General features: G+C 44.1%; 2 protein-coding genes across 4 annotated transcripts; one reads left to right on the forward strand and one right to left on the reverse strand.

The window, feature by feature from the left end:
* The first annotated feature begins 15,954 nt into the window (after positions 1 to 15,954).
* drosha (drosha ribonuclease III) lies at positions 15,955 to 41,634 on the forward strand. The gene is made up of 31 exons (XM_049012462.1): positions 15,955 to 16,832; positions 17,008 to 17,079; positions 17,940 to 18,180; positions 18,352 to 18,493; positions 19,009 to 19,166; positions 20,000 to 20,080; positions 20,231 to 20,317; positions 20,403 to 20,489; positions 21,590 to 21,661; positions 21,803 to 21,884; positions 21,981 to 22,055; positions 22,595 to 22,764; positions 25,402 to 25,526; positions 25,740 to 25,839; positions 26,455 to 26,562; positions 27,038 to 27,145; positions 28,395 to 28,533; positions 28,862 to 28,922; positions 29,179 to 29,238; positions 29,750 to 29,849; positions 30,313 to 30,415; positions 33,235 to 33,305; positions 33,436 to 33,480; positions 33,879 to 34,036; positions 34,507 to 34,612; positions 34,830 to 34,971; positions 35,471 to 35,553; positions 36,640 to 36,743; positions 37,651 to 37,743; positions 38,107 to 38,153; positions 41,266 to 41,634. Exons 1-31 carry the CDS (start codon positions 15,970 to 15,972, stop codon positions 41,394 to 41,396), a joined length of 4,014 nt encoding a protein of 1,337 aa, XP_048868419.1. The 5' UTR covers positions 15,955 to 15,969; the 3' UTR covers positions 41,397 to 41,634.
* An 844-nt stretch (positions 41,635 to 42,478) lies between these two features.
* LOC125740812 (cadherin-6-like) lies at positions 42,479 to 541,859 on the reverse strand. Of its 3 annotated transcripts, none has more exons than XM_049012471.1 (12): positions 541,737 to 541,859; positions 63,889 to 64,256; positions 58,656 to 58,950; positions 57,686 to 57,805; positions 55,128 to 55,295; positions 52,913 to 53,100; positions 50,172 to 50,425; positions 48,246 to 48,382; positions 47,572 to 47,693; positions 46,318 to 46,435; positions 45,778 to 46,029; positions 42,479 to 44,765 (listed from the first exon to the last, which is right to left on the reverse strand). In XM_049012471.1, the coding sequence occupies exons 2-12, from the start codon at positions 64,111 to 64,113 to the stop codon at positions 44,266 to 44,268; spliced, it is 2,379 nt and encodes a 792-aa protein (XP_048868428.1). In that variant the 5' UTR covers positions 64,114 to 64,256; positions 541,737 to 541,859; the 3' UTR covers positions 42,479 to 44,265. The 3 variants fall into 3 exon arrangements, with proteins under 3 accessions (XP_048868428.1, XP_048868427.1, XP_048868429.1); XM_049012470.1 differs by lacking the exon at positions 541,737 to 541,859 and adding an exon at positions 72,184 to 72,473; XM_049012472.1 differs by lacking the exons at positions 42,479 to 44,765; positions 541,737 to 541,859 and adding an exon at positions 72,184 to 72,473 and having other exon boundaries at positions 45,770 to 46,029.
* Positions 541,860 to 1,153,433: the final 611,574 nt, after the last annotated feature.

Genomic DNA, 1,153,433 nt, shown 5'->3' on the forward strand with positions numbered 1-1,153,433 from the left:
TAATTGCTTATCCTATTCTTGGTTGTGGGGGGTATGGACCCTATCCTGGAGGCTATGGTTGCAAGGCAGGGAACAACCCAGAATGGGGTACCAGTCCATCACAGGGCAAACTCACACAAAGGCAATTTGGTAACTCCAATTAACTGCACCATGTTTTTGGACTGGGGGGATGGGGTGGGAACAGGTGTCCCTGAAGCAAACTCCATGACCACATTAGCAGAACATGCAAACTTCACACAAGGAGCCATGAAGGAGACTCAAGCCTGATCCCAGAGGAGTAAGGCAATAGTGCTAACCACTGCAACACCATACTGCCCTCTAATTCATTTCAGTTCGAAGAAATTCAATGCATGATATCATTTAACCAAAACAAAAACATAGTTATACAATAGATTTACTTTCTAGGTGGTAGATGACTTTACTGAGCTTGTATATGTAGGAATGGTTAAAGAATACTTTGTATTTTCATGATCATAATAGAAAAAAAATTGTGATATTTAGTCTATTCTATTGGTTTTAAATTCACCAATATTTTCAAAAACATTTTTGTTTCACCATTTTTGATGATTTTTCCTCCTACATTGCAGGTACCAAAAAAAAAGATAATTCAATATTACTACCGTTACTTGGCTCAAATATAGCTTGATGCAGAACTAGAAAAAATTACTTAAACAATAAAAAAGGAATTAAACAAGATGGAGAATAACGTAGCTTCCGTCATTTTTTGTAAGCTCTGAGCTTTGTAACTCCTACTCCCCTTTCAACAAAAACAGATTTTTTTGTTGCTTGAATGCAGGTAAAGAGCACTTTCTTTCCAATAAAATGAAACTATACCCTGCTCTCACATGCCTTTTTAGGCTCACATTAATTATCTTTTGAAGGGAATCAAGTAACAGGTCAATGTTTTATATAGAAGTACTGTAGTACACATACAAATGTATTTCATTATTAAAAAAATCATGAATGTTACTTCCAACCCTGCTTACAATAGTCAAAAAAACCCTGAAAAAAGAATCTTACATAAAATTTCCTATCAAATTTCCTACCATGAAAAAGTAGTTTTTGAGCTTTCCCACTATCGCTATAGTTGAGCCATGTAGCGTAAATAGTAAGAAAAAGCTTATAAGAATGCACTCTGAATTATTTTTTTACTACCTGTGGCGTAGGAAAAGTGCTATATCTCAAAGTGAACTTTCTTTTCTTTTAAATGAACAGAAACCATTTCTAGAAGGTATGTGCAATTCAGATGCCAAACTTCGTCTGAATCGAACAAGTCAAACGTTTGTTGCATTAAAGCGGAATATCCTAGCATTTATCTGAGTATCTGTAGGTTTTCGGTCAAATGTCGAATGAATTATCTTTTCTTGTTATTGTTTACAGATTAACAGTGTTTATTTTTTAACATTAAAATCAAATGACAGTATGTATGTCAGAAAAGAATTACAATACTTAATTTCACGTAGTTGCTCCTATTTTCATACTTATGGAAAAATTAGTTTTGTCTTTCAGTTCGATGGTAGTGCTACAGTATAGCAAAAAGCAATACATGGTAAATGCAATAGTGCTTTATTCCAATACAGACAGCCCATCATTCAGTACTTTTACATTTAAACAGCAGATGATCTTATGAATTAGATAGCAACATTCTGGCCTGAAGATTTTTCCAGCTACAGTGAAGATTCTCACAACTGGTACAGCGAAAGATGGCACAGCAAGGTATTCACAGGCTGGTTCTGCTCACTCGGGAAGCTGGTTTGGTTTCCTGTCCAGTAGGCCAAAGGGTTGGAAGCCTCTGCTAAACATGGATGACTCAGATATGTAAGGAATAATTGACGACGGGCCGTTGAATTATTAGAAAATAATGCACCAAAAAAAATACCGTGTTAAGAAACCGGAGCCCCCAGCAGAAGCCTACATGAACACAGGGTGAGCGTGCAAACTGTACACAGAAAGGACCTACACCCAATGTAAACTGTACACAGAAAGGACCTACACCCAATGTAAACTGTACACAGAAAGGACCATCTACTGTTCCACTGTGCTGCCTATGTGTAATTTATATTGGAATATGAAACTGTATTGTTAAAATAAAGCATCTACAATATGCATATCTATTTCTTTGAATTCAATTCTATTTCATTTCTGCTTCCTTAAATTCAGATTTGAATTGCAATTTTGCATCCTGTCTATAACTGCAATTTAGATTCAGAAACTGGACTGGGATATCAGGGCCATTCAGTGTTAATTAAATTCTAAATGGTGCACAGCCCTGGACCGTAGGCAGGGTGACGGACAGCCGGGCTGAGCTGCTGGCTATTAACTTCTCATCCAGTTGTAATATGCTGAAAATTCTTGTCTCCAGGAATCTGAAGCATTCATCCATCCTGTCTGCTGGATCATTGACGATTAAAGGGTAGGAAGTCTGCTAAAGGTCTTTCTCACAAACATTAAATAACTGGATTTAGAAAGGCTTTGTAGGTGGCAGGTTAAGTGTTTTAATATTTTATATTTCATGTGCATTTTTATGATTTATACAAGACCACTTTAGTCAAAATGTGACGTTTTGGCCCCAAAACATTTTTTTTGTAACACAGGCTTTTCCTTCTGTCTTACACCTGTTTTATACACCCATTTTTATTCGCTGCAGGTGTCTTAATCACTGTGAACCTAGACCTGAAGGTTTTAAGGTCCAGTGTGGAAGTGAAATTTAAAATAGCCTTATACTGTCATGTTGCACGGGGCATGGACTGGGGAAGCAGGAACAGGACTCAAGGAATCGGGTGAATATGGGGTGTAATCAGGCATCCCTTTGAAATGCTTATTCTCTTTTTCACATTTATTGAACATGGAATACTATATGAACAACGATATGTGAGCAGGTGGGGCCCTTGCAGGGAATTTCAGGAGTTTTAGACCACCAGTACCAGGAACCTTGAATAGGTAACGAGAGAGATAATAGCTGAGCTAAAATGTAACATCTGGCGAGTTTATGTAGGGACATCCCCCGCAGAAAAGGTATAAAAATGGAGGTTGATTTGTGAATGGGGGCTCTTCACCTTTGCATGCGGGGAACCCCTGTTCGAACAGACCTAATAAAGGGGAACCTGCAGGAGTGGTGGCTCTGAGGCTAGGGGTCTGTGCTGACAATTGGAAGGTTGCTGGTTTGAATCCCATAAATGCCAGAAGTGATCCTACTCTGTTCAGTCCTCGAGTAAGGCCCTCAACCTACACTGATTTGTCCTGGGTATGACGTTAATCTACATCCAGCCCAGTAAGATCTCCCAATTTACAGGGAAAATTTGGGGGTTGGTGACAGGATTAGCACTTCAGACACTGGAAAAAACATCACACTGTTCTGTTCCATTTGGACTAGTGTGGTGCTGAGGTAACACCTGCTGTACTCAGGTCCTCATCCCTGTGGTGGGTGCAGAAATAGACTGCAATCAGCATATGCTCTTTGCCTTTTATCTATATTCATCTAAAGTTCCTGAACATAGTTCTGGACTTATGGTCACTTGTTTTATGGTCAAATTCATGAATCGTGGGCTTACACTTGAAGCATTTAGGTTCCCGAAAAAGCCATGATATTACCAGATCACGGAGAAGATGCTTGCAGTAGATGTTGGGTTGGGTTGGGTTAAGGACAGCCATCCCAGAGTGAACATCTCAGAGAGCTTGCAGATCAGTCATGCTGGAACATCATCAACTCTATCTGAATTTACCTGATCTACTGATCATCACATACCTGCTGTTGAGAAGGTCTGAGAACAGAGCCAGCTGTTTGAAGAAGCCAACCCCATCCTTATTTCATTAGCAATACATTATCCAACGCCCTCGGGGCTGCTATCTGTAATAATTAATTAAGCTCACCAGTTGTAAGACAGAACACAGATGCGACTTCTAAAATCATTTTGCCAGAGTAATAGTGCATTTTTTCAAGTTATCATACTAATAGAAGCATCTGGAATCTTCTCATCTGTCTCCTTAGCATACTACAAAATAGTGACATTCGCCCACTCATCTTGGCTTCTGAAAGTAATGAGTTTTTTGAGTCTTTATAAATGGCCGCCAAGCTAGACCAACCATCACGATCTTGTGTGCCGTGCAGCATGTTCTCTGCCAATTTACCCCAGCTATGTGGGGAGTAATTAGATACAACCCCACTTCTTGTTAACAAAGGCAACTGACATGACACTCGATAAAGAGGATGCCTTTTAAAGCTCCCTCTCGCTATATAACGGGTTATACTTGTCTGTTCTCTACCTGGAAACTAAGAGAAGCCACTTTAAAATCAGAATACTCACTCTGGCTAGACACCACTCAGTGTTTCGATACAGCTGTAATTATCTTTCTTTTTATAATGGGGGTGGGGGGTGGTGGATGTCAGTTTTTTAGATCGCTAAAAACAGCCCTGACCATAGAAATATGAATATTACTTATGCAACCAGACTGGCATTTTAAACAGCCTTTCCTCCTTTCAGTAAATTATAGGAAATTATCTTGATATTTTGTGATTAACACCCAATACAGACCATTATGGTCATGTGACAGACTTCAAATAAGCATAACTTTATTTAAAGACAACGAAAAACGGCTCAGAAACTGGGATATGCCTAGCTGATAACAGTTTGTTTCTTGGTATTCTACTGTTCAGGGCAGTGCCAAGCAAGTGACATAGGCAGCCGCCTGGGGCACGATCTTCTGAGGGGGAGAAGATTTAGCAAGTCAATTTCACTTTGCCTCAGACAGGGGGCGCCGGCAGTGAAGCTTGCCAAGGGTGCCACATGTGCTTTGACTGGTAAGGCTTTGCTTTTTGAAAGATTAGTCTTAACAACACTCAGGCTACTGACTTCAAGGTATGTAAATGAAATGGCAGAGTGGTACTTCAGCGCCAGGTTCAAAGGAAATTACAAAGGAGGGGAGTCAGCCAATCAGAAAAGACAATCCAGGGTCCCAAGACGATAAAGAAAGACAGAGACCATTAAGAAAGAGAACCAGAAACAGTCCAAATAGATGAGACGGAATACAAGCGCCAATAATGAGTAGATGAACACAACAAAAACACAAAAGTAAGCAAAAAAAGGCCTCAAATGACTTTAAAACAGGTAATCAGTTTGACTAACAGTTAGATTAACAAGAAGTGTCAATGATTAATGAGCAAACTGATTTGGAACGGAGCGTGGGATTTGGACCATATGTAGTAGAGAAAGGCCTGATTTCACATGTGACGATCCAAACTTTGTGTATTTGGAAAAGATGTTTCCCGAACAAAAATAAATGAACAAATAAATAAATAAGATAAAATAAATAATTAAACAGTGATCCATGCTTTCTGTTTACATGGGGAAAGAAAAAGATTCGCAAGAAAATGTTATGAGGCAAAAATCTCAGATTTCCGCTGAAGCTCTCAGGAGATATGAATCAGTGGATAATGTAAAAATGGACAACAAATGTAGCAAATATAAAGGGAAGTACGGCGGCTTGCGCACTTACTGACCCTCTCAGCCACAGAACCAGTTCACACTTTATTTAATAATCAGTTAAAACTGCAGCTGCTTTTAAAAGAGCAGTTTTATCTGAACCCAACGTAACAAGAAATAAAACAAAATGTGCTTCGTGAATAATCTGTACATTTTCATTGCAATAATTTAATATATTTTTTCCCTACCCACTCTACTACTGACCCTTAAAGAAGAACTCAGTCTAATCAATTGCCCTCACTTCATCTCGCTTAAGGTTGTTTTCTTTCTTTTTTCTCTGGTGACCTGTTGCTCCCCAAAAAAGTGGTTTTTTTCTTAGGATTTTTTTAGGGCAACATTTGATACAAAAGGGGTAGCGTGTGGCTCAGCAAGTTAAGCCACGGTGCCTGTGATTGGAGGGTCGTTGCTTTGAGCCCAACCTCTGCAGAATAGTCCAGTCCGTGGACCCTTGAGCAAGGCCCTTACTCCATGGTGGCCGCTGCAGGTGGCTGCCCTCCACTGCCAAGCTTGCTTTCAGCTACGTATGTGCCTGTGTCTCAGGGAGAGTAAGATTGGGTAAACAAAAACAGAATCCCCCCCCCCCTGCACGGATCAATAAAATATCATCATCATTAGAATTCCCACTAGCACACCACCCTTGCAAAAGTCTACCTCCTCCCCCCCAGTTTGAAAGTTTACCCATAAAATGCATGACTTTGGTTACTGTTTCCATTTTGACCGTAAGTGGTAATTTGCTGGACCTAATCTGGCTGGTTTTCTTGGAGCCCATCGCTCATATCAAAGCTAATTCTCTCACCGCAATTGGATTCATGGAATTTAGCAAATCCCTGTACCTGTATCTTTCTTTATTGCTGCTAATGGTCGCTAAAGTACCAAACTCTGTCCTGGGTTTGCGGCAGATTGCGGGTAAACAGAATGGGAACTGATTCTAAAATCTGAAAGAGTAGCCAAAGGGACTGCAATTCTTAATTTGGGTTTTTTTTTGTACCACTGCAGTGCTATAATGTTCTGCTGTTGAGGTATAGGTTCTCACTTGGAGTTACAAATGGAGATACACACAACGTGTTTTAGCACTAACTCTATTACACAACTTTACATCCATCACACTGCTGTGCCTGCTCCTAGGATCATCAAAACTTAAAAGTATCTCACCCAGTTTTACTGTGCTGTGCACCCAGGCTTCACATTTCAAAATAAAAGTCTGACAACTCATGTTGCAGGATTAGAGGAACAAGGGTGGGAAGCACGTTCTCCAACACTTAAAATTTAAATAGAAAATGTACAGTATAAGCTCTCACCCCCATATATCCTGAGTTTCATGAAAAGCCAGTGAAGCTTCTGGTTGTTGGATCCAGTGCCGCTTAGCTCATTAGCTGACATTGACAGAGGCCTAGGCTGCCATCTTCTGAAAGGGCATCACCTTAGCCAGCCAATTTCTCTTCTCCTCCAGTAGGAGGTGCCGAGGGTAAAGCTTACCTAGGGCACCATGTGAGCTTTGACCGACACTGGCTGGATCACTGACCTAAGGAAGATGGATATAAACATGTAATAAAAGTCATTAGAGTAACTGGATTTAAAATGTCCTTTGGCCGATAGCTTTGCGAACTGGACCTCCCACTCCCACAATTTTATGGTCTGGATTGTTTCCCCCCCACCTGCAGCTAATTTTACCATTGCAACTGGGTTTAGTCCCCCTAAAATCATCCAAATAAATGTGCACTAATTAGTTTAAAAATCGTATCTCCTAGTAAAGGCTTTGCCCCCCTTTTTCATAAATTGCTAGTGACACCTCTGGTGTACATACTTGTAAATCGTCTTGAAATTGTCTTGAGTGTTATATGTCATACTAAAGGGACGCCCACAGATGACAGGTTGATGGTCCGCTACGGGCTTATGGGGAATTTCAGAGGACATCTGGGGAATGTTTTATGGTATGGCCAGCGGAGATGAACTCCCACCATGCTATCAAGATCCTGCCCTGTTGTTTCCCTGTCTGGCCAACAGGTCACTGGTCACCCCTTTCCAAGTGTTTGGGTCTTTTGTGATTTGTGAATTGACCCACACCTGTATCTTGCTGCCCCTAGTCTTTAGTGTTTGTCTAACTATAATGGCTCACACCTGTTCCTTGTTATCCTTGTGTGTACATACGTGCCCGCCCTTGTTTCTGCCGTGGTTGGTCATTGAATTTGCTCCATGCATGGTCTTTAATGTGGATAGTCTAGTTGTAATTGTTTATTAGTCTTTTGCTTGTGATCTCTCTGATTCCCCTCTTGTAGTTCCAGGTTCTTGCGTAGCCTACCTGCCTTTGCTTTGACCCCTCGTGGTCCTTTTGTTTCATGTCTAATCTTTTTCATTTGTAATTTGTTTGTCAGTAAGCTATATTCTGGATCATCCCTTCAGCATGCTCGTCCGTAACACAAGCGGAAAAAGATCTTGACCTGCTGACGTTTTCTTTAACGATTCGCACAGCTGTGGGAGGACAGAGCCAGTAAGCAGTGTCGAACCAGCTAAATTCATTCAAATAACATAATGCCCCCCAGGCCCCTGCTACAGCAAGCTGAGAAAGACATTCATTTGCAGGGCTAATTTTGGAAAAATATAATTATGCTAAAAATTCTGTCTTTGCAGGCAGTCTTGTTGTCACTGCTTCTCTCCTCTGTAGGCCTGGCTCCTCTCCACTCCCCTTTCCTGTTCCTTCCTCAAAGTTTCCTGCAGGGCTGGGTTTTTCACTCACTCGGGGAGGGTGCCACCCACGAGGTGATACAGCCTCATGATTGGCTCGCGGTGCACAATCTCACGGTCAGTTAGAAATAAAAGAAAAAAATGAAAGCGAACGGATGGTACGTGCCTTGAGTGAAGTTTTGTTCATTTTGTTTGTTTAGGGTCTGTGGAATGGGAGGGGTGGGAAAATGGTTTGGGGGCTGAGTTTGAGAATCATTTAAAGCAAGTTTGTTCTGTGTTTGTTGAAATTGAAAATTGTATTTCTTACGGGGAGAGTTTAGCGGTCCATTCATTAACCTTTCTTTTACCAGCCAGAGCATTAAGAACAGTTTCTTATTTACAATGAGAGTCTGGCAAGTGCCAGAAATATAAAGGTATTTAATGTCAAGATGTGTATCTGGTGCATCTACCAAACAGATGAGGAGGGTCCTAAACAAAAGACTTGGTCCATCCCCGACTCCCTGCGGATCTGTATAGTGAAGTGAGGAGCGGGAAGTTTGGTCACAAGCAGAGAACACAGACGTTCAGACAAGCACACAGGAAGAACCTGTCAGAGTTCACCTGATCAGACATCAGGCAGTGAGTGTCAAGACACATGCTGCAGTGGGTGAGCACTCTGACATTTCTGCCCACAGGGAGTGCATATGTAAGTTTAACGATGCCGCCGTGTGAGATGTTGGCTGGTGAGTCGCCAGCAGAATTAGTTTCTGACATATGAATGCAGCTGAACAGCCTTCATCTGCATAAGCGCATCCGGAGAACTTGAATAGCCTTCACAGATGTTTTCTGCAATGATCCATCCCTCTGTCCCATGGCTGACTAACCCTGCAGATTTCAGGGGACTTCTGTCTGTGTGGAGTCATCACACGGCTACCTTTTCCTGGCAGGAAAAGGACCGGTTTTGAAAATGCTAATTAACGTTTACTGTTAAAGCAAAATGCCTGCTTCCTTGCAGGACACCCAATTTTTGGATGGAATGTTTTTTGAATGATTTTTAACATCTCAGACTGTTGAAAAATTGGAAGAATTTCAGGTTTTAAACCCAGGCAATAAAGGGAGAGAGTAGAGAAAAGGAAAAAACAACCAACCTTACTCCTCCTTCTCTGTTTCTATCTATCTGTCTGTCTGTCTGTCTGTCATTTTTCTATGTTTCTTCTGCTTCCACTTTTGCATATTTATTGATTGCCTCTCTTACATCTGGCGCCTTAACAAACAGAACAAATCCCAGGTCCCACCTTCTAACTCAGCCGAAGGAGGGGTCCCATTCGCCGACAGTCAGCGCAGAATGGAACAGCAGGGACGAATGTGACTATAAGGGGACTTTCTGTCCTTTCACTGGTACATTAGGTTGATTAGGTCCTTTCTGCTATCCTGTTCTGCGGCGGCTTGGTGTTTCTAAGGGTCTCTGGCACTAGGGGGAGCTATTACTGAGGCTCTCCGACCTGTGGGACTACTTGTATGGTGTGACCACGGGCTTTCTGGTGATCTGATAGCTTTCTCCTGCCAGAGGTGATGCATTAGGAGGAGAACTGTCCAGGAGTCACAGCGGGAATGCCGAAAGCTGGAAGAATCGGATGGAATGCTCAAAGAAAGCAAAAAAGAATAATTGATATTGGACTGAGTTAACCGTAGCGGCACTCAGATTGATACAATGATGAGATGAATACAATTTGGGATGGGATTGAATGTTAGACATACTCAAAGTAATGATACTGGTATACTGGTAACTGATTAAACTGAGCGTAGCCTCCTGAGACGCCACCCATTCATTTATGTCCATTGTAGTGGACATTTTGTTTTTGCATCTATCTTTTAATGATATTAGGAAATGTATTTATTCATGGTTTACACTAAAGAGGACATGCTGTGGAATTAAAAATAAAAATAAATTTGAAAAAAATCTAAATTGTAAGATGTCTTATATCCTCCAAAGACATAGAAAATCACAAATAACCTAAATTTGAAGGAGGATTTGAAGGAGGATATTATGGTGCCGGGCGGACCGAGGCATCGCGGGAGCAGAGAGAAACATGGAGACTAGCTTGCCGGGGGAAAACATGCTCTTTATTAACAGCCCTTAAAAGGACAATCACAGGGAACCAACAAGCACCGAATCAAAAACACAGACGTGAAACACGAGGTTGTCAGACATCGAACTGCCAGATACGAGATTTACACAGGCTAAATACACATGAGGATCGGATCGATTACACACAAGACAAAGGGCAAACACGCGCCACAATAGGGAAATGCAATCATTAACATTAACACTAACAAGAACCACAATACCAGGGCTATTTACAAGAACCACAATACAACAAGGGCTATTTACACTTGCACATAGGGCATGTTGGGACATGCACCCCGCCGGTGATACAATATATTAAAAACTTCTGGGTCATACAGTGTGAGAGACCTTCCTGCTCTACTGTGCCCCTCAGCCCTGGGCTAAACTCGAGAGACTTCTGGAAACCTACCTGCACTCGCGGGTGACATTTAACACCGAGATCCATGTGACGTGAAATGTAAGTGAGTGTTACGTGTCCAGAGGGCCCTGGGCAGATCGCGTGCTGACCTCCTTCAGCTCTGCATTCAGAAAACAGCACAAGAACGAGGCCTCTAACAGGAGATGGGACAGGAAGATTGGCGTCCACAGCAGGTAAAGCCAAAACCAACATGTATTTGGGAGTGAAGATGGGCAAAGCCAGCCGTCCAACGATATGGGTTCTTATGCAGGACAAGGTTACAATGAATTATGGACAAAAGTCAGCATTTAATTATTTATATGATTTTATTATTGGATTTTGCAGCCCTGGGGGGTGTTTTTCGTACGTGGATTACTCATTTAGCCGGAGGTAATTGTTGGTGATTTGGCATGATTCTGGATCTGTCGGCTTTTCGAAACCGTTCCTGGATGTCTCGTCATAGCAAAACATCCAAATCCTCAAACCTGTTCGGAGCAGGTTTGTTCTGTGTAAACAAAGATTAGCTCACACACTTAATCAGTGCATGTGCATGGAAATCCGTTCAGTCATGGCCTCACCATTCATGGATGAGCGACCAATTGGAATCGGTATACACAAATAATAAGAAGGGAATTTCAAATTGAGAGCGTTTTGAGCGATTGGCAAGATCCTTTATTGCTGCCGGATGATATTGTTTTATAATGGAATATTATATGTTATTTATGATTTATTAGCCCCGTATAGTAGAACGCCAACTAGGTGAAGTCAGGCTCTCACAGCCACACAGACTATGTGTATTGCCTTGAGATATTTTTTTTTATACTATAGGCAATGCGGAAAATATATGAAAGAGTACAGTTTGCCAGGCAATTTGCAAAATCGGTTTGGGCCTGAAATATTTCCATCTGGTTTTCATTGTTTTTCCTGGACACCTGCGAGTGCAGGCAATTAAAGAGGCGTTTTATGCCATTGCAGGTAACGGACACAAAATAAAATTACAGTTCTCGTGTGGAATCCCCGTGTTACTAGCTGTTCCTTATTGCTGTCATTTGTTCAATATATTTAAGTCTGCGTTAGGTATGTTTTCCCCAGTCCGGTCATTAACGTCCATCGTTTTATGGTGTATCGTGTTCCTTGTGGCTTTTCTAATTAAATCCTTCGTTCACCCGATTCCCCGGCTCCTGTACTGCTTCCCCGCGACGTGACTGAGCAAGTGCAGGACAGAATGACCGGACTCCAAACTAAGACACCTCGCCTCATGGAGGAAGAATACCTCAACCTAATTCATGAGGTGACATACTGGCTCACCCAGCCCGAGGTGAAAATGGACCCCGCGGCTCAAGCCCTCGCTATCCAATCCTGGAGCAGATCTCCCTGCCCGATAATTCGCACCTTGCCGAGGAGGTGCGAGCCAACTTGCGGTGTTTAAGGGGTGGAGCGGCAGACGCCATCATACGGCAGGCGCACCTGGACAGTGCATTGCCTCTCCCCTCGCCGTCCGGGCAGTCTGAACTCTCCGTTACCCCCACTGCGTCCGCTCGAAAAAAGAAGTGGAGGGATCACAAAGGGGAGGGCGTCTTGAAAGCCTCTCCTAAGACCTATTGTGATTCCTGTCACCCTGGCGCTGTATGTCTAAGCCTGCGTAGCGGCTGGTCCCCCGGACAGTGCGCCCGAGGCTCATCTGCCCGCAGCACTGCCGCCTTCTGCACCCGAAGCCCTGGTCAGACTTCCAGGGTCTTTACTGGCAGGTGAGGGGGGATTCAGCAGTGCGGGACTTGAGGGAGGCGGTCTTGCTCCTCAAACGGCTCAGGGGGGAGTTTGCCAAAGTAATTCCAGCTTCCCCACCGGAGGAGCTGGAGAAAGCAGAAGAGACGCTGAGGAAGCTGCTCTTCTTGTGCAGGGGACAAGCCTCCTTAGCCAGAGATGCCGCCTCTCACGAGGTGTCGCCCGCTGCCAAGGCACAAACCATAGCTCCGCCCCCCATGGTTCCGGCTCTGATGCCCATTATTCCTGCTCTGGCAGTTCCTCCTCTGCCCTCCGTGGTTCCTGTGCCGGCGGTTCTTGCTCCATTCTCCAAGGTTCCTGCTCCAGTCCTTGTTTCCGACCCCCTGGACCCTGCTCCCATGCCCCCGGCTCCTGGTGCCTCGTCGAGCAGCTGCGTTCTTACCTCCAACGCCTCATCGGTTTCCTGTGGGTCCCCTGGCTTTGACTCGTCAGTCGCCTGCATCTTCACCGGCTGTGGCAGTGCCTTCGCCTGCCACGGCTTCCTCTTCCCCTCTGCCAGTGTCCCCTTTGCCTCCCTCCTCGCCTCCTCAATCAGTCCCTCCACCTTCTTCCTCACCCCCTTTGGCGTTCCCTCCAACTCATGCCTTGTGGTCACCGAGGGTCCCTCCTGCCCTCCTGCACCGGCCTTGCAGTCGCCTGCTGCCTCTGCGACTCCCGCTTTTCTGGTCACGGGGAGTCCGGAACCTATCCTGGAAGTAATGGGCACGAGGCAGGAAACAACCCAGGATGGGGGGCCAGCCCATCGCAGATATATATATATATGAATGAAATGTCGTGTTCACCAGTTTGAAATATATTTCTGTTTCTATATTCCATTGTTTTATTATTTCTAGACTCGATATTTATGGGCTTTTCAATTGGTTTGGACGCGCACAAACATCTCGGATGAATGGATCCAGCTAGACTAATCTACTACACAGCTGCATTTGAAAAACCAACTTATCCCAGATGAGTTTCACCGGCATTAACTCATCCAAGATGAGGCATCTGATCTCAGATGATTTAAGTGACGTATGGAAAATCCCCCCTGGAGTCCTGGTGATCTGACTCAGCAGAAAAACAGAGATGAACAATAAGCAGCTACCTACAGCCTTAACTTTAGGTTTCTATTTTTCAAAAAGAGTCTACTTCTCTCTTGGCACCTTTTGAATGACATGTCGGCCTCAACATTCCAGACTGTTCCGGTCGCTTGGAATGCTTCGATGTTGCTCACGAGAACCTGTGGGTCCTCCTGCCTCGAGCTCCGGCTGCGATTTCGCTAATGGGCGCGTACTCTGCCTTTGGAGTGGCTCCAGTACCACGTGGAGCACAGAAAGCTACACCCAGGGGCAGGAATTGCACTGGGCAGAAGTAAACAAGCCAAAGCCTAGGTAGCCATCCCATGTCGTTTTTAAGCACATTTAGTCTGGTTTTATAAGCCTGCAATCCTACTCATTTATGGTATGGCCTTCGCCGAAGAGGGATTAATCTCTGGTATAGAAACATATGACCTTTGTGATACTCATTCTGCGCAATGATTGGGCGGGCTGGCACCTTCCCAGGATCCTCACTGTTTTGACATTCCTGGTCCTAAGGGCTCACTGATTATGTCCTGTGATGATAACCCTTGCTTGTTGAGTTTCAAGCGAAGCCCACCAGGACCTGCACACCTACACAAAGCCATTTACTTTGGGGCGAAAGTATCCACTGAATGGAAATAAATGCTAAAGCTAAAAGTACTAAAAGCCCTGAAAAACAGTGCAAATGTGAACATGCTGTCAGCGCGCCCACATCCTGCCCGAAGTCTGTTTCAATCCACATGTTCCCTGGGACATTAACCATTCGGTACACCAATAAAGAATTAAACACAGTGAAAACATAATAAATCCATTAAGCCAGTGGGCTTTAAACACACCATATCTTTATTGTTCATCTATGAATCAACCAATGTCTATTTATCTGAACACGACCATTACACGAGCCTGATGTATCTCACTTCAAATTTACTCGGCATATTCTGAAATCTGGCAGGAATACAAGTTCAGATCAATGAGTTTTATGGAAATATCCATTTTGTTATAGAAAGAAAGCTATTTGCTACCAAAGGGTAAAAATCGCTTCAGCATTTAGATAACTATATTGGATCTGCGTATTTGTGTTGTGGTTCTGCTGCCACCTAGTGGTTAAGTCAATGAAACACAGCAAATCAGTCTACATAAGGTTAACATCCTGTCGAATGGGAGACTGTTCTGTAGTTGTTTTGTTCTGACATCAGTCTTCGCGCCTTGGGCTTTAATCCAGTAATTATGATATGCTCTGCACACTGTGACATGTAAATTCGAATCCCATCTGTACTCACTTTTCCTTGAACGTTTCTATCTTTTTGGTTATAATTGTTCGGTAAGGAAGTTTCGCTGTCTGGGTCTTTGATTCTGGACATTCCTAACCATGTTTGATGATTGCTGGAAATGCACATTTTCAAACTTCGAAAGTTTTTGCTTTTCGACAGTTTCGGGTGAAGTTTATTTCAGATAAGTACGTAATTTTGAAGAAAGTGGTGGAAGAAATTCAATATTGTGCAAGAATGCACAATACGATGTCTTCTTATAAATATATGAACTCTACTTTTGAGAAAATGTATTTCTGCGTTACATTAATATTTATAGGACGACAACGAGTTTCTGAACGTGAGACAGAACTATACGAACTATAGTTGGTAGTAGAACACAAATTAGCGACGGAATTCAGTTATTCGATATAATTGGTCAAGTTTTAGTTTTCTGGATGATGATTGGTGAATCTTGGTGCGTCGAGTTCTATTGTCCGGTTGGAAACATACACTCAATTTCCCCTCCACTGCATTTAACCAATCGTGCCGTCTCCTCGGAAAGCGGTGCGGCTTCAGCATTTAGGTTTCCCTGAATTAAGAAGTCTTTGCAGGTGCATACGAGAGGATGGTTTTATGTTGTAGATCAGATTTTTTGTGTTATTTTTAAACATAGCAGTATTAGTTTGCCACTTCTATTGTTTTTTGTGATTTTATAGGTAAGTTCTGTATCTTACGATTAGCTCGGTATGCTAGCTTTACCTATTGGTTAATAGTATGGTCCTAGCCTTACATTAATTTATTACGCATATGAATTTATGGATGATTCATATGCGAATATGAACTTGGGGACTTGTTAGCCATGTGCATGACATTTGTGATAATTTGTCGGTGCAGAACATACGGAAGGTCTCGAGCTATCTTCACCTCTTTTATGAAACCGTTGAAGTTGCTAACCGTCTTCTTATTTTCAACCTTACTTTTCCATGCTGTGATAATTTTAAAATGCATACCTGTAATTCTACTCATGGAAATTCAGAAAACTAGCATCCGAATAATTATTTCGTTATGCACCCTCCGGATTTGCTGACCCAGGAGTGTTTGTCGTCATTTGTTCTGTGGACGGTGAGACATGATGTGTCAGTGTTTATTTTAATATAATTGATAATAGCACACTGTATATTATACTGCGTTCAGTAGATTTTACAAGTGAATGTTACGTGGCTCCAAAGGAACTGTCATGGCTTTCCATCCTGGCCGTGGATGTCCCAGAGGAAGACCCCCCCCAGGACTGCATGGCTCTGCGCAGAGCTATCGGCCACCAAACCTGCGACCACCCCCACCACATCCCCCTGCACCTCCGTACCATTATGACCAGTCGGGCTCCAGCTTCTCCACTCAGGGGAGCAGTGGCTACATGACATCTCGTCCAGACTTCATACCTTACCCGCTGCCGGTGCCATCACAGGCGCCCGGTCCGCTGGGCCAGTGCCCATTCCGCCCCCCCTTTCCTAACCCCCCAGTTCGACAGGGCTTCCCAGAGCCCCCAAACTTCCCTCCCCCACCTCTCCCAAACTCCTCTGTATCCCCAATGGCCAGCTCTACAGCCCCCACCCCAAACACCTACCCATACATGATGCCCCCTGTGCCCCCACCCACCTTGCCCCACCCCCCAGCCCCTCCTCCCATGCCCCCCCAGCCAATGAACTACCAGCCCCCATATTCCATGGGCTACACCCAGCCCCCTTTCCCTCCTCCCAGCTTCAGCCCCAGCTATGGGCCGGGCTCCCGCTCCTTCAAGGATGACCAGTTCCGGCACGCCGGTGCCCCCTATGGGCCAGAGAAGCCGTCCGTGGAGCGTAGATCCCCCGATCGCGGCCGACGGCACGATGAGCGTCGTCACAAGGGCTACGCCGGATACGGTCTCCACGGCGACCGGCACAAGGCTGAGCACGGGGGCGAGCGGAAGGAGCGTCCCAGGAGCCCCGAGCGGCGTCGGCTAGAAGGCGGGCGCCATCGCCCGGAGTATGAGCGAGCTCGGACCCCCCCTCGGCACAGAAGCACAGAGCGTAGCAGGTACATTTAGCCTGTTGGCCTGTGGCTCACGTGACTTCGTTTCTTCCCGTCGATGCCTGTCGTTACTGAGCATCTGTTCTTGGATCAGCCCAACCATCCTTTAGGGTGGGGAGGTGGGGTAGGATGACCGTTGGTAGAGCTGATCCTAGTTCAGTGAAGGTGTTCCTCATTCCAGGGAGAGGCATCGCCACAGGGACAGCAGGAGGTCACCATCCCTGGAGAAGCTGTACAGGAAGAGACTGCACAGGTCAGCTTCCTATTCCTGTTCCTGTTTCTGTGGTTATCATGTGATTGTGACATCTTTCATTGCATGTCAGGTGTTTGGGAATTTTGGTCCATTTCCATAGGATATAAGAGTTTTACCTGTTACATGCAGGGTATACAGTCAGATTATAACCTGCAGTGAAATGAAAGGTGGTGAACTTCTCCTTAATAATTAGTGAAACGCAGACATTAAAAGCAACATTATAATAAATGTCATAAATATGGGAAGTCTTACTATAAAAATAAAAGAGCGGAAATGTGCTGCACAAATCAAATAATGTCTGAGCTCCATAAACAACGAGAGAATGTTAAATTACAACTATCAATTAAGTATTGCTGATGGCTTGAGTGCACAAGCTCCTTTTGAGCCTCATTTCTCACTGAGAAACAGCAGAAGGGCTTTCCAGACCCCCGCCTGGTGAGGAGCTAATAGTTTGTATGAATTGAGTCCCTGCAGATTCTAGCAGCTCAGCTGCATTATCTGAGGTAAATGTCCTACGGGGAGAAGGGATCAGCCTTGCTGATGCCTTCAGCTGAATGTACCACCTTCTGCAGAGCTTTATGATCCAGGGCAGAATAATTACCAATCCGGGCTGCGATTCCCATGCTGAGGATGCTGTTAGCATGGCTGCTGAGACCTTGAACAAACGTTCAAACACATTAGGCTTTCCTTTGGATGAGGCAGATTCCAGAGAAAAAGAAAGAAAAGGTTTTATAATGGAGTCTTTTGGGCCACATTTTAGTTCTGAATGGAACTGCTTTGATGCTTTTGGCTGTTATGTTTGCTGGCTTTAAGTCCCGCCTCTCCCTCCACCCACCTACCTTCTGATTGGCTCCACACAGTCGGTCCACCAGCCGGGACAGAAAGCGGCCCCGCTGGGAGGAGGAGCGAGAGCGGCGTTCGGAGGGCGGCCCGGCGTCCAGCAGGGAACGGAGCTACACCTCGTTGAAGAGCCATGATGCGGAGGACGGTGCCCCTGACAGGCCGGAAGAGGAGCGTGAGGAAGAGGAGCTGCTGAAGCCAGCCTGGATCCGGTGTACCCATGCCGAGAACTACTACTCCAACGACCCCATGGACCAAGTGGTGCGTTTACTTCATTACGTCGTTCATCAGTATGTGTGTTTCTGGTTTCTGTGCGATGTTGACCTTCTGTAAACTCCCCCCCCCTCCCCAAAGCCTGGCAACTGTCAGAATTAGCTTTGCCTCTTATGTTGATCCGCTCTTCTGGGGGTGTTGATGACGTTCTTCCCACAGGGCGACTCTACCGTGGTGGGGACCAGTAAGCTGAGGGACCTATACGAGCGCTTTGAGGAGGAGCTGGCCAGCCGGCAGGAGCGGGCCAAGGCGGCCCGGCCCGAGTGGCAGCCCCCCAAGACCAAGCTGGATGACGACCTAGGTAGCATACCCATACCCGACACCACTCAAACCACAGCTTTGCACTTGGGGGGGCACCCTGGTGGCCACAAACCGTCACTACAATCAGTTGAAGTGCAAATTATAAGCGCAGGTGATAGGGGCCCAACTGGCTGACAGAACCTGTGATAAGCCCTCCTCTTATGGGTCGGTGTGTGGCTCAGGACCTGTGAGAGGAAGGCTGCCAGTTCAAATGCCAAGGTTGGCAGAGTGATGTCATCATTAGATGGTCAGAATGATGTCATCATTACACTCCCAGCTTCTCCTGGGATTGGCCAACCTTGCTTTCTCAAAAACGTATATGGCTGTGGATAAAAATTGGGTCGAGCTGTCCAGGCACCAGGAAAAACTAGACCATTAAAAGCTGCCACTGTGGCTGGTCCCAGTATAAACCAGTGTTAGTCTCATGATGGATGCCATCGTTAGACGGCCACTTGTAGTTGAATAATACGACTTTTCGTTTTGTTGACACTTCCCCCCTCGTCTCGCTCTACGCAGGCGAGAGCTCCAGCGAGTCTGAATGTGAGTCTGATGGCGGCAGCAGCTGCTCCAGTAGCTCCGACTCGGAGGTGTTTGACGTCATCGCTGAGATCAAGCGCAAGAAGGCCCACCCGGACCGGCTGCACGACGAGCTGTGGTACAACGACCCTGGTCAGGTGGGCGCACAGACGATTTATCGGAGGAGGTTAAGTTGTACTGTGGGTGTGGCTAATGGTCATGGTAACAGCAATGCATGATGGTCTATGTAGTTCCGAAGAACAACAAGCGGAGTTTCTTTGCCAGGGTGACCATATTGTACAGGTAATCCTCAGTATTCATGTAACAAATGTGCGTGGGTCCAAACATCAGGGTTTAGATCCTGCCATTCCCTCTCTCCCACATGCCATCATGTTACCCGCCACGTCTGCTCTGTACTTTCCACATGCTGTGTTACATACGTGTCATTGTCACATGTTGGTGATCGTTCCCCCGCGCCCAACGTTTTGACATTGTGAAGTACGTAAGCGGATGACTTGTACGCTTTTCTAACATTGTTTGTTTGGGTTTGATCCACGAGGTCCAGATTACTTTAGAAAATGGTCTGGATGATTAACTGTGTAAAGCTTTGAATTATGCCTCTCGGTTTGGCTTTTCGTGTAAAGGTTTATATTCACTGAGGTAAAGCCTTTGTGCTTAAGAAGCCCTGTGATGTGATCTGTCTGTCTGTGCATCGTTTGCTTAAGATCTTTTGTCTGCCTCCTGCCCATTGTTTCATGTGTGTGTTTTTTTTTATTATCGTCTTGATTTCTTTTGCCCTCATTTGTTTGGTGTTTTCTAATCTCACATTATATATGTATTGTTTATGTTCATGTTTATTGTTTTTCTGTTAGGTTTTATTTGCTTTTGTTTGCTATGTTTCAGTTTGTGTCATTGTTTCTAAATGTTCCCTTTTTCCGTTTCCTCTACATGTCTTCTCGTGTCTTCCTGCACGCCCGGACTCCTGCCGCAGATGAATGATGGCCCCCTCTGCAAGTGTAGCGCTAAAGCTCGCCGGACCGGAATCCGCCACAGCATCTACCCTGGGGAGGAGGTAACCACCATACCTGTGCTAACAATGTAAAAACAAAAAAGCATGTGTTACATAAGCGGTCTAGGTAATCCTATCATTAGCATTGACGTTAGCATCTTTTAACAGTCTGTACCATGCTGCTGCATTAATGTTGATTGGCCATTCCTCTAGCCCATCAAGATGTGTCGCCCAATGAACAATAACGCAGGCCGGCTCTTCCACTACAGAATCACGGTCTCCCCGCCTACAAATTTCCTGGTAGGTCCTGCCTCTCCCTGTTGCCGAGTTCAACTGTTTCTCCCTGTTCATATTTCCTCTCAATGCCGCTGGTATATGTTTACAGACGGACCGCCCGACCGTCATCGAGTACGACGACCACGAGTACCTTTTTGAGGGATTCTCCTTGTTCTCCCACACACCGCTGAGCAACGTAAGCATTGGGAGCACTCCTTATGACGTGCAACACGGGGTTACTGTCTGGCTCAGTGAGTTGGAACGCCGTACAAGTGATTCAGAGGGTCATCAGTTCGAATCCCAGTGCTGGCAGACTGATGCTGCCATTGCTCCCTGCACAAGGCCCTTAATTGCTCCAGGGACTGGCTGACCTTACTTTATCAAAAAAGTGTCTGATAAATAAATAAAATGTAAATGTGCTTCATACTTGTTAGTCTTGTGTCATCTACTATAAGCACAAACAATATCCTTTTTATTTTTGTTTACATGCTGTGAATGTAGGCTCAACACCTTAGCGCACGCACAGGAATGTGTAGCGTGTTTGTGTGCGTCTGTTTCTGCAGGGAGTTAAATGTGTTCAGTTTGGATTAAATCCCATTTGCTCTGAAATCTCTTGGGGCTGTTTGCTAAGGAGCAATGAATAGTGGAACCCCCCTGGTTGGGTGTAGGTGTCATCTTTCTGTCGGGTGCCTCTTCCATTGAGCAGCAATTCCCAGAGTACCCTGAACTTCGGTTTATTTTATCTTTTCACCTTGTTTTGCGAACCATCCGTCCTGCTCCCCCACCCACGTCCTGCTCTCCCACCCACGTCCTGCTCCCCCACCCACGTCCTACTCCATTTTGAAATACCCACCCCCCCTCACCGATTACTGTCAAAAGTCACATAGACCTGAAGTTTAGGGGGTGCCTCCAGAGAATAGGCATTGGGGGGGGGGGGCATTTGGGCCTGACAGTAAAATCAATGTCCCGTGATGTGTGAAGGACCTGGATGAAAGTTAACAGAGGGGGTGGGGGAGTTGGATGCGGGGGTGGGTTGGTGGGGTAGACAACACGCATGTGTTGGTCAGAATTTTAAAGGAATATGAAACGCATATAGTTTGTATTTTATTACTGTGGGGGAGGGCGGCTTCAGCGTCAACCTTGAATAAATTATCATGGTGTTTTTGGGGGTGGGGGGTGCATTGTGGGGGGGGGGCATTTGTTAGCTGTCAATCCCTGATACCACCACACAGCAGGAAGTTCTATCCCCCTCACTCTCTCACACTCTCTCTCCCTCCTGTCACCACCCCTCCACAGATCCCATTGTGCCGGGTCATCCGCTTTAACATCGATTACACCATCCACTTCATTGAGGAGAAGTCCCCCGAGGTCAGTGCCTGCCCGCCGCCCCCGGGGTGGGGGCATCGCTGCTTCGTTTGTGCGAAAGTGGTCACATGACTCCGGGGTGGTTTTATCCGTGTGTGTGGCCCCAAGCCCGTTGACCTCGCTGCCCTCCTACTCCGATTGCAGAATTACTGTGTCCGGGGGCTGGAGCTCTTCTCCTCATACCTCTTCAAGGACCTGCTGGAACTGTACGACTGGAACCTCAAAGGTAAACCTGGGACAGGCCAGGAATCCCAGAAACTCCTGTCTGTAGTCGGCGTAGGCCATCAGCATTTTCTGCTGGTATCTCTATCTCTCCTGTCAGGCCCCGAGACGGAAGATGAGGCCCCAGGATGCCCAAAGTTTCACTTCATGCCACGTTTTGTAAGACTGTTGCCCGGTAGGTGGTCCGCAGTAAGAGTTACCTTTCCGTTCCTGTTTGCAGTATTGAGGGTTTTTGTGTCCCTCTTGTGGTCATGAGGCTTAAATGCGGCTTAAACAAATTTGTGTCTTTGAATACACGGATACATAAGAATGGAAGAAGACAATTTTGTAGCTAGGATGTGCAAAGCTGGGGGTGGTGTGCAGCTCATTGTACTCTGAACCCGTGACCAGAAGGTTGTTGGTTCAGAACCCAGGCGTGGCAGAGTCCTGTCACTGTCGGGCTCCTGGGCAAGGCCCTCAGCCCACAATTGCTTCAGGGACTGGCTGACCCTGATTTCTCTTGTACGTCTGCTTAATAATTAAAATGTAAATATATGATAATGATTAGATTGTGGACAGATGGCATTTTCCAGAAATTGCATAAGCACTTCGGATAGGAGTGATGCAGGTGTGGAGAGGATGCTGGTGCTGGCATGCTTACAGAGTATGTAGTGTGTGTGTGTGTGTGTGTGTGTGTGTGTGTGTGTAGTTAATCGTGTTTCCCTTCCCTTGCAGATGGGGGCAAGGAGGTGCTGTCTATGCACCAGGTGCTGCTGTACCTGCTCCGGAGCAGCAAGCCTCTGGTACCCGAGGAGGAGATCGCTAACATGCTGCAGTGGGAGGAGCTAGAGTGGCAGAAGTACGCCGAGGAGTGCAAGGGCATGATCGTCACCAACCCGGGCATGGTGAGAGGGGGCGGGGCCTGTTGGGGTGGCTCCACCCACTGGGCCGGCACATGTTTAATACTGTATCGCATAATACAACTGCCGGTAGGAAGCACTTGTCTCTGCGTGCGTTATGGCAGTGGGGAGGGAGTATCGGTATCGAGGACCTAAACGGGAGAATGGGGGGGGTCACCATAACCATGGAGTTTGGATGAGGGAATGAGGAGAGAGGAGGGGCTGGGTTATTAAGAGCTCTGAATGTCGGGAGGAGTAAGTGGATACGCCCTTTTATAGGGAGACAGTGACGGCTGTGAAGTATGGGAGTGATGTGCTGGTGGTCTCCTCACCCATACTCACTCCTATCTGGAGTGTATGGAGAGGATGTTCATATTGTTTTTGAAAAGAGAGGCAGACTTGAAATTTGGTGGTAGTTACCAAAGTTAGGGAGGTCAAAGCCAGGCTTTTTAGGGACAGGGGAGAGAGCCAATAATTTGAAAATAGATGGAACAAGGCCATGGGTTAGAGGTGGATTGAGGGAGAAGGCTGAACACCTGTAGACATTTCTTAGTTAGGGGTGTAGGTACACGGTCAAGTGAGCCAGTGGCAGAATTTGCAGCAGTAACCTCAGAAATCCTGACAGAAGAGAAGTTGGTTGGACAGCTAAGTGGAGTTGGCATACTGGGAGAAAGCAAAAATACTGAATCAGCATTTGGGTGGTTTGTGTCCATAAGGACATAGATGGCAGAAATTTTGTAGTAAAAATATTCCAAGAAAAGGGCGACGGGGGGCGACTGGGTGGCATATGAACATCGACAGGATTCATGGTGTTCATGTGCTTCTTTTAATGACAGTCAATATAAAAATATAATTTATGAAATATAAAAATATTTTTTAAACGCACATATTTTTGTCTGCTTTTCAGGTGGTTGACGCGAAATATTTTCCAACGCACTCTTTGTCCGCTGGGGGGAGTCTGCTCACCCGTGTGTGCGCATGTGTCTGTGCACGCGCATTGGGGTGGAACTCCACCATGCGCGATACAGAGAGCAGAGGGGAATTGTAAACGGGCGACCGTGTAGAGAGAAAAATGACAGGCTGTTGTGTAAATAAGATAAATAACATAAGGCTATTTAGTTTGTTTAATAAAAGGACAACATATAGACCTGTTCTATAGGAAAGGTAACCTTAAATGACTTCTGTTGTGATATGGCGCTATATAGAAAATAAAATGAAATTAACTTGACCTTCAAGGTGGGGTGGAAGGTGCCGTTGGGGGGGGGGGGCGCCCCCCTAATATAATGGTAGGGGAAAGACTGGCGTTACAGATTCAGGGTATCCAATCTGTATATTAAAATACAGATGATGTGTGTCCCTATTGTCGCTGTTTATGAGATTGGAGTCGCAGACAGATTTAGCAGTACGTAAGGCATCCTTATAGCGACTCACGTGTTCCTTGTCGGCATCAACATGGACAGTAAGGTGGGTTTTCTTGAGTAGTCACTCAAGTTTACGGCCTTTCTCTTTCATGGAACGAAGCTCCGGTATACCAAGGGACAAAGGACACCAGTTTGGTTTTCAAGGGGACAACAGAGTTTTAATGAGTCAGATAGCACTGTGCTGAGAATGGAGGCAAATTCATTGGGGAGGAGGTTAAATTTCAGAGGCAAAGCTGCAGAAATAATTTGGGACAGGATGGGTCAACAGAGTTTGTGTTACGAAATGAAATGTGCTGTTTATCAAACTGAAGAGCAAATAGTGCCGGAAAAGAGAACCAGACAAGTCATATTGTCAGAGTGGGGAAAACAGTGACAAAGCACAGGAACACACTGTCGTGTGAGGCTCTTAGGGTGGGTAGGGCATGACACATGCAGTGCGGTGCCAGGTAATGCTGGACGGTCGTAAGAGTGCGGTCCAGTAGTAAGAGTGCGGTCCAGCATTATCAGTGCCTGCTGTCCAGTAGTAAGAGTGCGGTCCAGCATTATCAGTGCCTGCGGTCCAGTAGTAAGAGTGCGGTCCAGCATTAGCAGTGCCTGCGGTCCAGTAGTAAGAGTGCGGTCCAGCATTATCAGTGCCTGCGGTCCAGTAGTAAGAGTGCGGTCCAGCATTATCAGTGCCTGCGGTCCAGTAGTAAGAGTGCGGTCCAGCATTATCAGTGCCTGCGGTCCAGTAGTAAGAGTGCGGTCCAGCATTATCAGTGCCTGCGGTCCAGTAGTAAGAGTGCGGTCCAGCATTATCAGTGCCTGCGGTCCAGTAGTAAGAGTGCGGTCCAGCATTATCAGTGCCTGCGGTTTAGTAGTAAGAGTGCGGTCCAGCATTATCAGTGCCTTTGGTTTAGTAGTAAGAGTGCGGTCCAGCATTATCAGTGCCTGCGGTTTAGTAGTAAGAGTGCGGTCCAGCATTATCAGTGCCTGCGGTCCAGACCACAGGACAATTTAATATTTTGCTCCAGTCTATCTTAGATGAGCTCGGGCCCAGAGAAGTTGCCGACGTTCCTGGATCATGTTTAGATGTGGTTTCTTCTTTGCATTGTAGAGTTTCATCCTGCATTTGTAGATGCAGGGACAAACTGTTCACAGAAAATAGTTTTCGGAAGTGTTCCTACGTGTTCTGCGTGTTTCTTGTCCCCTATAATTTCCTTTGTTGCTTTCGTTGCCATAGAAACCCAGCTCTGTGCGGATCGACCAACTGGACCGGGAGCAGTTTAACCCTGACGTCATCACCTTCCCCATAATCGTGCACTTCGGCATCCGGCCTGCCCAGCTCAGCTACGCCGGGGACCCCCAGTAAGCACCCCTGTGTGTGTGTGTGTGTGTGTATGTGGGAAGACGGCACGGTCTGAGATTGGGGGGGGTGATTAGGGTTGTGGACAGTGTGGTAATTAAGGGCAGGAAGGGTGGATGAGCAGGGAAATGGCTGCTGGGGTCAGAGAGCCGGAGTGTGGTGGCTCCGCCAGTTCAGTGTGGTGGTTATTGACGCCGATCCTGTCGCTGCCGCAGGTACCAGAAGCTGTGGAAGAGCTATGTGAAACTGCGCCACCTCCTGGCAAACAGCCCCAAGGTCAGGCAGGTGGACAAGCAGAAGCTCACCCAGAGGGAGGTGGGTGACGTCCTCGAGGGAGTAGCCCGGTTTTTGGTCAGAGGTGTTGTTTTGCTGACATGAACTGTGGATCAGGCTGGGTTATACCTTGCGCCCCCTACTGGGGGGTCATGGGTATTTCTTACAAAGTACAAAACAAATCTTTTATTTCCCCTATATAATGTACGGGGGGGGAGCTTACTGTGGAGCTTACTGATGGCTACACTCACACCCTGCCTCCAGGAGTTAGTTTGTTTATTTAATGTTACTTATGTTTGCTTTGTGGAGACCGGGGTTTAGCGCCTGGCATGGCATCATACCCGGGGTGTGAGAGATGGCACTCAGTATACCATTGTTCTGCCTCTCCTCTTTGAAGCCTGGCTTGAAGGTGACTCATCACTTATTTACGCCGTTGTTGTCATGCACTCACCCTGTGATTTTTCCTCCTGCCGTGAGCGGGGTCTGACTGAGGGGGGCACACCGGTGTTCCCTTTCTTTCCGAACCGGTGGTCTGTTTCCCCTCGCGGTAGCTGTGGCTGCAGGTGATATGGGAGGCCTTGTGTCCAGCCAGCCCCATCTTGGGGTGTCTCCACCGTGTGCTCACGTGACGCTCTGTCCCGCCCCCCCCCCCCGCAGGAAGCCCTCCAGAAGATCCGACAGAAGAACAGCATGCGGCGCGAAGTCACCGTGGAGCTGAGCAGTCAGGGGTTCTGGAAGACGGGCATCCGCTCCGACGTGTGTCAGGTTGGGCCTGCGAGCTGATGCAAAGCATTCTGGGAATTTGCATGGCAATGGAGTCAGTCTGCATATAGTATCTGCTGTTTCACTGGTGCTTGTGAGGACATTGCGACTCATTACACCCCAAAATCAGCTGAGTTAGGTAGGCAGGATCATACACATGAAGTTGATTAGTGCCAGCAGCTTCCTTGTGACCTCCTAATAGTGGGGGACAGTTCCAGATACCCTACTTTCCCCACCAGGACACGCACATTTGTGATGTCTGTCTGAATCCCGCCCCTTGGGGTGACCCAGTCCATTTGGGAGGTTGTGGACACATGTCAGAGTGCGATTTTTCTTCCCTCAGCTGCCCATAGATCCTTCCCATTCCAGCCCACCTCATGAGCCGCTTAAGAAATTGCAGCTACCCCACGGATGATTCCTTTGCTGATCTTCAATCTCCTTTTTTTTCCCTTATCTACCCCCCCCCCCCTCCCCACAGCACGCCATGATGCTGCCTGTCCTCACTCACCACATCCGTTACCACCAGTGCCTCATGCACCTGGACAAGCTGATTGGCTACATGTTCAAAGAGCGCTGTCTGCTTCAGGTATGCCCCTGGGAGTGGGCGAGGCCATGTTAATGGTGTTTAATGGTGGATTTGGATGGGTGGTACCATTGGGAAGGTATGGGAAGTCTATGGTTGGTGGTGCTGCTGTGGTGGGTGGGGCCATTGTGTGGGTGGGGCCATTGGGTGGGCGGATCTTGCAAATGGGCAGGGTCTGGTATTGCAGTATCTGCTCCTCATCCAAACTCTTCATTTATGTTATTTCCGTCTGCATTTCCAGCACAATTCTGAAATTGTTGGATTGTTTTCTGGGCTAAATCAAATCTGCTCTTTTTGGGGAGGGTGGCAGGGTGGGTCTCCCCAATGGGTTGTGTTCTGTAAAATATGACTGGGGTGACATCAAGCCTGCAGGTCAACCTGCAAATCCACCCTCCAACCCCCCTGAACAATGATCCTTCCTGTTGCATTTTTGTCAGCCGCAGAGCCACAATTGAACTGCCCCCACCCCCCCCCCCCCCCCCCCCCCCCACCTCACTGCCAGCATGCCGCCAACTCCAGACAATGTTTAATAATTCACCCAATTTTGATTTGTGGATTTTAATATTTCCATTGCCAGCGGTGGACCCTGGCATGTCTGAGATGAGGGAGGGGGGCGGGCAGGCTGCTGGGTTTAATACCCCCCGCCCCCCACATCCTCTGTAAATATGTCTGACATCACTGCAGCGGTCCTGAGAATATGGGATGCCCTCGCCTCCTTGGTTCATTCCCTGTTACTCTTCGAATAGTTTTTATAACAGACACACTTTTCATTTATATTTATAGTTTTGGAGGTTTGTTATTCGCTGAGACCCTGCTAGGAGTTGGTGTCCCGTCCTGGGTTATTCCCTGCCCTGTGCCCATGTCCTCTGGCATAGGCTCCACATCCCCATGACCCAGCACACGACAAATGGGTATAGAAGATGGAAGGATGGCTGTGTTGCATTTGCTGAGGCCAGTACAATTGTTTGCATAATTTGGGCCTTAAACATTAATTTTCAAAAACAAGATTATTCTTAAAGGGTGAGCTGAGCCATGGATAACGCAGCTGTTATGAGGATAGGGGTACCACCCAAACTGTACGGGTTTGAATCAAACCCCCACCCCCAAAGGCACAAGCAAGACCTTTACTCAAAAGGAGAAACCAGGAGATCCAACGGATCACACCAGATTGGTGTAAATAGCACCAGTAAGTCGCATTGAAAGGGAAGTTTGGTGTGACCTCAGAATTGATCTAATAATGCCCCCCCCCCAGCTGGCCATGACTCACCCCAGCCACCACCTGAACTTCGGCATGAACCCGGACCACGCCCGGAACTCGCTGTCCAACTGCGGCATCCGGCAGCCCAAATATGGGGACCGCAAGGTGCATCACATGTACATGAGGAAGAAAGGTGTGTGACCTCCACTCCCCTAGAACTCTGCATTCATGTGGCGGCTGTTCGGGGAGTTTGGCCGGAGTGGGGGGCATCCCGAAGGCTGACAGGCCGGCTGCGAAACCCCCCCCCCCCATGTCACCCAAGGGAGAGGAAGCAGCTTGGAGAAGTGCGAGCCCCCATTAAAACCGAGACCTTGCTGACCGCTAAACGGAAAGATAACCAGAATCCTCAGCCTGGCAGCCTGTGCCTGACACACTTCCATTGGCGTATAACTTACTGATCAAACTCTTATCAGGTTTACCGCCATGTGTTCAGGTCAGACTTCTGCCCATTCCTTTGTCAGGTATTAACACTCTCATCAACATCATGTCTCGTCTCGGCCAGGACGACCCCTCTCCTTCCAGGTACGTCACCTAACGTAAAAATTAAATTAGCTAGTGAGTAGAGGCAGAATATTGCAGCTGGTTAAGTGCTTAGAACAGACTGCATCTCCTAAATAAGGAACGATTAAGGAATTGATTTAATATCTAGTGTAATGCCAGACCTTGGGGCTCCACACAAATGCATGGTTTGAGTAGTGGTAAACATCACTGCAGGATGGGGTGGGGTGGTAAAGGCCAGGGGTGTACTCATGAAAGGCCCCCGCTCCTACTCTTGCAGGATCAATCACAACGAACGGCTGGAGTTCCTTGGCGATGCTGTCGTTGAGTTCCTCACCAGGTAAGGTTGAGACCTTTCCTACGAGCCAGCCAATTAATAGGATATGACAGCTACACCTCTACTCCGCCCCCTTCCTGATTTATACGACATTTATACCTTTTGAGGGGCTTTTCCAAGGTACCGGTGAATACTAGAGGGGTTGTCTGATTCCCAGCTGCCGGCGGTGAGGTGGACAGGGGATCCTGGCCGCTTGTTAGTCACAATGCTAATGATGTGTCGCTGTTGTTATGCTCTGAGGTGGTATGACATCACAGATATGTCGTACTGGTCGTCTTGGGGACGGCTTTGGCGATGCATGTAGCGATGTGTTTCTATGGGGAGATATTTCCGCAATGGTGATGAAATGCTAACACCGATGTTAGCGTGTAGCTATACTGCCTATCGGTATTGGAGGAAAAAAAATAAAGCATGTAAGTGTTAATGTGATTTTATCAAAAAACGTTAGATTTAATTGCCTGGGGGGTTGTAAAGTTGTATAATGTGCCTTACTGATCCCCATCCCATACCGCAGTGTTCACCTGTACTACTTGTTCCCGAGCCTTGAGGAGGGGGGCCTCGCCACGTACCGGACTGCCATCGTGCAGAACCAGCACCTTGCCATGCTGGCCAAGGTCAGTCACTTATGGGTGTAGAGCAGGCATGCCAGGGTCCCAGGTTCGAGTTCGGTTTTTTTGTGTGTATTTATGTTGTCATCTTTTGAAGTCTGTCACCCGCCCCCGTTAAGTAATGGTCCTTTCAAACCTTGCCCCCCTCTAATGGTGTTAACGGCGCAGATGGGGGTTCTTTGACATGATTAATTTAAGTGGTTACAGGCAATTTCCCAGGGGTCCAGGTCAGATGAAAATGCAATTTGAACATATTAAGTATGAAGTTACATTGCAAAGTTCTATTTGTAAATGTAACTTGACTTAGTGATATCTTTGTATTGTATGTACAATAGGAAGTACATTTACAAATGTATTGTAAATGTACTTCCTATTTTAACGAACACATTTCCCTGGATGAATGGCCGGTTGGGCTCCCTCACCCCACACCGTCACTGGTTCCGTGCGTCTCTTCTTCCGGTACCCGCAGAAGCTGGAGCTGGATCGCTTCATGCTGTACGCCCACGGGCCCGACCTGTGCCGGGAATCGGACCTCCGGCACGCCATGGCCAACTGCTTTGAGGCCCTCATAGGTGAGCAGTTATCTTAGGGACAGGATGTAAAAATGTAAAGATTTACCCATAGGCCTCCGCATCGGTTCCTTTCTGACAAGGTCCGACTTATTCCTGATTACCCAGGGGTGCAACTGCTCAGCTCTGCTGGGGGGAGGGTGCCTTGAGACCCACACGTCCATTTTTTCAGTAACTTTTTCTTGGTGTCATTAATTGTCTTCTTGAGGGAGAGGAAGTACATATGCAGGAATGATTCGGGTGAGGACCGCTGCAATAATCCGGGGTTATTTCCTCCAAGTCTGCTTTCATTAACTTCGCGGGGAGTGCTGGTCTGATTCAGAGCACCGTCGTCCCGTCCAGACCCCCCCCACCATGTCCTGGCCTGCAGAATCGAGACTCCCTCCCCCGCCACCCTGCTGTATATGTCTTTTATTTTCATCCCGTGTTTAATGATGCAGTGGGCTGTGAGCGGCTTGCTCTCGGCGCGCGGCTTTGCGGGCCTGTTATGGTCTGTGGGCCGGTACCCGCCATCCTCTGTACAGCAGATGGCGAGCTATTCAGAGCTTCCATTAAAGCCAGCCGGGAAGGGATTAGCTTTGATTAGCTGACTTATCACGTCTTTTCACATTATGTCGCGTCCGCTGTGAGACTGGACCCCCCGCCATCCAGCGTCACAGACGACGGGCACCTTCTGCTCCCTTTTAATTATTACCCCCCTCCCCAACACTCCCCCTTGCATTTAGGAGCTAAAACACTTTTTATGTTGGGGGCCGATGAAATGGCAAACCCATCAGTGAGCCTAAATAACGCCCAATTAATGAATTAAGTTAATCTTTAGGGGATTGGGCACAGAAGATGGAGGGTTGTGTTTAAAAGTCTGTCGTCTGCATAGCGATGATGAATAAGGCTAAATGCGTGTGGTGCGAGGAGTCATGCTGCCCTTTCAGGAATCCCCCTGAACACTCCCATCTGCCCGCCCTCACGTCTCGGGGAATCCCTCATCCACATCCAGGCTGCATTTTGCTCCTTCCCCGCAGAAGGGATTTATTAAGGGTTTGGAAAACTAGTAACCAACTTAAAAAAACCATCTGTTAGCACACCTCTGTCCTCACCCGGGTGCGAAGTTTTAGCCTGCCTGTTCGATTCGCGGAGTACCACCTCTTTTGACATGCAGTACCCTCTCTGGCCAGATGGGGGCAGCATTGGATCACATATGCATGTGCGTCGTCTTTAATTGCTTAATTTAAAGGATATCGTTATCGCTTTTATTTTAGGGCAAGGGTGCCGCTCCACTTTTTACGGTCGCCGGTGAGTCGTGTTTACACTAAAAGCAGCCATTATGATAAATCACAGTGGCCCGTGCCATCGATTTTCCATTTTCCTAAGAGTCTCAAAGTCATCCTCCATAGATCAAAATGGGTGCTGACAACAGATCGCCGGGGTAAAAACCACCACTGGATGCTGCCATGTGATTCCCCTCGGCCAATGATTTTCCCCGGCTTGTTTTTGATGGCAGTCTATCTTTATGAGCCCATTTTAGTGGTTATTTCCTGCTGTTACTCTCCACGTGCGTTACTGCCTCTCCTGTGAAATGTCAGCATGGAAACTGGCGGCAATATAAAGTCAAGGAAATAATGAAATTAGCCATCGTCTTCCTTAAAAACCTTGAGCGGATATTTTTGGGCAGGCAATTGAGGTTAAGGACCCCTCTCTGGGGAATGTAGGCGTCTTGGAGCTCGGGCTGGGCTAGTCCTTGGCCGCTAGGACTCCTGAAAGTTCTACTCGATGTCGGTTCCAAGGTGAGATAGAGGTTTTCTGCCTCCCGGGTGAAAATGTGGGGAGCAGTTGCTGTTTCTGAGACATCTGTTGGTCGGTGAGCCTGCTGCTGTATTGCCTCAAGTTGTTCGAGTGAAGCAGTGAAGCTTATCTGAGGCAGGATTTGTGCTGTCTAGTTTGCAGGGGGTGATTCTTGGATTTTTTTTTTTATAGTGGGGGCGGCATTAAAGGGGCCAACCTTATCATTAGCCAGTGGTAGGTGTTGAATTGTTGAGTGACAGGTGAGGGGGCCAATCAGTTTTCCGTCTGGAGGCGGTGCCCCTGTAGCCCAGGGCCTGTGTGTTGATCGTTTCATGGTAATACCAGGCTCCCCGTACCACCGCAACTTAAATGGGCCCTGTGTGCCCAGCGTAAGTCAAGGCCGGGTGCGAATGGCGTTGCCATGGTGATGAGATGACGTAATGACACCATTAGCCAATCACAGTCGCCTTCTGTAGGTTGATGGTGACTCTCGACCACACTATCCTGGAGAGTGGCTGACGGTCATTCAGAACCAAGAGTTTAGTTAGCTGTGGGGGGGCTTGGATTTGATTCGATTCCGTGAGACTCGCAAGATGCAGCGTGGATGAATCGTAACATAATTACGCCACGTCTGGAAAAAAAACGCCATTTGCTTATTAGGACATAAAAAGCCTCATTCGTTGTGATGAACGCTTCCACAGGCTTCCGCATCTGCTGCTTATTGTCATGGGCGATGGGGACTGCGTCTTGGGATGGCGGTCTAATTAAAGTTAGCCGTCAGCCGGTCTTTCCGGAACATTCCATCAAGGGCCGCTCTTCTTATTTTAATGAATTTTGTCGTTTCGTTGCGCTACGTGCTAGAGCGGCCCGAGTGGAACCGACCGGGTAAGATGACCTAGGCATCGATGGAAAACATTGATTTGGGAGAAGCTGTTGTACCTTTGAGTGAAATAAGTAATGCTCTCGTTGAACGTGGAGCTAACAGATTACGTATGGTGTCCCTCTGCCAGTGCCTCTGTCCTCACGCTCTGTCCTCCCCACAGGCGCTGTCTACCTGGAAGGGGGGCTTGAAGAGGCCAAACTGCTGTTCGGCCGGTTACTCTTCAACGGAGAGGTGAGTGGGGGTGAGGGGGTGTCCCTTAGTGCCCTATGGTCAGGTGACAGTAGTGTCCCCTGATGGGGCAGGGCTTTGTTGGCTTTTATTACTACTTGTTTAATCTCCCCCCCCCCCCTCCATTTTACAGGACCTCCGGGAGGTTTGGCTGAACTACCCTCCGCATCCTCTGCAGGTTTGCCCATTCTTCTCTCCGCTAACGACGTCGTTATTGCAGCGGATGCTAATTTTAGCGCCGTGCAGGTCCAGGTTGTGGCTGCAGCGGCTAATTAATCTTATGGCGCTTAATTAAGTTTTTACCGGGAGTGCGGTTGTGGGAGGGCTGCCTCCTGGTGGGATGGTGTCAGCGGAATCCGGTGCCACACTTCCTGGGCGTGGCTAGGAGGGCAGCTAATCTCTGATAATTACTGCTTAGCTTTTTGTGAGAGCCTAGTACCCAGGGGAGTGGCCTTCCTGGAGGCGGGGCTTCTGGTCGAGAAGTGGTTGGATTGTGGTCATGTGTATGGCAGGCTGGGTTGGGCCTTTTCAGGGCTCCATACGATACCCAGTGCTCCCTCCTTTTTGCCCCCCCAGGTCCAGGAGCCCAACACGGACCGCCAGCTGATCGAGACATCGCCAGTGTTGCAGAAGCTGACAGACTTCGAGCAGACCATCGGCGTCATCTTTACGCACGTGCGGCTGCTCGCTCGGGCCTTCACGCTGCGCACCGTCGGGTTCAACCACCTCACGCTGTGAGTGGCGCCCCCTAAGGGCCAGCGCTGTACTTTAATCTGAGGACCCTGGACGTGAGAGCAATCACTAGGATCTGTGAGGTCGACAGGGAGCGAGATGATGAATTGAATTTAAGGAAATAATTAGCGCTGTCAAGCATCTAAGCGTCTCTGCAAAATGGGGCTGCCGCCGTTCCCATCATGCCCCTCTACAATCCGTGTGCTTTCCCCCGGGGTGTGCTGACACACTTACTTTCCTGGAGGACACTTGGGGGAGCCCCCACCCCCAGCATCTGGTTGTGTAGACCCCTCCCGGATTGGCAGTTCCAGTCAGGCGCCCCCAGGGTAGTCAGCTGGCACCTTGTTGTCACCCCCACGCTGTCCTTCACTGCTCTCTCACTGCACAGCAGTGTTCAGTAAACTGTGGCGGTTCCTGGATGGGGGTGTGGCTCTCTCTTTTGACCTTTGACCCCAACTGCTGTTTATTGCAGGGGTCACAACCAGAGGATGGAGTTCCTGGGCGATTCCATCATGCAGCTGGTGGCCACAGAGTACCTCTTCATCCACTTCCCCGACCACCACGAAGGCCACTTAACGGTGAGGAGGGGGGCACATCTCTTCCAATCCGTGTTTTTTTTGGGACTCCCCAGTGTAGTGACTTTGGCCCATAGAGGGTGTACCTAATGCCTTGAATGGTGGTAAGCCCATACCCCACTCCAAATTTTTGTAAGTGTGGGGGGCTTGATTTGATGTCTGTGATGGTGAGGTGTATGACTGTGTGTATCTGACCTGTACCCCCCCCCCCCCCCCCCAGCTCCTACGGAGCTCGCTGGTAAACAACCGCACACAGGCCAAGGTGGCCGAGGAGCTGGGCATGCAGGAGTTTGCCATCACCAATGACAAGACCAAGCGGCCAGTGGCCCTAAGGACCAAGACGCTGGCTGACCTGCTGGAGTGTGAGTGTTTGGCAGCAGGGGGCGATAGAGAGCCTGCTTAGTCTGTGATTATTATTAATCTTCATCATTAACTACTCTCATCATGTTCTGGGGACCCACTAGTTTTACCCGTTTGCATACCCTGTCCCTCCATGTTTCCGCTTGAACTTTAGATTACCTCACTGCATGATGTCACTTACTGGTCATCTCAGTGAGGCAGTGGTTGGTGGGATGGTGGTAAATGGTGTGTGTGTGTGTGTGTGTGTGTGTGTTTCTCTCTCTCTCCACTCCCATTTACCTATGGGATGTTTATTCCTGCCGCCCTTGTTAAAGGATGGTCCTTCATATAGATTCTCAAGAGCCTGTGGTCTCCACGGAGATCTGACTCTCAAAGCCGATTGGATGAAATGACAGAGGCTGCTGTAGAAATGGCATTAAGCCACCCTCTGCAGCTATAGTCTTCTTTCTGTTTTCGGTCCAGCTCCTTCACCCCCCCCTTGCCCCCCCTCTCCGTCTTCAGCCTTCATCGCCGCCCTCTACATCGACAAGGACCTGGAGTTCGTGCACACCTTTATGAATGTCTGCTTCTTCCCACGCTTAAAGGTGAGGCCGCGGCCGGATCCAGCGTTTGGGGCCGAGGGGGGCAATGGGGAGGGGAAATGGGCTCTCAGTGTCATTCAGCTTTAAGAGCAGCTAACCCCCCCCCCCCCAACAGATCCTCACTATCCATTATCATATGATACGGTTATATATTCATTTGTTTGTTTACGTTTCTTTTTCATTTACACTCATTTAGAAAATTTCCCCATAAATGAAGTGTCATTATTATTAATTATTATTATTAATCTCATGCCCAGAGTGACTTATGGTATAGGAAGAGTTTTTTTTTTTCCATGATAATTATTTAATGATTTGCTGGTTGTAATTGCTGGAATTTCGATCGCGTTGAAGGTGTGCTCGGCTGTGTGCGGAGGTATAGTTTGAGTTCGCTCTAAGGATCTCTGAAGGATGTCTGTCATTCTTCAGGCGGATGATAAAAATGCATCATTCTCTCTGTCTCTGTGGGGGCCGTTTACCGTCAGCGTACTTGAGCCCTGGGAAGTCGCACATAGTCCTGAAGTGTGCCCCCCCTCCGCAGCTAGCTGAGTGGTGTGCCTGCTCTCGAACCCGCTTCCACTTGGGGGGTTTCGATAGCTGCACTGGGATACTCAGCCCTCGAGCCTCGCTCCTCTGTTTGCGTGATTGTTTTTGCTTTTGTCTCTCTGTACATCCATCGGCAAATCGCTGAATCCATCACCGAATCAAAGGAAAGTAAACTGGGACTTTTAACGGCCCCCTGGTTTCCTTTTGGGGGGTGGGCTGGGGGGTGTGTGTGTTCGGACATACCCCATGGAGGCGTATAAGTGCCCCCAAGGTGAGAAGAGCAGAGGAGAGCGCTCGTTCTGGGAATTCATCTATGGATATTAATAAGAGCAGACAGCTCAGAATTCACCCCCCACACGTATGGGTGTTTCTCCATTATGGAAAGTGCTTTCGGCGCCCCCCCAGTGGCTGCGGGGGAGATATCAGGATTAGCATTTGGTAATTCACTTTGTTGCAAGGGAGCCGAAGTTTGGTTACGCTTGGGGGTGGGGGGCTTCTGAGAGGGGTCTGCAGTTTTTAATTACTGATCGTCTATCTCCTCCCTAGGAATTCATCCTGAACCAGGACTGGAACGACCCGAAATCACAGCTCCAGCAGTGCTGCCTCACCCTGCGCACTGAGGGCAAGGAGCCCGACATCCCACTCTACAAGTAAGCCCCACCCTCCCGTCCAATCACGGCTCTCCGTGTACCCAGCTGACACATAATGATGTCTTTATTGGATGATGGGGTTATCCAGAATGTGACATGATCGTCTCTCACACACACACCCCTGTCCTGAGGCAATCCATTCTTTCTTTCCTCTTGTAAATCTACACACCAATCCCCCACCCCCCGCTAAAAGCCACTTAGCCTTGAAAGTCCTCTCTTCCTATCATTGCTCCCTCCTCCTTACCTCTCCCAACAGTCTCAGCGCATGACCTGCTTCCTCACAGCTGCCCGGGGAGGTCGTCACAATTTTCAGACAATGATACCAGAACTCTGTACGCTGTGATGGGGGTTGATTTTAAAAGCAAGTGGAGTTGTTTACGAAGCAGCGATCGCCTTTTTCCTCGCGCCTGTTGCTGTCTGTCTTGTGCCTGAGCTCAGAGCCACGTGCGATTGGCCGGCGTTCCCATCTCCGTGGTTACTGCAGGCTCCAAGGAGGAAGTCAACTTGCGTGTTGATAATTTAGCCGTTGCAGGCCGGCCGTGTGCCTGGCCGTGTATGCTAATGCCAGCACTATGGGCCTCTTTGCTTGTCCAGATAATTGTGTGTGTGTGTGTGTGAGAGAGAGAGAGAGAGAGAGAGAGAGAGACACTTTTTACCTCTTAATGATATACTAATGATGTCCCCATTTGTAGATGGTTATGTGCTGAGCTGGTACAGTGACCCAGTGGGTGGTCTTGTTATCTCACACCTCCAGGGTTGTGGGTTCGAATCTCACACACAGAGAAGGTATTCACCACAGAGAAGCTTCTAGAAGATGGACGGATGTGTGCTTATCAAAAGAACATCGTGTCATCAAGCTCATAGTGTCTGTACATTTTAACTGACGTCCCCCCCCCCCCCCCCCCAGGACACTGCAGACAGTGGGGCCCTCCCACGCGCGCACTTACACTGTGGCCGTCTACTTCAAGGGCGAGAGGATCGGCTGCGGCAAAGGACCGAGGTGAGCAGATGATGTAGGCAGGACGTGCTCAGAAGGTTGCTGGTTCAAATCTCCTGTCAGAGTGAGGTCTGACCCTGCTTTCTCAAAAAATGTACATTGCTTCAGATAAAGACGGCTTCTAAATAAATATGTTACAATGTAGTAGGTTCTGGATTTACACAGTGCACCATTCCTCAAGGTCATCCATCCTGTCCCGATCGGGGGTGGTGCTGAGAGCTATTCCTGAGGACCCATACGTCCTCCGCTCATGCTGGCTGTGCTCCGCCCGTCGGGGAGACCACGCACTTGTTTAGTCCTCTTAGTGCTGCGTTTCCCGGTTGTCAGAATCTGAAAATCTAACCTTTCTTCTTTTCTCTTTTAAAGCATTCAGCAAGCGGAGATGGGAGCTGCCATGGATGCGCTGGAGAAATGTAAGGCTCCCCCATCTGTCGTCACCCCTCGGTCCGCGATGCGTGGTGCCGGCTGAAAGGCCCGTCCTTAACCGCAGCACCCCCTATTGTCCCCAGCCACACCTGTCCACAGCGCAGGTGGGGGGGGCCCTTTTTGTTCCGACGCCCGGCTGCTGATTTGTTACACAAAAAGGCTTTTCAGCAGCCAGAAGGGCTGAGTGAGAGGGGGCGGCGGTGGGAGGTGGGCTTTCCAAAGCAGGTTTGTTTGTGTTTTTAACTCTGCCAGAAGGGGGCGGTGAGGTGTAATCGTCCCACAAGGGCCCTCGATGGTGACAGACGCGGTCCTCAGTCCTTGGGAAAATGACCTTCTGCTTTTGTGCTGCTGTTGATTTTGTGCTTTTTGCAAAATGAGCTGGTTTCTGAGTGATGAACAGCCTTAGTTTGCTGTTACACAACAACTATTACGGTCCCTCTCTCCAACCTCCAGGACGACTGTTACTGCTGTGTTCAGTTTGTACATCTCAGTCCCCAAACCGGTGCTGAAAACCGCTATTAGTGAATGGAGGATAGTCGTGTGTGTGTGATCTGATCTGATCTAATCGGATCTAATTACCATGGTAGTGGACCTCATTTTACATTAGTTTACAATGAGACAGACTTGGATCATTTCTGCTGCCTTGGGAGGTAGAGTAGGGCTTAGGGTTTAATTTTAGCCCCAGCACTGTTATGGTACCTTTCTTCGAATCTGCTTATTGAATTTCCATCTTTCTTATTAATTCTTCACGTATATCATCCCTCCACACCACCTTTGTTATCCAAGAACCCGAGAATACCAAGTGATCTGCCAAAACAGACAGGCTGAGGAAATGGCATCTTACCGAAATTATAAGGAATTAATGACTTAATAATGATTTAATAGAAATAATTACATTTTCCTTTTGTTTGGGTGTTTAGCAGCCTGTAAAAGATGGCAGACGTGCTTTGAAAATGTGATCTCTGTTTTGTTGGAAGAACACTTTTGCGCTCTGATTTAATTAAACTAAGAATTAAAAGATCCTTTTATCCCCCCCCACCCCCAAAGTCCTGGGGTCTGACACACCCACAAAAACGAAAGCGATATTTGTTGTCTGCAGAGCGGCAGTCGCTCTCAGCTATAATGCTGTGGATTTCATTTCAATATTTGATAAGCCCTCGTTCTGCACCTCCATTGCCCGGGAGCCGAACCCACATCCCGACCCAGGCCGACTGGGTTCCCCCTGTGCTCGAAGTGGCCTATTTTGCATGCCTGGCCATGTCATGCTCACATTTCAGTCAGTGCATTCCTGACCACAGCTTGCTAAGCAGGACTTTCTGAACTGTCAGTTCGTTCTTTACCCACTACTGTTATCCATTTACTTCCACTGTATCTACTGCGATATTTTTGCTGCAGTATCTGAGGTTAAGTCCCCTAACAGTAGGTTACAGGCCAGAGCCCCAATTGGGACTGGAACAGACAACCTTCAAACTCTTCGGGCCTGTTTCATATGCGCACACTCTGTCTTTGTGATGTCAACGTAACTCAGTTCCAAAATTCCCTCCCATGAGGCTTTGGGGCAAAACGAAATCACGCATGACTGCAGCTGAGGACCGGCAGAGAGGCTCCGACTAAGTATGGAGCGGCATAGCGGAGGGAGACCAGTGTTGATCTTCACACCGCGTTCCATGTTAAATTAACCAGAAAGGGCTCCATCAGGCGAATTGGACCTGATGGAGGAATCGCACCATACAAATTGCCTCTTACAAAATTAAGCGCCCACCCCCCTCCAGTACAGCGTGACGATGCCTCCTGAGCTACCGTAACATTTCCCCACGTCTCCTCACCATTTGTTATTCGTTACGCAAACCGGGCCGCTGTTCCCTGAACTCAAAGGGGTGGAGGGCTGGAGAGGCGAGACACGCTGATGACACGGTTTCACGCTGAATCAAAGAAGCTTCAACAGTCTTTGAAATATGCCACGGGGTAATTCAAATGAAACGGATGGGAGCTCATTCCTCTAGGGCTGGGGAGGTATGGGGGGTGGGAGGGGGATGCTGAGATGGAGGGATCCCAAGGTACAGTCTGTGATCCTTATAGGCTAGTCTAGAGGGGCGTCAGTTTTGCTAAACTGTCATCGTTGCCGTAGAAACGCTTGTGCACGCTGGCAGTAAATTAAGACCTCGTTAGAGGAGGGTCCCATCCGGACCGGCCTCAGCCCAGTTTAATCTGCCTCTGCACGTTATTGCATCATTATCGTTATTATTTCAGCATTAAATTACAGGCCTACACTGTGGATAACGTTTCAGCGCGTGGTGTTGAGCTGCCGGTTAGAAGCTAGTGAGTCTTTTCCTGGGATGTTTAAAGGTATGTATCCCAGTCAAGGTCATCATGCTTCGGTTAAACCGCCATACAGCGCACTGAGGTCCCATGAAGGTGCCTGCTGCGCTGTGCTATCCCAGAACTCGCGAGAAGCTGGCGGGGGGGGGAATGGAAAAAATGAACGGCAGTACATGCGGGCAGTCGTAGGTCGGAAAAATTCATTAAAGCTTAAATCATATGATTTAACAGGAGAGGAAGTACCCCAACCCTCACAGGAGAAACTCTGATGGATGGATGGATACCATAAACACATTCACGTTCTGTACCTCTTCCATATGTCTTATATTCTTATTTTTGATATTTTCACAATTTTGTTTACTTATTGAACTTAATCTAGTTCATCATCTTTTCTTTAATACTTTTACCTCAAATCATCGCTGAGGAATCACACACACTGAGTTTCATTGTAACTTGTTACAATGAAAATAAAGGTATTCTATTCTATTTTCCTTGATGGATGCACGATGGATGTGCAAAAGGATGGATGGAGAGATGGGTGATAGTGAAGATGAGTCATGTGGGGTGTTTGGTCTTCATGGCAGAAGGTTCAGTGAGATCATCGTTAGGGGAGCGAGAAGGCCTCACACTCTGCTTGCATCTAAATCTTCCTGCTCATGTTCTTCCTGGTCCCTCAGAGAGATCGGTGATTTGGTCAGAACAAACCCCCATCCCCCAATATCCGAGGCACACCCTGCCAAGCTTTCACCGCCTGACTTCTCCTCTTCACCCCCCCCGTAGACAACTTCCCACAGATGGCTCACCAGAAGCGCTTCATCGAGCGGAAGTACCGGCAGGAGCTGAAGGAGATGCGGCGAGAACGGGAGAGGCAGGAGAAGGAGGGCGATGAGCTGGAGGGAAGCAGGAAGTGATTAAGTCCCACTCATTGGTTCTCCTCCTGCTCCGCCCACACCCAGCCTCTTGCTCCGCCCACATCCCACCTGGAAATCCCATTCACCAAGTCACCACTCCTGTTTTATGTTTTTAATGTACACATTTTTGGTAGCTTTGTTTTACCGTGAAAGTAATATTTTTAGTATTTTATTGCATTAATCAGTTATGTGACTTTTTATGTGACTGAGCCAAAAGTAATAAACTGATATGACACCAGTTTATTTATTTATTTAATATTTTTTGCTATGGCTTATGGTATTCCATATTCCCTTAAGTAACCTGTAATCATTCAGTTTAGTTTTTGTTCACGTAGTTTTTGTATTTAGCTAGTTTCCAATGTGTGGCTTTGGGTTTGAGGATAATTCATCTCCTGATAACTCATAGTATAATCGATTATATCGATTAAGTCTCCGAATTTGGGGACACCGTCGGTGCCAGTTTAATTATGTATGTAGACTATGTAGATCCTTCGTAATGGAAGGAAGTTAAATATACTTTTCAATCCTCACACTTTATATAAAATGTAAAAACAGTTCACTGTCCATCCCAGAGCATTTTAAATTGGTAACTTCAGAAGATCTGTGCTTTCTTCCAGAAACGAAATGATCATTAAAAGGAAATTTTTATGACGAATCAGCGTTAAGGATCCAATTACGGCCTGACACCACCATCTGCCTAACATCTGCTACTACTCAATTTAGAAATCATCCCCAAACCGGATTCCTGACTTGAAGATCACAATTATAGATTATCTTCTTACTAATTGCATCACCGTGGTAACCACAGCAGATCTAGAAAGCCGTCGCCAGGCGCGCTGGTATCCGAACCCCCCACACCTCGGGATCCGAAGCCAGAGAATGGCGATGTTTCTTTCCGGAATCCTTCATTAACGTCACCTGGAAATATTCAGCTTTTAATTAGATTTATTGGGAACAGTGAGCTTTCGGTAGTTTGCCGTGTGATGTCTGTTCTATACAAACATAAAAAAACATGAATTATTACTATTTTTCCTTTTGTGTCCTCAAGAAATATTTGGTACAAAAAATTACATAGTACAAAGCAGTGGGTACGCTTTTATTATAGGGGAACCACGTGTAAAATTACTGCACACAGGAACTCTCACCTCCGCTACTACAAAATCGACCATATTTAAAAAAATTTTAATTACAGATCTTGTCCGCCGGTGATACATGGGCACAGCACAGAGGGACAGTGTGTTCGGTTATGTTTTTGACAGGTCCTGTTTGTTTTTATTATCGATCGCTTTGCCTTACTTCAGCACCGTAGCGATTCAGAAAAGGCTATGCCCCATTGCCCCATCTCTGTAAGTGAATTTCTGAAAGCTGGGGTGGCAGGGGAAGTGCTACCTGGTTGGCTGGTGAGTAGGATGATAGGTGCATACTCGTTAATATTCATAAATGAAGCGCTGCCTGACTGGCTGGTGAAGCGCTGTTACAGCACTTCCTTTATGAATAATAATGAGCCTTCCCCTGCCACGCTATTTTTCAGAAATTCACAGCTGGGTAGATGCTGGCACGCAGTGTGTATTTGACCCTGAATGGACAGAAGACGCCATTATCCAGCCTGCTTCTCCTCCTGTCCATGCATGTCGTTCTTGGCAATGTGTGCCCATCCATGCAAGGTCTGGGAAAATACAACGAATATGTGGGGGGGGTGAATGTTTATCGACTGCCGAGCCACGTTAGCGATCAGCAGGCACTGCACCTAGCAAATTGTCTAAGCCACATTTAAATATACCGTCTGTGTAATGAACTGCCTCTAACATGGACTGGGGAAGGCACAGCAGCTTGAGAAGTAGGTATCCTTAAGTCTTGTACTTGGTTGATATTTCTCAGTCCTGCCAGTTTTTGATGGAATGCCACCACTCCATGCATGTCCCCCCCCCCCCCCCCCCCCGAAACCGGTAAAAACCATTCATGTATTCACACAGAGCACATCCTAAGAGTAGGCCAGTTCACATGAAACCTTTTCCATTCTAAATTAGATTTTCTTTCTTCTAAGATGTTGATTTTTCCAGCAAACCCCACCCCAGCCTGTTTAAAACACTTTCCGAAACAAGCAGAGATGTCATTTATCTACATGGCCACCCAACGCCCCCCAAAGTCATTGGGACATACCCCTAGCAGCAAAAAATAGAGACTTACTGCCTCGCTCAAGAAGTACAAAATACATACAAAGAGTGTAACATCAAGCAGACGGTTGTGTTTAGTCAGCTGCTCGTTCGGACCGGGGCCGTGTCATGTGACACGCGATGGCGACACGTGATTCGCTGCGAGACGCCCTCAGCATAGACACTGATGCTGGGCGAACGTGTGTCACACAACAATACGGGCTACATCCCCACAGTAACGAGCATGTAAAGCTTTTGTAAGAGAGAGATGCGGAGTGGGAACAGATATGCCGAAGATCGGGGTGAGATCAGCCCCCCTCTGCTGCCTCCGGGAGGGGTGGGGCAGAACTGTGTAAAATACTTCTGCTAAAATGTAACACATGTTTCTGTCAGGATATGACACAATGAATCTTCCTGGTGATGTCACATACTACACCGTAAGACTGCTTAAGGAGAAGGGAAAATATTTGTTTATATTTGTGTATATATATGCATATTTATAGAGATTTTCAGGGCCCTGTGCATCCCCAGCAATCTCAAAGAAAAGTCCATCACTCTCAGGAGGGAACTGAAACCGTGGAGAGAGGAGGTACGAAGATGCCAGTGTCCGATGCTGAGTGGGACCAAGAGTGGATCGCGACAGGAGAAAGGGCACTTTGTTTGAGAGCGGGTGCATGGGCGCCCCCCTTGTTTTTCCATACGCCCCTTCTCGGCCATTAGGAGTCCCGCTCGCTGGCATCGCCAGCCCCGTACAGGTCCGCCAGTTTCCGGAAGCGGGGTCCCCACTCGCTGAGGTAATCGTAATTGTGGTCAGCATCTGTGGCGACCGAGCCAAGCGAGCTGAGCGACTCGGCCACTGAGCCAGTGCCCTCGTAGGCGTACGTAGCCAATGAGTCGTAGGGCGGCGCCACCGGGTCGGTGTCACTGTCCTGCAGCCGCTGGTTGATGAAGTCACGCACATCGGTGTTTTCCCTGCATGGGTCACCAACCCGGCGCAGGGCAGGACACACGGACTCGGGGACGATGTCCCTACGTTGCTTGCCATCATCCACAGCCTCGGGGTTGCGCAGCGTGCCGATGTCAAAGGCCTGTGTGTCCTCCTCGCCGCCGCCCTCGTCGTTGTAGCTCACCACGTTGTCTCGCACGTCTTCCTTGGAGATGATCAGCGGCTCCTTCTTCTTCTGCCTCCTCAGGGCGGCGAACAGGACCACGATCACTGGGGGAAACAGGGCAGTAGTTATGGGGCTGACCTGCTGGAATATTAGCCTCCACGGCACCCCCTACAGGCCTGGGGATGAAATGCACTGAGGCATTTTGGTAGGAGCGCAACAACATCTTCCAACATACATAAAGCTGTAGTTAGACAGAAAATCGGGGAGAGCAGCTTGCTGGAGAACACCCCACCCCCACCCCACAGTCTTTCACTTAGGGGCACGGCGCACGAATTGCGATAGCATACATTAGCACATACCGGCATGCGATACAGAGCCATAAATGTAACTTTAATGAGGATCCACCAATAACAAAACTTCCTGATTTACTTTCCTGTGTTCCGGCATACTGTACTTTCCGTTTTCTGCTCTACTGCTTTCCCAGGAAAGGCTAACCCCAATGAAAGTGCCTATGCTGTCATGCTGAGTGTCCCATTAGTGTAATCGCACTAATCAGTGCATCCATAACATTCTGGTACCACCCCTGCCTTCTGAAGTCGGGCTGAATTACACTTCGGCAGAGAGAGAAAGGAGAGCAGAAGGAACTTGCTTAACAAGAATGAGATTAACTCATATCTGGCTCAAAGGTGGTGAGATGTGCACCCTCCCCCTCCCTAGGGATGAGAACCAACCTTGGTTCACGCCTCCCATATGACACCTTTATTTCTGTCTGGCCCTGAAATTGGCTTCTCCCAGATGTATAATTTATTCTCCTGCAGAGAAGCACTGGCCTCGCACTTTTCACTGTACATGTCGGCGTAATTTGGCTCACGTGTCCCATGATCTGCTTCTTTCTGGAGCCTGAAAGTAGGCTAGGGGCCTCCGAGAGCTGCAAGCTCAATTCCAGGGGGTGTCAGCAGGGGGCGTGGCGCTTAAAAGAGCACAGACTGGTGGCCCATAGACTGCCGATTTGAGCAGCTGCTGTTGTACCCTTGAAGGGACACTAAACCTGAGGAGCACATCCCATCATGTACGTGTGTTGCTATGGTTAAGTCTGAAGGGGGCGGAGTTACTCACTGAGAAGTATGAAGACACAGAGCAGGATGGCCACTATGGCGTCGGTGCTGAGGCCGGCAGAACGCAGCAGGGCCTCGCTGCTGCACGCCTTCATGTTGCCGTCGCGGTCGCAGCTGCACACATGCACCGTTAGCGTGCTGGTGCTGCTCTGCGCCGGGCCGCCGCTGTCCATGATCACCACAGGCACCTGGTAGCTGCTCTGATGGATCCGGCTAAATCCACTCCCCCGTGTTAAAATCCCGGCTGTGTTGTCTGGGTTAAAAGAAATAGGCTTACAGGTTGTTGGGTCGAATCCCAGGCCTCGCTCTTATTCATGTTGCTCCAGGACCCTGCCAGAGGCTGCATTATTTTATTCACTTAAGATGCCGAAGATCTCAATCTATACACATTTTGATGATGATTTTTATCTTGCATATTGATCCATCTGGTTTATTTTTACATTTCTAACTAGCTCTGTGGAGATCGGTGACGTTTCGGAGAACCGCCCCCTCAGTGATGCCCCCCAGTGGCAGTGTTCAGTACTCCCACGCAGTCACCCACCTTGATTGTCACGGACAGTGAAGTTGGCTTTCGAAGATGCTTCCGGCGCCAAGCTGAAGTAGAATCTCTGCCCCCCGACAGGGTCGTCGGCGTCTGTGGCACTGATGGTCTGTATTGTCTGCAGCAGAGAAAACAATGATAGAAAAAAGTCACATTTAGCTCTGAAGTATAATCCTGTATATATAATGGCCTTAATCTTGTATACAGCTATTTAAATTATAATTTGAATTAAGTAAAAGAAGTGCAGCGTTTTCGCACGTTCTCCCCGTGTTCGCGTGGGTTTCCACCGGGGGCTCCAGTTTCCTCCCACGGTCAAAAAGGGGCAGGTTGATTCGCGAGTGTAAATTGGCCCCGTAATTGTGTGAGTGTGTGTGTGAGTGTGTGTGTGAGTGTGTGTGTGAGTGTGTGCGCCCTGCGGTGTGTTGGCGGCCGCCCAGGGTTGGTTCCTGCCTGCGCCCCTTGTTTCCGGGATAGGGTCCGGTCCCCCCGCGACCCCTGTTGGGATTAAGCGGTTTTTGGTGATGGATGGATGGATCTGCAGGGTGTTTTTTTAATCAAAATTGTCAATACCCATTTTAAAATAGCATTGTTTTACATCTAAATTTATGTAAGAATAAACTCACCAAGTTTGTCCAGGCCATGGGACTTAATGAATACTTGATGTTTCGGCCCTGATTGGCTGGCAGCATGGCCAGTGGGAATCAGCCGTGCCATGTGACCTGATATTCTGAACTCACAGGCAGAATTAAATGTGGACGGGGTATAAAATTCAATGCCTGACCTGAGCACAATGAGCTGAGAAACTCCCAAAAAAACTTGCTCACAGTATAATATGCACCAGAGAGCTTATGAATAATTAGGTCCAGGCAGCCTGTAGCATTAATACATCTTGGTCATCCCCGGCTCTGTGCCCTGCGTCTCCTGGAACGGGCCAGCAGACCCTGCAGGTTGCTTTATTGAATTAATGTTTGGAAGACAGATGGGTAAATTGGATAAATGAAACGCGTGCTTGTTGAACAAAGCGCTATTGTTGTGTGAGGCACAGTGTGGCCTCTGAAGGCGATGAAGCGCGCACACAGGAGAGCACATTAACGCCTGCACGGGGGCGAGCGGTGGAAACCCCGCGGATGTAAGCCCCCCCGACAGAGTTGCTAAGATGCCGCTCTCAGTGGGGGGGAGCTTCGAGAGCTACAGATGATGCGCTCTGGCATTCCACGGGGAAATGTTTCTAAAATTGACATTTTAGGTATTTACCTGTCCGTCTTTGGCGTTCTCGCAGACGAAAGTCTCATAGTACGTGGCGAAGGTGGGAGCGTTGTCGTTGACGTCCAGGACTCGGATGTAGACCGGCACCCGGCTGGTTTGCCTGGGGTTGTCTGCGGAGCAGGAACAGGTTTCTGTCGGGTCAAATGGATGCCGGAACCAGCCGCTGCCTGGTTGCTAAGCTGTCTATCAGCGTCGATGACATACGCTACCATAAAAAATCTGCAAAACCATCCATCTTGTCGAAGTCCGGAGCTGCTCATCCTCGCATCACATTTAATTTACACTGGCAGAAAATGTCAGAGGCTTCCTGATTATCGCATAATATCAATGCTAAATGTTAACAATGCTCTCCACTCTGCTAGCAGCCTCATCCAGCGGCTGGGGGAGTTTATATCCTGCCCTATAAAAGGTACCACGATTGTAAAAGATGAAAACGGTGGCATTCAGTGATGTCTGGACTTCTCTGCTTTTCGTATTTTAATCTGTGAAGCGCTGTGAAGTGCATACACTTGTGTGGTTCTCACATAATTACTGGTGAGCTGCAGGACTCCATCGCCTCCACTTTAAAAAAAAAAAAACACACAGCAATAATATGCTCAGAGTGGCTTAGCGTTAGCGTCAGCTTGGCTGAGAACGCCACCCCCGCGTGTTCTGGAACTTACCGAACTCCGCGGCGATGATACTGATGTTGTGCCAGGCATGCTCCTCCCTGTCCAGGCTCTTCAACATGAAGATGGACCCGTTCCCCGGATGGATATTAAACACCCTCTCCATGTCTGTGTGCCGGTCAATGGAATACCTGGGGATTCCGACGTCAAAGGTCAGCCGAGGCCTGCCCCTTTTCCCGAGAAGAAGGTGCTGTTGATCTTATGCCCTGACTTACTCCTGTCTCTTCCCCCGCAGAGGACATTCCAGGATTTTTTTTAAAGTTGGGGGGACATAAGAGGGGCCATAACTCATACAGAAGTGCCAACATTATCCTTAGTCAATTATATGTTTTGACAGAGGAGGGGGGTAATCAGCTTTCAGTGGGGTCCAGCTCAGATTTCCCTGACTTAATCAACCCAAGCGTTAGTTATTTATTTATAATCTTAGCCTGTTAAAATAGCTATTTCTAGGTTATACACCAATCTATCCAAACTGTTTAATAATGGATTGCTTTGAGATCGTAGCTGCCATCACCTCCCCAGTGATGCTCCTGTGAGCCGTCAAAAATACCTTCCTTTCTTTTTCCCGTGGGTGGTGGATCAGGTTCAGTAATGGATGTGTGTGTGTGTGTGTGTGTGTGTGTGTGGGGGGGGGGGGGGTTCAGTAATGGATGAGCCCCCAGAATCAGGGGCGTATACAAGGGCAGAGCCATTGGAAAACCTGATTGGCTTCCTCACCTGTCAATCTCCGATTGATTTGAAAATGAAAAGCTTGGCCCCACTGTATGAATTGTGGCCCTCTTTTGTCCCCCCACCTTTAGCAATCCTACAATTGCCCTTGTTCGAAATCCAGTACCCCCCCCCCCCCGCCCCACCTCCCTCTCCCTCCACACTCACACTGCTGTTACCGCAGGAAATCATGTTTGAAATTTGTCCAATACTCCCCGACTCACTTGCTTAATTGCTGTTCCTAATATTCTCAATAATTCACGGGGCCCTGGCCCCTCCCCCGATTAATCATGCCAGATAATTCTGCCTTAATTCCAGCTGCTCTCAGCATGAAACGGGACATCCATAATTGCCTTCCCTTTCTCCCTCCTCTTGTTTACATTCAAAGGCTTTTCCGGATGGACCGAGTCGGCATTTTTTAATGATTTTATGATTTTGTGTCCCAACCCTGCAACGGCAAGGTTTACATGCCCCCCCCCCCCCCCCCCCCCCCCGCCGTGAATCTAAATCCTAAAACTGCGTGGTTGCTTTGCTCGCTTTGGACTTCATCTCTCCCAGTGCACAGCTCGGCTTCTGAATCCGCCGTATTTTCCTGGTTCTAACTGGAATCTAACCAAGGGCTTATTGTCCGTCTTATTGGGGATTCAGCTCCTGGTGTTTTGATCAAGGTGCTGACATCATCAGTGGTTCAGTTAAGTAAGGCTGTGGATCAAGTGCTTATGTTTCTGAACCCCGTCCAGCTGCCTGTCTCAGCTTCTCGGTGTGATGTTCCTCATGCTGGATCTGTGGCATTAATAAATATCACACGTCCAAACTCTTCCGTCCAACCACTGTCTCACGAGACTCCACTCAGACACCATATAGTCCTGAGTTTAGGAGTTAGACACTCTAGTCCAGGGGTGTCCAACTCCAGTCCTGGGGGGCCGGAGCCCTGTGTAGCTTAGTTCTTTCCCTGTTCCACCATAAACGATTCAGCCAAGAGCTGTGTGGTAATTAGCACAAGGAGTTGAATCAGGTGTGTTTGGGGAAACCAAAAAATGTGCAGGGCTCCGGCCCCCTAGGACTGGAATTGGGCCCCCCTGCTCTAGTCTAATCTAGTCCAAGGTCTCCAATAAGATACTGCCTATTCTCACATACCCTACACCCTAAATCATCAAGCCTCGGGTCCCATATAAACTTGAGATGACACCCCCCCACCCAAAGCTGCAGTACCTGACTGGGCTTCGGGTGGCATCCGGGTCCATGGCGCTCACCGATCCGACAACAGAGCCGACGGGGGCGTCCTCCTTCACCTCCATCATGTAGCTTGGATGCTGGAAGTCCGGCGGCTCGTCCACGTCCTCCACGCTCACCTTCACCATGGCTGTGTCCTTGAAGGGGCCTTTGGAGAGGAAGCGGGGGTCCAGGTGTGGGTTCTCCACCTGTACCCGCAGCACGTACATCCTCTTCTTCTCAAAATCCACCAGCTGAGTGGAAACAATCAAAGTTTAGTATCTTCTTTCAACTTTCTGGTAGCTTCTGGAGATCCAGCTTCCATGTCCATAATGATCTCATGCCATCTTCAGCCATTTGTTGAAGCAGCTTATAATTTCTACAGTGTTTACCTGAGACAGTTCAGGTTAAACTCAAGGTCTGGGGAAATTCTTCTTTTTTAAGCTGAGGGGCTGCAGTTCATAGAGAGGAGCTGACATCATCATTAGCCAATGATATGTTTTGAATCGGTGAGTGATGGGGGAGGACCAATCAGCTTTCAGCTCAGGCCAGTGCCCCTGTGGTCCCGCCCCTGTATACGACCCTATCAAGGTCCAATACGAGAGTCACTCCTGTGCCACCAAAGCCCAACCATCACCCCTAAGAGACAAATGAAGATCAAAAGGCTCTAAAAGAAAATGAAAAATGAAATTTGCTTAATTGATTGAACTCACACTCTGTGTTGGCTTGTGACATCAACTCGTGCTGGAAAATGTCACACCCTTTGGTTTCCCTTTAACCTAAAAAAAATAGCTTTCGTGGCCCCCTTGGGAGAAGAGCTCATAGGTGGTTTGAGTTTCAGACCTCGGGGTCAGTTACATCGGCAACAGTCACCTGTCCATGCTGATGTTTAGCTAGGGTTCCCAGATAAGTTAATCCACCATTTCTAAAGGAAATCAGTACCCAACATCAACTGTGGCTTGAATCTTATTAGTTTGAAGCTACGACTGACAGATTTCCCTCCTCACTCTTCACCCTGATTGTATAGCCCCTAAAGAGATTAGTGGCATCCAGCAGTACTACAGTGTCTCCATATTTGGCTGCCATACTGTGTGGCTTGACAAACGGTCTGGTATGGTCAGCTAATATGTTTGTTATTATATCTGTTTGCTGCTCCTTAAAAGGTTAGCTGTTTTTGGCAGGGACCTGGCGTAGGACACGCAGGAGCTCTTCCGCTTGAGTACCTCTTGAATGTTTTTCAATACCCATCTATTTTGGTTAATTTTAGGATTGGTACTGGGAAATATGATCATGAATCAGTATAGGAGCTTGCTAATTTTTAATTTGTGTACAGACGCTACTCTACTTACGAATGAGATACGTTCCGAACGGCCTTTCGTACCTTGAAATGTTTGTAAGTCTTTATTCCACATAAATGTAAGGGTATATGCAAATACAAAGAACTAGGATGCTGGGAGTACGCACGCTACTCTGCTGCGTGGCGGGAGTAGCGGCCAGAAGTCGTACTAGGCAGAATTTTCGCGCAGGAAAAAAATTGATGTTGCGGACAGGAAAGGGGAGCCCAATGAACACAATTTGGACTTACAGTCTTCTTCGTTCATATGTTTGAAATTTCGTAAGGTGAAAGTTCGTAAGTAGAGGAGCGTCTGTACTTACATTTCCAACTCTGCCTTGTGACCCTTTCTGAACTTGCCACGGCCCAAATATGGGTCGCAACCCATGGGTTGAGAATTGCTGCATTAAGGCAACTATATATGCCGCCCCTTAAAGGACAATAATCATGCTGCCCTTTAAAGGAGCTAATCACCCCGCCCCTTAAAGGGTGCGCACTGTCCCTTTAAAGGAGCTAATCACCCCGCCCCTTAAACGGTGCGCACTGTCCCTTTAAAGGAGCTAATCACCCCGCCCCATAAAGGACGCGCACTGTCCCTTTAAAGGAGCTAATCACCCCGCCCCTGAAAGGGCGCACACTCTCCCTTTAAAGGAGCTAATCACCCCGCCCCTTAAAGGGCGCGCACTGTCCCTTTAAAGGAGCTAATCACCCCGCCCCTTAAAGGGCGCGCACTGTCCCTTTAAAGGAGCTAATTATGCTGTTTTCTGATTTACATTTGCTCAGCGTTGAGAAATCACCAATGTCTCTTAAGGGCCACAAATTGCTGCCGGGAGAGAACTGTTATGATTTTTTATGACTGAGGCTTGACTTTTTCCTTGGAACCAATAAAGATCTTCTTCTGTCCCCTTTTAACAGGCGCGCCTGGATGGCTGCCATCTTGGATACAGCTACATTACACACCCTGATATCCGGAGTTCATTCCCCCGCCCCCCTCCCCCTGTATACCAAACTCTATCCAGTTAAGGTGCTCTTCCCAATCTGTGGAGTTCCTGGTGACTCCATTTCGATTTCGTGTAACATTATAACATTAACCAGGCCCCACAGAGTCATCCTGCTATGCCGAGAAGCTGCTTTCATTTACTTAGCCTTCATACACCCCCCCACTCCTTTCCTCCCCTGGGATGGAAGAGTCAGTGCAATAGTGGAGATTAAGTGCAGTGATTTCTTCCCTAAATTTGTACATCTAGATAAAAAAATACATTAATGCAGAACAGACAGCATGAATTAGCCTCTCCGCTGACATCATGTAGCCCAGAAAGGAATAACGACAACAATAATCACTGTTTCGGGGGTGGTTATTTTCATTTTCACAGCCCTGCCCTTCGAGGAAGACGGTGTCCTGACTGACCTTCCGGAGGGTGACCACACCTTCCTGAGTGTGCCGGTCGGTCACGACCTCAAAGAAGTCCAGGCCGTCACCACCGATAATACTGTACTCCATCTCTGCGTTGCGACCCACATCAGCGTCCGTGGCACTGATCCTCCCCACGGAGGCACCCACTCCCGCCGACTCCAGGACACTGAACTGGTACATACCTGGGGGAGGGTGGATCATCAGGGCATGTGGGAAAGGGGAATATACCTGAAACCTGCACTCGTTCAGCTACTTTGTCAGACAGCTAGTTTGGGTCACACGGGACAGCTGTCATCTACCAACGTGGTTGGTACAACCTCTGGACACTGTGGGCTAAGAATGATCTTGGCGCCCCCTACAGGCGCCGTGGCAGGGACACCTTCTGGACACTGTGGGCTAAGAATGATCTTAGCGCCCCCTACAGGCGCCGTGGCAGGGACACCTTCTGGACACTGTGGGCTAAGAATGATCTTAGCGCCCCCTACAGGCGCCGTGGCAGGGACACCTTCTGGACACTGTGGGCTAAGTGTGATTTTGGAGAAGCTTTCCTTTCCGGGACCAAGATTGGCGTCTATCTCCAGCTCCCCAGCCAAAGGTAAATACCGGTATGTACTGTTTTTTTAAAAAAAGTTGTAACTGTGGACAAATAAGTGTCCTTGTTATCTGAGTCATACTGTTGCCTTGTTTAAGTGTGGGGGCGTGGCTATGGGCTTTTCCCTGACTGCAGGCACCCCGGGTAGCCTATGAGTCGCCCACGTCTTGCCATGTTCTCGCCCTGCTGCTTTGCCAAGCTGTTCAGTTCTGGATTGGGGGTGTGTGTGTGTGTGTGTGTGTGTGTGTGTATTGGGGGGTGGGGGGTTCATTGCTAGGCAGCAACGATATCATAGGCTGGAATTTGGTGTGACCTGCATAAAATATCCACTGCTGTATTCTGCTTGCCGTCCCCCCTGCCGAGGGCCATGATGAATGGGTGGGGGCGTCTGTAACATCAAGGAACCGCTGCCCCCTCCCCCCACCCGCCCAGCCTGACACTGCTTCCCATTGTTACTGAAGGGAAACAGAATAAAATGAGATGTGCTGGGGGGAGACAGGGGCATGGTGGGGTGTAAGCTGAGAATGACAGTTACAGTAGATGGGGGGGGGGAGTGGGGGAGTAAGGGAACGGGGGGAAGGGGGATAGTGGAGTATTAGCCAAGAATGACAGTCAGAGAGGGTGAGGGAAGGAGGGAGGAAGGAAGAAAGAGAGAGCACTGAAAGCTGCGCTAGAGCCCTGAGAATCTCCTCCTCTCTATGCATCTCATCACTTCCTCCTTATGAGGCTCCTGCCTTCTGTTTATGGGGACCTCTGCATCCTGCATTCTCTTTATCGGGTCCATCACCTCCTCTTTATGAGGCCCCTGTCTTCTCTGTATGAGGCTCCTCACCTCCTCTTTATGAGACCCCTGTCTCCTCTTTACAAGGCCCCTTTACAGGGCCCATTGTCTCCTTGTTATAAGGTTTCTTAGTCCTCTTTATGGGGCATATCGCCTCCTCTTTATGAGGCCCCTGCCTCCTCTTTACAAGGCCCTCGGCCTCCTCTTTACAGGTCTCTTTCCTTCCTCTTTACGGGGCTCATCGCTATTTCTTTACAATGCCCCTTCGTCCTCTTTATGGGGCCCTTCGCCTTCTTTTTACGGGGCCCATCACCTCCTCTTTATGAGGCCCCTGCCTCCTCTTTACAAGGCCCTCGGCCTCCTCTTTACAGGTCCCTTTCCTTCCTCTTTACGGGGCTCATCGCCACTTCTTTACAATGCCCCTTCGTCCTCTTTACGGGGCCCATCACCTCCTCTTTATGAGGTCCCTGCCTCCTCTTTACAAGGCCCTCCACTTCATCTTTACAGGACCCATTGCCTCCTTGTTAAAAGGCTTCTTCCTCCTCTTTACAGGTCTCTTTCCTTCCTCTTTACGGGGGTCATCGCCACTTCTTTACAATGCCCCTTCGTCCTCTTTATGGGGCCCTTCGTCTCCTCTTTACGGGGCCCATTACCTCCTCTTTATGGGGCCCATCACCTCCTCTTTATGAGGCCAATCACCTCCTCTTTAGGGGGTCCATAGCCTCTTCTTTACAGGGCCCCCATGTCCACTCATCGGGACTGCAGCCTGAGCCAATAAGCCACCAAAATTAGCTAGATGGATCGCAGTGGATGGAAGTGGATGGGTGTGGACTTACCCTGGGGGAAGCGTGGTGGGCTGTCATTGACATCTGACAGTGTGATACTGACTGTGGCAGTCCCAGAGAGGCCCCCCATCTGGCCTGCCATGTCCTTAGCTTGGATCACCACCTGGAAATGCTCCCGGGTCTCCCGGTTCATGTTGGACAGAGCTGTCCGGATGACACCTAGTGGTGGGGGTGGAAAATTGACCAGAAACACAAAAGATCAGTCGTAAGTGCAGCCTAAACATCCATCCATGCATTTTCCAAACTGCTTATCCTACTGGGTCGCAGCGGGTCCGGAGCCTATCCTGGAAGCAATGGGCACGAGGCAGGGAACAACCCAGGATGGGGGGCCAGCCCATCGCAGGGTACACTCACACACGCATGCACACCTACGGGCAATTTAGTGACTCCAATTAGCCTCAGCATGTTTTTGGACTGTGGGGGGAAACCGGAGTACCCAGAGAAAACCCCATGACGACATGGGGAACATGCAAACTCCACACACATGTGACCCAGGCGGAGACTCGAACCCAGGTCCCAGAGGTGTGAGGCAACAGTGCTAACCACTGCACCACCATGCCGCCCCAGCCTAAACATCCATCCATCCATCCATTGTCCAAACCGCTTATCCTATTGGGTCGCGGGGGGTCTGGAGCCTATCCCGGAAGCAATGGGCACGAGGCAGGGAACAACCCAGGATGGGGGGCCAGCCCATCGCAGGGTACACTCACACACGCATGCACACCTACGGGCAATTTAGTGACTCCAATTAGCCTCAGCATGTTTTTGGACTGTGGGGAGAAACCGGAGTACCCAGAGAAAACCCCATGACGACATGGGGAACATGCAAACTCCACACACATGTGACCCAGGCGGAGACTCGAACCCAGGTCCCAGAGGTGTGAGGCAACAGTGCTAACCACTGCACCACCATGCCGCCCCAGCCTAAACATGTTCAAGCAAATTCCTTAAAACATCTAGGGAAAACACACCAATACTACGATTTTTTCTTAATAGTGGGGAGCCTAAGAGAGGCCATAATTCATACACAGGGGCCTCACCCTCTGTCCCAAAGCCTGCACTGAGGCCCTGCTCCCTTGTCCCAAAGCCTGCACTGAGGCCCTGCCCCCTTGTCCCAAAGCCTGCACTGAGGCCCTGCCCCCTTGTCCCAAAGCCTGCACTGAGGCCCTGCCCCCTTGTCCCAAAGCCTGCACTGAGGCCCTGCTCCCTTGTCCCAAAGCCTGCACTGAGGCCCTGCTCCCTTGTCCCAAGGCCTGCACTGAGGCCCTGCCCCCTTGTCCCAAAGCCTGCACTGAGGCCCTGCTCCCTTGTCCCAAGGCCTGCACTGAGGCCCTGCCCCCTTGTCCCAAAGCCTGCACTGAGGCCCTGCCCCCTTGTCCCAAAGCCTGCACTGAGGCCCTGCTCCCTTGTCCCAATGCCAGCACTGCGGCTCTGCCCCCTTGTCACGAAGCCTGCACTGAGGCCCTGCTCCCTTGACCCTAAGCCTGCACTGAGGCCCTGCCCCCTTGTCCCAAAGCTTGCATTGATGCCCTGCCCCCTTGTTCCAAAGCCTGTACCGTTGCAGTACTTTGGCCTTCGGCTGCATGCTAATCTGGCACAGGTTTTATTCCATAGTTTACATTTCCCTGAGGCTTAAGCAAAGTCCTGTGCGGGGCGGCTTCCAGCTCACACGTTACGATAGATTAAAGTTACCCACTCGCCCTTACAACACAGGTCTATGCCTCACAACAGCGTTTAGATAATTACTTTGAGTTATATGGGGGGGGGGGGGTGACTGTGGGAATGTAAAGGAAGTAAAGACAAAAAAGAAGGTGAATGATGTAGAAAAGGGGGTAGAGAGAGATGACAGAGAGACAAAAAGAGAAAAATATGCAAGGAGAATGATGCAGAGGTAGCGATAGAGAATAGAGAGTCAGAAAGAGGTAGAGAAAAGGATAGAAGGAGAATGATGTAGAGAAAGAGGATGGGGAGAGGAGAGAGTCAAAAAGAGGTAGAGAAAATGATAGGAGAATGATGCAGAAAAGGAGGTGGGGAGAGAGTCAAAAAGAGGTAGACAGAAATAGAAAGAGAATGATGCAGTGGTGGGGAGAGAGAAGAGAGAGTCAAAAAGAGGTATAAAAAAGATAGAAGGAGAATGATGTAGAGAAGGAGAATGATGTAGAGAAGGAGGTGGGGAGAGAGTCAAAAAGAGGTAGACAGAAATAGAAAGAGAATGATGCAGTGGTGGAGAGAGAGAAGAGAGTCAAAAAGAGGTATAAAAAAGATAGAAGGAGAATGATGTAGAGAAGGAGAATGATGTAGAGAAGGAGGTTGGGGAGAGGAGAGTCAAAAAGAGGTAGAGAAAAGGATATAAGAAGAATAATGCAAAATAGGAGGTAGAGAGAAAGGTGAGAGAGTCAAAAAGAGGTAGAGAGAGATAGAAGGAGAATGATGCAGAGGTGGGGAGAAAGAATGAAAGTGAAAATCAAAAAGGATAGAAAGCGAGATGGAGCGATAAGAGGATATCAAAATAATGATAAATGGGGTAATGAAAAAAGAGAATGAGTCACCGGTTTCGGGCTCTATGGAGAAGTAGGGCTGTCCCTGCAGGATGCTGTAGACCAGCCGGGCGCTGTTCCCGTAGGTGGGGTCGTCCGCGTCCGTCGCCGTCACCTGGATGACCGAGGTGCCTGGGAAAGAAGGCTGGGCGTGAGCTGCAGGGGCCATCCTTACTGAGTGTGTTACCAAGGGGATGACGATGCAAATCAGCATCTCAATTATCAGTGTGATTTCATTAATATAATTTGTTTGTAGACCACATGCTCTGAGCCAGCAGCATCTGACGTTTCACTGGAAGCGTGCATATCTGTGAAGGTGGCATGGCTTCTCCGGATGCTTCCGGAAAGATGTGTTAATTTGTTTGATACGTCCTTCTTTCTCTGTGTATAAACTGGCATGTTCTGGTTAGCTTTGTCCATCCCATTTACCCAGGTACCAGTAACCCACAGTTCCCAGATTTGTAATGTCCTCCCCTGTGATTATTCTCTTCATCCTGACACTGCATACTCGGTTTCACGTTAATTTATTTGTTTTTTTTCTTCTTTCGCTATTTCAGTGCTTGTCCCTTGAGTCCAGCCTTGTGTCTGTCCCTGGACAATGAGGCTCCCCATGTCCCAGTGTCTCATGATTCTGACCCCATGTCCCTTGTGGAGTTTTCACACATTGTTTCTGACAATAACTAGCCATGTAGTGCGGATAACAATATGCAAATTATCCCCCTAGAAATCAACATGGAGAATTCAATCCCAATTACACTCACATGCTACATCGATATTTATTGGCTAGGAATTGTCCTCCTATTTATGGGTCTCCTGAAATGCGTTACATCCGGTTTGCTATCATCATTCAGAGGAACAGACCCCGGCCCGTTTCTCTTTAATCAATCATACACTATTAAGATGTGATGGATCATATTGTATGGAAAAGTGCACTTGTGCATTAGTACTGATACTGTTGCCAACAACATATCCAGCTACTCACCAATGTCGGACATCTCGGGCACGCTGGCCAAGTACGTCTCCTTAGAGAACTTGGGTTCATTGTCGTTGATGTCGTGGATCTTGATGATGAACTCGGACTCGGGTTCGAGTGGCCGGCCTGTGCGCTTGCTCACGGCCTGGGCACGGAGCGTGTAGAAGGCCTTCTCCTCGCGGTCCAGCCTCTTGGTGGCGTGGATGTCCCCCGAGTTCTCGTCGATCAGGAACAGGGAGCCGGCCCCATCCCCGTATAGGACGTACTTCACCGTGCCATCGCCTCGGTCCTGGTCTGAGTGAAGCTGCGGAACATTCCAGAAACTTTAAGGGTCGGTCCTTTTTACTCCAGCCCAATTTTACATTAGAAAACCGTACTGACTGAAAACGCTGAACCTTTACCACCAGATGTAAATGCTCACATTTCACATACAGTTAAGGCCACACGTTTCCTATATAGTTACACTCATGTTTTCTGTATAATTACAATCACACATTTCCTGTGTAGTAAAAGTCATTTGTATCCTTTATAGTTATAGTCACGTTTCCAGTATAGTTATTGTCACATTTCCCCAGTAGTTAAAAATCATGTTTCGTTACTAGTTACAGTCACGTTTCCCATGTCATACTCACATTTCCTGTATAGTTATGGTCACATGTTTCCTGTATAGTTACACTCACACGTCCCATACAGTTACTGCCATTTCTTTACTGTATGGTTTCACTGATGTTTCCAGTATAGCTACATTTTTCCTGTATAGTCACAGTCACGTTTCATGTATAGTTACAGTCACATGTTTCCTCTACAGTAACACTCATATTTCCTGTACAGTTACAGTCACATTTCCTGTACAATTACAGTCACATTTCCTGTACAATTACACTTACACTTCCCATACAGTTACAGCCACTTTTTTCCTGTATGGTTACACTGACGTTTCCAGTATAGTTACATTTTTCCTGTATAGTTACAGTCATGTTTCCTGTACAGTTACACTCACATTTCCCCTACAGTTACAGTCACGTTTTCTATTTAGTTACATTCACACTTCCCATACAGTTACAGCCACTTTTTTCCTGTATAGTTACACTGACGTTTCCAGTATAGTTATGTTTCCTGTATGGTCACAGTCACATGTTTCCTGTTTAGTTATACTTGTATTATCTGTGTAGTTCCACTTACTTTTCCTGTATAGTTAGTCACATGTTTTCCATATAGTCAATGGTTTCTTGTATAATTACAGTCACACATTTCCTGTATAGTTAATCACACATATCCTATATAGTTAGTCATGTATTTCTAGTATAGCCACACATTTCCTATACATTCACAATCACGTATTTCCTGTACAGTTACAGTCACACATTTCCTGTACAGTTACAGTCACATTACCAGATGCAGGAATAGATGCATTCCTCTCTGCAGTCACAATCATATGTGGCCAGTCTCTGTTTCAAACTCCCCCCTGAATGATGTAATGTTTCATTTTGTTGGAATGTGAGACCCAGTAATATCTCTGGGGGAAGGGTATGCGTAAAAGTGTATAAAATAATGCAAGTAGGATGCGAGCAGGGCCTGTGCAGCTAACTGCTGTACAGTGTGTTCTTTTGCTCTTACTGCAGCTTAACACTTTGCTGACATCTCTTCGACGATACCATAAAATCCCTTAAACAGATTTACCTCAGGGGAAATGTGAGCAAACTCATCAAAAAATCCTTTTTCCCCACTATTTACAACTTTCCATCATGAAGTCGTATGGTGAGAATACAGCAGTGATGATAGAGAGAAAACTTGGTTTGTAAATGTGGTTTGTAACCAGGTGGTTGTGGGTTCAAATCCTGGTACGTGCCTTGTGGTTGTGATCTCTGAAAAGCCTCACCGAAGCAATTCTACGATATGGATGGGTGAAATGTACATCCACACAAATTGTAACTTGGCTGCAACACAGTGAAACAAGGGCATGAAAGTCACAGTTCAGCTGCGATTAAGAACTTCCCCTAGCCTTTAACCCTCTGGAGTCGACAGCATCCTCTGCAATGCCGTGTATCTTTCTCGTGTATTTCAGCTCATAACTCCCTGAAATTATATTGTAGAAACATGAAAAAAACACTGACTATATCCGTAATCTGTCTTCTTTTCAAAACGTCCATTTTTGGAAGTATTAAAGTTTTTAAAATTAGGTTAAATCGGCAAAAAAACATGTCACCTTACTTCTCAATAGCCACATTAGCATGTATTCAAATTGCATTTGCATGGTAATTTGATGAACAACACAACGGTGAAATGCGATCTAGATACATCCCCATCAGCACCATAAAAGGGGGGGGGGTGTGGCCAGGTGTGAATGGCTCATGCATACACATGAAAGTTGCTACATATTCAATGAAAGGAGCCCAGCAATTGTGACATGAGTTTGGTTTTTCTTACTTATTCATCCAACTGAATGTTGCAACTACACCATTTAGTCATCTTCATGTAGCCAAGACTTTGGTGATCAGATATCTGGGATCAAAACAAACTGCCACCATTGCTAGTGGCAAGTGTTTCAAACTGCATTTTGCAATGTCTATACTCCATCCATCCATCCATCCATTTTCCATCCATTTTGTGGGGGGGGTCCGGAGCCTATCCCAGAAGCAATGGGCACGAGGCAGGGAACAACCCAGGATGGGGGGGGGGGGCAGCCCATCGCAGGGCACACTCACACACCATTCACTCACACATCATGCACTCCTACGGGCAATTTAGCAACTCCAATTAGCCTCAGCATGTTTTTGGACTGTGGGGGGTGGGGGTCCCAGAGGTGTGAGGCAACAGTGCTAACCATTGCACCACCATTTGTTGTCAAACTTCACATAAATCTGACATATTTACAAAGTGCACAAAGATTAAGATGAGTGTAATGCCAACACAAATATATAAGAAATCATTTATCTGCCAGGAATTAAGTTTATGATTTTGAATGAAATGTGTGACCATGCCCCAGTAAGTGAAAGTGTGTTCCCTACCTATAGACCCCAGAGGGTTAACTAATAACAGGGGTCTGTGTTCTCAGAGCTCCAGACTGACGTCTCCAAGTACGTATGGATACCTTTGCCAGTGTGTCAACCCTCTCCCCGCCTGTTTGAGTGTGCCTCGTGCCTTGGAGAGGTTCGTGCTGGTTCTGGGACGACCTGCTGCCTCATAACTCTTAGTGTCAAACAGATCACGCCCGGGTAGAGTGGTCTATCTTTCACACTAAACCGAGATGAATGACACCATATTCTTCCTTTATTTACATTACTTTTGGTAAGCATTAAAAATGGTGGGAATTCCAGTCCAGATTTACATTTAGTGAAATTACAGTTAAATTACACATTAACACTGTGATAAACATGGTGGTAAACTTGGGTGACCGGCCTGTTTTTAGTTGATTGATATGTATGATATGTATACCGAGGTGGGGTCACAGGTGCCCGGGCCTTAACCAAAAGCTGACTGGCCCCTGAAGTGCCCCCTCCCCTGTCACTCACCAATTCAGAACATATCATTGACTAATGATAAGGTTGGCCTCTCTGTATGAACAATGGTCACCCCACCTTACAAAATCCTACAATTGCCCCTGGTGCTAGCTAGCTGTTAGCCGCTCGATACTCGTTTTCTCGGTTATACGCTTCTTTTCTGCCTCAGCCTTTTTTTTCCCAGTCTTCTGCTGAGATGTTTTTGACTTTTCATCTCTCTCAGGTAACCGGGCTGGCTGTTTGTGAGGCAGAAGCCTCAGACCTTTATTGCAGTCCACACGGATCTCCTGAAGTGATTTTCCTCTTGGCATTTAGAGGTTGAAGCGTCTGCCCGTCACACGTTATTGCGGATGAAAGATGGCCGTCTTAAAACCGTTCCTGATTTTGGAGCTCTTGACTTTCTACGTCTGAGCCTATCGAATGCGATGCCCAACGGCGTGCAGATGTTTTTATTCGGTAATAGGTCTATGTATGAATATTTGTATGAATATTTATATGTTTTCGTGCCCTTTCAATGATTCGGAAATGGCAGCCACCACTACTGATTCTCATTGTCCTCTTTATAGGGCGCTCTGTCTGTTTAGCATCGAGACACAGCTGTCTACGAGAGGGGACCCGCTGTTTATCCTTGAGTTATGCTTAAAGGCTACCTGTGAGGATAGCAGGATGTTCGTCTAAATGCCAGCCGGAGGAAAGGGCACGTTTTCCTGACATTTAATTCCTCCCTCATTCCGGAAGTGGGTACTACTTCGGAGTAAATGCATGGACCCAGAGGATTGGCAGGCTGGAGACAGACAGTCTTCTGACTTGACTCGCTAGCTATTTAGTTTTTGACGCGCCCCGGCCCAGCAGGCGGGATCCAGAGTATCTGGGACCTTCTTCTCCCAGCTGTGTGTGTGTGTGTGTGTGTGTGTGTGTGTGTGTGGGGGGGGGGGGGGGGGGCAGCACTAAACTATCTCCAGAATGAGGTGGTCACTTTTCTCCTGTGCTGCGTGAGGGTGGTAGCCTGAGATGGAATACCCCCCTAGCTGTTACAGTTCATAATCCGGGGGCCACGAGCCCCTCTCTGATGTAAAGTGGTTTGGATGCAGGCCAAGTGGCAGAGGAGGGAGCCAGCGAGGAGGACAGGGGACAGCTCGTGAATGTCGGCCATGTTACTGGGGAGGGAGACTGAGTGTTTAAGGCAAACCGTATCTCATGTTTTATACCACAATCAATCACCATCCGCTGCCCGAATGCCGGGCCCTTATCTCAATGGGCCGGTCTCATTATAATACACCATTAAATCGCTGCAGTGTGTGTGCATGTTCTTACATGGTCAGTCGAGCTTATTTTTCTGTAGAACTGAGTTTTCCCTTCCTGTCTGATAACACACTGTGACCGTAAAACATTTGTAATAAAATTTTACTGAGTGGCAAGGTTAAACCCCCCCCCATACGGAAACCATACATTGTCACATAACCACCATGGGGGAATCGAACCCAAAGCCCCGGCACTACGGCCAATGCACATATACATGGCTTATAGGATGAAGAGACACAAAGAGACTCTTGTCCTACATTTTAACGTATCTGAGGAAGAAAGCAAGGAAAATCCCACGAAACAAGAAATGCGTAGAAATTTCACAGCGCATAGACTGACTTAAATCACCTCCATCCTTTAAACCATCCCTTTAAATGATCTCTTTACATCGTCCCTTTAAATTGTAAAGAGTTGTGACCGATCCATAGTGGCAGACTCACCTTCCCGACATACTGGTAATCCGTGCCGATATACTCCTCCAGCAAAAAGAACTGGTTCCACATCCACCCGCGCTTGGATCGCCGCAGTGCCCTGCCCTCGTCAGAGGGGGCTCCTCCATTATCTTGCCCCTTAAGCGTTTCTCCCATAGTCCTCTGAAAGGCAGCTTGGGAAATTCCTCGGCTGCAGAGGTAGGCCCAGATCAGGAGCAGTAGGTGAGCTCTCATGGCGTCCAGAGCCTGGTGACCCGGTTCACGTAATGGCAAGTCGGTGACGCTGGCCGCAGGCGTTTTCCGTCATAGGATGCAGCGCGGCATCATGGTCCCTCATGGGCTGGAGATTCCCACGGTCTCCAGGGAACCCAAACGGCCTAAAACGAACAACAATCACAGTGTCACTTTCAGCTGCAGCTCCATAACCTCCACTGGACACATTTCTCAATAATTTCAATAACACAGCTTGATTTTTAGTGAGTAAATTCGGGTTTGTGGTCAGATGTTAGTACATTTACATGAAATTTACATTTCATTGATTTAGCAGATATATGTCACATTGGATAAATGTTTTTGAGAGACCAGGGTCAGACAATTCCTGGAGCAATTCTGGGTTAAGGGCCCAGTAGATCAATCACTCTGCTTACTCTGGGACTTGAACCAGATTGTGTGTCTTTTATTCATATTTGTGTTATATTCCCCATTGTAAATGTATTTATTTAAGCCCGGCTAGGTGTGCAGAGGCTGCTTGTTTGAAAATGCCATGCTGGCATCCTGAGACCCCAATGTGCTTCACATTCTCCTAGTGGTTGTTCTCTCCCCATAATGTCACCCCAGAAACTGGCAGGCTGGTGTCATAGATACCAGACCCCCCAACCCCCAGTAGGCTGTGAGCCGATCGGGTTTTGACAGATGTCAGCGAAGGGTGTGAACCCAGTTCTGGAACATTCCTCTGAGTATGAATCTACCCAGACAGCACTCGTTCCCTTACCAAGCTGTAGAATGGGACACCCCCCCCCCCCAGTTTAAGACTACACTGGTGATATATTCCCCATGTCGATTTCCAGCCTGTTAAAATTCCTCGTTGACAGGAGGGAGGTGATGAGGGGACAGAGTGTGGAGTCGAGTCACATCAGCGACTGTCTGACCACAGGACCCACTCCCGCTCTATGTGGTCTCCACGGGGACCCTGGAGGCGAGAACGATGACATAAACCTCCATGTCCCCCGGGTCCAGAGGCTCCATTGATTTCACATTGATCGCTCGGTTTTTGGGGGGGGTGGGACAGTCTAGACAGAGGGGATTTAAGACTCTCTCTATTCGATAACTCTTTCTTTGGATGCATTTTCCCTGTAGGGCTGTGGACCGGCAGAGTGGCGAGGCAGAAGGACCAGTGCCAGTGATGTGGTCTGGCAGAGTGGAGAGGCAGAAGGGCCAGTGTCAGTGATGTGGTCCGACAGTGCAGCAAGATAAAAGGACTGGTGCCAGTGGTGTGGTCCAGCAGAGCGGCGAGGCAGAAGGACCAGTGCCGGTGATGTGGTCTGGCAGAGCGATGAGGCAGAAGAACGGGTGCTGGTGATGTGGTCCGGCAGAGAGACGAGGCAGAAGGACCAGTACCGATGATGTGGTCTGGCAGACTGACAAGGCAAAAGTACCAGTGCCTGGGACGTGGGCCAGCATAGCAGGGAGGCAGAAGGACCAGTGCCGATGATGTGGACTGGCAAAGCGGCGAGGCACAAGGTCTGGTGCCGGTGATGTGGTCCGGCAGAGCGACAAGGCAGAAGGACCGGTGCCGTTGACGTGGGCCAGCAGAGCGACGAGGCAAAAGGACCAGTGACGATGATGTGGTCTGGCAGACTGACAAAGCAAAAGTACCAGTGCCTGGGACGTGGGCCAGCATAGCAGGGAGGCAGAAGGACCAGTGCCGATGATGTGGACTGGCAGAGTGGCGAGGCAGGAGGACCAGTGTCGATGATGTGGGCCAGCAGAGCGATGAGGCAAAAGGACCAGTGACGATGATGTGGTCTGGCAGACTGGCGAGGCAGAAGTACCAGTGCTTGGGACGTGGGCCAGCATAGCGGGGAGGCAGAAGACCTGGTGCTGGTGATGTGGTCCGGCAGAGTGGTGAGGCAGAAGGATTGGTGCCAGTGAGATGGGTGCGGGCAACCCATCGGTCTCCACGGCAATAGACTGTCGCCCTTCCATGCGTTCACTGTGTAGGGGGTTAAACAGGGCCAGTGGGGGGGGGGGGGGATTTGGGAGAGCAGGACATTCTGAGAAACAGGTTGGAGCTCACAGTCTGCTGCTGCAGTGGTTCATTTTCAGTTGTGTTCCTGAAGGGGACCTCGTCCTTCACTTGGGTCATACTTATCAGAGGATTTGGAAGGGTTTTGTTGGAATCCTGCTGTCCCGAGCCTGCCCCCCGCCCCCCAGGGAGGATGGACGTGGCATGTTAACACAGCGATTCACTCCATGCTGTGTTCACACACAGCCACAGCTAACAGCTATATCAGGTAATGCTTCAGAATAAAGGCAGCAGCTTTTCAGATTAGCTCATTAATGCCGGAGCTGTTATTGTCCAAACCATGTCTGTATAAACAGCGCGTAACTCGTGCCCACAAAGGCGTCTGTTCACTCCGCGTGGCAGAGTCCTCCTGGTGCCACAGCTGTGAGTCATCACCCTGTCCCAGCGTCTCTTTACTTTACTGAGTTTCAAATCTTAGCCCGATGGGGGCACTGTCACCCCAGTCACATCCTTCCCTGCCTTCCTGCAGGCTTCTGCCCGTAAAGCTTGTTATAAACTTTTTCGAGCAGTATGACCACATCGCCTCCCTTTACAGTCCCCCCCCCCCCCCCACCTTTACTGCAACCATCTGCCATAATCCCCCTGGTAGGCGTGACCGTTAATACCCACTGAAGATGACAGTAGACTTATATGGTCACTGTTAATAATATTGTGGATCGTTTTGGAGGGCCAGCACTTCAGGGAGGGGGTGAGAATCCTGCCCCCCACCGGGGCCAAACAGGAAATTCATGTCCTGGAAAAAATAGCCTTCCCGAATTCATGCACACATGGAGCTGAAAATCTGTGAGGGAGAGTTTCTCCAATATTGCATTTTGGGCCAGGAGACCAGTTTATGTAGAAATTGAGAGAATAGAGGTGCACAGAGGCTGTGACTCCCGATGTCCTGTCATTATTCTTTGGTCTGCTTGTTTCGCTGTGTTTTCTGTATCTTCTGCATTAATCCCGTGGAACAAATGACTTCAGTTCTGAGGTATAGAGCCTGACTGTTGTTCTCCTCTGCTGAGGTTGGGTGGAGGAGTCAAGGCCTGTCCTTTGTTACTGAAATGCCCCCCATTCCTCCCCAGGCAAACTTTCTAAATCCTCGGAGGGGCTCAGCTGTTGGACCCTGGGGTTATAAACCAAAATGCACCTGAACCTTTCTATCCAAACCCAAGCCACTGCTGATTCTACCCTCCTACTGCCCCACACACCCTGCACCAGCAAGTTAAAGAGAAGCACCCAGGAAGTCACCCCTTTCCCCATTGCCAAAGGATCCACCAGATGCGGTGGATCAGCAGAGACGCCGATACAAGGCTCAACGCGACCATCTTGGTTCCAGACCTCACTGCTTACCCCCTCCGAAATCAGCCCAGCCTGCTGCCCCTGCCAGGGCCAGATTGCAGTGTCGGTACGTTAATGTCAGGAATGTTCCGGAATCCACTTTAAAAGTCGCCGGTCTGTGACTGCGGGGTGGCGTAGGGGAGGGTGTGATGGATTGTGGGGGGGCAAGACAGGAGTTTCCAAACACAGGAAGACGTGAATAAGTGCCTGTTTATGTTACGACCCCCGCGGTACACCGTTACTGGGTGGACGAGGGTCTTTGGTTGGCTTTCTCTGCCTTATAAGGGAGAAAACGATGACGGGAAGGACAAAACAGATGGGAGGACAGGCCTTCCCGCTGCCATGACTCCGCGCTGGGCTGCGGACATTTCTCTGGAAGGTGTCCGTGCAACAGCCTGGGTTTTGTTAGAAAGAGCAAAATGCAGTATAGCTGACAAGAAGCTGACAGCAGTGACAGCCTAAGCACCTTTGCAACATTGCAGCCCTCATCCTGCAGGGGGCGATGCTGAGCAACCCATCTGTTAGCCTCTACCTACAGGATCATCTTTGTTTGACTGCTTTTGAGTGTTAATGATAAGGCCATATTTCAGTCTATCACATGTGTTTATGAGAGGAGTGAGCCTGTGTGCCTTCCTAACAGGGACATACTATGAGCATTCTACCTTCATTGGTCAGGGGACAGAAGCGACGTCTGTTCTTTTTCCAGAAGAACTCCAGTGATTAAACTGGATCTCACTGGAGGCAAGGCTGTGGTATACCACCCCGTGGCCGAGAGAGAGATGGAGAGATAGGGAGAGAATCTGAAGCGGACAGAGGGAGAGAGGGAGGGGTGAATAGCCATTGCCAGGCACTGAGGGAAGTTGCACTCTGTTGACAATGGGTGCTGACCTCTGACCCCGGGCAGAGATGCCTTGTTGAGTACATGCCCGGTTCTCAGCGAGACGGGCAGCCTCCCTCCTCCCCGCACCATAAACCAGGACCCAAGCTCCCTGGCATCCCCGCACCAGATGGTTACTGCTGGGTCAGTTAAATCCCAGCCCGTTTAACCCCTCCTGCTTGCCGTCTGTTACCGCACTCACCTCGGCGAAGCCGGCTGACCTGGGACCCCTTGCTGATACCGACCCGTTTGGGTCTCGCCAGATCGCTGTTTTTATCTGCTTCAGTCCCAGACAACCTGTCGTCCTCTTTCTTTGTTTGCCGGATTGGATCCAGCTACTGCATGGAACAGCACTAACGATCCTCTCCCTGGTGAGAATTCCAAAGTTCCAGACGCGTGTTTATTCTGGGTCAGAGACGCCAGTGGCTCCTCTCCCAGTGAGGCCTCATTGGATTCATCGAGCCAACGAGGACACCAGCATGGGATTGAACATCGGAAGTGGGAAGCTCCATCTGCAGAATTCCAGCTCATGAGTGCTGGGAAACCTTATTTGGAAAACAATGGGAGTGATCCAGATACGACACAACTGAGGCAAATGGAAAATCCTGCAGAGAATGTTCCTTGTCTTTGGGATGCTGCCTTTCTATATTCAGAAGGATTACGGGGGTCACAACCTTCCGGAAGGAATGTTGCTGAAGTCCGGATTAATTAACTAGAGCCAGTCACCACATCTCAGCCACGTCGTCACCGTGATCACCCCTTGTAAATCCGGACATCCCTGATCTCTTGCAAGAGTAACAAACCCACTTCATGGCAGAAAAAAATCCAGCATCCCTTTCAGGACAGCCGCTGCTCTGAAATGATATTCGCTTGGCCCCGTTCCAGCCTGCCAATCCCTTTGTCTCGAACTTGGCCTTTAATCCATAGACTGTCGCTAATCATCTGTGGAAAAACACATGCACACGTGCACCTACCCCCCCTCCACCAAACCACAGCACCCCAACCTGCCATCTTAATTCTCCTCCTGACCACTGTAAACAGTGCTTTTATAAAGATAAATCATTAAAAAAAAGAGAGACCACAAAAATCACTTAATTTCCAATAAATTATAATGGATACATAAAACAAAAAAAAACGTCCGTTGAAAAAATAGGAAGTGAATGCCGAGAAAGGACCCCACACCGCGCGCAGGCTCTGAAAACGAACAGCGTCCACAAGGGGGCACACTGACAGCAATCACACTGTAAATGTCCCGGGTACTTAAGTAGCGCTTCAGATGGAGGCATGAGATTTTTCTGACAGATTTACTTTCCTCTCATTACTGACAATGAGACTTAAAAGCCTCCTGCTGGTTACTTCTGAATACATCGATTTTTTTTTGTGTGGGGGGTGGAGGGGGTAGTTTTGGTTTTAGACAGACGGCTGACAATTTTAGAGGTTTGACAGTTGGTGACAGAAGTGACATTAAGATCACCCCCATGTCTGTGTATGTGATGTCATATTCGTAAACTCCCGTGCCCCCCCGTGTGGAAAAGCCCCAGAGTCTAAATCTGATTGGTTCTGTCAAGTGAGCTACATTGCGATGGCCATTTTCAGAAAGGCCATATTGCCTACATTCCTCAAAGTGTCCCAGTCAAGTCTCTGTCTTCCACCAACAGAACTTTCTGTTAGCCAGACGGTTAGCAAGACAGCCAGAAAACAAGTACGTTTCCGTAAGGTTAGCAACGGCCCTGAAATCCTCGTCATTCCTGCCCGAACCAGGAACGGTTAGCGTGTGATTTGGTCATAAAGCTGCCTAAAATAAAAATCTGCTCGGAAAACCCATAACCTTTTATGCAATTTTAAGAATTTTACAATGTAAGCCTATCGTACCCAGAATCCCTTGTGGGCAAAATGGCATGTGATTCATAGTCATTAAATTTTAAAGGACTGCTTAAAAAAAGAAATTAAGAATGAACACAAGTAAATCAATCTAAAGCAAAGCCTAGTTTTAATTATTCAAACTGGCAGTTTTAGTTTGCTCAAACTGGTCACTTCACTTGTCACTGTTCATATTGTAATATTTAAACTTAAAATTATCTTGCGAATAACTATCCTTTTCTGTCTACGCAATCATACTCAATGAGAAAAATATTTAGACTATGTTTTATCTTTTTTTTCTTTTACCAAATACAGCTATTTCATTTTATTCATTTTATGCTATAGGTATATATAATTGCATTGTATTGATTTTGTACGTGCAGAATCGAAACGGCGTTCGCAATTTATAATTTTATAACAAAAATAGCCAATGTCAAATCAACTGCACGTAATCTAGTGATGCATGAAAAACAAACCACGACAGGCACTTAAAAGCTCTTCAGATACTCAAAATATAATTATGATCTCAGGATGTGTTAAAGGTCCATTTAGCGATCCCCATCCCACTGTGGGACATCCGAGCCCGGGACTACGCTCGCGCAGCTGTCCCCTCTGTCCCACAGGGACCTCTGGCATCACATCACAACACGCGCTGCATCTTCCGCACGAGTCCTTTTCTTCTTTCATCCCTCCCTCCAACCACAGCATTTAATGCGCGTGTTTGCAGCGTTTGCATTTTCTCCGAGCCGAGGATATTAATCCTCGCAAATTTAGTGTAATGTATGTTTCAAGGTGCCCCTTATATATTAATGTCGACCCGAACCAGTCCAGCGTACATGGGGGGCTGGGCGTTTAAACACCCAGATCACGGCCACGCTGCTCCACAGCCCCGGAAAACTCTGACAGAGACCCCCGTGACAAACCAGTTTCTTCCCCCTATCGTGAAAGAGCCATTACAGTACAGTGCTATATTTTATATGCACGATCCCTCATCTTCTGGCCTTTTGCATGCATGCACGTCTTTAATAACTTACACAATGCAAGCCAACCATGAGGAAATCGTATGTTGCAGGATGGAGCAGATGTAACCCTAACCCTACTGTAGGACCTCCATCTGAAGTCGCGCTTCTACCTGCGCCCTAGACAGGATAGTAATAAAAACTCACTTTGATCTTTCCGTCTGTTTACATAGAAATCAGAATCGGTTCGGGAGGGGTGGTGAAAGCACAACAAAAAAGCAAACAAACAAAAAAGTTTCCTGAAGCCTCGGGTGGAGGCGGTGTGGAGGTACAGATTATAATTACAAATGATTGCAAAATGCGCAGATATAGACTCGGGGCGACCTGCGTAGCATGAGTTCTTTTTTCCGCAGGATGATGGTATATAGTAATACAGAATTTCCATCCGCGTTTTAATGTTACACCAAGACAAGATACGTGAAAAGAGCCCACTGTACTGATTCCGTCCATTAATCCAAAATGTTTAAACTTAAATTAGCCTATAAAATACTATATATGAATATACAAACCACCTCTTAAGCAATAAGTAAATAGCATTACTTTTAAATCAGAAGTAGCCTACTTACTATATTTGCGTATTCCTGCATACAACAAAACGCAAAAAAATGTATAGCGAACTAGCGATATGATCTTTTAGGTTTAACGCTGGCCCTGCATTAAAATGCAAGTATCCGGGGCGCCGCGTGTTTTATCTCGTGCGGACCGCAGAGGCAGGTGCGAGGCGCGTGCATGGCGCGTGCGATCCGCGTGCATGGCGCATACATGGTATAACTCCCGTATACAGATGCATGTTTTAACCCCACATTAAGGTTCGCGGCAGCCCGCATTTGCTCTCTCCCTTTACATTTTTCTCCAAAGTGCCCGGAAGAATCGTCGGGCTTTGTGGCCAACGGAAAGTGGGGATAAACTTGCTTGTCACTTACCGGTGTCCAGCTGGGAGACTCTCCTGAATTGCTGAGGGGTGCCGAACGGTGCGGAGCCCTTCACTGCTGCATAACCTCTGTGGCTTGCGGTCCCCTGCCCAGCTGCGTCTCTCTCTCTCTCTCTCTCTCTCTCTCTCTCTCTCTCTCTCATTCACTCACTCTCTCTATCTCCCTCTGTATCTCTCTAACCCCCTGCCTCCCTCCCTCCTCCCCTCTGTGTCCCGCAGCATCACTTTCAGTGGCAGGGAGGCTGAGACGGAGGGAAAACTCTGCTTCTTATTGGCTGCCATTCTCAAGTCCCCAGTAAAGACGGAAAAAAGGAAGAAGGGAAAAAAAAGAACACAACACACACAAAAGAAGGGAGGAGAGGTCCCCCCCCCCGCAGCCAGTAAACAAAATGCAATGTTGCAGTCGCGCGGAAGCCGGAGGGGACAGTCGCTCCTGCAGCCGACGCATTTTCTAATGCATTTTAAAATGACTGTTTGACGGAGAAGGCTTTTACAGCCGCGACATGGTGAATAACTGCCCCGTGAGACGCCCGCGGCTTTCGGTTCTGTCACGGCACGCTTCCCGCTTTAATATAAACGTCGGGAGACATCCGCGGTGACGCGAGAGCGCCCCCTGTCGCTGTCGGTCAGCCCTAACGCCGATAGCGGTAATTACGCTTAAAGCGGCAGCGATAACGCGGTCTTAATTAGCTTCATGATTTTTCATGCTGTATGCTTTGGCATTCTGTGTCTCTGTCCTTCCCCCAAAGGAGCTACAGTGGCTTTTTTGGGGCCATTAAGCAGGGATGGTGTGGCAAGACTATCAGGATGAGGAGATGCAGTAAGCTTGGTAACCAAGGCGTCCCTGTCACCCCATGCTTCTGTTCCACAATGGTGGCCGTTGTGCCCCAGCTACTGAGAGTCTGGCCCAGCTCCAGATGTCTGCTATTAATTCCCCTGGGCAGGGGAGCTCAGAGCCTTCTGCAGTCATGATGGTGGTGGTGGGGGGGCATCCATTGGATGGGATAGGATTGGCCGTTGATGTGTGTATGGGAGGGGTTACCCTTCTCAGCCTGGGTACAGTTGAAATGCCACTACTCTTGCCTGCCCTTCTCCAGGAGCAAGGGATTCTGGGAGCTGGGAGTCAGGCTGCCTGGTACTGAGAGGGGGGGTGGGGTGGCTTCCTTGTTGTCATGTTTAATAGCTTAGCACTTTTGTGCAGTGGTGGGGGAGGATTTCTGCAGCTGGGAGCGATTCGGGTTAAACACCTCTGTCCAGTGTACAACAGGTGGCCCTCAGGGATCCCACAGGGATCATGCTGCTGGATTAGCTGCTGTTTGATATGTACAGGGGCACAAAGGGGCACACTGGCAGATTCAGGGGACCCACACTTTACAGGGGCCCCTGAGGGGACCCCTGCCCCCCACTCGGCAAATTATATGTATGTCTGACCTGTAGTTGTTCAGACTGAAAGTGTCAACCCAAGATGGGGGGGGGGGCAAAAGTGATGTTTTGTCAGGGGGCCCTGAATTTGTGCAGCTGAATAATAAAGCCATACAGACAAGTCTATCAAAGGTCCAAGAGCAGATTCCTCTGAGATCAACCCCCCTCCCCCGATGTAAATCTGGTGTTCACAGGGTATGCACGGTGCCGGGAGTCCATGGAGGGGTAGCAATGCAATGTGAGTGACTGTCACAGACAGCTCCTCTGCAGAGGTCAGGGGTGGTGTCCCAGTTCCCGCCCCCCCCCCCCCCCCCCCCGGCCCAGTTCTTCTGCTTCCCAAGCATCCGGGACCAAGACCCGCAATAGGATTCTGCCCGTATCCGACAGCGTGGCGGACAGGAAGTGACCTTCGCTTTCACTAATCACCATCCCCTCTGCATGGGACAATGTCACTGTTGTTTATTTACTGCCTTATGGACCAGGGAGAGGGGAAATTGATGGGAGGGGGGGGCATATGAATGGAGGGACAACAGAGCGAGATGCCACAAGTGTGGGTTTAAAAATAAAGGGTACGGACCCCCCCAAAGACAAAGCAGCAATGGGAACTTTTAAGCCAGGCATTAAAAGACTCTCTCAAGCAAGCAAATGTGGCTCTCTGATCAATAGGCTGCAGGATAGCAAACGATGTGCTGTTTACACCCCCTGCCCCCCCCCCCAGATCTCTTCTCTGCGGCCCTTGCTTAGCAGGAGTCAGTGTACTGATGTCCTACGAGGCTAAGATTAGTCTCAGAGTAATTTTCACACTCCTTCATGACAGTGACGAGGGTTTCGAGGAGATGAGGATTCACCCCCACCACGCCCCACCAAAGCACATCCATCTGCTTTCAGAGTCCCTCGCTGCTCCTGGACCCTCCGATTCCCCAAGTGGCTTCCGGAAGCAAAAAGAAACAGCCTTAATTTTACAGGGCTGCAGAAGGATTCGCGTGACGAGTTCTGAGCAACAAGCGAGTGTTTGTGTCCAATGTGTGTGTGCGTCTGTATGTGTGTGGGTGGGGAGAAACTAACCAAGATGATCAAGATGATTTAGACTGGTAGTTAGACCTGCTCTAGTAAATGTAAATGAAATATATACATGAATAAAATTTGAAAATGTTACTCTGCATAACTGTCAGAGTTAGTTAACAGTAACTGTAAGCATGCCTTAACATTACATAATTATTATTATTCTCTATGTCAAATCATCCAAAGCAGCTTTGTCCTGACTTGGACTGGAATCCTGCCCAAAATGGGTATAGGCTGGCAAGAGTAATGGGCATGTCTGTGGGTGGGTGGGGGTGGTGGACCCCCACCCTCAGCCTGCAGAGGATCCAGGATCCCAATGTCCTGCCGATGAAGAGTGACCCGGACGACTGGCTTTAGACGAGCGACGCACATTTTCCCTGCTGCTGACGAGGCTGACCGTAAACAGCGTTCCCCGTGCGAAAACAGCTGCTGACAGCATTAATCCAGCCTGACCGGGGTGCACGAGTGAAAGGGAGAGAGACAAGGTGAGGAGAGAAGGATTTCGTGCTTTTAGGCACGCTTCACCTGCGCTTGGTTTGGGATATGGAGCCATCCATATACAGAGAGGTAGCTGTGAGAGATTTGGATGTGCATTTGCGTGGCCCCCTGTTGGCCACAAGGAGTCACTACACTGGCGAGGCCCAAAGTCTTTTCGAGTGAAGCCCCAGAAACATCAAACCATCTCCTGGTCTCACACACCCATCCGCCTGATGCCTCTTGCCTTTCCTGCCAGCCAGTTAACTGTATTCCCATCTTATCCCCAGCAGAACCCATGAGGAACCGAGGCAGAGATCCAAGCTGACTGCCAGCGTCTCTCCCAGATCGCGGCCGAGAGCAGACAGGGCCCCACCCTCCCATTTCTTCCTTGGAGCATGCGGTCGTGACCCATAACCTCTGCCATCTACTTCCTGTTCATCACCAAAACACAAACCCCCATCTGTATTACGCTTCTCCTGAATTTACTGGCTAACCCCTCTGGGGGCTCACTACTCTGATTCCCTGGAAACTAATTTCAGCCTCCAGCAAATAAATGCTCGACGCAAGTTCATTACCAAGCAGGGCCCAGCCGGTGTCAGATCACAACTTATGTAAAACCAAACCCCAAGCTGCATTATGTGGGAGAAAAATCTAAATCTCTTATCCAAAGAACCACTTACTTCTTCTGTTCCAGTCTAGTATACCAGTTAAGGGCTGGTGTGTCGCTCTTCAGGTTAGGGCACTGTGCCCTTGATCAGAAGGTTGCTGGTTTGAATCCCATAGCTAGCAGAGTGATGTCAGCATTGGGCCCTTGAGTGAAGCCCTTTACCTTAAAAGCTGTTCAAAACATACTGGATAAATGACTGACTCTGTCCTCTGAGCTAAAGCTTTGCTGTTACCTGTGTGTGTGTCTCATAGGAGAGCATGATGGGATACATGGAATCCTACAGAATTCCTACATCCTCCTGCAGAGCATCACCATCCTGAGGGTTCCTCCAAGGATTTTCTAAGGTAAGGATGATACCTCAGTAGCTGGCTCTTGCTTAGGGTGTTTAGATTTAGATTGAAAACATGGTGATTGTGAAAAGGGGTTAAAATAATTAAGTCTGATCCCCTTGGGCCCTTTACAGTAACCTCTTACCTAATCAATGTCAGCTACATGGAGTTTGTACAGGAAATAGGAGCAATATGGCTGGACACAGCCTCCATCGGGCACCTGCCTATACACACACATTCTGTCTCCAATTAACTCGTCTCAATGCAATTTACCCTAATCTGACTAAATAGAAGAAAGCCAATAACAGTTTGTTAACAAAAATACCAATTAAGTAATAAAAGAGAGTTTTGTTGGAGTTTCATAACCCACTATCTGGCCTTCTCTCTGTAGACAGGGTAGCCACATCATTAGTGAGCTTGTTGCATGACCTGGAGCGCTTCTGACCCAAAAGAAGCCCTTAGAACGGAAATCCGCAGCTGAAAAGTCCTTAAATAATCCGACCCCACCTGCCTGCGTATCTGTTTCTCAGAAAGCACTTTCAGATCCACAGCATTATCCCCGGAAGCACGGGCTATTCACAAGTTTAGTGTGCCAGCTAATAAATATCGTAATAGGTGGAAGGAGTGATGTTCTCACACCTTATCGGAGCATCATGCGAAGCCAGTGTGCTGGAAATGAAGCTCTGATGGCGGGCAAGCCAGGGGGAGGTGGTAGTGGGAGGTTTGTGCTGTATCCGTCCATCGACCACATCTATGAATACCACCGCTGGTGCTAGGAGCCTGTTAATCGACAATCTATATCCCCCACACATTAAGGCCTTTGGTCAAGCTATGGTATGGGTCAGCTGGTGATCAAGAATTCTAATATTAGAAGCCATTAGCGCGGGAACTGCCTACCAGAAACACATGGGGATGTGTATGTGACCAGAGAGTGGGATTAAATACAGCAATTTCCCGGAATTCCCAAAATGGCCGCCCTGTACCCTCTGCGATACAGAGATTAATCAGTGTTAATGTGTTTTGGTTGCTTCCGAAAAGCTAGCTGGCCAAATCAGTCCCTGATGAAGCCAACTCCAAAGCTGGGAACCCAAAAGCAAGATACGAGTGGGTGGCCGAATTTCCCACTTGTGTCCAGGCATCATAGCACCACCTCTATGAGGTGAATTTGTTATACATGCACAGTCTAGAGTTCCAGATGCGGGGGCAGTGTGTAAGACACATAGTCATAAGGTGCTTCGGTGCCGCACCAGGGTGGGGGGGCATGGTGGTGTGGGTCGGGGGTGCTTTCAGATGTTTATTTGGGCTGGTCCTGGCTTATTTATGTGCTTATCTAGTTTCAGATCCCATATGCTGGTTCAGGATGGCCCTGACTTAGTTCTGTACTTGTCTAGTTTCAGATCCCATTTTTCAGATCCAGTTCTGTACTTCTCCAGTTTCAGATCCAGTGTGCTGAATCAGGCTGGTCCTGATATAGTTCTGTACTTGTCTAGTTTCAGATCCAATATGCTGGTTCAGGATGGTCCTGATTTAGTTCTCTATTTGTCTAGTTTCAGACCCTGTCTGCTGATTCAGGACGGTCCTGACTTAGTTCTGTCTAGTTTCAGATCCTCTGTGTTTCCTAGACTCCTGTAAACCTCATTAGTTATTGTCAAAGCAGCCACATCTTCAGTCGGGGAATCTGTAGTTATGAGTAAAGACTGAAGCTTGTACAATATTTCTTTTTTTAATGGGGGGGGGGGGGGTGTATGCCAGCTGGTGGTTTGTCTTCCAGGGCATTGGTGACTCCAGATCAGATCCCCATGCCAAATACCATGAGGTGTTTGTTTCCTTTGATTGACACTTCCCTGTCCAATCAGAAGCGGTGTGCTTTATCATAACATCTGTTTTGCGTTTTGAAGTAAAATGCAATAAAATGATTCCAATATCTGTGTGCTGCTGAGTTGATTGTTTTGAAGATCTTTCCTGTAACTCCCTCTATGCATGAAGACCTTCATTTTTAAATCCTCCTTCCTGTTCCCTCCTTCCCCTGAACAAAAGGAGGGCAGTGGCATCTTGTAACCTGATTGTGAAGGTTTGCCCGTTAGCGTAACTCGACTGCGGAGGCTGACCCAGAGACCCAGAGGCTCGGATGCCTGACTGGCGCCCTGAATTTCAGGCCAGTGCACTGGGACCTGGCCTGCCTCACCGTTACCCAGAACAGTGGCCTACAGTCCAGGTTCCTAAACGGTGTGTGGCGGAGATGGCAGCTCAACCTGTACCCTCTGGCGGAACATGTGAGAAGCGGCGTAGCGTCTGATGAAATCGTAAATCAGCCAGGGGCCATTCCCCACCCTCCCTGTCCTCCCCCCACCCCCCACAGGTGCCCCAGCTCCAGGCCGTGCCCAACAGGGGATTAAGGAAAGTGGAGCAGCGAGACGCTAATGCCCCCACATTGTCTGCCAGCTCTCCCCTTGATCCGCTCCTGCTGCGCTCTCCTCCTCCTATGCCACAAGATAAGTGCAATATACGCAATACACCGTATTATCTCCGTGGTGTGTTCTGGAAGATACAGACACCCAAAGTTTTGAAAGGAGAACGTGTGTATTCCCTGCCCTTCATGTCCAATAAGGCATAACAGGAGATATTCAGTCCTTATGTGAGATCTACCAGGCCTAGATAGCCTCCTGTACCCATTTTTATCACCAAAACGTGGAATCTGGTGATTTACATGCATGGAAGGATTGGATTTGGGTTGTGATTCAGATGCCAGGAGATAAGACCCTACGCTGTCATGGTGCCCCCAGTGGCCATTAACTGACAGTGCAGACAGAGCCACTTCCTCAGTGGTTGGCCTCGCAGACCTGAAGTCAGGCTATTTCTGCTCATGGTTATACTGGATTTGGGCTGTGATTAAGATGCTGATAGATAAGATGCTGTGTGGTCACAGTGCCCCTGGTGGCCATTAGTCACAACTTCACACAAAGCCACTTCCAAAGCAACCATACTCATTCTTCACTCGATCCCCCACCACCCCGCCATTGACCCACCCGTCTGCTTTGTAATCGTCCTCAGCCACCTCCCCCCGCTTATAATTTAATAAGTACATAAGGAGCATCAAATGAGAAGGGGGGGCATCTCTGTCTCTATTAGCTTCTTCATTCCGTGGGTTTTTGACGATAATTCGGGAATCTGACCCCGGCCGCTAATCCAGCAGCATCGCAAACCGCCAAGAGATTACCGGGCTGGCCGCTTCTAGCCCTGTGAGGGTGAGCTTAAGTCTCGCCCCCATTAAATACCACGCTGGGCTGTGACACACAGGAAAAGCTTCTTTCCACAGCTGCTGACGAAGAATAGACCCCCCCTTATGAGTTCTCCAACTCTCGCCCTTTTTTCACTCCCCATTTAATTTTTAATTGTTTCCATTTTTTTCCCCACAGAACCCTCTTTCTGGATCTGTCACTTTCCTCTTTTCACCTGTTACTCCTTGAGAACTCCACATCGCCGCCCTGTTGGCTGACATCTCCACTTTGCCCCGCCAAATTGCCTTAATTATACACTTACTGTAAATGCCACTCCTATATTAGGAAATGGTACACGATTTTGACAGCAAGAAAATCTGCCCTGTTTATTTTGCTGAAGAGTAATCATAGGGATCAGTAAAGTAGCCCTATATCCATCTTATATTGCATGTACTTGTCCCTGGTTTCTGAGTAAACATTTGGTCCTATGAATAGGGGGGCTGATAGGATTTTTGTGACTTTAAACCTAAATGCCACCATAGAGGTGATCGATTCCGGAGTGGAATAAAAGCAAAGCCTGGACCTGAATGTGCAGCCGGCCCGAGACTCATCACTTCATAGCCGCATCTGCCCGACGAGTCCCGGGGGACCAGGGGGTGCAAATGAAGGTCCCATCCAGGAGTATTTAACATTAATGCGACACAGGGCCCAGCAGAAATCGCAATCTTTTCGGTGGAGAGTTCCTGAAGGCTGCTCACAGAAAGAGCCAGATAAAAGGAGGACAAAGAGCGATTTCTTCATTCCCCCTCCATGCCCCCCCCCCCCATTCAATTTGCATCGATTCTGCCAGGAAACTGGAGGGGGAGGTGATGTCTTTAAAGAGCCCTCGGTATCGGATGGAGAGATCAGGGGTCACATACTGGATGATTGAGCAAAGGCTGTCGCACAACAAGCTGTGCTAGCGTAACCGTCAGTCAGTGTCTAGGAGGAGGCCCGAGATCATGCTAAGCGGTTAGCATGGAGTTATGTTCTAGCTAATGTGTAAGCTGTAGCCTGTTATAAGATATAACACTAATAAAATAATGTACTTGTGGGCTAATATGTCAACAGACAGCTCTCAATTTCCGAAAATTTACTTGAGTTAATCCAGATTTGCACAAATAAATACCCGAGATGTAGTTTACTGACAAAATACACCAGTGAGTAAATGTACATTGTAACTTTTCATGTATTTAATATGTGCTGTTTATAATACATTTCTGGTGTTTTCTTAGCTTAGCATAAGTGCTAAGGGGTCCTGAATGGTGCGGGAGGTCAATCTGAATGACTTGTTTGTGGGACAGATTGCATGTAGATTGTTTTTGGTTCTGAATTGGTTTGGAAACTTTGATGTGATGTTTCATAACATGCTGGCTTATCTCTACAGCTCTACTGTTCACTCCTGACTGATGAATTCATCTTCTGAGACGTCTGCGAGGTGGGGGCACGTCCAGCCAGTGGGTGGTAACTAAGCTGTGCCGGGAAGGCCCATGCAGTACATGGGCCTCTGGAAAACAGCTGACAGCCCACTAGAGTTCGAGTTGAGCTTCAGTGAGCTTCTCAGCCAAAAACACCATGATCTGAGCCCTTAGGTCCACTTGAATCATTGCTCTGATGAAAAAACACCCGATTCATTCCTCAGTATGAAATGGGCCTATCTGGAGTAATGGTTGGGGTTTGAGTGTTGGGTTGAGGATGACAGAAGACGGACCCCTACACCACTGTATGATGTCTAGCCTCTAGCGACAATTAAAAAAGAGGGAAAGTCAAAGCGCGATGTGGAGGCCGGAGCCTGCTCTCTCGCTTCAGGCAGGCGACACCCCCAATTACCGACTCCTCCCACTCCAGGAAGTGCCCCTCGGACTGGAGGACTCAGTTCACCCACTCGTCCAAATTGGACTTGGTTCTGATTTGCTGAACCAAGGATACACGCTGGCTCATGGTACCGGGGGTCAGCTACGGGAGAAACTTCTGAAGTCCTCCTACCACCATGGTTTTCGATTGCTAGCTAATACTTCACTTCCTTAATCGAGTGAAATATCCAGCTTTGCAGACAGGGAGGTTGTCCGAGCTGCCAAGCAATTAAAATCATACCTGAGGATCTCCCCTGAACCCGGGTCCTGTCACCCTCCATCAAGTCTTGTTAGGAAGATTCTGGAAGTTGATGAGATGTAGACATCAGCATGTAGGCAGTCCCCCAGTTTACCCCATTTTCTTACGGTACTCAGTGCAAGGTCAGCCCTGCTCTGCTGGAACATCGACAGGGATCCAGTGGAAGGGGACAGATTGGGCTCCATTCCTGCTGTCCATGCATGGGGAGCATTAAATATGCAGATACCCCAGGGCAGGTAAACCTGGGATCACATGTCAGGTGGGTCAGGGAGCTGCCCTTCAGATTGCCTGCATTAAAATGAACCTCAGAGCAATGCTTTGACCCTCTTCAGTAACTTCTGACCGAGGTGGACAATGGCAAGTTAAAAGTGATTAAATGGGCAGATGAAAGACCTGCTATATGGTTAATGGACTCTCTCGAGGTTGGCCATTTCTTTTTCTCCTTTGCTGGCCCGCTGGTTGTAGTTGGCATGGGCAATAAATTTGGTGACAAAGCTGCCAGTGCTCACTGCCAAAGCAGCATTCTCCCTGCCAATAGAAATACCAGGGTCTCCTTGACTGCTATAGTGGCACAAATCGTCAACGCAGTACCTCCACTAGGAAAAAAAGAGGGCACACTTTAGGGGTCAAGCAAACGTTTTGTGTCGAAATTATCAAAATAAATAAACAAATAAATAAATTATTAATACATTTTCAAGTAGTGATTGGATGCAGAGCATCCATCCATCCATTTTCCAAACCGCTTATCCTATTGGGTCACGGGGGGTCCAGAGCGTATCCCGGAAGCAATGGGCACAACCAGGCAGGGAACAACCCAGGATGGGGGGCCAGCCCATCACAAGGCACACTCACACACCAGTCACTCGCACACGCACTCCTACAGGTAATTTAGCAACTCCAATTAGCCTCAGCATGTTTTTGGACTGTGGGGGGGAAACCGGAGTACCTGGAGGAAACCCCATGACGACATGGGGAGAACATGCAAACTCCACACACATGTGACCCAGGCAGAGACTCAAACCTGGGTCCCAGAGGTGTGAGGCGACAGTGCTAACCACTGCACCACCATGCCGCCCCAGATGCAGATTACTGAATGTAATCTGAATGTAATGAAAATTACTGAAGTGACATCAATCCGCAACCTTTGAATTTATTCTTTTGTTTATGTTTTATTCAAAGACTGATTAACGTAAAGCCTCAGCATCACTGTATGGACGTCCCAGACGAGGGTCAGATGGCCAGGGAATTGCAGCGCCATCTACTGATCGGAGGTTTTATGGCATCCAACAGGAAGCACTCTCTTGAATGGATGTGAGTAAGCAGAAATTTATTGGTTTGACTATCACAGCAAAAATAAACGAAACGCCAAAACAGAGCAGCTTGGAGCCTGCATGGCAGCGTCCCTGACCTCAGGCCTGTCCCGGAGTTCAAACGTCCTCCTGCTGTTTCTGCAGCCTTTTCCGACACTCCAAAGTCAGCTGGATGAGTAGAACTATATACACTGAATATAATTCCCCCCCCACCTTCCTCCAGTTTGATATCCCATCCAGGTTGTACCCCCACCCCGATAAGCTGTACCTGAACACCATTGTGGGAAAACAGCTGTCCCCCCCAGCTATTCTAGACAATCTGTCCAGGCACAGTAGGGGTGGGGTGTTTGGGATCTTCTGGCTGGGCCTAACAAACCTTTTTTTTCCGATCCAGCTGAATAGAACACTGGTGGGGGCACGTGTGGGAGAATGAGACAACCTAATAAAGTGTTCCTGAAAATACACCCGCATTCACGGTTTTACCTGCTTTGATCATTACCCACAATGCAGCAATGCTTTTCTAACTTTCCACAGCTGTGAATTCAGGATCGGACCCCATTCAGTCATTCAGATATGCTTGACAAATCCAGCTGCTTATTTTAACCAGCAGAAGAGGTGTTCCTTTCTGGAATGTTCTGAAACTCCCCTATTGCCTTGATGACCTGGCGAAGCCATATATAGGCCGAGGGGGAACTGCAACACTGCTGCTTCGCAAAACCCTCTATGAGAGGTCACCTTAAAATAGCAAAGATCTGATAGACGATCTGAGTCCCACCATGATAGTGATGATAAGTAAACGTATGAGTCTGCAGGTGGCAACTGCAGATTATGGATCTAAGAATTTCCTGTTGGGTCCGAGTTCAATTTCACCAGTTAAGTATCCAGCCAATTAAATTAGTGCAAATTGGTGTAAATGTGTAAAACAAGCAGGTAAACTTGAACTTTCTCACGTGAGGATATTCTTACATCACATGCTCAGTATGTTAAAATTGAGCACAAACACGTGGTGCGATTTCCCTCATAGCTTCACACTGTGTTCATGCCTGCCTTGCCCTCCACCCCACCGTGGATTGGGGGCCCCCAGGTGACTGTGATGTCGGAGGTTTAAGACCCAGGATAGTACTGGGGGTGGGTATGACTTTGTGCCCCCAGGCACTTACATTTATTTATTTGGCAGGCACTTTTATCCAAAATTATAGATATATTTTTGAGAAAGTTGGGTAGGTCAGTCCCTGAAGAAATTGAGGGTAAGTGCTTTGCTCAGGGGGACAACAGTGACAAGACTCTGATGGTCCTGGGATTTGAACTAGTGATCTTTCGAACATGGGCACAGCATTCTAACCTTGCCGAGCTACGAACCTAATTATAGAGTATAGAGGTGAAAGCAAAAGAAAACACAGATTTGTCAAAAAATCTATCTGACGTCCCCCGACAACTTTTAATCTCCATTTCTGATGCGCGTAAGTAACTGTGCACATAAACACTGAGAAATTTCCTGTCCTGTTAAGCACCTGTTGAGTCCTGGGTCAAGAGCCGCGTAAACCAAATGGAAATGGCATCATCCAGATGGAGAAACGTGATAAATTTTACCTGCCCATCGGCTCGTCCTAAGAAAAAAAACTGACGTTTCGACGATCCGACAGAAATGAGGCTTCCTGTCGCTTGCCGCTTGAACGCCACCAAAAAAAATCACCTTTTTTTCCTGACTGAATAATGTGTAGTTTTCTGCTGATCAGTGAGGAACACCTGCTCGCACACGAGCACTAATTAAAGAGGAATATAAATAAAAGTCCCAAAATATCTTTTCAGCCGTTTTTACTCCATCCAGATGAGGCAACGAATACCCTTTTTGCTAACTTGTGTCTGATTCAGTTTAGTAAGCAGTGCATGATATCAGCAAGGAATTAATACGGCTTACAGATAACTCGACATCTGAATTAAAACACGCAAAATACCAAAGAGTATTTACAATGCAGTTTTAATAAGCTCCTTCTCTTTCAACCACATAGAAACACACCAAGGAGAGAACAGGGAATAACCTTTATACCGAAATGCTCTGATTGATTTTCTCATGAGATAACAAAAATGCATAAACGCAGGTTTGCTTCAGATCATGTCAGAGCCGTTGTTCATATTGAGAGCTTCTGGGGAATTATAAACATGGGCACCATTTGTAATTCATAATAAGGTTTACGGAGATGCTGGGCAGAGTCAGGAAGGAGACCAGACCTCTCTGAACTTTGGGGTTTAATTACACACCAGTGCTCCAAGGGGTCAAAGTAATTACACGTCCGGCATTTTGCCAGAAGTGTGTTTTCGGTAAGCTTTGTTTTGTTTTGTCATCGTGTTGAAATTCAAGGTAAGTTTTGTGAATTCATATTGATTGTTTAAACACAGGTGTTTCCGCTAATTAGTCTCCCCAGGTTAGTCCGTAAATGGTGGCTCCCGCAGTGGGTAATTTTCTTCAGGCATGTCTAAGATATTACACCTCATATTACTTCGGCGTTTTCATAGCTTGTGTTTTACTCGAGTCTTTATATCTGGCTGTGACTGATGCCTGAGGAGCCCGAATTCCTGTTTTGTTGCTGTATTATATCTTGGTGGTTAGACTCCAGGAGTCTGTCTTTAAAACTCTGAGAGTTGTAGGCATAAGTAGGATTCTCCATTTTTTTCTGATGGAGATATTAATACAGCGTAGTTATTTTTTATTTATTAAGCAAAGATTCTACAGTAATTCTTACCGTTCCTTTTTTGCAATGCCATGCTTGTAACCAAGAGACACATGTCACGTAAAGTGCGTATCGGAATGGGCTGATGGGATATGGATGGTGGAATATTAAAGCCTGTGGATGAAGTGCTTTGTGCTAGACACCGTATGTGACAGCAACATGAAACATTACAATGCTCAGGTGTAGCCTATAGAGCTTAATTACAGAGTTATGCTATGCCTTAGATGTCTTGTCACGAGATCTCGCGATATTACAACATGGAGATTTCTCATCGGAGTGAAAAGCGGTCTCACCAAGGCTCTGCAAATCAGCTGCTGTAAGCATGTTGGCATCTGATGAAATTACCATAGCAAATGCCCCAGACACTTTTAAATCTTTTGTGTGGCAGCATTTTGTGTACCCTTCGTAAAATATAAACGGTGAAAGGGTGACAGACAAAACACGAACCATCTGTAAGCATTGTGGGAAAATAATGCCGTACACAGCGGCTAACGCTACTACTGTGCAGCACCATCATAGCTCTTCACTTAATACCAAGAAAAGTTTTATATTTGTTATTTATATTGTTTTCATTATATTCTTTTTATGTTCAATTGAGAAGTAAAATAGGAGAGTAGCCGGTCATTTGAGTTGGTGGTGAAATATTTTATGGTGCTAGATATTTGTAAAATATTTAAAGTAATCTGCATTGTTTAGCATTTTTTTGTCCTTCAAATTAATCAAATAAAAGGTAATATATTTCCTCTTTGAAGTTTTCCTTAAAATATTGTTAAAATTTCGTCTCGTTCTCATGAACCGAATATCGTGTCGCATTGTCTCGTGGGCTGAGTACTGTATGTCGTTACACCCCTAGTGATGATTATTACCATAGCAATTAGAAATGCACTGAAGATAATATATTGAGGAGGTGGGTTGCAGATTTTAGGAGTTCATGCAATGGAGGGATTGGAAATAAAGTGAATTTAAGGAATAAACTTGGAGAAGCATACAGGCAGTTTTATACGAGGACTGCAGTCTGTGGGATTCAAGGTACTCCAGTTTAAATGGCCTTTATCTCCACTCCCTTACATTTAGCCCAGACTATCTTCCATCCAGCAAGTTATCCAGCAAAGCAGCAAAACTGTGCTTTCTGAAACAGGCTCCAGTTCTTGCCAGGTTCACTGTTAGCAATATCCATTGATAATGCATTACGTGGTATTTTGCACAGAACTGTTGGACAATTCTGTGAGTATGACCTTATTAATGAAGCACAAATAAGACATAACTGCTATTAAACAGTATAGAACTACAGAATACACTTCTATTGATAAGGGTGCAGCCATCCCATCTTCAATTCTCAGGTCGGTGAGAAGAAGCATTTTGTTGAAACCCAATGTGACTATCACCATTGGCATTTGTAAATAGTGCAATTCCTCATTATCAAGTTTTGAGTTTAATTTTAAAGCTCAGTGATTTTTTTTTTTTTTTTAAGTATACTAATTTGGTACATACTACTTGATAACTGCTAAAGGCTTTGAAGGAACATGGTGACAGTTTAGCTAATGTTGGATTCACTGTAAAGTCATGTGATGAAGGGGAACAGGATTTGGTTATACATACTGTAGCAGACCAACTGAAAGACACCTTTTTAGGTCATACTGCCACCTACCCCCATAGTGCTTCCCCTATTTTAAAAATGACCATCCAGATGCATTTTTATTGGGTCTTAAGCTGTTGTGCATGTTCTAGTGTATTTGCATACTGTTTCTTCAAACTTGTCCCACTCTTCGAATGATTTGTCCTCATTAGCCATGTGACAGATCACATAACTTGCATGTGACATGCTGGTTGGGACTAGGCTTTTAACCAATGGGGTCTTTCCATGACCCTGATGTGTCAGTGAGTGTATCATGAAGCAGATCCTTCCAGTCAGGTCTGTGGGTCCAAACGGAAAGTGGCCTTATCTTGGAAATGAACGAACAAGAGGATAGGGTGGAAATAGGAAATGCAGGAAATCTGCAAGAGGCGTTGGTTCATAGATAAAGTACTGGTTAGGTATTAGGACCTGGGGGTGTTTACTCTATTTTTTGGGGGGGTGAACCTGGTAGTATATAAACAATGCTGGAAGAAGAGGATCAGGAGGGCGAAAAGGGAAAAACATGCAAATCGTCATGGTCACATGACTGCCCCACCTTTTATGTCATGTGACAGACACTGTGTATACACTGTATTTTAGACTGACAGCCAGGGGGAATCTGGCGTACAAATGAGTGCCGGATGAGACTGTGTTTATCGATTACGCCCTGGAGTCGATGCTATTCCGTCTGGCATTTTTAATGCCCTTACCACATTGTGCGCAGACTTGTAAATCACCCCTCCACAAGGTAAATTGAAAAGAACAGATGTGACTTCAGAAGAAAGCAGACGTGGGCCGCCTGTGGTCGAAACTGAGGGGCAGCTTGTTACTGCAGAATAAACAATGCCTGTAAAATATTTCCTTGTTTCCCGAAATGCAATGGAATTTCATTTGGCTTAAAGGACCCTTGCTGTTGTCTGCGGTGGATAATAAAACTGAATCATTCTGATGAAATGATCCTGCGCCCAGTGGTTGAAAATGGCGCGTTCACCTTGCTGGGTTTATAACGTAATATAAGAGTGGGTGAGATCTGTGTTTTCATGTGAGTCAAGTAGAGGTTAATGGCGATGGGCTTTTATGAGAGCAAAATGACTTAATAGCATCAGTCTGGGTTTCCTGGTAACACGTGTGCCAGAAATACGGAGCTATTCTCGGGTCAGTGTTTACGTTAAACAGCACAGCCGAGTGTAATGAATTACTGCTGTTAGTTTAAAAATCACAGCTCTTCATTATCATGTACGTGTAATAGAGAGAGGCAACTACTGAATAAGAATAGAATAACTGAAAATCCCTGTGGCCCTGACCAGGATTAGGGGTAAGACGATGGATGGATGGATGGAATAGCTGAAGCTAAAGTCAACAGGTCACCAGCCCACAGTTCTGCCAGTGGGCTGTGACAGCTGTCCGAATGGCCATGGCCTCATTAGAGAAGATTATTGACCATTTAGAGTAATTAATATGCACCCTGCTGTGAGCATTGGTGGTGTTGATGCGGGTGTGAGGCTGCAGATGAGGTATAATGGCCCTTTAATCTGTCAGAGGTAATGGTGCTCTGCTTGAGGACTGTATCTGTGTTATATCAAGTACCTTGAAGGACTGACTTAATTAATTTTCTGAAAAGTCCGGTCTGAATGAAAGAGCCAAGGAGATGGTCTCTGATAATATCCTGAGAGACGAGCTGACCTGGGATCAGAGGATGATACATGTATAATAAGTGCTGTCCATTGTGCCTCTGATTACCGTTATCTCCAGGTAAGTATTGAGAGTGAAAAATTGTGAAAATGACCATTGTGTGCTGGGAGGAAAACAGACAAGTAATAACAGCCGGCGGGAGAATTAGTGCAAAGGGATGATTAGTCCCAAGAAAATGAGGAATGCTGTCAGTGGGAGGACTGAAACTGGCATGTGTGTTCACCAGGAATAGATCCCACTGAGAGATGTTTACTGGGGTGGGGCCACGAGGGCACCACTTACAGGTGAATGCTGATTGGTCGCTGTCATTCTGTTGCTCATCGATTCAAAATGACTGATAATGTTGCCCCCTCTGTAGGACATTTTCCCATCTTATACTCCACCCCAAAGACAAAAAAAAATCCTAGAATTGTCCCTGATCCCAGTGGCTGCTTGTGGGCAGATATTGTGCATAAGACCTTACCTCATCCACTATATGCTCAGCTGTCAGAGCGAGAGTAGTTTGTCTTTATTATTAATATCTGTGTTACCATCCGCTTTCTGTGTGTGTAAATACCCTAAACCTGCTGTTTGTCCTTCTGGGATACAGGCCAGCCTACGCTCGCCACTGTCCCAATTTCACCCTTTGTCTGACAGTCCTACAGACCTGCGTTTTGGTTGTTACACTTCCCCCCAAACCTCTCTGCTGGAGTGGGCGGGGGTACAGGACCACAGTTGTGGGATGGATGGATGATCTAAATGCTTGTAACTGAGTCAAATATCAACATTTCAGGCTAAGAAACTTGCTTAAGGAGGCACTACAGTTGTCAGCTGTTTTCGTAGCTTAATTTCTATAAGTGAGTAAATCGTACTACACAGGGTCTTAGTGCAGAGTCTGCTTGCAGTACAAAAGAGAAACTAACTTACTGGCTCATTTCCAGGACGTTCTTCCTGAATTACTCAATCACAAATACATCTTCCCTAAGGGAGGAAGGTCAAGAGATTATCCTTACAGCGCAATAACCCCTCATCTTGTGTGTAAGGAATTGTATCAGAAGTGTTTGCTGGGTGAATGTAATGTATTGCAAATCACATTTTTAATCATAGATAGCTGGATATGTTTTTATTTATTTTTATTTTTTTAGAAACATGTGCTCTTGTTTGGTTTTGGGTTTCGTGTTCCATGTCATTAGTGTGGAAGTTTTTCCACTGTGAGTGAAGATGACACAAAGCTTGCAATTGGTAATACGTGTAAAGCCAAAGCAAACTGTGGGGGAACTACCACGGAAACGTGGTGAAACAGAGGTAAACTTTAAACTTATTATTAAACATACCCTATATTGCCAAAAGTATTGGGACAGCTGCTTTTACACACACATGAACTTTAATTACATCCCATTCTTAATACATAGGCTTTAATATGGAGTTTGCTCTCCCTTTGTAGCTATAACAGCTTCAACTCTCCTGCGAAGGCTGTCCACAAGGTTTAGGAGTGTGTTTATGGGAATTTCTGACCATTCTTCCAGGAGAGCATTTGTGAGGTCAGGCACTGATGTTGGATGAGAAGGCCTGGCTCACAGTCTCCGCTCTGATTCATCCCAAAGGTGTTCTGTCGGGTTGAGGTCAGGGCTCTGTGCAGGCCAGTCAAGTTCCTCCACACCAGACTCACTCATCCATGTCCTTACGGACCTTGCTTTGTGCACTGGTGCACATTAATGTTGGAACAGGAAGGGACCATCCCCAAACTGTTCCCACAAAGTTGGGAGCATGAAATTGTCCAAAATGTCTTTGAATGCTGCAGCATTAAGAGTTCCTTTCACTGAAACTAAGGGGCCAAGCCCAACCCTTGAAAAACAACCCCACACCCTAATCCCCCCCTCCACCAAACTTTCATCAGTACACTTATTGATGATGGTGATGTCTGATGGCATAAAATGCAAAGTGTGCAAGTGTATGTAAGGAGTGCGGGGATTTCTTGACAACAATGGTTTCTGGACAACATACTTGATGTCTGAAGAGGTAAACAAGAAACACACTACAACTATGTTGTCATTTGATAATTGTCTTTAGGGTTGTCCTTCACTGTAGCCTAGGCTATGTAAACATTTGTTATACAACTTTGCACACTTATATTGAAACTTCTTTGTTGGAATCTGATTAGCCGGTAGACTTCCTCATGTTCAATGTCAGCATTAGTTGTCATTGATTCAGTGCATTGTGGTCTATACACTGAGCCAAAGACCGCTTCCATGCCGTATGACTAAGTGTGAAGACATGCACGCCTCAGCACTCGGTGACCCCGCTCTGTTACTTTATGTGGTCTGCCACTTCGTGACTGAGTTTCTCATGTTTCCAGTCACTTCCACTCAGCAATAGTACCGCTTACAGTTTATTGTGGAATATCTAGCTGGGAAGAAAACTTGCGAACTAACTTTTAGCAAAGATGGCATCTTATTACAGTATCACGCTAATTCACTGCCCACTTCAGAATGACCTATTCTTTCACAAATGTTTGTAAACCTGACCAGGTGCTCGATTTTATACCCCCTGTCGCAATGGGTCTGAATGAAACATCTGAATTCACCAATTAATGTGTCCCAATACTTTTCCATATATCGTGTATAATGTAACATTCCACATGAGGTAGTAAAGCGATATGTGGCAGATTAAAGTACCGATATGAAGTGGAGCAGTGGGTAGAATATAGAGAATGCTGCAGCAGTATTACAGAATCAGTAAATTGCTGTGGAGACAAGAAGTGAAAAATATCTCGTGTCATAACCTCATACAAACAAGTAAGTCCAGAAAATGAAGGAGGCAGCCAAGGTGGACACAGCTTTTAAGCCTTCTGATAGACGTAAAACTACACGTGCAAGTATGCCACTTCCATAGCTACAGCACACGCAAGTGTACGTGTTGCAGCCGTGGAGTATAAACTGGCCCTTAGTCCTGAGAACTGCTGTTAGAGGGGAGAGGTCCTGCTAAGCCTGCTGAGGTGGCGCAGCGTGCAGAATAAGTGTTTTAATCGGAGTGAGTACTGGCATGAAGGAATAACAGATATACCAGGCTGCACATTTGGATAATTGATGGTGAAATCAATAACACGCAGACTCATTAGAGGTAGAGACGCCTAAGTGTGCATACAGCACATCTTCTTTGAGGTGGCTGGACTGATTGCATGGCTGTCATGTAACCTCTGTGTAAAAAAGAAAACAGACCTGAGTGTCGTCTTCTGTGCATCTTTCATTGCGAACGAGCAGGATCTGACCTGCTTAGCAGGAAACGGGGAATGCTACACACACAATTCTTATCAGAAGCTCCTAAAGTGGAAATATCCCGGTCCGAATGGGCTGAGCTTGGGGAAAAGGGTATGCAATCCATCACCCCACCCCCACTGAGTTCTCAATGGTGTGGAAAATAAGGCACCATTTTTGACGGCTAGCAGAAAACGGCGCACCACTGGATGAATGATATGTAGCTGACCCCCCCCCCCCCCCCCCCCCCGCTTTTCTGAGCCACCAGTTCAATGAGGGGAGGATGCGGTACCAGTTCTGGTTGCGGCCCACGAGTGCCCTTCATCTACAGTGCTCTATTCTCGCTGTTTATCAAGCACGTTTTCAAAACACTACAGTGAAATCAGAACGGAGCTGGGCGCTGTCTCAGATCTGGGAATAAATTAGCAGCGGCGGTATTCAACACAAATTTGCATGGGGCCCGTGAGATTTGGGGGCCCGCTGTTAGCTACAGACAGTCACCACAGTAAATAATAAATGAACTCTGCGTACCATATTTAGGAGATGCTGAAGTAGCAATGTACCGCTAACCAGCTAGTTAGCTATGGTCTACTCACTAGCTCCTGGGATGGCGTGGACCATCTTGGGTCTGTGCAGACATGGTTGGGCCTTCTCCCTCTCTGATGCCAGGCCAGTTTTCACGGTCAGTGGTCCAAAGTGGCACTTTTAAAGGCCTGTGGATTAGTCTGTGCTTGGGGATCTCATATGCAGAACCTCTGCCGGGCAGGTCCATCACCACTGTGGAGGATGTGTGTTCTACGTTCTGTAAAAGCTGCCCCCTTCCATATTTATTCCCCTGGTCTGGTAACTCGTGTCACCTTCTGTCTATGACACAAGGCCTCTTCCTGTCTCTACTTACTTTGGGTGATTCTCCCTCACACCCTGCCCCCGATCTCCTCTTTCTTTCATTACTCATTCCCCCAATTTTATTTCCAAACCCCCCTCCCTCACTTGCACTCTGTCCCACTCCTTCTGGTTAAGTTCACAGTGCCAGACCCCTGCATCAGTCAGCTTTGATGGGGAGGTTTTCTCCCAAACCCTCGAATCAAGGTCACCCTGACCCTCATTCTGCCCCGTCACTTTTCTTTCGGTGGGCCTGTGTCTGTGTCTGTGCGTTTAATATCCATGTACATCAGTCAAATAACAGATGGGAAAAGGGGGTGGAGCTAAACCATCTGATGATTGACAGGACACAGTGTTTGTTCCATAGTTTTCTCTGTTCAAAAGAAGGATGCTGCACTATGTGTAGCTTAAAATATCCTCCCATGTGGGAACCAGAATGCCACAGCTTAACGAAGTATTCCACATACGGCCGATTGGTCGGGAATGCTACCTCACATCCTGTGGGAGACAGAGCCAGAAGCTAGAGTCTCAGCTTTCCATCCAGGGTGGATTAGGCCATTTGCACCCATTTATACATGTTTACTAGAGCTGAAGGGTGTGAATTTCGCACAGCGCCCCCTTCAGGTGACAAGTGTGCAGATTTGCTTGGTGCCATGTAACCATGATGAATTTTCTGCCGTGTTTGTTCACTTTTTGACACTGATGCTTAAACAAAAAGCAGCTTCAAAGCCCCCCCCCCCCCCCCCCCACCTTCCCATCCCTGTGATAGGCTTGATTCGTGTCCTATTTTTGTCTTGGAGAGCAAGGACCTCAGAAAAGGGGAGGAAGAACTGAAATTTGATGGGAACGAAGAACTAGGCTGAGTGTGTGTGTGTATATGCGTGTGTGTGTCTGTCCCCGCAGAAAGACGGACAGAGAGAGTGAGCTAGCTCTTCTGTCTGCCTCGGTAGCATCCTACCGCTCTTCATATGAAAAGCACATGTGCATAAAATAGGCTAAATCCGCAATTACCAGGGAAAAAAACATAGCAATAAGTTTGCTGGAGAACTTGTGGTGATCCAGCAGGAGCCTTGTTACCGTCACCCTGACCTCTCATGTCCAATGGGAGGGATCAAAGCTCAGATGGTAAGAAACGGAAGAGTCGACATGTTTATCACAGACAGGAAGTGACCTCGCAGGATATTGCTTTATGGTGTTCCTGGAGTGGGCAGTCAAGTGAGGTGCTGTGCGATCTGATCTCACACATTCCAGATGTTCTCCCACCCTGACTTCACGTTTGAAATCTGCGATTAATCCGAGTGAAGTTGGAAAGCAGTATCACGGTGTAGGCGATCTCCGAAGGCCTCTTATGTGACAAAATGTCTCCCATCAGCGGTCTGTTATTGGGCCTATGACAGTAAATCTTTTGCAAACCAGCTCCAGCTGACTGTGGGATTTGCCTTTTTAAAAAATGGGGCGGGAGGTATTGGGGGATCTGACAGTTTTAGATGAATCACAGTTTCAGTAGGGAGTGGCACACATTCTGCCCCCCCCCCCCCCAGGACTGTGATGCACAGACTCTTACCCTAATCTCTTCTTCTGCTTTGTTTATTACCCCATCCTCTTAAGATGTCCCCCTACCCCCCCCCTTCTCCCAAGGTACGACTCATACGCAAAACCATTCCCGATTGGCCTGCTGCTGGAGAAGTGGAGTCAGTGCCAGCCAATCAGTGTCAACAAGTGTTGCTGCGGGTGATTTTCTGGCTGCCTGCAGTCCTGCTGGTTCCTGTAAGCAGAATCACGTTTATGTGGATATACTGTAGTGACCCTTTTCCCCTTGTAGGCAACATTGCACTTAAACTCCCTGTTCCATATTGTACATCTATGAAAACATCACTAGTTTGAAACTGGCAACTGGTATAGAACACTCACATATACTCGCATCAGGAAATTTGTATAAGTACAAGTGCAGCACTTCTGGGCTTTTTGTAATTAGACATATATTATCTGCTAATTTATCATTTTGTTTGTTTTATTCATTTTGTTTCTTTCTTCATCGCCTCTGCTCTGCATTTCTCTTTCACTCAGATCTATCTCTCACCACCATCCTCAGTGTTCTTTGTACCTGTAACAGGCAAATATTCTTTATATTGTAATTTCGGATAAATCTGAAGTCCAGGAATTGCCCAGCCACTGGTCCTGATTTATCATTAAATGGGTCAGTTTTGATTTGATTTTAAGCTGTTCTGAGTTCCCGATAGTGAGTTCAGTGTGTCTGTTTTCGATTTTGCATTCACGTCGTCGCCCTTGTGACATCATCGGCGAGCCTCCTCCGAATCCCAAAGTGCGGTTTGGCCGACCCATGGATCGATCGCCTGCTTACTATCCATTGCTGCCAAAAACCACGGCATCCTGAGACGAATATGAAGCCAGAAAGGCAAATGCTAAAATGGGCAGGACTTGGAGGCTGGGGGGGAATTTAAAGGCAGGCGACTACGACAGAGAACAATGTGAGAGGAGTACCTCTGAGTCGAGGGGGGGGGGGGGGGACATGGTGGTAGGACCCTGTATATCTGACTCTGAGCAGAGCCTCTGAGCCCGGGGGACAGTATGATCCTGTATATCTGACTCTGAGCAGAGCCTCTGAGCCTGGGGACAGTATCACCCTGTATATATCACTCTAAGCAGAGCCTCTGAGCCTGGGGGACAGTATGACCCTGTATATCTGACTCTGAGCAGCGACTCTGAGCCTGGGGGACAGTATGACCCTGTATATCTGACTCTGAGCAGAGCCTCTGAGCCTGGGGACAGTATCACCCTGTATATATGACTCTGAGCAGAGCCTCTGAGCCTGTGGGGACAGTATGACCCTGTATATCTGACTCTGAGCAGAGCCTCTGAGCCTGTGGGTACAGTATGACCCTGTATATCTGACTCTGAGCAGAGTTTCTGAGCCTGGGGACAGTATCACCCTGTATATATCACTCTAAGCAGAGCCTATAAGCCTGGGGGACAGTATGACCCTGTATATCTGACTCTGAGCAGAGCCTCTGAGCCTGTGGGGACAGTATGACCCTGTATATCTGACTCTGAGCAGAGCCTCTGAGCCTGGGGGACAGTATCACCCTGTATATCTGACTCTGAGCAGAGCCTCTGAGCCTGTAGGGACAGTAGGACCCTGTATATCTGACTCTGAGCAGCGACTCTGAGCCTGGGGGGACAGTAGGACCCTGTATATCTGACTCTGAGTATTGCTTCTGAGCCTGGGGGACAGTATGACCCTGTATATCTGACTCTGAGCATTGCTTCTGAGCCTGGGGATAGTATCACCCTGTATATCTGACTCTGAGCAGAGCCTCTGAGCCTGGGGACAGTATCACCCTGTATATATGACTCTGAGCAGAGCCTCTGAGCCTGGGGGACAGTATCACCCTGTATATCTGACTCTGAGCAGCGACTCTGAGCCTGGGGGGACAGTAGGACCCTGTATATCTGACTCTGAGCATTGCTTCTGAGCCTGGGGGACAGTATGACCCTGTATATCTGACTCTGAGCATTGCTTCTGAGCCTGGGGACAGTATCACCCTGTATATCTGACTCTGAGCAGAGCCTCTGAGCCTGGGGGACAGTATCACCCTGTATATCTGACTCTGAGCAGCGACTCTGAGCCTGGGGGGACAGTAGGACCCTGTATATCTGACTCTGAGCATTGCTTCTGAGCCTGGGGGACAGTAGGACCCTGTATATCTGACTCTCAGCATTGCTTCTGAGCCTGGGGGACAGTATGACCCTGTATATCTGACTCTGAGCAGTGACTCTGAGCCTGGGGGGACAGTAGGACCCTGTATATCTGACTCTGAGCAGCGACTCTGAGCCTGGGGGGACAGTAGGACCCTGTATATCTGACTCTGAGCATTGCTTCTGAGCCTGGGGGCGGGAGGACCCGGAGGCATTCTGCAGGCTTTATGTGGCACCCTTATTTTCTCCAAGAGAAACCTCCCCGGGGGGTTTGTGGTTGGACGTCTGGGCTCCGAAGTGACAGGGAGATGTTCTATGTGACATGAACCAGATGTCGCCTGTGCATATCCCCAGGCAGCACTGACATTCTCCATTGCGGTGGGAACACCAGGCTGTCCCATTACAGCTTTCTGATCCTGTGGCCCCCAGGCTTGATGGCCCAAGTGATTAAAGAGAGCTTACATCTGTCCCATTGTCATGATTCACAGGAGAGGCTCTGATTGTATGTTAATATGCAGCGGGCCGCACTCAGAAAGCCACTCGGGGCTCTCCCAACCCACCTCAGTCGTTTCAGAAACTAAAGAACAGAGTCATAAGACTGTAGCTAGCTAATTGCTTAGCAGAACACACTGCTTCAGCATTCTAAGTAAGGAACGTGTTTATTTAATATTTGGTTTAGTGACTGTGTCTAGCAGGGGGCCCCAAGCCTCGGGAGCCCCACATAGATATGTGGTTTGATCATGAGCGATTGCAAGCTCTGCTGCTGCCTGTATGTTATACAGGATAACTATGTGATTAACCGAATGGTCTTCATTTGGTCTTTTAGAAAAATCACAGGGATACTGATGTAATACTGAGCTTTGTTAAAGACATATTTCCCTTTCATTTCTAGATAGATGAGCTTTGGGACCATGTATTCTCAGGTTAATTCTTCTGGTAGCTTATCTCTGCTACCCTACCCCCCCCCAATCCACCTAGTCCTCAGCAGAGGTATAAAAATCATTGGAATAATGAAGGAAGGAGTGATTTTTTTTTAAAAAAGGAGTGAAATCTACTGCCCTCTGTTGCCTCTCCTCTCCTTTCTTTAAAAAGAGCTGGAGACCAATAACTGTAATAAATTGACATTTATTTGTTTTTTTTTATCAAGGTTACAGTGGTTCGGTACATGCCGCAGTGTTACAGTCACGGTTCGGTACATGCCGCAGTGTTACAGTCACGGTTCGGTACATGCCACAGTGTTACAGTCACGGTTTGGTACATGCCGCAGTGTTAAAGTCACGGTTCGGTACATGCCGCAGTGTTACAGTCACGGTTCGGTACATGCCGCAGTGTTAGTCACGGTTCGGTACATGCCGCAGTGTTACAGTCACGGTTTGGTACATGCCGCTGTGTTAAAGTCACGGTTCGGTACATGCCGCAGTGTTAAAGTCACGGTTCGGTACATGCCGCAGTGTTAGTCACGGTTCGGTACATGCCACAGTGTTACAGTCACGGTTTGGTACATGCCGCTGTGTTAAAGTCACGGTTCGGTACATGCCGCAGTGTTAAAGTCAGGGTTCGGTACATGCCGCAGTGTTACAGTCACGGTTTGGTACATGCCACTGTGTTAAAGTCACGGTTCGGTACATGCCGCAGTGTTAACGTCACGGTTCGGTACATGCCGCAGTGTTAGTCACGGTTCGGTACATGCCGCAGTGTTAAAGTCACGGTTCGGTACATGCCGCAGTGTTAAAGTCACGGTTCGGTACATGCCGCAGTGTTAAAGTCAGGGTTCGGTACATGCCGCAGTGTTACAGTCACGGTTCGGTACATGCCGCAGTGTTACAGTCACCGTTTGGTACATGCCGCTGTGTTAAAGTCACGGTTCGGTACATGCCGCAGTGTTACAGTCACGGTTCGGTACATGCCGCAGTGTTAGTCACGGTTCGGTACATGCCGCAGTGTTAAAGTCACGGTTCGGTACATGCCGCAGTGTTAAAGTCACGGTTCGGTACATGCCGCAGTGTTACAGTCACGGTTCGGTACATGCCGCAGTGTTAGTCACGGTTCGGTACATGCCGCAGTGTTAAAGTCACGGTTCGGTACATGCTGCAGTGTTAAAGTCACGGTTCGGTACATGCCGCAGTGTTAGTCACGGTTCGGTACATGCCGCAGTGTTAAAGTCACGGTTCGGTACATGCTGCAGTGTTAAAGTCACGGTTCGGTACATGCTGCAGTGTTAAAGTCACGGTTCGGTACATGCCGCAGTGTTACAGTCACGGTTCGGTACATGCCGCAGTGTTACAGTCACCGTTTGGTACATGCCGCTGTGTTAAAGTCACGGTTCGGTACATGCCGCAGTGTTACAGTCACGGTTCGGTACATGCCGCAGTGTTAGTCACGGTTCGGTACATGCCGCAGTGTTAAAGTCACGGTTCGGTACATGCCGCAGTGTTAAAGTCACGGTTCGGTACATGCCGCAGTGTTACAGTCACGGTTCGGTACATGCCGCAGTGTTAGTCACGGTTCGGTACATGCCGCAGTGTTAAAGTCACGGTTCGGTACATGCTGCAGTGTTAAAGTCACGGTTCGGTACATGCCGCAGTGTTAGTCACGGTTCGGTACATGCCGCAGTGTTAAAGTCACGGTTCGGTACATGCTGCAGTGTTAAAGTCACGGTTCGGTACATGCTGCAGTGTTAAAGTCACGGTTCGGTACATGCCGCAGTGCTAAAGCCACCATTTGGTACATGCCGCAGTGTTACAGTCACGGTTCGGTACGTTTTCGTTTTCGGTACAGAGGGGTTAAAAGAAACAAAACATAAATTGTTTCTTTTTTTCTTTATTGAACAAAATATTTAATGAAGATTTAATTACTGATTACAAAGTATGACTGTCTTAAGTCTCTCAGTACTTCTAAGATACTAATAAATAACAAAAATTTGCTTGAAAGTAAATCAAAAGAAATATTCTCTCAAAAATAAAATAAATATTTATTAAGGTGCAAATTTAGAAAATTAACTGCACCTGCTCTGTGCTTCTATATTCACTTTGGTAGCTTTCATATTAGAACACAAATATTGTCTCAAAAAACACAAAGCATAACAAAATAAATATCCATTTTGGTGCAGCATTTAAAAACACCTGTGCTGTACTTGAATTCACATTAAGAACTTCCAGTTTCACATTAGCACATATGTACGGAAGCATAGGGGCGTGGCTTCATCTGCCCCCTTCCGATTGTTGCTTGGAGGAAACACACAAACACACAAGGTTCCGCATTTGTTGCATTTGTTCGGTACATATGTGCATCAAACCGAAAGACCCGTAGCAAAATTTTTCCCCGCGAATGTGTACAGTTACACTTCTATTTTTTATTACTTTTTCATTTATGACTGCATGTTTCACTGGGGATTCTACAACTTTGTAGAATCAGCCTCTGCAAGAGCAATCTTCATACTGGAGATCTACACTGACTGTGTCTCATGTGGTTAATTTAGCCCCAAACCAAATCAGGTCACTGGTTTCGTCAACACAGACCAGCAGATCCTCATCCGGGCCTGGAGTGTCGCAAGCAGCCCCCAAGCGACTTCCTACAGTGGGATTGAGAAAGCGCTCTCCGTTCCTAGACCCTGCCGGTTAGGAAAGCTCTGATGATGGCAACCGCTGGAATTCTGCAAGAGGAAGACATTCCCAGCTTGTGACAGATTTAGGGAAAAGATTCCATTCTGTCTGACATATTATGAGCTGAAACAGCCTCTTCACATGCAAGGCAACAGTCAAGCTATGAAAGGGAATATTTTTTTAAAAAGGGCCAGTTTCATGGAATATTCCAGTATCATCTCGGGAATGAACGCACCTGAACTCGATCTGGAGAGCAGAAACTTTCTCCCCATAACTTGCACTTATACCTACACGTGATATATTTCACCAGCTTTCAAAGTGGTGCTTCTGGAGAGGAAATTGAAACTATGTATCTTGCTCAATAGAAAAAAAATAAAAAACTTATATTCACCAGAACCTCCTGTTCCTTTTTTTTGAGTGGTCAACATAATGTGCTGGACTGACGAGTCTGACGCTCAATTGGGCTCCACCCTGTTGGGTTCTGCCACTGTTCAGTTCCAGGATTTTCCATTCTGTGCCTGTGCGTGTCTCACTGTGATAGGCTTTCAAGGAGAAGGTGTCCCAGTAAGTAATGCTAAAGTGCCCAGGAGCTTGGTTTAGCAAGCCTGTTGGACATGCACTTAGGGATTCAGGCTTTGACGTATAACCGTGTAGGTCTGAGTCTCATCCTTGTCGCCTCCTACAGGTCAGACACATCATCAACCTTCTAGGCCTCAGAGTCAACAAACACAAAGACTGCTGTTTGGCTATTAAGGAGTGTCCCCCTTCTCTGACTGATGTTAGGCCTTGTGAGCTGCCCTTCTGCTTTAATAATCCATGCTACACCCAAGCAATTCCAGTAAGAAAACACTTATACATACAGAGAGAGGAAAAACTTTACTTTGAGCCGAGTACATCCTCCTGAAACATGAAGGTAAACATCAGAGCGCCTCCTGCTGGTACTAACAGAGACAGTTTGGTAGGAGAAGTAATAGTGACCTTATCGTAATGCTAAACTCACGTACACCGTATATGCGGCACAAGTTTTATGTCATAACTTCAAAGCAATTTGATCCTGTGTGCCGGATTCGCCCAATCAAACTGTGGCAGCAACGTGATTGGTGGGATAACATTTACCTCATTAAATATGTAAGAACATGTCAGAATAACTTGGGGGAGTCTTCAATCAATTCTCATGCTGGCAAACAAACCCTACGAGGCTCAAAAAGTAATTAAATTAAAAAACATAGTAATCTGAGACCTGAACATTGTTATTCAGTCCCGAAATTATGTTGTTTTGAAGAAAATAAGAGTATAAATTTTATTGGCTGTGTATCAGGTTAGTGGGAGCTGTACGCTCTCACAGATTTAAGCTGCCAGGAGTAATAAAAAGTTAATAAAATGGCTCTAACAGTATGATGGCTCTGATCCAGATTCTTCGAGGCCTTCTCATTAAGCTCCCAGAATGCCGTGCTCCAGTCGGATGTACCTGAGTGGCAGAACAAAAGGCTTGCAACCAGGGGGCGCCGTATGCAGTCGAGTCCCACAGATTTCATATGCAGGCCTCCTAAATTTGACTGTGAATCTGTTATTTAAGGTCCGCAGCGGGTGGTCATACTACTGGGGACTCCGGTCTAATGAGACTCTTCCAGGCTGAAAATCTGGGCGGTTGGGGTCACTTTGCTCTCATCCCCTCTCCCTTGTATCTTCTGTCATCCCTCTGTTTGATTCGCTCACTGTGTCTCCCACGGAGATGCACACACTCACACGTAGTTGGCGCCACCTTTGAATGTGATGGAGGCCCATCTCCCTCCCTCCTTGTCCCCCTTTATCAGCACTGTCAGAAGACCCAGACGTGACTGAAGAAGCAGCCAGAGATGGCGGGGGGTTAGAGACCCACCGCCAGTAATTACCAGCTCTCACTGGCAGCCCATCTCCTCCCATTACCGTCACAGCACGAGAGCATCTCTGGCGGAGAGTGGTGGAGAGTCACTGGCCCCTGGCCTGGGGGGACATGCCAGGGGGACATACGTCAGGTGGGGCGGGGGCATCTCCCCCACATCTCAGGATACTGCTCTTTTGAATTTACCTTTAATGGTCCTACTTCATCCTTAAATAAACCGTCCATCTGCTGAGTGTGAATTCCACTCCTCTCTTTCACTTTGTCTGTCTGTCTGTCTCTCTCTCGCTCTCTCTCTCTCACTTTGTGTCTCCCTCTCTTTCTCGGGCTCTCCTTCTCTCTCTCTCCCTTTCCCTCCCTCCATCCCACTCTGTCTCTCGACTTATATACAACGTATTCGCGTAAATCTGCACTGACTCAAAAAATAAAGTAAAATAAAGATAAAGAGTTTACAGAATCACTGAGGCAGAGGTCGACAGCCTGCGGCTCACGATACGCATGCAGCTTGCGATAGACGATTTCACATTTCCTGTCATAACAGATTACGATAATACGTTACTAAAGAATTTATTATGATATTATTAATTTATTGTTATTTTTCAGTTAGATATTTCTTCAGCTATATGTGAATTAGGTGGTATCGTATCATCTACACCTTCCTCAAAGTCATCTTTTTCGATGAGATTACGTCTCCAGCCAAATGGCTCTCTTCGGAGCCTTCAGTGCCCGAGATTGGATGTAGACTTCCTAATTCTTTCATGTAATTTTGTAGTAAATCGTCACTATGCCTCCCTGCTTCTTCGTAAATTTATTATATTTCCTCCGATTTACAAATTAGAGCTGGCAGATCGAGTTCGCAGTGCACATTTTGCGCTGCTCGGTTGGCACAGTTACAGTAGTGAAGTCGAGAGTGAAGGGAGGACGACTGCAGAGCCAAACGAACTTTACTGAAGAAGGGAAGACGGTGAAGACAATTGCCACAGGACCCATCAATGTTGTAATATTAGTCACCTTTGCGCTGGCTACACGTTTGAGTGATTTAAAACTGAGACGCCAAATTGTTTGTTTTCTGTAAGTACTTGAACTTTTATATTTGTGATAAATGCATATTTACCCATATTGCATTAAAGTATCAAAGTATCCCGAACCCCCTCTACACATAACGGTTCTTTGCAGTTTGACTCGCATAAGAATGGAGTGGATTGCCTATATCAGTTGGGAATTGAGTGTACAGTACTTTGTATTGTTGAAGGAACCAGAAAATGGGAAAGACTAATCCTGGTTGCCTTGTGTTCACTGATGCCCAAAAGGGGGTAGACACTTATTAAAAGCATTACAACTAATACCGACCTCATACCAGATAGGGTAGAATACCACTGCATACAGTTTTACTGCTGACACAAAGGATTTATCACCAAGATTATAAACTATGTTCACAGACAGATACCCAGAATGGTATCTAATGGTTATGGAAGCGTACTTGTAATCAAAAGATTGCTGGTTAGAATCCCTGATCAGCAAGGCACCACTGAGTTACCTTGAGAAAGGTACCGCCCCCAAGCACTGCTCCCGCTGAATTAGCTGAATTAGCTGCCCCCTGCTATGTCATGATGTCACACAGTGACACTATGGTGTAAGACAACTCATCACTTTCACTTTTCACTAACCTCATACAGGTCAAAGGGAGGTACAGACATTATCCAAACCTCATTCTTGATACTAAGTTCATGATACTACTGCCACTTTTATACAATTAAAAGGTCCCTAGGTCATGTGACTCTCTGTGGTCACCTGACTCTCCAAATTCTGCCATTGACAGCTTTCTGATTGCTGGTTTCTCACATTGATCATTGCCAGTCAATGACTTACCCTTAAGCTTCAAGGAGCAACTAGGATTAAAAAGTTGGCTGTTTCGGTTACTGTTTCACAACTTTGCTGGACTACGGATGCTTTAACTGAACCAAACTGATGAATGTGATGGCATTACAGGAATCCGTACTTCATCAATACAGACGCTCCTCTACTTATGAACTTTCAACGTACAATCCTCTTCATTCATATGTCTGAAAGTTTGTAAGTCCAAATTGTGTTCATTGGGCTCCCGTTTCCTGTCCGTAACATCAATATTTTTCCTGCGCACCAATTCCACCTAGTATGACTTCTGGCTGCTACTCCCGCTGCACAGCAGCGTAGCGTGCGTACTCCCAGCATCCTAGTTCTTAGTACTTGCGTATGCCGTTGATGTTGAATAACGACTTACGAACATTTCAAGAAATGAATGGCCATTCAAAAAGTATCTTGTTTGTAAGTAGAGGAGCGTCTGTACACAAATTTGATGCCATCTCCAAACCAGAAAAGAGTACTCCTATTTGCAGTTATTATTATTATATATACTATTATTGATAATGGCATTCCAGCTTGCATTTCAGTATTGTGAGGTTTATATGAGGATCTACAAGAATGACACCCAGAAGGAAGAGCTGTGTGTCTCAGGGAAGATAAGCTGTGATTGGCCCAGAGTTTGGGGAAGATGAGCTACGACTGGCTCAGGGTTCAGGGAAGATGAGCTGTGATTGGCCCCAGGCTGCTTTTGGTTTAAGGGAAGGGAGCTCTAACTGGTCCAGGGCATGGGGAAGATGAGCTGTGACTGGCCCAAGGCTTGGGGAAGGTGGGCTGTGATTGGCTGTCAACATCACAGTGTTAATTTTGACCGCATATTTTGACTTAGTTTTAGTCTTAGTCCTTAGATGAAAATGCATCTTAGTTTAGTTATATTTTAGTAATGTTTTTTTTTTTGTTTTAGTCTGGTTATAGATGATGAAAATTACAAGACATTACTTTAGATTTAGTCGACTAAATCTACAGTACATGAAGTCAAATAAAGCCAACAGATTAGTCTACGTCTGTCCACTCTAGATTCCTGCAGTAAGCATCTGTATAGCTGTCGTTATAGCATGGCATTAGATTTGAACATTCTTTCATCTTTAAGGACACTGATTTAACTGTAGTAATGTGAAACATTGCAGTTCTTTGCTATTCTAAAAAGGCTTTATATGAACTTTATCATTAAATATAGAATAAAACCAAAATTTTATCTCAAACAACATACTTGCATATCAACATCCATCCATCCATTTTCCAAACCGCTTACCCTACTGGGTCGCGGGGGGTCCGGAGCCTATCCTGGAAGCAATGGGCACGAGGCAGGGAACAACCCAGGATGGGGGGCCAGCCCATCGCAGGGCACACTCACACACCATTCACTCACACATGCACTCCTACGGGCAATTTAGCAACTCCAATTAGCCTCAGCATATTTTTGGACTGTGGGGGGAAACCGGAATACCCGGAGGAAACCCCACGATGACATGGGGAGAACATGCAAACTCCACACACATGTAACCCAGGTAAGACTCGAACCTGGGTCCCAGAGGTGTGACGCAACAGTGCTAACCACTGCACCACCATGCCGCCCCCTCAACATATATTTATTCATGTTATATATTTAAAAAGAAAAAAAACTCAAGTGTCCTCTCTCAAAAACATTACCAAGTGTCAGACTGTCATGCAAAAAGGGATTAAGGACAAGGGAGTAGGAGATGGGGTCAACATAGGGGGTTTAATTCAACTAATAGACCAAAACAGGAAGGAGTAGGAACACGGCAAGGTTGCCAACTTTGGTCAACTGGCTGGCGTGATATTTTTAATTCGAGACAAATCTACACACGCACTTACATGCAAGAGTTTTTTGTAAATAGATTCTAGGGGTTGCAAATTACCCTGATGCTGATATAGCTAAATTTAGGTTTATAATGGAATAATATAGATTTTCCGTAAAATTTCTTGCTTGAGAGTCAGAAAGTGTGAGAGTCAGAAAGCGTGAGAGTCACGCCAGAAACATGATCAACAGAATCAGAATCATGGCGGCTTGATGTGATGACCTCACATGCCCAAATTAGTATTATCCAATTACAAGCGTTCATGCAAATTTTAAAAATTGCATTCATACTGCATTTGTTGTTAGACCATGTCATGTGTAATAGTCACATCGCTCATTTTTGAGTTGCCTTTTTACCTAGATGTTCCATTTTCATCATAGAAAAAATGTTGAGTATTTTTCATCTTAGTTTTTAATCAACAAAATTAACACTGTCATTAAAGGTACAGGTGTTGTAAAGGTACAAAATACTCAAGTGAGCCTTTTTACTTGGAGAACCCCACCCCCCTTTGAAGCTTGGCAGAGAGCGTTTAATATTTATGGTGCTACATTCCTGCTCTGTCGGTAACTAGGGGGCTCTTCCACCTGAAAATTCAAAATAGGACCTAATGCTGTCAAAAGATTTCTCCAGCACATGAGCTAAACAAATTATCCAAAATGCTAATGAAGGGTGACCACACCTTGTTTTCCCCAAAACCAGTGATTTTCTTGAAGCCGTGCCTGTTGAAGCCCATGTAAGCTTCACCCCATGGTCCCTAAAGTCAGTGCCCCCTCAGAAGATGGCAGGCAACCCAGGTGCCGATTATTGGCGCTTTTCCACTGGCATTCAGGAAGCAAGCTGTACCTGAGCCATATCATGAAGAGCCACTGCTTACAGTGCGGTTCCAGCGTGCTGCAATTTTCCACTGCAGAAGGGTCGGCTCTGTAAGGGCGTTGCAGGGTTTGGAGAGTGACAGTGACATAACGTGGCGATATAATAAAGAAGTCTCTGTTTCCTGCTCGTTAAAATGCCATTCATCCTTTTCACCGCCCCAAAAGGAGAGGTAACATGCCAGACTACGCCACCCTGCGAATTTCACACAAGTAAATAACTAATCCTCCTCCAAAAGGCAACCAGGTTCCATATGCACCCAGGCAGGAGACACAATACCACTTAAAAGTATTATGTTATTACACAAAGTCTAACAAACAGCAAAGCATGAAGCTTCACCCCAATGACACCAAATAGGAGCTGGGGGGCCAGAAAAAGGGGGGGATTGATGATCAAGGTATAAGGGCTCCATAAAACAAAAATAATCAGGTAAAACTCACTCCAATCCAAAAGAAACCCACACAGCTCACACACAAAATGCCACCCCCCCCCCATACACTAACCCCACGTCAGCCAGTTCTAAACACACGCTAAAATGACCTGCCATACACACAAGCGAAAAAAAAAAAACTCCCATAAGATTATCAGGAGAAGAGAAGGAATCACAAAACAAGATAACACCAGTAAACTTAAAACATTAAATGCAAAACCTAACACAAAACACAATTAACGAGAAGAAACAAAAACCAAAACAGGTCCAACAGAGCAGCAGTGATCCTACAAAGTCCCCGCAGCGTCCAGACACCATCTGTTAGAAAAGTAAATACAGTTTATGTGCTACAGCCAAGAAAAAGGGTAAAACCCGATAACTGTCAGGCATACATACCACTCAGGCAGCGCCCTCAATAACACACAAGAGAGGGAAAGACACACCATACCGATGTCACACTGGGAAAGAGACTGTCCTGCTACGAAGTGCCCGGGGTGCATGCTGCCTTCAATCAGAGTTGAATGCAAACAAACAATCAATGGCAAAATATAGCTGATAGGAAGCCTATCAGCTACTAATACCACTACCTTACTCACACTGCTGGCAATGAGTCGAAGGAAATAGGGCAACCTGGAAGTGGGCAGTATAAACGCCGACAAGTCAGGGAATGCGCCCCACGTTAGGCACCAAAGCCTTATATAAGGTGCTCTCATGTGGATAATCGATTAACAAACTGAGCAGGCAATATCCCCCACAAATCAAAGCATCTCCACCTGCTACAATAAAACCGAAGGGATGCTATTTACTGTTCACTGTGCACATCACGATTTGCTATGTGTTAATACCCGCTAGCACATCTGAGAATTGCTGGGATATGTTAACATCAAACGCTAGCGAAATTAGCATTCGTTTCTGTAATTTGCATTACGAATCCATTCCGTTCGGCTGTTCTGTAGTACTTTTTTAAGTGGGAGATTGGAAATTTTCAAGTCCAGATTATGAGGAATGCATCAATACATTGCGATGTGCGATATTACTACTAATAATGTATAGAATATGCCCCTTTATCTTCAGGTATTCCATGCATATTGTCACAGAACACCAGTATCTACGTGCATCTCGATCCGTCAGGTGATGATGATGCAACCAGCTCGGCTTGCTCGTAAGCGCAGCAACGTACAGTGGAAGATTGTCAGCTTGCGGTATACATAGTGCTCGTGTATGGCTTGGATCGCACCGGCAATGCAAAAGCAACATTTGTGTGTGTAACTAGCTGTTTTCTTATTAATAGCTTTGCCTGTACGATAACATTATGGACATTAGAAAGTGATTAAGTTAGTGTAAGTTTTACACAAATACCATCTCCCGTAGCATGTAAGGGGTCATTGGAGATGGATGCAATTTAAATGGATGAGTAAAGAAATCCGCAGAGCAAGGGATCCCTGTAAAAAGAACTTGCAGGGTGTCCTTAGTGTCACGCCGGTCCTAAGAAAAACAAATCTGCTACGAAGGTTTGGACTCATTTTAACTCTGCAGCAATTAACAGATTTGTAGGAAAGGGTAATTTGGAAAAAACACTTTTAGTAAATCCATCTGGTTTAATTCTACAATGCCATCTTTGGGGATTCACGTTGATCTAGCCTCCCCCTCAGTCACAAGCCAGCCCAGGGCTGCCAATTAGTCACTGCTTCAAGTGAACTGCATGAAGAAATGGATACGCACTCACAGGAGGACCTTGCAAGCTCCTCGTGTGCAGATCCGAGACAGGATTCAAACCCACAGCAGCCCCAGAGATCTGCTAGGCCATACCTGCCGTGATAAGAGATGTGGGATGGGATGTGAATGAGCTCCCCTCCCCTCCCGCCCAGCATAGGGAATCTGCTAGGCCATCCCTTCGGTGATAAGAGATATGGGATGGGATGTGAATGGGCATTCCCCCCCCACCCAACCACGAACAGCCTAGAAATGAGCTGTCAGCCTCATCCCGAGGGGAGCCAGGAAGGCATGTAGAAAAGCTAATTTCACGCACCCACCCCCCACCCCCAGCCTGCAGCACATCATCATCACCCGCCCCACACACACCCCCGGTCATGCCTGGCACCTATCTTATGATAGCAGGGAGAAACACTGGCCTCAGTGTACAACAAGACTTTGTCCTTTTATTTCTGTCTGTCTGTCACAGCTGATTGGATTCTGAGTTACACAATTTCATACCCAGCATGAATGACAAACTAAGGCAGGATTTTTTTTGACACAAAACTACCCAACAGACCTGACATGAGGGATATATTTAACCAAACCGCAGCTCAAAAAGAATGAACCCAATTTAAGCCAAGCCTGTCACATCATGGATGTCTGGGTCACATTTTGATTTATCTTTCATTCCACGCTGATCATCACCCTTTGATAGGTGCATCAAAGCACCCTTTGGTCTTTTGATTTGGGTGGATGGCCACATGCTCGGTAAGGGCGAATCTGAGCTCAACAGCACCCCCGCAGGACTGCCTTGGTAATACGCTGTCTGCCCCCTTGTGCCCAATGAGCAATCACTGACTCCTGTCCCCAAGTTGCCGTCTTTAATTGTTTTCGTGTTCTCGACTGTTGTAAATTCTAAATGCTGCCACCCGCTACCACCCCAGCCACTCCTGTTACCCTATGGTGGCTGTCATCAAACTGTTTTCACAGTTTTCACACGACTCACTGACATGCTGAAAGCCAGCACTCTGATCCCTCCTGCCTGTATGACCTGCGATTGGCTGCTACACTAATTGTAAAAGTTGTACAATTGTAATTGTACAAAGGGGCGGGCCCATAGGAGCGCTGCCCCAAGCTGGAAACTGATTGGGCCCCGTTGTTCCCCAATAGCATTGCTCACCTTGATTCAAAACGTATCATTGGCTAATGATAAAGTTGGCGCCCCTATATAAATCAAAGCCTCTCTTAGCCTGCCAGGACTCCAGAGACAGACGGGATTTGAGTTAAGATTAACATTAATAGACGTTGAAACTGCATATGTGGAGAGGATGAGATAGACAGTTTTATCTGTGTGTCTGTCTTGGGTCACTAGGAAAGAGAGATGAAGAGCTCTCACCTTATAAAGAGGGTCCTGCCAACGAGCAGAGTTTAACATTTTCTGTCAGGTTAATGGAAAGAGGGTTAACAAGGCCGTTTATTTTAATATCACTACTCCAATGCTCTTTCCTGCCCCCCACCCTGATATTTGGGAGCCCCCTATTGAAAGTAAGCAGTCATTGCACCAAAAACAGCCAGAGCTGTGGCAGCACCGGCCCAGCAGCCCAGTGACAGTAATACCGGCGTATTCTTCCTTCCTATTGGGGTAACACACTCAGTGAAAGTTATTTCCTATGAGGAGTCAGTGAGCAGACATTACCTCAGATTTGCTGAGCATTTGTGGGTAGTACTGAGCCCGTAACTGATGGCTAGTTGCTTGGTTACATCAAAGACTCTGCTGAAGAGGCTAGTGAGATGTGAAAGAAGACCTCTCGGGTGGACCGGCAGCGCCCCTCCCGGTGATGTCCCATTCAGATAATGAGGGTCATGAGGGGAACCAGTAAGGCCTCTCAGCAACCCACACCCTGCATGGTTTCAGATGGACACCGACTGCCTCAGTTTTTACCTCACTCCACGTTTTTATTTAAGGGATCTTTGGGGAAAATGACCTAGTTACTATGGATACTCCACATCCCCGGTAGCTTAAGGAAGTAGAATTGTCCCACATGAACTGTGTAATTAATACTCAGTATGAGTCAGAGGTCTGGAAACATCTGCTGCAAATCATTTGTTTTTCAATGACCCTAAGCACACCTCAAGGTTACGTAAGTACTGTATAATGTGGAGAACAAGAGATGAGATGGAGTGCTGTGACAGATGACCTGGCCTCCAAAATCCCCCAACCTGAACTCCATAGAGTTGGTTAAACATGAGTTGGATCGAATAGTAAGAGCAAGGTACTGTAGCTGACTTGTGCCCAGAACTTGTGGAAACTCCTTTAGGATTATCGGCCAAGCCTTCGAAGTGGCTACATCTGGAAGCTGGTTGAAAGAAAGCCAAGAGTCTGCAGTTCTGTCATTGAAACAGATGAAGGCTGTTTTGAAGAGTCAAATGTCTTGGTCATCGCAGTATGTTATGTGTATTATATCATTGTCTCGAGGCCTTTTACTACACGGTGAACAGCATATAGCTAAAATAGAGACAAATACATTAAAAGCAGGTGTGCCCAGGCTTCTGACTGGTACTATATGATAAACTGTAGTGTTTTCCTAAGAGGGCTATTTAGTATGTTTTTAACCCTCGAGTTGCATTTGTGGTGTGAGCAGACCTTAACAGACAGTCCCCAGGATTACAGCCCCCATTTGGAGTCCCGTCTGGAAGGGTCCTGTGCTGACCCCGTCCAAGTGAAAACCGAGGATTATTAAAGTGATGGATGTGTGGCAAGTAACAGCCATTTAACCGCATAATTAATTCCTGACATCGTAAGGAGTTTTTAACGAGTGTGGACCCCCTGGCTATTTTGAGTTCTGTAATGAGTGTGGGGAACTTTTTTTCCCCTTCTGAAAGGAGTACATCTGTTCTGGGGGGGGGGCTGAGCTCACCCACTGTGATGAAGTCGTAGATCTCTTCAGTTTCCTCTGATGAAAAGTGCATCATTGTAGATCCCTCTCTAGTACAAAGTAACTTGGGGGGAGTAAGACACCCATTTATCGTGGCCCCATGGCTTCTGCATGTGATGTCTGGTGCATTGTGTGTAATGCTCCTGAAGTCATGTGGCCGGCCTCTTTGTTTGGAACCAGAAACTATAAAGCAGCTTTAAGGAGTCCAAGGATGCATACCAGGCCCGGTGACAGTGGAGGGGGCAGGGGGGCTTGGCTCCCCCATGAACAGCCCAGTGCCCCCCCTCCCCCAATACATATTTCCAGGTGCACAAAATACTTGCATATCAACACATCTTCCATCCATCTATCCATCCATCCATCCATCCATTTTCCAAACCGCTTATCCTACTGGGTCGCGGGGGGTCCGGAGCCTATCCCGGAAGCAATGGGCATGAGGCAGGGAACAACCCAGGATGGGGGGCCAGCCCATCGCATGGCACACTCACACATCATTCACTCACACATGCACACCTACGGGCAATTTAGCAACTCCAATTAGCCTCAGCAGAGTACCTGGAGGAAACCCCACGACGACATGGGGAGAACAGGCAAATTCCACACACATGTGACCCAGGCGGAGACTCGAACCCGGGTCCCAGAGGTGTGAGGCAACAGTGCTAACCACTACAAAAATTTTACTTACGCAGATAAACAAACCTGAAAAAACTTATGCTCCCAGACAAACTGACTTCTTTGGCATTATAAGCATTTTGGATACTTCTGCTCCTGCTCAAACACATAATTTTGAAAATCTGACGGTTGGGAAGAATCACTATAAATGTTGTCTCGATTAGTTCAGCGATCATGGTGTTTGGTCAGCTTTTCCCACATTGCGTACAGTTTGCTCAGTCTAAAGTGTAAAAGAGTGCCTTAATTGTGTTTAATTGTTGATTTTTCTGCTTAATTCCATTCCTGACTTTGTGTCCTAAGTTTTAGTGGTCAACTATCCCTGCTGCGAGACCAGCGCCATGAAACTGAGGCATAGCATTAAAAATCAGGTGGGACTTGTGATATGTCCTTCAACTTGGCTTTTACTGGCTATTGGTTTCTTCCTGCTTCAAGGAACTGCAGGTTATCGGATGGCTGAGAAGGTTGTCAAAAGAAGCCCCTTTATTACAAGGTGATTGGCTGGAAAGTCTTGCCATACAGCAAAAACTAAACCGATAGGCCCACAAGCTCAATTTGTTAAGTTGGCTGAGAACTATGTTGTGACTCATGTGATGAAACCCACAAGTCAAAACTGATGACATCACAGATGCTTTATTTACAGGGGTAAATTTTTCTGCCTTTGAGATTGTTTTTTGGAGTAAAGGCCTATGATGGATATTGATCTTTGGATCCTTATAGAGATACATCTGTATAATACAGTATATGTATTAATAAAATTAAGTCATTTTTGGCAGGATTTATTTGACATTATTTTTACATCGCCTTGTTTTTTTATTCAAATCTATACTCTACACAAGTCGATTACTGTAGGGAACGGTATGGACTAAGAGATTTTAAAGTACGGTATGTTTCTGCCTGCACTGTGATAGGTTATATAGAGACTTGGGAAGTGGGACGTAGTCTGATGTGAATGGTGATGTTAAAATTAAAACTTAGGCCTGTAGATGGAAGTTTGTCAGGCTTTTTTATTGGAAAAAGGTTTGTCACCTAGGGCTGTACGATATTGATATAAAGCGTGTCAGATAAGTTTTGGTGTTGCTGTGAGCAGTGCCCACAAATCACTTGCTTTTACTCAATATCGTCCCTGTTGCACACAAAATATTTTCATACAGCAGAAAGAGAATGCCTTTTCTTGTTTGCTTTTCTCCTCAAACATTTTTGTTAAATATCTCACAAATGCCTCTGAGTGAGTCTGACAGCAAGGAGACAAAAAAAATTATGATTGGGTCAAAGAGCTTCTGCCAAAAGAGCGTCAGTAACGTTTAGACTTCTTTTTTAACATATACTTGATATTCTTGAAATGATAATTAAAATTGCAGGGCTTGTTAAGTTTTTTTTCCTTATGATGCAGTAAAATGTTTTGTGTAAGTTCTTGTCTTAACCCAGCTGACTATCACGGTCTTTGCAATGTGGAAATTGCATGTTTATAACATGCGATATTAATATTAATATTGCACATTGTGCAGCTCTGTCAAGAATGATTGTGATTGGTGGTTCGCTGTGCATGCAGAGGCTACAGGTCACTCATTATAAACAAACTCTGTGGATTCAAAACACTTCAATTGGAGTAAATTGTATCAGACAGACGTCTCTTGCAGATTAGTCATGGAGAATGAGAACCATGCAAATTTTGTATGAAGCAGCAAAAAAGCAATACGACGAGTTTGATTTGATTGATTTGCATGTCCTGCGATGTGCATTGCAGTGCAGCCCTAGGCTCTGTGATTCAGGGACTGCATCTACCTAGCTTTTTAAGACTGTGTCCTTCAAAGGTCCGCGTAATGAATCTTGGGATATGTTGGGGTGGAAATTTTGCAACTTGACAAAAGTTCTTGGGCCGCATTTGAAGGAGTCTTTGAAATGGGACGGCCTTGTTGCATTGCTATGATGTATTTGGTCTTTGAATTTAGCCTTAGGAGAATGCAGCCCCTGAATCTGGACACAGCCCTAGTCACCTGTGGATTGACAGGTAATCCAAAGTTCACCCCCCCTTAAAAATGAAATGCCCCCTGCAAGTGCTGATCTGGAGCAGCTCCCGCATTACCACTTGATTTACCGACTCGTAAGAAAACAGACCAAGCCCTAAATGAGTAAATCATCATGCATGAAACCATATGATTTTTGCCCCTAAACAAAGCTGAGGGGACCTCACTCCGGAACTCCATCCATCCATTTTCCAAACCGCTTATCCTACTGGGTCACGGGGAGTCCAGAGCCTATACCGGAAGCAATGGGCACGAGGCAGGGAACAACCCAGTATGGGGGGCCAGCCCATCGCGACTCCAGAACTTGCCAATGCTATCAAATAGTTTTGCTGTTCTTATTATTCCTCCACCATCACAACAACAATAATAATAATCGTGAGTAATCCCAATCTGAATGACTGTGGGCGCTGTCATACCCCGCTCATCCGATCCTCCGTGTGCCACGCCCCCTCATCTACCCCGCGTGCCACGCCCCCTCATCTACCCCGTGTGCCACGCCCCCTCATCTACCCCGTGTGCCACGCCCCCTCATCTACCCCGTGTGCCACGCCCCCTCACCTACCCCGTGTGCCACGCCCCCTCATCTACCCCGTGTGCCACGCCCCCTCACCTACCCCGTGTGCCACGCCCCCTCACCTACCCCGTGTGCCACGCCCCCTCACCTACCCCTTGTGGATTCCCGTGTTTACCAGCTGTTTTGCATTATTTCAGATTAGTTCAGTGTATTTAATTCCACGTCCGAGTATGTTTCCCTAGTCCTGTCATTGATGTTACGTGTGTTATTGTCCTGTATCGGATTGATTCCAAATTAACCCCTCATTTATAATCCTGCTTCCGCGATCTCCCGATTGTGACAGGCACCGCCCTCCCTGATTGAAATTATTTTTTATTCCAATAAAGAGTAATTACTTATTTGAAGTATGTGTGTGATTAAAATGCTCAATAATGTGTAATATATAAAAGATAAATCATTATGGCTACGTTCACACTGCCAGCCACATCATTCAATTCAGATTTTTTTGCTCAGATCGGATTTGTCTATCTTGATGGTTCACATTCATAACTACAAGTGACCTGTATCTGATTGTAATGTGAACGCATCGGTCCTCCAAAACATCACGCATGCGCACATTGATACGTTTTTACACAGGATAACTGCGCCACCAACAACAAAAAACGTCATATCTGTGGGACGACTCATGGTATTAAAAATGGAGGCGTTAGTAGCTCACGCATGTATCACACTTTGCTCTGGAAGACGACAAACAGTGAATCAGCTGTACATGGGCAGGTCGAAAAGGAGAAAAAAGTCAGGCAGCTAGCTTTCTCTGTTATCGCAGTTATTGCTGGAACTGCTGCACCAAGAGATGTGTGGGTACGAGCCTGCCGGCGCAGGCTGATGATGTCAGCGCGTGTGTATAAGCAAAAAGCCGCATGAATTCCGATCTGAGCGTTCACATTCAGGTCGCTTGGCCGCGTATGTTCCCCTGTAGATTTTTTCAAGATGTATAATTTTCTGCTTGTCTTATTCAGTGTCACAGGGCACACTCACACACCATTCAACCACACAAGCACACCTACGGGCACTTTGGCAATTCTAATTAACCACGGCATATTTTTGGACTGTGGGGGGAAACCAGGGGAAAATTAATCACCATAGAAAGAATGCCATTCGGCAGACTGACATTTCTACGGCCGATATCTCCAAAACTAGATTTAAGGACTAAAGCCCTTCTAAATCGTGTCATTTTCAGGTATGGGATGAACTGTCCCTTTAATAAATGGTAGAGTTAAAGGGATTAATATCTACTGGTAGCTGTGTATTTGAAGCAGGACCCCCCAGCCCCCAGTTTGCCCCCAAGGCTATTGCTGCATGCAGCCCCCTGTGCTACCTGCTGTTTATTGATCGCTGAGTGGAATCGGTCAATTAAGGGACCTGTTAAGGTCCAGCTCTTCTGCTCCAATTGACTCCAAATGGCTTTGAAAGAAGCACAATTAAACTGAGACATCTGCCTTGTTCATTGTAATTGATTATGCTTCATTTTCACCCAGGGTTCATGGATTTAACGTTTGATCATGATCAATATCGCTTCCTCTTTTGGGGGTCTGGGGAAAAATTCATGTGAGCATCTTGGCCAGTATATAAAATCGCTTAAACTGTATATGTCAGTGGGGATGCTGGTATCTTAGTACCCATAAACCTCTGCTTCATATCAAGATGGCGGTTTTATGCCAGCCAAGAGGGGAGCCATACTCTCTGCTATTTGTCATATTGAACGCAGCTGATTTCCGATCAATTTGTGAGACAGTGGCCAGTTTGCTAGGGGGTTAAGGAACTTAGCATTGTTTTAAATGGGAGATATAAAAAATCTCTGTCTGTTGATCTGAGTAGTTACATTAAGAGGTTCTTGCTTTGTTTAAGTGATGTCTGTAGAGCTCTTGCCCCAGTACTGCTTACGCTTGTACCTGAGCCTTTACTGGAAGCTCAGCCTAGCTGCACTAATACTCAGTCAACTCCCTAGCTGGGAGCTGTATGTTTGTAATGTGCTGAATGTCTCACTTATAAGTTACTTTGGACAAAAGCATCTGCTAAACACAGTAAATGTGAGGTTTGATTTACTGCAGAAATATGGCTGCCCACAATATCAGCATGGGTGCAATACCCACGTTTACCAGAATATTCAGAGCTTAATTATTTTTAAGTACAATACGAAGTGAAAGAAAGTTAATATTGTTTCCAATAGGGCTGCCATTAACGAATATTTTTTATGGAGTAATCTATCAACTATTTTACTAATTGGTCAATTAATCTAAATGATTATTTTCCTCCAGAAAAATCACATAGATCGTTTAATTTAAGTTACATTTATTTTGATAATGACAGATAATGGCTTTAGATAATGGACGCCGGCTTTTCCGCACTATATGGACATTTTTCGCCGACAATTTGATAAGCATATTAGTAGTATACCTAAAATATTGAGATGCGTATTGTGACGGCCAAAAGTTAGTAATCTGTATAAAATCGGCGTACCCTTATGATTGTGAAATTCGGTTAGCGGAGCACGGCTAATGCGACTGTTTTGGTAAATCATGGAAGCGATATGCTTCAAAAAGAGGACAGTTCAGCAACCACAACATCTTTTAAAAGAGGAGATATTGTGGAAAATAAAGGCAAAAAGATGGTGGTGTGGTGCTGATTTTTGCTGATTAAAGTCTGACGATATTTTTTTGTAAATATAGTTTTTATTTTTTTTATTAATTTCTTTTATTTAGTGTGTTTTCGTTTGTCGTCATTGTCCCGACAAGCCCAATGCGCTATAACACATACTGGCACAGTCATTCCACATAGAATAAGCCCAGTGGCCTGTACTACGAAGCGGGGTCACTGGCTTATCAGGGTAATTTGGTAACTCAGATTTAAGGTACCACAGTTTAAATGGACGTCATATTCGTTCACTTACATTTAATTACCTTAAATCCGACAAATTACCCCGATAAACCAGTAACCCCGCTTCGTAGTACAGACCACCGATTTTAGCCTAAACGTATTCAATGTAGATTCCAAATTAGCAGGCAGACAATTTTACGAGTGTATTTAGCAGCTACAAGGACAAAAGAAATTTAAAAAGCTCTCCATACTAATGGTGATTTAATATACATGAACAGACAACAGTTTCAGTGGTTTTGCTTATTCTAGCGGTTCAGAATAGTGCCTGTGTGTTTTCTCTTCCGGTGCTCATGCATAGCGTTAGTGCCCGTGTAGGACGCCATAGAAGTTTGCGCAGTTTAAAACCACCTTTTTTGTTTACTGTAGTGATAATTTGAACTATTCCTATAATTAGGTAGTGATATTAAAGGAAAACATTTGTTATAATAAATTGAAGGTAATTTAATTTAAAAAAAGATACGTAGATTTAAAATATTGATGTCGACGTCCACGTTATCGACTTCATCGACTTATCTTCGACAGCGCAAGTGTCCAGTAAGGCTGCTAATTTGTCAGACATTAGTCTATAGTTAAGTACCATATCTAATAGCAGGAGTTTAATATGTTTTACACATTTCAGTAACGCATTATGTATTTGTGCATCACTGTTGCCTAGTTGAATCATTAATGGACATTTTCTGAGTAGTCCTTTTAATTTGCAGGGTCCTGGTAAGCAGGAAAGAATTCAAAATTAGTAACTGAAGGAGTTAGTTTCTGTAGATTGTGTTTCTTACTGAAATGCGTGTTACTTATGCATAAGTAACTGGGCTGTGGTTGTGGAGGTGCTGTGTTCTCAAGTAACCATCAAAGCAGTGAGCTTAAGGAAAAATTAGCTTTGACTTTTTCTCACCGAAGCATAACGGCCACAAGGGACCATTAATTTGGTGCATTGTATTTAAAGAGTCTTCCCATTCCATCAAGCATCCAAGGTGTTCAGTCTGAACGTACCGCTGTCCCCCTGCAGGGCTTGAACTTCTTACATTCAGGTTAGTTGTCTAACCTCCATATCCTCATCTCCACAGAGCCAGTGCTGGAGGCAGTTTCAACTTAACTGCTTGATGAATGTTTGCTTGTGGGAATTTTTGGAAAACAGTTTGTTACTTGTCATATTTGAACCATCCATGGAGCTGAACCGTAAACCTTCAGGTAAGGGAGCCAGTACCTTTCCGCTACACCACAATCGTACTGGAAGCTGGCAACCTTTGTCTTATGTGCCAGTTTATTGGAAATATTAGATAAAGAAGCCATCAGTGGATTTGAATGCTCTACAAGATTAAGGTGTCCGTTACAGTGATGGTGCTATTTGACAACCTTTCCCATACATGCCTGTTTGACTAAAATGTTCAAAAAACACCCTGTAGATTCAAACTCCCATTTTCCAGCTAATTGAACCAGCACCATACCACTCTGTCATAGAACAAGGGCTATTAGCAGGCTTTCTCATACACACCAGTTTGTGTAAAATGTTAAAAAATAGTGTTGATGAGCAGAATTTAACCCTGAAGCTCCAAATTTGTGGATTTGAATCCCCAACCTCCCTACAATAAACAGCACTTGATCTACTGCCCTACAGTGCTGCAGCAGTGGCTCTCTTTACGAACCTTTTCCATATACGCCTGTTTGTTAAACATGTTAAAGAAGCCTTCAGCAAATTTGCCCGCCTACAAAGGAGTCAGCTTTTCCCTCTGCACAACTGATTCAGTTTGACATCCTTTCCCCTACAAGCCTCTTTCTCAGACTAATAAAAAGAGTCCATCCATAAACCTTAAATCTGCAGTTTATGAAAACATTACTTTACCTACTGCAGCAGTCTGCCACAACCACACAGCAATGGGACAACCTTCTCATATGTGCCTGTTAACAGAAGAGACATTTGTTGGGTTAGAACCCACAACCTTTCTGCTTTCTGCTGGGACCTTACCCACCACACCAGTTTGCAATGACAGCATTTGATTGTTCATGTATGTTTGCATTGTTTCAAATGGGGGTTAGCAAAGATCTCTGTCTTTGATTAGCTGCCTTATTAGCTTCTTGTTTTGTTTGGTGGACGTTGCTGTGTGGGTGTGTAGTTGTTGTGTGGGTGTGTAGTTCTTGCGTGGGTGTGTAGTTGCGGTATAGCTCCAGCTCCTATACTACTTACACACTATCTGGGCTTTCATTGTAAGCTATGTGTATGACAGGGATATGACACTGAAACTGTAGAAAAGAATGATGATGAAATTGTCCGTTCTCCTGTTGCATTTTGCTGTCCATGAGACAAATATAGAAGTTAGAGCAAGTTTGCAGTCATAGAGCAGGGTCAGCCAGCGTGCAGCCTCCATGGAGTAATCAGGAGTTAAGGGCCTTGCTCAGAAGCCTAATGGCTCAGGCCTTGGAATTCAAACCAACGACCTTCTGATCACAGGCATAGTGCCCGAAACAACCACACACAACTGCCCAAAAATGTATGCAAGCCCACAGAGACACATGACGGTTCTCTTTAAAATGGCCTAATCCTGTGGCTGGTATTTAAAATGAGCTTACATGGGTCCCTGGGGATGACATGGATATATAGTTAGAAAGCGGAAGCTGTAAGTAAGAGTGCAGCGTGAAGCAGGTAAACCCTCCCCGGTTAGTGTTAACCAGCAGCGCGTGGTGTTTGTCCTCTTATCGAGACAGGACAGGCGGAAAGGCGCACTAAATATAACATGCTACTGACCGGCTTGTGGGTCGGAGTGGGGGGCAGCAGGTGCTTCACTCGTTTGTGAACAGTAAAGAGGGGATTAAATAATTCAGGAGGAAGATGTCGCACTTAATGGATCAATGGGAGGGGGATTTGGCACGGCGCCGGGAAGACGTGTAGAGGGCCAGGTAAAGCGCAGACCCCTTGGGGGGAGGGGTATGGGACCCACAGGGAGATGGGAATTAACTATTATCAATTTTACTATTATTATTATTATCATACATTTAGGGGCAGCCTGGTGGTGGAGTGGTTAGCACTGTTGCTCACACCTCTGGGACCCAGGCTCGAGTCTCCACCTGGGTTACATGTGTGTGTCGTCTCCATGTCGTCGTGGGGTTTCCTCCAGGTACTCCGGTTTCCCCCCACAGTCCGAAGACATGCTGAGGCTAATTGGAGTTGCTAAATTGCCCGTAGGTGTGCATGTGTGAGTGAATGATGTGTGAGTGTGCCCTGCGATGGGCTGGCCCAACATCCTGGGTTGTTCCCTGCCTCGTGCCCATTGCTTCCGGTATAGGCTCTGGACTCCCCGTGACCCAGTAGGATAAGCGGTTTGGAAAATGGATGGATGGATTATGTTTCCATGGTGCATCAGAGTCATTCATTATTGAAATTTATTGTTCAGAAAGTAAGTTAAAAAACGTAGGGCTTGGCACGTTCTGCAGTTTCCGTGTGAGTTTTTACCAGGTACTCAGGTTACCTCTTGCAGCCCAGGCCTGTGCTGGAAATGAACTGGTGTGTGAATGACCCTGTCATGGTCTCCTGCTATTTCCCCTGTGCTAACAGAGCCTGGCTTCAGACTGTCCACGACCCTGGAGTGGACATGCGGGAGGGAAAATGGGTGGACAATTAATAACAATAATAATAATGACAAATGACCTGAATCCAGACTTTGTCTGTTACTGCAAATTCCAGATCCTGTGGGAGTAGGGCTGAGTTCTCCATCTATTCTTTTTCTCATCATCTAGGAGAATTTCCCACCGTAACTTTGCTTCCAGGGATTAAGCGCTGTATTCCATGGAACTTCCCCTGACATCTGTGGGGAACAAAGTCGTCACCCTGACATGAAGACCAGACAGGGAGAGGATCCAAGTGCAGGAGCTCCAGGTTTAACTCCAGGGTCGTGGTCTGCAGACAGACACAAGGGTCAGAAACCAGGTAGAAGCAAATGAAGGCAAAGAGATGCAAAGAATGATCTGAATCCATGCAAACAGAGGCAGGAAATCAGAAAGCGAGGACCAAACCCAAAACATAAAGCAAAGATCATGAAAAGCAGGAGCACAAGCAGGGGTCAGACGCTCGGGATGGTGAAACACTCAGTGCTTCACAAGAGGATCATAGACACCAGGCGCTTCTAATCTGAGTCTGACTGATCCCACTTAATGAGGGACAGGTGTGGTTTAGTGTTCAGGGGGCGGGGCTGGAACTGAGTGGGCGTGGCAGGATGGGGGGCATGGCTATGTGGGGCGTGGCTGGATGGGGGCGTGGCTGCCTGCAGGTGTGACACTGAATTTGAATAAGTTTTGGGATTGTTTAGCATTACAAGCTCAGTAACAGTAATGATAAAACATGTTCATTCTATATCTTCATTTTACAGCTACTGATATCCTTGTCCTCTATTGTATTATTTTTATCTTATTATCCTTTTATATGATCTTGTTTTTCTTTGTATCATGTATTTCCTTTCAAGCACAATCTGGGCTCACACATACACTGTAGGTTTGTGTACATGATAAATAAAAAGTTACAAAAGTTTATTGAAGAAATAAATGCAAAAACCTTGCAGTTAGTCCCAGTCCCCACATTATTGTGAAAACAAACACAGTACATGTTGATATTAATAATATAATTAGCTCACATTCCTTTTGCTGGAGCCTGTACATAGAGTTATGTTGGAACTGTGCTTTACTGTAACACCACGCTGACCTTTGAGAGACAGACAGTCTAGAGTCTAGAGCAGTGTTTCCCAACCCAGTCCTCAGGGAACTCCAGACAGTCCATGTCTTTGGCTCTTCTCAGCTCCCAGTGCCCCTGTACCACGTATTTGGTGTTCCTGACTGGCTGGGAGCTGGGAGGGAGCAAAAATGCGGACAGTCCGTGGTTCCCCGAGGACTGCGTTGGGAAATACTGCTCTAGAGGCAGCGTGGATGTTCAGAGATCACTTCAGGACACCTTTAGATTCTCCAGGAAAATGCCTCCGGACCTAACCCCCCCCCCCCCCCCATGGTTCCCTCCAAGACATCTCCACTTACCTGTCACTCCACAGCCATGGTGAACATCTTCCCAGTCCCCAGAATGTCGCCCTGTTGTCTTTCTGGCATCTTACATTATGCCTGGAATTTCCGGTGAGCTCAGTAATTTACCAAAATAAATCCATCACCCTCGTCCCACTGTGGGGATCCCCTCTTGCAGGATTAAAGCGGAGACAGTTTCAGAGGCGTTCCAATGCTGTTCCAGAATATCTCATATCAATAGAAAGTTCAGAATCCTGCTTGATGTGCCACCATCATCGCCGGTTTGATGATGCGGGGCTCGGCTGTGCCGTGGGGGAACTAGATATCACACATTCAGGAACTAGAGACTGCAGAGTAGTCAGAGCAGGACCTTCCCAGAATTCCCACGGCGCTTAACGTGAGATTCATTACAATAATTTTCACAACGGTAACAAAGCATCAATACCTGATGGCAGCTGTGTTTGAGGTCATATTCTAATGCATTGCTTATAGTCCATAGATATCATTTTATGAGTGTATTCTGTGGGTCAGATAATCAGGTTTAATACCTATGCTACGGTACAACGGCTATTTCCCCACATACTGAAAGCTGCTATGGTCTTCAGTGGAGCTTATGCTTAAATATCCTCAAGCTGGCACTTTGTGGCTGACCCCCGACGCCTCCCCTCACCCTCCATGGCTGTAGGTGACTTAATAAAAGCAAGCAACAAACCCCCCCCCACCCACCCACAGACCAAGTGTGGTGTCCATCCACTGCTCGTTCTACCATTTTATTACTCTCACACTAAAGGTCCCTGGTTTTTCCACACACTGGACGCCCACCTCAATGTATCATGTCATCAGGCCCCCAGAGCAACATCAATCCCCTCCCTCCCACCATGGAGACCCTGAGCCGGGGTGGCAGCCTTTTATATAGTCTATAAGCATCATTACCCCACATGTAGAAGTCGGACATTTTATTTTCTCAAATATTAAAATATATACACCTTTCCCAGACTTTCATCAGAGGCCGGATACTACCTCGGGGGTGCGGGGGGGGGATAATAGAAGCATGTGCTGAAGAAACCTGGGTTTGGATTGCAATCAGGATCCAGGCGGAAAGATCCAGAACTTCAGGCACATGAGCCCCCTGGAACTGAACTTTAAATATTATGCCGTCAAGCCCCTTCATACGGCAGATGTTTTCTGACTGTTTTTTCTCTGAAGCATTTCGGAGCTAAATATGGATGGCTTGCCAAAGAATGTAAAGAAAAAACAAACAGGAAGTGGCCCTGACTTCCTGTCACACGGTGGCCAGAGGGCTGTCCGATTCCCTTCACATTTTACTCGAAAGTTTACTGCTCACGGTAACTTCTGTTTACCGTAGCTAAGTCCGTGTAGCCCAAGAATGAGAGGTCTGGATGGAAATGACCATTTGAACAACAGTTTTATACATTATAAAGAAACACATTATGAACACATTACGTTCCCTAGAACAGATGCTTCAGTTGAGGTTTAGGGACCGTGTTCTGCCAACCTTCTGATCTGAGCCTCCTAATCCACTGAGCCACACATCCTTATCAACTCACAACCACCAAAGCTGTGGGAAAGGTAAACCATTTTCTGTCAGAAAAGAAGGGGAGACGCACAGAAGAGGCAGCGTTCCTGAAGTTTGGGGTGGTGTGCTTTTAAGCCGAGCATGCTTTAGGCCCGTCTGAGATGCAAGACTCACCATGAGGCAACATGACAGGGGGAGTCACCCTGGATCCACCTCCCCCTCAAAACATGGTCCATTCCAGGTCCAATTCTCACAAAATCAACTTGACCCTCGGATACAGCCCTCCGCCAGGAATCCCACGATTGGCAGGCCACACGCAGTCACTTCCCACAGTGCGTCAGGCCAGTTGCTGGCTGTCTTTCCTCAGGTTAGTTTTCGATGACACCTACTGCCACCCCCTCCCCCCCCGAAAAGCCACTCCTTCACCCTCGAAGTGAACAAGCCCAGAACTCTATCTAGGGGCCATGATGAGGCAATAAAGGATGATAGTGGGAGATGCTGTTTTGTACTCCCCGAATGTAATTACAGTCTGTCATTTACCGATCCACTATTACAGCCCCTCCACCGGACTCTATTTAAGATTTCCCTGCTACTCCGCGTAAATAAAAGATAAACACAACAATACAAGATCGCGAAAACCTGGCGTGTTCCCACTTTGCTCAAATTAAAGTCTAATTTGAGCCGAGTTAGGAGACACTCGCCGTTCCAGGTGAAATTATATGGCAGATGTGAATCTGCGAGCCGAGAGGAACCAGTGTTGGGCGTTTTTGGTAGGAGAATCAATCTGCCGATAATCAGGAGCAATTTAAACGAGATTACTTTTTAAATTTAACCACACCTCTGATATTTTCACACCTCTGATATTTTTCTCTGTCTTGCTGTGAACTGGTAAAGATGCAAATACATCTCTCCGATGTACAGGTGCGAGCATATAGCTGTTTGCCATAGGAACCACATCAAAACTTAAATTCATCAATCATAAATTCATAAGTCAAGCTGTATTTTGGAGCAAATTGCTCAAATGGATGGGACTTTTTGGGGTGTTACTTTAGAAATGTCGCCAATTAGTTGTCAGTTAAATATGGGGCGCAAGTGGTGATTCTTGACGCTTATTAAAGACAAAATTATTTCAGACATTTTTTTAATACTGTATATACAGTTCTGTGTAAATATCTTAGTCAAAAGAAATGTTTAAATCTCTTTACCTCGATAGTAAGTGCACATTTGCTCAGAACGAAAAAACTATTTAACATCATAAGATGGAAATTAACTAAAATTTCTTCTATTTTACAAAACGTTAATGATATCTTGCTGGTTGGACAGATGAACACCGCTTCAGTTCCCAAACCTCTCCTCTGGGTCACCTCAGCCATTCCATGCATTTGATAAATTTCACCACTAGCTCAGTTAATTAATTACCTAAATTAGTTAAAAACCTTAATGAGACATTTGTTACTCAAACACCATGTGCTACTTGTCAAAAAATACACGGCGTATATTGTATATTTGCTGCAAATAATAGAGTAAACTAACACAATTAAACAAGCATAATAGCATAGTTTTACACCAATATCAAGATCATTTAAATATTTTCTTCGTACATTGTTTCTTTTCTTTGTTACTTCTGCCTATATATAGTACTGGTAACAGTGAGGAGTTAAGTATTGAACTGTAGAGCTTACTGGGTGGAGCAGGGGGCAACAGGATCCTGCCCAGAGACACTGCCCCATGGCAGCTACCTGATTGGCTGATGAATAAGATCGTGGGGAAAACTCATTAATATTCATAAAGGAAGCACAACCTAATTAGCTGATGTGTAGAATGGTAGGGGCAGGCTCATCAGTATTCATAAAGAAAGTGCTTTCTGATTGGCCAGTGAGTAGAATGGCAGGGGAAGGATCTTTAATATTCATAAAGGAAGTGCTACCTGATTGGCTGGTGAAATGCTGCTGTAGCGTTTCCCTCATTTGGGAAAATCTTCCACCTGACGCTTTGATAAATGGCTGCAATCTCTGTCTGTGGGCAGGAGGCGGCCATCTGCCTCCGTCTCCTCGCTGGCGCACTTCATGCTGTTTAGGAATCTGGGGCAACATGGGCAGTGGTGTTTATTCGGACGTCTGGCCCAGAGCAACAGTTCTGGCATGGTGCCACAGGGCAGGAGGGCATGTCAGCTAAGGGGGCTCGTGATGAACCCGCCATGATGGGGAAAAAAGCACCCCACCCACATGCACCATGTCGTATTCTCAAGGTAGCATGACCATCAATAATTTTACAGGACATTTAAGGGTACAACAGCAGGCCCCTCATAGACTGCAACATACCCATTTACATTGATTGTCCTTAACCATCATGGAAGCTCCCATACACACCTGGGAACATTGGTCCCTTTGATGTGTGTTCAAACTCAGCAGGCCTGCTCAGCGACCCGACCCGATGTTTTTCCCACAATGCATTGGGCCATCACATCCCTATCCAATTAAACCATGCATTAATATGAGAGGGATAGATGTATCATTCACAAATATCTCCCCATCTCCTCATGACGTTTGTGCCTTGGTATCAAAGACCATGACGTTACCCCTTCAATCTGTATCTCTGCTAGCTCTGACTGCGGTTCGCTACGCCTGAAGCCCCTTGAGAAGATCTGGTTTCCAGTCCCAGATGGGTGACCCATAAAGGCCCGGTCTAACCTCACCTCTCCTGTTTCCGCTGAGTGAATCTCTATGGACTCCAGCCAGGTTGACATCATGGCTGCCTGTCAAACGATCTCTTTGTTTTCATTGGAGTCCTAAATCTTACCAAACAAACTTTGAATCATAATAAAAATGGCACACAGGGTCCAGCTTATCATTTATTTCATTCTCCATTCTCTTGTCTTTTTTTATTTTGCTTCAACCTGCTATCACCCAATTTTCCCAATTATATCCAGTATCTTTATCGTGTGCTCGTCCTGTTTAATGCTGGTATTTTTATTCGGTAAATTCTCGTGATGCACCGACATACCGTGCCAGATTCCTGGTACATGCACTAGGTGGTAATAAAGTGGATTGTGATCCTGAGTAGAAGCATAAAATCTCACTGGTGCTGGAAGCTCAGTGTCATGGTACTGACTGGATGTCCTGTATGCTGATATACAATGACACATAAAGACTCTTCATGCCTTGTTATCAGAATTGTCTCCCCTCCAAGCTCTACCATCCATCTTCTGGATTCTCCTTCTGCAATTTAACCAGTATACTAACTAACCGGTTCATTGGTAATCGAGATCCATGGCAAAGATCTGGGTTGATGCCATAATCAGCTCCCACCAGTGCGATACACATTTAATGGAGACGACGCTCGAATCAAAAAGCCGAAACGGTCGCTTTGGGGCGTCGCTGTCGTTTCAGCAGTTCCTTGACTTTCAAAACGGGGGACTCGGCTTTCTGTGTTGCCATGACGGGGGGCCATTTGGGCGTCTTGCCAGCAGCGCACCTAATAAGATTTTACGGTGAAACTGATGCTGGACTTCCTGTATGAATCAGGAGGCAGGACTCTGAACTCTGAGCTTGGTGATAAGCTGAGCAGCAGCAGGCAGGTCAGAGAAATGAGCTGAGCCAGAAGCTCAGGGAAGCCGGTCAGATGGGTAAGGAACACAGACATGAACCTGTGTGCATGTGGCCTGCATTAAGCAGCCTGGATCCCCCGCATATCCTACAAAGCTGAACAGGTATTACATTTCTCCGCATGGCTGTATGAGCCCAGCGCTGCTCCGTGGGATTAATAATGTTGAGGACCCCCCCCCCCCCACTCCAGCTTCCCATGATGATGAACTGGGATGATCACGGTCAGGGTGTGGAAGCCTCAGGATGTATGTATTGATGTGGTTGTGTTGCACATTTATGGCATTGGGGAGTTGGGGGTTGGGGGGGGGTTAGTAATTGGTATAAATGCTGAACAGGGGAGGGAGGGGCAGCTGCTATCTCTGTGGAAATGAGTGATACGACCTTGAGAGGACACACAGACGTATAACCACCTCGCTGTGAATGATGACTGCATGGGGGAGGGGCGGCATCCTATCAGGTGCAAGGGCTCTAAGAGGGTCTTACTGCCACATTCCTAATTCCAATACAGGGTGGGGGGGGGGCAGTCCAGGCTCAGTTGGGATCCTATCTATTTTTTTTCCCCTGCAATGACCTTGAGCATAATGCATCCTTGGGGAGTAGAAAGTTATTTTTAAAGCCCGAATGAAAACAGCCATATTGTTGGGGGTGGAGGAGGTTTCCACTCTGCAGGAACATCTGGGCTGGTGTGTGTGTGGGGGGGGGTGAGAAATTGTCCCCCTCCCTCCCATGGGTGCATAAGGGCTGATGTAGCTGGATTCAGAGGGGGGATTATGCCCTTATTGGATAGATTATCAGGCACGTGATCCTCCTATTCCTGATAGCTACAAAAATGTCAGCAGTAAACAAAAGTGCTGTCTCCGATTCCGAGGGAGTAAAAGTGACTCCTCATGTGGGCTGTCCCCTCTCTCTTTTGCAGGGTCACACTGATCTGGCAGAGCCGAAGATCAGGGAGCAGAGCCAAAGGTAAATGGATAAACAACATCAAGGCGGATGGCTGCACCTCGCGACTTGCTAATGAAGCGCGTCTTTCAACTTCTTCCTTCAACAAAGTTAGAGGCAGATTGCACTGCATCCTGTCGACCATATGGCCGCATGGGCAAGTCAATCATAAAACACCTTCCATTAAAATCACCCCCTGATTTATTGGCTTCAATAAGCAGAATGACATCAAACGTGCATTTCTCAAAAAATGACCTTTTCTGAAATATTCAATGACATTCAAAATGTGTCCTTCACCTACCTTCCTGTTAAAATCTATTACAAAATATCTGTCTAGCAAATGCTGGCGTGGATGCCATTCTCATGTTAATTCCCAGATTTATTTCCTGCGCTTCATCCTGCTGAATGCAAAAGATGGATTAAATCCCTCGTCGAGCTGAATTACTATGATAATTATATAAGATGAAAATATCCTTTTGAGGCTATATCATCAGTGTCATCGCCCTGCACAAACAGTAATTATGTGCGATACTTGTTAACCTATGCTTATTTGTTTTCAGTGAGACATTTCTAATTGCCTAAATTGTCAGTTCAAGGGCCAGGGCTCTGTGCCCATACGATTGCAGTGCGAGTCAAGGGAATATGGTGATTTATGAAATCGACTTTATATATTCGTTAACCTTGGAGTCGCAGAAATGTCAGCGATTCAGTTGTAAACTGGTTAATAGCTTCCCGAGAATCTTAGCATAGCGGCGAATGTGAAAAGGCCTCACAATGACAATTGGGAGCTGGTCCCTCTTTGTCCAAAGCACCGCAGAAGTGAGACGGCACAGCCTTTACACCGGGAACTTTCATTCCCGAGATCAGCTGCCTGTGGTTTCATAAGAAGTATCTGAATCAGGAACACACTGCCGCCCACTGCTGACTATGCAAAGAGCTCCGACTGGACTGAGAATCCTGTCTTTGGGGCTTCATTCATTTCATGGGCTACATTTACTTTTCTTTTGGTTTTAGCTTGTGCTTTTATCCAAAGCAGCATAGATGTTTGAGACAGCAGGGTCAGATAAGCCCCATTTGCTCCAGGGACTAAGGGCTTTGCTCAGGAGCCCAGCAGTGATGTCACTCTGCCAATCAGAGGATTTATACCGGCAACTTACTAACCTGCTAAGCCACACGCCAGGGAAGGGAGGGGCATTTTAACTGGTGCTTTTGTCAGCAGTAACTTCCAGTGTTATCGCCATCTGTAGCAGGGCCTGTCCAGGAACTTAGACCTTCACCTTAGGAAACCATGACTGGATCAAAAAGCGACCTTGTATCTCCAGGAGAAAGCACACTGTGGACACACCCCCTATCCCCCCCCAGTCCATGTGTCCCTGGGTGTCCATTCACAGGGCTGTTTCCTGAAAAGAAGCTGGACACACAGGATGTGGAAGACACATAGGAAAGGGGTAGAATGAATATGCAGGAACCTCTTGGAACCAGCAGAGCAACTGCTTACTCCATGGCCTCCACCCGCCAAAGCCCATCTTAGATGGCTCTGCAAAAATAATCATGCTAAGGAAGGAGCTTGGCAGAGTCTGGCAGAGAGAATCCCTCCCCAGAACCCCTCTATGAGCCCACAGCACAGGACTCTAAATCAAGGGTGACATGTGACCATGTTAAAGGTTTCAGATTCAACAAGAGCGCTAATGCGCCGAGAGCCGATTTACAGCCACTCGCTTCTGGGGTCGAGAGACTGAGTGGCCTTATTACAAACATCCGCTCTGTTTTTCCTGCCGTGCCTTGATGAACTGACAACGTAAGAGACTGGAGATTTTGTAGAAGTGTGTCACTCTGCCTGAGAACGAGGCGTCTGATCAGTGAGTGGTGACGTTGTAGCCGAGTCCATGACACTCTGTAATGGATTTAATTACCAGGACAACAATACACTAAAGATTACCAACGGCATGCTGATATAGTTCCCAGAATCCCTTTAGTTGCTACTCAATCAGATTCTGGCAATGAGCACAGACCAAAGAATCAGAGGCAGAATCTTTATTGCCGCACAACTGAGGAAATGTTTATTGGCACAGATTCCTTCTGCTCTAGACACCGTGACAATAGACAACTAACAATTAGGGCGTAACACAGACAGAAAATAAATACAAGACACGATATACACAACAGAGAGGAGTAAATGCAAGGTGTGTGATAAATACAGTAGTTTGTGCATATTCAGTGTAATGCAGAAAGATAACAATGGCACCCTCCCCATAAATTGCTCTCTGTAATTGTCACTCATGTAAAGGTAAATAAACCGTAAGGGTAAATATACCATAAAGGTAAATATACTATATCACCTTTACGTGATATAGTCTACATACATATATACACTATATCGGAGTAATCAAATGACAGACTCAGGACCGAAACACAACTTAATCCGGACCAAGTGATCGATCCTCAGCAATCTGCTTGGCAAGTTTTAACATGTGATAGTCCACTCCCTACCCCCTTCAGGCAAAATTTATCACAGACCCCCAACCCCTTCATTTTCACTCCCATCACCCCTCTCGAAATATTTTTGCAACTTGACCACTGCATATAATCATGTGCGATGTGCAATTATAATGTGCAAACAGATCACCAGGGGTCAGTGCTGATGCAAATGCCGCAATGCTGTATGATTACAAGCAGGAGTAACTCATCGTTCCGGGAAGCAGCTGTTCTACATGGGAAACATAGTGATACAGGTGGGCACCAGGAAGGAGCCTCTGAGAGGTCGAGGCAGCGTTGGAACAGCATGAAGCCTCTGATTGGCCAGCGGGGGTTTCGCGAGTAAACGCGTTCCAGCCGTGCAGATTGCCTCAGGACAATCCACAGTGCATTAACAAAGGAGGAGAACAGGGAGGACATGCCAGCGATGACTGCACAGCATTGGATTAGGAATACAATCACTGGCCCTCGGCATTTTCTGGAACATGGGGGAGGCACAGTCATCCAAAAGATGAATGAAGGTGCTTTCATTTGATTAGGAATCAGACTGTGTCAGACATATTCTTTAGCATTGAAAGCCAGAGCATCAGAGTCAACCGTGTTCAGTGCTCAATCAACAGCAGATGTCTGCTTCTGTGACTGTTAATCAGCGCAATAACCCCCGATGCGCATCTAAGGAGCAAATATCTTTTGCTCAACGTAAAAACAGAAAGTCAAGGGAAACAAGTGACATCAGTGAAGAGATTTCATTTCAAGCTAATTAGACAATTGGGTCTGGAAAGTCACTATATGTTTGCTAACCAATGCAAATACGGTAAAGGCAGCAGATCATGGAACCTTTAATTAGATGGTAATTATACAGTTTTTTGCGGGCATAGTTTTCTGCGGGGGTAATTAAGGTGGCTTGACTTTGACTCCCGAACCTAAAACTGTTCTGTTACCATTCTGCCTGCATATGTCAAAGCTGTTGATTTCTTCCATGAAGATGGTGATACACCTTTTCTTTGTTTTTATTTTGTCATTTATGGCTCTTCATAAAAGGCCTGGTGAATTGTTAATTCCCATTTAAGTACATGGTCCTTTTCAGCCTTTTATATTCATCCATCCATTCATCCATCCATTTTCCAAACTGCTTATCCATACTGGGTTGCGGGGGGTCCGGAGCCTATCCCGGAAGCAATGGGCATGAAGCAGGGAATAACCCAGGATGGGGGGCCAGCCCATCACAGGGCACACTCACACACCATTCACTCACACATACACACCTATGGGCAATTTAGCAACTCCAATTAGCTTCAGCATGTTTTTGGACTGTAGGGGGAAACCGGAGTACCCGGAGGAAACCCCACAACGACATGGGGAGAACATGCAAACTCCACACACATGTGACCCAGGCGGAGACTCGAACCCAGGTCCCAGAGGTGTGAGGCATCAGTGCTAACCACTGCACCACCATGCCATCCCGCCTTTTATATTCATCTGTCTGTATAAAACGAAGAAAATAAATGCTTGTGCGATACAGCATCTCCAGTCCCTTGTCTTGCTGGTGGCGTATGTGATGTGTCCCGGGGCTTTTGTTGGATGTGGCAGCAATGTTTACTGGCACTCAAACGCTGCATTGGGCCCCCAAAGTCCCTCTGCTGGCCACAAACAGTCACTACACCAGGGTTGGCCCCAAAGTGGCTTTCTGAGTGGGGACCCCCAGAAAAAAACAGAATATTTGATCACCAGCCAGCCAGCATTGAGGCAAGAGAAAAGTGGCCTGGGGGAGTGAATGGAACTGGGAGTGAACAGATCGGCCTGTAATTACCCCAGGGGGTGAGGGATGCGTTCACAACACAGAAACATTCATGGGCTAATTTGGTGAATCGATTTGACGATAAGTGGCTACAAAATGAGTAGCAACTCCATCCCTGCTCTGTGTGCAGGGAGACAGGAATGTATGAAGCCATGTAGAAATGATGCTTTTTAAATATATGTTACTCGTCTCCACGATGGCCGTGGATGGATTAAGTCATTTGATCGACCTCTCCGGACACCAGTACCTAGCTGGCCTTCATTATCTCCTTCTACACCCATTCTGTCTCTGTCGGGGAGCAGCAGTAGCTGCAGCGCCCCCGGTGGACGCTGGCTCTGCTCTCCCTGGCCACACCGTTCCAATTACGCTCCCTGTCATCACCTGGGCTGCGCAGCTCCTCCGGCATTCAGGCAGAGCCAGGCTGGCCACGTAATGTATTCGCCCTGAGGACGTCAGGCAGGTCTCGACATATTGTTTGGAATCTACCAGAATCTCTTGGGCAGAAGGGTGATTGACAGTGAGGGGGCACTGTGCCCTGTGGACCAGGATGACATTGAAACAGAAAGATTACCCCCCCTTTCTGTCCAACCCATCTGTACAACTAACCACAGATACTAAGAGTATGCAAGCCTGATGATATCTTCTCCAGCATAGGGGGGCGCAAGGCGGAGGACCTAACCTCGCATTCCTAAGAAGTGGACACAAGCCCATTTGGGAAATCAGAGCAATACCTCCTTACCTGCTCTGATGCCCTTCGTTGCTGTGGAGATCACCATGGATACAGTAGAGCAAATGCATTGCTTTCCCCGATAAGGTGCGGGCCGTTTGAGTGTCTCTGGGTCGCTATGAAGTCATCAACATTTCGAGGGAGTGTGGAAATGTGCAGAGCATGAGGACTGCCGATGAAGCTTTAAAAATCTGTCACCGCACCCACCAATGGACCTATTACCGCAGAACGGCCACCAAACACGTCTTGTTTTGGGGAGAAAAACAGCAAACTTATTTTCTACTGCTCGCGATTCACCGGTGACACAAGAGCAGCTCCCCTGGCTCTCAGCATGACTTTATCCGGCAAGTTTCAGCTGAGGTGCCAGATGAGAGAAGGATGATTGGATCCCCAATACAAGACCCAAACCAGCTGCTAACATATGGTGATACCAGATACCGCCCCTACCCGGCCTACCCCAAGGCGGCATCAAAGTGCTGCTCAGAAGTGGATGAGACACCTATGCCCCCCCCGTGGTGGGACTGTCACCTCCCGAGCGAAGATCATCTTACCTACTTAAAGCAACTGGAGAGAATTAAATTGAGCACGTTAGCGGTTTGTATTCCAGCTGCCAGCCAGTCATATGCTCAGTCCATAGTCAACCCCAGACATCATGCATACACTGCGGAAACAAACGGTATATCACCAGTAACTTCTGGATTACAGACGTGTTCGCGACCTGCATTTTACCTGCTGCCGGTGGGAATAGAGAAATTGTACGTTAGTGGTAAAAGGTGACCAAAATGCTACATCAGTCCTACTTACCGTTGCGAGTTAAGCTTGCATCCTAGCAGCTGATGTTGATGTTACATATCATTTATTCAGTAGACACTTTTATCCAACCAAGCAGGGTCAGGCGGTCTTGGGGATTAAGGGCCTTTCACAAGGGACCAATGGTAACTCTGGGATTTGAGTCAGAAACCTTCTGATCACAGGTATAGTACCTTAAACCCTCCCCCATTAATAGACTTGACAAACTTGAAACTTGAACCCAAGTCCACTAACATCATGAGACAGCCACTAAGAGATTGCTCTGTTTGGGTCTTGGCTGGTAATCTACTGTATCATGCCTCTTGGCTCTATCTATCAAGATATCCTGCACACCCTGCTACATGTGATGTTGCCTCCTACCCATGACGTCCTTGCATCTAGCTCGCTGTTCTGCCTGTGGCATCTTCCATGTATGACCCACCGCCTTACTACTGGTTGCCTGGCGATTGGAAGGAGAGTCGGTACCGGCTTGTCAGCACCTCCCTGCTCCCCGGTTATGTCTCAAATCTTATGATTTGGACAGTATGACTGGGCACTTAGCCATCTCTCCTATTTGACTCTCCCTGCCGGCCCCTGGAGGATGGGCTCCCTCTTCGAATCTGGACCCTCCCAAGGTTTCTTCCTTCTAGGGAGTTTTTCCTTGTGACTGTTGCCTATGGCTTCCTCACTGGGGGCTTTGGGTGGGGATGCTGTAAAGCGCCGTGAGACAATGTAATGTTGTGATAACGCGCTATACAAAAACAAATTTGTTGTTGTTGAGGAAGGTAGGGTCTAGGGTCCGGATTCGGTTGGGGGCTTGCTCCCTTCTCCAAATCGGAGTCCCCGCTCCAGGATCACCTTTCTGTCTCACCAATCCTTCTGAGTGGCTGCCCAAGCCATCTACACCTTGCTATGATGCCTAACACCCACACAGCTTTGTTAGGAACAGTGCTAATTTAACAACAGTTTACACTCTCACATCAGAGCGGACCTGTTAGCGCTGAACCCAGTGTGTCATTGGGTCTAGTATCTAATTACCAGAAGGATCAGGAGTTAAACAACAAAGGGACATGTGAAGTGCATTACCTGTGTATAGAGTCTGTTTTCTTCATGCTGTGTGGGTTTCTTCGGGGAAAATCCGGTTTTTCCCAGAAGGCATGCAGTTAGGTGAACCAGAAATCCTCCATTGTATTTCTGACAAGAGCCAAAGGCTTTTGAAGGGGAAACTTGTGTTTTGTTATGTTTTTAAGGCATGTAGGGAAATCCAGGAAGCAGGAGACAAGCATGTTGAGAGCACATCACTGAGTCACTGGAGCTCCGTTTGAGGGGCAACCAGCTCCGTTACGTTGTTGTTTCAAGCCTGTCTATGTGTCATAACCATCTCTGTCAGGAGTCAAGTCTGCGATTATAGTTCTGTCATGCTGACAGAGGGATGTTGTCTCGAGAGAGTGGAACTATTTGTAATGAAATCCTCTGTGGGTGTCTGCTGAAGCTGCAAATTCCAGTTTACCCCCCCTCCCACAGGTCCAGGCTTATAGCATATTTTGGGGGCTAACAGCCAAGCCCACAGTACTCTACAAGTAACTGACTAGTGTGTTTTTAAACATGCCATTTATTTTGTCTTTTTTAAATCTACGTTCACAGGTGTGACCTATAATTTTTTCTTTTTTTCAGGTCATCTGGATTAAGCTTTAAGTTATATATGTTATAGATTAGGGTTTTAGTTATAGATGATGCCCTCCTCATTTCCGGTTAATGGGGGCAATAAATCATCCTTATATAATAGATCAGGCTGAGGTCCATGGGCAGAGTGTTTCATTGCCCATTTATTCACAGAAGCAGGGGCGGATCTAGAATTTTTTTAAGCAGTGGGGGGCTTTAAAGGGGCCATAATTCATACAGAGGGGCTGACCTTATTATTAGCCAATGATATGCTTTGAATCAGTGAGTGAGAGGGGAGGGGACACTCCGAGGGCCAATCAGCTTTCAGCTGGCGCCTGTGCCCTTGCCCCTGTATACTACCGTGTACAGAAACGCGATGTCCTCAATGGGCAGAGAAACCTGTATTCAACCAACCACCTTTTAAAAATTAATTTAGCAGATGTTTCTAACCAAAACTAAAAAAAAAAAGATTTGTAACCATTGTTCAGGTACGGAGCTCCTGAAGTGACCTGTGCGGAAAAATAAAATGATCTTACTTTTGCGTGTGCATATGATGATTAGGGCGGCCATGATTAGTTTGCATAGTTGATGACGACGTAGACGCTGAATTGACGCATCTTTTTTTATTATTGTAATGACATTACCTTTGTGATTTCTAAAACATTTCAGTTCATTACAAGAAATGTTCTTCTTCAATATCACTTTGTAATTATGTGAGTAGTTCAAATGATCACAAAACAAAAAGGTGATTTGTACACTGTGCAAAGTTTGCTGGCATTCCCCAGCGGCACCAGTGCAATGCAGGAGCGTCTGAAGAGGAAACGCATAAGCACTGTTCTGGATGATGGGCTGTCAGGAAAGGCAAAACCATTGTTGTCTATTATGTTTATCAAATTACTATTAGTGCGGAGAGCTTTTTAATATCTTTTGTCCTTGTAGCTGCTAAATACACTCATTATTAAAGCCATAAAGTTGTCTGCCTGCTATTTTAGAATTTCCATTGAATAAGTGTATGAAAAAATGTTTAGGCTAAGATCTGGGCTTATTCTATGTTGATTGATGGCGTCGTTGTTTGTGTTTATGTATGGTGTGCTTGTTGGGACCAGTGTTGTTACCATAAAGTAAAACTGGAAGGAAAACAGACAGTAAATCATAATAATAAAAAGAAACATGTGAACTGAAATAAAAATGAAAACTATATATTAATCTGCAAAATCACCGCTACCCTATCACTGTCTTTTTACATAGTGTGACCACAATATTTCCTATTTTAAAGGTTGATGTTTTAATGGATCAGTCCCTTTCTTCACTGCGACTTCAGGGCATTATAGCTTCTCTGATTCAGGCTCCCAAAACAGTTGGCGTGCTCCGCTAACCGAATTTAATAAGCATAAAGATATGCTGAATTTATACAGGTTACTCACGTTTGGGCATCAAAATTGTGATGCCCGGCCCGTCCGCTCCTCGTGTGTGCCGCGCCCCCCTGATTACCCACGTGTTCTTCCACGATTGTATCCAGCTGTGTCTAGTTACTTTGATCAGTCCTGTGTATTTCAGTCCGTGTCTTAACTGAGTCTATGGTCTGTCATTGATGTTAGTCGTCGTCAGATGTCTCCTACCCCGAATCCTGAATTAAAACCCCTAGTTTTGCTCTGTACGCTGCCTGCCTGCGTGATCCTTGCCTGCCTACCCGTCTGTGCGAGATCCGATTTAGGCGAATCGTGACAAAAATAAGCATCTTCTTAATATTTTAGCCATACTACTAATTTGTTGTTGTCAAAATAAAATGAAATTAAATATAATTTTATTTAAAAATTAATTATTTTTTTTGCGGGAAAATGAATCCTTAAATTAATCGACCAGTCAGTAAAATAGTTGATAAATACTCGTTAGTGGCAGCCATATTTGAGACCCTGATATCCGTGAAAAATGGAAAATATGACAATAAAACGTATTCATGTAAACTGCCTTGGGGCGACTCTGTTGTGAATGGCACTATATAAAAATACATTGAATTGTATTAATGAAGGGAGTAATCAGACAGCTGTCCTTCCTGTTCCTCTCACTCTGCATCCCACTGTCTCTGTACAACAGCGTATAAAAATGCATAAATTCGCACATACCACTGAGCTGGGTCAATGGGCAGATTAAGGGGCCAGGGGGGCCCCGCCATGGGAGTATGATCCACGTAAAGGAATAATTCTGAATCTCGCCCACCGGAATGCCAAGGCATGTGCTTGCATCACCTTTTAATAGCCGTGGAAACGGTTCATCAATGCTTATAATATACAGCAGCTAGAGGTAAGGCTTCCACAGCAACGAAGAGCTGGGATGCATCCTGATCACCCTTCTGCTTTTAAGGCATGTAGGCAAATCCAGGAAGCAGGAGACAAGTCGTCCATGTTGAAAGCACATCACTGAGTCACTTGAGCTCCGTTTGAGGGGCAACTAGCTCCGTTACGTTGTTGTTTCAAGCCAACAGACATTTACGTTTTTATTTTTCGCACTGGAGAATGACGATAAATTCTGCAGCGAAAGAATGTTTCCCAAGGATGTGGTAAGAAAATTTTGAATAAAGATTTCAAACAATGACAATTTCCTTAAACTTTCCTTAAACATTAATATACTGACCTCAAAGGTATTTCATCTGGTTTTAGTTATAAAATAATCTTTTGTTGAATTTTTAAATTGGTATAGCTTTGTTTATAACTGTCTCCATATCAGTTTATGGAAGGTTTCTCTGAAACGTAATGGTTTCCCTAACGATCTTAAATGGTTGCACTTGTTATTGAAAGGTTGCTCCCTGGGTGATAAAAAATAATTGCCCGTTGCCACATCACAAATGGTTACATGCAGAGGACACATTTCGTTGTCGTGTGGCGGTGTGTACAGTTAATCACTTTCACTTTTAAGATGAATAGAACGTTCCAGTGTTGTATTCCGAACCTGACTTTTACGGTTTAAACTGGATTTAGTGAGAGTCTTAGATGCACATGTCCGGAAACTGGGCCCGGGGGGGGGGGGGGGTTCCATAATACTGTAAGATCGTCTGGCGTAGTCAGGAAATGATGACAGAGCCCTGGTGAATGCAAGACGATGGCAGGACCCCCAGAGAGATCCTGCAGGACAAGTAGCCATCCATCAAACAATCTGACAGACTCCCCAAAAACCAGTATTAACTTAACAGTGATATAGTAAAACCTTGCATGAAGGGCATCAAAGCTGGAAACTACTGTCCATTTTCTGTCAGTTATTACCGAAAAAAAAACAGAGAACCGTCTAGCAATCCCTGGAAAAAGGGAATTCTGGGAATATTAAACCTCAAAGTCAGAAAACCTCAGACTGTCCGGTCTCATCTGGGAGCTGCCCTTCTGAGTCCTAAAAGCAAGAGATAAAATAAAACAGCAGAAGTGAAATCCACCTCTGGGTGACGAAGCATGACAGCGTAACCTGATGCAGAGGGGGGAGGCTTTCAGTGTAATCAATTTTGTGGGAAAAAAAGCTGTTAATGGAATCAATGAGGACAAAGGAGAGTGGATTGATCTGTGCATATTCCTGGGCCTTTTTGGATTTCCTGGGAAGCGTCAAAGCTCGCCTGTGCGCTTCAGCAGCCTGATACGGGGTAATGGTGTGTCTGGGGCCTCATTGGTCAGTAGCCACAGCCATCACATGCCCTGAAGGAACCTCAGGCATGCACATGGAGCACCCTGCACATTTAACAACAGCTCCCAAAAATAAACATTGATGAGCGGGGCAGCTGCAATTTCCCCTCGAGCCCTGAGGACCAAGGACTGCTCCTCCATCTGCCTGGTTTACCGCAAGTCGCAGGTGCACCATGAGTAGGGCTGAGAATCGAAAGCCGGTTCCAATTTAGAACTGGCTTTAATTGTTGCGGAATTGTGCACCTTTGACATTATCGATTCCTCTAACGATTCTTCCAGACTTTCACATGACGTCACACGCCACAACTTTCTCCATCATGGAGCGGAAGAAAGTCCAAGGCGTGGTTGCATTTTAGTAGGAATGACGACCATCGTGCAGTTTGTAACCAGTGCAAAGCCGTTTTAACTCACAAGGGTGGTAACACTAACAACATGCTTAAACATTTAAGCTCTGAACATGGCATTCAATTCCAAAAATGCTATGTGTTCGACTGTCAACGTTCTCCACAGACACGGCTAACTTTAACTACAGTGCCTTAACCTACCGGCTACGGTGCATGTGTGCTTGTTTCTATGTAGTCAGTCAGTGTAATGAGAGGGGAGGGGTGTTCATATCCACATTCATTAATGTAAAGTCAAATGGCAGGACGAGATTCGGTTATGACTGCTGAAAACTGCATAGGACTAAATATGCTAAGGACTAAAAATGTATAAATATGTAGCTAACCAGGTTTAATTACATGTCCACAAAATTATAAGTGGATAATATTTCGCAAATTAATATTTACTTATTTTATTCTGATCAGTAATTGATAAGGGAATCGATAAAGAATCGGATTGATAAGAAGAATGGATAATGGCATTGACTTCAATAATTTCTTATCGATTCCCATCCCAAATCATGAGCACAGCCTTTTCAGCCCTAGGAATAAATCACAGCAGATTTGATTCAAGTTTTTGTTTGAGTAGTTCAGTTTGCAGCACCTGCAGCCGATCGTAGAAAGGATCATGAATCCTGATTTGGTTATTGGGACTGATAGAATTAAAATCATCCGTCCATATTCCAAATGTCCCATCTCCTCTTCTGAGAGGAAAAGGAATCCATTCATTTGGCTATTGATTTCTGCGAGATGATATTGGAGGCATGACCTGTGCCGTGTCAGACTCAAGAGGTGAATTATTGCAGAGGATGAAATATGGTGACAGATAAACAGCGAGTGTGCACAGCTGTTACAGCCGGGCATGGCGCAGGCAACGAAATGGTGACAATCCATTGATAGAACTGAAACATAAGGGTTTTATTAAAAAAAAAAAAAACTAACAAAACTGGAGAAAGCACAAAGTAAAAGGACCGCGAGGGATCACAAAACAAACAGGGTAAAAAACAAGAACTAACCACAAAAACCATAAAGTAACATATCAAGGGAACTGAGCAATACAGGGAGCAGAACTATGCAAACACAGCACAAGAAATGCACCATAACATTCAAAATGACTGGCTAAGAGTGAGGGAAGGCACTTATATACACACAGACAATCAGGGCAAACAAGGGACAGGTGTAAACCATAATCAAATCAACTTATCAATCAAGGCACCTGACCTTCACAACAGCCTGCTTATTACCCAGTGCTGGCATTCAGCTCACATGTCTGTTTTCCACTGAATTCCTAATACAGGGGCAATTTGTGTTTGAAAATGAGACCCAGAAATAAAACAGGGGTTAGTATCACAATGGGTGATTATTCTGGGAGGTTTCACGCTTTTTAATTGTGGAAATGCAGAGGGTGACATATAACAGGTCTAAGAGACAGACCTTTGGCAAATTTGTGTAGCACTGTGACAGGACTGAACACACTTGGAAGTCTAGAACATTCACTCTGCCAAAGGGCCATATACAGGGGCGAGGCCACAGGGCCACTGGCCTAAGCTGAAAGCTGGTTGGCCCCTGAAGTGCCCCCTCCCCTTTATTTCACCGATCAAAACACATCATTGGCTAATGATAAAGATGACCCCTCTATAAGAAATATGGCCCATATATAATCATATTATAATCATATAATACGGTTGCACTGAAACATACAGGCATGCACACATACTTCTCTATCCTATTTCCTTCATGTTGGAAAAGTTAATCACCAATTAGTTCTGCTACTCACTAGCTACTTCACATCCTACTACGCTAGTTACCTTTATCAGTCAACTCTACTCCTTATCAACCACTATTCAGTAACAGCTATAACCAGAACTACCTCTGCAGCCATGATGATGATGATGGTCACGCTAAAAGAGGAAGAAATGGTCAGGTATTTCTGCCCTCAACACCGTGACTGACAGAGATGATGAAGTTGCCCAGATTGGTCCTCCGGTCCTCTAGGTGTCGTCATCATGGATATGCGCTTTCACACACAAGGCATTATAAGGACCCTAGAGCCTGTGGGAAACCAAAGGGAAGCCAAACGAGCTCAAACTCCCTAGTCTGATGCTATATGCCATGGACTAAAGGGGCTATCCGCTGAGCCCCCATGTTCAGGAGACCAGTCTACCCAGCTGCCTTTTTATCCCTGTCACACTGGCGCTACCTTCTCACCCTGACCCATGACTTCGGCTCCCACATAATCCGCAGCCTTTGTTCTGCGCTGCTTCCGATGCTACTTCATGATCTCAGATCTCCACACTGGCTATGATGTGCTCTCCACTTTAATCTCGGCAACACCACTGCTGTCTTATCCCTACAAAGAGTCGGTACGAGTAGCCCAAAACCACCGGCTCGGGAAACTAAACTACCCAGGGAAGAGCAGCTCAAGCTCAGGTAAATAAAGCCATTTGATCAAAGAATACAAAGTATGTAGAAATAGACTCAGAAATCACAGTCTGAAACCATAGTAGGAACTGATGCAATGCTTGCATGATTTGTTTCATCAAAATGTTCGTTTACTGGCTTCTGGATTATCTATTATTCTGTGGGTCTTTGTAACCACATGGGCCATACTACTTTTAATCAAAACACAGAGGGTTTGCGGAGAACTTTTCAGGATAAACGCGGCAGGTCTATCAGCCTTTAATGTGAATTTCACAGCTGCGCAGGGATACTGATGACTGACAGAAGACAATCACGTGTGATTACTTACACCTGAAAGGGCCAATCAATTTGCACAGCTCATAAATGTTTCCCACCTTGTTGTACAGATCCTCCAGGTGAGGTACTGTAAGGACATAAGACTTGAGCGGAAAACCAAGTGCATGGACCAGAGTTTGTTTCAGTCATGTGGGACGTAACTAATTTACGCATTGCTTTAGTCAACTTAACAGTGATTGTAAATTTCATGGATAAACAAGCAGACAGACACACAGATACACACACACTTGGCAGACTGTCCTATCAAAGTTCTTTGTGGGTCATGACTTTCGTAAGGAGGCTACCGCTGAAGCCCCCTCAGGAAATGTCAAACTAAAGTGGGTCATTAAAATCCTGTCTCGGTAAATGAATAGGTATCTTTGTCCAGAACATGAGTTCTGCTTGGAGGCTGCGTGTTTGATTCTCTGCTAAAGGCTCGCTTCTAAAACCGAGGCATGAATGTGGAGGGCTGGACAGATAAATAAATGAGATAAACTTTAAAACAAGACCTTGGGTTTTACCACTGCTAAAAATAAAGGGAAACCGGCAAGCTACCACCGATACAGCTGAATCTTTGGCCGTCAGTTTTGTAAATGTATGTAAAAACCATGAAAACTGAAAGCTGAAAGAGGAGGGATAGCTTGAGACACAGGCCAAAATAAAGCGTCATTGAAACTGAATTGCATAAATATCATTAATGGAGCATCACCTGTTAGATAACTAAAATGAACGGCTGACCGTTTGACCGACAGCTGTGGTTTGGCTGACCACAAGCTAACCAATCACAGCCTTGCTCCTGCCCACTGTGGGCTCACCCCATTCTCCCCAATGCAGGGAGACCACCGGCTGCTCATTAAGCAATACACCGGCTGCCCCGAGTGCTCCGCTGTGCATGTGGCCGGCGGCGATGGAGCCAGGACCTCGGGATGCCCGTGGATGGGCAGCGGCCAGAGTAAATATCCGTGACAGGCTACAGATCATTACTGTCAATAAAATTGGAGCTGGACCTACTGTCCAGCAGGGATTAATGGGGCCAGATAGCGGACTCATCCATGGAGTCATAGTGGAATAAAATAAGAACACAACACTACTTTTGAAGGGTATTCTCCTACTTTATTTGGCCATTATTTATATTATTACATTAGATCACTTCTTGGATGCGTCTTTCCAAAGCTTTCCTGTAGAAGGACGAGTTTGCTGTAACCTGGACTGAAACCGGCACACTTTTCAGTTGCCTACCTCGTGAATTGCTGCTCTCACTGCAACATGGGCTAAAGGGGAACAGGGAATTTATTTATTAGTATAATTTACATTCGTGGCATCGTAATGGGACAATTTGTAAACACACTTTTTGTAAAAGGCTCAATGGCCCAAAAGTGAAAGCACTCAGTTGATACTGGGACATTGAACTTGTGACCTTCTGATCACCTGCCACAATGGTGCAAGTTACATCTGAGCCACTGAATGTCTGTGTGTGGTGTCTCTCCCTGATGAAGCCCATTAGTGGCGTTTATTTTTGCCACGCCCAGAGGCATCGCATCTAATGTCACTGACGGCCGACACTGACCTGTCACAATAACCCCAGAGTCAGCAGCTTGGGTGAAGTTCTTTTTTAAGTAACTTACCTGAGGTTAGGGTGCTTGGGGTTTGTTTGCTGTTAAACATGGGGGTAGCCAATGCAGTAGAACCTGGTAACCATGAAGTGATTTAATCCCCCCTATCTTGGATCCCGTACCACACCATTCATTGGGCCCATTTATGCCTCATGGCTGAACACTCTGCCATCCCCGAGACCCCCAGCGCTCCCTTAGCCATCCCCGTATACCCTGTCCCCATACACCCCATCCACGTATACCCCGTCTCTGGATACCCCGTCCCCGTAAACCCTGTCCCCGTATACCCAGTCCCCGTATACCCAGCCCCCGTACACCCCGTCTCAGTATACGCAGCCCCTGTACACCCCGTCTCCGTATACCCAGTCCCAGTACAACCCGTCTCCGTATACCCAGTCCCCGTACACCCCGTACCTGTATACCCAGTCCCTGTATACCCAGTCCCCGTGCACCCCGTCTCCGTATACCTAGTCCCTGTATACCCAGTCTCCGTACACCCTGTCTCTGTATACCCAGTCCCCGAACACCCAGTCCCCATACACCCTGTATCTGTATACCCAGTCCCCTTATACCCAGTCCCCGTATACCCTGTATCTGTATACCCAGTCCCCTTATACCCAGTCCCCGTACACCACGTCTCTGTATACCCAGTCCCCTTATACCCAGACCCCGTACACCATGTCTCTGTATACCCAGTCCCCTTATACACAGTCCCCGTACACCCCGTCCCCGTATACCCCGTCCCCTTACACCCACTCCCCGTCCACCCAGTCCCCATACACCCCATCTCTGTATGAGCAGTCCCTGTACACCCCATCCCCGTATACCTAGTCCCTGTATACCCAGTCTCTGTACCCCTGTCTCTGTATACCCAGTCCCCGTACACCCCATACCCGTATACCCAGTCCCTGTGTACACAGTCTCCGTACACCCCGTCTCTGTACCCCCCGTCCCTGAACACCCAGTCCCGTACACCCCGTCTCTGTATACCCAGTCCCCTTATATCCAGTCCCCGTACACCACGTCCCCGTATACCCCGTCCCCTTACACCCAGTCCCCATACACCCCATCTCTGTATGAGCAGTCCCCGTACACCCCGTCCCCGTATACCCAGTCCCCATACACCCCATCTCTGTATAAGCAGTCCCCATGCACCCCGTCCCCGTATACCCAGTCCCTGTACACCCAGTCCCTGTACACCCCGTCTCTGTATACCCAGTACCCTTATACCCAGTCCCCGTACACCCCGTCCCCGTATACCCAGTCCCGGGAAACCCAGTCCCTGTATACCCAGTCTCCGTATACCCAGTCCCGTACAGCCTGTCCCCATATACAGTCCCTGTATACCATGTCCCCCTATTCCCCATATATCCCGTCTCCGTACACCCACTCCCCGTCCATCCAGTCCCCATACACCCCATCTCTGTATACCCAGTCCCCGTACACCCTGTCCCCGTATACCCAGTCCCCGTATACCCAGTCCCCGTACACCCTGTCCCCGTATACCCAGTCCCCGTATACCCAGTCCCCGTACACCCTGTCCCCGTACACCCCATCTCTGTATACCCAGTCCCCGTATACCCAGTCCCTGTACAGCCTGTCCCCGTATACCCAGTCCCCGTACACTCCGTCCCTGTACACCCAGCCGCTGTACACCCCATCCCCATACACCCAGTCCCCATACACCCAGTCCCCGTATACCCAGTCCCTGTACACCCCATCTCCGTATACCCAGTCCCCGTATACCCAGTGCCCATATACCCAGTCCCCATATACATAGTCCTCATACACCCCATCTCTGTATACCTAGTCCCTGTACACCCCGTCCCCATATACCCAGTGCCCGTATACCCAGTCCCCGTACACCACGTTTCTGTATACCCTGTCCCTGTACACCCAGTCCCCGTACACCCCGTCTCTGTATACCCAGTCCTTGTATACCCAGTCCCCGTACACCCCATCCCCGTATACCCGGTCCCCGTACACCCCGTCCCCGTATACCCAGTCCCCATACACCCAGTCCCCGTACACCCCATCTCTGTATACCCAGTCCCATTATACCCAGTCCCTGTATACCCAATCTCTGTATACTCAGTCCCCGTACACCCCGTCCCCATATACCGAGTCCCCATACACCCAATCTCTGTATACTCAGTCCCTGTATACCCAATCCCCGTATACTTAGTCCCCGTACACCTGTCCCCTTATACCCAGTCCCCGTATACCCAGTCCCCGTATACTCAGTCCCCATACACTCCGTCTCTGTATACCCAGTCCCTGTACAACCAGTCCCTGTATACCCAGTCCCCCTATACCCTGTCCCCGTGTACGCTGTTCCCATCCGTGCCAGTATACAAAGCTTGTTGTGTTAATGAGTTTCACCAAATGCTTGTCTGAACGTCTGCCGGAGCACATGTGCGTCAAGCAGTGGACTGTAGGGAGAAATTTAAAACAGAGAGAATAGAACATGAACCATAGCCCCTGAACCAGAATGATTTCGGGAACTGTGTATGACCAGCTCATATCTAACTTTCTCTGCGTCTGTATATGATATGTATTTTTGTGGTTTTTTGTGAGTAGTTTACACCCACGTTCTTGTTGCTGAATAGCACCCTCAGATCATGGTTCTTCTTGGTCATGATTTTAGCTGTGGGAAACACAGCCTTGTGTCCAGGCAGGGGTGGGGTGGGGAAGGGGGGTGACACAGGTGGCCCTCAGAAAGGGGGAGGGGAGCCATCTCAGGAGGCAGTGCCCCCTGGGGATCCTTTCACTTTTTCTCTGGGACACAGGCTTCCGTTGTTCCCAGGGCCCCAGGCATTTTGGGCTCATCTGAGAGAAATGGACCAAGTGACCCTCTGTGGAGGGGGAGGGGGGGGGCTCTACGACTCCCCCAAAGGCACGTCCTGTCCCCACAGCTTCCCACCCCCAGACTAACCCCCATCTGGAGCTCCTCCTGGCTTGCTTCCTCCAGGGATAGCATGCTAATACCCCCCACCCACCCACACACAAGATGTAACCCAACTGGGCGCCCAATAAGGAACTTTCCAGAGAAAGTATTGGGCCAAAGCTGAGAGAAAGAGTGGCAGTTCACTTTGATTCACGGACAGCTCGGCTGCACAGAGGCTAATGCCTAATTAGCTGCTTCGTTATTAAATCATTATTAAACCATTCACACTACTGACAAAGCGGCGGGGGACATTTGAAGGTTGTGCCCATTTTACCGTAAATTTCAGAAATTCTTAATTTCACTGCGGCAGGGGACTTGTGGAGAGCTAACAAGAGCAGTCAACTGCCTGGTGGTGCCCAACCGGGAAATGGACTGAAATCACAATACTGAAGACAGGTCTTTGGAGTCTTGTGGTTGGGACCAGAGGAGACTGTGGTGTCATTTGACATTTGACCTGACTTTGACAGTCTCCAGGGCTGTTGCATTTTTCCCAGACCATTGGAAGTAGCTTACGGTCTTCTAGGGGATGCGGCCTGCAGCTCGTCACAGATAATGTCACTGCAGTGTTGGTAGATGGGGGGGTGGTCTCGCCCCAGGCGGAGTCTGACTTCCTTTTCGGAAAGATTGATGAGATTACTCCAACTTCTGTTTCTTAAATTGCTTTACTTTCAGCATCTTATTTTAGGTCACTCCTTATTATGCTAAAGGGATTTAAGATTCATCTGGTCCCGTTTTCTCACCCCCTCCCCCTGCCCCCCATGTCCCCAAAACATGAAAGACTGAGAAGTTCCTTACAAACTTAAGCAGAATTTAACCAAACACCAAAGGGACTTCATTTTGTTGCACGATTCCCCTCACCCTATCTCCCCAGAGCACATCTTTAGGCTAACTCCTTATGCGATTGTGTAAATATGCTTTAATGAATGCACACTTAAATAATATACAACTCATTTATTGGATGACTCCTTGATGAACCTGTCCTTAAGTAAAATTGTGGTACCCATGTCACCTAGGACATAAATCGAGAGAACAGATTAATTAATGAAAAATATGCAAGGCTGGTGACCATGGGCACAAGTGCATTTGTGACTCCTGTCTTAAATTTTTGCACTTTGGGTTTGTTAATTTTTATACTTCATAACTTGGCCCTGAATCTACCCATGTGCCCATTAATCAGAAATCTCTTTCCTGCTGCAAAGGAAAGCGATTTTTGGGGTCCGGGAAAATCATCGTTCTCTCTCACATGTATATTGAATTTAATGATGAATAAATATTAATGACTTTGAAAGTTAAATTGTATCCATATTTCTTAGATACGTCATATACGTCACCGAAGGGTAATAAAATTTCGAAAATGATGATCTTATTGCTTTAATTAAATATAGCTTTTTAATGCATGCTAGAGAGAGGCAAAAATTGTATAGCTGTTAATGAATGCTAACATGCTGACAAGACTTTTTAACAAAGTTATTTTTTTCTCATGATGTGGCGGAATTAGGATACTCAACGAAAGACAGGAGACTTGCAGTTTCAGGTTGTGGGAGAATTCAAGTGACAAGCAGCTCTGTCCTCCTCCTGGATTGCAAATCCAGTCCTCCCTGCAAGACCCAACTTCTGTTCTGTGTTGGATCTCTCCATATCTCTTCTTTGTTATTTCTGAGAATGTGACTTTCCTTGAATATTCCTGCCATTCAGTCTCACAGCCTAATGTCAATATGCTGTTCAAACCCAACACACTCACAGGACAGGTATAAACAGAGTGAGTGTAGGTACACTGGTCTGCATTTACGGAATGTTCATGGATTTGGCCTACCTAATCCTGCATTCGATTATCTCTCTCTGAGTCGGAACTCGAATTAAAGAATAATGAAAAATGTCACTTCCCGTCGGAAACATGCCTCCTTTCCAACGTTGATGTCGGACAGAATTTTGTTGTATGGGATTCCCAGGTGACGTAATTTCAACATGGCGGCTTACACAGTCAACAGTGATTCTATTGTATAAATATTTAAAAATGTTTTATTTTGTTAAATGTATTAATAGTTATAAATGCAATTGCACGTGTTCGATTTAGAGAATACCATATCATGACCGTAAATAGTATCCTAGCATGCAATATCTAGGATTTTTACCAGACTTGTTATTGTCTTTTGTTTGTTTGTAGTTTTTTGCATCTCGAAAAAAGAATATTGCTATGGATCTACTAAATATTATAAAGCTTTTAATGTGGTTTGACTAGATCGTGTTTCTTGTTTGTCTGTCTCTCGGAAAAAAAGAATTTCACTCCGAATCTGCTAAAATATAAAGCAACAACACACGACAACTTGCTCATGGAGGCAGCCATGTTTGGACCTCGGAATATACGACTTCGGAGAGGTAATTGAACGCACCATAACAACCTACCGTCACTCCAGCAGACATGCTAAACTCAACCAGGGATGTTTGTGTAGAGAGTCAACTCATTATCTCTAGCACAAAAGGCACTGATCTCACAGCTATGTGGGGTTTAAGGCACATTATTTTTAATGAGAAAGAATGTTGAAAAAGACGAGTTTTCTGGCTCCGGAAGAGTCACCCCTGTTCCATCTCAGATCCACATGACCACGTGACGGCCTCAATTAATCTGAAAGTCAACTGTTGTTAATGGCTTGACCTGACTGTCACTGATCCTGAAGCCACATCATAAATGACAAGGAAAGGTAGGACTTTTAAGGGCTAGCTAGCAGAGGTGGCCTCCTCATAATGCATCAGATAGTGATGGCCTTTTAACACCTACCTCAGGTCCCCCCCTCGTTTAAGGTATTAACTCTACTTCTAAATAAATGCTTTCACTCCCTAGTGTCCTGAAAGCACGATCTGATATCAATAAAACATGAAACACAAAGTATCCATTCCTATTGTTTTTTTAGTGATGCTTATTCAGCATGTATCCACCAATCCAACGTATGTGTGATCGTTATATTTCTTAGGGAAGTTTCTGTGACATACGGATGTCCGTAACCCAAAATTACGACCGACTTAAAACGTCTACTTTCCAGGCTCACATGGCCATATCATGGCGAATGGTTCACTGACTAGGAAAGCAAAGAGTCTGAAGAAACATCCCTGTAACCAAAGCAAGCTTTTCACAGTGTCTAATGACAATGAAGTTTTGTTGTGACTGTCTGAGTGTCCTTGCTAAGTATTGAGAGTGACCTTCCCCTAGAGGCGAATTAAACTTATGCACATTAATTCCGCCCAGCTCTGGTGCTGATGGGCGACAGTGATGTAAGTCATGACTTACCAATCACAGAGAGGCTTACAGGCTGACAGCTACTCTCACCTTCCCTGCCTCCCTGGCTACTAACAATAGGTGCAAATTCTAAGTACATGCACTCCCATGCCGTGCCCCCCTCCCTTCCCACTCCCTGCATGCTCTTGTTTTTCAGAAGGACATCATGTAATAATAAGGACATGATGTAAAATGGATTCTAGGGAGTGAAGGACGTGCTGTGATCATTCAACGTTTAATTCCGACACACTGGGCTTGATGCCCTACTTTACACCATTAGTCTTGCAGTTTGGATGAACAGAACAATGCATTTTCAAATATAGCCTGCTCACAGAAAATCAAGGGAGACTTGCCTAATGCAGTAAAAATATTGCAAATTCATTGGTTTTATAAAAAAAAATATGACTTTATTTGTTTACAAAAATATATATCACATTAGAGGCAACTAGTAGTTTTAAATAAAACATTAATTTCAAGTAGTAATAAACTGAATCTGTAATTATAATACTAAAATTATAATTCTAAAGCTGTTCTGAGTTAAAAAGTTCATTGACACACTGTTTCATTGAGTACTTTGTAATTAGTAACACCTTTCCAGTAACGTGATATACGAAAGATTTGTGTTTCGTATCCCTTTGGGAGACAATGACTGCAATTTCAATTAACAGGAAAATGGCCAGAAGAGAACAAAATCATGAAAAAAATTCATGACTGGTCATAAAAAAACATGCACAGAAGATATCTGCAGATATGTCTAACCAGCTTGTCAATGGACTTTTGTTATGAAGCCAATAAATTTGCGACATTTTTACAGAAATAAACACTGTATGTGCCACAAAGTTACAGTCTTTTTATTGACAAATGAGTACAATGCATTCACACACATGCCAAGTGCACAATTTTACAAGTATTTATTGTATAATATGTTTTATTGTTGTGGCACATATGTAAATATGTATGAATGCATGTAAGTTATATGTAAGTTGTGTGTGGAATTTTTATCCCCTTAGTGTTTCGATGAAACCTGATTTGGGGGTGTCAAAAATATCTGTGTACTCTGCAATTATGTGGGTGTAACTGGAGGTGTGGGCAAGGTCATCTCTGGGTGGGACAATGTCAGGTGAAAAACTTCTAATGATACAAAAGGAAAAATTTTGTTTCTCAGTCCCTGAACAACAGCACTCGAACGTCCTTATGAAGTCACGGTACGTTGAAAAGGGTGCAAGTCGAATAAGAATGTGATATGATGTGACACATTTGGGATAGAAATAATGCTTTCCATCCATTTTCTGTAACCACTAATCCAATTGAAGGTCACGGGGGGGTCCAGAACCTATCCTGGCTATAGGCGCAAGGCAGATAGAGATTATCGGCCGGGGGTCATTTGGTTAAACACAGAAAAAAAAATACTGCGTGAGATGTCTACTCTTGCAATTGCTACAGAGACTGGAAGCGTGGCTGGGTGGATGCTGCCGTCGCCCAGTGTCAGTAGAAAGGATTGTATCATAGCAAAGTTGATGACTGCTGAATGTGGATCACTGTCGCACCATCAAGAAGTCATAATATTGTAGGTTGAACAATCGTAAAGCAAACAACACCTGTATTCCATCTAACATGTCTGACACCTGCTGCTCCATTTGTTTTCCAGTGTCCTGCTAAAAATGAAAAGGCCATCCCTTATTACTGTCCCTCACCATGTTGTCATTCCCGTACCCTAATAAAGAGTCCGTTTCATCCACGCACTGCTGTGTCACACACGCCTATTGGTCACTTGAGCTGGAGTGAAGCCTCCCAGGATAAACTCACACGCTTGGCACCACGTAGATGGATCTTCAGGTCTGTGAGGTAAAATGCCATTTACTGTGGTTCATGGTCAAAGCACTTTCTTCGCACCCACCCACTGTGGTGCTGAAATCCCATGTGCTCCACAATCGCCACTTCGCCCAGCCTTTACTGATATAGAGGAAACGCTCAAATCAATTTAATTGACATCAGTGGTTACCTATTATGTTATCACAACAGATAATGGCATCCAGCAAGGACAATCAAATCCCCACAGAGCAGCTGAAAGGTTTTTGATGTCGGGCGATTTGAATTAATCAGGAAAAGGCAGAGTCCCACTGAAAACAGTGCCTCGTGGCCCCCAATCACCCAGCCCGACTAGGTGTTTTGGCTGCTTTCAAAGCCCACTTGCGCATGATGGATGGGGGTAGGGGGTGGGGTGTGCTTATTGTGGATGACAGACGGTGACCATGAGACACTCTTCTCGCAGTGGGATGGGGGGGGGGGGGCGGCGGGTGGTCAGTGGGGGCCATCAAAGTGCCTGTCTTCTCCCTGAGGGACCAATGTTCACATCTGTGCTGGGGGGAGGGGCTGGGTGGCAGCAGCACTGTGATTGTCCTAAGCCTCAATTCTAACACGAATGCCTTACAACCATCCTTCCTACATGTGAATGACCCCCCCCCCCCCCCCCCCCCCGCCAGAGTAAACATCAATTATGATTTTACAGCCAACCCCCCCCCCCTTTGGTGGCTCAAAAACATGCTCCTGTTTCTCCCAATAAAATCAGCTTGCATTTTTCATCCCAAATGCTTACTTTCTCAGTGTGTGACAGCCAACAGCTCTGATAGCCCAACTTGTTCATGGTTTTTCAGTGACTCCATTATCACCTCTCTCCCCTGTGCTTTCTGGGCCATTTCGAGAGACTTGTCCCCAGTAAAGCCTAAGGTAAACCACATGGCCTCCCCGGACAAGCTGCGCATCTTGGGTGGCTGGCTTGACCCGGAGCTGACCCTTATTTCCTGATTCGTTTGCGTGTAAATTACATTCTCTGACCTAATAATGTCATTTTCCAGCCTCGGTCCATCTGGGGGAAAAAGTGAAAGAAAAAAAATGCCCGATTCTTGTGATTTTTGTTTAATAAAAACGCAATTAGCCTGCTAATATTGCACAGTGACTCTTTAAACATTGCTGTCACACCTAGCACCTGTGTCCAAATTCCCGTTTGTAGCTATTTACAAAGCTGGGCACTTAACAGGAGATGTTGTGGGAAAGGGTGCTAGCTGTAGGTCATGGGTGCCATAACCTGGAATGTTATGAGTCTACAGCCTCGGGAGTAAAAAGGGACACAGGGCAGTGCTTGCGGGGGGCTCACTGGTAGGAAGCAGGAAGTTCTAGGTGCCTGAAGGAGCTAAAAGAGGCAGCTGGAAGAAGGGATTCATCAGTTCAAGTGCATTTTCCCTCCTTCCCCTCCTCCATAGGCCATTTAGTGGCATCCTCCATTGGTTCAGAAGAAGAGGAGGCCTGAAAGGGCAACCCCTCCAGCGCTCACATCAATGGCATGGCTGGAAGCCTCAGAAAGGCAACACTGGTCCCAGGGTATGACTGACATTTCAGGCCTGGTTAAAACAGCGGGAGAGATTCTCACGGCATGTCAACCTTCTGCTTGATTTCGTGCAGTTGGTGTCGGTAAGGGGTGAAGGGTGGTGTGTCAGTGTGTGCGGAGGGTTTTAGGGGGGGTCAGTACATTTTTGAGTGAGCAGTAGAGATGCCAGTGTAAATATTTACACAGTTTGCGACTGTGTAAATGACAGAAACTCATTCCCGGCAAACACCAGCATGGCTAAAACCCTAAGCTGGCGTTATGGGACAATTTGTATGATGGGTTTCTTAAAAAATGAAAACCATCATTTTTAACGTACCAAGACAGAAATGTGGATGTCTTTGGGAGCAGCCTCGTTACAAGGCTTCATCGCTTCCCAGCCTCTAGGAAGCTTCTAGAAAACACTATTTGCAAGACAGTGGGGCGGGGGCGGCCTCGGAACGCCTAAAAAGCTGAAAAACAGTCAATTACGGACTCCTGTGAATAGCGCTGTCAAACGTGTGAGCTCCTGAGGCTCGTGGGAGACAGATGCGGTTCCAGAATTGAAAGTATGGTGTGATGGTGGAATTCTGCGGTACAATGGCCCAGTTTTAAGTCCTATGGCCTCCCTGTGATGAGGATTTTAACACACAGAATCAGCCGTCAGGTTTATGGAGACGTGTCTGACAAGCGGGAGCCGAATCCTAAGCAGGGCTGAGTGACGTCTGTCAGCCTGTCCAGGTTCAGTCCGCGGTGGGGGAATGTCACAGGAAGATCCTTCAGTGAGGTGGCAGAATGATCCTGCACATTCATCCCTCCCTGTCCTCATGCATCCTCTGTCCACACTGACTTATCGGGACCGTGATCACATTATCCACCCTCTGCAGTTAAGCTCACTCATTGGAAAAGGACCCCCACCGTAGGGTGACTTTTTGAGAAAAGGTGGCCTTCAAAATAACCCATTAAATCAGTCATAGTACATCTTCACTCATATCAGTCATTTTACTTTGAAGAGTCAGCAAGAGCAATTGTAGGAGTTTTTTATGGTGCAGGTATGAGAAGGGTCATGATTCACACAGATGGGCGGACCATATCATTACCCAGTGATATGTTGTGAATTGGTGAGTGACAGGAGAGGCAGACACTCCTACAGCCAACCAGTTTTTAGCCCAGGCCAGTGCCCCTGTGGCCTCGCTTCTGCTACTTACCGATTATGCTGCCATAGTGCCCCTCATTGAGTTACCCGTATCAGTAAACCTGTTAAATGTCAAGATTCCCTCCTCATTAGCTCTCCTGCGCACTATGAGGTAGCTCTGTGGCCCCTTCTGCATCGTGCATCTTACCGGACCGCTCACTTCCTTTTCGCTCAGTCGCAATGCAAATTATCCTTGTCTCTGAGAAAAAGGCACTTAATTTAGTCCCTCAGTGGGAACCGTGTTTTGGTGCGGAAATCTTAATTACTTAGCTCCATAAATGAGCGCTGGCCAGCCACAACGTTCGGGAACATTCTCTCCTGGCCCTGCAAGAACCCTGTGGCCATCTCACCACCTGTTGGGTCGCAGTGTAACTCCCTGTGTCTCCTTCTATGCTGTGCAGTGTTGTTTAGGGGGTGTTGGTGTCCTGACCCCAGACCACAAGAGTCCCCTTTTGTAGTGTGTTTCCCCCTCAAGGTCGGCTCACACTTTCACCAGTTTGGTCATAGTGGCCACTGGGACATGTCTGCTGATTGGATAAAACCCTAAACTGAGTTTCGATTCCGTACATCCATGCATGCCACTGACTTTAATAATTTCGGAATGACCCATTGAATGACCATCATCCTCCTTCCGTCCTCACTGAATGCATCTCCTGCTGTGTGATGTCATTCCCCTTTTTAATATGCTTCTTGAAGTGATGCCTTGACAAACTTTAGCACCCCTTTCATTCCACCAACTTCTAGGACACCCCCCCCCCCAGCCCACACCTACACTCCAAGCACCACATGCACTCCTATCATGCAGCGGATCTTTTTTACTGAGTGCTGTAATGACACCATAGGGGTGCTGTTGCCTCAGATACACCCCTACCTTGGTGGAATGATACCATTCTTAAAGGAATGTGAACCCTGAGCTGGGGACTGTCTTGATTGACCCAACCACTCCTTGGCATTTTAATCATGAGAGAGAAATGGTGCTCAGGTCTTTCGAATCTATGGTGCCAAAACGTCAGAAGGGAAGCCCATCCTGGCAGTAACTACCTGTTTACAGGATGCTAGCTGACAGCAATGCTGGGTGTCCACATTACCTGGTTGAAAAAACGAAAAATGGGATCTAGGCTTTTCCCCGTGGGTCTGTTTGTCAGAAAACACCTACTCACTCAATTTTAACAAGGCAGAGGGTGCCTTTCCTCTCCGCTGTGAATAACTATGCTCTGGACAAAATAAATAATGAGGCCATACTGCCAATGCTGCCAACTTCACTGTGAAGATACACGCAGACAGCGTAGCTACTGTTGTGAAATGAAATGGGAAAATGTTATGTTATCCTAGTAGCTAACACGTCTGAGTTACCTCTGAGGGTTTCTATGGTGCAAGGCTAGCTTTAGCATCTTGAGATAATATACTAACTTTAGCATCTCGCGATAATATAGTAGCGTTAGCATGTCAAGACAGATCAGTCTTGAGTTGCTATGGAGCCTTGCGCCATGGAAAGCATCAGAGGTAACTTAGGTCTGTTACATGAAGACCGGCAGTTTAAAGGCTGGGGTATTTTGAGAAATACTAGACTCTTGATTATTTTACTGCTAGTGGATGCTAAACCCTGGTATCATGTTTGATACTAGGCTCCTATTCACATGCCTTCGTCATTTAGGTGGTCTTGTACATTGCTCTCTGGCAGCAGAATTGGGGATATGTATGTCTGGGGTAACTTAAATTTGTTTACAGCAGAGAACTTGCTCAATCTATGCTCAATTAGCTCACTTGGACCAGGAGAGTGGATGCATATGTTTGAGTTCTAACTAACAGTAACAGTAACTAGCAGAAGGTCAGAGATCTGCTCTGCCTACCGGATCCCTATCCAGGAGGATGGGATGGACAGCTGTTTAAGCGCAAGCTAACCGTACATGAAGGGATAATTTGTAAATGTCAGTTTTCGAACTGGTACAGATATCTGGCATAGAAAAGACTGGCTTCTAATTGTCATTGCCACACAACTCTGCAATTATGCGCAAAACAATTACTGTTCGTGAGGGAAATGAACAAATCTGCTACTACTGACCTTATCCCATGGCCAGAAGGTTTCGGGCTTGAGTCTCAGGAAGGTCCTTGCTATAGTTGTGTGGAAATGGCTATAGGTTAATATTTGGACACTGAGCAACCAAGCTGAATAGTAGATACTGTATATTAAAATAATATTTTGGGACTAGTGGTTACAGACACCTTTATTAATAAAAGTAGAAACAGTATTGGCATTAGTAGTAACATTAAATAACAAAACTTGGATAAGGGCCTATTTCTAAATCACATGACGTGTGTGAATAGTTACAGTGCTGTGCAAAAGTCTTAGGCAGGCAAAGAGAATGATGTTTAGATTAGTTTCCTGGCGTTGGTGTAAAACTATGATATTATGCCTGTCAAAGTGTGTCAGCTTAGCCATTTCAGAACCTCTGCTAAAATCATCCTGGTATTTGCAGTGACCGTCCAGTGCAGCCATGTATTGTTTGACTTGGCCACTAGCAGACCTCATACAGCTAGTCAATCTCTCACTGACTTTTTCATGTTTTTAAATAATGTTTTTCATTATTTAATTGAGCTGTCGGTGAAATTTAACAAAATTGTGGAATGGCTGAGGTGCCCCTGAGGAGCAGTTTGGTAACTGAAGTGGTGTTCATCTAGCCATCCAACTAGATATCAGTAACTTTTTAGAAAACAGAAGAAATTATTACTAGTTTTTATTGTGTTACTCTGAATTTGCACATGTTCTAATGTTAAATTGTGTTATTTGTTCTAAGCCAAAGTACACTTGCTACCCAGATAAACAGCTTTAAACATTTCTTTGGACTGCCTAAGACTTTTGCACAGTACTGTATATAGCATAAATTGCTAGGTTACTGGCAGGATCGGCAGCTTCTCACAGTTCTCATGACCTCTGTGAACATCTAGTAACCGATGACATTTCACCAGTGGGAATGGGACCTTTAGTATGATCACAATCCCAAGCCTTGCCCCTTCTCCACCATAGCCAATCAGAATCCGGATCAGGAAGTCCAGACTGACGAATAAGGCTTCTGATGAGTGTACATCAATTGAATTAAAGCAGTGATAGGCATACTTGGACTTTATGCAGGGAGATCTTATGTTTTTTTTGTTTTGTTTTTGCTTTTCATCATTAATGAGGCACCAGAAAGGTCAAAGGAATAATAAGTAAATGATCCACATAGATGTGGAAAAGTACATTCATTCTCTAAGTCTCTGTTTTTGCAGCCCCCACCCAAAAACACCTCAGTACTTCTCAGTATTTCCAGCATTGATGTTAGTGTGTGTGCGTGCATGTGTATGTGTCCTCAGGAAGCAGTTTACAGAGAAGAAAAACCATCACAGCATGGACCTTGGTGCCATGGGACAGAGTTAATTTGGTATTCCAGCTTGAGTGTGTCTCTGAGTGACTGCCAAGATGTCTCTGTTGGTATCTGGGGGGGGGGTGAGCATGGGATGGAGCGCCGTATGTCCTGAGTCATTCCTTTAAGCCACCAGGCAGTCCCCAGTGATTCAGACATATCCTAGACTGCTCTACTGTCCCCGCCCCTTAGCTGAGGACCCCCTGGCTTGCACTCCCTTTATTTAAGTGAATTGCTAACAGCGACTCATTAATTATGAATATTAGGCAGTGTGCCTGGCTGTGATCACAATGAGCGGGAATCAACATGCTATGCGCTCGTGCTTAATTGAGCGCGAACATCATTAACCCTTGGAATGTTTTCCCGCTCATCATCTCCCTGTCTCTCGCTCTCCCTCCCTGTCTCTCTATATCTTGTTTCCCCCTTCTCTCTCTCTCTCTTTTTCTTTCACTCTCCATCTTTCTGCCTTCCTCTCGTGGACAGTGGGGGTCATGGGATTTTTGTATTAATCCCCAGGAGGTCACAAAGAGGCATGTCGTGAAGCTGGCACCGATGTTTGGAGAAACATCTCTCAGCCATACAGAGATAGACAGACAGTCTCTACTTAGTCCGGACTGCTTCTAGGAACGTGACACTACTGCAGCCGTCCACCAGAATGTTACACACAGGTCAGCATTGTCAAAGACATCAGTGTTGGTGCTCATGTGATAATCAGCACAAAACAGTGTGTCTGTCCTGCATGAAGCATCCTAAAATGGCCAGCACACTCCCTCTATAACCAATATTTATCTGTCTGCCGTCGTGATGGGGCGGTGATGTTCCCACAGAAACTCACACATGTGCCAGAAAGGCCAGCATTAAAAACCATGATGGAATCAAGGCACATTTTTCACGACTCTGCGCTGTGCTGCCGTTATACAGAGCAAAGCTAATATAACAATAAAGCTGATTTCAAAATTATTACACGTTTTTCTTCATGTTTTCACGGGAAAGCTGTGCCCACTCAGATCCCCGGCAAACGGAGTCTCTTCCAGGCTGTGGGGTTTGGGCCCAGAGTCTGATGGTCCATTGTCTACTTTAAAAAGTTTGTTCTTTTCTTTCCGGAGAGTTCTGCATTCATGTCGCGAATTAGCGATGACGATGATGAAGGTGATCTTCAGAACCAGAAACTATAATCGGCTTCTCCTTCACTCCTCCCCATTGGCGCTCTCCTCATCTTGCTTCTCTGATATGCCATGGTTTTAGAAGCAGATCTCCGGTGGATTCTGTCCTGCCCTCACCAGTAACCCGTCTCTGATTCTCTCCTCCACACTCTGAAAAATGGTGGAAGACTATTGTTGCTGCCGTTTATTTTTCCAGCCTTCCCCATCGCTTTGATAATTCCTGCCTTTGTTTGGTGTGATTCGGGGGAAGTTCTCCTCCTTTCATTTGACCCCCTTTTTCCTCTTTCTCTTTGATGCTCCTTTGTAAGAGTCATTTCGAGCTGCACCCCTCTGAGCCTCTCTCCTTTAGGCTGGGAAGTCGAGGTGCTGTTTAAAGCCGCTGTCTCCCTCAGCATTTTCTCAGTTAGGAAGATGAAACGTGTCGAGGTCACATGACTCATGTCTGTGGTGGCCCAGTGCTGTCAGCGTTGTTAACGAGTTTGTTGGTACTTAAGGTCAAATCTTCAAGATTCTTCTGACCTTTCCTAAAGCTGTCTTCTCATTTTCTGTTCATATCACCTTTTAGATTTATTGTTGATCACAACATCCACCCATCTTGTAACTGCTCATCCTGGTCCAGGTTATGTGAAACTTGGAGCCTATTCCAGTCATATATTCATCCAAAATTGGATGGGCAACAGAACCATCGATCCATCTTCAAAATCTTCTTATCCTGTGCCGGGTCATGGGGATCTGGAGCAAGTCATGTATTACTGTGCCGCTATGCCTGTGTGCCCCCACCCCTCCTGGCTTGAGATCACATTAACTCACTAGATACTAGAGAGAGTATCTAGAGAGATCACTAGATATCGCTTGCTAAACACATACGGCATCCCTCATTTTCACAGCTGATACTTTTTTTTTAATTCCCTAACTCCACATAAGTGTTTAAGAGCAGCCGTGCTATCGCGGAGGCGACCGTGGAGCAGAACTGCACTTTGAGTCTCTGCGCTGCCCTGTGAACCGTTCTCATCTCCCTCCAGCTGCTGTTGTCGTGTGGATTATAGGTGTTAGTTTTTTTTTAATGGTTGTTTCCCATTCAGTCTCCCAACAGGAGCCACAGCCCTCTCCAGCCATCCCAGCTCAGAGGAAGACATGGGACATACAGTATACAGAGGTGGGGCCACAGGGCCACCAGCCCCTACTGAAAGATGATTGGCTCCCAGAGTGACTCCTCCCCCATCACTCACTGATTTAAAATATATCATTAGCTAATGAGAAGGTTGGTCCCTCTGTATGAATTATGACCCCTCTTTTGCCCCCCGCCTTAAAAAAAAAACTGCCCGTATTTGGATCTCTCGATTGGCTATTTTTGCCTTAATTATGCGGATAGCTTCCCCATCATCGCCGTGGAAATACCTTATTTTATATTGCTGCCATTCGCACTCCTGAGTCAGCCTCCCAGAATTATTCATTTATGTTAACTCCGTCAGCCTGATTTTGGACGATGTCCGCTTCTCGTCCACACTCAATCTTCCCAGGCGATGTTATTCCGTAGCGATCATTTGATGGTCCTTCCTGAGCCAAACTCTCCATCTGTCTCTCTTTTCTCTGGACTTTGTTCTCTAGTCTCCCTGTGGTCCCTTCAGCTCTGCCTCTGCCAGTTTCCACAGCGGGAGCCAGAGACGATTACACTTTTCTTTGATAGCCTTCTGGTTTGGTCACAACGTCCTTCTGGCTTCCTGCTGACTGACAGAGTTGTGGGTCCAAATTTATGGGTCCTCCATGGGGTGGTAATTTTCTAATACTCCTTAATATCTAAGGATAAATAGAAGCTGGAGTTCTTATGCTGTCATGGTAGAGCAACACTTTGATGCTTTTTCATGCCTGTTTTTATTTATTAGGGTAAAGTAATAGTCTCACTATGTGCAGCATGTAAACTTCGATGTTTTGGTGAGGGCTTTGCCTCCACCAGGAAATAGATGCATCGGTTTCCTAGCTTATTGGAGTCCATCTTCTCCATAACACCATGTCTGGGCAGTTGCCCTTTGTGTCATGAAGCTGATAAAGGTTTCGTTGCATGATTCCTCAAATGAGGTGGCCACAAGCCTCGGCTCTTCAGGAGAAAATAAACACCAATATGCAAAAATCGAGATGATCTTCCGATGTGGTCACCACACAGAAAACCTCAGTGTTACACATTATCTTTTTAAAATTATGTGATAACTTTGCAGTTACTAAGTAGACCTCAAGTGCAAGGAAAGTTTACAACACTGGTTACCACAAAACATTTTTTTAAGCAGTGTTTTGTGGATGTTCTGCAGTGTGAGCTCCTTTGAGGAGGAAGCTGAGATTTACCAGTAGTCTGCCTCAGTGAGATTCTTTGTACCAAAAGGTCAGGAGAGTTCTTAAGGACACCAGTCCATCTTAGACTTAGAAGATCTAATCTTCAAGGAACACAGCAGTGGGGGACTTCTTCTAGCTTTTGGATCATCGACGGCACTTCTGCAGTTTCCCTCTGGTCACCTGCAGGGGGCGCTGTGTGGCCCATAAGCCTTTGTGTCTGTGATCGGATTGTCGTGAGTTTGAATCCCGCACTCAGTAAGGGCCTTAACCCCTCCAAAATATGCTCCCAGGGTGCTGTATAAGTGGCTGATGCTTCACTCAAACCCAAAGCTTTTTTCTCCCTACCATATGTGCATGTCTTTAAAAAGAACAAGACGGTATATGCAAGAAAACACATCCAATGTACCTGTCCTACATACAAATGGCAGATAAAGCTTCATATCAATTGTCATGTAAGGTATTCAAGTCATGAAATGGTCCTCTTACAGTCATCTAAGTGGTCATAGGGTCAAACAAAGAGCTTTCGTGCCAACAAGTCCATGTAAACACTAATCCCCCCCCCCCCCAACCCTCATCCCGGTCTCATTCCATAGCACCTTTCAGTCTCCCAGCTCTCTATCTCTGGCCAGCCCATCAGAGAAATTTAGGAATTTAATTTAGAAGGAAAATAAATTTTAAAAGCATGTGCACTTACCCTGCTGTGGATTAATTTGTAGTGGTGGGGGGGGGCTCTCTTATTTGACAAACGAGAGCTGAGAGGATTATCAGATGTGGTCTCAGAGAAATCCCTATTAAAATCAAAGCAATCAACAGTCTGAATGGGGCGTTGGATCGAGAGGCCGGCGGGGACTAAACTCCGTAATGATAAATCACCGGAGGGTTTTGGAAGCCTATCAGCTGTTGATTTCATACATAAAACACTGTTTGACGTATTCAGGGTCCCTCTGTCAGGCATGCAATGCTGCTACTGAAAGCCAGGGCCGTGTACAGAGGCAGGACCAAAGTAATACTGGCCACAGCTGAAAGCTGATTGGCCTCCAGATTGCCTCCTCCCCTGTCACTCATGAGTCAAAAGATATCATTGGTTAATGATAATGTTGCCCCCTCTATATGAATAAAGCATCCTCTTATGCTGCCCTGGCTCCTAATCTGTATGTCTCCATTTCAGACAGAAACTGATATACCCGTGTTTCTCTGTCGTGTCTCTGCATTTTGGCATTTGGTTATTGTAACACTTTGTTTGGCCCAGCTAATTACCAATCAAATGCTGCTGAAAGTGTGTATGTTTGCTAATCCCTTCGACTGGACACCCAAAGGTCATGGGTCAACATGGTCAAGTCTCAGAGCAGACCTTGAGCAGCCCTAGAGCAAGATACTTTAGCAAGTGATTGGATGATTGAGATCTTGGAACTTGCAGTGGGCAGGACCATTCAATCATGTGTGGTTCAACCCAAACAGAAGTATGCTAAAGCGAACCAAGCCAATCAGTGATTGAAAGTTGTAGAATCATCCATTCTGAAAGCCTTTCATAGATTACCAAAAGGTATGGGGGGGGGTCTCATTGTAGCTGGCACGGAGAAGGGAGTAACAGTGTACGTGGAGAGCATCCTTACGGCTTTGCATGGAATGTTCTTCTTGGTGGGGGAAGACTTGTTGGCATTGAACTAAAACATGGAATTCTTGTAGTTAAAACACTCCAGACATCATCTTGCATAGAACGTCCATAACACTACGAAATGACAATTCCACACCAATATCCACAGTGCAGAGTGGATATGGGAAATATGGTTCACCTTCTCGGTACCATTCCCAGAGTATCAGAGACTGACGGGTCATTAAAACACCACCCACCCCCCGGACCCCAAACCGTGCCCGCCTATCATTCCTACCTCATAGCATTATTGTGCATCCTGGTCTCCTTTACAGTGCAGTGTTATTTAATGCAAACGGAACTAAGCTATAATCTATAATCACCCGCAAAATTAATGTATATACCCTCAGAGTGGGTAACTAGGCTTTACTTACCTCCTCTGTCACTTTTCCCAGAACCACAAAGCTTAGACGAAAAGATAATTAAGACCGAAGCATCTTATGGCATCTTAACCCGACTTCTTCTTGAAGTCGGACCTCGTGTGGAGCCACATGGTACATGTGTGGGGTGGAGAAGCTCGACACAAAGCCTCGCTGGAATCTAAATATATGCACATGTTTATGTTTTCTACAAGTCATAGCAGAGTCATCTAGTGTCATCGTTTATAAGGTAATTAGTGTCACTGCTACTTGGCAGCTCCTGATGTCTCAGTGGGATCCTCAGGGAAACGGATGTAATAGCAGAGTTCAGGAATGTGTCAGATTTTAATGTCATTAATTATGGTGCCTTCTGTAAATGAGAGTGAGCTCGTGTGACATCCTGTTGCCATGGGTCACCCTCAATCTCTGTCCCCTGGCTGTCCACTGGCTCACAATGAGGAGACACACCTGTCGGCCTGGAGAAAAGAAAATCATTTGTTCAATCACACATTATTTCGACCATGCATTTGTTTAATAATACGTTTGTTTGATCACATGTTTGTTTAATGGCATGTTTGTTTAATATGTTCACTTGCTTGCTTGTTTAATTGCACGCTCATTTAATCACACGATGGTTTGACTGCTTCTTCGTTCAATTCTTGTTCTTCAGATCACGCATTTTTTAATTATATATTTGTTCAAATCACGTTTGTTTCACCACTCAATCAGTCATGATGCCTCATAAGTTCCAATACTTATCATTTCCTCTTCATCTTCGATTTTCCTGAACCTCACTTATCGTACGGTCGTTTTATGACCCCCTCCTCTATCCGCACTCAGGTCACTCTCCTTTACTGCCCATTTCACATCAAATAACATTTGATGTTATTCTGTATCTGTCACATGTCTTGCTTTATATTTACCCCGGGGTGGGGGCATGCAGGTTAAGGACACAATCTTATAACACGGTGTATCAGCATGGATCCTGGCGCCATGCTTCAGTAACCCTGGGCAGTGCACTTAACCCGAGCTGCTGCACCATCCGCCCATGGAAACAGATCATTAACACTGTAAGGTGTGTAGGACAAAAGCTTCAGTTAAGTGCATCAACTAGTTAAGGTGACCCCTCCTGAGTGGTCACAGTATTTGTTTCTCCTCCCTCCTGCTTCCTAGCTGCTTTCATTATTATTTTCTTTATTTTAAAATTGCTTTTATTCCCCTTGAATTACACTTCCTCCATGTGTTATACACCAGTAGGAAGTACTAATTTCTGACAGGCAGAGTTTTGGGCACTCCTGTCTGAGGTCCTATCTAGAGTCCTCAAATTGGAGAATGTGGCCCCCATTCTCCGCAATATTGGTATTTCCTGCCAGGAATGCCGTGGGCAGCTTACACCAACAGTTCTGATGACCCAACCGTCTGTAAGTAAACCCGCTATATCAAGACAGTCTACTGTGAAGCATTTATTTTTAAACATTTGTGATTTTTTAAAATACCAAAGCATGCTTGGAGTAATTAGGGTTTACAAATAAATTATCCCTAAGGAAGCCTCACACCTGTACTCAACTAAAATAATTACGTCTGATTGGACATGTCGTCAAGTACCAGGACACACAAACGAAATGACAGTCGGAAAGTGATCCTCTCATATTAACAATCACTTGATATGGAATATGTCTCAATAGAGTTGCTTATTTTATTCGCTTGACGATGCCCAAGCATTTAACCAAAGCTGATGACACACATTAACTCTTCAAACAGATTCTTAAAAATCAAACTCATGTATAACACAACTGTCTTGATTTTTGTGTATACAGATATAAAGCTTTTCTTCACATTATCTGCCTTTTATACAGCCCTTAGAACAAAAAAGCAAATAAAAGAACAATGAACTCCATCTGATCTCCTCAAATGTAATCCACAGAGAATCTTTTTATTTATTTTAACCACCAAAGCCTCCAGATGCAACCCTCTAGGTTCCTGCAGTATTCCATTTTCTATTTGTATGCTCATGAATATTGATGACTGGGGGGGGGGAGCAAGTGTATTATTATCCAATCTTATTAGGCGATTTTCAATAAGCTCTCCCCCCAGTTGGGGAAATCTAAGTGGTTTAGATTGAATTGAAAAAGAAAACATTTTACCTTGGTTCCACATAATGTTATAGTATGATTATTCCATTCCTTTGTATTTGGGGATTAATATGGTCACCCCCCCAAAAAAAAAAAAAAAAAAACATCCCTCAGCCCCAAAGAATGGGTAGACTTAGTTCGCGCAGTGTGAGGAGAGAGGTAATGAGGTTTCTGGGTCGAGTCGGAACCACGTGACATTTTGTTTTATCACAACCTGAAATTTACTTAGATCCTAGTGAATTATAACAAGACCTGGAAAGAGATGGGGTGCTGACAGAGGAGTGGGAGGGGGGCTGGAGGAGGTAAAACATGTTTCCATTTCTCCAGGAAGTGGGCCACCAGCGCTAACGTATTTGCCGCTTTGAAAATCCGGCATTTCCAGCTTGAACACTTCCAGCCGCTCGTCCAGGCACTGAAGCAGGTGAAGAACAAGCCTGCGATTCTATTTTTTATTATTTTTCTGCTGCCTGTGCCCTTAGCGTCCATTTTCCCACCGTTTATTAAGGCTGAACCTCCAGCATTAGGACATGAAACGGTCCATTGTGCTCCAGTACTGGTCTGAATTACGTACCCTGACATACCTTTTCAAATAGGTGTCTGGAGATCAAATATTATAATAATAATAATGATGATACTGGGGCTGCATGGTGGTGCAGTGGTTAGCACTGTTGCCTCACATCTCTGGGACCCAGGTTCGAGTCTCCGCCTGGGTTACATGTGTGCGGAGTTTGCATGTTCTCCCCATGTCGTCATGGGGTTTCCTCCGGGTACTCCGGTTTCCCCCCACAGTCCAAAAACATGTTGAGGCTAATTGGCTAGTTGCTAAATTGCCCATAGGTGTGCATGTGTGAGTGAATGGTGTGTAAGTGTGCCCTGCGATGGGCTGGCCCCCCATCCTGGGTTGTTCCCTGCCTCGTGCCCATTACTTCCGGGATCCCCTGCGACCCAGTAGGATAAGTGGTTTGGAAAATGGATGGATGGATGGATGGTGATGCTGGGTGGTGCAGTGATTATCGATGTTGCCTCACACCTTTGGGACCTGGGTTCAGGTCTCTGCCCTGCTGCCATGTACGTGGGGTTTGCATGTTCTCGTTTCGTCATGGGGTACTCCGGTTTCTCCCCATAGTCCAAAAACATGCTGACCTCCCCAGGTTTCAGCGCCTCTACTTCTTCACAGCAAATGGACACTGAAATCCCACACAGGACCCAAGTCTGACTCATTGTACACACTGTGAACATGTGACTTATACGTAACATAAGTCGTCTGGTCGTTCTGTTGCCGCCGCCCTGGTCACCTGCCTCCAGTTTTATCTTTGGCTTTCCTGCTGTTCTGCTGGATGGAGACACTTAATCAGACCCTGAGAGGATCTACGTTTGAGACTGACCTAACATTGAATACAAAGGTTTTACGTTTGCAAGGGGCTTTCCACGTGTAAAGCACGTGCATTAAGGTTTGAAACAGAGCCCTAAAAGCAGCTGCTTTGATCCGCTTTTGATCGTGTTCCTTGGAAAACCATACTTACTTATTTCCAATATGCGTACAATTTCTCCGTGTACTGCCTTGGGGGTGGACGGATTCCAGTAGAAGAAGCACATCTGTGTTCTACGGGATCTTTAAATCCAAGGAGATTCCCCGTCAATGGTGAAATTCAAAGCAAACCTGGAGAAGGGATGTGTGAATGTGGTAACCATAGTAACGTGACTGTGTTTGCTGCGTTGTCCTCTTAAACAGCGTTGTTGTCCCGGTCATTCTGCTCAGCGACTGTTTCCATGGAAATGACCAGGTGCAATGAAATCGGCTTGGTGTCCGGGCCACTGGTCACGCTTCGTATGTGGTTCCTCGATAGTGGAATAAACTACTGAACCACTTCCGATCATCAGACTCCCTCCCCACCAGAGGTGGAAATTTCAGGCCCAGAGAGTACAAATCCAGATTTTGTTTCAACCAACCATTTGAGTATAAAGAGTCACTGTTACAATTGGTTGGTTGAAACAAAATCTTGGTCTGGATTTGTACTCTCTCAAACTGAATTCTCCACCTCTGCTCTCCACCTTCAAGAAATGTCTCAAGACCCATCTGTTGCAGAATCACCTCCACTACCCTGATACCACTCAATGTTCCCGTCACTCCATGTATTATTAGTTTCTTGTTTGGTTTGGAAGACGTGTTGTGCAACAGGGGCAGAGTAACATCTCTGGTGGCCCTAGATTCATACGGTTAGGGGGCACCTTAACTGGGCCATTTCAGCCATAAAGACCAGAAAGCAAAAGGAGAGGGAATTAAAAATGATGGGACATCAATGACATGTTAATCACAGAGCGGGGTGCCAGCGATAAAACTCATCGATCAGGGTGGGGTATGGGAGCGCGTACCCATATTACAAAGGTCAAACATGAAATGCAATGACTAAAATCGAAGAAAAAAAAAATCTGTTAAAATGGTATGAAAAAGAAGATATTTTCATGTTTTGCTTAATTCACGGTCTACTTTGAAAGTTCATTAGTAAAACACAAAAACAAGATATGGTTATTTGTTCAGAACATTTCACACGGATGCAATTAAAAGTATTTTACGGAAATCAAAGAATGCAGAATAACATTATACAGTAAGAACGACACGTGAACTCAACTCAGAAGGTTCCCCATTGTATATGGGGACCAAACCAGGAACTTTCAGAGTGTAAAGTGACAGCATAAGCTACTGTACCACCATGCCACTGTACCACCATGCCACTGTACCACCATGCCACTGTACCACCAAGCCACTGTACCACCATGCCACTGTACCACCATGCCACTGTACTAGACACTTGTAACATTTACGTAACTTACTCATTTAGTCTGTCTGCAATTGTTTGCCAAGCCAACTCCCTGGCTGTATTTATGGCCACAGTATTGCCTTTCTTAGCGATTACATCTTTATATTTTTCATACAGCTCAATCAGCAGCGTTTGTTCTGCAGCGTAAAAGAAACATCGCTTTCGTTTTACACGCGTTCCGACTCATTTGATCGATTTATCGTTCACTCATTCATTTGGGCGTATTAAATATCTATGAGACTAAGCAAGTCTGCCTTGTATGAGCCTTGATTAGTTAAAGCATAACTGCGTTAGTGGAATGACATGAGGGTTAAAGGAGGCTTAAGGGAGTTTAAAGATGCCGCTAGTTTGAGTCTGACTTTTTCGGGAAAGTCTGGCTTTCTTTAGCTACTTTCATGGAATACCCCCCTGTTCTGTTTAATAAAACCTGTTCGTTGTGAGCCGCTATGTGGGTTGTCCTTCCTTCGTCATGCCCTGCCGTAAAAGACAGTTTTGAATTTTTGCATACGTTTGTTTAGTATCTTGTTTCAAAGCAACCTCAAACTGCCACTTAATTTCACACAACAACTGGGTTTCGTCTGTTGGCAGATGGCTCATCAGCCTGGGACAGTTTCCATTTTATAAAGACTAACTTTGGGCTCAATCAGCGCCAAGTGCCATTTACACCCCAGGAATCTGAAGCTGCGACTAATAGCCCATGACCTGCTCCTTGAGTGTTTTGGAGGAGATCTTGGCCGTCATGGAACATCTACACTCCTCAATTATTTCCAGATACTTAGCTCTCCACAGTCCGTGAACACTCAAACAACCCCCACGCCCACCACCTTTTAGCAAAACACACATACAAACAATCCACAAATAAACTTGAGCTTCATTAATTGTCTATGGAGATTTTTTGGTTAATTGGTCTAATTACTATCAAGGCTGTACCATGGCAACCAATAAAAATCAATTAAGACCTTGTAGCACTGTAAAGCAAAGGGTCTGGCTGCAGAAGACTGGGCGGTCTCTGCCAGGAGGACCTCCACTGTGGGAATGGAAATCAACACGACCTCCACTTCCGAACCTAACGTGACATTAGGCATACTACAGGAACACAGGTGAAATTATTATAGGTTATAATAATAATCAACATCATCATCATAATAATAAAAACAACCTATTATAATACAGGATAGGATATTATCTTCAGTAGGATTATATCCTGTTCTCCATAATGAAGGATTTACTTCCACTAAGAGGCTCGAAATCACATGACTTCCACAATATGACTTTAGTGTAACATCAGGAACTAACTTCAATACTCCAGCCTACTGAGTTCTGTGCAGCAGCATCGTGTCCGGGTCAGGAGTGGAGGTCATGTGATTTTTGGCCCCACAGTGGCGGTTACCCAGTGTTCTGCATCCAGATGCTCTTGGTTAAGAAGGTCCCACCGGTGCTGAATAGGATTGTCAATGTTTCATTGTTTTTGCTAGGAATGTTTGCAGGGGAATGATAATCGAAATGACTCGAGAATAATGCTGCATTCCATTGGAACTCGTAACTTGGAAATTCCGAGTCCTTAGTCGGAAATTTCAGCTGCAACGGCCCCTCAAGTTGGAATTCTGACTCGCAAACTCGGAGGAATCGACACAACCAGAATCCAAGATGGCTGCGCCCATTATCAACAGAAGTTAAAGCTGTAGATTTATACTGTTTATTAGCATGTATGTTTGATTTGTGGCTCATTAAATTGGTCATGCACACATTACTGTCCAACTGCTATCCGTGGATGTGTTGGTATGGAGTAAATGAACAAAGATAAAGCCCATTTAAATTGAGATACCTTGAATCCGAGAAGTTGTCTTGCGTTTTGAATTGGGTCCCTGGTATTGTTACATGGCTTTCTGACTTTTTGTGTTGTACTGGAATGTGTTTAACTTGTGTGTGACATCATTCCTAGTTCTGAGTTCCAAGCTGCAAGGTAAATGCAGCTGCAGCATTAAGAAGCAGCTTTAATAAGCCAAGCATCAAATACTTGTAAAACAAAGGTCACTGTTTTCTAGAGTCACATGGCTTGAAGCGATTTCATTCCAGCATAGAATAAAATCCATGTCCATTTACAAATGGCTGCATCTGGTTAATAGATATGGCTAAAAACAGTGGGTATTTGTCATTTTAGAGTGGGTAAGGTACGGATTACAGGTTCTAATGACACACCAGTTGGACATTTGTCCGATTGGGTAATCCCGATGAAAGGGTATTGGAGACACATGGGTATTTAAGTCTCACAATTTGCAGCCCTGTTTTCTGACCTCTGCTGCAATATTAATTTTAGCTACATTTATGATTGCCAGTTTTTCCCCTCTTTCTCTTCCCCTTGTGATTCTCTACTATGTGGAATTACAGCAGAGACCCATTTAGCCCAAGGAGTCAAGGGGTGTTTGATCAATAAACATGCTAAAACATCCCATATGGGTGTGATCATCTCCAGCAGAAACTGCACAGAAACAGTCGGATAAAACCGCTTTTCCTCTGGCCTTTCATGCCAAAGTAATTCGACTTAAGGGTGTAAAAGAGACAGACGAGCCGACTGAGGTTATTATAAGGCCCTGAATAATGAATAACAAAAGATCCTGTTAGCATCAGTGCTCAAGGGCTGGGTTGGGCTGTACCGGGCCAACCTGTATCCTCCTGGGCTGAGCCAGGCTGTCCAGAACCAATTTCAGAGTCACTGCATTAAATGAATCATTGTTCATTTTCACCACTGTACATGCTGCCATTCATCCTCTGTCTACCATGCACACTGTATCTACTGCCATTCCCACATTGCCTACCGCACAGACTGTGTATACTATATTGGCATTCCAAAAATTGCCTACCATGCACACTGTATATATTGCCATTCCCAAACTGCATACCATGCACACTGCATATACTGTCATTCCTACACTGCCTACCATGCGCACTGTATGTACTGCCATTCCCAAACTGCCTACCATGCACACTGCATATACTGTCATTCCTACACTGCCTGCCATGCACACTGTATGTACTGCCATTCTCAAACTGCCTACCATGCACACTGCATATACTGTCATTCACACACTGCCCACCACACACACTGTATATAGTGCAATTTGCACACTGTCAACCAGTCACATTGCATATACTGCCATTCTCACACTGCCTACCACGTACACTGTATACACTACCATTCACACACTGCCTACCAAGTGTCATGCCCTGCTCGTCGGCTCCTCCTGTGTGCCACGCCCCCTGCCTACCCACGTGTGTTTCCCGGATTGTACCCAGCTGTGTCTGATTATTTTCAATCAGTCCTGTGTATTTCAGTCCGTGTCTTACCCGAGTCCTTTGTCCGTCATTGATGTTTTCTGATGTTTGTTTGCGTGAGATCCCCGTATTCCCGAATAAACCCCGTTCGTCCCGTATCCTGCCTGCCTGCTTCCTCCTTCCGCACAATCGCTGCTCTCCGCCGCGCTCGCGCACCACGACCCGTGACACCAAGCACACTGAATCATATTTTTATACATATACTTTTATGTTCTATCTTGCTTTTTTTTAGCCTACTACTCCCTGTACTTTTTCACTTAATCTAATTTCACCTTTACTTCTCTATACTCTATACTTTGTGTACAGTTACAGGAATGAGCCAGGTTTACATTTCACTCCAAGTTGTGCCAATATAACTGTGGAAGTGATAAATAAAATCTGGAGGCTTGTTAGTAGCATAGTAACACAAACTGACTGACAGTGTTGGTGAAATCAGACCACAAGTCACTGGGTGCTTAGGAACAAGACAATAAAATGTGTCACTGATGACTTCTGGACACTGCAGAGTTAAGTTCTAAAAAACGCCTGATGCATTTTGGAAACCACAGGGAGCCATACCTGTGTGCCAAAGTATTTACACTGAATGTCATCATTCTGTCAGAGTCTGTCATATGTCCATTATGAAAACATCAAATGGATTGTTTAGTTAAGGTGGGCTTCCTTTAATTAAGTCACTCATAATGACATCATTAGTGTGGCTCTGGTTTTACACCTGTCTTCATAATTAGGCCCCAATTTTCTGACCCAAATCTACATCATTCCCAAAATATCCCTGGAATTCAGGCACCCTGCTGGGATATTATACCACATTTTTCTTGAACATGCTTGTTGATTTTCTATTTATAGTGTGTATGTTTTTCTATTTATAGAAGCCTGTAATTGCCGTATGGCAGTGGGACAATTTTTACAGAAAAGGAAGAAATGAAAATCGAGTTGTTGACTGAGTAACGGGCAGTATTGTACTTGGTAATATTGAAGGGTCAGAGTTTTTCCTTGTTGTAAAGCTGCCAGTCAGTTCAGAGGAATACAAGATCAAACGATTCATCTACACATTATTTTTTTCTTTTTTGTCAAGCAACAAATGCGATTCATCCTTTTTGAAACTCATCCAACCCAACGGGAAACCTGGAATTATTCAATTTCAGAACAAAACTGTACTGTAATGAGCTGTAATATAAACAGTTTGATCCTAAATCTCAGTAAGAGAACAGCATTATATATATTTTTTTTTTTCCAAAGGACACACATCAGGATAATTAATTGAGGCCGTTTATTAATTTGCTCATAAATTGAAGATAAAGTGATGAAAATGAACAATGATTCATTTAATGCAGTGACTCAGAATTTTTCATAAATTTTCTTCATTTTCTGACTTTGCATTACATTTGTTTATGGCTTTTAATGAGAGGTGCAATTGGGCTTCATTTCTCTTCTGACTTGAGCCTGTTGCCCTGAGTCTGTTTTCATGACGTTAGGAGGTTGTGAATTAGATACTTCAGACCCGACACCCCACAGACCATCATCTTACCATGACTGAAACAACGCCCGGTCCGATTCTGGAGCCGGTTCTGGTTCTGACACCACATCCCGCGTCGTCTGCTTGCCGGCTGTGCTTTTTGGGTCGTTGAGTTGGTTTGGAGGTGTGATTTTAATGGCGAGACCCCTGGGAGCATGGGTAGGCTAATGGCTGGCAGCAAGAATCCATGGGACTCTCTGGAAAGATTGTGCTGGCGTGGAGAAAAGCTGCATGCATCCTGGTGGGGGGGGGGGTGATTATTCAGGGGATCGTTATGGAATACATGCTGGAAAAGTAGCATTATTCTTGACCTATCCCAGAGTGCAGGGGGGTGTCTGCTTGTTGTGCGTAGCGGTGCTCTTCATGGAGGGGGGGGGGGGGGGGGGGGGTGATTGCAGGGTACAAGAAAGCCTGAATTTAAATGCTCCTCCCCAAACTGCGTCTGTAATGAGCAGTGGTTGTGTCATGCAAATATTTCAAGGGGGATAGTGGGAGTGTGGGGATGGTGATGGGGTGGTATGCTTTCAAATTTTTGTTTCCCAGGGGGGGGACAGCCAACATGTGCCTCCCGTGACAACTTGAGCCCTGGTAACGAGAGCCTTGGGCAAAACGAAGGCTGTATTTTTATATCATTACATCAGGCTGGCATGAACTCTGAAGTCCTACTTTCATTTGCTTTTCTTAGACATACATATAATATTTAATCCAAAGATTTGGATCCAGCTTCATCTTTACTTCATCTTCTTAGGACAGGGGGCCAACCGCCCCCGTGTTCTGGTTTTGGTTGAGGGTTTTTCTGTCAAATAAAAAGCTAATATCCAGCCGGTAATTATGTCGCACCTTGTCCCGATGTCTAATCCCACCAGAGGCGTCCTCCCTGCACTCCATGGAATTTGCCAGAATAGACAAACCTCCACGCCGGGCCGGGCGAGACCCACTTAGGTGTTCAGGCGCCTCGTAAGGGATCCTACTTGGATTACTCTAAAAAACCCATAATCCTTCAATTTAACATTTCTGAGCCCTGCATCCGTGTCCAGTTACAACAGCATCTCTCAGACCCTTAACGAGCTGAAAACGAATCAGTGACACTCATAATATTTAGGTTTAAGTGCTTTAATCCACAGTAAGTAGTAATGCTGGACTTTTCACTGATGCAGTTTAGGCAAACTTGAATGAGGTGCAGCAGAAACTGTCTTGGTGTCTGATGACCATGACACACTGCCCTCTGCTGCCTGCCGTCACTTATTGCGCCCCCTTCTTGTTCCATCCTAGCACTGCCGTGGCTATATATTCACTGCCCTATTGCGTGACCTCATTGCAAATAAGAATGATCTCTAAGGAGACCACAGAAACCTCCATCCATCGATGGCTGCCTTTGGAAGCCTCCAAAGGCATGACCTCAATTTGCCTCATTGCTTGTACTTTATGTGTAAGTAACTGGTGGCTCTTTTAAAAATCCCATTCAAAGGTTCATTAGCCATGAGCAAAATGATTCCTTGCCGACGCACCCTCATCTTTGTCAGGTGAAGAAAGCTTAAATGCCTGCAGTCGTCTTATCTCGACGTACGGATGGGAGCTCAGCCTTATCAGCGAGTGTTAACCCTAGTGTTAATCCTCCTATGTAAACGGCCCCTCAGTGATGTGGATGCCGCGTTGAAATCTCATCACCAGCAGACAATTGATTTAAATTTTCATACATCAATGCACCCCGAGTTTTAAAGCCCCTTTTAAGTGCTTTTGCCTAAACATAAGCTCACAGTATCACCTGTTGATAAACATTGAACAGTGAATCATTCAGCGACCGCCTCCTTGATCTAATGTTTCTTTGATCTCACATTCGTTCGGCATGTCCCAGTGGTCTTTAAAGCCCATATCAAAGACAGAAAGGATTTAAACAGATGTACATTTGGCGAGAAGGTATTTCGTATCTGTAAGGTCGTGCGGGGATGTTCTCCAAGGTCATTGCTGCTGTAGACATATGCCTCGCTAATAAGATCAGTATTTCACGAAGCGAAAAAAGCACAGAACTACCCTGTATTAATTCATTTATTGTCAGGAAACTATCAACTATTTCTTTTGCACAATATTTTTCTATCTCATGCTATGAGCTCTACTTCTCCACTGAACAGTTCAGTGGTGGCTTCTGATGAATTGATTCCTAGCTGTAATGTGTCAGGAGAGGCCCAGCTGTCCGGAGCAACCGAGCCCTTGACCGGCCCGGTGTGTGACTTGCCCTGGAGAGATTCACACCCCACGGAACGTATGTCATTAAGTCAGCTAAAGGCCGGCCTGCTGCCTCCATCACTGTGGAAAGATTACAGGCTGTCATTGGAGCCCCCGTCTCTCACATTCTCCAGATGGGGGCCGGGCGGTCCGGTACGGCGGTACAGTGCTTGGGGGTCAGGCTGCCGCCATCGTGTCATGGCGGTCATTAAAACTGCCGGCTGACAGGAGCAAGAACCCCTCGGCACTCGATCTGGCTGGGTGGCGCTGGCTAGTTCTACAAGCATGGCTCTCCGGTGACTATGGGATAAGAGCCTCTGCTGCCATGTGGAACAGTGTGTTATCCACAGTGTCAAGCCCTGTACGCATCCATCCAGAATATCTAGGAATACATTTCTGGCTTTTTACAAATACAAAAACCCCTTCAAATTCGGGTATTTGACATTCACAGTTTTGGTTATTTATGAGCTGGTTATGAACAATTACAGGGGAATGTAGAGATCGGCCAAAGGTCACAAAAACTCACAGAAGATGGTTAAGCCAAAAACAATACTGAAAATGATGGAACACATCAAATCACATAATATGTCAATGTTAGTAATGCATAATATTTGTTGGTGTTAGTACATACAGTGGAACCTTGGTTCTCGAAAGTCTGCATTTGAGAAGGCATGTGTCTCTTTACGCATAAATGAAGGAGAGAATGCGGGCATATAAGTCAGTCTACTGCTAACTCTCGCTTAATGATCATCTCCACCAAATCCTGCAGTATTTTTTTTTGCTTTTGTTGCTCTTATTTTGCGTTTGAATAAGCCACCGTGAGTACTAAGAATGTTAGTCAACCAAAAAGGAAAGTTGTCAGAACCATGATAGAGCTTAAAAATGAAATAATTGTATGCAGTTAACTCTCCACAGTACAGCTAAAGTGCAGTTAATTTTTCATTTATTTCATGTATTTGTGGGTTTTAAAGTTTTTATTTATGGTAGCATTAGGAAGGTATTTACACATTACAGGTTTAAATAGGCAATCATTTTGGGGGTCCGGAATGAATAAATCCAATGTACTTTATTTCTTATGGGAAAAAAATGATTTGATTTTTGTTCAAATCAGTTCTCAAACAGCCTTCTGGAATGGATTAAGTTTGAGAACTAAGTTTACACTGTACTATGTTCAAATTCTTGGCTTGTGTACACCGTGCATCTTTGTCTCAGTCCTCAGTCGTGTTTGATGCCGTGGAATTTTCTTGCATTACATTTTGAACTTTTCAGGCCATTAATTCTTATTTTGTTGACTTAATACCATGTCATCAAGCAGGGCTACATTCATGACGAGAAAACAGACTGAACTAAAAATGTAAAAACTTCATTCGTGTTAATTGCTACTAACAGTCAAAACAATCTAAATAAGGTGTTTTAGATTCGTTTTCAATCAGTGGTTCAATGGTTTGACTTTACTAAAAACCTGTGTTAAAGAGTCACACACAATTTTGTGCTGGGTTGCTATTTGTGTGTGGTCCGTTTAAGGATTATTTTTTAAAGAGCAAGTTCTCTTTAAAACTAGTGTCATTTCTCCCATTCTTATCCGCTGTGATGTCTGGGTCTGCCGGAGTTTATAATAATATGTTATTATCAGATGGATGCCATATAAGATACAAATACATAATGATTCAGAAAACACATTTTTAATAAACATTCTTTCATGTTGCAGTAAACTAGCTTTGACAATGGCACCGGAGCACTGGATTCCAATGAAAAACAAGGTTGACATACTTCGAATACTTCGATTTTATATCACAAATTTATTGGAAGCCAACCTAAAATTATTGAAATTTTGCTTAGTGAAAGATAAACCAAAAAATGGACCAGTACTGGGTTACTGCAATTTTAAGAAATACCAAAATAGGTTTTTCTTTGCCATTTTTTGACGTCTTTATTTTAATAAACGGCTCCGTTTCACATTTGAGATTGTGTTCCTAATTAGGCTGCTATCAGGTAGCGTAAATATTTCACTGCTCAGCCATGTCTGCAGAAGCGGCTGCTCTCGCAGGAACACAAGTACCACAGCTCACATCCATCCAGACAGATTGTGATACATGTTCTCAGCAACACCCACCCACCCCCCCAAAAAAACAAAAACACAAGCACCCACACCCCCACATACTCCTACACACCCTATCTGGGGGGAATCTGCTCCAGCTACTAGTTTTTGTTTTTTTTTGTATGCTGAAAATAAAGCCATACATTAAAAATCCATAAAATACTCGCCTTCTTTATACAGGATTCATTCCATGCTTTCTGTGAACAAGTGGAGCCTGTACTTCCATTCCTAGGCTGAGATGCAGGTGTCACGGATCTGCGTTCTCCCAGGAGCTGTCCGGCTAGACCGAACCAAAGAGGAAGGATTCAAGACAAGTTCATTTACTTCATTGTCTTTGCATCACAGTCTTATCATTTTTTTTTGTACCTGTTCCTTTGGGGCACTTTTCCTGGTGCACCACCCGTTAGGAATGTCAGGCAAAAAAAATCTTTCAGGGTAAAATAATCCAAGCTCTACATGCCAATGACCCATTTCTGCTCCTACATAAATAAGAACATTCACACAGCAGTTTCCTTTGGGATAAACCATCTTAAAGCATTTCTTTTCATATTACAGTATAACAGTGTTCCCAATTTCTCTGTCCTAACTCCATCATGAACATTTAATATTTCGACCGTTGTATTGTGCAATTATTTATTTTGAAATGGAATTTATGCCCTGTCATTAAATTACAGTCTTATGGGTTAGGTTTCAGTGCTTGTACTGGTATTTATCATCTACACACATCTTAATTATGCCTTTTGCACAGTTCTCTAAAGCGTGTCTCTTGGAATTCTTACAGCTGTTTGTGCTGGTAACTGAAACATCACGTTTTATATTCTACAGTGCTGGTTCAATCACACTTCCAGGCACGCTAAAGCGCTAGCACCTTTGTTTCCCGTTTTATCTACAGTGCTGAAGCTGTGCATCGGAGTGTGACGTCCCAAAAGGTTCGGAAAAGCAGGTTGACGGGCCGGTTTCTGGCATTCAGTGGGCCTTGTTGTATGCCCTCTATGTTCTGTTAAGGTTCATATCTGTGGTCCATTTCACAAGCAGATGACCCAGTATTGACTTATTTTTACACATATGAAAGATTTCTTATAAATGTTGCAGTTTATTACACATGCAAATGTGCAAAGACTTCTTACATTGTATGCTGACATACAAAAATACTTATTTTAATACATTATGTGTCATTTGACTGTCAAAACAGTAATTACTTTAAACGCTTCACATCTCATGTTGTTTTTGCACATTGTTTTTTTCTCATGAACTTAGCAGTCATATGTGGAATATATTCCATTTTTATTAAATAGGTGTATGAAACATGGTGGGGGCGGCATGGTGGTGCAGTGGTTAGCACTGTCGTCTCACACCTCTGGGACCCAGGTTCGAGTCTCCGCCTGGGTCACATGTGTGCAGAGTTTGCATGTTCTCCCCATGTCGTCGTGGGGTTTCCTCCGGGTACTCCGGTTTCCCCCCACAGTCCAAAAACATGCTGAGGCTAATTGGAGTTGCCAAATTGCCCGTAGGAGTGCATGTGTGAGTGAATGGTGTGTGAGTGTGCCCTGCGATGGGCTGGCCCCCCACCGTGGGTTGTTCCCTGCCTCGTGCCCATTGCTTCCGGGATAGGCTCCGGACCCCCCACAATCCAATAAGGTAAGCGGTTTGGAAAATGGATGGATGGATGAAACATGCTTTAGAAATTTACATTACATGTCTTAGAAGTTTTGGGTGATTATAAAAGGCTTAGCTTTGGTACCCTGCATGACCGAGTCCTGTGTTTGTTCCAAATTAGACTGGATACCCAACAAATGGCTGAACTTGAAAAAATCACTTATGCAAAGGTGCAAGATGTCGTGATAGAATTGAGTTATAACCTAAAAACACCTTTGATTTACTGAGCCTTGACGTTAAACAAATGAAGTTCAAACAAGAAGACCTAATGAATGCAAGCATATCCAATCACATCGGTCCAGGTTTGTATATAAAGAGTAAGTCTAACCCACTTCTTTGCCATTACAGCTATTCGGTTCTCCCGCCTCCTCCCCTCCACCACCTTCGGCTCCCCGTCTTGGTCCGAGGCCGGCTCCTTCGCCTCCTACCTGGTCGCCCAGGCAGATCTGTCAACTTCAGAGTCGATGGAACCAACGAACAAGAGACGGGCTTCGACAATCTCTTTTAAATTGTTTCATGAAATAAGCGCTCATGTCAACTATCTATTGAGGTCTCCTTGGTTGAACTGCATTCGACTGATTAACCAAAATGGCTGCTAAATCCCTTCTGTTAGCTAGCCGATTTATACTTCTGTGCTGAATCGACGTATCTGTGGATCCTGCGCCATAGCCTGGTGTGCACCTCCCCAGAAACATGAGCACACGTCACGGTGATGTGAACTGCAAGAACCGTGATTCATCCGCATGGTAGCATCCATTATTTCTTTAATGGGAGTGTGGCAGTATGACTATTTTAAGTACCTGTGCCTTTAAATGGGCGGGCCGATTTGTATTGTAATTCGTGGTAGCGCCCTATAAAAATGGCAGTGGTTGGCTGGGGGTCGAACGCTGGCAAGGTTCTTCCGGTTACCTGACTTCGTGGTAAAGATCTGCATACGACGGATTTATTGGAGGCGGCTGTTAGGCAACGTGGAGGGAGTTTATCCGGCTGGTTGGAGATCACTACGCCATTAAGCATTGCTGCTCTGCCTGCTTTTACAGCTGCGGTCTGGATTGCCTGTCCTGCAGTTGCTGCTGCTTTGCCTCTTTGCCTCCGCTCTTGTTTTCTCTCCTTTTTTGTATTGAATGTGAGGGATTTTATCTTGTGTGTTTTAAGATTCTTTGGGGTTGGGATGCCATAAGGGAGGAAGGGAACTTTGTGGTGGCATGTTGTATTGCGTGTATGCATGGGAATTGTAGTGTTTTGTTTCAGGATGCCATCTGTTGTTTAACTGTTTAACCTCCTACCCTGTGTGGACCAGCCCCGAGGTTTTATCTCGTCGTGTGGATGGTGTTTTTTTTTAATTTTGTTTTAATAAACGATTGTAAGTGGAGCCACGTCTCTTGCTGCCGTGTATAACGGACCTGAGTACCTTTCTCTTGGAGTTTCATTTAGCTTAGGAACTATTTCTTTGGGCGCAATTCCCAGGGTGGCGTAGTCGGTATCTTAAGGGGTGGTTCCCCTGAACTCTGAGCCCAGCGCTGCGACAACTTGGCGTAGTCGGCAGGATTTACTTCGGTCAGCAGAGACGTGTGCTCCATTTTATGTTTTTTTTGGAACTGTAATTTGGAAGAGGCAAGGCAGCAGCAGTTGGTTTTGTGGCTATTTTTAAGTAAATATCTGGATATTTGAGTGACCCATTGTTTGGTACTCCAAGCTACTCAGTTGTGCAGCCTGGTCTCTATGGTGCTATTATGGAGGAAGAATTGCAAGAATTGAGGAACCTAGTTTTGCAGTTGCGGACTGATAACGAACAGCTTCGCCAGCAGCAGGTTGCTTGTATATTTGAACCGGGTGCTACACCTTCTACCTCAGCACCTCATGCAGCCCTCTCCAGCCCTATAGTACCTGCAGGAGAGCGAGTGGTGTTTGTACCTCGGGAGCGCAAGTGCCCCATGTTCAGAGGACGTTCTGGTATAGGGTTGAATGAGTGGCTTGAGGAGGTACAGGCATGTATGCGGGCGCGGCATTTAGGTGTGTCTGATCAGGCGTTCTTTTTATTTGACCATCTAGAAGGGGAAGCTCGTGAGGAGATAAGGTACCGCTCTGGTGTAGAACGAGGGGATCCGGCTTGCATAATTGATGTTTTGCAGGAGTTGTATGGGTGCTCAGAGCCATATGTAGCTTTGCAGGAGGCTTTCTTTTCTCGGAGGCAACAAGAAGGGGAGACACTGCAGGAGTTTTCCCTTTCATTGATGGGCCTTATGGAGAGGGTGAAGCAGCGGGCCCCCAGTGGCACATTGAATGCTGACGTTTTGTTGAGGGACCAGTTTGTTGAGCATGTTTTGGATGGTGCTCTCCGTCGGGAGTTAAAGCAGATGGTGCGTAGGCAACCCACGGCCACCTTACTTGATGTAAGGGGTGAGGCGATTAGGTGGGAGCGAGAAGGTTTACCGAGTAGTCGTGGCCGAAGTCAGTCTGTTCCATCAGCTTGTGGTATCCAGTATGGAGTACAGGGTAATCCCCGGGGTGTGGGTGATTCCGTCCGGGGTTCTGAGATGCGTGAGCTGAGGGAACTACTAAAGGGCCAGCAAGAGCAATTGCGCCTACTTACCCGGAGTGTTGAGCTCTTGCAGAGCTCTCATCAGCGTAGTCGTTTACCTCGCAGCAGTTCCATCATTTGTAGACGCTGTCAGCGGCCTGGGCATATTGCTAGGGAGTGTGATGGGGTTCAGGCTCCTTCTCGGTTCCAGTCTTCAGCTGCTCCCCCATTTTCTGGAGGAGAGCCTCACCCACAGCCAGCGTCGGGAAACTAGTGCCCACCGGATTGCAGAGCCACGGTTCGGATGGGGCTTCTACTGGCTCCAGGTTGGTTCCTACAAGTTTAGGCGCTGCCTCTCAACTGATGTCCCCATGTCCACATCTAGATGTGGTGTTGGGTGGGGTTATAGTGCCTTGTTTAATCGACACTGGGTCTATGGTGTCTACCATCACGGAAAGTTGTTTCATTCAGCACTTTGGGCAGTGGGGTCAAGAGCGCCTTCAGGCTTGTCACTGGCTACAACTTCGGGCGGCCAATGGATTAACCATTCCTTATATTGGCTATCTCGAGTTGGAGGTTGAGCTTTGTGGTAAGTTAATGCCACAGTGTGGGGTGTTAGTGGTTAGGGACCCCCCAGGCGAGTCATCCCCCCAGGTCCCTGGTGTTTTGGGGATGAATGTGATCCGGCGGTGCTATCAAGAGCTTTTTGGACAGCATGGGCTGGGTCTATTTGAGTCACCTGCAGTATCTGCAGCCCCAGAACCTGTTATGCAGGCGTTGCAACAATGCCATTGTTCGGAGGTGCAGTTCTCCAGTGGTACTTCAGGTAAAGTCAGGGTGCGTGGCCGGAAGGTATGTCGTGTCCTAGGTGGTACGATGAAGTTGGTAGCGGCTACTTGTTCAAAGCAGTATGCGAGTGCTACAGTGTTATTTGAACCTACCTTCTCTGGCTTACCAGGTGGGTTGCTGGCTTTTCCTGCATTAGTCCAGGTGAGAGGAGGTACTGCTTCTGTACCGGTACTAAATGTAGGTTCTACTGACGTGGTGTTGTATCCCCGTACCATTATGGGTACTTTGAATAGTGTTCATGTGGTCAGCTTACCTGCTGGTGTTGTCGAAGTGCCCTCTGTTACTGCGGATGTAGCATCTCTATCAGTTGCCCCCGCCATGTTGGACCAGGTGGATAATTTGGACCTCTCTTCACTGTCTGCTGAACAGCAGGTTCAGGTGAGGTCCCTTCTTAGGCGGTATATCTCTGTCTTTTCAGCTCAGGATGGGGAGGTGGGCTGTACCAACTTGCTAGCCCATGACATTCCCCTTTTGGACGATGTCCCTGTTAGGCAACGCTATAGGCGTATACCCCCGTCTGAGTATGAGGTGGTTAAGGAACACATTAATCAACTGTTGGAGACACAGGTGATCCGGGAGAGCTGCAGTCCTTACGCTTCCCCAATTGTCCTTGTTAAAAAGAAGGATGGTAGTCTGCGCATGTGTGTAGACTACCGCCAGTTGAATGGCAAGACCAGGAAGGATGCATTTCCTCTGCCACGTATTGAGGAATCCCTGGATGCGCTTACTGGTGCGTGCTGGTTTTCTACCCTGGACTTGGCGAGTGGTTATAACCAGGTCCCAGTTGCGGAGGAAGATAGACCCAAGACGGCATTCTGTACCCCCTTTGGGCTGTTTGAGTGGAACCGGATGCCCTTTGGGCTTTGTAATGCCCCCAGCACCTTTCAGAGACTGATGCAAAGGATATTCGGTGACCAGCAGTGTCAGTCGTTATTGCTGTATTTGGATGATATTGTGGTTTTTTCATCCACGGTGGAACAACATCTGCGGCGGCTGGAGTTGGTGCTGGGACGGCTTCACCAGGAGGGCTTGAAGGTGAAGCTCTCTAAATGTTCATTTTTCCAACAGAAGGTGCAGTACCTGGGCCATGTGATTTCTGACAAGGGCGTCTCTACTGATCCTAGCAAGATAGAGGTAGTAACTAACTGGCAGCGTCCCACTACTGTCACGGAGCTAAGGTCCTTTTTGGGCTTCGCTAGTTACTATCGTCGGTTTGTGGAGGGGTTTGCTAAGTTGGCAGCCCCCCTGCACCGACTGGTGGCTGAGTTGGGAGGCAAGAAGCTAAAGGGGGCTACACAGGGTGCGATTAGCACTTGGACCGAGGAGTGCCAGAAGAGCTTTGAGGGGCTGAAGCTGAAGCTTACTACAGCACCTGTGCTTGCCTATGCTGATTTTTCTTTACCATTTATCCTGGAGGTGGATGCAAGCCATGCGGGCTTGGGGGCAGTGCTATCCCAGGAGCAAGGAGGCCAGGTGAGGCCAATTGCCTATGCTAGCCGAGGTTTGAGACCATCAGAGCGGAATATGTCCAATTACAGTTCTATGAAATTAGAATTTTTGGCACTCAAGTGGGCTATGACGGAGAAATTTAGGGAGTACCTGTTAGGTCATAAATGCATTGTTTATACTGATAATAACCCACTCAGTCATTTGTCATCTGCTAAATTGGGTGCTATGGAGCAACGGTGGGCGGCGCAACTGGCATCTTTTGATTTTGAGATCAAGTATCGGTCTGGGAAAAGCAATCAGAATGCGGATGCGTTGTCTCGCCAATACCCACTGGGCCGACTAGAAGTGGATACCATGGTTCCTGGCAGTTTACTCCCTGATTCCTTACAGCAAGTTTGGTCATGGGGAAAGGCTGAGGTAACCCAAGGTGCTATTACAGTTTTTCCTTGCTCTACCCCTGATTTGTGTGTGCTTCAGCAGGCAGACCCAGTTATTCAGGAAATCTTGCCATTTTGGACTCGCAAGGAACATCCTAATGCAGAGGAACGGAAACAACTTTCAAGGCCAGCATTGGCCTTGCTCCGACAATGGGATCGCCTGGTTGAAAAGAACGGGCTCCTGTACCGTCAGGTTTGTCGCCCTGATGGTGCTGAAACTACTCTTCAGTTGGTGTTGCCCGATACCTTAAAGAATAAGGTGTTGACTCAAGTACATCAAGACCATGGCCACCAGGGCGTGGAAAGAACATTGGAATTGTTGCGCCAGCGGTGCTATTGGCCAGGTATGTCCTCCGAGGTAGCCCGGTGGTGTCAACAATGTGAGAGGTGCCAAGTGGCTAAGGATACACATCCAGCAGCTCGTACTTTTATGGGACATTTGTTGGCTTCTCGGCCCAATGAGATTTTGGCAGTTGACTACACTGTGTTAGAGCCTGCCCAGAATGGACTTGAAAATGTCTTGGTCATGACTGATGTTTTTAGTAAATACACTCTGGCTGTCCCCACCTATGATCAACGCGCCTCCACCGTGGCCCAAGTTCTGGTAGCTGAATGGTTTTCAAAGTTTGGTGTTCCTGCCCGGATACATTCAGACCAAGGCCGTAACTTTGAAAGCTCCCTTATCCAGCAGCTTTGCGGTCTTTATGGGATCGAGAAATCTCGCACTACTCCATACCATCCGGCGGGCAATGGTCAGTGCGAACGCTTTAATAGGACTCTCCACAACTTGTTGCGTACTTTGCCTGTGTCCCGGAAGAGAGATTGGGATTCCTGTCTGCCACAGGTGCTTTATTGTTATAACACTACTCCCCATCAGGCGACTGGGGAATCTCCTTTTTTTCTTATGTTTGGTCAGGAGCCTAGGCTTCCAGTTGATTTCCTTCTAGGCAGAGTGGCGGAACCCGTGAGTGGACATGTCCATGATTGGATTGAAGAACATCGGACTCGACTACAGTTGGCCTTTGATGGGGCCAGGGGACGGTTGAAGATGGCGGCTGAGCGCCGGAAGAAGAACCATGACCAGCATGTTCGAGATCGCCCTCTAAGTGAAGGCCAGCTAGTACTCATTCGTGATTGTAGTACCAGAGGGCGTCATAAAATTAGAGATTGGTGGAGCTCTGTGATGTACCGAGTTCTAAAAACGCCTAAGGCTGGTGGAGCAGTTTACGCCATCGCACCTGTGGATGACCAGACCCAGGTCAGGCACGTCCATCGAACTTTGTTGAAGGCCATAGTAAATGTCTCTGGTGTCTGCCCTGGTAACCCTTTGCCTATGGAGTCAACATTTTCATCAGATGAATCTTCGGATGATGAGGACCTGGTGGTGTTGAGGCAGGAAGGCCCGGGGGGAGTGTCTGGTTCCTCACTGTCTAGGCCAGTGGCAAGGACATGTGCTGCTCAGAAGTCTCCTTTGCGGCCGGCTGAAGTCCCAGGCCCCTCAGTGGTTTCTCCATCAGTAGTGAGTCAGCCACTTGGTTCCAGAGTGGTTCCAGCCATGAGTCATCCTCACTCCCAGGAAGTGGAAGTGCGAAGGACAACCCGAGCAACGGCAGGCCAACACTCTAACGTTTACCATCTTCCGAGGCCTGCGGGGGTGATGGCACAAGGGACTGTAAGCTCTCTCGACCCTGTGTCTAATGCAGTTGCTGCCCTTTTTAGACCCTGGAGTTAGACTTTGTATTCCATCGTCGGGTCGACGATTTAAAAAGGGGGGGGTAGATTGTGGCAGTATGACTATTTTAAGTACCTGTGCCTTTAAATGGGCGGGCCGATTTGTATTGTAATTCGTGGTAGCGCCCTATAAAAATGGCAGTGGTTGGCTGGGGGTCGAACGCTGGCAAGGTTCTTCCGGTTACCTGACTTCGTGGTAAAGATCTGCATACGACGGATTTATTGGAGGCGGCTGTTAGGCAACGTGGAGGGAGTTTATCCGGCTGGTTGGAGATCACTACGCCATTAAGCATTGCTGCTCTGCCTGCTTTTACAGCTGCGGTCTGGATTGCCTGTCCTGCAGTTGCTGCTGCTTTGCCTCTTTGCCTCCGCTCTTGTTTTCTCTCCTTTTTTGTATTGAATGTGAGGGATTTTATCTTGTGTGTTTTAAGATTCTTTGGGGTTGGGATGCCATAAGGGAGGAAGGGAACTTTGTGGTGGCATGTTGTATTGCGTGTATGCATGGGAATTGTAGTGTTTTGTTTCAGGATGCCATCTGTTGTTTAACTGTTTAACCTCCTACCCTGTGTGGACCAGCCCCGAGGTTTTATCTCGTCGTGTGGATGGTGTTTTTTTTTAATTTTGTTTTAATAAACGATTGTAAGTGGAGCCACGTCTCTTGCTGCCGTGTATAACGGACCTGAGTACCTTTCTCTTGGAGTTTCATTTAGCTTAGGAACTATTTCCCTGGGCGCAATTCCCAGGGTGGCGTAGTCGGTATCTTAAGGGGTGGTTCCCCTGAACTCTGAGCCCAGCGCTGCGACAGGAGCTAAGAGTATCACTACAACAAACTTACAGTGACTCCGTCAATTTCAGTTATCTCTCCTCATTTAATTCATACTTCACATTACTAGAACAAAGTAAAAAGTGCTGTAGATGCTAACTTAGAAGGGAACATGGATAAAAAATGACTTTGTAGTGGCTCAACATTTTTCCGAAATTCTCTAAGAGAAGTTTTGAGCAGCATGAATATTAACAGGGAGTCGATAAACAGACACTTTGTTAAATGAGCGACACAGACACACCAACGCACGTGTATAAATGCTCGCAAAGGCGTCGCCCACTTGCGTAGGTCACACAGACATCTGTAGGCTCCACACAGAAGTATCAGCCTAAAATGATACTGTCTCCAGTGCTGAGTCTAGCATTAGCAAAAGAGAGTGCACACCTCTAGTGAACTTACATCGCTGATTGAAATGGAAGCCATATTTATATCTAGCATTAAATAACCCAGCCTAGGCATCGTAGCAACAGGTCCACAAAACACTCAGAATAACAGCGCCAATTCCAGTTACCTCCATTAACTATATTCATACTATACATAATTGAAAAGTACTAGGACATACACAAACTTCTAAAGGATAAATGCATAAAAAGCAGCTCGACATTTTTCAAAAAATTTTCTCTATGGGAAGTTTGGAACAGCGCAAATGTAACCAAGACCTAATAAATGGATACTTTCTTTCAACTGTATGACTCAACAATCGATTATACTGTATAGCAGATTGGAGAGACAATAAATGCACCATCCAAAACTATGTATGACTTAGCATTTGGGTGTAATTGCTGAGCAACGCAGACACGCCGAAAAGGGTCTGACTGCAGAACCGCAGTTCTAGAGTAGCCGTTTCACAATAGCAGTTTCAGCCCAGTGGCACTCGATACATGCGCAATAGGATATAAGGAGAACCTGTGGACTCGCACGATTATGCTATGCTATGCTGTGTAGGGCTTCATTTCCCAAAAACACAGTTGCTAGCTACATTATTAACTTACAGTACATAGTTGGAACCTATCAGGGTCAACATCCTTCTGACCCTGCGTTTTGTGTCTCCTCCTCATTTAGCCAGTAGGTGTTGCTGGCCATCCTGTCCTCCTCCCTGTTTCCCTTCAAGTCCTTAGTGTGTTTCCCCAGCTCCCGCAACTGCTGAATAGCTTTATGGGCTGAGTCTGCAGCTATACACACTTTGGTTATGTGTTCAAGGCCAGCCTCCTCTGGTTTTTGTATTCATTAGATTTCCTTTCCCAGTGTTTCTTTTCTATTAGTTTTCTTGTTCCTTGTTCGTGGTTTGCGTTCTGTTTTGATTTTTGCTTTGTGATCTTATGGTTATGTATTACTTGTCTTTGTTATATTCCTAGATTATTCTTGTTCCTGTTCCTCATGTTCCCGTTCCTCCCGTTTCTGTTCCTCTTGTTCCTGTTCCTCCTGTTCCTGTTGTTGTTGATATTTTCGTCTCCTCAAGTAAAGTGTTGTGAAATATTTATTATTTCATCCAGGAACACTTCCACAACCAAAGGAGCCTGGGGCCATTGTGGGCTCTAACCTTTGATCATTGAGGTTCCCCGTTTGCCAGGTATGAGAATCCACTGAGCTGGATGAGGATGAGGGGGGAATGTGAGAAGACTTGGAGAAGGGGGAGCACACCCTGGAAAAGCTGTGTGAACTGCTGGACATGTTGGCACAGCCGACCGGAGCAGGAGCCCAAGGCAGTGGAAGCTGTGCTGCTTAACTGCTAGGGGGTGTGCCATGCTCTGGAGGCCAACCTGACTGAGGAGTGCCGTGAGCTGGAGGGCAACGCCAAGGGGGACTTGCAATGCAACCCACTAGCGGCCCAACCATCCTTCAGCCTCCCGGTCTCGTCAGCCTCGCCGATACTCGCAAGCCGATGACTCTCCCCATCAACGGAAATGCCACCAGACCTCAGGAACTTCTTTCAGAGCTGAGGTGGGCACTGGGTGTGGTGGTTGCCGGGACGGTTGACCTTTGTTGTGGGAGAGGGTGGGGTGGCAGTGTAGTGCCAGTGAGATGACTCTGCATTTCGGTACCTCTTAACATTGTGTGTGTGTGTCCCAATCTGACTCAATTACTCGTGTGTTTCCATGCCCTCTATTAATAGTTCATAGTGCGTGTGCCTTACAGTCCAGTCTCAAACCTTGTGTTTCCCAGTTATGTTTGTCACAGTTGTGGATGCTATTTGTGTATGTGGTCCTTTTAAGGATTATTTTTTAAATTTCTCTCATTCTTGCCACTGTGATGCCTGGGTCTGTTGGATCGGAAACCAAGCTAAAATTTTGCTTAGCGCTAAGTAACCCAGAAAGCACTGAATTGTATCACTAGGATGAAACTTCTGGTGTAAAACTGAATTTGCTTGTGCTACTTTCAAATGGGGACTGCAGGCTAAAGGGCTACAGCATCATGAGGAATGCTGATGTAAAAAACAAAAAGAACACAATTACCTCTGCTGTTGCAGTGCATGTGAACCTGGGTGCACATATGGGGTGGGTCACCCACCAGTTTATGGGGGGGGGGCAAGCCCTCAGCTTCAGCTGCGCCAGCATGCCCGAACCTCCAGTCATCCTAACCAGCTACACGCTTTGTTCCTCGAAACCTGGGGAATGCCGTTCAGATCTCCGTTCCCTCTGCACCTTCTTCATTTGTTCCTTTGTCTCTGCCCCATGTTCCCTTTGTCACAGTCATCCTGCTTTCTCGGTCAGTTCCCTAGTTTTGTTCCTGGCACTCATCCATTCTTGTGTCATGTCCATGGCTGAGTCCCCTCGCTCTCTTCCCTCCAGTGCTTTCTGGCATTGTTGTCCTGTCCTGCTAGTGGCTCCTCCGCTTGTATGTTTCTTCTCCTCTGGGTTGGGGTTCTGTTTCATTCATTCCTGTGAACTTGGTTCTGTTTTCCTGGTTCCCTGTCCAGTGTACTCTTGGGTCTCTTCTCCTTTGTCTCTGGTCCTCGGTTCCAGGTGTTCTGTTCTGTTCTGTCCTGTCCAGTGCCCCATCCATCCCTGGATCTGTCAGCACTACCCATGGCTGGAATGCACACCTAGGGGTGGGGAGGCACTGTCAGGACCCGTTCCTGTCATGTGCCTGCGTGACCAGTAGGTGTCACTGGTCACCACATCCCTCCCCAATGCGGTTCTGTTTTGTTTCGTATAATAAAATGACTTCTGTGCCTCTGGTACAGCGCTGCATCTGGGTAGTTTCTCTTCCTTTTATGTTGGACATCTGTCATGAAAGGTCAAAGTGCAGCCATTCAAAGGTGAAATAGTGTGTCTGGAAAGTTTGTGAAGTTTGTACTGGTGCACTAAGTAATTGTGCTAAATGACGCATTGTGTACGTACTGTACTTTTTCCTCATTTAAGTACATGGGGATTGTTTGATTTCAGATGCAGTCCTGGTCACCATACATGGAAGTAAACAGTATTCCAACATGGCGGACACAGAGGAGCTGCTGTCCCTTTTGCTGACATATATGCAGCTGAATAGGACACGTTGTGACAAAAAATGTGCAAAGAGAAATTAATTTACTGGTCAGAGTGATGCACGCATGTACAATGTAGGTTAATGACTGTCATATGTTTTCGCTTGATTCAATGTGGATGGAAAAATTTATGATGTGAAACCTGTGTAGATTAAGATCATTTGAGCAATGTGGATGTAGGCATGGGTGGATGTCCAAATTGGACAACTAATTGCAGTTTACACTGGGCAAGCACTCCCCTTCAAACTCCACCCATTCTGTACTGACCCACTGGATTCGCAGTGCTGGTTTATGTATGCAGCTTTAAGGTAGAATGTGCAGAATGGATGAAGCACATTCTCATATGAGCAAAGAACACACTGTACAAAGACTTCTTACACTGTATGCTGACATGTAAAAATAGTCTTCTTGTAGTATCAGGGGAGCATAGATTATGCGTCATTGGTTTCTCAAAACAGTAATTATGTCTAACAATTGATCTTACTTTATCTCATGTTTGTCATTTAACAATGCTATTTTTGCCTTTTAAAATGAACAAATGTATTGCATTTTTACCAAATAAACACTGGGCTATGTTTGGCTTACTAAGAACATAAGAAATTTACAAATGAGAAGGGGTCATTTGGTCCATCAAGTTAATTTGGAGAGAACTCAGCTATTAGCTCAGAGTTGTTAAAATCTTATCTAGCTCTGATTTTAAGAAACCCAAGGTTTTAGCTCGCACTACACTAACAGGGAGACTATTCCATAATCTAGCCATAAGCTGACTAAAGAAGTACTTTATTAAATCAATTTTTAAATGGTCTAATTTCCACCTATGGCCACGAGTTCTAGTATTTAAACTAATATTGAAATAGACATTTGGCTGAACAGCATCCAGACCTGTTAGAATCTTATATAACTGGATAATGTCCCCATTAGTCTCCTTTGCTCGAGCCTGAACAGGTTCAGCTTAGCCGACCTCTTCATAAGACATTCCTCTAAGACCAGGAATCATTCTCGTACAGATTAGAGGGATGCATAAAACACGTCCTGGATGGTTCTGGATATTACAAAGAGTATAATTTGCTACCCTTGCTGTTACCCTCATTTTAGTAACTGGGTTGTTTAACAAGCCGTTTAGAGTGAAAAATAAATGCAGCCAACTTCAAAGATTGTTCCACTGCAGCAGATGACCTAAATTAATCACTAAAAATCTAACCCGAGGTTAAAATAAATAAGAATAAATGTACAATGGCTGATGCAACATTTGGGTGAGTCTAATCATGGTTTGTCCATGACGCATTCCCATTGCCGATCTGTCACCCTCAGGGACGTGGTGTTAAGACTCACACGGGGTGGCATCTGTCACAGTATCCAGATGTCTTCATGCTCCCAACAGACCGACACTCGCATGTTAGCACCGCTATGGATCTTGACAGGTGATCCAGGAACCGCTTCCAGGAAATCTAGTGGGGAGCTGGAAATCATTCTGGGTACTTCTGGTTGAAGCTCATGCGGTGCCCTAAGCAAGCTTAACCAATGCTACCCCCATCTGAGACAAAAGCACGGCCCTCTCAGAATCAGGTACCCAAGGCAGCCGGCAATGTCGCCTGATAGGTCGACCAGCACTGGATTAAGGGGTCAGCTTCCCCGCTGGCTACCATTCCTCGAAAGTGCCCCGTGACTTCATGCGATTACCCATGTTTTCAGTGGATGTGTGGGACTAGAATACAGAGTGGAGATGAGAGTTGTTCCTTTCTTCCCCTTAAATACTAAGGTTCAAGTCCACCCAGGAAGTCGACCTTTTACTCCAAAAAACTGGACTCCTGAGCTATGTCATGTGACCTATGAAAGCCCACTGACAAACACTCCCAGATTAATCTTCAGTCCTTAACTGCCATGATTCCAATGTGATCCCCAGGGTGCCCCCTTACTGGTGCCTCATTTTAATCACTTCTATGAAAATGTCACCACCATGGGTAAAATTAATCAACTGAGCACCTGGTTGAAAAAACACTTCTTCCAGGGGGCTTTGTTCACTGTGTGACGTGGAAGGACGTTTCCATGCATATCCTAATATGGCTGACAACCTGTCTAGTCCCCCATTGAGGAAGACAGGCACAAAATAAAGGTAGGTGGGGGCTGGGTGACCCCATTTATGTGGAGCTTTCCATAGCGTATCATAAAGAGCATTTGTACCAATTTCACGGGTTAGGCTGGTTGTCTAAACACAATGATAATAGTGAATCAGGCTTTCCTGTAATCAGTTGGTTACATAGCAGAGTCAGCTATCCTCATATTTCTGGACCGATCTTTGTACGGCCGATTTATTGTGTTAGTCCGACTAAAATTGGACTTTTAAAGTACATATAAACATGTTAGTCCAACTGATATCGTAATAAATCAAATTTCTCGAAAATTGTATTAATTGGACAATTAGGAATCGATTTACATGTATACGTTCAATCTGACTTAAACTGGACTAGGCATTCTATGCATGCTCCTCACAATGCAAGACAAGGTATTTTGTACTAAATTTGAAAAATCGCTGTAGTAGGACTGGGCCACCAGTACCAACATTGTATGTTATGCATATGCAATTCTTACATTGCTAGTTAGCTAGATTAAGATCAGACTTTTTCTTGGCTTCAGTTTGGTACGAATATTATAGCGCATGGAGTTTAAGTCTCGGCAAAATATTTTTACTCTGTCATTGGAAAAGAACTTAGTAAGTTTTGCAATTTTAATGATTATTCCCTTTCAAGATTATTTAGTATATGTTTAAAAATCAGTTTAAAGTTTTACCTCCGCTGCCTTTGCCTGAGCGCTGCATGTGTTCCTGAGACAATCATAATCATTTTCATCCTTGCTGTTTAAATCAGTCCTAGACAGGTTCGTGAGAAATTTATGTTGAACTCCTTGTGTTTCATAAATACCCCAATATTTATTACACCAAAATCACATTGCAATATTTGAAATATTTCCAATGCCATGCTGTTATAGTATATTATACAAAATACTTTATTTCTTGTTATGCTTTCCTGATGTTGCATCTGTTCTTCTGACCAGATTGAAATTAAAACTCGTGTCACTTCATTTGTTCACGCATCCATTATCATTCATTTTATTATTATTATTATTTTTTTACATCTGTGACGCAATAGGTCAAGCAGAAAAAGCCCAATACTAACAAGCTGAAAGGATCCATATTGCTATTCTTATTGTAACGGAATCAAGCATATTCCGCTGCATAATTCGATTCCCCTCCCTTCCCCGCCCTTAAGGGCGTCTTGTTGGGGCTCCTTGCCTGAAATGACCAACATCACTTAACCTTTTAATCCTCATCACTGTCCCTGATCTCCACATTTTATGGGATGTACGAGTGGCAATGTGGTACAATCATAGATACATCTTTAGAAGCCTCAAGCAAAATACTTGTACTGAATTCCAGTGAAATACCCTGCTACTCACATGGATGAGAACCATGCAGTGATAAAAGGGTCAATGAAACAACTTCAGCTGTAAGTGAGAAAGGACCCAGAGCTGTACATGTGAAATTCTTTTGTGCTTTGAGGACTTTCACTTGGATCTAGGCACGATATTTTTCTTTGTAATACTTTAGGCCTCATCCACAAACTGCACAGAAAGCAGAAAGAGATGGTGTGTCAGACAAAGATCACAAGCAGACACATACACATGCACCGATAAAAGCGGGAGATAGACTCGTGAAAATTGGCTACGTTTGGTTCCGTTCTTGACAAATATGGGACTGAAGGATGGTACAACTAAGCTAGAAAAAGTGCAAGAGCCTTGTTGGGGCTCCTTGCATGAAATGGCCAACGTCACTTAACCTTGTAACCCTCATCACTGTCCCTGAATTGGGCTCCATGGAAGAGCTTGACCTTGGTCCTGGATGAAAGATCAAGTTTTACACCAGTGTTTCTTAAACCAGGTCTTGGGGACTCCCAGGCAGTCCACATTTTGCCGATACCAGATATTTGGTGTTCAAGAATGTTTGGCTTGTTCTTGATTGTTTGTTTTGCGCTTGATTGTTTTGTTTGTTTACAGTTATTTAGTTCAAGTGGGCTTGGACTTAGGAGGGAGCACAAATGTGGGCTGTAAAGGAGTCCACAAGGACTGACACTCACAAGATTATTCTCTGTATTTAATATATAAATATTTTGGCACCATAATGTGGTTTATTAATGGTTGGTCAGTGTGGTACCTTTCATGCATTAATCTTCACGTCGGAAGGCCCTGCCAACATGACACATGAGGATTTGTTGAGCGCCCCCCCATGGTATGAAGGGACAGGGAAGAACGGGGTCATCCAAGGACTCGGGGGCAACAGATTTTTAAAGCCATGGTAGCTGACAAGCATCACGTATGTAGAAATTGGGGCCATTTTAAGTCAGGCCTTTGGTTAAAACATGCTGAGGGTTGTTTGTGGAGGATGCAAAACGCAGAGATTAGGTTTGGATGAAAGTGGACATATTGTTTTTGTAGCTATTTGGGAACAGGGAGTGTTTGGCAGGGTAGAAATTCCACAGTTTGAGGCTATCAGAGCTGCCCGCACTGCTTAGAAGTGGAGAGGAAGTTGTCTGGTTCAATATGTTCCCGCAGTACTCTGACTGCTATGATTGGCTCCTTCCGCTCGGCAATAAATGGCCCCCGTGAGGGCGTGAAAATTCGGCTTGTTAATAATCTTGCTACTTTTAAAGGCATTCCTCCCGGTCGTCTCTGTAATGTCTACAGGGAACGTTTAATTGGAATTTAAATGGGATATAAAAGGACATGCTTTATGCTCTCCATTAAATGCTTGATATCTGTTTCTCTGTGTATGAGCATGTATATAATTAAAAAATACAAGAAATAATAAGCCTGAAAATAAAAGAAATTGTTCAGGGCTACTTGACATTTATTAATTGTACCGAATACCTAATTCCTGGATAGTTTTAATTTTATAAGATGAATATTTTATACATCTCACTGTTCCTCCTCCTAATCTATAACATTCCATCTTTAGATTACGAGCCTGCTTTATAAATGGACTCCGGACCAGCCTTCACAGAGGCAATCCTGGTTTTGTTTCTCCTTGTTTTTCTCGGTGATGTCACCCTTCCCTGCCCCATTTAACTCTAGTCGTTTCTTCTGTACTCACCAAATCTGCCATTGCTTTGTATCCTGCCAGGATAAAGTTGTTTCTAAATTCCCAGCTATCAATGTCCTTCATGCTTGTGGACTTGCTGTATTACTTTATTATTTTTTATATGTGTGTGTTTGTGTGTGTGTGTGTGTGTGTGTGTGTGTGTGTCGGGGAGGGGGGGGGGGCATGTGTCTTCATCCTTCTAAGCCGTTGCCCCCATAATCTCTATCAGAAACTCCCAGGCAGACTTTTACTGCAGGACTAATCTCTCTCTCTCTCTCTCTCTCTCTCTCTCTTTCTCTCTCTCTCTCTCTCTCTCTCTCTCTCTTGCCCCTCCCAGTATTTCCCCCCTGAAGGTTAGAGATTTGAGGCTTCTTTGGCTTAGGAAGTTCAGCTGGACCAAGGTGGGGGGTATAAGAAAGATCTTAATCCATATGGAGGGAGAACTTTATCTCTTGTCAATAGTATTTTTTGAATCGGTGAGTGACAGGGGAGGGGGCACTCTGTGGGCCAATCAGCGTTCAGTTGTGCCAGTGCCCCTGTGGCCCCGCCCCTGTATAGGTACCTGCAATCAGTCCATGACTGCTGCACTACCAGGTCCTTCAAACCTCTTCCCTGTTAAGCATCATGTTCCTGGTCTGTCCTTCTCTGGGACCGCACCCCCTATAAGGGGCATAGACTGGGGAGTGTGTGAAAAGGATGGCTTTTGGATAAGAAGCATAAGGGGATTTCCATAACATATCAACACACCATCATTATTTTTCTACATTTGTTTTTTTTTCAAGGTAGGACTTTATTTAATTTAGAATTTAATTGCAGCACAGAGCGGTCCGAAGCCAAGCTTTCCGCATTCCTCGGCCCTCATATAATTGCGGTGGCCATGGCTGAAGATTAAGAATGTCAGTGACACACCTGCACCCCTCCCTCATCGCTGCTACTGGATCAGGTGACCTCCCCTCCCCACCCCCTAATGTTGTCAAATGGGTGCGATCCTCTTAAGAACAGTGGAATAGGTCATATCTTTTCCCCACAAGGAAGAAAGTGTACATAGGTGTATATAGGGGTGGGGCCACGGGGCTCTGACCCCAATTGAAAGCTGATTGGCCTCCTCCACTGTCACTCATCAATTCAAAACATATAATTGGCTAAGGTCAGCCCCTCTGTATGAATTATGGCCCCTATTGGGCTCCCTACCTTTAAAAAGATCAGGTACCTTTTAAACTTAAGTCTTTCACTTTAAAAAGATGCCTGAAATTCTCAGTCTTTCATATTAAAACATGCATGAAATCCTCAGTCTGTGCTCTGCAAAGCAGCATCAGGTCTCCTGACCTCACTCTGCTACAGACACCGAACATTATGCAAATGCAGGGTTAGCATAGCGCTGCACTTAGCGCTGATAGCAGCCATAAGTACGCATTTCCCAATCCCCCGCGGTTCATTACTTATAACGTTATTTACATCTTAGCTTGCACAGGAGTTCACTGCTGTCATCTCACCATTAGCATTCGCTTTGTAGAGTCAAAGTATCTTTCATTTGTTTTGTTTTTGCTCTATTAGAGGAACGCAATAAAATTTTAAAATGTTTCCTCTTATCCACTGCTTCATGAGACAACAGTGCAATATATTAGATGCACGCCTGCATGAAGGTCTGCAAAGGAAAACTGATTACTATAATTAAATAATATGTGATTATACTATAATTAGGTAATAGAGACTTCCATATTATTGCTGTTTTTGTTTCTGCCGCAAAAAAAGTCAAGATCGACATCATTGCATAGTTAAGTTTATCTTTCCCCTGACGATAGTCTCTTGAAATTTGCATGTGGATCATGGGTTTATCTGTTTGTGTTTCTAGAATTCTGTTACCGACTTAGATATAATGGTTAGAAAGAAAAAAGCTATGTAATGATCGTGCTTTTAACGTCAGGGGATGTTGGATTGTCGTGGTCGTGTTACTCTGCTGATGTTGTGCTACATTATATGGTTTTTCTGGAGAACCAATTTAGCATCCTGGGGTGCGTAATCAGCCGGCTGAAGATACCACAGGCAGGTCTGGCCTCTCGGAATCACACAGGATGCATTTAATGTAAGCGCGGATGGCTGAGGGCCAAACCACGATGATCAGGCCCTCATTCCCAAAGTCAGGGTATCTCTTCATGTAACGTTTAAGGTTACAAATGATCACGAAATCCAAGACACACGGATGGGAAACTCCGTTCGTTTTCGCAGTACGATCCGTTACCGCACATTAACGATCTCAAAGCCTGCTGTACGGAATTTCCCAAGATGCTGCTGGGCACTGCCGAGAAGCAGGCATTAATTATACTCACATAATTATATGTTAATTAGTTATAATAATTAAAAAGACATTAAGAGCACTCATGAATTTTTCCACCGTTAAATACGACTTGGAATGACTGTGAGACTGTATCTGACCTAGTATGGCAGTATATCCTAACTTGTGAATGCATAAATAAATTGGGGAGTCTTTCGAACTGGAGGAGAGAGTTTATAACAGCATCATTCTAACTGCTATAACCATCTCTGAGGGATAAGTGTAACATCAGCATGCGGGGCTGACTGCCGCTTATAATCACTCTTTGAGGGGAGGGGCTTGCTTTCCCCAGACCTATGGGGAATGTCCTTCCGATTGGTTCAGTATTCATACTCCAGGTCTCTCCCTTCTTCACCAGGCACTTGACAGACGTGCCTTTCTGCCCCATCAAGGGCCTCCATTGTTCCCCGGTGTGAAGCCAGCCTTTGCCCCCCACGCCCCAGCTTTTCACAGCATGGCTAGGAACTGGACTGCAAACACTAGGGCAGTAAAGGCAGGAGTAAATATAGAATGGGAGCAACATTTAGCAGTTGAAAGCAGCAGCTACAGGCTGTTCGCACACGCTGTCTCCCCTGCTGTGCATTGTGGGATACAACAAGCGAGCCAGCCCCTCCTTCTGGGCTAATGAGCCGCTCTCAGCAGTTTACCTTATTGTGTGATTAGAATAAAAATAAACAAGTAAACAAGCCCCCCTCCCCATGGCGTCAAGGTCCGGGGGATCTCCCCCTCCCCACACCCCCAAAGCATGTCACTAACTGGCAGGAAATGGAGGCAAATGTGGAGTTGCTGACTTGAGGGAGTCTCTCAGAGTGCAAACAGCTGAAGCCTGAGTGCTCACATGCTCATCATCATAATGTTCTTCCTGCTGTCTACAAATCGGTTAAGCTCAAGGTGACAGCGGCTGCAGGTGAACGTGTCTGAATTAGCATGGAACAGCGTAGGAAGCCGAAGAGATCACAGGAAATGCTTTTCAAGACACATTTAAGCTAATGTTACATTATTAATTAACCTCATAAATTACAAAACATGTACTGTGTGGATTCCTTTATTATGGGGATGGTTAAATCTGTGTGATTCTGGAACCGTCTTCCTCTTCAGATGGACTGTTTTATTTTTTTCCTCACTTCTGATTGGTTCTGTTTCACGCAACAGATGCCATTGACTGCCCACCCCCCTTCCCCAGTCCTGGCAGCTAATAAAAATTAATAGGAGAAGAGATAAGATTAATCACAGGGGCTCATTAGGATTCAATAATGGGCCAAATGTTTTAGTGGAAGAAAATAGAAAAGCTCAAAGGCTCCTGTCCTGCCTGTTTCAAGTCCCCATGCATCAAAATAAGTCTGTGCTGGCAGCTGCTAAGGCTGGCATGACCATCCCTAAGCACTCGTGATGCTCAGGAAGTGCATTTCCTGCGACGTGACACTCTGCAGTGACAGGATTCGGAGAAGTGTTAACCCGACTTCATTATGTCATGTGAAAAAAACCCTGCACTTAAACACGGGTAGATGACTTACACACCCAGCGGCTCGTTTGCTCGCTCTGCTGCATGGGGTAGCGGGGGGGGGGGGGGGGGGGTTCAGTTCTGTGTCCTCAATTAATGATGTGTCAGCACCTGTTTGCTGCAGCATTATTCATGTTGCCGTGGTAATGAGTAATAAGACGGGTAAATGGAGGGAGCTCATCGCTCCAGGGCGTGGGGCTTTGGCGGGGCCTGAACCGTACCCTGCGCATCTTCTGCCATACCCAGGTTAGGGCGAGGGGGGGCGGGTGCTTTTTTGAGATGGAGGTTTTTTTGGCATGAAGGGCTGCAGGAATGGTGGTGATAAATGTGGGTGGGTCTTTAGGCATTAATCAGGGAATATTTATACCCCCCAGCCCAAGATCAATCATGGGAGACGTCATGCCCCCACCTGCCCATCAATAAAGAAACAATTGAAGAACTCTTAAACAAAGCTTTCTGATCCAATTATGTCACATGATCACTTAAATCTCCATTCAGTTTGCTTCTCTATCACAGATCCACTAGACAGCTTTGCCTGTTTGGGGCATGGGCAGAGAGGCTAGGGCTCTGTCGCAACAATCGGAAGGTTGCTGGTTTGAATCCTGTGAATGCCATGAGTGATCCTACTCAGTTGGGCCCTTGAGCAAGGCCCTTAACCTGTAATTGTGTTATGCTGGGTATGACGTTATTGTAAATCCAGCCCTCCAAGCAGGTTCTACAGCTTCCAGGGAAAATTTGGGGGTTGGTGGCAGGATTAGCACTGCAGGCACTGGGAAAAACTCACACTCTTCCATTTGGACCTGCGTGGTGCAGAGGTATCACCCATCGCAATTGGGTTTTTATCCCTGAGGTGATTCGTCGTGTGGTCCGTGCGCTGCTTACCACTATTTGGGGCCTGGCCAGTCCCCTGTGGGTTATTATTGGGGTTCAAACCAGCCATAACCCCCTGAGAAAATGGCAGGCCACTAGCCTGGGTCTGGGGCACTTGCTTACATATGCAAATACCACATGCCTATAAGGGGGCCAGTGTGTGACACAGTGTTTGGCGGCCCCCAAAATGGGGCAGCATCGTGGGTCTGACTGCACGATCACGGTCATCCCAGACCTTTGGCCCATGGTGTCATCACCATTGTCTCGCACTGATAAATAGCCACCATTACAGGCCATCACGGGGCTGGGTATTGATTAACAAGTGGGGGTGGCGGTAATTTTGCATTCTTTGCCATGAGGCTGGATGCTGGTCCAGTCCCTTGTCCGGGACTCTCAGCCATGGTTTGTTCTCCAGTGCATGTTGGTAACATACTGTACAGAACAAGATAGTCACATGCAATAACACATTCCATGATGATCAAAAAGCCATGTTGTATTGTCGTGGTAATATACACTATCCTGGTGAATGCTACCAAAGATCGGTAACATTAAATTAAGGTTGTTAATGCTTAATGAATGTTGTGGGTTCAGAGTTACACCATTCAAGTGAATGAATGGCGCCACAAGCCACCAAAGACTCACACAGACGCACACACACACGCATGAACACGTACAGTACACACACACACACACACACAAAAGTTACGCTGCGTCTCCAGAACACAAGCAGGCCGCAGGAAGCCCCCGTCCTCGAGCTAGAGCCAGACAACAATGTCACTTTGTTAGCTTTTGATTTATCGCCTGGGTGCAAAGGGCAACTTTTTGCATGGCCCCGTCCCTTTAAGAGCACAGTGGCGTAACAAACGCGCTCTGTGGAGGATCCTGGGATGCCGTTTCCATAGCGCCTTTATGAGGGGCCTTGCGCTTTGATTTTACTACCCAGCCCCCCATCCCGGAAATGAGACATACATCTGGGACACAATACTGTCACTGTCACATTTCAGAGTTGGGGTGGGGGGGGTACAATCACCATCCACACACAGCAGAACCTTATTCAGCTCTCATATTTGAAAACAGAAACCTTTATATATAAAAGATGCCTCTGTGGGGGTCTTCATATCCCCCCCTGCCCCCCTGGAGAATTTCTGCAACCATTCCCTTTCTACGGACCCCCTCCCAGCTTCAAGCCATCTACTCTTCCATCAATTTTGGAAATGCCTTCTCAGGAATGTATGGCGATCCTGGGAGAGTGGCGGAACAGCAGGACACCCCCGGGCTGGACAAAACTGGAGTTGGTGTTAATTTACGTCCCACCGTGTTTCTGAGCCTGTCCCAATCGTCCAATCAAACGCCGATTTCAGTGTGGTTTCTCCTCGTCCAAACACGGGACACTGGTTTAATTCAGCTCTGTCCCATGGAAATATAAACGGCTGCCGTGGTCTGCAGAAACGCTTCTGCGTCGCAGCTAATGCATCATACAAACAGAACATTACTTCCCGAGAGGGTAGTCATTCCTCGTGTGTGCGTGCGGGACAGAGCAGGTGCTGTCTGACTTCCCGCTATGGATTGTCTGACCATGTTTTATGCAAAATGTACCTTTAGGATGGATTAAGTAAGATTCTTTTCTAATGACCTATTCAGGATGTCGTAGCAGCACAGCATTCTTAACATCAGTTAAAAATTAATTATTATTTTCTTCTCATTTTTTTTCTTGAATGTGTTATGGGCTGCGATGGATTTGCCATTTTTGGCGCCCCAGTCAATATGTCACCCCAAAAGTGCTTTATCCTTGGATTGCCACTTTATTATGGTGGAGAGGTTACCGTGCCTCAGTGACCCTGGGGGCTATGTTGTCGAGGGCAATTGCCCCTGGTAGGGTCTCTCAAGGCAAAAAGGTTCCATGTGAGGGGCCAAACTAAAAGCAATGCAAAAAAGTTTATGATGAAGTCTTACAGCAAGGTCTCGTTATCCTCACCCAGACTAGGGTCACTCGTAGTGAAGGGGTCCCACACAATGGAGATTTTATTGGGGGATGGACAGTCATGTGACAGAACCAGGTAAAGTAAACTAACAGGTAAAGTGGAAACCTGGTTCCAACCCTGTCATACACCAGACTCGTCACAATGAGTCAGAACTCTGTTCATTAGCTTCATTAGGAATAAGTCCCCCCCGAAATGCCCCAGAGGCAACTGGGTAAATGGCTGACCCTGTGCTCATACTCCAGTCCCTCTTGTATATATGTATATGTGTCTCAAAGGAGAGCATAATGGGATATATGCAAATTAAGCATTCCACTGCAACTGTACTTGGGCAATTAAAGCATCATTTCAGCTTGTAGTCAGTGTCAATGCATCTCTTTTCACCTCAGTCTGGATGCATGTTCCCATCATGCTTTCTGTTATCGTCTCGTCTCGATGTTGAGGTGTGTCCTTTGGCACATGCCCATGTCTGTGATATTTACCTGCTATTCCTGTCCACCAGCTTTAAGCTGGCTGTGATTGACAGACACTACAGTACTGAAGTTTATCAGAGTATAAGATGCAGGGGTAGATGTCGGGTGACCAGCTCGTCCCTACGATTCCCCAGTGCTTTATTACCTCTGCCTCCATGGCATAAGCACCTCACTGTTAGTTTAACGCTCCCTGGCAATTCATGGACGACTGAAAAGCTCTCGGAAGTGTCACAAAACACAAAGAACAGCTCTAATAATAACATTTACAAAAGGGGAGAGGGTTGTAAGAACTCAGAAGCCATTTTGACACCAAGATCTGTTATTTTTTTCCGTTTTCAGGCTTCCAACGTGGTCTCATGCCACTGATGGCCACTTCAAAAAAAAGTGCCTTTCTTTATCCTCAGGTTTCAGGGATTTAGTGTGAGGGATTCTACTCGGGTTTGGGCTTATGTGATATGGGGCCTGTCACTCTCTCCCATGATGCAATGCTGTGGCATCCAAGGGCTGATGTGCCTTAGAAGAATGAATGGTATTGGGACCTCTGCTCTCACTGGCTGAAATTATGCACAAAACAAAAAAAAAAAAAATAACCCGATCACAAGAGAGTCCTTCAAAACTCCACAAATAATCCCTGCGGTGACAAGAAAAACCTCCACAAGCAGAAAAATTTGCTCCACCGAAATCCCCAATTTCAGCACATGATGTATCTCTATTCCACAAATGGACTGGAAATGTTAAGCCAGGGGTCTCCAACTCCGGTCCTGGAGTTCTACCGTCCAGTAGGTCTTCTATCCTACCCGGCTTCTGATGAGCCACATCTGCTCTCAGGTAAATACCAGGAACAGGTGTGGCTCATCGGAATAAAAAGTGGGACAGAAAACCTACTGGATAGTAGCTCTCCAGGACCAGAGTTGGAGACCCCCGTGTTAAGCGATGAAGGGCATTTACTGTAAATAATTGTAGGGGGCGCTGTCAGTCTCAGAAGGGAGAATCAAGTGACAGAAATTGACCTTACTGACATTTTCCACCACTCACCATTCCCAGTGTGAACAAAGAGCAACGACCGCAGCGTAAATACTCAACTTTCCCTCCTTACTTCCTCTGTTTTGGAGGTTTTTTTCTGTTTTCTTTATCCCTGACGGTCAGGTTTTCCCACATAACATATACTGGCAGCCACTGATTGACATAAATAACCCATTCTGCAAACCTTATATACGTCAGATTTTACATGTCGGATTGACTCCCCCACAGCATTCAGGACACCTTACAGCGAAAAACCAAAAAGCCAGACCCCATTAACGCTCCGCAGTAACGGATTGCTAAGGTGTCACGTCAAATGGCACCCTGTGATTTATTGGTCTGGTAACTGAACACTGAATATATGTCAATCATACCTGTAACTTCTCTGCCCATTCAAGTCTATATAATATCTCAGATATCTTGTCCTGTGTGGATAAAGAGTACATTCCTATCCAAACAAGACCTTTGTTAACACTGGAATGACTTATTTAATTTGAAAGTGGAGCAATTAATCTGTTCCAAAAGGAGGATTTAGCATTTAGCTTTTCACTGAATATACCTGCAATTAAAGCTCTAGAGCAGTGGAGACGTGTTCTATGGAGTGATGAATCACGCTTCTCTGTCTGGCAATCTGACGGATGAGTCTGGGTTTGGCGGTTGCAAGGAGAACGGTACTTGCCTGACTGCATTGTGCCAAGTGTAATGTTTGGTGGAGGGGGGATTATGGTGTGGGGTTGTTTTTCAGGAGTTCAGCTTGGCCCCTTAGTTCCAGTGAAAGGAATTCTTAATGCTGCAGCGTTCTAAGCCAATTTCATGCTCCCGAATTTGTGGGAACAGTTTGGGGATGGCCCCTTCCTGTTCCATTATGACTGTGCACCAGTGCACAGAGCAAGGTCCATAAGGACATGGATGAGTTAGTCTGGTGTGGAGGAACTTGACTGGCCTGCACAGAGCCCTGATCTCAACCTGATAGAACACCTTTGGGATGAATTAGGGCGGAGACTGTGAGCCAGGCCTTCTCGTCCAACATCAGTGCCTAGCTTCACAAATGCTCTCCTGGAAGAATGGTCAGAAATTCCCATAAACACACTCCTATACTTTGTGGACAGCTTCCCAGAAGAGTTGAAGCTGTTATAACTGCAAAGGGTGGGCCAACTCCATATTAAAGTCTATGTATTAAGAATGGAATGTCATTAAAGTTCATGTGTGTGTAAAGACAGGTGTCCCAATACTTTTGGCAGTATAGTGTATCTAATGGGAATAATTAGGGTTAAGGGAATGCGACTCCAAACCTTACACCCAACAAAATGAATTTAATAATAAAAGCAGTGATTCTGACAACAAATGCATAGAAACTGCTTCAACCAAATGTGTTGAACTCACTAACTTATCTATTGCCGAGAGTCGGGAGTAGTGGTGCTGTAGGTTTACTTTGGGGCATGTTTTGAGTCCATGCTATGAGTCCATCTAGTGGGGCCAGAAAATACAGTAAATGGTTCATGAAACATTGTTTTGGCCATCATTAGTAGGGAGTAGTGAGTCTCAGCACAAACATAATGGATTACGGTATGCGGAGGGGCACCATGAGACTGGGCATGCACGCAGCACAAACACAATAGATTACGATATGCGGATGGGCACCATGCGACTGGGCATGCACACAGCACAAACACAATGGATTACGATATGCGGATGGGCACCATGCACTGGGCATGCACACAGCACAAACACAACGGATTACAGTATGCAGATGGGCACCATGCGACTGGGCATGCACACAGCACAAACACAACGGATTACAGTATACGGAGGGGCACCATGCGACTGGGCATGCACACAGCGCAAGCACAACGGATTACGGTAGGCGGAGGGGCACCATGGGACTGGGCATGCACACAGCAAAAACACAACGGATTACGGTATGCGGAGGGGCACCATGCGACTGGGCATGCACACAGCACAAACACAACGGATTATGGTATGCGGAGGGGCACTGAAGGCAACATGGTTACAGTGTATGAAAAGCAAATGTAAGTGAATTTAAAAATGTTCCTGTGTGTTTTCATATGATAATTTGTCAAATGTCTAAGATGAATCTAAGATTTAGACCTGCAAGTAGAAAGGTCAATTCTTTTAGATTTGAAAACCTGTTTGACTGATTCACTGAAAAGAACTGCTTCAAAAGGATGATTTGTTATGAATTGGGCATCACTATTGTGTTACATGTTTTGCAAAGAAAGGGCGGCATGGTGGTGCAGTGGTTAGCACTATTGCCTCACACCAACTGTAGTCCTGTTTTGTGATACAGGTCCCTGGTTGGGCCTCACACCTCTGGGACTCAGGTTCGAGTCTCCACCTGGGTTTCATGTGTGTGGAGTTTGCATGTTCTTCCCATGTCGTCATGGGCTTTCCTCTGGGTACTCCGGTTTACCCCCACAGTCCAAAGACATGCTGAGGCTGATTGGAGTTGCTAAATTGCCCGTAGGTGTGCATGTGTGAGTGACTGGTGTGTGCGTGAGCCCTGTGATGGGTGGCCCCCCCATCCTGGGTTGTTCCCTGCCTCATGCCCATTGTTTCCAGGATAGGCTCCAGACCTCCTGTGCCCGGAAGGCTAAGCGGTTTAGAAGATGAATGGATGGATGGTCTCAACATCTTCAGCTGTCCTGATGGCAGGTTTTGATTGTTTTTTACATCTGCATTTGTCATGATCCTGTAGTCCTCTAGACCGCTCCCCCTATTTGAAAATAACAGAAGCAATCTGACCTACCTGAAATAAGATGCTTAAACCTTGCAAACAACTTGCAAAAACAAGTAAAAAACATGTTCTAGTTTAAATCCTGACAGTCAAGCCATGCTAACCAAACAGAATCCTATTTCTAAAAGTTTTCCTTACACTGATAAACAAACCTGAACTGTAAACAACCTTGCACTCACAGATAAACTAACATGGTATTCCCTCAGTGGTGGGCTGCGTTCTGCTAATTAGCAAAGCTAACTTTTTTGTTAGTGGATTAGCATTTCTGCTAACTTTGAAAAATGTTAGCAGACTAATTGGCTTTCACTAAACTTAGTTCCACTAACTGTAAATCTTCGAATATTGAATAAAGTGAATAAAGTTGAACAGACAAAAACATTCGTAAATCCCAAAATATTCCTGTCTGTTGTGAGCATGTCTATCTCTCTTTGCTGACTGTGTGTAAATACAAGACATGATTGGTCAATAACTTGTCACATTTAAGGCAGTCTGCGCTAAAGGTGGGACAGCATGGTGCTGCAGTGGTTAGCACTGTTGCCTCACACCTCTGGGACCCGGGTTCGAGTCTCCGCCTGGGTCACATGTGTGTGGAGTTTGCATGTTCTCCCCATGTTGTCGTGGGGTTTCCTCCGGGTACTCCAGTTTCCCCCCACAGTCCAAAAACATGCTGAGGTTAATTGGAGTTACTAAATTGACCGTAGGTGTGCATGTGTGAGTGAATAGTGTGTGAGTGTGCCCTGTGATGGGTTGTTCCCTGCCTCATGCCCATTGCCTCCGGGATAGGCTCCGCACCCCTCCGCGACCCAGTAGGATAAACGGTTTGGAAAATGGATGGATGGATGGATGGATATTGTGAGCATGTCTACCTACATGCTCTTTGCTGACTGTGTGTAAACACAAGACATGATTGGTCAAAAACTTGTCACATTTAAGGCAGTCTGGGCTAAAGGTAAATGAACAAAGATAAAGTCCATTTACACTAGGGTATCTAGAACTAAGCAGAGAACATAGGCCTGTACCGTGAAGCTGGATTTCTTGCTTAGTCAGATAACTTGTCAGATTTAAAGTACCCTAGTTTATGCCAGACTGCCTTAAATTCTATAGACCAGCTATAGACCAGCTATAGACCAATAAAGAGCTGAAATCCTTCCTACTTCCAGGTAAATGCCACCATGTGTCTAGTTCCCAAGTGGCTTCAGTGAGGGCAAAATATCGGTATGGGCCAGTTATGAAATGGAGCTTCACTGAAAAAAACAATTATATCTCAGAAGCAGAAAATTATAGAAAGAAGATTTCAGTGCAGATCTATTCCAGAGACTCACGCGTCCTGCGATGTCGGTTTTGTGCATGATCATTTTTCAATGTTGATGCTGAAATGATATTTAGTACAGCCCTAATGTCACCTATGGATTCTTGGGTAATCTGAAGTCCCCCCCCCCCCCAATAATGAAATGCTCCCCTGCAAGTGCTGATGTGTCCACAAGTCTTTGGTCACACACAGCCATCATAAATCCTAAATGCCTCAGAAACCCTAGATTCCAAACAACTTGCTCAGTATCTACTCCCCTCTTCATTTTTCCAGCGAGCATCTCTTACAGAGTGACCCAGTTCGGCACAGAGCTCCTCCCGAAATGCTGCTTAGATATGAAGGAGTTCGCTTCCCATCATGCCAGTCAACCGGCTCCAGGTTCGAACTCAGACAACCCACCTCGGCGAAGGCGAGAGAGTACGAGAGACTGACGGAAGCTGTTCCAGGTGGGGTGATGAAGGGGGGGCTTCCGCCAGATGATGAAATGCGATGTTGGGGGGGGGGGGGGGGGGGGGGGTGTTTCCGCCCCACCCGGTTGCATCTCACATTGCGTCTGTAGTGTGACACCAGGAATTAAGCACATTCTGACTCCGAGAGCCCTGTGGACTCACAACTCCTAGAAGCAGCTGGAATTGTTGCTACAAAGATTGTAAACAAAGTATTATGGGATGTAGGAGAGATACTAGTTGATCACTGGTTGATATTGCCAAACATATGTAGATGTATATACAGTAAAGAAACCCCGCAAAATCCACCGGACTCAAAAAAATTAGTTTAGCTAACGTGCTTATTTGTCTGCGACATGGAGCAGAATACATTTCTGTGTTTCTGATAATTAACAGAAACCTCTGCACCCCTGTGGCAAAGTTAATCAGTCGTTTTTAATTCTCCGTCTCTCGGAAGCAGCCCTCCGAGCCTCCTGTCCTTATTAATCTCCCGACTACAGTCACATTGAATCAGAAACGCAGATTCCTGCCTCTTCCTGGCCCGATCAAACGATGTAGCACTTTGTTCCAGGAGTTTTTTTTTTTACATGATGGCTGCAGTGACCAGGGAATAGAAGAAGCGGACGGAGTACGACGCCCCTGAAAATTAGATTACCTGCCGAGGCTTTCCTTTGGACGCTTTTCACAGCTGTGATGAGGTTCTCCTGACCTGCTTCTGATTCCAGAGACACAGGACATTATGGGTGAAAGGGAATGGAGGCTGACAGTTTCCAATTTTCGATGGTGACAGGAATTAAGTCTGAGAAAGAGTGGCAGGGAGAGCTATTTTGCTCAAGATGCCCTGACTAGTGATTTAACAAGAAACAGTTGATAAAACACAGAAATAAAGGTCACATCAGCATTTTATAGCAGCTTGCTGTTTAGCGAATGCTTTCCAAGAGCATAGAAGCTCATATTTTTTGGCATCAGTATATGGTTCAAGGGTACAATTGCTGACCCCTTTGGGGATTTTTAGCTCGAAACCAGTTCGGCCTCTCTGTCACCTACAGCTTCTAACCACACCCCTGAAATGTGTATTGAGGTCTGGCTGAAGTCTGACAGGTCGTTGGATCAGCCATCCTGGCAGAATCAGGCCTTTCGAGTGAGTGATGAATCTAGCTTCTGTTCGAGTTGTGGAATATATTAACCCTCCGGAGTCGACAGCATGGTCCGTGATGCTGTGTATCTTTTTCGCGTATTTCAGTTCATAACTCGCTGACATTGTATTGCAGAAATATGAAAGAAACACAGTCTGTCTTCTTTTCAAAACGTCCATTGTTGGAAGTATTAAAGTCTTTAAAATTGGGTTAAATTAGAAAAAAAGTAAACCATGTCACCTTACTTTGTTTTACCTGCATCGGGGGCGTGTAATGCCGCCCTCACCTGAAGATCGCTATTCGCATTCTAAATAGCTGCATTTCCGCATATTCAAACCACATTCGCATAGTAATTTGATGAACAACGCAACGGTGAAATGTGATCCATATACATCCCCATCAGCACCATAAAAGGGGGGGGATGTGGCCAGGTGTGAATGGCTCATGCATACACAGGAAAGTCACTACATATTCAATGAAAGGAGCCAGAAATAGTAACATGAGTTTTTCTTATTTATTATTCCAACTGAATCTTGCAACTACACCATTTAGTCATCATCATGTACCCAAGACCTTGGTGATCAGATATCTGGGATCAAAACAAACTGCCACCATTGCTTACTATGTACTTTTATAATGTTTCTGCAAGTGTTCCAAACTGCATTTTGCAATGTCTATACTTTGATGTCAAATTACAAACTTCACATAAATCTGACATATTTACAAAGTACACTAAATTTAAGGTGAGTTTAATGCCAAAACAAATATATAAGAAATAACTTATTTGCCATGAATTAAGTTTATTTATTTAGTTTATTTATTATTAAATATGTGACCATGCCCCAGTCAGTGAAACTGTGATCCCTACCCATAGACCCCAGAGGGTTAATCATGGTGACTGGGTCCCGTCTGCATTGGGATAATTAGCTGAGTGCATTTCATCCATATCCATTGGCGGGTTCCTGACGATGGGCAGCAGCTCAGACAGTGCATATAAATTCACCTTTCCTGGGAAAGTTATTGTGAATAAGGGCTTGTAATGGCAGGAGTCTCGTCCGACAAGATCAAAACTGTGAGGAGCAAAGCGGAGGCCCATCTTTCAGCATGGAGTAACAGATGTTATTCTCACACCCAGCACTGTAAAGTTCAGTGTATTGAATCATCTTGATCGTTCACAGTATGAATGATTACTGCCTTGAATATCCGAGCCTTCAATTATACATTCTGGGTATGCTGTAGCTAGTGGGGTGTTCAACGGGTTAGGATTCTGTGCCTGTGATTGGAAGGTTCAAGTCACAGGACGGCTGTTGGGCCCTTGATCAAAGCCCTTAACCCCCAATTTCCCCAGGGACAGTCTGACTTGGCTATCAATTGTATGTCGCACTGCATAAAAGTATGTGCTAAATAAATAAATGTAAAGTATGGCATTAAATTAAATCTTGTCTTATCTCAAATTTAAGCAGAAACCAGGAACTGCCAAATGTGTTTGTGTTATGGTTTAATTATGCAGCAATTGATTTTGGCAGGTGTAATTACAAGTCATGATATGTTTTTGACAAAATCCGACATGTACCTCGCTCTGTGGCATAAGAACTGAGAAAATGGTGTTTAGAAATGTTCATTTATGCCTTATGGCCTTCATCACATTCTATTTTCAATGGAATGGTTTCCATTAACATGGTTATACTGTAAGGAAGCAGTCATTGACTTGCATTGACATGCAAAATATTATTATCATCAATCAATCATTCAACCAATGAATTAATTACTATTAATGTAGTTATTGTTTATTGGGGGTACAATTTATTAAACATGCACAATTTTCACATTTTATTCATTTTCTCTTATTTTGAAATGCAGTCCTACTTTAATTTAGTAAATGAGAAATCATTATACATATCAGCAGTCATACATATATGTTCAGCTCTATGTCACATAACGATAAATATTGTCAAAAAGTTTTTTTTGTTGTGCTGAATTAATTTGATTTGACAGTCAGGTATTGATTACATGCAACGCTGATACAACTAATAGGCTATTTAAATATATATCACACTAAATACTTAGACATTACGATCTTCCGGACCTTTGCTTCAAGAAATTTTCTCTAACAGGACCTCTTTACATTTTAGTTGAATATTTCCTTTATTTGAACTACATTAGATCTGATTATATCTCGTCTCTGGCAAACATTTTTCATTGTCATTTTTATTCGTTGACGAAAGTGTCAATGCACTTCATCATGGTCTTAGTCCTCGTGAAATCATTTTTATTTAATTATCGTCTTGTTTTAGTCTGAAAATAAAGGTCTTTGACGATAACGATGACGGAAATTTTTCGTTAACAAAATCAACACTGGCACAGAAGTCCTACAACAAATCACCAATCAGGTTGACATTGGGTCGGCCATTCCTCCCAATCACACCCTTTCCGGTTTCACTGTGATTACCCAAATGAGCATTAAAGTCCCCCAGAGAACATTGGAATCCCCAATGGGAGCATCTTCCAACATCCCATCTAAGGTCCCCAAGAAGGCCAGATATTCTGAAATGGTGTTCCTTGCATAAGCATAGAATACAGACGGAGCCTGTCCTCTGACTTGAAGTTGAAGAGAAGTAACCTTCTCATTCACTGGGGTGCACTCAAATGTACTTGCACCAAATTGGGGCGCTATGAGTGAACCCACACCTGCCTGGTGCCTCTCATTCTGGCAAACTCCAGTCTCTCTCCAGGAGTTTGGATCCTGAGCCCGAGCCGTGAGTTTAAATCTTATATAGTCGGAATCTCTCTATTTCCTGCACCAGCCGGGAGTCCTTACCCACCAGAGGGGTTATATTCCATGTTTCTAAAGCCAGATTTGGTAGCCAATGTTCAGTCTGCTGAAGCCTCTGCCTTCAACTGCCACCTGACCTACCTCACACCAGATCCCCACAGTCCCCCCCCTGCAGGTATTGGGCCCACCAGAGGATGGACCCATGTACCTGGCCAGGCCCTATGAGTAGATACCCAGCTACCAGGTGCTCAACAACAAGCTCCCCCCAGGCCTGGCTCTAGGGTGGGGCCCCAGTCTCCCCAATTCCCCAATTGATACTTTCTGTCTCTCTTCATAGGGGGTCTATATGAATTCCACTTTGTTTAGCTGCTCACTTAGGACAAATTTGCCTACCAGGGACAATTGCACCCAACAACATACCTATACAGTGGGCATATCATTACCTTGTATCACCAAGTCACTCATAAACTCTATCAAACTGTAATAAATATGCTTTTTAGGTTAATATACAAGTGATATCTATAAACACAGAACCGCACATCTGAACTGCTGACCGAGAGGGAAAGCTTTCGAAATATTTTCTAAAATATATATTATCTCACACTGGAGTGTTTTGCCATTAATACTGGTCTAATAAAATTAGCATTGGGAATGTGTGACGATATTTTTGTAATATTTCTCAGCATAGAAATGATTTTATACCATTCCTATTGTTCTACGGATTTACTGTGAATTTAACCCGTAACCTGCATTTAGATATATTTATTAAATTAGGATTTGGAAATTGTGGGGGGTGCACATTCTGAGCAAATTCTATAGCAATTCACTGACTTTTACACACGTCGAATTCAGCACCACCATTTTCCACAAGAAAAGAAAAATGTAGATCACTCATCTATCTTAATCCTCAAGATGAGCTCACATATTTTTAGATCTATGCATCTTCTCTATCCCTGTTTGCCCACAATTTGAGACAAATGGAGTTTTTGGCTTGTAACGTCAGATTGCGCTCCACAATTTCATTGTTTTGACATGCTTGTGACAGAACTTTACTGCGTGATTTTGCGTTTTCAAGTGGACGGATATTTTTTTAATGTGTGTGGCTTAATGAGTTTTGGCTCTTACCTACTGTATGACCAGAAGGTTGCCAGTTCAAATCCTAGAGTCAGGAGAGTGATGTCACCATTGGGCTCTTGAGCAAGGCCCTTATTAACCCCCAGTTGCTCCAGGCTGACCCCCCTTTCTCAAAAATATTGTTACATTGGATAAAGGGGATTGCTAAATAAGTACAAATTCAGTGACAAATTCACTCACTGCACATCATGCATTCGACATTTCGGAACATAGCAGCATGTGCACGATTAGCTTAGTGCTATCTGACGTTACCACACTCATACTCTCCCTCAGATGACTCTTGTGCTCTTATTGCCCCCCTTGAGCCGGTTGCCGCGGTAAACAGCCAGCAATTGGCCATCGACAGCAAATTTGTCATCCACCTCAAGGACGCTGAAAGATTGTCTGTCATACTAACTACACAAGCAGACTCTGTAAATAAAGTGTGATATGTTTCCCTGGCCCCCTTTAAAACCACCATTACCCCCCCATGGCGATCTTCTCTCTCCACTGCTTATCACCCCTCCCTCAGCCAGTGATCGATTTTGAGAATGCAGGTGTGTCTTTCTTTTAAAGTGATCCATACTCTTAATTGCAATCCCTGGGTTTCCCATCTAACATTTTTGTTGCTTCTCCTGATATTAACAAACAGAAAATTACACTAAAACTTGTAATCTCTGGCCTTGCTGTCATCGTAACAATATAACTGCTGTTAAATCCTAACTCTCCTAAACGTGCCTTTGTGACTCCAAGTCATTTCGTTGACGCCTCCTTAGTTGGTAGCTGAAAATGTATGGTGTGAAGATGGAGGTGAAAAGAGATGGAGGTGAAAGGAGTAGCCTGGAATCACCAAGATGAGACAGGAGGGCTAAGACCCATTGAGGTGACCTCTGATTCATTCCCCATAATAAGATACGCTATACCATAATTAGGCCACTGTTTAAATCTGCAGGTTTTGTGATAAAGTTGCACTTCATTTTCACAGCTGATATTCATGGTAAATGACTATGGATGTAATTAAGCAGGAATCTGGATCACTGTCTAACGACCACAAACCAGGCACGGCTACTGGTATCTATGTAGTTTTTCCACTGTAAATAGATAGACTTACATATGATGTCTGGCTGTCCATCACCCACATCGGCCCACACTTGACTTTTTCCAATCATGAAGGTTTCAAAGTGCCTCTCAATCCACCCGCAGTCGGCAGGTTCATGGAGATCATCATAAAGAGTTCTGGCAGGCAGTAATAATCACCATTGTGGTCCAAAAAACTTAAATGAATCTTAATAAGTACGTGGAGAAATGTTTTTGTTCTTTCTCATTTCCCTCTTAACTCAAATTAACTCAGTGCTACTAATTGCTTTCCCATTTTTAAAATTCACAGTGATAATTATTTCCCCTTCTGAAAAGGCTTTTTTGCATTGCAGGGAGTGTGGGGGATATTGAGGCTGACCATTACAGACACGGGGTGCATACTGCCTCACGCTGGCAAAGGGGGTGCACTTCAGGCCCACGCGGGGGCCATTTTCTCCCAGTGCGCGTGGCCCTTTGGCCAAATCAGAGCTGGAATCACTGACCACCAAGGTTTTTAAAACGTATTCAGATTGCATGTGAGATGGGCAGCAATGAGGTCTCCCCACGTGACCTGCAGAGATCACGTGCCTAAAGATCTCAGGAACTTCCCGGAAAACTCACTAACATTTCACGTTTCCTTTCATTTGTTCAGCAGACGCTTTTATCCAAAGAGACGTACAACTGAGAAAGCAGGGTTTGCCAGTCACTGGAGCAATTGTGGGACTTAAGGGCCTTGCACAGGGGTCCAGATATCGCGTCACATTCTTTCTCCATGTGTCATTTATATTTTGTCTTAAAATACAAACATTAAAGATGGCATCTTTGACACAATAGGATGTTGAATTAGATAACATTCCTTCAGGGTATGTTGATTTTATACACACACACACACACACATATATATATATATATATATATATATATATATATATATATATATATATATATATATATATATATACACGAACTTTCAAACATACGAACGAAAAGGACTGTAAGTCCTAATCGTGTTCATTGGGCTCCCGTTTCCTGTCCGTAACATCAATATTTTTTCTACGCGCCAATTCCGCCCAGTACGACTTCTGGCCACTACTCCTGCCGCACAGCAGCGTAGCGTGCGTACTACCAGCATCCTATATATATATATATATATATATGTTAGATAGCATCAAACATCAAAGATTACATAACTTAATGATTGGTATTGAAGTCCCCACCCAACGATCTGTACTTTACTGGATCAGCTTGTATAATCAGGTCACACGCCTTTCATGTCCTAAAGTTACGTCACTAGGATCTGAGTGGACTGAAGGTTTTAGTCATGGAACCAGGTCAGCTACTAAAGTTAGAAGGAATTCAGGAGAGACTAAGTAATTATCTCAGTCACTCACTGGTGTAATTAATAATTTCTTCAATGAAACTTCATGAAAACTATCAAGAGAAGAGGGCAGAAAATTAGACTCCATGTTTGAATGACTGATAAAGCTACTCAGACCAAGGGGTCGACTACAGAGATATTTGTGACAATTATTGATTTATTACATTATTTGTCAGTTCCTCTGGTGTGTAGTTACATGAGCCCATGCAGAGATCCAAACAACATTATTTTAATTGAAATGACTGGTATTATAGAAATATAGAAATACCTCAGACAAAACCAAAATGGAGTCGGGACATGATTATGAAAGCAGGTTATAATGATAAAACGAAAATATCACATTTGCCAATTAAAGGGCTTCCAGTGAAACTTGATGATGCTAATCTGGTTTGTGGAGCATCGATGCACAGTTGGTTACATCGAGCCTGTTGGCTAAAACATCCCAGAAAGCCTAAAGGTTTGCTTCTGTAAACAGAAAATTAATAAAACAGTGAAAAACAATTATAAATATAAAAGAAATTCTCATAAAAATATTCCCTGAAAAAAGTATAGAGGAAGAAAACATTGAATAGTATTATATGGCTACGTAAGCAATATTATCTTCTCTAGACCTTATTAAAGTGCTTTTGACAGGGCATATGGTCACCTCATCTGTATTCTGTGTTTTTTAGGAGGGACATTTATCTTAATTGTAATCTTATTCTTTCCACTAATTAGTTACATACACGAATATCCTTATTTAGCTGCAATCATTAGCAATTCAGTCACCCGTGCTGAAATTAAATGAAAGTTGAGTTCAGGTGGTGAAAGGAGGCCGGCATTATGAACATTTTAATGTGAAAGATAGCATCTGAAATATTAAAATCTCAGTTCGTGAAAATGCTATAGACTGTTTTAAACTTATACTGGGAAGCAAAAGAAAAGAAAAAATAAAAAACCTTCATCGTCTTGTTTTTGAGCAACCCAGTGGTCGTGGCTGGACCTTTGAATCTGTGGTAATTTTTCCGTCCACCGCACAGAGAAGTGGAATTAATCAGATGTAAGCTGAGTCACCGTGAGTCTGTAAGCACCGCCGGTAAGGCACCATGGGTTATTACACCCAGCTGTCTCACACCCAGGTACACGTCTTCGTGTCACGACCCCCTGAGCTCAGTCTGGATCTTCCGACACTAATAAAAAAAAAAAAAAAAAAAAACACAACGAAGGGGAAAATGGCCATAAACACGACGCTTGGAGGTGCAGCAAACAAATCATAGCTCCTCTCTAGAGGTTTTCCCCACATGCTCCTTATCCTTCCTCTCTACCGATTCTTCTTGATCGCTCAAAGACATTCACACCTTGTAAGCGGAGATAACCAGGACCACACATGAGCCATTCCTGACCATCAACAGTGATGGGGAGGGGGGGGGGGGCGAAGCAAGAGATGCAGCCTCCAGGGGCAAATGATCTATCAAAACCCATCCTATTTGGCTGTCAACAAAGAGAGTCGTCAACGGGGGACATTGACCTTGCGTCCTGGTGTAAAAGCACATCCGTGAGCCGAAAATGACAGCAGGGGCCAACGAGTGTGGTTGTCAGTTTGGATTGTGCCCGTGTTGAAGGCCTTGCGCAGAGACCTTGTGGCTCACCCCAGGGATAAGCGCAACAACAACAAATTAGCATATTAGCCGTTGACCGAGATGTATTCCACCTCACCCAAGGCATTCTGCGATGAATGTCTTTGTGCTGGGAGAATATTAATGAGATAATACTCTCAGTGGCACCTTGCCCAGGGTTAGGGCATGAGCCATCATGTCCTGCTCAGAATATACACTCCCCCCTTCAGAACTGTTATAAGCAATATGCACTCTGGTGACCACTGTATACCACTGGGGGGGTGGGGGGGGTTCCATGGCAAATGTCTTCTGTAAGGAAAAAAGTTTAGCAAAGACTTCAACCAGCATAAGCGGAGGGCCTCTGGTTCCAGCAATGACCTTCGAGCCTGTTGGTGTATCTGGCCTGTATCGTCTTCTACATTCTGCATGTAATGTGTCGTTTTCAGCAGTTTCTTGGCTTTCTCTTGTTCCTAACAATTCAGGTGTTCTCTTCCTCTGACTCTTGGCACGATGATGTCATTTTCTTAGCGATTACTAAGGGGTGTGGTGTGGCAAACGCACGGCGAAGAGGGATTGGGCAGTGGTGGCTTAATGGTTAGGGAAGCGCACATGTACGTAATTGAAAGATTGCAGGTTTGAATCCCCAACCAGCGAGGCACCACTGAAGTACCCTACGCACGGCACTGCTCCCCAGGCGCTGAATTAACTGTCCCTGCTATGTCATGGTGTCACATATGGGTTAAATGCAGAGGACACATTGTGCTGTTGTGTGTCACCACTGATCACCAAATTAATTTGCTAGCTGCTTCCTGTTCTTCCCAGGGTCTAGAGGGAATATTTGCTAAGCACTTAGCTTCCAAAAATATGTTTCTCTTCTGTTAAAAAAAACAACTTTAGTGACATAAGGGGCTTTGAAGTCTTAGAGGCTCTATTCTGAGAGTTTGGCAGCCAATACATTTGGGGTGATGTGATTAAGATTCATACACAAACGATTGTAATGGCATATTTTAGACTGTGCTTTTAAGAGGGTGAAATGTGTGAGCTACTGTAGCTACGACTGACAGTTATGCTCTTGTTATGATACTCCAGCATGAAGGTGTTGTTTTTTATTGTCTTTCGAGTCCACAGAATCCAGCCTGAAGCAGATATTCAGCTATATTGAAGTATACATTTATTGAGGATTAGTTTATTTGCACCCCCCGCCAACAAATCTGTACCTTGCTATGGCACCCCCTACCTTTTACAGGTTTCCGATGTCGTAATTTTTTTTCTTGTAACAATTGTTACCCATTCCTCAGCAAGTAGTCAGCAAAGGGAATGTACCCAGTGTTTTCTACCGGCTTCTATATATCTCCCTTTTCTGGGAGGTCTAGGGCAGCTTGGAAATCAGGTGTTTGTGACTTTACCATTGGTCTACCCTCCAGGCCCCTGGTGAAGCTGTTTTCCTGACTTCCTCTCTGAAAGTAGACTAGGACCCCTATTTGATCACGGCCGAGCTTCTTACAGAGGATGGTCCCAGTTATAATTAAAGAATGCAGCTATGCCGTAGCTGGTAAGTGCTGTGGATTAATACAAATGCCACCGTGAGGCGTTCTGACAATATAATGGCATAAAGGCAAACTCTGCTGATTGCATTCTGCCAACCCAAAGACATCTTGCTTACAGGCCATAAAACGATCCTGACTCCTCTCAGCTTTAACATTCAAAAGCACAAGGGCCTGAAGCAAAAATTGTATATAAATAAATTGTATTTTTTTTGTGGTTTTGAGCTCTTATGCTCGGCGCGCTGTGGGAATGTGCTTGTAAACAGACTCGGGCAAACAGGAGAGCACCTGCATCAGGCTGTTGATCTCTCATTATGATGTCATAAAGCAGGAAGCGCAGGTGGGGTTGGAAACAGTGCGGGGTGGGGTGGGGGGCGGCTGTTGATCAAACGCATCTTGGGGTATTTTTACTCTCTCCATCTGGGTCTCTCATCTAAAGGAAAACTCAGATAGAATTCAATGCAAGATGGATCCTTTCATGCCTGATGAGTACGCATCTTTCTTTTATTAAATCAGGCTCATTCTCCGTGTATTCTATACTTTAGGCCATCCCTAGGGGGGGCAACCAGGTGACTGGATCCCCAGATATTCTATTCCCCCCTCACTCGCAAGTTTGTAGTTCTTCTTCTCTCATCTTCTTTTCTTTCCCATCTCCTGGTTTCATGCACCATTTTGTATAAATCATGTAATAATGGATCGTCACACACTCTTGCCAAGTGCCTTGGGGCAACTGCGTTGTGAAAGGTGCTATTCAAGGATAAACTGAATTTCACTGAATACATGTTTCTTTATATTTTGCACCCTGGAAACAATTAATGATTCCCAGGGTCAGGGGTTGCCTGTGAATTAATCCAAGGGGTGGCGTGACAAGAGCAATGGCTGGAGCTGAAAGCTGATTGGCCCCCAGAGTGACTCCTCCCCTGTCACTCAGCAATCCAAAACATTGGCTAATGGAGACTGGTTAATGATAACGTCATTGTCAGTGGACTTCCTAGAGACCACAGAGCAGAGGTGCCAAACGCATTTTCGCCCCGGGCCACATCAGCATTATAGGTGCTCTCAAAGGCCCAGTTGTAACTGTAAGACTGTATAAATGCAACTATTCTTTGACATAATTTTACATAACTGTCTCTGCATTGCATGGTGGTGCAGTGGTTAGCACTGCTGCCTCACACCTCTGGGACCCAGGTTCGAGTCTCCGCCTGAGTTACATGTGTGTGGAGTTTGCATGTTCTCCCCATATCGTCGTGGGGTTTCCTCCGGGTACTCCGGTTTCCCCCCACGGTCCAAAAACATGCTGAGGCTAATTGGAGTTGCTAAATTGCCCGTAGGTGTGCATGTGTGAATGAATGGTGTGTGAGTGTGCCCTGCGATGGGCTGGCCCCCCCTCCTGGGTTGTTCCCTGCCTCGTGCCCATTGCTTCCGGGATAGGCTCCGGACCCCCCGTGACCCAATAGGATAAACGGTTTGGAAAATGGATGGATGGATGGATAGTACATTAATCTATGTTATTATAACATAAATCTCTTCAAAGTATCAGATTAAGAAACCCACATTACTCCATCAATCAAAGATCAAACTTTTCTAGTGAATAACAAAGACAAATATCACGAAACGCACTTTATTACATTAACTTTGCTCAAAAAGCAAATGGCATAAATTGCAAACACTCTTTGAACACAAATGGAGAGATGGTTTTGATTACAGTAAACATTTGTCTGCATGAATGTGGACACCTGTAAACACACTGAATACATTGCTACACAAAGTGGTATATGTAATTAACTCAGCACACCAATAAGGGCTGTCTCAGTTCACCACTGTATTGGTCAAGTTCTGGGTGAAGTTGTTGAGGTGATCCTGCTTGTCCTTGAAAACACTAATTATATTCTTCTTCACACTATGACAGCATATCACACACCATCCTAAACCACTGATTATGTTCTGAAAATAACAACACAAAAGAAAATGCAGGCACAACCATTAAATTGCACCCACATTACACTGTACTTATTCTTTCTTGAAATATAATTTATTCTTCTAATTCAAGTTTTTAAAATGCTTACCTATTTGTTCTCTGGCTGCTATTCTGACACTGTGGCAGTCCTGTGGGCAGTCTGTCAATATCTGGCTTTAGGTCTTGTGCTGTAGCAATCCGTGAAACTGCATGGAGGTCATCGTCGGTGATGCGTGATCTGCGCTTGGCCTTGTTTAGATTCATTACTGAAAACATCTGTCCGCACAGATACGTGATCCCAAACATGGACAAAATGCAGGCAGCATGAAGTCGGAGTTGTGGCATCAAAGCAGGGGTCAGCAAACGTTAAATCCTTGATTGCAGCATCTGGGAACTTTACTCTCTGACCACTATTGCTTTGAAGCTCTATTACTGTAATTCCATGTGAAGGATATGTGGTGCACTGTCAATGTTGATGGTAAAAGGATTGGCGAAAAATGTCGAAGTCTGAGTGCTGCATTCTAAAGTCAGAGAATTAATTAATTCATTAATTAGCTGGTTAACTTTGGTAGCCGACTTAGAGCATGAAAAAGCACCAGGAACTGAGGCTAAGATGCTCTGACAGATAGGAAAGTGGACAAGATTGTCCTGTTCCAGTTAGGACTTCCATAGGTGAAGTTTACGTTGAAAAGCTGCGATCATGTCCGCCATCTGTCTAATGACTTGTTTGTGTCCGTCCTTCAAAAACACCTGGAACTGTTGGTGATTAAGTCCACCTACATGAAGCTTACTGTTTTCATGACTGTGGTCATAATATCATGCATTTCCAGAACTTTTCCACATAGAGCCTCTTACTGGATAATGCAATGGTAAGTTATCAGAGGTTTTTGCATTGTCTCCTTCATTAGTCCAACGAAGCCTGTTTTTTCTCCACACATGGGGGGCGCGCCATTGGTAGTTAGGCCGACCAACTTTTCCCAGGGTAATTTAGTTTTACTCACAGACCTCTCAACCGCATCAAAAATGTCCCTCCCTGTAGTTACATCATGCATAGCAACTACATCCAAGAATTCCTCACTGACAGTCAGGTCTGCATTCATGCCTCTTATAAAAATGGATAAATGTGCTGTGTCTGTGTTGTGTGTGCTTTCATCAAGAGCTAATGAAAAGGCCAAATGAACGCTAGTCACTACAGCCAGCGGTGTTGTCAGATTGCCTGCTAGTTTCTGAACTTGTTCTGCAATAGTGCTTCTTGATAAACTGACATTTTTAAAATTCTATATCTGGTTGGGACACCAGACCTTTAGCACGCACCGCTTCAAAAACGCTCCCTCTGAAAAACACTCGGAAGCTCGGGCTATTTCTTCAGCCACGATAAAGCTAGCTTTTACTGTTGCGTCATTTTTGGCTGTAGCTTTTATAAACATATTTTGCTGTGATTGCAGTCTAACTTTTAATTCTTGGACAATTTGCTGTTTTTCTTGATGGCTAAATTTAGCATACTTGGCTCCGTGTTTGGTGTCGGAATGCCGACATAAATTGTATCCCTTAATCATGGACACTGCCTCGCAGCAGAGAGGACAAACCGGTTTTTCTCCTTGAAACACGAACATCTTTCATTAATCTTCCCTCCGCATAAATTTTTCTTTTCTTAGACATTTGGGGATATTTGTAGATTAATTTCAACCCCATCACTTGTTAGAAAACGGTTTTAGGTAAAAGCCGATTTTAAATTACTACAATTCAGCAGCAGGATGCATTCATTTTGCGGCTTTAAAAAAAAATGACTTGCATTGTGGGAGATGTAGTTTATTGTCACCGTGATGTTTTTTTCCAGAAAATCAAATGCCTTTTAAGCTTTTAAATGCCACATAAAATTCCATGGCGGGTTGGATTTGGTCCGTGGGCCCTGAGTTTGACACGTGGCATTTATTACATTATCTGGCCCTTTCCCTCTGACGTCACCTACCAAACCCGGCTAGCTTACGCCCAGAAAGGTCACAGCATCTTGTGTCAAAGACAGAGGTGTGACGTCTGCAGCAGTGAAATGAAATTACTCCATGCAAATGAAAATTATTCTAATTAGTGTCAGAGTGACCCTGGCTGTTATGCCTGCAGGACAGACATTTGGTTTATGAACGAGTGAACCATCCCTCTGAACCTCATGTAACAGAAACAGAAATTGTGTTAAATGAAACCTGCTATGTAAAAGAGTTTCTTTAATCAATTTGCTATATTAAAGAGTAGCATTTGGCTGCAGGCATCACTCTTAGGACCCGTCCCTCTCTCAGGCTCATTACGGTTCACAGGTGCACAGAAGAATTCGCCACTCTCAGGCCCCGCCAAACTGAGGCTCAGCCGCTCTCAAGCCCTGCCACACTCAGGTCCCGCCGCTCTCAGGCCCCGACAAACTGAGGCTCAGCCGCTCTCAAGCCCTGCCACACTCAGGTCCCGCCGCTCTCAGGGCTATTTAGTACTACTTATATAAGTCCTGATTTAATGTATTTCATATATCCAGAATGAATAATGAGGTTTATAATGTGATAGATGTTTAGACACATTTTTTAATTTGTGGTTTTAATCATCTTATAATATTTGCTCTGTTTTCATGATTTCATTTCCCTCCTGACACTGAGCATTGACTTTTTCATTACGGGTCGGCTTCCTTCAAGGTAATCGCTAAGAACCCAATGAAAGGTTCATTCTTTACTCTCTTCACTCTGTTAATCATCTAATCCAAAGCAAAACAGTGATTTACTTCTGATTGGAATAAACATCTTGGTCAGGTCAGGTTGGGGAGCATGCACTGGTACAGCGTGTTGCTACACCCTCCACACAACATAACTGACTCCTGATCCCCCAGGCAGACACACGGTCCATTTTTTTTACATTAATTTATTGTCTCATTGTTTGGTGTTTATGTACGGCTATGGACAATCTAACCCATCCTGTGATATTTTACATATAAATGTGACTTCAAAAAATCACTGATGTTTGAACGTACTTGCTTGTCTGACTAAGGTTGTCACTGTTGTTGGTCTTGTTCAGGTCTTTCGGGTATGTCACATCAAATTTCTTACAGTTTAAAAAGTCCTCCAGGAAATTTCGGACACGCTGGGCCTTTGGGATGATGTGCATAAAAAAAAAAGTGGGATACCGATTTAGCTTGTTGTGAGATAAAACCTCTGACAGAGGCACCTCTGACAGGCATCTCAGTGGTCGGACATGTAAGACACCATGCTGTGAATGGGCTAGACAGTTTTATTTAAAGTTGTATAACCACAGACCGCAAAGGTACCACCTGAAACACCCAGCAAGGACCGATGACATAGAGAAATGGAAAAGTAAGAACCAGATTTTTTTCTGAGCTGCTGTCTATCTGCTCTATAGAATAGAGTGAATTAGCTTGAAATGAGGGACCTGCTGTTGTTTTTAATGGGTATGTTTGGCCTCTAAGTTAAGTGGGAATGCAAAAGCTATTCATTATTCATCATCAAGAGAGAATCTGTTATCGACTATTCAGCCTTTCGAGCGACAGCATTAAAATGGGTTGTGTTGTGCGTCTGAGAGGTGGGCAGGGCTGCATATAGCGACTGCTCCTTTGGTTGCGGCCTGTGTATTTGTGGATCTGATAATGGGGGAGAAGAGTAGGAGGGTTAGTGACGCCAACATGAGACAATGACTCTTAGACGCCTGCGAACAGCCCCATCCCAGTGCTCATTATTTGCCGGGACGCCTCGGATGCCGGGGTCAGCTGGGGTCAACATTCCCGGCCTCTTCCAATTAAATCTCTGCGCTGGAGCGTCTCCGGTCTGTCCTGTGGCTCTAGGACCCTCAAATGAAAGTCTGTTTGATCCACAGTTGTCTTTGAGCTCAGCTCACTTTGAGCCCCGTGAAAACACCCCCGCCACCCCCAGCGGAAGTAGGGCCCGGCATGCACTGAAGACTCCCTCATCATATCTGCGATACACTGCAGCCAGGTCTTGAAACAACAATAGGAATGCAGCAGTTGGATTTAGGACTGACCTGCGGAATTGGGGGGGGGGGGGGGGGGGGTTATTTCTTCATTGGGGCACGACGGATCCCAGCGAGACAGAGGCTTTTGATTTAATTACTGAAGGACAACGCAGGTGGGACAGATGGTGTGGTTCACTTGGATTGGCTGGGAATAAAACAGCAAACAATTGGCAGGTGACACAGCATCCTGGCCACTAAACAAAGCAAGCTGCTTACGGGGCGATGGGGGAGGCTGCAACATGGCCCCCATATGACAAGATTGTCAAAGCCGCCCTCCGCTTGCTGATGAAGATCAAGGAAAGGGGAGGGACACTTCATCTGAGAACTGGATCAGAGAAGGAGCATATTCTTCATGTACCGGGCCAGAAAAGGAGTACTTCACCTAAGGACTGGACCTACCGGACCATAGAAGGAGTTCTTCCTTCAAGAATTGGGCCAGAGAACGAGCATTTCCTTCAAGAACCGGGCCAGAGAACGAACATTTCCTTCAAGAACTGGGTCAGAGAGCAAGCATTTCCTTCAAGAACTGGGCCAGATAACAAGCACTTCCTTCAAGAACTGGATCAGAGAGCAAGCACTTCCTTCAAGAACTGGGTCAGATAACAAGCACTTCCTTCAAGAACCGGGCCAGATAACAAGCACTTCCTTCAAGAACTGGGCCAGAGAGCAAGCACTTCCTTCAAGAACCGGGCCAGATAACAAGCACTTCCTTCAAGAACCGGGCCAGATAACAAGCACTTCCTTCAAGAACTGGGCCAGAGAGCAAGCACTTCCTTCAAGAACCGGGCCAGATAACAAGCACTTCCTTCAAGAACCGGGTCAGATAACAAGCACTTCCTTCAAGAACCGGGCCAGATAACAAGCACTTCCTTCAAGAACCGGGTCAGATAACAAGCACTTCCTTCAAGAACCGGGTCAGATAACAAGCACTTCCTTCAAGAACCGGGCCAGAAGCAAGAATAGGGATTATTATTTAAAATAATAACATGTGAACCATCTCATTCGGCACACAGGACATTTACTGAAACAACAGAGGAATAATTAAAACACACACACACACACACACACACACACACACACACACACACACACATATATACTTAAAAGGCTTCAAAGTTTATTTAGGAAAAAAGAGAGTGGCTGTTGTACATGTGTGTGCCTTGCATTGCTGGGGGGGTGGGGGGACATATAAGAGCCTGGAAATGGTTCGGGGGAGGCAGTGGAGTGGAGTGGAGTAGTGGGACAGGTACTGGGCACGTATACTGTATGTATCAGAGATTTATACAGTGGCAGGGCCACAGCTGAAAGTTCCAGCTATTAAGCCATTTGCAGAAATTGAAATGTATTGCTGGATTTACCCCATTCATCACGATGTGTCTTGTTTACTCATTTCATTCCCAGACGTCCTAAACTGCATCAGTGGGTAAATAAAATGGGATTTGGACTCGTCTCTTTCATAAAAATGAGAATAACAGTAATGGGAGAAGGAGCCGTTTTAAGCGGATTCTGAGAAAAGTAGCTAGTTAATTCCTTTAAAAGCTGTTCTGCATCCAAACAAACGCTTCAGTCACAAAGGGGCCACATCCTGGAATGCTGACAGAATCGGACCTGAGGCACGGATCCAAGGATGTGAAGTGAATCGGTTTCGGATGCCGACAGGATGCTCGTAAGATTCCAGGGGAAGGAATGGCGACGCATAGAGGCGTTTCTACACTGGCATCTGTCACCCACGGCGACGAGCCCCCCCTCCTGACTTACAGACGAACATCGCTGGAGGATACAAAGCATTAAAGGTGTAATTCGGGACGTCACAAGGTACGGGTTAGAGCAGGTGAAGCCCACGCCCGGCTTTAACAGATGGTTCTGCTGCAGAGGCAGGAGGGGGGCTGTTTACCTTCCTCTACCCCCTCACTGTCGCTGCTGCCCCTTCAATCTAAAGTTAACGTCCTTTCTACAGCAGAATTTGATTTAACTGCTGTGATTTGTAAGCTTGAATCCGTTTTTGGCCTGGAGACCGTTTATATGAAGACAGTAACTCTCTAACTCTAAATTTTAAGCAAGGTCCTGGGTCGACACTGTGACAGAGAACCTCATTGTCGATGAGGGGTCCTCACTGCACATTTGATGTTGAGGGGGTCATCCCACACATAGGGAGGGGGCGGGTGGGGGAGAAAATGCCTGGTAATATGGGAGGTGATTGAGAAGTAAACCTTTGACCCTCCCGTCCTTTGGAAGCTGGAGCGATGAGTTGGATGCCATCCTTTCTGGCTCCTCCCCCAAGCTGCCCGACCCGCTTTGAAATGACAGAACTCTTCCGGTGACCGACTGTCCAGCTGCTGCTGACAGAACCAGCCCTGAATCCACTGCTGTAGCCGGAGAGAGTGTTTATGACTCCGGGTCACATGACTGATGCGTGTCGAATAACCTGTGATGTGTGAATAAATTTAAGAAGCAGCTCTGTGACATGTCTCAACAGTCTGGAAAAATCTTACTTTTGCTATCAAATGAAAGCAATCAATAATAAATAAATAAAGTGGAAAATCACAACATAAAAAGAATTTACGTATTCACTTTATATCAGGATGCTAATGGATACTGTATTTTTTTTTATCAAACCATCTCACTTATTTTTTTCCATAAATGAAAATTAAAATTATTTTGTTAAGACTGTGAGTCTAACTTTTGTATTTATTATTGGCCAGTGTTACAAGTTCTCCTCGAAAGTGTTTGGTTGCGAATCAGCTTACCTGCTCATGGCAGGTTCTGGTGGTCAGTAGAGATGTGCTTAGTACTGTGGAGGTGAACACATACCGTACAAGTCAGTGAGAGGCAGAGAGAAAGGGTGTGTGTGACTGTCCCCATATGACCCCCAATGTGACCTCATTTTTGCAGTGAAACTCAATGTTTGAATCTTTGAATGCAGTCATCCATGCATTTTCTGGAACCGCTTATCCTATTCTGGGTCGTGGGGGGTCTATAGCCTATCTCAGAGGCTTTGGGTGTAAGGCAGGAAACAATATAGGATGGGGTGCCAACCCATCACTGGACACACTCACACTTCAGTGAATGCAATGGAAAATCTATAAAAATATACGAATAAAGTCTTCTATTTTGTTTGGTTATTTATGGTAAATGTTAGGGATGGGTATGGGTTAAGGTAGTCATAGTTGGGATTAGGGTTATGCCCATAGAAATGAATGGTGAGTGTGTGTGTGTGTGTGTGTGTGCATGTGTTTGTGTGGGTTACATATATTGCAGCGCCAGCAGATATTAGCATTTCCTGGTAGGCTTGCGGGAAATTGTAAATAGCCCCTACTGCTGTAATACCTTGTCGGCTGGTGCTTCTGGAAAAAATGGCACCGGTCACACTATTGCCCAGAAGCATCGAGTTCCCGGCAGGAGTGCAGGGGACGACGGAGCAAGAAACACACTGCCCTTTCTGGCTTCTAGAGGCCACCCCTGCCATCCGACTGGACCCTCATCCTGCATCAGCGTGCAGTGACTCCTGCCAGCCTGCCGGGCTCTCATCAGAAACCGCGATGTCATCGAGCAAGGAAGACAGGCAAGGCTGCGGACTCCTGCTGCTCACCAGGCATCGCGTAGTCCCTGCGTGTCAGCTATGAGGAGCCGCAGCGTGACCCCAGCTGCATGCATGAGCAGGCAGAGGCTGCTCTGCATGAGCAAGAGGAGGCATGTCGCAGTTGGGAGGCCCGGCTAGCTCAAGAGCAGCGGGAGCAGGACCAGCAGGACCGGGACCGGGACTGGGAGCGGCTGTGGGAGTCTGCAGAGCAGGGGCATGACCGCCAGACATGTTTGGCAGCGGAGGTGGCATTACCTGGTCACTATACGGCACTTCGAGAGCAGGAGTGGCTGTGCAGGGCCTCCCGATCCCGCGGCAGGACCAGCCCGGCGTACAACATCAGGGCCCCACTATGCAGGGAAAAGAGAAGAGCCGAGGCCAGGAGGAGGCTGCACTGTAGACGGTCCTCAGCTGCTCCTTGCACTCGCCGTCCCCTCGTCATTCGCTGCCGCCACAATTCTAAAATGTTACCAAATGCACGCATTTTTGGTCCCCACAAGGGGAAGCTCAATTGCATAAAAATCCGTGGCTACAATCAAAAAAATTTAAATTTTAGATGACTTGTTGTTTTGGTTACTTAAGTTAAGGTTACGTTCAATTAGATAGTTAAGTTTGTCATTGTTGGGATTAGAGTTTTGCCCATACAAAATAATGGTAAGTGCTGGTGAATACATGAATACGTAAAGCGTGCCTTGGTGGTATGTGTGTGTGTGTGTGTGTGCAGAGAGCATTCTGGGAATGTGTGCTCATGTTAAAGTGCATGACCACAGGCCGTACCATCAGCATGAGCATGTGTGTGTGTGTAATGCATCATTTCCACCCATGTGTTCCTGTGCAGTCCCGGGGGGGGGGTGCAGTCCCACTGTGCAGGCTGGGGAGAGGGAGAGGATTGGTGGGGCAACTGGTCTCCCTGGGCAACAGTGCCCCCTTGTGGAGGAGCAGGCAAGAGTGGAGTTGAGGAGGAGTCACACTCAGTACCCTCACCTGGTCCTCGATCCAGTTCTCAGACAGTAAGGTCCCCCCTGTGTCAGTCTCTAGCAGCACTCGGCTGTTTCACACAGCAGTAAACAGACGCCGGCTTCCTGCGTTTGTCCTTTAGTGTGTTTGTAATAATCGCAACTCATCACCAATTTATTCACACTAAATCTCCACATACAGTAGGTTCCAGCGAGTTCTGTGTGAGCATCTCACCAACGATGGCAGCTAGGTTAGGGAAACGCACTTAAAACCAGCCATCCACCAGTCCCCCCCCCCCCCCCCCCCCCCCCCCCCCCAGAAGGCTGTGGCTGAGAGTGCCCCCTTTTGAAGGGCCTTAACCCAGCAAGGGTTAGTGGATTGGAATTGTCACAGCAACCCTGACCCTCAACCTCACCCACCACCCTTCTGTGGTGCAGTGGCGGCTATATAGTCAGTGAGTGTAGGGCCCCCCAGAGGAGAGGCACATACATTACAGCATGTTTATAGCGTGGGTCAACATTGATGATGCAAGGCTACCTCCGGAAAATTGATATCCCGCTCATGTACATATATCCAAGCAAGCAGTTTACAACGTCTGCTGCTAATTTACATGGGAGTCACTGTACAACACAGCCCTTGTCACCTTTTAACATTCTGGCTCACTGACATTACTTGGGGGGGTGCTAGCCCTGGGGAGCCCATGTGCAGAATTACGTGCCGATCTCTCGCTGGAGGCCATCCCAGTCCTTATCTAAGCAAGATTAGCGACAGACAGAGAGACACTGGGCTCGGGGATGGCGAGAAACAAACGGCCCCCTTTGGTCCGGGTCAATTAGATGGCAGTAGCTGAGAGACTCACAGCACCTACAAGAATAGCATCAGGATCCGCAAGGGAGGAAATCAAAAAGATAACGGTCACCTAACCAACTCTGATTAGACAACCATTGGAATGAGATGCATAGAACCTTCCAGAACTTTCTGGAAGGAATGCAATCGTCTCGTAAAGAGCTGTCTGATGTATGTAGTACATGTCCCAGAAGGAGTCGATGTTGCTGAGCTGAAACAGGAACAAAACAGACAACTGTTCATATTTGTACCCATATTTGTTTTACAGCATTTACTTATTTAGTCTGGTGACTTTTGTGATGCACATAAAAATTTGCAAGTATAATCACACTCACATTTGGCTCAGATTATTGTATTTATTTGCACATGTGCACATGTTATGTAAAGATTTGTTTTCCAAATCAAACCCAGCTCTTGGAAAAGTGGCAATCAGGGATCAGGATTGTTTTCTGATTGTTTCATTGTTGTATCGCTAATGCCAGTTGTGTAATTAGCTCCTACAGGCGTGGGCTTGATTAAACTCTCAAAGTGAGCAGGAGCTGAAACTCTTTGTTTCTCCTTTACGTTTTTACTCGTCTATTCTGCGCTTTATGTTTAATTTTCCAGATATGAGTCTAAGTTTTCATATCTGCACATTTCATTAGTGATGGGAGTAGCGGTCGGCTTTTTAAATATATTTTTAAAAGACTCGGTGTAAGTTTTGCAGTCCTGTGGTCTGGCTTCCCTGAAGACAAAACCTTGATTATTTTTCTCTTCTTCTTTTTTTTCCCACTAAAAACATTTTAGCCTTCAGTGAGTCTCTTGCACAGTTAGCAATTTGGAGACCCAGAGGAAGGTGGGATGGTGTTTGATTTGGAAAGTTATTAATCTCCCAGGGTACACGCTGCTTATTCTGCATGGGTGTGCTGATGTAAAGCACCAGTTTGATCTTATTCGGCCCTATGCAGGCACATCTGTTATCGGGCATGGAAGTGCTTCAAGGCTTCAAATTAATCATGGACTGCATAGTCAGGGTGGGGCATTGTGTATGCCATCCATCCATCCATCCATCCATCCATCCATCCATCTATCCATCTTCCAACCACTTATTTTGAGAAGGAAAGTGGGGGGGGGGCTGGAGTCTATCCCAGGCAGCATAAGGCACAAGGCAGGGGTATGTCCTGGATGGGATGCCAGTCTAAGATGAGATTGTGTGTAACATCTGCATTTATACAAACAAACATCAACTCAGCACTGAGGTCAAAACTAGATGAAATACCTTGCCAGCTGATTTCACATGGTGCCTCTGAGGATGCTGTGGACACAAACCTGTGCTCTTCACCCTCGAGTCACTCTGCGTGAGACAGACGCTTCACACGGCTTTAAAAATCCTATCCTCTGAGGGGGGGGGGGGGGGGGGTCAGTATTCAGGCCTCTCCACAGTCCTTAAGAACATCTCAATGGGCTTAGATGCAAGACACTCATCTGATCGGAGCAGCTGGGAGAAGAGAGGAGAGGTAGAACAGGAAGAAAATGGTCACCAATCCAACTCTGATTAGACAATCATTGGAAGGAGACGCATAGGATCTTCCGGAACTTTCCAGATGGAACATAAGCTCCATATAAACAGCCGGCTGCTCTACTGTATGTAGCACGCATCCCTCAGGACATCCTCATCACTAAGCCGAAACAGCGACATCATAACGTGCTTCTGCATTGACGAGCTGTGAGTTGAGATCTCGTGTCGGTTGGAGATCTTAGAGGATGGATCCTACAGCTTGCTAGCAGGGTGGCCGTCCTTTGGTGCGAACAATTAGCATGCTAAGCGGAGATGGCAGCGACAAACACGCAGGAGAAGTGATGAAGCAGGAGGAAGAGGAGGAGGAGTAAATGGGTCAGGGACCTTCTTCAGGAGGCCGAGGCTGAGGTCCAGGCTGGTGTAATGAGGCTTCTCACTAGGTCAGCTGGGCCTCTATGGCGCTGGGGGGGCTGCAGCCAGAGCCCCCCCACTACCAGTACTGCTCCTCTCCAGCGTCTCTGACCTTCCCTGTCTGTCCTTGGCGGGCAATCAATTTGTCGTCCTCCATGCCATTTGCAAGCAGGACTTTATTAAAGGGACTGAATGGTGTCAAGAATCTCTGTCGCTGCTCATCCTGGACGTGTGCGCATGCACACACACACACACACACACACACACACACACACGTTTATGTGCATATCTTTATGGGGACTCTACATTCATTTATATGGGGATCACCCTAATCCTCACTGCGAAACCCTTAACCCCCTACCCTAACCTTAACCAAACAAAATACAAGACTTTAGATGTGTTTAGTTTGAGCACTTTTACAGTTTTTTTTTTTTTTTTAATAAAAGTGAGTTTTCCCTTGGGGGACCAAAAAATGGTCTCCACAACATCAAAGTAACAGGTCCTTATTACAATGTGGGGACATTTGGTCCCCACAATATATACATAGCCTAAACACACACACACACACACACACACACACACACACACACACACACACAAAACGTATCTGACCCTCAGCCAAAAATGCTAAAGCTGTCAGGGATTAGGGCAGGTTTTGAGTGGGAACGAGGCATCGTAGAGGCACAAATGGTGGACAACCCACTTGCAGCTCAAAGGACAAAAGGGGTTTATTAACCCCTAAAACACACAAAAAAAACACTAACAAAACAAAGGACCACGAGGGGTCAAAAGGGGACAAATAAGACTAATTACAAACAGGCAGTTAAGCAGAACATACATCTAACAGAATCAGAACATTCACAATCAACAGAATCATGAGAGTAACAATCAACAAACCACTACGGAACTGACCAGAAGCAGGAACTAAATTACTAAGGGGTAAGGAGACTAACACAGGACAGGTGAGGCTAATTAACAAAGACTGGGAAAACAGGGGACAGATGAAACTAATTAACTCAAATGAACCAAAACAGGGAAAATATAAACTAAGCAAGTAACAGAGAAACAGAATCTAACACTGGGGAATTAGACAGGTAACAACACAAGCAGGGGCGCAGGGAACAAAACCGAATCTAACACTGGGGAATTAGACAGGTAACAACACAAGCAGGGGCACAAGGAACAAAACCGAATCTAACACTGGGGAATTAGACAGGTAACAACACAAGCAGGGGCGCAAGGAACAAAACCAAAACCAAATACAAAATCACCAGACACAAGAACTAGAAAAAGTCATACAAATGAAACACTATTGAGTAAAACACAAAGATAGAGGAACCGTGATTTGAACACAGGACCGAAGGGTTCACAGACAACTACATGCTCAAAAAGTTGAGCTATGTGACCGACAGGGGAGAGGGGAAAACACAGTCTGGTAACAAAAGTCTGGTAACATGAGGGACGGGATGCCCAGCATCTGCTGGCCAAACGGGGAATGGACAGAGTGGGACAACAGGGGCTGACTCTGACAATAGCTTTCGAATAAAGAGAATGTGAGCTAGCTAAAAACAAAACGCGATAAAAAGGTATGTTCATAGTTCTTGTCACATATCGTATCTGCTCAGTTTATATAGTTCAGTGGCATCACAAGACAAGAAAGTATAACATTTTAAAACCAGTCTGGCCTTCAGCTGTCGCTGTCGTATGAATTACAGCTGTCAGTTGGCCACTTCTTCTCTTAGCAGCGGCTAGCAGAACTGCGCTAGCCTCTTTCACACGCCGTTATCAGCAGGGCTGCGCCATCTCAGCTAATTATGTATTATGTCCTTTTCTGATCGTTTGATTTTGTAGAAAAGAAAATGTGATATGCAGTCATTGTTATCCTGTGATATGTGCCAGCCTTCTTTATGAACGCTCCAGATAAATGTTAAGGAAAAGGTGTGAGGCATACAGTAAGGGTAAATCCTCTCAGCTCACTGAACCTCTGTACTGTGTTCCAGGTTACTGAAGGTCAAACCGACAGCCTCTGAGGCGAATTCTAAATCTTTCGCCCTTCGTTATTAGGGATCAACGGTCAAGCAGTGAATTCTGCCTTATTGCTTCTACGAACGGAACATTCCTCTATGACCCTGAGCACAAGGGGTCCCAGACCGAAGATTTAAACACTTAAGGGTGACTTTTTGACAAGCAGAGTGACGCCGACAAACACAAGGTCCTTGTCGTGAATAGGCACTATAGCGAATGGTTAGCAAGGTCTCTTGGAACTCTCCGTTCCAGCAATTAATCTTTATCATGTTAGAAACTCTCTCCTTCACAGCCACCTGCCTAATGGCCCTTATCTGCTATTTGATTACTCTGCGTTCCTGTCCTCTGTTAATTGTTAATTAATATTCAATGGAGGAGGGGGGGGGGGGCTTGACAATACGATCCGTGGAAGTCGAGGCCACGGCTGGGGGAGGTGGCGGCCGGCGTGAGCAGATGCCCTGCGACAGGATGGCGGGAGGCCCCATGGCCACACGGCGGTATGACAGTTGGCACAGGGTACGGCAGGCGATCGAGCGTTTGAGAGAGCTGACCGCAGGGCAGAAAGGTCACCGATCCGAAAGCCCATGAGGGGACCCACCGGCACCCCTTTGATCAAGCTCTTCAGTTTGTGCCACACCTGCAGAACATTCCCTTGTATTTATGTATAAATACGTAGATGCGACGGCGGACGTTCTGGGAATCCCGATCCCTACAACAACCTCTGTCACATTGATGCCACACGAGTGACTTATCTGCATTGCGATTGTTCAGCAAATTCGCCGCCTTCAAAGCCTTACATCCCGTCCCTGATGTCATCCCCATGAATCTCATGTTTATATTACACTGCTGCGTCGTTATGGAGATTTTAAATTAAGCCACTTCTTCCTCGACTCGAGTGCGAGTTGAGTGATCAGGGTTCATATCAAATTGGCATCACAGTTGCTGTTGACCAGGCTGATTTTCATGCTGATTATCATAGCAGATTGCAGCATCTGACCCAATCCCACGCTCATGGACCCAAAAACAAAATTATAGTATACCAATGCAATAAAGAAATTGAAAAATAGCGAGATCAGTGTGTCTCAACCCAGCTCTCGAGTACTGCCACACAATCCACATCTTTGTTCTCTCCCTGTTTCCAGCACACCTGTACCAGGTATTCAGTGTACATAGATAGATAGATAGATAGATAGATAGATAGATAGATAGATAGATAGATAGATAGATAGAGTTGTGTTGTGACTGTGGCAGACAGAAACAAATGTATTATTTTAGGGTTTACAAGCGATTTTTACCATTATTATTCACTTTACCTGCAAAAAAATCTTAGAAGATATACAGTTAGGGGCATGTAGGAATTATTAGCTTAGGTAAATTTTAATATCTCCATCAATATGTTTTGAAATTAATTAAATTTTAATTAATTATTATTTAATGCTGATTATTAACCAATTGTTGTACCGAATGGTCGGCTCCTCCAAACTCAATTGTGAATCCCCGTGAGTCTGTTAATGTGAGACTTAAATGGGATTCACTAATATCCAGTATCGCTTAATAATCTGGGTTAGTAGGCTCGTCCAACGAGCTGCGTCACCAGGTAATGTAAACGATCGATAGCGAAGCTCCCCTCACGGCCGATGAGAGAGAGTCTCGCAATATTTCAGGTGAGTTTGTGGTTTCAGAGCGTAGTAGCCAGATCGCACAGAGGCAGGGACTATTGTGAGCACTCAATGACGGAGACTGAAGTTGTGTAAAAGACATGCATTTATTCCTACAACTAACATAAGACAGACATTACACCTAACAAACAATAAACATGAAATAACGGAATAGACACAAACAATGTAATTATGGAAATGCAATGACCGGATTTGAATGAGTAACCTTCAAAGGGAAATACTGTTCTGCAAAGCAAGCACAGTTTGTGGAAACACGACCCTAAAGTCATATAGTAGGTTAACAGAACAGCTTAGGTTGTTAGAGTGAAAGGAAGCTGGTTTACTTGGTTGCAGAGTGCAGGCGGGGTCTTGGCAGTTGGTTGCAGAGGCTGATGAGGTGATGAGGTGATGATGGCACTCAGGGAGGCGCGGTGTTTGCAGCAGTTGTTGCAGTGGAGCCCCTCTGATTCTCTCTCCTGGTGAAGCTTTGTCTTGGTTGCAGTTCTCTGTCCAGCTGGGCCTTCGCTGGCAGGCTTCAGGAGGGCTTCTTGTGGGCTTCTCTTCTCCTGGGCTGATGTTCTCTGCCTCTCTTCGGGCTGATGGTCTTTGTTTCTCCTCCCTCCTTTGTTCTGAGGTGCCAGGTTTTATAGTCTAATGTTCATGAATAGGAGTGATCAGGAATTCGACTCCTGGACTAATGGCTGACCATCCATTTGGCGGGCTTTTGGAAGGGGGTCTGTATCAGTCCTTTTGGGATTTATGACCAGACTGATTGCCCCTTTACTGATGATTTTCATTAAGCTGGTGTCACTTTTGATACATACACTTTCTTAGTAACCACTGACCAGATTTGGAATCGGGGTGATTGTCCATCAGTTTGACACCACATGCCATACCAGCTTCACAGGTTCACTGTATTAATTAATTAACAATTACTTATCATTTAATCATGTATGTTACTGACTCACATCAGTATACAATATAGGTGTTTTGGGTTGCATCTGAACAGATGTTGCACTTTATACAGACATTACTTGACATGTTCACATTCAAACAGCACATCTTACCCTTAGATAGGCTGTTAGTTTGTGGTAATACCAATTTAAGTTGCACATCTAGGAACAACATATTTTGCTTGGTGAGGCTTATCCCAATTGATCTGCTCTCCAGAATGGATAATGTACCTTAATTCAGTTCTTTTAATGCAGCATAGCAAGTAAAGAAATGCTAACAGGCCACAAAGATCAGATAAGGGCCACAGAGGGATGTGGAAGAGAAGGGGGGGGTTGTTAAACAAAGAAAGAAGAATCTCTGGAAGTTAGGAGACACTGAGATACCTGGTTACACTAGATTTCCACAATTCTTCTGGTATAACCATGAGAACATATATGCAGTGGTAGATTTACCTATTTATTTATTCAAATTTATATAAGTGTTTAAGTGTGAGGGGTGAAATAGGTGATACTCTGAGAACATGGTTATAAGGGAGGCACACAAAACACTAAGACTGTCTAAGGACACACAAACACAATCTGTATATTGAGACTAATAGTCATGAGTAAATCAATATACAAGGTATATAAAGCCCAACTTAAAAGAAACGTTCTTTAAGGTGTTGGTCGTTGGGTGAGTGGTATGTAAGGCAGGATGTCTGGGGAGGGGGTTGCGTGCCAAGTGAAGGACCCCTGTCCTTGAGGTCCACTCTGCAGTCTGTAGGTCCCTAAATCTTGGGGCAATAAAAGTTGGAGTGCTGGCCTCCCTTGTTATCTGTGTGTGTGTGTGTGTGTGGGGTCACTAACCCCCCTTTGGTGCCTGGTCCCATGTGTACCTCTCGTACCAGGCCAGGTCTTGTTTCAGGCCACCTGGAATTTAAGCTCTGTGATATGTACGTACATGTGTGATCCTACAGGCGGCATGGTGGTGCAGTGGTTAGCACTGTTGCCTCACACCTCTGGGACCTGGATTCAAGTCTCCGCCTGGGTTACATGTGTGTGGAATTTGCATGTTCTCCCCATGTCGTCGTGGGGTCCAGGTACTCCGGTTTCCCCTCCACAGTCCAAAAACATGCTGAGGCTAATTGGATTTGCTAAATTGCCCGTAGGAGTGCATGTGTGAGTAAATGGTGTGTGAGGGTGCCCTGCGATGGGCTGGCCCCCCATCCTGGGTTGTTCCCTGCCTCATGCCTATTGCTTCCAGGCTAGGCTCTGGACTCCCCACGACCCAAAAGGATAAGCAGTTTGGAAAATGGATGGACATACAGTTAGCACAACTAAATTTAGTGAAAGGTAATTGGTCTGTTGAACATGCACATGGACAGTTAAAGAATGTGGAAGCCCTGTTTTAGTGGTGGGTTAGTTACTTTCCTTTTCCATTGTAGGGCAATATTATCCTCACTTGTGCCCAGATACAGTAATGGCATAGTGAAGCATAACTTTAGAGTGTCAGGTGCCTGGAAGCACTGTTTATGATGTAGGTGCTGAGAATGATGTCCTGTCAGGCTACTACCAGCTTCCTATACTTCTGAAGATCTGATCAGAAGACCCTGTCAGAAAAAGCTTTGATGTTCTGGGGGTCTTCAAGAATGCAGAGAAAAGTTTTGACTAGTTGCCGAGGCTGACAGTTGGAGAAGTGAGTGTGTCATAACTGCTGGTTTTAGGTGTTGGGGTCGTCATTCTTTGAGCACCTGGGCTTTATACAATGGAAAATCAACCCTGAGTTCTCTTACCGCCAGGGGTGAACGTCCACGATGAAGCCTGCAAAGCAGAAGTGAAAACAGAGCAGCTGGAAGTGACTGATTGAAAAAGCCAAGTGGGAAGATGACAGTGTCGAGGCAAAGAGCAAAATCAGAACGGCCCATGGATTCAATCCTGGGGAACTCCCCATGACAGGAAGGGAAGTACAGAGAGTCCTTCAAACCCAACCTGCTCAAAGAAGTACAGAGGAGCATCAGCAATGTGCATCTCATTCAGGAGGGACAGGAGGGCTGCTGTCTAGCTGGATTAAATGGGACACATAGTCTGAAACGGATGTGGATGGAGAAGATGAATTCCACTGCGGCAGAGGAAAAATTCTAAGGTCCTTTTCACATGCAGGGATGGGCAAGTGGAGTAGCTCAGCAATTAATGGGGTCTGAGAAAGTTTGAGGAAGGCTGGTGATGGTCCTGACGAGGGGGAATCGCAGGCACCGGCGTTCTAAGAGGTCCTGTGACTGTCCCTCCGTCCGGAGAGATTCCGTTTTGGATCACTCAAGTTCACAGAATGGATTTGATGTTTCAGATAATTGTCATCCAACTCACAAAATTTATGTGACACTTAGCAAACGAGGAGGAATTTACAATCATGGGAACAATTCTTAAATGGCTTGTCGTATTCGCCCAGGAGAAATCAGAGCCTGCATACGCACGGCCCTCGGACAAGGGCTGGCCAGGGAGGACAATGATGCTGGACCCCTGAGGATGATACTTAACCTCCACTAATGAGTATGATGGTGTAATATAAGCAGGAAATGACCGTGAGTTTGGTTGGGTCACAGGATCATGAACAATTAGTGAGTAGGACATGCCCAGCCAGAGAAACTTCATGCTTCTCCTCGTTTTACCAGGTTACCTAATCAACTAACCTATTAACCAGTTTACTCTCCCATCCTTGGTGGCCAAGAAATAAGCAAAGTCCTCTTTGGTTTCCTGGCAACACCCAGTGGCAATGTTTACCACCACTGAAACCACACATTTGCACAGAACCCCAGAGGTTTAATGCCCCCTGTTGGCGACAGACAGTAACTACACTAACCCTCTGGAGTCAACGACATTGTTGGCAATGCCGCATTACAGTTCATAACTCGCTGAAATCTTATTGTAGAAACATGAAAAACACTGAATAAATCCCTAATCTGTCTTCTATTTAAAATGTCCATTGTCGGAAGTATTAAAGTTTTTAAAATTAGGTTAAATCAGCAAAAAAGTAAACTATGTCACCTTTCTTTGTTTTACCTGCATCGGCGTGTAGTGCCACCCTCAACTGAAGATCGCTATTTGCTTTATAAATAGCCGCATTTCCACGTATTCCAATCGCATTCGCATGGTAATTTGATGAACAACGCAACGGTGAAATGTGATCCAGATACATCCCCATCAGCACCATAAAAGGGGGGGGGGATGTGGCCAGGTGTGAATGGCTCATGCATACACAGGAAAGTTGCTACATATTCAGTGAATGGAGACCATAAATAGTGACATGAGTTAGGTCTTCCTTATTTATTTATCCTACCGAATGTTGCAACTACACCATTTAGTCATCTTCATGTAGCGAAGACTTTGTTGATCAGATATCTGGGATCAAAACAAACTTCCACCATTGCTTACTATGTACTTTAATAATGTTTCTGCAAGTGTTCCAAACTACATTTTGCAATGTCTATACTTCGATGTCAAATTACAAACTTCACATGAATCTGTCATATTTACAAAGTACACTAAGATTAAGATGAGTGTAATGCCAAAACAAATACATAAGAAATAATTTATTTGCCATGAATTGCATAACCAGCTAGCTAACCAAGATCTTCTGATTGCACTCATTAACTACTTATTTAGTTTTATAAACATCTGGCTGGAAGAGGCACCTTTTCAGTGGAGCCCCAGAAACACCAAACTGGCCGCCAGCCACATGCACTGGCCGGTGTTACCTTCTCCCCAGTGTCAGAGTAATACGACAGAAACATGTTCATCACTGTTGCACTCATCCTCGTTTTGTCTGGTATTTATGGAGTGACTCTGTGACTCGGATATAATGCTTTCGCCTGAGAATAAAGCTAAGGCACCCAAACAGGGTAGGAGGAGGTTCACCGGCCGGGCCCCGCGTTGATAATCCACATCAGCTCGAGATGCAAAACAGCTTCACAAAGCATCAGCGTTTCTCAACTTCAGCAAGAGATGAAACATAATTCAGGGTCACGGTCTGTTTGTCCTTATAATCTTCTTAGTACGCACACACACACACACACACACATATTATGCCTCTTATTACAAATTTTCTCTGTATCCCTAACAACAAAACATATTTTCACCCCATCTATAGTCTGCATATCTCTATGGATGTCTACTTTTTTCCTGTTTTGCCACATAAATTTTTTTTTTTTAATACAAAAAGGAAAATTGTGCACCCAGGGAAATTTGAGACATACTTTTATTTCACAAGCAATGTTGCAGGTTACTGGTTGGGCCTTGAATAACATCAGCTGATAATCCAATTCCGATTTCACATCCGGCGTAAAGGGGCTGACGGGCATCGATCGTGCTGGTAAGATGTGAGACTTCAGGGCACGTAGGGAATTGGGAATTCTGCCGGATTCTGCCTATAAGAGGGGATGCTGCGTGTTCCCAGTTCAGGCAAAGGGGTCCGCCGTGGGTTACGGTAAAAGCTGAGATGCCGGACGGCCATGCGGGGGGCTCTCCCTCATGTCCTTTCTCTTGACACCAGCCGGAGTGTCCTGTCCCTTTGAGGTTTCCCTTCTTCTCTGCTTTTTTCTGTTGGGTGACACAGATGCTCCAGGCATCCGTGTCGGGGGGGGGGGGGGGGGGGGGGGGCAATGTGATCTCCATCTGAATTCACAACCTTGGCCCTGAATTTGTGATTTTTCCATGTGCACTGTTTTCTGTCCATGTGCACTGATTTTTGCTTTAACGATACAGGGGACTTAAAACAGGCTGAACAGCTGTGTGTACTCCCATCAACACACACACACACACACACACACACACACACGCATGTAGGGTATACCTATCCTTATGGGGCCCGCTCATTAGTGAAGACACAATGTAATCTATACATGGCCACACACACAGACACATGCACACACACACACACACTCACAGAAGCACACACAGGTATGAAGCAGTAGTAGATAATTCCTCATCTATATAAATCTCACAGTTCTTCCACAGAAGGTATGACACACGACAGTAAGTTCTGCTTTTGCTGGAGGGCACACTCCCCTGTTTTCTCGACCCTTTGCCGTATCATAAACTTTGCGGCCGGCTTAACATCCATCACCAGCTCCAGAGGTACTAGTGAACAGACACGTCGACTTGTGACTCAGCTTTGAGCGCCGGATGCATTAATAGCAGCGTGAAAAACACATGCTCTCTTTCCACACCATCTTTCTTTCTGCCCCGTTCACTTTCGCTCCATGTGATCGCAGGAAAACAACGACAGGGGGTTTACTGAGGCAAGGTAAATAAATATGCTTTTGTGGGTGGATTTCAAAAATCTCCAGAAGATCAGTTTCTGTTTTTTTTTTTTTTTAAACTGTGTGTGTGTATATAGTCACATAAAGTCTGGAAATCAAATTTGTGGGGACATTTTTGGCAGGTGTTGGGGTGGTGCCAGGAATCATATGAAAGTGAGAGATTTTGCATTAAAGTGAGGTTCATCACATAAATCAAAAAGCCTGTATAATGAGGAGGTGCGTGTGTAAAGTCTCAATGAGACAAATCACATGTTTTAACGCTGCATCTCAACTACCTCTGATCGGTTTTCTCATTATGGAGTAATATCTTTGTATCAAAAGCCTGCAGTTTCTGCAGAGATAATAAAATCTGCGCGGCAATACGCTGGACCTCCTGTGCACATTATCCATAATGAGCTGCAGAGATAAATTATGATGTAATATAATTTGTCCTCTCGCTGACTTGCTTGTCTTCAAATTACTGAAATGCAAACATCATCATATATCTTCTGTATCACTTTTGTTTTAATCGTATGAGGGGGTAGCATTATTTGAGGAAAATGGGTGTATATCCGAAAAAGCATTTCATTTTATGGCTTCCCCAGTAAATAAATATCCCCTCATGAAGGACCTTGTTAGTCGATTCAGGGGGATGCTGTATATTATGTTTGAGGGTATAGGGGTCATTCAGCAGAGTGGTGGGAGCCCACTGTCAGTATGGTAGGCTGATGTCTTTCGGCATATGGACCCCTCCCCACTCTCCCTAATAACAAAAATAACCCAACGTACCCCTTATAAAAAAATAGCATACGTAAATATATTTCCAGTATAGTACATGGTGCATACTTCTGACATACTACCAATTTTCCATATGTCTAGAAGTATATTTCAGATATATTTAAAATATATTTCAGAGATGCAAGACATGGCTTTGAACACTGTACTGCTATGTAATGCACGTTAAAGTCAGAAAGTCATGTATATTTCAGTCATATTTATATCATTCTTCAAAGTTGCTAACCAAAACCTATGAAAACACTTAAAATAGGACATTTGTTAATTTACAAAGTGCATTTTAAATATGTCAGCAGTTCTGTTCCAACACACTGCCATTCCTACTCATTTCTTGACGTGAACTTTATTTTTAAGATTATATTAAATTTTATTGTCATCATGCAAAGTACACGTACAATGGCAATGGAATGCAGTTAGCACCTGAGCAGAAGTACAAGAATAGCAGTGTTTACAGAAAGCACCATAATAATTTACAGTAATGTGCAGGCCGATAGTGGGAGCGGCCTGGAGCTCCTGTATCGGCGCCGCGATCCGCAGTTCAGAAAAGTGACGGTCACAGGAAAGCTGCTCCTGACCTGACTGGCATCGGCACGGATGCTACTGGAGTGCTTGCGGGAGCGGAGGGGGGAGGGCAGTCTGTGGTTAGGGATGGAGCCATCTTTGATGATTTCCCTTGCCCTGCTATGACAATGGTTGAGGTACATGTTCTCGATGTTTGGGAGCTGGGTGCCGATAATCCATTGAGCAGTTTTCACTACTTGATGAAGAGCTTTGCAGTCAGAAGCGAAGAAGCTGAGGGACCATAGTGAGATGCAGTTGGTGGTGATACTCTCGGTGGTGCAGCAGTAGATGTCCATCAGCGCCTGGAGGTGGAGGCGGCCTTTCAGCCTCTGCTGGAAGTAACCAGCATGGAGGACTTGATGGTCCAGCTGAGATCCCCAGAGAAACTTGAAGCTGGGCGCATCATCGACGTTTATTAAGTAGTTATACTAGTATATGAGAAGTATGCTCATTCCATACCATATAGCACATAGCTTTAAGTACACTCTTAACATACTCTATGTGCAAATTGAGTGTGCTATTGAAATACTTAAGATACAGTAAATGTATTCTATTAATGTTTAAATATAATTTAAATAGTATGTGGCCAATACGTTTTTAGAATCTTAAACGTGCGTTTAAAATAAATTACATTAAATTTTTTAAACATGTATTTAAGTATTTATTAAGCTGGGTCAAAAAGAATACAAAGTTAGTACACTGGGCCTGGTATGGTGAGAGAAATGACGAATGAATACATTCGCCAAGGAAGGACTTAATACACCCCCCTTTACTGTATGTTACATTGTACTCCAGGTTTGCTCCGTTGAGTCCTCAATAGCGAAGTACATCCTTTACAGATGGGTAAAGAGAAAAAAATGTTTTTTGCTATCCTTTGATGAATATTTGATTTCAAAGTGGCCTGTAATGAACCTCTCCCTCTCACTCCCTCTCTCCCTATCCTCATGTTTCATCATCATCGGCCGCAGCGACAGAATCTGCCCTTCGTATCCTGAGCCAAAGTCCACAGAAGGAGGCATTCTGGAGACCGTCGGCGTGGAGACGCACATACTCATAGCTGGTGCCATGGAAACATCAGCTTCATTTGCGACTCCAATTCGTAAAGAATTTGCAGAATTTCCGATCCCCAATTACTCAGATGTCTTGTGTCTTTTCAGCCACTGCTGCTAATTAAGTTTCATTATCTGTGTCATATTTTTAGCAGACTGAAAGGATGTAAGAACCCTCTTGTTCTGTGCAGGTTTTTAATGTTGGCCGACCAATCAGAATAAGGCAAATTCCCCTTGTGCAGCAGTGACCTACGTTGGCTTCGACCACCATAGAACATCAGCAGTCTTTGAGACAAAATCCATCTTGTTCATCTCATCTTTGAAGTCTATTTCATTGCACCTTTGAACCCCAACCTTTGAATCTGTCTCATGCGTGTTTTGAAGTGTTATAATTGTACTTGACATGTGAGAAGTTTTCTGTCAATTCACTGCCCCTATTTCATCTCAGGAGTAAAAGTCAGCTTTAAAGACTGATGTGATTTGGGTTGGAGCAGAACAGTGAGAACAGCTATTCAGTGAAGTAGGAGAGAATTATTGGGGGAGACACTACTTACTAATTGAAATGTAAAGAATCAATAAAGGCAAATTAAATATTGGGGGGGGGATACATGTAACCCTCTCACATCCTCTAGTTTATGAACCTCTGCTAATATGTAACTAATACAATGTGTGGATCTATATTTTTCGGGCAAGGGGGGCTTACATAGGTTCTGGAAATCAAATGATCCTAAGCAATCCATCCATAAACACCTCTATCAGAAAGAGCAGTGGGTGGAAAGTTTTCCATTTGGAAACTGATCTTCCTTCATCCCAAAATAAAAATAATGATCTGTTCGGGGGACCCTTGCCCCCAGCCCCTCACCCAAGCCAAAGTGAGATCACAACAGGCATAAACAGAGACCCACATGTGGCTTCCGGGAGTAGATCCTAAGGACCAGCATCGCAAGCAGACCCCTCCCACGGGAAATCAGTACCCCGTAGTGTGCATCACGTGTGGCGAGAAAGAGGTGCATTCATTGGTGTGGAGGACCAGGCTCGGTGTGTCAGAGTGTCGGTGTCTTCGAATTGATTTATGGCTTTATGGCTTACACACCACAGTCGTGGTGTGGCTTGGTGGCCAAATTCCCACAATGCCATGTAATCTTACTTAGCAAGTGCCATAGCAGTCATGGTGGCCATTAATGGAGAATGAGACCCCCATGAGACTGTGTCGGAAAGCTAGCTTTGCACATCTGATATCTAATTCATCTGGAAAACAATCCAAAGTGATCGTGTCAATAACAAGCAACCGCATTTTACAATGAGTCAAGGCACTGGGAGACAGTTTGATTATAATGATTAGGTGTCATTTCATATTAGTTATCACAAATAAAAACATTGAGTGCATAAAATATGAGAAAATAATGGCGACTAACGGAAGTCGGCCATGGCTGCTAGAGTATCGTTTGTCCTGTAAGGGCCCTTTTTGTAAAGAAGGTCCAATTTCACACTATGGAACCAGGAAACATGTTCCATGTGAAGCATCCTCATGAATGATTGCTGTCCCCTATCGATATTTTCACTATACGATCGTCAGTATGCTACATTTTGACCGTCACTGCCCACTTTATATGGCTGAGCTCTCAGCATCTGAGGAGACGGCTCAGGGGGACAGTTAGATGACGGGGGGGGGGGGGGGGGGGGGGGTCTGTGTATAATTTCACTCAACTGGCCTGAATAGGAAGTGCGGGTATTTTAAGGTACACTTCTTCCTCAGTTTATATATATTGCCATCTCCATTAAAAGGATTTTTCCTTTTTCTTGTTTTAGGCCAGGTCCCTGCAGATTGAATACCACCCCCCAACAAGTGTGTCTGTGCCCACGGAACTGCTCTGAATGAGCGTGCTGAACCTTATCGATAATCATCTGGGCGTGTGTAATGTGCATAGTACCAGCAGAGTACCCCCCCTCCCCAGTATTCATCTTTGGTCCATTTCCAAGTGTAAAACTGGTACATTTCAGTCAGACAAACGGGCATCCCAGTTTTAGCTGATGCACATACAGCAGTTGGCCTGAAATCATCACCTTGCTTCTCATGGCTCGCGCATTCTCCTCAAACACGACTCTAGCGTTCTGGAAGAAGGCAAGGGCTGCAGTTTAGGGTTAAGCTAACACAGGATTAATACTTATTTATCTAGGAAGGAGCCCAGTATGCGACCAACTTACCCCAAAAGCTAACTTGCATGTTAATACATTTAGGCTCTCGTTTCGATCATTGGCCAACTATAAATCTTTGCTGAGTTTGATTATTTAGTCCCTGAAATGTTATTTCTCCCCCAAGTGCAGGGCCCTTCCACCCCCCTGCATGGACAGCCTTGAGATGTCAGCCTGGTTTTCATGCTGCCGGTGAATCTCAAGGTCACTGCTTCAAATTGGATGTGGGTGTGGGGGGGTGCTATTGTTCGAAATGTGATTTTTTTTTCAGTTTCGCTCCGATTACAAATTCTTTCATGTCAATCTTTAGAAGCCACCCTGTTATTTCTGTCCTTAAAAAGGCCAGAGACCTTGGACTGGTTTGCCAGCTCTTTCTATTACGATGATGGACTGCTGCACTCTTTTATCCTACAGCTGGTTCAGTGCTTCTTCCTTTCTTTATTTATTTATTTCCTTCTGCCTGTCTCTCTGTATAAGTACTCATTCTCACTAAAATAAGTATGAGCATGACTCTAAAAGGAGGACATCTATGTCCAAAAAGGAGGATTAAGGCTCAAAAATGAGGACACGTGTCCAAAAAGGAGGACCAAGGCTCAAAGAGGACACCTGTGTCCAAAAAGGAGGACTAAGGCTCAAAAAGGAGGACACGTGTGCCCAATAAGGAGGACTAAGGCTCAAAGAGGACACGTGTGTCCAAAAAGGAGGACTAAGGCTCAAAGAGGACACGTGTGTCTAAAAAGGAGGACTAAGGCTCAAAGAGGACGCCTGTGTCCAAAAAGGAGGACTAAGGCTCAAAGAGGACACCTGTGTCCAAAAAGGAGGACTAAGGCTCAAAGAGGACACGTGTGTCCAAAAAGGAGGACTAAGGCTCAAAGAGGAGGATGCCTGTGTCCAAAAAGGAGGACTAAGGCTCAAAAAGGACACCTGTGTCCAAAAAGGAGAACTAAGGCTCAAAAAGGAGGACACATGTCCAAAAAGGAGGACCAAGGCTCAAAGAGGACACCTGTGTCCAAAAAGGAGGACTAAGGCTCAAAAAGGAGGACACGTGTGTCCAAAAAGGAGGACTAAGGCTCAAAGAGGAGGACACCTGTGTCCAAAAAGGAGGACTAAGGCTCAAAGAGGAGGATACCTGTGTCCAAAAAGGAGGACTAAGGCTCAAAAAGGAGGACACATGTGTCCAAAAAGGAGGACTAAGGCTCAAAGAGGAGGACACCTGTGTCCAAAAAGGAGGACTAAGGCTCCAAAAGGAGGACACCTGTGTCCAAAAAGGAGGCCTAAGGCTCAAAAAGCAGGACACGTGTGTCCAAAAAGGAGGACTAAAGCTCAGAGAGGAGGACACCTGTGTCCAAAAAGGAGGGCTAAGGCTCAGAAAGGAGGACACGTGTGTCCAAAAAGGAGGCCTAAGGCTCAAAAAGCAGGACACGTGTATCCAAAAAGGAGGACTAAAGCTCAGAGAGGAGGACACCCGTGTCCAAAAAGGAGGACTAAGGCTCAGAAAGGAGGGAACCTCTGTCCAAAAAGGAGGACTAAGGCTCAGAGAGGAGGACACCTGTGTCCAAAAAGGAGGACTAAGGCTCAGAAAGGAGGGAACCTCTGTCCAAAAAGGAGGACTAAGGCTCAGAGAGGAGGACACCTGTGTCCAAAAAGGAGGACTAAGGCTCAAAAAGGAATTTCCCATGACTGTCTATCAATAGAACTGTATCAAAAATACTTGCAAGCATAGATATTCTGTACTTCTGTAGTATGTTTGTGTGGGCATTTCACGCTTTTGTGTGAGCAGGGGTTGGACAGAGTTGCACAAATTGTTGAAGAGGAGGATGGAGGAGGAAGATGGAAAAAGGAGGACAAAGGGGTTAAAAGGAGGACATCCAACAGCAGTCCCGAGTGTTGAAAAACCGGATTGTCCCGATGAAATCCAGACAAGTAGTCACCCTATTGTGCCCAGGTCCTTCAGCAGCATCATCCTTGCTTCCAAAAGAAGGTGAGCACATCCACAAGCAATTAAACCAGAGCCTTGATCAGGTGGGGGATTCCCAACACCTCATTGTTGCGTGATTAACTCTGGGTGGGAGGGAGCACAGCAGGTGCCCCAAGTGCCTTTATCTCTGCAGCTGGATGAAAACACTTCATAATCACCCAGCACCAGGAGACAAACAGCTCGACCATTAAGGTGTTCCTAGTTTTGGAAGCAGGGAATGGGGGCGCCCCATTGTTTGTACCAGTACCCCCCCCCCCCCCAACATAATTAACCTAAACTGTTTTTTGCAGGTTCTCAAACAATCCCTTCACGGTTACCATGGCGCTGCTCCATGCCTTCTCTTGTGGAGTCTCACAGCAGTGGAGGTTTTTTGGGGGCCGAGTGGCTGATGGATTTAAATTGCCTTTTTTTCATATTGATACACTTACATTTGTCAGCACCCCCCCCCCACCCTCACCCTAGGCCCATTCATTCTGTACATTTCCAGAACAATTTTGTTTATTTCATTTCTCTTGATTAACAATTGCACCTACGCTCATTACATGACCCGAAATTATTCCCCATGCCTTTAAACCTTAATCAAGGTTTATTAAGAACATAACAAATTTACAAACGAGAGGAGGCCATTCAGCCCATCAAGCTTGTTTGGGGAGAACTTAACTAATACCTCAGAGTTGTTAAAATCTTATCTAGCTCTGATTTAAAGTAACACAGGGTTTTAGCTTGTGCTACACTAGCAGGAAGACTAATCCATACTATTGTGTATATTTAAAACTCACTGTGATCAAAGGATCCAAGTGGCTGAAAGTTGCTCTCTGAATCCTGCCAGAAACAGGTCACTTACGTCTGTTCTGGCCCACACTCCAGCCTGCTGGATCTTCTCTGTCCTGGAGAGATTGGCTTTTAACACCGTCGGAGCCCTCAGAAGGATCTGGGACTGTTCCAAAAAAGATCAGATGGCATTTTAAGCCACGGCCTGTAGATTGAGACCTTTGGTGAGGTTGATTGGAAGAACATGGATATGTTTGTTTTTCTAGAAGCTTCTATGTGAGAAGTAACAAAAGAATAAAAAAAGGGAAGAGTATGACTTTTTTATTGGGGTTAGGATTTTCCTTACATTTTTTCCCTCTCTTTATGCATCTCTTCTTTTTCCCCTGTCTGCCAGCAGATGAACTCGAAATCCAGACTCGACGTCGCAAGTGAGGTTGAAATTCAGGCCCAGCCAAAGGCAGCAGGTCTTTACGGGAGGCAGTAAAGCGTGGGCAGAGTAACGACAGGAAGTCCACCTGGAAACATGATTCTGAGAAGGTGAAGTAGTGGCGAGCGTGGGCCAGTGGGAGGCGCCAGTGAGCATCTGGCTGGAGCAAGTTTCCAGCAGAGACATGCGTCACACCGTCTAGAAAGGTACCAGTATTATTTATTCATACACCTGGGTTCCTTCACCAAAGTGATTTTAGTAACTGGATCATAAATTAAGAGTCCAGTAGGAACAGATGTAATGCTATAAATGATGAACACATGTCACCATCAGTACAGTGATACAAAATGGGTGTGCATACATGTGTGTGTGTGTGTGTGTGTGTGTCAGCCTGAATGTGAGACAACTAGCAGACGCTGAACCATCAGCCATGTCGAAACTTTTTTCAGAATTTCTAAACACTTGGTCCTTTGAAATGTTGTGATTTCTGCCTCGGTGGTACTTATCAAACCTAATGTATGCAGGCATCACACAGGAACCTGTACCAGGCACAGCTTAATTAACCATTGCCGTTTGCCTTCCCATTAGGGGAAGTGAGATTCCACATGCTGGGAAACATGTTTTGATACTTGAGTTAGAAGCTGGTTCCACGGCGGTTGGATTAAATGCGCCAGAAGGATTAAAAACAAAATAAAAAAAGATGCAATCATTTCTGGAGAAAGAACTCTAATTATGTGGGCTAGTGCCAAGTTTTGAACCTGCAACAGTAAATATTTAGTGACATTTAACAACAAATGAACATATGGACCAGCCTCTTGCACGCTCCTAATTAATAGCCCACTACTATCGCTACAGTTAGCGGGTAATTTATACCGAATCTTGAGTACTCGGTAACGTTCAATTTACCACTAAGAAACTGTTTGTTATTCAAAAGAATGAGGTATTTTACTACATCTACCCATCTTTATTATACTTACAGTAAATACAATATTTTATGAAAATCATAACTGAGGAATTAAACTGGAGAGCGATAATGCATCATGTGCCACGTACATTTAATGGCAATTTCTTTCAAGTTGGACTAGACAGTAATTATATAAATTAGCGGATCTCAATAACATAATATTTGATGTCAGATAATCCCAAAGCAATATATTTAGATCAAAATTGCTGTTTGGCGAGCTCATCATTGGGCACCCTCAAACAGTGTCCGTTATTCACCTAGAATCACAGAAAAACCTGGACCGGGGATTATTAATTTATTTACAACCAATCATGCAAATGAACGATTATAGTGCAGCTACACAGGGAGTTCCAGTTTACTCTTCATTAAATGGACGAAAGAGTCCATCTGGTCTGAGGCAAAACAGACCGAAAAATAGGATCTTAACATGTTTGTTTTTTGAGTCAGTACCAAAAAAATTATTTAAGGCAGTATTTTTCAAGACAGTTCTTGGGGACCCTCAGATAGTCCACATTTTTTACCCCAACTCCCAAAACACATGCGCCTGGTATTCATGGTTCTTGAGTGCTTAGTTCATTCTTGATTGATTGGTTTGTTCTTGATTGTTTTACTTGCTCCTAATTTTGGTTTGTCCTTGTTCATTCTTGACTGTTCTGTTCAGGTGTGCTGAGAGCTGGGTGTGAGCAAAACTGTGGATGGCTGTGGGCTCAGAGTTATGAAACAATGGTCAGGGACATTGTCATGGAGGTGTGAAACTGTCAGGTAGGCATTTTCTGGAAGCCAAATTGCTAATATGAAATCAGAATCGTGGGTTGGGGAAGGGTGAAACAGGAGCAGACTGGGTGATGAGGACAATCCCAAATCATGAAACGGTAAGCAAGCCAAAGGATCGTAAATGAGAGAGTCAGGAATCTAGTCAAATGCAGACTGTAACTTGAGGAGACATGAGACTTCTCACAAGTTTAAGGACATGATAGTTAATTGTTCACAGCTGCATGCAATCAGCGAGCAGAATAGTCCATTTAGTGTTCTGGCGGGAAGGATCATTGGCTTGAGTTTAGGGTTGGTGTAACAGATGTGGTGGGGTTTCTGAGTGGGGTGTCTACCCAGGTAACTTCAACGCTGATCTTTTTGCCACCATCTTTTATTGTTTTTGTTGATTAGTTTTAATACTGATGCTCTAATGTTTCGTTGTCCTTTAATAAAATCACGAATTTGGCAGATATGACATTGCAGTGATGCAGAACTAAACTACATGGTCCATATCGTCAGGAGGGAGCAGTTTTTGCTTCTGATTTCTATTGTTTTTTTGCTGCCAATTATCTGACACTCATCCTTGTTTTTGGTCGATGTTTCAAGCGGCTTCCCTCCTGCTTTCGCATATCGTAAGTTTTCCTGGACATCCTCCTATTTTCCAGCCCCTGCCAGGCTTTGTATATTTTATGCTTGAATTTTTATTCATGGGGGGAATTTCCGGAGCTGAGAATTGCTCCAATTTTATCTTCACAGCTTCCCCCATTTCCCATCATGAATGAGTGAAGTCGCATCATAACCAACATGCATTGACATTTTTTATTCCTGCTGGAATGCTCTTTCCGTGCCTGGAGGCTTCTTCTATACCAGTTTTGTGTACTGAATACACATAGCAAATAACAAACGCACTCCCTATTCACAACATTAAACATTTCTAATACGGATTTAGCACAATATCGCATCAGTGGAGACAATTTTGTTTCTCAGCCTTCTGGTGGCCACACTTTGATACACAAGTTAACTGTGAAAGGTTTGTCTGTTGGTTTTCATTTTTTATTAAATAGACACTTTTATCCAAAGTAATGTACATTTCTTGACAGCAAGGTCATACAGTCCCTGGAGCCATTGGGAGTTGAGGGCTTTGCTCAGGAGCCCAATGGTGATGTCACTCTACTGCCCCAGGGATTTGAACCAGCAACCTTCCAATCACAATGTGTTCAAACTCGCTGAGTCAGACACTGCCCCCTCTTATGGAGGAAGGGTCTTGTTCACACTTATAGAAATCTTCAAATGTACTGTCTGACGAAACGTGTGCTTTCAGAGGATAAGATATCCTGCTTAATTTGATTAACACTGTGGTTAATGTCGGTAATGAGTGTCAGTTCACGGATTTTTTTTTCAGGGTTTTGTTCAAGCCCTGTCCCCACTATTCCGGCTTTAATTAATCCTCAAGCTCATATTGAGGTTAGTTGACACATCTTCAGCTTACTTATTATATCACAAAACTGAATACAGTAAGTACAACTCATACATTTGGAAATGAACTGATGTTGACTGATTGCATATGAGCCACGCTTATTTTTGGCAAACGAGTCAGAAGGAAGCGGGTAGTGACTTCCTGTTTGCCAAATGAGTAGGATGAGTAGGAGTAGGCTCAGTGTGGCCAAAACCATATCTCCATACTGATACGGTAACTGTGATGTCACCAAGCCACCCCTGCCCTCCCTCCCCCCCGCCGCACATGTGAAATCATCTCCGAACTTTCGCCCCGGTTATGCTGAAATCCGTTCGCACAAACATGAGCACCCACTCACGATGTTGACTTTGCAACATCAATTAAGGATGATTAAGATGTTTACTACGCAGCCGGTAATGCATTATGAGCTACACATTGCCTACACCGGCATTTTAAGGGGAAGCTGCTTCCCCCTGCTTCATTCCCCACCCCCATCCTCTGCCTGGTTTCTCCTTTTCTGATGTCATGCTGCTCACCCCAGGGCACTATTATCTGTCCAGACAGTTCAACTCCTGTAATATCCATGAGCTGAGATGATGAGAATAAAAACCTCTGTGTTATATGGTGCTGACTTACCTGCCACCAAGTCAGACTGGGTACCGTTCAGGCCATGTGACTGGCTTTGGCAAAAATGGCAGAGTAGCACAAAGCTAATATGGCATTATTGTTGTTGTTGTTACTGCATAGGATAAATGATGGTAGGGAATCCAGTCTTTTGACTGTTATAATACCTTAGCAAAACACAGAGTCATATCAAAATATGTTCGGCCTAGACACAAAATAAATACCGCTAAATACAGTAAAAAAATACAGGAGTGCAAACAGAATGAGGGGGCATTTATTTCTGGGGGACATCCCAGGGAACAGGACAGACAGAACCAGGACATTAAACAAGAGGGGAACAAGGGCAGACAGGTGGAGAACAAGAAGCTGGGACAGGACAGGGAACACCCCAGGGAACAGAACTTGGGGACTTGGGTGACACAGATTGGCAACCGGGTATGGAACATGAGGGACAGGACCTGGGGCATGAGACAGGGACTAGGAGCAGGAACCGAAAAGGAAAGGCACAGATGGACATGGTGGGGACAGCAAGCCAGGAAACAGAGGGGGAAGGATTCTAGGAGGGGCAGGACCAGACTGGAATTTATAGGGACACTGGAGTGTTAGCTGATTCATGGTGGGACACCAGGGAAGGATGGAGAGTAGGACCGCTTTGGGCCTAGATGGACGATCGGCTGGGCTGAGCAGTGGCATGACTGGACTACTGGAAGCAGGTCTGGGGGGCGTCAATGGTATCTATGCCCCCAGCGACCCCTCCGGGACATGGAAAGGCAGGACCAACGTCGAAGGTACCCGCAAAAGGGCTCTGGTGATGTAGGATCTTGAGGCATTGCAGAGGTGAAGACGGGCTTTGGAGTTGGTGCAGAGGTGAGGATGAGATGAGCAGGCCCCTGCAGGCCAGACTTTTTAGGCTTAGGCGGAGCAGGAGCAGGCCCTGCAGGACTCTGGAGGCTAAGGTGGAGTGGGCAGCATCCCCTGGAGAGGGATCTGGAGGCATGGTGCAGGGCTCTGGAAGCTTGGGATGGGCAGCTGCCCTAGTCAGGGATCTGGAAACGCGCCGGTGGCATCCCCTGGGCAGGGATCTGGAGTCATCGGTAGGGTGGTGGCACCTTCTCGGCCAGGCTCAGTATACTCAAGCAAATCAGCCAGGTCCTCCAGACGCTAGAGGATTCCCATGAGCCTAGCCACCTCCCTGATAGGCGCTGTGGGAAATCGCTGAAGACTTGTCTCTTACACTGCCTGAAGCACACACTGGTCACTCACTCAGACCCTCTGCAGGGCTTGGAACTGGAGGAATGGGCTCCTCTGCAGGGTTGGGAACTGGAACTTCATTTCCCTTGAAGAGTCCACTAGCTCGGGGAATGGAGTCTTTGGGGTGCCTGGAGAACTTTAATGCACAGCGGATCCCATACCAGATGCTCTGAATACTAATGTCCCTGTGTCTGGACTAACAGAATACAGGGTCTTGGGCGATTAGGGATCTCCTCGGAACAAGAACTGCTGGGATGGAACAGGAACCACGGGAACAGGAGCAGGAACAGTAACCACAGGGACTGGAGCATCAGGAACATGGAACCACAGGGACTGGAGCATCAGGAACATGGAACCACAGGGACTGGAGCCTCGGGAACAGGAACCACAGGGAGAACTAGAGTGGAGGTGGAGTCTGGCGCCAGGACAGGGACCTCAGGAACTGGAGCTAGGGAGATGGAGCACACCATGGATGGGTGCGAGTAGGGGTTGCGCCATGGGTGCAGGCGCGGCAGCGGGGCGGTGCAACTCGGGTGCAGACGTGGGGGAAGTGGTGGCGGGGAATCCCGGTGTGGCAAACACCGCCGGGGTCTAATACCATGAAGTAAATCTCACTAGCCGCCACCGAGAAGCAAGCGGGATTTGCGTCGGGTTTTAATAAGTTCCCCAAGGAATCCGCACCTCTGTGATTCTTCTGCTTCTTCTTTTTACTCGAAGCCTTCATCGGAGCTGGGGACACTTCAAGCAGCCCTGCTGGTGACCAATAAGGCAGTCCACGGGTCCAGGGCTACCTGCCTCATCATTGTTTCTGCCACCCATCTCCTCAGCCGTAGTAAGTTCTGCCACACCTCTTCCGTGAGGTACTCATCTTCAGGCAGGGAGATCTTCTGCAGGAGATCCCTCAACCTCATGGCAAAGTCTCAAGCTACGGGATCCTTTTTAAAAGAGGGGGGCGTGGCACACAGGAGGATTAGGACGATCGAGGCATGACACCGTCCTTTGCTGATACAGGGAGAAAGGCTTTCTGGGTATTAATGACAGTAACTCACTCCATGCTAAATAGCCCCAGAACCACCATGCTGCCTAATGTCAAAGTAATCGTCTCTTCTGGGATTATACATCTTTAACATCTCAGCACCTCAATCCGTCCTTTTCATTGGGAATGTATTTTAACATATGCTGACAGATAAATGACTTTTCTAAAGAGTTTGGAGTCTATCTGGAGAGTATCTACTATTTAAAGCGCAGATGCCCTTTTTCATGTTGTGTTGAAACTTAAGAGTACCATTTGATCCGACTGGGAGAGCGCTGGAGCTGGTGGTGCAGACAGGGGGCGCTATAGGCCAACCCTATGTTGCTTCACAGGAACTGGAGTGACATGAGAAGTTCATGAGGGTCCAACCACAGTTTATCTATCTATCTATCTATCTATCTATCTATCATCATCATCATCATCGTGTTTTCTTGCCAGTGTTTTTCTCTTTTAGGTGAAATATTACATCAAGCCAGGACTATAAATTTAGTGCAGTCATGGTGACGTTTCCTGCTCGGGTTCCATCCACAAACACATCCAAACATTTAACGCATCGTGTTTTCTTGACTGCCTTTTACGATTATCAGAATACAAACATGCACGGCATAGCTGTACAGTTACACACTCCACCATATGAAATCCACAATGTAAATTATTCAGTAATGTGCCTCTTTTTATTGCCACTAATTTCCCCGCCCAGCCCAGTGGCGCTCATTATTGTTCATGGTGTAAAATTGTCTCATAAAACATGGCAGTGCAGTCTGCAGTGTCTCCCAGCAACAATCGGCCTGGCAATTGTCCTCGGGATGCTTATGGAGCATGCTCGTTCCTTTGGTCAGACTTTCAGAAGATTATGTGTGGTTGTTAAAAATTATAATACATTATATCACATATACTTATAATTAATGATCTCACCTGCAAGACTGGTCGCTGTTTTGCTCAATTCAGTCTGTTATACTCTCGTTTGGCCAGCAGGTGTCACTGGCCTTTGTTTTCCAGGTCTATTTTGCTCCCAGTGTGTTTCTCTGCTCCCTGGTTCTCCATGTCGCTGAATACGCTAAGTGGACAGTTGCTGCTGAGCATTTTTCTTCCATCATATATGGTCACACAAATACAGCAAAGTGGTAATACTAGAACAACGACAAGGTAACAAACTCATGTACTGTGGGAACCAAAAATGGAACAGTGTTGAACCACAGCAATTTAATAATTGAATAATTTTTAAAGCTTGATCGTGTTTCATGTGGTGGATAATGAGATGATCACATGCACAGAACAATTTGCATATAATAAAAACATTTGCACATGTGTGAAGCAATGAGAAATGATGTTCTGCTGTGCAGAAGTGACATTACGGTGTGGGGATCACGCTTGCTGTTTTGCGAATGTTAATTGTCATTTGAAAAATGCTCCAAAGCAATTGAGAATAATTGTAATGTTATTGTAATGTGTGTAATTGTAATGTGGATGATCCACATTACGGCTTACAAATCTAGAGTCTTTAATAGAAGCTGAAGAAACTAAGAAACAAAAAGGGATTCAACAAGGTAGGAGATAAAACCTGAATTAAATAGGCCATAACTACACAAGGGGGGGGGGGTATTTCTTCTATGTGGATTAATGAATTATCTAGATTTAATTGTTGATGATTTGACAAAATCCCGAATATCCCAGTTCTTCTAAACTCTCGCTAGACTGATTGTCACAGCATCCAATCTGTAAACTCAAACTTATTCAAATGCAAACAAGATGAAATCACAGATTTACAGTAAACATGAGTCTCCGTTCAGGTAAATCATCCAGTCAGCCCCCCCGCCTTCTTATGAGAGCAACTGATTGGTAGAATAATAATCAGTTTTTTTTCAAATGATAAGATATATTCTGTAATACTGAAGTCCCTGTTACCCTTCACACAGTTGCCATAACATCCGATTATGCGGGCTACACCATGAGTCATTTCTCATTTTGATACAAAATGCACTCAGTGACTAAATGCCTAGAATTCATGGATTTCTTTCTCACTCAAAAACCACCACCATCAAAACTTTGTGTTTGCAAGCCGTTTTACATGTGCTTACATAATGTTCTCAAAAATGTTAAAAACACATTCAAAACTGAATGACTACAATTTACTACAGTACTATCAAGATCCTTCCGAAATATATAGTGCCAATAATAATGCCAATGTGTAACAGATCTGATTTATTCTATTTGTATATATGATTGACATAGGCTGCGATGGGCTAGCCCCTCATCCTGGGTGGTTCCCTGCCTCGTGCCCATTGTTTCCGGGATAGGCTCCGGACCCTCCGCGACCCAGTAGGATAAGCGGTTTGGAAAATGGATGGATGGAGATCACCCCTGGAATCACTTGTAAAAATGGACCAAGCAGGACTATGACAAAGAGGAAGAATTGTTGCACAAAAAGGGGGAGGCCAGCGAAGAAGAGTAAGGCCAAGGGCAGTGGTTACAAATGAAATAAGACCTATAGTTATTGACCATGTCATCAATCATGGACTTTATCTCAGAGAGGCAGAGTTAAGAGTGCAGCCAAATTTTCAGGGCACAATGGGTGCATCGATCACAAGAATTTCACACCAGACCAACAGGTAAAATGCACGTCCTTCAACAGTATCAGCCCAGAACTGCATATTACAGTATGTGCTATATACTGTACAGTGCAGTGACATACATCGAGTATTGTATTTCATCTACAGGATCCAAAAATGACCTCGCACAGAGAGCAGAGGCAGATTTTTATGTGACAAGCAGGAACCTGCCACAGTTGACATGGTCACTGCTAACAACGGCATAAGATTCCAGGAAATCCAGGTTCTCACAGACAACACAGAAACAATTGCCAGAGTCCTATAGAAGCATAAATTGACCATGAAGCACTTATACACTGTCCCATATAAAAGGAACAGTCTACTTGTAAAGGAACTCTGATACCAATACGTCTGTGTAAGAGGTCTATTCAATACAAAACTGCTTTTGTTTCCTTTAGTGGTGGTGACTTCGAGTAAATACCAGTAGTATGTGTTTTACCTTCAAAGTGTAAGGTACTTCAAGGTGTTGGTTTACCACTGACATAAAACACTGGTACCGGCGCTAAATGACATCACAGTGGGAGGCAGGGTATTTTGTACTGAATTTTGTAATGGTTACTAACATCACAGATTATGGACATGCAATTCTTGTATCGCTAGTCAGCTAGATTACAGTTTTTCTCAATTGCTTAAGCACAATTTTGACAACAGGGCTCATTACTTCAAATCACTAAACACAATTTACAAAATCATACACCCAAAGAGCAAAAAACCTCACCTATCCTGCAAAAATTGAATTGTGAGGAACGAGAACTGCGAGAAATTCAAAGCCACGTCATAAATGATCATACAATTTTAGCCGCATCAGGCAAGTCACCCTAAGACGCGTACTTCAACGACACCAAGTAAACATGAGACAGCTTTACAGGTCGCCCTTTCAGAGAAATGCAGAGAGTCAAAGATCTGAGGCACGAGTATGTGACAGTAAGTACAAGACCGCATACAGCATTTTCATAATACTAAAATATGTCATATCGACTTTTTCTTTCTTTCTTTCTTTCTTTCTAGAGAGTTCTGGAAATGGATGGGGGACACAATCTTCCATGAGTTTATTTTCATGGATTAGGCTGGCTTCGAACTCACCAAAACCAGGAGAAGGGGAAGAAACATCATTGGTCACAGAGCTGTTGGGGATGTACCTGGCCTTCATGGTGGAAACGCTGCAATGTGTGCTGCCATCACCATGCCAGTCTTAGTCCTTACAACACAGACCTCATCATCTCGTTTCTGGACAGGTTGCGTGACCTACTGTAGTGATCCAGGGAGACGGTGTGGATAATGATGGGCAGCACAGATATGTTCTTGTATGGGACAATGCAAGTTTCCATTGTGCTGCCCTGGTGCAAAATTGGTTTTTGCCAATCCACTGTTCACTGTCCTTTACCTTCCTCCATACTCTCCATTCTTTAATCCAACAGAGAGTTCTTGTCAGCATGGTGGTGGAAGGTCTATGACCGCGAACCACATGTCTGTGAAAACCTTTTTCAGACAATGGAGGAGGCATGTGAGGACAATGTCGGTGCTGTCCAGGGCCGGATTAAACACTTCTGGGGCTTTTTTCCTCGCTGTCTAGCAAGAGACGTAGATGATGTAGATGAGATGCTGTGCCCACACCCAGCTAGATGACATGACTGTCTCACAACTGCCTTTGCTCAATATCCATACCTACATTATTAACAGGTTTTTACCCCTTGTTTGTTTTGTCTGTAAAGTTTCCATTTGCATTGAACGTGCCTTTTTAGTTTGTCGTTGAAGAGTGAAGTAAAAAGTTTCAATGAAATTTGTTTCTGCTCATGTGTCTGTAAATTTGTCTGCAGTAATTTCTCTTTGTGGCCTTTTCAGCACACATGATTATGAGAATCCCTCAAAAGGCAAAAGTGTTTTAGATTATACATGGGGCTGTGTAGTTGGTTAGATCAGAAATTCAGGATGTGAATGAAGTGTTTAGTATTTGGGGCAAAAGTTTTACTTTGATAAGTGTTTATATAGTTTTTGCGTGTGGAGCTTCATTCTGCAGGATATGTGAGGTGTTTTCTCATTTTGAGACATGGATTAACTGTTTGGGGTCTGCAGTGCATTTTGAAGAAGAGATGAACTGTTTGGCCAAGCTTCGCGTTGGTATTGTACACTGTGAAAACTTTTGAGAAAGTGACTTCAGTATTGCAGAATGTATCTTAGCGATTGATAAAAACTGCAAGAAGAGCATCAATGGAACATTTTAAAGTTTTGGAGCTCAGGAGCACACTTGCACTGATATTTTAATAATGTACAGTATCTAAACATTTTGACTCTCATGGTTAAAACAGTGCAGATTGTATTTATCATTTTGGTGGCATTGGCTAATTCATTGGTGGTATTATTTGATATGATACACGAGAATTGTTTTTGGGTGAGTTATGGCCTTTTGCAGCTAAACCACTGGACTGTGCAGTACACATAAACGGTTTTGAGAAATGCTCTTATTGTCGTCAGAGTGTTAAGTATGTTTCATGAAATGGGCAAAAGTAATGGAGGACAAACAGTTATAAAGAACAAAGCAGCATGGCTTTCTGACGAAGAGGGGTATGTTTTTTTAGCTAGAGTGTGCAATGGCTGTTGGGTTCTTGTTTGTTTGCTTGATTGTTAGGGTCTGAAACAACTCAGTGTCTGGAAATGTGACAACAAGCTACTGGTGGGGAGCTTTGTTTGGGGGAGGGGGCAGGGGTAACCGTGTAAGGCAAGGTGCCCAAGCAGACAGTCGCGATCAGCTAGTTGATCTTCAATCGACTGCGAGAAGCGCAGTTCTCCTGTGTGCGCTCTCCTTTTTCACCCTCCAACTTTTGCCGTAAACTGTTAGCTAGCTAAGCTGGCAGAATGCAAACATGTCAGAGACCAAAAAATTGAAAACTTTTCATTTTCATTCAGACTGGGAAAATGTTTTGTTTTTTTTTTTTTGTTTACTCAAGTCCATCCGTCTTATCTGCACTGCGAGGGCAGCTTTAGCGAATAAGGACAATTTGGAGCGCCATTTCAAAACGGTCCACAAAAGCTAAGATGCTGATTTCTCTGCAAAAACAGCTCTACGCAACTGAAAAGTGCGAGAACCGATGGGTCAGTTAGCAGCACAACAGTCAATTTTTAACATGCCCAACACCAAAAGAACCTTAAGTCACCTTAAGTGTTCTTGAAAAACACAAGAAATCTTTCAAGGATGGTGAAGTTGTTAACCCTCTGGGGATGAGCGCATCGTCAGCGATGCAGCGTATTTTTTCGCGTCTATTTCAGTTCATATTTCGCCGAAATCTTCATGTAGAAACATTAAAAAGAGAGCTGACAATCTGTAATCTGTCTTCTTTTAAAACATCAATTGTCCAAGTATTAAACTTTTTAAAATTAGGTTAAATCAGCAAAAAAGTAAACCATGACTAAATCTGTAATCTGTCTTCTTTTAAAACATCAATTGTCCAAGTTACTTACTTTGTCACCTTACTTTGTTTTACCTGCATCGGAGGCGTGTAGTGCCGCCCTCACCTGAAGATCACTATTCACATTCTAAATAGCTGTATTACCATGTATTCAAATTGCATTCGCATGGTAATTTGATGAAGAACGCAGCGGTGGAATGTGATCCAGATGCATCCTGATCAGCACCATAAAATGGGGGGGGGGGGGGGGGGGGGGGGGGGGGAGTGGGATGTGGCCAAGTGTGAGTGGCTCATGCATACACATGAGAGCTTCTACATATTCAATGGATGGAGGCCAGAAATAGTGACATGAGTTAAATTTTTCTTATTTATTTATCTAGCTGCATGTTACAGCTACACTATTTATTCATCTTCATGCACCCAAGACTTTGTTGATCAGATATCTGGGATCAAACAAACTGTCGCCATTGCTTACTATGTACTTTTCTTATGTTTCTGCAAGTGTTCCAAACTGCATTTTGCAATATCTATACTTTGTTGTCAGATTACAAACTTAACAGAAATCTACATTATACATTTACAATATATATTAAAATTAAGATGAGTGTGATGCCAAAACAAATATATAAGAAATAATTCATTTGCCATGAATTAAGTTTATGACATTGAAAGAAATGTGTGACCATGCCCCAGTCAGTGAGTGTGTTCCCTACCCCTAGACACCAGAGCGTTAAAGAAGCATTTGTCAAGCAAACAATTTTTTTTTTTTTTTAGTATAGCAAGTTATTACAATATTACATCCCCACCCAAAGCCCCCAGAATAAGCCACACACCACAGTGGCAATAAAAAACTCCCTAGGAGGAAGAAACCTTGGGAGGGACCAGACTCAAAGGGGGAGCCCATCCTCCAGGGGCCGACAGGGAGAGTCAAATCGGAGAGATGGCTAAGTGCCAAGTCACACTGTCTAAGTCATAAGATTTGAGTCACAACCGGGGAGCAGGGACGTGACGAAAAGCCGGTGTTGACGCTCCTTCAGATCGGCAGGCAACCGGTAGTAAGGCAGCGGGTCATACATGGAAGATGACACAGGCAGAACGCGAGCTGGATGCAGGGACGTCACTGGTAGTGGTGACGTCACATGTAGCAAGGTGTGCTGGACATCTTGATAAATTTAGATCTCCAGACACCCCCCAGGAGGAGTAGGGGAAATAAAATGTGCAATTAGTCAAAGTAGGGGAAACTATAGGCAGTGCTAACCGTCAGGTGAGTGCAATATGAAGTGCAATGCGCAAGCTCCGGCAGATATGGCTACGGCAGCATAAGTAGGAGGGAGAGGAGAGTAGGAATGCAGGCATGGGGAGTCCCTGAAATGTCAGCACTCCAATTCCACAAGGGGGTGTGAAGCTAGAGTGACAGCACTGACAGTCCAGTTTATCCAAAGCCAATGGCACCGATCCCCACCCAGCTCTACACCTCACACTATAGGTCTAACTGGGAGTGAGCAGTTAACTAGAGCTAGAACTAGAGTCCCTATAGGCTAAACTAAACAGGTGTGTTTTCAGTCTAGACTTGAATATTGAGAGTGAGCCTGAGAGTGAGTCGGTTATGCCGGTTTGCCTGCCGCCTGGACTTGGCTCTAGTTAGTCAGCAATTTGCCTCGAGGCTATGAGCTATGCTTTTGGACAGGAGGTCGGCACCAGCCCGTAAGCGGTGAATACCATCCCTCTTCAAAAGCCCAGGCCAACTCCAGAACATATATAACCCACACCATTTATCGGGCACCATTCCGACAGCCAGCGATGTAACGACGATAATCTGCTGTACATTTCATCGCCACGTCTAGCAGAGATGGGGCCTGAGCACGTTACTGACACACACATCTTCTTCGTAAGGTTACACACCTCTTTAAGATACAGTCTTTGCTGGCTTTAAGAATAAAACAGATATCATGGATACTACTGCATTCAGAGCTAGAGGTATATGCAGAGCTAGAGTGGCTTTTGGATTTAGCTTTTCTGGCAGTTCTCAGTGACCTTCTCAATGAGCTAATTTTAGAGTTGCAGGGTAAGGATCAACATGTAAGCAACATGATCATTTCAGTGAAGACATTTATATGCAAGTTACATCTGCTGTCAAGTAGGCCGCAACAGCGTGAGCTGCAGAAGTTTCCTCACATGCGGGCAGAACTTCAGCATCAGGGTAAAGTCTCAGTGCAGCTTGACAGTTCACATTATGAGGAGCAAGTTCAGAGCATCTTGTCAGAGTTTCACAAGCGCTTTACTGACTTTACATCCATGGAGGCTGTTGGCAGCTACCTGTGTTTTCCATTTGGTGTCAATATTGTTTTGTTCCTAAAGTAGCATCACAGTTCCACATGGACAACTCTGCTTTTGAGAACTCTTTTTACAAATCTTACCAAGGGGTGCCAATAATTGTGGAGGGTGCTGTATGCATATGAAATGTAATATATTAAATAATGAATCACTTGCATGCCGGGTTATAAATTGTGGCTCCTGTTATATTAATGATATGCTGATGATCTGAGAATATCGCCAAGACGAAAAGAGCACACATTACTCAAGGCTGCATGAAGATGCACACACACCGTACTGTCAAGGCTCATTAAAAGGCAAACGATTTTTAATCAATGCTAATGGATTTGCTAGCGGACAGAGATGGACACACAACCAACAAATACGATTTTTGGGGTCTTTTGCCCGATAGAATCCACAAAGGGATTTTTAAATTTTATTTACATAAAAGAAAATAAATACAAAATCTCAATAGATAGTGCTCTCTGTAATTCTCTAAATTGTTGAGACATCACCTCTCCTCATTTCTACAACCGGACACATTTCCACAGCACGGGCAAGTAACTGATCATGCGATGGGTTATCCTTAGTTGAGTCTAATTTGTCACTTGACTCTCAGCGACCGAGGCATCTCGTTTCCCCGACTAATGGCCGTTTCCTGATTATCAACACCCCATTTCTTTGAGAAGTTCTTAGCTATGTGCCTCTCTCCCTGACATTTGAGACAGATGGGTTTGCCATCATCGGTAAATTTTAACTGGACCTGAGGTTTGGTGCCGGTCTGATTGTTAGAGTTTATTTTCTGAGTAGTCAGAGCCTTTATCGATGCAGTTGACTCACTTATTTGTTTACCGTGCTCTGTAACAACTTTGAAAAGATCCTCGAAAGTCACTCATTTTTGTTCCCTGACCTTGACTACAGTACACCAAGCCTCTTTATCCACACCATCAGCTCCCCTATTCTTACCTTTTATAATCTTTGAATGATACACGGCCTCCTCTATCAACCACAAAGATGCTTCTCCATGTACTTCTATCATGTTAGAATCTGGTCTCACTCTAACAAATTTACTCAGCTCCCTCTTCAGTAACGGATCTCGAAGCCCTTCGATAAACTTATTTCTAAGAGCCTGCTTCTCGTTGGCACATTCAAAATATGCTTCAACACCTGATTCAGAATCTGACATAAAGCGTGTGAAAACTGAAGTATATCTTCACAATCATTCTGTTTGCGACTGTAAAAGTCATACAACAGCTAAGAACATCTTTTATCCGTAAATGCTTCTCTGAGGTACACGAACAAGTCACTGACATGACCTGATACACCGTCACTTCTAAATCGCACTTCTTCCAAAGATGTACCTCTCAAAAGGGAGATAAAGTCATGCTGGTCACTAACTGACTAATTTCTAACACGCAATACATGTTCAACCTCAATAAAATCGTCAACCGAATGGCCATCTTTGTCATACTCGCCATTAAAATGTGTAATGTGCCGTTCCCTAGGTACAAAGACACAACAGCTCTGCGGTTCTTGGCTCAAGGGAAAAATGCCTGCCATTGCTCGCCGATGTATTCCATTCAGTCCTCTGTCGTACACTAGCCTCCCTAATGGTTACCCCACTTCTGGTATCAAGATTTGTTGGTGGGCAGAGATGGACACACAACCAACAAATATGTTTTTTTGGGTCTTTTGTCTTATAGAATCCACAAAGGGATTTTTAAATTTTATTTACATAAAAGAAAACAAATACAAAATCTTAATAGACAGTGCTCTCTGTTATTCTCAAAATTGTGGAGTTCAGAAAATAAAAATTTTCCTGTACACGAGGTATAAGCCTAACATATACAGTTATTATTATTTTTTTTTAATTCAAACGAAATCAAATGTATGACCGTAAAGACTACAGGTCAAAGAACACACACCCAGTCCAGTATTCAAATTAACCGGAAAAGGCAACCAAACTTATAAGCCCAATGAAAACGGTAGTGATGATACAAAAAGAATATAAAACCAAAAAAGATAAAAAGTATTATACCAGCACTGTACACTTTTGCATACATCCATACGGATTGTACTCATTTTTAATTATACATGTAAAACTTTTCGTCCACTTACCGACAAACCACATCTGCTATGGCTCTGACACGAGTTCTCTGCACCAGGCCTATACTTGTGGCTAGAGGGGTCATCATGGCAAACACTTATTTATGAAATACGTTTTCCAGTGCATTTTACAGGCCATGACATTTCACGCATTTCACAAAATAAGCAAACACTGCATTTACCTAAATAGGCATTCCTAACACAAAAGTTTCTGCAAGGCATGTTACCCACATACCACTTCAGTGTTCATAACTTGCCAACATTTCAGTCAAACCAGCTCATATAATTCAATCTTCCTTGATGAGACTTTTTTAATTACTGATTCCCTGTTTTATTAAAAAGTACATAAACTCACCAGAGTATTAAACCTGATTCCCGTAGATAACTGCCTCAGGTCTCCTGCAGTCTCACCATTGATCTCAAAATGCCCAGAATGCAGTACGGTTTACAATTCCCTATCAGACAACAGTATCGCGGTAGTATGTGAACTCTTAAAGGAGACATCACCCGCTAATGCTACCTCTGAACCATGCAGAATTACAACTAATATACCTGCTTATAACCAGGTATAATGAACCACATAACTTATCGTTGAAGTGTTAGCAGTCTGACATTGATTTGTTGATGATTTATTGTCGGATGCCAGTCCATCACAGGGCGCATGCAGTCCTGTATGTTTGAGTGTGGCACTGATTGGAATATGTGTACATTTAATATCTGTTCAGTGTCCTCTGTACTACTCAGACATTGTATATCAATGGAAATTCCAGACAAATCAGTGAGATATCCCTGCCAAGTGAGAAAAGCCAAGCCCCCCCCCCCGCCCTCTTGGAGAGCTGTACTGTCGACTCCCCTGAGTGCACATGTGATCCACCAGCTCCCATCTGTCCGTCGGACTGCAAGGCCCCGACCAAATGGGAGGGAGCCCACAGGCCACGTCCCAAAGGCCGTCGCTCACATGACAAACCTGTGGACACCTGCCTGAGGGATGGAGGGGGGGGGGGAGCGGTCCAATCAGCTGAAAATAAGCATGTCCCTGGAATCAAATGAAAGAGTACAGCGTGAAGCGGGAGATGCAGGTAATGAAATGAGAGCTACCTGCATTCATACGTAAATGTTAAGGATACATTACGAAAAAATGAGAAAATAAAACACAGTACTGTAGAAAAATGCAAAATATGCTAAGTATACTGATAACCTTCTCAGTGGTGTGTGACTCAGTGGGTTAGAAGACTGGTCCTGTAAGAAGAAGATCACCAGCTGAAATAAAGATAATGGACACCATTACGCCCCTAAGCAGTGGCCCTTACCCCTTACTTGCTCTAGGGACTGTTGGACCCGCTTTCCCTCAAAAATGTCACTCACATTCGATAAAAGTGTCAACTAAAAAATGCAATATTTGGTACCCTGCCCATTACATAGTCTACAGCATTGCAAAGCCTTTATGTAAGGAGAATGCTGCTGAAATGCTGTGATGCCAGGCTCAGTCCATCCCTGCCCCCCCCCCCTTAAATGCTGTGATGCCCGTCCCCCAGCCTCAATCCATCGCTGCCCCCCCCCTTAAATGCTATGATGCCCGTCCCCCAGCCTCAGTCCATCACTGCCCCCCCACCTTAAATGATGTGATGCCCGTCCCCCAGCCTCAGTCCATCGCTGCCCCCCCCCTTAAATGCTGTGATGCCCGTCCCCCAGCCTCAGTCCATCACTTCCCCCCCCTTAAATGCTGTGATGCCCGTCCCCCAGCCTCAGTCCATCACTTCCCCCCCCTTAAATGCTATGATGCCCGTCCCCCAGCCTCAGTCCATCACTGCCCCCCCCCACCTTAAATGCTGTGATGCCCGTCCCCCAGCCTCAGTCCATCACTGCCCCCCCCCACCTTAAATGCTGTGATGCCCGTCCCCCAGCAGCCTCAGTCTATCACTGTCCCTCTCTCCTTAAATGCTGTGATGCCCGTCCCCCAGCCTCAGTCCATCACTGCCCCCCCCCTTAAATGCTGTGATGCCCGTCCCCCAGCCTCAGTCCATCACTGCCCCCCCCCACCTTAAATGCTGTGATGCCCGTCCCCCAGCCTCAGTCCATCACTGCCCCCCCACCTTAAATGATGTGATGCCCGTCCCCCAGCCTCAGTCCATCGCTGCCCCCCCCTTAAATGCTGTGATGCCCGTCCCCCAGCCTCAGTCCATCACTTCCCCCCCCTTAAATGCTGTGATGCCCGTCCCCCAGCCTCAGTCCATCACTTCCCCCCCCTTAAATGCTATGATGCCCGTCCCCCAGCCTCAGTCCATCACTGCCCCCCCCACCTTAAATGCTGTGATGCCCGTCCCCCAGCCTCAGTCCATCACTGCCCCCCCCCACCTTAAATGCTGTGATGCCCGTCCCCCAGCAGCCTCAGTCTATCACTGTCCCTCTCTCCTTAAATGCTGTGATGCCCGTCCCCCAGCCTCAGTCCATCGCTGCCCCCCCCTTAAATGCTGTGATGCCCGTCCCCCAGCCTCAGTCCATCACTGCCCCCCCCCCACTTTAAATGCTGTGATGCCCGTCCCCCAGCCTCAGTCCATCACTGCCCCCCCCACCTTAAATGCTGTGATGCCCGTCCCCCAGCCTCAGTCCATCACTGCCCCCCCACCTTAAATGCTGTGATGCCCGTCCCCCAGCCTCAGTCCATCACTGCCCCCCCCACCTTAAATGCTGTGATGCCCGTCCCCCAGCCTCAGTCCATCACTGCCCCCCCCCCACTTTAAATGCTGTGATGCCCGTCCCCCAGCCTCAGTCCATCACTGCCCCCCCACCTTAAATGCTGTGATGCCCGTCCCCCAGCCTCAGTCCATCACTGCCCCCCCACCTTAAATGATGTGATGCCCGTCCCCCAGCCTCAGTCCATCGCTGCCCCCCCCCTTAAATGCTGTGATGCCCGTCCCCCAGCCTCAGTCCATCACTTCCCCCCCCTTAAATGCTGTGATGCCCGTCCCCCAGCCTCAGTCCATCACTGCCCCCCCCCCTTAAATGCTGTGATGCCCGTCCCCCAGCCTCAGTCCATCACTGCCCCCCCCACCTTAAATGCTGTGATGCCCGTCCCCCAGCCTCAGTCCATCACTGCCCCCCCCACCTTAAATGCTGTGATGCCCGTCCCCCAGCCTCAGTCCATCACTTCCCCCCCCTTAAATGCTGTGATGCCCGTCCCCCAGCCTCAGTCCATCACTTCCCCCCCCTTAAATGCTGTGATGCCCGTCCCCCAGCCTCAGTCCATCACTGCCCCCCCACCTTAAATGCTGTGATGCCCGTCCCCCAGCCTCAGTCCATCACTGCCCCCCCCCCCTTAAATGCTGTGATGCCCGTCCCCCAGCCTCAGTCCATCACTGCCCCCCCCACCTTAAATGCTGTGATGCCCGTCCCCCAGCCTCAATCCATCACTGCTCCCTCCTTAAATGCTGTGATGCCCGTCCCCCAGCCTCAGTCCATCACTGCCCCCCCCCCTTAAATACTGTGATGCCCGTCCCCCAGCCTCAGTCCATCACTGCCCCCCCCCCTTAAATGCTGTGATGCCCGTCCCCCAGCCTCAGTCCATCACTGCCCCCCCCCCTTAAATGCTGTGATGCCCGTCCCCCAGCCTCAGTCCATCACTGCCCCCCCCCCTTAAATGCTGTGATGCCCGTCCCCCAGCCTCAGTCCATCACTGCCCCCCCCCCTTAAATGCTGTGATGCCCGTACCCCAGCCTCAGTCCATCACTGCCCCCCCCCTTAAATGCTGTGATGCCCGTCCCCCAGCCTCAGTCCATCACTGCCCCCCCCCCTTAAATGCTGTGATGCCCGTCCCCCAGCCTCAGTCCATCACTGCCCCCCCTACCTTAAATGCTGTGATGCCCGTCCCCCAGCCTCAATCCATCACTGCCCCCCCCCCCTTAAATACTGTGATGCCCGTCCCCCAGCCTCAGTCCATCACTGCCCCCCCCCCTTAAATGCTGTGATGCCCGTCCCCCAGCCTCAGTCCATCTCTGCCCCCCCTTAAATGCTGTGATGCCCGTCCCCCAGCCTCAGTCCATCACTTCCCCCCCCTTAAATGCTGTGATGCCCGTCCCCCAGCCTCAGTCCATCACTGCCCCCCCCCCTTAAATGCTGTGATGCCCGTCCCCCAGCCTCAGTCCATCTCTGCCCCCCCTTAAATGCTGTGATGCCCGTCCCCCAGCCTCAGTCCATCACTTCCCCCCCCTTAAATGCTGTGATGCCCGTCCCCCAGCCTCAGTCCATCACTGCCCCCCCACCTTAAATGCTGTGATGCCCGTCCCCCAGCCTCAGTCCATCACTGCCCCCCCACCTTAAATGCTGTGATGCCCGTCCCCCAGCCTCAGTCCATCACTGCCCCCCCACCTTAAATGCTGTGATGCCCGTCCCCCAGCCTCAATCCATCACTGCTCCCTCCTTAAATGCTGTGATGCCCGTCCCCCAGCCTCAATCCATCACTGCTCCCTCCTTAAATGCTGTGATGCCCGTCCCCCAGCCTCAGTCCATCACTGCCCCCCCCCCTTAAATGCTGTGATGCCCGTCCCCCAGCCTCAGTCCATCACTTCCCCCCCCTTAAATACTGTGATGCCCGTCCCCCAGCCTCAGTCCATCACTGCCCCCCCCCCCTTAAATGCTGTGATGCCCGTCCCCCAGCCTCAGTCCATCACTGCCCCCCCCCCTTAAATGCTGTGATGCCCGTCCCCCAGCCTCAGTCCATCACTTCCCCCCCCTTAAATGCTGTGATGCCCGTCCCCCAGCCTCAGTCCATCACTGCCCCCCCCACCTTAAATGCTGTGATGCCCGTCCCCCAGCCTCAGTCCATCACTTCCCCCCCCTTAAATGCTGTGATGCCCGTCCCCCAGCCTCAGTCCATCACTGCCCCCCCCCCCTTAAATGCTGTGATGCCCGTCCCCCAGCCTCAGTCCATCACTGCCCCCCCCACCTTAAATGCTGTGATGCCCGTCCCCCAGCCTCAGTCCATCACTGCCCCCCCCCCCTTAAATGCTGTGATGCCCGTCCCCCAGCCTCAGTCCATCACTGCCCCCCCACCTTAAATGCTGTGATGCCCGTCCCCCAGCCTCAATCCATCACTGCTCCCTCCTTAAATGCTGTGATGCCCGTCCCCCAGCCTCAGTCCATCACTTCCCCCCCCTTAAATACTGTGATGCCCGTCCCCCAGCCTCAGTCCATCACTGCCCCCCCCCCTTAAATGCTGTGATGCCCGTCCCCCAGCCTCAGTCCATCACTGCCCCCCCACCTTAAATGCTGTGATGCCCGTCCCCCAGCCTCAGTCCATCGCTGCCCCCCCCTTAAATGATGTGATGCCCGTCCCCCAGCCTCAGTCCATCGCTGCCCCCCCCCTTAAATGCTGTGATGCCCGTCCCCCAGCCTCAGTCCATCACTGCCCCCCCCACCTTAAATGCTGTGATGCCCGTCCCCCAGCCTCAGTCCATCACTGCCCCCCCCACTTTAAATGCTGTGATGCCCGTCCCCCAGCCTCAGTCCATCACTGCCCCCCCACCTTAAATGATGTGATGCCCGTCCCCCAGCCTCAGTCCATCGCTGCCCCCCCCCTTAAATGCTGTGATGCCCGTCCCCCAGCCTCAGTCCATCACTGCCCCCCCACCCTTAAATGATGTGATGCCCGTCCCCCAGCCTCAGTCCATCGCTGCCCCCCCCCTTAAATGCTGTGATGCCCGTCCCCCAGCCTCAGTCCATCACTTCCCCCCCCTTAAATGCTGTGATGCCCGTCCCCCAGCCTCAGTCCATCACTTCCCCCCCCTTAAATGCTGTGATGCCCTTCCCCCAGCCTCAGTCCATCACTGTCCCTCTCTCCTTAAATGCTATGATGCCTGTCCCCCAGCCTCAGTCCATCACTGCCCCCCCACCTTAAATGCTGTGATGCCCGTCCCCCAGCCTCAGTCCATCACTGCCCCCCATCTTAAATGCTGTGATGCCCGTCCCCCAGCCTCAATCCATCACTGCTCCCTCCTTAAATGCTGTGATGCCCGTCCCCCAGCCTCAGTCCATCACTGCCCCCCATCTTAAATGCTGTGATGCCCGTCCCCCAGCCTCAATCCATCACTGCTCCCTCCTTAAATGCTGTGATGCCCGTCCCCCAGCCTCAGTCCATCACTGCCCCCCCACCTTAAATGCTGTGATGCCCGTCCCCCAGCCTCAGTCCATCACTGCCCCCCATCTTAAATGCTGTGATGCCCGTCCCCCAGCCTCAGTCCATCACTGCCCCCCCACCTTAAATGCTGTGATGCCCGTCCCCCAGCCTCAGTCCATCACTGTCCCTCTCTCCTTAAATGCTGTGATGCCTGTCCCCCAGCCTCAGTCCATCACTGCCCCCCCCCTTAAATGCTGTGATGCCCGTCCCCCAGCCTCAGTCCATCACTGCCCCCCCCACCTTAAATGCTGTGATGCCCGTCCCCCAGCCTCAGTCCATCACTGCCCCCCCCCTTAAATGCTGTGATGCCCGTCCCCCAGCCTCAGTCCATCACTGCCCCCCCTTAAATGCTGTGATGCCCGTCCCCCAGCCTCAGTCCATCACTGCCCCCCCCCCTTAAATGCTGTGATGCCCGTCCCCCAGCCTCAGTCCATCACTGCCCCCCATCTTAAATGCTGTGATGCCCGTCCCCCAGCCTCAGTCCATCACTGCCCCCCATCTTAAATGCTGTGATGCCCGTCCCCCAGCCTCAGTCCATCACTGCCCCCCCACCTTAAATGCTGTGATGCCCGTCCCCCAGCCTCAGTCCATCACTGCCCCCCCCCCTTAAATGCTGTAATGCCCGTCCCCCAGCCTCAGTCCATCACTGTCCCTCTCTCCTTAAATGCTATGATGCCTGTCCCCCAGCCTCAGTCCATCACAGTCCCTCTCTCATTAAATGCTGTGATGCCTGTCCCCCAGCAGCCTCAGTCTATCACTGTCCCTCACTCCTTAAATGACGTGATGCCCGTTCCCCAGCGTCAGTCCATCCCTACCCCCCCCCCCACCTTCCTTTAATGTCGTGATGCCCATTCCCCAGCCTCAGTCCATCACTGTCAGAACAGCACCCTGCCCCGCCCTCTCATCAGACACAAACAAACTAACCTTCACTGGGGAACATCATTTGGGAACATCATTGAACTGAAAGTTCACGGGGAAAGCACTGTCCAAATAAATCAACGTCAGGCACAATTTTTGGGCGGAAATATTTCTTATACGTTACTATGGGTTTACGTCCATGTTTTAAATATTAAATAATGTCCACAAGGGGCGGCATGGTGGTGCAGTGGTTAACACTGTTGCCTCACACCTCTGGGACCCGGGTTTGAGTCTCCGCCTGGGTCACATGTGTGTGGAGTTTGCATGTTCTCCCCATGTCGTTGTGGGGTTTCCTCCAGGTACTCCAGTTTCCCCTCACAGTCCAAAAACAGGCTAAGCAGTGGCCCTTAATCCCTCATTCGCTCTAGGAACTGTTGGACCTGCTTTCTCTCAAAAATGTGGCTCATTTTCGATAAAAGTGTCAACTAAATAAATGCAATGTTTGGTACCCTGCCCATTATATAGTCTACAGCATTGCAAAGCCTTTATGTAAGGAGAATGCTGCTGAAATGCTGTGATGCCAGGCTAATTGGACTTGCTGAATTGCCCGTAGGAGTGCATGTGTGAGTGAATGGTGTGTGAGTGTGCCCTGCAATGGGCTGGCCCCCCATCTTGAGTTGTTCCCTGCCTCGTGCCCATTGCTTCTGGGATAGACTCCGGACCCCCCGTGACCCAGTAGGATAAGTGGTTTGGAAAATGGATAGATGGATGGATGGACGGATTGATAATGTCCACATGGTCCTGCTAGAGTATATTGCAGTGTTCATTAAAAAAATATAAACTATTTTTATTGTTATGGTTAGTATCACTAGGGTATTTTTATTTTTTCTGTTAATTTAGGCTCATCTGTTGGGGATAAAGCAGTCTCTTTTACTTCAATTATTCAGACTTAAATTTAGCTACATAATAGGAACTGAAGAGGATGTTTATTAGAGGGGACTTGGGTAAATACACCAGCATTTAAATGTGATAAAAACGCATTACTAGGCAACAAATACACAAAATTTCTAACTCCTATGTCAATCCATCCATCCATTTTCCAAACCGCTTATAGTACTGGGTCGCGGTGGGTCCGGAGCCTATTCTGGAAGCAATGGGCACGAGGCAGGGAACCACCCAGGATGGGGGGCTAGCCCATCTCAGCCTATGTCAATCATATATACAAATAGAATAAATCAGATCTGTTACACATTGGCATTATTCTATATTGTTTATATCTTGATTTACAACTTTAGAACTGAATTGAAATGCAAAAATGTGAAGAACTAATGGGGAACTATTTTTGCAAATGAATATATAAAACCTGTTTTTCTTTGTCACAGACTGGATCCTCTGACATTGCCACAAGTGTTCCGGAATCTCCCACACCAACTATCACCATTGGTCACTTGTAACGCAAAGTGTTTTTTATAGTTTAAAAAAGTGGGTGGAGCATTTCTCAGGGGCGTGTTTTCACACAATTTGACTCTCTGGATGGAAGCGCTCCACTGCTATTTTCATAAAAGACGTTTCCATGCTCAGTATCTGAGAACACATTCCACACTACCTAGCATCAGAACAGAAAATGCATCACCAATCCCAAAAAAAAACCCACCATCCACCACCCACCACCCACCCGCCCCAAGCGCAACGATTTAATTCATGTGTATCATCTTTCCCAAAGGAGAAAAAGACACTTGTTTATTTCATTTATTATGCTGCTAAAAATTCTTTTATAAAATAACAATGAAAAAAGACTCAATTCTTCTGTGGCCTGGAGTAAGACCCAAACCTAAGAAAGTTAACAACGAATAAAAAAATACAAAAAAGGTAGAATTTTCTGATCAGGGTATCATTTCTGCTTTAGAAAGTGGCAAAAATCTGTTAGCTGGTCCTAAAATCCGGGTGAGAAATGCACTTTTTAAACATTATTATTTGTGATCTTGGATAAGCATTATAATTGTCTCCGCTCATGCCCATATTCCTTTGCAGCCTGTCTGAGATTATAGGGGTTAATTCAGTAGCTTATGCAGAAATAATGAAATGCTCTAATGTGCTTTAATTCAAACTGATATTAGCTGTCAGCTTCAATGTTTAGAAACATGGGGCTCATGAGACCATAAAAGTTTTACAGTTCTTCGAAGTTTTATCAGTACTTCTCATACACTTTAATGAAAACACCCTCAAGCAAGTTTTATCAATAAACTTTACCTGTAACTAGAATTCATTTAGGATAATGTATGAGATCATTTATACTTCTGAAAGCTGGATGGTGATTGGCTCACCAGCTTTGGAATCTTATACCACTGCCCTGCAGTTGTGTCACCTCCCAATTAACTCACAAAGGTCACAGGTTCCTCATGTCATGCCCAACAGTACTTTGTGTTTTACGTTTATCTGCACGCCATTTGTACTGTACATTATAGTTTTTTTTTCAATTGCTGAGATACATTCTGCAATACTGCGAGTCACTTTCTCAAAAATCTTCACGCACTGCCATATCATCAGTTTATCTGAGCCGAACTGTGGAACATTTCTCAGTGCTTTCATACAAAATGCATTCAATGACTAAATGCTTCAAAATTCATAGATTCCATTCTCACTCAAAATCCGCCACCAACAAAACTTTCTGTTTTTAGAGGCCATTTTGCTCATGCTTACATACTGATATCAGAACTGTAAAAAATAGTGTAGCGATGGAGCATGCTGGGTGATGTTGAATAGCCGCTTGTTTGTCTAGTTATAAATACTTGTTGCATTTTCTATTGAGGCATGTATTCTCGCCAGTGTATTGAGTAAATCCTGTCCAACCCTCGTGTGTCTCTAGTTCTTGTGAAAATTACCCACCGTGTCTGTGCCTCACTGTCTGGCGTCAGACCTCCCCGCTTTTCCCCATTGTATGTGTTCCAGTGATTGTTCGGTGCCTGTGTTAGTCTTGTTAATTACTCAAAAAAGACCTTTGTCTTCCTCCGTAATTAAGCCTCCTTTGCCTTCTCCGTGATGCCTCACCTGCCCAGTGTCACAATCTACTGTATATTTCCTGGACATTTTATAGTGTGAAGAAGTGTTCTGTTTTGTAATACAGTATTTGTAAAAAATCAAATCAGAGTTACTTTACAGATGATCCTTTACTGATGATCCATAGTACATTTTATGCTCCGCTGCATGTTGTTAGTGTTTTGTAAGCTGTTCTGTTGTGTGTGATATTGTGTTCTTCCAGAAAAAAGTTAAGTGCTATTGTTTTGGTGGTAAGAGTCTATTTTGAGACATGGATCTGTAGTACATTTTGGTCCAAAAACATGCTGAGGCTAATTGGACTTGCTAAATTGCCCGTAGGAGTGCATGTGTGGGTGAATGGTGTGTGAGTGAATGGCCCCCCATCCTGGATTATTCCCGGCCTCGTGCCCATTGCTTCCGGGATAGGCTCTGAACCCCCCGCGACCCAGTAGGATAAGCGGCTTGGAAAATGGATGGATGGATAGTGCATTTTGGAAGAGAGATTGACTGTTCGGCTAAGCTATGCGTTGATATTACAGACTGTGTGAAGAGTTTTAAGAAAGTGACTTCAGTATTGCAGAATGATCTGTATCTCAGCCATAGAAAAGACTGCAATTATTATGTCTGTTAATGAGCATGTTTTCATCAACTGAAATGTCACCAAGCGTTTCCTATTATGATATCGGGCTTTTCAGACGTACAAGGAAAATGTCAGGAAAGTTAGTTCTGCACCCTGACAAAACACTAATTATTGATTCGATGTACTTTCACAGTCAGTAGCCACAATCGGATGATTCTTTCACCAGATTCATTGACTTCTATGTGAATTAATTGCAATATTTTCGTCCATCCATCACTGTAACCACTTAATCCCAACTGGGGTTGCGTGGGGGGGGCAGAGCCTATCCTGGGAACAATGGCTGCAGGCAGGAACCAACCCTGGGCAGGTGCCAATACACTACAGGATGCACACACTCACTGGGCCAAATTGGAGTTGCCAATTAATTTATTATGCACAGTTCTGGACTGTGGGAGGAAACCGGGGCCCTCGGCAAAAACCCACACAAACACGGGGAGAACGTGCAAACTCCACACAGGAAGGACCCTGGATCAAACCCAGGACCCTCTCGCTGTGAGGCAGCAGCGTTAACCACTGTATCACCACACCAGCCAACATTTTCATGATACTTTTATTTTAAAATATGAAGTATTGATGAAGCAGTGTGGAAAAAATATTTTGTCTGCAGTATGTTAAAATTAAATATGTATATCCAGAGGAGCAGCTCAGACTCTGAGGATTCTTGGTTGTGTTTTGTGTAGCTGACATTAGAGGTCTTATGTAGCCCTGACACGTGTGGTCATATGACCCTATCGTGTGGTCTACTGGCTACCCACGATCAATGTCCCTGGTCATACACGCTACTTGTCATCACATATTACATGCACAGGTGTCATATTCCAAGTAGCTTGTGGTTTATATTATATATTAATTATCATATAATACTCTATTTATGAGCTTGTTTTGATATAAAATAAAATGAATGATTGAAATAAGGGTGACAACTTCTGCTCTAAGTATGGGTGCATTTTTGATGATCTCAGATAAAACTGGAACCTTATGTAGGTGCCAAGACAGAAGTACTGTAACAGGAAGACACCGGGCCCAAGAATGAGAGAGCAGAGCTTAATATTATGTATAGTATTACATAATCAGTTAAAATGACTTATATGGGACATGAGAAGAAAAAACCGCCCGCATAAACAGCCCTCCACAATCCGTCCATCACGCCTACCTCATCAACAGAAGCCAACCAGCAAAGCACTGTGGGTAGTATTTAGGGGGTGAGGCTGCCCCTACTTCGGCGGAGGAGACATTATGTACGTTTACATTTATGTGTTTGGCAGACGATCTTGTGCAAAGTAGATAAAAATTAAACGTATAAATAATCAGGGTGTTAGGAGACAGACAGAGATTAATGACATAATCAAGCACCGTGTGAAGGTAGTGCTGGCTTCTCTACATGCACATGCTTTACTTTTTTGCATATTTTACCTAATTTTAAAAACTTTAATACTTCCGATAATGGACGTTTTTAAAAGAAGGCATATTATGGATTTAATCCGCGTTTTTTTCATGTTTCTACAATAAGATTTCAGCGAGTTATGAACTGAAATACACAAGAAAGATCGGCGACGACATTACTCTGCATTACTGTACACTTCATAAGTCATAGTCTGTCAATAGAACTGCCAATATAGCATATAACTCAAAAACAAAAAGGAGACATTATAAAATACTCAATGTCACTAGCTAATGAGACACATTGAGGCGGAACTCCAGGTGAAAGGATAATCAAAGGAACAACTGATGGATTTACATCACGGATTTAGACGACTGCAGGTTACAGATGTACGTAAAATAAAACCCTGAATAGCTGCATACTTCTGGAAGAATCCAGTGAAGTACTTTTGGTGAGAACAGAACCTCTAAGGTATTTGTTTGCTGCAGGTTGGTCTTCAAACAAAGGAATTCGCTTAGTCTGAGGGCACTGTGCTGATAATTTGGCTCATGTTCAAGATGTTTGTCATCATCCTGTTGAAACAGTGGGTGTAGATGTTATAGCGCTTTACAGCTTCAAGGTGCTGTGCAGCTTCCTGGTGCCCTACAGCTTTATGGTGCTCTGCAGCTTCCTGGTGCTCTACAGCTTCATGGTGCTCTGCAGCTTCATAGTGCTCTGCAGTGTCATGGTACTCTGCAGCTTCATGGTGCTCTGCAGCTTCATGGTGCTCAACAGCTTCATGGTGCTCTGCAGCTTCATAGTGCTCTGCAGTGTCATGGTACTCTGCAGCTTCCTGTTGCTCTTCAGCTTCGTGGTGCTCTGCAGCTCCATAGTGCTCTGCAGCTTCATGGTGCTCTGCAGCTTCATGGTGCTCAACAGCTTCATGGTGCTCTGCAGATTCATAGTGCTCTGCAGCATCATGGTACTCTGCAGCTTCCTGTTGCTCTACATCTTCATCGTGCTCTGCAGCTCCATAGTGCTCTGCAGATTCATAGTGCTCTGCAGCTTCCTATTGCTCTACAGCTTCATGGTGCTCTGCAGCTTCATGGTGCTCAACAGTTTTGTTTATCTGTGTATCACAGCTGCACACACTGGCAAACAAAAGCGTCCTCCCAGTAAATAAGCCTCCTATCAGCCAGAAGGTTCCACATTTCCACAGGATATACGATTTCCCATCATCTAGCTCCTCCAGTTCCATTTCCGCAGGCCCCTCGCTGTCCGGCTAACTAGAAATTTGTTCTGCAGCTCTTGAGAGGTAGAAACACAACCTCCCCACTAACTATGTGATGTCACTGCCGATGAATGTGGGGGCTTTTATTTTTACATTTTCTTTCACTTCACAGATGATGAGACCCTCGCAAAGACCATATCTTGCTCAGGGGCCAGTCAAGATCCCTGAGAGTGTTCTGGCTTTGTGCGTGTTAGCTACAGGTCCATCAGGAGCCCGACCTCAAGGCTCAGGAACGGCTTCTTTCTGACAGTAATAAGAATGTTAAACACACATTGATGTCTCCCAGTATAATCCCAGTCAGTACTGTCATCAATTAACCACTGACACTTAACCCACTCTGTTGCATGATATAGTTTGGAGGGGCCTGGATACCCTGGCAAACCTGTATATGGGAAAAATACATATTGCAAATGTATTGTATATATAATGTATACTGTATGTATACTGTATATAGTGTATGTCTGTTGTATGCTTACTGTATATACTGTATATATGTATCTATATTATTCGTAACTATTCTGTTGCTGTTATTTATTGTTCTTTATTGTTATGTGGTGTTTTAAGATGGCAAGGAGGTATATTAACAAACATTTCACTGTACGTGTACTTTGAATCCTGGTGACCAGTCCGGCGTCTCTGCATCTGCGATTCTCTTTCAGCGGCACCTCTAAGGGTTTCCACCCGGAAAATCATCACAGGCAGTTTCCGTGTCTGAGAATGAAAGTAGCCAGCGCCCAGCTGCGGGCGCCAAACGCCGGTGGGTCCCATTGTGAACAGCAGGGGCCCCCGTGAGACCACTCCAGCTAAGAGCAGCAGGACCCCGCTGTCATACCTGATCAGCGGTAATGAATTAATTCATCATGTCTTCAGAGGGGAACCTCCAAACAGATCTGTGCTCCTCACAGAGGGGACGTAAAGAATGCTCTGAAAATGTGTGTGTGTGTGTGTGTGCGTGGGGGGGGGGTTTCTCCATGGTTAATGAGATGACGAGTTGATGTTATCACCCTCCTCTGGGTCCAAAAGGGCTGGCAGAAACAGCACCCCCTGTTGGCAGGATCCATCTTTAGTGGCTTGTCATGAAGAAAGGAATCATTACAGCCATTGACTCAGATGCATTGTTTATGTGTGTGTGTGTGTGTGTGTGTGTGTGTGTGTCTGTTGTGGATGGCATTCCCATTAAGATTACCCATAATGCCTTGCATGAGCTTGTACTGCTTGATGTGGCGAGAAAATGCCTGTGGTTATCTTTGTTTTATATCGTGTAATGGACCAGGCCACCAATGGAAGCGAGCCAACCATTACGCAGACCCGGGTTCCATTAGCTAGCTTTACGACCACAAATCAAATATTTACATTTATTTTAGTTACAGAACTGCTTCCTATAGGATCCTACAGCAGCAAATATTCACACATCTTGGCATAGCTGCTTGTGTCTGTTGTTGGCAGTAGATCTTAAATTGCTGTGATTCTTCTACTTCTTCTATTATTATTATTATTATTATTATAATTATTATTATTATTATTGGCAATAAACATGTGTCAGGATCGCTGGTTAAGGCTCGGTAAGCGCACGGGCAGGCAAGCGGGCAAGGATGCAGGCAAGGAGGGAAAAGTCGGGGTAAACGGGGATTTAATAAGGAGACGGGGAAACGGAGACCAGGAAACATCAACTCACAATACCTAACATCAATGACGGACCAAAACTAAGGCAAGACGTGGACTGAAATAGACAAGACTGGGCGAAAATAATCGGACACAGCTTGGCAAGATCGGGGAAGCACACGTGGGTAATCAGGGGGTGTGGCACACATGAGGATCGGACGAGCCGGGCATGACAACATGTATAAAAGTCATGGAGGATAGCCAAACAAAACTAATGTAGCCACGTCTGGTATTTACCATGGATGAATTTACATCCTGCTGCCTCAGTATCGCAGTAGGAGCTTCAACTTCCTTTCGAAGTCCAGAGTCTTCCCACCATCACCTGAAACAGCCCAAAAGTCAAAGTTTGGTCTATCACGACTGCACATAACCAGGGTCATTAAGGCTAATTAATATTCATAAAGGAACAAACACAGCATTTCACTGGTCAGTCAGGTAGCACTTCCTTTATGGATATTAATAAGCCCTCTCCTTCCATCTGACTCATTGGCCTATGAGGTAAAGCCAACTGTGGTCAAATCACTCTGTATGTGTATAAAATACCATCTGAATGTGAGAGAGAGCAGGAGACAGTTCTAACTATTGAGGCTTTTATTTAGCTCTTAGCCTTTGTGAAATGTGCAAAGCATTAGATGATACGTAGAGTGAAAAATTTCTGAGTCTTTCAAATTGACTAGTTTGCGGTCTATCTTTAAACATCCCATTTAGAAACAGTTGAAGGTTTATTTATAATATTTATGAAAATAAAAGGCAATGTTTTACAATTTTAAATGCAAACTGGTCCCTTCAACAAACAAATATTGCAAATGAAGATATTTCTATCCTGCGAGCTGCTCAGTAGTGTCTTAAAGCAAAATGAAACAAGTACCAATTATTCTGTATTTTTTCACATTCCTTGGGGCAATTTTCGCTCATAAGTCATGGTTTTTAAGGGCATTCTGAGATTTCTTGCGTCCCTCACTAATTTCCAGTGTTCCTTATCAATATGAATGAGCCTTTCTTTGTCATCCAACCTAAAGGCCAATCAGGTAGCATTTTCTTTTTGAATAAGCATTCCCCTGCTAACCTAAGTTCTGGAAATCCGCAGCCAGGCTCCCATTCGGCCACGCCCACTCAGCTCCAGCTCCGCCCCCTGAATACTAAAGCACACCTGTACCTCATCAGATGGATTACTCAGGCTCAGATTAGAAACACATTGAGTTGGTGATCTGCTGGTGAGGCACTGAGTGTTTCACCATCCCGAGCGTCTGTCTCATGATCTGCTCCATGTACACAACCCCTGTTTGCTTTGCTGCTCCTCCTGATCTTTGCCTTGCGATTTGAGTTTGGCCGTCGTTCCTCTGTCGGCTTTCTGATTTCCTTCCTGTGTTTGGACGCCGGATTCGGATCACAGTTTTGGTGTGTTTGCCTCTGTTTGTTTCTGCCTGCTTTTTGTTCTTCTTGTCTGTCTGTCCATTCAGGATTCTGGCTCCCCTCTAAAATGTGGGGATATTTAGTTCTATCGATGCAGTTTTTTTTTTAATGATTATCTTTTTAGAGAGAATCACAGTTACATAATGAGAGTTTTTAATGTAAAAGTATCGGTTTCAAAGTCTGCGAGAGTACCATGGTGCGAGGCATCTCCAGTTTGACTACACAGTGCATGGCATCCAGGACCGTGAACAACGAAAGGAGAAAATTTCTGTGGAAAAAGAATGAAAAAATGTGTGAGACGTTATTACTCAGCCTATTAATGTAAATGGATGAATAGGATGCATAAATGTGATGCATTATATTACACACTGGGTGGGAGGACTTTTTTTTGACAATGGGGACCTGCAGGTAAGCTGATGCCAACAGGTACGTCGGCAGAATGGGCATTCAGTTGGACCTTTAAACTCTGTCTTTAAGACTATGAATTTCATTCATAACCCCAATCAGACTTAATGGATGACAGTAGCAGACCAAACTGAACTGTCAGAGGCAGCCTATCACAGAGCACGAGACACATCTGGAGGAGATGCCAGCCAATCACGGAGCATGAGGCACATCTGGATGAGATGCCAGTCAATCACGGTACATGGGTTACACCTACAGGAGATGCCAGCCAGTTGCAGAGGACACATTCAGACCTTGTGTGAGTTACCTGCCTGACTGAACCTCTGCAGAAGGAAACTGGAACATGACAAAAACCACAAGAACCGCAGGGGAACTCCCGGCCCTGAGGGCTCACTCCCCACTAAACCACGTTTGACCAGATATCAAATCTCTTTTGTAATTTGTTTTCATCTAGCATGCACAGTGCTTTGGGTGTTTTGGATCTGCATTTGTCCCCTTGCAGATCTGAGAAAGCTGGTCCAGTATGACATGAGCTGCTACTGGCAATCGAAGAGTTGCCACGAAGCCTGTCCCCGTCATCGGCCAGCTTGGTGCTTAGTCAAAAACTCCTGGCCTCCACACTCTCCTCATTCTCCAGAGACCAGGAGGCAGGCATGAGAAATCAAATGCCTACTCACTGGTGCCAGATGGGACGATCATGAACCATCTACCAGCCCAGAGTGGGAATCTCTCCTAGGAGGGTCTGGACCACACTACGGACAGGGAATATCACACCATTCACACACACATGTGACCCAGGCGGAGACTCGAACCCGGGTCCCAGAGGTGTGAGGCAACAGTGCTAACCACTGCACCACCACGCCGCCCCCTAGTTTTGTGTCTCTTCTGGGTATTATCCTTCTGTCCCTGTGGTCATGCTATTAAACTCAGCTGATCCTGACCGCACTGTTGACCTTAATGTTCTTTAAATATGCTCAGCTGTGTGCAGATGGGAGCCAGTGGTGTCGTACCTGGTGGGAAGCAGGGGCACAGATTTGGGTATGGAATGAAGAACGTGTCCCCACCAATACTGAGGGAGAACCATTTGTGCTTAGAATTCAGAGCTCTTTGTGTCCCAACCAGTGCTGAAACTGAACCTATGCCCTTGGTGGGGAGCCTGCACAGGTTTATGCTGGATTTAAGGTGCATTTGATTTCAGAAGGAGTATTTCCTCATAGCTTAGCTAGGCTTTAAAACCCTTTGCCTTATCTCTTATGTAGAACAGTGGGTCCTTGTCCTCAGATTCAGCTGTTTCATTTTTTATTATTATTATTGATAAGAAGCCAAGCCCCCCTCCCCTCCCCCCCCCCCCCAAGAGGACAAGGCTGTGGTCTTTCAGTCACTGTTATTTTCTCGCTGCATATTTATGCACGTAATCAAAGCGTTGGATTGTCAGCTCACACTTGCTCTGGACGGTGATTACAGGCTTCTGGTGATTAGCCTGTTATTACTGCTAAGAATTAATGGCACACACTCCACATCGCATCACGCAAAATGCCCTATGATGAGGTAATTCCAGGAAGGTCTGGAACTTTACTTACGCAGAACCTGTTGCTGTACAGTAAACTGTACCATGCCTTGCTGGGGGCTTGAACTTTCCTAAAAGCACTATTTATGTGTATGTCATATATGAGTGTGTTGGCATGAAATGAAATCGTGTATCCAAAGACTATGTACCCACACCTGCTCATGGTTACGCAGAGACTATCTCTGTCTCCCTCGCAAACAAACTGTTGTGAAGCTCTGGCTCTACTGCCTGTCGGCTTGGAGCGGCTTCGGTCTCAGCTTACCGGCCACCTTCCATCAGACGCCCAAACCGAGGCTTGTCGTCCAAACCGTGAAGTAGGATTTAAGGTCTGAATTATTTATGGGGGCAACAATCGAGCATTAAAGGCCCACAACTCTGAGGGGTATTTGGGTGGGGGGGGGGGTTCTGGAGTTTTAGGAGTTTGGGGAGTGTGCGGGGCGCGGAGTGTTCCAGCTCGGTGGGTCAGACCTGATCCCTGGGTCCGAGTCCCAATGCGATTTAGGAAGAGGTCCGTCTGCCATGACGGGCCAGTGATCATCAATGGGGGTGTCATGCCCCCCCCCCATTCCATCAGAGTCCATCTGCCTCCCCAGATATGGATTCCTTGGTCACATGACCCAGGGCTAAAAAAGGACTCATCAAAAACCATCTTCACTACAATATCGTCGTCTTGAAAGTTTTTTTTTTTTTTTGGGGGGGGGGGGGGGGGGTTCTTTGTTTTATTTTTTTTCTCCCTTTACTTACACTTAAAAATGTATTTTAATTTGTCTGTGAAAGGATGGTGATCTCCTTTAAAATGCAGAGGAACAGGATCGCTTCAGCTGATACACTTTCACTGTGCTGACATGGACAAATTTAACCGTGAAAGTTCATGACCCTAAACAGCTGTTCATCCACCTGCCTGATGATTGAAAGCAAATCAAATCGCCACTGGAAAGGTGACCCTTTCGAGCCATTGACCCATTTACTGCCCCCTCCCCCCCTAGGCTGGGTGGGGTACTGCAAGCATCTCTCAGTAAGAGCTCGGGGTCATTTATTTTGCCGTTCGTTTCCATGGTCTGTGTTTAGCGGGCCAGAGCTGTCCTAGTGACTCAAAGATGGCCAAAGGCACGAGGACACATGGGAGAGACACCGTTGCCATGTTACCCAGCGAGTGCTTGGGCTCGTTTCTGTCTTCCTGTCCTGCTTCAGCACCTTATAAGACTTGGCTGAAGCTCCTGGGAGACCTTTCCTCTGCTTTCCGGGTACGGGGAACATAACAATGGCTGCCCTGCCAATCAGTCTGTTCCCTACTGAGGATTTGGTTAACCCCTCTACCCAAATAACCCAAGCCCATCTTGTAGAAGGTCATGTGATCCCCATTAACCAAACGCCAATTTGGGCCCTGGAGTACACCCCCCCCCCCCCGGCCATCTCACTTATCAATTCAAATGATATCACTGGCTAAGGATTAGGTTGGCCCTTCTTATGCTTCCTTATGCCTTAAAAAAATCACAAAATAATCTCAACCCCCAGCCAGTCTCCTGGGCCCCTCCCTATTCCCTGGAAATATTAGAATGTTGCACCGCAAGGTGGATATGCCCGCCCCCCCTGCCCCCTAGCGTGCCGACACTGGATCTAAAATGCTAATTCTAATTTGTGGCAAGTTCCTGCATTTATAAAGCATTTATTACTCCGCCTTGAGACTCGGGGCCCAGGAATTTAGGGACAATCACAGTCTTTGTTAGGCTGCTCTGTCCCCTACAGTAGAAATACTGTTTTGGAATTTTCAGCTCGGCCATAATTGGTGGGAAAGTTCCGTCTCAGGGCCGAATCCGGTGATGGTGAGCGGAATTCGAGAGGAATCCGGCACGGTGGGATTCTATAGTGGGAATTATGCATTGGAGGCTCTTTGTTAAAAAGACATGTAGCAAAATGGCAAGAGTGGATTAATGCAGCTGAAATGCGTGGAATAATTTAAAGAATTTTGCATCAATTATTTACTTTTGCTGGTTCTCTGGAAACCACCTTTATCTTTTATGTTCTTTTTTCTCTTTTTTCTGTGTAAGATGTGTGGTGTTTTAATCTCCTTCCGTTCTGCACTATAAGCTCATTGTACCGGTTTGGTTTCACTGTCCTTTAAATAATCCCTTTTTTTGTATTTTGAATGAGTTTTGTAAATTTTCCACCCCCTGGGCAGATCGTTGGCAGCGTACAAATGCACCAACTGATCCCACACCACGCTCTTGCTGGAGATGATACAGTGAAATAGAGAACGGGTGTGATGACATTTGAGGGCTGTAATGCACTAAGTAAACCAGCAGGGGGAGTAGGGGTCAGAGAACCATACTGTGGACCTGAGGTCTGCAGTGTGATTCTGGGCTGGTGGTTTAATATGACATGAACTGTGTTACGTGAACAATCAAACATAATAAATGCACATAATAAATATAGGAATCCTTTGATCGATGGTCTTCTCTGGAACTGCATCTATGTCTGCAATATAGCCAACTGAAATCATCTCTGGTTAATTCATAATACATGCAACATTTCGAAATGCACCATCTGAAAATCAAACTGAATTTAAATTCAATTTCATACTCCACAATGAATTAAATATTATTTGAATCTAATTAAAATAAAATCACATTATAACATGATAACGAGAAAACCATGTTATAAGGCAAACTAAAAATGAGATAATTGTCAGGTCTGATTGTCCAGTGACTGCTGTTTGCTGATAAGTGCTGTATTCCTTGTATCTCATTTTCGAAATCCTTGTGTATGCAATGAGGGTAGCACGTTAGCAGGTGTTCCAGCTTCATTACCTCACTTCCTGCTGCAGGAACAATGTCAAAACAGCCAGGATGGTAAATATGTGAGATGATGTATTTTACAGAGCCAGTCTGAGCAGGGGGCCCACTCAAAAGTCAATTTGGGGCCCTTAGATGTTTAAAAAACTAAATAAATAGCTAGTTGAGTAGAATCAGAAGACTGAAGCTAGTTACTCCCATACATCCATCCATCCATTTTCCAAGCTGCTTATCCTACTGGGTCGCGGGGGGTCCAGAGCCTATCCCGGAAGCAATGGGCATGAGGCAGGGAACAACCCAGGATGGGGGGCCAGCCCATCGCAGGGCACACTCACACACCATTCACACACACATGCACTCCTATAGGCAATTTAGCAAGTCCAATTAGCCTCAGCATGTTTTTGGACTGTGGGGGGAAACCGGAGAACCTGGAGGAAACCCCACGATGACATGGGGAGAACATGTAAACTCCACACACATGTGACCAAGGCGGAGACTCGAACCCCGGTCCCAGAGGTGTGAGGCAGCAGTGCTAACCACTGCACCACCATGCAATGCAGAGACAGTTATGTAACATGCAAACTCCACACACATGTGAACCAGGTGGAGACTCGAACCCGGGTGTGAGGCAACAGTGCTAACCACTGCACCACCATGCCGCCCCTGGTAGTTACTCCCGTATCTCTTAAATAAGGGACATGATTATTTAATATGTAACGCTGCGCTTGTGATCAGCAGGGGGTTTGAGTGATGTTAAATGTCGATGCTGAGTTAGAGTTATTAATAGCTAGTTCATGGTTGGAAAGCGTTTAATCAAAGCCTACATTCATCATTTACAGGTAAAGGAATCTCAAACCTTCATTGTCCTCAATGCATTGGATACAATATATTCTTCTGGGGGGGTGATTTTGATTCTGTTTATGGTGGTGTGGTTGCACAGTGGGTGGCATTTCAATGGTTCATCTTCCATCTTCTGCTCCGTGTGTGGAGTCCGCCTGCTCTCTCTGCGTCCATGTGGGTCCCCAAAAACCTACCGTCTCCAAACTCTGCAAAGTATGCGAGACATGTGGGGCCCTGTGGCTCACCACTGCCACCCCCAGGCTGTACCCTGCGCTGCTTGGACAGGCTCCTGGCTCACTGAGACCCTGATCAGTGGTTGTGGAACATAGGGGAACAGATTTATACATTTTATTTGGCATTTACAACAATCACCATGTCAAGCCACAAAAACTATAAATGGAAACATTTTTTCAGGGAGCAACAACACTTTAAAGAGGGTTTTATTGTCCCAGCTATAGAACAGGATTCTGGCCTTTTTAAAATCAGAGGCAAGGCTGATGTGCAGATTAATATCCTTATTATTGCTTATGCAATAATACAAACAAGTACCCGTACAGAAACGGCTTATTGTATCAGATCTTTTATAAAGGACTCCGATGAACATCATTCAGTCTATTATAATCCTTATTTCTCTGTACTGAATGTGTATGTTTAAATCCACCTAATTCGCCTGCGCATGGTACCTGTGATATTTTCCACGCACCTTTTCAGCAGGGGTAACACACTGCCTGGTCATACACAGAAGGGCGTTCTGCTTCATCACAGTCAGCAGCATGCCTTTCTCGACAGCTGTGTTCACATGTGCCACATCTGGATCGGTAGTTAAATGTGTCATTTAATACTTTGGTGAATTTTGTAATTTGTGTCAAGATGCCTTGTCTGGGAGCCAGGATCCATTTGCTGCCGTGTCGTTTCTGTGACGCGTGCCACATCCTGGCTGAGTGGCATGCCTCACTCGCCTCCGCATCTGTTACCGTGGCGATACCTGTTACTGGGAAGCAGATGATTTTCATAAACCAATCAGTTTTTCACATGGGCAGTAAATTACTCCAGGGAGCTCACAAAGAACATCATGCTGTATTTCCCTCACATCTTTCATATGTATGAATTTTTTTACCATCTCGTTTGTGCTTTGTCTTTTTTTATATCAACTGGAGATGGGACCCAATTTTCTCAGCTTAACGATGGTTTGAATTATAAACAAAAGTGAGAGCTAAGTATTGTTTGCACTTGAAATGGTTCATTATCATATCTGGAAATACTTATATCTAATGTCTTCACTTTCCATAAAGTTGAGATTATATCACACAAAGCAAAATCGTAGTGGTTTCCATGGTCTGACATGTCATTTATTTGTGTACGGGATGTTTACAGGGCCACTTGTTAGCTCTGAAGAAGGCAGGCAGGTATTTGATGTCCCTTCATCTCTGGCTAAAAAGCTATGTGAGATAAGTGAAAGGAAGAGATGAATTAGTGTATAAAAGGTACACTTTCATGAGGCACTAATCATTTGGATGTTATGTGTTTTTTATTAACATCACTGTGGAACGACATCCAGAAAGCATCACTGCCCCATATAACCACTGAGAGTATGTTTGCTTTTTATTTCATTTACTGTAATACTCGGCAGTATCTTCGCCGCGCCGTAAATATTGACAGTCAGTTAATGGATTTGACCTTGAACGTTACTTGTGCCTGTTTAATACTCAGCAGCTAAGCTGCCTCATTGTATCCAAAGTGCCAGATCTCTGTCGAATTAGATCAGGATGTTTCACTGGAGGATCCAGGTCAGGCCCATGGCTCAAGGGTACAACAGCTGAGACCCTCCTGGGACTTAAACCAGCAGCCTGCTGGTTATGAGCCTGTGTCCTTCCTAGGAAATAACTCACTTCTACCCTAGTAGCTCCTGGCCAGGGACAAGATGTTGCTTTGAGTGAGTTCCTTTCAGTTACAAAAATATGTATAAGTATGCCTGATCTCTCCAGCAGCTGTGCCTTCTTCCATTTCCTGGAGAGTGCCGGTTCGGAGTTGGAGTTTGGGTGGGGGAAGGGCAATGATGTGGATCACCTCAGTGTTCCATAGCGATGGTCCTGCTTTAATAATTAGCACCCCCACTCTGCTCCCAAGGACTTTCAGGAATCTGAATCTGGGCTGATGTTTGTGGAATTCCAGAGCTTACTGTAGATTCGGTATCTTTGGTCTTAGAACACACACGGCGGGAATGCTGTAAAATTTTCCAGTGGCAAAGAGCGTCTTATCTTCCCACAGCCTGACCATGCACCAATTTAAAGCTAAGCTAGTCTGAAGCCCAAGCACCAGTACAATGTGGGTTTCAGATGCAGGGTGCTGCAGCGATCACCTTCTGACATGCCCAGTTCCTCCTTAGCATTGGCCGGCTGATTCGGATGGAGTGAGGAGGGGCGGTGACGCCCTTCTGACACGCCCACCCGCTCCTTACCATTGGCCGGCTGATTCAGATGGAGTGAGGAGGGGAGGTGACGCCCTTCTGACGCGCCCACCCGCTCCTTACCATTGGCCGGCTGATTCGGATGGAGTGAGGAGGGGCGGTGACGCCCTTCTGACGCGCCCACCCGCTCCTTACCATTGGCCGGCTGATTCGGATGGAGTGAGGAGGGGCGGTGACGCCCTTCTGACGCGCCCACCCGCTCCTTACCATTGGCCGGCTGATTCGGATGGAGTGAGGAGGGGCGGTGACGCCCTTCTGACGCGCCCACCCGCTCCTTACCATTGGCCGGCTGATTCGGATGGAGTGAGGAGGGGCGGTGACGCCCTTCTGACACGCCCACTCGCTCCTTACCATTGGCCGGCTGATTCAGATGGAGTGTGGCCATGTGCCCATCTGGCATCTGCCTCAGCACAGAAAAACAGGCTCGACTGCAGCACAGACAGCTTTGCCTGGGCTGGTCTATTGGAAAGAAACATCATCGCTTACAAGGCAGATTTGGCTTCTGAATCATGCAGACGCCAATACTGCAAGACGGTGACACTCAGTATGATCTTGAAAAAAGAGCTGAAAAAGCCCATCTTTGGCTGTATGCCTTGTCAAGCATCACCTGAATTAGCTGTTCCTTTAAATCCCCCATAGCACTTCAGCAGAGTGCCCCCCGGTGGTGACCTCTCCTTTCATTATGATGATCATAGACTCTTTGATATTGACGCTGTTAGTATTCATCGAGACAGACATTTCCACCAAAAGAATGAGTTTTTTTACATCTTGTTTGGATACATTTTGGATCCGCTAGGAGCCGACACATTCCCGTGGTGTGGGTGCACTGATGTTCGAACCGATGCCCCTTGCCTAATTACGGAGCACAGCTGCACATCTAAAATCAAACCCCCCAGATTCCAGGCCCCCGTGACGCTTGGGCTCCTGTTCTATTTATGACTGCTTCTCTTTTTATTCATTTTTTACGTCTCATGTTTGTTATCCGGCTCCTTCTGAAGGTGCTGCTGATAATTAAGCACTGACTGTGCGATCTGGAATAGGTCAGAGTCTTCAAAATAATGCTAGAAGCTTCAAAACGTCACAGCTGCACATCCTGGTCACCCGTGGAAATCACTGTTGGCGTCCCCTGGGAAGTAATAACAAAAACTCACGCGAATGAAACAGGATTCACATCACAATATTAATCTCTGACATTCTTTACGCGGTTACCATTAATTGTCACTTTGTTTTTTAAAGTTTATGTCTCTGAATGTCTAAACGTCTTTCTTGCTGTCAAAATGTGTGTGTGCTGTACTGTAACCTGCAATTTTCTTGGGGATTAATAAAATATCTATCTATCCATATCTAGAGAGAAGCATTGAAAATGATTCAAATCCAAACAGAAATCAGTGAATGATGTGTCAGTTACCACCAGACAGAAGAACATACAGAATGATAAATGAATAAAGCACAAGACCCCAACAAGGGACACATCCGTATGTGGGACACCCTGTCCTCTGCTGTCAGCTGTGTGAAAACCACGTCATTCAACATGAACCAAACATATTTAAAATATTTTATTCTGTCTGTGTTTTTTATGAACATCTGGAGTAAGGAAATATACAGGGGAGGTGTTCGAGTGGACAGGTACGACGGCAGACTTTTTCAAATTTTCTCTGCTGACATACGCCTGCTCTCGGAGCTCCATCTCACACGCCTTGGTGAATTACTCCTTCTGACAGGCGGTATTGACACGAACCAGGCAAGCCAGCATCTCACATTAATCATCGTTTGGGTAATGAGGTACGGTGGGGACTCATGGCGAGACAGACGGGGGCGAGTTACGAAAAACAAGACCGTGGGGTGTTAAAACAGCACCTCGAACTTTTATATCCCGGAATTCACAGGTGCCAGCAGCACAAATGTTGGGGAAAGAATCTGTTCTCACATCTGCCGGGTCTGTCTAGTTATTTTACGTAAAGCACAAGAAAATGATTAGTGCCTTAATTTTTCATTTTTATTATTTTAATTAGCAGAGCATGAAGCAGGAGCACAGAAGGGGCATGAATACCCTGGCAGAATCAGGGGGCTTCACAGACTTCTCCCTGGAAAACAATTGCTAGACACATACTAATTTCCTGGTTCTATAGCTCCAACCATCTTGAGGACCACAGTCAACAGTACCATCGCAGTTGCAGCCCATCCTGAGGGGGGCATACTGGTTGGTTGTTTACTAAGATGGCTACTAATTAATATGACCAACGAAATGTCCATCAAAGTAATGTTGCGATAGTGCTGGGTGGTATACCAATTCATCCAGTGTCCTCATCTGCTGTTTAGTATGAATTCTGCCAAACTGTAACATTTCAATAGGCAGCAAATTATATAATGGTATAATATTGTTTGTTGTAGAGCCAATATGGATTGCTCTGCAGAGTATACTGAAAAGGGGCCCATGTTAACTGTACATACCTTTCTTACTAACAGATATAACTTCGTAACAGCAATTTTCCATATACAATAGAACCTTAAAACTCAATTGCCTATTAACTCAACCAGCTCAGACATCGAATGGGTCTGAAGGGTTTATCTTGGAACTCGGCCGTTGTAAGTGGGTGGCAGGAGTTGAGGGAGGTGAGACATACCCTCCCACCCGAGGGCCCTGGAGCACTGTGATGGGCTGTCTCCGAAACGGAGCCGGAAGGGCTGCGTCGAAAAGCAGGGTGACGGCATGTGGGGGGGCTTACCCAGACCCATCCAGTCATGTAGCATGCCTTTCGGACACTCCCCGCCGCTCTGACACCCCCTCTGATATCAGCTCGTGTTCTCAGAGTCTGTGATGAGTCTTCCACTGGTGCCAATAACTGTCTGCGAGTGGTGGGTACAGCGGGGGGGCGGCAGGCGTTAGATGGGCTCCACTCATGTTCTGCCAGCAATCATGTCCGTGTCATTTCCAGTGCAGATGAAGGATGAGGCGCTCTGAGCTATTTGACAGTGACTACAAAGCCGATGTATGAGAGGGCAGAGAAGATGGTGGTTTTATCTGCGGCACGCCAGCTCTCCTGCCTGTCTCCGCTCTCAATGCCCCTGCCCCATGCAGAGCCATGCCCGTGTACTTTAAATACATTACAGGGCGACGCGCTTCCCTACATGAAGCTCGATCCACTTATCTCACGTATGTTCTTCCTGACTAGGATGGCGGCTCCTAGGCAGGGACTTAGCACTAGGGGGTCGAATCCCAGTACGGAACCAGCTATTGTACCCCTGAATGAGCCACCGTGCCTGGATCGTTCCTGGCTGTGTGAACTGGCCAAAGTGCTAATGGAGACACTATTGTGGCTTGTGGGGAGGATGAGGACATGGCTAAACGGACTGCAGGAAACATGAATCCCATAGAGGTGCCACTGGAACTGGGAAGGGGTTATGCAACGCAGTTTTATCATAGATAATATTCATTCTATTATGCTTATATGGCAGCTTTCTCAGTGTGATGCTCGGAACAGACATAGATGGTCAACTAGCTAACATTATGCAAATAAGAAAGCATGGTGAGAAAGAGTGTGTTCGGGGGGTGGTCCACTGGGGTTTGGGTTGTGTTCTGGTTCAGGATGGTCAGCCATTATCACCGTCATTGCTGGTGCATTACATCCTGAACACCGGGATGTCCAATTTTAGTCCAGAAGAGATCACACATGCAACTGCAATCACATATGGGGCAGCATATGGTTCAGTGAGCTATCCCTGTGTGCATGTAATCAGAAGGTCATTGGTTCAAACCCAGCCTCAACAAGGGTCCTTGAGCATGGCCCTTATCCCTGAGCGCCCCAACAAGCAGCTGCCCTTCAGAGACAGCTTACTCTTCAAAGAGCAAGTTCAGGGAGGCGTAAAGACAATTTCCACACAGGGATCAATAAAAGTGTCTATTATTATTAAGTGGGCTTGTTAGATGAAAATCAACCACACCTGCCTGCAAACATTATGGAATAGTTTATTAATCCCCATGGGGAAATTCTCTTTCCGCCTATTCCATCTTCATATCCATGAGACACAGACACATATACAGATAAGTACAAGCCCGGAGGGGTCACAGCACGGGGTCAGCCAGCGTGCAGCTCTTCTGGTGCTGTAGGTCACTGTGTAAACTTGACCACAAAGTTAAGCGATACAGCAAACACAGCCGATCGCCGTTCACATTAATGCTCAGCCTGGAAAGTCTGAAAGCCAAACACCTTGATGGTCAAGTCTCCTTAAATAAATGCAAATGTCCATCCTTCCAAAATTCACCTCCATTGTGCTGGTTCTTATCACTGCATACAGTCAGTCCTGCTACTACGTGACTAATGTGTTCCTGAAAAACCCTGCACTCACAAAAATGACTAAAATACACATATCCAATGGGAAAAAGAGGGTTATGGGAATCCAAAGCTTAACAACATACCAAAAAAAAAAAAATGAAATAAATAAGAAAAACAGTGATTCCAGGGGCCAATAATGTAATTATATGCATTATGAGCAATATTTCATTGGGGAAGAAGACATCAGTGACCGAGAATCAGGCTGTATTGGCCTCCAACGGCCATGGCAATATAGCGGCTAAGAGAAGAATGTTAGACTGTTAAAAGGGTCACTGGCCTTTTTAGGGAAGACTTAACTAGGAAAATTACGATATTTGGCAGACAAAAGTAGTCGGTGAATCATGCACTCACACAGCACAAATATAATGGATTATGGTACTAAACGCAGTCTGGCTACAGTCTATGGAGAGCCGCTGTGTGTATTTACGCGATGGATTTGTCAAATATTTTTAGATTTGTAGAATCTAAGACTTTGACCTCTGCAATGCAGGGATGCACAGATAGTTTGATTCTTTTAGATTCGAAAATGGGTTTGACAGATTCACTGAAAACTGGTTCAAAAGAAATATTCTTTCATGAATCGGACATCACTATCGTTCACTTGGTTATCTGTTTTTGCTGCAAGTAGTGCTTCTCGCTAACATCATATTGTGTTGTAGCGTCCTTAGTTCTTTTGTCTTCGACTGAAGATGCAAATGCAACTGCGTATTGTATTGGACTTGGGTACTAATGAATTGCATAAGAACAGAATTATGGTTTGATATCACATGCCTTAATTCATAATAATTAAATTTTATTTATTATAAAATTATCAGGACACGATACCTCTGTCCCTCATTGTTTCACTGTTTTTTATCATCATCTAATACCCTGTTGTTGTACGGACCCCAAAGCCACCTTCTGTGGACATACCATAGGAGTGACATTGAAGTGATCTCTGAAGTTGCTGATGTCTATGTTTAGTGCTGGTGGGAGGTGGTGTCTCCTAGTAGGGTAATAAAAGACTCATCTAGGGGTTCGACGTGTGGACGTGGTTATAAACGCGGAGGTGCATTACTGCACCCCCAGCTGCAAGCCAAGGTTTACCGGTGAGATGATCACTGGCTTCAGCCCTAAGCTTTAGTGTTTATTTGTCTGAAGTTGCAGCGAGTTTCATTTTCCCCTTTGAGCTGTAGGGATTATCCTTCTGAACATACTAGAGGATGATGGGAGAGTCCAAAGCGCCTCTGAAGGTCTGATAATTCATCCGTAGCTTTAATGAAACAAATGGCACCTGTCTGACGTACGTAAGCGTGATGATAATGGGTCGCGGGACTTTGGAAACTCGAGGAGGAGGCAGTTGTGTGTACAGGAAAAGGGTCACAGGCCCCAGCTGAAAGCTGATTGGCCCTTGGAGTGGCCATTTCTTAGCTCCGTCAGACATACAGTAGGTTCCACAGTAACAGTGTTACCTGCATCCCCCATGACCACAGGGTCTCCATCACAAAATGCTTGTCCGGAGGATTACATTACAAACCTGACATGGTGATCCTTATGCTCTTCCACAGTTCACCGTGTCCATACTGTACCTCCACTATCCTTTGCTATAAAACAGATTTAAAAGTGGTGGACTTTGTCCAGATACACCCCATCCATCCTAAGAGTTTGAAAACAGCCCAGGGATATAATGGAACAAATATACCAATTTGCCATTCAGTGTTGTCCTCTCTGCTCAATAGAGCTGAAGGTCTTGGCCCGGTTCGGGCTTAATTTCTATCATTTTACAAGGGCTCAGGCTTCCGCTCCAGCTAGCGCAGTAAATGAGTGCTCAGCGTTTTGATTAGCGTGAGAAAGACGCGAAAATAGATGCTGAGGAGGTGAAACGGAGGCTAGCCTCTCCCGATCGAGTTTTGGTTGCACCAGCAACGAAAGCAAAGTCTGAGGTGTGGAAAAGTTTTGACCATGTGCAAAATGAGAAGAATGAGTCAGTGGGTTACATGAAATGCAAGAGATGCGACATTCTGTTAAAGTACGATAGCAAAACGACAGGGAATTCGTTGCTAATAAGGCATGTTGATCGAAGCTGTTTAATACCTGCCAGTGCCCAGGATCAAGCTACAAGCAAGTCGTTTGTTACAGCATCAAAACCCATCCTTGCAAAGGTGAAACAGACAGTGATGGAGAAGTGTGTCAGATTCTGCTGTAAAGACATTAGGCCTTTTAATATCGTAAATGGCGAGGGGTTTGAAGGGCTGGTGCAAGAATTAATTAATGTGGGGCCTGCGTATGGGAGGGTTCCCGTAAACTCTGTTATTCCCCATCCATCTGACAGTTACAAAGAGGTGCACTGACATGGCAGAAGAAAAGAGAGAAGCTTTAGTACAGAGACTTACGACTTTGTTGAAGCATCGCAAAGACGAACGGACATGTGGACAGAGAATCATCACATGCCATTTCATAAGTCAGGATATAAGATAAGATAAGATAAGATAAGATAAGATAAGATAAGATAAGATAAGAAAAAACTTTATTTATCCCGAGGGAAATTCTTTTGTCCTTCACATGCTCAGTGCAACAATAGGAATAAAGGTAAGGTAAAGAAAATAATAGTGCAAATAACTATGAGTAATACTTTGTATTATAACTATATAAATACTCATAAATACTCATACTCTGTACAAAGTAAAAAAAAAACTATAACTAAGCTATAACAAATATAATAAAATAACAGATTATTAGTGCACGTGGTAATGAAAAGCGTCTTAGTGTAGTGCCTCGAATAATTGAGATAGCAGCATGTGATGATGGGATAAAACAAACATTCAATACCAAACAGATGTGTTGCACAATCCAAATAAGGATTAATGACAGTTCTGAAAAAATCACCTACAAAATGACATGGAAATATGGAACTGGTGAATGAAACCCTGAGAACTACAATGTTCCCTTTGGAAAAGCAAAGACAGGAGAAAATATCAGATGGGAGATATCGAAACTGCTGGTGACAAAGTTTGGCCTTGACGCCTCCTCTCAGAAAAATTGTATGAGTGACCGATAAGGGGGCAAACATTAACCCTCTGGGGTCGAGTGCATAGTCGATCATGCAGCGTATTTTTCGCGTCTATTTCAGTTTGCATCTCGCTGAAATATTTATGTAAAAACATAAAGAAACGTCGACTAAATCCATAATCTGTCTTCTTTTCAAAACGTCCATTGTTGGAAGTATTCAAGTTTTTAAAATTAGGTTAAATCGGCAAAAAAAGTAAACCATGTCACCTTGTTTTACCTGCATCGGGGGCGTGTAGTGCCGCCCTCACCTGAAGATCGCTATTCGCATTCTAAATAGCTGCATTAACACGTATTCGCATGGTAATTTGATGAACAACGCAGCGGTGAAACACGATCCAGATACATCCCCATCAGCACCATTCGGGTGGGGGGGGGGGGGGTGTGGCCAGGTGTGAGTGGCTCATGCATACACATGAAAGTTGCTACATATTCAATGAAAGGAGCCCAGAAATAGTGACATGAGTTTGGTTTTTCTTATTTATTCATCCAACTGAATGTTGCAGCTACACCATTTAGTCATCATCATGTAGCGAAGACTTTGTTGATCAGATATCTGGGATCAAAACAAACTTCCACCATTGCTTACTATGTACTTTTATAATGTTTCTGCAAGTGCTCCAAACTGCATTTTGCAATTTCTATATTTTGATGTCAAATTACAAACTTCACATAAATCTGACATATTTACAAAGTACACTAAGATTAAGATGAGTGTAATGCCAAAATTACACTCATCTTAATATATATAATAAATATATAATAAATAATTTATTTGCCATGAATTAAGTTTATAATATTGAATGAAATGTGTGATCATACCCCAGTCAGTGAAAGTGTGTTCCCTACCCCTAGACCCCAGACGGTTAAATTAGCTTGGACTGCATTGACAATGTCATTAATACGTTAGTGTGCCATTGCCGAGTTATCCAAAGCCGACGGTGCTCTGGAAATAGGAGACATCATTTCTGCTGCTAAATCATTAGGGAGGTACGTTAAACAGTCGGGGTTGACTGTGCAGCTATCAACAACATTGCTGCAAATGAGAGACACTTGGTTCAGTATGTTGTACCTCACTCTGACCTCTATACAGGCTATTTATCATGAGCTCCATGAAAAGCTGCAGGCACGAGGGGGGAGCGCACACTGGAAAAAAGCACTGGACACACTGGGCTTTTTGATAGACTTTCTGAAGCCGTTGTATGAAGCACAGTGGGAACTTGAGAAAGACACGTATCCAACACATAACCGTGTTTGTCTCAGGTGTGAGAAACTGAAACACCAATGTCAGCCCAAAGCCTTGGACTCCCCTCAGCAAGCAGTCGTGCATAACTAGCACGAAGACTGGCTAACTTTTAAGGTCCGATTACAGCTGAAGAACATGACCTCCCTCTGTGCCCGTGCTGTGAAGATGGACACATACTGCTCCGGTGTCCTCACCTTTAAGACGGCAGACTGCCCTAACTTTGGAAGTGCAGCAGATGTATCTCCATTATCGACGTCGCATAAGCATAGTGCTCGCGTTAAAGATAAATTACCCCGGCTGAAGGTTCCTGTGGAGTTCCCTTATCTCTGCCCTCGATCTTATTTATCCAGCACATTGACAGCTGGGACGTGTCCTGCTCTTCACTTACTATTAGTAGCGTTGTCACAATTCAATGGAGGCTGTCGATTTGGCCAATTATGTCGGTGACAAAGACATTAGTGACCAAGAATCAGCCTCTAACAGTCACGGCAATGTGGAGGCTAAGAGAAATTCATCTGTTAAAAGGGGCCGTAGACTTTTTAGGGGAGACTTAGATTGGGAGATTCTGGTATTGGGCATACGAGAACTGTCAGTGTAGCACGCTAATGATTATCTATTTGCCATTTGTCTAAAAAAAAGTTCATTTATATTGTTCAGTTTGATTGTTGGCTACTTTTTGTCATTGTAGGTTGGCTGGGAGGAGTGGGTTTGTGTGGGGGTTATTGAGTGGAATCCTAGGAATGAGAGGAAGAGTGGAAGATGAGTCTCAGGCTAGCAATGAGTCTGTATGGCTACAGCAGGGTGTAGGAACTGAAACTCGGAGGGAGGGGGGTCGCTGTGCCTGTAATCGGATGGTCATCAGTTAAAATCCTAGAAACTGCAGAGTGATGTCCCCATTGGGCCCCTAAGCAAGGCCCTTAACCAATCATTCCAGGGACCGTCCAACCCTGCTTTCTCAAATGTATGTCACTTTGGATAAAAACATCTGTTGTATAAAGAAAAGGCAAAACAGAACTGCATTTAATGTAAACCTTGTTCACTCTATACTGTAGGTGCCCCCGACCCAACCCCTCAGGTACCAAGCCTGCTGTGTATCGCTATTAAAAGCCGACATTCCATCCATCAACATCACCAAGGTCGCCGTGACGACGCCACGTCTTCTTGTTGGAGTCGGTAACATTTTCTTTGTCCTGTAGGTGTAGGACATCACCCATTGTGTGAATTTTGAACACTGGAAAGCAGAAGAAAATGTATTTACCAGTGTGGTGAGGAAGAGTGTCTCACAAAGGTATTTCTGCCACATTATAGAAAGCAATCATCCCAAGGTCATGGGGGGGGGGGGTGGGGGTGGAATTCATTCCTGGGTGTAATTCATCTGCCAGCAAACAGGCGCCGAACAATCTCTGGCTCCAATTCCCGCCGCAGAGTTGCACGCTAATTAGTTCCACTTAGCGTGGTTAATTTCTCAATATACTCCTTCCCGTAATTATATGTTTTGCCAAAATGAGTTCTGAGATAGAGATGTGACTTTCTCTACTCTAGTGAGGAGGAGAAAAATGTCAGCAAATACACTATATTGCCAAAAGTATTGGGACACCCCTCCAAATAATTGAGTTCAGGTGTTCCAATCACTTCCACAGCCACAGGTGTATAAAATCAGGCACCTAGGCATGCAGACTGCTTCTACAAACATTTGTGAAAGAATGGGTCGCTCTCAGGAGCTCAGTGAATTCAAGCGTGGTAACGTGATAGGATGCCACCTGTGCAATAAGTCCATTTATGAAATTACCTGCCTACTAAATATTCCACGATCAACTGTTAGTGGTATTATAAGAAAGTGGAAGCAATTGGGAACAACAGCAACTCAGTCATGAAGTCGCAGGTCACGTAAAATCACAGAGTGGGGACAACACATGCTGAGGTGCACGGTGTGCAGAAGTCACCAACTGTCTGCAGATTGAATAGCTACAGAGCTCCAACTTCATGATTAGCTCAAGAACAGTCTGTAGAGAACTTCATAGAATGGACTTCCATGGCCGAGTAGCTGCATCCAAGCCTTACATCACAAAGGGCAATACAAATTGTTGGATGCAGTGGTGTAAAGCACGCAGGTCTCTAAAGCAGTGGAGATGTGTTCTCTGGATTGACAAATCACGCTTCTCTGTATGGGAATCCTACGGACAAGTCTGGTTTTGGTAGTTACCAAGAGTTACCAAACTTGCCTCACTGCATTGTGCCAAGTGTAAAGTTTGGTGGAGGGGGGTAATGGTGTGAGGTTGTTTTTCTGGGGTTGGGTTTGGCCCCTTAGTTCCAGTGAAAGGAACTCTTAATGCTGCAGCATTCAAAGCCAATTTCATGCTCCCAACTTTGTTTGTTTGAACAGTTTGGGGATGGCCTCTTCCTGTTCCAACATGATTGCTCAACAATGCACAAAGCAAGGTCCATAAGGACATGGATGAGTGAGTCTGGTGTGGAGGAACTTGACTGGCCTGCACAGAGCCCTGACCTCAACCCAAAAGAACACCTTTGGGATGAATTAGAGAGGAGATTGTGAGCTAGAGCTTATTGTCCAGCATCAGTGTCTGATCTCCTCTGAAAAAATGGTCAACAATTCCCATAAACACACTCCTAAACCTTGTGGACAGCCTTCCCAGAAGAGCTGAAGCTGTTATAACTGCAAAGGGTGGGCCAACTCCATATTAAAGCCTATGTATTAAGAATGGAATGTCATTACATTTCATAGGCATGTAAAGGCCTGTGTCCCAAAACATTTGGCAATATAGTATATATCACAAGATACGCTATATATGTCATGTCTTTATTTGGAAACAACTGTCTTCAGCCTGTCTCTCTCAATCTACTTTTCATTTTTGACTCTCTCTCAAAGATGCAAAGGGATGACCTATTGGCCTGTCTGCTTGTCAGCAGCTACATCATCCTCTTATGAAGACCGTAGGAGGACAGTCTGAACAGAATTTTAAAATGGTGTCCATCCGGCTGCAATAAACAGCACGATTTGTGCTGAGAGGAGCAGGTTCGTTAAAGGCAGCGCATGTCGGATGCTAATGGGCGGGGCTAATCCCAGAGCTTGCATTTGTGATCTGGTAAAGGTCATGATATTACATGCTGCTGCAGACGTCTACGCATTCAATGTTTCTGGGCATTACTTGCAGTTCGTCGCATACTGGGGAAATGTGCAAGGCAGAGGGGGTGAATAGTGCAGTGGGGTGCTATACCAACCGTCACGTTTGATTTACACAACACCCTTCACAAACACCTGATATGCGCCTGTTATTTATTTATTTTAATTAATTAAATGTCTCCCGGATGTAATTAGGAGACAATAGAGATGGCTCCCTCTTACACATAATTTAATACTCTGTCTGCGGCAGTGCAGGTGTGCTGCCTTTGGAGAGGAAACGAGGCCCCCCACCCCTGTCTGCCACTCATGGATATGCTTAAATATTTCAGTGATAATTCCGTGTTTGGCGAGGGGGGGAGGGGTTTGAATACAATCCTTCCTTGTATTGAGCGAGGCAGGTGTGGGGACTGATATAAATAAAATTCCATCTTCGCGCTTCACTTCCAGTAGCGCTTTCCCCTGTACATCGCTCCTTCTGCTTCCCGCTAGACTTTTCCAGAAGGATCCCTCAGGCAGGGAAATAGGCGGCGTGGCGGTGAGCCGGTCTGTCAGCACAGGCATCCCTCAGGCCGCTACCCCGCGCCCTCGTTTGTTTGTCGTTATCGATTCCGGCACGGCATTCCCACCAGCCGCTCTCGTTCAGGATTCCTCCCGCGGCCGATAACCTCCGCAGGCCCGAGACAGGCATTAATGGACACGGATCATGGTGGTGGAGGGTACAAGCTTTGACGCCAACTATCCCCTGCACGATTCCGCAGAGCATCTATGCTTGCTGGTGTAGATGACATATAACTGGAGTGAAGCGGGGAAGAAAATCATCTCGCCAAAACCACAGGTGGGAAGGGCAGGGAGAGGGTTGTTCAGCTTCTGAGTCTTGGCAACTACAGTTTTCAATGCTGTATGGATAAGCCAAGCCAATAAAAATTTATTCATTCTCAGCCAAAATCCATGTTTTATTTATTTAACAGGTGCTTTTATCCAAAGCATGACTTTCCCTGGGATTTTGGGGAGGTTCGCCTCACCTCTGTGGTTCCTTCACTCTTACCGCCGGTAGTGGGTGGCCTCCATGGAATTGAGGATGAGAAGGATGCAAACATATATCCTGAAATCCCTGATGTTTTATAGCTTTAATTACAGCAGATTTGCACGGAAGTAGCCAATCACGTCAAGGTTAACAGTGTTGAGGGTTAGGATTATAGTAAGACAGAGCAGATTTACAATAGACAACAACAGCTAGTCAAGTTAAGGTTTTAAGGTTAACAGTTTTGAGGGACACTGACTTCGGAGACTATTTATTAACATGCTAGCATTTGATTATTACACCAACAGTGACCTCCCCCCCATGTGGGGGCGCGTATGCGTCCTTCTCCTATTCATATGAGTCTCCTGTGTTTATAACATTTTCCTTCCAAACTGCAGAGACCTTGGTGTCACTAATGCACATCATTAGTGTGACGCCCCATTTATGTCCCCTGTCCTGCACCCCCAGGCTCTCTGTGACCCTATGTTTCATAAGCAGATATGGCAACAGACAGACAACCTTCCGTATTCATACACATGAGCAAAGTGAGGTCAATGCGGCCATGGCAACTGAAGGCACACAGATCGCTGAGGCAAGCGCTCTTGATCTCATTGCCCTGCATTTGCCATCAAAACAGCTGCATGAATCACTGTAACAACCTCACCTTTACATTAAAGCATCAGGTAAACAATAAAGGAATGATAATAGGTACCATTCCAATGCCATGACTCTCTACAGGCAGGTTTGGGATCCTGAAAATATAAGCTCTCCATTACTGAGTGTCTATAATAGCACTCTGTAGTAAAGGTTCTCCATTTAAAGCTGATTTCAAAAGCTGAAGTTATAGAACCGACTTTATTTACTGGAGCGTCACTTTTTAAATGCTTTTTCATAGGTCTTCTGAGGTTATTCTGAGTTATTATTTGACATTTCATATTTGCCGTTTGCTGTTGGGGGTCAGCTCTGAAGCTGCTCTTGTTAATTATGATATTTCTACATGTGGGGGTGCTGCAGTTTCCGATAATGTTCAAAGTCTAGGTGTGACGACTGGCGCATTGATTACTTAGCCTGTCCCTAACCCCCTGCAGTGCTTATAAACTGTTTTGTTGGTTGTGACCCCAGTATCCAGGAGGACAGTCCCCTGGGCCCTCGGGAACTTTTGTAGTTATACGTTATTTATTCAGATGCTGTCTGATGGAGATTCTCTACCCAGCCCAGCCCTGTGCTACATGGATTTGTTTGTCATCCTAAACAGAACTAATACTAAAACAGAATAATGGTGAGAGATAATTAAATCCAGAGATTATTGGCAGATCTCTGCCATGAGTGCAAATGCAATCAAACTTTCAGAAATTATATACATGGCTTTTCTTCCATTTAATTTTGTTTGCCGGATTCTGCTAATGATAAAATTAGCATAGCGCTACAAAGTCATAGCTGAATGAATTAAAACATAAATAGCGTCACTAATTAACCGCTAAATCTCCATCATCCTCTAATTTGTGACCCTCAGAATCCCATGTTGTGGGTCAGGAACGGCTCCTTCTCTTTGATCCAGGTTGGATCCACATTCACAGGGAAATAAGACCCTTTCCTGGATTCAGACACTGATCACTATCCCTGAAAAAGCCAATAACTAAAAACACTCCAGGGCAAATTAGCTTTCAGCTAGGGCAGGTGCCCCTGTGGCCCATCCCTGTCCCAGCACAGCTACTATCTAGTAATTCTGCAGATTTCTCAAGGGGGGGAAAGGGCCCTTATATTGAGAAGTATTAAGGGACTGTCAATGCTTTGCCAATGACTGCAAATGCACCTAAATGTTATACTGGAAGGCGTGAAGTAAGCACTCAGTCGAAACATCTATTTTTATTTCATGTCTTTTTCCTCTCGCTGTTGGACACCTTCAGGTTTTTTGCGGTGTGGTGACTTCTGCTAACCCGCTTTCTGAGCAGCTGAGCTATTCCTGGAAAGCATTGTCCCTTATGGACCGCTGCCCTCACACGGTCCCTTACCTGAGGCTGTTTGAAGTTGGTGTTTCAGCAGTGAAGCTGCCTGACAGCATTTCAGAGGAATGCCTGCGAATCCCAGAGTGCCTGGGGGCCGGCTTTCTCTGATGGGTATGCCTAGGAACACGCTCTGGGCGTGGATCAAGACACTCTTGGTCTCGGCTCTCTGCTCCCCAGCACCATACTAAACATTTCTATAAGGTGGACTTTGTGGGTCCAGACTGTGAGCACCAGTGTGAGAAGGCACCTTAGATGGCTGCATGTTATGTGACCAGCACTGGGTGCATCTATGGGTTCCTAAGTATGAACAGACCGTGAGCCTACAGATGGAAAATCAATCACTTGGGGCATAATCCTTCCTCCCTGCATCAGGGTTAAATATCTCACTGAAGTTCCCTACTTTAACGTGGTCTTACCGTAACAATCCTCTCAGCACACCTCAGAGAAAGGTTAATCTGCAGCTTTGCTCATTATTTAAAATCAAAGCAAAGATAGTTTAATTATATCCCTTTCCATACTGGCTGCCGCGCACATCCCAGAGCTGATTGTGTCCCCAAAATGAGACCATTAAGTAGAATTAGTGTCACTTTGCAGGACTTTAAAGGACACATACAGTGGATTCAGAGGCAGTGTTGAAAGTGCGTATTAATCACAGCAAGTCCAGAATAAATGTGTCTCCCCAGCATCTGGCCAGACCTCAGATGACAAAGAGAAAGTGACAGTCATACAAGAGCTGGTAGCCAGTGCCCAGATGTTTCCAGAATAAGCGGCTCGCTGGACTGAGAGGTTTATCTGGCCGTGGCATTGCTGGAAAGTGATTAACACAAGAGGTGATATTAAACAGCGTTGACTCTTTCAGGGGGAATGGAATTAAAGTGCTTGTAATTGTGACTGGAGAAATAAAGATCTTAGAATATTTAATTTTAATTAAAAGTTTAAAAAAAAAAGTCTGGAGATGGAAGGTAGTTTTGAAAATACATATACGGATGAATACAAATCTGTTCAAGATAAACAAAATAAGGAGAATGGCAATGCAAAAATGTGCATTTGTTTTACAAATGAGCCAGCTAAATTACTGAAGTAATGAATCCATGGTTATATTTTATTATTCACAGTGAAGGTCAGTTTTGCCGAGACATGGGGGTCAGTCAGCATCTACTGTTTCCCTGGTTTTTAATTTATTCAGAGAAGGTCAGGATGATGACACATTTTCCCCTTCGTCTGCATTCCATGTTGTTATAAACTGATTAAAAAGTGCACGATTATTCAGGCTGCATCTGCAGATAAATGGGCAAATGCAAACCCATGGATATGTGGTGTGACCTTTGCAGCAGATCGGGTCCTGAGGTCACATGTATCTTGAAAAAGGGGACAGGGGAAAGAAACTCTACGATCAGAGATGATGGGAATGGGGAGAGTTTTATACATTTTATTTCCAGTTGCTCGACCACCTATTTCCAAGTCGCCTGTCAAAGGACCAGTTGTCTGGGAACAAACTCAAGGGCATTTTTCCCGCACCACTGTCCCGGGGTTAGGGGGCGGAAGTTTCTAGTCTTAATTGCCTGGGGCCCCTTGCTGGGACTTGAACCAGCAACCTGCAGGTGATGAGTACACATCTTTTATTGAAGCTCCTCCCCATACTCTTAATATTCAGTAGAGGTGCTAGCTAATGAGTCCCTTTGTGGGAACCTGGCAGGCTGTTTAAAAGCTTCGATCTGTCAAAGTCTACGGCCCCGAGCCGCACAGCTGCTGTAGGAATGAGAGAAGTTTCGGGCTTCAGTATAATCAGGGTATCTCTAAGGGGACCTGCTCCTTCTCTTGTACTGTGGCATTTCCACAGTATGGGTCTCCGTGCCACCCCTGTGACCCTCTATTCCTCTGGGTCCCACACTCCACCCTTATGCACCCAGAAAGCAGCAAGAAGTAAGTGCATATGTAGTGTGTGCTTTCATATTATGGGCTATATTTTATACCTTTAGACATGGGATATTTTTTAGCTCAAATATTTTCATTGCTTCTTCTTACCTGTCCTCAGACTCCATCTCTCACAAACAATTGAACATTATAAGTTAACCAAAAACCCTGACAGAAAGGCTAGTTTTCTCCATGCCTGCCTTCAGCATTTCCCCTCTGTCTTACGAAAAGTCCATCTTTGGATAATGCCTGAATTTCGCTCCAATATAAGAAACTGGATGTTAAAATCACAGCAGGAACTGTTATGGATGCCCCCGCAATCAATTGGAAAAGAAAATGTATAGATACACTAATGCTCAGTTCTGTAGTTCTACACAAACAATGTTGGCACATTCAAGTTTAATGTTGGCTCAAAGGAAACGTTTTCTCAAACCAAGAGAATCGACTGTAGTTCAAGGGCCTTAATAATAATTTCAGATTAATAAAAAAAAAAAAACACTGTTTTCTTTTTCCAGTTTATCTGTCTCAAATGCAGATTGTGCTGGCTTCTGTCAAAATAAAATGGAAATCGTAGCCACATTGCTGTCATTAAAGGAGATAATTAGAGGTAATTATTTTCCTCACATAAATTGTCATTTGGTTGATTGATTATTTGCATAAGGTTTTGCTTCATTTCGCATGTGAGAAACATACGATCCCCCCCTCAATGGCCCTGTTGAAAGACGAAGGATGACCAGGTACCCAGAAGCCCCGGGAGACCAGCGTCCAATCACAGTGGCTGATTTGCCGTGGCTTAGACTCCCATACAGTGGTGATGCCAAAACAACGTTTAAGAGCATGTCCTGCTACAAGACAATGTGGTTCATCAACCAAACTACTAACCTAGTAGATCATTAATGACAAGAGGTAAGGAGCACATGCTGATTACAGTGTGTGGCTGCACCCACCACACAACAAACCACATCAGGGAAAAAAGCCTGAGTGTAGCCATTCAGTGGGAGTTACCTCAGCACCACACTAGTCCAAATGTGTGAGTTTTTTTCTGGTGGCCAATCCTGCCACCAACCCCCAGGTTTTCGTGTAAGTTGGAGGGCCTCCAAAGAGACCAAATTGATGAAAATAAATCAAAAGGTGTGGTTACTAAGCTATGTGGACATCTTTGAGAATCCACCTTTTTGGTCTGGTTCCTGTATCTCCATTTAAAAAGTGCTATCAGGTGTGACCACGCCCCTTTGTCTAAGAGCCGATCACATGAAAGTAAGAGGTTTGTGATCCTTCCATTTTGTACATTTTGTTAGTACACTTGACTGTGGAGTACTGAAGTGCAGGTAATTATATTCTTACAAAGTACCCCCTCATAGTTCATAGCGCCTTTAATATCATCACTATACCCTAGAGATCCTGAACCTCGAAAACTGCTCCAGGGCCGCTGGATAAATCACTGACCCCCCACCTCTGATGCCCAAACTTCACACTCACCATTTTATGCAGGTGTCACAGAACAGCATGATGGGATATGCAAAAGCTGAAGGATTCCAATGTACCCAGGCTCATATGAATGGAAAAAATATCATTATACATCCATCCATCCATTTTCCAAACCGCTTATCCTATTGGGTCGCGGGGGGTCCGGAGCCTATCCCGGAAGCAATGGGCACGAGGCAGGGAACAACCCAGGATGGGGGGCCAGCCCATTGCAGGGCACACTCACACACCAGTCACTCACACATGCACACCTATGGGCAATTTAGCGACTCCAATTAGCCTCAGCATGTTTGTGGAAACCGGAGTACCCGGAGGAAACCCCACGACAACATGGGGAGAACATGCAAACTCCACACACATGTGACCCAGGCAGAGACTCGAACCCGGGTCCCAGAGGTGTGAGGCAACAGTGCTAACCACTGCACCACCATGCCGCCCCTATCATTATACAATAAGATTAAAGAATAAAAGCAGTTAAAATGTCTTTTATCCAATAGTTTGCCAGCACTGGCCATGATTTTTAGGTTGAAGAAACAGGGTCACATATATATTTTAGAATTTAAAAACGAAAAAAACTAATTGATTCTCTGTCTTAATCATAACCCTGATACATTATGATGGTGGTTATAAATCCCTCCCCTTCCCGATCCTGCATGCCGAGTGCTGACAGCTAAACTCAATGCTGGTTAACAGATTAGGCAATGTAGGCAGCCACTTCAGCTGTCACCTGAGTCTGTCTTCGGTAAAAGCTTTTAAACCACCAGAAAAGCCTGCGGCATCAGCAGATTCACCCGAATCAACAAGAAACTGTTATCAGATAAACTCGTTCATGTACAGTTACAACTCTGGTAGTGCTTAAAGTAGATTAAGGACTAAAGCAGGGAGCTCGACTTTTTCTGAATCAAGATTTACTTTTCAAGTTGCCAGTCTGCCAAGTCAAAATAGGGAGCCATAGCTAGTACTGATAGATTACTTACATAGATAAGATGGACACAACAAACAGAAATGTAATCCATATATAATAAAAAGTAATTCTTTAAATTGGAAGAGTTGAAATAAATGTATTTCTCTACCTTAGTGGGACCGCTGGCACTGCGAGCAGGCAGCTAGTTTCTCGTATTCAGGACAGTAGGAGCTGGTTGCAAGGCTTAGAGAGGACAGAAGGTGGTCATCCGTCATTGTTGATCTGTACTTTGACTTGATGATTTTAATGTGAGAGAAAACAGACTCGCACAGACAGGTTGATCTAAAAAGTGCTGTCAAGTTCAAGAGACACCTTCTGAACTCTCCATTCATGCCAGGTGTTGCCCTGCATTTGATCTCAATGTCATTTTGCAGTGTGAGAATCTCATTCTCAAAAGCAGAGTTGTCCATGTGGAACTGTGATGCTACTTTAGGAACAAAACAATATTGACACCAAATGGAAAACACAGGTAGCTGCCAACAGCCTCCATGGATGTAAAGTCAGTAAAGCGCTTGTGAAACTCTGACAAGATGCTCTGAACTTGCTCCTCATAATGTGAACTGTCAAGCTGCACTGAGACTTTACCCTGATGCCGAAGTTCTGCCCGCATGTGAGAAAATTTCTCTAGCTCACGCTGTTGCGGCCTACTTGACAGCAGAAGTAACTTGCATTTAAATGTCTTCACTGAAATGATCATGTTGCTTACATGTTGATCCTTACCCTCCATCTCTAAATGAAGCTCATTGAGAAGCTCATTGAGATCTTCCAAGAAAGCTAAATCCAAAATCCACTGGTAGTCTTTTAGATGTGCGTATTCTGTATGGTTTGAAAGTCTCAGAAAATCTTTCATTTCAAGCAACAACTCGATGAATCTCATCGAAAATTTACCTCTGCTTAGTCATCTAACATATGTGTACAGCAGCAGGTCTGTATGTTCTGCGTCTGCCTCCTCCAAGTGAGCACAGAATAACCATCTCTGTAGACTCCTGGACCAAACAGAACACACAAGCTTTATTGCAACATCTGTCACTTCTTTCATGTTTGAAACTTTCTTTAGTAAAGCCACACTCTCATTGCAGATAAGAGAGATGGACTTCGAATTTGAGTAAGCAACAAATAATCGTCCTCCCTGTCTGAAAGGAAATTATACGTTTTTTGGCTTCTGACATGTTTGCATCCTGCCAGTTTAGCTAGCTAACATGTTTACGCCAGTAGTTGGAGGGTTTAAAAGGAGAGCGCACACAGGAAAATTGTTTTGAATTATCTGAAGACCCGTAACTTGACCTGTAGATTTTGTGAATACACTTCTGCTGTGACACTTGCAACAACAGATTCAGATATTCAGTTTGCACTGCACATATTGCACTCTCGGCTTACAGATTCTCATTTTCTCAGACTAGTTTAGACAGTTTTAGTCACTTATGTGCAATTAACTTGCCCATAAGGAGCCAGCAAGGGCAGGTCTTCATTGGGCACAAAATCGGAGTGACTATGAGGGCAATGTAAAGCCCACAGAAAAACAAAGCATCAAACAGACCTGTCCGCTTTTCCTCTGGCTAGGTGTGATGTATCATGTTTCTTGTGTAGGATCCTAATCTCCACTAAAGGTTCGCTCCACGATGCCAGTAATGGACACCATGGATAGAAAATCGAATGAGGCAGCTTCAGATTCTCCTCCTGGAAGAATTATGAAGGAGGGTATAGAACATGTGAGATGTTCTCAGAGCCCCGACTAAATAAGTGAGATCTCTCCATCAGTGAGTGTGCACTGTCAGTAGAAACGCTAACTGCACACGGTGTCTCCAGCATATTTCTTGTTTGACAAGCTTATCTTCAACCTGAATGTTATCTGACTGGGCACATTTGAAAGATGCCATGATTATTTTTTCATTTTTCTTTTTGGTCTTTACTTCCTGTTTGTCATAACAGTGGTACTTACACACCATACAGTTGTTTATAGGAGTCCATCATCAGACCTTTTTAAAGTTTGTCTTCTCTGTGATCAAAGCATGACACTGAGCATTTTAAAGAGACAAGAAATGGAGGATAACGCGCTTGTCAGCAATTCCAGCCAACGCTTTTGAAGTCAGCCTCTCTAGGCTTCATGTGGTTAGATCAGGAGAATGTTATTCAATCTCGGTGGAATCATTCATGGCCAAGAGTCTTCTGTCAGATTAATCAGTCAATCAGATTTTATTTTGTATCGTTCTGTAGATTTTACAGGGAATAGAATATGCAAAAAAAAAGAAAGTCAGTCAAGTTTGCCATTTTGAGAGTGACTGAAACCTCAAGCCAATAATCCAGAAACTGCAGGAAAGCAGAGTCCATGTACGCATCATGGATGACAAATTAATCTGTACATCATGGGTGCCAGTGGTGGTTTGATGGTTAGGGAAGCGCCCTTGTAGTTGAAAGATTGCAGGTTTGAATCCCCGACCAGCAAGGCACCACTGAGTTACCTTGAGAAAGGTACCGCCCCAAGCACTACGTCACATATGGGTTAAATGCAGTGGACTCATTTCTTTGTTGTGCATTGTGTGCTGTGGTGTGTCAACAATGACAATTGATTGCTAAATTCTAAAAAAAATCTCTGACGGCTACTGAGGGATATAACTAGGCTTTGAGGGGCCTAGTATAGATGAATGGATCAGTAGACTGGATCGTGCCATCACCAATATCAACTGGTCCTGGTCCTGGATGGGAGGAACAGCAGATGATTTAATTCTGGGCGAGCACAGATGGGCAAGAGAGACTTGGAAACTCCACTGGACTAAACTGTTGCAGTGGTGCATAAAGACAGGAACAAAAGGATACAGGCAAACCAAAACGTTGACCCCTCCACCCATCCGTTTTAGGTAATCCTATTCAGGCTCGTGGGGGGACCGGAGCCTAACCAGGAGGTTACAGATGCAAGGCAGCGAACAACCCAGGATATGGTGCCAACCCATCACAAGGCACACTCACACACCAATCACTCACACATGCACACCTATTGCCAATTTGGTAACTCAAATTAACCTCAGCCTGTTTTTGGACTGTACCCAGAGGAAACCCCATGATAATACAGTGAGAACATGCAAACTCCACACATGTAGAGCAATGGCAGAGACTCAAACCCTCCAGTAATAATTCATTTATCAAAGGTGGAATGAGCAGAAATAATTGGTGTGGCCAGAGTGGGTGTGAGATTCCCAGCCTGAATTTTAGTCCCAGTTTTTAGTGCATATCAGACAGATAAATAATTATCTTAAAACATTGAATGGTGTGTTTACAAACAGCAAGTAACAAATCCTGATCATTCTGCCTTTAAAGGGAGACTAATGAGGCAGCATCTACCTCTTGTAACTAATTGGTTCTCAGGCTCAATATCACTGCATTTTTGTTAAATGTCTAACATGCCACACTGTCTATGACAGTCCAACAGCAAAGACAGAAAGGATTATGATTGGCCTGAAGAGCTCATATAAATGGAGCGGCAGTAAAGCTTAAGCTACTTTTTATGGTACAGTCAGGTGCATAAATATTGGGACATCGACACAATTCTAATCTTTTTGGCTAATGGATTTGAAATGAACAAGATGTGCTTTAACTGCAGACTTTCGGCTTTAATTTGAGGGTATTTACATACAAACCAGGTGAACAGTGTAGGAGTTACAGGAGTTACTGTATACTCCATTATCTTGAAAAGATAAAATTGTGAGACTTGCTCAGCTTTGGTCCCTATGCATTACAAACTGGCAAGGTGAAGAGATGGGGCAAAAGAAGGGGGAATCCACATCACAGCTCGATCAAGACAGGGACTTCATTTTACTCAAAAACAGACAAGAAACAAAAGGAACGAGGGGTCTAAACACTTGCAGAAAGAACTAAAGCCAGAAGCAACAAAGGAACAAACAGCAGTGCCGGGGCAAACACAGGAACAGCTACACTTGAACAGCTACAATCACCAACTGAAGATTTAAACAAGAGCAGACACTTAAATACAGATATGATAGAGATCAACAAGAGACAGGTGTGGGCAGTAACATGCAGTAGGAATACAAGTACAAGTGAGGTAATCAACAGATAAAAGATCAAACACCAGGGGAGAATAGATAACAAGGGTAACTGAAGATTAGTACAAAACCCTCAACATAAGGGAAGCATGGAAGATACAACCACCTGCCAATTAAGCCAAGCGGGGGCCTGGAGAACAGGAGAAAGATATAAGGAGCTAAGACCAAACAGGATGGCGAGTGACACCTGCTGGCCGGCCAGGCACTGATCCTGGCAATATGACAGGGTAAAAATGTTTTTGCATAACTTATAGTCTTAACCCAGCTGATTATTGCAGTTCTGTGAAAATTGCATGTGTATAACAAGCCCTCTCAATATGAATATTGCACATTGTGCGGTCTGCTGTGCACGCACCCCCTACATGTAACTCACTAGCAACAAAATCCATGTATTCAAAAACAGTTAAATTGGAGTAAATTGCAGTATATCAAGCAGACTTCTTTTGTAGATTACTCATGCGAGTTTTTCTTTCGTATGAAGCAGAAAAAAGGTGTAGGATGATTTGTTTAATTTAGTTTGCCTTACATGACATTGCGTGTCCTTACTATCACACACAAACACACACACCGTGATGATGATGCTGAAAGATATTCAGTCCATCCTTAATGTCACCTTTGGACTGACAGGTAATCTTAAATTGGTTCCCCCTTGAAAGTGAAATGCCCCCCCCCCCCCCCCCCCCCACAAGTGCTGATGTGGAGCTGGCCCTGCTGGTTCTCACTGTTGACGTAAAGGGGAGTAGAGTTAACATGCAGCCACCCATCACTTTACGACCCACCTGTGTAATGACTGTGCAGGCTTCCGACACGCTCTCTGATCAGTCAGAATTGTATGCTGTACTGCATGAGAACTTTGGTTGTGGAAACGGCAGCGTAATGTCCAGCATCTCATGTTGCGTCACCCCCTCTCAGTCTCAGTTTTCTTCCCGCTGTCACTAGCATTCACAATCTCCAAGATATACAGAATTTTTGCTGACTGCATTTTTATGTACTGTAATATGTATATTCTGTAATAAGTTATGCAAATTAAAACAAAGTTATCAAGTTAGAGTTTCCTTTAGGCCTTCAGACTTTTTATTCAGAATAAATAAAAACGATTACCTGTATTTACAATATGCAAAGCTAAGTAATGTATATTAGACCTGATTACTTCTTTTCTGTTTGTTGCAGTGTACAGTGCACTACAGTGTAAATATTCAAAAATATACAAACTGATATACAGTAAATGGTGCAAAGGTGATTCAACAATATACAAAGATGGTTGCCACAAACTCACTACCAATACAGTGTGCTTGAAATCTCTCATCGACCAATACGCTTAATGACCTAACTGTAGGAACAGAACTCGCTCATTAAGTGAGGAGTGTCTGTATGTATATTACATGAACAGTGAGAACATTGGGGTTGGGGAGTGATGAAATGCAAGTAATGGCATTATGTAATTAAAATACTAAATATTATTAAAAACAATTACCACATAAATTCAGATAATCAAAATGGTAACTTCTCAAAAGTGTAGGCAATTGAGGTTAATATACACTGAACAAAAATATAAACGCAACACTTTTGTTTTTGCTCCCATTTTTCATGAGATGGACTTAAAGATCTACAATTCATTCCAGATACACAATATTACCATTTCTCTCAAACATTTCTCACAAATCAGTCTAAATGTGTGATAGTGAGCACTTCTGCTTTGCTGAGATAATCCATCCCACCTCACAGGTGTGCCACATCAAGATGCTGATCTGACATCATGGGTAGTGCACAGGTGTACCTTATACTGCCCACAATAAAAGGCCACCCTGGAATGTGCAGTTTTGTCTCACAGCAAAATGCCACAGATGCCACAAGCATTGAGGGAGCGTGCAATTGGCATGCTGACAGCAGGAATGTCAACCAGATCTGTTGCTCGTGCATTGAATGTTCATTTCTCAACCATAAGCCGTCTCCAAAGGCGTTTCAGAGAATATGGCAGTACATCCAACCGGCCTCACAACCGCAGACCACGTGTAACCACACCAGCCCAGGACCTCCACATCCAGCAGGTTCACCTCCAAGATCGTCTGAGACCAGCCACTCAGACAGATAATGCACGGCCCCATGTTGCAAGGATCTGTACACAGTTCTTGGAAGCTGAAAATGTCCCAGTTCTTGCATGGCCAGCATACTCACCGGACATGTCACCCGTTGAGCATGTTTGGGATGTGCTTGACCAGCGTATACGACAGCGTGTACCAGTTCCCACTAATATCCAACAACTTCGCACAGCCATTGAAGAGGAGTGGACCAACATTCCACAGGCCACAATTGACAATCTGATAAACTCTATGCGAAGAAGATGTGTTGCATTGCATGAGGCAAATGGTGGTCACACCAGATACTGACCGGTTCTGAGTCCCCAGACCCCCAATAAAGCAAAAAACTGCACATTCCAGGGTGGCCTTTTATTGTGGGCAGTATAAGGTACACCTGTGCACTACCCATGATGTCAGATCAGCATCTTGATGTGGCACACCTGTGAGGTGGGATGGATTATCTCAGCAAAGCAGAAGTGCTCACTATCACACATTTAGACTGATTTGTGAGGAATGTTTGAGAGAAATGGTAATATTGTGTATCTGGAATGAATTGTAGGTCTTTAAGTCCATCTCATGAAAAATGGGAGCAGAAACAAGAGTGTTGCGTTTATATTTTTGTTCAGTATACATTGTTTTACCTTTCAGAATCACACAATTCCAAATTAATCCAGTGCCACTCATGCCCTGACGGTTTAAAAAAAAACAAAAAAAACAACTTCAGATGTTGGAGTGGAAAAACTGAGCCTACCGGACGAAATGCCTTTTTGTCGTGGATATTATGAGAATATTTCATATTCACATTAACCTGCCTAAACTTCACAGGGAATTTTAATGTTAATGCATTATCGTTTTCGATAAATTGTATGAATAAAAAAATCAACACAATATGCTTATGTGTGAGGATAATAGCCAAAAATCATAGATATGCAGTAAGATACATTTTTCCAGCATGTTCAGATGTATACTAATGGATGTACTAATATCCTGCACTATGACAGCACTGTTCAGCTCAACAATTTGTGCCTGTGGAAAATCAGCTTAACTGTAGCGTTGTGGACCCAGTGACACAAGCAGTTTAGTTTATTTTATGTCACTTTTTAATGAAAACCATGTATCTTCAAATTTTACATTTTAATTGTATAAAATCAGTGCACATTCTTTGTCTCCTTTTCCCTTTCGTTCACAGTACACTGGAGATCTTGGACAATGTTGTTAGGATCATATACTTCTTTGATATTTGCTCAAAAAGAAACTAATATACTGGACACTGTGTATGTGTGGTTCAGCAATGCAGAGTATTAGCTACATCATATACATTTTCACTTGTTTCAGTGTGGATGTAAATACTTTATTAAATGGTATGAAAACACCTACACTAGTGGCAAAAATTATGGAAACACCGAGCATTTTTCTTATTATTCTTTGAAATATGACTACAATACAGGCCAGAAGTTTGGGCCCACCTTTGGATTAAAAAAAAAAAAAAACAATACACTGCTTTGTGAAACATTTATTAAAAGAAAATATTAGAAATACTTAAAACAAATATAACTGACTGGATTTCAGTATTTTATAGCTCAAAGGAACAAATTATTTTGCAACAAAGGCGGAAACTATTGGATTTGAAGAAGACATATCAGGTCTGTGTATAGTGCATTGACATTCAACTTGTGTTGGAATTCTATTTACTAATGTCAGAAATTGATTTGCTCATGGCCTTCCTGAATACGTCTTAATAAACTAAATTATAGACACTTGTCTGCCTTTTCCCAGACCAGTCTGTCAGATGTTTAATTCACTCTCTACTCCTTGTTTCGATCTTCTGTTGCACTGCATGTATTGTTCATAAAAAAAAAAAAATTGGAGGGTGGCCTGTAGTGTACAGAGTAAAATATGTGAAATTAATTTAACTCTAACCCTAACCTTAACCCTATAGAGTGTTTAATTGAATGACTCTTCCAACAGTGTTGATTTTCAAGTGTTGTTTTTACTCAATTTTAACTTGAATTTTTTTGTTAACTTTAACAGTGACACTACTTAACTACTTGAAGCAACACTGACACTACTTTAACTCTCCAGAGTGTAGATAAAACTTAATTTTCTATGTGGAGTGCTACAGTACTGTATACTGTATATGACTATCAAGTGTGAAAACTCAGATCCCTTACTTGTGAAAGTGTTAAATATAAGACCAGAGGGTCTCAATTTTAGTTTTTTTTTTTTTACTCCATCCTGTGTTATCACTCTGCTCCGTGTATACATACAATTTCCTTACACTGTTGTGATACTTTTGTATTAAGATGTTCACTTAATACAACACAGTAAACGAACAAAACTACTCATAAAATATTTTTCAAAATGTATTGAAAACGTCCAGTACTTCCAGTATTTAGAAACTATTTAAATATAATAAGGTACTGTTATCAGATCCATATGAAATCTGTATGTGAAATGACCAAAAATACAAATGATCTCAGAAAAATATGTATGTGGCTCCTTGTCTGCTTGTCTGACAAATTGAAAACCATAGAATTGTTCAAGAAAACATACAGTACGTAGTTTGTGTGATAACAGTAAAACATTGTCATCTCTTACAAATGAACTGTATTTGGTCAAAGACAGGCATTTCAAAATCAAGTCTTCCACAAATAACAAAATTACAATGGTACATTCTCCTTTCATGTTTCACCCATTTTGTGCTCAAGAGTGTTGTATTAAGTGGAAGTTTCAAATCCCTTGCTACTATATCAGCACTCTCCAATCCAACTAATAACAGAGTCTTTTCTGGATTGATTGATAAACAATGTGTATTGAAAGACCGTTTGAGCCTGCCCTTTGTGTCTCTTCCCTGTTTGGCCAGCAGGTGGCACTGATCATCCTTTTCCCTTCTGTCTCATACCCCTTCAGCCCTAGTGTTTTCCCAGCTCCCTGGACCACTGCATAGCTCAATGGGTTGAGTGGGTGGCCTCAGAGGCTACAACCCTCCAGTTGTGAGTTTGAGGCTAGCCAGAGGCCAGTCTGTTTGGATTTATTAGTTTCCTGTTTCCCCAGAATTTGTTATTATCTATCTTTGTTTTCCTGTCTAAGGTTTGCCCTGCTCGCGTTCCTGTTCACTTCTGGTTCTGCTTGTACTTTTATTCTGTGTTAATTATCCCAGCATTGTAATAATTGCCAGTGTGTCATTAATGTTTTCTAGTTTTGCTGTTTGTTAAAGTTCCCTAGTTCTGTGCTTGTTAACTGTAATTTACACCACCTTGTTGCCCAGTGCCTTGTTGCTTGTTGCCCAGTGCCTTTACTGTTTGGTTAATTGTCTTGTGTTCCACACCTGCCCTATTGTTAGACTGGTTGTCTGTGTGTGTGTGTTAAGTGCCTGCTCCTGCTCTTTAGTCTGCCACTGTCTATGTTACTGTCCATGTCCTGCCATAACAGCCACGATTAAGGCATGTGTTTGGTGTTTTCTGGCATCTATTTCTTAAAGTTGTGTTTTCCTTAATAACGCATACATCAACTATGAAAAATTGGCCCAATATTTTTGAATACATCTTGGATAATGTACCAGAAATTGATGATGTTTTGGTAGCAAACAATATTATATGATGATGCTTTGGTCTTGAAACAATATTAAATAGATTGTGGTGTTCTACAATTAAATGTTTCAAATATATTGCAATGCCTTTTGAAAGCACAGGCTAAAATACAGTATTAACAATTTGAAGTAACAAAATACACAGGTTACTAGTGTTGATCATTTGGGGAGAATAAGTCACCAAATATGAGTGGTACATTGCATGAGAGGCACCATCTTTGGATGCCATTCACACTCACATATGGTCTTATTCTTTTAATGTCTGTCCTGTATCCTGTAGTGATCTTAAAGTCATTATTTCTCTGGTGAATAGATTCACTATTGTGGAACAGCTATTAGGATCACATGCATGGCTATAGAGGGTCACCAGTATAGAATGTAATGGGAAACCATTAGAAAGGGGCAGTGTTAAGGCCTATTGTAAAATTATTCACACCACACATCATGAGGAAATAGTCAATACAGCAATACAATCTGAAACCTTGAAGGGTATGCGCAGACAGGTGGATAAACTCAATGTGTAAAAGCCACATGCCCACATAGCTATACTGTACAACAGAAAGGGTAATTCAGAACACCAACTTTTGGAAGGAAATTAATATGATATTACAGGAAAATTATGGGGCAGTATTGGGTAACTTATTAAAACAGTTAAAAGGTGGGATGAAGAAGAGTGGGAGATGGCCAAAAATGGGCAGGGAAGAGATTCAGACACGAATTAATGGAGGGGATGGTGGAATGGGCTAAATGGAGGATAAATGGATACTCAAGAGCAGAATATGGGGGACGTGGCCACATCTGGGGGGAGTAAGGAGGAGAGTGAGGGTACGGAGGCAATTATGCCATTACAGGTCCCGGGCAACTCTCCACAACAAACAAGGCCAGGGGTAAAAAATTATGCAGCCAGGGTAACTAACAAACGGGTACACGTTAATGTCCAATTTCATCATAATATGCACAGTCAATCTCCCCGTAAGGGAAATGATATGTATAGACATACAAAGGACTAATCTGAAGAGACTGAATAGGGTATAAAGTAATGTAAGTGTTTTAGACTCAGTGGACAATATTATGTCTTTAACAGCAGGTATTCCGGATTGCGAAGGGAAACCACATGAGGTCCCAAAGGTACGGGAGGGCATAAAAATGTTGACTGAGCAAAAGAGTAGAGTAGAATGAGCTTAGGCTGAGCCGCTCCCCCTCCCCCCAAATTAATGGTTGGTTTACCTCTGGTAGCCCGTGATCAAAGAGAGGATTTAGATTCCACTTTACAGGGATAAAAATCCGATTTTATGGGAGATGTGGTATTTGTACTGACCAGGTACCCTGATACGGATAGGAAGGCAAAGAATTGGTCTCTGGCAGTTAAAATAAAACTATTGCCTTCATTGGGGATTCAAATTTTATGCAAAATTCCACATTTTACAGGCCCACAGGTTCAGGTAGAAAGCTTTGCAGGGGCGAACTTCCTACACATATCCAAAATATTACAAAAAACATGTCATAAATAAACAAAACAACGTCCACACAAAACTGCCAGAAAGCAATTAGAAGTATTATGGAATAACCTTTCCCAACACAATCATACACTGTATGCAGTTCTATGACCTATTCCCTAGGGAACAGCAGGTAACCCTAAAAACTATCAACTACCATTCAAAAGTTTAGGGTCACTTAGAAATTTCCTTGCTTCCTTGCTTTTAGCAAGTTTTTTTTGTCCAATAAAATATCACCATATTGATCATAAATACTGTGTATACATTTTTAATCTTGTAAATGACTGTCATAGCTGGAAATTGTTGTTTTAATGGACTGTCTAAGTAAGTGTACAGAGAAGCCCATTATCAGCAACAGTTAGTCCTGTGTTCCAGTGAAATGTCATGTTCATAATTAATTATCCTACATATTGGCGGAGACACAAATAACGTGAGCTAATTTTTCCTACACACTCCATTTTGTAGTGACATACCATACCCTGTGGATGGCACTTAATTGGAGACGATTTCGTCCTACAACATTACAGTGACCCAAGCACAGCTCCCAACCATGCAAAAAATATTTACGGAGGAAGCAGTCAGCTAGTATTGTGTGTATAATGGAGTGACCAGCACAGTCATTGGATATCAACTCCATTGAGCTCTTATAGGAGCAGCTTGACCGAATGGTATGTAAGAAGTGCCCATAAAGCCAATATAACTTGTGGGAGATGCTTCAGGAAGCACAGGGTGAAATCTCATCAGATTACCTCAACAAACTGACATCTAGAATGTCCAAAGTTTACAAGGCTGTAACTGCTGGAAATGGAAAGCAAAGTTTGAAGAACACAATTATTATTTTAATTTCAAAACTGATTATTCCTAACTTGACTATTTCCTATTTATTTTGCTGTACAGACGCTCCTCTTCTTACAAACTTTCACCTTATGAACTTTCAGACATACGAACGAAGAGGACTCCAAGTCCAAATTGTGTTCCTTGGGCTCCTGTTTCCTGTCCGCAACAACAATTTTTTTTTCTGTGCGCCAATTCCGCCTAGTACGACTTCAATCCGCTACTCCCGCCGCACAGCAGCGTAGTGTGCGTACTCCCAGCATCCTAGTTCTTTGTACTTGAGTATACACTTCAAATGATGCTGAATAACAACTTATGAACATTTCAAGTTATGAACGGCTGTTAGGAACGTATCTTGTTCATAAGTAGAGGAGCGTCTGTATTTCTTATTCAAACTCCATTTCATAAGTAGGAAATTTCTAAGTGACCCCAATCTTTTGAACGGTAGTATACATTCTAAAATTTGGTATCTATTTACAGGAAACTAAATAAAATTAGACTCAAAGTTGACCCCAGGGATATAATTCAAGGAAACAACTAAATCCCTTCTTTGACTACTGGTTACAACAGTCTAACTCCTAAAACGGGTAAATTGTGGGGTCAAATCATCCCCACACACCAATAAGGAACAGAATACCATGGACAATAATAAACAAATAATCAATTTCTGACAAAATCCAGATTAACTGAAGCGGAATAGGAAACGTCTGGATTTTATTCCAAAGCAGGCAGTGTTACAGGATTTAAAAGGAATGTATGCGCATTCAACAGAAAATTAAAACTGATTACTTCAAATTTCATCAGGCACAAGAAAGAATTCAGCTCGTACCAGAATCTAAAAGGGAACCAAAATTAGAATCTGTAGTACTGCAACAACTGTTAGGTTGTGTCCACATTTAAAATGGTCAGAAATAGACTAAATAATTTAACAAACCTACAAAGTGCAGCAATGCAAACACTGAAGAAGAATAAGGATATAGCGATTAAAGCAGCAGATAAACAGTCTAGCACAATACTAATGGAAAAACAACAATACATCTTTGAGGCCAAAAGACAAGTAGATGATCCAGTACCTTATATCACATCTCCTAATTACACAGAAACACAGAAAAGAAAGTTAATCACATTCTTCAGAAATTTTGTAGTCTTACCTATACCTAATGGTACCTATACCTTTGTTAACTATACCTAATGGTACCTATACCTTTGTTACCTATACCTAATGGTCCCTATACCTCTATTACCTATACCTAATGGTACCTATACCATTATTACCTATACTTAATCGTACCTATACCTTTATTACCTATATCTATTGGTACCTATACCTTTATTATCTATACCTAATGGTACCTATACCATTATTACCTATACCTAATCGTACCTATACCTTTATTACCTATACTATTGGTACCTATACTTTTATTACCTATACCTAAATGTGACCCAACCCCGACAATTTTATCTATTGCTCAAGATACCTGCAGATCCACAGTTGTGGATCATGCCACATGAGTTTCAAATTGTAGGCCTATAGTGTCAGACTGTGAAACCTTTAATATCGCAGAATACGTTGATTCTTTTATCAATCCACTATCACATACCCACAATATGTATGAATTTATAACCAAAACTACACAGTTACAAATTCCTCAGGAGGCATTTTTATTTACAATTGACACAGATAGCCTATACCACAGAACCAGTAACGAACTAGGACTAGGACAATTAAGAAATGTTCCCAGTAGCATCCAGATGAACTGTTTTTACAGGTATTATAAATCAGTCTGTCCAGAAATGATTTTCAATTTGATAATTGAGTCTATTTACAGATCCAAGGTACAGGTATGGGTAAAAAGATTACACCAGCATATGCTAGCATGTTTAGGGTGAATGGAAGGACAGGTTTTTAAGAAATTTACAGATTTTCCTCTCATCTTCTTCAGATATTTAGATGAATTTTTGGGGTTTGGTCTCATGGGACCCCCTTAATTTGAAGCATTCTTGGAATGTCAAACTCACACCACGCCCATAACAAAATTAAACACAACTTAAACTTTATTGGAATCAATAAACTTTTTAGAAGTTTACAACAGTCCACCTAGAATCCACCTCTCACCCCAAACACACGTTCCAGGGACTTATTAAGTCACCATTTGTTCAGTTACACCGCATCTGCTTGGAGGAATGGCATTTATATGAGGCAGATTTTGTTATCTGAGATTCAAGGGATATTCCAAAAAGGTTCCTAAGGTCAATAAAACACATTACAGGACCTGAAAACAGGGCTAACTAGGAGAACTAGGATTCTGGGAAGTCTACACCATTCATCATTACCGAACATTTACCGAACTGTCAAAATGACTGAATGTTCTTATCAGATGTCACCCGGTTAACACTCTGAAAAGGTGCTCTGAACTTGAAGAATTAAACCTTATCTCGGCTTATCGCAAAGCCAAAAAACTACAGCATCTTCTAGTGAGGTCAAAGTTTTTATCAGGACCTTCTCCTATCAGGACTTTCCATTCCTCATTTTTCCCCTTCTTTCCCCCAGCCCAGGTGCTCCGCTAATGTCAACCCCCCTCCCCTTTTCCCTGAATACACCCCCTAATTCCAATCTTTTCCCAGTCCCAATCTGAGCCTATGGATCTCCCTGCCCACATCTCTAAACCCAAGAAACCCCCTCCCCCATTCCTTACCTTAACTCTCTCCTCCTTCCCTAAACCCAAACTCTAATGGGCTAATAGTTAGGGAAGTGCACTTGTGATTGAACGGTTGCTAGTTTGAATCCCCAACCAACAACGTACCACCCCTAAGCACTGCTCCCTGGGCGCTGAATTAGCTGCCCCCTGCGATGTCACATATGTGTTAAATGCACTTTTTTTTTTTTAAACACATTTTGTTGTTGTCTGCGGATTTCGTTGGTTACCTGTCTGGTTTGGATATGTTGCTGCAGGAAGTACAATTCATATTGTGCCACTCCCTAGGGATTCAAGCCAGCAACCAGTCAATCACAAGTGGTCTTCTCTGCAAGCTGGAATAGAGCTGGGAAGCAGCACAGGAGCTGGGGAAATCGAGTGAACATGGGATTTATTTGGAACGAAAACACTTGGGGACCCAAAACAATGTCAATGACCGGACTAACGAAAGGCACATAGACATGGACTTAAATACACCACAGTAATTAAAATGAGTAGGAACCACTGGGAACATGGGGATTCCACACGAGGTAGAGAGGGGGGCGTGGCACACAGGATCGGACGACCGGGCATGACAGGATCTCCGCCCCCCCAAAAAAAACGTGCACTCTGGCCACACCTAATGGGACCAAAGGGACCAGACCGGGGACACGATGGGACACAAGGTATGACAGGACCAGAGCACCTGGGAAAACAAAAGCAAGAAACATCAATGAACCAAGCGGAACAGGATCGATACCAAGGGCAAGCAAGAAAACAAGAACCCAGGCAGCAACTTATAAAGTCCAGACATAAACAAGGGAAGCAAGGACAGAGACAATGGAGGAACAACAGCAGGGGGCACACCGACGAAAAGAGGGCAGGGACCAGGCGGGAGCAAGGAAGAACCAAACAGACAGGGGGCACAGACAGGGGGACCACTCACAGAGGAACCCAACCCAGGGACAAAGATGCAAAAGGTGGGGGGAACCAGGGAGCTGGAGGGACCCCCAGCGGAAGAATGCAGGAGCAGCAGGAGCCACAGGCAACCAGGAGGCTGGAGCTGGAGGGACCCTCGATGACCGCAAGGCAGGAGGTGGACGGGACTCCAGAGGGGGTGAGGAGGAAAGCGGGTGGACCACCAGAGGAGGTAAGGAGGGAGATAAAGCTACCACAGATGATGGCGAATCCACAACCAGCAAAGGCATCGGTGACCGATGAGGTGGAGTTGGGAGAACCACAGGTGACCAACGAGGTGTCGGAGGAGGGATCACAGATGACCGACGAGTGAATCACCGCAGGGGGAACAGCAGGTGACCGTCGAGCTGGAGTCGGGGACTGAAGGCAAACCCCGGGGGCAGGGAGGGAGGGACCTGACCCTGGCGTAAGTGTCCTCTCTCAGCAAGATTCCAAGAGATGGGGTCCTGGCCGGGGTCTGCTACGACAGGGTGGTGGTCGGGGTGTCACTCCAGAGGGTGTCTCTGGTGCTGGAGTCACTGGATCAAGAACAGGGACTGGAGCCACGGGATCAGGAACAGGGATTAGAGCCACAGGATCAGGAAGAGGGACTGGAGCCATGGGATCAGGAACAGTGACTGGAGCCTAGGAAGTAGGAGCAGGAACCACTGGATCTTGGGCTAGGCAAACTGAGTGCACCGGGAGGCGTACCTCTGGAACGGGTGTGAGGCGGGGTTGCGCCTCGGGTGCAGGTGCAGGACAGAGAAGAGCCTCGGGTCCTGGTATGGGGGAAGCGGCGGTGGGGAATCCCGGTGTGGTGACCACAGAAACACAAGCAGGAGTCGCTTTGGGGTTTGTTGGACTCTCCGAGGAATCCACCCCTCCACGATTCTTCTGCTTCTTTTTTCTGGAGACTTTCGTCGGAGCAGGGGACACTTCTGTCAGTTCTGCTGGTGAATGAGTAGGCAGCCCACAGTCCAAGGCTACTTGCCTCATCATAGCCTCCACCACCCCTTTTCCTTAGTTGTCGCAAGTTCTGCCGCACCTCTTCATTGAGGTGCCTGTCTTCAGGCGGGGAGATCTCGACCGAGCAGCAAGGGATCGAGCAGTGGGGTCCGCTTGAACCTCCGGTTGTATAATATCTCATCCATGAGACCAAGGTATTCCTCCACGGTCAGATGAGACGTCTCTTTGGGGAGTCCGGTCATTCTGTCTAGTCTGCGAGCTGGCACGGAGCAGGGAGGCAGCACAGGAGTCAGGGAAATTGGATGAACACAGGGTTTATTCGGAAGAACAACACTCGGGGACACAAAACGATGTCAATGACCAGACTAACGAAAGGCACACAGACACAGACTTAAATACACCACAGTAATTAACATGACTAGGAACCGCTGGGAATTTGGGGATTCTACACAAGGTGAAGAGGGGGGCGTGGCCACACGGCAGGATCAGACTACAGGGGCATGACAACTATCTCTGGCCTGTCTTCACTGAATGAAGTTTGGAAGATCTTCTTTTTCTGCAGAGCCGAAGCAGCAGCGATACCTTGCACTAAAAGATGCAACAAATCCAAATAAAAAGTGAAGACTCAGGTTATTGCTTGTAACTTTCACCACATCATACATAGAGCAGCCCATTGTCCGAATTTACAAAATAGTCTGTAATTTGTTTGTTTCGATAGCTGGACTGCAAGAATAAGAATTTACATGAATTCATTGTTTACCGCAACCTGTTCATATGCACCGGTGTTTGCATTAAGTTTAGACCTAAATCTTGTAGTGAGTATGTCCTATGTTGGATCTCTACTCTACTACTCTACTGCCCAATGAACTTGCATTAGCAGACTCTAGATAATAACAAATGTAACAAAAGTTTATTTCTACTTATGGGTTTGAGTCAGGAACAAGATAATATTATACTTATCCTTTAATAACTTTTTAATTCTTTAAAAGGTCAAAACAATTTAACATTCATAGTTCTCGTTATTAAGTTGTTCTCTTAGTGCAGAAAATACAGACAAATTAAATGTCACTCTTCAACCACTTCAGTCCCCAGTTCCGTGTGCTATCAGTAACCTACTGTAACCATGCTTGTCACAACAGGAAAACATACTTTTAAGACATCAAGAGCTGGATTTGGAATCACTTCATCAAAAACATCTTTGTCTATTTCTGTGCCAGACTCAAAGGGTTGAATATCAACTGAAGGAAGATGGAACTTTTTTGCAACTGCAAAGAACAAATTGATTCTTTTATATTTTAGTAGGAGTTTATTAGTCCAAAGATTAACGGTAAAGCATGCAACTATGAAACAACTTGTAAAACCAAATACTTAATTTAATGTTAATGTCATTAACATAATATGAATCATATTTGCATTATGATTTTGCATATAAGAAAAATGTACAAAGCATTAACTGCAGACTTCAGTTTTGAACTAAATTAAAGAACTAACATTAACATTGTCAAAGTCATTAAGGCTGATTACCATTTAAGTTTCACTAGCAGAATTGTGAAATTCTTCAGAAGCAGAAGTGATTAGACATAACTCCACCTATGGAAATGCAGTCTTTGGTGATATATACCTAATTCTTCACGTGAGCAGAGGATGCTGCAAGGACACAAAACAAGATCTGAATGGCAGTGATACAAGCCCTTTGGCCGCAGTAACGAAGATCCAAAACTTTTCTAAAGTTCGTGTTCAGCATTCCCTCCACAATCTTAGAAATAGTACAAAACATAACTGTTACAGGTCAAGCTTTATCAAATATTTTAAGGGTTTATGCTTTAATGAATGTATGTACTTTAACTTGTATTGTGGAGGTCTGTTTGGTAGGAAGTGGACAATTACCATTTTAGTTAATTGTAGAAAGGCAGCAAAAGGGCTAAATGGGAATGAGGTAAAATTCTTTTTAACATGGTAATGTTTAATAATTAAAATGCTGTTCTGTTTTAATATTAAAGAAATATAAACATTTAATATTTGTTAATTAAACAAAATGGTTTCGCCATGGGTGCAGCTCAGCTTATATAAGTAGGAAGGCAGGATGATTTGGGGAGAGTGAAATTTTAGTAGAGAACTGTAGTTTGTTTATGTGTCGTGTGTATAGGGTAGGCCTGCGCAGTCAGGTGTGGTTTGGACAGTGCAATTTCATATTTATGTTTTTGGTAGAATATCTTTCTGACTTATTAATTTAATTTGTGTGAGGAATTTTTGTTTTATTGTTTGACTTATTTCTTATGGTTTTCGTATTTTTACACTGCACCAGAAAATAAACGTCACTGTGGACACCCCTCCAAGTAACATAAGGGGCAGGAACAAGAGGTAAGGAAATCCAAAAAGGAAAGGTCAAGGCAAGCAGGCATGAACCATGATACAAAATTGACAGCATCTCAGAAGTTGCCTGGACAGGACAGGACAAGATGGAATAGGACAAAACCATCCAGCACTATGTGAAACATGGAATCTGACAGCAGATGTCACTGAGGACATGGGAACAGAAGAAGCAAGAAGGGGAACAAGGATGGACAAACAGGACAAACCAAGACTGAGTGGACCAAGATAGGGACTAACATGAGACACGAGGTCTAGACTACGACAGACTAGGAAACTGGAAACAGAAAACAAAGGGATACAGGACAAAAAGTTAATGGGGGACCAGGAACATAAAGGAACACACTGAATGGAAACAGGAACACACCTGTCCGCACAGTATGGCAATAGAAGACTTATCACACACGAGATTAAAATGTTTAATGTGGCTGCAGAGTAAACAATCTGTTTGTATTTTTTAGTTACTTTACAGTTAAATGAAAATGTATTGATGCACTATGAATTATTGTGCTGTTTAATCATGACTGTTGATGTATTAAATGAATGTAAAACCTTAAATGAATTTGATTTTATTTACATGTGTGTGTGTGTGTGTGTGTGTGTGTGTGTGTATTGCACCACCAGGAACAAAACGAGGTGAGATCGTTTTTATTAGAGTCCTTTTAAGAACAGCATATACAAGCAACAACTACATTATGAACACGCTACCCACCTTGCTGGCCATCCCAACCACTCCAACACACAGCGGGTGCATACGCAGCAGCATTCACAACACATAACATTAACGGTGCACGATTACACTATACAGCACAATAAGATGAAAATACATGCCAAATACATGTAAATATTACATGTAAATCTACAAGCTGGCTCCAAGTCTAGCATGCCGCGCTGTCTAATGGGTTCCCTAAGCACTACAATGTGTGTGTGTCTTATATATATTTTGATGGCCACCAAAGCGTCTGAGCCATGACTGGAGAACTTTCTCAGGGCTCTTAGCTCAGCAATCCTGACCAGGGATAAACACCCAGAGAAGTGTTCCTGCCCTGGAATTTTGCTGAATGTCAGCAGAATATTCATATCCATTCATAAAGTAATTAATAATGACAATGACATAGGAAGGGCACTTTGACCAAGTAAGCCAGTAAACATCACAAGTCACCATCGGTCTACAGGACAGCAGGGTGCTGTTGAGATTCTGAAGCTTTAGTTTAGGTGGGGTTTGTAATTTTTGCTGCAGAGATATAAGAAAAGTCAGGGGGTGTTTCTGCAGTCAATGTACAACAAGAACATAAATACTCGCTGTTTCCTCTGAAAGTCGGCAAGGTCGCCGCTACTCCACTGCAGCTACCCCACTGTTGACCTTTACAGAACTGAATGTTACAGAACATTCTTCTTGGCCCGGGATCAGAGCCCAGCGTTAATGGACTTGGGATCCCCGCTGGATGTCCAGAACGCTGGCCTCCATACATGTCAGCCTTCTTGTAAAAACAGGTGGAAGCTGCCCACCTGTTAATTAGATTAATTAAACTCGTCTGCAGGCTGAGGGGCACCCTGCTAATGTGGAGGTCCGTCCCTCCCCCCGACTGAGTCTCACTCCATCTCGTCTGGTTTGTTTGTTGCCATTTACGATATGGGGGGTATGATGTCTGCCAGGAGCAATGTTGGCCCTGAATGACAACAAAGATGGACTGCAGGGTAAAGACAATACTCTCGCTGGAGAGGAACAGCCCTTTGTAATTCACATGCTCTGTCTCAATCGCACAACAGAGTCACGTCTCAGTTCCTGTCATTTTACATTTATCTGCTGAGGTGGCGTGGAACTTGTTTAAGTGCTGTTGGATTTCTCTCAGCCAGCCAATCAGAGCTCACATTAGCTAACTCTCCTCAAGCATACTGCTGTTGTAAAAACCTTGATAAATCCTGCCATTGCAGAGGGGTTCAATTACATTTTGTTAGCGCTACACTAATGCCTAATTTCGTCCTGAATTATGAACAGCCTGATGTGACAGCCCTTCCTGGGATCCCTCAGCATTACACGAATCGTTGTGCCATGTTTCGGCATAGCAATGCCAATGTACGACTGAAAGAAGGTAATTAAATATGTCTGCCTTCTGGCCGGCATGCGGTTAGTCAAGTCGGATTTGTATAATGCCTGCAGTTTGGAATGAAGGCCATTTGTGGTTCATTCATCATAGGTAATCTGTCACTTTGGGGTTAAGATAAAATTTGGGCACCTATTTGGAGCAAAAAGTGGATTGAAGTAAGCAAAGATGTAAAACTATTCAAGCAGCTTCAAACTATGAAAAGTTGCTGAGGGAAAGTTGCTTGTTTTCTTTGTTTCAACATACAAGAAAATCCCACTCATGAAAATGCATATTTCCGTCCAGTTCAACATAATGTTATTTTACCATAAAAGGTAAATTTAGATTAGCTGATCACAGGGAGCACCTGATATCAAAGCTCGACCAGGATTGAACAAAGCCTGCAGAAATGGCAGCCTTGCAAGAAAGTGCATGACCCAAGTGCGCATTTAAAAATATACTAAATAAACCGTCATTTGGCAGTTCTAATTATTTCCTAATGTCAAGTAAAGGTACTAAAGGTATTGAAGGTTTATGCATAAATGCCAAATGCTGTTTCAGGTGAAATTTTATGTTATGTAGCATTTTGACATGTCTATTATATCAGGGCTCCACACTAACTTTTCCAGTGGTGGCACTGGGGCTATGAACTTTCTCACCATGCTGTTGAGCCAGCATCATGACCCCCCACACACACAGACACATTAAAACCATTTTTAAACTCACCTGTTTTGCACTGGCATCAGTAAATCAGAAGGCTAATCTTTTGTATCGCAGGGCTGAGGATTAAAAAATTCTTAATTGGTATATTATTCGCCTTTTTCCACAATTTCTCTTTATGATAAAAATACAAATAATTAATAAGGTAAGAAATAGAAGAAACTATTGCTGGTTTACTGTCTCATCCTAGCTTTTGTTTTAAATTTTCTCATTGCATTCGAGTGGCCCTAGTTTATGTTAATTACCTGGCCGGACTTCAGTGACTTCAAATAATTAACGAAATTTTTTTGATTAGTTAATAATAGCCATACAAGACAAAAATGTTACTGTAAATCAAAATAAAAGAATGAAGCTGTTCCCGATCACACCTTTATTTATGGTATCTACAGTACCTTTTAGCAACCAAGTCTACATCACTACTGTATGTACACTCCCTACTGTAGTAGGCATAGCCTTGAGTCTCAAATCATGTTTAGTACCTTAACTTGCTATTTCAGTGCAAATGTCCCTTCCCTTACAGTACATACTCAAAATAAGTTTAAGGACTGAAGTTTGTGAATCGAGTCTCACAGCAGGTTATATAAAGAAAAATGTAAGGAAATGTGCCAATGTACAAAAAAATAGAAATGGTATAAATGGTAATATAATATCCATCCATCCATTCATCTATTTTCCAAACCGCTTATCCTACTGGGTCGCGGGGGGTCCGGAGCCTATCCCGGAAGCAATGGGCACGAGGCAGGGAACAACCCAGGATGGGGGGCCAGCCCATCGCAGGGCACACTCACACACCATTCACTCACACATGCACACCTACGGGCAATTCAGCAACTCCAATTAGCCTCAGCATGTTTTTGGACTGTGGGGGGAAACCGGAGTACCCGGAGGAAACCCCACGACGACACGGGGAGAACATGCAAACTCCGCACACATGTGACCCAGGCGGAGACTCGAACCCGGGTCCCAGAGGTGTGAGGCGACAGTGCTAACCACTGCACCACCATGCCGCCCCCCTTTGGATTATCACTGACTTATTAAGTATTTAAGAAATTTATGAGCTGGGTGGTATTAACAAAAATTTATATCACGGTATTTTTCTAAGTTTTATTGGTTTCACGGTATACAACGGTATTTTTTCCTAAGTTTGACTGAGTGCTTACCACATTTTACAGGATTTTATAGAAACATTTTTGTTTTACGATTTTGCATTGTTCCCACGTTAACTATATTATTTTGTTATTAGCCATTGCGCCTATCCGCTACCTTAAGGCAGCTTGATAACTCTCTGAAGGTGCTTTACCAGCATGCTTCCAATCTTCCGATACTACGGTATTCATGAACACATAGTTTCAGGTCAGGTATCCCAGTTCATCTCATGAGTGTTCAAAGCCTTCTTTACTAAATTGAATATCTCTTTACATCTTTCATCCAGCTACTATCCCCAGTCCAACGGCCTCACAAAGTAGACCAACCAGGAGGTTTCCAAACACCTCCAAGTGCTATATTGGGAGGGACCCACAGAATGGGCCCGTCATCTCCCATGTGCAGAATATGCTTGAGATACAAGAGGTATCCCAATAATGGATTGGCACCTTTTGAATGTGTTTTGGAATTTCAGCTACCTGTCACACCCAGACAGGTGACCACGCCCACTTATGTGGGATACGGTCAAGTTCGAGAAGGCCGTGCGAAGTATTGTTGCCATTGTCTCTAATGCGCCTTACTGAGCACTCTCTTGTCTGTCGTTTCTCTCGCCTTCCCTGCCTGTCCCACTAGCCCTATCTAACTTGCCTCCCTGCCCTGGATCCCTCGCCTCCCCGGCCTGTCCCTGCCTCTCATCCTTCCAGTCCCCTCGTCTGGTGTGCCAACATAGGACTGAGCACCCCGGCTTCTGACCCCTTTGGACCGTCCCCGACTACATCTTTTGCTTCATGTCTTGGCTTTGGTTGTTTCCGATTTCTGAATAAATCCAAGGTCTTGCGCAAACTGGGTCCTGTCTCCGCCCGAGGCTTGACACTCCCCCTGTTCTCCTGGGACTTGCCGCCCAGTGATGTCCCCATTGTACAGTGTAAGGTAGTGTAGACTTAGTTAAGCAAGACGACAGAACAGCATGCAGATCCTCAATGACATGATAACCCCACCTACTTGCCTGAGAACATGTCTGGCTTACTGATACTGCAGTCCCATTGCTGTTAATCTTACGGGCAAGTATATGTGGTCTGGGCTATCTTCGACTGCTGGAGATGTCAGGGACTTCTACAGTATATGGTGGATTGGAAGGGTTAGAGCCGGAAGGAACATTCATGGATCACAGCCAGAGACGTTCTCGACCCAGACTTAGTTGCCACCTTCCATCGGAACAACCCCTCAAAGCTTGCACCCAGACCCTTGGTTTGATCTCGTTGTCCTACTCGGCCTCCAGGAGGCAGCCGTTACAGAGAGAATACTGTCATGCCCAGTGAGGCAGGACAGCCCAATTAGAGATCTTCCCCTAGCATATAAAACCAGATGTGCCCTCACACTGGTTGCGAAGTAATGTTGAGTTCTAGATGAAACATATTAAGCATGCTACTTACCTCATCCTTCATTTTGCGTGGCCTTCTCCTGACTTGCCTGTTCCTGCCCTGCCTGCTCCCATATTGCCTGTCCCTGCCTTACCTGTTTCCATCCTGCCTATTTCTGCCCTGTTTGCTCCCATCCTGTCTGCTCCCAGTCCAGCTGAAGCTGCCTGTCTGCCCTGCCCTGTATGCCTGCCCCTCGTTGTCTGTGTACTCATAGGACTGAATACCCCAGCTTCTCACTACCCAAGAACTGTTCTCCTGACAATGCCTTTTGCCTTGTAATTTCATTTCTAGTTGCCCTTCTCCCTGAATAAATTCGCTGGTGTCCTTGGAGAGATCAGTTGGAGAGAGCCTTAATAATTCACATAAACTGGGGAAGTATTTCACAGTTACCCACAAGTCCTCATGTTCGTATGCATCTATAGCTACCTTTGCATAGTAATTTTGTTCAGCCCATTACATAACGTAGGCGGCCACCTAGGGTGCCATCTCATGAGGGGGTACTGACTTAGCCAAATTTCAATCTGTCTCAGAAGAGGTACGCCAATGGTGAAGCTTGCCTAGGGCACCACACAGGTTTCGATAGGCACTAGCTTTAATACATGGATCTGAGAGTAGACAAATTCCATTCCAGAACATTCCAATCCACATGGTGCCATGTATCACCATTAATAACCCCCTTCTGGCAATATCCATTTATGTTATTAGGAGGTCCCTTGCAGAGCGAGATGGAACGCTGGTGTCTAAAATCTCCACCTGACATCTCTGAGGGATTTCAGGAGCATAGGATGGAATTAACCAAAAACCAGTCCTGGTCCACAGAACCAAGCCACCAGAAATGTAGCCCCACAGAAAAGAAACCTTTGCAGAAGAAACTCTAGAAAGAATCAGAAGGGACACTATAATTAGAATACTAACCCCCCCCTTCAAGCCCACAGGAGGTTCCTCCATTCACACTCTCTCTGCCCATTTGACCCCTTTAAACCCTCACATGGTTCTCATCCTAATCAGTACTTACTGTATCTCAGAGGCACTGGGCTGATCATCCATTCCTACACAGGTGTAGAAGGCCAACCCAAGCCTGCCCTTTCCTATCGTCCTGCCTCGTGTTGGGTCACAGGTGATATGTAAGAGCTGGCTTCCCTACTGAAGGTTACTAATGACCTGTTTGGGAAACACACCATACTACCATGAATGGTAAGCTTCCAGTTCAGTCTGGCCCTACACACGAGATTCTAAGGTGGGGGGCATGAAACAATCCGGACTTCATACATAGGGGCCACGCTTATCGTTAGCCAATGATGTGCTTAGAATTGGTGAGTTACAGTGGCGCGAACATTTTTTATCTGCTGAGCTTGTTATCTATCTCCATAGGTTCCTGATCTGACTTCATAAGAGCCCAAAAACTTATGGACAGTAATTTTGCCTTAAGCTCAGGTGTGGCTCATAGCTCATCATGCTAATTTATTTGTGTTCTGCCGAGAACCAATCACATGTCTTTAACCCATTGAAAGAGAAATGGGACTAAGAGATCCAAATCGCAAACCTCCTCAGGGAAAACCTCAGCTCTGTGGCTATAGGGATGGAAGTGAATTGTAATCCTCCGCAGAGCAAACTGCAGTTCCGTCTTCATATCCATTATTATTAAACCTCTTGCTCTTCCCTACCCAATCCCAAATGATATTAGCATGGGATGATGACTGACAGGCCATACAGATGAGGCCTCATTTATATTCACACTGGTGCTTTTTGCCTTCAAACAAAGCTTGTTCTCTCAGGAACGTGGGCAGTTTTTAAACATTATTCATTACATCACCCAACGGCCGAGCACCTCTACTCAAGGCTATTTCACGCTGTGGAATGTTTACATGAACTTCTAAAATGTCAATCCAACCATTGGGACATAGCCAAACATGATCAATTTAGCTCATGGGGGCTTTATAAAGTGAAAGATAATATAATACAATAAAGCTAGAGTCCTGTAGACAAACCAGCTACATGCAAAGAAATGCGGCCATTTTGTCACATTGAACTTTGACCTTTGCACACACTGCGTTACTAGTTAAGCTTTGAATGTCATCTAAGAAGTCAGAATAAAATGATATTCTTAGCTACTACAAGGATAACATTTTTTTTAGTAAATGTCAGATGGGAGAGATACACTTGCAACTGTGATGTTTACAGAATATGAACAGTAGATTCTATTTTTTAATACTCAATAAAGTAGCGGCTGCGTCGCATAGTATCAGTTAATTTCGCATAAAACTATTTCCAGCTTCCTTTCAGTGTGCTCATTGATATACCAAGAAAAGCATACTTGTATATAGATTTTCCATAATCCATATTTAATGTAAGTGTATATACACAGAAATGTTTCTGGCTCTGGTGTAAAGTCAATGCTTAGCTGACTCTTCCACAATCAGTTCCCAATTTTTGAAAATGTACAGAAAAATAAGATACTCAGTCATTTGCTGAGTACATACTGCTGCTCTGTGAAATACTCTATTCTATTCTGTTTTTGATTTCTTAATAAATAAGTTTTAAACTTCAAACCAGGGCTGGCTAAATCACTAGCCCGACATACTAAAACAAGAAATGATCTCGTAAGTAAAATACAAATCCCTCCTTCATTCACCTTTTCTGCTCTTTTGATTTCCTATTTGGAGCAAATTTTTCATCACCGAATGAACAAGAAGATAATAACGACGATGGTCTGTCTGCTAGTGAGTGTACGCTTAAAGGCTGATTTATAGGAGCTAAACGATAAATTTTCCTCCAGAAAATAAAATCGACCATTTCATTGAAGTTGATTTTATTTTAACAACAAACTCTGTCATTTCGGGGCTTTAGATAACAAACACTGGCTTTTTGGACAGACATTACTTATGGCCACAATTTGATAAGCAGATTAGTAGCATGCCTAAAATATTAATGAGAGGTGCACTTTGATGCCCAAAAGTTAGTAATCTGTATAAATTTGGCATGTTCTTGCTTGATTAGCACTGAAGTTGCGATGAAATAAATTGTTTTATTTAGTGTCCATTTTCGTTTCAGTTTATGATAATAACACTAGTTCCAACAAGCCCAGCACACACAAGCACACACAAACTGCAACCATCAATCAATGTACAATAAGCCCAGACTCTAGCCTAATCTTTTTCTCAACCATTCATTGGAAGTTCTAAGGTAGCAGGAAGACAATTTCATGGCTTTGATAATGAGTGTATTTAGCAGCTGCAACAAGAAAAGATATTTATTTTAATGGTAATTTAATGAACATCAATAGACTGTCAGGATCGCAGTTAGCGGGTGAGCGCACGGGCAGGCAAGCGGGAAGGAAGCAGGCAGGCAGGCGAAGTATGGGGAAAACGGGGATTTATTACTGGGAAGGTCAGGGAAACAGTGAGGGAACATCGGACATTGACTAACATCAATGACGGACAAAAAAACCAAGGCAAGACGTGGACTGAAATAGACAGGACTGGGCGAAAATAATCGGACACAGCTGGGCAAGATCAGGGAAGCACACGTGGATAATCAGGGGGTGTGGCACACACGAGGAGCGGACGAGCTGGGCATGACATAGATCATGAAATGAAGCATTTTAGAGATCAAAAAGGTAATTTCATTAAATTAATTTGAAAAAGATGTATCAACCTCATTGAGTATGTTGAGTAATCTTTGCAGCCCTAAATGCAACACATTTTTAGACTTAGAGATTTTAATTTTAGTCGCCTCTTCGGACGAATTCAAATGAGCAGTGTTAACCCCCTCGCCGAAGCAGTCACATGGTGATGGATGTAGCCAAATTCCCCCTTTGAGCTTGATGTTGCTTGGAGCATACAATAGTATTGGGGCCCATCCCAATCGTCTCATCTCCTTTGTCCCAGTCAGCTTGCATTGCAATTGGCCAAAAGAGCTGTCAATCAAAGCTGTGGAGCCTATTATGAGTTGTCAGTAGGATGCGGGGCAGTATTCTCAGCTCCTCAGTAGAAACGGGGGTGATTAAAGTAACCTGGACTGATGGGGGGAGGTTATTTTGCATGTGGTGTCTCAGTGGAGAGCCCATCGCAAACGAACAAGGCCCCATGGCCTGCACTCTACCCCTCTGATGAAAATGGCATCTCAGTCTCCTCCTAGGTTCAATTAAGGAGGCATCCCTTTTCCCCAGTGTTGTCTGGGAGCCCATAATAAACTGCACTCAGCATGCTGGGAAGGCAATTTATAGCAAGACTAGGGCTGCCAGATTTGCATGTTAAAAAAATGAAATAAAAAAAAATACACTAAACCACTTTGCACAGTCATGGTGAACCTCTGAAGTTATCCAATAATCAATGAATTATAATACATATAAACCATGATATGCAACCATATCCCAATCAGCATTACTTTCATAAGGTGCATATATTTCTGTTTTAGAAATATAAGAAAATCTGTTCCACACAGTGTAGCTGTAATGCATTCCAAATATGATCTATGTGTCATGCCCGGCTTGTCCGCTCCTCGTGTGTGCCACGCCCCCAATTATCCACGTGTGCTTCCCTGATCTTGCCCAGCTGTGACCGATTATTTTCGCCCAGTCTTGTCTATTTATGTCCATGTCTTGCCTTAGTTTTTGTCCGTCATTGATGTTGGTTAGTGTCAGTTAATGTTTCCTCGCTGTTTCCCTGACCGTCCCAGTAATAAATCCCCGTTTTTCCCATATCTCGCCTCCTTGCCTGCTTCCTGCCCGCTTGCCTGCCCGTTGCTCACCCGCTCACCCCGCGATTCTGACACTATGTGACATTTACAGTGATTTAAATCAGGAGTTCAGTCAGGGCCAATAGCTTTGTTAATTTGAAAAAAGAATTGCAACTGATAGTTCTGATGTTGAACTTTACACAGCAATGTATAAATATTTGAAAGTTTTTCTTCGATTTAATAATAATTTTCATTCAGTTCTGGATTTTTTATTAAATATTTTAATTTTTCGCTTTCATATATATTTTTATATTTGAGGTCTTATTTTTACAGTTGCATATTTTTTTCAGATTCATATCATATTTTTATAGCTTCATATCAAATTTTTTCGGTTTCAAATTTTTTCCCATTCAAATGTTTTTTTTTACTTTCAATTTATGCTTCTTCAGTTTCAGACTTTTGGCACTGACTTGGCACATGGACATGGTATCAGCTCAGAGGGCTGTGGAATAATGAGTGAGAGCATAAGAAAGTAGGCGGAGGATCTCCATCACTGCCTTCAGTATCAGCTTACGCTAGATACCAAACACCAAAGCCACAACCAGATGTCATATCTTTCATTCATTCATGTGGAATGCATAGTAGTGACAGCAAACACTGTTCGCAAGGATCGGTACATTTACTAACAGGATCTTTTAATTTTCAACTGTCGAATAAACCTTTTACAGTGAAAACTACTTCTTTTACAATAAAAATACTATGGTATTCTTTGGTAGCTACCAAATCGTGACAGTAAATTTTACCAACCACGATCGGCTGGTTGGCCACCAATGAAATAAAGTAGTATATATTAATCATCTCAAGGTCTACCTGGAAAAACAATGACGGGATGACAGTTTGACAGATTTTGACTGCACCGAAACTAATTTAGTGACCAAATCTGAGGTAGGAATACGTCGGACCCATTCAGTTGTATGGTTCCAATGATGAAAGTTGGCAACCTTGCCTTTTGGGAAACATACCCAAGATTGTGCTGAAAGTCTGTTCAACAAATGAAAGTTAAAAGAACCGTAAATGTGCCTTAACGATCCCAAGAGGACTTTGGGGTCAAAGTTCCTTTGGGTTACTGTCAGATAAGCCCTGTCCCTCGATCACTATCATCTGAATTCCCCAAAAGGGGGGAGGAAGGATCTTCAAATTTGTATAATAACAATATTGAGATTAGAAATGCTTCACATTAGCAAATCTGCAATATCTGTCATTCCATTACTGCTGTGATGACACTGACAATCTCCACTTTCTCTGTAAAGCAGTCCTTGCCATTAACCCTATGTAGTCGGTGGACCCAACTGTGGAACCAAACAGAAATCTTGCCAAACCATTTCTCCAGAAAATATCTCCAGAAACCTTGAACGGTCTATTTTTTTCAAATATATGTAGGTAGAAACTAAATATATTTTAAGAGATTTGTAAGGAGAATTAAAAGCACAAGAATCACTGACTTGAGCCCACCATTTGCTATTCATATGATAATGATATGATAATCCTACAGATGTTACTGGGTCAATAAAACGTGTGAAAACGCCCATAAACAAGAGCACATGCCTGAGTTTTCTTTGCAAAAAGAGATGGGACTACCTTGGAAATGGGATGAATGGTCCAGGACATTAAGATAATTACGTCTTAGAAATGTTAGAGTGTCGATGTAATTAGATGAAGTGCCATTGACGTGAGTGCTGCAATTACAAATTAGTTAATGTTATACCAGTAAATGGCTAATAAAAAACCTCTCCCACATTAAATGGTACGCCCCAAGGCCCAGTGAATAGTGCCTATACCAAACTGTAACCAATAGAAGAACATTAAGGAAACTAATATAAATGTGGCTGCTTTAAGAGAGCAGCATGTGGTTCAGTGGGCTAAGCCTGTGTGCTTATAATCAGAAGGCTGCTGGTCCAAACCCAGCCTCATCACTTCTGTGGGTGTTTGAGGAAGGCCATTAACCCCCAACTCTCTGGGCACCCCAACAGGTGGCTGCCCTTCATGATCGGCTTACTCTACAAAGAGTTATATAGGGGAGGCATAAAGAGAATTTACCCGCAGGGATCTGTAAAGTATTAATTATTATTATGTGTCCCCACATTTAACCTTGTAGCTTAAAGATAAAGTAAAACCAGTTAAAAGGAACAAAATAGAATGTGGAGCATAATTACAGTATCATAAAATACAGTCCAGCGTGTCAATCAAATTTTCTTTAGTACAGCAGGAGTTTTTTTTATTTTTTAAGCAAACTAGTGTTGGGGTCAAGACCACCTAACCTGCGACCAAGTCAAGACCAAGACCAGGGCATACCATGACCAAGACAAGACCAAGACTTTGAGGCAGCGAGACCAAGTCAAGATCAAGACCGAAGGGAGGGGAGACCAAGTCCAAGACCAAACCAATGCGAGACCATTTTCAAGACCATTGCTGTAATCATAATAATTATGTGGGTTGATATTTACAATAGTCCTCTGTTAAAAATAATATAGTGCTTTTACAACACAGTTCTATATTACTGACCTTTAGAAAGATAAGATTTTACTTAGATATTACTTAGGGTCAGCAACTTTTGGAAATTAAAATAAGGAACATACTTTTTTTTTTATTTGCAGACTTTTATCTCTATATCACTAGTTGTAAGGTGTCCTGTGTTGCAACCACTTTAACCTTTAAACATTTAGTAGAAAAGTATGTACAAGCCCATGTGCATGGATTTAATTTACTAAAGATTACCAAATTTAAGTTTGGAATGTATTTTTATATATTATTTTGAATAAAATAGCAGTATTTAGAAATGAAAGTGAAGTACAAAATATAAATTTTATCCACGGTAAATTGTAAAACCTGTGAAAGAAACAACAGGCATCCTATGCTGTCTGTCAGGTTTTCCTGCTAAGTGTTGATTAACGTTACAAATTCATCCGTGAGTAAATCTGAACTCTTAGTGTCAGACCAAATAGAGCGCCTTGCAGACATTCTCCATCTCACGTTACAACTAGAGATAATAACATCTGTGTTTTTGCAGATTTTCATTGTTTTTCCTCGTGAGATATTTTTTTAAATCTCACGCTGTTGTTAGGCGTATCACAGCGATGCTGGCGGTTGTCTCTTTTCATTGGATGTAGGTGACACAACTCATGATTTATGACCAATGAGGGACGTGCTTTATTGTTGGATGGATGTAAAGCGCAGCCAGAGCCAGAGGGAGAGACGGCCTGCTTCTAATTTCATTGTACCTGTTTCATTCGTAATCTCTATATAGATTTACACCGACTCGAATACAGAACAAACTGTGGTCTCGGCTGGTCTTGAGAAAAATTCCTGAGTCCAGCACGTCTGAGACTGAGACAAGACCGAGTTAAAATATAGTGGATTCCAAGACAAGACCAAGACATGGAAAATATGGTCTCGAGACTGGTATCGAGACCAAGACCGATCTCGAGTACTACAACACTAAAAGACACTTCCAATAGCTTTCCTGGAATAAATGAAACCCAGGCTTGATTCCAACCAAAATGCTGTTTTGACATAAGGTCACGGTAACTCTGGAGTATCTCCTGAGCTGCACATACTCACTACTTCCAATTTAAGGTCTGATTTAACTTCGCGGAGGTTGGCGAAGACTCAGACCTGCAACACTGCAGGTTCATTTCAAAGAAAAAAAAATACTTCCTGATAAGACCAAACAGATACGGCCCCTGGGAAATAATGTTGGCAAACATGAGAGCCGTGGTTTGTGGTCACAGTGTAATTGATCTACAGTAGGTGTTGAGGCAGGTAACTCAGAAAGGATGTCCCAATCAATCCTACTATCAGTACAGTATACAGTACAGGGGAGGATACAGGGGCAGGGTCACAGGTATCCTTGCCACAGCTGAAAGCTGACTGGCCCAGAGAGTGCCCCCTCCTGTGTCACTCATAAGTTCAAAACACTATTGGCTAATGATAAGGCTGGCACTTCTGTATGAATTATGGCTCCTGATGTGCCCCCCACCTCTAAAAAAAAAAAAAAAATCTAAATCGGTTAAGGTTATGGAGAGAATAGCTGAGGTAGGTTTAATAATAAGCATTCTAGACTGAAAGATTCGATCAAATCAATGCTTGTAAGATATTCATAATTGCATTCATACTTTTCCACCATATAGTCATTCCTGTAGCTCACCTGATTAAGACATGATACATTAAAATTTCAAGTAAACCTGTTCTGCAGCAACCTTTGGCTTTACAGGGCATTTTTGACCTTGACTTCTTCAGCAAGACTCACTACCAGCTTGACTCTGGGCCTACAGCTTTGTGCCAGTAGTTACCATCAGTTACCACGCAGGATGATGACCAATGTACAGTCAAAAACACCAGGTCCTGTGCCATGGGAAATAATCACTTGTCTACTAATCTTTGCCATTTACAGAGGATGTATAGGTTTAAACCTTTCACTTTGTGTCCCATCACATTTTGGTGCTGATTTGAACAGACAAATATCCATCCGTTTTCTGTAACCATATGTCCTAGGTCAAATCAGGGCTTCGGAGCCTATGGGTGCGAAGCAGGTGAACAACTCAGGATGGGGGTGCTAACCTGTCGCAGGGTACATTCATAGCCTTTCACACCATGACTTGTGCCAAGTCTGAATTCAATTCTCAATTCAGTTCAGTTCAATTTTTGACCTTTCTTTGCATTCACACCAATAATAACAGCAGTTTGCCACCGAAGTATCTGGGCTGGAGCTCACTTTTCTGGCCCTGAAAGACTGCCGGGCCAGAGTTGGGAGCGTGTGACATCAACAGGCGGGGTTAGAGTCGCCAGACTGGTAAGCGAAAGTTTATAAAGCAATGTAGAGTGAATTGGGGAAGGCAGAGGTTATAAGAATAACAGAGGAAGTCATGAAGAAGATTAAAAAATGATAACGAATACAGGAAGTCCCTAAATACCCATAACCCCATTGAACTGGATATTTTGATTAATGTGTATGTTAGGCTGATGACCATCCCCTTCTACCCCAGCAGACCCAAGATTGATGTGACCTTCATTGGTAAGTGGTTCTTAAAAATAAATGGATTGATGACTATCCAGAGCAAAACCAGAACCTTTTAACCATCACAGGGTCTTACCAGAATCAGATATCAGGTTGTGATAGTGCTAGACATTCTGCCTCACAGCTTTCGCTGGCTTCAACAATGTTTGTCAGGGATCTGAAGACCCATCGCACACCACAGATCCCCGCTGTGATGCCAGGCTCCCCGGGATCCGTCGGCATGGATAGGGAACATTGTTGCCAGTCACAGATTTGTGATTTTTGATTATTCTGTTCCACATTAATCTCCATTCCTGCCGATAGATGGGTAGCTATTACCCGCGCACAACAATCTCAGGCTGTTACCCCCTCACACTCATATTCTCAAACTAATTTTTGTGATTTAACAACCTTCCAGGCTTCCTGGAGCTCCAGGCAGGAGTGCACCCCAAGTTTGATGCACTTTCAGTTCCTTTGTTCCTTTCTTGCTTCATAAAAAATAATTAAAAAATAAACTGAGAACATAATGGCATTATTTTAAGTTTTATGGAACAACAAACCTGACATTCTGTCACCATCCGATAAGCGTGAGACCCGAAACGTCATTGCACAAACACGTCAGCGCCGAATCACGCCATCTGCTGTTTCATGCATCTGATTCATTATTCATTTTGAAACGTCTCATATTGTACAAGTAGCGTGAAATTCTGAGAAAATGCCTGTTTCAGGTAAACAGGAAGCTACTGTAGGTAGTTGCAAGCACCTTTGTGTGTCAACATGGATTTTGCATGTAAGCATATGTTTCTCACACCAAGAATTAACAGTCTTGGCCAACACGTGATCATCCGCTCATTCATACACTCACTCACTCACTCACTCACTCACTCACTCACTCACTCACTCACTCACTCACTCACTCACTCACTCCTTCAGTCATTTATCGATAATTAACCCACTCATTAACAGATATTCATGCACTCATTCACACAGATAACCATGCATTTACTTGCTTGACCAGTCATTCATTTATTCATTCATCCAGTAATCCACCCAATCATGTATTCACCCTCTCATTCACCCAGATATTATGCACTCATTTATCCACTAATGCAATCAGTCATCCGTCACTAATTCTCCACTCATTCATTCCTTCTTTATGTCATATATCTGTTACATTCATGAATCAATAAATTCATGAATTGCACAGTGCTGACTATTCTTTTGTTTTGTCTTTTTTTGTGGGGAGGGGGGGCTTTTAGGGGTTTCCAGTTGTGCTGGGTGGTATACTGCTTTTTATTATTGTTACTGTATGATATGAATTTTTATTATACCGGTTTAAATGGTCTATACAATGTTCGGAAAGTGGAGCAGCTTGAAACTGTTTAATCCAGCTGCGATGTTGCAGAATTTTTGGGAGAGATTGGAGTTGGTCCCCTGTTTTAGATCATGCAAGCGATCCCCACCGTGGGATGGTCAAATAGGGTCTTGGAGGGTATGTTGGTAAACCAGTCCAGAAGTGACCTTTTATTGATCCGAAGAGCCACTCAAGAGCCCTTTGTGTTAAAAGGGATATGGCAAAGCAAATCAGACCGTTGTCCTCGAGAAATTTCTCAGGGTGCTTGTCTATGTCCACATTGCATTAAGAAGGATCTACATTATTTATCATTGCCACCATACTTTTCTGGTAATGCCACAGGAACCAGGGCAGCGGTGCATGGAGGAGAGGATGTTAGTGCAGTCTGTGCAGCTTGTCCCACTAAGAGCTAATGTGGTAGATTGACTGTCCTCCTGGCTAATAAGCACCTGCTGCTGGATCTCCGCATGGTCTATCTTCATATGGCAAAGTATGCTCTCAGACAGGGGACTCAGCTGACAGGTGACCTGATGGCTGGAGACCAGGGAAATAATTCAGAAAGAAGGGCAACCAGAAGTGAAATCGAGAGGCAAAAGGTGTTGTCAGGAGAACAGTTCCTGGGTAGTCAGGAGACAGGGGAGTCTGCCCTACGAGTAGACAGATGAGAAGGTGCTGACACGTGGGGCTGGATAGACGGGCAGTTACAGGTACAGTAGATTGGGAACAAGCAGGACAGGAACAAGCAGGGCAGGAACAGGCAGGGCGGGAACAGGCAGGGCGGGAACAGGCAGGGCAGGAACAGGCAGGGTAAAACAAAAGACAGGGTAAGTAGCATGCTTGGTATGTTTCCTTCCTTCGGTACTGTGTCTCTTTAGAGAATCCTTGGGCACCGCTGGTTTGATTTTATGTTGAAGGGGCGGTTGATAGAGTAGTTGTGAATGAGGCACATTACCTGCATTGTGAGGGAGCTTTGCCATTGCGACTCATTGTGACGGCCATGTGGCGCATTTCCTTGAGGGTGATCAGACTCGCAGGATCCTCATTGCTGTGGACCCAAGCGGTTGGACCAGGCCAAGGGGACGCCAATGTAACACCTGGCTGCAGCAGATGGATGGCCATTTCTGGAGTGTGGAACTGGACCATTTGTCTGCTTTGGGGGGTCACCAGTCTTGGTATCCCAAGGACTTTTGCCATGCAGAGGGTGTGGCAACGTACTGTATCAGTGCATGCTTCCCAACCTGACCTGACCTGGCCTTTTATTTTCAGACAACTTTCTCTTGGATCGACAGTTACTCCTCTTGGATGTGGTCTGTCCTTCATGATGGTATGCTACTATTACCCTGGATATCGATACACCACAATGAATCGCTGTCCTGGTCACAGATTCACAAAGCAGTGCACCAACAATTTGTACTCTTTTGAATTCTGATATGTCTGCCATTATTATGTGGACTGCAATATTTTATGTACAGCTGTGTTATTGCTGTACTAAGTCAACCTTCACACTCTGTTCTTACCGATGGAATGTGCAATCAGGGAAGACTCATCATCAGGCCACCCATATATAGACGTGAAACCTCGAACTGTGTTGGACAGTTTTTCAGTTTCACTGTCCAACCCTTTTACACAAAGACAGACAGATAGACAAACAGACAAACAGACACACAAAGACACACGCATATATGAAAGTGCAAAGGTGCTGTTGTCCCAATTGGTACGAACTATAGACAAATGGCAGCGAAGCCTTGGAGAATGCCAGCTCGCTGACAGAAACCTTTTGCTTTTTCACCAGGGGAATAAGAGGGCAGGCTTATCTTAAGGGATAGAATCAGGTTATCACTATGAATGTACTTGGAAAACACTTAATATGAAGGTGAGACGTATGTATCTCCTGACTCATGCCTCTCTTATCTCATTCCTCCACACCATAGATGGAGGAAATGATATTGATTCCATAAGCGCTGTACATCTTTCCCATATTGACAGACATTTGGAGTTGTACAATCTCCCAGCGATGTAATGTTCGCAGAAGTGATCTATCTTTTTTAGCATTCTGGATCTTTCTACACCTTTCACCCTCTCTGTAATTACATAACTGGGACCTTCACTTTGTACTGCTGTTAAATATCACCTTTAAATTAATCGCCAGCATGAACAGAAGGTGCAGTACCATGTTAGATCTCTTATTTCAAAGGAGCAAAAACGTTAATAATAATGGTGATTACTGTAATACCATGACGGATCAATATATGGTGCGAGTCCGCATGTAGGTTAAAACCACAGTATCAAATGGAATTAAGTAAAAATCTCCAGGAAAACTTCTTCAGAGTGAACATCTTCTTTTGTTGCTTCTGAGGATTTTTGGTAGTAGAAGGTACCCAGGCAAACAGCTCGGAAACCAGCACAGCTGCACTGAGGACGTTGGGAGTCTTTAAAGCCAGATGCATTGTGATCAATACTGCTTCAGCCATTGAAAAACACAAACAAAAGTTATGAAAGCAAGGCGGATTTGATTTACCGATTTCAGAAAGTCCCGAGGCTCGACGATCCCACAGCATCTGAGGCTGGCCTTTGATTTTGGACTCATGTCCGTTGCTGATCCTCTAAGTCTCTGATCTTCAGTCGTCTCCAGCTGAAATATCGATGTCCGTTTCATTGATTTAAATCATATTGGGAGTGAATTCTGGTGCCAGTTAATAAGGTTTGCTAGCAAGTGCACATATTCCAAAAAAATTAAGTAAAATAAAGCTGTATCTTTATACGGACCCTTGTAGCCTCCCTGAAGCAGTTCTTCACTAATTAAAGGCCCAGTTAAAGCAGTGGTAATCTTCCCAAAGAGGACGTGACCCCTCTCCTTTCAAGATGGCGATTTATGATGTGGGGGCCCACACCAGTCAAGGTTGCTGTCTAATGAATGAGTCCTTGTCATGTCTGCAGATGCCGGGGGTCCCTCACCACTGTGCATAGGGGTCGAGGTCATAAGGAGCAGCGAGCAGGCTATTGCTAGAAGGGAAGGGGGATATTTTTCACTCTTTTTTTGGAATATTCAAGGGGGGCTGTAATGAACTGGCTGTGAGCTGGAAGCCATCCAGATAAATGAATTATGATCCCGCTTATTGATGCTGGCTGATATGCGGCCAGCAATCGGAGATTAGTGCTGTAAGAGTTTCAGGTCCTGATAGCATTGTGCCTGTGATGAATTCCCCCCCCCCCCCAGACACCCGCCTTTCATTTAATGTCTTTTGCTTTCTCAATAAGCCTTTCTAGTACCTCAGTTGCGTATTTAGAATTATCCTCTTCACAATCAGGATGTGTTTTATTCCGTGGGAACGATTAACCTACCTGTAAATATCTCTTCGTCAGTCATCTGTCTCAGTGGCATGCGCTCTTCTTTCGCTTTTCGTTAAATTGATGACTGCGTGCCTTTTGATATCGGAGGAATCGCATGGCGGAAGGAGGCTTCAGGTCCCCACAGGAAACAGACGAGAGCAAAATAATGGATTGCTAATGAGTGCACACATTCTGAAAAAAAGAAATAAGTAAAATAAGTACCGTTTTACATCTTAAAATTATAACGCTATAAGTATCCTTGTAGACTCCCTGAAGCAGTTCTTCCAGCATGAACCCCAAAATGCTGCAGTTGCTTTATGAAATTTATCCAAAATGAAGTATATTGCTTTTTGCTAATTCAATCATCCGCAGAAGGCCTGGAGAGGTACTGTGTGACTCAGTGGCTTAGGATGCTGTGTCTGTGATCAGAAGGTAAATGGTCGGCAGAGTGATGTCATCATTGTCATCATTGGGGCCCTGAGCAAGGCCCTTTATGTCAGTCAATCCACGGCCCAGACCCTGCGTTCTTAAAAAGAGGGGATATGTTCCAAGACCACCCAGCAAACCCAATATATACTATGTTTTTTCCTTCATATACGTACCTAGGATGATGTATAATTTATTGGTTATGCACAATAAGAGATTAACATTATAACAATATTAAAAGTATAACAATAAACTAAAATAAAAATTTTGCGAATGTGGTCTCGGTCTCAAATATATTCCTCTTCTTTCTTCTTGTGAGGATGTAACGATGATACATTGCCGTTGCACATTACCCAGAACAGTTTCATCAGCCCCCCCCCCCCCCCCCCACTGGGACTTAAAAGACAAAAACATCAAAACCCACATAAGGTTTGTGAGTGTCTCCGAGGCGGCGAACATCCATCTGCCTGTGTAATGCCCGTGGATGAGGTGGCGCCCTGTCCATGGTGCCACGAGGAGGTTCCTGCCAGAGAGTGAACTCTTCCCATCTAGGTCAAGAGCAGAAAAGTCCAAGAGTTATGTCTTAAAAAGGGCTCATACTTCACTGGGGGCCGTGAGGTGTCACTGGGGGCCGGGTTTGACATCATGAGACCTCGAGCCAACAATTACCCCGGAGTGATGAAACTGGCAAAGTTTGAGGCTGGTGTGGGGCACCCATTAATGCTGGAGGACCATGGCCCACCCCCTGCCCTAGAGTGCTCATCATAAGGCTTGCGTGCACCAGCTGCGTTCCCCACTACTCCAATCATGCATTTGCGTGGAGCCTCCAAAGGATGTGCCCCCCCCCCCCCGATTCTAGTGAAGAATCGGACCCTGATCAGGAAACCGTAGTGGTCACTCCATGTTTGCCCTTCTGCTGAATGAGAGACGCAGTTGCACATACGATACAGGCATCGGGCCAATACTCCAGGCTGTTACGGAGCAGAACATCTGGATACAGCTGTTCTATAGCCAGTGACAAAATGTACTGGATATTTAAATCGCACCTCTGAAAGCCATGAGAGCTCATGCAAGTATCGTTTTACATCTTGATGGCTTTACGAACTTTCCACACTGGACCTCCACGTAAAACATGTGAGTGAGATAAAGCACTTTCCCACTGCAGAACCTTTTTTCTGTAACCTGGATCTTCTGTCGTGTTCCCACCAATTGTATTTTTCTGAAGCACTACTCAGGAGGGGCTAATAGTAATAACTTGATTACTACTGATTGGTTGACCACAAGCACCAGTGCTTAGTTGTGCAGGGAAAAGATAGAAAATAGCAAAAACTGAGCAAAAGGAATTGTTTTTATAACACATTTAATACATTATTGAAGATGTGAATCCTGTACTCTACAAGTACAGTTTGGGGAGGCTAGTGTACATCCTCAATGGATGTTTGACCATCGTAGGGAGGTGACTGACGAGCGGCAGCTCCTCTGTAATGCATGAAGGTGAGCTTGCGGCTCGTTACATTTTTCATCAGGACCCACATGAGGCGTCTCTCTCATGCTTGTCCACAGGTAAGAACAAGCTCGTATGAATCATTCATATGGATCGCCGGCCCCTTCCTGTGGAATACAGTGCAAATGAAGTGGAAATAATTAAATACTGCTGCCAATTGATATTAAGAAAAACTTTAATGCGATATTTATAACACGATCTGTTTTTAATAAAGCATACTGCTCTTGTTTAATTTGGCATATTATCAGTAAATACTTAAATTCCTTATTCTTCCATATTTTTATACTCACTCCCAACACCATGTTTCCTTCTTTTTCTAGAAATTTAAGTAACCAATAAATCATCTACATTATTTATTATTATTATTATTATTATTGTTATTATTATTATTATTATTATTATTATTATTATCTGGCATCTTAATATTGAGCTACTAAGGATGGAACTTGGCAGCCTCCGGCCAGATCGATATTATATCAATATATGTTTACCGATTCAATGTGCATTGCCATTTTTTCTGAAGAGCGTTTCAGGCGACTGTACGCATATTCATTGCGTGCTATTCCGTTACAGCATTTTCAGTCTGGAACGCGATGAAATGAGTTAATGCATTTCTTGATACATGAGAAACCGAAATTCGCAGTTAGATTACTTTAGATTTAGTTCAACATGGAGAACATCATGCTAACATCTGACTGAGAGAGTAATTGATCGGTTACACTGAACACGGATATTTTATGGAATTTTTGAAAAAAAGCAAACAAAAAACACCGATGCTAGGTTCACGCTGCACGATTTTAGCCCAGATTATCTGCTTGCCAAAGGTTTTTGGTGATTGCCAACAAAAGCCCCGGATCAGAGGCAAATTGGTGTTTTTTGCCTGGCACTGACAACCTGGCACTCAGTCACTGTTAGTTGAAAGACACAACCAAGCAGAGTCACTGATTGTGTTGCAGATGCCCAGCACATACCTAGAAGGCTAATGAAAGCGGGTGAAACTCGTTTATTTAAAACGATATAAATAGTTCAGTTTGTTTAGAAACGGATCTTAGTGTTCAGGGAAGACGTACGGAGATGCTCTGCTCTCATCTTCTTATCATCAATGTATCAGATGGTAAAAGAGAAATACATATTTGGTTGTGTTTAATCTCACTTCCATCTGAGATCGCCATCTCCAGAAGTCCGCATCTGTTTTGCTGGACTTTGAGAGCACCCTGGGATGTATCAGACAAACACCCGCGCTTTTCATTTATATTAATATATTTCTTTTTTCCCCACTTGATGTTAAATATTAAGGCTTAAGCCTATAGCAGAGAAAAGTCGATATGATCTGGACACTGAGAACGCCGCTATGTCCAGTGCCGACTGACAGGAGGCGCCGCCGCGGCCCGTTTGATGCGGTATCTGAGAAAACACATAAACAGATGAATAAGTAAACGGAACAAAACAAAGCGGCTCATCACAACTGATGCAACAGGAGGGCAACGGCAGGCAGGGCCGCATTGCATGCGCTGGGCCATAATTAACATAGGCGGAACATTGCTAGCCCTCGCCGCCATCTCAATCTCATCTTTTATCTCTTTATCTTCAAGGTGATTTAATCAGTGGTTTCAATCCCAAGTCAGCTAAATATAAATTACACCTCAGAACAGGGGATCTATGGAGAGCTTCACTCAAATGTAATACAATGAAATGAACAGTTCATTTCAGAACACAGATCAAGCGACCGGGAAGGGGATGTTCGCCGGTGTTGAAATGGCTCTAGTTTCTGTCGTCCCAAATGGAGGATAATATTTTCAGAATTATTAATTTGTGCTCCCAAGGAATCTCTGGTCTTTAATCTGTAATGAATTTCAGTTAGACTGTTTATAAAAACTGTCAGTAAGGAAACCATCAAATAAAACTCAGTTTCAGCATCTCCAGAGAAGCCGATCTTCAGGCAATCAAAAGAAGGCCATGTCTATTCTGGTTTAGTCGAATTGGAATCCATGCGAATATCCAAAATAAATCCACACATATTTGCGCTTTGTGTGGGGAATAGAATTCATGAGCGGTTCATCCTGAGGGGAAGCGGAATTTTTGTTTTGCGTTCGACTCCCTTCTCCTCCTCTTTTGGCAAAGACATCCCCTGTTTCTTTTCAATTCCCCTTCTGATGTCTCCATTTTTTTGTCTCTATTTACTTTCCGCGTGATTTTTTGACAGTGATGTGGAAAGATCAAAGCTGGGTCCCATTATCTTGGAGCTGTGACTGTCTGTGCTTTTATACGAGCAGGTATACAGGTATCGTTTTCGGCCAACAAAACAGAGAATGAGAGTGGGTTAACACCCAGACTCAGGTGCAGGTACCACCCTGTAGATCAGGGGTGTCAGACTCTGCTCGGAGCCCAGTGTAGCTTAGTTCTTTCCCTGTTCCACCACAAATACTTCAGCTCAAACGCTGTGTAGCAATTAGCACAAGAAGTTGAATCAGGTGTGTTAAATGAGGGTAAACCAAAAAATGTGCAGGACTCCGGTCCTCCAGGACTGGAGTTTGACACCCCTGCTGGAGATGATATTAAACTCATTGTGCTCGCTACACATTTTCTTAGATGGCTTCATTCTCCTCAAAAGGAGGAATCTCTCCCTGTGATGTTATAAAGGCAGAGAGTCTCCTGTGTTCCGGATCTCATCTGTTCTCCATCATTTAAACCAGCGCATCTGCATTTCAAAGCGAGCATCTTGTGTGCTTAGTCTCCAGCACTGATGAGTCGTGTCTTGTAATGGGTTATTTATTTTCTTAATAATCTTCATTATAACAATACATGAAACCCGATGTAACTTCCTGCCCATCATGTATGCCTGACCCTCCTGTCTCCTCTCTAACGTGGCCCTGATGAGCCACACCTATTGCTTAATGCCCCTCGTTAGTCTTTGTATTTAAGTAGCTGCTTGTCTTGTCATCCACAGTCCCGTCATTGAAGCCAGTCCTCTTGTTGCCTGTCCCCTTCCCACTCCTTGTTGTGACCCCTCGCAGTCCAGTTTATTTCCTTGTTCTGTTCCATAAAACCCCCATTTGTTCTCCTAAACGGCTGCCCACATGGCTGTCATCCCACAAGTCGAAATGTGCAGTCAGCTGTAGTAACGCATCGGTGGGGTGTGGGTGCTGTACCTGTTTGTTGTGGCCCTCGATGAGCGAGATCACATTAGTTTGATGCGAGGGAGGGGACTGACCGAGATGTCAAACCCCAGTCATGTGACTTCTTGTAGGTCAGGATCCAACAGGATCTGAGTATAAATGAACAGAATCTTTGTCCAGTTCCTTCAGCAAAGTAACCTCGTGGGTATTATAGCGCAATATTTGTGGGACATACGCTCAGTTAAAGGTGAATTTTTCCCACTGAGGTTTTCTCTCTGCCGATCGATCTATCTCTGTCCCACCACTCCTTGCCCACCCCCCAGGTCATTTGTGATCCCTGGTGTCACTCGTGTCACAGTCACCCTCTAACTTGGTTGAAAAACATCTCCTGAGCGCTGAGAGTCCCCAGAGTCCCATGTTTCTTGTCCCCCCTCCTCTTGTTTGCTTTGCACTTAGAGTGGAAACACATCAAACTCCACCCCCTGGTCACACAACTTCACCTCTTCTCACTCCCTCTCTCTGATTAAGAAGATTCCAGTCTAATCAAGGAGCTGCTCCGCCAACTTATTATCATTTAAATAGATTTTACGATCGCAGACTCCGTACCCTCATATTGGTGACGTTTGGTGCCTTTAAAGGCCATTACAGACAAACATGCTATTACGCTAATCAGGCGACCCACAGTATCATATGACCTACTTTGCCTTTTCACTGATTTACCCAGAGATTCATGGTTTAATCCTCCTCCGTCCCACCCGAACTCCCCCCACGAGACTCGATGATCCAGTAAACCGGACCGCCTGAAATTCCTCTTTATACTCATCATCTCCGCATAGTGATGGGATATTCATGTATCCTCAATGACAGCCCAGTCTGTCATGTGACTAATTAGCTATGGTCTAATTTCTTGTAGAAATTTAATGAAAACTAGGTGTAGAAAGTGGGGAGACAATTTTCTAGAACATGTGCAAATTCAGATCTATACTTCTTTTTTATAATCAATGACTATGAATTCAGCATTTTATTTCTGTATTCTCTGCAGCCTACAGACCACCTTTCAGCACAGCACATTATAGCCTCTATACAGTAACATTGCTTACAAGCTTAAATGCTTCTGCCAGAGTAAACAGGGGCCCAGAATCTTGTTGCCAGGTAGCCAGTTATTCAGGGAAATTTGCCACCCTTTTATCAGAGGCATAAACAGGTTGAAGCGGAGGAGGTTAAATGCAAAGGTAAACACGGAAATGAAAGTGTTGCTTTTAGCAGCTTGAAGGAAGAGTAACGATAAACCGGAACATGGTACGGTCACAGGTCCGGGGACTGGTGATCGAAGCTGCAATCAGCACACAGAATTGTACAGTTATAGAGGGATGGAGGGCAGGTCACCGTGTATTACCTCCAGTAATTGCCCTCACCTCACCCTCTCTCCCAAAATGGCTGGTGGCTGCCAAAGCTTCTTAATCTTAGCAGCTCGGTATCCCTGCTTCTGTCGGTGCCCTCAGACTCAATTTTAACAGATAGAAGCTCTTGACTGATGGAAGTAGTCGGCCCCACAAGCTCTTATGTGAATCAGACTTTAGATGTAAGTCAGATTACCCCCCCCCCCACACACACACACACACACCATTCAGGACACCTTTCAGCAAAAAACACTGGTCAGCGGGCTGCCAATTTGTGGTGATGATGTGATATTCACTGACTCCGCAGATGTTTGCCCTAAAGAACAATATTGTCCGTGACACTTTGCATTGAGTATCGGAAAGTCAATCCTCTGTTTCCTCTGTACCCACAGATCAAAATGCTATTTAATTACCTTTTTCTCTTCCAAATGAGTAGCAGCTCCATTTAGACTTTGATGCTAAATGAAAGTTGACAGCATTGTGGGTTGAGGGTTTAGCTTTTGTTCTGAAGTTTTGTTTTTCTTGCAGCGAGAAAACACTCCACGTTTTACTGTGAAATGATCTCCCTTTTACTGAAGTATATTATTTTGAAATTAGTCATCGTTTTTGCCGTCAAACCTTCAGAAATCCTTCAGAAGAGGAGTGCAGGCTTTGATGTTCCCCTGGAAATCCTTTCTCTTGAGATACAGGAAACATGATAGAAGTAGGTTTGGGTGTGTACAGTAAGCAAGCTTTGTAGATTGAAAAGGAATCAATTCAAGCCGAGAAACTTCAGGTTACAGTTGTGATCAGTCAATATACTGCCTCCTGCAGGACAAGGTAATACATGGTTTTGTGTCAGTTATTACTGTATGTAATCAGTTACAGAGGAGATACAGTAATTATTTCCTTCTAAACATATAGTAATTGGTTCTGTTTTATTTCACTTTACCTTTAAATCTACAATTAATTTTTTATGTGAAATATGACAGCATCTAATGAGATGTCAGGCTTAAAGGCAGGCGAGTGTTGGAAGGAAGTAGAATTTCTTGTCTTTTACTCTTAAATGTTCCTTGCCAATTTATTAATTGTATATTTTTATATTCAGTCCCTTTTATGTTTATTCTATTTATTTTTTTATACTTTTATCCTGATTCACCGTTTTAACTGTATATTTTGTGCCACCACCTGCTCTAAAACAAAATCTGATTCTGATCTATGTGTTTGGTCCTAAAGCAAACATTGACTGGCACCATATGTCCATTACAGGGGGAGATTGGACGAGCCCCCCTTCTCTGTGTCATCTGGTTGATGTATGTCCCCCAACCACAGTATACTTGAATGGTGTACCACCATTCAAACTACGCATTTGTGTGACGTCTCCGAGGTTTGCCTCAAAAACAACAAACTCTCCCCTGCTTTTCTGTGGACATGACCATTGTATTGCTCAAATTTTCTTTCTTTGTTAAGTAGACACCTTTCGGATGGATGACTAAGTATCACTCCTAAACAGCATGGATCTGATTTCCAGAACAATCTGTTATACAAGGCAGTACACTGGCAGTACAAGGCCAGTTCAACCAATTAACCAGTTAATCTGTTAACTGAGCTGTTAACCAATGATATCCCACATAATGGAACTTAGCAAATAGCTTAAGGACCCAGGTCATGTGATCATCCGGCAGCAGGTTTGGGGCTGGCTAGCTAGAGACACTCATTATTTCCATGTCCAGTTTCATGTTCTTATTTGGCATGACAGAGGTGACTCGAGAGAAGTGCGGAGGTGAGACTCACTGGACATCTAGCTCTGTAATGAAAGTAATGAAAGATCTAGAAGACTCTGGAGCAAATGTTTTCCCACCTCACTAGCTGTGCTACAAATAGACAGAATATCTAACAATATTCCTATTATTATTGAAGATCCCAGACTTTGAACCTGTACTAAAGGCGCTGATCACAGTGGCAAGGGACACCTGGAGTAATAACGCTCTCAGAGACAAGGCAACACGACAGACTGGGGTGAATCCCCTAGGGCAGGGGTGAGCAATCTTATCCAGAAAAGGCCGGTGTGTATCCGGGTTTTCACTGCAGCTCCCTAGTTACATTACTAATTAGAGGACTGATTGGCTGAAGAGTCCTCACACCTGGGTTTGAACAGCTGACCTACAGGTTATCCCAAAAACCTGCATACACACCGGCCCTTTGCGGATAAGTTTGGCCACCCCTGCCCTAAACTCTTTCCTAGCCACAAACACGGCACTTGAAAGCCACTGCCTTCATTCTTGATGATTTTATCACTGAACGCAAATGCGATGTCGAATTATGGCAAGAGACCTTAATGGAAATACTCTTTACCGTGCAGTGTATGTTCTCGTTAATAGCCAATGCGTTGACTCAAAGGTGAATTTAAAAAATAAAAAATAAATCGACTGCAAGATGGTACAATTTAACCCTCTGGAGTCAACGGCATCGTCGGTGATGCCGCGTATCTTTCTTGTGTATTTCAGTTCATAACTTGCTGAAGTCTTATTATAGAAACATGAAAAAAAAAACGTTAACTAATCCGTCTTTTTTAAAAAAACGCCCATTGTTGGAAGTATTAAAGTTTTTAAAATTAGGCTAAATAAGCAAAAATGTAAACCATGTCACCTTTCTTTGCTTTACCTGCATCGACGTGTAGTGCTGCCCTCACCTGAAAATCGCTATTCGCATTATAAATAGCCGCATTTCCGCATATTCAAACCGCATTCGCATGGTAATTTGACGAACAACGCAGTGGTGAAACGCGATCCAGATACATCCCCATCAGTGCCATAAAAAGGGGGGGGGGATGTGCCCAGGTGTGAATGGCTCATGCATACATATGAAAGTTGCTACATATTCAATGAAAGGAGCCAGAAATAGTGACATGAGTTTGTTTTTTCTTGTTTATTTATCCAACTGAATGTTGCAGCTACACCATTTAGTCATCTTCATGTAGCCAAGACTTTGGTGATCAGATATCTGGGATCAAAACAAACTGCCACCATTGCTTACTATGTACTTTTATAATGTTTCTGCAAATGTCCCAAAATGTGTTTTGCAATGTCTATACTTTGATGTCAGATTACAAACTTCTGATAAATCTGACATATTTACAAAGTACACTAAGATTAAGATGAGTGTAATGCCAAAATTACACTCATCTTAGTATATATAATAAATATATAATAAATAATTTATTTGCCATGAATTAAATTTATGATATTGAATGAAATGTGTGATCATGCCCCAGTCAGTGAAAGTCTGTTCCCTACCCATAGACCCTAGAGGGTTAAGTAGTCAGAACTTTATATTAACAGAAATATAATGGACAAAGCTCAGGATCTACACTTACACGTTACTCAGGATCTACATGACTTACAGCATTTTTCTTCTGACAGCTTGTAAATATATCGAACGTCAGAGTTGTGTTTAAATGAGCCTGACTTTTTAGTTTCAAGAAAGACAACAAAAAAGACAAAAAATACCAAAACATAGAAAGATAAAAAAAAGATCGATGTAGAATGATGATTAAATTTAAGCTAAAAAGGGCATTAACCAATTTCTATGTACAGTACTTGAGTATACCCACTTTTCCTAAAGAAGCGATGGAAAAAATAAAGCAAGCCGAAAACAAATTAAAATTAAGAAGGGCTCATGTCACGCTCGGTCGTTGGGCGGGTGACCTCGCCGGCTGGCGAGCGAGCAGGAAGTAGGCGAGCAGGCAGAAGTAGGGTGAATGGGGATTTATTAGATGGACAGGGAGCAGGGAACATCACACGACGACTAACATCAGCCCACATCAACCAACAGCAACTAACATCAATGACCGACAAGGGGAACAGGCAGGACCAGGACTTAAATAAGACAGGACTAATCAAAGTAATCAGACAACGCTGGAAACAATCAGGGAAGAACACGTGGGTAACCAGGGGGCGTGGCACACATGAGGAGCGGACGGGTCGGGCGTCACAGGTCAACCTGTTGGAAGGTTGAGCACTTTGAGAATGGGTTCCCAGGTATAATTATATTCTTAGCTCTGTTTGTTATTTTTAGCTGTGATTAGTTCCACTGAGAGATAATCTATTAGTGGATTAAGCCACTGTGACACAGATTTTATGCCAGTACTTCCAGTTAAGGAGTATTGTTTTTTTTAGCTATAGTCAAGGTTATAAGTATGACTGTCATATTTGCACATATGCTGATGAAGACAAGAAGAATACAAAAGAAGACAAAGAGAAGGGGACAGTGGAATGCTGAGACCCAGATATTTGGGGAGTTTCATTATTACAGTTTGACAGAAGTTTTGGGCTGGTGTGCATTGCTAGAAGGATTGGTGATTACAGTCTGTTCTGTTGAGAGTCCATTGTAAACAGATATCTGTACTGGTGGAGCCCATAAAATACATTCTACAATTAGTGATGAGTGTTCTATGCATCATCTTATACTGGATTAGCTGCAGTTCAAAATTGTTCATACTGGAGAAGATATTGCTATATATTTGTTTCAAAAACCTGACATCAGTTTTGATTGATAAATCTTTTTTTCCCAGCCTGTGATTGGAAAATGTTTTTTCTAATGCTGAGGATTTAACTTTATATAAGTTAAATAATGGTTTCTTAGCTGGGGCGGCATGGTGGTGTAGTGGTTAGCACTGTTGCCTCACACCTCTGGGACCTGGATTCAAGTCTCCACTTGGGTCACATGTGTGTGGAGTTTGCATGTTCTCCCCATGTCGTCGTGGGGTTTCCTCCAGGTACTCCGGTTTCCCCCCACAGTCCAAAAACATTCTGAGGCTAATTGGACTTGCTAAATTGCCCATAGGTGTGCATGTGTGGATGAATGGTCTGTGAGTGTGCCCTGCGATGGGCTGGTCCCCCATCCTGGGTTGTTCCCTGCCTCATGCCCATTGCTTCCAGGATAGGCTCCAGACCCCCTGTGACCCAGTAGGATAAGCAGTTTGGAAAATGGATGGATGGATGGTTTCTTAGATGTTGAAATGGATGTTATCTTTCCTATAAATGGTGGTACTTGCCAATTATTATTAGAGAGTTGGATTTTATTTTTGAGCACATTCTTAAGCTTGAGATACTGTAAAAAGTTTTTTGAGCAATGTTGTATGTCTGTATAAGTTAGTGGAAGGTTAATAATTTATCACTTTCAAAGAAGTACTACATGTGGGTGATTCCTTTACTTTGCTGTGAATTAAATATGAAGGTGGTCTTATTGATTAAGGAATCCGGGTTGTTCCAAATCAGTGTGAGTTTACAAATATTAAGTAGGCAGTTGGTGATCTTAATAATTTTTCACCAAGTTTCAAGAGTTGCTGAAATGGTGTTGACCTTATAACAATTGTATTTAACTGATTGAGATATGAATGGTAAATCTTTAATGGAGGGTTCTTGACAACCTGATTGTTCAGTTTCAAGCCAAGAATCTCGTTGCGTGTCTGAATATATCCATTTCATAATGTACCGTAAGTGAATGAAAGAAATGAAGCAATGAAAAAAATGTAGGCAATTAATCCACCAAGCAGCCTACTTTCTCAAAGTGCTGAGAGTTTAATGCTAGGTTGTTTATTAGTGCTGTAAAATTATGTAATTATTGACTTCAGAGTAGAAAATCAATGGGATATTGGCTGAATGGGAGTCACTGAAAAAAGATTAATTAATTAGTTAATTATTGGCAAGAATGACATTTTCACTCAGCAATGAGTGGTAAGTTATTCCAAAGGTTGAAATAATTCTCATGGTATTAAGAAATTGGAATTAATTGGCTCAATGGTATTAAGAATTCAAACAAGTCTGAAGGGTTGGAAGAAATGTCAATGCCAAAATATCGAATATTACCTATAGGGATTTTGACTAATAGATTGTGGATTTCAGTATTCCACTGGTCCTGGTTAACTAGAAGAATAACGGATTTGGACCAAATGATTGAATATTCTGAAATGATGGAAAATGTCTCTGAGTGAAAATGCTTGGAACTGATGTTAGAGGATTTTGTGTATATAGTAATAGGTCATCTGCATATAGACTGACCTTATGAGTTGTGTTTAGTGTGGTGATACCAGTAATTTGGATGGCAGCTGCTAGGTGTACAATAAACGGAGTAGACAGTAACAGTGAAAGTGGGCATCCTTGTCTTGTACCCCAGTGAAGTGTAAAACATTGTGAAATTGTACCATTTGTGATTACTGATCCATTGAATAAATGACTCCCCAAAACCAGATCTTTCTAGCATGGAAAATAAAAAATGTCCAATTAAACTGGTCAAATGCTTTTTTGGTGTCTAAAGACAACATTACTGTATTTGATTTGGCTATACTGATTAGACTGAATAGGCGGCGCATATTATTCGATGAATGCCTGCCTTTAATAAATCCTATTTGAACAGGGCGTAGTATAGAAGAGATGGCAGTTTCTAATCTCATAGCTAATGCCTCACTGATGATGCTAATGTTGATAAGAGATAATGGACAATGAGCTTGGCTTTTGAAGTCTGCCAGGCCATCGATTCCCGAAAGCATCGGTATCCTATCATAGTACCAGATTGCTGGCGAATTTATCATTACGGCCTTATGGTATTCTTTGGAAGCGTCGTCAAGGCGACCTGCTGTCTAGTTTTATTCACAGCAGCGCTGATGGTACACTTTTCAGTGAGCCGTTTAACCAATTTCAGATGAAAATATGGATGTGTATATTTACATATTGCCTCATTAAACTATTAAATATTGTATATGCGGTATGTGGATATCATTCTGTGTTCTACTCCCCAGTGACTTGAGCTTTTGAGGGGCAGGCGGTCAGATGGGGGTTTGTACATTTTGTCAGTCAGGGCGTGGGGGCAGGCAAAATTTTCAGATAATTGGTGTGACGTTGGAGGTTGCACTCAGTAAATATTCCTGGCTAGGGAGGGAGGCAGTACCCCTCAGGAGATCCTGTGTGATGTTGTCGAAAAACATAATCTCAGCATGAGAAAACGTCACTCCGAGCCCCTCGGCATTGTTCATCTTCCCCAAAGCAATCCACCTGTCATTCGGAAAACTGGAGCAGCCTGATTTTCCTGAATGGCACAGGGGTCAGTGAGAAAGTGCCAAACCTGCTGCAGAGTACCTGACTCACCTTTCTAATGGAGAGTGTCCCCTTATGGTCAGGTTGCCCAACTGCACCAACCAAAACTTAAGGAGTGATCGCTAGTCAGCAGCAGCGAGTCAGGTTAACAGGAACCACCTCCTGATCACACACACGGGAGGGAAAACTCCAGGGAGAGCATCAGTGTCTGCCATCAGAATGGATTAAACACTCTTCATTATAAAGACTAAGGTCCATCAACTGGAGAGGGTTGTGGGTATGAGCAGCGATACATAAAGGGCTGGAGACAGTGAGATAATTGACTATTTTTTTACTTCATCCTTCTCATTCTTCAGTCTACCACTTTAGTTGTTGGGGTAACTGCTTCTATAAGGAAGCCCCTGTGGGGCGGGAAGCTGTCCTGACAGGCCGTGACGTGATGGCAAAGGAGCTGGAGCTGAAAAAATTATTTGACCGTGCCGATATCAGAGGGCCCTGTATCCAGTTTCTATACGAGTAGCCAGGAGTGGGTTTTAACGAGCATATGACTGTTATCTTTTAACAAGAGGCCTGACAGTCAGAGTAAAGAAGAGCAAAATTTGTACCCAGAATACACTGACGGCCTTTGATTAATGGGAGCTCTGGAGTGGATCGTGCAGCAGCTGTACCGTCGGCGATGAGGCGTGTAGGTCTCGGGAGGTAGCACTCGCTAATGTGGGCCATTTCTATCCTTGAGTAGTCTCCTGCGTCTGCATAAACTGCCCCCAAGCATCCAGAATTAATTCCTCCTCCACCCCGAATCCTTCCAAGCCTGCCTCCAAGGCAGGGCAGCATGTTTAAGGCTAGAGAAGCAAGATAAATTGGAAAACAAATACAGGCTCAGAGCTGAGCCACAAAGGATCGGAAGAGGCCCGGTTTTCCGCTTGCTCCGGGGAGAGGGGAAGTCATTGATTTTTTTTGGCCATCTCATCTCAATCTAGCCCTAATGTGGCAGTACTAGAAACCTGATCGGGCCTTCATGGCGCTGATGAAAAAGCTTATTTACCCATCCCGTTCAGCAAAAAATGAATGAAGAAGAAAACAAATAGACGTATAAATACAGACGAGAAACAGAGTGAGATGAGCTGGCCAGTAGTGCAATGGCGTAGCCCCCAGAAAGTTGAGACTCTCTAAAAACAGATTATGTGCGAATTAAATTCAAAGTGACGAATGAAGCAGACTCCTTGCTGGGACGCTCATGATTTCAGTCTTTCAAGTTGGTGGGCAATATGAATATTGGGGGGCATGGATACACTGGCAGATTCAGGGGTTCCAGCATTTTACATGGGCCCCTAAATATGTAAAATTTCATGGCTATGCTCCTGGGAAGCAGCCTGTACAATATTTAATAATAAATCCTACCCCCCCTCCCAGAAAGTCCAGTTGGAAGAGCGTGGGAAGGTGGTCAGGATGGGCTCACTTATAAAGCTTGTGATGTCCGCTTGCCTGTGAGTACCATACTGTCCCCCTGCCCTTCGTAATTTTCTGACAGCACCCATCAGTGACCTACCTCTTGGGCTGAAGAGTTTTCACAATGTTTGTAAGATTTTTTTTAACAAAGCAGACGGTAGGATAATCCCTAACCAACCTCTGGGGGTGGGGGCGATAGAGAGAAGCCATAGTTATACTTGAGAGGAAGTGACTATTTACTCAAAGCTCTCTGTCGCTGAAGAGTACTGAAGTGAAGTTTTCATTCCAGTACTCCTCTCTACGAATGCCGTCAGTAAAAACATACACGTTCCACTGTTTACGCTTGCCCTGATACAAAAGTATCCGACTAACCACAGGCATATTTGTCATATGTGGCTCAGTGGTGTGGGACTCTGTATCCGTGATCGGAAGCTGCTGTTGGGCCCTTGAGCAAGATTCTTAACCCCCTGAAAAATGCTCCGGGGAAGCAGGATAAGTGGCAGACCCTGTAAATGGACCCCGAGCTTCACTCTCTCTGGGACATAAGTGTCTCAAAGGAGAGGCAGATGGGATATGTTTAAAAGAAGCATTCCAATGTACCTGATCTCGTACATATGGCAAATAAAGTACCATTTAAGTCATTATTACCCTATAATTATCTTCCAAGAAAATAGTCCTAACCTGGAGATATACCATCCCTGGATTTACCCTTGTAGGATTTTCTGCAGAGTTGAAGGTGAGGTAGAATATTGTGGTGCTGACAGTGGTTTTGATGTTTATGTCTGCAACACAACAGAATTATCCTACTCACAGCAGACATACTTGACATACTGTATAACCATATGAGTATTTTCTATGCAAACAAGTCTAACCTGGAGATATTCCATCCCTGCATTTTCCCCTGCTGGATGTTCTGCGGAGTTGAAGGTGAGGTAGGATTCTGTGGTGCTGTCGGAGGAGTCAGGTTTTCCACCCAGAGAAAGGCCGTGCTTCCATTAAAGCCACCTCAGATCGCCTCTACGCCATACTGCACGAGTTAAACGGGCACATCCATAACAGCGTGTGACATGGCAGCTCCAAGGATGAAATGACAAAGTCTATTAAGACGTGGCTGATGGCCTGTAGCGTCTTTGACCGTGTGAACCCTTCGTAACCACTCAAGACAGATACATTATCATTACAATAACCCGCCTGCCACTTAAACCCATTATGTCTGTGGCTAATGGCCCTGGGAGGAAATAGTTTGATTACTCTGGACTAACTGGCAGGAAATAAGGATCTTCACATTGAATATTTCACTTCAAGCCTGAACATTTGAACTTAATTTCAACTTCTTTCTTGATAGTTCATTCCAGTTACTTGGAATTTGATAATGTTTGATTTAAATACTCATCCCGAAAAATGGAATTTGAAATTATCGAATGCAGTTTGGAGAATTGGGCGAGCTGCTTTTGGTACAAATTTCTGTCTGTGTTTTTATCCCATCTAATCCAGTAAACACTATGGACACAATGAGGGAAAAAACAAAGTAATGGGCGATTCCTTAGTCTTTCAGTAATGGCAGGGGGTTACTTCAATGAGAATGACAAAGGATATAAACAATCTGGTGGTGGAACCCCACTGATAAACCCAAAAGAAAGGGAAATAACAACAGTTGTCACTCTCAGAGAACATTAATTAAACTAACTTCAAAACAACTTGCAGATAATGAAGCTGCCATCCCACCAGTAATGAGGGATCTTTGGAAAATCTCAAGTGGGCCACATCTTGTGTGTGTGTGTGTGTGGGGGGGGGGGGTGATTAGGTTTATTTTACATCGTGGGGACCAAATGTACCCCACAATTTGATAAAAACATCTTATTTTTACATTGTGAAGACCATTTTTCAGGTCCCCACAAAGATCTGTGAATGCAATCAAAACACTAAAAATGACAAAAGTCTCACATTTTGTTTGGTTACTTATGGTTAAGGTTAGGGCTGGGTAGGGGTTAGGGGTGTCATGTTGGGATTAGAGTTTTCCCCATAGAAATGAATGAAGAGCCTCCATGAAGATATAATTACAAACCTGTGTGTGTGTGTGTGTGTGTGTGTGTGTGTGTGTGTCGGTGTGTGTCTGTGTGTCACCTCACCACAGAACAGATGGAGAGAAGAGGAGGAAACAGGAGTGAGGCATTCATCCATGTGGTGACAAAAAAAAAATCCATGCATCCACAATACCTGGGGCTTGTATCACAAAGCCGTGATAAATGTTAGTGAGTGAAAATATGCCCTTTTCACACCTGGCAATAACATGCATCTCTGACTGACTACTTTAGAATCAGATCTCAATTTCCCGCAACTTATTTAAATAAGCATATAAGTCATTTCCGTATGTAGAATCTGCCAAACAGTTTAAAGAAGGAGAAGAAGAGATCAAAAGCTACTGCTGTATTCCAGGGTATATGAACTGCCTAAGATGCTTGTAATGAACGTCCATAATGGCCATAATGCTCAAAATGAAATAAATAAATAAATCTACAATAAATAAATGAATCAATAAATATTTCAATAATTAATGTGTTCTTTTATTAAAAAATAAATACATGAAGCATATTATATTCCTTAATAACGTTTATGTTCTACGTATAATCTTTAAATTGTATTTTAGAACAATGTTGTGATTTTCATTCGACAGTTATTATAAAATACTACTTCACATAATGCAAATGTGATTTCTTAAATAATTCAAACTATATTTCACAATAAAGTTCAACTTTTCACATTGTAGACATGCATTTTTATACCGTTTCAACACACTACAAAGGTTCGTGTTAAAAGGGTCTTTCAGTACTTCAATACTTTTCTATTCCTTGACAAAGGGGTCGGTCTGTAATGCAATATGTTGGTTGCCATATGATATTTTGTCTTTTAATCATAACCAATGAAGCTCAAAATCTGTGAAGGTTTCAATGAAGAGGTTCATTGTTTTGTCTGATACACTGAATTATATGTCTGACTTAAGTGAAGTAAAATGAGCAAAGTAGTCAGTGGGACTGAATTTCTGACCAGGAGTTCAAGCCCTCTGACAGCTCAATATAAAACTACAGTATATAAAGATTCACACTATTATTAGATGTTTCTATTAACATATCCGTTATCTAGGCTATTTAACGCATATTCTTACCTACCCGCATTAATTTTGTGTTCATGTACTTTTTACCAGCACGTTTAAGCTTCATCAAAGTGTGCATCAAATATATGATCTACTGTATGCAAATTTCAAACGATCTTTAATAGATCACTTCATACTCAATTTATTTTTCTCAAATTTGTGCAACATTACGATGCGCACTTTGACAACTAATTAAAAATCAGTAGTATTAATAATGACATTTTGCATTATTATCACCATTCTTCATTTGATTTTGTCGTTGCTGCCTGTCAGCTGAATGTCATACACGTTTACATGCAGGTATGACCTTTATCTTTAAGTTCTGCTTGTTATAGCCTTAAAACAGTTTCTCACATAGCTATTACTAACAATAATAAATGAATAAAGTATGGATTTCAAAGTCTTTCAGGTGCCTTTCAGAAAGTAGAAACAATAAAATATATATGCTACATAAAATGTGTAAAAAATATAAACAATAGATCATCTCATATTTAATAAACGGCATCAATATAATTTTATGTTTTAGTGTTACGACTGTACAGTTTTACAGTTTCCCAATATTTGTGCCATTTGTGTGCATATAGAGCACTAAGCATCAGTTCACCCTCTTCCTCTTCTTCTCGTCTATCTACACAACTCTTCCCGCCAAGGATCTGGTCATTTTAGTAGGAGTCATATATCTGAAGGCGCTGGCATTGATGATTGATACAGGGTCATCAGCCATGTGTTCCTAAACATTATTTGGCCTTTTATCATTTGATTAAAGAGATTTCAAATTCCTCTATTGAAATTTTATAGATAAAATGCAAGTAGGCTGAAATGTGTAACACTCCTGGCCCCTCTGTTGCATGACTGAAGCGAACGCACACTTTGCCCATGTTCTTTCTGTCATACTCCGCGATTATTCTTCCTTTAAGTCGACCTGTCCTGTGCAGAATGAGGAAACGTCAGAGCTTGAGATTTATCTCGTTCCCTAATGGGGAAGGCTTCGGTTTCAGGGAGGAAGATCGATTCATCACCACGTAATGGGAGGCAAACAAGCGTTTACCAATGTGATGAGATGGAGAGAGCCCCGTCGAGCCCGAAACAAAACGAAGGCTCAGTCTTTTCCAGATTTTCCCCAAATGAAACTGTGCATTAAATCAGACAGACAGATGCAGTCTTCAGCCCAGGTGCAAGGCTGTGGCTTTATAATAGAGCAATAAGAGCTTTTGGGGGGTTAGGGTTCTTGCTCAAGGACACCAAGGCACTATGGTTTTCCTGACAAGGATGGAATTCAGATCTCCCCGATAAGTTGAATGTACAGAGTTGAATGCGTTGAGACATTAATGAAATATTCAGCTCCCCTCATCGAGCAGATATGAAGGGGGAACTTGATTGCTCACCACCTTTTCACAGTGGATGGGGGAGGGGGTGATAATACATCCATAAATAAACTCTAAACACACGGATAAACATTTGGAGTGAATGTTGCTGGTTTACAGTGTGATCAGTTTCTCACATGGAGCAACACAGGCTCTTGGTTTGTAAAACTTTTTTTTTTTTTTGGGGGGGGGGGACTAGGGGAAGTCACTATACTTATATACACCAAAATGCCCCCCCATCCCCTTCATGACGTAACCAAGCTCTCATTTCCTGCTTGGTTTTATTATAGCATTGTTCCGTGTTAATTTACGACAGTCTGACGACCTGCCAAACGTGTCACGCACCTGTGCCGACTTAATTATTTTAAAAAATGAACGAACATGACACACATTACCGGAAAGACTCCCATTACTCAAGCCTGACTGCTCTGACTAAATATAGCTAAACCTTCTGAAAAGATGGAGCAGTGAGTGTGTGGAGTAGGTGGGCTGCTGTCACCGGCCCATGTGAGGAGAACAAGTAAAGTCACTTTATTGGAATTTCACACACATAAAGGGAAAATTCATTCCTGCACTGAATACGACAGCTAGAACAAAAACAACTGGACAACAAACAATGAGCAGTAAATACTGTATTAAAAACAATACACAACAATGATTCAGTGCGGTTCAATACATGTACATAGTATATCCATATAGACAGTATACCTCATTTGGAGGAGGGTGAGTCATACTGTACTATATAACATATTATTTTCATTTAAAAAGAACCCCTCCTTCCTGCACCTCAGCAAATCTTATCAGAAATTCCAAATTAGGTTCATAACATTTGCTAACTGAGCAGGGAGAGGTGAAACTTCTAACCATCTAATTTTAATAATAGCGAAGCAACAGATTTCCAGGATATTGTGGATCGTTGGCAGGTGTCAGGGAGCTGCTGTCAATTAGCAGAAGACTCCCAGAATTTCCATTAGATGTGGGATGTTTGCATTAATTGGGGGGTATATGTGTGTGTGTGTATGTGTATATATATTATATACATATATATTAGTAGTACTGTATATATATTAGGAATGTTACGATACACTCAACTCACAATTCGATACGAGTTCACGATACGATTTTCTCATGATTTTTTAGCAGAATGAGCTGCAGACAAATTCATTTAAAATATTCCTTTATTTATCTTTCTAAACTGTGCAAAATGTGTCCTCTTAACAGTGCAACTGAAAATGAATAAAACTTAAAAAAAAAATCCAAATCAAAATAAGTAAATAAAAAAAAAATCTTCAAATAAGTAAACTAAGGCTTGCATGTGCAGCTTTTTAGCGTGATTTGCCCTTTTAATAATCTTCGCTCTGGCGGTGGTGAATTGAGCTCACTGTGGTGCCAGTGGACATGCTGAAGCATGTTCGTTGTGCTATTTCTGTATGCTATCAGTCTTTTACAATGTTTGCACGCAGTTTTGTCTTGCCTATGCGTTTTCGTTTGTGATTACCGGAAAGCTAAAATGCTGCCAGACCGCCAATTTAAGATCAGGTGGTGCATCCATCCATTTTCTGAAACCGCTTAATCCCAACTGGGGTCACCAGAGCCTATCACGGGAACAAGGGGCGCAAACGGGGACCAACACCGGGCAGTCGCCTACACACCACAGGGCGCACATACTCACACAAGCAAAGGGCCAATTTAGACTCACCAATCAACCTATCCTGCACACTTTTGGACTGCAGGAGGAAACCGGAGCCCCTGGCAAACACAGGGAGGGCATGCGAACTCCACACAGAAACCCAAACCGCACGATGTCGACGTGATATGCAGTGACATCTGACGTCGAACTCATGTCGGGAAATCAAACGTAATACTATACCAGTATTTCTGTGAAAGTACCGTGAAGTACTCCTAAAGTAGCGATTCATTTTCCACATCAGTCGGTTTTCATACATTTACATTGATTTTTAACCATGTATGTATGTAACGATATATATATATACACACACACACACACACACACACATACCGAACTATGGCATGCCAAACAGGAAATAGAGGTTATACGATGGGACTGGTAATTGCTGCGGGTTGGACATGCCACTGACGTTGAGGCTGAAATCGCTGTTGTTTTGTATTAGGTTACCTGTTCTGTTTCTTAAAAATACACTGGGCTCCGGCCTCAGATAATCTGGCCCTCTTGTTTGCGCACCTCTATTGAAAATTGAGCGCACTTCGTCATCCAATCTGTCAAATGATGACTGTGCATTAGGGCCTGCAGCAGTGCTGTTGCTGCATGCATTTGTAACAGTTTCTATAAATCCTTCATAGTTTAAAAGACACTGCACTAGACATTCTGTATAAAGATAGAAATTGTTCATTATATAAATGCTAAGGATAATTAAAAAGAAAATAAACTTTTAAGGCAGTTTTCAGCGTTCACACGATCTGCTCACCATTTACCTCTGCCTCGTCATTTACCTCTGCCTCGTCATTTATCTCTGCCTCGTCATTTACCTCTGCCTCGCCATTTACCTCTGCCTCGTCATTTATCTCTGCCTCGTCATTTACCTCTGCCTCGCCATTTACCTCTGCCTCATCATTTATCTCTGCCTCGCCATTTACCTCTGCCTCGTCATTTATCTCTGCCTCGCCATTTATCTCTGCCTCGCCATTTACCTCTGCCTCGTCATTTATCTCTGCCTCGTCATTTATCTCTGCCTCGTCATTTATCTCTGCCTCGCCATTTATCTCTGCCTCATCATTTATCTCTGCCTCGTCATTTATCTCTGCCTCGCCATTTATCTCTGCCTCGCCATTTATCTCTGCCTCGCCATTTATCTCTGCCTCGCCATTTACCTCTGCCTCATCATTTATCTCTGCCTCGTCATTTATCTCTGCCTCGCCATTTATCTCTGCCTCGCCATTTACCTCTGCCTCCTCATTTATCTCTGCCTCGTCATTTATCTCTGCCTCGTCATTTATCTCTGCCTCGTCATTTATCTCTGCCTCGCCATTTACCTCTGCCTCGCCATTTATCTCTGCCTCGTCATTTATCTCTGCCTCGCCATTTACCTCTGCCTCGCCATTTTTCTCTGCCTCGCCATTTACCTCTGCCTCGCCATTTACCTCTGCCTCGTCATTTATCTCTGCCTCGCCATTTATCTCTGCCTCGCCATTTATCTCTGCCTCGTCATTTACCTCTGCCTCGCCATTTACCTCTGCCTCGCCATTTTTCTCTGCCTCGCCATTTACCTCTGCCTCGCCATTTTTCTCTGCCTCGCCATTTACCTCTGCCTCGCCATTTTTCTCTGCCTCGCCATTTACCTCTGCCTCGCCATTTTTCTCTGCCTCGCCATTTACCTCTGCCTCGCCATTTTTCTCTGCCTCGCCATTTACCTCTGCCTCCTCATTTATCTCTGCCTCGTCATTTATCTCTGCCTCGCCATTTATCTCTGCCTCGTCATTTATCTCTGCCTCGTCATTTATCTCTGCCTCGCCATTTATCTCTGCCTCGTCATTTATCTCTGCCTCGCCATTTAACTCTGCCTCGTCATTTATCTCTGCCTCGCCATTTAACTCTGCCTCGTCATTTATCTCTGCCTCGCCATTTATCTCTGCCTCGTCATTTATCTCTGCCTCGCCATTTACCTCTGCCTCGTCATTTATCTCTGCCTCGCCATTTATCTCTGCCTCGTCATTTATCTCTGCCTCGCCATTTAACTCTGCCTCGTCATTTATCTCTGCCTCGCCATTTATCTCTGCCTCGTCATTTATCTCTGCCTCGCCATTTACCTCTGCCTCGTCATTTATCTCTGCCTCGCCATTTACCTCTGCCTCGTCATTTATCTCTGCCTCGCCATTTATCTCTGCCTCGCCATTTATCTCTGCCTCGCCATTTACCTCTGCCTCGCCATTTATCTCTGCCTCGTCATTTATCTCTGCCTCGCCATTTACCTCTGCCTCGCCATTTATCTCTGCCTCGTCATTTATCTCTGCCTCGCCATTTACCTCTGCCTCCTCATTTATCTCTGCCTCGCCATTTAACTCTGCCTCGCCATTTACCTCCGCCTCGTCATTTATCTCTGCCTCGTCATTTATCTCTGCCTCGCCATTTACCTCTGCCTCCTCATTTATCTCTGCCTCGCCATTTAACTCTGCCTCGCCATTTACCTCCGCCTCGTCATTTATCTCTGCCTCGCCTTTTACCTCTGCCTAGTCATTTACCTCTGCCTAGTCATTTATCTCTGCCTCGCCTTTTACCTCTGCCTCACCATTTATCTCTGCCTCGTCATTAATCTCGGCCTCAGCATTTAGCTCTGCCTCGTCATTTATCTCTGTCTTTGCCATCATTGGCTCACGCATGGTTTCCATCTTGCTGCGGCCGGTTAGTGATTGCCTTGGAGAGACAGGGTTTGTTGGTTCTGGGCCCCCCTAATCTTCCCCTCCAAGATGGTAGAAGATGGTAGATAGACAGCTAATCAGCAGAACACGCCACTTCAGCATTACCTGCATATGGAACCTGTCTATTTAATATTTAGTGTAGTGACCGCTTGTGGTCATCAGGGGGGCCCTAAACCTTGGTGGACCCGCGCAGATGCGTAGTTTGAAGGACAATAATCACTCCAGAGAGTGGTTGGGGTGCTCCCATGAGAGTAAGCCTCCCTGGGGGGTTATTTTCAGATTTTCAGTTTCCAGGCACAAATGCCCCTCCTTACGCGTTTTGCAGGATGACATCCCGTGCTCCTTCATGTCACTGAACACTTTCCTGGACAAGTAAGGATCTTAAAACAATGCATTATTTAATTAAGTAGCATTATCTAATAATGAAACAAATATTCATCACATAGTCCTGTATTATTACATAATGCATTGTCACACACCATGATTAAACAAGACATACAAGATAATGATGAATAAATATGCTGTAAAAATAGCAGAACTTCGTGCTTTTGTGAGTTAGGAAATATATTATAGGTATAATAAACATCTCCAAAAAAGGATTCTTACCCAGCTTCAGAAAACCAGTGCACATTCGGAGAGCGGGGCCATTGTGGAGCCACCTTTAATGAAAAAAGCACACAGAGTTCACTGTGACTAATGGAAACCGACCACTATCCGTTTGCTGCTTTCTGAAATAATTAGCTTGGTGGCTGGACTTGTTTTGTCCCTCCTGTCAGCCATGTCATCCATTCCAAGATGGACTATTGATGGTCATGTGCGTCTGAGTGTATGAGTGTGCATGCGTGCCTGTGTATGTTTGCATTTGTGCTGAGGAGGCTTATAGTTGATTAATACTTGGGCTTTTTGAATTGAGGGGGTGTGATGAGTGGGCATGTGTAGGTGAAAATCAGAGAGAATTTTAATGCAGTGTATATTGGAGCTGTGATTTAGTAGTGGAAATTTGCCTAATGACAAATACTGGCAAAGGTTTCTGGGTAAATGGTGAGCTTCTGTTTCCTTGAGAACCCATTGACTATTGAACGCATGCCACTTGAGACAGCAGCAACTTTAAATTGGCATGGTTGAAGCTTCCCTGGATCTCACCTCGACATCATGCCGATTTTATGCACACGCACTTTCTCCACCCTTGGAAGCTACCCTCCCTGCACCTTCCCAGTGGTCCCACCAAAGCCCCAATAACCTGGGTGCCGAACCATGGGATCACTGCTGTGCATTCACAGTGTGTGTGATTAAGCGTGATGGGTTTACTTACGAACTGGGCCCTTCGTGTCAGGAAAACACTGACAAATGCTGCACCGAGGCAGGCCCGACGGTCTGTCATCATTCCGGAAAGTGCACTTGTGTGCACGTGTGAATTCAACAAGTGACCGACTCCGCTGCACACCCCACCTGTTTGCAGATTGTTATGCACAGTCTCTGTGTACATCCCAAAGAGCATTGTGATTTAGGCACACCAAAAGAAAAATACCTTGCAGTCACTTTCCCTTTTTTTCTAACAGTGTGACTACATAGAAAAAGCTACTAATAAACAAGAAGAGGCAATCTTTAATAACCGAGGTTTACTGAAGTATCATAAGAACGGCTGTTAGGACCAATCATAACCATAGTAATGTGAGTATTTCCTGCTGCGGTATGTGATTTCCTGCATGGCATCAATGTCAAATCAAATCATTTCATTTGTCACATCGCTTGACACTTGGTACAGTACAGATGAGTGACAAGCTTGTTTACTGTATGAGTCCACAAGACCAACAACGAAATCCTGGGTGGTTCCCTGCCTCATGCCCATTGCTTCCAGGATAGGCTCCGGACCCCCCACGACCCAGTAGGATGAGTGGGTTGGATTTCTCTATTGTCACATGATATACTGCTATATCGCACAGCCCTACACATATTCAGTGCTACAACTATTGTTGAACTGCATAGCTAAGAACATGTCCTCGACTTAGATGTGCTTATCAGCATTAATCATTGTGGCTGGTTATCTAAACCTAATTTCAGGTAACTCAATGGAATGTGATATTTCTGAAGGCTCTTGTTATAAACTAGCATTTTATGTTTTAAATGTTTACACTGGAAAATATAACATTTTCATGCCTGAACTTTGTACTTGAAGAATACATATACAGCAGACACACCGAATGCCATGTTATACAGTTACATCAGGGACTACAAGTACTTTTACTTAAATACTTTAGAACTTACTTTTACTTAAATACGAAGGTCAAAGGGGTAATTCAGTTTTTGCTAAAATACATTTTTGCCTGTTTATTTGTACTTTTACTTAAATTGTTTGAGTACTTCGTCCACCATACTAAAAGTTTTGCAGTAACATGAAGGTCATTAGTGTAACATTAAACATCACTGTCTATGACTGCCTAACACTTTTGCACTGCACTGTATAACTGCATGCTTTTGGTTTGTGTGTATTTTTCTATATGGTGTCTTAAATGGTGTAACAATAGGCCTTCAGTAGGACTAACATAAAATTTGACTCACATAAAGGTTTGTGGGATGGATTACATGCGTCAGTCAAGAACTGTGAGCAAAAGGTCTAAACTCATAAGGTTATCCAGCCATGCTTAGTCAGGCATTCACCGTGATTTAATGCACTAAACATTTTGATTGACACTGAACAACATAACACAATGTTACAGTGTTGCCTGGTATGGAATCTCCAGTCACCCAGAAATGGCCTTTTGGACAACAGCTTACACATCAGATTTCACTTATGTGAGGAAATGTTCATAGATTTATAGCTTTAGGCTAACAGACATAATTTCACATTAGGTCACACATTTTCTTTGTTGCAGTAGCATAAGAGATATGGGAAAACTATATTGGCAATTGCATCCAACATAGGCTTGGTATAGATTAAGACTACATAAAATGTACAGCTACTTGTATTGCTTGCCATTTAAAAGAACACTGCGACAGTTATTAGCATGTTTCCGTGCTTTTTTTCCATATCTGTCACTGGTGTGACCAAAACTGCATCTGGCGCAATTTAAGGCAGCTTAGTTCTCAATTTGTTCAGGAACCAAAAGCCACAACAGCAAAATACAAACAGCTAATTCACAAAGCCACAAATGCGGAAAATATATGTTTTTGAATAAAATGTTTTAGAAAGTGACATTATCCTTCACTAAATCAGTAGGTCATTGTGGAAGTAAAACATTTTAAAGCCATCTTTTCTCCTCAAAAGTTTTTGGGGGGGAGGGGGATCAGGGTCTCTATATAACTAAGGGAGGGGCATATCCCCCCATCCCTCAACCATCTGCTCCCCTGCGCCTGTGTGCACTGTAAGGTGTTTTGAACTTTTGTTTTAATGCATCTACTTCCTCCAGAATGAGGGGACATCCTGAGATGATATATCCCATCATCATCACTGTATGCGTGTTTTTCATTTAAAGCCTTTTAGCAGTTTACTGCAAAGCAGTCGGAAATCACCAAGACTGACACACCTAAGAATAAACTGAAGAGTGGGAGAATATCCACTTTCCTCTGGTTTTATTGCTTCACACCCATTGATTTGCGATACAACAACCAGAAGCATTTTCTATTCTTATAAATGAGCTCTCACAGCTGGCGCCATATATAATGGTCTTGGTTAAAGAGGAATTCCTCAGAAAGTTCAGAATTTTATGATATTTCTTGCCTGGGTTTGTTTATTTGCTCTTTGCTTTTGATTATTTGTTTGTTCAACAGAGAGAATGTTTTTTCCCATCGTATCCGGCAACATACTCCATGTTTATTGACATCAGTTTTATTTTCTTCCATATTCAGTATTCTTCTGTAATCTATATTTCATTTTGTTTAGCCACGGGATGCCACAATCTGTCACGAGGGCATTTTTTCCACTACGAAGGCACATCGTGGCGGATTGTGTTTTTGTGAGTCATTTTTCAGTGTTTTTCTCTCGTAGATATTTGACACTCGACTCAGATCTCCTCATCTTCTTTTGTCTGTTATTACTGTTATCACTCTTTCTTGAGGAAAGAAAAACATTTTCAGCTGTGTGAAAAGTGACAAAAATGTACCATGTAACAGTAAAGGATTCCAAATACTCAAACATTACATTAATACAAATGACCTAATGAGAAAGGTCACTCTTTTTTAATTTCTGTCCTAGAAGGTCTGAACTGCATGTAGCAGGATTTGGAACCATTCTTCCATAAAGAAAACCTCCAGTTTACAGAGGGGTGTAGGAGGTTTGAATCGACTTTACATTCCAAAACATTCCATAATGGGTTAATGATATTTACATGTGCTGATTGAGGATGTGATGAAATGTGTTTGACTTAATCCTGCTGTTCCAGAAATCTCACTCTATTTCATTTGTTTAGCAGTATATATGGAGGCATTACCGTTAAGGAACTCAGGAGCATCTTGAGTGAGCTTTGTTTGCAGTGGCTTTCCCTGGTCCTTAAAATGGTTATTCAGAGTATCCATTAGACCTAATTATTCCCATGTGATGAGTGTTCACACCTATATTTCTCTACACCTGAACCTGTCCGGATGACACAGATATATTTTTCCATGATTCTTCATTTTGCCTTTCCTGCAATGGGGCATGTGTCTTGGTGTAAAGACTGTGAATTCAAGCAGTTTCTGCACGACAGTCCATAAATTGTGAATCTCACAAACTACAGTTTTTGTTGTGACTCAGCTCTGTGATCATTTTTCGGGACATATTTTGGTGGAGTTCAGCAAATATGTTGTCTGTCTATTCTTGTTGGTGATCATAGTTATAATAATAATAATAATAATAATAATAACAATAAAGAAGGATGGCGACAGTAATTGCACATGTGCAATTCTCACAATTCTAGCAAATCTAACAATACAGTTGTATTAACATAAATTGGGATGTGCTGCTGTGACAGTTGTATGATTTTTTAGAAAACACAGAGAAACTCTAGCAATCGAAACCTGCAACCTTGTACGACAGTCCAGCCTTTTGAAAAGCCAGGCTGTAGAAACATCCGGCAAGTCAATTAAAACGATGTCAGCTCTTCCTGGCATGCCGCTTACTCCCAGGTGACAGGCAGTCTCCTGGACACCACATGCTCGGGTCTTTCCAAGGAAAACAAACAAGACTCACCCTGTCAGAATATCCTGTGATGTCTTTTCATTTCTATCTGCTGTAGTATTTCTCTGTTCAAGGGACACTTCATATAAAAATAATAATAATAAAATCACTAAAGCCTTTCAAGTCATTAATATATGACAGACACCGTAATTATATGCAGTTCATCTAAGGGTTGTGTGTGTTTTTTCCCATCTTTTCTTCCTTCAGCCCATTTTATACTCTCCAGAGTCCATGACAAAGATCCCTGGTATCAATTAGACAAGGTGGGGTGGCATTTCCCCCCCTCATAAGAATTTTATGTCAACCCGAGTGCGGCAGTATGTCACTTTCGTTGTGTGCTGTTCCATACCTCAGCTTTGAACACACCGGTCTCAAATCGATCTCAGCCTGCCACCTGACACCGCTGATCTGATATTATGGAAACACCTCCTCCTCTCCACACAATAGCTTTTCTTATGATTTATTTTTGCTCTTCCTCCTGTCCAGTCTTGTTTGGTTTCTGCTCCCTCTGCTCGAACAGGACCAAATCAGCAAATACAGATGTAGCCGCTTGAATTTTCCCCAGTTTCCATGATGTGACCATGGCTGGTCCTTGGCTGGCCCCTGCTGGGTTCTGGGTGGGACCTTGACTGTAATGAGATCCCCCACTATGATGTAATGAACAAGTGGGCCAGCATGATCCGCCGCTTACCTCTCTGTGTGTAAAGTACTTGCAATGATTTATTCATCCACCAGGGGAAGCAGTGATTATGAAAGCTGAAGTGACTTACCTGAAATCAGGTAGAACACCTGATTTCAGGTATCTTAACTTCACTACAAAAAAAAAAATGAAAATCTAAGCAAGTATAATTTTCTTATATTTAGATAAAATTACAATTTCATTAATAAACTGACTACACTGCAATAAATGGCCTGTGAAATTTAAGAAATTGATTCTGTTGTGAGGCAAAGATGGCCTAAAACTAGCAAAATGTGTTTTTAGTCAGTTTATTGATGAAATTAGAATTTTGTATTTTATTTCACCTTTTGGAGATGAGGCAGACCCATGATGTGTGCAGTATAATAATTACAGACCGAAACTAAGTAATAAAATTGACATTGTCAAGCAATGAGGGACAGTGTGGTATATGAAAATTAAAGAGATTTTAAGCTTGTTTGGCACATGATGAAATACTTCATCTGCAAGGAGGCCAAGCCAGGTACAAAGCAGCAGCGTGTCCAAGCAACCAGCGTACCAGCAGCCCCTCTGGAAGTACCAAATGTCCCCAGCCCAGCAGACCTGAAGTTCTCTAGGTGAACTGTTCACTGTGAGGCTGATAAAGACACTGATTTATGGTCATTTCTGAAACGGCACCTTGTTACGTTAAACATTGTGACTGTGGTTCACTGTGAAGCTGTTGAAGAGGCTGATTTCCAGAAATTTCCTAGCGGGTCCCTCATTATGCTAAACGTGATGATGATAGTTTATTGTGAGGACAGGGAAGAGACTGAGCCAGAAGGACGTCGTAATCTTGAAAAAACGGTGGTGTAAGACAGCTTTTGATTGTGGACTAATTACATTTGGCCTGTGTTGCTAGGCTCCAGAACCTGTGTTATGTGCCAGCAGTGAGTCCAAACTTACGCAGCCTTGAATGGGTAATCGGGTTTTTGTACTGCCTTTCGATTTTTTTGGAACATTGGGAAGCCATGGTGTCTGTACCACCTGTAGATTAAAATGGATGTTCTAGAGCTGGGTTCACGTCATGTGTCCCCATAATGCACTCTGGGAATTTTCAAGCCATGGGTCAGCTGGTGGGCATCCTACAGTATGTATTTCAGTGAAATTACACTGATATATTATAACATTTTGTTTTATATTCTTGAAGAATACATCTGGCCCTCCTCCACAAAAAAATTGCACAGAAAGAAACAGACAAAATCTACGTGAAACACAAGTATGACCCAAAAAGCATATGGAATAATGATCACTAGTGATACAATCATGATACACTAATGATCTATCTATCTATCTATCTATCTATCTATCTATCTATCTATCTATCTATCTATCTATCTATCTATCTATCTATCTATCTATCTATCTATCTATCTATCTATCTAATCAGAAGACAAAGTGCATAACATATGACACATCCTACCTAAAAGATCTCATCACACCTCGCACTGCATCACAATCTCTCCTATCCTCCAGCACTGCTCGACTGGTCCCTCCACCCCTCAAGGCACAAGGAAGACACACATCTCGGCTCTTCTCTGTCCTGGCACCTAGTTGGTGGAATGAACTCCCCCTTGATGTCCGAACAGCTGAATCCTTGACTGTCTTCAAGCGACAACTGAAAACATTCCAAACCTGAAATAGTATTTATGATTTCTGTATCCTTACTCAGCTCTTTTCCTTGTGTGTGTATTAAAAAAAAATTTAATTCGCTTTCTCAACAGAGTATTCAGATAGATGGTATTCATAGCCTTATTGAGCTAGTATCGGAAAAATTCATCGCAGAGTCTCAAAGCACTTATGTAAGTCGCCCTGGCTAAGGGCGTCTGTCAAATACTGTAAATGTAAATGTAAATGACACAGTAAGACTACCGAGATGGAAGACGAGAACTATGCAAAAATGTAAGGCTTTGTCACTGTTTTTTGTGGTTTTGAGGCATTTTCTGCTACCTTCACTTAGAAAATGTTCAGATTTTCACGTCCACAGCTTTTGGCTTCTGGCTGCATGACGAAAGTGGTCAGGATAGGGTATACAGCAGGTACGTAACCTGGTAGCAAACCACTTGTATGCAGTCAAACTATGATGCTACCTTTCACCTGTTCTTTCATCCCCAACTCCATCGATCCACTGCAGTTCACCTACCGGATCAACAGATCCACTGAGGACGCCATCTCTCATGTCCTACACACTACCCTCACTCATGTGGATGGAAAGAGGGGGAATTAGTGCTCGGTCTCATCTCCAGCAATGATGAGTCGGCCTACATCAGCTTCAACTTCAACTTCAATTGAACGTCATCAAAACAAAGGAACCGATTGTAGACTACAGGAGGCAGCAGGACTCTTGCCCACCTGTCGACATCAATGGTGCAACAATGGAGAGGATGAACACTTTCAAATACATCGGAACCATCTACAGGAGGACCTCACCTGGTCCACACATGCACACACTCTGGTCAGCAAATCAAGGCAGCGGCTCTACCATCTGAGGCAGCTGTGGAGGTTTAAGGTCTCTCCTGCTGTCCTTAAGGCCTTCTACTTGGCTGTTGTAGAGAGCATCCTGACCATGAGTATCACATCGTGGTTAAGGAACTGCTCTGCCCAGGACCGGAAAGCCCGGAAGAGGGTGGTTAGAGCAGCTGAGTCCTGCAGCAGATCTGCCTTGCCCTCCTTACAAGACATTTACACCAGCCGCTGTAGGACCAGAGCAACAAAAATCTCCAAGGACTCCTCCCACCCCAATAACTCTCTGTTTTGCCTGCTGAACTCAGGCAAATGATTCCACAGACTTATGACCAGAGCTGAAAGGTCAAGAAGGAACTTTTTTCCCCAGGTCATAAGGCTCCTAAACCAGGACTAGTCTCTGTGCCACTAGGTCAACCACCAGACTCTACAGTGACTCTTCAGTCATTGTAACACTGACATCACTCTTTGCACAGGTGTACAAGTGCCCATAATCCTATGAGTGCAGCTTACATCCAGTTTATACTGTCCAAATTTCTCAGGTCTCTTGCACATTGCACTTATATTGCACAGCACAATCACGTTTACTTATCACTCATGTATATATTATGTACAGCTGAACATTTCATATATATTTTTTTATTTTATGTTATTATTTTTCTATATTTTGTTACTCACTTATCATGCACAGCTGCTCAGAGTGACCAGGGTTACATTCTACTACGTGTTGTATGTGCACAACTGTGTACATGACGAATGAATCTTGAAGATTTGTTTAAATAGTAAGAAATCATGGATTTGAAGTTTGCAGTATTCTGAGCTAATGTACGTGAGAACAGATCTCAACTGGTTCAACCTTGTAAAAAAAAATTAGCTACTTTTCCACCCTGAACTTCATTTATTCTGCCCTTCTAATAAGTCAAAACGCAGGCAGACAGAGTGGTGCTTCATTAACTACAGAATCTTCTGATATGAAGGTTAATGGAAACTTGGTTTTGAAGTTGTCCTTTTATTAATAATACTACTAAAGATTTGCTCAGTTAGATTTTAATCCTGTTAGCGGATGCTTGATCAAACAGCGTTAGCTAGTACCTCGATGTTATTAATGTTCAAAGAATGAGCTTGATCAATGTCCTGGGGACCCACCCACAGATGGTAGCCTTGTAAAAAATAATAATTCAAAAATTTACAGTGCTGTGTTGAGGAGACCACAAGCTCGCTAGCAAATGTCTTGATTATCCTTGAAGTGCGTTAGCAGTTAAAAGGGTTTTTCGTTTGTTCGATCCAGGTTACAGAGGATGTTCCATTTTGACTGAGAGTCCACGTGACTTTCAGAAATTTGAGGAGAATAAAATAACAGTCAGCAATAAAAGCTGTAAATCACATAGGTCCTGGATTAAATGTGGTCTTCATTGTGGTAACCGTAACAACCACTATCTAAGTATTACATCAACATAATGGGGCAGCAATGAATTATGTAGAATCCTCTGTGCAACATTTATTAATTGTTCTGTAAGACTATATTTCTTCAGTCTGGCACAAAGAAATTAGTTTAAAGATTGTTTTTCTACAGCAAAGCAGACATTGACCTTTTGGGGTTTGGAAATGTAATTGCAAAAACCAAATCAACGAGGAATAATTGTATTAATGTGATGGTTAAAGGTAAACTGAGCATTTTTTTTCGATGGAACGATTCATAATGCTGGTAGTTCTAGTCTTGTAAGATGAATAGATTCTTAAACACAGGCAGAGATATGCAGACACACTTTTAAAGCTCCCTGGTCCTTATGATATATGCTTTCAATTAAATAATGCAATTTAAAATCAGCAGGATGGATGTGATTGGGTGGAGGAAGTCTGGGAGCCCTCCGGTGGGGGGTCGCTGTCGAGGGCTTCCCGTCGTATCGGTTGTGCGGCTAATGATCAGCAGCCCAATCGCCTTTCTTATTACAGCATGCTGATTTCTAGAAAGTTCTGAAGATATTGCTTAGCTTCAGACATCTTTATTTTGATGTCAATGCATCGTAACATACCGATAACTTTTGTAAGGATGATGAAATCCCAGCATGTGAGCGTCCTACAATGTGGATATTTGTCTGCCTAGTAGAGTTTAACCTCTAAAACTTGTCTGGCTCAGCCTACCTCCATTCAACACAGCTGGATACCTCTCTGCAGTGAGTTGGGTTAAGTACCATGTCCTCTCACATATTGAGTCCATCCCATGAGATATGAACCTTTGTTTTTGGCTCATGACCCACGAATCTTTATTGACCATCTGCCCATGGTGCCTTGATGTAGTTGGCTGATCCGTTTCCCTCCACATACTTTTTCAACAATGTTTGTTTGTTTGTTTATTTATTTATTTATTTATTTATTTATTTAAGGGTATTCTCTCCAACCCCGATTTTACCAGCGGAGACTCTGCAGTGTCTCATTAACCCTCTGGGATCTATGGGTAGGGAACACACTTTCACTGACTGGGGCATGGTCACACATTTCATTCAATATCATAAACTTAATTCATGGCAGATGTATTATTTTTTATGGCATTAAACTCATCTTAATCTTAGTGGACTTTGTAAATATGTCAGATTTATGTGAAGTTTGTAATTTGACATCAAAGTATAGACATTGTAAAATGCAGTCTGGAACACTTGCAGAAACATTATAAAAGTACATACTAAGCAATGGTGGCAGTTTGTTTTGATCCCAGTTATCTGTTCACCAAAGTCTTGGCTGCATGAAGATGACTAAATGGTGTAGTTGCAACATTCAGTTCAATGAATAAACAAGAAAAAACAACTCATGTCACTATTTCGGGGCTCCTTTCATTGAATATGTAGCAACTTTCATATGTATCCATGAGCCATTCACACCTGGCCACATCCCCCCCCCCCCCTTTTATGGCGGTGATGAGGATGTATCTGGATCGTGTTTCACTGCTGCGTTGTTCATCAAATTACCATGTGAATGCGATTTGAATACGTGGAAATGCGGCTATTTATAATGTGAATAGCGATCTTCAGGTGAGGGCGGCACTACACACCCCCGATGGAGGTAAAACAAAGAAAGGTGACATGGTTTACTTTTAAGCAGACTTAACCTAATTTTAAAAACTTTAATACTTTCAACAATTGGCGTTTTGAAAAGAAGACAGGTTACGGATTTATTCAGTGTGTTTTTCATGTTTCTACAATAAGATTTCAGTGAGTTATGAACTGAAATTCACAAGAAAGATACGTGGCATCGCTGACAATGCCGTCGACTCCAGAGGGTTAACCAAAGACTGCGGCTTAATGATTTAGGAGGAGTGGGAGTGGAATCAGAGTCACAGGCAGAGCTGGCTCAGTGTGAGTGAGGATACAGGGAGGAGGCGGAGCCTTTTGACTGAAGGGGTGGAGTCTGAAATGAACAGACACTCCTTGGCCTATCCTGACAGACACCCACACCAAGCCGGACAATTTAATCCGGCCCCGACGGATGCGGCTATGGGGGTGAGGGTGCATGGCGACGGATCCCATCATACTTATGGCAACTAACACCTCCTTACACATCCTGGGGGCTTGGTTTATTCCAGAAAGAAATTCATTAATTGGGAGATGTGCTAAAGATGGAAAAAGATGAAAGATTAGATCAGGAAGCAGTGCCCTCAGGTGGAAGAATCAATTACTGCAAAAATTAAATCCCAGGTCACAGAATTACATGATAAATAAATAAATTTGAAGGAGTATGTATTGCCAGTAAGAACAATGCAGGCTGTTAGTCTGCTGTGACCTTAATGCACATGTTCTCATTTTAATACATCTGAGTTACTACAGAACTGTAAGTGTGTGGTAATTATAGAAGTTAAGCAGAGTAATTAACCCGACATAATTAATGAAGTGACACGTATGGAGTTTTCCACGTTTTCTTACTCATTCGAGTAAGTGACTCCTACATGTTCCATGTCACGGGCCGGGTCCAGCCAAATGGTGAGTGTGAAGCGTATCTGTTTAACTCCTGCCATTCTCTACTGTGTATCCAGAGGGCAGAGGAAATCCTTGGTTCTTCAACAAGGCGTGAAAAATGAATGAGTGGATCAGAGATGGTGGCAGTGTTTGCTCCTGGTTTGACACATGTAAAGCTGGGATAGGAGAGGGTACCTATAATGATGATTACAGGTATGTTTTTACAAATGTTTTATGTAATTACAGTGATGGACACCATAAAAGGAAAACAGCTGTCACAGAGAGGAAATGTGATCAGAAGCATAAAAACATCACACTGCCATGAAAGCGCAGACGTCTGAGCCAGAAAAAGGTGTGGTCAAGAGGTGGAGGGGTCCATTGGATTTTACACACCCCTACCAACCCCCCAGCCCCCCCCGAGCAGAGATCCAAAAGAACATCTAGAGGTTCAACTGGGTCAGACCCTGGAGACACGATGGCTGCTGACAGAGTACTGAGGCTCAGGACCCTGGTGTGGGTAACAGGAATGTGGTCACTAACAGTCAATGAGATGACGGAGGGCGGGACTAAGGCCCACTGGAGAGACGTGATTTGTCGCCTGTCAGTTAGTAGTTAGCTGACGAATAAGCTCATCCACTGGGGTGGCATGGGAGTGAGGAGCCTGTCGAGAGCAAAAGCGCATTTAGGGTCCAACAAATCATTCTGCTAGTATTTCATATTAAGGTTCCCTAAATGAGATTTATCTCCAAGCTCATGTTTAAAGAAGACAGCATCTGTGCTTATCGTGAACCAGAATAAATCAATGCTTCCCCCCCCTTTGTTCCAAGTATTAAAGAAGCCACCATTATATTAATCCCCCCCCCTCGTCTGACGCTTTTCCTTCAGTGCATCTGCAAGAAAGCCACATACTGTACTGTATCCTCCCCGAGGGGTGGTGGTTGAGAAGGGGGAGGAGGGACAGGTGAAAGAGGCACCAGCTGTTTCATCTAGATTAACTTTTCAAACATTAAAAGTGATACCACGTTCATATAAATAACTCTCAAATATAATTGTTTATAAACTATTCCCAATTAGCTGGGCCATCTGTTTTTATTGCCTGCAAAGAAGATTTGGACATCTTTTTCTTTGCTTTTTCACAACGACACAAGAAAATAAATAGTTACAGACTATTCCCGATTCAAGACTGTGTTCCGTACTGATGTCAAAATGGACGTATGTTGCAGTAATATATTCGTACTGATTTTTACGTGTGAGAATGAGACTGTGGGAGATGAGTGTGAGGCAGACACACAGTACAGTACTTTCCTGTGGCTATGATTGTACAGCACACAGCGTATATTAGTTCTGCCAGATTTACAGCCACCCGAAATTAATTTCACATAACATATTTACTTTTTTTTAAACTGTGCTCATATTTGTGAGTCATTGCAAGTCACATAGGACATAAGTCGGGGACAGCCTGCATTTTCGAAGGGATAAAAAAATGAACTGTTACTCGGCCTTACGATGCGAGTCTCTGTTTCTTTGACAGGAGATATGCTGGCCCGCATTTGACAAGGAAGACATATATACAGTAAGGAATATACAGTAAGGACTATAAATATTTGGACAGAGACTAAGTTTTTCAATTTTTTAGTTCAGTACTGTACATTAACACAATAAATTTTACAAGAAACAAGTCAGATGCAGTTGAAGTGCAGACTTTCAGCTTTAATTCAGTGGGTAGAACAAAAATATTGCATTAAAATGTGGGGAACTTAAGTAATTTCTCTACACAATCCCCTCCTTTCAGCGATTCATAAGTGATTGGACAAATTAATATAATTGCAAATAAATATTCAATTCTAATACTTTGTACTAAGCTGAAAACCCTTTGCATTCAATGACTGCCTGAAGTCTTGAACTCATGGACATGACCAGACGCTGGGTTTCCTCCTTTTTAATGCTCTGCCAGGCCTTTACTGCAGCAGCTTTCAGTTGCTGTTTGTTTGAGGGTCTTTCTGTCTGTAGTTTAGTCTTTAGCAAGTGAAATGCATGTTCAATGGGGGTGAGATCAGGTGACTGACTTGGCTATTCGAGAATATTCTACTTCTTTGCTTCAATAATGTCCTGGGTTGCTTTTGCTGTGTGTTTTGGGTCATTGTCCATCTGCATTATGAAACGCCGCCCAATCAATTTGGCTGCATTTGGCTGGATTTGAGCAGACATGATTTCTCTGATCACCTCAGCATTCATTCGGCTGCTTCCATCCTGTGTCACATCATCAAGAAACACTAAAGACCCAGTGCCACTGGCAGCCATGCGCGCCCAAGCCATCATACTGCCTCCACCATGTTTTACAGATGATGTGGTGTTCTTTGGATCATAAGCTGTTCCAGCCCTTCTCCATACTTTTTTCTTTCTATCGTTCTGATACAGATTTATCTTGGTTTCATCAGTCCAAAGAATCCTGTTCCAGAACTGTGCTGATTTTTTAGAGGTTTTTTTTTGCCATGCCGCCCCCTATATTCAAGTCCAATCTAGCCTTTCTATTCGTAAGGCTTATGAGTGGCTTGCATCCTGCAGTGAACCCTCTGCATTTGCTTTCATGCAGTCTCCTCTTTATGGTAGACTTCGATATTGACACACCTACTTCCTGGAGAGTGTTGTTCACTTGGTTGGCTGTAACGAAGGGGTTTCTCTTCACCATGGATATGATTCTGCGATCCATCCACCACTGTTGCCGTCCATTGCTGAGTTCACCAAAGCTTTCTTTCTTTCTCAGGATGTACTGTAGGGAGCCGCCCACTGGCCCAATGGCGGAATCCAATGGCGCAGCCGAAGGCTGTGAATGCGTGTTGGTCCTTCCAAGCGCTCCTGGGAATTACTTACCCTTTTTAATATACAAAATATTCTTTTAGACACATATCTGACTCCATTTTATTAATGACCTTCTTTCAGTATATTGTAGTCATGACGTTTATGTTGTTTGGATTACTTCAAGACTCTCCTTTAGATTACCAATGCTAGTTTACCCCTGACGAAGGAGTCCACCAGATTTGCCTCGGCCGACAGGCCGATCCGTGGGCTTGTTCCACAGGGTTTGTCTTAGAGGCACGGAAATCGCCACCATTTAAGACAATGCCAGCCTCTGATTATTCGGGTCCCTCGACTTATATAATTCCCCAAAGGCTCAGTGTCTGCCAATTACTGAGCATGTTGGTGCCTCAGAGATTAAGCCGATGTTTACCCAAACCTCACGTACGTCCACCTCAGAGGCTCAGCTGGGGGCAGCCCATATCATAACATGTGTCAACCTCAGCGGCTGTGACGGCGCACCTTTTGTTGCGGTAGTTTGTACGAGGTTTTACTTTGGGCTCGTCTCAGGGACTCCGCCAATGCCGCCCATTGTCTTACCATGTGAGCGTCTCAGGGACTATGCCCGGTGCCTAGGAACATAGTGTGTACGCCCCTCAGAGGGTAGACCGGTACCTTTCATCAGCATGTGTTGACCTCAGAGGTTAAGTCGGCCCGTAACTGAGCGTGTGCGAACTCCAGAGGTGTAGTTTTGGTATCCATCTAACTTAACTTGGGCAGTCGAGTTTGGGACCCGGATAAAGGGGATTTAACCCAGTGGCTGCAAGATAGTATTTACCACTTTAGTCCTAATCAGGATAGAAGCCCAATCTGGAAAGTTTATAAAAGGTTAGCAAATCAGACAGTCATGAAGTAATCAAGACAACATTTATTAAACATATTACAATATACAATTATTGTCATGTGGCCACATACTTGTAAATACATTTGGACAAATACAATATTAAACAATCACATTCCCCAGCTGAGAGTGCACAGAGTTCTGCGGAAAGTATCTGACTACAGATGGACTTTCGCCCAGTTCTCTGTGGGAGCTCTGATTACAGAGTGACTCCCCGACCTCTTCTGAGGCTCTTCCTTAAGTATCCAACCCAGGTGATGGCATGTCTCTGAAGACTGACCAATTTCTATCAATGGTTAATTTTAGGGGCCATTGCTGGCCTTGGTTCTCAAGTCCCCAGCCAATCAGATCACTTTAGGGGGCGGTTATAATTCCCTTGTTCTACCATGTGAGAGGCTCTCTCATTTTTGTAGATTTAGCCAAATTATCTATATTTCCCTTGGGGAAAGTTATACTGCCTTAAATCTGAGAGTATAATATTCGCCATCTCATGCCCATTCAAACGAGACCAAACATGCGTGCATTTGTCCCTAACATCTATGTGTGGTTATCCTGTTTATAGTGGAAAAGGTGTCTGTGTCTGGAGGCTGACAGCTGTTGTTCTGTGGATTGACTGTGGGACTCTGGTCACTCCGGGGGTGAAAGGTCTTGCTTTTTCTGTGTTGCTCCAGTTATTCCTATCCAGTCTCTCAGGAGCCGGCAGGCCTTTGCCTTCCTTAAAAGGGATGGTTTGATGCGTGGAGTCCAATCTTGCCTGGGCCAGTGGATCCTTTTCTTGGAGTTCTGAAATAGACTGATGCAGGCTGATCAGAGTTGGGGCCTGCAGGACCTATAAGTTTTATGTCCTTACAGTACCAAACTGTGGATTTTGCCACTCCTAATGTTTTGGAAATTTGTCAAATAGTTATTTTCTGTTTTCGCAGCCTAAGGATGGCCTGTTTCACCTGCATACTGAGTTCCTTTGACCGCATGCTGTATGTTCACACATCAATCTTCCAAATGCAAACAAGACACCGCAAATCAACTCCAGGCCTTTTATCTGCTTAATTGATCATGAAAGAACAAAGGAATTGCTCACACCTGTCCATGAAATAGCTTTTAAGTGAATTGTCCAATTACTTTTGCCCCCTGCAAAAAGAGGGTGGCACATGTTAACGAGCTGAAACTCCTAAACCCTTCATTCAATTTGAATGTGAATACCTTAAAATGAAATATGAGAGTCATGCACTATGTCCATGCCTATCGTATAACTTCCATTGGAATATATTTCAGTAAACATGTAAAATAGTAAAACTTGGGACAGTGTTCAAATATATATGGACCTAACTGTAATTGTGTAACTGTGTTTATGACAGGTCATACCTGAGTGCAGATTTGCGTTGAAAATACAGAGGCTGCCCCTTCCTCACTCTCTGTCTGAATGGGGCAGCGTGTGGCTCTGTGGGCTAAGCCTGTGTGCCTGTAATCAGAAGGTAACTGGCTTGAACCAAGTCTCAGCACGTCTGTGGATCCTTGACCAAGGCCTTTAACCCCCAGCTCCCTGGGTGCCCGAACAGGTGGCTGCCCTTGGTGGACAGCTTATTCGACAAAGAGCAAGTGGAGGGAGGCATAAAAAGACAATTTCCCGACAAGGATCAATAAAAGTATCAATTATTAAAACGGGGGCCACTTTCCGAAGTTGTCTAAGATCCTCCTGCTCTTAAAGATGCTACCCCTTCCTCACTTTCTATCTGAGAATGGGGACCGGCTTCTGAAGCTGTCTAAAATCCTTGAGCCAGGCCTTTCCTCCTGTCCTCTAAGCCCCTGCAAAAGTTAGGTGCCATTTCTGTCTACCACCCAAGTGGCACATATTCCACTGTGTGCTAATTAACGTTTCAAATGGCAAGAAACTTATTCTCCCACATCTTCAATGCTGTTAATTACCGCCGGCTCTCCTGGCGCTATCCGACTGACAATGCCACTTAGGAGGCCACTTAAGGTCTCTTGGTGCAACTTAGAAAATCATCATCTGACTCGTGAACTCCACAGTGGCAGGTCTGTACCTGCTAAAATGCCAATGGCACGGAAACCAGCTTCCCCAGCATGATTCTGTCCCAGCAATCTCACAGTGTGACCAGTGACCAGAAAGCTTTTAGCGAGATACAATTTCTGTCTGATTCATTTACAATTCATATTTTTCTTCAAATATGAATCAGCAGAAGCATTCACATATGCTTAAATAGGCGTATGTAAGTTTCAAAAGAAGTATTCTGGGACTCAAAAAAAAAAAAGCCTAACAGATTTTCAGATTTTATGCTATCCTCAGATTTCACACTCGCCACATTTTAGCCATATGTTTGCTAATAAATATTTTATTTTGGTTTAAAATTCCTCAGAATAAGATTCAGCAGGGGTAATAACAGCTACATAGATTTTTACCTTGCGTTTTACCTCTCTATATCATGCCCCGATTGTGCCGAACCTCCTGTGTGCCACAACCCCTTCACTTCCTCGTGTGGAATCCCTGTGTCATCAGCTGTTTCTAGTTGTGTCTACTGTAATTAGTCCTGTGTATTTAAGGCCACGTTAGAATATGTTTCCCCCTGTCCGGTCATTAATGTCTTGATGTCATTCCTTCCTTTTCTCTATGTTCCTGATTTGTGTTTTTCCAAATAAACCCTGTATTCACCCGATTTTCTCCGATCCTCTGCTGCTTCCCCGTTCTGAGTATACAGCACTCTAAATCTTATAGGGCACTCATTTTTATGGTCGGTTGGCTATTGTGCTCTCCTAAACCTTAACCTTTTTCACCTGTATTTTTCTTCTACTGCACAATCAACTCCATAGACAAGTACTAATGAATAAAGTATGTTTTTAAAGTGAAATGAGCCCCAATTAAAATGCATACTGTACAGTGATCAGCACCTTCTACCAACATGAGTAAATAAAAATCACAATATTGCTCTTCCAAAGAGAAGTCAGCAGTCATCTGTATGTGTATAGAAAACCATCTGAATGTAAAAGACAGCAGGAGACAGTTATAACTATTTAAGCTTTTATTTGGCTCTCAATAGCCTTCATATCTGTGTAATACATTCGTTTATAGATAGACTGAAATCTTCATCAAAGTCTTTCAAATTAACTAGTTTACGGTCTTTTTCAGTCATCCTCTTTAGAAACTAAATATTTCTAAATATTTTAGAAAAAATATTTGGGTAAATAAAAGGCAGCATTTTACAACTGTAAATCCAAACTGGTTCCTTCAACAAGATAAAACACCATTGCAATATTTTTAACCTGTGAGCCATTTGGCAATATTTTAAAATGAAATGAAATGAATACCAGTTATTGGTCACATCCGCCCACATGATAAGCCCCACCCACAGTGCTGACCACACCCATAAGGCTAACTCCACCCACATGATAAACCCCAATCATAGTGCTGGCCATATCTACAAGGTTGACCATGCCCCCACAAATACACACAGTAGTCAGTGAGACATGATTCCACATATACTTTTCATTTTCAGTCTGCAGATTCAAAATGATGCCTCTAATGTTTTCTGTTCAAGGATGGGTTTCTTCAACCTGATATTGATGATTTTATTTGAAATATGGAAAATATGTTTGATGCAATTTTTATTATTTTTTTTATATTTTAAACTCAACATTAAAGAACCATAAAAATGCTGCAGTTTATAAAGATATTTATCTTCAATATTAACATATTTTAGTTCTACGTCAAAATTTGGGGGCGGGTTATGCTACTGATCAGTCCACATAGTCAAGCCCGAATATGACCCTTGTTATTCTGCAGCATTTATCTATGTTTTTCTGTTTGATACATTTAGCAAAGGCTAACCTTACCCCCCCCCCCCCCCACCCCAAGTTCTGCAATGCCCCACTCAAAATTTGCTGATCCACTGGGATTTAATCTGTGCTTGTAGGAACTGGATTTTCAAAACAAGTAACAACAGAAAAATGGGAGTGAGGAGCAAGAGTCAAACTGTGATTTTTACTTTAAAACTGTTGTCATTGCAAAATTTCTTACCTACCAAAGTGCAGTAATTATATAAGGTTGGGCATTATTCGCAAATTATCAATTTTCTTTGATGTGGTATTGATTCAACGCATGAACAAGTAAGTATAGATGTCTTATATATGCATTATATACAGCCATGGAAAAAATAAGAGACCACAGCACAATTTTTTGTTTCACTCATTTCTCAATTTACTGCTGTGCGTCTTTGGAAAACACACCTTTTATTGCAAACTGCAGCCTGCTTCTTCTCTGTTTTTCATTAATAAAGAGCTTCTTCCTTGCTTTATGGGTCTTCACTCCTGCTTTTAGGATCCTGATATGAACTGTCCTAGCAGTGCACTTCACACCTGCACTTAATGTTTCCCATTCACTTTGAAAGTCACTTGATGTCCTATGATTCATAAAAAATTGTTGGAATAAGTTATAAATTATGGTAATTTGTGGTTTCCCCTTTTACCTGGCTGGTTTATGGCCATTCCCAGTATCTCCTGCTTCACCTTCTTCTTGTGTTTGGCTGTCTTAGATATTCTGAGCCTTGAAGCAATTTACTCCTCAGCGTAGGCTTCTGCTAGTAGACCCAGAGTGTATATATATATATATATAATTACTACTGTACTGCTGCTATTAATTATTAAAATAAGTTATAAAACGTAAATCTCATCACCTTAGTACAGTGACATGAGGTGCAGAACAATAGGTGTTAGGTTGAATAAACTGTTATTAATCATTTTGTTATCATTCCTGTATGATTAGCTATGAGCGTAAATATGTATATACATTATTTTGTTGTCTTCTATCCACATGCTCTACATTATATTAATAATAGTATTTAGCTTGCACGTACCCTGAGTATGTGCTCAACAGCTGCACACTTAAGTAAAAACTTTTCTTGTTCTCACCTCCCTATTCTGCGCGACTCTTGCGCCTCCCACTGACTATAAATAAAGGAGCCAAGGGAAACCACCCTCTGTGACACATGTCTTTGTAGCTCATGCTGCGGAGAGTGTGGTTACCCTTGCGCAAGTAAAACTTTAAAGTGTGTTGTCTCGTAATTCAAAGTGTAGTGTGTAGTTGGGGTGGAAACGCCGGGCGCTTTCCCCAACAATAGGCATAATTAATAGTGTAATCATAAATTTTGATTATTTTTATTGTTGTTCTTCGTTGTCTTCTGGAATTATTTTTTTCCATTTTTATTTGTTTCATGCATCACTTTCTAGAAAATGATGCATTAACTGATCGCCACAGACTCTTGTCAAGTGCCTTGGGGGGTGACTGTATTTGTCACAATGTGGACACAAAGCATGACCCAGATGCAGGCTGTATTGCAAAAGACCCCACATAGGTGTGTTTATTAATGAACAGAGGACAGGTTCACAGATGCTGACAGGCAGTAATGGCTGGACAGGGAGAACAGGTCTGAAAGATGGTAATATACATGACTAACAAAGGAGCAAACACAAGGCAGCTGTGACTGATTATCAGGAGGGCAGGAATGAGAGGTAAGATTAACAATCCCCAGGCGTGGCTAGTTTACAGCCACAACCAAGAGGAAACAAGGAGATCAAATAGGCAGTGCGGGCTGAACGTGAAAGTGTTGAAAGGCGCTATATAAAAATAAATCTAATTGCTGATGTTGTTGCTGTCATTTTCTTCCTACATTAAAGAAGTTATCTCATCCCACAATGCACCATGCTTTGTCCGATTCTCCTGCACCACTCGACTGGTCCCACCATCTCTCAAGGTGCAAGGAAGACATGCACCTAGACTCTTCACTGTTTTGGCACATATGTGGTGGGATGATTTTCCCCTAAATGTCCAAACAACCGAGTCAATGGGTTTCTACAAAGGACGACTAAAGACCTTCCTCTATCAGAAGTGCTTGGATTAGCACTTTCAGTATTATACTCTTATTAAAAATAAATGTATTACTTGCCAACAGAGTTTTTAGAGTGATAGTATTCTTATGTGGGTTCTACTGAACCAGTATCAGAATGTATTCACTGATGAAACTTCTAAGCACTTATATAAGTCACTCTGGGTAAGGGCATCTGCCAAATGCCGTAATGCCCACCTCCTCTACAATCTGATTGGTTATTTCTCCAAATCAATCATTTTCATTATGCTCTCAGAACATTTTGTGTAAGTAAACGTTCTATGAACATCATTCAGGCTTGACAAACCTCTCAGTCTGGGTCAGCTGTCCTGCAGGCATGAAACGCTGCACAGTCTGGGTCAGCTGTCCTGCAGGCATGACGCGCTGCACAGTCTGGGTCAGCTGTCCTGCAGGCATAATGAGCTGCACAGTCTGGTTCAGCTGTCCTGCAGGCATGATGCGCTGCACAGTCTGGGTCAGCTGTCCTGCAGGCCTGTCCCCCTTCCTATCTAGGCCATCCTCTCGTTTCTCATGTGTATCTCTGCTTTTCTTAATTTATCTGAAAAATCCCCCTTTGGTGTTCGAGACCTGTCCCCATCCCCCTGCCCTGTGAAACACGATGGAGATCCAGAAATCAACAGGATGATGGAAAAGATCACACCTGGGGCGTGATCCGGTGTTACCTGACAAGTAACCTGAGGATCCAGCTAAAAAGAACTTTCCAGAAAGACGAACCATAATGAGCTAACCTTACCTCATTACAGAGGGACAGAGAGGCAGATATAATTGTTCATGTCAATAGCAATCTGGGACCCAACCAACATGTCAGCTTTTCACCTCATTCTAGGGTCAAAAAATTGTTTTGGATTTATTGTAATAATAAAACAATTATGAAATATAACGAAGGAGCAGGGAAATATCAAATTTCTTAATGGTTCACTAAATGGTGAAAGTGTAAAATCATGCGTTTTAATCTCATAAAATCACCGAGAACATAAGAATTTGAATAAGTACCACCCTGTCATTCCACTTGCAGGACTATAATGTAAACAGAAATGAAAGATGCTCAGTGATAATCAGTGACTTAATTCCGATAAACATCTCCTGCTCTGTCCCAGTTTCTGACACCCACACCAGTCCCCACAAGCTCTCCCAGTAAGTACAGTAGTGTTCAAGTAAGTAAGACTGGGAGTCCTGGGTTCAGTGCAATGGTCTCTGCACTACCTGCCCACGTGGAGAGACTGTGGTGTGACATGAGGGGCAGAATAATAGTGGCCTGAAACAAACTGAGCGGAGCCGCCTTTAGCTATATGAAGCATGATGACATTTACCTTAATGTTTACCTCAAAATGCTAAAATACAGGATATTTATGCTAAATATCTCCAGTACATAAAACAGAATGATAACTACTTATTGTGTTATTGCACAAATCCTGCAGACATATGAGACGTATGTCATTTATTTACACTTAAATAAATAAAATAAAATACACATTTGCTTTATGGAGGGAAAATGTTTCACTTGAGCATCAGTGTGTTATTCTGAACATGTTAAAAATGGCGTTTCCCCCGACATTAAATGTACACCCAGGTAAATAGTGTCCAATAAACAGTCTCGCCAATGACAGATATTTCTGACAGCACAGACTCCCTGAGTGCTGCATCGTTTCTCAGAGTCGGGCAGCTAGCATGGAAATTAAGGTTAAATCATTGCTGTATCCAACAGACGTGCTCAGAGTGATACAGGGATAGTTAATGGGTGGGGGGTGGGGATTCTTGGAGTGTTGGGAAAAAAGCGGAATCTCCAACATCATCAGGTGTGTGTGTCTGTGTGTGTTTGTTCCAGGTTATCTCTTATTACTGGGAAGAAATGTGAGGTTTCATGATATTCCCGTTCGCATAGTGATTTATTTTGTATTCCATTCCAGTCCAAGTACCAAAGGTCTCGTTCAGATCGGGGTTTCTGGGATGTATCCCTGAGGGCTCCCTAACAGCACCAGGGCCTCATGGGAATGACCGACAAATGGAACGTGTCCAAAGCATTCTGCAGAAATCTGAAATTTTGCTCTTGATAAATCTTTGTTCTTTTACGTTCTTATTTCATTGTAGAAATGGGAGCCGGTCATTCATCTTCCTTCCTGGTGACCTCTTTTTCTTTCCACGCTTAATATACATGTCAGAATTTTAGTAAATCTCAGACATGCAAACGAGTAACCTCTATAAATTCAAATTTACTAATTTGTTGTATATCAATATGTACCTGTTGACTAAAAGATTCCAATAAATATTTAAGTAAATACTAGCTAAATACAGAGTAAAACTCTTGGCCCGGTGTTCTAACATTACAATATATTTAATAGAATAGCATACTCTCAGTTAGAGCACATACATAGAACAGAATTACATTATGTTACCCACTGGCCCATATATGTAGCATTCTGTAGCAAGAATATTTGACAGAAAGTAAACAATTATGCTTTCCCGGTATTACGTGTAGTCATAGTTATAACTATGTACAAGCAGCATTTATACTGCTTCTCAAATGTGAGTTAATACATAACTTAAGTTAACATAAGTTGCAAAAATATTCCAGCTTTCTGTCATACATGCTCTTGTTTTCCAGCATTGTTTATTTTTGTTAATAATTTGTAATATTCTGAATAAAGACAATTTCAGACAACTACTGGGACAATGAGTACTGGAGCATAGCAAGCACCATTACCTACTATCAATGCACTATATTTCTGAGAAGAACTGGGACACCTGCCTTTACATACATATTAATGTTAATAACATCCTATTCTTAACACATAGGATTAAATATGGAGTTGACCCACCCATTGTAGCTATAACAGATTCAACTATTCTGGGATGGCTGTCCACAAGGCGTAGGAGTGTGTGTATGGGAATTTTTGAATATTCTTCCAGGAGAGCACTTGTGAGGTCAGGCACGTCTCCCCCCTAATAAATCCCAAAGGTGTTGTATGGGCTTGAGGTCAGGGCTCTGTGCAGGCAAGTCAAGTTCCTCCACACAAGATTCGCTCATCCATGTTGTCACGCCCACCTCATATAATCGGAGATATTTACCGGAAACTACAGAAAAACCACCGTATTTGAGCCTCGCACTGACATTAGTCTGGTTCGAGGTATTGTAGTGATGTACATACTGAGCGCTCTGACTATTCGCTGTCTCCCCAGTTACGTTCTGTCTTCCTGACCCTGCCCGCTTCTTCCTCGACTCCTGCCTGCCCTTTCCCGTCCTCCCTCCCCGTGACGCCCCTCTGGGATTTACTCGTGTTCGTTCCCCGTGTCTCCGGCTTGACGTACTGGCTTCTCGACTCTCAGCATCCCCTTTCTTGACGACGATGTCGGATCACGTTCTGGACTCTAGCTTCTGGTTCCTGGCAACGACTTGGATACGGCTCACAATTTCCCCTCTCTTAACCCCTAATAAACCAGGTTGCCTGTATCTGTCTCCGCGGATCTTCCTGGGCATGACACTTGTCCTTATGGACCTTGCTTTGTGCACTGGTGCACAGTCATGTTGGAACACGAAGGGACCATCCTCAAACTGTTCTCACAAAGGTGGGAGCATGAAATTGTCCAAAATGCCTTTGAATGCTGCAGCATTACGAATTTCTTTCACTGGAACTAAGAGGCCCACTGGCGCTAGAATGTTAAATGATTCACGGGCATGATGCATTACTGATACAACGAACTGCGGCTGTGCAGAATTTCTGCATTTTTCCCCTCTCATTGGCTTCAGCGTCTTGACAACTTCTGAGTAATAGCAATAGTTGTAGCATCTATGCCCCCCCCCCAGGTCCATCACCGGATGTGGGATCTGGCAGTAAGGAGACCTCAGTGACCCTGGAGTTCCAGTGAGTATGGGGGAGGGTCACACCAATTACTGGCCATGTCAAAGCTAGGGTTGAACAAGGAAGCTTGTTCAGCACTGCGGAGGATAGAATATAGGCAAAGATGCTGTACAGTGCTGTCTAAAGGCATCAGGATGCTATTGAGTGATAAAAGTAATCCATCCCACAAAGCCTTACATGAGTCAGATTTTACGTAAGTCAGCCCGCCATACCATTTAAGTGCAGAAAGGCAGACATGCAGCACTTTTAAGAGGATCTGAGTCTCCAAAACTTACGGAGACAGCCCTGCGGAACAGCAATAATGAGGATTTCCATATATCTAGTCCATGTTCACTGCGTATCTCTGAAATCCAGCATGTGTTCAGTAGACCAGGAACAAAGGAATCTGTTTATATGCAGGCTATATATAAAACATCTTCCATGGTGTAAAATTTTTACATGTCTTTGACAGAATTAATTAGTAATATGAATGGTTTGTTTGTTTCTTTATTCCAGGCCTAATTAAATGATTGTCTGTGGTGGCTGAACTCAGCTGAATCTAATTAGCTGAATACGAGCAGGACAATCACTCCGCTGACCACAGATGGTCATGGGTCTTGATGAATTAACATTGCTGTTTATAAAGGTCTTTTCAGTCTCTCTAACAGTGCCATCTTGTTGCATTTTATGACTTGTTTATGGGTAACCAGCCCGTTCCTATTTACTGGTATCAAATAAAAATTTGAATTCTGCATTTCCTGTGACCGGCGCCAGCTGGAGTGATATTTATGATTTATCCCTGCATTCGACCTAGCTAATATCCATCTCTTTTGAGATATGTATCTGGGCTAGAGTTGCTACCTGTCCCATAGTGAAGAATAAACGCTTTGTCCAGGTCTGACTCAATAGAGGGTATGTACTTTCCCACTAAAACACACACCCTCAGATGAACTGAGTGGAAAATATTGCTGTGACATGATCGATTTTAGCTGGGGAAACAAATGATAATCTACTTAATTTTAAGGCAGTCGGACTCAACAGGGATCTGTACAACTTACCAAAGGACCAGTGGACCATATGTGGCCAGAAATTGGGTTTTCAAACATATTTTGTAGAAAATTTTAAAGCTATCTAGCTAACCTTCAAAACTTGCTTCGTGGAGTAGCACCTTATACAGAAAACCAAGTTTATCTTGGCTAGCTAACACTAACCCAGCTTATGTAATCCCAGACTTTGTTTGTATAACACAAGGCTCATCATCATGCATGTCTTTTAATAAATGCTAACAAAAATGTTAGAGTTATACAGAATATAAATGAATGATAAATATTTAATTGATGAGTTGTCAATACAGTATATAACTTAAGGTATGATTTTATCCAAAAATCCAACAGAACTGACATGAACTGCTTAAATTAGCTTACTGTATAATGCTGGCCCATTTGAACACTGTAATAAGAGCATTTGGGATCGCTGCTCTTGAGTGACACCCATTCCATATTCACTCCCGATCTTAGCTAGAGCTAGCTAAGCTGATCAGGTTCTCCATATGGTAGAGGCACGGAATTACTGACCTTATCCTGAAAATAACAAACAGGTACCAGTAAGCATTGCTCAGTGAAAGGGTCAGAGCATTTCCTGAGACCATGTGGATTTTACTGGTCAGTCAGAGAAATTCTGAGGCATTGCAGACTTTGTCGGCTTGGGTTTTCCAGCACGGACAGGAAGTTGGCCATGAAATTCAGTGGGTGAGTTTCAGAGCCTACAGTGACTTGTCTTTAAAACGATTATCAGCATCCCGATGGCATTATGAGACAGACGAGCGTCCTCAGAAGCAGCGCTGTGATTCTACCTTGTTAATCACGATACTGGGGGAATTGTGGGTAAGCTTGACAAGCTCTGATCGTCAGATTCTACTCCTTTTGGATTTTGGTTATTTTTTTCCATTTAAATTGAAACGTAAGCCTTCTCTGGGCTTTTTCCCATTGGCATGGTCACCGGAATGTGCTGTGGCAAGCCTCTGAGTCACCACGTATATCCAATATCCTAAAGTAGTATTCTCATTTGTTATGCTTTAGGATATGTTCTTTGTGGAGAAGGGAAAGATACTCCAATATCCTCAGAAGGGGTGGATGTGAAATTGTTCCACAGCGTGGGGCAGAGAGGAGGTGGACGGAGATCATTCGGGAACAGGAAACACGCCTAAGAGCTCCTCCTGTCCCCATCTTAATTCATTGGCAATTGCAGACTCTCATTCTGCCCTGATAGGGACATATACAGGTGCGGGTCTACTGGACCCAGCTGAAAACTGATTGGCCCTCAGACTGCCCCCTCCCTTGTCACTCAACAATTCAAAACATATCATTCAAAGACCCCAAACATGCCTGCAGATTGCAGTACATCATGTAAAACCTGAAAATGATATCCATGTTTTTTCTCCCCATAGATTGTGTCATTAGTGGATTCTTTTAAATTTGTTATATAATGTTTTTTTTTTTTGCTGTAAAGCATCTGCGTCAGTTGGAGTAACACTGGGCCTGTAGCGTGGGGAGCCATTTGTATCCCCAATAGAGCTAGTTATTCCCAAGCCAGATGCCAGCGGTTATGGTCTAGGATCGTGCTTTTTATTTTATAAAATAATTCATTTAGCAAGGCAACCGGCAACACCGAGGATGTCAGTTTCTTCAGTTCCCACCTCTGTCTGATGAGTAGCAGCCTGCTTGTTTCGGGTCTGATCATTTGTCACTGCTGCCCAATGACTGTCTCTCATTAACCCGAAAGGAACACAGAGCGTGAAGAGAGAGCACAGGTCTGCAGAACAAGCGTAACGCAGGACATTCATGTCTGTATCCTCCAAGGTTCATTGAATGGACAAGAGGCGCCATATCCGTGAACATGCGTGCAAAGTCAATGCTCAACACTTGAATCAATATCAAAATCAGAAACTTTTTCATTTGCCAGGAACAAGGAATTTGTTTTGGCCTGACATTTACAATTAAATATACAGTCGAGACAAAATTACAAAAAACAATACAAAGAATACAAGTAAAATACATCTAGCCATAGTAATATAGAAGTGTAAATAATAAATAATTTTGTAGACATATAAATAAAGATGAGATCCCCAGATGTAAGGTACAAACGGCTTTGAGGTCTGTGCAAATACACTTATGAAGTTAATAAGGGTATGAAACTGGTGCAGTAAGTGATTAGATATGAACCAGCTGGGAAGTTGAACTGGGAAGTGACGATATCCTACAGTGGTCATCACAGCGCATGTGAGCGCACACAGGCAAAGGGGGAGGGTGGTTTGCTCCTAAGGGGAGGATGGGTTTTCTGGGGTGTGTCCTCAGGTATGGTCCTTGATGTGGATCTTGTGACACCTCCCTCCGTGAATACCATCCCCTGTAGCCCTGGCTTCCAGTGCCTTGCTCCAAACAGGATCAGTTGTTTGCTTGTTGGGACATCGCCAAGGAGAGTGCTGGACTGTACTGGGAGAACCAATCTGAGCATGGACATTTGGGCCACCTAGAGATGACATCACCACCTGTGATGTAATTGTCTTCGAACATGAAACCCTATCATATTTAACAGGAAATCAAATTCCACTTGTACTACACTAATATTTTACTATATACTAAAGAATGTTCTGGGAAGGTGTTTGATTCTAAATCATTATAATTTCGCCATAAATAGGATTTCTTTGGAATGCTGGGGTTCTTTGGAATGATAATCATGACTAGTTATAAACTAAGACCGAACACTTAGCCTAAAAGGTAAACCGAAACACACACAGAGGAAAACACATTGAAGTGTGTCGCAAACCCATCTTGGTGTGGTCGAGATCCCATTGCCGTGATCGACGGGGCAGTGAGGGGTGTTGCAGGGTCACTCCCCAGTATCCGGGTTAGGTAGCATGCAGGGTCAGGTTCCATGGGAAGACCTCGAGCCGAGAGTCTCCCCTCCGGTGCCTCACAGCTGGGGCTCAGACTGCTACTTGCCACTCGTCTTCCTCAGCCTCAGGGCTGGAGACAGCATGTAAGGCTACTAAAGCCATAGCAACAGCTTAAATACCATGTTGTTTCTCTTTTACAATCTCATTTGCAATGAATCTGACTTGAATTCCCAGCATGCTTCATCAACACCTAGATTTATCGGGGTGATCGATGTCCAGCAGGTAGTGATGTGTGGCTCAGCGAGTCAGGACGCTGTGTCTGTGATCAGAAGGTCGCTGGTTTAAATCCCAGGGTTAGCAGAGTGATGTCATTTTTGGATCCCTGAGCAAGATCCTTAATTTTCTATTATTCTGACCCGACTGACCTGTCTGTGAACTGTACTTCACTTTGGTTGAAAAGTATCTGCTAAATGAATGTGTATTGTCCTCCAGGAGGTAGTTACACATTTTATGCAGTTTGCAAATGTTTTGGAGAAGACATTCAGATGAAGCTCTGACCTCACTACTGCACATAATAATATAAGTCATTATATCAGGATTACAGGGCGGCATGGTGGTGCAGTGGTTAGCACTGTTGCCTCACACCTCTAGGACCCGGGTTCAAGTCTTCGCCTGGGTCACACGTATGCATGTTCTCCCCATGTCGTCATGGGGTTTCCTCTGGGTACTCCGGTTTCCCCCCACAGTCCAAAAACATGTTGAGGCTAATTGGAGTTGTTAAATTGCCCGTAGGTGTGTGTGTGTGCGCGAGTGAATGGTGTGTGAGTGTGCCCAGCGATGGGCTGGCCCCCCATCCTGTGTTGTTCCCTGCCTCGTGCCCATTGCTTCCGAGATACGCTCCGGACCCCCCGCGACCCAATCGGATAAGCAGTTTGGAAAATGGATGGATATCAGGAATATGTAGAGGTGGTTCTGGCCGGCCTGCTCATTTGGGTCACTCCCCCCGGCCCCTGGTGGGCCCAGCCACGCCATGCATTATTGTCTAGTGCTCTTCCTACCCCTTAAATGCATCACATTTAGCATAATATAGCAGAGGCCTGTACTGGGAGGTTGATGTAATTAGTTCTGAGCTATAATGAAGTATGGGTGGTCCTCCCTAATTACCTGGTTTGATGAGGCAGTCTGGCCATGTACCCATCAGCCACACTGGATACCCTAGACCCCAGACAAGACTTTGCGACTGTACTGCATTAATGGAACAAGGTTACATTGTTTTTTTGTTATAAGGAAAATGAAAGAAGAGTCTGCTGGCTACGTTTAATAATGCATTCTAAACATGTCACAGGTTGAGTAAATAAAATATTGTGGTGCTGGAATAGGTGGTGGACATGAGGTGGACAGCAAAGTTCTGTTTTTAGCAGAGTCTTAGTGTTCAATCCGTAAAAGGACAGTGGTAAATCAATGAGTGAAAGTAAAGTCTCTTATACAGACAGACTGGGAAGAAATCCGGCTTTTAAGGAGACAAAAGTACATGCAGTCAATATAGACAATGTAAGAAACTCTGAAAACTATGAGACTTCAGTCTCCATTAAAAGCTCGTCTTTTTCGTTTCAGCCGCTTGTAAAAACTTAAAATCAGCATCAGCTCTCTGTGGCTGGAAACAAAGTATCAGAAGCTCATGTCTTTGTTATAAACGGCAGTACAAGACTATTTTATGGCAGAATGAGACTTTGTTCCAGAATCAACCGCTTCGAATTAGAGGGAGACAAATACAAAAGAGATCCCCCATAAAACAAGTTTACCAAAATGCCGGCGTGCTGATTAGCTGACATCTGCAGCGTTTGAGATAATGTGATGGATTTCGAAGTTTCAAAGAGCGATAGTCAGGACCGCCACGATAAAGTAAGGTACTATTGCGGGTCATTATGAGAATTTGTTTAAGCCATTAGCTTTAATGCACTGTATTTAAGTCAATCTTGGAAAAAAATAAAAAAAACTAAAAAAGACACAGGATGGTCACAAATTACCATCATGAGTTACGGCGGTATTGACAATAAAACAATACACATACATGTTTAAGCACAGATTAGGATCCATTTACTGCACTGTTAAGGAAAAACACAGGGATTTACCTCTATGTGAGATTAATGCGTCCGCTCTGTCTGGGCGAGCTCCGGATTTGATTTCGGGAACGCTAGCAGTGGCGGGAATGAACTGGGCGTAGCAGCGGACTCGCAGTGCAGTCTCTGGAATCGGCTAAATGGGAGGCGTAATTGGATTTGCGAGGAGCGCGCATCGATCGGTCTGTTTGTTTGCCGCGGTAATGAATGTCCGGCGGGAGCGGCAGCGGTGGGAGTGGGGATTCCGGCGGTGCTGTAGCAGGGGCTCTTGCTGGCGGTCATGCTGCCCATCACTGATATCATGCAGAGCCAGGGAACCTTTATGGATGGATGGATGGATGGATGGGTGGATGAATGGATGGTGTGTCTTCCAGTCAGCACTGATAAACAGGAACGAGAATGGTGAGGATAGTAAATTTAACACAAAAATCCCTTGTTTTCCTGTATTTCCGCTTTGTTTACATTTATTTACATTGACCTGGCTGACGTTTGCATCCGGTGGTGTGCATTGTTGAGAAATCAGGGTCAGGCAGTCCTTGGGGCCATTGGGGGCTAAGGGCCTCGATCAGGGGCCCACTTTGATGTCACTCTGCAGACTACGGGATTTGAACTGACGACCTTCCGATCATGGGAAGTACAGTAAACATAAAGTGAGTTCCATGTTATTAATTCATTATGCCATTTCTAGGTGGTCATGCCTTTGAGTATTTAATCTGTTTCATTATGTACTCATGTAATGAACATACAGAGGCCTGAGTGTCAGTAGCTTCCCATTCGGTGTTTCAGGTTATTTGGTTACACCTTTGCTTGTGATGATTAAATGTAAAAGGGATGCACTCAGTACTTAAAGTGCGACTCTGTGACATGTGTGAAGTCAGCCAGATCTCAGCCCACATCCTTTTCAGAATCAATGCTTTCCGGCTGTTTCCTCTGCCCTCTGAGTCATTGCTGGACCTGTAATCGTGATTCTCGGTGATACTTACACTTACATTTTACATTTACCGCATTTGGCAGACGCCCTTAGCCAGAGCTTACGTAAGACTTACATAAGTACTTAGAAATCTCATCAGTGAATACATTGTGATGCTGGATCAATTGAACCTGACTAAGACTGTTATCGCTCTAAAAAACTCTGTTGGTAAGTAATACATTTCTTTTAATAAGAATATAATCCTAGAAGTGCTAATACAAGTTCTTCTGAAAGAGCTAGGGTTTTAGTCATCGTTTGAAGGCACCCAATGACTCAGCTGTTCGTACACCTAGGGGAAATTAATTCCACCACATAGGTACCTAAACAGAGAAGAGTCTAGGTGCATGTCTTCCTTGCACCTTGAGAGATGGTGACACCAGTGCTGGAGGATCGGACAAAGCATGGTGCATTGTGGGGTGAGAAGATCTTTTAGGTAGGATCAAGATGACAGCAACAACATCAGCAATTTGATTTATTTTTATATAGCGCCTTTCAACACTGTCACGTCCAGCCTGCCCTGTCTGGCTGATCCCCTCGATTCCCCTCAGGCAAAGCTCCAAATTAGCCACACCTGGCATGAAATCATAGTGCAGTGCGGGATGAGATTAATTGTTTTAGGCAGGAGGGTCCTGGTCCATATCTGACTTTGCATGCGACCATCAGTGTTTAGAATCTGATGCGGGCAGCAACGGGAAGCCAGTGGAGGGACCGTAGCAATGGTGGGGTATGGGAGAACTTAGAAATGTTCAAAAAGAGTTGGGCAGCTGCATTCTGGATCATTTGCAGAGGACACTCAGACTTCTGTGTCTTCTGCTCCCTGGGAACCGCTGGGTAAGGAGCCGTGGGAAGCACTGAGATTCCCAGGAAAACTTGCCATTTTGTTGCGCACCTGGGGAACTGTCGGAATGCCAGGACTACGGAGCGGCAGATTTCTGGCAGGAGATCTAGACCAGTTAGTGCCCCGTAGACTAGGAGGTAGAAATGGGTAGATGGGTAAGGGGGATGGGGGCTCAGTGACTGGTGGCCACATGGCCCATTTTGAGCCCTGTGGGTACTCCTTGGTTTGAAACTATATGGGTGACGACGTCAGGTGGTCAAAATCAGGACAGATGACTGTGTAGCAGGCTTGGAATGGGGGGGTCATTTTGAGATTTATGATGTTTTAATAGAGGCAGTCATGATGCCAGATTTAACAAAAAAATATCAGTATGTCTGATGGGGGGCAATTAATATTAAAAACGGGACAATAAGATATGAGGTGGGGGGGTAAAGAAAAAATAAGGATTGCAGACTCATTCCCCGGATTGCTGTAATTAGAGGGAGGGACAGGAACAAGGATGGGTGACTGTGGGGTCATCGGGCAGACAAAGCATGGATGGGGGGGGGGGGGGGTGGTGGCTGTTTTACAGCTATATAAGCTTTATAAAGCAATATAAGCTGCTTTTCATAAATAAGCGAACACAAATGTCACTATGCCCATTCCTGTGGCTTTCTGATTGTGACTTTGCCCTCTTGCTTGATGCTGTAGTAAGAGTGTGGCTCTGTTTGGGTTTGGACCAGCAGTAGTAATGTGTGGGATTAGGCAGCAGGGCCGGTAAACTGATAAGGTGACATATTCAGTCTCCTAGGGTGCCATCTTCTGGGGGGGTGCGGACTTAGCAGGCCACTTTCACTTTGTCCCCAATGGGGGATGGTGCCATCACTGAACCTCGCCCAGGGCGCTACATGGGCTTCAAATGGTTCTGCCTCTCTTTAGGCTGTAGGGGGCAGTATTGGGGCATGTAAATGGGCAGAGAGATAAATGTAAGATGGGAATTAAAAATGAAAAAATGAGACCTCATGCAGGAAGGACAGTGTATGGGCAATATACAGAGACGGACTGAAAGGCTCTCGGAGTGCCCCCTCCCCTGTCACTTTCCAGTTCAGAACATATTATTGGCTAATGATAAGGTTGGCCCTCTGTATGAATTACTTATTATGACACCCGCCCCCCCACCCCCGCCTTAAAAAACCCTGGAATCACCCCTGGCACAGCTTACAGTCCTATGGACTTTGGAAAGGAGCACTTTCACCTTTCAGTTACACCCTCTACCCCGTGTGTCTAAGTTTTTACTCCTCATCCCCATGACTGCAGGAGATGTCATCTTCTCGAGATGAATTGCGGCACAATAAGGTTTAAATTAATATGTGAGGGGCCAGCTTGTGAAGCTGCTAGCCCCCGCCTCATACCTGTCTGCGGCTCGCCGGGCTCTTGCAAGTCTCGTAATTGACAGCTGAAACCCACAGATGTTTGAGTGATGGATTTGTTATTTTTCGTCTCCCGGGCCAATATGGAAGTGCGAAGAGATCCAAGGCTAACTGGACTTCATGTGGGCAGCTGAAGAAAGGTGGGATGAGGGTTAATATCAAAAGGAAAGGACTTCTTTGTACCCAGGGCAAGGTTTTGTGTCTTGTTCATCTGTCTGATGCTGCCTGGCTTCTTAATCCGGTCTACATCTTGTAAATAAAATTTCACAGCAAACGGGTATGCCCTTTAACATCCAGGAAACCTCAAATTTTCAGCCCTGCGTTTATAAAACCCCTCCCTTAATCATTTTATCGTCACTCCATCTCCCATTAATTATTGACTTATAAGTTTCCTAGTACAAACTAAAAAGTCTGCACAAAAAATAAAAAATTATGTCACTCTAACACCCGGAATGAAACTGTAATTTCCCAGACAAGACACAGTTATCCCTCCAGATATATTGCCTGAAGCTTTTAAGGTCATATAAATCTTGGAAATGCTCTTATCGTCACTCTGAGGAGAAAGACAAACTCAGGTAAAGCACCTGGTTGGCCCAGCCGAGCATTTATCATTTATATCCGAGCGGCATGACTGGGATATTAATGACCTACTGTCAAGTTTAAGCCACATATTGATAAAGCCCCAGAGTCAACAAACAAAGACTGATACCCACGTTGCGGTTACATTGGTCAAACAGAACATGCCTCTTTCTGTCTTCTGTTTCATCTCAGCCGACTCGTATGCAATCGTCATCTGCTCCACCTGCATAAACGTCTCAGAAGCTTCATGACCTTATTTGGTTTCTCATAGACGTTTTATATATATATATATATATATATATATATATATATATATATATATATATATATATATATATATAAATATATATATATATATATATATATATATATATATATATATACACAAAATAATGAGGATTGTGTTGGCCCCCACGGGTTTGGAGACAGATGGGAGTGGCTCCATGTTTCTTGACTTTGTGGAAGGTCAGGGGCTGCGGGTCACTGGATTCTGGTTGCAACCACCTGAGCCGCATTGTCGGACATGGTGCTCCAGTACTGGTGGTGCTGTGAAGGAGATCGATCACATCCTCGTGGGCAGGGGCTGGAGGCTCCTGCTGAACTGCAGGGTCTACAGAAGTGTCCAGTTTGTGAATTCCGACCACAGACTCGTTGTTGCATTGATCCAATAGGCTACCACCCACACCCTGGATATTACAGTATTGAGAGGAGTCGCAGCACACAACTAGATGACAACTGCAGTCTGCATTGGGAACTGAGGAGGATGGCTGTCAGGAATCTAAGGGCAGATAAGGAGGTATTTGTAAGATGAATCTGTGAGCAGGTGACACAATCTGTGGTCTAGTGACCCATGTCCTGTTTACAGAGGATTCAAAGAATTACTTATATCTGAATCTGTTCCTCGGAGACTTGCAGTTAGGGCAGATAATGGAAGGGTCTTTATGGATGACTCCAGTTGTGACCCGATGGGCCGACTACTTTGTTTCCGTGTTACCATTCGGAGTCTGTCAGCACCCAGGATTATTTTTGCTTGTCCAGGACGAGGGGTGCTGTACGACCAGCAGGACAAATGACAGCTCGGTGTTCAGAGTCGGGGTGCATATCTCTCGCTCAGAGAGCCATCTCCCATGATTCAATGGGCCAAAGTAGAGGTGGCACGTTCCAATCCCATGAGGGGCCGGATATATGTAAGTGATTAATGTCTTTTCACCCCTCTGCCATCAATCAACCATGGCTGATCAACCATATTATGACAAAATGTACTAAGCACATCTTTCAACTGTAAGCATGCAAATAAATGGTTATATAATATACAGTAATCCTTATACAATCACTGCATTGCTGAACTACCCAGTCTTGCCTTCCAGACCCAAAGGTGGTCTGCATAGTAAGACAACCCCCCCCCCCCCACACACACACACAGAATTACACACAAACACACACAAAAACAGTAAGATTCAGTCAGCATCTGTGATTAACTATGATTCGAAAATGTGCTTTTGTTATCAACAGATTTATGCTTAAATTATTAGTTTTTATCTGGGGTCATTTAATAATGCCAAACTTTAACAATAAGGACACATAATATACATGTATATTTTAAAATAATCTTGTGATAGATTCCCACCATATCCGTAATATTGGGGAGTCCTGCCCTTGACTTCAGGAGTGCAGTATTGCTGTCATCGAGGTGATTGCTGTCTCCGAGTCCAGGCCAATAAAGTGTGCAGTTCACCCATCGTTTCCATGATATTACAAAAGCAATACTTTAACCAACTCAAAATATACATTAAAAAGTTGCATTTATAAAACACACGATTCTCATCTCGTGATGCATTATACTGTACGGGTTTTATAAGCTTCGGCTGGCTGTTATTTCACTGGCCTACATTCTCTGAACTCTGCTTTTCATCTCCACACCTTATTGCCTCTAGAGATATTGCCACCTCTTTCAAGTTTATTCTTTTAAATTTATTTCCTGGCCTGGACAAAAAATGTAAATCAATATATTCATTATCACATGGGAAATATACAACGACCCAATGAGGGGAAAAAAATCAGTCACTGTGACGCAGCCCCAGAGGAGAGTAAAGCCCCAGTCATTCTTCCTATTTTACTAGTCGTTTAACAGTTAACTTTGCATTCAATACTAAGTAACTTCAAAGAGTACTGTAACATCGAGTCAATAAAAGTAATTATGACAACGTATAGGTTTAACAAATGTCTTGGTTGCTTAGCGCAAGGGAATTAATCTAAACCCCCTTCCAACCCACTCTAAATCACTGGCAGACATTCCAAAATTATATAGTATGTGCAGTTTCATTTGAGGCTGTAGCCTTTGTGTTTCTCACAGGCAAATTACCATGTTGTATTTGAGTTTTCTTACCATCTCATGGCTGATCAATGTTATCGTTTAGATGAAGCGAATCAGCAACATGGTCAAAGACAGGGATACAGAGGCATCATTCATCGCTATATCTTTTTGATTATCCATAGTTAGATGCAGATATTATGTGTCACATTCATCGAGTTTATACTCAATTGATGTTTACTGCTACACAATATCTTACATGAAATGTATGTGAAGTAAATGACACAGGTTAATGACAGTGGAACATAAATTAGAGCAACAATAGATGTAGTAGACCAGCATGTGACATTCACTGCTTCTGACAGACCTGCATGTGACATTCACTGCCTGTGAGACCTGCATGTGACATTCACTGCCTGAGACAGACCTGCATGTGACATTCACTGCCTGTGAGAGACCTGCATGTGACATTCACTGCCTGTGAGACCTGCATGTGACATTCACTGCCTGTGACAGACCTGCATGTGATATTCACTGCCTGTGAGAGACCTGCATGTGACATTCACTGCCTGTGAGAGACCTGCATGTGACATTCACTGCCTGTGAGAGACCTGCATGTGACATTCACTGCCTGTGAGAGACCTGCTTATACCCTCTGCTGCCTGGCTCTGTACTCAATTAACGGTTGGATGGAAAATGGTATCGGATCAATTAATAAATTGCTTAATAATGAATCTATGCTTCAAACAAATAACTAATATTATGAATGACATGAGTAATAGAATCCTATGACCTTCACGAGTTTTTTTGTTTTTCACTTACGTTTAACAGATATTTTTATCCAGCAGTGTAAAATGACACGTTTTGAAGTTCCTTGACTCATTCCACCAAACGTCTGTGAAAAGGTGTCCAAAGAATATTACACTGTACAGTGGGTCAGTCTATCAAGGGTACGGCCAACTGTCTGAATGGATTAGAACTGTTTATGCACATAACAATGAACATTCATTCTCTCACTGCGCATCCCACTGCTTAATGTATTTTATTTCTACTCATTTACTATGGAATTCCTTCCGGTACTTCCCCTTGCATTCTTTGAACTGTTACTGTTTATTGTCCTTTGTTATTTACTGATACTGTTAAATACTAAGTGTCTTCATTGCTGTCTAAATGTGGGGGTTATGCTACTGTAAACCAGCAGTTTCCTTTGGGATAAATAAAGCATCTATGTATTGAATCAGACTTACATATTATACTCTGGCTTATTAATCATTAACATTATCAACAATAATACAGAGGTTAAGGACTGTTAATAAAGAGAGTGATTTCCCCGCCAAGCAAGTCTCCATGTCTCTCTCTGCCTCGGTCCACTCGTCGCCACACTATATTGTGTTTTTACTATAAAAGCCAGAAATTTAATTAACAAAAAAATATTTGGTAAGCTTTTGAATTAATTGAATTTCAATGCTTTCTTATGAGAAAAATTGCCTTGGTTCGCATACAAATTGGTTCAGAACCAGTTTCCTGGAAGGGATTGTGTTCGTGAACTGTTATATTTTATATAATATATGCCTTAAGAGCTTGGAAAGAATTTAGTGATTAATTGTCATTGTTGACACACCACAAGAAAATGTGTTCTTTGCATTTAACCTGTATGTGACATAGCAGAGGGCAGCTAATTCAGCACCCGGAAGAACTTCACCTGCTCCTTCTCTTTCGTGCTTTTCTGCTTCCAGATCCTCTCAGCCCTTCTCAGGCTTGCAAGTCTGCTTCTGATCTGCTCCAGGGTCTGATCTGCTCCCAGGGCACTTCTAATATTTCTCATTGTAAAATGTGCAACATTAGCCTATATTTTTTTTCATTGTATCCTTTAAGGGGTTTAAAATTCATGACTTTCATTGCTTTGTCGTCCCTTGGTACATGATATTTTTTCATTGCTACATATTCCTTTGAGAAGGAGACAAAAATGTCAGATTGCATCTTATCAATTAAAGTTTACCATGTGTATGTACATGACAATGGGGTCTGCAGATGGTTCACTTATGTCTATGGTTTATGCTATCTGCAGTAGGGTTAGGAACATATCACCCGCTGATAGGGGTGACTACTGTAATAATAATAATATTAAGTGGAATCCTGCTGTTGCTGTAAATGATCTGCTCGTGTGCTTTCACTTCATGCATGAAGAGATCCATTTCCTCTACAAATCCACCACTATCATAGCAGTCTGGCAAAGAAGAAGCTCACCTGGCTTTTAAAGTTAATGAGAGATCACACTCTGATTGGTTTATAGCATAACCAATAATATAGCGAAACAGACCCATGACTAATTACAAGGCTAAGTTCTGCGACCATTTTTCTGATGTTAAATACCGAAAGTGAGCTGGCCCCACCCTAAAAGAACTTGCACTGAGTTTGGGTGTAAAACGTCCTGCTTCAAAGTTGAAATGCAACCAATATGCTCTGACCATGGACTGGCTCTTACTAGACTGACTGCTCTGTTTAATTCAATTCAATTTCATTTATATAGCACGTTTGACTACAGTCATTGTCACAAAGCACTTTACATTTAACCGGCCAGAACCCCTCCAAGCAAGCCTGAGGCGACAGTGGCAAGGAAAAACTCCCTCTAGCAAGAAGAAACCTTGAGAGGAACCTAGAAGGGGACCCCATCCTCCTCTGGGCGACCGGGGAGCATGAAACTGCATTTATATTGACATTCATTAGAGTTCATATACTTATGAAGTCGCAGTTGCTGCTTAGGTAATACCTGCCTAGTATGTTATGTTATCAGCACAGCTGATTGTTGATTCGCTGAAAACCTTTGCATCCGTTAATTTCCACCAGTCGCCTGTGGAATGTTCAAGAGAAGTTCTGAGGTGATTGAATGGTCTCTAATCTGATGATAAAGTAAGCAAATAGTCTATGCGATGTAAATGTGAACAGCTGCAGTACAGAACCACTGTCTGATGAAGCCTTTTCATTTATTTGGATAGCAAAGCCAGGTGACCTTCAAGCAAGTTTAGCATCAGCTACTGTTCAGATGTGGAAGAGAAAGAGGAAGAGGAGGAGGATGCGAATACAGATGAAGTGAGGAAGAGGAAAAGCAGTCCAAACACAGGAGCTGCAAAATACAGTTCCAAATTGAACAGGGCTTGGATGAAAGAGTGGCCCTTCATCAAGCCAAAGCACCACGCAGTATCGTTTGTGCTTTGATATCTGCAGGCATCGAGTTGGAATGCAGACATCGAGGCAAAGCAGATGTACAGAGGCATGTCACCCAAGAGCTTCGTATAAAAAAACAAATAATCCTGGACAATTCCCAAAAGATAGCAGTGTCATGTTTTCAAAGATTGAAGATATGAACCTTAAAATTCAGCTAATTAGCAGTATACAAGATTCATACAAGTGTGCTAATCATGGGCTCATATTCTACCTCAGATGTAAACTCATTAGTTTTTTCATTATATTTTTATATTTTACAGACTACAGTAGAAGGGTAAGGCAAAAGCGGCTGTGAGCATGATTAATCATAACGTTCCTCTGGCATTTGTGGACAACCTCAGTCCTCGTTTCAAAGAATGCCAGCAATCATAAACTGGGCTGTTAGTCCTTACTGGCTGAATGAATTGGTTGATATCGTGAGGAAGAAACCATTCAGTCTGTCAACAGATGAGCCTGCATGTGACATGCAGAGATACATTTTTATTCTTTCACTCAGTACCTCAGGTTTTCACTTGGGGCTGGAATTCAATCCAACATGAAAAGCTAAAAGTTCTTGTATTTGTCTATAGTCAAAACAAAATTACCTACTTTTTTTGCGTTAACACTTGGCCTTTGAAATACTGCTCAATGCGCTTATGCCAACAGACATGGATTAAGTTCAGCTTGTGATTTGCTCTTCAGGAAAGGAGAACATGACCCCCATGACTGTTAAGATGGGGTTAGATTCCTAGAAATGGGAATGAGAACTGGAGAAGGCTGTGGCACTGTAGAAACCATATTAAACAAGATGGATTCTGTGATGAAAGGGAACAATATACACTGCTAAAAAAATTAAAGGAACACTTTAGTATAGCATCAAGTCTATTAAACTTCTGGGATATTTATCTGGTCAGTTAAGTAGCAGGGGGGTTGTTTATAAATTTCAGCTGCTTTAATGTTAATGAAATTAAAAACTGGTGCACTAGAGGGGCAACTATGAGACGACCCCCAAAACAGGAATGGTTTAACAGGTGGAGGCCACTAACATTTTTCCCTCCCCATCTTTTCTGATGGTTTTTTCACTAGTTTTGCATTTGCTGACAGTCAGTGTCACTACTGGTACCATGAGGCGATACCTGGACCCTACAGAGGTTGCACAGGTAGTCCAACTCCTCCAGGATGGCACATCAATACGTGCCATTTCCAGAAGGTTTGCTGTGTCTCCCAGCACAGTCTCAAGGATATGGAGAAGATTCCAGGAGATAGGCAGTTACTCTAGGAGAGATGGACAGGGCCGTAGAAGGTCCTTAACCCATCTGCAGGACCGGTATCTGCTCCTTTGTTCAAGGAGGAACAGGATGAGCACTGCCTGAGCCTTACAAAACACTGGTCACTGGTGTGAATTTCTCTGACCAAACAATCCAAAACAGATTTCATGAGGGTGGTCTGAGGGTCCAATGTCCTCTATTGGCCCTGCTCTCAGTGCCCGGCCCATGGAGCTCGATCGGCATTTGCAATAGAATAACAGAATTGGCAGGTCTGCCACTGGCGACCTAGGGAGTCAGACCCTATGCCGGTGCAGTGAGTGAGGCAGTTCCTGGAGGATGAAGGAATTGATACCATTGACTGGCCCCATGTTCACCTGACCTAAATCCAGTAGAACACCTCTGGGATATTATGTTTCGGTCCATGCAACGCAGCCAGGTTGCACCTCAGACTGTCCAGAAGCTCAGTGATCCCCTCGTCCAGATCTGGAAGGAGATCCCCCCCAGGACACCATCCATCATCTCATTAGGACCATGCCCCGACATTGTCAGACATGCATACAAGCACGTGGGGGCCATACAAACTACTGAATACAATTTTGAGTTGCTGCAATGAAATTTCAGCAAAATAGACTAGCCTGCCACATCATTTTTTCACTTTGATTTTCGGGGTGTCTTTGAATTCAGCCCTCTGTAGGTTTGTAATTTTCATTTCCATCAAATGATGCCGCATCCTTTCACTCCTAACACATTACCCAATCCATATCAGTATAGATATCCAGCAATTTTTTTCCCATTGAGATCTGATTTGTTTTCAAAGTGTTCCTTTAATTTTTTTGAGCAGTGTACTATGGAAAAATTGCGTTGCACTTTCTGTGGACAATGCCAGTGTGAACATAGGAGACAGGAACTTTATAAGGGAACCCCACAGTGTTCATCCTAGGCTGCCACATTGTGCACAATCACCGTGCACTGTGCACTGTGCACGACGCCTCTGCTGCTGGTGTAGCATATACACTGAGGTAAATTACTTAATTAGCCCCAGTCATAGTCAATTAAATATTAGACAAATGATGTAGTTCAAGCTCGAATGAGAGAGTGAAATATATATCCTACAGGAAAACACATTAATGTAACATATATTTACATGACAGAACATTTTTTATTTGGTGTTATTTAGGAACTTCTGTCTCTTTTGCATTAGCATTCATTCTTAAAAAAAGAACCAACAATCTCTCCAGATGACAGGGATCAGCGTAGAGGACCTGGTAGTTCATGTGGGCTATTGGTCCAAGCCTAGTACTGAAATGGTCAGAAGGCTGGTCACATGACCTCCAATGTGGATCATCTTTACATGCTTCCTATGAAAGCGATACACTTGTCCAACAGGCTTCAGCAAATCATCTGCAATCATTCATGTTCCCGCACATTCATATTTAATCTGGGGCAGCAGGAAGGGTAATGGATACAGAACAGAACCTGATTAAATGATATGTCTGCCGAATTCGGGCAACAGGCTCTGCTGTTGTACCCTTGAGCAGACACTTAACCTAAATTTCTCAAGTTAAATATCTACACTGAACAAATAGGTAAAACTTTAATATTATAAAGTACTGTTATGTGATAATCCCACATTCGGTTTTGAAATTAATAGACAGCAGGAAAGTCATACATGTAATTCTACCTGTGAACACCGCCACTAATCCAATTACCTGTGACAGGCCTCCACTATAAATGATATGCTGGTTTGGTGCTGCTAATTAACAGGTATGTTCCTGCAGCATCACAGGAATTCACAACAAGTAAAATATTAAATATGAATTTTTATAAGACCTGTCACATTTTATAAAATAATATGTGCACCAAGTCAAATAACGTCTTTTTTAAATGAAGATACTTATCAGTTTTATTTCAGACATATAATTAACAGGGAGAGAATGGAGCGGAGATGGGGTTAAGGGTCATTTGTGTGGTCGTTAAGCGTGAATCTCGCCAAGACCCCCAGCGGCTTGTTGAGGTTTCCGCGGTTCAGACTGCCAATGGGCGAGCCTCTGTATCGAGTCTAGGCGCCCAAAATGCATCATTCATCCCCTGAATCTCCTGACAGACCCCCCGTACCTCTCCGACTGCATTGTCCCTGCATCATTTATCAGTCTCCCAGAACTGGGTTTGTAGAAAGAGATCAGATTTCTTTATTAGCAATAGCAAATAAAGACAATTTGGGGTTGATGTTTTAAGGCCTGCACCGATTCCTTGGAAAGAAGTAGGTTAATTGACCCTCTTACAACTGAATGTGCATTTTCACGCTTATGCATTTTTATGCATTGTGCATTTTTGCACTTGGGGCTGACACTTGCATTACAGAAGATATTTTGGTACATTGGAAGGTTTGAATCTTTGAGTTGATTCTTGAGTCCCCCGTACTTGAGTGGATGGTCACAGTTACCAAGTTGGGAGCAGGGTGTCACATCCTAATCATTACTGTGTTCTCCCTTAATAAATCCTACAGTTCCCCGACTCCCTAGACTCCTGCTTCCCAGCTCCGTACCCCCACCCTGGGAAACAGGGTCTTCTTGTCAGTCGCTGAGATAGTTGAAACTGTCCACCTCTGACTTCCCAACTGGATCTAGCTCTCAATTAAAACTAAATGGACATGTGCAATGAATGCTTCAATACTCAGTGGCGACTATATGACCCTCTGTAGAGCTTCACGATTGGCCAATAAGCATTCCGAGCTTCATGATTGGCCAATGAGCATCCCGAGCTTCACGATTGGCCAATGAGCATCCTGCATACCACACTGTGAGGCAGTATGTTAAGATGCTCTATGGCAAAGCAGTAGGAGGCTACGAGTACCCTGCCACACAGACTGTTCTTCTTGAGAACTCGCAGGAAGTGCAGACGCTGCTGTGCCTTCTTCACAGCAGCCGTGGTGTTTATCGACCAGGAGAGGTTCTCTGACATGTCGGTCTCTAGGAATATAAACCTGTGGACTATTTCCACTCAGTGTCCATTTATAGAGATGGGAGAGTGGTCGTTTCTGCACTTGCTGAAGTCCAGAATCAGTTGTTTTGTTTTCTTTGTGTTCAGTGTCAGGTTATTTGCAGAGCGCCACATGGACAGTTTGTGGATCTGATCCCAGAAGGCAGACTCGTCCCCTCCTGAGATGCGGCCCACCACTGTAGTTTCATCTGCAAATTTTATTATAGAGTTGGAGACATAGGAGGGGGTGCAGTCATGCGTCTAGAGTGAGTAGAGTAGTGAACTCAACACGCAGCCCTATGGAGAGCCAGTGCTGAGAGTGAGGGTGGAGGAGTGGTGGGGGCCCAGTCTGACAGCCTGGGGGAGGTTTGTAAGAATGTCCATGATCCATGTGGAGAGGTGAGAGGAGAGGCCCAGGTTAGGTGGAGCAGTTTCCTGATGAGCATGTCCAGAATGACTGTATTGAAAGCAGAGCTGTAATCGATGAAGATCATCTGAACATAGGTGCTCCAAATGCTGTAATGTTGTGTGAAGAATGATGGTACTGCTGTCCTCTGTGGACTTGTTCTCCCTGCATGCAAATTGGTGGGGGTCAAAGGTGGGAGGGGAGCTGGCTTTGAAATGCCTCAGCAATTGTCTCTCAAGGCACTTGCTGAAAATAGGAGCGAGAGCGACAAGGTCTGTAATCATTTGGACTGTCTACAGCAGGCTTCTTTGTGATTGGGATGATTATGGCTTATTTGAGGCAGAGTGGGACAATGGCTCGTGCAAGGGACAGATTAAAGATGTCATTAAAGACCAGATGTCTCACTAGATGTTCTTGTACAGCCAGTGCCTGAGTGCCTGTAGCGGGGGGACGTGTGTGTGGTTTTGGAGTTTTTACTTCAAAACCGAATGAAGAAACGGTTGAGCTCCTCTGCCAGTGAAACGCAGCTGTTAGAGTTAGGGGTGATGCTGCCCTTGTAGTTTATAATTTGTATTACGTTTGGTTTGTATTATATTTAGTTAGTATTGTCTTTTATCCTGACAGACTCTGAACGCAACAAAACAAACAGGTGAGGAAGGTGTGATTATTTGAAAAGAAACAGACTTATTTTCATGATGCCAGGAGTCCTGGATCTACCACAAATTATACAGGAGCTTGCGGGATCTCAAATGAAATGATTAGCGGCATTAGACAATAGATCCCAATCGTCCCACTGCACTCAAATCCAGTCTGGCCTTATCCTTCCCGGCCACAGACAAGAGTCAATTCCCCATCTGAATAGGCGTTCTGAATGGCCATTTAATGATTTTCCGAAAACACACTGAGCTCGAGAGGCTCTATAATATCCACTCGTCTTTCCAACGTTTTCTGCTGCCTCTTACTCTGGGATCACACCATTGTTTGTGCTGCCCCCTCCCCCCTCCTCCCCACCCACTGAAGGGAAGGCAGATTTGGCCAGGCATTGTGACTATGGATTAAATGTCTTTGTTGGACATCAGCAGGTAGTTAGACCAATATAATGGATGATACACCTTTGAAGGAGATTGCAGAGAGACACTGTGGTGGTTAAGTTTCTATAGTGGTCAGGAGCACAGTGGGGGCATGAATGCACTGGCAAATTCAGGGGGCCCAGCACTTTGCAGTGGCCCTATAAAAGGTAAAGTTCCACATCAAATTGGATGGGGGTGCCATTTTTCCAGGGAGCTCAGAATTTCTAGGTGCTCCTCTGATGGTGCCCAGATGACAAGCTGCAGTACCTTTGAATCGCTCCATTGTGATTTGCAGATGCAGAACTTGTTAAACTCGCACAATAATTTAATTTGATTTTGAGTGAGCCGGGCAGCAACCCATAATGTGTCTGCAAGAAAGGTCAGCCTCTTTGATATCGTTGTGCTTCATCTTTCCGCTTGACGCACAGCTTCATTAAAATATAAGTTTCTGAATTAAAGTATAATAAAATTATTTAACCCTATACCAGCGATAATCAGATGAACGCCCCAAAATCAAAGCTAGCTTCAATAATTATCAGTACAGATGCTACGTAATGTGTGATTTCTTAGTTTATGCTATATGTTAATATAAACATATAATATTTTAACTATACAAAGTTTTGCACTTTTATAAAACTTTTTCTAAATCATATGGGCAAGGGAACTCCTAAATCACCTCACTGTATTTACTGTTGTACATTACAGAGAGCAATTGATAAAGGTAATGTGTACAGGGGTGGAAATCTAAGGTCCAGATCAAGATTTTGTTTCAACTAACCAGATGAGAAAACTCTGAATGATTCTGTGAAAATTTCAGCTATTTATAAATTCCATATTGGTTATTGGATATTGCTGGGGGCATGGAACAAAATTTGCTCGAAAAACCTTATTGTTTTGTGTCATTATTACATGCGGGACACCCAGATCAACGTATTCTTACCAAGAAGTTTTATGAATGTCCGCTGCCTTAAAGGGAATGGTAGATTGACATCGGTTTTCTTCTACCAAAAATTGCTTCTGAAGGTACAGTACTGTGCAAAAGTCTTAGGCACTCAAAATAAATGTTTAACGCTATTTATCTGGGTAGCAAGTGCACATTTTTTTAGAACAAAAAATATAATTTAACATAAGAACATATGAAAATCACGAGTAACACAATAAAAACTAGTAAAAATGTCTTCTGTTCTCCAAAAATTTACTGATATCTACTTGGACGCTAGATGAACACCACTTCAGTTCCCAAACTTCTCCTCAGTGGCACCCAAACCATTCTATGTATTTATTAAATTTCATCACCAGCTCAGTTAATTAATTAACTTAATTAGTTAAAAAAGTGAACGAGATATTGAATAGATATATGAGGTGAGCTAGTGGTCAGGTAAAAAAAAACACGGGTGTGTTGTATGGTTGCTGGAAATAACAGGGTTATTTTAGCAGAGGTTTTGAAATGGCTAAGCTGACACACTTTGCTAGGCGTAACAGCATAGTTTTACACCAACATGACAGTTATTTAAACATAATGTTTTTTTCTTTTGGCTGCCTAAGATTTTATAACAGTACTGTGTATAAAGGGGGGCGGCATGGTGGTGCAGTGGTTAGCACTGTTGCCTCACACCTCTGGGACCCGGGTTCGAGTCTCCGCATGGGTCACATGTGTCTGGAGTTTGCATGTTCTCCCCATGTCATCGTGGGGTTTCCTCGGGGTACTCCAGTTTCCCCCCACAGTCCAAAATTGCCCATAGGTGTGCATGCATGAGTGAATGGTGTGTGAGCATGCCCTGTGATGGGCTGGCCCCCCATCCTGGGTTGTTCCCTGCCTCGTGCCCATTGCTTCCGGGATAGGCTCCGGACCCCCCGCAACCCAGTAGGATAAGCGGTTTGGAAGATGGATGGATGTATATAAAGGATGTCAGGAGTAACGTACAGTGTTGATGTTTCTTTTAGTAACATGCACCAGCACCTGGCTTGTGTTGAGATGTTTTACATGCGACGGTCGCATCTTAAGAACCAGTATCACCCCAAAAGAATTAACATTCTTTACATTCCATACACATCCCACCAAACCCAACCAGCAGTTCAGAGCTGCAGCCCACATCCAATTCATGATACAGAGTGATACAAAGCACAAGAAGGTGCCTGTACAGCATTTACATTTAAATCCCTCAGCATTTTTTTAAATGTATTTCCAAAATATTAAAGAGGCATATAACTGCTGATTAAGCAGTCTGGCTTACATCGCTGCAAATGAACAAGAAAAGTTCAAGGTCACCACATTGATGACTACTCAATAACGAGAGTTTCTGGTAAGGAAAGTTCTGGAAAATTAAGATGGCGTAATGTCATCTTTCTCAGTTATTAGAGTGTTTGTCCCGTGGCAATATCTCATATTAGAAAATTATTATTTTGCTGCATTGCAGCCTCATATCGAAAATGACTTTTTCTTTCGATTCTCAACCATTTACTCAGTTTTATATATTACACTGCACAGTGTCTACACAAGTATTATTATCATTGAATATATTTTGTTACTGAATACATCTTAATTTGCATTTGCAATCTGTGTTTTGTGTTTAACTTTTGTTTACTGGAAGGACATTTCAGTGCATAGCGGAAGTGACTGTTTACTCTGCACATGACATTTAACGTCTTCATTCCTGAATTTGGTCTAAGTGTCAAACAGCAGGGTCACACGGAAGGAGGATCGTATGCCTATGTGCCTTTAACTGATGCGATCTGGGGCTGAGGGTACAGGAGGCTGGGAGACCATTGGGGACATCAGCGGGTACCAGTTGAGGGTCAACAGGGGACATACGTGTGGCTACTGTGCTGAGCAAGGGATTCAAACAGATGACCTTCAGATCACAGGAACCGAGGCCTAACCCACAAAGCTACACACTGTCCCCTGTAATGATAATGATTTTTCAGATTTTAGTTAAAATTCTGGCTAAGTAATTGTCTTTGAAGAGCAAAGAAAACATGCCCAGACCCTATATGCGATCCTCGGCCCTTAAGTAAAAAGCAGACTCTCGAGTGTGGTCTGGCGATCCTCACGTGACTCTGTCAGGCACGATGGGGCCACCTTTCACAGCTGGGGTCCTCACACAACCAGAGAGAGGGAGAGAAAGACAAGTCATCACGGAATTAGCTTTATTCTTTATGAGATTGCTGCCATCAATAGTTAAATGAAAGGGTGTAAATGGGAAGCCTAGCGATTGGGGGAGTGGATTTATAAGGGGCACAGTGGACGGTACAAACCGCATGGAGACAAAGGCCTGGACATTCCCAGCCCCCTTCATCTTTCTACGTTTATTGAATTTGGTTCAAAAAGAACTCGCATCAAAGCCTTATTCACTAATATATGACTAGCGCAGTTCAGCGCAATTCATCACGCACAAAGAACAGAAATGGCAGGGATGGCATAGAAAAGGCAAATTCTCTCCCTCTGAAAAGTAGCAGTATAGCCTTCTTTTATACACCTGACCCAGGACTGGCACTCAGACAGATATGATCTTTAAAGACTCTTAAGTGTGAACTCAGCAATAGTCATTGGTGTTGCGTGTTATGAATTACAGACAATTGGCTTTCTCCAGAAGATTTCACTTGCGTAGATATTAGTTCTTCATAGATCTAACTCACAATTTTCTAGAAAAAATACTAGTATTGGGAGTTCGAAGCAGAGTTTTGGTCTTTGTGTGCATGGAAATAGAATTTTGTTCTCTTTATAACCAAACCACTCATCAAACACTTCAAAACACAATAAAAATTGATGTGTGTTACAATTAGAAAAGATAATGTGATACTTTCAACAACCTCCACAATAAGAAACCAAAAATATAAAGATATATTTTGCAGGTAACACAAGTGCACCATAGATATTTAACAAAACATTGACATATTTTTCAAGGTTTCTTGTGTAGCAATTTTAAAGCTGCAGGTGATGTCTGGGCCCAAAAAAAACCATTGGTATCAAATTTAGATAGTAACAAGTAACTGTCCATTGGAAAAGGTGACTTCTTAAAGCCACAATTGCGGCTTTCCAGATGCCCAATGAAATATCTGCAGGTCTCTGGTGAGTAGCAATTAGACACTGACACCATGCTAATATGCTAATATGTCAATAGCTGGCTATTAACGAAAGAGTGGCGTGAGGTGTCTGTAAAGGCCTGCCAGCTCCGGTACCCCTGCAGGCCTTCAGCCCAGCCATGGGTGACCTTCCAAGTGTGTAATCACTGGCGATGTTCAGGTGCTTAAAGCATCACACTGGCATTTGTGCAATCGAGTGAGATCTGGACTTGGTTACCAAACACTGCGGACGCTGATTACCCACCATGACCACTCTCAGAATATTGTGCTGAACATAATAATCCATCCATCCATCCATTTTCCATACCGCTTATCCTACTGGGTAGCGGGGGGTCCAGAACCTATCCTGGAAGCATTGGGCACAAGGCAGGGAACAACCCAGGATGGGGGGCCAGCCCATCGCAGGGCACACTCACACACCATTCACTCACGCATGCAATCCTATGGGCAATTTAGCAAGTCCGATTAGCCTCAGTATGTCTTTGGACTGTGGGGGGAAACCGGAGTACCCGGAGGAAACCCCATGATGACATGGGGAGAACATGCAAACTCCACACACATGTGACCCAGGCGGAGACTCGAACCCGGGTCCCAAAGGTATGAGGCAACAGTGCTAAACATGCTGAGGCTAATTGCAGTTGCTAAATTGCCCATAGGAGTGCATGTGTGAGTGAATAGTGTGTGAGTGTGCCCTGTGATGGGCTGGCCCCCCATCCTGGGTTGTTCCCTGCCTCGTGCCCATTGCTTCCGGGATAGGCTCTGGACCCCCCACAATCCAATAGGATAAGTGGTTTTGATGGATGGATGGATGGATGGATGGATGGATGGATTGATAGGTGGCTTTGGTAGTGAAGTGTCATACATGAACAATGACAATTAAAGACAATTAAATGACAATAAAAAAAAAAATAATAATAATACTTGCTTTGACTGAAAGTCCCTGGGATGTAGTGTAATACTGTAGTGTAACACTTATTCTGGCTGCATTGTGCCCTGGACACGGCAGAGCAAAATAAAGACCTGGAAGGGATTCATCTGGTGGCATTTTTTTTCTTCGTATATTTTTTTTCTTGATATATTTTTTTTCTTCATATATTTTTTTTCTTCGTATATTTTAAGGGGTAAAAATGGCAAGATGGCAGCATAATCTGTGCTATAATTAAGTCTGGGGTGGGTGTTCAGGGTGCATTTTATTACATTTTCACATTCCAGATCTTGTATCCAATCTTGTGGGTGTCTGACTTTTATTTACCACCCCCACCCCCCCCGCCTCCAGCCAGTTTTGAGTGTACAAAGCCACCTTCTCGTGGACCTGTGTCTCCACAGTGATTTCATTTCATTCTGCCCCAGCAGACCAGTGTTTTCAAGAAGGATTATAAAACATTAAGCTGTCAAGTTCTCATGTATAAACGTCGAATGTATGAAGCTTGGAGCCTGAAAGAGGAGCCTGCTGCCATCCATTTCAGACATAATGGTACTGGAGCCACATAATAAGAGATTATACAGGCCTGACAGTGACTGTCAGGCTCTACAAGGCCTGTTATTGGGCCTTTAAAGCCCAGGGGAATCTGCAGCATTAATATTTAAACACCTTGTTAGGGCTCGACACCAGCAGACAGATCGAAGGCGGCTTCGATCTCCACGATTCCAGCTTTTTTTTTTAAGTTCAATTTCAAATCGAGTTTAGCCCCCTGCTGGTGATCAGATGGCTGAAAAGCCGCCATCCAGCTTTCCTAGGGTGGGGGTAGCCATGGAAATATGTACAAGCTTGGGGAACAGCACACTCCGTGTTTTTGCTGTGGGGCAGATATATTTATTCTGCTTCTTAAAATGCAGCAGTTTTGGTAGATCACCAGCTATCGGCCTGATTCTGAGCAAGCAGATTCCTTCGTTTGTCACACGGCCTCCATGGGAGTCATGCACTGTGTCATCAGGGCCTCTATCGCTCAAGCCTCTTCCAGGTACAGCACCTACTGTACTTGAATCACCAGATCTTCACTTGACTGAACAGCCTCACATGTTATCACACACATCGCATCTGACCCCCTGCACGCCCATTAATCTGAAATTTCTATATAAACATACAGTCGCGGAAAAAAATTAAGAGACCACAGCACAATTTTTTGTTTCACTCAATTTTCAATTTAAGGGTGTGCGTCTGTCAATAATATATATTTATCTGCAAACTGTAGCCTGGTTCTTCTCTGTTTCTCATTAATGAAGAGCTTCTTCCTTGCTTTATGGGACTTCAGTCCTGCTTCTAGGAGCCTGATTGTTAGGGTTATCACCTTCTAAAGATATGCTGGAAACCAACCAGTCTCTGAACACAGAACAACACGGACAGCTGCAATGACTTTTTACTTGCTGCAAGGGAAGTCCGGTCCTGACTGCGAGGTGTCAGCCTCTCAGTCGAACTCAGCCAACTCCGAAAGAGGAACTCCCCTCGCAGTGTCTTTTATTGAGGTACACAAACAGGATATGCAAATAACATTCAACATTGTTTATCACCATGTATGGGGGTGGAAATATTCAAGCGACAGTTCTTAAGACGTGTTATTGCTAAATTATGATCAAGCTGCTGCAGGGTGTTATTTCTAAGAAATGGCATCTAGCAAAATGACAATAAAAAAAGTACATATTTCTCTAACACTGATACACCCTGTCCTAGCAGTGAACTTCACACCTGCACTTAATGTTTCCCATTCCTATCGAAGGTCACTAGAGGTCATCCTCCGATTTATGAGACACTGTCAGATAAGTTAACGGTCATCTCTGCCATTAGAAAGTCACTTCTGCCCTCTACCTGGCTGGTTTATGGTCATTCCCACTGTCTCCTGCATCACCATATTTTTATGTACTGCTGTTTTAGAAATTTTGAACCTGAAAGGATCCTGCTTCTCAGCGTAGCCTTCTGCCAGCAGAACCACAATTAAACCACGATTTAAAAATGCGAATTTGTTGAAAAATATAGAGTGGTCTCTTATTTTTTCCATGGCTGTATAATCATAACACACAAATGCCACACACACCCATGCTGTGTACCAGGGACACCCAGACCACGGATTTCAGTCCAGTCGGAAAACCCTTGCGATATATCACAGGAAAAGACATAGACCAAAAACCCAAAGAGGAAGTTTGAATGGTGAACATTATGGCATGTTGTTATGATTTATCTACATGGGCTTATTTGAACAAGCGGTTCTCGACTGATGTCAATTTTTATACAGAGACCCATAGGATTCAGCATACCATATAGCAAATAACACATAAGCCAAAAATACACTGGCAATATGTATAAAAGAACACATAGAGTAATAATAAATGAAAAGATAAAGTCGAATTTACTTACAGGTAAACAGACACTTTTTTCTGTTAGTGCTTCCACCAACTACACTATATGAACATAAGTTCTGAAACCTATGACCATTACACCTACAGGAACTTTTATGACATCCCATTCTAAACACATACGCATCAATCTGGAGTTAGTCCCCCCTTTGCAGCTATAACAGCTGCCACTCTTCTGGGAAGGATTTCCACATGATTTTGGAGTGTGTCCATTGGAATTTTTGCCAATTGATCCAGAAGAGCATTTGTGAGATCAGGCACTGCTGTTGGACGTGAAGGTCTGCCTCTCAATCTCTGTTTTAGTTCATCCCAAAGGTGATTGGTAGGGTTGAGGTCAGGGCTCTGTGTGGGCCAGTCAAGTTTTTCCACAGAAAATTCACCCAACCATGTCTTCATGGACCTTGATTTGTGTATTGGGGCACAGTTATACTGGAACAGAAAAGGGCTTTAAAAAAACTGTTCGCACAAGGTTACAAGCATAAAATTGTCCAAAATGTCTTGGCATGCTGAAGCATTACGTGTTCCCTTCACTAAAACTAAGGGGCCCAGCCCAACAGCTGAAAGGCAACCCAATTGTAATTGTAATTGTGTGTGTAATAGATGAGTTTCTATTATCCCTCCTCCACCAAACTTTATAGTTGGCACAATGCAGTCAGGAATTGAAATTACAGACTTCTCATTTCTTTATTAATGGGTCAATTTAAGAATTCAGCAGGGGATCAAATTATTATTTCCCTCACTGTATTCATGCAGCATTTAGAAAACATCCCTATAAGAGGACTGGGTGGGTGTTCATCTACCAGCTGGACTTTTCTCTTGGTTGAGATCATTTTGTCAGGATCACTTCCCTGTTACCTGTTTGGCCAGCAGGTTTCGCTGGTCATCCTGTCCTGAAATGCTTATCTTTCCCTGTTCCCCTGGCCGCCACGTGGCTTAATGAATTAAGTGATGAGCTGTCATCAAGTCCCTCTTTTGCTGCGGGTTAGTCTTTTCTTGGTGTATCATTCATTTCAGTTACAGTTCCTTGTTTATTTCTCCCGTTTGTAATATGTTCAGTTTTCCTTGTTTTAGTTCCTCTTGATGTCTGAACCTTCTGTATCTGTCAATTGACCTCATCTGTGTCTCGTTGCCCCTAGTCTCTTGTTGGTAACAGCCCTCACCTGCCCCTTGTTACCCCTTGTTTTCCGTGTGTGTATATATGCACCTGTCCATGCCATGTTTCTTCAGTCGGTCTGTGTGGTTGTTACTGTACATTGGAGTTTCCGTAGCCCTGTGTTTGCTACTGATCTATTATGGTTGTTCCCGTGATGCCCCCTGCCTTATCTTTCACCTGTTTTGTTTTGATTCCTCTTGGTCCTTTGGTTTAGTGTGTTTTTTGAGTTTAATAAAGTCTTTGTTTGCTGGACCCACTATGTGTATTGTCTCACCCTTTCATGCAGCACGCCCTGCAGTAACACCTATGTCCAGCTCTTGATGCCTGAACCTACAAGTGTTCTTTCTCATGAAGTGGCTCTTTCATTTTTGTTTCTCCCAGCTGGACTGTTAGCCCCGATAACGGCCTCACTCCTAAAGGCAGGTGTCACGGCCTGTATGCTTTTATAGGGATGGAGGAGCTATGAACCAATAAGGTTGGCTTAGATGAGATCAGACCTTGGGGTGCGTGTGTTTATTTCCTGCTCTGGCAGTTGAAGACACTTACGATCTATATCTCACTTCCTCTGAAGCATTTCCAGTGTTTTTATATAACGCTCTTCTTATAAGGTCATGAGAAATTGTCAGTAGTCACAGATCTCAGTGGATTGTATCCACCACTTTTATGAATACAAATAAAAAAAAAAAAAAAGTGTGCGTGTATAACAAGCATGAAATCTCACAATTATATGTTATAATTACAGTCGGAAAAAATATATAAATATATATATGCAAACTTTCTGCTGGGTAGTATGTGCCATCTCAGGAGCCACATTTTCCTATTTGGGTTGCATGGTCGCATCAAATCCCACAGGAACTATCAAGGGCAGAAGGTTAAGGGGATTGTGTATATTTTCCTAGATTGATATAGCCTACGGAACCCTCTTCTGATGGGGCACCTTAGCAAGAAATTTCATCTTCATCATCGGTGAAGCTTGCCTAGGGCATCACATGGGCTATAACTGCTACTGTCCAGATGCATAAATGATATTTAAAAAACCTTTTTTTGTGAAGGATATTGTGAGGGAAGATACTGGATTTAAGAGCCAGTGTGATCATTGCAATTGTATCAGGACTGTGGGAAAGTGACTGTACATCGCTGCATGTGTGTGGTACAATAGGATTTTTCATGTCGGGCCAGCACATCCGTGATCTTTGTAATAACCAATGTTTATTCTGGAAAATGATATGCGAACATCACTTGACATACATTTCTCCGCAATGTTGGATAAGACACTGGTACTGATCTACACCAAGGGCCTATCAATGACAAACACCTGAGAAAATACCACATTTAAACATTTTATGGATATTCCTGGGCTAATATCCGTTTGTATAATGATAGTCTGGGGCGGTATAGTGGTGCAGTGGTTCTGTAGGAGTGCAGTGGCCCCTCTGGGACCCGGGTTCGAGTCTCCGCCTGGGTTACGTGTGTGGAGTTTGCATGTTCTCCCCATGTCGTCATGGGGTTTCCTCCGGGTACTCCAGTTTCACCCCACAGTCCAAAAACAAGCTGAGGATAATTGGAGTTATTAAATTGCCCGTAGGAGTGCATGTGTGAGTGAATGGTGTGTGAGTGTGCCCTGCGATGGGCTAGCCCCCCATCCTGGGTTGTTCCCTGCCTCATGCCCATTGCTTCCGGGATAGGCTCTGGACCCCCCGCAACCCAGTAGGATAAGTGGTTTGGAAAATGGATGGATGTATAATGATAGTCTGGGTGACTGTCAGCCAGCATCACCTTTTATGCAGGATACTATTTATATATCCCAAACACACATATTTCACACCTCTCCTGGAGCCGACATCTTATCGTGGTGAAGGGGTTTGCGTGTTCCAGTGATCTCAGGAGCTATGTTGTCTGGGGCTTTATGCCCCTGGTAGGGTCACCCAAGGAAAACAGGTCCTGGGTGAGGAACTAGACGAAGTGCGGCTCAGTAGACCCCTTATGAAGAGAACAAATTTAGATCTATGTTTTGCCTTGCCCGGACGCGGGTCACCAGGGCCCCCTCCTGGGGCCAGGCCTGGGGGTGGGGCTCGATGGCGAGCGCCCGGTGGTCAGGCCTATACCCATGGGGCCTGGTCGGGCACAGCCCGAACAAGGCACGTGGGTCCCCCCTCCAATGGGCTCACCACCCATGGGAGGGGCCATAGGGGTCAGGTGCGATGTGATCTGGGCGGCGGCCAAAGGCAGGGACCTTGGCGGTCCGATCCTCAGCTGCAGAAGCTAGCTCTAGGGACATGGAATGTCACCTCTCTGATGGGGAAAGAGCCTGAGCTGGTGCGCAAGGTTGCGAAGTTCCGGCTAGATATAGTCGGACTTACCTTGACGCACGGCTTGGGCTCTGGAACCAGTCTCCTTGAGGGGGGTTGGACCCTTTTCCACTCTGGAGTTGCCCACGGGGAGAGGCGCTGAGCGGGCATGGGCATACTTATTTCCCCCAGGCTGGGTGCCTGTACATTGGGGTTTACCGCAGTGGACGAGAGGGTAGCCTCCCTTCGCCTTCGGAAGGGGGACGGGTCCTGACTATTGTTTGCGCTTATGCGCCAAACGGCAGTTCAGAATACCCACCCTTTTTGGAGTCCTTGGAAGGGGTGTTGGAGAGTGCTCCTCCTGGGGACTCTCTTGTTCTGCTGGGGGACTTCAATGCTCACGTGGGCAATGACAGTGAGACCTGTAGGGGCGTGATTGGGAGGAACGGCCCCCCCGATCTGAATCCGAGCGGTGCTTTGTTATTGGACTTTTGTGCTCGTCAAGGATTGTCCATAATGAATACCATGTTCAGGCATAAGGGTGTCCATATGTGCACTTGGCACCAGGACACCCTAGGCCACAGTTCAATGATCGACTTTGTAGTCGTGTCGTCGGACTTGCGGCAGCATGTCTTGGACACTCGGGTGAAGAGAGGGGCGGAGCTGTCAACCGATCACTACCTGGTAGTGGGTTGGCTCCACTGGTGGGGGAGGAAGCTGGCCAGGCCTGGCAGGCCCAAGCGTATAGTGAGGGTCTGCTGGGAACGTCTGGAGGAATCCCCTGACAGGGAGTTTCAACTCTTACCTCTGGCAGAACTTCTCCCATATCCCGGGGTAGGCGGGGGATATTGAGTCCGAATGGGCCATGTTCCATGCCTCCATTATGGAGGCAGCTGACCGGAGCTGCGGCCGTAAAGTGGTCGGTGCCTGTCGCGGCGGCAATCCCCGAACCCGCTGGTGTACACCGGTGGTAAGGGATGTCGTCAAGCTGAAGAAGGAGTCCTATCGGGCTTTTTTGGCCTGTGGGACTCCAGACGCAGCTGACAGCTACCGGCAGGCCAAGCGGGATGCAGCTTTGGCGGTTGCTGATGCAAAAACTCGGGTGTGGGAGGAGTTTGGCGAGGACGACTTCCAGACAGCTTCGAGGAGATTCTAGTCCACCATCTGGCGGTTCCGGGCGGGAAAGCGGTGCAGCATCAACACTATTTATGGTGAGGATGGTTTGCTGCTGACCTCAACTCGGGACATTTTGGGTCGGTGGAAGGAATACTTCGAAAACCTCCTCAATCCCACCGACACTCCTTCCGATATGGAAGCAGAGTGTGGGGACTTGGGGGTGGACTCGCCTATCTCTGGGGCGGAGGTCACTGAGGTGGTCAAAAAGCTCCTCGGAGGCCGGGCCCCGGGGTGGATGAGATTCGCCCAGAGTTCCTCAAGGCTCTGGATGCTGCTGGGCTGTCCTGGTTGACATGCATCTGCGGCATCGCGTGGACATCGGGGGCATTGCCTCTGGACTGGCAGACCGGGGTACTGGTCCCCCTCTTTAAGAAGGGGGACCGGAGAGTGTGCTCCAACTACAGGAGTATCACACTCCTCAGCCTCCCTGGTAAGGTCTATTCGGGGGTCCTGGAGAGGAGGGTCCGCCAGATTGTCGAACCTCGGATTCAGGAGGAGCAGTGTGGTTTTCGCCCTGGCCGTGGAACAGTGGAGCAGCTCTATACTCTCAGCAGGATTTTGGAGGGTTCATGGGAGTTTGCCCGACCAGTCTACATGTGTTTTGTGGACTTGGAGAAGGCATTCGACCATGTCCCTCGGGGAGCCCTGTGGGGAGTGCTCCTGGAGTATGGGGTACCAGGCTCCCTTTTAAGGGCGGTTCGGTCCCTGTATGACCGGTGCCAGAGCCTGGTCCACATGGGCGGCAATAAGTCGGACTCGTTTCCGGTGAGGGATGGACTCCATCAGGGCTGCCCTTTGTCACCGATTCTGTTCATAGCTTTTATGGACAGAATTTCTAGGCGCAGCCAGGGCATTGAGGGTGTCTGGCTCGGTGACCTCAGGATTAGGTCTCTGCTTTTTGCAGATGATGTGGTTCTGTTAGCCACATTGGACCGTGACCTTCAGCTCTCACTGGAGCAGTTCGCAGCCGAGTGTGAAGCGGCTGGGATGAGAATCAGCACCTCCAAATCCGAGACCATGGTTCTCAGCTGGAAAAGGGTAGAATGCTCTCTCCAGGTTGGGGATGGGGTCCTCCCCCAAGTGGAGGAGTTTAAGTATCTCGGGATCTTGTTCACGAGTGGGGGAACGATGGAACTGAGGATCGACAGGCGTATCGGTGCGGCGTCAGCAGTCATGCGGGCGCTACATCGGTCTGTCATGGTGAAGAGAGAGCTGAGGCAAAAGGCAAAGCTCTTGATTTACTAGTCGATCTATGTTCCTACCCTCACTTATGGTCATGAGCTATGGGTAGTGACCGAAAGAACGAGATCACGGGTGCAAGCGGCCAAAATGAGTTTATTCCGCAGGGTGGCTGGGTTCTCCCTTCGAGATAGGGTGAGGAGCTCAGTCATTCGGGAGCCGCTGCTCCTCCGCATCGAGAGGAGCCAAATGAGGTGGCTCGGGCATCTGATTAGGATGCCTCCGGGACGCCTCCCTGCGGAGGTGTTCCGGGCATGTCCCACTGGGAGGAGACCCCGGGGAAGACCCAGGACACGCTGGAGAGACTATGTCTCTCGGCTGGTCTGGGAACGCCTCAGGATCCCCCCAGAGGAGCTGGATGAAGTGGCTGGGGAGAGGGAAGTCTGGGCTTCCCTGCTGAGACTACTGCCCCCGTGACCCGACCCCGGATTAAGCGGAAGATGATGGATGGATGGACGGATGGATGGATGGATGGATGGATGGATGGATGGATGGACATTATTCACATGATGGAGGCTACTGGCAAGTAGTTTGGATTTCAAGTTAGCCTGCGGCATTTTGAAAGCAGTAAAACACAGTGGCACTAGCACTGCCTTCATTATCTTGGTTTGAATTATTCAGTTATTGTTCAGTGTCATAGTATGTTAGTAGCTTGATAGACACAATTAACTGAAAGACACATTTGATATTTTTACCGACTGTAATTAGAACATATAATTATGAGATGTCATGATTGTTAGGGTGTATAGCAGCTAATAATAAACTACAGTTAATGTAATAACTGCCAGTAACGTAATAATTTTTCTGCTTTTTGTGCAATAAAATTCTCTATGGCAATAATGTGAGACGATTTTCATTCAGAAATGTTTGTACAGTATTACATTATTTTATCAGTTTTTATTACGTTATGAATGGATATTACATTATTGGCTGCCACAATATCTTGTAGGTCTAATGCACAAAGCATTAACATTATGTGGCCTAATCATAAATGATATGACCGGACACAGTAGAGAATCTCAATTCTCTTTATTCCCTGACAGTACTAATTAAAGAACAGTATTAATTTTGCAGAGTTTTGAGGCTTTAAAATAATGGCCATGCATAAATAATGACACAAAAAGAAAACTTAATTCAATACCTCCTACTGACAATTTGATCTACGTGACAGGGCACATTGGACATCTACAGACAACAGTAGTAGCCAGTACCTAATCAAGAAAATAAAATAGAACACAAAATAACTTAGTACTTCATAAGAAGGAAACAAACTATAAACCCCAGCCTATGCTCTGCACCCCCATTACAAAGTTCCACCCAGCTGGGTACCTAAAATCCTCCACCAACACAAACTCTGGGTTCTCTGACTCAGTCTCGGACTCCTGACACAAGGTAGGTTCACCACATGAAAATGTTGCCTTGGCATTGGCACGGGGTCTACACATGGGCATCAGTTGGACCTATTCACCCTCTTAACTGGTCCTATCTTCAGTGCTTCCACTGCATACGTGCCCCCTTGGACATCAAGCACCTTGTACACAGTAGCTGCCCAGGCATCCAGGATCTTATTCTTTCCTAGTGGGCGCTAGCGGAGATACACCAATTGCCCTACATCAACAGGCGGACAGTACACCCTCTCCTACTTGGTCATGCATACCTTTAAGCACCTGTGCCTTGAAGCAGGCAAGCAACAAGAGCTTGTGACATTGCCCCCTATGGGTGTTCTCGATCACACAGTACAACAGTCCATCTCTCTCCCTGATTTGTGGCCATTGCTTCAAGGAAGACCGCTCTGGCTTAGACAGACCCAGTTTCTCCTGTTGAATAAGTTTCCTCTGCTTGCTCCATAACTCTCTCAAAACTGTAAGGTTGGGTCTGATGTTTGGAAGCTCTGGAGTTCAGATTTAGAATACCCAGGTAATGTACTGTGGGGGTGTTACACTGAGCTGCCTCTCTAGTCTCTGCCTCCATTGCCTCAGATGCACGCAGCTGCCTGATCTTACAACACTGGATCCACGCTGCTACTAAGTCCAAGCCTAAAACTGTACCTGCCCTGAGTGTGTTACATATGGCAATACACATATTGTACTTTGCATCCTAACTCTCAGGTTCAGGCTCGTCAGTTTGCCTTGGCTGGGGCTCGAGGGGGCGCCTGCAGGTCCATTGGCTCCTTCTCGGCACTCGCCTGTGGGTTCCCAGGCCTCGGCTCCTCGGTTGCCTGCGGGTCCCCCTCCTCCGACTCGTCGATCGGCTACGCCTTCACCGGCTGTGGCCGCACCTTCACCTGCCGCGGCTCCGCCAGCCTCCTCGCCTACGTTGGACTCCCCTCCGACTTCCTCCTCACCACTCCTGGTGCCCCCTCTGACTTCTTCCTCGACTCATCCACCTGTCCCTCAGCCTGTCTCCTTGCCCCCTTCGTGGTCCCCTCCTGCTCCTGCCTCCTGGTTGCCTGCAGCCCCTCCGGCTGCAACCCGCCACTGTGGCTCCCTCGGCCTCCCCATTGTCCCCTGGCCTTTCCCATTTGGCCTTCCTGATTTGTCCTCCTGTGGTTCCTCTGTTCCCTCCCGGTCCTTTTGTCCCTCCCGTAGGTGTTTCCTCTCTCTCCCTTTCTGGTCAGCGTTTCTCGTCTTGTGTCAGGTTTTGTCTTGGTTGCTTCCCCTGTGCCCGTTCTGCGTATCTGTCCTGTTCCCGGTGTCTCGTTCATGGTTTTTGCTTTTGTTTTCCAGGTCCTTTGTCCCCTGTCTTGTCTCATCCATCGCCTCCCCTGAGGCGTGCCGGAGTGCGTGCCTTTAGGGGGGGGGGGGGGGGTTCTGTCATGACCTGCTCATACCCACCTCGTTAACCCCGTGTGAATTCCCCGTGTTCACCAGCTGTTTCCTTTTACTGTCATTAGTGCAATGTATTTAGTCCGCGTTAGGTACGTTTTCCCCAGTCCGGTCATTGAAGTCTTTTGTGCTCCGTTTTTCTATTAAAACCCTTTTATTTACCCCTAACCTACTCTCCTTGCTGGCTTCCCCAGTCCGTTCCGCATCAGTCGTGACTAATGATGTACTCTGCCTACTGCCTACAATTACATATGCCTATATCACACCTAATTAGCTGAAAGAACAAAGTTTTATTGCCCCTTTTCATTTCAAACTCTGTTAACGTTTACAGGATAACTATCACTGCACACAAAATTGGAAATATTAAAATGCCTGGACAGTGCAGACACAGGCATTGCAGCCTTTGCGCCTGTCTGCTGTTGTACTCGCGTCACATTGAACCATTGAAGCAGGAGCAAATGTGGCTCAGGTCAGCATTATGAGAGTAATGGTTTGTTCTTTTTACATCAAATGGCAGAAATGGGCTCCCACAGGTGTGTCTCTGTCGATCACTGGCAGGGGTATAGCTACAACTTCTGACAAAATTTTATCTTGTTCTTCTCCCTGTACAAATTTATGTATTTAAGGGTTCCTGTAATGTAATCCTACTGCGCCCGAGCCCTGTTTCATGTCCATGGATTGAGAAACCTCTCCAATTCTACAATTACACCTCCCTTCCAGAATTTTCCTAAAAATAAAAAATTAGTGTTGGCAGACAATATATCAAAAGTTCTCCGATGTCACACTTTCTTTCCACAAATCCCCATGCAAAGTATATGGTAAAAACAGCAGTCTGGGAAGTTATTCTTTAATGCTTAACACTGTCACCATAATACCTTTCAGTGCATAATTAAACAGTAATACCAGTTACATTGAGGATTAGGCCGCTTGCCAGACTTTTCCTTACTGTCAGCCTTAACGAGAGCAATTCAAAAGCTTTACAGTCCCCTGTAATTGCAAAACGGCTCGGGTGTTACAGTAATTTATGCCAGAAAAGAGCTCAATATGCTATGTTTCTTACTGCGATATAAAACACTGAAGCTTAATAATAATAATAATAAAACAAGTAACTTAGCAATTATTTTTTATTTGTTCATTCACTAATTCTCAGTCATGACCATTTGCCTTCAGCCGCGAAGTGTTACACACCTTCGGTTAAGAACTGGCATGATTATAGTGTTGTTTTCACAAGATTTCAAAGCATTATGGGAAATAAATACAGATGTGTAAATAGGAAAACAAGAGTGTGGCAAATCAGCCATATTTGCTACATGTGCTGTGCTATTGTCATACATGTCTCTTTCAGCCCTGATTTTCTCCTGATTTCTCTCACACATTTATTGCATTTGTTTTTGCTCTGTGCAGTTCGGTCTTCATGGCGTCCCAAGTGTGGCAGCCTAAGTAACAGCAAGTGTGACGTTAAGAAAAGGCCAGCCGAATCGCATGGGCCGCTCTCGCCGATTTGAGTGTCAGGAGCTACGTAAGTAGAGTGGAGAGACAGCAATAGAATGGTTCACCTGAGAATCATGGAGAGGATTTAAGTTCAACCGGCAAGCTGTGATCGTTTGGGAATCAATGCAGTTGGTAGTGCTGCAATAGCTGCTAGTAGTAGCATTAGTGCTAGCAGAAGTAGTTCCACGTTTGAAAATGAATAAAAAAATTAAATGAGAAGGAATTAAATCTGTGAGGGAAGATGCACAAGAAAATAGGACACAGGTAAGATGAGCAGGTTTCATTCATGGATAATCCAAACTCATAGTCAGCAGTCCAAGCCAGAAAAATCCAAAACGTGATCATAAACCATGCTGCAGTTGAGGGACGAGTGAAGGTCAGGCGATGAGCATTGGTTGGCAGGGGGGCAAGATGGAAACGGTGGTCAGGCGAGCAGGCGGAGGTCAGGTGATGTTAGTAGTCAGGTGAGAAGGGTAGGATGGGTCTTGTGGGCTGAAGGCAAAAATCCGGGTCAGCAGAAAGGCAGCCATCACTGGAGTGGGGAACACAGCCTGGGCCACCTGGAAGTTTCTGCTGGGCTGCATTTGGCCCACAGGCCACTGTTTGTATAGGCCAGGTCTATGGTATGTGTATTTTACAGAGTGTGAATTAGGATCCAGAGCCATTGTTTCAGATTATCTTTCAGAATTCAATTGAATATGCATAAGTCCTTGTTTAGCCCTTTAAAAAGAAATTAAGATCTGAACACATACAGGAAAATTAAATTTCCATGCTTTAAATTTTTATTTTAAACCAGAGTAGTCTGGGTATTACAGTTTCCTGCTGTAGATTACAGACGCAGCAGAGTTGTAGTCGACCTTAATTTGTGACTAAATGATGAATGCACTCTCTAACAGGCCATGGCTCACCTTGGGTCTGTCTCACTGACGACAGAGAGGTAAGCTGAAAGATTCGAGCTGTAACACATGTGAGAACAGCCCGTGGATGTGTATGCATGCATGTGTGTGTGTGTCTGAGGGTGGGGGTTGGGGGGCTCACAGAGAAGATGTCACAATACCTGTAGCTTGTTGTGATGACACCCATGGCTTCAAGGCAGAAGCGAGCACTTTTATAAAGACCTGCTCTGCCAAACGTTTAAATTCATCCTTCAGTGCACAAAGCACCTTTAGAGCCAATACAGTGACTCATCAACTCAGAATGTATTTACAACTACATCTAACAAAAGGCAAAAAAGGGAGATTGTTTAAATGGTGAGGTTCTTTTAAAAACTCATTAATATTTATATACTTATTTATTTATAAAATAAGAAACAATGAGACATAAAATAAGCAAAAGATTATAAGAAAAACAGAGTTGTGCAAATAGTTTCGTCTGACTATTAACCAGAGAGTTTTTTCGGAGGAGAATGTGTTTTGAGTTGTGAGTCATGACATTGCTTTTGAAAATATATATATAATTACCAGTTTAGGCCAATATGCTTATCCTACATTAAGCCATCATTTTATTTTTATTCATTTGACTGATGTTTGTTGGCCCTTTTTAGTCTTTGGATAGCAGGACCTCTTTCTCCCATCTTCGTTAGTTCAGTCATTGACGTCGTACCCTCATGTTGCCTGCGCTTTGCTTTTCTCTGCTCCTATCATGATCTGGTTTATTTGCTGTTTCATGTTTTTTTTGTAAAACCCTATTTGTTTTGCAACCACACATGCATGACACATAACTAACATAGTAGTAATACATACTACTATATAATGCCGTTATGATACCTACCATAGGCTAATTTTATTTTTTAATAAACCAATCATCAAAAAACTAACAAACGAGTCTCTCCGAAATGCATGTGTTTATCGTGAGCAACAGCCTATAGATCGGCTGCTTACCCATAGCTTTACCAAATACCCATCACCAGCTTTTACAGTCCCCTAAGGCTGGGCAGTATATCGTATGTATTTTCAATACAAGATATAGGATTTCGAGTCTCCGTGGCTCCATGTGTGTGGAGTTTGCATGTTCTCCCCATGTCATCGTGGGGTTTCCTCTGGGTACTCCGGTTTCCCCCCACAGTTCAAAAACATTCTGAGGTTAATTGGAGATACCAAATTGTCTGTAGATCTGCATGTGTGAGTAAATGGTGTGTGTGTGTGTGTGTGTGTGCCACGATGGGTTGGTGCCACATCCAGGGATGTTCCCTGCCTTGTTTCCATAGCCTTCAGGATAGACTCTGAACCCCCTGCAAGTGGTTTCAGAAAATAGATGGATGGATTAATTTAGGATGACACAATATTGTTTATATCGATATACCTTTTATTGTGTGTTAAAATTATGGTTAAAAGGTTTTTCATAGCCTTCTTGCTTGTAAACAATGTGAAAACTTCGAGAAGTTCCTACACTACACATAATAATACATAGGGGTAAAATACTTATGCAAGCAGTAATTTTCAGTTTAGAATTTTTTTTTTAGATTCACTGACAATTTACTGTAATCGACAATGAGTTTGCAGTAGAAATACTGACAAGAAGAATACGTGCATGTATCATTTGTAATTCAGGCAAATCTGGTCATTTTAACCCTTTGTGGTCTATGGGTAGGGAACAGACTTTCACTGACTGGGGCATGGTCACACATTTCATTCAATATCATAAACTTAATTCATGACAAATAAATTATTTCCTATTTATATTTTTCGGCATTACACACATCTTAATCTTAGGGGCCATAATTGTCATAATTTTTACAAGTGTACAAAGAGTACTCATTTCACCTACCCCCCCCCCCCCCCCCCAAAAAAAAAAAAAAAGTGTTCAAGCCTATTGAAAAACTGATGATATGCGTACAATACCAGTGCCCATTTGACATGTTTAAGCTCTGTAGGGCACAGATAGTCTCTGTGGAGTTTACTAGTATCTAGAATACTGTAGTATTTCAAATAAAGACATGGACAAGAAAAAAAAGGTTGTTATATAGTTTTTCCAAAAACATGTAGGATACATGAGGATATACATGCATTATCTACTATCTACCAAAGACAGGAGACAAACAAATGTACATGTAGTGCCAGAAAGATCAGCAGAAGCCAAAAAAGTCACTCTTATACACAGTCCTACTACAGGATGGTTGTCCCTGGAACAATAGATACATGACAACATTTTCCCAGAAGAAACAGTAGCTTTTCAGGTTGTGACATAAAAACCAAAATGAAAACCTAAGAAATTGGTCACTGTTCATGTTCCTATACAAACCTACAGGTTGGCCAAAGTATGGCCCTCTATACCAGCACTGTTTCCAACCCCTTCCCCATTGGAATAGTATATGCATTGACTTTAATTGGGATGCGATCTCGGCATTTTAATGCTATTTTCAAGCATTAATACGCAAGTAAAGCGGTATAATTTGGGAAAATTGTATCTAGAAAAACAAATACATACGGCACAGGGCGTAAAATAATCCTGAATAGTCTTAATCGAGGGTTTTGCTTTGATTTTTTTCCATGCAGACGATTGCACTGCGATACGTCAGTCCGGCTCGATTCCGATGTTTTGAATGCGTTCTAGAGCTTCTGTCCAGCCTTTACGTGCGTCTACACGTTTGTCAGAAGAATGCACGAAGCAGAAAACATTCATAAACTGTTCATACGCATTGCAGGGGGCCTTATGAATGGCCCTGTGATTCGCATATGTAAATATTTCTGTGAAGTCGGCTGTATCCCCCATTGAGATGTAAAAGCAAGCAACGGGAGCTAGCCGCACGCGTGAAGTTCAAATGGCGCTCGATATGCACATCGGTACGGTTGTAATTATTCCGTTTTCAAAAAAGCGTACATGGGCTCTTAACCCCCTCCCCCCAGCGTACGGTTTGTATGCTCGTGAAAATGATGACAATTATGGACGGCCCCTTAGTGTACTTTGTAAATATGTCAGATTTATGTGAAGTTTGTAATTTGACATCAAAGTATAGACATTGCAAAATGCAGTTTGGAACACTTGCAGAAACATTATAAAAGTACATAGAAAGCAATGGTGGCAGAATGGTCCCAGATATCTGATCACCAAAGTCTTGGCTATATGAAGATGACTAAATGGTGTAGTTGCAACATTCAGTTGGATGAATAAGTAAGAAAAACCAAACTCATGTCACTATTTCTGGCTCCTTTCATTGAATATGTTGCAGCTTTCATGTGTATCCATGAGCCATTCACACCTGGGCACATCCCCCCCCCCCCCTTTTATGGTGCTGATGAGGATGTTTCTGGATCGCATTTCACCATTGTGTTGTTCATCTAATTACCATGCGAATGCGGTTTGAATATGTGGTAATGCGACTATTTAGAATGCGAGTAGCGATCTTCAGGTGAGGGCGGCACTACACGCCGATGCAGGTAAAACAAAGTAAGGTGACATGGTTTAGTTTTTTGCTTATTTAGCCTAATTTTAAAAACTTTAATACTTCCGACAATGGACGTTTTGAAAAGGAGACAGATTACGGATTTAATCCGCGTTTTTTCATGTTTCTACAATACGATGTCAGTGAGTTATACACTGAAATGGACGAGAAAGATACGCAGCATCACCGACGATGCCGTCGACCCCAGAAGGTTAATCTAAGTCTCATGCCGTTGAATGTGGAGTTTACAAAACTCATGTGACAGCAGAGGAGGATGGTCACCATGCCAGAGAGAGAGAAGATGTTCCACGCACCTATCCAGATGGCCCACCCATGCTGCGGTGGTAGGTAATGCGTAGAGCCAAAACAACTCTTTGCAATTGCCAATGATCTCTCATTATAACATCCATCTAAATACCTTTTAGACTTATTTTAAATAATTATCCATACATGTAAAAAGCATTTAGCAACATTTATCAACTGCATAATTAGGCCTGTTTTATTAGTATTGTAATGCACTTCCTGCTTTTAGCTTCCTATTAGTGCTCACTCCATGTCAAGATGTTTTGCTAAACAGCATCGTCTAGATATTAGAAAGTCCTCGTAAAAAAGCACCATCTGGAGGTTTTGGGGAGAGTAATAGGTTTGGCTGTTGAGATAGTTTGAGATGACACCTAAAGCGTAAATACAGCAATTCATTCACAATTCGGGATTTAGCTGAGAATGCTGGGTAATCTCCGGGACAGAGTGCAGCCGTGAGCACAGATGTGTGCGATTCTGTCCATGCCGTTCAAATGTCGCTCAAGGCCGGCTGTGGAAGAAACTGCGAGGAATTCCTGCAGATAAAGAAAATCATCATTAACTAGCGGGGGGAGGGGCAAAGCACCAACAGGTATTTATGTAAATTAACGCTGGGTAAATTAATCTCATTATTGGGGAAAACAACAGAGTGAGAATCATATGTAAGGTCTATCTGATTGGATGCTCTAGCCTTCTGAATACATCTCAAGCACCTGAATGCAAGCACACAGAAGAAAAAGGTATACAGCGTAAACAAAACAGCTTAAAGCCGACAAAAGACATAAAATGGTTGTTTAAATATTTATCAAATGGTTTGCCAATGTTTATCATTGCTCTTGTTCTGTCTCAGTCATGATTTGATAATTAGTTTCTTGAGGGTGCCAAATAGGCCTGCCTGAGACAGTGGGTCTGGAGAACATTCCGGAAAACTGAGTGGACTAATGAGACTAGCTAGCTAATTGGCTGGCTTAACTCTGTCGGGGCTTCCCGACCTTCCTCCCCATCTTCTGTCACCTGCTGTCATAAGCAGCCGGGTAGGACAGATGCCCAGAACTGAAATATTTAGCTAGACAGTGGCTACAGACCCCTGCTTCACCTCCACCATCAGCGTTTCTAGGCAACACACTGCCAAAATACACCAATACCCTGTTTGAGTGAAATCGTCAGACTCGGTTATAAAGCTTTTATAAAACTGGCAAAATGCATAATAGTTTTTGGCATGTAATATTATGTGCTAACTTGATGTAAATGAAAATTGAAGGTTAACCAAAAAAAAATGCCAGGGAATTACTTACTTGCAAAAAGCCCAATTTATTCTGTGTGAAACTTTTGAGGTTGCATAGCCTTATAATAAAACAAAGCAATGATTAATTTTAATAAAATAATAATTTAAATATTAAATCAAAATTATGAGTGTTAATCATCGCTCCATCCATTTCCTCTTACTGCTTGTCCTGTCCAATGTCAAAGAGAATCTGAAGCCTATGCCATAGGTTATGAGCAAGTCAGGTGACAGCCCAGGATAGGGCACCATCCCATCACAGGTCATGCTCCCACATATACACACCTATGCGCAATTTAGTAACTCCAGAAAACTTCATTAACTTCAGACACCATATTTTTGAACTGTGGGGGAAACCAGAGAACCCAGAAGAAACCCCACAACAACACAGGGAGAACTGGTGGAGACTTGAACCCAGATCCCAGTGGTATAAGGCAACAGTGTTAACCACTGAACCACCATTCCAGCCAGTGCAAATAGTATCCCAGTTAAAATTCATACCTTTATGAAGGTTCTGTAACGTATGTGTCATTATAATCGTGCTTTATTGTTTTCTAAATATGGATGAATCATGTTATTCTATAGAATAATAGACTTTCAGCTACAGGAACACGAGTACTATATCCATGGTTACCATAGGGGAAAGTGACTTCTGCTTACAAGTTCTATCAAGGGTTAGTAACAAACTCTAATCTATGTGTGTCTGTGTGTGCTTGTGCAAGTGTTTACAACATCGACAGGATGTTCTTGTCCTGGCAGAATGGGGGCCCCGTGGAGGTATGAAGTTAGGCCTTGTCATTGACTGCCCTTTGCCGTTCTCTCAATGCTGATTCCCCTGTCAGAGCTCCTTTTGAAACTTTGAAATTTTCGCAATATTTCAATGTCTCAAAATGATATTTCATTATCCCTGCCCAGAAAGGAAGCCTGAGGTGTCAGTGGCAAGGAAAAACTCCTAGTAGAAAGAAACCTTGGAAGGAACCAGACTCAATAGGGGAGCTCAGCCTCCTAGAGCAGGGAAAGCAAGTCTAAAATAGTAAAGTCCCAATTAGTAAAGTAGCATTGTTTATACTCCTGGTATAAATGAGGAAGGTCCAGCTGATGTCAGAACAGGCAGGTGAGGAAGCTGCTTCCATCAGCAAGATGGAAGGGCAGTGCCGTCCTGCAGTAAGTAGGTGAGGACAGCAGTTGTGTAGGTATGCTGGGTGGGAAAGCAGTGGAGGATCGCCATTATGCTGTAGCAGACATCACAAAGAGGCTTGTCAAACAAATGTTTGTCTGTGCTGCCCAACGTCCTTTGCCTTGGTGAGAGCAAATGCAACAGGTCCTTATTCATTTTCTTTTCATTTTATTTGCTTAAATCTTTATTGTGCTCCTGGTCTGACATCCCATGACTTACTGCAGGAGAAAGGAGCTATAAACAAAATGGGCACGAGTGACTACAAACACATGCTCACTCAGATGACTCGGGCTAGAGTCACACGCGAGTCACTCTTAAACTGACTTCTGACTTGACTTTCAACTTCTTATTTTTTGACTCGGACTTGACTCTGACTCGTTGATAGTGACTCACGAACAATAAGAGTCTTTAAGGTTGAAATTTCTACACATATTTAGTTGCTTTTCACATGGGACCGCCAATGAGCTAAAGTCAGGCTTCCTCATAATATGTCCAAGTATCAGAAACCAAAACTCACTCAGTGCTCAGGAAATCCAAGAAAGAATTTTTGTTAAATTTGCCAAAACTCAGTTCCACAGAAATGGTACTTACATACAAACTGGAGTGAGTGAGTTTTGGAAATTTGTTTTTCAGTTGTTTGAGTGAATTTTACATATCATTCGGTTTCCTGAGTTGCGTGCCATTTCTATGAGTATGTTCTGTGTTCAGTTTGCCATTAGTCTATGTTATACACTGTACTGTCAGTGGATTTTATAGATATGGGCTTAGTTACAGGATGTATTTTTTACTGTCAACAATGTAACACTCCTTATACTCTTTGGCAACAAAGTGACAATCAACAGACTCCACCAGCTAACACTCCAAATTCAAAGTGAACAGTCTCACATTCTCCATTTATCCCCCCGCAGTCGAAATAAAAGCGGCAACTGCTTCAGTGCTGCATGACGGACTAACTTTCTGTCTGGGAGGTAAATCGCTGTTTGGTCCTTGTTTCATTCATACAGTGCCCAGGACTGAAGAGGGGGCACAGTAGATGGATGTAAAGATGAATAACATAATTCATTCATATTTTCACAGGTTATCTTCTCCCCTGAAGGCTTGATTCATGAAAAGTGACCATTGACTCATTGAAAAAATGTGAACAGAAATCTCAGGGGATTGAGGAAAAGCTGTGGTGACAGTGAAGGGGTGGGCTGTTTAGGGGGGATACAGTATGTGTCGCACACAGCAGTAAGCTCCTCCCCCTTTCCACCATATTTGAAGAGGCAACATAAATGACCCCATCAATCCAACCAATGAGGACTGCAAGATTCCGCCATCTTTCTTCATGTCCCTGTTACTGCTGCAAACCAAAATGTGTATCTGCATTGACCTTCATTGGACCGTTAACAGATATTAATCAGATGTTGGCAATGTGTGTATGTCTGTGTGGGGGGGACTAATTTATGATCCAATTTAAGGATCCAGTGGGTTTTTCAGGAACATATCTGGCCTGCTGAGTGGAGCCATTTCGCAGTTGCGTAAAGGAAGTTGCTGACTGGGGTGGGCCTGTTCCTCCTCCTTCTGGCTCCTACGTAGATCTCAATCTTTATTGTCACATGGACACTTGCTCCTGTTAGAGACGCCGTGCCAGACATGAGATACACGATAAAGACAGATAAATGGAAGACATAGAAAAAATACAGAACAGGTATCCCCCATTTTACGACCATTGAATCAACATCCATTCACGTGAATGGTTGTGGCTTAAAAAATTACAATAAAAAAATAATCTGTGTTTTAATGCCAAACATAGCAGCTGCTGTTTATAAAAACACGCAGGCAGGTGGTAGGTGGGCTATAGGTAGTGTCAGCCAACACAGGCACTGTACAATACAACACTGCCTGGCGTATAATGTTACAGTACTGTAATGAACTCCAGTTCCCCATATTTTTCTTATTAATTGTTGGACCACAGTCCAAGAACATGCTGAGGCTCATTGGAGTTGCTTAATTGCCCATAGGTGTGGATGTGTGAGTGTGCCCTGCGATGGGCTGGCCCCCCATCCTGGGTTGTTCCCTGCCTCGTGCCCAATGCTTCCGGGATAGGCTCCGGACCCGGACCCCCCGCGACCCAATAGGATAAGCGGTTTGGAAAATGGATGAATGGAGGTTTATATATAATACAACAGCTTTCCAAGCATTTCACTTGCCTTCATACTGTCCTGGGTAACCATCATTAATGATGTAATGGCATAAAAAAGGAGAATTGTGTAGTAATAATTTTCAAATTATAACAACCAGAAACACTAGGACCTGAGCTCAAACTTTGTTATGTTTTATGGTGCTGGAGTATGAAAGGGGAGCCGGGTTTAATTATGCATTTATGTTCCCAATCTATGTCCTTCATATTCCCCATAAAGCAGATGTGAATTATTTTTTAATGCGTAGCTGCAGCCTGTGGTGCCACAGAATATGCACAGAATGGACCTTACATAAGGCCCTTAATGACCCTTTTTCAGAAGAGAAGAAACTATCCACTGTGTCTGTGTTACTTCGAGTAGGGGGGGCCACAAGGGCACTTACCACAGCTGAAAGCTGATTGGCTCCCCAAGTGCCCCCTCCCTTATTACTCATGATTCAAAGTATGCCATTGGCTAATAATAAGGTAAGCCCTTCTGTATGAATTAAATGCCCAACCTTAAACAATCCTAGAAACCCCCCTCTATGTTGTGCTTTAGGCCACTTTATGCTTCTGCTCTTGGGCAGAAAGCCATACTCCAACCCCTGTGGGGCCCCCAGACAAGGGACCCGGTCCAGACAGGTGATTTTTACATGTTCCTGTGAAGATCCACAGCACTGCACTAACTGCCATTAGTGTGGGGTTCTCCAAACTGTCAGACAACTGATAGTTTGATGATAGAATTCTGATTAAGAACCTTCCTCAAGAGTACAGAAGCCCAGCATTTATGGGAGCTGAACCGGTAATGTTCCGGTGACCGTTATGCACTGTTAATGGCACCTTATGCAGGTATTATCACAGACATATCTTCATGTAATACCTTAAGGTAAGATACACTGAGATAATCGTGCTAGTAAATAATCTTGTCAAAGCACCGCATGGCGCAGATGAAGAAAAAAGGTGACAATCCACTTGTAGCTCCAAGACGAAGGGGGTTATTAACAAAATAGGAGACAGCATGGAAGGCACAAGAACAAAAGGGAACCACGAGGGATCAAAAAGCAAATGGGAAATATTACTAGAGAACTAAAAGAACCCCGGGAGCAGGAATAGGCAGCAAAGCAAATAACACACAGTAACAAGTACTCTGAATCCAGACATGCAACTACAATTAACCATCAAAGAGCAGAACCAGAACAGGCACTTAAAATAAACAAGCTAAGAAGACACGATGCAGGACTGGTGTGAATCATAAGCAAATAACCAATCAGAACGACACAGGGCAAACATGGAAGAGGTGTGGCATATTACAAATATACATCACTAAAGACTAGGGAAAATGAACAAACACTAAAGGTTAACTATAGCAAGGAAAACTGAGCAAACAGGACACTAAGAGCAAAAAACAAGGAACCAACTGAAAAACACAAACACCGACAGGAAAGCACTGGTAACCAATGACAAACACTAAGGAAATCCAAAAGCCGAAAAACAAACAAAATAGGTAAGGCTTGTTCCTAGACAGCTTCAAACCTGTGACTAGTATGTTCTCAATCTTGGAGCTGCATACACAGCACCCTGAGCTATGTGGTAGTCCAGGGAGTAGGGGAAGCACATAGGGGCTGAAGGGGGAGAGAAAAGGAAGAAGACAGGATGGCCAGCAACACCTGCTGGGCAAACATGGAAGAGACACAAAAGGCAGGGTTGGACAGGCGCCATCCCTGAATATTCTGTTAAAAGTCTGCCTGATACAGTAAATATCTAGTTTATCATATCCCTTCTGGCTTTAAGGGGATCAGCCAGTGTGTCATTGGCTGACTCACATGAGGAATTTGGGGAACGTCTTGTCAGGACAAACGCTAAAGCTAGAGTACCCTGTTAGTGGTCACCTCATCGATCCCACAGTTGGCATAACCATGGTGATTATGGGAGTGGCCAGTAAACTGCAAGTATCCAGATGCAGTATTTTCCACCCAAACCATGATTCTGAGGGAGACACTGAGGTTTGGGGGCCCCTGTTGGCCACAAACAGTCATTTTCTTGGGGGGCAGAGGGCCCCAGAAAAAAATGAACCCTTCCCCATGGTTCCTCCCTGCGCTCCCAGGTCCATCAGGACACAATCAGAGCATTGCTGAGCATACTGTAGCTTTATAATTGATTGATTTACTGGTAGAATGATTAGTGACTGCAATTCTTTTTTTTTTTCATCTACCCAAAATCCAGGGTTGTGACTAAGTTAAGCTGAAGTGCTGTGTGTTAGCAAGGTGAGGATTAAGAGTGTAGATAATTCATACAAACCCACAGGGAGAGAATCAGACACAGACCGACATTGCTGGTCGTATAAATCATATTGACAATGATTCTGCGGGACCAGCAGCCATTAAATCTCCGATGTCCTATTTTTGTGATGAAAGGTGTGATGGCTGCCTCTACAGCCACACAGTTAAGTTGAAGGGAGGTATCATTTCATGGTTTTTGTTTGTTTAGTTGTAGCATATTGATAATTAATATTTGATTTAATTAATATTTAATTAATTAAATGATTTAAATATTTAATTATTTTGTTTCTTTATTTAACACATTTACCCAGTTTGCTGGATGAAGCGCGCACATTTAGTTAACTGTGGAATAATGTGTTTTGAGTTTAATTGTGTTTCTTTTTGATTTACCGTGCGGAGTACTGAAGGGATTCCCGGCTGTTCCAGGCAAAGAGGTGGCCAATATGGAAGCTGGGCTAAAAGACAGGAAATTGGACAACTCCAACTGGTTGTTTGTTGGGGGTGGAATAGTTTGGTATTTAGTTTTATTTTATTGTTTAGGTATGTTTTTGGAGTTAATTTGATTTTGTTTATTATGATTGAAGTATTAGTTGATTGTTCTGTTTTGATTTATTTGTGGTATTTGTCATTGTTACTTTTTTCTTTTGTATCTTGTGGGTTGGCCAACCAGTATATATAGTCCTTATGGTGTCTTGTTTGAGAAGTCAGCTTGTTGGTTTAGTTGTATTGTTAGCTGTGGTGTGATAAGTTGATTTTCTTTGTGGGCCCAGGTTTATTTCTTTTGTTAAATTGTTTTCTTTTTGTAAATTAAAAAGGATTTTTTTCTAATTTAGCTGTGTGCCTCATGCCTGCCATCTCGGTCCCTCACAAAAGGACAAGGATTTCCAGGACTTTCTGTGTGGAAAAACCCCGGGTCTCCGCCATGAATGGATTGGTGGAGTAGAAAGTGGGACTTGTTGGAAATGAAAATGAATGCTGTTTCATCCTCCCTAATTATGCGATAAATTAAACATGCTCAGAGTTTATGAAAAGTACCCACGTGCCTGTGTGTGCATTTGTGTGTATGCATGTGGCGTAAAGGAGTTTCCAATGTATGGTAATGAGCCCCAGAGGGTCCTTTTTGGGTGCTGTAGCAGCTGCTTGATGCGTCGTTTTAAAATGAAACGGCACATTGTCTTGGTTGTGGGGAAAAAATCTTTTATCTGGTTCCTTATAATTTTGTTACACAGACTTTAAAGCCACTTTCTGCTGAGTAGAGTGTGCCATTGTATGATATGAATTTGTGTCTTTTATTATATTTTTTTGTGGAATTACACTAGAGAGATATTAGAACGAGAAAAGGCTGGTTTCTTTTCCTCCTTATTTTCTTCCTTCACCCTGAAAACGTCAGGCATTCTCTTTTCTGATGCGTAGAAGTTTTGATTTTGTATTTCGGAAACGCGATACTTAATTGGAGTTAAGCCACACTCAGGCTAATTCTACATGGGGCTTGGTTTGTTCTCCTCTGGCAGAACTACTGCATTCCAGGTGTAAATTTACAGCATTTTACGGTACAATATTCTTAAATAAAGAATAGGTCTTTAAAATCAGAGGTCGGTAGTTCAGGTCCAGAGAGTAAAAGTCCACACCAAGATTTTGTTTTGAATAATCAGTGGAGTACTCTGTGATTGTGTATATATATATCAGGGGCAGCTGGGAGACATTTATAAGCTCATTATACCACTGGTTAGCACTGCCTCCTGCTGGCTGCTAGGGTATATTGCAGATTAAACCCTACACTCTCTCTCACCCACATGCATCCCAACTTCTGGCAGTTACTAATTATATTTCCTCAGATTTTTTTATCTGTCTGTTAGTGCTCTTATTATTTGCATTGACCTGTAAGTCGCTTTGGCAAGAGGTGTCTGCAAAACAAATTAAACGTTAAATCTGAGAAGTGTCTGCTTCTAAATCTCTACCCATGATTAAAGGTGTGCTTGTCAATGGAACAATAGAAATGAGTGCATGAGATCTTGAAGATGTCATGTGCAGCCGGGCCTGAAGATCAACTCAAAATTAATGAAGTAATTAAACAGTCAAGATGCTTATGGGACATTTTAGATCAGCAAGAGAAAGCATAAAGATTAAACTGGATTCACTTCAGAGTAAAAAATCTAGCAATTCTTATATTACCTGCATTAAACAAACATATGACAAATATTGAGCTTAACAGCCATCTTCTAATCAGATTCAAAGAGACTCAGGTAATTGCAGAATTCTGCTGTTTTCATTCAGGTGTATCAGAAGGTCCACTTAAACCATGTGACCTCACCTGGAAAAAGTTAAATAAATAAAGCAGGGAACACTGAATGTGTTTACTTTGTATTGAGTGTCTTTGAATACCCAGGATATAATCTAGGTAACTCACACTGATACAGAGATGTAGAGGAGATGCTAGTGGAAGAAGGTTTATACTTAAATTTTTTATTAATTTAAAAATAGCTATTGTGCTACTTAAGGCCAATCTGTTGGTTTTTTCAAAGTTTTCAAGTGCTGTGTGATTTTGTGTGTCTGAGAGAATTTCTTTCCTAAGCAAAATGCAACAATGAGTTTAATAAAAATGGTCGGACAGTTTTTTGTCTTATTCCTAGCGGTATTTTGATTCTCTTTAGTTAGATTTTGCCAGAAATGTTGCATGTTCTGTAAAATAATAAAACAGGAGGGAATACAGAATTGGCACTTTACACTATAAAAACACAAGGAAATGCAGAGTGAAAATCTGTCCGGTGACAGAAAAAGTGGAGTGGGAATCTGCCATCGTTATGGAGCGAAAAATGGTCCCCTGAATGTTTATAATGAGCTGCCATTGGACATGTTAATCCACCCCAGCATTCTTTATAAATTAATCTCCACCTCCTCTGAGCATTATTGTATCAGCAGCCATCACAACGAGGATCCAGAACATTCCATGAGTGCACCTGTAGGCTGGCATTTGAACTGCTTGACACCTCATGTCCAGAATACCACTCCCCCTGCATGGACCCCTCCAGTCCAGGGGCTGAGAGTAAGTGGGCATGGCTCTGCAGCCTGGGAGTATTACAGTGTGTTAAAGCTGATAAATGCGAGCATCAGCACCTTGTAGCTTGTTTTCTGCATTATTCATTATCCAAAGAAAGATGTGGGTCTGCCTAATCCCAGGAGCGGCCTCATGCTGATCCCCGACCAGGAATGAGAGGACCGGAAAGTGACGGATGGAATGTTACATTTGGACCCTGGGGCAGAAGGATGGTGTAACACTGGCCCAAGAAGTGGAACAGAGATCCAGACTTGCACGCAGCCAGAAGTTTTATTGGCAGCACCGGTACGTAGAAATGAATGGGGCTAAGTGAGGAGAATGGTCGTGGGGCAAAAGCAGGTGTCCGAAGCCGAAAGATCCGTCCGAGGAACAAACACGGGACACGACAACACAGGGAGAGGGTAAAAGGAGAAGCCGGTCTCAGCAGGGCAGGAGGTTCAGGTTCGGGAACGGGTCTGGGAAGAGGAAGAGGAACAGGCAAGGTAAGTACACTGGGCGGACGGAACAGGTAGGAAGCAACGGGTAGACGATAGACAGTAGATTGCTCGGTATGGCTCCATAGCATAGCTCAATACTTCGCAATGTCCCGATGGAGATCAGTGCTTAAATCCATTCTGTCATTAGGAGTCCTACGGAGCACCTGGCTGATCCCGCTCGTGTGGGCGTGATCGAGATGGGTTACTCGGCGGGCTCCGCCTGCATGGGCGTGACAGTGCCCCCCCTTGACGGCCGCCTCCTGGAGGCCGGTGCCACTTACAGGGTGTACCTCGAGGTCGGGGAGCAGGTTTCGCAGGGTGCAGCGTGTGAAAGGCGGTCCGGATAGAAGGGTCTACCACTGAGTGTGCTGAGACCCAGCTGCGTTCTTCCGGAGGACAACCTGTCCAATCCGCCAGGTACTGTAATTTCCCCCTGTGACGACAGGAGTCCAGGATGGTTTGGATCTGTCCGGTGGACGTCTCATCGGGGTCCACTGTGGGAGGGTCTACCTCGGGAACCGGATCTGACCGTACGGAACTGTGATTGACTGGTTTTAAGAGATACACGTGAAAGGTCGAACATATCCGATATACCCGCAGCAGCTGGAGTCTGACGGCTACTGGCCCCACACGTCTTAAAATGCGAAAGGGACTGATGTCTTTGGCGGTCAGTTTACGACACCCCGGAATGGGGAGATTCTTCGTGGATAACCATACCAGTTGTCCAGCTCGATAGTGGGGTCCAGCATGCCGTCGGCAGTCTGCTTGGACTCTCTGTCTCTCCACGTCTCTGTGGAGGGATTGCTGGATCTTTCGCCAAGCCCCCTGGCTCCTCCGGTACCAGTCCTCCACGAAGGGCACGGATCCCTCCGGGGCGTCCCATGGGAAGAGGGGCGGTTGATATCGGAGAACGCACTGGAATGGAGAAACGTTAGTGGTGGAACTTACCCGAGCGTTGATGGCATATTCTGCCCATACTAGGTGGGTCGCCCAACTGGTGGGATCCCTGTGACACAACGTCCGGAGCGTTTTGGTTACTTCCTGATTGATCCTTTCAGCAAGTCCGTTGGACTGGGGGTGATAGGCAGAGGACAAGTTTAAATTGATGCGTAGTTTCTGGAAAATCTCTCTAAAGACCCGAGAGCTGAACTGGGGCTCTCGGTCTGAGACGATGTCTTCTGGAATGCCGTAATATTGGAAGAGGGTGTTGATGAGGGTCTCGGTCAGCTCGCTTGCCGAGGGGAGCTTGGGGAGAGCCACAAGACGACACATCTTAGAAAAGCGATCCACAATAGTGAGTACTGTGGTTTTACCTCTAGCTCTCAGCAAGTCCATGATAAAATCCATTGCAATGTGAGACCAGGGCCGTGACGGGATGGGAAGTGGGTGAAGCAAGCCGGCGGGAGCTTGGTGGGACTTGCGCAAACTCAAGGCACGAATCCACGTAGCCCTGTGCATCCCTTCTCCAGCTCGACCTCCAGTAGCGACGGGAAACAAGGTGTTGAGTTGCGCGGACCCCCAGGTGTCCACCGCTGTGGTGAGAGTGCACCCACCTTAGCACAGCCTCACGATGTTGTCGGGGCACATACAGAGTACCGGGGGGACACCCCAGTGGTGGAGGTTTTCTGTCGTTTTCCTGCTGAATGGTCTCCTCCAGGGTCCAAGTGATGGTGGAAGCAAAACATCAAGGGTCGAGGATCGAGGCCGTCTCCTCCGACTTTGCTGGTGGGTCGTACTGTTGAGAAAGGGCATCCGCCTTGACGTTCTTATTCCCTGGAAGGTATTGTACCTTAAAATCAAAACGAGAGAACCATTGGGCCCATCGGACCTGACGTGCTGAGAGTCGTTTTGCGGACTGGAGGTACTCTAGGTTCCTGTGATCAGTTAAAACCAAAAACGGGTGTCTAGCTCCCTCCAGCCAGTGTCACCACTCCTCCAGAGCCAGACGTATGGCCAGAAGTTCTCGGTCCCCCACGGGGTAGTTATGCTCGGAGGGTAACAGCTTACGGGAGAAGTAGGCGCAGGGGTGTCTGCGACCAGTCTGGGGATTACGTTGTATCAGTACGGCGCCTACGCCGACGTCGGAGGCATCTACGTCTACCTCGAATGGAAGATCTGGACACACAGGAGCGGTACAAAAGGCGTGTTTTAACCGGTCAAACGCCAGGGTTGATTCCCAGGTCCAGGTTAAACGAAGTGGAGCTCCCCGGGTTAACGACGTAAGGGGGGCAGCCACCTGGCTGAAGTTCCAAATAAACCGCCGGTAGAACTTAGCGAATCCCAGAAACCGCTGAAGCTCCTTCAGGGTTCGGGCTTGGGGCCAGCTCTGGATAGCTCTTACCTTCCCCTCCTCCATGGCTACCTTCCCATGTTGGAGCACATAGCCGAGGAACTGGATTTGGGTTCGATGAAACTCACATTTGGCTTGCTTCGTGAAGAGGTTATGATCCCTGAGTCGTTGGAGCACTTGTCGAACGTGTTGAATGTGCGTGCGCTTGTCGGGAGAGTAGATGAGGATGTCATCAATGTAGACAATTACACACTTCTGCAGGAGATCATGGAAAACAGTATTCATAAAGGCCTGGAAGATGGACGGACTATTTGCCAAACCATATGGCATCACTAGATATTCATATTGCCCCCTGCTGGTTATAAAAGAGGTTTTCCACTCATCCCCCTCCTTAATGCGAATTAGGATTATAGGCTCTTCTTAAGTCTAATTTGGTGAAAATTCGCGCGTCTCTAAGCTGTTCCAGGGCGGAGGGAATCAGAGGCAGGGGTTCCCTTCACTTAACGAAAATGGCGTTGAGAGCCCGGTAGTCAATACACGGTCGTAACCCCCCCATCCTTCTTCTTTACAAAGAAGAATCCTGCTGTCACGGGAGAAGTGGAGGGCTGGAGTATTCCCTGTTGAAGACCCTCACGTATGTAATCCTCAAGTGAACTCTCCTCCTGGATTGATACGGGATATAATCTCCCCTTGGGCATCGTGGCGCCCCCTAGTAGGTTAATCGCACAGTCACAGTCTCGATGTGGCGGGAGAGTGAAGGTTCGTGACTTGCTGAAGACGTCCCTATAGTCCCAGTACTCCTTGGGAAGCTGGTGCTGATCATCGGACTCGAGGCTCGACACGACATCGACATACATGAGGAGAGGCATTCTGGCAACCATGAGGTGAGTTCCCCTCTCCTCTAATCAAGTTGCGGGTTGTGCCATTGCAGCCAGGGTAACCCTAAGATTAGGGGATCTTTAGCGCAGGGAAGAATATACATCTCAATGCTCTCCTCGTGGAGCACTCCCACCCTGAGGCTAAATGGCTGAGTGCGGTAACGGATCGTACCCTCTTGGATCCTCTCTCCAGTAACTCCAAGTACGGTGAGGGGGCATGCTAGTCTCTGACCAGGTATGCCCAAACGTTAGGCAAGGGCCTGGTCAATGAAGTTACCCGCAACACCACAGTCCACGAGGGCGAGGGTCTCCTCCCTCCTCTGGTTCGAACTTATGACCACTGGAAAAGTCAGTTGGTTAGCACCGGTCACGGGGCGTGGCGGGGTACCTACCGGAGGGGTCTCCTCCTCCCGACGTGGTCTGGTGGGACAGGTCTGTAGAAGGTGTCCTGCCTCCCCGCAATAGAGGCATAAGCCCCTCAGGGCTCTCCTCCTACATTCAGCGGGGGAGAGAGGAGCCCTCCCCAACTGCATAGGTTCGGAGGTGTCTACGGCTGGTCCGGGAGGGGGTCGGCGCGCCTCCGTCAGAAGCCACCGTCATCTCTGATCTAGAGACGGTGTTATCTAGCCGTACGGCGAGGTGCACATATTCCTCAAACGACAACGCCTCTCCGCGAGAGGGAAGCTCGTCCTGCAGTTCTGGATTCAGCCCCCGCCGGAATATGGTCATAAGAGCGTCATCAGGCCACTGGAGTCTGGCGGCAATCGTACGGAACTCTAGCGAGTAGTCCGCTGCCGACCGTCCTCCCTGCCGACAGTCCAGGAGGGGGTCTCCGGGCGGGGTGGTCGAACACTTCTAAGAGCGCCTGATGGAATTCCCGAGCGGAATCCACTAGTTGGCTCTGTTGAGCCCACAGTGCTGTAGCCCACTCTCTGGCTCTGCCGGTCAGCAGCGAGATGACGAATCGTACCTCTGCGGCCTGAATCTCGGGATGCTCCTCTACATAAATCCCGCATTGCATCAAAAAACCCCGACAGGTATAGGGATTTCCATCATACCACTTGGGAAGGGCGATGGGAGCGGAGGTGGCGGGTCGTGGAGGAGAAGCAGGCAAGGGTATCTGGGCTGCTTGGGTGGCCAGGAGCTGCTCAATGGTGGTTAGGCGATTCTCTAAGGAGTTGGTGCGTGCTGGATCCATTTGTCTCGGCGAAGTATTCTGTAACAATGGCCCAAGAAGTGGAACAGAGATCCAGACTTGCACGCAGCCAGAAGTTTTATTAGCAGCACCGGTACGTAGAAATGAATGGGGCTAAGTGAGGAGAATGGTCGTGGGGCAAAAGCAGGTGTCCGAAGCCGAAAAGTCCGTACAAGGAACAAACACGGGACACGACAACACAGGGAGAGGGTAACAGGAGAAGCCGGTCTCAGCAGGACAGGAGGGTCAGGTTCGGGAACGGGTCTGGGAAGAGGAAGAGGAACAGGCAAGGTAAGTACACTGGGCGGACGGAACAGGTAGGAAGCAACGGGTAGACGATAGACAGTAGATTGCTCGGTATGGCTCAATAGCATAGCTCAATACTTCGCAATGTCCCGATGGAGATCAGTGCTTAAATACATTCTGTCATTAGGCGTCCTATGGAGCACCTGGCTGATCCCGCCTGTGTGAGCGTGATCGAGATGGGTTACTCAGCGGGCTCTGCCTGCATGGGCGTGACAGATGGGAGGTAATAATCTGGAACTTTCTCTTGACAGGTGGCAGGTAGAGTAAATGTCACTGAACAGGCTGAGGAAGGACACTAATGAGTGAATAATTCAGCACTAAGATCTTGTCAGGGGTGACATGGTGGTGCACTGGTTAGCACTGTTGCCTCACACCTCTGGGACCCGGGTTCGAGTCTCCGCCTGGGTCACATGTGTGTGTGTGTGTGGAGTTTGCATGTTCTCCCCATGTCGTCGTGGGGTTTCCTCCGGGTACTCCGGTTTCCCCCCACAGTCCAAAAACATGCTGAGGCTAATTGGAGTTGCTAAATTACCCATAGGTAATATTAATAATTGACACTTTTTATTGATCCCCGGAAATTGTCTTTACGCCTCCCATAACTTGCTCTTTTTTTTTTTTTTTCATAGAGGAAGTTGTCTGCGAAGGGCTGCCACCTGTAGCAGCGTCCAGGGAGCTGGGGGTTAAGGACCTTGCTCAAGGACCCACAGGCTGAGGCTGGGTTTGAACCTGCGACCTTCTGATTACAGGAACACAGGCTTAGCCCACTGAGTCACACACTGCCCCAGGTGTGCATGTGTGAGTGAATGGTGTGTGAGTGTGCCCTGCGATGGGCTGGCCCCCCATCCTGGGTTGTTCCCTGCCTCGTGCCCATTGTTTCCGGGATAGGCTCCAGGCCCCCCGCGACCCAGTAGGATAAGCGGTTTGGAAAATGGATGGATGGATGGATCTTGTCATGGCACATCCTATAACAAATAACAGAACCGGGAAGAATAAAAACAAAAGCAAAAAAACACACATCCCGTCGAAACGTATCCAGACCGATCCATTTACCGTAAAAACAGAGCTAAGCCTATTTACAGTGGAAGCCGAGAGGCTCTTATCTTTAAATTGTTGGTCCTGGGGTGGTCACGCCAGTGTACGGCACATAATTAAGAAGTCAGTGGGGGACCGTTGTCTCGATGTCATATGCCACCACTGCATGGCACTGCACAGCTGCCCGGTCGGTGGAGAGAGAGAGACGTAACAAAAACAGATGATCGTGGACAGTTCCCCCAGTCAGTGTTTTTGCACGGAATAAATGCGGATCCCACTTTCAAGCAGAAGGGTGGCGCCGTGACTGCGTTTATACCGTATATAAAAAGGCACGTCAATGCTGATCCACACTCTCCTTTTGTTTCCGAGGATTCCTGCGATTAAGAACAGTATTTATGGGTCCTGCTCACTTTGATTGGGTCAGAACCTTTCCCCACCCACCAAGCCCTTTTAGTCTAGCACTGACATGCACTGAAAAAGGCCACTGACGCAAATTAGGTGGCTTCGTCCAATAAGTGTTTAAAACAGTTTTTCAGCCTTGAATTTTAATATTGAGAGGGAAAAATCTGGTGTTCTGTATGTCTGAAAGCAAAAAATCACACATCCCAGGCGCTCTGAGGGTGCGCATTGCGAGGCCTCACATCGATCGGGGCGGGGCTGGCCCCCATCAGCCGCCTCTGCCTTCCTATTAGAGGCCTATGAGGGCTAATTATTTCCATTCCTTATGCAGGGTGGCATGGACACACACCGTTGTTTTCTCTGCCCAATTAATTTGCTTCATTTATTTATGAGGCTCATGTGTTCGCAATGCTCCTGAGCAAGGACAAGGCGATGTAGGATGAAGTTTGTGGGATGCCATTTCTGGGGTCGGGGGGGGGGGCATTTAGATATTGTGGGAGGCCACCAGTCTCTGAATTGTGCCAGAGATCTTGGGGGTGTCTCCAGGTAGGGGGAGAGGGAGTGATAGGATGATAAAGTTTGTTGGATGGGGATGGAGTCCTGGGATGATTTTTTTTTAAATCACCAATGATTGGTTACATTTGGTCTTTCTCCATTGTGTGGGCATATGACACTACCCACCCTTAGCCACACCCATGGACCCCAAATTACATAAGTGATGGATGGATGGAAGGATGAATGAGAAGAAATGATATGCACCATGTTGTGCTTTGATTTCTTTTCTGTCAGCTATTACATCTGGCAGCTTCTCACTTACCACCATATGCGCCAGCCTGACAAACGACAATAGATCTCAGCTGTGGCAAAACCTCACAAAAACAAACAAACAAACAAAAGGAGCTCCGGTTGCCAGTTTTCGCTTCCTGCGAGGCCGTCTTTGCTGGCATAGCGTTTGGCTGCAAAAGCAGACAGCAGAATGGCTCTGCCACAATTATCAGTTACTCAAACATAGCTGTGATGGGTTTTAATTTTTTAATGGTGCCACACAAACAAATATTTATTCAAAGGGAGGATGCAGATATATCATTTGCACAGAGAAGATCATTTTTTCAGATTATGCCTCAATAATTATGTACATTTGTATCATAACACATTTATCAGCTGAGCATGTGGGGGAAAAGTAGCATGCTAACTTATTCATCATGAAATAATTCTCGTTAAATAGTCGCAGGTGCTTGTTAATTACTCTGTACTTAGCAAACTATTGTGTTTAAATGTCCATAAGTTTATCTGTAATAGCAGGTTGTATCCCTCAAGATCTTAACCTGTTCTGGAGAGTGCCAGGGGCTACATTAGAAGCCTGCAGAAATTTATAGACATAGTTGACTCCTTTGCCTAAAATTCCAATCATGGGTCTTTCTCCATAGATGACCTTTGACAAGCCTTTGCCAGTACACAGTACCTTGCAAAAGTGTTAATTTCCCTTGGTGTTTGCCCTGTTTTGTCACATTACACGCTGGAATTGAAATGTATTTTTGGGTGGATAGCACAATTTGATGTATACAACATGGCTATCAGTTTAAAGGTACAAAAGGTTCAGCTGTAACCCTGCCTGCCAATTGTGAAAAACACAGTTTTTAGGTTTCAGAGTGCCCCAGCAAAGTCAGCGATGCGGACGATCAGATTGTTGAGATAGACAACACACTGCGTTAGGGGGACATGGGCCAGAATGCCTTCCATGAGCCTCTCGAACGTGGTTGGGGCGTTGCAGAGGCTGAATGGCATCGACCGGAATTGACATAGACCGTAGCCGATGGTGAAAGCTATCTTCTGGAGCCAGTTCGATCTGCCAGTAACCAGTCTGGAGGTCCAGGAAGCTGAGCCATGTTGATCCAGTGTAGTCCAGTGTGTTGTCAATACAGTACATGGCAGTGAATAGAACTCCTTCATCGTCACCCTGTAGTCTACGGAGAAGCACTGCAACCCATCCGATTGGAAAGGAGGCCTGCTAGAACTGCCTACTGGCTGTCGGATGGCTCTATGACTCTGCCAGCGCTCTGATTCTGTGGGCAGGGCTTGGGGTTGTGTCACTCTTGTTCTTTTCCCAGTTACTGCAGGCTGCTCCCTTCCCACAATGACTGGCCTTTTTTTGTCCACCAGGGCTCAGCATGGTGTTTTGGCTACTGGGCAGTCGAGGTACGGACTCACAGTCTCGCCAAGCTGTCCCACTCTAGGTATAGCTGTTGGGGTTAGACTGGAGTATGTTGCAGGTGGGGTTTTGCGTGGGTTGCTCGAACTCTCTGTCACTCCCCGCTAACAGAGCCGCCTGGCGTGCAGACGTGGCCTCCACATGGTGTGGCTGGTGACTGGCATGATGTTGCCGGTGGGGACAGGCTTTCCTCGGCCCTCTCTGCCAAGGTCTCCGCGATTGTGGCTGGCGCCCGCAATCGGACATGCTACCCTGGCCACTCAGGTGTTACTGGCTTGAGAAAGGCATGCCTAGCCAGGTCATCCTGTGCGGTGCCAGGGAAGAACGGGTAGTCCCTCCACACAAGGATGCAGAGGTCTGCCACAAATGCCCCCAGGGTCTTGTTCTCCTGCCGTCCTCAGTTCTGCCCTCTCCACCTCCACGGACTGCCTCTGGCTGAAATGCAGCACCAGCATCTGCTCCAAGATGGTGAAATTCTGGTACTCGTCAAGGATTAGGTTGAGGAGAGCCAGGAACGTGTCCCGCTCTTGTGCCAAAACCAGGTGCGCGTCCATCTCCTCCTCAATCCATCCGCTGAAACCCACTCAATGTTGAAACCCACCCAAACACACTATTTTTATGTTAAGTATTGTGCAGACTCATTATTGAGTGATTTCACCTACATGGGTCATTCATTGTGCTGGCAAACCCAGTCCTGTCCATCCATCCATCCATCCATGAATCCACCACATTCTGATCGCGGTCACAGGGTTTGTATTTGTGAATCGCATACATACTTTAAAGAAACAAGGGAAATCAGCATTTTGCTCCATGGGCGGTATAATTTTGTGCATTAAACAATTACAATTCCCTTTCGAAATACACCAGATATAATGAAGAAAACTAAATACGTTTTTTAATGTGGGGTAATCATATTACTGTTATCTGATATGAATTTGCTTGATTGGACACATTAAGTGTCAAGCGACAGGTAACAGAAGCAGGGCAGATATTTCATTATAAATATTTATTAATAATTCATTAAAGAATAATGTGTTTTGTAAATGCTACTCGGGAAATCCTTGAAAGGGCGAAAGAATGAAAAATAATTAAGGGCACAAACGACTGGTTGGCGGGCAGCTAATCAGGGCATTACAGCCACCCTGGTTCCTAAGCAACTGGTACAAGGCGAAATAAAAATGGAACGTAGCGTAGGTGCCATTTACATACGGCATTAACACGGCGCTGAAAGACAGATCACATCCCCATGTGCGTCGAAGCCGCGTTCGACTCTCCTTACCCACTCGCTGTCTGACTGATGCCACCTTAATGGCATCCCCGGGCATCACGGATGTGTACCATGCTCGTTTGGGGCCTCTATCGGGGCCACGCTCCCCTCACACACAGATGTTCTGATCCGGTATCGGGGATTCATTATGAGCTTTTCTGGGAATCGACAGTGGAGGCCAGGGGCAGAGAAGCAGCTGCTGACTCTGGGTTCGAAAGGAAAAGCAGAGAATCTTTACTGTCAATCTACATGAACGATGAAACTCTTTGTGGTTTGTTTCTCCATCAGTTCCACATATTATGTAAAGTAAAATAATTATGATGATGATGATTATCCCTCCATCCATCCATCCATCCATCCATCCATATTCTGAAACCACTTATCCTGTTCAGGATCGCAGGGATCCAGAGCTTATCCTGGAGGTTATGCGTGCAAGGCATTGAACAATACAGAACAGGATGCCAACCCATAACAGGGTTGATGATGATGACGATTATAATTATTATTAATAATAATAATACACATGTGGACTGGTTTGACAAACATCCACGAACCCTCCAGTGTCTTTGTGAGGATGTAGGTCTGGTCCATGACCAGGATGGAATCCATATTGTTCATCCTGGATCCGCGGTTCCTCTCTAGTACCCGGGTATAGACCTTCCCGGGGAGGTGTAATCTCCCTGAAGTTGGAACACATCCTTTGGTTCATTTTCTTAATGATTGGGACCACCACCGCAGTCTTCCAATACAAAGGTATTGTGCCCAACATCCATACAGTGTGGAAGAAGTGTGTCAGCCATGACAGCGCAACAACATCAAAAGCTTTCAAGAACTCGGGGTGAATCTCATCCACCACTGAAGCTTTTCCACCAAATACTTTTTTGACTACTTCAGTTACCTCAGTTTTCATCCTCCTCTTTCGATTCTACATCCTCCAAGGAAGGCATACTAGTGGTATTGAGGAAGTCCTCAAAATACTCTTTCCACCACCTGACTATCCCCATTTGAGGTCAACAGTTCTCCATTCCTACTGTAAACATCTTTGGAATAGCCTTGAATCCCCCTCCTGAGTCATTGATGGTGTCCCAGAATCTTTTCTAGGCAAACTAAAAGTTCTTCTCTGTAGCCTCACCAAACTCCTCCCACACCTGAGTTTTTGATCCAGTAACTGCCAAAGCATTCTGCTTAGCCTGCTGATACCACTACGCTTCTTTTTCCATCTGACAGCTGCCTTTACCACTGTAGTCCACCACTGGGTTTGGGGATTGCCACCAAGACAGATACCAGTAGCCTTACAATAACAGCTCCGCACAGCTGCTTCTGCAATAGAGTTCCGGAACACGACCAATTCAGGCTCAATGTCCCCTTACTCCCTCTGGATGCAGAAGAAGTTCGGCCAGAGGTCTGAGTTGAAGATCTCCCATACAGGGACCTCTTCTAGACACTCCTAGCACATCCTCATTATACATTTGGTTTTACCAGGTCTATCTCAGATCTTCTCCTGCTATCGGATCCAACTCATCACCAGATGGTTATTAGTTGACAGCTCAGCTTCTCTCTTCACCTGAGTGTCCAAAGAATGTAGACGTAGATCTGATGCACAGACGACAGTCAACGCCCATCCCTCAACGCAAAGCCGAAGGATAGCGACCTTCCTGCTCACTGGAGTAAACTCCAGCGTCCTGGTGCTGAACCTGGGGCCTGTAAGTAGACCCACACCTGACTGGCGCCTTTCACCATGGGCAACTCCAAAGTGGAATGGAGTCCAGCCCCTCTCCAGGAGTTTGGTTCCAGAGATCAAGTCATATGTTGAGATATACTGTATGTAGTCGGTATTTCTCTACTGCCCACACCAGCTCAGGCTCCTTCCCCACCAGAGGGGTTACATTGTATGTACCTATAGCCAGACTTGGTCACAGATGATTGGTTCGCTGAGAATATTTGCTATATATACATTTTTAGCATGCAGATTATTGAAAGCTACAGCAGATTTATAATTTTTAATTTATAATTTATACTTCTGTAAATATTTTTTCTACAGCTAAGTTACAACGGTATCTCGTTATTTGGAAAAAAATATATCTGATCATTAGTAATTGTCAGATTTTTGGGAATTCCTGTTTGTTTCTTTAATAATTTGTGTTTGTTTTCTATTCTTCTCAAAGAAGTCTCCAGAAAGTGTAAAGGCTGCCCTCTCTTTAGGAGTCTGGAGTTCCATTTTTTATTTCACTTTCAAGTGGTATTCTAAGGACCAGGTTTGGCACTCACATGAGTGGCGGATGTGAGAAAACATTGGTATGCTGGGGGGAATCAAGGGATGAGTGTAAACTTGTCTTCAAAATGAAACACCAAGATGACAAGCTGATTGGTTGATCCATCTGCTGCTTGAATCATTTTCAGCCAATCAAATCAAACATCCTAAATCCCATATTACAATAAAAGTGTCCCTTTGTGTGATTAACTATTAAAAAGTGATCTGGGCTGATTTTTGTGAAATATCTGTCCCATTTAAATCCAAAAAATGTCTAATGAAATCAGATGCTGATGACAAGTCTTATTGCAAACAAAAATGAAGGCTTGCATAGTCAACAGAGATTCCTCATTGTCGTTTATGAAGAAGTGACGAATGTGATGGGTGAATTTGGTGCACGTTGGTGTGTGGGTGAGTATATGGCTGTTGCGGCTGGTTAGTATCCTAAAACCACAAAGGCATTGGCTGTTTTTAATTGACAATGACAATAGATAATAATGAAGTGAGCCAGCACCCCCGGTGGTAAAAATCCCATAATCCACTAGTACAGATGGTTTTAAATCTATGAAATATTACCATAAAGAGAACCTTACCCACAACTTTTGCATAAATTTCCCATCTGTCTGACCCTGTTAGTGGTTGGAAGATTATCTCCCCTATTATTTGTAAAACTGGCCTAAATATAATTAAAGAACAAGCTCCACCAACCACCCCCCCCCCCCCTCCAGATGGGCCCGATGGCTATGTCGAGCCTCCCCGGTTATCACAATATCAGCCATCTGCAAAACCTGACAGATGTCAATCAAGTGCATGGAGCCAGTAGCCTCAGCTGGGCAGACCTCGTTCATTTCCATGCTAGATATGAGCACCTCGCGTTTCACCTGCCCCTCAAACCCCACAAGCCCCCCCACCAGGACTGGGTAGATTTAAATACAGCTGCATTAGAGAGGAGGCTGGAGCCAAAGGCTACCCATCCGGCCTGTATTGTCTTGGAGCACTGGGCTCCGCCCCTCCCACCAGAAGCTTCCAGTCAAATGTCTGGATATATAATTTGCTGCAGCACTCAGACGTCCCTTGACTTTAGTAAAGTGCAAATTATCATACTGCTATATGTAGTAATTAAATGGGAGGGATATCAAATGGTAATAGAATAGAGTTTATATTATGGTGCAGAGAGACTAAGAAATAATTATTCGGTTTTCTTTCTGAGGTACTGGAGGCCTGTTTTGGCCTTTTCTCAACTTCTGAGTCCTCATTTTACAGGACTGCCACATCTCTCAGCGTGTGAGTCTCTGCCTCCACTCGGATCCTTGGCAGATGGCTAATAGACCTGGCTTCCTTTGTAATGGTCTAGAAATACTTAGCCGTAGCTTAGACTTTACAAACTAAAAAAACACCAAGAAAATGATTTAAATCCAAAATAATCAGTTCAATTAGTTCAATCATTTCCCCCTGGTCTTGCACATTTTGAGGGTAAACAGTCACGTCTACGTATTAAATAGATAAATCAGAGGTGCTGACTGTAAACACACTAGCTGACACGTGGCCCTTACGCAGTGCTCAATTTGCGCCAAAGCTCAGCTCTGGGACCTCTGGCTCAGGCTTGCAGCTCCTCTCAGGTACGCGCCCCCAACTTAACCGCTACACCCAATGTAATGAAACTTAAAATTGGTCTAAATTTTATATGTATTCAACATGGGGAATTTCAAAGGTTGTGCTGTATGGCTATCATTTACTTTTTATATTTAGTTACTGTTTCTGTTTTTTCTGTGACTGTAATGGCAGAGCAGTAAGTGTTGTGACCGGGTGTCGGGCGAGCGAGCAGGGAGTGGGGAATCAGGATCGGGGAAACAGAAATGCAGGAAACGGGGTTTATTAGGGAGCACAGGCAGACAGGGGAGCACTTGGTAAACAACGTCAATGAAAGACCTGGGGAAACAGACTTAAAGGCGGACTAAAATACACAAGACTAATGTCAGGAAACGTAGGGATTCCACACGGGGTTAACGAGGTAGGCGTGGTCCACGAGAGGCCTGGACGGAGGGACGTGACAGTAAGCATCCGGCTGCTCGCCGAAGAAATGTTTCAGCAGCTTATTACGCGGTACAGAGTTCCGCGGGAAATATCAAGGCGTACGAACGAAGCGACATCAGGATTACTGCAAGGTAACGGCCTGGGAGGACAACGCACAGAAATCTGTTCCTTGTGTGGCCTAGCGATCTACAATACCCCTTTTTTTCCTATAAGTAGCCGACTACGCCACCCCAGGGACACTGCCCTGGGGACCCTCACACCCCAACCCTCAAAACAGCACACAGGTTCGAATCACCGGAAAGGGCCAGAGACGCGAGCCAGTAAAAGTTATTTGTTTTATTACATTCAATGAAAAGGTTCAGTAGTCCACACCATAAATCTAAAACCCCGTAGGCGCCCAATCCCTGCCATCGACCCCACACACGGCGTAATACACCAACACCGGTGACTTTACAGCACACGCACACGGGTGACGTCCACCATACACCAGGCGGGTGCGGCGCAAGGCTACTAGCCCTGAAACACAGATGAGGGAACAAAACACCAGGTTAGTAGGGTACCGCCGCTTTCCATTACCCCGCTAGGCCTGCTTAACCGCCCCCAAGATAAATACAAAATCACAATCAAAATAAATTCACAAACCAAGGCAAACACAAATAATTAATACATGCAATAAAATAAAACATACCAAAACAACCAAAATACAAAATCTTGAGGCAGTATATGCATGGACTAGATGCCGCAATCGGCAGCGGAATAGCAGCACTCCGAGCAACTCCTGGCACCAAAGTCCCACTCTGGCCACCCCCACGAATCCATGTTCTCCACAGGATACACGGATGTTGATCACTGGTAACCGGACAGACAAAACAGCGGCGAGGTCCACGTTCCCCAGTAAACCACCAACCGGAAGACTTATACCACTGCTGGGGCTGCCTTCACCACCTCCCCAACAGCAACAGGACGCAACTCCCCAGCGGCATGCATTTCACCAACCATGCGATCAATATACCGCAACCAATGGCTAAGGGATGGTTACGGAAACCAATTAACCCCCTGCCCACTCACAACACAGCTGCTGCTTCCACCGCCAGCAACAGGAACTGCATCAGCACCATACCTAACCGAATCCACCCTCTATATAGCGCTAAGCCCCGCCCAAAACACAGGGGAACCAATAGGGCAAAGGGATCAATATTCCCCACTTGGCAACACTTGGGCGTTTTCACTTTTTGACGTCGATGGGACAAGACACTTCCTGGTGTCCACAGAGGAAGAGTTTTCGTGAGTAAAGGAAAAGAATATGTCATGGTCCGCAATTATAAGCTACAACTTGTGCGCCAACTAAGGGCTACCCCAGACTATATGTGTATGTATTTAAATTTTGGGTGTTTTATTTCTATTTTGGTATTTTCCATTGGGTATTTTCTGTAATTTACAGTCAGGCCCATAAATATTTGGACAGAGACAAAGTTTTTAAATTTCTAAGTTCTGTACATCACCACAATACATTTTAAAAGAAACAAGTCAGATGCAGTTGAACTGCAGACTTTCAGCTTTAATTCAGTGGGAAGAACAAAAACATTGTATAAAAATGTGGGGAACTAAAGTAATTTTTCTACACAATCTCCTCCTTTCAGGGGCTCATAAGTAACTGGACAAATCAATATAACTGCAAACAAAATGTTCAAACTCTAATACTTAGTTGAAAACCCTTTGCATCCAATGACTGCCTGAAGTCTTGAATTCATGGACATGAGCAGACGCTGGGCTGCCTCCTTTTTAATGCTCTGCCAGGCCTTTACTGCAGCAGCTTTCAGTTGCTGTTTGTTTGAGGGTCTTTCTGTCTGTAGTTTAGTCTTTTGCAAGTGAAATGCATGTTCAATGGGGGTGAGATCAGGTGACTGACTTGGCTATTCGAGAATATTCTACTTCTTTGCTTCAATAAAGTCCTGGGTTGCTTTTGCTGTGTGTTTTGGGTCATTGTCCATCTGCATTATGAAACGCTGCCCAATCAATTTGGCTGTGTTTGGCTGGATTTGAGCAGACATGATTTCTCTGAACCCCTCAGCATTCATTTCGGCTGCTTCCGTCCTGTGTCACATCATCAAGAAACACTAAAGACCCAGTGCCACTGGCAGCCATGCACGCCCAAGCCATCACACTGCCTCCACCATGTTTTAGAGATGATGCAGTGTTCTTTGGATCATAAGCTGTTCCAGCCCTTCTCCATTCTTTTTTCTTTCCATTCTGATACAGGTTGATCTTGGTTTCATCTGTCCAAAGAATCCTGTTCCAGAACTGTGCTGACTGTTTTAGATATTTTTTTTTGCAATCTTTTTGCAATCTTTTTGCAATCTTTTTGCAATCTTTTTGCAATTTTTTGCAAGTCCAATCTAGCCTTTCTATTCGTAAGGCTTATGAGTGGCTTGCATACTGCAGTGAACCCTCTGTATTTGCTTTAATGCAGTCTTTTCTTTATGGTAGACTTCGATATTGACACATCTACCTCCTGGAGAGTGTTGTTCACTTGGTTGGCTGATACGAAGGGGTTTCTCTTCACCATGGATATGATTCTGCGATCATCCACCACTCTTGTCGTCCGTGGATGTCCAGGCCTTTTTGCGTTGCTGAGTTCACCAATGAATTCTTTCTTTCTCAGGATATACCAAACTATGGATTATTAAAGGCTATCCCAAGCCTTTTTGGCACCTGTGCGATCAAACAACCCTAGACGTATATTCCGCTGGTACACTCCAGCTACAGCTCCTCCCTTGTGGAGTAATTTATTGGTGTCCATGGTAGAAGGGCCAGTAATACCTGAGTTCAGAAAGCCAGCTGAGTGGAGGGGCTACACATTTATAACATTGATTGTGTTATTTATTTGATATTCATCCACCTAATTATTAAATTTTACTTATCTGATTTTTGATTTGAGAGGGAAAAATGTACCACACACAGAAAAATACACTATTTTGACCACTAAAATAGAGAAGTGTCACATCCTGTTCATCATATTAACCTGACCCCCCCTGTACTCTCTCCTGATGTGGCTGTGGCACACCACGCCTGGTGCTTCCACTACTTACCTATTGTTGTTGCCCTCTTATTGAACATCGTCAGCTGTTTCCTGTTTGTTGATTGTCTGTGTACTTAATTGTGTCCTGATTCAGTGCTTACTAAATCAGTCACTGTTACTCATTGCTTGTTCCACGCTCCTACCCTGTCTCCCTCGAATAAAAGTTCTTGCAAGGGGTTTTGCTTGCACCATAGCCTGCAATTAGGTCATGCTTTTACATTTGGTTATGACAATGAGGTTACCTACTGCACCACTGAATTCATCTAATAGGCTAAATCTGTCTTACAGGATGATGTCATTAGCAGTTGTTGATAGAAAATACTGCATTGTTATGTGTTTATGTTAATAGTGCATTATTGTTGTTAAAGACCTTTTTTTTCATCTGACATTCAAAGTCGATGTGCTTCAGCTCGTCATACAATGGTGGTCACAGTACGTCTCAGTGCTCTTCATGAGCTGTAGCAGGTCAGTTTACAAACTAAACACTGTCATTATGGTGAGACATATGCTCTACCAGTGACTCACAAAATTTTATGTTTATTTACATCCAGGTTGTGACATTTGGCAGCAGCCAATCACAAATTTCCTCCGAGGTCATGTGTAGGGGCTCTGCTGCAGATTGGGGAAATAATGCAAAATAATACCACCTGTGGGGGCACTTTCTCAAATTAAATATTAAAATGTAACATGTGCCAGATCCCTCTAACTCGGTTTTGGCTTCTGTCTCAGCCAAGGAGGGAATACAATTATGAGCTTACAGACACTGATCATCAAATGGATTAAAAATGAGTAATAATGATAAACACTGGCCATCCCGGGGAAGAAATGAATTAAGAGATATCATACTAAAAATGAAATATTGGGATGATTTAATGTTTATGCTAAGGTTTTCAGTCCATGACATGTGACGTCTTGTTAGCCTTTATGATATCTTACTTAAGAATTCTTAGAGAGGTCTGGCTAATTAACCAGCATGACTGTGTCACAGAGAGCCTTTGTGTAGAAATACTGACAGGAAACAAATTTGCAGGGGGGGGTGGATGATTGGCATGGCACGAAGAGATGACGTTTGGTGTTCACCAAGCAGGGGGCCATTGAGAGATGGGAGGGACACCGGATAAGACGAATCAGGCTTGTAATGAAGAGGTCAGAGATTTGGGGGCGGGGTGGGGAGCTCACACTGTCTGCTTGATCTTGGTCCATAAGCGAATGCTACTTTAATCACAAGTATAAAGGGGTCATCTGACACACATACATACAACAGAGATTGAGTCAGACAGAGAGGAAGACTGATCAGCAACCATTACGGCATGAAAAGGTGATATTAAAGTGTAACTTCTGCATTAACAGACAGCAGAGATAGAAACAGACAGGTGGACACTTTCCGTAGGGGCAGCGTATCCCCAAAGCCCCGGCTGTGTGGATGACAGCATCCTGGTCGTGTTCCTCATCCCCGCGGTCATGTGGTGCCCTGAGGAGTCTGCGGTGATGCTGGGGGGGCCACACCGTCAGGGGGATCAGGTCCTCGCCCCATCATGTGGCCACGTGGTATTGGACCAGCAAGGCGAGAGGTGAAGCAACTATCCAACACCATGAAGGAAAACACGTATCACTTTTCCCTCTCAGTTGCCCCAGAGTCACAGGTGGGGAACAGCTGCCTCATAATGTTTCAGCCGTCTTCTTTAGGCTGCTAACATGTCAAGTCCGGGAGTTCTGGAACATTCTGCTCCCACTCGGTTTAGTTACACCACTTGTGCCTAGATCATGTGAATGTTCCTCATTAAGGTTTGATCACTCTGCCATTTATATTTCAGAGCAGTGTTCAATTCCATTTAGGTCATAATGACACCCGCTTTGTGTGTAATATTCCCCAGATGATTGGTGTTAAATGTCTGAATTAAATACTAAACATGTTGAAGAAAACAAAATATCACACTCAACCAGAAAAAAAGCACAGCCATCGGGAGAAATTAGCTACCTCCGGAAGCCTTATTTGCGTAAAGCCCGAGGAACATTTGTAGTTGTGCCTCAGTAACATGGCACTGCCCCTGTTGTTTCATCTGGCCAGAGGGGGGCGCCATGAAAGCACCCGCATGCCATACCCCCCAGTGGGAGTTGTTGGGCTGCTATCCCTTTGTCCTGCTCACTAACAGGTGTACTGAGAAACTGATTTAGTATTTGTTGAATTGCTGAATGACATCATGTGTCAAATCCCTCAGTGCTATTGGCATTGTGGCCACACAGCACCCAGCACATAGGGGTTGGACAATGAAACCAAACACTAGCCAATCAGATGTTTATGTGTCACCTGGAGCTTGTACTACGAAGTGGGGTTACTGGCTTATCGGGGTAACTTTAATTAGGTAGTTTGGGCAAAATTTAAGTGAACGAATATGAAGTCCATTTAAACTGTGGTACCTTAAATCTGACAAGGTACCCCAATAAGCCAGTAACCCCACTTCGTAGTACAGGCCCCTGGTGGGTGATCTTCACTGACTGCGCATTTCATCAGCAGAGCAGAATGTGAAGTTTGAACAGCATAGCTGTACATAAAATACTGTAATACACACTACATAATGGGAGACAGTTTATAAATGGACAAATTGTTGGTGCATGTCTCGCTGGTGCATCTGTTACCAGAGCAGATCACCATGAAGGATGGACCATATCCAACAGGAGTAACTGAGACTGCAGGAGGAAGATGCCTGGATTGTAGCCAAAAAAATAAAACCACAGCTGCCCAACTCGCCTAAATGCACCGCAACTCTGTTTCCACCAAAACTGTTTGTTGGAAACTTCACAGGGTTAGTATTCATGGTCAATCTGCCTTAGCAAAACTGGTGGTCACTTTTACCAATGCTAAACATTGGTTTCAATGACACCAGCAGAGCAAATATTCAGATGCAGACAATGTGAAACCTGTATTGTTCTCTGAGTCCACCTTCAATGTCTTTCCCACATCTGTGAGAGTTACAGTTTGGAGAAGCCCCAAAGAGTCTTACCACTTGGATTGTTGCATACCCCGAGTGCAGCACAGGGGTGGATCAGTGATGGTTTGGGCTGCAACATCACGGCATTCCCTAAGCCCACTACTTGATCTGGATGGGCGCGTCACTGCCGAGGACTACCAAACCATTGTTAAAGACCATGTTCCCTGAAGGTGGTGCTGTGTATCAGGATGATAATGCACCAATACACAAAGCAAGATTGGTCACAGAGTGGTTTTATGAACATGAAAATGAAGTTTAACATTTCATATGACCTGAATAGTCATCGGATTTGAATATTATTGAGACACTTTGAAGTGTTTTGGAGCCAGGGGGACCCTTTCCAGGATCTCCCTCTACCGGAAAGCGATGGCTCACGCCACGGGGTCTCCATTACCTCGGGCTGTCTGAGCCAGTAAATTACCTCATCCAGAAGATCGAGGTGTTCCGCCTCACTGAGGGGAGGCGTCTTCTTTTCTGTTCTGGTCATTAAGTTACGTCTAGTGTCAAAGCTGAGAACACTGGGATTCCACATGAGGTAACAAGGGGGCGTAGCACACAGGAGGATCGGACAAGTGGGTCATGACACTTATGCAACTAATATACTTCTTATGAACACAGTTTGCACATTGCTTTTATTAAAGAAGGCTCATTCTCCCAGTATACTACAATGTTAGCGTGAGTGGGCACTGTGGGGGGGGGGGATTCCTGGCGTGGCAGCCAGTGGACCTTGGACCCCCAGAGGTTTTCTTCCTCCTCACTCGGGAGTCTTTGGGTCCTTTGTTTCCTTCCTTCCTTCACCTGCTTCCATGCACCGTTTCATACAGTACTAATGCATCATCACACACTCCTGAGAAAGGCACGAAATAAAAATGCTTTGGATTGAATATTAAATACGTAAGAACAAAAGGAGTGTGGAAAGGAAGGGAGTTTTGGGAAGACAGGGTTTAAAGGAGATTTTAAGGCATGCTGGCTCTTTCAGCACAATGGGGTCAGGAATACGACCTCTGGCACTGTCATCCATCTTGGAGACGGAATTTACAGAGGGCACACGCACAGGGGCGGATCTGGTTCCCCCAGGCAAACAGTCAGACATTTGCCACTCCCCAGACATGGACATGTGATGACTGTTTGTGTGTGTGTGGATAAAATATCCCACACAATGTGATTAAAAACCTGTTATTTTTATGTTGTGGGGACAATATTTCAGGTCCCCACAAAGATCTGTGTAATTTAAATACTAAAAATGCAGAAGTCTCGTATTTTGTTTGGTTACTTATGGTTAAGATTAGGGCTGAGTAGGAATGGAGAGCCCCCACAAAGATATAATTACAAACCTGTGTGTGTGTGTGTGTGTGTGTGTGTGTGTGTGTGTGTGTGTGTGGCATGCCTGTGTGTGTGTGTCTGGGCCCACAAATAATAACTTCATGGGGTCTGACTAACATGTGAAAACATCATGAAAAAAAGTAGAAAAACCTCAATGCCTGGTGCCTCTCTGTGTTCTTATGTTGCATTTCTGGTCTTTAAACAGTCTTATTAGGTTCTTGCTTTCTTAGAAGTTGTCGTGTTGTGTTGTTGTTGAGTAGTTTTGTAGTTGTTGTGTGGTTGCTGTGTAGTTCCTGCTCCAATGCTGCTTACACCTGTATCTGGGCTTTCACTGGAAGCTCTTAGCTGCACTTACTGTATGCCCAGTCGACTCCTCAATAGCCAAATGTTTACAGTGTGCTGCTTGTCTCATTTGTATGTGGCTTTGAACAAACAAAAAAAATTGCCATTTTTTTCTTAAGTAACTAAAAGGGAAAATCTCCCGCTATAAGTATCTGGTTTGCATAAGGCTGGGCAGAGTTCCCCTAAATTACTGATGGAAGCAGATTGTCTTGAACTTAAAACATGCACAACGTACAACCAGCAGATTCTGAACAGCATTAAAGATTAAATAAGCAGATAACAGAACTTGGTAAATGCAACATTTTACAAAAAAATAATTTTACATCCACAGAGACATATGCAAATAGAGGCAGGGGTATTTGGCTTTTGCTACGGTTGCTATCCGAGTATGTTGTCAGTTCTGGACACAATGATTTGTCTGCCAGTTTATATAGGAGATTCACTAACAGGCAGTTTTTCTCTGGTTTGAAAATTAAAAGTTGAATTGAAACCGCAGCATAATTTCACCTAACCGACCATCAGCAATATTGACCTATTCACGGTGCTTCTCTTTCAAAGCAGGTGATTTTTTTCCCCTGTAAAGGAAATTGGATTTAAACCACATAAAATCATTAAACTAATGAGCAGCTAATGAAGGATCCAGCGGGGGAGTGCGTGGTCGCTCCGAATGATTGCTGTCAGAAACTCGAGAAGCACTGGTGAACACATTAGCATCAAACGCTCTATTAAATCCTGACCTCCTCTGTCTGTTTCCCGGCTTGTGGGATTCTCTGTGCAAATTCTAGCGCTTCTTCTATTCCCTGCTCATGCACACAAAGCCACCTGTTGGGAAGATGTCTAACTGTCGCCTTCCTGTGATCCCAAATCCCGCGTCCTCTTTCAATTCATATTTTATCTTGTATTACCGCGACACGCTGTTACATTCTTTTGCACAGTTCTCATAATAGTTCTCTAATTTATGACTTAAATGCTTATTTTACTGCTTTTGTGTTTTAGTTACACTATCCTTTATTGTCTATATTTCTATGTGCATTGTCTTTAGTTGCATTTCATTTTGTGATACTGGACCAATCCCCACGGGGACTAATAAAGTTCTGTCTTATCTTCTTTGCAAAAAAATTGTGCTATTCCGCTGCTGGTAGTGTAATATTTGATGTGTTTAGTGTTTGGAAATGGTGCTTGTTGAAATTCTGTGTAAAATAAACTAATGCAGTATGTCAAATTTGCACTTAGTAGAAGATTCACAATTAAATCTTGTCTATATGGAATTGGCTCACATTTTTCCTCTAAATTATATATATATATATATATATATATATATATATATATATATATATATATATATATATTTATTTATATATATTTTTTATCTTCACACATTAAAGGTGACGTGGTCAGACTCCAGCAAAGAATCCAGCAGAGGTTTGCATCTTTCCTCCAGGGCTATTGTCACGACGTGAGCAATGGAGGACTCGAGGGCAAGCATAAGAAGAGCTAAAAGGGGCTGTATCACACCTAAACTAACAGGAGCACGGAAAACAAACGGGACCATGAGGGATCAAAATGAGAAGACTAGTACCGGAAAGGGTGCTGGCAAGATAAAGACTGATGTTAATGACTGAATTGGCACTTTAATACAAAGACTAACAAGGATACAACAAGCAACAGACATAGCTCAATAGGGCCACGTCGAGGAGGACACAGGAGGAGGGGGGTCAGGTGTGGTCCCACGGCTGCTGCGAAGTTGGATACGGGTGGTGTGGTCTTTCTGGGGCCAGAAGCCTGGGACTCAGCCAGTGCGGCCCTCTCTGGCCAGAGCAGCGAACCCAGTGTAGGCAATAATTATTTTAGATAAGTTTAGAGAACATTAGCTGAAGCACAATAGTTTTCAGGGGTACGTTCTCTCACTAAACCAAACATTCTATTATTGATGGCCATTATTAAAGGTAAACTCGATGTAGAAAGGTAAGGCTTACAGTAGAGGTGCTGCAACAGCAACGTAGGTGATGTGGACAAATGCACAGATCCACATGGCAGCAGGGCAGCACCGCAGCCACCAACAAACACACCACACATGCAGTCCCCAACAATAAGTCGCCAACACTTCCTCTGGATGGGATGGTGAGCAGAACCATGCAAGACCTGGATGCAAGTAAGGAACGGGACTTTATCGGGTATGCGGATGGGTCCGGTTTTTAACAGATGAGTGCGAAATACAAAAACTGAAACTCAAACTCAGCACGGGAACAAAGGAGATGGGTCACATTTCAGGATCTAGGCCGGTTTACTAGTGTACCAGACAGAACCCTCACACGCGGACTGAGACGTTTTTCCTGTTTATTAGATACCCTCCAGAGATGAACAGTAAGGAAGCAGACAAAGTCGAAAGTCCGTAATCCAAAGGGTTCAAAGCTGGGGAGATCAAAGCAGAGATGCAGACTTTACACACAGGGAGCACATAAGGAGGAACTTGTTGAGGGCACAGGCAGGGTGGACCAAATCTAGACAGGAGACGCATGGTAGAACACTTGGTATAGAACACTCAGTGATACCTCACACTGAACACAGGATCGGGCAGGGCTTACAGTGGGTGCAGGTGATTGCTGTCAGCTGCGTGTTCCATGATCTCATGGGGTGGGGGGGGCGTGACAATTAGAGCCAGAGTAACGTTGAAGTGAATGAGAGGTTCGTCTCCTTGACCAGGTGTCATGCCCTGCTCGTCGGCTCCTCCTGTGTGCCACGCCCCCTGCCTACCCACGTGTGTTTCCCGGATTGTACCCAGCTGTGTCCGTTTGCTTTCAATCAGTCTTGTGCATTTAAGTCCTGGTCTCCCCAGTTTTCCTTGTCTGTCATTGATGTAAGTCGGCGTTTCATGTTTCCTGCTCCCAGTCTGTTTATTAAACCCCTGATTTACCCCGACTTCCGCCTACTTCCTGTCCGTTCGCCTCGCACGATCGCCGCTCTCCCCGCGCCAGATCGTGACACCAGGGATGACTTATTGCAATATTTAGATAAAACTGTAACATTCAAATGTATATAAAACATCCTATATATTGTAAAATCCTCCATGCATTTCTGTGTGTGTGTGTGTGTGTGTGTGTGTGTGTGTGTGCACGTGTGCGTGAGGTTACCTGTCTTTTAAGGATACATTCTTAAAAAGGGGGACATTGGATTTACAGATATTTCTGGTCACATAAAATGGTTGTTTATCACTAAAAGTGTTGAGTTTGAAATCAGTATGTATACAGTATATTACATTGCAGGCACCAAATGTCCCCACAATGTGATCAAAACCATTAAAACAATCTGCCTTTTTGACATTGTGGGGACCATTTTTTCAGTATCCACAAGGGGAAATTTAATTAAAAAAAAAATTTTTTGACTGCAATCAAAAAACTAAAAAAGTCTTGTGTTTTGTTTGGTTACTTATGGTTAAGGTTAGGTCTGGGTAGGAGCTAAGTTTGTCATTTTTGGGATTAGTTTTATGCCTATAAAAGTTAATGGAGAGTCCCCATAAAGATATGAATAGAAAAGTGTGTGTGTGTTGTGTATATGTAAGTAAAATTGGACATTGGTAGCCCGGGAGGGAGGCATATTGGGTCTGTTATGTCTTAGGATTTGGGCAAGAAGAGATTGTTTTGAATACTGTGTGACCTCGCTTCGCGATAGCTGCCTGCAGTAAGTTCCGCAGACCCTGAAGAAACAAATTCCGGTGAACTGAGCTAGATGGGTGGATTTTACCTTGCCACCAAGATAAACCAATAGAGCAGGAGAATTGTGTTTGTTATACGTTTGAGCTTGGTTTCTTGGTGTTTTGTGACCAATCAGGACTTAGAACTCCTTATTGGGAATTGGGAGTTATGGTTTATCAACTGGTTGCTCTGTGAGCTCCGGGCGACTTGGTACCGAGTGCCAGAGTGTGACGGGAGCGCTTTGCTGGATTGCTGGAATAAAAAAGATTTTTACTCACCAAACTAAGAGGTCCAGACTTTTATTCTAAGTGACTGTTCACGCCTAATGCCCGCGAGTTGTGAGTCAAAATGAAATCTGTTCACGTCCAATGCCCGCTAGTTGTGAGTTAAAATGAAATCTGTTCACGCCTAACGCCCGCGAGTTGTGAGTCAAAATGAAATCTGTTCACGTCTAACGCCCGCTAGTTGTGTGTTAAAATGAAATCTGTTCACGCCTAAATACTGCTAGTTGTGAGTTAAAATGAAAGCTGTTTACACCTAACTACCGCTAGTTGTGAGTTAAAATGAAATCTGTTCACGCCTAATGCACACTAGTTGTGTGTTAAAATGAAATCTGTTCACGCCTAAATACCGCTAGTTGTGAGTTAAAATTAAATCTGTTTACGCCTAACTACCGCTAGTTGTGAGTTAAAATGAAATCTGTTCACGCCTAACTACCGCTAGTTGTGAATTAAAATGAAATCTGTTCACACCCAACTCCCGCTAGTTGTGGGTTAAAATGAAATCTGTTCACGCCTTACTCCCTCTAGTTGTGAGTTAAAATGAAATCTGTTCACACCTACTGTAACTCCCGCTAGTTGGGAGTTAAAATGAAATCTGTTTCAGGCCTTTGTCATGGGGCATGGAGCAGAGGACAGATATTTGATGATTCTGTGTATGGGATAAAGAGGTAAATATACTCTGCACTGACAACAAATAGCCCTGTCGTGCCTTTAAAGCTACAATACAGTACCTGCTTTTGCATGTGTATACTTGCACTGTACTGCATTTTGACCACTGCAGTGTGAGGTTTTGAAGTGTGACATTGTGGATGCAGCTCATCATCAGACAGTGAGTGTCGTCATGGTCAGCACCTGTCTGTCTCTGCCCTTCACGTCACTTTCCCACTTGGCCAGCAGGTGTTGCTGGCCACCCTGTTCCCTGCTGTATTTCTACAGTATGTGCATCCTTGTGTTTTCCCTGTTTCCCAGACTGCTGTATAGCTCAAAGTGCTGACTGTGTGGAACAGAGGCTGTAACCCTTCAGTCATAGCGTAGAGGCTAGTCTAACCTTCTTTGCTTCTTAATTGGTTTTCTGTTTTCCTAGTCTTTTATTAGTCCTTTATTCCCTGTTTTGGCCCATCCTGCTTATCTTGTTTAATTCTGTTTGTGTTTCTTTTCCTGGTACTTCCTAGTCTTTTCCCTCAGTATTTGATACTGGGGGGTGGCATGGTGGTGCAGTGGTTAGCACTGTCACCTTACACCTCTGGGACCCGGGTTCGAGTCGCCGCCTGGGTCACATGTGTGCGGCATTTGTATGTTCTCCCCATGTCGTCGTGGGGTTTCATCCGGGTACTTCGATTTCCCCCCACAGTCCAAAAACAAGCTGAGGCTAATTGGACTTGCTAAATTGCCCATAGGAGTGCATGTGTGAGTGAATGGTGTGTGAGTGTGCCCTGCGATGGGCTGCCCCCCCATCCTGGGTTGTTCACTGCCTCGTGCCCATTGCTTCTGGGATAGGCTCCGGACCCCCCGTGAACCAGTAGGATAAGTGGTTTGGAAGATGGATGGATGGATGGATGGATAGATTTGACACTGGTTCCTAGTTCCTGTGTCTGTAATTTATTCTACCTATTGTACACCAATTGATTAATTAATTGGGTTGTCCTCACCTGCTCCTCTTTGCCCCTAGTCCTGTACAGCCATACCAGCCCCTTGTTAGTCATTCCGCTTACTGCATTTACAGCAGGTGCCTGCTTTTGTCCTGATCTTGTCAATCATTGTGCCCTCCCTCTCCTTAGTCTTGCTCCCCATGTTACTTTGTTCGCTGGCGTTATTATTTTATGGTTTCTTCAGTAGGTTCTTATTTTTCTCTTAGTTTTTTACCCCTCATGGTCCCTTTAATTTGTACCTTTCCCCAATGCGTTCTGTTTATTTCAATAAACCCTTGTTTGTCTCGGAGCCTCCAGTGTATTGTCACCTTCTTTTCCTCACCTATACCACCATGCGTCCGCAACAGGTGTGGCCCATGATCTGTGACAAAGCGGGTGTGGCCTATGGCGATGCGGTTGGGCAGCCAGCTGACCTTCGACCCCTAGAGGTTTTATTTTCCCTTCAGTTTTTGGTTCCTCTCCTTTGTTATTGTCACGCCCACACCACCAGGTGCACAGCATTAAGGGTGACGAACAGGAACATATAAACAGCCAAACAACCCCTCATCCTTGCGAAGTATTGAGCCAATGTTTACATGCCATACTGAGCATTTTCTTGTCCTACGTCTTCCCCTACTACCGAACCCTCTCTGTTTACCTATTCCTTAACCTCCTTCCTTTTCCGTTCCAGGCCCATTCCCGATCCTGACCCGCTTGTCCCGATGAGCCCGGCACGTTTCGTCCCCACTCCCCTGTGTGGTCCCGTCTCGTGCTTCTGTGTAGGACTGACCACCCGGCTACTGACCTTCTCGCCCGTCCACCGACCTCGCTTCTTGAACGTCCCTTCTAGTACTTGTGCTTCATCAGAGCAAATAAACCAGATGCTGGTTTATTTCTGTCCTAGGCCGCCTGACAGAATACTTCGCCTGGCAGAAATGGATCCAGCGAGCCGCGCTGCTCTGGAGGAGCGCCGGTCCAACGTGGAACAGCTCCTTGCGGCCCAGGCTGTTCAAACCCCCCTGCTGGTATCTCCACCTCGCTCGGCGGCCGTCGCTCCTATTGCTGTACCGGAACGGTACGACAGAAACCCTGACCAGTGCAGGGGGTTTTTGATGCAGTGTGGCATCTACGTGGAGGAGCATCCAGAGATGTTTCACACCCAATCGGCTGAAGTTCGATTCGTCATTTCCCTTCTAACTGGGCACGCACGGGAGTGGGCGACCGCGCTGTGGGCCAACCAAAGCCCCATTATCGAATCCACCCGGGACTTTCACCGGGCGCTGGTGGAAGTGTTTGATCACCCGGCCGTGGGGCGTCGGCCAGGCGATCGCCTCCTCGACTGCCGTCAGGGAAATCGCTCCGCGGCAGATTACTCGTTGGAATTCCGCACATCGCCGCGGGGCTCACCTGGACGGACGACACGTTCCTGAAAATATTCCGCCGGGGGTTAAACCAGGACTTGCAAGATGAGCTCGCCTCGCGAGGGGAAGCTCTCTCTTTTGACGAGTTCGTCCGGCTAGCAGTCCGATTGGACAACACCATCAGGGATCGCCGTCACCGCCGACATAATGCGGAAGCTCGCCGAATGCCCCCGAGTCAGAGCCCCGAGCCGACGGAGCCTATGCAACTAGGAAGATCCCCTCTTTCCGCGACCGAACGCCGAAGGAGGACCCAGGGAGGGCTCTGCCTCTATTGCGGCAATGCCGGGCACACCATCCGATTCTGCCCCGTCCGTCCACAACGAGAGGAGGAGACTCCACCGGTAGGTGAACCGCCGATTGTTCAATCCGCTCGGCGACAGCTCACGGTTCCGGTGATTATGGGATCTCAGGGGAGTGGGATGTCTATCCAAGCACTGGTAGACAGCGGGGCGGCGGGGAGTTTTATAGATCGGGCCCTCACTCGGTAGCTCGGGTTGCCGCTGCGAAAGCTAGCCAGACCGATCTCAGTCCTGGGAGTGACGGGAGAAAGGATTAAAGAGGGAACAGTTCGTTTCTGCACGTATCCTTTCACACTAAGCGTTGGAGCTCTGCATACAGAGGAGATTGCTGTGTATGTCCTCCCTCAAGCTAAGGACCCCCTAATTCTGGGGTACCCCTGGTTGGTGCGCCATAATCCCACACTAGACTGGAGAACAGGGGAGCTTACCTCATGGTCCCCCACATGTATGTCCTCCTGCATGACGGTGCCTTGTCGGACCTCCAGTGTGGAGAGCCCAGAACCGGAGGATCCTAGTCGAATTCCGGAAGAGTATCAGGATTACGGGGATGTGTTCAGCAAGGCGCGGGCCTTCACGCTTCCTCCACACCGAGACTGATTGTGCCATCGAGATCCTGGAGGGGGCTACACCTACCAAGGGACGATTATACCCCATCTCCCTACAAGAGCAGCAATCATTGGACGATTACATCCAGGAGGGGCTCAAGCAGGGGATCATCCGGCCATCCACCTCTCCAATGACGTCCGGGTTTTTCTTTATAAAGAAAAAGGATGGGGGACTCCGGCCGTGTATTGATTACAGGGGCCTGAACGCCATCACTGTAAAGAGGAGAGAGCCTCTACCCTTGATCCCTTCCTCCCTCGAACAGCTGCGAGAGGCTAGGATCTTCACTAAGCTCGACCTTCGAAGTGCTTATAATCTGATTAGGATTAAGAGGGGGGACGAGTGGAAGACCTCCTTCGTTACTAGTAAGGGGCAATATGAGTACCGCGTGATGCCCTATGGGCTAGCTAATAGCCCCTCTATTTTCCAGGCTTTTATGAATCAGGTGTTTAGGGACCACATTCATCGTTTTTTAGTTGTCTATGTTGATGATATCCTGATCTACTCTCCAGATAAGGAATCCCACATCCAGCATGTCCGCCAGGTGCTGCAGCGACTACGGGAGCACCACCTGTTCGCTAAGGGGGAGAAATGTGAATTTCACCAACCCCGGGTCCAGTTCTTGGGCTACGTCGTAGGCCAGGGGACCGTAGCCATGGAAGAACGGAAGGTAGCTGCTATCCGCGACTGGTTAAGACCTCGTACTCTCAAAGAACTACAGCGGTTCTTGGGGTTTGCGAATTTCTATTGTCGCTTCATACGCAACTTCAGCCAAGTAGCAGCTCCACTAACGGCCCTAACCCGGGGTCCCCCTGCACGGCTGTCCTGGTCGCCGGAGGCAGAAGCCGCCTTCGTGAGGATAAAAGAGGCATTCTGTTCAGCTCCTGTTCTCGCCCAGCCTCAACCCGACCTCCCTTTTGAGGTAGAAGTGGATGCTTCCGAAGCTGGGGTAGGGGCTGTCCTAATACAAAAGGACCCCCAGACAGGGAAACGGCACCCTTGCGCCTACTTCTCTAAGAAGCTGACCGCAGCAGAACACAACTACCCTGTGGGGGAGAGGGAGTTACTGGCTATCCGTATAGCCCTAGAGGAATGGAGGCACTGGCTGGAGGGAGCACGCCACCCCTTCTTAGTGCTCACAGACCATCGTAATCTGGAGTACCTCCAGTCAGCTAAACGCCTCTCAGCTCGTCAATCCCGTTGGGCTCAGTGGTATTCACGGTTTTCGTTTCAGGTCCAGTATCTACCAGGGAGCCGAAACGTCAAAGCAGACGCTCTCTCACGTCAGTTCGATCCCCCTTCCTGCCCGGAAAGGACCGACCCCATCCTGAGTCCCTCATGTTTCACGGCCACTATAACCTGGGATCTAGAGGAGAACGAGGGGAGGACCCCTCCCCCCGGCTGTCCGCCGGGGGTCCAATTCGTCACTCGTGAGTATCGCAGTGCACTAGTCCTCTGGCTGCACTCCCAGCGAGGAACGGGACACCCGGGAGTGGCAGCGACCCAGCACTTGGTCTCACGCCAATACTGGTGGCCTCGTTGGAGACAACAGGTGCAGGAGTTTGTGGAGTCCTGCCCTGAGTGCGCCCAAGCAAAGACGCCACCCCAAGTGCCAGCTGGTCTACTAGTTCCCTTGCCGACCCCCGCTCATCCGTGGTCCCACATTGCCATGGACTTTATTACGGACCCCCCCCATGGTCGGATGGAAAAACTACTATCCTAACCATAGTAGACCGCTTCTCTAAAATGTGCCGGCTGGTCTCGCTCCCAAAGCTTCCCACGGCCACAGAACTAGCAGAGATCATCATAGAGAACCTCTTTAGGTACTACGGGCTCCCCGAGGACATCGTTAGTGACAGGGGACCCCAGTTTAACTCTCGAGTGTTTAAAGAAATATGCCGTAAGCTTAACATCACCCTTAGCCTCTCCTCAGCATACCATCCTCAGTCAAACGGCTTAGCCGAATGGACAAACCAAGAGGTGGCCAAGGCCCTACGTCTGATGTGCCGGACCAACCCCTCCGAATGGGCAACTCACCTTGTTTGGGCGGAATACGCCCTCAACACTCGGGTGAGTCCAGTTTCTCACCTCTCACCCTTCCAGTGTGTCCTAGGGCACCAACCCAGGCTGTTCCCGTGGGACTCTCTGGAGGGGCCAGTCCCTGCAGTGGAAGACTGGTACCATCGAAGCCGCCAGACGTGGAAACGAGTCCAACGAGCCCTGCAGGAGCAGGCTAAAAAACGAAAGACTCAAGTGGACCGAAGACGTTGCTCTGGACCCACCTATCGGGTGGGCCAACTGGTGTGGCTCTCTACGAGGAACTTCCGCATACCTGGGTGTCGGAAACTAACTGCTCGTTTCATCGGTCCCTTCCGCATCTTGTGTCGGGTGGGACCTGTGGCGTTCCGTCTCCAGCTGCTAAAGGTATATCGTATCTGCCCCACCTTCCACATGTCTCTCCTGAAGCCGGTCAAGTACAGTCCCCTGCGTCCAGAAGCTCCGCTTGTGGTGGAACCCCCCCTGTCCGTGCCGGAAGAGGGTCCCTCCGACCGCATTCGCTCTCTTCTTGACTCCCGCCGACGTAGGGGCCGCCTGTAATATCTCGCCAATTGGGAAGGTGGGACGGCGGAAGAACGCAGCTGGCTGCCCGCCAATGCCATTCCCGACCCGGAGCTCGTAGCCGCCTTTCACCTCGCCCACCCTGCCCGTCCCGCTCCTCGTCCGCGGGGGCGTCCCCGCAAGCGGCCCCGGCCTCCAGGTGGCGGCCGTCGGGGGGGGGGTACTGTCACGCCCACACCACCAGGTGCACGGCATTAAGGGTGACGAACAGGAACATATAAACAGCCAAACAACCCCTCATCCTTGCGAAGTATTGAGCCAATGTTTACAAGCCATACTGAGCGTTTTCTTGTCCTACGTCTTTCCTTACTACCGAACCCTCTCTGTTTGCCTTTTGTCCATTCCTCAACCTCCTTCCTTTTCCGTTCCAGGCCCATTCCCAATCCTGACCCGCTTGTCCCGCTGAGCCCGGCACGTTTCGTCCCCACTCCCCTGTGTAGTCCCGTCTCGTGCTTCTGTGTAGGACTGACCACCCGGCTACTGACCTTCTCGCCCGTCCACCGACCTCGCTTCTTGAACGTCCCTTCTAGTACTTGTGCTTCATCAGAGCAAATAAACCAGACGCTGGTTTGCAACCCTGGACCCTTGTCTTTCTGTCCTAGGCCGCCTGACAGTTATCTTCTGCTATTCCATATTTACTTTTTTTGCTGTTTCATGCACCCTCTCATATAAATGACGTACTAATGGATCGTCACACACTCTTGTCAAGCATCTCGGGGTGATAAGAGTTCTGAAAGGAACTAAATAAAAATAAATTGAATTGAAGTTTTTTTTTTTTTTTATAAAAGTGACATTTAAAATAATGAGCTAGAAAACTAGTGGCTCACTTTCCCCCTCCTGCTCTGAAATCCGGCACATTAATTAATACTCCCCCCTCGTTCTGAGGCAGCTGAGCCCGGAAGGTGGCGTTGGCTGTGGGGACGTTGTCGCTGTGGGGATGTGGCTGACAGGCGTTCAATTGGGAACAAAGCAAGCTGCTGCCCCCGGTGCAAAAGAACAGCACCATGTTTGGCTGTGGTACCCAGGGGGCAGTGAGGAATGTTCCGGAAAAGAGAACAGGAGCTAACAAAGCCCACCTGGGATCAGAGTCATGTCAGGTGAAGTGATTCATTAACGGTCTTTCACTGAAGAGTTTCATACGATTAAAAAATAAGGGCTTTACATGAGAAACTTTCTGTTTATGTAACTCAAATGAAAAAAAATGATGTCGCCACCTAATCAGCACCGCAATTGAAGGGTGACTGTTTTTCTGCTGTCCTGTTCTGTGACCAATAGACTCTCTCCAGCTACCTTCTAAATAAATGCAAAGAAAACAGAAGGAAAAAAATGAATTTCTGCTTTTACATGTGGTATTTTGTGATTTTTACTGTATGTGAGGGGGAAATGAATGGGATTCAGCATGTAGCTACTGGGGCACCCTTATCTTATCTTATTTTATTTATTTTCCTACTAAATAAATTGCAATTTCCTACTAAAGGAAATTGCAAGTATAATGAAGACTAATTAAGTTTAAGGTGAAATGCACATCACCTGGGATTGTTTGTTATGTGTCATAATGCAGGGATAATTACGGGATGCCTACATATGAACTGGGGATTTTGCAGAGTGGCAGTACAATACCACCGCCCTGGTGGTGGTGGTTATGTCATGGAAATCAGCAGGGTAGGCAAAACTTTCCTGAAACTCTTTCTAGATGGGGCAAATAAATATTGCTGCAAGTTATTTCCTGGCAGAGAGAACTCAGGGCTAGTGGGTAGGTTAAAGTTGACTTTTATTAGCTCAGCCTGGTCAGACTGGGACCTAAAGAACCCCCCTATCTGACAGGCTTTGTGGATCCTCCTCATATCTCATGTCTGCTCAGTACTTCAGATCTTCGCACCCTGAGATTCTGCCCCAGCAGAAACTCCGCTGTTTTTTTCGGCTGGCTTTGGACGGCTTTTTTGGACAGCAGAACAGAGCCTTTGCCATCTCGGATTAGACCAAACCGCTGTGCTGTACCTGAATCTCTCATCGGATCTCCTGATAAGTTAACACTGACCAGTTCACAGCAGTTTAAAGCATTTGATACGCTTTGCTGGTTTCTGCTGGAACACTGGATTAAAGTAACCCGACGACACAGGAAGTGTGAGGAATGTGATGAAGACGATGATGGGAGTGGTGTTGTGCTGACTGGAAGCTTCCGGAAAACTATATTTTAACATGAAATGTCTTTGGAAAACAAAACACAGTTTAAATTTTGATGCACCCAATGATTTGCATTTTGCCCTGACAGCACATACAGTACTGGGAAAAAATAAACAAAAGGTTAACAGAGAGCCAGCAAGAGGTGAACGGTAGTATACTCAGCAGAACTAGCCACAGGCTGAAATCATTATGCACATCCTGGGTGCAGAAATATCCGTAGCGCTCATGGCATTCACACTTCTCCAGTGAATGATGAGTCACAGAATCAGCACTTCTGTGTCTCAGTGGAACTGTATTAAATAATAATAAATAAATAAATAATAATAATAATAATAATAATAAAAAAACAAACAGTCCCACTGGTTACAACAGAATAATAAGGCTAAGTCACAGGGGCCCAAGTCCCAGGGTGCCTGCAAATCCTCCCCTGTGATTCATATGCATTTCCTGTTTTTTATCTGTCTTGTGGGTAACATCACCTGATCTGCTGAAACTTTCCGACCCTCCTTTCCTGAAATCGCGTTTCTGACAAATGCTGTATGAAAGGGCTCCACAAAGCAGTGATTCTATTTTTAAACGTAATACTACACAATGCTTACATATGCAGAAAAAAAGTACACCCATGCCTCTAATTCATCCCCTAATGAGAATAAGTAAACAGATTCCAAGTTAAATGTCACAGAAAGGAGCAGAGTTATTATTTAATAACTGTGGCTGTGGTGCTGTTACAGCACACGAAGTCGAACAGCCGCTACCGTCATCGCCCGGGGTGACAGAGACTCTGCATAGAGACGGCCTCTCTGTTCCGTCGTAGCTGCGGTGATGGACGGGCCGGTGGGGGCAGCTCCAACTGTGTGCAGTTATGTAAGCCGGAATATCTTTAGCTGATGCTGAGAAATCACCTGCTGCTTTGAGGGAAGAGAAGCCTGGCGCCCCCTAACTGTGTGAAGAGGAATGACAATTCTGGTTAGCATTACACAGGGTGATGCACAGACAGCTATCAATCCCAAAATGGTGTGAGGCAATGGAACTGCCTGGCCCCAGTCCATGTTGACACCGTTGTGATCCAATTACCATGGTGACAAGAATCTGTCGTGTTTTAAACGCATTTCATGTTTTTTTAGGCACACTTGAGTTTTTGGGTCAGTTTCCACTCAGTGTTTGTCTCATGATCTGTTATTGTTTTAAGGAGGCATCATCCCAAAATGTCACACACACAATACAATACACACACACCCAGATTTGTAATTATGTGTTTGTGGGGACTCCGTATTCATTTCTACAGGGAAAACTCTAATCCCAACAGGACGACCTTAATCCCTACCCAGCTCTATGCTTGCGCATAAGTAACCAAACAAATTATGAGATTTTTGGCATTTTTAGTTTTTAGTTTTTTAATTGCATTCACAGATCTTTGTGGGGACCTGAAAAATGTAAAATGTCAAAAATGACAGGTTTTTATCACATTGTGTGTGTGTTTGGTCTACAGTCAGGCAGAAAATCTTGACATTAAATGCTCAGCATTTCTGCAATTATAAAACAAATTAACCCCCCTCGGCTTCATTTAAATGAATTAGCCTCCTCATGTGTAGAAACACAAAGTGTCAGGTGCACTTATTACGACCCTACATTTTGAAAGTGCATCGTTAATTTTGGACGCGACGGCTGCATGATGGAGGGAGTGAGTCACGGTTCGGATCTGCTGAACTGGATCACTGACATCCTCCTGAGGCTGAATTCGTCAATCTGGCTCTCACATGTAATGGCCGCCGCTTGGCTGCACTCGACAGACCCTTTTAGGATCCTTCCCCCAACCTGAAACATAATTATTGACTCATTTTGAATTGGCAGACAATTGCGTTTACTATATTTGTTTATTTTACTAGGAAAATATCAGAATACTGTGACCGCAAGATGGCACAAATGCAGTCTCTAACGAACTGCAAATATCAAGCGTCTTGGACTCAGAGTAAGTGGTGCATCTTCTAATGATAAGCTAGGTAATTCGTTTCTGAGGGGATCATTTTTAAGGCCTCATCTTTGCATCCCCAAGGACATTTTCCCTCTCAAAAATACTTAATTTCTCATCAAAATCATGTATCACGTTCCCATTTTTAAATGTGGTTTTCTTTTTCTTAGTGATGTTAAGTTCTCATTTGCTGGTTCTCCCATTGCCTTCACAGCCATCTCGGATCTGTTTTGCTTTTCGTCAGAAATAAGAGCTCCTACCTGATGACCAGATGTTGGTAAATTCTTGCACTCTGTCTGCCTTTTAATTGAGATGCACCGATTGTATCTGCCAACTATTATCATTGGCTCATACAGAAAAAATGAGCCAATATTTACCACTGATAATTCCCTTTAAATTATTTTGCAGACTCCCAAACTAAACAGTTTGAAAAATATCTGTTGTGTAGAATTATTTTAACATTGTTAGAAATGCATTTTGCGAACATCGCTGCCAACATTGCTCACCTTAAGGCGAGACAGTGAACATTATGGAGAGTTTCTGAAAATCAAATCCGTTCCAATAAAGAAGGCTGCAGCACTGCTGAATAATACTAGTTTGCCAGTAACACAAGCTTTTGATACCAAAAGAAAAGTCAGTGCAGGCAGAGCGAAATCAAATTATTAAACTGATGTCATTTAAACCGTTAAACTGATTTTAGCAGAACCTCCCAGACAATCGGTATCAGTGTTAGTTTTCTAAATAATCGGTTGCCGATATCAGCCAGAAATTTCCTTATTGGGGCATCTCTACAATTTAATTAGCATCTGAATAGGACACTTTAAGGTAAGGTCAAGTGTCTCGTGATACTCTGATATGGCATTACTTTTATGGGAAAAGGCATTATGTTTAAGGGGATCAAGGTCAATTGAATTGTAATGTCTAACATCTCAATATGGTGCAAATACATTTCAGTGCCCAAATGGCATTTCACTGAACTAATCGATTGAAGAATATGTGTTGTCTCAATTATCATTAATCTATATATATATATATATATATATATATATAGGTTTTTATCACATTGTGATAAAATATATATAGCTGTTAAATTTTTTGGTTACATTTGTTTTGGATATTGTAGTATGTAGGGTCCATTATCATGTTGAAGTTTTTTTTTTGACCATCATGCATAATAAAATAATATGTGCGATTTGAAATCTGTTTTACTGGAAGCTAAGCAACTCTGAGTGCAAAGATAAATGTATGCTTGAAATAGCTGCTGAATGCAGCGAGTTCTTCGGAATGGCGACCGAAGCCGTTCGATAAACCAAATTAACATGCTCACTTTCTTATTCCTAATCGCCCCCTGCGTAGTGCTGGGAATGCGTGTTGGATGGCTGTATGCTGGCATGTTTTACGGCCCAGCTCTCCTTTGACAGAGACAGTCACATTTCCAGAGCTGATGCCATCTGACCCCTCAATGATTGGAGAGCTTTTGAATTCAGCATCTACAATGTGTGCCAGGAGAGAAAATCCTGAGTTTAGCCAGCTTTTAAGCAGGATGAGAGTTTTGCTAACAATATTGAAAGTATGCCAGCAGGTTGCAAGAGAATACCTAGCCGCATTCCTGAGATGTGGCAAAATGTGTACTTTGGTTTCAATACCAGCTACTGAGGCACAGCACAGTACACCCTCTATTGTCACAGCAGTGCCACTGCCCCAGCGAATGAAAACAGAAAATAAATAGATAAATATGATGATACGATGCCCAAGGCTACAGCTACACTTGAGCAGGCAGAACACAGGACAGCTCTTGTCCTTGAGGGGCTGCAGTCAGAGTTTTTTCAAATACTGTAAATTCTATCCTTCCTTACCCACATCCTCCACAAACTCTTTTTAATTAAAATGAATTACATCTCACTCATGTGGGCGAGAGTCTTTGAGAGGCACTCGAACCACAAGAGGATGTTTGGGATGAAACAAGTTTTCTACACCACCAGACACTTGAAATCCCCCTACCCTACATATTGAGGTCTGTCATGGATTTGGAATCAGGGATAAAGGAGAGGGGAATTCCCATTAGCTGAGCCTAATTGCTTGACGGCATTTTGAGGGTCTGTTTCAGGAGAGCAGTGGGAGGAAGTGTCAGGATCGGTCCCTGTCCTGCCCCTTCGGTATGTCTGTCCCCTGTTTGGCATGTAGGTGTCACTGGCCAATCTGTGTCCTTAGCTCCTAGTATTTCCCAGTTTCCCTGGCCACTGCAAGACCTTTTGGGTTAAACGGTTGGCTGTCAGCTGACCCCCCTTTTGTAGCATTTCTGTTGTTTTTTTTGTTTGCTTCTTGTCTTATTCCTGTTCCGTATCAGTGTATTTCGACATGATTCCTTGTTTTGTACCTTTGATTTATTCCTGCTTCTGCTCCAGTTTTGTGAATCTTGTCATCTTCCTCCTAGAATTTTAACCCGTATTTATTTGTCATAACCCTCACCCGTGTCTTGTTCCCAAGCCTACTGTTGGTTAATTGTTTTGGTCTGCACCTTCCCCTCAAGTAGTCCTCCTATTCTGTGTATTTAAGTGCCTGCCCTCGTTCAGTTCCTTATTTGGTTATTGTGTGTTTGTAGCTCCATATTTGCTGCTAGTTAATCCTGTTTTTTTCCCTGCCTTCATTTTTGTCGTTTACCTGCTTTGCTTTTTTTTAATTTTATGGATCCGGACAGATTTGGTGTGAGGTCGAGGCATGATACATACAGATGGGAGGTGGACGACCCACTTGTGGCTCACAGGACCAAACGGAGTTAATTAACTGAACTAAAAAAAAAACACAAGAAACACTTACAAACCACAAGGGATCAAATGTAAACCGGGATAAACAAAAACTAATTATAAACCGAGGCAGGTAAGCAGGTCCAACATACAAACTTCAAAAACATTTACCAATCAATGAACCACTAGTGAACTAAATAGAGGCAGGGACTTAAATACAGAGGGGTAACAAGACTAACAAGGGGCAGGTGAGATTAATCAACAAGGTTGGGAAAACAGGTCACAGGTGAAACTAATAATTAACTCAAGGAACTAAAACTAAGAACTAACCAAGAAATAGGGAAAACAGAATCTAACACTGGGGGAATAACAGGTAGAAAATAATAAGGTAGAAAACACAAGCAGGGGCATACAAATGAAACACTATTGAGTAAAACACAAAAATAGAGGAAGCGGGATTTGAACACAGGACCGAAGGGTTCACAGACAACTACATGCTCAACAATTTGATCCTCGGCAGCAGAAGCTCTCTCTAGGGCAGGGGTAGGGAACCTGATCCATGGAGAGCCGGTGTGGGTGCGGGTTTTTGGGATGGCCTCTCAATCAGCCAATAACAGTGGATTCCAAGGACTGGAGTTGAGAATCGCTGCTTTATTATTGGCTGATTGAGAGGCCATCCCAAAAACCCGCACCGGCTCTCCATGGATCAGGTTCCCTACCCCTGCTCTAGGGACATGGAATGTCACCCCTCTGGTGGGGAAGGAGCCTGAGCTGGTGCGCGAGGTTGTGAGGTTCGAAGTAGATATACTTGGGCTCACCTCGATGCACAGCTTGGGATTCTGCACCCTTTTCCACTCTGGAGTTGCTCATGGGGAGAGGCGCCGAGCAGGGGTGGGCATACTTATTGCCCCCTGGCTGGGCACCTGTACATTGGGGTTTACCACGGTGGATGAGAGGGTAGCCTCCCTTCGCCTTCAGGTGGGAGGACAGGTCCTGACTGTGGTTTGTGCTTATGCGCCAAGCAGCCGTTCAGAATACCCACCCTTTTTGGAGTCCTTGGAAGGAGTGTTGGAGAGCGCTTCTCCTGGGGACACTCTTGTTCTGCTGGGGGACTTCAATGCTCACGTGGGCAATGATAGTGAGACCTGGAGGGGGGTGATTGGGAGGAATGGCCCCCCCGATCTGAACCCAAGTGTTGTTCGACTTCCGTGCTTATCATGGTTTGTCCATAATGAACACCATGTTCAAACATAAGGGTGTCCATATGTGCACTTGGCACAGGACACCCTAGGCCGCAGTTTGATGATCGACTTTGTAGTCATGTCATCGGACTTCCGGCCACATGTATTGGACATTCGGGTGAGGGGAAGGGCAGAGCTGTCAACCGATCATCACCTGGTGGTGGGTTGGCTCTGCTGGTGGGGGAGGAAACCGGTCAGACCTGGCAGACCCAAGCTTATAGTGAGGGTCTGCTGGGAACATCTGGCAGAATCCCCTGTCAGGAGGAGCTTCAACTCCTACCTCCGGCAGAACTTCACCCATGTCCCGGGGGAGGCGGAGGACAATGAGTCCGAATGGGCCATGTTCCGTGCCTCCATTGTGGAGGCGGCTGACCGGAGCTATGGCTGTAAGGTGGTTGGTGCCGGTCGCGGTGGTGGCGAGGGATGCCGTCAAGCTGAAGAAGGAGTCCTTTTTGGCCTGAAGCAGCAGATGAGTACTGTCAGGCCAAGCAGAATGCAGCTTTGGCGGTCGCCAAGGCAAAAACTTGGGTATGGGAGGAGTTTGGCGAGGCCATGGAGAACGACTTCCGGATGGCTTTGAGGAGATTCTGGTCCACCATCCGGCCGCTCAGGGTGGGAAAGCGGTGTAGCATCAACACTGTTTATGATGGGGATGGGGCGCTGCTGACCTCAGCTCGGGATGTTGTGGGTCGGTGGAAGGAATACTTCGAAGACCTCCTCAATCCCACCGACATGCCTTCCGATGAGGAAGCAGAGTCTGGGGACTTGGGTATGGACTCCCCAATCTCTGGGACGGAGGTCGCTGAGGTGGTTAAAAAGGTCCTCAGTGGCCGGGCCCCGGGGGTGGAATGAGATCCACTCGGAATTCCTAAAGGCTTGGATGTTGTGGGGCTGTCCTGGTTGACACGCATCTGCGGCATTGCCTGGACATCGGGGGCGGTGCCTCTGGATTGGCAGACCGGGGTCTATTCAGGGGTGCTAGAGAGGAGGGTCCGTCAGATAGTCAGACCTGACTGAGAGGTTTTCGCCCTGGTCGTGGAACAGTGGACCAGCTCTATACTCTAAGCAGGGTCTTGGTAGGTTCATGGGAGTTTTCCCAACCAGTCTAAATATGCTTTGTGGAAGCGGGACATCAACAGGCAGATCGCTGCGGCGTCCACAGTGATGCAGGCGCTGCATCGGTTCGTCATGGTGAAGAAGGAGCAGAGCCAAAAGGCAAAGCTCTCGATTTACCAGTCGATCTACGTTCCTACCCTCACCTATGGTCATGAGCTGTGGGTAGTGACCGAAAGAACGAGATCGCGAGTGCAAGCGGACAAAATGGGTTTCCACCGCAGGATGGCTAGGCTCTCCCTTAGAGATAGGGTGAGGAGCTCGGTCAATCGGGAGGGACTCAGAGTAGAGCCGCTGCTCCTCCGCATCGAGAGGAGCCAGATGAGGTGGCTCGGGCATCTGCTTAGGATGCCTCCGGGACGCCTCCCTGGTGAGGTGTTCCGGGCATGTCCCACTGGGAGGAGGCCCCGGGGAAGACCCAAGACACGCTGGAGAGACTATGTCTCCTGGCTAGCCTGGGAACGCCTCGGAATTCCCCCAGAGGAGTTGGAAGAAGTGGCCGGGGAGAGGGAAGGGAGAGGTTTCCCTACTTAGACTGCTGCCCCTGCGACCCGACCAGGAAAAGCGGTAGATAATGGATGGATGAATGGATGGATACAAGTGTGTACCATTAGTACAGTATGTGTAAATATCTATAGTTTCATAGTATCAAGTCAGCATAAAATTATATTTTATAAATGAGAAATGACATTTATCTTCCCTACAAAGATTTCAAGCTATGTGAAAATGATATATTCGCACACGTCAGACATCTTAATATAGGGAATAATATTTATGTAAGAGAGACATTATTCAATTAATATTATAAATTAAAGTGTAATAAATACAGCCAAAAACATCATTCACCCTTATCCATGAAGGGTGTCTTGGGGGGGGGCTCAGTCGGTAAGGTGAGATTTAACCAGAACCTCGGGTGATACCATTTCCCAGTCACAGGAGCTTTTCTCACAGTAACCATGGTGTACAGAGTGCGTTACAATCAATCCTCAGCTTCTCGTTCAGCCTGGACTTTTGCGGTCCAAATGTTGTGAGCTCCTTTGTATTTTAAAAGACACTGTCCCTGGTCTGATGATTAACAGTAAAAGGCTATCCAGGTTAAGACGGTCTCCAGCGGGGTAATTTGGCCTCTGTGTAAAACACAAGATAAGGGGCTATTACCCGAATAATGATGAATAAGAACAATTTCAGGAGCCATCTGAATAACAATCTGAATGACCATGATTGAGCCCTGCTCTTAAGTTACTCCAAGCCCCATGGTGATTGCAATTCCACGAGAATCAGGCTGCTCGGAACCAAACCAAAAACCAGCCACTTGTCATCATCGTCCTACTGGATGAAAGTCAAAAAAATAAATGAGGGAGTCACGTGGCAAGAGATCTCAGCTCATTAGGAAGTCCCTCCAGTGATGTCCACTCCTGCTAAATTAATTAGCAGTGGGATGATGGTGGACACCAATTAAAGCTAAGTAGGCCAAAGTTACACAAATGAGTCTCAGGAGAGAGGAAAACTTAAATGTTTCTTACAAAGTAATATTAATATTGAGTCTAACATCTCAAACTGTTAATGCACCAGAATAGAAAATAGAAGGTAGAACAGGCAGAATAGAAGGAAAAATTGAAGGTAGAATGTACAGTAAAATTATGCCCACTGATATAATGATATAATGCAGTGATATCCACAGATTATACTCTAGTTTACTTTTACAGTACATCAAGACATTCTATAATTATTGAAATCATGCATATCTATGGGATTATTTTTGAAAGGTGGAAAACAGCATAGATTTAATTTATGTATTTAAGAGACACTTACCTTTTTGAGAAAGAAGGAGCAGCCAGTCCCTGAAGCAATTGGGGCTTAAGGGCATCGCTCAGGTGCCCAACGGTGCTGAGCCAAGGATTTGAACTAGCGGCTTTCTGATTACAAGCACATTCCTCATTTCCACCAACATGGAGGGGATGCTGGTGCTATTTCTTGCTTAGTGCCTTTTGAGAACCTGCCTGCATTTCTGTCAGTTTCAAAAATGAACAGAATGGAAATGTTACGAGCGGAAGTGAGGGTAAAGTAAAAGATCATATATATTATGTATGTATTATGTAATTTTTTGATTTATTTCGATCTTTTTTCGATTTTAAGTTTTCATAAGCTGCCGAACCGAAAATTATTTCAGAGTATGATTGTTGCGCTCTGTCTCTGTTGCCTGCATTCACTTTCATCTCCGTAAAGGCTCTCCGTCTGTCTGTGTAAGTGAGTTTATTCTCACTTGCTGTTTTACCGCTCTCCTTTTAAATATCCTACAATAAAAGAGTCTGCTGAAAATGTTACTTTGCAGTCAGCCTTATGATCTCTTCACCACTTGAGCACTGCAATATTTAATTTATTAGACCTGCAGTATGTTTTTCATTTATTATATTGTATCCATGCCCCCCAGCACCCTGCACAATCGTGCTCGTAGAATGAAAATAAGCAAACTCACATCACAGGGGACCCAACCAATCAGGTCTGACTGCCATTATTGCTTTTCAGCCAGCAAATCGTTCTTTTGTTTTCCACCGAATAAAAAAAAACATGACACATTATTGCACTAATAGGCTGGCAAGTTGTTTCACTGTCCACACCAGTGATATTAGACAAAACTGTATTAGTATGGATTGAATTTTCTGGGTATGTGGAAGGTTTGGATGCGATAACCCATCGCACTTTTGTTGACTTTATGGTTCAAAATTCTGAGACCAGCTTTTCTGTGGTGCTGTGACCGAGCCCATTTTTCTAGCCCGGGACCATTTTTTTGCAGTGGAAATGTGCGGAACCAGTTATGGATGGAGAAAAAGTCCAGGACCGGGTCTGGCACCACCTTGGTGGACACTGAGTCACACACCAGCCCTATCTTCACTTCAGGATAGTGAGGTTCAATGAAACTTTGCTGTGCAAAGGTTTTAGGCAGTCAAGCAAAATGGCTGTGGTACTCCCCAGGAAAGGTTTGGCAACTAAAGCATTGTTCATCTAGCCATACAACAAAAATTCTGTAACTTTTTGGAAAACAGAAGACATTCCTGTTAGTTTTTATTGAGTTACTCTCAGTTTGCATATGTTATATTGCATGTTTTTTTGTCCAAGCAAATATACATTTTTCTTGACTGCCTACGACTTTTGCCCAGTGCTGTATATTCAACAGCACGTTCACACTGTCACGCTTAGCTCAGAACCTTGCGGCGATCGTGCGAGCTGGTGGTCAAGAACTAGGCACACAGGCAGGAATCAGGGCAAACTGGGGATTTAATGGGGGAACAAGGACTAGAGCTGACAAACCACACCATAACCACAATGACGGACGAGGGATACAAGCAAGACTGGGACTTAAATGGACGAGACTGATCAAAATAATCGGAGACAGCTGATCAGGGAAGGACACGTGGGTAATCAGGGGGCGTGGCACACATGAGGAGCGTACGAGCTGGGCATGACACACACAAGCAAAAGGAGTCTTATACATTTAAATCTATGAAATGAAAGAAGATCACATCCGTGAACCCTCTTTGGCATGGAGGTGATAATTAAATATCTAAGGCATGTGGGTCTTGCTGCTGCTGGTACACCTGACCACAGGAAGTGTAAACCAGAGAGGACATAGCAATGAACAGCTGTGGGGGCAGCGGAGACTCCTCACAGAACATTATAAGAGCAAATCATGGACAAAGAAAAGCCATGCCTGTCTGAGGTAGAAGGATGTCATGAGAAAAGATGCAGGCAGAGAAGACCGTGAATCTTACAGCAGTAGCACCTGTTAAAAAGTTCCCAGAGTTCCTCCTCATTTGTCCTCCATCGTTGTTTGTTTGGCATTTGCACTTTGTGACTGAGTCGGCTGCCACACTCTCTGGCATTTGAACATGCGTTTTCATGTCGGGTCGTCAAACCTGGAATCAAAGTGTCAGGCTGAGCTGTTAGGTGTAGAATGTATGGGACAGGAATGCCAATCCATCTGTACACGGCTTTGTTTGCAGAATTCTGTAGCAGTGGCAAAGAAATAGTAATTTCCAAAATAATGATGATAAAAAAATATATTATTTTCTCTTGACTGAGGGCCCGTATGGCATCCAGCGTAAGTGTCTCCGGTCCGGCTTGCAAAGGGACGCTGCTGAAATTCAATCTTATCATGAGGGTCTGACGGCAAGCAGCAATCCAATCATGCCGTCTACGCTGTGACTTCATCTCGCTGTATAATATGCTCCTGTCATCTTCTATTAGCCTGACTGGGTCTAGTGCCCTACCCCACCCCCCCACCTCAGGAGCACTGCATCCATGGCCCCCGCCACCCTACACAAACACGCCCACAGAATGAAAATAAGCAAACTCACATCACAGAGGACCCATCCAACGAGGTCTCTCTGCCATATTGCTTCTTTGCTTTAAGACACGTCAGCTAATCATTTCAAGGTCAGTCTATAGACACAATATTCAGGTTTTCCTTCTATGTTGCACGACTCTTTCAAACAAGTTCTACTTATCTTTGAGTATTATTCTATATAAAATGCATGGATGGAACTATCTTACCCCATTTTTTATTTTGGGGGGAGCTAATGACCCTTTATGTGAAAGTACAGGTTTTTAACCATTATGCCACCTCTGGATGTGTTTTGCATTGTAAAATTATGATCCTGTACTGTATGACCACCTAGAGGATGGATGGATGGATGGGTGGAATGTCGTATTTTCTTCATTAATTTTATAAAGGGCTGGTTTTGGAAAGCTTAATATTCAGTGATTGTTGTTATCATATAGCAGCAACTTTGACAAGTTAGTATGGCACCCAGGCCAAAGGGCATGATCCATGATTTATACATCACTGACATGGTTTTGCCATGAATCAACTAATTCTTCTTCTTCTGTTATTCCGTGCAAAGACTCAGTGCCTAATAAGCTAACCCCTAAAAACGTAAATAAAAAGAATAAAAAGAAACCCAAATTAAGCAGAATGCATGTACTTCTCTGGCTCTGTACCTGAAGGATGGTCAGCCACAAGGTCCAGTCCACTCCAGTCTAGCCTGGCATAATACAGCACACTATGGTTAAACATGGTTAAACATGGGAGTAGGAAAAGCACTAAGCAAACGAATAAACAAACAATGTAAACGAAAGCGATTAAGAAGTGCATGTCTAATCATCTGACTCCGAGTCCTCCTGGGGTCTCCGATCTCTGTCCCCAACATGCCAAGACCCCCCCACACTCACACACACGGCCCATGTGACTCTCCAACACGTGTCCTGAAAACGCAGTCCATAGCTACATAACCCGAACTGTAGCCTTGTTTAAGTGATCTTGCAGTTTACTTTACGTGCATTAATGCATGAACACTTTCACAAAGCTGGCCTCGGTTTTGTGAAGCCAGACCTCCAGTCTCATAGTGAGGGATCTGTATTTACCATGATGCATTAGATGAATATCCCTCTGCTCCCCTGTCCTCGGGATCTGAATGAGCCATTCAGATGGTGCGGCCTTTGTGTGCTGTAATGCATACTTACCAGCGTATCTATGGTGCTACAACCTCTATGATATCAAAGATCAATAACCAAAGGTGCCCCATCATTCCACAATGACTACTGTTACTATTCACTGTTGGTATATTTGCCATCACCTATTATCAAGAGTGAAATCATAACTGTAGATTTATGTGGCATTCCTCCCTTGGATTACATTTGTCTTCATAATCCTATTAGTAATTAAATACTAATAATTTGGGTTGATCCTGACTTTAATACCCAGGTGTGTATCTCTGGCCCTGTCATTGAAAGTGTCCCCCATGCAGTTAACGCTCTGTAGTTACCACCAAATCCACCTGAAGCAAACGTGCCACCGGGGTCACCGGGACGCTGGCTCCATCTGAAAGCCGACTGGTTACTTCTCGTGTCACTCACTGATTCAAAACATACCATTGGCTGATAAGGTTTTCCCCTCTGCTTCCCCTTGAACTTCTAAAAGTTCATCTGACTAGCTGCTATCACTGGCGACAAAACAAACCCTGCAATCTCCACCTTGTTTATTCTCACAGAAATTCAAGTGTGCGGCTGCATTACTGCAGAATCTGTTATTTATTAGACCAGCAAGTCTGTTCCTCTGAATAAGCTTGTTTGTTGACTTTCTTTCATTAAATATGTATCGCTGTGTTTTTGTCTTCTTTATGAGCGCTGTACGTTGTGTTTACATCGGTTTATGGAAAGTATAAGTGGTAGGAACACAGTGTAGAAAAAGCCTTGTTTCCGTGATGACCTGTGTTATGGGGACACAAGGAAGTAATTCAGAGTTAATTCTAACCAATGCCACCTTCCGTTGGTTAGTCCAAAAGCTATCCAGTCAGATGAGGCATAGAAGTCCCCAACCCATATTAGCAAATTAACCATATACTGATTTTTTAAGAAGATTCTCTCTTTAACCATGTTTAAGTTTTTGTGGTTTTTCAATTACAAAAATATACTTTTTTTTCATAGAAGTATTCTTATTTACAGAAAACAGATAATCAATAATCCATCAGCCTCTGCCTGACCTATTTTCTCTTGCAGAAATTTATCCAAGTAAGCAAATGAGGGAAGACAGAGGGGAAATTCGACACCAGGTATGTGCGGGGCTGCTGTGGTAACAGAGTAGCACCCTCCACCTGTTCTGACTTTTTAATTAACTAGTTCCTTTAATTGAGGAGGCTGTCACCAAATCGTCTCCTATGCCCACATCAGCTAGGTTAATTAAGCAGGCCTGATTTGACACTCCAGTCACTGATTTTCTCTCCAGTGATGGTGTGTTTGTTGGAAGCTGGGGGCTTCTAAAACTGGCCCGGATCACGGTTCATAACCCAAAAGTCTTGTCAGACGTACCAGCATCCAGAACCACATGTACACACAAACAGTGTAGGGCTATTTATGGACTGGCACAGCTGAAAAGTCCCCATGAAGTGGAGCATTAATCAGAGCCAAGCGCTTTGGCCTTAACAGAACTTCACCTGCTGTGAAATTGCCCTTATATGCCTCCTTAAGCACTATTTCTTATATGGTGTTATTTATTTTTTCTATTCACTGACCACATGACTTCTTTTTTTGTTTAGAAATCAATATTATTCCTCCATTTTCTTCTCTGTTTTCTATTTGAAGCATTTTTCCAGTTAAAGGAATGCGATGATGAAAAGGTAATCAGTCTCTCGTGATGTCATAATAACAAAAGATGACACCTGTCTCATGACCTGAAAAGTCACACTTCTAATTAGCCTTATGGACCATTTTAATTTAAGCTTGGTGAACAAACCTGTCCCTGAAAAATACCCCCTTCCCCCCACCCACCCCAATTTAAACTACAAGATTGGATTTTGCTAATAAATTATTAAAATTCTGCCACCAGTCATTATCCAGAATATTCGGCCTGTTGTCTTTGGGATGTATGCTTATGACCAGCAGAGAGGAAAACACAAATGGTTTGTTGTCAATGATGGTCACACGCAGACTCACACACACACAACACACACGGAGGGGCAAATGCAAAAATGGCGATAAATCAAATGGTCCCTGTTGGGGAAAGCGCCCGGCGTTTCCACCCCAACTCCACATTTATGAGACACACACAGGTTACAGTTTTACTTGCAAGGGTACCCACACTCTCTGCAATGCAAACTACAGCAGAATGTGTTACAAAGGGTGGTTCCCCTTGACTCCTTTATTTATAGTCAGTGGGAGGCGCAAGAGTCATGCAGAATAGGGAGGTGAGAGAAAGTTCTGGTTTTGCTAAGGTGGGAATGCTATTATTAATATAATCTAAAGTATGAGGCTAGGGGAAAACAAAATAATATATATACATATTTACATTCATTGCTGATCATACAGGAGTGATAACAAAATGATTAATAACAGTTTCTTCAACCTAACAGTCCCTCCTGTTTATCATGACAGTATGATCAAAAACATCAGTATTGTACAAGTTGCAAAAGCATTTCCAGTACAACTGTCATTTAGATCACATCATCATCATCCTAACTGTGGAGTACAGAAAACCATCAGGAGTCGTTCCTCCTGTTTATCATAGAAAAACATCTAATTCCGTTACTTCAGGTCCGAGCCCTGCACGGGTGCTTTCGGCTCAGCCGTCATTATGAATTACATGTCTTCTTCATCGCTATCGCTGGAAACAGGCTCTGTCTCCATATTCTGAGTAAGGGAGAGAAACATTGTACTGTGTGTCCGAAAAGCAGCATTAAGACATGGTATAACAGTTATAAAACAACAGAAAAACTAAATAAAAAACAAAACAAAAGAAAATATAAGTGAAACAATACTTTGGTACCCTATACCTGCAAAAGATGCAGCACATTTGGCCTGGGACATATTCATGGGTTTTCCATATACAGTGGGTCGTTCACTATGAGTAGGCATCACAGAACAAACATAGCAATTCGTCACATTTTTTGCTGTTACAGTGTCATGTACATATTGATACCAGTAGTTCTTCATGAACGGGTGTGAATGGTCAGCAGGCAACGGGCGCAGATGGAAGTCGTCATGGGTCCATCGCCGTAGGTGTTGCAATGGAGCTAGTGGGAGCAAGGACAACCATACAAGTCCAACAACAAGAATGACCCCTAGAGTCACCTTACCACATCCCCACCCCGTCAGAGCCATCCTAATAGAGTGCAGTTCAGTTGTTTTCTTCACCGGGTTGAGACAGCAGCACCCTATTGGTTACTGTGCCTTTGTAGCGGACTTCCACTGCTACTCTGTCGCTGAGGCCTCTGATAAGGGCTTGATGGGTTTAAAGTGACTTTTGTGTATCCAGGAAGGTCGTTCTGCTATTTTCACAGCTGTTGGTGTTGTGAGGAGGACTTGATAAGGACCGTCCCACCGGGGTGTGCTCCACTCCTTCCGCAACAGGACCTTGACCAGGATCCAATCCCCTGGCTGCAAGTTATCCTGTTGGTTAGAAACATAATTTACTGGCAGACTACTGGGGCTATGTTTTTGTTGTGATGATAGCAACTTTCGCATCCAATTAGCCAATGTATTTTCTCTGTCCGCTTTCCCTATATCACTCATTTCGGTTGCTAGAGGAAACGGCCTTCCGTACACTATCTCAAAAGGTGTTAATCCTGCAGGAATGGGAGTTATTCTCATCCACAATTTTACTAGAGACAAACATTCTGGCCACGGCCTTTTTGTCTCTTCCATTGTTTTTCTGAGCCTTGTTTTAATAGTGCCGTTAGTTCTCTCCACTAAGCCTGCACTCTGAGGGTGATAAGCACAATGATTCTTAAGCGTAAAACCTAATGCTTGTGAACAAAGGGACATGGTCTGATTTACAAAATGAGTCCCATTGTCTGATCTTATAATATGAGGTATGCCATAAGTAGGGAAATAATGGCCTACCAAACATTTTGCAACAGTCATTGCATCACAGTGCTTTACAGGGTATATTTCTACCCACTTAGAAAAGGTGTCTATAATGACTAGACAGTACTTCTTCCCTTGTGACCAAGATAATTCAATAAAATCCATTTGTACAACTTGAAACGGGTACTCAGCTACAGGGAACTGGCCACGTTTTGGTCTCATGTTACCCTGTGCATTATGTTTACAGCAAATTAAGCATGTTCTACAAAATTGCTTTGCATAATCAGAAAAATTTATAGCATAAAAGTATTGCTGGATAATATGTACCATCCCTCCTGTTGAGACATGAGTATTTCCATGGCTCACTAAGGCAGCTGTTTTGTATAAGTTTTTTGGTAGGATGGGCTTGTCATTCATATAGTAAACTTTCCCTTGCTGTATTGCTCCTCTCTTGATCCAACTCTGTATTTCTGTTTTAGGAGCATGCATCTGTGCATCACACAGCACATCACTATCTATGAAAAGAATGTCTGCCACTGATAAGGTGGGCTGTTTCAGGGCCGCTTCTTTGGCAGTTTTATCTGCAAAGTTGTTTCCTTTAGCTATTGTGGAAGCGGTTTGGTGTGCTTTACATTTGCACAGTGCAAGGCGAGTCGGTAATTGTACAACATCTAATAATCTAAGTAGTAAGTTTGTGTGAGTTAGAGACGTTCCCTGCGATGTTTTAAAACCTCTATTTTTCCACACTCTTGCATGGTGATGAACAGCTCCAAACACATATTGACTATCAGTGTATATAGTAAGTGACTTATTTTTGAATAGCTCGCATGCCCTAATTACAGCATAGAGTTCAGCCGCTTGTGCTGAACAAGCAGGTGGGAGTGCATTGGCCTCTAACACTTCAGTGGACGTAACTACAGCATACCCGACCTTATTTTTTCCCATATCATTTTTTGATGCTGATCCATCTACATAAACAACCATTGAATCTGATATTGGGGTCTGTAAAATATCTGCTCTGGGTTTTGTTTGCTCTTCCACAACTGCTTTGCACGAATGTGGCTCTCCATCTTCCGTTGTCGGAAGAAGGGTGCTAGGGTTAAGAGGACCACATCGCTGTATAGTAATGTTTGACTGTGAAAGCAGGAGTGAGACTAAGGTCAGATGTCTAGCATGTGTGAGGAACGGAAGCGGCGTCTGCAGTAAAACTAATGAAACTGAATGTGGCACCTTCAGGGAGAGTGGGTGACACAACACTAATTCTGCTGATAATTTTACTGCTTCTGCAGCAGCTGCACATGCTTGCAAACATTGTGGAAAACCAGCTGCTACTGCATCTAATCGTTTAGAATAGAATGCTAGTGGTCTTTCCTTTGTCCCGAACGGCTGTGTTAATACCGCTTTCATATAACCTTGATTAGCATCAACACATAAGGTAAATGGTTGTTGATAATCTGGTAAGGCAAGTATCACATTTGTTTGTAGCATCATTTTTAAGTTTGTGAATGCCAATTCTCCTTCTTTTGTCCACTGAATTTTATCTTTTAAGGCCATGTCTTTCCCATAAATTAAGGTTTGCAGAGGTTGAACGAGTGCAGCATAATCAGGTAGCCATTCTCTGCAATAATTACAAAGTCCTAAGAAGGACATCATTTGCTGTTTAGTCTTTGGCTTTGGTGCCTCTTGTATTGCCTGTTTTCTAGTTTCTAATAATGATCGACCTTGTTGGGAGAGTTTATGTCCAAGATATATAACTTCCTCCCTGCAATATTGTAATTTTTGTTTTGATGCTTTATGTCCTGTATCATATAAATGCTGTAACACCAACAGTGTGGCTTCCTTACAATGCTGTTTTGTATCTGAAGCAATTAATATATCATCTACATACAGTAGCACTTGACTATGGGATGGTATTTTACAGGTACTCATAGAATATCTAAGGGCCATGGTATATACATGTGGACTTTCTGAAAACCCTTGAGGGAGTCTAGTATATGTGTATTTTTTTTCCTTATAGGTGAAACCAAATAAATGTTGAGAATCAGAGTGCAATGATACTGAGAAAAATGCATTACTGAGATCAACTACTGAGAAGTAACTTTTATCAGGGGTTAATGAGTTGAGCAATAAGTGTGGGTTGGGCACGTCTGGTGCTGCGTGTTGCACTATGTTATTAACTGGTCTTAAATCCTGCACCATGCGCCATTTCCCTGTATGTCCCTTCTGGACAGGGAAGATAGGAGTATTGCAAGTGGCCTCAGGAGCCTCTCGCAATATTCCTGATGCCAACATATCCTGCACTACAGGGGCTATACCTTTCTCTGCCTCAGGTTTTAACGGGTATTGTCTAACTACCGGGCGGTGTTCTGATTTCACAATTACTTTGTATGGTGGGAACCCCTTTACCAGTCCTACATCAGTGGGGGAGGACGACCACAACCCTTCCGGGAGGTGATCTAGATCTGGACATGATCCCCCCTCCAGAACAGAAAAAATTTGTCAGGTTGGGTCCTGCAAGTGTGTGGTGAGAGTGGTTTGAACTCTCCATCCCAAAGGGAACCGCCACACATTGTGTTTTTTATCATAGCTCCAACAGGAGCCAGGTACGGGTTGGTAGTCATTGTAACTGTGCATGGAATCTCGTAAGAACATCTCTACATCCCTCCACTGCATCTGAGGTGATTTTGATAGAGATACGTGAGGTGTTTCCCCTCTGAACACAGCCTGTTGTTTATTAGATAAGATGACTGAGGCAGCAGAAAAGCCAGTAGTGGAGTTAACATACAAATGTTGTAAGGTAATACAAGTGTCTTGAAGGGCATGAAACGTTTTGTCATATGCATAATCTGGTCCTGGGGTGCCTTTGTACCACATAGTGACGTGTAAGGCATCGTCAGGCATGAACTGGGTTTGTTTAGGGGACTGCTTTTCTCTAGTTTTTCGCAACAATTCTCGTGTCTGTGCAGTTCCCCCTAGGTCCAGTGACCAGTAATATTGTGGTGCTCCGGTTCCTTGCACAACATAGGCTTCCTCATTTATGATTGCTTTCATGCCAGAGTTTGTGGCAACTACACTAATGCCCATCTGTACCATAAGGTCACGGCCTAACAGATTGACAGGGCAAGAAGGGCTTATTAACACTTGTGCTTGACATTCAATCCCAGTTTCCTTATCTTTTACTGCAACTGGGTTTGTTAGCTGATGACTGTCTGTTTGGCCTCCTGCTGTTTTTATATTTATGACAGATGAGGAGTATGTGACTTCAGGAGGACTGGAGGTTAGGACAGTCCTACAGGCTCCAGTATCACACAGGCATTCGTATACTTTGCCATTTATGATTAATTTCCGACTTGGCAAAGTTCCCCACTGCCTTTCTGCTAATAGCTGACATACTGCTTGCAAATCTATTTCCTCATCCAGGAGGTCTTGTAAGGTAACCTCCGTTTCTTCCCTTAAAATGACCTCTGTTTCACCTCGGATAGTGTCGGCAACAGGGGTCTCCGAGGAGGGTCATTGGTCATTTTCGGTGGAGTTTGGATTAAATGGTCGCTTCCCTGACCTGCAGTCCCTGCTTAAATGTCCAGGTTTCCCGCATGTCCAACACTCTGTTTCCTGTGAAAACCCTCCTGTTTGTTTATTTCTAAATCTTCCTCGGCCTCTAAATCTTCCTCTTCCTCTACCTCTGAATCCCCCGCGTCCCCGAGGGTTCGTTTGCACTAGCGCTACCACGTCAGAGGCGCTGAATATTGTATCTGTCTTTTGCTGTTTCTGCGCTTTCTGTGCGTGTTGGGCATATTCTAAGGCTTGTTGGACTGAGCCAGTATTCTGATGTACCCAATGTTTGTCGAGATATTTTCGCAATTCAGGCTTTAGGCCTGCGACAAAAGCTCATTTTAATTGTTGCTGATACACTCCTCCATCTTCCTCGTCGTGAGGAATTCCTGAATTTCCCCTGAACACCACTCGCATCCTATCCATAAAATCCTCAGGTTCCTCTCCATCTTTTTGTTTGCACTGCGCTATTCGCCCATAATCTGCACGTCTTACGAAGGCTGTCTCTACCCTGTTTCGCAAGTCTCGTAATGCTTGTATGAGTTCCTGCGAGTCATGTGCTAAGACTTCATCATTATTACCATGTCCTGTGAAGTCTCCCGCTACACGTCCCCATTTATGGGTAAACAACTGTCTTAGGCATCGGTACATTTCCCTGCCGTTCAAATGAAAACTACTTTGTAATTCTAGGATGGCAGTCCAAAACTCGGGTACCCCTTCTTCAACCGGGGGTATTCCTTTTAAAGCCGCTGTTCTATCCTCAGCGGTCCAGGGTCTATATACTAACATAGTTTCGGGTCCTGCATTATTTGGGCCTCGATTTGGATTTGCCACTTCTACGAGGGGACACTGCCATTCTACCTCCTCTTGTTCTGTGTTATTTTTTGGATGCCATTGTACTTTAGCTGTGGCCAAATCTTTTACAGGATATAGAGAGGGATCAGACCCTCGAGTTAACATGCGAGATGGTTCCACCCCCCCCCCCCTGCTTCTTGTCTATCTGTGGCTGGAACCAGCGCCGGTGCAGGCACCGGAATTTGTGGGGGCGGTGGAGGAGCTGGAGGGGCAGAAGGTCTTGCTGCCGTTTCTTCGTCTAGTGTGATTAAAGCCGCCTGCAGTTTTTTCTCCTTATTTCCCTTTTTCTGTTGTCTCTTATTATCTCTTAGTTTACTCTGTTCTAACCATGCATCAGAGAAAACATATTCCTTTTTTCTATCTTGGCCTTTTTTATTATTGGTAGTCTGTAACATCTCCAGTTTTAAGTTTCCCTGTAACTTTAATATATCTGGAGTGTGGAGTTTTCCTTCAAACCCATGTTTTTTCCTCCATCTCTGACTACTTATTTGTCCTGATCCTGGTTTATATCCTTCCATAAACTTCTCTTCTCCCTCTAGTTTGATTTGTTTACTCAGATTTTTTCCCATTGTTACCTTTTATTGAATACACTACAAAACATAAAAAATCCTAAAAGCAAGTCCCTGGCATGAGACCTCAGGAGGACACCAACACGGCCTTCTACTGCTCACTATTAGAGCAGCGGTGTTAGTTTTCAGGGATGAAACCCGTCCTTTATCCTTCAGTCACCAGTATGTTGTTGCTTTTAGGGTGGATCGTGTAGGTTAGTCTAAAACCTATAAAAACACATCCACATACATCAATATATATATTTCCAATAACGCCTACTTTCTCTCCCGGTTAATTTCGGCTAACCTCAACCACATGCATGTCTTGGCCACCTACTTATTTAGGTGCCGTATGTCTCACTTGGCCACCTACTCACTTAGGTGCCATATCGCTCACCTGTATAGTGTGCTCTCTGTTCCGTCACCGAGGTCCTTCAGACATCACCAGACGTCGAGCGCAGTTCTAACCACCGGCCTGATGACGAATTCACATCACAGGTCTTTCTTGCACCCGTCTTCGAGTGACTGCCGGCAGTTTTCGGTGTCGCTTCTCTCGGCGTACTGGAGACGTCTTCGGGGTTCCTCGGATCCGGCTCGAAGGACCAAATTCTATGTTGGGGAAAGCGCCCGGCGTTTCCACCCCAACTCCACATTTATGAGACACACACAGGTTACAGTTTTACTTGCAAGGGTACCCACACTCTCTGCAATGCAAACTACAGCAGAATGTGTTACAAAGGGTGGTTCCCCTTGACTCCTTTATTTATAGTCAGTGGGAGGCGCAAGAGTCATGCAGAATAGGGAGGTGAGAGAAAGTTCTGGTTTTGCTAAGGTGGGAATGCTATTATTAATATAATCTAAAGTATGAGGCTAGGGGAAAACAAAATAATATATATACATATTTACATTCATTGCTGATCATACAGGAGTGATAACAAAATGATTAATAACAGTTTCTTCAACCTAACAGTCCCGTTGGGTTATAGTGGCCTTCTGGAAAACCCAGAATTTAAGTCCAGCTCCCACTGAGTAAATTACCTTGGCTTCGCTGTTGTCTTATAACTGCCAGATATGATTACTGCATTTCACCTGGGTGTTATGATTAATTTACACTACATAAGCTGGGTCTCCATGCTAATTTATTATTCAATAGTTGTCATGCTATTATATTATTATTATGTATTAAATGAGTCTGGACAGCAGGTACATGAATGTGAACTTCTAAGCCAGAAGGTTGTTAGTTTGAGTCCCAGGAGGGCCTGTGCCTTTGAGGAAAAGACCAGGCTGTTTTTCGAGGCCCATAAGTCACTCTGAATAAAAGCATGCACTGTGCTAGTAAATGCCGACCCTTAGATGATGCTGAAGTCATTTACAGGCCCGAAATGGATCCACACTCAGCATGTTTGCCCGATGGACCTCCTGGAAATTACAGTTTTTTTTTTTTGAATGCTTAGGCACTATCTTTGAAACTATAGGCTAGAGCTTTTTCAAAACTCTACACCCTAAGCACAAAACCTTGCACCAAACCAGCAAAACATGCTCCATGACTTTCTGAAAGGCACAAGAGAAAACAATGTAGCACAGTATGAAAAGTCAGGGATCAGTCCATATGATGTAGCAGCAAAACACTTCCAGATTCAGTACCAATGATAGGTTACCTGTATTGTACATATTCACATCTCAGGTGTTTTACATGGTATGAGTTTATTTTGAATGGGACGCTGTACAGCTATTTCATTCGAGTTCAGTTTCAGTAGACGAGACAGACAAGAGAGACTCACTCTGTTGATATGTTGGAACAAAAATCTGCCATTTTGTGGTCCTGTAGTTCTGAATCTGATGCAGTTATTTGCAATGACCATATTTACAATGTTGGTCTCCTGCTCTTAGGTGACCTGTAGACCTTTCCCACCACACTGGTTTTCTTGCAGTTCTGTAACAACATTTGTATGCATTTATTGATAGATTGATAGCATATTACTCTACCAGTAAGGCTACAGTACTTACAGGTTCTCATTTTGAAGTGTCCCAATAGTCCCTGCAACAGTATATTGGCTCAGATTTGGTGGAACTCCATACCCTGCCTCCCTCACGCTCATCCTATGGTTGACAACAATGTCAGTCACAGTTGCTCTGATTTCATCAGTTATTGTGTTCCTAACTCCCCTTCGTCTTCCTCTTCCCTGTCCTCTCCTTCTCCACCATCCTACTTCACCACTTTCCTCAACACCTCCTCCTCTTCATCACCCCTACTCCTCTTTAATATTCACCTTTTCTTCCTTCTCCTCCTACTTACTGATTTGTAAGTCAACTCGTTATTTAAAAGTCTTTACACATCGGTCAATGTCAAAGCAATTGACATAATAATGTGGAAAGGAAATGTAGAGACCAATGTTTAAAGTCTTGCTAGAAGTGCGTTTTAAAATTACAAACTGAGTGTAAAGAAAGAATGTGCATTCAGTTTGGCACACTTGGTAAATCCATTGGTTACACATGTTAATGGTTTCAAGGATAGTGCTTCAAGAGTCACTTAGTGTTTAAGCATTCATAAAAAATATAAATAGACAAGGCCACCCTCAGGCTTCCCTCTGGGGGCTCTATTCACTATGGAAGAGGTGGGAAACAGACAATGCTTAAAAACATGCGCGATAAGTGTTCAAGGCCTCCTGATGTTCACTCACGGTGCATGACGTTCTACTGGTTGAGCCACATTCAATATCACTGCCAATAAACTTGAAACCCCCTCTGCTTCCACAGGAGGGAAGGGGGAATTGGCTGTGGTGTATGGGTGAAATATTTAGAGAGATATTTCAGCGGGCAGTGTGGTAGATCGGGATGTGGCCTGGTGCATTATGGGTTACTGAAGGAGTCCTTAAGGGAACCCTAAAGCAGAATAATTAACCTTATTTGCTTCAGAATAAAAGGTCAATATGAAGAGAGAAGGCATCATGATGTTGTCTCGTTGACTGTGGAAAGTGCCACCCCAGGTGGACTGTGATCAGAGGGACAAGAACTGGAGACAGAAAAGTTGAGGAGAGGAATTAACAAAAATAAAACATCAATGTAATGGAAAAAAAGTGGAGTATTGCTGAATGTGGATGTCTGGGTGCAAGTTCTGGACAGGGGGAGGTTCTACAGCCAATTCTCTTCAGAAACTTGAAACCACAGCCTGTAGGTTATTAATCCAAATGTTGTTTAACTATTACACTGCCAGTTCAGGTATGCAGGGGTGGGGAAGGACACATCTTTGTTATTCCGAATGGTTATGAAAGTAGCTCAATCTCTCCGTCTCTTACAGAAATAAATTTATAGCCTGTTGAGGCGTCACAGCACAGTGCTAGACCCAGCTCTTTCTCCAACTTTTGCTTGTGAATCTCCTCTACAAGGGCTAAGCAAGGATCAGGTGTGTGTCATTACAATCAACCAAAGACTAGGTGCAACAAGAAGCAGGTGTGGGTCAATTCTCAAGAGACCCAAACACTGAAATGCAAATGGATGACCAGCGACAACTGCTGGCCAGACAGGGAAAAGACTGTGTGTGAGTCGTGTCAGCATCTTTAACGATCCTGTCATAATCAAAGTCCAAGTTCCACAGCTCATATGGAAGGCTCTGGAACAGCAAGATTGTACTGGGGCTGTCAGTAACATATATGGGCAATCGATGCAATCAAGCTGCATCCCTATGTAAAATAAAACACGTGCAAATACTGAGTATCCATGTGTTGCATGGAAATATCTGTCTGTTTATATATATATATATATATATATATATATATATATATATATATATATATACACATACATTTTTATATGTATAAATTGAAAATTGAATTCATAATGAAAAATCCATCAGGTTCTTGGCTTGTATGCGGTGGATTCCTGACAGGCATTTAGGTCTAAATAGCAGACACATTCTGGGCCTTCGGCTTAGTGAAAGGACTGTCAGGAATGTCAAGATTCATGCACGTCACGCTTGTGCTCACCATCAATCATCTCTCGTTGGCAGGAGCGCCGTTGAGTACCGGGGAAGTTAAACATCGCCAGGACGATAGGCGTCCCGTCACCGAGGACACCATCCTGGGCCCTTAATCGAAATAAATATTTTCATGTAGAGCACTTATTGGAATAGATGGAGATGTAGAACTTGTGTCCACTTGTGCATTGCTGACGTCAGCGTGGGATTCATCCAAGCCCTGACTGCTAATCCTGTCACGGGCTGCTCACCCCCCAGGAGATCACCCTGCAAAATTCACTCGCAGCACCTATACACGGTGCCTAGTTGGGGAGGCTCGATGGGGTATACAGTGGGATAACGACCTCCATATTATTTATTTCAGCTTCCTTTCAGTAAACTGTGTCTATGCAGTATAATATTATTTTCATATAATAGTTCAGTGAAAACAATCATAAACTAAGCGGGTGAGAATATTTGAAAAGGGGATTTCATACAAGAGGAATTACTGTCACAAGGTCAAAGTGGGCTGGGATCAGTTAAACCTGTTTGGTGCTGAGTTTACTCTCAGTTTTTATTGTCGTTCTTTGAAACTACCCACATCCATGGAGTTATTCTCGATCGCCATCTGGCTCCGATGATAATTCGTTTATTTTAAAGCTTGTGTATTTAATTGCACCTGTCCTGAAGAAAGAAGAATCAAATTATAAAAGAGGCAGCATGTCTCAAACAGTCATCTCCTTCAAGAAAATTCATATTTAATTGAATATTGTTCTGAGGCTCTTCCAGGGTAAAACTTAAAATACCTGCTCCACCAACAGTCATTTGTTTGGCTGTATCACATTAACATCTGTATGAAACCTCATTAAAACATTGTCTCCGCCCACCATCATCTGTTTGGCTATATCTCTGTAACATCTGCATGCATGTCATATTATCCAACATATCCGTGTTCAACATCCCAGCTACCTGATGTCAGAGATCACCACTACATCCCTGGATACAAGGCATATTCTACTCAGAAGATTGGCACCCTAGGTCAGGGACAGATTATGGGTTGTGTGGGCCCCTGGGCAAAACGTTTGCGAGGGCCCCCCACCACCACCACAACCACCACAATTCAAGGGCCCTTGGCAGCCAAACGCCCTCACTTTAGGGTCAGGGGCCCTTGTAGGCAGAGGATCAAAGAATGTAGGCCCTCTAAAATAGACAAACGAAAATACATTGTTGATAAGCGTTGCAAATTGTTTTGGGCTAGGGGCCCCACGGGCCCCCTGCACCCCAAGGGCCCCTGGGCAGCGGCCCCGCTGGCCCGGTCCGTAATCCGTCCCTGCCCTAGGTAACCACATATCTAACAGGTTACTCGGCACTAACTATGAAGTCATGTTATAAAATACTCATGGATTTGATTGGCTCACCCTGGTAAGACGTCAAGATATGGGGGGGGGGGGGGGGGGGGGGTCATCTTGCATAGGAGCTTCCTTCTTCCTGTGGCTCCTTATCTAATGAAATTGCAGCTCTGTTTTGAATAATCTTTGCCCATAGTGCTGCCTAGTCAAATTGCATAATGGTGTCACAATGGCGCCAGCGATTTCACGCAAGCTCAAGGTACAATTAGGGTCCGATGAATAAATTCTACACCGGACAGGAATCGGAGAAGCCTACCGCAATATTTCAGTTTAACTTATTAGGTACACAAATATTGCTTTTACATTTTGATTAGGCTTCTTCTGTACATAATTGTGACATGATTGCATATTGACAGGCGGCTAAGCCAGAATCTAACAAACTGTCCCTTACAATAAATCAATCTTTAGTATTTGATTCCCCTAAACTTTCCATCTTGTCAAGACCCTGCTTGGTCACATTTTTGAGCCCTGAGTCGGCTTTGTGCAATGCTGTGGAAGTGTATGTGTGATGGTATGATTCAGTAGTAATGAGCCCGACAGAGGAAGGAAACTCTTATTGATGTGAAGAGATCCAATCCAGCATGGTAATGGACTCATGGAGGATGGTACGCAACTTGAGAGGCCATTGCCCGAGAGGGTCTATGTCCTCGTTTGGCTGAATGTCTGGAAGCTGGCCAATGAGAAATAGGGTTGATATGTAAAATCGTAAATGATGTCTCACTCAGAGAATATTTAAAGCCTTCCTCTGCTTTAGTTGGAGGCGAAAGATACCAGGAGGGTTGGAAACAGACGTGGGGGATAATTTGTTTTGGGGCAGTGTGTCTCTCTTGATTGTACTTGTATTTACACACGTACGTCTAATTTGGGCTGAAGTATTCTCATTCCTAGACTCTGTGTTAGTTATGGCAATGTCTATTTCAATTTGAGAAAGTGACAGAATCATTTATTTCCATCCCTGGCTTGTCAGAGTAGTCCCTGACAGGTCAAGTCAGACTGGTCTTACTTGCGAAGTCAATGATGTTTTTCATGTCTGTGACTCTTGATTTAATCAAGCAAGCTAAATCTACAGCATAACCCATAGTACAGAAGCCTTTCAATGGTATTTTCTCCCTCTCCTTTTCTTTCTCCTGGTCGTCACGGACTTGGGGCATGGTGCAGGTAGGAAATGAAGTGATGATCCACTTGCGACTGAAAGACTAACAAGGGTTTCTTGAAATAAACAAAGAGCACTGAAGAAATGCACAAAGATTCAGGACCACAAGGGGTCAAAAGCAAATGTGGAAAACAAGAGATAAGTACCAGACAAGCACATGATACAATAACTCACTGGAGAACAGAGCAGGGCAGCTACTTAAATGCACATTGAAAACTGAGGCAAATAAGGAACAGGACAAGCACAAGACAATAAGCAACAGAACAATCAACAAGCACTGGCAAAAGAAAATGGGCAAGAGGTGGAACTAATAACAGTTAAACACAGAAATTAGGGATCTTTACAAATAACAAAAACTAGAAAACATTAACTGAGAATAAAACACTAGGAATAGGACACAAGGATAATTAAACAAAACCAGAAAGGAAGAGAACAGCATAGAACAGAAGCAGGGAAAACCTATAGAACAAGAATTAATATAGAAACTAAACACTACAAAAAACAGAAAAACCAATAAACAAAACACGTGAGACTAGCCTCGAACCCAAGGCTGTAGGGTTACAATCTCTGTGCTGCACAGTCAATCCCCTAAGTTATGCAGCAGTTCAAGTTAGATACAATTTTAACAACTCTGAGCTATTTGTTAAGTTCTCCCCAAACGAGCTTGATGAGCCGAATGACATCCTCTTGTTTGTAATTTTCTTATGTTCTTAAGGAGCAGGAGAACACCCAAGGGTTCACAGGGGAATGAAATGTGGGATGGCCAGCGACACCTGCTTGTCAAACAGGGTAGAGGATGCTGACCCAGACACTGATGTATGTTAATTCATAGGCAACTGCCAAGCGTTTTATGCGACAGGACAAAGGGTGGCAATGAAAAACCTTATTCAAAGTTTGATTCCGCTAGGTGTCATTTGAAACTTTGACGTGTGAAGTAATTACCTCAAATTCTCCACACCTTGAGGAATATCTCCCGATTCACATTTGTTATGATAATGAGGTAATAATGGCCCTTTACAAACCTTCGGAACTACATCTGGCCATTTTCTGTTGAATGACACAAAAGAAATGAAAATGACAGATGATACAGGCGATATTTACTACCATTATGTACTCTTTCAAGCATGTGTCCTGTATGGGAAAAGTATGTTAACGTTTTAAAAGTACAAGAATTAAAAGGTTAATTTAGAAAATGTTCGCACTGACAGTAGTTGATGTAAGTTACTGTTCATGTGAAAGAGGAAAAAAAATCCATTATCAGTGTTTCTATTATATTTTTCGTGTTAGCTTTAAGATGAAGAGAAATAATTGCATGGAATGAAGGAATGCTGCCATGAATGATGTGAGATCAGTCTTTGAAATGATTATGCAGATGGGTGAGTATATGACATCATAAAGAACTGATTTATCTGCTTATTGATTGGTTATTTGAATATAGGCTCATGCACTGCACTCCTGAACTCTGTAATAAATTTAAAAGTGATGCATAATCACTTAATTGCATTCCTTAACTAGCTTATAATACAACTAATAACACCCCCCCCCAAGTTTGTATGGAGATAACCAATAAAACAGAGGGTTTGGTTGGTATTGGCATGTCTAATCTAGTGAACAAAACACACTTGACATACTGTAATATATTCAGTTGCTCAGAAATCTGCCTTATGTGAATGACCACAAGACAACTGATTTAATAAAAAGACATTATTTACATAAAATAACACAAACAACAAATGATGGATGAGAATAAATAAAATAAGAAAAGGGAGAGAGAGACACACACACCTCAGAATAAATGAACGCTATTAACTGCACAGTTAAATGTCCAACAACCGACCCTAAAATCAATTTACCCAGATGCACAGGCTTATTTTAAGTGCCGGTTTGTCTGGTGGGTTGCCCCATAGTGCCCAAGCCCCCAGGGACAGAGATGAAGGTAAGAGTCGGGGGAAATCAAAAGGGTTTTATTAAAGGGAATCACGACACGGATGGGACAAATAAAACGGACCACGAGGGGTCAAAGCAGGAAGATGTGAGATAGGCAGGAACACAGGAGATATTCAGGATCAGTTACATTAATGACCATCCTGGGGAGCACAGGACTGTAAGGCACTCATATATCACTGATGAGGAGGAAAAGAGAGGTAAGACAAACGATCAACAGGTGTGGCTCATTAGAGAGAATGAGGGGGTAGGAATGCAGGGTGTGGTAAGAAGTTCGTTTCAACAGGGATTTCTCGACTCTATTGACTCGTTGTATCCTAGAGCTCATCTGACGGAGACAACATTTGTGGTGTTCCGGGAAGGGACTGAGTCAAGCTAATAAAGCAAGCACAGTCTGGGCATTTTGGTGCAGCAAAGCGAACCAATTAATTAGTGCTGCGAGGGGGAGCAGTTTGTTAATTAATAAATTTCTTCGCAACATAGGTCTGGCCTGGGCAAGAGACTTGGCTAAAGAACAAAGACTGAGGCCAGTAAAGAAGTACAATAGAGACAGGTAAGGAACATAAACTGATTACAGCGAGCTGCCGCACCCACCACATGACAGGACAAACCTCAGGAATAAGAACCTTAGTGCAGCCATGTGGCAGGTGGTACCTCAGCACCACACGAGTCCCAATGGACCAGTGTGAGTTTTTTCCAGTGGCTAGTGGCAAGTTTTTTCCCTGTAAATTGGAGGACCTCCTTATACAGCTGGATGTAGATGAACATCATTCCCAGGATGAAGCAATTGCAGGTTAAGGGCCTTGCTTAAGGGCCCAATGGAATAGAATCACTCCAGGCATTCACAGGATTTGAACCAACAACCTTTTAGTCCCTGGCACAGATCCCTAGCCTCAGAGCCACCACCCCTTCTGTGAAGTGTAATAGGAGAAAAGCAAAAGAAACAAAAGACCAAAGACCAAAGAAAACTGCAGAAAAGAGAAAAGCCAAAAGAGCACATAAGAGAGGGGCATAGGTGTCCTGGTCCTTTATTACTCCAGGGCAACTTCCTGTTGGCCCCAGGGGGTAGCCCTTTCAGCCAGAGAAGTGAGCAAAGTGACCCCAGTGCAAGAACCCCCTGGTGGTTGGTATGGTACCTACAGCGAATTAAGGCGCTGTCCACATGACTGGGAAGTCACCAGTCTGAATCCCAGAACCAGCAGATTGATGCTGCCGTTGGGCCTGTAAGCAACACTCTTAATCTTTTGCTCCAGGGGTGCTGCAGGCTGAGTGACCCTGTGCTATGACCCCCAAGATTACTTATTTCAGCGTATGTGTCCTGAGAAATCACTTAAATACAACAACACGATCCAATTTTAACACACACAGACTACACATAAACAAGAAAATGGTAATGTGCAGCAAACATAACTCAGGTGACACATGCATGCTACGGTATCCTGATTTGGGATTTATGGGCACCCTAGATAGGTAAAAAGACAGTTTCCCCATAGGGATGAATATAGTATCTGTATTACAAAACCTCGTGTGCATGTATGCAGTCAGCAGTCAGTAGAACATCATCGCTACTCCTGTTAACAAATTTTCTTGGACATTATCTCTCCTCCCTAGGCTTTGACGTCCATGACGTCCTTGACGTGCTTCTGTGAGTGCACAGAAAATTATGTGGTGCCTCAACTTAGACCAACTAAATTTAAATAAAGCGAAATGCAGATGTGACCTTCTGTCGAGTCGATACAATCTTGGAGTCATTACTTTGTCTCCCGTAGCATTTATTTTGCAACACTCACGGTGCTGACCTTTGCATCCCCAGACACCCCATGAATACCGATGGCTGGGACATCTTTTACTGCAGACGGAAATGATAAGACTGGCTATTAAGGCGCTTTTAGTTTATATTACAGAGCGTAAAATTGACAGAATTTGTCATTAAAACTCCAGGGAAACTAATAACACGGAGGTATGTGGTCTGCAGATGACATGGAAATAAGGCATAACTACTGACAAATATAAAACATAACTGATGAAGGTGAAGTAGAGGATGTTGGCAAGGGGAACTAAGAGGTGTTTTATTTAGGGACGGTTGACTCACCTAAGTGGTTCCCAGTTAAACTACAAGCTGCTGGCAGACATTAAGGGACCAGGAAGCAAGTGCAATAAATTTCATAAAGTGTTTTGCTCTCGGTGAGGTAAGCCTGTTATTATGGTGTGTTCCATTTGAACTCCGAAGTTCCTAGTTGGAAATTTCAACTGGAAGTCAGAGTTCCAACTTCGAAAGTCAGAGCAAGCCTGATATCTGAATTCAAAATGGCTGCACTCTTCAGCAACAGAAATGACAGCTGTAGTTATATACTGGTTATTAACACTCATGCCTAATTGGAGTCTCATTAAATTAGTCATACACACAGTACTGTCTAACATCTGTGGACATGTTGCTATGGTGCTATGTGTTATCATCAACTGGTACTGCTAACAATGGATAACAATGAACCTGGCTAAAACTGGTATCGCTAAATGGCTTTTTGTACTGGAATGCGGTTAATTCGCATGATGTTAATGATGTTGTTCCCAGCTCCGACTTATGATGACCTATGAAGTAAATTTACCCTTCCTGCTAGGGGTGCAGCAGGGCGAGGCCACAGGGGCACTGGCACCAGCTGAAAGCTGATTGGTCCCCAGAGTGCCCGCTTCCCTGTCACTCACCAATTCAAAAGATACCATTGGATAATGCTATTTTTTTAATTAATCGGGTCCCCTCTTATGCCCCTCATTAAAAAAAGAAATCTTAGTCAGCTACTAGTTTTGTTTACAGTTAGACTAATCAATGATTTGCTGAAACCTGGACCACAGCATCATTACTTAAAGCAAGGCACCCAGGAGAGGAAATCAATGCTAACCATCCAGACCATTCTAATTCATATTCTGAATAGAGAATTATCATGTTTTTTTCCATTATAAATGTTTAATACCAACATTATTTCTGAGGTCTAAATCAGCGAAGCCACGAGCGAATTTGAAATGGTTCCTCTTGGGAAATCTGTCTCATATACAGGGACGATTTTCCATCCAGCAGGAATCTGCAGGCCATTTTTCTCCCTCCAGCACTGTCCATCCTTCAGCTCTTCCCACCCTGAACACACATGGCCTGCCTGAATCTAAATGAAGGGAATATTACGAGAAAGGCCAGCATTATGGAATAAAATAATAATAATCAGCAAGACTGAAGGTGAAAGAGGAAGAGGAGGACCAGCATTGAGGTGGATAGTCAATGCAAGTCTGAAAACCTAATTAAAAATAAATTTAAACGCTTAGTGAGAATCACTAATTACTCAGAATCTTTACAGAAAAATCTCTGACACTAAACACACCCCTTTTTAGAAGAGCGGGTGACACATTTGCCAAAATAAAAGAGATTTGTGTCAGAGCTGAGAGACCTTTATCAGGGACAGGATATAGAAGTGTCTTTGGCTTCATATTTTTTGAAGGCAAAACTGATGGTTTGTGCTGAAAGCAGTCAGAAAGTCATTTTTGTTATTTCGCAAGTCAAAAGCTCATGAAAGACTTTTATGCAAATTAAATGTTGGTAACAAAAGAGTATCTGTAAAATGGACAATTTTGCCCGTATAAAAAACATATTTGTATCTGAGTGTCAAGGACTGACAGTGGTTAGGAAACTAGAGTAAATAATGTCTTAACCTGTCCGGATATTTCTCTGAGACAAAGGCGAATGATTCCATTGATGTCGCTTTACAGGAAAGCAGGTGATAACGGTTTTCTATTTCAAATGACGGTCATGGGTTTAAGAGTAATCTGAGAACATTTCAGCTGTTATTCGTCTTCTTTTAATGCACGTTACACAATTAACCATGGAGTTGTGATTGTCCCAGCATGGTAAAGAGATTTGAAGCATCACCCTCAGCGTTAGTTAACCCATTAGGGGACATATGCAGCTGCCCAGGGCACCATTTTATAAAGGGGCCTTGACTTAGCAATCTGACAGTCTTTGACAGAAGACTCCAGTGCATTCAATGTCACCCTCATTATATTGTCATCAAAATAACATCTAGGATTGATGACATCAAGTATATAAGTGGAAATTCAAGACGTCTTAGGTTTGGAGACAGAAGAGACAGACAGTAAGTCAGTGGCAGGGAGCAGGGCAGGATCTCTTGAAAAGTGGGTGACGACCCTTTAATACTCCCCACCCCCACAGAACATCCCCTGAAAAGGAGTTCCTTCAGCCACTTTATCGCATCGCTGCAGCCCCCGATGCTGCTCTTACACATAGTCATGTTGCCACCGCAGAAATTGGCAGCCCGGTCGCCATGACATCACTCCTCTGTGCCTCAGAGCTTTCAAAGGGAGCCATCCAAGAATGGAGTTTTTCTCTGAGTCTAAGCTGCAGCCGACAGCAATACTGGGGGCCCGGCTGCATGGCACAGAAATGCGATTTATTATTGTGGGCTGTGCAAGGAGAGGCAGAGCCGCAGGTCAGGTTTACGGTGGCTACAGGGAGGCAGCGTGCTGATCAGATTTTCCCTGAATTCATGGTAATGTACAGGGATAAAGTGCTTGTAGCAAGCAAAGCTGTTTTTTTGTAGGGAATAATGGATCAGCAGCTTCTTATTGCATGGGCACCTAGAAAGACAGAAGATCTGCTTTCTTTCTAGCTACTTTTATTAGCTAGTTGCCGGGGACCTGTTGGTTTAGTAATTTAAGTAAGACTTCTTAGAGGGCGCACCACTATCTTCTCAGAAATTAGGGAGCCTAAATAATGTTGTCCAAGAGACATCTAAGATATTTAAGTGGGCCATTTCTGTAAGGGTACCTTCACCTACGGTCTCCCCTAAGCCTAAATTATGTATGCATATTAAGTCCAAATTATGAGGTACTTCTTTTCTGAGTATTACCTCCGGTGATCTTTAGATTAGGAACCGAAGCAGGAGATCGGCACCAACAGCAGCAATGACCTTCAAGGAGGTGAGGAGAACAGAGAGTGATATTCGAGACATGGCGCAGGGCCACGATAAGCTCCCATGGAAAACCCAGCTCTAATTAGCAGCAACTGGCAGGTTGAGGAACATTCCCAAAGCAGAAAGAAGGCAGTTCTCAGCGACCCAGTGGGATTTTATGAGTTTCAGTGAATACCCTTCGGCCTCCGCGAGGCGGCCGTTACCAATCAGCGGACTGCAGGTCATCGTTGGAGGACGGAGCCCCCAATCACGTTATTTCGCCAAGTATGTTACACATACGAGGAATTTGTCTTAGCTCGTTTACGTTTGATTGACATCTAATTTTTCCCAAACTAAACTGTACAGACTACGTACATATATTCAAGGAAATGAAAAGTAAGGAAAGATAAAAAAAAGAATGAGTGGAGGAAATAAAAATAAGAATGTTATATAAGTCGAGCATGTGAATGTGTATTTGTGAGGAACACATAGATAGAATCGATTATTTACAGTATGTTATAGGGTTACATGTAGGTCATTCATGTGTGACATGAGTGATATCCGAGTGTTAAAAGGGTCAGTGTCACGACTTGTGGGTTACGGAGCATGGAAACATGGGCGGGTCTCGGGGAGGCGGGTGAACACAGGATTTAATAAGGATAACAAACACTCAGAAACATGTAACTACATCACAACGTCAATGACCGGAGTGGGGAAACATGCTTTAATGTGGACTTTAATACATAACAACTATCAACATGACTCAAAACAGCTGGTAACATAGGGTTTCCACACGGGGCAGATGAGGGGGTCCTGCTAATACACCTGAAGAATCATACTGCCAAAGGTTGAACTCTGTTTATTAACTTGATGCAAAAAAGGGCACTGAATTACACCAATCAAATGTAATAATGCTTAAATATATGAAGGCTGTAATATAATGTACGTTTAAACATTGAATATTCCAGTTGAAAATATTTCAGTTGTACTTTCATTAGTAAAATACAGTTCCACAGTTCAGTTCAAAAATATACAGTTTATAAAGTTTATTTTTATAATTCAATCACGTGAATTCAGTTCATATACCTTTGTACGTTCATATACAGTAATTCTGCTGGAAACATTTGATGAGTTTTCATGCCATCTTCATAATTCAAGGGGTAATATTCAGTCCTTTTATTTTCACTTTACAAATATCCTGCCAAAATTTCAGTGGTTTAAAATACGGCAAACAGTGGCAAAGTGCGGGCTGGAAAAGGTGATGGTCCACTTGCAGCTCAGAGACAAACAAGGGTTTAGTGATTTAAACAAAGATCACTGAGGAAAAAAACTCAAAATAACAGGAGCACAAGGGATCAAAAAGAAAAATGGTAAAAAAAAGACAGATTAACAAACCATGGAAACCATAACTAAACACAACTAAGGAGCAGGACTACAGAAACCAAGCAGAGGACAATTACAATAACTCACTGGAGAACAGAGCAGGGCAGGTACTTAAATACACAGAAAACTGGGGCAAACAAGGAACAGGTGTAAGACATTGAACAAACACTGTTACAAGGAAACAGGCAACATGGGACTAATAACCAATGGGCACAGAAACTATGGAGCTTTACAAATACCAAAAACTAGAAAACATTAAGTGGGAATTAAACGCTGGGAATGTAACGCAAAGATAATCAAGCAGAACCAGAAAGGATCAGAACACAAACACAACCTAGGGCAAGACAACTAATATGGAAAATAAACACTGAAAAGCAAAATCCAAGAAATAAAAATAAAGCCAGACTTGAAGGCCAGCAGGACTCACTTTGAGCTGCACACTCAGCCCACTGGCGTTCAGGGAAACAGGAGAAAACACACAAGGGTGTGACAAGGAGTGACAGGATGGAATGGCCAGAGTCACAAACTATACTAAACCTACAAAGGATAGAAATTACTAAACTGTCACTAAAGCTAATAAGTGTTGTCTAAAGACTAAAACTAAGACTCAATCTGAAGTCGCTGGCAAAATCAACACTGGTTTGTTGGGTTAAGTAAGTCTACCGGTGTGTGACCCCCTTTCACATACAAAACCGGTTAATGTAACAGGTGAAAATAACAAGGGGCAGATTAAAAATGTTCATTTCCGCTTCCATAACGGTAAAGTAACTGATGGCTGTCAAATGTCACGCTTCTTCATCGACTGCGATACAGAACCATGTTGTTACCCTCCGCTCCTTTGGGTGGCTCTGGACTTCTGGCATGTTGCTGCTAATACACCTGAATCATACTGCCAAAGGTTCAACTCTGTTTATCAACTTAGATATTGTGTATAATTTACTTTGGGGCATCTTCCTAAGTGTCCATTACACCAAATTATTATTATTAGCAGAACAAGATTGTGGGAAATATATGGGCTTAAAGTATAATAAGAGAATCGCTAAACGGAAAGTACACACTTTCCGATCAGTGTCACACAATGACCCAATTATTAATATACAAAGAATATTTAAACAAAAATGCAGCTGTAATGTAAATGAAAGGAACTACCGTATATGTCATGTGACTCAGATTACTGTAGTACTGCTAACTTTTTCTCTGCCATCCGGAGCGGATAAGAATAAACCCTTAGCATTACTTGAAAGACCAGAGACTCCTCCCTTTTGCCTCTATCCCCCCACCCCTGTCACACACAGCAAATCATTCTGGCATCCTAAACAGTTGCTTGACCCACTCCTGATTACCGGTCCAAGAAATGCACTCTGCTCAGTGGCGGCTGGGCAAAGCCAGATCGCCAGAAATCCCCACTCATTAAAATAAAGCGGATTAAATCCCACTGGCAGCCAGCTCCCGGTCCCGACCGGTGACTGACACCGGACCAATTGAAACTGCGATCTGAGCTGAAGAAGCTTCTGGAAAGAGCGCTCTGACCAGCCAACCACTCTGGGGGGCAGTGCTCTGAATTTATACCCATAATCTGATTCTCTGAATGGAATAAACTGGCTCTAACCAAACCTGAGGAGATTGTTGTTACTCTTAAAGTGTTTTTTTATCAACTGCAGCTGCTAATAGGAATTATCTGTATTCCTGCAGGCCCCAGGTCATATGGTGGTGGTGATATAAGAAAACACTGTGTTATTAAACCTTCTTTTGATGTGTTTTTAAGTCATTAACTTGCAAGTTTTGAGCTGCAACTCAAATTGTCATTCTTTGTAACTATAACCTGTATTTGTAAAAGTGGGTAACTTGTACCAGGGCCAGGCAACTAATTACAATCGGTGATATAGGTGGCTGCCTAGGGAGCTATCTTTTGAGGAGGTTCTGAATTAACAAACCAGTTTCACTTTGTTTCATATAGGGGGCGCTGTGGTGAAGCTTGTCGTGGATCCCACGTGGGCTTTGACCAGTATCGATTCCTTTATACTGGCAGTTCGGCTGGTTACGGAAATGCACCTAAATTTGCTCCTGATTCACTTCCAAGTGAGGTGATAGTATCCAGTAAATAAAACGGCTCATGATAGCTGGAGTTACCAACTGATAATCCTAAAATGTGGGAGGAGGCAGGAGTGGGGGTGGGGGTGGATTGAGTCAAACAACCGACACAAACTTTTATTCAAAGTTCAACACACAAAAGTTGAAGTGGCTTTAGTTCTCACTGCTGTTAATCTGCCCAGGCATCTTAAATTTGACATTGAGACCGTCCCAGTCAAAGATCAGGTCGTCTCACAGTCACAAAGACGCTCCCCCCAAAGCAACAAAATCCAGTACCACCTAGCATGGAGCCAAGAGCCTCTGGTCAGAGGGCACCATTTTTTGTACCATTATTGATGAGCTTTCAGATTCCATCTAATTACAGGCTTGAGCAGAGACTATCTGTGAGAAGTGTCTGCAGGGATGAAGAGAAATGTGGCAGATAAGGAGAGACAGTAAGAAAAATGCGATCAGTGATGGCGGTGAAGACTCTCCGTCGCTCAAACCAAAGAGAGTGTCGTTACGGTAGCTATTTACAGGCGGCCGGATTGGCGATTAAACACAGACAATGATTTCGGCTCCACCGAAACAGCCAGCAAGAAACGATGCCAATAATAATTATGGATAAAAATGTCAAGTAAGCGAAAAATTTACATGCAAGAAACTCAAAAACACATTACAAATTAATATTGTTTATTTAGGATTAATGTTTATTTATAAGAATGGACAAAACAAGAACTGCAAGCAAAATAAATTCTATGTATTTGAACTGGAAAACAGTAATTAAGATCTTAATGAGAAAGAGGAAATGTTTTTTATGCGTGGATGTAAACTAAAAGCTCGGGAAGACGTGTAATTTATGCAGAGCATTGAACTGCTGGCCCTTCGCTTTTAATGATGAGTTCTGTTTTTTTGTGTTTTCGGCCTGTTTTCAGGGACGACAAAGCCACGGCATTGTAAGACGCCTCATACGGATTTATTTCGGGTCCTTCACATCAAAAGACAAAACCTGAGGGGATGAAACAAAAATTTCAAAACTGTCTCGAAATTGTTTTCAGCTCTGGAACAATAAGGAAATGCTTCTTGTGGTAGTTTCATTTGAAAACATCCCTTTCTATCTAATTTTCAAGAAAGGCCAGAAGAGTAAACAACGATAATTAACGGGAATAATACAGTTTAATATTGGTGTTATATTTTGATATTATTGCAAGTAGGGTTTCATTATGGCTTCAGTCTCTCTGTAATTGCCTGAAATGTAACAAGCCAGCTTTTTCACAATCAAAATGCTCAGAAAAAGGACAATCAGAATATGTTGCGGGATGTAACACAGTGGCCACAGTGGGCAGACTATTATTTGACTAGTTGTTGAAGAGGAGAAGCCATTACGGGCACGTCCTTGCTGTGACCCAGCGCCGTGGCTGTCCGAGTCCCATCTGGAGAGTCCTGATGACAAACCTCAAATCAGATCATGGGGGTCTAACAGCAGGGATGATGCATGATCCCCAATCTCAGTCCATGGATAACAGTCCTGCATCTGGCAGGTACTACCAAAGAATGTGGACAAAGGACAAGAACGGGCACACACCAAGAAATCGGAGGGTGCCTTTCTGATTGGATGCTCATCTATGTATGAATTATCTATGTGTGTGTGCATGTATATACAGATATAGAAATATGAATCATGTAAAGTATAGCATTTCCAGCATCAGTTTGAATGACAGACTCTAGCACAAAAACACTCCTTGGAATGGGCTTCCTTGGTATCACATCTCCAAGCACATCAGATCTTGGTGTAAAGTGTCACGCCCAGCTCGTACGATCCTCATGTGTGCCACGCCCCCTTGATTATCCACGTGTGCTTCCCTGATCGTACCCAACTGTGTCTAGTTATTTTGATCAGTCCTGTCTATTTCAGTCCGTGTCTTACCTCAGTTCCTCGTCTGTCATTGATGTTTGTCAATGCCAGTGTTCCATCCTGCCCTTACCCTTCATTAAGTCCCCGTTTTGTCCCGTATTCTGCCTTCCTGCCTGGTCCTTCCTGCCCGCCTGCCCGTTCACCTTATCCGTCCACCATGAACCGTGACATAAAGCATGCCGCCCCTGGACTCTGGAGCAGTGAAAATGTATTTTGTAAAGTGATGAATCATGCTTCTCCGTCTGGCAGATGCATGTAGAAAGTTACCTGCCTGACTGCACTGTGTCAACTGTAAAGGTTGGTAGAGGAGGGATAATGGCTTGGGGTTGTTTTTCAGGGGTTGGGCTAGGCCCGTTAGTACCAATGAAGGAAACTCTTTTCCAACTTCCCAGTACACAAAGCAAGGTCCATAAAGACATGGTTTGGTGAGTTTGGAGTGGAAGAACTTGACTGTCCCACACAGAGCCCTGACCTCAACCCCACTGAACACCTCTAGGATGAGCTAGAACAAAGACTGTGAGCCAGGCCTTCGTGTATCATCAATGCCTGACTTCACAAATGCTCCTCTTGATCTATGGGCAAAAATTCCCACAGACACACTCCAAAATCTTGTGGAAAGGTTTCGCTCATGTGAGTTTTACTTATATAAAAGTGGTCTGAGGGCCAAACGAAAAATTGTAGAGGAGATAGAGGTGGGGCCGAGATATATGATTGGTTAGTCCCACCTCTTCTAGTTGCTTGGACCCACCTCCTGTACAATCTATTACATTGAACCAATCATTCCTTCCGTTTGTTCCTTCATTCGGCCCTCAGAACATTTTTGTGTAAATAAAACTCCCATGAGCAAATATTTCCCAGAAGATTGGAAGTTGCTTTAGCTGCAAAGGGAGACCAACTCCATGTCCATGTCTATGGATTTAGAGTGGATACTTTGTCCCAATACTTTGACGGATGGACGGACGGATGGAATGAAGGAAGGAATGACAGGGCTGCCTCTGATGAGAGATTTAGGAACTGAAAAAGTGTTCATCTAGCTGACTAACAAGATATCAATAACTTTTTGGTGAACATAAGAAATTCTTGTTTGATTTTATTGTATCCTTAATTTGTATATGTAAATATATATGTTTTTTTTTTATTTTTTTAAGATAATAACTGTATATATAAAATGAAATATAAGAATATACATGTATTTCCATCTATATTGATCTATCAATATAGAGTTTGGTCAAAGTGGTTTCCCTGTGTGATGTTTGCTCATTGCCTTGTGAGAAGCATGCTTCCCCATATACTCTGATCATGCTGCTTTCCTGGATGCCTTTATTTTCAGGTGACCATATTCAGAATATTATTTGAGTCAAGGGGCTACTGGATCCTTCCGAAACATTTTAACCATCAGCAAAGCATCCATAATACTAGGGCTACAAAGTCAGAGACCACATGCATAAATCCTTCCCAAATGCGATCCAGTCAGGTAACCTTAACAATATATTTGCTCTACTTAATAGTCATGTGTGAGGGGCCAAGCAGTAAGGCGACAAACACAGGAACTTAATTAAAGAAATAGGGCTTTATTGGCCCCCAAAATGCAAACAATAAAAAACTCAAAACCTTAATAACTGAGCCCATAAAACAGGTCAAGAAAAACATAACATTACAAAGCAAACCAGTAACTGGAGCAAAATGACCTTTTTCGATAAGGAGACATGAGGGAACATATATAGCGGTTTGGCCAAACCAATTCACACACAAAAGGGATAAACCAAATAAGCACTGCATATAACTAACCAAAGCAAAACAGAGATAAACCCCAATTCCCCCCTCTTGCCATGACTGCACATGGTTCGCTCCTACTCCAGGGGTTGTCCTTTGAGACACCTCCGCCCTCAGCCACACCTTTATACTGAATAAGACCACCCCCCACAACCAAAGTAACTACAAACCAAAAGATTAAACAGTCACTGCACACAACCCTACAATATAAAAATATATACACACATACACTACACCTAACCCCAAAGACAAAACACAACTAAAACCTATGAATTATTACTGTAACACAATTTAATTAGAAAACACATACAAATACTGAACTAAGGTCTTACTGTGTGGCTGGAGCCATCACATATGGATCAAAAGTTAACAAAAAAAAAAGTTACTCTAAAGACTCATGAGGCTTATTTATGTCATTTTCTTTCCCTCTGGTATGGCTTCTTCGAAATGACTGAGCACACTCACATAAAACTAAAAAAACATTCAATTTCTCAACACATTTCAACCCCTGGATTCAGAGACACACCATTATCAGCTGAAGGTGTAAGTGTGAGACAGACGATCACAGGCTTTTACGAACAAAAGAACGCAAAAACATTATGCCGTATCTTAGACCTGCCTGTACTAATTAACTAATGTAATTGTCATATCTCCTCCCACATCTGCCCCCTGGTGGATGCCAATGAGTTGCAGATGCCTGTCAGATATTTGGCATGCTAAATATATATACTTTGTCAGTGACTCCAAATCCTGCAGGGGTGAAAGCTGTCGTGGCTATAGCCAATGAGAGCACGAGACACAGTGTGAGGTAAAATCTGAAGAGTTTAAAAAATCCACATGACTAAAAATAAAGGCCTCAGATTTGCCAGTGAAAGAATATCGGTCCTACTGTTGTAAAAGTTGTGAAGATAAATTAATCACCAATAAGCAGATCATACAGTATTTGAAACATAAAACTGTGACTCTGGCAAGCAAGCTATTCCTGAATAAATTTACATTGTCACAGTGAAAATAAACAGAAATAACACTGTGAGTGAATATTGCCACTGTGATATTGACTTGTTAAATGTTGAGGCAATAAATTCAGTAAATTGTCCGCTGCAGAAGTGAGACTCTCGCATGTTACAGTCTCGGTAAGCCTATGCCGGTATGCTTAGCTCTTCTACTGACTCTTCGCCAAAATAACTCACTATGGGGCAGAGTAACCAGAAATTGCACGACAAAATATACAGTACTGACATTTATAAAGGAAAGCGGAAGAAGGTCACTGTTATCTTTGGGGAACAGATGGTCTACCAAGACATATTTCATCAGGAAAATTAATAGGTAAATATTAGGCCTAGCAACTCGATTAGCATAGCATCATTTATGTGTTTTATGATTTATTTAAATTCGGCTTATTTCATTAAAACTTTATTACACTCTGGAAGCTTACGTGATACCTATATGAACGTCACAGGAATGTAGAATATGTAGAATACCTATCACTTCCTATGTGGAATTCTGGGAATTTTTCCGGGCTTCCTGTGTGGAAAACTTGAGAGTGAAATTTGTAAAAACATTAATAAAGTACAATAATTCACACTGTTGTGACTAGCTGCTTTTCTTAACTGAAATCATATGGCTAGAGATGCTGTACACATACGGATCTTCTGTGGTCACATGATTCAGTGTGGACCCTATTATCAGACCATCCTATGCACCTTTCATGAAGAAACTGTTCTCATTGTTCGGGAAAGAGGTATTCAATAAAAGTTTGCACATTTACGATTATTTGTTACTTGATTTTATAAATATATGCTTTATGTTTCCTGAAAGTCCCATGTACAAACACACAGAAAATCATTGTTTAAAATGAATACCAAAGTGAGCAAATAAAACAAATATGGTATTTTTTTTTACAGGATCTGTGTGAAACGGAGTGAAAAGCCCCTTGTCATACAATATTCATTGGGATCCATAATGCATTTGGTGAGAGATTTTCCCTGCTGGTTATGGCTAATGGAGTCGGATGGGATCGAATCAAAGCGGGTCAGCGAATGCTTAAACAAAGTTCTGCGTGTGTGCGAGTGTCATCACGTGGGAAGGAACGCACTCCCGAAGGTGTGCTGAAGACGATCCATGCTCCTGGGTATGATGGCGGTGACCGGGAGAGTGGTGTTGATGAGCACTAGCATTAATTAGCATTTAGCTTAGCATTTAGCATGGATATTGTCACTTAGTGGGATTTGAATGGAGCCACAGAAAGACAGGGCTTCCTTCCATCCTTCTCCAGTGCACTCCTGCTTGATCCCTTCTGTACACACTTCTTTTTATTCCTTTCCCCTTCCTCCTTTTTCAATCAGGAACTTGTGCATGGCTTCTGCCTCCCTGTCATCTAGAGAGTGGAGTGGTCTGGGGAGAGAGGGAGGGAGAGAATGATAGAGAGAGAAAGAGAGAGGGAAAGAGAGAATGACAAATGGAGAGAGAGAGAGTAAGGGAGACAGAGAAGGATAATTTGACTTACAAGCCCACTTTATTGGGGCAGTTTCAGTTCAGTTCAGTGAGCAGACTCACACGCTACATCACAGGCTCTAAAAAAAGCAAGCAAAAGGAGAAAAAGACGGCAGGAAGAAATAAACCCAACAGAAGTAAAAACAACAGCAAAAAAATCACCATTTTCATTTATGGCACATAACACTCCATTAATCCCCCAGATTGCCAGAAATGCTGGTAAATATCCCACCAGCCTATGGTATACATGCTCTACCCTAACACATGCAGGTAGTCCTTGCACCGTCACTACTGAATCCAGCTGTGCCAGGCTAGAAATCCATTAAAACCAACACATATTTAAGACTAACAAAGGAAAACCAACAGGTTAGTACTAAAAAAAAATAACCTACCCTTGCATTATCCAAAGAGGTGAAAATCTGATGCTACACTAGGATCGGGATGTACCAGATGTCTGTTCGTAGATATTGCCCCATATTCGACTCTCCATTTGAGATCAGCTGTCCACTTATCAATTGGCCTGTACCAAAAAACATCTTTTTGAGGGCACAACAGCCAAGGTTCACACCCTTGACACGTCCTCACTCAAACCGTCCTGCCCCGATCATCCGCTCCTTCCGTGTGCCACGCCGGCTCGTTAACCTCGTGTGGAATCCCCGTGTTTACCAGCTGTTTATTCTTACTCTTTTTAGTCTGGTGTATTTAAGTCTGCATTTAAGTTTTTTTCCCCAGTCCGGTCATTGTAAAGTCATTGCGTGTTTTGCTTGCTTATCTCTACCTTTTTGATTAAACCCCGTGTTCCCCGATTTCCTGTCTGCCGCTCCTCGGTCCCTGCTCCACGTCACGCATACGCCGCGACACAAATGATGTATAAAGATTTTTTCCTTATGAGCCTCTCATCCTCCTGCAAATCCCCTGCAGCTGTGAGGAAACTCATACTTTCGATCCTGCCTCCAATCTTTCACAACAGCTGGTTTCAGTAACCCACATACTAGTGCCACCACCTGAGTCTTCAGGTGATCCGATTTGAAGATGGCTTGTTTACCTGGGTCAGCTCCTGCCAGCTGTGGTATCCCTTCTGTTGGTATCTGACCTCCACATGAGGTCTCACTTTTCTCCCAGTTCACTTCACTTGAGGCCTTCTCATGTAACTGCCATATCCTTGGACTGGATCATCACCTGGCTCCCCCGGTTCATGTCGGACAGTGTCATTGGATGACACCTAATGGTGGGTTGTGGGATTGACTGAAAACACAAAACACCTTTTGTAAGTTTAGCCAGAACGTGTTTGAGTAAATTTCTTAAATCATCTGGGGAAAACATGGCATGTGTTTGGAGATGGGTCAGAGGTAATTCTAGGGTTTTTTTAATGGGGGCATATGAGGAGCATAATTTTCAGCCTGAAAGCTGTTTGGTCCCCAGTGAGCCTCCTCACCAATTCAGAACATACCACTGGCTAATGATAAGGTGAGCCTCTCTCTATGAATTATGACCCTTCTTACCCATTAAAACACATTAAAAACTCCTTAGAATCACCCCTGACTCTAGGTAGCTGTTAGGCTCAGGATAATATGTGGAAGCCAGCTTGATACTCGTTTTCTAATTTATATATCTCAGCTGTCCTCAGCTGTTTTTTTCCTTCTTGGGCTTTTGATCTGTCTCAGGAAGCCAGAATGACTGGTTCTGACCCGATATTTTTCATCCACGCAAATCTCTCATGGTGATTTTCCTTCATCACTGATTTTGAGTTCTTGAATTTATTGGGCTTGAGCCAATTGTTCACTATCCCCAATGGCATGCAGATGTTTTTATTTGGTAATAGGTCTATGTATGAATATTTATATGTTTTTGTGCCCTTTCAATGATTTGGAAATAGCAGCCACCTCTGGTGATTGTCATAGTCCTCTTTATAGGGCGCTCTGTCATTTTAGCATCGAGACACAGCTGTCTACGAGAGGGGACCCGCTGTTTATCCTTGAGTTATGTTTAAAGGCCACCTGTCAGAATGATGAGAATTGGTATTTTTTCAATGAAAACACGAGAGGATCAGACCAGCAAAAGACCACAAACCAGGAAGCAAACTGTTGGTCACAAACAGTCACTACATTAAATGTGAAATACACAACTCCCTTATTTAGGACAAGCTACAGTCTTCTAACTCTGCTCGCTAGCTATTTGGTTAGTTTTTTAAACATCTGGGGGTGGGTGATTTTATCCTCCTTCCCTCAGCTGGGGGGCAGCATCACACAGTACTCTCTCCAAAATGACGTGTTCACTTTTCTCCTGTGCTATGTGACGGTGGTAGCCCAAGAGGGAACACTCCCCTTGCTGTTACCATTTATAATCCGGGGGCCACAAGCCCCTCTATGATGTAAAGTGGTTTGGACACAGGCCAGAAGGCAGAGGAGGGAACCAGCGAGGAGGACAGGAGACAGATTGTGAGGGAGATGACTGGGTGTTTAAGGCAAACCGTATCTCATATTTTATGCAATCAATCACCATCCGCTGCCCGAATGCCAGACCCTTATCTCAGTGGGCCGGTAACATTATAATATATTATTAAATCACTGACAATTCCTGTCTGATAACACACTGAGACTGTAAAACATCTGCAAGTAAATTTTCCTGAGCGGCAAGATTAAAAAAAAAATCCCCCCTCCCCCACACAGAAACCATAGATTGTCACGTATCTTGCATGAAGGAATTTAAGGCTCTTTTTGATACCATTTTGTGTGGACGTGTTTCCTCTAAATGGACTGCAGTCCGGTGGAGTGGCGAGGTAAGAGGACCAGCACCTGCGATGTGGGTGTGGGTGACCCAATAGTCTCCATGACAACAGACTGCCATGCCCACATGCCTATGAATGGCTTGGGTAAAGCTATAGCTGATCCTGCCCAGGGAAGATGACCATCTATGGAATTAAATAGGCCCAGGTAGGAGAATTTTGGAAAGCAAGGCATTTCCAGGGAATATGTCCGTGGGAGAGCCTGGGGATTGTGAAAAGGACAATGCAATTGGCTGACAGCAGTCCCAGGCTAATAGCCTTGGCTGCATTGCTGCCCACATTCTGCAGGGGGTGACACTAAGCAACCCAGCCATTTGCACTACCTTCTACCTATAGGATCTTCTTTGTTTGACTACATTTGAGAGAGTTAATAATAAGACCTTTAAAAGGATGTATTTTTTGTCTATCTGTCAAATGTGTTTACCAGAGGATGTAGCCAGTATACCTCCCTGTAACAGGGGCATACTACGAGTGTGCTTCTCTCACTGGTCTGGAATAAGAGGCAGCCATCTGCAGGTGTTTGTCTGTTACTTTTCTAGGAATTCTCAGTGAGTGAGCAGAGAGACAGAGAAAAGCAGGGAGTGGGAAAAAGAAAGGAAGTTAGGGAGGGAGACAGAGAGAGGATGGAGGAGTAGCTCTCCGGCACAGTAGGATGTTGAATTTCACTAAACTAAAGTACATTTCCCTCTTCCCCCAGGCAACAGTGCCTCATTGACTGGTTCTCGTCAGGACAGGCAGCCACCCCTGGTCCATAAACCAGCTGGGTGGTGGAATGGCATCCCCGCACCAGATGGTCACTACTGGGTCTGTTAAGTCCCGCCCCGTTTAAGCCCTCCTGCTTGCCGTCTGTCACTGCCTTGCCACAGCAAACCACTTGCCAGTATCGACCCGTTTGGGTCTCGCTGGATCGTCGCGTTATCCTCTTCATTCCCTGACAATCTGTCACCCTCTTTCTTTATCTACCGGATCAGATCCAGCTGAAGTAAAAGATGCCAATGGCTCCTCTCCCAATGAAGCCTCTTCGGATTTACAAAGCGGGTGAGGAATAGGGTTTGTGATTCAACGTGGGAAACGGCAGTGATGTGTTCAAGACCATCTGTTTCAAGATCAAGACAAGATCAAAACTCATCCAACCTAAGAGCAAGTCAAGACCAAGACCCATCCCAAGCAAGACTAGGACAATATCTAGACTTTTAATCAAGACCAAAACAAGAGCAAGACTTCAAAATCCGCAATCATTTTTTGGCAAAGTGCACCCAGATTGGGGCTATATTTTCATTTATGTAATTCCCAAACACTCTATTATTCAAAAATGTTAATGTTCACATACTCTAAACAATAATGCAGATGCTTTAAAAAACACACAACATAATGAAATCACGTACACAAACCCCTCCCCCAGCCCCCTGACAGCAATAGTAAATTACAACTCTAACAATCAACACTAAACAATGAACACTACTAGCAATGTCCAAGCATTCTAGGGACAGTTGATGATGGATTAGTGAAAGAAATACCTGATGAACGGCTGTCAGAAAGGAACGTACCAGTTCCTGATGCGACGTGAGGTGACTGGGAGCTGGGCCATAGACTGGGTTTGATAAATACTGAGGTACGGGACCTGGGGGTGAGGGGGTTGGGGGGGAGGGTCTCATCAAACACACTGTATGTACAGGAGGCTTGTTTTGTGGGGGATAAATGAGAGTTTATATCAATTAATCAATAGTTTAGGTTTCTGCAAGTTATGTGAACCTATTATATGAATGTGCCTTACTGGATAATTTTAGGTCTATATCATAAGAACATTACAGAGCAGTAAAATATTATGCATATGAAATTATATTTTAGGTATAATTTGAAAGAAACTCAACCTTTAAGATAGCCAAAGTATTCTGGCCTACGCTTATATTTAACACGTTTCATACAATTATCTCCAAATGCTATAGCAGGTTGCAGTTTTGGATTGTTTGTTTTACAGATAATGATCATTATTTTCTCTCACTGAATGATATGCTGCCTGCACAGCTTCCCTCACAGTGCTGCATGATCACATGCACACAACGTGAATTCTAACTGCTTTCAGTGCACGTGTGTATTTGCCTAGTCCTGCATCCTCTAACATGCTGAAACTGAATGCTCTCTCACTCACACAGCAGACACTACTAATAACACATTCGAACTGAATTAATAATGCATTTGGCCTGCAGACATTTCCAGCTGCTGATTTTTGTTTTTTATTTAGGTGAATATTTAGCTTCCAATTTTATTTTTGGCTCTTAAAAAAATTAAGGTATGGACCTCGATGATCTCATATCTGGCTACAGCCCTGATTGGAAGTTCTCCCCAGCCAAAGACATATCCACTCAAGACAAACTCATATGGACAAACAGGCACAAGACAGCACATACACTCAGATGGAAACTATAACCCAAGGTGGTTGAGTGTGAGAGACTAATGAAGAAATAAATGGATGATCGCGATCTCCCTGGCATCTTTCATATTTATTTTTGCATGTGCCCACTTGCTCAATATCTCTTCCTAGCAGCTCCTGCACCCTCTGAAGCTTCCCAATAGCATTATACCGCTAGGGTACATTTTGAATTGCACTGCAGGGCAAGTGGGCCCATGCAAAAGGACAGCGCAAGAAATTCCGAATGAATTTCCGCTCAGTGATGGGAAAGAAGCATATTTGCATGTCGATTCAGAGAATATGTTTTGTAATATTTTGAGACTTATGGCCAAAACCAAGGAAAGATCAATATAAAATGGGTTCAAGACCGAAACAAGGGTGTGACCAGGTCGATCGGTCTCAAGACTGGATCTCAAGACCAAGATCGGATCTCAAGACCAAGACCAGTCTCGAGACCAAGACCGGATCTCGAGACCAAGACCGGATCTCGAGACCAAGACCAGATCCCGAGACCAAGACCAGTCTCAAGACCAAGACCGGATCTCAAGACCAAGACCGGATCTCGAGAACTACAACACAAAGCTCTATTTGCAAAATTCCAGCTCATGATTGTTAGAAAACCACATCTGGTAAATGAAATAACAAGAGCTGCCTGGACAGCACAGAATAGAAGCTGTCATCATTAGTTTTTTTTTTCACCTGAAAGGAAAATCCTACACAGAACAATCCTTATCTTTGAGGTGCCACCTTGTTATGTTCGGACGAGTTACGGGGTCATGCCCTTCCGGAAGGAATGTTGCCAAAGTCTGGATTAATAAATCGGAGTTGCCCACTGCATTCCAGCCCTGTTGTCACCATGGAGATGATCACCCCTTGTAAATCCAGGCATCCCTGATCTCCCGGCAGAGTAATAAACCAACTTCATGGAAAAAAAATCCCTTATTGGTTTAGGACAGCCGCTGTTCTGACATGATATTCGCTTGGCCCTGTTCCAGCCTGCCAATCCCTTTGTCTCAAACTTTAATCCATACAGACTGTCGCTAATCTTCTATGGAAAAACACACACACACACACATGTGTGCTATTGTCCCACTCCCTGCCTCACCCCACCCCAGCCCACCCTGCCATCTTAAATTTACACCTAACCCCTGTAAACAGTGCTTTTTAAAAGATAAATCATTAAAAAAAGAAAGCAAAGAGCTTTCTTTATTTCCAATAAATTGAAACAAATATTGGCAAAAAAAAATCAATGGAAAAAAGCATTGATGGGAAGTAGATTCCTCACACCATACGCAGTCCAGAACACTGTCCACATGCCCACTGACAGCAATCACACTGCACACATCCTGAGTGCTTAAGCAGCACTTAAAAAGGAGGTAAAAGATTTTTTAGACGTATACTTTCCCCTCATTGCTGAACAATGAAATGTGTAGTTTCAGTTTTAGATGGAAGGTTGAGAATTTTAGACCTTTTACACCTGAGAATTTTAGCAGTGACAGAAGTAATGTTAGGATAATGGTATGAGGTTGTTTTTCAGGGATTGGGCTATGCCCCTTATTTCCAGTGAAGTGAACTCTTAAGGCTTCAGCATACCAAGACATTTTGGACAATTCCGTGATTCCCACTTTGTGGGAACAGTTTTGAGAAGGCCTTTTTCTGTTCCAGCATGACTCCAGTACACAAAGCAAGGTCCATAGAGACATGGTTGGGTGACTTTGATGCAGAAGAACTTGACTGGCCCACACAGAGCCCTGACTTCAACCCCTTCAAATACTTTTGGGATGAACTAGAACAGAGATTGTCCAACATTAGTGTTTGACCTCACAAATGCTCAAGGATCAATGGGCAAAAATTTCCATAGACACTCCAAAATTTGTGGAAAGCCTTCTTAGAAGAGTGGCAGCTGTTATACCTGGAAAGGGTGGACCAACTCCACATTAATGCCTATGGATTTAGAATGGTTCATCACAAATGGCCACGTGTCCCTATATTTTTGTCAATATAATGTATGCACCTACCCTAGCTTTGGTTTTCTGTCAGTCATTGATAGTGTTGGGTGTTTTTCCCTTCTTATGGTTTGCTGGTGTTACCTGTGTTTCGGACCCCCTTTAAAGTTAAGTATTACACCAGTGTTTCCTTCAGTGTCTAGCCTTGAGTTCTTCCTCTAGCCTACGTGCCTTTGTTTTGACCCCTCACAAAACCTTTGTTTCTGTGTTAGCATTGGTTTTGTTCATCAATAAATTGCACCTTGGTGTCTGAAAGCTGCATCAGGGATTGTCAATCCTTCCGTGCATTTCATCGCGACATGGACGTGAAGAGGATGGGCTTGAGGACACTAGAGTGGTGAAATCATCGCAGTTTGCAAAGTGGGCTGGGTCAGGGTGGCCAATTTGAGAATGGGCACATTTCCTACATTCCACGAAGTGTCTCTGCAGTTGAGTCTCTGTTCCCCAGGCCCCAGGACCTGTTACCATCTAAACAGTTATCAAAACAGCCAGGAAACAAGTATGTTTCCACACAGCATTGTGGAAGGTTACCAACTGTCCTGAAATCTATGTCATTCCTACCCGAGCCAGGAATGGTTAGCACCTGATTTAGTCATAAAGCTTCTAAAAACTAAAATTCATTCTTGTGCTCAGAAAACCAATAATATTTTTAATGCAATTTAAATAATTTTGCAACATAACCTAGAGTCCCCTGTGAGAAAAAATTGCATGTGCTTTACAGTCAGTAAATAATATAGGTCTTCTTTTAAAGAGCAAATTAAGAATGAACACAATTTAAATCAATCTAAAGGAAGGCTTAGTTTTTACTTTCCTCAAACAGGTACTTAGATTGGCTGGCCACTTTCTGTTGGCGTTGTTCCTCTGTTGCAAATATTGATTCTTATTGATTAAACTGCCACATCTTGGTAATGAATAGTTCTTCTCTGTCTACACAATTATATACAATGAGTAAAATATGTATATAGACTATCTAAGACCTCTTTTTTTCTTTTAACAAATACATATATTTCATTTTCTTTATTTTATGCTATACGTATAATTGCATTGTACAGATGTTGAACTTGCAGAATCCAATCAATGTCCATCATTTATCATTTCCAACTAAAATAACCAACGTCAAATTAACTGCACGTAATCTAGTGAAAAACAAACCACGACAGGCACTTAAAACCTCTTCAGATACTCAAAATATAATTATGATCTCAGGATGTGTTAAAGGTCCATTTAGCGATCCCCATCCCACTGTGGGACATCCGAGCCCGGGACTACGCTCGCGCAGCTGTCCCCTCTGTCCCACAGGGACCTCTGGCATCACATCACAACACGCGCTGCATCTTCCGCACGAGTCCTTTTCTTCTTTCATCCCTCCCTCCAACCACAGCATTTAATGCGCGTGTTTGCAGCGTTTGCATTTTCTCCGAGCCGAGGATATTAATCCTCGCAAATTTAGTGTAATGTATGTTTCAAGGTGCCCCTTATATATTAATGTCGACCCGAACCAGTCCAGCGTACATGGGAGGGCTGGGCGTTTAAACACCCAGATCACGGCCACGCTGCTCCACAGCCCCGGAAAACTCTGACAGAGACCCCCGTGACAAACCAGTTTCTTCCCCCTATCGTGAAAGAGCCATTACAGTACAGTGCTATATTTTATATGCACGATCCCTCATCTTCTGGCCTTTTGCATGCATGCACGTCTTTAATAACTTACACAATGCAAGCCAACCATGAGGAAATCGTATGTTGCAGGATGGAGCAGATGTAACCCTAACCCCACCATTACGCTTCCATCTCAAACCCTGGACAGGATGGTAATAAAAACCCACTTTGATGTTTCCACCTATCTGTACATAGAAATCAGAATCAGATGGGTGGGGGGGGTAAAACCACAACTGACTTGGGGTGGAGGTGGAGTGGAGGTACAGGCCATAATTACCAGTGATTATAAAACGTGCAAATATAGACTCCGCATGATTCCCAATGAGTTTTTTTCCACACTCAGATGATGGTATTAATATGCAATTTCCAATCCAACTGAATAAATACTATTACTACATAGTTAGAGGTACACTACGTCTTATGTGTGCATTTTCATTTTACTGCTTACAACGGGGCAAATCGGATAGCGAACTAGCGATATGATCTTTTAGGTTTAACGCTGGCCCTGCATTAAAATGCAAGTATCCGGGGCGGCGCGTGTTTTATCTCGTGCGGACCGCAGAGGCAGGTGCGAGGCGCGTGCATGGCGCGTGCGATCCGCGTGCATGGCGCATACATGGTATAACTCCCGTATACAGATGCATGTTTTAACCCCACATTAAGGTTCGCGGCAGCCCGCATTTGCTCTCTCCCTTTACATTTTTCTCCAAAGTGCCCGGAAGAATCGTCGGGCTTTATGGCCAACGGAAAGTGGGGATAAACTTGCTTGTCACTTACCGGTGTCCAGCTGGGAGACTCTCCTGAAATGCTGAGGGGTGCCGAACGGTGCGGAGCCCTTCACTGCTGCATAACCTCTGTGGCTTGCGGTCCCCTGCCCAGCTGCGTCTCTCTCTCTCTCTCTCTCTCTCTCTCTCATTCACTCACTCTCTCTATCTCCCTCTGTATCTCTCTAACCCCCTGCCTCCCTCCCTCCTCCCCTCTGTATCCCGCAGCATCACTTTCAGTGGCAGGGAGGCTGAGATGGAGGGAAAACTCTGCTTCTTATTGGCTGCCATTCTCAAGTCCCCAGTAAAGATGGAAAAAAGGAAGAAGGAGGAAAAAAAACACGAAAGAAGGGAGGAGAGGTCCCCCCCCCCTCTGAATTTAGGACTGCAGCCAATAAACAAGATGCAATGTTGCAGTCGCGCAGAGGCTGGAGGGGACAGTTGCTCCTGCAGCCAATTCTGGATATCAGAATTACGCTTAAAGGGCCAGCAGGAACCTGAATGTGGTCAAAATTAGCCTTATGATTTTCTGTGCGGGATCTTCTGCTGTTTCCATGTCTCTGCAGTGGCAGGTCCTGAATGAACAACCAGACCCCCTACCCTACCTGATAAACAGGTGCCCTTGACTAGCGCTTCTTGGCATACTTCACCATCTTCTGTTGAGTGCAATCGTGCCAATCTTCAGGTCTGCCTACAGCGCCGTAAGGAACCGAAGGAACCAAAATCTCCGACACGTCTGAGAACAGTAGACATCATCCACTGTATCACTGCCGTAATTTGGCCTCACTCAGCCCCATGACAGTTCCCTACATATTACCTCCTGCCCATTTAGCTCAGAATGTTTGCCAGCTTAGTCAATATATATTAACCCTCTGGAGTCGACGGCATCGTCGGTGATGCCGCGTATCTTTCTTGTGTATTTCAGTTCATAACTCGCTGAAATCGTATTGTAGAAACATAAAAAAAACACTAAATCCGTAATCTATCTTCTTTTCAAAACATCAATTGTTGGAAATATTAAAGATTTTAGAATTAGTTTAAACTGGCAAAAAAGTAAACCATGTCACCTTACTTTGTTTTACCTGCATCAGTGTGTAGTGCCGCCCTTAACTGAAGATCGCTATTCACATTCTGTTTAATGCCAAAAGAAATATATAAGAAATAATGTATTTGCAATGAATTAAGTTTATGATATCCTCCAAAACGTCACGCATGCGCACATTGATACGTTTTTACACGGGTCAACTGCGTCACCAACAACAAAAAACGTTATATCTGTGGGACGACTCATGGCATTAAAAATGGAGATGTTGGTAGCTCACGCATGTATCACACTTTGCTCTGGAAGACGACAAACAGTGAATCAGCTGTACATGAGCAGGTCGAAAAGGATAAAAAAGTCAGGCGGCTAGCTTTTTCTGTTTTCGCAGTTATTGCTGGAACTGCTGCACCAAGAGATGTGTGGGTACGAGCCTGCCGGCGCAGGCTGATGATGTCAGCGCATGCGTATAAGCAAAGAGCCACATGAATTCCGATCTGAGCGTTCACATTCAGGTCGCATGGCTGCGAATCGGATACGTATCCGATTTAGTACCACATATGAAAGTGACACGAATCCGATTTGAAAAGATCAGATTTGCGTGTCCACACAGCCCTGAAAAGATCAGATCTGTGTCACATTAAGGCAAAAAATCCGATTTGAGTCACTTCAGCCCGGCAGTGTGAACGTAGCCTGGGAGCCAAGCCTTCTTGTCTAACATCAGTGCCTGACCTCACAAATGCTCTCCTTAGAAGAAAAATTCTCATAAACACATACCTGTACCTTGTAGACAGCCTTCCCAGAAGAGGTGAAGCTGTTATAACTGCAAAGGGTGGGCCAACTCCATATTAAAGCCTTTATTAAAAATGGGGTGTCAAGTTCATATGTGTGTAAAGGCAGGTGTCCCAATACTTTTGGACAATATAGTGTATATTCTGTCAAACACTTTCTGGGAACCAGTAAAATAAATGGGATATGGAGGTGGATTTAAAATATTTCATGACTAACAGCAGACAGTGTTTTCGTTTCATAGTTTTCTCTGTCCAAAGGAAGGACGCTGCACTGCTTGTCATTTAAAATGTCCTTTTCTGTGCATCCGTGTGGGACCATAGCTTAATGGAGTATTCCACGTAAGCCCAATTGGTTGGGAACGATAACTCAGATCCTGTGAGAGACGTCACCAATGTGCCTACTTAGAAAACATGTATGTATCTATAGTGTTTCAGCTTCTAATCCAAGGTGTATTATGACGTTTATACCCATTTATTCGTGTTTACTGCAGCAGAAGGGACCACGATTACGCACAGGTCCACTGACAGGGACAAAAGCTCAGACTAGCTAGTGGCCAATAACAAACTGAAGAGGCAGGCAGCATGTTAATAATAGACAGGAAGTGACCTCGCAGGATACTGCTTTATGGTGTTCCTGGAGTAGACAGTTAAGTGAGGTGCTGTGCGATCTGATCTCACACATTCCAGATGTTCTCCCACCCTGACTTCACGTCTGAAATCTGCGATTAATCTGAGTGAAGTTGGAAAGCAGTATCACGGTGTAGGCGATCTCCAAAGGCCTCTTATGTGACAAAATGTCTCCCATCAGAGGTCTGTTATTGGGCCTATGACAGTAAATCTTTTGCAAACCAGCTCCAGCTGACTTACAGTAACAGTTTGTATTAGGATGAACTTGCAGACGATTACTTTGCCCCCGTAGCGAGTTGTTTACTGTCCTCCTGTTACTGTAATATTCCGGGAAGTTGTGATTGTTCAACGCCACCTACTGTAGCAGACATACATACGGTATGAGGTGATTGAGGTATTGGTTGATTCTGACCGTGTATGGATTAATCACCCCGATACTGAAATACGTCGTCCGTGATTCACCCATAATATTATTGTGCCATGGTCGAACTGCACAAACATGTTTTTCACTGATCGCTTATATAACTTATTTTTGTGTAACTTGGGAGGCATAAAGGAAGATGCTGGTGTCTGTCAAAGAGAAATGACTGCAAAGTGCACATGACAAAGAGAATGGTGTTCACTTGCGTGTTGCACAACATTTGTGAAGAGAATGGTGACAGACTGTCATGTGATCACAGATTCCCCAGTGTTTTACAGGAGACTGGCCAGCAAGAAGTAAGTGAAATTCTAGCTACATTAATGGATTGCTTCAATGCCCAGGAAAATTGATACGTTCTAGAAATTAATGTGAAAATGTCTTAGAGTGTACACATTTTAAATTGATGTGTTAAATTTGTGATTGGTGAAAGTAAAACTATTCTCAAAAAAACAAAAGCAAAATAATTTAAGTGCATAATTTATAAATGAAGACAAAGCTGTAAACAAAATGTTTTATTGAAAAGTCTTTTCCATGTCCTAACTATTGTTTCTCCATAGCTGAAACCATCTGCTCCATGATGCCCAGGACAGCCGATGTCATGCTTTCCTCTTTGACCAGGCAGGTCAAAACAGTCCAACAGCTCCCGTCTTCTGGCTTCCTTTTTTCCTGTGAAGAACACAGCAGTGTCGAAAAAACACTCAATTTATGAAAGGCTGTTTGTGGCTGTACTGCATCAAGTGTACTCTTTTTACCTCTTCCGGCCACAGCGGCCCTTGTACATGGTGCAGTCTGTGCAGTTCCACTGGTACATGAAGTAGAACCGGTATCTTCAGGAGTGTCCGTACCTTTAGATGAATTTGGGAAAATTAAATCAGTACATGAAAATTTACCCACCTTTTACTTATGTATCTTCACATTCGTAGTCATAAGACAGAATGATATTGTGGGCGGACCGAGACATCGTGGGAGCAGAGAAAGAGACATACACTTGCTTGCCTGGGAGAACATGCTCTTTATCTGCAGTCTTTAAAAGGGCTAAATCAGGCATCCAACGAGCATCGAACCAAAGACACAGATGGGAAACACAGGGTTGTCAGACACCGAACTGCTAAATGCACACATGGTGGGAGATTTACACAAGCTAAATACAGGCGAGGATCGGACCGGGAACACAATATACACAGGCAAACACACACACGACAATAGGCAAATGCAATCATTAACATTAACAAGGGCTATTTACAATTGCACGCGGGGCATGCTGGGACATGCGCCCCACCGGTGCCGCAATATGAACAAAGCCTAGTTAGATGTGTTAGCCTAGGGTAAGTGCCAAAGCTTGGGTGTAGTCTTTCACTCCATTCGTTTACCTCTTCTGACTTCTGTATTTCATGAAGAAGCACGTTGTGCAGAAGGTCCAAGTTTATTCCGGATTAAGTTTGTTTTCTTCCTCCACCACTTTTTGATAATTCTTTTTTTTTACTTTTTCAAATTTGTTTGTTATTTGGTGTATGTTTCTGTGATAGCCCACTTCCTCCAATCGCGACTTTATTTCTTCATATACAGTACCTTCTTCCGTGCATGCTTTCTAATTTAAGCGGCATCACAGTTGATTGCACTGTCTTTGCTGTGTGTTTGCACTGTCTGTGCTGTGTGTTTGCACTGTCTAGTGTGTGTTTGCACTGTCTAGTGTGTGTTTGCACTGTCTGTTCTGTGTGTTTGCACTGTCTGTGCTGTGTGTTTGCACTGTCTGTGCTGTGTGTTTGCACTGTCTACTGTGTGTTTGCACTGTCTGTGCTGTATGTTTGTACTGTAAGTTGTACTGTAAGACAAACAATGGTGTGAGAGGAGTATATCTCTGAACGGTGAATCTGAGCCTGGGGGCAAGGTAGGCCTCTGTATATCTGACTCTGAGCAGCACCTCTGAGCCTGGGGGAAGGTAGGCCTCTGTATACCTGACTCTGAGCAGTGCCTCTGAGCCTGGGGCCAAGGTAGGCCTCTGTATATAGTATCTAACTCTGAGCAGCACCTCTGAACCTGGGGGAAGGTAGGCTTCTGTATATCTGACTCTGAGCAGTGCCTCTGAACCTGGGGGCAAGGTAGGACTCTGTATATCTGAGCATCACCTCTGAGCCTGGGGGCAAGGTAGGTCTCTGTACAGTGTATCTGACTCTGAGCAGCACCTCTGAGCCTGGGGGAAGGTAGGCTTCTGTATATTTGACTCTGAGCAGCGCCTCTGAACCTTGGGGCAAGGTAGGCCTCTGTATATCTGACTCTGAGCATCACCTCTGAGCCCGGGGGCAAGGTAGGCCTCTGTATATCTGACTCTGAGCATTGCCTCTGAGCCTGGGGGGACAGTTGGAGCCCATATATCTCACTCTGGGCAGTGCCTTTGAGCCTGCGGGACCCTGCAGCATTCAGCAGGCTTTATATGGTGCCCCTGTTACTTCCTGGAGGAATACACCTGGGGATTTGCGGTTGGGTATCGGGGCTCTGAAGTGGCAGGGATATGTTCCATGTGAGATTAACCAGAAGACTGGGGTAACAGATGTCCCCTGTGCCCACGCAACACTGACATTCCCCATTGCGGTGGGAACACCAGGCTGTCCCATTACAGCTTTCTAATCCTGTGGCCCCCAGGATCAATGGCCAAAGTGTTAAAGAGAGCTTACATCTGTCCCATTCTCCTGATTCACAGAAGGGGCTGTGATTATACCCTGATATGTAGGGGCCCCACTCAGAAACAAACTTCCCTCAGTTGTTTCAGAAACTAAATAAAATATAGAGTCATAGTATTCTAGCTGGCTAACTGCTTAGCAGAACACACTGCTTCAGCATATAATAAGGAACGTGTTTATTTGGTGTAGTGACTGTTTGTGTCCAACAGGGGCCTCAAACTTCAGCAGCCCCAGATAGATGTGTGGTTTGATCACGAGTGGTGGTAAACACTGCTGCTGCCTGTATGTTAAACATGAAAAATTTGTGATTAACCAAATGGTTTTCATTTGGTCTTTCACAAAAGCAGAACAATGTCGATCTATGTCACAGTGCTGGTCCATAGAGAACAATGGAGTGGCCTGAGTAATGATGTTAAAATTCTTGTAATAAAAACAGAGACTCCCCATGTCATCTGGTCCAGGCTTCATTTAATGAAAACATACCACCATTTCCAAGCTTTTCTGTACAAAGGTTTCAACAGGCAACCATAACAGAGTGACCTGCGATTCTAGCCTCTGCCGCCTCCTTCCATATCTCCAGTAGACAGTGACAACCCAACATGGTGTATCATAAACAATGTATCTGTTTCAACTCATTTACAGGGTCCCCCCAACCCCCCGGAGAGGATATCGCCTTCACAGGGATATTGATGTAATACTGGGTGAAGTAGATAAGCACTGCGACCATGAATTCGCAGGTTGATTCTTCCAGTAGTTGATCTCTGCTACCATAGCCCCCCCTCCCCCCCCCCCCGCCCAGCCCCCAACAGAGAAAAAGGAATGAAACTCTCTGCCCTCTGTTGCCTCTCCTCTCTTCAAAAAGTGCCTGAGAACAAAAACCATAATAAATTCAAAGTAAACGTGATCCCCAGTGCTTGTTTTATATTTACAACTGCATGTTTCAATGGGGATTCTACAACTTTAATTCCCCCTGACTTTCTCACCAGGAATCACCATTCTGCAGTTCTACATTGTGTTCGGTGTATACCTCCATCATCCCAACTGGGGACATGTGGGGGACCAGAGCCTATCCCAGGAACCAACCCTCGGCAGTCTCCAGCTTAAAACAAAGTGCACATACACAGGGCCAATTTAGACTCGCCAAACAATCTGCTCTGCATGCTTTTGTACTGTGGGAGGAAACCTGAGCCCCTGGTGGAAACACAGGAGAGCATGCAAACGCCACACAGAAAGGACCCAGGACCAAACCCAGCACCTTCTTGCTGTGAGGCAGTAGTGCCAACCGCTGTGCCACCAAGCTGCTCACATTCAATGTGTCTCATGTCATTAACCCTCTGGGGTCTATGGGTAGGAAACACACTTTCAGTGACTGGGGCATGATCACACATTTCAATCAATATCATAAACTTAATTCATGGCAAATAAATTATTTCTTATATATTTGATTTGGCATTAAACTCGTGTCAATCTTAGTGTACTTTGTAAATATGACAGATTTGTGTGAAGTTTGTAATTTGACATCAAAGTATAGACATTGCAAAATGCAGTTTGGAACACTTGCAGAAACATTATAAAAGTACATAGTAAGTAATTGTGGCAGTTTGTTTTTATCCCAGATATCTGATCACCAAAGTCTCGCATACATGAAGATGACTAAATGGTGTAGTTGCAGCATTCAGTTTGATAATTAAATACGAAAAACTGAAGTTATGTCACCATTTCTGGGTTCCATTCATTTAATATGTAGCAACTTTCCTGTGTATGCATGAGCCATTCACACCTGGCCACGCCCCCCCCACTTTTTTATGGCGGTGATGGGGATGTATCTGGATCGCATTTCACCGTTGCATCGTTCATAAAATTACCATGTGAATGCGACTTGAATACGCGGAAATGCGGCTATTTAGAATGCGAATAGCGATCTTCAGGCAGGTAAAACAAAGTAAGGTGACATGGTTTACACTTTTTTGCCGATTTAACCTAAATTTAAAAACTTTAATACTTCTGACAATTGACTTTGAAAAGAAGGCAGATTACAGTTTTAGTCAGCATTTTTTAATGATTCTACATGAATATTTCAACGAGTTATGAATTGAATTACATGAGAAAAATACGCGGCATCGCCCACAATGCACTCGACCCCAGAGGGTTAATTCATCTCAGAAGAATCCGGGCCTCGAGTGTCGCAAGCAGCCCCCAAGCGACTTCCTACAGTGGGACTGAGAAAGTGCTCTCTGCTCCCTGTCCCTGTCTCTGTCCCTGCTGGTTAGGAAAGCTCTGGTGATGGCAACCGCTGGAATTCTGCAAGAGGAAGACATTCCCAGCTTGTGACAGATTTAGGGAAAAGATCGCATTCTGTCTGACATATTATGAGCTGAAACAGCCTCTTCGCATGCAAGGCAACAGTCAAGCTATGAAAGGGAATGAATTTTTAAAAAGGGCTGATTTCGTGGTATCATCTTGGGAATGAACACACTCGAGCTTGATCTAGAGAGCAAAAACTTTCTCCCCGTAACATGCACTTATACCTACCGTACACGTGATATATTTTACCAGCTTTGAAATTCATGCTTCTGCAGAGGAAATTGAAACAATTTATCTTGCTCAATAGGAAAAAAAAAAAAAAACGCTGTTATATTCACTGGCACCTCGTGTTATTTTTTGAGCTGTTGACAAAGTGTGCTGGAAATACTCAGCCAACAAGCAAGTCTGACACTCAAATGGGCCCCATCCTGTTGGGTTCTGCCACTTGTTCAGTTCCACTTGTCAGGATTTTCCATTCTGTGCCTGTGTCACTAACTGCAGTAGGTTTTCAGGGAGAAATGGTAAATGGACTGCACTTATATAGCGCTTTTCTACTCCTATGAGCACTCAAAGCGCTTTACATGTTATGCCTCACATTCACCCATCCACACATCACGTTCATACACCGGTGGCGGAGGCTGTCATGCAAGGTGCCAACCTGCTCACTGGGAGCAATTTGGGGTTCAGTATCTTGCTCAAGGACACTTTGATGGGGTCAGGGGAAACCAGGGTTCAGACCGGCAACCCTCCAGTTGCTGAACGAAAGCACTACCTCCTGCGCCACCATCTTCCCTGGTAAGGGAAGATGTTCTGGTAAGTACAGTAACTCTAAATACCCCAGAAGCTTGGATTAGCGAGCCTGTTGGACATGAACTTAGGGATTCAGGCTTTGACGTATAACCGTGTAGGTCTGAGTCTCATCCTTGTCGCCTCCTACAGGTCAGACACATCATCAACCTTCTAGGCCTCAGAGTCAACAAACACAAAGACTGCTGTTTGGCTATTAAGGAGTGTCCCCCTTCTCTGACTGATGTTAGGCCTTGTGAGCTGCCCTTCTGCTTTCATAATCCATGCTACACCCAAGCAATTCCAGTAAGAAAACACTTATACATACAGAGAGAGGAAAAACTTTACTTTGAGCCGAGTACATCCTCCTGAAACATGAAGGCAAACATTGGAGCACCTCCTGGTGGTACCAAGAGAGGTGTGTTTGGAGAAGTAATGGTGACCTTACTATAACTCAACCTTCATGTACAAGACAATTTTTACTTTGAAACTAAAAAAGTATTTCATCCTGTGTGCCGGATTCATCCAAACTGTGACAGCAATGTGGGATATCATTTACCTCAGTAAATACTGTATGTATGAGTGTGTCAGGATCACGTGGGGAGTCTTCAATCACTTCTTATACTGGAAAAATAATAATAAACAAAAATGCTGATCTGTCAGGAGCAAGCACTTCATTGTAAGAGACCCCCAATGTAATTAAATTTAAAAACATAGGAATCGGAGACCTAAGTACCATTATTTATTCAGTTGAGACCTGCTATTATGTTGTTTTGAGGAAAAATGTATTTTATTGGCCGTGTATCAGGTTAGTGGGACCCGTACGCTCTTTGCCAGCAAAGAAATTTATAGTATTTTCACCATTTGAGTAATTTGGTCAGGTGCTAATTGTCAAGCTTCTGGGTACTTCCGATAGATGCCTTTTGCGTAATAAATACTTACTGATGATATTTAAGGGAGTTAAATAAGTTAATATCTACTGGTAGCTGTGTATTTGAAGCAGGACCCCCCCAGTTTGCCCCCAAGGCTATTGCTGCATGCAGCCCCCTGTGCTACCTGCTGTTTATTGATCGCTGAGTGGAATCAGTCAATTAAGGGACCTGTTAAGGTCCAGCTCTTCTGCTCCAATTGACTCCAAATGGCTTTGAAAGAAGCACAATTAAACTGAGACATCTGCCTTGTTCATTGTAATTGATTATGCTTCATTTTCACCCAGGGCTCATAGATTTAACGTTTGATCATGATCAATATTGCTTCCTCTTTTGGGGGTCTGGGGAAAAATCATGTGAGCATCTTGCCCATAAATAAAATGGCTCAAACTTTATAAGTCAGTGGGGATGCTGGTATCTTAGTACCCATAAACCTCTGCTTCATATTAACATGGCGGTTTTATGCCAGCCAAGAGGGGAGCCATACTCTCTGCTATTTGTCATATTGAACGCAGCTGATTTCCGGTCAATTTGTGAGACAGTGGCTAGTTTGCTAGGGGGTTAAGGAACTTAGCATTGTTTTAAATGGTAGATATAAAAAATCTCTGTCTGTTGATCTGAGTAGTTATATTAAGAGGTTCTTGCTTTGGTCACTTTGGACAAAAGCATTTGCTAAACACAGTAAATGTGAGGTTTGATTTACTGGAGAAATATGGCTGCCCGGAATATCAGCATGGGTGAGTGACTGCAATACCCACGTTTACCAGAATATTCAGAGCTTATTAATTGAAGTACAGTGTAAGCGTAAAGCTAATTCATATCGTTTACCAGTAATGCTGGTAATTAGTGAGATATTAGTCAGTAGTTATGTGCCATATCTAATAGCAGGAGTTTAATATGTTTTATATATAACTGCAGTAAAACAATCCATGTAATTCCCTAGTTGGACCCTTACCAGCCAGTTGTCTTTTTAAATTGCATGGTTCTGGTGACATGGTATAGCATGGTTAGCATCTGCATGTTGTGCTTGGCTCAATGCGTAAGCTGCCGAGTTGTGGGTGTGGAGGTGCTGGATTTGAAACTGTCCTCAGGTAATTATAATTATAAAAGCAGTGAACTGTAAGGAAAAATTATCTCTGCCTTTTTTTTGCACACAGCATAATAGACACAAGGGACCATTAATTTGGTGCATTGTATTTAAAGAGTCTTCCCATTCCATCAACCATCCAAGGTGTTCAGTCTGAACGTACCGCTGTCCCCCTGCAGGGCTTGAACTTCTTACATTGAGGTTAGTTGTCTAACCTCCATATCCTCATCTCCACAAAGCCAGTGCTGGAGGCAGTTTCAACTTAACTGCTTGATGAATGTTTGCTTGTGGGAATTTTTGGAAAACAGGTTGTTCCTTGTCATATTTGAACCATCCATGGAGCTGAACCGTAAACCTTCAGGTAAGGGAGCCAGTACCTTTCCGCTACACCACAATCGTACTGGAAGCTGGCAACCTTTCTCTTATATGCCAGTTTATTGGACATATTCGATAAAGAAGCCATCAGTGGATTTGAATGCTCTACAAGATTAAGGTGTCCGTTACAGTGATGGTGCTATTTGACAACCTTTCCCATACATGCCTGTTTGATTAAAATGTTCAAAAAACATTATGTAGATTCAAAATCCCATTTTCCAGCTAATTGAACCAGCACCATACCACTCTGTCATAGAACAAGGGCTATTAGCAGGCTTTCTCATACACACCAGTTTGTGTAAAATGTTAAAAAAATAGAGGTGATCAGCAGAATTTAACACTGAAGCTCCATAATTTAAGGAGCCAGCCCCTCATCTACTGCAGTAACCTGCTACTAAGGTCTCAGAGTCTGACAACTTTTTTCATACATGCTCGTTTGCTCAAATTGTCAATAAAAAGAACCTCCCTACAATAAACAGCACTTGATCTACTGCCCTACAGTGCTGCAGCAGTGGCTCTCTTTACGAACCTTTCCCATATACGCCTGTTTGTTAAACATGTTAAATAAAGACGCCTTCAGCAAATTTGCCCCCCCCCCCCCCGACAAAGGAGTCAGCTTTTCCCTCTGCACAACTGATTCAGTTTGACAACCTTTCCCCTACAAGCCTTTTTCACAGAATTGGTAATAAAAATAGTCCATCCATAAACCTTAAATCTGCAGTTTATGAAAACATTACTTTACCTACTGCAGCAGTCTGCCACAACCACACAGCAATGGGACAACCTTCTCATATGTGCCTGTTAACAGAAAAGACATTTGTTGGGTTAGAACCCACAACCTTCCTGCTAAAGAGCTGGGGCCTTACCCACCACACCAGTTTGCAATGACAGCATTTAATTCTTCATATGTTTGTTTGCGTTCATATGTTTGTTAGCAAAGATCTCTGTTGATTTGATTAGCTGCCTTATTAGCTTCTTGCTTTGCTTGGTGAATGTTAATTTGTAGTTTTCTAATTGTTGTTGATTAGGTGTGTAGTTGCTGTGTAGTTGCTGATTAGCTCCTGCTCCAATGCTGCTTACACCTGTACCTGGGCTTTCACTGGAAGCTCTTAGCAGCACTTATGCGCAGTCGACTCCTCAATAGCCAAATGTTTACAGTGTGCTATTTGTCTCATTTGTATGTGGCTTTGGATAAAAGCATCTGCTAATATAAAGTCCTGAACAAGAGACCCAAGTTATTTATTTATTGATAAATCTCAATTTTAGTCTCAAACGTATATCTGAAGGTTGAGTGGTCACTATTATATGTGCGTGTGTGTGTGTGTGTGGGGATGACAAGACTATGACACTGGAACTGTATGTAGAACCACAAAATCCCAGGTAGCAAAATTCAGTCGGGCCATAGTCGGTCTGAATATGATCAACTGACCTCTGGTCTGAATCTAGGTCAGCCCAAGCACTAGGACACCAACTGGGCTAAGTGTGGCTCACTGTCCAGCCTGATAAGTCAGGGGCAACTCTGGATGCCGTGCAATTCATTACGTTCCGTTGCACACTTCACTAGAGTTGGTTATAGCCTATGGTATTAAATTACTACAAATTAATTGGTCCTACAAATATTAAAAAGCCTATTTAATTACTTTTACAAATATTTAATATACAATTAAACAAGAATCTTTAAAAACAGACAATAAACTGGCATAAAATTACCATTATATTTTATTCATTATATAAGGTAACAGATACTTCCTTTATTACTTAAAATGGAAAATACTGTAAATTTTCCATGCTGGTTATACCAGCATATGTTGCGTTTTGGTGCTGGTGAACCAGCTTCATGTGCAGGTAGACCAGCACTGCTATGCTGGTCCAGTAACTACACCAGCACCAAACCCAAAACATAAAGCAAAGATCATGAAAAGCAGGAGCACAAGCAGGGGTGAGACGCTCGGGATGGTGAAACACTCAGTGCTTCACAAGAGGATCATAGACACCAGGCGCTTCTAATCTGAGTCTGACCGATCCCACTTAATGAGGGACAGGTGTGGTTTAGTATTCAGGGGGCGGGGCTGGAATTCAGTGGGCGTGGCTTGATGGGGTGTGGCTGGTTGGGGGCGTGGCTGCCTGCAGGTGTGACATTGGATATGAATAAGTTTTGGGAATGTTTAGTATTTAAATGGTAAGAATTTTGGTTTTAGAAACGGATTACAGGCTCAAACAGTAATGATAAAACATGTTCATTCTATATCTTCATTTTACAGCTACTGATATCCTTGTCCTCTATTGTATTATTTTTATCTTATTATCCTTATATATGATCTTGGTTTTCTTTGTATCATGTATTTTCTTTCAAGCACTATCTGCACACATATGCACTGTAGGTTTGTGTACATTACAAAAAACTTTTAAAAGTTGCAGAAATAAATGCAAGAACCATGCAGTTAAATGAATCCCAGTCTCTGCATTTCTGTAAATACCAGCTGCCAGGAATCGGCCCCACACACCATGGGGCTCTAACCATGGAGGCTCAATGCCAGCGGCCGGCTCTCGGCAAGCTGGTCTGTTTCAACGGGTGTGTTTTAGCAGAGGATGAGCCCCTACCCCCCAAAAGACACTCCATTGCCCTTGAAGTAAATATGCCCAACTCTTTCTAGGGGCCATGATGAGGCAACAAGGGATTATTGTGGGAGATTCCTAGAATGTAATTAGAGTCTCTGTTATTTACCAATTGCTATTATAGCCTCTCCTCTGGACTCCATTTAAAATTCCCCCACTGCTCTGTGCAAATAAAAGATGAACACGACAATACAAAATTGCTAAAACCTGGTGTGTTCCCACTTTGTACAAATTAAAGTTGGAAGCTGCTTGCTGTTCCAGCTGAAATTAGACGTCAGATGCATGTCTGTGCGCCGAGAAGAACTAACAATGGGTGTTTTGGTTGAGAGATTTAGTCCACCAATAATCAAGAGGAATTTAAATGAGATTACATTTTAAATTTAAAGGCACCTCTGCTGTAATCCTGAAGTTCATCCCTCAGATACAAAAGTGTGAGCATACAGGCGGTTGCCATAGGAACCACATTGAAACTTAAATTCATCAGTCAAAAATTCATCAGTCAAGGGATAGTCCTATTGGGAGAAAATTGCTTTTAGGGTATTACTTTAGGAACATAGCTAATTAGTTGTTCTTTAAACATGGGATGCGAATGGTGATTCTTAGTGCTAATTAAAGGCAAACAAAATTAAAACAAAAAGTACTGACGTTACACTGCATCCGACCCTGCAAGCGGCCCTCCATATTGTAGGGAAAAATTTGGAGGTTGCTGGTGGGATTGCCAGCTCCGAAATGGCAGACATGCTTCTTTTCTGCTTCCCACGGGAGTAGCACACAGGAAGGCGGCACGCACCATGAAGGCGATGGAGGAAAGCCCCCCATTATGTAATAACACCGCATTATGTAATAACACCACATTATGTAATAACACCGCATTATGTAATAACACCACATTATGTAATAACTTGACAAAATGTTACAAATATATAGATTACATTATACTGATATATTGCAACATTACCCTATTATTATTATTATTATGATTATCATTATTATTATCATCATTCAGTTTGTTACATTCTGTCGAGTTATTGCATAATGTGGTATTATTACATAATGTGTTGTTACATGGACAGCAGCAAGCCCATTTACATAGCTTATCCTAAACCACTATGGGAGCACTCACATGCACCTGGGAACATCTGTCTACACCCTTCGCTGTGTGTTGTTCACAGCAGGCCAGCTCAGAGGCTTGCCTGTCTTTTTCCCACAATGCACCGGGCCATCTCATTCCTTATGCAATTAAGCAGTGCATTAGCAGGACAGTGATACATGTACCATTCAAAAATGTCTTCTCGCCTCTCCATGAAGTTGGTATCAAAGACTGTGATGTGAACCCTGTGATCTGTATCTCTGATAGCTCTGTGGTCCAAGACATTTGGAGCCCCCCCAAGACTATCCAGTTCCGAGTCCCATGTTGAGGAATTCCCCCCCCCCCCCCCCACCAATGATGATGAGCCAGGATGATCGGATGATGACGGCTGGAGTACGCATGTATTCATTTGCACACATTTACAGTATGGCGTGGTGGGGGTGATGTATGTAAATGCTGAGCTGGGGAGGGGGGCGGCTGGAATCTTTGAGAAACTAATATGAATTTGAGAAGACATGCAGATGTATAACTGCCTTGCTGTGAATTATGACTCATGGGAGTCATGGGAGGGGGGGTGGTATCTTGTCAGGTCCAGGGGCTCTAAGAGGCTCTTACCACCATATTCCTAACGCCATTATGGGGGGGGGGGGGGAGGCACTGCAGGTTCAGTCAGGATGCAATCTATTTTTTTTTTCATTTCTCTGCAATGACCTTGAGTGTATTGAATGTAGCCTTGTGGAGTACAGGGTTATTTTAACAGCCTGCATGAAAACAGGGGTCGATTCCACTCTTCAAGAACATCTGGGCTGGGGTGGGAGGGTAGGAAATCAACACCCTCACCCCACCTGTCGGCGTGTAAGGGCTGATGCAGCTGGATTCAGAGGGCGGATTATGCCCTTATTGGATAGATTATTTGGCACGTGATCCTCCTATTAATGATAGCTACAAAAATGTCAGCAGTAAACAAAAGTGCTGTCTCCGATTCTGGGGAGTAAAAGTGACTCCTCATGTGGGCTGTCCCCTCTCTCTTTTGCAGGGTCACAGTGATCTGGCAGAGCCGAAGATCAGGGAGCAGAGCCAAAGGTAAATGGATAAACAACATCAAGGCGGATGGCTGCACCTCGCGACTTGCTAATGAAGCGCGTCTTTCAACTTCTTCCTTCAACAAAGTTAGAGGCAGATTGCACTGCATCCTGTCGACCATATGGCCGCATGGGCAAGTCAATCATAAAACACCTTCCATTAAAATCACTCCCTGATTTATTGCCTTCAATAAGCAAAATTACATCAAACGTGCATTTCTCAAAATATGACCTTTTCTGAAATGGTCCAAATGACTTTCAAAATGTGTCCTTCACCTACCTTCCTGTTAAAATCTATTATAGAATATCCGACTAGTAAATGCTGGCGTGGATGCCATTCTCATGTTAATTCCCAGATTTATTTCCTGCGCTTCATCCTGCTGAATGCAAAAGATGGATTAAATCCCTCGTCGAGCTGAATTACTATGATAATTATATAAGATGAAAATATTCTTTTGAGGCTATATCATCAGTGTCATCGCCCTGCACAAACAGTAATTATGTGCGATACTTGTTAACCTATTACAAAAAATACATATTGGTTTGCAGTGAGACATTTCTAATTGCCTGAATTGTCAGTCCAAGGGCCAGGGCTCTGTGCCCATACAATTGCAGTGCGAGTTAAGGGAATATGGTGATTTATGAAATCGACTTTATATATTCGTTAACCTTGGAGTCAGAGAAATGTCAGCGATTCAGTTGTAAACTGGTTAATAGCTTCCCGAGAATCTTAGCATAGCGGCGAATGTGAAAAGGCCTCACAATGACAGGTGCGGAGGACCCTTTGGGAGCTGGTCCCTCTTTGTCCAAAGCACCGCAGAAGTGAGACGGCACAGCCTTTACACCGGGAACTTTCATTCCCGAGATCAGCTGCCTGTGGTTTCATAAGAAGTATCTGAATCAGGAACACACTGCCGCCCACTGCTGACTATGCAAAGAGCTGAAAGAATCAAGATTTTCACAATGATTTTCACTGGACTATGACACATAAATGTGAGAATCCTGTCTTTGAAGTTTCTGTTTATATGTCCGCCCACCAAAGCCCATCTTAGATGGCTCTGCAAAAATAATCATGCTAAGGAAGGAGCTTGGCAGAGTCTGGCAGAGAGAATCCCTCCCCAGAACCCCTCTATGAGCCCACAGCACAGGACTCTAAATCAAGGGTGACATGTGACCATGTTAAAGGTTTCAGATTCAACAAGAGCGCTAATGCGCCGAGAGCCGATTTACAGCCACTCGCTTCTGGGGTCGAGAGACTGAGTGGCCTTATTACAAACATCCGCTCTGTTTTTCCTGCCGTGCCTTGATGAACTGACAACGTAAGAGACTGGAGATTTTGTAGAAGTGTGTCACTCTGCCTGAGAACGAGGCGTCTGATCAGTGAGTGGTGACGTTGTAGCGGAGTCCATGACACTCTGTAATGGATTTAATTACCAGGACAACAATACACTAAAGATTACCAACGGCATGCTGATATAGTTCCCAGAATCCCTTTAGTTGCTACTCAATCAGATTCTGGCAATGAGCACAGACCAAAGAATCAGAGGCAGAATCTTTATTGCCGCACAACTGAGGAAATGTTTATTGGCACAGATTCCTTCTGCTCTAGACACCGTGACAATAGACAACTAACAATTAGGGCGTAACACAGACAGAAAATAAATACAAGACACGATATACACAACAGAGAGGAGTAAATGCAAGGTGTGTGATAAATACAGTAGTTTGTGCATATTCAAGTAGTGTAATGCAGAAAGATAACAATGGCACAATACAGGCAAGTTACTGTTATGAGGGGAGGCATGTGGATGCCGTCCACCCTGCAGGGAAAAATGACAGATACCATCCCCTCTGTAAATACACTGTCCCCCCTCACCCTCCCCCTAAATTGCTCTCTGTAATTGTCACTCACGTAAAGGTAAATATACCAAGTATATCAGGGGTACTCAAATGACTGACTCAGGACCGAAATGCAATTTAATCAGGACCACGTAATCAATCTTCCGCAATCAATCTGCTTGGCAAGTTTTATCATGGGGTAAGCCACCTGCAGCCCACCCCTCTTCAGGCAAATTTTATCACGACAGGACCCTACTCCCAAATTTCACCCCCACCACCCCTCTTGAAATATTTTTGAAACATTGAAATATTAATGTCAGATGTGCAAATATAACATGCAAACAGATCAGCAGGGGTCAGTGTTGATGCAAATGCCGCAATGCTGTATGATTACAAGCAGGAGTAACTCATCGTTCCGGGAAGCAGCTGTTCTACATGGGAAACATAGCGATACAGGTGGGCACCAGGAAGGAGCCTCTGAGAGGTCGAGGCAGCTTTGGAACAGCATGAAGCCTCTGATTGGCCAGCGGGGGCCCTGTAAGTGAACGCGTTCCAGCCTCTCAGAGCCCAGAGCGTGGGCCTCGCTCTAAAGCGTACACACCCACCATCCTGGGGCGATCCACAGTCAACAACGGAAGCAAGCAGGGATGAGGTGTCAGGTAAAGGTGTCAGATTAAGAATATGGTGACTGACCCTCTGCAGATCCTGGTTTGAGGGGGAGGGGGGACCATACAAAAGATGTATAAACGTGCTTCCATTTGATCAGGAATCAGATTGTCAGAATGATCCAGAGTGTCTGGGAGAACCGTGTTCAGTGACCAATCGACAACATGTGCCTGCATCTGTGACTGTGTTAATCAGAGCAATAATCCCCACCATGTATTTTCCTAAACTTAAAAGCAGAAAGCCAAGAGAAAAAATGTAATATTGATGAAGTGGTTTAATTGCAAGCTAATTAGACAATTAGATCTGGAAAGTTATTATACCAAACTTACTTTGTACTCCTTGTCATTCACCGGTGATGCGAGATCCATTCCCCAGGCTCTCAGTATAACTTTATCTGGCTTCTCTGTCTGGCAATCTATGGATAAGTCTCTAAAACTTGACTGGACTGCATAGAGCCCTGACCTCAACCTGACAGAACACCTTTGGGATGAATTAGGCCGGAGACTGTGAGCCAGACCTTCTCGTCCAAAATCAGTGCCTGACCTCACAAATGCTCTCTTGGAAGAATGGTCAGAAATTCCCATAAACACACTTCTATACCTTGTGGACAGCCTTCCCAGAAGAGTTGAAGCTGTTATAGCTGCAAAGGGTGGGCCAACTCCATATTAAAGCCTATGTATTAAGAATGGGATGTCATTAAAGTTCATGTGCGTGTAAAGGCAGGTGTCCTAGAGTGCAGGCAAGGTGAAAGTGGTAGAACAAGGTCTGATGAATGCAGTAGACAGGGCTCATTCAAGTCTCATTCACTGACCGTCAGACACACGTTTCGCCCATAATGTAATCTCACTCCAAACTTTTGATGAAACTTGACAGCCCTGTAGAAATTTTCCATTGAATTTCTGACAACCGAATGGGCAAAGGTCTTTAAAGGAGTGTTTAGTTTTTCTTGTTTTGTTATATTTTTATGGCATGTGGGTAAATCCAGGAAGGACGAGACAAGCTGTCCTTGTCGAGAGCACATGATTGAGTCACTTGAGCTTCGTTTGAGGGGTTACGTAGTTGTTTCAGGCCTGTCTGAGTGTCATAACCATCTCTGTCAGGAGTTGAGGGGTGTTATCTCGAGAGAATGGCACGATTTGTAACAAAATTCTCTGTGGGTGTCTGCTGAAGCTACAAACTTACACCTCCTGTCCCCACCCTGTACCGGGCTTTCAGCACATTCTGAGGGCTAAAAGCCAACATTACTCTACAAGTAATTGACTAACTAGTGTTTTTTAAACATGTCATTTTTATATCTAGTTCCTCAGCTGTAACCTATTATTTCCGCTTTTGCTTTTTTAGGTCATCTGGATTAATCTTTAAATTATATACATTATAGATTAGGATTTTAGTTATATATGATGTCCTTCTCATTTCGGGTTCCATGGGGAAATTAATCTTTTTATACAATGAAACAGGCTGAGGTCCATGGGCAGAGTCTTTCATTTGTCATTTATAGCAGGGCTGAATCTAGGAGTTTTTTGGTGGAGGGGTTTTAATTCATACAGACGGGCTGACCTTATCATTAGCCAGTGATATGCATTGAATCAAAGAGTGATCGGTGTGGAGTCACTCCAGGGGCCAATGAGCTTTCAGCTGGAGCCAGTGCCCCATTGGCCCCGCCCCTGTGTAGTACCCTACACAGAAGCCAAAACTAGATGTCCTCAATGTGAATTCAGTCAGAAGAACCAGAACAGGCCAGAGCAATGCCCTGTGAAATCAGCCTGTTTTATATTTAATGTTTATTTATCAAAAGCTTTTAACCAGACTTCTGACCCATTCTAAACCAAGGAGTCACACTCAAGAAATGCTTAACAGGTGAATTTCATAAACCAGCGATGATTGCGGAAGCGTGACTGGTTTTGGCGATGATATACTGAATTAATAAAGGCAGTAATCAGGGCCGGTATGCATAAAACTTCTCAGAGTAAAATTCCAATCTTAAATGTGTCACAGTTCTAAGCGTGACTTGATTTTGCTCTTACTCTCAGACTTAAGAGTCAGTGGCATGTATAAAAGTTCATAAGTGTTAAGAGTAGGTCTCAGCTCTTAAATTATTTAGAAGAGCTGGAGAGGACTCCTAAACCAGTTAGGAGTTGGCAGCTGCACTGCGCGCACCCAGACGGAGACCGCGCACTTTCCGTCAAAGAAAGGATGTCCTGCCGATGTACGACAATAATTATTTGATAAAAAGGTACAGGCTAGATGGTGAGGGTATTGTTTTTGTTACCGACCTAATTTGGAAGCGAATACAGTCTCCCACGTCACGTAACAATGGACTTACTGCTGAACTTGAGGTGATAATGACGCTACGTTTTTTGGCAACTAGAAAAATGCAGTGCTGTTGTATTTATGCTCAAGTGATGAATTCATTTTGAATGGCTAAGCTTCTTTATTTGTCTTTGCTTGTAACGGTTGGGCCAAACTTCCCTCGCACTACCTCCTTCCATTTAAGCACCAACTGTGCCAAGATCACCATTTCATTTGTCTTGCTATGACTTTTGTGTTTGACCTATAATATATACATGTGCATCTATTAGTGGAGATTGATTGGTGATGTTGCTAGGTAGGTTGTAGTACAGCCAATTAAAGGTATGATCACAGAAAGGTATTGTCAGGTGTGGGGACATGACAGAACACTGGACCTGGATTTCAGGAGACCTGGTTTGTTTGATACAAGCGTACAGAACCCAAGGGATGAGGCAGAAGCGTAGTCGGGGACGGAGCGGAGGAGTCGATAGCCGAGAGAGTCAGTCTTACACCAACAGGCCACACAGGGAAGCGGACGACACAGGGGGATGAGATGGGTTAGAGGCGGCAGGCAAGTGGGCAGCAGGAGCAGGGAAAAGAAACTATTTACAGAGGTTAGACGCTCAGTAAGGCTCAATCTAGGATGGCAACAATACTTTGCGATCTGTGCAAAGTAGCAATCGTCTTTTTACTTCAGCCGGATTGCTTACAGATTGTGTGATGTTCCTATGTGGGCGTGGCTGCTGGTGCTGGCATGACAGATATGTTGTATGAAGTCCTACAGTAACGGTTGTATGTCACTAATATATTCACCGTGCAGCTCCTCTATTGGTTGAACTCAGTAGTTGCGGCAGGATTTTATTTGTAGTCCTCATTTCACGACATTTAAGTGCTGGCTATGTCAGCACTTAGGAATTGGGTTTAGACTTTGCTGAAAGTTACTTTTAGCATCTTTATACAACGTTCTTAGGTCCTAATTTTTGATTAAAAATTTTAACTCTTCAGTCAAAGTGGACCGTTATTAGGAAGTTTTATGCATACCGGCCCAGATGTCCTTTCTGTCCCTCTCTCCCTACTTCCTTCTCACTCTGTAAGGTCACATATCAAGCGCATGAGTATGCACTTAATGCTGAGCTGGATCAATGGGCAGATTAAGGGGCAAACAGACCCGCGCCACAGGAGAACGGAAAAATTCTGAATCTCGCCCACCGGAACGCCAGGACGGGAGCTTGCATCACCTTTTTATTGCCATGGAAACGTTTGATCAATTCTTATAATATAGGGAGGCAGGGATTCCTTGGTGGGGGCGGTATGGTGGTGCAGTGGTTAGCACTGTTGCCTCACACCTCTGAGACCCGGGTTCGAGTCTCCGCCTGGGTTACATGTGTGCGGAGTTTGCATGTTCTCCCCATGTCGTCCTGGGGTTTCCTCCGGGTACTCCGGTTTCCCCCCGCAGTCCAAAGACATGCTGAGGCTGATTGTACTTGCTAAATTGCCCGAAGGTGTGGATGTGTGAGTGAATGGTGTGTGAGTATGCCCTGCGATGGGCTGGCCCCCCATCCTGGGTTGTTCCCTGCCTCATGCCCATTGCTTCTGGGATAAGCTCCGGACCCCCCGTAACCCAGTAGGATAAGTGGTTTGGAAAACAGATGGATGGATGGATTCCTTGGCAATGGAGAGCTCGGATAGATCCTGAACGCTTGTATGTTGACATTTATGTGTCATGCCCTAAGCGTTCCGATCCTTCCGTCTGCCCAGCCCCTGATTTTCCTCATGCAGAATCCCATGTTTTCAGCTGTTTCTAGTTGTGTTAATTAGTTTGGTGTATTTAAGTCTGTGTCTGTGTGCCTTTTGTTAGTCCAGTCGTTAACATTATAACGTCACTGATGTCAGTTTCTGTGCCTAAGTGTGTTGCTCCTGTATAAACCCCATGTTCACCCGACATCTCCGACTCCCATTCCTGATTCCCCGCTCCGTGCCCTGGAGAATGACAAGATAAATTTTGCTGCAAAAGTTAGAATATTAACATTTTGTAGGGATATGCAAAAAAAAAAAAAGGAGAGATTTGAGGAGTTCTCTTCAATTCAGTCAATTTCCTGTAACTAAACATTAATATGACCTCAAAGGTGTGTGGTTTTAGTTTTACTATACATTTTTGTTTAATTAAAAAACTTTCAAATAAAAATGAATAGAACATTCCAGTGGGATCGCTTGAATATTTATATTTGTGTCATAAATGGTTAATAGTTTTTTTTTTATGTGGATTTTCAGGGCTGCACAGGAGAGGCACATGTGGTGCTTATTGGCTGTTATTTTAAGCCAGACTGAAGAGATAAAGTGAGGCTATTTGTAAGGTTGTTTTAACATTTTTTGTCTGGATTCATTATCATCTTGGTTCAGCTAGTTGGATATGGTTAAAGAAAATCACAGACACCAGGTCGTGCACCGGCAGTGAAATTCACCACCAACAGTAAACATCTGAGCTCTTCGAGTCCTTTAATCTTCCTGTCCCCTCATTAATGTGTTTATTAATTAATTAATTTCCCTACATATAATTGGACAATTTAAAAAAGCTGTATTCCCCCGACGCCTCTCTCCTCTGTCTATTTGGGGGATATGTAAGATTTTCACTGTAGCTTTGCTGGTCTTTCACACTAATTCCACAAAAGCAGAGGCATTCCGATGTTAAGGCATCAGCAGGGATGTCAGGCCACATTTGTGATCCGACTTAGGAGAGGAGACGTGGGAAGAGAGGGACAGTGAGATGGCCTGTGATGTTTCTTCATATAAAATCCTGAAGAGCATTCAATGGAGACCAGAAAAACAGCCCTGCGTGTTTGCTGATTACAGGAAGACACCCTGCCTTTGAATAAAGACACCTGGCTATCAGACACACTAGGTTTCAATCTATCTGTTTAAACTGGGCTGTTCTGCATTTGGTAAGAGTCTCAGATACACGTGTTGAAACCAGGTCCAACAGACACACTAAGGCTACGTTCACACTGCCATGCTGAAGTGACTCAAATCGGATTTTTTGCCTTAATGTGACACAGATCTGATCTTTTCAGGGCTGTGTGGACACGCAAATCTGATCTTTTCAAATCAGATTTGTGTCACTTTCATATGTGGTACTAAATCGGATACGTATCCGATTCGCGGCCATGCGACCTGAATGTGAACGCTCAGATCGGAATTCATGTGGCTGTTTGCTTATACGCATGCGCTGACATCATCAGCCTGCGCCGGCAGGCTCGTACCCACACATCTCTTGGTGCAGCAGTTCCAGCAATAACTGTGAAAACAGAAAAGCTAGCCGCCTGACTTTTTTTTCCTTTTCGACCTGTACAGCTGATTCACTGTTTGTCGTCTTCCAGAGCAAAGTGTGATACATGCATGAGCTACCAACGTCTCCATTTTTAATGCCATGAGTTGTCCCACAGATATAACGTTTTTTGTTGTTGGTGACGCAGTTGACCCGTGTAAAAACGTATCAATGTGCGCATGCGTGACGTTTCGGAGGACCGATGCGTTTACATTGCAGTCAGATACCGGTCACTTGTAGTTATGAATGTGAACCGTCAAGATAGACAAATCAGATCTGAGCAAAAAATCGGAATTGAACGATGTGGCTGGCAGTGTGAACATAGCCTATATTGCCCGTAGGAGTGCATGTGTGCATGAATGCTGTCCGAGTGTGCCCTGTGATGGGCTGCCCCCCCATCCTGGGTTGTTCCCTGCCTCATGCCCATTGCTACCGGGATAGGCTCCGGACCCCGTAGGTGACCCAGTAGGATAAGCAGGTTGGAAAATGGATGGATGGCCGCCTTTGATGTACCATATTGTGCAAAAGTCTTAGACAGTCAAAGAAAATGATGTTTGAAAGATCTTCACATTGGTGTAAAACAAGAATGACATTATGTCTGTAAAAGTGTAACCGTATGAAATTCTCTCCTGAAATCACCCCAGTATGTGCAGTAACCTTCCAATATAGCCATGTATTTTTACAGCACACAGTAGCACACCTTCTTTGGCTAGTCAACACCCCACAGACTTTTAAAAATTAGTTTAATAAATTAATTGAGCTGGTGGTGCGATTTAACAGATATATGTAATGGCTCCTGGGGGGAGGTTTGGGAACTGAAGCGGTGTTCATCCAACTATCAGTCATTTTTTGGAAAACAGGAAGTTCTTCTTAGTTTTCATTGTGTTACTCTTAATTTGCGTATGTTGTAATGAGAAATTCTCATTTTTGCTCTGAGAAAATGTAAACTTACTATCCAGATCTTTAGCTTTAAACATTTTCTTTGGCTGCCTAAGACTTTTGCACAGTACTGTGTACATGCTCCCGTCCTTGCCCTCCTTTCCAGCTCCATCATTGGTATTTGTCGCCATGTATCTCTATTCATGTATGTACCTTCATGAATAAAACCCCCTTTTGTGGATACCCACATTGGCATATGGATGGTCACTCCTTCCTGGCTTCTGAACTTGACAGTCAGAGTTCTCCTGCACACTTTAACACCCTGATATGGGGTGTCTATGGGGACCTCACTGGATGCTGAGGCATGCTTCACACATCTAATTACGGCTCTCAAAGGGGATGTGCTTGCTGTCCTCACTGGACTTGTGGCTGACCAGTATAGGCGTCACGAATCCTGATTTGGTTATTAGGTCGTCCACATGTATTCTGAGTGTCGCAGGTCTACTTAAGAGAGGAAAAGGAGTCCATTTTTTTCCGTTATTGATTTCTGAGAGATGGTGTGGGAGGCGTGACCTGTGCTGTGCTGGAATCGAGCTGTGAATTACCACAGAGGATGCGAGATTATGACAGATAAACCACAAGTGCATACAGTACAGCCTGCTCATTACTCAGCACCCTCATACAGCTCACATGTGCTTTACCACCAAAGTCCTATTACAAGTTTGTAAAAGAAACCCAGAAATAGAAGAGGGGTTAGTATCATAGTAGATGATTATTCTGGGGGGCTTCTCCTTTTTGAATTCTGGAAAGAAGGGGGGGAGAGATGACATATACCAGGTCTTAGTGACAGGTCCTTAGTTTGCAAGTGGGCCCAATACAGGTGACACTCTGACACTCACCAATTCAAACATTATCATTAGCTAATGATAAAGGTAGCCCCTCTGTATGAATTATGGACACTCTTATGCCCCTCACGTAAAATCATAGAATCGTCCTTATCTGTATGGCTCTCTGTTTCACTTAGAGAATGTCACTAGAGAACTGAAGTGATCCCTCCTGCTCGGAATCACTCATTGATGAATGTATCCGGTTCCAGCTCTTCTGGAAACAGAAAACCAGGAAAGCACGGGGCCCAGACAGTGTCTCCCCCTCCAGTGTCAAAGTCTGTGCTGATCAACTGGCTACAGTCTTCATGCAGATCTTCAACAGATCCCTGGAGCTGTGTGAAGTCCCCTTCTGCTTCAAAAGCTCCACCATCACAGGACTGAATGACTACAGACCTGTCGCCCTAATGGCTGTAGTCATGAAGTCATTTGAACGATAGGTGCTAGTCCACCTGAAGAACACCTCAGACCACTGGCTTGGTCCCCTGCAGTTCGCCTACTGGACAAACAGGTCAGTGGACAACTCAATCAACATGGATCTGCACTTGATCCTGAAACACCTGGACTACCCTGGGGGTTTAAGCACAGATCCTGTTTGTGGACTTCAGCTCGACTTTTAATACAATCATTCCCGAAATCCTTTCCTCCAAACTGTCACAACTCCACATTTCCCCTGCCATCTGTAAGTGGATCACAAGATTCCTAACAGACAGGAAGCAGCATGTGAGGCTGGGGGATGTGTCTTCTGGTACACGAACAGTCAGCAGTGGTGCTCCCCAGGGTTGTGATCTCTCCCCACTGCTCTTCTCCCTCTACACCAGAGTCCTTCACCGGGTCGGGTACCTGCAGATAGTTGCTGAAACGGGTGGATTTTAATGTTCTGGAATTTTACGGGCGGGTATGTGGGTAGGTAATTCCTTACACACAGGCGGGTAGCAAGTCAATCAAAACAGTATTGTAGCATGCAAAATAACATATAAACGAAAATATCTATGTATTAGACTATCATGTACAAATTGTCATCATCACAGTGTGTTCAGTATGTCGGGGGGTACCTTAGATAACCCGGAAGACAAGGAAGCCATAGCGCAGTTGGCTGTGAAATTTCTGAGTCGGGACATTAGATCATTTCAGACCGTGAGTGGAGTTGGATTTTTGGAACTAGCTCAGGGTTTATTCGACATTGCAGCATGTGCAGGTAAAGTGGATATATAGCAGCTTTTGCCCAATCTCCTGCAGATTTAAAAAATATGCCGAAAACACCATACAAAGCATTACTCCTGAGCTGAGGTCACAGTTGACTGTCAGATGCTTGATTTGTGGACTGATGATTTCTGAAAAATAGGTTCTCTGTGTGACCTTGCATTACATTAACAGAGATTGGGAGCTGAAGGAGCGAGTGCATTGCACCGCAGAATGGGACAGCACTCTACGCAAAATAGCCGACGACACTAGACCAGCGGTAATCCATTCCCTACGTAAAATTGGACTTGAGGATTTTTTATTTTATAAACTGGTGCATGTAACGGCCAAGGGCTCAAACATTGTCGCAGCTCTTTGCACAGTCACAAGGTTGAACTGCCCATATCCTTGCATACCACACTGGGAAAAAACACGGAGGAAGATCTGTTTGGTGAGGAGGTATATGGACTCTTTGAGTCTGCCTAATCACTTTTAACTTATTTTAAGCAGTCACATCTCCAGAGTCGTCTGGATAAAACATTAAAAGCATCTGTGGAGACGTGGTGAAACTCACTGCACACAATGCTGGACTCTATCAGAAGCCGGTATGAGGCCATCCGTGTTCTAGAGGAGTGAGGAGAAGAAGATCGTTTGACCTCTATCAGCATGTAGACTTTGAATGACATCATGGCTTTTTTGGTACGATGCAAAGAAGCAACAAAAGCCTTAGAAGCCTCTAAAACTCTCACCATTCACTTGACAGTCGTGTGGTTGGAGCGTCTCAGACGTCCAACTGACAGCATGACGATGTCATCACTGAAGGAAAAATGTCTCAAGGTTCTTGATGACAAATTTGAACTGCATCCCCTGCACAAACTGGCCATGTTCCTACACCCAAAATTATAAAGCCTTAAGCTGCTGGCAGATCAGTCTGAAATAATGAGAGTTCACAGTGAAGCTCAGCATCGCGTGAAGGTTAAGATATAGTTTAATGCTGTTATTCAAACATTTGTCGTCGAGTAGTTATGAACAAGTGCATTCTTATTTTAATTAAATTTATTACGCTGTTTATTTTAAACAGAAATCCATGAGAAACACCAGGGGTCTCAGCAAGCAGGCCACAGAGCGGATGCTGTGGACCCAGTTGTGAAGAGACCCCATCAGGCTCCATCCGATCTTTTATCCGGTGTTGAGGATTCCAGCGATGACACCAAGCTGACTGGAGACGAAGTGTCAGCATACATCGAACTCAAGCCACCCAAGCGGGACTCTTTCGATGTTCTTTTGCGGTGGAAGCAGGATGAAAAGACCTTCCCCAATCTGGCAATAGTCGCACGGGGTGTACTTTCAATCCCTGCATCGAGCGCTGCTAGTGAGAGAGTTTTATTCAGCTGGATTTGTCATCGAAGAACACTGGACCCAGCTCAAACCTGGGACTGTGGATGAAATACTGTTCCTGCACAGTCACCTCGAGTAGACTACATTGCGGCAGACAATGTATTGTAGCGAGCGGCACTATAGGACGCGTGCTCCCGTGAGGCGTTACGGTAGGGAGTAATTTGCATGTAGGGAAATTGCATGTATTTTTTATGTTTTGGGGAAGATTAGAGGGGGAGTAGTTGTTATAAAATAGAAGTAGGGAATTGTTGCGGGTAGAAATGTTTGTGTTTGTGTTTTAATAAACAGTTGATTTGGGTCCTTCTCGCCAATAACCCTCCTCCAGAACATCAGTGAGTGGGGAGCTGTTTGAGTGTTTGTGGCGTTGTAGAGTGTTACCAGCACGTACCAGTGGGGGTGTTGTATTCTCTGTGTGTAAAACTTTTCTTCGAGGCTCATTGAGCCAAGGAATGAAGAATCCTTGCTGGAGCGTGTCGTCGTATTCTCTCTTTCACGCTCGTCACAGTATGGATAGCTCTATCTGATTTGATTTTGTGTTATACGGACTTTTTCGTTTCAATTCAAAATTCATGTAGGCCTAGCGCTTGTCTCATTGAGAGGTGCATAGAAAAAATAATTGTGTTTAATTTATCACAGGCCCGGGCGGGTACAGATTTAACTTCACGGGTGCATGGGCGGGTGTGGTGCTGTACTGTGCGGGTGTGGGCGGGTACAGGTCTCTAAAAGTGAACTCTGCTCTACATACACTTATCCAAGATGGTGAATAGTCTGCATATCGGTGGGAGGTTGACCAGCTGGTGTTCTGGAGCAGTCAGAACAACCTGGGGCTATACACGCTCAAGACTGTGGAGATGACAGTGAACTTTAGGAGGCACCGTTTCACTATATACAACAGCCCTGTGGCAATGGTAGAGACCTTCAATTTTCTGGGAACAACCATTTACAAAGACTTGAAGTGGGAGCACAACATCAACTCCATTCTCAAAAAGGCCCAGCAAAGGATTTACTTCCTGCGGAAACTAAGGTAGTACGGTCTGCCATGGGAGCTGCTGAGCCAGTTCTACACTGCAGTCATTGAGTCTGTCATTTGCTCATCAATCGCAGTGTGGTTTGAAGCAATCACTAAGCAAGACCAAAGGAGACTGTAGCGAATAGTGAGGACAGCGGAAAAAATCATCGGTGCCCCCCTACCCTCCATCCAGGACTTATACTACACAAGTACTAGAAAACGGGAATAGAAAATCATTGCAGATCCATCACACCCTGGACACAATCTTTTCTAGCTCCTCCCGTCTGGCAGGCGCTATAAAACTCTGTAACCAAAAACCACCAGATGTAGGAGCAGCTTATTCCCTCAGGATATCACCCTTATAAACAGCTAAGCTATGTCACCTGCCTTCTGTCAATTTTCCCCGCTTAAACTCTGTTTGCATTCAACCTCGCACCTTATACTTTGTACAGTGGGTTACCCATGTGTGTATATTTCAAATTTTATTTTCGTATAGAGTAATTTATAGTTTGTGTAGTGTCATTTATTGTATGTGTACTAGGGAGTCTCAAACAGCCCAGTACACTTAGCCAATAAAGCTGATTCTCATTCCCCTCATGTTTTCCTTTGGACCTGCTATGCTGGCATTCCCACCTATAAGGCAGATCAACATTCTGAATTTTCCAGGGGGCAACACTAACACACACACATACCTCTCCATCTTATCACCTTTATTTTGGGATCACTCACTAATTACTAGAGGGAAAGTTAATTATCAATTAGTTCTGCTACTCACTAGCCACTTCACCACCTGCTGCAATGGATACCCTTATGAGTCAATCATACTCATGATCAACCTCTATTCAGTAGCAGCCATAACTGGGACTGCCTCCATAGCCATGATTATGGGGACTGCCTCATTGACCTGATGATGGGGACTGCCTCCATAGCCATGATTATGGGGACTGCCTCTATAGCCATGATGATGGGGACTGCCTCATTGACCTGATGATGGGGACTGCCTCCATAGCCATGATGATGGGGAGTGCCTCCATAGCGATGATGATGGAGACTGCCTCCATAGCCATGATGATGGGGACGGCCTCATTGCCATGATGATGGGGACTGCCTCCATAGCCATGATGATGGGGACTGCCTCATTGCCATGATGATGGGGACTGCCTCCATAGCCATGATGATGGGGACTGCTTCATTGCCATGATGATGGGAACGGCCTCATTGCTATGATGATGTGGACTGCCTCCATAGCCGTGATGATGGGGACTGCCTCCATAGCCATGGTGATGGGGACTGCCTCATTGCTATGATGATGTGGACTGCCTCCATAGCCGTGATGATGGGGACTGCCTCCATAGCCATGGTGATGGGGACTGCCTCATTTCCATGAGGATGGGGATTGCCTCCATAGCCATGATGATGGGGACTGCATCCATAGCCATGATGATGATGGGGACTGCCTCATTGCCATGACGATGGGGACTGCCTCTATAGCCATGACAATGGGGACTGCCTCATTGCCATGATGATGGGGACTGCCTCCATAGCCATGATGATGGGGACTGCCTCCATAGCCATGATGATGGGGATTGCCTCATTGACCTGATGATGGGGACTGCCTCCATAGCCATGATGATGGGGAGTGCCTCCATAGCCATGATGATGGGGATGGCCTCATTGCCATGATGATGGGGACTGCCTCATTGCCAAGATGATGTGGACTGCCTCCATAGCCATGATGATGATGGGGACTGCCTCATTGCCATAATGATGGGGACTGCCTCTATAGCCATGACAATGGGGACTGCCTCATTGCCATGATGATGGGGACTGCCTCCATAGCCATGATGATGATGGAGACTGCCTCATTGCCATGATGATGGGGACTGCCTCTATAGCCATGACAATGGGGACTGCCTTATTGTCATGATGATGGGGACTGCCTCATTGCCATGATGATGGGGAGTGCCTCTATAGCCATGACAATGGGGACTGCCTCATTGCCATGATGATGGGGACTGCCTCCATAGCCATAATGATGGGGACTGCCTCATTGCCATGATTATGGGGACTGCCTCATTGCCATGATGATGGGGACTGCCTCATTGCCATGATGATGGGGACTGCCTCCATAGCCATGATTATGGGGACTGCCTCATTGCCATGATGATGGGGACTGCCTCCATAGCCATGATGATAATAAATCATCCCTAGTAGCTAAAAGAAACTGGCACATATTTCTCTTATTGGCTGACAGAGATGATGAGGTTTCCAGGTCTGGTCCATATCTCCTCCCGGTAGATCTGGCAAAAATAAGTGCTTTCACACATAAGGCTGTGTAGGGTCCCTGGAGCACATGGGAAACCAAGGGGAACCCAGAGGAGCTTGAACACCCGAGCCTGGAGCTTTGGGGCAAAGGAGGTTTCCACCGAGCGCCTGTGCTCAGGAGACAGGTCTACCCAGCTACTGCCACCCTCCCCGCCCTGATCTCTGATGCCAGCTCCCCCGTAATCTGCAGCATATGTTCTGTGCTGCCACTTTGCAATGATACCTCATGCTCCTAGATTTCCTTCTCAGTTTATTTCCATAACATCAGTCCTGTCTTATCCCTAGAAAGAGCTAGCTCAGGATGCTAAACTACCTCGGGAACGGCAGCTTGAGCTCCGGTAAATAAAGCCGTTTGTCCAAAGAAAACAAAGTGTGCAAAGAGACACTTGGAAATAACGGTCAGAAACCAACGCAGGAACCAAGACAATGTCTACATGCTGTGCTTCATTAAAATGTTCCTTTATTGGGGGTATGAATTTTCTGAAAATTTGTGGGGGATTTGCTACCATGTGGGCTACTCTGCTCTTTATCACAGCACTGAGGATTTGCAGAGAACTTTTCAGGATAAACCCGGCAGGTCTGTCAGCCTTTAATGTTAATTTCACAGCTGCGCATTGATGCTGATGATTGACAGAAGCCAATCACATGTCGGTACTGACATCCCAAAGGGCCAATCAATTTGCCGAGCTCCTAACTATTTACCAGTTTGTTAGGCAGAAAACTAAGTGTATGGACCAGAGTTTCTGTCAACCATGTGGGATAAAATTCAGTGAGGAAGGAAATGAATCTTTCAGGGTTTGGCTGTAAGAAACAATTTAAGGCATTGCTTACGTCAATGCAATTCAATACAAGTGATTGTAAATTTCATGAATAAACAAGCAGACAGACACACAGATACACACACACTTGGCAGACTGTCCTATCAAAGTTCTTTGTGGGTTATGACTTTCGTAAGGAGGCTACCGCTGAAGCCCCCTCAGGAAATGTCAAACTAAAGTGGGTCATTAAAATCCCATCTCTGGAAATTAATAGGTATATTTGTCTGAATAAAAATGAAATAACTCTTCATGCAAACTACAATAATAATGGTGCAAAGTAATGCATCAAGCCCCCTCAGGAAATGTCGGTGGTCAGCTGAATAAAAATGAATGAACGTTAAAATAAGAGCTTGGCTTTTACCACGGCTAAAAATAAAGAAAACATCAGGCCCATGACCCTCGCTGTCAATTGATAAATCAACGGATTCGCTTCGGAGGCAAAGATGGCATCTTTAACTGCCCGTCGATCACTTTCTTGCCCTCAGATTTGTAAAGTTATATAGAGAAAGTAAAATAAAAATCTGAAAGATTGAGAGGCACACTCAAATAAACTATCAAATAAGCAACTGCTAAAAGCATCTGTGCCATTAAATGTCTGTGTGTGGTATTGTCATCTCTGCCTGACAAACCTGTCACTCATGATTACAAAACTCACTAGTGGCCACCCGTATTGCGAGCCAGCTGTATGGAGCTCGCCTTATGTGACTAAGGGGGCCATTTACAGTGAATTTCTCAGTCATATGAGGTGGGGTCCATGCCCATGTCTTATCTCCCTGTCCAATGTGACTCTGCTTTTTTAAAAATAAAGTTTTCAAGGAAGAGCGTATGGAGTTTTAGATCTTGGGAGGAGTCAAGTGCCAAGCGGCTGCATCCTCTTCCTGGATATGACATCCAGACGATCTACAGTATAAGACCCAAACTCTTTTGTATTGGATCTCTCCATACTTCTGTTATTCCTGAGAAGGTGACTTGAATATTCCTGCCATTCAGTGTCACAGCCCATGTAAATTTGCTGTTCAAACCCACATGCTCACAGGACAGGCATAAAGAAAGTAAGTGTAGCTATATTGGTTTTGCATGTATGTGTGGAGAGTGTCAACTCATTAGCTCTGGCACGAAAGCCCTTGATCTCACAGCTAGGTGGGGTTTAATGTGCCTTTTGTAATGAGAAAGAATGCTGAAAAGACGAATAAGTATCAGCCTTGTTCCATCTCGATTTACTCCTATGAACTTTTTTCTTGCCAAATGACGGCCTCGATCAATGTAAAAGTAAATGTGCGGTTAATGGCTTGACCTGACTGTCACTGACCAAAAGCCGCACCATGAATGACAAGGAAATAGCAGGTCTTTGAAGGGCTAGCTAGCAGAGGTGGCCTCATCAAACAAAGACTCGCATGATAATGGCCTTTTAACAGTAGAAAAAGAGTGTCAAGCAGGGGCGTCGGAAATAGGAGGGGGGGTGGGACATGTTCTCCCCAATACTGGCAGATCAACCCCGCTTTCCACTCAAAAACACAGATATGGGTGACCGATTAGAAAAAAAAAGAATCTGAAAGATTTTTAGTGTCTAATGACAATGAAGTTTTGTTGTGACTGTCTGAGTGTCCTTGCTAAGTATTGAGAGTGACCTTCCCTTAGAGGCGGATTAAAGTTATGCACATTAATTCCGCCCAGCTCTGGTGCTGATGGGCGACAGTGATGTAAGTCACGACTTACCAATCACAGAGAGGCTTACAGGCTGACAGCTACTCTCACCTTCCCTGCCTCCATGGCTACTAACAATAAGTGTAAGATTCTATATACTTGCACTCTCAGGCCCCCACCTGTCCACACGCTCTGGTTTTTTGGAAGGACACCATGTAATCACAAAGTAAAATGGATTCTAGGGAGTGATGGACGTGCTGTGATCATTCAGCGTTTAATTCCAACGCACTGGGCTTGATGCCCTACTTTATATTATTATTATTATAGTTTACCTAAACAGTACAATTACACTTTCAAATATATATTACAGACAAGTCAAGTCATTTATTGATAACTAACTGTAATAGATAGATAGATAGATGCTTTATTGTCATTGTAAGTACAATGACATTTTGTTTAGAACACGGCAGCAGATGCACAGTATATTTACAATTAAATAGATTCTGAGGCATAAATAGAATGGATGTATATATATATATATATATATATATATATATATGTATGTGTGTGTGTGTGTGTGGTATATATATAACTGATGTTTAGATTATCCTCATGGTGTAAAACTGTGATATTATGCCTGTCAAAGTGTGTCAGCTTAGCCATTTCAGAACCTCTGCTAAAATCACCCTGGTATTTGCAGTGACCGTCCAGTGCAGCCACGTATTTTTTGACTTGGCCACTAGCACACCTCATACAGCTAGTCAATCTGTCACGGACTTTTTAAACCAATATATTTCATTATTTAATTGAGCTGTTGGTGAAATTTTACAAAATCATGGAACGGCTGAGGTGGGAACTGAAGTGGTGCTCATCTAGCCATCCAACTAGATATCAGTAACTTTTTAGAAAACAAAAGAAATTATTACTAGAATTCTAATGTTAAATTGTGTTCTAAGCCAAAGTGTACTTGCTACCCAGATAAACAGCTTTAAAAGTCTTTGGACTGCCTAAGACTTTTGCACAGTACTGTATATATATATATATATGCAAGGTGCTGGTTCATAGAGGTAAAGTTTTCAAGTGGACTGAATGCAACATGTGGGGTATTGCTTCAGAGTCTGAGGTGCATCCAGAGTACCAAGCACTGATGCAGTATGTGATCACTGACTCTATGGTGCACCTGTAGAAGTAACCCGGGAGCTGCTGTGGAAGTTATGCTTTCTTCAGGCTCCGCAGGAAGTGGAGCTTCTGAAGTCCTTTTTTGGCCACGGCTGAAGTGTTTGTGGTCCTTGACAGGTCAGAGCTGATCTGACCCCCGAGGAATCGAAAGCTCTGAACCACCTCCACCTTCTCACCACCGATGCTGATGGGGTGGTGGCCCCCGTGCTTCCGTCTCCTTAAGTCCAGGATCAGTTCTCCTAAAATTCTTGAACCTACTGCTTATTTTGTTCTCCAGTGTCCTGCTACAATCGAAAAGGCCATCCCTTACTTCTGTCCCTCACCATGTTGTCATTCCCGTACCCTAATGAAGCCCCCCAGGATAAACTCACACGCTTGTTGCCACTAGACACACGGTGCCCACGTAGATGGATCTTGAGGTCATTTACTGTGTTTCATGGTAATATCGCTTTCTTCACACCCACCCAGAGGCCATCCTGTCTGCTTCCTGGGAGACCTACAGTATGTTGATGTTTCTGAGCAGGGATTGGGGTGGAAGGTTTGTGTTGCGAGGGGTTTTTAAACCTTTATTCTGCCATGAATGCCTTACAACCATCCGTTGGTTTCCTATCTGTAGTTGGCTCATTTTCCAACCCCCCCAGACTGAACATCATGCCAAGTGTGATTATGCACACAGTCTCAATAAAATTGGCATGCTCTTTACTCCTCAATCCCGGCTGTGACAGTGTGTTTGTGTGTGTGACAGCTGACAGTTTTTGCAGCCATATTTTGTTCATATTTTCTTCCGCGACTCTGTGAACCCCCATCTTCCCCGTGCTTTATCTGCCTTTTGCCGAGACTTGGCCCCAGCACACCCCGAGGTACGCCAATGCGCCCCCGGGACAAGCCACACATCTCAGGTGGCTGGCTTGAACTGATGTTGACCCTTATTTTCTGACTCCATCATCTCCTTGTAAATTAGATTCTGTGATCTATTAATGTCATTTTCTAACCTTGGTCCATCTGTCGAGGAAAAGGAAAAAAATGGAAAGCAAAAACCAATACTCCTTTAAGAAGGGGGTGCTGTTGGTATGTTAAGTCTGCACAGTGGCCCTGTTAACATTACTGTCACATCTAGCACCTTTGTCCAAATTCCCGTTTGTAGCTATTTACAAAGCTGGGCACTTAACAGGAGATGTTGTGGGAAAGGGTGCTAGCTGTAGGTCATAGGTGCCATAACCTGGAATGTTATGAGTCTACAGCCTGGGGAGTAAAAAGGGACACAGGGCAGTGCTTGCGGGGGGCTCACTGGTAGGAAGCAGGAAGCTCTAGGTGCCCGAAGGAGTTGAAAGAGGCAGCTGGAAGAAGGGATTCATCAGCTCAAGTGCATTTTCCCTCCTCCTTTCCAAACATCGGCATGGCTAAAACCACAGGCAGACATTTCGGATCTGTTGGAATGACCGGGTTAAAAAAAATAACAAAAATTCTCACATAGTGGGAGGTAAGTGTGGATGTTTTTTAGGAGCAGCCTTGTCACACAAAGCTTCACCACTTTCCAGCCGCTGGGAAGCTTTCAGGAAACATCATTTGCATTACGGCGGGGTGGCAGCGGCGCCCGCGGAAAGCCTAAAAACCTGAAAAACAGTCAATTATAGATGCTTTTGAAAAGTGCTGTCAAAAAACGTGAGCTCTCAAGGCCTCCAACTCGTGGGAGTCAGATGTGGTTCCGGATGTCACGTTTCACGGCGCACAGAGTGCAGACAAAGGAGCAGGATGTCAGGAATCAGGGAAATACGGGGCTTAATCAAAAGGAAAGGTAAGCAAATACAGACTGACAATACAATGACCGGACTGGGGAAACAAACTGAAATGTGGACTAAATACCTAGGAATAATGATAACAAACAGAAACAGCTGATAAACACGGGGATTCCACACGAGGTTAACGAGGGGGCGTGGCACACGGAAGGAGCGGACGATCGGGGCAGGACGCCGGAGTTGAAAGTACAGTGTGATGGTGGAATACTGCGGTAAGGGGGCCTGGTTATAATTTGTGTGAAATCAAAGTGATGAGTATTTTGATGCACAGAATTAGTCTTGGGGTAGATGAAGACATGTCCGACAGGTGGGAGCTGTCCCCAGACCATGACAGCCCCCTAGTGCTGTGTGTTTTGCCTCAACGTCTGTGCACACTTTTGCCTATATGGGCGTGGTTGCCACTGGGAGACATCTGCTGATTGGATAAAACCCTAAACAGAGCTTTGATTCCCTACACGCATGCATCCCACTGCTCTCCCCTACCCCATGAGACCCCATGAAAAAACGAACAATGGGATCTAGGCTTTTTCCCGTGGGTCTGTGTGTCAGAAAACACCTACTCACTCAATTTTAACAAGGCAGAGGATACCTTTCCTCTTCTCTGGGAATAACTATGCTCTGGACAAAAAATAACGAGGCCATACTGCCAATGCTGCCAGTTTCACTGTATAGAAACATGCAAACAGTGAATTGAGATGGGGAGGGATTATGTTTTCCCAGTAGTTAACAGATTTCAGTTACCTCTGAAGGTTTCCATGGTGCAAGGCTAGCTTTAGCATCTCGAGACAATGTAGTAGGTTTAGCACCTCGAGACAATATGCTAGCTTTAGCATTTCAAGACAGCACACCTTGTCTCAAGGTATAAAAGATAGATCATTAGATGCTATACAGCCTACCACCACAGAAAGCCTCATAGAAAGTTTGCCACTTTGCCACTAAATAGTTCTATAGCATAAATTGCCTGGCTGTTGGCAGGATGAGCGGCTTCTCACAGTTCTCATGACCTCCGTGGACATCCAGTAACCAGGGACCTATCACAGCTGAAAGTGGGGTCTTTATTGTGAGGTCAATCCCAAGTCCTTACCTTTTTTTCACCACTGCCAATCAAAATCCGGAACAAGGAATCCAGACTGACCAATAAGGCTAGTCATGATTGCTGATAGGCATACTTAGACTTTAGGCAGGGAAATGTCATGCGTTGCATTTTGTATATATATATATATATATATATATATATATATATTTTTAGCACATACATGGCATGGAGCACCGTATGTCTCATACGATCTGCTGAGTCACTCTTTAAAGCCACTTGACAGCCTGAGGTGATTCGGGCATATCCTAAGCCGCCCTGCTGGCCTTGCCCCCCCAGCAGAAGACCCCCATGTCGCGCTTCCTATATTTAAGTGAATTGCTAACAGTGACTCATTAATTATAAATATTAAGCAGTGTGCCTGCCTGTGATCACAATGACTGGGAATCAACTTCACTCCCGTTCAATGTGTCATGTGCAGTGCACCAGATATTGCCGGATTTAAGTATGTGTGACATGGGCAGCCACCCAGAGTGGTATCTTGTAAGAGGAACCTGCACAAAAGAAAAATATATTTGTGTAATTGGTTTTGTATCACTCATTTGTACATCACGCCAATGATATCATGTCACCATGTAGGTCAGTTAATCGTGTCCGAATGCGAGCCCTGATTCTAGTTTGTAAGCTACACAGGTTATCACTCAGCAGTATGAGATGGGGAGGGGGGCACAGCTGGGTAGACCTCGGGTCACTGGAACCCTGAGCTTGGGGGATTGGGAGAATCTGCACCATTAACTTTGCAGAGTACTAATGCAATTAGTAAAATCCGGTTTAATTTCTATAATTATTTATATGTATCGTTCCAAATGTCTTAATAAAGAACAGGGGGTTGCCAGGGTGCCATACAAGCTAGAACCTCAACTGACACAGGGCAAATTCATCCATTACTCACCTTTCTTGCGTCACAACAGGCATGCAGTGTTCTTGGAAACTCAAACATACGCTGGGGAGGCCACCGTTAAAAAATGCACTGGTATCAAAGAGCATTTTTCATGACTGTGCTCTGTGCTGTGATTATACAGAGCGGCATTACCCTGAGCATAGCTGCAGGCTAAAGCTACATGAACTACCACTTAAAACAAAATAATTCCAAAATGATTATTTATTCAGCTTTTCGCCCACTCAGATCCCCAGCAATCAGAGACTCCTCCCAACTGCAGTGCCTGGGCCCAGAGTCTGATGGTCTGTTGTCTACTGCAGGGGTTATAGTTTGTTCTTTTCCTTCAAAAGAGTTCTGCAGTAATTTTATGAACTAGCAATGACGATGATGATGACGACTCAGAGAAAGACCTTCCTACACCTATTATTCCACAGAAATACTGATCCCCGCCCATCCCCCCATTTGTCCATCGCCAGCGAGCACAGTAGAGGAATCTGTGCCCAGGGATTTGAATTAGAGGGAAAATAGGTTAAGGCATGTCCGCCTAACCTGCTGCGAATGAATTTCGGGGGGGGGGGGGGGGGTTCTCTTGTTTGATGAGCCAGAGCTGAGAGGATTTTCAGATGTGGTCTCAGAGAAATCCCTATTAAACTCAAAGCAATCAGCAGACTGAACGGGGCGTTGGGTTGAGAGGCCAGTGTGGACTAAATATCGTAATGATAAATCACCGGAGGGTTCTGGAAGCCTGTCAGCTGTTGATTTCATACATAAAACACTATTTGACTGGTAGGGTCCCTCTGTCAGGCATGCAATGCTGCTACTGAAAGCCAGGGCCGTGTACAGAGGCAGGACCAAAGTAATACTGGCCCCAGCTGAAAGCTGATTGGCCTCCAGATTGCCTCCTCCCCTGTCACTCACGAGTCAAAAGATACCATTAATTTTAATGTTGCCCCCTCTGTATGAATAAAGCATCCTCTTATGCTGCCCTGGCTCCTGATCTGTATGTCTCCATTTCAGATAGAATCTGCCATACCCGTGTTTCTCTGCCGTGTCTCTGAAGAACACGCAGGCCATAGGACGTCAGGCAGAGACCAGCGTTTTGGTTTGTGTTTTGGTGATTTTTCTGTGCTTCCCCCCACACACAGCTGGGTTTCACCCAGCTAATCACCAATTACAGCAGTGTAACCCTGCAGGGGAGCTTGATGTGTGTGCGAATAAACTGCCAACAGTGGCTTCTGCAAGCATATAATCACTTTCTCTGCCTCTCTATGCTGCTGTGGAAAGAAAGGATGGTATGGTTGCTGGGATGGACAACAATAGGTCATGGTGTTTAAGTCCCAGAGTAGGGCTTTGAGTAAAGTACTTTAGCTAGTGACTGGTTCACAGGATAAAAGCCTCAGCTAAGTGCATCGGGCAGCTAAGGTGACCCCTCTTGAGTGGTCATGGTACCTGTTCCTCCTCCATTCTGCTGCCCAGCTACATTTTTATTCTTTCTTTGAAATTGCTTTTATTCCTCTTGAATTACATTTCCTGGGGCGGCATGGTGGTGCAGTGGTTAGCACTGTTGCCTCACACCTCTAGGACCCGGGTTCGAGTCTCTGCCTGGGTCACATGTGTGTGGAGTTTGCATGTTCTCCCCATGTCGTCGTGGGGTTTCCTCCGGGTACTTCGGTTTCCCCCCACAGTCCAAAAACATGCTGAGGCTGATTGGACTTGCTAAATTGCCCATAGGAGTGCATGTGTGAGTGAACAGTGTGTGAGTGTGCCCTGCAATGGGCTGGCCCCCCATCCTGGGTTGTTCCCTGCCTTGTTCCCATTGCTTCCGGGATAGGCTCTGGACCCCCCGCGTCCCAGAAGGATAAGCGGTTTGGAAAATGGATGGATGGATGGAATTACACTTCCTCCAAGTGTTATACACCAGTAGGAAGTACTATTTTCTGACAGGCAGAGTTTTGGGCACTCCTGTCTGAGGTCCTGTCTAGAGTCCTCAAGTTGGAGAATGTGGGACTGGTGCTCTATTAGGTGAAGAGGTGGCCCCCATTCCCCGCCATATTGGTGTTTCCTGCCAGAAATGGCGTGGGCAGCTTACATCAACAGTTATGATGACCCAACCGGCCGTAAGTAAACCCACTATATCAAGACTACCTACTGTGAAGCATTTATTTTTAAACATTTGAGGGTTATTACCATAAAATAAAATTATTAAAATAAAAATATCAAAGCATGCTTGGACCTAATTAGGGTTTACAAACAAATTTTCCTTAACAAAGCCTCACAGCTGTACTCATAAAATAATTATGTCAGGACGAACACGTCATCAAGCACTAGGACAAACAAACAATACGACAATTAATTTGAAAGCCATCCTCTTATAATAGCTCTCATATCACTTCAAATGCAGTAGGTTTTAATAGGCATATTTATTTTTTTTCATTTCACAGACACTTAGCCAAAGCTGATGCCAAGTGTTAATTAGCAACTATTCAAACAAATTGTTAACGGCTGGATTTTTAGATTTGGTTCCTGTCCAAGGTAAGACAAGATGTCCTACTATTTGTATGATTGTATTTTCCTTTTGTTGTTATTGCTGCGAAATTAGCTGGTTCAGACTTGGTTTGATGTTTTCTAAGAAATAAAATAAATCAAAGGGGTAAACTGTGCATTTTAAACTGCTGTCCGATCTATTACAGGGTTCTGTTTATCCTGACAGGAATTTCTATACAGAATCCAGAAGGCGACATCACATTTTCGCCTAGTGCCCATGTAACAGAATCAACCTGAATGCAGCCGACACAATGTATCCATAAAGCCCCCCCACCCTCTCCAGACCAGTCCTCCATAGCATTGCCAAGGAAACGACCCAGCGTAAAGGGGCCCCATTGCAACAGCATTATACTGTGAATTAAGGTGGTTTGCTAGATTTGCTAAGTAACACTCACGACCTGAATCAACCCACCCAAAAATCCATTAAAAAGATTAATTTATTTTTCTTTTTTGAGCATCCAGCTATTAATTTAGCGCTTCACTGAGCAGGGGGGAGGAGCGAACTGCAGGTCTAAAGTGGAACGTATGTTTTTTATCATCTGTTAATGGCCATAACCACAGCTGTCATCAGACAAACACAGTATCATGTCCTGCTTTAATTAACTCTTTTTCTGAGTTGTTCATTTAGTCGAAATTACATTTTTTGGGGCGGGGCCTGAGGCTAAAATACATTTGATTACATGACATGTGAACATACTTCTACAAAGCTCAAGGTCCAGTAACAGCAGATGGGGGTGGAGCTGGGAGATAGCTCCACCCACCTGTACCGGTCCCCTCTCTACTGCAGGGATTTCTCTCCCTCACTGGGGGTGTCACAAGATGTGTGCAGACTGAACAGACTCCTCTCTCCTCATACAGGGTCGGCAGACCGTAGGCCTGCAAATATACCTTCAGTGTTCGACCAACCTGAGAAGACCTTGAGTAACAAGTGCTCAGTCTCTCCCTCTCACAACCACTTAAGTGTTTATATAGATGTAAAGGTTTGCTTTACATTATTACCCATTGGTTACACAGATGGTAACACTCTATGACTGATGTATCACATGATGAAGTGGAGTTCTCAGTCTGCTGCTAGTTGGGAATGAGAATGATGGACTGCTGGTGTGATAATATTTTGCAAGAAGGATTCTCTGGTAGTTTGAGAATTTGTAGTGTCTTTTGACCGCTGGTCATCTAAATCAATAATAACAGATTCCTGACTCTGGAGGAGGAGGATTTTGGTCCCTTTGGCTGTGCAAACGCAGACTGGTGTTGAGCAGGTGACAGCTGGTGCTGGGGTGATATGAATGGAGGCTGGTGCAGAATTGCAGAAAACAGTGGGTAGACAGAAAAAGGTTGGTACTCAGCTTGTGCAGATGTAGATGGGTTCTAGCTTGGAGAGTCCTTTGTGGAGAACTGTGCTGGACTGTGGAGATTACTGATGAGGCACTGTAGAATCTCAGAGCAGCTGCTTCAGTTACTGTGTTATCCTTTTTAAGCCCCTTATTCAAATCTTGCTTTTGATCAAGTGAGCCGGTGCAATATACAAGCGCATTATAAAATTTCTTATCTGACCATTTAGACAGATTTTTTTTTCTCAAAGTTTCAGATGCCTGAGGTTTCCAGCAGGTGATTCATCCTCTTTTAGAACATCTGATGCACTGGAAATCTTTGCTGTGTCTCCATCCTGAAATGTCACAGATACAAAGTGGTCTAAAAGAGAGAAAGTAAATTTGGATGTGATTTGTAAGAAAAAATATGTTAATCTATGTCTTACAAGGTCCAATATGCCAGAAAGTCATAAAGCCAAAGTACCAATAGGCAGCATGTAAAACATACATCTATTACGGTGTTCTGTGGACCTTAATTCTCATTTGGAGAATTACATTTATTTTTTTATATGAAGGAAGACGACAAACACAGGGTCCTTAGACCAAATGAATGATGTTATAATTAAGGCATAAAATTATAACATATTTCTATGTATCTGAGCTCTGCCAGTGTTCAAATCTATATAAACGGTACTTTTTAATACTAAAACAAGTAATAGATTAATCAAAAATTTGCCCAATGAAAATGATTATTGTCTTGTTATATTATAATAATAAACAAAAGTCGCAGCCCATATATGTGTGTGTGTGTATATATATATATATATATATATATATATATATATATATATATATATACATACAGTATATGAATGTGCAATTACCATCAATTTCTTTTCTTTGCCTACCTGAGCAGTTTGTTCTGTAGAAAGAAAAGCATAATTTTATACATGCTTGTTAACTGTTCAAAGCATGAGTTTTAGGCTCTAAGTTGGGTGCATATGACTGCCACTGTTCCTCGGAATTTCTAAGTGTATCCAAGAAAGCGTTCTGAATTTTAAAAATCTATATAAATGTAATTAATTATAAAGGCTGCTTATGTTCCATTGCCAAAAACTCTAAAAAAATGCACTTGAATGCAGTAAACTGTGTATTATCCAAGTGTAAATGCTTTGCTGTTTTGATATCATATCTATGAGTCGCGTTTATACTGCGTTTATACACATGTTTGCTGCGACCGATGAATCCGAAAGTGAACAACGCCAAACACGTTGCCTTATCAGTCCTTTTGTGTGTGTGTCTGTGTGTGTAAGGCGATATTGTAACATCTAGTTTAGTATAAACCACATGTAAAATATGTTGTTAGATAATTACCCACAAGTAGAGTCTCCCGCCAGATTATCTGTCATTTTTCAGCTGTTGTTGTCCATTGAAAACACTGGGATTTGAATAAACCACCGTTGCAAAATGTCGTGAGTGAAACAAGTTTACAAGTCAAAAGGGAAAAAAGGGTCACGTTTTAGTGGATGTGCTCAAAGCTACTACAATTTGTAAACACTTTTACTCGTGTTTTCTTATCGTAAAAATACCGAAATCCCATAACATTATGTGAACTTGACAAGGCTTGAAATGACCAATGGCTGTGCAAATTCATTGATAGCTGTTGAAAATAACCAATTAGAAGCGCGATACTCTCCTGGACGAAGCCCGCCAATTTAAGTACCTCCCCACAGACTAATATTTCACATTGCAAATTCTTTTTGTCCAGTTCAGGAAGGAGATATTAGATTACCGAACTTGGTAAGTATTATTTTGTATGCATAAAAAAGTATAAAAGCATAAAAAATGTTACTTAAAATATAATATAAAATATAAAAATATTACTATAACAGTATAATGTTTTTTGTTAATGTTTACTAACTCATTCAGTTATAAAACGCTACTAAAGCATTTTAACCATACAGTAATTGATATAATAAATGTTAATTAAATGACCTTGCTTTTACTGTATTTTCCCATTAAAAGTCAATTTTTCAGATCATTTTTCAGATATGTTTTTTTTCATGATAAAGATGTCACAAACATCTATATTCCGTTTGAGAAGAAAAATGGAAGATGGAAACAGAAAGCCGAAAAAGATATAGGAGAAAAAAACACATTGGTAAGACTAGCTTAGCATTTACAGTCCCATTAGTGCTGTTGCTGTTCTGACGATGCGATTATTCATCTTTTAAAATTACAGTAAATATAGCTTCATATTCCATTATTATTATTATTATTATTTAAACCGTTTAAATCACACCATGCAAGTGAGATGAGAATAGAAGCTCAAACATTTCAAATGTTATTACTTTTCACCTACAGGAAACAGCCCATCATCTGAATACTCAAGTAAAGTATTTTTAAGTATAATGTTTTCTTTTGTGTTGTACAGTTGTATATGCATTCTAAAACACAGAATGATTTTGGTGAGAGTCCGGAGTTATTCATTTTGTACGTTTTTATGAATGACATTTATATTCTAAATGTAGATCTATATGAATGACAAGATTTGATATTCCCTGCAGGAAAAAGTCAAATTTCCCCAGTAGAAAACGTCATCCACCCTGTTCTAGTTTAGAAACTAGATTGTAATTTCCGGAAGAAACGTCATTGGAGAATGAACTTGAAGAGACTATTCTATCTACACAAGACAATGCAGTAGACCCTGAGCGATCTGATGTGGATTCTGACAAGGGATATTTTTTTGATTACACAATTCATGATTACTTATTTCCTGAACATATGGAAGAATATGGTTTTGATGACGTCCTTGCATTTGATGACAGTGCAGAGAATGACATGGGTGATGTATCCGAAAACAAACAAACAGATAAAAATGGAGATTGTTCACTTTACAAAGATGCTCCATTATCTATTGCAGACAGTCTTCTACGCATATTGGCCTTTGCTAATAGACACAAACTTACAGAGAAGGCTCTGAATGACTTGCTTAAATCGATAACTTTATATGGTCTATCTGAATGCCAGACGGAATGCCATAAGGATTTACTGAAGTTCAAAAATTTATTTGAAGAGTCAGGTTCCTGTTTACTTTTGCACAAGTATTGCAACAGTTGTTTTATGTGTATGCAGTGATGGCACTCAATGCCAAACTTGTAATACTGACTTGCCGTATGGGGCGACCTCATTTTTTATTTAGCAGAAATCAAAGCATTATTTTCAAAGAAAGGCATTGAGGAAAAACTGAAATTTAGGTTCACTCGACAGAAAAAGGACCAAAGCAATATTGATTAATATAAGATGGACAACTATATAAGAATTTGACTACTTGTAATGGCCACTTTGGACGGAATATCCATTTTTAAGGCCAAATTTTCTGTTTGGCCTTTCTAATGTGTCATAAATCAGCTGAGTTTTGTGGAACGAACAAAACGAGAAAATATGGTCTTTGTTGGCCTTTAGTTTGGTGAGTCAAAGCCATCTATGTTCACTTTCCTTGAACCTGTGCAATAGTCTAAACAAAATTGAAAAAGGTGGGGTCCTTGTTCAATTTGTTGAATTCCCTGAACCTTTCATATGCGAGGTTTTTACTATCGCAGGTACTTGTGATTTGCCTACAAAAGCACTGGTGTTGAGTGCTACACAGTTCAATGGACACTTTGGGTGTCACTCAGATAAAACTGGAAAAAAGGGGAGATATACATGCCTTTCCCTTTCAATCGTTAGATCCAAAAGGCCCCCCTCGCACCCACAAGGGGTATGTTGATGATGCAATGTTGGCATTTGTTTCAAAAACCACTGTGTGTGGAGTTAAAGACCCTACTTCGCTTAGCAGATTAGGCAGCTATGTTCTTAGGCACTGGAATTGATTACATGCACGCTGTTTTTCTTAGTGTCATACGTCTTTTGAGGTGTTCATGGTTCTCAACATACAGTGAGGGAAATAATTATTTGACCTCCTGCTGAATTCTTAAGTTGACCCATTAATAAAGAAATGAGAAGTCTGTAATTTCATTGGTATGTTCATTTAAACAGCAAATATAGATTATTAACAAAACAAGCTAGAAAAATGCATTATGCAACAGTTACAAACCAATTTGTCATTTATTTAGGGAAATAAGTATTTGATCCCTTAGAACACACGCTTTAGTACTTGGTGGAATAACCATTGTTTTCAAGCACAGCTGTCTGACGTTTCTTGTAGATGGTCACCAGGACTGCATGCAGATCATCAGGAATTTAAGTTCTCCTCAAGCAAGCTTGATGGGCCGAATGGCCTCCTTTCGTTTGTAAATGTCTTATGTTCTTATGTAATACGCCAAGGGCGCAAGGCTGTATTGTCAACTCATGAAGTAACTCGAATGTTTTCCTGCTTACAAGGACACCTTAGAAACTTTCGCTGCCCACGGGAACCACGTTGTCTGTTACTCCAGCCATGAGTGGTCCGGTGCTTGGTGTGGTATCTGCATTGAGCATACATTAATGAAGGCAGCCAAGTCAGAAGGTGGACTGAGCAGAGGGAGAATGATAAACAGTGTTTCTTGCCACACGTGCTGGGTGCTCACCCTCAGTCACTTCTCTGATGTCAACCAGCGGATGGAGGAAGACATCAGGAAACATGCTCGACTCCACAGAGACCTTGCCAAAACACAGATGAAGCGAGATGCAGAGGCAGTTGAACTTGTCCTAAAATGGTCAGAGGAGAACAAGCCATCCGACAACGATTGAGACAAGGAGTTTCTCAACAGGATTCACAAGCACAGGAAATGACTCAGTCAGTGCTGAGAGAGCAGCTGATGTAGGGATGGAGATGCAGATTAAGCTGGATCGATACTCAATGACATCGACCATGGATGTCAAATCAAAGGTATAAGCTCTGTCATGATTCAGAAAGATCCACATGGTCAACGAGAAGAAGATTCATCTTGACTCACTAAAGTTGTTCAACCGATTGATAGGGATATGACAGTTTATGGATATGACAAGCTTACGGTATGAGCTGACTCCCTTCCCATTGTCCCTGTTCAGCAAGAAAGATTAGAAGACGAACAAGACAGACTTTTCAAAAGACAAGCCTGAAGGCATTAACTGATCCACTTGACCTCAGTAACCAACGCTGATGCACCCTGGTGATTGATGGCGGATGGCTTCTCTACCACCATCCACTCTTCTTCAGCACATGAAACGGCTCTTATGACGTCAGAAAGATCTAAGAATCTCTCCCTGAAAGAGAGATATGCTACCTGCTCTTCTGTTATGCCTTCATGGGGTTTGAAAACAGATTTTTCGAAAAATATTTAACCGGTACCCTAACTTGAGCAATTTTTTTCAGGGTTTCCCATGGTAGTTGAATTTCAGGATGTTAATACATGTTATTACACACTTTAACAAGCAAATTGGTGAAGAAATTGTTTTGTAACGATTTAGTTGGCAGATTAGTGAGATATTTCATGAAATGCCCTTATTATTTGCATGAAAGGCCAGTAAAAAGGACAGTATTAGCAGTTGAGAATTTTTTGAACGGTGTTTTTCTTACATTTCTGCTCAATGCTTTGTATTGTCTATGTAGCACATTTTTGTAACATACTTGAAAAGGATTAATGAGTGTTAAAAGTGCTCAGAGTAGAATTTTAAGCAGTCATTGGATAACCACATGAGTATTTGCCTGGAAAGTATATTCAAAATTACAGCATTCAAGTAGGCTGAAATGTGTTCTTGAAATTCATCACTTAAATGATCTAAATTTGTTGTCTACTCTTAGATCATTTTCGCCATTTTCAATGTGACACAATAATTATTATTTAGCTTGTTGTACTTTTACTGTGAATTGTGAACTTTTACTTTTAATTTTTTATTAATTGTGGTTAAGTCAATTGTTAATTGAACAAAACATAAATTCCCATTTTAGACTGTTATTGTGATGTAACTGGATAAAAGACAGTTAAACTGTAAATAAAAGTATACAAGTATACACGTTTCTTGAGTGAGTAATTTTTTATTTCACACAGAGATCTGTGGATGCTGAATGAGCCAGACATGTCACCTAGTTGAGATCTCTATTAAAAGTTATTATGTGACATTCCTGAGATGCACTGACATCTCTTACTTAGGAGAAAAGGTTGACAAGAAGGGGCAAGAAGTTAAAGTCTCAGATTTCTTTCTTTTTACTCTCATTGTTGTATAGGTTGAAACTACTCAAATATTAAAGGGGTCTCTTTTTTTTTATTTTCCTTTCCTGCGGGTCTCCCTTTGTTTTCTTTTGTCAGTGGTGGAGCCTAAGCAACACATCAAATTGCTCCTATTGCTAGATTTGCTATTTTGGCGGTGAGATTTACATCCCATCCAACAATCCATTTTCTGTAAGCTATCCAGGGTCGCTGGGGGTCCAGAGTTCATGGGCGCAAGGTAGGGAACAACCCACAGAACACACATGCACCTACGGGCACCTAAGTCAGCATATTTTTGGACTGTGGGGGAAACCAGTGTACCTGGAGGAAACCCCACAATGAAAATGGGAGACCATGCAAACTCCACACACATGGAACCAAGATGGAGACTCAAATCCTGGTCTGAGAGATGTGGGTCAAAAGTAACCACCATACCTCACCGATAGTTCCTTTTTATTGTAGTTTTTAGAGTGTGAACATGAAGTTTTATAATATTTAATTTGAGGGCAGTGGTATAATTGTCTGTGCGTGGCATCCGACTTCATGCTTAAAGTGATTTTGGTATTAGAGCAGGGTAGCTTGGCACTCACAAATAACATTAGTTGTGGAAAATCCCTCAACATTTTGAGCTTTTCTTATACTGGAAATAAAGTGTGGACAAACCTTTCTTGCAACTTGGACTCATGTCTGTCAATTGGTTCCAAACAAGCTCCCCAGTGGTTTGTATGGTGCGGGGCAGTGAGTGAGGGGATCTACCCCACCTGTTACACTCTCCATTCACTTCTATTGGCATAACCCTAATCCCAACTATGAAAAACCTTACCTCTATCCAGCCCTGACTCTAACCATATGAAATCAAACAAGATGCAAGACTTGGGGCATTGTTAGTTTTTTGATTTCATGCACAGATTATTATAAAGTTGATGTTATCCTTGTGGGAACTGAAAAAAGTCCCCAGTGTAAAATCTTCCATGTTTTCATCACATTGTGTGGAAGTCTGGTCCCCCCCAGCATAATTGTTAAAACACACACTATGACTATAAGGCAATGCATGGTTTCTAATTCCAATGGAAACCCCAAAAGCACTGACATATACAGTGATTGCTTTCTTTAATTCTTTAATTTTGAGATGATGGACTGACCTGTGACATTTCTATAATATCTGTTTTCCAGAGTGTATTAGCCTTGTGAGGACATTTTATCCTTAATAAAGGATCATAAAACCAGGAAGATTGTTAATTAGTTAAATTCCTTTTGGGCTTTTACTGGTTTCTTTCCTTGATTGAAAGGAAACAGCTCATCCAGCTGTTTCACATTAAGATTAGTAACACATTCATGATTAAAGGAGACTGGCGAATCTGGAAGAACTCAGTGCTAAAGTGGAATCCAGGACTTTTTGGTAGTTTGAAAACCCTGTCATAGCTCATAGTGCCCCCCTGACATGGATTAGGTGGTCACCTTAAATGGGGTCCCAGGTTTCTCCATTACAAGTGAATTAACAGGGGTGTACTCTGGGACAGGCGCTTGCGACCAGCTGATTAGCCCCCTCCGCTGTCCCTCACTGATTCTAAACATGTCATTCGCTAAAAATGTGAGGCTTATCCCACTGTATGAATTATGGTAAGTCTTATGTCCCCCACCTTAAAAAACCAGGATGATTATCTGCGTGCGGTTTTGCCTTTGGCATCCATGTTATTTTTCTGCCTAATAAAAAGATGAAACCTTACCTACTTGCAACACAACAAAGGCCGATGTAGGCGCTTATACAGACTCGGAGAGGATCTATGTTTCAAACAGGTCTAAACATCGAATGGAAATGTTGTACGTTTGCGTGAGGCCTTTGTTGTGTTGCAAGTAGGTATGGTTTCATCTTTTTATTAGGCATAAAAAGAACATGAATGCTTTCTGATTCCACTGTAAGGCACGTGCACTCAGGTCTGAAACCGAAAAAAGCAGCTGCCTTTGATCCGCGCAGAGAGCACCCTGTTCCATGGAAATCTATACTTTATTTCAGGTGCATGTACAATTTTTCTGTGTACCAGAAAAACAAATAAAATAAAACCAGATGCCTCAGGGGCAGATGAATCCCTGTAGAAGAAGCATGTCTGTATTCCCCTGGACCTTTTAAGATTCTCAGTCAAGTGAGAAATTCTGAGCCGTCCAGGAGAAGCAGGGATTAGTAGCCGGATGTGGTAACCGTAGTAACGTGACTGTGTCCGTCGTGTTGTCCTCTTATATAATCTTGCTGTCCTGGTCATTCTACTCAGTAATTGTTTCTATAGGGTCACAGCTGAAGCTCAGAGAGACCATGCAATATGCTAATCTAAGTACTAGGTGCCAGCAGCAAAACTTCCCGATCAGGGTGGTGGCGGGGGTGCTGTCGGTAAAATTTGCTGTTCAGAGTAAGGGGGAGTTGTTTCACCTGTGGATTGATCAGCCAAATTTAACAAGTTCCACCTTTTTCCATGGCCTATGCCTTTACTTTACCCATAAGGCTAATGATAGTCTTGAATTTTTGCATATGTTCATTTAATTTGTTCTCTCCATGTCTGTTCACAATTTGTCTACCAGTCTGGCAGGATAATATGGAAGAATAGGAAAGGATTAGTCTTGTATGTTTGGTCTGTTTTCTATCAGGATAGTATTCTGTGCCGTGTTTTTCTGTCAGGCTGCTATGTGCTGATTTTCTCGGACTTGATACATCCAGTACCACTAGACTCTAGTGTGAAAAGAGAGCAGTGTAGCATGAAGTCTCAATGTAGGAAAAGTCCAGCCAGTAAAAATACAAGTAAAAGACACGTTGTTATAATTTAAATGCTCATATTGGCTTATACCCATATTCATGGGGCCCCTAGTTTTTGGGGACCCCGGGTGGGCTACTTGCATTTGCCTTATGCTAAGTCTGCCTCTGTGTTTAACTCCAGTACTGCTTACACTTACAGTATACCTGGACATTCATTGGAGGCTCAGCCTACCTGCATTTATATCTGCTCAACTCCTCGACAGCATCAAATACCTGCAAAGCAAAGGTCGCCATTTTCCAAAGTCATACGGCACACAGCACAGAATAAAATGCACATCCGTTTACAAATAGTCGTATCTGGTTAATATATATGGCTGAAATGGTGGGAATTTGTAATTTGTGAGTGAGTAAGGTGCAGATTACTGGTCCTAACAATGTACCAGTTGGACATTTATCCGATTAAGTGATACAAATAAAAGGGTACTCGATACACATGGTTATTTAAGTCTCAAAAATGAACTAGTCATTAATTTCTTTAACATTAATTCCGCAGCAAAGGTCAGAACTCAAGCCCTGGTAATGAAATCCTTGGGTGAAAACGAAACTTGCATTTTTATATCATAACATCAGATTGACATGATATCTACACTTGGTTTTTTTATGCCTTGTTTTCACCAACATGAAGCAGGTGCAGGTGCAATTGCTGGGTTAGTTCTCACTTGGTGCCTTTTGAGAACCTGCCTGTGTTTCCACCGGTGTCAAAAAAGAATGGAATAGAAATAAAGGTTAATCTGTATTTTGGTTTTTCGTTAATTTTTTTTATCTGTTTTGGATTTAAAGTTTTTATAAGCTGCCAAACCAAAAACAAAATGTTTTTAGAATATAACTCATTGCACCCAGTTTAATTCTGTTGCCTGTATCCACTTTTATCTCCGTACAAGCTCCCCGTCTGTGCGTGTGAGTTTATTCTTGCTCGCTGTATTATTGCTGTCCTTTAAAGGATCGCGCAATAAAAGTCTGCTAAACACTGAGCTTTGGTGTTCGTCTCATGATCTCTTCACCGCTGAAGTATCACAATATTTTATTTATTCGACCTACGACATGTCTTTCGGTTTCTACGGAATAAAAAAAAAATGACGTGATGCTGCATTATTTATTTGAATTATATATGTGCTTTACTACAAGTTAATATTTTTCATAAACTTAATCTTATTTTCAGCAACTGCAATCTATACTATTTTAAGCTATTTTACTACATTTTGTCTTTGTAAAGGCTCCCCCATCAGCATGTGTTTTACCGCTGCCCTTTTAAGGATTTCACAATAAAAGTCTGCTAAAACATGAACTTTGCTATCCACCTTATGATCTCTTCACCACTTGAGCGCCACAGTATTTTATTTATTTGACCTGTGACATATTTATCCTTTATTATTAAATCTGACCAGCAGATCGAGCTTTCAGCTTTGAGGGAATAAAAAAAATTATGTAAGATTATTCAGCTAATAAGATGGTACATTGTTTCCCCGCCAGCACTGGCAATATTAGGCTATACTATATCAGTCATGGACTGAATTTTCCACCTCAGAAGGTTTCGAAGCAGTAGCCCATCCCACTTTCACTGATGTTGCAGTGCCAAACTGGCTTTTCTGTAGTGCTGAGCTGAAGCAGTTTTTTCTGGTCCAGGGCCAGGTTTTTATGGCAGAAATTCACGGAACCAGTTCTGGATCGGGAAAAAGTCTGGCACCGGCACCAGCACCTCGTTGGTGGAAACGAGGCATTAGACATACATATGATTTTTATCCTAACATTTGGATCCAGCTTCATCTTTGTACTGGCCCCATGTTGTCTTAGGAGGGGTCTTGAACCTCCCATGTTTAGGTTTCAGCTCAGGAGATTTCTGTCGAATATCCAGCCAGTAATTATGTTGCACCTTGCCATGATGTCTAATCCCATCCAAGACATCCTCTATACACTTTGTGAAATTTTCAAGAATAAACCAACCTCCACAGTAGGCCAGGCAAGACCCACTTAGCGGTTCAGGTGCCTCTCAAGGGAACTTATGGAAGATACTCAAAAAACCCTATAATCCCATAACATTTCTGAGCCCCACATCCGTGTCTAGTTACATGCACCATCCCTTAGACCCTTAATGAGCTGAAAATGAATCAGTGACTCTCATAATATTTAGGTTTAAATGCTTTAATCCACACTAAGTCATAAGGCTGGGTTTCTCTCTGATGCACTTTAACTGGCTTGAGTAAGGTGCAGCAGACCCCCTCTTTGTGCCTGATGACCATGCCACACTGCCTCCTGCTGCTTGGCATCACTCGCTGCGCCCTCTTCTTGTCCCTTCCTTGCACCACAGTGACCAGTACATTCTCTGCCCTATTATGTTACCCCACTGGAAGTGTGAATTACCTTTAAGGATACTGCAAAAACTCCATTCCCTCACTAGCTGCTTTTGGAAGCCTTCATAAGCATGGCCTTAACTTGCCTTGCTGCTTGTTCTTTACACATAAGTAGCTAGTAGCTCTTTTAAAAAATTAATTCAAGGGGGCATTAGCTACCAGCAAAATTATTCCTCCCCACCCCATCTTTGTCATGTGAAGACAGATTATACAGTTTATACTGTATGCCTGCTGTCATCTTATCTCGACATACGGATGGGAATCCAGCTGTATCGGTGAGTGTTAATACTAGTGCACCACTGATCCTCCTTGGTTTGCGGCCCTTCTGAGACGTGGACGCCTCATTGAAAGCTAAATGCCAGTAGCCAATTTATTAAAATTTTCACACATCATCAGACATGTAACTTTGATGCCTGTCTTAAGTGCTTTTGCCTAAACATGAGCTCACAGCAGCACATCAGGTCAGGTTGGGAAGCATATACTGGTATAGCACACTGCTGCATTCATCACAAACAACTCTTGCTTAAGCTCAAAGCTGCAGGGATTTCAGGAAGTGTAGCAGCTTGGGTTGAAAACTGATTAACAGACAGGAAGCAGCGAGTAGTTATTAAAGGCACAATGTCACAGTGGGCCTACGTACATAATGGGGTACTGCAAGGTTCAATTTTAGGACCACTATTGTTCCTAATTCACATTAATAATATTGATGCCAATACATACAGTAAACTGGTAAAATTTGCAGATGACACCAAGGTGGATCGTGTAGCAGATATTGATCTAGCAGCAGAGAGGTTAAAATGGGATCTGGATTTAATTAGCGACTGGGCTGATACCTGGCAGATGAAATTTAACATAGATAAATGTAAGGTAATCCATGCAGAGAGCAGAAATATAAAGTACAGATATTTTATGGGTTCCACGGAAATTAAGGTAGCCGATTATAAGAAAGACCTCGGTGTGTATGTTGATGCTTTCATGTCCCACTCTCACCAGTGTAGGGAAGCAATAAAAAATGCTAATAGGATGTTGGGTTACATCTCTATGTGTGTGGAGTTTATGCCAAGGGAGGTGATGCTACGATTATACAATTCCTTAGTAAGACCCCACCTAGAATATTATGTGCAGGTTTGGTCACCATACCTTAAAAAGGACATTGTTACCTCGGAAAGCGTTCAACATAGGGCTACAATAATGATTCCTGGTCTTAGAGGAATGTCTTATGAGGAGAAGTTTGAGCTATATCTGTTCACCCTCGTGCAAAGGAGATTAAGGGGAGACATGATCCAGGTATATATGATTCTAACAGGTCTGGATGCTGTTCAGCCAAATGTCTATTTCAATATTAGTTTAAATACTAGAACTCATGGCCATAGGTGGAAATTAGTGGGAGAACATTTTAAAATGAATTTGAGAAAGCACTTCTTTACACAGTAAAGTGTATGGAAGTGTAATGCAAGCTAAAACCCTAGATTCCTTTACTGTAAATCAGAGCTAGATAAGATTTTAACAACTCTGAGCTATTAGTTAAGTTCTCCCCAGAGGAGCTTGATGGGCCGAATGGCCTCCTCTCGTTTGTAAATTTCATATGTTCTTAACACCGTGGAATCCTCGTTGGTGAATCCCCCAGGCTGACATGTGGTCCAGACCCATCCATCTGCTGCAGTCAGGTGTTACATGGGCATCCCCTTGGCCTGGTCCAGCCACTCGTGTCCTCGGCCTGCAAGCTGGATCACTCTCAGGGAAACCACATGACCATAGTGCCATAACAGACTCTCCCTCACAATGAAGGTAAAGTCCAGTCTTTGTCTCAGGTGACTGGATAATATCCTTGTTTCGCTGTCTTGTAGCAAGACAGGGAGCAACGTAACTCAAGAATTGCACTTTTGTCTTCTTATAAAGATATCAAAAGCACCACAAACACCTCTTTACGACATCCTCATCACCTTCCTTTTATCTGTCTACTGACTCATAGCCTTGAAGAGTCACCAGAGACATGACTGTCACTGCCAAGGTAAGTAAACCTCTTGAGAAGGTCAACGCTGTGTCTACAGACAGACACACTCCTGATGGCTGAACCCAAGTGGTCATTAAAGGCTTGGATCTTAGTTATGATCCTGGACACTCCCAAACCCAGACACTCAGGCTCTTCTCTCAGTCTCTCAGGAGCCCAGATCAGAGCCTCCATGGACTTTACAAAGATCACAGCGTCATTGACAAAGTCAAGATCGGTAAATCTTTCCTCCCCAACGGATGTCCCACAGCTACTGAACCCTACGACTCTGCCCAAACCCCCATTCCATGAAAGAATTGAACAGAGATGGAACAAGAACACACCCCTGACAAACCTGAGAATCCACTGGGAAGTATGCAGAGGTTCTGCTTCAACTCTGCACAACACTCCCAGTAACAGTGTACAAGAAGGCCATGATGTCCTGTAACTTTGAAGTCTCGGGATGTCCCACAGGGCATCTCGATCGACAATTCTTTATGAAAACTGACAAAGGCTGCAAAGATACTCTCCAAATATTTGCATTTGTGCATGATGAGAACCCTCAGTGCCTCACAGCATCACCTTTTATTAAATATTGAATGGTAAAGCCTTCAGCGACTGCTACATTGATCTTACCAGATGTCCAATCGAGCTTGCATTCTTTCTTTGCATGTGCATATCATGAGATATAAACATATACCTTGCTAATAAGTTTAGTAAATGAGGAAATGAAACACAGAGCACATAATTACCTTGTTTTAATTCATTAATTGTCAGGATGGTACTAATAATTTGCTTTTCCCAATGACTTTCCTCATACAATGAGCTGTGTTTCTCCAGTGAGCATTTCCATGGGACCATTTTACAAATTCATTCCTAGCTCTGACCAGCCCGAGGCATGATTTGCCCTGGGGGGATTCGCAAACGGCAGAATGTACGTCATTAATTTGGCTAATGGGTGGCCTGCTGCCGCCATTGCCACAGAAATGTTATACAGGCCGTTGACTCCTGTCTCTCACGATGTGGAGTTCATACACTCCAGCTGGGAGCTGGGCGGTGCGACACAGCGATACAGTATTATGAAGTCAGGTGGCTGCCAATGTGTCACCGCGGTCATTAAAACTGCCACCTGATAGGAGCAAGAAGCCCTCAGCGCTCAATCCAATTGGCTGCACAGTAAATGTGCCAGTGTTAAATTAACACAGTCAAGAGAGCTATGTTAATGTAAGCTGAACAGACACCTCTTCTTCCTGACTCTTACCTTAGCTGACTCTTAGCTAGTCTGCATTGAAATTGTGTTTGAGTAGGATGAAGACTGAAAACTTTCATTAGTTTCTTTTTTAAGCATAAATAACATTGTTTTCTTGTAAAAGGATAAAAGAAAAACAATTGAACCCCCTGTCACAATCCGGGAATACTGGAGATGGCGATCGTGCAGGAAACAGGCAAGGGAAGCCAGGTACGGGGAATAACGGGGTTTTATTAAGGAAACGGGGACTAGGAAGCATCGGACAGGGACTTACAATCATCCACAATGACGGACAAGGGTAACAGGCAAGACCAGGACTTAAAACAGGACAAGACTAAGCAAAGTAATCAGACAAGGGTGGAAACAATCAGGGACGCACACGCGGGTAATCAGGGGGCATGGCACACACGAGGAGCCGACGAGCCGGGTCATGACACCCCCTAGGGATAGTTTTTAGAAACCAAGGCTTATTATTTAGAAACCCACCAGGATTAAGGATAGTATGCCACAGATATTAGTCTCTACCGCATTTTATTATTAGTTATTCTTTAGGGTTCTTTGGGTTCCCTGAGCAGTGCAGAGGTTCTTATAGGTCTGTAACTCCAAGGGAATCTGGATGGGTTCTCTTCTATGGGTGAGCTACATTTGATCCTTGTGTTTTTCCCGGAGGAGGTTTAGCTTGGAGGAGAAAAGGGATAATCTGTCCTGTTTTCTTTTCCCACACCATTCATTACAACCATGGCATCACTCTCTGGCCAAATCTAATAGGCCCCCACAGGGAGGGTAAACCCTCCTACCCAGCCACTGGATCCACCAGCGGGTCCATTCCTGTGGCTGCAGTCAGCAGCTATCTTATTTAGTTTTATCTGGTTTTTTTTTTTACCATATTCAATACCATCTCAGTGGATTTAAAAAAAGATCTGTTAAATCAAAGACAATACCGTGTCATGCTACGCAAATATAAATCCAGCACCTTTGGTCTACAGGGGAGTGGGCGGTACCAGGAGCTGCACTGGAAAGTGCCTCACAACTCTCTTACCACCTTTCTGCATATAAAACCCAAATACCCATCAACCAAGTCCAGGACTAGTAATTAAATTCATCCCCACCATTAAAATATACAGTATACCACTCTGGGGACTTCTTTGATAAGTCTCCAAGAGACTGTCTCAGACTCACTGGCAACCTAAAACCATTTATAAGGAAAAAGACAATAAGAACCAGACTTTCTTTAGCCTAAAGGAACACAGTTCTCTAATCTTCAAGAACAAGAACCATTTTATGATTTTCACCAATTGGGTACATGGAACCCACCTTACCATATTGTAGTATCACACCATTTTATTTTTGTTTTTTTCTATAAAACATTTGCATGCAGCAATATGTGTGCCACTGATATTGGGATGCAATGGCCCAGTAGCAGAAAGAAAAGTTGCGTCACTGTCATAACACAAGAGAATGTCCTATGTGCTTCATTATTGACCACCAAGGACTATTCCATTGGAAAAGTATATTAGACTTATTTGTAAATAAACCTGCATGAGTTCATTCATTTCAAGCGCATGAACCAAAGTTTTGAAATAATCTGACTTTGGCATATTTAGAGAGACGTGTGCATTCCAGGGGAATGCATCCACCCCAATATCAGCAGAACCCCAATCCGAATTATGAAATAAACAGCGTGTTCTTTCATTATGAATCTGCACATTGCCGAGGCCAATTCGCTGTGCATTAAGAGCATGAGAATGAAACCTGACAAAAATTGTAGTTATGTATCAGACAAAATCAGTTTATCATGTGCATCAGTTATTTTTTAGTTTTAATGTGATGTTTAGTTGCGACACTGTACCCTTAATAATATCTTATTTTAAATGATGACATATTTTCTTTATTATTTGAAAGTTATATTAAAATTGTTCTTACATTGTATCCTTTCACGATCAGGTTGCATGTGTACCGAATGATGTAGTATTAAGAAAACTTATGAAATCTGAGCCCAGGGATTGATTTCTCAAAACCTTCTTAACACTAAGTCATTTGTAAGTTATACCTTAAGCTGTACCTTAATGTTCTGATGTGGTCCCCAAACTGTCCTTGTTAAGTATATTTCCTGTAAGACATACTTTTCTAATGTTAGTCTGAGTCACTCTTAGCTATCACTTCTAGATGTTGTCAGCACATACCACTGGTGACCAATATTTGGAGCACATGCTTCTAAAATCAGCAGTTTCACTCAGATACATTTTAAGTTGCAAAGCAATAAACACTCTGATAATTTAACAGTTGTAGTTGGCTTATAATGCAAATAATAATACAATAGTAATCGGAGTGTTTGAATGAAAAAATAAGATCGTACATTACCATGGATGCATGTTGCATATTATTGAACATAAGTGCCTTTTAAAATATATTGCCCAAAATGATACAAGCTGGCAAGTAATCAGGAACTAAGTGGGAAGGAGGTAATATAGGGACGTGTCACGGGGCTGAGTAAGGCCAAACTATACTGAACAAAAATATAAACGCAACACTTTTGTTTTTGCTCCCATTTTTCATGAGATGGACTTAAAGATCTACAATTCATTCCAGATACACAATATTACCATTTCTCTCAAACATTTCTCACAAATCAGTCTAAATGTGTGATAGTGAGCACTTCTGCTTTGCTGAGATAATCCATCCCACCTCACAGGTGTGCCACGTCAAGATGCTGATCTGACATCATGGGTAGTGCACAGGTGTACCTTATACTGCCCACAATAAAAGGCCACCCTGGAATGTGCAGTTTTTTGCTTTATTGGGGGTCTGGGGACTCAGAACCGGTCAGTATCTGGTGTGACCACCATTTGCCTCATGCAATGCAACACATCTTCTTCGCATAGAGTTTATCAGATTGTCAATTGTGGCCTGTGGAATGTTGGTCCACTCCTCTTCAATGGCTGTGCGAAGTTGTTGGATATTAGTGGGAACTGGTACACGCTGTCGTATACGCCAGTCAAGCACATCCCAAACATGCTCAACGGGTGACATGTCCGGTGAGTATGCTGGCCATGCAAGAACTGGGACATTTTCAGCTTCCAAGAACTGTGTACAGATCCTTGCAACATGGGGCCGTGCATTATCTGTCTGAGTGGCTGGTCTCAGACGATCTTGGAGGTGAACCTGCTGGATGTGGAGGTCCTGGGCTGGTGTGGTTACACGTGGTCTGCGGTTGTGAGGCCGGTTGGATGTACTGCCATATTCTCTGAAACGCCTTTGGAGACGGCTTATGGTTGAGAAATGAACATTCAATGCACGAGCAACAGATCTGGTTGACATTCCTGCTGTCCGCATGCCAATTGCACGCTCCCTCAATGCTTGTGGCATCTGTGGCATTTTGCTGTGAGACAAAACTGCACATTCCAGGGTGGCCTTTTATTGTGGGCAGTATAAGGTACACCTGTGCACTACCCATGATGTCAGATCAGCATCTTGATGTGGCACACCTGTGAGGTGGGATGGATTATCTCAGCAAAGCAGAAGTGCTCACTATCACACATTTAGACTGATTTGTGAGAAATGTTTGAGAGAAATGGTAATATTGTGTATCTGGAATGAATTGTAGATCTTTAAGTCCATCTCATGAAAAATGGGAGCAAAAACAAAAGTGTTGCGTTTATATTTTTGTTCAGTGTATGACAGCGATGCAATGTGTAGTTGTGTTAAACTATTTGCGGAACGCTTTAAATCATTTAATCTGGCAAAACTTCTTCCCTCTGGGTCCTAAAACAGCAAATAATGCACCTTTTAGCTGTCATGGACCTGAGTCTTACCAGAACAACTTAACGTAATCATGCTCTCAGTCTGAAATCCAGCTCCTGACAGCTCTGTGCTTTTATGTGGCAGGGACCTTCTTGGGGGTAGTTGGAGATGGATATGGACTGAGCAAGACCACTGTGTGGCGTTGCATTGAGAAACTGATGAACATCCTTCTATGTTACGTGAGAGATCACATCCATTTTGCCCTCGGTGAGATATGAAATCATGGTGCTGCACGAAGGCTTCCATGTGACTGTGGACATCCCCCCAAGTCCTAGATTTAGTAGACAGGATACCTATCCCCATTGCCAACCCATCTGTGATGGACCAGGCCTTCATTATCTGGAAAGGATTTTCAGACGTCAATGTCCAAGTAGTGGTGGACCATAGGGGCAAAATCCTAGATGTGATGGACAAGTGGCCGGGCAGCACCCACAATAGCTTTGTGTGGGCCAATTCAGTGATGGGTGCAAAAGCCAAATGAAGGATCTTCAGCCAGAGTGTGCTTCTCAGAGACAGTTGCTACCCTCTTTGACAGTATCTATTCAGTCCAGTCACCAATCCTGTGACACGGCTGAACAGGAGTCTAACATCTCTCACACTCGCACCCACATCATCAAATAATGTGGATAGCAGCGCTTTCGGTGCATACATAAATCAGCAGGTGGGCAGGTCAAACAAGTGTTGTTCAGTAAAACCCATTATGGAGAAGGAGGGAGAAGGCGGTGTACATAACCCACCTGAACAATGAGCCGCCCATTACTTTGCAGTCATTGAAACAAGGCACCAACTCATTCAAGCCATTTTTGGATAATGGGTTTCTCTTCCTTTGTTTCCTGTTCAGTCACCAATCACATACCTTTGGCCCTTTTTAGACTCTCCCATCGACTACAAATTTATTCCCTGCCAATTATTCAGTCTCATATTGCTTTTTTGCATCTTTCCATGCCCGTGTTCATCTTTCGGACACAGTTCCATGCCCACAATTTCTCTACAGTCAATCTTTTTAATAGCCTTTTCTTATTGCTTGGAAGCTCAGTCATGAACTGGGATGCTTTTATTCCCTAACTCAATTTATTCCAAACATCAATGTCCCAGAAGTTGCTTTCAAAATAGTGTCAGAATACATACACATATTTAATATTCCAGTGTCAGAGTATATTAACATAGGTTTGTGAGGTTGATAGGAGTCCACACTAAGTTTGCCGCTCTATACAGTAGTCCAGAGCTTAACCTCCTACACACCAGCCCTCCTTAGGCTAGGCCAAGTGATCAGGTCCCTGTGGAGCTAGCTTTTGGACACCCCCAAGATGCCCCATCTACTCCGGCTGCACTGCTCCAGTTTAGATGCAAGTCACAAGTATACCAGGGGACAGCTGCTGAGTGCTGGGTTACCGCAGAAATGGAATTACGACCTCCATGCCTGGCAAGCTAGTTTGGCTGTATGGCCCAACCAGGAAGAAAAGTAGGTGTCCTAAGTGGGACAACTACTGGGTGGGTTTGTGTCTGGTCCTGGAGCAGGTGGAGAAAGTTGTATATAGGGTGCAGCCTTCCCTGGGGTGCAAAGTAGTCCTCCACTGTTGATTGGCTGGTGGCCTACGGGGGCACAGCAATTCCTTAGGGGGACAGGGTTAGGGTTAGTATTTTTCTGAATTTACCTCAAACTCGTCACGGTAGCTTCTTGAGCCAACATCATAGCCTCCCGTGGTAATGTTGGGTATACTTAACTTTTGCACGATGATATACCTGACACTTTTTTAATTCTTAATTTTATTACATATTTTTATCCTGTCTTACTTGGAGAATTGTTTTCCTGTTAATCCTGTCGTCCTATGCATCTCATTGTAATGTTAACGTACATATGGAAAATAAATTGAAACTGAACCGTAATTTGACGACTAATTAAACATGAAAGAATGTTTTTACTTTCAACTTCAGGGAAGAAGTTGTCAGTTTGTTTCTTTCTGCTGTGCAGTGCATTTGGAACTTCCTGCTTGTGGTACTGTAGGTCTTGCTCAGAATATTACAGGGGCATTTGTGATAAACAGTCCACCACCACCGAATTGTGCAGGGCAAAAATATCAGACCTAATCAGTTATGATAATTCTGATTGCTAATCTAAATTGAAACAAAACAAAACATAATGAATTGTCTGCTAAGTTACCTAGAAGGCATCATTGTGTGTGGATATGCACAGTTTTGAGGAGATGAAGCGAGTTTTTGACTGCTTAAGCATGGTAGACACAATAGTTGAAATAGTTCCTCCAGCTTTTTTAAGGTAGCCAGTCCATCAGATTTCGCCAATACATTTCAGACTCTGACACTTTCAACTGGATTCAGCTGATAAGCACAATATGATAAATTTTGCAATAGGCTGGCCGAGGAAATTAAGGATGAGCTGTCACGAGCTTCTTTTCTCATTTGAAGAGCTAGTGAACCTGGCTATCCAGGTAGATACCTAACTCTTTCAGCGCCTTAGGAAGTGTTGAAGGGATTCAAACTTTCAGGTTCTGTTGAGGGCCTTGTTAACGCCTCGATGCCCCCTGCCAAGCCAATGCAGGTAGACCTACTTACCCATGCTGCTTTCCTACGGACCCGTCAGTCAGCTTCTAGTGGCCCCCATTGATTCAAGTACAATCAATCTTCTGCCAGGCATCTCGCCACCTAGAGCTAATGGATGAGTACATTAGCAAATGGATTGTCACCCAGTGTTATTTAGCCTTCCTCATCTCTACCAGCTGCCGGTTTCTTCTTCATTGAGAACAACGATGGGTCCCTTCTATATTGACCATTCTGGATTAATCCAGATCACCATTAAGAACTAATACCCCCTACTCCCATTGTCCTTGGTCTTTGATCTGCTTCAGGGAGCTGAGAAGGAGACAAATGGAATACAGATTTTACATGTCCCCTGGTCACTATGAATATTTGGTCATACCTTTTGGCTTGACTAATGCTCCACCAGATTTCATTATTATATAGGACAAAATGGGGTATATTAACTGAACTAAAAAAAACACAAGAAACACTTACAAACCACGAGGGGTCAAAAGTAAATCCGGATAAACAAACACTAATTACAAAATGGGGCAGGTAAGCAGGTCCAACATACAAACTTCACAAACATTTAACAATCAACGAACCACTGGGGAACTAAACAGAAGCAGGGACTTAAATACAGAGGGGTAACAAGACTAACAAGGGGCAGGTGAGATTAATCAACAAGGGTTGGGAAAACAGGTCACAGGTGAAACTAATAATTATCTCAGGGACTGGGAGGGGAAAACTAAGACGCTGACAGAAACAAGGAAACAGAATCTACACTAGGGGAATAACCGACAGGTAAAAACACAAGCACGGGCACAAAGAATGAAACCAAACACAAATCACAAGACACAAGAACTAGAAAAACCCATACAAATGAAATACTAGGGAACAAAATACAATAACAGAGGAGGCAGGATTCGAAAATGCAACAGAGGAGTTAACAGGTAACCGCATGCTCAATGAGCTGAGCCATGTGCAACCAGGGGAAAACACAAAGACTGACAACAGGAGAAACGGGATGAGCAGCAACACCTACTTGCCAAACGGGGAAGGGACACAGAGTGGAACAACAGGAGCTGAGGCTGACAGTACGCTTTTCAGGTCTGCCTATCTGCCAGTATTTATTTTGATCCTGAGTCCATCCTTTCTTAATCTGAGTTCTGACTTACTGAATGACCATATACACCCATTACAATACTTGACCTCTGGTCAGTCTACCAAGTCCGAGTTCTGCTAACGCCAATTGCCTGATCCCCACGCATATTACAACCATGCTCTTGGATAAAGAATTTGACTCTTTTTTTGACAGAAAATAAAGCATTTGACTCACCCAATCTTCACCAGTGTCCTCCTTAGATAGATGGAAACAGAGGCTCAAATTAAAAATGACAAACTACTGGACTCTTGTCACGCTTGGCCGCGATCGCGCTGTTTAAAAGCGGGCGATCTCTCGGGCAAGCGGGCAAAGAGTAGGCGGACAGGAATATATCGGGGCAAACTTGGGTTTAACAATCCAACAGGGAACAGGAGACATGAAACGCCGACTAACATCAATGACGGACAAGGGAAACCGGGGAGATCAGGACTTAAATACACAGGACTAAATCAAAGTAACTAGACAAAGCTGGAGACGATCAGGGAAATACACGTGGGTAATCAGGGGGCGTGGCACACACGAGGAGCGGACGAGCCGGGCATGACAACTCTACTTTTGGTACCCAGCACATCTACCAAGCTTCCGGTGAAATCTATTTGAAATCTAAATCTCAAGAGCAGGTCTACCCAGCTAAGAATTTGAAGAATGCTAGATGGACTGAGGTCAACCATTTTCCATCCAGCCTTATTCCAAAATGGGTAAAATACATTTTTACCTCAAATTTATATATACAATACTCCATAATAACAAAGTGAAAAGTTTGCTTGAAATTTTCACAAATTTATTAAAAATAAAAAACAAAAATATAATTTAAAAAGTTTAGGATAGCAAACACTCAAAAGCAGTCTGTATCACAACAGCACACTCTGAAACACGACTTCTAAAATATTACACTGTATAGTATTACTTTTTTGTTTGTTTAGAACAGTTCATTTCAGTCTATGTAATTTGCAACTTCATTAAGTGACAATTTCAAATCTTTGTGAGCCCAATGATTTTTTTTTAGGTATTTCATCATAGTTTTATATTACAAATGTTACTGAACAATAAATTGCTCTAAAGTAGTGATGCAGTGGGCAGGGTGTGAAACAATGTGATAAAAACATGTTATTTTGACATTGTGGGGACCACAATGTTGGTTTATGTAAATTTAACAGTAGAGCATACTATACAAAGTCTTTTTGAAGTAGCTCCAAGTGTCCTCCTGACATAGATTAGGTGGTAACCATGGTTTTATATCATTGTCTGTCAAAGCAGTAATTATGTTTAACAGTTGATTGTACCGTATCTCATGTTTTTCAAGCAGTTACTATATTTGTTATTATAGTATATCTGTTAATTTTGTAAATCTTTGTGCATCTATTATCTCAAATAGCAACTATATTTGTTCATAATTTGTACTTCAGCAGTAACTGAGACATACAGTAACTAAGTATTTGTTTACCGTTAAGTAAAGTGTTGGTAAAACATTTTGTTGTATACATGTTGTAGTCTATTAAACCCCACATATATATCACATTTTTATTAAATATGCATTTGGTTATGCTTGTCTACAGAACAGAGAGATGCCGATAATCTGTCATAGAAAGTTAAGGATATTACAAAGGGTGTATTTTGGTACTGACTTCTGGTTCTTACAGTATCTAATCAAACTGGATTGTGTAACATGCCATTCAGAGGTAAAAATAAATGCAGCCAACTTGAAAGATTGTTCCAGTACATCTGTTGACAACCGTAACATCCAGGTGAGTCCGATTAGAGTTTCACCATGACAATATCTCGATGCTGAAGCTGCCACTGCTGGGAAAGTGGAGATAACCCTCACGGGGGGGGCAGCATCCATCACAGAATTCAAACAATGTCCACCATAAAATCCAACAAATTTTCATTACATAATGCAATGTTATTACGTAATGTGTTGTCAAACACAGTACAACACATTGTAATGCTAAGTAGCTCATTACCTCCTACAGTACTTAAGATTAAAGTAATTAAAGCATTTCATAACTTCATTCTTAAATTGATGATTTACCCAACCCACTTGTTTTTTGTGTCATTCTTTGTTTGAATTTCTGCCTTCTCTTCTGTCACAGAGAAACAGAAATCAATGGATCACAAAAACACACTGATGGTATTTGAAAGAATAATAATAATAGGTTAATATTGCAATATAAAGTCATAATGTAGGCTATAAATATAAAGTGTGTGTTACATATGTAATAATGCCACAGTATGTGGTGAAAATTTTTAGTACTTTATTGTATAATGTGGGGTCGTTATATAGTGTGTTGTTACAGCCCCAGCCACAGATCCTGACAGGCAAACCAGGGGCCACTTCTGGGAAATCGGGCTAGGAACTGCTTCACCACCGGTGCCCCATCTCAAAGTTGCATTGGCTTGCTAAAGCGGCACTCCCTCAGAAGACTGCACCCAAGGCAACTGTCCATGTTGCCAAATGTAGTGTATCCATAGGGAATTAAAAAGTCTTATTCGAGTTGAGCCAACTTAAGGCCTTGAAGAAGTCTGGAATTTAGATTTACTATGTCTTAAATTTTTTGAGCTGAAACATTTTAGTCTGATGTTGAAAAATACTTTGTTGACTCAAGTGGTATACTACAGTTTAGCCAAGTTACTTGGGGTTTAACACCAAATATATAGTACAGTAAGTGCCCAGGTAATAATGTCCTACTTACAGACTCGTGGCGGCGCAGCATGGCACATAAAGAATGAAGACGACGATCCGCTTATGGCTCCATGAAAAACACAGGATTTAACAACAAAAATATAAAGAAAAACAAAAGGAGCACAAGGAGTCATAAATGGACTGGGAAACACTGACTTAAATAACTAAATAAGACTTAAACAGGACACTGAACTAACAAGGGCTAACTGCAAGAAGTCTAAAGAACAGGTAAGGGAATAGAGCAGGACCAGGGACAGAATTATAAACTGAAAGAGGGAACTGCAGCACATCACAAACTCATAAACTTACTCATATTCAAACACAATGACCCACTTTTGAAATAAACTTAAATAAACACAGAAAACCAGGGAAAAGATAGGACAGCTGTAACTTATAATTGATTAACCAATCAAGAGAGAAGCAGGAACAGTGAGAAACTGGTGGAAGCAGTAATATTAAATATAAAACAAAACTAAGAGATATGGCATACGCTAAAGACTAAGAATACATAGCAAACACTAGGGTAACAACATCAGAGAGAATAGGAGCATAATACACAGAAATAAAAAAAAACATAGCAGAATTGGGGAAACCTAAAAATAGGAACATACAGTAAGTAATAATTACTAGGAAACAAAACACCTAATAAACACAGAACAGGTGAGACTGACCTCAAGCCTGGTTCAAACCCATAAACAGAGGGTACAGCCTCTGATCCACAGGCTCAATACATGGATCTATATAGCATCCCAGGAGGCAAGGTAACACACGAGGGATGAGGACTACAAGAGGAGGGGGGGGGACAGAATGACCAGCAACACATGCTGGCTAAACACAGGACATGGAGGACAACAGACAACTTGTACTTACTAGCAGACTGCCATAATTAAGTAACAGAATACGAGAGGGAGTGTGGTTGTTCCGCAATATATCACGGCTGTAATTTGGCCGTAGTGCCGAAGATTATCACAGCCGTGATATATTGGAGTACAACCGCATGACTTTGAGTACGTTATTGCCTCTATACGACAGTCCACAGAGTTAACTTTAATGAGCCATATCAGATAATACTTTGCTTGATTATTAATTTAAACATATAAAATGTCCACAAAAAAGTAGTTTCCAGCAGCCAACTTTTGACTGTTGCCAAGCAACAAAAAACATCCCAATGGAACACTGCTCATTCACTCCCGGTCACTTTGCATCGTTAAAATTTATTTGTACGTTTCCATTAATTGTGCAACCGCCAAAACAACAAGTCTGTCGATGGCCAATTTAGCATCATGATTAAGGAGTTAATAGCATGATTAGACATGATTAGCTGCTCCATCACTTGCTGCTCTCTATGGATGGTTTTTAGTAACTATTTAATGAGCTTTTGCACCTGCAAAACATATACCATGACATAATAATTCACACGACAAATCATTATAAATCCATGAATGTCCATTAAAGCATCACACCTATGCATATATTCACTGACATTATTTCCCGAATCCAGCATCAGAAGGTTTCTGTATAACCAAGGCTCTCAGGCTATAGTTGGTGTAACACGTACATGTCTTAGCGTCTTTACACATCCTCAGTAACATCAGTGACAGCTGGTTTACTCTCAGTAGGATGACGGTATATCAAAAGTTGTCTGTCGGAGTTGTTGCCTTTTCCGGTTGAAGATGAAAAGCTTTCGCAGCAGGCGGAATTTTGCTCCGATGTTTTATTTGAGTGACACTACTGGGCTTAAGCAATTACCTGGCTCCGCAAATGTGGCAACCCTCCGATTTCCTCCGTCTATCTCTAGAGGATCTTTATGATTTTATGCTTCTTTGTTGAATGTCATTCCGAAATACTTTGCTCCATTCTCATCATGTTTTGGATGCTGATTCCCCTCTTTGCCACTGCGTCCAAAGCGTCCAAACTGAATATCGTACCACACCTTGTTCAGTAAACCTTCAGGATTCTTTAGACTCGATGCTGCAGAATATTTCATGATGTCCTGGTCTTCATGTGAAATTGGTGGGTGGTGCATGGATTTATCTTTTCCTGACTGCCTAATCTCTTCACCAACACCTTTGAAAACCTTAACCCATATAAATTCTGTATCATGCATTAAATTCCATGAAGGGCTGACTGGAGGCTTGTTGATATAACTATTTAAATCAATCTGAAGGCCATGATAGCTGCTGACACTATAGAGCTCACCTTTAGTTGTCCAGATTGATCCATAAAAGTACCTTAACATGGTATTTAGCTCAGTTTTGCTGACAGAATGAAAGTCAATGTTATTTTTTTTTAATCTTAGCCAAGTCTGAAACTAGTTCAAAGCCCATGTTCTTTTCTTGTCAGTGGTAGCTTAATTGTTATTCATCTCGAATTTATATAAATCGGCTACTGTCTTGTGAGTACACCTGGTGTTTTGTATCACGGTACGAAGACCTCGTTCCTTAAATTTGTCCTTTTCTGAAGAATATATATGATTTAAACCAAAAGTTACTTTTGGAAATATATCCATGTTGCGGGGGCGGCATGGTGGTGCAGTGGTTAGCACTGTTGCCTCACACCTCTGGGACCCGGGTTCGAGTCTCCGCCTGGGTCACATGTGTGTGGAGTTTGCATGTTCTCCCCATGTCGTCGTGGGGTTTCCTCCGGGTACTCCGGTTTCCCCCCACAGTCCAAAAACATGCTGAGGCTAATTGGAGTCGCTAAATTGCCCATAGGTGTGCATGTGTGAGTGAATGGTGTGTGAGTGTGGGCGATGGGCTGGCCCCTCATCCTGGGTTGTTCCCTGCCTCATGCCCATTGCTTCTGGGATAGGCTCCGGACCACCCGCGACCCAATAGGATAAGCGGTTTGGAAAATGGATGGATGGATATCCATGTTGCATGGATTTTGTTAATAATGTAACAGTGGGCTTATTATGTATCCATCATTTGGGGCTGACAAGTGTTTATGTAACTAATAATTTTTAGATACACCTGTAAAGCGGAGTGATACATCTGATGTGAAATGTCTACGCATAGAACCTTTCTTGTCCAGTCAGATTTCTTGGTTGGACTTAACTGTTAACTATAAAAATTTTGAGCTGCATACAATGGTTTGTAAAACCAAACACATGCACTACTTTGTGATGTTTATGAAAACATTATGTAGCTTTAGCTATAATTTTTTTTTGATGCTCTCAGTAATGTCCCTTCCAGAATACAAGACATCGATGGAACAAAAGTGTTGACATTTAATCACAGTATTTTGTCCTATCTAAACTGTTTTTAGAACTGATTCTTTAACTTTATGTCACAGTACTGTATACCAGGACACACATCAATTTGCTGTCTCCCTTCAGTACAGTACTGTATGTAGAGCTTTTACAATTACTGTATTATTATGTGCATATTATGTTTAAGATGTTTGAGTGTATTTGGAAGTGTTTCTTACATGTTTTATATGCATAGAAATGTAAAATATATACTATATACTAAGACTAGCGTTTAGCTAATTGACGCAAAATAAGAATCACATGTACCTGTTCTGACTTAGCTGCAAATTTCACTTAAAGACAGACTAATCATAACCCAGGGACTGCCTTTCACTACAAAAGGTAACTCACTTGTAGACATACATGTCACCATATAGTAATTTAGCGTGCGAGACTATCCTGCTCCAAGCATGGGCCTATATCACGAAGCAGGATTTCTTGCTTAGCTGAATAACTTTTGGAAGTTAGTATGGGTTGATCATAAGTGAGCAAAGAAGGTCCATTTAAACTAGCATACCTTAAACCTGACAAGTTATCAGCCTAAACAATAAATTCAGCTTTGTTACACAGTACCCTGCTCTGGGGCAGGCTATATTTCAGACATACAGATCACAAACAACACTTCGACCAATCAATGGGCAAAAATCTGTATGTTACATGATGTAACAAATGCGCTTTCCCAAACTCTTGAAATGGCTTGTCTATCAGAATCCTACGACTGTGGTAAAGCTAGTTGTAAATTCTATACTCAGTCTTCAGTCTATAAGATCTTTCAATAAAGCAGGCCGTTTTTAACTGCAGACTATTGGTGTCCTCAGGCAGAGATGCACATCGATCATTTGCTTTTTGAGCCTGTGTGTGTTAAACCTTGTAAATATCTACAAAAAGAAGTGATCTTTGCTGTAACGAGATATTGCATCAGTATTTAGAGATGATAGCAACCCTTGAAAATAGGCAAAAGTCTTTTATTTTGTTTGGTAGGGAAGGAGTTAAGGTTGTCATAGAGATTTAGGTTTTCTCTATAAAAATGTATGGACGGTCCTCACAAAGATATGAATATCTAAACGGTGTATGTGTGTGTGTGTGTCTGTGGAAGAGAGAAAGATCAATAAAGGAGTATTGAGTGGGATTTGAAGGGTGCATGTTAATCTTGCTTCGTAGTATACCTCTTAGTTATGATTTTTTTTAGCAGAAGTTCAACTCGTGGGGTTATTCTGGATTCTCTCCGCAGTCCAAAAACATGCTGAGGTTAACTGGAGTTACCATATTGCCCATAGCTTTGCATGTGTGAGTGAATAGTGTGTATAGGCAGTGGGATTGTACAGACATTAAGGACATAGGCTTATATACATCTTTTTTGAAGCCTAAAGCAATACTTATTCTGAATTCTAGCAAAATTCTCTGCTGTTCTCATGGATAAGAGCCATGAAGTGGCTCTAGCTAAAAGGGTCAATGGAACATCTACTGGCTGTAAGTCATAAAGGACCCTGAGCTGTACATGATATTCAGCTCCTTTAAGTGGAATCGCAGCTCTTTTATGCATCGAGGACTTCCACCGGGATCTAGGAGAGATATTTTTTCTTTTAAATACTAACTGCACAGAAGGCAGGAACTGACACTGCATCAGATATAGAGTATAGGCAGGCTTTGTGCACATGCACTGATATAAAGGAGAAAGAGACATGAAAATCATTCGGTTCCAGTTTTGAGTGAAGGGCAAATATGGGATCAAAGGATGTTGTAGTCAAGATAGAAAAATGCAGGAGTCATCGGTAAATGTGGCTCCTCGCATGAAATATAAACATCAATGTAACTTTTTAATCCTGCGCCATCCTTGAAATGGGTTCGACAGAGGAGCTTGAGTTCAGCCCTGGATGACTAGATGACTAGACTTTTTATACCAGTGTTTCTCAAGCTAGTCCTGGGGGAGCCCCAAACAGCCCATATTTAACCTGTACCAGGCACTCTGTGTTCTTAATTGTTTGGCCTGTTCTTGATTATTTGGTTCAGGTGTACTGGGAGATGGGATGGAAACACAAGTGACACGCATGTAGGCCATTTTATTTAGGTCAAGCCATCGGTTAGAAGATGCTGAGAGCTGTAAGTGGGGGACAGTGAAGGTGAATTTAGACAACCCCCCCCCCCCCACCACACCAAAGCAGAAATGTCGTCTGAATGAAAGTGGACATGGAGTTTTTGCGGCTATTTGGAAAAAGTGAGTGTTTGGCAGGGTAATGTGGTAGAAATTCTGCAGTTTGAATCAGAACTGCCCCCATTGCTTAGCAGTGGCTAATCTCATGTCAGGTTCAATACGAGTGAATCTCAATTACAAGAATGTAAAGACCGTACTAGTGGTCTTGGCAAGACCAGTCTTGCTAACGTGCCTTCCAAGGATGAACTTGGGCTGCAATGAATCAAGAGACTGGTCTCCTTCAGCGGGAATGCAACCAATGTATCCTCAATATTTGGGCTGGAGCAAAACCAACATCCGGGGATTTTTACCGCTTCCTGTACTGGTGTACAGATGATGTAAAAAGGGGACATAGGAACACAAGTATGATTAAGTATGCATATTGAGATGCACCCTATGTTCCCATACTTCTTTGATGGCTCAGCGATGAAAGGCCCTCGTGTGGATCTCCTTTGATCTGTCCTACTTTAAAGGACATGCGTTGTGCTCTTCAAAGAAGCATGATCTCTGGACAGGGAAAACAATTGCTCAGGGCTGTCTGACGTACCGTATACCTAATTCCTGGATAGTTTTAATTTTATGAGATGGAAATTTAATGCATTTCAGTTTCTCATAATCAATAATGTTACATCTTTGCCTTCAGGGCAAGCTTTATAAATGGAAGGCAGACCAGCCTTCACAAAATTAGATTAGTTTTTTTTTTTTTTTTTTTTTTCGATGACCTCACATATGCCTGGCCCGTTTAACTCTGGTTCCTCTCTGCTCACTAATCATGTTATTGCTTAGTATCCTAACAGAAGTTTTCTCGAAATTCCCAGTTCTCCATCTCCTTGATGCTTGTGGACTTGCTGTATTACTTTATTCTTTTGTATGTGTGTGTGTGTGTCGGGGAGGGGGGGGGGGTGTGTGTGTGTGTGTCTTCATTCTTCTAATCCGTCGCCCCATAATCTCCATCAGCAACTCCCAGGCAGGCATTTGCTGGAGAACTAATAGCTCTCTCTCTCTCTCTCCCCTCCTAGTCCTTTTTACACTGTACTCCCAAACAGATCACAGCACTGGGTATCTGTGCATTCCTTCTTGAGCTCCCCCTCTTCACAATCCCACTCCCCTCAGACCCCAGCCTGGCCCCCTCTGAGGGGTCTGGCTCCGGAGGATCTGCTGGTTGCTGGTTGTTTTCGGGGGTCTGATGGCACTTTTGACCCAGCGATCTGCTTTTGATCTGTCAGGGAAGACACTACGATTTTTTTAGTTTACCGATGAAAAAGGTGGCCCCGCCCCTGTATAGGTACCTGCAATCAGTCCATGACTGCTGCACTACCAGGTCCTTCAAACCTCTTCCCTGTGAAGCATCATGTTCCTGGTCTGTCTTTCTCTGGGACCGCACCCCCTATAAGGGGCATAGACTGGGGAGTGTATAAAAAGGATGGCTTTTGGATAAGAAGCATAAGGGGGTTTCCATAACATATCAACATACCATCATTATTTTTCTACATTTTTTTTTTTTTTTCAAGGCAGGACTTTATTTGAGTTTAATTTAGAATTTAATTTCAGCACAGAGCGGTCCGAAGCCGAGCTTTCCGCATTCCTCGGCCCTCATATAATTGCGGTGGCCATGGCTGAAGATTAAGAATGTCAGTGACACACCTGCACCCCTCCCTCATCGCTGCTACTGGATCAGGTGACCTCCCCTCCCCACCCCCTAATGTTGTCAAATGGGTGCGATCCTCTTAAGAATAGTGGAATAGGTCATATCTTTTCCCCACAAGGAAGAAAGTGTACATAGGTGTATATAGGGGTGGGGCCACGGGTCACTGACCCCAATTGAAAGCTGATTGGCCTCCTCCACTGTCACTCATCAATTCAAAACATATAATTGGCTAAGGTCAGCCCCTCTGTATGAATTATGGGCCCTATTGGGCTCCCTACCTTTAAAAAGATCAGGTACCTTTTAAACTTAAGTCTTTCACTTTAAAAAGATGCCTGAAATTCTCAGTCTTTCATATTAAAACATGCATGAAATCCTCAGTCGGTGCTCTGCAAAGCAGCATCAGGTCTCCTGACCTCACTCTGCTACAGACACCGAACATTATGCAAATGCAGGGTTAGCATAGCGCTGCACTTAGCGCTGATAGCAGCCATAAGTACGCATTTCCCAATCCCCCGCGGTTCATTGCTTATAACGTTATTTACATCTTAGCTTGCACAGGAGTTCACTGCTGTCATCTCACCATTAGCATTCGCTTTGTAGAGTCAAAGTATTTCATTTGTTTTGTTTTTTTTCCCTGTTAAAACAACACTATAAAATTTTAAAATGTTTCCTCTCTGCTGTTTCATGAAGCAACAGCACAGTATTACATCACATGCACGTCCGCATTAAAGTCTGTAAAGGAAACTGATCGCTATAATTAAACTGAGTGCTATAAATAAATAATAGAGATGATCATATTATTGTTGTTTTGTCTTTCTGTTACAAATTAATCATCGCGTGCTTAAGTTTATTTTCTGCCAGCCAATCTCTCGAAGTTTGCATGTGGATCATGGGTTTATCCATTCATGTTTGTCGAAATCTCTCTCCCAACTTTCATAAAAGCTTTTAAAGAATAAAAGAAACTTAACGGCCATTCTTTGTTAGAGGCTGTCGGATCGTTGTGGCGGCGTTACTCTCATGACTTATGATATGCATTATCTTGCATTGTGTCGTTTTTCAGGAGGGCTGTAGGCTGTACACGTATTAACATCCTGGGCTGTATGATCAGCCATCTAAAGATACCATTTATGGACGTCTCGCCTCTCATAAGCACACAGGACGTGTTTAGAGGACTTGAGGATGGAAGAGGGTCACAAGGTTCGGGCCCTCGTACGCAAAGTCGGGGCATACGCATGGTTTAAGATTCGGTAACACCGGACACACAAACTAATGGGAAGCTTTGCTCGATTTCAGAGTACGCTTTGTTAACACATGTTAATTAACTAAAAGCCTGCCGTACGGAATTTCCCATGATGCCTCTGGGTGATGCCACGAAACAGGCATTAATTGTATATATATATATAAGTTCATTAATTGTAATAATTAAAAACACATTAAGAGTACTCCTGATTTTATTCCACCATTAAATATGACTTGTGCTAAATAATTGCGAGAGTTCATCTGGAAAAGATGTCCTAACATGAACATATAAAAAACTATCAGCCTTACCTGCTGGAGGAGTTTATAACAGAACTTTTCAAACTGCTGTAACCGTCTCTGAGGGATAAGTGTAACATTAGCATGCTGGGCTGGTTGCCGCTTGTAATCACACTTGGAGGGAAGGGGCTTGTTTTTCCCAGACCCATGGGGAATGTCCTTCTGATTGGATCTCTATTTATGTTGCAAGTCGCTCCCTTGTACAGGGGGTACTCGACCGACGGGCCCCTCTGCCACCTCAAGGACCTCCATTGTTCCCTGGGCATGAAGCCAGTCTTGGTGTCCCCTCCCTGACCCCCCCATGCTCCTGCTTGTCACAGCATGACTAAGAACCAGACTGCAAACACGCTGGCAGCAACAGCTGGGAGTAAATAAAGAACGAAAGGAACATTTAGTGGTTGAAAGCAGCAGCTACAGCATGTTTGAACATGCCATCTTGCCTGCTGTGCATCGTGGGACACAACAAGTGAGCTGGCCCCTCCTTGTGTGCTAATGGGCTGCTCTCAGCAGTCTACCAAATTGTGCAATTAGAATAAAAATAAACAAGTAAACAAGCCCCCCCATAGCGTCGAGGTCCGGCGGTCCTTCCCTCCAAGGCGTGTTGCTAATTGCCAGAAAATCAAGGCGGTGGTGGAGTTGCTGACTTCAGGGAGTCTCCCGGAGCACGACATCCTCACCATCAGGCTCATGCTCTTCTTGCCGTCTACAAATGCATTAAACATGTACTATATACGTTCCTTTATTGTAAGGGTAGATAAATCTAATTGCTTGAGAGAGAGGTCACAGGCATCTCCACTCTTATACTGGCCTGACATCCCTTTCCTTATAATTCCCAAGAAATCCCACTTCCAGCAGAGGTTTGCCCCCTAGCTATTGGGAGGACTGACTGCAGGGTGCTGGATGGACAGTCAGAATCCTGACAGAATAGATACTGAGATCCTACACCATGGATACCCGGATCCAAGCATCTGCTTATGCAGAAGCATGTCGACCAGCGGCGCGCCGCTTGTGGAACATGGCTGAGGCATCACGCAACAGGCTCCATCAGCTCCTGCCCCCCTGTCCTGGCAGCTAATAAAAATTTATAGGAGAGGAGATCACATTAATCACAGGGGCTCATTAGGATTCATTAATGGGCCAAATGATATAGCGGAAGAAGAGAGAAAAGCTCAAAGACTGCTGTCCTGCCTGTTTCAACACACCTCAACAATCACATCAAATAAGTCTGTGGGCAGCTCTTAAGGCTGGTATAACCCTCTGTAAGCATTTGTGATGCTCATATGCTCCGATAGTGCATTTCTTGCGACATGACACTCAACAGTAACATAATTTGGTGAAGGGTAACTTGGTTTCATCAATATAGCAAACCCCAGGAAATTTATCCATAATAAACAGTTGGGGGTGGGGGTTGTGCTCTGCATCCATATGCAGGAAAGTGATGTAAAAAACAAGCAATAGCTCATTTGCTCACTCTGCCACATGTGGGGGGGGGGTGCGGGTGGTGAGCAGTATACAGTCAATTAATGACGCATCAGAACCTGTTAACTGCTACATTAGTCATGTTGCCACAGTAAGAGCTGGTTAAACCAAGGGGTTTCAACGCTCCAGGCCATGGGGCTTTGAGGGGGCTCCTAACTTCACCCTGTGCCTCTTCTGCCATGCCCTGAATGGGGGGGGGTGCCATTCAGAGAAGATGAGTGTGGAGGGCCTGGGGGTGAAAGTGATAGATGTAAGTTGATCTTTAGCCATCAGTCATTGCCTGTTTATAACCCCCATCCCCACCATCCAGCTCAGGAGATGTCCTGCCCCCCCCTGCCCATCAATAAAAAAAGAAATAAATGAAGAACTTATGTAAATGAATCTGGTAACTCCATTCAGTTTGATTCTTTCACAGAAACACTATACAGATTTGGGCTTTGCCTGTTTGGGGCCCTACCAGTTTTTCCATGTGGGTCATTACTGGGGATCTTGGACCACCGCTTCAGTTGGCTGTAACGCCATGAGTTAACACTAAATAAGCCAGTTAGCGTCAGGCCACTACCCTGTTTAAATATGCAAATATTACATGCAAATCTCCAGAGGGGCGCCAGTGTGCGGCACCGTCTTCCTTTACACACTGTTCTCGTGGTTATCCCAGACCTTTGGCCTACAGTGCCAGTGATGACTAGCCACCATTATGGGCAAGATATTGATTAACTGTGGTGGGGGTGGCTGTCAGGGTATATTCTTTATTGCCCCACCGGAGGCCACTAATGCCGTGCCAATCCTGTATCCTGGAATTTTGAGCACAGTTTTTTTTCCGAAGCATGCAAATTTTGATTTTTATTTTTGTTCTTCATGTTCGGTTTTCGCAACGAGTTGAATGTTAACAAAGTTAAAGTTGTCCTTCGTTGAAGTGTTCCTTCATTGTTTGGGAATAGTTTTCCTGGGAAAGTATAGCAAACCTCGGCGATGGTGGCGGTGGATTTTATATCTATCAGACACGCTGTGTTTCTCAATCCATCCTAATGGCCCAATCGAACGCCAACGAGGCTGCGGAAATAGAAACCATCGTCTTATTCTGCAGAAATCAGGATGACAACCTGCATGTCCCGCTCGTTTGATCCTCCCATGTGACATCCCCCCCCCCACCTCATGTGCAATCCCCGCGTTCCCAGCTGTTTTGAGTCATGTTGCTTGCTGTTGTGTATTCAAGTCTGCGTCAGGGTATGTTTCTCCAGTTCAGTCACTAACGTCATACGTTTGCAAGTGTTACTGATTGTGTTTCCGCAAATAAACCCTGTGTTCGCCCGACTCCCTAGCCTCTTATGCCTGCTTCCCCGCTCCGTGCCCGCTTGCTGTGACAACGTAGGACAGCTCAAGTGCTCTCCAGCTCCCCATCACAGACCGTTACAGACCCGCCAAAACACATATAACAGGGGCACGGCTGGTGGGTAGAATTCCATCCCAAGGAGACCCTGCCTTTTTTCCCAGCATGCCTCGCGAGCCATGCTGTGGAAACCACATCCTGGCTGTCTGACCGGTACCACTATTGGGTCTTCATTTTGACAGTGACCATCTCCCTTTTTTTAGATCTGGGTCACTTTTTTAGCAATTCATTTTCTGCAAGGGAATCAGCGTAAAATAATAAAGGAATTGTTTTAATTGAATTTTCCTAATTCCAGGCCAGAATCAATGTAAGAAAACCCACCAACAGCCACTTATGAGCCTTGTTATTTCGCTGGGTGCGTTGTGTACCTGTTGTCGGTTCAAATCCCAGGGTCACTGTTGGGCCCAGAGCAAGGCCCTTAACGCCCAATTGTCTGACCCTGTTTTCTGAACTGTGTTGAGAAAAATGTTAGTATTTTAGATTTGAAATATACCAACAATACAGATCCTTGCCATACACCTTTGGGAATGGGGTGGGATGGAGGGATTTAAGTGTCAGAGGCAGGAACTGCTTTGCTGTGTCCCCCAGTCAGAGTGTAAGAAGATCGTAGCTAGCTAGCTGGTTAAAAGAAATGTCTTTATGTAATTTATTTATTGAGAGGTATACAGTCACTGGACTCGGTTCATTAGCTTCATTAGCGATAAGTCTCTGCCTTCATGAGGAACATTCTGGACCATAAAGGGCTGCAAAAGGAACAACCATGAAGGGCTTATCCAGAAACCTTCGAGAAGCGCAAGCATATTGTGGGGATTCCTCCGAGCCCCAGCTCTGCAGTTAGTTACTTAACATAGTTACCTGCAATTAAGGCCTTGCATCTCAAATGGAGCCAAATGGAAAAAAATCGACGAAATGAACCCAGCGAGTGGTGTTAACCCTCTGGGGGGAGGGGGGGGGGGGGGGTGTACACCTGGGATGAGGCCTGGTACTGGTGAATGGCCATGCCAGATGTTTATATGGGCTATGGTGCCACCTGGGCTAATGTTGCACCAGTGTGCTGCTGTGAGGTTTACCAGCTATTAGCTAGTTAATGATATCTGCTCCCAGTCTTTCTGAAATGATTTGTCCATCTATCCATCCAGTCTCTCTCCAGTTCTTTACTCGTGACAGACCATCACGACACGGTCTACACTCCACGAGTCTTTTGTCAACCACAGCCGTCATAAATCCTTGATGCTTCAGAAACCCCAGATTCCAAACAACTTACTTATTATCTACTTTCCTCATCATTTTTCCAGCGAGCATCTCTTACAGAGTGACCCAGTTCTGCACAGAGCTCCTCCCGAAATGCTGCTTAGATATGAAGGAGTTCGCTTCCCATCATGCCAGTCAACCCACCCCAGGTACACACCCAGAAAACCCGTCTCATCGAAGGCGAGAGAGTACAAGAGACTGACGGAAGCTGTTCCAGGTGGGGTGATGGAGGGGGGGCTCCCACCAGATGATGAAATGTAACATGTGGGGGCTGTTTTTACCTCACTTGTTGGCACCTTGCAGAGCATCAGGTGCAGCTTTCTCATTATCATATGGAATGGGGGGGGGGGGTTATTGACATTTGCATGTGTAATGTAACGCCAGGGATTAAGCACATCCTGACTCCGAGAGCCCTGTGGACTCAAAACTTCTAGAAGCAACTGGAATTGTAACTACAAAGATTGTAAACAAAGTATTATGGGATGTAAGACAAATACTGGCTGATTGCACAGCAAAGATATTACAGAAACGCATATGTAGATGTATATACAGAAACCCAACAAAATCCATTGGAATCTGAAAAATCTGAGTTTAGTTAACATGCTTATTTGTCTGTGTCATGGTGCAGAATATTTTTCAGTGTTTCTGATAATTAAAGCTCTGCACCCCTGTGGCAAAGTTAATCAGTCGTTTTTAATTCTCCGTCTCTCGGAAGCAGCCCTCCGAGCCTCCTGTCCTTATTAATCTCCCGACTACAGTCACATAGAATCAGAAACACGGATTCCTGCCTCTTCCTGGCCCGACCAAACGATGTAGCACTTTGTTCCAGGAGTTGTTTTACATGATGGCTCCAGCGACCGTAGACTAGAAGAAGTGAAGAGAGTATGATGCCCCTGAAAATTAAATTACGGCAATGAGAGTTTTGATTGGACGCTTTTCAAAACCGTAGTAAGGTTCTGGTTCCAGCAATACAGGATGTCATTACCAAAAGGAAATGGAGACCGGCGGTTTCCAGTTTTCAGTCATCATGCACTGAATTTCGAAGAGTTGCACAGAAATGGAAGTCTGAGAAAGAACAGCCTGAAGAGCTACTTATACTGCAATGCCTCAGCTAACAATATAACGAGAACGACTGGTAAAAGAGAGAGAAAAATGACGCGTCGGCATTGCTAGCATCTTGCTGCTTAGCAGAAGCTTTCCAAGAGCATAGAAGCTTAATCTATCCATCCATGTATGTTTTCTCGGTAAAAAGATAAACTCCAGTATGATTTCTAGCCGACCGTCACCCCACACGCCACACATGACTTTTTCCGAACATGAAGGTCCTAATCAACAAGCCTCTCATTCCCCCACAGGTGACAGGTTCATGGAGACTGAAACAGTCCTGCCAGTATAAATTACTGCTGTAGTCTCCCCCCCCCCCCCCCCCCAAAAAAAAAAAAAAAAAATCTTATGAAATACGTGTGAAAGTATTTTGTTCTGTTCCAAATCCCTCCTATCTCAAATTAATTCAGTGCCACTAATTGCTTCCCATTTTTTAAAATTGACAGTGATAATTGTCGGGCGGGGGGGGGGGGGGGGTATTGAAAGGCAGAGAGAGTGATCTCGGGCTGGCTGTTACAGACGGGTACCACCTCACGCTGAAGGGGGTGTGCTTCAGACTGATGCGGGGCCATTTCCTCCCAGTGTGCATGACCCTTCTGCCAAATCTGAACTGGAAGCACGTGAGTTTATTGAGGAGGTATAACAGAATATTAAATTAAATGATATTGCAGCAGGGTGGGCAGAACTACAGTGCTCACATAAAGTCCTGGGCTACCTACAGTACTTAATTTAGTAATTATTGCAAAAGTTTTATAGCAAAAATGTTTACTTCATTCATTTCTTTACATAAATATATATCACATTTGAAATAAATGTTTCAAGTAAAGTTAAACATTAATTTTTGAGTTTATTGGTAAGCCATCTTATCCGGTGCTTTTTAATTAGTAATTCCATGCAATAACATGAAACACCAAACATTTATATTTAGTATCACCTTTGTCAATGACTACAGTTATAATTACAGTTTTTTTAAATCTCATTGGCACTAGTTTCAGAATATTGATGTAATGTTTCGAAACTCTACACACAAAACTCAAAATTGTCAGCACTTGTAATATAGACTGTCCAACATTCAAAACATTGCATTTTGAATTCATATTTGTAAAGAAATCTTGCACTTATAGAATCATGGAGACATTTCTTTAGATCGCCCCTAGCACGATACCAATAGTTTTACTGTTTAGGTGTTCATTCAACCATTAGATATTCTAATACAGAATATATAACACATGTCACATATGTGATGCCTGTAAAAGACCATTGGAGAGGATATTACAGATCAGTGTTAATTTTTATTTAGTTTTAGTCATAGTCTTTTGACTAAAATGTAATTTAGTTTCAGTCTTAATTTAGTCATCTAAATTATTTTAGTTTTACTCTAGGTTTATTTAACTAAACCTAATATAATTGCAGTCGACTAAAACTACAGTTGATTTAGTCAACTAAAATTAAAAGTGCAAAGTATAATGTTTAAAGTTTCCCTTCAATTTCTGAAAGTCATTATGTTCACCAAGATGAAAGGAAACCAATGATAAGGAACGGTGTTAAGGAATGGTGTTAAGGAATGGTGTTAAGGAATGGTGTTAAGTTCTGACTGTGCAGGACACAAAGACACAGATTTCACTCTTATTTGAAACACAAACATATGTTTATTTAACCGCAAACTGAGTACTGTAAAATCAGTAGTGACATTAGTGCAGAAATAAAATCATTTCAAAGAAAAGTGCATAGCCTATAATGCCACCAAGCCTGTTCTCTCTGAATATTAAAATAAAAATAAATATGTCACACCTCCCGGGCGTAGACCGGCGGGTTTTCAGGGTTGCCAAATCTCAAGCATCTGGTATGACACACTTTCAGACTCACGCAGGAAATCTTACGGCAAATCTATATTATACCATTATAGACCTAAAATTAGCTACGTCAAAAGTGTATTTGCATGGTTAAATACAAAAGCAGACTATTTACAAGGTAAGAACTGTTACATCTGTGTGCAGACAACTCGAATAGTAATACTTCGATGTTAAGTTGTATCATTTTGAACTGGTAATTCCAAATCAATGAACAAATGATCTTTGGTTTATCTGTATTGTACCCAAGCAACTGGAAAAAGTGTTAGTTTTGAAAAATGTGCATTTTTTTTGTTTGTGAGTTTTGTGGCTGGAGTTTCGAAAAATGACATCAAAGTTCTGAAACTAGTGCCAAAATGATTGTAAAAAACTGGTAACAAAATGGAAAATACAAAACTGAGTGAGTCAGTCAAAAAAATTATGACACTTAATAAGAAGAAAATGTCTGTGTGGGAGACGTGGAGATATGATAAACATTGCTTGTCAATGCACTTTTGTTATGAAAACAATGAATTTGCATATTTTTACAAAATTAAGCAAGTATCCTAAGAATTTCTGTGACCACTGTATATTACACAATCCTGCTCTTGGCTGTGCACATAGTTATAATGATAACATCAAACACTTACATATTTATAATTGGTGTGAAATGACTAATAACTGGTACTGAACCCCCCCACCCCCAAAAGGCCAACAATCTGTACTTTACTGGATCAGCTTGTATAATTAGGTCACACGCCTTTCATCGTCACCGAATTGACTGAATGTTTTAGTTATTAAGGGAAACAGGTCAGCTTCTAAAGTTAGAAGGAATTCAGGAGAGACTAAATAATTATCAGCCACTGGTGTAATTAATAATTTCTTTGATGAAACTTCATGAAAACTATCAAGAGAAGAGGGCAGAAAATTAGACTCCACACATGTTCAAATGACTGATAAAGTTACTCAGACCAAGGGGTCGACTACAGAGATATTTGTGATAATTTTTGATTTATTACATTATTTTGCAGTTCCTCTGGTATTAGTTAAGTTAGCCCATGCAGAGATCCAAGCGACATTATTTGAAATTATTGGTATCAAACAAATACCTCAGACAAAACCAAAAAGGATCTTGTCAATGCTGATCTGGTTTGTGGAGCAGTCGATGCACAGCTATGTCGAGCCTGTGTCCTAAACCGTCCCAGAAAACCTAATAGTTTGCTTCTGTAAAAATAAAATTAATAAAGCAGTGAAAAACAATCATAAATATCAAGAAGTTCTTCTAAAAAATATTCCCCGGAAACTGGATAGAGGAAGAACTGAATAGCATTTAAATGACTGCTTAATATTATCATCCCTAAACTTTATTACGGTTGTTTTGACAGGGCATATGGTCACCTCATCTGTATTCTGTCTTTGTTTTTTAGGTGGGAAGTTTATCTTAATTGTAATTTGATCCCCTCATTAGTTACATACACAAATGTCCTTGTTTAGCTATAATCATTAACAATTCAGTCAGCCGAGCTGAAATTAAATGTCGAGTACGGGTAATGAGAGAACCCTGGCATTACGAACATTTTAATGTGAAAGATAGTGTCTGCGATATAAGTTGAGTTAATTAAAATGCGTAAGACATACATCTATTTAAAAAAAAATGAAAAACCTCATTTTTGAGCAACCCAGTGATCGTGGCTGGACCTTTGAATCTGTGGTAATTTTTCCGTCCACCGCACAGAGAAGTGGAATTAATCAGATGTAAGCTGAGTCACCGTGAGTCTGTAAGCACCGCCGGTAAGGCACCATGGGTTATTACACCCAGCTGTCTCACACCCAGGTACACGTCTTCGTGTCACGACCCCCTGAGCTCAGTCTGAATGGAGAGTCATCAAGGGTATCGTGGACCTTGCACCTTGAAAATGACAGCAGGGACCAATGAGCGTGTTTATCAGCTGGGAACATGTCCTTGGCAACGCGCACACAAAATGCCTCACTTGGAGAGCTTCTGACTCACCCTGGAAATAAGTGCAAAGACAACAAATTAGCCATTAACTAGGATGAAGTATTTCACCTCACCCAAGGCATTCTGGGATGGATCACTTTATGCTGGGAGGCTGGTAATGAGTGACACTTTGCCTAGGGGTTAGGGCACCAGCCATCATGCCCCCCCTCCCCCAAAGAGTCATATGAAATATACACTTAAGTGACTTCCATATACTACTGCAGTTCATTCGTTACTTCAGGGAAGCAGGTACAGAGAGTGTTAATGGATATATATATATATATATATATATATATATATATATATATATATATATATATATATATATATATATATAGGCTATATATATATATATATATATATATATATATAGGCTATATATATATATATATATATATATATATATATATATATATATCCCTTTATCATAACTTCCAAAGATAGGTGGGTAGTGCATGTCCAGTGTAAAAGTACAGACCAAGATTTGTAGAAACAAAATTTTGGCCTGGACTTACTCTCTGAACCTGAATTACCCACCACTGCATCCAACGTGCAATATCTCACTGACTGGTGATTAAACACTTTCAGTTATTTAATTGTAATATGAGATCTGTTCACCTGAATTTTAAGATATTGATTAAATACAGGTCTTGACACCCACCCCCGTCACACACCAGCACCACCAGCAAACCATAATATGAGATTGAATTCAGCCGTGGACGTAGCCCTTAGATCACTTTGTTCTGAATTCAGTGAGTGTCGCTATCTGCTCTGCATTCTACTTTTTCGTTTTTGCAATGTTTTATTTTTCAGCAATTTATTCGTTTCATCTCATTCCCAGCTGTGACAGCTGCAGGTGCTCCATTGGCCGTTGGTCTGGTGATGTCATGTTCTTAGCGAAAGGGCGTGGTGTGGCAAACACATGGCAATAAGGAATTCGCTAACCGCTGCCTGCTCTTCCGAGGGTCCAGAGAGAATGTATGCTAGACTCGCGTTTAAGTAATAGTGTACCTTACTGTACATTGTGCATATATTTTACAGTAATCTCTGTATATATAATTACAGCATTCAAAAATGAACCATAGTTCTGTGATTAGCAAGTGAAAGGCAGCAGAAAGTTCCATATTATGAGTTCACTAAATATTATGAAACAGTATTAAAGGCCATGGTGGCATATCCTGCTTATGAAGTCTTATGGCCTGACATAGAAGCTCCTTATGAGTCTCTCTGCTTTGATCATAATACTTCTGAGACTTTTGCCTGACTTCAGCAGGTGAAACAGACAGTTACCGGGGTCTCAGGCGAGTCTCTGACGATCCTGGTTGCTCTGGTCCTGGATCTCTTCATGTAGATGTCTTGAAGATGTCATCTTCTGCCACACAGATCATTCTCTGCGGGGCTTTACAGTCCTGGGCACAGCTGTTACCAAACCAGGATGTGATTTTCGTGTCAGTATAGAAGGTCTTTAGGATCACTGGAGCGACCCCAAACTTACTCAGCTGTCTGGTAGAGACGCCGCCTTGAATTTTTGGTCTGGGTTTTTATGTGTTCAGTCCATGTCAGGTCCTCCCAGGTATTTAAAGCTGTTCATCCTCTCCACTGCAATCCTGCTGATGTGGAGGGGGGTGTAGGGCTGCTGCTGTCTTGCTGAAGTCCACCGGCAGCTCCTTAGTTTTGCTGACGTTCAGTTGAAGGCAGTTTTCCTAACACCACGATGCCAGATTCTCCATATTTGTAGTGTAGGCTGTCGTCACTTTACGATGGTGTTGGAGCTCTGTGTGGCTACGCAGTCATGCATGTAGAGGGCGTAGAGCAGAGTGCTAAGAACTCAGCCTTCTGGAGATCCTGAATTGAGTGTGATAGAAACACAGCTGCCCACTCTTACCACCACTTATATTGCAGTAAAAATACACCATAGCCTGCAGACATGTAGATTAACACTAAATCCTTCCCTTCCTATCACTTGCATTAGATATTTAACTATTTAAGTATAAGTTAAGAGTCTCCAGTTTCCAGTTACTCAGCAACTAGTACAATTACCAAACAAGCACAAAGTCCTGGAACTCACCCTTATTTGTATCTGTACATTGCTATAACCCCCCCCCCCCCCCCCCTTGGTGGTGGAGATCTCTATATAGACCAGAGTCTCAGGTTATTGACCTCTCGCTGTTACTGATGTAACAAATTTTATTTTTTTTAAATAATATTTGTTACCCATTCATTGGCAAGTAATCAGCAAAGGAAATGTACCAGTTGTTTTCCACCTGCTTCTAAATATATCTTCCTTATCTGGGAGGTCCAGGGTCAGCTCAGAAATCAGTCACTTCAGGGTTCAGCATCATGTCACCCGCAGGGCTGACCCAAAGCCGTCTGGCTTACAGGCCGTAAAACGATCCGATGGTTCTTCTGCGATCCAACTCAGCTCCTCTCAGCTTTAAGATTCAAAAAACATGAGGGCCTGAAGCAGAAATGGGGGCTCAATAAATGTGTGTGTGTGTTTTTTTTGTGGTTTTGAGCTCTTATGCTTGGCGCGCTGTGGGAATGTGCTTGTAAACAGACTCGAGCAAACAGGAGAGCACCTGCATCAGGCTGTTGATCTCTCATTATGATGTCATAAAGCAGGAAGCGCAGGTGGGGTTGAGAGTGCTGGGGGAGGTGGTTGGGGGTGCTGATCGAATACATCTTGGTGTATTTTTACACTAACCATCTGGGTTTCTCATCTAAGAGAAGTTCTAAAAAGATTCTCTCCCAAAACTCAGATAGAAATCAGTGTAAGATGGATCCTTTCATCCTTTCAGTTTGCACCTTGCTTTTATTAAATCAGCCATTCTATAATGCTAACATCCCTGGGGGGGGGCAGCCGGTTCACATTGGATCCCCAGTGGTTGTTTTTTTTTCCCCCAGACGTGGGAGTGTTTGGTTTCTCTCCTTTGTTGTCTTCTTGCATTTTTTCTTTCCCATATTCCGGTTTCATACACCATTTTGTATAAATGATGTAATAACAGAGCATCGCACACTCTTGTCAAGTGCCTTGGCATGTGAAAGGCACTATATAAAAGCTAATTGAATTTAATTGAATCCTTCACGTGAATCCTGTGCATTTTTAATATTTTGCTCCCTCCAAACGTTAGAGATTCCCAGGTTCAGGGGTTGCTTGTGAATTAAACCTAGGGGCGGGGCCACAAGGGCACTGGCACAAGGGCACAGAGTGACCCTTACCCTGTCACTCACTGATCCAAAACATTTCATTGGCTAATGATAAAGATGGCCTATCTGTATGAATTATAGCCCCTCATATGCACCCCACCTTACTAAATCCCAGAATGGTCCCTGCCTGATTGTCAGCAGAATTCCAGAAGACCATAGACCATATCTGGCTGTTTCTGCCTGATGCGGCATGGCTGACGTCACATCCCAAACCCGGCTAGCTTACGGCCAGAAAGGTTACAGCATCTTGTGTCAAAGCCGGAGGCGTGACGTCTGCAGCAGGAAAATGAAATTAGTCCATGCAAATGAAATTATTCTAATTAGTGTCAGAGTGACCCTGGCTGTTATGCCTGCTGGACAGACATTTGGGTTATAGAATGCCGACTGACCCCCCCCCCCCCCCCCCCCAGCAACAGCCTAGGCAGAAGCTTCTGGAACGCTCCCAAACAGAATACCAGTCGCTTCTGGGTTCGTTGGCAGCACGATGGCTGTGTATCATTACGAAAGGCGATCATCGCTCACCTGGCCTAATATCGCACTCAGTGCCGTAGGAGGCTCCATTTTCAGCTGTATCTTTTAAATAGTGTATTATTGGCGACTTTTCATTTACCACCATGGGTTCTCACGCATGTGGGGCTGAATTAGTCTGCTGTCTTTGCCTATGTTATTTGTGATTATATTTCTTCTGACTTCTAGTTACAATATGATGAGTTCCATTTGTTTGTTTTCCATAAAGTGTTGTTTAGTTGGTGAAAGGTGCTGTTGTTGTTATTAATAAAAATTAATTTGGAGTCAGTATCATTCAGCGACTATGCGACGTTAAGGTGGTAAAGCACAAACTCATGCAAGAGTAACAGAAATCCTGTTAAATGAGACCTTCTGCTGTGTCGAAGTGTTTCCTAAATTGGATTTGTATGTTTAAGCACCTAATTTTAATGACTCCTGCCTCAGCCTTCAGGGTAAATCTGGGTCTTGTTGTAGTCGTTCTCAGAGTCCTTCATCTCTGCTTAACATCCCAGCATCATTAACACAATTTTTACTCTTGTATAAACCATTCCTAGTGTTTCTGAAACTTCACACAGCAAATCATGAGCACATTCTGCACATGCCCTCAGCCTTCTGCATGAGATTAGCGAATATGCTTTGTTTGTGTTAAATTTAGCCTGAGGCGGCTGATCCTATGTAAATACAGAGTAATACCATCAAAAACAATGCCTCCCATTCATGAAAAGTTAGACACATCTTTTAATTTGTGATTTTAATCATCTTATCCTCTTTCCTCTGTTTTCATGATTTCATTTCCCTCCTGACACTGAGTTTTGACTTTTTCATTACGGGTCGGCTTCCTTCAAGGTAATCACTAAGAACACAATGAAAGGTTCATTCTTTACTCTCTTCACTCTGTTCATAATCATCTAATCCAGAGACTTCTGATTGGAATAAACAACTTGCATCTGCTGGTAATCATGTACAAGAATGACACATTTCACCGCTTAAATGTGTACATTTGCATCCGCACCCCTGATGATCTGTTTGCACATTATAATCGCACATTGTATGTGATGTTTGTTATGTACTATATGTACAGATGTATGTTGTGCACTGTGTGCAGTAACTAGTCTATACAGTCTGTACTGTGTCTATATCAGCTTTTTGTATTGCATGTACTCCTCTGTGTTGCTTGTCTAGTTTCTTGTATTTATTCTCTGTCTGCATTATGCCCTAATTGTTGGTTCTCTATTATCATGGTGTCTCCAACAGTAGCATACTGTGCCTACAGAAATGTCCACTAGAGCTGGTCGTGTGGCATTAAAGGTTCAGATTGTGGTTCTAATTTGAACCAAATGTTTGCTGGAAAGTTAAAAATGCTTAAAAACTCCAATATCTTGATGCCTCACTCTCCGAAAGGCATGGATTCCCAATTCAAGCAAAGCCGTTGATGACCTTGGATATCCGATCTAGTGGAGAATGTTCTGGAGCTGGCCTGCATTAACCTTTAGGGGACTGCATAGATGGGAATACATGCTGTCGGTTTCCGGTGGAAACAGACGAGTGGGTTTCATGCTACCGAGGTCCAACCCTGCACATGGGTCACAGCGTGTTGCTGTGCAGGGCTAATCATCCATGACAGCTTTTTAATGAGGTAATTATCGGGCCCACGTTCCGTGTTAGGGGTTCCGGTGAGCCTCGATTAGAAAGGGAACCGCTTTGATGTTCAGCTGAGAACACATCATATTAATCAGGTTTGTAATCCACTTATCCGATCGCCAGAAATCTATTCAAATTGGAGGGGATGTGTTCAGCGGCAGATAGGTGTTATTTACCAATCCTAATACCTCTATATCAGACTGCAGCCCTGCCAGTATGTGCATTATAGGCAGCTCTCAACTTACTCAAAACCAACTTAAGTAAATCTTTACTTGCGCAATAAAAAAATGTCAGAGAGTTTAAGGAAGCGCACATGGCCAAGGGCAGCAATGAAACCTGCAGTCATGCTGATGTAAAACCACAGTCCTGCCCTCTGAGGCAGCCTGTATGCCATACATCTACAGCAGGGGTCACTAACCTTTTTGAAACTGAGAGCTACTTCATGGGTACTGAGCCATACGAAGGGCTACCCGTTTGATACACTGTTCTTAAATCATGTATAATACACATGCTTTAAATGCTTATTTTTTATATATTGCTATTTTCAAAAGTGGGGCGGCATGGTGGTGCAGTGGTTATCACTGTCGCCTCACACCTTTGGGACCCGGGTTCGAGTCTCCGCCTGGGTCACATGTGTGCGGAGTTTGCATGTTCTCCCCATGTCGTCGTGGGGTTTCTTCTGGGTACTCCGGTTTCCCCCCACAGTCCAAAAACATGCTGAGGCTGATTGGACTTGCTAAATTGCCGTAGGTGTGCATGTGTGTGTGAATGGTGTGTGAGTGCGCCCTGCGATGGGCTGGCCCACCATCCTGGGTTGTTCCCTGTCTCATGCCCATTGCTTCCGGGATAGGCTCTGGACCCCCCGCGACCCAGTAGGATAAGCGGTTTGGAAAATGGACGGATGGATATACACATATACAGAGTACTATCTAGTATCTGAAGCCATACAAGTGCAAAAAGGGAAATAAGCTTCTGGTGGGATTGTGTCAGATCACGTTAGCATATTAGCATGTAACCATCAACTTGGCTTGGCTCAAGCTATTGAGTGAAAATTTTGTCAGTTAGCAGCAGGATTGCGCAGGGCTTGTAACATATTGCAGTTAGTTAACCTATACAGATGTAATCATGGGAGCCTGACTCCTCCAATAGCAGCACACTCCATAAATGATGCATCTCCATGAACGCCCGACCGCTGAACCCGAACATGGATACGGAGGCGTGATTCATTTTTATTAGTGCGACTTTTCTTGATAGCGGATGTAAGGAGACATTCGGTTCCTTCACTTTAATAGATGGATAAAACATTGAAATACACTATTTTCACTCTCACAGACCTTTTTTATATATTTGTTTATTGCCTCGCTGTCTGTGTTTATGTGTAGCTATGAAAAACTCTTACCTATCCTGTTATATTTTACATAAATACGTGAGTTAAAAAATATCTCAACCCGCGACCTCAACCCGATGTTCGTACTTGCCAGTCTCCCCAAGGTTGTCACGTTTTGTTGGTCTTGTTCATGTCCACTGGGTTCATCACGTCAAATTTCTGATAGTTTAAAAATCCTGTAGGAAATTTCGGACACACTGGGCCTTTGTGATACAGTGGGATACCGATTTAGCTCGCTGTGAGACAAATCCTCTGACTGAGGGGCTCTGGGCCTGACAGACATCACAGTGGCCGGACATGCAGGACACCATACTGTGAATGGGCCAGACAGTTTTATATAAAGTTGTATAACCACAGTCTGGAGTGGGCAAAGCAGCCTCCTTGCTTGCTGATGAAGATCAAGGAAAGGAGAGGGACACTTCATCGGAGAACCGGATCAGAGAAGGAGCTTGTCCATCAAGAACTGGGCCAGAGATGGAGGACAGTGATTTCCGTGGCTCTTTGGTGAATTACAAGGAACTGCCCAAGTGCTGTTTTCAGCATGGAGGAGCTGAATAGAGATTATTATTCAGACGGCAGTCAGAGACTCATCTGGCACATGACAGCCACTGAGAACACAGGACATTTACTGAAACATAGAGGAATAGTCAAATTTTGTATGTTGTATACAAGAGAGAGGCCATTGTACATGTGAATGCCTTGTATTGTAATGAGGGGGTGAACGTAGGAACTCAGAGGGTGCAGGGCCCGGGACCGGAGAGGGAATGTGGTAGAATGGAGTGGGACAGGTACTGAGTGCATGTGTGTGTGTCAAAGGTATTTACAGAAAGTGCAGCTACAGCTGAAAGCTTACTGCCCACCAGAGTGCCCCCTCCCCCGTCACTCATCAATACAAAACATATGATTGACTAATGATAAGGTTGGACCCTTAATATGAATTATGCCCCCTCTTATACCCCCCCCCACCTTAAAAATCCTTGACCTGCCCCTGGTGTGCATGTTTGAGTGAAGAAAAGAGGAGCCCTGCAATTGAAAGCACTGATTACAGTGTGGTCATTGTATTTAAAAAAGTACAAATATTATTAGTCTTGCAGTTCTGCCTATTAAGGAAACTGAAATGTATTGCTTGATTTACCCCATTCATCACGATGTATCTTGTTTACTCTGTTCATTCCTAGACGTCCTAAACTGCATCACTGGGTAAATAAAATGGGATTTGGACTCGTCTCTTTCATAAAAATGAGAATAACAGTAATGGGAGAAGGAGCCGTTTTAAGCGGATACTGAGAAAAGTAGCTAGTTAATTCCTTTAAAAGCTGTTCTGCATCCAAACAAACGCTTCAGTCACAAAGGGGCCACATCCTGGGATGCTGACAGAATCGGACTTGAGGCACGGATCCAAACGAGGGAGGATGTGAAGTGAATCGGTTTCGGATGCCGACAGGATGCTCGTAAGATTCCAGGGGAAGGAATGGCGACGCATAGAGGCGTTTCTACACTCGCATCTGTCACCCACGGCGACGAGCCCCCCCTCCTGACTTGTAGACGAACATCGCTGGAGGATACAAAGCATTAAAGGTGTAATTCGGGACGTCACAAGGTACGGGTTAGAGCAGGTGAAGCCCACGCCCGGCTTTAACAGATGGTTCTGCGGAGGTAAACATACAAACAGTACTAAACGCCACAGAGTCAGGAGGGGGGGCTGTTTACCTTCCTCCACCCCCACACCATCTCTGTTACCCCTTGAATCTGAAAGCTATCACTGATGTGATTTGTAAGGGTGAAGCCATTTTTGGCCTGAAGACAGTAACTCTCTGGGACTTTTAAGCAAGGTCCTGGGTCGACACTGTGACAGAGAACCTCATTGTTAATGGGGGGTCATTCCACATGGATGGAGGGAGCAGGGAGGGGGAGAAAGTGCCTGTTAATTTGGAAGGTGATTGAGAAGTTAACTTCTGACCCCCTCACCGTTCGGAAGCTGGAGGGTCGAGTTGACCTCCATCTTTTCTGAAATGATCTTCCTGCGACCCTCTACCAAGCTGACAGAACCGGCCCTGAATCCACCGTGGCTGGAGAGAGTCTTTATGACTCCATGTCACATGACCGATGTGCATCATACGACTCGAGATGCGTGGATAAATTTATCAAGCAGCTCTGTGACACAGTCATGTCTAAACAGCCTAAAAATTTCATATCTTTTTGACTATCAAATTAAAACAATCCATCCATCACTGTAACTGCTTAATCCGAACCGGGGTCTCAGAGGGGACCGGAGCCTATTCTGGGAATAACGGGTGCAGGCAGGAACCAAGCCCTGGGCAGGCGCCAAGAGTCACATGGACACACACAATTATGGGGCCAACTTAGAATCACCACATTTTTGGACTGTGGGAGGACACTGGAGTCCCGGCGGAAACCAACCGGCAAACACGGGGAGAGTGTGCGAACTCCACACAGAAAGGACTAACACCCGACCCAAGACCTTCTAATAGCTAATAGCTGTGCCACCGAGCCGCCCTATAAACAATCCACAATAAGTAAATAAAGTGGGAAAATACAGCATACAAATAGGAAATTACATACAGTATTCACATTATATCAGGATGATGATGAACAAAACAACTGTGTACTTTTACTTACTTTTTAATCAAACCGTCTCACTTATTTTCACCCATAAATGGAAATTAAAATGATTTTGTTAAGACTGTGAGTCTAACTTTTGTATTTATAATTTGCTGGTGTTGCATTCAGATGTTTGCTACGACACCAAAAATGTTTCAGCAAATTTTCTGTGTGCACCCAGTTCTCATTTGAAGGCATTTGGTTGGAAACTGTTTTGAAGTTATTTTTTTACCTGCTCATGGCAGGTTCAGGTGGGCAGTAGAGCTGCCGTTTGCTGTAGGGCCTTATGGGTGATTCCCTAATGTGCTTAGCAGCATGGACGTGACCGCAGCCCATACTGGGATACCAGTCAGTGCAAAACAGTATGTGTAACTGTGTGTGTGTGTGTGTGTATGTGTGTGTGTTCAGGAAGGGCAGCAAGGAAGATTTTTAAGACCAGTTGGAGAAGATCATTATCCAGAAAACGTGGAAAAAATGTTTAGTCCTGCTTGTGCACGGCACAAAGGAAGACAAATCGATTGCCCACCAAGGACAGACTGGGAAGGTCAGAGACGCTGGGGAGGAGCAGTACTGGTAGTGGGGGGGCTCTGGCTGCAGCCCCCCCCCCCCCCCAGCGCCATAGAGGCCCAGCTGACCTAGTGAGAAGCCTCATTACACCAGCCTGGGCCTCAGCCTCGGCCTCCTGAAGAAGGTCCCTGACCCATTTACTCCTCCACCTTCTGCTTCATCACTTCTCCTGCGTGTTTGTCACTGCCATCTCCGCTTAGCATGCTAATTGTTCGCACCAAAGGACGGCCACCCTGCTAGCAAGCTGTAGGAACCGTGTGCTAAGATCTCCAACCGACATGAGATCTCAACGCACAGCTCGTCAATGCAGAAGCACATTGAGTTGTCGCTGTTTCGGCTTAGTGATGAGGATGTCCTGAGGGATGCGTGCTACATACAGTAGAGCAGCCGGCTGTTTATATGGAGCTTATGTTCCATCCGGAAAGTTCCGGAAGATCCTATGTGTCTCCTTCCAATGATTGTCTATTCAGAGTTGGATTGGTGACTATTTTATTCCTGTTCTACCTCTTCTCTCAAGGATTCTGCCTATGTTGAAGTGTCCCAGCTGCTCTGATCAGATGAGTGTCTTGTGGCCAAGCATGTTGAGATGTTCTTAAGGACTGTGGAGAGGCCTGAATACTGACCCTCCCGCACAGAGGAGGGGATTTTTAAAGCCGTGTGAAGCGTCTGTCTCACGCAGAGTGACTCGAGGGTGAAGAGCACAGGTTTGTGTCCACAGCATCCTCAGAGGCACCATGTGAAATCAGCTGGCAAGGTATTTCATCTAGTTCCAACCTCAGAGTTTGCACAGGTAGTTCTCGCTTTTCGACCTCCTGATATACGAGTTTATTTCTTTGTGAGAACTTTCCATGGCAAAAATATATATTTTTTCATAATTTAAAACAAAATTTGCAAGTAACACGCTGCCAAAAAACATTGTCCGTGGCCTGACAGAAAACATGGCCGTTTTCAGATAACTTTCAGATATCTGACTCGATTTGCCCAATTTGTAACTTGCCTGTCTCTGCATGCACAGCATTACACTTTACAGCATATTTTACAATGGTGCTCAATTTGTTCCAATTCATTTAACGACCCGAAATGATTCCATTAATACACCAGATTCATTTACTCTTTGTAAGTGATCTCCACTGGTCCTGAACAGGATACATGACCCACATACAGGATACCCACATAATTTGCTGAAAATAAACAAAAAAAAGTGACCAAAATTTACTGTGAATGTGTGTTTTATTTTTTTTCAAGGATTTTTATGTGTAACTGTGCATATATTTTATTTTTAATGTTATTTATAATAATCTATTTCTGCTTGCTTTGTTTATTTGGTGATTTTAAAAATCATTTTTATAACATTTCTTTGGGAAAATACTTCCCACTCACAAGCAATTTGGAACGAATTAGCTCATGAAGTCGAGAAACTGCCTGTATAAATTTTAAGGAGCAGACATGCAGGGGATGTTCCAGGACCTCTCTCGCTGCCCGCCCTCCCTGGGCTTGTCCTAAATTAGCCAAGCCATTGCTCAAAGATCCAGAAGGTGTGCAATGATCCACAGAATCTTACTAGCAGCCTATCATCATGAGGACTCTACACTGCCTCCTACTGGCATGATGGAGGCAGCATGTTGGATATCCCAGCTGGGATCAGTGGCCTGTATGCGAAACGGCCAGGGCACCCTTTAGCACTCAGACACTCCAGCATCACTCATGCAGAATTATCAGCATGTATCCTGATAATTACTCACCTTGCATTAACAATATGACAAACAAGCCATCAGAAAACAATCCTAATCCACAAATGCCACTTTTTCAAAAGGTTGGTTTGAAAATAGACCTTTACATAGCACATCACACATATGAGTATGCAAATAAAATTCGTAATCTGAGGCAAACATGAGGGTGATTACACTTGCAAATTGTTTGTGCATGACAAAAGTCACCTGACAAAAGAAATAAATGCCGTAAAACTACGGTACAAATATGAACATTTAGCAGCTTTGTTCCTGTTTTGGCTCAGTTCTGGAAGGTTCTATGCATCCCATTCCAGTGGTGTCTAATCTGTGGTGCCTAATCAGAGCAGGCTAGGGGACCATTTTCTGTTTGTTGTACAACTTTGCTTGTGGATTCAGATGCTTCTCCAGAAGGTTCTGTGCATCTCCCTGCTACTACGGTCTAACAGCCTCATGCCAAAGTGGACCGTTAGATCCTCACTCTCCCCGAGCCCCATGTGTCTCTGTTTCTCACTTTCCTGTCATGGGCAGCAACAGATTCACTCTGGGAAATTACTGTAGCGGGCTTCAGGACTCCGGGGGGGCGCAGGAGGGGGGGGTGCACATCTGAGGAGCTCACTAGGCTGGGTCAGGCTGAGCCTCTCTTCTCCGAGCCCACTAACTGCCACACATCTTGGGGGGGTCCACAGCTGGTGCCATTTCCTGGGTCAGCAGTACTATCGGTCTGGCTTCCTTTTTGTCATGTGAACCCCAAGCACAAAATCCAGGTCTGATATCCAGCCCAAGGAACGAAATTTGGCATCAAGAATGTCTTTGTGATTGGGGTCCAGTATCTTGACCAGAGTGATTTCCGAAATAAATCCAATTGCAGAAGAGTTAAGGCAAGGCTGAACTGGGATTGAAGATCTGCCCTAGACTTTAGGGTAACCGACACAACCATCGGCCTACTGGGAAAATCAGTCAATCTTCTTATGAAACCTGGTTACGAGGTGATTGGGTTCCCCATGGCAAGGGATCAGCATGTGATCCCGCTTGTCTCCCGAGGACTAGGTATGGGACATACGCCAGCCCCAGGTGATGCAAGCCAGCCAGGTGGTGAAAAGATCACAAGCGCTTCCAGCATGGCGATCTTTAATCCCAGTGAAAATGAGTACTGGCTTCAGTGTATGTGCGTGTGCCTGAATTTTACTGCGGTAGCACTGCACTCTTAACGTTTACCAGTGCTGTAATGTACAGGCCTCTCCTCTGGGGGGCTGTCCTTCTAATATATGACTCCGGTGCCCACCACCTCCGATAAACGTCAGGCTGGCGAGTGGCAGTCTGGTGTGGGCCATAACATTTGTATTTTTCGAACAATATCCCTGTTTCATCAGTGCTAACCAGGTAGTTAGCTGCTGCCATACATCTACGGTATGTAGGCAGGGCCGGGGGCTAGGGTTGGTATAGTCATGTTTACATACCCTGCCCACTTTAATCGTCAAAGCCAGGTCATTTATAACAAACCAAATAGCCAGGGCTATCACACCTAACAGTCTACAGAGAAGGACTTAAACAGAAAATCAAAAGGGGGCGCTCTCAGGCACAGCCTTCTGGGGGGTGGATGGCTGGTTATAAGTGCGTTTCCCTAACCTAGCTGCCGTCATTGGGGAGATGCTCACACAGAACTCGGTGTGTGTGGAGATTTAGTGTGAATAAATCGGTGATGAGTTGCGATTATTACAAACACGCTAAAGGACAAACGCAGGGAGCCGGCGTCTGTTTACTGCTGTGTGAAACAGCCGAGTGCTGCTAGAGACTGACACAGGCGAGACCTTACTGTCTGAGAACTGGATCGAGGACCAGGAAGAAAAGGCTCAGTGTAACTGAAGTGGGGGTTTAATGGGGGGCTTGGGGGCAGAGGAGCGGCTGGCCGACTCTGTCATCTTCAGTGGGGATGGGGGGCAGTGAGTCGTGACTCCACCTCAACACTGCGCTCACCTGTTCCCCCACAAGGGGGCACTCTTGCCCAGGGAGGCCCCCCGATCACAGCCCTATACCCCCCTCCCCCCTGGACAAAAAGACACGAACCGACACAGGCTCGCTGAGGGTATGGCGCCTGTGATGGTGCACATTAACACGAGCGCACCTTCCCAGAATCCTCTCTGTCTCACACACACAAAGACATGTTACCATACCTTCCATTCATTTCTGTAGGAAAAAACCTAATCCCATGAGTAACCAAACAAAAGACATTTGACATTTCCTTTTCTTATTGAAATTATATAATATATATATAATGAATTTGAGGTTATCAAAATGGGGCCCTGAAAAATGATCCCAGAAGTAAGAAAGTTTCAGGCTTTCCACACTTTGAGGACATTTTGGTTCCCAAATATGATCTATACAAGCTCACCCACTCATCCACACACATGCACACATACATACACGTTGGTGTACCTATCTAAATGGGGACCGTCCATTCATTTTTATGGGGTAAACCCTAATCCCAGTCAAGACACCCTTAACCCCTACCGAGCCCTATCCTTAACCATAAGTAACCAACCTAAATGCAACACTTTTGGCATTTTTATTTTTTTTGATTGCATTCACAGATTTTTATAAAACTGAGGTTTTCCAAATGGGGACCTCAAAAGATGTTCCCAAAAGTAGGGAAATTTCAGATTTTACTACACTTTGGGGACAATTTAGTCCTCAAATGTGATCTATTCAAACCTCCCCAGTTGCCTGCCAAAAGCCAGCTAAAGGGAGCAGCCTCCCTCCTTCTGGGGGTGTGCCTAAATTCTCATCTAAACCCGCCCATTTACTCACTTGCAGGGTGTTACCATGAGATGGCGCTTTCTTTACAAAAACACATGTCCATACAAAACACATAAAAAAACTATGTCCTTCTCAGTTCTGATGTTAATTTAATAGCTGTGATCATTTGATTCTTTTGCACAAAATGTGATATGCATTCATTTTTAACCTGTGATATGTGCCATCCTTCTTTATGAATATAAGGTATGGTACAACGTCTGTTGACGTCTAGCACAAAGATTTTCAACATGAGCATGCTGAGTGAGAGAGGTATCATTACAGACAACAAGAGTGACCTGACGTTTGGGAACATTGTGAATAAGCAACGGATTAAGTGACCAATTGACTAACAGACCAATTGACCTCAGATCAAATATTATCTCCTCGGTCTTCATTACATCCACAAAAAGGTGGTGAGCATTACATAAACTGCTTGAATTCATCTGAAAATGTCAGTTTCATTTTGTAGGCTTTTGATGATGCACGTCTTCAAATATAGTGTGAAATGAAATCGGGGGGCTCACACACCCCTGGGGGGGCCCGTGCTAATCAATTGTAGTTCTGAAACTGCTTTGTTGACCTTCACATATTGAACTGCTAGTTAAGAAGGAGAAGTACCATTTAATAATAAAAGGATTTACATTAATTAATCTGTTTCAGTATATCCATTAATAAATAAGTCTGGAGAATAGTAAAAGCTGAACTAAAATCTATAAAAAGTAAACATGCTTATGTCTTGGTGTCCTCCAAATATTTCAAGACTAAATGGGTGATGCTACTGATTACATCACTTGTGCTTCTCCCTTATTAGTAATCAAACTGCCAAGGGTCTAAATCATGTATTACCTCTGCTTTTAAGAAAGACACCATGTATTTCTCAAAGCTACTCAGCTGGCCTATAATCATTATTCTCTGTGGGGCAAGACTTTTTTCGGAACTGGAACAGTGTGCAAGTCTTGTGATCATTGAAAGAGTAGGCACCAGGCTGGAGTAAGCTCTACTGCATGGGATTTTAAAGGGCAGGCAGAAATCCGATCCAGACCACTAGCTTTCCTAGTACACAACTGTCAAAATAGTCACTGTATTTTTAAACTGTCCAGCTAATGCTTGTGCTTTTACTCAAGGACTTTAATACAGCATTACATTCATTAGAAAAGTTCTGTGTTTAGAACTTTAGGTAAGTTGTTCAGTTCACTAGCTTTCTGTAGGTCATCGGAGGTAGCTATGTGCTTTTTGCTTGGTTCCAAATTAGTGATGGTTTTTATCTTTTATTGCGCCCCGAAGGTTTGTGAAGGTAGTGAAATGAGGCTCAATGAGGTGCCACTTTTAGTCCAACCCTGACTTTGTTTCTGAATGCTGCCTTTTTCTGATTAAAGTAAAGCTTTATGTCCTTGAGATGTAAGTTTTATTGTTCGGTTGTTTTTGGTGACAATGTTGTCCACACAGAAGTTTATGGAGTCTGTTGTTCGCTCTGTGGTAATATGAATGTCTGTATCATTAAAAACATTCCAGTCTGTGCACAGGAAACATCCTTTAAGTTTTCCTATTCCCTCATCCGAACAGACGGTCACAGTTTTCACCCTTGACTTCCTGTGTTCCAGCATGGTTTTATATGTAGGGGTTAAGAGAATGGTCAGCGTTAGCCAAAGGGGGATTGCTTTTATCAACTTAGGCATTTCTGTTATTACCGTAGCACTTATCAAGTATCCTGTTTTCAAGTGTTCCACACTTAACACATTGTTCAAAGCCATGAAGTGATTGTTCAGGTTTACAGTAATTAAAATCACCTAAAATAAAAACGAAAATCTGCACTATAGTTCCTGATGTACACAGCCTGCAATTCAAGCTGCCGGTCTTGCTGCATTGCCAGTAGGAGGGACAAAACACATACAATATTACTTCCAAACTCCCTTGGAGGATAAAACGCTCTAAATTTCATGTGCAAGACCTCAGCATCTGGGCAGCAGACTCTCTCCCTAACTGTGTACTGTTTGCTATAGTCGTCACATGTATACACAGCCACGGCACCATCTTTCCCCTACTAGATCATTCCTGTCTGCACGGATGAGAGAGAACTCCTTGTTGTCAATATCCTGGTGTAGCCAATTTTCCATGAATACCATCAGACAAAAGGTGCAGTACTCAATGCATGCCCTGGTGGTAGCCCGGAGGTCATCCATTTTGGCTGGAAGCGATCTTGCATTGCATAGGTCAGCAGCATCCCGCAGTCGGGCAGATCCGCAGGGACCAGTCTGATGGCACGAAGCACTAACAGTGCATCTCAGGTGTAAATTATAGGCAGTTGTGCCTCCATGCCTGCAGGTACTGTACTGTTCGGCATAGTATATAAGTCGAGCGATGATCAGCAGGAGGTAAACATATTGGATAATTCTTGCAATGTGGGTCTCAGCACGTTTCCACAGTCCAACAGAGTCCAACAACTTTCACCGACACCGACAATATTAAACAACATAAACAAACAATTGCAGTTGACCGTGATCCTGGGTCGCAAACCAGGCAGCGCCACCAGAAGTGATGATAACTGTTATGTACCAGATAAATGTTAAGCAAAAGGTGTGTGGAATAAAGGTACACTATTGCAGTACATCGAACCTCCGTACTGTCGTCAAGGTTACTGAATGTCGAACATCCTAATCTTATGCCCTTCATGATTAAGAATCAATAATTAAGCAGTGTATTCTGTGATACATGTCATTTCCTCTATGAACGCAACTCTGCACATTCCTGAACGACTGCATGCACATGGGACCACGGCATGAAAGTTTAAACACTGAAAGTTAACTTTGATGCACAGAGTGATGCTGACCATCACAAGGGCAACAATGGGCAATGGATCCCCATCATGAAAAGGCATCGAAGGTCTTCGAAGGCCAACTAGGTCTTCCGGAACTCTCCATTCCAGCAATTAATCTTTATCATGTTAGAAATTCCTAATCATCACAGCCACCCACCTAAAGGCCCTTATCTGCTATTTGATTACTTGGCGTTCTTGTACTTTTTTAATCATTAATTAATATTTGATGGGGGGGGGGGGGGGGGGTTGGTTTGGCGACAGGTGTGGAAGAAGTCAAGGCCACGGCCAGGGGAGGTGGCGGCTGGCGTGAGCAGATGTCCTGCGACAGGATGGCAGGTGGTGCCAGGGCCACGCAGCAGTATGGCATGCGGCACAGCGTACGGTGGGCCCCGTCAAGCATTTGAGGAAGCTGACTGCGGGGCGGAATGCTCACTGATCTGAAAGCCTGTGAGGGAACCTACTACCAAACACTTTTATCGAACTCTTTAGCACCCGATGCTCCGGCAGAACATTGCCTTCCTTCTGTGTCTAAACACGTAGATTTGGCGGGGGAAGTTCGGCAAACGCCGATCACTATGACACCCTCTGTCACTTAGATGCCGTGCCTCAATCTTACCCATAAGCCTTACATCCCATCCCCGATGACAACTCCACGAATATCATGCTTATTTATGCCCTGAATATGTGGAGTAAATTACAATTACCAAACACTAGTGAATAGTAAGAAACGCAGAGGGCTATCAACACTAAGAAAAAGGAACACAAGTAAAACATAACATAAGGCACAGGGAGGGTAACCTAAAGCAAGACATGATATAACCATACAGACACCAGGGGATAAAGTAAAACCAAAATATAGCATGAAGGAGAGGTAGGCTTCAGGCCAGCCTTGAACCCATGAGAAGAGGAATATCAACCTCTGAAGCTGTACGCTTAATCCATTGAGTTACACCACAGCCTGGGGAGCAGGAAATCACACCAGGGAAACACCAAACAGGATTGGCCAGTGGAAATTGCTGACAAAATAAGGAAAAGACACAGCGGAAAGAGCCAGATGGGCACTGACCCTGAGAAGTACAACTTTTTTGAAGAAGAAAAAACTATTAATTACCAACCTACTACATATGCCTGGACAGTCAAAATACTTGGAAGTTTTAGTGCCAGTGTACTGCTTGTGCTTTTCCTCTGTAAGGCAGAATCATCCTCATCTCTGCCACGATAATGACATGGTGAAACATACAGTATACAGTACCTGGAAGTATAGTTTATGATGCAGGCACTGAGAATCATGTCCTGTCAAGCTGCAACCAGCTTCCTATACTTCTGAAGATCTGATCAGAAGACCATGTCAGAAAAAGCTTTGATGTTCTGGGGGTCTTCAAGAATGCAGAGAAAAGTTTTGACTAGTTGCCGAGGCTGACAGTTGGAGAAGTGAGTGTGTCATAACTGCTGGTTTTAGGTGTTGGGGTCGTCATTCTTTGAGCACCTGGGCTTTATACAATGGAAAATCAACCCTGAGTTCTCTTACCGCCAGGGGTGAACGTCCACGATGAAGCCTGCAAAGCAGAAGTGAAAACAGAGCAGCTGGAAGTGACTGATTGAAAAAGCCATGTGGGAAGATGACAGTGTCAAGGCAAAGAGCAAAATCAGAACGGCCCATGGATTCAATCCTGGGGAACTCCCCATGACAGGAAGGGAAGTACAGAGAGTCCTTCAAACCCAACCTGCTCAAAGAAGTACAGAGGAGCATCAGCAATGTGCATCTCATTCAGGAGGGACAGGAGGGCTGCTGTCTAGCTGTATTAAATGGGACACATAGTCTGAAACTGATGTGGCTGGAGAAGATGGATTCCGCTGCGGCAGAGGAAAAATTCTAAGGTCCTTTTCACATGCAGGGATGGGCAAGTGGAGTAGCTCAGCAATTAATGGGGTCTGAGAAAGTTTGAGGAAGGCTGGTGATGGTCCTGACGAGGGGGAGTCGCAGGCACCGGCGTTCTGAGAGGTCCTCTGACTGTCCCTCCCTCCATAGCTTTAGGTCACGCCCTGTCTATACATCGAGCTTATCCTGGTAAAACAGATGGGGGGACTGACATGGGAGTAGATGGAGGAGTGAAACAGAGAGTGTGGGGGCACCGGAGAGGAGGTTATGAGAAGTGGGGTGGGTATGTATGGACGCACCTAGAATGTTCTGGACTGAGAGATATACCAAACCCATGACGAGATTCTGGGTTTCAGGCTAGATTCCCATAATATTTTCAATTTCTGTTTTAGATTGCGCAAGTTAACCGAACGGATTTTATATTTCAGATAATTTTCATCCAACTCACAAAAATTATGTGACACTTAGCAAACGAGGATGAATTTACAATCATGGGAACAATTGTTAAATGGCTTGTATTTGCCCAGGAGAAATCAGAGCATGCATGCGCACGGCCCTCGGACAAGGGCTGGCCAGGGAGGACAATGATGCTGGACCCCTGAGGATGATACTTAACCCACACTAATGAGTATGATGGTGTAATATAAGCAGGAAATGACCGTGGGTTTGGTTGGGTCACATGCTCATGAACAAGGTTAAATTAGTGAGTAGGACATGCCCAGCCAGAGAAGCAGCTTGAGTCTTCATACTTCTCCTTGTTTTACCTGTTTACCTAATTGTAAGAGGGGTAACCTTTCACAATTATGCGCATTCGTGGCTCGGCTAAACTGGGCACCAGACATAAGAAACAGCTCACAACAGAAGTATAGAAATAAGTATTTATTGCCAGGATTCCACAATTCAATGTCCTTGCCCCAAGAAGTAAGTGGATCACCCAGGCAACACCGCAACCCCCCACACAATGAACTCCGCACAGCAATCTCTAAAACACTTGGCAGAATACAGTATTTCACAATCAGCTAAAACACCCAGCTAGAGTTCACACGTGTGCAGTAAAAAGGCCTGGGGAGCTGACATCAATACAAGGGCCATGAACACCAGAATAACATGTGGTTTCTCCTAAATAACAAACAAATACAGAAATAATCTATTCATATCAAACAATATTATTTAAATTAACTAGTCGGAGGAAGACAACACAATCCCCCGAAACAAACAAAACCCACAACATAAATAATACCTCGGCTTCTAGGAGGAACCACAAACCTGGAGCAGATGCCGCTGCCACCGACCGCGGACTCGCTAACTTCGAAACTCGGCGCACCCCACCAGTACTCGCCTTATCTCCCAACACCGCAATAATTTCCCCAAGATACACACCTTTGCATATGGCAGCTGCAGCATGGATTCCAAGCACTACCGAGCATAGGGAGGCCTCCCTCCTTACTCCTTCAACGACATTTTATATCGTCCATACTTCTGCCTTACAGCTGTTTCCTGTTAACCCTTACTTGTCACCGCCTACATAATCACCTTACTAACCAGCTCACACTCTCATCCTAAGTGGCCAGCAAATAAGTCAAGTTCCCTTTGGTTTCCTGGAAACAGCCAGTGGCGATGTTTACCACCACTGAAACCACACATTTGCATGGAGCCCCCGAGGTTTAATGCCCCCTGTTGGCGACACACAGTAACTACACTAAACATTAAATAAATGTAATTTTTATTTAGGACGCACTAAAGCATCGTGGGGGGCGGCATGGTGGTGCAGTGCTTAGCACTGTTGCCTCACTCCTCTGGGACCCCTGTTCGAGTCTCCGCCTGAGTTATATGTGTGCGGAGTTTGCATGTTCTCCCCATGTCGTCGTGGGGTTTCCTCCAGGTACTCCGGTTTCCCCCCACAGTCCAAAAACATGCTGAGGCTAATTGGAGTTGCTAAATTGCCCATAGGAGTGCATGCGTGAGTGAATGGTGTGTGAATGTGCCTTGAGATGGGCTGGCCCCCCATCCTGCGTTGTTCCCTGCCTCGTGTCCATTGCTTCCGGGATAGGCTCCGGACCCCCCCCGCGTCCCAGTAGGATAAGCGGTGTGGAAAATAGATGGATGGATGGATGAAGCATCGTGTTCCAACTAGTTAGCTACAATGTTCTCACAATACTCACTGGCTAATTTAGTTTTAGAAACATCTGGCTGTTTTCAGTGGAGCCCCAGAAACCCCAAACTGGCCGCCAGCCACATGCACTGGCCGGTGTTACCTTCTCCCCAGTGTCAGAGTAATACGACAGAAACATGTTCATCACTGTTGCACTCATCCTCGTTTTGTCTGGTATTTATGGAGTGACTCTGTGACTCGGATATAATGCTTTCGCCTGAGAATAAAGCTCAGGCACGCAAACACGGCAGGAGGAGGTTCACCGGCCGGGCTCCGCGTTGATAATCCACATCAGCTCGAGATGCAAAACAGCTTCACAAAGCATCAGCGTTTCCCAACTTCAGCAAGAGATGAAACATAATTCAGGGCCACTGTCTGTTTTTATAATCTGTTTAGCACATACAGACAAACACACACACACACACACACACACACACAAAAACACACTGTGTGTCTCATTACTGATATTCACTGTGTCCCTAGCAACAAACCATATTTGAATCCCATCTATATTCCCCATATCTCTATGGATGTTTGCTTTCTTTCCTGTAGTGCCGCATAGATTTATGATATAAATTAAAAGAAAGGAAAATTGTGCACCCAGGGAAATTTGAGGCATACTTTTATTTCACAAGCAATGTTGCAGGTTACTGGTTGGGCCTTGAATAACATCAGCTGATAATCCAATTCCGATTTCACATCCGGCATAAAGGGGCTGACGGGCATCGATCGTGCTGGTAAGATGTGAGACTTCAGGGCACGTAGGGAATTGGGAATTCTGCCGGATTCTGCCTTTAACAGGGGATGCTGCGTGTTCCCAGTTCAGGCAAAGGGGTCCGCCGTGGGTTACGGTAAAAGCTGAGATGCCGGACGGCCATGCGGGGGGGCTCTCTTTTTTAAATATGTCTATGGTCCTTGGGACTCATTGTTACTTTAACAGTATGTGGGATTGGTTATTGCTATGTGCACCTCCAGACACACACACACACACTGACTTCTATATTAATGTGGTTAATTGTCAGCTTATAAATGAACCCTACTCCAACAACAGATGGAGACCATTAATGGACTGTTTTTATCTGATTCAGCTTTTAGTTTTTCAAGAATAATGAAAAAAATTAGTTTTTTTCTTTCCTGGTTTTGTCTTTTGCTATTTTGTGGGCTTCATATTGCAACACGATTTTCTCTCCTCCAAATGACTCTCCTCCAAATGACCCTGCGACACAGCCTGGACACAGATAGACTGACACACACACAGGTATGAAGCAGTAGTACATAATTCCTTGTCTATATAAATCTCACAGTTCTTCCACAGATGGTTTGACACATGGCAGTAAGTTCTGCTTTTGCTGGATGGCACACTCCCCTGTTTTCTCGACCCTTTGCCGTATCATAAACTTTGCGGCCGGCTTAACATCCATCACCAGTTCCAGAGGTACTAGTGAACAGACACGTCGACTTGTGACTCAGCTTTGAGCGCCGGATGCGTTAATAGCAGCGTGAAAAACAGATGCTCTCTTTCCACACCATCTTTCGTTCTACCCCGCTCACTTTCGCTCCATGTGATCGCAGGAAAGTGACAGAGGGTTTACTGAGGCAAGGTAAATAAATATGCTTTTGTGGGTGGATTTTGAAAGTCTCAAGAAGATCAGTTTCTCTTTTTTACTCTGTTTGTTTGTGTGTGAGTGTGTGTGTGTGTGTGTTTGTGTGTGTGTGTGTATATATATTCACATAAAGTCTGTAATATCAGACTTGGGGGGGATGTTTTTGGTTGGTGTTGGGGTGATGCTAAGAATCACACAAGAGTGAGATACATTTTACATTAAAACAAGGTTCGTCACATAAATCAAAAAGCCTGTATAATGAGGAAGTGCGTGTGTCTGGATGAGATAAATCACTCACCTTAACGCTGCGCCCTGCCTCTGATCTGTTTTCCCATTTAAGGAATAATATCTTAGTATCAAAAGTCCTCACTTCGCTCAGGGGTAACAAAATCTGCATGGGCATACGCTGGACCTCCTGTGCTGATTATCTGTAACGAGCCGAACAATTATGATGTAATATAATTTGCCCTCTTGCTGGCTTGTCTTCAAATTACTGAAATGCAAAGATTATGATGTGACTTCTGTGTAGCTTTAGTTTTAATCATACAAGGCAGCGTAAATAGGGGCAAATGGGTGTATATCTAAAACAGCATTTCTCTTTGTGGTCTCCCTCTGTCACGTCCAGCTCACACTGCCTATTTGTGCCCCTGAGAGGCAAAGTGGGCTGTCCCACATTTTTGACCCCTACCCCCTTTTTATTGAATATTTTCAATTGGATAAGTTGTTATTATCTAAGTCATACCTCTGTGCTACCTATGATATATATTAATTGTAGGGTATAAGCACACTGATGTTTTGAAAAAATTTCAACGTTGGAGCTCATTTTCTCAAAACTTTGTTTTTGTGGGATAGCCCACTTCGCCTCTCAAGGGCACATTTGATCCCTTTGTCTCCCCTTGGGTGTGGCTCTGAACTAACCACGCCTGGGGCTCGTTACTCTTACCTCTCATTCCTGCCCTTCTGATAACTGCTCACAGCTGCCTTGTGTTTGCTCCTTTGTTAGTCATGTATATTACCATCTTGCAGGCCTGTGCTCCTGGTTTGCCCATTGTTGCATATCAGCGCGTGTGAACCTGCCCCATGTTCATTAACAAACACTCCTACATGGGGTCTGCAGCAATACAGACCAGGTCATGCATGTTTCAATGTCATGACACCCCCACGAGAGTCATTGCAGAGAGACACATGATTTTTGGAAAATGGTGGACCAGTGGTGGCAGAAGTACTAAAACAGTTTAAGTAACAGTAGATATAAACAGTTAAAAATGTACTCTAGTAAAACCTGAAATACTCATTTGTCCTATCTACTTAAGTAAAAGTAAGTACTTGCTTGTAAATATTTTTGAAGTATTAAAGTAAAAATACTTGAACTTGTAGTCTCTGTTGGAACTGTATAACATGGAATTATTTTATACATTAAAGTTTAAAAGGAAAAAGTAATGACATAAAAGTACATTTTAGTTGAGTAAATTCAAAATGTAATAAATTTGCAGGTGGTCATTTAATATAAACCATTTATTTATTGAATTTACAGAAAATGCTATATCGTCATATGAATCATTATTGAAATATGAGATTTTGGTCATATCGCAAAAACCTATATCTGTGTATGTCATCAAAAAACTTACCAACTAATCGCCATACTTTTGTAATGACGGTATCAACATGCTATTCACAATTCACCGATAAGTTAGCCTGATCACAAGCATCTGAGGATTGCCTATTGCTTTCTCCAGAGCCACTTTCCATAATGAATCAGACAGTCTATGTAGTACAAACTTTATAGCAATTAATTTCTCTAACTGGGAATCTCTGTCACTTCCACCAAATCTCACAGGCACGACTCTGGACTCTGGATGACGATATAAACCAGCTCTCTGTGCGAATATGGTTGTTGAACATGGGATTCTGAAGCATCCCCTAACACACACAATCAAATCTCAAGAATCACTTACCCAGGCTTTGTGAAAAAGAGATTTCCATAGAAAAACGCAGACAGATTGATTTCCACATATATACATGTGTATGTATGTATTTCCATTTCAGACAGAATCTGCCCTACCTGTGTTTCTGTGTCGTGTCTCTGTGAGCACACAGACTGCAGGATGTCAGGTAGAAACCAGCATTTTGGCACCTGTAACATTTTTAGTGTTTGAGGTCCTCCCTACATAAACAGTTTGGTTTGGTCCAGCCAATCACAAATCTATTAACGAATCATAACTCAGTGGGGGAACTCGAGCTGTGTGCAATCAACAAACTACCAACAGTCTCTTTTCCAGCTCTATAATATTTCTTTGCTTGTCCAGGCCACTGCTGAAAGGCAGGCTGGTGTGGATGCTAATCCCCTGGATTGGGTGGTGTTTAAGTCCCAGAGCAGCCCTTGAGCAAAGTGCTTTAGCGAGTTATTGGACGATTAAGGTCTTGGAACCTGCGGTGGGTGGCACCAGCCAATATCGGTGATTAACAGTATGTGATAATTCCAACCAATGGGATTTAAAGCCTTGTCTATCCCAATAAGGACTTCGTAACTTAAATATCTGCTTATATCACTAGAGAAGGTTATAACAATACTACCAGGAGCAATCTGGCTTACTCCTGCAGGTGTCCACTTGTAAAGGGTTCCTGCAGACGTGGTGCATGTCAACATTAGCCTCCAGGCTATTGCACTGTATAGCACCACAGTCTCCAGAGGAAACATTGCCTTGATGCGAAAGGGACCATATGCTGTGATACGTAAACAGTGCCGGATTATGCCTGAGGGTACGACTGCAGGCCATCGAAGAGTTTCACTTTGAAATGACATTGAGGAGAGTTTCCAGGGAGAAAATGTCTGCAGTCAAGGAGGAAATAGCAGTTTGTACCTTTTTAATTAATCCAAGAAACACAAAATTGCAGATTTGCTGTCCTGAGATATTTAATTTCAACCAACTGCAGTCTGTCTAGTATGGATAAATTCAGTGCCTGCAAAGTTCTTATTGCATTTCACAGGATGTCCTTCAAGAAATTTATCTTGTCCTGTTGTTCACCAAGCATGTGGCCCCCAATTACAAGCCATAAGTACCCCCTTACCTCCATCCAAGACCATAAAAAAGGGCTGAAGCACTTCAGCTGCCAGTAAACTCCTTCCCATCACGGCTCTTCTCATGGTGGGACAGTCGGATTTTTCAGGCATTTACCCACAATGCATGGCAGTCTTACAATGGATCACCCTTGATCATGATGAGCCTGCTGTGTGTCCTTCTTTTGGAGATCGGGATCTTTTTTGCCAATCCCCCAGCAATGTAAACCCCAGATTGGTTAGATGGATTATATTTGCTGAATGGTGTGGCTTTGAAAACTAGCTTTGGGTTGCATTGACATATTTATTCTGCAGATTTGCTGAGCTGATGAGATTCCCCTCAAGCTCACCTGAAGAAACCCTGGTGCCTGTAAACATACAAACTCGAAGAAGAGCTTATGCCATCTGAACAAACTCAACAGATACGGCTTTTGTAGTCTATCTCTGATAATCTCTTGGGCACGGAGTTTCCTGTTACCCCCGACTTTGAAATCACCTCTCACGTAATTCACCATTAGACAGGCACATTGGGTTATACATGCATTCCCTATGGAGTTAATTTGTTACAGATAACTTTACTCTCGACCTTGGTACCGATGAGGTAAATTATGGGTCAATGCATTTGCCATGGAAGGCCTTAATACAGCCCCTGCACAATATGTTACATCATACTTCAGGTTAACTACATTGAGTCCTCAATTTTGAAGTACATCCTTTACAGATGGGGAAAGAAAAAAAAATGAGGTTTCGCTATCCTTTGATGAATATTTCATTTCAAAGTGGCCAGTAATGCACCTCTACCTCTCACTCCCTCTCTCTCTATCCTCATGTTTCATCATAATCGGCCGCAGCAACAGAATCTGCCTTTTGTATCGCAAGTCAAAGCACATGCCACACATGCTGGGGAGGCCATCGGCATAGCGACACACCTGCTCCACGTCTGGTTCCTCATTGACTCGCAATCACAGGGAATGTTTCGGAATTTCCAACCCCCGTTTACTCAGATGTTTTGTGTCTTGTCGGCCAGTGTCACCTAATTAAGTCTTATCTTTTATGCCATATATTTAGCAGAATGAAAGGATGTAAGAACTCTCTGGTGCTGTGCAGGTTGTTAATGCTGATTGACCAATCAGAACACAGCGGATTCACCTTGTGCGGTAATGCCCTGCATTGGCTTAGACCACCATAAAACATCAGCATCTTTGAGACAAAATCCATCTTTTTCATCTCATCTTTGAAGTCTATTTTATTGCATCTTTGAACCCCGATGTTATAATCATACCTGACATGTGAGAAGTTTCCTGTCAATTTACTGCCTTTGTGTCAAAAAAAAGCCCAGTGCAGTTTGGCTCAGCTGAAGTCCCAGAGGAGAACAGTATTAGCTACTGATGAATCAATGGGATAGGAGAGAATTTGACACTGGGGGGGGGCACCACCTAATAGCTGAAATGCAAAGATCTTTTTGTTGAGCGGGGCTCCTATGCCCCAGTTGAAGTGAGAACACAACAGACATAAACAAAGACCAACATGCAGCTCCCAGGAGGAGATCCTAATGACCAGCATTGTGAGAGGACCCCTCCCATGGGAAATCAGGACCCTGTAGTGTGCATCTCTTACCTAGGGTCCAGGAATGGGCTCGGTGTGTCAGCATGTTAGTTATTTTGAATCAATTTACAGATTTATTGTGGAGGTGATGTGGGCTGGCGGTCCCGTGGCCACTAGCCAATCACCCACAATGCTGTGTAATCTTACACCACGAGTGCCATATCAGTCATGGTGGTTATTAACAGGGGATCAGACCCCGTCGGAAAGCTAGCTTTGCATATCTGATATCAAACTGTGTATGATGCGCGATGTGACCTTTCAAGAGAGATCTTTCATCTGGAAGACCGTGTGGTCAATCCACAGTGATGCTGTCCATCGTGTCAATAACAAGCAACCACATTTTACAATGAGTCAAGGCACAGGGAGACAGTTTGATTATAATGATTAGGTGTCATTTCATATTAATTATATCATAGTAATATAAACATCGACTCATGAAAACCGGCGATGGATGCTGGAGTATCTTTTGTCCTGTAAGGGCCATTTCCGTAAAGAAGGTCCAGTTTAAATATGGAACAAGGCAAGAAGAACTTTTAGAAGCCTTGGATTCGTGGAAGAGGTACACGGTCCATTTAAGTGCTTGCTGTAACGTGAATGACTGATGAGGGTATTTTAAGGTACACTTTTCCTCAATTTCTTATATAGTCACATCTGTATGAAAAGCACCTCTGACTTTTTTTTAGGCCAGGTTCCCGCAGACCAAACACTATACTGTCAACCCCCACCGCCTGTCCTGCAACAAATGTCATGTCTATGCCTATGAATCACCATCCTAAAAGGACTAATTTAACCTCACCCCTGTAGAGAAGATGACTCTGAACTGTGTTGAGTAACACTGAGGCTCAATACATGTGATGTGTTTATTCTCCTCTGTAAAATCCTTCTGTCTTATCAATAAAAATTTGGGGGGTGGGTAATGTGGCCCCCCCAGTATTCCAGCTTTGGTTCATTTCCATGTATGATTCATTATCTTTCAGTCAGACAGATAGATATCAAGGTGACATACAGGGTTATCCTGAAATCATTACCTCAGATCTGATCACTCGTGCATCCACCTCAAATATGACTCTGGTCCTGCGGTTTAGAAACAGGATAACACAGGGTTAATGCTTTTGTTCACAACATAGCCCAGCATGGGACCAACTCACGTAATAAGCTAGCTTTCCCCACCCTGCATGAAATATGTTCAGGCCTCCTTTTCTATCAACAGCCAACTATACATTTTCACAGAGTTTTATTAATTTAGTCCCTGAAAATGTCATTTCTGCCTATTGCAGGCCCCTTCCAACCTCTCTGCATTGACAGTCTTGGGACGTCAGCTTGGTTTTCACACTGGCAGTGAAACTCAAGGTCACTACTTGAAATTGGATGGGGGGGAGGTGTGTGTGCTTTAGTTTTGCTCCTATTACAAATTCTTTCATGTCAATCTTTAGAAGCCACCCAGTTATTTCTGTCCTTCAAAAGGCGAGGGACCTTGCACTGGTTTGCCAGCTCTTTCTATTACAATGATGGATTGTCGCACTCCTTTATCTTTCAGCCTGTTGAGTGCCTCTTTTCTCTCGCTCATTTCTTTCTTTCTTTTTTCTATTTCCTGAGCGTCGACAGGCTGCCAGATTTCAGATACTGACACTCCCGTCTCGGTAAAATAAGTGCGAGTGTGAGGGGCGTGTCCTTCTGGGAATCGGCGTTTCTTTGTTGTGGGCACTGGATAAATAAACCACAATTATTGCCAAACTACTGTGATGATGGGGAGTTCTGCTAATGGCAGGGGACTAATGATTGCAAACCAAGTGTCAAAGAGTGTCAAACCGACCCCTCTGGTCAGGGTCGGCCCAGCGTGGGCCCAGGCGGCACGTCGCTATGAAACTACACTTCCGGCAGACGGCATCTGCATCCAGAAGCAATTAAAATAAAGCCTCGTTCTGGAGGGGATTCACAACACCCTATTGTTGTGTGATTAACTCGGGGGGGGGGGGAGTTGCTGCAGCAGGTGCCCCCAGTTCCTATGAAAACAATTTGTAATCACTCAGTGCCAGGAGAGAGACAGTTCAACTTTTGAGAAGCTCCTAGTTTTGGAAGCGGGGAATGGGGGCACCCCGCTGCCTTTACAAGACTCCCCCCAACCCCAACCTTTTTATAAGCTGTTCTTTGTGGGTTTTTAACAAACAATCCCTTCACAGTTGCCATAGCGCTGCTCCATGCCGCTCTTGTGAAGTCTCACAGCAGTGGAGGTTTTTTGGGGGCCGAGTGGCTGATGGATTTAAATTGCCTTTTTTTCATATGGATACACTTACATTTGTCAGCATCCCCCACCCTCACCCTAGGCCCATTCATTTTGTACATTTCCAGAACAATTTTGTTTATTTCATTTCTCTCGACTAACAATAGAGAGAACCTACGCTCAATACATGACCCAAAATTATTCCCCATGTCTTTAAACCGTAATCAAGGTTTATTGTGATGGATCTGGCGAATATTCAGTATATTTCAAATTCACTGTAATTAAAGGCTCCAGGTGGCTGAAAGTTGCTCTCTGAATCCTGCCAGAAACAGGTCACTTATGCCTGTTCTGGCCCACACTCCAGCCTGCTGGATCTTCTCTGTCCTGGAGAGATTGGCTTTTAACACCGTCGGGGCCCTCAGAGCGATCTGGAATGTTCCACAAAAGATCAGAAGGTCTTTTAAGCCACAGATTGCCTGTAGATTGAGACCTTTCGGTGCAGTGCATTAGTAAGAACATGGATAAGTTTGTTGATTTCCTGAAGCTTCTATATGACAAGTGATTAAAAAAAGGGATTGGGGTTAAGATTTTCGTTCCATTTTTTCCCTCTCTTTATGCATCTCTTCTTTTTCCTTGGTCTGCCAGCAGATGAACTCGAAATCCAGACTCGACGTCGCAAGTGAGGTTGAAATTCAGGCCCAGCCAAAGGCAGCAGGTCTTTACGGGAGGCAGTAAAGCGTGGGCAGAGTAACGACAGGAAGTCCACCTGGAAACATGATTCTGAGAAGGTGAAGTAGTGGCGAGCGTGGGCCAGTGGGAGGCGCCAGTGAGCATCTGGCTGGAGTAAGTTTCCAGCAGAGACATGCGTCACACCGTCTAGAAAGGTACCAGTATTATCTATTCATACATCCAGGTTCCTTCACCACCCAGGTTCCTTAATCAAAGTGATTTTTCTCACCAGGTCATGAATTAAGAGTCCATTAAGTAAGACATGAAGTGTCTTATAAATGATGAATACGTGTTACCTTCAGTACCATGATGGAAAATGTGTCTATGCGTGCCATCCTGCATGTGAGACAATAAGGAAATGCTGAACCATCAGCCATGTCGAAACTTTTTGGATTAAATGCGCCAGAAGGATTAAAAACAAAACAAAATAAAGATGCAATCATTTCTGGAGAAAGAGCTCTAATTGCATGGGCTGATGACTAGTATCAAACCTGGATCGGAAAAAATTTTGTAACATTTAAAAGCAAATGAACACATGAGGCAGCCTCTCGCACACTCGTTTGTGCAAATGAAAGAGATCTCAGCATCTGCCTAATTAACACCCCTCTACTGTCGCTAAAGTTAGTGGGCAATTTATATTGAATCCTGAGTATCTGATAACGTTTCAGTTATGAACTGCTTGTTATTCAAAATAATGAGGTAATGAGTGGTATTTCACTACATCTATCCAGCTCGAGCATACTTAATTACGATATTTAATAAAAATCATAATTGAGGAATTAAACTCGAGAGTGGTAATGAATCATTTACCAAGCACGTTTTATGCCAATTTATTTTGAGTCACACAAAATTGTAATTATATACATTAGCAGATATCAATAATGTAATATTTAATGGCTGTCAGATAATCCCAAAGTAATGAATGGAGATTTTGTTTGGTGAACTCATCATGGGCCTGTTATTCGCCCAGAACCACAGAAAAACCAGGACCCGGGATAATTACTTGAATGATTACTAATCATGCAAATGAGCGGCTGTGGTGTGGTTACACCGGGGAGTTCTCAGTGTACGCTGTTTAAGTATCCAGTAAGTGGACGGAAATGGAAAAACTGAACGAAAAACAGGATCATAACATTTTTGTTCAGTGCCAAAAAAATTGTCTACCGCAGTATTTCTCAAGCCGGTCTTTGGGGCCTCCAGACACTCTACCTTAGTCCTCCCTCCCAGCTTCCAACACACCTGTAGCAGGTGTTCATAGTTCTTGAGTGCCTGGCTAGTTCTTCATTATCAATTCATGATTGATTAGTTTGTTCTTGATTTTTTTGGCTTGCTCTCGATTTTTTGGTTCGTCCTTGATTGTTTGATTGTTTCTGATTGTTTGCGAGCGAGCAAATATATGGACTGCTGGGGGTCCCTGAGGACTGTGGTATGAAACACTTGCCTAAGGTAATTAACCTGGGGAACTTTATGAAATATGAACTTCTATAACTGTTATCATGAAAGAATAAAATAAGGGGTGATATTTGATGTGAAAAAGGAGAGGTGAGATTGGGGCCTACATCAGAAATCAGCACATACCTCGCAGTCAGGGATGCTTTCACAGACACAAGAGACTCACAGGTAGGAATTTTCCGGAAGCCAAATTGCTGAAATCAGAATGGAGTATCAGGCAAAGGTAAATCGCGAGCAGAGCGGGTAATGAGGACAATGGCAAATCATGAAACGGTAAGCAAACCAAAGGGTCAATAATGAGACAGTCAAGAATCGAGTCAAATACTCAGCCCATAACTCGAGGGACTTCGCACAGGTTTCAGGACATGATGGTTAATTGTTCACAGCTGCATGCAATCAGAAAGCAGAATAGTCCATTTAGTGTTCTGGCGGGGAGGATCACTGGCTTGAGTTTAGGGTTGGTGTAACAGATGTGGTGGGGTTTCTGAGTGGGGTGTCTACTCAGGTAACTTCAACGCTGATCTTTATCCCACCTACTTAATCTGTTATTTTTTATAATGTTTTTCATGGTCTTAAAATTTATGCTCTTTTTTTGTTGTCCTTTAATAAAATCACACATTTGGCAAATCTGACATGGCAGTGATGCAGCACTAGACTCTGTGGTCTTATGTCATCAGGAGAGATTTGCAGTTTCTATTGCTGAATTTTATTTATTTATTTATTTATTTATTTGCTGCCAATTATCTGATACTCATCCTTGTTTCTGGTCGATGTTTCAAGCGGCCTCTCTCCTGCTTTCGCATATCGTAAGTTTTGCCGGAACTCCTTCTATTTTCCAGCCCCTGCCAGGCTTTGTATATTTTATGCTTGAATTTTTATTCATGGGGGAATTTCTGGAGCTTAGATTTGCTCCAATTTTATCTTCACAGCTTCCAGCGTGTAACCCTCATGAATAAGTGAAGTCGCATCATAACTAACATGCAATGCAGAATTTTCTTCTGCTGGAAATGCTTTTTCCACGCCTGGTGGCTTTGTGTGTGAAGGTTTTATGTGCTGAGTACGCGTAGCAAATAACAAACGTACTCCCTATTCACACGATGAAAGGTTTCTAATACAGATTCGGCATTATTTCTTATTGGAGGAGACCATTCTGTACTTTTTCTGGCTTCCAGTGTTCACGCTTTGACATTAACTCTGGTGACATCACTCCACGGACCCCGGGATTTCAATCGGCAACTTTCCAATCACAGTGTGTCCAAACCTGCTGAGGCAGACACTGCCCCCTCTTATGCAGGAAGGGTCTGGTTCACACTTACTTTATAGATATCTTCATATGAGGAAAAGTGCACTTTGAGAAGATGTTATCCTGCTTAATTTGACTAACACTGTGGTTAATGTCGGTAATGAGTGTCATTTCACGGTAATTTTGTTCAAGCCCCGCCCCCACTATTCCGGTTTTAATTAAACTCACCTTGAGGTTGGTCGACACATCTTCAGCTTACTTATCATGTCATAAAACTGGATGAGTACAATTCATACATTTGGAAATGAATCTATGTTGATAGCATATGAGATGTGCGTATTTTTAGTTAAGATGACCCAGATGGGAGCCTGCAATGACTTCCTGTTTGCCAGATGAGTAGGAGGCTCAGCCTGGCCAAAACCATATCTCCATGTTGATATGGAGCCTGTGATGTCACCAAACCCCCCCCCCCCCAAGTAAAATATTCTCAGGACTTTTCCCAGTTACATGGAATTCGCACACACATGAGCACGCAATGGCTCACAATGATAACTTTTCAACATGCGGTTCTCAACCACCGAGAGTATGTGACTTGGAAAACTCAGTGACAAACAACGTGGTACCATAAATGTCCCTATATGATATTTACTATGCAGCTGGTAAGAACATTATGGGCTGCCCATTGCCTGCATAGGCACTTCAGGAGTGCCCGCTCCCTCCCGCCATATTCCCTGTGGCCAATGGAACTAAGGAGTGTTACTAAAAGCTTGTGTCCCAGAGGAGGGGCAGTATCCCCCACTCTCACTCCTATCCCCCAGCGGCCGCCCCAGAGATTTTCTCTTGCTGGTGCTGTGGGGTTGCGAATGTGCTCTGAAATTCAAGGTTTCCACTTAATGTGCCGGTCATGGAGTTTACTTACTTTTACTGCAACACACGGTAAAAATAAACAAATCTAAATAAATCATGGGAGAGAATCCCATTTTCTGAAGATTATAAAACCTTAAAAAAGTCAAGCCAAAGTGTCTTTATTGTCATCTTCAGCTAGACATGGGGGGGGGGGCACTTATCACCAGAGCAGAAAAGCTCCTCATCCCTCTCTTGGGGACAACATGCAGGAGATGGAAACATCTTGCAGATCAGAGGGTATTTCATAGCGCAGGGGGATCATTTCAGGGAGTGGGGGGTCCAAATCTAGTGAGAAGGAGTTTATAGGATAACGCCATCGCTGGTTCCTGCATTTACCCCTCGGGGGGGGACCACCAGCCAAGAGCTCTCTGTGTCTGATCAAAGTGCATAAACACTGTAAGATTAGAACCAACGGAGTTCAGGCCGCGGTGCATGCTGGGTAAACTGCTGACAACCTCGGCACTCAGAGAGGGATATATTGGTCTGATACTAAGTTCTTCTGGGTACTTTAGTGCTCGTTAGACTTAGATTAGACATCTTGGGCCTGCTGGGTCAGAACAACAGAGTCGGGAAAAGTCTATTTATTCTCTTGGTGATGCGTGGTGTGTATTTTGAGTTTGTGTGGAAAATTGGCTTCCAGACCCCGTGGCGGACTTGCCCAGGTCATTCTGGAATTAAAATCCAGCTTTCCAGAATCAATAAGGGTGTTTGAATCAGATAAAGGGAATGTTCCTGGCTTTAGACCCCATACTGTACTGGCACCTCAGGCATTATGAACGCTGTAAAAAATAGCCGGCACAGTACTGCATAAGCACATTACAGACAGATTAATGTGTTGATGAACAAATCTACCTTGCCAGGCGTTCGGTGTGTAACGCATCAGCCAGAGTTAACAGTGATCTCACAATGTGATTCCTCACTCCCCTTCTTCTGGGAACATCATGCCACTTTTATGTAAAATTCCCCCATTGGGAGGCCTGCTGATTGATTTAAAGTGACGGTGCTGTTTAATGGCCCCTCTACAAAAAGCGACCATTGAACGCCAGGTTGGGTAACATCGAAATGCGAAACTGGAGAGGAGGCTCAATAGGAGATTAAAGGAGAAGAACAGAGCGGGTGCAGTTCGACAGAAACCTGTCAGGCTGATGGGTTTGGAGTCCAACAGCCTGGTGGGGATTCAATGTCGGCCACCAACCGCGGTGATGACTGTGACATCCACGTTGCCAGCTCATTCTGAGCTGTGGGGCCTGATGCCTCACGCAAATGTAAAAATGCCGTCGGGTGGTGTCCAGGAGGGGAAGTAGGAGGGGTACCCAGCGCGACTCAGCTTGGAATGAAGCTGAAATGAGGATGATAGCTCGTTCACAATGCTGGGCGTTAATGGGAGATGAATTAACAGGAGATGTATTAGTGATAGTGACTGGGTTTCTGCTCATCAGAATCAGAATCAGAATCAGAATCAGAATCGTGTTTATTGGCCAAGTATGTGCAAGCACATACAAGGAATTTGATTCCGGTAGATGTTGTCTCTCAAGTAGTGTAAAAAGAAAACAAAAAACAAAACAGCAGTGTGTAAGGATACAATGAACAATATCCAGAGCAAGTGTAAATACTATAATATACAGTTACAATATGACTGTGAATATGGATTGTTCTACAGTATAAGACAAGTGTTAACAGGTGTATGTAAGTGTTGTTTGTACATATTGTATAATAATATGTTTATTCTATTTATAAATATATATATAATAAATATAAATATATGTATGTACATAGTATATATATGTGTGTATAAATGAGCAATGAACAGTACAATAAAATAATCTAAATCTTATAAGCAGAAAAAAAAACTGAGATTACAGAATAGATACCAGAATATATACAGATATATACCAAGGTGTGTACATAAAGTGCAGTGCAGTGCTGAAGGTGTTTGGCAGTGCGACAGTTCAGCTGTTTAGGAGGGAGATGGCGAGGGGAAAGAAACTGTTCCTGTGTCGGGTGGTGCTGGTCTGCAGGCTTCTATAACGTCTGCCGGAGGGCAGCAGGTCAAAAAGTCTGTGTCCAGGGTGTGCGGGGTCTGTGATGATTTTTCCTGCCCTTTTCTTGGATCTTGAGATCCTCATGGGCCCGGAGCCACCACAAGGCATAGTCGCTGTCTTCTGGGATTACACATCTTTAATATCTCAATCCCTTCACTCCGTCCTTTTCATTGGGGATATATTTTAACATATAGGATGACACATAAATGACGTCTCTGAAGAGTTCGGAGTCTGTCCGGAGAGTATCCGCTGTTTATGATCCCTCTGTCCTTTGTTGTGTTGCGTTGAACCTTAAGAATGGCTGTTGGGATTCTTGTTTCTTTGCTTCTCTATGTGTTTGAATTTGCTCCTACTTAACTGTGTAAGGCTGCAGTGCTTTCTCGGGTTTCTGGGGGGGGGGGTTACTGTATAAAGTCAGTGTGTTCGTGGCTTTGGACAGGGCTAATGATGGAAGACCACAGTGTCTTCAGGGCGTTGATGGCGAGGGTGGGGGGGGGGGAGATCGGGGGTGGGGGTGACTGTGGAAGGCCATCGTGTTTTCCGGGTTCTAAGGGCGGTGGGGGGGCGTAACTGCCACAAAACGCTGGAAGGCCAAAATGTCCTCAGGGCATTTTTGGGGGGGTAACTGTGGAAGGGCACAGTGTCTTCAGGGCTATAAGGAGGGGGGCTCCCTCATGGTCCTATGGTCCTTTAGTCTGTGTCTTCCCCATTGTTCTTAATTTGCTTAATAAACCCCCCCTGTCTTGGAGCCATCAGTAGATTGTCTCTTTCCTGCCTTTTTCCTACTTGCGCCATGCTGCACCATAAGAGTAGAAGGTTGAATGGATGTATGGATAGATGGATGCATGCATGACAACATGCATGGATACATACATGGATGTTCATAATTCAATAAATAGCCTTACAAAGAATTTCCCATCTTATCTTATCTTATAAAGCCTGCATGGTTAGACATTCCAACTACAATACCTTGTGATTTTTTTTCCTAAGATGCATATGAAATGTTCCATATTGCAATAAATCACCTACATGCTGGGTTATGAATTTTACTGCTCGTTATATTAATGATATGCAAACGATCTGAGAATACTGCGCAGGAGGAATAGAGCTGTCAGGGCTCATTGAAAGGCAAACAATTTTTAATCAAAGCTAATGCTAATTTATTGCTTATAACCGGGGAATGATAAACCATAGAGGTTGTTGTTTAAGTGTTAGCAGTGTGACACAGATCTATTGATAATTTGCTGTTTGTTGTTAAAAGTAATTTTTTTCTGTGAAACTCTTGGCTATCAGTCCATGTTCCAGCCACATGATCACGGGGCAGGAGTCACCATAGAGGGGATGCCAGTCCATACAATGTTTGTCTGTGTGAATGTGATACTGAATCTACTTATATATGTCTGAATTCCAACATCGCCGATGCAATTATGACAATAAGATAAGATAACTTTTTGGTCCCAGTGATGGGAAATTCCTTAGTGCCTTAGTCCTTAGGAGCAAGTTCTCCCCGGTGGTTTTGATAAAGCATCCGGAAACACATTTGATGCAATGTACCATCAAAGCAGAAAATGCATCCCCAATCCCAGAAAAAGGGAGAAAAAGGCACATATTATTATTATTATTACTATTATTATTATTATTATTATTATTATGTTATTAAGCTGCTGAAAGTGGACTTTTACAAAATAACAAAGAACAATGGACCTCATTCACCGGTATCTTTCCCAGTATTGCTCTTAAGCACTGTCCTACAAAGATCTTAAGAGAAATAGTGGACGGATTCGCAGCACGTTCCTAAACTGCTGAATCGTTTACAAACGTGTTCTTAAATTTATGAATCCCGTTATCCTCATAACTGGAAAGCGCGTGCCCATTGATCCTAATTAACAGATGCTAAACACCTTGTCAATTCCCATAAAAGAAACAAACTTTGGGGCCGTGGGCAAACAGAAGTTTAAGAAAAAAAGTTGCAGGGAGTGAAAAGTAAAAGATGTGCAATATTTAGTAGTATCAGCAGCAGTTATAAAGTAAGACAAGAAAAGATGTACAGGATACTATGACACATTCCATGAATGGTGTATTTGGACAAAGGTGCACAACTGAGGAAGTAAAGAAAAATCTGAGGGGAAAAAAAATATTGCCAGACACAGAAGAGTGATGCAAGAGTGATCACCTCAGCAAAAAGACATACATTGAAACGTGTTTCAATGATGCCTTTATGCTGTAAGATACTGCACATGCTACACCCTACCCAACCCGAGTAACAAAAGCAACAAAAAACAACAAGAGCAACAGAGGAGGGGATCTCTCTGTGTGAGCAAGAAGAGCAGCCAGGCCCCAACCTTGGTGTCTCTCAGCCAATCAAAATAGGTCTTGCTAACAGGCTAGTCTAATTATCTTCCTTGCCTGTTAACAGAAGGGAGCAGAGAGGAACAGCAAAGTAACACAAGCAGCATACAACACAACAAAATCACAAATAACAATACATCCATAGATATAAAGTGCAATGTATTAAAACAGGGGGCAGCATGGTGGTGCAGTGCTTAGCACTGTTGCCTCACACCTCTAGGACCCGGGTTCGAGTCTCCGCCTGGGTCACATGTGTGTGGAGTTTGCATGTTCTCCCCATGTCGTTGTTTGGAAAATGGATGGATGGATGTATTAAATCACCGACAAACAAACCAATAAATAAGTCTTGAGACATAACAATACACACCTAGTCAGATTTGTAAAGCAGCTTGCCACCTGCTGTGTCCAAACACATCCAGTGTCCTTTTAAAATGCCAACGATGCACTCAATGGCAGAGTGAGTATGAGTGCGCCGCTGATTGTAGGACACCCCCTGGTGAGTCTGAGGGTTGACTAGTGGTGTCATTAACCAGGGGGCAAGGGCCTTTTCTCTGTCTCCTAGTGAAACGAGTCATTACTGGAATAGTAACCCACTATCGCTGACATTTCTAAATATTCAAATGATGTGTACCAACTAAATTGCCCGTAGGAGTGCATGTGTGCGTGAATGGTGTGTGAGTGTGCCCTGTGATGGGCTGGCCCCCCATCCTGGGTTGTTCCCTGCTTCATGCCCGTTGCTTCCGGGATAGGCTCCGGACCCCCCGCAACCCAGTAGGACAAGCGGTTTGGAAAATGGATGGATGGATATATATATATATATATATATATATATATATATATATATATATATATATATATATATATATATATATATATTGTTTAAAACTGGTGGGAGATCACAGCTGATATGGATGTCTGTGATATGCTCACCCTGTCTCCCAGCTCCCTCTGAAATGTCCCAATAGCTAAAAAGTTCTAGTAAAGATGTATAGTATTTGCATGTGTGGTGATACGGTATGGAAGATTATAAGCACAAAAATTCAAATGGCAATTCATTTTGCAATTGTCAATTCAATATTCAACCAGAGCATGCATTTGTCATTTCAATATTTAATCTGTGCATGTAATTTGAAAATACATTTTGCAATCGGCAATTCAATGTGCAAAGTGCTTATGCAATCCTTAATTCATTTCATAATGTTTTGAATAAAAAATAGAATGACAATTCACTGAATTGCATTTCGTTTTGCCATGGGCTTTTTGCCTCTTTATTCAAATGGCAATTCATTTGGCAATTGTCAATTCAATATTCAATCAGAGCATGCATTTGTCATTTCAATATTTAATCTGTGCATGTAATTTGAAAATACATTTTGAAATCGGCAATTCAATGTGCAAAGTGCTTATGCAATCCTTAATTCATTTCATAATGTTTTGAATAAAAAATAGAATGACAATTCACTGAATTGCATTTCGTTTTGCCATGGGCTTTTTGCCTCTTTATTCAAATGGCAATGGCGTCCCCGGGAATTGCATTGCATGTTGGGGAGAAAACTCAATTTGCAATTCCCAACTGTCAGATCGCTCATCAAGGTGGACCTTCATTAACGACGTCACTTCCTTGTTTAGGGCCTCGCTACCATTGATTTGTTCGTTTAGTTAGAATGAGTAATGGCGGCAGAAGAGCTTGCAGCAAATATTTCTGCCTTAGCAGATGACATGGAAATTAATCGGGTATCAGCAGTAGATGCGTTTGATAGGTTGTTTGTGTTGTCACAGAGGGTAACCAACTGCGTGACTTGATGTAACGCCTGAGCTACATTAGTTTGCACCCTTCTCGTATCAAGTCCAGTTAAGATTGTAAGTTCCTCTACCCTCTGTGACAACACAAACAACCTATCAAACGCATCTACTGCTGATACCCGATTAATTTCCATGTCATCTGCTAAGGCAGAAATATTTACTGCAAGCTCTTCTGCCGCCATTACTCATTCTAACTTTTTTTTTTTTACGTTTTAAAGAACTTTATTTAGAGCAAAACAATTACAAACTCAAACAAACAGTTACTTATAAAAGTCTACATAACAATATATCACACCTCCTGTGGTAAAAGCATGTTATTGCAATGATATAATCAGCATGTTACAATCAAATAAGGAAAAGTGCAACTAGTTATAATTATTACAAATAATAAAAATAATAAATAATAATAAAATTTTTTTTAAAAAAAATAATAAAGAAGATAAAGGGGGTTTACTAATTCTAACTAAACGAACAAATCCGTTGAATGGTAGCGAGGCCCTAAACAAGGAAGTGACGTCGTTAATGAAGGTCCACCTTGATGAGCGATCTGACAGTTGGGAATTGCAAATTGAGTTTTCTCCCCAACATGCAATGCAATTCCCGGGGACGCCATTGCCATTTGAATAAAGAGGCAAAAAGCCCATGGCAAAACGAAATGCAATTCAGTGAATTGTCATTCTATTTTTTATTCAAAACATTATGAAATGAATTAAGGATTGCATAAGCACTTTGCACATTGAATTGCCGATTTCAAAATGTATTTTCAAATTACATGCACAGATTAAATATTGAAATGACAAATGCATGCTCTGATTGAATATTGAATTGACAATTGCCAAATGAATTGCCATTTGAATAAAGAGGCAAAAAGCCCATGGCAAAACGAAATGCAATTCAGTGAATTGTCATTCTATTTTTTATTCAAAACATTATGAAATGAATTAAGGATTGCATAAGCACTTTGCACATTGAATTGCCGATTGCAAAATGTATTTTCAAATTACATGCACAGATTAAATATTGAAATGACAAATGCATGCTCTGGTTGAATATTGAATTGACAATTGCAAAATGAATTGCCATTTGAATTTTTGTGCTTATAATCTTCCATAATACGGGGTTTATCAATCCGGTATGATTCTGCAGGGATTGCTCTAAACGTTACAAAGATACAAGAGAACAGCTTCTGGAACTGGAAGAGCAGTGGGAGCAGAGCCAGCAGGACTGGGAGTGCCTGCATGAGTCTGCAGAGCAGGAACGGCAGCTGTGCGGCGAACCGGCCAGCTGGGAGCAAAATAGCCACAGCCAGAGGCAGCAGGAGGTGTGTCTTGCCTTACAGGCCCAGCCTACTCAGGAGGGCCATGAGCTGGACGAGGACAATTAAGGGACGACCACGGGAGGATAAGGTGAAGAGGTGGTGCACCCAGGAGAAGCTGGGAGCATGAGTGTTGCCACACGGAGCAAGAGACCGAGGCCGTGGAGGCTGTGCTGCTCGATCGCAAGGGGGCGTGCCACACTCTGGAGGAGCAGCTGGCTGAGGAACGCTACAGGAGAAGAGTGGACAGGACCATTGGGATCTGGAGCAGCTGCGCAAAGCCACCTGATCTGGGGAGTAGGAGAAGTGCCTGGTTTCCTCCAAGCTGTGCTTGGGGAATGGTCAGTGTCTGGGGAGACCTGCAATGCCAGTGCCTGCTGCAGCCCAGCTTTCAAAGTTGATATGGGACTGGGTGTAGGGGGCAATGCAGTGCTGGTGAGATAGCAGAGCCTATTAGCATTTCCCAGCAAGCCTTGTATAAAGGCCCTTGGTATATCTTGTTGTTAATGGCTGTGCTGTGGACCAGACTGCCGCATGTTTTTATTCAGTCCTAGCCTGATCCTCTCATGTCTCTTTGTAATGTTTAGTTACTCAACATGCGTGCAAACTGCAGTGTGCCGTGACACCTCTCTGCATATCACCGTTATGTGTATCGGTGTAGTGACTGGTGTCTTTTAAGGGCTACATTACAAGAGCTGTCTTGCTTCATCTCATCTCTACCGCTGCAATGCCTACAGTCAGTGCTACAGTATTATACTTGTCTCCGCTCGTGCCCATATTCCTTTGCAGCCTGTCTGAGATTATAGGGGTTAATTCAGGAGCTTATGCAGAACTAATGAAATGCTCTAATGTGCTCTAATTCGAACTGATATCAGCTGTCAGCTTGAATGCTGAGAAACGGGGGTGGGTTGTGAGTATATAAATATTTCACTCAGATGTTCAATATTAGTTCTTCTTGTGCATTTAAATAAAAAAACAACATCAAACAAGTTTCATTAATAAATTTTAACTAGAATTCGTTTATACTTCCGATAACTGGATGATGAGTGGCTCACCAGCTTTTAAATCCTATGTCACTGCCCCCAATTATGACATTTGACATGTGCCACTCAATTACCTTGCAGGGTCAAAGGTTCCTCATGTAGTGCCCCTACAACAGCATTTTGCATAGAAAGCACACACCAACTCCACCCGACCACAACCCTGTGACCTTTCTGCTGCTGAATCTCTACTATTGGTGCATCAATCACTATAGGTAGGGTCACATGATCTACTTAGTAGCTATGGCACGTGTGGTCATGTGACCTTGGCATGTGGTCCACTGGCTGCCTATGATCACTGTCCTGTTCTACATTATTAATGGACACATCATTTGTACTATATATTCATTTTAATTTAATATTGTTCATTTATGAGCATGTTTTTATCTAAGAATGAGTGATTGACATGGGGTTGAGAAGCTGTGGTCTGAGTTATGAATAACCCTAACTCCGTCATCCAACTTAAAGGCCAATCAGGTAGCATTTCTTTTTTTAAGATTCATGAGCATTCGCCTGCTAAAACAACATTTTGGAAATTCACAGCCAAGCTCCCGTATAGCTACACCCACTCAGTTCCAGCTCCGCCCCCTGAATACTAAACCATACCTCTACCAGCTGGATCAGTCAGGCTCAGATTAGAAGCACATGATGTCTGTGATCTCCTTGTGTAGCACTGATTGTAGATGTTGACTGTCTGTCCCATGATCTGCTCTGTGTCTGACCCTTTCTTGCTATACTGTTTTTCTTGATCTTTGTCTTGCATTTTTGGTTTGTTCGTTGTTTCTGTGTCGGCTTTCTGATTTCCTGCCTATGTTTGGACTGCAGATCATATTTTGGGTCTGTATGTCTTCTGTCTGTCAATTCAGGCTTCTGACTCCCCTCCTGTCCATACAATCCTGATTATGAAAAAAGTGGGGATGTTTTGCTGTATCACTGCAGTAATTTTACATGAATAGGTTTTTAGTGAGAATTGCAGTTACATAATGAGAGTAAAAGATTTGTTTTGTCTTCAGTGGGGAAAGTGTCATTGTCAAAAAGCCTATTACTTCACATGGACCCTAAATCCCATTAGTTTTCTGTAGGCTCTTATCCAGCAGGGTTGCAATGACTCTAGAACCTGGAGTCAGTCCGGGGAAAAACAGGGCACATCTGGAGGAGATTCCAGCCAATCCCAGAGCACAGGGAATATTGGGCGAAGATGCCAGCCAACTGCAGAACACAATGTACATCTGGCGCCAACCAATCGCAAAGCATTGGAGGACATGGCAACTAAACATAGAGCATGGCGTACATCTGGTGGAGATAGCCGCCAATTACAGAGCACGGGGTACACCTGGAGGAGATGCCAGCCAATCATAAAGCCCAGGGTACACCTGGAGATTCCAGCAAATCACAGAGCATGGTGTATACCTGGAAGAGGTTCCAGCTAATCACAGAGCACAAGGCACACCTGCAGGAGATGCCAGCCAATTTCAGAGGACACACTCAAACCCTCTGTGAGTCACCTGCCTGGCTGAACCTCTGCAGGAGGAAACTGGAACGTGACAAAAACCAAAAGAACCGCAGGGTAACTTGCAAACTCCACGAGCACACAGCCAGGAGGATTTGTGCCTGCGACCCTGGGGGCCTGCTCCCCACTAAGCCGTGCTTGACCAGGTCCCAAATCTCTTTTGTAATTTGTTTTTACCTGACATGAGCAGAGCTTTGGCTGTTTTGGATATGCATTTGTCCCCCCTCCACAGATCTATGAAAGCTGGTTCAGCATGACAGGGGCTGTTAATGGAGATAAAAAGCCGGGAAACCTGTCTCAGCCATTAGCCAGCTCAGCGCTCTGTGCTTGGCCAAAACCCCTGGCCCCCGCCCTCATCTTGGACCTGGAAGCAGACATGAAAACTCACTATTATGTCCTCTTACAAATATTTCCAAATTTACAATAAAACTTCGATGGCCAGTAATAACACGTATCACTACCCGATACCGTTTGGCATGCTGACAGCACACAGAACTCCCGAACCATAGCACCTGCCCAATTTGCACATTGCACCACATTATATTCGCTGGCACTGCCAGTCCATCCATGCTGCCATTTTAAGGCAAACCGTATTTATAGCCATCTAAAGTGGTTACTTATTGTTTAACGAGAACTGGAGTTAATGATTCCAGTGACTTTTTTTTTACTTCTTTCCAGGTTTTGGATCAACACTATTACCAGAATATTCTATACCTTAAATATTAGTTTATATTTCTATCAGTTGAAATTGCTGTTATCCAGCGACATCGTACTTTGGTATACTTACAGTTTTGGTTCGCTCTGAACTGAAACATGAAGTCTGGCACATTTTGCGTTTGTTTGAACTGTATTCAGATCACTCCAACTCAGTGGGACCAGAAAAAATATGGACAAAATAAACACATTTTTCATGTCTTATTGGTATAACGTACTGACTTTGCTGCAGCATAAATAATGGCAGGCATCAGGAACACATAATCACCCCTCCATGACTGGGGTACCTAACGAGACCCAAAACATGCACTCGGACACAAACGCAGGTGTTATGCAACTTTTATTTAACAGAGAGCACAAAGAGTCTGAAACTGCAATACCTGGCTTAATATCCTATTCTGGGCTGCTGCTCGCAAACAGTCCGTAAAATTAATCTGATTTTGTGGTTTAACTAACAATTCACTCTGCTGATTATATCAGTCCCAGACAACATCTGTATTTTCAAGTGTATATTTTATAGTAAGTATATGTCCTGACTTCTGTCGGAGAAGCAGCACAGATGTCGTGATATTGGGTGAATGAAGGATTTTAATTATAAAATAAGGAACACGACACCCCATGAAAACGAACGTTAATGACCGGACTAGGGAAAACATACCTAACGCAGACTTAAATACATTGGACTAATGACTACAACAAGAAACAGCTGGTAAACACGGGGAATCCACACAGGGTAGATGAGGGGGCGTGGCACACGGGTGGATCGGACGAGCGGGGCATGACAGTATATACAATTTAAAGTAATTATAGTATTATACTATACATGTTTCACTGGTATACAGTGATTTTGTTGCCAAAGATGTCTGAATGGTTTTATATTAAGTTTATGGTGCTGATTAAGAATATGACTTCGGTTTTGCCAGATTAGCTCTAGTTTCTGAGATATTTAATAGTTAGTTAATTAATTAATTAACACAACACGTTTGAAAAGCATTCAGAATTGCAAGAATATTTTTTATTTTAGTTACAAGTAGTAAGTAAACAGTCTAACATCATACAAAAAAGAAATTAAAAATATCTAATAGTGATAGGAAAAAGGTATGTATGATTTGATTAATACAATATTAATTAGTTAATTGTTATTAATGTCAATGCTTCAAAAAACGCTGTTTATGCGATTACCTTTTATGTGTGTCATCAGGACAATCACGTTGGAGACTCCAACAGTAGTCTTCCATCATGTGTATGTCTCCTCTGCTTTGATATCTCTCCTCCATCACCTTCATATCTTGGTGGAACCTCTCGCCTTGTTCCTCGCTGAAGTCTCCAAGGTTATCTGGAAATCTGTTTAAATGGCTATGAAGAGTGCATCTTTATGCTCATATTAACTCCCAATTTTCTGAAGTTAGTAAGTATATCTTGCACTAATTCTTCATAATTGTCTGCTATTTGATTACCCAAGTAGTTCTTCACAACAGAGACAAAACTCTTCCAGGCAGAAGCCTCAGTGTCATTCATGCATTTGGTAAAACTGGAGTGTACGAATCTGAGGACCATCAAAGATTCCAGCTTTTAGTTTTTCCATGCTCAGTCCAGGGAATGATCTACAAATGTACTTGAAGCAATTACCTATTTTGTTGTTTTTGAACCATGTACTCCCAATAGATGTAGCAGAATACATCAGGGTTCTTGATGCAGGCTCTTCTTGATGAAGTCGTAATTTTTATATGTATTTATATACTTCTTAAGATAGAACTTTTTGGGTATAAACCAAGACTGGGTTGACAAACATATACTGTAGCCGACTTCCTTTCTCTGCAAATTCACAGTTGCATTCTGGCTTCAAAAAGTTGCTTCTATGGCATTGTAGGCCTACAAATTGAAATACAACATAATTATATGGGATATTTCTTTACCTAAGACACTGTTAAAGAGTCAAAAGCCAGACAAAAAGCTATTGCATTTGTTATCACACACAAGTCGCATTGGGGGAATGCGTTATTTTCATGGATGTTCATCATCTTAAAAACTATAAGCAATTCAGATTCAAAAGTAATGGCATTTTTGAATTCAGCACCCACAAAATACCCTAAATCCATAAAAAAAACTTGGCACCTGAAAAAAAAAGTTTTTTGTAGACCTGTGTTATCATAGTACAGTACCATAGTATTTATTATTATAGTATTTATAGCTATATCTATAGTGTTACTATCTTACAGCATTTACAGTATGCAGTAATTTATCCTTCTTGCACATCACCTTATAGTCACACTGGCACTATCTCCACGGCAAAATTGCATTAATATAATCAGTATTCTTACTACTATACCTTTCATTATTATTTTCCTTCCTTTTGCATGAAGAAGCTACCAGATGCCTAAATTTCTCATGGAATCAATATTGAATCAATATAGATAGATAGAATCTATCTATCTATCTAGTATAGATAGCATCTCCCGGCACCATCATGCAGTAACGCGTAATACTGCAAATACGCAGACGTGTGAGGTACAAATTGGACATGCAGAGTCAGATATTTCAGAAAGCAAAATTATCTGTGAACAAATGAAGCCTGCGTTTAGGTCATCCCTTACCCACTAACTTGACACCTCACTCTTTTACTCCCAAAGTGATGGCAAATTTCAGCACCCCTCTGACACCCGGCCCACATCCAGATAGACAGGTGCTCTTCATATGGACGGCACACAGGATCCTGGCATTATAATTCCACAAAGTAGCACACTGTTCCCAGAACTGGTCCTGGCCTTGACACCCGAGGGAGGGGGTGAGGGAGAGGCATAATCTTGGGCACTGTCGATCTGTCAGTGCTCTATGTTGCTTGCTGTCAGACATATGAATTTAAAGCATATTCTGCATAGTGCAAACAAAATTATCATTGTATACCTTTATCATCCAAAAAAACCTGCACTTGTCTAGTGTCTCAGATGAATTCTTTAGTCTTTCCCACTCTTAGGTCAACCTGGAATGTAGGTATATAGTGTCCAGTATTCACAAATTCTGAAAAAAAAAATTGCAGGAGAGAATGACTTAATTATAGTAATACAGAAATTTCCAACCATAAAAAAAAACATCAGGTGTTAAAACCACTTACATAAAAATATTAATAAAATTTGTTAGCATTTCAATATATCTGCCAGTCAGACTCTGCATTTCCTGTTTGTTTATATGAATAACATAACACTCACTGCACATTGTATTATGATAGTATTATCATTAAGGGTTTTATTTCGGGTAGGTTAAATTTGTGTGCTATTTTTCAAATAGGGCACGCAGAATTCATTTTTACATACATATTTTACAACAGACCAGAAATGGGTATTTTTTCATTTAGCCCTGTGCTCAGGTAATTAAACACAACTGATCCTCATTATGATGTTGTCCTTGTTGGGTTATATATATGCTCAGGTTGCCTAGTGGGAACCCTGCATAATGTAGGCTTCAGATAAGCTGGATTTAAGTTTGTTTTTTTTAAAAAAAAAAAAAATAATAAATAAATAAAAGGAGGTTTATCTCCTAGTATTTCAGTTAGATGCTTCTCCTTTTCTCTAACTCTTATGCAGAACTTTGTTTTTGCTTTACGCTACACTGCTATGAATGTGCTACGTTTACAGCTCGCACCTGCTCTGGACACCGATTACGGGCTTCTGCTGATTAGCCTGTTAATAATGATTATAATTAATGCCACAGTTTTGGTGTCACGCAAAATGCTCTGTGATGAGATCAAGCTCCAGAAAGATCTGGATTGCATTATGTAGCCTCCTGTTCACAAACAATTTGGTTATTTTTAAAGGATTATTAGAGTTTTGAACCTGTGTCCTGTACAATAAACTGTACCATGTCTTACTGGGGGCTTGCCCTCAGTGCACACTTAGGCAGGATATCAAATAAATAAAATTAAACCTGAATCCAATCATTACAGATTGAAAAAAAATATATATATATAATGGTTAGATTTTTAGAGTGAATGGTGTGTGAGTGTGCCCTGTGATGGGCTGGCCCCCCAGCCTGGGTTGTTCCCTGCCTTGTGCCCATTGCTTCCGGGATAGGCTCCGGACCCCACGCGACCCAGTAGGATAAGCGGTTTGGAAAATGGATGGATGGATGGTTAGGTTTTTTTGACGGATATATATCTGTACAAAGGCTGGGTGCCCATATACAAGATTAACGAGCTGTGACTATTTTTTACTATTTTTATTCCAACAATAAATAATCTGGTGGTTTTTAAACCTGCAATCTGCAATGACGGTCCACTGATGCTTAATGGGGGTCTGATGTGTGAAATTTAATGGATTTTGCCTCAATTCTTTACTTCTGCTGTTTCCCAAGAACCTGTTTTGTTCTTTTTTTTTTTTTTGGTGTAAGACTTTTGGTGTTTTAATCTTCTTCACTTCTGGGTTAATATTATGGGTATTATATTGTGCCTCCGCTAGAGCCAGATTCCTATTAGTCTTTATTAATCTCATGCCAGTGTGCGTCCCCCAAATTCAAAATGTTTCTGATGCCCCTGATGTGTATGAATGTCTTAACGTCGTTCTTGTTCTTTTGTGTTGTGCTACTGTAAACCTGCAATCTAAATCTAAACAGAAATCAGTGAATGATGTGTCAGTTACCAGACAGAAGAACATACAGAATGATAAATGAATAAAGCACAAGACCCCAACAAGGGACACATCCGTATGTGGGACACCCTGTCCTCTGCTGTCAGCTGTGAGAAAACCACGTCATTCAACATGAACCAAACATATTTAAAATATGTTATTCTGTCTGTGTTTTTTATGAACATCTAGAGTAAGGAAATAAACAGGGGAGGTGTTCGAGTGCACAGGTACGACGGCAGACTTTTTCAAATTTTCTCTGCTGACATATGCCTGCTATTGGAGCTCCATCTCACACGCCTTGGTGAATTACTCCTTCTGACAGGCGGTATTGACACGAACCAGGCAAGCCAGCATCTCACATTAATCATCGTTTGGGTAATGAGGTACGGTGGGGACTCATGGCGAGACAGACGGGGGCGAGTTACGAAAAACAAGACCGTGGGATGTTAAAACAGCACCTCGATCTTTTAGATTCCGGAATTCACAGGTGCCAGCAGCACAAATGTTGGCAAAGGAATCTGTACTTGAATCTATTGCGTCTGCCTAGTTATTTCAGATAAAGCAAAAGAAAGTGATTAGCACCTTAATTTTTAATTTTTATGATTCTCTTTAGCAGAGGCTTTTATCTGAAGCATGGACGTACACAATATATGGATTCCCTGGCAAATTCAGGGGACCTCGTACTTTACAGGGGACCTGCTGTCTGCCCCCCTGTTCTGGAAGGTCATTTCAGGTTAACTACCTTTTTCAAGGGTACGGCGGCATTCCCCTTCATCCTCACCCTAACCCCGCCGCCTGGGAAAATTTCCCTTCATCTTGCTGATAAACGTTGTGAGATGGGAGTCGTGCAAAAACACGCCGACTCATGACTTTGGAAATGCGAAGCAGGGTAGGAGAGCGGCCCCCCGAGGAAACAAAGAACAAAGCCATGACACTTTGCCACTGGCGTGTGGGAAGGAGAAGGTTGGCGTGGCGCCGAATTGGCTACCAGCCGGGTGCCCCCCCGGCCCAGCCTGGCCTCCACCCCTGCAGTGGGGCACTTCAAACTCCTACGTGGCGTCGACCTACCAAAATTTAATAAATATACAAACCATAATTCAGGTGAAGCCAAAAAAGGGCAGGCAGATACACAAAATAACAAAACAAACAAACAAAATGTACAGGCCAAAAAAGATGAATAAATTCTTTTTGTTTTCTGTGTGAGCAATTTCCCTACACTGCCAATGTACTGTAGCTAGATATGTTATGCAGTTTTTACCTCCTGAGGGCGGGGGAAAAGCACTACACCAAATGGAGTCAGTGGAGACATCCAATCTGCTGTCAGATGGGCCGGGTCAAATCACGGGACCTGGACGCTGATTCAGCATTGAATGACACACCTCAGATGTTCTGAAAAATCCAGAACATCAGAATAGAAACTTCTGTTCTCACAAATAAGACGGAAAGCATGTTTGCTTAACAGATTCTGTCAGCTTGTACTCTGGGATGATTTATTTTATTGGTCTGATTCTGGAATGATATCTTGATTACACGCTCAATTGCTATTTGGGGGTATCATGCTGCCCTATGACCTTCCTACGTGGCCCCCTGGTTTATGGTAAACTCCATCCATGCTGTTTCCAGACTCCTCCCCTGGGAATACAGTGCTATACTCATACCAACATCTTGAGGACCACAGTCAACAGTAACATTTCAGTTCCTCTCCATCCTGAAGGGGAAGTACTCCTGCTCCTCCACATCCATGAGGCTCAAAGATGGTTATTAATTAAGGTGACTGGGATCAGACACAATTCGAGGCCATGATTCCCTTGAAGACACTGCTTTGGACTAACGTCCAGCAGAATAAATAGGAAATACAACATTGACCATGCCCCTTACTGATCTGCCATTCCTTGAACTACTCATTCTCTTATGGACCCAGGAGACGTAGAGTAATTTCATGGGGTCCATAGAAGTGTCGTAAATTAACGAAATGTTGATTTAAGCAATGTGACAAATATCAATGCCCCCTCTATGCTGGTCCTTAGTACTTGGCTTCTAATGTGATCATTCTTTAGTAGGAGGGGTCACCTTGCTAGGGACTTTATTTTTTAAATTTGAGGTCCCTGATTGAAGAAATGTCGAATACTCATGTTATAGAACATTCCATCCACAATCCCATGACGCTCAGTAGGCATGTAAGGTAGGCACTTGGCATGCTGTGAGGTAGAAGCAGGTCTCCTGTCCTGAGTCTGTACCGATTTTAAGTTTGCCTGGTTTTAGTTTGTTAAAAAAAAACTGTATGATATTGTCCTTTGTAAATCTGGCACCAAGTCATCACCATGGTAGGAGGGAGGGCCGTCTGAGCATGCTGTAGTGCTGTGTGAAGTGAGACCGGTTCGCCCTGGTTCCCTGCTGTCAGATGGCGCTGAATTATTCTATGTGAGTACAGGCATCTTATCCGATGCAGCCGGAGAGATGAAAAACGCCAACAACTCAGTTAGCTAAAACATGTAAATGGGAGGCAGGAGATGGGGAGATAAGACATTTCCTCCCATCTGACATTTCCTCTCAAACCAAGCTGGAAGGGCTGCATTGAAATGCCAGAGAGCAGGGTGACAGCGCCCAGGGGTCTCCCCAAGGGTGTGTCAAGTCGTTCTGCATGCTGTTCGGACTTCCCACTGCTTCAGCACCTCCCACACTGATATCAGCTTCTGTTCTTAGACTCTGTAATGAGCTGGAGTTTTCCACTGGTGCTAATTAGGATTTGACAATGACTACAAAGCCAAAGTATGAGAGGGCAGAGAGGATGGTGGTTTATCCAAGGCATGCCAGCTCTCCTGCCTGTCCCCATTGTCAATACCCCCCACCCCTGTTCCCGCCCCCGCAGAGCCATGCTCATGAACTTTAAATACACTACATGGTGATGCACTTCCCTACATGAGCCACGATCTGCTTATATCGCTGCTGTATGCTTTTCTGAACTCCTGCCAAGGGTGGGATGGCAGCTTCAGGACAGGGAGTCCCAGTAGGGGCCCGGCTGTTGTATCCACCCAAAGAGAGCCGCCAAGGCCAGATCGCTCCAGCAGTATTCCCAGCTGTTTGAACTGGCCAAAGTGTTGAGTTAATGGAGACCCTATTGCAACTTGTGGAGAGGTAGAAGACATGATTAAATGGGCTGGATCCCATAGAGGTGCCACTGGAACCAGGGTATGGGGTCCTGCAACACAGTCTTGTCAGAAATAGGAATTATCTCAGTAGGGGGGGCTGCTGCCATACCTTAGAGTGGGGGACAACCTACATTTTTTCAGCTGTATAAAACAGTAACCTATATTCAAATCTGTTAAGCTTATATAGCACCTTTCCAAGTGTGATGCTCGGGACAGACATAGATGGTCAATTAGCCGACCTTATGCAAATAACAAAGCATGGTCAGGAAGATGAAGATCCACTGGGCTTTTGGTCATGTTCCAGATCAGGATGTTTAACCATTATTACCAGCATTACATTTCGTCAACACTACATTTTCATCCAACTTTAGTCCCGAAGAGATGACACTCACTAATGAGATCACTTATGTGCATGCCTGTCTGCAAACATTACTGAATAGAGATGCTTCATTAATCCCAATGCTGAAGTTCTCTTTTCATTTATTCCATCGTGCTCTCCATGAGACACATACAGTACAAACACAAATTATCAGGATACAATACCTCTTTCTCCCATTGTTTTACTGTTATACAGACTCTCAATCCACCTTCTGTGGACATACCTTAGGAGTGACATTGAAGTGATCTCTGAAGTTGCTGATGTCTATGTTTAGTGCTGGTGGGAGGTGGTGTCTGTGCAGGAACTCCTAGTAGGGTAATAAAAGACTCATCTGGGGGTTCGACGTGTGGACGTGGTAATAAACGTGGGGGTGCATTACTGCACCCCCAGCTGGAAGCCAAGGTTTACTGGTGAGATGATCACTGGCTTCAGCCCTAAGCTTTAGTGTTTATTTGTCTGAAGTTCCAGCGAGTTTCATTTTCCCCTTTGAGCTGTAGGGATTATCCTTCTGAACATACTAGAGGATGATGGGAGAGTCCAAAGCGCCTCTGAAGGTCTGATAATTCATCCGTAGCTTTAATGAAACAAACGGCACCCGTCTGCCGTACTGCAAGCGTGATGATAATGGGTCGCGGGGCTTTGGAAACTCGAGGAGGAGGCAGGTGTGTGTACAGGAAAAGGGCTGAAAGCTGATTGGCCCTCACTGTGCTCCCTCCCCAGTTCAGAACATATCATTGGTAAATGATATGGTTGGCCCCTTTATAAGAATTATGGCCCCTATTATGCCCTCTCCCTTAAAAAATCTTATATTTGCTTCTGGAAGGCTTACGATTAAGAAAAGTTGATTTGATGTACAGAGAGGATTTTCCACACTGAAAACCAGGAAATGAGGATGGGTTTAGCAGAATAAACAGCACCCCCTGGTGACTGTTCTCTCATCCCCACCTTCCCCTCCATTCCTTTGTCTAACAGAATTGTGACTTTCCTGGCCTCCCAACACTAAAAGGTATCTCTTCCATATTGGAATGCCTGTGCCATTAACATCACACTGGGAATTAACTTTCCCAGGGTGCTTTGCGGCTCACGGGCAGGGAAGGAGGAGGAGCTCGACGCCGTGCTTCATGAGGAGATCTATGGTAAAGAGATGGCGCCGGTACGAGACGTCTCCAGCGGCAAGGCGACGGTGGGGGCGTCCCGCTAGCTGCGGGCATGTCGCTGGTGGGGAATGTGTCTGTCGGGGCTCGGCTGTCTCTAAACTATCAAGTGAGGCATCTGCACGAACGGGGGATTGCAGAAACACAGCACATGCATGCCTGTGAGGCTGACACCCGCCTGCAGGGACAACATCGTCTCTGTGTCTAACCCCCCAAGCTGCTGTCTAATAAACACTTTTCACTACATTATGCTTGCGCTACACCAGTTTTGTGTGGTGTATTTTTGTTTTGTATGACCATTTTTAATTTCTTTATTCATTTTGGAACCTTTCAGGCCTATAAAGTGATGTATCATTCAGCTTTTTGCGTAATATGTTTTAGATGTATATGTTTGAACATCCCTTTATGGTACAAAATCTAGAAATCTGAATCTGGAAAATCTGCCCATATTGTAAATTCTGTGTGGCCATATAATTTTCTTCCAGCGAGCTTCTTCGTGGTTTCCTTTCTGCACAGCCATGTGTTTTACTGCAGAAATTCAGGTTACGTGTTTCACCCAAAGCTACTGTGCCAGGAGTTTGGATTGGTCAGCTTCACTCAAGCTTTGCTGACCCTAACCATTATGCCACCTCCTGGCCAGTAGTGAATACTACAGCAGCGAGAGCTAATGCCTGTCAACTCAAATGACCGTAAACAATTGAAATAGAAAAAGCAGCTTCCCAGTATACTTGTTTACGGGTAACAAATTAACAAATGACTTGTTAATGTCGCTCATTACATTAAGCGACAATTCATTATGGCTGAAAATATGGGGCATTAAACCACACTAATCATATTGGATGCATCTCCCTGCAATTAAAAGCAATTATCGCAAAAATAATGTGAAACTCCTCCTGCTGTGAAAATCATTGTTTTCTTGTTTCTTTTAAATTTACACTAATTAATATTCAGAGTTGGTTTCAAGATCTCATCATTGCTCGAAGTTAGAAAGTGTGCAGAACACACCCCTAGTTACGAGATGAGTGAGGTTTTAACCATTTTTGAACCCTTGTTAATGCAACATCACAAAAGTATTCATTGGCTCCATACCATCACCTGACATCACTGTGCACCAATCAGGTTTTTCTTTGTGTCTTTCCAATTTTTTTTTTAGCTTCGTAAGACAAACGTTCTGCAGTGACAGTGGTACCTGCATACCCTGTGAGCACAGGGTCTCCCTCACAAAGCATTTGTCCTGAGGATTACATTACAAACTTGACACAGTCCAGGGGATCAATCAGCTTCTCTCCCATGCTTCCCGTGTAGTTTCACTTGCTCCCTCATACTTCTGGCCATACTTCTGTTTCCCTTTGCCAAAAAACTCAGATTTAACAGCAGTTGACTTGCACCCCATCCATCCTAAGAGTCTGAAAAACAGAACATATATATATCAAGTTGATCGTTAGGAGAGAAAACACTGCCCTTCGTGTCCATGGTGTGAAGATGCACCATGTTCCTGCCAGACACATACTGCTCCGGTGTCCTCACCTTTAAGACGGCAGACTGCCCTAACTTTGGAAGTGCAGCAGATGTATCTCCATTATCGACGTCGCATAAGCATAGTGCTCGCGTTAAAGATAAATTACCCCGGCTGAAGGTTCCTGTGGAGTTTCCTTATCTCTGCCCTCGATCTTATTTATCCAGCACATTGACAGCTGGGACGCGTCCTGCTCTTCACTAACTATTAGTAGCGTTGTCACAATTCAATGGACGCTGTCGATTTGGTAAATTATGTCGGTGACAAAGACATTAGTGACCGAGAATAAGCCTGTATTGGCCTCCAATGGTTACAGCAATGTAGCGGCCAAGAGAAAAATGTCGGACTGTTAAAAGGGGCCATTAGCTATTTGGGGAGACTTAGGTACGGAGATTATGGTGTTGGTCAGATGAGAACTTCCAGTGTTGCACGTAAACAGTTCGGTTTGATTCATTTGAGTCACTGCAGGCAGGATGGCGGAGTGGGTTTGGGAGGGGGGGGGTCAGTGAGTGGAATCATAGGAATGAGAAGAATGGTGGGAGATGGGTGTCAGTCAAGTCTGGGGGCTGGATCTCGGAGAGAGGGGGGCTGTGCCTCCGTTCAGATGGTTGTCAGATGAAGTCCAGTAGACAGCAGATTCACTGTTGGGCCCCTGAGCAAGGCCTCTAACCCTCAGTCGTTGTAGGAACTGGTTGGCCCTGCTTTCTCAAAATTGTATATTGCTTTCGACAAAAGTGTCCACAAAAATAAATAAAAATGCAAAACAGAGATGAATGAATGTCTTTGTAACCTGACAGACATTCTGCATTTTGTGTCACATATATGATCTTGTCTTATTAGCATTCACGCTAATCCTTGTTCACTCTATAGGTGCCCCCCAGATACAAAGTCTACTGTGTATCGCTATTAAAAGCCGACGTTCCATCCATCGACATCACCAAGGTCGCCGTGACGACGCCACGTCTTCATGCTGAAGTCCGTAACATTTTGTTTATTCTGTGTGAATTTTGAACACTGGAAAGCAGAGGAAAATGTATTTACCAGTGTGGTGAGGAAGAGTGTCTCACAAAGGTATTTCTGCCACATTATAGAAAGCAATCATCCCAAGGTCACGGGGGGGGGGGGGGGGGGGGGAATTGATTCCTGGGTGTAATTCATCTGCCAGCAAACAGGCGCCGAACAATCTCTGGCTCCAATTGCCACAGCAGATTTGCACACTAACTAGTTCCACTTAGCGTGGCTAATTTCTCAATATACTCCTTCCCATAATTGTGCATCTTGACAAAATGAGTTTCGAGATACAGGTGCGACTTTCTGTACTGAAGTGAGGAGAAGACCTCAGAGACAAATGTCAGCCCAAAACATATCACAAGATATTAATTTAAAAATGCTATACCTGTATGTGGAAACGACTGTTATCATTCTGCTTTATTTATCTGAAAATGGAACACCTGTCTCAATCTCCTTTTCATTTTTGACTCTTTCTGAAAGATGCAAAAGGGCAACAAGTTTTACTTTTTAATTGCTATGACCCCTGGTGGACATGGGAATAACTGTTTTCTACTAGTGCTCATCTAGCTCTACTAGTTATCATCATCACCAGCTTTGACCAGATTCTGTAGTAATTTAAGGCTTGTGCAGCCGAATGGGGGTAGGGATCAAGCAAGGCGTCTCACTCCCGTGTTTTTGGTAGCGGGACAAAGAGATATAACCACTGGCACACAATTGTCTCGCTGCCACAGAAAGAGAAACAAAGAGTAGCGCCGGTCTCCGCGGCGACCGTCTCCGGGCAGTCTTCCCATTTGCCAGTTCATTAAACACCATTTCCGTTCCTTAACGCAGTGCGCTGGGCCCAATTTGTATATAATGGATATGGCAACGACACAGCCTCCCCAGGGTGAGTAAGACCATTACAGTGTTGGTAAAACATCACGTCTACTGAGCACACAGTGACTGTCCCTGTTGTCAAGGTGACCGGCTATTATTGATTCTTCTATTAAAGTGTGCCTCCCCAGGGAGATTAGGCAGATGTGATTAATAAAATATAAAACTGTGGTATTTTCTGTTTTCAGCTGTGTATGCAAACTCAGGAGTCAGAAATGAACTCAGGGCAACAACACAAACTCAGGAGTCGGATATGAACTCAGGGCAATAACGCAAACTCAGGAGTCGGATATGAACTCGGCAATAATGCAAACTCAGGAGTCAGATATGAGCTCAGGGAAATAACACAAACTCAGGAGTCGGATATGAACTCAGGGCAATAACGCAAACTCAGGAGTTGGATATGAACTCAGGACAATAACGCAAACTCAGGAGTCGGATATGAACTCGGAAATAATGCAAACTCAGGAGTCGGACATGAACTCAGGGCAATAACGCAAACTCAGGAGTAGGATATGAGCTCAGGGAAATAACACAAACTCAGGAGTCGGATATGAACTCAGGGCAATAACGCAAACTCGAGAGTAGGATATGACCTAAGGGCAATAACGCAAACTCAGGAGTTGGATATGAACTCAGGACAATAACGCAAACTCAGGAGTCGGATATGAACTCGGAAATAATGCAAACTCAGGAGTCGGATATGAACTTAGGGCAATAACGCAAACTCAGGAGTTGGATATGAACTCGGCAATAACGCAAACTCAGGAGTTGGATATGAACTCAGGGCAATAACACAAACTCAGGAGTCGGACATGAACTCAGGGCAATAACGCAAACTCAGGAGTAGGATATGACCTAAGGGCAATAAGGCAAGGGGGGGGGGGGATGAAAATAAAAAGAAAAATAACAACACAAATAAGTAGGAAACTGAAAGTCACACCCAGTGTAAAAAAATTATGAAGGAAGGATCACCCATCACACGATATCATACTAAAAGGCCAGCCACAAATGTCGATGCATTCAACGGGCATTGCGTGCGGCTCGTCGCATTACAAGGAAATGTGATGCAGGTACTGTAAAGCCAGTTTAGTGAAATTATAAACCCAGATTTTATTTATTAACAATTCAAGATAAAAAAAACAAATGTGTAAAATCACTTCAAGTTTTTGTAAAGAGTTCTAAGTTTTCGCAGTAGTACTCCTTCGTCAAGCTAAAAGGTCATAGATAGATGATTTACATTCTACCTACCTTCCTACCTGCATTTTTAACGTATAACCTCCAGGCATCTGTGACCCTCTACAGGATAAGCTTTTGAAAAATAGATGCATGGACTTCTTTACACATGCCATTTCCTGATCTTTTGTTCTCTTTCCACTCTTTCATTTAACATAGTGGATAAACCTGTTTTTAAAAACTTAAATTGGTATTACAGTTTTTCTCGATTGCTTTGGTATGTTTCATGAAAAATACTCTAGACTAGAAGAGCATATCTCAAAACAGCTTATAGCACAACACTACGGCTCAGCTGCAAATGCCTGTAACCTACGCAAAACAATTAACTCATGCCTCAAAAGCAAATAATTCCACCAATGAATTAGTGCAACTAAAATGAAAAGTACAATCGGCATCATTTTATACATGAGATCCAAATTGCTTAGAAAAATTCTCAAAAAACTGTCAGCTCCGCGATTCTGAATCGTAGTCGGTTCTCACATTTTCATTGTCAATGTCTGATCATTTTTTTTAGCAAACTAATACTTATTCATGTCAAAGGCACCAGTTTCCATATTGCAAGGCTCTACATGACAGTATGTAAAGTTCACTGGCAAGATAAAGCACTCGCATGCACATGTAACTTCTTCAGGTCTCAAGACATTAGTAAACAAAAGTCACACAGAATAATGGCCATACAGGAACTGTACTGTGGGAACAAAAAATGCAACAATGGCATATCACTGCAATTTATGGAATTTATTTTTGAAACATTTTGAAAGCTTGGTTAACTGTTTTGCATATGGTGAGTAACCCAGTGATCACATACATATACAGTTTTGGGTGTAAAATTATTTCGGTGGGAAACCGTATAATCTATTTTGACCAACAACTGCTTTTCGTATTCAGGGTCATGGGGGATGTGGAACTTATCTCATACACTACGGGCGCAAGGCAGTAAACAGCCCAAGACGGGGCGCCAAACCATTGCAGGGCACACTGACACACCATTCACTCACACATACACTCCTATGGGCAATTTAGCAAGTCCAATTAGCCTCAGCATGTTTTTGGACTGTGGGGGAAACCGGAGTACCTGGAAGAAACCCCATGATGACATGGGGAGAACATGCAAACTCCACATGGAGCTATGGAACAGACTCGAACCTTGGTTCCAGTGGTGTGAGGCAGCACTGCTAACTGCAGCGTCACCATACTACCCCCAACACGACTGAAGCTCACGAATATTGTGTCAAATGATGAGAATTGTACAAAACTATTTGCATATACAGTATGTACTAAAAAGTGTGAAAATGTATGTAAAACAATGAGAAATGATGTTCTGCTCCACAGACGTGACATTACGGTGTTAGGGTTGCACTTCTTTTGCAGATTGTCATATGAGAAATGCTGCAAAGCTACCAAGAAACTGTAACACACTGGTTACTTTTCACTTATATGAAAGATCCAGGGCTATTCTACTTGAACATTAAATGTTCGTATTTAGGTAGATTTATTTACCTTGTGGGTCACACAACGATTTTGATTGGGTCACAGAGTGTGTGGATTTTTTTTTTTTTTCAAACATCAGATTTGTTTTGTTTGACAGTACCTGAGGACATTGTGCCAATAACACTGTAACATGTTATATTTACTATGGCTACTATTTTTTGTAATTTCTTTGTAATTTTTTGTAAATTTGGTTCAAAATTTATAAAATTTTTTGTCATGATCTAATGACATACTGACAAAAGAGACAGGTATGCTAAGGCTAAACCAGTTGAGGACCCTGGGTGCTAAGCCCTGTCATCTTCTGCATGTTTGTACTCCACGCTTTTCAGTGGAGCATATCACAGGCAGACCTCCTCAGAACATGATTCAGAGCGGACCTCCCCCGGCCTGGCATTATTCCCCCTGTGTCAATTTCCATCTTCGCGCTCCATTTCCAGAAGCGCTTTTCCCTGTACATCGCTCCTTCTGCTTCCCGCTAGACTTTTCCAGAAGGATCCCTCAGGCGGGGAAAAAGGTGGCATGGCGGTGAGCCGGTCTGTCAGCGCAGGCATCCCTCAGGCCGCTACCCCGCGCCCTCGTTTGTTTGTCGTTATCGATTCCGGCACGGCATTCCCACCAGCCGCTCTCGTTCAGGATTCCTCCCGCGGCCGATAGCCTCCGCAGGCCTGAGGCTGGCATCAATGGACATGAATCACGGAGGCAGAGCACACACCTTCTGCGTGAACACCGACCTTCCCCTGTGCGATTCCATAGAGCATTTCTGCTCGCCGGTGTAGATGACAGATAACTGGAACACGGTGGAGAAAAAAATCCTCCCAGCCAAAGGTGGTGTGGAGGGTGTAGAAAGGGTTGTTCAGCTTCTGGGAGCTACGCCCTTCCCACGCTGAAATAGAGCTGTATGGATTTTATCCGAAGCGACGTACATTATGGATAAACAGGGTCAGACAATCCCTGGAACAATCGTGAGTTAAGAGCCTTGTTCAAGTGCCCAGTGGTGACATGACTCTACTGGGACCCTGGGATTTAAACCAGTGATCTTCCGATCTCAGGCAACCCGCTGTCCAGGCCTAATCACACACGTTAGTCATGCCAGTCAGGCGAAAAGGACCTCCAGCTTGCCTGTCAAAGTCACCCCTGCCCCTGCACGACTTGATAGATCTGCAGGGGAGTGATATTACAGATTTGGAGGTCAGAGTGCATAATCTGCATAGTGCTGCCAATCATGACTTTCACTGGGTTGGCCAGGTGCTGTGAGGGACTATGGGTTGTTTTTATGGGGGGGGGGGGGGGGGTTTGCCTCGCCTGTACGGAAGTAGCCAATCACGTCAAGGTTAACAGTGTTGAGGGTTAGGATTATGGTAAGACAGAGCAGATTTACAATAGACAACAACAGCTAGTCAAGTTAAGGTTTTAAGGTTAACAGGTTCGAGGGACGCTGACTTCGGAGACTATTTATTAACATTTATTACACGAACAATGACCTCCCCCAGCCATGTGGGGGCGCGTGTGCGTCCTTCTCCTATAACATTTTCCTTCCAAACTGCAGAGACCTTGGTGTCACTAATACACATCATTAGTGTGACGCCCCATTTATGTCCCCTGTCCTGCACCCCCAGGCTCTCTGTGACCCTATGTTTCATAAGCAGATACGGCAAACAGACAGACAACCTTCCGTATTCATACACATGAGCAAAGTGAGGTCAATGCAGCCATGGCAACTGAAGGCACACAGATCGCTGAGGCAAGTGCTAAAGGCTCAAGGACGACACACATCTCGGCTCTTCTCTGTCTTGGCGCCTAGTTGGTGGAATGAACTCCCCCTTAATGTCCGAACAGCGGAAACCTTGGCAGTCTTCAAGCGACAACTCAAAACTTGCCTTTTTCAGAAATACCTGAAGTAGTACTCTGTATTCTTACCCAGCTCTTTTCCTTGTGTGTGTGTGTACAAAAAAAAATTGTTGCACTTTCTCAACAGAGTATTCAGATAGATTGTATTCATAGCTTGGGTCCTTATTGAGCTAGTATCGGAAAAATTCATCACAGCGTCTTGAAGCACTTATGTAAGTCGCTCTGGCTAAGGGCGTCTGCCAAATGCTGTAAATGTAAATGTAAGTGCCCTTGATCTCATTGCCCTGTATTTGCCATCAAAACAGCTGCATGAATCACTGTAACAACCTCAACTTTACATTAAAGCATCAGGTACACAATAAAGGAATGATAATAGGTACCATTCCAATGCCATGACTCTCTACAGGCAGGTTTGGGATCCTGAAAATATAAGCTCTCCATTACTGAGTGTCTATTAGCAACCTGTAGTAAAGGTTCTCCATTTAAAGCTGTGTTTTGAGCAGTGCATTATTTTATATTTTGCATTTCCCATTTGCACTTGGGTCAGCTCTGAAGCTTCTGTTAGTACTTATGATATTTCTACTATATCTGTGATATACGATATGTTGGGGTGCTGCAGTTTCCGATAACGTTCAAAGTCTAGGTGTGACGACTGGCGTGTTGATTACTTAGCCTGTCCCTAACCCCCTGCAGTGCTTATAAACTGTTTTGTTGGTTGTGACCCCAGTATCCAGGAGGACAGTCCCCTGGGCCCTCGGGAACTTATGTAGTTATATGTTATTTATTCAGATGCTGTCTGATGGAGATTCTGTACTCAGCCCAGCCCTGTGCTACATGAATCTGTTTGTCAACCTAAGTAGAACTAGTAATAAAATACAATAATGGTGAGAGATAATTAATTTCAGAGGTTATTAGCACACCTCTGCCATGAGTTATGCAAACGCAATCAACTGATTTTAGAAATTAGATGAAATTACTTAGCTTTTCTTGGTATTGGTGCTTTCATGGGATAGAGGGTGATGTTTTGATAAGGTTGAGAGTGACTGGATGAATCTGAGAGGGTGAGAGGCATCTTTTAGCCCTGAAAGCTCCATCTTCCGACATTTTAACTGAAGACTTGCCAATTGGCGGTTTATAAGATGGGCCGTAAAACACAAAGTGAGGAAGAAGAAAGCGACGCTGGACTGTTGTCATCAGCATCACTGCATCCTGACAAGAACGTTGGAGAGGACGAGCAGGTGGTAACTTTGGTGATTCCTCCAAATCGAATTGTCTTGCATTTAATTTTGTTTGCTGGACTCTGCTGATGATGTAATTAGGATACTGGACAAGGTCATAGCTGCATGAGTCAAAACATAAGTAGGGTGAAACGGTGTGTAGCCCGTCGCTAATTAGCTGCTAAATCTCCATCATCCTCTTACCTGTTACCCTCAGAATTGCATGATCCTAGTCAGGAATGGCTCTTTGATCCAGGATGGATCCACCTTCATGGTGAATTTACGTCATTTATGCTCATTTATCTGCACCCAACCATCCCCGGATTTCATATGAAACGTCCATCGTATAGCATTCTGCCTTCCATGTTATACCGCTTTTTTTTTTTTTACCCACGATGAGTGACCATAATGTGAACTCACTTCAGGACCAGGGCTGCCGTTCACTTCAAGCTCAAATCAGACTGCAAATAGGGGACATCTGCGTCCATCCATTGAACTTCCGCTCACAGAGTTGTAAAATGAAACACAGACCCCGTTCCTGTCTCGAACTGGACTCGGACACTGGCCACTAACCCTGAAATGCCAATAAATGTTTCAGTTGAGTCCCATCCCTGTTTATGCCCCAGGACAGCTACTATCCAGTAATTCTGCATGGCTGACAGTGATTTTTCATTTGGAGGTGGGGTTCTGTATATGCGGATGCATTGTGCAATGTTTTACAAATGACTGCAAACACACCTAAATGTTAAACTGGATGACATGAAGTCAGAACTCAACTGTTTCCTTTTTCCACTCACCTTCCAGCTCTGTGGTGCAGTGGCCTCTGTTCACCCATATTCTGTAGGCTTTTTGGATTCTGAATGCTCCAAGCTACTCCCAGGAAGCGCTGCCCTCTGCGTATCGCTGTTCTCACTCACATCCCTGGTCATATGAGGCTATTCAGAATCAGCATTTCAGCAGCGAAGTCGCCTGACAGCAATCCGAGTATTTCAGAGGAAAGCCTGGGAATCACAGAGGGTCTGGGAGCTGGATTGGGACTCTGCCCACGAGACGCTTCTAGCTTTCTTGGATGGATGTTCCCAGGATGTTCACACTCTGGTGGCATATCACGACACACTCATTCTCGGCTCTCTGCTTCCAGGCACCATCATAAATATCTTCATATGGTGGAGTTTGTGGGTCGGGACTGTGAACACCGGCATGAGATCCACTTCCTGCATGGCCTGGCTTAGGCTGTGAGCTCTCCACGGGCATCATCTGCCCCGGCCCCCTACCCCACTGCGTTAAGACTGCATAAACAAGAACTGCTTCATCTGTGGTGCTGATTGCTTGGGATGTGTCCTGTATCTTGTGTATGATCCTGATCTCCACTAAAGATTCTCTACGAAGAATCTTGTGCTTAGGATTTTTTGTCCTTGTGATGAGCCAATCTCTGAGAGTGTTGCTCGGTCTGAAGAGCACTAGAATGTTCTAAATTCTTCTAAATTTCTCAGACAATCCTGCCACATATGGGATGACAATTTTGTTCCACCTGTTCTGTTCCTCATTCACTAATGCCTGAGGTTCATTTTCATGTCTCTTTGCGGCCTTAGTGAAGACCCAGTTTGGATAATGCTTGTTTTAAGGGTACTTTTGATATGTGCAAGATATTTTTCTTTTCCTTCCTTCTTGGAGGAAACTTTCTCTGCCCAGTGTTGTAAGGTCCCGATGACTCCTAGTTTGTGTTCCAGAGGGTGGGGAGATTCAAAGACCTGGTACTGATCAGTGTGCACAGGTCTTCTGTAAGCTTCAATGTTAAGTTCTCCATGGTCCTCACTGCGCACAGTGCAGTTCAGGAAAGGTAATTTATTCTCCTTAGTATCATCTCTGGTGAACTCGATCTTCTTGTCCACTGAACTGATGTGCTCTGTGAAAGCTTCTACTTCTTGGCTTGTAATCTTGACCCAGGTGTCGTCTACGTACCTAAACCTTTGACTTGGTGTCGTTCCTCTGAAAGAGCTGAAGGCTTTGCTTTCTAATTCCTCCATGTACAGGTTGGCTAAAATAGGTGACACTGGCAAACTCATGACACACCCACGGAAATGCAGATGAAGAGCGAAGTAATATAAAAAGACATCATCTCAGTGGAAGATCTACGAAGGAGGGTGAAGAACATATCAGATGTTCTTAGAGCCCTGACTAAAGAAGTGAGATTTCCCTATCACTGATACACAGTGTCTCCAGCATTTTTCCTGTTTGACAAGCTTATCTTCAACATGAACGTTTTCTGAACGAGCAAATTTGTAAGATGCCATGTTAATTTGTTGTTTTTTATTGTTCTCTATTTCCTGTTGTCATAACAGTGACACTTACACACCATACAGCTGTGTATAGGAGTCCATCAATGGCCCTTTTTAAAGTTTGTCTTTTCAGAGATCAAAGCATGACACCTAACATTTTAAAGAGACAAGAAAAGGGGGACAATTCAAGCCACCTCTTTTGAAGTCAGTCTCTCTTGGCTTTGTGTGGTTAGATCCGGAGAATTTTACTGATCTCCGTGGAATCCAGAAATTTGCTGGGAAGCAGAGTCCACGAATGCATCCCAGATGACAAATTACACTTTGTAGAGAATCCATACATCTTTGATAGCTGTTGAGCTTTATAATGTCGACGGTCGTGAGGTTTATTCACTGGATGCAGAAAATTGATTAATATCACAGTGACTGGTACCGGTAGAGGAACACCACACCGTTTGATTCTGCTGCGAGCAGAGATGGGAAAGTAAGACTCTTAAGCCATGCAGGTTTGCATAAAGACAGGAAATAAGGGACACAGGAAAACCGTGGAGGAGACTGGAGACCTTAACTCCTGAGTCATGACATGACAGAGACTCATAGGGGTAATTACATTAAAAATATATATGCATAGAAATACATAATCTGATAATCAAGTGGTGTGCACTGTACCACATATTCCATTCCTGAAGCCACACATTATTGAACATGTCTGTCTTATTCAGTTTTATGATCATTAATCCATGTATTGCTTAAATGCTTAAAAGATGCACAAACAAGGTGGAACAGTATGTTATGTATGTTACCAGTAGCCCAATTAAAGCTTTTTTGGCATTCATTTTAAAAGTTGTATTTGCTAGATTAAAAGACTTGCTTGCCAGGACAGAACATGCTCCTGAACAGGACCGTAACAGGCACTCAGTGAGCACCGAACTGAATGTAACAGGGAAACATATGGAGGTCACATATGACTCTGAACTGTAAGGTACACACATGGTGGAAGACTTATACTAAGCTACGGACATGCGAGGATCGAACGGCGTCCACATAAGACAAGGGCAACATACGCGTCACAAGCAGGAAATACAACCATGAACACCAACAACCATAAACCCCAACAAGATAACAAAGCCTATTTACCAGCAGCCTGAGATATGCTGCCCACCGCCGGTGCTACAATATATTATATATACATTTATCATACTAAAATATTAAAGTAAAAAGAGCTCTTGTATCAGTATCGGTATCAGCAGTTGTGAGTTGGAATTGGACTGGAACTGAAATAATGTGAATTGGCCCATCCCTAATAAAAGGCATGAATTGATTTCTAAAACTACAACACATAACGGACATTGCACTTAACATTAAACCAACACAAAATCACAGAATAAAATCCATGAGCAGGATGGAATATGGGACTAAATTTAACTAACTAAATTAGTAACTAGGTGGCATGGTGGTGCAGTGGTTAGCACTGTTGCCTCACACCTTTGGGACCCGGGTTCGAGTCTCCGCCTGGTTCACATGTGTGTGGAGTTTGCATGTTCTCCCCATGTCGTCCTGGGGTTTCCTCCAGGTACTCCGGTTTCCCCCCACAGTGCAAAGACATGCTGAGGCTAATTGGACTTGCTAAATTGCCCGTAGGTGTGCATGTGTGTGAATGATGTGTGAGTGTGCCCTGCGATGGGCTGGCCCCCCATCCTGGGTTGTTTCCTGCCTCGTGCCCATTGCTTCCGGGATAGGCTCCGGACCCCCCGCCACCCAGTAGGATAAGCAGTTTGGAAAATGGATGGATGGCAGACAGCAATTCGTATGCCAGTAAGCTTTCCTAAGTTTTTTTGCATGTTTTTCAGGTGGTTAGCTTGCTACTGTAGTTTTCCAACAAAACTTTCTTCTATGTGATGTCCATTTTCATGTCCTGCTTTCTTTAATCCCAATCGGGAGGTGTAGAGGGGGGGCAGTAAAAGTCTAAAGAGAACCCTATTTAAGTTAGGGATTGTAAATCACATTATAGATTTCCGCTTTAGGATCAAACATCACGTGAGTATTCAATTAACCCTTTGTAATTCAATGAACAACTGAATTGTTCTGAGGTTTGCTTTGTGGCAAGACGTAAGGGGGCAAATACGTGCTTTTCCTCTCCCCCCAGAAAATATCCTAGTTTTTAGAAAAATGCAGTCATCTCGTGCCTTACAAAACACGGAATAAGATACAATTGATTAAGGTTTTGGGAGTGTGTCTCCCTGTCACAATTATAAATAATTCTAATTTAATACAATGCAACATTAAATAACAAAAACACATAAAAACACATAAAATATTCATATCCAGTGTTAGCAGAGACACATCACTATACTTTCACTACTTTTGGCAGTAATGAGTAATGTAACTAATTATCTTTTCAAATTAAACACAATTAAAAGTACTGGAACTTAAACGGGCTCATTACTCTACTTATGTCTTGCGTGAAAAAATTAATGAACAAATGCAGCCCATTCCCCTAATTTCCTGTTTATGCTCTAACATCACCTGACCTTACAGTGGTGCAATGGATGGGTAATATGAAGGACAGTGATAGATACAATTTTACAGCTGTATGGCCTCACACTGTGACAGTAGCATCACTAAAATAACATAACTACCCAGACAGCAGACATACATATGCACAATGTCCCCGTCATGCTTTAAAAATCCATAAGAAAAGCATCTCTACAAGGTCATTTGCTCACTGGCATAGTGCTATAGATACATCGTTACCAAATATTGATGTAACATATCCTCCGATGTCTGTGTGATGTATTTCAATTGCAACACAACGTTAATGAGGTCAGTATGCGACATTTACTGTAGCCTAGTGTCATTTTACTTATTAGGCTAATAATAGGGGTACAGGTAATGTCCATTCGATCAACGGCATTTCGTGCTAACAGCCTAAAAATTACAATAAAAAATAAAATCTTTGTTTTAATGCCAGATGTAGCAGCCGCTGTTTTAAAACTCGAGTGGGCTATAGGCAGCATTGTCAGCCAACAAAGATACTATCCTGTACAGCGCTGTCTGACATGTAATGTTACAGTACTGTAGCGATGAATGTACAGAGACGAGGCAGACCCCAAAATGCAGGAGACTGATCGATTAATTTTAAAGCCATTTGCACCAAAAGCCCAAGGGACAAGGCAGGCGGATAGTCGGGTCGAATGCTGGGTGAGTCAGTCCTACAAATAAAGACGAGACGTGAAGACGACAGGGCAGGAAGCGGGACGGAGTCAGGCAGGGCAGGGAAGGCAGGCAGAGATGACTGGGGAAGCAGGACGGAGGCAGATCAGGACGACAGGGCAGGGAAGGCAGGCAGAGACGACCGGGGAAGCGGGACGGAGGAAGATCAGGATGACAGGGCAGGGAAGGCAGGCAGAGATGACTGGGGAAGCGGGACAGAGGCAGATCAGGACGACAGGGCAGGGAAGGCAGGCAGAGACGACCGGGGAAGCGGGACGGAGGCAGATCAGGACGACAGGGCAGGCAGGGCAGGTATGAACGGGCAGGCAGGCATAGACGACCAGGAAAGTAGGACAGGCACGATGGCGGGACACGGAGAGGCAGGCAGGGCAGGAGACGAGACAGAGAAATGCTTAATAAGTGTAATGGGGAATTGCAACAATACTTCGCAACTTTGGGAGCTTGTTGTGAGGTTAAGCAGCCTAGTCTGATTGCGATACTCGATTGTTCCTGTGCCGCCCCGCCCCTGGGGGCGTGACAAGTACTGCAGTGAACTCCAGTTAACATTTTATTTATTAATTGTTATAGATTTTTTATGCCCATTGCTCACTTATTTATACATTATTGTATTTTGTATAATTATTGTGAATTTCCATAAATTAAGAAAAGGCTTTGCACATGTATAACAGATTAGGCTTCGGACTTGGTGGCATCAGGAATGCTGCTGAGATGTTAGTGGTCTACTCTGTCTCGCAGCTCATCTGCTACAGGTATGCACAAGGTTTTAATTTGATTTTCTCCGATAAAGACCATTTCTAATCTATATCATGGCTCCGAAATGCACCAAAACTAATTTCAGTGATACTAGCAGCAAGAAATGATGAAGAAGCGTCGATCTTGATGCAAAAGAGAAGATAATAAGAATGTATGAAGGAGGGTGAAAAGTGAACGCCATCGCATGTGATGTCTCATTCGATGATAACGACGATACTACATATTAAATAGAGAATCCTGACAACTGTGAAAGTGGCTGTTTCCAGGTTACACAAGACACTAGAAGGGCCTATATGGAAAATGGAGAAATTTCTTTCCACATGGAAAGAGGACCAAACTCAGAAAAGAATCCCTCTAAGCACCTTAACGATCACGACCAAAGCTCTCAGTCTGTTCGAAACTTTAATAGAAAAAGCAGGATCGGATTATAAAAGAGTTCAGGCCCAGCGCCAGGTGCTTTGTGTGTTTCAAAAAATGTTACTCTTTTGCATAATAGGAATGTGATCGGTGAGGGTGCTAATGCTGATGGAAAGGCAGCAACAGAGACTGTTGAAACTTTTCATAAACTTGTGGGTGAAGGAGGTTATTTGATTGGGCAAATTTTCCTTGTCCTGGAAGTGAAAAGAGTTTTGTCCGTCAGGAGTTCAAGTTAATGTCAGGTTTTCGCCTTCTGAAGTCGACGGCATCGTCTGTGATGCCGTGTATTTCAGTTCATAACTTGCTGAAATCTTATTGTAAAAACATGAAAAAAATACTGACTAAATCTGTAATCTGTATTCTTTTTAAAACATCCATTTTCGGAAGTATTAAAGTTTTTTAAATTAGGTTAAATCGGCAAAAAATTAAACCATGTCACCTTACTTTGTTTTACCTGCATCGGGGGCGTTTAGTGCCACCCTCACCTTGAAGATCGCTATTCTCGTTATAAATAGCCTCATTTCCGCGTATTCAGACCGCATTCGCATGGTAATTAGATGAGCAACGCAACGGTGAAATGCGATCCAGATACATCCCCATCAGCACCATAAAAGGAGGGGGGAGGCGTGGCCAGGTGTGAATGGCTCATGCATACATATGAAAGTTGCTACATATTTAATGAAAGGAGCCAGAAATAATAACATGAGTTGGTTTTTCTTTTTTGTTTTATTTTTATTTCCCTCTGCTTTTTGTTTTCTTCCAGTGCCAACAAAGTAAATAAACATGACAATTACCAAGTGTCACGATCAGGAAATATCGGTAGCTGCGATCGTGCCGGAAACAGGCAAGGCAGGCAAGGTACGGGGAATAAAGGGGATTTATTAAGTTGACGAGGGTTCGGGAACATTCGACAGGGACTAACATTTAATCCACAATGACGGACGAGGGCAACAGGTAAGACCAGGACTTAAAACAGGACAGGACTGATCAAAGTAATCAGACACAGCAGGAGACGATCAGGGAAGCACACGTGGGTAATCGTGGCACACACGAGGAGCGGACGAGCCGGGCATCACACCAAGTATTTGTAATTGCAACAATTTTCTGGGAGAAGTGGCGTGTTTTCTGACATAAATGCAGGGGTGCCGATATTTTTGGCAATGACTGTATAGGCTACCTGTTGGCGACAATTTTCCCTGACAAATCAGGCAGGATGATCAAGGTCATTTTCATCCTCCTGGAGGAGGATGGCACCAGTACCACTGGCATCCAATTCTAACTTAAAGGGTATATTGAAGTTAGGTGTGGCCAACACAGGGGAACTACTGATCAAATTGAAGGTGGGTGAGGGGCAACACAATATCAGAGAAGTTTCTACCAAAACAACAATAATACCCTGTAATACCTAGGAAAATATCTAATATCTCGTTTCTTTCGTGGAACTGGTAATGAGTCAATCACCTGGACCTTTGCATCCAGAGGTTTGACCATACCATGACCTACTAATTGTCCCAGGTAGTTGACCATACCCTGCCTAAATTCACATTTCTCCAGGTTAAGAACTTATGAAGCCTTCTGTAACTAAGTAAAAACTTGTTATGACGACAATAAATGTTGATCTCAAGCGTCTGAATATATGACCTCACGGTATTTTACGTCTCCTTAGACTCTGTGCATCAATCTTTGGAACGTGGCTGGAGCATTACATAATCATAAAGACATAATCATATATTGCAGGAATGCGCTGGGCTTAGTGATAGCTGATATTCCCAAGTATGAGCGGGAAGTGGCACCTGCTATTAACCCTTTAAAAAGTCGAGGTTCATCACAAATTGAGCAAAGCCAATGCCGTCAGCACAATCCTCCATCCTACACAGGAGGAAAGTGTCTGGCTTGGTTACTACGTTTACTTTTCTAGAGTCTGTGCCAAACCAAAAGGTACCATCAGATTTCGGAACTAGCAAACACAGAGAACTTCAGGAGCTTACAACTGGGAGCAACATGACCTGGGGGGTATTTTCCGTATGTCGCTTATGATCTGAGATCAGATGCCTCATCTTGGATGAGTTAATGCCGGTGAAACTAATCCAAGATAAGTCGGTTTTTCAAAGGCAGCTGTGTAGTAGATTAGTCTAGCTGGATCCATTCTTCCAAGATGATGAATGAAAGCCCATATATTTCGAGTCTAGAAAACTTGATCAGCAAGTCTTTGATAGGCTGCAACAAACTGAGGAAAGGAAGGGCACACCTTTTCATGCAAGCGGAGCAGGACCTTGTATTTGCAGGATATGAAGAATTTCAAGAACTAATATGCACAAGGGGTGACACGGCAAAAGCAGCCCAAACCAGAAAAAGTGGCCGACAAATTAAATGTGGAAGTAGTGTTCATTGTACTTACTGAATGCAGGGTTTCATTTCCTATGTGTCAGATTAATTAATTTAATACAGCAAAATCCACTTACAGTATAGCGAACTTCAAGGGACCTGGCAAAACAGTCCGTTATACCCAAAGTTGCCCAGAACACAACTACAGGACACCATTTACTCATGCCACACCCCAGCAGACACACTTGTGGTATAGATTATTATAGTGTACATGTAGTAATCCAACTTTACCTGACCAGTTGCGTGACTAATAATTCCGACTACGTACCTGTGCTGGATATCACCGGCATGCCACGTGCCTTGTAGGCGGAGCCTGCATGTTCAATATAGCAAACAAAACTAAAGCTATAAGCGGCCCTGGGGACTAAATTGTTTGTCCATTATAAGCGAAATTCCGTTATATGCAAATCTGCTATATCCAATGCTTTGTCTACATGCTCTTAAAGGCACATGGCCAGGACCAGTGGACCTCATTTGTTATAGACGATATTCTGTTATAAGCGACTCCAATATAATGGGATCTTAGTCTATGTCATAATTCCAGTTCAAACGTAAGCACAATGGGAACATGGGAACAGGTTAAAGTGAAGTACAAGAATATACTTCAAACTGGTAAATATTGGTATATAATTGTTTAAAGAATTGTTGACATAAAAAATCATATATTTATATATATAGGCTATACACACACACACACACACACATATATATATATATATATATATATATATATATATATATATATATATATATATATATATATATATACTTTGCCTAGGGTGACTTTGAATATAGGTACTAAGAAATCTTTGAGGTACAATATTCCCCCCCAGGCAAGCAGTATCTTTCAAGAATTTCCTCCGGGAGCAATAAAGGATCTTGCCAATCATGCGAATCCCTCTCTATATGAAATTATCTTCTTATGATTTGTGCACCAATATCATCAATTGGTCGCTCATTCATGAATGGTGAGGCCGTGACTGAACGGATTTCCATGCATGGACACTGATTAAGTTTGTGAGCTAATCCTTGTTTACGTATAGCAAACCTGCTCCAAGCAGGTTTGAGGATTTGGATGTGCTGCCATGACAACACATCCAGCAAGAGTTTTGAAAAACCGACAGATCCAGGATCATGCCAAATCGTCAACAATTACATCCGGCTGAACGAGTAATCCACGTACAAAAAGATACTCCCCTATTTCCAACAGGTAAGATATTTATTTTTCTAACAAGGCTCATTTGAGTGGGGTGACATGATAGGGGTGCTGTTTGATAGGGGGATGAATTTGGGGCAACAAGTGGCAGCACACATCATGGCAAAAATGTACTGTAACAAGTTTACACAATCTACACAACCTACACAATCGATTAAAATGTGTTTGAACAGCAAGCAGAATAGTTTCTTCCCAACCTGCTGATGGGCGTGTCACTTATGGCAATATCCGCATTTTTATCGGCCCAAAAGAAATGCTTTAAAATAGGATCATGTGCTGATCCATAGGTGACTGGAGTAGGGATGGTCACGGGCTGAGGATAGCAGCAGATATGGCTGCAGGAAAACAGCAGCCCATTCCTTAGCTGAATTTAGAGGGGTTCATTTCCTCATAAGAACCTGGTCGGTGAGAAAATAACCTACTGGGTAATTTACTTAGTCGGATTTCTTTATGGCCAAATTGAAGCAAGCTTTCAGAGATGCATCAGCTTTCTGAGCTAAGGCTAATTCCTCCCTGATAATATGGACTTCATACAATTTGTCAGTGACTGAGTTTGCATAATTTGAAGCCTTGCCCTCCACAGGTTCAACTGCAGTTCAGGGAGAAGGATCAGAAATCTCAGTGTCTCCCATGCATCAATATCTGCAAACTTATGGGCTGGGACATGAGTAATTCTCTGGTTTCAATATGTGAAGTGGCGTCATCTGGAGGCTACACGGGTTTGGGATGGGCTTTCATGGGTAGCAGCCCGGAGCAAATACAGTTATGTGTCTCAGAGCAAACTCATCAGTGAGGATGGTGGCTTCTACAGGGCAAGCTAGTCTATGTTCATTCAGGTAGGCGCAGAGTTCTTAAATTCCTCCAACAATATCAGCTCCTTGAGCTGATTGAAACCAAAATGTCATTAGCTGTACACCACTTATCAAAAAGTATTGATTTCTCCCAAGCAAGTTTGCTTAAGTTTGGCTGGTGGATTTATACAGTTTCAGGTGAAACCTAGGGAGATCAGTGGCTAGAGTGAGGAGCACTGGCTGGTGAGCTAGCATTGTCACGGGTTGATAGGCCAGATCGTTGATAGCACAATGCTTTTGCTGGCTCAGGTTCAGCCTCTGCAAGGCCACCTCTTCATCTTCCTCAATTCCCAATGCCCTTAATCATAGACGCTGAGCTTGAAACTCCTGCTTCTTAATCTCCAGTTCCAGCTCCCATAGCTGAATATTATGGTGGGTGAGCTGGGACCACTGGGATCTAGGAGACCCTTGCTCTGGGCAATCGCTGGCCTCCGCTGCCGCAGTCATCTAGGTCGGGTGAGGTGCAACGCCCAGGGAATCCCTTGGCTCAGGTAACGTTCCTTGCTGGACCAAGTTGTCCTGGAGGACCTGTTTTATAGCCCATTTTGAGGCATCGCCAGGAATGGCGACATTGAAGAAGCCTGCTATTGCTAACAGGTCATCCTTAGGGCAACAATCAAGTTGATGCTGTGTGGGACTAAATTCAATGGTTTTAAAATCATATTATTCAAAACATATCCAGTAATGGATTATTCAAGGGCGTTGCTCACGTTCCCAGGGTTAAAAAACCCCAACAAAACCTCAAAAATGAGCTGTAAGAAGAGATTGAGGCTACTGAACTTTTTCGCTTTTTTTTTAATTATGTGAAAATTTTAAATTCAAACACATTAAAGGAAGGAATGTTATAATGAAAAGCAAGATCTGTTTGCTTGCCACCAATCTGTTGTCAGCATCAACAGATTAACATCAAACCTCAAAAAACATTGAAGTGATCTTTTCTCATTAATGTGCCTAAAATTCGCTGGGAATTTTAACGTGAATATGTTACATTATGTGCTATTTTAGTTATATATGCTGATGTTTGAGGACAACTACTAAGAAATAAAAAAATATAGATATGTAGTAAGATGTATTGACACTGGTGTATCTTTAGAGGTCTGGTCAGAGGGCGGGGGGGGGGGGGGGGGGGGGCTGTGTGCTTGTGTCATGTGACCGAGTGACTTAGTTATGATGAGTCAAACGTGCTGACATAATATGCCCATGTAAGAAACCTCCGGAAACAAATGTCCAATTTATTGATGAAAAGACCGAAAGAACAGTTAGGGGGCGCTCCTGCTGCGATTGTACAGCAGGAGCATAAATACTCACTGTTTGCTCTGAAAGTGGCCATATTCTCTGTGCTAAGGTGAAAAGGGGGGGAGGGGGTGCCCACCGCCGACCTTCACACCTGTTCTGTTCTTCAGGCACTGGCTCCTTGCAGCTCACCCGTTAAATTGAATTAAACTCGTCTGCTGACTCTTAGAGTAGGGGCACCGCGACGATGTGGAGGAAACCCCTCCCCCCCGACCGCATCCCATCTGCTTTATACGTTTCTACATTCAATTGGGTGAGGGGTGGGTACAATGTGTGTCAGAAGTGATGTGGGCCCTGAATGTCAGCAAACAGAAGGCCTGCAGGGTAACGGAAATGCTAACTACTGCTGATAGCAACTGGAACGGCCCATTGTAACGCAAGTGCTCTGTCTCACTCGTGCCGCCGAGATGCGTCTCACTTCCTGTCTGTCATCCTGCATTTATCTGCTGAGCCAGCCTGGCATTTGTTTAACTCCGGCTAGATGGCCCACAGCTGGCCAATCAGGACGGACGTTAGCCAAGTCCCCTCCACGCGAACCTCAGGCGTACTGCTGTTTGCATTTGCTCATTATAAACTCTCTTCCCAGAGCTTGATAAACCTGCTATTGTGGAGGAGTGAGTTACTGTGTTGTTAGTATTATGTTAATGTGGAATTTCGTCCTGAATTATGAACAGCCTGATGTGACAGCCCTTCCTGGGATCCCTCAGCATTACACGAGCCGTTCTGCCATGTTTCAGCACAGCAATGCCAATGTACGACTGAAAGAAGGTAATTAAATATGTTTGCCTTCTGGACAGGGTTGCAGTTAGTCAAGTCGGATTTATATAATACCGGCAGTTTTGAATGAAAGCCAATGAATGAAGGGGGATGGGAAATAGCAGCATAGCAGGAAAGTGTTGAATCAAACAACTGCACATTTTAAAAATATACAAAGTGAAGCATCATTCAGCAGTTTTGCTTATTTTGGAACCTCCAGCTTCTCTCTGTACATTAGATCCAGGAAAGGTACTAAAGTATTTAAGGTGAATGCATCAATTGCCCAGTATTACGTAATATGCCTGCTCATTGTTTCTGATGTGAAATTTAAAACCCACGAAGCAGCACATTTAATCTGTTGACAGACTTTTTATCATAAGAAGTACATGTATCTCAGAGTTTCCAGTCCGGAAGTGTATCTAATGCACGTCATAATATATAACGCGATTGTAATTATGAAATTTCTGGTTTCCATCTCTCGGGGGATTGATGAGAGCGCAAATAATTGCATTATTGGAGTTGGACCAGTGTAGCGTGAGGATGTGTATGTAGATTGGATGCGTGATTCATTCTTCGGAGTGAAACATCACTGGAAGAGCAGCTGCTCGAAAATATTTATTAATGCGTAATGAAGCATTGACATTCAGGTCTTCACTTTCTTCTGGTTCAAAGCAGACTTCTAATGACATTATTATTACAACAAAGCGTGGCGCACAGAATCAAGCCCTATCAATAGACCTGAACCACAAAGCCTTCGGTGGAAGTCCTTCCACAGGAGAAGCCTTGTGTTTACATGCTATTCAAAGACAGAAAAATAAATAAATGAAAATAACAATTGGGGAATAAAACAGAGGCGGCTACAAGCATGTAAATGAGTGACCAAGGTTATGAAGGACTCTGTATAGGATCAGGAAGTCATACCACCACTAGTTCAGACAGGGTAATCCATCTGAAGCTAAGCAGGTTTGGCCTTGGCTAGTAATTGTAGGGGAGATCGACTAAGGAAGCTGGGTTGGTGCTAGAGGAGATGTTGGTGTGGCCAACAGGTTAGCCCAGTGTTTCCCAACCCAGTCCTGGGAAACCAGTGAACCCCAGATTGTTCACGTTTTCGCTTCCTCCCTCCTGGTGCAGGTGCGCTGGGAGCTGAGAGGAAGCAAAAAAGTGGACTGTCTGCGGTTCCCGTAGGACTGGATTGGGAAACACTGGGTTAGCCCATCCTGTGGTCACTGTGGATCCCAATTGCCAAGTGCAGTGATATTAACTATGTGCTGTAAATATGGTGCCATCCTTTGGATGTGATGTAAAACCAAGGGCCTGACTCTCTAAGGTCATATAAGATCCCTGGGCCTCTTTCGAAAGAGTACGAGAATTACCCCTACATCCTGCCTGAAATTGCCTACTGTGGCCCTATCAAATATGGCCTCCTAATCATTCCCTATATCTAATTGTTGAATTTTATCCTGCCCCTTCCCTACCTTAGCTATTGTGTGGTGAGTTTACTGGCACACAATGGCTGCCGTTGCATGATCCAGGAGGGTGCTACACAGTGGTAGTGGTTGAAGTGGCTCCCCATCGGTTCTCTATAGCACTTTGGATGTTGTTGGGAAGTGCTGTATAAGTGGAACTTTCATTCATTCAAGAAATTGTGCTGATGGATAAACATTACCATTAACAATGGACAGTGTGTAGTTCAGTAGGTAATGGATTTGAATCTCTTGGCAGGGTAGTTATATCACTTTGGGCCACTGAGCAAGGCCCTTAACCCTCTGGAGTCGACGGCATCGTCGGTGATGCCGAGTATCTTTCTCATGTATTTCAGTTCATAACTCACTGAAATCGTATTTTAGAAACATGAAAAAATGCTGACTAAATCCGTAATCTGTCGTCTTTTTAAAATGTCTGTTGTTGGAAATATTAAAGTGTTTAAAATTAGGTTAAATCAGCAAAAAAGTAAAAAAAAAAGGTTTGATGTGGAGGCGCAGTGTGATTTGGTGGATTTTTAATTTCTTCCCCCCCCCTACAATTCTGGTGGCCCTGATGTGCCCTACATTGCCATCTCAGCATGCTACAGTCCAAGTGCATGTAGTTCACTGTAGGCCCATGAAAAGGGCAGCAAAAGGGCCGCCTCCTTTAATCGACCTCGGAGGAGATTGCAGTGGTGATTTAATCAGAGGAGCACAGTGCAGGCCACACAAGTACCAAGAGGTACCTTGTTCGGGCACATTGCAGTCTCTGCTGACACGCCACACGCAAAATTACCTTCCAACATCGAGCTCTGTGGAGTTTTTAAGGGATCGCTGTGTGACTGCTTGGTGAGGGGGGGTGCGTTTGAACTCCCCCAATGAAAAGGAATATGTCCACTGGCCACTATAATTAAAATAACTATGCCTGTGATGAAAAATATTGTGATCTTTGTACAAGTCAATTTATTTTTCTATTTAGTTTATTTATATTAAGCGCCTTTCACAACAGTTGGCCCATGCCCTTGACAAGAGAGTGGTGATGCAGACAGGAGGAAGGAAAGGAGCCAGGAATGAGGGAAAGAATTAAAGAAAAAGATAGAGGTGGAGAAAGAAAGAAAGAAAGAAAGAAAGAAAGAAAGAAAGAAAGAAAGAAAGAAAGAAAGAAAGGAGGGAGAGGAACCTGGGAAAAAAGGAATATGGTTTTGGCAGTGTTTAAAACTTATTTCCTAATGATTAAAAATACATAGAATAGAATAGAATAGAATAGAATAGAATAGAATAGAATTGTTCCACGGAGCAGCAGTGTGCTCAGCAAATAACTGAGTATCTTTGTTTGTTGAGTGGGAGAGGCAGTGAAGCAAGTATATATGAAGTTTTGCACTTGAGTTAGAAACATGTTTTTATTCACACTGCAGGCCAGAAGTTTGGTTTTACCTTCCGATTTAAAAAAATTAAATAAACGATACACTGCTATTTCAAACTTTTATTACAAGAAAACCTTAATACTCAAAACAAATGCAACTGACTGGTTTTGAAATGTGATGTTGTGACAGTATGTGCTTAGCCCGTGAAAGGGATGATCACTCTTTATTTCTGGAAATTAGAAAGAGAGAGAGGTAGATCCGGTTACTGCCGAGATACCAAAAAAACTCTGACCGGAAGTCAAACAAGCCTTCAGAATAAGAGCACATCTGCCTTTAGAGTTATGATTGCTACTAACTCCCCCCCCCCCAGAATTCACAGAGGCAGGGGACCCCAATTCTTAGGGGGGCGCAAAGGATCGTGATGGGCATCAGGCTGAACGAAAACAAATTTGGCATCTGCCAGATTCCGGAGAACATGATATTGTGGGAAACCATGATGTGACGCAGGTGTTGGACCAAAATCGGCCACAGTGTACCGGAAAGCTGAGCGGTACTGTGGGACCGACCAAAGAACCGAGGCGTCTGGTAGAAAACCAAACCCTCCCAGCACCTTTTCAAGCAGACAAACAGTTCTGTCTCATTTACTAGACACTCATCTTAAACTTGTTGGTTCAATTCGTCCCACAGATGGACTTGCTAATAGGCCTGAATAATCTAGTGTTTATGTTGTTTAGCCTGCTGTATATTAGTCTCTTTTCTTTGTTAACATCAGTAAAGGTTTTCTGGCAGCAACTTGACCTTGCAGTCGACCTTGCAGTCCAGCTGCTTTCAGTCTTTGCTTGACTGTCTTAAGAGGTACCGGCTTCCCTCTGTTCACATTAATCGCAGCCCTCGCTCAGTCATTACAGTCATCTTCCACTTCCCTTTGCACATTACAACTACTGTAAGTGCTGATCATCTGCCTTTGATGTCACTTTCCTTGGCCCTGACTGTTTCTGATCACTGTTGCTTCCTGTCAACCTTTTTCTCTGTAAACAGTAGGTCACTCCATGCTTATAAGCATTTATCATTCTGGCTATTTTGCAATGACAGAACCCATCTTCACTCAAAATGTTTCAAAATTTCAGCCCTCTGTTCAGTTGACAAAGCAGTGTATTTTATTGTTTTGTTTTTTGTTTTTAATCCGAGGGTGGGCCCAAACTTCTGGCCTGTAGTGTATACTTACTCACTTAATTCTTAAATAATGTAGGATCTTCCTACTGTATCAATCAATATGCTGAAAAGAAGCTGGAGATAATTTCACATTACACTAAGTGATATTATGTGACCCAGCTATTACTATATTGAATATTAAAAAATAGAATCTACTGTGTATATTCTGTAAACATCAGAGAAGCAATTGCGTCTCTCCCATCTGACATTTACAGAAAAATGTTATCCTTGTAGTAGCTAAGAATATTACTATATTTGGACATCTTAGATGACATTCAAAGCTTAACTAGTAATGCAGTGTGTGCAAAGGTCAAAGTTCAATGTGACAAATTGGCCGTTTTTCTTTGCATGTAGCTGGTTTGTCTACAGGACTCTTAGCTTTATTGTATTATATTATCTTTCACTTTCTAAAGCCCTCATGAGCTAAATTTATCATGTTTGGCTATGTCCCAATGGTTCGATTGAGATTTTAGAAGTTCATGTAAACATTCCACAGCGTGAATTATCCTTGAGTAAAGGTGCTGCTTCAGCAGCTGGGTGATGTAATGAATAATGTTTAAAAACTGCCCACGTTCCTGAGAGAACAAGCTTTGTTTGAAGGCGAAAAGCACCCATGTGAATATAAATGAGGCCTCATCTGTATGGCCTGTCAGTCATCATCCCATGCTAATATCATTTGGGATTTGGTAGGGAAGAGCAAGGTAGTTTAATAACGGATATGAAGACGGAACTGTGGTTTCCCCTGGGGAGGATTACGATTCAGATCCATCATCAGGTCAGGAGTTAAAGACCTGCGATTGGTTCCTGACAGCATACAGAAAAATTTGCATGATCGGGCTATGAGACACATGTAACCTTAAGGCAAAATTACAATCCATGCATTTGAGGGCTCTTGGGAAGTCAGATTAGGAACCTATGGAGAGTTATAACAAGCTGAGTAGATAGATCAGGGCTGTATATAGGGGTGGTGCTACAGGAGCACAGAAAGCAGGCCCCTTACTGGAAGATGATTGGCCACCAGAGTGCCCTCTCCTCTGTCACTCACCAATTCAAAACATCAGTAGGAAAGCCAGCTGTTACATATCACCTGTGACCCAACATGAGGCAGGACGATAGCAAGGGGCAGGCTTGGGTTGGCCTTCTGCACCTGTGTAGGAATGGATGATCAGCCCAGTGCCTCTGAGATACAGTAAGTGCTGATTAGGATGAGAACCATGTGAGGGTTTAAAGGGGTCAAATGGGCAGAGAGAGTGTGAATGGAGGAACCTTCTGTGGGCTTGAAGGGGGGGGGGTTAGTATTCTAATTATAGTGTCCCTTCTGATTCTTTCTAGAGTTTCTTCTGCAAAGGTTTCTTTTCTGTGGGGCTACATTTCTGGTGGCCTGGTTCTGTGGACCAGGACTGGTTTTTGGTTAATTCCATCCTATGCTCCTGAAATCCCTCATTCTAGATACTGGTATTCCATGTTGCTCTGGGTGGAGCTGGCTTAATTAATCCTAAGTAAATTGTTTCTGCCAGAAGCGGGTTGTTAATAGTGATGCATGGCACCCTGTATATTGGATCTCTCCAGAACGCAATTTGGCTACTCTCACATCCGTGTATTAAATGCAGTGCAGGCCTAAGCCTGTGTGGCACCATAGACAAGATTCACAATCATCGCCCCCCCCCCCTGTCTAACACAAATTGAAATTATACTTGTGGGTAACTGTAAAATATATTCCCAGTGTATGTGGATTCTCAAGGCTATCGCCAGCCGATTGGAAGACAATGGAACTATTTTGTCATTAACGGTTTATTTATTTTTTATTTAGGTTTTTATACAGGTTTGCCTGAGAAATGGCTGAAGACTTTGTGAGAGTCTAGAATGTAGCAGGATGCATTTGTGTGTGTGTGTGTGTGTGTGTGTGTGTGTGTGTGTGTGTGTGTATATATATATATTTATATATGATGAGCAGCAGAGATCATATCCTTGGAAAATAACATAAAATAATAACATAGTTTTAGAACAATCTATCTTTTTAGCTCGCTGACAGAAACCTTTTGCTTTTTCACCAGGGGAATAAAAGGGCAGGCTTATCTTAAGGGATAGAATCAGGTTATCACTATGAATGTACTTGGAAAAAACGTAATATGAAGGTAAGACGTATGTATCTCCTGACTCATACCTCATTTATCTCATTCCTCCACACCTTAGATGGAGGAAACGTTATTGATTCCATAAGCGCTGTACATTTTTCCCATATTGACAGATGTTTTGAGTTGTACAATCTCCCAGCGATGTAATGTTTGCAGAAGTGATCTATCTTTTTTAGCATTCTGGATCTTTCTACACCTTTCACCCTCCCTGTAATTACATAACTGGGACCTTCACTTTCTACTGCTGTTAAATATCACCTTTAAATTTATTAAAATAATGATGTAATACCATGGTGATGGAATATACGTACTGCGTGAGTCCGCATGTAGGTTAAGACCACAGTATCATAAGGATTTAAGTAAAAATCTCCAGGAAAACCTCCTTAGAGAGTTGCTGTAACTTGATGCTCACAGATGCATGTTTTGTTTGAGTGTGCCATTTTCATTCCTCAAAAATGACCCCCCCCCCTCAAAAAAAAAAACTTTTGTTTATGCTTCTTCTGAGAAACAGCTCAGAAACACCCACAACTGGAGCGACAGCATCGGGGGTCTTTAAAGACATTGTGATCATTACCGCTTCAGCCACCGAAATGCACATCGAGGCGGAAGACCCATTTCCAGGAAGACAGTTTGGGAAGCATCCTTTCGGAAATGAGCCGAATATCCTGGAACCTTGTAACACAGGCACTGAAGGGCATCTTCCCTTAACTTGTTCCCAATGTTTATTATGAAACAATGATGGATCTCATTTGCCAATTTTGGAACATTCTGAGACTTAACGATCCCACAGTTTCTAAGGCTGACCTTTGATTGCTGCTGATGTCCATCAGTGATCCTCCGAGTTCCTGATCTTCATTTGCTTCTGGTTGAAATCGATGACCATCTCATTGATTTGATTTAAATCATATTGGAAGTAATAAAACTATAACTCTATACGGACCCTTGTAGGCTCCCTGGAGCAGTTCTTCACTAATTAAAGGCCCAGTTAAAGCAGTGGTAATCTTCCCAAAGAGGACGTGACCCCTCTCCTTTTTAGATGGCGATTTATGATGTGGGGGCCCACACCAGTCAATGTCTAATGAATGAGTCCTTGTCATGTCTGCATATGCCGGGGTCCCTAACATCTGTGCAGGGGGGTCAGGGTCATCTTGAGCACCGGGTAGGGGAAGGGGAGCATTTTTCACTCTTTTTGGAATATTCATGGGGGGCGACGGGAGCAATTAAGCTACCTGTAAATATCTCCTCTACGGTCATCCATCTCAGTAGCATGTACCCCGCCTTTATGTTTTATTACATTTACAGCTCCCCATGCCTGTGTGCCATTTGGAATGCAAGGGAGAGGTTGGGTTCACTTTCCCATGGCATATGGATGAAAGTAAAACAATAAATTGTTTTTAGAATGAAACCCAGAAGGTTTAGTCACAGGTGCTTGATGTAGTTAATCCAAAATCATGGTTAGAATGACACACTGACTTTCGGGGGGGGGGCCCTGTTTTCCGGTGTGCACCATGGCATCACACACACACACACACACACACGCATATTAGTGCGTGGCAGTGAGATCAATCACAGGGTTACTGTGAAAAACATTCTACTATTAGTACTGCTGGTAGTTAATCTTGTCAGTATCCTTTCATATAGGCACAATAACACAAAACTCACGCAAGAAGTTTAATAATCGAATCAAAACAAATAAAAAAAAAATCTAGCAGAGGGATACAGGTAACATCTTTCTGCTTCTCATACACACTTCTTCTAGAACAACAACAAAAGCAGCAGAGCGTTATTTAGCTAACTTGTTTTTAACCACAGCTATCTCCGACTCACAGCTCCCTCACTCTCTCCCTCTGTCCCTCTCTGATCTGACGTTCTGCTGTTGTCTCTCATTACCCCTTTACTTTCCTGAAGTTTTATTTTTGTCTGTGGATTGCATCCAATGAAACTGAAAATGGAAATAGGTCCGAGAGTTCAGTTTACAACCACAAAAAAAAGCAAGCACTCTAAGAAATCAAACTAAGTGACCACCAAGCACTCAGGCGGCACACAACAAATGCAGAACAAATACTCAATTACCGAAATACTGAATAAAAACACTGTTTGTTTTCTTAATTGACGACTTCCATTCAAATACCACGCCCACTCAATGAGTTAAGATGGCTACTTATACCTAGTAATTCCAATGCAGTGCTGCCACTTATGAACAGCCACAGCAGGAAGATTTAGCAGGCATGGCATGTCTGACCATCATAGGGAGGTGATTGGCTCCTCTGTAGTGCATCAAGGTTGATGCTCCGCATCTGGGTTTGATCTGCCTGCATCCACTGGGTTTGATCTACCAGCGGCGGTGTTTGCCACCACTCAAACCATGCATTTGCGTGAGGCCCCCTGTTGGCCACTAGCAGTCACTGCGCTTAGGGGTGAGGCGAAGTGGCTTTTTGAGTGGAGCCCCAGAAACGAACAAACCTGCCAGCTGACTACTATAGAACATTCCAGGTTTCCTATAAACAGGTACTGTAGCATCCTTCATTAGCATTTTGTTAAGCCATTGGCTCTGCTATCTGCTCTCATCTTCTTATAATCAATGTATCAGATGGCAAAATTTGGTTGTGTTTAATCTCACCTTCTGAAATTCCATCTGAGATCACCATCCCCAAAAGTCATCTGTTTTCTCGCCTTTGAGGGGACCCCACCCATCTTTCTCCCCCCCTCCCTCCCACTTGATGTTAAATATTAAGGCTTAAGCCTATAACAGGGAAGAGTCGACGTGATCAGGGCACTGAGAACGCCGCTATATCCAGTGCCGACTGACAGGAGGCGCCGCGGCGCCCCTTCTGATGTGGTATCTGAGAAAACACATAAACATATGAATAAACGAATGGAACAAAACAAAGCGGCTCGTCGCGACTGATGCAACAGGAGGGCAACGGCAGGCAGGGCCGCATTGCATGCGCTGTTCTGTAATTAGGGCACATGGAACATCACTTGCCCTCGCCGCCATCTCTATCCCACCTTTTATCTCTATCTTCAAGGTGTTTTAATCAACGTTTTCATTCCCCGGTCGGCACAGAGGTATATTACCCCTTAGAACAGGGGCTCTGCGGAGAGCTTCACCCAGAAGTAATACATTGAAATTCAACCTGTAGAAACTAACGTGATGGTTATTCGTTCAAATCATTTCAGAGTGATTTCAGTGTTGGGCCCTTGACTAAGAGCCTTAAGTTTCCCAAAAATTTTCGATTTTTCCAGCAATATTAATTGAACGGGCCCTGGTGGGGCTGGACCTCTGAGAAATTAACATCTCAAAAGACAGAACAGGTATTGTTTAAAAGCAACTGGGAACAAGATGTTTGCCTATGCTGAAACGGCGCTCTGTCTGTCTGATGTCTCCATTTTTTGTATCTATTTACTTCCTGCGTGATCTTTTGGTGGTGACGGGGAAAGATCTTTCAGAGCCGTGTCCTAACTGCCTGCACTTTTATACAAGCACGTTTTATACATTTACCGTTTTAGGCCGGCAGAACAGAGAACGAGAGCCGGGTGAACGGGCAGATCCAGCTGCAGGTACCACCCTGCAGATGATATTAAGCTCATTGTGCTCGTTGCACATTTTCTTAGATGACTTCATTCTCCTCAGAAGGAGGAATCTCTCCCTGTGATGTCATGAAGGAGCCATGCAAACGGCAGAGAGTCTTCTGTGTTCCGGGTCTCCTCTGTTCTCCATCGTTTAAACGAACACATCTGCGTTTCAAAGCAAGCTTCTCGTCTGCTTATAGTCCAGTGCTGATGAGCATTTTCTTCATCTCGGTATCTATTGTGATTCCCATCCGCTCTGCATTTTTAATTCCCCAGCTGAGTTATGTCTTCCTCTTATCTAAAAATGAAATAGTCATTATTGCTACCGTTCCAATATATTTGTGCCATCAAAGGAATTACAGTCAGGTCCATAAATATTGGGACATCGACTCAATTCTAATTTCTTTTGGCTCTAAACACCACCACAATGGATTTGAAGTTAAATGAACAAGATGTGCTTTAACTGCAGACTTTCAGTTTTAATTTGAGGGTATTTACATACAAATCAGGTGAACAGTGTAGGAATTGCAGCAGTTTGAATATGTGTCTGGATTTAAAAACATCTCCTGAGTGCCAAGAGATTCCCTCACATCCCATGTTTTCTCTCCCCCACTCCTCTTGTTTGCTTTGCACTTAGAGTGAAAACACATCAAACTCCACCCGCTGATCACACAGCCTCTCCCCACTCTGTGATTAAATGGTTTCCACTGTAATCAAGGAGTCCCTCCACCAACTTATTATCATTTAAATAGATTTTACAATCACAAGCTCCTAGTGTGACAGACAGCTCCTTGGTCTAGTTCATTACTGTAAGGATGAAACAGTCAAAGCTAACAATACAAGTTTTTTTATGATTTATAATTTGATTTTCACAGACTAATAATGATAAGTGATTGATATCTGACATGTAGTCTATGCATGCCTGCTCTGTATTGAATTTAGAGATCACACATTATAACAGTGAATAGATTAGATACTATTATTTTAAGTTTAAGTAATTTTTTTAAAAGTAATTTTGCTCCTTGGCCCATCACCAAGATGCCTAAAATATTCAGAAATGAAATCAGGTGAAATTGAAGTTCTAAGTCCGTAAATCACTTTTACACCCCTCCGGTGGCCTGGAAGAACCAAATCAATAACTGACTCCTATGCATCAGTCATCACATGGGATACTCGAGTAATCTTTACCTGTCATACACTAATATAACATTAATATAACATTCCTTATTCATGTCTCACACATTTCTCAAAGTCAGTTTCAGAACAGTCATAACTCAGCCTGAGAGAAAGTAATTCTGGAAATGCTATTGGAAACACAGACCTAATATACATCTCGCCATCAATAATCTGCATACAAAAAAATGTATAAATGGGAAATATCATAATAGCCTCCCTTTTTTTCTCCTCTCTTGACTTTTAAAATGTGATTTTATTTGGTCTTGAACCAAACGTGGAAACCTGGGCCAAAAAATCACTAAATACAAAGAGCACAGCTTTGTTAAATCACGCCAAATTTCCTCCAGCGACGTCCAGAACTTAGGTTATATTCAAATGAGGCTGAATCAAAGTGAATATGCAATGGACAGCTGGGTATCCATGATGTACCATCATGTGTCTGTTTATTTAATTAATGAGGCCGATTTGACAGCCTGTCACTTTTCCACACACAAGGACAAGAGGCAGCTGGTCGGTAGAGGGGCAGGGCATAGACATGGCGTGGCACTAACTTAAACATGACGGACTGCTTAACCTAGCTGTTTCTATGAAGCTTTTATAATTTGCTTGCTTATCAGTTGAGCTCTATTGATTTTATTTTTATATACAGCTGGATCTGTTCATACTTGAAAAAGATGGCAACTATAAGGCCACAGGCCTTGCAGACCCCGTTGATCTGACCTCTGACAAGCCTGCAATGTTACAGGCAGTGTCCTAAGGCAGAGATTGACCTGCTCTATGGGACACTATACTCTCAACCTTAAAGCAGTATGTTCTCACATAAGAGTAATATAGAAAGTAAGACTAAACCCACCAAAGTGAAGAACCTTATCACCTGGTAGAACAAAGGAATTTTCACATTCCTCCTAAAGCAATTCGTTTGGCTGAGGGTCTGAGAATTGATAAGATCAGCAGTTCTCCAGGAAACACATGCAACATCAAAACAGTCCCTAAAATAATCAATTGTAATATTTGGTCTGGAAATTTAGTCTTCAAAGACAGTCTGTCACATGGTTCGGAATACTTAAGGAAGAGCTCCAGAGTAGCAATGGGAGACACTGTGTAATCAGAGCTCCCAAATATTGCTGTATGAATTTACATCTGTAATAAGATATTCTCTGCATTCTGTGCCCACTCAGCTGAGCTATGTAATTGCTTAATTTTTGTATAGTTTCTAACTTGATGGTATAGTTTAGTAATTTGTGGCCACATGTTAGAATTAGATTTGTGTTATATTTGGTGAAATTGAAGTGTCTTGAATTAATTAAATAAACTGTGTTTTTATTACGTCTTGGCTGTCTGATTTTGCTAACCTCAGTATGTTTCCGGTAGATTGGATTTATTTCCCCAGTCAGAGTTAAACTGCTATTTGGTTCGGGTATATAAACTTCACTACATCTAACACTTTCTTGCAGCCTCTGACTCAACCCCATTTCTCCGGGACCCGATGCGATTGCCCAAGCTGACTTATGGTGAGTTATGGAATACAGGCTCAGCCTCAGAGGTGCGCACAAGGTTAGATATGCTTGATACTGGCTCAGCCTCTGAGTCACTCACACGCTGAGTTACGGCAAAGACTGGCTCAGCCTCTGAGGCGCTACATCAACAGAATGCAACTTCTAGACATGACAGTCAATTGGCAAACAATGGCAACCTGAACCCCTACCCAGCTCTAATATTAATCATAAATAACCAAATAAAAATGAAAAATGTCCCCACAAGGTAAAAAACTGCAGGCATTTATAACATTGTAGGGAAATATTCACTAATGGATTAATGTAATAATTACAATATCTCAGACACACACAGGATCACACAATAAATGCAATTTAGACAGGAATATTCATGCCACTGGATGCTTTCGGACTGTGAACTAAAGTACCAGGCAACATACAGACAAGCACTGTAGATTCCAAGAAAAGCTCATAATGAATCCCCGATACCGGATCAGAACATCTGTGTGCGAGCGGAGCGTGGCCCCGATGGAGGCCCCAAACGAGCATGGTACACATCCGTGATGCCCGGGGATGCCATTAAGGTGGCATCAGTCAGACAGCGAGTGGGTAAGGAGAGTCGAGCGCGGCTTCGACGCACATGGGGATGTGATCTGTCTTTCAGCGCCGTGTTAATGCCGTATGTAAATGGCACCTACGCTACATTCCATTTTTATTTCGCCTTGTACCAGTTGCTTAGGAACCAGGGTGCTGTAATGCCCTGATTAGCTGCCCGCCAACCAGTCGTTTGTGCCCTTAATTATTTTTCATTCTTTCGCCCTTTCAAGGATTTCCCAAGTAGCATTTACAAAACACATTATTCCTTAATGAATTATTAATAAATAAGCATTTATAATGAAATATCAGCACTGTTTCTGTTACCTGTCGCTTGGCACTTAATGTATCCAATCAAGCGAATTCATATCAGATAACAGACATTTCCAATATGATTACCCCACATTAAAAAACGTATTTAGTTTTCTATGCCGATTACCATTTGTTTAAAGCACCTGTGCGATTCTCAAAGAGGATAAACCCCGTGACTGTGACCAGGATAAGGTGGATAGTGAGGGATGGATAGATCGATGGATGGACAGTGAGGACTGGGTTTGAAGGCACAATGAATCATATATGCAAGTTAAATCACTCAGCTGTGAGTCTGCACTGTACTTAACATAAAAACAATGCTTTTCTGTGTGTCTGTGTTTCTACAGTATGAGTTGGTATAATTCCAATGAATTCTAGGGACACTGTATTTGAGACCTCATATATGGGATGTAACTGGTTGAATTCCCTCTGCAAAACCAGAATATGTCTCTGGAAGCACTGAGGACATGACTTAGGCACACAGTTGGGTGGGGTCGTGGGAAGGGCTAAGGTTTGGGGTTTGCCACGTAGTCAGAAATGCACCACTTGGGACTTGGTGTGGTATTATGAAGCAGACTGTCCCTGGGCCAGAGAGAGGGCTCTCGTAATGTTTTTCAAACACCGATTCTGCGATCTCATGAGGGAGAATGGAAAACAAGGAGTAGGGTGGGAAGGGAGCAGAGTTTTTCTATTCTTTTATTATCATTTCAGGGGGCAGAGGTTGCAGGAAACTGCTATACACAAGTCAGCTTTGGGGGGGGGGGGAGCAAGTCATCAAGGGACGAGCTTTAACATAGCACAAGTGAGGAGATGCCCCTTCCTGTACAGTGTAGTTGGCCTTTTTCACCACTGGAAAAGGGTCGGTGAGCTCAAGCTGACACAAGGGTAGTTACTCTCACTTTTAGTCAGAAGTATTGCAAGTAAAAAAAAAATCAAACCCCAAGAAACAGCAATTTTTACTTAACGTGAAATGTCATCTTTCTGCAGTCAGACATTCTCGTACAGACACCAAAACATTCACGCATTTCAGTATATTTAGTGAAGTATATCTATTTTCATCTGTTTTTCATTGTTAGTTATTTTTTAAGTAATAATAAAAATTCTAAACATATACTGTAGGTTGCTAAGTATCGTCTTCTGAAAATGTACAATGTACTTTGACCAGGTGTTATGCATGCAATTCTTTCTTCGTATCTTAATTAGTGGTGCAGTGGTTAGCGTGGTGGTGCAGTGGTTAGCACTGTTGCCTCACACCTCTGGGACCCGGGTTTGAGTCTCCGCCTGGGTCACATGTGTGTGGAGTTTGCATGTTCTCCCCATGTCGTCGTGGGGTTTCCTCCGGGTACTCCGGTTTCCCCCCACAGTCCAAAGACATGCTGAGGCTAATTTTACTTGCTAAATTGCCTGTAGGAGTGAATGGTGTGTGAGTGCGTGAGGCCTCCCATCCTGGGTTGTTCCCTACCTCGTGCTCATTGCTTCCGGGATAGGCTCCGGGCCCCCCGCAACCCAGTAGGATAAGCGGTTTGGAAAATGGATAGATGGATTAATTAGACTCAATTAAAAGTAATCACGATCTCAGCTGGATCCACAACTGAAATCCAAGGTGATAAGAAAGGAGTTTTATTTTTATAAATAAATAAATAACTAAACAATGGGTGTTTTTAATCCTGAGATAATCGATGGATTGGCAACCCCCATCTGGTTGTATCAGAGCTTATGATAAAATCGACCATAGTGAAGTATGTCGATGTGCTCATTCAGCAATAAGAACGGTGATAACCATCTTGGAACAGACCCCTGGCTCTGCTCAAGCGACTCGCTTTCACAGATGACACTTAGTCCATAAATTATTGGCAAAGATTGTCAAGGGTCATATATGGAGAAGGACCTTCAGTTTGAACTTTAGGAAAAGGTGTGCAGGCTTTCATGCTGATCTGGAGGGATACAACCTGGTATATAAATAAAACTATGGACATTTAGGCACAATAGTTTGCTAGGTACTGAATAATTAACAAGCACACTGGTCTACTTAATAACCAGAATTATTCCATGATAAATAAGTTAGCATGATACTTTCCCCCCATGTGCTCAGCTGATAAATGTTACAATACAAATGTACATAATTGCTGTGGCCTAATCTAAAAAAACAATCTTCTCTGTCTAAATGATATATGTGCCATCACTTTGAATGGATATTTATTTGTGTGGCACCATTAGTAAATAAAAATCCATGTTTGAGTAACTGATAATTGTGGCAGAGCCATTCTGTTGTCTGCTTTTGCAGCCAAACGCTATGCCAGCAAAGACGGCCTCACAGGAAGCAAAAACTGGCAAACGGAGCTCCTTTTGTTTGTTTGTTTGTTTGTTTTTGTGAGGTTTTGCCACAGCTGAGATCTATTGTTGTTTGTCAGGCTGGCGCATATGGTGGTAAGTGAGAAGCTGCCAGATGTAATAGCTGACAGAAAAGAAATCAAAGCACAACATGGTGCATATCATTTCTTTTCATCCATCCATCCATCCATCCATCCATCCAATCACGATTGCTTATCCAATGTGGAGTCCATGGGCGTGGCTAAGGGTGGGCAGTGTCTTATGCCCATCAATAGAAAGAACAATTTTAACCAATAATTAATGATTTAACAGAGTCATCCTGGGACCCTACCCTCAGCCAACAAAATTCACCATCATGCCACTCCCCCATAGTTCAGAGACTGGTAGCCTCCCAACATACTCAAATTTCATCCCAGAAATAGCATCCCACAAACTTTATCCTACATCAGGAGCATCGTAAACACAAGAGCCTCATAAATAAATGAAGCAGATAAAGGTGGAGAAAACAACAGTGTGTGTCCATGCCACCCTGCATAAGGAATGGAAATAATTAGCCCTCATAGGCCTCTAATAGGAAATCAGAGGCGGCTGATGGGGGCCAGCCCCGCCCCGATCGATGCGAGGCCTCGCACATGCAGCCTGAGACGCAGCCTTTCAGACGTGCTGATCACCAGATTTTCCCCTTTTTTCCCTCTCAATATTAAAATCCGAGGCTGAAAACTATCTTTAAACACTTATTGGATGATGCCACCTAATTTGCGTCAGTGACCTTTTTCTGTGCAGGTCTGTGCTGGAATGAAAGGGATTTGTGGACAGGAGAAGGTTCTGACGCAATCAAAGCGAGCAGGACCCAAAAATCCTGTTCTTAATCGCAGGAATCCTCGGAAACAAACGGAGAGTGTGGATCAGCATTGACGTGCCTTTTGATATACGGTACAAACGCAGTCGCGGCACCACCCTTCTGCTTAAAAACAGGACGCACGTTCCATCCACGTTCTTTATAAAAACACTGACGGGGGGGTCAGGTCACGCTTCTCTGTTTCATTGCGTCTCGCTCTTCTGCCGACCAGGCTGCCATGTGGTGCCATGCAGTGTCAGCATAGGGCATCAAGACAAGGTTCCCCCACTGACTTCTTAATTATGTTCCGTACACTGGCGTGACCACCCCAGGACCAGCAATTTAAAGATAAGAGCCTCACGGCTTCCATTGTATAAAGGCTTTTTTTTTTTTTTTTTTTACTGTAAATGGATCGGTCTGGATACATTTTGACTGGATCTGTGATTTTTTTATTCTGTCTTGTTTGCTTTTTTCTTTCCTGATCTGTCACAATGCTGAATTATTTACTCCTCAGTGTCCTTCCTCAGCCCAATCAGTTTTCCATACCTACTGCCTGTCAAGGAAAACTTCCAGATTATTGCTGCATGTGCTCCTGCCACGAGGTCCAAATCCAAGATCCCATCCTGTCACATTCCTGTCCTCTACATTCCTAACTGGGGACCTACATGATGCTTCCTGGGATTCCTGGGATTATACATAATGTTTTTGGATAATGAATAATGCACAAAACAAGCTACAGAGAGCCGATGCCCACATTTATCAGCTGTCTGATGGGGGCGACATCCCCAGGCTGCAGACTCAGAACTGCTGACTGTCAGCCTCTGGACTGGAACAGCATTCCGGACACAAGACGTGAAGCGGCATAAATGTCAGGCTATGCATACGCTCACAGAATATTCTGGAGCCTGGGTCTGATGGCCAGTGATGCAACAGCCATGGCAGGACATGGAAATTAATTTATAAAGATCCCAAGGACCTTTATTCTTCCATGATGACGGCAGATTCCCATCCTGATTGAGTTATTCTCAATCTGCATTACCTTGCATTCTTAATGAGTGAGGTGCTTCTGCCTTCTGTTCTTTCTTTTGCAGCACATGCAAAACATCTAAGAATTCTAATAAAAGGAAATAAAAATTACTACTAGGAATGATAAACAAAACTGTGCAAACATTTTTCATTGAAGTCATAGTCGCCATATGATTAAGAAAGAAATTCATGCGCACACAAACACAAATACAGTAATTTAAATTTTGAAAACACCAGCATATTGGCCTTAAGTGTCATGAACTGTGTAGAAGTTGTGGAGTAATAGCGATGCCGATTTCCTGGAAAGGCCAATTCGAGCCCATAGAGTTAGGGACAGGAAGCTTGTCTGCTGGTGCTGTCGGTATGGGGATCACCAGGCACGTTTCTGCCAGGAAGCCCACACCAAAGTTGCCAGGAGATGAGCAGTAGACAAATCAATGAAGGAGGCTCTGCCCTGTCCTTCTGAAGTGCCCCGGACCCAATGCAGTGCACCCTCAAGCCGCCACTGCAAGGTCACTGGGCCCCCCCCTCATCTGAGACAATGTTGGTGACAAAAGAAGGTAGAAGCAGATGAGTAGTGGCTGTGTGAAAGCATGGAAAAGGGGCAGCACAGTCTGGAGAAGCTGCAGAAACAGCTGGCTGACTGGGAGCAGAAGTTTGACTGTCAGAGGCAGGAGGCCAAGGCTACGGAGGCTGCACTGTTCTGCCACAAGGAAGCATGCTTCGCTTTGGAGGCCCAGCTGACCAGGGACTGTCGTGAGATGGACGAACAGAGGGGGCATTACCGGTGGGACAGTACCGGTGGGGCAGTACCTGGAGCGGCTCCCCATCTGGGGAGCAAGAGGGCCAGCAGGAGAAATAACCTGGGGGTTAGCAGAGGATCCCCACCAAGGTATGCAAGTGCACGGTCCAGCAGCCTGGGGGACTCGTTCTGTCAGAGCCTGCTAGCAGTCCACTGGCAGCTTGGCTATGTCAGCAGTTCTCAGCTGCTCAGTGCTCACAGGAAAATGGCTCCTGGCATCACCAGAGAGGGAGCACTGACGGCTGCCACTGGATCTCTGCAACTGATTTCGGAGCTCAGGAGGGCACTGGGTATAGTGGTGGCTAGGACGGTCGACCGTGGGGGTGGGGCAGTGTAGCAGGATGACCTCTGCATAATGAGCCCAGTAGCATTACTGAGTTCTACAGTATAAAGCTTCTTCCAGGGTAGCATCTCCTCTACATTGCTGCTTCAGCATGAGTTAGTCCCAAAAAACAGAGGAGGCAGGAGCAGGTGTGAGAGCAAAACAATGAGGGGTTTATTAAAGGAATGGGAATAGAACAAACATGGACCATGTGGGGTCAAACAAAAGGCAAAACTGGCAACAAGGGAAACCACTGATGCACACACTAGGGCAATATCAATGACTGGACTGGAGATCACAGGACTGAAGAACGCTTTATACAGGACATGTGAAGTAGCAGACGAGAGGCACCTGGGGTGATGCACACGAGGGCGATAAAGAGAGGAAGGGTTAAGCAAGTAACAAGTGTGGCTCGTTAGAGTTACACAAGGGAGAGAATGAGGGGGAAGGAATGCAGGGTGTGACACCTGCATTATTTAACCTTTTTCTGGTCACATGGTTGAAGTGGACCTTCTGATAAGGCATTCACCAGAATGAAAATGGCAGGATTCTGCACTTGCCCTATTCTATTTGAATGTGATTAGAAGACTGTTGTTGAGCCAAATATTTCTCATATCTTTCTTTAATGCAAGTTATTTAAGTATTGTTAGATTTTTTTTCCCCCAATGTGAATCCAGTTTAATCTTTATCCTTTCTGTTGCTGATCTAACGTGGCTCATAAACATCTTGACTGTTTAATTACTGTTAATGTTGAGTTGATCTTCAGGCCTGCCCTCACATTTACACATTTCCATTGTCCCTTTTTTCCCTCTTAGTCTCTCTTTTGTAATAATAAACATGGTAATATGAGAGGATTCTGGAGGCAGGGATTTTTTTGTGTGTGTATGTCTTTGGGATGCTTTCAACTAAGTACATTACAATATCTTGCAATTAACCTAAAGTAACATCTGTCAATATGGTGCTTCAGTGAATGCATTTATAAAGAAAAAACACTTTTCTTCATTGGATAATAAAATGACTCCAATGGATGAATTGTGTGATGGGAAATGAGCATTGTGAAAAGCTGCACACAATCCATATTAATAAAATGATTCTAATCACAATATGCCTCAGGTCACACATTTCTGGTAATGTGGTATAACTGTTTAAATAAAATGCAAAAATAAATACCACTGCCAACCTCCATTTCCATTTTCCAAACCGCTTATCCTACTGAATCTTGGGGGGTCTGGAGCTTATCCCGGAAGCAATGGGCACGAGGCAGGAAACAACCCAGGATGGGGGGGCCAGCCCATCGCAGGGCACACTCACACACTATTCACTCACACATGCACACCTACGGCAATTTAGCAAGTCCAATCAGCCTCAGCATGTTTTTGGACTGTGGGGGGAAACCGGAGTACCCGGAGGAAACCCCACGACGACATGGGGAGAACATGCAAACTCCACACACATGTGACCCAGGCGGAGACTCGAACCCGGGTTCCACAGATGACACAGGCCAGGACAAGTCTAGCGCAGGGCAGGGAACCAAGACAGGGACTAAGATGTGACCAAAGGGAGTGGGGACCCTGGGGATGCAGATCCTCCTGGGCCTGTTCATCAGTGAGGTCCATTCAGATAACAGGACCTAATGGCCTCAGAGGACCAGTGAGCCAGAAGGCGCTGAGGGGCCAGAAGAACCAGAGGGCTCTGAGGGGTCAGTGGGGCTGGAGCAGGAGGGTACTGAGGGAACTTCAAGACAGAAGCAGGAGGGTGCCATGGACAGGAAAGTACCGCAGGTCTTCTCTTCTTGGTCTCAGTAGGAGAGTTGTCCAGGCAGTAGGAGATGAAGAGGATACTGACAGAATGGCAGAAGATGAGGTAGGAACCAACGGTATGGCAGTAGATGAGGCAGGAGCCGATGGGACACCTGGAGGTGAGCAGGGCACAGTTGGGACATCTGGTGTGATCACTGGGGTTCCCTACAGGACAGCACAGCATCTGCAAGACCCGGCACATGCGATGTGGTCCCTCTTTGGCTGGGAGCCAGGGACTCAGGCAGAGCGGCCCTCTCTGGGCCACACACAGCAGAAGCAAGGATGGGCTTTGGAGGTGCAGCACAGATAACGACAGGATTGAGCGGGCCCCTGTGGGCTGGTCTCCGGAGGCTCAGGATGAGTGACAGTCCCAGTGGGCCGGTCTCTGGAGGCTCAGGATGAGTGACGGTCCCAGTGGGCCGGTCTCTGGAGGCTCAGGATGAGTGACGGTCCCAGTGGGCCGGTCTCTGGAGGCTCAGGATGAGTGACAGCCCCTCCTCGGCAGGAAGCTCAGAACAAGCAGCCCCTTCTGAACTGGCTTCTGGAGGCACCGGTTCAGGTGAGATGACGGCCATGGACTAAGCCAACTTCCTCCATTTCTTGGTTTTGCTTGCGGAAGGCGTCAGGCTGAGCAGCTTCATGTAGAGAGGTTTGTTTTGATCCCAGATATCTGATCACCAAAGACTTGGCTACATGAAAATGACTAAATGGTGTAGTTGCAGCATTCAGTTGGATAAATAAGTAAGGAAAACCAAACTCATGTCACTATTTCTGGGCTCCTTTCATTGAATATGTAGCAACTTTCATGTATATGCATGAGCCATTCACACCTGGCCACACCCCCCCCCCTTATGGCGCTGGTGGGGATGTATCTGGATCGCGTTTCACCGCTGCATTGTTCGTAAAATTACCAAGCGAATGCGATTAGAATACGTGGTAATGCGGCTATTTAGAATGCGAATAGCGATCTTCAGGTGAGAGAGGTACTACATGCCCCCGATGCAGGTAAAACAAAGTAAGGTGACATGGTTTACTTTTTTGCTGATTTAACCTAATTTTAAAAACTTTAATACTTCTGACAATGGACGTTTTGAAAAGAAGACAGATTACGGATTTAGTTTTTTCATGTTTCTACAATAAGATTTCAGCGAGTTATGAACTGAAATACACGAGAAAGATACGCGGCAGATGGTTAAAGCCTATTTATCAAGAATGGGATGTCATTAAAGTTCATGCGTGTGTAAAGGCAGGTGACCCAATACTTATAGTGAACTTGAAGTGTACAAGCCACATTGTTCACTCAGATCACAGACCGTAGGTTTCCTCCTTGTCCCACATATGAATAAAGTGACAGTAGAGAGTAAAGCATTCTATTACAGGGCCCCTATATCGTGGATTGGTTTGCCAGCCTATGTTCGGGATACAGAATCAATCTCAGTGTTTAAATACCGACTGAATAGTGACAGGAAAGGTGACATAGTGTGATGTGATTTCAGTCTGCATCCTGCATAAGCTGCTGTAGAAAATCGACTCATTGATGGACATTGGCTTGATTTAATTACAGCAACTAATTTTAGCAAGCCAGTCCACTCTTTTCTTTTTCCAGTAATGTTAGTGTGCCCAGGGGCTTGGCAGCCAGTTGACATTGGACCCCAGAGGTTTTTAAATTTTTTTGGATTCCTCTCCTCTGTCCTCTGACTTTCTTTTATGTCTTTGTCTTTCTCTGTTTTGTATTGTTCTCTTTGTATGATGTTGTACTTTTCACAACACACCCATGTAAAGCGCCTTGGGGCGACTCTGTTGAGAAAGGCGATATATAAAAGTAAATTGAATTGAATTAATAGGCAAACATTTTTGGGTCCTATAGTTACAGAATCAGAAGACTGAGGCTTATGAAATCAGAGCACAGATCCATCCATCTCATTTCTGAGTACTTATTTGTGTCTGATCAGATATTTATATCCAGAATACCTTTTTTGTTGAATTTTCACTAAACTACTCCTGAATTCATTCCTCAGAATATAATATCTGCATGCTGAATAACGCCATTGCACTCCAAGAAGAGTATATAAAGCAATACCCTTTGGACACCAGATGCAATGATAAATAACACATCATAAATAGTAACTAGACCATGCATGGGAAAACTACAGCCCACAGGCCAAATCCAGCCCTCTGTCAGTTTTAATCCAGCCTGTATGTCATTTGGTATTTGCAATAAGTAAAAATCACTCAGCGGGCTTTCTGATCCTAACCAAAGCAAAAATCACGAAAAATGAGTCTCTCTAAAGAGAGAAAAATGGACAGTGAATGTCATGCTTTCAAAAAGGAGTGGGCAAACAAGTATTTCTTCATCCCTGTTGGATGCAATGTCGTGTCACAGACCGGGGAAGCAGGAGCAGGGAGACGGAGTATCGGGGAACGAGGGATGAGACTGGTTTACTGGTTTACAACGTTAATAACCGGATTGAACCCCCCCCCCCCCCCCCCCCCCCAAAGGCACGCACTCCGGGCACGCCTAAAGGGACCGAGGGGACGAGACTGGGGACATCACAGTACCTCGGAAAACAAAAGCAAGACCATCAATGAGGCACAAGGAACAGGACCGACACACAGAACAGGACAACAAGTGACAAACCACGGGGAACGCAGACAGGCACAGGGGAACCAAAATAGAAAACACAGGACCCGGGGACACTAGGGGACACAGAAGGAATGTCAACCAGAGGAAGGGACCAGGAGCGAAGAAGGGCAACACAGAGAGACAGGGAGCAAACACGGGGGGTACAAAACCAGGGGATGAGGAAACAAAGAGCAGGGGGAAACGGGGAGCCGGAGGGTTCTCCGGAAGGGGTGTGGCACACAGGACGAGCAGGTCATGACAGTAAGGCAGTGTGCCTTATGTCAGGAAAGTATTGCTGTCTTCAAGGGGTACAATATTGGAAGGCATTTCTCAAGTATGTATGCTAATTATGCCTACAACCTCTCTGCGCAAGTTAGGGAAGAACACACAGCTACATTAGCTGCTAATTCAGAAACTCATCAGAATATTTCAGTCTGCGGCTTAGCAGAATGCAACTAAAGCCAGCTTCATTTTGTTGCACAAGATTGGCAAACATAGCAGGCCTTTCTCAGAAGGAGAATTTTTGAAATGCTGTATGGTTGAAGTGGCTAGTATGGTTTGCCCAGAGAGCAAATCATACTTAGAAAATAGCTTTTCATAGCAAACAGTAACCCAGCGAATGGAATTAATTGAAAAGGATCTCAGTGCACAGTTATATGGGAAAATTAAGGACTTTATATATTTTGCGATTGCATATGATACTCATTTTTATTTGAGGAATTAATGAGAGCAATAAATTCCTGAAAGGCACAAAAAAAACAGACAGGACCTATTCACTGCTGTTTCTGCCTGCATTGAATGACTTCATGTTGATTTTTTGAATTTGTCATGGAATAAATTGATCGGTGTCACTACCAAATTTTATGAGTAAAAACATCGGATTTTTGAAAAGAATTAATGAGAATTAATGGTAAAAGATGTCTCTGCAGACGCTGGAATTTTCTTGGATTGCATTTTTCATCGAGAGGTTCTTTGTAAATGACCAATATTTTGGGGCAACTAATGTTATTATCATAAAATTTTTTCAAATAATTCACACCTCATTGGGACAGTGCGATGCTTGAAAGTGGTATAATCACAGACGTGAATCCACCATACAATAAAAACATGGATCTTATTAATTCGCGTTGTGTGTCATCTCTGGAGTATTGCAGCATGCCAGAAATGGAAATTTCAACACAGAAATGCCTCTCTAAAGAGTAGCATATGTGTGCTTTAAGTACATTTTATACAATATATCAGGAACAAAGGGATCTGTGTTTGAGGAAGAGAAAATAAAACGAATTAAAACTTCCAGGGCGTGTTCAAAGTTTCAAGAGCTATCAAGTGCGTCTGTGTGATCAGAATGAAAGGACATAAATCTGATATCAATATTAATTCACAGAGCTGTCAGGGATTTAATTCCAATCTTCTCTCAACTACTGGGTGGGTGCATTCGCACTTATGTGTGTGTATGGGGGGGTCTTTCACTGTCAAAAAAAGATGCCAATGCCATTTTACAGAGTGACCAGGAAATAAATAAACATTCAAAAGCCTGACCCTATTTGAATTCAGCCTTCAAAGGGATCCTGACTTCAACGAATCTGACAGGCTTGCAGAGGTAAACTGACACAGCTGTGAGCCTTGGGAGCGAAGGAGTGGACCCAGAATAACAAAGACGAGAAAACAAGTTATGGCCAACAAGGGGACTGTTTGCTTGTATTGTTTTTTTTTCTGTTTAATTACACAGCTTCCCCAGTCCTCTGGGAATAGCCGTCTTCTGTAATCATCTTTGACATTTCAGCAGCAACTCGGAGCGATCAGGCGGACTGTCACATGTTTGCTCAGAGAAAACAAAGAGCGGACGCAAAACATAGACGCCTTCATCGTCGGGACTGTGGCCTTCATGCTGTTTATTTACATCTTGAATAGGGTAGTTCTGCCTGAGGAGGTGCAAACAAACCCGGGGGTTGGGGGTGGGGGGTGGGGGAAGTGACATTGAATAATTCTTTTTGATTAATTTACTTTTTTTGAACTTCGCTCAATCTGGTTTTGGTTTAAGCACAGTCAGGTGACACCGAGAGAACATAAGTATTACTGTGCGTTTGTCCTTCTTCAATTACTATTATGAAGTGCTTCATGGAAATGGAACAGATTAGCTTGCTTGAGAAACTATTATTGTGCAACAACATCAATTAATTGTCCATTATGATTAAAATTATCATATGGATACTCAAAAAGAGATAAAGTCTTGTGTCCTGCTGATTATGTGTCTCAGAAGAAAGGGGTAGATAATTGTAGGTAAATTCCGCTTTCTCTGTCCCTGCATAATTAATGGGAGGGCAGAGGACATTCAGGGGCTGTTTCCTTTTAAGGCTGCATTCAATAACCGAATGCATTACAGAGACACAACACGGCTGTCTCATTTTGAAAACTCCTTCAAACGCGGTCTACAAATTTGAGTCTACAAGTCGTGAAGGATCCACGCTTTGGGTCCTTTGCAGCCCAACATATTTCAAGATTCTTTGTGCAAACCTTCAAAGGACCCAGTCTACAAAGACCACACAGACCATGTCCTTCGAAGGATGCAGCCCTTGAATTCAGACAAAGCCTCACTGTGGCATTGGGTCGCTTAATATGATGCTCCCTTCTACTGGCTCCCTTCTACAGTGAAGCTAAAAGCTTGTTGGATCATCAGTGGAGGGATCATGATTTAAGCACCCTTGGCTTAGGAAATGTGATTTAACAGAACCATCTCCTGACTCTCCTGACAGCCGTTTGTGTGACGTGATCGCAAACCGATGAGTGGAATATTAAGCTATGAAGCCCAGTGTTTTTAACAAACTAATTATATTTATGAAAATTTAAATATGCTCGAGAAAACAAAATTATCAATGTTAGCAATGAGGATAACTGATATTCCTCCATAATCATGTACTGTGTAATGAAAATATCTAATACTGTACAATGCAAATGAAGATAACACTCATGAATCAAGTACTGTAGCATTTGTGTAAAATTGCTTTGCGGTGATATGTGATCAAGCTAATATTTTAATTACCTATTCCATATTTCGAAATCAACTAGGCTACAACTAAAGATTTACATCGATAACAGATTTTGATAATTAACCTGTGCGACCTTGATGCAAGTTATAGCTAAGAAGTGGACTGTTTGCTGGTATTGTTTTTTTCTGTTTAATTACACAGATTCCTCAGTCCTTTGGGAATAAGCCAGAAAATCTTCTGTTTCATGGAAACTCTGAGCGATCAGGCGAAACACAGGCGGCTTCATCGTCGCGACTCGACTGTAGCCTTCATGCTGTTTATTTACACCTGGAATGGGGTAAACAAAGCAGGCCTCCAGCAGAATCAGCGTGAGGGCGTCATAATTCCAGATAAGTACCATGTTACCAAAACACAAAGTAAAAATGTGTACCTACCGGAATAGGAAATGACTGACATTTTCAGGGTATCACAGATGGAGGAAAAGAAACCAGTCTTTTCTCTATCTAATATCTCTCTAGTGTAATTCTATGAAAAATATAACAAAAGACACAAATTCATATCATACAATGGCACACTGTCTACTCAGCAGAAAGCGGCTTTAGAGTCTGTGTAACAAAATTATAAGGAACCAGATAAAAGATTTTTCCCCCCACAGTCGGGACAATGTGCCGTTTCATTTTAAAACGACGCATCAAGCTGCTGGTACAGCACCCGAAATGGACCGAGGATTTTCCACACAGAAAGTTCTGGAAATCCTTGTCCTTTCATCACAGAAATAAGACACCAGAAATTTATTTGCCAATTAATGGCTGCTGGCCCCGCAGAATCATTGTCAATATGATCTACATGGCCAGCCCCAGGCTATGCTTTGGGCCCACACAGTGTAATGACTGTTTGTGGCCAACAGGGGGGGCCTGAAATTCGTGGTTTGAAGGGTGGAAAACTGCCTCTGGAAGTTCATAATCGGCCACTGATGTAATCCCCATGGTTATGCCAATTGTGCGACGTATGAGGTGTAGCATTCCCCAAATTCCTCTTATGAGTGAGACTAATAAACAAAGGCTGATCCCCTTAAAGCCAGAGCAGGGATGATAAACTAGATATTTATCAGGCAGACTGGCAGGAGAATATTAACTAGCACGATTAACTCAGTGTATCTTACCTTAAGGTATAACGTGAAGATATATAACAGCATATAATGCTCACCGGAACATTACTGGTTCAGCTCCCATAAAGGTTGGGCTTCTGTACTCTTGAGGAATGTTCTTAATCAGAACTTGATTAATAAATATTTCATGTAAATGGGCAAAGAGGTTTAATTCTATCCTCAAACCATCAGCTGTCTGACAGTTTGGAGAACCTCACACTAATGGCAGTTAGTGCAGTGCTGTGGATCTTCACAAGAACAAATAAAAATCACATGTCAGGACCGGACCCCTAGTCTGGGGGCCCCACAGGGCTTGGGGTATGGCTTTCTGCCCAAGAGCAGAAGCATAAAGTGGCTTCATACAGAGCGGCTGACCTTATCATTAGCCAATGACTTACTTTGAATCATGAGTAACAAGGGAGGGCGCACTTGGAGAGCCAATCAGCTTTCAGCTGAGGTAAGTGCCCTTTCGGCCCCACCCCTATATACCCCCCTACTCGGAGTAACACAGACCCAGAGGATAGTTTCTTCTCTTCTGAAAAAGGGTCATTAAGGGCCTTATGTAAGGTCCATTCTGTTCATTTTCTGTGGCCCCACAGGCTGCAGCTAAGCATTAAAAAATAATTCATATCTGGTTTATAGGGAATATGAAGGACATAGATTGGGAACATAAATTAGGAACATAAATGCATAATTAAACCCGGCTCCCCTTTCATACTCCAGCACCATAAAACATAACAAAGTTTGAGCTCAGGTCCTGGTGTTTCTGGTTGTTATAATTTGAACATTATTACTACACAATTCTCCTTTTTTATGCCATTACATCATTAATGGTGGTTACCCAGGACAGTCTGAAAGGCAGTGAAATGCTTTGAAGGCTGTTGTATTATATATAAACCTCCATTCAATATGCAACAAAGATTAATCTGAAGCAACAACTCAGAAATATCAGAAATAACATTATGTAACCCAAGTTTCCTGTTTAGCTCCATAGTGGGAATGAAAATAAGATTTAAATAATCTTCAGATTTAAATAAGACATACTTATTCCGCGGCATTGAAAACTCAAAATAATGCACTTGCAGAAAGTGGTTTACTAACCTGTTATTCATTTTATTTTTAAAGTTTAAGAACACTAGCGAAGCTGTTCTGCATTTAGCTTCCTGTCTTTCGTCTTTGAACTTAGGGCACATCTTGACGTTTCTCGTGTATGTAATTCACCTTAAGGACTCTCCTGGTGCCTATGGTGTTCCGGAAGCCTCCGTTGATTGATGGGTTCCTTTTGTATTGGTACATGACACCCGCTAACCCGTCTCTACATGCTTCCCGAAATTCACTTTCTCGTCAGCCAAGTGTTTCTAATATTCAACGTGACTCACAAACACATTGTCATGCTCTGTACAGAGGACAGAGCCCCTTTGACGTGGCCCCTTCTACCATTAATCATAATGGCTTGAGTAGATTTATATATTTAACTGTCATATTTATGATTAATTATTACATAGCTTTTTTCCCCAGTTCTTTTTCAGTGCCATCTCTGCTCAGTTTACTATATATCCAGTTATAGGTTCAAGTGATTATAAATTACATACTGAAATAATTAGAGATTATACAGTTTGGTGTATTTACTTAGACAAAATGTATTTACTCAGCTGTAAAATATGACAGGACATTATTGTTATTTCAGATTTCTGTTTTTTTTTTATGCTCGGACATTTCGTGTCCGTACTTCATCCGAAATGCACGGCGATCTGTCTGTCGTGATTAAATGCCCGGTGCAGTGGGAAGGAACTTTGTTGTTTTGTAAGTCACTTTCAATTTACTCTCACTGACTCGCAGTGGCACGGAAACAAACAAATAATAACAACAACAACAAATAAATAATATAAATATTCCGTCTGGGTTTTCAAAGGCAGAGTTCAGACGTCTTACACTTTGCGGCCCATTCTGTTTGATCGCCTGTCCCCACACGCATCTCTCAGAAGGCAGAAGAAATTTAAATAATACAACTAAATAAAATATAGCATACTTTAATTTACTTGAATTCAGTTTAAACGATTAATGTTAATATAGCTGTTTTTTACTGTCTTCGGTAGAACATACAAGACGTTTTGATCCGTCCAGTTGACGTGGCGGGTTGTAGATGAGAAGGATAAAAGGAGATAAGGGGTTGAAGGAAGATTTTTCCGCTGAGCACAAAATGTCGGTATTGGAGGGACAGGCAAAGAGGGAGGGGGGGCTTTAGAAGTAAGAAGCTGCGTTAGAGGCAGAGGGGGCACTGGCGGTAATTATCGCGAGCTGGCTGCTGGATTCATTTTTCCAGAAGGTGGACTGATCTTCTCCCCATCTCTGCTGGTGGCTGCTCCAGACTTCTGACAGCTTCCGCGACTGAATTATCTCTGAGACGGATTCGCGGCGGGATGTCACTGATGTGGCCCCCTCTGCCAGCCTCCCCTGGCATCAGAGTCATCAAACTGTCACTGTGGCTCTTTATTCCCCCGTGATTTTTATTTAAGGGGTGTTTTTTTTTTTCGATCAGTCAATGCTCGGTTTTCAGGAATGAACCCTTCAGAAGAAAAGTTAACCTGTGAAAATGTGCTATCCATCCATCCATCTTTCGTGCCCCCTTTTCAGTCCTGGGCATTGTATGAATGAAACAAGGACCAAACAGCGATTTACCCCCCAGACAGAAAGTTAGTCCGTCAGGCAGCACTGAAGCAGTTGCCCGCTTCCTCTGAGCTGTTTTTATTTCGACAGCGGGGGGGGATAAATGGAGAATGTGAGACCTCACACACAAAACGAGGATGGATTATCTGTTAACTGGCCCAAACAGTGTTCCAGGTGGTGGAATTCATCGATTGCTTGTTTGTTTCCAAAGAGCATAAGGAGTGTTATATTGTCGACAGTAAAAATATATTCTGTAACTACATCCATATTTACAAAATCTGCTGATCGTACAGTATAACAAAGGCTAACGGCAAACTGAACAAAAGCAATGCTCATAGAGATGTTACCCAGCTCAGGAAACGCATGGATATTTAAAATTCAGTCCAGTTTGTACAGTAAGTACCATTTCTGTGGAATTGAGTTTTGGCAAATTTAACAAAAAAATATCTATTGTCCTGAGCACTGAGAGAGTTTTGGTCCTGATACTTTAGCATATTATGAGGAAGCCTGACTTTAGCTCATTGATGATCTCATCACAAAAACAACAAAATATGAGTTTTGGAAATTTGCTCTTCGGTTTAGATTCACCAAGAGAATGTCTGAGTGAAGCTGGAGTAGCCAGAGGAAACCTGCACGACACAGGGAGAACTCGTCTGCTCCACATACACAGTGAGGGCAGGACTCGAACCCCCAACCCCAGTGGCGTGAGCCAACAGCGCCACCCAGAGGGCCACACCAGGTCTATACACCAGGATATGCACTGTGTATTTTCAATATATCACATATATCATTATGAAAGATAGTTGTTAAATCCATATTTCAGTTACTATATTTGTGTAATAGAGGGCTCTTTTGTTATATGGAAAGGCAAGTATGTCAAAGTGCTTTTAAAGTAATAAATACCAGTGAAAGGAGCCAGAAAGATGGCTACTGTCTCTTTTAACATCCATTAGCCTATTAATCCCGGAAATGAAAGACTCTGGAAATGAAAGATAGTGGAGGATTTTTCTCCGGTTTCAAGCCCTGATAAACGGACATGTTATAATATAAAATCATGGAGTGTGCCAACTGTTTCTTCAGAATGACAGCATTCGTTCGAGGGCCATTTGTTTGTTCTCTCGCAAATGAGCATGAGTACAGGAGCCTTCATTACCGTCTGTCATTACCGGTTACACTCAGCCTCTCTCATTTAAATGGTCTGATAAAACAAACTCTCTTTGCCCCTTTGCCCCGTAAACTAGATTAAGTCACGTGTTACATGCCGTTACATGCTAATGGTGGAGAATCACGCCTAGCTTGAAAAAAGGGTCCTTGTAATGATGTAAAAGTTCCGGAAAAGCGATAAATTGGGCGCTTTACATAAATCAGCCAGGGATGCATGTCAGGTCAGTGGGTGAATTTTTCGTTTTAGTGTTTGTCGTAGGTAACATTTCACACTAAGGAGTAGATATTGCACTTCACTTCTGGGTTTAAAGGCACCGATAAAGAAAATGCTAACATGCTAACACAGAAACGTATTGTATTGCAACTAGCTCTGCCCGTTTAATCCAATCATTAACTTTGTAGCTCTTCATCAATTAGATGTGACATTGGAGACACTCTCACTGGCTCCTGTTGTTAACTTGACCTGCCTACATGCAACCGTTGCCCAGTTAAATTACCAAACATGCATGACAATAGCAATTTTCTTTATCCCCTTTGGATTTAAAACAGCATTGTCTGAATAATTCATTCACAATTAAAATCAATCTGACGTCGATCTGGGAATTAAACTGGAAGCATAGCATAGAGGCCTAAGCATCAAGCTACTTCCAGAGTGTCATTAGCTTATTGTTATTATTTTTCTAATCATTTGCACAAGCAAGAACATACACTGTAGATTTTCTCGAGGGGGCCACATTTACATTTAAAGAGGAAACTATAAATATTGCTCTCGGCGCTTAAGAAGAGAGACTGGGGATTATTTCAAATAAAAATTGAGTAGAAAATCTAAATAAATGGAGCAGATGCACTCATAAATTACCTGTAAGGGTCTACTGATCAGTCTCTCGACATTGACTATTGTCATGGTCACATAATCCAATGTCTTTATGCAGGGGTATGAAATTACATTCCTTTCTATTTTGAGGGTGAATTATTTTACATAAAACAGATATATTACCTTGTTGTTTGTCATAGTGTTTTATTGCCTGCGGGGGGATTTGAGCAGACAGTTGATGAAATGGGCACTGTGATTGACTAGTGTTATCACTATACCAATATTATGACCTCGATATCAATACCACTCTAAGTATCACAATATCAGAGCTGCAAGAATACCAGTTCAGCGAAAGAGTTAAATATTGTGCACTTACGTCACTGATTTTCATGAGACGTTTATCTCAAATGCATTTTAATTGTTACTCTTTTAATTTTAATACATTAAGCCTCACTCTAATCTAGCACATACCCTAATATTGCCAAGCAATGTATTATAATCGCTCTGATTCATTCAGTTACAAGGATAATGATAACATGTTCTATTTAATTCAGAAAGGGTATATTCACCCCTGTTTGTTGTACACTTCCACCTTATTGTTATTAAAAATGCACACAAGATGGGCAGAGCACTGCTTGTATGGAGATGGGGGATCAGTATGGATGCATTTCGTTTTATGGATTTTGAGGTCATCACCATTACTCTCCACTGTAAAAAAATATTTAAAAAATTTAAAAAGAATAATAATAAGTGTCCATAAAGGTTCTTTCTTGTGCTTTCGTCCAAGCATCTGCTCATTAAACACATAAGATAAATTCCTGCACAGTGCAGTCTGCTTGATTATCTAACTGCATAAAACACAGCGTAGCATAATAACCTGTGAGTACAGATGCTATCTTTTGATATTGTTAACATGGCCTTTATTTTCATGACCAATAGCAGTGCATGGGGCGGGGAAGCAGGAGAGGAACGTGAAAGACTGGGGAATTCAGGATTTAATGAAACAAGGGACGTAATATACTGCAGGCACAGACAGGCAACATTACACAACTAGACATCAATGACAGACCTAGGGAACCGGACTTGAACACAGACTAAAATACACAGGACTAATCGAAATAACAGGAAACAGCTGGTAACAATCAGGAATTCACACGAGGTTAATGAGGAGACGTGGCACACAGGAGGATCGAACAAGCAGATCATGACATTAACGCTATAAGATCTTGCTCTAAGTTAACATATAAACAACTGACTTGAAACTAGGAGGATTATATTTAACTAGCTGGAATTTTAGTAGCCTCACTACTTTTTAGGCAGAGCACTTAGAGAGGATAAATAAAATGTTCTAGTTCAATAAAATGCATACAGCGTGATGATCAGCGTTAGTGAATATAAACTTAGTGATATCTGTAATAGTGTAATTAGTACAGTTACTAAAGAAATGTAACACCGAATAGCTTTCAAAAGGACAATACAGCAAAACCTTTTCAGTACTGCAACACTATAACTGCCCAATAAATCTGGTCATTAAGGCTAAACTTCACTCTTTCACCTTATATACAAATATACTGCGAAAGTCAGCTGTAGGACTGTGACGGGAACCAATCTCCTGTCCCGCTTATGAGGACCAGTCAGGAAAACCACAGCGAGGGTCATAGAGACCTTCAGGAAGGACACACATGTTCATCACACTTTGGGATTTGCCAACCCTGACTTTTGTAACTCTGCTGATCCTTCAATAGTAAAGCTGGTGTTTTCACCAGATCTGGAGTTATGGCGATATTTAGGATTTACACTTACAGGGAGGTTGATTAATGAATCAAACGCGCCATCAGCTGTAAACATGCTCCTCTATTACTCATAATTTGTTTCAAGTCTGTTGACCTGATATAGATCACCTTCTCACCAACAATTAGCATGGATTTAAGAACACATACCTTCTCTTCCAAGCATGAAACTTAACCCTTAAGCCTTATACTGCTGCTATACATGCTGGCCTGACATCTGCAAGGCTGGGGTCTTCATTATAATTGACTTTCACTTTCATTTTTAATATAGGTGAGGTATATTTGTAAGGAAGGAAGTGGACAACCATTAGAATTAATTAGTATGTTAAATTGTTTAATTAAGGAGACTCTGCTAATTGCTGAATTTGTAACGACTAGTAGCAACGGCGATGTTCTGTATATTTATTTTGTCGTGATATTGATTTTTATGTTGCGGTTGATTTTGAATTCCTATAATTCACGTTCTGATCCAAAAGGGTGACAATGGAAAGACCTGGAACGCACAGTGTGACAGGAGGCCCAGGCCACACAGGAGGATGGGGAGGGAGCAGAAGGCCACACGTCAAAAACCGCAAGATTATTAACCCAGATGCCTGACCCTCTTTTCAGTGTGTGAAGCTTCAAAAGCAGCTCTGAGAGGGGCATCGGCATTGTGAGATGAATGATGGACAGCCAATGACAAGGCCTAACTTGAAATCTCAATAGCGCCCCCTATCCGGCAGAACAAAAACACATCATCAATGATGTGAGGACTCGCAAAAGCACACACTCACATAGATGCAATTAGAGTCTGTTGCCAACCCTTGAAAGAACTTGTAAGTCACTTTCCCCTATGGTAACCATGGATATAGTACTCGTGTTCCTGAAGCAGGAAGTCTATTATTCTATAAAATGACATGACTCATTAATTAAAAACAACAGGTCTGCATATAATGAAAATAATAAGGCACAATTGCAATGACACACACTTTACAGAACCTTGATAAAGGTAAGAATTTTAATTGGGATATAATTAGCGCTCACATTTTCGGTTTTACATTATAATTACGCATAACAGTCGCTTTGTCTAATAACAGCAGCCTTCGCAGGAAAATTAAAATGACATAAATTGGCACAGAAGGCAATCGGGGAGTACAGAGGAACAAGGCAGGCTGATCCTTTATAATATTGTATTTGTTAGACGCGTTTATTAATCATATCTGATATGTCGTATTGTTTTTGTTAATAAAACAAATCATCACTTTGCACACTGCTTAAGTTCTTCCATGTCTATAAAACTTATGACAGAAAAAACACAAAACAAACCACTAAAGCTTCGCACAGAATTAACCGGGCTCATTTTCCCAGTTAAGTCATTTATTTCTGGGATTTTTTTTTTTCATTTATCCTTCATATTTCATTTGCTCCAAGTTAGCATGCCAAAAACAATTGCGTACTTTGCCAGATAACATAAAACTTTACAAGTGAGCCTGGCAATTTTACTCAGACAGGGTTGCCTAGAAACGCTGATGGTGGAGGTGGAGCAGGGGTCTGTACCCACCGTCTAGCTAAAAATTTCAGTTCTGGGCATCGGTCCTACCCGGCTGCTTATGACAGCAGGTGACAGAAGATGGGGAGGAAGGTCGGGGAGCCCCGACAGAGTTAAGGCAGACAATTAGCTAGCTAGTCTCATTAGTCCACTCAGTTTTCCGGAATGTTCTCCAGACCCACTGTCTCAGGCAGGCCTATTTGGCACCCTCAAGAAACCAAATATCAACTTACGGCTGAAACAGAGCAGAAGCGACAATAAACAATGGCAAGCCGTTTAATGAATATACAAACAACCATTTGATGTCTTTTGTCGGCTTTAAGCTGCTTTGTTAACGTTGTATACCATCTTATTCTGTGTGCTTGCATTCAGGTGCCTGAGATGTATTCAGAAGGCTAGAGCATCCAATCAGACAGACCTTTCATATGATTCTCACTCTGTTTTCCCCATTATCGAGATTAATATACCCGGCGTTAATTTACCTGAACACCTGCCGGTGCTTTGTCCCCCCCCTGCTAGTTAATGATAATTTTTTTATCATCAAAAATCCCTTGCAGTTTATTCCACAGCCAGTTGCTACTCAAAATTTGAATGTCGCGGACAGAATCGTACAAAGACATGATTACGCTTTAGGTGTAATCTCAACCTATCTGAACGGCCAAACCCATTATTACTCTCCCCAAAACCTCCAGATGAAGCTTTTTTACGAGGACTTCCTAATATCTAGACGATGCTGTTTAGCAAAACGTCTTGACATGCAGTGGGTACAGCATTGCCAGGTCCAAAAGAAATCTGCTTAAAAGTAGCTGAAACTAGCCCAGTATACTGTATCTCACAGAAATAAACCAATATTTTGCACACTGATCACATTAAAAAGTTCAATATTTTAAAACCCCAGTTAAACACAATGATGTCATGCAGACAAACTCATTCTCTTTTCCCAGGGTTGCCAACTTGGGTCAGCTGGCCAGAGTGAGATTTCCAATTTGAGACCGGTCTGCACACGCATTTACATCTATGTAACATTTTTATTACCTTGGAAGTAGTCCAGTGGGTTTACAAACTACCCCAATGTTTCTGATGTGGCTAATTTTAGGTTTATAATGGAATAACATAGATTTGCCGTAAGATTGCCTGCATGAGAGTCTGAAAGCGTGACTGTGTGAGATTTGGCAACCCTGCTTTCCGTGTGTCTGCCTCTGACTTTGGGTTGCTAGTGATTCAGTGTTACTAAGCATTAGGAGTCACTTGTATTCATAATAATTAATCTCTTTTTCCCCTTTCCGGGACATTATGAAAGCAGCCAAAAAACCCACAACCTGCAACCTCCTAATATTTACTGTATTTCCAAAATAGCTCAATTGGGTGGGAAAACCGCAGGTCTGGAACACTGAGTGAGTACTAACAGGAAGCTAAAACCAGGAAGTGCATTACAATCCTAATAAAACAGGCCTAATCATTCAGTTTATAAATGTTGCTACTTGCTTTTGTTCATATATACGTGTGCATAAATATTTTAAATGTTTTCCAGGTATTTAGACAGGTATTTCTGACTGATTATTGGCAGATGAAATGTGATCGAGGCATGAAAAGACCCCAGGCTGACAAATGTCATTTTCACAGTGGACCAGTCACACCTCCGAAGCATATATTCCTCTTTCTGACCAATGGCTGGCAGGATGACCGTGGGTCACAGCCACTCTGCGCCGGTCTGGCTGGTTTGGAAAGCCACCTCCATCGGAGATGCCGGAGAGGATGCCAGCGTCCTTGGAGGTGGGGGGTGGGACCACCTTTTATCTTCTTTGCCATCAGCAGAGAGCAGTGATGTCAGGGTCAGCCTTTCAAGGTGAACCATCAGTGAGAAGTCGCCTGGCCCCAGATTAGAAAGTTGCTAGGAGGCGTCCATTGTTCATTGTTCAAAAATCAGTTAAACATGCGCATTACATTCTCGAAATTCTGTTTATTTTTTACTTACTTTTTATTTGAAATAATCCTCAGAGTTTTACACATGCTGGGGTTTTCTGGCACTCGGTAGGAGAGGGAAAACATTACACCATCCCAACAGTAATCAGTTCTGAATAAATATTTGCACACTGTGGGACTGTGAGCGTGGCAGCAAGCCATGCAGAGTGGAATCAGAAAAGAGATCCTTCCCTCGTTCAGAAATTATTAATAAATAAAAATAAACAGCGGTGAAGTGTCACATCGATGCCACGAGTGAGTTTGTGGTGAGCGGGGGGCCCAGCATGAAGTTAAAAGTGAAATAAGTGGGGTGAAGACGGCGATGAAAAAGCAGAAAATCCCCGTCCGCACGTCACGGCCAGTATGGGAGAGGGAATTAAACAGATGGCAAACAATAACCGGAGGAAGCGTTCAACTCTGGGAATTGGAAGAAAAAAATAAAAGGCAAGATGTCTGATTGTTAGATCCCCCCCCCCCCCCCCATGGATCCAACTGAAGCATCGTACCTGGTGGCCAGTGCTGCCTCATAACAATAAATCATCCAGTGTCACCAGACATAGTGACACGCATCACAGGGGACGAGTGGCGGGTGACAGAGGGGGAATCCAGCACAGTCTGATCTTTCAGTTCCCCTGGCAGCTTAGCTGAAAGCTGATTGGCCCCTGGAGTGCCCACCTCCCCTGTCACTCACAGATTCAAAGCATATGATTTGTTAATGATAAGGTTGGCCTCTCTGTATAAATTATGTCCCTTCTTATTCCCCCAACCTTAAAAAAATCGCCCCTGTCCCTCGGTAGAAGGGATGCTACAACTAAGTCGACTAAATGGAACGGTGGGCACTTAAGCAGATAATTAACATGCATCGAAAAAGTAAACATTTCTGTCATAAATAAACAGCTACTATTCTCTAATGTTCTATTCTCATTTTCACATTTGCAGAAAAGCAGAAACTACATCTAAGCACAAACTAAATGAAAAGGAGATAACATCGTCATGGTAACTCATGAACCTTAGAAGCGAGAAGGCAAAATGAGTATCAAACACTTCCCGGGGACTTGTAACGGATACCACCAGCGCCGTTAATATGTCTCTGAGTTTCGTAATTAAACTGATTTGTGTGCACAGCACTCTATCTGACAGGTCAACTGTCTTTGGTTATGCATCGCCATAATCCTTCTTTAACTTCACTTAAATGATACTCTGTAACGTTAAATATATATTTCGAATTCCCCTCCCCGATCTTATCTTGCCGCTGTACAATGTCAGACACAACGACTGCCTTTGAAACACTTCCAGCTGTCAATTAATTTTCATCCAGATGTATAATTCATAGCTAAAAAATGACTGACTGAATTTTAAACTTCCAGAGGAGAAGTCTGTGGAATTAATCAGCCATTAATTTCATGTAGAATGCATTACGGATTCGTTTCCACTGTTCATCGACTGTACCTATTTTCAGTTTCAGAATGTTCACTTCAGTGATTGATGACTCCCCCTTCACAATATAATTAACTTGTCACAGACATAAGTAATTGTTTAACCTACTACCTTTATACTAGCAACAACTAATCACACATAGTCTCTCTTTAACAACAAAAGCACTGCTGCCCTATAACAACCACTTTAGAGTATATATAGCACAGGCATTTTCATTGGCTCTCCCATTTTGTTATCTATATAACCTACACACAAGTCACATGACACAGGACAAATGACCTCTCTGGTGTTGAGTGGATTTACTCTCACCATGTGTCAGCATTTTGACATCTACACACATTCTCTTGTTTTTAAGGCACTATCGCGAGTCACTTTGTAAAATGTCCTCCTGTGTAACCCCACTGAAAAGCTCCCGATACGATGTGCTTTAATGCTTTAATTAAAACTCTCAGTCTTGTCAGGAGCTAAATATGCACGTACTAGAGACAAGATATATAACCACCAGATGTTTATTATGTTAACAGGGCCATGCTTCAACGGTGTGACTCTAACGAATGTGTAATCTCTGAGTCCACGATGGCTTGTCATGATCTGCTTTAACTGATGATGCTTAAGTAATCATCACACAAACACACAGACACACATCACAGACTGAGGAGATTGGGGAAGTCGGAGGAAAAGTTTGCAATAGAAAACTCGAAGAATTCAAAGAATAGACGGTGGCTCGGCACACCTTGATTGTAGGAAGAGCTGGCATTGCAGCTGTAAGTTAATAAAAGGTTCAGTTGTAGTTTGTTGATTTCATCCCTGTAAGTTCTCAGGACGTCTTCCCAAGTCAGCAAGCATTTGGATAAGGCAATGTGTTTCCCCAGAGGTGCTTTGGCATTAGTCATTACCTACTGTGCTCACCCATTCAGCATTTACAGCAAGCAATACAGTACGAAAAAAGGATTGTGTCTGATATGTGTGTTTGCAATTAGATCAATCTGAGGAAAAGTTGCTGTTGAGAGGCAAATAGATTTTTTTTTCTTTTTATTCATTTGCTTTTAGTAATACCACGGGTCATTAAAAAAAAAAATGTAGTTGAATCTTTAGTGTGATTTTGTTATGAAGTACATATGTTATGGGACTGACCGATTTTATGCCAGGCCTCCCACATTATCATTTCTGGCTCCACTGTTGCTCATTATAACCATGACCATCTCAAATCTTATTAGCTAGAAAATATACATAAAGAAACAACAGAAAACTCAATATGAATACTCAATATGAATACTCAATATGTATACTCAATAAGAATACTCAATATGAATACTCAATATGAATACTCAGTATGAATACTCAATATGAATACTCAATATTAATACTCAATATTTATACTCAATAAGAATACTCAATATGAATACTCAATATGAATACTCAGTATGAATACTCAATATGTATACTCAATATGTGTACTCAATATGTGTACTCAATATGAATAATTATTTATGACTCAGGGATGTTATTAAAAATCAGGCCCTGCTTATCACATCAGACTTTCAGAGTCATCAGAGTCAGTTTTTTATTGGTGAGATTTGCTTGTCAAAAAGCCATGATGTCCAATAAGTTCACCTTTTAGCAATTGACATTTTTACCTAAACTCATACCTTACTGAGTACCTTATTTGGATTAGTGACCCGTCTGCCTTGTGCCCTACAATGACTGGGATTGGCTCCAAGTTCCCCCTTGACTTTGACCTGGATAAGTGCTCAACAGATGGATGGATGGATGGATGGATGGATGGATGGATGGATGGATGGATGGATGGATGGATTACTGCCCCACGCCTTGTGCCCTTTTCTCCCTAGAATGTGCTCCAGCCCGAACTGTGAGCCGGCCCAGGATAAGCAGTTAGACTGTGGATGGATTTGCATTAATTTAAGCATAAGCCTCATGTTAGGCATCACACTCTCGTTTGGCGTTACGGACACATATAGTACAGCGTCTGATAAATACGATGCCTACCACTGCTTAAGATGATCAGATTTGCCTGAATTACAAATGATACATGCACACGTCCTTCCTGTCAGTATTTATAATGCAAACACATCATTGACGGCTCTAAACTGTCAGTGAATCTTTCAAAGAAAAATGCAAACCTGCAAAGTGCTGCTTACATTGTGCATTATTATCTTTAGCCACTTTTTGCTGCAATAACAGCTCTGAATATTTTGGAGCCATTAGCTACCAACATTTTGTTCTTCTTAGGAGTGATTTTTGCTCATTCTTTGTGGTGTTAAGGACACATATGATGTCTGATAAAATTCTGATCGCATGATGATGCTTAATGGTCTTGCTAAACAGTGCTGCTCTCTATAAAATTAGCCTTCGGTCCTCCTGCCTCCTCCTTTCGGGCTCAGCTGAGCCCCTGCCTGGACTTTAGGCATCGCTGCCCACCTCCCCGTGACGGGACACACTGCCTCCTCCCGTATGTGACTGTGCTTCACCTCCTGACACGACGCAGAGCAAACAGTGGCTTCATTCTCCTCCAAGCAGATGCTCTGGCTGACAGATGAAACCATTTGTCTTATTTGAAATATACAGGGATGTTAAGAGTTGCTTCTAATTTATAAATATGAGTTTTGATCTCATAAACACAATGGAACCTCATCAGATAACATACACATAAAGATTTTTGAATTATACGCCCGTCAATCTCATGCCTCTTAAATTCCAAGTGGAAGCTTTGGGTGAATTATTTATAACATCTAATTATATTTATAGGAGTGACATGGCTACCGTGGATGTGTAGCGCTAGATGATAGCAGTTTTGATAACTGAGCTTAAATGCTTTTAGACATTCTCTTGTTTACTCCATTATTGAGAATATCTACCCCAGTCATACCTCAAACTGAATCTCTAAGAGGTGCCCCTGGAGTAGTTACATCTTTAGGATCATGAAAAACAATTGACGATAGTTCCACTTTTCCAAAAGAAAGAGGAACAACAGGACTGTGATGCTGAACAAAAAGTTTGAGCCCTTACAGTGTTAGATGAAGTGTTTGTAAACAATCTCCATTTTTTGCCTTTTGGTAGATGTAGTTGTAAATACATTCTGAGTTGATGAGTCACTATATTGGCTTTAAAGGTGCTTTGTGCAGTGAAGGATGAATTTAAACGTTTGGCAGAGCAGGTCTTTATAAAAGTGTTCGCTTCTGCCTTGAAGCCATGGGTGTCATCACAACAAGCTACAGGTATTGTGACATCTTCTCTGTGAGGCCCCCAACCCCCACCCACAGACACACACACACACACACACACATCCATGGGCTGTTCTCACATGTATTACAGCTTGAACCTTTCAGCTCACCTCTCTCTGTCGTCAGTGAGACAGACCCATGGTGAGCCAGAGCCTGTTAGGAACTGCATTTATCGCAAACCAAGGTAGATTAAGAGTCACTCACTGACTGGAGAGTTGTGTCTTTAATCTAAAGGAGGAAACTGGAATACCCAGACTACTCTGGCTTAAAATTTAAATTGAAAGCATGAAAACATACATTTCCTGTATGTGTTCAGGTCTTAATTTATTTACCAAGGGCTGAAAGAGACCTCCATATATGTGCAATCAAAAGATGGGAAATGTTTCTGCATTTAAATTGACACTCTATTTAAAGAACACATACCACAGACTGTGTTCAGACTTGTGGTTCATCCCACAATCTTTTTAATGTCATGCTAATATCCTGATCACCATAACTTAGGGGGGCATGTTTAACATTTTGCAGCTAAAGGAAAATGCTCATCCATCCATCCATTTTCCAAACCGCTTATCCTACTGGGTCATGGGGGGTCTGGAGCCTATCCCGGAAGCAATGGGCACGAGGCAGGGAACAACCCAGGATGGGGGGCCAGCCCATCACAGGGCACACTCACACACCATTCACTCACTTGCACACCTACGGGGAACGTAGTAACTCCAATTAGCCTCAGCATGTTTTTGGACTGTGGGGGGAAACCAGAGTATCCGGAGGAAACCCCACAACGACATGGGGAGAACATGCAAACTCCACACACGTGACCCAGGCAGAGACTCGAAACTGGGTCTCAGAGGTGTGAGGCAACAGTGCTAACCACTGCACCACCATGCCGCCCCGCAAATGGCCATAACACTGTCAATTAATGAATGAACAAAAAAAGATTAATTGCTATGCTATTTGTTTTAATTATTATTATTAGGTTTCAGTATTTTATATCACGGCAAGGAACATAGCATATTGGGCTCCTTTGCAGCATAAATTACTGTAACATCCCAGCTGCAATTACAGGAGATTGTGAAGCTTTTGAATCGCTCTCATTAAGGCTGACAATAAGGAAAAGTCTGGCATATGGCGTAATCCTCTATGTGACTGGTGTTACTCTTTAATTATACACTGAAAGGTATTAAGACAACTAAGTTATGCATTACAGAATAACTTCCCAGACTGCTGTTTTCACTACATACCTTTGCTTGGGGATTTGTGGAAGGAAAGTATGAAGTTTGAGAACTTTTGATGTAACGTCTGCCAACACTAATTTCTTATTCGAGGAAAATTCCGGAAGGGGGAGAATAATTATATAACTGGAGAGGCTCCCATCCTGAAACACGCTCCTGTGAAATGGTACCAAGGTGCAGTTGTGGCAAATTTAGGGGGCCCAGCACTTTAATGGTCAAACATACTGTATAGAATATCCTTACCTTTCTGGCCTTGGCAGTCCCTGTGGGATTTGATACGACCACGCTGCCCATAAAAGTAAGAGGTAATGTACTGTGATTGCTTATAACTAGACACGGCCAAACCCTCCAAAGACCTCACTAAGCTTTATGTTGCCTTCATTCAGCAGACCCTAAGGGCTGCACAGACTAATCAGCTCTGTCAATGACGTTTTAAGCTTGACATTCACTATCTGCTGATGATTAAGACATTAACATATGGAAGCCTAGAAGGGTAAAACAGGATAGCAAATTTGAAAACATGCCAACGATTAATGAGAAAAATGGGTCAAAAATACCAGCAAATATGAAAACACTAGAACATCAGCAGCACTGCAAAAGGAAAGGGTATTTACCTACTGATAATCACATGCTAGTTACTGATTGGACAGTGAGCCTGTCAATCAGCCGACAGTCGTAACTATAGTTACTCTAAAGGTACGTTTTTAACTTGCCCTTTTTTCTGTATCTTTTCACTGCATAATGACTTATTTTTCTTGTGGTCTCAACATAGCCAGAGTTATTTTCTCAAAATCACAATCACATCTTGTGAAAACAAAAGTTTTAATTAAACATGCGAACATTTGTAAAGGGTAAGAGTGAAGCGGATTCCACTAAACTGCCATAGCTAATCCTATTGAATTCCTGCAGGATTTTTTTTTTTTTTATTTCATTCCCATAACATCAATAATTGTTCCCCATGTGCTACACGTAAGGGGGAAAATTCTCCCTTCTTGTGAGAAATGATTTCAACATTAACTTTTAAAAAGTGTCAGCGGTAGTAAAACTGTATTTCACACTATCGTAGTTAAACTTTCACATAATTTGTGGCAAACCGAAGGGGATCTCTTCTGAACACAGATCAATCACGGTCTGCTTACACCATTAGCACGTTTATCAGATTTGCAGTGTTAAAGTTACACAGACATTTACTGTAGGTGCTTGACAATCATTTTGCTACAAGAGATGCTCGAGCTCAAAAAAATACAAACTGGGCTCACTCAGACCAAAAGGCAGGGCAATGAAGTTTACTAGTTTGCCAGATAACGTTAGCTGACTAGGTTAATATATGGATTTGGCGACCGTGGTTTATCCTAAATCAGTGGTAAAGGTAACGTTATTAGAATGATCTCTGATAACGTTATACTATCACATGTTAAACACAAACATGCACGCTCACGCACGCAGGGTGTGCTGATCACGCATGCCCAAGTGGGGAGACTCTGGACAACAGCTTTTTGGTGTTTTAGTCACGCTGAATTAAAGACACCTGCTTTTTGCCGCTCGACTTGTGGTGACTGCCTCCTTACTTTTTCTGCCGCACCACGACTCTACAACGGCTCACGATTAGGAGGTATGAAACTTTGCATGGTGAAACCGATTATTATTTATTAGTTCGTAAACTCGCACATAGGGACAGCTTATGTCCTCCATAGGGTACGACCGAATTTACGCATAGCTGATGAAAGAGTGAGAATTTTCTGGCACAAATTAAGCAGCCAGTACTAACAAACCGATTAATGATGGCTTCATTCGTGGTGCCAGGTGGAGGTTTGGTCCGTATTGTGCCGTTAAATACGGGTCAATGAGAAATCTCTAGAATCACAATCACTGTCACGCTTCGCCTCGATCGCTGGAGAGCGGGTGATCACACGGGCAGAAAGGCAAGCAGGCAGTCAGGATCGGGACAAAACGAGGGTTTAATTGGGGAAACCGAGGTGCAGGGAACATCAGACGCTGACTGACATCAATGACGGACAAAGAACTCGGGTAAGACACGGACTGAAATACACAGGACTGATTGAAAATAAGCAGACACAGCTGGGTACAATCCGGGAAACACACGTGGGTAAGCAGGGGGCGTGGCACACAGGAGGAGCCGACGAGCAGGGCATGACAGAACCCCCCCCCAAAGGCGCGCTTCTCCGGGCGCGCCAAGGAAGGGGGCGACGGACGGGACACGGGAACCGGGACCTGGAGCAAAAAAAACAGAACCATCAACGAGAGACGGGAAACAGGACCGAGGCACAAAACAGGGCAAGCGACAGGACGTGAGACAGGAGCTGACACAGGACAGGGAAGGCAGAAAGACAAACCAGGAAAGGGGACACAGCGGGAACAGGAGGAACAAAAGGACCAGGAGCGAACGAAGGGAACAGAGGAGGACGAGGAGCAGAGACGGGAGGAACAAAGCGAGGGGGAGCAGAGACAGGCGGGACCAAGAAAGGGGAAGCAAACGAAGGAGGGACCAGGGCAGGAGAGAAGGGAGAGAAGGCGGGGGAACAAAGGGGAGCCCGTGGGAGCCCCAGCGGGCGACGAGCGGCAGCCGGAGGGGCCGCAGACGGCCGGGAGGCCGGAGCCGGAGGGGACCGAGAAGGGGCTGAGGAGACAGGGCGAGGGACCGACAGAGGGGTCGAGGAGGGAGGCGAAGGGGACACTGGCAAGGGCAAGGAGAGGGGGGGAGCCACCGCAGGCGACCGACGAGGAGTCGGCGGAGGGAGCGAGGCAGGGCGACGAGGCCTCGGAGGGGGACCCGCAGGCGACAGCCGACCCAGACGGCCAGGACTCGCAGGCGCCAACCGAGCCAGAGCGCAGGCGAGGGAGGGCGAGCCAGGGGGCCGGGCGGGAGGGACCCCAGCCCTGCGTCTGTGCCCCCACCCCTTACGGGACACGGACATCACGCTCCTCGGTCGGGGCCGAGGACGCCGAGGCAAGGGCAGAGGAGTCACAGGAGCGGGGCCAGGGACAGGAGCGGGGCCAGGCGGCTGTGGGGGCGCCAGCCCGGATGCTGCTGGAGCGCGGTCAGGACTTGGAGCGCGGTCAGGACTTGGAGCGCGGTCAGGACTTGGAGCGCGGTCAGGACTCTGCAGTGGGGGCGCCGGCCCGGGAGCTGCAGTGGGGGCGCCTGCCCGGGAGCTGCAGGTGGCTGCAGTGGGGGCGCCTGCCCGGGAGCTGCAGGTGGCTGCAGTGGGGGCGCCTGCCCGGGAGCTGCAGCAGGCGAAGGGGGCTGCGCAGGCAGCGAAGGGGGCTGCGCAGGCAGCGGCGGCCGCACGGGATAGGGATCCGCGGGCAGAGGCGGCCGCACGGGAGCGGGGTCCGCGGGCAGAGGTCGCAGCGAAGGCGGCTGCGCAGGCAGCGGCGGCAGCGAAGGCGGCTGCGCAGGCAGCGGCGGCAGCGAAGGTGGCTGGGCAGGCAGCGAAGGCGGCTGCGCAGGCAGCGAAGGCGGCTGTGCAGGCAGCGGCAGCCGCACGGGATAGGGTTCCGCAGGCAGAGGCGGCTGTGCAGGTGGCTGCGCAGGCAGCGGCGGCAGCGAAGGCGGCTGCGCAGGCAGCGGCGGCAGCGAAGGCGGCTGCGCAGGCAGCGGCGGCCGCACGGGAGCGGGGTCCGCCGGCAGCAACGGAGGGAGGTCTTCCGTACTGGCGATCGCCGGTCTCCTCCGTCTCCCTCGCTGGCGCCTGGCGGTGGCGGGAGGCGGCGCGACGTCCGTAAAAACGGACGGCGGAAGAAAGGCTTCCGGCTCCGGGTAAGGGTAGAGGAAGGGCTCCTCGTCCTCGTCCTCACTGGAGAGCCAGTACTTCCACACGGGATCGGGGTCGCGTGTGGTCGGCCCCCGGGCTGGAGGTAGGGCGGGTACCTCCCTCTCGTCCTCCGTCGGGAGCCAAATCCTGGAGAGCGAGCAGGCGCCGAGACGGATCGTTCCCTGCGGGACTCTCCGTCTTCTCCGCTTCTTTTGGTCCGTCATTCTGTCACGCTTCGCCTCGATCGCTGGAGAGCGGGTGATCACACGGGCAGAAAGGCAAGCAGGCAGTCAGGATCGGGACAAAACGAGGGTTTAATTGGGGAAACCGAGGTGTAGGGAACATCAGACGCTGACTGACATCAATGACGGACAAAGGACTCGGGTAAGACACGGACTGAAATACACAGGACTGATTGAAAATAAGCAGACACAGCTGGGTACAATCCGGGAAACACACGTGGGTAAGCAGGGGGCGTGGCACACAGGAGGAGCCGACGAGCAGGGCATGACAATCACTTCATCCACATGCATCATAGAACTCGGTGAAAGTGAAATTCTTGCCACAGGTACAGGAGAGGGAAGAGGTGGGGGACATGGGGGACAACAAAACAAAGCAGGATAAACTCTGCAATAAGAGATGGGACAGTGCGATGTGGGGAGCGGAACAATATTCAGTACAAGTAAGCTTGACCATTGATAGAAGTGCAAACGAATATCCAAACAATACACCCAAATGTGTGAACATCTACATCTTCCTTGGCAAGGTTCTCCTGCGAGTAATGGATGTTCTCTGGTTGTGGTTGACCTAGTGAGTAATTATATGAACACAACAGCAAATTAATCGACCTTGAAACAAATAAATTGATCTGTAATTTGTGCAATCAACCCAGATTTGTTGCGACAGCAATGAAAAGAGGCATACCACCATAACAGTAACATTACAGCCCAGAGCAACTTAATGGCTTAACAATGCCTTTATATGATGAATTTAACATAATGATAATGAATAATAGTAAACTATGAGTAAGCAAATGATTTATGCTTGTACCCCTGAATATGCCAAAATGCCACCTTATAGCAAAAAACACATAAGCTAAAATATAGCACTAATATATAGAAAAGAACACATATTAAATAAAAAAATAAGATAAGATAATAAGAAAAGATAAAGTGTAAATTTAATTACAGGTGTATGTTTCCTTTATGCCACAATATTTGAAGATCATTCACGATATCTCCATTACTTACAGCGGTAGGCTTACAGTTATAAAAGTCTTTCGCTTTTAATGTGTATGGTCAGATTTTATGACATTAGTTTTCTCTTTGTGTTTTTGTATTTTAGCTGCCGCGTTTTCGTATTTGCTGGAGTGTTTTTCGTATTTGCTGGCATGTTTCCCCTTTAGCTGCCATGTTTTCGTATTTGCTGGAGTGTTTTTCGTATTTGCTGGTGTGTTTCCCCTTTAGCTGTCATGTTTTCGTATTTGCTGGAGTGTTTTTTCGTATTTGCTGGTGTGTTTCACTCTTCAGGGCTTCTATACTAAAAACATGGATACCTTGAAGAATACCATTCACACAAAGTTTTGGGAAAAGAAGTAGTGGAGCAAAAAAAATGAGCAGATGCAACTATTTTTGTACATTTATGGCATCAATGAATACCCTGTTGCTTACATATTTATATTTCTACATTGGAAAATTAAATTAATAACCAATATACTAATCTAATATCACTAGTGCTGCTGGTGAATGTTGCCAGTGCTTATTAGTTGAATAATGTTTCAGTTATTTAGTCTGTGGAAAACAAAATATCAATCTGCTGGCCAGATTTAATAATGAATTATAAATATGTTGCAAGTGGCGTAAATGAAATATAAATATAAGGCTGTGTCCCATTCTGATCACAATCAACCTCCCCAATGATAAACAGATTCACAAAACAACTTGTTTATCCTCCATTGTATTGCGGTGTACTTTTGTTTGAAAGCGCATGCATATTTAGCATACAGGTTCCTGTTGTGCAGTGGGTAAGCAGTACATGACAGTGACCAGGAACTGCAAAACTTTCTGGTTGAGATGGCCAGGAACTGGGAACCAGGAAATAGGTTCTTGAACTTTGATGGGAGAGCACTTTATGACGGTGAAGAGCAGGCTTATAGGGTGAAACTTATGAGAGTTTTGTTTTCCTCCCCAAGGGTTATAAACACATTTCAGTCGTTCTTCTTCTGCGTTTCAATGGAAGTTGTAGGATACAACTGTTACTGTTGCATAAATTGCTGCTGTTGAGCTGCATCCTCTTGTTATTTCTGCTTGTTCCTGTTCTGTGTAAAAGATACACAGGTGTGCGAGCTGTCTTTTGTCAGCATATGCAGTCAGTTTTGCCGCTTGTTGAAAAGCAATCCCTTCTACTCTGGGTAAATTAATGATGTCATCAGACTCGACTTTCGTAACATAACTGTCCACTTAAAGAAATCTGAAGTCACTCTGCCTCTAGTTCACACTTTAATCCAAAGCTACTTACAGGAAAGCAGGGTTAGGGGTTTAGTGCTAACGTTTAGTGCAACAGTGATGTCACTCTGCCGACCACAGGGTCTGGACCAGCAACTGTCTAATCACAGGCACCCCCTACCCAAAAAAAAAAACATGCAACAGACAACCAATTATGGGATGATTTTAGATTTACATTTAATAGGCAATTGATGATGGTTTGCATTGTAATACTACAAATGAAGACTTTACACCCTATGGGATAAGAAAGACTTGGGGTCTTAGACAGTAAAACTTTACACTTATCAGCAGTTTAAGTTAAGTTTTGACTTTATTTAGCTAGAGTTACTCATGTGGACCGAAGTTTTGTTTTTGTCTTGCTCGTAACTGGAAAGTATCCTCCCTGGTCAACATCTTTGTTGAGATGCCACATACTACATGTAACATTATATGTGTATTGATAGAAATGGACACAATCCACTGAGATCGATGAAGGTCTCCTCACTATGGACCACTTCCCGTATAGGAAGTGTGTTATAGAAACACACTGGAAATGCTTCAGAAGAAGTGACAGAAATAGATTCTCAATGTCTTCCTCTGACAGAGCAGGAAAAACACACACACTCCATGGTCAATTTTCAAACTCTCTGAGCTCGTTTGAGCTTCACTTTACAGGCAGAGACCCAAGCCGTGTCCTCTGGCTCTGAGAACATTTCACAAAGCTGTCGGTTTGTAACTCCCACATCCTTATAAAAGCATACAGGCCGTGACACTTGCCTTTAGGAGCGAGGCTGTTATTGGGGTTAACAATCCAGCCAAGAGAAAAAAAAATGAAAGAGTCGCTTTGTGAGAAGGGATTCCAAACGAACAAAATGTGTAGGATCAGGCATCAAGAGCTGGACAAATATTCTCGAGTAAGAGAAAAGTCCAGCTGGTAAAAGAACACCCACCCACTCCTCTTACAGGGATGTTTTCTGAATGCTGCATGAATACAGGCAGCTCTCAGGGTATGTAAATCTGGCTGATGTAAATCTCCTGACCAGAGCTTTTCCTGAGGATGGCCTTATTCACCTGGCTATTGCTGTGTGTTTGTATTTTACTGTGTGATATGAAAGGCTGTCGGTCGGAGAAACAGACACTGATTCCAGTTACACCCAAGGTCCTCTCTTTTGGATGGTACACACCATAGACTTCTTTGGACATACAGGCAGTTCTCAACTTAAGTACATCGTAAACGCTAACAGAAAAAGGAAACAGACACCCGTAAGTAAATTCGCACTTTATCTTTTCATTTATTTAATATGTGTTCTTTTATATATATTAGTAGTATATTTGTAGCTTATGTGTTTTTTGCTATAATGTGTCCTAAATGCCATGCGGAGGTCAATCCAACTTACGTACAATTTGACATCAGTAGAGAGCTGCTTGTTGAAATTATCCCATGTGGATAAATCATAACTGTTGTCAACACATGCTCGCAGACACGGTGAACTATGCAAGAGGTTTTAATCTTAAGATTGGGAAAACAGACAGAGAGCCAACAGTTGCATATAGGATTAGAATTTAGTGATCAGTGGTCATTGTTAACACACCACAGCATACAGTGCACAACAACAAAATGTGTCCCCTGCATTTAAGCCATATGTGACAAGGTGACATAGCAGGGGGCAGCTAATTCAGCGCTTGGGGTGCAGGGTCTGGGTTGGAAATGGTTGGGAACAGGCGAATAGACACAGGCTCCATTGGTCAAGAGGTCTCCGTAGAGGCATGTGCAAGACTATACCACACTGCTTTGAGGAGCGACATGAGGAACGAGGGAGTGATACAATACATGCAGGGCAAATTCAGGGTTATGTTCAGCAGGGGTTAGCTTCTTTGAGAAGAAGGCAGAAGGATATGTCTCCCCGGTATCTGGCTGGTGCTGGGACGGAATGGCCCCTATGGCTACCTCCAAAGCCTTTACCCTGATGCCAAAGGGAAGCAAGGAGTCAGGCTGCTGGAGGACAGGGGCAGAGCAAAACAGGTCCTTTAGACATCAAAGGGACAGAGATGACCTCGGGATTCCAATTAAATTTGGTTCAGCAGGCCCACAACAGGTCAGTGAGAGGTGAGGCGACAGAGCTGAAACACTGGAGCTCTTTCAGGGCTCTTTTAGAGTGGTTTCACCAGAGATGCCAGGTGTGCTTGGATGCCAGGTGTTGGTACTTTCTTGAAGTACCAAAAATAAGGTAAGTGGTGTGATGGGAAAGTGCCCTTTAAAGAGAATGCAGAATTATGGGCTAATGGAGACCCTCTAGGGAAAAGTAGGAGTGCTTGTTTTGATCCAGCTGATGTAATACAATGCAAAATAACCATTATAATTCAGAAATGAGACCACAACTATACTATATTGCCAAAAGTATTGGGAGACCCCATTCCTTCACTTCTAAATATTCCACAGTGAACTATTAGTTGATAATATAACAAAGAGGAAGCAATTGAGAACAACAGAAAGTCAGCCATGAAATGGTAGGTCACGGAAAATCACCAAGTGTGAATTACGCACAGTGTGCAGAAGTCACCAACTGTCTGCAGAGTCAATAGCTACAGACCAACAAACTTCATGTGGCCTTCGGATTAGCTCATGAACAGTGCATAGAGAACATCATGGAATGGATTTCCATGGCCGAGCAGCTGCATCCAAGCCTTACATCACCAAGTGCACTGCAAAGCGTCAGATGCAGTGGTGTAAAGCACACTGTCACTGGACTCTAAAGCAGTGATAGACATGTTCTCTGGAGTGATGAATGACGCTTCTCTGTCTGGCAATCCGATGGACATATCTGGGTTTGGTTGTTTCCAGGAGAATGGTACTTGCCTGACTGCACTGCGCCAAGTGTAAAGTTTGGTGGAGAGGGGATTATGGTGTGGGGTTGTTTTTCAGGGGTTGGGCTTGGCCCCTTAGGTTCAGTGAAAGGAAATCTTAATGCTGCAGCATTCAAAGCCATTTTGGACAATTTCATGCTCCCAACTTTGTGGGAACAGTTTGAGGATGGCCCCTTCCTGTTCCAACATGACTGTGCACCAGTGCACAAAGCAAGGTCCATAAGGACATGGATGAGCGAGTCTGATATGGAGGAATTTCACTGGCCTGCACGCAGCCCTGATTTCAAGCCAATAGAACACCTTTAGCATGAATTAGAGTGGAGACTGTGAGCCAGGCCTTCTCATCCAACATCAGTACCTGACCTGAAAAATATTATTCTGGAAGAATGTTCAAAAATGTCCATAAACACACTCCTATGCCTTGTGGACAGGCTTTCCAGAAGAATCGAAGCTGTTATAGCTACAAAGGGTGGGCCAGCTCCATATTAAAGCCTATGTATTAACCGTCTGGAGTCTAGGGGTAGGGAACACACTTTCACTGACTGGGGCATGATCACACATTTCTTTCAATATCATAAACTTAATTCATGGCAGATAAATTATTTCTTATATATTTGTTTTGGCATTAAACTCATCTTAATCTTAGTATACTTTGTAAATATGTCAGATTTATGTGAAGTTTGTAATTTGACATCAAAGTATAGACATTGCAAAATGCAGTTTGGAACACTTGTAGAAACATTATAAAGTACATAGTAAGCAATGGTGGCAGTTTGTTTTGATCCTAGATATCTGATCACTAAAGTCTTGGCTATATGAAGATGACTAAATGGTGTACTTGCAACATTAAATTGGATAAATAAGGAAAACCAAACTCATATCACTATTTCTGGCTCCTTTCATTGAATATCTAGCAACTTTCATGTGTATGCATGAGCCATTCACACCTGGCCACGCCTCCCCCCCCACCCTTTTTATGGCACTGATGGGGATGTATCTGGATCGCGTTTCACCGTTGCGTTGTTCATCAAATTACCATGCGAATGAGATTTGAATATGTGGAAATGAAGCTATTTATAATGTGAATAGCGATCTTGTGAGGGCGGCACTACAAGTATTGAAAAGAAGACAGATTACGGATTTAGTCAGAGTTTTTTTTCATGTTTCTACAATAAGATTTCAGCGAGTTAGATACGTGGCATCGTCAACGATGCCGTCGACCTCAGAGGTTTAAGAATGGGATGTTATTAAAGTCCTTGTGTCTGTAAAGGCAGGTGTCCCAATATGCTTGCCAATATAGCGTATCTTCTCGAGAACTTTTTACAACAATAGTATGTTACAGGTAGGTCTAAAGAAATTGGAAAGGAGAAGAGACCGGAGGAAGCACCGACAATCTTCCTGGGAGCCGCTTCTTTCTTTCCAACTTCTTTCCTTGCCAGTGATTTGGGGGAATCCCTGATCACTCTGGACATCACTGTCGCATCCCCCCCGCAAGTATTAAAAGCCTGCCTAGCCACCACAGAGCAGCTGCCGCTAGCGGCCCATCACTTCCGGTTGACACGCCTGGCTAAGAGGGAGGCCAGGGCCATGTGGGATGCTATCACACAGGTCGTGGAGGCTCTTAAAGGAACAATGCCCGCTTTTCTAGCACCGACCCAGGCGGCGCTTATTGATGTCCCTGACCCACCTGTTCTACCTGTGACTGTCTTGCCTGTCCTGCCTGTCCCACCACCGCCTGACGTGCCTGTACCGCCGGCGCCTGATGTTCCAGTTCTGCCAGTACCTGACGTTCCTGTGCCTCCAGCAGCTTCACCCCCGTAGTTCCTCTGTCTGCTGCTCCGCCCGAGGCTCCTGCGACACCTCCACCCACTGCTCTGCCCAAGGCTCCTGCGACGCCTCCGCGCGCTACTCTGCCCAAGGTCCCGCCGCTGTCTTCGCCTCCTGCTCCGTCCATCCCTGCTGCGCTTATGGTCCCGGCTCCTCCCTCACCTCACGCTCCAGCCCAGGCTCGGCTTGCGCCTGAGGTCCCAGCCCAGGGGCCCCTGTCCCCAAAAAGGTTCCTAACTTCTGGACCATCGCTCCTCCTCCTTTAGTGAAGAAGGAGGAGGAGCTCGAATGGGACCCCTCGGGGATCTCCCTGATATCCCCAATGACTCCCCCTGTGACTCCTCCTCCACCGCAGGGGAGATCCTGACCAGGCCCTCGACTTTCAGTCTCTCAAAAGAGGAGGGGACACCTGAACAGGGGTCGGGTCCTGCCCGCCCTGCCCCCTGGCTCGCCCTCGGTCTCCCTGGCTGTGGCTTCAGGGGTGCCTGTGGGTCTTCCAGCATCTGTAGCCCCGCAAGTCGGGGGGGATCTGTGGGTCCCCCTTCGTGGACTCGTTTGCCGCCTTTGGTTCTGCCTCCTACACCTCGTTGGTCGCCTGTGGGTCACCTCCCTACGGGTCGTTGTGGATGCTGCCTTCGCCTGCTGCGGCTTCCCCTCCCTCCTTGCCTTTGCCGGGATCCCTTCCCACTTCCTCTCCTGGTGCCCCCTCCGACTTCCTCCTTACCTCCCTCATCTGTCCCTTCGGCTTCCTCCTCACTCCCTCCGAGGTCCCCTCCTGCTCCCCTTTGCCCTCCGATTTTTCCTGTCTGGCCTCCTGTCTTTGCTCTTCGTCCCTCTGTGCCTCCCGTGCTCACTCCTAGTCCTTTTGTTCCTCCGTTCCCTCCCGGTCCTTTAGACGAAGACACAGCTCACCTTGCCTGTTTCCCTGCTCACCTGAAATGCACGCCCTGACAACAAGCACCTTTTCTGCTTCGGCAGACGTACTGCCGAAAGCAGTGAATCTGTTGCTAAGCACAACCGCTAATTAGCATGCAGGAGCTTTCAGCTTAGAGCTCCTAGAGCCACATCTCACGTGTGCTGGCTGCTGGTGCTGGAGTCAGACTGGAGACAGTCAAGGCAGGAGGAGCAACTGCCAGATCTAATCAGGCTGTGTGCTCTGATTGAGCTGTATCTATAAGTCCCACGATCTGTTTAATCTCCACTAAGGGGCTAATGCACTCCTCCAATTGGCGAATCCTGTCCTCCAGCTCTACAATAACTAAATACTTCTGGCACACTCTACTATCAGGAGTGTCAGAAGAACAGTCTACCCAGTACATGCCACAGGAGCTACAGAACACAGGCATTGAAGAAATGGCCCTTACCCTTTTTACTTCAAGTGGAGATCATCTGTGGCTAGCGAGGGTGATTAATCCTAGAGTTGAAGTTTGGAGATTGGCAGATTATTTAATTTATGGAGATTTTTCTTTATGATATCTTTACTCTGGTTATTGTTCTGGTGATATCTATAGTTAAATGTTTGCGTGCTACCATCCAGTTTGGCCCACACGATTTTAGCAACTGAAAAGATTCAGACATGGGGCAAGCATGTAGGAGAGGTCCAATGGGGAAGGAATGAAGCTGGGAATGGAGCAGACAGGGTGAATCAGGGCTAGACTGAAGACACAGGTTAGTATGCTTGGTAAGTCTCATGCATACACTCAACAATACTTTGCATGGAATACTGGGCAAAACTGGGTTAAAATGAGGTCAGACCAGGCCTTTCTAATCAGGTGCGATAGCTGAGACCAAATTGACATGGGGGGAGGCCGTGACAATAACAACAAACCATGTAGTTCTCCATTCAGACTCATTCTTTGGGTTTTCGGTCCTATGCGTTTCCCTCTGATATATCACAAGGGTCTTCCAGCTGTATTGAAATCAGGAGTCTGGGCGTACCTCACACATGTGGCGTTTGTGTTATGATTATATGTTATGAATGGCAACTACAGATTAATGAGCATGCGGGGGGTCAGATGCAATGATGTGTGGGTTTGTGGGGCTGGTGGCTCAAGAGGGTGGCTGTTGTTCCCTCTTGCTCCCTGCATTTGGTGGCCGGTAACAATTTGCAGCTGTTAATAGCCATTCCTGGGGTAATAGTTTCCAATTCTCACCTCGGATTTATCTCTTGTCGGGAGATGAGATGTTGTTTCCCCGTGCATGTGGCAGTGGTGCACAGTCGACCTCTCCGTGGGGGATCGGGGGCTGTGGGGGGGTACATGGGCTTTGACACTGGGCTTTGGTGGAAAAAAAGAGAGAAAAAAAATCCTAGAAATAATGTGCATGTGTGTGGTGTGGAGGGGGAGGCGGGGATTGGAGTGAGAGAGGGTGGTGATGAAGATGATTATGATACTGAAAATGGCGATGATTTTAATGCAGATGATGTTGATGATGATGATGATGAACTATATTTTTCTAGGTCTTGCTTGCATTTCTATTTAATCATCAACAACATAACAATATACACTTATATTAACAGAAATAAAAGTATTAATTATATTTTTGGAGTACTGCTGACATTGTTGGTTAAGAACATAAAAACACACCCTGTTTTACCTAATGAAAAATGTTCTAAAAGATTGGGGAGCAATTAAAAAGCCCCCCTGATGTTGAGATTATTATATTCTTGAGCGATGGAGGGCCTGATGACACTATGTATGACTCCCAAGGAGGTCGTGTGAAAACAAAGGAAGCTGCTTGCTCTGAATCAGGCCGATAGCTGGTGATCAACCTTAATTGATGGATTTTAACAGGCTGAATACATCCGCCCCTCTAGCCACTACAGCAAAAATACGGAGCATGCCGTTCCCCAAGTGTGCATGCATTTCCATGTTTACCCCCCACTTTCGGAAAGCGGGAATGGTTGCTTTTTGGCCATCTGATCATCAGTAGGGGGTTAAAAAAAACTCAAGCTGGGATCAGTCCCAGAGCGTGGAGATCGAAGCCGCCTTCGATCTGTCTGCTGGTGTCGAGGCCTAACAAGGTGTTTAAATATTAATGCTGCAGATTCCCCTGGGCTTTAAAGGCCCAATAACAGGCCTTGTAGAGCCTGACAGTCACTGTCAGGCCTGTATAATCTCTTATTATGTGGCTCCAGTGCCATTATGTCTTAAATGGATGGCAGCAGGCTCCTCTTTCAGGCTCCAAGCTTCATACATTCGGCATTTATACATGAGAACTTGACATCTTAATGTTTTATAATCCTTCTGGAAATCACTGGTGTACTGGGGCAGAATTAAATAAAATCAGTATGGGGGGTGGGGGGTGCAATTCACTGTGCTGACCTAGGTCATGATAGCGCAGCTTTACATGCTAGTGTTTAAATGCATAAACTGGGGAGGGGGGAATGTCACAAAACACAGTCTCAACTTGTGTTCTACACTCTACCCGGTTCTCGTGCCCCAATCCATAAATTGTCCTAAATTGTGCTGACATCTTGCCCTTTTCCCCCATAACCACTACAGAGGCACCGCCCCCTCAGTCGCATAAATGCAGTGGCTCACCACTGCGGTCACATGACATCTTTGCGTGAGCCAGGCTACCTCAAGAATCTCCGCGCCTCCATGCTGCTACGATTTTTCCTGTTTCTGGGATAATGCTGAAACATGTAAACGGTAACATGGTAGGCTGCCGTGAAACAGAATTGTTCGGATGACAGCAGATTGGCTGGCGAAATAATTTTGTAGACGAAGATGGAACAGAGACAGCCAATAGCTCAATAGCTAGCGGATATACTGATAGATGCTGGTTTAATTAATAACTGGAAATGGGCGTTGTTGTTGCTGGGGGCGTGGCCAGCACGCCTACGGGACCATCGGAGGAGCAGGAGGGAGCCTCCACACTGTAGGAGAGCTTCTCCCAGAGCCAGGCCCCCGCAGAGATATAAGGAGGGCATCACGTGCACCTCCCCCACTTTGCATACTCGCTGTGTTTGTTTTGACAGCCCTCAGGAAACTATTTGCACCTTAAGCATGCTTTCTAGCATCTGTGATTTATGGTTACGGCTTGTTACGGCCGCTCCCGTTATCACATTCTCGCTCTCCTCTAGGCAAATGGAATGTTTCCCCTGCCGCTACAGAACGCTGAAAGCCACCGATTACATCCACTTTCAGAAAACAAACCAAAAAGAAAACTAGGCTTTCACATACCGGTACCCGCTGTTACTGTTTGCCAGTCCAACCCGGCGGCTGCCTTTCACTGGTTCAGATCCATAATGGGAACTTTCAGTCAAAGCAAGTAACATACTGAAACACTGAAATATCCTGCTTATTGTCATTATTGTTATAGAAAATCCTTGTACAATGAGACTTCCCCACCAATGCTACATATTAAAAAAAGAAAATAATACACTCTACGTACAATATAAGAATGCAGTATGTAGCTGAATAGTGGTCCAGGCGGCTATATTACAAAGCAGGATCTCTTGCTTAGCCAGATTACTTGCATTGTTTAATTAAGATAGTCTGGACTAAATGTAACTGGGCGAAGATAAACTGGGGTACCTTAAATCGAAAAGATTATCTGGCTAAGCAAGAAATCTGGCTTTTTGATACAGGCCCCTGATCCTACTGTGATTATTATTATTATTATTATTATTATTATTATTATTAATCCTGGGATATCCCCATTGCTATCTCCTATATTGGGCGAAGACCAAGACATCAGGATAGGTTTATAAACATGTAAGGAATTCCCTGACTGCGTAGAATGAGTTTAGCATTGTTGCTTTTTGTAGTGTGATGTATGTGTTTGGGTGTAAATGTCATTTTTGCAAGTTTTCCTGAAGTACATGTGGGATGACACCTGTGCAGGAAAGAACAATGGGGGGAAATGACCTCCCCTTTTCCAGAGATGATGTATTTAATGTGTCAGATCTGTGTAATTGTATATTTTATTTGTTTGTGTCTTTTGTAGGTTGTGTGTGTTTGGTACCGCAATGTCTATAGTATATCAGTGTGATAGCAGGTCTGTGGTAGTGGACGGTTCTATCTATCAGTACGTTGTAGTACAGTTTATGTGATGTGTTCTCCACCACTGTGTTCCGTGTGTGTTTGTAATATAGTGTGCCTGTGTCAATCAGTTTATGTTGTAGTGCTAGTTCTTGGTGTATGATCTTGGCAACCGATAAGTGAATAAGTGGTGTGTAGTTGGTGTCTGCATGGACTATAGCATCGTGTAGTGCTGATGTGATCTGTTTTGTGCGGAAGAAGATTCTCAGTGTTTATCTGTGTATTGTGGAGGTTTAGTATGTCTATGAGGCCCCTCCCACTTTCCGCCTGTGGGAGGGTGAGCCTCTTAGTGGCAGATTTTGGGTGATGGTGTTTATGTGTTGTTAGTACTGTACCTGTTTTCCTTGGCAGCTGTTGTAACTCCTTGGATGTCCTACATATTATTCCAAAGGATCACATTTGTGCTGATGGCTTTGACTGTGTGACGTGCATGTAGATAAGTTTTTAGTACTTCTCCAAGTCAAGATGTATATTTTCGTGTTGGCGCGCATTTAATGTGTTTATGCTCAGTTAGTTTGGCCTTTTGGGATCCCAGTTATTTGTAGAGCTCATTCTCTGTCACTGCATTAATCCGGTCACCAGTTCCAAGCCTCTTCTCTCTAGGTTCCTTCTATATGGAGCGTTTTACGTTTTTCCAGTCAAACTCCATGTTCATATCCTGTTATCTGTTATATGGAGCAGATGTTGGAAGTGCATGTTAGTTCCGGCAGATATTTTCAGGTCGTCCATGGAGAATAAGAGAGGGGTGCACTGCTGGTGCTGGCTTATAATTTTCTGTCCATAGTGTGTGCAGTTGAGTCTGCATGATAGTAGGTTAAGAGCCAGACAGAACCAGAGAGGGCTGAGCGCATCTCCCTGAAAGATGCCTCCTCTGATGTAGATTGTATTTGTTTGCATTGTTGTGTTGTTGATGTCAAGGTGTAATCAATCAGAAGTTGTTCCTTACATCCCAAGTGTTTCCTCCAACATCCTTTTTGTTGTTCTGTGAGTATGTTGTTGTCTGTGATATTAGTATATATTTTGTTATTTATACTTGACGTAAGTATGTTGTACAATGTTGTTTCATGTATGGTTTCATGTATTTCATGCCCTGTCAGGAACTGTACTATGTCTTATGGATTTTGTATGATGTGTGTGAAATGTTGTACTATGAGTGGGTGCAGAGTAGTAAATTTCTTGTACCAGGTACCGGGTGCTTCCAGTTTTTTGTTTTTGTTTATTATTTATATCAGATCTGCAGTCATTACCTGTTCGAAAGGCATCGGTATAATGCTATTTCTTATTTGCTTTTCTCACTTGATCCACGAGGCGCTGCTATTACGTTCTACTGCTTTGGACCAGAAGGAGGACCAGTATTGTGTGTACTGTAGGTGTGCCATTGTTTTCTGTTGGTGTTTTGTTTAATGTTTGTTTGTAGAAGTGTTTTTATTTGTTTTGGAATTGAGTGTTCTGTCTTTTTAGTAGATTGAATCGTTTGTATCGCCTTAGTCTTTGTGAATTCACTGCCAGGTTCTGTTTGGGTGTGTTTATATATGTCTCCATGTGTTCATTGTGATGTTCATGTTTTGTGTATGTCTTTATGCTTTTCAATATCTGTCTCAGGTGTCTGTGTAGTTTTTTGATGTGTAGTTCTGCTTGTATTGTGTTAGCTGACCCAGGTCATATCTGTTGTCCTTAATCCATGATTCTAGTCTCCGCTCTCTGGCCGACTTGCTAGTCTGGAGTCGTGTTGTGGTGGTGCCCACGTTTTCTGTGCCTTGTTTTGAGTCCACAGTGATTGATGGTGTTGACTGCTGTGGTATAGATGAGTGTGTGTATATCATTTAGTGTTTTCAGTGAATGTGTGTATTTTGGTGTGATGTGGTAATTAATGTGTCATTTATAGTTTTTTGGATGCTCGCAGTTTTGGTATTAGTGGTCCTTGGTTAGGATCAGTTCCTATTTATAGGATAACTTCTAAAACGGAAAATCAAAACTTTGCCGGCGGATTTTGTATCCGAGGTTTACTTCTCACATCCATCGGACATGGCATGAGAAAAGCACTCTGAAGAATGACCCATGTCTTGTAACATCTCCCCCTGCTGCTGGCCGTATGAATCTCCAACAGAGAACCAGCTGGACAGGCCAAAGGGCACCATTCTGTAATCATTAATACGGCCCATCTGGGAGCTGAAAGCCTGCTGGAGACCCAGCTGCATCAGCCAGTCCATGCAAGGCCACACCTTCTCAAAACGACCATAAACACATTCACAATGCCCTCAGGCTGCTGGGTGTACCGTCTTTCCCAGTTACATTTATCAGCTCATTTTATTATTTATTGTTTAGCTATTTCCCTGGGTGTTGGGGCAACCCCCATCCACCTTCCAGGCTAATTGCTTCAACCTGAATAGAACAGATTGTGTGAAATCGAGGCAGAGGGTGGACAACAGGCAATAAAAATGAATTATTTACTCATTCGATAATTATCCCACTCATTCGATAATGGACAGATATTGACATATTAGCATGGCGTCATTTTGTAACGACTGCTGACAAGAGACCTGCAGATGTTTCCATGGCCATCTGGAAAGCCTCCATTGTGGCATGAATTTTTCCAATGGATGATTATTTGTCACTATCTATGTTTAACACCAACAGTTTTGGGGCTCATATGTCATTAGCAGCTACATTTAAAATTGCTGTACAAAGAAACCCTGAAACAAGTGTTCAAGTTCAAAGTTCATTGTCATGTGTACAAGTACAGTGTGCAGAGTACAATGACATTCTTAATTGTCATTAAAGTGTCATTAAATATCTATGGAGTACTGATATTACTTGCAACATACAGTATCTCTTTATATTTCAGTATATTGTGGTGGTGATAGTTGGAAGTATCACACTATATCTTGTATATGTTAAGTGTCTGATGCGTTGTTTGGTTACACTATGAACAATTTTTTTTTTCCATGCAGACGAAGACTCAAACTCTGCTAGTTGACCAATATTAGCTATACTGTTATTTTTACTGATATCAACCGGTGAAATCTTCTGGAGAAAGCCAATTGTCTGTAATTGATAACACGCAACACCAATGACTATTGCTGAGTTCACACTTAAGAGTCTTTAAAGAGCATATCTGTCTGAGCGCCAGTCCTGGGTCAGGTGTATAAAAGAAGGCTATACTGCTACCTTTCAGAGGGAGAGAATTTGCCATTTCTGTTCTTTGTGCGTGATGAATTGCGCTGAACTGCGCTAGTCCTGCATTAGTGAATCAGGCTTTGATGGGAGTTCTTTTTGAACCAGATTCAATAAATGTAGAAGGATGAAGGGGGCTGGGAATGTCCAGGCCTTTGTCTCCATGCGGTTTGTACCATCCGCGGTGCCCCTTATAAATCCACTCCCCCAAATCGCTAGGTGCCCCATCTACAGACAGTCTTTTAGCTATTGATGGCGGCAATCTCAGAAGGAATAAAGCTAATTCCATAGTGACTTTTCTCTCTCTCCCTCTCTCTGGGTGTGCGAGGACCCCAGCTCTGAGAGGTGGCCCCGTCGTGCCTGACAGAGTGTTTGCATGACGATCGCCAGACCACACTCCAGAGTCCGCTTTTTACTTAAGGGCTGAGGATCACAGATAGGGAATGGGCGTGTTTCCTTTGCGCTTGAAACCATGTACTAAGCTGGAATTTAATAAAAAATCTGAAAAATCATTATTATTATGTGGGGAGTGTGTATCTCTGAGGGTCTCTGCTTCAGTAATCAGAATGTTGCCTATTTGAATCCCTTGCTTGGTACAGTAGCCACATCTCAGATGGGCCCTTGGGAAAGGTCCAGTGCATCGTGGTTGATGCAGCATATTTTTCGCATCTATTTCAGTTTATATCTCGCTGAACTCTTTATGTAGAATATTCATACTAAATCCGTAATCTGTCTTCATTTCAAAACGTCCATTATTAAAGTTTTTAAAATTAGGCTAAATTGGCAAAAAAGTAAACCATGTCACCTTACTTTGTTTTACCTGCATCAGGGTGTGTAGTGCTGCCCTCACCTGAAGATCGCTATTCGCATTATAAATAGCCTCATTAGTACGTATTCAAATCTCATTCGCGTGGTAATTAGATGAACAACGCAGCAGTGAAACGCGATCCAGATACATCCTCATCACCGCCATAAAAGGGGGGAGAGGATGTGGCCAGGTCTGAATGGCTCATGCATACACATGAAAGCTACTACATATTCAATGAAAGGAGGCAGAAATATTGACATGAGTTTTTCTTCTTTATTTATCCAACTGAATGTTGCAACTACAGCATTTAGTCATCTTCATGTAGCCAAGACTTTGGTGATCAGATATCTGGGATCAAAACAAACTGCCACCATTGCTTACTATGTACTTTTATAATGTTTCTGCAAGTGTTCCAAACTGTGTTTTGTAATGTCTATACTTTGATGTCAAAGTACAAACTTCATATATATCTGACATATTTACAAAGTACACAAATATTAAGATGAGTTTAATGCCAAAACAAATATATAAGAAATAATTTATTTGCCATGAATTAAGTTTATGACATTGAATGAAATGTGTGACCATGCCCCAGTCAGTGAAACTGTGTTCCCTACCCGTAGACCCCAGACGGTTAACACCCATAAATTTTTCAGGGGTGCTGGATGAATGGTGAACCGCAAACATCATTATCACCTCTATATGTGTGTGTGTGTGTGTGTGTGTGTGTGTGTGTTTTTAAAAAATATGAGCAAGATGGGATATGTGAAAAATACACACTCCATTGTACTCTTCTTGTACAAATGGAAAACAAATCATTAAGAACATATCATTAAGAAGAAGGATAAACTGTATTTTCTGGCCATAGATGAATTAAACAAATCCAGTAATTAAACTAAGGTCTAGCTTAACAGCCCCACAGGAAATGAGAAGCTCTCTCACTCCTGTGAGCTGAACTTTCCCATCCTCCACCGTGGTGTCCTGAGTGACCCTGGTGACACTAATGTTCCCCGATGGCCCTTGGCTGGCACCCGCTGATGTCCCCGACGGTCTGCCGGCTTCCTTTCCCCTTGGCCCCAGATCACATCAGTTAAAGGCACTTAGGCGTACGATTGCCCTTCCGAGTGACCCTGCTGTTGTATCAGTAATCTTGGCACTTAAACTAATTTACTTCAAGTATGCAATTGTAACAGGCCCCCGGGCATGGCGGGAGTACAAGCAGATTTTGTCCCTGTAAAACATGATAAATAATGACACAAAGGGGAATTGCTGCCTTTCGCCTGGTCGGTCTTAGCAGAATTTATTAAACACCTTAACAAATGCTTCCTCTTTTTTTCTTATTCATCTTCTTAATCTCCAGAGCTAACAGATTTACTAAAGTAGTCTTATTTTTTGTGTACATATACATATACATTTAGGCATACAAAATAAACACATATTAATACACAAATAAGGAAGCAGCCCCACATATTACGTAAATATCATGACTCCTTATAAAAGATTAAGTTTTTACTCGACACAGTGGACCTCATATTCACATTCAAACAGCACATCTTACCCTTATATCGGCGTGGCCGTTAGTTTGTGGAAATGCCAATTTAAATTGCAGAGCTGGGAACAACATATTTTGGTTGGTGACGCTATCCCAATTGATAATGTACACATTAATTCAGTTCTTTTAATGCAGAATAGTAGGATAAAGAAATGATAACGGACCACAAAGGTCAGATAAGGGCCAGAAAGGAATCCTTCCATCCATTATCTTCCGTTTATCTGAGGTTGGGTCGCAGAGGCAGCAGTCTCAGCAGGGAAACCCAAACTTCCAGGAGGCATCCTAATTAGATGCCCGAGCCACCTCATCTGGCTCCTCTCAATGCGGAGGAGCAGCGGCTCTACTCTGAGTCTCTCCCGAATGACTGAGCTCCTCACCCTATCTCTAAGGGAGAGCTGGTCTTTCGGTCACTACCCATAGCTCATGACCATAGGTGAGGGTAGGAACGTAGATCGACTAGTAAATCAAGAGCATTGCCTTTTGTCTCAGCACTTTCTTCACCATGACAGACTGATGTAGCACCCGCATCACTGCTGACGCCGCACCGATCCGCCTGTCGATCTCCCATTCCATCATTTCCTCATTCGTGAACAAGACCCCGAGATACTTAAACTCCTCCACTTGGGGGAGGACCCCCTCCCTGACCCGGAAAGAGAATTCCACCCTTTTCTGGCTGAAGACCATAGTCTCAGATTTGGAGGTGCTGATTCTCATCCCAGCCGCTTCACACTCGGCTGCGAACTGTCCCAGTGAGAGCCGAAGTTCACGGTCCGATGAAGTCAACAGAACCACATCATCTGCAAAAAGCAGAGACCTAATCCTGAGGTCACCGAGCCGGACACCCTCAATGCCCTGGCTGCACCTAGAAATTCTGTCCATAAAAGCTATGAACAGAATCGGTGACAAAGGGCAGCCCTGATGGAGTCCAACCCTCACCGGAAACGAGTCCGACTTATTGCTGTCCATGCGGGCCAAGCTCTGGCACCAGTCGTACAGGGACAGAACAGCCCTTATAAGGAAGCCCGGCACCCCATACTCCCGGAGCACTCCCCGCAGGATTCCCTGAGGGACAGAGTCGAATGCCTTTTCCAATTCCACAAAGCACATGTACACTGGTTGGACAAACTCCCATGAACACTCCAAGATCCTTCTGAGAGTATATAGCTGGTCCACTGTTCCACGGCCAGGGTGAAAACCATACTGCTCCTCCTGAACCCGAGGTTCGACGATCCGGCGGACCCTCCTCTCCAGGACCCCCGAATAGACCTCACCAGGGAGGCTGAGGAGTGTGATCCCCCTATAGTTGGAGTACACCCTCCGGTCTCCCTTCTTAAAGAGGGGGACCACCACCCCGGTCTGCCAGTCCAGAGGCACTGCCCCCGATGTCCACGCGATGCTGAAGATGCATGTCAACCTGGACAGCCCCACAGCATCCAGAGCCTTAAGGAACTCCGGGCGAATCTCATCCACCCCTGGGGCCCGGCCACCGAGGAGCTTTTCAACCACCTCAGTGACCACCACCCCAGAGGTAGGGGAGTCCACCCCCAAATCCCCAGATTCTGCTTCCTCATTGGTAGGCATGTCCATGGGATTGAGGAGGTCTTCGAAGTACTCCCTCCACGAATCCAAAACGTCCCAAGTTGAGGTCAGCAGTACCCCATCCCCACCATAAACAGTCTTGATGCTGCACACACTCACGTGCACACACAGTCATATTCTTAATGATTTGCTTTTTCTTTTTTTAAAAGAAATTTCCTTTAGGGTATTTGGTGAGTCCGTGGTATGTAAGGCAGGATATATGAGGGGGGGGGGGGGGGGGGGAATTGCGTGCCAAGAAAGGGGGCCCCAATCCTTGAGGTCCACTCTGCTGTCCTTAGGTTCCTAAATCTTTGGCCCATAAAAGTTGGAATGCTGGCCTCCAGTATGGAATACCATGGAACCAAAGAGGCTGACCTTTCCTGGGGATATGATAATAATTACTGCGCAGCCCACTGCAAATGAAATTAAATTATCTTGTGAGTTTTGCCTCTGCATATCACACTGGAATGGTTCAAAAGTATTGCAGCGGGTCCTTCCCAGAATTTAACTGGAAAATTTTAACTAGAAACTATCAGGGATATAGTTAGAATTTCTGGGCCCTCTGACAAAATGTCACTGCCCCCAGATCCACCCAGTTTGATGTAGAATTTTATGCATTATATGGCCACTGCAGTTTCATGCTCTCCGGTCGCCCAGAGGAGGATGGGGTCCCCTTCCGAGTTTAGGTTCCTCTCAAGGTTTCTTCCTGCTAGAGTTAGTTTTTCCTTGCCACTGTCGCCTCAGGCTTGCTTGGTGGGGTTCTAGCCGGTTAAATGTAAAGTGCTTTATGACAATGACTGTTGTTAAAAGCGCTATATAAAATAAAATTGAATTGACTGTAAAGTGCTCTGCCAGTATATCCATGCCCCCACTGTGCCCCTGACCCCCTATTCTGCTTTTCTGCAATCATCTTCAAAGGTGTATCGACCGTTTTATCAGTTTAATTGTCCTCTATCGTCCAACGGAGATGTTGAACCCCAAGGCAAGCTGTACGTGATGGGAAAACGTTGGAAAGGCGATCGTAGAGCCTCTCGAATTCGGCGTATTTTTGGTGAATCATTAAATCGCTATTCAGCATGTCCATTCAGATGGGGAATTGACTCTTGTCTGTGCCTGTGAAAGATAAGGCCACACTGTATATTTGTATAGTGAGATGTGATTGGAATCTATTGTATAATGAGCTTCTGTGAGCTCCCATTTAGTTTGTATTGAGACAAGTAATTGTAGCATCGTGACCATAACTATTTTTCTCTTTAAATAGTCACATCATTCTTGTCTGTTTGTTGGCGGTCCAAAACGTGGAAACTTTGACAAGCCATCGGGGGCCATAGTGAGATGGATCCTTAACGGCCGTTGACCCCAAACCCATCTCCACTCCATTCGCTCCTTGTTATTTATATGTCTAAAATAAAACTGATAAATATCTTATCTTATTTGACTTAGTCCACATATTATTTTTTAGAATGTAACAGGCGTTATAAAAATTCACATTTAATATTGGATTTGTTGTGAATTCCTCTGATGCTGCAGCACGGTTTTCACTAGCAACATACCTGTGAATTAGCAGCACCAAACCAGCATATCATTTATAGTGGAGACCTGTCACAGGTAAATGGATTAGTGGCGGTGCTCACAGGTAGAATTATGTCTTTCCTGCTGTCTATTAATTTCAAAACCGAATGTGGAATTATCACGTAACAGTACTTTATAATAATAAAGTATTATCCATTTGGACTGTGTAGATATTTAACATGAGAAATTTAGGTTAAGTGTCCGCTCAAGGGTACAACAGCAGGGCCTGTTGCCCGAATTCGGCAGACATATCATTTAATCAGGTTCTGTTCTGTATCCATTACCCTTCCTGCCACCCCAGATTAAATATGAATACGTAGGAAAATGAATGCATACCGGAGCCAAAAGTTTCACACACACAGAGCCGGGATAGAGACTCGAATCTTGGTCTCTGAAGGTGTGAGATAACACTGCCAACCACGGCACCAGCTTACAGGGGTTTGCTCCACATCTGTGATATAGCAAGATGCACAGTCCAGGAATTTCAGCAACTATGGCCAAATAAGGCCTCGTATTTGAGGATAAGCAGAAAATTAACAAACTAGAAAAGGATAAACTTTACTAGTGAAGGTACCTGCAGCAGCACTTATAGTAGTTGAAGCAGTACTTGAAGGATCTGAATCAGTAATTGAAATTTACCAGTAAAGTACCGTTGTTTATTTTTGCTGCACAAAGCAGCACAAACTTAACACAAACAGACGCCATTTTGTTATGTTCTGATCACATGGGTGCCAGCTTCATACTCGCATTTGAACTCGGCCGGGATGAGAGCAGTTTGAGTTCATAACAAGTGCTCTCTAATTTCTCCACTGTAGATCAAACTGAGACAGAAAAGTTGAGACAATCTGAGAACTTTTAGAGCTTGATGAAATCCCCTTTGAAACTGAAAAGGAGGGCGATATGAGACTTTCTCTCTTTTTGAGAGAAAAAGAATGAGTGACAGGAGCCGTACTCTCGTTTTAGTTTAGCACAGATCGCATAGTTATCCAGAATAATTAGATGAAATTGTTTTGAGACATCTTTCTGATTTTATCTTCCTCTGGGGTAGCTCAAAGCGTCCTCCCTGACATGGATTATCTGGTCACCTAAAGATTAAATTCATATTTATTATCCATTTTCAGAATCAGTTTTAGTGGCTAAGAAAGTTCATACTTGCGTGGCGTTTAACATTTGCTTCAAGAACATTACAGAAAAGACAATAAATATTAAATAATGGTCAATGCATAACGAAGTGTAAGTATAAAATAATAGTACTGCAAACCGTGAATGTTGTAAATTTATCTACTATAAGTATACATCTTTGTTGCCATTGTACTGAGTACAAGTGCAGAGCTAATGAAATGTAGTAAGTGATCAACAAACACAAAATAAGCATCCAGACATTTGTATTTTGGATATATCAGACCGAGATTTTATGTTTTTGTTTATAAAAGAGGGCATTTAACAAAAGATAAAACCAAATTACTATGTGTGCATGTGAGTGTGAGATATGCATTTACGGAAACCTGAAAACATTAAAAGTTATTCTCTGAAAATATCATAACAATGTAATCTCTCACAGTTCCATATTATTCAGCTTTCAAACAACTGTTAGCCTACTGAAGCATATAGTATATGAAATATGGGTATATACATATGTATATATAAAATTTGTCATTTGAATATAGTGGTAATACATATTTAATCCGATTTTGACAGACCTTTATCATCTTTTCTCCCTGCAGTCAGAGAGTCAGAAAGGGCCTGCCTTGGTATTATTTATTCATGTTTATTCCTATTTTTTATTTCTTCCGACCGTCCATTAGCTCAGGAATAGGTAACAATATGTTCACAAAGACATAAAGAAGCACATGAACACAGCAGCATGCCTCTGAAATGCAGCGTCTCCTCAGGCCATGTTAAATAGCCACATAAGCCCGAGTATAATATGTAAGTCTGATTCAATAGACAGATGCTTTATTTAACCCAAAGGAAACTGCTGGTTTACAGTAGCATAACCCACACATTTAGACAGCAATGAAGACACTTAGTATTTAACAGTATCAGTAAATAACAAAGGACAATAAACAGTAACAGTCCAAAGAATGCCAGGGGAAGTACCGGAAGTAATTCCATAGTAAATGAATAGAAATAAAATGCATTACGCAGTGGGATGCGCAGTGAGAGAATGAATGTTCATTGTTATGTGCATAAACAGTTCTAATCCATTCAGACAGTTGGTCGTCCCCTCGATAGACTGACCCACTGTACAGTGTAATGGCTGAAGGTCAGAATGACCCATATATGTACATTATAAAAAAGCCTTTATTTATGCATTTGTGATGATGCCGTTATGTTTCCTGTTTGACCTTCACCTCAGCTATTATCACCATGTCAGTATCACCCCTTACGCCAAAACCAAGAATCGGCGTAATCTGCCGCAGTTCTCCTTCCTCTGGACGCCTTTTCAGTCATCTGGTGGAATGAACCCTGAGGAGGAACTTCACAAAGTGTCATTTTACTTAGGCGAACGTAAATTATCCATTAAATATATGTGAAAAACAAAAGTCATGAAGTTCATCGGATGTTTTTGTGCCCTATTAACATTATGGGTTATCCATTTGTGGCTTAGATTCGTTATTAAGCAATTTATTAATTGATTAGATCCAACTGCCATCCAACTGTTTATTGAGTAAACAGCCAGGCACTGGAGTGCAGAGGGTACAAGCAGGTCAATCTATTGTTGTTGTAGTTTATGTCGCGCCGTGCATTAATGGTGTTACTTAATTCACATATATTTCATGCATGATATTGTGTAGCAGCGCTAAACATCAATTGAGTGTGAACTTGATAAACATGACACATAATTCCAGCATATAGCTACGTATAATCAAAAAGACACAGCGATGCATGACGTTTGTGTTTCGCCGCCTTTGGCCTCGTTTCTGAATCGCTTCAGCAGAACAGTAACATCGATCAGCAATGAAATCGTCAGAAGACACGAAAGCAACATGTTAAGGTGTGACACTGACGGCCAGAGACAAATTCAATCTGTCGGCGTGACAACCGAAGACCAAAGCCTCAAATGAAACTGTATAAACGCTTTAAAGACCAAGATATTGGGACACGCCACTTAATTATTTAATTCAGGTGTTTCATTCAGAAACATCGCCACAATTATATAAAATTAAGCACCTGGCCATGCAGTCAGGTTTACAAACATTTGAGAAAGAACAGGTCATTCTGAAAACCTCAGTGAATTCAAGCATGGTACTGTCATAGGATGCCATCTTCATAATAAGTCACTTTGTGAAATTTCTTCACCGCTAGACATTCCACGGTCAACTGTAAATGGTATTATTACAAAGTGAAAGCATTTAGAAACACCTGAAACTCAGCCCCGAAGTGGCGGATCATGTAAAGTCACAGGGTGGGGCTGCCTGAGGCCCATAGAGTTTAAAAGTTGCCAAGACTGTGTTAACTCAGTAACTGCAGAGTTCCAAACTTCCTTTGGCATTAACCCCAGCAAACAAGAACTGTGCACTGAGAGCTGCATGGAATGGGCTTCCATGGCTGAGCAGCTGCATGCAAGCCTCACATCACCAAGCGCAGTGCCAAGTGTTGGATGGAGTGGTGTAAAGGACACAGCCACTGGACTCTGGAGCAGTGGAAATGTGTTCTGTGGAGTGATGAATCATGCTTCTGTGTCTGGCAGTCTGATGGACCACTCTGGGTTTGGCGGATGCCATGAGAACGTTATATGCCTGATTGCATTGTGCCAACTGTTAAATTTGATGGAGGAGGGATAATGGTATGGGGTTGTTTATCATAGGATGGGTTTGGGCCCTTAGTTGAGTGAAGAGAATTCTTTATGGGTCAGCATACCAAGACATTTTAGACAATTCTGTGCTTCCAACTTTGTGGCAACAAGGTCCAAAAAGACATGGTTGAGTGAAGAACTTGACTCGCCTACACAGAGCCTTGACCTCAACCCTACCAGTCAAAGGGATTTAGATTAATTCCCTTTAAGGCATTAATGCTTCACGACAAAGTAATTTGTCCATTATACACATTGTCATAATTCTGTTTTTTGACTTCATGTTACAGTAGTACTTATAGTAACTTGGCATCGAATATGAAGTTAACTTTATTAAAATAAAAAAAATTTAAGATAAAAGGAAAATCCTTTTTAACGGTGGAGACAAGTAAAAAATAAGAAAAAAGAATTAGCAAGGGGCTTTACTCTCCTCCAGGGCTGTGTCACAATGCCTGCTTATTTTTTCCCCTCATTGGATCGTTGTGTATTTCGCATGTGATAATGAATATATTGATTTCAATTTTTTGGTCTCGGCAATAAACTTAAAAGAACAAACTTGAAAGAGGTGGCAATATTTCTAGAGGCAATAAGGTGTGGAGATGAAAAGCAGAGTTCAGAGAACGTAGGCCAGTGAAATAACAGCCAGCCGAAGCTTATAAAACCTGTACAGTATAATACATCACGAGATGAGAATCGTGTGTTTTATAAATGCAACTTTTTCATGTATATTTTGAGTTGGTTAAAGTATTGCTTTTGTAATATCATGGAAACGATGGGTGAACTGCAGACTTTATTGGCCTGGACTGGGAGACAGCAATCACCTCGATGACAGCAATACTGCACTCCTGAAGTCAAGGGCAGGACTCCCCAATTTTACGGATATGGTGGGAATCTATCACAAGATTATTTTAAAATATATAACATGTTTCCTTATTTTATTCTTTATTGTATTTCTTTGTATATTCATAGATGACCCCACATGAAGGCTATGAAAACAAATTGAGCATAAATTTGTTGATAACACAAGCACATGTTCCAATCACAGTTAAACACAGATCCTGACTGAATGTCTTGCTTTTCGTTTTGTGTGTGTGTGTGTGTGTGTGTGTGTGTAGCGTCTTACTATGCAGACCACCTTTGTGCTAATCTGGAAGGCAAGACTGGGTAGTTCAGCAATGCACTGACATATTATAAATATTTATTTACATGCTTACAGTTGAAAGATGTGCTTAGTACATTTTGTTATAATACGATTGATCAGCTGTGGATGGCTGGTGGCAGAAGGGTGAAGAGACATCAGACCAACGCCTCATGTTATTGGACCATGCCTCCTCTACCTTGGCCTGTTGGCTTGTGGTAGAAATTTCGCTGAAGTCGATTTGTTTAAGAGTCTGACAAACTTTATTACTGCAAAGCTTTGTGCGAACAGACATTCAGCAGTCTTTCATGCGGCTTGTGATCTGCTCCCTGAACACAAGTGCATACATCTTTTATAGCCAAAAATGCGTCAGTTTTCGGACAGTTAAGGGAGGAGTCAGATATCTGTAGACACCAATTACTTCTGTTAATCTGGACCCATTATCAGGTAAAGGCAGGGTTGACCTTTTCATCATCGTTCTTGTGATTACATCACCCTGCTCAAACAAGTTCATCTCACTTCCCCATACGTTCCTTAGGTCTCTTTTCACGTAATCTTGACCCCTAAAATACATACATTTCTTATAAATGTTTTCTGCAGTAGCCTTACTTCTCAGGTCAGGTCTGTACCTTGACCTTTTTGCAAAATAAGCTACCGTACTAAAATACGTTAGTTCCACTTACCTACAAAAATGAAAACCTGTTACTTAAGCAAGCTTGCATTATTGCATTATGTTTAGCATATTAAACGTTTCAAGGCAGTTGATCATTGTAATCATTGTAGCTGAATCAACAATGTTAACATAAGTTTCACTATTAATTACTGATTGTCTGTGTTTCATTTGCATAATCAAGCATTTTTCTACCACAGGCAAAGAAGAGAAGTGCCACCGCAACTGAATGCCGTCCACCAGCAACCCCCATGCCGGACTGGTTAAAATTATGCTGGGTGCTCACAAGGTCCAAATGGTAACACTAAAACCTAAAAAAACTACTTTGTTTGTTTTATTTTGTAATAAAAGCATAAAAAAAAACATTAAAAGTACAGAAAATGTTGAATCTGGTGGTATCTCTTCTTTTGGCAGTTTGGACTAAGATTATGTTTAAATCAAACTGGAATCGCTTCATTAAGTAACTTCACAGTTTATAGTGATTGAATGAAAGTCTGACTTTGCTGAGTGATGAGGTCATTTAAATCAATTTACTATCAACATTGGGATGCAGCAGCTCCTGCAGTATAAGCAATCAGAATCATTTTTTTCAGCTTTGTTAATATTGGAATTTATTATAGTATTACAAAATTATAGTGTTGCAATATGTGCACAAGTAATCAGAAATAAACCTACCCGGATTTGACTTCTTCCGGGTCAAATCTAAAGAAGAGGAGGTGGGAGACTTTAATTATCGCTGTCCTGGTTTCCCCGGGCACCGATCAGAGCGTCAGAGGAAGTGTCCATCCCCGTCCTTCCTGATTATGAAGAAATGTATGCTGAAAAGATCAGAGATCTCAGGTATGGGCAGGGGGCACATTCCCTGAATGTAACGTTCCAAAAACTCCAGCGGTCCCTGCAGGGTGGGTCTCGGCGAGCTCCCAGCAGTCCATTCAACCCCCATTAAATGGACGGCATGGCTGAAACCATCCATCCGGGGCTGAACGCAGATGAAAAAACATAATCGCTTCTCTAAATTGCACACTGTTATATCAAGAGCAGTGCCCTCCTTTCACTTTCCATCTCTACAGCATCACAAATCAAACGATTAATACCACTTGATTGGCCTTGTCGTTTGTGAGCCGTTCTGGTGAGTTACAGACCCCACACTGAGTCACCGCTGGGCTATAAATTCCTTTTTTCAAAGGCTAAATCACAATAAACCTCCACATTGTGCATCACCAATGAAATTTACAACATCGTTGCACTTAGCATGGACGTTAGTGCTGAGAAAGTGAAGAATATTTAATTGCATTAATTGCAGGAATGGCATTCGTTATGAGGTTGCAATAACTTAAAGTAGTAGCATGGTATCCCCACTGAAAGTCCTGCTCCATATCTTTCTTCATAACTGGTTCACATCCCAATGACTGATTCCTGTATCACTCATGTTCTTCTTTAAGATAAGCAAGAGTATGAACCAAACCTCCTCTTTTCATCACCATAACCATGAAAGAAACGTTATATGTGTATTACTTCACAAATGAGTCATGGCTCAATGTGGACCACTTGTGAGAGACTGGTCACCCCTGACCCAGTCCCTGGGGTATTAAAGCCCCGGTCCCTGTGGTATTAAAGCCCCGGTCCCTGGAGTATTAAAGCCCCGGTCCCTGGGGTATTAAACCCACGGTCTCTGTGGTATTAAAGCCCCGGTCCCTGGGGTATTAAAGCCCCGGTCCCTGCGGTATTAAAGCCCCGGTCCCTGGGGTATTAAAGCCTCGGTCCCTGCGGTATTAAAGCCCCAGGTACCTGCGGTATTAAAGCCCCGGTCCCTGGGGTATTAAAGCCCCGGTCCCTGCGGTATTAAAGCCCCAGGTACCTGCGGTATTAAAGCCCCGGTCCCTGGGGTATTAAAGCCCCGGTCCCTGCAGAATTAAAGTCCCGGTCCCTGGGGTATTAAAGCCCCGGTCCCTGGGGTATTAAAGCCCCGGTCCCTGCTGTATTAAAGCCCCGGTCCCTGCGGTATTAAAGCCCCAGGTACCTGCGGTATTAAAGCCCCGGTCCCTGCGGTATTAAAGCCCCGGTCCCTGCAGAATTAAAGTCCCGGTCCCTGGGGTATTGAAACCCCGGTCCCTGCGGTATTAAAGCCCCGGTCCCTGGGGTATTAAAGCCCCGGTCCCTGAGATTCCGAGGAAAACTTGTCATTTTCTCGGGCACCTGGAGAACTGTTGGGATGTCAGAACTACATAGTGGAAGAATTCTGGCACACAATCTGGACCAGTTGGTGTCCTGCAGGGGTAGAGAAATGGGTAGATGGGGTAGGGGGTGGGGGGGACTCAGTGACTGGTGGCCACATGACCCATTTTGAGCTAAGGGGTGGGTGCTGGTTCGTAATTGCAGATGAAAAGGTAAAGTGGTTAAGAGATGACTATGTAGTACAAACACCACGGGCAGAGCTCAATAGCAGACCGCTACAGCTCAGGGTTTACAGCTACTGTATACACTCGCCGGCCACTTTATTAGGTACACCTTGCTAGTACCGGGTTGGAGCCCCTTTTTCCTTCAGAACTGCCTTAATCCTTCGTGGCATCGATTCAACAAGGTACTGGAAACATTCCTCAGAGATATTGGTCCATATTGAAAAGATAGCATCACGCAGTTGCTGCAGATTTGTCGGCTGCACATCCATGATGCGAATCTCCCGTTCCACCACATCCCAAAGGTGCTCTATTGGATTGAGATCTGGTGACTGTGGAGGCTCAGTACAGTAAACTCATTGTCATGTTCAAGAAACCAGTCTGAGATGATTCGAGCTTTATGACATGGTGCAGGATCCTGCTGGAAGTAGCCATCAGAAGATGGGTACACTGTGGTCATAAAGGGATGGACATGGTCAGCAACAATACTCAGGTAGGCTGTGGCGTTGCAGCGATGATCAATTAGTACTAAGGGGCCCAAAGTGTTACAAGAAAATGTCCCCCACAGCATTACACCACCACCACTAGCCTGAACCGTTGATACAAGGCAGGATGGATCCATGCTTTCATGTTGTTGTTTCAAATTCTGACCCTACCATCCGAATGTCGCAGCAGAAATCGAGACTCATCAGACCAGGCAACATTTTTTCAATCTTCTATTGTCCAATTTCGGTGAGCCTGTGCAAATTTTAGCCTCAGTTTCCTGTTCTTTGCTGACAGGAGTGGCACCCGGTGTGGTCTTCTGCTGCTGTAGCCCATCTGCCTCAAGGTTCGACGTGTTGTGCATTTGGAGATGCTCTTCTGCATACCTTGGTTGTAATGAGTGGTTATTTGAGTAACTGTTGCCTTTCTATAAGCTTGACCCACTCTGGCCATTCTCCTCTGACCTCTGGCATCAACAAGGCATTTTTGCCCACAGAACTGCCGCTCACTGGATGTTTTCCCTTTTTCGGACCATTCTCTGTAAACCCTAGAGATGGTTGTGCGTGACAATCCCAGAAGATCAGCAGTTTCTGCAATACTCAGACCAGCCCGTCTGGCACCAACAACCATGCCATGTTCAAAGTCACTTAAATCACCTTTCTTCCCCATTCTAAAGCTTGGTTTGAACTGCAGCGGTTCGTCTTGACCATGTCAACATGCCTAAATGCACTGAGTTGCCACCACGTTATTGGCTGATCAGTAATTTGCGTCAACGAGCAGTAGGACAGTGAAGAGAAATGTCAGTACGCCCATTCCTGTGGCTTTCTGATTGTGACTTTTCCCACTTGCTTGATGCTGTAGTAAGAGTGTGGCTCTGTTTGGGTTTGGACCAGCAGCAGAAATGTGTGGGATTAGGCAGCAGGGCCGGTAAACTGATAAGGTGACATATTCAGTCTCCTAGGGTGCCATCTTCTGGGGAGATGCGGACTTAGCAGGCCAGTTCCACTTTGTCCTCAATGGGGGGATGCCATCGGTGAAACTTGACCAGGGCGCTACATGGGGTTCGACTGGCACTGCCTTTCTTTAGGCTGTAGGGGGCAGTATTGGGGCATGTAACCCCAAGAGAGATGGACACAAGGCAGAGGGCTAACCTGAGAGGCAGATAATAGGTGTTTTGTAATTTTTGTCAAGTCCAATTGATTCTCTCTCCGTTGCTACTGTACCTCACTCTTGGCCTGGACCGAACAGGAGATTCCCAAGGCCATGGAAATGAAAAATTAGACCTCAAATAGAAAGGACAGAGGATACGTATGTGTCCTCTGTAGAGTGTATGGGGAATATGTGGGGCGGGGCCACAGGGGCGTTGCCATCAACTGAAACTTGATTGGCTCTCAGAGTGCCCCTCCCCTGTTACTTTCTGATTCAGAACATATCATTGGCTAATGATAAGGTTGGCCCACTGCTGGAATTATGGCTCTTTTTATCCCTTCTGGTTTTTCGTAAGGAGCACTTTCACCTTTCAGTTACACCCTCTACCCCGTGTGTCTAAGTTTTTACTCCTCATACCCATGACTGCAAGAAGTGTCATCTTCTCGAGATGAATTGCGGCACAATAAGTTATAAATTAATATGTGAGGGGCCAGCTTGTGAAGCTGCTAGCCCCCGCCTCATACCTGTCTGCGGCTCGCCGGGCTCTTGCAAGTCTCGTAATTGACAGCTGAGACCCACAGATGTTTGAGTGATGGATTTGTTATTTTTCGTCTCCCGAGCCAATATGGAAGTGTGAAGAGATCCAAGGCTAACTGGACTTCGCGTGGGCAGCTGAAGAAAGGTGGGATGAGGGTTAATATCAAAAGGAAAGGACTTCTTTGCACCCAGGGCAAGTTTTTTTGTTCATCTGTCCAACACTGCCTGGTTTCTTAACCCTCTGGAGTTGATGGCATCGTCAGTGATGCCGTGTATCTTTCTTGTGTATTTCAGTTCACAACTCGTTGAAATCTTATTGTAGAAACATGAAAAAAAATCGCTAATTAAATCTGTAATCTGTCTTCTTTGCAAAACATCAGTTATCGGAAGTATTAAAGTTTTTAAAATTAGACTAAATCGACTAAAAACCATGTCACCTTACTTTGTTTTACCTGCATCGGGGGCGTGTAGTGCCGCCCTCACCTGAAGATCGCTACTCGCATGCTAAATAGCCGCATTTCCGCGTATTCAAACCGCATTCGCATGGTAATTATATGAACAGCGCAGCGGTGAAATGTGATCCAGATACATCCCCATCAGCACCATAAAAGGGGGGGGGGGGGGGGGGATGTGGCCAGGTGTGAATGGCTCATGCATACACAGGAAAGTTACTACATATTCAATGAAAGGAGCCGGAAATAGTAACATGAGTTTTTCTTATTTATTCATCCAACTGAATCTTGCAACTACACCATTTAGTGATCATCATGTACCCAAGATTTTGGTGATCAGATATCTGGGATTAAAACAAACTGCCACCATTGCTTACTATGTACTTTTATAATGTTTCTGCAAGTGTTCCAAACTGTGTTTTGCAATGTCTATACTTTGATGTCAAATTACAAACTTCATATATATCTGACATATTTACAAAGTACACTAAGATTAAGATGAGTGTAATGCCAAAACAAATATATAAGAAATAATTTATTTGCCATGAATTAAGTTTATGACATTGAAAGAAATGTGTGACCATGCCCCAGTCAGTGAAAGTGTGTTCCCTACCCATAGACCCATAAATTTTTCAGGGGTGCTGGATGAATGGTGGACCGCAAACATCATTATCACCTCTATATATATATATGTGTGTGTGTGTGTCTTTAAAAAATATGAGCAAGATGGGATATGTGAAAAAAACACACTCCATTGTACTCTTCTTGTACAAATGGAAAACAAATCATTAAGAACATATCATTAAGATGAAGGATAAACTGTATTTTCTGGCCATCCTAGATGAATTAAACAAATCCAGTAATTAAGTCAAGGTCTAGCTTAACAGCCCCACAGGAAATGAGAAGCTCTCTCACTCCTGCCAGCTGAACTTCCCCATCCTCCACCTTGGTGCCCTGAGTGACACTGGTGACACTAATGTTCCCTGATGGCTCAGTAGAAGTACTGAGTGCATCCTTTTTACATTTATTTGTTACAACCAAATAATCTGGTTGTAACAACCTGGAAGCTACTGACACTCAGGCCTCTGTATGTTCATTACATGAGTACATAATGAAACAGATTAAATACTCAAAGGCATGACCACCTATCAGTGGCATGATGAATGAATAACATGGAAATGTCTTTATGTTTACTTCCCGTGATCAGAATGTCACCGGTTCAAATCCCATTGTCAGCAGAGTGACATCAAAGTGGCCCCCTGATCGAGGCCCTTAGCCCCCAATGGCCCCAGAGACTGTCTGACCCTGATTTCTCAAAAAAGTTCTTTGCCTTGGAAAAAGCATCAGCTATGTAAATGTAAATAAATAAACAAAACTGGCTTATGAGGGCTTTTTATGTCAAATGTACTATCCTCGGAATTCCGGTTCCTGCTCCTCAGTGTTGACTTCCATCTATCCATCCACCTAGAATGGTGTGTGAGGGCCCTGGTACTGTCTGATTTCAGTAATGGGGAGCTTGAGTGGCAGCAGAGATCATGGCGATACCTGAAGCACGTCCTCTGGTGGCCTGTCCCAGATCCTCCAAGAGCCCCTGCTACAGCACCGCCGGAATCCCCACTCCCACCGCTGCCGCTCCCGCCGGACATTCATTACCGCGGCAAACAAACAGACAGATCGATGCGTGCTCCTCGCAAATCCAATTACGCCTCCCATTTAACCGATTCCAGAGACTGCATTGCGAGTCCGCTGCTGCTCCCAGTTCATTCCCGCCACTGTTTGCGTTCCCGAAATCAAATCCGGAGCTCGCCCAGACAGAGCGGACGCATTAATCTCACATAGAGGTAAATCCCTATGTTTTTCCTTAACAGTGCAGTAAATGGATCCTAATCTGTGCTTAAACATGTATGTGTATCATTGTCAATAACAGTATAACCATTTGCAGATATTCATGAGAATAATTTGTTACAATCTTGGTTCCTTTTTAGTTTTTTTTTTTGTTTATATTATTTTTTTCCAAGACTGGCTTTAATCCCACGCATTAAACCTAATATCACAAACAAATCACAAAATTACCTGTAATATTAGCTTAGTTCATCACATACGCTGGTTAATCAGCTCATCAGCACTTTGTTAAACTTGTTTAATGGGAAACTTTTTTTTGTCCCTTTATAATCCATAGCTGACGGTGCTGTGATCTTAGCGGAGTCAATGGAGGCACTGATTGGGGCTCTCGAGAGGCTGAGCGAGGAGTCTGAGTGTCTGGGATTGCGAGTGTCCTGGTTAAAGACCTAGATCCAGGCATTTAATGACTTCTTGGGCACAGCCATCAGTAATGTGTCTGTATGTGGGGAGAATGTCGACCTTGTTGAGAGATTTACCAACCTCAGCAGTGACATTCATGCTTCTGGTGACTCTTCCTATGAAGTCAACAGACGGATTGGAAGAGCATGGGGAGTCACTGGAAAGGAGTGTGTGGCGCTCCCAGTACCTTTGTAAGAGGATGAAGGTCAAAGCCTTTAGAGTCCTGGTGCTCCCTGTCTTGCTGTATGGCTGTGAGACATGGATGCTATCCAGTGATCTGAGACGAAGACTGTACTTTGGTACTGTGTATCTCCGGAGAATCCTTGGGTACCGCTGGTTTGACTTTGTGCTGAACGAGCGGTTACTTGAGGAGTCCCGAATGAGGCACATTACCTGCACTGTGAGGGAGCATCAGTTATGGCACTGTGGCCAGGTGGCGAGTTTCCCTTAGGGTCATCCAGCTCATAGGATCCTCATTGCTGAGGACCAGGCCAAGGGGACGTCCACGTAACACCTGGCTGCGGCAAATGGATGGCCATTTCCGGAGGGTAGGACTGGACCGTGTATCTGCCTTGGTGATCGCCGGCCGGGATCCCGAGGAGTTTTGCTGTGTGGTGGGTCTGATTCTGCCACTATATAGTATTGTACTGCCTTTTATAAGGAAGTCACGCGCTTCTAAACGTAGAGCTTCACATACCAGAGAGGGACTTCTGACACCCAAATACACTCCCAGTGTTAGTACCACAGAATAAATACTTCCTTCTATTTGCTTTCTTGGGGAAAAATCAATTCAGCGCCTTTGGGGATGAACTTTATCTTAATGCAGTAAAACTGGACAGTCTAGTCTGGGGGGCCCTAGTGTATCCAGAGAATCTGACAGGGCCATGGCCAAAGACCACCTTACCCAATCGGCCAATTAGGGAGGCCCACTGAGCACATCGATCCCGGGGCAGGACATACTGCATTACTGCGCCTTCCAAACAAATTGCATCGATCCCTGAGTTTGGTCAATCATGCAGATGTGATGCATTTAAGGGTTAGGAAAAGCACTGGACAACAACTCACAGAGGGGTCAGGTGGGCCCATCAGGGGTGGGGGGGCAGTGGGTGACCCAAATGAGCAGTACGGCCAGAACTGCCTCCACACATTCCTGATATAATGACTTATATTCTGCAGCAGTGAGGTCAGAGCTTAATCTGAATGTCTTCTCTAAAACACCCAACATTGCAAACAGTCTAGAATGTCCAATGGCACCTCCCAGAAGCAAATATACATTAGCAGGCACTTTTATCAAAGGCATAATAAGATAATTCAGGTTCACCCAATCCCTGGAACAGCTGGGGATTAAGTATCTTGCTCAGGGACCCAACAGTGACATCACTCTGCTGACCCTGCGATTTCAGTGAGCGACCTTCCAATCACAGACACAGCATCCTGACCTGCTGTGCCACACATCATCTCTGGGTGGATGTCAGGTACCCCGATGAATCAGAGTGGTGATGAACTGTGCTGGGAATTTAAGCCTGAGCCGTGGAAAATAAAATTGTAGAAGATAAACAATATGGTAGTTAAGCTGTTGACATGGTTATAGTAGCCTTACATGCTATCCCCAGCCATGAGGCTGAGGAAGAGGAGGGGTATGTAGTGGCCTGAACCCCACTTGTGAGGCAAAGGGGATGAGGATCTCGGCTCCAGGTTATGGCCAAGGAACCTGACCTGGAACAGTACCCATCCCAGACATTGAGGAGTGACCCTGCAGCACCCCCACTACCCCATCAATCACCACAAGGGGATCCTAACCATGCTGAGATGGAAATGCCATGCACTAACCTTTGTTTGGCTCTGTGTGTGTCTCTGTCCGTCAGGTTAAGTGTTCAGCCTTTATTGATGGCTAATCATATTCAGCATTCCAAAGATCAGTAGCATTCCAAAGAAATCCTATATATGGTGAAATAAAAAATTATTTAGAATAGCACACTTGTCCAGAATATTCTTTAGTTCAATGTTCCAGTAGTTAGTGAAATATTAGTATTTTTTTTTTATTTCCACTATAGCATGATAAGGGTTTGTGTTCACAGGAAATGACATCACATGTATTGAAGTTATCTCTAGGTGGCTCACCTATCAGAGCAGTTATATAGAATAAACCGCACGACTGCATAACACAAGGGCTGTACAAACAACCTCTGCAAGTGTGACTGGAATTGCCTTTGGTCTAACAAAATCTTTCATGGTTAAGGAGAGCAGTCGTGGTTAATTCACCAGACTGGGGCTGCTTCACTGTGGACCCTTTAAATTAAACTGTTTTCAGGAGAAAAATACATAAGATTCGAGCCTCGTTCTCCCAGCACGGTCTAGCACTCTCCTTGGAGATGTCCCAACAAGCAAACAACTGATCCTGTTTGGAGCAAGGCACTGGAAGCCAGGGCTACAGGGGATTGTATTCAGGGAGGGAGGTGTCACTAGATCCACATCAAGGACCATACCTGAGGACACCCCAGAAAACCCACCCTCCCCTTAGGAGGAAACCACCCTCCCCCTTTGCCTGTGTGCGCTCACATGCGCTGTGATGACCACTGTAGGATATCGTCACTTCCTAGTTCTGCTTCCCAGCTGGTTCATATCTAATCACTCACTGCACCAGTTTCACACCCTTGATTTCATAAGTGTCTTTTCACAGACCTCAAAGCCGCTTGTAGCTTACATCTGCTGATCTCACCTTTACTTATATTTCTACATGATTACGTATTATTTACACTTTATTACTATGGCTAGTTCTATTTTACTTGTATTCTATGTATTTTTTCTTGTAATTTTGTCTTCATTCTATATTGTATATGTCATGCCACTACACATTTCTGACAAATACAAAGATTCTGATTCTGATATCAGTATATCTATATGTACATGTTGACGAATATGGCGCCTTTCGTCGTTCCTGTTGTCCTTGCAGTACACAAACACAGACACCCTGCTTCACACTGGCTCTGTAGACCCGTGCTCTATGCTTTTTGCTTCTCTCTGGTCTGAGCAGATGGGCAGGAGCAGTAAATGCTCAGACCCAAATACATGGGCCACCAGTCATCAGACAGAGGAAGGAGAAGAGAGCTTTCCATCTTTGGTACTGCCGCTCACCTCCCTAAATGAATTATTAAAAACATAAATGCCAGCCAGCACCGTGATCTCACAGCATAACTGCCAGCATCTGGCCTGGGAATAACCAGTCCTGTTGGGGACACAAATGACTCCCCCAGGCTAAGGACCCAGTGGATAATTATGGAAGCACTGATGGACTGCTTGTCAGTGCCTCAAATGAAGCAGATGCATTCAAGCTACCGTAAATAAATAAATAAAATTTAAAAGAATCTACTGGTGACATAATCTATGGGGGAAAAATGGATATTTTTCAAGTCATTTTCAAGTTTTACCTGATGTACTGCAATCAGCAGGCATGTTTGGGATCTTTGAACCATTCTTGCATCTCTAATATGTTTATTCAGTTATGCAAGAGCCAATTTAGACCCTCAATGTGGGCACAGGGATGATTCTAGGATTGTTTAAGGATGGGGGTCATAAGAAGGGCAAACTTGACCATTAACCAATTATATGTTTTTAATTGATGAGTGAGCGGATAAGATGCACTAAGATGGGCATACGGGTGGCTGTCAAGAGTGTTTCTCATTCCATAATAAACTCCTCCCACTACCTCTCTGACCCATGATGTAGAACAATTTTGCATCCACCTGTCCTGATGATAATCGATTTTTTTCCTCTCTCTTAATAAAAACTTATGGTAATGCATACCAAACATTCCGTAGTCCCAATGTACGGGGTGACTCAGAGGCCTGAGCTGGAATGTTCCAGCGACGGTGCCAATGGGAAAAAGCCTGGGGGCAGTTTACGTTTCAATTTATGTAAAAAATAAAACAAAAATAACCAAAATCCGAAAGGAGCAGAATCTGACGATCAGAGCTTGTCAAGCTTACCCACAATTCCCCCAGTGTCGTGATTAACAAGGTAGAATCACAGCGCTGCTTCTGAGGACGCTCGTCTGTCTCATAATGCCATCGGGATGCTGATAATCGTTTTAAAGACAAGTCACTGTGATGGAAATCCGTAGGCTCTGAAACTCACCCACTGAATTTCATTGTCAACTTCCTGTCCGTGCTGGAAAACCCAAGCCGACTGAAAGTCCGCAATATCCCAGAGTGAGGGATGTCTTGCAGATCCCATTTCCGTGACTGACTGATAAAATCCACACCGTTAATGCATCATCCCTTTCACTGAGTGATGCTTACCTGTATACCTATGTTATTTAAAGGATAAGATCAGCAATTCTGCCCTTCTACCATCTGGGGGGCCTGAATCAGCTAGTTTGAGCTTTGGCTAAGACCAGAAGCAAATTTGACAGGGGTGTTGCTCAATGGGCCATCAATCCCAAAAATGGATGAAAATTTCATTTCAGTGTCAGGTGGGGAAACAATATACCAAATAATTTCTCAAGAGAGATTCCTGAGGGGGAGACAAATTGTACCTTAAGTTATATAATGTATTTGCTGGCATTTATTAAAAGACATGCATGATGATGAGCCTTGTGTTATACAAACAAAGTGTGGGATTAGATAAGCTGGGTTAGTGTTAGCTAGCCAAGATAAAGATGGTTTTCCTTATAAGGTTCTACTCCACGAAGCAAGTTTTGAAGGTTAGCTAGATAACTTTAAAATTTTCTACAAAATATGTTTGAAAACCAAATTTCTGGCCACATATGGTCCACTGGTCCTTTGGTAAGTTGTACAGATCCCTGTTGAGTCCGACTGCCTTAAAATTAAGTAGATTATCATTTGTTTCCCCAGCTAAAATCGATCATGTCACAGCAATATTTTCCACTCAGTTCATCTGAGGGGGTGTGTTTTAGTGGGGAAAGTGGCGTCAATACATACCCTCTATTGAGTCAGACCTGGACAAAGCGTTTATTCTTCACTATGGGACAGGTAGCAACTCTAGCCCAGATACGTATCTCAAAAGAGATGGATATTAGCTAGGTCGAATGCAGGGAAGTCAGATATACAGATCCAGCTGGCGCCGGTCACAGGAAATGCAGAATTCAAAAGGTCTATTTGATACCAGTAAATAGGAATGGGCTGGTTACCCATAAACAAGTCATAAAATGCAAGAAGATGGCAGAGAGACAACCGAGACTGAAAATGCCTTTATAAACAGCAATATTAATTCATCAAGACCCATGACCATCTGTGGTCAGCGGAGTGATTGTCCTGCTCGTATTCAGCTAGTTAGATTCAGCTGAGTTCAGCCACAACAGACAATCGTGTTATTTAATTAGCCCCAGAATAAAAAAAAACAAACGAATCATACATGTGAGTAATAAATTCTGTCAAAAACGTGTAAAAATACCCATAATAGGAGATATTTTACATACAGTACAGTGTACATATAAGCAGATTCCTTTGCTGTTGATCTACTCGACTCATAGTGGAATTTCAGAGGTAGGCGGTGAAAGTGGACCGGATCTGTGGAAATCCTCGTTATCGCTGTTCCGCACAGATGTTTCAGGGACTCGCATCATCTTAGAAGGGCTGCATGTCTGCCTTTCTGTCCAGAATGAGACAAAACCTGTGGCCTGTACTACGAAGCAGGGTTACTGGCTTATTGGGGTAACTTGTCGGACATGTTGAGACACGGTTCAACAAAGCCAAACCATGCAGCTTGGCATTTAAGCAACATGCTCTCTCCCATTTACTCGTTCGTAGATTTGCTGGAAAATTCACAGTTTATTGCCTGGATTGACACTGTAGCTGGTGATCATCGGTTCCTTTAAGCATCATGCCACCTGTTGGCCAGCTGATGTTTGGAGTGTGGCACGACTACAGGCAGCTTTCGACTCATATAAAACCTTCTTCAGTAAATCTGGATTTATGCACGAAAATTACCTGAGATACATAGTTTAATGAAGTGCAAACCAAAAAGGCAAAGAACACAGTTAAGTGTATTTACACATTATCTTTTCATTAATTTAATATCCATTATTCAGTATCTATTACTACTATATTTTTGGCTTACGTGTTTTTTGATATAAGGTATCCTGAATGGTATGGGGGGAGGGTCAATCCAACTTATGTAAAATCTGACTCGCATAAGGTTTTTGTCCAGCCCCAGTTTTGATATGGGCAATAATTGGTGTGACCCTCCCCCATATTCACTGGAACCCCAGGGCCACTGAGGTCTCCTGACTGCCAGATCCCATTCCCCTGCCCCTCCCACTGTACTTGCAGCTACTGTATGATACCCCATCCGGTGATAGACCTGGGGGGGGGCGTAGGTGCTACAAAACTACTCACAAGTTGTCAAGACGCTGAAGACAGTGAAAGGGGAAAAAATGCTGAAATGCAATGCAGCCACTGCTTGTTATATCGATAATGCTTCATGTCCACTAATCATTTAATAACCTGTATGGACTAAAGTATTGTGAGACACTTCTTAATCGATGAATTGAGGTTTCATTCAGACCCATTACCACTGGTGTATAAAATCAAGCACCTGGCCATGCAGTTAGGTTTTGAAGCATTTGTGAAAAAATGGGTCATTCTGAAGAGCTCAGTGAATTCAGGCATGGAACTCTCAAAGGATGCCTTTGCAATAAGTCGGTTCATGAAATTTCTTCCGTGTTAGATATTCCACGATCAAGTGTAAGTTGTCTTCTTACAAAGTGGAAACATTTAGGAACAATAGGTAAAGTAACCGAGTGGGATTGCTGAGTGCTGAGGTGCATAAAATGTTCCCAACGCTCTGTTGACTCAATAACTGCAGAGTTCCAAGCTTCCTCTGGTATCAACCCCAGCACAAAAATATGCACCAAGAGCTTCAAAGAATGGGCTTCCATGGCTGAGCAGTTGCATGGAAGCCTCACATCACCAAGCGCAATGCCAAGTGTCAGATGGAGTGGTGTAAAGCATGCCACCACTGGAGCAGTTGAAACATGTTCTGTGGAGTGATGAACCACCCTAGTCTGTCTGGCAGTCTGATGGACTAGACTGGGTTTGGCAGATATCTGGAGAACCTTCCTGACTGCATTGTGTCAACTGCAAAGTTTGGTGGAGGAGTGATTATTTATTTCCAGTGAAGAAAAAAAATCCATTAGACACACTCCAAAATCTTGTGGAAAACCTTCCCGGAAGAGTGGCAGCTGTTATAGCTGCAAAGGAGGGACCAACTCCATACTGATGCCTATGGATTTAGAATGGGATATCATAAAAGTTCCTGTAGGTGTAATGACAAGGTGTCCCAATATTTTTGTCCATATAGTGTATGTATTTCACATGGAAATAATATGAAAATAAAATGAATCACCTCAAAAACATTTTTCAACTGCTCAAAAATGTCAAATTACTCTCCTCAACTAAAAAGACACATGACAACAATTATTTTTGGAATTCATTAAATACAACCTGGTGGCAGCAGATGCATAAAATCACAATATTGTCTTTAAAATTATACTAAAGCATCTAATAAAAGCTATTTTTATTCTTAGAGGAAAATAGAGTTCATGTACGTCGAAGATTATTTGTGATGTGAAGCATTTACAGTGATTTGAAAGAGCAATAATAGAAAATGATTTTTTAAAGGTCTGCATTTGGTCTTTTATTAGAAATACAGAAAGATGTGTAAAGTATAGTATTGAGTCAGACAAACGTTATATTATTTTGGATCGACAAAAATAGCTTCAGAGTGGGGACTCGTGTGATATTAACGGCAGGAGTAAAGGTGATCGAGGAAATAGGGATGTCTGGTTTCAGGGTGCAGGAAAGCTGGTGTCATATTGTGTTTCGCGAGGGCTGTCTCTTCAGCTAAAATGTTCCACTTTCCCACACTGTAAATCTAGTTTTGCTGAGAAACTGGTATGGAGGGGCATGTTATTAGATGTAGGGAGAGAGTCAGGCCACGGCCTGTCCTGTCAAGTATATTAATAACTTATCAAACCACAACTTATTTCTTTACTCTTCACTGGCGGAGTCATTTTTCCACTTCATTTTGTTGGCAGCGAGTTTTTCACTAGCTGTACATTTTTTTTAAAGAAACACACTGGAATATGGAACAGGAAGGAAGTGGCAATCCAGGGCACCACTTCCTGTTAGAGTCGGCCTTCGCCAGCACTGACATTTGTCTCCTTTTACTTTGCAAGTAGCTATTTATCAGACCTTAACAGCTGGGCCGAGATTTTTACTTTGGGTGTAGCTAGTATTTACCTAAATATTTAGTGGAACCTTTTAGTCAACAGACACATATTGTTACAGCGTTGTGGTGCGGAGCGGGGAAGCAGGCAACGGCAACGGGACTGGGATGAATCAAAAGGGTTTTAATTGGGAAAAAGGAGCACTACAGACAGACAGACATCAATGACGGAACTGGGGATACAGACTTCAACGTGGACTAAATACAGGACATGACATCAGACTAATGGAAAACAGCTGGGCACAATCGGGGAAGCACACGTGATCTATCGGGTGGGGGGGGGGGGGGGCGTGGCACACACGAGGGCTGGACGATCAGGGCAGGACACATATTGAGATACAACGAATCAATGAATTTGAATTTGTGGAGGTTACTTGTTTGCATGTCTGATATTTATAAAAATTCTGACATATATATGAAGTGTGGCAAGAAAAAGAGGTCACCAGGAAGGAAGATGAATGAATGAATTTCTACAATGAAATAAAAAAGTAAAAGAGCAAAGATATATCAAGAGCAAAATTTCAGATTTCTCCAGAATGCTTTGGCCTCATTTTAGGCATTGGCCAATCCTCACTTGAGGTTACGTGGTGTGACCTGAGACCAGGTTGCCTGATGGGACAACCGATCCTATGACCTGCTGGTGCTGTTAGTGGACCCTCGGGGATACATCCCAGAATTCCGGATCTGCACGAATCCAAGATATCAAGATATTTAACAGAGGTCCATAGTCGTACATCAGCTAGGTTGAGAGTGACACCAGAAAGCGTCAAAGCGTCTTCCACGGGAATAGTTATCACATCACAATGGATAACTATACAAATTTGGGTGTGGTTTGTGGCTATGTGGGTTACAGTGCTATGTCTGTGTTTGTAAGGTTGCTGAAAGGTTCAAATCCCAGGACTGGCAGAGTGATGTCACCATTGGGTCCCTGAGCAACGTCCCCCTCTCCCCTCACAACACACACACACACACACACACACATACCTGAGCTCCTTGGGGATTCTACTCCAAGACACTCCAAGAATCGCCCCAACCATTAACTATCCCTGTATCCCTCTGAGCACGTCTGTCGAGCACAGCAATGATTTAACCTTAATTTCCATGCTAGCTGCCCGACTCTGAGAAACGATGCAGCACTCAGGGAGTCTGTGCTGTCAGAAATATCTGTCACTGGCGAGGCTGTTTAAGGGACACTATTTACCTGGGTGTACATTTAGTGTCGGGGGAAACGCCATTTTTAACATGTTCGGAATAACACACTGATGCTCAAGTGAAACAGTTTCCCTCCATAAAGCAAATGTGTATTTTATTTTATTTATTTAAGTGTAAATAAATCACATAAGTCTCATATGTCTGCAGGGTTTGTGCAATAACACACTGAGTAGTTATCATTCTGTTTTATGTACTGGAGATATTTAGCATAAATATCCTTTATTTTAGCATTTTGAGGTAAACATTAAGGTAAATGTCATCATGCTTCATATAGCTAAAGGCGGCTCCGCTCAGTTTGTTTCAGGCCACTATTATTCTGCCCCTCATGTCACACCACAGTCTCTCCACGTAGGCAGGTAGTGCAGAGACCATTGCACTGAACCCAGGACTCCCAGTCTTACTTACTTGAACACTACTGTACTTACTGGGAGAGCTTCTGGGGACTGGTGTGGGTGTCAGAAACTGGGACAGAGCAGGAGATGTTTATCGGAATTAAGTCACTGATTATCACTGAGCATCTTTAATTTCTGTTTACATTATAGTCCTGCAAGTGGAATGACAGGGTGGTACTTATTCAAATTCTTATGTTCTCGGTGATTTTATGAGATTAAAACGCATGATTTTACACTTTCACCATTTAGTGAACCATTAAGAAATTTGATATTTCCCTGCTCCTTGGTTATATTTCATAGTTGTTTTACTGTTAGCATAAAGAGGGTGGGCCTGCAGGACAGCTGACCCAGACTGTACAGCGCGCCATGCCTGTGGAACGGATGACCCAGAATGTGCAGCTCGTCAAGCCTGTGGGACGGCTGACCCAGACTGCACAGCTCATAATGCCTGTGGAAATGCTGACCGAGACTGTGCAGCGTGTCATGCCTGTGGAAATGCTGACCCAGACTGTGCAGCTCGTCATTCCTGTGGGACGGCTGCCCCAGACTGTGCAGCGTGTCATGCCTGTGGAAATGCTGACCCAGACTGTGAAGCTCGTCAAGCCTGTGGGATGGCTGACCCAGACTGTGAAGCTTGTCATGTCTGTGGGATGGCTGACCCAGACTGTGCAGCTCATCATTCCTGTGGAAATGCTGACCCAGAATGTGCAGCTCGTCAAGCCTGTGGGACGGCTGAACCAGACTGTGCAGCGTGTCATGTCTGTGGAAATGCTGACCCAGACTGTGAAGCTCGTCAAGCCTGTGGGATGGCTGACCCAGACTGTGCAGCTCGTCATGCCTGTGGGACGGCTGACCCAGACTGTGCAGCTCGCCATGCCTGCGGGACAGCTGACCCAGAATACAGCTCATCATGCCTACGGGACGGCTGATCTAGACTGTGCAGTTTATCATTCCATGCGGGACAGCTGAGCCAGACTGAGCAGTTTGTCATGCCTGCAGGATGCTTGACCCAGACTGAGCAGCTCGTCATACCTGCAGAACAAACTAGAATGTTGTGGTAGGGAACGGGCTTGACGGAGTTGACAGTAGGGCCACTGCTGAAAAATCAAGATGCAGGAACTGATAAAGGAATGAAGAAACAAAAAACAGAATGCAAAATGCGAGTCCTATTTGGGCAACAGTTAAGTCGACAAGTCTGTGTGTAGCAGAGCCTGTGGTCGTTGCTCTCTTCCTCCGTGGGGGAGAAGGCCTGTCCGTGCTTGGCTATCCATTAGGGCAGCAGGAGGTTTAGCAGTTAGTGACGCGGTCAATGAAATGAAAAGGGGCACCTGCAGTGAGATAGGCAGCTGTATGTGAAAGCAAAGATGAAGGAAACGCGTATGCTAAACACGATTGGCAACAGCTACTGCTAACATGCTAACAGCAACGACAAGAGCCATTCAGTGGAATTTATTTAATATAGTGCCTTTCACAGCACAGTCACCCCAAGGCACTTGGCAAGAGTGTGTGGTGATCAATTACTGTGTCATTTTCTAGAAAGTGATGCATGAAACAGGGAAAAGGGGCCAGAAATAATTCCAAAAGGCAACAAACAACAAAATAATAATAATAATTTCTGATTACATCATTCATTATGCCTTTTATCGTGATCCAAATGGACGAAAGGCAGAAAGAAGCCCAGAAGGCAGCCACCAATGGGGAACACCACCAAGGGAGATTGGGTTAGAACAGTACCTGGAACATGATAGGTCCTTACGTGGACCTGGCTGGAATTGGGGCAACAACAAGGAACAATGATAGAATTGAGGAACACAGGACTGAAAAGCACGTATGTACAAGACTAACAAGGGAATGATATGATTCGGGTGTTAATGGGTATCACATTAAGGTTGGAGATAATGAGAAGAACACAGCTGGGATCAATGAAGAGGGTTCCAGAGGGCCAGTAGAGACCCCTGCTGGCCATAGCGTGGGATAGACTGGACCGGTCATGACACCCTCATTAGGAAGGTATTTTTAGCATATGCTAGGCAGGACACCATCGCTGGGATGTGGGGGAGGGGGGCAGTGGGGGGTGACATTTCACAAGGAGACGAGCCGTATGCTGACAGGGGGGTTCAGGATATTAATGCTAAACCATCAGCGCCAGGCATCCATCACCCCAGTGTTATTTTAATCTGTTTTAATCTCACACTGTTCTTTCACTTAATGCACTTTCAAAAATTAACTTTAATTTAAAAGAAAAAAAACATGCATGATTTATCCTTTTAAACCCAATTTCTTAGGTCTTTGTACTACTGCATGGTAAGTCTTTGCTCTTAACTTTTTTGCTTTATATTTGTTACTTTGGTAACATTTAACTTGATGGGGCACAAATAATATAGTATTATACTATTACTTATGTGTTATTTAACCACAAAGTCTTACAGTAATTACATACACTCACCAATAACAAATCGTGATGCATCTTTTATCTCACGCCGCAACTATATTTGTGCCCCTGAGAGGTAAAGTGGGCTATCCCACATTTTTGACCCCTATTTATTTTTATTGAATATTTTCAATGGGATAAGTTGTTATTATCTAAGTCATACCTCTGTGCTACCTATGATATATATCAATTGTAGGGTATAGGCACACTTATTTTTTGAAAAAAATTCAACTTTGGAGCTCATTTTCTCAAAACTTTGTTTTTGTGGGATAGCCCACTTTGCCTCTCAAGGGCACAATTTGTTCTTGATATGTTCATAATTAGTACTTCAGTAGTAACTGAGTTATTACTAAGTATTGATGGCACATTCATTAAAGTAATATTTATGCCACCATCACATCCGCTGACGAGCTCCATTCCGCTGATTGGTGTCGACCAATCACAAAGCATCGCTTATCAAATGCTTCCTGCTGTGAATCCCCCCCCCCTCCCCCCCCATCCAAGCAGGACCACCCACCTATTTATGACAGTACTGCTTAAAACACGTTAACTGGTACTGACTGTCCTATTTCTGCAAAAACACAACCAGCCACAATCGGGGCCCCGGCGTAAAGCATCTTACTCTCAGCTCTTACTGTTTCTCTGTCCTGCTACTCCGATTCTCACTCGCCAGCTATATCCAGACTAGAAGCTACCATTACGACCAAAAATAAAGAATCCTTAAAAATGTCCCTACAGAACACAATTCCTTTTATTCATGGACACCTGTATATTTTACAATACCATGACAATGAGAAAACCCAAACGGTTGCTTCTTCAGAAAGACCCTTGCATCTAAGCTTACTGGTCCATGCTTTGAATCAATGCCACAGAGGACAATGTATAAGCTGCAAATAAAGCCCAACCTTATACGATTACAGCATTTTCATTACGTAAGAAGTTTTGTAATGAGAATGCTGTCTTAAAAATCACAGATTATTTTACTACTTGGAGTACTTACAGTATTTGCGTTAGCTGTCTGTACATTCTGGGGATTAGTTACGAAAATGACATGCTCCTAATATCCTGCTTAGTACCATCTCTGAAATATTCTGGCTTATGACCAGAATAACTAGCCTTTGCTGAATGTAGCAAACAGAAAAACAATACTGCCAAATATCAGATCCTATTTGGGCTTGTGTATATGAACTTACAAGTAACAGCCCCCAGTAACACCCAACTTTTTATGTACAACTAAAATATGACTTAATTATTGACGCTACATACCATAATAAACCACAGTATTGCATTTTTTATGGGTCTTTTATTTTGAGTCAGTATATTTACTTTCATGGGGCGGCATGGTGGTGCAGTGGTTAGCGCTGTTGCCTCACACCTCTTGGACCTGGGTTCGAGTCTCCGCCTGGGTCACATATGGAGTTTGCATGTTCTCCCCATGTCATCGTGGGGTTTCCTCTAGGTACTCCGGTTTCCCCCCACAGTCCAAAGACATGCTGAGGCTAATTGGAGTTGCTAAATTGCCGATAGGTGTGGATGTGTGAGTGAATGGTGTGTGAGTGTGCCCTGCGATGGGCTGGCCCCCCATCCTGGGTTGTTCCCTGCCTCATGCCCATTGCTTTCGGGATAGGCTCTGGACCCCCCGCGACCCAGTAGGTTAAGTGGTTTGGAAAATGGATAGGTGGATATTTACTTTCCATCTTCAGTGCTATTGCCAAAATAAGCGCATCAATCATCTTTTGTAACTCCCACAAATAAAAACCTGAATATCTGATTCAGGTGGCCCGCTAAAACTTTCATTATTTTTGAATCTGCAGAGTGAGATGAAAGTACATGTCTCATTGACTGCTGTGTGTATTTGCGGGGGCAGGGTCAGCCTTGAGGGTGTGGCCAGCACTGTGGGTGGGGTTTATCATATGGGTGTGGCCAGACTTATGGGTGTGGCTAACACTGTGGGTGGGATTTATCATGTTGGTTTGACCAGCCTTGTAGGTATGACCAACACTGTGGGTGGGGTCAGTCTTAAGGGTGCAGCGAGTGCTGGAGATGCATTTTTGTTCTTTGGCAGAAATACAAAAGTGGGCTTCAGCTCCCTATTCTTGCCAAGAGACCGTTTGAGCTGGACGTGTTTCATCTCCCCTTTGATTTGCTGTTTCTTTTCCAATCGGATTATGGGAAGGGGGGGGGGGGGGTTAGGCTGTCCCCGCAGAGCCTCCTCATCACTGTGCTCCTGCTGGACGCCCTCTCTTCATCCAGAGGGTTAGAAAAGCAATTAAAAGGGCCACCTGTCTCAGTATCTCATGCTCCCGCCATCCAGTAATTGGACAGCCTACTCTTCCGGCTCCTTCCGCCACGTCTCCGGCTGAAACAGCAGGCTGACACACCCCTGTCCCCCTGACCGAGAGCCCAGTTGCGGCTCTATTCGCCATTATCATTACTGTTGCTGTTTTTATTTAGTCATTACCGACAGGCAGATCAGCGGGGCAGCATCCCCAAGACCTGAGGGCCGTCGGGTCAGGTCCCTGGAGGCTCCCAGTGAGTTATGAGGTTACGACTGATGCTCTGTTTAATTACGGCAGATTAGTTAACAGCTTGCTGTGGAATCCTGAAAATACATTTTCTCTCTCCGGTCACCAGCATCTCAGTCATCGGTGACACTGCAATTGTCACACTATTTCACTGGAGGAAGTCGAGTATTTTATTTGTAAACAGAGGTGACTGGGTCCTTGTATGAGTCCGTGCTGTTAACCCGCCTAAGGTGTGATGTTGCATTTTATTTATTTAGCAGACCTCTTTATCCAAAGTGATGCATGTTACTGAGAAAACAAAGTCAGACCCTGGAGTAATTGTAGGCCCTTGCTTAGGGACTAAACAGTGATATCACTTTGCCTACGCTGAGATTCGAACCAGCAACCTTCCAATCACAGGCATGAAGGCAGGATTATTGCGCATTGCTGGTCAGAACTGCACTTTGCCCCGAGCTTCACCAGCAATGTGCAGATCACATGGAGGGTTTCACGTGTTTAAAGGGCTGTCAGTGATTTTCGTTTTGTGTCCAACATCTGAAAGGTAAGCGCCGTGAAGATCTCGCTCGGACGGACTCCAAGAGACCAGGTGCAGGGATCTCTGCTTCACATGGACCCTGCGGTGTATGGGCTGTCGCGCCTCCACTCTCCGCTGATTAATTACTGTCATCATTTGGGCAGAGAACAGTGTCATCTGACTTTCGAAAGTGCGAAGCGTTTACCAATCGGATCGCTTCCAAAACCTCCCTACGAATTTTTACCGGGTAATATTATTTTTTATCCAAACAATCCACACACAACTGGATGGCCACTACAACAACACCACCCCCCCCTCCCCAGCTGTGGTCATTAAAAGTCAAATTGTCAGTAGAGTCAAACTATCAACAGCTTCTTCTTACATGATGGTATTTAGCTAGACACCTGTCCTTCGCTCCACATCCTCTGGGAGGCGCTGTATTCACCGTGGGCCACAGAGGTTTGTGACAAGTAACTATGCCATTGGTGTCTGACCCCATTTTTAAATAAAGTTCTGCATGTTTGAAATGGATGACCTTTGCTCCCTGAGAGAATGTAACCCATGCGGGGGTCCCCATGGTCATTAACTTTTTCTAGCTGATTAGCATTTTCCTCATTTGCATGAAATGTGCAAAGCGATATAGTTTTCAGGCACCAATATGAGATTTAGGAGAGCACAATAGCCAGCCGACCGTAAAATGGGTTATCTGTACGATTTAGAATGAGGTCAAAAGCAAGGTAAAAATCTATGTAGCTGTTATTACCTCTGCTGAATCTTATTCCGTGGAATTTGAAAAAGGAATAAAATATTTATTAGCAAACATATTGGATTCCCAGAGAAAATGCAGCGAGTGTGAGATCTGAGGTTTGAGTACCATATAAAGGCCTCGGAGACTTGTTTCCTTGCCATCCTCCCAGAATCCTTGCATTGAAACTTTGATAAGCTTTTTAGGAAATGAAAAAGATGAAAGGTAAATGCTTCTGCTGATTCATACTTGAAGAAAAAGCCTTCTGATTGTAAATGGATCAGACAGAAATCGCATCTCGCTAAAAGCTTTCTGGTCACTGGTCACACTGCAAGATTACTGGGACAGAATCATGCTGGTGAAGCTGGTTTCCATGCCATTGGCATTTTAGCAGGTACAGACCTGCCACTGTGGAATTCACGAGTCAGATGATGATTTTCTAAGTTGCACCAAGAGACCGTAAATGGCCTCCTAAGTGGCATTGTCAGTCGGACAGCGCCAGGAGAGTCGGCGGTAATTAACAGCATTGAAGATGTGGGAGAATAAGTTCCTTGCCATTTGAAACGTTAATTAGCACACAGTGGAATATGTGCCACTTGGGTGGTAGACAGAAATGGCACCTAACTTTTGCAGGGGCTTAGAGGACAGGAGGAAAGGCCTGGCTCAAGGATCTTAGACAGCTTCAGAAGCCGGTCCCCATTCTCAGATGGAAAGTGCAGAAACGGAGCCCTCTGTAAGAGCAGTAGGATTTGTCTATGCCGATCCCCAGGTGTGACCTGTCATCAACAAAGCATTGGTATTCTAGCTTCTTGTCAAATGTAGGCCGGCATATCTCCTATCAGAAAAGCAGAGACTCGCATTGCAAGGCTAACAGTTAATTTATTTAATCCCTTTGAAAATACAGGCTGTCCCTGACATACAACCTATGCAACTTGTGATGACTTGCACATATGAAAAAAAAAAATGTGTTATTTGAAGTAAATTTCGGGTGGCCATACATCCGGCAGAGCTATGCTGCCTAGACAGCGGTACAATCATTGCCACCAGAAAGTACTGTACTGCATGTCAGACTGACCATCCCAGTCTCAGACGCGTCTCCCACAGTCTCATTCTAACACATAAGTCGAGTACAATTATCCTCCTCCAGCATCTGTCCATTTCCACATCAGAATGCAGCACATTTTAAGTCAGGGACAGTCTGTAACTATTTTATTTGCAAAAAATAAATCGAGGCATTAACATTTTGCGCAGGCACTCAAGACGGATGTGGCCCAGCCAAGTGAAAATGATGGCACAGTGCTGTACTGTTACCTCAGACCTCTGGGACCACAGTTCGAGTATCCGCCATGGCTCCACGTGTGTGGAGTTTGCATGTTTTCCCCATGTTTTCATGGGGTTTTCTCCAGGTACTCTGATTTCCCTCCATAGTCCATAGACATGAGTGAGTGATTGGTGTGTTTTTGCCCTGCAATGCACTGGAGCCCCATCCAGGGTTGTTCCCTGTCTCACACCCATAGCCTCCAGGATAGGCTCTGAAACCCCAGTGACCCTGAATAGGATAAGTTAATAGGATTGTTGGATAGGTTAATCTAGATGAAACAGCTGGTGCCTCTTACACCCCGCCCCTTCCCCCTTCCCAACCACCACCCCACGGGGAGGATATGCAGCTTTCCAGCAGATGTTGGAACCTTCCATGAACCCACATGCCAAAAGAGAAACATTGAATGAGGAGGGGCAACAGTGATGTAGTTTTAGCCCTCTGGATCTGTAATATAATTAAAGAGTTACATTTTTTTTCACAGATGTGCTTGTCCCATGATATGGAGCTTGTGAGTGTCACCGACTCGAATGACTCCATATGCGTCACTTCGTTAATTACGTCGGGTTAATTACTCTGCTTAACTTCTATAATTACCACATACTTATATTTCTGCAGTAACCTCAAATTCATGAAAATGAGAACATGTGCGTTAAGGTCACAGCAGACTAACAGCCTGCATTGTTCTTACTGGCAATACACACTTCTGCAAATTTATTTATTTATCGTCTGATTCTGCAACCTGGGATTTAATTTTTGCAGTAATTGATTCTTCCACCTGAGGGCACTGCTTTCTAATCTAATCTCCCATATTTTTTCTATCTTTACAGCATCTCCCAATTAATTTATGACAAGGAGGTGTGAGGAGGTGCTTGTCGCCGTAAGAATGATGGGATCCGTCGCAATGCACCCTCACCCTCTTAGCCGGATCCGTCGGGGCCGGATTAAATCGTCCGGCTTGGTGTGGGTGTCTGTCAGGATAGGCCAAGGAGTGTCTGTTCATTTCAGACTCCACCCCTTCAGTCAAAAGGCTCCGCCTCCTCTCTGTATCCTCACTCACACTGAGCTAGCTCTGCCTGTGACTCAGACTCCTCTCCCACTCCTCCTAAATCATTAAGCCGCAGTCTTTGTGTAAGAGACACCACACCGCCAATGACCCCTGTTGCAATCGGGGCTGGAGAAAACACTTTCAAAAATCAAAAAAGAAAAAAAAAACATTGCTGAGAAAGAATCCATTGTGGTGGAAAACAGGTCAGTCAATCCCATCAAGGCCACCACGAGCAGATGGGTCAGGAATAATTGTGGGTCATGAGCCAAAAACAAAGGTTCATATCTCAAGCGATGGTCTCAAGATGTGAGAGGACATGGTACTTAACCCAGCTCACTGCAGAGAGGTATCCAGCTGTGTCGAATGGAGGTAGGCTGAGCCAGACAAGTTTTAGAGGTTAAAATCTTCTTGGCAGACAAATATCCACATTGTAGGATGCTCACATGCTGGGATTTCATCATCCTTACAAAAGTTATCGGTTATGATGCATTGACATCAAAATAAAGATGTCTGAAGCTAAGCAATATCTTCAGAACATTTTAGAAATCAGCATGCTGTGATAAGAAAGGCGATTGGGCTGCTGATCATTAGCCGCACAACCGATATAGCAGGAAGCCCCCGACAGCGACCCCCCCCACCTGCGGGTTCCCAGACTTCCTCCACCCAATCACATCCATCCAGCTTATTTTCACATTATCAGACCCACTGCTTGTCCCAACTCCATTGCATGAGTGCCCCCTACCCCACACACACACCAATCCACCATCATTGACCCGGCTGTCAAGTTAAAGGACCAACATGCAACCTCACACTCACTCCAGCCTCCACCTCTGCCCAGGGTTTGCAGGTTTATGTGTTTGCTCACATGTAGATGCTTATTTCCTCCTGCCGGAGTTTAAGGCCCCCATTTTGCAAGTGTTGACTTATTTGATTTGTTTCACCTTACGATTACCGTAATATTTCTAAGACCTGATTGCATAGATCCATAGATGCATTTACCGTAAAACCTATAAGAGCTATGTGCACATTTTTATAAATCCTTTTTGTTTATTTTTTTGCACTCCTCCTATGATCTTGTTGACATTCATTTTTTGCTCCCCATTCCAGGGTCTGCCTCCTTTTTCAACTGTATACTGCAAATAGATGTAGATAGACAGGTAGGTGGACATACTGATAAAGAAATTGTACAGTAGTGTCTACACTCCAAATGCAAAATAATCATTTGTCCACCAGCTAAACCTAAGCAGACACCATTAATTTTTAATTCATGTTGATTTAATAAGTTATTTTTAAATTGTATTATTTAACTGGAAGTGTATATCATAAGGGCCAGGGAGCTGTGAGTGTATGCATGTATCTGTATGTGTTTCAGAATTAATTCATCCAACAAGACTTGAACTATTAACATTCGGCATAATTTCATTTTAAAATCGATAAAAAACACAGCTCAAATTACCTTTAACCATTGCATTAACAAAAGTATTGCTTGTTGATGTGGTTTTTGCCATTACATTTCAAAGCCCCAAAAGGTCAATGTCTGCTTTGTTGTAGAAATATAATCTATAAACTATAATTTCTTTGTGTCAGACTGAAGTAATTTAGCCTTACAGAACAATTAATAAATGTTGCACAGAGGATCCTACCGTACATAATTTATCGCTGCCCCCATTATGTTCATGTAATACTTAGTGGTTGTTACGGTTACCACAATGAAGACCATGTTTAATACAGGATCTATGTGATTTACAGCTTTTATTGCTGACTGTTAATTTATTCTCCTCAAATGTTTGAAAGTCACGTGGACTCTCAGTCAAAATGGAACATCCTCTGTAACCTGGATTGAATAAACGAAAAACCCTTTTAACTGCTAATGCACGATGCACCATGAAAACAGTCCAAACATTCCCAGCGAGCTTGTGGTCTCCTCAACACACCGCTGTAAATGTTTGAATTATTATTTTTTACAGGGCTACCATCTGTGGGTGGGTCCCAAGGACATTGATTAAGCTCATTCTTTGAACGTTAATAACATCAAGATACTAGCAAACGCTGTTTGATCAAGCATCCGATAACAGGATTAAAATCTAACTGAGCAAATCTTTAGTAGTATTATTAATAAAAGGACAACTTCAAAACCAAGTCTTCATTAACTTTCATATAAGAAGATATTGCTGCAATCAGAATTCTTTAGTTAATGAGGTAACAGTCTGTCTGCCTGAATTCTGACTTATTAGAAGGGCAGAATAATTCAAGTTCACAATTTACCAGGTTGAACCAGCTGAATCTGATGTTCTCTGATATCAGTTCTCATGTACATTGGCCCAGAATACAGTGAAGGGTTAGAGTTACTTTGATTGAAATCTTTAGGATGCCCACCAACCATCTTGAGGCTTGAAAATTCCCAGAGTACATTGTGGGGACACATGACATGAACCCGACTCTACAATATCCATTTTAATCTGCTCACAACAGGTGGTACAGCCACAAAGGCTTCAGAGTGGTTAAAAAAAAGAGGCAGTGCAAAAACCCGATTACCCATTCAAGGTTGTGTAAGCTTGGACTCGCTTTTGGCACAAGGTAGAGGTTCTGGAGCCTAGTGACACAGGCCAAAAGTAATTAGTCCATGATCAAAAGTTGTCTTATATTACCGCTTTTTCAAGATCAGAACGTCCTTCTGGCTTGGTGATTTCCAGAAATCGGCCTCTTCTCAGTCCTCACAGTACATCAGCTACTAGGCGAAGAACAAAAATAAATCATACGAAAAGCCGTTTCGTGCCAAGGAAGAAGGTGTTTCCATAAAATAAAATCAGCATTGTCAGGTGGCAGGCGGACATCGATTTGAGACAGGGGTGTTCAAAGCTGAGGAATGGAACAGCACACAATGAAAGTGACACTCCTGTTGTCATAAAATTCTTATGAGGGGGGGAAATGCCACCCCGCCTTGCCTAATTGATACCAGGGATCTTTGTTATGGACTCTGGAGAGTAGAAAATGGGCTGAAGGAAGAAACACACAGAACCCTTAGAGGAACTGCATATAATTACGTTGTCTATCATATATTAATGACTTGAAAGGCTATAGTGATTTTATTATTATTTTTTTTATATGAAGTGCCCCGTGAACAGAGAAATACTACAGCAGATAGAAATGAAAAGACATCACAGGATATTCTGACAGGGCGAGTCTTGTTTGTTTTCCTTGGAAAGACCCGAGCATGTGGTGTCCAGGAGACTGCCTGTCACCTGGGAGTAAGCGGCATGCCAGGAAGAGCTGACATTGTTTTAATTGACTTGCCGGATGTTTCTACAGCCTGGCTTTTCAAAAGGCTGGACTGTCGTACAAGGTTGCAGGATTTGATTGCTAGAGTATCTCCATGGTTTAAAAAAAAAATCCCATCTTTTGATACAACTGAAATTTCTGTACACGCAGTAATGTAGATATCGTGAGATTTTGAATTAAATCTAATTCTAAATCTAAATCTATCTATCTATCTATCTATCTATCTATCTATCTATCTATCTATCTATCTATCTATCTATCTATCTATCTATCGTATTATTATTACTATTATTTTTATTATTTTGACAATGATCTCCAAGAGGAACAGACAGACACTTACTAGAATATTTGCTAGACTCCACCAAAATATGTCCTGAAAAATTACCACAGAGCTGAATCATTGTAATTGTAGTTTGTGAGATTCACTATTTACGGCATTTCTGGCTGGACTGTCATGCCGGAACTGCTTGAATTCACAACCTTTGCACCAAGACGCCAAGATAACCGAGTGCAGGAAAACCCTTTCTTTGACATCTGGATGGGTTCAAGTGTGGAGAAAGTCAAATGATGCTTTCAATCCACCTATGATGCCTGTTGGTGTGAAAAGTCTTTCTGTGGGAATAATTAGGTCTAATAGATGCTGTAAATGCTTGTATAACTGAAGCAGAAGTGTACAGATATTAGCTCTGTGAAGTGCACACCCCTCCCACAATCAGCACAAACAACAATAAAAAAAAACATTGTGTTTAGTTAGTGCTATGTTTGTGCTGTTTTTTTGCCTCAAAAATTAGGATTTGTGCTACTTTCATTTTTAACAGTTTTGACAGTGCATGGACATGACACTGGGCTGGTTCATTTGTGCCAGGTTTGTGCCCATTTGTGCTGCAGAAATCACCATTCAATCTCTTTTAAATTTTGAGATATTAACAAATTTTTTGAAGTTCACCAAAAGGTCACCCAGCCCCCCTACAACAGCACATGGACGTGAAACCAGGCTGGTTTGTAAGTGCTGCTTTTGTGTCCTGTTACACTAACACTGAAAAATTCAGGGAAGTTTACCAAAGTCCGTGCTATGTGTCAAAACAATAATCGGGATCCAACAGGGTAATCGGTGAGCCAGGAGAAGTCCCAGGATGCCGGGAGGTCAGTACAAATACGCAGACAGGAGGCATTGGAAAGAACCACGAGGGAGGATCGGGATTAGGTTTGACGGGAGTGGGATGGTTCCTGAGGCACGGCAAGAGGAGATAGGGAGAGTCAGGTGGTACAGAACTGAAACAGAGGCAGAGGGTTAGAACACCCAGCAGTTCCATATTCACAAATACCTCACACTGAGCGATCTCTACCGGAGTGGACGTTCTCTTAATTGCCCGCAGCTGTGTTGATTGTTCTGCTTGCAGGTGTAACATGTCCGTTTGTGCCACAAAAATTATGCTTTGTGTTGCTTTCATATTCAAGATAATATCATTTATTTTCATAGACAATGAAACTAGGTGGGTGTCTGGGGAGCAAGAAAAACACACAAGGGTTGAAGGGTTATGAGACAGGGAGCAAAAGCAGGATGGTCAGCAGCGCCTGCTGGTCAAACAAGGAAGGGTCGCAAAGGGCAGAGTCAGATGGTGCCAACTCTGACACTATCCTGCATTGATGGGCCTTTGGTTACTATATGGACAATGCACTTTGAAGCTAAACAGTTTCTTAAGCAAGTAGTGAGGCACATTAACAGCTTCAGAAATGTGTTGTTTACCCTTTCAACAAAACATCAGATGATGACAGCCTTTAAGCAGGCATTCAGACATACAGGAAGCTTTAAGAGAAATATAACCACGTCTGGCTAGTGTGCATTTAGCCAATGCTGTCAGCTACCTTGGAATAAGACACGCTGGCGGGATGAGCTTGTGATATGGCTCTGCTGGCAGACTTCCTGACTCTGCTGAGATTGTTCAGTTAGCCATTTTCTGTGCACATTTCATTGTAAAGTTACTCACCGCCTAGTATGAAGAGCATTTATGAAGAGACTAGCAAAATGACTCTTTTGGACGGGCAGAAACTTGCATGCAGTGTTGGAGGAAAATGTGACATTCATTGTGCATTTTAGGCAATTGAAAACATTAGAAAACTTTTACATCGCACAACATTTATGTTGCAGCCAATTTATCTGTGAGGTACTGGTAGAGTGTGCTTTTTTCAGGATTCCATAACAGGCATAATCATCGTCACAGATGTTCATTACTAGCCAGTGTAGCGTTGCGAAGAGGCACACTGGGGGTTTTGCATATTTACAGTAGCTCTTAAATTGAATATGTCTACTGTTAATCTTTTTTATGTTACTATGGTACTAAAATTAGAATTCATAATGTACTTCACGAACTTAAACCTGCATACAAACCTTCTGATTTTCATGGCCTATCAGCCATTATCACCAACATTAAAATGAAAAAGCTTGAAATATTTCACTATATATGTAATGAATATATCTGATATATCTGAATCTGCATCTGAGGTTTTACCTTTTTCAATAAAACTATGTAAGAAGTGACATTTTTGCGATATTTGAATCTTTTTTAACTGCAGTAGTACATGGTTATTTTAATAATCCTTGAAAGTGCATTTGATGAAGTGAAAATATTGAAGATGCTAGCTAAAAACATGCTGTATTGTCAAATAATTTAACCCAGAATGTAGGCAATGAGCAAACGCAGAGGTATTAACATGCTATATGATTAGAATAACATGCAAATGATTAGAATTTGATTTCATCATGCTTTTTACAATTATGTAAAAACAATGTATATATTTGTACCCTTGAGGTGTTAACGTTATAATGCATATAATGTTTATTTCAGCTCCAGGATGAGTTTTGCAGAATTACAATGGTGCACCTTGAATAAAAGTTCATGTCCAAGCTGAATGAATACACTCCTCCTGTAGGCTTCTGCCAATCTTCCATTCCAAGGGTGGAACCTTCGGGGGTGAAGTTGCGTCCTGTGTCCTGCACTCTCATTGGCAGTGCAGCATCGCACAGCTTTCGTTCCAAAGCCTTACAGTAGGTCTTTTTTTACAGATACGGTGTATAGGGAGCGTGTAGTATGGGGGCGACAGATCCACCATTAAATTATTTAAATTAGCCTAGCTATTAGCATTAGCATTACATGCCTGTTTAGGGATTGTGCAACATTAGTGCGGGTGGTACTGCAGTATTAAGGCCCGAATCAGCAGGATCCAGGACATTTTAACATCAAAATCAGGGTTAAAATTCTATAGTACAGTGTGAACTAGGCTTAAGCTTGGCTAGTTACCAACAATCTGCAGGTAATGGGAGTGACAGACAATCAGAATTCAGGTCAACAAAACCATTTACATCGTCATCCTTACCCACTTCATCATATTCCATCCATTGTCCAAACTGCTTGTCTTACTGGGTCGCGGGGGGTCCGGAGCCTATCCCGGAAGCAATGGGCACGAGGCAGGGAACAACCCAGGAGGGGGGGCCAGCCCATCGCAGGGCACACTCACATACCATGCACTCACACATGCACTCCTACAGGCAATTTAGCAACTCCAATTAGCCTCAGCATGTTTTTAGACTGTGGGGGGGGAAACCAGAGTACCAGGAGGAAACCCCACAATGACATGGGGAGAACATGTAAACTCCACAGACATGTGACCCAGGTGGAGACTCAAACCTGGGACCCAGAGGTGTGAGGCAACAGTGCTAACCACTGTACCACCATGCCGCCCCCACTCCATTATACTCATACTCGTTATATTTATTTGTTCTAGCTTGCCATCTCAGATGCCATGGGTTTGGCAATACGTGGGTTCTCAAAGGAAGCGAAGGTTGCCTATTACCCATAAGCCTTTGGGTCATTAGGCAAATTCCCACTCCTAAAACACAGTGCAAATTTATTCTGCAGTAACACTCTCTCTGATTTTTTACACATGCACATGCATACTCATGAAATACCCAGCCACAGTCCAAATGGTGTTAATCATTTATCTCCCTCCGCAGCCCAAAGTCAAACAGACTCGCACACGCTCAGATGCACACGACCATGAATAGTCTGTCTCAGGATGGACATCCGCCAAGCTAATTATTTCAAACGTTATTTCGTTTCCATGTATGCCTGCATTTTTTGAACAAAATTTGACTTAACTCGATAATCAAATCTTACGTTGCAGTTGCACAGAAATGACTTGTGCATCCTGTGCTTTTCAGCAACATCCAGGTTGCAGACATCCACTCATCTGATGAACGAAAGGTGTCCCATCTCACTGTTCCTTAAGACCACCTACTCTACCTCCCATTCCAGGAATACATGCAGCAAGAGCCAGGCGACATTAACCCAGAAATAAGTAAATGATGAAATAGCCCTTCACAGAAAATTCACAGCCATACGTGGTATTCCGGACTTCTACTCCATGGCATTTCCGAGCATGAATTCTTTAGTGTTTAAACAAATTCCATTACGTCAGATAGGATCGGCATGCATCTTTTATGTTTTGAGGAGCCATCAACGGTGATGTGCAGGTCAAGGGGGCCTATTTTCAGAATCAAGGCCCTTTGAAACTTCTACCACGCCCCTACTTGTCCGGGAAAGTGCTCGACGGTATGAAGGAAAAAGCACAGTATGTGATCCTGCTAAAGAAGGAGTGTGCATTCCTGACTGGAAACTCACAAGCTACCCAAAAATACCCTCCTAGGGAGGCAGACACTCATGGAAACCTTCACCCTCACAGTGTCAAGGTTTGGGGGCTCCCTGATGACCACAAACAGTCAATACAATAAATATTAAACAAACGGGTTTCTCATTTTGGAGATGTTGAAGGAGGGAGGGGAAGGGATTTTTGAGTAGGGGGAGGCCTGGAAGCAACAAACCTGTACCTCCAGTGCAATTGCTACCCCAATTCACATGTGCAGAGGGCATCTTAAGTCCCTGCTGCTGCAACTGTGGAGGTAAATGACCAGGTGGGGCTTAAGAGTTGAAAGGTTTAGGTGAGAGTGTCCATGCGTGAGAAGTTCCTTTTAAAAAATGCAGATTTGCATGTTAATGGATGATAGACAGATACTATATATGCACCTATTATTTACTTGTACTGTTAACCTGCACTGAGTCATTACTGTGTATTTTCAGTACTTACTATTGTTGAACTATTTTTATACTAGTTGTATTCACTCCAGTAATGCAGTTTTCTTTCATGTGTGTGAAATTACAATAAAGTGACTTTACTTGTTCTCCTCACACAGGCCGGTGACAGCAGCCCACCTACTCCACACACTCACTGCTCCATCTTTTCAGAAGGTTTAGTGAAATGTGCAGGTCCTTATTTCCTGCCAGTTAGACCAGAGTAATCAAACTATTTCCTCCCAGGGCCATTAGCCACAGACGTAATGGGTTTAAGTGGCAGGCGGGTTATTGTAATGATAATGTATCTGTCTTGAGTGGTTACGAAGGGTTCACACGGTCAAAGACGCTACAGGCCATCAGCCACGTCTTAATAGACTTTGTCATTTCATCCTTGCAGCTGCCATGTCACACGCTGTTATGGATGTGCCCGTTTAACTCGTTCAGTATGGCGTAGAGGCGATCTGAGGTGGCTTTAATGGAAGCACGGCCTCTCTCTGGGTGGAAAACCTGACTCCTCCGACAGCACCACAGAATCCTACCTCACCTTCAACTCCGCAGAACATCCAGCAGGGGAAAATGCAGGGATGGAATATCTCCAGGTTAGAACTACTTTCTTAGAAGATAATTATAGTGTAATAATGACTTAAATGGTACTTTATTTGCCATATGTACGAGATCAGGTACATTGGAATGCTTCTTTTAAACATATCCCATCTCACACTTATGTCCCAGAGAGAGTGAAGCTCGGGGTCCATTTACAGGGTCTGCCACTTATCCTGCTTCCCCGGACCATTTTTCAGGGGGTTAAGAATCTCACTCAAGGGCCCAACAGCAGCTTCCGATCACGGATACAGAGTCCCACACCAATGAGCCACAAATCACAAATATGCCTGTGGTGAGTAGGATACTTATGTATCAGGGCAAGCGTAAACAGTGGAACGTTTATGTTTTTACTGACGGCATTCGTAGAGAGGAGTACTGGAATGCGAATCTCAGTTCCTTCTTCAGCAACAGATAGACAGAGAGCTTTGAGTTAACCAGGGGTAGGCAGTGTTATTCAGAAAGGGCCATTGTGTCCTGATATAAAAAAAAGAAAACTTGTTTTTCTGTATTCCTCATTGTGTTTTTTGAATACGTGGGGAATCTGATGGGTGAATTTGGTGCACATTGGTCTGTGGGTGAGTATATGGCTGTTGGGGCTGGTTATTATCCTAAAACCACAAAGGGTTTGGCTGTTTTTAATTGACAATCGCAATAGACAATAATGAAGTGAGCCAGTACCCCCGGTGGTAATAATCCCACAATCCACTAGTCCAGATGTTTATGAATCCAGGAAATTTTGCAGCTATGCAGTTAGTGAATCATAGCGAAAACTTTCCTCACGGGTGATGCATCACCATCACCACCATCAAGATCAATAATCATCATGACCAGCATCATCACTATCATTATCGACATTATTGGGACAACAGTTGAGAATACTTCTGGTCAACTCCCTAGGTTATCCCCCCCCCACCCGGATGGTGCCTGTGGGCCATGCCAAGCTCAGCCCGGTCCTCACCATATCTCAATGGTCCATAAACCATCTTATTGACATCTGTCAATCAGGCGCATGGAGCCAGTTGCCTCAGCCGGGCAGACCTCGGTTATTTCCATGCTGGAGATGAGCACCTCGTGTTTCACCTGCCCCTCGACCCCCCCAGGACTGGATGGATTTAATTACAGCTGCATTAGAGAGGAGGTTGGAGCCCGAGGCTACTCATCCGGCCTGTATTGTCTTGGAGCACTGGGCTCCGCCCCTCCCACCAGAAGCTTCCAGTCAAATGCCTGAATGTATAATTTATTGCAGCACTCAGACGTCCACTGACTTTAGTAAAGTGCAAATTATCATACTGCTATATGTAGTAATTAAATGGGAGGTACAGTCGTCCCTCGCCACTTCGACTTTTGCGGCTTCACTCTATCGCGGTTTTTTTGTATATTCATTAAAAAGTTGATAGAGACAGTGAAAATGCTACATCGGTACGCATTGGATGCATCAATCTTTACTCTTTGTATTTAAATGTATAATAATAATAATAATATGATATTTGTAACGTCTAATATGTTTAATTTTCTCTTATTTTGTCTAATATTTTCGGTAATAGGAGTGTAATTGTCATGACCTGCCTGTAAGATCCTCTTGTGTGCCACGCCCCCCTTATTAACCACGTGTGCAGCCCCGATGGTTACCAGCTGTTTCCTGTCAGTTTGATTCCTCCTGTGTATTTAAGTCCACGTCAGAGTCTGTAACCCCAGGTCTCATTGACGTTTTGATGTTACATGTTCCTGTGTCAGGGGCGGCATGGTGGTGCAGTGGTTAGCACTGTCGCCTCACACCTCTGGGACCCGGGTTCGAGTCTCCGCCTGGGTCACATGTGTGCGGAGTTTGCATGTTCTCCCCGTGTCGTCGTGGGGTTTCCTCCGGGTACTCCGGTTTCCCCCCACAGTCCAAAAACATGCTGAGGCTAATTGGAGTTGCTGAATTGCCCGTAGGTGTGCATGTGTGAGTGAATGGTGTGTGAGTGTGCCCTGCGATGGGCTGGCCCCCCATCCTGGGTTGTTCCCTGCCTCGTGCCCATTGCTTCCGGGATAGGCTCCGGACCCCCCGCGACCCAATAGGATAAGCGGTTTGGAAAATGGATGGATGGATGGATATTGCTGCAGAAAGACTGAGAAGTACATCGCCTCAATTAGCATACTTCACTTATCTGACTTTTGAAAGGGAAAGAAACGCACCATGAACAGACAGAAATCCACTTTTTAGCTGCTTAAATAGATAAGGTTACCTTCTGAACCATTAAACTCATCCAATAGGCTAAGTCTGTCTTACAGTTTAATGTCATTAGCAGTTGTTGATAGAAAAAAATGCATTGTTATATGTTTAAGTTATTAATAGTGCATTATCGTTTCGTGTGTCTGACATTGTGTGTCATTCAGTGTGTCAGTGTGCTCCGACTATTCATATACTGTAATGATGGTCGCGGTACGTCTCTGTGCTCTTCATGAGCTCTGGCACCTCAGAGTTTACAAACTAAACACTGTCATTATGGTGAGACACACCACAACTTGTGCTACACCAGTGAGTCACAAGATTTAATGCTTATTTACATCCAGGTCCTGACCTTTGGCAGCAGCCAATTACAAATTACCTTCAGGGTCATGTGTAGGGGCCATTCCTGGCTGATTGGTTACCTTCCATGGGGAAATAATGTAAAGTAATAGCACCTGAGGGGGCACTTTCTCACATTAAATACAGCCCGATATTAAAATGTAACATGTGCCAGATCCCTCTAACTCAGTTTTGGCTTCTGCCTTGGCCAAGGAGGGAATACAATTATGAGCTTACAGACACTGATCATCAAATGGATTAAAAATGAATAATAATGATAAACACTGGCCATCCCGGGGAAGAAATGAATTAAGAGATATCATACTGAAGATGAATGGTAATTGGCAGCACAGCAGCCTGTTGCTCCTCTTAAGAGACGTTCTCTGGGAAGATGTTTCTACGAAGGTAAAACTGCAACCTGTCCCCAGGGTTTGCCGTCTGTGCCGTGTGACGTCTTGTTAGCCTCTATGATATCTTCCTTAAGAATTCTTTGAGTGGCCTGGCTAATTAAATTGGCTTCGGAACAGTATGACTGTATCACAGAGAGCCTGTTGTAGGAACAGTGATGGGAAGCAAATTGGGGGTGTTGAAAGGGATGTTCACCGAGAAGGGGGGCACAGAGATATGGGAGGGGCCTCGGTTAAAACGAGTCAGGGCAGGGTGGGGAGCTCACACTGTCTGCTTGAATTTAGTCCTTAAGCGAAAGCTGATTTAATCCCAAGTATAATCTGTAAAAAGGGGTCATCTGATACACATACTGTACATGCAAAAGTGATTGAGGCAGAAGGGAAGACTGATCAGCAACCAAACGGACATTACGGGATGAAAAGGTGATATTAAAACGTAACATCTGCATTAAAAGGAAGTGATGAAAGACTGAGAAAACAATGAGCATGTGCACCTGTTCAACTTTGACCCCTAACAGCTACTTTCTGCCTGGACAGCAGATATAGAAACAGACAGGCTGACACTTTCCGTAGGGGCAGCGTATCCCCAAAGCCCCGGCTGTGTGGATGACAGCATCCTGGTCGTGTTCCTCATCCCCGCGGTCATGTGGTGCCCTGAGGAGTCCGCGGTGATGCTGGGGGGGCCAAACCGTCAGGGGGATCAGGTCCTCGCCCCATCATGTGGCCACGTGGTATTGGACCAGCAAGGCGAGAGGTGAAGCAACTATCCAACACCATGAAGGAAAATACGTATCTCTTTTCCCTCTCAGTTTCAACCAGAGTCATGGCTAACATCTTAGTCCCTGGTCAGATGCTGAATCTGGGAGTTCCAGAACACTGTTCTGAAGCCAATTTAATTAGCCAGGCCACTCAAAGAATTTCCATTCGCTCCCCATAGATCATGCATGTGTTCCTCGTTAAGGTTTGATCACTGCGCCATTTATACTTCAAAAGAATGTTCAGTTCCGTTTAGGTTGTAATGAAACTGCCTTTGTGTGTAATATTCCCCAGATAAATTATGTTAAATGTATGAATTAAATAATAATCCTGATGAAGAAAAGAGTATTACACTGAAATGAAAAAAAGGCAGAGGCATCGGAAGAAATTAGCTAATACCTAATTTGCGTAAAGCCAGAGGAGCATTTGCAGTTGTACCTACAGTAAATAACACGACACTGCCCTGTTGTTTCATCTGGCCAGAGGGGGGCGCCATGACAACACCCGCATGCCATACCCCGCAGTGGGAGTCGTTGGGCTAGCTGTCGCCTTGTCCCGCTCCCTAACAGATGTACTGAGAAATTGATGGAGTATGTGTCAAATTGTTGGGTCCGCCATAACCTCTGCCGTTGGCATCGCAGCGTCAGAATCCATGGGGGCCTCAAACGGCACCGGCCACCTGCAATTGATCGAATGTAAAAATGTCAGAACAGGTATAAAATGAATCACCGGGAGCAGTTTTTGAGGGGTGAGGAGTGTGTGATACATATACGTAAGTACAGTCACAGGGACGTCAGGGACGAGCTACTGTATGCCGGATTACTGCAGTCGCTCTGGGTTCAGGATCTGGGTTATGGGCGATTCTTTCCAGGGAAATGTGAATCTTCTGGTTTTCCGGCTTCTGTCAATAACATAAACTGAATACATCCACCTTGTAAAAAAGAATTTACAAAGAGCAGACACACAGGGGTCCCCTCTGGGGGGCCCTGGACGAACAGTGGCAGATATTTGCTGCTCCTCAGAAGTGTGTGTGTGTGTCGGGGGGGGGGGGGGGTGTCTATTTAAGGATTTCACATTCACAGGTGAAGAACTCACTAGGATGGATGAGGTTTCATTGAACTTTCCATACGAATTGGCATCTCTGTGAGCGCAGTGCGATTAATGTGCTCTGAAACAGAAAGGCACACATCCGGAGTTCTGTCTCTGCTGCTGCATGGAATTTCAGTGGAATCAACCCCAATTCCAAAATGTGAAAATTATAACTAAAAACAGAATGTAATGATATGGTAATCTCATAAACCCATATTTTATTCATAACAGAACATAAAAAACATATCAAATATTTAAACTGAGAAAATGTATCATTTTAAGGAAGAAATAAGGTTATTTTGAATGTCATGGCAGCAACACGTCTGAACTGTTGTGACAAGGCCATGTTTACCACTGTGTTGCATCCCCTTTTCTTTTAACAACAGTCTGTAAACGTCTGTGGACTGAGGAGGTCAGTTGCTCAAGTTTTGGGAGAGGAATGTTGTTCCATTATTGTCTGATACAGGATTCTAGTTGCTCAACTGTCCTAGATCTTCTGTGTCGCATTTTTCGTTTTATGATGCGGCAAATCATAGGTGAATGATCTGGACGGCTGGCAGGCCAGTTCAGTACCTGGACCCTTCTTCTATGAAGGCATGATGTTTTAATTGAGGCAGTGTGTGGTTTGGCATTGTCATGTGGGAAAATGCAAGGTCTTCCCTGAAAGAGACGTCGTCTGGATGGGAGCATCTGTTGCTCTAGAACCTGGACATACCTTTCAGCACTGATGGTGCCTTTCCAGATATGCAGGCTGCCCCTGCCATATGTACTAATGCACCCCCACGCCATCAGATATGCAGGCTGCCCCTGTCATATGTACTAATGCACCCCCACACCATCAGATATGCAGGCTGCCCCTGTCATATGTATTAATGCACCCCCACACCATCAGATATGCAGGCTGCCCCTGTCATATGTACTAATGCACCCCCACACCATCAGATATGCAGGCTGCCCCTGTCATATGTACTAATGCACCCCCACACCATCAGAGATGCTGGCTCTTGAACTGAGTGCTGATAACACACTGGGTGGTCCTTCTCCTCTTTAGTCCGGATGACATGGTGTCCCTGGTTTCCAAAAAGAATTTCAAATTTAGATTCGTCTGACCACAGAACAGTTTTCCACTCCATGGTCCTTCTGGGTCATGTTGAAATACTGTATGGCTTCTTTGAATGGCATCTGCGAATGGCATGGCGAATTGTGTTCACTGACAAGGTTTTCTGGAAATATTCCTGAGCCCATTTAGTGATCTCCATTACAGAATCATGCCTGGTTGTGACCCAGTGCCACCTAAGGGCTTGTATGTATGTACATGTGTGTGTGTGTGTGTGTGTGTGTGTGAGCAGCTATACCTATCCTTATGGGGACACAATGTCCCGAAAATGTGATAAATATCTTTTTCCCCTATGGGGACCGGATTCTTTGTCCCCATACGGGCAGTGGTTCTCAAAGTCGGTCCTCGGGCCCCACTGCCCTGCTTATTTTCCAGCTATCCCTGCCCTACACACTGCTGATTACCTGGATCAGGTGTGTTCAGTGAATCAGAAGCTGAAAGACAGCTGGGACTTGTGTGTGGGGCAGGGATAGCAGGAAAACAAGCAGGGCAGTGGGGCCCGAGGACCGACTTTGAGAAGCACTGCCATAAGGGAAAACTATTTTATAAAAATCGGTGACAGCTATGAAAAAATTAAAAATTCAAAAACTCTTCTATTTGGCTGGCTGGAGGTTAAGGTTGTCTTAGTTGGCATTAGCATTTTTTCCCAAAGAAGTGAATGAGCGGTCCCCATAAGGATAGGTATACTCGACGTGTGTTTGTGTGTGTGTGTGGGCCCACAAACACACACAGAAATTGGCATTTAATAACTTCGTGGGGTCAGTTAGCTAAGATGTTGTGACGACATCATCATAAAATAGAGAAAAACTCAGTGCCTGATGCCTCACTTTGTTCCCTGAATGTTCTTATGTTGCATTTCTGGTCCTTCGATAGTCTTATTAGATTCTTGCTTTCTTAGAAGTTGTTGTGTAGTTATTTTGTAAGTAGTTGCTGTGTAGCTCCTGCTCCAATGCTGCTTACACCTGTACCTGGGCTTCACTGGAAGCTCTTAGCTGTACTGTGTGCCCAGTCGACTCCTCAATAGCCAAATGTTTACAGTGTGCTGATTGTCTCAATTGTACTTCGCTTTGCACAGAAGTATCTGCTAAATGAAATTATCTGTAAATGTCCCTTAACTAAAAAAAAAAAGTATTTCTTTTGTTAAAGGCTTTAAGAATCATTAATTATACTGAAAAGGGAAATCTCCTTCTGCAAGCAGCTGATTTGCCAATAGGTTTGCGGAGTTCTCCTAAATTACTGAGCTGGACGGAGGCAGATTGTCCTGAACCTGCAACATGACTGCCCAATAAGAAAGCTCGACTTCCTCCTCCCTGTTCTGCACTTTTCTTTTCATCCAATCAACTAATCCAAGAAAGTCCATGCATAACCTACAATCAGCAGCATTAAAGATTAAATAAGCAGATAAGAGAATTCAGCAAATCCAACAGTTTTTAAGAAACTAATCTTATATTCACAGAGACTGATATGCAAAAAATACCTATAGGGTATACAAAGGGCCAAGATACGTTTGTTCATTCACATCAACAGTCAATACCAATACACAGTAATGTTTTAGCTGCAAGATAATTGTTTGGCTAATGAGGGTCTGCTGTTTGCTGTTTGTACTGCTATACAAGCAGGACAAGCCAAGCTGAACGAGGCAGATGGCATTCTTATAAACAGTTATCTTTCTTTACTAGCGCTGAAGCAGAGAAAACCCACCCGACTGTACTAATCCAACCTTCACCGAGAGTGAGGGGGAGACAGAGGCAGGGGTCTTTGGCTTTTGCTACTGGTGCTATCAGAGCAGGTTGTTGGTTCTGGAGTCAAATATAGCATGCTGATTTGTCTCTCGGTTTGCACAGGACATTCACCGATAGGCTGTATTTCTCAAGATGACTGAAAGCGCGGAATAATCTAAGCTAACCCACCTGCGTCAATATTGACCTATTAAATCACAGCGTGTCTCTCGTAAATCAGGTGATTTCCCCCCCCCCCTTTATTTTGAAAGGAATTTAAGTCGTGTTAAATTAAACTAATGAGCAGCTAATGAAGGATCCAGCGCGGGCGTGCGTGGTCGCTCCGAATGATTGCTGTCGGAAAGGCAGGAATCGCTTGTGAACAGACTCGCATCACACGCTCAATTAAATCCTGACCTTCTCTGTCTGTTTCCCGGCTTGTGGGATTCTCTGTGCAAATTCTAGCGCTTCATCTATTCCCTGCTCATGCACACAAAGCCACCTGTTGGGAAGATGTCTAACTGTCGCCTTCCTGTGATCCCAAATCCCGTGTCCCCATTCAATTCTTATTTTACCTTGCATTACCATGAAACACTTTTACATCGTTTTGCACAATTCTAATATTTATTCTTCAATGTATTACCTTTATACTTATTTTATTACTAATTTTCCTTTACGTATTTATTTTCTACTTTTATTTACACTGTTCTTTATCGTGTTTATTTCTACTTGAATTATCCTAGGTTGCGTTTCATTCTGTAATACTGGAAAACCATTTTTTTTTCTGTTCACATATAACACCTGCTAGTTGTGAGTTAAAATGAATTCTGTTTCAGGGCTTTGTCATGGGGCATGTGAGCAGAGGACAGATATTTGATGATTCTGTGTATGGGATCAAGAGGTAAATATACTCTGCACTGACAACAACAAGCCCTGTCATGCTTGTGAAGCTACAATACCTGCTTTTGCATGTGCATATTTGGAGTGATCTAAATTGAAAAGAGTTCAGTGTGAGGTTCTGAAGCGTGACATCGTGGGTGTAGCTCATGATCCGTGACATCGTGGATGTGTCCTGAAATACACTTATTCCACGGTCCTGCTTAGAGAACAGGCTCACTGATGGACTATGACCACGGTGTACACCTTGCTTTTATTACAGTAGACTTAATCTTGTAGTATTATATAATATTAGAATGCCCAAGGTGTTGGGCAGCCAGTTGACCTTCGACCCCCAGAGATTTTTTTCTCTCCTCTCATAGGAGTTCTTAGTTCCTTTCCTCCGTTGTCTTCTGGCATTTGGTCTTTTTCTTTTCACCTGTTTCATGCACCCTTTTGTATAAATGATGCAGTTAATGGATCACCATGCACTCTTGCCAAACGCTCTGAGGTTACGAGTGTCTTGAAAGGCGCTGAATAAAAATAAACTGAAATTAAGTTTTCAAAAAAGTCACATATAAAATACTGAGTTAAAAAGCTGGTACCCAGTTCTCCTCCTTTTCTGAAATCCAGCCCATAAATGGAAATGCCCCTTGCCCCCTTGAAAACATGCCTGACTGCCACCTGCTCTCCAGAATATTAATAAATACCCCCCCCCCCCATGCCACCTCATTCTGAGGCTCGGAAGGCAGCGGTGGCTTCAGGGACGTCATCACTGTGGTGACATGGCCAGCTCAACCGGGAACAAATCAAGCCGCTGCCCCTATCACAAGAAAACAGCACCGTGTAAGGCTGCGGTACCCAGAGGGCAGTGGGGAATGTTCCGGAAAAGAGAAGAGGGGCTAACAAAGCCCACCTAGGATCAGAGTCATGTCATGTTAAAGATGTGATTCTTTAATGGTCTTTCACTGAAGCGTTTCATAAAAAATAAAAATCCCTATCGTGCTATACATGAATGATCACATAGCATACATTTGTTTTAGTATATCTAACTCACAAAACATAAAAATAAGAAAGAAGCATTTTGTCCAGACCACACAATAACTAATGCGAGATTTTGCCAGCTAATTGCCACTGCAATTACTGGGTGACTGTTCGTCTGCTCTGCTATCCTGTGACCAATTATATTCCTCTCTACAGCTACCTTCTCAATGAAGAAAATGAATAAATTAGGAAAAATGAATTGCCGCCATTAGATGTAGTTTTCCTTGTCTTTTCATGCGAGCAGAAAATGAAAGGAAAACAGCATGTAGCTACTGTGGGATTCTGCAGATTTTTATTTGATTTATTTTCCCTCTCAGGGAGGAAAGTGCAAGTATAATAAAGACTAAGTTAAAAGTTGCACATCACCTGGGTGTCAAGGTGCAGGAAGGATGGAGGCAAAGGCAGGTGTCGGGGAAAGACCAAGGGGCTTTATCAAAGCAAAACACATTGAGGAAAGAGAACGGAAATGAACCATGTGGGGTCAAAATTAGGCAGGGAGAGCTCGGGAGAAACACAGGGTGCAGGGTGAATGGAGGGGTACATGCAGTCAGCAACATAACATTACAATGACGGGACTGGGGAGCTCAGGACGAGGAGGCACTATGTACACCACAGACGAGGGAGCAGACGAGAGGCACCTGGGATCATCCACACGAGGGCTGAAATGAGAGGCAGGGTTAAACAAGGAAGAGGTGTGGCTTGTTAGCATCACACCGCAGAGAACACAGGGGAAAGAGGCATGTGGGGCATGACACTGGGATGTTTCAGAAAGTTTGTTACGTGTCATAATACAGGGGCATTTAGGGGATGCTTGAGGAGTCCTATGCAGTATATGAGCAGTGGTGCACGGGCCTTTGGACACACCCCTTTGGAACAGGGGATTTTTGGGAGTGGCAGTACAATAGCACCAATAGGTGGTGGTGGTTATGTCACGAAAATCAGCAGGGTAGGCAAAACTTTCCTGAAATTCTTTCTAGATGGGGTAAATAAATATTGCTGTAAGTTATTTCCTGGCAGAGAGAACTCAGGGCCAGTGGGTAGGTTAAAGTTGACTTTTATTAGCTCAGCCTGGTCAGACTGGGACCTAAAGAACCCCCCTATCTGACAGGCTTTGTGGATCCTCCTCATATCTCATGTCTGCTCAGTACTTCAGATCTTCGCACCCTGAGATTCTGCCCCAGCAGAAACTCCGCTGTTTTTTTCGGCTGACTTTGGACGGCTTTTTTGGACAGCAGAACAGAGCCTTTGCCATCTCGGATTAGACCAAACCGCTGTGTTGTACCTGAATCTCTCATCGGATCTCCTGATAAGTTAACACTGACCAGTATCCATTTGATACGCTCTGCTGGTTTCTGCTGGAACACTGGATTAAAGTAACCCGACGACACAGGAAGTGTGAGGAATGTGATGAAGACGATGATGGGAGTGGTGTTGTGCTGACCGGAAGCTTCCGGAAATCTACATTATAACATGGAATGTCTTGTAAAAATGAAATACAGTTTAAATACTGATGCACTGATGACAAGCACAAATAGTCCCAGCAGGTTACAACAAAATAATAAGGCTAAGTCACAGGGGCCCAAGTCTCAGGGTGCCTGCAAATTCTCCCCTGTGATTCATATGCATTTCCTGTTTTGTCCATGTGTCCATGTGGAACATCACCCCAACAAATAAATGGATGAATAGGAAGGGGTTTCATTGATGCGGGATGTTTCTTAACAAATGGGCTGCCTTCCGAGGAGTGGAATCGGTTTGTTTTTATACTCATCGGTTTAGTTTTATTTGTCAGGATAAATAGTAAGGAGGTAATAGAGAGAAAATAGACAGAAAATCCTGGCAAAGTGCTTGGTAGACGAGGCCTTTTAATACAACTTCCTGTTCCCTGCTCTGCTGCATCAACACTTATTTTGAATCAGCCTTTATCTGTTTAATTCGAGCCAGTGGGAGGTTCCCCAAACGGTAGAATCACAGGATGTCTCTGTGGGCTTTGCTTTTTGTTAGAAATACAAGCTCCTACCTGAGGACCAGATGTTGCTAATTCAGTAGCTGGGGCTGCCTTTTAGTACATGCTCAAGTAGGTCACTTTAGAGTAAAGTCAAGTGCCTCGCGTGATACTCAGCAAGGACATTACTTTGAAGAGGAGATGAATTAACTTTAAGGGGGAGACCATTATCTTAAGGGGGATCTGGGCCAATCGCATCACTGTGTCTTCACACAGGTGTCCCTCTCATTATGTTCCAAACACATTTCAGTTCATAAATGGCATTTCACAGAACAGTTTTCCGACCAATTGAAAAATAGGGTTTTTTTTTTTTTTTACTAAGGGGTCAGTGTACATAAATTAATATTGTTTTGCTGTTCGTTTTGGTTAATTTTATTCGGGATATTTTTAGCACATTTGAGGTCCATTATCATGTAGATGTTTTTTGACCACCATGCATAATAAAATAATATGTGCGATTTAAAATCTGTTCTACTGGAAGTTAAACAAAGATAAATGTATGCTTGAAACAGAGTTCGTCGGAATGGTGACCAATGTTGGATTTGAAAATGGCAATATATATAACAAAAGCATTTAAAACATGTTTATTATACATGATTTAAGAAGAGAATATGAAACTGGTGGCCCTTCGTATGGCTCAGTACCCGTGAAATAGCTTTCAGTTTCAAAAAGGTTGGTGACCCCTGTTTTAAGTGTTTTAATAAAAGTGCGTTATTTCCCTCGAATTCCCAACTGAATGTAATACCAGGTAATACCTAAAAAACACACAAGATGTGTATCTGTGGATAGATACTAGTCTGGCCCTGTCATTGAAAGTGTCCCCCATGCAGTTAACGCTCTGTAGTTACCCCCAAATCCACCTGAAGCAAACGTGCCACCGGGGTCACCGGGACGCTGGCTCCATCTGAAAGCTGACTGGTTACTTCTCATGTCACTCACTGATTCAAAACATACCATTGGCTGATAAGGTTTTCCCCTCTGCTTCCCCTTGAACTTCTAAAAGTTCATCTGACTAGCTGCTATCACTGGCAACAAAACAAACCCTACAATCTTGTTTATTCTCACAGAAATTCAAGTGTGCGGTTGCATTACTGCAGAATTTGTATTTTATTAGACCAGCAATTCTGTTCCTCTGGATAAGCTTGTTTGTTGACTTTCTTTCATTAAATATGTATCGCTGTGTTTTTGTCTTCTTTATGAGCGCTGTACGTTGTGTTTACATCGGTTTATGGAAAGTATAAGTGGTAGGAACACAGTGTAGAAAGAGCCTCGTTTCCATGATGACCTGTGTTATGGGGACACCAGGAAGTAATACAGAGTTAATTCTAACCAATGCCACCTTCCGTTGGTTAGTCCAAAAGCTATCCAGTCAGATGAGGCATAGAAGACCCCAACCCATAATAGCAAATTAACAGTACATTGACCTTTTAAGAAGACCTGTTTAAGTTATTCTGTTGTTTTCTCGGGGGAAAACAAGTAATGAATAATCCCCCAGGTCTGTCTGACCTATTAGCTATCATAGAAATTTATCTAAGCAAGTAAATGAGGGAAGATGGGGGGAGATTCAACACCTGGTATGTGCGGGGCTGCTCAATGAGTCTTGCTCAAAAGTGATTTGTTTTTCCATTTTTTTCTCTGGGTCACTCTTAAATGGTTTACTTTCACTAAGGAAGAACTACAGCAACATGACAAGGAAGTGAGTCGTTATCGTGGAGACAAAGCATGTGGCTTCCTTTAGCGCCCCCTGCAGGCTCCACTGGAACACACGGTGGCTGCTGAATTTGACAGTCATGTGGGAAAGATCAAAGCCTGGGAGGTCACCAAGGTAACACAGTAGCACCCCCCCCCCACCTGTTCTGACTCTTTAATTAACTAGTTCCTTTAATTGACGAGGCTGTCACCAAAGTTAATTAAGCGGGGCTGATCTAACACTTCAGTCACTGATATTCTCTCGTGATGGTGTGTTTGTTGGAAGCTGGGGGCTTCTAAAACTGGCCCAAAAATCTTGTCAGACGCACCGGCATCCAGAACCACATGTACACTCAAACAGTGTAGGGCTATTTATGGACTGACACAGCTGAAAAGTCCCCATAAAGTGGAGCATTAATCAGAGCCAAGCGCTTTGGCCTTAACAGAACTTCACCTGCTGTGAAATTGCCCTTATATGCCTCCTTAAGCACTATTTCTTATATGGTGTTATTTATTTTTTCTATTCACTGACCACATGACTTTTTTTTTGTTTATAAATCAATATTATTCCTCCATTTTCCTCTCCTCTGTTTTCTATTCAAAGCATTTTTCCAGTTAAACGAATGTGATGATGGTGGAGTCACTGAAGAAAAAAAGAAGGCACCTATTTTCTGAACTGAAAAGCCACACTTTCAATCATCATTAATCATTTTAAGCGAACAAACCTGTCTCTGAAATATCCGCCCCCCTTGTCCAAATATAAACTACAAGATCAGATTTTGCTAATGAATTATTACAATTCTGCCACCAGTCATTATCCGGAATATTCGGCCTGTTGTCTCTAGATGTATGCTTACGACCAGCAGAGAGGAAAACACAAATGGTTTGTTGTCAATGACGGTCACACACAGACTCACACACACACAACACACACGGAGGGGCAAATGCAAAAATGGCGATAAATCAAATGGTCCCGTTGAGTTATAGTGGCCTTCTGGAAAACCCAGAAGTTAAGTCCACTTCCCACGGGGTAAATTACCTTGGCTTTTCTGTTGTCTCATCATTATAACTGCCAGACGTGATTACTGTGTTTCACCTGGATGTTATGACTAATTTACGCTATGTAAGCTGGGTCTCCATGCTAATTTATTATTTACTAAATGAGTCCAGACAGCAGGCACATGGACGTGAACTTCCGAACCAGAAGGTTGTTAGCTTTAATCCCCGAGGGCCCTGTACCCTTGAGACAGGAATTTATCTTCTACTACTCCACAGAAAAGACCAGGCTGATTTTTCGAGGCACATAAGTCACTCTGAATAAAAGCATGCACTGTGCTAGTAAATGCCAGCCCTTAGATGATGCTGCAGTCCATTATGGGCCTGAAATGGATCCACACTCATCATGTTCTCCCGCCGGACTGTGGCCATTATCAGGGAGTTGTCTCCCACAGACCTCATGGAAATTAAAATGGACAAGGCCATTTATCAGGCTTCCCTCAGGGAAGCGCTTTTTTGCTATAGAGGAGGTGGGAAACCCACAATGCTTAAAAACACATGGTAAGTGGGCTGATTCACAGTGTAAGAAGTCTTAAACGTGCAGCCTTTTACAGGCTGAGCTGCATGAGGTATCGTCGCGACGACTCCCTTGACTTCAGCACGAAACCCCCTCTGCCTCAGCAGCAGGGAAAGGGACAGTGGCATGTGATTCGTCAATATGAGTCACATGACTTCACAGTCGTACGTGTGCAACACACCACCGCTGTCTTGTGAAGGCTTCATTTGAACTAATCCTCAGCTTCATTCACACTGACTTCCGTCAAGTTAAATCACTAAAAAAAGGCACTTTCCCTAGCAGAGGCTCGCTTTGGGACAATGGGCCACGTTCAATTTGCATTCCAGGCACACAAACTCTGCCTCAATCACATATAGGTCCTCTCAAAAAAATAAATAAATAAAATAAACTTCAGTGCCAGAATGTTCCGGAAGCTCGGTTTTCTTCTAAGACTTCAAAAATAAAGCTTTATCAGCAGTAGCTTCTTCTCCCATATGAAGGAAAAAAACTCATTTATGATCTGTTTGACTGCCATGAAAAATAGATCAAGTGCGGAGGTCCCCGCGATGCTGCATATGATTCGCACGTGTTTCACCTACAGAAAAATGCTGACACTGTGGGACAAGAATGAAAGTCATTTTTGGCCCTTTGAGGACAGTGCAAGTCTCCTTATTGGCTGCCAGTTGGGGGATGCGGAGCTTCACTGGGGATCACTTTGCATCTCTGGAAAAGCACTGGCCTGGTTGTATGGGGGAAATATTTAGAGAGATAATTCAGCGGCCAATCGGGATGTGGCCTGGTGCATTATGGGTTACTGAAGGAGTCCTTAAGGGAACCCTAAAGCAGAATAATTAACCTTATTTCTAGGGATGTAACGAAAAACGTAAAATCATGATATTGCGATAAAAAAATACCTGGAAACCGTTGTTGGACTGTTAATATATCAAACAATATATCACGTGATTATTTCGCTCGTATAAGCTCCGTCTCAAAAAATACATACTACATTAACGGATGCTTTCTGCTTTATTGGCCGTGTGTAACCCACGTGACAATAGGTCATAAAATTTATTATCAAACAACTATTACAACAATACTTTATAAACTGCTCAAAACAAAAGCACATTTACAGTAGGCTATATTAACAAAATGATAATGTATCTTTCTAAGGAAAAAGACGATTGTATGCAGATTGTGAGGTGATGAGACGATGTAATGTGGAGAGCTCAGGTCATTTTTTTTGCAGAAGTGGTTAAGGCTGACTGCAGCGAGTGCTATAGGATTTAGAATACGGTAAAAAGAAAACGTGCTCAACTAGATTTTACAGCTTATGTGGTGTAAGATTAAAAAAAAAATTAACTAAAGGAAAAGGAAGAAATGCTTTGAACCATGATGGAGGAGAGGGAGGGGTTTGCTATGACAAATTCTGTGGGTCAGATAGCCAGTCTGGCCCTGGTACTAGATCATTACTTGCAGTGCCATTCAACATATTAGGTGAGATAGGTGGCCATGTAGGGTGCGATCTTCTGGGGGGGAAGCGCTAACTTAGCAAACTGATTTCACTTTGTTTCAGATGGGGGGGGGGATTAGCTATATGTTTCCATGTCATTGATAAAGCAAAATCAGAATGGCAGACACATGAATCCTGATCTAAAACGACCAAGTAAATAATCGACCTTGGGAGAGACAAGGTGTTCAAGCTAGCGTCCAAATAACGAGCTTCGTAATGCAGTATGACCTCATGCTCCAAAGTGTCATTATATGTTTGAAATACCCCAAAATTTATTGGAGGGTTATTACGATGCAAGACACTGGCATTTAATGCACCTGTCCCACACAGTCCTTGACGGATGAAACAGTTAATTTTGCTGTCAACAAAGCAGAGTTCGCCGTGAGGTAACACTTTCTATGAAGCATTGCTTATAAGAATCTATGAACACATCTTACATAAAGCACTATGAACATGGTTATAAGTATTTATAGAAAGTCATAACACATTATAGCCATGTTTATTATGCATTATGGATGCGCAATGAAGCTGTCATCTTTAATGCACTATAAATACCTTCATAGAGCATTCACAATATATAACACACATGACTATAATGTGTTATGCTCTTTTATAAAGTGACAGCTGTGTTTATACTTAATGAATGCATTATAATGCATTATGAAGACATGTATAATGCAGTATAATGACTCTTTTAAGTAAAGTGTTACCGAAGTAGATTCAGTGACAGCCTCCTGATTTCATCGAGTAACAGCTCAGCTCATCTCAACTACGTGTCGTCTTCGAAAAATTAAACCATTTCTCTCCTCTGCCTGTTTTCTATCATTTAATGGGGGCTTTAATGGGGGGCTTTCCAGCCAGAGGTCATACTGTCGCTTTCATGTCTAGCTTTTGATTGGCCTTGGCAAGGCTCGCCCCGGCACTTCTGGGCTATTTCATATTTGTCTTGGGGAAGTGAGAAGTAAGAATGACTGGGATAATAGGCTCGCTTACTGCAGGGGGGCTCCTGTTAGATACTATAAGACATTAAGAGAGGAAGTAAACAATATGAAGCTCAAACTGAGCATAAAGATTCGTGGCCATTTTAATGGGGTCCCTGAAGTTTGGGGGCCCCCTGTTGACCACAAACAATCACTACACTGTGGGCTCTTTGAGTCAGGCTTGCGAAAGAACAAGCAAAAATGTGATTATGCTTGTGCACAGGAACCAAACTGTGACCGAGGGCTGTAAATTAATACTGGGTCTTTTTTTTCTTTGCCCACCATCACCCCCCCCCCCTCTTTGGAGGACATAGTACTGGGTCTTGACCACGGAGGAAAACTCTCATGGACAATCAGGGAGAGGCTGACGTGGAATTAGCGATGATACAAAGGGGGGTCTTCTAAGAGGCCAATTTAACATCTCAAAATTTAGTGTGGGTCAAAACGAGCGAGATTTGCATGTAAAAACTGCCATCTCTGTCTAGGAAAGAGCAGACCGCCCAGAGAATCACAGACAAAACTCGAGAGGTGAGCAGCAACCCTGAATACAAAATGCTGACCCTCAGGAGGAGAAACAATGTGCCACTTGTGTGCAGATTGAGGCTTGGGATACGGTAAATGTGTAAAGAGACAGATGGTTGAAATAAGGAGCCCATATGGGGGGAACTCCCCTCCGCCAGTTCCCCACCAATTCTGACACTGCTCAGGGCTCATGTTACAGGGTTACCCGATTATTAGACTTGTCTCCATGCTTCTGGAGAGGATGCCGAGTGGAGATGGACCTACAGATGAGAAAATATTCTGCAGAAGTGTTGGTCTATTACTCAACAGACGGACAGCTGATTCTGTAACGTGACGCCTCACCAAACCCCATGACGACATGAGCAGAACATGCATCATCCATTAATGTATTCCAATCAATTAGCAAGTAGCCTTATAGGTAGGCATTAGCATTTTACATACAGTTACAAAAATAAATACATTAGCAAAGAAAATAATCAACCACACATCAACAAATGTTCACATTCATATCCTGACTGTTTTTTCTTCACACTAATGATCCCTATATCAAAATCTTCATTAATATTTAAACAGAACAGGTAAATTGACCTACCAGGATATCCAGAAGAAAGTGTGTGCATCAAAATCACTCTATCCACTAATTGCTGCAATTCTATGCTTCGGTATAGAATATATATATACACACACACACACACATATACATGGACGGAATCTCAAACCGGAACAAGAATCTCTCTTCCTCACTGGAACCGATGTTTGTACAAGCGGGGTCTCTCTCTCCTGAGAGTACTGGGTGCTGAAGAGAGACTCAGGAACTGGAGGAAACACCTTGAAGGAGAGACCTTAACTAAAGCATCCATTTCTGGGTCATAAAAAGCCAAGTACAGACCTGCAGGTGGTCCTAAAGTAACAATTTATTACATTTTTAAGGCTGAACTAAAAGGGGGGGGGGGTGTCGTACCGGAAGGTCTCTGGTTCTAATAACTCCCAGTTGCTACAGGGACTGTCTGACCCGGCTTTCTGAAAAATACATGCTGATTTGGATACAAGTGTCTCTTAAACAGAATGAAAAGTCATGCAAAAATATTACATATTTATGAAAATTGTTGTTTTGCCCTAGTACGTCATCAATAGCTGTTGCCCTGGAAACACACAATGGGATGTGAAGTCACACCAATAATGAGTTTAATAATTTTTTAAATCGACCCTCTGTACTGTAGGAGATGACTTAATTGCACCCGCCCCCCCCCCACCCTCTGTATGGAAAAACAAGCACTGAGGTTAGGAGGTATCAATACTCACTCTTTCCAATAATCTGAACAGATTTTACGAAAGGCTAATAGATGGCATCCGATTTGCATAGAAATTATAGTGAAATCCCCCGCTGATCTATGAACGTCCTGTTTGGTCGGGGGTGGGGGTTAGGGTGACTTCCATGCCATTTGTTATGAATGTTGTCTCTGCACTGTATTACTGCCCAGTTACTTCAGCTTATTATTTTACTGGCTTATAAACAGCCCATTTTGACATGCATCGGTCTTAATTGCACTGATTTAATACCTGATTATTAATGCTAGCATTAACATGCCTCTCTGCAGACAGAACTCAAGCATTTGTTTCGCAGTAACTCTTGTTTCCCGTTTTATCAGTGACAGTATTTAAAGTTTTTTCATCTGGCACCTGCAGCCCAAAACTGTCAGAAAACAGAATAAAGGAAAGAGGAAAAAAGACAGACTTTCATCTCTCAACGGCTGCTGCAATATATTCCTCTCAAACAAAAAAAGGCAATATTCTGTGATTAGATGTTTTAGTTCCGTATCTCAACTAACGTTTAACAAATATTACAGTGACACATTTTATCTCTGTGATCATCAGTGTGAATAAATCAATCAAAAAGCTATTACTTAAATAAACTGTACAAATGAGAGTGTAATTAAGTGTAATTAACCTGTTTTGTTCGTATATTTTTCATTTTTTGCCCCCAAACCTCATGACACCCAGATGAATTGTCATGATTACTAACTGATGTATTGGTTGTCTAAAATCATTGTACTGTGTTATCTGGAAATGTGAAGAAATGCAACCTTATGGTAGACCAATTTAAACAATTGGTTTCGCAATTTGGGGAAAGGATTGTGAGGAGTCCTATCGATAATTCTATTCGACACAAGCTAAGTGTGTGTCAGCACTGAGAGCGAAATGCTTTGAAAACTGCATTTACCAGCAGTGATGAAAATGGTTGCAAAACAACTACCACGTACAATCATTTCCTGCCATTCTGTTTGCCAGAATAATAGTTTTCGTTCATGTGGAAAAATTGTTTATCCACTTTTAATGTTAAGTGGTGATGTATTGACGTGTGTTATGTTCACAGGAGCTATTTCATGCTGCAAAGTGCCACTATATTACCTCTTGCAGTGATGAAGCTGCATGCTCGTTAAGAATTAACAATGATGTACAGCTTGTAAAAACACAGTAAAGTTTCTAAACTATATTTTTGGCAAAAAAACAACAACAATGAAGCAACGATGCTGTTATAATTCTGCAAAACAATACAATAATTAAATGATGAAGAAATGAGACTGAACCGCACTGAGGAACGCACTGTGATGTCACAAACTCTGTCTAAAATGGAGCAGCGTACAAGCCAAAGGACGCGTACCCTACTGCTCTAGGCTAGGTGTCCGCAAGACTTCAAGTGGGTGCATCTGCATGCTTTCTCCACTTCATGTTCCCCCAAACCACTGTGTGTCCTCAGACGTGTGTGATTAGCCCATTGGCTGCACCTTATTAGCGTCTCACTAACGGCTCCGTGAGGGTAAGTTGGCACAGGCGATGATTAGCTCATCATCAACGCCAACGATGGGTTTCTATGGAAGATCTGCATTGAAAAATTCAGAATCTTCCAAACTGTAATTATACCATCATCACAATAGGTGTGATAGACTCCAGCTGTCAAAATTCATTTAATTTCAAGCACACCTGTTGTTTGTGTTAATTGCTGTGACTATTTTGGGCATTCTTTTTGGATTTCTGGTGCTTTTTATGACTCAATTTTGTCCTTGTGGGTGTATGTGTGGATCCTTCTGGTTCTCTGGGTGGTTTTATGGATTTTTATGTATTTTCCATCTTTGAGTTTTTGTAGCGCTGCCCTCCTCTCCTCCCAACCTTGCAGCTCTCTGACTTACTCAAGTCCTACTATGTTATCGTCCACGCTTATGCCACCAACCAACTGATACCTTCTCCTTCAGTCAAATATTACTACTGTTATACACCAAGCTGTCCGTAGGTTTGATTTTATTTCTCATGCTAAGAATTACACACGTTGCTCTTCAAAATCCATGACTTTTGTGGCTGGCCTTTTTGGAAAGACTCCTAAAATATAATTACCAAAATCCAAACTCAAAAAATGCTCAGCCACATTCCAGCACATCAATTTGATCCTGAACTGTACATAAAACAACATAAGTATAATAATTATTTTGGTGGTGCACGGCAAGTGAAAACATGAAAAGTTTTTTCTAACAATGGCTTGACTTACAGAATCTGCTAACGTCACCGATTCCTCTTCTGGCATGCAAATGCAGCTCCGAGTTCTGGAAGCATCTGATCTACATATGTTATGTGTGAGTCATGTCAGGATGTTTAATGATCCCACCATAATCAAAAGATACTTTTTGCACCTCTTGTCAGACTAACGGAAGGTGCTGGAACAACACACTCATACTGGGGCTGTCGGCGAGTTCCCCAGGGCAACGCCATGATGAGTTGGAGGGTCTCTGTGATAGTGCAGATGCCTGGGGTGTAGATATTCACGGTGGCAGCAAATGTTCACATGGAGACTGTAGAATGCCAACTGAGGTGTCCTCAATAAGATGCTGTGCCTGTAATCAGGAGGGCGATTGGTTCGAATCCCTGGGTTAGCAGACTGATTTTACTATTGGACTTTTCAGCAAGGCCTTTCATCTCCAATTGCTCCAGGGTCTGCTTTCTGGAAAAAAAAGCTGCTTTAGAAAAAGGTGTCTTCTAAGAGTAAATAAGATGTCAATGTCAAATTGTAAGGACCTCATCACAAACCTCACGTGCGGAGAAGATGGAGAGATGCGTACTGTATACCATTTTCAAAATACAATGACAAATAACTATTTGAAAAACACTACATTTTTCAAATAAACAAGAGCAAAGAAGCAAGCAAATCATATCACTTTCCAATAACTAGAATTTTCTTGAACTTCGCAGGTATAGCTAGTGACTGCAAACCATGCACACACACACAAACAGAACAATTAGTAGGGCATAAGTAACTATTTTATTGCAGGAGCTGAAACTGACTAATTGATCACAGTGTCCCAGCATAGATCATAGAAGAAAAAACAATTACATTAAACCTACAAATTAAATATGATAAAAACAACTTTGCTCATCAAACTGAATTAATAAAAAGGACTGAGAAGCAGATACTTGTGCGGTGTTAAGAGTGAAGCTTATAAATGTGTTTAATCCTTTGAAAATCTATTTCTCTGAAAGCTGCTTGAAGTGAAACTTTGACACACCACAACAGATAAAAAACTAAACCTAAATTCTGAAGTACAGCAAAATCATTTTTAATAATTAACTTACAAAGCAGCCCATGCGGTTGCATTTCCAACAATTACAGTTGGTATGAACATGGAATTAGTGTCATCCCATGTACAGTAACAAAGTCAGTAAAGGATGCAGGCTTAAAAAACATTCATGTTGAAGAAGCTTCAGCAGACAGCTGTGGGCAAATACAGAAGTGAGTCTCTCTAGCTTTGTCCATAAAATGCATTAAACGTGTCAAGATCTTTGTAAGTTTGTGAGCATCAAGAGAGCTAAAGGTTTAGAGTATATAGACAATAGATAGAATCAAGCTGCATCCTTATTTAAAATAAAATGTGAAAATACTGAGTGTCCATGTGCTGCATGGAAATATCTTTTGTATATATACGTTTTTCTATGTATAAATTGAAAATTGAATTCATAATGAAAAAGCCATCAGCTTCTTGGTTTGTATGCGGTGGATTCCTGACAGGCATTTAGGTCTAAATAGCAGACACATTCTGGGCCTTCGGCTCAGTGAAAGGACTGTCAGGAATGTCAAGATTCATGCACGTCACGCTTGTGCTCACCATCAATCATCTCACGCTGGCAGGAGCGCCGATGAGTACCCGGCAAGTTAAGCTTCGCCAGGACGATGGGCGTCCCGTCATCGCGGACACCGTCCGGGGCCACGCGGACATAAATCGAAATAAATATTTTCATGTAGAGCACTTATTGGAACAGATTAAGACGTCCAGAAGCTGCATGCGCTTGTGCGTCGCAGCTGTCAGCAAGGGATCCATCGAAGAATGCATGGTGATCATGGTTTTGATGAAACCTCCCAAGGGAACAGGCTGGAATTCCAGAAACACTGAGATCATAGTGCCTACCCCTTCACAAATGTGCTGATCAGGGGGTGGGTGTGTTGTTCCTCAAAATTTCACTCAGATGTTTCAAAACCTAAATAAACAGCTATGGATTGAAGTCAGAAGACCAGAGCTGGTTAGCAGAACATCCTGGATAAGGAAGGCTGCGTTAAATTAATAATTAGTGCAGTGTCTGTTGCCAACACAGGGCTAAACCTGAGGAAGCGGAGGAGGCTAACCCCCAGGTCAAGCAAAGAATGACGGAGGGAATGGGATGGGGTAAATTCCCAGGGGGTTGCGTGCTAAGTGCCTCAGTGTGGGGCAGCTCTGTACAGCCCAGTTTCGGAAAGACAGCTTTTTAACTCACTTGGGGGTACAGACTTCCTGAGCATCAGAGAAATTAAAATGGCGATCAGTGAGTCCCTGGGGAATCTGGCCTGGGGGGGTATCACAAGCCTCCCAGGGAAGGGGACACATCTCACAGATTCTCCCTCAGCCCAAGACAGCCCTGGTGTGACACCGGTTCCTCTTCTTGCATGAGGATGTAGATCTGCATACTCAGGGGTGACAGGGTATATGTAAGATACATACCACGATGTAATATCCTGTTCTGGTTTGACATAAGCTCAGACTGAAGCTTTATTACTTACATACAGCATCCTTATCTAATATCTCAGGTTCCTGCATGAAGAGTGTAATGAAAAGCATGAAATAAGCCTCAGTGTTCGTGGTTGGTGATTTGAATACAGACACTGTTACAGTAGCAAATTATGATCATGGGAAAGTTAGCAAGAGAATGTGGGGGTTATTTGGCACCAGTAAGGTGATAAGGAGGGAGTAAGCTAGAAATTCAGTTTATTTTTATATAGTGCCTTTCCACACAGCCTCCCCAGGGTTGACAAGTCATGGTGTGGAAATCCATTATTACATCATTTACACAAATTAGTGCAAGAAACAGTGAAAAGTGGGAAAATTATGTAAGAAGACAATACAGGAGAGGAACCAAACACTCTTGAGTCCAGACAGGCTTAACTCCCCTTGGGCTGCTAAAACACTAAAATCTGATGGAGGTGTTGAATTAGCATTTGTTTGGAAACAAGTCAGTCGATTTTGGAAGCTACCATCCATTCACAAGCTGCTCACGCCCCAGAGATGAGCCTTAATCCATTGTAGGGCACACTAACACACTGCTGTATTACATTATTTTCAATAATCAGTCGATTTAAAAAAATCATCATTCTGCAGAAACTACATTAGTAAGAAACTTCACTGGTTCCAAGAAGAATTACAGTCAGACAGTTAACGTGGGGGGCGGCATGATGGTGCAGTGGTTAGCACTGTCGCCTCACTCCTCTGGGACCCGGGTTCGAGTCTCCGCCTGGGTCACGTGTGTGTGGATTTTGCATGTTCTCCCCATGTTGTCGTGGGGTTTCCTCCGGGTACTCCGGTTTCCCCCCACAGTCCAAAAACATGCTGAGGTGAATTGGAGTTGCTAAATTGCCCGTAGGAGTGCATGTGTGAGTGAATGGTGTGTGAGTGTGCCCTGCGATGGGCTAGCCCCCCATCCTGGGTTGTTCCCTGCCTCATGCCCATTGCTTCCAGGATAGTCTCCGGACCCCCCGCGACCCAGTCGGATAAGTGGGTTGGAAAATGGATGGAGGTTAAAGTGGGCTGGGATCAGCTAAACCTGTTTGGTGCTGAGACTCACATCCCGCGTGTGTGTGTAGGAGCATATTTATGTGCGTGCACGTTCATGCTCTATTGTCTGTGTTGTTGTTTGAAACTACACACCCCCACAGTTATTCTCAATCACCATCTGGCTCTGGTGATAATCTGTTTATTTTAAAGCCTGGGTATTTCATCGCACCTGTTGTCAGCAAGGGAGAATCATACAAAAGAGCCATGGGCTCTATTTTGACAATCTAATGCGAAGCGTAAAGCACAAAGTGCAACCAACAGTTATGGGCGTTTCCATATTCATTTCGTAACTTGAACCAATCGGAATGGCGTGTCCCCACACCTTAGAAAGGCAGTGGCGCTTGATCTACTGCGGATTGCGCTGTCTGTAACATCCCCAGACAAAAATGAAAGATATATGTATTGTTTTAGCGTTTAAATGACCTTTGGCTTGAAGTACCTTCTAACCAGTTATTGCAATTCAATCATGGTTACCTGCAAAGAAACACGTGCAGTCACCATTGCTCTGTACAAAAAGGGCTTCAAAGGCAAGGATATTGTTTTTAGTAAGATTGCACCTAAAATCAACCATTTATTGGATCTTCAAGAACTTCAAGGAGAGAAGGCTTCAGGGCGCCCAAGAAAGTCCAGCAAGAGCCGGCACCTAAAGTGGATTCAGCTATGGGATCGGGGCACCACCAGTGCAGAGGTTGCTCAGGAATGGCAGCAGGCAGGTGTGAGTGCATCTGCACACACAGTGAGGTGAAGGTTTTCGGAGGATGGCCTGGTGTCAAGAAGGTCAGTTTAGAAGTCACTTCTCTCCAAGAAAAACATCAGGAACAGACTGGTATTCTGCAAAAGATACAGGGATTGGACTGCTGAGGACTGAGGTAAAGTCATTTTCTCTGATGAATCCCCTTTCTGATTGTTTAGGGCATCCGGATAAAAGATTGTCCAGAGAAGAAAAGGTGAGCGCTACCATCAGTCCTGTGTCACGCCAACAACTGTGTGGGGTTGCTTCTCAGCTAAGGGGGTGAGCTCACTCCTTTGCCTAAGAACACAGCCTTGAATAAAGAATGCTACCAAAACATCCTCCGAGATCAACTTCTCCCAACTATCCAAGAACAGGTTGGTGATGAACAATGCCTTTTCCAGTATGATGGAGCATCGTGCCATAAGGCAAAAGTGATAACTAAGTGGCTCGGGGAACAAAACATTTGGGTCCATGGCCAGGAAACTCCCCAGATCTTAATCCCATTGAGAACTTGTGGTCAATCCTGAAGAGGCAGGTGGACAAACAAAAACCCTCAAATTTCGACAAACTCCAAGCAGTGATTATGTAAGAACGGGCTGCCATCAGTAAGGATTTGGCTCAGAAGAGGTCTTGGAAAAAGAAGGGCAAACACTGCAAATACAGTAGTTTGCATGAACTTAATGTAATTGTCAATAAAAGCCATTGACATTATTTAATGCTTGTAATTATACTTCGGTAAACCAAGGAAACATCTGACAAAATGATCTACAAACACTGAAGCAGCAAACTTTGTGAAAACCAACACTTGTGTCATTCTCAGAACTTTTGGCCATAAATGTAACGTATTACACACCTTCAGAAAAAAGGTGCACTTTGCATGCAGAGTCGACACCCCCTCAGAAGATGGCACCCTAGGTAACCACATATCTAACAGGTTACTCGGCACTAGCTATGAAGTCATGTTATAAAATACTCATGGATTTGATTGGCTCACCCTGGTAACACGTCAAGGAATGGGGGGCATCTTGCATAGGAGCTTCCTTCTTCCTGTGGCTCCTTATCTAATGAAATTGCAGCTCTGTTTTGAATAATCTTTGCCCATAGTGCTGCTTAGTCAAATTGAATAATGGTGTCATAACGGTGCCAGAAATTTCACACAAGCTCAAGGTGCAATTAGGGTCCGATGAATAATTCCACTCCGGGCAGGAATCGGAGAAGCCTACCGCAATATTTCAGTTTAACTTATTAGTTAAGCAAATATTGCTTTTACATATTTGATAGGGCTCTGAGGGTCTGATTAGTGCTGAGATTTTATTTGCCATAGTCTCCTCTTTTAAAATCTGTGAAAACGGTGTATCACAGGTGTCCAGTACGTCTTGCGTAGACCACGCTTGGCATATGATCGTGCAAGCAGGATGGGTTGAAATGTCACATACTTGAGCCATGACATAGTTTGTCTTTTTCAAACAGAAGAAGGAAACTATAATCTAGCATGATAATGGTCCTCGCAGAGGATGGTATGGCACTTGGCATTGAATGACAGCATCTACAGTATGTCCTTGTCCAGCTGAATGTCTGGAAGCCTGCCAACTATGTACGATTATGAACAATGTCTTGCTCAGAGGATACCTAAAGCATTCCCCTGTGTTGGCCAGATCTCTGAAAGTTGCCAGGAGGGTTTAAAACAGACGTGGGGGATATTTTGTTTTGGAGCAGTGCATCTCTGTCCATCACACTCATATTTATACACGTCAATTTAATTTGGGCCGAAATATTTTCACTCCTAGGCTTCGTGTGAGTTCTGTCAATGTCGATTTCAATTTCAAAAAGTGACACAATCATTTCTTTCTACCCCTGACTTGTCAGTCTGCTCCCAGGCGGATCTAATGAGACTGGTCTTACCCACAAAGTCAATAAGGCTTTTCATGTCTGTGAATCTAGTACAGATCTAATCAAGTGGGCTAACCCACTTGCATTACCCATAGTACAGAAGCCCTTTGAAGGTTTTTTTTTTGTCCTATGCCATTTCTTTCTGCTGTATTTTAATTCACATTTTACCTCATAGAATAATGTATGGGAGCTACAGAAAAATGCCTGGTGTTATATGTGACAGGAAAAAGGGTGATGCTGAAAAAACATTATTCGAAGTTTGATTCCGTGAGGCTGTGTTAGGGCGATGCTGGCGTCCTTTGAAACTTCTATGGGATAAGTAATTACTGCAGACTATTCTACCTGCCGCGGGAGTTTTCTGTTGTGATCGTAACTCCTGTATAAATCCCATCAGTCGCTAATGCTAACTCAGCACTAGACTACATGCTAACGGCTATAAACAAATAACAGAGAGCAAATCCAGATGAGGTCCTCATTGTCGCGGGAGATGTTAGCCATATCGAGCTGAAGACTGTGCTTCCCAAATTCGACCAACATCTTCAATGTGTAAGCAGAGGGGAAAACACACTGAATTGTTTCTATTCTAACATCAGTAAAGGATACAACGCCTCACCCTTCAACATCTTGGACCATCAGATCACCTATCCCTCTTCTGAACTCCAGCCTACTCTCCTCTTATTAAGAGAGTGAAAAACACAAAAACTGTCAAAACCTGGCCTGAAGGAGCATCTCTACAGCCACAGGACTGCTTCCAACACACCGACTGGAATCTGTTCTTGGATCAGGATGTGGATCTATAAACCACCAACTGTTCTTTGCTACATCAAGACCTGCATTGAAAATGTCACCACTGACAAATGTGTTTGTGTTTTCCCAAACAGAAAACCACGAATGACAAAAGAAGTCCAGAATCTACTGAAGGAATCAAATGCAGCCTTGAGATTCAGGAACAAGATGCAGTACAGCACTGCCAGAAGAAACCTGCTATGATTACTGTGAAATAACTTGACAAAACAATGCACATCTATCTATATTTATACAGGATGATCTTTTCTTTTAAATGTGTCTTTTGTAATTCAATATGCACATAGAGTCTTAATTTGTGCTACGATCATGATGCCGCTATTGGACACCTGAGCAAAGCCCATAATTCCCAATAGCTCCAGAGGCGCTGTACTGTACACTGGCTGACCATGTGCTGTGACCCCCAAGACTGCTCTCACCTGTCTGTGTGTCAAAGTTTTAATGTGAGCAAACATGGTGCAAATGACACTTACATGCTAAAGAAGTGTCTCGGTTTGAGACTGAAAAATATGGTCACCCTAGACAGGTGAAAAGACAATTTCCCCATAGGGATGAATATAGTATCTGTATTACAAAACCTCATGTGCACAGGGACGGATTATGGGTTGTGTGGGCCCCTGAGCAAAACATTCGCGAGGGCACCCCCGCCCCCCACCACCACCAGCACCATCCACCACAACCACCACAATTCAAGGGCCCTTGGCAGCCAAACGCCCTCCCTATAGGGTCAGGGGCCCTTGTAGGCAGAGGATCAAAGAATGTAGGCCCTCTAAAATAGACAAACGAAAATACATTGTTGATAAGCATTGCAAATTGTTTTGGACTAGGGGCCCCACGGGCCCCCTGCACCCCAAGGGCCCTTGGGCAGCGGCCCCGCTGGCCCGGTCCGTAATCCGTCCCTGCATGTGCATCTATGCAGTCAGCAGTCAGTAGAACATCATCGCTACTCCTGTTAACAAACTTTGTCTTGGACATTATCTTTGCCCCCTGGGCTTTGACATCGATCATTCCTGAGCATCCACATGTGCATGGAAAACGATGTTCTGCCCCATCTCGGACCCACTATACTTAAATAAAACGAATGCAGATGTGACCTTCTGTTAAGTTATTTTTAGCCCGTCGATACAATCTTGGAGTCATTACTTTGTCTCCCGTAGCATTTATTTTGCAACACTCACGGTGCTGACTTTGCATCCCCAGACACCCCATGAATACCGATGGCTGGGACGTCTTTTACTGCAGTCGGAAATGATAAGACCGGCTATTAAGGTGCTTTTGGATTTATATTAGGGCAGAAAATAGACAGAATTCATTAATAAATGTTAAAGGAAAATAACATGGAAGTATTTCCTTCGTATGCGTTCTGAGGACCGTGTCTCAGTGGGTCAGGACCGCCATGCCTCTCGGATATTGACTGACCGGCTATAAATATTATGGAAATAATATTCATTTTACAGTATGTGACAGGCGTGGTCCGACTAGAGCCCCAGAGATCATTCCCAGCTTTGGATGTCATAACTGATCAATTATTGGATAATAATATTTTTTGAATGAATCAGGGCCCCTCTTGTGTCTGTCACCTTAAAAAATATCCTAGGCTAATCAAAACATCCTTCAGTGGATGTGCTACTCTGGTCTATGATTTATCGAACCCTGGACCACGGCATCATTACTTCAAGCAAGGCAGCAAGGAGAGAAAAACGAAATACAGAATCAATGACAGCCAACCAGAACATTCTACTTCATATTCGCGACACAGAGTTTTATATTTTTTTTCACACTGTAAATGTTTAATGCCAAAATTATTTCCCTGGTCTAAATCAGCTAAGCCACTAGCGAATTTGAAATGGTTCCTCTTGGGAAATCTGTCACATTTACAGGGACGATTTTCCATCCAGCAGGACTTTGCAGGCCATTTTTCTCCCTCCAGCACTGTCCATCCTTCAGCTCTTCCCACCCAGAACACACATGACCTGCCTAAATCTAAATGAAGGGAATATTATGAGAAAGGCCAGCATTATGGAATAAAACAATAATAATCAGCAAGACTGAAGGTGAAAGAAGAAGAGAAGGACCATCATTGAGGTGGATAGCCAATGCGAGTCTGAAAACCTGGATAGGAGACAGAAAGTTCTGGAAGGATCTACATGGTAAGTGTGAGCCAGCATTGACTTGAAGGCACCTAGCAATAATTAGACGGCCAGTTCATCTGTGTTCCTCAAAGGTATAAATATTGAGACGATTCCACTTCACATCCCAGCCCAATCAGATGACAGGAATTGATCACAACCAATAAACAGGAAAAGCAAATTAATTTTCATATCAATTACATGTACAAGCTCTCGGTCATGCAGCTTGGTTTACACTGCAGTAAATTCATGGTTAGATTGTGGATATTGAAGGTCAGGTCTGGCATGGCAAAGAGTGCCCTCATTGTTATTCAGATGATGCTGCAAGAGGCCATATTAAAATAAATTTAAATAGCAGACTTGGTGAGAATCACTAATTGCTCAGAATCTTTGCAAATGCTGACACCAAACACACCTCTTTTTAGAAGAGCTGGTGACATTCATTCAGTCATTCTCCAACTCTTATCCAGGGCCAGGTCATGGGTGACGTATTTCCCAAAATAAAAGAGATGTGTGACGGAGCAGAGAGACCTTCAGGAACCCTCTGTGTTTCCTTTGGCTTCATATTTTCTAAATGCAAAGCTGATGGTTTGCGCTGAAAGCAATCATAAAATCAATCTTTTTATGTCACACGTCAAAAGATCACAAAAGACTTTTATGCAAATTCGCTTGCTTTATTATTTATTATTTTTTATGTCGAGACAAAGGAACATCTGTAAAATGAATGATTCGCTCATGTTAAAAACATATTTGTGTCTTAGTGTCAAGAACTGACAAGGGTTAGGAAACCAGAGTAAATAATGTCTTAAAATGTCCGGATGTTTCTCCGAGACAAATGTCAGTGTTTCCGTTTATGTCGCTTTTGAGGAAAGCAGGTGATAACGGTTTTCTATTTCAAATGATGGTCATGGGTTTGAGAGCAATCCGAGCAAATTCTAGCTGTTATTCGGCTTCTTTGAATGCGTGTGAAACACTGAACAAAGCATTGTGATTTTCCCAGCATGCCCTCAGTATTAATTAACCCATTAGTTGAAATAAGCAACCGCCTAGGGCACCGTCTTCTGAAGTGGCACTGACTTAGCAAGCATATTTCATTTTGTCTCAGACAGGGGACCATGGTGGTGTAATTTTCCTAGGGAACCTTATGGGCTTTGACTGGCACTGAGAATCATCTTCATTATACTGTCAACAGAACAACATCTAGGATTGGCCAATCTTGTCATCAGGGGTTGGAGAATGTAAGAGCCCATGGGTAGCATCTGCTGGGGGAAATTCAAGAAGTCTCAGGTGGGAGGAGGGGTTGGCAAAGATCGAGATGTAACCAGGAAGAACTTTGGAGCAGCTGTATAGCAAAGCTTTGAGCAGAGTCAGAGGTGGATGTGACAAAGGCTTGGAGGCAGAAGAGACAGACAGCGAGTCAGTGGCAGGGAGCAGGGCAGGATCTCTTAAAAGGTGGGTGACGACCCTTTAATACTCCACAGCACCTCCCCAAAAAAGAGCTTCCACCATCGCTTCATCACATCACTGTGGCAACCAATGCCACTCTTAAATGCAGCCAGGCTGCTGCAGAAAGTGGCAGCCCAGTCGCCATGATGTTGCTCCCCTGTGTTGTGGAGCTTTCAAAGGGAGCGATCCAGGAATGGAGCTTTTCTCTGAGTCTAAGCCGCAGCCGAAAGCAATACCGGGGGCAAAACTGCATGGCACAGAAATGCGATTTATTATTGTGGGCTGTGCAAGGAGAGGCAGAGCCGCAGGTCAGGTTTACGGTGGCTACAGGGAGGCAGGGTGCTGATTAGATTTTCTCCATGTTTGGGGAAATGTACAGGGATAAAGTGGCTGTAGCAAGCAAAGCTGTTTTTTGTAGGGAATGATGGATCAGCAGCTTCTTATTGCATGGGCACCTAGAAAGGCAGAAGATCTGCTTTCTTTCTAGCTACTTTTATTAGCTAGTTGCCGGGGACCTGCTGGTCTGGTGATTTAGGTAAGGCTTCTTACAGGGCGCACCACTATCTTCATGGAAATTAGGGAGCCTAAAGAAAGTCTTCCAGGAGACATCTAAGATGTTTAAGTGGGCCATTTCTGTAAGGGTACCTTCACCTACGGTCTCCCCTAAGCCTAAATTATGTATGCATATTAAGTCCAAATTATGAGGCACTTCTTTTCTGAGCATTACCTCCTGTAATTTTTAAAGTACATACAAAAGCAGGGGGTTGGCGCCAATGGCAGCAATGACCTTCAAGGAGGTGAGGAGAACAGAGAGTGATATTTCAGACACAGCACTAGGCCACGATAAGCTCCCATGGAAAACCCAGCTCTAATTAGCAGCAACTCGGAGATTGAGGAACATTCCCAAAGCAGAAAGTACGCAGTTCTCAGTGACCTAGTGGGATTTTATGAGTTTCAGTGAATACCCTTCGGCCTCCGCGAGGCGGCCGTTACCAATCAGCGGACTGCAAGCCGGCATTGGAGGACGGAGCCCCCAGTCTTCACTTTGACCCAGTCCCACACTCTCGTCTTTGGATGTCGTACCCAGAACTACTTGTGGCATTAATCTAAAAATTGGGTCCAGAAAGGAGGGCGTCGGAAATAACATAATTCTATTTAAGCAATTCAGTAATGTTTCCTTTGTCAAAAGGCAACATCACAAGCAAATAAGACTATTTACAGAATACAAAATAGCAAAATACATGTTTCTTTGACATATTATTGTGATGTTTATTTGCCACTATTGTGATAACTTTTCTCTTTTTGTGGATAACAAGCTAAAGCAATTAGCACCTTGTGGACAGAACCAGAAAATAAATTGCAATATGACATGACTGTTTGTATTTTCAAACAGAGATTTCTAGAAATATCCAGGCATTAAAAGGATCAGCATGGACAGCGAATGCATGTAGTCAAGGCTTTTCTATTAAGCCTTTTTGTATGTCATGTTAATTGTAATTTACATCCGAATTTGATCTTTAAAAAGCAGCTACAGTATTTTTCATAAAAAAATATCAAGGTGAACCATCACATCTCATTAGTAAAATTATATAGCACTGAGAAATTTGTGTTCATTCATCTGAAAATCCTTAATAAAATTAACCCATATATACAGCATACAATGCTAACATTACAAACATCTTCCTTTTATTCAAACTGAAATTTTTCTCCATGCAATGCTTCATTTAAAAAAGTGCAGGGATTAATATAATAAACATCTGCACAGAAACACCTGTTTTTAGTTTATGAAGATGCACAAGCCCTAGCATAAACACGGACACATCAAGTTGGACAGAGGAATTAGTGCCTCTTATCCGGAAGCATCACTTCCCAGAGATATGTTTGGTCCATCCAGGCTGCCTTTCTGAAATGCATCTGAATCTGTGGCTGTGCTGTGGACTTCACTCTGTCATGGCACATCTCACACACCCACACCATGACAAGACCCCTCACCTCACCTCAGCCTGCAGCAGAGTCCCCAGAGTCATTCTGGGCTGTCAAGGAAGTGTCATTCATGAACTGGGAGGAGTTTGTTTTTTTTTTTGTTTTTTTCTGGTGCCTCACTTGAAAAGTTACTTTGGAGCCTGCTACCTTCCCTAATGTAGTGATAGTTTGTGGCCTATAGGGGGCCACACCTCAGGTGCACCAGCTATATTTGTGCTTTGAGTAGCAGTACATGTTGCCGGTGTTAATGAAGGGACTAGCTATTGGTGAGGATGGGCTTAATGCTCAAGACACTCAAGACAGGAAAATGGTGGCGGCACGTTTTTGGTACTTTGGGCTCGGCACGTTTTTGGTACTTTGGGCTCGGCACGTTTTTGGTACTTTGGGCTCGGCACGTTTTTGGTACTTTGGGCTCGACACGTTTTTGCTGCATTATTTTATCATTTCTGCTGACAGTGAGTCATATTAAATTATCTTTTCATTTTGTTGTTATTGAAAGGAAGTTGGAGACTGAAGCTTTGTTTCTTTTTTTGACAAATCAGCAGATAGATAAAAAAAGCAAAGTAAATATTTGTTCCAATGTGCGTATAAATTTTCTCAATTCTCTGTAAATCTAACTTTTATTGTGCTCTAATATGAATATTTCATCTATTTTTGGAGAGATTTATTCCATCAAAATCCAAAGAGAGGAGATGTTGGTTTTTAAGAGATCACGATCCGAAAACAAAAAATTTGGTTGAGATTTAAAATATATTTTGATTATGAGCAGGTAGAGATGTCCTGCCAGTTAACAAATCATATACTCAAGGCTCAGTGCACTTTGTCCCAATTACCCTCATAAAATGGGATAAACCAGTTACACATTTCCAGACAAACCACAGTAGATAAAAGCATCAAAATGCATCTTCCAATGTGATGTTTCCCTCTTGATCACATCTTTCGGTGTGATCTGTCAAAATGAAGCCTGTTAAACTATAACATTTTGAAGGGCCACAGTCTGCTTTTTGTGAATATTCAAAATTTAATGCTATATTTTTGAAAATGCTGATCAGCAGGCTGCATTACCTCGACACAGCAAGACATTCACCTGAACTCGCTGCTATTTAAATGCAGGTGCCAGTACAAAACATTGTGATAATTTTTTTCTGATAATTTAATTATATTTATTGGTGCTTTTTAAGTGGATTTTATAGAGAATGCTCATTCTCGTGCTTACAAGAAAATTCAGGTGAGCACTGTACAACGTGTATAATAAGATTTCTGCAAACGCAGAGTCCTGAGTTGGAGGAGATGTCGGCGGGAGGCACAGCGGTCTTGCCGCGATCGAGTTGTTCTACGCTGTCAGAAGGTATAAATGAATATAGATGAGCTGACAATGAGGATGGATCTGTTTCCCATCCCTGAGTGATTGATTACTGATGCTTGGCATGATGTGACATGGTGTCATTGCGGCTAATCAGTCCCGATGTGAAAAATGAATACAGAAGTAAGTTTTAAGTGGTCAGTTTTATTAGCCCTTTATGAATGGTAATGGAAACAACAGGCTATGCTACACCAGTGACAGAGTCAAAGCACCAGTTTGTCACATCAGTGATGAATTAAAACACTAGTATGTCACACCAGTAATACAGTACAACTCCAGTGTGTCACAGGAGTGATAGAGTAAAGCAGACGTATGTTATACCATTGACACAGTTAAGCGTTATGTAGAGGCATGAAGGAAGAACGATTCACAGTGTGTCTTACACACAAAAGGGCATTTATTATAAACTCTATACAAATCACACCGGAAATGAGGGGAACATGAGAGGTCAGAAGAAAGGCTGGGTAGGACATGAGGACGCAGACGCTTAAGTCAGTCACTCTTCTTCTATTTATTCGTATCGCGAAGCTATAAAAATACATTTAGTTCCGACCTATATATATTTGAAAAGTAGACCTTGCAAGGTGTCTGAGGGTGTTTTCTTAAATATTTATATGCCAAAAATTTGCAGAGTTATTTAAACAGTTTGGCGAAATTTCTGTCAGATCCCGCCGGCGGAACACTAAAGGAAACAGCAACACAGAACACTAACTAGACCAGAACGTGGGTAGCACTGACAAGCAGAAGGTGGGATAAACATCTAGAGAAACCAGAAGCAAATGCAATAGCTAACTGAGGAACAGAGTAAGGGGAGGCACTTAAATATATAATTAACAAGAGCAAGACGAGAGACAGGTGTGGATCGTTACTAAGGGTGGTGATTGGCATAGAGGTGATGATGCAATACTATCACGAAATTTGGGCCAAAATGCATCATGATCATGATTCTTCACATTTTAACATACAACAAGGATTGCAGTTCGATTCTACTACAGTATGTTTTGCATTTTATTTCCTGCATATGTTATTGAAGTGAACTACGAGGAAAATAACACACGGTTCAATTCATCTCACTTGTATCTTCCCATTTAATTCTGAGCAAAATTATCTACTGTACTTTTGGTGAATCACACAAAACACAAGTCCTTCTTTGAACATACATGACCGCACTCATGATCAGTACAGTGAATAATGGCAATGCAGTGTTTTCTGTAGATAAAAATGTTTGGAGTATGGGTCAATGTGACGAGTAGGAAGGGGGCTATTACAGCAAAAGATGCAGAAATAAGATGTTTGTTGTACATGTGTTTTTTTTATTATTATTAAATACTGTCTGTCTATGGAGGTACACAAACACTGAATAATTACATGAATTAATATAGGCTAGTTACTTTTTAGTGACAGTTATAACTGCTAAATGAAGACCTCAACCGTTTGCCTGTCTCCAGTGCTTCACTGAACAAAGTAACAAGCCTTCCAGCACTGCATACAGCCTAACTGTGTATGTGACTCAGTTGAACTTAGAGGTTTTGTTGTGAGAAATGAGTTTCTACCGCTGTGTGACTAAGTATACATATTAATATATTAGGCAAACCCATTTGTATATTAGGTAAAGGCAACATAGGATAGGTAACAAATTTAATTTCCACTCAGTCATCCATAGTGGTAAGTGAACTGGCTGCTGTAAATGTCAGGGTTTTCTATCAACTGCAATATGGAACCACATTCTTGCCCTCCACACTACACTTACACTAGACTTCCTACATGTCGCACCACTGAAGAATCACACACATGACCATGAAGAGATCAAAGAAGTAATTTTTCCAGTTTATACAATACTGCCAAATGTTTAATTTTCTTTTGCAACTTGGATACTCTCTATAATTTACTTTGGGGCATCTTCATAAGTGTCTATTACACCAAATTATTATTATTAGCAGAACAAGATTGTGGAAAATATATGGGCTTAAAGTATAAGAGAATCGCTAAACTGAAAGTACACACTTTCCGATCAGTGTCGCACAATGACCCATTTATTAATATACAAAGAATATTTAAACAAAAATGCAGCTGTCATGTAAATGAAGGGAACTACCGTATGTGTCATGTGACCCAGATTACTGCAGTAATCTAATGATATGAAGCATGTCTTACAGTTTTTGCCCTATTAAGAATAAACCCTTGGCCTTACTTGAAACATCAGAGAGAATGGGAGAGTCTGAGGATTTCAGAAATAGTCAAGATTTGCGCCCGACTCGCACTTGTCAGCGCTCGTGTTCGACGGATGATTCAAAGTCTTTGAGCAGAACAGTGGGTGGAATGTTGAAAGGATTACAGTGTCAGCTGTGTGAAGGCACTGTGGAAGTACAGAGGAGTCACTTTAAATGGCCCATCGTGCTTCTTAGAGTGCCGCCAGCAACTGCTGTCTGTAAAGGATTATTATGGCCGGATAACGGTGGTAGCCCCAACGAGCCTCATTCCTACCCATGATAGCGTGACATCAAGTGAGATAAAATACTCAGTGTATCCAAAAAGTGCAAAGAATATCTTTAGTGCAGGATATCATTAAATAGCTGGCTAAATTCTACAAAAATACTGGCGACAAAAATATAATATAAAATAGTTAGCTGGAATGATATTTGAAATCCTCTTTGCAAGACTTAATATTAAGAAAAGTTATTAGGGAAACAGAAAGAAATATTTTCATTGGCTAGGTTTGTTGTTATTGGGCTATGTTGTTTGTTTGTTTGTTGTTAAGGGAATTTTATCCCCCAGGTTTTTTATTTTGTTTATTGTACAGTGATTCCTCTTGTCAAAGTGACTCCAATGATTCCCTGCCACACAATGTCTCCTCTCTGCACACTATGGTTGGGGGGGGGGCTGGACCCACTGTGGGAAACAACCTGCTCCCAACTAACTGGCCAAGAAATGCACTCTGCTCAGTGGCGGCTGGGCAAAGCCAGATCGCCAGAAATCCCCTCTCATTAGGATAAAGTGGATTAAATCCCACTGGCAGCCAGCTCCCAGTCACGATCGGTGACTGACACCAGGTCAATGCAAACTGCGATCTGAGCTGAAGAAGCTTCTGTAAAGAGCGCTCTGACCATCCAACCACTCTGGGGGGTGGTGCTCTGAATTTATACCCATAATCTGATTCTCTGAATGGAATAAACTGGCTGTAACCAAATATGAGGAGATTGTTGTTACTCTTAAAGTGTTTTTTTATCAACTGCAGCTGCTAATAGGAATTATCTGTATTCCTGCAGGCCCCAGGTCATATGGTGGTGGTGAAAATACTGTGTTATTAAACCTTCTTTTTTCCTTGTGAGACAGAAGTTTGAGATCACTAACATGCAACTTTTAAGTTACAACTGAAACTATTAGTAGTCTTAGCATCTATGACCAGTAACCCCTACTAACCAAAACGGGACAAGATACGAAGGACAGAATTGGATGGACGCCAACCCTAATAATGTGGATTTCAGCAGAGTTATGGTTTCAGGAGGTGTTGCAGGTCTCCATGTGGCTCCTGGTCGAGTGAGCTTTGGAGAAGTTTGTAGCCTAATGGCCATATTATTGGAACAGAGATATTGTACTGCTGCTTTACTGGCATAGCGTTATATGGCAATAGTCCCACCCTCCTTGGTGTGCATGATAAGACCCCACTTCTAATTCTGACTGGTCATTCTTAACAGGTATTACTGTACATGTGGCTGTAACACATGTGAGTTAAAGTGTTTAGCTTCATTCTTAATTCTTGTTGGCGGTTATCTGATTCATTTGTCCACCATTATATGGTGGTTATAGTATTATAAGTGTTTTTTTTTTTTAAATCTCAGAATAAATCTGAGCTCCTACTCCCTTTGTTACTGCAGTATGGTCAGGCAGAAGAATTCCCCCCATAAGCAGAAATCACAAAGTAATACTTTTATTATAACAGGAAAGCTCATTAAATCTGGGCACTAACAAGCTACAAGTTCCCTCCAAGGACAACCCTCCCCCCTAAGCACAGCTACCACCCCACAGGCCCAGCACTAGTCACTAAAAAGCTGATCCACTGTCAACACTGCACACAAGCATTTAAACAATATACAAAACTTCCATTTAACAGAGATCACTGGGGTCTAATTTGGTTTCTCCCAGCAATATGTTGCGACCAGGATGTGAAGTGCAAGACCATCCCCTTACTCCTCCTCAAACTAACAAAGTGTGATACCACCTAGCATGGAGCCAAGGGCTGTTTTTTCCGAATGTTATTGACAAGCTTTCAGATTCCATCTAATTACAGTCTGTCTGTGATACGCATTTGTAGGGGTGAAGAAAAATGTTACGGCACAGCATGGCGCAGGCGGGAAATAGGTGACAATCCACTGGCAGCTCCGTGACAAGAGGGGTTTATTAATATTAAACAGAACACAGTGAGAAAGGCACAAAGTTAAAGGACTACGAGAGGTCAAAAAACCAACGGGGAAAACGAGAAGTAACTATAAGAATCATAAAGTAAGAATAATACTGTAAAACTAGCAAAATAAGTGTCTGAACCACACAGCAACATGAATACACAGGGTAATGCTGCACTCCATTTAACTCAGAGGTCAGAACTCACAACTTGGAATGACGTCCTACACGAGTTAACAACGTTCCAGTCAAGCAAGTCGGAAAAACAAGATGGATGCCCCCAGGATTTTTGTCTTGGTATGTATGTTTTGCGATTTTCGTTGTTTGAAATGTCTTTTTTTTCCATTTTAATCAGTAATGTAATCGGTAATTTTGTAGGCAGTAACTTTGTATGAAGGGCGAAGGCTCTTCAGGATAGTTAACATCATCTATAGATGCAATATGTCCAGTGCAATTTATAATATTTGTGATGACCTGCATGTACGATCCTTCCGTGTTCCACACCCCCCTCGTTACCTCATGTGAATTCCTGATTGTTCTCAGCTGTTCTGCATTTCCGTTCCTTACTCCGGTGTATTTACAGTAGGTCCACGTCAGAGTTTGTATCCCGAGTTCCGTCATTGTATTGTTATGTGCTTTGTCCCTGTATGCCTCTCTGTTTGCCCATTCAATCCCTTTTCACCCCAGCCTTTATGTCCCTTGCCTGCTTCCCCGGTCTGTGCACTTCGACACGTAACAGAATGATGGAACTCACCTCAGCTGAGAGCCAGCACATCGGCTTGCTCAAAGAGGTAATATACTGGCTAAACCAGCCCGAAGTCCAGGAAGGCCCCGGAACGCTGGAGCTAGCCCCCCGGAGCGGGATCATCTTGCGAGAGATGTCTCCATCCAGGAACGCGCACCTCCTGATTGAGGTGCATACCAATCTCCAGCAGTAGGTCCCAACTAGTCATGCTGCACAGCACAATGGTTGCAGAGTCACTGTCCATCTTCTCAGAAGAGGCCCAGCCTCCGCCGACAGCCACGAACCGGAGGAAGAAAAAGAACCCGTTCTGACCCCATTGGATATCAGGAGAAACCCCGCCAGATCCTCAATCCAGTGGTGTTCTCCCGGGACGCCGCTAACGTCGCTTCCCGGGTACAAGTGCCTAAAGCGCACATCGCCACTGCACAGCCACCACCGTTGGCAACCTGCGCTTTCCGAAAAGCACACCTGGCTCTTAAAGGGGCCAGGTCAGTCTGGGATGCCATCCCGCGAGTCCCACAGGTCCGTAAAAGGACCGCACTTGCAGCAGAGGAACCAAATATGGCCCCGGTGAGTACAATCCCGATGGCTCCAGCTGTTCCTGAGCTGGCGGTTCCTGCGGCGCCCCCTGCCCGCGCCGCGTCCAAGCCCACTGCAGTACCCGCTGTGGTTCCTGCAGTGCTGCTGCTCACTGGGGCTCCAGCACCTGATGCCCCGGCTCCGCCCACACCTCCACCCGCCCCTGACGTCCTGGCCTCGGCTCCGCCCACACCTCCACCCACGCCTGACGCCCTGGCTCCACCCACTGGAATTGCCCCTTTAAGATCCCGAGGGATCCACCGGATAGCATCCCAAATCGCCCTGGCTCCCTTGTTAGCCAAGCATGCCTTCCGGAAGCAGTAAGCCACTAGCGGCAGCAGCTTTGTATCGGCAAGATGGGCTTGGGGTACCTGTGTGATGGATGCAGCGACGACGATGTCAGGGGCGAACACCGCCGGGTTCCGGATTGAGAGGGGTTCCTCCCTATCCCCAGCGGGGAGAGAAGAGGCGAGAGACGGACTGGAGGAAGATGGCCGGGTCTTCTTTCTGTCTCTGCTCTCTCCGCTTCCTCCTTTTCCTCCAGCTCGCTTCTGTCGGTGGAGGCTGTACTGGTTCCGAGAGGACAGACGGTGTGTTTGAACCCTCTGCTGTGTGCAGTGTGACCAGCTGAATCCTCTTCTCCATCACTCACTGCACCAGCAGCCGGAGGTTTTCGTGCACCTCTTTAAGGAGATGCGCGTTCCTGGGCAGGGACATCTATTCCAGGAGGGTCCTGCTCCAGCTGGCCAACTCTAGAGCCTCGGAGTCTTCTCAGACCTAGGGCTGGCTGAGCCAGTAAATCACCTCCTGGAACAAGCTGATGCGCTTCTTGGAGGTCTGTCATTCTGTCATGATCCGTGTCGGGCGAGCAGGCAGGGATTGGAGAATCAGGGTCAGGTAGACGGTGTCCAATTACAAAAAGGTTTATTTGGGCAAACGAGAAACCACACCGAAGATATGTCAATGGCAGACTTGGGGAAACAGACTTAAACGCGGACTGAAATACACAAGACTAACGGCAGGAAACGGAGAACAGCTGGCACATGGGGGTAATGAGGTAGGCGTGGTCCATGAGAGGGCTGGATGGAGGGACTTGCCATGGCTGGCTTGAAGAACCATTAGCAGTATTTTAGGCAAATCTACCCAAAATATGTCCCACTTTAGCTGATCTCACCCTCTTGAAAATATTGACCTTTTGACTTTTTTTTAGAACTTACCCTCCTCCTAACTAGTTTAAACTGCTATTTATATAATATTATATTTATATTATAATTATTATCATTAAGCCCTGCGATGAGCTGGCCCCCCATCCTGGCTTGTTCCCTGCCTCGTGCCCATTGCTTCCGGGATAGGCTCCGGACCCCCCGCGACCCAGTAGGATGAGCGGTTTGGAATGGATGGATTATTATCATTAATTCACAAGGTAGAGGAAATGGTTTGCTTTAGCCAGGTAACCCATTGTTCAATGCCAAACTAAGAGAGCATCAGTACGGTAGCTATTTACAGGCGGGTGATTAAAAATACAGACTGTGATTACAGCTCCACCGAAACAACCAGGTAGAAAAACAATGCCAATAATATTGTCACTTATTTTTGGATGATAATATCAAGCAAGCAGAAAATTTACATGCAAAATTTGTGTGCTTAATTTAAGATTAATGTTTATTTATATGAATGGACACAACAAGAAATGCAAGCAAAACAAGTTCTGTGTATTCGAACTGGAAAACAGTAATTAAGATCTTAATGAGAAAGAGGAACTGTTCTTTATGCGTGGATGTAAACTAAAAGCTCGGGAAGACGTGTAATTTATGCAGAGCATTGAACCGCTGGCCCTTCGCTTTTAATGATGAGTCCTGTTTTTTTGTGTTTTCGGCCTGCTTTCAGGGACGACAAAGCCACGGCATTGTAAGACGCCTCAGACGGATTTATTTCATTTAACCAAGTTTCCCGCTACTGGAGAGGAGAAGCCATTACGGGCGCGTCCTTGCTGTGTCCAGCGCCGTGGCTGTCCGAGTCCCATCTGGAGAGTCCTGATGACAAACCTCAAATCAAATCATGTGGGTCTAACAGCAGGGATGATGCATGATCCCCAATCTCAGTCCATGGATAACAGTCCTGCGTCTGGCAGGTACTACCTGGTCACAGCTGAATAGTAAAAATTGGGCAAACAGCAACAAAATGAGCGTGCGGTCGAAGGAATACAAAAAACAGACGCCCAGGAGTCAGTCTGATGGGATGCTAATCTCTTCAGGCAGAAGTGAGGTCACCTTGCCTGAGGAGCCCTTTTCTCCATTTTAGTTCATTGCCTGTCGTGCATATCCTCCAAACCCCTTCCTGTCAAACACAAACACACTCAAGCACACTTATTCCTCAAGAGTTAAATTAAAAGGTTATTACTTACTCTTGTTGCCCTGACAGGCGGTACTTACACTACAAGACACAGAAAGTCTCGCCTCTTCAGAGATCTTACTGTTGGACTCATCACGAGATCTGACCTTTTACTTTACCCCAATTCAGACCCTTTCTCTTCAAAGGGAGAAAAAACAGTGTATTTCTGTTGTATTCAGGAGGCATGAATGAGGTAATGTAATTAAACCACTTGAATCTATAAGATTCAAGTGTCTTCAAAGCGCACTACTGTAATTGCAATATAAGTGCTTCTCCTTTCATTGGTGTAACTGAGGAATGCTTAGACGTCTACCTTAGGTTGCTAATATTCATCGCTCTTGCAGATAGGCCCTGTGATAGAGCATGTCGAGGATGATGTAGGCCGTTGGCTTAACCTATGCGTGTGTGTGTGTTTGTGTAGGTATATATATAAATTTAAATTTTGGACAGTATATCATCTCCAGCATCAGTCTGAAGGACAAACACGGAACTCCTTAGGCACCACAAAGCTTCATTTACGTTTTCCTTTATGGAGTTCATTATTCCCAAACCGTACACACAGAGACAGACCCCGTCAGTGCAATTAGACCTACTGATGCGGCAGCGGGCCGAGACTGTGCAAGCAGAGAGGCCTGTTTTCATATTGTTAATACTCACTTTTTTGTTTATTAGTAGATTTAATGAGGGGTTGCTTACCGCTTGTATTAACAGGCACACAGCCTAAGGATGGCAGAGAAGAGTCTTGGTGGAATCTATGAGGAATCTATCTCCTTATTAAAGTCATATGGAAATAAAAACCGAAAATCACGTATCTATAATAAGTTGGGTTCAAAATGCCACTTCATAGACATAGATGCCATTATCTCATGTTATTCTTTGAAGTCATTCCTTTTTTAAAAAGATAAGAAGATCTCAAGCACCTGCTCCATAGGAATGATCACAGGACGGCCCGTTCTTCAAGACAGTCGAGCCCATCCAGGCGATTAAGATGCTGGTGTTCTGCAGCTGAGCAGTAGTGACTGCGCCTTCAGGGAAGCGTGGCTCCGCTTTTCTTTACCTGCTTGTCCAGTGGTGAACGTGGTCGTTTTGCTCATAGCAGGGGACACAGTTATGCTCTTTCTGGGGACAAAGTTGTCCCACTGTAAATATAACATTCAGGAATGTTCCGTGCCATGACCTTCACCAAGATATTTGCTGATCACCTTCAAACCTGGGCCTCATAACCACCACCACCCCCCCCTTTAAGTATTAGGTAGTGGTGTTACCAGGATGCCATCTTGTAGGGGGGCATTTAGGTATGTTAGGTGGGCACCAGGGTTAGAATTGTGGCAATGGTCTTGGGGAAGTGTGCGGGGTGGTGATGTTGAGTGGGCACTGCCCACCCTGCCACGCCCGCAGTGTGAGATTGGATTGTTATGTAATTAATGCTAAAAAAATACCAGAAAGAACATTCCAGAATGGGAGCAGGGCTGTGTCCTGATTGGCACGTGGTCACACAGATAGCCCTTTTCACTCCAACTTTCCAGGCTTTTCGTACCTGTGATTCGCAGCCAGACACCATATCTTTACTTTAATCTGCATTTTGTGGAATAGCTCAGTGGTCTGAACAGAGGCGCTGCTATTCAGCTGATCATTACAGCTGACATTGACTCGACAGTCATTCTCCCACTTCAGCGTGACTTCCCGTGCCACTTGTGCCTCTCAACATCGTTTTTATTCACAGTGCGACTGAAACCCGGAGAAAACAAAGGAAACTGGCATCAGAATGTGTCGTTTTGTGTTGCCACGGCAAAAGTGAATTGCTCTCTTTATATAATTATACATCTCATGTGGGCTGATCATAACCTCCCTTTTATTAAATGCAGTTTGCATTCATTTAAAAGGTGCATTTAAGGTTGCCATTGAGAAGGTCTAAACACGGAGAGAGAATTAACTGTGTATATTTTATCTCCATACACAAGGCTGATCAGGGAAGGTAACAGCTTCGTTTATATATGAAATATAAATGTGTGAGTAGGACACAGATGAAACTAAATGTTTATTGCTCAGCTTCGACAATCTATCACTTACCTGCTTTCGAATTAACTGAATTGTATTAATGAATGTTTTTTTTTCTCTCTGACTGTGAAAACTTCACAAAAAAAATCACATTTTGCTTATCCCATGTGTTAACATACATATCAGATGCACATAAAAGCTATTATTTTGTCTGCTTATAGGGTACCAACCACCCACTTATCCAAGTGATGGCATAGAATACAATAATCACCTCACAACACCATCAATTTACTGAACCCTGACGGTAAACAACTGCATTAAAAAAAAAAACTAAGCAAAACAAACAATTGCTTAATAAGTGCATAAACAGACGGGGGGTCCGGAGCCTATCCGGACCAATGGGAAGCAATGGGCACGAAGCAGGGAACAACCCAGGATGGGGGGCCAACCCATCACAGGGCACACTCACACACCATTCACTCACACATGCACTCCTACGGGCAATTTAGCAAGTCCAGTTTGCCTCAGCATGTTTTTGGACTGTGAGGGGAAACCGGAGTAAGCCTGTTAGATATACCTGTTACATTGAAATGCGATTTAACTAATGATAAAAGCCTGTCTTCTCTTTCCCACTCTGGCATAATCTAAGACTGCATTGCCCCCCGAGCACCTAGTCGGGGACTTTTCTATGGGCACCTCGCTAGTGAGAGAGGACACAGGAAGGTGGCCAGACTGATCGTTATAGCTGTCAGGAAGGCCAGAAATGTAGCAGTAAGAAAAGGACTTCGCTGAACTCAACAACCCTTGAAGTAGTTCTGGAGATAAAGGGGGCGCCTGCCTGGTACTACACGGAGATACCTAATAAATGTGTGTGAATAACCTTGTCTCTAATGAGATGTTATGCTGAGCCGAGTGTCCGTCCCAGGAAGCACAGGGTTTGAGACAGGGTTTGAGACAGATTCCCAACAAGGTGCCAGTACATCATGGGGTCTGCGTTCATGCATATAGAGAGTAAATCCGCTCAAAGCAAAGATCAGCAATGCTAACAGTAATGAAACTATATAATGCTTTTATATATATATATATATATATATATGCCCTGGAGGACAGACATCTCTGAACATGTGACAGGAACAGGAAGTTGGAGGACAGGATATCCTGTCAGACTTCACCAGCTTTTTGCAGGCTTTCCTTTACACTCAATCTCCATCATGGGGGGACCGGCGTGAGTGTGACAATTTCAGTCCTCTCCGGTGACTGCTCTTGCCCTGCCTACTCCGTTACGGAAATGAGCAACTCATCCCGCTGGTCTGCAGTGAAGTGGTTAGGGTTAGGGTTAGGCCCGGTCACCAGCCAAAAGCAACCAGGCATAATTTGAACATATTATATTTCCTGCCTACATTTAAAATGCTATTAAAAAGCTATTACCTCAAGCAGACAAGCCCCTTTCCTTAGCATGCCCCCCTGCCAAGGTGCAGTATCTCTCGATTTACCCTGGAGCCACCCCTAGGGCCCTGCTTCCAGACTGTGCTGTGTCCAGCGGAGCATCTGGTGGGCATACGATACCAAATCCCGCTGCAGGCTGCCATGGAGACCGGGGGGGGGGGGGGTCCAATAATGCCCTCCCCCTATGGAGGGGGCACCTCCATGCCAGCAAAGGGGCTGGCAAAATTGCCGGCACCTGCCTGCTTTATTTAGTGACTGGTTACTTGATAGGCATGACAAACTGTCAATATTTAGCAACCCCCCCCCACCCCCACTGTTTCCCAGATCACATCAGAGACAAATTATGATTTACATTAGGGACACCATGTAATATGTTAATAAAAGCAGAATGCAATGATTTTCAAATAATATAAACACATATTTAATTGAAAATACATCAAAGACAACATATCAAATGTTGAAACTGAGAAATGTTATTGTTTTATGGGAAATATATGGTCAATTTGAGTTTGATGCCATCAACATGTTAAAAAAAGTTGAGAGGGTAGAGTTCTTGATCTCCTGGGCAAATGGTTAGACTTTACTTTACCCCTCAAACCCCAACTCTGTCTGCTAGGAGATAGAGCAGAACTGTCAAACATTAATAATAAACAGTTTAAGTGACTCATAACTGCCATGAGGGTAATACTACGGCATTGTAAATCCGTATATATATATATATTTAGCGGAGAGAGGACCGAGCAGACGCACAGACTGGAACTTGATGTTAGAGCTTAAAGACCACCCCACACAGGAGCGGAGAGAGGGCCGAGCAGACGCACAGACTGGAACTTGATGTTAGAGCTTAAAGACCACCCCACACAGGAGCGGAGAGAGGGCCGAGCAGACGCACAGACTGGAACTTGATGTTAGAGCTTAAAGACCACCCCACACAGGAGCGGAGAGAGGGCCGAGCAGACGCACAGACTGGAACTTGATGTTAGAGCTTAAAGACCACCCCACACAGGAGCGGAGAGAGGGCCGAGCAGAGGCACAGACTGGAACTTGATGTTAGAGCTTAAAGACCACCCCACGCAGGAGCGGAGAGAGGGCCGAGCAGAGGCACAGACTGGAACTTGATGTTATAGCTTAAAGACCACCCCACGCAGGAGCGGAGAGAGGGCCGAGCAGACGCACAGACTGGAACTTGATGTTAGAGCTTAAAGACCACCCCACGCAGGAGCGGAGAGAGGGCGGAGCAGACGCACAGACTGGAACTTGATGTTAGAGCTTAAAGACCACCCCACGCAGGAGCGGAGAGAGGGCGGAGCAGACGCACAGACTGGAACTTGATGTTAGAGCTTAAAGACCACCCCACGCAGCAGCGGAGAGAGTGCCGAGCAGACGCACAGACTGGAACTTGATGTTAGAGCTTAAAGACCACCCCACACAGGAGCAGAGAGAGGGCCGAGCAGACGCACAGACTGGAACTTGATGTTAGAGCTTAAAGACCACCCCACGCAGGAGCGGAGAGAGGGCCGAGCAGACGCACAGACTGGAACTTGATGTTAGAGCTTAAAGACCATCCTACACAGCAGCGGAGAGAGGACCGAGCAGACGCACAGACTGGAACTTGATGTTAGAGCTTAAAGACCACCCCACACAGGAGCGGAGAGAGGGCCGAGCAGACGCACAGACTGGAACTTGATGTTAGAGCTTAAAGACCATCCTACACAGCAGCGGAGAGAGGACCAAGCAGACGCACAGACTGGAACTTGTTTTTACAGCTTAAAGACCACCCAGTATAGTGAGACATGGAGGGCTGAGTGGACACACAGACTGGAACTTGGCATTAGAGCTTAGGGACCCCCTTTATAGTGGTGCAGGGATGGCCCAGCGGATGCACAGACCGGAGCTTGACATGCAAGCTTAGAGTCCTGCCTAGTATGCTGGTGCAAGGATGGCCTAGCTGACTCACAGACCAGAGCTTGACATATGAGCTTAGAGAGCATACAGCTGAGCAGACACAAAGACAGTATGATGCTCCTCTCTCTCTGCAGGAGTGCATTCTCACACCATCTCTCACCTCCTCCACTCAAGCTGCTGTACTCTCACCCACTGTGTCCCCTGGGGCTCGCTCCATACACTGAGGCTAACATATACGCATACACACACTTTCCTCACATGTCTTTTATACACCCAGCTATCTTCTCTCGACTTTCCTGTCCATCATGGTCTGGATAGTCTTCCTGTTAAATTCTGTTATATACTGCATAGCATTATACATTGACATGACTGCAAAAGTAGCATATTTTTTATGATAATGGTTATTATAAAGATGATAATGATGAAGTTGATGATGGTGAAGGTGATGATGATCGCAAAGATTATGGCCCTTCTTAACCCCACAATACCTTTCAGTCTGAGTCCATCTGTTATCTCAAGTGGGTTCCTGTTTTTATGTTTTGCAATGGAGGACATTTTTCAGAAAGTATTACCTGGGGGGGGGGGGGGGGTACAGCAACGTAGACCTTAACAACATGGGCTCAGAACTGAGCGCAGCAACCTCTCTGAGCATGTCATAGCTGCTGTGTAGCTGGGCTGCAGGTTACCGTGGGGACAGCTCTGTTTCTGTGGGCCTATGGTGACCTTGAGCAGCTCAAACCTCCATTCCTTCAGTTAACATCAGAAAACACAAATCGGCAGAAGTGTAAATGTCAAGATCGCTCTGGATGAAAGCCTCCGTCAGGCAAAGTTTTATGTAAATTATCTGAAAAACATCAGCAGCAATCAGACAGCATCTTCAGAGCAAATTAGCTTGCTTACAAAGCTACCTTCTAATAGCTCCAGCATGGCAGGAGATCTTGGAAGAAATGGATGGATGGATGGATGGATGGATGGGTGAGTGGATGGGTGAGTGGAGGGATGCGCAGATTACATAGATAGATGGATAGACAGACAGACTTTATTAATTTCCTGGAAAGAAATTCCAGGTTCACGATAGCAAAAACACTCATTAAGAAGTAAAAGACATTAATAGATAGTAACCATAAATGGAAAACAACAATAATTGAGTCACACTCCATAGAGAGGAAGCTCTTACTCGCCTGTAATGTTTCATATGAAAAGACAGACACTCATAAAAGAAACATGGAACTACAACAATTTTCTCTATCCTGGGCCAAATGCAGATGTTGTTCAGCAAATTATCCCACTATTAAGATCCCCCCCAATACATTAATGCATTAATGATAGTCAGTTTAAAGCTAAATGCTGTTTCATCTCTTCAGGCACAGCCGTCGGTTGTAAATGACAGACCCTTGCGGGGCTGGTATGTCTTCCTTTTTGGGAGAAGCAGGAATGTCTCTGAATGTGTTTTTTTCCTCACCATTGAAGGCATTCCAGAACATTCCGGAATGATGAAAGGTGACATCTGAGATGATTGGCGCTGGGATCCATGGCGATAGAGAAGGGGCAGGAAGTGCTGACAGCTCGCGTAGGGGTGTACCAGACAACTGTCCAGTATCATTATCTGCTTAGAAGAGTAGACTGTGAGCACACCCCTTCCCCCGTGACTCTATGGGATTCCTTCATCAAAGTCACCATGCCAGGGGCCCCAGGGCCATTTGGCTGCGAGTCAGAGAGGGCCTGTCCTATGAGGGGGCGCTCACTGGGCCTATCCACTGAGGGGGCGCTCTCTGGGCCTGTCCACTGAGGGGGCGCTCTCTGGTCCTGTCCACTGAGGGGGTGCTCTCTGGGCCTATCCACTGAGGGGGCGCTCTCTGGGTCTGTCCACTGAGGGGGCGCTCTCTGGGCCTGTCCTATGAGGGGCTGCTCTCTGGGCCTGTCCTATGAGGGGGCGCTCTCTGGGTCTGTCCACTGAGGGGGCGCTCTCTGGGCCTGTCCTATGAGGGAGCGCTCTCTGGGCCTGTCCACTAAGGGGACGCTCTCTGGGTCTGTCCACTGAGGGGATGCTCTCTGGGCCTGTCCACTGAGGGGACGCTCTCTGGGTCTGTCCACTGAGGGGACGCTCTCTGGGTCTGTCCACTGAGGGGGCGCTCTCTGGGCCTGTCCACTGAGGGGGCGCTCCCTGGGCCTGTCCACTGAGGGGGCACTCTCTGGGCCTGTCCAATGAGGGGGCCCTCACTGGGCCTGTCCAATGAGGGGATGCTCTCTGGGCCTGTCCACTGAGGGGGCGCTCTCTGGGCCTGTCCACTGAGGGGGCGCTCTCTGGGCCTGTCCACTGAGGGGACGCTCTCTGGGCCTATCCACTGAGGGGGCGCTCTCTGGGCCTGTCCACTGAGGGGGCGCTCTCTGGGCCTGTCCAATGAGGGGATGCTCTCTGGGCCTGTCCACTGAGGGGGCGCTCTCTGGGCCTGTCCAATGAGGGGATGCTCTCTGGGCCTGTCCACTGAGGGGGCGCTCTCTGGGCCTGTCCACTGAGGGGGCGCTCTCTGGGCCTGTCCACTGAGGGGACGCTCTCTGGGCCTATCCACTGAGGGGGCGCTCTCTGGGCCTGTCCACTGAGGGGGCGCTCTCTGGGCCTGTCCAATGAGGGGATGCTCTTTGGGCCTGTCCACTGAGGGGGCGCTCTCTGGGCCTGTCCAATGAGGGGGCGCTCTCTGGGCCTGTCCAATGAGGGGGGTGCTCTCTGGGCCTGTCCACTGAGGGGGCGCTCTCTGGGCCTGTCCAATGAGGGGGTGCTCTCTGGGCCTGTCCAATGAGGGGGGCGCTCTCTGGGCCTGTCCACTGAGGGGGCACTCTTTGGGCCTGTTCACTGAGGGGGTGCTCTATGGGGTTGCGAGGATACCTTGCTGCCAAAAATAAGTTAAGAAATGTCATGACTTCCGTCTCTAAGTACACTCTCTGACCAGAAATCCAGAACTCCCAAGCAACATCTGCACTAAATGTTCAGTGACCTGAGTGTGGGGTGTACTTCTGCTGGGAGAGATTCTAGGATTTTTTAAGGTGGGGGGAATAAGAGGGGCCAAATTCATACAGAGGGACTGCCAATGATTTGTTTTGAGTTGGTGAGTGACAGGGGAGGAGGCACTCCAGGGGCCAATCAGCTTTTAGCTGGGAGACAGCGCACCTGTGGCCCTGTCCCAACTTTTTAATGTTTAACATTATCTGTGCCATTGTTAAGATTGATAGAAGCTGGTCAATTTCTCTCAAGGCAGACCCCCTCGCACCCCACCTATGCCCATTCCAATGTCGTACCGCACACAGTCCATGTACACCCACATCCTGTTAGCTGTTAGCTAATTCCCATTATAGATTTCACCCACGCACAACAAGATGGGGGGCTTCTCCATGGGTGGGGATGGGGGGAGGTGGGAGGGTGATGGGCAGAGCATGGCTTACTGTGCCGAAATCCTAGGGGCGTCATGGGCAGGACCGAAACGGAGACTGCTGCTCCGCTCCCATCCAAAGCCTTCAGCTTTGTAGAAAAGTATCAGGCAGTTCCCGAGGTAGGAATGTCATGATGGATCTGGGAGAGGGACATCTTCCGGTATCCACTGAATTATGAGGACGACCATATTGATAATCATTATGATGATTCACAGCTGGTGCTTTGACAGGGGAGGGGGGCAGCTATGGAGGGGGTTAATGAGACGTGATACTCCGTGTGGAACCTGGTGCAGTCCAAGTGGAGTGGTACTTATAACAGCTGTGGCGACCAGGAACTCTTTTACCATTGTAGCACATTGTTGGTGTGACTCAGACACTCATCCCACATCACTTTCTCTCTCCATGCCCTGTTGGCTGCAACAAATGTAAATACTTCTCTGCAGATCACAGTCATGATGCCAGGAGCCTCTGTCAAAAATGTTTGAGCTGAACAGTTTGGGAGGATGTAGGAGGATGATAATTTTGATGTGGCCTACTTTTCGAGTTGAGGGGCCACCGCATCCTTCCCGAATATTTTGACCATCGGCTAACAGGGCTATAAAGTCAGAGACTACATGCATAAGTCCTTCGCAAATGCAATCCAGTCAGGTAACCTTAACAATATATTTGTTCTACTCAGTAGTCATGGATCAAAAGATTAAAAAAAGTCACTCTACTTATGATGCCTTTTGATGTCATTTTACTTTCCCTCTGGAATATTCTAATTTTTTGACCACACTCACACAAAGCTAAAGCTAATATATTTTAAATGCCACACATTCCCTAGGTTTTTAGAGATCCACCATGGCCTGTCAGACGAAGTCTGTGACAGATTGATTCAGGCTTTTATCACTCATAAAATGAAAAAAAAATTAATTGGCATGTTGTAGATACCCATACAAAAAGAAAAATAATGTATTGTACCCATGCCAAAAAAGACTAACCAAAGTAGTGTCATATCTCCTCCGGACCTACAGGGGGAGCCAGAATTACAGTCATCATGGTATCCCGGGTGACACACAACTGACCTGGAAGTTCAGTTGACTAACGAGCTCCACTGGCTTTATATATAGCCTGGCTGCAGAGCTTGGGGCTTTTTTGGGCTTTTTACTACCTGTTGTCAAATCTTGTCTCTCTGGTTCATGGTTTTGACACTGAAACCTGAATGATTTTTCTGCTGTTACCCTTTGGGTCCCACTTGTTATATTTCTTGGTACCTGCAGCACTGCTCCTGGTGCCTTGTCCCAGTCCAGCGAAGCAAATTGGAAGCCTTCAGGCCATATTCTAATGCTGGGAAATAGAGCACACCCCTTACATTTTTCTCATAGGACTGCTTCTGATATCAGAATGTACGCAAATTCAGTATGTACTAAAAATGATGTATTATAAGAAAAATCTGTGAAAGGCTAGACAGGCTTTCACAGTAGTCGAGTAGTTAGAAATCAGTCTAAGGTGGAGATTTGGTTTAATGATAAATGTGATCAATAGTACAAAGAATCTGGCTGGCTCTGATACATCCACTATATGTAAGGGTGGTTTGTACTTTGGTTAAGACTGACGCAGAAACTTTCTGTGTTGTGCCTAGAGTATAACCTTAACATGCCAGGAATTCTGAGGCTGTTATTTTTAAAGGTTTCTTTTTTAAGGAGTGGGATGTGTTAATAAGGTCTATAGGTCTTGGATAAATGAAAATCTAAAATTTTATTGACTGAATTTTTTCCCCACCCACGAATAGTAGAATACACCTACTTCAAAAGGACCAGGAACATCGGAATTTATTTTTAATCATTTTCATTTAGGAGACCCTTCAACAGCTCAATGGGATCTACTGGAAAGGAAATGTATTTCATGTTCAAATTTTTATTTTTTTATGAATGTGGACTGGAGGAAAGTTCCAGAGCTAATAGCGGAACCCAGAGTCTAATATCATTAATTTCATTTGTAAGGAAGTCCTCAAGTCACCTGAACTAATATTAAGTGGTATGCAGGATGTACCATCAAACACATGCATATATGTATATGCAGTATAAAATATGTTAACACTGTTTTAAACCTGAGGGCTTTTCACTAAGGGGTTGTTGGTTCAAGTATTAAGCATTCAGCTTCTATTATGCTTTTCAGGACGTCAATAACACCGAAACGTCTCTAGTGAAGTGTTCTGGTGGGCATTTTTTGGCGCCTGGAGGAACCAGACTCTTGGCACTTACAAAATGTTTCATAATGTTGCAGAAATCCATAAATAGAGTGCAGGGAGCTGTCCACAGCCATAAATTTACAAAAGCAGCATGAAAATTCCTCTCCTCATACGGGGGAAGCCAACATTGCATCTTTTTTGTGTCGTAAAAATCCAGAAATGTAGTGATGAGATTCCCTCTCACCACCCTGCCGACCAGCTGCCACTTGTTCTTGATTCAGTCCTCATCTAAGGATCCCTCAGTGATAATGCATAGCTTCTCACAGTGATTGGAGCCACGGTAGAGTTTATTGAAAAGGAATGTCATGTTTTATCATTGTGGAAATGGAAACAGGGCTGTGAGGTAATTTCCTGTTTCCTTGACACACATTCTAATTAACTGATCAAGCTCAGGTGCACTAATTTACCTTATTGGTGGTATATACACAGACTAGGATTGTGTGTTTGAGAACCCGTGTTTTATCAGAAACAGGCTGTACAGTATGTTTATCTTGCAGGTTTCGCTGTGAGGACAGTGATCCCAGGGATCCCAAGTATCTTTATGTTGATGTTTCTTTCACTTTATCTCACCATTCATGCATGCACTTCTCTTTCTTGTCTTAAATTTTAATTGCCCGATTTCTGGCTATTTGTGCTGGCCATGCTGCCCATTATTCTTTCTGTGAAGAAACTAACCTGGAAAGACTGATCAGGGGAGATGGTCTGTCCAGCCAAGATGTCTGTGATCTGGGTGGAAGGATCCAGAGGTATCTTCTGGGCAATGTGCAATGCCTTAAATTTTTATCCTTTTCGCATCATCCCATCCGAGCAGAAATCCACCTTTATGCTTCAGTCCCTTTTCCGTATTAAGCTATTCCACCAGCACGTGTTTAACTTCAGTCTGACTTACATTACAAGGACATTTCCCCCTTTAGTGAAACGTTGTTATCATCCAATTTTTTCTCAAGGATCCTTGCACAAAATCACAGAAAATAAACACATGTGATAGCTGAAGGAAAAAAACTAAACAAAAAAACTCCATCCGGCCACGTGAATTTTAAAAATAACCTGCGTCTCAACAGATGAAAATGTCATCATTATAAAGGCTGCTTGGCTGACAGGCTCTGAATCCAGAATTCTTGTTTTTACAGGGTGAGAATAGAGAATTTTATATAGAGTTTATTGAAAATGTTTCCCCTGTTATGAATTACAATACGGCTGATGTACCCTAATGACACAGCAGGATAAAACTAATTTAAGGTAGGGGACAAACATGCAGAGACATCAATGATCACAGAGGTAAGCAGAGCCACAAATGGAGGCTTGAATGGGCCTGGCAGAATGTCTCATTTCAGTGGGGATAATTTAATTTACGACGTTCGGGACCGCAGTCCTGGTCCACTAAGCGGCGGGGAGAATGGCCGACCTTCTGCAGGACCGGTGTGGAATAATGACGTATACATCCTGTTGCCTCCCTCGCATAACAACCATATGTTTGCGTGTTCTTGGTTAATTAGTGGCAGGTTTCCATCGAGGCGTCGCTCGTTTGCTCCTGCTAATACAGCACCTCCCCAAGACAGAAAGAAATGGTGTGTTCAGATTTATAGCTGCCCGCGCAACACACACAACATGGCATTGAGCAGCATTCAGCTCCACTGTCCCGTAATTGACATGTTTTCACAACACTCTTGAGTTTTATCTTGGCTTGTATTGCAAATTAGGCTCAGTTCCCTCCCCTCACCACCATGATTTTCTATTGAAATCAATCGATTTTTCAACCAGATTCCACACCCCTGCCCATCTGCCGAAACTGCGGATAAAAGAACACGTTAGCGGGCTACACGGGAAATGTGGAGCCTTTGAGGAGGAAGCTCAAAGCCCCCAGATGTAGGGCAGGTGGTGGTGGGGGGGCTGTAAGTCCTCCTTCAGCACGACACCCAGCCAGTCATGTGAAGAGACGCTGGCTCTCCACAAGCATGCTGGCATCACACGAGACCCTGAGAGGGGCACTGAGGTACAGATTTGGGGGGTTTCGGTATGTGGACAGCTCTGTCAGATCTCTGGGCTCTATGACTTATGACAGCAGTAAAATCATCCAAGTGGTCAGAAATGTAATGACTATAAAACGTGAATTAACCGCTCTGGACTTACTCCATGTTTGCTGGGTCACCATGACCTTAGAAGTATCAATTGTTATAGAAAATGGATGGATAACCCATCAGATTCCTCTGGTCAAATCGGAACCAGAACAAGGATGGTCTCCACTGTCCTGTACATGTGGTGTATTTGAATGTCACTAATAGTAAAAAAAAATGAAATGTACTACAACATTCCGTTTGGTGGATGAAACTTCCGACAGACTCAAGTGAGAGCAGAGTTTCCTTCAAGAACTTTAAAGTGTTCTTCCTCTGGCTGGTCTGAAAGCAGAGCTGTCATCCTAGAGAGTTTAGTGACGTTTTTATACTGGAAAAAAGGAAATGGGCTCGTCACTCAGAACACACCTCCGTTCCTCATGTGAGTGGGGGATCATATGGAAGCTGCTGTAACGTGTACGGGAATCACAGAAGGTGTTCTGGGGGCTTTTTGCCGGTTTTCCACCTGCTGTTAAAAAATCCTTACAACTGCTAAGACCGGAAATCTGCGGATCTAGGTTTTTCCTAAGAAATTTGCAGTAGACTTTAGAGAGGGAGTTCAAAATCAACAGAAATAACAACAGAGATAAATATGACTACTATGATATTTACTTGTGCAATGCTGTCACAAATAATTCAGCAAAGTGTCCTTATGCTGGGAAAGTGATTTTACTTATGCTGGGAAAGTGGCGGTATCCATAGTGTCCAGTGCAAAGTGTAAACAGGCCCTTCCACCAACTTGTGGCAAAAATAACAAGCCATGCAGATGAGCTCCACCACAGGGCAGCGTAACCAGAAACAGCACGACAAAATATACAGTACTGACATTTATAACGGAAGTCTGAAGAAGGTCACTGTTATCTTTGGGGAACTGAAGGTCAACCAAGATAAATTTCATTAGGCAAATGAATAAGTAAATAATAGGAGTAATGATTTGATTATCGTAGTGTCATTTCTCTGTGTTTTTTAATTTAAATTTCATTTTAATTCTTTAAAATTTTGTTTCGCGTATAGGTCACATGATGTACATGTCAAATCCATGGCACTGTAAAACTTAAAGTTTGCTCTGCCACCTCTTTCACTTCCTGTGAGGAATTATGGGAAATTCAGGCTTTCTGTGTGGACGACTTACGGTGACAGAGGATTTTCGCTCCCTCTATCTACAGCTAAAAGCTGGAGCTCCATTCTCCGGAACAGCTTCCATTAAATAATAAATAACAAAATGTTCAGTAAAAACATGAAAAAAAGTATGATGAGTGGCACTGTTGTGGCCGGCTGGTCCTTGACAGAAACTGTACGATAAGAAATACATCCACATTTCATTTACATGATTGTCTTCATGTCTTTGTGGGGACTCTCATTCATTTCTATGGGAAAATCCTAATACTAAGGATGACAACCTTAACCCCTATCCAGCACACACACATACACACACACGCACACGCACGCTCTCAAACATTTCATAAAATGAATGCCAAAGCATATAAAAGGGTGAAAGGCCTCTCGTCATACAATATTCATTGGGATCCATAATGCATTTGGTTACAGCTATCAGGATTGGATGGGATCAAATGAAAGCGGGTCAGTAGATGTTTAAACAAAGTTCTGTGTGTGTGCATGTGTCGTAACCTGGGAAGAAAGGTGCTTCCGACGGTGTGCTGAAGACAGGCCGTGCTCCTGGGTATGATGGCAGGGGTGCAAAGAGTACCGGAGATGGGCACTAGCATTAATTGACAATTAACTTGGTATTTAGCACGGATACCATCACTCGGTGGGGGCTAAACAGAACCAGGGAGAGTGGCAGGGCTCCCCTCCATCCATTCCAGTGCAGTCCTCCTTGAGACCAGGACGAATTTTATTTACAAGCCTACTTTATTGGGACAGTTTCAATTGTTTACAGAAATAAACAGCGCAAACAGCAGACTTATGCTACAGCACAGGCCCTAAAAACACAAAAAGATGAAAAGATGGAGGGAAGAAATGAACCCAACAGAAGTAAATGCAGTTAAACAAAAGCAAGAAATCATTTTCAATGATGTTGCGTAACACAAACACTGTTAAACGTCCAGCCTATGGTATGCATGTTCTACCTTAAGCCCTGTGGCCAGTCCTTGCACCACCGCTACTGAATTCACTGCATCCTTCCCTGAATTCTGGTTCTTTCTGTGGCCTGTACTACGAAGCGGGGTTACTGGCTTATCGGGGTAACTTGTTGGATTTAAGATACCACAGTTTAAATGGACTTCAAATCCCTTCACTTACATTTTTCCCAGACTACCTTAAATCCGACAAGTCACCCCGATAAGCCAGTAACCCCGCTTCATAGTACAGGCCCCCGGTCTTCCAAATAGGTGACCTAGCTGTGCCAGACAACAAATCCATTAAAACCAAGACATATTTAAGACTGACTGAGCGTTTCGGTCTGAAAAAGAACTACTGAAAGGAATCGGCAGGAGTCCAGCCTCAACTCTGTTGGATGTTTTGATTTTTTTTCTTCGGTTATTTTCTCTCTGTATTATAGAATAGGTCTTTGTTTTCTATCTGTTCTGGTCATTTCTGCCTGTGTCTGCCTGGTTTTGTAGTAATGCTTTGTTTCAATTGTGTCAATTCTAGTGTTAAACTCTTTAGCGCCCGTTAATAACTCTCACCTGTTCCTTGTTATTAATCTCTAGTAATTGTGAAACTAGTAATGACTCACACCTGTCCCTCGTCATACCCTTGTTGACTGTGTATTTAAGTCCCTGCCCTTGCCGTTGTTCTTCAGTTTGTCATTGTGTTTGCCCCTGCTTTGATCCCTGTGTTGTTTCCCTGGTCCTGGTCCTGGTCCTGGTCCTGGTCCTGGTCCTGGTCCTGGTCCTGGTCCTGGTCCTGGTCCTGGTCCTGGTCCTGGTCCGTCTGTGTAGGGGGGTTGTGTGGTTGTGGTGGTTGTTCCAGTATGGTTTTCTGATTTTGTTTCTCTGGTGTTTTAGTGTAGCCCTCATTATTTATTAGTTTTAATCTCTTTCTTTTTTGACCCCTCAGGCTTCCATTGTTTTTCTGTGTTTTTTTCCCCTATTTGTGTTTTAGTTTTGTTAAATAAAACTTCACTGTCGATTCTCCATTCTTCGCCATTTTCACCCGTAACAATCGGCTGTCCCCATATCAATCAGACATTTGTGCAGCAGCCATTGGGAGAAGAGCTGGTACAAAAAAAACATCTTGTTCATCTTGTTGAGGGTGCAACACCCAAGCTTGACATCCTGCCAATCCCACTGTAGTAAGAGTCAAAGAAGGAAATGCACACTCACAATCCTGCCTCCAACTGTTCATGACAGCTGGCGGACTCAGGAAGGCCTGATGTTCTGCAGACAAGCCAGTCTGAAGATGACTTGTTCATTTCTCTGTTGTTTAACTCAGATTTGGACACCCAACAGCTATCATGCGGGAGTGCAGATTGGCTGAGGACTAGTTAAAAAGTTCTTCCAGTAGCCATGGCCCAACAGGTAAATCTGATGATCTTGCATAAGTAAAAACTTTTCAGACATCGAGCACTGACCCATAGACATGAGTAAGGCCTACCAACCTAGGCTCTGCCTTCTCCATCAACAAGCAATGCCTGTCAAGCAAAAGTCCACCAGATCTCTTTAAAGGGGCCGCTGCGGTATGCGCCCAAGGTAAATTCTTTTGATACAATAAACTCGGTGTAGCCTGCAATCTGAAGGCTATTCTCAAGCAGATGTCCCCCAAGTCTTGCTACCTTTCCTGAACATGAAAGTATAAAACAACTGACTGCACCCAGTGTTTCCCATCCAGAAGAAAGAGACCAACTCTCTCTGCACCTCGTCCACTTATTGAGCTGTAGGTTGCAGCACACAAAAGGAGCTACAAAGAGGAGGAAACTACTTTAAATTATTTTCAACCAGAACTCTACCTCTACAGGACAGGTGGGGTAGCAGCCATTTCCATATAGATAAACTGGCCCGTGCTCCTTCCATTACGTCCTGCCAATTATTCCCCTGAAAGTGTGCCATCATATAATTTTAAGCCAATTTCTGCCCAATTTTAAATCTCCTGGCAGCTGTGGCCTCCCTTATGCTAGTACCGGACCTCACCCATAAATTTAGCTGAGGAGGTGTCTTCACTTACCTTCTGGGAACCATGGGGAGCTGTCGTTGACATCCAACAATGTGATGCTGCCCCCCCCCGCCCCATCTGGCCCACCATGTCCTTGGCTTGGATCATGAGCTGGCTCTCTCAGTTCCTGTTCGACTGGGCTATCCAGATGACACCTAATGGTGGGGCAGGGGATTGCTTGGAAATACAAAAGCCCCGCTGTAGGTTCAGCCAAAATGTGTTTGATTCCTTAGAAGATGGGTCACCCTTCAAATCAGAGGTGATTTAAGGATTTTTTAAGTTGGGGAGCATAAGAGGGGCCATAAAATTCAGCCTGAAAGCTGATTGGCCACCCCGAGTGCCCAATTCAGAACATCCCATTGGCTAATTATAATGTTAGCACCCTGTTTGAATTGTAGCCAATCTTATGCTGCATAAAAATTCTAGAATCTCTCCTGGCTCTAGTTAACTGTTAGCCTCTGGATGATTTGTGGAAGCCAGATCGATATTCGTTTTCACATTTATATATCTTTGTTCCTCCTCAGCTTTTTCCCCTCCTCTTCTGCTTTGTCTTTTTGGACTTTTAGTCTGTCTAAAGAAACCAGACCAACTGGTTGTGACTGACATTTATTGGAGCCCACATGGATCTCTTGAGGTGATTTTCCTTTCGGCGTTTGGATGTTGACACATCCGTCCATCGCACATTAAGCAGATGGGAGTCTTAAAGCCATGACTGATTTTGAGCTCTTGTTTCTGTGCTTGAGTTGATCGATTGCAATCCCCAATGACATCCTGACATTTTTATTTGTATGTTTTTGTGCCCTTCTTAAGATATCGGAAATGGCAGCCACTTTACCGGGCGCTCTGTCATTTTAGCACACGGCTGTCTACGAGAGGGGACCCGCTGTTTATCCTTGAGTTATGTTTAAAGGCTACCTGTGAGGATAGCAGGATGTTCGTCTAAATGCCAGCCAGAGGAAAGGGCACGTTTTCCAGAAGCTGATATTTCTTCATAGGAAACAAGCGAGGATCAGGCAAACAGATGGCAACAAACCAGACAATAAACTACCACCAACAGTTACTACATGAAATATTAAATAAACAACTTCCTTATTTAGGACAAGCTGAAGCAGCGTCTTTTCACTTGCTATGCTCTTATAACTCTACTAACTAGGTATTTGGTTAGTTTTTGTAATATTTGGGGGGAGGGGTTGATTTTATCCTTCTACTACACTCTCTCCAGAATGAGGTGATCACTTTTCTCCTGTGCTGTGTGAGGGTGGTAGCCTGAGATACAATACCCCCTTAGCTGTTACAGTTCATAATCCGGGGGCCATGAGCCCCTCTCTGATGTAAAGTGGTTTGGATGCAGGCCAGGTGGCAGAGGAGGGAGCCAGCGAGGAGGACAGGGGACAGCTCGTGAATGTCGGCCATGTTACTGGGGAGGGAGACTGAGTGTTTAAGGCAAACCGTATCTCATGTTTTATACCACAATCAATCACCATCCGCTGCCCGAATGCCGGGCCCTTATCTCAATGGGCCGGTCTCATTATAATACACCTTTAAATCGCTGCAGTGTGTGTGCATGTTCTTACATGGTCAGTCGAGCTGATTTTTCTGTAGAACTGAGTTTTCCCTTCCTTCTGATAACACATTGAGACTGTGAAACACCTGTAAGTAAAAGACCCCCATCCTCCATACGCAAACTATACATTATTGCATAACTGACACAGTAGAATCAAATCCACAGTCCTGGCACTGCTGCCAATGTACATATACATGACTTTTGAGCTTATGTTACAAGACTCGTTTTCTACATTTAAATGTATCTAGGGAAGAAAGGAAGGAAAATACCACAAACCAAGAAAGGCATAGAAATTTCACAGCGCATAGACTTAAATCATCTCCGTCCTTTAAACCATCCCTTTAAATGATCTCTTTACATCGTCCCTTTAAATCGTAAAGAGCTGTGGCAGACTCACCTTCCCGACATACTGGTAATCCATACCAACATTCTCCACCATTAAAAACAGCCGGACAGCATCAGAGGGGGCTCCACCTTCATCTTGCCCCTTAAGCATTTCTCCCCTAGTCCTCTAAAAGGCGACCCGTGAAAGTCGAAAGTCCAAGGTAGGCCCAGATAAGGAGCAGTAGGTGAGCTCTCATGGCGTCCAGAGTCCGAGTGACCCAGTACACGTTACGGTGAGTTGATCACACTGGCTGCACAGAGTCACTTTTAGCTACAGTTCTTTAAACACCACTGAGCACTTTTCTCAATAGTGCTGTTTGATTTTATGCGAGTAAATTCAGGTTTAGCGTCAGATGTTAGCACACGTACATGTAATTTATTTAGCAGACGATTTTATCCAATGAGATGTATAATTGAGAGTACAAGATCAGATAATTCCTGGAGGAATTGGGGCTTAAGGGCCTTCAGGGATTCAGCAGGTAAATCACTCTGCTAACTCTGGGAAGTGAACCGACAACCTTCCAATCACAGGCCTGGCAGCCTAAGCCACTGAGCCACACCCCCCTACAGTCGTAATCCTTGGATCCTATGGAGAGGATATGCAATTAATTTCTGCCCCCAACCTCCTTATTTCTTTCCACTCAGATATCTCATGATCCAAACCATGCATGAGCACCTTTGTTTGTGTCTTTTATTTATATTTGTGTTACATTCCCCGCTATAAATGTATTTAATTAAAGCATTGGCTTGTTGTGCAGAGTCAATAACTGACACCTGAGACCCCAGTGTGGCCTACGCTCTCCTGGTGACTTTCTCTCTCCCCATGATGCCACCCCAGAAACCAGAAACTTCCATGCTGGTGTCACAGATACCTGGTGCGGGGGTGTCGTTGCGAGGGATTCATCCAGTAGAAGCGAGGCGGGGGGGGGGGGGGGTGGGGGCTGGTCCCAAAACAATCTATATTATTGATGAGTGAGGGGATTATGGGGGAGGGGGGATGGTGGGCAGTTATAAGAACCGTACGGTAATGGGAAGCTGGCTGCTGTGAGTTTCCTTGCTTTCCACGGCGGCCCAGGAAGCAAACCAGTGACATTAACCTCCATGCCCCCGGAGTCTGGATTCTCTTTTCGACAGCATCTTGTGTGGACGTGTTGGGTAAATTATTCTGGCTGACCCTTCCCAGGCTGATCACCGTGGCAGAGATTAAATGGGGCCAGCTGGGTGGGTTTAAGAGAGCAGGGCATTCTGGGTTAGCGCTCATGGTCTTCTGCTGTAGCAGTTGGTTTTCAGTCATCCCCTGAAGGGGGCCTTGTCCTCATTTTGGGCTGTACTTTTTGGGGGATTTGCAACCGTTAATACCTGAAAGGAATTAACTGTAATTGAATCCTGCCCACCTCCCGTATTCTTTGTGTTTATGGAATTTCCATGTTCTCTCCATCTGTGTGGTTCCCCCACACTCTCAGAGTAGAGCTGGTCATGTCTATTAGGCTTGTCAGCAGATGTTACCACGGTATTTACCGTCTGTCTGTTATCCGCCTGGGTGGCATCCTTTGAACCGGGCAGCTCTTTTCACATGAAGTCTCCCATGTTTCATCTGAACCTCTGCTTTGCCATGGGGGGTTGGGGGGGGGGATTGTACCACAGGGACCTCCTGCTGTTCCCTGATGTTCTGTTCTGGGGCGACAAACGAAAGCTGAGGAACCCACATGAAACGTGCTGTAACCTAGCCGATGCATGTTGCAATCAAAATGTATTGATCGATTCAATATCTAAAGGTTGACCGAGGCGCTGGGGGGGGGGGGGGGGTAATCCTGTCCCTTCTGGGTTACAGGAATGCCCCCCCTCAACACCCACCAGCCAACCTTTCCAAATTCTGGGGGGGGGGGGGGGTCAGCTGTTGAACCCTGAAATGGGTTTTTAAACCAAGTTTAAATGGATCTCCACAGTATATACCTTTCTGTACAAAGTCTGCCGAGCTGCTGTACTAGTTGTAGCCCCCCAGGTTTATGAGAAGCACCCAGGAAGTTGCACCCATCCCCATTACCCAGAGCGCCACTAGATGCAACAGAAAGGTCAATTACAGGCTCAGCACAAACGTCTTTGTCCAAGACCACCTCCCTCCACCTAAAAAAAAATCAAACACTGCCCCCTGCCCCCTCAAGGTTATTTTTGGTAGATTACACACAACCTTATATATGCTGGGGTCAGTATGCAGGGTGCTCCACTCCATACACTAAGGGCAGGAACATTCCATAATTCCACTTTGAAAGTCTCTGTTCTATGACTGGGGGGTGGCGTTGGAGAGGCTGTCAGATGGACTGTGGGGGGAGCTCATGAGAGCAGCAGCCAAACACAGGAAGACGTGAATAAGTGCCTGTTTATGTTACGACCCCCGCGGTACACCGTTACTGGGTGGACGAGGGTCTTTGGTTGGCTTTCTCTGCCTTATAAGGGAGAAAATGATGACGGGAAGGACAAAACAGATGGGAGGACAGGCCTTCCCGCTGCCATGACTCCGCGCTGGGCTGCGGACATTTCTCTGGAAGGTGTCCATGCAACAGCCTGGGTTTTGTTAGAAAGAGCAAAATGCAGTATAGCTGACAAGAAGCTGACAGCAATCACAGTTTAAGCACCTTTGCAACATTTCAGCCCTCATCCTGCAGGGGGCGATGCTGAGCAACCCATCTGTTAGCCTCTACCTACAGGATCATCTTTGTTTGACTGCTTTTGAGTGAGTTAATAACAAGACCCTTTAAAGGTCGTATTTTGATCTATCTCTCAAATGTGTTGATCAGGGGATGTACTTGGTACATCTCCCTAACTAACAGGGGTGTACTGTGAGTGTGCTTCTCATGCAAGCCAGGGGACAGATGCAACCTCTTGCACGAGTGTGTCTTTTATATCTCCAAAAGTTTCCACCGGAGGCAGTGCCGCGTCATCCCACCCCGTAGCCGAGAGAGAGATGATGGGAGAAACCAAAGCAGGCGGGGGGGGGGGGGGGGGGGAGAAAGATGAAGGAAGGTAGGCAGACAAGGAGGGAGGTGGGGAAGTTAGAGCAAGTGCAGTTTGATGTTGCCAAGAGCCTTGCAATCTTATCGCAGGTGCTTGTGTCTTGTTGACTATCTACTGGGTTCTTGGACAGATTGGCAGTCAGCCCCCCTCCCCGCACCATAAACTAGGAGCCGAGCCCCCCCGGCATCCCTGCACCAGATGGTCAGTGCCAGGTCGGTTAAGTCCCGGCCTGTTTAACCCTTCCTGCCCGCCGTCTGTCACCACGCTTACCACGGTGAAGCCAGCTGGCCAGGGACTGCTTGCTGATACCCACCGGTTTGGGCAGATCTCCTCGTTATCCACTTCATTCCCTGACAACCTGTCGCCCTCTTTCTTTGTTTACCGGATTGGATCCAGCTGCAGCACAGCACTAACTACTGAATTCTCTCCCTGGTGAGAATTCCAAAATTCCTGATGCGGCACGTGTTTGCATGTTTATTCTGGGTAAGAGATGCCAGTGGCTCCTCTCCCAGTGAGGCCTCATTGGAATCATCGAGCCAACGAGGAATCTGGTTTGGGATTTAATTTGGGATATCGGAAACTCCCTTTGTAGAATTCCAGCTCTTGAGTGCTGGGAAACCGTATTTGAAAATTGAACTAACAGAATCAGCCCAGACAGGACAGAAAGGAGGCTGTCACCCTCTTGCTTTTTTACATAAATAGAAAATTCCGCAGGGAATACTCCTTGTCTTTAAGATACCACCTTTTTATGTTCAGAAGTGTTAGGGGGTCACACCCTTCCAGAAGGAATGGCCCCGAAGTTCGGATTACTTAACCAGAGTCGGCCAGCATATCTCAGCCACGTCGGCACCGTGGAGAAAATCGCTCCTCGTAAATGCGGACATCCATGATCTCCTGCCAGAGTAACAAACCCACTTCATGGCAGAAAAAAATCCAGCATCCCTTTCAGGACAGCCGCTGCTCTGACATGATATTCGCTTGGCCCCGATCCAGCCTGCCAATCCCTTTGTCTCAAACTTGGCCTTTAATCCATACAGACTGTCGCTAATCATCTGTGGAAAAACACACACGTGTGTGCTATACCTCCCCCACACCCAAATCACACAACCCCCTGCCACACCCCACCTCACCATCTTAATTCTACACCTGGCCACTCTAAACAGTACTTTTAAAGATAAATCGTTTTTAAAAAGAGAAAAAAAGCACTTAATTTCCAATAAATTAAAATGAATGTATGCAACAAAGAAAATCAATGAAAAAACTGCTTTAATGGGAAGTGGAGGCTGAGAAAGGACCCCACACCGTGTGCAGGGTGGAAATAAGAACAGTGTCCACAAGGGGGCACACTGACAGCAATCACACTGTAAATGTCTTGGGTACTTAAGCACTTTTTGCTCTGAATACATCGGTTTGGTAGTGGTGCTGATGGTGGTGGGGGGGGGGGGGGATTTTAGTTCTGGTTTTAGACAGACGGTTGAGAATTTTCCAGCTTTAACAGCAGGGGGAAGAAGTGATGTTAAATGTCCCCCTGTCTGTGCAGTTTCACACACAGTCCCGAGGCCCCCAAGCCTGCGAGGGTGTTAGGGTGACACCCCTTGGTGTGGAAAAGCACCACGGTCAGAATCCGGTGCGGTTTTTCAAAGGGGATGAACTGTCAGGATCTGTCCCTACCATGTCTGTCATGCCCCCGTTTGGCCAACAGATGTCGCTGTCCATCCCGATCTATTCCCTATTCCAAGCCCTAGTGTATGATTCATTGGTCCGTGGCTCACACCTGTTCCTTGTTCTAACCTCACCATCTGCATATATATGTACCTACCCTCTGTCAGTCATTGTTAGCGCTGTACATTTGTCCCTGCTTGGTTTGGACCCCACCCCAAATAGAGTTCAGTTTCCTTGAGTGTCTAGCCCTGGTTTCTTCCTCCGCCCTATTTGTATTTGTTTTGACCACTCAAGATCCCTTTCTTTCTGGTTTAGCTTGTGATTTGTTCATCATTACAGTGACACCATCACGGTTTGCAAAGAATTTTGAGAATGGGCACATTTCCTACATTCCTCAAAGTGTCTCTGCGGTTGAGTCTCTGTTTCCCAGGCCCCAGGACCTGTTACGATCTAAACGGTTATCAAAACAGCCAGGAAACAAGTATGTTTTCACACTGTATCGCGGGAGGTTACCGACTGTCCTTAATTCCTTGTCATTCCTGTCTGAGTCAGGAATAGTTAGCATGTGATTTAGTCATAAAACGTCTTAAAACAAAAATCCATACTCTGAGCAGATACCCATAATTTTTATGCAGTTCTAAGAATTTTACAGTGCAAGTCTACATTACCCAAAATCCTCTGTAGGAAAAAAATACATCCATATTAAAAAAAAAAAAAAAGAATATAAGAAGAATAAACAGTTTAAATCAATCTAAAACAAGGCCTACTTTTTCCTAGTTTCTCATTATTTAAACAGTCCTTTTCTGTCCCCTCAATTTTACTCAGTGAGAAAACAATATAGAGTGTGTGTTTATTTAATCTATATATAATTACATTGTACAGATGTTGAACATGCAGAATCCAAACAATGTCCATCATTTATCATTTCCAAACAAAATGGCCAACGTGAAATTAACTGCACGTTATCTAGTGATGCATGAAAAACTAACCACGACAGGCACTTAAAACCTCTTCAGATACTCAAAATATAATTATGATCTCAGGATGTGTTAAAGGTCCATTTAGCGATCCCCATCCCACTGTGGGACATCCGAGCCCGGGACTACGCTCGCGCAGCTGTCCCCTCTGTCCCACAGGGACCTCTGGCATCACATCACAACACGCGCTGCATCTTCCGCACGAGTCCTTTTCTTCTTTCATCCCTCCCTCCAACCACAGCATTTAATGCGCGTGTTTGCATTTTCTCCGAGCCGAGGATATTAATCCTCGCAAATTTAGTGTAATGTATGTTTCAAGGTGCCCCTTATATATTAATGTCGACCCGAACCAGTCCAGCGTACATGGGGGGCTGGGCGTTTAAACACCCAGATCACGGCCACGCTGCTCCACAGCCCCGGAAAACTCTGACAGAGACCCCCGTGACAAACCAGTTTCTTCCCCCTATCGTGAAAGAGCCATTACAGTACAGTGCTATATTTTATATGCACGATCCCTCATCTTCTGGCCTTTTGCATGCATGCACGTCTTTAATAACTTACACAATGCAAGCCAACCATGAGGAAATCGTATGTTGCAGGATGGAGCAGATGTAACCCTAACCCTACTGTAGGACCTCCATCTGAAGTCGCGCTTCTACCTGCGCCCTAGACAGGATAGTAATAAAAACTCACTTTGATCTTTCCGTCTGTCTACATAGAAATCAGAATCGGTTCGGGAGGGGTGGTGAAAGCACAACAAAAAAGCAAACAAACAAAAAAGTTTCCTGAAGCCTCGGGGTGGAGGCTGGGTGTTGGAACAGACTATAATCATGATTGCAAAATGCGCAGATATACACTCGGGGCGACCTGCGTAGCTTGAGTTCTGTTTCTTCAATGGTATTAATATGCAATTTACATTCACATTTTATTATTGTATTTCTTTTCCTGCATACAACAAAGCCCTAATTGGACAGCGGATGGGCAATATAGCCTTTTAGGAACAATATAAAATATTAAACCGTGCAAATGGTTTAACGCATGCTCCAGCATTAAAATGCAAGCATCCGGGGCGCCGCGTGTTTTATCTCGTGCGGACCGCAGAGGCAGGTGCGAGGCGCGTGCATGGCGTGTGCGATCCGCGTGCATGGCGCATACATGGTATAACTCCTGGATTCTGGGAGCTGGGAAACATCCTACCTGCTACATCTGGCCTTTTTTATGTGGAGGGGGGCATTTGTGCAGCCAGGTTTCTTCTGGAGCAATTCAGGTTAAGCGGCTTTGCCAAGGGTTCAACAGGTGGCCCTCGGGGATCCCACAGGGATCATGCTGGCGGCGTGATCAGGCTGCTGTTTGATATTCATAGGGACATGTATACCTGAAACCCTGGCAGATTCAACAAATCAGCAAAATGTACTAACCCCCCCCCCCCTTCACTCAGCCATCTTGTCAGCAGGCTCAGAATTTCTAGCCACGTCTAAAATGTGTAGCATGTACAATCGAATAATGAAGCAGCAGCAACATAGGGAAGTCTATCAAAGGTCCAAGAGCAGCTTTCTCTGAGATCAAGCCCCCCCCCCCCCCCTTAAAGGACTTAAAGGACAATGAGGTTCACGGGCAGGCGATCGACAGGGGTCAGGGGTGTTCCAGTCTCCCTTCCCCCCCCCCGTAGACCCTGGCCTAGTCCTGCTCCTTTCTGGACATCCAGGCCCAAGACCCGCAATGGGGTTCTGCCCGTATCTGACAGCGTGGCGGACAGGAAGTGACCTTCGCTTTCACTAATCACCATCCCCTCTGCCAGGGACAATGAGACTGTTGTTTATTTACTGTGTTATGGACAGGAGAGAGGGGAAAAAGGAGAAACTAGTTTGTGGGTGATTTAGACCAATGCCATAACCTGCTGAAACACATATATAACACATATAAAAATGCAATTCATAAATTAAAAAAGTTACTCTCCATAACAGTGAGAGATAAACAGCTAACAGTAACTGTAATAGACGTAAATATTACATAATTATTTTCCATGTCAAATGATCAGAAAGAGCTCTGTCCTTGACTTGGACTGGATTCCTGGCCAAACAGGGTACAAGCTGGCAACAGTAAGGGACATGTCCTTAAGCGGGGTGGGGGGGGGCGCAGACTACCACCCTCAGCCTGCAGAGGATCCAGGATCCCAATGTCCTGCCGATGAAGAGTGACCCGGACGACTGGCTTTAGACGAGCGACGCACATTTTCCCTGCTGCTGACGAGGCTGACCGTAAACAGCGTTCCCCGTGCGAAAACAGCTGCTGACAGCATTAATCCAGCCTGACCGGGGTGCACGAGTGAAAGGGAGAGAGACAAGGTGAGGAGAGAAGGATTTCGTGCTTTTAGGCACGCTTCACCTGCGCTTGGTTTGGGATATGGAGCCATCCATATACAGAGAGGTAGCTGTGAGAGATTTGGATGTGCATTTGCGTGGCCCCCTGTTGGCCACAAGGAGTCACTACACTGGCGAGGCCCAAAGTCTTTTCGAGTGAAGCCCCAGAAACATCAAACCATCTCCTGGTCTCACACACCCATCCGCCTGATGCCTCTCGCCTTTCCTGCCAGCCAGTTAACTGTATTCCCATCTTATCCCCAGCAGAACCCATGAGGAACCGAGGCAGAGATCCAAGCTGACTGCCAGCGTCTCTCCCAGATCGCGGCCGAGAGCAGACAGGGCCCCACCCTCCCATTTCTTCCTAGGAGCATGCGGTCGTGACCCATAACCATAACTACTCCAGTGCTTTTGATGTAGCTAATTTTAGGTTTATAATGGAATAATACAGATTTTCAGTCAAATTTCTTGCGTGAATCTGAAAGCGTGAGTGTCACGCCAGATGCATCAGAGATGGCAACCCTACTGTAACACAAACTCCCATCTGTATTACGCTTCCCCGGAATTTACCGGCTAACCCCTCTGGGGGCTCACTACTCTGCTTCCCTGGAAACTAATTTCAGCTTCCAGCAAATAAACGCTTCGTGCCAGTCCGTTACCAAGCAGGGCCCAGCCGGTGTCAGATCACAGCTTAACGCCTTACTGCAAGCTGTATTATTTGGGCAAAAAAAACCTCAATCATTGATCCAAAGGGCAGTTTATCTTTACTGTTTCAATATAGTAGGTTGCTTAAGGGCTGTTGTGTGGCTATGCAGGTTAGGGCACTGTGCCCTTGATCAGAAGGTTGCTGGTTTGAATCCCATAGCTATCAGAGTGATGTCAGCATTGGGCCCTTGAGTGAAGCCCTTTACCTTAAAAGCTGTTCAAAACATACTGGATAAATGACTGACTCTGTCCTCTGAGCTAAAGCTTTGCTGTTACCTGTGTGTGTGTCTCATAGGAGAGCATGATGGGATACATGGAATCCTACAGAATTCCTACATCCTCCTGCAGAGCATCACCATCCTGAGGGTTCCTCCAAGGATGCTCTAAGGTAAGGATGATACCTCAATAGCTGCCTCTTGCTTAAGGTGTTTAGATTTAAAGTGAAAACATGGTGATGGTGAAAAGGGGTTAAAATAATTAAGTCTGACCCCCTTGGGCCCTTTACAGTAACCTCTTACCTAATCAATGTCAGCTACATGGAGTTTGTACAGGAAATAGGAGCAATATGGCTGGACACAGCCTCCATCGGTCATCTGCCTATACACACACTTTCTGCCTCCAATTAACTCATCTCAATGCAATTAAGCCTAATGTGACCCAACAGGGACACCTTTTGTCTGCCCCTCTAGAAACACACACACAAACATGCATGCACGCATGCACACACACACAAACATGCAAGCACGCATGCACATCCATTATTAGTAAGCTCAGCTCGTGCTTCTGACAAAAAAGAAGCCCCTGTAGCTTAAACCCCCAACCGGAAATCCTTAAATGATCTGCCCCCTCCCCGTCCTCGGAAACCACTGGGAGATCCTCAGGACTATTCTGGGAAGTCCACGCTATTTGTGAGTTTCTCTGTAGCTGGAAGCATAACGGTGTAAAGCCGGGCGCTAAAAATTTGTGCAGCAGTTAATATACAAGTATATCATAATAAATAGAAGGAGCGATGTCCTCACACCTCATTGGAACATCCTGAAAAGTAGATAAAGAAATGAAGGTGTGATAGTAGGTGGGCTGGGAGACGTGGGCAGGGTTCAGCCATGTCCTTCAAAATACATTAAATGAATACCACTGCTGGTGATAGTAGCCTGCCAAGCAAAATTCTATAATCCCCACACATTAAAGTCTTTTGACAAGCTATAGTATGCTGATCAAGAATTCTAATATTAGAAGCCATTAGTACAGGAATGATGAACCGGAGACACGTGGGGACGTATATGTGATTTGAGAGTGGGCTTAACCACGTCACTGCATTTAGATCAAAGGTGGGTGGGTGACTTTCACAAGTGTGTCCAAACGTCTTAGAGCCCCCATTGTGAGATGTAATTCCAGATGCAGGGGCAGCATGTAAGATGCATAATTATAAGGCGATGTGACGCTGCACCAGGGTTGGGGGGCACAGAGGTGCAAGTTTAGGGTGCATTCAGATGTTCATTGGGCTGGTTCTGATCTTGTCTAGTTTCAGATCCTGTGTGCTGATTCAGCTTGTTCCTGACTTAGTTCTGTACTTGACTAATTTAAGATCCTATGTTCTGATTCAGGCTGGTTCTGCTCTCTAGTTTCACAATCTCAGAGTTCCCTAGACTCTTGCAAACCTCATTAGTTATTCTCAAAGCAACCACATCTTCAATTGGTGAATCTGAGATTATGGGAGACTGAAGATTTTACAGTGTTTCGTTTTTTGCAGGGGTGGGGGGGGGGGAGCAGATTATTTTACAGGGCACTGGTGACACCTGTCTGCAGGTTACAGAATCCTGGAACATTCCAGACCAGATCTCTAAGCCATCATTCTCTGGCATCTGGTTCCTGGGAGCCATGAACAAAAGGAGGACAGTGGCATCTTGTAACCTGATTGTGAAGGTTTGCCCGTTAGCGTAACTCGACTGCGGAGGCTGACCCAGAGACCCAGAGGCTCGGATGCCTGACTGGCGCCCTGAATTTCAGGCCAGTGCACTGGGACCTGGCCTGCCTCACCGTTACCCAGAACAGTGGCCTACAGTCCAGGTTCCTAAACGGTGTGTGGCGGAGATGGCAGCTCAACCTGTACCCTCTGGCGGAACATGTGAGAAGCGGCGTAGCGTCTGAGGACATCGTAAATCAGCCAGGGGCCATTCCCCACCCTCCCTGTCCTCCCCCCACAGGTGCCCCAGCTCCAGGCCGTGCCCAACAGGTGATTAAGGAAAGTGGAGCAGTGAGATGCTAATGCCCCAGCATTGTCTGACAGCTCTCTACCTGACCTACTCCCGTTGCGCTCTTGTCCTCCCCCGGGATAAGGCGAACGTGCAACACAGATGCCATAAGATGAGCTCAATTCACGCTTCCATATTATCTCTGCTGTATTTCCTGGAAGATATAGACACCGGAAATTTTGAAAGGAGCAAGCACCCCCCTCACCTTGCGTGTCGGCTATGGCGTGATCAGAGATATTCAGTCCTTATGGGACATGTATCAGACCCAGATAGCTTCCTGTGCTGAAACAGGTGATTTCCGTGCACGGACAGAGTGGATTTGGGCTGTGATTTAGATGCCTGGAGATAAGATCCTGTGCGGTCATGGTGCCCCTGGTGGCCACTAGCCGTCAGTGAAGAAAAGGCCACTTCTTCCGAGGTTGGCCTCGCAGACCCGGAGTCAGAGATTTCAGTATACAGTCAGATTGGATTTGGGCCATGATTTAAATGTTTTTTTTTATTTATTTTTTTTAAAAATAAACACTTTAGGTTTTTCCACAAAACCCGCTTTGTGGATCTGTCACTTTCCTCTTTTTACCTCTTAGACTTTGAGGACCCCACATTGCTGCCCTGCTGGCCAACATCTTTGGCACCAAATGAATTCTGTTACATCAACTATGTCCCCCAAATTGCTTAAAAAACACACTTAAATGCCACTCCTCTATAAGGAAATAATACAGGATTCTAACAGGAGGATTATCTGTGCCATTTAATTCCTGAAAAGTAATCTTAGGGGACTGTGAAAGTGAGGAAATTTTTACAGAGTTTGATGTGATGTCAAGGACTGCATTGGCCAGCATGAATCCATAGCCCTATAGCCCTCACACCCCTGTAACATATATACACTGATCAAAAAAATTAAAGGAACACTTTTTAATCAGAGTATAGCATCAAGTCAATTAAACTTCTAGAATATTGATCTGGTAAGTAGCAGAGGGGGTTGTTAACCAGTTTCAGCTGCTTTGGTGTTAATGAAATTAACAACAGGTGCACTACAGGGGCGACAATAGAAGGTCCTTAACCCATCAGCAGGACCGGTATCTGCAAGGAGGAACAGGATGAGCACTGCTGGAGCCCTACAAAATGACCTCCAGCAGGCCACTGGTGTGAATGTCTCTCACCAGACAATCAGAAACAGACATCATAAGGGTGGCCTGAGGGCCCAACGTCCAACTATCGGTTCCTGTGGTCAGTGCCGGGCACCATGGAGCTAAATTGACATTTGCCATAGAATACCAGAATTGGCAGGATCGCTAATGGCGCCCTGTGGTTTTCACAGATGAGAGCCGGTTCACTCTGAGCACATGTGACACACAGGAAATCATCTGGAGAACTTCTGGAGAACATTATGCTGCCTGTAACATTGTTCAGCATGACCGGTGTGGTGGATCAGTGATGGTCTGGGGAGGCATATCCATGGAGGGATGCACAGATCCCTACAGGCTAGACAACGGCACCTAGACTGCCACTAGGTTTCGGGATGAAATCCTTGGACCCATTGTCAGACCCTATGCTGGTGCAGTGGGTCCTGGGTTCCTCCTGGTGCACGACAATGCCGGCTTCATGTGGCGAGAGTATGCAGGCAGTTCCTGGAGGATAAAGGAACTGATACCATTGACTGGCCCCCACGCTCGCCTGACCTAAATCCAATAGAACACATCTGGGACATTATGTTTCGGTCTATTCAACGCCACCAGGTTGTTCCTCAGACTGTCCAGGAGCTCAGTGATGATCTGGCCCAGATCTGGGCGGAGATCCCCCAGGACACTAAGTAGTGAGTACAATTTTGAGTTACTGAAATGAAATGGACTAGCCTGCCGCATCATTTTTTCATTTCGATTTTCTGGGTGTCTTTGAATTCAGCCCTCTGTAGGTATTAATTTTCATTTCCATTAAATGAAGTGGCATCCTTTCATTCCTAACACATTACCCAATCCATTTCAGTATAGATATCCAGCATGATTTTTTTCCCATTGAGATATTATGTGTTTTCAAAGGGTTCCTTTAATTTTTTTGAGCAGTGTATTTGCCCCTGGGATCTGAGTAGACTTACTGAGAGGTACTATGAATACAGGGCTGAGATGATTTTTCTGACTTTAAATCTAAATGCCACCACACACATGCAATCAATCCTGGAGTGAAATAAAAGCAAACCTCAGATCTGAATGCGTGGCTGACATGAGAATCATAACTTTATATCCACATCTGCTTAGTTAGTTCTGAGGAGCCAGGGGTTGCAAGTGAAGGTCCCATCCAAGGGTAATTCATTTTATTGCGACCCAGGGCACAATGGAAATTACAATTTTTTATGCTGAACACTCCAAAAGATTTCTCCCGGAATGAGAGGACAAAGAGCGATTTCTTCAGTGCCCGTCCACTCTGCCCTCCTATTCAATTAGCATCGATTCTGCCAGGAACCTGGGGGTGTATCTTTAAAAAGCTATTGGTGTTCTAAAAAGGGATCAGGGGTCACACATTGACTGAGTCAGGCTCTTGCAGAGTGACGCATGTAAACAGAATTAGCGAGCTGCGGTAGCGTGACAGTCACTCAATGCCTGGGAACACGCTAAGCGGTTAGCATGGCGCTAAGTGCTAACTAATGTGTAAGCTGTAGTCTGTAATAAGGTATAAGACCAAGAAAATAATGTCCTTGTTGGCTAATATGTCAACAGGCAGCTCTAAATTTACAAAAACTTGCGTTAATCCGGATTTACATAAAAAATACCCCCAAAATTCACCAGTGAGTAAATGTATATTTTAACTTTACATTCAATACTGGTTTTTTTTGCTCTAGCATAAGGGGTCCTGAATGGTGCAGGAGGTCAATTTGAATTTGACTTACATACTGTAATTGTTTGTGGGACAGATTGCCTGTAGATTGTTTTTGGTTCTGAATTGGTTTGGAAACTTTGATGTTATGTTTCATAACATGCTGGCTTATCTGTACAACTCATACTTATAATGTTCACTCCTGACCAATGAATTAATCTTCTGAAACGACTGCAGGGTGGGGGCATGTCCAGCTAAGGAGCTGTGCTGGGAAGCCCCCCACCTCATTCACCCAATTACCCCCCACCTAGGCTTTCAGCTTCAGTGCACTTCTCAGCCAAAAACACCACGATCTGAGCACTGAGGTCCACTTGCATTATTGTTCCGATGATGAAGAATCCCCATGATGAAGAACACCACATGAAATGGGCCCCTCTGGAGTCCTGGTTGGTTTTTGAGTGTCGTGTTGAAGATGACAGAATACAGACCTCTACACTGCCGCATGATGTCTAGCCTCGAGTGACAATTTAAAAGGAGGGAAAGTTGAAGATTGAGGTGGAGCCTGGAGACAGCTCTCTCGCTCCCAGCAGGCGATACCCCCAATTATTGGACCGTCCCACTTCGGGAAGTGACTGGAAGACCAATAGACTCAGGCAGAGGGGGACAGGCAGAGGGGGGAAGTCATTCATTAGTCACTTTCACTCAAAAAGATTCAAATGAACCCCACCGTAGGGCTTGGTAGAGGCCGATAAATTTGCCGAACCATGGATACATGCAAAACTCACGCAATATCAGAGGCCAGCTACAGGTGAACTTTTGGAAGGCTTCCTGCAACCAGTTTTCTGGTGCTAGTTAGTATGTTACTTCCTGACTTGAGTGAAATATCCAGTTTTCTGAGCTGCCAAGCAATTAAAATCATACCTGAGGATCTCCCCTGAACCCGGGTCCTGTCACCCTCCATCAAGTCTTGTTAGGAAGATTCTGGAAGTTGAAGAGAAGTAGACATCAGCATGTAGGCAGTCCCCCAGTTTACCCCATTTTCTTACGGTACTCAGAGCGAGGTCAGCCCTGCTCTGCTGGAACATCGACGGGGATCCAGTGGAAGGGGACAGACTGGGCCCCATTCCTGCTGTCCATGCATGGGGAGCATTAAATATGCAGATACCCCAGGGCAGGTAAACCTGGGATCACATGTCAGGTGGGTCAGGGAGCTGCCCTTCAGATTGCCTGCATTAAAATGAACCTCAGAGCGATGCTTTGACCCTCTTCAGTAACTTCTGACCGAGGTGGGCAGTGGCAAGTTAAAAGTGATTAAATGGGCAGATGAAAGACACACTAGATGGTTCCCTGCACTTGACTGCTTCTTTATCTCCTCCACTAGCCTGCCAGTTGGAGTTGGCACGAGCAGTGAATTCAGCTACAAAGTCCCTGTAAAAAAATCATTCACCATGGTATCCTTGGCTTCACTCTACACTAAAGGTGAATTTAATTTGGTGAGGGCACTTCGCATGTATGGTATCCGGTTCTAGGTGTATTTTCGGATGAGTAAGAAAAAGTTTGACAAGCTTTTGTAGAAGATGTGACCTGCATCAAAAGTAGATATTGGATACAGATTACCCATTTCTCTGGACCTGTGTCTGTCAATATGTTAGAGGTAAGTAATGTACATCTACTGTAAGTAAAAGATACATATGATTCTCTCATGTTTGTTCATTTATTTTATTTCTCTCTTTTTATGTTAATGTATTTCTATGTTTTCTTATGTTTCTTTTTAAGATACTTTTGTGTAATGGGACGTACTGGACTGAAATGTATAATCTGTGCATCTGCGTTAAAGTTGACAGTAAATGCAGTAAATAAGTAAGAGTGTTCAGATTTTAGAGATATGAAACCCAAAGTAGTACAAGCAGAAACCATGGCTATGTAAGCCAAGTAAATAATGTTGATGAATTTAAAGTTTCTGGGGGAGTGTATGTTTACGAGGATCATGCCACTTGCACACGTATCCATTTAGCTTTGCTTTTTCTACTGCTCTACTAACCCTTCCATTTATTTTGTGTTTTAGGGATTTTCCTCACAGCACCAGGATTTTTTGATGATTAAAACCTGAAGAAACTTTCTCCTTAGTGCAATTCAGTATTTTTAGATTCTGAGTTTTGCTGCCACCACATAAACAACCTACATCTGGTTATAAAATATAGATTATAGATTATGAAAATATTAGTTTTTTTTTATTTCAAATATTTAAAAGTACATGTGTAGAAAAATGTATTGGCCTACTTTTGAATTTTTCATGTGACCCCTACGTGACCATATTTTGTGTTTCAGAAATGTGTTGCTTGTCATACCTGGTTTTAGAAATAACCAAATTTACAATTAATTTCTAAACATTTAACTTTGTCTCTTGACCAAATACATACGCATTTTTAAAGATTAACAACAAAATAAAATACACCTTCATCTTTTCCTAGTGTCTAAGGATATATAGTGTACATTTACAATTTATAAAATTGCGGTTTTTAAATCTGGTGCCTTTTCACTGGAGACTCTTTTTCCACTATTAGTTTGAGTTACCGGGTGGGAAACTCTACAGTAGCAGAAATAGTACGCAGTGTTGCTATAGCAATATGGGATGCATTGCTGGAAGACTACATGTCTCTCCCCAATAAAGAGGTGTGGGTGCCATTGACTTTAAACAAATGTGGAGTTCCTCACACAACACTGGTGCAATAGACGGTAAACACATTGCCGTCCAGGCCTGAGCATCTGCAGGATCTCAATATTTCGATCATAAATGCAGTTTTTCTATTGTATGGATCTAAAAGGCGCATAAATTAAAAATTTCCATGATTTTATCTGTCCACTTTCAGAGTCACTTCTCTTATCACTTTGTTTCTTTTTTTACTTTTTGTTTCTTTTCTATATTTGTCTCAGATTTTTCCATTTACTTTAGCAGTCCTCTGAAAAACACATGCATGCATAAAGAGTTAATTAATTTGCACTTACCTTAGTTTCATTAGCTAAATATGCTTACTAAAACCAACTTGGTATTTCTGTCTCTGCACCTCCAAGCAGATTTTTTTCTGAATTAAGGCCACTACAAACATGCGATCAATCCTGGAGTGGAATAAAAGCAAAGCTTTAAGGTTAAATAATTCAGAGTACCGAGACACTGCATTTATTAAAGTATAAATAAATAAATGTACAAATGAATCGCACACGGCTCCTTAACCAATTCTGCACTGAGTGAGGCTGGAACCGCCTAGTTTATTAACATACAGAGACATAAATACAGAAATGAATAATCGAGGGCGGGTAGTTAGCACAGAGCTTAGCACTGGTGCCTCACACCTCTGGGACTAGGGTTCAACATGTTTGTTTTTTATTGGCCAGGCTAAGTGCAATTCACACAGACCCCCTTGACGGTTATCCTAGAGGGAGATGTGACCCCACCTGGAACCCACCCTGATGCCAGGCCTGGTGGAGGGAGCTCATGGGTGTGAACCTGGTGACTGGGCCTCTACCAATGGGGCCCAGCTGGGCATAGCGCAAAAGAGTTACCTAGGTCTGCCGTACTGCAGGCTCACCACCTACAGAATTGGCTGTGACGGTCAGGTGTGAGGTAGGCCGGGTGGCAGTCAAACGTAAGGGCCTCCGCAGACCGATCATCATTGACGAAACCTGGCTAAAGGCACATCGAATGTAACCATTCTGGTGAGAAAGCTGGTTGTGGGCAGTAGAGACATACCGATTAGATATATTTACTTCAATGCAAGGCTCGGGCTGAGGAACCAAAGTTCCTCAACCAAAGTGGAGTTGGCCAGAGTGAGAGGCACCAGACAGGTGTGGGTCTACGTATAGCCCCCCCAATTCAGTGCCGGTATACTGGAGTTTACCACACTGAACCTGAGGGTCACTTTCCAGCCAAGACCAGCCATCTTGGAGACCTTGGATGGGGTGTTAGAAGGTGCCCCCTCTGGGGACTCCATAGTTCTGCTGGGGGACATTAACACTCATGTGGTTAGTGACACGTAAGCCTGGAAGGGTGTGATGGGGAGGAATGGTCTGCCCAATTTGAACCCAAGCGGTGCTTTGTTACTGGGCTTTGCAAACCACAGCTTTCTGACTGACCTTTGGAAAACACAGCCTTCAAAGACTACATAGACTCTGTCCTTCAAAGGATGTAGCCCTGAATTTGGACACAGTCAGGGTGAACAAGAGGATGGGATGGAAAAATGAAGGACAGGAAGTTAGCAATTTTGAATAAAAGGGTGTTCATAGGTGTATCTGGCACCAGAGCACCCTAGACCACAGTTTGACAATCAGTTTTGTAATCGTATCATCAGATTTGTGTCTGCATGTTTTGGACACTTGAAAAGAGGATCTGACCTAGCAATTGATCACCAGTTGGTGGTGAGTTGGAACCAGTGGTGGAAGAAGGCACTTGATAGATCAGGTATACCCACATATAGTGAGAGTGTGTTGGGAATGGCTAGCAGAGGCCCCTGTCTGGGAGATCTTCAGCTTGGATCTCTGGCGGAATTTCTCCTGCATCACAAGGAAAACAGGGAACATTGAGACTGAATGGGCAATGTTCCAGGACTCCATGGCAGAAGTAGCTGTGCAAAGCTGCGGCCACAAGGTTGTTACTGCCTGTTGAGGTGGCAATCCCCAAACCCGATGGTGGACACCAGCGGAAAACAGAGCTGACAGGCTGAAGAAGGAGGGCTTCTGAGCTTGGTTAGCTAGTCCGACTCATGAAGCAGCTGACAGGTACTAGCAAGCTAAGCATAATGTGGCTTTGGCAGTTACTGAAACAAATACTCTTGGTTTGGTGAGGCTATGGAGAAGGAGTTTCGGTTGGCCTTGAATAGATTATGTCAAATCATCTGTAAAATCATCAGCCAAGCCAGGCTTTTTATCCATGCTGTTTATAGCAAGGATGGAGAACTGTTGACCATAAATAGGGATATAGTCAGGCAGTGGAAGGAGTATTTTAAGGGCCTCCTAAATCCCACTTATATGGTGGAGCTAGAAGACTCAGAGGAGGACTAACCCATCACAGAGGGTTTCTGGGCTTCAGGGGTGGATGAGATTCACCCTGAGATCTTGAAAGATCTTGATGTTGTTGCGCTGTCTTGACTGATACACTTCTTCAACATTGTATGGAGGTCTGGAGTGCCTTTGCCAGTCTTTAAGAAAGTGAATGGGAGGATGAGTTTCATCTTCTGGGGGATCACACTCCTCAGCCTCCCGGGGAAGGTCTATGCTGGGGTACATAGAGGAGGGTCTGCCTGTTGGTTCAACCTCAGATCCAGGAGAAACAATGTGGATTCCATCCTGGCCACGGAACACTGGACCAGCTATTCACCCTCACAAGGATACTGGGGGTTCATGGGAGTTTTCCCAACCGGTCTACATGTGCTTTTTGGATTTGGAAAAGGCATATGATCATGTCCTTTCGTGGGTCCTTTTCAGCATGCTTCCGGAATTTGGGGCGATCAGGTTCCTGTATAACCATAGAGAGAGTTTGACTTGTGTTTCCAGTAGTAAGTCAGACTCAGTTTAATTATTTGGGGTTTTGTTCATGAGTGAGGGAAGGATGGAGCAGGAGATCAACAGACAGATCGGTGCTGCATCAGCAGTAATGTGGACATTGTACCATTCTGTCATGGTGAAGAGGCAGCTGAGCCAGAAGACAAAGCTTACAATTTAACAGTCAATCTACGTTACTACACTTATCTGTGATCACAAGCTTTGAGTAATGACCGAAAGAATGAGATCACAGATACAAGTGGTAGAAATTGTTAGTAGTTCTAAATAGTTAATGTTCCCTCTGTCATGCATAGTGGCTAGTTTTCCAAACTTGGAATAATAAGAATGACTTTTAAGATATGTTTCTGTAGGGAGCCGCCCACTGGCCCAATGGCGGAATCCAATGGCGCAGCCGAAGGCTGTGAATGCGTGTTGGTCCTTCCAAGCGCTCCTGGGAATTACTTACCCTTTTTAATATACAAGATATTCTTTTAGACACATATCTGACTCCATTTTATTAATGACCTTATTTCAGTATATTGTAGTCATGACGTTTATGTTGTTCGGATTACTTCGAGACTCTCCTTTAGATTACCAACTCTAGTTTACCCCTGACGAAGGAGTCCACCAGATTCGCCTCGGCCGACAGGGCGATCCGTGGGCTTGTTCCACAGGGTTTGTCTTAGATGCACGGAAATCGCCACCATTTAAGACAATGTCAGCCTCTGATTATTCGGGTCCCTCGACCTATATAATTCCCCAAAGGCTCAGTGTCTGCCAATTACTGAGCATGTGGGTGCCTCGGAGATTAAGCCGATGTTTACCTGAACCCCACGTACGTTCACCTCAGAGGCTCAGCCGGGGGCAGCCCATATCATAACATGTGTCAACCTCAGCGGCTGTGACGGCGCACCTTTTGTTGCGGTAGTTTGTACGAGGTTTTACTTTGGGCTCGTCTCAGGGACTCCGCCGATGCCGCCCATTGTCTTACCATGTGAGCGTCTCAGGGACTATGCCCGGTGCCTAGGAACATAGTGTGTACGCCCCTCAGAGGGTAGACCGGTACCTTTCATCAGCATGTGTTGACCTCAGAGGTTAAGTCGGCCCGTAACTGAGCGTGTGCGAACTCCAGAGGTGCGGTTTTGGTATCCACCTAACTTAACTTGGGCAGTCGAGTTTGGGACCCGGATAAAGGGGATTTAACCCAGAGGCTGCAAGATAGTATTTACCACTTTAGTCCTAATCAGGATAGAAGCCCAATCTGGAAAGTTTATAAAGAAGTTAGCAAATCAGACAGTCATGAAGTAATCAAGACAACATTTATTAAACATATTACAATATATAATTATTGACATGTGGCCACATACTTGTAAATACATTTGGACAAATACAATATTAAACAATCACATTCCTCAGCTGAGAGTGCACAAAGTTCTGCGGAAAGTATCTGACTACAGATGGACTTTCACGCAGTTCTCTGTGGGAGCTCTGATTACAGAGTGACTCCCCGACTACTTCTGAAGCCCTTTCTTAAGTATCCAAACCAGGTGATAGCATGTCTCTGAAGACTGACCAATTTCGGTCAATGGTTAATTTTAGGGGCATTGCTGACCTTGGTTCTCAAGTCCCCAGCCAATCAGATCACTTTAGGGGTGGTCGTAATTCCCTTGTTCTGCCATGTGAGAGGCTCTCTGAGTTTGGTGGGTTTAGCCGAAGTTTCTATAGTTCTCTTAGGGAAAACTATACTGCCTTAAATCTGAGTGTATAACACTCGCCGTCTCATGCCTATTCAAACGAGACCAAACATGCGTGTATTTTTCCCTAACATCTATGTGTGGTGAGTTATCCTATTTCTAGTGGAAAAGGTGTCTGTGTCTGGGGACTGACAGCTGTTGTTCTGTGGATTGACTGTGGAACTCTGGCCACTCCAGGGGGTGAAAGGTCTTGCTTTTTCTGTATTGCTCCAGTTATTCTCAGGAGCCGGCAGGGCTTTGCCTTCCTTAAAAGGGATGGTTTGATGCGTGGAGTCCAATCTTGCCTGGGCCAGTGGATCCTTTTCTTGGAGTTCTGAAATAGACTGATGCAGGCTGATCAGAGTTGGGGCCTGCAGGACCTATAAGTTTTATGTCCTTACATTTCCATGTTGAAACTTTAGTTATTATTATTTTTATTGTTGCTTTCTCGAACATATATACAGTACATTAAAAAATGCCCTTTTAAAATTTGATCTAGTCAAAAGTCATTTCAGGCTACCAAAATCTGAAGAATGCCTGTCCAAAAGGCTACCAGGGATTTAGAAATTTTACAAGCCCTGGTAATTATATATTATTATTTTCGGTAGAAATTCAATATTTCTTTACATTCAGGTGTCATTTATGCTTAAGAGTTCCTTGGATTCCCCTTAAACAGAAAATGAAAAAGATGATATATTGAAACCAAAATTTGAATAAATAATATTATTTTTCTCAAAAAACAATATATTTTGTCGTAGGGGTGTACTGTAACACTAGTAATAGGCCAACAGTAAGGTATATTGCTGTGTTTTTTCACTGACTGCCTTGCTCGTTGCAGAGGGCCTCCCATTGGAAAATATATAAAATGCTGTGTCCCATTTTTAACCAATATGGAATGCGAGAAAATGGCAAGACTTAATGCTGGTGTCTGTGACTTGCATTCTGTATATGCTACCGGATGGCGGTGTTTCGAGTGGTGAAATGATTTTCCAGTTATAGTAATGTAACAGGGGCTCCAGTTAGAGGCTTTTATTTTGACAAGTATGCAGACTGCTCGTGATTTTTGGGCGGCTGTGATTGGTTGAAGAGTTAAGAGCGGGAGAGAACTGGTCAGAACGAGCCCGTGCTGAAACTGCGTGTTGTTTTTTTTGGGAAAATCAGAGAGAGAGCGTGGCACGGAAGAGGGAGAAGCATAAGCGCAGACATAGAAAGAAAACAGGAAAGAAAAATGTGTTTTTGTAAGTGGAAACCGTGAAAACTGTAGAGGCAAGTGAGCTGAGAGTTTGCTTACTTTAGGTGGTTATTTTCTAGCCACGGAGGTAACAAGTTTACCCTGCTAGCTCCTTTTTTAGCGTGGTGCGCATTTATGACACGTATTTGCTAACTGCAAGCGTAAGTGACTAACTTCAGACTGCCACTGAAGTGCAACGTAGCGCACAGTTGACGCTGTGAATACGGCGTGCAGTTGAACTTATGATGTAGACGCCAGAATAGGCCAAAAGGGCCTGCGTGCATCGTGTGGAGAAGTTTACAGACACCGTGGACGACCTGTGCGACAGAAAAGTGGAGTGGCTAAGCAGTGCAGGTCGTAGGAGGGTCCTTTGGACAAGCGTGGACGTAAATATCCGTCTTTTCGACGTCGGGTGCTATTTCATCAGTGCCCTGCCATTCGTCGACTTCTGCCAGTGACTCCTCTCAACCAGTCTTCTGGAGATTAAGGTACTGCGTTCCAGTTTTAATGATTGTAGCATGTTTATGGAGACACAAGAGCAGTGAACACACTTTTTGAGCCCATATGTTTATATGTTGCATCATTCCAGCAAGTGACTTGCATCAAATGCTTCGCGGCAGTAGTTTCAAGGCATTGGAGGACTTTGGACTAAGCGATAATTACATGTGGGACAGACTCTTGTAAAATTGTCCTCAGCAAAACTGAGAAAACATCAGCTACGGTGCACACGTTCCAACATATAGTGTTTGTTAATGGGAGATGTTCTCTTAAAACACTGTTTAATGAACAAAATGTTTAATTTGCCTAAAAGTGGTAATTGATGTGTTTTTTTTTATTATTTCATTTGTCTACTTTTTGAAACAGGATCGGTGCGAGTGGATGAATGAGTGAATGGGCACTGTTAATTGATCCTGGAAAGCCACATATGTTCTTGTATTAATAAATATTTTGTATTTAGTTTTAATTGGGGTTTGCTGCTATCCCTGTCTGTGGTTAATGTCCTGCCTGGGAAACTGAAGTACGTTGCCCCTCAGCTCATGACTAGATAGGCAGCATAAAGGCAGCAACAGTTAATAAGCACTTCACACTTCTTTCATAAACACACACACACACATAACCCACACCCTTACTTGCATACACACACACAACGACACTTGTACGCACTCATACTCGCACACATCTGCACATTCACATTTTTTTTTGTGAGCGGGCGTTGCGTGCCTGGGTGAGCATTCCTGACGCGCCCGTGGCCACGCTTACAGTAAGTTAATTGACAGTTATAGTAAGTTAATTTACAGTTATAGTAAGTTCAAGTTATTGGCAGAAATTACAACACGGACAACCAGTGTGTTGCATGTCGTTGGCCAAAATTCGGCCAAGCCTTTTTTTTTAACCACATTTTTTTCCTTTTTACAGCGAAGCTGACACCGACACTGAAGTTTCCTGTGGGGGCACTTTTTCTCTCCCATGGCTCATGTGTATTACCAGCACACTAGCATATGGGGGGCTCCGCTCCCTCAGTAAACCTTGCTGTGAATTTATTGTACATACACTGTCCAATCTCAAAACACAGTGACTGGCAGCAGGCCTGGTTATTCTAGTCAGTGCTGACAAAATGCCACCGCTCAGATTCTTCCTAGCATTTCTGAATTGTTTGTGGAGTTTTGCTGTGTGGATTTCTTACTGACTGAATTGTACTGTGCACTTTTGATTCGTAATTTGCTGGATTGCGCTTATTGAATGGGTTGCTTTGGACTTACCTGCTCTCCCATTGAGTTGCCCTGTTAGTTTTACTCTATTTTTCTTCGTTCCTTGCCTGCCCTATTGCGTTCTATTATTTGATCAATAAATCTGCTGTTTGTGTTTTTACAGCTGTGTCTGCACTTGTGATCCATTGCTGGTGCTGACAAGCAGTCATAGAGAAAGTGACTTCATTTCATATCGCCCAGCACTACTTGGGTCATAGATAAGTTATAGGTTAAGTGTGAGGGCCTGGGAGTGTTTACCAGTGATGTGTTAACAACCATCTGTTTCGAGATTAAGACAAAATAAAGACTCATCCAACCCAAGACCTAGTCATGACCCAGACCCATCCCAACCATGACCAAGACAAGATCAAGACTTTTAATCAAGACCAATATTTAAAAAGTTCATAATTTTTTTTTTTTTTTTTTAAGTGCACCCAAATTGGGGCTATATTTTAAATAATGAAATCACGTACACAAACCCCTCCCCAAGCCCCCTGACAGAGTTAGTAAATTAAAACTCTAACAACCAAAACTGGGGCGGCATGGTGGTGCAGTGGTTAGCACTGTTGCCTCTCACCTCTGGGACCCGGGTTCGAGTCTCCGCCTGGGTCACATGTGTGTGGAGTTTGCATGTTCTCCCCATGTTGTCGTGGGGTTTCCTCCAGGTACTCTGGTTTCCCCCCACAGTCCAAAAACATGCTGAAGCTAATTGGAGTTGCTAAATTGCCTGTAGGTGTGCATGTGTGAGTGAATGGTGTGCGAGTGTGCCCTGCGATGGGCTGGCCCCCCATCCTGAGTTGTTCCCTGCCTCGTGCCCATTGCTTCTGGGATAGGCTCCGGACCCTCCGTGACCCAGTAGGATAAGCAGTTTGGAAAATGGATGGATGGACAATCAAAACTAAACAATGAACACTACCAGCAATCTCTAAGCAATCTAGGGACAGTTGATGATGGATTAGTGATGATGGATTAGTGAAAGAAATACCTGATGAACGGCTGTCAGAAAGGATCGTACCAGTTCCTGATGCGACGTGAGGTGACTGGGAGCTGGGCCATAGACTGGGTTTGAGAAATACTGAGGTATGGGACCTGGGGGTGAGGGGGTTGGGGCGGAGGGTCTCATCAAACACACTGTATGTACAGGAGGCTTGTTTTGTGGGGGATAAATGAGAGTTTATATCAATTAATCGATAGTTTAGGTTAAAGCAAGTTATGTGGACCTATTATATGAATGTGCCTTATTGGATAATTTTAGGTCTATATCATAAGAACATTAAAGAGCAGTAAAATATTATGGGTATGAAGTTTGTAATTTAAGGTAATTTGTAACCATATATAAATATAAAAATGAAAGAGAAATGCTTGATATTAACAGATCATTACATGCCAAAATCAAATATACTTGCTTTGATATCCATATTGGGCTTTGAAATGTTTCTATGAACACTATTACTGATACCATACCCTTCATAAGTTGTTTATTATTATTTTGTATTAATGACATTATGTCAAACGTTAGTTAGCCTACTTTATCCCATTAAGCATAGTATAAAACCCAACCTTGTCCTGTCCTGGCCAGAGGAGCCCAGCCTAGGCTTATATTTAACACTTTTCATACAAATATCTTTACTCCAAATGCTATAGCAGGTCGCAGTTTTGGATTGTTTGTTTTACAGATAATGATCATTAATTTCTCTCACTGAATAATATGCTGCCTGCACAGCCTCCCTCACAATGCTGCATGATCACATGCACACAACGTGAATTCTAACTGCTTTCAGTGCACGTGTGTATTTGCCTAGTCCTGCATCCTCTAACATGCTGAAACTGAATGCTCTCTCACTTACTCACACACACAGCAGACACTACTAATAACACATTCAAACTGAATTAATAATGCATTTGGCCTGCAGATATTTCCAACTGCTTATTTTTGTTTTATTCAGGTGATTGTTTAAATTCAAATTTTATTTTTAGCTCTTAAAAAAATGGCAGAGGTCTGGACATCAGTGACCTCATATCTGGCTACAGCCCTGATTGGAAGTTCTCCCCAGCCAAAGACATATACATTCAAAACAAACTCACACAGCCAGGCAGGCACAGGACAGCACATACACTCAGATGGAAACTGTAACCAAGGTGGCTGAATTGTAAACCAGCTGAGTGTGAGCGACCTACGAACAAACAGACAGACGATCGCGATCTTCCTGGCATCTTTCACATTCATTTTTCATGGGCCCACTTGCTCAATATCTCTTCCCAGCAGTCCCTGCACCCTCTCTGAAGCTTCCCAATAGCATTATACCACGGGGCAGCTGAGAGATGTAGTTCAGTAGCGCTTCTACAACAGGACAGCGCAGGAAAATTCATTTCTGCTTAGTGAGGGGAAGGAAGTATATTTGCATATTGAATCAGATATTATTGTGTACTAATTGGAGACTTGTGGCCAAGACCAAGGCAAGATCAAGAGAAAATGGGCTCAAAACCTAGACGAGGTCGAGATCAAGTCGAGCGATCTCGAGAACTGCGACTCTGGCTGCTGTCACGCCCGCAGAGGCGGGACCAAGCAGCTGTAGATGGTTGCTGGTGAATTGCTCCGCTTTAGTGGGCGAGCCCAGACGCTCAGTGTGAAGTATTGTCGCCATTATTTTTGATGTGCCTTACTAAGCGATTCTATGTCTTTTGTTCTCCCCGATTGCCCTGCCTGCTCTGTCCTGCCCTGCTACCCCATCCGCTTCGTTCCTGTCCCGTCTCTCTTCGTAGGACTGACTCTCCTGGGGACCGACCTCTCGCCTGCCATCCGACTACGACTTTGAATTGCCCCTTTGGTTGTGTTGCTTCCTGGTGTTCTAATTAAAACTGTTCGCAACCGCATTACGCGGTCTGCCTCCTCTGTCCTTGCCGGTCATCACAGCTGCGGGTACATAGAAGATGCTAGTATGCTAAATTACCTTTATCTTTGTTCACTTACATTTAGTCCAGACTACCTTAAATTCAGTTATTCAGTTAAACAAGAAATCCAGCCTTGTAAAACAGGCCCCAAGAGAGGGAAAAGAGAAAAACATGTAAACCCTCATAGTCACATGACTTGCCTTCTATTTAGCTCACGTGACAGTCCCCTATACAGGGTCTTTGCTGTTATATACGGTAGTTGAATGACGTTGCACATTTACTATTTACTTTATGGTAGACCTGGCGTGACCAGAACGGACCGGCTGTATTCGGGTGGCTGTTGCGCTGCATGTTCTCCCTGTTATTTATGACTGGCGGTTATTATACGCTGTTGAAATATAGTGAAGCCTCCCTGGTCATTTCACATGGTGTCAGAAGTGAAGGAGAGGAGTCCTGGACAGGTTTCTTGTCTCACGTAAGCTGCAGCTGACTAAGGACCTGACGTGCTAACAGTAGAAACGCTTAGGCAGTCTGAAGAGGGCGCATTTCAAGTCAGCATGCTTGGAGAGGCAGCGGGAGTGATACACGAGGTCACACACAAGCGCAGCAAAGACAACAGATGCTATGTTAAGCCAAAAGGGGAATGTGATAACTAGAGGACTGAGTGACAGGGTGTCTGCACCGATCAGGGTTTTCCCTGGTGCATATTGTGCTACTGGATGAAATCTCATGGGCCTTATGAGAAGACGTTGGCAACGCAGTGGGCCAATGTGGAGGAAATAATGGATATTGCAGAAAATGTGGGAAAATACTTCACAACCAAGATGAAAACACAGCTAAAAAACTATATGCAATAAAGTAGGACATTGGAGCAGTGTATGCAGGAGCAGGAAGGCAGTAAGTAAGGTTACAGAGTAGCAGATGGGTCATCAGAGCGATGGTCTGTTGAGTTGCAGGTGGGCTTTACACTGGTTCAGATCAAGATTGACACAGGAGGCGATGTGTCATCTGGGAGGAGACCTATCACTCACTCATTCCAAAAAGTCCACTTGAGCCTTCAGACATGTCATTGGACAGTCCAGGCGATGAGCTGCAATGCATGGGACGGATCCAGAACACTGTAACCTACAAAGGTAAAACCCACCCACTCACCGCATATGTTATCGGTGGACGCACAGTAAACACCTTTCTCAGCAGGCCTCTGTCTGACAGTGAATTTAGTGAGGAGAGTGGATGAAACAGTGAACAGCAGAGGGTGCCTGCAGGTATATGGTGAGCACGGTACATTCAAAACTGAACCTGTGAGAATACAGCTGAAAGCTAATTCTCAGCCATATGTTGTACATACAGTTCAGCATGACGTGTACCTCTCCCTAAGCTACAAAAGGTAAGAGAAGAGCCCCAAAGAATGGAAAAGAACAGCATCATTGTGTGAGTGACACAGCCCACTGACTGGTGTACATCCATGGTGTCACAGTCTTTTCTTCACTGGATGCTGCCAGTGGGTTTTTCTAAATACTTCTGCACCCTGACAGTATTAAACTCACTACATTAATCACGTCCTTCGGCTGATTTAACTATAAGTGACTCCCATTTGGAATAAGAAGTGCACCCGAAATCTTCCAGAGGAAGATGAGAGACCCTCCAGGGATTACAGGGTGTTGAAGTCTTCATGAACGAAATTCTTGTTTATGGGGCCACAGAGGAGGAACATGACAGTCATTTGGTCATAATGGAGCGCGTAGAGACTGCAGGTTTGAAGCTGAACTGTGAAAAGTGCTCTATTTAAGCAGAGTCAGTTGAGGTTCCTAGGACATCTCATAGACCGGTCTGCGATCAGGCCGGATCCTGACAAACTGGAAGCTATTCAGCAGTTTCCACCACCAACAGACGTACAGGAGTTCAATGGAGTGCTGGGAATGGTGAATTATCTTGGAAGATTCATCCCCAACTTTTCAATAGTGGGGCAGCCACCGTATACATGGAATCACCCACAACAGTCAGCTTTTGAACACATACAGCAACTGCTGCCTACTGCACCAATACTTGCTTATTATGACGTAAACAAGCCTACTGCTCTGTCCGCTGATGCTAGTAGCTATGGACTGAGGGGCGTGCTGCTTCAACTCCATGGGCAACAATGTAAACCTGTGGCATATTGCTCCAGACATCTTACAGAAGCTGAAACACAGGCGTGTGGGCATGCGAAAAAGTTTCACAGATACCTCAATGGTCTGGGACAGTTTAAACTTGTAACGGACCACAAGCCGCTGGTACTGTACCTCTCATTAACAACCGCAGAGTAGACTGTGTACCGCTGCGGTGCCAATGTCTTCTCATGAGGCTCATGAGATTTCATTCGTTGAAGACACCTGCAGTCCTCTAGCTAGCACATGCACAGATTCAGCATGCCGCATGACTGTGTGTGTCAATGTGGCTAGCGTCCTGGAGGGGATTCCAGCATCCACAATTAAATCGGACGAAATCAGAATGGCAACAGCAGCTGACACAGAACTGCAGTCTGTCGCGAAGCTCATCAGTAGAGGATGGGCCCGAACACATGAGCAAAATACCGATGGACGTGAGAGCTTATGTTCCAGTGAAATCAGAGCTGTCTGAATGTAATGGACTTGTCCTAAGAGGGAGCAGAATCGTGGTACCAAGATCAATGAGAGGTGAACATTTCTGAAAGACACCAAGGCCAGATTAAAGGCAGAGACAGAGCACAATCATCTGTGTGGTGGCCTGGACTTTCTGCAGAGATAAACGAACTTGTGGCATCATGCCAGGCGTGCCGGGAACTGGAAAGAACTCTCATCTCCACAGTGCTTCCAGAACAACCCTGGAAAAGAGTTGCTATGGACCTACGTGAGCATGAGCACAACAACTACCTGATAATCTCACATTACTGTTCCAGATTTTTGGTAATACTGCACCTGCCCCCATCAACAAGTGCATAGGGTACCCAAAAACTTAAAACCGTTTTCGCCCGGTTGGGTATCCAGGATGAGGTGGTGTATCATAATCGCCGTAGTTTTCATGTATAGAATTCCAGGAATTTGCCAGACTGCTTGATTTCAGATACTACACATCCAGCCCTCATTATCCTCAGGGTAATGGGCATGCGGAAAGAGCCGTGCAGATAGCAAAGAAAATCCTCAAACAGAAAGATTCTGTAATGGCTTTGATGGGCTGTCATGCTAGTACTGAGTAAATAAGTGACCAGTGCTGAAAGTCACATTTTCAGTTAGGCAATATTTCATGAGCTGTCTAAAAAAAATTACGAGCTGTTTACTCCTGGCTGTTTAGTTGTTGTTATCATAATAACAAACATAAAAAGGGCGAGATGTCATACGTGGTAGTTGAATAACGTTGTGCATTTTCTATTTGTTTTATGGTAGATCTGGCGTAACCAAAACGGACCGGCTCTATTCAGGTGGCTGTGCGCTGCATGGTTACGTTGTTACCTATGGCTAGCAGTTATTAAAGGCTGGTGAATTATAGTGAAGCCTCCCTGGTCATTTCACACCATCTATGGAGGATAATAAAACTAAATCATTCTGAAGAAATGATCCTCTGCTCAGTGGCTGTAAACGGCATGTTCACCTAGTTATTCTCAGGTCAGTGTTTGCGTTAAACAGTACAGCCAAGTGTAATGAATTACTGCTGTTAGCTTAAAAATCACAGCTCTTCATTATCATGTACGTGTAATAGAGAGAGGCAACTACTGAATAAGAATCGAACAACTGAAAATCCCTGTGGCCCTGACCAGGATTAGGGGTAAGACGATGGATGGATGGATGGAATAGCTGAAATAAAGTCAACAGGTCACCAGCCCACAGTTCTGCCAGTGGGCTGTGACAGCTGTCCGAATGGCCATGGCCTCATTAGAGAAGATTATTGACCATTTAGAGTAATTAATATGCACCCTGCTGTGAGCATTGGTGGTGTTGATGCGGGTGTGAGGCTGCAGATGAGGTATAATGGCCCTTTAATCTGTCAGAGGTAATGGTGCTCTGCTTGAGGACTGTATCTGTGTTATATCAAGTACCTTGAAGGACTGACTTAATTAATTTTCTGAAAAATCCAGTCTGAATGAAAGAGCCAAGGAGATGGTCTCTGATAATATCCTGAGAGACGAGCTGACCTGGGATCAGAGGATGATACATGTATAATAAGTGCTGTCCATTGTGCCTCTGATTACCCTTATCTTTGTGTTCCTCCTGGAACATGGCCTTTATGCATTTTGCGGAAAACACACAAGTAATTAGGACAGCTGGGGTTATTGTAAGTAACGGAAAAATCGGCTCGAAGGCTGAAACTGACTCACGTGTTCTGGACGCATGGATGGAACCCGATGAGGGGCATTTACAGGGGTGGGGCCACAAGGGCACGAACTGGAACTGAAAGCTGATTGGTCAGTCACTCTGATTTAAAACATATCATTAGCTAATAATAAGGTTGCCCCCCGGTATGAATATTACCCCCCTCTTATGCCCTGCACCTTAAAAACCCACCCTAGAAATACTAGAATTGTCTCCAATCCCAGTGGCTGGGTGTGGTTAGCCAATGCATGTAAGAATGGTCCAATTTATGTAAGTATAAATGCCATAAACATGCTATCAGACCTCCTGGGACACCAGTCTCTGCTTGCTGTTGTCCCAATGTTGTTCTTTTTTCCAGCAGTCCTAAAGGCCTGCATTTTGCAGATACACCTCCCCCAACCCTCTCTGATAGAGGGGGTGAGCTTACAGGACCTCTTGAATGTCGAAATCTGCTTCAGTCTGCGGAAGCTTGGGATCTTACAGTAGCTATAAGGGGCTGCTGTTAGAGGGGAGAGATCCCACTGTCCCTGCTGGGATAGCACTGTGTGCAGAGTAAGTGCTTTTTATCGGAGTGAGTATTGGCATTTTGTCCTTTTAAATACATTTAGCGGGCTGAGATATGGATGCACATTTGGATAATTGCGTTCTGATGATAAGATCGATGGTCGGTAGGGAAAATAAGGCACCATTTTGACGGCTAGTGGAAAACAGCGCCCCCTGGACGAATGAGATGGGATCGCGGATCTGGTCTCTTGATCTAAACCGCTTGGTAGAGGAGGGGGAGGCGTGGTACTACTTCGGGTTACACCGGGCAAGTGCTCTTCATTCACAACGCTCTCTTCTCGGTGTTCGTCATGTCGGGTGGGGGGGGGGGGGCACTAATTTTCACACCCACTCCCTGGTGGAGAGTTTGTGTAAGGAGTGAAATAATGGCAGGGAGGAGGGGATGCGTCCTTCAGATCTGAGGCTGCCATCGCAGATCTGGGAATAGAATACAGAGCTCTATATTAAGTTTTCCAGTGGGACCACTGGTGATACCAACTTTCATGTGCTGGTACGACTAACTTTGATTTAATCGCAGCCTTTCTTATTTGGTACAGCAGCATATTCTCTTTTCTTTTTGCTGGCTCAGTCAGTCTATCTCTCACTGCACCTCCACTCTTGTCATACTACTAGGGCCACCCCCCCCCCCCCCCCCCCAATTATTTTTGCTAGGCCAGTCTTTGTTAGTATCGGAACACCGAGGATTACAACTTACCTGCACCTGTTCGCTCTCTCCTACACAACTGCTAATTGTTATATTGCTAATCACCCTTGTTGGCATTTTTCGCCCGGCACTAAGAGTATTTAATGTTAAAAGTATAATCTACAAATTGCAGTCAGTCCTACTACAATGCAAGTAATGTGTTTTGGAAAACATTCACTAAAATCACATGCTAAAATATACATATACGATGGGAAAACTATGGTTAGGTGAATGCCACTCCAGCGGCTCAGTAACTTACCAAACAAAATTAATTAAATTAAAAAGAAAGCGATACCAGTGGCCAATAATGTAATTACTTTCATTTTAAATTAGAAATAATAATACATTACATTATATCATAAAAACCTCTTGATGGTCTCACGAGAATTGCCTAGTAACTTCAGCCAGACATTTCAAACTCGCGATCATGAGTGGTGGCAAACACGCCTGCTGCCTGTATGTAAAACAGGATAGATTTGTGATTAACCAAATAGTTTCATTTGGTCTTTCACAAAGGCTTTTAAAGATCAATCGTAGCAGAACAATGTCGATCTATGTCACAGTGCTGGTCCATAGAGAGCAATGGAGTGGCCTGAGTAATGATGTTACTCTTGTAATAAAAACAGAGACTCCCCATGTCATCTGGTCCAGGCTTCATTTAATGAAAACATACCACCATTTCCAGGCTTTTCTGTACAAAGGTTTCAACAGGCAACCATAACAGAGTGACCTGGGATTCTAGCCTCTGCCACCTCCTTCCATGTCTCCAGTAGACAGTGACAACCCAACACTGTGTGTCATCGGTTTCAATTGATTTTCACAGTCCTCACCCCCCCCCCCCCCCCCCCACCAGGGAGGCCGTTACCTTCACAGAGATATTGATGTAATATACTGCTTTTCTGAAGATATTTCCCCTTCATTTCTAGATAGGTGAGCACTGGGACCCATGAATTCTCAGGTTGATTCTTCTGGTACACCCCCCCCAGCAGCCTCTATCAGAGGTAATAAAATTACTGGAATAAATAAGGGATAGGTGATTTAAAGGAGTACTGAAACTTTCTGAGCTGGGTTGCCACTCCTACTAATGATGAGAATAATTATTCTTCACTAAGAGGCCAACAACAAAAAGCACGAGCAGGAATCCTGCAAGAGGAAGAAATGAAGAACTTTACAGCTAATGACACTTTTAGGGGAAAATCCCCACTGTGTCTGATACATTACGAGCTGACTTATTGCACGACTTTTTTTTACTCAGTCTATTAATACCCCTACCAGGGTTGAAGCCCTTCTTCATCTTGCTTTCTCTAATAGCCAGCATACGATTAGAAAATTAGAGGGTTTAGTGCCATTGGATGGTAGTGATCATAGTATGGTTAAATTCGAGGTTAATTTTAGTGTCCGAAGAGCAAAGTCCAAAACAAAAGTATACAATGTTAGGAAGGCTAACTTTAATAGTATTAGATAGAAGTTAGGAACTGTATACTGGATGGAATTAAATAGCAAAACGGTTGAAGAGGCATGGGAATTTTTTAAAAGCACATTGTTGCAAGTGCAAGAGGACTTCATACCTGTTTCCACCTAAACTAAATCTAGGAAACTACAAACATGGTGGTTTACTAAGGAAATTAAGAATAAAGTCAGGAGGAAAGGGGCTCTGTTCCACAAATGGAAATTAACTAACAATTTCAAAATAAAGCAGGAATATATAAGTCTACAGGTCGAGTTAAAAAATAACTTTAAACTCGCCAAGAGGAATGTAGAAAGGAAGATTGCATTGGAGGCTAAGGGTGACATTAAAAGTTTCTTCCAATATTTTAACTCCAAAAGAGCTCTAAAAGCTGAAATCACTAATCTGTAGGATAGTAAGGATCTTATAATTGAAATTGATATAGTAAATGAATTTAATGATTACTTTACACGGGTGTTCACAATAGAGAACACGAGTAACTTATTACCACTTAGTATTAATACAGCGTCTTATATGACCGATATGTATAACTGAGGCTGATGTGGTACACAGCCTAGCTAAGCTCAAAATAAATAAATCACAGGGCCCTGATGGCATCTTACCTATAGTTTTAAAAGAGATATGGGATATTATTTGCCAACCTTTAACTTTACTATTCCAGAAATTATCTGCTGGTGTGATACCCTTTGATTGAAAGCATGCTAATATAACACCCATATTCAAAAAAGGGGATAGAAGTAACCCAGCAAACTACAGGCCAATCAGTTTAACTTGCATCACTGGAAACGTAATGAAAGTTATAACCAAATTACCTGGATTCAAATAACATTCTGAGGGATAGCCAACATGGATTTAGGAGAGGTAGATCCTGTTTAACTAATTTACTTGAGTTATTTGAGGAAGCTACAAGAGAAATTGATCACAAAAAGGCCTACGATGTGATCTACTTAGATTTTCAGAAGGCTTTGATGTTGTCCCCCACAAATGGCTCTTGTTTAAGCTCAAAGCTGCAGGGATTTCAGGAACTGTAGCAGCTTGGATTGAAAACTGGTTAACAGACAGGAAGCAGCGAGTAGATATTAGAGGCACAATGTCACAGTGGACCTGCGTTCATAGTGGGGTACCACACTCTGTGTGTATGTTGATGCTTCCATGTCCCACTCTCGCCAGTGTGGGGAAACAATAAAGAAGGCCCATAGGATGTAGGGTTACATCTCAAGGTGTCTGGAGTTTAAGTCAAGGGAGGTGATACTACGATTATATAATTCCTTAGTAAGACCCCACCCAGAATATTGTGTGCAGGTTTGGTCATCATACCTTGCTGCCTTGGAAAGGGTGTAATGTAGGGCGATGAGAATGATTCCTGTTCTTAGAGGAATGTCTTAAGAGGAGAGTTTAGCAGAGCTGAATCTGTTTAGCCTTGAGTAAAGGAGACTAAGGGGGACATGATCCAGGTATATAAGATTCTAACTGCTGTTCAGCCAAATGACTACAATATTAGTTTCAATACTAGAACTCGTGGCCATAAGTGAAAATTAGCGGGAGAATATTTTAAAATGAATTTGAGGAAGCACTGCTTTACAAAGTGTGTAGTTAGAGTGTGGAATAGTCTTCCTGCTAGTGTAGCGCAAGCTAAAACCCTGGGTTCCTTTAAATCAGAGCTAGATAGGATTTTAACAACTCTGAGTTATTAGTTAAGTTCTCCCCAAACAAGCTTGATGGGCCGAATGGCCTCCTCTCGTTCGTAAATTTCTTATGTTCTTATGAAAGCCTCTTCACATGCAAGGCAATAGTCAAGCTATGAAAGGGAATATTTTCTTAAAAAAGGACACATTTTGTGGAATTGTCTAGGGCTTGATCAGGAGAGCAGAAACTTCCTGGCTTTGACGTATAACCGTGTAGGTCTGAGTCTCATCCTTGTCGCCTCTTACAGGTCAGACACATCATCAACCTTCTAGGCCTCAGAGTCAGCAAACACAAAGACTGCTGTTTGGCTATTAAGGAGTGTCCCCCTTCTCTGACTGATGTTAGGCCTTGTGAGCTGCCCTTCTGCTTTCATAATCCATGCTACACCCAAGCAATTCCAGTAAGAAAACACTTATACATACAGAGAGAGGAAAAACTTTACTTTGAGCCGAGTACATCCTCATGAAACATGAAGGTAAACATCAGAGCGCCTCCTGCTGGTACTAAGAGAGACAGTTTGGTAGGAGAAGTAATAATGACCTCATCGTAATGCTAAACTCACGTACGCCGTATATGCGGCACAAGTTTTATGTCATAACTTCAAAGCAATTTGATCCTGTGTGCCGGATTCGCCCAATCAAACTGTGGCAGAAACGTGATTGGTGGGATATCTGTCATATGATGCCCCCAACATAATTAAATTAGGAAAAGTAGGAATATGAAACCTGAGCACCGTAATTTATTCAGTCAAGTCCTGGTATTATGTTGTTTTGAGGAAAATAAGATATTTTATAATTAGATTTATATAAGAATATAAATTTTATTGGCTGTGTATCAGGTTAGTGGGAGCTGTACGCTCTCACAGATTTAAGCTTCCGGGAGTAATAAAAAGTTAATAAAATGGCTATAACAGTATGATGGCTCTGATCTGGATTCTTTGAGACCTCATTAAGCTCCCAGAATGCCGTGCTCCAGTCGGACGTACCTTATCGGCAGAACCAACGTCTTGCAATGAGGGGGCGCCACATGCAAATTTTATATTCAGGCCTTTCTAATTTGCCTGTGAATCTATTATGTGCAGTGGGCGGCCATGCCAGTGAGACTCTTCCAGGCTGAAAATCTGGGCGGTTGGGGTCACTTTGCTCTCATCCCCTCTCCCTTGTATCTTCAGTCATCCCTCTGTTTGATTCGCTCACTGTGTCTCCCACGGAGATGCACACACTCACACGTAGTTGGCGCCACCTTTGAATGTGATGGAGGCCCATCTCCCTCCCTCCTTGTCACCCATTATCAGCACTGTCAGAAGACCCAGACGTGACTGAAGAGTGTGAACAACAGCACTGTGTGAAGTCGTTGTAGATCCTCTGATGAGAAGTGCATCGTTGCGGATCCCACTCCTGTGCAATATGGTTTGGGGGGAGTGAGACACCCATTCATCGCAACACCATGCCTCCTGAGAGTTTTTTAATGCTCCTTGTCATGCACTGCCTGCTCCATCTGCCTCATCATTTCCTTTCAGGTGTGGCACTAAACAAGCCACACCTGGTGCTCGTCTGCCTTACCTTTCATTGCTACCCTTGTGTGTACTCCTTACAGCTGCCTCCTGTTTGCCCATCATTAGTTGTTGTATAAAAATTCTCCCCAGATCTCAGTACCCCAGTTCTGTCATTGCTACCTGTTCACGCTTGTCTTTCCTGCTTTTAAAGTCCCCTGTGAAGGCATTGCATTAAATACCAGCTGTATCTGGGTCATGCTTCTTCACATGGTCATGATATTCCTAAAACTCTATAGCCGACCCCCTCTATGTGGAACCAAAGACCAGAAAGCAGCTTTAAGAAGTCAAATAATTTCCAAACCATTTTTGGCCAAATCCTAAGTGAGTACTCATTTAATAAATACTCATTAACCCTCTGGAGTCGAGTGCATCATCGGCGATGCTGCGTAGATTGCTCGTATATTTCAGTTCATAACGCGCTGAAATCTTATTGTAGAAACATGAAAAAAACACTGACTAAATCCGTAATCAGTCGTCTTTTCAAAACGTATACTAAAGTTTATAAAATTAGGTTAAATCGGCAAAAAAGTAAACCATGTCACCTTTCTTTGTTTTACCTGCATCGGCGTGTAGTGCCGCCCTCACCTGAAGATCACTATTCGCATTATAAATAGCTGCATTTCCACATATTCAGACCGCATTTGCATGGTAATTTGATGAACAACGCAACTGTGAAACGTTTTTACTCCATTACCATCATAAAACGGGATGTGGCCAGGTGTGAATGGCTCACGCATACACATGAAAGTTACTACATATTCAATGAAAGGAGCCCAGCAATAGAGACATGAGTTTATTTATTCATCTTCATGTAGCCAAGACTTTGGTGATCAGATGTCTGGGATCAAAACAAACTGCCACCATTGCTTACTGCTGTATGTGCTTCTGTAATGTTTCTGCAAGTGTTCCAAACTGCATTTTGCAATGTCTATACTTTGATGTCAAATTACAAACTTCACATAAATCTGACATACTTGCAAATTCAATGCCAAAACAAATATATAAGAAATAATTTATTTGCCATGAATTAAGTTTATGATATTGAATGAAATGTGTGATCATGTCCCAGTCAGTGAAAGTGTGTTCCCTACCCCTAGACCCCAGAGGGTCAAACCATGTTTTTTGCCCCTAAACAAAGCGGATGGTAACTTGCTCCAGAACTGACCAATACTATTAATAATAATAATTCTTCTTCTTATTATTATTATTATTATTATTGCACAAGAAAACAACAACATCAAGAATAATAATAATAATAATCCACAAAAATTCAACCTGATTTTTATTTTTTTTTTATGATAATTGCATGGTAATATCCAGAGGCAATTCTAGGGACTCTAGGGGGCCCTGGGCAAAAAACTCCATGGGGCCTCCAGCTCTCCCTCCACCAGCATGATAACATTTATTACCTTTATTTTACTCTGAAGTGTAAATTCAACAAAGACAATTTAACAAACGCTTTTGTGAAAAACGGAATACACAAATAAAGGAGATTTGTCGTTGCGATGTGCCATGTAATCGACTGCCCTCGGGAGCCCCCTCGGGAGCCCCCTCGCAGCCCGGAGCCCCAGACCATTGCCTGCCCTGCCTGTCCTGTCACTGAGCCTCTGCTTATATCAACACTGACATTGATTTCAAAGTACTTTTTAAACGTTTTATCTTAGCATTAATTATTTATCATACAAAGTCAATGAGCACAATCATCAATATTTATGATTTTTTTTTAATTGAAATTCATATTCAAAAATATAGTTTCTCCTGATAACAGCCATGGCTGGCCAATTGGGGCCACTGGGGGGCTGCCCTCCATTGTGTTTTTGATTTTAATGAACAATATTTGCTTATGTGTGTGTTTAACCTGCACAACAATGTTTAATATATAAAAGATAAATCATTATGTCTGGGGGAGAATTAGCTTCGGGTTCATCCCCTCTCTCTCAATATCTCTTCTGCTGTACTAGATCAATCACCCAGTCAATGCAGCAGCATGGCCAATTCCTGACACAAGATACAGCAACATAAATTTCGCCAGTCAGCGTCCTCGAATCGGATGCCTAAAGAGCGGTTAATTTATTGTCCCAAGCTTTGACCAGAGGCAGCGCCTGGCCCAGTCAAACCTGGCAAACCACTTGGGGTGCACTGGGAGGGTTGCAATAGTGTTGGACAGTCATCTTGCACCGGCATCTTGGTACAGTCCTAATTCTGTACACTGCATATGGTGACACAAAATAAATTTATATGTATAAAAGCAAGATGAATGGAAATGTAATACAAAGACATGATATAAAGAGAGAATGATATTACCTAATGTGTCCCAGACACAGTGAAGGTAAAATGGTTGTAAGCTGCCTGCTACCTATTGTGAGGATATAATTAATTATCTGGTTTTTCAAACGTCATTGCTATGACTGATGCTAATGAATGCAACTAAATGTGATCTGCAGATTGATTTATATTATCCCTGGATGTAGTTTGCCTAACTAGAAAGGTTAAGGATGACCTTAAGGATATATTTCCAGGTCAGTTTTTGTAGATTTAGAAATTTTGTGAGCCCTGTAATGATGATTTTCATTATTTATTAATCTTTATAAATTTTTAATGGCAATTAAATAATTACTGATCATCTCACAGGGCACTGGTATCAAGTTAGATTCAATTGAGATGGTTACTGAAACATTCTTGATATGACACAAACCTCCCCACCTAGAATATTTTTCACCAGCTGCCAATGTGGTGCTAGCTCAGGATTCCCACAGCTCCCAGAATTCATAGTGTGCATTATAAACCTACCCACTGGCTGACACTGCAGCTGCCGATCCTGATCTAACAAGTGAGGAAACAGCAATCAATTCAAGACAATAAGCGAGTCGTTACGAATGATAATTAAATGGAACATTATCTGTGTCATAATACTGATAAAAGGGAGATTTCTGGAATCACTTATTTAGTTAAACAAAAGAAAATGCTGTTAGCATTGCTCATAGGAAACAGTACCTCCTGTCTTTCTCTAGCACAATGCAGCTTCATTTATCTAAGTTTATTCTTGACCGTGTGATTGGCTGGAATCTTATCCAGGGTGTCTCCTGCCTTGTGCCATGTGCTGCCTGGGATAGACTCCAGACTCACTCTAAACTTGTGCTGGGTAAGTATGGATGGATGGATGGATGGAAAGAGAGATGTTTCTATTGGTCAATAATACCCACTTACAGCCCTGAAACTTAATTATTCTGATCCGGTCAGACAGTAGTTGTCGATCTTCTTGATACTTACGCTAGATGCCTTTTTTTTTATACATACTTTCCGGTGATATTTAAAGGAGTTAAATGGATTAATATCTACTGGTAGCTGTGCTTTTGAAACAGGTGCCCCCCCTTCCTTCCCCTCCCAGTGTTCCCCCAAGGCTATTGCTGCATGCAGCCCCCTGTGCTACCTGCTGTTTATTGATCGCTGAGTGGAATCGGTCAATTAAGGGACCTGTTAAGGTCCAGCTCTTCTGCTCCAATTGACTCCAAATGGCTTTGAAAGAAGCACAATTAAACTGAGACATCTGCCTTGTTCATTGTAATTGATTATGCTTCATTTTCACCCAGGGCTCATGGATTTAACGTTTGATCATGATCAATATCGCTTCCTCTTTTGGGGATCTGGGGAAAAATTCATGTGAGCATCTTGGCCAGTATATAAAATGGCTCAAACTGTATAAGTCAGTGGGGATGCTGGTATCTTAGTACCCATAAACCTCTGCTTCATATCAACATGGCGGTTTTATGCCAGCCAAGAGGGCGGCCATACTGATTTCCAGGGCAGCTGATTTCCAATAAATTTGTGAGACAGTGGCTAGTTTGCTAGGGGGTTAAGGAACTTAGCATTGTTTTAAATGGTAGATATAAAAAATCTCTGTCTGTTGATCTGAGTAGTTATATTAAGAGGTTCTTGCTTTGTTTAAGTGATGTCTGTAGAGCTCTTGCCCCAGTACTGCTTATACTTGTACCTGAGCCTTTACTGGAAGCTCAGCCTAGCTGCACTAATACTCAGTCAACTCCCTAGCTGGGAGCTGTATCTTTGTAATGTGCTGCATGTCTCACTTATAAGTTACTCTGGACAAAAGCAGTTGCTAAACACAGTAAATGTATGATGTTTGATTTACTGGAGAAATATGGCTGCCCGGAATATCAGCTCAGGTGAGAGACTGCAATACCCACATTTACCAGGATACTCAGAACTTATTAATGTAAGTACAGTATCAACTTAAAGCTAATTCATATTGTTTCCAGTAATGTTGGTAATTAGTGAGAAATTATTCAGTATTTATCTGCTATATAGTGGGGTTTTCAAGGTTCTTGAGTCCATAGGTTCCGGACCCCCCATGACCCAAAAATCAGCAAGCAGTTACAGAAAATGGATAGATGGATGCATGGATGGCATCTTGAGTCCTATTATGTAGGAAAGAATTCAAAATTTATCCTCAAAATAAAGTAAAAGATTTTGTATCTGCAGGTCCAGTTTGGCTTAATGAGTAGGCAGCTGGCCTGTGGATGGGGAGGTGGGTTTGCAGCTAGTCTCAGGGAAGCAGCTGAATAAAAGCCAGAATTTCTATAAGAATAAAATGAAATAAAAAGTGGAACCTTATCCACTGTGCTATTCTCTCATGTGTGGTTTGACAACCGCCCCCCCCCCCCCCCCCCCCCATGCTTCTTTTTCCAAACACGGTAATAAAGAAGAGTCCATTCACAGACTTGAACCCCAAACTGACACAGTTTACAGACACAGTATTTAGCCACTGCAGCAGTCTGTCATAATGGCTGCACTCCTTGGCAGACGTATGTTTTCTGTCTTGCTATTTGCTTCAGTTGTACATCACTTTGGCTAAAAGCACCAGCCAGTGTTCAGCAGCCCTGGAACTATTGGGGGTTTAACCCCCTGATACATACATTTTTGAACACACTTTCACTGACTGGGGCATGATCACACATTTCATTCAATATCATAAACTTAATTCATGGCAAATAAATAAATTCTTATATATTTGTTTTGCCATTATACTCATCTTAATATTAATGTACTTTGTAAATATGTCAGATTTATGTTAAGTTTGTAGTTTGACATCAAAGTATAGACATTGCAAAATTCAGTTTGGAACACTTGCAGAAACATTATAAAAGTACATAGTAAGCAATTTGTTTTGATCCCAGATATCTGATCACCAAAGTCTTGGCTGCATGAAGATGAATAAATGGTGAACTGAGTATTTAGGAGATCTCATGTGTATCCATGAGCCATTCACACCTGGCCACATCCTCCCCCCCCCTTTTATGGCGCTGATGGGGATGTATCTATCTGCATCGCGTTTCACAGTTGTGTTGTTCATTTAATTACCATGCGAATGCGATTTGAATACGCGGAAATGCGGCTATTTATAATGCGAATAGCGATCTTCAGGTGAGGGCGGCACTACACGCCCCCGATGCAGGTAAAACAAAGTAACGTTACATGGTTTACTTTTTTGCATATGTAACCTAATTTTAAAAACATTAATACTTCTCACGGCGGCATGGTGGTGCAGTGGTTAGCACTGTCGCCTCACACCTCTGGGACCCGGGTTCGAGTCTCCGCCTGGGTCACATGTGTGCGGAGTTTGCATGTTCTCCCCATGTCGTCGTGGGGTTTCCTCCGGGTACTCCCGGTTTCCCCCCACAGTCTAAAAACATGGTGAGGCTAATTGGAGTTGCTAAATTTCCCATAGGTGTGCATGTGTGAGTGAATGGTGTGTGAGTGTGCCCTGCGATGGGCTGGCCCCCCATCCTGGGTTGTTTCCTGCCTCGTGCCCATTGCTTCTGGGATAGGCTCCGGACCCCCCGCGACCCAGTAGGATAAGCGGTTTGGAAAATGGATGGATGGATGGATAATACTTCTTACAATGGACATTTTGAAAATAAAACAGATTACGGATTTAATCATCATCTTTTACATGATTCTGCATAAAGATTGCAGCAAGATATAAACTGAAATAGACACGAAAGATACGCAGCATCACTGACGATGCCCTTGCTCACAGAGGATTAAGGGCCTTGCTCAGGAGTTGAAAAGCTCCGGCCTCGGATTCAAATAGACAACCTTCCCCTACAAACCTCTTTGTCAGACTTGATAATAAAAAGAGCCCATCAATAGACTTGAAGCCTCAACCTGTAGTTTAAGAAAGCAGTAAAGTTACCTGTTCACAGGCATAGTGTCTGAAACTCACTGAACCACACACCACTGCCCAAATAACGTATGCAAGCCCACAGAGACACATGAACGGTTCTCTTTAAAATGGCCTAATCCTGTGGCTGGTATTTAAAATGAGCTTATTTGGGTCCCTGGGGATGACATGGATATATAGTTAGAAAGCGGAAGCTGTAAGTAAGAGTGCAGCGTGAAGCAGGTAAACCCTCCCCGGTTAGTGTTAACCAGCAGCGCGTGGTGTTTGTCCTCTTATCGAGACAGGACAGGCGGAAAGGCGCACTAAATATAACATGCTACTGACCGGCTTGTGGGTCGGAGTGGGGGGCAGCAGGTGCTTCACTCGTTTGTGAACAGTAAAGAGGGGATTAAATAATTCAGGAGGAAGATGTCGCACTTAATGGATCAATGGGAGGGGGATTTGGCACGGCGCCGGGAAGACGTGTAGAGGGCCGGGTAAAGCGCAGACCCCCTTGGGGGGAGGAGTATGGGACCCACAGGGAGATGGGAATTAACTATTATCAATTTTACTATTATTATTATTATCATACATTTAGGGGCAGCCTGGTGGTGGAGTGGTTAGCACTGTTGCTCACACCTCTGGGACCCAGGCTCGAGTCTCCACCTGGGTTACATGTGTGTGTCGTCTCCATGTCGTCGTGGGGTTTCCTCCAGGTACTTCGGTTTCCCCCCACAGTCCGAAGACATGCTGAGGCTAACTGGAGTTGCTAAATTGCCCGTAGGTGTGCATGTGTGAGTGAATGGTGTGTGAGTGTGTCCTGCGATGGGCTGGCCCCCCATCCTGGGTTGTTCCCTGCCTCGTGCCCATTGCTTCCGGTATAGGCTCTGGACTCCCCGTGACCCAGTAGGATAAGCAGTTTGGAAAATGGATGGATGAATTATGTTTCCATGGTGCATCAGAGTCATTCATTATTGAAATTTATTGTCAGAAAGTAAGTTAAAAACGTAGGGCTTGGCACGTTCTGCAGTTTCCGTGTGAGTTTTTACCAGGTACTCAGGTTACCTCTTGCAGCCCAGGCCTGTGCTGAAATGAACTGGTGTGTGAATGACCCTGTCATGGTCTCCTGCTATTTCCCCTGTGCTAACAGAGCCTGGCTTCAGACTGTCCACGACCCCGGAGTGGACATGTGGGAGGGAAAATGGGTGGACAATTAATAACAATAATAATAATGACAAATGACCTGAATCCAGACTTTGTCCTTTACTGCAAATTCCAGATCCTGTGGGAGTAGGGCTGCATCCTCCATCTATTCTTTTTCTCATCATCTAGGAGAATTTCCCACCGTAACTTTGCTTCCAGGGATTAAGCGCTGTATTCCATGGAACTTCCCCTGACATCTGTGGGGAACAAAGTCGTCACCCTGACATGAAGACCAGACAGGGAGAAGATGCAAGTGCAGGAGCTCCAGGTTTAACTCCAGGGTCGTGGTCTGCAGACAGACACAAGGGTCAGAAACCAGGTAGAAGCAAATGAAGGCAAAGAGATGCAAAGAATGATCTGAATCCATGCAAACAGAGGCAGGAAATCAGAAAGCGAGGACCAACCCCAAAACATAAAGCAAAGATCATGAAAAGCAGGAGCACAAGCAGGGGTCAGACGCTCGGGATGGTGAAACACTCAGTGCTTCACAAGAGGATCATAGACACCAGGCGCTTCTAATCTGAGTCTGACTGATCCCACTTAATGAGGGACAGGTGTGGTTTAGTGTTCAGGGGGCGGGGCTGGAACTGAGTGGGTGTGGCTGGATGGGGGGCATGGCTATGTGGGGCGTGGCTGTATGGGGGCGTGGCTGCCTGCAGGTGTGACACTGGATTTGAATAAGTTTTGGGAATGTTTAGCATTACAAGCTCAGTAATGATAAAACATGTTCATTCTATATCTTCATTTTACAGCTACTGATATCCTTGTCCTCTATTGTATTATTTTTATCTTATTATCCTTTTATATGATCTTGTTTTTCTTTGCATCATGTATTTCCTTTCAAGCACTATCTGGGGACACATATACACTGTAGGTTTGTGTACATGATAAATAAAAAGTTACAAAAGTTTATTGAAGAAATAAATGCAAAAACCTTGCAGTTAGTCCCAGTCCCCACATTAGTGTGAAAACAAACACAGCACATGTTGATATTAATAATATAATTAGCTCACATTCCTTTTGTACATAGAGTTATGTTGGAACTGTGCTTTACTGTAACACCATGCTGACCTTTGAGAGACAGACAGTCTAAAGGCAGCGTGGATGTTCAACGATCATTTCAGATCGTCTTTGGATTCTCCAAGAATACCCCCCCTCAAGAATACCCCCCCCCTCCAAGAATACCCCCACTCACCTGTCACTCCACAGCCATGGTGAACATCTTCCCAGAATGTTGTCGACCTGTTGTCTGTCTGACACCTTACATTATGCATGGAATGTCCGGTGAGCTCAGCACTTTACCAAAATAAATAAATGAATAATAATAATAATAAATTTTATTTATATAACGCTTTTACGTGAACTCAAAGATGCTTACAGAGAAAGTACACAAACAAAACAGATAACAAATTATGCATATGGTTAGATGCCTTAGCAAAAAGAAAGATTTTTAGCTTGGTTGTAAAATCTGAAACGGAGGTCGATAAACGGATGGCAGTAGGGAGTGAGTTCCAAAGCTAAACGGGAGAATGCACAGTCACCATAGCTATGTAATTTGGAAGGGGGGATGAGGAGAGAGCTAGTAGACCAGTGGTTCTCAAAGTCGGTCCTCGGGCCCCACTGCCCTGCTTGTTTTCCTGCTATCCCTGCCCCGCACACGTCTCAGCTGTCTTTCAGCTTCTGATTGACTGAACACACCTGATCCAGGTAATCAGCAGTCTGTCAATCAGAGATTTAGCAGAGATACCAGCAAGTAGTGAGTTGCAGTAGTCAAGACGGCTAGAGATAAAGGCATGAATGAGGGACTTGGCAGCAGAGTTTGAATGGTATGGCCTAATATGGGTTACGGAGGTGAAAGTAACCTGCTTTTACTATGACACGAAGTCAAATGAGAGGGTTGTGTCAAAGGTGACACTAAGATTTCAGACCAGAGGAGATGGAAAAATGGTATTGTGGTCCAATTTGAGGGTTATCGCTTTAATTTTTCTAAGTATGGATTTTATCCCAAAGACAATTAGTTCAGTCTTATCAACTATTAAGTTTTAAAAAATGATGGCTCATCCATAATTTGATTTCAGAGAGGCAGGTTTCTGTAAGTACAAGTGGGAGGGTGTTTATGGAGCTGGAGCTAACATAGATCTGGGTGTCGTTGACGTAAAGATGAAAATTTAGATTAAAGCGGCGAATAATCTGGCCTAGAGGGTGGATGTGAATAATGAAGAACAGTGGTCCCAGGACGGAGCCCTGGGGAACGCTACGTGTGACAGCTTATATGTCTGATGTCTGACCGGATAGGCTAATAAAATGTTTTCTGTTTGTGAGATAGGAAATAAACCAGTTAAGCGCTGCCCCACAAACTCCTAGATTATGGAGTCTCTGGATAAGAATGGCGTGTGAGACTGCATCAAAGGCTGTGCTTAAATCGAGCAAAAGAAGGAGGCTTATGGCACCAGTATCAGTTGCAACTAATAGATCATTGAAAACTTTAACTAAAGCGCTTTCTGTGCTGTTGAATTGGCAAAAACCATACTGAAGTGGTTCAAGGAGACTTTTGTTATGCAAAAAGGAAAGGAGCTGAGAGTAGACTAAACGTTCCAGTATTTTAGAAAAGAAAGGAATATTGGAGATCGAGCGATAGTTAGCAAGGTTAGATGGGTCAAGGCCGGACTTTTTAAGGATGGGGGTGACGGCATTAGCATTAGTACGATAAGATAGTTACAGGTTGTTATACTTCTCTGGCTGTATTATTATGCAACTGCACTGGAGTATTCTGCCTGTATGTTGTATTGTTTGGGGTGTTTTTTATTATTGTATATATATATGTATATATAAATTATTCATTAATACCTAAAGGTTGGATGGGGGGGAGGGGCAGGGGTCTCCTTGGGGTTTGGGTTTTTTCAGATGGTAGTTTGTGTCTGGGTTCCGTTTTTCTCATGTTGGCCTTTTATTGGCCTTCGTAGTTGTTGGGTTTTTGTTTTGGAGTATTTCACTGTCTTCTTTTTCCAGGTGGATGCTTAGGTGTGGGTTTGTTTGTATTTTGAGGGTGTTTTTGTGTTTGGGGGTTTGGGGGGGGCGGTATGTGGCTCTCTCTGGTCAGGCGCAGCTGAGCTTTCTCTTTTTTTCTTTTGGGTGGTAAATGTGTGACAGTGGCATATTTCCCACCACTGCTGGGACAAGCTCACCGGTTAGATTTACCAGTAGGAGTGTTAAAGGATTGAATAGCCAAATCAAGATATCCAAAGTTTTTGCTCATCTGAGACGTTTAAAATCTGAAGTGGTGTTTTTACAGGAGACACATCCTCATACTAAAGATCATGTGCGATTTCGTAGCTCCTGGATGAACCAGGTCTGTCGCTCCAATTTTAATTCCAAATCCAGAGGGGTAGTACAGAGTACAGTTTACACCAACAAATGTTCTTGCTGCATAGGGTTACTTTGGTAAATATATATGCTCCAAATTTCGATGATCCAGGCTTTGTGGATACTTTGTTGAACTCTATCCCCTTTTTTAAACACCGATACAGTACGTTGATCCTAGGAGGGGACATTAATTGTGTTTTTGATCCTTCACTTGATCACTCTCATCCGCGGGTTGTACCTAGGTTAGCTACCATTCTCTGACTTCATGGTACAATATAGGATCATTGATCCATGGCGGTTTAAGAGTCCTACATGCAAAAAATTTCCCTTGTATTCTTCCGTTCACTATTCTTATTCCAGAATTGACTACTTTTTAATTGATATAGTGCTTAAATTATATGTCTCCAATACTGATTATCTGAATATTGTAATTTCTGATCATGGCCCATTAGTAATGGATATTCATTTAGCCTCCTATAAGTGCTATTGCCCCCCCCCCCCCCCAGTTCATTGCTCTGGGAAACCCCCAAGTCTTATCTTAGGGGGCAAATTATTTCTTATTCTGCACATTGTAAGAAGGACATGCACTCCAAATTCAATGCTCTCTCTGTTGCAATTGGTGGTGTCTCTCCAACCTCTCCAAGCAACGGCAGGGTCTCCAGTTTGAGCTTGATCTATGTTCCACAAGAGAAGCAGAACGTTTACTTTTACATACTCTGCTATGTACTATGAACAAGCTGACAACCCTAGTCACTTGTTGGCAAACCAGCTTAAGCGCCTGGCTGCCTCTCGCCTGATTCCCGAAATTAGGACCACTTGTAACAGAATTACTACCGATCCTATTGAGCTCAATGCAACTTTCAAATCCTTGTATTCTGATCTGTATGCATCTGAATTTCCTACAGACTCCACAAATATGTCTGAGTTTTTGCAAAATCTCAATAACCCTGTTGTCCCCTCTGAATCGGCTGTACAATTGGAAGCTTCTCTTTCCCTTGATGAACTCCTACGCTCCATTTCTGCTATGCAGTCCAACAAGGCGCCCGGTCCTGAAAGGTTCCCCATCGAGTTTTATGGGAAGTTTAGCAGGACGTTGTCACCAGTGCTTCCCTTTATGTTTAACGAATCATTAGAGCGTGGAGAGTTACCGCCGACTCTGACCCAGGCCTCAGTAGCTTTACTCTTCAAAAACGATAAAGACCCACATTCTCGTGACTCCTATGGACCTCTGTCTTTGCTTAATGTTGATGTGAAGGTGCTGGCTAAAATCCTGGAGCTGCGTTTGGAGGATGTGCTTTTCTCTGAAGATCGGAATGAATTCATTAAGGGGCAGCAGCTGTCCTCCAATCTCCGCATGCTCTTCGACATAATTTATACAAAACCATCCTCAGAAGAGTCAGAAATTGGGATCTCGATGAATGCAGAGAAAGCGTTTGATAGGGTCGACTGGCAGTATTTATTTGCAGTCCTCCACAAATTTGGGTTTGGAGACCGATTCATCTCCTGGATCCCTCTCCTCCGTACGTCTCCACTAATACTAATACTAATGAGGTTCAATTTGTGTAGTTTCCTCTAAATCGAGGTACACAACAGGCTTGTCTACCTTCGCCTTTACTTTTAGCCATTGCTATTGAGCCACTCTACGCAATCATCATCATCTTTGTTCAAGGGTATCGTCTGTAATCATAAAGAATGTAAAGTTTCACTGTTCGCTGATGATCTTTTATTATATGTGATGGATCCAGCTCTTTCTGTTCCTGCTGATCTTCGCATTTTAAATAACTTTAGCTCATGTTCTGGTTATAAACTTAACCTGCGTAAGAGTGTATGTTTCCAGTTACTAAAAATTCTCCACAAATTAGCTATAAGGATTTCCCCTTTCAAATTAGCCGTATTGGATTTAAATATTTAGGCATCCACGCCACACATTCCTTATCTGATTTATTCTCAGTCAATTTTACCCCATTAATTTCAAATGTCAAATTGGACTTTAGACAATGGAATGGTCTCCCCCTCTCGTTGGTAGGTAGAATCATCCATCCATCCATTTTCCAAACTGCTCATCCTACTGGGTCTCGGGGGGTCCAGAGCCTATCCCAGAAGCAATGGGCACGAGGCAGGGAACAACCCAGGATGGGGGGCCAGCCCATCGCAGGTCACACTCACACACCATTCACTCATACATGCACTCCTACAGGCAATTTAGCAACTCAGTCTCAACCTCAGGACTGTGGGGGGAAACCAGAGTACCTGGAGGAAACCCCACAACAACATGGGAAGAACATGCAAACTCCACACACATGTGACCCAGGCAGAGACTCAAACCCAGGTCCCAGAGGTGTGAGGCAACAGTGCTAACCACTGCACCACCATGCTGCCCCCTAGGTAGGACGTGTTCAAAATGAATATCTTACCAAAATTTCTCTTTGTATTTCAAACTTTCCCCCTTTTTTTGACCAACTAATTTTTTGTTTTTGTTGACAAGCTAATAACTTCTTTTTTTATGGAGGGGCAAAGCTTGTGTGCAAACTTAGTGGTGGCTGCCCATATTCAAAAACTATGTCATTGGGTTACAGCTTCTAGAAGCCCTTGGTGCCAATTTGAGTTGTTTTCTTGTAAATCCTCTTCTCTTCCTGCTTTATTCATCACTATCTATTAGACCTGCCTGGTATACAAATTATCCTGTGGTGTTGACCTCTCTTAAGATTTGGTCTCAGTTTAGACGTTGCTTTAAGTTTTGCTTGATATTCCTATTAAAAACAATCTTCTTTTCCTCCCTTCACTTCTGGATTTGACCTTTAGTTTATGGCACGATAAAGGTATTACTTCTATAAGGGAATTATTTATAGATGGGGATTTTGACTCCTTTTATAACGTGTCCTCTACCTATGAGCTACCCCTGACCCAGATGTCGCGCTACTGTCAAATCCGTAGTTTTGTCTCCAAAACATTCCTGGAGTTTTATCAACTTGCTCCGAAAAAGGCCTGGCAAGATTTTCTTTCAACTAATCCTTATGCTAAAGGAGTGATTTCGAAATTATACAATTTTATTTTATCCTTGAACACTCGCCCACTCACCAAAATTAAATTAGCCTTGGAAGGAGAATTAGGTCTGAGTCTGAAGAAAGCTGGGAAGTTGCTGTTGATAATATAAGAAACATCACTTCCTGTGCTTGCCTTGGATTGATACAATTCGAAGTCTTACGTAGGATTCACCTGTCTAAATCACGTCTTCCTACCATATTCCCTGAAGTATCTCATGAGTGTGATAAGTCTCATAGTTCTCCTTGTCATTTTGATTTGTAATGTTTTTTTATGCCCAAAACTGAGCACTTTTTTCCTCTCTCTTTTTGAGATCATGTCTAAGATATGTGGTCTAACTATACACCCATGTCCACTGATAGCAATTTTTGGGGTTACTGATGGCTCAATTCTGCTCACACCCATGCAGCGTGATGTTCTTGCCTTCGTGTCCTTAATGGATAGACACACGATTCTATTTTTCTGGACATTCACTAGGGCTTCTGCCACCTCACAGTCACTTAGTCAATGCATGTTTTTCCTGAAATTAGAAAAGCTTACATACACTTTGACCGGCTCTACTCCTAGGTCCTATCATGAATGGGAACCTTTTACTTCTTATTTTACTGAGCTGCCCGTGATGCCTGACTAATTGACCCCCATTCAGGTATTACTCCGGTTTTCCCTCAATTTGGATACTACACTTTTCACCTTTTGTACTTTGTATAGGTTTATACTGCTGAATATTTATCAGACAGAGCCAGCGTGGGGTGGGATTCGGGTTAGTGATGTTTTTTCTTTTCTTTTATTGTATAAAAAATAAGTTTATTGTGAGATGTTATGTTGGCTTATTATTTCTCCAATTATACAAAGTTGACAAAAAAAAATTGAAGGTAGGCATTACAGATTTCCGTAGCGAGAGAAACGTTGTAACATGGTATGGTCCGGGGGCTTGAATAATCTTCTGACAGTGGAGAACAGAATGTGTGGGTTCTTATTATAATTGTTTATGACACTAGAATAGTAGTCAGATTTGTAAGGCATCCTTGTAACAGGCCATATGTTCTTTGTATGCTTCAGCGTGGACAGAGAGGTGGGTTTTCTTGAGTAGTCGCTCAAGTCGCCAGCCTTTTCGTCCCACTGTGGGGAGCCCCTCTTGCAGGATTAAAGCGGAGACAGTTTCAGAGGCGTTCCAATGCTGTTCCACACTTTCTCATATCAATAGAAAGTTCAGAATCCTGCTTGATGTGCCACCGTCATCGCCGGTTTGATGATGCGGGGCTCGGCTGTGCCGTGGGGGAACTAGATATCACACATTCAGGAACTAGAGACTGCATGGTAGTCAGAGCAGGACCTTCCCAGAATTCCCACGGCGCTTAACGTGAGATTCATTACAATAATTTTCACAACGGTAACAAAGCATCAATACCTGATGGCAGCTGTGTTTGAGGTCATATCTGGAGGTCATATTCTAATGCATTGCTTATTGTCCATAGATATCATTTTATGAGTGTATTCTGTGGGTCAGATAATCAGGTTTAATATCTATGTTAAGGTACAACGGCTATTTCCCCACATACTGAAAGCTGCTATGGTCTTCAGTGGAGCCCATTACAGGACGCACTGTCAGTACTGAGCAGCTCCATCAGCGGCAGACTGTTGCATCCAAGGTGTGTGACAGAGAGATACCGCAGGTCTTCCATCTGCCATCTGCCATTGTACAACAAACAATAAGAACATACCATTTGTATTGTATTGTATTTTATTTATATTTCTTATTTCTATTGTTTGATACTACTGTTATTGCTTTCTATTATTTCTGTTATTTACTGTTATTTTTTGCTGCATTCTGCTCATTTCTGCTGCACTGTCCACTTTAAAATGTAAAATGCAAATTTCCCTCCCGTGGGACTAATAAAGGCTCTTATCTTATCTTTTCTTGCCTTATCTTATCTTTTCTTGCCTTATCTTATCCTTTCTTGCCTTATCTTATCTTATCTTTTCTTGCCTTATCTTATCTTATCTTTTCTTGCCTTATCTTTTCTTATCTTATCTTTTCTTATCTTATCTTAATCAGGATAGTTTAAGGTAAATGCTTAGATATCCTCAGACTGGAACTGTGTCACTGCCCCCCCACAGCTCCCCCCACCCTCTATGGCTGTAGGTAACTTAATAAAAAAACAAGCAACAATCCCCCATAGACCAATGCTCGTTCTACCGTTTTATTGCTCTCTCTCCAGGGGTCCTCAGGTTTTCCAGGCACTGGACACGCAAGTCAATGGTCAATGCATCATGTCACCTGGCCCCCAGAGCACCATCAGTCCTGCACCCCACCGCCCACCATGGAGACCCTGAGATGAGGTGCTAGCTTTTCAAATGGTCATATAGCATCATAACCCTGAATGCAGAGGTCCTTAAAATTATTTTTTTCCCCAAATATTAAAATATATACGCCCTTCCAGGACTCTAGAACTTTAATCAGAGCCTGGGGACTACCTTGGGGGTGGGGGGAGGGGGTGAGAAATAATATAGGCATATGCTGAAGAAACCTCGGTTTGGGTTGCAACCAGGATCCAAGGTCCAGAACTTTAGGCACATGAGCCCCTTGGGACTGAACCTTAACTATTATGCCGTCAAGCCCCTTCATACGGCAGATGTTTTCTGACTGTTTTCTCTCTGAAGCATCCTAAAATTTGACGGTCATCCCATCCCGCCGAGTGCCCCGTTTGAGAAGCGCTTTGGACCTAAACATGGACGGCATGTCAAAGAGTGTAAAGAAAATATGAGCAGGAAGTGGCCCTGACTTCTTGTCACACGACGGCCAGAGGGCTGTCCGATCCCCTGCTTTACTCAAAAGTTTACTGCTCACAGTAACTTCTGTTTACCACAGCAAAGCCTTTGTAGCCCAAGAAGGAGAGGTGTGGATGGAAATGACCATTTGAACAACACTATTAAACAAACATGAAATGAATACATTTCATTCCCTAGAATAGATGTTCATAGTCAATGCAGTGCAAGAATGAGAAAGCAGAGTCACCCGGTTCTTGGAGCAACCAACGCTCAAAAACCAGCGACCTTCCGGTCACAGACTCATAAAACTTTGAACCCCACACTGTCTACGACTCAAAACCACCGAAGGTGTAGGAAAGGTAATATATTGCCTGGCAGAAAAGAAGGGGAGAAGCAAGCGAGGCTTACCATGTCACTGCATAATGGGGGAGAGTCTCTGGATCACCCCCCCACCCTCAGAACATGGTCCATCTTAGATCTAGTTCTCACATAAGTGACTTGCCCCTTGGATACACCCAGCTTCTGATAATCCCCAGACTGACAGGCCACACACGCAGACGCTTTCACCGCATAGAGTCAGGGTCAGTGGATGTCTTTCAGCAAGCGTGTTTTCACCGACGCCTCTGCCCCCGCACCCAAAAAGATACCCCATTACTCTCAAAGTGAATAAGCCCAGAACTGTGATGAGGCATTGAAAGATGATTGTGGAACTTGGCTTCTTTCTTACTCCTAGAATGCAATTACAGTCTCTATCATTTACTGTTCCGCTATTACAGCCTCTCCCTCAGACTTCATTTAAGATTTCCCCGCAAATAAAAGATAAATACTACAATACCACAGAATATCACTAAAACTCACCATATTCCCACTTTGTGGAAATTAAACTCTAATTTGAGCTGAGTTGGACGCCGATGACGGATGCAGGTCTGGGAGCCGAGAGGAACCAGTGTTTGGCGTTTTGGTAGGAGAATCAATCTGCCGATAATCAGGAGCAATTTAAACGAGATTACTTTTTAAATTTAAAGGCATCTCCGCTGTTTTCTCGCAGCCCTCTTACTGACAACTGGCAAAGATGCAATCGGAGGAGTTGGTAGGCCTAGGTATCTGGATCTTTTATGAAAAATCCCAGGATTTTTTTTTTCATTTTTACAAACATAATAATAAAAAAAAGCACCGATCTATTGACCTGTCATTTCGGTCTTTACTTACGGTCTTACCTACTTCAACAATGAAATACAGGCGAGGCTTGAGGACGTATAGAGTTGCCTCCTTTTGCTGTCACATTTTCATCTGCAGCCTCAGGTTGATGAAGAAAAGGGCTTCCTTGCTAGCTCACTAGCTGGTGTAGCTCAGTGGTCCACAGACGTTTTTGAAACATGTAAAACATCATAAGATTCATTTCAAAACACACCTGGGCAACTCCCGAGGCACGACAGTGTGCGATGGCATGGTTTAAGAGGCGAAGTGTGGCTCAGTGGGCTAACCCTGTGTGCCTGTAATCAGAAAGGCGCTGGTTTAAACCCAGTCTTAGCATATCTGCAGGTCCTTGAGCAAGGCCCTTAACCCCCAGCTCCCTGGGCGCCCCAATAGGTGGCTGCCCTTCACAAACAGCTTACTCTACAAGAGGAAGTTGAGGGAGGCATAAAGACAATTTCCCAACAGGGATCAATAAAAGTATCAATTTTTCTTATTAAAAACCACTGGACTAGCTCGTAAGTATGCACCCAAATATGAATGCTTGATTCAGTAATGTGCAAATAATGCACCGGACGTCATTACTTGGAAAAAGTCAGGTTAGTGACTGGGATGTTTATGCTTCTTGAAATTGATTCATATCATTGTGGATGGTCCACTGTATCTGAAACAAAGGACTTTTATTTTTTACTAACTTGTCATTTTATTTACTGCAAATAGTTTACAAGAGATCGCTATATTCCGTAGTCGACCCACCAGAGTAGCGCACAGAGTAGCAGGCGGACAGCTGACCTTTCCCAGCTGGTTATCACTCTGACATGTGGGCAATTCATTCAATCACCCATAAAAACCCAAACCCCTAAACCTGTATATCATGCCATTTTTAGCTATGTGTTAACTCCTTCCTTTAAAAAAAAAAGCCGAAATATCGGATAAAGAACATGCTTTGTGCAACATCTTGTATTCCTTCAGTATTCATCCATTTATGATGTGACATTCTGCATGTATCAACTCAAAAAGAAAATGTTTAAAAGACTTAATTTAATTTAATAAATTTATAAAGGTTTAATGGAACTTCATAATAAGCATTTGCAACATACTGCTTCATCAGTGTCCAGGCTATATATTTTTCTGAAGGTCTTAAGCTGAATGAGAGATCAGATTGCCTTCATTTTCTTTACAGTGGTTTCATGTAGTGGAAGCCAGCATATTCCACTGAGCAGAACCTTATAGTAGGCATCATATATTCATTATACTCTGAAATAACTTAAAAAACTGTGCAATTATCAGTTGAAAATCTAAATATTTCTTTGCTGGACTAAGGTCTTGATGTTTAAAGACCCGAACAACACCCCAGGATGTAATTGTGAAGTTCATCCCTTGGATCTAAAATTGCGAGCGTACAGCTGGTTTCCATAGGAACCACATGGAAATTTAAATTCATTAGTCATAAATTAATTAGTCAAGCGATAGTTGTATTTTGGTGTAAAGTGCTCGAATGAATGGAGCTTTTTGGAGTGTTAATTTAGAAACGTAGCTAATTAGTTGTTGGTTAAATAAGGGGTGCAAACAAGCGATGGTTTTTGACGCTAATTAAAGATAAACAAAAGTATTTCAAAAGTTTTTGTGTATGTGTAATTTTGGGTGTGTGCCCTGCGATGAGCTGGCCCCCCATCCTGGGTTGTTCCCTGCCTCGTGCCCATTGCTTCCAGGATAGGCTCCGGACCCCCTGGACCCAGTAGGATGAGCGGTTTGGAAAATGGATGGATGGATGGATAATTTTGGGTATTAACAATATTAGCAATGAGCTGATTGAGGAGTTTTGAGGAGAAATATTGAGCTGTAATGCTCACTGGGTGGGGCAGGTTCCCACCCAAAAACTTTGCCCCATGGCAACAAGCTGATTGGCTGCTGTGTAAGATAGTAAGGGAAGAGTCATTAATACTTATAAAAGAAGTACAACCTAATTGGCGGATGTGTGGAAAGGCGGGAGAAGGCAACAGCAAACCCATTTACGTAGCTTGGCCTTAACCATCATGCCTGGGAATATTTTAAAATTATTTTTACAGCCTTTGCTGCATGTCATACCCAGCAGGTCTGCTCAGCGACCCACCTGTGTTTTTCCCACAATGCACAGGGCCCTCACATCCCTATCCATGTAAGCACTGCATTATCATGAGAGTGATACATGTATCATTCAGAAATGTCTCCTCAGCTCTTCATGAAGTTGGTGCCTTGGTATCAAAGACTGTGATGTTGTATCTCTGTATCTCTGATGGCCTAGCCTGCAGGCTGAGACACCCAGAGCCCCCTGAGATGATCCGGTTCCCAGTCCCAGATATGTTAATTGGCAGTGGCTCAGTAAGATGATTGGGTATAAAAAGAGCCCCTCCCAGAGAGGCAGAGTCTCTGTGCAGTGAAAATGGGGAGAAGTTCCCCAGTCTATGAAAGACTGCATGGGCAAGTGCAACAGTTTAAGAATAATGTCCATCAAATACAATTTTATAAAGAATTTGAGAATTTCATCATCTACGGTACATAATATCAATAAAAGATTCAGAGAATCCGGAGAAATCTCCGTATGCGAAGCACAAGGCTGAAAACCAATATTGGATATTGGAGGATCTTTGGATCCTCAGGTGGTGCGTAAAAAAAAACAGGCAGGACTCTATAGTGGAAATCGCTGTATGGGCTCAGGAACACTTTCGAAAACTATTGTCTGTGAACACAGTTTGTCACTGCATCTACAAATGCAGGATGAAATTCTACAAAGGAAAAAAAACATATCTAAACATGATCCGAAAACGCATTTTGCTTCTTTGTGTTAAAGCTCGTTTGAGATTGACGCAAAATGGAAAACTCTTCTGTGGTCTGATGAATCAAAATTTCAAATACTATTTGGAAATCACGGCCGCCATGTGCACCATAAATGCTGAACGATATATGCAAATTTTGGACCAACATGTGCTGCCATCCAGACAACATCTTTTTTAGAGATGGTCACGTATATTTCAACAAGACAATGCCAAACTGCATTCTGCACGTATTACAACAGCATGGCTCTGTAGCAGAAGAGTATAGATACTAGACAGTTATTCATTGCAAAACATTTAGCGTATCAAGAAATGAATAATACGACAAAGGAAACCGGAAAGTGTTGAGCAGTTGAAATCATATATCAGGAAAGAATGGGACGACATTTCACTTTCAAAATTCCAGCAATCATTTCCCATACACTTACAGAGTGTTATTAAGAGAAGAAAGTAACATGTCCTTATCCCAGCTTTTTTACATGTTGCTGCAAATTCAAAATTAGCATGTATTTGGCATAAAACAATAAAATTTGTCAGTTTCAACATTTTATATGTTGACTTTGTTCTATTTTCAGTTAAACATGGGTTTGTATGATTGTATGAGTGCAAATCATTGCATTCTGTCTTCATTTACATTTTACACAGAGTGCCAACTTTTTTGGAAACAGGATTGTAGGTGACCTGTAAGGGTTCGAACTGACCTGGAATCATAATAATAATGGCACACCGGGTCCAGCTTATCATTTATTTCATTCTCCATTGTCTTGTCTTTTTTACTTAGCTTTTTTGCTTCAACCTGCTATCACCCAATTTTCCCAATTATGTCCAGTATCATTATCGTGTGCTCGTCCTGTTTAATGCTGGTATTTTTATTCGGTAAATTCTCGTGATGCACTGACATACCGTGCCAGATTCCTGGTACATGCACTAGGTGGTAATAAAGTGGATTGTGATCCTGAGTAGAAGCATAAAATCTCACTGGTGCTGGAAGCTGAGTGTCATGGTACTGACTGGAGGTCCTGCATGCTGATGTACAATGACACATAAAGACTCTTCGTGCCTTGTTATCAGAATTGTCTCCCATCCAAGCTCTACCAGATTTCCTCACTTGAGCCCACGTTCTTCCAGATGCTTATTCAGCAATTTAACCAGTATACTAACTAAGTGGTTAGTAGGTAATCAGTATCCACGGCTACGATCCCGGTCGTTGCCGTGCTCATCTCCCACAAGACCGTATGACGGATCTGGCTCTTGAATCGTAAAACTGAAACAGATTACGGGCCCTTTGGCACATTGCTGTTCTTTTGGCGATTCTCTGATGCCCACGAGGGGTGAATCTTATTTTGTGTCACTGTGATAGAAGGCCGTTGGGGCATCTCGCCAGCAGCGCATATAATAAGGTTTAACACTAAAACCAACACCTGGACTTCCATAGTATATGGATCGGGAGGTATGTGTGTGTCTCACGGGAGTTGTTGATATCTGGGGATGGGGGGGTGTAATAACAGCAGCCCTGAACTCAGCAAGAATAAGGTGAGCAGTGGCGGGCGAGTCGCACAAAGACATGAGGCAAATGGGGTCATCACAGCAGCCCAGTGACCCCGGTCCAACAGCAAGGAACACATACATGAGTCTGTGTGCATGTGGCCTGCATTGAACAGCCTGGATCCCCGCATGTCCTACATGGCTGATCAGGTATTACATTTGACTGCATGAGGGATTAATAATGTTGAGGACCCCCCCCCCCCCCCCACCCACTTTTTTTATGGATTTGGTTGTGTTGTGCTGGGCATTTATGGTGTGGAGGAGGGGGGACTGATGGATGTAAATGCTAAACCTTGAGAGGACATGTAGACGTATAACCACCTCGCCACGAATGAGATCTCTGAGGGGCGGGGGGGGGGGCGTGTCCCATCAGGTCCAGGGTCTCTAAGGGGGTGTTATCGCTACACCTTCAGCACATTTATGTTCCCTGGTCTGACCTTGAACGTAATGTAGCCTAGGGGAGCACAGAGTTATTTTCAGAACCTGCGTGGAAACACCCACCGTCTTGGGGGGGGGGTTTGCTTTGCAAGAACATGGACTAGGGTGGGAAATTGGTACCTGTGGGTGCATAAGGGCTAATGTGGTTGGATTCAGAGGGGGGATTACGCCCTTATGCGATACATTATCCGGTGTGTGTGCCTCCTGTCCCTGATAGCTGCAAGAATGTCAGTGGTAAACAAATGTGTCATCTCCATTTTCTGGGGGAGTAAAAGAAATTTCTCAGGCAGGGTGTCCCAGCTCTCTTTGGCGGAGCAGAAAAGGAGGGAGCAGAGCGAAAGGTAAACGGATAAACAACATCAAGGCGGATGGCTGCACCTCGCGACTTTCAACTTCTTCCTTCAACAAAGTTAGAGGCAGATTGCACTGCATCCTGTCGACCATATGGCCGCATGGGCAAGTCAATCATAAAACATCTTCTATTAAAGTCACCCCCTGATTTATTGGCTTCAATAAGCAAAATTACATCAAACATGCGAAAATGACCTTTTCTGAAATGTTCCAAATGACAAAATGTGTCCTTCACCTACCTTCCTGTTAAAATCTATTATAGAATATTCGACTAGTAAATGCTGGCGTGGATGCCATTCTCATGTTAATTCCCAGATTTATTTCCTGCGCTTCATCCTGCTGAATGCAAAAGATGGATTCCCTCGTCGAGCCGAATTACTATGATAATTATATACGATGAAAATATCCTTTTGAGGGTATATCATCAGTGTCATCGCCCTGTACAAAAAACTAATTATGTGCGATACTTGTTAACCTATTACAAAAAATACATATTGGTTTGCAGTGAGACATTTCTAATTGCCTGAATTGTCAGTCCAAGGGCCAGGGCTCTGTGCCCATACAATTGCAGTGCGAGTCAAGGGAATATGGTGATTTATGAAATCGACTTTATATATTCGTTAACCTTGGAGTCGCAGAAATGTCAGCGATTCAGTTGTAAACTGGTTAATAGCTTCCCGAGAATCTTAGCATAGCGGCGAATGTGAAAAGGCCTCACAATGACAGGTGCGGAGGACCCTTTGGGAGCTGGTCCCTCTTTGTCCAAAGCACCGCAGAAGTGAGACGGCACAGCCTTTACACCGGGAACTTTCATTCCCGAGATCAGCTGCCTGTGGTTTCAAAAGAAGTATCTGAATCAGGAACACACTGCCGCCCACTGCTGACTATGCAAAGAGCTCCGACTGGACTGAGAATCCTGTCTTTGGGGCTTCATTCGTTTCATGGGCTACATTTACTTTTCGTTTGGTTTTAGCTTGTGCTTTTATCCAAAGCAGCATAGATGTTTGAGACAGCAGGGTCAGATAGTCCCAGGAGCAAATGGGGCTTAAGGGCTTTGCTAAGTGGCCCAGCAGTGATGTCACTCTGTCAATCACAGGATTTATACCGGCAGTTTACTAACCTGCTAAGCCACACGCCAGGGAAGGGAGGGGCATTTTAACTGATGCTTTTGTTAGCAGTAACTTCCAGTGTTATCGCCATCTGTAGCAGGGCCTGTCCAGGAACTTAGACCTTCACCTTAGGAGACCATGACTGGATCATGAAGCGACCTTGTATCTACAGGCTCTGAGAAGAAAGCACACTGTGGGAACCCTCCTTATAACTGCCCCTCCCCAGTCCATGTGTCCTTGGCTGTCTGACAGGAACAGAATCCCCCTTCCAAGAATTCCCCTCTACGAGCCCATAGCAAGGGAGTGTAAATCAAGGGCAACATGTGACCATGTCAAAGGTTTCCAATCTGACAAGAGCGCTAATGCGCCGGGAGCCGATTTACAGCCACTTGCATCTGGGGTTGAGAGATTGAGTGGCCTTATTACAAACCTCTGCTCCACTTTTCCTGCCATGTTGTGATGAACTGACATCATAAGAGACTGGAAATTCTCTAGAAGCATGTCACTCTGCCCAAGAGCAATTAATTTATTCAGTGAACGATGACGTCATAGCCAAGGCAATGAAACGGTCATGAAACACCCAAATAAATTTAATAACCAGGACAACAATACACTAAAGATTACCAACGGCATGCTGATATAGTTCCCAGAATCCCTTTAGTTGCTACTCAATCAGATTCTGGCAATGAGCACAGACCAAAGAATCAGAGGCAGAATCTTTATTGCCGCACAACTGAGTAAACGTTTATTGGCACAGATTCCTTCTGCTCTAGACACCGTGACAATAGACAACTAACAATTAGGGCGTAACACAGACAGAAAATAAATACAAGACACGATATACACAACAGAGAGGAGTAAATGCAAGGTGTGTGATAAATACAGTAGTTTGTGCATATTCAGTGTAATGCAGAAAGATAACAATGGCACAATACAGGCAAGTTACTGTTGTGAGGGGAGGCATGTGGATGCCGTCCACCCTGCAGGGAAAAATGACAGATACCATCCCCTCTGTAAATACACTGTCCCCCCTCACCCTCTTGCTAAATTTCTCTCTGTAAATGTCACGTAAAGGTAAATATACCGTAAAAGAAAATACAGACGCTCCTCTACTTACGAATGAGTTACTCATAACTTGAAATGTTCGTAAGTAATTATTCAACATCATTTTATGGGTAACCGCAGGTACAAAGAACTAGGATGCTGGGAGTACGCACACTACGCTGCTGTGTGGCTGGAGTAGCGGTCAGAAGTCGTACTAGGCGGAATTGGCATGCAGAAAAAGAAACTGATGATGTGGACAAGAAGCGGGAGCTAAATGAACACAATTAGGACTTACAGTCCTCTTCGTTCGTATGTCTGAAAGTTCGTAAGTATAAAGTTCGTAATTAGAGGAGCGTCTGTCTACTATATCACGTAAAGGTAAATATACCTAAAGGTTAATATACTATATCACGTAAAGGTGATATAGTATACATACATATACATATACAGTAAAACCTTGGATTGCGAGCATAATTCGTTCCAGAAACGTGCTCGTAATCCAAAGAACTCGTATATCAAAGCGAATTTTCCCATTAGAAATAATAGATTCATTCCACAAACTGAAAAATATTGATATAAAAATGATTAATGCGAAAATATAAAGTAAAAGTACATAAAACAAATTAATCTCCTTTTCAATTTCACGGAAATATGGACGTTGCATTGTCGTTAAACAGATTCATCGCTCGCACTGCTACACCCTTATTCGGGTGGTGCTTTAAATATCTACTAAATTTTGACTATATGAGTGAGGCATGCCGACTGAGACTAAGCATGGGAGACGAGTTCCCACTATCCTGCAGCGAGAGAGAGAGAAGAACCATCGGCTCGGCAGACAAAGTGTATACGTAATACTCGTGCGAGTGTTTTGCAAGACCTCGCTCATTTATCAAGTTAAAATTTATTTAAAAAGTTTGTTCGTCTTGCAAAACACTCGCAAACCAAGGTTTGACTGTATACACTATATACAGGGTACTCAAATGATGGACTCAGAACCAAAAACACAATTTAATTTGGACCAAGTGATTGATCCCCCGCAATCAATCTGCTTGGTAAGTTTTATCATGGGGTAAGCCCCCCACCCCTTTTTGATCAAATTTTACTATCACCCACCCGATTTCACCCCCACCACCCCTCTTGAAATATTTTTGAAACATTGAAATATTAATGTCAGATGTGCAAATATAATGTGCAAACTGATCACCAGGGGTCAGTGCTGATGCAAATGCCACAATGCTGTATGATTACAAGCAGGAGTAACCGATCGTTCCGGGAAGCAGCTGTTCTACATGGGAAACATAGTGATACAGGTGGGCACCAGGAAGGAGCCTCTGAGAGGTCGAGGCAGCATTGGAACAGCATGAAGCCTCTGATTGGCCAGCGGGGGTTTCGCGAGTAAACGCGTTCCAGCCTCTCAGAGCCCAGAGCGTGGGCCTCGCTCTAAAGCATACGCACCAACCATCCTGGGGCGATCCACAGTCAACAAAGGAAGCAAGCAGGCATACAAAAAGTACATAAACGGCCTTCCTTTTGATCACAAATCAGACTGTCAGGCGTATTTTTTTTTTACATCGAAATCCAGAGTGTCAGAGGGAGCTGTGTTCAGTGCTCAACCGACAGCATGCGTCTACATCTGCGTATGTGTTAATGTGTCTATGTTCTGACCCCCCATGCTCTCTGCCTTCCTTCCCACATGTCCAAATGGTGCCTGGGCGGAACTGACTCATTGATGGAGTTTGGCTTTGCTCTTGACCACAGTTTCAGGATTAGAATCAGAAGACTTTATTAATCCTGGAGGAAATCCTGTAGGAAATTAATGTTCTTTTGGAATAATAAAATAAAATAAAATAAAGTAAAATAGGAAATCCCTGAACAGGAACCTTAAAGTACCTTTGCTCAAAAATTATAGGAAAAGTAAAACTGTATAGGAGTATATTGCAGAGTAAAGTAAGTATATTGCACCATTATCATAAGTGGTTATATTGCACTTGTTGGTAAAACCAAGTTAGACTTAAAACTCTGGGAAAAGTCAAGGTATATTGCACCGAAACATTGATAATACAGTAAAATCCACTTATAACAGGCTTCAAGGGACCTGACAAAACAGTCCGTTTTATCCAAAGTCCGTTATACCCAGAGTTGCTGTTTGCTCAGAACACAACTACAAGGCACCATTTACTCATGCCACACCCCCGCAGACACACTTGTGGTATACATTATTATATTGTAGATGCAGTAATCCAACTTTACCTGACCAGATGCGTGACTATTAATAATCCCAACTACGTATCTGCGCTGGATATCACCGTCACGCCACACGCCTTGTAGGCGGAGCCTGCATGTCAGTTATAGCGAACAAAACTACAGCTAAAAGTAGCCCTGGGGACCAAATTCTTTATCCGTTATAAGCGAAATTCCTTTATATGCGAGTCCACTATATCCAATGCTTTTTCTGCATGTTCTTAAAGGCGCACGACTGGGACCAGCGGACCTCGTCTGTTATTGACGATATTCCATTATAAGCGAGTCCACCATAACGGGATTTTACTGTAATATTGTACATATTAATTATATTGCCCAGGTATCACAGAGTCACAGATCATAGAAATATATTTCACACAATTATAGCATATTGCATATGTTAAGAACCAAGTAGGGGTAGTATGAGTTTTTGCACAGTTATCGTAGTAAGTTATTGTGAAAATGAATGACAGATGGGAGAGTTATAGAGCCTGATTGCAGTGGGAAGGGAGGATTTTCTGTGTACTTTACACTGGTGTGTCTGTGATGGAAGGTGCTGTACATATCCTGAAGTCGGATGTGTACAGTCACCACACTGTGAAGTGGGTGATCAGTATTGACCATGATGGCCTGGAGTCTGGGCAATGTTCTTCTCTCGGCCACACTCTCTAAGCTGTCCAGTGCTCCACCAACCACAGAGCCCACCTTCCTGATCAAAATATTCAGTCTCTTTGCATCCACCACCTTTTGCTGCCACCCCAGCACACCGCAGCAGAGAAAATGGCACTGGCCAGCACAGACTCGTAGAACATTGGCAACATAGTGTTGCAGACTTCCAAGGATCTGAGTCTCTGTTGGAAGTGCATCCTCATCTGACCTTTCTTGTAGGTTGCAAGGGAGTGTTTGGACCAGTTCAGCCTATTGTCCCTGTGAACACCAAGGTACCTGTAGTCCTGAACAACTTACACGTCTCCAAACCTGTCCACGGCCATTCTGTGTTCCATGTCTTCCCCTTGCCTGATAAATCCAACTACTGCTGAATCATCTGAGAACTTCTGCAGATGATAGCCCTCAGTGTTTTACCTGAAGTCAGATGTGTACAGGGTGAAGACGAATGGTGATAGGACTGTTCCTTGAGGAGCTTCTGTATTACACAGCATTGTGTCAGACACACAGCTCTGTAGCCTCACATACTGTAGCCTGCCTGTCAGATAGTCCATAATCCAAGAGACTAAGGGAGAATGAACCGGCATAACAGAGCATATTCCCTAACCGGGCTGGCTGAATCGTGTTGAAGGCACTGGAGAAGAACATAATCCTCAGGGATGTTCTCGGCTTGTCAAGGTGGCTGTGCTGGAGGTACGGTGCAGGAAGTAGATAATGGCAACCTCCATACCAATCTTGGCCTGGTATGCAAACTGAAGGGGGTCTAGTGATGGTTTAACCAGTGGGCGGAGGAAATTCAGAACCAGCCTCTCGAAGACCTTCATGCTGTGTGAGGTGAGAGCAACTGGCCTGTAGTCTGATGAGACACTGGAGCGTGCCATCTTCGGCACAAGAACCAAGCACGAGGTTTTCCACAGCACAGGGGCCTACATCGAACTGAGGCTCAGGTCGAAGATCCTCAGTGGTACTCCACATAGCTAAGTAGTGCAGAGCTTGAGCTGTGGACTTATTCCATCAGGGCCCGACGCTTTGGTGGAACGGAGTCTACGTAGTTCTCTTCTCACCTGGTCCTCAGTGATGGTGGTGCAGGTATTCTGAAGTGTTATCAAGAGAAAAGGCAGTGGAAGCTCTAGTAGGTGGGATGGTGAAAGATGAAGAGAGGTCAGGTGGGGAGTTGCATCCTGGAGAGGTGCTTGTGAAAGAGGGCAGAGAAACTTAGATGTTGGACGAGGGCACAGAACTGGATAAGACATTGTTGAACCTGTTGAAAAACTGAAGTTCATTGGCCCACCCTACATCTCCTTCCATCCCCTGGCAGCTGGACTTAAAGCCAGTGTTTGTCCTCATGCCCCTCCACACGTCTCTGGGATTATTCTTCTGCAGCTTTAGAATTAGAATTTAGTGATTAATTCTCATTGTTGACATGCCACAGCATACAGGACACAACAATGAAAAGTGTTCTCTGCATTTAAACCATGTGTGTCATAGCAGGGGGCAATTAATTCAGCACCCAGTGCTTGGGGGCAGTACTTTGCTCAGGGTACTTCAGTGATGTCTTGCTGGTTGGGGATTCGAACTTGCAATATTTCAGCTACGAGTGCGCTTCCCTAACCATTAAGCCAGCACTGCCGCTCCAGATTTATCCTGTACCTGTATCTTCCCTCTTTTATCTTCACCGACATACGTCTCTGTGCCTCTTTGGCTGCCTCCCTGTCACCCGACCTGAAAGCCTCCTTCTCCTCGTTCAGGAGGACTTTGATGTCTTTGGTGACCCATGGCTTGTTGTTGGGGAAGCAGCGTATAGATTTTAGTGGCACAGTGATATCAGCGCAGAAGTTGATAGAATCTGTGACACAGTCAGTGAGACTCCTCTCCATGCGGCTCACAGAGATCTTCCCAGTCTGTAGTCTCTGAACAATCCTGCAGGGCTGCACTGGTCTCCTTTGTTCACTCTCCCACTGTCCTAACTGTGGACAGCTGACTCTTCACTAGTGGTAGATATGTGGGTAGTAGATAAACCAGGTTGTTTTCTAATCTAACTGGGGGGGGGGGGAGAGAGAGACTATATTCCTCTTTAACATTCACATACAGCAAGTCCAGTGTCTTAATTGTTCTGCCTGGTTGGACAGTCCACAAACTGTGTGAAGGTGCTGAGTGTCCTGTCCAGGGAGATGTGATTGAAGTCATCTGAGATGAGGATGAAAGCATTCGGGTGGATTGTCTGAAGTCTCGCAGTCGCAGAGTGGATGACGTCACACGCAGTCGTCGCGTCGGCCGATGGAGGAATGTAAACAATAACTCAGACGTGTTCTTTGAGTACAATGTGATTAGGGTGACACCATCTCTTATTAGCGAAAACAGCGAGTCCTCCCATGCGCTTACCGCTCTCAGGGCGAGTTCTATCCACCCGAACACATGAAAAGCCGGGAATTCCACGGCAGAGTCCGGAATGCGCTCACGCAGCCATGTTTCGGTGAAGCACATCAAGCTACACTCACGAAATTCCTTGTTGTGTCTGGCCAGTGCCGTAAGCTCATCCATCTTATCGTCCAGCGGCCTCACGTTGCCCATGATAATGCAGGAGAGATATGGTTTGTATCGCCTCTTCCTCCTATTGTCCGTTCCCCGCTTTTATTTTGCCACGATCCTTCACTCCTCCGCGGCATCCCCTCTTTGTCTTTCCCCTCCGTAGCTCCTCAGGAAGGTCCGGGACGATGTCCACATACCGCGCTGTATCTTGCCTCCACGAGATCAGCTGGTCACGAGTGTAAAGAAAGAGCCGGTCGCTGCTGCTAGCTGCATTAGCATTAGTGTTAGCATAACAGTGTGCCGTAAAAAGTAAAAATGCGGCTGCGCGCAAAACTGAAAGAGCCGACATTGAGGCAAGAGAGAGAGTGGCTCAGGGGACTGTCCCTCGGGTCACACGGGTGGCAGCATCCCGAAGAAGTGAACATATAAGTGTAAGTTTACACTTTCTTTTTCAACACTGTTAGTATGGCTGGAGGGGTTGGCCAGGAAGTTGACTTTAGACCCCCAAAGGGTGTCATTTTTCTCCCTACTTGGGAGTTTTTCTCCGGCTTTCTTTCTTTGTGTGTGTATTTGTCATTCTTTTTCCCAGTTTTTGTATTATTTTTTCTTAATGATGTTGTAATATATCACAGCACGCCCATGTAAAGTGCCTTCAGGTGGCTCTGTTGTGATAGAGCGGTAGAGGTAAAGAGCACACACTGATTACAGTGCATTACTACACCCACCACACATCAAATCACCTCAGGGATGAAAATCTGAGTACAGCAGGTGTACCTCAGCACCTCACTAGTCCAACTGTAATGGAACAGTGTGACGTTTTTTTCCGCTGGCTGAAGTGTTAATCCTGCCACCAACCTCCAAATTTTCCCTGTAAATTGGCCCTGCCGGCAGAGCTGGATGTAGATTAACGTCATATCCAGGACAAAATTGTGCAGGTTAAGGCCCTTGCTTAAGGGCCCAATGAAACAGAATCACTCCTGGCATTGATGGGATTCAAGCCAGCAAGCTTCCAATTGCCAGCATATAGATCACTAGCCTCAGAGCTACCACTCTGCCCCACTACTCTGTTGTGAAAGGCGCTATATAAAAATACATAGAATTGACTTGAACCCCCAATGTGTATCTTAGGAGCAAATGTATTTTGTAAATTTAAAAGTTGAAAGCCAAGGAAATAACACCAAGGAAACAGTTTCATTACAAGCTTTGTAAAATTATTATATATTTGCTAACCAATGCAAATACTGTGAAGGCAGCAAATAGCAGAACCTCTACACATACTTACAGTACTGTAGATGGTAGTTATACAGTGTGAAACTTTTATAGGCATAGTGTTATATGCTGGTTATTAATGTGGCACAACTTTGAATTCAAAACCTAAAACTGTGTTGTTTTGCCCTTCTGCTCACATCTGTCAAAGCTCTCGATACTCTGAAATGTGAGTAAAACGTGATTAAATGGTACATACTGTACAAGGCAGTTCCTCTGTTCCCTTGCTGATGATCCATGTGATGAACTCTGGCAGTTTGTTGGAGGTGGTAACAGTGTTTACCCCCACTCAAACTATGCTTTGGGCCCCTGACTCAAACAGTTACTACACCAGGGGTGGCCCCAAAGTGACTATCTGAGTGGGGCCCCAGGAAAAACAATATGACTGAACTGACACACAGGCAAAAGATGGTGGCTCTGGGGACTGTCCCCCTGATTGCAATGTGACACTGGGGGGCAGCATCCTGAAGTGGTGAACAGATAGGCCTGTAATTACACCTGGGAGTGACAACAGAACATTCCTGGGCTAATTTGGTGAATCGATTTGTCGATAAATGAGTAGTAACGACTCCATCCTTGCTCCACACAGAGCGAGATGGGAGCAGCATAGGTGACTAAGGCTGCCCATTTTGGTACTCCGTCTGAAACCATTTTGAGAAGACACTTTTTAAACAAATGTACCTCCTTTCCAAGGGGGGGGGGGGGGGAGTCAAGTCATGTGACCAGCCTGTCGGGCACCGGTACCCAGCCGACTTACATTTTCTGTTCCTCCCCCTGTTCTGTCCTCCCCGTTCCAAATTCAGCTGGTTCCATTTGCCCTGCATGGCTGGAGGGAGTTGTGTGGCTTGCAGTTGGTAGCCAGCGGCAGCTGCAGCGCCCCCGGTGGACGCTGGCTCTGCTCTCCCTGGCCACACCGTTCCAATTACGCTGCCTGTCATCACCTGGGCTGCGCAGCTCCTCCGGCATTCAGGCAGAGCCAGGCTGGCCACGTAATGTATTCGCCCTGAGGACGTCAGGCAGGTCTCCACATATTGTTTGGAATCTACCAGAATCTCTTGGGCAGAAGGGTGATTGACAGTGAGGGGGCACTGTGCCCTGTGGACCAGGATGACATTGAAACAGAAAGATTACCCCCCCTTTCTGTCCAACCCATCCGTACAACTAACCACAGACACTAAGAGCATGCAAGGCTGATGATATCCTCACTACCATGGGGGAGTCTGGAGGACATATCCCAAATTCTTAACAGGCGAAACACAGGGAAACACAAAGCAATACCTCCTTACCTGCTCTGATGCCCTCCGTTGCTGTGGAGATCACCATGGATACAGTAGAGCAAATGCATTGCTTTCCCCGATAAGGTGCGGGCCGTTTGAGTGTCTCTGGGTCGCTATGAAGTCATCAACATTTCGAGGGAGTGTGGAAATGTGCAGAGCATGAGGACTGCCGATGAAGCTTTAAAAATCTGTCACCGCGCCCACCAGTGGACCTATTACCGCAGAACGGCCACCAAACACGTCTTGATTTGAGGAGAAAAATACCAAAGTTATTTTCTACTCCTTGTGATTCGCCGGTGACACCGGCTCCCCTGGCCCTCGGCATATTTCAGCTGAGGTGACGGCCCATGGTTTCACAGGTGGCAGGAGGATGATTGGCTACGAGTCCCAGACCAGCTGCTAACATATGCTGACACCAGATATCCCACCACCACCCAGTTTGCCCCAAGTGGCACCAAAGTGCTGCTCAGAAGTGGACGGGACACTTGTGCGCCCCCTCTGGTGGGACCATCACCTGCTGCTGAGTGAAGGTCATGTTACCTGATTGAAGCAAACTGCAGAGAATTAAATCGAGCACGTTAGCAGTTATAATGCTCCAGCTACCATTGAATCAGAAGTGATGTGCTCAGTCCGAAGTCAAACCCGTCTTATGTTTATGTGGAGGGGATGGGGGATTACCTGCGCGTGCCACAGAACGTTCTAGAACTGGGGCCTCACTCCTCCATGGCCGGGGGTGTGAATCCTGCCTCCCTGTCTCTGCAGAGTCTGTTTTCCTCATGCTGTGTGGTTTCTTTGGGGAAAATCCTGTTTTCCGAAGATGACATGAAGTTAGGCGAACTAGAAATCCTCCATTGTATTTCTGACAAGCGAATGAGCCAAAGGCTTTGAAGGAGAGTTTAGTTTTTTGGTTCTGTTATATTTTACAGCATATGAGCGAATCCAGGAAGCAGAGGACAAGCCGTCCACGTTGAGAGTGAGTCGCTTGAGCTCCGTTCGAGGGGTGACTGGTTCAGTTCTGCTATTGTTTCAGGCTCTAAGTGTCATAACCATCTTTGTCAGGAAACTAGGCCGCGATTATAATCCTGTAACACTGACAGAGGGATTTTATCCTGAGAGAGTAGCACTATATAACTAAATCCTCTCTGGGTGTCTTCTGATGCTGCAAACTCCGGCTTAACCCCCCCCAGGACCAGTCCTGTACCATGTTCTGGGGGGTAAAAACCCACAGTACTCTACAGGTAACTGACTAACTAGTGTGTTTATTTTGTTTTGTTATTTTTATTGTTTTTTGTTTATTTTGTTTTGTTATTATATGCTCTCATAGGTGTGAATATCCATCCATTTCAAGTTATGAACTGAAATACACAAGAAAGATACGCGACATTACCAACGATGTCCTCGTTGCCAGAGGGTTGAAGGACTCAAACAGCTCAGATGAAATCTTTTTATAGAAACATGAAAAACACACTGACTAATCTGTCTTCTTTTCAATACGTCCATTGTCGGAAGTATTAAAGTTTTTAAAATTATGTTAAAAAAGTAAACCATGTCACCTTACTTTGTTTTACCTGCATCGGGGGCATGTAGTACCTCTCTCACCTGAAGATCGCTATTCACATTATAAATAGCTGCATTAGCACGTATTCTAATCGCATTTGCATGGTAATTTTATGAATAACGCAGCGGTGAAACACGATCCAGATACATCCCCATCAGCGCCATAAAAGGAATTAGAATTTAGTGATTAATTGTTATTGTTGAGACACCACTGCACAACTACAAAATGTGTTCTCTGCATTTAACCCATATGTGACATCGGGACATAGTAGGGGCAGCTAATTCAGCACAAGGGGAGCAGGACCATGCTCAGGGTACACAATGATGCCTTGCTGGTCAGGGATTCGAACCTTTAATTAGGAGTGCGCTTCCCGTCACCATTAAACCACCACTGCCCACAGTGGGGGAGTGGGGGGATGTGGCCAAGTGTGAATGGCTCATGCACACACGAGAGCTTCTACTTATTCAATGGAAGGAGCCAGAAATAGTGAAATGAGTTTGGTTTTTATTATTTATTTATCCAACTGAATGGTATAACTAGGGGGCGGCATGGTTGTGCAGTGGTTAGCACTGTTGCCTCAAACCTCTGGGACCCGGGTTCAAGTCTCCGCCTGGGTCACATGTGTGTGGAGTTTGCATGTTCTCCCCATGTCGTCGTGGGGTTTCCTCCAGGTACTCCGGTTTCCCCCCATGGTCCAAAGACATACTGAGGCTAATTGGAGTTGCTAAATTGCCCGTAGGTGTGCATGTGTGAGTGAATGGTGTGTGAGTGTGCCTTGTGATGGGCTGGCCCCCCATCCTGGGTTGTTCCCTGCCTCGTGCTCATTACTTCCGGGATAGGCTCCAGACCCCCCGCAACCCAGTAGGATAATCAGTTTGGAAAATGGATGGATGGATAATTTATTTTCCATGAATTAAGTTTATGATATTGAAAGAAATGTGTGACCATGCCCCAGTCAGTGAAAGTGTGTTCCCTACCCCTTGTCCCCAGTGGGCTAATCTTCATGTTCCCCCATTGGTGTGTAAATTACTTTCTCTGCATATGATTGGACAACTTAAACAAGCTGTATTCCCCCGACGCCTCTCCCCTCTGCCTATTTGGGGGATATGTAGGATTTTCACTGTAGCTTTGCTGGTGTTTCACACTAATTCCAGAAAAGCAGAGGCATTCCGATGTTAAGGCATCTACAGGGATGTCAGGCCACATTTGTGATCCGACTGAGGAGAGGAGACGTGGGAAGAGAGGGACAGTGAGATGGCCTGTGATGTTTCTTCATATAAAATGTTGAAGAGCATTCAATGGAGACCAGAAAAACAGCCCTGCGTGTTTGCTGATTACAGGAAGACACCCTGCCTTTGAATAAAGACACCTGGCTGTCAGACACGCTAGGTTTCAATCTGTTGGTTTAAACTGGGCTGTTCTGCATTTGGTAAGAGTCTCAGATACACTAATGTACTGCAGGACCATCTAGCACAGTCTGGTAATGATGACACAGCCCCAGTGAGTGCAGTGCAGCGGCAGGACCCCCAGAGACGACCTGCAGGACAAATAACCATCCATCAAACAGCCTGACAGATTCCACAAAAACCAACCCTAACTTAACAAAGTCTCATGGTAAAATTTAGCATATTTAAAGGGCATCAGAGATGAAAACTACTGTCAGTTTTCTCATTTATTACTGAAATAAAAATGAGAATCTGCTAGTGATGCCTGAAAATGAGGGATACTGTGAAAATTAAACACCAAAGTAGAACAACCTCAGATTGTATGGTATCATCTTGGAGCTTCCATTCTGAGGCCTAAAACTAAGACTTAAAACAATGGAGGTGAAATACATTCCTGGAGGGATTGATCTCTGCATATTCTGGGACCTTTTTGAATTTCCTGGGGAGCATCAAAGCTCGCCTGTGCGCTTCAGCAGCCTGATACGGGGTAATGGTGTGTCTGGGGGCCTCATTGGTCAGCAACCGCAGCCTTCACATGCCCTGAAGGAACCTCAGGCACACCAAAGGAGCGCTGTGCGCTTCTACCAATGGGTAGCAAAAATAAACATTGATGAGAGGGGCAGCTACAATCTCCCCTGAGCTCTGTGCATCGAGGGCCGCTCGACCGTTTGCCTGATTTACCGCAAGTCACAGACACACCGTGAGCGTGGCCTTTTCACCCTGGGGAATAAATCATGGCACGGTTTTCTTCAAGTTCTTGCTTGAGATTTAATTCAAGTTTTCAGTCCTTAAGTTTGTCGGGATGCCATCCAGACTTGCAGCCGACCAGCAGGAGCAGGAAGAATACTGAGTCGGTTATTAGGTCTAACGGAATCGAGGTCGTCCACCTGTATTCTGAATGTCGCAGTTCTACTTAAGAGAGGAAAAGGAGTCCATTTTTTCCGTTATTGATTTCTGAGAGATGGTGTGGGAGGCGTGACCTGTGCCGTGCTGGAATCGAGCTGTGAATTACCACAGAGGATGCGAGATGGTGACAGATAAACCACAAGTGCGTACAGTACAGCCTGCTCATTACTCAGCACCCTCATTCAGCTCACATGTGCTTTACCACCAAAGTCCTATTACAAGTTTTGAAAAGAAACCCGGAAATAGAAGAGGGGTTAGTATCATAATGGGTGATTATTCTGGGAGGCTTCTCCTATTTTAATTCTGGAAAGAGGATGGGGACAATGTATACCAAGTATTAGTGAATTATGGCTCCTCTTATATTCCTCATTCTAGTCGAGTCTACCCAGCTGCCTTTTTGTCCTCATCCTACCACCACCACCTCCCCACCCTGACCCCCGACTTCGGCTCCCACATAATCGGCAGCCTTTGTTCCACGCTGATTCCGGTGCTGGTTCACACGGATCTCCTTCACACCAGCTGCGACCTGCTTTCCACTCGGCTACATCATTTCAGTCTCATCCCTACAAAGAGCCAGTACAAGAAACCCGAAGCTTCCAGCTCGGGACACCAAAATACCCAGGGAAGGGCAGCTCAAGCTGAGGTAAATAAAGCCATTTGTCCAAAGAAAATGAAGTATGCAGAGATAAGCTTGGAAATCACGCTGCCGTAGCAGGAAACGAAAACAATGCCTTCATGTTTTGTGTCATTAAAATACATGTAGATTATCTGTTATCCTATGGGGAATTGGATACCACATGCATTACTGCTGTTTATCACAAAACCGAGGCCACAAGCACATTTCGGGATAAACCAGACAGGTCTGTCAGTCCTTAATGTGAATTTTACAGTTGCACAGGGAGATCGGTGATTGACAGAAGCCAAGGAGATGTGGGCACTGACATCTGATAGGGCCAATCATTTTGCAGAGCTCGTAATTATTTTCTACCTTTGTACTTCCAGTGCTGGCTGATGCACAGATGTCCCAAAGTAAATTAAGTACATAAAACCTAAAAGCAGAAAACCAAGGTCATGGATCGGAATCATTATTCTGAGAGGAAGAAAATATTTTTCCTGTAAGAAACACTTTAATGCACTAGTTATATCAAGGCAACTAAATACAAGTGACTGTAAACTTCAGTCATACACACTGGACTGTCCTATCAAGGTTCCTTGTGGGTCATGACTTTCGTATGGAGGCTACTGACGCCCCATTAATAAATGTCAAACTAACGTGAGTCATTAAAATCCTGTCTGTAAATGAATAGGTATATCTGTCCAGCACATGAGTTAGGCTTAGAGGTTGTGTTTCGGATTCCCTACTAAGGGCTCGCTTCTAAAATTGTGGCATGAATGTGTGTGGGCTGAATACAATAATGCAATAAACATTAAAATAAGATTTTAGCTCAGCTAAAAATAATGAAAAATCAATGGATTCAATTCCGCGGCAAAGACAGCATCTGAAACTACCCACCAGTCAATTATGGACTGAATCTCTGACCCTCACTTTTGTAAATGTATGTAAAAAACATGAAAATCGAAAGCTGAAAGAGGAGGAAAAGCTTGAGACGCAGGCCAAAATAAAGCGTCATTGAAACTGAATTGCATAAATATCATTAATGGAGCATCACCTGTTAGATAACTAAAATGAACGGCTGACCGTTTGACCGACAGCTGTGGTTTGGCTGACCACAAGCTAACCAATCACAGCCTTGCTCCTGCCCACTGTGGGCTCACCCCATTCTCCCCAATGCAGGGAGACCACCGGCTGCTCGTTAAGCACCACACTGGCTGCCCCAAGTGCTCCGCTGTGCATGTGGCCGGCGGCGATGGAGCCAGGACCTCGGGATGCCCGTGGATGGGCAGCGGCCAGAGTAAATATCCGTGACAGGCTGCAGATCATTACTGTCAATAAAATTGGAGCTGGACCTACTGTCCAGCAGGGATTAATGGGGCCAGATAGCGGACTCATCCATGGAGTCATAGTGGAATAAAATAAGAACACAACACTACTTTTGAAGGGTATTCTCCTACTTTGTTTGGCCATTATTTATATTATTAGATTAGATCACTTCTTCGATGCGTCTTTCCAAAGCTTTACTGTGAAAGGACAAGTTTATTTTTCTGTAGTTCTGGTATCCTGTAAAGGGGGTTTGAAGATGCACAGGATATCTGTCATTTATTTACATATTATTCATTTGGCAGATGCAGTTCCTGAAGCAATTGGTGTTCAGAGGTTCTCTGAAGGGCCCAAGCATGATGTCACCATTATTAGAACCATTGACCTGTGAATCACAGGCCACCATAGAACAAGTCTAAACATTCTGGGACATAAAGTAGATGGTGTCTGAGAGCTACTAACTGCTGAATTGTTATTTTATCTAAAGAAAAAATAGGACTGTATCCATGTGTGCAGGTGCATATCTGTGAAAGCAGTTTTAGAGAGTAATGACCCCTCCCCCCACCTCCATAAGGATCTGAGCTGTTGGCCATTTCCAGTTGAAGGTACCTATCTGTAATCGATACCCCATGCCCAGGTCTTATCACCCCATTTAATGCGGCTCTGCATGTTTGTTTTTCTTCGCTGTGCCCAGAGGCATCACATCTAAAGTCGATGACAGCCGACATTGATCGGCAACGCTTCCCAATAACCCGAGAGTCAGCAGCTTGGGAGAAGTTCTACTTTAAGTAACTTGCTCGATGTTCAAGGTTTGTGGGTGGGTGAGTGTTGGGGAGGTCATGCTGAAGATGGGGGCAATCAATGCAGCAGATTCTGACAACCGTAACGTGATTTCTTTCCTCCCTAGAAATGCCTCTCTTCCCCCTCTCTTGGATCGCGCACCACACCATTGACTAGAGCCCATTTCTGCCATGTGGCTGAACACCGCTCTTAGCCATTCCCATCTGTGCCAGTAACCATGGCATGTCTGCCAGGACACATGTGCGTCCCACAGCACAAGAGCCTCTGTACTTTTATCTGAGAAATTAAAAACAGTTAGAATGGAAAATAGCCCTTAATCCATAATGTGTTCAGGATCGCCATATGATTCAAAGTTGAGGCATGATGTCTTTAAATGACGTGTTATATCTGACATTTCTTTGCGTTTACTTTTTAAGAATGATATGCATTTTTGTGGTTCTTTGTGAGTATTTTACGCCCACGTTCTTGTTGCTGAATAGTGCCCTCAGATCACGGTTCTTCTTGGTCCTGATTTTAACTGATGAGAAGGATAACTTTGTGTCCATGCTGGGGCAGGGTGCTCAGAAGTGAGGAGGAGGTCATCTCGCTTTTATCCTGGGCCCCAGAGAGAAGTTGCGCTGTGGGGGGGGCGATGACTGTCCCTTCAGTATCACCACTACCCACAGACTAACCCCCCCATCTGGAGCTCCTCCTGGCTTGCGCCCCCCAGGGATGGCATGCCCCCCTCACCCTGGGACCCAACCCCACTGTGCCCATTAAGGAACTTTTTGAAAAGAGTATTGGGCCAAATCGCTGCTAGAAAGAGTGGCAGTTCACTTTGATTCACGGACAGTTCGGCTGTATGGAGGCTAATGCTTAATTAGCTGCTTTATTATTACATCATTATTAAACCATTCACACTACTGACAAAGCGGCGGGGGACATTTGAAGGTTGTGCCCATTTTACCATAAATTCTGCAACTCTCTTAATTTTACTGAGGCAGTCTCACTGTCACTGAGATTCGTGGAGAGCTGACAAGCACAGAGAAGCGACTGCCGGCACCAAACTGGGATAATTGACCAGAACAAGAATATGGGAGCCAGGCCTTAGAATCAAGGCAGGACACTATTGTCAGTGGGGTCTTGTGGTTGGGACCAGAGGAGACTGTGGTGTCATTTGACATTTGACCTGACTTTGACAGTCTCCAGGGCTGTTGCATTTTTCCCAGACCATTGGAAGTAGCTTACGGTCTTCTAGGGGATGCAGCCTGCAGCTCGTCACAGATAATGTCACTGCAGTGTTGGTAGATGGGGGGGTGGTCTCGCCCCAGGCGGAGTCTGACTTCCTTTTCGGAAAGATTGATGAGATTACTCCAACTTCTGTTTCTTAAATTGCTTTACTTTCAGCATCTTATTTTAGGTCACTCCTTATTATGCTAAAGGGATTTAAGATTAATCTGGTCCCATTTTCTCACCCCCCTCCCCCCGCCCCCCATGTCCTCAAAACATGAAAGACTGAGAAGTTCCTTACAAACTTAAGCAAAATCATCCAAACAGCAGAGGGGCTCTTTCCAAGATCTATCTTGTATCTTTCAATAGCAAATCTTTAGGTTAACTCCTTATGCAACTGTGTAACAACACCTTACATACTCAATGTTGAGCCTGTCCTTAAGTAAAAGTGTGGCACTCAGCACGCGCACCCACGTTGACAAGGACAAAATTTGGGCGAACAACTTAACAACAAATATCCAAGGTTGGTAACCATGGAGATAAGTGCACCTGTGCACCTGTCTTAAATTCCTGCACTTTTGCTAATTTTTGTACTTCAAAATTTTTGGCCATGAATCTACGAATTATATAAACAGAAATCTCTTTGTTGAGCCCGGCAGCAAAGGAAAGCAGTTTTAGGAGTCCTGGAAAATCATGGTTCTCTCGTACACATGTACTGAATATAATGATGAATAAATATTAATGACTTTGAAAGTTATATTTTATCCATTCTGCATATTCCTTAGATGCATCACTGAAGGGTAATAAAATTCCAAAATAAAATTTCCCAAAAAACAAAAAAAAAGATGTAATTGCTTTAATTAAATATAGCTTTTTAATGCACGCTAGGGAGAAGCAAGAGTTGTACAGTATGGTTGCTAATGAATGCTAACATGCTGACTTTTTATGTTTTTTTTTTTCTCGTGTTTGGGGTTCAGCCTAGGTGTTGAACCCCTGCTGGGTGACCAGTCTCTGGATACAAAGCAAGACGCCACACCGGTGATCTCTTTATCTCACAGCAGGGAAGCCCGGTCCGGTCACAGACACTTGTCTCTTGACTCGACTCAGCCAACTTCGGAGGGGGGCGTCTCTCGCAGTTCGTTTTATTAAGCACTTACATTTGCATAGCAGTAGAGGTGTCACATGATACAGTAATACCATATATTGTCGATAACACATGAGCTTTTCTAATAATGCCTACTGTTGCTAAGTGGAACAAAACGATTAGACGTACAAGCATATGCGATTTCGCAACATCTATCTCGAAATAGCTTTAACTGAACTGAAACTCTGTGGTTAGCATATCAACAAGAAAACATGTCTTGTGCACTTTAACCTGCACTCTTTCCTGAGTAGCCTAAGTGCCGCTCTGAAGACTTACAGGCAATACATAAATGGCAACACGCATAATTTCCAACATCGTGATATGGCAGAATTTAGGTATGCAACACAAGCGGGGCTTGCAGTTTCAGGTCGTGAGAGAAGTCTAGTGACAAGTAGCTCTATCCTCCTCCTGGATTGCAAATCCAGTCCTCCCTGCAAGACCCAACCTCTGTTCTGTGTTGGATCTCTCCATATATCTTCTTTGTTGTTTCTGAGAAGGTGACTTTCCTTGAATATTCCTGCCATTCAGTCTCACGGCCCAATGTCAATACGCTGTTCAAACCCAACACACTCACAGGACAGGTATAAACAGAGTGAGTGTAGGTACACTGGTCTGCATTTACGGAATGTTCTTGGGTCTGGATAACGGAACTTTGGCTTCATTAACGGCCTACCATTGCTCCAGCAGGGATGCTAAACATAACCAGGGATGTTCGTACAGAGAGAGTCAACTCTTTTGATGATCCAATGCGTAAAGCAGAACTTAATGTTATGGGCATGTCCAAAACCTTTTTTTGGTATTTTAATGGTGTAAAAACCAACCAAGTCTCTTAATTATTCAGAATCGTGTTTCAGATGTAATATGCAATGAACCAATCAGAGTGGCGTGTCACCTCACCTGTAAAAAGCAGTGGCTCATGATCTACTGCGGATTCCTATTTGGCTTTTCCGCCAAGGAAACAGTGTGCTTGTGCACGAGTTGAAATGGCGTGAGCATGTCATCTACGGGACCACCACTGTTTCACCTAAGCAAGTGCGTGGCGTGCCTCCCCTGGGGAACACCATGGCATTGCTGGGGGGCACAAATAAGAACAAATCGCAGGTGGGGGGAGTGCTGAAATTTGTAGCGGAACCAAAGTTTAATTTACGTGTTTGAAGGGGGAGGAATAGCTAACATTGCCTTTGGGTTTTTTTCTTTCAGACTATCACGTTGCAGAAGAGGATGGAGGATACAGGGGCAGGATTAAGGGGAAATGTAAGGACTTTTTTGAAACCAAAAGGAACCAGTGCAGGAACCAAAAGGATTACACGGGATCTAAAACTAACACTGGGGAAAAGGCCTGAATATGGCCACAGCAGGGAGCGACATCAATGACATAACTAAGGAAGACAAGACTGGCAGGCACTTATACACTGGGTTAAGGGGGGTGGATAGACAGGAGGCAGCTGGAGTGAGTTAACAAGGGGGAGGAACTAGAGGAGAGACAAACACAGAACAGGCATGGCTCATTTGAGCCCTGCTTGTCAAGGTCAGCTCCTCTTGTCTTAGTACTTCATGTTCCTTCCCCGTTTGGCCAGCAGGTGTCGCTGGCCATCCTGTCCCTCCTGTCAGCCTTTATGTTTTCCCCTGATCCCTATCGGCCACATGACTCTATGAGTTGAGTCTGCGGCTGCCTATGAACCCCTCTGTCTTGTGTTTGAATCCCGCCTCCTCTGTTTTTGTATTTTGTTCCTAGTGTTTCATTTGTATCAGTTTAGTCCTGTGATTTGTATTCAGTTTTGGTTTCTTGCTTTCTGCCTTAATTGTGTTTTTTCGGTATTTGTTATTTCCAGTGTTAGATTCGGTTTTCCTTGTTTCTTTCTCAGTTCTTAGTTTCCCTGTTTAGTTCCTTGAGTTACTTATTAGTGTCACCTGTTTCCTGCTTTACTAGTTCTTGTTAATTGTTTTCACCTGTCCTGTGTTATCCTTCTTAGCCTGTATTTAAGTCCCTGATCTTGTTCTGTTCCTTCTGGAGTCATTAATAATGTTGCTGGAGTGTCTGATGTATGCTGTGTTCTTTGTTACCTACCTACCTGCCCACCTGCCCCCTTTGTTGCTCTGACCCATTTTGTAGTCTTTGTTTATCCCTGTTTACATTTGACCCCTCGTGGTTCTTTTATTTTGTTTATTTTGTTCCTGGTGTTTTCTGTTTTTGTCAATAAAGCCCTTCTATTCCCGTGAGCTGCCAGTTGGCCATCCATATTTATTTTCCTGCCTGCACCATGCCTTGTCCCTGTGCCAATCCTGCCTGGATCCGTGACACTGCTAGGGAGAAATGGGAGGGGCAGGTACAGTAAGAGGCCTGTGACAGAACCCCCCCCCCCCCCCACAAAGTGGAACCTCTGGAAAAGGAACGAGGAGGGATTTAACGTGCATTTTGTTTGATAACAAAGGATGTCAAAGATGAGCTATCTCGGTCCATAAGTGTCATCTTTGTTCCATCTCCATTTAGTCCTGAATTCCTGTTGTCACCATATTTTTTTATGGATGCATATTCAGCGCTTATCTACTGCCCCGACGTATGTGTGATCTTTATATTTCTTGAACATTTCTGTGAACGAAAAAAATTATAATTAAAACAAGAGGCTCAAGCATGGGCATCGTAAATCGGAGGACGGGGAGGACGTGTCTCCCCACCCTTATAACTGGCTGATCCCCCCCCCCCCCCCCCACCTTCTTCCCAAAAAATTAACATGAACAGGTATCTATGCAGCAGGGCTGAATGATATTTATAATAAAATAAAACAGTGATATTTCTGGGTTTTGCAATAACCGTTCATGATTATGCCCTTTGCTATCTAACATGTTTCTGTCATGATACAGATGTAACAGATACAGATGAATTAAGAGCATGTTCCTTATTTTTCATTGTGAATCCGCACGTTACTGAGGTCAATTCACTGCTCATTCAGAGCTCGAGGACAAAACATATACATAACAAAGACTGTAGTCATATATCAAGCAAAATCATTTGTATCATATGTATCGGTTGTTTTTTTCTAGTTAAGTGCCTCCCAATGTCAAACTCCTTTCGACACCACTGGTCTCAAGTATCCTCACTGATAACCCAAGCAAGCTTCACAGAGATTCCAGTGACAGTGAAATTTTGCTGTGACACGTTAAAAGTCCTTGCTAACTACTGAAATCAACCTTTAAACTTATGTATATTAATTCCGCCCAGCTCTAGTGCTGATGGCCGACCGTGATGTAAGTCACGACTTACCAATCACAGAGAGGCTTACAGGCTGACAGCTACTCTCACCTTCCCTGCCTCCCTGGCTACTAACAATAGGTGTCAATTGTGAATTATAAGTACATGCACTCCCATGGTGCCCCCCCCCCCCCCCCCCCCCGGTCTACCCTGCTCCTGGTTTTCCTAAATGACACAATGTAATGATACGGGAACAACATAAAACGTGTTCTAGGGAATGAAGGAATTCCTTGATCATTTAGTATTGAATTCTGACACATTGGGCTTCATTCACTACTTTGCTCCATTATTATTGCAGTTTGCTTGAACCGTACAATATATATGTATCTACCAAAGGCAGCATTTTATACATATTTGTTGTATACTATATTTGATTGTTGTGTCATGTATGTAATTATGTATGAATGCATGTGTTATATGTAAGCTGTATGTGTGTATGTGGGGGGGGGGGGGGTATGATTCCTGGAGAGTAGTTTTTTCCGCCACTGTTTTGATGAAGCGTTATTCCTGGCCGTCAAAAATATGAATATGCTCTGGAATTAGGCAGGTGTGAACAGGATTCGGACAAGGTTCCGTATGGGACGATGTCAGGTGACAAATGGCTTCTGACGATAGGAAAACATAGAGTTTCTCTGTCCCTGAACCACAGCCCTAGAACATCCTGGTTAGCTGCCGCAGATGCTCCGTGGTTTACGATGGGGTTACATTCCCATGAATTCATACTAAATTGAAAACATTGCAAGTCGAATATGACTATGATATGATATATCACATTACGATATGACATTTGGGCTGGGGAAAGTTTGGATGAATGCAGGAAAAAAGTATGATACAATATTAAATACCATATGAGATGGATACTAACGATAGCTATAGTGACTGGAGACTTGGCTGAGTGAATGCTGCCATCTCCTAGCATCAGTACTATATGGCAGATCAGTAGGCTAGGAAATGTGATGAGTACTGATTGTGCATCACTGTCACACCCTTGTAAAATCGAAATATTGCAGGTCAAGCCATCGTAAAGTGAACAACACCTGTACTCCATCTAACATGTCTGACACCTGCTGCTCCATTTGTTTTCCAGTGTCCTGCTAAAAATGAAAAGGCCATCCCTTATTACTGTCCCTCACCATGTTGTCATTCCCGTACCCTAATAAAGAGCCCGTTTCATCCACGCACTGCTGTGTCACACACTCCTATTGGTCACTTGAGCTCACAAACTCACACTCTTGGCACCACGTAGATGGATCTTCAGGTCTGTGAGGTAAAATGCCATTTACTGTGGTTCATGGTCAAAGCACTTTCTTCGCACCCACCCACTGTGGTGCTGAAATCCCATGTGCTCCACACTCGTCACTTCACCAGCCTTTACCAATATACAGGAAATGCTCAAATCAATTTAATTGACATCATGGTAACCTATTTTGCTATCATAGTGGGGAGCGTCATCCAACAAGGACAATCAAAACCCTGCAGAGTAGCTGAAAGCCTCCAAATACCAGGGGAATTGAACTGATCAGGAGAAGGCAGAGTCCCACTGAAAACAGTGCTTTGTGGCCCCCAATCACCCAGCCTGACTGGCTGTTTCAGCTTTAAACTTACTCATGATGGGTGGGCGGGGGCTTACCGTGGATGACAGACACGACTGTGAGACACTCATCTCACAGTGGGATTGAGGCGGGAGGGTGGGGTGGTCACCAGGGGCCATCAAAGTGCCTGTCTGCTTCCTGGGGGAGCTGTGTTGACATCTGTGAGTAGACAGTTGGGGGAGGGGGGGTTGGATGACAGTCCTGTGTTGAGAGGGGGCAGCAGCACTGATTTTTTTTTTTAGCCCACCATGAATGCCTTAAAACCACCTTACGGTTCCCTATGTAGGAATGACTCATTTGCAGACTGACAATCATGCCTTAGTTGTGGCCTCTGAAGCTACACGCTCCACCCATTGAGCTATGTGCCTATGCAGAGGAAACATATTAATGACTTACATCTAAGACAGAGGTAACAGCTTTGCCAGAAACACCCGCTGGCCAAACGGGGCCTGAACACATAGAACAGGAATGGACCACCAACCCTGACATACTTACTTCAGCAGCGACATTCATGTCTCTGGTGACTCTTCCTAAGTCAACAGATGGATTGGGAGAGGATGGGGGGTCATGAGATCACTGGAAAGGTGTGTGTGGTGCTACCAATATCTTTATAAGAGTGTTACGTGCCCTCGAGATGGTGTCTAAGCATGGAGGGGCGTCAATAACATTTAAGCGGTGGACGGTAGGAGGAGCCCCCCCAAACAGAGAGTCCACACACACATACTCAGTTCTGCAGCCGGGGAGTAAAGACGGGACATTCATTTCACCGGAAATACCTGGCAGTAAATGAACTAAACACAAAACATACTCAAAAAGAAGAGGGACTGGACTGTGGGCGGCGCAAAAGGATAGAAGACAAAACAAAACCAAGCAGCTTCCTTAGCAAGTGTTAAGTGGATTATCGAACTCAATAAAATAAGCAGAATAATAGTCTAAGTACTAGCTTCAAAACATAAAATACAGGTGGCTGTGCATGCTTGCCCATTTACCTAGGGTGTCTTAACACAGACTCTAACCTACGTGATGGGAGTATAGGCACGCCCCTTCTACCCTGTCCAGCCCTCCGACCAAAATTACCAGAACAGAACTAGCCGGGACAAATGGGCACATTACAGACAGCAGGAAAAGCCGACCTCTGACTGTAGTTCCCGGGCAAGAAGTAAACCGGCATGCTCTTCCTCTCCAACACGATAGTTTGCCTATGGAGACGTGTGACGTCATCAGATGAATGCGATGATTGGCCGACGGAAGCGAGCTGGATATGATTTGCTGCCAAACAATTAAGGACCACCCCCTGTTAATAAAATGAGCACGCAGTGCACTCAGACAGCCACACCCCTGCATGACGAGGGCAGCTATGGGCTCCGCACGTAATAAAGAGGAAGAAGGTCAAAGTCTTCAGAGCCCTAGTGCTCAGTATTTTGCTGTATGGCTGAGACATGGACACTATCTGGTGACCTGAGACGTAAACTGGACTTCTTTTGTACTCTTTGGAGAATGCTTGGGTACTGCTGGTTTGACTTCGTATCAAACAGGCAATTGCTCAGGGAGTGCTACGTGAGGCTCATTACCTGCATTATGAAGGAGCATCAGTTATGGCACTACTGCCAGGTGGCATGATTCCCTGGGGTGATCTGGCTTGCTGGCTCCTGATTTTTGAGGAACCGAACAGCTGGACCACGTCAAGGGGACACCCACGTAAAACCTGGCTGTGGCGGATGATGGGACCGGGTATTTTCCTGGGGAGTCCACAGCCAGGATCCCGAGGTGTTTCATCTTGTAGTGGGTGTGGCAACACACTGCACAGGTGTACGCTCCCCAACCTGACCTGACCTGACCCTTTAAGAAGAAGATGCCATTAGCCTACTTAGACCGCACAGTGGCTGTTGAAACATTGCTGTTACATCTTGGCTATCACCTGTGTCCAAACTCCCGTTTGTAGCTATTTAGAAAGCTAGGCACTTTGTAGGAGATGTTGTAGGAAAGGGTGCTAGCTGAAAATCATGGATGCTGTAGGTGCCCGAAGGAGCTGAAAGAGGCAGTCAGGAGAAGGAATTCATCAGCACAAGTGCATTTGCCCTCCTTCCCCTATTGCACAGGCCATTTAGTGTAGCCATGGGTGGTCCTGAAAGGCCCCCCCACCATGCCCCCATTAATGACACAGCTTCAAACCTTGGAAAGACAGAGCGGATCTCAGCCCACGACTGACATTTCAGGCCTGGTTAAATCAACAGGCGAGATAATCACGTCCTGTTGACGTTTTGCTTGACTTCCTGCAGTTGCTGTTAGTTGGAGGGGCAAGTGGTTTGTCATTTCATGGTGTGTGTGTGTGTGTGGAGGTGGATGTCAATACATTTTAGACCCGGCAAGGCTGCGAGTGAGTAGTAGAGGTGCTAACACAAATATTTACACAGTTTGTGAAAGATTGGTGATGAGCAGACTGACAGAAACCAGCAACGCTAAGACGTCAAATCAGTGTTATGGCCCAATTTGTATGACTGGGTAAAAAAATAATTAAAGAAAAAAAACATAAACCATTTTTAACATAGTGGGAGAGAAGTGTGGTTGTCTTCAGGAGCCGCCTTGCTACTCATCTCACAAGCTTTATTGTTTTCCGGGTACTAGGAAGCTTCCAGAAAACACCATTTGCATGATGGCGAGGCAGAAGAGGCGGCTTCAGAAAGCCTAAAAAGCTGAAAAACAGTCAATTACGGACTCCTGTGAATAGCGCTGTCAAACGTGTGAGCTCCTGAGGCTCGTGGGAGACAGATGCGGTTCCAGATTTGAAAGTATGGTGTGATGGTGGAATTCTGCGGTACAAGGGCCCAGTTTTAAGTCCTATGGCCTCCCTGTGATGAGGATTTTAACACACAGAATCAGCCCTCATGTTTATGGAGACGTGTCCGACAAGCGGGAGCCGAATCCTAAGCAGGGCTGAGTGACGTCTGTCAGCCTGTCCAGGTTCAGTCCGCGGTGGGGGAATGTCACAGGAAGATCCTTCAGTGAGGTGGCAGAATGATCCTGCACATTCATCCCTCCCTGTCCTCATGCATCCTCTGTCCACACTGACTTATCGGGACCATGATCACATTATCCACCCTCTGCAGTTGAGCTCACTCATTGGAAAAGGACCCCCACCGTAGGGTGACTTTTTGAGAAAGGGTGCCCTTCATAATCGGCTGTTAAATCAGTCATTATACTTTCAATCATAATTCATACAGAAGCCCTGACTGTATTATTATTAGCCAATGATATGTTTCAAATCGGTGAATGACATAGGAGGTGGACACTTCTGCAGCCAGTCAGCTTTCAGATCGTGCCTGAGCTTTAAAAAAATGCCATTGTATCCCTCCTCATTATCTCTCCTCCTCACAAAGAAGCACATTCTTAGTCTGGGTTCTATTGAATGAGTATCAGCATATATTCACTGATGGAGATTTCAAAGCACTCATGTAAGTCGCTCTGGTGAAGGGTGTCAGCCAAATGCTGTAAATGTAAATGGAAGCAGCTCCACGTCTCCCACTCCATCGTGCATCTTAACGGACCACTCACTTTTTTTCTCTGTCACAATGCAAATTATGCCTGGCTCTGAGATAAAGGCATTTAAATGAGTGTTGGCCAGTTGCATTTTCCAGAATGTTCTCCCCCGGGCCTCTCGGAATCCAGCAACCGTCTTTCCAATCACTGCATCCTGGTGCAACTCACAGTGTCACCTTCCGTGCCTTGCAGTGTCATTTAGCAGGTTTTGATACCCCAATGTTAAGCATTGAATCCCCCCTGCAGTGTAGCTTATTTCTCCTTGAGGGCTACACACACTTTTGCCTATATCCCACCCCTCCCACCCAATAACTCAACTCGAATAACTTTGGAATGAGCCTGAGAATGACCATCCACCTCTCACTGCTGAATGTGCCTTCTGTAGTGTCTGAGGGCGGTTTTTCCTGTACCAGGAACTGGAATTTTTGTACTTGAAAATAGTATAAATAGTACGGTCCTTCAAAGTGTTGGTTCTCCACTGGCATAAAAACTGGTACCAGTGTCGAATGACATCACAATGTAATGCAGGGTATTTTGTACGGAATCATAAAATAGGCTGTAGTATAGTATAGGGCTTGGTGATGTGCAATATTAATACCAAAAGCACATGTTATGCACAGTCAATTCTAGTGACATCACATGGATTGAGAGAGTCTGCTTGTTTGAGATCAGGGTTTTTCATAATTTAATTTTGTCCAGATATTATAGTGTTGGCGGTTTACGTTTCACTAAAATATTTTTATTTTGTCATACAAAACAAAACTTAGCAAGGTTTGCAGTTTTAATGGTTGTTCCTTTTCAAGATTATGTAAAAACTCAGATTAAAGTTAACCACTGCTGTTTATGCCTAAACTCTACCTCTGCTCTACCAGCCAATCACAATCATTTTCATCCTTGCTGTTTAAATCACTTCTAGATGGATTTGTGACAAAATGTATTGAACTCCTTTTTGCTTTATAAATACCCAAATGTTTATTACAGCAATCACATTGCTACAGCAATCACATTGCTGTATTTGAATCTTCTCTAATGTTGGCAGCCCTAATATGTTATAGAAATACCTTTTTATTTCTTCTGGTTCTTCTGATCGGATCGGAATTAAAGCTTGGCTCTCTTCATTTGTCCATGAATACCTAACTTTTTTTTTTGTTCGCTTATCATTGTTTTCTGAGTTCATATTTTTTTTCAAGATGGCATATTTTTAAATTGTGTTTCAGAGACAGGTTATTACATGACATAACAATTATACTGGCACTGTCAGGGTCGGGCTCATACGTACCTGTCCTACTGTATGTATTCGGTCATCCTGTCCTCCCTATAGTCAGTCTTTAACGTGTTTCTCTAATTCCGCAGACTGCTACATTGCTCAATGAACTGAGTGTGTAGCTACTCATAATCTCCTCTGTCATGTGCTTGAATCCTGCCTTCTGAGTTTTTGTATTTTGTTCCCTAGTGTTTCATTTATCAGTTTTTTTAGTTCCTGTGATTTTGTGGTTTGTTTTCAGGTCAGGTTTTTCTGCTTTGTCTTGGTTCTGTTTTACCTGCCTTCATCCCCAACCCATTTTCATATTCAGTTTTTTGTTTCTTTGTCAGTTCTTAGTTTCCCTGTTAGTTTCCCTGAGTTAATTAGTTGTTTCACCTATTGCCCGTTATGCCAGCCCTTCTTAACTGTTCCCACCTGTCCTGCATTATTCTTGTATCCCTCTGTATTTAAGTTCCTGCCTTAGTTCAGTTGCCTAGTGGGTCATTGGTGTAGGTCTTGTTAAATGTTGTAATGTTTTTCACGAGTGTTTCTGAATGCTAGGAGTTACCCTGTGTTGTGTTATTTATATTCTGCCTGCCTGCTCCTTCTTGCCCTGACCCATTTATAGATAGTCTTGGTTTATTCCCTTTTTAGTATTGACCTCTTGTGGTCCATTTTTGTTTTGTTTTGTATTGTTTCCCCATTGCTTTCAGTTCTGTTAACAAACTGCATTCGTCCTGTGAGCCGCCAGTGAGTCATCCACCATTCCTGCTTGCCTGCACCATGCCTCACCCTCGTGCCAGAACAGAACCTCTCAAGACCATGACATAGGCTGAAAAAATTAGCAATGGGATCTAGGCTCTTCCATGTGGGTCTGTATCAAAAAACACCTACTCAGTCAATTTTGGGAAGACAGAGGGTGCCTTTCCTCTCCACTGTGAATAACTACAGTATGATTAGGACAAAATAAAATAATGAGGCCGTACTGCCAACATCACTGTTGAGAAACATGCAAACAGCAGCTACTGTTGTGTATCGCAATGGAAAGATGTTATGTTGTCCTAGTAGGTACGAGTAACAGGTCTGAGGTACCTCTGAGGGTTTCTATGGTGCAAGACTAGCTTTAGCATTTCATGTCCATATGCTAGCTTTAGCATGTCAAAAAAACATCATTGTCTCAAGGTGTAACAGGTCGGTCTTGAGATGCTGCTGCCTTGCACCATAGAAAGCATCACCGGTAGCTCAGGTCTGTTACACAGGAACCTGCAGGTCAAAAGTTGAGTTATTTTAAGAAATACCAGAATCTAGATCATTTTAGCACTAGCCGATGCTAAACCCTGATATCACATTTACCAGCTGGCTTCTGTTCAAGCTCCCTGGTCATTTAGGTGGCCTTGCGTATTGTTCCTTAGAGCAAAATTTTGAATTTGCATTTCTGAGGCACTTACATTTGTTCAGAACAGGAAACGTGCTTCTCTGGGCCCAATTATCTAGTTTGGATTGGAAGTTCAGGTGCACAGAGAACATCTAGCTCAGATTGGCTGCATATGTTCAAGTTCTACTCTGTTGGAATCTGTGGTAACTAACAGAAGTCAGAGATCAGCTCTGGGAGAATGGGATGGACAGCTGTTAAGCACAAGCCAGCCGTATGTAAACAGATAATTTGTAAATGTCAGTTTTGAAGCTGCTAGATATCTGGTATAGAAAAGCTTGTCTGGTAATTGACATAGCCACACAACTGTGCAGTTATGTACAAAACGTTTCTTATGCTTTTTACAAATTCAATCCTACTGACATGTCATAGCCAGAAAGTTACTGGCTTGAATCCTGGGAAGATCCCTGCTTTAGCCAGAAATTGGTATATTTTGATGCTTAGATGCTGACCAGGGGGGTATTCCACGAAGCAGGACTAAGGGAAAGTCTGACTTATTTAAGTGGGAGTGCCGTTCCATCAACACTTCTTAAATGAATCCCTGCTGAGCTACCATGGTAACTTCCCAGCTAACATTTAACGTTGGCACAACGTTGGTAGAACGTCGGACATAACGTCGGCCCAACGTCATTAGCAGACGTTGGCCGGACGTGCATCTGCACATCGGGTTTACGTCAACTCAACGTCTGCAGCGAACGTCAAATGCACGTTGTCCCAACGTGCAGTAAACCAAGTAGTGATAAGCAAATGTGTGCAATTCCCTGTGGCCGACGTAAAACCAACGTCCCACGGACATTATGGGGACCATGTGCCAACCTACTTTCAATGTCTGGGTTACGTCAACTCAATGTTCTACAAACATTGGCTTGAATCCTGGACGTTCTACAAACGTTGGGCCAACGTTAAATGTTAGCTGGGAAGCTGTCATGGTTGTGGTATACTGTACATTCTGGAAGTTGGCTGCACGTCTGGACAACGTCCGGGACTGAGCATGAGTCAATACCCGACGTTGTCAGGACATGAAGCCAACGAAGAAAAGGGATTGTTATGGAATACTTTAAACTTTTTCTGTGGAGGTATAAGGTTGTACAGTTCATCTTGATCTGAAAAGAAATCTGTATAAATTCGATCTTGGACATAGAGTAAAGGTCTATGAGACGTCTGCCAGACGTTACGCCGACGAAAAATTTGGACGACATCAAGTGTATTTCATCGATTCAGAAAGAAAGGAAATTAGCCTATTAAAAGGCAGTTAGTGTATCTAACAAACAATAATATCCAAAAATCTTATTTTCATTATGTAGACCATTATGTTGGCCAGACGTTGTGTCAACGTTCGCTTTTGACCATCGACATAACGGCCAATAGCCGACGTCGGCCCAACGAACCAATGCTAGCTGGGTTAGGCGAGTGAACAAGTCTGCTCCAGACCAAGTTAACTGTCTCGCTTAGTTAAGCGTTGCCTCAAATAAAGTCCGACGTGTGCGAACAGAGTCCCAAAAGATTGTTCCCTCAGAAGAAATTCCGTGATCTTACAACTCATGTCATGTAATATGTTGAATTATGTGTCCTCATCTGTCATAGTATTTTACATTATCTGATTGAATTATTTTGTTAACCTGTAAGCTTTACCAAAATGACATGATTTTGTTTGAGTTAGTGGGAGAATGAGTCTTGTATATACATATATAAAAAATGGAACCCTGTAGTCAGTGCTGTGAGTAAAAGCAAGATGAGAATGCAGAATAAAAACCTTCCTTTCGGAAGTAATCCATCTGCATGATACCTCCATAATATGCAGAACAGAGCTGAGATTGCAACACAATCAACATAATAGCCTATAAAAATCATGTCTCGGCATTCCAATTAATTCCAAAATAATTACAGTAAAATCCCGTTATGGTGGACTCGCTTATAACGGAATATCGTCTATAATGGACGAGGTCCGCTGGTCCCGGCCATGCGCCTTTAAAAACATGCAGAAAAAGGATCGGATATAGCAGACTTGCATATAACGGAATTTCACTTATAACTGATAAACAATTTGGTCACCAGGGCAGCTTTTAGCTGTAGTTTTGTTCGGCTATAACGGACATGCAGGCTCCGCCCACAAGGCACGTGGCGTGCCGGTGATATCCAGCACAGATACATAGTCGGGATTATTAATAGTCACGCATCTGGTCAGGTAAAGTTGTATTACTACATGTACAGTATAATAATCTATACCACAAGTGTGTCTGTTGGGGTGTGGCATGAGTAAATTGTGTCCTGTAGTTGTGTTCTGGGCAAACAGTAACTCTGGATATAACAGACTTCGGATGAAACAGACTGTTTTGCCAGGTCCCTTGAAGTTCGTTATAACGGGATTTTACTGTAAAATAAAAGCGTAGGCATATTACAAAGGTCGAACATAAAATGCAATGACTGAAATTGAAAAAAAATCCGTTAAAATAATATGAACAGGAACATATTTTTATATGTTGTTTAGTGACTGTCTACTTTGAAAGTTTATTACTAAAATAGCAAAGACAAGATATGGTTATTTGTGCAGAACATTTCACACGGATGCGATTGAAAGTATTTTAAAGAGATCAAATAATACAGAATAACATTATGCAGTAAGAATGATACGTGAACTCAACCCAGAAGGTTCCCCGCTAGCTATGGGGATCGAACTAGAAACTTTCACCGTGTAAGGCGACAGCATAAACCACTGTACCACCATGCCACTGTACTAGACACTTGTAACATTTACGTAACTAACTCATTTAGTCTGTCTGCAATTGTTTGCCAAGCCAACTCCCTGGCTGTATTTATGGCCACAGTGTTGCCTTTCTTAGCGATTACATCTTTATATTTTTCATATAGCTCCTTCAGCAGCTTTTGTTCTGCAGCGTAAAAGAAACACGTCTCTCGTTTTACACACCTTCCGACTCATTTGATCGATTTATCGTCCATCCATTCATTTGGGCTTCTTAAATATCTCGGGTGTGCGCACTAAGTGAGATTATGCAGGTCTGTCTTGAGTGAGCCATGGAACAACATGAGGCTGAGTTTAGAGATGGTGCTTGGTTGAGCCTGACTTTTTCGGGAAAGTTTACCTTTCATGGAATAGCCCCCAGAAATAATTAATTATGAAAAAGTTAGGTTTTTCTTATTTATTTATCCAACTGAATGTTGTAACTACACCATTTAGTCATCTTCATGTAGCCAAGACTTTGGTGATCAGATATCTGTAATCAAAACAAACTGCCACCATTGCTTACTATGTATTTTTATAATGTTTCTGCAAGTGTTCCAAAATGCATTTTGCAATGTCTAATACTTTGATGTCAAATTACAAGCGTCACATAAATCTAACATATTTACATAGTACATTCAAATAAAGATGAGTGTAATGCGAAAACAAAGGAAATAAGGAAATTAAGTAAATAAGAAATAATGTATTTGTCCTGAATTAAGTTTATGATATTGAATGAAATGTTTGATCATGCCCCAGTCACTAAAAGTGTGTTCCCTACCCCTAGACCCCTGAGGGTTAAAGATGAGTTGGAGCTACTAAACTGCTTCCTGCAATCCAAAATAGAAGTGGCTACAGAAAATGAATGGGTGGATGGACAATGCTGATATTAGTGGTAACAGTAAATAACAAACCTATGGTAAGGGATTATTTGTAAAAAGCATGACGTGTTTGAATAGTTATATAGTATAAATCGGCAGGTTTTTGGCAGTATGAGTAACTCATAGTTCTCATGATCACCGTGGACATCCACTAACCAATGACCTTTCACCAGTGGGAATGGGGTCTTTACTATGAGCTCAATCCCAAGCCCCACCCCTTCTCCACCACAGTCAATCAGAGTCTAGAACAGGAAGTCCAGACTGACCAATGAGACTAGTGATTAGTGTGTATCGATGCCATTAAAGCAGTAATAGGCAGACTTGGACTTTGGGCAGGGAGAAGTCATGCGTGTCATTTACTTTTTTTTTTTGGTTTTCATCATTAATGAAGCACTCTAAAGTTCAAATGAATCATAATCGAATTAGCCTTGGAAACATGGTGTGAAACAGTACACATCTCATTCTCCAAGTAACTTTCTTTCTGTGTTTCTGCCACCCCCCAGTGCACCCCAACCAAAACCCCCGACACACCGCTGCAATCTCCCTTTGTTTGAAATATCTGCTTCTTCCAGCATCGATGTTAGAGTGTGTGTGAGGGACATGTCCCCTGGAAGTTAATTAACTTGAAGTTAATTTGGTATCCAAGCTTGAGTGAGTCACTGAGCGACTGCCAAGATGTCTCTATTGGTATGGACGTGGGGGGGAAAGGGGGAGGGCAGGCATTGGATGGAGCAGTGTATGTCTCGGGCAATGTGCTGAGTCATTCCTTTTAGCCACTAGGCAGCCCCCGGTGATTTGGGAACATCCTGGTCTGCTGTCCCCATCCCCTAGCTGAGGACCCTCGTCTTGCACTCCCTTTATTTAAGTGAATTGCTAAGCGACTCATTAATTATAAATATCAGGCAGTGTGCCTGGCTGTGATCACAATGAGTGGGAATCAACATGCTTCCTGTTCAGTGTGTCGCGTAGAGTACAGCTGTGTATACGCTCGTGCTTAATTGAGTGTGAGCCTCATTAACCCTTGGAAGGTTTCTCATTTTGCCATCTGTCTGTCTTTTTCTTGTTGCCTTTTTTCTATTGCTGTCTTTCAGTGTTCCTCTTGTGGTTAGCAGGGTCCTGATTTTTGTATTAATCCCCAGGAGGTCACAAAGAGGCATCTTTTGCGAAGCTGGCACCGATGTTTGGAGAAACATCACTCAGCCATATATAGATAAACAGACAGACAGTCTGGTCAGTCAGTCCACACTGGTTCTAGGAATGTGATTCTGCTGCTGTCTGCTGTCCACTGGAATATTCCACAGCGGGAAAATGAGGGTCGGGAAGACAGTGTTCTCCAAGATGTCAGTGTTGGCCCTTGTGAGATAATCAGCGCAAAACAGCATGTCTGCCCTCCTCACAACATCCCAAAACGGCGAACGAGCTCCCTCTTGTTGGCATCCATTATTTATCTGTCTGGCATCATAACAGGGAGGCAGCGTTCGTGTGGAAATCCACCCGTATGCCAGAGGGGCTGCGGTTAAAACACGAGGAGGTATCAAAGGGCATTTTTCATGACTCTGCTCTGTGCTGCGATTATACAGAGCGGCGTTACCCCAAGCATAGCTGCAGGCTAAAGCTACACAAACTACCATTTAAATCAAAATTATTCCACCTTTTTTCTTCATCTTTTTACTGGAAAGCTGTGCCCGCTCAGATCCCCGGCAATCGGGGTCTCCTCCAAGCTGTGGTGTTTGGACCCAGAGTCTGATGGCCCGTTGTCCATTTTAGCGGGTTAAAGTTTGTTCTTTTCTTTCTAGAGAGTTCTGCATTCATGTCACAAATTGGCAATAATGATGATGAAGATGATTTTGAGAACCAACAACTAGATTCTCTCTTTCATTCCTCCCCCCTCGGCGTATTTCTTGGCTTGATTCTCTGATACGCCGTGGTATTAGAAGCAAACCTCCAGTGGATTCCCTGCCACCCCATTTCTGATACTCTGTGCTTATTTTTCCAGCCTTCCCCATCGCTTTGATAATTCCTGCCTTTGTTTGGTGTGATTCGGGGGAAGTTCTCCTCCTTTCGTTTGACCCCTTTTTTCCTCTTTCTGTTTGATGCTCCTTTGTAAGAGTCATTTCGAGCTGCACCCCTCTGAGCCTCTCTCCTTTAGGCTGGGAAGTCGAGGTGCTGTTTAAAGCCGCTGTCTCCCTCAGCATTTTCTCAGTTAGGAAGATGAAACGTGTCGAGGTCACATGACTCATGTCTGTGGTGGCCCAGTGCTGTCAGCGTTGTTAACGAGTTTGTTGGTACTTAAGGTCAAATCTTCAAGATTCTTCTGAGCTTTCCTTCTCATTTTCTGTTCATATCACCTTTTAGATTTATTGTTAATCACAACATCCGCCCATCTTATAACTGCTCATCCTGATCAGCATTACGGGGAATCTGGAGCCCATGCCAGGCAACTGAAGGCTGGGGTTTCACCCAAAATGGGATGGAACACAAATCCGTCCGCGCATCCATCTTCTGAACTTGCTTAGCCATTGCAGGGTCATGGTGGTCCAAAGCCTATCCTAGAAGTTTTGGGCAATGGGCTTGGAATTTTGCACCAATGGGAAATATTTTGAAAATGCTTTGAGCCAAAAGTTAAGGAAATCTAATGGGGGGGGTGACAATGTACGAGGAGAACATACTCATGGCTTTCTGTAGTGTTTTGTGTGTTTTTCTTTTTGGGGGGGGGGGGGGGGTTTGTCAGTCAGTCTCCCCTTGCTAACTTCCCCAGTGGAATATCCCACTGCTCTCTCCTAGCAAGGGATTACCCTAACCATTCCTAGAGTAGCACTTCCTGAGCATGTAGTGTACCCCTCATTTTCACTGTCAATTTTTTTTTTTATTATTCAATAAGTCCACATAAGTGCTTAAGAGCAGCCGTGCTATCGCGGAGGCGACCGTGGAGTATAACTGCACTTTGAGTCTCTGCGCTGCCCTGTGAACCGTTCTCATCTCCCTCCAGCTGCTGTTGTCGTGTGGATTATAGGTGTTAGTTTTTTTAATGGTTGTTTCAACAAGTGAGTTCAGTGTCCCTACAGGAACCATATCCCTTCTCTAGCTTCCCCACCACGAAAGAAAAGCTGCTTTCGATAGAGGGGCTTACAGTGTACAGAGGTCAGAGGGCCACCAGCCCCTACTGAAAGGTGATTGGGTCCCAGAGTGACTCCTCCCCCATCACTCACCGATTTAAAACATATCATTAGCTAATGAGAAGGTTGCTCCCTCTGTATGAATTATGACCCCTCTTTTGCCCCCCGCCTTAAGAAAAAAACTATAACTGCCCGTATTTGGATCTCAGGGTTTTGTATTCGTTTAAGTACCCCTCTCTTGATTGGCTATTTTTGCCTTAATTATGCGGATAGGTTCCCTGAGTCAGCCTCCCAGAATTATTCATTTATGTTAACTCCGTCAGCCTGATTTTGGACGATGTCCGCTTCTCGTCCACACTTGATTTTCCCAGGCGATGTTATTCCGTAGCGATCATTTGATGGTCCTTCCTGAGCCAAACTCTCCATCTGTCTCTCTTTTCTCTGGACTTTGTTCTCTAGTCTCCCTGTGGTCCCTTCAGCTCTGCCTCTGCCAGTTTCCACAGCGGGAGCCAGAGACGATTACACTTTTCTTTGATAGCCTTCTGGTTTGGTCACAACGTCCTTCTGGCTTCCTGCTGACTGACAGAGATGGTAAATGTATGGGTCCTCCATGGTGTGGTAATTTTCTAATATTCCTTAATATCTAAGGATACATAGATGCTGGAGTTCTCATGCTGTCATGGTAGAGCAACACTTTGATGCTTTTTCATGCCTGTTTTTATTTATTAGGTAAAGTAATAGTCTCACTTTGTGCGGCATGTAAACTTTAATGTTTTGGTGAGGGCTTTGCCTCCACCAGGAAATAGATGCATCGGTTTCCTAGCTTATTGGAGTCCATCTTCACATAAAACCATATCTGGGCAGCCCTTTGTGTTGTGAAGCTGATAAAGGTTTCGTTGCATGATTCCTCAAATGAGGTGGCCACAAGCCTCGGCTCTTCAGGAGAAAATAAACGCCAATATGCAAAAATCGAGATGATCTTCCGATGTGGTCATGACCAGCGGGATAGGCTTCTGCACAGTACTTGTGATCACAATGTCACCAGTTTGCTCTGTAGAGTAGTCACACCTCTGTCGGGCACATGAGCGAAGCTCTTACACAACCCCCAAATACTCCAGGGGGGGCATTGTTCTCACTTCCATATATGTGTGCATGAAAACACATCCGATGTACACGTCCTCCATATATAAGATAAAGTTTAATATCAGAGAAGGATGCAGATCTCATGCTGAATTAAAACACAGCTCATAGAGGGAAAGGACATAAGTTTTTACTCATGTCAGGAAGCAGTCCACTTACAGAAGTATAAGGAGTCACAGGGTTAGACAAAGAGGGTCCTGTGCCAACTGCTCCACAGAAGCACCCCACGTCAGCCAGCCCAGTACAGAAATCTGAGTCCAGGAATTTGAATTAGAGATAAAGTCAAGTTTCAAATGCATGTGTACCTACCCTACTGCAGGTGAATTTGAAGTGGAGGGGGGGGGGACACTCTTGTTTGACAAATGAGAGCTGGGAGGATTAGCAGATGTGGCCTCAGAGAAATCACTCTTGTAATCAATGAAATCAGCACCCTGAATAGAGCACAGGATTCGGAGACCAGCGTGTGCTAAATGCTGTAATGATAAATTGTCAGAGGTTTCTGGAAGCCTGTCAGCTGGTGATTTTATACATGAAACACTGTTTGACGTGTTGGGTTCCACTTTCATTCTTGCAGTGCTGCTACTGAGCTCCAGAGGGACATACAAAGGAAGCTTGCCTCAGCTGAAAGGTGACTGGCCCCCAGAGTGCCCCCTCCCCTGTACTCATGATTCAAAACATCATTGGCTAATGATAATGTTAGCCCCTCTGAATGAATTAAGCCTCGTCTTATGCTCTACTGTTGCTAGAGATCAGCATTTCAGTTTCAGTAATATTTTTAGTGTTTGTGCCCCCCCCCCCCCACATGTACAGTTTGGTTTGGTCCAGAAATTACCATTCTGTTGAAGTAGCGTAACTGAGTAGGGGAGTGTGTTGATGTGTGTGTAAAGTAACAGTGGTTTCTGAAAAGATACAGTCTCTCTCTGCCTGTATAGGCCTCTGCTGAAAGGAAGGATGGCATGTTTGCTAATCCCCTGGGCTGGCCACTAAAAGGTAATGGTGTTTAAGTCTCGGAGGAGCCATTGAACAACCCTGTAGCAAGCTACTTTAGTCAGTGATTGGATGATTGAGGTCTTTGAACTTGCAGTGGGCTGGACCATTCCAGCGGTGTGTGGTTTCACCCAAACAGAGCTATGCTAAAATTAACTAGCAGAAGCGGAGATTGAAAATCATACAATAGCCTTTCAGGGATTACCTGACGGTGGGGGGTCTCTCATTGGGGGAGGGGTGAAAGTATATGAGGAATACATCCTCATGGCTTTCTGTGATGTTGGTGTTTTACTTGGGGGGGGGGGGGTCTCTCCCAGCATGTTGGTGGGATTCCGTGTTTAAAAGGCCTCAAGCTCCTTTCATCAGAGAGGATACTCAACACTATATGAATGTGGGCAAACCAACCCATCCACACCAATATTAATGTGGAGTGGATATGGGAAATATGGTTTACCTCCCCGGTACCATTCCCAGAGTATCAGAGACTGACGGGTCATTGAAACACCACCCAGCCCCCGGACCCCAAACCGTGCCCGCCTATCATTCCTACCTCATAGCATTATTGTGCATCCTGGTCTCCTTTACAGTGCAGTGTTATTTAATGCAAACGGAACTAAGCTATAATCTATAATCACCCGCAAAATTAATGTATATACCCTCAGAGTGGGTAACTAGGCTTTACTTACCTCCTCTGTCACTTTCCCCAGAACCACAAAGCTTAGACGAAAAGATAATTAAGACCGAAGCATCTTATGGCATCTTAACCCGACTTCGTCTTGAAGTCGGACCTCGTGTGGAGCCACATGTATGGGGTGGAGAAGCTCGACACAAAGCTTCGCTGGAATCCAATTATGTGCACGTGTTTACATTTTCCACGAGTCATAGATGAATCACCTTGTGTGAATCATTTTATATGGTAATTAGTGTCACTGCTACTTGGCAGCTCCTGATGTCTCAGTGGGATCCTCAGGGAAACGGATGTAATAGCAGAGTTCGGGAATGTGTCAGATTTTGAGGTCATTAATTATGGTGCCTTCTGTAAATGAGAGTGGGTTGGAGTCACTCCCAGCTGCCACGCATCATCCTCAATGCTGTCCACAGAAACGCAATGAACTAACACACCTGCCTGCCTGGAGAAAAGAAAAAAAACATTTGCTGAATCACACATTTGTTACTCACACATTCATTCAATCATGCATTCATTTAATCACTTTAAATTGCATGCTTGTTTATTCATATGTTCATTTGCTTGCGTGTTTGTCTAACCATACATTCATTTAACCACTTTTGTTTCTTTCAGCCCCAGACAAACTCTCACCACTCAGTCGGTCACGATACCTCATATATTTCAATGCTTACCATTTCCTCTTCAGCCACGCTTCTCCTGAACCTCTCTCCTTTTACGGTCATTTTGTGACCCCCTCCTTCCTCCCCTTTATCCACACTCCGGTCACTCTCATTTACAGTCCACTTGACTCTGATGTTATTCTCCATCTCATGTTTTGCTTTATATTTACCCCGGGGTGGGGGCATGCAGGTTAAGGACACAATCTTGTAACACTACGGCTATCGGTACGGATCCTGGCGCCATGCTTCAGTTACCCTGGACAGCGCACTTAACCCCAACTGCTACACTATCCGCCCAGGCAGGGACGGATTACGGACCGGGCCAGCGGGGCCGCTGCCCAGGGGCCCTTGGGGTGCAGGGGGACCGTGGGGCCCCTAGCCCAAAACAATTTGCAACGCTTATCAACAATGTATTTTCGTTTGTCTATTTTAGAGGGCCTACATTCTTTGATCCTCTGCCTACAAGGGCCCCTGACCCTATAGGTAGGGCGTTTGGCTGCCAAGGGCCCTTGAATTGTGGTGGTTGTGGTGGTGGTGGTGGGGGGGGCAACCCGTAATCCGTCCCTGCGCCCATGTAAACATAAACAGTGTAAGGCACAAGATAAAAATTTCTTAATTTTTTAAAAGTTATTATTCCCTTGAATTGCACTTCCTCCATACACCAGTAGGAAGTCAGATTTTCTGACAGTTACTCCATGTCCTCAGGATGGAGACGGTGACATTCTGCTAGATGGTGAGTCAGCCCTGCACTTTCCGTCATCTCGCTGCTTTAAAAAAATAATAAAAATCTTGTTTGGACTGGTGTGGAGGGCGGCATGCTGGTGCAGTGGTTAGCACTGTCGCCTCACACCTCTGGGACCCGGGTTCGAGTCTCCGCCTGGGACACATGTGTGTGGAGTTTACATGTTCACCCCATGTCGTCCCTGCCTCATGCCCATTGCTTCCAGGATAGACCTCCCGTGACCCAGTAGGATAAGTTTGGACAATGGATGGAATGTTGTGGGGCAGGTCACACCAACAGTTCTGCTGACCAGACTGGCTGTAAATAAACCCACTAATTCTCCTGTGCAACATCTATTTTTTGTTTACCAAAATAAAAATAGCAAAGCATGCTTAGAGCTAATTAGGGTTTAAAGAACAAATTCTCCCTAACGAAGCCTCAGATCTGTACTCAAGCACCAAGCACCACGACATCAAACACCACGACAAACAAACAATATAACAATTAATCGGAAAGCCATCCTCTCATACTAGTTATGCTTCAAAGAGCATAGGTTTTAACGCGGTTGTTTTACTTTTTTCATTATCCAGAAACTTAGCCAAAGCTGGTAACATTCATTAATGAGCAATTCTTCAAACAAATTCTTAACTCTCTAAATAACACAACCTGTCATGCGAGTGCGTGGTGAACAGACAATCCCAGTGAGGCTTTCACTTTATTTAAACTGAAACTCAAACGTGAAATAAACAGAAGCACAAAGGGTCAAAACAAAGGCAGGTAAGTTTGAACGGGATAAGGCAGGTAATGCATACAAACTCCACTCAGGAAACCAACACAGTGACCAACAGAAGCAAAAAATGAAGGACAAGCACACATATACACAAGGGCATAACAAGGGTTAGGTGTGAGCAATAACAATTAACCAAACACTAAAGACTAGGGGCAGCAACAACACTATGGCTAGGACTGACAAGGTTTGGCTGTGGGTCACAATCATGAAGGACTCAAACACTAAGGAAAGAGGTGTCCAGTGGCAATTGCTTGTCAGGCACTATATATATATATAATATAGAGACACTATAGGGCTGGGACTGATCCTGACACAACCAGTTAATATTTCTGTTTAGTTCAAGTCAAAGTGAAACGGAATTTCATATTTCCTATTATATTTTTCTTTTGTTTTTATTGCTGGGGATATTAGCTGTGTCGGCTTTGGGTTGATGTTTTTTAAAGAAAATACTAAAACAGCGAGTTAAACTCCACAGATGAAACTGCTGCCCGATCTATTACAGGGTTCTGTTTATCCTGACAGGAATTTCAGGACAGAATGCTGAGTTAATCTGGCAATTTATCATGATCTTTCCCAGCAGCCGTATAACGGGGAGGCGGCATCCTGAACGCAATCCACACTGTGTATCCATAAAGCATGTCTGGTCTCCCCTCAGATAGCCCCCTCCAGCCTGTCCAGACCAGCCCTTCCTAAACTGCTAATATTGTACTGTAACATAACGTGGTTTGGAAGATTCACCAGGTAACCCTAATGACCTGAATCAGCTTGACCAAAAATCTACTGAACACATGAATTCCTCAGGAATTAACAGATTAATTCCTGCTTTGCTGGGCAGGGCCTGGCCTGGGAGTGAACCCAAAATAATGGGGGAAAAAAACTCCCCAGATGGTGATTGCGATGCTGAGTGTAAGTCTAATGCGGAAAAAGTGTCCTTATCTTCTAATAATGGCCGACCCCACAGCTGTTATCAGATAAATACAGTCCCATTTCCTCCTTTAACCGACTACTTTTATAATGTACAGTCCACGATGGATTTTTAGGGACACTTCCCCTATTTAAAATATTTGGGGCAGGTCCTGTTGCTAAGATATGTTTGATTATGTGACATATAAACATTTTCCCCCAAATCTCAGGGTCCGGTAACAGCAGATGGGGGTGGAGCTGGGAGATAGCTCCACCAACCAGTACCGGTCGCCCCTCTCTGCTGCACACCAGAGATTTGTCTCCCTCACTGGGGGTGTGACAAGATGTGTGTGGACTGAACAGAATCCTGTCTCCTCATACTGAGTCAGCAGACCACAGGCCTGCAAATATACCTTCAATCAGCGTAGCTTCAGAAGACCCATATATAGATATGAGGCTTTTCTTTACGTTACCAGCCTTTTGTACAGTATAAAAACCTTTGGACTTTGGAACAAAAAAAGCAAATAAAAGAAAGGTGTATTCCGTCTCAGCTCCTCAGATATTATCCGTAAAGATGCTCATGATTTTCCTGTTTGCCTCCATCAAGCCCCTCACCGCTTGCCCCAGCACCCAAAGGTGTGACACTTCAGGTTTCGGGGACATTCCGTTTACCCTTGTCATGCTCATGAATATTCATGACCGGGATGGGGCTGCAAATGTATTACTATTATTATGTGAATTTTAGTAAGCTCACCCCCCATTAGGGGAAATGTATTTAATTAAGTGCTTCAGAATTAATTGGAAAAAGAAACAATTCACCTCACCATCCCCCAACTTCCTTTTTTACGCACTGTTACAGCTTTATGATTCCATTCACGTGCATTCAAGGATTAATACACCCCCATCACACCACTGAATTCCAAAAACAAGTGGGCTCCGATCTCGCAGGGTAACATGGTTTCTGGGTCGAGTCGGAACCACGTGACATTTTGTTTTATTACAGCCAGGAATTTACTTAGATCCTAGTGAATTATAACAAGACCTGGAAAGAGATGGGGTGCTGACAGAGGAGTGGGAGGGGGGCTGGAGGAGGTAAAACATGTTTCCATTTCTCCAGGAAGTGGGCCACCAGCGCTAACGTATTTGCCGCTTTGAAAATCCGGCATTTCCAGCTAGAACACTTCCAGCCGCTCGTCCAGGCACTGAAGCAGGTGAAGAAGAAGCCTGCGATTCTATCTTTTATTATTTTTCTGCTGCCTGTGCCCTTAGCCTCACTGTATCTGCTGTGATCATGTGACATAAACATAAAACTCTTTCCTCAACTCTTGTCTGGTCGTTCTATTGCCGCCGCCCTGGTCACCTGCCTCCAGTTTCATCTTTGGATTTCCTGCTGTTCTGCTGGATGGATGCACTTAATCAGACCCTGAGAAGTTCCACATTTCAAACAGGACTAAATATTAAATTGAAAGGGTTTACATTTCCTTTGGGCTTTTTTGTGTTACATGTAGGGACGTTTCATCTTTTCATTAGGCGTACAAAGAACGCAAAATCCTTCCTCTTCCACGTTTAAAGCACGTGCATTCGGGTTTGAAACAGAGCCCTAAAAGCAGCTGTCTTTGATCCGTGCAGAGAGCACAGTGTTCCTCAGAAAACCATACTTACTTATTTCCAGTGCTGAACAATTTCTACGTGTACCAAGAAAACAAACATGATAAAACCCAAGGCCTCGGGGGCAGATGGATTCCTGTAGAAGAAACACTGTGTTCTACAGGATTTAAAAATCCAAGCATATGAAATTCTGAGCCGTCCAGGAGAAGCAGGGATTAGTAGCTGGATGCGGTAACTATAGTAACATGACTGTGTCCATCGTTTTGTCCTCTTATATAGGGTTGTCGTCTTGGTCATTCTGCTCAGCAATTGTTTCCATAATCATGACGGCTTAAAAGGTAAACATGGCTTCTCTGGGTCAGCTGGGTTTCTGTAACTATCATCATGTCTCTTATAGCTCTTTTCACTATATAAGAAGTGTCAGTCCAGAACATGTATGGCTCCCCTGTGCTGGACTGAACTGCTGAACAACATCCGGACATCAGACTCCCTCTTCACTTTGACAAAACACCTAAAGACCCATCTGTTGCAGGAACTAGCCTGATTCCCATGACTCAATATCTTATTAGGGGGCTTTTCCACTAAACCACTTTTTACACTTTCCTTTTTTTATTAACTTCTAGTCGAGTATCAGTAGCAAAAGTTGTAGTACCTAAAATGCCAAACCAGCTGGGTATGACGTCACATGCTGGACGAACAGGCAGGGAGCGAGGAATCAAGGATCTGGGAAATGGAGAGACAGGAAAGAGGGTTTATTGACAGAAACAAAAACAGCAAAAGACGTCAATGACAGGACTGGGGAAACAGACTTGCACGTGGACTAAATACACAGGACTAAATGGAAATGACATGAAATAGCTGGTCACAATTGGAATTGCACACGTGGTTAATGAGGGGGCGTGGCCCACAAGAGGATCGTACGAGCAGGTCATGACACCGAGGTAATTTTTTGGTACTTTGGGGTGGTACTTGAAATGCTTTCTTTGTCTATTGGTTATGGGAATAGCCTGCCACTGAAACACAATAAAGCCATCTTGAAAAAAAAGCTATGAATTCAAATGAACAATAAACAAAGTAAAAAAAAAAAAGTAATAATAATAGATGCATGCTAAAATTTTGATCGTTCGGAGGACGATCAGGATGGCAAACAATAAAGCATTTTGTATAAGAGGTACTAGGACAGCACTGTACTTCGAAATATCTTTTTCAAAACATCTGCAGTGTGATTTCATTATAATAAATATTGGAGTATTTATAAAGCATAAAAAAGTTTTACATAAATTTCTCACCAACACATCTAGGACAGATTCAAACAGCATGGATCAAAATAATTATGACTCGTTCTGTCTCGAAGAACACATGAAGCGTTCATGCAAAAGCAGCGGAGGTAAATGTTAAATTGATTCTTAAAAATATACTACATGATTTTGAAAAAGCATAATTGTCACACCCATGGGGGCAGGGCAGCACGGCGGCAGACAATCGCCGCTTAATTAGTGCTCGACTTAAAACTTTCCAAAAGTTGCAAAGTATAGTTGCCATTTACGAATGAACCTTACCGAGCATTTCTCTCATTGTCTCCTGTCTCCCCTGCTTGCCCTGCCTGCTGTGTCCTGCCCTGCTGTTTCGTCTGCCCTGCCAGCTCCTTGCTCCTCTCCGACCTGCCCGATCCCACCTGACCTGCCCTCCTGCTCCATCCTGCCCTGCTGCCCTGACGATCCTGCTCCCTCTCCCTCGCCTTCCCCGCCATCCCGTCTATCTGTGTAGGATTGACTCTCCCGGTGATCGACTTCTGCCCGTGCCATGACTACTCTTCTGGATTTCCCTTCCGGCTTTGCTTGTACCTGGCTTTTCTGATAAAACCTCAGTCTCCTTCATTACGGGGTTCGCCTATTCCTTATCCAGAGTGTAACAACAAGTTTTTTTCCTATGACAGAACAAAAATGTTTTAGTGAAACTCAAACTCCCTGCGCTACAATGCCTGTGCAGAAGTTAAGGTAAGAAAAAGCATGATCTAGCTATCGATGTGAGAATGACAGGCGATGTAGGTATTACTATTGCACATTGTCGGCCATACATTTTTTTTTAAATTCAGCACAAAATACCATATCTTGCATTGTAATATCATTCAGTGCTGGTACCAGTTTTTATGATAGTGGAAAATCAACATCATACTCTTGTGCCAAAAGTACGGTATCTGAAGTGGTGGGAAAATGGCCTTAGTTTCATGCTTCGGAAGAGTTAGCCTGGGGCAGATTAACTTCTAATGGGGCCCTAGGCTTTTGTCTACTCCTCTAGGAGGATGGTGTGAAAGAAACAGGTGATGTTTAGTCTTGTGTCTTTGTGCTGTCTGTTTCTTGCTAGGCTACTTTGTGCCAGTTTGCTTGACAGTAAAACAACTGACACCATTAGCTTCCAAAAAGAAAAGAGAGCTGGGTATTATGAAGTAGGAATATACCATTACAGCCGGGATTGGGGGAATATCAGAGCTCCAGACTATGACCATTTAGTAGTATTTTGCAACCATTTCTGTACACAATGCAACTAAATATTATTACCAAATGTTCCCCACAATGTACAGTAATAAGAACTTGGAACCAGTTGCACAAAACACCTTAAGTTAAGATTTCCGTCAAAGTCTGAGGTTTCTTTAAAATATAGTCAATTGCACAAAATTCCCTTAAGTCTTCTCCTTAAGGTTTCTTTAAAATGTTCACTTAAGTATTTCAGTTTTTCTCCTTATCTTGGTCTTACACTTAAGGAAACCCTTAACAGTTGCACAAAAGACCTTAGCAACCAAGCTAAGGAAAAGAACTAAGGTACTCACTGTATCTTAACTGCAACATTGCCAAGTTTATGATAATAAATAACGAAAATTAATGCGTCCCAAAAACAGTGTTCCGCAACAAGGAGAACCCAGTGGATACATTTAATGATGAGAAACTGATTTTGCTTTATAAATTTAACTGGCAGTCAATCTATGAGTTGTCTGACTGCTGGATCAGTCCACATTCTGCAACTGTGCTCTTCCAATCGTGTAGCAATTAATGCTCTGCGGTATTATGTTATCGGCTCGTTCTAGTATGTAATAGTCGATGTATTTCATGTCCACAATTCAACAGTGTGCCGTGACACTCATCACGTTTCAAACACCCTTGCCCATCTGTTGAACACTGTGGTGAAGTTCCTGTCAAAACAATAAGAAGGTGAGATAACGGCACACTTCTTTAATGTAGCCGGCTTCCCAAGAATGTGTGGGATGATAGATGGCACCTACATCAAGATTCAAGCTGCCATACAATACGAAGATCAGTTTATTAACAGAAAAAAAATCAATGTTGAATGAATGTCCAGTTTGTTTGCAATCATGAAAATAAAATAACTCATGTTGTAGCACAATGGCCTAGCAGTATCCATGACACTTGGATACTGGATGAGAGCATCCCTGCAAGGCAGCTTGAGGAGGGGAGCTACAAAGGCAACCTTCTTGGGAACAATGGTTGTCTGTGTTGTTCATGGCTAATGACACCATTCAAAAAATCCTGCCAACAGATTTCAGGTAAGTAGTCTAATTATCCAAACTGTAATACAGACCTACCTTGTTCAGCTGTATGTTTGACCTTAATTTAGAATTTGTTAAACATGATTGATAATAATCAATAGTACCATGCGGTCCTCTCACTCTTTCAAACACACAAACTTGTACAACTATAAATCAGCCATGGGCAATTATCAAGCGGGCCAACAAGCAGCCGACATGCCGAGCTTTGTGTGGATCGAGGCAGAATCATGTAGGATTATTCTACGTAAAGGTTAATGTCATAGAATGTTAAGCATATTTCATATTGAGCCTAACTCGCTAACTAACCATAAGCTATAATGTTAATTAACATTACAGTATACTTTATTAAAAACCTTATCCTGTGTTCGATTATCACTCTCCGTGTGATGCCCGGCCCGTCCGCTCCGCGTGTGTGCCACGCCCCCTGCCTACCCACATGTTCTTTCCCAATCATTGCCACCTGTGTCTGATTACTTTGATTAGTCTTGTCCTGTTTTAAGTCCTGGTCTCCCCAGTTTCCCTTGTCTGTCATTGATGTTACGTGAAGTTTGTCTGCGTGAGATGTTTCCCAGTCCGCGCTACCGTGATAAAACCCGTAATTCCCCGTTTTCCGCCTGTCTGCCTGCTCTCTGCACGTTTTCTGCCCGTCTGCCTGCCCGAGCGATCACCCGCTCCCCAGCGTTCCCGGGAGCGCGTGACACTCCGAGTCGGAACGTCACATCCTGTCGGAAACATGCCTCCTTTCCGACGTTGATGTCAGACATATTCCCCTGTAACGTCATTTCAACATGGCGGCTTATAGAGTCAAAACTAATTCTATTTTGTAAATATTTAAAAATGTTTATTTTGTTAAATGTATTAATAGTTACAAATGTAATTGCGTGTGGGCGATTTAAAGAATATCAAGTCATGACCGTAAACAGTATCCTAGCATTTTTACCAGACTTGTTATTTTCTTTTGTTTGTTTGTAGTTTGTTTGCCTCAAAAAAGAATTTTCGTTATGGATCTACTAAAATATTATAAAGCTTTTAATGTGGCTTGACTAGTTTGTGTTTCTCTTGGAAAAAAGCATCTCACTACGCATCTGATAAAATATAATGCAACACCCAACAGCGTGTTCATAGAGGCAGCCATGTCTGTTCTGAGATGTGTAGCTTGAACAGATTGGTCGGACGTGATGTTATGCACCTCAGAATTTACGACTATTACGACTATTTACGACTATTGTGTAATGGTAACTCGTTGGAAGAAGAACAGCTTATGTACAGAGATCTATTTCCCTGTCAGCAACCTAGACTAACGTTAACAGTTACCTTAAGTCATATTATTCATTCAATATATCTAAAGCTGTAAGCTAACTTTAACGTTTAAATTTTCTGTTTGCGGTTATTTGCAGATCAAATTTACTTTTTAGTATCTTCTTTCTTTTATTGTATTCCTCCAAAAGTATAATCCAAAAGTTTAATCTTTTCCTGATCTGAACAATTTGGTTTATTTGCCTGGAGGCATGAATGCAAGCGGTCTAAACGGCCTCCATAGAAATGGAACAATTTTACTGCTGTAAAACCTCCTTCAGTGCTTTAAATCCCTTAAGATTTTTCCTCAACTAAGGAAACCTATTAAGGGATGTTGTGTAACACCATTAAATAATTCCCTTAGCTAAGGAAAACTTAAACCTTAAGTGTCATACTTAAGGGGAAAACTTAAGGGGTTTTTTGTCCAACTAGCCCAGGACACTCGGGAAGGTCAGAAGCCTTTTATTGGGAACAGCCAAATCGAAGTCCAAACAACAAGCAGAGTCCAAACCAGAAATCCGTCTGTGCTGTGCGTCTAAAGCCGAAGGGTGATCCAACGGTGAACCGGGAAGTCAGTCCAGGGACGCAGACAGGACACACGTGGAAAGACCACGAGGGAGGATCAGGAATGGGTTGGATGGGAGATAGACGGTTCAGGAGACGTGGGAAGAGGAGGCAAGGAGAGTCTGGCCGAATGGAGCTGAAACAGAGCCAAAGCGTTAAAGTGCTCGGAAATCGCATGCTAACAATACCTCACACCGAATAATTGATGTGCGAGGTTTAATTAGTGGAGTGGGCGTGTCTTCAAAGATCTATGAATACAATCAAACAACTAAAAATTCCAAAAGTCGTATAGTTATTTATGGTTAAGGTTGAGGCTGGCCAGGCATTAAGGTTGTCATGTTAGGATTAGAGTTTTCCCCATAGCAATGAATGGAGAGTTCACAGAAAGACATGAATACAAACAAGTGTGTGTGTGAAATAAGGTGCTTTACTACCACAGGAACTTCTTTCCAGAATCAGGAACTTCTGTTGTTCTCCCACCTCTGGAATTTGGTCCGATTGCAATTCCTCGGAGGCACTACTGGGAAGAGGCTTACAGTGATAACTTGCTGATTGGTTGATCACAGGCACTGGCATTACATGTAAGTGTGAGAAAAAAGTGAATTGATGAAGCCAAAATTAAGCAGATGGAATTCTCCATATTTCTGAATCTGAAAATTTGATCTATAGCCAATGTAATTTTGTCTAATGTGAAAACCTGCCAGTGCTTACTAGTAGAATAACATTACATCAGTTTTTGTTTGATGGAAAACAAAAGGTCATTGTGCTGGCCAGATTTAATAAACATGTCACGGGTCCTATAAATGAAATGTAAATAAAAGGCTGTGTCCCAGAATGCTCACAATTGATCCCACCCCCCCCCAAGTAACTAACAAATAACTAACAAAAGACGTGTTCATCCTACATTGTTTTGGGGACGGTCACGTCCTGCTCATCCGATCCTCCTGTGTGCCATGCCCCCGCTCGCTACCTCGTGTGGAATCCCTGTGTTCTCAGCTGTGTCTAGTTGTTGTTAACCAAATGTGCGCATTTAGTACTTCCGAGTCTTACCCCTGTCTGGTCATTGACGTTCATGCTTGCGTTTCTGTCCTATGTTTTGGTGATTTCCCCGAATAAACACACGTTTACTTTCTGTGCTGCTTCTCCGGACGCAACCCATAACAGGCACGCGGTTGTAGTTTTGTATGAAATTACGCATGACATTTAACATGACACAACATAGTTTTTTTCCTCTCCTGCTTGTTTAGCATAATAGTCCCAGTTCCTGTTGTGCATTGGGAAAAGTGGCCAGGAGCTGCAATAGTTACTGGTAGAACGGCCAATGAACTCAGAACCAGGATCTTGAATTTCGGTGGGAGAGTGTATCATGAAACATTTGTAAAGCACAACAGCAGTTTGAAAATATTTTTTCTTTAAAATAATACAGTGTATAATTTTTGTAAATAATACTTGGTAATATGAGTAATACAGGTAAAATATGAATGTTTGCATTGCATATCTATTTGAGTGCTCTTCCTAAATTTTGTGCTGTTGTTAATAAAGTTAGACTGGAGTCCTGAATACTGAAAACCGTTGCTAAAAATGCAAATAAAAGACAACTTGATGTAATTTTAAATGATCACGAACTATATTATATCCGTGAGTGTAAAGTCTGGAAATTCTGTCGTCATGAAGCCCCTCGATTTTGTGGGCTCCAGGTGGCTGCCCCCCCTTACCTTATGGTAAGTTTACCCCAGTGTGTAGTTTTCACTCCACCCTTGTAAGCATTTATTGGAAGCTCAGCCTAGATATAGTTATAGCTGGGAATTTTAACATAAATCCATTATTGTTTAGTTGAAATTGTGTAAATTTAGATATAATTATGTAGAAAGATATATTTTTCCAGCATGTTGAGATGTATGCCAATGGATGTACAAATATGCGGCCGGTCGCATTACCCCTGGAGTTTGTGCCTGAGAAATAGTGCCGTATTTTTAGCATTGTTGAGCCAGTGAAAAGTTGTTCTGTTTTTCTGTTTATTTTTTTTTATGATGTCACTTATTAAAGAAAACCTTGCATCCACAAATTTAAACTTTTAATTGCATGAAATCAGTGTACACATCTAAGGCTACATCCACATGACTATGTTTTTGGTTAAAAACGCAGCGTTTTGCTGCTCTGTTCTAAACATTGATGTAGTGTTTGAAATTTACAGTTGAGAATTCCAATAGCACTGCAAAATCACTGACTCACCATATATGGACAAGTAGACATTTCAAACACAGCCACTGTCTGATTGGTCACCGAGTCACTCTGCTTGGAGGAAAACATTATTTCAACATGGAGAACATAGCGAAGCTGCTCTCAATGGCACTTTCTAAGTTGCTGACATATATGAAGCTAAGCAGCGTGATACACAGAGTGACTTTTGCATATTTGCACAAAAAGAAACAAATTACCTGGTCACCGTGTCAATGCATTGGAGACATAATTAAAGTCTTGAGGACTCCTGAATATCAATAATGAAATAAAATCATGCAAAAAACACTGTGCAGGTTTGATCTGAAAATGATCTGAAAGCTACCTGTTTGCACAGAATGGCATTAGAGGATTTAATCACATACATGAGTCTGTAATGGCTTCAGAATGAACAAACTAACAACATGCTGTTACTGTTTTTAATGTGTAGCTTTACATAGAGTCTGACGTGGCACACTCATACGACCCCATCGTACAAAAAAGTTAGAGGGATTTAAGATCAGAATACAACAATGTTCTTGCATGTCAAAATCAAAATCAATTAAGGCCTCCTTCTGCTGTTAAGAAGAGTTCACAGAATCTCCCACTGACATTCAACTGGATTGTTGATCTCTCCTGTTTTTTGCTGGGAGTGTTTGGTTGTCAGTGAACTAAGAATAAGAAGCAGTTTTAATATTCCAAGTGTCAAATACTTGCAAAGGTCACTGGTTGCTAGCCTAACATGGCATGAAGTAAAACCCCCATCCGTTTACAAATAACTAATAAACATGGCTGAAAACAGTGGGCATTTGTAATTCTGAGTGGGTATAGGTGCAAACAACACACCAGCTGAACATTTGTCTGATTGACTAAAACGAATAAAAGGGTATTGGAGACACATGGGTATTTAAGTCTTTATGATCTCTGCTGCTGCGTTAAATTTAGCTAAATTAATTACTTCCATTGTTATTTTTTCCTTTCTCTTCCCCTTGTGGTTCTATACTATATGGCATTTCAGCAAAGACTTATTTAGTCAAAGCGGTTTATAGGCATTAGATCAATGAAAAGGATGTTATAAATCCCATATGGGTGTGATCATCTCCAGCAGAAACTGCACAGAAACAGTTGGATAAAACCGCTTTTCCTCTGGCCTTTCATGCCAAAGTAATTCGACTTAAGGGTGTGAAAGAGCCAGAATAGCCGACTGAGGTCATTATAAGGCCCTGAATGATGTATAACAAAAGATCCTGTTAGCATCAGTGCTGTAGGACTAGCCTGGGTTGTACTGGGCCAACCTGTATCCTCCTTGGCTAACCCAATGTGACTGTATTAAATGAATCATTGTCCACTTTCATTAGGTCCCATGGGACTCTCCCACACACACTGTTTACACTGCCATTCACACACTGCCTGCCATGTACACGGTATATACTGCCATTCATACACTGCCTACCACGCACACAGTATATACTGCCATTCACACACTGCCTGCCACGCACACGGTATATACTCCCATTCACACACTGCATTTAATGAATCATTGTTCACTTTCATGACTGTGTATAATGCCATTCAGGCTCTGCCTACCATACACATTACTATTTGCACACTGCCTGTCACACATGAGCAGACGGGGGGACAGGAGATCCAAATGCAGGACACCAAGGTAAACAGAGCAAATCAGTAAGCTTAAATCCAGGTCAGGGTCACGGTTCCAGGTAGGTTGAAGGCCAGTGAAGTCAGTCTTAGAGCAACATGGAGGGGAAGGCAAGGCAGAATCAGGCAGGACAGGATCAGGTGGGAAGGATAAGGCAGGGCAGGATCGGGCAGGGCAGGATCAAGACTGAGGAGACAAGAGACAGGGTTATCAGAATGGTCAGTACGGCACTTTAGATGGCAACAATAGTTCGCATCGGACAATTGGGCAAACCAGGTTTTAAAGAGTAACATGGGCATGATCACTGATTTTCTTGCCTTGTCTAATGGGGTGTGACACTGCCATTGATGCACTGCCCACCAAGGACACTGTATATACTGCCATTTGCACACTCCTGATCAAGCACATTGTACATACTGCCATTTGCACACTTCCTACCACGTACACTGTATACACTACCATTCACACACTGCCTGCTAAACACTCTGTATATACAGTACTGCCACACACTACTATTCACATATTGCCTACCAAGCACACTGAATCATATTTTTATACATATACTTTTATGTTCTATCTTGCTTTTTTTAGCCTACTACTCCCTGTACTTTTTCACTTAATGTAATTTCCCCTTTACTTCTCTATACTCTATACTTTGTGTACAGTTACAGGAATGAGCCAGGTTTACATTTCACTCCAAGTTCTGCCAATATAATTGTGGAAGTGATAAATAAAATCTGGAGGCTTGTTAGTAGCATAGTAACACAAACTGACTGACAGTGTTGGTGAAACCAGACCACAAGTCACTGGGTGCTTAGGAAAAAGACAATAAAATGTTTGTTGTCACGGCAAAAAAAAAAAAAAAAAACATTATAGAAACCACAGTGAGACATGCATCAGTGCCAGACGATTTACACAGAATGTCAGTATTCCGTCAGATTCGGTCATATGTCTGTTACGGAGACATCAAAAGGATTATTTGGTGAAGATGGAAATCCTTTAATTAATCTATGCATAATGATGTCATTGGCATAACTACAGCCCTACCTCTCTTCATAATTATCCCCCGATTTCTTGACCCAAATCTACATCATTCCCAGAATAGCCCCAGAATTCATACACAGTATTGGGACAGTACTGTATCCCACATTTCTTTCAGTAACAAGTTTGTTGGTTTTCTTTTTAGATTGTGTGTCTTTTTCTATTTATAGAGGGTTGTAATTGGTATGTGGGGGGCAGGAAAATGTGTACATGAAAAGATGAAATGAAAATCGAGTTGTTGACTGAGTAACGGGCAGTATTGTATTTGGTAATACTGAAGGGTCAGAGTTTTTCCTTGTTGTAAAGCTGCCAGTCAGTTCAGAGGAATACAAGATCAAACGATTCATCTACACATTATTTTTCCTTTTTTGTCCCACAACAAATACAATCTATCCTTTCTGAAACTCGTCCACCCCACGGGGAGGTCTGGAATAATACAGTCTCAGCACAAATCTGTACTGTAATGAATATGGTAATGCAGGGAGTCTTATCCTAATTCTCAGTACACGAGCGGCATTATACATTTTTCAAAGTACACACATTGAGATAATTAATCGAGGCCTTTTATTATTTGCTCATAAATTTTAATGCAAGCTGCCTTCTTTGCATGGCGTCTGTTTATGGCTTTTAATGAGAGGTGCAATCTGGCTTAATTTCTCTTCTTACTTAAGCCTGTTGCCCTGAGTCTGTTTTCATGACGTTAGGAGGTTGTGAATTAGATACTTCAGACCCATTATCTAAAAGCCAGCACTGAGTGAGCATCTCATCTTGACTGAGAGCCGGTTCTGGTTCTGACACCGCATCATCTGCTTGCCGGCTGTGCTATTTGTGTCATCGAGTTGGTTTATAGGTGTGATTGTAACGGTGGGAGCCTTCTGGAGTGTGGGTTCACTGCCAGGTGGTAGTCTTGGTAGAGTCTTGGGCAAAACGAAGGCTGTATTTTTATATCATTACATCAGGCTGGCATGAACTCTGAAGTCCTACTTTCATTTGCTTTTCTTAGACATACATATAATATTTAATCCAAAGATTTGGATCCAGCATCATCTTTACTTCATCTTCTTAGGACAGGGGGCCAACCGCCCCCGTGTTCTGGTTTTGGTTGAGGGTTTTTCTGTCAAATAAAAAGCTAATATCCAGCCGGTAATTATGTCGCACCTTGTCCCGATGTCTAATCCCACCAGAGGCGTCCTCCCTGCACTCCATGGAATTTGCCAGAATAGACAAACCTCCACGCTGGGCCGGGCGAGACCCACTTATGTGTTCAGGCGCCTCGTAAGGGATCCTCCTTGGATTACTCTAAAAAACCCATAATCCTTCAATTTAACATTTCTGAGCCCCGTGTCCAATTACAAGCAGCATCTCTCAGACCCTTAACGAGCTGAAAACGAATCAGTGACACTCATAATATTTAGGTTTAAGTGCTTTAAGTAATTCGTATGGCTGGGGGTTTTTCATTGGTGAACTTGCGGATAACTGCTTGAATGAGATGCTGCAAACCTTCTTTGTGTCTGATGACCATGCCACACTGCCCTCTGCTGCCTGCCATTACTCGCTGAACCCCTTATTTTGCCTTCCTTGCACCACAGTGGCGGACGTATCCTGTGGCCCTATTAAGTGACCCCAAATGATCTCCATGGAGACGGCAGAAACCTCCATCCCTCACTAACTGCCTGCAGAATAGCCCAGAAACGTGACCCAAATTTGGCCGTCTGTTGCTTGTTACGGATAAGTAACTGGCGGCTCTTTTAAAAATCCCGTTCAAAAGTCCGTTAGCCATTGGCAAAATGATTCTTCACTAATGCACCCTTGTGTTTGTCCAATGAAGAAAGCTTAAATGTTCACAATCCTCCTGTCTCAACATACGGATGGAGTTCAGTCTTAATGATGAGCACTAATTGTAGCGCAGCACTAATCCTCCTTGGTATACATCGCCTTGGTGATGTGGTCACCTTGTCAAAAGTTAATCGCCAGTAACTGACTGGTATGCGCAGAGCTTTAAAACCCCTTTTAAGTGCTTTTGCCTAAACATGAACTCATAGTTTCATCTGTTGATAAACATCGGACAGTGAAGCATTCAGCAATGGCCACCTTGATCTTATCAGATGTACGCTTGATCTCACTCATTCTCCGCATGTCCCAGTGGTCTTTAAAGCCCGTATCAAAGACAAAGGAGTTAAACAGATGTACGTTTGGCGAGAAGGTCTTTCGTATCTGTAAGATCATGTGTAGATGTTCTCCAAGGTCATTGCTGCTGTAGACTTATTAGCCTCGCTAATAATATCAGTATTTCAGGAAGCGAAACAGAAGCACAGAACTACCCTGTATTAATTTATTTATTGTCAGGAAACTATCAACTATTTATTTCGCACAATGTTTTTCTGTCTCATACTATGAGCTCTACTTCTCCACTGAACAGTTCAGTGGTGGCTTCTGATGAATTGATTCCTAGCTGTAATGTGTCAGGAGAGGCCCAGCTGTCCGGAGCAACCGAGCCCTTGACCGGCCCGGTGTGTGACTTGCCCTGGAGAGATTCACACCCCACGGAACGCATGTCATTAAGTCAGCTAAAGGCCGGCCTGCTGCCTCCATCACTGTGGAAAGATTACAACAACAACAACAAATTTATTTTTATATAGCGCATTATCACAACATTACATTGTCTCAAAGCGCTTTACAGTATCCTCACCCAAAGCCCCCAGTGAGTAAGCCATAGGCGACAGTGGCAAGGAAAAACTCCCTAGAAGGAGATTACAGGCTGTCATTGGAGCCCCCGTCTCTCACATTCTCCAGATGGGGGCCGGGCGGTCCGGTACGGCGGTACAGTGCTTGGGGGTCAGGCCGCCGCCATCGTGTCATGGCGGTCATTAAAACTGCCGGCTGACAGGAGCAAGAACCCCTCGGCACTCGATCTGGCTGGGTGGCGCTGGCTAGTTCTACAAGCATGGCTCTCCGGTGACTATGGGATAAGAGCCTCTGCTGCCATGTGGAACAGTGTGTTATCCACAGTGTCAAGCCCTGTACGCATCCATCCGGAATATCTAGGAATACATTTCTGGCTTTTTACAAATAATTTAATAAAATAGCTAGCTGGCTTTTTCCGCACCCTTCATTGATGTTGCGCGTATTTTTTTTTTTCCAGCCATGTCTGCAGAAGCGGCTGTTTATGGATCATTCTGGAAATGATCTCGCAGGAACACAAGCACTGCAGCTCATATTCATCCAGGCAGATTGTGATGCATGTGGACAACAATTCTCACTACCCCCTCCCCCCCCAAAAAAAAAACACCCACTTCCCCACTCCCACACACACTCTCTGGCAGGGGAATATGTTCCAGCAGCAATACTTTACTACCCTGAAAGCAAAGTCAGACATCAAAGAACAATAAAATAAATGCTCACTCTCCTTATTTAGGACCTGGCCCGTGGTTTCTGTGAAAAATGGAGCCTGCGGTTCCATTCTTAGGCTGAGATGCAGGTGTAGCGGTTCTGCTTTCTGCCGGGACCTGTCCGGCTAGACCGAATCAAAGAGGAAGGATTCAAGACAAGCTTAATTCACGGATCTCGCACTATAAGCATGTCTTTGTGTCTTATCTTTTACTTGTACTTGTGAATCACCTTTGGAGCACTTGAATTTTCCCTGTGCACCAGCCGTTAGGAATGTCAGGCAAAGCGATTCTACTGTATGGTGGTGATTACCTCCCCATTTAATACAATGGTACTCTCCAGTTACGGGGGTGTCTAGACAAAGTCTTTCAGGGTAAAATTATCCAAGCTGTACATGCCAATGACCCATTTCTGCTCCTTCATAAATAAGGACATTCACACAGCTGTTTCCTTTGGGATAAACCATCTTAAAGCATTTCTTTTCATATTACAGTATAACAGTGTTCCCAATTTCTCTGTCCTAACTCCATCATGAACATTTAATATTTCCACCGTTGTATTGTGCAATTATTTATTTTGAAATGGAATTTATGTCCATTAAATTACAGTCTTATGGGTTAAGTTTCAGTGCTTGTACTTGTATTTATCATCTACACACATCTCAATTATGCCTTTTGCACAATTCTCTAAAGCGTGTCTCTTGGAATTCTTACAGCTGTTTGTGCTGGTAACTGAAACATCACCTTTTATATTCTACAGTGCTGGTTCAATCACACTTCCAGGCACGCTAAAGCGCTAGCACCTTTTTTTCCCGTTTTATATACAGTGCTGAAGCTGTGCATCGGAGTGTGACGTCCCAAAAGGTTCGGAAAAGCAGGTTGACGGGCCGGTTTCTGGCATTCAGTGGGCCTTGTTGTATGCCCTCTATGTTCTGTTAAGGTTCATATCTGTGGTCCATTTGAGGAGCAGCTGACACAGTATCAACTTATCTCGCATTTGTCATTTAAGATATTATTTTTTTAACATGGGTAAAGTGAAAATAAATAATTCTTATTATCTTTGTTGTTTTAATATTCTGTTTAATATATTAAAGGTGCATTTTTTGTCACTGTTTACACATCTAACACATTGACAGTAAAATGTTCTCCCATTGTATCTTGGTCCACTATACATAGACGTTTAGGTTAACAGTGAAAAGACAAAGGAGTAAATGTCAAAGTATACAAAAAAAAATTATACTACCGTTCAAAAGTTTGGGGTAACTTGGAAATCTCCTTGTTTTCCATGAAAATGAATAGTAATTGACAAAGTTATAAATAATCATTTTTTAAATTAAAATAATTGTCTTATTTGTTTTGTTCTTTCATCAAAGAGTCTCCATCTGCAGCAATTACAGCCTTGTAGACCTTGGACATTCTAGATGTCAGTTTGTTGAGGTAATCTGATGAGATTTCACCCTGTGCTTCCTGAAGCATTTCCCACAAGTTATATTGGCTTGATGGGCACTTCTTACGTACTAGTCGTTCAAGCTGCTCCCATAAGAGCTCAATGGAGTTCAGATCCAGTGACTATGCTGGTCACTCCATTATACACACAATACTAGCTGACTGCTTCTTCCCTACATAGTTCTTACATAGTTTGAAGCTGTGTTTGAGTCATTGTCCATTAATCACTGTCCATTGGGTACGGCATGGCATTGCAGAATGGAGTGATGTTCTTCCTTCTTCAAGATTCCTTTTACCTAGTAAAAATCTCCCAATTTACCATCATCAAAGCAGCCCCAGTCCATCACGTTGCTCCCGTCATGCTTGACAGCACTCTTCCAGCATCTTCTCATTTTATCTGCGTCTCACGGTTTTTCTTTCTCAGTCCTTTCTTTTGATTGGCCGTTCTGAGATATGGCATTTCCTTTGCAATTCTGCCAAGAAGGCCAGCATCCCAGAGCTGCCTCTTCACAGTTGATGCTGAGACTGGTCTTTTGCAGGTACTATTTAATGAAGCTGCCAGTTGAAGACCAATGAGGTGCCTGTTTCTCAAACTACACACTCTAATTTATTTATCCTCTCGCTCAGTTGTGCTCAGGCCTCCCTCTCCTCTTTCCATTGTGGTTAGAGCCAGTTTTCGCTGCTCTGTGAAGGGAGCAGTACACAGCATTGTAAGAGAAATTCAGTTTCCTGGCAATTTCAGGCATCAAATACTGTAGCTTTCATTTCTCAGAACAAGAACAGACTGAAGAAAGTTCTTTGTTTGTGACCATTTTCAGCTTGTAATCAAACCCAGAATTGCTGAAGCTCCAGATACTGAACTAGACCAAAGGCCAGTTTTATTGCTTCTTTAATCAGCATGACAATTATCATCTTTGCTAAAATAATTGCAGAATGGTTTTCTAATGATCAATTAACCTTTCAAAATGACAAACTTGCATTATAAAACATGACATTCCACTGGAACACAGGGCCTCTGTACATCTAAGTAGATATTCCATTAAAAAACAGCATCTTCCATGACAGTCATCTTCAACATTAACAATGTCTACACAGTATTTCTGATCAATCTGATGATATTTTAATGGACAAAAACTTGATTTTTTGAAAAACTTTTGAAAGGTAGTATATATTATACTACTCAAGCTTTTAAGAGTAACCCCAGATTTACCTATCATTAGGCATGTAACGTTGAATCGCAAATCGGTTAAAAATCAGTGTAAATGTATGACGTTTTAAACTGGCTGATGTGGAAAATGAATCGCTACTTTAGGAGTACTTCACGGTACTTTACTTTACAGAAACACTGGTGTAGTATTACATTTGATTTCATGACGTTACCAAATTTAAAATTGAGGACGATCTTAAATTGGCGGTGTGGCAGCATTTTAGCTTTCCGGTAATCACAAACGAAAACGGCGAGAAAAGCACAGACAAGACAAAATCTGCGTGCAAACATTGTAAAAGACTGATAACATACACAAATAACACAACGAACATGCTTTAGCATGTCCACCGGCACCACAGTGAGCTCAATTCACCACCGTCAGAGCGAACATTATTAAAACAGCAAACCACGCTGTAAAGCTGCACATTCAAGCCTTAGTTTATATGGTAACGCTTTACATTAAGTGCACCTTCATAATGCATTCATAGAATATTCATAAGCAGCAGCAAGTACACTTTAACATCCTAACATCCCTTAACAGCTTTAATATATATGAATAACAAAAAAAGCATGATTGTCCAATTATAATGCTTGTTATTATTATATAATATTTGTTATTGATGTATATTACAGCTGTTAAGGGATGTTAGGATGTAAAGGTACACATACATGATGTTTATTAATGATTTCTGAATACTTAATGAATTCCCCTGGGCTTTTTCATATTATATGATTTTATTTTGGCATTGAGTCAGAGAAAGACTTTTGGAGACAAGTCCCCGGAACGGTAAATATTTTGATGGTGGGAGGGTGTATTTGATTACCAGTCCTGAACTTGGATGATGAGTATTATATACAGCAAGGTGTTAGGAGATCAATGATGCCCTTTGATGTGCAGCTTCTGGTACTGCCCACTCCCCTGTAAGCCAATGGTGCTGGATATATATTTGCAGAGCATGAAATGGTACTGCCTTTGATTTAACAGATCTTTTTTAAAAAATCCACCACAATGGGGTTGAATATGGTAAGAGTAAAAAAAAACTAAATATAACCACATAGAAGTTTGCTGCTGACTGTAGCTACAGGAATGGATCTCTGTGGGATCTGCTCTGATGTGTTAGCCAGTTGGTGGATTTAACCTCCCTGTGTGGACCTCAAAGGTTTGGCTAGAGATGGATGCCATGGTTAGCATAAATAGTGTGGGAAAAGAAAACAGGACAGATTATCCTTTTTCTCCTCCAAGCTAAACCTTCTCCAGGAAAAACACAAGGATTGAATGTAGCTCACCCATAGAAGAGAACCCATCCAGATTTCTTTGGAGTTACAGACCTATCAGAACCTCTGCACTGCTCAGATAACCCAAAGGACCCTAAAAAATAACTAATCATAAAATGCGGTAGAGAGTAATATCTGTGGCATACCATCCTTAATCGTGGTGGGTTTCTAAAAAATAAGCCTAATAAAAAACTAAATATTAAATGAGCAAAATGATTTGATTTGTTGTGGCCTAAAAGCAATGTCTGCTTTAGGGAAAATGCACTCCTATAACCTCTAAGGGCGCTCTCACTTTCTCTCAGCCCTGCTAATTATGTTATGAAGTTTAGTAAGCTTTATAATCAACAAGGCCTTTACACTGAGACTCCTGCTGAGAGGCTAGCTTCATTACAAATGTTGGCCTTGTGGTTAAGAAGACACGATGAACTGCATATAGCTGTCTTACAGTAAATTCTCACTGGTTTTCCCCAAGACAAGGCACCATACATTTCATTCACTTTTATACCACATGCGATTCTGAAGGGGCTCACTTGAGTCTTTCACGTCCAGTTAAAAGAAAACAGTCTTATCCATGCTTTAAAAAAGAAACCAATAACGAAGGATTTCAATGTTCTTCCTCTAACTCAATCCCAGTTTCGATGCACAAGTAAAGTAAGAATCAAGAAGAACGAGTGTCTGCTCTGCTTACATGAACACAGTGATTTTCATGAACAATCAAAGCTGAGTTGACAGTTTGCATAAAAAGAGTACAGTCAGAGTCTGAGTCTTTCTCATGACTGTGGAATGAAACACAGCAACTGGATGCTCGAATGAGTTCAAATGAATGCACGTTAAAATGGCGCCGCTGCAGATCACCATTTTGTGCCTGTGTGCCGCCCATATGGGCATGCGATCTAGGAAAAGTGGGAGTCACAGTGATTTAACACTCTATGGCAGGGATGTCAAACTCCAGTCCTGGGGGGGCGGAGCCCTGTGTAGCTTAGTTCTTTCCCTGTTCCCCCACAAAATGATTCAGCTCAAGAGCTGTGTGGCCTTGACCATATTGGATCCGGTTAATAAATGCAGTGCATCAGGGCCAGCACAAGGAGCTGAATCAAGTGTGTTAAATGAGGGGAAACTCAAAGAATGTGCAGGACTCCGGCCCTCTAGGTCTGGAATTTGACACCCCTGCTCTATGGTGTCGAATTAATACTATAAGAGTTAATAAATATTAGCACTGTAAGAACAGCACTCGTTACACTCTGTGAAGTGTTAACATGGATTGTAACACTGACTGGTGTGGAGACATTAACACCATGAAGTGCTAATTTAACACTGTCACATTTATTGTTTACCAACAAATTGCTTTATGCAAAAGTACAAAGTGTCATGATAGAATGCGGTTACAACGTCACGACATCGTCGATTTACTGACCCTAGATGGTAACTGCTAAATGCATGCATAATTCCTTCTGTTGGCTAGTCAGGTAATTAAAATGCTATTTACCTTATGTGGAGTTGTCGTGTCTTTGTCTGACTGCCATGTTACCTCCACACGGCTACGTTTTCATTTAAAAATGCAGACGTGCTTCCATTTTTGTCTCTCTTCCGCATTACCCCGGTGTTTTCACAGAGCCGCATTCTTGTGAAAATTCCATTTTAGCGTTGGAGTGTGGAATAGTGAAAAAAGATATTTATGAAAACGCATACTCTAAAAGTGCCATAATTGGTCCCTACTCATCACATGCTCCTTCCCTGACTTGATCCCTCTAGTTACACCCTCTCATTGTCTGATTGGTCACCTGGTCTTCGTGCATTAAAGTAAACAGCATTCCAACATGGTGAATATGGAGTAACTGCTTTTAATAGAGTTTTGCCTGTTTGCTAACCTGGATGATGGCGAGTGGCTGCTTCATATTTGAGCAAAGTAAAAGGTGGCTGTGTTGATGCATACATGTACGTACACAATGTAGGTACATCATATACTGTACATATTTACTCGTTTCAGTGTGGATGGAAATACATTGATAAAACTGATCATGTAGTTTATGAATGCAACTTGAGGACAGAACATGCAGAATGGATGAAGCCCACCATCAAATGAGCAAAGAACATACTGTGGACTTCATACTGTGACGCCCGCTCCGTCCGTTCCTCGTGTGTGCCACGCCCCCTAATTACCCACGTGTGATTCCCTGATTGTGCCCAGTCGCGTCATGTTCTTTTCTGATTAGTTCCCTGTATTTAAGTATCTGTTGTACACTAACCCATTGTCTGTCATTGATGTTACCCGGTGTTCGTTGGCCTGCCCTGAATAAACCCCTGTCTGCCCCGATTTCTGCCTGCCTGCCTGTTTGTGGATCGCTCGCACTTCCTGAGCGATCTTCCGTCCTGCTCGACCGTGACACATACACTATATGATGACATTTAAAGCAGTAGTTATGTGCCACTGGTCTGTCAAAACAGTAATTACATTTAACAGTTGAACAGTTGCATGTTTCTCATTTAACAATGCTGGTTTCCCATATATAGAACGTTTTTCTTACAAACACTACATTCTACTGAAATACGCAAATGTATCACACTTTAACTAAATATATATTTGAGTTATGTTTGGTTACATAATAGAGGGATACCTAAAACTCATCGTAGATGATTCTGGATATTACAAAGAGTATATTTTGGTACTCTCTTCAGGTTCCTGCCTCAGCGTTATAACTGGGTTATTTAACGAGCTGTTTAGAGTGAAAAATAAATGCAGCCAACTTGAAAGATTGTTCCAGTACAGCAGATGACCTAAATTTAATTGCTATAAATCTAATCTGTGGTTTAAATAATGAATAATAAACTTACAATGGTGATGCAACATTCGGGAGAGTCCGATTGCAGTTTCGCTAATGGCAAGTTCCCGATACTGAAGCTTTCACCACTGAGGATGTGGCGATAAGACTGACACAGGGGCGGCATCCATCACGGGATCCAGACAGGCTCTCAACAGCCCACGGATCCTGACACGCAAGCTAGGGGCCACTTCCACAGGGAACTGCGAATCATCCAGGGTACTGCCATTTGAAGCTCATGCGGTACCCTAGCCAAGCTGCACTGCAGGTGCTCCCTGTCTGAAACAAAGTGAAATTTGCTTGCTAAGACAGTGCCCCACATCAGAAGATGGTCCCCACGCAGCCTAATGGATTGACCTTCACTAGCTTGAAGATTCAGGTTCCCCTTGTCTGCCATTTCCTGAAAGTATCCTGTGACTTAAACACTCTTAGATTAAGCCCGAGTTCTTAACTTCTGTATTTATAGTGCGAGATCCAAGGTGGCCCCTGATTGGTGTTTCATTTCAATCACTACTATGAAAATGTGCTCACCTTGGGTGAAATGGATCGGCTGAGCACCTCGCTGACAAAACACCTGCTTCAGGAGGCATTAGACACTGTGTGACATGGGGAGAAGTTGCCATGGTTATCTTAATGTGGGTGACAACCTTTTTAGTTGCCCTTCTCACCCTCCATAGAGGATAACAGGCACAAAGGAAAGGTGAGTAGGGGTTGGGGCACATAATTAAGGGCATTTGTATCAAATCTGATTTAGGAATAGGAAAATAGATTAAACTGGATGTCCAAAGATGATGATAATAGAGGCTCGGGCTTAGCCATAATCAGTCGGGTTAAGTAGCCAGGTCATCTTTCTCATATATCCAAGAAGAATGACGTTTGCATAGCTAATCAACTAATGCTGATACAAAGCAGTGGAGACCCTACTGCCCACCTCTCAAGGACAAATTACGGGGTAGGATTTTATTCCCAAAATGTCTGTGAAATCCAGCAGAGCTCCCTGCTGCGTCAGCACATTGAGAAAAGACCAAGAAATGGAAGCTAATTGCTAAGCCCACAGCTACTTCGAAGAGTCAAGCAACGTGGTGTTATGGAGTGGCTCCCTGTCTGCCAAAGGCCTTCGAATCGACATAGAGGACCTGACGTTCCCGCATCCTGAGATCCACTCAGGTCACAGAGTGTGACACAGAGGGGAAAAATAAATGATAAAATTGTTCTGAATTCTCACTATTCATTTTTCTCGAGGAGGACACTTTTTTTGTTGTGTACGTTTATGCTCATAAGATTCTAATGCACCCAAACGCTTGTTTATTTTTTGGCCGTTTGATGTTTAATAGCCTCATTTGTTAACTGCCGGAATGTTTAACGTCCATCTCTATTTATGACTGGTTTGTGCCTTTGTAGTGTGACATTTTTGAATCGCAATGTTTACGGACCGCAACCATTCAAGCCTGAGATGTCGATTCCTACAGTTTACGGGAGATGCAGTTGCAGTGTGGTACAATCATTATATATATATCTTTGACAGCCTCGAGAAAAATATTTCTGTTGAATTCTAGTGGAAACCCCTGCTGTTCTCATGGATAAAGACCATAAAGTTAGATTTAAGTGGAACAACTACTGGCTGTAAGTGAGAAGGGACCAAGAGCTGTACAAGGTATTCAGCTCCTGCAGGTGGAATTGTGGTTCTTTTATGCATCGAGGACTTCCACCAGGATCTAGGCAAGATATTCTTCTTTTAAATTCTTTAGGTCTCATCCACAAACTGCACAGAAAGCAGAAACAGACACTGTATCTGATCCACAGCATAGGCAGGCTCTGTGCTCACACAACGATATAAAGCTCAAAGTTACTTGAATCTGTTCATGAGAAAAGGGCGAATATGGGATTGAAGGATGGTGCAGCTAAGCTAGAAAAGTCTTGCTGAGTAGGTGAATGTGGCTACATGCTTTAAATATCAGCATCAATTAACCTTTTAATCCTCTTCTTGCATTTTCCCAGAAATAGGTTCAACAGAGGAGCTTGAGTTCAGCCCTGGATGACTGGCTGATTCTTTTTACACCAGTGTTTCTTTAGCCACTCCTGGGGGAGCCCCAAACAGTCCATATTTAACTTGTACCAGGTATTCTCTATTATTAATTGTTTCATTTGTTCTTGACTGGTTCAGGTGTACTGGGAGCTGGGACGGAGCAAAAATGTGGAATGTCTTGGGACTGGCTTGAGAAACAGAGACGTGAAACGTTTCCTTATATGGCAGATTTTGGCATCAGAATGTGGTGAATTAATAGTTGGTTAATGCTAAATCTACATCTCAGAGTGTCCTGCCAACGTGACGTGTGTGTATTCGCTGAGACACCCCCCTCTCCAATGGGACCATACAGGCACCAGGAAGAGAGTAGCAGTTTAACCCTATTACGACAGAGAATTGTCATGCATGTAGATATTGAGGCCTTTTAGATGAAGCCTTTCGTTAGAAGATGCGGAGAGATGTTAGTGGAGAACAGTGAAGGTGAAGTCAGACCCCCCCCCCTCCCCCACAAACCGCAGAATTTGTCTGAATGAAACATGGAAGCCGTGTTGTTTTTGTAGCTATTTGGGAAAGTGACTCAGGTAGTGTTTGGCAGGGTAATATGGTATAAATTCTGCAGTTTGAGGCTATCAGAGCTGTCCTTAGTAGTGGAGAGGAAGTGTCAATCTCATGTCAGGTTCTATATGTTCCCACAGTGCTGTCATTGCTGTGATTGGCTCCTTCCGCACAGTGATGAAAGGCCCTTTTAGCCTGTTTGTGAAAGAATGTTAACAATCCTGCTAACGTTAAATGCATTCCTCCTGGCTGCCTCTGTAACATCTACTGCACTCTTAATTGAAATTTACATGGGATTTTAAATAACATGCATGCCTCCTTTAGCGCTGTTTCTCTGTATGTGTGTATGTATGTAATTTAAATATAATAAAATCTGGAAAAAAGTAGGACATTTTTCATTTAGGGCTATCTGACATTTCTTAATTGTACTGAATATCAAATTCCTGGATAGTTTTTATTTTAAGAGATTAATATTTAATACAGTTCCCTGCCTCGTGCCCATTGCTTCCGGGATAGGCTCCGCCCCCCCCCCCCCCCCCCCCCCACGACCCAGTAGGATAAGCAGTTTGGAAAATGGATGGATGGATATTTAATACATTTTACTGTTTCTCTTCACAATGTTCCGTTTTTGAATTCCAGGACTGGTTAGGGAGTGTCACCCCTATAATCTCTCCCAGACAGGCTTTTGCTGGGGGACTAATCTCTCTCTCTGTGGGAGTGTCTGCTGGGAGTGGGCGGGGCATGTGAGAGTGCACGGTAGCCACCTATGGCTACTCCAGCAGTTCTGAGTGTTTTCTAACTTTTGGTTTTGTTTCTTTATGAATTTCGGCAATTGATGAGATTCTATGGGTTGTGTGAATGTGGTTTATTAGTTTAATAGGCTGTGACGGCATCCCATTCTCATGGGCGCGAGTCAGTTTTTTCGCTGCGGCACGGGGTCAGGTGTGAGACTGATCCCCAGGTAACTGTGGAGGACGTTTTGTTGGGTGTGGGAGAGCAGGTGGGATATGGCAGTATTGTGTCGATGTTGCATATGAATAAGGCAGTGGGGGTGTTTTTCAGGGATGCAAATTTGGACAATCTGTTGATTGAGAGTGGGAATACGGTGTAGGGTGGTTATATTGCAGTCATACTACTGGTCTTGAATGTGACATGGATATTACATGGGACGTTTCCTGTTTTGGCAGAATCGTAAGGGATTTTAGGAAATCTCTGTTAAACTGTAAGTCTCTAGCGTTGTGGTATCATTCATGAGGCAGGTGATTATGATTTTGAATGACCCTCCACTGTGCGTTTTTTTTATGATGTTCGGTGGTGGTGGTGGAGGTTTTGTGGGCAGAATGAAACTCTGGCGCATCTATTTTTCAGGTGTGTGAGGCTTCAGACCATGTTCCTGCAGCTGAAACCGTGGTTTGCTGGGTTCGGGGCACATTTCTCTGATGTTTCTTTATTTATGATCCAAGATACAAGGAACGTAAGAAGGGCAAGTTGTGCATGTTGGATTTTCTCAAGCAGCAGGCGAAGATTGTGATTTGGTTGGCTCGGAAAAATAAGCTGAAAGGGGTTGGGTCAACGGATCCTAAGTACTTAGGGGCTGGTGGCAATGTGGCTCAGGGTGGAGTACACCAACTCTTTGGTGACCCATACCCTGCAGGATTTCTCAATGGACGGGTATTGTGTGAATTAAGTAATGTGTCACACCCTGCTAGTGCTAATCATCCTGTATGCCACTCCCCCTCGCTACCTCGTGTGGAATCCCTGTGTCATCAACTGTTTCCTGTTGTATTTCATTTGTTTTGTTTCATTTAAGTCCATGTCTGTATGCCTTTAGTCAGTCCGGTAATTAATGTTGTGATGTTGGATGTTCCTGAGCGTGTCTTCCCTGATTAAACCCCATATTCACCCGATTCCTCAAGTCCTGCTCCTGTTTCCCCTGGTCCATGTCCCCTCGCTTGTGACATAATGATCCGGGCCTAGTGTGACCTTAAGCGAGTACCCCCCTAATCAAGCGGTATCCAAAACGAGCACACAGGAGGGATTAGGGCTGGATCGTAAAAGTATTTATTGATTTTATTAACAATCACAACAAAGAGGGGTGGGTTCAATAACTCCCGATGACCTGGTTGATGTTTCCACTGGTGAAGTATATCCGTCAGTAGGTGGTTCAAAACCCCGGCCCGCGCCACTGGGCGGCCAGAGATATCCTCACAGCAGGCTGGGACCCTATTGCTCGATTAACACCCCAGGTTTACACAAATCAAAATACCATATACTCAAAACAACAAAATAGTCCTCACTACAAAACAAAATAAAAACCAAAAAACATACCGACAGCGCACAGCAAATGCACTCCAATACACACAATGGGGTCTTCAGAGCACTGGTCCCAGGCCCCACCTGATAAGCCTAGGGACAGCCTGCTAGAGGGTACGGACAGAGTCACCCGAGAAAGTCCAAGGTCTCAGCGGAGTCATACATGTGTAACATTCGCAGATAATTTTACAAAGGCAGTATATACATTGCGCCCTAAAAGAGGGGAAGAGAAACAGTGGGTACAACTTTCCCCAAAGGTTGCGGTTTCCTGCAAATGCCAAAACAGAAATTATAAAACCCACACTCCATTCCTCATAATAAACATAAAACCAACATGTATCCCACACAGCAAAAGCGTTTATCTACCTCCAGAGGACCTGCACTCACACCAGCCGATCAGGTTTTCACCTCCGGTCGCTCTTTTATATATTACCATCGCGTCCGTCAATAATTAAAACTCTGTCCGGCTCAACAGCAATTAACTATGTTAGGAAAGAAGATAAAACCCATACCTTGTCTTTGCAAACAATCTTATTCTGGGTACAAGACTTCGCCCCCTTGTGCCTTTGGGCAAATGCGTTCGTCCCTCACCATCAATGCCCCAAAACTTCAAAGGGAAAGGCAGGGAAAGAGTGGTCCGCCTTATCCAGAGGAATACTACTTGCCGCACTCCCTCTTTCCAAGAAACCTTCGAGACCAAACAGTACTTCGATTCGAATCGCGAGATTACGCGGGCATAAATCTGCTAGAATACCGCGCTCCCATATCAGCATAAAAGTCCCCTCTTGGTATCAAAATAAAGGTCCCCTTTTCAGCTATATGGTCGCTACTCGTACCGGTTACATCAGTATTAAAAGTGTGACAGTGCATGTCTTTTCTGACTTTTGTGGTTTTGTGCGATTGTGTTAATATAGAGTTTTTAAAAGTCAAGTCCCCCTCCATCTCCCCCCCCCCCCTTCCAGTCCTATTTACTCTTTCTCCATTCTGGCCCTGCCCTACCAAACAGATCCCAGCACCTTCCTTCTTCAACTCCCTCTCTTCACAATCCTGCTACCCTCAGACAGAGGGCCTGGACCCCGCTGGGCGCTGATGTTTAAGGGGCTCTGATGGTACTTTTGAGTGAAAATATTTTTGTTGATCAGTCAGGGCAGATACAAGGATTTTCTTAAAGGTGGAGGGCATTAGATGGGCCATAATACATACCGAGGGCCCAATTTATTTTTAGTGACAGTTGAGGCCTGTGGCCCAGTGCCCTCGCCACTCTATAAACCCCTGTGATTAGACTACCAGGTCCTTCAAACCTCTTCCCTGTTACATCATGTTCCTGATCTGTCCTTCTCTGGGACCGCACCCCCTATAAGGGGCATAGACTGGGGAGTGTGTGAAAAGGATGGCTTTTGGATAAGAAGCATAAGGGGGTTTCCATAACATATCAACATACCATAATTATTTTTCTACATCCGTTTTTTTTTTTTTTTTTTTGTCAAAGCAGGAAAGATTTTAATTAGTCCTGCAGCATGGAGACTACATCTGGAGGATAGCCTGCGATCAATGAAACAGCCATTTTGGTAAGTAAATTTACATTTACGCCCTTACCCACAGTGACTTACATAAGTGCTTAGAAGTTTCATCAGTGAATACATTCAGATACTGGTTCAGTAGAACCCACATAAGAATACTATCACTCTAAAAACTCTGTTGGCAAGTAATGTATTTATTTTTAATAATAAGAGTATAATATAGGTGCTCCTCTACTTACGAATGGGATACGTTCCGAATGGCCATTCGTTCATGGCCGGTACTTGAAATGTTTGTAAGTCATTATTCAACATCATTTTAAGGGTATATGCAAGTACAAAGAACTAGGATGCTGGGAGTAAGCACTTACAGTCCTCTTTGTTCGTATGTCTGCTGAAAGTTCGTTAGTTGAAAGTTCGTAAGTAGAGGAGCATCTGTACTGAAAGTGCTAATCCGAGTACTTCTGAAAGAGGAAGGTCTTTAGTTCATGTTTGAAGGCACCCGATGACTCAGCTGTTCGGACATCTAGGGGAAGTTTATTCCACCACATAGGTACTAAAACAAAGTAGAGTATAGGTTCATGTTACCCATGCGCCTTGAGAGATGGTGGGACCAGTCATGGGGGCACTGACCCATGTTTAAAGCTGATTGGCCTCCTCCCCTGACACTCATCAATTCAAAACATATCATTGGCTAAGGTCAGCCCCTCTGTATGAATTATAGCCCCTATTGGGCTCCCTGCCTTTAAAAAGAGCAGATACTTTTTATACTTAAGTCTTTAACGTTAAAAAGATGCCTGAAATTCTCAGTCTTTCATATTAAAACATGCATGAAATCCTCAGTCTGTGCTCTGCAAAGCAGCATCAGGTCTCCTGACCTCACTCTGCTACAGACACCGAACATTATGCAAATGCAGGGTTAGCATAGCGCTGCACTTAGCGCTGATAGCAGCCATAAGTACGCATTTCCCAATCCCCCGCGGTTCATTGCTTATAACGTTATTTACATCTTAGCTTGCACAGGAGTTCACTGCTGTCATCTCACCATTAGCATTCGCTTTGTAGAGTCAAAGTATCTTTCATTTGTTTTGTTTTTTTTTCCCTGTTAGAGGAGGCTAGAAATTTAAAAATGTTTCCTCTTTGATCCACTCTTTCATGAGAAAACAGAGCAATATATTAGATGCATGCCCTCATTAAAGTCCATAAAGGAAAACCAATTATTGTAATTGAATAATAAAACTGATTACTATAATTAAATAATACAGATGATCAGGTTATTGTTGTTTTTAGTTTCTGTCACAAATTAAGCAGAGATCAACATTGACATCATTAAGTGGTTAAGTTTATCTTCTGCCTGACAATAATCTCTTGAAATTTGCATGCAAATCGTGAATTTATCCTTTTATGTTCCTTGGATCTCTCATTTAATCTTTATATAACTTTCGGGAAGGAAAACGCTTCCTAACGTCAGGGGATGTTGGATTGTCGTGGTCGTGTTACTCTGCTGATGTTGTGCTACATTATGTGGTTTTTCTGGAGAACCAATTTAGCATCCTGTGGTGTGTAATCAGCCGGCTGAAGATACCACAGGCAGGTCTGGCCTCTCGGAATCACACAGGATGCATTTAATGGAAGTGCGGATGGCTGAGGGCCAAACCACGATGATCGGACCCTCATTCCCAAAGTCAGGGTATCTCTTCATGTAACGTTTAAGGTTACAAATGATCACGAAACTCCAGACACACGAGCGGATGGGAAACTCCACTCGTTTTCATAACATGCTACGTTAATGCATTCCATTTAACTAAAATCCCCTCATAGGGACTTTCCCATGATACTGCTGGGTGCTGCCAGGAAGTGGGTATTAATTCCATCCATCCATCCATTTTCCAAACCGCTTATCCTTCTGGGACGCGGGGGGTCCGGAGCCTATCCTGGAAGCAATGGGCACGAGGCAGGGAATAACCCAGGATGGGGGGCCAGCCCATCGCAGGGCATACTCATACACCATTCACTCACACATGCATACCTACAGGCAATTTAGTAACTCCAATTAGCCTTAGCATATTTTTGGACTGTGGAAAGTGAAAGCGAGAATATATAAAACCTGAAACGGGAGTATATCCGAATGTACAAATACATTGTTTTGCCCAGACCCTTGGGAAATGCCCTTAAATTGGTTCAGCATTTGTACTGCAGGTAGCTCCCTCGTACAGCAGGTACTCAACGGACGGGCCTCTCAGACATCTAGGGGCTCCATTGTTCCCCGGTGTGAAGCCAGCCTTCCGCACAGCTTTTCACAGCACGGCTAGGAATCAGACTGCAACCACTAGGGCAGTAAAGGCAGCACTAAATAAAGAATGGGAGCAACATTTATCAGGTGAAGGTAGCAGCTACAGTGCAGGATATTTGAGCATGGTGTCTCGCCTCTGTGCATCATGGGATACAATGGGCAAGCTAAAGAAAAATAAAGAGGTAAAGAATTATTGTGCCGATGGATAATTCTGATTGGTTAAGAAAACAGTCACATGCTTCTCTCGTTTGTAAATTTCTTATGTTATTACGTTCTCCACCTTAAACTGGGATGACTTCCTGTTATGGAGGCACAAGGTCAGAATGATTTCCTGAAAGCTGATCTGCATGCGATACACCACCATTTTGAGGAGGTAAATTCTGGAGACCTCCCCTGAATTCCCGAGAAGCTCCAGTTCCAGCAGAGGGGTACCTCTTAGCTGCTGGGAGGACTGACCGAAAGCTACAGGATGGGCAGCCAGAGTCCCAGTGTCACTGACACTGGCTTCCGCATGTAGGCTGTTTTTTCTCACTTCTCTTTTGTGAGAGTAGCACTGAAATCCAGCCCTGCAGACTCCTGGATCCAAGCATCTCCTTTTTGAGAAGCTTGTTGACTATCAGCGTCCGCATAGTGGTCACGGCTGCAACTTCATTCGACAGACGCCATTGACTGCCCACCCCCTTTCCCCAGTCCTGGCAGCTAATAAAAATTAATTGGAGAAGAGATACGATTAATCACAGGGGCTCATTAGGATTCAATAATGGGCCAAATGTTTTAGTGGAAGAAAATAGAAAAGCTCAAAGGCTCCTGTCCTGAATGTTTCAAGTCCCCATGCATCAAAATAAGTCTGTGCTGGCAGCTGCTAAGGCTGGCATGACCATCCCTAAGCACTCGTGATGCTCAGGAAGTGCATTTCCTGCGACGTGACACTCTGCAGTGACAGGATTCGGAGAAGTGTTAACCCGACTTCATTATGTCATGTGAAAAAAACCCTGCACTTAAACACGGGTAGATGACTTACACACCCAGCGGCTCGTTTGCTCGCTCTGCTGCATGGGGTAGCGGGGGGGGGGGGGGGGTTCAGTTCTGTGTCCTCAATTAATGATGTGTCAGCACCTGTTTGCTGCAGCATTATTCATGTTGCCGTGGTAATGAGTAATAAGACGGGTAAATGGAGGGAGCTCATCGCTCCAGGGCGTGGGGCTTTGGCGGGGCCTGAACCGTACCCTGCGCATCTTCTGCCATACCCAGGTTAGGGCGAGGGGGGGTGCCTTTCGGAGGGGATGGACTGATGTGAAGGGCCAGGGGGGTGATAGATATAGGTGGGGCTTTTTCCTCCCACCCCCACTAACCAGCTTAAAAGAAGTCATGCCCCCTCCTGCCCATCAAAAAGAGAAAAAAATGAATGGCATCATAACTGTTACATCATCTTATCTTGCAAACCTGTCTATGCGAAAGAAATTTCAATATGCGGATATTCAGCTATTTAGAATGCGAATAGCGATCTTCAGGTGGGGGCGGCACTACAAGCCCTTCATGCAGGTGACATGGTTTATTTTTTTGCCGATTTAACCTAATTTTAAAAACTTTAATACTTCCGACAATTGACGTTTTGAAAAGAAGACAGATTATGGATTTAGTCAGAGTTTTTTCATGCTTCTACAATAAGATTTCAGCGAGTTATGAACTGAAATACACATGAAAGATACTTAGCACCGCCGACGATGCCTTCGACTCCAGAGGGTGACACTGTTTTCGAAAAGGAACAGTCAATGAAATGCTTTAGTTAGTTAGTTAAACGCTCTACAATGTCCGGACAGGTATCTTAGCCCAGCTGACTATCATGGTCCTTGAGATGTAAGAATTGTCCCCCGCCCCCCTGTGAAGAGCAGCCACCAGCCCAGCATGCAAATGTTACACTTATCCCTCAATGACAGTTACACCAGTTAGAAAGATGCGGTAATAAATATTGCACTTTGCTCAGATATAAAATATGCTATTTCCATCCATCCATCCATTTTCCAAACCGTTTATCCTACTGGGTCGCTGGGGGTCCGGAGCCTATCCCGGAAGCAATGGGCACGAGGCAGGGAACAACCCAGGATGGGGGGCCAGCCCATCGCAGGGCACACTCACACACCATTTACTCACACATGCACACCTACGGGCAATTTAGCAAGTCCAATTAGCCTCAGCATGTTTTTGGACTGTGGGGGGAAACCGGAGTACCAGGAGGAAACCCCACGACGACATGGGGAGACCATGCAAACTCCACACACATGTGACCCAGGCGGAGACTCGAACCCGGGTCCTAGAGGTGTGAGGCAACAGTGCTAACCACTGCACCACCATGCTGCCCCCTACTGGAAAACCAACACCTTAAAGTACTGAACTTTTGGTATTTTTTTGAAGTACCACTGTTGCAGTGGAAAAGCGCGAAAAGCACCCAATGTTCCAACCAAGCATAACCCCTAGAGGAAACACCATTAAAGCCGAAATGCCACCAATTAGTGTCGGGCTGCTGGCCACTTAAATATGCGAATGCAACATGCAGATTGACAGAGGGGGCACCACCTCTGTGTGGCACCAGCTCCCCTGAACCGCTTACACGCTTTCCTCCCAGCTGTCCTGGACTTTTGGCCAATAGTGCCATCCTCATTGTCTGCCTCTGATTAATAGCAGCCATTACAGGCTGTCGCGGGGCCAGGTATTAATTAAGGGGGGAAGTGGAGGTAGTTGCCTATTCTTTACCACATAGCTGGAGGCTGCGAATACTGCGGCGATCCTGTGCTCTGGAATTTCGGTCACTGGTTTTTTCTGTTGCATGCAGAGAACATATAACAACTCATTAGCTAATTGGTTTCCATGATGATCCAAAAATCAACTTTTTAGTGACATGCTAATATACACTGATACTCTACAGTTTAACTATTAAAGATGCCTTTATTTTTGGTTTTTACCGCAAATAGATCTGTGGTTCAGAAGTGTAAGAAAAATGGAGAGAGAAGCCCTGATTCGCTGAGCCGCTGAGTCTGCGAATTTTCACTATCCGTCTTGCACACAATTTTTTATTTCCATTTTTGTTGTTCATCTGGGGTTTTCACTCCCACATCAATGCTAACGAAGCTCATTAACATTTCCTGAAGGTTGTTAATGTTTAATGACGGTTGTGGGTTCGGAGTTCCAGCATTCAATTTAACAAACAGGGGACATTCAGCCTCAAGCTGCCGCAGACACACGTACACAGACACATACTAATGTATGTATGTAAATATTACATAAGCAGGGCATGGGTTCCTACCATCATTTATGGGGACAAACACACACACAAACACACACAAAGTCTGCAATGATATCTTTCTGGGAAGTTTCATTTCTATGGGGAAAACTATTCGCAACATGGTGACCTTAACCCCTACCCAACCCTAACCTCAATCATTAGTAACCAAACAAAATCCGAGACGTTTGGCAGTTTCACTCCTTGTGAGACAGGAGTAAGGAATATCTTTTTGTGAGACGTTTCTAAATTTTTAAGTCAATATATTTGTTTGCTAATATATTATCAAATAAGGGGCGGCATGGTGGTGCAGTGGTTAGCACTGTTGCATCACACCTCTGGGACCCGGGTTCGAATCTCCGCCTGGGTCACATGTGTGTGGAGTTTGCATGTTCTCCCCATGTCGTCGTGGGGTTTCCTCCAGGTATTCCAGTTTCCCCCCCACAGTCCAAAAACATGCTGAGGCTAGTTAGAGTTGCTACATTGTCCATAGGAGTGCATGTGTGTGTGAATGGTGTATGAGTGTGCCCTGCGATGGGCTGGCCCCCCATCCTGGGTTGTTCCCTGCCTCGTTCCCATCCCGCGACCCAGTAGGATATGTGGTTTGGAAAATGGATGGATGAAATGGTCCCCACAACGCCAAAAAACAGGTTTTTATTACTTTGAAGGGGACATTTAGTCTCCAACAATGTGATATAAAACTAATCCACACACACACACACACACACAAAAATTACGCTGCGTCTCCAGAACACAAGCAGGCCGCAGGAAGCCCTCGTCCTCGAGCTAGAGCCAGACAACAATGTCACTTTGTTAGCTTTTGATTTATCGCCTGGGTGCAAAGGGCAACTTTTTGCATGGCCCCGTCCCTTTAAGAGCACAGTGGCGTAACAAACACGCTCTGTGGAGGATCCTGGGATGCCGTTTCCATAGCGCCTTTAGGAGGGGCCTTGTGCTTTGATTTTACTACCCAGCCCCCCACCCCGGAAATGAGACATATATCTAGGACACAATACTGTCACTGTCATATTTCAGAGTTGGGGGGGGTACAATCACCATCCACACACAGCAGATCCTTATTCAGCTTCATAGAAACCTTTATATATAAAAAATGCCTCTAGGGGGGTCTTCTTGCTCCCCCCACCCCTCTTTCAGTAACCAGTCCCTTTCTCCAGACCCCTTCTACCTTCAAGCACTCAGCTCTTCCATGATATTCTGGGAATGCCTTCTCAGGAATGTAGAGTGATTTAGTGTTCATCCCACCGTGTTTCTGAACCTGACCCTGCTATGGACCATTACAGACTTGCCAAAACACGTGTGAAAAGGTACGGCAGGCAGGTGGCACTCTGTCCTGAGGAGAATAAACTGTTTTATCCCAGCATGCCTCGGGAGCGTGGCCAGCAATTAGTTTCTTTTGATTTGGGCTATTTTCTTAAGTAATTCATGCTTTACTAGGGAATCAGCTTAAAACAATTTTGTTACAGTTTTCCTAGTTTTGGGCCAGAATCGATGTAAGAACCCACTGGCAGCTGCTTATAAGGATCATTATTAGGCTGACTGGTGTACCTGTAATCAGAAGGTTGCTGCTGGGCCCCCTGAGCAAACCCCCAATTCCTCCAGGGACCGACTGACCCTGCTTTATCAATAGTATGCTGCTTTGGATAAAAGTGTCTGCTAAATGTTAATGTTTTAGAGTTAAAATAGACCTACAATACAGTTCCTTACCATCCACTACTGAGATGGATTAAGATGTATGATTTTATTTTTTTTAATGACTTCATTAGGATGTGGTAGCACCAGAGGATTCTGAACATCATTGAAAAGCTAATTATTATTTTTTTTCTTACTCGTTTATCTGAAGTAATTTGAATATTTAAATCCAGTTCGCCAAGGAGCACGGATTCAATTCGCCAGTTTACTGCCGCCTGCTTCCAGAAATGAAACAGGTAACAGGGGTCTCCGTCAGTGACAGCAGGGTTTAGGGAACATTAAGCCGTTAAATGGATTCAAAATAAATTTCCCACAATGCCCAGTGTTGCTTTGCCCAAGGATACTGTGTGAGGCTGAAGGGTCCTCCATTCATGCATGAGAAGATCAGAGCTAGTTAGCTTTTTATAAGGAACAGGTTTATTTAATATTTAGCATAGTGAGGGGGCCACACAATGGAGAGTTTATTGGGGAGTGGACAGTCAGGTGAGAGAACCAGGTGAAGTAAACTAACAGGTAAAGTGGAAACCTGGTTCCAACCGTGTCCTACACTGGACTCGCCACAGTCAGAACTCTGTTCATTAGCTTCATTAGCAAGTTTCCGTCTGCATGAGGAACATTCTGGACCATGAAGAATAACCATGAAGGTCTTAACGTTCAACGCAGTAATGTTTAAGAAAAACAGGCATATTGTGGGGACCCACATAGCCATGTAGATGCACACACAGGCAGAATTAGTGGACACCTAAAAACGTGGTGCTTGTGGGTCCATCTCAAGGTCCTTGGATGCTGAGGCTGACTCTCTGTATGAAATAAAGAGAGCGAGTCCTTCCTTATCCCGTCAGTCCTTGCGTTTGGAATCAAAGACGACTTTGGAGGGCAGGAGGGGGACGCAAAACAAATACAAGTGGAATAAGAAATACTTCAGCAGCACCGGGATTGGAAGTGAATCCTTTGTGTTGGCCATGACCCCCCCCCCCCCCCCCCCCGCCAGTGCCCTTGGTGACCCAGAAGGTGGCCTTACTCACACTAAGGGAGAGTAAATGAGCTAACAAGCTGACGATCGAGGCTGCAGCAGCTGACAGCAGGGGAAAGAACACATTGTCAATACATAAGTCTTTTTTTGTATCTTTAAAAAGCTGAGATAAATGGCAATAAATATACTGAGTGAATTTAATTTCCTGCCATATGAACAGATGTAGCAGCATATCAGCCACATATTATGTCTCAGTTAAAATTTCACTACAGGCATGTGTCAAATACATGGATTTACCAGACAGCTTCAAGTCACAGCTCATTAATGGATTTTATTGGCTTTTTCAATTTATCCATACTGCCCGCGTGCAGCTGAAACGATGGCAAAGCCACGTCCAACACTACTACAGTACCGAAGTTTATTTGAATGTAGGATCGGGGGGGGGGGGGGGGGGCTGTCACGGGGTGGGACCAACCCCTTCCTACGATTCCCCTGTGCTTTATTATGAAATTGGATTCTGTTTTCCCTCTACCTCCCATACCGTGCTCCATGGCATAAGCACCACACTGTTAGTTTAACGCTCCCTGGCAATTCATGGACGACTGAAAAGCTCTCAGAAGTGTCACAAAACACAAAGAACAGCCCTAATAATAACATTTACAAAAGGGGAGAGGGTTGTAAGAACTCAGAAGCCATTTTGACACCCAGATCTGTTATTTTTTCCGTTTTCAGGCTTCCAACGTAGTCTCATGCCACTGATGGCCACTTCCAAAAAATGTGCCTTTCTTTATCCTCAGGTTTCAGGGATTTAGTCTGAGGGATTCTACTCGGGTTTGGGCTTATGTGATACGGGGCCTGTCACTCTCCCCCATGATGCAATGCTGTGGCATCCAAGGGCTGATGTGCCTTAGAAGAATGAATGGTATTGGGACCTCTGCCCTCACTGGCTGAAATTATGCACAAAACAAAAAACAATCCTTCAAAACTCGACAAAAAAATTCCAAGAAAAACCTCCACAAGCAGAAAATTTTTCTCCACATCTAAAATCCTGAATTTTAGCTCATCTCTATCTCTATTTCTGTATTGTTTTATCTCTATTTCACAAATGGGCTAGAAATACTAGGCGATAAAACGTGTTTACTGTAAATAATTGTAGGGGGCACCGTCTGTCTCAGGAGAGAGAATCGGGTGACAGTAATTGCCCTCCACCCGCCATTCCCAGTGATTATGTACATCGCTGTAGTTCGTTGGTTTTGACTCTCACACAGGCTGACATGCGAGCTGAACACCAGAGTGACGATCACAGTAAATACTCAACTTTTCCTCCTTGTTTTTTGTATTTAGGGTTTTTATTCGTTTTCTTTTTGTATAGCCTGTATTTGCAGGTTTCCTCATGTAAATATACAGGCAGCTATCAACTATTGTAAGTAATCCATCCCACAAACCTTACGTAAGTCAAAACAACCCCCCCACCCTCCCCCGATACCATTCAGAACACATAATATCAAAAAGCAAATGAATCTGTTTCCAAAAAGTAGAAACAAAATCGTTAGCAGTTATCTGTGCCTGCAATTAAGCCTCTAATAGCAATTAGTTTCTTAATGAAGATGCCTGTAATTAAGGCCCTGCATCCCAAATGGAGCCTCTCACGCAATGACTATGGTTTCAACATCATGTGCGTCATGTGATTGAGCCTGTATAAGCACACTGGCCAAACAGGGTAAACACAACAAAAAAAGTTGTACACCTGGGATGAGCCCTGGTGCTGGTGAATGGCCATGCCAGATATTTTCATGGGCTATGGTACCACCTGGGCTAATGTTGCACCAGTGTGCTGGTGTGAGATATACCAGCTATTAGCTAGTTAATGTGTGACCCAACCATAGGCTTTCTATGAAATTATACATCCATCCATCCATCCATTTATCTTTTGGCCTGTCTACAGCTCTTTACTTGTGACAGACAATCACAACATGGTCTACACCCTCAGGATCGGCTCCACGTGTTTTCCTTCAACCACAGCCGTCATAAATCCTTGATGCTTCAGCAACCCCAGATTCCAAACAACTTTTCCTGCTTATAATCTACTCCCCTCATCAGTTTTCCAGCGAGCATCTCTTACAGAGTGGCCCAGGTCTGCGTTGAGTTCTACCCGAAAATGCTGCTTAGATATGAAGGAGTTCGCTTCCTCTCATGCCAGTCAACCGGCTCCAGGTTTGGACCCAGAAAACCTGCCTTGGCAAAGGCAAGAGATTGTGAGAGGCTGATGGAAGCTGGGGTGATGGGGGGGGGGGGGCTGGGTGTTCTTCACATTTGCGTCAGTAGTGTGACACCAGGGACTAAGCACATCCTGACTCCGAGAGCCCTGTGGACTCACAACTCCTAGAAGCAGCTGGAATTGTTGCTACAAAGATTGTAAACAAAGCATTATGGGACACAAATACCGGCTGATCACACAATAAACATTACCGAAACGCATATGTAGATGTACATACAGAAACCCAACAAAATCCACCAGACTCCCTCAGATCCACCAGGTGCTTATTTGTCTGCGACACAGAGCAGAATACATTTCTGTGTTTCTGATAATTAACAGAAACCTCTGCACCCCTGTGGCAAAGTTAATCAGTCGTTTTTAATTCTCCGTCTCTTGGAAGCAGCCCTCCGAGCCTCCTGTCCTTATTAATCTCCCGACTACAGTCACATTGAATCAGAAACGCAGATTCCTGCCTCTTCCTGGCCCGATCAAACGATGTAGCACTTTGTTCCAGGAGTTTTTTTTTTTTTACATGATGGCTGCAGTGACCAGGGAATAGAAGAAGCGGACGGAGTACGACGCCCCTGAAAATTAGATTACCTGGCGAGGCTTTCCTTTGGACGCTTTTCACAGCTGTGATGAGGTTCTCCTGACCTGCTTCTGGTTGCATTGATATGGGCACGTTATTAGCAATGGAAATAGAGTTTGACAGTCTACAATTTTCAACAGTGCTTTTGAAGAGTTATGCGGGAATTAAAGTCTGAGAAAAAGCAGGGCGGGAAGTTCTTTAGATCACCTAAACATGCGCTTCGAAGTCTGGCTCAAGTATGAGAGGTCGTTGGATCGGACATCCTGGCAGAATCAGGCCTTTCGAGTGAGTGATGAATCTAGCTTCTGCTCGAGTTGCGGCATTTATTAATGATGGTGACTGGGTCCCGTCTGCATTGGGATAATTAGCTGAGTGCATTTCATCCATATCCATTGGCGGGTTCCTGACGATGGGCAGCAGCTCAGACAGTGCATATAAATTCACCTTTCCTGGGAAAGTTATTATGAATAAGGGCTTGTAATGGCAGGAGTCTCGTCCGACAAGATCAAAACTGTGAGGAGCAAAGCGGAGGCCCATCTTTCAACATGGAGTAACAGATGTTATTCTCACACCCAGCACTGTAAAGTTCAGTGTATTGAATCATCTTGATCTTTCACAGTATGAATGATTACTGCCTTGAATATCCGAGCCTTCAATTATACATTATCTGTCTTCTTTTCAAAAGGTCCATTGTCAGAAGTATTAAAGTATTAAAATTAGGTTAAATAAGTAAAAATCTTAATCATGTCACCTTACTTTTACCTGCATCGGGGGCGTGTAGTGCCGCCCTCACCTGAAGATAGTTATTTGCATTCTAAATAGCCGCATTTACACGTATTCAAGTATTCAAATCGCATTCGCATGGTAACGCAATCCAGATACATCCCCATCAGCACCATAAAAGGGAGGGATGTGGCCAGGTGTGAATGGCTCATGCATAGACATGAAAGTTACTACATATTCAATGAAAGGAGCCAGAAATAGTGACATGAATCAGGTTTTTCTTGTTTATTTATCCAATTGAATGTTGTAACTACAGCATTTAGTCATCTTCATGTAACCAAGACTTTGATGATCAGTGTAACATTATTAAAAATCATGGAGTATGGTTCCATTCTTATGCTGTTGATATACAGTTATACTGTATCTGTTAAACCAGATGATGCATCGCATCTCTTTTGGTTAGAAGACTGTCTACTTGACAGCTGGTGTTGCATGGCAGATATTTTTTATGGTAACACCGAAAAAACAGATGTACTGCTAGTTGGTCCCAAGGCTGCTCAAAATAAGTCTAGCAACCTCAACCTTGGTGGTCTTCCTACTCAGCGATCAGTGATCAGTGGTCAAAGATCTTGGTGTTCTGGTAGATTCAAATGTATGCTTTGATGTTCACATTAAAAGTATTACTAGGACTACGTTCCATCATCTACAGAACATAGCCAAGCTTCGGAAGATGCTCTCCTTTCATGACACAGAAAAATTAATACATGCCTTTATAACTTCCAGGCTGGACTATTGTAATGCCATCCTTTCTGGTTGGCCATCTGGTTCCTTACATAAACTTCAGATAGTACAAAATGTAACAGCCAGAGCTCATACAAAAACTTAAAAAAAAATGATGATATTAGTCCTGTTCTTAGTTTCCTTCACTGGCTTCCAGGTAAGTCTCCGGTTGATTACAAGATACTGCTCTTTCTTTATATAATACTGAACGGCCTTGCACCAGAATATAAAAATATCTACTGGTCTCTTACAATCCTCCTCCTTGCTTTGATATCAAAGAGCATGATCAAAGAGCAGAAAGAGCTACGGCAGGCTGCAGAGCATTCTCTTACAGATCTCCGCAGCTGTATAATAGTCTTCCAACTGATGTGCGAGATTCAGGCTCACTCAATATTCAAATATAGAATAAAAACACACTTATTTAGTGTAGCTTACAGGGACTCTATTTATAGCTCTAGGTAACTCCTCACTCCCAGTCAGACCTATAGTGTGAGGTGTAGAGCTGGGTGGGGATCAGTGCCATTGGCTTTGGATGAACTCAGCTGTCAGTGCTGTCACTCTAGCTTCACACCACGTTGTGGAATTGAAGTGATGACGTTTCAGGGACTCCCCATGCCTGCATTCCCACCTGCCTCTCCCTGAAACTTACGTTGCCATAACCATATCTGCTGGAGCTTACCTATTGCACTCACCTACAGTAACTGTTTGCACTGTCTCTAGTCTCCCTCACTTTGGGTAATATACTTTTTATTTCCTCTACTCCTCCTGGGGTGTGCTGCCTGGAGACCCAAAAATATCAAGATATTCTGCCTACCCTGCTGCTTGCAACACTCTACTGCCTGTGACGTCTCTCCTGCCTGTCCTGCTGCCTGTGACGTCTCTCCTGCCTGTCCTGCTGCCTGTGACGTCTCTCCTGCCTGTCCTGCTGCCTGTGACGTCTCTCCTGCCTGTCCTGCTGCCTGTGACGTCTCTCCTGCCTGTCCTGCTGCCTGTGACGTCTCTCCTGCCTGTCCTGCTGCCTGTGACGTCTCTCCTGCCTGTCATGCTGCCTGTGACGTCTCTCCTGCCTTCCCTGCTGCCTGTGACGTCTCTGCTGCCCGCCCTGCTGCCTGTGACGTCTCTCCTGCCTTCCCTGCTCCCCGTGACATCTCTCCTGCCCTCCCTGCAGCCTGTGACGTCTGTCCTGCCTGTCATGTTGCCTGCGACGTCTCTCCTCCCTTCCCTGCGGCATGTGACGTCTCTCCTGTCCGCCCTGCTGCCTGTGACGTCTCTCCTGCATGCCCTGTTGCCTGTGACGTCTCTCCTGCCTGCCCTGCTATCTATGACGTCTCCTGTCTGTCCTGCTGCCTGTGACATCTCTCCTGCCCGTCCTGCTGCCTGTGACGTCTCTCCTGCCCGCCCTGCTGCCTGTGACGTCTCTCCTGCCTTCCCTGCTGCCTGTGACGTCTCTCCTGCCCGCCCTGCTGCCTGTGACGTCTCTCCTGCCTGCCCTGCTACCTCTGACGTCTCCTGTCTGTCCTGCTGCCTGTGACATCTCTCCTGCCTGTCCTGCTGCCTGTGACGTCTCTCCTGTCTGTCCTGCTGCCTGTGACATCTCTCCTGCCTGTCCTGCTGTCTGTGACGTCTCTCCTGTCTGTCCTGCTGCCTGTGACGTCTCTCCTGCCCACCCTGCTGCCTGTGACGTCTCTCCTGCCCACCCTGCTGCCTGTGACGTCTCTCCTGCCTTCCCTGCTCCCTGTGACGTCTCTCCTGCCTGTCCTGCTGCTGTATCACTCTTCATCCTGCCATTAGAAGCAGCACCAGCACCTGCTTGCCCCCTGCTTTGAGACTCAAATCTTAAAATTTGGACAGTGTGAATTGGGACTTTGCCATCTTGCTCATTTGACTTCCTCTGCCGGCCCCTGGAGGATGGGCTTCCCCTTTGAGTCTGGTTCCTCCCAAGATGTATTCCTTCTAGGGAGTTTTTCCTTGCCCCTGTCACTGGGGGCTTTGTTCAGGAACAATTCAAAGCGCTTTGAAACAATGTAATGTTATGAAAATGCAAAAATGTGCAATTCACAAATAAAAGTTAATTGAATTGAACTGAATTCATTTTAATTGAATGGATGGATGGATGAATTAAACTGAATTAAACTGAGTAGATGTTACTGACATGTTTCCTTTATTCGCAGTTGAGATATCCATACCAGCACCAATACAGGATAATGAAAAAGATTCAGCAGAATCAGCATCTTGTTTGGGGTGGTGGTAGGCATTGGTATCACTTATGGCTATATGGGATTAGAACCTATAACCTAATCTTCTTTGTTATTAATAATTCCTTTATCTATCTATCTATCTATCTATCTATCTATCTATCTATCTATCTATCTATCTATCTATCTACTGTAGCTTTTCCACTGTAAATAGGCTTACATATGATGTCTGGCTGGCCATCACCCACATCGGCCCACACTTGACTTTTTCCAATCATGAAGGTTTCATTGCCGATCAAAGTGCCTCTCAATCCACCCACAGTCAGCAGGTTCATAGAGATCATCATAAAGAGTTCTGGCAGGCAGTAATAATCACCATTGTGGTCCAAAAAACTTAAATGAATCTTAATAAGTACGTGGAGAAATGTTTTTGTTCTGTCTCATTTCCCTCTTATCTCAAATTAATTCAGTGCTACTAATTGCTTTCCCATTTTTAAAATTCACAGTGATAATTATTTCCCCTTCTGAAAAGGCTTTTTTGCATTGCAGGGAGTGTGGGGTATATTGAGGCTGACCATTACAGACACGGGGTGCATACTGCCTCACGCTGGCAAAGGGGGTGCACTTCAGGCCCACGCGGGGCCATTTTCTCCCAGTGCGCGTGGCCCTTTTGCCAAATCAGAGCTGGAATCACTGACCACCAAGGTTTTTAAAACGTATTCAGGCTGCATGTGAGATGGGCAGCAATGAGGTCTCCCCACGTGACCTGCAGAGATCACGTGCCTAAAGATCTCAGGAACTTCCCGGAAAACTCAACATTTCACGTTTCCACATCTTTCATTTGTTTCAGCAGACGCTTTTATCCAAAGAGACGTACAACTGAGAAAGCAGGGTTTGCCAGTCACTGGAGCAATTGTGGGACTTAAGGGCCTTGCACAGGGGTCCAGATATCGCGTCACATTCTTTCTCCATAACTCATATGTATTTTCTCTTAAGACAAAAGATACAGCAGGATGTAAATTTAAATTATATTTAGCCAGAGTGTGTTGACCTATTTTACACCAAGCTACTGTTTGTAGTTTGTGTCTAGCTATAATAATAACAAAAATAAAAAATATTTCTATGTTATTCTTGATTTGCTGTATTAGCCAAAAATATTACATAACTTAATAATTGCTATTGAATCCCCCCCCCCCCCCGCAAAAAGTCAACGATCTGTGCTTTACTAGAGCAGCTCGTACTGTATAATCAGGTCACACACCTTTTATGTCCTAAAGTTATGTCACTGGGATCTGATTGAACTGAAGGTTTTAGTCATTAAGGGAACCAGGTCAGCTTCTAACGTTAGAAGGAATTCAGGAGAGACTAAGTAATTATCTCAGTCACTCACTGGTGTAATTAATAATTTCTTCAATGAAACTTCATGAAATCTATCCAGAGAAGAGGGCAGAAAATTAGACTCCATGTTCAAATGACTGATAAAGCTACTCAGACCAAGGGGTCGACTACAGAGATATTTGTGATCATTATTGATTTATTATATCATTCTTTAATTCCACTGGTATATCCACTGGTGTATTTTTTTCTTAATGGCTTCCGAAATGATAAAGAATGTAGCCCAACACTACCCCTGTCCTGCCCCGATCGTCCGCTCCCCCCACGTGCCACGCCCCCCAACACTACCCCTGTCCTGCCCCGATCGTCCGCTCCTCCCATCTGCCACGCCCCCAACACTACCCCTGTTCTGCCCCGATAGCCCGCTCCTCCCGTCTGCCACGCCCCCCAACACTACCCCTGTCCTGTCCCGATCGTCCGCTCCCTATGCGTGCCACGCCCCCCAACACTACCCCTGTCCTGCCCCGATCGTCCGTTCCCTCCGCGTGCCACGCCCCCCAACGCTACCCCTGTCCTGCCCCGATCGTCCGCTCCCCCCGCGTGCCACGCCCCCCAACGCTACCCCTGTCCTGCCCCGATCGTCCGCTCCCCCCGCGTGCCACGCCCCCCAACACTACCCCTGTCCTGCCCCGATCGTCCGTTCCCTCCGTGTGCCACGCCCCCCAACACTACCCCTGTTCTGCCCCGATAGCTCGCTCCTCCCATCTGCCACGCCCCCCAACACTACCCCTGTCCTGCCCCGATCGTCTGCTCCCCCCGTGTGCCACGCCCCCCAACGCTACCCCTGTCCTGCCCCGATCGTCCGCTCCCTCTGTGTGCCATGCCCCCCAACACTACCCCTGTTCTGCCCCGATAGCCCGCTCCTCCCGTCTGCCACGCCCCCCAACGCTACCCCTGTCCTGCCCCGATCGTCCGCTCCCTCCGTGTGCCACGCCCCCCAACGCTACCCCTGTCCTGCCCTGATCGTCTGCTCCCCCGGTGTGCCACGCCCCCCAAGACTACCCCTGTCCTGCCCCGACAGCCTGCTCCCCCCGTGTGCCACGCCCCCCAACACTACCCCTGTCCTGCCCCGATCGTCCGCTCCCTCCGTGTGCCACGCCCCCCAACGCTACCCCTGTCCTGCCCCGATCGTCTGCTCCCCCGGTGTGCCACGCCCCCCAAGACTACCCCTGTCCTGCCCCGACAGCCTGCTCCCCCCGTGTGCCACGCCCCCCAACGCTACCCCTGTCCTGCCCCGATCGTCCGCTCCCCCGGTGTGCCACGCCCCCCAAGACTACCCCTGTCCTGCCCCGATCGTTTGCTCCCCCGGTGTGCCACGCCCCCCAAGACTACCCCTGTCCTGCCCCGACAGCCTGCTCCCCCCGTGTGTTACGCCCCCCAACACTACCCCTGTCCTGCCCCGATCGTCCGCTCCCCCCGCGTGCCACGCCCCCCAAGACTACCCCTGTCCTGCCCCGATCGTCTGCTCCCCCGGTGTGCCACGCCCCCCAAGACTACCCCTGTCCTGCCCCGACAGCCTGCTCCCCCCGTGTGTTACGCCCCCCAACGCTACCCCTGTCCTGCCCCGATCGTCCGCTCCCCCCGCGTGCCACGCCCCCCAACACTACCCCTGTCCTGCCCCGATCGTCCGCTCCCTCCGTGTGCCACGCCCCCCAACGCTACCCCTGTCCTGCCCCGATCGTCCGCTCCCTATGCGTGCCACGCCCCCCAACGCTACCCCTGTCCTGCCCCGATCGTCCGCTCCCCCAGCGTGCCATGCCCCCCAACGCTACCCCTGTCTTGCCCCGATCGTCCGCTCCCTCCGTGTGCCACGCCCCCCAACACTACCCCTGTCCTGCCCTGATCGTCCACTCCCTCCGCGTTCCACGCCCCCTTGTTAACCTCGTGTGGAATCCCCATGTGATCTGTCTCTGGTTGTTGTCATTAGTCCTCCACATTTAGTACGTCTTTCAGTTTGTTTCCCCAGTCCGGTCATTGTAACGTCATTGTGTGGTTCTGCCTGTTCTCAGTTAAACCCCGTGTTTCCTGATCGATTTCCTTCATTTTGGTGATGTTCAGCTCCAGGTGGATGGTTCTACACCATCCCACAAAGTCCTCCACAAGGCTCCTATACTCAGCCTCCTGCCCATCCTTGATATAATTAAATATGACATATTTACAAAGTACATTCAAATTAATGTAAAACATTATGCTAAAACAAATAAGTAAGATATAATTTATTTTCCATGAAGGAAGTTTGTGATATTGAATGAAATGTGTGACCATGCCCCAGTCAGTGAAAGTGTGACCCCAGAGGCTTGACCTTTCTATCACAATTTTCTTAGTTCATTCTTCTGGCAATTGGGGCGGAAACTGTCATTCTGGGTAGCATTTGTACATACTGTAGTCGTGGCCACATATTTGCAGTCGCAGAATGGTCATAAAAGTCAATCAGTCATATGTTGCATGCGTCATAAGTCAACAACGACCTGTAGTTAAGTCGGCTAATGCAGAGATCCAAACAGCATTACTTGAATTGCAAATGATTCGTATTACACAAACACCTCACACTAAACAAAACTGGAGTCTGGACATGATGAAAGCAAATTACTATATAATGAAAATATCACATTTGCCAATTAAAGGGCTTACAATGAAACTTGATGATGCTAATCTGGTTTGTGGAGCATCGATGCACAGCTGGTTACATCGAGCCTGTTGGCTAAAACATCCCAGAAAGCCTAAAAGTTTGCTTCTGTAAACAGAAAATTAATAAAACAGTGACAAACAATCATAAATATAAAAGAAATTCTCATAAAAATATTCCCTGAAAACAGTATAGAGGAAGAAAACACTGAATAGTATTATATGGCTACGTAAGCAATATTATCTTCTCTAGACCTTATTAAAGTGGTTTTGACAGGGCATATGGTCACCTCATCTGTATTCTGTGTTTTTTAGGAGGGACATTTATCTTAATTGTAATCTTATTCTTTCCACTAATTAGCTACATACACAAATATCCTTATTTAGCTGCAATCATTAGCAATTCAGTCACCCGTGATGAAATTAAATGAAAGTTGAGTTCAGGTGGTGAAAGGAGGCCGGCATTATGAACATTTTAATGTGAAAGATAGCATCTGAAATATTAAAAGTTGAGTTAATTAAAAGACTGGAGACGTGCGTCTCTTTTAAATTTACAGTGGGAAAAAACAAATAAGAAAAAATAAAAAACCTTCACCGTCCTGTTTTTGAGCGACTCGGTGATCGTGGCTGACCTTTCAATTGGGGTAATTTTCCCTCCATTGCACTGAGGAGTGGAATCATTCAGACGTTAAGCTGAATAACTGTGAGTCTGTTAGCACCTCCGATAAGGCACCATGGGTTATTACACCCAGCTGTCTCACACATCTCCGTGTCACGACCCCCTGCGCTCAGCCTGCATCTCAGTCTGGGCCATTAAAACAAAAACAAGCCACGATGAAATGAAAATGCCCGTGAAGATGGGTCAGGCGACTGCTGATGCTTGCAGGTCCAGCCCGGCTAACTGCCACTGCTCTCCAGAACTTTGACTTACCTGATCCTCATCCTTCTACTGATTCTAGCTCTACCGATTCTCCTCAATGACTCAAAGACTTTCACACAGCAGTCCAGCAAATGGAGATAATCAGGACCATGCCTGAGCCATTCTTACCCAACAACAGGAGTTAAGAAGAAAGAGGCACTGCCTTCAGGAGCAAACCAAGTATCAAAACTCATCCCACTAGGGACAGAGAGTCGTCAATGGGAACGTTGACCTTGTGTCCCAGTATAAAGGCACGTTTTTGAGGTGAAAATGACGGTGGGGGCCAGCGAGTGTCTTTGTCAGCTTAGGCCATGTTCTTGGTGATGCCCATGGAAGAGGCCTCCCATGGAGAGCTTCTGTCTCACCCTGGGAATAACTGGAGAAAGACAACAGCAAGCATATTAAAATTAGCATATTGAATGAGTTGAAGTACCTCACCCAAGGCATTCTGGGATAGATGTTTTTATGCTGGGAGGCTGGTAATGAGATATGCACTTAGGTGACCTCCATATACCATTGCAGCTCATTTGGTACTTCAGGGAAACAGGTACAAGTGGGGAGGTATCCATGGTGAATGCTTTCAGTAAAGACCGAAGTGTGACAAGTGAAGTATCTTCTGGTTCCAAAAATAAATAGGAGAACTGCATTCACAGTCATGATCCAAGGTATCATGTTAATAAACATGAATCCCTAAAGCATTACCTTCAACGTGCAAAATCTCACTTACCAGTGATTAAATACTTTCAGTTATTTAATTGTAATATAAAATCTATTCACCTGACTGTAGAATTTTAAGATATTGATTAAATCATACACCAGCACCACCAGCAAAGCATAGGATGAGACTGACCAAACTATGAGATTGAATTCAGCCATGGACATAGCCCTTAGATCACCTGATTCATTGTTCTGAATTCAGTGAGTGTCGCTATCTGCTCTCCATTCTACTAAATGCAGGTTTTCCTAATGTCTTATTTTTCAGCGATTTCTTCGTTTCATCTCATTCCCAGCTGTGACAGCTGCAGGTGCTCCATTGGCCGTTGGTGTGGTGATGTCATGTTCTTAGCGAAAGGGCGTGGTGTGGCAAACACATGGCAATAAGGAATAAGGAACCACTGCCTGCTCTTCCACGGTTCCAGAGAGAATGTATGCTAGGCCCGTAGCTTCCAAAAATACATTTCCATTCTGTTAAAAGCAAAATCATCTCAGAAATATCCTAACTGGGTTTTATGTTTTTCTATAGTAACTTAAGGGGGTTTTGAAGTCTTTGAGGCACTATTTAGAGTGTTTCACAACCGGCAAAGTTGGTCTTTTGAACAGTCATATATGAACGGTCAGTGGTTATACTGTTGAATCCAGCCTGAAGCAGAATATTCACTTGCATCGAAGTAAAAATGCTCTGCAGAGTGTAGACATGCAGACTAACAATAAATCCTTCCCTTCCTGTCACATGTAAATTAATATTTACTTTAGATATGAAACTATACATGGTTATGAGTCTCCGGTTATCAGCTCCTCAGGAACTGGTACAAATAGCAAACAAGCACAAAGCCCTAGTACTGGACCCCTCCTTTCAGAAAGCAGTTCATCCTACATGATCCTACATATCCTACAGGCTCCTTAAACACCACACTGCCCTGCTTTATTGAGGATTAGTTAACTTGCCCCCCTCACCCTAAAACATCTGTACCTTGCCATTGTGTGCCCTCTAGTGGTGGAGCTCAGACTGAACACCCAGGTCATTGACCTCTCACTGGTTATTAATATCACTATTTTTTTTTTTTAACAATAATTGTTACCCATTCATTGGCAAGTAATCAGCAAAGGAAATGTACCAGTTATTTTCCACCTGCTTCTAAATATATCTTCCTTATCTGGGAGGTTCAGGGTCGGCTCAGAAATCAGTCACTTCAGGGTTCAGCATCATGTCACCCGCAGGACTGACCCAAAGCCATCTGGCTTACAGGCCGTAAAACGATCCGATGGTTCTTCTGCGATCCAACTCAGCTCCTCTCAGCTTTAAGATTCAAAAACATGAGGGCCTGAAGCAGAAATGGGGGCTCAATAAATGTGTGTGTGTGTTTTTTTTTTGTGGTTTTGAGCTCTTATGCTCGGCGCGCTGTGGGAATGTGCTTGTAAACAGACTCGGGCAAACAGGAGAGCACCTGCATCAGGCTGTTGATCTCTCATTATGATGTCATAAAGCAGGAAGCGCAGGTGGGGTTGGGAGAGGTGGTGGTGGGGGGGGGGGGTTGCTGCGCAAATGCATATTGGGGTATTTTTACTCTCTGTCTCTTCTCTTCTAAAGGAAGTTTTAAGAAGCTTCTCTTAGTGTAAGATGGATCCTCTCAAGCCCGATGAGCATCATAAACATCTTTCTTTTATTAAATCAGGTTTATTCTCTCTGTATTTTATAATGTTAACATCCCTGGGTGGAGGGAGGGGGGTTTTCAGCTAGTTGACTTTGCACCCCAAGAGATTTCCTCCTCCCTCAAGAGTTTTTGGTTCCTCCATTGTCTTCTGGCATTTTTTCGTGTAAATGATGTAAGTATGGATTGTCACACACTCTTGTCAAGTGCCTTTTTGAAATTAAATTGAATCCTTAATGTGAATCCTATGTGTTTTTCATGTTTTGATCCTTCAACACTTTAAAGATTCCCAGGTTCAGGGGTTGCTTGTGAATTAAACCTAGAGGCGGGGCCACAAGGGCACTGGCCCAAGCTGAAAGCTGATTGGCCCACAGAGTGACCCTTTCCCTGTCACTCACTGATCCAAAACATTTCATTGGCTAATGATAAAGATGGCCTCTCTGTATGAATTATAACCCCTCATATGCACCCCACCTCACTAAATCCCAGAATGGTCCCTGCCTGATTGTCAGCAGAATTCCTGAAGACCATAGACCATATCTGGCTGTTTCTGCCTGAAGCGGCATGGCTGACGTCGCATCCCAAACCCGGCTAGCTTACGGCCAGAAAGGCCACAGCATCTTGTGTCAAAGCCGGAGGCGTGACGTCTGCAGCAGGAAAATGAAATTAGTCCATGCAAATGAAATTATTCTAATTAGTGTCAGAGTGACCCTGGCTGTTATGCCTGCTGGACAGACATTTGGGTTATAGAATGCCGACTGACCCCCCCCAACAGCCTAGGCAGAAGCTTCTGGAACGCTCCCAAACAGAATACCAGTCGCTTCTGGGTTCGTTGGCAGCACGATGGCTGTGTATCATTACGAAAGGCGATCATCGCTCACCTGGCCTAATATCGCACTCAGTGCCGTAGGAGGCTCCATTTTCAGCTGTATCTTTTAAATAGTGTATTATTGGCGACTTTCCTGTACCACCATGGCTTCTCAGGCATGTTGAGCCGAAGCCCCCAAGCTGTAAAATTCCCTCTTCCGGAGTCTTCATGAAACTACTTCTCTCACCATATTCAAAATTCAGCTCAAGTCTCATGCCTTATTTGCCTGTTTCCCTCCTTTTCCTGATAACTGACTGCCATTTTCTCAGATCTTTTTATTGTGGTTTGAGTTAGTCTGCTGCTCTTGAGTTAGTCTGCCTGCGTTAGTTATCTTAGATCGTCTTATATTTCATCCATCTTTATTTGTTTGTCATTTCCCTGTTAAGCATCCTTTAGTTAGTTAAAGGCGCTAACTAAAGCAAACATTGTTGTAGTTAATAAAAATCTATAAAGTCAGAGCCAGCACCTTTAAGAATCTATGAGCAGTTAAAAGGGCAAATTGCCCTGACTAAATAAATAAATATATACATCAGGTTTATATATCAGTTGCTATGTCTAGATTGTTGTGGTGAGACTTGCGTAGTTTTGGAGATATTTGCCATACAATTATGAGTCTTCTCTTGAATATAATGGGACTGAAGGGCATTCTTTCTGTGGTGATTAAAGCACCAAAAAAATACCTTTGAAAAATTCAACAGCAATGTTTTGTACCAGAAATCATGACCCAGTTATTGAAAATAATCCACTGACCTCGTAGTTCACAGTTTAATGTTGGGACTATTTTCGGTGTACCGAACATCACACATCTGCCGTATCAATGTGCGAAAGTTAGCGTTGGGGCATTTGTGCCTCTGACAAACATGAGCTAATAGGAACATCGATGTCTTGGCTGAGATCCAGTGTTATTGTGCTCAGTGGTGTTTTGTGAGCTAACAGAGCTATTATTACTATTAAATAAGATAGTATTGTTGTTGTTTGTTCATGCTGGTAGCTGATGCTAACCAATATTGTTAGTTCAACTGAGGAAGATGCCACTGATGTTTCTTAAGGTGAAGGTACATTAATTGCATTTAATTAGACCTTCTGCTGTGTCAAAGTATTTCCTTAATTGGATCGGTATGTTACCTGATTTTAATGACAACTTCAGCCTCAGCCTTCAGGGTAAATCTGGGCCTTGTTGCTGTCATCTTTATCATTAACATCGGTGTAACTTTGCAGAAACCCTTCCTAATTTTTCCAAAACTTCATACAGAAATTCCACCTTCTACAAATGCTGGCTTTTCAAGTTAGATTAGTCAATATCATTTGTTTGTGTTAAATTTAGCCTGAGGCGGCTGATCCTATGTAAATACAGAGTAATACCATCAAAAACAATGCCTCCCATTCATGAAAAGTTAGACACATCTTTTAATTTGTGATTTTAATCATCTTATCCTCTTTGCTCTGTTTTCATGATTTCATTTCTCTCCTGACACTGAGCTTTGACTTTTTCATTACGGGTCGGCTTCCTTCAAGGTAATCGCTAAGAACACAATGAAAGGTTCATTCTTTACTCTCTTCACTCTGTTCATAATCATCTAATCCAGAGACGGCTGATTGGAATAAACAACTTGCATCTGCTGGTAATCATGTACAAGAATGAAACATTTCACCGCTTAAATGTGTACATTTGCATCCGCACCCCTGATCTGTTTGCACATTATAATCGCACATTGTATGTGATGTTTGTTATGTACTATATGTACAGATGTATGTTCTCTGTATTGTGACTATCAACTTTCTGCATTGCAGTACTTGAATTTCCACAAACTACTGTATATATCACATACCTTGCATTTACTCCACTCTGTTGTGAATCTCCTGTCGTGAATTTATTCTCTGTCTGCATTATGCCCTAATTGTTGGTTCTCTATTATGGTGTCTCCAACAGTAGCATACTGTGCCTACAGAAATGTCCACTAGAGCTGGTCGTGTGGCATTAAAGGTTCAGATTGTGGTTCTAATTTGAACCAGATGTTTGCTGGAAATTTAAAAAAGCAAAAAGTTCTCGATATGCCTCACTGTGCGATAGGCGTGGATTCCCAATTCAGGCAAAATCATTGATGGCCTTGGACATCCGATCTAGTGGAGAATGTTCTGGAGCTGTCCTGCATTAACCTTTAGGGGACTGCATAGATGGGAATACATGCTGTTGGCTGGTGGAAACAGACGAGTGAGTTTCATGCTGCTGAGGGTCTCCTCCTTCCCCCAGGCACAGAAACCCAGAGCTGAGGTCCGGCCCCCGCGTGGGTCACGGCATGCTGCTGTGCAGGACTAATCATCCATGACAGCTTTTTAATGAGGTAATTATCGGGCCCACGTTCCGTGTTAGGGGTTCCGGTGAGCCTCGATTAGAAAGGGAACCGCTTTGATGTTCAGCTGAGAACACATCATATTAATCAGGTTTGTAATCCACTTATCCGATCGCCAGAAATCTATTCAAATTGGAGGGGATGTGTTCAGCGGCAGATAGGTGTTATTTACCAAACCTAATACCTCTATATCAGACTGCAGCCCTGCCAGTATGTGCATTACAGAATAGGCAGCTCTCAACTTACTCAAATCTGCACTTATGCAATAAAAGATAGACAGAGAGTTTAAGGAAGCGCACATGACCAAGGGCAGCAATGAAACCTGCAGTCATGCTGATGTAAAACAGTCCTGCCCTCTGAGGACCCTGTATACCATACTTCTGATAACAGTGTCATGTGCAGTGGTGTGTTTGCATGCTCGTCACCTTTGCATATATTTATTACTTAATTGTTGTTTATTCACTGTTATATTGTCTTGTATTGTACTTCCGTTGGTTTATCCCTCCTCAAAATTACAAAGACAATCTATTTATTTAGCACTCTCTTTTATCAAAAGTGATCTAGGATTGTAAACAAGGTCAGTTAGTCCCAGGAGCAATTGGGGGGGGGGTTAAGGGTCTTGCTGCCGACTCTGCCACCTGTCCCCCTCCCCTGCAATTGTTACACAAGAATTCCACCACATTCTTCCAAAGACGCGTGACAATGAAACTTGAAACAATTATCCTAGGGTCCTTGGGGTAGCCACTTTGTTATGGGAGATGATACACAAACCAACACAGATACGCCAACAGAAGGAGGCTGAATCCAGTTTGACTCCACAGAGTATCTGAAGCTAAACAAGTTCACCTTAGCATATTAGCAGAGGTGCAGATTTCAGGCCCCGAAAGTACAAATCCAGACCAAGATTTTGTTTCAACCAACCAGTTGAGTATAAAGAGTCACAGTGAAAGAGTACTCAACTGGTTGGTTGAAACAAAATCTTTTGGATTTGTACTCTCTTACTCTCTGGACCAGTAACCTCCACCACTTCACAATAGCATCAGCATGACTCATCCACAGCCACAGCATCTCTCCGGAGTCTTAGCGGACTGCAGTTAATTAACCTAAATGGATATAATAACGACTCCTCCAAAAGACCACAGTGCTGATTAGGTGATCAGATGGCGCCGGACGACAGCGCTCGCCATAAATAATGATGTCGCTCGACATTAAAGGCAGCCATCGCCCCGATGGCCTGGCAACTGAACCGGAACATGGATACGGATTCATTTTTATTTGCGTGATTATTCTTTCCCCCAAATGTGAGGAGACATTCTGTACCTTAACAGATGGATGAAATATCACTGCTCGCAAAGATAATTTTTTACACATGTGTTTGTTGCCTCGCTGTCTCTATTTACATACAGCTATGTACACTCTTACCCATCCTGTTATATGATACATAAATATTTGAGTTAAAAAAAATCTCTGAGCGATCAACCCGATCTTCGAACTTGCTCGCCTCACCAAGGGTGTCCCTTTGTTGATCTTGTTCTTCTCCTCTGGGCCCATTTCTTACAGTTTAAAAAATCCTGTAGGAAATTTCGGACACACTGGGCCTTTGTGATACAGTGGGATACCGATTTAGCTCGCTGTGAGACAAATCCTCTGACTGAGGGGCTCTGGGCCTGACAGACATCACGGTGGCCGGACATGCAGGACGCCATGCTGTGAATGGGCCAGACAGTTTTATTTAAAGTTGTATAACCACAGTCCTTCTATTTGTAATAGAAGCGGCTGCAAACAGCCGCTTGTAGGGTAGAATAATTAATTAGCCTGTAGAAGGTAACTGGCAGGGCTGCTCTGTAGTGTAATTCAGATTATCGTTACAACCAGTTCCTGACCACAGAGGTACCACCTGAAACACCCAGCAAGGACCGATGACATAGAGAAATGGAAAAGTAAGAACCAGATTTTCTTCTGAGCTGCTGTATATCTGCTCTATAGAATAGAGTGAATTAGCTTGAAATGAGGGACCTGCTGTTGTTTTTAATGGGTATGTTTGGCTTCTAAGTTAAGTGGGAATGCAAAAGCTATTCATTATTCATCATCAAGAGAGAATCTGTTATCGACTATTCAGCCTTTCGAGCGACAGCATTAAAATTGGTTGTGTTGTGCGTCTGAGAGGTGGGCAGGGCTGCATATAGCGACTGCTCCTTTGGATGCAGCCTGTGTATTTGTGGATCTGATAATGGGGGAGAAGAGCAGGAGGGTCAGCGGCGCCAACATGAGACAATGACTCTTAGACGCCTGCGAACAGCCCCATCCCAGTGCTCATTATTTGCAAGGACGTATTGGATGCCGGGGTCAGCTGGGCTCAACATTCCCGGCCTCTTCCTTTCAGATCTCCATGCCGGAGCATCTCCAGCATGTCCCGTGGCTCCTGCCCTCTCAGATGAAAGTACACTTGATCCACAGCTGCCTTTGAACTGGCTCCGCTCGCACCAAGCTTGCAAAAACACCTCCACTGCCCATCCGCGGAAGGGGGACCCGGCATACACCGAAGATGCTGGCATTGTATCTGCTGCACACCGATGATGGTCCGCAAAAGAACACCGGGAATGAGGTGGATGGATTCTGGAGCACTCCGCCAAATTGTGGGGGAGATTCTTATTGTTTCATCGGGGGCATGGCAGTGCCCAGATCCCAGCGAGACAGAGGCCTGATTCTATTACTGAAGGACAACACAGATGGTGTGGTTTATTGGGATTGGCTGGGAATTAAACAGCAAACCATTGGCAGGTGACACAGCATCCTGGCCACTAAACAAAGAAAGCTGCTTACGGGGGGGATGGGGTGGGAGGAGGCAAGTTGACCCCCTTATGACAAGACGGTTAAAGCAGGCCCCTCACTTGCTGATTAAGATCAGAGAAGGAGCTTGTCCATCAAGAACTGGGCCAGAGATGGAGGACAGTGATTTCCGTGGCTCTTTGGTGAATTACAAGGAACTGCCTAAGTGCTGTTTTCAGCATGGAGGAGCTGAATAGAGATTATTATTCAGACGACACTGAAAACACAGGACATTTACTGAAATGTAGAGGAATAATCCAATTAATATAAATAACATGTGGGTATTTTGTTTCGTAAGGGCGGGGGCGGGGTGGTGGTGGCACATGTAGGAGCCGGGAAGGTGCAGGGCCCAGTTATAGGAAGGGAGAGGTGTGGGACAGGCACTGAGCATGTGTGCAGCTCCGGAATCAGAGAGGGGTTAGCTGAGAGCTGATTAGCCTCAGAGTGCACCCGCCTGTCACTCATCGATTCCAAACATATGATTGACTAATGATAAGGTTGGACCCTTAATATGAATTATGCCCCCTCTTATACCCCCCCCACCTTAAAAATCCTTGACCTGCCCCTGGTGTGCATGTTTGAGTGAAGAAAAGAGGATCCCTGCAATGAGAGCACTGATTACAGTGTGGTCATTGTATTTAAAAAAGTACAAATATTATTAGTCTTGCAGTTCTGCCTATTTAGCAAACTGAAATGTATTGCTTGATTTACCCCATTCATCACAATGTATCTTGTTTACTCTGTTCATTCCCAGACATCCTAAACTGCATCAGTGGGTAAATAAAATGGGATTTGGACTCGTCTCTTTCATAAAAATGAGAATAACAGTAATGGGAGAAGGAGCCTTTTAAGCGGATACTGAGAAAAGTAGCTAGTTAATTCCTTTAAAAGCTGTTCTGCATCCAAACAAACGCTTCAGTCACAAAGGGGCCACATCCTGGAATGCTGACAGAATCGGACCTGAGGCACGGATCCAAGGATGTGAAGTGAATCGGTTTCGGATGCCGACAGGATGCTCGTAAGATTCCAGGGGAAGGAATGGCGACGCATAGAGGCGTTTCTACACTCGCATCTGTCACCCACGGCGACGAGCCCCCCCTCCTGACTTACAGACGAACATCGCTGGAGGATACAAAGCATTAAAGGTGTAATTCGGGACGTCACAAGGTACGGGTTAGAGCAGGTGAAGCCCACGCCCGGCTTTAACAGATGGTTCTGCTGCAGAGGCAGGAGGGGGGGCTGTTTACCTTCCTCTACCCCCTCACTGTCGCTGCTGCCCCTTCAATCTAAAGTTAACGTCCTTTCTACAGCAGAATTTGATTTAACTGCTGTGATTTGTAAGCTTGAAGCCGTTTTTGGCCTGGAGACCGTTTATACGAAGACAGTAACTCTCTAACTCTAAGTTTTAAGCAAGGTCCTGGGTCGACACTGTGACAGAGAACCTCATTGTCGATGAGGGGTCCTCACTGCACATTTGATGTTGAGGGGGTCATCCCACACAGAGGGAGGGGGCGGGTGGGGGAGAAAATGCCTGGTAATATGGGAGGTGATTGAGAAGTAAACCTTTGACCCTCCCATCCTTTGGAAGCTGGAGCGATGAGTTGGATGGCATCCTTTCTGGCTCCTCCCCCAAGCTGCCCGACCCGCTTTGAAATTACAGAACTGTCCGACTGTCCAGCTGCTGCTGACAGAACCAGCCCTGAATCCACTGCTGTAGCTGGAGAGAGTGTTTATGACTCCGGGTCACATGACTGATGCGTGTCCAATAACCTGTGATGTGTGAATAAATTTAACAAGCAGCTCTGTGACACAGTCTTGTCTAAACAGCCTAGAAGTATTATCTCTCCTTGGCTATAAAATTAAATAAATAAATAATACACAAGTAGAGTGGGAAAAATAAGGTATAAGACATTACGTATTCACTTTATAGCATGATGCTGAAGAAGAAATCCATGCTGTTCTTAATACTTTTTAATCAAACCGTCTTGCTTATTTTCACCCATAACTAGAAATTAAAATGATTTTATAACTTTTGTATTTATAATTTGCTGGTGTTGCATTCAGATGTTTGCTACGACGCCAATAACGTTTCAGCAGATTTTCTGTTTGCACCTGGCAGGTTCTGGTGGTCAGTAGAGATGCTGTTTGCTGCAGGGCCTCATGGGTAAGTGAGCCAAGATGTGTTTAGTGCTGTGGAGGTGAACACATACCGTACAAGTCAGTGAGAGACAGAGAGAAAGGGTGTGTGCGTGTGTGTGGATTATATTTATATTACATTGTGGGGACCAAATGTCCTCCACAGTGTGATAAAACCTTATATTCTAACATTGTGAGGTCCCCACGAAGATCTCTGAACGCAATCAAGAAACTAAAAATGCCAAAAGTATTTAGTTTGGTTATTTATGGTTAAGGTTAGGGCTGGGTAGGGCTTAAGGTCATCATGTTGCGATTGCAGTTTTTCCCATATAAATGAATGGAGAGTCCCCACAAAGATAAAATTACAAACCTGTGTGTGTGTGTGTGTGTGTGTGTGTGTGTGTGTGTGACAGAGAGCTGGTGTAAATGTCCACAACCACAGGCCATACCGTCAGCATGAGCTTGTGTGCAGTCTGTCTCGGCCCATGTTTCTGTGCGAATCCAAGGTGAATATAGGGCTGTAATCAGGGTTATACAGACCAAGATCGCAGCAGGCTGTGAGGGGGACGACTGGGGGACAGTTGATCTCCCTGAGCAACAGTGCCCCCTTGTGGAGGAGCAGGCTAATGCAAAGTTGAGGAGTCACGATTCGTTGCCTTCCCCCCTCGCCCCCACCGCCAGCCTGTCATGTCCCCCCACTGAAGATGACAGAGTCAGCCCGGCGCTGCTCTACCCCAAAGCCCCCCATTAAACCCCCACTTCAGTTACACGGAGCCTTTTCTTCCTGGTCCTCGATCCAGTTCACAGACAGTAAGGTCCCCCCTGTGTCAGTCTCTAGCAGCACTCGGCTGTTTCACACAGCAGTAAGCAGACGTCGGCTCCCTGCGTTTGTCCTTTAGCGTGTTTGTAATAATCGCAACTCATCACCGATTTATTCACACTAAATCTCCACACACAGTAGGTACCAGCGAGCTCTGTGTGAACATCTCACCAACGATGGCAGCTAGGTTAGGGAAACGCACTTAAAACCAGCCATCCACCAGTCCCCCCCAGAAGGCTGTGCCTGAGAGCGCCCCCTTTTGATTTTCTGTTTAAGTCCTTCTCTGTAGACTACTAGGTGTGATAGCCCTGGTTATTCGGATTGTTATAAATGACCTTCGAAGGCAGGAGGGACCTTGACCTGGTTTTCAAAATCAAAGCAGGTGGGGTAGGTCGGTGTTGCCACAGCAACCCTAACCCTCGACCCTGTCCACCAACAGGGAATCCCGCTGGAAAAATATGAATGTTACAGAGCCCTCCAGATCGCCACAGGCTGCCCTGACATTTATGGATGGCGGCAGGCGCCAGCATCATATATCAAAAGGAGGGCCCCCCCAGAGGAGAGGCGCGTACATTACAGTGTACTTACGACGCAGATAAACACTGATGATGCGAGCCTAGCTCCGGAAAATTGGTGCGCCACTCACGTACCTACAGCCAAGCATGCCGTCCAGGTCGTGTGCTGCTAACCTCCCGGGTGGCCTGCATTACTCAGGTGGGTGTATGTCACATAGTTGACCCTTGGGAGATGTGCCCCACCTCCCTTTGTCACCTAGTAACCAGATTTAGCTTGAGACCATTGACTGATTTTGACCGCCCAGATGGTTGTCTGGGCAGGCAAAACATATCACAGGGGAGCTCTAAATCCAGAAATTTTTATTACCTTGCCATGACGACTGTTTTGTAATTGGGTTTATTTCAGATATCACTCTGGTTTAAGATATTGGGCCCCCATTGTCAAACAGACCAGGGCGCCTCCCTGCGTTTTCCAAGAATTTCTCCCAAAGTCGGTCATGGTGTGATGTTCGGGGGTGGCAGTCCATGGAGTCATGGAGGTCTCTCTGGCGACATGAACTGTCATGGAGGTCTCTCAGGTGGTTCAGAGGGTGGTTTGAGTGGCTGGAACCATCTGCCATTTTAGGGCAAAACAATTGAAAATCTTTGAACATCTCATGAGCTGGATATTGGACCCGGTGGGTGGGGTTGGCATGATGAGAAGGAAGGCAGACAGATAGTACAGTCGCCTAGATGTGTGCCGGTTAAATGATTCTGAGAAGAGAGGCTTGGCCCAATCCCACGTCCCCACCCCCCTCGCTATTGTAGCCCTAAAACCCACCACTGCAATTTTACAGAGTTTATCTGCTTCTGCTTGTAACAGGAAAGAGAGAGACAGAGAGACATAGGGCTCGGGGACAGTGAGAGTCTAACAACCTGATTCGGCCTGAGTCTGTTAGATGGCAGTAGCTGGGAGACGCACAGAATCTTCCAGAAAAGCATCTGGATCCGAAAGGGAAGAGACGAAAAAGATAACGGTCGCCTAACTAACTCTGATTAGACAACCACTGGAATGAGATGCGTAGAACCTTCCAGAACTTTCTGGAAGGAATGTAAGCACCTCGTAAAGAGCTGCCTGATGTATGTAGTACATGTCCCAGAAGGAGTCGATGTTACCGAACTGAAACGAGAAGAAAGCTGGTAATTGTTCATATTTGTACCCAAATTTGTTTTTCAGCATTTATTTACTTAGTCAGGTGACTTTTGTCATGCATATAAAATTAACAAGTATAATCACACTCACGTTTGGCTCAGATTATTGTATTTATTTGCACATGTGCACATGCGCTGTGTTATGTAAAGATTTGTTTTCCGAATCAAACCCAGCTCTTGGAAAAGTGGCAATCAGGGATCAGGATTGTTTTCTGATTGTTTCATTGTTGTATCGCTAATGCCAGTTGTGTAATTAGCTCCTACACACGTGTGGGCTTGATTAAACTCTCAAAGTGAGCAGGAGCTGAAACTCTTTGTTTCTCCTTTACGTTTTTACTCGTCTATTCTGCGCTTTATGTTTAGTTTTCCAGATACGAGTCTAAGTTTTCATATCTGCACATTTCATTAGTGACGGGAGTAGCGGTCAGCTTTTTAAATATATTTTTAAAAGACTCGGTGTAAGTTTTGCAGTCCTGTGGTCTGGCTTCCCTGAAGACAAAACCTTGATTATTTTTCTCTTCTTCTTTTTTTCCCACTAAAAACATTTTAGCCTTCAGTGAGTCTCTTGCACAGTTAGCAATTTGAAGACCCAGTGGAAGGTGGGATGGTGTTTGATTTGGAAAGTTATTAATCTCCCAGGGTACACGTTGCTTATTCTGCATTGGTGTGCTGATGTAAAGCACCAGTTTGATCTTATTCGGCCCTATGCAGGCACATCTGTTATCGGGCATGGAAGTGCTTCAAGGCTTCAAATTAATCATGGACTGCATAGTCAGGGTGGGGCATTGTGTATTCCATCCATCCATCCATCCATCCATCCATCCATCCATCCATCCATCCATCCATCCATCCATCCACCCATCTATCCATCTTCCAACCACTTATTTTGAGAAGGAACGTGGGGGGGGCTGGAGTCTATCCCAGGCAGCATAAGGCACAAGGCAGGGGTATGTCCTGTATGGGATGCCAGTCTAAGATGAGATTGTGTGTAACATCTGCATTTATACAAACAAACATCAACTCAGCACTGAGGTCAAAACTAGATGAAATACCTTGCCAGCTGATTTCACATGGTGCCTCTGAGGATGCTGTGGACACAAACCTGTGCTCTTCACCCTCGAGTCACTCTGCGTGAGACAGACGCTTCACACGGCTTTAAAAATCCCCTCCCCTGCGCGGGGTGGGGGGGGGAGGTCAGTATTCAGGCCTCTCCACAGTCCTTAAGAACATCTCAACGTGCTTAGCCACAAGACACTCATCTGATCGGAGCAGCTGGGAGAAGAGAGGAGAGGTAGAACAAGAATAAAATAGTCACCAATCCAACTCTGATTAGACAATCATTGGAAGGAGACACATAGGATCTTCCGGAACTTTCCGGATGAAACATAAACTCCATATAAACAGCCGGCTGCTCTACTGTATGTAGCACGCATCCCTCAGGACATCCTCATCACTAAGCCGAAACAGCGACATCTCAACGTGCTTCTGCATTGACGAGCTGTGTGTTGAGATCTCGTGTCGGTTGGAGATCTTAGAGGATGGATCCTACAGCTTGCTAGCAGGGTGGCCGTCCTTTGGCGTGAACAATTAGCATGCTAAGTGGAGATGGCAGCGACAAACACGCAGGAGAAGTGATGAAGCAGGAGATGGAGGAGTAAATGGGTCAGGGACCTTCTTCAGGAGGCCGAGGCTGAGGCCCAGGCTGGTGTAATGAGGCTTCTCACTAGGTCAGCTGGGCCTCTATGGCGCTGGGGGGGGGGGGGGGGGCTGCAGCCAGAGCCCCCCCACTACCAGTACTGCTCCTCTCCAGCGTCTCTGACCTTCCCTGTCTGTCCTTGGCGGGCAATCGATTCATCTTCCACTGCTACATCCACGAGCAGGACTTTGTTTAAGGGACCGAATTGTGTCAAGAATCTCTGTCGCTCCTTATCCTGGATGTACGCACGCATGCACACACACACACACACACACACACACACACACACACACACATTTCACCTTCCTCTCTTTTAGGATTGTCTGAAAGTAGCTCCTATCTCCCCCAAAAAAACTATTGCATTCAAATAAAGATAATGCAAGGTAAAAACAAATTGATTAATACAACATGTGTGCAGTTTCTGTCATGGAGCAAATCTGCTTGGTTTATATGGTTCAGTGCAGGAAGCTCTAACTGTGTCACAAGAAAAGAAAGTGTAACATTTTACAACCAGTCTGGCCTTTAGCTTTCGCTGTCAGTGTATGAATAACAGCTGTTAGCTGGCCACTTCCTGTCTTAGCGGCGGCTAGCAGAACTGTGCTAGCCTCTTTTATCAGCAGGGCTGCGGTCCCTTTATGTACCCCCCTACAATGGAGGACTGATAAGGGCCATTGAAAACCAGCCAGCTGACTCGAGACGCCACCAAGGGTCTGGCCTGCAGATATACCGGTCTGTGCCATCTCAGCTAATTATGCATTATGTCCTTTTCTGATCGTTTTATTTTGTAGAAAAGAAAATGTGATATGCAGTCATTGTTATCCTGTGATATGTGCCAGCCTTCTTTATGAATGCTCCAGATAAATGTTAAGGAAAAGGTGTGAGGCATACAGTAAGGGTAAATCCTCTCAGCTCACTGAACCTCTGTACTGTGTTCCAGGTTACTGAAGGTCAAACCGACAGCCTCTGAGGCGATTTCTAAATCTTTTGCCCTTCATTATTAGGGATCAACGGTCAAGCAGTGAATTCTGCCTTATTTTTTCTATGAACGGAACATTCCTCTATGACCCTGAGCACAACGAGTCCCAGACCGAAGATTTAAACACTTATGGGTGACTTTTTGAGAAGCAGAGGGATGCCGACAAACACAAGGTCCCTGTCATGAAAAGGCGCTTTAGTGAAGGGTTATCTAGGTCTTCTGGAACTGTCCGTTCCAGCAATTAATCTTTATTATGTTAGAAACTCTCTCCTTCACAGCCACCTGCCTAATGGGCCTTATCCGCCATTTGATTACTCGGCGTTCTTCTCCTCTGTTGTTAATTAATATTCAGTGGTTGGGGGGGGCTTGGCTCTGTGGAAGTCAAGGCCACGGATGGGGGAGGTGGCGGCCGGCGTGAGCAGATGCCCTGCGACAGGATGGCGGGAGGCCCCATGGCCACACGGCGGTATGACAGGTGGCACAGGGTACGGCAGGCGATCGAGCGTTTGAGAGAGATGACCGCAGGGCAGAAAGGTCACCGATCCGAAAGCCCATGAGGGGACCCACCGGCACCCCTTTGATCAAGCTCTTTAGTTCCTGCCGCTCCGGCAGAACATTCCCTTGTTTCTGTGTATGAACACGCAGATGCAATGGAGGAAGTTCATGGAACACCGATCCCTGCGAGAGCCTCTGTCACGTCAATGCCACACGAGTGACTTATCCGCTAACACATCTGCGATTGTTCAGCAGATCCGCCGCCTTCAAAGCCTGCCTGTAAGCCTTACATCCCATCCCCGATGTCACCCTCGTGAATCTCATGTTTATATTACACTGCTGCATCGTTATGGAGATTTTAAATTAAGCCCCTTCTTCCTCGACTCAAATTCGAGTCAGGTAATCAGGGTATATTCCGAATCAGCACAGCCCGGGAGATGTCTGTACATCACAGTTACTGATGACCAGACTGATTCCTCTCTTCATGCTGATTATCATAGCAGACTGCCGCATCTGACCCAATCCCACGCTCCTGAACGCAAAAGCGAAGCTATAGCTTATCAATGCAATACAGCAGCACCTTTAAATGTGATTCTAGGTCATGTGGGGTTACGGGAGAATGATGAACATGATGGTCATGGCTACTTGTGTCACCTGGACCTTGGTGCAGGAAGCTGGAAGAATGTGAGATGAATTTTACTGCTCTGGATCTGTGAAAGTTTATCTCCTGTTCCTATGTGTGAATGTGTTTGTGTTTGTCTAATTATTTCATTGTTGGAACCAGATTTCCCTACGATGTGATAAAAGGCAGTAATTTTTTAGGAGATTCACTGAAGATATTTTTTGGTGCTTTACAAGGATAACCTCAGTTTTATGAAAATCTGTGAATGCCATCCTGAAACTTAAAATTTCAAAAGCCTTGTACTTTTTTTGGTTAATCACAATTATTATTAGACTTTGGTAGGGGTTAAGGTTGTCAGGGTTATGCCCATAAAAATTTATGGAGAGTCCCCATAAGTACATGTATATGTACACTGTACACGTGTGTGTATGTGTGTGTGTGTGTCTGTGCGTGTGCGAGCGGGTCTACCTATCTTTATGGGGACACAATGTCCCCATAACGTGATAAATATCCATTTTTTTCCCCTAAAAAATATTCATTTTATAAAAATCAGTGACTGCTATGAAAAAAACTAAAAATGGTTGTCATAGTTTTCCCATAGAAGTGAATGAGCGGGCCCCATAAGGTATACCCTACATGTGCGTGTGTGTGTGTGTGTGTGCGTGTGTGTCTGTGTGTGTGTGCACGCGCATGTGTGTGATTCCTGCCTGACTCCAGAATTGCCACTTGCCGCCAGACTGGATCACTGGATTCAGTGACTCCCTCCCTCAGGCTGTCAAGAGGAACACTGAAGTGACACTGATGGATGGATGTAAGCCGTATGTATGTCCGGTGCAGGAAGGTGCAAAGACATGGGGCAGAATCTCTCCGCTTCTGAATTTTGCAACATGGAAACATTCATTTGTGATATTTCCTCCCAGCCAGCATAATATTTGCTTAGATAAAATTTGTATGACAGGTATGGAAGTACAGAGAGTCCTTCAAACCCAACCTGCTCAAAGTAGTACAGAGGAGCATCAGCAATGTGCATCTCATTCAGGAGGGACAGGAGGGCTGCTGTCTAGCTGGATTAAATGGGACACATAGTCTGAAACGGATGTGGATGGAGAAGATGGATTCCGCTGCGGCAGAGGAAAAATTCTAAGGTCCTTTTCACATGCAGGGATGGGCAAGTGGAGTAGCTCAGCAATTAATGGGGTCTGAGAAAGTTCGAGGAAGGCTGGTGATGGTTCTGACGAGGGGGAATCGCAGGCACCGGCGTTCTGAGAGGTCCTGTGACTGTCCCTCCGTCCGGAGAGATTCCGTTTCGGATTACTCAAGTTCACAGAATGGATTTGATGTTTCAACTCACAAAATTTATGTGACACTTAGCAAACGAGGAGGGATTTACAATGATTTGAACAATTGTTAAATGGTTTTGAATTGGTCGTATTTGCCCAGGAGAAATCAGAGCCTGCATGCGCACGGCCCTCGGACAAGGGCTGGCCAGGGAGGACAATGATGCTGGACCCCTGAGGATGATACTTAACCCACACTAATGAGTATGATGGTGTAATATAAGCAGGAAATGACCGTGGGTTTGGTTGGGTCACATGCTCATGAACAAGGTTAAATTAGTGAGTAGGACATGCCCAGCCAGAGAAGCAGCTTGAGTCTTCATACTTCTCCTCGTTTTATCTGACCTAATCAACTAGCCTATTAACCAGTTTACTCTCCCATTCTTGGTGGCCAAGAAATAAGTGAAGTCCCCTTTGGTTTCCTGGCAACACCCAGTGGCGATGTTTACCACCACTGAAACCACACATTTGCACAGAACCCCAGAGGTTTAATGCCCCCTGTTGGCGACAGACAGAAACTACACTAAACATTAAATAAATATGTTCCTTATTTCAGAGATGTTGAAGTAGTGTGTTTGGCTAACCAGCTAGCTAACTAAGATCTTCTGATTGCACTCATTAACTACTTATTTAGTTTTATAAACATCTGGCTGGAAGAGGCACCTTTTCAGTGGAGCCCCAGAAACACCAAACTGGCCGCCAGCCACATGCACTGGCCGGTGTTACCTTCTCCCCAGTGTCAGAGTAATACGACAGAAACATGTTCATCACTGTTGCACTCATCCTCGTTTTGTCTGGTACTTATGGAGTGACTCTGTGACTTGGATATAATGCTTTCGCCTGAGAATAAAGCTAAGACACGCAAACAGGGTAGGAGGAGGTTCACCGGCCGGGTCCCGCGTTGATAATCCACATCAGCTCGAGATGCAAAACAGCTTCACAAAGCATCAGCGTTTCCAAACTTCAGCAAGAGATGAAACATAATTCAGGGTCACGGTCTGTTTGTCCTTATAATCTTCTTAGTACACACACACACACACACACACACACACACACATACTATGCCTCTTATTACGAATATTCTCTGTATCCCTAACAACAAAACATATTTTCACCCCATCTATAGTCTGCATATCTCTATGGATGTCTACTTTTTTCCTGTTTTGCCACATACATTTTTTTTTTCTTAATACAAAAAGGAAAATTGTGCACCCAGGGAAATTTGAGACATACTTTTATTTCACAAGCAATGTTGCAGGTTACTGGTTGGGCCTTGAATAACATCAGCTGATAATCCAATTCCGATTTCACATCCGGCGTAAAGGGGCTGACGGGCATCGATCGTGCTGGTAAGATGTGAGACTTCAGGGCACGTAGGGAATTGGGAATTCTGCCGGATTCTGCCTATAAGAGGGGATGCTGCGTGTTCCCAGTTCAGGCAAAGGGGTCCGCCGTGGGTTACGGTAAAAGCTGAGATGCCGGACGGCCATGCGGGGGGCTCTCCCTCATGTCCTTTCTCTTGACACCAGTCGGAGTGTCCTGTCCCTTTGAGGTTTCCCTTCTTCTCTGCTTTTTTCTGTTGGGTGACACAGATGCTCCAGGGATCCGTGTTGGGGGGGGGGTCAATGTGATCTCCATCCGAATTCACAACCTTGGCCCTGAATTTGTGATTTTTCCATATGTATGCGCTCCCTTTGGGACTGATTTTTTCTTTAAAGATAACTAGGAACTTAATACTGGCTGAATGGCTGTGTTCACCCCCACCCAAAGCACACACACACAGGTTTGTAATTATATCTTAGAGCTCTGTGATCATTTCTGTTTGGAAATCTCTCATCACAACATGAGAACTTTAGCCCCTATTCAGTTCTACCCTTAACCACAAGTAACCAAACAAAATAAGAAGACTTTTGTCATGTTTAGATTTTTATAAAATTGAGGTTATCTTTGTGGAGAGTGAAAAAATGTCCCCACAAGATAAAACCTTACAGATTCTTGCCACATTGTGGGGAAATCTGGTCCCCACAATGTAATAATTAAAAATGCAGACACATGCACACACACTGACTATCATGTTTATCCACTTAATAAGCAGTCTTGTAAACAAAATCCCACTCCAACAACAGATGGAATTCATTAATTTAATGTTTATTTTGCTTTAGCTTTGAGTTTTTGAAGTAAGATGAAAACGTTTCTTTTCTTGTTTTGTATTTCAAGTTTTCTGTGGGCTTGATATTGCAGCAACGTTTCCTCTGTGCCGATATTTCTCCAAATCACCCTGCAACACAGCGGTGTCTGGACACACACACTCTTAACCTTAACCCCTACCCAGCCCAAACCTTAACCACAAGTAACCAAACAAATTATGAGACTTTTGGCATTTTTATTTTTTTGATTGCATTCACATATCTTTGAGGGGACCTGAAAAATGATCCCCACAACATCAAAATAACAGGTTTTTATTACATTGTGGGGGGAATTTCGTTCACACAATGTAATATAAATATAATCCACACACACACTCACAGAAGCACACATAGGTATGAAGCAGTAGTAGATAATTCCTTGTATATATAAATCTCACAGTTCTTCCACAGAAGGTATGACACACGGCAGTAAGTTCTGCTTTTGCTGGAGGGCACACTCCCCTGTTTTCTCGACCCTTTGCCGTATCATAAACTTTGCGGCCGGCTTAACATCCATCACCTCCTCCAGAGGTACTAGTGAACAGACACGTCGACTTGTGACTCAGCTTTGAGCGCCGGATGCGTTAATAGCAGCGTGAAAAACAGTTGTTCTCTTTCCACACCATCTTTCATTCTGCCCCGCTCACTTTCGCTCCATATGATTGGAGGACGACATAAATATGCTTTTGTGGGCAGATTTCTCTCCAGAAGATCAGTTTCTCTCTCTTTCTTTAGCTGTGGGTGTGAGTGTGTGTGTGTATATATTCACATAAAGTCTGTAATATCAGACTTGGGGGGGATGTTTTTGGTTGGTGTTGGGGTGATGCTAAGAATCACACAAGAGTGAGATACATTTTACATTAAGACAAGGTTCATCACATAAATCAAAAAGCCTGTATAATGAGGAAGTGCATGTGTAAAGTCTGGATGAGATAAATCACTCACCTTAACGCTGCGCCCTGCCTCTGATCTGTTTTCCCATTTAAGGAATAATATCTTTGTATGAAAAGTCCTCAGTTCGCTGAGGGGTAACAAACTCTGCATGGGCATACGCTGGACCTCCTGTGCTGACTATCTGTAACGAGCCGCAGAAATACATTATGATGCGGTATAATTTGTCCTCCCGCTGATTCGCTTGTCTTTAAATTAATTTCATGCAAACACCGTGATTTATCTTCTGTGTTGCTTTAGTTTCAATCGTAAGAGGAAGCAGCATAAAAAAAAGCAAATGGATACATATCTGAAAAGGCATTTAATTTTGTCTTCCTCAGTAACTAAATGTCCCCCCATGAGGATCGTTATGGAAGGATGGCTAATGTATGCTAATCAGTGGAACTTTTTTTTTTTTTATTTTTTTTGGGGGGGGGGGGGGGTAGGGTAATGCACATTGTGTTTGAGGGCACAGGGGTCATTCAGCAGAGCAGAGGGGCCTTATTGACAGCAAGGTAGGCTGTATTTTGGCAAGTGGACCCCTCTCCACTCTCCAAAGTCCCAATAGTGTGGTTCACAGTGCCTGTGATTGGAAGGTCACTGGTTTGACACTGGCTTTGGCAGAATCATCTGTGGGGCCTTACGCACCCCCCCCCCCCCCCGCCCTGCCGCTCCACAGGCCCTACTACAGGAGGCTGCCTTTTGCTGCCAAGCTTGGTGGTACCTACAAATCTGTCTGTGTGTCATGGAGAACAAGTAGCTGAAAAGAGGATTTCCTCACATGGGATCAATAAAGTGTCATTATTATTTAATTAAATACCCAAGGTACTTTACTTCCACTCCCCCACCCCTCCTCCCAGCACTGTGTTCGGACATCAATATAAACCAGCCCTCAGTGGGAGTCTGAATCCGAACCTTTCTGAGATTCTGATGCAGCCGCTGACACACACAATCAAATCTCAAGACTCACTTACCCAGCTCTACTGAAAAGGTTTCCACAGAAAAACAGACTGATGAAGTCCACATATATGCATGACTCTCTATGTATTTCCATTTCAGACAGAATCTGCCCTACCTGTGTTTCTGTGTCATGTCTCTGGGAGCACACAGGCTGCAGGATGTCAGGTAGAAACCAGCATTTTGGCACCTGTAACATTTTTAGTTTTTGAAGCCCTCCCTACATGAACAATTTGGTTTGGTCCATCCATCCATCCATTTTCCAAACCGCTTATCCTACTGGGTTGCGGGGGCTCCAGAGCCTATCCCAGAAGCAATGGGCACGAGGCAGGGAACAACCCAGGATGGGGGGCCAGCCCATCGCAGGGCACATTCACACATCATTCACTCACACATGCACACCTACGGGCAATTTAGCAACTCCAATTAGCCTCAGCATGTTTTTGGACTGTGCGGGGAAACCGGAGTACCTGCAGGAAATCCCACAACGACATGGGGAGAACATGCAAACTCCACACACATGTGACCCAGGCAGAGACTCGAGCCTGGGCCCCAGAGGTGTGAGGCAACAGTGCTAAGCACTGCACCAACATGCCACCCCTTGGTTTGGTCCAGCCAATCACAAATTAATTTACGAATCATAACTCAGCGGGGGAACTCGAGCTGTATGCAATCAACAAACTACCAACAGTGGCTTTTCCAGCTCTGTAATATTTCTCTGCTTGTCCAGGCCACTGCTGAAAGGCAGGCTGGTGTGGATGCTAATCCCCTGGATTGGGTGGTGTTTAAGTCCCAGAGCAGCCCTTGAGCAAAGTGCTTTAGCGAGTCATTGGAAGATTAAGGTCTTGGAACCTGCGGTAGGTGGCACCAGCCAATATCGGTGATTAACAGCATGTGATAATTCCAACCAATGGGATTTAAAGCCTCGTCTGTCCCAATAAGGACTTCGTAACTTAAATATCTGCTTATATCACTAGAGAAGGTTATAACAATACTACCAGGAGCAATCTGGCTTACTCCTGCAGGTGTCCACTTTTAAAGGGTTCCTGCAGATGTGGTGCATGTGAACATTAGCCTCCAGGCTATTGCACTGTATAGCACCACAGTCTCCAGAGGAAACACTGCCTTGATGCGAAAGGGACCATATGCTGTGATACGTTAACAGTGCCGGATTATGCCTGAGGGTACGACTGCAGGCCATCGAAGAGTTTCACTTTGAAATGACATTGAGCTCACAAGGTCAGGTCCTTGCATCACTGCATGCTTTATCAAACTTCCCTGTAAGAAATAAGAAATTACTTTTCAAACCCGCAAGATAACTTGTTAAAAGGCATTAATGATTCTTGACACTTTTTCGCTTGGGCTACGGCACCTTTAAAATGTGCACATTTAAATTGTACTGTATGTAACTCGTCAGCGGTGGCTGAGAGACAGATCTGTGGGAGGGCATTATTCACATTGACTTTGGGAAGCAGTGATGGTGATTACAGACCTGATGCATGTAGACATTGGCATCATTATTGTGGGGGAAAAGTTTCCAGGGGGAAAATGTCTGCAGTTAAGGAGAAAAGAGCACTTTGAACCTTTTTCATCAATCCAAGAAACACAATATTGCAGATTTGCTGTCCTGAAATATTTAATTTCAACCAACTGCAGTCTGTCCAGTATGGATAAATTCAGTGCCTGCAAAGTTCTTATTGTATTTCACAGCATGTCCTTCAAGAAATGTATCTTGTCCTATTGTTCACCAAGCATGTGGCCCCCAATTACAAACCATTATTACCCCCTTACCTCCATCCAAGACCATGAAAAAGGGCTGAAGCACTTTGGCTGCCAGTAAACTTCCCATCACTCCTCTACACTCTCCTCATGGTGGGACAGTCTGATTTTTCAGGCATTTACCCACAATGCATGGCAGTCTTACAATGGATCACCCTTAATCATGATGAGCCTGCTGTGTGTCCTCCGTTTGGAGATCGGGATCCGAGGACATGAATATCAACAGTGTGTTCTTTTTTGCCAATCCCCCAGCAATGTAAACCCCAGATTGGTTAGATGGATTATATTTGCTGAATGGTGTGGCTTTGAAAACTGTCCTTGGGTTGCATTGACATATTTATTCTGCAGATTTGCTGAGCTGATGAGATTCCCCTCAAGCTCACCTGAAGAAACCCTGGTGCCTGTAAACATACAAACTCTAAGAAGAGCTTATGCCATCTGAACAAACTCAACAGACTTTTGTAGTCTGTCTTTAATAATCTCTCAGGCACGGAGTTTCCTGTTACTCCAGACCTTATCTCACATAATCCATTAGACAGCCATATCAGGTTGACTTGCGGGCCCTACGGAGGTAATACGTTATGGATAACTTTACGCTTGACCTTGGCGGTGGTTAGGAAAATGACGGGTGAATGCATTCGCCATGGAAGGCCTTAATACAGCTTCTGTACAATATGTTACATCATACTCCAGGTTTACTGAGTTGAGTCCTCAATAGTGAAGTACATCCTTTACAGACGAGGAAAGAAAAAAATCAGGTTTCGCTATCCTTTGATGAATATTTCATTTCAAAGTGGCCTGTAATGAACCTCTCCCTCTCACTCCCTCTCTCTCTATCCTCATGTTTCATCATCATCGGCCGCAGTGACAGAATCTGCCCTTCGTATCACGAGGCCTCTGCCATACATGCTGGGGAGGCCGTCGGCATAGCGACACATGTGCTCTCCGGCTGGCACTGCGGAAAAGTGAGCCTCCTCCACGAGTGTGAATCGCAGGCAATTTGTGGAATTTCCAACCTCCAATTACTCAGATGTTTTGTCTCTTTTCAACCACTGCTGATTAATTAATTCTTATCTTTTCTGCCATATTTTTAGCAGAATGAAAGGATGAAAGGACCCTTTTGTGTCCTGCGAGATTTTAATGCCGACCGACCAATCAGTACACGGCGGATTCACCTTGTGCGGTAATGCCCTGCATTGGCCTGGACCACCATAAAACATCAGCAGTATTTGAAACAAAATCCACCTTTTTCATCTCATCTTTGATGTCTATTTCATCGCACCTTTGAACTGCTGACCTTTGAACCTCTTTCTCACGAGCGGTTATAATCGTAGCTGACGTGAGAAGTTTTCTGTCAATTCACAGTCCCTGTTTCATCTCGGGAGTAAAAGTCAGCTTTAAAGACTCGGTGCGATTTGGTTCAGCCAAAGTCCTGGAAGGGGAACAGTGAGAACAGCTACTGATAAACCATCCATCCATCCATCCATTTTCCAAACCGCTTATCCTATTGGGTCGCGGGGGGTCCGGAGCCTATCCCGGAAGCAATGGGCACGAGGCAGGGAACAACCCAGGACGGGGGGCCAGCCCACCACAGGGCACACTCACACACCATTCACTCACACATGCACACCTATGGCCAATTTAGCAACTCCAATTAGCCTCAGCATGTTTTTGGACTGTGGGGGGAAACCGGAGTACCCGGAGGAAACCCCACGACGACATGGAGAGAACATGCAAACTCCGCACACATGTGACCCAGGTGGAGACTTGAACCCGGGTCCCAGAGGTGTGAGGCGACAGTGCTAACCACTGCACCACCATGCCGCCCCCCTGATAAACCAATGGCGTAGGAAAGAGTTTGATATTGGGGGGGGGCCAACTAATAATTGAAATGCAAAGATCTTTTTATTGAGCAGGACTTATGAAGCCAAATAAAATACTGGGAGGCCACACATCAGCCCATCCCCCCCCTTGCATCCTATACCCCTGCTGATGATATTTAACTCATTTGATTCACTGAACTATATAAAAACTGAAGAAAAATCTGGAAATCAAGCAAGCACTGAAACAAAACCACCATCTATCCATAAACGCCCCTGTCAAAAAGAGCAGTGGATGCTGAGCGTTCCATCTGGAAGCTGATCTTCCTGCATCCCAAAATAAAAATAATGACCAGCTCTGGGACTCTGCACAGCCCAACTGCCCACCTACCCCCAAGCATAAGTGGGAACACAACAGGCATAAACAGAGACCCACGGCTTCCGGGAATAGATCCTAAGGACCACCATCACAAGCGGACCCTTCCCACGGGAAATCAGTACCCCGTAGTGTGCATCACGTGTGGCGAGAAAGAGGTGCGGCATCCACTGGTGTCGAGGACCAGGCTCGGTGAGTCAGTGTGTCGGTGACTTCGAATAGATTTATGGCTTAGTCACAGAGACGGTGCGAGTAGCCAGTGGCCAGTCGCCCATGATGCCGCCTAATCTCACATAGTCAGGATGACCCGTATCAGTCAGGATGAGCACTGAGAGTAGATCTAACTATGTAAGAGGCATGACGTGACCTTTCAAGAGGGAACCTTCATCTGGAAAACCGTGTGGTCAATCCACAGTAAAGCTGAACATGGAAATGAAGTCGGACATGGAGTATCTGTTGTCCTGTCCTTCCATGAAGGAGGTCCTGTTTCACTACAGAACCAGATAAGATCTTTTATAAGCCTTCAGACTTGAAGCTGTGGGATAGGAACACATTCTATAAAGAGCCCCCTGCTGGCCCTAATGTGAATAATTCCTGTCCCCTTTCAATATTTTCACTATACAATCGTCAGTATGCTACATTTTGACCATCACTGCCCATTTTTAATGGCTGAGCTCTCAGCATCTGAGGAGACGGCTCAGGGGGACAGTTAGATGATCGGGGGGGGGGGGGGGGGGGGGTTCTGTATAATTTCTTTCAACTGTTCTGAATAGAAGGTACGGGTATTTTAAGGTACACTTTTTCCTCGGTTTCTAATATATTCCCATCTGCATTAAAAGGATCTCAGATATATTGTTTTGCTTTAGGCCAGGTCCCTGCAGAGAAAACCCAACATTACAGTACACTGGCAAAATCTCACCCCACCCAACAAGTGTGTCTCCATCCTAAAATGTTAAAAGGGTGATTTAACAAGCCCCCCCCCCACCACCACCACCCAGACAGTGTTGAGTAACACTGAGGCTCAATACATGTGCTGTGTTCATTCTGCTCTATAAAAACCTGCTAATTAATTAATAATTATATATTAATATTAATAATAATTATATTAATAATAATTTGGGGGGTGGGTAATTTGAGTAGACCCAGTAGACTGCCCCCCCCCCAGTATTCTACCTTTGGTCAATTTCCAAGTGTGATCTGGTACCTTTTAGTCCAACAGACGCATGGGACCAACTCACACAAAAACACATCTTGGCCCCACCCTGCATGAGATACATAAAGACCCCCTTTCCCATCATTGGCCAACTATAAATCTTTGCCGAGTTTGATTATTTAGTCCCTGAAATGTTATTTCTCCCCCTACTGCAGGGCCCTTCCACCCCCCTGCATGGACAGCCTTGAGATGTCAGCCTGGTTTTCTTGCTGTCGGTGAATCTCAAGGTCACTGCTTCAAATTGGATGTGGGTGTGGGGGGGTGCTATTGTTCGAAATGTAATTTTTTTTTTTCTCTTTCGCACCCGTTACAAATTCTTTCATGTCAATCTTTAGAAGCCACCCTGTTATTTCTGTCCTTCAAAAGGCCAGAGACCTTGGACTGGTTTGCCAGCTCTTTCTATTACGTTGATGGACTGTTACACTCTTTTATCCTACAGCTGGTTCAGTGCCTCTTCTATCTCATTTCTTTCTTTCTTTCTTTCTTTCTTTCTTTCTTTCTTTCTCTTTCCAAGGCCCAACAGGCTGCCATATTCCTCATACCGTGCGACATCCCCTCTCACTAAAAAAGGAGAGTGAGGGGCGTGGCCTCCCAGGAATCGTCTCCTTCTGGCAGTGACAGGATACATAAACTACTGTTGTCGCCAAACCACCGTGAAGTAATGACTGCCACGTGTGAGTCAAATGGACTCCTTTGGCGGCATGTCAATATGAAAGCTACTTCGCGTCCGGCAGACAGTGACCATATCCAGAGGAGATAAAAAGGGAAGGAAAAAAGCCTTGTTCTTAGGGGGGAGTTCCCAACACACATTGTTGTGTAAATAACTTTGGGCGTAGGGGGGGGCAGCAGGCGCCCCCAGTTCCTTTATCTCTGCCAGTGTATTCAGGATGAATACAATTCATAATCACCGAGAGCACTAGGAGAGAAACATCTCGACTTTTAACAAGCTCCCAGTTTCGGAATGGGGAAACAGGGGCACCCTGCTGTTCTTACGAGTCCCTCACTCCCCACCTTGTTTATCTAAGCTGCTTTATGTGGCTTTTTAACAAAGTCCTCAAACAATCCCTTCACAGTTGCCATAGCGCTGCTCCATGCCGCTCTTGTGGAGTCTCACAGCAGTGGAGGTTTTTTTGGGGGCCAAGTGGCTGATTTAAATTTCCCTTTTTAATTCGTATACTTATGCTGTTAGCACCACCCCCCCCACCACCACCACCCCACCTCAACCTGGCTCATTTGTTCTGTACATTTCCGGAACAATTTTATTTCATATGTCTCTATTAAAGTCAGCACCTACGTACTAGTGTACACTTATGCCTGTTCTGGCCCACACTCCAGCCTGCTGGATCTTCTCTGTCCTGGAGAGATTGGCTTTTAACACTGTCGGGGCCCTCAGAGGGATCTGGAATATTCCAAAAAAGATCAGATGGCATTTTAAGCCACGGATGGCCTGTAGATTGAGACCTTTGGTAAGGTTCATTGGTAAGAACATGGATAAGTTAGTTTCTTACAGAAGCTTCTATATGACAAGTGATTAAAAAAAGGGATTGGGGTTAGGATTTTCTTTCCATTTTTTCCCTCTCTTTATGCATCTCTTCTTTTTCCCCTGTCTGCCAGCAGATGAACTCGAAAGCCAGACTCGACGTCGCAAGTGAGGTTGAAATTCAGGCCCAACCAAAGGCAGCAGGTCTTTACGGGAGGCAGTAAAGCGTGGGCAGAGTAACGACAGGAAGTCCACCTCAAAACATGATTCTGAGAAGGTGAAGTAGTGGCGAGCGTGGGCCAGTGGGAGGCGCCAGTGAGCATCTGGCTGGAGCAAGTTTCCAGCAGAGACATGCGTCACACCTTCTAGAAAGGTACCAGTATTATTTATTCATACACCTGGGTTCCTTCACCAAAGTGATTTTAGTAACTGGATCATAAATTAAGAGTCCATTAAGGAACACATGAAGTGTGCTATAAATGATGAATGCATTTTACCATACTGTACATTAGTACAGTGATGCAAAATCCGTGTGTGTGTGTGTGTGTGTGTGTGTGTCAGCCTGGATGTGAGACAACTAGCAGATGCTGAACCATCAGCCATGTCGAAACTTTTTTCAGAATTTCCAAACACTACATCCTTCGAACCTGGAACAGGAAATATTTTGTGATATTTAACAGGAAATACACAGCCTCTCGCACACTTGTTTGTGCAAATGAAAGAGATCTCAACATCCACCTAATTAATATCCCTCTACTGTCGCTAAAGTTAGTGGGTAATTTATACTGAATCCTGAGCATGTGATAGCGTTTCAATTAGCCACTATGAACTGTTTGTTATTCAAAATAATTAGGTAATGAAAGGTGTTTTACTACATCTATCCAGCTCGAGTATACTTAATTACGATATTTAATGAAAATCATAATTGAGGAATTGAACTGGAGAGCAGTAATGAATCATTTGCCATACACATTTTATGCCAATTTCTTTCTAGTTGGACTAAACAGTAATTATATACATTAGAGGATGTCAATAATGTAATATTTAATGAATGTCAGATAATCCCAAAGCAATGCATTTAGATCACAATTACTTTTTGGCGAGCTCATCATTGGGCACCCTCAAACAGTGTCCGTTATTCACCAAGAACCGCAGAAAAACCCAGACCTAGGATAATTACTTTATTTACAACCAATCATGCAAATGAGCGATTGTGCTGCAGCTACACTAGGGAGATCTCAGTGCACGGCGTTTTACTTTCTATTAAATGGACGAAAGAGTCCATCTGGTCCGAGACAAAACAGACTGAAAAATAGGATTATAACACTTCTGTTGTTGGGGTGAGTCAGTCCAAAACAAAAATGTTTAAGGCAGTATTTGTCAAGCCAGTCCAAAGGGACCCCCCCACACTGTTTTTAGTCCCTCCCAGCTCCCACCACATCTGTACCAAGAATTTGTTCTTGGTCGCTTGTTTCATTCTTCAATGTTTGGTTTGTTCTTGGTTGTTCCTTTAATCCATAATAGTTTGATTCGTCCTTGATCGTTTGGTTCGCTCTTCGATCGTTTGGTTCAGCTGTGCTGAGAGCTGGGAGCGAGCAAAAATGTGGACTGCATGGGTTCCCTGGCGACTGGCTTATGAAACACTGGTCTACGTTAATAATCCACTGCTTTATAGATTCATACTTAGCTACTTATAAACATTATCATAACAGAATAAAATGCATCCCTATGAGTGGTGATATCTGATGGAAAATAGGAGAGACAGGGTTGAGAGAGGAATCAGCAGAAAGCTTGCGGTCAGGGACTCAAGAGATGGGAAACTCACAGAGATAAGAAACTCATTTTTAGGAAGCCAAATAACTAATGTGACATCGGAATCAAGGGTTGGGTAGAAGTAAATCCAGAGCAGGACAACCCTAAATTGTGAAATGGCTAAGCGAGCCAAAGGGTTACAAATGAGTGGGCCAGGAATTCAAAGACTCAGACTGCATCTCAAGAGACATGAGACTTTGCACAGGTTTAAGGATTGTTCACACGTGTACACAGTCGGGAAGTGGAGTATTCCACTTATTAATCGGGTGGGGGGGGGGGGGTCACTGATGTTCTGGGGCTTATGAGCGGGTTGTCTACCAAAAGCATTTGCTCTACGATTACACAAGAAGCATGGCTTCCTCCATACGATTGGCAAGAGAATTTAATTAGTCAATGTATCAATGTAAATTAATTTTAATTGGAATTAAAAGTGTAATCTATCTTGCTAATTGAACCACAGCACTGATCGTTTCTCAGGAATTGCTTTTGACACAATACACATTAATTGTCCCTTTGAAGTGAAGATAAAAACAGCTGTGCTTCACTGGAAGTCTATGGAACATTTTAATGTGCTTTGTCTAAACAGAGAATAGACAAAAGCTTATTAGTCAATATGCTTCGATGATGTGTTTTTAGAGCTTGCCCAGTCACTGTACTTCACTAGGACTCTATGAGAGCATTAGACATTGATTAGACCGATAGACTTGCAGTTTGAAATTTCATCACTCTGCCTAGTGATTAGCACGTGTGACAGTGCATCATTTTGTATATCTTTCTCTACTGGCATTTGAAAATAATTGGCAATATTGAAATTGAGTTGTTGACATTGAGTTTTTGAGTTTGATCAGTGAAAGTTTTTAGTAAGCTGCCTGTATCTTCAGAATGATCAACTGGCTTGAGATGGAGCCATGCTGGTTCGGCAGGATAATAGATCATTTCTTACATAAAGAATAGAGAGAAAACTTTGACTGCCAACAGTCCGCACTGTGTTTCCCCAGTTTAAAAATTACCATCCGTCACGGACGGTGTCACACCATCTCGTCCATCGTACCAGTGTAGGACTGATCTTCCTGGCTTTCGACCTTCCTGGAACCGTGACCCCGACTATGAAACCTGCCTGCTGATTTCGCTTCTCGTTGCCTGATCTCCCAAATACAACCTGCTTAACCCAATCTCCAAGTTTCTGTCCCTGCCTGGTGTGACCGATATCTACACAGGTAATTACCTCAGAAAACAGTGTCCCAGTGTCTTTGTCCCATGTAATTAATGTTTTATACTTTTTCTTTATTGTTTTTAATACTGATGCCCTTTCGATGTCCTTTAATAAAATTACGCATTTGGAAAATCTGACATGGCAGTGATGCAGCGTTAGACTCTGTGGTCTTATGTCATCAGGAGAGATTTGCAGTTTCTATTGCTGATTTTCAATTTTTTTTCTTTTTTGCTGCCAATTATCTGCTACTCATCTTTGTTTCTGGTCGATGTTTCAAGCGGCTTCCCTCCTGCTTTCGCATATCGTACGTTTTCCCGGACCTCCTTCTATTTTCCAGCCCCTGCCAGGCTTTGTATATTTTATGCTTGAATTTTTATTCATGGGGGAATTTCCAGAGCTGAGAATTGCTCCAATTTTATCTTCACAGCTTCCCCCATTTCCCATCATGAATGAGCGAAGTCGCATCATAACCAACATGCAACGGACATTTTTTTCTCTGCAGGAAATGCTCTTTCCGTGCCTGGGAGATTCTTCTGTGCCGGCTTTGTGCGTCGAGTTCACATCGCAAATAACAAACACACTTCCTGTTCACAAGATTAAACATTTCTAAATTGGATTCTGCATACTTTCTCATCAGTAGAGGCCATTCTGTACTTTTCAGGCTTCTGGTGTCCCCACTTTGAAATGTATTAATTCTGGCAAGTTTGTCTGTTGATTTTTTACATTTTATTCATTTAGCACATCCAAAGTAATTCATGTTTTGAACAAACAGGGGCAGACAGTCCCTGGAGCCATTGGGGCTAAGGCCCTTGCTCAGGGAATCAATGGTGACATCACTCTACCAATTTGAACCAACAACTTTCAGATCTGTGTCTCCATACCTGCTGATCCAAACAGCACCCCCTCTTAGGGAGGAAGGGTCTTGTTCACACTTATTGAGATATTCATATGTGCAGTCTGAGGGAATGTGTGTTTTCAGAGGATAGGTTATCCTGCTTAATTTGATTAACACTGTGGTTAATGTCAGTAACGAGTGTCAGGTCACGATACAGTGTTGCTCAAGCCCCGCCCCCCATATTCCTGCTTTAATTAATTCTCAAGCTTACATTGAGGTTGGCTGACACATCCTCATCATACATTTGGAAATGAACTGATGTTGTCTGATTGCATATGAGCCTTGCTTATTTTTGGCAAACATGAGTCAGAAGGAAGCAGGTAGTGACTTCCTGTTTGCCAGTGAGTAGGAGGCTCAGTCTGACTAAAACCATATCTCCATGTTTATACGGGGACTGTGATGTCATCAAGCCACCCCCCACCCCCCCATGCTGAATCATCTCATAACTCTCGCCCGGTTACGCCGAAATCCCTTCACGAACACCGGCTCACGATGTTGACTTTTCAACATCTGGCTGTCAGAAAAGTTAATGACGAACAACGTGGCACTACTAAGACGCCTGAATTTCATACTACCGGTCGAGTGAGATGTTTACTATGCAGCTGATAACAGTGTTGTCAGCTACACATCACCCACATGGACACTTTAGGAGCATCCACTCCCCATTGCCCATGGCCAGCAGATCTAACATGTATTATTTACAGCCCAAGCACAGAAGGGGGGCAGTATCTCCCTCCCCCATCCCTCGCCAGTTCACCATCAGGGTGCTTTTATCAGACCGGAGAGTCAAATTCCTATAATATTATAATATCCGTGAGCTGAGATCCTGATGTTAAAAACCTCTGTGTCATGTGATGCTGACTGATGTCCTGCTGCAGACTCGGCCTGCTACCGTTCAGGCCATGTGACTGGCATCTACAGAAGTGGGAGAGTGGGGTAAAACCAGAAATATGGCAGAAATATTATTAGGATTTAATAATTTAACAAATTAAGGGATAAAATCACACATTTGAGGATTATAAAACCTTAAAAAAGTCAGAGTATTGTCATCTTCAGCTAGACAAGGAGGGGGGGGCACTTATCACCAGAGCAGCAAAGCTCCTCATCCCTCTCTTGGGGACAGCAAGCAGGAGATGGAAACATCTTGCAGATCAGAGGGTATTTCATAGCGCAGGGGGATCATTTCAGGGAGTGGGGGGGTCCAAATCTAGTGAGAAGGAGTTTATAGGATAACGCCATCGCTGGTTCCTGCATTTACCCCTCGGGGGGGACCACCAGCCAAGAGCTCTCTGTGTCTGATCAAAGTGCATAAACACTGTAAGATTAGAACCAACGGAGTTCAGGCCGCGGTGCATGCTGGGTAAACTGCTGACAACCTCGGCACTCAGAGAGGGATATATTGGTCTGATACTAAGTTCTTCTGGGTACTTTAGTGCTCGTTAGACTTAGATTAGACATCTTGGCCCTGCTGGGACAGAACAACAGAGTCGGGAAAAGTCTATTTATTCTCTTGGTGATGCGTGGTGTGTATTTTGAGTTTGTGTGGAAAATTGGCTTCCAGACCCCGTGGCGGACTTGGCCAGGTCATTCTGGAATTAAAATCCAGCTTTCCAGAATCAATAAGGGTGTTTGAATCAGATAAAGGGAATGTTCCTGGCTTTAGACCCCATACTGTACTGGCACCTCAGGCATGACCTTTAAATCTCATTATGAAGACTTCAAAAAAACTGCCCTACAGACAGATTACTGTGAGGAATGCACAGGATGGAAGCTGACGCAGACCGGGTTCAGGTAATTGGTTTTATTGCAGGATGAGCCCTTAAAATATAACCAGCATAGAATAAGACTTCCAATAAACCTCAGCAGACTCTGAGGCGGAAAGGTGGCTGAAGGCGATCGGTGACGGAGTCCAGAGGGTGAAGACAGAGATCAGAGCCGGCAAGCCAGGTGTGGGTCGGCCTATTGGCGTCGGTAGTGAAACAGGGGACAGGCAAGGCTCGAGGTCTGGAATATGAAGCAGAGGTCGGTACATGGGAAGATCTGTAACAGGAGAAACGCTCGAACTCTGGGCACATCATGAGGAGAACCGAGTTGCCAGATATAGTGCATCAAAACAAGGGGAAACAGCTGGGAGAGGAGGATCCGAGACCGGAGTAACCGGTACAACTGGAATAAACTGGACAACAGGGCGCAAAGCATCGGGGAAGCCGGGGATTTCTCCAGCGCAATCCATGACATATTACAGAGAGATTAATGGCCACAGGAAATGAGTTACTGTGACACAAGAGTGTGTTGAACAAATCTTCTCCATTCATACATAAATAGCCTTTTCAGCCAAGGTTTTGAGGCATCAAGTGCCAGGAAAAGTTAATGATGATCTCAGAATGTGACCCCTCACTCCCCATTACCTGGGACCATTATGCGACTTTTATCTGAAAGTTCCTCGTTAAGAGGCACACTGATTTGATTTAAAGTGACGGCGCCATTTAATGGCAACCATTGAACGCCAGGTTGGGTAGCTTCGAAATGAAAAACTGGACCGAAGATTCAATAGGAGAATAAAGGAGATGACCACAGAGGGGCAGTCAAATGGAGTCACCTGTCAGGCTGATGGATTTGGAGTCCGATAGCCTTGTAGGGATTCACTGGCCCCCCTCTCACCACGGTGATGATTGTGACACCCACATCGGCAGCACATTCTGAGCTGTTGGGTGTGATACTTCACCTGCAAATGGAACAATGCTGTCAAAGGAAGGGAAATGTGGGATGGGGAGGGTGACTGGTGCGAGCCAACTTGAAACAAAATTGGAACAAGGGTGCAGCCTGCAAGCTCGTTAACAATGCTGGAAGTTAACGGGAGATTAAATTATATATATATATATATATATATATATATATATATATATATATATATATATATATATATATGTGTGTGTGTGTGTGTGTGTGTGTGTGTGTGTGTGCCCACCTTTGTTGTAACAGGGAAAAGTGCTTTCTGGGTATTAGTGGCAGTGACTAAGAACCAGCATGCCAGTCAGTGTCGCTCTCTTGTGGGATTGTGACGCATCTGTAACATCTCAGCACTTCAATCCGTCCTTTTCATTGGGAATGTATTTTAACATATTATGACTCTTAAATTACTTTTCTAAATAGTTTGGAGTCTATCTGGAGAGTATTTGCTATATAAAATCTAGCCGCCCTTTCTTATGTTGTGTAGAACCTTAAGAGTTACCATTTGATCTGATTGGGTGGGTGCTAGAGCTGGTGCTGTAGACAGGGGGCGCTATAGGCCAACCCCATGTCAGTGCACGGGAACTGGAATGACATGAGGAGCCCAAGTGTGAGGGTCCAACCACCTCAATCAGTCTATCTATCTATCTATCTATCTATCTATCTATCTATCTATCTATCTATCTATCTATCTATCTATCTATCTATCTATCTATCACCAGTATTTTCTTGCCATTGTTTTCCTCTTTTGGGTGAAATATTGCATCAGTATAGGACCGTGAATGTCACCCACAGACACATCCAAACATTTAACATATCTTGTTTCCTCGACAGCCATTCAGAAATGGTTACTCTGGCGACAATTATATAAATATATATTCAGAAGAAAGAGAATGTTTCAGCTCTTCACCAACTGCGAAAGCAGAATGCTTATATATATATATATATATATATATATATATATATATATATATATATATATATATATATATATATATATATATATTGTGTATATATATACTGTGTGTATATATACTATGTATATATATATATATATATGTTTAGAGAGAGAGAGAGAGAGAGAGACTGCATACATACTGTATATATATATATATATATATATAAAGCTTTCAATGGGTTTCAAAGCTCTGAGTTTTACTGTTACATTAACCCTGCCTACATATATATAGGTTCAAAACCATATGCAATATTTCTAGTGAAACTGGATATTACAGACAGAAATATTTCATTAATAGTACAAGCAAAGTGCTGTGTGTTTCTTTGTGTGTATCATCACACAGATGATTTTTTATTTTTTTTGCGTTTCAGAAGGCACTATTTTGGAAAAAAAATACTGCAACTTGTAATTTTACATTTTTCTTTTTAATTATAATGAATTTGAACAATGAACAAATGAAAATGAATGTAAATGTCACGCACCGTCCAGCTGATGTTCTTGATTCTTCCCCCAGAGTGGCCCTCACAAGGCAAACCTGGGATTTGTTCCACAAAGCAGGATTAAGGGAAAGTCTGATTTATTTCGACAAGCCTGGCTCATTTAAGTGGGAGTATCGTTCCATCAGTGTGTCTTAAATGAATCCCCGCTGAGCTACCATGGTAACTTAGGCGAGTGAACAAGTCTGCTCCGGACCAGGTTAACTGTCTTGCTTAGTTAAGCTTTGTCTCAAAGAACGTCCGACGTGTGGGAAAGATCCCAAAAGATCGTTCCGTCGAACGAAATTCCGTGCTCTCACTACTCATGTCATGAAATAAATATAATAAATCCCATAAAAAATTCTGTCTCAGCATTCCAATTAACTCCTAAATAATTAAAATAAAAGTGTACCTATATTAAAAAGGTTAAACATAAAATGCAATGACTGAAACTGAAAAAAAAATCTATTAAAATAATATGAACTGTAAGATATTTTTATATTTCGTTTAGTCACTCCAACTCCCTGGCTGTATTTATGACCACAGTGTTGCCTTTCTAAGCGATTACATCTTTATATTTTTCATACAGCTCAATCAGCAGTGTTTGTTCTGCAGAGTAAAAAAAACACTGTTTTCGTTTTACACACTTTCTGACTCATTTGATCGATCTATCGTTCATCCATTCATTTGGGCTTATGACTGTAAATATCCCGGGTGTGCACATAAAGTGAGACTATGCAAGTCTGTCTTTTATGAGCCCTGATTAATTAAAGCGGAACTGCGTTCATGGAATGATATGAGGCTAAGTTTAGAGATAGCGCTAGTTTGTGTCTGACTTTTTAGAGAAAGTCTGGCTTTCTTTAGCTACTGTCATGGAATACCCCCCTGTTAATATTAGTCTTACCTCTCATTCCCCTCTGTGATTCACTCCTGCTGCCTCTCATTGTGCTCCCTCATTGTTACAAGTGCTTTCCAGCCCTATGCTCCTCAGTCCTGATGTTGAAGTTGTAGGATATGTTAACATTGTTGTTTGTTCCTGGTTTGGTGATCCCTTTGTTTACCTGTTTTTTTTAGTGTAATTAACCTGTTCTGTTTTCCCCAACTTGTGCTCTCCTCTCCTTCGTCTCACGTTTCACAACAGTAAAAAAGTTGCATTTAATGAACTGGCCAAGTAATTATATCAGTGAAGGCAAAACAAAGGTATTGTGTCTGCCTTTTAAACCGCGAATGTCCGTAAACCTCATTGATGAGAACGATGCAGCATTTTATTTAAGTTTATCAGAGCTGGCATGTTGAACAAGTTCTGCATGATGTGCATATACAGTATTTCACACGTACAGGATCTGCACATTGCCTTTGAATCGTCTCACACTTGAGGTTGAATCCAGTCTTTTAGTCCATTCACCTTCTCCAGTTCTGTGTTGTAGTTTGCTGACTTAGTCCCTGACATTGTTTTCTGATTTGTATGGAGAAGGGGAGGTATGGAGTCATAGTAGTGCCAAGTAAAGAATATATCTGGAAAAGAATAAAGTAATACATGCTTATTAAGAAAATATAATCAATAAAAATAAAAGAACAAGAAAATAAATACATCTGTTTATTGTTTTTGCCTGTCAATGAACTGGCTTTGGGGCGGAACTTGCTCAATGTGTGTGAGAGAGAGCTAGAGCATTCAGTTTCAGCATGTTAGAGGATGCAGGACTAGGGAAATACACACGTGCACTTCACTGAAAGCAGTTAGAATTCACGTTGTGTGCATGTGATCATGCAGCATTGTGAGGGAGGCTGTGCAGGCAGCATAACATTCAGTGAGAGAAATTAATGATCATTATCTGTAAAACAAACAATCCAAAACTGCGACCTCATATACCATTTGGAGTAAAGATAATTGTATGAAACGTGAAATATAAGCGTAGGCTAGGCTACTCTGGCCATGCTAAAGATTGGGTTTCTTTAATGTTACGCCTAATGGGTAAGATCAGGTTAACGTTTCACATAACATCATTAATAAAAAATAATAAACAGCTTATGAAGGAGATGGTATCAGTAATAGTATCCATAGAAACATTTGGATATCAAAACAAGTGTATTTGATGTTGGCTTGTAGTGGTATGTTTACTGTATATCAAGCATTTCTCTTTCATTTTTATCTTTATATATGGTTACAAATGACCTTAAATTACAAACGTCATACCCATAATATTTTACTGCTCTGTAATGTTGTATTGTATTGACCTAAATTCATTCAATAAGGCTTATTCATATAATAGGTCCACATAACTTGCTTTAACCATCCATCCAATTTCCAAACCGCTTATCCTTTTGGGAGGCGAGGGGTCCAGTGCCTATCCCGGAAGCAATGGGCACGAGGCAGGGAACAACCCAGGATGGGGGGCCAGCTCATCACAGGGCACACTCACACACCATTCACTCACACATGCACACATATGGGCAATTTAGCAACTCCAATCAGCCTCAGTATGTTTTGGGACTGTGGGGGGAAATCATAGTCTTGCTTTAACCTAAACTATGAATTAATCGATATGAATTCTCATTTATCCCCCACAAAACAGGCCTCCTGTATGTAATGTGTGAGTGACGCGACTAACCCCCCTCTCGACCCGTACACCCCCGGGCCCCGGAACTCACTATTTTTCAAAGCCTGGCTACAGCCTAGGGTACCATGGACACTTATATGTGACCAGGAATCAGGTTTCCTGACAACCTACTTTTAAAGTTATAAGGTTGTCTAAACTTTTTTTGTGGATAAGAACCTTATAAGATAAACCATCTTTATCTTGGCTACCTAACACTAACCCAGCTTATCTACTCCCACACTTTGTATAACACAAGGTTCATCATCATGCATGTGTTTTAATAAATACTAACAAAATATTAGTTATAGGGAATATAAATTAATTATAAATATTTAATTGATGAGCAGTCAATACAGTATATAACTTTAGATATGATTTTACCCAAAAATCCGGCATACACTCATGACCGAAATTATTGGCACCCCTGGAATTTCTCCAGAAAATGCACCATTTTCCCAGAAAATTGTTGCAATTAGATGTTTTGGTATACACATGTTTATTTCATTTATGTGCACTGGATAAACAGAGAAAAAAAGCCAAATTTCACATAATTTCACACAGAGCTCCAAAAATGGGCCGGACAAAATTATCGGCACCATTTCAAAATTGTGGGTAAATCGTTTTATTTCAAGCATATGATGCTCGTTTGAAGAAGTGGCAAGAAACCAGTGCTGGCAATATAGCAGTCATACCTGAAGCCAGCTAAAATGGAGAAAAGTTGTCTCAACCTTTCTGTTGTGTGTCTGTGTGCCACACTAAGCATGGAGAACAGAGAGAAGAGCAGAGAATTGTCTGAGGAATTGAGAACAAAAATTGTGGAAAAATATCCACAATCTCAGGGCTACAAGAGATCTTCATGTTCTTTTGTCCACTGTGCACAACATAATGAAGAAGTTCACAACACAGAGCACTCTAGCTAATCTCCCTGGATGTGGATGGAAGACAAAAATTGATAAAGGACTGCAACGAAGGATAGTCTGAATGGTGGATAAACAGCGCCAATAAACTTCTAAACAAATTCAAACTGTTTTGCAGACTAAGGGTGCAACAGTGTCAGCTCACACTAACCATTGACATCTGAACGAAATGAAATGCTATGGAAGGAGACCCAGGAGGACCCACTGCTGACACTCCCCTTCTGGGAGAACGTGGTGAGACCAAGGTAGTGCTTTTTGGTAAAGCTCATCATTCTACTGTTTACAGAAAACGGAATGAGGCCTACGAAGACAGGAACACAGTAGCTACAGTCAAACATGGTGGAGGTTCGAAGATGATTTAGGGATGTTTTGCTACCTCTGGCACTGGATGCCTTGACTGTGTGCAAGGCATCATGAAATCTGAAGACTATCAGATGATTTTGGGGTGCAATGTAGGGCCCAGTATCAGAAAGCTGGGTCTGCGTCAGAGGTCATGGGTGTTCCAGCAGGACAATGACCCTTTACATACCTCTAAAAGCACCCAGAAATGGTTGAAGACAAAGCGCTGGAGAGTTCTGAAGTGGCCAGCAATGAGTCCGGATCTAAATCCGACTGAACACTTATGGAGAGATCTCAAAATTACTGTTGGGAGAAGGCACCCCTCAAATCTGAGAGACCTAGAGCAGTTTTCAAAAGAAGAGTGGTTGAAAATTCCATTTGAGAGGTGCAACAAGCTTGTTAATGCTTATAGGAAGTGATTGGTTTCAGTTATTTTTTCCAATGGGCGTGCAACTAAATATTAAGTTGAGGGTGCCAATAATTTTGTCCGGCCAAGTTTTTGTCAAATTTGTCTGTTTTCTGTTTTTTTGTGTTGTTCCAATACACATAAAGGAAATAAACATATGTCTATCAAAACATTTGTAATTGTAACAATTTTCTGGTAAAAATGGTGCATTTTCTGGAAAAATTCCAGGGGGTGCCGATAATTTCGGCCATGACTGTGACAGAAAATGACAACTGCTAATTGCTTCAAAGCCTAGATTCCAGTTGTTTCTGCAAATTGCAGCGATCCATTTGCTTTTTTTCTTTGGTTTTCAGCAGTCTGTGAAAATATAGCTCCGATTTCTTGTTAAATTGTTTTGTACAATCAATCTCACAACAGCTCTTTCCCATCTTAGGTGTGTCTTAGTGGCATTCAAAACTGAACAGTAACATTGCCACAGTCTTTTTGCCACTCAGTGTGTGTAATCAGAGTATATCCTCCTAATGTCACCTCTCGTACAGTACATACCCGAAATTCAGCTACAGATAGATGGTATTTGGTAGTTCATTATGTTTTTTATGAATTTTTCCATTTTTTAATGCATATATAGTTTTACAATAAGAAAATAATGTCTCATTATTCAGACACGGTGACAGATGCATTGTCTCAAGTTTACAACTTTTCCTAATTGTGTTTGCTGTTTTCATAATAAATAATTGAACATTGATTATTTTCCTTGCTGCACTGAAACTGCGCCCAACCATGAACCCAAAACCCAGATTTGAACTCGGATGTGAATTTTGAGTGTCGTTACACCCCAATACTAATCATATAAAACTGTAAAAAAGGTACTATACTTTTGTTTTGGTACTTTTGGTACTTTCCCTTTTGCAAAAACTTCTGATGAAAAGTTCCAAAACAAAAGTGCCAAACCAGCTGGGGTACTTTTTTGGTACTTCAGTACTTTGGTATGGGACTTGAAAAGTTTGCTTTGTCTATTAGTTATGGAAATAGCCTGCCTTTGAAATTCAATTCAACTGCCGTCTTGAAAACAAACTTCAAACTCAGAAAACAATAATAAACAAAGTAAAAAAATTATATATGCGCGAACAAATGAAGAGACTCAAGCTTAAATTGTGATATGGTCGGAAGAACGGATAGAAAATGAGGATGGAATTGAAGGAAATAACAGAGGCCTATTTTGTATAATATACTCGGACAGCATGGTATTATTATGTTGTAATAATTATTGGGGTATTTATAAGTTCAATACATTTCTCACAAACCCGTCTAGGAGTGATTTAAACAGCAAGGATGAAAATTATTATGATTGTCTCAGGAACGCATGCAGCGCTCAGGCAAAGGCAGCGGAGGTAAAACTTTAAACTGATTTTTAAACATATACTAGATAATCTTGAAAGGGATCATTAAAATTGCAAAACTTACTAAGTTCTTTTCCTACGACAGAGTGAAAATTTTTTGTGAAACCTAAACTCCCTGCGCTATAATGTCCATACAAAACTGAAAGACAGAAAAAGCCTGATCTTAAACTAGCTGACTAGCCATGTAAGAATTGCATGTGGATAGCATGCAAAGTTGGTATTAATATCACATCAATATTGTCCAGCCCAATAATATACTACAGCCATTCTTCGAATTCAGTACAAAATACCCTGCCTTGCGATGTGATGTCATTCAGCACTGGTACCAATTTTTACAATTTTATTTCCTTTACAGATCATTCTTTTTATGGCATCCGGAAGGTGGGAAGAGAATCCTGAAACAGCACCAACGCAACAGGATTACTTTATTAGACAGGTATAGTGCACAGAGAGAAGAGACAGAGAACAAGCCCAAATAAGCAACTACACTGCCGAAACAACCCTAACAAATGGATAAAGGATGAAGATCAAGATGCTTCATTGTCATTGTACGAGTACAATGAGATTCTGTTTGGAGCGCCAGCAGACACACAAAATTTACAATAAAATAAAAAGAATCAAATATGCACACACACACGCAAACACGCACACACATTCACAGTGAATAAGGCGCTGGTAAATTAGTGCAATATAATCATACTCATGAATGGTTATGGTTTTGTATAAAGTGCATGAGCAATTTCACAGTCGTAGAATTAGAGTTATACAGCAGGTTTAAGTACTATGTACTATGGGTACTATGTACTAAGTACTATGGGTCACATAAAATATCAAATTTCATAGGCCTCTTCGCAGATTCGTAGCTGTTCATATGAACAGTGATTGGTAGATAGGTATGGAGTTCAAAAATGTTTTATTTTAATATAAGCTAATGCTTACTAAAGAATGACACTTTTTCGTAAGCAAACAAACAAATAAATAATAAAGAGATATATAAATAAAAAAAATGCATCCTTGTGATAATACAATTTTTTTTTCTTTTTCCGTCTTGGGTGGGGGGGGGCAAGCCTTGTGATTGGGTGGGCCTGGCCCACCCTGTGTAGCCAGGACCATATGGCGATTCTAAGAATGGAAGGATGGTTTCTGTTACACATCCTGCATTATGAAATCCACAATGTAAATTATTCAGTAATGTGCCTCTTATTCTCGCTGCTAATTTCCTGCCCAGCGGCGCTCATTATTGTTAATGGTGTAAAATTGTCTCGTAAAACACGGCAGAGCGGCCTCTGATGTCTCCCGGCAACAATCGCCGTGGCAGTTCTCATCAGGATGCTCGAAGTCCACGGTCGTTCTTCTCGGCACTCTTGTGTAGGATTGTATGAGGTCATAAAAAAATTATAATACATCTACTTAAAATGAATAATATTACACATTGGCATTTTTATAAACAATATAAAAGAGTATAATAAATAGATAAATCAGGGAAAAACATGGAGTGTGCAAAGATTCTACAGTCCTGGGTTTCTGTTATGTCTAAGTTGTTACCAGGTTTTTACATTCTTGTTCAGTGTGATCTAACACAGGTGTTTCTCAAGAGGAATGGCGAATTATTGATGAGCCAAACGCTTTCATCCAAAGGCAGCTTTTGTACATTTAAGCATTTCAAAGCTAAGTCTTTAATGAGAGGTCTTTCCTTGGGGGCATTACACCATATTCTGAACTAGGACCTAAACTAATAACCTACTGGTTACAAATCAGTTAGTGCACACCTGCTTCCCTTCTGTTCCTCTCTGGGTGCAGGGTAATTGTGGGGGATAACTGTGGAAGGCCACAGTTTCTTCAGGGTTTTTTTGAGGGGGTGGGTAACTGTGGAAGGCGACAGTGTCTTCAGGGCATTTGGGGTGGGGGGGGGGTAACTGTGGAAGGCCACAGTTTCTTCAGGTTTTTTTTGAGGGGGTGGGTAACTGTGGAAGGCGACAGTGTCTTCAGGGCATTTGGGGTGGGGGGGGGGTAACTGTGGAAGGCCACAGTTTCTTCAGGTTTTTTTTGAGGGGGTGGGTAACTGTGGAAGGCGACAGTGTCTTCAGGGCATTTGGGGTGGGGGGGGGGGTAACTGTGGAAGGCCACAGTGTCTTCAGGGTTTTTTTGAGGGGGTGGGTAACTGTGGAAGGCGACAGTGTCTTCAGGGCTTTTGTTTGCGGGGGGGGGGTAACTGTGGAAGGCCACAGTGTCTTTAGGACTTTTTTTTGGGGGGGGGGGGTAACTGTGGAAGGCCACAGTGTCTGCAGGGCTTTTGTTTGGAGGGGGGGTAACTGTGGAAGGCCACAGTGTCTTCAGGGCTTTTGTTTGCGGGGGGGGGGGTAACTGTGGAAGGCCACAGTCTCTTCAGGACTTTTGTTTTTTGGGGGGGTAACTGTGAAAGGCGACAGTGTCTTTAGGACTTTTTTTTTTGGGGGGGGGGTAACTGTGGAAGGCCACAGTGTCTGCAGGGCTTTGCATTGCCAAGCTGTTAGGAGCCAGTAGAGCCAGACCCAATACCAGCTTCACTAGAGAATTATAGCTAGACTGGGACTCCGCAGACAATGGGGCCCTCAATCAATCTTATTTTATTTTTCTCATATTATGAGAAATGCATGGTCGCAGCCATCTTGAACGTAGCAACTTTAGACATGTCATACCTTGAATACCTTGAATTGTAATACATTAAGTAATAACTGCTTGCATGAATTGTGGCTCTTGTCATATTAATCATATGCTAACGGTCTGAGAACATCGCCCATATACACACCATACTGTCAGGGTTCACTGAAAGGCAAACGGCAAAAAATGCTAATGCTTATAACCGGGGTTTACTGAACCACATAACTTCTTGTTTAAAAAGGCAGTTCACCCCAAAACTGAAAAAAGAGATGTTTTAGAGTTTTAGAGATATGTTTAGTGCTATCTCTCCATCAAGGTCATTCTGATGAGAGTTTCCTAGTTTTGGAGATATGGGCCGTAGGCCGTAGAGGCCGTAGAGCTTCTCTCGAATATAAGGTGAGTGAATTCGACCACCATTGAAGGGTTGCCAGAGGGGATGTCAGTGCATAACAGGGCGCATACAATCCTGTATATTAGCGAGAGTGTGACACAGTGATTATCCTTATATATGCCTGATTTCCGACATTGCCAACACCACAATCACAATAAGATATAATATGAAGGTAAAGAAAATCCAAATTTAAAGAGGAATACAAGCAATGTATGTATATGGCACAAAACGGCTCTTGTACAAGTGGAATATGGCCGCAGGTGTGCCTCACGCATCCCGAGGCTCTGCACTGTGCCTGGGGGATGGGGGGGTCCATTCGACTGAAAATTCCAGGAAAAATAACAAGCATGTCCCTGGAATCAAATCAAATCAAAGTTTATCAAGTGCACAAGAGTACAGCGCACAGTAGGAGATGCCAGCACTGAAACGAGAGCTCCCTGTAGTCATACGTAAAGGTTAAGGATGGATCCATCCATCCATCCATTCTCTGAAACCGCTTAATCCCAACTGGGGTCACGGAGGGGCCCGGAGCACACACTGGGCGCAGGCGGGAACCAACCCTGGGTAGTTGCCAACACACTGCAGGGCGCACACACACACACACTCACACAGTCACATAACTACAGGGCCAATTTAGACTCACCAATAAACCTATCCTGCACGCTTTTGGATTGTAGGAGGAAACCGGACCCCCCGGCAGAAACCCACGTGAACATGGGAAGAGCGAACTTCAGCGAACTCCAGCGCTAACCACTGCAGCACAATGCTGCCCGCAGTTAAGGATGCATAAACTTCAACTTCAAAATCAGCTTCAAATTTATTTGTATAGCACATTTAACAACTATAGCTGACCAAAGTGCTTCACCGGTTCAGCCAGCAATAAAACAAGTGACAATGGAGAGAATTCAATACACTAAAATGATGATAAAAAATAAAATAATTGTCACGACCGTGAGCGTTCAAGGCGGCGATCGTGTGGGTCGGCTGGTAAAGAGCAGGAAGACAGGCTGATATCGGGGCAAAACTCGGGGAACAATAGGGGAACAAGGACTAGGAACAGGAAAGACACGGAATACCATTACCTAACCACAATGACAGACAAGGTAAGACCAGGACTTAAATAATACAAGACTAATCAAAATAAGAGGACATAGATGGAGACGATCAGGGAAGTACACGTGGGTAATCAAGGGGCGTGGCACACACGAGGAGCGGACGAGCCGGGCATCATAGAACCCCCCCCAAAGGCGCACTTCACCGGGCGCACCTAGGAAGGGCCGATGGACGGGACGAGGGAAACTGGACCTGGAAAAGAAGAACAGACTAATTAATGAGGGACTGGAAACAGGACCGAAGTACAGAACAGAGCCAGAGACAAGACGTAGGACAAGAGCTGACATAGAACTGGGAAGGCGGAAAGACAGATTAGGAAGGGCGGAATGGAAGGGACGGACGGAACAAAAGGACTGGGAGTGCATGGAGGGAACACCGGGGGACAAGGAGCAGAAAAGGGTGGAACGAAAGGACGAGGAGCGAAGACAGGAGTGAAGGGCGAGAAGGAGGGGGAATAAAGGGGAGTCCGAGGTAGCCCCAGCGGGCAACAGGAGGCAGCCGGAGGGGCTGCAGGTGGCCAGGAGGCCGGAGCCCGGAGGGGACCTCGGAACTGCCGAGGAGGCAGGGCGAGGGACCGACACAGGGACTGAGGAGGGAGTCGGAGGGGAGACCAGGGAAGGGGACAAGGGAGCTGGAAGGGACCCTGGCGAGGGCAAGGAGAGGATCTGCAGGCGACCGAGGAGCCGCCTTTGGGAGACTTGCAGGCGACCGCCGAGGAGCCAGCGGAGGGAGCGAGGCAGGGCGACGAGGTTGTGAAGGGGGACATGCAGGCGATTGCCGACCCGAGGGGCCAGGACCAGCAGGCGTCGACCGAGCCTTAGCACCGGCGAGGGAGGACGAGCCAGGGGCCAGGACAGGAGGGACCCCAGTACTACGTCTGTGTCCACTCCCCTTGTGGGACACAGACATAAGGCCCCTTGGTAGGGGTCGAGCTCGCCGGGTTGAGGGCTGAAGAGTCATTAGAAGGGTCCCCGAGGGGTCCCATTCCAGCTCCTCTACCCCCAAGGAGGGAGGAGCAGCGGTTGGACTGTCCGGGACCCTCTCGGGGACTAGGGCAGGAGGGACAGGAGTGGGGTCAGGATCATGAGTCACTGGGGGCACAGTCACTGGAGGCAGAGGGAGTGACTCGGGCATGGGCGGCAGAGCTGCAGGCAGAGGGAGCGCCTGCTCGGGCGCTGCAGGCAACACAGGCAGAGGCGGCTGCACTTGCTGCGCAGGTACGGCAGGCAGCGGAGGCGACTGCGCGGGATGTGCAGGCGGCAGCGGAGGCGGCTGCGCGGGATGCACAGGCAGCGGAGGTGGCTGCGCAGGCAGCGGAGGCGGCGGCTGCGCAGGCGGCGGCTGCGTAGGCGGCGCTGGCGGCTGCATAGGTGGCAGCGGCGGTTCGGGCTCCAGAGCCGCAGGCAGAGGCGGCTGCATGGTCGGCGGATCCGCTGGCAGGGGCGGCTGCTCGGGCGGCGGATCCGCTGGCAGGGGCGGCTGCTCGGGCGGCGGATCCGCTGGCAGGGGCGGCTGCTCGGGCGGCGGATCCGCTGGCAGGGGCGGCTGCTCGGGCGGCGGATCCGCTGGCAGGGGCGGCGGCTCGGGAGTGGGATCCGCAAGCAGTGGCGGCGGCTCGGGCGCGGGGTCCGCTGGCAAAGGCGGCCGCTCCGGCGTGGGCAGCTGCCGCGGTGGCCGCGTGGAATGCTCAGGCGGCAGGAGCGGAGGGAGCTCCTCAGGCCCAGCGGTCGCAGCTAGCCGCGGAGGCGTCTGCACAAGCTTCTCTGCGGCCCGGTGTGTTCTCTGGACTGGAGAAGCTGCTAAGGGAGGCAGCTTAGCAGAGCTGGGGGCCTTCGGGAAGCCCTCCCGATCTTCTTCCGGGAGAGATGCCGGGACGAGGGTGCACGCCCCTTGGGCGATCGCCGGAGCGATCGCCAATCTTCTCCTTCTCCTCCTCTGGCGCAAGGCGGTGGCGGGAGGCAGCGCTACGTCCGAAAAAACGGACGGCGGAAGAATGGGCTCCGACTCCAGGTATGGGAAGAGGAAGGGTTCTTCCTCCTCATCCTCGCTTGAGGGCCAGAACATGGACACGGGGCAGGTACCCCGATGGATCGGCCCCAGGACTGGGGCCAGGACGGGTACCTCCTCCTCGTCCTCCGAAGGGAGCCAAAGCCTGCAGAGCAAGCAGGCTCCCAGACGGATCGGCTCTTCTGGGATCCTCCTCCTCCTCCGCTTACTTTTTTTCTTTCGGTCCATCATTCTGTCACGACCGTGAACATGCAAGGCGGCGATCGTGCGGGTCGGCTGGTAAAGAGCAGGCAGACAGGCTGATATCGGGGCAAAACTCGGGGAACATTAGGGGAACAAGAACTAGGAACAGGGAAGACACGGAATACCATTACCTAACCACAATGACGGACAAGGCAAACAGGTAAGACCAGGACTTAAATAAGACAAGATCAATCAAAATAAGAATAATACTGTGATGCCAGCCTCAGTCCATCACTGCCCCCCCTTAAATGTTGTGATGCCCGTCCCCCAGCCTCAGTCCATCACTGCCCCCTCCCCCCCTTAAATGCTGTGATGCCCGTCCCCCAGCCTCAGTCCATCACTGCCCCCTCCCCCTTAAATGCTGTGATGCCCGTCCCCCAGCCTCAGTCCATCACTGCCCCCCCCACCTTAAATACTGTGATGCCCGTCCCCCAGCCTCAGTCCATCACTGCCCCTCCCCCCCTTAAAGGCTGTGATGCCCATCCCCCAGCCTCAGTCCATCACTGCCTCCCCCACCTTAAATGCTGTGATGCCCGTCCCCTAGCCTCAGTCCATCACTGCCCCCCCCCACATTAAATGCTGTGATGCCCGTTCCCCTGCCTCAGCCCATCACTGCCCCCTCCCCTTAAATGCCGTGATGCTCGTTCTCCAGCCTCAGTTCATCACTGTCAGGGCACAGCCCTGCCCCCCCCCCCCCTAAATGCCGTGATGCCCATTCCCCACCCTTAGTCCATCCCTGCCCCCCCCTCGCCCTCCTTAAATGCTGTGATGCCCATTCCCCAGCCTCAGTTCACCATTGTCAGAACACCACCCTGCCCCGCTCCCCATAAGACACAAACAAACTAACCTTCACCGGGGACGTCGATGAAAGTCATTGAGGATCAATGCCGTCTCGGTCTCACAGGGAAACACGGTGCAAATAAATCAACGTCAGGCACAAGTTTTGGGGCAAATGTTTCTGAAACGTTACCGTTACCCTGGCTATCAGCCATTATGCTTTTAATATAGCCACTAGGGTTTACGTCCATGTTTTAAAAATTACATTATGTCCACATGCTCCTGCTATATTGAATTATTAATTTAAAACATTTTGCATGTTTTTATTGCTATGGCTAGTACAATTAAGTTATATTTAATTGTTCTGTGAAGTTGTACTCATCGAATGGAGATAAAGCAGTCTCTGAAGGCTTGTTTTAATTATTCAGACTTAAATTTAGCTACAAACTATGAATTGATGAGGCTGTTCGTTAGTGGGGATATGTTTAAGTACACACGCATTAAATATTTTTACATGTTAAGAAGAAAATTTCTAGCAAAACTTTTAAGTTCCACGTCAATCATATATGCAAACAGAACATATCACATCCATTATACAATTTTGCATTGCTAGATATTATTTATATCATGAAATCCAACTATAGAATTAAAGTTCAATTAGAAAATGTCCAGCATTATTATGATTCATGCTTACACCATTATATTATGGATAAATCAATAGGGGACAAATGAAATATTTTTACAATTGATAAAAACCTGTTTTGTTTTTCCCTTTATTTTCTCACAATAATTCGGATCCTCTGACTCTGCCGCAAGTCTTCCAGAGTCACCCATACCGACCATCACCAGTGCTCACTTGATTCCCATAGTTACTCATCTTTTCATTTTATAGTTTAAAAAGGGGGCGTAGAGCATTTCACAGGAGTGTATCTTCAAACAGTCCCCCCCTCTGGATGGAAGGGCGCTGCCATTCCGATAAAAGAAGTTTCCAAAAAAGCTTTTGACACAACCTACCATCAGAGCAGAAAATGCATCACCAATCCCAAAAAAAAACACCATCCGCCACCCACCTGTCCTATGCGTGCCCCCCTCCGCCCTCCCACCGTCAGAACTGGAATGGTTTCATTTGTTTGCAACATCTTTCCCAAAGGAGAAAAAGGCTTTTCATTATTATTATTATTTTATTACGCTGCTGAAAATGCACTTTTATAAAACAACAAAGAACGGTATTCATAAAAAAACTTCATTTTTTGGTGGCCTGAAGCAAGGCCCTTACCTAAAAAAATAAAATATGAAAAAAAGACAAAAGAATTTTCTTACCAGGGTATCTTTCCTGCTTTAGAAAGTGGCAAAAATCTGTCAGCCGGTGCTACAAGCCGGGAGAGAAATCCGTGCACTTTTTAAACATTATTACTGTATTTGTGAACTTGGATAAGCATTATACTTGTTTCCACTCTTAGCAGTTTTACTGTGCAGCCTGTCTGAGATTATTGGGGCTAATTCAGTAACTTATGCAGTAATGTGCTTTAATTCAAACTGATATCATCCGTCAGCTTCAACGTTTAGAAACGCGGTGGTCGTGAGTCTATAAATATTCCACTCAAATGTTTATCTTCACTTCAGTATCAACTCTTCTTGTACATTTGGATGCAAAATAAGAACATCTACTAAAGCAGGTTTGATTAATATTTTTAACTATAATTCATTAAACATATGAGATCATTTATACTTCAGGCTCACCTGCTTTGGAATCCTATGTCGCTGCCTCCAAATGTGTCATGTGACATGCGCCACCCCATTGTCTCTCAGGGTCAAAGGTCACAGGTTTATCATGCATTCTGCATTTGTAGCACACACCCACCCCACACAACCCCCCCCTCCCGTGATCTCTCTGTTGTTGGATGTCTACCGCCGGTGCGTCGATCACTAGATGCAGGGTCACATGGTTTACGCAGTAGCCCTGACACGTGAGGTCATGAGGTCTGCTGGTTGCCCACAATCACAGACCGTAGTCATACATATCACGGGTCACCACAGTTTACATATACAGGTGTCATGTTACAGGTAGCGTGTCATTTACGGCTATGCCATTTACATTATTGTGTTTATTTGTGAGCATGTTTTGATCAACTGAAATGTCACAGAGCATTTCCTATTATAGTACCAGGCTTTTGAAACGTGTGAGGAAAATATCAGGAAAGTTATTTTTGTGGTGTGACAAAATGCTAATTATCGATTTGATGCATTTTCACCATCAGTAGCCAGAATAAGACACCAGATTTTTTCACTTCTATGCTCATTAATTATTGATATGTTGTTGATTTTTTTAAATTAAAAAAATGTATTAATGAAGCAGTGTGAAAACATTTTTTTTGTTTGCAGCGCGCTAACATTAAATATGTATATTTGGAAAAGCAGCAGGCTGCGTTGTTTTGTGTAGCTGAGGTCAGAGGTCATATGCAGTCTTGTCACAAATCAGCAGTGTTATTTCAGTGCAAACAAACATCCAATAAAAGCTACAGATTTCAGCTGGACGGAGAGCCACGTGACAGGAGGAGGACAGATAGTAGAACCATGTGACATGGGGATGAGGTCAAATAAGAAAATCATGTGACTTGGGGTTGAGGACAGATTGTAGAACCATGTGACACAGGAATGAGGGCAGATAGCAGACCCATTTGACATGGGGATGAGGTTAAATAAGAAAAGCATGTGACATGGGGATGATGTCAAATAAGAAAATCATGTGACATGGGGTTGAGGACAGATAGCAGAGCCATGTGACACAGGAATGAGGGCAGATAGCAGACCCATTTCACATGGGGATGAGGTTAAATAAGAAAATCATGTGACATGGGGTTGAGGACAGATAGCAGAGCCATGTGACACAGGAATGAGGGCAGATAGCAGACCCATTTGACATGGGGATGAGGTCAAAAAAGAAAATCATGTGACATGGGGTTGAGGACAGATAGCAGAGCCATGTGACACAGGAATGAGGGCAGATAGCAGACCCATTTGACATGGGGATGAGGTCAGATAAGAAAATCATGTGACATGGGGTTGAGGACAGATAGCAGAGCCATGTGACACAGGAATGAGGGCAGATAGCAGACCCATTTGACATGGGGATGAGGTCAAATAAGAAAATCATGTGACATGGAGTTGAGGACAGATAGCAGAGCCATGTGACACAGGAATGAGGGCAGATAGCAGACCCATTTCACATGGGGATGAGGTCAGATAAGAAAATCATGTGACATGGGGTTGAGGACAGATAGCACAGCCATGTGACACAGGAATGAGGGCAGACAGCAGACCCATTTGACATGGGGATGAGGTCAGATAAGAAAATCATGTGACATGGGGTTGAGGACAGATAGCAGAGCCATGTGACACAGGATTGAGGGCAGATAGCAGACCCATTTGACATGGGGATGAGGTCAGATAAGAAAATCATGTGACATGGGGTTGAGGACAGATAGCAGAGCCATGTGACACAGGATTGAGGGCAGATAGCAGACACATTTTACATGGGGATGAGGTCAAATAACAAAACCATGTGACATAGGGGTGAGGACAGATAGCTGAACCACGTGACATAGGAATAGAATCTAGGGACCAGGAGATAAAACCATTTGACATGGGAATGAGGACAGGAAGCAGAACCATGTGACACAGGATTAGAACCTTGTGACCAAAGCATGAGTGGAGAGAAGCAGGAATGATAGGATTTTGACCAGAGCGGGAACAAGCGTGAAACAGGAATGACAGGATTTAGGCCGGAGCTGGAGCAAGCACAGAGCGGCATATTTGAAAAAAACTCGAGTGTCACCTGCTCGCATCGTGAAATAAAAAAATTCTGCTCGAATGTGGATTTGGCTGCTCAGTTATATCTAGGCTACCATTTAAGCTAAATTTAAATACAATGCAGATTGCTTTCTTTTGTGTAGCAAGCGGTGAGCAATTTCATTGGAGCAGGGTGAAAACTGACCAGAGCATCTGTGAGCGGGAGAGTGGGGGAGTGGGGAAGTGAGAACATAAATTCTCATCGCTCTGCTGCATTCACAGGTTCTGCCTGCGACACAGGGATGAGGATGGGTAGCAGAACCGTGTGACACAGAAATAGAACCTTATGACATGGGGATAATGACAGATAGCAGAACTGTGTAACACAGGAATGGAACCATCCGGCACGGAGATGGGGCAATGGACGAGAACTTGAATGTAAGTAGATGGATGTAAAGTGAAAAAGAAAATGACTGTTGGAAATGGGTGAAAGGTGTCGTGGATGAGGTCTTGTAGTCCAGGTCATGATCTCAGATAAAACTGGAACCTTATGTAGGTGCTAAGACAGAAGTACTGTAACAGGAAGACACCGGGCCCAAGAATGAAAGAGCAGAGCTTAATATTATGTATAGTATTACATAATCAGTTAAAATGACTTATATGGGACATGAGAAGAAAAAACCGCCCGCATAAACAGCCCTCCACAATCCGTCCATCACGCCTACCTCATCAACACAAGCCAACCAGCAAAGCACTGTGGGTAGTATTTAGGGGGTGAGGCTGCCCCTACTTCGGCGGAGGAGACATTATGTACGTTTTCATTTATGTGTTTGGCAGACGATCTTGTGCAAAGTAGATAAAAATTAAACGTATAAATAATCAGGGTGTTAGGAGACAGACAGAGATTAATGACATAATCAAGCACCGTGTGAGGGTAGTGCTGGCTTCTCTACACAATATTAAGACATTACTGTACATAAGTCATAGTCTGTCAATAGAACTGCCAATATAGCATATAACTCAAAAACAAAAAGGAGACATTATAAAATATTCAATGTCACTAGCTAATAAGACACATTGAGGCGGAACTCCAGGTGAAAGGATAATCAAAGGAACAACTGATGGATTTGCATCATGGATTTAGACGACTGCAGGTTACAGATGTAAAGTAAGACCCTGAATAGCTGCCTACTTCAGGAAGAATGAAGTACTTTTGGTGAGAACAGAACCTCTAAGTTATTTGTTTGCTGCAGGTTGGGCTTGAAACGGAGGGATTCACTTAGTCTGAGGGCACCGTGCTGATAATTTGGCTCAAGTTCGAGAAGTTTGTTGCTATCCTGTTGAAAAAGCAGGTGTACTTTACAGCTTCATGGTACTCTACAGTTCTATGGTGCACCACAGAGTCATAGTGCCCTACAGCTTCGTAGTGCTCTGCAGCTTCACAGTACTCTAAAGCTTTATGGTGCTCTACAGCTTCATTGTGACCTACAGCTCCATGGTGACCTACAGCTCCATGGTGACCTACAGCTTCATGGTGACCTACAGTTCCATGGTAACCTACAGCTCCATGGTAACCTACAGCTTCATGGTGACCTACAGCTCCATGGTGACCTACAGCTCCATGGTAACCTACAGCTTCATGGTGACATACAGCTCCATGGTGACATACAGCTCCATGGTGACCTACAGCTTCATGGTGACCTACAGCTTCATAGAGCTGTAAAGTTTCATGGTGCTCTACATCTTTGTTTATCTGTGTATCACAGACATACACACAACATGAGTGTCTTCCCTGCAAACAAGCTTCCTACAAGTAAGAAGGTTCCACATTTCCACAGGATATACGATTTTCCAGCTCCTCCAGTTCCATTTCCGCAGGCCCCTCGCTGTCCGGCTAACTAGAAATTTGTTCTGCAGCTCTTGAGAGGTAGAAACACAACCTCCCCACTAACTATGTGATGTCACTGCCGATGAATGTGTGGGCTTTTATTTTGACATTTTCTTTCACTTCACAGATGATGAGACCCTCGCAAAGACCATATCTTTCTCAGGGGCCAGTCAAGATCCCTGAGAGTGTTCTGGCTTTGTGCGTGTTAGCTACAGGTCCATCAGGAACCAGACCTCAAGGCTCAGGAACAGCTTCTTTCTGACAGTAATAAGAATTTTAAATACACATTGATGTCTCCCAGTATAATCCCAGTCAGTACTGTCATCAATTAAGCACTGACACTTGACCCACTCTGTTGCATGATATAGTTTGGAGGGGCCTGGATACCCTGGCAAACCTGTATATGGGAAAAATATATATTGCAAATGTATTGTATATATAATGTATACTGTATGTATACTGTATATAGTGTATATCTGTTGTATGCTTACTGTATATACTATATGTATCTATATTATTAGTCACTATTCTGTTGCTGTTATTTATTGTTCTTTATTGTTATGTGGTGTTTTAAGATGGCAGGGAGGTATATTAACAAACATTTCACTGTACTTGTACTTGTGTGAATGACAGAGTGTTTGAATCCTGGTGACCAGTCCGGCGTCTCTGCATCTGCGATTCTCTTTCAGCGGCACCTCTCAGGGTTTCCACCCGGAAAATCATCACAGGCAGTTTCCGTGTCTGAGAATGAAAGTAGCCAGCCCCCAGCTGCGGGCGCCAAACGCCGGCGGGTCCCATTGTGAACAGCAGGGGCCCCCGTGAGACCACTCCAGCTAAGAGCAGCAGGCCCCCGCTGTCATACCCCATCAAAGGTAATGAATTTCTTCTTCATGTCTTTAGAAGGAAATCTTCAACGGATCTGTGCTCCTCACAGAAGGAAGTTAACGAACCTTTTGAAAATGTATTTAAATCACTCATAAGCAAGGGCATAACTTTGAGTTTTTCATGGGGGGGCTTTAAGGTCTCTACCCATCTAAGGGGGTTACAGCCCCCCCTTCTCCCCCCATATTTTACGCCCATGACTATACATCTTCATTTAGATATCTCTCCATTCAAGGAGAAGCAGAAATTGCCTTCTCTGTGTGCAGAGTCTCACTGTGGTTAATGAGGTGGCTGTTAATGGAGGTGAGAGATTGTGATGCTCACATTTTTGCCCTGTTACAGGTTTTAAAGGGCCGTGGCACCAGCCTGGTGGAAACAATGCCGCCTGTGGTCAGGAGTGACATGTCAGTGGCAGCTTGCTGTGAGGAGATGAATCATCACAGCCATCAGCTCAAACGCATTCCCATGGCTCACAGATATATTTCTGTGTAAGCTGTAGACGGCATTCCCACTAAGATTACTCACAATGCTCTGCATTGATGAAGTAAGGGAATGCCTTTAATTGTCTTTTTTTGTTTTATACAGTGTCCTGGACCAGTGCACCAATGGAAGCGAGCCAACCATTACGTGAACTCAGGTTCCATTACCTAGCTTTACAACCACAAATCGATTATTTTAATTTATTTTAGTTACAAAACTGCAGAATTTGTAGCTATCATGTAGAATCTTACAGCAGCAAATATTCACATATTTTGACTTGGCTGCTTGCGTCTTTTGTCAGCAGTAGATCTTAAATTGCTATAATTTTTTCATTATTATTATTATTGTTATTATTACTGGAGATATATGTGTATAAAAGCCACAGAGGATAGCCAAACAAAACTAACTTGCCCACATCTGGGATTTAGCAGGGCTGAATTTACATCCTGCTGCCTCAGGGGTCTAGCAGAAATCTGACTCCGTATCAAAGCCCCTCGTCTTCCCATCATACCTGAAAGACCGCAAAAGTCAATGCTTGTCCGTTATGGCTGCATCTAGGTAGAATCTAATTAATGACTAATTAATATTCATAAAGGAGCAACCACAGTATTTCACCAGCCAATCAGGTAGCATTTTCTTTATGGATATTAATGAGCATTCCCCTGCCAACCTAAGTTCTGGAAATCCGCAGCCAGGCTCCCATTCGGCCACGCCCACTCAGCTCCAGCTCCGCCCCCTGAATACTAAAGCACACCTGTACCTCATCAGATGGATTACTCAGGCTCAGATTAGAAACACATTGTGTTGGTGATCTGCTCGTGAGGCACTGAGTGTTTCACCATCCCGAGCGTCTGTCTCATGATCTGCTCCATGTACACGACCCCTGTTTGCTTTGCTGCTCCTCCTGATCTTTGCCTTGCGATTTGAGTTTGGCCGTCGTTCCTCTGTCGGCTTTCTGATTTCCTTCCTGTGTTTGGACACCGGATTCGGATCACAGTTTGGGTGTGTTTGCCTCTGTTTGTTTCTGCCTGCTTTTTGTTCTTGTCTGTCTGTCCATTCAGGATTCTGGCTCCCCTCCTATCAAATCATTATACAGTCTTTATTATGAGAAAAAGTGGGGATGCTTCATTCTATCGCAGCAGTTATTTTAAATGATTTTCTTTTTAGAGAGAATTACAGCTACAGTTGTAAGAGTATTTATGCTAAAGTCTGTGAGAGTACCACGGCGTGAGGCATCTCCGGTTTGATTGAATGGTGCATGATATCCAGGATTGTAAACAACGGAAGAGGAAAAAATAAAGAAAAAGTTAAATTAGTGATAAAAAATCACCATGGAGTCATGATTATAGTCACTCAGCCTGCAAATGGAAACAGATGAATAGGATGAATTAAGTTGTGCATTTTATTACCTACTGGGTGGGAGGATTCGGGGGGTCTTTACCCTTGACAATGAGATCCTGCAGGTAAGTGGATGCCAAAATGGACAGGTACGTTGGCAGAATGGAACTTCAGTTGGACCTTTAAACCCTGTCCTTAAACCTTCTGACTGTATGAATAAATTCATCCTCGGATGACAGCAGCAGACCACACTGAACTGTCAGAGTCAGTGTATGACGAACGTCTCGATTCATAGCCAGGCAGGAGAGAGCTACTGTCAAAAAGGCGATTTGCTTCACATGAATCATAAATCCCATTTGTTTGCTCCAGTCTCTTATCCGGAGCGGGACTGCAGTGAGTCTGGAACCTGGAGCCAGTCCCAGGAATCATAGGATACATCTGAAGGAGATGTTAGTAGGGCTGCTATGATTAGTCTACATAGTCGATGACATCGACGCTGAAAACACATCTACATCAATATTTTAAATTGTCTTTATTTTAATGAAATTACCATTATGATTTCTAAAATGCTTCAATGCATTATAACAAATGTTTTCCTTTAATACCACTACGTGATTATGAGAGTAGTTCAAATTATCACAAAATAAAAAGGTGGTTTTACACTGTGCAGAGTGCAATGGTGTCCCATACAGCATTAGTGCTATACAGGAGTGTCTTAAGAGGAAACACAGAGGAACACCGGCAGAACAAGCGAAACCGCCCTAAGTGTTGTTTATTCATGTTTATTAAATCACCATTAGTGCTGAGAGCTTTATAATATTTTTGTCCTTAAGTTGTCTGCCTGTTACTTTAGAATCTCCATTGAATATGTGTTTGAGAATATGTTTAGGCTAAAATCTGGGTTTATTCTATGTGGAATGACAGTACTAGTGTGTGTTTGTGTGTATTGGGTTTGCTGGGACCAGTGTTATTATTGTAAACTAAAACTGAAACGAAAACGGACACTAAAAGAAAAAAGTTTGTGAACTGAAATAAAATTGAAAAGCTTTAATTGGCAAAAATCAGCACCACACCACCATCTTATACCTTATTTATCAACAATATCTCCTCTTTTAAAAGATGTTGTGGTTGCTGAGCTGTCCCCTTCTTGACTTCAGTCCTTATATTCCATGATTTGCCAAAACAGTCGCATTAGCCGTGCTCCGCTAACCGTATTTCACAAGCATAAGGGTACGCCGATTTTATACAGATTACTCACTTTTGGGCGTCACTATACACACCTCATTAATGTGTTAGGCATACTACTAATTTGATTATCGAATTGTGGTTGAAAACAATGTCGGTATGTTGCAAAAAAGCCAGCATCTGTCATCTAAAGCCCCGCTATTAATCCTTAGGAAAATAGTAGTTAGTTGCAGCCCTAGATGCCAGTGAATCACAGGGCACCGGGCACATTTGGAGGAGATTCTAGCCAATCACAGAGCATGGCGCACACCTGGAGGACTTGGTGAATTTGGAGGGGATGCCAGCCAATCGCAGAGCACAGGGTACACCTTGAGGAGATGTCAGCCAATCGCAGAGGACACACTCAAATCCTCTGTGAGTCCCCTGCTTGGCTGAACTTTTGCAGGAGGAAACTGGAACATGACAAAAACCAGTGGGACCTCAGGGGAACTCGCAAACTCCACGAGCACACAGCCAGGAGGATTTGTGCCTGCGACCCTGGGGGCCTGCTCCCCACTAAGCCATGCATGACCAGGTCCCAAATCTCTTTTGTAATTTGTTTTTATCTGACATGAGCAGAGCTTTGGGTGTTTTGGATCTGTATTAATTTCCCCCCACCACAGATGCATGAAAGTTGGTCCAACGTGAAAGGGTCTGCTAATGGAGATCAAAGAGTTACCGGGAAGCCTATCCCAGCCATTGGCCAGTTCGGCACATGGCCAAATCCCCTGGCCACCACACTCACCTCATTCTCCATAGACCAGGAGGCAGACATGAGAAATCAAATGCCTACTCACTGGTGCCAGATCGGACGACCATGAGCCATCTTTCAGCCCAGGGTGGAAATAATTGCTCCTAGAGAGTAGATCATAGAGATTGTAATATTTTGTTTTCCTTCTAATAATATGCCTGAACTTCACGTAAAACGTAAATGGCCAGAAATAATGTATGTCACTATCCGACCTGTACCACACTTTCTCATTCGCCACGCCGATAGCTCACACGGAACCAATCCATAGCACCTGCCCAGTTTGCACTTTGCATATCTGCACCACATTATATTCTAATATATATATATTATATTCTATATTATAAGGCAAACCATATTTTGTATATTTACAGCAGACTAAAGTGGTGACTTTATTGTTTAGCGATAACTGTTGTTCATTATTCAACTGGCTGAAAAAAAAATCTATTTCTTTGACTGCCATTTCAAGTGTCCATTCTGGTCGTCTATTTACTGTTTTTGGATCAACCCAGTTACCTAATTTAGTTCATATTTCTATAAGATGAAATGGCCGCTCCCAGGTGACACCGGTATTATGGTATACTTATAGCTTTGGTTCGCTCAGGAGAACATATACGGTCACCCCACCATGACTGGGGTACCTAACGACACCAATGAACACACACACAGTTCACTGGTTATATTGCCCCCAGACAATATCTGAATTCTCAACTGTATATTTAGCTACAATATATAGTGTTTTTTATATTTAATAATATACAACATCACAGTATTATAGTATTGCTATATTTACAGTATGCTGTAATTTATCCTTCTTGCACATCACCTTGCATTTGCACTGCCACTGCCCCCGCTAGCAATCGCCATTTTGAAAACTGTGTCTTTCATGCAATGTTCTCTTTTAAATGGAACGAATAATTCCTTAGACGTCTTTGAATCTCGATATTCTTGAGAGTGCATTTCGAAATTGGGAAGAATGATCACAATTCAGATCGTGGATCAAGATTGTGTATTATAAAGATTGTAATATGATTTTTTTTTGGGAAGACTGCCCCCCCCCCCACACACACACACACACGCACACACACACACACTTTTATAACCATGTATATTTTGGTGATTCTCCTAAAATCTTGGTTACGAAGATTTCAAACATACTATAAAGTTTTTAAAAAGACTTGCATCACCAAAGTCATTGCTACTGTGGTTTCCCGTTTTAAACGTAGACAGATTTACATATGCAAATATATATAATTATGTGCAGGTCGGGGGGTGCCTGTGGTGTGTAAAATTTCGCGCTCATTGGGATTTGTAAAGGGAATGTGCATCGATCTGTGCTTACGCAAAGTTTTGTGCATCTGGATTTTTTTCTTGCTTACGCACATTCTTAGTTTTGTCTGTACCCCACGTTTTAGTGTGAATTCTACACACGTCGTTATACATGAGGCCCCAGGTCTGAGGTGTTTGTAAGGGTAGATTTAAAATGATTTACAAAAATGTAAAAAAAAATTTTAAACATTTCCCAAAAAAAGTCCTTAAAAATCTCATTACCGCAGCAGTCTGAAAACATATTAAGAAAGCCAGTACACTTTCAAATTTTTCAAAATTGCTTATTAACAGTCATGCTCGTTTAGCGGTCAAGCTCAGTGACTTGAAACTCTGAAATAATGTATATCTTTAAATTAACATTATTTGATTTTGACTGATTTCTGTTATTACTGCACGTGAACCTTCTGGAATCTACAACTTCACTGAAAAACATTTTTTAAATAATGCAGAAAACCTAAAGGAAAACAACATATTGTCACGGGTCGTGGGCAGCGATCGCGAGCCGAGCGGCGATCGTGCGGAAGGAGCAGGCAAGCAAGTGGGATACGGGGAAAACGGGGGTTTATTTCTAGGAACAGGACGGGTAACAGGCATTGACTCACAAACATCAGACATCAGTGACAGACAAAGCAAACTGGGGAGACCAGGACTTAAATACACGGAACAAGGCAGCAGGAAACAAGACACGACTGGGCAGGATCAGGAAATCACACGTGGGTAATTAGGGGGCGTGGCACACAGGAGGAGCGGACGAGCCGGGCATGACACATATAGTATCAATACATGCATTTAAAAGCAAATTACAATGAGGTTTCGGAAATGAGGTTGATGGTTTCAAGAAAATCAGCCATTCACTATACGTATAACCATTTACATGACTGTGAGCCACTTCCCATTAAATGGAGAACAACCCCCCTCCCCCAAAAAAAAAAAAAAAAAAAGATGTACAGATATAGGCAGGGGTGTCTTTCTGTTTTTTGAGGCCCAGTCAAAAAGTTACATTGGTACATTGGACCCCAGAAAGCACTGCTTCAGCATCTACCATATAAGGATGTATAAGGATGGCAATATCCATCCATCCATCCATCCATCCATTTTACAAACCGCTTATCCTATTGGGTCGCGGGGGGTCCGGAGCCTATCCCGAAAGCAATGGGCACGAGGCAGGGAACAACCCAGAATGGGGGGCCAGCCCATTGCAGGGCGCACTCACACACCATTCACTCACACATGCACACCTACGCGCGATTTAGCAAGTCCAATGTGCCTCAGTATGTCTTTGGACTGTGGGGGGAAACTGGAGTACCTGGAGGAAACCCCACGACGACATGGGGAGAACATGCAAACTCCACTGCACCACCATGCTGCCCCGGGATGGCAATATTTAGCATTTAATGTAGTGACCAGCAGAGGGTCCGACACAATTGCATGGTCTGAGTGGTGGCAAACACTACTGCTGGATAATGATAATTTCCTAGATCTTTTTAAAATGTTTATGCCTCTTTTGTCATTCTCTCCCTCCCTCCTTCCCATGGAAAGTGACGACAAACTTCAGAACTCCAACCCACGTCCAGGCAGACAGGAACTATTCATATAGATGGCACACAGGATCGGGGCAATATACATTCATTATAGTCAGTTGTCCCCAGAAATAGTTCCGGCCGTATGCTCTTGGGGGGGAGGGGGGGGAGCACTGTCCAATCTGTCAGTCATGCTTCAGCCACCCCCTTCCCACACCCCCCTCCCCAGCACAGGAACGCTTGACAGAGCATGGTGAGACTGTCATGGTGGCACAGAGTATGCACCCGGTGGAGTAAGTTCCTTTCCAGGCCGCTGACTGCCTCCGTAGGCAAGCACACACACACCCACCCCACCTCACCGATCCTCCCCCTCCCACTTGCAGTTTAGAAGACGCTTTGGCAAAGAATTCCTGACAATGGAAGAAAACAAAACACTCATTATCAACAACTATACTTTAAAGATTAAGGAAGTGTTTCCACAAGTGGCTTCTTGGTGAAAACTGTGCTCCATGTGACTACAGGATCTGTCAACCATAGATGTGAGTTGTGCATTGAAAGCCAAATAAATCAAATCAAATCACTTTTATTGTCACGTCACTTGTCACCAGTACACAAGACCTACTATACATGTGAGTGAAATGCTTGTGGGCAAAGCTTCCCGAAGCAGCCGTAGTATGACAAGAATTAACAATCGAAATATATAAAGGATGAATATATAATACATAAGACATTTGATAAATCTAAGTACAAAAGTGTATGCAGTTGTGCAATAAGAATGTGCAGTTAAATAATGTGCAGGACAGCATCATGTGCAGTGTGTGGTAAATGGCTGAGTGTCGGAGCCCATTGTTAATGGTCAGAGTTCAGCAGTCTGGTGGCCTGGCGGAAAAAACTGTCCCTCAGTCTGCTGGTCCGAGACCGGATGCTGCAGTACTGTCTGCCTGACGGTAGCAGCCTGAACAGTTTATGGGTGGTGTGACTTGGGGTCTTTGATGATCTTCCTCGCTTTCCTCAGGCACCTCTTGATGTAGATGTCCTGGAGGGAGGGAAGCTCACCTCCTATAATCCTCTCAGAACACTGCACCACTCTCTGCCCAGTTTTGCAGTTGTAAGCAGTGCTGTTGCTGTACTAGGCAGTGATGCATCCTGTAAGGATGCTCTCAATGGCACAGCTATAAAAAGTTCTGTGGATGCGGGGGTTCATTCCAAACAAATAGCAACTAATATCTAACTAAAACTAACATGGTTAACTCAGATCCTATAATGACTGTAGCATTGAGATGGTGGATTAATAAATGTTAATTTAGTCAATTATGCCACTCAGGTATTATAGCCCTAAGAATTCTTAACTACAGATTGCACCAAGGCACACAGGTTAGGCCCACAGACAAGAGACTGCTGAAAAAAAGCACTTTTACTGATCCTAACATTAAAATCACAGAAACAAGCAGTAAGACTTTGGAAGAAGACTCCGCTCACACTACAGAGGCAGCCAAAACTGTAGATTTTGTGTATAGGTACATGGAAACAACCCAACCAAGGCGATTCAAAGGAGATTAAGAGGATTGCTGACTAGGGACAAAATCACAACATGCGCACACTTACTGTACAACCACACACAGAGCACTTCCACTCCTATGGGGGCTGGTAACCATGGATGCTAAGCACGCATGCCAGAACCACCATCAACCACAAAGGAGAGGCAGCACAGCGGTTGGCTCACACCTCTTGGACCAGGGTTTGAGTCTCCACTGTGGCTCCATGTATGTGGATTTTGCATGTTCTCCCCGTGTTGATGTGGGCTTTCCTCTGGGTACACCGGTCCTCCCCACAGTCCAAAAACATGCTGTGGTGCCCGCATGAGTGAGTGAATGGTTTATTAGTGTGCCCTGTGATGGATTGGCACCCCATCCTGGGTTGTTCCCTGCCTCGTGCCCATTGCCTCCAGGATAGGCTCTGGACCCCCAGTGACCCTGAATAGGATAAGTTATTGCAAAAAATGGATAGATGGGTGAACAACAAAGACAGTCAAACTGTCTTTGAGGCCAGTTATACTGGGGATTGATGATGAAAAAGCCACCAAACATTAAAATAAAATACATCAGGGTTTTCTCCATTACTCCTGCTACCCGTTACAGTCAAATAAATCTTAAACATGAACAAAAGAAAAACAAACTGTCAAAAGAAAAACAAACAACAGAATGAAAGAAATAAAAGTTGAGGGCAGATGGTAGCTACTGTATAGAGTTATCGGGGAAAACAGCACTCAACCTTCTAGGAACTGCTACGCCGCAATTACACTGCCACCTAAGCGAGAAAACAGCTGAACAGGAGGCCCATCTGAAAGAAACAAACAGTTACAAGACTAATACAGAAAAAATACGAAAACTCAGAGGGAGGCTCAATGCGAGAACTTTGGTTGTGGAAACGGCAGGATGGCGTCTCTATTTTACTCTGTTTGTTCTGCTCTCTGTTTTATTTGAGTTGGCGATGGTTGTATATTGTTTGCGGTACAGTAATTGACTTTTAGTTTGATATGCCATATCAGTTTAAACCGAACTTGCGATCAACTTTTATTTTGATATGTCGCCTTTAGTTTAATGCATGTGGTTTGTATTGTGGGATTGGGACCTCCAGTAGTGAGTAAAGCACAAACGTGTGAAAGGTTTAAAATTTCTCGTGTCTTATACTTTTCTTACGTCTTTGAAAGAAATATCTGTGAGTTTATTACTTGCTTCATATCTTAATTAATTTGTACAAGTGACATTTTCTATGCTCTGTTTTTTTTTCAATAATGTGCAAAAGGATGCTAGCAGTAATTCACTGGATTGCAGTGATGCTAATTTTCAATACATGCCAATATATGTTAGCGTACCATTTATTTTAATTCTGTCGATAATTAACGTTAGCACTTACCGGCCAGCTTGTTGTAACTTTGCTATGCTAGATAAGAGATCTCCTAAGCCTTTTCTGTGATTTATTTATTACATTTCCACTCATAGATTTTCATCTGTCATATGGAGAAAACACATACCAGGAAGAGTACTGTCAGGGTTCGCTAGTAAGCGGGTGAGCACATGGGCAGACAAGCGGGCAGGAAGCAGGCAAGGAGGCAAAATTCGGGAAAAACCCAGTTTTTTTATTAGGGGAAAGAAGATACGGGCAGGACAGGTCGACGATACAGACATCTAACATCAATGACGGACGAAAACCAAGGCAAGACATGGACTGAAATAGACGATTGTTATTTGATTAAATATATAAAATTAACTTTGCTAGCATTTCAATATATCCGCTAGTACGACTGTGCACCTGTTTCTAACACTCACTGGCCAAAGTACGATGGTTTTTGCATTTTTATCTCTGCAAGGGTCCAAAGATTAATATTTATGACAGTCCGTTATTCCAAAAACGAGTTAAAACGGCCAAACACAGCAAAAACAGCTGCTTACATGGCGTAGTGACACCGTCCGTATTAATCCATGGATTTCAGCAGGTACATTGTCTATACATACGATTCACAGCATTCAGCATGTAGCTTTAGGCCTAGTGACCAAAATGAGCCTGCACATGAGCCAATCCATACAGGTTTCGCTGAACGGCAAGGATTTCCGGCCAATCACCTCCTATCATGGGGACTACCTTTCCTGTCAGTTCAATGACCTATTGCAAACCTCACCTTATTCTGAAGCTATGCTACACAGCAGCTTCATGGCCCTGGTCACTGTTGTAGCAACTTGGCCGGGGCAGTGCACCAAGATTAAGGATGCAAAGCAAGGATTGGTTTTAAGTGGAAAAAAAACATTATTAAACACAGCTAAGGTGATTTTTAAATACTTTTATTTGCTATTTTCAAGACTGAGTAAACTGGTGGTGGCAAGAGTAAAGCTGACCAAACACTGCTGTCGCTGAACTAATCGAGACAAGATTTCTATCGACTGTTCACAGGAAGTAGAACTTAGAGAATAATGTGTTTGACCAGGGACAGAAGTCTCCACAATATTGATAACGCCAAGGGGAAATCACATTAGCATTTCTGTGAGAGTGAGTTAGTTTGCAATTGGAGTTTATTTATTATTATTTTTATTATTTAAGCTTTCAGAAATCGGTTTGTGTTTGGTTTGCATCATGTGACTGTCCAGGTTTAATCCAGACCATACTTTTGAATGTTTTGCAAGTTGTTTATATGTTTTAAAAGTTTTATTTCAGGAAGGGTTTTTGTGGAATTTTTCAGGTTAAGGTGTAACATTTACACACAGATTTTAGATTTAAACAGGCAGGAAAATGGAAAAAGGCAGGAGTTTTCATATTTAGTTTTATTTATTTAGTTTTGTGTCTCTTTCTGGGTATTTTCCTTCTGTCCCTGTGGTCATGCTATTAAACCCAGCTGATGCTGACTGCACTGTTAACCTTAATGTTCTTTAAATATGCTCAGCTGTGTGCAGATGGGAGCCAGTGGTGTAGTACCTGGTGGGAAGCAGGGGCACAGATTTGGGTATGGAATGAAGAACGTGTCCCCACCAATACTGAGGGAGAACCATTTGTGCTTAGAATTCAGAGCTCTTTGTGTCCCAACCAGTGCTGAAACTGAACCTATGCCCTTGGTGGGGAGCCTGCACAGGTTTATGCTGGATTTAAGGTGCATTTGATTTCAGAAGGTGTATTTCCTCATAGCTTAGCTAGGCTTTAAAACCCTTTGCCTTATCTCTTATGTAGAACAGTGGGTCCTTGTCCTCAGATTCAGCTGTTTCATTTTTTATTATTATTATTGATAAGAAGCCAAGCCCCCCTCCCCCCCCCCCAAGAGGACAAGGCTGTGGTCTTTCAGTCACAGTTATTTTCTCACTGCATATTTATGCACGTAATCAAAGCGTTGGATTGTCAGCTCACACTTGCCCTGGACGGTGATTACAGGCTTCTGGTGATTAGCCTGTTATGACTGAAATAATTAATGCAACACACTCAGTGTCAAGCGCAATGGCCGGTGATGAGGTCACATTCTGCAACCTTATTTACATGCATTGTATGGCCTTCAATTTGGTTATTTTTAAAAGATTATTAGAGTTTTGAACCTGTGTCCAGTGCAGTAAACCGTTCCATGCCTCACTGGGGGTTCAAATTAATCTCAGTGCACGTTTAGACAGAATGAGAAGTAAATCAGATTAAACCTGCAACCAATCAGGACAGAAAAAATATTTTTATACCTATTTTTAGCAAGATATCTAAATGTGTATGTGTATATCATATATGAGTGTGTAAAAACTGAAAATGAAATTAAATCATATATCCAATGGCTATGTACCCACACCCAAGATTAGTGAGCTGGGACTATTTTGTTATAATGATTTTTTTAACCCCCCAATAAATAATCTCTTGGCTTTTAAGGCAAATTTACAGTAGCAGGTTGTATCGTGTCGCCGTTCTCGTTCCTGTGTGAGTGAATTCGACAGGCAGTAACAGCAGTGGGCATGTAAGACCTGCCCATGGTTATGCAGAGACTGCCTCCGTCTCCCTCGCAAACAAACTGTTGTGAAGCTCTGGCTCTACTGCCTGTCGGCTTGGAGCGGCTTCGGTCTCAGCTTACCGGCCACCTTCCATCAGACGCCCAAACCGAGGCTTGTCGTCCAAACCGTGAAGTAGGATTTAAGGTCTGAATTATTTATGGGGGCAACAATCGAGCATTAAAGGCCCACAACTCTGAGGGGTATTTGGGTGGGGGGGGGGTTCTGGAGTTTTAGGAGTTTGGGGAGTGTGCGGGGCGCGGAGTGTTCCAGCTCGGTGGGTCAGACCTGATCCCTGGGTCCGAGTCCCAATGCGATTTAGGAAGAGGTCCGTCTGCCATGACGGGCCAGTGATCATCAATGGGGGTGTCATGCCCCCCCCCATTCCATCAGAGTCCATCTGCCTCCCCAGATATGGATTCCTTGGTCACATGACCCAGGGCTAAAAAAGGACTCATCAAAAACCATCTTCACTATAATATCGTCTTCTTGAAAGTTTTTTTTTTTTTGGGGGGGGGGGGTGGGGGTTCTTTGTTTTATTTTTTTTCTCCCTTTACTTACACTTAAAAATGTATCTTAATTTGTCTGTGAAAGGATGGTGATCTTTAAAATGCAGAGGAACAGGATCGCTTCAGCTGATACACTTTCACTGTGCTGACTTGGACAAATTTAACCGTGAAAGTTCATGACCCTAAACAGCTGTTCATCCACCTGCCTGATGATTGAAAGCAAATCAAATCGCCACTGGAAAGGTGACCCTTTCGAGCCATTGACCCATTTACTGCCCCCTCCCCCCCTAGGCTGGGTGGGGTACTGCAAGCATCTCTCAGTAAGAGCTCGGGGTCATTTATTTTGCCGTTCGTTTCCATGGTCTGTGTTTAGCGGGCCAGAGCTGTCCTAGTGACTCAAAGATGGCCAAAGGCACGAGGACACATGGGAGAGACACCGTTGCCATGTTACCCAGCGAGTGCCTGGGCTCGTTTCTGTCTTCCTGTCCTGCTTCAGCGCCTCATAAGACTTGGCTGAAGCTCCTGGGAGACCTTTCCTCTGCTTTCCGGGTACGGGGAACATAACAATGGCTGCCCTGCCAATCAGCCTGTCCCCTACTGAGGATTTGGTTAACCCCTCTACCCAAATAGTCCCCATCATACACCCCCCCACCCCACGTCACATGGTTTTATCTGCCTCCCTAATCCAAGCCCATCTTGTACACGGTCATGTGATCCCCAGTATTCGAACGCAAACTCTGGGAATGTAGAGCCCCAGCTGTAAATTGATTGGCCCTGGAGCACCCCCTCCCCTGTCACTCATAGATTCAAAAGATATCATTGGCCAATGATAAGGTTGGTATCACAAATTGTAGAATAGCCCCAACCCACAGCTGGTTCTGCACCCAGGCCCCTCGTCATCTATTGGAAATATTTGGATCCAGCCCATAATCCGGTGGGATCGCAGTCTTTGTTGGACCACCGCATTCCCTGAAGCTAAATGTACTGTTCTGGAATTTTTTTGCTTGGCCAGAATTGGCAGAAAAGTTCTGTCTCTTTGTTACAGTGGGAATTATGCATTGGATAGAAGTGAGTTATGCTCTTTTTGAAAAAGCCATGTGGAAAAATGGCAAGAGCGGATAAATGCAATTCAAACGTGTGTAATAATTTAAAGAATTTTACATCAATTATTTACTTTTACTGGCTTCCTGGAAACCATCTTTATTTCTTATGATTTTTTGTCTTTTTTTCTATGTAAGACATGTGATGTTTTTATCTCCTTCTGTTCTGAAACATATACTCCTTGTACCTCTTGGGTTTCATTCTCCATTGAATAATCCTATTTTTGTATTTTAAATGACGTTTGTAAATTGAACACCCCCTGGGCAGATCATTGTCAGAGTACAAGTGCGCAATCTGATACCACAGCACACTGTTACTGGAGATGATATACAGTAGTAACGTGTGATGATATTTGAGGGCTGTAATGTAAGTCAACCAGCAGAGAACCATACTGTGGACCTGAGGTCTGCAGTGTGATCCTGGACTGGTGGTTGAATATGACATGAACTGTGTTACGTGAACAATCAAACATAATAAATGCACATAATAAATATAGGAATCCTTTGATCGATGGTCTCCTCTGGAACTGCATCTATGTCTGCAGTAAAGCCAACTGAAATCATCTCTGGTTAATTCATAATATATGCAACATTTCGAAATGCACCATCTGAAAATCAAACTGAATTTAAATTCAATTTCATATTCCAGTATGAATTAAATATTATTTGAATCTGATTATAAGATAACGAGAAAAACATGTTATAAGGCAAACTAAAAGTGAGATAATTATGAGGTCCGATTGTTCAGTGACTGCTGTTTGCCGATAAGTGCTGTATTCCTTGTATCTCATTTTCGAAATCCTTGTGTATGCGATGAGGGTAGCACGTTAGCAGGTGCTCCAGCTTCATTACCTCACTTCCTGCTGCAGGAACAATGTCACAACAGCCAGGATGGTAAATATGTGAGATGATGTATTTTACAGAGCCAGTCTGAGCAGGGGGCCCACTCACTTTGGTCCCCTCAGATGTTTAAAAAACTAAATAAATAGCTAGTTGAGTAGAATCAAAAGACTGAAGCTAGTTACTCCCATATCTCTTAAATAAAGTACATGATTATTTAATATGTAACGCTGCGCTTGTGATCAGCAGGGGGTTTGAGTGATGGTAAATGTCGATGCCGAGTTAGAGTTATTAATAGCTAGTTCATGGTTGGAAAGCGTTTAATCAAAGCCTACATTCATCATTTACAGGTAAAGGAATCTCAAACCTTCATTGTCCTCAATGCATTGGATACAATATATTCTTCTGGGGGGGTGATTTTGATTCTGTTTATGGTGGTGTGGTTGCACAGTGGGTGACATTTCCATGGTTCATCTTCCATCTTCTGCTCCGTGTGTGGAGTCCGCCTGCTCTTTCTGCGTCCATGTGGGTCCCCAAAAACCTACCGTCTCCAAACTCTGCAAAGTGTGCGAGGCATGTGGTGTCCTGCCCCGATCGTCCACTCCTTCCGTCTGCCACGCCCCCTCGTTAACCCCGTGTGGATTCCCTGTGTTCATCAGCTGTTTCCTGTTACCGTCATTAGTCCAGTGTATTTAGTTTCAGTGTGTTTCCCCAGTCCGGCCATTGTAATGTAAATCTGCGTAACTGCCTGTTTCTTTGTGTCCTCTCCCATTAAACCCTGTATTTTCCCGATCATACGTCTCCCAGCTTCTACTTCACCAGTCAGCGCCATGACATGTGGGGCCCTGTGGCTCACCGCTGCCACCCCCAGGCTGTACCCTGCGCTGCTTGGACAGGCTCCTGGCTCACCGAGACCCTGATCAGTGGTTGTGGAACATAGGGGAACAGATTTATACATTTTATTTGGCATTTACAACAATCACCATGTCAAGCCACAAAAACTACGGAGTGTAAATGAAGCCATTTTTTCAGGGAGCAAAAACACTTTAAAGAGGGTTTTATTGTCCCAGCTATGGAACAGGATTCTGGCCTTTTTAAAATCAGAGGCAAGGCTGATGTGCAGATTAATATCATTATTATTGCTTATGCAATAATACAAACAAGTACCCCGTAGAGAAACGGCTTATAGTAACAGATCTTTTATAAAGGACTCCGATGAACATCTTTCAGTCTTTTATAATCCTTATTTCTCTGTACTGAATGTGTATGTTTAAAATCCACCTAATTCGCCTGCGCATGGTACCTGTGATATTTTCCACGCACCTTTTCGGCAGGGGTAACACACTGCCTGCTCATAAACAGAAGGGCGTTCTGCTTCATCACAGTCAGCAGCATGCCTTTCTCGACAGCTGTGTTCACATGTGCCACATCTGGATCGGTAGTTAAATGTGCCATTTAATACTTTGTTGAATTTTGTAATTTGTGTCAAGATGCCTTGTCAGGGAGCCAGGATCCATTTGCTGCCGTGCCGTTTCTGTGACGCGTGCCACATCCTGGCTGAGTGGCATGCCTCACTCGCCTCCGCATCTGTTACCGTGGCGATACCTGTTACTGGGAAGCAGATGATTTTCATAAACCAATCAGTTTTCCACATGGGCAGTAAATTACTCCTGGGAGCTCACAAAGAACATCATGCTGTATTTCCCTCACATCTTTCATATGTATGAATTTTTTTACCATCTCGTTTGTGCTTTGTCTTTTTTTATATCAACTGGAGATGGGACCCAATTTTCTCAGCTTAATGATGGTTTGAATTATAAACACCAACGAGAGCCAAGGATTATTCGCACTTGAAATGGCCCTTTGTCATATTCTCTGTAACTAATGTGTTCCGCTTTCCATAAAGTTGAGATTATATCACACAAAGCAAAATCGTAGTGGTTTCCATGGTCTGACATGTCATTTATTTGTGGACGGGATGTTTACAGGGCCGCTTGTTAGCTCTGAAGCAGGCAGGCAGGCATTTGATGTCCCTTCAACTCTGGCTAAAAAGCTATGTGAGATAAGTGAAAGGAAGAGATGAATTAGTGTATAAAAGGTGCACTTTCATGAGGCACTAATCATTTGAATGTTATGTGTTTTTTATTAACATCACTGTGGAACGACATCCAGAAAGCATCACTGCCCCATATAACCACTGAGAGTATGTTTGCTTTTTATTTCATTTACCATAATACTCGGCGGTATCTTCGCCGCGCCGTAAATATTGATGGTCAGTCAGTGGATTTGACCTTGAACGTTACTTGTGCCTGTTTAATACTCAGCAGCTACGCTGCCTCTTTGTATCCAAAGTGCCAGATCTCTGCCGAATTACATCAGGATGTTTCACTGGAGGATCCAGGTCAGGCCCATGGCTCAAGGGTACAACAGCCGAGTCCCTCCTGGGGCTTAAACCAGCAGCCTGCTGGTTATGAGCCTGTGTCCTTAGCCCCCATATGCTGAGCGAGTGCTCTGCCTTCCCAGGAAATAACTCACTTCCACCCTAGAAGCCCCTGGGCAAAGACAAGAAGTTTGGTGAGTTCCTTTCAGTTATCGAGACGGCGATCCTTTCACTGCTCTGCATCACCCCCTACAGTATACCCTGCTGATATGCTGGTGATGGCTGTAAAACCAAGAACAAGGGGATAAAACACAAGAAAAGAATATAATTCATTGTGGATAATGGACCCCCTGATAAGAAATCTGACAAGAAATCTCTTTGCAGGGAGTTACATAGCTATTACCCAGAAGGCATTGTTCCACTGGATCCTTGCAGTCTCCTTCCCTCCTTAGTCTCCATCAATTAGCTTTTCTGGTTATTTAATTAAATTTATTTCCCAATCTTGCCAGAAGGTTTTCCACTTTTTCATGTTTTTCTGTTTGTTCTTGCTTTCAGGAGGGAATCTGATAAATATAGAATGGATCACACATAATTACTTGTATTTCATACGTCCACGAGGGTATAACCAGGGTCTGACATGTTGCCCCCTGTTGGGACACTGGGAAAGGTCAAGAGTAATTTGCAGGAAGAAGATTAGCTCACGACATGCGTGAGACACACTGCAATCCCATCCCTGTGGGGTCCGGGCTCATGTCCGCTCTCTCTGCCGAGCTGCAGATTCAAACTGACTCCGCCCAGACGTCCTTAGGAAAAAAGGAAGCCTAGTTGCTCTCTGTGGCAAAATAAATTTGCAGAAGGGAAGGGTGAGACACATTAGCGGCACATTAGTGACCCGTTTAAGGCTGCATTATCAGGGCACTCTGTGTACCGTTTAATCCCAGGGGTGGGCCACAGTGGCATTAGGTCCAGCTGAAATTTGATTGGCCCCCAGACTGCCCCATCCCATCACTCACTTATTCAAAACACATCACTGGCTAATGATAAGGTCGACCTCTCTGTATGAATAATGGACCCCCACCCTAGAATCTCCCCTGTTCCATTTATTTCAAAATGCTGATGTCGCTGCACATCCTATGGGCCCGACTAAATTGGAATGTTGCATGAAACATCAATTGTTAACAGAAAAGCATGATCACGTTCTGCCACGGCCCAGGAGAATTCCTGCCACTTTGTTAAACTGCCAACTTTTCTGTCCTCAACTGAATGTAGACAAAAAAAAATGAAACTATAAGGAATAATCCCCTGTGATTGCTCCATATCTGACACCGAAGTTTCTTTTGATGAAAAGAAACAATAAAATGCACACACATGTATAACAATGCTTGATCTCGCCGACAGATGTGCTTCCACTAGAGAGCCAGTTCAGATTTGGGCTTGCAGAGGGAGCCTGGATCACCTCATGTTCCATAGCGATGGTCCTGCTTTAATAATTAGTACCCCCACTAACTTTCAGGAAGACGGTTTCAGTGAATCTGATTCTGGACTGATGTTTGCTGAATTCCAGGACTTGGTATTGGTACCTTTGTTCTCAGAAGACATATTTTTCAACAGCACAGATTCTCTTATCTTCCATGAAAGCTGCTAAGCAAGTTTGAAGCCCAGGAACTGGTACAATGTGGGTAGAAGTACCGACGTCACCGCCATTGGGCGCGTGAGAAGGGTGTCACTGCCGCGCCACACTCCACACGCCCACCCGCTCCTTACCATTGGCCGGCTGATTCGGATGGAGTGAGGAGGGGCGGTGACGCCCTTCTGACACGCCCACCCGCTCCTTACCATTGGCCGGCTGATTCGGATGGAGTGAGGAGGGGTGGTGACGCCCTTCTGACGCGCCCACCAGCTCCTTACCATTGGCCGGCTGATTCGGATGGAGTGAGGAGGGGTGGTGACGCCCTTCTGACACGCCCACCCGCTCCTTACCATTGGCCGGCTGATTCAGGTGGAGTGAGGAGGGGAGGTGACGCCCTTCTGACGCGCCCACCCGCTCCTTACCATTGGCCGGCTGATTCGGATGGAGTGAGGAGGGGAGGTGACGCCCTTCTGACATGTCCACTCTTTCCTTGTTCTTTGCCTGTTCTACTCTGGCCCTATTAGAACCCGACCCAATTGCCTAGAAGATGAAGCTGGCTGCTGAATGATGAAATCATGGCTGACACCACTGACATCTAACTGTGGGTGATCCTGATGCTCATTTTGTTCCTCAAAGGAGCACCTCAAACAGCTAATCTTTTATGCATCTTCAGATATCATCTGAATTAGCTCTTCTTTTAAACATGCACTCCTCACCCCTTGTAGCACAACAGTGGAGTGCCCCCTGGTGGTGACCTGTCCTTCTTCATTATAATGGCCATATACCATTTGATATTTACACTGTCCTGGGGCATTGAGATGGACATCTCTCTTTCCACCAAAAGAATGAGTTTTTTTACATCTTGTTTGGATACATTTTGGATCCGCTAGAAGCCGACACATTCCCGTGGTGTGGGTGCACTGATGTTCGAACCGATGCCCCTTGCCTAATTACAGAGCACAGCTGCACATCTAAAATCAAACCCCCCAGATTCCAGGCCCCCGTGATGCTTGGGCTCCTGTTCTATTTATGACTGCTTCTCTTTTTATTCATTTTTTCCATCTTATGTTTGTTATACGGCTCCTTCTGAAGGTGCTGCTGACAATTAAGCACTGACTGTGCGATCTGGAATAGGTCAGAGTCTTCAAAAATAATGCTAGAAGCTTCAAAACGTCACAGCTGCACATCCTGGTCACCCGTGGAAATCACTGTTGGCGTCCCCTGGGAAGTAATAACATAAAAACTCACGCGAATGAAACAGGATTCACATCACAATATTAATCTCTGACATTCTTTACGCGGTTACCATTAATTGTCACTTTGTTTTTTAAAGTTTCTGTCTCTGAATGTCTAAACGTCTTTCTTGCTGTCAAAATGTGTGTGTGCTGTACTGTAACCTGCAATTTTCTTGGGGATTAATAAAGTATCTATCTATCCATATCTAGAGAGAAGCATTGAAAATGACTCAAATCCAAACAGAAATCAGTGAATGATGCGTCAGTTACTAGCAGACAGAAGAACATACAGAATGATAAATGAATAAAGCACAAGACCCCAACAAGGGACACATCCGTATGTGGGACACCCTGTCCTCTGCTGTCAGCTGTGAGAAAACCACGTCATTCAACATGAACCAAACATATGTAAAATATTTTATTCTGTCTGTGTTTTTTATGAACATCTGGAGTAAGGAAATATACAGGGGAGGTGTTCGAGTGGACAGGTACGACGGCAGACTTTTTCAAATTTTCTCTGCTGACATACGCCTGCTCTCGGAGCTCCATCTCACACGCCTTGGTGAATTACTCCTTCTGACAGGCGGTATTGACACGAACCAGGCAAGCCAGCATCTCACATTAATCATCGTTTGGGTAATGAGGTAGGGTGGGGACTCATGGCGAGACAGACGGGGGCGAGTTACGAAAAACAAGACCGTGGGGTGTTAAAACAGCACCTCGAACTTTTATATCCCGGAATTCACAGGTGCCGGCAGCACAAATTTTGGGGAAAGAATCTGTTCTCACATCTGCCGGGTCTGTCTAGTTATTCTACATGAAGCAGAAGAAAATGATTAGAGCCTTAATTTTTCATTTTTATTATTTATTTATGAGAGGTTTTTATGCAAAGCAGGGGTGCAGAAGGGGCATGGATACCCTGGCAGATTCAGGGGACATCGCACGTTATAGAGGACTTTCAACATGTAAAATTATAAAGGAAAATCAATCTGTGAACCTAGGATTTGAACCAACAACCTTATGACCACTCGTACAGTGTCCTAACCCCCAAAGCTACACACTGACACCCCCTTCACCGTTGCGGAAGGTCATTTCAGGTTAACTACCTTTTTCAAGGGTACGGCGGCATTCCCCTTCATCCTCACCCCAACCCCGCCGCCTGGAAAAATTTCCCTTCATCTTGCTGATAAACGTTGTGAGATGGGAGTCGTGCAAAAACACGCCGACTCATGACTTTGGAAATGCGAAGCAGGGTGGGAGAGCGGCCCCCCGAGGAAACAAAGAACAAAGCCATGACACTTTGCCACTGGCATGTGAGAAGGAGAAGGTTGGCGTGGCGGCCCAGCCTGGCCCCCACCCCTGCAGTGGGGCACTTCAAACTCCTACGCGGCGTCGACCTACCCAAATTAAATAAATATACAAATAATAATTCAGATGACACCAAAGAATGGAGAAGCAGACACACAAAATGACCACACAAAAAACGAAAGATACAGGTCAGAAAAGGTGACTAAATACTGTTTGTTTTTCGTGTCAACTGTTTCCCTACACTGCCAATGTACTGTAGCTAAATATACAATGCAATTTTTAATTCACGAGGAGGGAGGAAAAAGCACTACACCAAATGTAGTCAGTGCATACATCCAGTCAGTTGTCAGATGGACCACTGTAATGCCCTCCTTTCTGCTTGCCTGTTTAGAACTTTAGCTGGTTCAGAATGCAGCAGCCAGAGTTCTCACAAACAGTAAAAAATTTGATTGCATCCTCCCTTCACTGGCTGACAGTTAAGTCACGGATTGACTAAAAAATACTGCCGTTAACCTATAAAGCATTGAATGGCCTTTGCACCAGAATACCTTAGTGACCTGCTGACCTCATACTGTACAACCCTCCACGCTTGCTTCGTTCTCAAGGCGCAGGATATCTGTTAGTACCCAGGGTAGAAAGAGCTACGGCAGGCTGCAGAGCTTTCTCCTACAGAGCTCCTCAGCTGTGGAATGATCTTCCACCGGATGTGCGGGTTTCAGGCTCACTCTCAATATTCAAGTCTAGGCTAAAAACACACCTGTTTAGTTTAGCCTATAGGGACTCTAGTTCTAGCTCTAGTTAACTGCTCACTCCCAGTCAGACCAATAGTGTGAGGTGTAGAGCTGGGTGGGGATCGGTGCCATTGGCTTTGGATAAACTGGACTGTCAGTGCTGTCACTCTAGCTTCACACCCCCTTGTGGAACTGGAGTGCTGACATTTCAGGGACTCCCCATGCCTGCATTCCTACTCTCCTCTCTCTCCTACTTATGCTGCCATAGCCATATCTGCCGGAGCTTACACTTTGCACTTCATATTGCACTCACCTAACTGTTAGCACTGCCTATAGTCTCCACTACTTTGACTAATTTTATTTCCCCTACTCCTCCTGGGGGGTGCTGTCTGGAGACCTTAATCTATCAAGATATCCTGCACACCCTGCTACATGTGACGTCGCCTCTACCCATGACGTCCTTGCATCCAGCTCGCTGTTCTGCCTGTGGCATCTTCCATGTATGACCCGCTGCCTTACCTCTGGTTGCCTGGCGATTGGAAAGAGAGTCAGCACAGGCTTGTCAGCACCTCCCTGCTCCCCGGTTATGTCTCAAATCTTATGATTTAGATAGTGTGACTTGGCACTTAGCCATGCTGATTGGGTCTGTAATGCTGAATGAACACTCATCTGTGGCATGGAAGCTGCCTGCCACTATTAAGACGCATCCTCTACGCCAGGAGAGATTTCATATTCATCTGGTGGCCATTGCATTAGGATTTCAATTAACGCTTCATATCTCTCGCCTACAAAAGCTGAAAAATCCAGAACATCAGAATAGAAACTTCTTGGTAACTCACAAATAACACAAAAAGCATGTTTGCTTAACAAACTCTGTCAGCTTTACTCTGGGATGGTTTATGTATTCATCTGACTCTGGAATGATATCTTGATCACACACTCAATTGCTATTAGTTTAAAGCCCTCTAAAATCTCATAGTGAAGATGATGATGATGATGATGATGATGATGATGATGATGACGATGATGATAAGGAATGAGGTGCAGATGCATGATATGACTATGAACATTTCATTGAAAATGTCATGTCATGTGAAGCGTACCAGCAGGGAGCTGAATATACTCTGTTAGGCTGGAATCACATCATTAAGCAAAGGTTGGTTATACAAGTATTTGTACTGTCAGGGATGTCAGTCATGCTGACAAGTTATATCTTTACAGAATTTAAATTATCTACAATAATGCAGCAGTGGCGGGCATGAATCCGTCCTACAGTCATATATGTGTGTGGCTCAGTGGGGCTGGTTCAAATCTCGTGGCTGGCAGAGTAATTTCCTCATTGGACCCTTGAGGAAGGCCCTTACCTTCCAGCTACTCCAGAGACTGTGACCAAAGTTCTCGTACAGCGTACAATACCGACTGCTCAGAGAGTTGGTCGTACGTCCGTCGTTACTCAGGTAGGTCGTTAAATGAGGAGTGCCTGTACTTCAGTAGTAGGTGGAACCTAGCTCTCAACTTGAGAAATGTCTGGGGTCCTTGGCTTAAGAAATGACAAATGCTCATGTTCTGGAACATTCTGTCCACAATCCCATGGTGCTCAGTAGGCACATAAGGTAAGCACATGGCGTGCTGTGAGATAGAAGCAGGATCATGAGCTTGTATCGATTTTTCAGTTTGTCCAATCACAGCGTGTTAAATAATATGTCCAATTCGAAACATGGGAAGGAACTGCTTTGTAAACGTGGAGCCGGATCGGCACCATGCTCGGAGGGAGCGTCATCTCTGAGCATGCAGCGGCACCGTGTGATGTGCAAAAGGCTCCCCGGCTGTCAGATAACACTGAATTATTCCATGTAAGTACAGGCGTCTTATCCAACGCAACCGGGGAGATGAAAGACGCCAAGGACTCGGTTAGCTGAAACGTATAAGCGGGCGGCAGGAGATGGGAGTGCTGTGATGGGCTGTCTCTGAAACCAAGATGGAAGGTCTGTGCTGAAAAGCTGGGGAGCAGGGTGACGGCACCCTGGGGGCCTCCCAAGGGTCGTTTGAACCGTCCGCTATGCCGTTTGTCCCCAACACTCCAGTGCCCCTGCTCTGATATTTGCTTGTACTCTCAAAGTCTCTAATGAGTTATAGTCTTGCACCAGTGCCAGTAACTCCAAGGGAGTGGTGGTGGTGGGGGGGGGGGGGAGGAGGAGGTTGCAGCGGGGTGGGGGCAGGCATTAGATGGGCTCCAATCATGTTCTGCCAGCAATAGTGTCCGTGTCATTTCCAGTGCAGATGAAGGATGAGGCGCTCTGAGCTATTTGACAGTGACTACAAAGCCGATGTATGAGAGGGCAGAAAGGAGGGAGGATTTATCCGCGGCATGCTGCTTCTCCTGCCTGTCTCCACTCTCAATGCCCCTGCCCCTGTGGAGCCATGCCCGTGTACTTTAAATACATTACAGGGTGACGCGCTTCCCTACATGAAGCTCGATCCACTTATATTGCCGCTGTATGCTTTTCTGAACACTTACCTGGGTTGGGATGACAGCTCCAGTACAGGGAGTGCGAGTAGGGGCCCGACTGTACCCCCACCAGGAGAGCCGCTGAGGCCAGATCACTCCGGCAATGTTCCCAGCTGTGTGAACTGGCCAAAGTGCTGAGCTAATGGAGACATGGCTTTTGGGCAGGACGAGAACATGGCTAAATGGGCTGCAGCAGACCTGGATCCCATAGAGATGCCAATGGAACTGGAGCAAAGGGGTCTTGCAACATAATCTTATCAAAAATTTGGATAATCTCAGTGGGGGGGGGGGCTGCTGTTGTACCTTAGAATGGGGGAAAAACCTAAACTGATACAGCTGTATAAAACAGTTAACTATGTATAAATCTCTCTTAATGTTATGTTTATGTTGATATCTGTCAGGGTGGTAAAAACGGGCAATTGCACGGGCAGGAAACAGGCAAGGTACGGGAAGAACGGGGATTTATTCTCTAAACAGGGTGTAGGAAACATCAGACACTGACTAACATCAATGACCGACAAGGAACGAAGGCAAGACATGGACTGAAATAGACAGGACTGGGCGAAAATAATCGGACACAGCTGGGGTAGATCGGGAAGCACACGTGGGTAATCAGGGGGGCGTGGCACACACGAGGATTGTACGAGCCGGGCGTGACAGATATCAACCAACATTATACAAATAAGAAAGCTTCAAGAATGTGTTTGGGGGTGATCCACTGGGGTTTGGGTCGTGTTCTGGTTCAGGATGGTCAGCCATTATCACCGTCATTGCTGGTGCATTACATCCTGAACACCGGGATGTCCAATTTTAGTCCAGAAGAGATCACACATGCTAGTGAGGTCACTTAAGTGAGCTTGTTAGATGAAAATCAACCACACCTGCCTGCAAACATTATGGAATAGAGATACTTTATTTATCCCCATGGGGAAATTCTCTTTCCGCCTATTCCATCTTCATATCCATGAGACACAGACACATATACAGATGATTACAAGCCCGGGGGGGTCACAGCACGGGGTCAGCCAGCGTGCAGCTCTTCTGGCACTGGGGGTTAACGGCCTTGGCTAAGTGCCCAGGAACAGGTGATTATGTTAACCACAAAGTAAAGAAGGGATACAGGAAACATGTTTGATTGCCGTTCATATTAATGCTCAGCCTGGAAAACCTGAGAGCCAAAAACTCTGACAGTCAAGTCTCCTCTAAATAAATACAAATGTCCGTTCTTCCAAAATTCATTGTCCGACGTTTCATCCTCCTTGTGCAGTTTCTTATCACTGCAAACATGCCTCAAATTATCAGGACACAGTACCTCTGTCCCTCATTGTTTCACTGTTTTTTACCATCATCTAATGCCCTGTTGTTGTACGGACCCCAAGGCCACCTTCTGTGGACATACCTTAGGAGTGACATTGAAGTGATCTCTGAAGTTGCTGATGTCTATGTTTAGTGCTGGTGGGAGGTGGTGTCTGTGCAGGAACTCCTAGTAGGGTAATAAAAGACTCATCTTGGGGTTCGACGTGTGGATGTGGTTATAAACGCGGGGGTGCATTACTGCACCCCCAGCTGGAAGCCAAGGTTTACTGGTGAGATGATCACTGGCTTCAGCCCTAAGCTTTAGTGTTTATTTGTCTGAAGTTGCAGCGAGTTTCATTTTCCCCTTTGAGCTGTAGGGATTATCCTTCTGAACATACTAGAGGATGATGGGAGAGTCCAAAGCGCCACTGAAGGTCTGATAATTCATCCGTGGCTTTAATGAAACAAACGGCACCCGTCTGCCGTACTGCAAGCGTGATGATAATGGGTCGCGGGGCTTTGGAAACTCGAGGAGGAGGCAGGTGTGTGTACAGGAAAAGGGCTGAAAGCTGATTGGCCCTCACTGTGCTCCCTCCCCAGTTCAAACCATATCATTGGATAATAATAAGGTTGGCCCCTTTATATGAGTTATGGCCCCTCATATGGCCCCTGCCTTAAAAAATCCTACAATCTCTCCTGGGAGGCTTTTGATAAAGATAATTATAAACGGCACCCCTCGGTGACCGTCCTTTTGTCCTCCCCCCAGTCTCCTCCATTCCTCAATCAGAAACATGTAACATTTTAGGCCTCTGCCTCCCCCCAACATTAAAAAAGGAGTCTCTCATGTATTGCAACGGCTGTCGCAATTAACCCTTAGAGCAGGTCTGGATGCTGACTTTCCCACATCGCAGAGACTCTAATCTCAACATTTGAAAGATTGTATTTGTACTGGCTACAAATTTTTATTTTAGATGAGACTAAAAATTGAGAAATTTCAATAGACACAAGTAGTCCTCATGAAAAGGATGATATCAAGACTGTCAATGTTGACACATTAAATTATGACGTATCTGATTAGCCCATATGTGGCGTATAATGTACTGTAATAAGCCTAAAATCAAAGGAATGGAAAAATGCACAAAAATGAGTAGGGTAGAAAGGGATAACGGCATTCTGGGAATTAACTCTGCGGCTCACGGGCAGGGAAGGAGGAGGAGCTCGACGCCGTGCTTCATCAGGAGATCCATGGTAAAGAGATGGCGGCGGTACGAGACGTCTCCAGCGGCAAGGCGACGGTGGGGGTGTCCCGCTAGCTGCGGGCATGTCGCTGGTGGGGAGTGTGTCTGTCGGGACTCGGCTGTCTCTAAACTATCAAGTGAGGCATCTGCACGAACGGGGGATTGCAGAAACACAGCACATGCATGCCTGTGAGGCTGACACCCGCCTGCAGGGACAACACCGTCTTTGTGTCTAACCCCCCAAGCTGCTGTCTAATAAACACTTTTCACTACATTATGCTTGGACTGCAAAAATCTATGCTTTTCAGTGTTTTATGGTGTAACTTTGTATTTTTATGACTATTTTCATTTCTTCTTTGTTTTGTAATTCTGAATAAACTGTTTGGTCCTAAAAAGCAATGTATCATTCTGTGGGCCCATATAATTTTTGTCCAGCGAGCTTCTTTATAGTTTCCTGTTTGTACAGCCCAGTGATTTGCTGCAGAAATTCAGATTATGTGCTTCACCCAAAGCTACTGTGCCCTGGGATTTGGATCAGTCACCCACACTCAACCCTTGCTGTCCTTAACCATTATGCCACCTCCTGGCCAGTAATGAATACTACAGTTCTTGACAATGCCTGTCAACTCAAATGCTCGTAAACAAGCAAAAAGATAAAAAGCAGCCTGCCTGTATACTTGTTTACAGGGAACAAATGTACTTGTTAATGTCGCTCATTATATTAACTGACAATTCATTGAAGCTGGCGATATGGGGCATTAAACCACACTAATCATACAAGAGGCATTTCCATGCAATTAACAACAATTACAGCAAATAAAATGTTTAAACTCCTCTTGCAGTGAGAGTGTTTTTTTTTTCTTTTGTTAAAGTAGCTCAGATTTGTACTCAGGGTTGGTCCCGAGATATCGCTTGAAGTGCAAAGTACCCCGTAGTTTTGAATCCCATCACTGACTGGTTTAACCCACATCACACTAGTTTCCATGTCATTGCCAGTTTGACTACACCAGTCGCCTAATTGTAACCATCACTAGCACCCCATTATTAATCAAACAGTCAGGTCTGGTTTTGCTTTGATGTATTTGCTCCAAAACAGAAAAATGGAACAAATATGCCAATTTGCCATTTAGTGTCATCCTTTCTATCCTGAAGAACATGACCTCCCTCTGTGCCCGTGCTGTGAAGATGGACACATACTGCTCCGGTGTCCTCACCTTTAAGACGGCAGACTGCCCTAACTTTGGAAGTGCAGCAGATTTATCTCCATTATCGACGTCGCATAAGCATAGTGCTCACGTTAAAGATAAATTACCCCGGCTGAAGGTTCCTGTGGAGTTCCCTTATCTCTGCCCTCGATCTTATTTATCCAGCACATTGACAGCTGGGACGTGTCCTGCTCTTCACTAACTATTATAGTAGCATTGTCACAATTCAATGGAGGCTGTCGATTTGGCCAATTATGTCGGTGACAAAGACATTAGTGACCGAGAATCAGCCTGTATTGGCCTCCAATGGCTACAGCAATGTAGCGGCCAAGAGAAAAATGTCGGACTGTTAAAGGGGCCATTAGCTATTTGGGGAGACTTAGGTAGGGAGATTATGGTGTTGGTCAGACGAGACTTTTAATTGCACTGTAATTTCAGTCACTGTACGTTCATTTGAGTCACTGCAGGCAGGATGGCGGAGTGGGTTTGGGAGGGGGGGGGTCAGTGAGTGGAATCATAGGAATGAGAAGAATGGTGGGAGATGGGTGTCAGTCAAGTCTGGGGGCTGCATCTCGGAGAGAGGGGGGCTGTGCCTCCGTTCGGATGGTTGTCAGATGAAGTCCAGTAGACAGCAGATTCACTGTTGGGCCCCTGAGCAAGGTCTCTAACCCTCAGTCGTTGTAGGAACTGGTTGGCCCTGCTTTCTCAAAATTGTATATTGCTTTCGACAAAAGTGTCCACAAAAATAAATAAAAATGCAAAACAGAAATGCATTTAATATAATGAATAGTGCGAGAGGTGAACAAATGTCTTTGTAACCTGACAGACATTCTGCATTTTGTGTCACATATATGATCTTGTCTTATTAGCATTCACGCTAATCCTTGTTCACTCTATAGGTGCCCCCCAGGTACAAAGTCTGCTGTGTATCGCTATTAGAAGCCGACGTTCCATCCATCGACATCACCAAGGTCGCCGTGACGACGCCACGTCTTCATGCTGAAGTCCGGAACATTTTGTTTATTCTGTGTGAATTTTGAACACTGGAAAGCAGAGGAAAATGTATTTACCAGTGTGGTGAGGAAGAGTGTCTCACAAAGGTATTTCTGCCACATTATAGAAAGCAATCATCCCAAGGTCACGGGGGGGGGGGAATTGATTCCTGGGTGTAATTCATCTCTCAGCAAACAGGCGCCGAACAATCTCTGGCTCCAATCGGCGCTGCAGAATTGCACGCTAATTAGTTCCACTTAGCGTGGCTAATTTCTCAATATACTCCTTCCCATAATTATACGTTTTGATAAAATGAGTTTTGAGATACAGATGTGACTTTCTCTACTACCGTTATGACACGGCGAGCTTGGACTGGGGAAGCAGGCAAAGGACGTAAAGGCTGGGGGTAAAAAGGGATTTAATGGGGAGACAGAGAGGTATACAGGGGAAATAGGGTCGAAACAATACAACAATACAATGACAGAACTAGGGAAACATACTCTGTCGTGGATTTAAATACACGGAACTAATGAACACAACTCGAAACAGCTGATGACGCGGGCATTCCACACAAGGTTAACGAGGGGGGCGTGGCACACAGGAGGAGCAGACGAGCGGGGTGTGACAACAGGAGTGAGGAGAAGCCCTCAGAAAGAAATGTCAATCCAAAACACATTACAAGATATTAAGTTAAATGTGTTATTTCTGTACATAATAACTGCTGTTTTCATTCTTCCCACCCCCCCCCCCCCCCCCGGTGGACATGTCTATATAGGTATTTCGTTTTTCATATAATTCTAGTAGTTATCATCGTGAACGACCAGATTCTGGGGTAATTTAAGGCATGCGTGGCTGATGTCCACAGTGTATTTTATCACATACTTTATTATGTGCTGTACAATGTTCCCCAGAAGAAAATAAATATATAAAAGAAAATGTATATATATATCATGGAAGTCCAAAAAGGATCATGCTGGTACATGTATGGAGATCTAAAGCAGAACAGTAAATCGAGTGCTGCAGTAAGGTCAGGAACAACATGCAGCGCTACCGTATCACTTACAAAGGTTATTTAATAGGGATTCCCTTACATGAATGGCCTGTCTGCTTGTCAGCCGCTACATCATCCTCTTATGAAGACCGTAGGAGGACTGTCTGAACAGAATTTTAAAATGGTGTCCATCCGGCTGCAAAAAACAGCCCGATTTGTGCTGGGAGGAGCAGGTTCCTTAAAGGCAGCGCATGTCGGATGCAGCTGGACTTTCCCTCTCCGCTGTGTCCTCAGGAAATGGGGGCAGGGATCTCCAAGGCGTCTCACTCCCGCGTTTTTGGTAGCGGGACAAAGAGATATAACCACTGGCACACAATCGTCTCGCTGCCACAGAAAGAGAAACAAAGAGTAGCGCCGGTCTCCGCGGCGACCGTCTCCGGGCAGTCTTCCCATTTGCCAGTTCATTAAACACCATTTCCGTTCCTTAACGTACTGCGCTGGGCCCAATTTGTATATAATGGATATGGCAACGACACGGCCTCCCCAGGGTGAGTAAGACCATTACAGTGTTGGTAAAACATCGCGTCTACCGAGCACACAGTGACTGTCCCTGTTGTCAAGGTCACCGGCTGTTATTGATTCTTCTATTAATGTGTGCCTCCCCAGGGAGATTCGGGGGATGGGTATGGACTCAGAGCAATAATGCAAACTCAGGAGCATTTGTGTGACAGTATACAACTACATAGTTACAAGGGAGGAGCTATGGTCAGTGACTAAGGGCCATTCACCCCCCTGGCTGTTAAATTCAGGGGCACAATGTGGGATGTGGACACTCCAGCACCGGAGTGTATGTCAATGTGTCAGCTGGGGGGGGGGGGGGGGGGTTAATCCCAGAGCCTGAATTTGCTACCCAGTGAAGGTCAGGGTCAGGCAGAGATGGCTTTTGGGGTGGGCGAATAAGGGGACGTCTTGCAGAGATATATCAAGTGATGGGGGTTAAAGGTCACCATGAAATAGACATATTGTTTTCCAGAAAGTTCCCAGCCCTCAAAGGAGGAATACACTGAATGCTTAAAAAAATACACAAAAGAACAGGAAACTATGGCGGCAAATCAAAATAAGTGTAAAAGACAGCCATAAAAAATATGAAGGAAGGATCAAATTCATTTCTCTGAGGTTCCAGAAGGTTATAGACCACTCCAAAAGAGCAAAACTGGCATCCCCTTGGGGTGTTGCAAGTGCCCCCTCAAACAATATCAGACTCTGCTAAAATGCTGGGCGTATGCACCAACGCATTTGACATTTCTGGACATTGCTTGTAGCTCGTTGCATTCTGGGGAAATGTGACACAGGTGCTGCGATGTCAGTTCGGGTGTGTGGTGGGGGGGGTGAGTAATGCCCGCGGGGGGAGGGGAGGTTGCTATCCCAACCGTCACGTTCGATTTACACAACACCCTTCACAAACACCTGATGTGCGCCTCTTATTTATTTATTTTAATAAATTAAATGTCTCCCAGATGGAATTAGGAGACAATAGAGATGGCTCCCTCATTCACATAATTTAATACTCTGTCTGCGGCGGTGCAAGTGTGTTGCCTTTGGAGAAGAAACGAGGCCCCCCACCCCTGTCTGCCACTCATGGACATGGCTAAATATTTCAGTGATAATTCCATGGGGGAGGGGCAGTGAAGTTGAATAGAGTCCTTCCTCGTATTGAGTGAGGCAGGTTTGAGGACAGACCGGGCCCTGGCCATTTTCCTGCTCCACACCATTTCCACGTTCCCTCACGCAGTGGCTCTCAACACACTTGTGTTAACGCAGCGGGATGCTTTGAGGGGCCCAGGACCAAGCAAGGCTACACATGAAGTGCAAAAGTTAAGCTGCAAAGAGGCTTCCAGGGGAGGAGGGATGTTTGCGGAAGGAAAGTCACGTTCAGCGCTAACTCTTTCGCGAAAATTCCCACATGCCTGGAAGCTTGTATTATTGTCTTTATCATTGTCTTTTTTGAGCTACTTCGTGCCTAAATTTTGTTTGGGATTAATGAAGTCTGTCTGTCCGTCCATCCATCCATCCATCCATTCATCCATCCATCCATCCATCCATCCAATATACATCTTTATTATACAAGCTCCAAGGCCCTTTGATCCTCTACAGGCTTTAGAGAAATAGATGAATGGATTTTTTATGTACCTCATGCATTTTTTAATCTTTTGTTTCCGACTTACCTCTTTCCACGCTTTCATTTAAAGTGACCGAAACACATGCTTTATTAACTGCTATTAATACACTTGTCACTTTTCACTTATATGAAAGATCCAGACCTATTCTACTTAAACATGAAACGTTCGTAATGGGGTTGATACGACGTGGGTCGTGTCCCAAAAGTGGTTCACAGAATGATTTTGATTGGCTTACAGTGTATTTTGTTCTCCCTAATGACGGACTTGTTTTGCTTAACAGTGCCTTGACGACATTGTGCCACTGTCACTGCATTATTATTACTTATTAAATTTGGTTGCATTTTTTTTTTAATTGGGGTCGTGACCTAATTATCTGCTGACCAAGGAAATGTGGGTATTGAGGCTAATATAGATGAGAACCCTGGTTCTAAACCACGTCATGATTTACATCCCTCCCTTTTTACCACAGACAGACGTCCTCAAAGCGTGACTGACGTCTCTGCAGAACGTTCCGGACCTCCCCCGGCCTGGCATTATTCCCCCTGTCTCTATTTCCATCTTCGCGCTTCACTTCCAGTAGCGCTTTCCCCTGTACATCGCTCCTCCTATTTCCCGCTAGACTTTTCCAGAAGGATCCCTCAGGCAGGGAAATAGGCGGCATGGTGGTGAGCCGGCCTGTCAGCACAGGCATCCCTCAGGCCGCTACCCCGCGCCCTCGTTTGTTTGTCGTTATCGATTCCGGCACAGCATTCCCACCAGCCGCTCTTGTTCCGGATTCCTCCCGGGGCCGATAACCTCCACAGGCCCGAGACAGGCATTAATGGACACGGATCAGTGCAGTGGGAAGCTCACATGCACAGTCTGCAGGCACCTGCTTTAACACCGACCCTCCCCCGTGCGATTCTGCATAGCATTTCTGCTCACCAGAGTACATGACTGACCACTGGAGCACGGTGGGGAAAAATCCTTCCGGCTAAACCGCAGGTGATGTCAGGGGTGTAGGAAGGGTTGTTCTGCTTCTGGGTCTGATGCCCTTCACACGCTGAAATTATGCTGTATGGATAAACTAAGCAAATATACATATTCATTCTTAGCCAAAATCCACATTTTATTTATTTAACAGATGCTTTTATCCAACACAACATACGTCATGAGGAAACAGGGTCAGACAGTTCCTAAAACAACAGGGTCTTGTTGAGGAACCCAATGGTGAGCCTGGGATTTATAGCAGCAACCTTCTGATCTCAGGCACAGAGTCCTGACCCACTGTCCATAGCTCATCACGCACGTTAGTCATGCCGATTGGACACAATGAACCTCCGGCTCGCCTCTCAAAGTCAACCCCGCCAACCCCTGCTTGATAGATATTTAATTAAAGTGGGATGGGGGGTAACATTCTGGATCTGAAGGTCAGACAACGCTATCAGTGTGCTAATGGGTGTTGGCTCCATAATGTTTTTGTTTGATTAAAATGAGCAGTTTGATGCTGAGTGGCTGGCCCAAATCATAAAACAAAAAGTTAAGAAAATGAAAGGGAAGAAAAAAATTAGGAATAAGGAGGGATATGGTTTCATGTCAATTGTTCCTCTCTTATTCTTTTGACTGGCGAGTCATTGTTACTGGAAGAGGGCAGGGAAAACTTTGATGTGGCCAACCATGACTTTCCCTGAGTTGGCCAGGTGCTGTGTGGGACTATGGGTTATTTTCAGGGGGGATCCGCCTTACTTCTGCATTTCCTTCATTCTTAAGACTGGTGAGTCCTGAAAATATAAGCTTTCCATTACTAAGTGTCATTTAAGTGTCAAGCTCATTTCAAAAGCTGAAGTTATAGAACCGACTTTATTTACTGAAGCATCACTTGTTAAATGCTTTTTCCAGGTCTTCTGAGGCATAATTATTTGATATTTTGGATTTGCCGTTTGCTGTTGGGGGTCAGCTCTGAAGCTGCTCTTGTTAATTATGATATTTCTACATGTGGGGGTGCTGCAGTTTCCGATAACGTTCAAAGTCTACGTGTGACGACTGGCATGTTGATTACTTAGCCTGTCCCTAACCCCCTGCAGTGCTTATAAACTGTTTTGTTGGTTGTGACCCCAGTATCCAGGAGGACAGTCCCCTGGGCCCTCGGGAACTTTTGTAGTTATATGTTATTTATTCAGATGCTGTCTGGTGGAGATTCTCTACCCAGCCCAGCCCTGTGCTACATGGATTTGTTTGTCATCCTAAACAGAACTAATACTAAAACAGAATAATGGTGAGAGATAATTAAATCCAGAGGTTATTAGCACACCTCTGCCGTGAGTTATGCAAACGCAATCAACTGATTTTAGAAATTAGATACACAACTTTTCTTAGTGTCGGTGTTCTTGTGGGAGAGAGAGCGATGTTTTGAGAAGTTTCAGAGTGACTCTGAAGAGTGACACTCTCAGAGTGATGAATCTGACTGGATTCTGACTGGATCTGACTAAAGGCTCCATCTTCTGATGTTTTAACCGAAGACAATTGGTAGGTAGGAGGATAGAAGATGGGTTTAATATGCTTTATCTGCATCACGACTTCCTGACAAGAGCCTCAGAAAGGATGGGCACGCAGTAACTTCGGTTTGACTAGCGGTTAGTTTTGTTCCTGGATTCTGCTGATGATACAATTAGCATAGCACTATAAAATCATCGTAGCTGCATGACTCAAAACAAGCAGCGTAAAATTGTGTGTATCCCATCGCTAATTAACCGCTAAATCTCCATCATCCTCTCACCTGTTACCCTCAGAATTGCATTGTGCTGGTCAGAAACGGCTCTTTCTCTTTGATCCAGGATGGATCCACTTTCACGGTGAATGAAGACCCTTTAAGGTCATTTATCTGCACTCAATTATCCCTGGATTTCAGCTCAAATGTCTACCGTTTAGCATTTAGCCCCCCCCCCACATGGAGTGACTGTAGAGTGAACTCACTTCAGGACCAGGGGGAGTCTGTGTCCCCCCATTGAACTTCCTGCTTCCGGTGCTACAAAATGAATCACGGACCCCGCCCAGTTTTGGACTCGAAGCAGAGACTGATCACCAACCTAGGGGCCAATCAGCTTTCAGCTGGGGCATCCCCATCCCTGTATACGCCCCAGGACAGCTACTCAGTAATTCTGCACAACCGACTGTGAATTCTCACAGGTGGCCTCCCTATTAATGCAGACGTATTGAGAGACAAGCAATGTTTCGCAAATGACCACAACCGCACTAAAATATTATACTGGATGGCGTGAAGTCAGATCTCAGTTGAAACATCTTTTACTTTTTTCCTTTTTCCATTCACTCTTTAAGAACCTTCCAGCTCTGCAGTGCAGTGCCCTCTGCTCACCCGCTTTCCTGGGGTTGTCTGGAGTCCGAGTGCTCTGAGCCATTCCCAGAAAGTGCTCAGCTGAGGAGATTCAGAGTCAGCATTTCGGCAGGGAAGCTGCCTGACAGCGATCCAAGCATTTCAGAGTAAAGTCTGAGAATCTGGGAATCCCAGAGTGCCTGGGGGCCGGCTTTCTCTGACGGATGATCCCAAGAACGCACTCCGGTTGCAGATCGTGATGCTCTCTCAGCTGCCTGCTGCCAGGCACCATCCTAAACATCTTCATACGGTGGAGTTTGTGGGTCGGGACTGTGAGCGCCAGTGTGGGATCTGCTTCCTGTATGGCCTGGCTTTAGCTGCGAGCTCGCCGGAGGCATCGTCCCCCCCAGGCCCCCTACCCCACTGTGTTAGGACTGCATAAACAAGGCAGGCATGCTGGGATATCTGGTGCAAGCAATACTGGTCAAAGCCTTTGTGGAGTCCTAGGCACACAAAAACACTGTCCCCCCATTGGAGACAAAGTGAAATCGGCTTGCTAAGTCAACACCCCCTCAGAAAATAGCTGCTTTTGTCACCTAGGTTGACCAGCACTGGGTGCATCTATGGGTTCCTAAGTATGAACAGACCGTGAGCCTACAGATGGAAAATCAATCACTTGGGGCATACAGTAATCCTTCCTCCCTGAATCAGGGTTAAATATCTCACTGAAGTTCCCTACTTTAACATGGTCTTACCGTAACAATCCTCTCAGCACACCTCAGAGAAAGGTTAATCTGCAGCTTTGCTCATTATTTAAAATCAAAGCAAAGATAGTTTCATTATATCCCTTTCCATACTGGCTGCCGCGCACATCCCAGAGCTGATTGTGTCCCCAAAACGAGACCATTAAGTAGAATTAGTGTCACTTTGCAGGACTTTAAAGGACACATACGGTGGATTCAGAGGCAGCGTTGAAAGTGTGTATTAATCACAGCAAGTCCAGAATAAATGTGTGTCCCCAGCATCTGGCCAGACCTCTGATGACAAAGAGAAAGTGACAGTCATACAAGAGCTGGTAGCCAGTGCCCAGATGTTTCCAGAATAAGCGGCTCGCTGGACTGAGAGGTTAACCCGGCTGTGGCATTGCTTGAAAGTGATTAACACAAGAGGTGATATTAAACAGCGTTGACTCTTTCAGGGGGAATGGAATTAAAGTGCTTGTAATTGTGACTGGAGAAATAAAGATTTTAGAATATTTAATTTTAATTAAAAGTTTAAAAAAAAAGTCTGGAGATGGAAGGTAGTTTTGAAAATACATATACGGATGAATACAAATCTGTTCAAGATAAACAAAATAAGGAGAATGGCAATGCAAAAATGTGCATTTGTTTTACAAATGAGCCAGCTAAATTACTGAAGTAATGAATCCATGGTTATATTTTATTATTCACAGTGAAGGTCAGTTTTGCCGAGACATGGGGGTCAGTCAGCATCTACTGTTTCCCTGGTTTTTAATTTATTCAGAGAAGGTCAGGATGATGACACATTTTCCCCTTCGTCTGCATTCCATGTTGTTATAAACTGATCAAAAAGTGCACGATTATTTAGGCTGCATCTGCAGATAAATGGGCAAATGCAAACCCATGGATATGTGGTGTGACCTTTGCAGCAGATCGGGTCCTGAGGTCACATGTATCTTGAAAAGGGGGACAGGGGAAAGAAACTCTACGATCAGAGATGATGGGAATGGGGAGAGTTTTATACATTTTATTTCCAGTTGCTCGACCACCTATTTCCAAGTCGCCTGTCAAAGGACCAGTTGTCTGGGAACAAACTCAAGGGCATTTTTCCCGCACCACTGTCCCGGGGTTAGGGGGTGGAAGTTTCTAGTCTTAATTGCCCGGGGCCCCTTGCTGGGACTTGAACCAACAACCTGCAGGTGATGAGTACACATCTTTTATTGAGGCTCCTCCCCATACTCTCAATATTCAGCAGAGGTGCTAGTTAATGAGACCCTTTGTGGGAACCTGGCAGGCTGTTTAAAAGCTTCGATCTGTCAAAGTCTACGGCCCCGAGCCGCACAGCTGCTGTAGGAATGAGAGAAGTTCCGGGCTTCAGTATAATCAGGGTATCTCTAAGGGGACCTGCTCCTTCTCTTGTACTGTGCTAGGCTTTGCCAGTGAAAGATGGAAAAAGGTTTTCTTAACTCTCTTAATTATTCAGAGGCGTGTTTTGGGCATTACATGCAATGAACCAATCGGAATGGCGTGTCCCCGCACCTTTAAAAGGCAGTGGCGCATGATCAACTGCGGATTGCTGTTACAATGTGGCGTTTGGCTGGCAAACCAGACCGCTTTTTGGCGGAGGAAATGGACGTACTTGTGGGCAAGGGGAAAAGGTCTGAGCTCATTATCTATGGGACCACCACTGTCCCCTGGGGGGCGCCGTCGCACTGCGGGGGGGGGGGGCACAACAGTTCCCGGGTGGGGAGTGTGCTAAAATCTGTAGTGGAACCAAAGTTTAATTTACGTGTTTATATGGGGAGCAAGCTGGCATTTTCTTTCTTTCATACAGCGAAACAAATGTGAAATAAAACATGGACAGTTTTTTATTGAGGACGAAATGAAAAACCAACGACGGTTTTACTAAAACAAAAACCGGCCTATTTTCTTTCTAATGTCTGTTATAGTTATGTGTGAATTGGTGCTGCTGTGACATGAGATTACTGTGCATTCTAGCCGCCATACCGTGAAAGAATTACAAATTAATCACATAAAGGTTATAAGACATGGTGATTTCTTATAGCATTTGCTCTGCTAGGAGAATTGCCACACGTATTGCTTCATACAGCCAATTGGTACTTGCGTACCCAATATGGGCAACCATGCCCCGGAGGAGGGAATGAAAGGTCAACTGCTTTCGGGGGGGGGGGGGGCGCAACAGAAAAAGTTTGAGAACCACTGACCTAAGCCTTTTGCGGTGAAGCAGGCGAGGGATAAGGTAGCAGCGAGTGTGTCCTCGTTTGCTGCCATCACCGGATCTTCCACGCAGTATAAACTATAGCCGTATAATAATGTTAGTGGATGGGGAAACTGAAGCTTGCTACTGAATGAGCACAGCGGCCGGGAACGGAAACTTAATTAGGCTCGTGTTTATTTTATTTTTTATTATTACTTCAATTCTGGGTCTGCAGTTCGCAAAATATAAATTCAAGTGTAATCAGCTGCCTTTATTTCCGTGGAACCCATAAAATATCTGTACTTTATATTTCTGCTCCCTGCATGGATTACCTTACATTTATCTATGCTAAATTTCATCTGCTAGGTATCAGCCCAGTCGCTAATTAAATCCAGATCCCGTTGTAGCCTCTGTGCTGCTAGATCAGTATCTGCTACACCACCCACCTTGGTGTCGTCTGCAAGTTTAACCAGTTTAATGTATATATTGGTGTCAATATCATTAATGTAAATTAGGAACAACAGTGCTCCTAAAACTGAACCCTGTGGTACCCCACTATGAACGCAGGCCCACTGTGACATTGTGCCTCTAATAACTCGCTACATAACTGATCTTCGAGGATCCACTTTCTGGGGTTGGTTAGGGTTACTTCTCACCATTATATGCAGGTGTCACAGAACAGCATGATGGTTATACATTTTTTATACATTTTATTTTCAGATCAAATTAGGTTAGGGTAGGGGGTGCATTTTGTAACACACATATGCCTTATGCAGATTGCATCCTTCAAGCATGATCACGTGATCAGCATACTGCAGGCCTGGGGCACGTGAGGAGGTGTCTATGCTTTTACATGGCCTCTGTCTTTGTGGTGTTCCTGCCATGCCTGCTATGTGCACTCAATGCTCACGCCTTTGTCCCCCACTCTGCAGTACTTGTCAATCCTAACAAGTACTCTGTTACAAACCATGAGTGCGACACTTAGCTCAAACCTCAATCTTCTTTTAGCTTGTCTCGTGAGTGTCAGTGGTCTGTCACCCAGGCGTTCTTGCAATAATAAAAAAAAATGTATTCCAGAAGCAGTTTATTTAAAAGCCAGTTAAGAAAAATATAGCCTCTGTTCAATTTTTCTCTCACAACCACGTTGACAAGCCAGCCACACGGGATGGCAAGCAATCGCCACAGCAGCAATGTTCATTTTTTTTTTCTTTTTTCCATGAGGTTAGGCCCTTCTCGTTTTACCCTTCAATGCATGTGCATTGAAAGTGAAATAAATTCATAATGAAAATGAGTTAAGTGTGTAATTTATCCGGCTACCTGCATGCATCGGGTGAGTCTCCACATAACCTGACCAACATCAGCCACGATGAAAACGTAAATATATATATATATATATATATATATATATATATATATTAATTATTTTGAAATAATAAAAAAGTCTGAAAATAAAAACGGCTACCCTTGGGGAAGCGAGGCGAGTTGAGGTGGTATTGGCGAATGTAATGTAAATAGCTGTAATATGCACATATAAATATGTGAAATATGCATTAAGTTGGCAACCTATGGCTCTTTGACCACGTGGTTATGGCTCTTCTCAGAATGATAGACACACTCACATTTTCATGTCTTAACATCTTATTTCTGTCATGGTCATAGGACATAGGACATATGTCCCTGTCAGGGACATAGGAACACGGGAAACATAAGCAGCAACGGCGAAGGGCGTCAATGACAGGGTTGGGGACATGTACTTGAACGCGGACTTAAATACAGAGGACGTAATGGAAATAATACGAAACAGCTGGAAACAATCGGGATTTCACACGAGGTTAATGAGGGGGGCGTGGCACACAGGAGGATCGGACGATCAGGCGTGACAGTTTGATGATACTTTCCTAAAGATTTTTTTATTTAAGGGTTAGTATTATTGTTCTACCTTTAGATATTTCTTTAGTTATATGTGAATTAATCGGTCCGTGGTGTGCCTCTGTGATGCGCTTAATCTCTCAACTGCATCAGCATCTTCAAATCTTTATCACAAAGTCACAGATCTTCACTAGACTGCAGAAGTTAGCATAGTAGTTGCAAATTCGTGACTCTTGGGAGTTCAGCTCTAGAAGCCATTATACATGTGAGAGTTGCCTTTACGCATATAATTTTACAATACAGAAAAAGGACAATATCCCAATTCACATATTTAGAACTTTAAAATTGAGTTTGTACATGCTAGGAATGTGGGCGTGTTCTGTAGCCTATGGATTATGGAACGCTATTGGGATCAAGATCCTCTGAATCAACACGTCAAAGACATCGAATTGAATGTGGTAGTGGTAGGCAATGCCTACGCGTACAGAAATGATTTAGCTCTAGTTCTCAGCAGCCAATGACACTCACACATTCAAACTGGACAAGTGACTGAATGGCTCAAAAAGATGGGAATTTTAACATATAGAATACATGTAGAATACATGTTAAGGACATGCAGTTAACGTGTTGTCAATGTGTATTCTGTGTAAAAAATTAACACATAGAATAGACATCAACAACAAGTCTAATTATGTGTTTTTGACCTATATTCTATGTGTATTTTACATATATTCTATGTGTTAAAATTGATGTGTTTTTGACTTGTTTGGTGCTCAGTAGTAGTCATGACACCTCCACTGTTTGAAAAAAGTCCGCCCTTCAAAACATGCAGACAGCGATAGCGCTCAGTTCCAATGACCAGCATTGTCAGGTTGCCAAGAAGTGATTGACAGTGCTCTGATCCAATAGCGACCATTGTCAGGTCGCCTGGGAATGATTGACAGTGCTCTGATCCAATAGCGAGCATTGTCAGGTTGCCTGGGAATGAATGACAATGCTCTGATAAAATGATGCTGGATACAAATCTTGTTGCTGCCTAAAATCCCGTTCTCTATCCATTGCATTACTTTTTGTAAATTTTGGGTCAAACATCTACGATAAAATGGCTCTTTGCTTTAAAAAAGATTGCCAACCCCTGACATAAAGTATAAAATAAATGAATTATAATTATATTGTATAAATATATTTGCCATAAACACACCTAGTCTGTAAAATATTTAAATTTCTACCATTGCACTACCGAAAGCATCCTAACCAGCTGCATCTCAGTGTCAAAACGACCCCGCACATCATCGGTACCCAGCTCCTTGCAATAAAACATCTATCACAAGCAGTGACTACATAGAGGTCTCCGCATCCGCAGAGACCCCACCCAACCCAACCACGGTCTGTTCTCCCTCCTGCCCTCTGGGAGGCGCTACAGGAGTCTCAGCGCACGTACGTCCAGGCTTAGGAGCAGCTTCTTCACTCAAGCTGTTAACATACTGAATTGTCTACCTGCTGAACTCTTTTCATGCACCAACCCCCCCACAATTGCGCAATTTTATCTGCACCTTATGTCAACTATGTTTACCATGTACTGTTCGGCTCCATTTCACTACCTCAGTGAGACACTAAATCATCTATGGGGACATGCTGATGTGTATATCTGCATGTATATGTTAATATGCGTATCTGTATCTAGGCTGCACGTTTAATATCTGTACGTCTGCATAACTTATGTAGAATTTTGGTAATGCATGTTTAATGCACGTATGTATGTATAATTTATACATTATGTACATAATGTACATCTAATTTGTGTATGTATGTATGTATAATTTTTATATAATGTGCATTATGTATGTGTGATGTAGGTAACGTATGTATATCCCCCCCTCCCACCTACTCTGTCCCCCTCCATCTCGGATGATCTGATGAAGTTGCAAACTCTCTTTTCATTTACACATGTGCCCGCATATTGTGCTAATGACAATAAAAATTGAATTGAATTAAAATAGATTTTTTATTTTACATTTATCACCAACAGAGACGGGCTCCAGAATGTGAAGTAATTTTCAAAAACAACATAAAAAACTGGCGATTATACCGCAAACCGCATATTTATTGAACCACCTAAACTCACTGTAGAGGAAATTCCTTCACTACGACCCGCCTGTCTGTTTTATCTATGACGGTGCTGATTGTTCAGGATCACGATCTTCACTTAATGTTCTCTCTACGATGCCAGTAATGGACACCATTGCTGGAAAATTTCTGGAATGAGGCACCTTCAGATTCTCCTCCTGGAGGAATTATGAAGAAGGGTTTAGAACATGTGAGATGTTTTCAGAGCCCGACAAAAGAAGTGAGATCTCTCCATCAGTGAGTGTGCACTGTCAGTAGAAACGCTAACTGCACACTGTGTTTATTTTTTGATTTTTCTTTTTGGTCTTTACTTCATGTTTGTCATAACAGTTGTACTTACACACCATACAGCTCTGTATAGGAGTCCATCAATAGCTCTTTTTAAACTTGTGATCAAAGCATGACACTTAACATTATAAAGAGAGAAGAAATGGAGGGAAAATGTGCTTGTCAGCAATTCCAGCAAACTTTTTTGAAGTCAGCCTCTCCTGGCTTTCATGCGGTTAGATCAGGAGAATGTTAACCGATCTCAGTGGAATGACACATGGTCAAGAGTCTTCTCTCAGATTAATCACTCGTTCAGATTTTCTTTTGTATCGTTCTGTGGATTTTACAAGGAATAGAAAATGTTTAAAAATACAGTCTAGTTTAAACCTAATCTAAACCTTTCTGAGTCTGTGCACACATCACAGAGAAAGTTTGCGGAAAATTCACGCATCTCTGATAGTAGCTAAGGGCTTAGCGGCGATGGCTGCAAGATGACTGAATCAGCAGACCGAATCTGCCAGCATGTGGTGCCGTCACCAGTTGATTACGGAGATACTGGTACCGATCCCGGTGCTGGTGGGCAGATGGCACAGGGATGGGAGGAACACCGAATGATTTCATTCTGGGCGAGTACAGATGGGCGAGCGAGACTCGGAGTATCTCTGCCAGACTAAGCTGGTACATTGGCACATGAAGACAGGAACAAAAGGATACAGGAAAACCACTGAGGGAGACCAGAAACCTTCACTCTCTAGCCACAGCACTGCAGAGACTCATAGGGGAAATAATGCAATGCTGGTGTTTTTTAGTTATGGTAGGAAACGTAAAGTTTTGTCGCAACGCGCACGGGCCGTCGCTGCCACAAGGCTGTATTCCTCAGTACACAGTCCTGTATTATATAAACTCGCAAGTAACATGTGCTTCCGTTTACTGTATCCATGCAGACATAATGCAATCATGCAAGATCCTCTCTCTCTTATCTTATCTCAATTCCTTTGTTCCTAAGTTGGCACACATGGTGAACCCTCCCCTCAGCGTGGCCACACGCATTTTACTCGCACAGATTTACACACACCTCTCCCTCCACATACATGTGTGCTTATCCTAATCCTTGTAGTCCTTCCGTTACATTTACAAAGACACTCACATCCATACAACCACGCCCGCTCTCCAGACTATTGTAAAAGTGTTGTATTGTGTGTTTATTGTCTCCATGTTTAGTCTGTTTAATCATTCGTAGTTAATGTTTACATTGTTCTTCATGCAGTTCATGATTTTGGTTGTTATTTTGTATATAGAGAGTTGAATTAAAATTATTGATGTACATTGAAGTGTTGTATTGTAAAGTTGTATATATACTTCAATGTGCATCAATAATTTTCATATATATGTATGTGTGTGTGTGTGTGTGTTTGTGTGTGTGCACTTTGGACAAATTATTCATTGCTACCGCTTCAGGCCTGTACAAAGCTTTGAGACACTTTCCAACTTGCTGAAATAACTTGGACACCATGCTGTCACAAATTTTTCAGCATTTGCGAATCCATTCATCATCTAGGTTTGGGAGTCAGTCATCTCGGTCTGCAGGTGAGAGTCAGCCTGCCACAAGATGTGGGGAGGAAGTAAGGACGGTTGGGGAACAGAGAGACCTTTTGCAAGATTTTAATGGGCGGCAGGGGGGCTTTGAGTTTCTGAGTCATGGGGTCGATATGACTGGAGAACTTTCTCAGGGCTCTTAGCCAGCAGTCCTTACCAGAGATAAACACCCAGAGAAGTGTTCCTGCCCTGGAATTTTGCTGAATGTCAGCAGAATGTTCATATCTATTCATGAAGTAATTAATAATGACAATGACATAGGAAGGGCACTTTGACCAAGTAAGCCAGTAAACATCACAAGTCACCATCGGTCTACAGGACAGCAGGGTGCTGTTGAGATTCTGAAGCTTTAGCTTAGGTTTGTAATCCTAAATCGATCCAGGTCTCCCTCCCAAAGCATTTTGTTCACAGCTCACAGAAATCGTGGCTGGTGTAATCAGTGTCACCTTCCCAGTTTCTGCTGGGTTTTAGAACGTGACTGTGGCCTTAGGTGTCTGGTCAGAGTGTCGGGGGGGGGGGTGTCTACTTAAGTGTCACGTGACCCGGTGGCTTGAATGTGCCAACATAATACAGGTACTGTATGCCCACATGAGAAACCGGCAGGGAAAAAATCTCCAACTTATTGCTACAAAGACTATAATAAAAGTCTGTGATGTACAGCAGGAACACAAATACTTGCAGTTTTCTCTGAAAGTCTTCATATTCTCCAGGCCAAGGTGTTCCGTTTTTCTGGCACTTGGAAAACAACCCGAAGTTTACAAACTCGGGATCCCCCTAGACGCAAAGAATGCTGGCCGCTATCCTTGTAAAATCACACGGATGCAGCTCACCACCTAATTAGATTAATTAAACTCGTCTGCTGGCTTCTTACAGTCATAGAGGAGCGGCACCCCACTGCTGCGGAGGACCCCCCCCCCCCCAACTGTGTCATGCTCCGTCTCCTCCGGTTTGTACATTTCCATATATGATATGGGGGTACGATGTCTGTCAGAAGCAATGCTTGCCCTGAATGGCAACAAAGAGGGACTGCAGGGTAAAGACAATGTTTGACGCTGGAGAGGAACGGCGCTTCATGATGCGAGCTCTCTGTCTCATTGCTCATGTCTCGCTTCCTGTCATTCTGCATTTATCTGCTGAGCCAGCCTGGCATTTGTTTAACTCCGGCTAGACGGCCCGCAGCTGGCCAATCAGGACGGACGTTAGCCAAGTCCCCTCCACGCGAACCTCAGGTGTACTGCCGTTTGCATTTGTTCATTATCAAAACCTTTCCCAGAGCTTGATAATCCCTGTCATTGCAGGGGGTTGAGTTATAGTTTTTTTTTTTGCGGAATTTCGTCCTAAATCATGAACAGCCTGATGTGACAGCCCTTCCTGGGATCCCTCAGCATTACACGAATCGTTGTGCCATGTTTCGGCACAGCAATGCCAATGTACGACTGAAAGAAGGTAATTAAATATGTCTGCCTTCTGGCCGGCATGCGGTTAGTCAAGTCGGATTTGTATAATGCCTGCAGTTTGGAATGAAGGCCATTTGTGGTTCATTCATCATAGGTAATCTGTCGCTTTGGGGCTAAAATAAAATTTGTGCACCTATTTGGAGCAAAATCAGTGCATGAAGTAAGCAAAGATGTAAAACTCTTCAAGTAGTTTTAAACTATGAAAAGTTACCGAGGGAAAGTTGCTTGTTTTCTTTGTGTAACATACTGTACCAGAAAATCCCACTCATGAAAATGCATATATCCGTCCAGTTCAATGTAATGCTATTTTACCATGAAAGGTAAATTTAGATTAGCACAGGCATGGTGGTGCAGTGGATAGCACTGTTGCCTCACACCTCTGGGACCCAGGTTTGAGTCTCCGCCTGGGTCACATGTGTGTGGAGTTTGCATGTTCTCCCCATGTCGTCAAGGGGGGTACTCCTGTTTCCCCCCACAGTCCAAAAACATGCTGAGGCTGATTGGACTTACTTAATTGCCCGTAGGAGTGCATGTGTGAGTGAATGGTGTGTGAGTGTGCCCTGCGATGGGCTGGCCCCCCCATCCTGGGTTGTTCCCTGCCTTGTGCCCATTGCTTCCGGGATAGGCTCCGGACCCCCCGCGACCCTATGTACGTTACATCCAGGATAGGCGCTAAAGGTATGAAAGGTTCATGTATTAATTTCCAAGTCTTACATAGTGTGCCTGTTTATTGTTTGTCTAATATGAAATTCATTTTATGTTATGTTTTGTTACACTAACTTATGTTACATTATATATGTTTTGTGAAATGCTATGTTATGATGAAATGTTGTTTGTTATGTCATGTCACCTGTTTGTTATATAATTTGGAGTTATGTCATGTCACGTTATACTTTGATCTTATTTTACATTTTGTTACGTTATGTTGTACTATGTCATGTCATGCTACATTATGACGTTATATTATACTATGTCTTATTATGTATTCCTTCTTTCTCCACTCCCTTTAAATTTTTGAAAATTGTACAGGGTTTTTTTCATCATGTAAATAATTCTATGACTCTGTCTTTAGTACTGTGATGCCTTTCCTGTCATGCAGGTAGCTCTGTGCGCTTGGGGGAACATTATTACTTTTCACTGTATATTTGTGTATAGCTGGGATGACAATAAATCTTGACAACTCGCCTTGTACTCCATCTTTGAGTAACACAAAGCCCCCACCAGCTTAGCATTTCAACATGTATATGTTCTGAATATGGATTATTGCGGTCTCCTCATGAAACCGAGCATGCAGGTTTAATCTATTCATCACCGCCTCATCGTAAACACCTACGATTCTCACAGATACCAGCATGCTCCTCTGAAAGCTTACGTACAGTGTGCATAATGTGATTGTAATTGCAACTTTTCTGCTTTCCATTTCTCATGGGATTGATGAGAGCGGATAAGATTGCGTTATTGGACTCGGACGGGCATAGCGAAAGGATGTTTATGTAAAGCGGGTGGCTGATCGATTCTTTGGAATGAAACATCAGTGCAAGAGTAGCTACAGGAAAATCTTTATTAGCACAAAATGACACGATGACATTCAGGTCGTCACTTTCTTCTGGTTCAAAGCCGACTTCAAACGATACGTCATTACTATTACAACAAAGGGTGGCATGCGATTCAAGCCATATCGACGGACACGAACCACAAAGACTTTGGTGGAAGTCTTTCCATAGGAGAAGCCTTGTGTTTACATATTATTCAAAGACAGAAAAATAAATAAATGAAAATATCGATTGGGGGAAAAAACACAGAGAGGGTTACGTGCATGTAAATGAGCGGCAACTGAGGTTACGAAGGACCTTGAAAAGGATACGAAATTATCCTGATGGAAACGCAGTCATATTAACAATGGGCAGCGTGTAGTTTAGTAGGTAATGGATTTGAATCCCTTGGCAGAGTAGCTATATCACCTTTGCACCACTAAGCCTTTAACCCCAAATGGTGAGCTGGATGCTGGCTGACCCTGCCCTTTGACCTTTCCCCTTAATCCTGCCCTTTGACCTTATCCCTTAACCCTGCTCTTTGACCCTGCCCTCTGACCCTAACACATCACCTGTATATACATATCTGTGTCACTCATCTATAGCATAATGGGATATATGATAAAAAGTATCTTTTTAAATGTACAAAGTGCCTTATTTGATTGCTTCAATATGTGCTCAGTACTTTCCAGAAAAGTTCCCCATTTACAGGGTCACATATATTTGTGTCTGGACCAGAAAAATTAATCTCCCTTTCTGACTCCACTTTTAGCAATATTCACCTTATCATCACTGCTACACAGTCCTTCATAATGTCTGTTTTGTGCAAATGTATTCTTCAGAGCAAGATTAATGCCAAATGTAGCTAAATTCATATTTAGGAATTTAGAATTTGTTTTGTTAAACTAAGAAAAAAGACTTAAACTTTTTCTCATTCACTTGCATTATTTCAAAATCAGACATTATGATGAAAATACGAAATACAAATTTAAAACTTCTTATTGTGAAATTTTCAAATTCCGATTCTCATGTTAATTTCGCCACCGTATAATTTGAACTTCGGAATATGAAATGCAAATGAAGAGCATTAGCTAAAGCCGTGCGCCTCTTGCATCACGCACACACGCTCTATTTTGCTCCTCATTGTTAAAAACCACGTATCTGGGGCACCCAAATGAAGAGGTTAAACTGCAGATAAATCCTGCAAGCACACATGCTTTCTGCACACTGAGAACTGTGTTTCTAATCTGCTTATTCTCCGGACATATTTGAACTCAGAACAGAGCATCGCTGCCTGTTTTTCAGGGAAAGAAAAACTTTCATCCCTTTCACACTATAGAAAAATGTCCTTAGAGCGTCTAATAATTTTTTTTTATATATTTCTTCACTCGGTTAGTCTGCATAACCATGGTGGTTGTTGTCCCATATCGGGTATTGTGTTGATTTAATCTGAGGTTTCTACAGGGTCCGGGACTTCTGGAGTATTAACAAAGGGGAGGCGGATGTAGGGATCGTGGTGGGAGTTTCCCATCAGAGGCAGCTGGTCTATAGAGGTAGAGAGGTATTCATGAGATTAAATTGCGAAACACGTAACTTTCAAGTAAGTCTTCTTTGGAAATATTCCTAATAATATATCTTTGGTGATATTGTAAAATGTATTATCTTGTAACCTCTTCACTTGTTTTAGCCACCAGCTGCCACTGTCGTCTATATATGTGTGAAGTGGATCCAATCTGCTGAAAGGAGCTTAGTGAAGCTAGGAGTTTGGTCGTGACTCTTTTCAAGATGCCTAGGCATATTGCTAAGCAAGCAGCGCATAATTTATTTTTCTTTACTCCTTCGGCTCACAAAGCTAATTTCTCGGCATGACCCCCGTGGAGTCTGCCCTATTTCAAAAAGTTCCCTTTCAATGGGTTCTTCTCTTGCTGGCTGTCCGTCTTTGCAGCGGATCAACCACAGTGGACCCTGACCAGAATGGGAGTGCCGCAAATGAAACGTAGAGTTTGTGCCTGTTAAGGTGGCGTTGCGGAACCACCAAAAGGAGATGATGTCGTGTTTGGTACCACTAGCTAAGGGCTTAGCCATGAGGTGATCTGCCTCTTTTTCTGTGTTCTACACCTTGATGGCGAGGACATCCCATTGATCTTAGCAACCACAGAGAGGTACATGAAGCCAATATCATGCAGGAAATCACTGCCTTTCCATCCATCCATACATTTTCCAAACCACTTATCCTACTGGGTCACAGGGGGTCCGGAGCAGGGAACAACCCAGGATGGGGGGCCAGCCCATCGCAGGGCACACTCACACACCATTCACTCATGCATGCACTCCTACGGGCAATTTAGCAAGTCCAATTAGCCGCAGCATGTCTTTGGACTGTGGGGGGAAACCGGAGTACCCGGAGGAAACCCCACAATGACATGGGAAAAACATGCAAACTCCACACACATGTGACCCAGGCGGAGACTCGAACTCAGGTCCCAGAGGTGTGAGGCGACGGTGCTAACCACTGCACCATCATGCCACCCCACTGCCTTTCCAGTGCTTTTGCAAATATACATAGATTATCAACAAAAAAAATTGTTCGATGATGAGATTCCTCTACTAGATTCCTTTTTTATACCATTGTAGCACCGGTACCGCGCATGTCCCAGCATGCCCCACATGCCCCACATGTCCCAGCATGCCCCACATGTCCAAGCATGCCCCACATGTCCCAGCATGCCACACCATGTCCAAGCATGCCCCACATGTCCCAGCATGCCACACCATGTCCCAGCATGCCCCACATGTCCCAGCATGCCCCACATGTCCCAGCATGCTCCAGCATGCCCCAGCATGCCCCACATGTCCCAGCATGCCCCACATGTCCCAGCATGCTCCAGCATGCCCCACCATGTCCCAGCATGCCCCACATGTCCCAGCATGCCCCACATGTCCCAGCATGTCCCAGCATGCCCATGTCCCAGCATGTCCCAGCATGCCCCACATGTCCCAGCATGCCCCACATGTCCCAGCATGCCTCAGCATGCCCCACATGTCCCAGCATGCCCCACATGTCCCAGCATGCTCCAGCATGCCCCACCATGTCCCAGCATGCTCCAGCATGCCCCAGCATGCCCCACATGTCCCAGCATGCCCCACATGCCCCACATGTCCCAGCATGCTCCAGCATGCCCCAGCATGCCCCACATGTCCCAGCATGCCCCACATGTCCCAGCATGCTCCAGCATGCCCCACCATGTCCCAGCATGCCCCACATGTCCCAGCATGCCCCACATGTCCCAGCATGTCCCAGCATGCCCATGTCCCAGCATGTCCCAGCATGCCCCACATGTCCCAGCATGCCCCACATGCCCCACATGTCCCAGCATGTCCCAGCATGCCTCAGCATGCCCCACATGTCCCAGCATGCCCCACATGTCCCAGCATGCCCATGTCCCAGCATGTCCCAGCATGCCCCACATGTCCCAGCATGTCCCAGCATGCCCCACATGTCCCAGCATGTCCCAGCATGCCCCACATGCAAAAATATAATGGTAAACAGCCCTTGTATTGCTGTTGTTGTTAATGGTTGCATTTCCCTATTGTCTAGTGTGTGTTTGCCTATGTCTTGTATGTACCCGGTCCGATCCTCGCGTGACTTACTGTAGCGTGCGTAGATCTTCCACCTTGTGTGCATCTCGCAGTTCGGCGTCTGACAACCTTGTGCTGCCCGTCTGCGTATTTGGTTCAGTGCTTTTTTTGGTGACTGTTGTGGTCATTGTAAGGATTGTTAATAAAAAGCATGATTTCTCCGGCAAGAAAGTCTCTATATCTCTCTCTGCTCTCGCGATGCTTCGGCCCGCCCATTGCTACAATATATTGTGTTTTTTACTATAAAAACCAGGAAATTAATTACCAAAAATTAGTATTTGGTGGACTTGTGAACAAATTAATCGAATTTCAGTGCTTTCATAAGGGAAAAACTGCCTTGGTTAGCGACCACTTTCCTGGAACGGAACCACAGGCAGCAATGTATTGAGAATAATTAAAAAAATGGGCTTTTGGTTATGGTGGACTTTTGAATGGCAGCAGTGATCGAGTGTCAGTCTGCTGCGGACTCACCTTCAAACAGTCCAATGCGTGCCAATTAAAAGCTGTTCTATTTTTTACCAGGAACTCAAAAGTGAGTCTGGACTAATAAGATGGCTCTTCCCCTGGGTGCAGTAATTACCCAGAATCCCTTGAATATACACCCTCGTATTTCTATCCCTTTATCCCAGTGTTGGCTGTCGCTGGGTTTTGTTTCCTTTACTGTCTTTGGTCGGTAACTGTTAAATACATTTATCATTTAAGAAGAATTATAAGGACGTCCTTTCGCCAAATTAGATATTGTGTGCTACAGTGCAGAGTCTGTGAAGCTGTATTTAGAAACATTGTCTTTCAGGTATTGCTAAGAGCTTGTAGAAATGCCAGTATATATAAAAAAATGTGAATAAGCATTCCCTTAAGTTGCGGTAAACCCAGACTTATACACACGGACATCTGATCCACCAAGTGCCACTTTGAAATGTAATCCGCAAGCTGGGAGGTTTTCCTCGCCAAGTACCAGGCTTTTAATCCCATCCTGTATCTGCCAAATGCTTGTAAAACCTGTGATCTTTTCCATTAGGTACAAATGGCTTTAAAAATGTTCTCTGAAAGGGCACGTCTGTCAATCTGTTCGCCCCTGTTAAAAGTTGACAGCTGGGTAATAAAATGTGATTGTCGTATTGACTGCTATTTTTTTTTTTTTTTTTTTTTAAATCTTCTTTTAAAATTCTAAACACAGACCAGCATCCTGCCCACAAGTTTTTGCCTGTCTTGTTTGGGGAAAAAAGCAGACATTAATGTCTTATGTGAAAAGTGTTACAAGTTTAGGAGTTATGGACCCTGAATCACAGAACGTAAAGCTTGTGTTTGTAGCACTTTAGTGGGGGGGCATAAGTAATTTAGTAGTTCAGTTACTATTCAAGTATAAATAATGAAGAAATATAGTAACTGCATGGAATACATGAACCATTATTAATGATGAACGAACATTCAATCAGTACATAACTAACACTTAGTTTCTGGTTAATTAATGCATTTAAGTAAGAGTGTACTATAATATTATTTGTGTTTCCTTGTATTTGAGATTCATTGTGTGCTCATTTAGTTTAAAAGCTGTTGGTTCTGTGTTTTCTCCTGTTTAATGCCCTTAATACTGCGAGGAATGAAGCCAAAAGCACTTAGACCAACAGTTAACGACAACCCTAATGAAAAGTAATTCACCGCTAACTAATCTGGTTGTCCTCAATTGTTAAAGTGAGGTGGAGGTGGTGGTGGGGGGGCGTGGGGGGAGGGTGTCACTGTTGTTTCCCTGGAGAATTTTTGTATTTCCTTTGACCTCACCCAGAAATGCTGTTTATCTGACTCTCAACCTAAGTCACTGGAAAGAGCCTTCAGCAGATATCCTTTCTGGTTATGTATGCGTGTGACCCTCCCACTTTTCACATGAGATAGGATAATAACCAATCAGAGCCCATTGTCGCTCATGCTATGGCCCTCTGCTGGCACTCTAATGAACAGCATTCTCAGCAGAGATTGCTGACTGAATTTCACGACCTCTTCCATATGTTGTCTGATATTGACTGTCACTGTGCCATTGTCACGGCGATCATTAGACAATAAGGAAATACACATATATTGGGCATCATGTCCTGCACGGGGACCTGTCAGCTTGGGGTGTGTGATCCTTGTATGGTTGGCAGGGGCTCTCAGCTCTGACCGATCTCCTAACTTGCTTGAAGCATTATGTAAACTGACTCTGTACTGCTGAAACATTTGACATTTCCATACTTTGCTGCATCTGCCTCTCTGAGCAGCTTACTTTCCCCCCATCTGGACAGTGGAATTCTTTATTTGTTAATCCAATTATGTCCCAATTAAATGCTTGGTTCCATGGCTCCTCAGCTGTCTCTAACTCTAGGGATTCGAACCGTGAACCTTCCAATAATAAATCCATGGGGTTTGCAGCCAGATTCAGATCACAAGTCATTGTCCGTCAGGCCTGTGAGCAACTGGCAAGTCAGTATGCAGCAGCCGTGCAGGAAATCAGCTAATTGGTGCAGTGTCAAGGCCAGTAGGGGGCGTGATGGTTAAGGACATAGTATTGTAACCTAAACGGTACCGTCACTAAACCTGGGTTCACAGGGATCTCTGTTTGTAAAAGCAGATAACGCTGTATGGGGTGTTATGAAAACTGACAGCACTGTGAAATACTGTACTTGCTGTGAATTTATGTTTCGCTGTGGCCTCTTGTACCAGCCTGGAGGAGGCAGAGAACCCTTTACAAGCTGAACAATGGCTTCCTAAAACTGCAGCAGGGATTCATCAAGCCACACTGATCGAAATCTAGCAAAATCAGGGTCATGGGACAGAATGAGTAGTTGGAATGGAGTCTATACCTTGTCCATCAAACGACAGCTCTCCGAGCCTCGAGAAATATTATCTATAATATTAGTAAACATGAAACATTTTTTAGGAGTGATTTATACTTGCAAAATGGGTTGCATTCATCAGGAAAAAGCTGAAAATCTATTTGTCATAGAGATGGGAAAATGACTGTAATGACTGACTGTAAGAACCAAAACATGTTGTTTGTTAAATAATTTTTCTGTGTACAAAGTTACACATTCATTCATAGTGCACAAATCTAAAAGATCCTAATGACCCATATCCACTCCAAATACTAGGCATTTGTCGCAGAAGTGTTTCAGTGCCACACCCATTAGCGGTAAATTTGTTCTCAGAAACAAGTGGGTAAGAGGTATATGTGTGTGGGGGGGATTGTGACGACTTGTGAATGGTGTGGTTTGTACAGTGACCACTGAGTGGTTAGTATACCATTTGGATTACGACTGATTTATTAAGGTTACCCAGCAACCCTTAAAAGCCCCCCCATCCAAAAAAAGTTAGCAGTGAGTAATTCAACATAATGTATCAGATGTATAAGAAACAATGAATGAATGAGTGGAAGAATGAGTGAAGAAATGAATGGTTGAATGAGTGGATGAACAAGTGGATGGATATCTGGGTGAGCAAGTGGAAAAAGGAACCCCTAAATATCTGGATGAATTAGTGGGTGAATGAATGAGGGGGTTGGTGGAAAATTGGATGAATGACTGACTGAATGAATGAGTGAGCGGAAGGGTTAATGAATGGATGAATGGGTGCAGAATGATTGGATCAATGACTGTGCATGAGTCGGTGAGTGAGTGGAGGTGAGTGAAACGGACATTTTCTCAGGATGTCACGCTACTTGCCCAAAACGAGACTTTTTCAAAATGAATAATGAATCAGATGCATGAAACAACAGATGACGTGATTCGGCGCTGACGTGTTTGTGCAATGACGTTTCGGGTCTCACGCTTATCGGATGGGGACAGAATGTCAGGCTTGTTGTTCCATAAAACTTAACACCGTGACATGTTGACTTGGGGTGCACTCCTGCCTGGAGCTCCATGAAGCCGGAAGATTGTCAAATCACAAAAATAATTTTGAGAATATCAGCGTGAGGGAGTTACAGCCTGAAATTGTCACGGGTCGGTGATAGTTTCCCATCTATCGGCAGGAATGGAGATTAACGTGGAACGGAATAATCTCCTTATCAAAAATTACAAATCTGTGACTGGCAACAATGTTCCCTATCCATGCCGACGGATCCTGGGGAGCCTGGCATCACAGCGGGGATCTGTGGTTTGCGATGGGTCTTCAGATCCCTGACAAACTCTGTTGAAACCAGCGAAAGCTGTGAGGCAGAATGTCTAGCACTATCACAACCTGATATCTGATTCTGGTAAGACCCTGTGATGGTTAAAAGGTTCTGGTTTTGCTCTGGATAGTCATCCATCCATTTATTTTTAAGAACCACTTACCAATGAAGGTCACATCAATCTTGGGTCTGCTGGGGTAGAAGGGGATGGTCATCAGCCTAACATACACATTAATCAAAATATCCAGTTCAATGGGGTTATGGGCACTTCTACATTTTTAGAAGAGAAATAGTGCACTTTGAGAAACTGTGAAGAAAAGCTCACAAAAGCTGCAGACTGTAGGGGTGTCCTTCTTCCTGATTAAAAATGAGAATATAAATATGGAATATACTGTGGGAATTTGAAGTGTAACTTTTTCCATTTGTATCATATTTCTCTGTTTTGCTGACATGAAGATCTAATATTTCTTCGTTCAGTGGACAAGTGATCATTTCCCCTGAGAGAGGACTTGGCATTTGTTACGTCGGTCACCATCCTCTGTGGTAACTGAAGGTAACAACTGGCACAAAGCGGTAGGCACTGAAACATGCTGGAAATGAGTCTTGCTGAACCAGTCGAGGTCAAAAATGACCTGAAAACCCAAAGGTTACTCCAGGACATTTTTATACTTCAAACGAAAAGACATCATGCCTTTATCATGGAGCTACAGGAATGGTGGTATGATAGAAGTGTGCATGTAATAATGAATATTTAACAAGCAAGGTCTTGATCAGGATTAATATATTTTTTAATCTTTCAGCAAAGTGCTTTTCTTTATGCCTACCTGTATTCTGTCCTTAAGGGTAGCGATTCAGGGACAATTCTAGGGTTTTTTTAAGGTGGGGGAGCATAAGAGGAGCCTGATGGAGCCTGAGAGGTGCTGCATAGAGGAACGGGTGAATCTGCCCAAGGACAGGTGGCCAAGCTGGTGGCATCATATTCAAAAAGACTTGAGGGTGTAATTGCTGCCAAAGGTACATGAACAAAGTATTGAGCAAAAGCTGTGAATACTTATGCACATGTGATATCTCGGTTTTTTTATTTTTAATAAATTAGCAAAAATCTCGTTAACTTTTTCCAGTTGTCATTATGGGGTGTTGTGTGTAGAATTTTGAGGGAAAAAAGTGAATTTATTCCATTTTGGAATAAGGCTGTAACAAACAGATGTGGAAAAAGTGATCTGCTGTGAATACTTTCTGGATACGCTGTAGTTTTTACAGAGAGGTAGGGCTGGATATTGGCACAGATGCCCAGATTAGATTCAATTCCGATTCACAAGACAATGATTTGATTCACTCTGATTCGATTCCAATCTGATACCAGTTCAACAGAAATTTCCCTATTTGGAGAAATGTTTGAAAAGCTCTAAATGGATCAAAATTGTGAAAATCACTGAAGAAAAATTCAAAGGCTTGTAAACCAAATTATTTTTTTATTTTAGGAGCTTATGGGGTATACATGTAGTCTAAATTGTACATGGACTTTAACTGTAAGTGTCAATTGTAAATTGGAGTTCGTAAATTTTTCGTATTAAGAGAAGCACATCGCTGTAATGTTGTTAAATGGTTATGTAGGTTTGCCGTGTTAACTATACGTTAACACCTTAACACTTCTGTACATGAGCATTTCAGGATAACTCTTACATGCCTACAGGTCAATCCTGCTACAGTGTGTGATATTAAATACACAGATCAAAATTCAGCACTTTCAGAAGTAAATGTGAGGCAATTCTTTCGAGACTCATAAGACCCACATGAGATGTTTATGATACAACTCATTAATGTAATAATATTATTTCTTATTTTCAATCCATATTTTTACAATATTCCCCATTGGTATCACTTTTTTGTTATTTAATTTGGTTCGTTTGGTATAAATTACTATTACATCACATTCCCCTAGCCATATTTTTCCCTTTGTATATGTGTATTTTAGGCTGTGATTTTAGTGAATGTGTAATTTTTCAGGAACACATTAGTTTCGCTGCAACAAAACTGACTGCATATAAAATTCAAAACACAAATAGCCATAAATGTGCAAACTTTCTTTAAGTACGTCTTCCCAATGTAACTTTTTATATCATTTTAAATAAATGTAACTTAAAATATAGCATTTCATGTCCATTTCAAATCACTTTCCAATTGAACATACAAATAATATTATTCTATAATGTTTCATAATGGCTGCCTGGCAAAATGTGCCTTCCTGTTGAAATAGCAAGCCACCAATCAAAATACGCTGACATCGGTGATCTCGTTAAGGGTCCAATGATCAAAATGTTCATTATCCACAAAATAAGCCACATTGGGCAAACATTCCAAAAAAACTGGCACTAGATAATGTGCCATTTACTCATCACCGATTGCAGACAAAGAGTGGTAATGAGGGTAGTAAGAATAAAAAAATATATATCAATATGAGCAAACTTCTCACATTTTTACTTGATTTTTGTGAATTTTAAGTAATTGCGAATCAGGGAAATGAAATATGAGAAAAATCATATTTTTGTTTGAGTTCTGTTTACGAACACAGCACATTAATAGCACACGTTAAAATACAGCCACTTTATCTTGTTTGGGTTGCTAGTAACTTTTTGGAAAAATATATGGCCACGAAACAATAATTTTAAGCTATTTTGCCATCCATTTAGTGGTAAACTGTTGTGGATCAAAAGTATGTGGCAGTTTTGCATAATTCCCTGGTATGAGAATCCTCTCGGGGGAAATACAGCCAAACTTCAGACCGTTTAGCTTAAGGCATTTTAACAGCGTTTAAGATAGCTATTAGCAAATGCTAGGCGTCCGCTGACATCAGTGGAAAGTGTAACGTTAAGTAATCATGCTTCTTTTGCTTCAGCACCAGAGGGCAAATATTTCCATCAACAGCTCTGGCATATAAATAAATGATCCAAAAATTTTACAGATCGAGATCAAATCAGACAAATTTTTTAAAATGATTAATCTAAAAAAGAAAAATATTTTTGAACACTCCTACAGAGGGACCAGTCTTATCATTAGTCAATGGTGAATATATGAATGACTAGGGACCAATAAACGTTTAGTTGGGGCCAGTGAACCTGTGGCCTTGCCCTTGTATACCCCCGTACTGTCTGTAGGACGTCCTTTCTGAGTTATCTGCCCCAATGCCTAGACCCTTACTCTGTGAGCACAAACCATGGCTATGTGATCTCAAGATCACAAAATGTTCACGTACATAATTTCCCAATCGTATTCATTTGTTTCATTTCATTCATTCATTTTTGTTTATTGAAATGTATTTTCGTCATGGAATGGCGGCCACATGTCATGGCGGCTACATGGCATGACGACTACATGGCATGGCGGCTACATGACATGCCGGCTACATAGCATGGCGGCTACATGGCATGGCGACTTCATGGCATGGCGACTAAATGGCATGATGGCTACATGGCATGGCGACTACATGACATGGTGGCTACATGGCATGCCGGCTACATAGCATGGCGGCTACATGGCATGGCGACTTCATGGCATGGTGACTAAATGGCATGATAGCTACATGGCATGGCGACTACAGGGCATGGCGACTTCATGGCATGGCAGCTACAGTACATGGCATGGCCACTACATGACATGCTGGCTACATGGCATGGCAACTACATGGCATGACGGCTACATGGCTACATGGCATGGCGACTTCATGGCATGGCGGCTACATGACATGCCGGCTACAGGGCATGGCGGTTACATGGCATGGCGGCTACATGGCATGCCGGCTACATGGCATGGCGACTTCATGGCATGGCAGCTACATGGCATGGCGACTACATGGCATGGCGGCTACATGACATGCCGGCTACATGGCGTGGAGGCTTCATGGCATGGCGACTTCATGGCGTGGTGGCTACATAGCATGGCGGCTACATGGCGTGGAGGCTTCATGGCATGGCGACTTCATGGCATGGCAGCTACATGGCATGGCGACTACATGGCATGGCGGCTACATGACATGCCGGCTACATGGCGTGGAGGCTTCATGGCATGGCGACTTCATGGCATGGCGGCTACATGGCATGGCGGCTACATGGCATGGCGACTTCATGGCATGGCGACTAATTGGCATGATGGCTACATGGCATGGCGACTACATGACATGGTGGCTACATGGCATGGTGGTTACATGGCATGGCGGCTACATGGCATGGTGGCTACATGGCGTGGAGGCTTCATGGCATGGCAGCTACATGGCATGGCGGCTACATGGCATGCCGGCTACATGGCATGGCGACTTCATGGCATGGCGGCTACATGGCATGGCGACTTCATGGCATGGTGGCTACATGACATGCCGGCTACATGGCATGGCGGTTACATGGCATGGTGGCTACATGGCATGGCAACTACATGGCATGGCGGCTACATGGCATGGCGACTTCATGGCATGGTGGCTACATGACATGGCGGTTACATGGCATGGTGGCTACAGGGCATGGCGACTTCATGGCATGGCAGCTACAGTACATGGCATGGCGACTACATGGCATGATGGCTACATGGCATGGTGGCTACAGGGCATGGCGACTTCATGGCATGGCAGCTACAGTACATGGCATGGCGACTACATGACATGCTGGCTACATGGCATGGCAGCTACATGATGCCGATGTGGTGGTGATGTGGTGTTGTACCTGTAGCACTCCAGGTCTGAGTCCCCGCCAGCCTCCAGAATGGTAAATCAGGGTCCCTGAATTGGCTGTAGTGAGTATGTGTTGCTCGGGAGGATCACTGTGACCTTATGTCGAAACTACATATCGTTATCAAACTGAGTCACTTTGATTCATTCCAGAAAGCTACTGGAAGTTTCTTAGCCTATAAAGAAAAGGGGAAAAAAGCTGCCGTACTATACTAAGGAGAAACTGATTGTCGCACCGGTCCGTGTTTTATGATAATTATGATCCACATTCCATTTTGTTCCTTTTAACTGATTTTACTTTATATAGGTTAAATGTGGTGACACATGCAATCACCTTTATGTTTGTTTCCTTAACGTTCTTCTATTGATTACAATTTGGTATAGGCACTATTCACAGGGCCTTGGGGGCAGAATTTAAAGTTGGAGAGGTTTTTAATTAGCTGTTTACTGATATAACATTGATTAACTTCTAATTACAGCACTCACTTCAATGGTGCTGCAACTAATTACAGTACGTCCACACCCTAACGTTTATACATAATTGGCTTAACGGTCTGGACCGATTATCTCATTTTCAAAGTTGTCCCACCTTCTTAATAGCAAAGACCAGCTTTTTATACGCGTTTATATCGTAAAAAATCCACATTTTTACTTTGTGAATATCAGCAACGAAATAGATATTAAAGTTTCAGAAGATACTTTTTTGCTGATGTGAAATTTTTCTGATCTCATAATTGTAATCATATACATTTTTTTTTAAAGGCATTTCTGTGTAAGACATTTTGAGGCGGAGACAGATCAGCAGATCTCGGGGAATTCAGACGATAGTGATCGAGGGACAGAGTTTATCTGAGAGGAGCTCCGGGACTTGAACTCAATGTGCTGATGCGATCATTCGGCTGGAGAACGACAGTTGGCTCTGTGTTAGATAGACAGGCAGTGCTCCTGTTCATCTCCTGCCAGTGTAATAGATTCGGTGGGGGGGGGGGGGGGGGGGGGGGTATCTTTAGTTCAATATGCCGGCCTTGCAGAATGCATCCGGTGCTTGCCTTGTCCATGTGACACTTCTGTGGGATTGGATCGGCATGCAGTACACATGCTTCAGGCATCCCGGATCGCTGACAGAGATTGCTTTCAGGGAGATTATTATTGAGATCCAAAGAATGGGTAGCACAGGTGTTCCAAGTGGTACGCGCTCTGCCTGAAAGGCTTTGAGCTGCATCCCCGGCCTGTAGCTGTAGCTTATGTCTATAAACACTCAAGCGCCCGCCGGGGCAGCAGAATGGACAGCTCAAAGCCAGCAGCTGCACCCCAAACCTATAGCTTATGTCTGTAAACACTCAAGTTCCAGCCGGGCCAGCAGCACGGACAGCTCAAAACCGCAAGCACTACTTATTATTAGTATCTCCGCATGTTCCTTGGCGTGCCGTTGCTAGTGAGCAGAGCCGTGATCATTTCCTGTGATTGATCAGGCTTGTGAAGGGTGCATAATGGTGAAATGAGGCATGGGTGGGTGTTTGTAAATCAATAAGTAAAGTGTTTTGTGGCTAAAACAAAGGAGATGTCCTTATGAAACAAAAATGCATTGAAGTAGATGAATTTCAATATATTTTGCTTAACAACATTGGACATTTACCGACAATTTAAACATTTCTATTCAACTATAATTATGGAAATATATTCAGAAATTAAATTATGACAGAAATTGAAATACTTGAATAAAATAAAAGAAATATGCATACTCCTATTGTCAGAATTCACTGGGTAAAGCGGGTGAGCGCACGGGCAGGCAAGCGGGCAGGAAGCAGGCATGGAGGCAAAAGTCGGGGTAAACGGGCATTTAATAAAGGGAAGAGAAGGGCAGGACGGAACACTAGCACTGACATTAACTAACATCAATGACCGACAAGGAACCAAGGCAAGACATGGACTGAAATAGACAGGACTGGGCGAAAATAATCGGACACAGCTGGGTACGATTGGGGAAGCACACGTGAATAATCAGGGGGGCGTGGCACACACGAGGATCGTACGGGCTGGTGCGTGACACCTATATTATGTGGAAAAATGTATTGAATACATATATGTTTACATATAATATAATATATTGCAAAACACATAAACAATTGCAATCACCTTTATATTTGTTTCCTCAATGTTCTTCTATTGACTACAGTTTGGTATTGGCACTATTCATAGGACCTTGGGGGGCACTGTTTAAAGTCGGAGAGGTTTTTAATTGGCTGTTTACTATGCAAGTTCAAATCCATCTCAGCAAGGCAGAAGAAAGCTGGTCTTTCCACCAACTGATTTTACGTAAATTCAGTTGAGCTGAATATAATAGTTAAGAAGAATCTAGAAGAATCTAAAAAATGATAGTTTTCATGCAGTGCAAACATTCTGGCCATGTTGTGCACCTTCTGGTCTTAATTCTCTCCATATAAAACCTAATTCTGTTTTAAATTTAAAAATTGCTACAAAAAACTAAATAAGACTACAACTTTCCAAACTTTTGACAAGCACCAAACACAAAGTACCATCAGTCCATCACTGTGCATTATATACACAAGTTACCTTTTTAATGTTGCCACAATAAAGAGGATGCTTCTTCTTTATCTTCTTCATAAGTAGCTGATTGTGTATCAGAATCTCTTCTGCGGGTCTGACCTGAGCTTCATGTGTGGTCTTCTTGTGTATGAACAAATATTTGACTTTAATTACATGTGCAGTACATTACATATGTATATTGCTGCCTTAATGTATTGTTAAACTTATATATGTTTCAATTACATTTACATGTTCAGAAAATTTTCTTATAAAAGATTCTTATTCGCTAAACCTAAATTGTGTGTATCTCCCTATCAAAGTTAAGAGAGAGGAACTGACATTGGGACGTACAACCAGACCAAAGAGTTGATTTTTCGACCAATCAGAAATTCTTGATCATTTAGTCAAGCAGAATCTAAAAGTTAAAATTTGAAAACTGAATTTCCAACCCTTTGACTACTGACCCAAGCACACTACTGTCAGAAGGTACTGAAACATTGATTTTTCAGTTACTTGTTCACTGTAAATGTGTTCCACAAACTTTACATGTTGAAACCAGCATAGTCGATAGTTTCTTTACGTTAAATGACCTTTTTTTAATGTTATGAGAAAATGAACAGCCTCCTACTTCTGTGTCCTCTTCAAAATCCAGCCGTTTTGGCTACCAAATGCTTCTGATGTTCATAACTGCAGAGGACTCTTTAGTCATTTCCAACTCAGCTAATCTGACAGCACTTTATTTATCTGAAACATATAAATGAGTTACATGTTCTGTGTTATATTTATCATTGTACTAAATGCCTAAAGACCTCAATACAATGACAGTGAAAGCAGAGGAAAAGTAGATTTTACCGCAGCTAAATTTGCCTAAATTAGCAACTTTCTAGCATTGCTGTTGCATTGCAAGTAATTCACAAAAGATACTTTGAATCACTATATTACTAAGCTGCTATAAAGTTAGCGTCTAAAATAGCATATGATCAGTATAGCTAACAACTTGGAATTTAATAATGAGCGACCTGACAATTGCAAAACCTTTGCTTCATGTACAGGCCACCCAATGGTTAATGGGTCGCTTTGAGTTTGGTCGTCAGCATTCCAAAGATAAGTTTTTGAATTGTCAGTTGAATCAAAGTCTATTATCCATTTGGTTTCAATTACACTAACTGCGTCTTTATGTATTTCTGCATCTCTGTTTGTCGCTGTATATTTCACACACCAAAAAGTACTAAAAATGATTTGTCTGCATATGCCCGCGTAGGAAATACGCGGATAAATGGATCAATTTTGTCATGTGTCTCAAAAGAGAAATAAAAGAAGGAAGTTGGCTTTCGATGCGTTTTCAAAATCAAATGCATGCTTATTAACATACAACTGTATGCAAGTCTTTATGTGCGCATTCCAGCAAGATATTTCTTTGAAGACTAAACTGCTCTTCTCCGTGCAATATTCTTATATGAGTTACTGCCCTGACAACGATAGGGTTATTACTGATGACTTCACATGCTGTAATCGCTATCTAGAGCTTTTTCTGTGCTGCTCAACCAGCTCTTGTACAAGTATATTGCTTTTTATTGTCTTGGTTTGAAATACAAAAATGTCAAAATTAACCATCCATCAATTTTCCAAACCGCTTATCCTACTGGGTCGCGGGGGGTCCGGAGCCTATCCCGGAAGCAATGGGCATGAGGCAGGGAACAACCCAGGATGGGGGGCCAGCCCATCGCAGGGCACACTCACACACCATTCACTCACACATGCACACCTACGGGCAATTTAGCAAGTCCAATCAGCCTCAGCATGTTTTTGGACTGTGGGGGGAAACCGGAGTACCTGGAGGAAACCCCACGGCGACATGGGGAGAACATGCAAACTCCACACACATGTAACCCAGGTGGAGACTCGAACCTGGGTCCCACCCAGAGTGGTAAGGCAACAGTGCTAACTACTGCACCACCATGCCACCCCCTGTCTAAATTATATTAAGTCATTTTGATCTGTTTAAATAAATTTTGTGCAATTAAAACTGCATAACTTTTGTCTTGGTCTGAATTATTTCTGTTGTATTTTTGTGTAATAATTTATTTATGAATATTTTCAAATTGCAAATTCATGGCCCCAATAATCTGTCATGCCCTAATCTAGCAGTAATTGAATTAGATGTGAGTATTACCCACTTATCTGTACTTAATATACACACGTGGACAAAATTGTTGGTACCCTTCAGTCAATGAAAGAAAAACTCACAATGGTCACAGAAATAACTTTAATCTGACAAAAGTAATAATAAATAAAAATTCTATGAAATTTAACTAATAAAAGTCAGACATTGATTTTCAACCATGCTTCAACAGAATTAATAAAAAAAAAAAACTCATGAAACAGGCCTGGACAAAAATGATGGTACCCCTAGAAAAGACTGAAAATAATGTGACCAAAGGGACATGTTAATCCAAGGTGTGTCCACTAATTAGCATCACAGGTGTCTACAATCTTGTAATCAGTCAGTGGACCTATATATAGGGCTCCAGGTAGTCACTGTGTTGTTTGGTGACATGGTGTGTACCACACTCAACATGGACCAGAGGAAGCGAAGGAAAGAGTTGTCTCAGGAGATTAGAAAGAAAATTATAGACAAGCATGTCAAAGGTAAAGGCTATAAGACCATCTCGAAGCAGCTTGATGTTCCTGTGACTACAGTTGCACATATTATTCAGAAATTTAAGATCCATGGGACTGTAGCCAACCTCCCTGGACGTGGCCGCAGGAGGAAAATTGATGACAAATCAAAGAGACGGATAATACGAATGGTAACAAAAGAGCCCAGAAAAACTTCTAAAGAGATCCAAGGTGAACTTCAAGCTCAAGGAACATCAGTGTCAGATCGCACCATCCGTCGTTGTTTGAGCCAAAGTGGACTTCATGGGAGACGACCAAGGAGGACACCATTGTTGAAAACAAGTCATAAAAAAGCCAGACTGGAATTTGCCAAACTACATGTGGACAAGCCACAAAGGTTCTGGGAGAATGTCCTATGGACAGATGAGACAAAAATTGAACTTTTTGCCAAGGCACATCAGCTCTATGTTCACAGACGGAAAAATGAAGCATATCAAGAAAAGAACACTGTCCCTTCTGTGAAACATAGAGGAGGCTCTGTTATGTTCTGGGGCTGCTTTGCTGCATCTGGCACAGGGTGTCTTGAATCTGTGCAGGGTACAATGAAATCTCAAGACTATCAAGGGATTCTAGAGAGAAATGTGCTGGCCAGTGTCAGAAGGCTTGGTCTCAGTCGCAGGTCATGGGTCTTGCAACAGGACAATGACCCAAAACACACAGCTAAAAACACCCAAGAATGGCTACGAGGAAAACATTGGACTATTCTAAAGTGGCCTTCTATGAGCCCTGACCTCAATCCTATTGAGCATCTTTGGAAAGAGCTGAAACATGCCGTCTGGAAAAGACACCCTTCAAACCTGAGACAACTGGAGCAGTTTGCTCATGAGGAGTGGGCCAAAATACCTGCTGAGAAGTGCAGAAGTCTCATTAACAGTTACAGGAATCGTTTGATTGCCTCAAAAGGTTGTGCAACAAAATATTAAGTTAGGGGTACCATCATTTTTGTCCAGGCCTGTTTCATGAGTTTTTTTTTTATTAATTCTGTTGAAGCATGGTTAAAAATCAATGTCTGACTTTTATTAGTTAAATTTCATAGAATTTTTTTTTATTATTACTTTTGTCAGATTAAAGTTATTTCTGTGACCATTGTGAGTTTTTCTTTCATTGACTGAAGGGTACCAACAATTTTGTCCATGTGTGTAAATGTAATATAAAAAACAATATGTTAAGTCATATATTTAAAAATACATCATGCATCTCATAAGTCACTTAATGTATTACAATATACTGTTGATTCACTTTTTCCTACTGTAAGTCATTAAAGATAAAAGCTTCCAATAGATGTATGTAAATGTCCTCAGCTGGCTTAACGTTTAAGAGCCAGCAGGAGCTGGTCTGCTTGGAAACCACATATTTGGTTGCTAGTTTAAAGGAGATCTGTGAAAGAGTTTCATGCCACTTTAGCCTCCATAATCATTTGTTTGACTATGATTAGATGGAAGACTGAAGATCAGTCCCCCCTATTGAAAACATCGAAAGGTACTACAGAATACAACCTTGAAGACAGTGAAAACAGGGCAAAATGTGACTAAACTTAGCTCATATAATATTATTGATTATATTGGCTAGGCTGAGCATATAAGAACACAATAAATAGTGATTAAAAATACTCAAAATGTTGCAAACTGCACTAAAACCTATTCTAAACACAACCATGTCATTGCTAAGGTTTCCTAGGTTGAGGCCAACAGAATTAGTTTACCTGGGATGGTCAGACTGAATGTGAAGGCACGGGAAAAGCATGTGTGTCTGATGTAACTGTCATGTAACACACATGCCCTCCCCCCCTCCCCGCCATTTCAGTCAGTTGCTGAAATAATTGCGATGCCCTCCACAGTCCGAGAATGACAGGTGTCAGGCCGAGGTCTGAAATTCCCATGACGGATGTCAGACCCTCTTATTGCTGTATCTCAGTATACCGCAGATGCGGAACGCGTTCGCTGTAACTGCAGGCACATGGAAATGTTCCCAATCCCACCGCGTTTCAGCTAAGCTCTCGATATGTATGTGTGTTTCACCTCAGAGCTATAAACGTGTCTGTGGCATGTTTTGAGTGCTCGGGCTCTAATTTATGCCGATTGTCCTTCTCCCAGGTGTGCAGATGGACATACATGGACTGTTCTGAGAGATATGTAGAGTGATCGGCTATATCTTCAGGTTGCTGTCCATGGAGGAGACCATCCCTGACCTAGCTCCTCTATTCAGACTCATCAATAATTTTGTGTGTAGCGTCTTGTTATGGAAAGGTCGGGGCTGGACTGAGAAGGGGCACCTTCCCATTTATCCTTCGCTGCCGTTGAGGTCACTCGTGTGTCCAGGGGCAACCTTAAGCACAGCACACAGACAAAGGACTCGATTCATGGAAACTGAAAATGAGAGATACTCATTTACTCTCTTTTCCAATGCCACATCAAACTTGCTTGGAATGTGTTACAGCTACAGTGTTTGGAAAGGTTGCATTTCTAAAACAGAAATATATATATATATATATATATATATATATATATATATATATATATGCGCCTTGTGAAAGTAATGGTCATTAGGTTATACAAGGAGTGGATGTAATACGATTCCTTGATTTATTTGGGTAAATTTTGAGGTTCAACATGAAGGTGCAATGTGATTTAGTGGTTTTTTTTATTTCGTTTTTTTTTTCCATGCAACTCTCTTCTCAGCATCAATTGCCTTCCCAACATGCCACGGGCCGAGTGCAGTTCATTACTGACACCCGGAAAATGCCAGAAAGAAGGGCCGCCTCCTTTAATGGACCTCGGAGGAGATTGGGGTGCCGTTTTAATCAAAGGAGCAGAGTCTAGGCTGCACAAATGTAGAAACGGGTCTTCGCTGATATGTCACACGCAAAATTATCATCCCCCATCTGCTCAGGTTACTTTAATCTCCCCTGTTTCTATTGAGGATCCGAGCACACTCCCCCATGTCCTATTGATAACTCATAAGCCTCTGATTGACAGCATTGATTGACAGCTCTTTTGACCAATCGCAATGCGGACTAGCTGGGACAGAGGGCGTGACATAATTACCATGCACTGGCCCTAATAATGCTGTGTGCTCCGTATGACTGCTTTGGCGAGCGGGCAGTATTCTGATGCTGATCATTTGAAGTCCTCAAATGAGGAGGAATACGCCAGCTGAGTATGATTAAAATCTCTATATCTAAAAATTTTTTCTGTTCACTTTAATTGTATATAGCACCATTCACAACAGAGTTGTGACCCAGCACTATATTGTTCATATAGGATAATCGGGGGAAAAGGAAGAAAGGAAGGAAGGAAGGAAGGAAGGAAGGAAGGAATAATCCTGAAAAAAAACAAGCACATGACTTTGGTATCGTTTGAATAAAAAGTAATTACAATAGAATACAATAGAATAGAATAGAGCAAGTGTGCTCAGCGAACAACTTAGTGTCTTTGTATATAACTTAGAAAATTGTGAACTGGTTTGTTGAGTGGGAGAGTCAGCTAAGCATCGACTTGATCATTTCTATGTATATACACTTACATTATACACTTCCAGTCAAAAGGTTGGACACACCATCTCATTCAATGGTTACTCTTTATTTTTATGGTTTTCTACATAGTAGATTACTATTGAAGACTTCAAAACAGTGAAGAAACACATGTTAAATTATGCAGTAAACAAACAGGAGTTAAACAGCACTTTTTAGATTCTTAAAAGTTGCCACCTTTTGCGTTGATAGCAGCCTTGCACACTCGGCTTTCTCTCAACCAGATTCAAGCGGTACTGACTGGTAATGGCTTTCAATGAACAGGTACACCTTGTCAGGAGTTAATTCGTTGAATTTCTTGCCTTCTTGATGTGTTTGAGACCATCGGTTGTGCTGTGCAGAGGTAGGGTTGGTAGACAGTTCTACACAGTGAATAGCCCTGTTCAACTACTGTTCTACTCCACATGGCAAGAACCACTCAACTAAGTAAAGAGAAACGACAGTCCATTATTACATGAAGGCATGAAGGTCGGTCAATCGGGAAAATTGCAAGAACGTTGAATGTATCCTCAAGTGCAGTTGCAAAAATCATCAAACGCTATGAAGAAACTGATTCTCATGAGGACCGTCCCAGGAAAGGAAGACCAAGAGTTACCTCTGCTACAGAGGATAAGTTCATTAGAGTTACCATCCTCAGAAACCACATATTAACAGCACATCAGATTAGAGCCCATATAAATGCTTCACAGAGTTCAAGTAGGAAGCAACATCAACTGTTCAGAGGAAACTGCATGAAGCTGGCCTTCATGCTCAAATCGCTGCAAAGAAACGACTACTGAGGAAGAACAAGATGAAGATGCTTGCTTGGGCCAAGAAACACAAGGAATGGACACTGGACCAGTGGAAATCTTTACTTTGGTCTGATGAGTCCAAATTTGAGATTTTTGGATCCGCCCGCCATGTCTTTGTGAGACGCAGAAAAGGTGAGCAGATGGTTCCTACATGTGTGGTTCCCACTGTGAAACAGGAAGGAGGAGGTGTGATGGTGTGGGGGTGCTTTACTGGTGACACTGTTGGTGATTTATTCAAACTTCAAGGCACACTTATCCATCACTTTAACACAGTATTCTGAAGAGACATGCCGTCCCATCTGATTTGTGCTGAGTGGGACTATAATTTGTTTTGGTGAACAGGACAATGACCCCAAGCACACCTCCAGGCTATGTAAGGGCTATCTGACCAAGAAGGAGAGTGATGGAGTGCTCCGTCAGATGACCTGGCTTCCACAATCACCCGACCTAAACCCAACTGAGATGGTTTGGGATGAGTTGGACCACAGAGTAAAGGCAAAGCAGCCAACAAGTGCTCAGCGCCTCTATGAACTCCTTCAAAGCTTTTATGGAAAACCATTCCCTGTAAATACTTCATGAATCTGATTGAGAGAATGCCAGGAGTGTACAAGGCTGTCATCAACACAAAAGGTGGCTACTTCGAAGAATCTAAAAAATAAAACTAATTCTAGCTTGTTTAACACTTATGTATTTACTGCATAATTCCACATGTGTTTCTTCATTATTTTGAAGTCTTCAATATTAATCTACTATGTAGAAAACATTTAAAATAAAGAAAAACCATTGAATAAGAAGATGTGTCCAAACTTTTTGACTGGTAGTGTACATGGATTATGCATAATTATATATGAATGTGTTTCTTGCTGTATCAATTAGCATGCTGAAAGGAAATTGGGAGTTTTGTGTGAAATTAACTCATATTATGTGACCCAGCTATATTGAATATTAAAAAATAGAATCTACTGTGTATATTCTGTAAACATCAGAGAAGCAATTGCGTCTCTCCCATCTGACATTTACAGAAAATGTTATCCTTGTAGTAGCTAAGAATATTACTATATTTGGACATCTTAGATGACATTCAAAGCTTAACTAGTAATGCAGTGTGTGCAAAGGTCAAAGTTCAATGTGACAAAATGGCCGCATTTTTTATTTTTTTTTTGCATGTAGCTAGTTTGTCTCCAGGACTCGGCTTTTATTATCTATATAGTCCCCATGAAATGAAATTAAACATGTTTGGCTGCTTCCAAACAGACTAAAATGACTGAGATGTGAGAAGTTTATGTAAACATTCCACAGCGTGAATTATCCTTGAGTAAAGGTACTGCTTCGGCAGCTGGGTGATGTAATGAATAATGTTTAAAAACTGCCCACGCCCCTCAGAGAACAAGCTTTGTTTGAAGGCGAAAAGCACCAGTCTGAATATGAATGAGGCCTCATTTGTATGGCCTGTCAGTCATCATCCCTGTGCTAATTTCATTTGGGATTGGGAATGGTGTTAAATTGGATCTGGCCCTGCAAGCAGCCCTCCAACTTGCAGGGGAAAATTGGGGGTTGGTGGCAGGGTTAGCACTCTAGTCATTGTAAAAACTTTACCTAGCTCCAAAATGGCAGACAGGGTTCTTTTCAGGTCTCCTGCAAGAAGGTTTTACGTATCATGAAGGGGATGGGGGAAAGACCTCGGGAGCTTCATCCCTGGAGGTGTAGAAACTGCCAAAGAGCCAGTGGGGTCAAGCCTATAGGGGATTAGAAGCGATGTGGTGCCGAATTGGTGTGGTGCATGGCAGCGCTCCGGTCCTAATTTGAAGTGACTGAAAAGGTCAGGGTCTTCGGGTCATTAGATCCTGGTTACAGTGCCCTGAGCTGCATCGTTGGACTCCAATACTGATGGTGTGGTGAAGGAGATCGATCACATTAGAGTGGACAGATGCTGGATGAACTACAGAATTACAGGGTTGCCCCGTTTATGAATTCTGACCATATACATGTTGTTGCTTCTCTGAAGATTCATCTTAGGCCCGGTAGGCTACTGTACCACCTACAGTATAGCAAAATAAGGTTGGACTTGCCCAGAATCTAAGATCAGGCTGTTTCTTTTGAGCTTGCACACAGTTTGTGTGAGGAATTTGCAGACTATTTGCGACTGCTGGATCGAATGTGATGTGGGAGACCTTCCGTGATAAGACCGTGAAAGTTG

Source organism: Brienomyrus brachyistius, chromosome 4, assembly GCF_023856365.1.
Source record: "Brienomyrus brachyistius isolate T26 chromosome 4, BBRACH_0.4, whole genome shotgun sequence".
In the NCBI taxonomy this organism is placed as follows: domain Eukaryota; kingdom Metazoa; phylum Chordata; class Actinopteri; order Osteoglossiformes; family Mormyridae; genus Brienomyrus; species Brienomyrus brachyistius.

Coding starts and splice junctions, on each gene's coding strand:
- LOC125740812 (XM_049012471.1), bottom strand. CDS start 64,113: ATGAGAGCTCACCTACTGCTCCTGATCTGGGCCTACCTCTGCAGCCGA. Junction 55,296..57,685: donor CTCCATAGAGCCCGAAACCG/GTGACTCATTCT, acceptor CCCCACCACTAG/GTGTCATCCGGACAGCTCTG. Junction 44,766..45,777: donor CTGTGTCTTCATACTTCTCA/GTGAGTAACTCC, acceptor TGTTTCCCCCAG/TGATCGTGGTCCTGTTCGCC.
- drosha (XM_049012462.1), top strand. CDS start 15,970: ATGTTACGTGGCTCCAAAGGAACTGTCATGGCTTTCCATCCTGGCCGT. Junction 20,318..20,402: donor CCCCGCCTACAAATTTCCTG/GTAGGTCCTGCC, acceptor ATATGTTTACAG/ACGGACCGCCCGACCGTCAT. Junction 30,416..33,234: donor CTGCTTTGAGGCCCTCATAG/GTGAGCAGTTAT, acceptor TCCTCCCCACAG/GCGCTGTCTACCTGGAAGGG.